This window comes from Anas platyrhynchos, chromosome 1 (assembly GCF_047663525.1).
Source record: "Anas platyrhynchos isolate ZD024472 breed Pekin duck chromosome 1, IASCAAS_PekinDuck_T2T, whole genome shotgun sequence".
Lineage (NCBI taxonomy): Eukaryota > Metazoa > Chordata > Aves > Anseriformes > Anatidae > Anas > Anas platyrhynchos.
In genome coordinates, this window is record NC_092587.1 from 118082047 (window position 1) to 119178353 (window position 1096307).

The 1096307-nt window shown below is 36.3% G+C and overlaps 4 protein-coding genes and 2 long non-coding RNA genes across 18 annotated transcripts; 2 read left to right on the forward strand and 4 right to left on the reverse strand.

Annotated features, from left to right (window-relative positions):
- Positions 1 to 28948: 28948 nt before the first annotated feature.
- IL1RAPL1 (interleukin 1 receptor accessory protein like 1) lies at positions 28949 to 786539 on the forward strand. 4 transcript variants are annotated; one of them, XM_072027434.1, is made up of 14 exons: positions 28950 to 30379; positions 45123 to 45541; positions 45884 to 45959; positions 114512 to 114617; positions 327086 to 327127; positions 427597 to 427876; positions 488990 to 489176; positions 491324 to 491477; positions 591903 to 591977; positions 744675 to 744807; positions 746682 to 746827; positions 759111 to 759254; positions 772093 to 772263; positions 773351 to 786539. In XM_072027434.1, the coding sequence occupies exons 6-14, from the start codon at positions 427737 to 427739 to the stop codon at positions 774067 to 774069; spliced, it is 1869 nt and encodes a 622-aa protein (XP_071883535.1). In that variant the 5' UTR covers positions 28950 to 30379; positions 45123 to 45541; positions 45884 to 45959; positions 114512 to 114617; positions 327086 to 327127; positions 427597 to 427736; the 3' UTR covers positions 774070 to 786539. The 4 variants fall into 4 exon arrangements, with proteins under 4 accessions (XP_027304830.1, XP_071883535.1, XP_071883538.1 ...); XM_027449029.3 differs by lacking the exon at positions 327086 to 327127 and having other exon boundaries at positions 28949 to 30379; XM_072027437.1 differs by lacking the exons at positions 45123 to 45541; positions 45884 to 45959.
- On the reverse strand, positions 592483 to 608222 carry LOC139999386 (uncharacterized). Its single transcript, XR_011804817.1, has 3 exons — positions 608129 to 608222; positions 593732 to 593819; positions 592483 to 592752 (listed from the first exon to the last, which is right to left on the reverse strand). It is a non-coding gene; the product is annotated as an uncharacterized lncRNA (long non-coding RNA).
- A 70132-nt stretch (positions 786540 to 856671) lies between the features above and the next one.
- LOC119715587 (uncharacterized) lies at positions 856672 to 866068 on the reverse strand. 2 transcript variants are annotated; one of them, XR_005262814.2, is made up of 3 exons: positions 865709 to 866068; positions 859540 to 859637; positions 856672 to 858939 (listed from the first exon to the last, which is right to left on the reverse strand). It is a non-coding gene; the product is annotated as an uncharacterized lncRNA (long non-coding RNA). The 2 variants fall into 2 exon arrangements; XR_005262813.2 differs by having other exon boundaries at positions 856672 to 859315.
- Positions 866069 to 906945: 40877 nt separating this feature from the next.
- NR0B1 (nuclear receptor subfamily 0 group B member 1) lies at positions 906946 to 909350 on the reverse strand. Its single transcript, XM_027449028.3, has 2 exons — positions 908404 to 909350; positions 906946 to 907335 (listed from the first exon to the last, which is right to left on the reverse strand). Exons 1-2 carry the CDS (start codon positions 909005 to 909007, stop codon positions 907091 to 907093), a joined length of 849 nt encoding a protein of 282 aa, XP_027304829.1. The 5' UTR covers positions 909008 to 909350; the 3' UTR covers positions 906946 to 907090.
- A 106119-nt stretch (positions 909351 to 1015469) lies between these two features.
- On the reverse strand, positions 1015470 to 1026142 carry TASL (TLR adaptor interacting with endolysosomal SLC15A4). The gene is made up of 2 exons (XM_005022353.6): positions 1025919 to 1026142; positions 1015470 to 1019763 (listed from the first exon to the last, which is right to left on the reverse strand). Exon 2 carries the CDS (start codon positions 1019760 to 1019762, stop codon positions 1018887 to 1018889), a length of 876 nt encoding a protein of 291 aa, XP_005022410.3. The 5' UTR covers position 1019763; positions 1025919 to 1026142; the 3' UTR covers positions 1015470 to 1018886.
- A 21058-nt stretch (positions 1026143 to 1047200) lies between these two features.
- Positions 1047201 to 1082162, forward strand: GK (glycerol kinase). 9 transcript variants are annotated; one of them, XM_072027471.1, is made up of 21 exons: positions 1047201 to 1047430; positions 1053600 to 1053673; positions 1054300 to 1054406; positions 1054975 to 1055052; positions 1056080 to 1056159; positions 1057165 to 1057302; positions 1058019 to 1058128; positions 1058715 to 1058781; positions 1059905 to 1059922; positions 1062149 to 1062184; positions 1062815 to 1062882; positions 1064493 to 1064535; positions 1065387 to 1065467; positions 1067182 to 1067260; positions 1069040 to 1069136; positions 1069656 to 1069740; positions 1072626 to 1072746; positions 1074051 to 1074194; positions 1074929 to 1075009; positions 1076510 to 1076596; positions 1078527 to 1079683. In XM_072027471.1, the coding sequence occupies exons 1-21, from the start codon at positions 1047353 to 1047355 to the stop codon at positions 1078568 to 1078570; spliced, it is 1716 nt and encodes a 571-aa protein (XP_071883572.1). In that variant the 5' UTR covers positions 1047201 to 1047352; the 3' UTR covers positions 1078571 to 1079683. The 9 variants fall into 9 exon arrangements, with proteins under 9 accessions (XP_071883572.1, XP_071883574.1, XP_071883584.1 ...); XM_072027466.1 differs by lacking the exons at positions 1047201 to 1047430; positions 1078527 to 1079683 and adding exons at positions 1047612 to 1047800; positions 1079704 to 1082162; XM_072027460.1 differs by lacking the exon at positions 1047201 to 1047430 and adding an exon at positions 1047612 to 1047800 and having other exon boundaries at positions 1078527 to 1079685.
- Positions 1082163 to 1096307: the final 14145 nt, after the last annotated feature.

Sequence of the window (1096307 nt, forward strand, 5' to 3'; positions counted from 1 at the left end):
GAAATTCTTGTTTCATGGAATAGAATGAATGTTTTGGAACACAATTACTGTTCTGAAGGCAGAAGTGTTCTGTGGCAAAACTTGTCTTCATCTGAAGTTTTTGGCAACTGTTGCTTAGACTGGGCTTGGATTGTTCTTTGTAATGTTAACTTGTGCATTCCTTGCATTTCTGCAATGTGGAGCAATACATGGTGTTTAGTACAAGTGTAGAAGTTAAATATCAAAGTCATATTTCAATATTGCAAATGTGTTTAGATTAATGACATTTAGAATGAATATAATGTTTCTGAGTTTAGGAAATCAAGGCACAAGTGGCTTGCTTATTTGCAAGCCACTTTTTTTTTTTTTTTTTTTTTTCCTAAGAAGACAATTTGTGCTCCACTAGAAGACTGAAGATTCAACATCAGCAAGATGCTTTATGCTCAGAATTAATTCAGGACTCTTGTCTCAAAATATTGACTTTGGATGTCCGCATACACCAATGAGCATCCTTTGCTGATTAAGTCTCACAAAGTAGGTGAGAAAAACTGAAATATAGGCAGACTTCTCTGTGTAAGGATAAATAATCTGAATTTGGAGAGTGTCTGTATTAAATGAGAGCTCTAAATTTAAGCTCTAAAAACTGATCACACAAAATGGAATTAATGTGGCTCTCAAATGGCATTTAACCTAGAAGTCAGCCAATGGCAATAGTAAATGTCTACACACCTATGTTTGCTTCTAGTGGGTGCGTAACACATTTAGTTGTCACTGTATGCCTGCATATACAGTTCAGCAAAGATACAGCAGTCTGAGTCTATGAACATAACCTGACATAATTTCAGAAGTTATAATATTTCAATTAGAATTAACAGGCTAAATTCAATTTAGCAATTTATCTAAAAAAATGGCCTTCATATGTTTGAATTTGTTGTATATAAAATTAAAAGTTAATTTGTCTTAAAATCAGGCAGATCATTTTCCAAACTGTCTTAAGAAAATTGTCTGCATTAACATAATTATTGCAGGGATCAAAGCTCTATACTTAAAATGATTTGTTTCAATCAAGCTATTTGAAGTCTTGTTGCATGGTTTTCATAGCTTTGTTGTAACAATACGTTCAAACAGACATACCAGTATTAGTAATAACATCCAGTTGCAGACAGTATTGCATGGATTAAAAGAAGCATTTGTAATCTTTCCCATTCGTGATCACAATTTACCAATGTATTTTCAATTGTAAGCAGAATACTATTTCAAAAAGTTTTTTTTTTTTAAATTTAATTATTATTTTTTTTTAATTTTCAGTGCTTTCTCACCCCACATGTGAATGTTTCCTTTTATACATCTCACTTCCACTTGGTTTTAGATCACTCTGATCCATTCCCAGTCTCACATTCTTTATCCATAGTAGATTTAAACACTGGACTGACAAAGATCTCTCTGAGCATTGGAGAAGTGTTCCTCAAATCTGAAATCTTTTGAAAAACAATTAAATTTCAAAATGATTTAAGTGGTTAGAGACCAGGGAGATTGGTTCCTCAAAGTAGCCAAAAGTTTACCTCTTCATATTAATCATTTCTGTTCTCCTGCAGAGAAATTGAAATGGCTTTTTAAAATACCTTTGAACATGCTATTTTTTATGCTGACCCTTACATGCATATTGGGTCATAATCTAACAAATATTTAAGGCATTCTCTCACCCTGATTAACCGTCCCTAGTGTCATGGTAACACTTCAAGCTAAATGCTGAAATGTTAGTAAAGAAGTAACGTCTTTTAAAAGTTCAGCTAAGGTAATTGGAAAACAAGCAAACAAACAAAACCTCTTGTGCAGAAAGTCTTTTGTTCAGGTCTGCTGAACATGTTTGCAAATCTTTTTCAGCACTAGAATTACTTGGCATTTGGTCAATTCTCACTCTTCTTTCAGTAGGCTGTTTTTTTTTGTTTTTTTTTGGTTTTTGTTTGTTTGTTTGTTTGTTTGTTTTTTATGTAGTAATCAAGTACCTTACTGACTTGAACTCAATCTTCAGTTTTATTTGCATCTCCCATTTAAAAAAGGTATTTCAGATTGTTTGATATACTGAGAAGTTTTCTGCTTTGTTTTTCATTCATGTTTCCAGCGCTTTTTGGTTGGTTGGTTGCTTGCTTTTTTTTTTTTTTTTTTTTTTTGATATTATCTCATTGTCCTTCCTGTCACTTTCAAAAATTTTCAATATAATATTGCAAAGGTAAATGGAATGGGGTATGGTCCTAATATTTTTCTTGTAAATATTAACACTACATTGTTTCTCTTACACAAAATAACCTACACAATTGCTCCCTTCAAAAATAATATCTAAAACTTATTAAAACATATTCAAAACTTCAAAAACTTATTAAAACTTATTAAACATATTCAAGTAGAGTAAGTATGATTAATCATTTTATTTTTCCACTACTGTTTAGGGATTTGAAAGCTCTTGATTACAATGAAATGTTAGGATGAAAAGTTGAATGTTTTTATAAAAACATGTTCTTTTTAAAATACATATATAAACGTGCATGTTAATATCAGTGCAAACTACAGTTCAGGTTCAGTGAAGATGAAAAATGTTTTGGCAAATGTTACAGCTAATTAAAACTATTTGGGGGGGGGGGAGGAGGGGGGAGTATAAACTGGTTACAACTTATGCCCCATATATGGAATGCTGAATAAAAACTTGTATCAGTACACAAATAATATGAACATTCAAATAACCAACCTGATCACCTTTAAAATACAAACATCCTATGGGAGAATAGTTTTTAGAGGATCAATGTACAATAAAGTCAGTAAGTAATGCAGGACATTTCCGATTTATATATATTATAAATTATTATATATTATATATATATATATATAATTAATATATAATAATATATTTTATATATTATTATATATATATAAATTATACATATGTAACATATATGTATACTCATATATGTATTTCATATACTCATATATGTATACATATACTCATGTATGTATTTCACTCCTATAGTTAGGAGTGAAACCCCTAAGCATATTTAATTTGAAAACAGAAAGTTGTTGGTGAGAAGTCTTTCCCAGACTTTGATTATTCTACCTGTTTGATTTCTCCTAGCCACAGTGTAGTAGTTCTTGGGACTTCCTTCTGGGTGTGAGATAGCAGCCTTTCTTTAAAATTCAAAAATACTTCTATTATAATATCAATATTCACATTTTAGTTTTCTCATTATCTGTGATAAAAAAATGAATTAGTTTATGTACATTCTCATACAGTTACAATAACTGTTGGTTTTATGGAGAAATTTAGGTAGAAATCTACATATTTAGGTAGAAATCTACATATTTATTTAAATATTTATTTCTAATAATGTAAAATATGAGAACACATAAGTCTCCTACTTCTTTTAGAAAGAATTTAGTAACCTCTACATAATGTGAAGAATATTTAAAAATAAGAAAATATTTTAAGTTTTGCATTCTCCTTAACTCTCAAGGACTTTTTCCCCAAAGATAAAAGACTATATATAATAGTGTGAATGTTTGGACTCATTGGAAAAAAAAATTTTTGTTCCTACTGAAGTCTGGGGAGTAAAAAATGGCTTAGAAATATTTTATTTTCTTTCATTCCTTTCACTTTTGAGAATACCCTGAAAACAATCTTGCAAGAGCAATGCCTATTAAAAATCAACTAAAGCATCATTAAGCAACCTATACATTCATTCATGTGCTGGGGATCTTATTAGAAATAAAGAGAACAATTTTTTTCCTCTTTTTTTTTTTTTTTTCTCTCATCTTTCTAGTATAGTTGTACATTTTTCTGAAAATATGCATGTGCTGCTATAAACCCTAAGAAGGTTCTGAGCTGATGAGAGAGCAAAAAAGCTAATTCAGAAGCTAGCTGAGTATGAATCAAGTATACATTTTCTTTTTTTTCCTTTTCCTTTTCCTTTTCCTTTTCCTTTTCCTTTTCCTTTTCCTTTTCCTTTTCCTTTTCCTTTTCCTTTTCCTTTTCCTTTTCCTCTTTCATTTTCTCCTTTTTTTTTTTCTTTTTTTTTTTTTTCTTATCCTCTGCAAAGATGAGGCTGCAGTGTACTTCCATAGCACTGATTTTTTTCTTGCCTGTAATAATGAATTAAATATAGAAATGTAATGTAATAGAGAAAACTTTAATATTTTAAACACAAGATTACTTTACATTTTTCACTCCTGCAGAAGGTATATGAAGTTATTTTAAGAGAAAGAAGTGGTGAGATTTTAATTCAAAATAGTTTATTTTATTTCCCTCTATATATTCAAGAAAATGATGTGTGATTATTTATTTATTTATATTTACACCTCTATTTATACACTCTTAATGGTTTTATAAAATTGAATTGAATTTTATTGCTCACAGATTATAGGTTTATATAGGTTATATTCTTCAGATAGCCAAACAATTTTTCAGTAGAGATACATTCAAACTTGATATTTGAAAACTGGTTCATTTCCATGTATTATGATTTGAATTACAGTCCACTGAGTTTGACAGCTAGGCAGACATATGCTAACAGTTTCTCTGGAAATGAGAATCAAAGTAACTTGATTATAATTTCTTGCTTTTGTTATTTCTATGATTTTTTTTTCCCCTTGAGTTATGAAAATGAATAGGGTAAACTTGATTATTTTTCTGGAGTGTTATTTATGGCATTTAATAACCCTATATGACCATACAGATGATTGCCCATCAATAAACTTTCTATATATAAATATATAGATTGGAATAATAAGGCAACATGTTATTATTGTCCTGCCTTATTATTCCAATCTATATATTTGTATTAATTGCTTACATCCAAGCATTCACAATTGACTACTAAACAATTAGTAGTCAGCCTGTCAAAATTTTGAAGGTGACAGCGAACTGGCACAGGTTGCCCAGAGAGGTTGTGGAGTCTCCCTCCTTGGAAATCTTCAAAAGCTGTCTGGACATAGTCATAGGAAACCTGATCCAAGTGGCTCTGCTTGAGAAGGCAGGTTAGATGAGATAACCTACAAGAGCCCATTTTTTACTTAGGTTTGTTCAGGAGTCTACTGGGTTTATGTTGCCAGGTTTTGGTAGCAAGGGGCTGCAGGAGTGACCTTTGTGAGAAGAGTCCAGAAGGTGCCCCATGTCAGACCATAGCCACTTCCAGCCATCTAAAAAAGGGACCTGCTGCTAGCCGGAGCTGAGCCAAAGAAGTGATGTTGTCTGTGCTTCTTTATGGAGAGAGCATATTTAAGAAAGGGAAAGTACTGCTGCACAACAGCAGCTGGAAGAGAGCAGTGAGAAACAGCCCTGCAGCCCCCAAGGTAAGTGCAGAAGGAGGGCAGGAGGTGCTCCAGGCACACAGCAGAAGCTCCCCTGCAGCCTGTGGAGAGGCCCCTGGTGGAGCAGGCTGTCCCCCGGCAGCCCATGGGTCCAGAGCAGATGGAGTAGATCTCCATGCTGTAGCCTGTGAAGGAGCCCATGTGGAGCAGGTGGATGTGGCCTGGAGGACACTGTGGCCCATGGAGAGCCCCTGCAGGAGCAGGCCCTGGGCCGGAGCTGCAGCCCGTGGAGAGGAGCCCACGCAGGAGCAGGGGTTCTGGGGGAAGTAGCCTCCCATAAGGGACCCCTGCTGGAGTAGTTTGCTCCTGGGGGATGGACCCTGTGGTACAGAGCCATGTGGGAGCAGTTCTTCAAGAGCTACTGCTTGTGGGCAGCCCCCATGGGCTCAGTTCAGGAAGGATGGCTTCCTGTGGGAAGGACGCCATGGGGAGCAATGGCAGGGAGTGACCATGAAGAAGCGGCGGTGGAGAAGCGCCATAGACTGACCACAACCCTCATTCCCCCATTCCCCTGTGCCGCTCGGGGGGAGAACCTAGAAAAGGTTGGAGGAGGGAAAGGTGTTTTTAGTTTGCTTTTAGTTTCTCACTGTTCTAGTCCACTAGTGATACGTAATAAATTACACTAATCTGTCTATGCTGAGTCTGTTTTGCCCATGATGACAATTGTGGAGTGATCTTCCTGTCCTTATCTCAGCCCTTGAGCTCTTTTCATTGTATTTTCTCACCCTTTTCCTTTGAAGAGGGTTTTTTCTTGAGAGAGTGGTTGTGGTGGAGTTCAGCTGCCCAGCTGGGTAAGACCTCCACAGGAGTTATCATATTAGGTATTTAACCAATTTGCTTTTTTTTTCTTAACAGTCTAAGAATTTGTAGTTTGTATATTTGACCTGTGGGAATTAGGGTTGGCTAATGCAATCAGAATAAGTTAATAATAAGTTAGTTTGGATTAAGTCCAAACTAGAGGATGGAGTTCTGTACTAGTGCATTTTTTGCTCCTTTTTGTTCATATATATATAGATAAATATATATATATACAGATACATGTATTTATTTTTATTTTTTTAGTGAAATCTATACACCTGTCTCTGGAGATAAATGGAAAAATGGGAGAAAATGAGCAGGGTAGATACAGTACACATGATCAAACTGGGAAGAAAAATGATGAAGGCAAAGTGATTTATGGAGTGTTCATCCTCATGAAGAAGCGCAGATGCATACTGTGTATCCAAAATAACATTTTTGTAATAGGTCTGGAATTGCTTAGACTAGGGTGACCAATTTTACAGTTCTTCTAAAATGGCATTACTATTTCTTTTGCTCAGTTATGGTTACAATTTTCCATGAAACAAAGTGAAAAGCAATTCATGAAGGCAGAAATTAAGCTTGGTTAAATGTTCCTGGGAATGTAGGAACCACAGTAATATTTTCGAATCCTAAACAAATTCAAACTAGTATTTCTATTTCCTTTATTAGAATGATGCAAAATAGCTATCTAGTCTAAGATTCATCTGTTCTAACTTCTGAATACCAAAGCAAAGTCTGAATTATTGACTTAGCCTTTAAAGATACACGTTAAGTGCATGCCTAGTAATCAACCAATAGAGTAACATCTGATGGCTTTTGAATTCAAAAATTAAATTTAAGTACGCAGTTTCTGAAATGATGGTCTAAAATTAAAGAAATCTACCAGTCAGACTACAAATGTGGTCTCGGAATCAACCTTTTATTTATTTATTTATTTATTTATTTATTTTTTGTCCAGAGATGAACTTTCAGTGATTTGGGTTAATCAGTAAGATATATAGGAGTGAAAGTGTCTTTAGTGTCTTTTTTTTTTTTTATTTGAACATTTTTAACAAGAATAAAATAATAGTATCAAAAAAAAGCATTTATACATTCACAATTATGCATCCAAAATACATGTATATACTAACCTGATATGAATTTTTATGTTTTTTGTGTATTTAACAACTATCATAACATTTTTTCCTCATTTCCACAAAAAAGTAAGTAATAAAAAAAAAACATAAATCAGTATTCTAATAAAAAATCATTCAGAAAAGCAACAGAGCAGTTTCCTTGCTAACATTTCACAGTTCACTAGCTGCAAGAATTCCTGTATTTTGTGGTGGTTAAATACATTTGTCTTTTTTTGTTTTCAGTTTCATAAAAATCTGATAGAAGTCTTTTAGGAATAACTAACATAGGATGTGAGCTGTAAAGAAAAGGTGATATTAGATGACAAGCATTGTTGGACATTTATATAATATGACTTGAAGATTGATATATAGCTAATATTTTACATTGAGGTAGAATGTAAAAACTGTTTACTTTTTCTACTATAAATATTTTGCAAAAATCTTAAAAAGTAAAGATAAACAAGATAAATAGTAGAAACACATTGATGATACATTAGACTACAAGTCTTTGTTTGCAATGGGACTTTAGTAAGGAATCATTCTTTGTAAATACTTGTGAAAACCTTGCATCCTTTTTTCTAATATTTTCCTTTTTAATGTAAATGTGGAAAAGGCAATGGGTCAAGCATCAAACATCATGGATATGGTATCTCCACTCAGATTAGAGAGAATATTCAAAGTACCCTGCAGCCTAATTTGATTCAGAATGCAACTTCAGGTCTCTTTATGAAAAGAGACTGCAGAAATATGGCAGAAATGTGGAAATATTTTAGTATGTTCCTAAAGAAATAAATAAAACATGTGATGTGAAAAATTTACCATAGGCTCCAATTAGAATTTTCTGTCTGACTGCTCTTTCCCATCCCTCAAAAAAAAAAAAAAAAAAGTAAACAGTATTCAATTTGATCCAGAAATATATGTATGTGATCTATGACAACTTGTTTACTGAAAAAATGAAAGATATAAATTTTTTTTAACTATAATTTTTATGACCCAATTTTCTAATTTTTTTCATTGTAACTGTTCCTTTTTTTCTACATAGGACAGTAGCATAAGAGTTAAGAAAGGTCTGTTGAAACAGTCAATATTGAGATTAGTTCAAATGTGGTGGGGCTGGAAGGAGGGAATAATTCAGCAACCTCTAATTTTTACAGATTCTGTAACAAATTGTGATTTGCAGCAGACAAAGCGCAACACAAGCAGGTGTTTTTGTTGTTGTTGTTTGTGTTTTTTTTTCCTCAGCACTACTTGCTTCTTCACAAATAAGCTCACATTGCTTGCAAAGGGCATCCCACTAAAACTGACGGTGTGCACTGAGTGACAAGGGTCTTATGGTATTGAATGCAAAAAGGAACCACAAGCATGATGTATCCATTTCCCAAACTGAACTTTACAAGCTGTGTATGCATCTGTGATGCCAGACATTTTAATCAGGCTAATTCTATTTAATTCAACTAATTAGAAAAAATATTTCCTGCTTACTGTGTTATGTTGCCAACAGGACGTACAACTGAATTCCAAAGCTACTAATCATTGAATATAGGGATAATGGCTTGAGGCCTAAATACAGACAAAGTAAAAAGAGAAGGCATTCAGTATTCCATCGTTATGCATAGTTTTGTATCGCTTTTTCAGGCTTTTCATCTTTTCAGGCTTTATTTCATCCTTTTAACATAAGTCTATGTCACTTCTTTTCAAGAAACATTAGAATCAATGGAGTGTTTTTATCCTTGGATATTGGGCATAATACAATTGTATAAGGAATAACTGTACAATATATATCAATGTAAGATACTGATTTTGATACGCCTACGTGTATTATCTATGTGTCAAACAAAAAGGTAGTAGCACCTTGATCTTTTGTCACCAACATCATTAAGGATTCAGCACCTGCTCCAAGGTTTCCATTCTGCAAAAAGCACTCAAAAATCCACCAACATAAATAATAATAATTAGAATTTAAATGTATCAACTGTCTTAGGACAGCCATAAAATTACTTCATATACTCTTGATGATCTTTGTGCCTACAGATGTCAGATAAATTTATAGGACAGCTGCATGAATAGTGGGAAAAAAATCGACAATCTAAAAAGACATTTTAAAAATAACCAACAGCCAATTTTTTTTTTTATTTTTTTTTTTTTTAAGTTTGCCTTACTATGCATACTTTTACAAATTTGGTAGGGGTGGTAGGGTATCAAAGAAAAGCTCTCTGATTTAATGTGTTGGCAATCAAGATTTCTGAATTTTCACTTACACAAAGACTTATATGAGATTAAATTTTAAATTAATAGAACTTCCTCATTAGAAAAAGAACATATATCTTTATTTTATGGAGCAATGAATCAGAATCCAATCAAAATTATTCTCTTAAAACATCATAAGGATTAAAGTGTTGTATTTGTATTTTTTTTTTTTTTAACATTTACTTAATACTTCAACCTTGAATTGAAAACTTTAATTTTCAGGCAGGATAAGTTTTTACTTTTCCAATTTACTGGAAGATAAATGGCAACAGATGGATATCTGCAGACAAATACATTTTTGAAGATACAGCAAAGCTGGCTGAAGATATTACTTCTACTTTTTAACATCATTCACTATAGGATGTTACACATCCATACCTTTGCTATCAAAAACTCTTTCATGAGTAGGTCAAAGTCAGATTAATTAGTCAAATTAGCTCTTTGGTATATAAACTTAACTGGCTGACTTCATACAAATGAATTTACAGACCACTCACATGATTCTTCTCCTATGACAGCTGGATATAGGCGTATGAATTTTAAAAACTTTAACTGAAGCATGCATTTGCAAAATGTGCGCCTGTTGATGGCAAGAGGGTAGGTACCTTGTCTCTATCAGGCAACAGCCCTCAAGTCACAAACCCTCCAGTGTAATTTATAGCCTCAGAGGTGAAGAAGGTCAAAGTGAACCAGAAGGATCAAGGTCCACTGCCTTTTGTAATGATGCTGGACTAAAGGTTTAGTCCAACAATATCAACATTTTCCAGCTTCCATTGATAAATTTTAGACTTAAAACATGGTTGTAAATGACAACATTTATAGCAAAAGTCTGCAAGAGAACTACCCTTCTAAATCTTGGATAAAACAGCTTAGCAGAGACCCAGGGGCTCCAACGTAAAGTCCTAGAAGTATCAAGTTCTACTTGGATAACATCTTACAGAGGGCACTTCAGGCTTCCTTCTTGCAAGGAGTAACAGATAAGGAGAGACCTGACCAGCTGGACCTGCTTCAACTTCTGGCCTTGCTAGAAGCTATCTGATTAACCACTGGCAAAATGTTTAAACTTTCCTTACTTTGGTTCTATGAAATGGGGATAATCCATCTTATCTCTTAGGGACTATAAGAAGATAGGTTCGTACACTCCTTAAACTTCATATATGCCATACTGGGGGAAAATTATGAGATTTAGTAATTGATTTGCTCTGTGTGTACATATGTGTAAAGAAAAAGGTGTGCACAAGTGTGTTAAACTGTTCACTGATACATATTTATCTGATTTTATGTATTCAAAAGTTTTGGGTGTTTTAGAGAGAACATTTTCTGTTTGGAGAGGATTCATGCTTGTCTATAGCAATATAAATTGAACAGTAATCTCATAGTAAGTATATGTAACAAATAATACTTAAGGTTTAAGTTATAGTCATGAATTTGCATTTTTCATACACTGTTTGCTTATTTGTTACATGATCACTTGTAGTAGAATCCACTAGAGATAAAGTGAAAATATTTTGTCCAAGTATAGAGGAACTTTCTAATGGAAAATGGCCAAGATATTGTGCCCAACAACCTTACTAGTTTACAAGCGCTTAGACATCTTTAAGGACTGCATGCCTTAGTATATCTCTATCTTGTCATTTTTAAAACAATGGCTACTCCAAAACCAGTCTGCATTTTTCACTCTTCTGTATTTAGCACTAAGCCAGAGGGAAGAGTGCTGCCTAAGGATCTGTAGGTAAGTTCAGGTTGCAGTTTGTATCTTTTGGTTCCTATGAGTTTTAGCATCCTCCACTGCCTGTAGGCTCAATAGAAATTCAGAGGTGGCTAGCTGATTTCACAGTTGTTTGTATTTACAAACGCAAACAGAGTTGTTTGTATTTAAAAGCCGAATGGGGAACAGTGATCAGCTTTCTGCTTAACTTCTTAACTACAAAAGCTTGAAAGCATCTCAGCCTGCCTTTGAAGGGCTGATAAGAGCAGCAGCCAGGAAAAGGCATCAAGGGGAAAAAATGGAAGTCCTGAAGTATTACAGTTTGCTTTGCTAAATTCATGGGAGTTAGGTTTAAAAAAAAAAAAAAAAAAAAAGGATTGGGTGTGTTCAAGAGGAAAATACTACATTTTAAAAGTAGCTCCATAGAGAAGAGTCCTTCTTCCTCTGCCATGAAACTGAGAATTACATGATGGAATGAAAAGATAAATACTTTTACAGTACATTAAAAAAAAATGCATGTAAATTGCAAAGCTGTATTCAATAGGAGTCATTTTAATGTATTGAGACATTGCAGGGGGTGTCAGTCACATTAATACATGCCTCGGGTGGTTGAATGTTCAAGCACTCCTTGTCTCCCATTGCACCAGAGAAATGTGTTAATGAGTCCATAGAACACAATCCTGTCATATTTTAATGCTATGTTAATTTAAATTGCTGTGGAAAAAATCCCGGGGCTATGAAAATCTGTAGCGTGGAGCCAAAAGAAACCACGCATTTTTGTCTTGATCCCTCGGTCACACAGGCCTAGTTCTCTTGAGTGAGAAATTTATAAATACACCTTAAGGGAGGAAGAGCTACTATATAGCTGCTTTACTCTCAGCTACCTTGTCCTCAGGGATGGGTAATAGTAAAACTGCTCTAGTGAGGATTATTTGAAGGTGGATTGAGCATAAATTTTTGGCAACCATGCTGCTTGACAGAGAAGTTGAAGGATGCTTTATTTCTTTTCTTTATTTTATGTTCCCAACTAAAAATTCCAAAGGAAAGATGAGGAGAAAAAGGATTAAAAGTCCTTTGCTATACAGTTCAAATGCAGCCTTTTAATAAATGCCACAAGCCCTCTTTTCAAAATGTAGCTTTTTAAAATATAAAAATGAGAGGACCCGTTCTGGCTTCATCCAGAACGTTAAAGGGTGGACATGACTACTTAATAAGACTAAGAACATCTTGATTCACATTGTGCTTTCTGGAGCTGCCATCATTTTTTTTTTATATTCTTGTGTGTTCAAAGAGCAATATTGATGTGGGTCCCTAGCCCCTTTCCCTTTCAGAACCTCTCAAAGGGCTTGCATTTAAGTGCAATGAATCATAAGAGGTCTCTGAAATAATCTCAGCTCTTTTTTAGGCGTAGAGAGCTGAACAAGGGATTAAAGATATTCCCAAAGACAGTAATAGTTGTCCCTGTCAGCGCCTTTCCAATTGCATCAGTATTACATATTTGTGAAGTAATTATGAAATTACCATGTGTAGCCCCTCCTGGTACATTATACACTACACAAGCTTTTGTGGCTCTATCAAGAAGTCCAATAAGCATTTACAACATATTCTACTTTAACTCCATTCCTATTCTCAGATATTCATCTATACAGTAAGCATTCTCCAGTGAGTGCCATCACAGAATTTGCTGCACACCCTCTTTGTAACAGACTGTGGTTTGGGAAACTGCAAAAGGACAGACAGGGACAAGCCTCTACAGGCTTATCCAGGCAGAGCCTATAATGCTTGTGCTGGGTAAAGATGCAGCATTGCCACTGAGTCTCCTGCTTACTTTTCTCCAGAGGTGGTCAGGTACACCAGCCTGAACTCCAGCCATGGAGCAGACACTTTTCAGCCTTAGGATGGGCCCAGTGGCTAGCAGCCACTGCTTGTCTCCTCTGTTTTCTAAGCAATTGCTTTCTCTTATCCACCCTGATGTATTCATGCATGACCATAGGCTGTATGCTGGAATCCCTGCTGAAACAACTTTTATTTGCAGTTTAAGTGGTCTTACTCTTTTCCTATTTTTTTCTGACGCTGAATTAAGTGTAACTTCCCATTTCCCCAGAGCTCATTTAGCCCAGAGCCAGACAGTAGTCTCTCATGAGCCTATGAGGGTGCTATTTCCAGAACTGAAGTCCTAGATTCCCTTTCAAAATGGAGAAGAGACTGAAAAACCATTTAGCACTTTCTAACGTTCAATACTGTCAGAAACAGACTCAATACTTAGCATGGTGGTGTTAGAGAGAGCTGCATGTCCTGCCTGGGCTTGGGGTTTCTGAACTGTACATAAATCTATGTACACAAATCATACTTAGGTATATGAATCAAAAGTGTTAGCACTTACTAACTATAGGGCTCCAATAGTTTGCTGGAAATTTAAATTTTATAAAAATTATATAAATATGAAGGTTCAGCAACTTGAGAGCAATCAAGGTACACAAATATGTCTGTTTTACATGCAGTTAAAAGGGAAGGCCAAACTGCAAAATTGTCACATTAATTCAGTTACCATGCCACTTCAGCTCTTCAGCTTTGAATGATTTGCAATACCCTATACAACATTTGCTGAAATAAGGCCATAAGGCCCTGTACTTTATTTTCCATGTACCCAATTTAAACTTTTTTTTTTTTTTTTGGCCAGGTTATCAGAAACTTAAATAATTTGTTAGCTATTGCTAACAGATGGCCTGTACCATAACATTACCTTATAGTCATGTTTCACCTGTCATTTTCAGCTTCTCTCACAAAGTAATATGAAATGTCTTCCTGAAAGTGTCCTTTCTCTCCCTCTTCACCCCTGGTTTTAAATTAGTTTAATAACTAAACATGTATGCTTGTGTTCAGAGATCAAAAAGTAAAGGTGGAGGCCTAACTTCTAAAAATCTGAAGTGTGAACTGGGAATTTCCTTAATTTCTTTCTCTCTTTCCAGATCTCTGTTCCTGATGATAAGGATGCACTCCTTTTCAGCAAATATCTTTTTTTTTTTTTTTCTCCTTGCCTTCAGTTTAATAAAACCCCTCTCTATCTTGGTCTGAACTTCTTACTCTTACAGGCAAATTATAGTTAACCAAGTTTTAATAAATAAATACATACAGGCAAATTATAATTAACCAAGTTTTAATAAATAAATACATACATACATAAATAAATACATAAATAACCAAACCTTTGTAACCACAAGAAATAAAGTGTAGTTCCTAAAATCATAGAATGGCTTAGATTGGAAAGGACCAAAATGATCATCTAGTTTCAACCCCCCTGCCATAGGCAGGGATGCTGCCCACTAGATCAGGTTTCTCAGGGCCTCATCCAACCTGGGCTTGAACACCTCCAGGGATGGGGCATCTACAACTTCTCTAGGCAACCTTTCCAGTGCCTCACCACCCTCTGACCGAACACTTTCCTCCTTATATCTCGTCTAAATCTCCCCTTTTTTACTTTAAAACCATTCCCCTTTGTCCTGTCATTGTCTGATTAAGCAAAAAGTTGCTTTCTATCTTTTTATAAGCCCTCTTTAAGCATCGAAGAGCTCCAGTGAGGTCATCCAGCCTTCTCTTCTCCAGGCTGAACATCCCCAGCTCTCTCAGCTTTTCTTCATAGGAGAAGTGCTCCAGACCACTGATTATCTTTGCAGCCCTCCTCTGGATCTGTTCTAACAGCCCCACATCCTTCTTACACTGGGGGCCCCAGACCTGGACGCAGCACTCCAGGTGGGGCCTCACAAGGGCAGAGCATAGGGGGACAGTCACCTCCCTCCACCTCTGTTGATGCAGCCCAGGATGCAGTTGGCCTTCTGGCCTTCAAGCACACACTGCTGGCTCGCGTTGAGCTTTTTGTCCACCAGAACTCCCAAGTCCTTCTCTGCAGGGCTGCTCTCAATGAGTTTTTCTCCCAGCCTGTACTCCTGTCTGGAATTGTCCCAACCCAGGTGCAACACCTTGCACTTGGCCATGTTGAACCTCATTAGGTTCACGTGGGCACACTTTGCTAGCTTATCAAGGTAGTTGTGAGAGAAAGGGTGACTGTTTACAATTCAAAGATAATTTAAGCTCTCTCAGCCACTTCTTGACAACAACAAATGAATTACAATTTTAGCTTTGAGTTAGTCTTTTTTTCTTCAATATCCATGAAATTGGAAATTTATTGACAGACTACATCCTAGTTAGTAATTTATGCCTGCTATGTTTGGTTATTCTTTTGGTGAAAATGGAAATTTTGGGAAAGATTTTTTAATGAGATTTCTTCTTTCATCTTGGCTTTTATGGACAAATACAATATCCCCTCAGAGGAGTAAGATCTTTTTTCTCATAATTACCTCTAAGAACACTTGCGAATACGGCTGATGGGAAAAATTGCAGTGACAAGTGTCAAAATTAATAATCTCAAGTAGTAAAATAGCTTTAAAAATTGCTAACTTCTTCACAATATAACAATAGTCATAGATGTTGTTAGATATCAGTATTTTGGCATATGGAAGTGTAGTCTCCAGTATCATACCTAGTTTATAGAGACAGATTCCTATCAAACCATCACAATACTAATATTGCATGTTAACCTCAAGCAGTGATCATCTCTGAAGCTAGATATACATGTATGTTTTGAGGGAAAACACAAGTTCAGTTTGGAAAAGAAGGGAAAGAAAAAGTGTCTTGATAAATATTCCTTAGCATTAAAAGTTTCTAGTTTTGGTCTATTGTCTTAGATGAATATTTAGAATCACTGGTAAAAGTTAAAGTAATCTAAGTTGTGAATTTAAAGGAAAATATTTAAAATCTGTGAGGAAAAATCCTATACAAAACAAGAATTATGTCATGTTTAATATCTATTTTTTTATGGAAAACATCCATATAGTGTGCTTTAACATGAATATATTTTAAAACACATGTCTTAAGCTGGTTTGTCTTAACCTTCTTGCATTCTCTCTGTAGACAAACTGTTAAGGGAGTTCCCATGAGTGGAATCTCGGTCCAGGAGCTGAGGGTGGAATTAATGACATTCCCTGGTTATAATTAATTAAAACAAAAGAAATCAAGCATGTAAGGAATGTGAATCAAGCAGTTTGTTCCTGAGAAGACAGTGACTTCATTTGTTTCTCATTTGGAAATGCAGTAGGCACTGAAATAAGTGAAAATGCTTCCCTAAATGTTGCTAACGACCACTGACTGAGCACAGTAGATGTTGGAGCACACCTGAACAATAAGACTCCTTAGAAAGAGTTTATAATCTTTGTCATCGTCTCCTTTAAGAACTACATAGATTTATCCCACGGCTGTAAGCATCATGTCAGATATAATCAGAAGGTGGAGGGAGAGATCTATTTGTGGATTAAAAAAAGTGTTTAAGGTTTATTTTTGGACCTAATGGGCATTAGTCATAATTCTCTATTTGCTCTTCAGGTGTTTATAGATTTCAGGATATCAGTATTGACTTGCCATTTTGCAAAAGTCATTGAATGTCTGTATAAGGATGCTATTATAAAAGAACGTAAAAACAACATCAAAAAATGTTTAACTTCTATGCTTGTAGGCATAGTAGAAAGTATTTCTACAAGAGAGTAGTTTTTAGTAACACTTTGGAATCCAACAGAAAAATGTATTGCACATTCTAAATAGATAGGACAAATTATATATATTTAATAATCTCCATATTTTTACCACTAATTCTTGCCATTGTTTTGTTGTTTTTTTGTTTGTTCTTTTGTCTCAGAGGCATTTCAGATTCATTACATATGAGACAACTGTAGTAAAGGAGAAAAATCGGTGGAATCTGTGGTCATTGCCTAAATATATTCACACTAAAAATGGTTTAGGATCATACTCTAACAAAGGTTGAACTAAAATTGCACATATAGATGGCAATTGCCTATATAATGCTGTTCTGTTTTGATCAGATTGTATGTGGAAGCAGGGATTTTCATCCAGATTCCTTTCCATAAAGACAGTGAAATAAGTCTTTCAAAGTTGAGATACGCTCAAGGTGTCTACACTATGATGAACTGCATCATTTTCAAATGGCTCCCATTTCTTCCCAGTGCCTACAAAGGTAGTCTGGATGAAGAGCTCAAGATGGTCATGATCCTTTGAGTGCCTAAAGTTATATAAGATCTGTTCTGCCATAATTACTAAGTTAGCATCACAAATTGTGGTGTCAGAGAATTTGGTTTAATTTGTTAAAATACATTGCAAAATTGTCCTGGGATTCATTTTTACAAATGTTTTTATTTTAAAACCACTTTAAGTAGCTATTCAATTTGTGGTTTTCTTACAAAGAAACTTAATATTCTCACCTATTAATAGTGTAGAACTGAGGATTGGTTTAAGAATGTTTTACATTCTCCCTTAAGAAACAGAACAGCCTTAGAATTTAGAGAGAGAGAGGCAAAGGAGAGGAGGGGGAGAGGAAGAGGGAGAGAGAGAGAGAGAGTTACACCATAAACTGTTGTGGAAACATCTGATGTTGTTTCCATCATTCATTATAGCACAAAGATTTTGATTTGTGGAGGTTTTTTGTTTGTTTTTTTTTGTTGTTGTTTGTTTGCTAATGGTGGTGTTTTTAATATAAGTATTTCTGTTTAAAAAAAAAAAAAAAATCATAAAAGTGTGGCCAAACTGAAGTCGCAAAACTGAAGTCATAGATCAAAAACAAGCTGACAGTAACATCTTTTTCATTTATTTCAGTGGTTTTATTTGTAATGTAATGTCAAACCACATAAAATAAATATGTGAAAGATAAGGCATTGTGGGAGAGAACTGCAGGAAAATGAAAGAAGAGAAAGGAAACAAATGACTTAAAAAATTTATAATTTATATTATTTCAATTTATCATTAATGCTAAGTCTTCTCTATTGTATATCTGTGTATTAGCAAGGTGAGATCCCTACTACATAATAGGAGACTATGTGGCTGATGTACCGTAAATATACTGACCAGAGACAGTAAAATTATTGAAGATACACAGAGGAATTCCAAACCACAATGTTCTGAGAAAATGCAATGACAGTGGTCTGCTTTTTTTGTTCCAAACCCTCAAACTAGATGCAGTTATCAAAAGGTTTTTATATATTTTCAAATATAACATTTGCTTTTTTTTTTTTTCTCCAAAAATGCATTTTCTTTGAGAACAGATATCTAACAGAAAACTCTATTACATTATCAATAAACCTAAATAGCAAATAAGAAAAATGCCTAATATATTTCAACTGTACTGTGCTCTATGTTTGCTTGGAGAGGGGATGCAAATTGTCAGGACATAGCCTCACAGACCTCCCTTGCTTATAATCAGGTTAAACTACACAGTGAAGAATTCTAAAATCTTGATAAAATACAGTTCCATTGACTGACGTGTCTCAAAAATGAGGCAGAATAGGAAGCAGCTGTTGAGCCCTTCCCCTCAGCAAATATCTGTCACATGGGCTGTGCCATCACTGACTGTGAATCCCGTTTGCTCCAGTGTTGTGATATAAAAGATAGCAAGAATGTGTAAACAGGACAGATTTTACACACTGGAAATGAGAGGACAAGAGCATGGGAGAAAGATCTTTCATTTTGTCAATGCCTCTTCATCAAAATTCTGATCACATTGCCTTCGTTTCAGATCCCGACACTCCTCTGCCTTTATTCTTCTTCTTCCCTCCCTTGTTCTGATTCATCTATCTGCATTGCCAAAAACAAAACTTTCTCCTTTGCATTGACAGTCAACTCTCTTCTTTTCAGGAAATGCTACACCATCACTGTTGCTCCTGGAAGGAACAGCTTGGTCCCCTCTGTAAGAAGACAGAACCCTGGTATTTGAAACCAATGGACATTTTTAAAATGAAGAAAGACAAAACTAGATATTCAAATAGAAGCTACATTTCTTCCAGATCTGTATAACAAAATTATACAGGAGTGTTCTTGCAAATCTTTGTAATTGCTGACCCTCTGTTTCTCATTTTCTGCAGCTTGCTTTCTGTGCTGTCACAGATCTTCTGTAAAAAACATTATAAAATTGTAGTGGTGTTTTATGCTGCTACTTATTTCAAGAGAATATTTAAAATATGAAAGAAAGACACAGGACAGAAAATGTTGGATCTGGGAAATTTTAATTTCAAAACATGGATAACAAAAGTTTGACAGAATTATAGATTCAGCTCAGGAAAAGCCGGCATCCATATTAAGCTGTGTGAAACCTCAAATTTGTTTATGCTGTAAAGTTGTTCTGTAGCCACATAGCATTTCAGTAGCACACAATACCCTCCCACCAAGGCTCTCATGTTTCTGTATAGACTTGAAGAAAGATTCAGACAGCAAAAGAACCTCCCCCCCCAACAGCCATGTTAAAAACAACTTTCTTTAACCCTATTGTTGCATACACCACAGAGCCCCCACCACACTGCCATCACTCACAAGGTCATTCTGAACCTGAGAGAATATTGGGAAGATTTCTGTCATAGGAGCATCATTTTTAAACTTTCTGAAATACTGGCAGTTCTGCTAATAAGGTTACAGATTATATAGCAGCCATAAATGTTCTAAAAAAAATGTAAAATTGTAACTTGCAGTGTTTTGACCTGCCAGTTGTACCTAATTCAGCTCACAATCTCTACCTGACAGGTAGAACTGAAATTCAGCCTGAATTTTGTTGTTGTTGTTGTTGTTGTTTTGTTGTTGTTGCTCTTGCTCTTTTTTTACTTATTGCCTTCATAGCACGTATTTACATACACCTGTAAAAATGGGCATTGAAACAATACTTGGATTCTCACCTGGTAGCAGTTTTTTGCTCTTATTTTAGCTGGAATGAAATGTCAATGGGAAAAAAAAAATAAAAAATCCTGTATATTAAACCCAGGCAAGCTACATCCTTTGGCATTTGTTTCCAGATTCTGTGCTGCATTAACCCTGCATAATGTGCATTAACACTTTCAATAATGCAAAACTTCACAGTCCATATAATATAAAAGCCAAAATATATCCACATAAGTCAGCACAAAGATCCAACAAGACTACTATCTTGTCTCTAACAATGACTAGTAGAAGGTGCCTAAGTGAAGGGTATAAGAAACACATGAAGTAGACTGTAATCTTTCTCTCATATATTTCTCTACCTTGGCCATACATACTAAAGGTTATTTTTTGATTTGGAAGGTGTAATCAGATTATCGTGCTTAATACAAGAGAGGGGGATCTCCACTGTGAATGTATTTGAATCTTTCAGAACTGATATATAGTTCAGCCATCAAAATATCCCCAGGCAGTAAATGACTTAGACAATTCTCTGTTTTATTATGCATCTGTTTTGGACATGCCACGTCATAGTTTCACTGGATGCCTCCTTCATCTTGTATAATGAAAATATTGCTCCTAACATTATTTGTAGCTTTACAGATCTTATGTGTATTGCTGTTGTATTGATTTTTCCAAGTCAAATGGCTTTTGAACTGGGTCCTGTGTACTGTTCAAAACTAAAGTGCTGCTTCTATTTGTCTGAGTTTCCTCCTTAGTTGTTACAAAGAACATCTACTTACTATGTTCTAAACTTTAATATCTGCCATGTTCCACCATAACACACACCTAATCTATATGTAGTAACTGAGTGTGTTTGTTTGTTTGTTTTCCTTCAGAATCTTTCTAATATCCCTTACAGTCATTGTCACCATAGAAACATAGAATCATAGAATGGCTCAGGTTGGAAAGGACATTAAGATTGTCTAGTTCCACCCCCCCGCCATAGACAGGGATGCGACCCACTAGATCAGGTTGGCCAAGGCCCCATCCAGCCTGGCCTTGAAAACCTGCAGGGTATGGGGCATCTACAACTTCTCTTGGCAACCTGTTCCAGTGCCTTCACTACCCTTACAGTGAAGAATTTTCTACTAACCTCTAATCTAAACCAATCCTCTTTTAATCTAAGATCCCTTGTCCTATCATTATCTACCTGAGTAAAGAGTCCTTCTCCATCCTTTATATAAGACCCCTTTAAGTACTGAAAGACCTTAAGGTGAGGTCTCTCTGGCGCCTTTTCTTCTCCAGAGAAGAGAGGTTGAACATCTTAGATAGGTGTTCCATAGTGAAGTTGTACTAATGCGTTCTTCCTCTTCAGGTATTTTAATCTTGATCTGTGATACTTCTAATGAAGAATTTGCTTTTCCCCTCCCTTTTTCCATTGTGCTTGCTGTCCCCATCTTGCCCTCAAGTAAATTATTCCTACACACATAGGTCACACCTGGAAGTAGAAGCCTAAATTTCCCTGTGGCATCCAAATGGTAAAATGAAGCTACAAAACAGATTAAATGCAGATGAACACTAATAATTTATGTTAACAACTGGGATAAACCTTTTCAGTTACTAAACTGAGTGCATCGTTAAGCACAAAATCAAGTATCTCTGCTTAGGTGTGTGTGCATACATATGTGCATGTATAGGAGGAAGACAGAAAATCAGCAACATTAAAAAACAAAAATTTTTTAGGTTACTTAATTATAACATGTATAACTTTAATTGATTCATGAGCTTTGTGAGGTAGGTAATTCACACAGCTTTAACTTCAGGAATCTCTTACTCTCCTTCAGAACGTTCCAAGGGACTTTTTCACTCAGAAACTTTAAACCAGTTAAATGTTACTCTGGACCTGCTAAAGTAATTTACATCTACAGAAGTGGTTTCTGGATTTGGTTTTATTTTTTATCAATCAATTTTAGTACTTAATATACTTCAGGATGGAATTAAGTGGACTTCATTGTAAATTCATTCACATACTCTGAAAAAACACCTTACTACTTAGCTTGATAGTCCTACTGCTACTCTAACCTACATGACTTCATATTAGGCTACTCTACCTGCTTTTAAGTTTGAGAAGTCATTTTAGTGCTAAGTGAATACTTCAATAAAAGACCCGTTGCCAAAGAAAGAAAATGTGTATTATGCTACATTAACTACATTATGAGCACCTGAACCTCATTCTTGCAAACAATGTCAATAGTGCATCTAAGAATGACAACGGGCAGTTTTTGATAGACATTCAGGATTGTAATGAGTATTTACTAAACTGTGTCTGCTATCCTCTGTGTATACCCAGGCATCTAGGACACTGGGCTCTGAAGTGACCTGCAGGCCCCATGCTTACCACCCAGACTCTCCGACTGACCTTGGGCCTGACTCTTGGCCTTGTCTTTGCCTGACATTCGCCAGGTAAAGTAGACATGGCTGCTGGCTCAGACTGGCTCTGCTTGCATCCTATGGGCATGGTGGGACCAGGTAACTGGGGGTAGTCTCTGCTCCATGGCTGCATGGCCCAGAGCTGCTGTGCCCTGGTGGGAGCTGGGCCACCAAGGGAGCTGCAGCATTGGAATTCATTAGATTTAAATATACACATTTATTTTCTTAAGCTTGCACATCTGCCACTTTTAAACAAGGACATGAAAAAAAAAACAAAAACAAAACAAAAAAAAAACTTTCTTCTTGAGAAAGTCCTTCTGTGATTTAAAGTTTTAACAGGCCCTGGAGCAGGCAAGGCAGACTGTGGCCAGGCCAGGCAGCCCCCCCACAGTGGCCTGGCTCCTGGGCAGCTGGGAGCCTGCCATGGTACAGCATAACTCTGTGACAAGTGCAGCCTTTAAAATATAATAGAAAGGCTGAAGGCCTTTTTTTTTTTTTTTTTTTTTTTCACAAAACAGCTGGATAACTCAACAGGGTTTTGCCTTCTTTCTTTTTCCTTTATTCCCCCTTCTTTTGTTTTCAACTAAGGAGCTGAGATCAGATTTGTCTCTTAATTTCTAACATTTTGTATTTTGATGACTGGCATTTTATCAGAAAATAAAACCCTGAATTGCTGGTTGTCACAAGCTGGAAAGTATATTATGCCAGTATCACTTCTTGCTTTTCATTTGCCCCTTCTTTCTTACCCCATTTGTCTCAGTTCTGACCATTTTTGGGTATTCATTGCTGGCCTTGATAAATAAGTGCTCTAATACAAAGAACTCAAGTCCATTGTTCTTATGCTTTTTATTTTTTTTTTCAATAATGTTTATATTTTAAATCTGTAATTTATGATATTGAAATGGATAACAATAATGCAAATTCTGCTGTAACTCCTACTGAAGGAATAAGAATATTTCTATTGACTTTTTGGGAACTGGATGAGATTTATATTGCTGAATATTGTAAAAGTAAACAGATCCTCACAGAAAAAAGAATCTCTCATTGCTACCTTCTGTTAAGTCTGAGGAGAAAACAAACAAACAAACAAACATATAAAAAGCAATTCTGAAGAGAAGAATACAAATCTTTTTATACTAAATGAATGCACCCTATCTTTTTATTTTTCTTGTCTTGCAATAGAGTATTTAATTAAATAGATGAGGTACATTATATGTTCTAAATAGTATATACATGGATATTATCTTCATTTAAAATGTTTTAATGAGAGAAAAAAAAAGGGAATGGAAAATAAACATTTATTTTAACACATTTAAAATTGTGCAGTAAATGAGCATTTAATTGTCTTAACATTATCCTTTGCTAGTCAAAGCAGTAAGTTTCAGGACAACCAAGAGTTATTTATATATATAAAAATATATATAATTCTTGGTATATATACGTATATACCAAGATGTATATGTGTGTGTATATATATATCACAGAATCACAGAATCGTCTCAGTTAGAAGAGACCTCCAAGATCACCTAACCAAGATCCAACCTCTGATCTAACACTAACCAGTCCTCCACTAAGCTCTACATCTAAATGTCTTTTAAAGACCTCCAGGGATGGTTCACTTCCCTGGGCAACCCATCCAACCTAAAACACCCCTGGCACAACTTTAGCCCATTCCCCCTCGTCCTGTCACCAGGCACATGGGAGAATAGACCAATCCTCACCTCACTACAGCCTCCTTTAATGTACCTATAGAGAGCAATAAGGTCTCCCCTGAGCCTCCTTTTCTCCAGGCTGAACAAACCCAGCTCCCTCAGCTGGTCCTTATAAGACTTGTTCTCCAGACCCCCCACCAGCTTCGTTGCCCTTCTCTGGATTCTCTTGAGCACCTCCATGTCCTTCTTGTAGGGAGGGGCCCAAAACCCAAAAAAGGTGTGGCCTCACCAGAGCCGAGTACAGGGGGACGACCACTTCCCTAGCCCTGCTGGCCACACTGCTTCTTATACAAGCCAGGATGCTGTTGGCCGTCCTGGCCACCTGAGCACACTGCTGGCTCATATTCAGCCGACTATCAATGTTGGCTATCAACCTCGACTATCAATACTCCCAGGCAGCTTTCCAATCACTCATCTCCCAGCCTGTAGCTCTGCTTGGGGTTGTTATGCCCCAGGTGCAGGACCCAGCACTTGGCCTTGATGAACTTCATACAGTTGACCTCAGCCCATTGGTCCAGCCTATCCAGATCCTCCTGCAAAGCCTTCCTACCCTCGAGCAGATTGACACACTCCCCTAACTTGGTGTCATCTGCGAACTTACTGAGGGTGCACTTGATCCCCTCATCCAGATCATCGATAAAGATATTAAAGAGGACGGGCCCCAGTACTGAGCCCTGGGGGACACCACTAGTGACCGGCCTCCAGCTGGAATTGACTCCATTTATCACAATTCTTTTGGCCTGGCTATCCAGCCAGTTTTTAACCCAATGAAGCGTATGCCAGTCCAAGCCATAAGCAGCTGGTTTCTTGAGGAGAATTCTGTGGGGAATGGTATCAAAGGCCTTACTGAAGTCATGGTAGACCATATCCACAGCCTTATCTTCATCCATTAAGCATGTCACTTTATCATAGAAGATCAGGTTCATCAAGCAGGACCTGCCTTTCATAAACCCATGCTAACTGGGCCTTATCACCTGGTTGCCCAGCAAGTGCCGTGTGATGACACTCAAGATAATCTGTTCCATGAGCTTCCCTGGCACTGAGGTCAAACTGACAGGCCTATAGTTCCCCAGGTCTACCCTCTGGTCCTTCTTGTAGATGGGCATCATGTTTTCTAGCAGACAGTTGACTGGGATAGCCCCTGATAGCCAGGACTGCTGATAAATGATGGAAAGGGGCTTGGCCAGCTCCTCTGCCAGTTCTCTCAGTACCCTTGTGTGGATCCCATCCGGCCCCATTGACTTGCGTACATCCAAGTGCTGTAGCAGGTCGCCAAACATTTCCTTGTGGATTATGAGGGCCACATTCTGCTCCCCATTCGCTTCCACCAGCTCAGGGTGGTATCCAGAGAACAATATATATTTAACAAAATATATTTAATTCTACCTTCTTTAAACATTAAGAATCAATGAAATTCATGTTTTGAAGGAACGTCTCTGAATGAAAGTATCCTCCCACACAAGTAGTAACAAGATACTTAGCTTTTATGCAATGTCACTTTTAATCTATAGGTGTCGTAGTGCTTTGTTCAGGCCACCTACAACTGATGCCTAACAGGCATAGGAAGGGCTTATCTCAGCTGCATATATAGATAGCAGTGCCCCAGCAAAGCTGTGTATCAAATAGCCTGAGCTGTCTGACATGATCTTCACAAAGGTTCTGGATTACTCACACAAAAATGGTATCAACAAGAAAAGCATGGTAAAATTATAGTAGCTGGGAAAACAGCTCAGCAGTGACTACAGCATGCTTATATTTACAGAAATGTATATGCAGTTTAGACTGAGAAAAAAATTAGTAACTAGGACTATAAACAAAAATTATTTGTTTGTTTGTCTTAGTTAAAAGATGAGTAGTATTTCCTGATTAGATATGTACTCTTTAGAATCAGGCTTTTCTGTAAAAGAAATCAGTCTTGAAATTTTCACATGATGTGTGCTAGTCACTTAAAAGTATCTGCTCTATTGAACACTCTTGCTTGGACTCATTAAAATGTGTAATATATAATATAGAATATAGAATAATCTTTCTCACTCTGTAGTAATCTGGACTACTAAATCATTAAAAAAATGAAAAAAAAATGAATTTTTTTTTTTTTTAAGATCATTATAACTGTGCTTTGAGAAGAGGAAGAAAGAAAAAAAAAAAAAAAGAAGGATATGCTGTCCCTTTTGCTTTACTGAAAGTCTTTAGTAATTAGATTGAGACCAGTTTACAAACTTCAGTGTAGATTTTTACATGACCAGGGTTTGTATTTGGTGTTCTTAGCGGGCCAGTGAAGGTGTCTTTCAGAAAAAAATATTTATTACTTTATTTATTAATCTAAAAATTTAAAAATTCAATTCTTGTTTTCCATGATGTTAGATTTATATCATGTCATATCACTATTATGCATACACACTAAGCAACAGAATGTGCAAATGTTGATATTTTGTTTTATTTTTTCTCATTGCATTTGTTAAAAAGTGGGAAATGAATATAAAGATGGAAATATTTTTTAATCCCTGAAATCCACAGATAATTTCTGAGAAATCAAGCTCCACCAGTCTTCAGACTCTCTGGACAGACTTTCTAGCAAGGTGAGCATGAGGTCAGAAAGTTCTGAAGGACACCATTCAGCTAAGAAACGGTATTAGCTCTTGGGTACTGCTCATTCAAGCAGATTGAATTTACTAACCTTAAACATTCTGCATGATATTAGCACACAACAGAGCCATATACTCTGTCAGACTTTCATTTTAAGCATATTACTTTCAGAAAAGGAAGTTTACTTTGATTGAACTGTTTAGCTTTCCATAATAAACATTAAGTGTGATAATCTTTTCAATCACTTGCTAAAATTTAGATGAAGACATGGTACATGACTCCTTAGTTCAAAAGACATGATTCTCAAGATCATACACATAATGCTGGTATGCTACTCATTAACTCTTTCAGTATATATTGAATAACATGGAATTAAAATAATGTTTAGAAAACTGGTAAGAATTTGCTTCTTAGGTGTTAAATGACGAGGTTGTAATGAAGACAGAGGAGATTCCCTGCTTTATATACATCCCATACTTATTAATGGGCAGACAAATCCAAATAAAGATACAGTATGTACCTGTCCACCCCCCCCCAAAAAAAAAAAAAAAAGCGCCTAAAATCTTTTTCATAAGCATCCATACAACTACACTGCTATTCATAGTAATTCAGTAACTGAGACATGAATTGAATCCATTTCCCCCCACCATGACAGGGAGGTGGAACTGGATGGTCTTTAAGGTCCTTTCCAATCCAAACCATTATTCTGTGATTCTATGATTCCCTAGCCTAAGGATGAATTTAACCCGACAATGCAAGTAGTGTATTCTGCACATACAAATGGTGTACAAGTTTTCTGTGTTATTAGTCTGGTTTCAGTGATTTTAGCAATTACATTGTATTTTGTTCACATCTTTTGGCTTCCACTATTTTCATCTTCCCTTTGTCCTTCTGGTCCCTTAACCAGCCTCTCTGGGAACTTATATAGCTCCCACAACCACTGTATATGAACACCTCACAAACAGTAATACCTTTTTATCTTCACTGCACCCTTGTGAATAAGAACAGTGTTAACTCACATTATAAACAGGAGGAACAAAAGCACAGAGATTAAATGACTTGCCTGTCAATGGAAGAGAAATCTGCAAAAAATCAGGAACTAAGCCCAAACGTTCTGAGTGCCTGGCCAATGTTTCAACCCCAATCCTGTCTTTCCTACTCTCTGCCAGTCAGCCTAGAGCATTCATCGGTCTGTTGGGTGCAAATAAGACACATGTAATGGAGGTGCTTTTGCTGGGAGTGTGGGATCACTCACCTGTGGTGACAAAACAGCAATCCCAAAGGAAAAAATTGAGTATCAAAGTTGGGAGCACGTCTCTCTTTCCCCCTCTCTTAACCAGGTAGGATGCCTAAGTTTCTAAATCAGGCACACAAATCAGCTTTTTAAAGTATATACTATGAGTCATTTAGCTGACTTAAAATGCCCTGTGCTGATCCACAAAGAGAATCCCATAAAGTTTTTCATGTCTCTTTTACCTACCCACACATGCAGATCACTCATCACAGTAGTATCTAAATGCTTGGTTTAACCAGTCACATTAATATTTGTGTTTTAAGATAGAATTTTGACTACATTTTTTTTTTTTTGCATTCATTTTTTTTTTTTTAATCCAAAATGAAGAATGCCATTCTGTTGTAACAAGGAGAGGTGAGGTGGGGGTGTGCATGATCTCCACTTATTCTACAACAGCTCCCACCTCTCTGGCAACCCTCTGACTCTGCTCAGCACTTTATCTGCCTATCAATAATCCTGCATCCTCTAACATGAGGCTTAATAAATTCTCACTTTCCCAAATGATGGTTTTCTTCTCTTTCTCCCTTGTCTTGTAAAATGTTAGGGTTTTAAAAAACGTAGTATTTTGGATTCTTCTGTATGCCTACAGGTTTGACTTTGTAATAGCCAAATGATACCTAGTACTTTGTCACAGCTTTGAAGAATACCACTTATGCATATTTTATATATATGTATGTGTACATATAAAAGTACATGTTTAGCTCATATTGCTCAGATATCTACCTCCCCTCCACCCTTCCAGCCTGCACGCTAGGTTGTTAGAGGATGAAATGCCTCAGACCCAACCATCTCTCTGTACGTAGGGCAACATTCTGCATCTCTTCCTGTGAGTGTGCATTTGCAAGGTTAGTGCTATGGAAGAGGGGATACATAATTCCCTGCATATTTGTGCATGAATTTGGCCAAATTTATTGGGGGACTACTGGTATGTTACACTTTATAGAACATTTGTTTAGTATTATAAACATCTGCAAATGACTTTATTTCATGAAGTAATTAACATTCCTAATTAGATGCACCTTGCAGCTGCTGTTAATCTTAATTGGCAACAACGCAGTTACATTTTGATGCATATCTTCAGAAGAGTTACAGCAGAGAAGAAGGGAAGAAAAAAAAACGAAAAAAAAAAAAAAAAAACGAAGAATCTGAAGGGAAGGAAATAAAACTGTTCCCACACAGTTCAGAGAGTTCGCACAAAGAAGATCCCATGGCAACAGCGAGGCCCACAGTTTGCCTTATAAAAATCCAAGAATAGATAATGTATCATCTCTTCTGAAACAACACTCGGCTTCGGGAGCGGGAGCGGGAGGGGCAGGGGGCAGAGGCGAAGCCGTGCCCCGCTGCCCGGGCGCTCTCCCCGTCCCTGGGAAAGCGCAGCGCGCCCCGGCGCTGCGGGGGTGCGGCGGGAGGCGCCGGGCGGAGAGATCCCCGCTGCCGGGGAGTTTCTGGTGGATCCCCGCGAAGGGCCCTCCCCCACCTCTCCTCCCCCCCTCAATAAATTAAAAAAAAAAAAAAAAAATCAGCCTCCCAAAGTCATGCTTGCAAAGCCGCTGGCGGCGAGTACCGAAGCATCCATGGGGTGGCAGTAACAGTATCTTCTTTATGACTCGCAGCAGAGCGGAGAATGCATTCAATCAAATGAGCCGGTCTTGTAGAAACACTGGAATCATTTATGCATTGCAGTTTCTCTCGCCTCTCTCCCTCTCTTCCTTTGCTCCTCAGGATATTTTGGGTGGATTGTGGTTTTCAATCAAGACCTCCTGTTCTTTGCTGATCACTTGTCATTTCCACTGGGGATTCGCATCATTCGGGGCAAGTGGACAACCGATTTTTTCTTCTTCCTTTCCCTTTGGAGATTTTTTTTTTTTCCTCCAATATCACCCCCGCCCCCCTTTTGCCGCGGCGGCGAGTGTGCTAGGACCCGGGAAGCACCCTCCTCCCCCTGCTCGGCACGGCACCAGGAAACCCCTCCGGACCGCCGTTCTCCGGATACTTGTGCCCGGCAGCCCGGATCCGGCCCTCGGCGGCGGCGGTGGCGGCGCTGGACGCGGAGCTGCCCGCGGGGGGCCCCCAGGCCGGTCACCCCCCTGCCCCCTCTCCCCCCCGCCGCCGCACCTGGATGGTACCTCCCGCCGGCGGCGCGGGCACTTTCTGAACTAGGAAGGAAGGGGCGACTCAGGGGGGCCGGGGGGGCGCCGCCGAAGTCCGTATGGAATTACCTGCGGCCGCGGCGGATGGATGGGCGCCACGTCCCCGGCACTCGCGGCCAGCGCAGCAGCAGCCCCGGGAGTGAACGCGGGGCTCCTCCGGCCGAGTGCGCAGTGTGGCGGCGGTGGTGGTGGTGGTAGTGAGCGGTGCTCGCCTCGCTGGACGGATCGCACCGGAGGGATATTTCGGAAGACTCCCGCGGGTAAGGTCATTTTATCCGGGCGGGAGTCCCGGAGTGGCTAAACTTGGTGGCGGGTGATTGAGGTGGGCACTTAGGTGCTTGCTGCATTGCCCCGGTGCGAGGGGATCCGGCCGCTGCTGGCACTTGAGTGAAATAACTGCAGAAGGTATTCCGGCGGCTGCTTCTTGTGATAAATCAGAAATCAGAAAAAAAAAAAATATCCCCTTCTCTGCTCCCTCTGTATCTGGGAGAGTACCGTGAGAGTGTGCCGGGAAAGGAGGCTTTAATTTATCCTCTTTCTCTTTTTCTTTGACCCCTCCCCCCCTCTCCTCTTAATAATTTTGGCTGAGAAGGGCATGCGATAGTAAAGAAGCTCTCCGTGATGGAATCTGTTAAATATTAGACCGGATCCCATCCGCCGTCTAAAACAAATGTTTTCAACTCCGTGCAGCATTCTGCTGCATTTCAGAGCTGCAATGGAGGTAGACAAATCCCATTTTTCAAGTTGTTAAACTTCAAGGTGGCAGTCCTTATTAATCGTGGAATGGTGTCCTGGTGCTAAGGGGGTTAAATGCCCCTGGTGATTTGGGATTACAACTGCTCCTGCAAATCCTGCGAGGAAATTATACTGAGAGACGGTAAGGAAAAAAAAAATCCCTTTCTGACAGAAGAAAAATATTATATATGTTGCTAGCCTAGAAATCTCTCATCCACCTGCTCCCATAAGATATTTTTTTTACACCCATCAACTTACCTGCTGGAACCTCAGACCACGTGCATGGGAGTTGAAGATTTGCAAACAGAGATCCTATCTTCGGTATTTCATACATATATTCATCTGGCTGAGGGCTGTGTGTGAATTAATTCCTCTGTTAGTTGTGGTGTGAAGCGAGAAAGGAAAAGGAGAGAAAAGACCGTCTTTTTAAAAACACAGGGGAAGCACTTCAGCCTTTAGAGATTTAGAGGGATCTAAGCAATGCACCTTGCTAATCTTTTTCTGCAAAATCAATTCTGATAGAGGGAATGGGGGAAGGTTGAGGGAATCGATAGTGATGACGTTGTACAGTGCAAGGCACTGCAATGCTAAAGTTCTGTAGTGTATGCGAAAATATATACCCTTCTGTGCTGCTGGTGGCTTCATGCATAATGGATGGCAGAAGATATGCAGATCTTTCTGTAGGAAGATGGATGTATTTGAAAAAAAAAAAAAAAAAAAAAAAAAAGACGGTGATTATGTAACTTGATTACATCAGTGGCATCAGTCGCCGATCGTGTAACGAGGTGCTCACACGGCGCATCGATCACCTGGCTCAACTTTGGCACGCTGGCGGCGGAGACCCGGGCAGAGGAGGGGAGATCCCCGCTCGGTGCCGTCAGGGGCTTGCCTTTTGCGGGCCGCCTCCAGCACCGGCGTGATGCTGCCGGGCTTGCCCGGGACGGAGAGCTTGGGGACAGCCGCCCTCTCCCTACGAGGGGGCTCCCGAAAAGCTCCCGCAAGGGCAGAGCTGGCTGCCTGATCCCCGGCAAGGTCACCGGCACCCCGGGCCTGCGGTGCTACGCGGCGGCAGAACGGGGCAGGAAGGCGGCCGAAATTTAGGCTGATCCCCCTCACTCCCTCGCCTGCATCCGAGGGGAACACCGCTGGCCCCTCGTCCTGTCCGCGAGGCCGAGACGGGGACGGGTTTTTTCTTCCCATCCCGCTCAACAACAACAGCAAAAAACCCCAAGTGTTGCCAGATACAGCGGCCTAATCGACCTGTTACGTTCACAAAAGGATCTAAAGGGAGGACCTAGCATTAAAGCTGGGGGAACGGGAACGGTAGCCCGTTAAGACGTTGCGAGCATCTCAGAAGCAAGTAGGTGAAGGCAAAGGTGTGCAAGGAGTCTCATAGGTTCAACTCAGGTGGACTTTCTTCCTGAATTGTCCGCAAAGAGAGCAGGATCCGGGTAGCCTTTATTCTAACACCCACTTTAGAGTCATAAATCACTATTTTCATCTGTTCTGAGGAAAGAAAAAAAATAAGACTCCTTGAAGACAGATAAGCTCTCAAAAGCACTGCTGAGGCCCCATGGATATATTTTCTGAAAAGTGTAAGCCTGCTGAAATCTTAACGCAGCTGAAATGAGTGATCTTATCATCGCTGGCCTATGTCCTACCCCATTTCACTCTGGATTCATTCTAGCAGAATTTCACTAAACACCTTTACACTTTCAAAGAGGCTAGGGCAGAGTGGCTTTTACATCTCTTGATAAACATGATCTCTTCATACCTACTCTTTATCGCATTTAATGTACTATCTCAGTGTTTTTAACACTGCCCTGAAAAATATTTCTTTTTCTTCTGCTTCCCTGAAAACATCAGTATTTTAAAGTTGCTTTAGCGTTAGTTCATGAATATTTTCATATTTCTTGAGGATAAGTCTGGGCAAACACTAATAAATCCAGCTAATGTAGTTTAGAGTTTGACATTCATGGAGTATAGTGAGTAAATCGGAAAAAAAACGGCTATGCAGTTAACTCTGTTTCCATCCTTCAGGGGTCAGAATAACTCTATGGCAACTCCTGTGCATTGCTACAGCTCTTGTAATTTTCAGAAATGTCCATGGCATGCTCTGCTCTGTCACACATGATTACAGGCACATTCTTTCCCTTTAATTCCTGACACACACTTCTTGTGGCACACATGCTGCATACCTGTGCTACCTATCTTAAGGAGAGCAATACTGTCCAGAGAAAGTGTTATAAAACCCATTCTGCAAAAGTGTAGGCATAAACAGTGTGGGAATATATCACTGGATACATGTAAACTGGCATGCTGGCTGCAAGGATTTGCAAATTTAGAGTAGTACAGAATGATAAGCACTAAGCTTTATTTATAGTTTAATTTCATTGCTGTAGTTAGTGACAACCACTCAGTAAAAATAGGTTTCAGCTCCAATGCAATATCCATTCCTTTTGCAGCCAATATAGCTTCTTTAAGAGGAAACATTCCTTGCTGAAATAAAACTGTAAATCACTTGGACAGATGAAGAGAAATATTTACATAAAACTTTCCCAGACTCCAAATCTCAGACCACTGAAGCAATGAGGGTTTGGTCACCTACTCTTTGGTAGCTCTGGGAAGTCAGCTTCTTTTACCGCAGCAGCAGCACATGGAGAATAATCTCAGTGCCTCCCTCTGAAAGAGCGGGCTTCTGACTGCTGCTGTCACTGAAGACAGTAGACTTGTTTTACTGCTGACAGGAAAAATTGAAGCACACAGCAGAACTTAATGAAGCATTTTTTTTTTTTTTTCCTATTCAGTGATATTCTTGTAATGTATTCAGAGTACTTTCTGTGGCCATTATGTCAAATCCATGCATTCGAAACCAAAACCAAAAAATGGGTAATTGACTGAGGTTCTCATTCGGTATTTTTTGCACTTACAGAGAAGTGTTAGGATATACTTTTGTGTTTCATAACAGCTATGATCTTTAGTGGCTGGGAATCTTATTGTTTTTAGTGCATGCAGCATGATAATATGACAATTGAGACATCCCAGCTCTGATTAATATGATTAAAAACTAGCAACTTATCTAGTGGTGCTCAAATTGTAAAGTTTAATTATAGCGTCACCATTTGCACAGCTATAGATAAGGTTGTATCAGCATTTCTATTATAAACCTCTATCTTGTTGCCATCCGTTGTGTCAAGGCTCCATGAAATAAGAAGAATTTACAATAGAGACCATAATGGCTGTTTTGGATTATAGCTATGTCCTGTCAGGTCAGTAATCCGCATGTTTCTTTAAGTCCTTACCATGCACATCTACAGCAGCACCAAAGCAGCTATTATGTTCTATCAGTTAAAGTGTATGCTTGTTTCATTTTAAATTGTAATTAAATATGATATGATCACCACAGTGACTCAGGAAGGATCATTTAACCTATTATTTTTCATATACTGTTATTTTGTTTTCATATTCTTAAAAAAAAAAAAGCTAAAATACAGCACATAATTTTACTTGTGATAGCTTAAAATTAATTAATATTTGTAAGAAAGCTCTTTTGAGGAGGGGAAAAGAATGAAGATGAAAGGTTGTGTTTTATTAATTACAATATTCAAACTTTGCATGTTCCCCTGAGGGATTTGCATATGGAGTTCTGTCCTATTGCAAAAGGGGAAAATCCTGTGTTATTTGTAAGAGCTGTATAAGACCAAGAAGATCTGGCTGTTTTAATGGTGGTTAGTCTTGTTTTTCCAGGTCTCACAGTACCTGTGCATTATAGGTAGTTCTGGGCCTTTTAATGGTGTTATATAGCATGCTATTTATGCTTCAATAACTAGGTCTGAACAAATGAATCAAGGACATCAGTTTTACTGTCTCCTGTGCTTATAAATTTCATGTTTATAAGAACAGCACATAGGCATGTAATAGTCCTACCATAGTCATAGCATCAACTTAAGTAATTCCCCACATAGATTATGATTAGGGATGTAAAGGGAGAAAAGGAGAAAATGAAACCATTCACATTTCTGCCAATGTGATAGATTATATTTTTAGTTTTGTGTGTAATTTAGGAAGTGGTCAGCATAGCTTCTAAAAAGAAAGACAGAAACCTAATTAATGCAACAAGACCTATACAGTCTATACAGCTAGCAAGCAAACAAGGGGTAGTAATACTTGCTAACTGGATGGCCAGAGGCATCAGGAAGTTTTTCTGTTCCTTGGTCCATTGTGCTCTAGGACCTTCATTTAGCCTCGAGGAATGGTACGTTATGAAAGAGGAAGAAGGTGAAGACTAGCAAAATGGGTTAAAACAAGGGTTGAGAAAGTGTTTAAGTATATAGTCATTGGTGATGTAGCTCCTGTTTTTTCATGAGATGGGGTATATTTATATATTACTTTTCTGTGTTCTTCACTGGCAAGACTGAGACATTCCAAGTTATTCCAGTTCCTAACTCTACTGCTCTATTTATTTATTTATTTTTTTAACATGCTTACTGTCTTCAGAGCAAGGCCTGTCATCTTTACATCTACAAGCCTGTTTTTAGTTGCACAGCAAGACCTGATCTCTCACTTGAGGTATACTGAGGTACTTCTCCATAAAATAAGTGGGTAGGAACATGAGAGAAAGAATGTCTCCCACTGGTAATTTTAGAAAAGGCAGGCATTTTACATGAAACACATTTTCCTCTGACAAAGCATAAATGGAATTTCCCTCAAAAAAAAAAAAAAATCACAATGCTTTTGTAAGGATTCCTCTTACAATGATAGTGCAACTGCTGTGTAGAACCTCAATATCTCTGTTTCACCTATTAAGTTCCTCCTGATAATGTGTGCTTGAACAGTCAGTAACAATTTCAGCAAACTCAGTCCCAGCCAAAAGTTTATACTGTTTCAAGGAAAATGAAGTCATACTAACATACATCTGTATAACACACATGGAAAGACTACTCCAGGTGATGCTAGGAGTTTAAATGCTAGAGACCTGTTGGGATTCCCAGACCAATTGCCTCAAACTCTGAATTACTGTGCCTGAATGGTGTAAGGAGCTCACATCTACTTTTGTCCATGCCTACATCTATTTGGCAGTGTACTTCTGCTGGATTTGACTGTGAGCTTAGTGGATCATATGTCACAAGGTTAATTTCTACACCAAGAAGATCTCTCAGTATGATGAAAACCTTGGGATGGAGCCACTGTGTCAGAAGAGGGATGTGTTTAGCCTGGATGCTTTTGTGTGGCACTGATCCCTGGCAACAGTTTTAGCCCCGTGTCTGTCAGATTACAGTTCGGTGCACAGAATTTCAGGATGGGAGCAGAGCACAGCTGTCACTGTATAGCACCTTGGCATTCCTGTATCCTCAACTTGTCTTCCATGCTTTATGGCTTTCTTCTCCCAAGTTTAAATTTCCCCATCCCCATCCCCCAGGAAGTTTCACCTTTGCTCATCTTAGAATGACATAACTGGAAATACATGACGTTTCCTTTTCTGCAAGTTGTGTGTGTAAAGAGATGTCTGTGTATCAATCTGTCAATAAGATCTGCATATTTTCTACACGTAGAGTTTATTTTACTCAACATCTCATCTCCTCTAACAAAACAGAGAAGGTTTGGCTGTCAACTTTCTATTAGATGTTATTTGTGGGGTTCCATAGCTGAAGTCAGTGTGCTAGCACCAATGTTAAATCAGGTTCACTGGCAGTCTCTCCTTTTTCTCTGCATATATATCATATTTAGTATTTGTGCATGTGTTTGTGTACATTGCATATGTCTGCCTCTACATATATATGCTTTTACTCACATACATATGCAGCTATCAAGAGAAAATATTCCAGTTATTTCTAATGCTAAACATAGAAAACATAATGTGATTCAAACATAGTATGAGATGGTAGATGTTTTCAAAGGTGTTTTTTTGTTTGTTTGTTTGTTTTTTGTTTGTTTTTTTTTTTAATATTAATATATTTTTTAATGATCTGTAAATGCAGCTTACTTGAAGATAACACAGATTTATTTTGGAATACCCAAACTGAAATATACTTTAAAAGGACTATCAAAGATCACCAGTCAGGGTTATATGGTATCATCTGTAATTTTAGAAAAATATGTGGTAACACTTTGGAAGATAAAATCTGAATGTTTCCTATATGTTTCCAACAGAGCAGCAGCTACTATCACAAATCTCTTGCCTATTATTACGGAAAAGCTCAATCAAAGTATTCGCTCAGTGCACAGCAGAAGAAAGCTGAAATGTATATTGTAAAAGGAATGCAAAACATTGTTTAGCATTTCTTGTGTAACACTTGCTTTACCACTGATAACTCTCATATTGAGTATGAATAATGTGTCTGCTTTTGGTCACTCCTGATCCAGCAAGCTATTAAGGAAAGAAGAAAGAAAATGACAGGAAAAAGGAAAGATCTCTACATGAAAAGATTCCTATCTGAAGAAGAGATGAAAGATTTTTATTATTTAGAAAAAAAAGAACAAGAAATTATATGGGAGAACAGAGGATGAAGTAGGGAATACTGAAGGCTATTGAAAAATATTTTGGATTCTCTTACATATTGTTTCCCTGATGACCAATAAAATTAAATTGTGACAAATCTAAAATGAGTAAAGGAAAACTACTCCTTACTTTAGCTCATTCAAATCCTTTGGTTCTTATTGGTAAGGATACAGCAAAGAAAGAGGTCTAGTAGGATAAAATATGTTGAGTAAGTCCAGGAATAAGAAAAAAATAAATAAATTTTACATTGTAATAGACAGATAAAAAGGTTATCAGCCTAATAGATAGTTGAATAAGATGGCTATCAGCTTGTGTACCAAAAGATCACCTGCTGAATTCCAGTTACAGTGCAATCAATGGATGCATGCATCTGAGATTTATAAAAGATGATTCTTCCAAAGGATTTGTTATTGGTGTCCACTAACTAGATGAACTGTAAGTATGATCCTGTAACCAGTATTCTTTACTACCTATTCCATTTACAGATCTGGCAATTAGAGTACTGCTTAATGAAGGTTTTACTAATGCTTACTGGACAATCTAATTTGTTTCTTTTGAGTCCTCAGTACTAAGGTCTTAATCCAAAACCCATTGAAGGAAATGGAAAAATATCTACTGCATTAAGTAGGGTTGGATCAATCTCCAAGAGTTTTGCACAGCTTTATCATCCTCATTTTTGTTATTTTCTGTGAGAAAACTCATGCTATTTCTTATCTTCAGTGGGTTAACATTGATTAGAAAAAGAAAATCATGTAAACTTTAACAGAAATCCATAAATGTTGTTGACATTTATTGTCAGTATCATCAATTCCCATCATTTAAAATATACATCCTTCATATTTTGTTTCTTTGTAGAAATGAAAGTCTGTATTCTTGAAAGATTGTTAGGTTTTCTCTGATGCTTTCAATTACTTAGATGAGGAAAAACAAATAAAATCCTTTAAAAATAATCACTAAATATATATGCAGTATTATTATATAGCCTAGGCTAGTTTGTCCTAAAAATAGTGCAGATTAATCACAATATAAATATCTTTTAATCTATGGTTAGATTAATATATCCTCTTTCCTATTGCCTCTTTAGTGCTTTATAAACTTTCTATTAAAGAGCAATCACATGGCTCAATGGACAGACATTATATATCTACTGCTGGCTGTTTGCTTTCAAGGGACCTTCCTTAATTAGTGTTTTGTCTGGATTGCGTCTGTTTGTAATAGTACTTAATGCTTAAGACTTCCATAATAGTTAATGTCATGTATGGCCTTTATTTCTTGGGCATCTTAAAATTAGTTTTGCATGTTTGGTATGAAAATAGTAGAAATAATTAGGTTAGGTAGCAAAGGTGAGTTTTCACAAAAGCTCACAAAACTTGAGTGCCCCTCTACAGTTCTTGAAGGGATATTTACCTCCAGAGTTGACTTAGAGCAGGAAGCTAACTTTACGGTCTGTGGTGTGACTATAAACTTTTTCCCTTACTGAGTGTAGGAAGAAAGAAATGAGTCCTTAGCAATGAATTGTAAATACTTCAACATAAAGCAAATATAAATACAATTATAGGTGAATGACATTTAATTTCAATTACTGCTTTACAATATGAGTTTTTCAGGGCTGTTGCTCTTTAACAAAATTCACTTGAAGACTTTGGACCTCTAAAGCCCGGGGACCTCAGTCCCATTTCATTTGCAAATATTTCTTCTCTGTAAGAAACTACTAAATCTGCCCATGCCTTGGTTTTCTGTCTCTAAATTCTGGAAGATAAAAATACCTGCCTTCTTGTCTGTTTAATCTCTTAAAAGATTTCTATTTTAATATATATGGAGGAAAAAGTTAGAGGAAAAGTTAATGTCATTTTCTTCCCTACACACCAGGAGAAGTTAATTTTTCTGCCAGTCCTTGAAAATCATGGAAAGTATTTTACTCTCCTCCAAAAAAATCCATGTTGGTTAAAGAGTTTCTATTCATATTTTTTGTATTAGGTATTTGGATTTTGGGAGGGTTATATTGAATAAAAAGATGTCAATTTACAAGTAAAAATGTAATGATTTTTTTTTTTTTTTTTTAATAGAAAATTGATCATGGAAGGTAAGATAATTTCTGAGTACTTAATGTGAGTTCTTAGTAGAAAAGGACTCTCAGTTATGGTCTTTAGATGCTAAATAATACAAATATAAAAATAGTGTTCTGAGTCATACTACTAGAGATGTCTGGGTCATCTGCCTGTTTCCTAAATAGTAATTAGTCTTTTTAATTTAAGGTTCATCTTCTTTTTCCACCATTCCTGAAGTGATTTTATATAAAATATGGATATATCGATAAATCAGAAGTAGTTTGTGTTTTTCCTTTTTCCCATGTCTCAGCAGTAACATGGTAACCTAGTTAACAGGACAATAATATTAATAATCATATGTCTTTCTGCTGTTTGGTCCTATTCAGGAAATTCTCATCCAGTGCCCAGGGAGTTGCTGAAAAGACTACTTTTGGTGGCAGTATAAGGTGAATTGGACTAGGCAATCTTAAAACCATAACAGCAAGTTTCTTGAACTTTATGCAGTGTGTTTGACTGCGGTGAAGGATTGTCACCTGTTGTACACTCATGGTACAGTGTTTGTGAAGATCAGCTTTTCAGAAGGGAAAGCCAGAGCATGGCAGTTCCTACTTCTCTGGGAGATAATCCCAGAGGCTGGCAAATTTCCACTTTCACGCAGAAAATCTCTACCATTTGGTTTAAGCCCTGCTACTAGAAAGGACAAGCTGTACTCAGTGCCACCCTTTGGGCTTTTTCCAGCCAACAGCTTTCGCCCCTGGCTGGACTACAGATCTTGGCGGTGATGCTGCACGTCCTCCATCACACGCGGGCCCCATGTCTCTTGCCCTGTGCCTTATAACAAGTGGTGACTTGCACTTTGTAGCGTCAGCTAATATGGGGCATGTTCATCTCCTCCAAAGACATTCAAGCTGCTGACAGGGAATAATATCAAGAGATGCAAGGGTAAACCAATTTCTCACAGAAACTCCTGTCAGAGCTCTGTGTTACATCAAGAATAAGCTTAGGGTAACTCCAGTGAAGCCATTTCATTCGGCTTGCCAGATTGAGTGCAATATGAGCCTACAGCATAGATATTATTGCATTAATTTTAATGAATAAAGATCACAGACACATTACTTATTTAATTAACATAGCAAAACTCATTGTCAGCAAGCAAAGAAGTTGTATTGTACAGCCACTGTAATGTAATCAAAACAGTATACTTCATGGCTGTGAGAATATAATTTTCTTGTTAAAAGCCTTTGATGTTTCTTTAAATATATAGAAACACAGGAAATGTGTAAATAAGGCTTGCCAGCCATCTTAATTGCCTCCTATCAAAATGAATCTTTTAGCTTTAATCTGTATTTATTTTGATGTCTTTTGGTTAATACTGATGCATGCACTATCCGTGCATATATAGAAATAGAAATATACATGCACATACACATCTTTTATTAATGAAATCATGGGTTTTAATATTGAAAAATACAGCCATAATGTCATTTTTCATGACCCTTACTTTTATTTGTTTATTTATACTGCTAGGAGGTATTTAACTACATGTACTCATAGCATTCAAGAGCCCTAAATTGAAAATTACAATACTTGGCCAAGACCTAGTACACAAAGTCTTGCCTTTTATCTGAGTTCTTTTGTGCATTACTAAATGAACTGGTTCAAAGTTTCTAGAAGTCAAGGAGTCAAGAGGCCAGCAGTCACCTGAATGACAGTATCTTGACATGTGCAGGATAGGCTGTTGGCTTTGTATTAGTCCTGAATTCATAACTCAAAGGGAGTCTCTGTTTCATAAAGTAGGGGAATTTGTGGCCAGTATATCTCAGAGATTGGCAGGAACTACTTGCAGTGTAAATGAGTTTGTTACAGTAGTAGTCAAGATTTTAATGCGTATTTTGTTGTGCTTAGTCCCACACTGACACAGACTACAAAAAACATTGCTTGAAATATCTATAATATATGGTCAGACTGCGGTCTATCTAATAACAAAACCTTAATATAAAAACTTAAATGTACATGTATATAAAATGCAGTACAAAACGTATCAGGCTGTATCAGTGCTGCCTGAAACATGGAAATAAATAAATTTATTGTTTGTTTGGTAGGAAGGTAGGAATTGTAGTTCTACAATCCTTGCTTTTATTATTACTTTTGTTTCTGTGGTGTTAACCCGGCAGTGTGCTCCCAAATTAACTTTGAAGCCTATGCTTAATTCTGATGAATGAAGATGACTGAATTTGCAATTAGAAGTAGTTAAGTAGTTTTTTATAGCATTTTTTTTTTTTTTCTAACTGAAAACCAGAGGACATCACAGAAAGAGAAGAAATACTAGATAAGCTTATGTTCCAATAACACATTTTTCCTCCATGGGCTTTTGATTTTGGTTTAAGGATTATCTATTAAACCAAAGCCAAACCAAACCAAACAAACCCAAACCAACCCTGAAGATAATGTAAAGGGTCACAGCAGAAAAGAAAGAAATATCAGTAAGTAGATTTGGAATTAAGTCTGGACACACATATCTTTATGACTTGTTTTCAAGTGCAAATGATCTTTCTGTATTTTAGAGGGAAAATCTACCCTCTTAATATATAAAGCTTATATTTAAAATATCTTCAGTGTGAAGTGCCCCAATTTTTGCTTACTTCTTATTAAAGAATGAAATTAAACTATGCTGTCCATCAAAATGCCCTTTCTTTTTAATCTTTAGAAATATTTAAAATAGAAAAGGGTGTTCATTACAGTGTTCAGTATGAAACTAGTGTAACTTCTATGGGGTTTCATCAGCTTTAGTTTGCTGAACTCAGATAGAAGTTCTGTAACATACTGGTTGGTGTTGGAGGTTGTATTTTCTTGGTGTCTGGGAATATAACCCACTTTTTGTGTTACATGATGTGTATAGTGTACGGCTTTTAAGATAACCATTGTCTACAATGTGTGGATAAAACAGGAACAATCTTATCAGCTTCATGAACAAATGAAGTTCACCTTCACTTCACCTTCTGTGGCTGTCCACACCTCACTTTCAGTAAACAATAAATTAAAAAAAATAAAAGGCAGAGTAAATATCCTTAAACAGCCCCTTATTTGAAGTGTTGTGATATAGAAATACATCAGTTATGTTTAGCTATGTGGAATTTATTCAGTTATATCAGCTGAGACATTGTAGCCATCATCAGTCACTAGCAATGATTGTGACTCACTTTTGAGCACATCACTTACATTATAAAGAGATACAGTTGTTTTGTCATATGTCACATGTTCCTGCGATCTCATGAGACAGACAGAAAATTAGTTGTATACCTGCCAGATGAAGTACGGGGAGCTCTGCCGTTAGATCAACATGGGTGACTTTGATGAAGCGCAACCTCCTTTTCAATGCCAACTGAGCACTGGCAGCACCTGGCTGGCAGGGAGGACACCAGGTGCCCCCATGCATAGCCACATGGCTTGCAGATAACGAGTGTTGGTGCTTGGAAAGCCACAATTTCCCAGTAGTCAGGAAGCACCTCCTCCTTGTAGTCTTCAGCCATATAGGTACCATGTGTGCTTTGTAACAGCTGGCAGGGCTGCTCTGGGGTGAACATTAAATTTTAATAATTAAGGAACTGAGAAGTCCTAGGTGTCTGTCAGAAGCCTCTGGCATGACTTTAGGTCGATCATGTAATCTTTTCAGTTATATAATATACATCATCTCTAGGGAGAAACCCCTGCCTCCTAGGTCAATGTTAAGACTTGGTGTAACATCGTTTCCCAGGTGAAGGAGTGGGGTTGGCTGGGGGGTGTTGTTCCTCCCTGGCAGCTCTTGAGGGCCATCTGGCCACATGCCAGGAAGAGGGACCACATTCTGGAGTGCCATGACAGCCAAGTGGTTCAGATTCCACCACCTCTCAAGTAGGTGGGCCAGGACCGACTTGTCTTGGGTCTCTTCTCAGCCACCTGTGGTGGTCCCAAAACTTAGTTGTTATTGTTGTTTTCTGTAGGATTTGGGGGTAATGTTAGTTCAGCTTATGTGAACTGATAGTTAAGCTCTAGTTTACAAAGGAGATATTTTTTCACACACAAAACTGATGGTAGGTGTTGCATATCTTAGACTACCTCTAGGAATACATAGTTTAGGAATACATGGCTTACTGGGAAGCTGAGGATAGTTTAGCATAGACACAAGCAAGCACTGCTAACCTTGGCATTAGCAGTGGCCCGTGGCATGAATTATCTTCCCTTGCCCACTAATTCAAATCAGAAACCAGCACTGAATTAACGTTAGGCAGTGCAGGTGATGTGAGAGCTGGGGAGGGAGGTGACTTGAGCATTGCCTTGCGTGACTGTGCAGATGTGTCGCCCGGTTTCAGTTCCCATGAGTCAAACAGGGTGACAGAGACTCTCACTTTACAGGTCTCCTGTTGGAATAAATACATTAAAGACTGTGAGATGTTAAGATAGGGTAAGATGGTGTTTTGCGGGGTTAGGACAGCACAAAAGAAAGAATCCTATCAAGAATATGGATGGGTTTCCTTCAGGAAAACATTTATGTGTACTGAACTCCTCGGGAATGTGAGCTAATAATCAGAGGCTCTGCAGTTGTTTCTGGGGTTTTTGTTATACAGATGGTACTTTCTTAATTATTACATTGTAAAATGTACATGTGAAATGGAGGAGTGAAATGGAAAGAGGTAATCTGACTAAATATGAAAATCATGTTTATAAACAGATATTTAAGCCTTTGGAATATATTAGCTCACTCTTAGCCTTATGGTTTGGATCTGTGTCTGTCTGTATCTGTGTTCAGAAAACGCTCACACCTCTGCTGTTGCCCTTTGAAATGCCCCAGAACCACTATGCCCATCAATAGCATGCTGTTGATACAGGTCAGAGCAGATCTTGCAGGGCTCCCCTTCCTCTTGCCTCCCTCATTCCCACTGTGATGGAGAGGTGCGGTCCTGCACTAGGAGTGCTCATGTTCAGGGCTGGAGAGGCTACTGGAGTGTTGCCCTGGAGCTACTGTCCAGGGCATCACTCTATGTTGCAGCTGAACTTCAGGAGTAGGCTACAAGCGTCCTTGGTCTTTTACGTTCTTTCCTCCCAGTTGTTCTGCCAAAAAAATGCCTGGGCAAGCAAAGGTTTGGTGAAACAATTCCACTGAAAACAGAATTCTCTATGGTCATATTTCCCATTTACAGGAAAACCTAAATGCACTTAGCACTCCAGCAGATAATGTTTGTTCAGCAGATTTCAATTAAGGGCTTTATTGCTTTTAAAGGCCAAGCTGGACTTTTTCCATGAGAGATGTTTTTATATCCTCTCTGTCCATAAGTTCATGCAATGACTTTATGCAGACAAAATGTGCATCTGCCTATATCCTTAGAAAGCTTTTATGATGAAGGTGTGGGAGGAAAAAAAATAAAAAATGCTTTTACCTTGCCCTGGTTGAATTAGCAATTGTGTGTGTTACGGGGGAGGCAGGCATTGTGGTTAGTGTTTGGATGAGAATTGGGATTTAAATGTTGTTGGAGGAATTATTATTTCTTTCTATTACAAGATTGTACATAATCACCAAGTTTCCATTTTCCTCCACATTGCACGCATTCAGGACCCATTGCATACAGCTTACAGGAGACAGAAATTGGATAGAGACAGCTGGGGAACACAAGTAATAACAAAACCACATTGGCAACACTATTGACAGAAGCCGTCAGCTACCACTTCCTTCTCAATTTTTCGTAGGCATCACAGCAGAGAGGAGATTTGAAGAAACAGAGGTTGGAGTTCACCGCCTTTTTAGTCTGCTTGAATGATTGAGGAAGGCTATAAAAAGCCACCTCAGGCTTAATCTCATAGAAGCCAATTCTCACAAACAGTGAGGACCCTCTGCATGAAGAGCACACAGCTTCTGTGATGCCAGACCACCTGCAGATTCCACCTAAGAGAAAGCAATCAGAAGCCATGTTTTCACTGGGCTATCCAAACAATTAATTTGCTCAAATCATATCAGTTCTGTAAGGTGATTTTACCTATGGATGAAGAAATTTCTGCACAAATTCCAGTGAGCCTTTCACAACTCTGTGGAAAAAATCTTTACCCATCAGTGAAATTCCAGCATTTTAACTTCAAAAAATAGAAAAATAAACTGTCTTTGAGGGAAGGTAAGCAGTATTTCTTATTACACAGTATTGTGCATATTTAAATAAAATATTTGGGCTCCTAGTTTGAATTTAGGCTTTTGACCTTTTCTTAATAAGCATGTTTTAATCCATTTGAATTTGAATGATGTTTAATTTTTAATACAGATTTTGTGTCATTTTGCGTTCTTAATAATCAGAAGGTCATTTGGTATCAAGTGAAACACCTTATGACAATTTAAATTGAGTGTATCACCATTATTACCTTTATCAGTCTGAAAGAATTAATTGAATTGTGAGTATTGCTCATAGATCATGATGTCTACTTCTGAAAAATGCATTGACTTTTAAATTGTCCTCCAACAGCCAGCCTCAGACTACACAGGAGATACTAAATTTGTAGAAAAATGTCGTCTGAATTATGGGTGTTTGCATAGTAAAGGTGAGTCAGAAAAAGGCTATTTAAAGCCTCTTTTGTATAGTTCTTTTTGTTGTTAAATCTTTTAAAAAACAAAAACACATTACATGACCTACTGTGAATTAACATAATTCACATATAAGATATACTTATTTTCTTTTTCTTTCTGCCTAGTTACTTCCATGTGAAACAGGACACTGATGAAACATATACTAACTACCACATGAATTTATAGATATGTGTTCCTGGTGCTACATTATTTTTTTTTTCCCAAAATTCTTATCTTTTTTTTTTTTTTTTTTTTTTTTTTTTTTTTTAATATATATATATATCCATTTTAGAGAGATTCCTAAACTTTAATTGTGACTTGTTTCCTAAATCCTCTACCTTGCCATGCAGGATGTATTATAAGTCTGAATATATGTGCTCGTTCTTAGGGATAGGGCCTTATTGTTATGTAATACCCACTCCCTCTCATAACAATTTTCTTTTAGGTTTGTCCATCTACTCAGTTTTCTGCTTTCAAGACCAAAACAATTTATGGACAGCTTGGATTTAGTGTCCTATAACTAAAATTACTTTTCTTCTGACTCATGCTTATTCCCAGAGAGAATGCAAGAAAACAGTCATAACTTCTCTTGATTTTTATTACAGTAAACAAGCTACAGTTTTCTAGTCTAGTTAGACTTCCTATTCCTATGTATTTAGCAGTCTTCTTTGCACTCATTCATCCAGATTCACCTTTTGTAGTGTGTTGACCAAAGCCTTCCACATTATGCCATAGAAGGACTCCTAGTGCCATATGCAGTAGCTCCCCCACATACTTGTGTTAAAATTCAGATGCTGAATTTGCAGTTATTCAGTGATTTGTCATTCTGAAGACTGTACTCATCCCATATGCTTTCCTAATATCTGACATATAATAGTGTTCAGCTTTACAGGTTGTCTCTGGCTGCCCTGGTTGATCTATAACGCTTTATCACTCTAAATTAAGTATGCCTTTAATGCTGAGAATCTGCCTTGTGTTTGAACAGTAGCCAAAAGTGTTGCTCTTTCTGTTCTTGTAAGGGTCTTTAACAGCAATCTTTCTTTTAGCACTAATTGTTCATGGCTTAAGCCTGCTTAAAAAATCATCCTGATACCAGAAGGATTGAGGTGCTGGTGCTGTTTCCTAGCTGTATTATGCAGGATGTCACGGTAGTTACTAATATAGAGGTACGTAAGACTGAGCATGTCAGTTTTGCTCACTGACTGGGAACACATTCCAGTATCACCAGAAATAGTGATATGCATGAGGCAGAGGCCTCATAGATCATGTCTTATCTTACCATAACAAGACACTATATTTCTTATTTGTTCCTATGGTTATCCAATACTATTTTAAAATCCCCTCTTCTCAGCTGTAAAACCGTGCCAGCAAATCTGGCATTCCAACACAAGTTGCAAATGCAGCTTAAAAAAAATTAGATTTTTTTTTTCTTTCAGACTTTTAGACACTTCACATGACATATGCTTAGGACAGGCAATTCTCTAATACCTTGTTATTAAAAAGTCAAGAAATGGAACAATAATGCTACTGGCATAGGAAGAGTATAAATTTCCAAAAGAAGTTCAAAAGAAGTCATGAGATATTAGGGATTAATATCAGCCTGATTTTAAGTATAAACAAACAAAAACAAAAGGTTTTGGTTAGTTTTAGCTAGTAGTAATGTAAATTAGCTTTTATAGGTTATTTGTGGTGAAAATTGTGTATGGTAATGTAATTTTTAACTTCTAGTTTCATGGACAGTACCTCAGCCCTGTGGCCTTATCATGCACCACATTCTCATCCAAAACTTCTCCATCTTAAAAAATAACCATTATTGAGGATGTAAAATTAAAGAATAGCCATTGTGAAGTAGATAATCAGTGACAGTGAAAAGAATCTGTCACAGGAGTGCAATTACTTTAGGATCCACCCAATCCACTTTGATTGCTTTATCTCAAATGTGTATAACCTGTGTTTAAAAATTTCCAGTTATGTTAGGTTTTTAATGTTTCAGTATGGCATTTAAGTGCAGGAATAAGACTAGGAGGGGCAAATATAATTTTGCATTATAGGAAGATGTCAGAAACCATCTGGAGAAGGGTCTGTGCTTGTACTGCTAAGTGAAACACATAGCTGCATGCCATTCTCTCAGGCCAAGTACGTACACTAAACTATATTAGGCTATGTAACTTATGGCCCAAAGGGGTAATCCTGTGAGGCTCCTGTTGTCTAAGACATCATTATTACTTTTGTTGCTTCCCCCCATCCCCAGTCCAAGATGTTGGACATCACACGAGGGCATTGTTGTGTCCCTTCAGACTGGAGTTCTTACAACAGAAATGAAAGGATTGTGCTGCGTAACAGGGATGACACGTACAGACATTCATTTGTGAACTTTGTGGGATGCTTTCTGGGGAGTCTGTAGGGCAAAGGACATGTAATTGCACCCCCTTTGCTACCCAACTGGTGCTGCCTCCTGCACCATGGTTGGATATTAGCACTGGTAGCCTCAGCTTGCCCAAAGTGAATGCATGGCTGGGAGTGTGTGAGCAGGGAAGCAGTGGGGATGGCCCCAGATCCTGTGCTTGAGCTTTTCTCCTGCCTTTATTTTTTAATAAAAAATAGAACTTTTTTATTTTAATAAAAATAAAACTGGTGCAGCCAAGGAGTCTAGCTGGCTGTGTCTGAATGCAAAAACGCACAGTTAGTTTAAACAGGACTACAGAACACCAACCCCATATCACTTATAAGTCACAAGCCCCAAGCTAATAACTCCCAACATCCTATAATTAATTAGAATAAAAAAAGCCTCAGAAATTACAATGTACCACAGAAAGAGAGCAGGAGAAATCAAGGTTGTCCTAATAATATATATGGTGCAGCAGTGAGAATGCTGATGTAATATTCTTTATTAAAGTAAATTGGGAAGTTTTAAAGAAAAAATTACTAAAGATATAATACAGGAGCAAGTCCCAAGTTGCATAAAATAGTATCATTTTTCTTCGTTATTGTATAAGATAGGAAAGGGCAGATAGGAAAAAGCAATCCAGAAACAGCATGTTCTTACCTGCATCAGGCAGAGGAGAGCCAAAAGAGGCACATCTCAAGATGGAAACACCTTCACAGATCCTTCAGACCTTTCTGTCTCAATACTGGGCATGCAGAAAAAATTGCTTTTCTTACTAATTTCATGCATATTTAATCAACTAGCCAAAGCTATATTCATTCTGCTGAAAGCAATAATAATTGCCTGAGGAATCAGTGGGGGGAGGAAGGCTTGCTCTAAGGCTGCTACTGCAGGAGTGTAGAGAAGCTAGCCAGGGGTGAAATAGTGTTTCCAGAAGTGGAGGGCCCGTAATTTTTCAGGCTTATGTCTTCTATCCCTCTCCTTAAGTAAAAATATTTTGTCACTCACTAATAATACAGCCACCTATGCAGTCCTACATATCACCTGAAGAAAAAATAAAGAAAAAATAGAGAATGAATTTTGTTAATTTTTATTTTCATTTGATTTTACTTTCTGTGCTGAAATTAACATTGTTCATTCAGTCAAGTTAATAAAAGTTCTCATATTCATGACACTTGCACATCATTTTGACTATTTTGAGGTAAACAACATACACATTTTCCTGTTACCAGAGGAAACAAGCTACACAGAGAATACAGGATATGTTTCCCCAAGTACTAATTTCACGCAATTTATTTTCCAGTTTGCAAAGATAAGAGGATTTATATTGCTCAATAAAATAAAGTTTAAACCACTTTTGTACACAAGACAAAATGAATTGTTGTATCATGGATGAACTATTATGTTTCTCTAAATGAGATTCTAAAAAAAATTAATGCACTTCTCACTCAGAAGTAATTTCTTCAAAAATCCTAAAAAACAAAGAACAGAGTAATCTGAAGAACAAATGATAATAACAAAGCAACAACAACAGCAAAACTGACAACCTATGTGTGTGCTAGGTCAGGATGAATGTAGTTATGGACTGAATAGTAATTATGCTGATGTCACAAAAGAGTTCTCAGTTACATCAGTTGCATTGGGCTCTACCTACATTAGCATTTTGTTCTGAAGCAGTAACAGTCTTGAAGCAAATCCCTGGCAGTTCCCACTTCTATGGTTTGGTTTCCAGAGCAGATTTTGGAGCATGTAAAGCAGGTTCCTTTGCAGGATGGAGCGCCAGCACTCCCCTCACCTATGCACCAGGAGAAGTCTGATCCCCATCAGGCACACATGGATCAGAGCCTATGGCTGAACCTCTGCACAGACTCAAGCTGGTTTCATAGACCAGGTTGTATCTATTTGGAAATGCAACAATAACATAGAATGTAGAAACTGGGGCTTTAAGTAGGAAAAAACCCACTGATAGAAAATCATAGTGGGCTAAAAGAAGACAATTTGTGGGGATAGTGGCAAATGTATGAAGGGCGTTGTGTGTTGGTAAAGTGAAGTGAGTTGAATGAAAAACCACCATTACCTTTACAGAAGAAATGAGCTTCCTATTAAAAAAAAAAAATAAAAAATAATAATAATAATAAATGCTTTTACCATTTACATAACCCTGCAAAACCATCTGTCAACAAATTAAATAAAAATATAACAGAGTGATGCCATGTGGGCTAGTCTTTTTAAAGCTCTGGTGTTCTGTCTGAAGTTTGTTTCTAAAGCTCCCATTGCTCCTGTTAAAACTGGAACATAAATTGTGCATGTATGTTCCAGCCTCCTCCTCCTGCCCTCTTAGCCCAAAGAACGTTTCCACTTCTGCTGGTTTGTAAATCTGACAAGCATTTTATTTATTTATTTTTAAGTAGAAGTTAGTTATTGAATTTGACCCAGTTTTGCAAATACTTTTAAAACAGCTGAAATCACACCTCAGCACAAAAAGGGGGGGGGGGAAAAAAAAAAAGGAAAAAAAAAGGAACAGTAGATTTACATATTTCATAGCACTATTTTGTAATGTTTCTTAAGAAACTCATTATTTAATATGTCCCTTTAATCCATAACAGGATTAAAAATAATTATTTTCCTATTTTATGCTTTTCGCTGAGGCTGGTTCAGTACACATCCCATTGTTTGTGTAGTCTTGCATTATTTAGTAAAATCCTCAGATATTGAACAGCTGTCTGCTGGTTTTGACCCGCAACATTAGAATAACAGTATTACAAAGACAACAGATTTTGGCAGCTGTAAACTGAGTACAGCTGAACTATGATATTTGCAATTAATATGTTACAAAATTGCATCTGCTTGTTTTCATTTCTTAATGTTTTTCAAGTAGCATCACTTATTAGAATCTGCAAATAAATTATGAATTTTTGGAGATGCATATGCAGTGATAAGGTTGCATTTCTTTGCATTATACATTTCATATCCATATTTAAGCCTGGATTCCTATAATGGTGTGTAGATTATGTCCATGTGAGTTTAAGAATTAGTCAGTAGTCGATGCTGTCTTATCAGCAAATTCTGTATTAATAGTAAAAGTACAAGGCATGCATTAAATTTTAACTTTCTCTAGTAAGTGTATATTATATATATATAATTTTGTCAAATGGCATTTGTCACTGCTGTTTCAATTGCAATAATTATGTTATTGAATGTCATAAGCAGAGTCCAGATGCAGTTAGATTAACCTAATAGTGTTTTATGCATACAAATTTATAAACATAAATTCAGTTCACTACTGAAATCTAAAATGCCGTTTGTCTTAATAAGGTTAGTTGACGGTCATTCCCTCAGTGAAGGGAAGTTCGGGGAAGAGAGGTTAGAGTAGAAACTGGAAGACGGCAACTTGAGGAGACTTCGCCAGCTGCAGAGACAAACAAGGCTTACTTTATTATTGCCTTAATAAAAGCTATTGAGCCCTGAGTACATAGTAGCTTCTTGGCACCTCGCACTCTGCGTGCATGGAACATCCGATTCTCCCGTTAAGTGGTCTGCTCAGTTATACTTGATTTCTCCAGCCCATTTTTCATTACTTTCCAACCAGACTACAGTCTGACAGAACAAATTTCTAAGCAACCACCAGGAAACTCTTCCTAAAAAAAATAATTAAAAAAAAAATCCAGATTCTATGGCCCAATCCTGCCAGTACTAAGCAACCTTAATTCCCATGCAGCTCAACAGGAAAGGGGCGTACTCGTCTCATCGCAGGAACAGACGAGCTTATGTGAGCAGGCTGGGGTTTACCACTGCAGACCCTAGTGCCTTTTGCTGTCAATCACATTTGTGCTTAGCTCCAGAAGCTAATAAATCTGCAAGATCAATTTTTCTATTTCTTTTTGTTTATCTTCTAAGGAAGATTTTGCATTAGCTACGTTGTATCCACCTTGGTCAAAACTATATACCTTTACCAGAATCATAAGGTCTTCAGACTTTTTGTACTGTGTTGGTATATTGTTTAGCACTTATCAGGGTCTTGGGACTTCCATTATGATACATTTCCAACCAGGAAACTTAACCACAACAGCCATTCTAATGAGATTAAAAATGATGATTTGTGGTAATATATATATATATATGCATGTATATATGTGTGTTGTTTTTAAAATAATATTTTAGAAAAAATATGGAAAACATTGAATTTTGTGTAGCTTGTGTAGCATAAAAGTGAAAACAGTGTATTGCACAAAATATTCAAAATTGTTCTCATGAATTATTTCTTCACTCTGCTTCACAAATGAAAAATATACAAGCTGTGCTTATGTACTTAACAGTCATTCAGAGAAAGCGATGCAGTATTTGATCAATATTCTTGAAGAAAGGTGATGAATATTCATTACACTTGAAATTGACCAATCTAGAAAGAGGTGATGAAGAGTTTTGTTCTGAAACAAAAAATAATACTGTAATGCTCTGAACTCAGCCTGCATGTCTTGGTTAAGGTTTTTTGGTTAACAGTTTTTGTTTTTTAACTGACATTGATTGTAACTATTGAGCAGAACAGGGAATTTTGCTGTTGTTCTTAAATGTGAAAGAGTGATTCTACAAGTTGCCAAGTGCTCTTTAGCTTTCACACCACAAAGCGCGTGCTTTGGTCTTTGAATGTCTTCCCTCAAGCTGTCAGGTGGTCTTTGTGTTGGGAATTAAGCAGATGAAGAAGAATTTTGTTGGAGAGAGATATGAATAAAGTTCTCTAAAAATCATAGCACTAACATTTCTTTGTAAAGTTAGTATACTAGAATAAGCTTGTTTCATTTACTTCACTGCCTTAGGATGCTTGATGGAATAACTTTACCTTCTTCAACTTAAATTAGTCAAGGATGGACTTGACTAATTGGTGATTCCCAGTTACTAGCACAAAGCAGAGCAAGTGTCTTGCAATATCTAATTCTGTAGACCACTTTTTTTTTGTCAGGGTTCAGGTTGGAAATACATTGTAAAAGATTCTTTCTTAAGTAGTTCTCATTTTATATTGAAGATGTATGTTAGGCTGAAGATACTTGGGTCTACCTGCTATTTATCCATAGTCTTTTGCTGAAAATGTTTCAATATATGTTATCTTACAAATTTAATGGTTTATTTGAATGGAAAATTGCCAGTGAAATTAAATTCAAGATGTACTATTTGAGAATATAGTAAATGAATGCTTTTGTGTCTGATGTATTCACAGGCAAAGAAATCATGTGTGTCTTAATACTTTTTACATTTTGGTTCAATTAGGATTTTATTTTAAGACTGATTTTTTTTTAACCTTAGTTTTTGTTTAATTTCATTAGATACTGAGATTATTCTGGTGATAAAGAAACAACATCTAACATGAAGGAACAATACACAGTGTTGTAGTTAGTCAATTCTACACAAAATGGTAATGTGAGAGCATACTCTTCTGGCACAATCTGTGTTCACTCAAACTGTGGCTGAAGGTTTTAGATAGGAAAGAGAGCCTGGTTTTGCTTCTTATACTAATTTATGGTATGTGAGTGTATCAGACTTTTGAACAGTAGTGAAGGGTAATACAGGTTATGAACAAAGAAACCTGAACAGTTTGGCTTTATTTGAAAATTTCTCAATTGTGAATAATCCATGTTAAATTTACAAATAGGGTAAATGACTTTATTTTGCCTCTGCTGGACCCTTTAAGAAAATCTGTTTTGTTCCATGTCCTTTAAGACATGAGCAGGATGTCTTTATTTAAATACCACTGGAATCCTTCTTTTTATTTATTTTATATGGTAGAAAGTTTATTTTCAGTTGCAGATACTGTCATATGAGCGGCATTGAAATCTGTAAGGACAGTTGCAATTCATTCTTTGTGCTGGTTGTATTACAACAGTTTGCAATACACTCACATCTTCCAGATGTACCTGTATTTGCTATTGCATTTTCTATGTAGATATATTTCTTTACATAGAGATAGTGAGGCATCAAAACAAAGCAAATGAAGTCAAAATTGAAGGTGAAGAATTCAGGGACAGTAGGAGAGTTGGATGAAGACCATGAGGTAGAGAAAATGGTAGACACAAACAATGCAGCTGTCTGAGCTGGAGGAACACCAGGCTCACTCTTCCTCCTACCCCAGCAGAAGCATCCACAGGAATTCCTTGGAGTTCTTTCTTAGCATGGCAGGCGATTTTGGAAACAGATAAGAGATATTCTAATTAAAGGAATGACAGTATCTGTTACATGTAGTCTATTTATAGTTTAGGAAAATATGAACATCTTTTTTAAAAACACTTGAAAAACAGTGAAGACCATTGCTCCTAACATATGTATATCAGCTTAACTTTACTGTGTTGGCTTGGAGCCAATTTTAAGAGTTTTTAATGAAGTTGCCAAATTCATCAGGTTCTCTGATGTAACTGAACTTTTTCATGTGGATAAGTGGTTGTAGGGCCAAGGCCTACTATTTTTACAAACATCTAAGGCCTTCCTAAAGGAATTAAATTGTTTGACTAACAGACACAATACCTCCAGTCTGAGTGCTTTAGTGGTTACCTATTTACTGGCTGGAGATATTTAATAATTGATGGCATTTAATAAATGAAAAATTGTTTTTTATTTTCATCAAATACAAATCAGCAGGAGTACAATATTGGGCTTTTGTATTCAGTGAGCTTCTGTTTAGCCTGCATCAATATTTTTAAAAAAAAAGAAAAGAAAAGAAAAGAAAAGAAAAGAAAAGAAAAGAAAAGAAAAGAAAAGAAAAGAAAAGAAAAGAAAAGAAAAGAAAAGAAAAGAAAAGAAAAGAAAAGAAAAGAAAAGAAAAAAAAGAAAAGAAAAGAAAAGAAAAGAAAAGAAAAGAAAAGAAAAGAAAAGAAAAGAAAAGAAAAGAAAAGAAAAGAAAAGAAAAGAAAAGAAAAGAAAAGAAAAGAAAAGAAAAGAAAAGAAAAGAAAAGAAAAGAAAAGAAAAGAAAAGAAAAGAAAAGAAAAAAGGAAAGGAAAGGAAAGGAAAGGAAAGGAAAGGAAAGGAAAGGAAAGGAAAGGAAAGGAAAGGAAAGGAAAGGAAAGGAAAGGAAAGGAAAGGAAAGGAAAGGAAAGGAAAGGAAAGGAAAGGAAAGGAAAGGAAAGGAAAGGAAAGGAAAGGAAAGGAAAGGAAAGGAAAGAAAAAGAAAAGAAAAGAAAAGAAAAGAAAAGAAAAGAAAAGAAAAGAAAAGAAAAGAAAAGAAAAGAAAAGAAAAGAAAAGAAAAGAAAAGAGAGAAAGAAAAAGGAAAACAAAACAAATGAAAGAAACAAAAGAAAGATAGCTGTTCGTTCCTTCCAATGATTTATTTCATCTGGGATGCAAACATTAATGTAGCAGTGTGGAAGAGTTCTACTTATTATTATCATTGTTATTATTATTATTTTTTAATTGTGACTGAGTTCCCAAAATGATTTAATTAAAATTCACTAGAATTTAAGTTTCTTTCATGTAGGCCTAAATTTGTAATGCTGAGAGTGAAAGATATTTGAAGATGAGGACCACGTTTTTATATAGAGACTGGTGTAGAAGAACTTTACGCACTAACAATGCAGACAAAAATATTTGACAAAGGAGAGCTTTTTGTGTATGTTTTTATATTATCATTTCATTATTGATAGTTACTGAAAGTAGGAAAAGTTACCATTTCAAAAATTAAACACGTTTGTATTTAATTACTGAGATGCTCAAGCATTCAAGCATGCTCATTTAAAATTTCACACAAGGAAAACACAAGGGATCTTAACAATTATTAATGTAGTATTTTTACTCTACAGCATATGTTTGCAGCTGAGGTATCAATGAAAATTTGTAGCCAAAAAGCAGAACAGGTCAAATATATATGTTATAGCAGAGAAATTATAGTAACATACACTAAAGTAATAATGAATCATGATGCCTCATTGGTTCCAACTTCATTATATTGCTGTTTAGCAGTGTTTCCTGTCCAGAAATATGCTTATTTATCCTATCTTAAAGTTTACATAAAATATGATCAATATTTTGATCAAGCAGTTTATTTACTATAGTGTTCTCAGGCAATGTGGGGCTCAAGTCTTATCTTTTTTTAAAAAGACATACAATCACATGATTTTTAAAGGTTTATATATGATATTGAGGTATGTTATCTAACATTTTACAAAATGCTAATTGATTTTTAAGAGAAATGTCTCTGTTATTCCTATTCTTGGAAATTCTTTGAAACATCACAATCTTTCATATATTTTGCTGCAAACATATGGAGCTAAACAATCATGAATACCAAGCTGAAGTATCATGAAATTGATTCTGAAAAGGGCTGGAAAGAGCCCTTGTCCTTTGTTAATGGCCTTGCTCTGGAGAGATTCTTTAACTGGAACTGACAACATAGTTTGTCAGGACTTAGGCAATCTCCTGTTCTTTTATCACCATGTATATTTTGAATAAATTTCTCGGACAAAGACGATCTCTCACTTCTTCCTGGAAAATGCCAAAAGAATGTAGCTAACATTCCTGTTTATTAATTTCTTAGAAGTACTGTAAATTAGAGCAGGAATTTGTCCCCCAAACTAATAAGATAATATTTTCCTGTGGCATTCATCAATTTTAGAAAAGGTGGTTAAATTGATCACATAAAATAATAAATAATAATAATAAAATCAAACAAAGAAACAACAACAACAAAACAAAAAATCTGAGGTCCTTTTCCCAGTGTTAAGCACCACCAGTGCCAGGATCATTTTTAAGAGCTGCCCAGCTAGGTAATGTGAGAGTAAATCCTCAATCCTGCCTTGTGCTGCCCCTCCTTCCCCAATCCCCCAACATTTTTAGAATGATTTTCCAGTAGATAACATAAATTTTCCCTGCTCCCCACCCCCATTGATGATTGTTTAATTTAATTTTGGTGAATTTTTTAGTATTTTAGTTGCAAAAGTACTAATAGAAGTGGGATGGCATGCTAAGCAGTTTATATTCACAGAATTAGTCTCCAATTCAGGGAGCTCACAAAGAGAGACGACTGAAGGTTTTTGAAGGACAGATTAAACAAACAAACAAACAAAACATGCAAATGCACCAAAATATTAAAAACAACAACAAAACAGTATACATTATGCTGAAACAGTTTTTGGGAATGCCAGGAGACAATATTGAAAATTCTTAGGAATCAAAAATTACTAAAAATCTCAAGAAGGGGAAAATGTTTTTGAACTTCCTACAGTACTATCCTTGTTTTTCAAATAACTTTTTGTTATTTTTGTAGTGGCAGTATTAGACTAGTATATTCTATGATTAATTATATATAACACAGTTATCTTACTAACTCTATCATCAAGTTGGGGAAAAATAGGAGAGTTAATCTTGTAACTGTTTTCTGATATTAATGGCTTTAAGAGGAAAAATGAATTAAGGTGAAACTTTTCTAACCAATTAATTGTAGGGATTGTTTACATAGCCACACAGCAAGGTATACAGATCCACCCATTAAAGTTATTAATGTTTTCTTTTTTGGACCAAAGATTATTTGGGGTGTTATACCGATGGCAGATGAAAAAATGAGAGGATGTATTTTAAGCCCTATTCTGGGCATGTGTCTTTGTAGAAATTAATGATTAACTACTTATTGATCATAACAGTTAGTTGTTACACAAATTCAGCTATTGTGACTATTTTGACCAAAACAGCCCACTGGAGAGCACATGCTCTGATTACTTATTTCAATATCTTACTGGTGCACACACTTTTACTCTCTGTTTCTTTTTCTCGCCTCTCTCTAAAAACAGTTTTCAATGTATTTTGAACTTTCTAATTATTTCCCTTAGGAGAATTATGTATTTGTCCATACTTGAACATGTCAGTTGCCAATATTGGACTATAACCGCCTCATGGGAGGCGGTTCTGAAGGGCAGAGGGGTCCAGAAAGGCTGGGCGCTCTTTAAGAGGCAAATCCTAATGGCGCAGGAGCGGTCTGTCCCCATGTGCCCAAAGATGAGCCAGCGGGGAAGAAGACCAGCCTGGCTCAACAGAGAATTGTGGCTTGAGCTTAGGAGGAAAAAGAGGGTTTATAATCTTTGGAAAATTGGGCAGGCCACTACGGAGGACTATAAGGATGTAGCGAGGCTGTGCAGGGACAAGATTAGGAAGGCCAAAGCTCATCTGGAGCTCAATCTGGCTACTGCTGTTAAAGATAACAAAAAACGCTTTTATAAATACATCAACACAAAAAGGAGGACTAAGGAGAATCTCCATCCTTTACTGGATGCGGGGGGAAACTTAGTTACAAGAGATGAGGAAAAGGCAGAGATGCTTAATGCCTTCTTTGCCTCAGTCTTTAGCGGCAAAACCGGTTGCTCTCTGGATACCCAGTACCCAGAACTGGTGGAAGGGGACGGGGAGCAGGATGTGGCCCTCACCATCCACGAAGAACTGGTTGGTGACCTGCTACGGCACTTGGATGTGCACAAGTCGATGGGGCCGGATGGGATCCACCCAAGGGTACTGAGAGAACTGGCAGAGGTGCTGGCCAAGCCCCTATCCATCATTTATCAGCAGTCCTGGCTATCGGGGGAGGTCCCAGCTGACTGGCGACTAGCAAATGTGACGCCCATCTACAAGAAGGGCTGGAGGGCAGACCCGGGGAACTACAGGCCGGTCAGTTTGACCTCAGTACCAGGGAAGCTCATGGAGCAGATCCTCTTGGGAGTCATCATGCGGCACTTGAAGGGCAAGCAGGCAATCAGGCCCAGCCAGCATGGGTTTATGGAAGGCAGGTCCTGCTTGACGAACCTGATCTCCTTCTACGACAAAGTGACGCGCTGGGTGGATGAGGGAAAGGCTGTGGATGTGGTCTACCTTGACTTCAGCAAGGCTTTTGACACCGTCTCCCACAGCATTCTCCTCAAGAAACTGGCTGCTCTTGGCTTGGACTGGCGCACGCTTCATTGGGTTAGAAACTGGCTGGATAGCCGGGCCCAAAGAGTTGTGGTGAATGGAGCCAAGTCCAGTTGGAGGCCAGTCACTAGTGGCATCCCCCAGGGCTCGGTGCTGGGGCCGGTCCTCTTTAACATCTTCATCAATGATCTGGATGATGGCATTGAGTGCACCCTCAGTAAGTTTGCAGATGACACCAAGCTAGGTGCGTGTGTCGATCTGCTCGAGGGTAGGAAGGCTCTGCAGGAGGATCTGGATAGGCTGCACTGATGGGCTGAGGTCAACTGTATGAAGTTCAACAAGGCCAAGTGCCGGGTCCTGCACCTGGGGCGCAATAACCCCAAGCAGAACTACAGGCTGGGAGAGGAATGGTTGGAGAGCTGCCAGGCAGAGAAGGACCTGGGAGTGATGGTGGACAGTCGGCTGAATATGAGCCAGCAGTGTGCTCAGGTGGCCAAGAAGGCCAACGGCATCCTGGCTTGTATCAGAAACACTGTGACCAGCAGGGCTAGGGAGGTGATCGTCCCCCTGTACTCGGCTCTGGTGAGGCTGCACCTCGAGTACTGTGTTCAGTTTTGGGCCCCTCGCTACAAGAAGGACATCGAGGTGCTTGAGCGGGTCCAGAGAAGGGCGACGAAGCTGGTGAGGGGCCTGGAGAGCAAGTCCTATGAGGAGCGGCTGAAGGAGCTGGGCCTGTTCAGCCTGGAGAAGAGGAGGCTCAGGGGTGACCTTATTGCTCTGTATAAGTACATTAAAGGAGGCTGTAGAGAGGTGGGGGTTGGCCTGTTCTCCCATGTGCCTGGTGACAGGACGAGGGGGAATGGGCTAAAGTTATGCCAGGGGAGTTTTAGGTTAGATGTTAGGAAGAATTTCTTTACTGAAAGGGTTGTGAGGCACTGGAACGGGCTGCCCAGGGAGGTGGTGGAGTCACCATCCCTGGAAGTCTTCAAAAGACGTTTAGATGTAGAGCTTAGGGATATGGTTTAGTGGGGACTGTTAGTGTTAGGTTAGAGGTTGGACTCGATGATCTTGAGGTCTCTTCCAACCTAGAAATTCTGTGATTCTGTGATAATCCATCAGGTAAAACTTTTATTTCAACATATTTATTGGAAGACATTTTCCTGTCTTCCATCCTGTGGGTAATTTTGGTTTCAAAAGGCAGAATGCCCTGGTGCATTCTACAATTTCTACAGCTTGCATTAAGGAATAAGACTTAATATATGTATCAGATGCAAGTGCTGTGTGTGCAGAAGAGCCAATGGACCACACGCTTCTGCATGGAAAGGCATCTCTCTGAGGATCCCCACAGCTCAGTGAGCATCTTAGAGGATTCCTTTTTGCCAATGCCACTGTCATTTTCATGGACATTAGGGCTTCAACATGAAACCTTTTTTAACAACTGTAGGTAAGAACTCCACTTTGAGGGATGTCAAGGATAATGTTTTTGATTTCTATTCATCAGTGTTTTTCTAACAGAAAGGCTTATTTTCATGTATCTGCCTATAAGAGGCCTAAAAGGCTATGATCCAGCAAAGTATATGCTTAATTTTCTCAGCATTAGAAATTTTCTCAGCTTAATTTTCTCAGATCAAATCAATATCAGTATACATGTTTAGAAAGGTATAGATATGGATAAAGTAAAATAAAAATGAATTCAATGTATACACATTGATTGAAGAGACAAAATAGAGATAATATTTAAGGAAAAGGTAACACCCTATTCTATCTATCTATATCTATATCTATATCGATATCGATATCAATATCGATATCGATATCTATATCTATATCTAATCTATATCTATATCTATATCATCTTTTTTTTTTTTTTTTTCCAAGTAGCAGCATTTTCTGTTCTTGTACAGACAAGTTGGAAGATCAGAAAATAATTTTTTATATATATATTTTTTTCCTTTGTAAACCAGGATTATGCTCAGGAATGTACCAAACTGATCATTCTTGATTGCTAACTGCCCTGGCTGGGATCTTTTGCTGTAAGGAAGAGCTATTTAGAAAGTAGAGGAATTTCATCAGTGAGTAGCTCTTCCAGAATTCTTTAAGCCCAATTAGTTTTGTCTTACTCTTAGATGCTAGATCAAACTGTGTTTGCTGTGCAAGCTTAAGATCTCCTGTCTACATGCGTTTACCTCCTAAATCTGTCAGGCATCAGATATTACAAATATTACACTGATAATGGTGAAGACAGTAGTAATTTTGTTCTAATAAACACTCTTTTCTTACTGAGAACGTAGGAACAACCGTATTTTCTTTCTCTTTGAGAAGACGATGTTTTCCTAGGGAAGTATTTCAACCTTCCTTACATACATGCTGTACAAAAACTGATTGTTATAAAATGGGCCTATTATGTGTTTATGCATGTCACCTCTGCTGACTTCTCTGAGATAGATTCTGACTCCTTTTACTTCTATTGTTAATATGGACTCAATGCAGTACAGGCAAAACCTTCAGTGCAAGTTCTATTCTAGTCCTCTGAAATTATCTTCTGGATAAATGCTATTACAAAACCCTTATAAGATGGTGAGTAGGGAAAGTTAAAATATAGATTAGGGTGACATGGATGAAAAGAACAGCTAGGTTCTCAAATTTGGAAATGTATATTCAGGTCTAGAAATTCAAAAACATGCATTTCTAGTTTAAATTGAAGAGTTTTTGGCATGGAAGTAATTGTTAGGAAAATTGTCATTATATAACACCATTTTAATCATTTTTCAGACTAGAGATACATTAAATTGCAAATACAAGCCACTATGACCTCATTACACATTAGAGGAAGAAAAAGGTAGACTAAATCTAAACTGATAAGGATATTTATTTAATTCCACAGCTATTACTTTCCGTACACAGTTCAAAGGTTTGGGGTAATGGTGACTCATTTATATTCTTCATTCATTTGATTTTACATTTGTTAAATTATTTTTAAAACATTTAAAGCTCAGCTTTTCAGCTTTCTGTCAAAAGAAACAACTGTGAAGACACCTCTTAGTCCCCCTTTCAGTTATTTAAAACAAAAATTTCTCTAAGTTTCTTGCAAGATATACAATTTACAAATTTGCTGGCTAGGGTTCTAATATTTTCTTGTAACTTTTGCCCTTTACTGAATAAAATACAAGTTCTAAATCAACAAATTATCTTTGCATCCCCAGCTACTTCCTGCAGTAATTTCCATTGATTGGAGTGCATGTGCTTGTGAGAACGGAGATGATCAACTGCACTGAGTCAACAAAACACTCATTATACTAGCAGATGCTTTTATTTTCACATAGCAAAAGGAGCGTTATGGACCATTGTTTTCTTTATCTCCCAGAAGGATTTTCCAGTGTATGTAAAATCCCACAAATGGGCACTCTATTACATGTTCAAAGAAATTCCTGACAAGAGCTGGGGAAGTGTAAGCTCCACATACACATTCTTTATGAATGTACAGAAATTTCAGCATTCATTTTAACATGTAATTCTTAGGGGAAAGCTACCAAACTCACAAAAAGGAAAAAAAAATCTCTCATGGTAAATAATACACTACATAATTATTGTTGTTTTTTCTTGTGGAAATATATGACAGTAACATTCATCATTTTTCATCTTTCAATGTATAGACACAAATCACACCAACTATTTGAACACTACCCCAGAGAGGTTCTTCCTGTGTTTTCCCTAAGTCTACCTTTAATGAATGGTGCTGGTTTTTTCCCCACATATATTATTCTGTTTCACTAAGTGTTTGTTACAAATTGGCTGTTAACTTATGAAGTACATGTAATGGATGTTGCATATTTGAGTGAACTGAATTTGAGTTCAGCATATTAGCTGAACTTCTAAAGTTTGTGTTTATTCATTCACATCTTTGAGAAACCCATCACCAAAATTTACCAAAAGCCTTTCAGACCTGCCAATTGGCATGGGAATATCACCAGATTGCTAATGGATTCCACTTCTCTCTGTCTAGTTAAAAACTGAGAAATGTACACCTCTGGTATTTTGTACTTCTGTTTGCAGCTAAAGCAAGAAGCACAGAATATTTTAAAAAGTAGACTGTTTCCTGTTGAATGCTAAAAAGCACACAAACATTTGGATCGGAGAGATATTGCTTGAGTCAAGAGATATAATGTTAAATGTCTATTCCTATTTTCCATCTAATAGGATATTTTTTACTTTTTCACACATAAGCTTTTAAATGTTTACTCGTGATTCTTACTATTATGGATTTAATTCATTTTTCTTAGTACAAGCATAAAAATTCCTTCACATTAAACTAAAGACAGGGAGAATGCTATATTTCCACATCTGTTAGAGAATTTATAGAAGTCATTAGAGTTGTAATGTATAATTATATAGTACTGACTGAAGTCAGAATCAAGGCTAGTAAATGTTGGTACACTAGCAGCATTAAAAAAAAAAAAAAAAAAAAAAAAAAAAGAGAGAGAGATTCTTTTTAGTTTGTTCGTTTATGCTTATCAAACAAGTCAGCCAGCCATGGATGGATGTAACAACAGAGGAATGTGTAACAGCTCCATTTTTGCAGACTAACCAAACAACTTTTTCATGTCACTGTTTAGCTTGTAAACGAGTGTGTGGTTTCTAATATTTGTTAGAAATTAAAGCAAATTCAAAATAACAGTATGAAAGATACTTTTCAAAATGTTTAACCAGGAAGTAAGAGGAGCTCTGCCTTCTTATGAGAATGATATGCTGGATTTATGTACTTAGTCTCTTCCCACAAATGCGAAGGACATTTTTGTCTAACATTTCAGTTATTTAAAACACTTCAAAGTGATCTTAGATTGGCTGCTTGCAAGAGATGAGAAAACAGTTATTTTCTTTCTGCGTGTGACTTGAGGGTTTTGGCTTTTTCCTGCTTGTGTTTGAGCTTAATATTGCAGATATACATATGAAGCCTAGCAGCACAGCAGTGATTGCGTAGCTCCACTCAGAAGGCAAGAATATTTCCATTTCTTTTACATGCATCATTTAGTGTTTGATGCAGTGATTTTGCGTTTCCTTTAGGTAATCGAGGTCTACAGAGATAAAGGAAGAACGAATTAAATAAATAAAATAAAAATAAAAAAAGGAAGGAGACAAGGGAAAGCAAGCAAGCAAGAAAACGAAAGAAGCTTCATCAAGTAAAGTCATTGTTGGAACGTTGAGCATCAATGACATTGTTATTCTGTCACTGTCCTGCACACATGTCAAGATACCATGTATCTTCAAGATATGACATGTGTGTCTTGTACTACAAGGGGGACAGAAAACAACAGCACAAAATTACATGCAATCCCTGGTAATTCCAGTTTCTGCTGAATGTATAGGATAGGATTTCTGAAACAGTGAAAAGCTGCTGGAAGAAGTATCACAGTCAGGTCAGGTCTGCAGCAGCCTTTCAACACCCTAAAACTAAGAGGCATTGCCTGGGGAATGACTAAAACAACCGTGTCCACATTCCTTGCAATAGTCTGTCTTGAAAATTCATTTTAAGTTCCCACTGTAACTTTAAGGTATTTTCTAATAGGAAGATGACTAGTATGCCATCACCAGCCCTGTCATCAAATACAAATCTCTTCTGAACTGAGCAAATCAAGGCAGAGTATAGAAAAATACAAAGTGGGCATTATTACTCTGAATATTGCATTATTTTTAATTGTCATTGTGTTTTGTTTTGCATCTCAGAAAGAATCCTTGAAGCTTAATTTCCGTTTCTCCCATTTCCCTCCAGCCCTTTTATATTTTCTCATGCATGCTGAAATCTAAGAAATATTTCTAATTTCTTATTCATTTTGGAATAAATCTACTATGAGTTCTATAGGCATGTTAGACCCCTTAGTGCAGCATTACATGCTTCTAAACTTTTTATAACATTTACATAATTATTATAGTTTGGAAATAATATGTCAGTTTGTAAGTAATAAAAGCCACTGAAACTTATGTTTCTAACACTGAAGTCCAGTGTCACAATTCCCAAACTAGACAGTCCACTTCACCCAAACTACACAGTCCTCTTCGCTATAGAGAAGGCACATTCAATAGTAATGAATCACGGAATCACAGACCAGTTGAGGTTGTCATTGGCCTGTGGAAGTCACCTAACCCAACACCACTATTGAAGGGCCACCTAGAACAAGTTGCCCAGGACCATGTCCAAACAGGTTTTTAAGATCACCTGGGAAGGAGAATCCAGAACTTCTGAGCAATTGTGCCAATGCTCAGTCATTGTCGTATGGAAAAAGCTCTTCCTTATGTTCAGACAGAAGTTCCTGTCTTTCATTTTCTACCCATTGCAAGCTCCTTAATGAGAGATCATGACTCATGCAGACACAAACATTAAGGAGATGTAGATGATGAATTCCTATATGTTGTGGTTAAGGCACTCATAGGGAAAGAACAATTCAAATACCTTCTGCATAGGTAAAAGATGATGTGCTGTGGAGCAAGTGGCTGAATTTGGTCAGCACCATACTAAATGGTTGCTTGCATAGCAGGATATTCTGGGTAATAACTCATTAGTATTATCCAATAAATTTAATCTCCATTGGATCAAACACTTAAATATTGTTTGTAGCAAGAACTGGAATTCAGGGCTTCTAGATGTGTACTGCAACTTTAAAATGGTTGCTTTATTTGTCAAGCACAGTGGATCAAATATTGAACATTTCAGTTGATAAGAGAGTATTTCAGGTGCAAACAGTCAGAATACACTAACAGATTGGTGGTTAAACCACTAACATGGAAGGAGAGTGATGTAAACTCCAAATTTGTATTCCAGTTTAATCAGAGATGGTATCTAAACATGGTTTTCTCCAGGTTTTAACTGCAGCTTTCATATTTCACCTTTAATATCTTACCTAGGTTGTTACCCTTAAATACAACAGCAGACTAAGAATGCTACCTTCCTCTTGTCTTTTTCTACCTGCAAGGTTTAAGTTTCAGAATGTATCTACTACAATCTGTGAGGAACCTTGTCATTTAAATCAGGTGTACAACCTCTGCCAGGCAGCAGGCTGCCAAATGTCATCGTTTGCAATTACAGAATGTATTTGTTGACTAGCCTCTATATCTGATTTTGTTATGTCTTTTGGTATGTCACTCTCTGAAGTTAATTACTTTTTTTTTTTTTTTTTTTTTTTCTTTTTTCTGAGTATATGGTGCTAAAACGCTTTCCATCTCTTTACACCTTCCAGCTCTTATCAGCCAGTCTCCTGGTACCAGCTCTGACTTCAAGAACAAAGTATTTGCTAGGTGCAATGTAGTGTGTGCCTTGCTTACTCCCCCTTATATAGGGAGTGTGACATTGCAGCAATATTATTGATTTGATCATGTATATGGGTAAATTTTTATGTAAATATTATGGCTTTTTGGAGTTGTCAGAATTGTACAATGTTGGTGATATGGTAATGTATTAAGTATACATAATCTCTCAATTAATGAAACCACATTCTTTCATTTACAAATAATTTCTAGTATTATGATGCCAAATTTGGGAGATACCTGATATTCACAATGCTCTATTTCAGACTTTTCAGATGAAGCAATATATGCTGTTATGACAGGAATATATACCACTATATTAGCTTTTTGAAAACATTTAATTAAGTCTAGTGATTAAAATGGTGATTAAAAGCTTTATAGTGAGACTTCTTCCCTTTCCTGTGCTCTCCAGTATAAACTGTTAAAAGTCATCTGAAGAAAAGATAGTATATATGGGATTCTACTCCAGATTTATGTAGGTTGAAAGTCTGTGCTTCCAGTATAGTCAGAAAAGATCTAGTCAGCATGTTTTGTGCCAACTGGAGAGCAAATCAGTGCTCAGATGGAAGTGTCTGCTTCTGGGAGAGCTGAACACAGATCTGCAGCTGGTCAGAACCTCAAGAATTGTCCTGTAAAGGCAGGGAAAGAAAAAAAATAACTGAAGAGAGGAGGTGTGCTAAGCAAAGAAAATAAGATGCAGGAATCACAAAATGATTCTCTACAGCTACCTGGCTAGGAATCTGGAGAAAGCGGCCCTTACTGAGACAGTTGTGTATTAACAAAACTACAGTAATATACTTCAGTTCAAAATCAGAAGATCAAAATCAGAAACTCAGAGAACATATTCCTACATAGAAAAATAAATCAAGCTGGAAGCCTATTCCTTTCAGAACACTCAGAAATACCTTTTTTTTTTTTTTTTTTTTTTTTGTGTGCATGTGTGTGTTTTCAAAACTCGATGTATTGGGATTCTCTGAGGACAAGGGCTCTAAAATAAAGGACTCTAAAATAAAGTTCCCTTTCCTTACCACCATTTAATATTTTGATGAGAAATATGTTATAATCATAAATGTGGAAATGTTTTTACCAGATCTGTTAATGAGATACAATATCCATATAAAAAGATGATAGCTTTTATTCTGTATAAACATTGTCTCATGAAGCCTAGGTCGAAGTAAAGGAGCTATACATTGGTGACAAGCTTAAGTGTGAGGTGAAAAAAAGTAGAAAAAATATAATGTTATTTATTCTTCACCTACAAAACCTACTCCATGGTCTTTTTAATGTCTACAGTGCAAACTAGAGAAAGTAGGAGGAACAAAAGAGCTATTTAATTTGTTTTGACTGAAGACAGTGCTTGAAATTATTTAATTTGATCCAACTTGTCTAGGTAGTAGTAGAAACAAGTGAAAGATGCTAAGAAAAGGTTCATAATGCTTCAGTGCAGATTAAACAGTGAAAGACATTTATTTCTTCCTCTAGATATGGCTACCTCAGAGATATAAAAAAGGAGTTAAAAAAAAAAAGAGCTTAAATTAAAATATTTTGAGACAAATGCTGTCTTTTCCCTGAAAATATTTTTTATAGAATTTAATGTGAAACAGTCTCAAGAAATGTTATAGCTTTTGGGTTATATGTTAAATAATTAATAAATAATTGTAATTCATGGAGATCAAATATTTAAGCCCACCTTAGAGCTAACAGACTGACTCAGTTTGGTAGGTCAAGCTTTTCATTCAACCCAGTACCAACCATGGACATATCTATAGCTGAATTTATAATACTGATAAATGATCAGTAATCTCTAGACTGGGAGTAAGGCCACTAACAAGTATAAACATACACCAAACTTTGTATTTCAGTCTCTTTTCATAAACATTATGTAATGGTGAAAGCCAACCTATTTTGGGTTATTTGCTTACCACCTCCCCCCTGCTCCCCTGCCCCACACACCAAAGATCTTGCTATTGTGTTTACTGCTGAGGAGCCATGTTGTAGTATTTTCTATTGGAACTGTGGGGTATATTTGTGTTTGTTTGTTTATTTATTTATTTAGCTTGTAAAGTGAAGAATATGCCAGGCCCCTATTTGAAAAAAAAAAAATGCTTTTGGGCTTATTTTGAAAACTAAATTAGGAAAACAAATATGGATGGGTTATATTGTAGGGAACTCTTTGACGTTACTCAATGCAATGGTTTAGGAAGGCATTTTCTGCTTCATCTAACCGGACTTATATTTATCACTCGATATATCTACACCCTGAGACAGTATTTTTTATTTATTTATTTTTTTAACCTGGAAGAGAAACTTTGATTAAAAACCAAGGTCCAATACTTAATTTTACACTTTTTATAGAAATTTAAATTCGATAAAGATAAATTAGTTATTTATTTTTCTTTTAGTGGTGTTGCTATCCTGACAGATGAATAAGTTCAGCAAGGAAAAGGTTGAACTTTCCAGTGCTTAAAGGATGGGAAACATTCTCAGGACTTAATGGAAAAGGGACAGAAAGATTCAGTAGGTGGCAGTCTTTCCTTTGAATGTTTTCAGTACCAAAATCTCTTGAGTTGCTTCTGAAAGCTGTTGTCATTTAATAGGACCTTAAAATAAAGAGGTGCCCTCAAGTTGTTATTATAGATTATATGGGATGCTTTAGAGGAATAGTGTTTGCCTTAACCAATTTTTATGTCAGAAAATTATATTCTATTGGCTTTCATTTCCTCAGTTATGTCAATTGGGTATCATTCCTTTCCCAAAATCTAGAGAATTTTTGTGCTCTTTGAAACAATGGCATTATCTCTCAGTGAAGTTGTTGCAATGAATTAAAGGACATGCAGGTCCTCTCACCTTGCAACACTGTAGTTATGAGACTGTTTACTAAAGCACAGTATTTTTTTGTTTGGGCAGGATTTGCACAACTTGTTTCAACTTTTTTTTTGTTTGTTAGGAAAAAAAAAGTTTTTAACCTCAAAGTAGTGAACTTACATTTTAAGAGAGAAGAAGTGTTTGGCCACTTCACAGTCCCAAACACTTTATCAAATATTTGTATTCTTATTTAACAACAACAACAAAAAAAAGTGATATACAATATCAGTATAAAAGACAGAATATTTGGGAGTAGCCAAATCAAGAACACAAACCTTTAGTGTCATCAATACTAGCAGATACATATGTTCTTATTTATTTATTTATTTGTTATTTATTATTTATTAATGCACATTTGTACACGAGTCTTTGAAATAATATCAGTTAAGCTAAGTTCTTAAACTTGTACCTGTTCATCTCTTTTGTAGTGAATTATATACATTTATCTCTCCAAAAGTGGGGCATTATTTTCAACACTGAATAATTTATTTAGTCATATTTGTAGTTATTAATGAAAAATCTTGGTTTCATAATATCATTTCATTAGGTAATGTGTGTTGTATTCTAATATACTTGCTTTCTACTCTTCCTCCCTCAATAAACAAATGTAGAAATAATTTTATTATTGTATACTGATTATGCATATATCAATGTGTATATATAAAACAATATTTTTATTCTATTATATTTACATTGAAGAACTGTGAATATTTAAAATGTTTTAGATGAAGGATTTGAGAACATTGGAACTAATGAACAAACTGAAGAAATATGGAAACAGATTTCAAAATATATTTATCTTCTAGTCTGGCATTGTAACCTTTTGTGTTTCATTTCACCCAAAATCTTTTTTTTTTTTTTTTGATTCACACTTTTAAATAGCAGATTTAACTTCAGATTTAACTTCATTTTTTTCTTGCAAAGTTAAGATATTTATGATTTTATTTGTCATATATTTAGCATGAATAAAAGAACTAGGAAATACACAGTTTTCTTGATGTACACTGATATATATATGGCCCAATGAAATGCTACAGGAAGAGTGAATAAGTAGATTAGAAGATACATAAAATGTCAGTGTACAGCATAATTTAGTTTCCTGCACAACACTTGTGTAACTCTCAGTCTAGCTTTCCTGGTAGCTGGCAGACTTCAAAGACTAAATGTGCCTATCTCTAGCATGCCCATCCACCAACAATCTCGATAGATTTGATCCATGTATATCATGCTCTTATGTTATTCATACCATAGCCTACTTAAATTATGACTCCTCTACTAATAGTGCTAAAGGGAGAACCAGGTTTATTAACACGTCTTTTATACTTTTGTAGGCATTGACATAGTTTCTCTTGAAGAGCAGTTTGTCTCTAAAACTCAATTTTCAGTTGAAAATGCATGTACTTGTAGCACCATTCTCTCTTCTCTTTACAAAGTAGTAAAATAACATCTTGGAACTCTCTGGGATACAGAACTAGTAGAGAATACAGAAGCTCAGTTTCTAAGGCCTACTTCACATAATTCTGTGTAGCCTTCACTGACTGCTGAATAGATTTTTGTAGAGGTTAAGGCGTATTAACCTTTTATAAGAAGGTCACCCAGCTAGTTGACCAAGCTGATGTAATCTTTTTGGATTTCATTAAAGCTTTCAGTATGGTTTCTCACAGTATTCTTCTGGACAAAATGTCCAGCATACAGCTAGATAAATGCATAATATGATGGGTGAAGTCACTTGGATTGTTTAACCTTTTCAGAAGAGACTGAGGGGAGGCCTCATGGTGGCTTACAGCTTCCTCATGAGGGAGCAGAGCAGCAGGTGCTGATCTTTCTGGTAACCAACAGAGGTTCAGGTTCAATATTAGGAAAAGGTTCTTTCCAAGAGGATGGTTGGGTGCTGGAACAGGCTCCCCAAGGAAGTGGTCACAACACCAAGCCTGACGGAGTTCAAGAACAGTTCAACAATGTGCTCAGACATACTGCCTGGTTTTTAGTGGTTCTGTGGGGAGACAAGTTCCTTCCAACTCATGATTCTATGATTCTGTGCTGATCTTTGCCAGTGGAACCTTGTATGACTTAGAGGTCTGGTTTCAGAGCTAATCATGTGCTGAAAGCTGAAGTTAATTCCCAAGCTTAAGATAGGATAAGTTGGTGGCAATTAATGTTTTATTATTATTATTATTACTAATTCGGGATGAGAAGGAAGGATTTTTCTTCTCAAGAATTTGACCCCTGAATATTTTGAAGCCTGAAGGATTCCTTATCTATCTATCTATCTATCTATCTATCTATCTATCATCTTTTTCTCTCCTTCTCTTCAGTATTTTAAGAGAGAGGAAGAGTTCTAACACATTGATAAAGATGCTGGTATCACTAACATTTAAGAATGTTGCTTTATTTTACTGGGATGTATTCATTTATTCTGAGCAAAACTGGGATGTACTGCTTTCCTTTATGTTCAGCATGGATTCAGGATATATAATATGGTTCCCCTTCCTTAATAGGAAAATATTGATAAGAGACACATAATGAACATACGATTCTTGTGGGTGATCCTGTATTTCTTCCTGTTTTTCTAGACTTTGAAAGAGCAGCTGTCATATGAAGATATTATGAACTAGGAAATTGAAAATGGTATGTGGCTGCCCCACATGAGAGATTTTTGTGTTGACTGGACCTAAGAAAATATTTTGACTATAATTCAGTTTTTCTCTGTATCCTATTTATTTGAAAATTTCTACTGGGAGACTTGATATTCTTAACATTCTTCATTACTTTAAGTCTGAAGGTGAACTATGATAACCAGGACAAGAAATCAGGTAACCATTGTCATTACCTGAAGTTCAGATGCAGGATTTGGTAGAACCTAATAGAGAGATGGAGGTAGGCTGTCTGCCTTAGGAAAAAAAGATGCAATGGAGGCCCTAGATGCTAACCAACTGATGTTCTGAACCTATCAAGTGTTTTTATTTGCTTGAATGATGGACCTGAAGTTGACAGTATCAACTGTTACAGGGTGTAACAGTTATGGGAAAGACAATGGATCAAGAGGAGTTTGAACATGGAGAATGAGAGTGGTCCAAGAAGAAGCAGGAGTCAGTGGGGCATGGTCAAAAGAAGGAAATGGAAAGAAGGCAGGAAGAGGCTGACTCAGTCATATCAGAGATCACTTATATGGCTGATGCTCATTTTATCAGTTTATCTAATAGTGTGACCTGTCATCCTGTGGTTTCTGGGGGCTTACTTGTATCTAAATAAATTTTACTCTCAGCAATTATCCCCAGCAGTCTGTGAAGAAGTTGGAAGATGTGGAGATATAGCTAGGTATTGTATGACTTCTGCTGTTTGGGTGCTTGCCTGCCCACTCCTTTCACAAGCATTTCCCTGTGGTAAGCAGCTCCCTGAAAGCTGGTAAAAGGCTTTGAACTGTTTAACAAAATGCAGTTGGCAGAGGAAAAGTGCTTTACATGAAGAAAGCTGGAGCACAGTGTTTTCCCAGCTGCTCTGAGACACCATATGTTTGCTGCATGGCTACTAATGCTACTTATTTTTTCAGGAGTGTTTACAGACATAACCCACTGTAGTGATAATTTTATGAGTACTTCTGTTATGGTACAGTGTGTCCCTGGGGTTAATGCCAGAGTCAGGTCTGTCAAAGTAGCTGACACAAGGTGCCATGAGGAATATGAAGATCAAGACAACCAGTATTACCATCTCATGTGATACTTTCAGAGCAAGTCTCACAAATCTTTTTGACTTGGTCAACAGAGCAATGGAGATTCTGCTGATATAGATACTAGAATGATATTCTTTTGATGGCATTTTAGATGTGACTTTTGCAAAGTCCATTAACAACAACAAAAATGTAGTATTTAGCACAGTAAACTCACTTGGTGTATAACAAACTGAATGTGCCTCTCCCATATTTCCAGACTTAATGGGGACTGCTGTTTGCCAAGGAGTCAAGCAATTTATTTTCAAAGGGAGAACTTTCTCTTTTCTATCCCAAGTAATAGTCTGGACAAAAAACAGGAAGTCAAAAATCAGGGTAGGAGATATGATGCTGAATAAATGCATGTTTTTTTATACAGTATAATATGAAGAGGTCAGGTGGCATATTACGGCTAAAGATTTGCAATCAATGGAAGGGCTAGAAACAGGAAACAGAGACAGTAGTGGGGGAATTATCTGTGAGGATGGAAATTGGTCAAGGTTTTAAAGTTACAAGGCTCTATTTTTCAAAAAGACACTGACGAGGAGCCCATCTTTGTACCACTACAGAGCCTCAGATAATGATAGCATTGATTACATAAAATGTATTACTCATTATTTATTGTTTTGGCTGTAGTTGCAATCAGGAACTCATGAAGTGCGGCACTAAGTCTCTGATCTAATTCCTACAGAACAGCCAAACAGTCACAAGAAGATCTTGATGAGTGAGTGCAGGAGGAAACATACAGGTACAGGGTTGTACTGATCACTGGACATATCCCACCTCCTTCATGATGCAAATTTAAAAAACAGTTTTCAAGGTAGAAAGCAGTTAGGAAACTCTGTCAGACACAGCAAACTGGGGCCTTTGCCTGGTAGTATCACTTCACCGAAGCAGTCTGTGCAGGTTACTGGCTACAACTGTTGTTGTCAACTCAATGTTCCAGTTTGTGCCCATTGCCTCTTGTCCTGGAACTGGGCACCACTGAGAAAAGCCTGGTTCTATGTTCTTTGCAGCCTCCCTTCAAGAATTTATGTGGATTGATAAGACCAAAATTATTGAAGATCAATCCTCTTCTCCAGGTTGAACAGTCCTATCTCTCTCAGCTTCTCCTCATAGGAGAGGAGCTCAGGTCCCTGGATTATTTTGGTGGTCCTTCAAGTCTTTATGGACCCTTTCCAGTATGTCCATGTCTCTCTCATACTGTTGAGTGAAGAAATAGACACAGTACTCCAGGTGTGGCCTCACCAACACTGAGAAGAGTGGAAGGATCACCTCTCTTGACCTGCTGGTCATATATCAACTACATATAGTAAAACACCAGGATATACCAAACATGTTAAGAACAAATAGCAGTAAACAGGGCCATTTACCCAGGTGAAAATCTTACTATGTTATAAGATCTTTATAAGCAAATCATCTTCTAAGTAAGTTTGTGAAAAAGTAGAGTGGGAGTAGGAGCTGTTTTAACAGTAAAGTATAATAAATGAGAATTTCGTATTCTCCTTCAGGTAGTTGAGGGGTGTGAAATGAGTTTTGGTGAAGCACTTAAATTTTCAGCTGTTTCAGACTGTGCAAACTTCACCAGCATTTTAAACATTCTGAAACCACCAAAGCTTAATCAAATGCAAACAGAAAGGGACGGTGAAATACCTTCTCCAAATTATGTCTGCCAGAAGACTACCAACTGCAAACTGTTCATGTTCAAATTAAGGCTCTAACTTTTTACAAATAACCCTGCAAATAGGACTTCAAATTCAAAGAAAATGAGCTTTACTTTGCCTATTTGACAAGGCATCGTATCTTTAAAAACTACAGTAAATGCCATCACAAAAATAGTCTTTGGGGGTTTATTCCTAAAATGAATGACTTGAGTATAAAAGAAAGAAAGGATGTTTAAAAGGCACCTTTTTCTCCCTAGTTCCTCTTTAATTTATGTTCCTATCCCAGGGATTAGAGTTACTATATTTTTCACACTTAACTGAATGTTAGCTTGATTTAAATTGCTAACAGAGTGATTATGAAGAAGCTTCACCCTGTGCTTTTCTCACCTCTTAGTCTTTATGCTGGAAAAAAGTTCATGGAACTTAGAAGAATGTACACAATAAACCCTAAATAGTTGAAGTAAAGCTACACCTGCCCAATGAGCAAGAGCCATGATTTCTACTGAACTAGTATTTCAGAGGACAAATACATAAATGATATGAGTAACTAACAGGACTTTTTTTTTTTTTTTTCCCCATGTTTTCTATATTTTTTGTTTGTTTATTTGTCGTCTTTTGTTTGTTTGTTTGTTTGTTGCTTGTTTTGATTTTTTAGGATCTATGTATATGTTTTAGAATTTCGCTAACATTTTATTTTCATTGAAACTAGTTCCTCTGTGACATATTGTTTTTATATGGCAATCACCAAAGTGTTCTCCAGCAGCAATGACTACATATATATATCCATAATCTGCAGCTTCTTTTGTCAGAATATACTTTCAATTCAGTTGTATTTAGTAAATAAACTTTAATTATTACACTGGGATCCTTTGATAAGTTCTTTCTTCTCAACTATAACACATGTTGGTTTCAAAAACAGAGTTTTCATGAAAATGGTTTGTATGAGCATACTCCTAGCAGAGATATTGAGTCTATGGTATTTGTAAGGTGGATAAATAATTTTTATTTTATTATTTTATTTTATTTTATTTTATTTTATTTTATTTTATTTTATTTTATTTTATTTTATTTTATCCTGAGTCTTCTTCAAGATGAGAAACTGAATGAATTTGTTGGGAAAAAAAAGACAAATTATTGATGATGCAGAGTGCTCAGTTTTGAAAAGCTGGAGAGCTACTCTCTCCTGTGTCTGAGTGAAGTTGAAAGGAAATCATAAAATCATTACTGTGCAAACTCTGTTTTCTTACTTCATGCTGTCACTGTTGTATTGAAGCTTGTTTTATTTCAGTGTAGGGAAACCATGTACTGATGCTGCTTCGTGCTGGTTGAGTCTATGTGACTTTTCAACTTCTATTTGATCCATTTGATGTCTCTTTTCCCTCTTCTCACTTGTGTCATTTTACTACTTTATTCCTCAAAGAGACATTTGTATCTTGATCATTCCTTTAGGCACATGTCAGAAAAAGTAAAAAAGAGAAGGCTGTGAAAGTGACATGCAAGATTTTTTGCTTATATCCCTGTCATAGAAGAGTGTGCTCTCAAAGTGACCCTGAATCACAGCTGAAGTGTCCAAAACCACTTTGCTACACAAATAAATGAGACACACAAATGCAACTGCATTTGTGCATACATGCTTGCATATAACGAATTTAGATGCAGTTGACAGACTTCTAGGCTAAAATGACAGTTAACAGCAGAAATAATACATTTGGCTGGTTAAAGCAGTATGCTGCAGAAGGTGGTTTACATGCTAATCTGGAACATAGGCTAAGGGTTAATGATAGCAGGAATATTTGGAATAGTGTTCAGAAATGGCCATTAAGCAAACAGAAATATCACTGTGAAATTAATTGTTGGAACAATACATAAATCAATAAAGGAATGAACTTCTCTCTGATAAAAAGCAAAGCACTCATAGCTTTGGCTGCAAGCACTAGTATACATCAGCTCCGACCTGCCAATGTCTCAACATTGAACCTCTACTGAGGAGATACTGCCAGAAGAGTCAAACTGAGTCACATTATGTTCTAGTCTTCTGAAAGTGAGTACATGGGAAGGAAGTAGAGGTAAAGTGACCTAAATTGAGAGCTGAAATTGTGTTTTCTGAATAGAAACCACTTTGCTAATTTCTATATTCAACTTCCAAATCAACTGACTAAGGATACTTAAAATTACAAGGATTACGAAGGATTAAAAATAATAATGATAATAATAATAACAGCCTTTCCTATCAAGTATCCCATCTGGAATAGTTTGGTACTTTTGGAACAATATCTCAATTCATAATAGCCATTAATTCTTTCTTGTAGTCCTGCTGAAAATGCTGAATTTGAAGTAGGTGAGATTCTTGTTATTTAAATATTCATGGAATAAGCAGCTACAGAAAGGGAAATCTGAGATAACTCTCTTGTGGATTTGTTATTTCTATATGACTTGGAACATTAACAACAATGCAGATAACTCAGTGTTAGTAGGAGACTGGATATAGATTTTCAAGTTTTCAGATTGTCTGATAATATATTTTTGGTAATGCCATCAGTCTTATGCTAATATTGTTATTGTTTTCTCTTACCTTTTCCTACTCTCTTTGCAAATTGCTTTTTTTTTTTTTTTTAAAAAGGAAAAGATTCTCTCTCTGTGTCCTGAGGCAGTAATAAATTATGTTTTCTTTCTTTTGTTCTAAAAACCAAACATTCAAAATCCCCCAAGCAACAGTGTCCCACTTTGCTCCCCTGCCCCCTCTTCCCACTTTGGTGCCAACTGATTGAGAGGGCTTTTCACTTCACTCATTCATTCATTCATTCTTTCATTCATTCATTAAATGAAAAAAAAAAAAGTGTTAAGTAAAAAAAGTCAGATTGTATTGAAAATTGTTATCTAAACATTTTATATTAATGTATATCATCTTGGGGAACATGGGCTATTTAAATTATAATTCTAGGCTACTATTACTTGCAATCTGCTTATTCTTACGTATATCATATTTTTTTCTGCTGGTGGAATAGATGATTGGGAACATTATCGAGAAGAGTATGAGAACAGAAACAAAGTGTCTTCTGGGGCAAAACTTCATATGGATACTCGTTTGTCACTAGACAGTATTTGAATTAGACACTTGTTCCTATATGAGAAAATTGTCTATGTGAGTATTCAGTGATTAGGTAGTATTATAAATATCACAAAGGCTTTTTTTTTTTTTTTTTTTTTTTCCCAGAAGAATGTAAATGTGATATCATTTGTCCAATCTTTATTAAAATTCAAAAATAATAACAGTTGAATTTTAATCAGTATGTCAACCTGTGCATTGGATATACTGATAAACCAAGGAAGACGTGTAACATTTCCAAAGGGATCCTTTCCAAATTATTGGAAAAACAGTTGAGTATAGCTTCTCCATATCAAAACATTAAGATTTTAATAAATGCTTAGTATGTATTTTATACATTCACTGGCTATAGAGTGTATGTGTGAAACTGGCTATATAGAAACTTTATTATATATTTTTATAGACTTCTAGAAACCAGAAGTGCTCTCTGGATAGCAAAGTTTAGAGAAAATTATTGTATGTTTATTCAACTGAATAGCTGAAATTTGAAAACAAACCTTCCTCGATAGTGTTTCAGAGAAGCAAAGGTTAACAGATGAAGTAATTAAATGATAATCAGTCCACAGCTGTAAGTATCAGAGCTCTAACATTCAGCCTGGACTGCATCAAGTTAGATGTTTTTTAGGAGTCAAGATAACGGTGGGACAAGAAGATTTATACTACTTGCTAGCAGTCATACAAAGATTTTCTATGCTTTCATCACTGTTAAATTACTCTCTTAGTTTTCCAGCTGCTGATGTAAATTCTTTATAACAGCAGACTAAAATTCATCCAACAGTGGATGTTTATGTATCTGCTTGTTTTCTTAAATTTACTACTTTGCATTGGCTGACTTTGAATTTCATAAGAAACCATCCAGCAACCCTCTGTGCATGAGTCCTACTGGTGAAATTTAATTTCAAGATACAAATCACAAAGTAATTTAGTATTCTACATTTTAGAATTTAGAATTCTACATGCAGTGCTCTAATGCAGAACTATTTTTCCTGGATTAGAGTGTACTGGAAAAATGACCTATTTTGAAATCTGAAGGAGGGCTAGAGAGAAATAATGGTCCAAGGAACATAACCCTTTCTGATTCATCCTTCTTTTAGAACAGGATGGAAATGACAGAAGTGTCTAGAAGATTACAATAAGCTGATTTATTTTACTTGATATAAAAGGTAAATAATAATAATAGTAATAGTAATAATGAAACTTAATCAAGACTTATAGAAGGTTTTTTGTTTGTTTGTTTGTTTGTTTTTTTTTTAAAGAAGATACAGCTGTGGAAAAGAAGAATAATAAGAAAAAAAAGCTCTATGCTCATATGCTCATATATCTTCTGTTGGTAAAAAAAAATTAGACAAGAAATTGACAGATAGGTATAAAAAGCCTACCAACACCTCAAAAGGTGCTATTTGGAGACAAAATCAAACACAGCTAATGCTACCACTGGCTTCCTGCTCTATTCTCCATTATGTTTTGTGTCTATTTAGCTCTTAGCACTCAGAACTCAGGAAATTATGTTTTTGAAATCAGATACAGCATCCTTATTAAAAGATTTTAATATTCATATATAATCATAAAACGTCATATATGAACACATTAATTAATGCAGAACCTGCATAACATGACTTGATTTTCAGTACACTGCTTGGAGAATGCCTTACTTCTAAACCAAAAATTTCCCTGTACGTCTGATCCTTCCTTTATATATAAAGATTCTTTCCTATATATATAAAGTTAATTTTGGAGATATTCTGAACATACAACAGTAACAGTAAGTCAGCTGAGAGATAAAAGTGCTTTTCAGCATTTGGCCTGGTCTGTGTTTTAATTCAAGGGTGGACAAGAATCTTTGTTTTTTTTTTTTTGTTTGCTTGTTTTTCTATGGCAATAGTGAATGCAGCACTTTTGAAAGCATCTGCAGTTAAGATGAATTAATCTGTTCTGCCTTTGTGAATACTTTGTCTGCATGTGTCACATAGTGATAACATTACTCACATCTTTATCTTTATCTCTGAACAAAATGTTTTCAGATACTTAATATCTTTTAATAAGGAAGGTGTACTGTATTTTGTATGAATGAGTTGGCAAGATTCAGGTGTTATGGTTACCTAGGAAGAAAACTGGGGGTGGAGGGGCAAAGTAGGGATTAAAAATCAAGACACAGAAAGAAGACATTCCATACTGACATTCCACATGTCATTATGGCTTAATAAATATCATGATGTTCTCTAGAGACATTTACATATTCAAATGTCATTTATCATTGAAAATAGACTATTTCAATCTATTAATTTTGTAAGCTGAGTGCATCTGAATTTATCAAAGTGTTGATTAGGTATATAAATCTGTAGCTGATGTTAAAAAAAAAAAAGCCTAACAGTGAACCTAAATCTTTATCACATAAAAGGAAGTATTCAGGTATGTTTTGTCTGAGGCAAAGTTGTCATCCTTTTTGGACGTGACTTTCTTGGCCAACGTATTTATACCTTCCCTCTGGCTCCTTGAAAATATTCAGTTCTTTTCAATTTCATATATGAAAATAATACATAAGTCTCCCAAATTAATAACTATATCAACATTAATAAAACCTTAGACTGTGCCTATAGGAAGTTATATTTATTATTATTGTAAATAAAGAATACTGAACAGATTCGAAAAGAGCAAGTTACATAATGTATATATGGAATAACTGAATATGTCACTGAAATTAATGAAATGCAGGAAACCCAAACTTCTTATGTTCTTACTTTGAATAAAATATATATATTGCTGCACTTTTTATGACTTCATAATTTTTATTTGAAGTGCTTGAAAAAGAAACATTAACATCACTGTTATATAAAGCTATATTTTTGTCATCATCCTTCCAATTTAAAATAGTTCATACGTAGAAAAAAAAACACCACCACCACCGACAAAAAAAAATTCTTTCCCAGTAGCTTTCCCAGCTCTCCTGTATACCTGAGCTGATCTCTATTATGTGACCGGTACTGTACAACCAGTTGTAAATAGCCTTGAATATGCCAGACACAAGAGGTCCAACCACAGCAACACAATCTAATGAGTTTAACCCTGAATGCTGAGTTATAAATTCTCTTCTCCCGCTATGGCTTTGCTGCATATAGGTTATTTAGGCTACTTAAACTTGGAGTTAAAATAAATAATAATAATAATAAATCAACAGCAGCAGCTCTGTTTAAAAGGTAGAATGTCAACACCTGTCTCACAAGGTTACCGTAAATATTAAGTAGTGAACTGTAATTATCCGCTGGGCATAACTGAAAAACAGTCAGAGTGGAACACGATCAACGAAGGAACATAATACATAGTTTACTGAATACATGGATAGCATCATTTTTTACCTTGTTTTCTTTACAGAAGGACTGTAACTGTTTATCTTAATTACATAATTTTCACTTTTGACCTAATACTAACAGTCCATCTGCAAAATAATGATTAATGAACATGACAACTACTTTATGTAATGGTACCAAATACTAATGTATAATATAGTGTGAAAGCACTGCACTCTTTTTACCATGTTTCACAGACATCACACTTTTTTGGGAAACATTTTACAGTATATTAGCTGCCAGATCAGTATGAATTAATTATGAATTAATTTGTCTTTTCCCTTTTCCTAACTCAACTAAAACTGTAGATGTGCTGTTACAGAACTGTGCTTTGGAATGACATAAAGGAGTGAAGCAAACTTCTGATTGTTCTTTTTCTTCGAAACTGTAAGCTGAAATGGTTGGAATTAGGAGAAAAAAAAAAAGAAAAAAAAAAGAAAAAAAAAGAAAAAAAAAGCGCACATCTTCCCTGTTTACAGTCAGAACCACAGTGCATAATATTTTGCTACAAGAAATAGTGTTTGTTTGTGTGTTTGTTTGTCTTTTGTCACTAAATAATTCTGCTACTTCCATAACTAAATCATTGATTTTTTCAGCCTCTGGGAAGGAAAATACAGTATTGTTTTTATTTCAAGTCTTTTCAAGGTTTGTACTTGCAGGTGAATGAGTAAAGGTTTTCTTCTGGTACTACTGTTAGCTAAATAGCAACATGGTGGATACTGCTACAGCATCGGTTACATGCTAGTTATTGAAATTTAAAGTTCTGGTTAAGTAGGCAAGGTATTGAAGGACTGCTTTCTCTTTTTGTTGTGTATAATATTATGTTTGAAGACAAGCCTATCCCATGTCAGCTTTGTCACGGCAAGGAAAATCCATTCTTTCAGTATTGGTGTCTGCCTCAAAACTTGCAGCGAATTTCTAGTTTCAACAAATGCCATGCTGTGCTTCTAGCTCTATCAAGATCATCTTTTTCCATTGCCTCCAAAAATTTGCTCTGATCCATTTCCTCTTGCAAGTAGTACTCTGTTTCCCTCAAAAGTCCCCTAGTCCAGATATGTAGTAGTAGGTGTGGGAAAACATCTGTATGCAGTAAAACATGGATTTACTTTAGCTCATTTGGTACTGTCCATTAACTCCAATACAGGGCATCTGCTTATTGCACCTTCCAAGCAGGTGTCTCCAAAGGAAAAATGCACTGCCATGCAAAGTTGCTCTCAGGGATGCAAACTCTCCTCTTCTCTCGCTGTGCTGAGAGAAGAGCAGCTAGCAGGGTAACTAGGAGAAAACCACCAGTCAGCTTTCAGCTGTGCTGCTGTTTGCATCTGTTTCAATAGATTAAAACATGCAACGTCCATGCAATGAACTATAAGCAAGCAGCTTGTTATAAGAATTAACTCGTCTAGATTGCATATCCAGTTCAATTCATTGTGGATTGGTGTTTACAACACTGATTGATGTATCACCTTGGAATTAAACCTACCCACTGACATCTTGCCTGACCTAACAATTCAACTGCCTGAGGCACTGCACAGGTGCAGCTAAGCCTTTCTCAGAGTGAGCAGGTCTGGAGACAGCCAGCATTGTCTGTTTCCCAGGCTCCACTGTGAGCTCCGCACATGAGCTCCTGATTAATGTTTTGGATAACTTGGGGAGCTTAATTTCTTATATTCCTATTACTGGGGGTGTTCTGTGAGAAAGTACTTCAAAATGTAGGGGTTCAATGGGTTCTGGGAATACATTTGGGTGCTGTGTTGTCTGTGTATTATGTTAATTGATAAATTTAAAGACTTCCAAGGTTCAGGATCAAATACAGAGCTTCTCAGCTTCTCAAGAGAGGTGGAAGTTACGTGAAAAGAAGCTAACAGTTTAGAAAGGGCAATCCCTCAGGCCTTTCAGAAGCAGAGTAAGGAATGGAGTGTTGTCCCTTATCTTTGTGAATGTTTGTTGGGTGAAAAAAAAAAAAAAAAAGGCAGATCATAATAAGGTCTTCCATTGCTTGCCTTTAGTATTGATGTAGGTTTTATATGTTATCTGTCCTGAAGAACTTCATTCTACGGCAATTGTTTAAGCTTTGCCTCTCTTAATAATTTTATATTGAATTAAAGGAGTAGCTTTTGTAATGATTGAGGGCTGCCCAGCTCCTATGACTGTCTATTGATCCTTGCAAAAAAAATATATATATAAACCACATATATATATATAAACAATATATATTTGTATTTTCCTGCTGCAATGTATACATATAAACCATATATATATATACATTGCAGCAGGAAAATACAAATGAATAAATTGTTTCAAACAAGCCTTATCTTTAAGAATTAAGCTTGTGTATCTATCCAGGCATGTGCAGATACCTTTGCAAGTTATTAAATCATGCAAAAATCCTTATGGCATGCCTTTTGGCTGGCCTTAACCCCTTTTGTTGTTGATGATGGGCATGGCAGATTGTAATAATCTTCAGGTTTAGCTAGAAAAAAAAAAAAAAAAAGACATTGTTAGTGAAAAAAAAAAGTGTGGAAGTAGTGGCAAAGATGATTCCCTTTGGAGGAAAAAAAAAAAAAAAAAGGCTACAAAATCATCAGTGAATCATGAGCTGATGACTGAGAAAAAAACATGTCTGGTGACTGACCTGGAAAAAAAGGCATTACATTTAAATCCTCTGCCTTTCTCCCTCTTCCACCTCCCACTCAGCTTCCACCTCCACAACCAAGAGTAAAGAATTGGAAGAAAATTGAAAGATATTCTAACGGTGATTTCAGAGCTGACTGAAATAGCTTCAGTTAAATCTAGGACTCCTGAAAATTTGTGAGGCTCGGAAAGTGGTAAAACAATATGGAGGAAACAGGTATGGAGAAAACAAAGGGCAATTATTTTTTGAAATATCATTCTTAAAAGGTCATGTTTTATAAAGCTTAAGTGGAGGACAAACTGTTTATGTAAATCTGCCATAAAGAAAGAAGACACTGCATTAATTCATTTGCTGTTCAATAAAGTTATCCTTCAAGCAAAAGCAATCTATATGTGGATGACTTACCATACAGAGAATAGAGTTTTTGTATATGTGTGGTATATTTTGTGTATATGTAATTTCAGCTAATTCTGTCTCCATCAACCACTGCAGGTTGATGGTTCCTGATTCCAGGTTTCTTACTTGGAGCTATAACATGAAATACGCTAAAGGAAATGCTTAGAGCAAACAACCTTCTGTAGCATGTAGAAATTTGTTTTGATTCCAGAAACTGAGTGAAATCATCATTTTTACTGCTTTGATCTCTCTGTTGCTGCTTATTCTCATAGAAGAAATTCTCTATAGTTTCATTGTAAGTTATAAGACAAAGTTTAGAAACAGGAGACAATGGAAAACATGAATGAATTATTGATATTGCTTGCATAACACCTCTGAGTGCTGCTTAGTTAATGTGAGTTTTGTCTTCAGTCATATCTCAGAGCCTGGGTATCAGTAGTTAAAAACTTAGGTTTAGAGTATCTTAAAAAAAAAAAAAAAAAAGTGTTCTAGTACGTCCGTGTTTTGGAAGAGGAACCTGAAGTTTACTAAGTGCAGTTCTCTCTTATATGGCACATGCATATTATGTTTAATCAGCATGTTATGTTTAATCAGCCTGCATATGCTACATAGCTACAAAGGCTTCTATCATTCAGGCTCTGAAAAATTCACTGATGCTTCACATATCAATACATTATGCTTCACATGTCAATACATTCAGCATTTTTATTCAGAGCTTGCATGGCTTGTGACTGTAGGAGTTGAACAGCTCTTCCTTACAGTTGTTACGGTTACCATCAGGAGGTCCTGCATTGCTTCATGCTGTAGGCAAGAATATTCATGGGCACCCAGAAAAATAAAAATAATAATAATAAAAATATATATATAAAAAAGGTGTAGTTTCAGAAGGAAGGGAGGAAATATGAACACTATGGCAGACGAAGACAGAAATGAGATCAGTAGCAGTGTTTTTGAGAATATGGACAAAAATACAGAAGAAGTACTTATGACAGACTAAACAGGAGTTTGGGATGTTGTCAAAAAAGGTTAGGGGAGAAGAAAACTGCAGGAGAGCTTTCTATAAATGTTGAAGTACTCATACTTGCAAGTCCTGGAAACTTAGAGTTGTGAATAGGTCTAGTAAGAAGGTGTATATAGTAGCAAAACTTATGTTGCCATTCAACCAGAAGATCTCTGTGAAAGAAGTTAACAACTTTGTACTACTACGTATTACTGCCTTTTTGAGATAAAGTCCACTGACCTGATTATTCAAGGTTAGGATGTTTCTGTGTAACAGAGTCATAACTTCATTTTATGTAAGGTAGAAAAGAAGGATTACAAATTTTATGTCTCAAAAGTCTTTTTTTTTAACATTATGTTATCTTTTTAGCAAGAATATCTAAAAACACTATTCTAGAATATAGCTAATTATTAAATCTTCATTTTTATGTAGTATCTTTATTTATATCTAGTAATATCCATTATTAAAGAAAAACAAAACAAAACAAAAACAACAGGAAAAAAAAAAAACACAACTAAACAAATAAACAAAACTCTATATTTTTTTTTTTCCAAACAATTTTAGGATAATATCTAGAGTTTGTTGTACAACCCCCAGTCTCAGAGAGCTTAGCCATTGAAGTAAGAAGGCCACACTTTGTGCAGTACTTCCAATCTACCTTTCTACTTTGAGGGTTTTTCAGGGAGTTAGCTAGAGGCACCGTAGGCAGGTTGCAAACTGTGATACTGAAGCAGCAAGTCAGAAAGTAAATAAATCCCAGGTGTATGTTTTCTTTTCTTCTACTTTCCTTTGTTTCCAATACTTCTTTCAGAGCTTGTGTTGATAAATTATAAGGACAGTCATTTTGGTACACCTTGATAAAGCCATCTGTGAATGGCCTGACAAAATCTAGTGCATTCCTTGTGTTACAGAAAACATAATTAAGCTTTACTAAATTTCTCAGACTGTCATAGCTCCAGAGAAGTTTAGGGATCAGGAAGAGTTTGAAGTGTGTTCCCCACCTCCCCACTCAGCTACAAGATTATGGGATACACCAGGACACTGTGGGCCTTTTTACTACTCAGCTTCTCCAGGTAGAGTAGAGTAGAGTGGGAGGTAGGATGTGCCAGGGAGGTAAAAAGACTTGTAGTAAGCACAATGAGGTTATGTGAGCAAGAGAAGTCTGGATCATGCAGACATGAAATGATAAATAGAGAGAATGTTAATTTAAAATGTATTGTAGTTTGGAGATATAATTTATCCAGAAATTGAAAGAATTCACTTAGGAAATATTTTCTATTTGCCTTTTGTTCATATCAGGGAGAACTGGAGTGAATGCTTTTCTCATTTGAGATACTCTTGGTCACAGAAAGAACATCTGCCATTCACAGACAAATATTTGTTTAGTTTTTCTCTGTAGAAATGCTTCATGAAAAAAATTTATCCTCTGAGAAGGGAATGCAAATTGTTACAACATGAGTCTTGAAAAAAACACAGGCAAACTTTATCTCTCAGCAGGCAAGGGAAAATAAGAAATTGTGACAATACATGAAAAAGATTAGAGTTCTACCCTAATGCATATTAGTCATTTACTTAAATGTTAGTTCTAATTCTCCTGTGTGATGGTATCAATTGTTATTTTTCACCTTTCTCTGTATTCAGCTTGCATTGCTGTTTCAAGGTGAGGCATTTACCTTCTGTAAAATGGTATGTAGTTTTTCCCAGTGAAGGCAGTAATGTACACTATTCCATGTTAGAGGGATACCATATCTTTAGCTTTATTTTTATTGAAATCTTCTGCTTTGTTATCAACACTAATCTGAAAGCTGAATAAAATCAATGTACACAGAAAACTCAATGTTCATTAGATGTTATTAGTCTCATAAAGATTCATAACACACAAAGCACATATATGTTCATTTCCCTCTAATTGCTTTCAAAAATGTTATTCCTGTCTCCTAGATATTATCATTTCATAGCTATTGAATGCAGAAAGAACATATTTTGTGCTGGTTGATATCCTCTCTTATCTCACTAAAATAGGTGGAATTACAGAGATGATATACTAGTAAATTTTTCCCAATGACTTTTCCTATATGTAACAGCAAAGTTCTAGAGAATATTTTTAACCTGTTTGAAAAAATACAGTGTCTAATAACATGGTATTTTCATGTAAAAATTTTGGCTTTAGCATATCTTCAATGTTACAAAATAAAAATCCATGCTATGCTTCTGCATGCAAGAGATGATCCCATTTCTTTTCTAAAAATGAAATCTTCAAAGAATGCACATACTGGGACCAACTTACCAATGCTTATTCATTTGTAAAATCTTTACTTTTACAAGCAATCCTGTTGAAATTAAAACTCCCAGATACATGCTTTAAGGTTGCATGGATCTTGACAATTGTATTCTACCCCCCAGCTAAAGGCTAGCTTGAGTTTCATCTGATGCAACCTTCCAGTTGAATGCATTCCTGCTGTGAATATATATTTCGAAGTCTTAAGAAGCAGAGCAAAGAAGCAGAGAGCCAATTACAAAGTGGCAAACAATTTTTCTGAAAAAGCAGATCTAGCTTCCTTTTAATGTTATTACTGTTCCCCCCCCCCACCCCAGTTTAGAATTTTGTTGTTTATCTCACTTTACAGGTTTTCTTCTCAAGTACTACATAGCTTATTATAAGATTTCTTGCTGATGGTAGGAAAAAGAAGAAACAAAATATGAACATTGCTAATACTGTCCTTAAGAATGACCTTCATTGTTGGGGCAAAAATTGATGTCATATTTGGCACTTTGGCCCAAACTGTTCAACACTATGTCCCAGCATATATTTTACCAAAGAGTTCTGCTTTCAAAAATGGGGAAAACTATTTGCAAAACACCAGTGCCAAAGCTGATTTTTTTAGTGTCTTTAAGACAATGCATAGGCTGACTCCATTCTGCACTAGGTTATGCTATGCCATGACTGCATGGTGCACAGTGTCTGTATTCATACTGCTTATATATGCATAATATATATTACTTCAGATACTAAGAATGATTACATTTTAAAAGTGGATGGTGCACAAGCTATTGCATTAAACTGTCTTGGCTTTGCTAGGATAGCTGTCATAAATTGATTTGATATATCAATAGTGGCTATTAGCTAATTATGTAATCTGGCTTTTTGATGTGCTTGACATGCAACTTTACTTTCAGACAAAACTGCCAACTGAAGAAGAAATGGTTTCCTTTTTTTTTTTTTTTCTTTTCTTTTCTTTCAATTACTTGACTACTTACCCATATCCTCATCTTCAATTGAATGCAATTAAATGGTTCTTAGAAAATTATTAAGTCAAGAAGTCTTTGAAACTCATTTATGTGTGTGAGTAAGTGCATGTGTGCGAAACAGAGAGAGGAAGTGATGCTGGGAGCGGAGGTGTCTTCATTATTTGAGCAAACTGAGGTAATGACTGATTTTCCTGCAAATACTACATTTGCTAAAACCTTGACAAACCTAAGACGCATTTCCTTCAGAGTATTACTGTAATAAGCATTGTCTTGCAGGAGCTTCAGTTCTCCATGATGACTCTCTCCATAGCTACATTGGGATCTTTAGCAGGAGCTAGTAAGGAGCATGTGGGATCATGGTATTAGACAGAGATGTACAACTGACGGAAAAAATACTCTGCACTTTTCTTGTAAAGACAATGGGAATTACCTTGAGGTAACTAAACAGCATTCCTGGTTTGATCAATTTGAAAGGAATCATATAGAAGTACATCAGACTAAACTTTATGGAGATGGATTTAATTGTTTTACTGTCTGCTTATGTTCTGTAAAGTCTGTTTAGAGTGTCTGTTGCCTTTGCATGGCTGTTTTAATCAAAAGTGGTTTACTTCACAGTGAAATAAAGGAGTACCTCAACTCATACTCTAGCACGCAGAAATTTCTGCAGCCATTTCTTGCAAGTCAGCAAAATAGCACAAATTTATACCAGTAACACTATGACCCAAATATTCGTTAAACTACTACATGTTGCCCCATTAGATGTACTGTGGATTTTGAATATCAGCTGGATGCAGTATGTTTTCTGCATTTTAGCTCAAATATCTATTTAGCTGGCTAAACAATTACTGCTGAATATGTTGTTCCTAAAAGGTAGTAATATCTTGTTCCCCTACTCCCTTTCCTTTCTACAAAAAAATACGGAAGTTTTCTTGGCAGAGATCATTGTGATCCTCGATTTGTGTTATTTGGGCAAGCACAAATATTTTTCACACAGCATCATTATATTTTTTCCACCTACCGTAAACTGTCCTTACTAGTCTGTTTTAACTGTGGTTGCTGTACTATTGAATTCTGTTGAATTACCTTTTCTTTGTGTGTGCTTGTGTGTGTGTAAGTGCTAAGCAGGGAAACTTTGTGTTATCCCTATCTCATACCGATACACATAAAGAACAACCATTTACCATTTCACCATTTCACCATTGCCATTTCACAAAGAATGGTAATGGTGAAGAATTGCACTCTCCCACTCGATGTCCATGCAACACTATTATCCTTCTTTTGCTCTATTCTCCTGTTCTTCCACCCATGCAACTAGGTTTTCTTATGGGTATAAAAATCCCACATAAATTAAGTAGTAATGTACTGTGCTCTGTAATTCAGAACTGAGTTTTGTTTTAAGCATTTTTTTTATTTGACATAGAAGTGAAAAGCTTCTAGCAGTTAATTTATTTCATGAATAATTTATTATAATAATCAGAAAATTGACTAAAATATAGAAAAGAAATACCGTATGTCAACAGTTGAACTACATTGTATTCCTCAGGTCTCATTCACTTTTATTCATTTATTTTTTGTTCAATATGTGTCCTTTATGTGTATTAAAAATCACTTGATATAGCCTTTTCTGGCTCTTCTGCACTAGACAGCTTGTCAAAAGTGATTTGCAGAGCTCACCAGCAGGGTTACTTAAGCAGTCTTAGCATATTTTTTAATGAATACCACCCACCTATCTTCACCTAAATAATACTCATCATTTTAATGGATATGATATTGAACTCTAATGGACTTTAAAGCTTCAGTAAATATCATAGACCTACAAGAACCATTTGAGAGAGATTATTTACACCTACCCAATTATTTTATTTCTATTTTTCTTTTTAAAGAAGTTAGGTATGGTTATTGAATAGCATATTAAACGGCATAGAATTTAAAAGAGTGGATTAAAAGGTCATTGTCAAACCTGAGCATTTGTGGAATGGACCCCACAATCTTTGAAATGCAAATGAAAAAAAAAATGAACGTTTAACAAAGTATATCTTTCAGATACGCATTAATATTTTACATCTTTTATTTTACATCTTTTTATTTTATTTTATTTATTTTATTTTATTTTATTTTATTTTATTTTATTTTATTTTATTTTATTTTATTTTATTTTATTTTATTTTATTTTATTTTGGTGTGGGGAGGGGAATGGATTGTGCTTTGTTTTGTTCTTGTACTATTTAAGCCAGTTTTTTGAAGCTAACTATCTTGTCTTTTAATGAAAAAAAAAAATAAAATCAGGAAACAACACTAATAGTCTTCAACTTGTTTCTCACCTTTACTCCAGATATATCTCTTCCCAGCTTCCTGGACTCCAGTCACCTTGCCACACCTTACACTCCATTTCCTCAATGAGGCAATGGGAAGTGCAGAAGGTGGTGAGCTCCATATTTATCACTCAGGTCCTCTAGCATGTTTCTCCACCAACTGCAGGCGGTTGTACCTGTTCAGGCACCCTCTGTTGTATCTTCACTTACATGTCTTCCTACTGTCTTCAAGATTGAAGGTTGGCCAGGGTGATTTCCTTTAGTGTCAAGATGCCAAGACTGGTGTCTGTTCAACTGGCTTCATATTCATCACATTGTATCTGATGTTGCAGTCCTTCCTGTCAGTGCTTGAAAGGGGAATGGATAGGAAAGACAGTTCTGAGAATATAATTTTACCAAGTTTCTACCAAGAAAAAGTGCAATAAAATATAAATCTCAGAGTATCAGCATATTCAGTGAGGATCAAATTACACACAATGGTATGCTATGCAGGCTGTATATATACTCCCATTACATACAGAAAATAAATATTTAAAAATATAATGTAGTACAGAAGCACAGGGTACTTGGAAAGAGTGGTAGAAGAACTTTAAATACTTGATTCTGTATTTCCTGATGTAGATTTTCTTGCCTGTATACAAGACAGAAGAATAGTTATGGTTTCCAAGCTGACCTATGATGAGTATATTCTTTTTGACAGGATCTTACCCTTTTGGTCCACTTGTATTTAATCAGTATTTCATAGTGCAGGATGATTGCTTTTCAGTAACAGCTGGGGCACATGCTACTGGAGATATCAGTCTGGGAATTGAAAGGGTTGGGGAGAACAGAAACAATTCCATTTTATATAAACAGTTTCCAAGTCAGGTAGCCAGAAAATGACTACAGAAGAGAACTGCTAGACTAGGAGCTGGGAAACATCTCTTTATTTACAAAATTAATTAAAAAATTAACAGAAACGTGTGTACAATTTACATTTTCTTGTCTCCTTGGGATGATATGCACAGAGAGAAGAAAACAAATATTTCTGTTCAAATTCCTATGTAAATGAAAGAAAAGGGAATGCATTCAAGCAATTTGCTGTATTGCCTTCTGTAGATGAATCGAGACTTGTACCTAACCTAGCAGAATGCATTATCTGGAGGTCAGTCACCAAAGAGGTGTTGATGGAACATCCCAACTGCTCTACCAGACCATAATCTGACTGCGCATCCTCACACCCACTTTAGTGTATGCAGAGGGTGGTTTTGACTATTTTTGTTCTGCTGCAGGAGATAAAGACATAATGGTTGTCTTTGGAAAAAGGAGTGAACAAAACCAGATTGGTCTAGAAATTATTTATGTTTGAAATGAGCAGCTATTGTTAGTGTTGCCATAGAGATTATACCTTTAAAAGACTAGCATTTCCTCTCTGTATTGCATTCTTTTGTATATAATCCTGTGGGGGGAAAATAATTAAATAAGAATGTTGTGATTCTGACTAATCTCTCTTGCTCCTGTTATTAGATTAGATTTCTCCAATCTCATCCTTCTGCTACAGCCTTTGAAAGAGTACACAGCTGTCAGTATACATGTTAGACAATTTCTATGTTGGAAGATTATTTTCCCCTTTTATGAGAAGCTGTGTATCTTTTAAACATCAGAGATGTGCTGCCAAGTATACTTCACAGCATGAAGATAAATAATGCCATTAAACTAGAAAACCTTTTAATGATTGCTGGCTACTCAGTGGGTTTAGCAATTTAGAATAACGCTTCCTTACAAAAATCACTACAGTTATTGAAACTTCTAAGCACAGCAATCATTTCAAGACAAAGTGGTTGTATTCTTTTACAAAGTGGGTCATTGGTGATTTTCTGAAAGCTTGCCTTGGTAATTTTTGTATTCTTTTTAACAAGAGGAAATATAGAATGTGAGATGGATTGTAAAAATAGCATAAAATTATTTTAATTTATCTGGGACTATATTAGAATAATGCATGCTGTAGAGGTTATTCTTAATTCCAATGAGGACAGCTGCTATGAGTTGACAAATATATACTTTGTGAAACCCACCACTCTGCACTTCGTAATGGTTAAGGATCAGAGAAAAAGGACATAGCTTCTCCACTATATCCAGTCAAACCTTACTTCAGAGTTTCTTTGTTCACTCTGGTTTCTACTGTCTATTATGTCTTTTATTACTGAGTATCAGTGAAAAGAAAGACTCTAGCATTTATGTCATGCTTCTTTTTTATACCTATATAGTAAATATTGTCTATTTAAAACAGCCAGATATATATCCGCTCTATAGATGGAGAGATATTCAGTAAATCTTAAAACACAGGAAAACCTTTTAAGGACATAGAGAAACAGAAAAGGAAAAGACACTCAATGCAAAAATTAATAACTGATGGGTTCATATGTAAAATTTAACAAGAAATTAAAACTACATCCTTCTGTGATCCCACAGATGAAACCGAGTTCACCATTTCATTTTCATTTGAACAGGGAATAAAAGGTTAAAAAGAAACTTTATTATTATTATTATTATTATAAATGTAGAACATATTTCTGAAAGAGAGGTCAGAGATTGGTGATTTAACATGTATCTAAAAATCCTCTTCCATCTACAGAAGAGAATATGTACTCAAAGCTATGCTAGGCATAAAAGATAAGTTCAGAGTGCATTCTTGCAGATATGATAGCACAGCCTGCGGGGAATGATGCACTGTAATGAAGATTCCTTACATGGCTCAACACATCCTTTCCCTTATGTCCCTAGTAGATCTGACAGATGACATCTTTTTGTTATTTATCTTCTTTTCCTTCCACATGTACTTTCTTTTCTAAAATCTAAGCAAGATTGGGTAATTCTTTTTTTTGTAGTCATTAATTTATCAGAATACTTAATCTTGAAATACATTAGTGTTTAATTAAAACTTTGTATAATATATTCCCACTCTTGTCCACTCTTTTGTAGCACTCAGAAATTGTTAGGCTAGTATTAAACACTAAATTCATGTTTACTCCAGCACTTCCTAAAATTATATATGCAATTGTAAACAAAGCAGCTGGATTTTTTTCACTCTTTCATAAATATTCAATTTAGTTGAATTCTTAAAGGGATTGTTGCAAGCAGCATTATAGCAGAATTATTAAGGATTTTCCAATTTACCAATAACCCATAGAAGTCATATACCTAAAGACTGAACCACCTGACAGCTCGCAAATGTTTTTTGCTTTGATCTTTTCTAATTTAGACTCCTTTCTAATTTCAACACCTATATTACTCTTTTTTTTTTCTTCTTAAGAATAAGTGATTATTATTATTACTATTATTATTATTGTAAATGTATTTTTCTATGAAAGTGAGGTGCCAAGTAGGCTTTTAAAGAAGTGTTTACCTCATTGATTTTTTGCCTCAAGTTCTAAAGGCATATGACACTGCATGGGAAGACTAAAAATATTCTGCCATGGTGTACAATCTCTATGAATGCTAATTATTAATAAGCCTTCATAATATTCAATAAGCATGAAACTGGTAACTTTTATTTTATTTATTTTATTTTATTTTATTTTTATTTTTCCTTCATTAACTGTTTTGTTTGTTTGTTTGTTTGCTATCAGGAATTAGTTTCAAGTCTGCTCTTTGTGTTCTGGATAGAGGCTACTACTCATAATAAACAAGAGTATATGCAACCCATATAGGAATGATATTTTTTAATATTAAATCCTAACCATTATGGATATAGTTATATTTATTGGAAGCATTATTCAGCAGTGAAGCAATGAGCTAGGAAACATTTAGACTTTCAGAAAAACAACAAGGTGTACAGGTGATATTTTCAGACCTTTATTTCCTTCTCAAATTCCTGATTTGAAGGAAGGGACTTGGAAAACAGGTACATTTGAAAATATCTTAATTCCAAAAGGTAATTATGCCAAGAAAATCAAAGGAGTTATTGATCATTAAATCAATTTACTTCTGTCCCTGTATCCAAAGTGGGTGACTGTTTTCTGATGGAGTTTATGCAGTCTTCAGAGACTTGGGTAAGCATGAAGATTATAAGAATAAAACAGGATTTTTAATCTTGTCGGAAGCACTTTAAAAAAGGGTGAGGAAAAGCAATAAGAGAGATCTATCAGTCCTTAAGATGATCTCTTGTATTCTAAGCGGTGACATGATTAAAGTGAGATATAATATTCTGAGTCATTAACTCATATTTTTGGTGGGGCAACTGAGAAGGTGATACTTTTAAGTTATCTGGCTCCTGGTCTTGCCTGTTTTAGTAATCAAACTGTGCTGAGAGTAGGATTACAAACTGAAGCCCTTTTGTTTCAGACAATATTACACAAGCATCATCTGTTCTTAGGGAGATAGTCAACCAGGGAACAGTCATCAAAAGATAGCATGATGTTTTTGCCACATTCAAGCCTGTAAAAACTGTTCTGCTGAAAACAGAATGGTCCCTTCCCATTTTATTTTAAGCTACACTAGCAGCTGCTATAATACATAAAACAGCTAAATGATTCCATAACAGTATTAATGAATTTAAATTAGAGCTGCAGTCTGCTCTTCTGCAGTCCAAAATTTCAACTAACGGGTGTGTGCACAGTCTACAGTATGAGAGCAAGTCATCCCTTTTACCTATAAAACTCCCACTGACAATTACACATATTCACAAAAAGAGTAGAATTAACCTTTGTTGGGAATACTGTACAACAAATCAGTTAAACTACCAACAATCAGAGGGAGAACCTAGTTTGCTGTAATACCGATATTCTCACAGTGGGAAGACAAAATTATTAGTAGATTGGTGTCAATGATAAACCATAGAAGATAATAAATAAAAAGACCTGAGTTGTTTGCAAAAATCAGAACTAATCTTTACTGATAACAGGTTTGCGGTGGCAGAAAACACCCAGGATAAAACATTCAGTGCAAATCTTACCTACTATTGAACTGACATATTGAACTGGATGCCCTTAGCATGCAAGCTGCATATGTTCAGTATACTTATCCTATGCAAAGCTTCCATTTCATATGGGGAATTTAGAGGAAGAGATTTATGAAATACTCCGGCTAAGGCAAACCTAATGCAATGAAAACTTGTATGTTTTAACTTTTATACATAAATAATAATTTAGTCTTGACCCTTTTGTTGTAATTATTTCAGTATAGGAATTATTCCATTAAATTATTCCAGTAAGGTGTTTGTAGTTTATTGGCTTTGTAAGGGAGTTTACAATACTTTCACAATGCTTTTACAATAGTAGCAATCTTAAATACGTCATAAAATATTTTTTCCATCTAAATATGTTTATGGGCATAAGCAAACAATTAATTGTTAAAGGTCTTGCTGAAACCACTCAAATTAAATAGTTATTTAAAAGAAAAAAATAAATCAGTGAAGAAATTCAGTAAAGAAATCTGACTTTGAGAATCATTCTCATTGGATTCTGATTCATACATACCACTATAAAATGTCATTAAGCTATATATTTTGAAAAATACTTTTTCTCATCTACTTACAAAGTGGAAAAGCCTCAGACTAGTTAAACTAAGATTATTTAATTCGTTTAACAATGGAATAATTAAGCATACCCTTAAATCTAAGTCACTTTGTTCACTCAGTCCAAATACAATCTTTTCACGTGGGAAACTGCATTTCACAAATGCTAGAAGTTTGGGGAAAGCTCTTTTTTATGTAGGTGGTCTAGGTCTTTCAAAAAGATGAATATGTTGTTCTGTTCCAGGGTGACTGTTTTGTCTGGAGCTAACAGCTTCTTGTTTGTGAACTATATAGACAGTTAATTGCTACTTTGTATCACAGGATATTCAGTCTGCCAGAATTAACAAATGTATTGCACACTAACCTTACTCACTTTGCTGACTCAAAGCTATACTCAGACATTGCAATAAGTTAAGTTAGCAACATGTAAGAATGTCATCATAAACTGTGTAGCTGTGAATTAAGCCAAGGGTTCGGTGACAGTCCAGGCAGACCTAAGTGCCAATGTCTGTATCTATACTGACCTAGTTCCATCTCATCTTTCCCTCCTGCATTTTCTGACATTTCCTTGAAGATTTCTTGTTCACAGCAAAAGTGAATAGCACTCTTGCACAGCTCAGTGAAATGTATGGTAAATGTTGGCACAAAGTGTGGAGGAGGCAAAAATGGGAATAGAACTACAAAGAAGGTATTTTTCAACTGTAGAATCAAGTGAGGAAAATTTAAGAAGTAAATTCAACAGAAACTTTGGGCCTCCTCAACCTGTTTGAGAGACAAACGTCTAATACAGTAAGCATAGGAACATATGTATGCTATAATCTTGATGTTAGTTCTGACTTGTTTTACCTTAACAAATCAATCTTTCAATACCTACGACAAGCTAAGTGAAATTTCTTTTGGTGGACACGGGTTATTCTGTACAGTTTCATCATATTAAGTCTCTATGCTTCAAACCTCATGAATGTGAGTGGTATGCTTCTACCATGCCTTCTATCACATGTAAGCCACTTCATTTGAAGTGTGATGTTGTTACCTGGCTTTCTTGCCTTCCACCCTCTCTTTAAACCTTTCTGCAAAGCTTCTTCATTACTTACCACACCATCACATTTACCTCATTTGCATCAGATGGAGATTTGTTGTGCCTTTGGGGATGCACCAATATGGCAGTGAAGACATATTTTCAAGTGTTTAGAACTTCTTAACTAGCACAAAAGGGAATCAGAGGCAAAGGGTGATGGAGCAATACATCTTTTTAGGACTCCTGCTTAACTGTGCAGGTCCCACAGCTGTGCCTCCAGATTCTATCTGCACCTCCTCTGATTCTGCTGTATTCATCCCTACATTGTCCTTTCTCTTAGCCTTTGAAGGTTCTATACTTTTGGAGGGCAGAGAGCGGATGTCCTTGTCTTCGAAAGAGCAATTTTAAACTCTTCCTTGGGGGAACGCTGTCATTTGGAGCACGTCTGCAGACAGATATGGGAGAAAATATGTCTTCTATGGAATGTAGTTAACACTTTTATTCTTCTAGCTCCTGAGCAGTGCTTTCACTCTTCAGTATAAGGATATACTCACACTGTCTTGAAAGGGCTGTTGGTACAACTCCTATCTCATCTTATGGAGCATGACTGAGGACAAAGTAAAAATCACCTGAGAAATAAGGACCATATCAATCCACTAAATCAAATTGAACTTTGGAAATAGATATTTCTCAATGGGCACACCCATCTACAGTTTATAGTGGATGTTTATCTAGAAGCATCCATTATCTAATGTTTTCATGTGTTTTGAAAATATTAACTCTTGTAGAGTAGTGAACTGGATTGTGAACTTCCATAGCATGTTGGTGTTGTTCTAAAAAGCCTTAAACATAAGATTTTACTGAGGTATATCTACACTATGAGCAGGTTTGCATAGTGATGTTTGTCCAGATTTATGCAGAAATCTACCAGCTGACTTGTATTCATATTCCTGTGCACTGGCCCATCGAGTATCCGCCTGTCCACCAGTACTGAATGCCAGCTCCAGGCACCGTCACTGTGACTGGGGTGGGGGTCAGCTTCCCAGACATGCTGAGGGGTGGCTGTGGCCAGGACCAAACCATGGCTTGTGGGAGCTACTTCAAGGTATGGCCCTATTGCAGGGCCTGGCCTGAGCTACAGCTGCCACTCACTGCCTGAGCCCTGCACAGCCCATCCATGTCTACTTCCAAGCTTCGTACACCCATGGGCCCACATGTCCTTGCCTCTGACCTCAGCCTAGCCCTTTCTCCAGGGAGGTGCCGGGGGCTGGAACTGCTCAAGTCGCCCCCAGCTGCCCTGTCTGGCATGGTGGGATGGCTGGCTGTCAGGCCCTGCCCTGAGCCCTGCAAGGGAACCCCCATAGTCTTGGCCTCAGGGAGCTGCTGCCCTCACATGTGTGGTATGTTCAATCAAAACAGAAGATGCTGTTTCACACAAATTTACTTGATGCTTTTAAGACTGTTTTGATGTTCCTTACCCATTTACTGTATTACATATGCCTCTAGCCCTTGTGTCACCCATGAAACTGAGAAGGAGAAAACAGTAATTTTAGTCTGAACAAAAGCTGGGATACTTGCTTCCTTACTGAAACAACTGCATTTTCCTGTTTTAGCTCTGCCTTGATCAGGCACTTTTGAAAAAAAAAGAAGAAATAAGTTGTCCTTTCTGCAAAATGGTGATAAATTTTTGTGCACAAGGCAGACTTTTTATTAGTTGTATGAGCCACTTTACATAAACAATTGAGAACCTTGGGGAAAAAAAATAAATCACTGTGAATTCAATTAAGGTCTTGCAGTTGTATGAGCATCAGGGTTGAAGTGACCAACATAAGCCATTATCTCTCAGTAAGTAGGAGGCATACTTTCTTCATATACCCCTGGACTTTCAGGACAAAACAATTAGTGCTGACAAGCCCTAAAATCAGTAGCATTGAAAGGTGTGTATTTGGCCCACCTGAACCGAACATATTTAGAATACTGAACATGTTTAGAACTAATACATGCTTACAAATAAATAACTTTAAATTAAAGGTTTTATTATAAGGGTAGACACCTCCATTTCTTTGGGAGTTGTCTTCTGTTCATGTTAACATGTGTTTCAGTAAAGTTTTTGGACATTATAATCATTGAGAATGTATTCAAGAAAGCCTAAAACTTGTAAACAGTGTAAAACTAAGAGAATTACCTTTCCTGACTAAATAGATATACATCAAAGACAAAATTATCATTATCACATATTTATGTGTTTTAAATATTGTAGAGTATATCAAATATTTTGAAATACTGTATGTGCTGAAAAAAATCCATATATTCTATAAAGTTTTATGATGATCTGACAGAAGATGAAGAAAACAAAGGATGCTAAAGATGAAGAAACTAGAGGATGCTAAACTCTTCTCATTTTCCTTGTTCTGAAAGCAGATGACCTGATTCACATGGGACTGAAACACATTTTATTAAACATTTGTTTTAAAAATTGAAGTTTGAGCTAGCTGATTGATACAAAATGATAGCAAAAACCTCAACAGTATCTGAGTGATTATATATAATAGCCCTAAATGCTTCTTGGTGAGTATCTAATACTTGTTATGTTTGAGCTGTGCTAATAAGCTGTACTTGCTTAAACTTTTGCTAACGTCAGAATTCTCTTATTATGCTTGTCTGAATTGACAGCTTATTTGCACACAATTACTAATAATATATGCAGAGGAAACAGAAATGATTTCTTTCTTAAATGTACAAAGGTCAGTAAAGAATGCACTCTATGCCTTTTTCTTTGTAATGATTGCAATTACTATGCATTGCATTGTAATGTGTGTAAAATTATGAGTATGACATATGGGGCAATGAACTATAGGCCATGGCTAGGTATAAGTATCAAGTTACTGCATTTAATTCAGCAAGGTACAAGGGTTTTATACTTACACCTTTTGCTTAAAATGGATCTAATGCAGACCTGCACCCTGATTTTTTCCATTCTTCCTGCATTCTCTCCAGCATGGCTAAGGTTGGAAGTTATTGTGGGGGCATCAAGCATGATGGCCTTAAAGGTTTTCTTTTTTATACACATATTTCTCTAGTATCTGTAATAGCCCTTATCAATACCCCATCGTTATAACCAATTAAAAGTTAAGCAAGATTTGTGTAGTATAAAAAATCACTGCTTGTGAAATAATTTTAACTTGCATATGCATCCACTTCTATTCTATATGTATGTAAGCACAATAACTATGAACAATCAGGAGACAGAAATAGAAAGATGACTATCACTTGTGGATCTGCTGTTGCTTCTGCAGCTACCCAGAAAACAGAGCCTTCGCAGTTCATTGTCTGAGGCTGGGATGGCTGCTATTAGACAATGAGAGGTCACATTCTTTCTTAATATGCATGGGTGGAGTAGGTGTTTGAATTCAGAATCCTGTGGAAATAACATAAGCATCAACAATTGATGCATTTATTTTTAGAATGCACCCCAAATCTTCTATTGTAGACATTTATTTTTTGAAGAACCAAAGCCTCAGCAGTGGTATTCTGATACAGATTTTGTATATATTATTATATATATTGTATATTATAATGTATATGACTATATACATGTAGTCATATAGTATTCAGCTAGTAGCATGAATTCATGGACAAATGCATTTATGCTCAGTTTTGAATTCTGTGGAAAATAGATGCATTTCTACTGAGCTTTTAAAACTTCCAGAGGGCTTTCACAATATGAGCTGATAAAGTTTTATGGAATGCTCTATTTTTATGATGAGAATCATTCTGCCCTGTACAACAGGGTGGAAATTAACTGAATAGTTTTGAATGAGCCACCCATAAACATTTGCTGCATTTATTTTATGTGATAACATTTTACTCAGTGCAAACTACTCCTTTGAAAGTACACAATATGTATATGTGTTAGAGTTAGAGTAAATGGGAGTATTATTTTGTAAGTCTTCTTGATCTGAAGAATTTTACCCCCATTTCCCTAATCACTCATCCAATTATTTTGATGACAGCAATCTCTATCATTTCTGGGGAAAACAAGGCCCTGTGCATATAAATTCAGGAGCCTGAAAAAAAAAAGCAAAAAGAGACAAATTGTGGTCTCGTAGTTAAAGTGCTTCTTCAGGAAAAGATTCCTGTCTCATCTTCCGTGTTTTTTTTTTTTTTTTTTTTTTTTCTATTATACATATCATCCATTTTAAGTCAAAAGGGTTTGAATTAAGGGTTTTAATTAGGGGTTTGGAACCCCAAGTCTGATCCACCACAATCTGCTTCTCAGTCTCTTCAGTCTCTTACTGATCTATGAGCATTTGAAATCCCAGCTCTTTCCCATGACATACCTCTACCCCCGAAAGGGGTAGAGGCATGTCATGGTGGTAGGCAGTGCTCCTAATTTCCAGAGGAAAGTTATTTTTGAGAGGTTTTTTTTTTCATCATTATTCTGAAAGAAATATTTTGAAGGACACTGTAATAATATCTGCAGTTATGAAAATTGTTAGAGGTATAAAGAATGTACTGCAATTACAGTGTAATTAATACACAGCCTGTGACCTAGATATGTATAAATCTTTGCATGATTTATATTTTCCTTTTTATAATCTGAAATTAATTTTAGAAGGCTTTGGAACAGCCATTGTTACCATCAGGATATTGCAGTTTTAAGTTTGTATATCATATATTCATGGTTAAACATTGATTGTACTACATTGGTACAGGAAATTCTGTCTCAAGACAGTGTCAAATCAAAAACTGCAGCTATTAAAAAGCAGCACTGTTCAGCGGCATGTAAAAGTTGTAATTGGGTAGGGCAATAACACCCCTTTTCCGACCTTGGATCTCAGTACAGTTTTATAAAGCCATAGGTCTCCTACTGTCTTTCCACATAAGCAATGAAATTTTCTTTAACATCAGGAATATTAGGTAGCTGGTTGGTGCAAGGGCAATTGAGTTAAGACTGAGCAGAGTTTTGCTAACAAATTAGATGTGCTAGCACATGCTTTTCAAAAATTAGCCAAACAAAGCAACAAGAGCAACAAGGAAAATGAAGTTGGAATAAAAGAATGTCATTCCAAACTGAATGATGGGCCTGGGCAGTTTCAAAGTTATCTTGTTGAGCGCAGATAAACACTTTCCAGGAGGAAGTTTTAGCATTACTTTCAACATTTTCTTTCAGCCTTCTGCTCCTTCAGTAATAAAGGAATTATGAAATTATGATGTGACTGTCAGTCTTGTACACAACCTCGTTCACAATAATAAAGGTGCAGATCAGAGCAGAAAGAACTGCTCCATTTCTATACCACTGTTGCAGAAAAACAAACAAACACACACACACACACAAAAAATGAGAACTCCCCAAGTCATGTTAGGTGGTCCTACTTGTCAAAAAGAATTGTCATGTAGACATAACAAATTTTAGTTATATCTATTCTTGAAGTTTTCACCCTACAACTTTAATAAGCTGCAAAGCTATATATTTTAATTATAGATCATCAATCCTTTACAAAACAATTTAATGATAACCCCTGTAGGAGTTCTTATTTTTTCAGTTGTTGTACACAAGATCTGTATCTGATTGGTAAAGCTGATGGCCTTTTTCATGGAATCATAGAATCATAGAATGGCTTGCGTTGGAAGGGTCCTTGAAGATTATCTAACTCCAGCCTCCCTGCCATAGTCTGGGATGTCACACTTCAGATCACATTGCTCAGGACCTCATCTGACCTGGTCTTGAACACTTCCAGAGACAAGGCATCCACAACCTCTCTAGGCTACCTGTTCCAGTGCCTCACCACCCTCTGAGTGAAGAATTTCCTCCTAACCTCTAATCTAAATCTCCTCTCTTTTAGTTTAAAACCATTCCCCATTGTAATTATCCGATTGAATCATAGAATCATAGAATCATAGAATATCCTGAGTTGGAAGGGACCCTTAAGGATCATCAAGTCCAACTCTTGACACCACACAGGTCTACCCAAGTTCAGACCATGTGACTAAGTGCACAGTCCAATCTCTTCTTAAATTCAGTCAGGCTCGGTGCAGTGACCACTTCCCTGGGGAGCCTGTTCCAGTGTGCAACCACTCTCTCTGTGAAGAACCCCCTCCTGATGTCCAGCCTAAACTTCCCCTGCCTCAGCTTAACCCCGTTCCCGCGGGTCCTGTCGCTGGTGTTAATGGAGAAAAGGTCTCCTGCCTCTCGACACCCCCTTACGAGGAAGTTGTAGACTGCGATGAGGTCTCCCCTCAGCCTCCTCTTCTCCAGGCTGAACAGGCCCAGTGCCCTCAGCCGTTCCTCGTACGTCTTCCCCTCCAGGCCTTTCACCATCTTCGTAGCCCTCCTCTGGACACTCTCCAACAGTTTCATGTCCTTTTTATACTGTGGTGCCCAGAACTGCACACAGTACTCGAGGTGAGGCCGCACCAGCGCAGAGTAGAGCGGGACAATCACCTCCCTCGACCTACTAGCGATGCCGTGCTTGATGCACCCCAGGACACGGTTGGCCCTCCTGGCTGCCAGGGCACACTGCCGGCTCATATTCAACTTGCTGTCTACCACGACCCCCAGATCCCTCTCTTCTAGGCTGCTCTCCAGCGTCTCATCGCCCAGTCTGTACGTGCAGCCAGGGTTTCCCCGTCCCAGGTGCAGGACCCGGCACTTGCTCTTATTGAACTTCATGCGGTTGGCTATCGCCCAGCTCTCCAACCTATCCAGATCCCTCTGCAAGGCCTTTCCACCCTCATTCAAGTCCACAACTCCTCCAAGTTTGGTGAGAGCTAAGAGTCACTCTCCATCTTTTTTTTTAAAGTACTGAAAAACCACAATGAGGTCACCCCTCCCCTTGATTATCTTTTGGCCTTCCTCTGGACCCATTCTAACAGACCCACATTCTTCTTTTGCTGGGGGCTCCAGACCTGGATGCAGCACTCCAAGTGGGGACTCACAAGGGCAGAGTAGAGGGGAACAGTCAACTCCCTCCACTTGTTGGCCACTCTTCTGTTGATGTAGCCCAGGATGCAGATAGCCTTATGGGCTGCAAGCACACTCTGCTGGCTCATGTTGAGCTTTTTGTCCACCAGAACCCCAAGTCCTCTGCAGGGCTGTACTCAATGAGTTCTTCTCCCAGTCTGTATTCATGTCTGAGATTGCCCCAACCAGGGAGCAGTACCTTGCACTTGGACTTGTCGAACCTCATTAGGTTTGCCTCATTAGGAAGCAAGTAGCCACTGGAGAATACACTTGTTCTGGGACTTCAGACCCTCTTGCACAGAAGGTGCCAGGCTGCAGTAAGGGTTGTCTGCCCCCCTGCTATGGGAAGCCAGGCCCCAGGGGCAGTCACATGGCATCTGAATGTGGGGGGTGGTCTGCCTACAGCCCCTGGCATGGTAAGCAGAGGGCCAGGACAGGAGCCAGGCTTCAGGAAGGGGTTGGGGAGGACCCAGCAGAGACTGGGCAGCCCCAGAAGCACTCTCAGGGTGTGATATCAGGTTATCAAAACTTGGTTTGGACAAGCATACAGGATTTGGCAGTTAGCCCACAAAAGTGAAGGAGTAAATGGAACACCTGCTTCTTCCTCTTCACAACCCTGAAAATACAAAGTAAGCTCATATACTATGAAATGTAATGTAAATTAGAGACCTAACTTCTAATATGACAGAGTAGAATAAGCATTAAATTAGAAACAGGTTGTACATTAAGGTCTAAGATTGCACTGTATTAGTAAGATAATATCACAAGGATCAACTGTGAAAAAAAGGAATATATGTAGCCTACATAACATAAAAGACAATCGTTAATGTTAGTGCTATGTAAACCAATAGTCTCAGTGATTGTGAAGGATTTTATTATCAAGCAAGCAAATGTTACATCAGAATATCCAGTGGAGCTTCATTCTCCTTATCCTTCTGTCCCTCTTCAATTCAACAGAAAATGTCTCTGTAATTACTGAATCATATGGGAAGTATTATTTAGAGAATTTTTGGAATTAAATAATTCCCAAAATGCTCATTGTTAGTCAAAGTAACTAGAGTCTTCTGTCATAAAGTCTGAGGAACATCACAGTTATTTTACCAAGAATTTATTCAAAAAAAAAAAAAATAAATAAATAAAAGATCAAGAAGACTAAATGTTTTAAGAAAAAAAAAAAAAGTAGTTTTAGCCTGAGTTAAACTCAAAATTATGCTGAAAGTTCTTCGCTAATTCTAAGTTACATCTTACAAATTTATTTATCAAACAACTTATATTCATAAGTAACTGTTACTCTTTGCTAATTAGAAAAGAGTAGAAAACTAACCATATAGGGACCTACAGTATTTTAGCTTTTTTTCTACTGTTAGTTTTTTGCAGATAGCTAGTAGTTGAAAATTTGCCTTATCACAGAATCACAGAATTTCTAGGTTGGAAGAGACCTCAAGATCAAGTCCAACCTCTGACCTCTGACCTAACACTAACAGTCCTCCACTAAACCATATCCCTAAGCTCTACATCTAAACGTCTTTTAAAGACCTCCAGGGATGGTGACTCCACCGCTTCCCTGGGCAACCCATTCCAATGTGTAACAACCCTTTCGGTAAAGAAGTTCTTCCTAACATCCAACCTAAAACTCCCCTGGCACAACTTTAGCCCATTCCCCCTCGTCCTGTCACCAGGCACATGGGAGAATAGACCAACCCCCACCTTGCTAGAGCCTCCTTTAAGGTATCTGTAAAGAGCAATAAGGTCACTCCTGAGCCTCCTCTTCTCCAGGCTGAACAATCCCAGCTCCCTCAGCCGCTCCTCTTAGGACTTCTTCTCCAGACCCCTCACCAGCTTCGTCACCCTTCTCTGGTCTCGCTCAAGCACCTCAATGTCCTTCTTGTAGCGAGGGGCCCAAAACTGAACACAGTACTCGAGGTGCGGCCTCACCAGAACCGAGTACAAGGGGACGACCACTTCCTTAGCCCTGCTGGCCACACTGCTTCTTATACAAGCCAGGATGCTATTGGCCTTCTTGGTCACCTGAGCACACTGCTGGCTCATATTCAGCCGACTATCCACTAATACTCCCAGGTCCTTCTCTGCCAAGCAGCTTTCCAACCACTCATCTCCCAGCCTGTAGCTCTGCTTGGGGTTATTGCGCCCCAGGTGCAGGACCCAGCACTTGGACTTGATGAACTTCATACAGTTGACTTCAGCCCATTGGTCCAGCCTATCCAGATCCTCCTGCAGAGCCTTCCTACCCTTGAGAAGATTGACACACGCACCTAACTTGGTGTCATCTGCAAACTTACTGAGGGTGTACTCAATGCCCTCGTCCAGATCATCGATGAAGATATTAAAGAGGACCGGCCCCAGCACCGAGCCCTGGGGAATGCCACTAGTGACTGGCCTCCAGCTGGATTTGACTCCATTCACCACAACTCTTTGGGTCTGGCTATCCAGCCAGGTTTTAACCCAACGATGCATACGCCAGTCCAAGCCAAGAGCAGCCAGTTTCTTGAGGAGAATGCTGTGGGAAACGGTGTCAAAAGCCTTGCTTAAGTCAAGGTAGACCACATCCACAGCCTTTCCCTCATCCACCAAGTGTGTCACTTTGTCATAGAAGGAGATCAGGTTTGTCAAGCAGGACCTGCCTTTCATAAACCCATGCTGACTGGGCCTGATCACCTGCTTGCCCTGCAAGTGCCATGTGATGATTCTCAACATAATCTGCTCCATGAGCTTCCCTGGCACTGTGGTCAAACTGACAGGCCTATTGTTCCCCGGGTCTGCCCTACGCCCCTTCTTGTAGATGGGCGTCACGTTTGCTAGCCGCCAGTTGACTGGAACCTCCCCCAATAGCCAGGACTGCTGATAAATGATGGATAGGGGCTTGGCCAGCTCCTCTGCCAGTTCTCTCAGTACCCTTGTGTGGATCCCATCCGGCCCCATCGACTTGTACATCCAAGTGCTGTAGCAGGTCACCAAACATTTCCTTGTGGATTATGACGGCCACATTCTGCTCCCCATCCCCTTCCACCAGCTCAGGGTACTGGGTATCCAGAGAACAACCGGTATTGCCGCTAAAGACTGAGGCAAAGAAGGCATTGAGCACCTCCGCCTTTTCCTCATCTCTTGTAACTAAGTTTCCCCCCGCATCCAGTAAAGGATGGAGATTCTCCTTAGTCCTCCATTTTGTGTTGACGTATTTGTAAAAAGATTTTTTGTTGTCTTTAATGGCAGTAGCCAGATTGAGCTCCAGATGAGCTTTGGCCTTTCTAATTTTGTCCCTGTACAGCCTTGTAACATCCTTATAGTCCTCCTCAGTGGCCTGCCTTTTTTTCCAAAGTTTATAAACCCTTTTTTTTCTTTTTATTATGTAGAAAAAAGTTTGAATTCCATAAATACATACAGTGAATATACTTAGCAGACAATGGTTTTTATTTTAACTTCATTGTAAATATTTTGGGAGCTCGATTAGTTGCCTGAAAACACATCCAATTAGAATTATCCAATAAAATTATATTTTATATTAAAACTTTCTTTTGTCAGTCTTTGCAGAGGTGGAATTTTGGACTGATACAAGAACAAGAAATAACTATTCAGTTCCCAAAAGCAAAGCTACACAGTGTTAAAGGAACTAACAAAAGAACAGATAGTGAAGTTTAGATATCTCACAGGAAAGGAACATGCCATAAATGCCATAATAGGTGGAAGACTGGTTACACATGCAGAATGATTTGGAAGAAGGGCTTTTTTTTTTTTTTTTTTTTTCTTTTTCTTTTCAGGACGGTATTTCAAGTTAGTTTTCTTTGAATCTTTCCTCTTCATCTATCTTGACATATTTAAGGACATAAAAAGGGAGAAATTGTTTCTTTATATCTTTCTGGGGCTTGCAACTAGTTTCTTATGAATGCCTGATTATGAAAATCTTATTGATGCTCTTTTTTTCTTAGACTTTGGAAAGTATTTGTACAACCTGTTGCTTTTGAAGCAGGTGTATGTTCCTCTAACTAACATTTTAAATGTTGTTAAGGCTCTCCTGTTTCATGACACTTGTAGAAAATCATGACAATGAATCGAGATTCGCTTGTGAACTCACACTGATTCTAATTTTACCCTTTCTTTGCAATTTACAAAAAGCAATTACTTTTAAGCTGTTTAAGTTGTATTCTGAATGTAACAAAGGTACTATACTATATTTTGTAAGTGCATGTGCTTCATACTTTGTGAGATCTAATGACACGCTGTTCAGGGATTTAAAAGGAACTGTCACTTAAAAAGAGACTGTTACTGAATAGGCATTGAGGTTTTATTTTTATTTATTTATTTATTTATTTTTCTGATGTATTTAGGTGTGGTATTTCTTTGCAATTTTGTTTCTTTTCATAATTTATCAGGGACAAGTTTGTGCCTTATTCCACAATACCAGCACCAAAGAAAGAAACTTCCATCACTTCACTCAGTTGTTGCTTTCCAAGAGAGGAAACTGAAAACTGTGAGGTTTTCACTTATGTTTAAAGACTTTTCTGCCACATGAAAATACACATTTAAATGAAGAGTTAGTTTTGTTTTCCTGTCTGCCTGCCTGCCTGCCTTCCTTAAAGCGAACTAATCTTATTAGCTAACTTAGCACTTTCATGACAAACTAACCCCATAGTTCAAGGTGCAGGACAGTTTCCTAAAGAAAGATTATGTAAAGAAAGAATCCTTCTTTCCTTATGCTTATAATGAAAGTACATTTCAAGAGATGTATAGATCGACAGAGAAGTGGGAACCACTATGACAATAGACAATATTGGTTAAATTGATAAGACGTTCAGAAAACCACATTACTACAGAAGAGCTGTGAAGTATTTTTCAGGGACAAGGTCCTGCTTTTTCTTCCTTTCCTTCCTTCCTTCCTTCCTTCCTTCCTTCCTTCCTTCCTTCCTTCCTTCCTTCCTTCCTTCCTTCCTTCCTTCCTTCCTTCCTTCCTTCCTTCCTTCCTTCCTTCCTTCCTTCCTTCCTTCCTTCCTTCCCTCCTTCCTTCCTTTCTCCCTCCCTCCCTCCCTCCCTTCCTCCCTCCCTCCCTCCCTCCCTCCCTCCCTCCGTCCCTCCCTCCCCCCCCCCCCCTTTGGAGGGGATTTGATGGAAGATAATGAAGTAGTTTAGAACATGTTTAATGAAGTAGTTTAGAACATTTTAAAAGAATATCCTTCACAGTTAGAAAGGCAGCACAGGAATCAAAAATGGTTTTCAGCTAATTACCTCATGGACGCTAGCTAGCATATAGACTAACACTGAGATACAAACCCTTGAAGTTATTGCTAGGGACTGAGCCAACAGAAAGTTTTCTACTTCAATTAAGTGTAATTCAGATTTTGGGAAAGACCCAAAATGAACATAAGTAAAATTAGGAAAAGAGATTTTTCTTTTCAATTTGCCTCCCTTATCAGGAATTTCTTTACTGTGGTTAATTTTATTTCTGCTGAGCTGTTTTGGGGAGCATGTGTGTAAGTGTATGCATTTTCCTTACAGTGAGTATTTATAACAAGTAAGAAAAAAAATCTTGCTTGGCATTTCCCCAATGAACATTAATGTTGAGATACAGCTGTATTTCTATTTCTGCCTCAAGTGGAAACTAAGATACTCAATGCAGCTGCCAGAGGCTTCCTATGTCATTTTTGTGTGAAGCAATAACATTCTCTATTAAAAAGACCTTTTGAAAATTATTTTCATACCTAGTTAAAATTTGCATGAAATATATTGATCTAGAAACATTCAACATGTTTTTGATAGTTATTCATGCAAATAAACAACCCACTACTATATTTCAGTTCTTGCTATCATATAAAGAAGAAGGCAATTAAAAATCCCTGATTTTAAAATATTTTGTTATTCTACTATTCATCTGAAAAGTCAAGTATCCTCATAGCCGAAGAATTTGTAAAATATGCTGGCATTGATACAACTTGAGACACAGCAATGAATTTTGTTTCTACCATACATTGTATTAGCTTCCTGCAAGAGGTAACTGAAAACCAGAAAAAAAAAAGAAAAAAAGAAAAAATAAGAAAAAATTAAAAAGGACTTTTTTTTTTTGATGCATACATTACCTGTATATCTGCTTATTGTTTACAGAAACAGCAGACATGCTATTTCCATTTAATCATGAAATAATATATATATATATTAAATTACTACCTATATTTAAAAAGTACCTGTTTTAGTAAAAAAAAACAAAAAAAAAAAACAAAAAAAAACACAAAACAAACAAACAAAAAGAACAGACCAAAACAACAATAAAATAACTGCTGAAGGAAGGCTTTTTCCAGTTCATGAGATATCACACTGAAGTTAGTGTTAAGAATTTTGCTTTTCAGAATTATGCCTTTTATTTTGTTTTTCAGTTAAAAAAATAACAATGTATTTCAGCATCTAGGCCTCAGACATACTCATTACATTAGAGAAGGAATTTTCTGTGGATTTGTTTTAAGATCCTCTTGAGATGTTTCTTTTTGATTTCCTTTTGACCTGCTTATTGGCTTTGCAACTGATTTCAATAGGTGACAATTTGTAGACTGCTCAATTGCTGCGGCATTCGCCTGGGACATCTGCTCTGAGTCAGTCATGAGAATGATGTGAGCCAGATTCCCCAGTCTCACAATGTACAAAGGCATAAAGCAGCGACTCCTCTACAGTGATCTTTAACTTACCGTCTTTTCTTTGAGTTTTTAATTTTTTTTATAATACGAGGAAGAAAAAAAAAAAAGCTTCTCCTGCTTTCAGGAAAAGGTGTGGAAACATAAGATAAATGTTGGTAAGCTCTGGGGAGAGAACTTATGAGGCGAGAGAGGCCCATATGCTGGCACTGAGGTGGCTCGAGACAGCCAAGGGAGCCACCAGGACCCAGCAGTCCTCGTGAGAGACAGCAGCGGCAGTGGTGGGCCATTTAAATTGGGCATCACCACCATTTTGTAGACACTCGCAGAGGCAGCCAGCCCCTGACTGTCTAGAAGCAATCCCTAGGGAGTGCTGCAAACAGGACTTGCTTGGCAGTTAGCACTGGCAGTTCAGAGAGGGGCAGGCATGGAGGAGTGCAGGGAGGATCCTTTCCTCCCTTTTCCGCCTCCGTCTTCTCTGGGAGCTCTGCCTCTTACAACTTATAATTTTAGCAAGGAAGCTACTGTAGACAGAACTAGCGAGTCTGCTGTTTTGCCATGGTTGCGCCCTGGCAGAAGGTTGTTGTCAAGAAAAGTGTGGAGACACAGACAGAGGCCCCACACAAACATACGACTGCACAGGTCTCTGGTTGCAGAGAGTGCCAGAGCCTGGCCCTTGCAGTACAGGGTGACAAAGACAACACCTGCGTCAGATGCGACCAGATGAATGATTTATACAGCCTCGTGGCTTAGGTTCTTCCTAAAGGAAGAGGTGGAGAGGCTGAAGAACATCAAGGAGAGTGAGAGGGAGATAGATTGGTGAAGCCAATCCCTACCAGCCTTCAGGCTTAGGCAGCCAGCAGAGGCTCCATAAGAAACACATCACGCCCTACCGCCTTGCGAGCAGGTAATAGGAGGGGACCAGCAGGCAGACAGAGTTCCTGCTACAGTGAACCCCTCTTTTCCTCTCCCCCTAACAACAATGATGATGAACTGGGGGGCAGGGGCAATGGCAAAAGGTTCCTGCTTGGTGTTACAAACATAGTATGTCCACCTGCCTGGTGATTCCCCTACCTCTCCAGCTGTCCCAGCAAGACAGGTACACTGATCTGCGAGGACAACTGGACAATGGTGAGGGTGATGGTTCTTCCTACTTGGAGGTGTCACCAAAGTCTAATCAGACAACCCAATGCATTAAAAACTCCTCAGTAAAGAGTAAAAGATGGGTCATTGTCATTGGTGACTTGCTGCTGAAGGGAGATGAAGGCTCAGTATGCAGACCAGACCTGCTACACAGGGAGGTCTGCTGCCTCCTGGGGTCCTGGGTTAAAGATGTAAGGAAGAAACTTCCTTCGATAGTATGGCCCTCAGATTATTATCCTCTTTTGCTGTTTCAGATAGGCATTGATGAAATAGGAAGAACTCCTCTAAGGACTATGAAGAAGGACTTCAGAGCCTTGGGGAGACTAGTCAAGGGTTCAGGAGCAGAAGTCGTGTTCTCTCTATCCCTCCGGTTACAGGAAATAATGAGGGACTGGACCTGATGAACCAGCGGATTAATAATTGGCTCTGAGTCTGGTGTCACCGGCAGGGGTTTGGGTTTTTTGACCTTCAGTCAATTTACATGAGACCAAGCCTACTGACAACAGACAGGAATAGCTTTTCCATCAGCAGAAAAGGGTTTTAGGATGGGAGTTGGTAGGGTTCACTGAGAGCTTTAAATTAGTGCAGGAGTGCCAGAGTTTGCTAACAGCCAGTGAATAAGCAAATGTGTGACTGCCTGTGTGCATCTCTATATAAATGTCAGTATCAAAATTAGATATCAAACTGCTGTTTTCAAACTGTATTCTCTTACTCCTTCATCTTTAATGAAGCCATAATCATGAATGAAGTAAGTTTGCACTTAGTTCTCAAATACCTTGAAATGTAAAACTTGAAGAAGGATTCTTCAAGAATCATTAAGTGATTCTTCCCATAATGTGCTCTTTTACATCCCCCCTATTTTTTATTTTAACCTGTTCTCTTCTGAAGTAAAGATATTTTAAGATACTGCTTTCAGAAATATCTTGGGTACAGAGTAACTTGACTGCCAATGAAAGAGCAAAAGATTCAAAGTCTCTTTTGAAATCAAAGCTCATATCATGTGGTTTATTTTGAAAATGTTACCAGTTGCTGTAAAGTGCTGTGATCAGCAGAGGTCGATATCAAGACCACATTGGTTTCTTTTGGTCTTTGTTTATAATATTAATGAACTATTGATCACAGCCCTTTCTTTCATTATATAACTCTTTTTGCATAAAATACTATCCTGAGTACAGATAATAGACTATGCCATCTAGGTTGACTAATCAGAGGCAGCTTTGTCCCCCATTCCGTCTTTTAACACATTGAAATGTGGGTTGTTAGTCCTATCAACCATTGAAAAACAAAGCTGGAACACTATCATGACTAGATTACACTCTTATACCCTCTGAGTTATATAGGAAATTAACAAAACATGTACTCCCCATTTTCATCTGCTGCTTATACTGCTTCATCCCCCAAGAACATGAGCAATAGAAATAGAAACCTTTGTTCCTGTCTTAGAGGTGAAGGCTGAGCTACAACCTGTGATCTATCCATCTCCTATCCTAATAACATTCACTTCACATTTGCTGCAGTGAATATGTTTGACTGATCTTGCTCATGGGATTTCAGCTCATATAAAAGGAAATTACAGGAGTCTCTGCTGGTTCCTCTGGTGGGCTGTTAATGTTCCCTTTTCACTATTCCTAAGAAAATGACCAGATTTGTGTTTAATTGCTTGTTTCACTGTGAATCTTGTGCTCAATCTCTGGAATAAATGAATGTGGAAAGAAAAAAAAAGAAAAAAGAAACAAGGAAAAAGGAAAAAGGAGAACGGAGAAAGGAGAAAGGAGAAAGGAAAGGAAAGGAAAGGAAAGGAAAGGAAAGGAAAGGAAAGGAAAGGAAAGGAAAGGAAAGGAAAGGAAAGGAAAGGAAAGGAAAGGAAAGGAAAGGAAAGGAAAGGAAAGGAAAGGAAAGGAAAGGAAAGGAAAGGAAAGGAAAGGAAAGGAAAGGAAAGGAAAGGAAAGAAAAGAAAAGAAAAGAAAAGAAAAGAAAAGAAAAGAAAAGAAAAGAAAAGAAAAGAAAAGAAAAGAAAAGAAAAGGAGTATTTTATTATATTATTAATATAATAATAATTTTAGGGAAAAATGATTCAAAGAAATAATATGATTTTTCAGGTTTAATACAAAGATCACACTTTTTCATAGGATAAATTGATCAATAATGATCCAGGAGATCTGTTACGTGGATTTAACAGGAACCCAATGAATTTTCAATATGCAGACAAAATTAGAACTCAGGCTCCTGGTTTAAATGTAGTGCATCCATGTGTTTGCTTTAAGGTGATTTCAATTTATTTATTTATTTGTTTATTTTAGCAGTGATATATCATGTTGGTGGGTTAAGCTGCTCACAAAAAAAAAATAAAATCTAAATTTCTACAGTGACAGTATTTTGTATAATTGCTTGCTGCAATGTTTTTTTTCAGTACCGGTATAAAACCAGTATTTTCTTTTTTGAACTCTAGGGAGCAGCTGTGGAAAGATAGAAGATGAAAGCTCCCATTCCAAATTTGATTCTCTTGTATGCTACTCTAACTCAGAGCTTGAAGGTTGTGACCAAAAGAGGATCAGGTAAGTAAATCTTTATCTCTGTGGTTATGATATATGTTTTAGGGAAAAAAAAAAATAAAATCTTAAAATTTACAAATACATAATAAGATATTGTTATGATGGTTTGAAATATAGTTAAGAGGATTTCGAACTTTGCGTCAAAAAAGTTGGTAGCTTCTATATATTTTTATCGTGTGATGTGAACTTGATGGAAAAAAGAAAATGTTAAATACTACAGATATGTAGTGTAAAAACAATATAACAATTGATCTGTTAAAGGAGAATGTTTTTTTCCCCATCTTATCCCCAGGAATTAAAAGACTTGGCTTACTTAAAAGACCTTGTTGCAGCCAGTGTCTTTAATATAAGCTACTGAATTTATCTTTTTGACTATATATTTTATGGTGAAGGATCTCTTGGTTATGCAATTCATGCAGTTTTCATTTAGGCTACGGATTTTTGTAATACGTAGATCACGTATATATACGTGATACATATAAGTGATACGTATGTATACGTATATATGTATATACAAATAATAGATCACGTATTTTTTTCATGGTTTTAGTAACCTTGGAAAGTGAACAGGAAAAGAGATTTTTAAAAGGACTACCTGATACATGGTTGAAGAGCAAATGATTGATAGTTGATGCAGCAAATATAGGTGTTTTTTTTTTTTTTTTCAGAAACCTAGCAGAGGTGGTATGTTTGCCCATCATCTTTCATAATGTTATTATAGATTGCTTATCTTCATATGTAAATAAAGGGAACTTCAATAGTAAGATTGTGTGTTTTTCAGTACATTCTTTGTCATCTTGAAATTCTTTTTTTTCCCCCTTTTTCACTTTTCATTGGATAACGAAAAATTTATAGGATAACATTTCTGCAAGTTCCTATTTTGCTCAATGGGACTAAGGAAAACTAAATCCTTAAGGACTGATCCCATGTTGAGAGAATTAATTAATTAGGTTTGTTTTTACTAGTTATTTTCCTTTTGGCATTGGAGTGCTTTAGGTGTCTTTTGTTGTACTATTTTAGAATTCTGGCCCTGATTTCATTTTTTTTTTTTTTTTTCCCCGCCTTTAATCTGTTTCCAGATGGAGTTGTCTGCTAGTAATACTAGTAATTGTAACACTAGTAATTCCTCTTAAGTGATGCTTAGGCAGGGCACAGATCTTTCTATATTTCGGGCAATGGTTTAAATATTTTGTGTTTTGAATGGATTATACTTGAAACAACATTATGAAATGGGTTCTCTCTTCAATAGTTTAGTGACTAGAAATGTAGACTGAAGGAAGGTAAATAAGGAATACCACTCTAATTGTAAATTATTCCTCAACCAAAACTTGAGATTAAAATATAAACTCAAGAAGACTGGCTATTACTTAGTATGTGAAGAAAACTGGCTTTTACTTAGTATGTAAAGAGCCAAGGACTTGGTGATGGTTGATGTGTTTGCAGTATGATGTCTGCCTAGACTGATACCACAGATATATTTTGAATTTGCTTGCACGAGTTTTTTCCATTTGATTACAGTTTAGTACTTGTGAACTTTAGGTTGAGGCCTCAATCCAAATTTAGTTTAAATATTTTTGATCCTCTTAAAGTAACTTTTACAATGATATCCATTTTTAAGGAGCCAAAAAAACTAGCCAGCTTTCTATTTAAATGTTATAATAATACAAACCCAGGTTGTCTTTGCATTCTATTTCATCAGTTTTGTCTGTATTCTCTTTCTGAGATTAACCAAGTAAAGGAAAAGCAGTAAATAAAATATTAATTTTAATTTCTCTTTGGAAAAGAAATGTAATTGATGTCCAGCCAAAGGAAAGAAGACACAATACTTTTTCAGAGTTTCTGAATACGTTCTCATCCTGATGTTGTTTAAAAAAAAAAAAAAAAAAGCAGTAAAAGTGGTAACAGAAATCTTTGAATCTCATCTTACTATAACATGGTTCTTAATGCATGAGATCTGCTGATACAGTACATAGTTTCCTTCAGCTGCATTGCTAGGAAGACTATTTTGTTGTAGTGTGTGTGCAAAGGAAAAATTTTACAGAAATTTTCAGACCCTTCTGCCTTTGGTCATGTTGTTTAGTGACTTTTGACATGGAGAAAAAGTATAGAAGTAGATGGAATGTAATACATGCATGATGCTACATGGTTTGATTATTTTGTTTTACTTTATTTTAATTTAATTTAATTTTTCCTCTGGCTATTTGGAAATACTATTTTTTGATCCTGTTTTTTCTTGCAAAGATAACCTTATTTGCTTTCATAGAAGTTTTGCCAAAATAATATTCATTTATCTGTAGTGTGAAAATAAAAACAGTTTCCTAAAACTAGTGCAAGTAACCAGTTGTAAATAGGGAATTAAATCAACTCGGAAAATCAAACTTTAGTTTTACATGGGTATGCTCCTCAGAGGATGCAGAGATCAAGGACATGGTTTTAGTCCAAGGACATGATCTAGTTGTTTGTATTGCATGGATCACCTGCTTACTGTAAGTTCATTAGATTGTCTCTTGGAATGTCTTCTTGTTATAGATGGATGATGTGTGATTCTGATTTATTTAAAAGTTGAATGTCATTATACTTCTATTTCTTACATAAAAATTGAATGTAAGAGCAAAATAGAAAACTGTAATGCTTGAATATAGGAAGGTTTTTGTTGTTGTTGTTGTTGTTGTTTTTTTTTTTTTTTTTTTTTTTTTTTTTGTATGAAAACAAGGAAACAACCTCTTGTTTGGAATCCGGTGTGACTCAATTTTAGAATTGTAATGAATTAAGAGTAACGCTAAATTGAAGCATGATGTAAATGTTACTTTAAATTGGAAAAGTAAAGGCTTTAATATCTTTTGCATGCCTTTTTGGAAAATTAATAATTTCTAAATAAATGAATATTTGCACTTAATGGCTGCCACCACCCTCTCCTTTGGCTCTTACTTATTTTTCCATCTCAGTTAATAATAAATCTCTCTGTTCACAATATGAAATTTTCCTTATTTGAGTGAAATTTTCTCAAATGTTATAATTTTAAATTAAATAAAATATATATATTCTGACTTATGACCTAAACAGCTAAAAAAAATGAAATAAAAATGAATTAGTGGTGCTATACAAGGCCTCAGTTCTACCAGTGAGTTCACTTTGTCCCTGAAAAATCAGCATTAAATGAATAGCAAAGTGAAGATGGTGGCATATTTTCATACTTATGATATGATATAAATATGGTGTAATAAAATATGTTAATATGGTGTAATAAATATGGTGTAGTAGTATCACCTTTTAGAGAAGCATTTTTTTTTAATCTTCCTTCTCTGTTATCAAGAAAAGGAAAAGGAATGTTTTAAAAGTGGAGAAGTTTTTGCATTAGTATGCTGAATTGTTGTTCTAACTGTGACTTGTTCCTTTCAGTCCATTTTTGTTGTGCAATATATAAATATAAATATATATATAAATAATTGAATTACATTTATATTAAAAAGAATTATATCCTTGAAAATTGTCTTTTATGTGCTATTAGTTGGATTATCTTGCTAATATTTGAACTACTTCTATAAGGATTATATCAGCTTCGCTAAAAAGATAGTGATTAATTAAAGTAGGAGCTACCCCATCTGGTATAAATGAATTTCCAGCCACTTCTCTGAACTGTCAAGAATGTGAAAACCTATGTTCAGAATGTTGGTGAGGATGTCAAAAATGTGGAAATGTTTGCAGGTTCAAATTCTGTTTTTACTTTTTGAAATGAATAACAATGCTGACCATCTGTTGTCTTTCAGGATTTATGTTATACCACAGAGGTAGTTTTACATGTAATTATTTAGGATCAATATGCTATTCTTGTCTGTGCTTCTGTTGATTGAAAAGCAGGTTAAAAATTCAGTGTAAGAGAAAACTTAGCTTGTGCTGCATTGGATTAAATGTTTGATTAGGAGAGTTGTCATTATGCTAAGTACTTAAATGACATTACTTAAAGGAAGTCCTTGAATTCTTCATAAACAGGAGAGTGGTTATAAACTTGTATAACCGTGTGATATTCATGAAGTAAATATGATAATACAGGATGTATAGAGAAAGTTATTAATCAAATATTTATTATACTATCAGTAAAACAATTTAAATTAGCTTGCTCACAGCTGTGTGACATACCTGTGTAACACTTTATCTTTTTATGTTTGATTCTGTTTCTTTCTGAAAGAATATACGTCTTATTTTTGTTTTGTTTTTATTTTTTAAAATTATTTGTCATGTAACGAACAGTTTCAGATGACTCTTTTATAAAAAATGAGTTTATTTCACATTTTGAGCACCTAATAACTTTGATAACTAGTCTAACCTCATCTAATTTTAACCTAATATCTAATAATTTTGAGCAACTAATAAAAATGGATGCATGAGCAGTTCCAGTAATAGTTTAATTAATATAGAAAAATGAAGCAAAAAAGAAACATATTCCTATATCTAGGTTTGCAATTAAATTAGGCTTAAGCACACACTTTTTTTCTGTCAATTTCATTTGAATGCACTACTCCTACAAATTTTAACGACTTCTCAATTAAGAGTGAAAAAAGCTTTTCCCTTAATCTTTGCCATTCCAAAAAGTGACTTCAGGGTAGATATAATGTTTGTTAACTACCTATTTTAGGTATACAGTGAAGTCTCCGTGAATTAAGCCTCTAGAGAGTCTTCCGAGCCTTCAAAAGTAACTGCAAAGATTAACATATTTGAACAATGAACAATTTTGCACATGTGACCTGCTGAAGGGGGAACTAACTCTTGCACCACTGGGCTTTTTAAAATATCTCAAAGAATCTTGTTTTTGAAACTAGTTCTCTGTTTGCTCACCATGTCCTGTTGATGGAAAGGTAGAATAAATACTTAAAGTCTATATATTTTGATTTGTTCATCATGCGTTTTTACAGGGATTGGCTTAAATTTAAAAAAATGCAGTCCACTGAGTATTTGTGGACTCAGCAGCCCTTGCTAATATGTGAACTTCCTGATAATGCATTTCTAAATGCTTTTTTTCTGTGATTTTTCTTTAAATTATCCTGTATTAGGTTGAATTAAATAGTAGAATTTTTATCCACATGGTTTTATATCTTCAGCAACTTATGTTTCTTAATGTCTGTTCTTTTCAGGCCAAGTGGTGTTTGATAGCTTACTTGTGATGAAGAGAGGTATTTGCTTTTGAATTATTTAATATTCATGAAACAGGAAGTAGGTTAGGAAAGAGATTGTCTTACTGATCCATACAGATTTTTCCCTATAATGTGGATATTAAAAAATTACTTGAGCACTGCAATGCCATCTGGTGGCTTTGCTTTTTTTTCAAGGGTGATGAATAGACAAAGGGTTTCTTTTAGTTGTTAAAAAAAAATGTTAAAAGGGGCTGGAGTAATGGGGGGAAAACTCTGCAAAAAAATGCGATGACATCAAGAATTATAATTAGATACTGTAACCGTAGTGGTATGTTAGGCACTTACATTGCCTAATAGTAACTTGATGTCATCTTGTATCAAAAAAAGGTTAGAGTTCATATTATTTTCTGTGGTCCTCTGTTGTTAGGCATGGAGTTAATGAAGGAGCTATATTCTGTGTTCAGCTTTAGTACGGCAAAAGGAAATTTTCTAGGTTAAATTTATTCTATAATAGAAATAATTTAACTGGGAGGGCAATCTGTCCAATAGGTTATCAGGATATGTACAGGGTCCTTCATATCATTATTATTAAGTTAAGGTTTGTACATGTATTATGTCATTCAGGAGAAGATTGAAGATTACTTCTGTTTTTAATGTCTAGCATTTCTGTGCCTTAGCAACTGTGAATGAATACAGGTGGTTCTAGTTGTACTTGTGTGGGAGATCAAGATTACAAAAAAGGAAGATGAGCTTTGATGTTGCAAACCTTCTTGGTGTTTCTGAATTTTTGTCTGTTTTGTAGGAACCAGGTACTGATTTTAACTAGATGAATGTAATTCAAGATTCTTTCTAAAACTGGTGAAATTCTGTCATATCTGTAATATAACATATACATAATATATGTTTAAAATATCTAGTAGTTATTCTGCTAATTTTGTATTATTTGAGAACTGTAAGTGTACATTTTTCTAAAATATGGCCCTCTGAATTTTTATGACTGATATCTTCCACAAAAATCAGTACATTTTAGAGCATAATATCAGATGTATCAAGGGTATCTCTGCACAAAGAAGACAGTTTTTGTTTTTCTAAAACATTACTTTTAGCTGGACCTAGCAAATGAATTATCTCTATTCTGCAATAAAATAGCAAATAATAATATTAATAATAATAATAAATCTATAATCCAGATTATCTGGCAAAAACACTCTGAGAACTTTTTCACAATCAAGTACTGAGCCTGATCAGGAGTCTGGTATACAGTATTTAAGTATTTGTATTTTAAACTTTTTTTTTTTTTTTTTAACCCATTGTGAGTGAGGCTTGGTGTCCCAACTGCATATTACTATATTGTTATATTATTATACTGTCATCCTGCTCTTAGTGCTTTTCTTAAAGTGGTGCCATTCTCTTTTTCATTCTGTCTCTGTTTTGATTGCCTAAGTATTTTCTTTTGGATTCTTGTCAAAACGTAATTAGTTGATGAATGTCATATTGGATCTGACATGCACTGAATAGTAATCAGATGGTTCAAAACTTAAATGAATAGATATATCAATTTTCTTTTTTTTTTTTTTCTTACACAATCTATAGACAGAACACTTGTATCTACAGTATCTACAGTTCTCCAAGTACATTAAGCTTGAAGCAAATAATTTAGAACAATTAAAGACTGTGCTTCTTGTGAGCCATAGGAGTTTATGTCAATTGATATTAATGGCCTCTAACTGTTATTTTCACTCTGTTACAGAATGCTAGTTTTCCATTATTAATTGATGAGGTTAGCAGTCTGTTGGGTGGTTTCATAGAACCTGAAATATTTAGAGCCTATCCAAGTCTATCTGACCTGTAAGATTAACTTGGATGAATGAGTTTTGTTTTTTGTTTTTTGTTTTTTTTCTCTAAATTTGAGGGATTAAAATTACGATTAGTGCCATGAAACCCCTTTTTCTCTATTTGGTGCAAGAAGACAGCAAATTTAATTCCTAATCAAAGATCCATGTAGCTTTCTTACTTGATTTGGGGGATTGAGGAGGGCAATCTTACTGCTCAACCTGGTGAAGAAGTGAACCTTTTTGTTTTGTATGAGGATTGTTTCAAAATACTCATTTTGAATTGGCTTAGTAATATGTAGCCTTACTTGTGGTTGTAACCATGGGACTAAAGGGGGAAACTCTGTGAAACATTTTTATTTTTGAGAGAGAAGGGACAGAAAGTTGAGGGGAAAACTTGAGCATCTTACACAGACAGCAAAAGTATCCATGTTACCATCCCACAATTAAATATGACAAAGTTGTTGACTCCAGTTTTGGTACAATCCTTGCCTTTTTCCCTTTTATTATAAGAGAAACCAAAACAAACCAAAAAAAAAAAAAAAAAAAAAAGAGAGACTGGTTGTTGTTAAGAAAAAAAAGCATGTCTTTCTTTTTGCAAGTCAAGGGAGAAAGTAGGAGTTAAAGATTAATTTATTTAGTATTCTGAATATGCAAAATGTTGCTGTAGGTTTCAGACAGTGTATGAGTCTGAACCTGTTTCTGTGTTTGTGTCACTGTAAATAGGAAGTGTGTATTTTCTTTAAAGGAATGCTTACTTTCAGTACTTCTCTTTAGCTGTGGAACATTTCATTGCTGCATTGACACGGTGTAATTTTCAGCATAGAGCTTTCATTTCAAAACCCTGAGGAATAATCTTGTTGGAAAGAAAACTAGTTTTGTTAGTGAACCTCAACAGATGTTTGTGCAGAGGGGCAGTTCAGCTCTACTGGTCTCTGTTCTATTTTTCTAAGATAAGGACACTATTTGGTGTGTCAGATGAACAGCAGTGGTTACTAAAGCGCAGGTGGGGGCTGTGTTATAAAGGAATAGACCAATATAATTCTGTGCCACTAGAGGTTCTGGGCAATATGGAATGACTCCATCACCAGTACAGATACTTTTTGACATACTTCTTTTTTTGGAGACACTGTGAATGCACTGTTACTTCTTCTGTGAGCATTTATGAACTGGATGGCTGACATTTTAAAGATAGTTATATGACCTTTTATTGTTGCTAGGATCCATACTGATACTTTACAGAGTTCTGGGAGATGATGAATAATAACCACAGTATATGGAAAGCCTGTCTGCAGTATCAAAGGGTCAATGTTTTATAGTGTGTAAAACATACCGAGAAATGACTTATGATAGTAAAGGAGACAAAGCAAAATCTAAAGCCAAGAGGACAGTAATAGATATTCTTACATAGTTCAGTCACTGAGTTTTAGTAGCTGTTTAGAATGACTCTGCTCCCACAGTCTCTTGTTGTCCCTAGGGAATGGTTGGCGGTAGTTTTGCTGATTGGCATCTGTTGGCAAGTGGCCTAGAAGATGTAAAAGAACAAGTGACCTTTGATCAGAAATAGCTGCTGCAGAAGATTTATTTATTTGAATTTTATGCTGTCACTTTTATGTAGAATAATGACTGTGGAGAATAAGGAGACAAAAACCTCAAGGACAAGTAATGACCATCTGATAGATTCGCCTTTTTTGCTTAAGTTTACTCAGTTTTGAAATATCATTAAAATATAGAAATGAGTTGTAATAATAAGGTTTTCTAATTAAAATATGTTTTGTTGCTACACTTAAATTAAAAATGATGAAATCTCCCAGATTAAAATACTTATTGTCTTGTTCCTTTCTGAAAGATGGAGGGAGAAAGTGCTATCAATGCAGCATTCACAAAGATATGATAAGGATATGGAAAGCAACTTAGCATGAAAAGGTCATCACCAGTACTGATATCTTCAGCCATTCTTGTTCAGAGTAGGTTTGGCTGTTATGGTCTTTATTTCAAGTGTGTAATGCAGAATGTCTGTCATTACTTTAGGATTTTTTAAGATTTTTTTAAGCTGTTCTGCAAAAGAAGGAGGTTGGTTTTTTTGTTTGTTTGTTTGTTTGCAATTGTAAGGACAATTATCAAACTGCTATGACAGTAAATTGCAAAGTAGCTATGTTATTTGAAAGTTGAATGCTCCTATAATTTTAATGCATTGCTCTGAATATATAACTTTTTTTTTTCAGGAATCTTTCAGGTGTACAAATGCAAAGTAGCCAATTGTGTTGAAGCAATCTGCAAATTCATTTGAAGTAGCCCACTTCCACAAATGACTTTTTCATCCTTGGCAACAGAATGATTTTTCCCGTCTTTTAAATCATTTGTAATTCTATTTGAAATATTTCCAACTGATAATTCCAATTTTAATTACAGAGCCACTTAGGTTGGAAGGGACTTAAGATCATATAGTCCAACTCTGCTGGTTCAAGCAACGTCAGCTACAGCTTGCTCAGGATTGTGTTCAGTTGACTTCAGGATTGCTCTTTAAGGACATTTTTTTTTTTTTTTAGTCTTCTTGACCTTCAATTTGCCAGATTAGAAAAGGCCTAAACCTATCTCTCAGGTTATGAGTGGGTTGCCTCATCTGAATTGTAATCATTTTGTGTTCACAATCATACTTATGAGTTGCTATGTGGAGTTGCAACATACCAAGGATACACCTAGAGATGGTAATTAGGTTTAAAAATTTGACTTACCTGGAAGTAATGCTAATTAAGTTTGCTTGGTACCTGTTCAAGATGTTCCATTTCTTTCACAGTAAGATTATTTATTTTCTTTGTAATTGGAAATGTATTTGAACTATACATCTATTTAAACTTAAGGTAAAAATGGAGTCCTACATGGAAAAATGAATGTACATTTTATGTTTTACCATTCCCTTGTCACCTCACTTTTAACCATAGTTAATACCCTTGGTAATATGAGAATTATTGTAGTTTCTTACAGGGAAAAAATGCCTCATGCTAAGTATGCTACTTTCATGCATTTTTATATACTTCACAATGATCTTTTCTTTAATGATGTTTGTGGCAGTAGGTAGAATAAAGACAGTGACTTGAGATATTAAAAATTAAAAATTAAATATCAAGCATCAACAACCTCCAGTAAAAACAGCAACACACTTTGGTTGTCCAGATAAGAAGAGCGCACCCTGGAAAAAAGGTGTTATTGCTATTATTTTTTAAAGGTACAGGGTTGGCATGTCTGAAACCAAATTTTCTGCTGAGTGTCTTTGACTATATGACCCAAAGTGAATGCTGAAAGCAAAACAAATAAAAAGGCAAGGAACAACGTAAAATCTACCTACCTACCTATCTACCCAGCAATCTACCTGTGTGCATCTATCTACATATATTTCTGTGCTGTGAGGGAAGGCTCAATTTTTTTCCTACTCAACAGAGATGCTATTAAGCATAAGTGATGTTCTAGGTGGGGCACAACAAAGAAGGAATGAAAATATAGAGAGATACCCTGAACCCTTTCTGGTCAAACAGGCTAAGCCAAGTATGACAAGGAGTCCAACTAATTTTTCTAGGAGTGAATTTTGGAAGGGGCTTTCTGGAGGCTAATGAATGCCCTACTGTCGTTCCCCTGAATGCATCAGATCATATTCTGCACAAAGTTGCATTTTTGTATTATAGATTTCTTTTTGCCATTGGCAATATTTTAAATATACTTTATGTATATATATATATATATATATTTGCATATATAATAATTGGAAAAATAAAATCAAATGCTAAGCTTAATTTTTATAGGAGACTGTCAGTAACAATATTTTAGTTGATTAATTAACATTAAAATAAATTATTCAGGAGAATACTAAGTTGGTATTATTTGTTTTACAAAGAAGATACATACATCCATTTTGTAGTTTATTACTTGCTGTGGAGTTTTAGCAAAATGGGACTGTTAAGGGATGAAGTAGGAAGCTTACACCAAAGACATAAAGTCTGGAAAAAAAATTGTGGAAAACCATTTTTGTTAGAAAATGGTTTTCTTCTTGGGAAAAGTAGCTGTCTTGTCAAGGAGAAGAAGAATAAACTGTGAAATGCTTGAGCCAACTTAACACATTCAAACACAGAACGTTTAACTTACTTAATTTAGTTCCTAGATACATTTTCAGTGAGATTCTTTTTTTCCCTAGCATCATTTAACACCTTTATCTACTGTCTTTCCTGTTGAGTATCTCAAGTTGGTATAAATACTCTTCACCAGCCCTCATATAGGACCTGAATGCAAAATCTGCTTATTCATGGATCAAAATCTGAACATAACAAATACTTCTGAGAACCCGTAAAGGAGGGAAAGAAAAAAACAAAAACAAAAACAAAAACATCCTCTTCTGCCTAAACTAATGTGGAAACACATAAGATTCCCTAAAGTCTAGGGAGTCTTAACAGAGGAGTTCTTGGCACTTGAATCAACATGCTGCTTAGAAGCACTTGACTCTTTGTTGTGGTTTAACCCCATCAGGCAGCAAAGTACCACACAGCCACTCACCTACTTTCACCGGGTGGAAAGGTTCTCACACTTCTAAGTGTGAGAACTCCTGGAGGAAAAAGAACTCCTGTTACTAGGGAAAGCAAATCCACGCATGCAAGCAAAGCAAAGCAAGGAATTCATTCACTGCTTCCTATCCACAGGTAGGTGTTCAGCCACTCTCAGGAAAGCAGGGCTCATCACACATAGCAGTTTCTTGGGAAGACAAATGCCATCACTATGAACATCCCTCCCTTCCTCCTTCTTTGACACAGCTTTTATTGCTGAGCATGACACCATATGATATGGACTATCCCGTTGGTCAGTCTGAATCAGCTGTCCTGTCTGTGTCTCCCCCAGCTTCTTGCGCACCTCCAGAGCACACCCAGCCTCCTTGCTGGCAGGGCAGCACGAGGAGCTGAAAAGTCCTTGGCTCTGTGTGAGCACTGCTCTGCAACAACTAAATCATCAGTTTGTTATCACCACTGTTTTCATTGAACAACATAAAACAAGCAAGCAAAAAAACTATCATTATATGAGTCTCTATGAAAAAACCTAACTCTACCCGAGCCAAAACCAAGACACTTTTATATGTGTTACTCACCAGAAACAGTATTTGGTAAGGTCAAAATAGAAGTTTGAAGAATAACAATACTAATAGCCCATTAGTCCATTGCTGTATTATGCCTTAAAATATAACCTCACACAGAACAGTTGTCAGAGACTGAAAAATAATTCTTAAAAAAACAAGAAATTCAAGATTAGGGTTCATAAGAATAATTGTAATAAAAGTAGATTGCTTTTCTTTTGATTATTGGGAATGGTAGAGTAGGATGGCTTATTTTCTATGGTAGACATTTTTCTCTATATATTTGATTATATATATTCTACTATATATGGTTAATATTCAAGTGTTTTTTATTATTAAGATATAGTCTAAGAGAAGGATAATAGTTATTATTTCTTTTTCTCAATTTTTAAATAAATACAAGGTCTTTTTCAAATTTTAATAAATACAATATATTAAAAATTATGATCAACAGTGGGAGGCCAATGTCTCACATAATTTCCTGCATACATACATACTGCCTACTGTAGGTACTGCAGCAGCTGTCCTCTAAATAATGTTGTTGGGGATTTTCTGAATCCTGTTGAGCAGAAGTGTATTTTTATTTAAAATGGAAATCAAGGGAGTCTAGTGTTCTGACACAGAGAGTTGCAAGTATTAGTAATATGTAAGAACTCTTGAAAGTGAAACACTGCTATATATTGTGCAATAGTTTTAAAATTATCTGATTCTCATTTTTTGTTTGTATCAAAGCTGATTTGTTAACCATCAAAAAAATTGCAATCCATTTCTTTTTCTACTACTAGTAATTACTAAAATCAATTAATTTAATTTATGCTGTACTAGGTTGATTTTTATTAATATTTTCATTGAAAATTGCTCTTTAATTTCTCCCCCATTTGTTTGATCTTAATTTCTAGACCAAATTTAGTATTAAGTCTGTAAATCCTGTCTGCCTCTTACTGTAATATCTAGGCATCAAGCTCTATCACACTCTAGAGAACCAAATAATATGTTATACATGCTTGCTTCACCGTCCTTCCTTGTTGAGGTGAATTCTGAGTGATAAGTCACAGGTGGGAGCAATTTCTGTTTATACTGGCTTCAGTCAAATAAAAGGTGAGATTTGCTTGTTTCATTCTCTTGAAGTCCTGTTTCTTTCTTTCTGGGCATTGTACTCATTTGTGGAGTATTTTGGGGTTTGAATTATTTATTATAGTTTTGGTATAGGTAGTCTCATGATGTATTTTAAGTTATTTCTTGGGAGAAAATGTAGTGTCTGATTACCAAGCAGCTTTTTGATTTACATGGCAATATGAAATTGAATCACTAAAGTTGTTTCTGTATTTGAAAAAATAATTTTTGAATTCACAAATTAATTTCCATTTGAACAAGGTAAAGATGGAGAAGATACAGATTCTATCACAAATTATTTAATTTTAGCTACTGTTTTTTGTAATTTTCTGACTTTCCTGAAGTAGCATGACAGGTTCTTGTCTAATGTTACTTTTTTTTGTTTTGTTAATTTCATATTTGTGATAGTTAGTTCCTGTTTAAGATGTATCTTCCATTCAAAATACGTAGGAAAACAGTCTTGTCTTTACTATTGGGAAATTAAGTGTACTGTGTAGCTTTTCACCCTGAACCTGAATTCATCAGTAGCAGAAAAAAAAAAATACACACAATTTTAAGGACAAAAGTACAAGCTATACAAACAGCAAGTATTCTGAGAAACAGTTCAGACAGTGTCGTGGTTTAACCCAGCTGGCAGCTAAGCACCACACAGTCATTCTCTCACCTTCCCCCCTCCCTCTCAGGGATGGGGGAGAGAAATGGGAAAATGAAGCCTGTGAGTTGAGATAAAGATAGTTTATTAAGACAGGAAATTAATAATAACAATAATAATAATAACAATAATGATGATAATAGTACTACTAATAATAAAAGTACTAACTGCCAGTATTGGGCTGGGTGAACTGGCAGCGCCCAGCCTAACCCTGAGCAGTCCAGCCCTCATCCCCTGGCTAGACACCCCTATATATTGTTTAGCATGATGTCAGATGGTATGGAAATCCCCCTTTGGCTAGTTTGGGTCAGCTGTCCTGGGTCTGTCCCCTCCCAGCTCCTGCTGTACCCCCATCCTGCCCATTGGCTGGACAGAGCGAGAATCTGAAAAATCCTTGGCTTGGTGTAAGCACTGCTCTGCAACAATTAAAACATCAGCATGTTATCAGCACTCTTCTCATCCTAAGCCAAAACATAGCATTCTACCAGCTACTAGGAAGAAAATTAACTTTGTCCTAACTGAAACCAGGACAGAAAGATATATATATATATATTTCTTTTTCAATAATTGCTTCCTCTTTAATGTTGTTTTGGTTATTGGTTGTTGTTATGTTTTTATTTATTTATTTATTTTTTGTTTTGTTTCAGATTATCCATCGGTTACCGTTTTCATATTTCTTAATTTATTTCCATTTTAATGGACACAGACTCATTTAATTATTGTGAACTTTTTTCCAGAAGACTTGTTTACAGCAGAAAATCTTGATCTCTTTGTTACAGTTAGATAATTCTTTAAATAAAATTTAACTTCAGTAGATGTGTTTAGTTGATTACTTAACCTGAGCAAGAGGTCCACGTTCTGACCCTTGAGTATTTCTGTTTTAATGTATGTTAGAAATTCTATACTGACCCATTTCCCCCTATTCAGTGCATTTTAGTTTTCAACCTATTGAATTTGAAGGGTCCTTAAAACTTCTTTCAGTACCTAGGAAGATTGCAACTTTGATTGGATAAGAAGAAATAGGATATAAAATATTAGTAGGTTCTTGGTTTCTGGAAAACTTTACAGCTTTTAGTATTTCAGACTAAAATGAGTTATGTAGCTATATCTTTTACTGCTTATGTGTTTTAGATATACGCACATCACATTAGTTGAAATGTGAGTCTTAATTAGGACATAATTTCTCAACATGAGTCACAATGGTATTTATGAGAAAAGCAACCTGATGCATAACTAATTTGAATACTCTTAGAGGAACTTCAGAAATAATGTATTGTAATGATACTCTTTGGAAATATTCCCTAAGATGCTAATTTTAAGCAGAACATATCAAATTTTGAAATCAACAGTGCTGTGCTTTAACCCAGCAGGCAGCACAGCACCACACAGCCACTCTCTGACTCTGCCTCAGTGGAGTGCGGGAGAAAATTGAAATAGGACAAAGTGCAAGAACTTCCAAACACCAAACAGATTTTTCTCATTCTTCAACATGCAAAGCTTATCTTGTATATTGTATAATTTCTGCACTCTTGTTACCATCATTTCTTGTATATTGAGAGTAAATATTTCTGAACATTGTATTTCTGCACATTGCATTTCTGAATAACCTAGTATTTCTCTATTATTATTTTTTTTCTTTTCTCATATATAATGTAAATCAATAAGACTTTGTAGACTTTGTAGTCCTATGCATTGAAATTTAGAAGGGAAAATAAAAATAAATTCAATTATGATTAGAAACACTTCCTTTGTTTTTCTAGTTTTTGTTGTTGTTGTTTTTCCCTATTTGGTTGATATTCAATGGCACTAGTTTGTCAGCTCAGAACCTAGTGTCACAGGTTATTAAATTGATCAAAGTATACCTAAACTCAGAGCATTAAAAAAGGGTTGAGTTGCTTCAGTGGGGGGAGGGGGGAGAGGGAAGGACACAAAACTCTAGACAGAGGAGAGGAGATCACTTAAATAAGTAAATACAAACAACAACAAAAGCACTTTAAAATAAAAGACAAATGTGATGAGCAAAACAGTCCTAAAGCAAAGTGATTCACTTTTAAAACTGAGACTTTAAACTGTTTTTTATAACTTCAATTACTGACATTGTCAGCCTTGTCTGAATGCAGCAACCATGGAATTATATAGAGGTGAAGGACTTCCTGAAATGAAGGGAGAAGTGATATATATATATATATATATATTTAAACGTGGACAAACAACTTGAAACTTGCCTTGTATTGAGTTGCACGTCCCATTCAGATCATCAATGGCCCGAGTCTACTTCACATACAAGCTGAATGTATGTACTGAACCAGCTGCAACTTTATATAAAGACAGACAGATCCAGCATTAGTCTGAAGAGATCTCCTAATACAAGCATTTCAATTAATTCATCCAATTGTTCATAACAGACTAGCCAAATGTATAATAGCCTAGCCATTCATTTTTAATGTTGGCTACTCTAAGAATTTATTTCAGATGTTGGAGGATCTGGGAAACATTATTATTTATCCAGCACAAAGAAAAGTAATTTACATATTGGCTTTAATATAGTTAAGCATAGCAAATATATTCCCATACAAAATATTTGATATGGAGAATGTTATCTTACCAATTAATTACTTCCACTAGGAATATGTAAAGAAAAAGAGAAAAAAATAAAAAGCAGAGAACCTAAAAGTCTCAGTCTTTAGGCTACCACAATAAATTCTTAGATGGTAATTAAATGCATATTAATAGTCTTACCTTTTCAAATGTACTCTTTCTGCATACTCACTTGCTTATCCAACATCTCTGTCCAACAACACAGCTCATCTGGAAATTTTCCCTCTCCACTTTTGAGGTGTTACTGAACTTCTCAACTTGACAGTCTCTGTGAGTAGAATGTCCTTCCTCTAGTTGCTTTTCAAGTTTATTGCTGTTGACAATCAAATTACCCAATAATCTTTAGAATAGATTCTCACCGGATGTAAGTCTCTTCAAATTCAAGGAACTCAGTAGATTTCCAGGGCCTTTTATGCCACTTTGTTGCTTTACCTCAGAGCAAGAAAGAAAAATTGAAAATCACTCCTCAATTGTAGCCATTAGGAATCATCTGTATATATAAAAATATCTGGAACTTTTATCTGCTTTCTCACAATAATGATTTCAACATTGTATTGCCTTTATTAAGCACACAAAGTACAATGGTTGAACTCCATTATTTTATGAAATGCCCTACAGGCAACAAAATTCAGATGCTCATCTGTGTCACAGGTCCTCCCAGACAAGGAGGGTTAAAATTTTCTGCTGGCCTAATTTTACTAGAACAAAATTTCAAATTACTCCTCTACCATCTCTTCTTATCTGTGTAACTTCAATTCGCTGGGGAGGAAATGCTCCCTGAGCCAAGTTTTCACCAGACTGCATAACGATTGACAGCAGATGTTGCATTGCATTAGTCTTGAGAAAATGTCTTGTTCAGTAACAGTTGAACCCTTCACTTTTAATGTCTTTCCTATTGTGTTTAGACATTTATAAATTGCATTAAAAAAAAAGAAAAATAATAAAGTGGTGATGTTAGAGATAAATTAATTTTGCCTGCAGGGGTCAACTAGACTATTAATATTAACTTCTGCAATTTTCGTAAGTTTAAAGACAGTTTCTAATCTTTAGGGAGAGACTAAGTTTCCCTCTGAGGTTACAAAAACAGCATGTAAAGATTGAAATTTGTGGAGCTATGGACTAGTCCAACTCCCTGCTTCAAAAGCAAAATGTCATTTTAAATATAATATGTCAGAAGTCAGAGTTTGACTTCTGAAATCTCTTTTGGCTATAGAAGAGGATTCTGTTGTTGTTGCTGTATGCATGGCTATATAGTGCTTAATTTTACTATGTTGTGCTGCATAACCCTATTATGCTGAGAAATTTTTCCAAAGTAATAAAATGTTTCCTGTAATGTTACTGTTCTATGTGAGATTCTATGATATGGCATCACATTTACTTATTCTGGCTTTGTTCATTATAGTATATTTTTGCCTTTTTGTCTGAAATATATTAGTAGTTCAAAAATGGGATAACCTGCTCAGTTGGTGGTGGAGGGTACTGGTAGGGCTGCAGCCAGGCAGACTGCATGGTATGTTTGGGATTTATACAAAATCATGGTATTTAATTAAGAGTAAAATAATCTAAAAATCCCCTTTTAAAGAAATGTTATGATCACATGGAAGGGTTCTTTTCAGGTGTTTTACTTTTTTAAATATACCAAAATTCCAAACTGTGACCAGTCTTACAGTACGAAGGAATGAAGTTAAGCAAGCACCCTGCAGCTGAAAGCAGGTTCTGCAAAATGCTTTGAGACAAAATTAATAATATTAAAAGTTACATGTTACAAAAGTTACATATTATTTTGGAGTTGGATGTTCCTCAGTTCATATAGCTCTGGTAGAAAATGCCTCTCAAACATATGATCATTTTCTGTTGTGGGAGCTCATACTGTAGAGATATAACTAGCACCAGCTAAGGAATTGACGTACAGTAATTTCTAATAATAAAGGTGGCAGTCAGTTTAGACCTTGTATTCAACAGAGCAGGAAAGAAATGTTTGGAATATACCTTTGTTTATAAACATGCAGTTTCTGGAAAATTGCTGTGTCACAGTTCACATAAAGTAGGTATCACAGAATCACAGAATAGTCTAGGTCGGAAGAGACCTCAAGATCATTAAGTCCAACCTCTGACCTAGCAATAACAAGTCCTCCACTAAACCATATCGCTAAGTTCAACATCTAAATGTCTTTTAAAGACCTCCAGGGATGGTGACTCCACCACTTCCCTGGGCAGCCCGTTCCAATGCCCAACAACCCTCTCGGTAAAAAAGTTCTTCCTAATATCCAATCTAAAACACCCCTGGTGCAACTTTAGCCTGTTCCCCCTTGTCCTGTCACCAGGCACATCGGAGAACAGACCAACCTCCACCTCATTACAGCCTCCTTTAATGTACTTATAAAGAGCAATAAGGTCACCCCTGAGCCTCCTTTTCTCTAGGCTGAACAATCCCAGCTCCCCCAGCCGGTCCTTGTAAAACTTGTTCTTCAGAACTCTCACCAGCTTTGTCGCCCTTCTCTGGACTTGCTCGAGCACCTCGATGTCCTTCTTGTAGCAAGGGACCCAAAACTGAACACAGTACTCAAGGTGTTGCCTCACTAGAGCCGAGTACAGGGGGACAAACACTTCCCTAGCCCTGCTGGCCACACTGCTTCTTATACAAGCCAGGATGCTATTGGCCTTCCTGGCCACACTGCTGGCTCATATTCAGCTGACTATCAACCAATACTCCCAGGTCCTTCTCTGGCGGGCAGATTTCCAACCAAAAATATGAACCAAGATATGAAGCCAAAATGTTAAAAGTTCACTTAAAACCAATGCACATTGTTACTGTATTATGATGTCAACCAATGAATGAAGCAAATACTGTTAATTCCACTGAAGGATTTTTTTGTTTGTTTCTATGTTTTGAAATTGTCTTGATTCTTTGTGAGTTATTGCTGGGAGTCTGGGGTATTTTTGATCTAGAGATAAAATACATGTATATCAATTCTAATCTGAAAGGTTATTAGCAGGTAGTGTTACAGTAGATTTTCACTTGCAGTGTCATCCTAAAACATAATGTTACATAGTTAAGAAAAAGAGGCTTCATGTACGTGAAAGTATTTTTCACTTTTTGAGAGAATTTAAGATTACTATTTTTAAAGGCAGTGTTTTTATTTTATTTTTTTCTTCCACTATCATATATATATCAAAATGTTGGTGATATTTTCAGATTTTTTTTTCTGCATTTCAACAAAGACGGTTCAGAAATGTAGAGAAAACTCGCTGGTGTCTAAGACATGATGGTTTTATGGGGGTTCATGATTTTACCATCAAGATTGTAGGACCAGTTTAAACTCTGAAGTTCAATTTTACAAAGCCTAAGAGAAGCCCTGCAAATGACACTTACTTCAGTAGGGAACATCTCTATGGATAACAAGCCATAAAATACCTCCCAACATCCTACAACAAATCTAAGCTCTACCAATGCCAGTGTCAAAGATTTCATGAATGGTTTGAGACTCTTCTTTCCTTCCCACCACTATTTAGACATTTGATTGTTGGCAAAGATTACACATTTCTTCTATGAAGTATGAACCAATTCAATGTATTTAAACTTTCTTTTCATTTTTTGTCAGCAGCGTGAGCCCTACTGGCATTTTCTAAAGCACGTAATATCTGCCTTATTGCACTTAGGAATCTGGAGTGGTCTAATGAATGTGATGTTTTGCTGAGTAATATGTTGCAATATTTCATCTGTGTTCAAAGAAAAAATTGTGCTGTCTCTTTCCTCCAACCTCCTGACTGCATTGCACATTGCTTCATGTTTCTCTTGCCCAGGAAAGAATTGACTATTAAATACATGTATGTGACTTTTTTGAGCTATAGTTCTTGGAGTTTACTTTCTATGAATATATGATAAAATAATTTCCTGGACTGCAATTATAAAATAGCTACATTCATTCCTATTTGTATATATTAAGCATTCTCAAAGTATAGGGAAGATCAAAATCATTGCAAATATCTATTTTTAACTATCATTTATTAAAAACACCCGAAATTGACTTTAAATATTTCAAATTTTAAATTTTCTTCAAATGGTTGAGAAATTAAGTCAGTATTTTCATTTTTCTTTGATTACTCAATTCATTTGTTTTTGAAGTAAACGTGTCTACAACACTATTGTTAAAAGAAAGAATTTTCTCTCAACAGAAGCTTTTTAATCCTGCATCCGAGACATAGCAAATGAGCCACCTCCACAAAAACATCCTTTCTTTTTTGGAAAGCTTGGTGCATGTAGTTATCTGTAAGTCTGCTTCCAAGCACTGTAAGTCACTTCATAGCATGCTACTGTATATAAAATTGCGGTAGAGTTGCAAACAGTTCAGATTTCTGTCACTTGTGCATCCTTAGAGTCATTTTCTCTGATCATGTTGATTTGGGGAGTATCTATCCAGTCCTCTAACTACTTCTGGAAGAAATAGTATGCCTCAAATTCAGTCCTGTAATGTTGCAGAACAACAAACAATGAAAGTCTAATACTAACCCATTTACAATGAAAGTCTAATACTAACCCATTTTTGCCTCTCCTGTCTTTCTTCTTCCTCTTCTTCCCCTTACAAAAGGGAGTTTAACCTTATTTTCCCAATAGAAGCTTTAGTGACATGCCAGTGTAATAAAATGCCAAATTCTGGAAAAAGAGTGATTTTTTTTTTTTTTACCCTATTAAGGTAGACATGTACCTTAAGGATTCTAGAAGAATAGACCTGTGTGTGAATACATACTACTCCCATGTGTATGAATGAAAACAGCAAGATCCTTTTCAATAAGGATGATGCTTATTTAATTTGGGAATAGAGAAAATACACTCCAACTCACACAGGTTTTGTGGAATAATCTTTTTAAAGAATTTATTTTTAAAGCTAGATCATAGGCAGAAAACAACATTTGTGCACTGCTGTACAAGAAATAAAAATTTGAAACTACATAATCAGAGAATTGTTTTAGTCATTAGTAAAATGTATAATTGATTCAGTTACAATATACATGTCACCTTCTTCACAGAAACCTCCCATTCATTTACCAGACTTGGTAGGACACCACATGTTCTAATTTACAATAACTACTTGTGAATCTGATTTAATTATTCAAATTTATTGTTAGCCAATTTAGCTTAATCACATGGCCACTGCTCATCTGAGACATCCCTGTGGGGATAATATTTTACAGTTAATTATATATTCATTAGCTGATTTCCAGTAGAAAGCTGGGGGTTTCTTGTTTCAGCTATTTATCAATATATTTTTTTTTTCTAGTTCACTCTAGATTGGCCAGGCTCAAAGTAATTCTTAATAATTGTGCACAACTATTAAACACTATTTATGGGGTGTAAAAGTACAGTAGCTGTAGGAACTTTTCTGCTACATAAAGGCTTAGTTATGGTTACAAGATGTCTTGTGCAGCTGTGTCTTTCAAACTTTCAAGCATAAAATTCTAGCTTGTGTCTTGGCAAGATCTTGCATTACAAGTCTATCATTTTTTTTTCCTTTTTTTTTTATTTTTTTTTTTTTCTGTTTTTAGCCACCACAGTGCAAAGTATCTTAAAATGTCTATTTACTAGCAGGCATAACTGCTAGGCTACCAGTGCACTTCTAGTGTTCTCATTTTTCTATTTTATGGTAGTAATCTCTGGAATTTCTTGTAACCGTCTTCTAGTAATGACACTTGAGATCTTGGAAACTAGAAAAATCTCTTTAAAATATTCTGTTGCCTTTCTTATACCTTGGATAGTTAAAAACCTCTAGTTTTTGTCTTCTATGCTATTTATTTATGTAATTTTCAATTTTCTGTGCTCATGCACACATGCCAAAACTGGAGCATGATCTATCCTGTTTTACATGGCTACTCTTTCCCTGAGAACTAAAACAGTATGCAGAGGGAAAATATGTTCAATATTATTGCTTACTCAAGCTAGCACTTTTATTATTATTATTATTATTATTATTATTATTATTATTATTATTATTATTATTATTATTATTATTATTATTTACTGATCTTATGCAGTATGCAAAAGTTATTTTTATAACTATTCTGAGATCCTTTCTTCTACATCTTGCAGTCTGTCTGTAGCATAAGCCATACAGTTTCCTCCTTGCCCCTTTTTTCCCACTCTCCATTAGTTTCCAGCAGCTGCTTACTTTCCTGTGCTGTGTAAACTATTCAATATTTTACTGTCTCCTGTCTTTTCTTAGTGTCACTGCTGTTTTAGTACCATCAGTGGGTGTTATAATAGTATGATCCCTAAATTCTGTTATACTTGATCCATTGTCTACGATATTTATGTTTTATTTTCTGGAACTTCTCTTACTCATGTATGCTCTCTGTAGCACATAAAAGATGAGTAATTCCTGTGCTGAGCAACGTAAATTGATTTTACAAAGTTGAATCCTGAATAGAACTAGATTGCATTTTTTACCAAATTAATTAAATTACATTGACAAACAAACAAAACCTTTTTCACATTTGCTTCTGGGATGCATCAAGTTGGATGCTAGTCGAGGGAAGTGGTTGTCCCGCTCTACTCTGTGCTGGTGTGGCCTCACCTCTAGTACTGTGTACAGTTCTGGGCACCACAGTACAAAAAGGACATTAAACTGTTGGAGAGTGTCCAGAGGAGGGCGACAAAGGTGGTGAAGGGCCTAGAAGGGAAGGCATATGAGAAGTGGCTGAGGTCACTGGGCCTGTTCAGCCTGGAGAAGAGGAGGCTGAGGCCTCATCGCAGTCTACAACTTCCTCATGAGGGGGATTGGAGAGACAGGTGACCTCTGTAATCACCAGTGATAGGACCCACAGAAACAGTGTTAAGCTGAAGCAGGGGAAGTTTAGGTTAGACATCAGGAAGAGGTTCTTCACTGAGAGGGTGGTTGCGCACTGGAACAGACTCCCCAGGGACATAGTCACTGCACCATAGTCACTGTCTGAATTTAAGAAGCGATTGGACTGTGCACTTAGTCACATGGTCTAAATTTTTGGTTAGACCTATGCGGTGCCAGGAGTTGGACTTAATGATCCTTATGGCTCCCAGGATATTCTATGATTCTATGTGTTCAGAAACATTTTGCAAAAATTGTATTCCAATTTCATTTCTCTCCATACATTCACAACAAAATTAATCCTGTCTTTTTTCAGTGTCTAGGAACTGTAGGTGCTTGCTATATCAAACTCCAAAGATCTCTATGCACAATCATTTTAACAAGGACAAATATGAGACAAGGACAAATATGAGACAAATGGAAACAACAAATTATTTTGTGGAATTTATTTTGAAAGCAACACTGTCATTAAAGAAAGGAAAAAAAAAAAAGTCTGTGAAGGATACGTGGATATAAATAGTCCTTTAATACAAAGGTAAAGAAACCTTTGGTAGCATGGAATATGTTGTTTTGAACAGATTTAGGTAATGAGGACTCATTGTGTAACTATAAATGCACTTCTATAGTCTTTTTGTATTCATTTTTTAGTGAGAAAAAAGATGACACAGTACATATGCATAATCATTTTTACTTAAAGAATGTCTCATAAAAAAAATTCAAAGCTAATAGAAAATGGAAGAAAAAATGCAGCAACACCTTTAAATGTTACTCATTTAAGAAAAAGACTAACTAAAATTTACAGGAAGAGTAAATGTTTTCTTCCTGTAAAAAAAAAAAAAAAACAAACAATAAAATAAAATAAGATGTTTTGCTCTAATGATTTCTTTATTTCTCCCTCCCCTAAAGTTATTATAATCTAAGGTTATTTATATTATCTCAAAGTTCCTCTTCTAAAAATGCAGTAATTCATACAACCAGCCATCCACTTACTTGTGTTGCAGATTTAATTTTATTTCTGTGGTAAATTCTATTTTCAGTTTTGACAGCAGAAGTTGATTAATCTTTATAACTATAAAAACAGTATTCCAAGGATTCGATGTTGCTCTATACAGATCTTATGGATCCCAATAGATGTCAGGGATCTCATTAACTGAAGAAAAGTATGAGAAGTGTAGTTTTGTCCACCTGGGTGGACAAAGCAGAAATACATGTACTTGCAAAATTTAAAAGAATCAGAGGACAAATCCAGACTCTGTCTAGTTGTTTTTCTTTGTTTGTTTGAAGTGCTTTTAAAGATGCCATTTCAGTTGAGTATGTCACTTGTGTACAATGACAAGTTGTTTCATAATAGTGTTTTCTCTCAAGGATTAAAATAATGAACGAAGAGGTTAAAGGGAAGACAACACTAAAAGAGTTCCTGTTTCTTTGCAACATAATTGTTTTCACAGTTAATTCCTGAGAACAAATAAAATAATGCTGTATTTGGAAAACAAAAAAGAGAGAGAGAGAGATTAAAAATTTACATGTCAAAATAGTAGAGTTAATTATCTTTTTTTTTTTTTCAAGAATCACAATTTATTTCTTCCTTTGTAATAAATATAAATCTTTGCAAAGGTGTTAGACAAATTCAGGACCTGTCTGAATAGGTATTTTATTTTTGTCAATAAATAATGTTCATATTTCAAAGCAGAATTCAGCTCTTTGTCTCAGTGAAAGCATTTGAAAAATGCAAGGAAACTGAAAATTATTGTAAATGTAATTAAACATGATCCTTATACCTAACTCAAAGATGCCACTTGTGGATTATGAAACAAGTAAAACTTGTGGTTTTGACTTTATTTTTTTAAGAAGAAAGATTTTTTTGTTACTGAGAATGTTTTTAAGAGACATTTTTCTGTTATTAACAAGATCTCTGCTGAATATATCTGTATTTTTTTTTGTTAGCATTGCAATATGGAACTATTGACATACAGCTTTTTGTTGATGGATCATAAAAAAAACCTGAAATTAGAAAAATAACTAAAAGAATCTTTTTTGTTATTTATTCAAACTCCAGTGATTATTTGCTGAATCCATCTAAAAGTCTTACCCAATGTCTTCAAATAAATATCTAAGATTTTTCTGAACTTGATTTTGATTTTGCTTTTTCACTTAAGGAAATTGTTACTGGATATAGTTTTCCATATTAGAGAGAAAGAGAGAGAAGAGAAGAAAGTTTATTTTTCAATTTTTATTTATTTCTAGCAACTTGGCAAAAGTTGAGGAAGTGCCCTTACCTTGAATCATCTATCTGATAATCTGGTCTCTTAGTAAAAGACAATTTCTTTTAATTAATTTATATATATATATATATATTATTTTTTTTTTATTTTTTTTTCTGAAAGAGCAGTAAACCAGTGTAAATGATCAGTATCAGTATCAAACACCAAGGAAAAGCTTCATTTACTTTCTTAACTCTAGTTAGTGCCAGGAAACTAGTCAGGAAATGAGGTACCTCTCACTCTGGAAGGTTTACCATTCTTTCACAAAAACATCTCTTAGTATTTCATAAACTGATACAAATAATTATACAGATGTTTAAATTAATACTTTTTTTTTTGTTGTTCTACATGCTAGTAATTTTGTACCCTGTCTTCTGGCAGTTATACACATTAACCCTGATACTCTCCTTCTTCAGGATGAACAGTCCCAGTTCCCTCAGTTTCTCCTCATAAGAGAGGTTCTCCAGTCCTTTGATCATTTTGGTAGCCAGCCCTCTGATGGACTGTCTCTGGTATATCCATGTCTCTTTTACTACTGAGCACAAAACTGGACACAGTTCTTCAGGTATGGCCTCATCAACACTGAGAAGGATCCCCTTTCTTGACCTGTATTGATACCTTGCGTATTGCAGCCAAGAATACTATTAGCCTTTTTAGTGGCAAGGACACATTGCTGACTCATGTTCAACTTAGTGTATACTAAGTACTCCTAGGTCCTTTCTGCAAAGTTTCTTTCCAGATGGGTGGGTTTCAGCATGTATTGGTGTATGGGGTTGTTCCTCCCCAAATACAAGGCTTGGCACTTCTTGTTGAACTTATGAGATTCCTGTTGGCCCCTTGTCAAGGTCCCTTTAGATGACTGTGTGGCCCACTGGTGAATCAGTCACTCCCACCGGTTTTGTGTCACCTATGAATTTACTGAGGTACACTCTACCCCATCTTCCAGATCATTAATGAAGAGGTTAAACAAGACTGGACCCCGTATTGATCCCTGGGGCACTCTGCTTGTTACTGGCCTCCAACTAAACATTGCACCACGGACCCTCTGGGTTTGGCCAGTCAGCTAGTTTTTGATCCACATCACTGTGCTCATCCAGCCCATACTTAAACAGCTTCTCTTTGAAGATCTTACGGGTGATGGTGTCAAAGGCCTTCCTGAAGTCCAGGAAGACAACATCCACTGCTCTCTTCTCATCCATCAGGTTGGTCACTATAGAAGCATATCAGGTTGGTCAAACGTGACTTCCACTTGGTGAACCCATACTGACAATTTTCTTCTCCTTCAAATGATTTCCAGGATTAGCTGTTCCTTGACCTTCCCCAGGATCGAATTGATGCTGACTAGCCTGTAGTTCTCCAGGTCCTCCTTCTTGCTCTTCTTGAAGACAGGCATTTGCTTTCCTCCAGTATTTGAGCACTCCTCCAAATTGCCTTGCAATCACATCTGTCAGCTCCCCCCACATTCATGGGTATGTCCCATCAGGGCCCATGGACTTACGAATGTCCAGTTTGCTCAAATATTCCCTGATTTGATCCTCTTCCACCAATGGTACATCTGCCTTGCTCCAGGCTTTCAGCTTGGCCTGTAGGACCTGGAATTCCTGAAGGCCAGTTAAAACAAAATGTTCCTAAACATTAGCAAAAATTTAGCAATTTTAAGGAAATTGAATGAAAACAAAGAAAAACAGAAAATATTTATACTAGAAAGTATTTCCTGATCACTAAAACAGCAGAAGATTAGAGTGAGTAATTCAGGAATCAAACATTTCTGACCAAGTGGATGTCAGTGCCTCTCTGTTACTCTCACAGTATGGGATGTGTTTACCTTGCAAAACCCTATAGATGCCAACAGATGCCAGTATTCCTTTGCCTTTTTCAAACATGATGCAAGAGTTTTAAATATAAAGCACACGATTGTCTTTAATTGCTTTCTTTTATGTAAAAGTAGGCTGAAGTTTAACTTCTTACTGCTCCAGAAAGGAACAGGAAGATATAAATTTTCTGCTTTCCCCTACCTGTAATTTGGGTGCAGAGCTGGTATGATGTCAACTGTAGTTGACAACAAATGTAGTTAAGTAGCATTTAGGGATTTTGAGATTTGTTTCTTTTATATAGGTCTAATTTTGTTCTACCAAACAAAAATGCTTTAAAAAGATAATTCAGGGAAGCTTAAAATTCACACCCAAATTGTGAGCACTTCTCTTTAAAACAAAACAAAACAAAACAAAGAAAGCATTCCAACCTACAATTTTTTAATACCTCTTGACATGCCATTATTGCTTATATGCTTATTTTTGCATGCTATTATTGCTTATATTGCTGACATGACATTATTGTTTATGATGCCTTTTGGTTCCTCGGAGAAACCTCACCCTCACTGTACAGTTCCTGAGTGGTATTATCACAGCACATTATTTCATTATGTGCAGAGTATGCATGGTACTGTATATTTAAAAGTGAAAAATAACGCATGTTACAAAAACACTTGATTACAATGATTTTGCAAAACAAGTATTATTATTTTTTTAATTAGAAGTATTCTTTTTTTTTTTTGTTTATCATATTAAGCAGCAACTCCTGCTGTTTTCTAAAAGTTTTCTAGTTTTCTGCTTTTCATTTTCTTCTTTGAAACCCAGGGAATGATTTTCTTTCTTGCATACAAAGACAACTCTCACTGAAGTTCATGAAAGGGGACAATTAATCATTAATTACAGTTGGAAAGAGATTCTCCATACAGTAAATAATGGGGGTCACTAGCACAGCACATCTTAAGTATAATAAAAGAAGATTTTATTTTCTTCCTTTTGATAGAAAGGTGACAAGCTCTTAAACTTGTGAGCATATACTGTGAAGAGGAGGCTGTCTTTTTTTTTTTTTTCCAATTGTTGAGCCAAAATAACTTATTATTTGTACATGCAGTGTGTACCCTCAGTGTATACAAATAATAAGAGCCATAGAGAGGTCAATTTTTGATACTGCTTAAGAAAAATTAATTACATAACCCTTGACATTCAGTAGTAGATTTTGTGTACTCTTCTCATGCACTCTATTGAACGAATACAGATATATTCAAATATATATATACATATTACTGAGAACCCAATGCACTTTTCTTCACAGTTTATGCACAGTGAGTGTGCATACCATTCAAAAAGTAAATTTCTGTCTTGTAACTACAGTGGAATTATTTTGGCACAATTACCAGTAGTATACGGTATATAGAAGTAATATCAGTCTATATATATATATAATCAGTATATATCAGTATATACCTATATATATGTCAGTATATACCATATATCAGTATATATATATACCTATATATATATATCAGTATATTACTGATTTTATATATTATAATCAGTAATATACAGTATATATAAGAATTACTGCAGTATTGTTGAGTGAGCAAAGAGTTGTTTGAAAGTATACAGAAACTGAAATACAAAGTATTACCTGTTTTCATTCATTCCTTTTATGATTTTCCTGACTGTAGAAAGACAGTTAAAATAGAACATAGTATAATATATATTAATTTGTACTTGTTCTGTCAAGATGTTTGCATTCAACAGCTGAAACAGCATGTGTTTTTGGGCATGTATAGATTTCTGGCCTGTTTGACCCTGTTTTCTCACACTGACTTTTTTATAGTAAGGTATTTTATATCAGGGTAATTCCAACACAATACCTGCTAGATATGAGTGTAATTCTGTGTAATTTAAATGTTCTACTCTGAATATAGGAACTCTTTACTTTTTTAAAATTATCTCCTGAATTGGTCCATACTATATATGACCTTGGTTTTCTTTACCTTTAAATGAATGCAAAATAAAACTGTAAACCTCCTTGGCTTGGATCAAAACTGGCTAGATAACAAATCTGTGTGTTCACAGGGGAATATACTTTTCATATCATTTAAATGGAAATATTTCACTCTATCACTCACACATGGGATACATTCTCAGTTTCTTTGCAGGTCACATGTCAGGTGGGTGTAATAGAAATAGGATCTTTCTTTTTTTTTTTTTTTTTTGTAGTCTTTATTACAGTGTCTAAATTCATTGCTGTTTTATACAATACTAGTGACCTCTGTTTTCCGAAAATCTAAGGAGCTATTTTTAAAGAAAAACATCAGAGTTACAATCTTTGCTTATAATCTTTTGTAGGAGAATTGAAAACCCTAAGACATGATTTGAAGGAGAACAAACATGCCAACATTTTTTTTTCCTTTTTTTTTTTTTAAGTATATTTTTAGTTTTTTGATAGTACCTTTCTGTGAACTTCTAAAGAATTTTTTTTTTTTTTTTCCTTTTTTCCTTTTGTCTTTTTTTCCCCAACACTGTGCTTCCATACATCTCATTTTCTTCTGAGGGAAAGCAAATTAGCAGACACTTAGAATTGCTTTTTTCTTTTTTTTTTTTTTTTTCCTCTGATAATATTGCTGTCTACATAGTAGTGGAAAAGCTACTGAATCACAGTAGCTTTGCATAAAAAATTATCCTAGTACAAATTGAATCTTGTACATATCATAGCATATTGCAATTTTTAATACTTACTTTGGACTACCTCTTTTCAAGAATCAGCGTCTTTTCAATGTGCAAGTTTCAAAAGTGGTGTTTGAAATTTTCATGAAAGATAGCAAAAAATTGCTGGTCTATGAATCAAAACTATTTACGTATTACTATTCTGATAGGGTCCAATTGGTAAGACTGGCTTCAGAATTTGTCAATCTGTAAGTATTTTAGTTTGTGTGAGATCTGTGCAGTAGTAAATTTGCTTTTCATGTCCTTTTAGACTTAGCCACTACAATACAAAATTGATTGCACATGTGGTTAATAATTAAATACCGTTTAATTAGATTTTAAGTGCTCTGTGTGAGGATTTTGTGTACAGCGAGTTTTCATGACCTAATTAGCTTATTCAATCATCTGCTAATATTAAAAAATAGGAAGATGTCTTCATCTTTTTTCATCATTTCCTTGAAATGTGGAAAAAAAATAATCCAATAATTTTACATTTACTGGCAAGGTCTTTAAAATCAATTTATGTTATGCTCTAGCTATGCATACATTTAAATAAATACTCCTGTCAGAAGTGCAGCAGTGTTGAAAAGACTTACTTATTGATAAAGTCCAGCCAGGGTAAAGTTAGAGAATTAATTACAATACAGACCATATAATCTTTTACTATAAATATTGAATAATGTTAACATTTTAGTGTAAACCCCCACCACCAGCAGCTTAATTAAAAGTAACTCACTTAAGCAATGTTTGTCAGATTCAGTAATTAAAATTTCATTAAGCAGTAATGACCATGGTTTTCTTCTTTTCACATGTGGAAAAAAAAAAATCTTGTGGTGTCATCTTTCCCTATCTGTTTCTCCTAATTAGACTGTTGTCATCTCTCATGATGATAAATACATTTATTGCTGCTTTCTTCATTTAGTAGTGAAAAGGAAATAGATTCAGACAAACTCTTTTTTTTTTTTTTTTTTTTTTTTTCCGAAGATCAGAGTCCTCACCTGATACTTTGCTCTTAGTAATAAAAGTTTTCTATGGAATAATACAAAAATACCTATTTCTAGATAGCTTTATGAAGTCCCTGTGACCATTATGAAAGTAGAAGAGTTTTTTAGTTAAAATATTTATTTTAAGAAAATCTGTGAAAGTAAAATCCGAAGGGGAATATTACATTATTTCATCTTTTATAATTCAAACTGTAAAATTACGTATAGCTATTTCTGCACTCCATTGCATATTTGTGTAACGAGAATGTATCTGCCAGAATTACAGCTACTCTTTTGTCTTCCTTTTGTTCAGAATTTTCAGATTCCAATTTTTAAGCTCTTCTTTGTAATTTCACAAGTTAGTATTTTTTTCCTTTGTTGGAAAAACAAAACAAAACAAAACAAAACAAAACAAAAACAACAACAACAACAACAAAAAACACGTTATTGCTTAAAATTGGTGGGCTTTAATGAAAAGACAGTCAATGAACCAATGACTTGAGGGACTAGGAAAGTGTGCTTTTTTTATCTTGTAATGCCTCACTAACAATTAAAAAAGCATCAAGTAAAAAATAGTCCAAAACTTCAAAACAAAACAAAGCAAAAAAGGATTAAATTCTGCTTATTTTAATGAGAGGACACATCATCAGCATCTGGTGCAGTCAAGTCTTGTATAAATATTCCTCCAAACTAGATAGCCTGGATGCAGTAAAAATCATAGTTTAATGGCACTTTGTTGAGTATTCTCTGATTACCATAGAATTTACACAGCTTCTTGTAGGCTTTGCAGAGCTCTGTGCTGTCACAAGCACACTGTAACTAACTGTCAAAGCCAGCTAGCTGAAACATATACATTTTCACCCCTGATCACATACAATATGATTCAGTTTTGAAGCCATAAAAGTATTTCTGGAAATGAAATGTATTTATTTACAGGAAAGCAGAAACAGGAAGGGACCTCTGAAATGTATTTGGTCCAGCCCCCTGCTCAGAAGGGGCCAATGAGATCAAGTTGCCAGGGTCGTGTCCAGTTGGGTTTTGAATATCTCAGTTTGTGCCCGTTTAATCTCATTTTTTACTCACTCTGCTAGGTATTTATAAATGTGGAAAAGAGCATCCCGAAACATCTCCATGAAGCTGAATAGTCTCAGCTCTCTCATCCTCTCCTCATATGACAGATGATCAGTCCTTTAGTTACTGTCATAGCCCTTTGCTGAACTTGCTCTGGTATGCCCATGTTGCTCTCATATTGTGGACTTTTGATGTTACTCTCCAGATATCCCTCCAGGACTGATCAGAATATAAGGCTCACTTCTGTTGGCCTACTCTTGCTGCTTAACATGCCACATAGTACAGTTGCCTTTTTTTTTTGCTACAGTTACTGACTCATGTCCAACTTGGAGTCCACCAGGATGCCCAGAGCTTTTTCTGCAAAACTGCTTTCCAGTCAATTAACCCCCATTGTTTACTGATGCACAGGGTTAATCCTCCCCACACTCATGGGTGCAGACTATCTGGTACCATTGGCTTTTGTGTACTTCCAGTTTGTTCAAATTCTCCCTAACCTGATCCTCTCTCCTAGGGCAAGTCTTCCTAGCCCTATTCGCTAGGAAGCCCACATTTTCCCTAGGTTCCCTTTCATTCAATTTCATTCAATTATCAAACACATGTTATCAGTTGATGCTTTAAAATTAAATAATGAGTCAATCTATGAAAAAATACAGATCTGTACTATTTAAGGAATAAGGTCTCTTGTTCAATATACTTGTTTACAATGTGGAAGACTCACTTTGTCATTCTGTCATCAAATGTTATTATGAAGTGGTAGACGAGTTTGTCTTTTTTTATTATTATTATTATTTTTTTTTTTCTGAAGTGATAAATTGATATTCTTACTTGGATTTACCTTAATAATTACAACTTGCCCTGTTTTTCATAAAGGGAGAAAATGGTCAAATATTTAGTTTTAGTCCCCCATCCTTCAGCCCCTCCTCTTCTCCCCCCTCCCTCCCCTCCCCCCCCCCCCCCCATTTTTAATCCCTTTGCTGGACATAACTGAATTATTAGGACAGTACAGTATGTGTTCATACATTTAACATGTAACATGTTAATTTCTGGTTTTATTTCAGTTAATAATATTTCAGTTAATATTTAAGTTAATAATGCTAACTTCTGTCTTCCCATATGTTCTTTAAGCATCTTGGACTACCTAAAGGTCTACGAGAGCTGAAGTCTATTAGATACTACATGGAAAATCTTACAGGCTCAAGATTTCAATACCCAATAATGATAAGGCACACATGTTTGGATGCTCTGTCCATGATGAATGATTTAATGAATTGAAATTTTCATTGAGCTTATAAAGTTCCAGTATTATATATATATATATATTATTATAGTATTGCCAACATTTATCTTCATTTGGATAAATTGGATGAGTTAGACTGACTCTTCTATTCCCTTCTAGGTGTATTTTCTGTTATTTTTATGAAATATTTCAATTGACCCTGAACTATTTTCCATTATTTAAAGATTTTCACTAAATGAGGATTTTTACTACATAAGTATGGATGGAATGCCCTCTTTTTCCCAGTATATATGTGAGCCACAGAAACCCTTCTGATAAACACAAAATGTTTAGAAGTATGGTAGGTAACGTGCTCTTGCAAGAGAAGGATGTGAAAAATAAGAGTTATATCTTTAAAAGGTGTGAAGATTTAAATTCTATTTTAAAGTCATTAATGAGTCTACTTAGGCACTTCTGTCTTTCTCTTTGCCTATAAGTGCAATATGGGATTCATATCTGTCACTTAAGAAATCTAAAAAAAAACCCACACCCAACCCTTACTTCTAACTAAGAACATATCATACCCAATAGGTATGAAACCAAGTAGAAATATAAATAAACTTGTCAGATTTTCAAAATCAAAGCCTTCAGAGATATCAGTTATTTTTTCCAAAAATAGAAATTTATAAGAGAATCAAAATATGTTCTAAAATGCATGTAGGTTTGCAGTTTAGTCTATTTTTTTTTTCTTTTTAACTTATAAAATCTACCAAGCATGCAATTTACACCAAACCTTGACTGATAAGAGGTGTACTTAGCACCTTCATTATTGTTTTCCCTTGATGTGGATACATTATTAGGCAACACCATATGATACATGTATTAACATGCTCTGAAATCAATGCATTTAAACTGATTTGATTTAGCTGAGGAGCTGAAACTCACTGTTTTCTAAAGAAATCACTCATGTTTCATAAAGCACTTTCGTAAGCTGTCAGAAAGAGAAGGGTTTCATGTTATTTCTTTGCAATTACTTGAGGTAGTTCAAGAAGCAGTGTAACACATCTGCTTGAAAGTGCAGTCAGAGTACAGTTGTGTGTCAGGGAGCAAAATTGTATCCATATATATACCACCAAAGTAAAAGGAGTTAGAGAAAGTAACTCAGTAACTTATAAGTTACTTATAACTTATAAGTAACTTATATATGCTATTTAAAGTAACTTATTTGCAGTTTTCCTGAGAGATACTGCAACTGATTTCCACTTTGCAGCAGATTCCTTTTCAACCGTTTTCATACTCTTCAGCAAGACCGAATTATTTGTTTTTTATCTTCCACATAAATAAAGAGCATTGTTTTAGTAAGCTTCATGTTTAGTTCTGGATTATTCTTCTCTCCTGGGCACATTATAAACATATTTTGAGAGAACTGTTGAAAATAAAAGATTGAATGTTCTTTAGCTGGGCGTTTTCTACAGTGCAATTACAGTTTTGGCAGTGCATGGGAGCTGTGGGATGTCCTCTATGCTCCACTTCTGAGGCTCTCAAAACTTTTTAGATTTGCCATATGGTGATATTTTGACTTGAATTAAATTAAGTAATGTAACTGAGCTTGTTTAATTTATGTACCCTTTTTCATGAAACATGCATTGCTTCACTTGTGAAGATTGTAATGAGATATTTTTATTATAGTTTCTTGAAGTAATAAGCTATGAGTACTATTGAGGTGTCCAAGAAAGGGCAAGATGAATAAACATTTTTTTGTGAAAGAGTGAAGTTTTCTTGACATAACTTATGCAAATAATTGTTTTCATTGGTAATTGATGTTTGTTCTGATGTCAGTTGTCATAGTAAGCAATAATTAGTTTTTATGATAAACCCAAACATCCTAGGTTTTACTCAAACCAGAAATCATAAGATATGCTACCTAAAGGTTATATATCTTATTAATTTTATTTTTTTTTTCCAAAAAAAGGGGAAAATGATAAACTTTATGTTTCAGCAGGAGTAGTCTTACTAAAAAAAAATGTAAGATGAAACTTGTTTTTGCCAAGAAATGGTACTAAAGGTGCTTCAATTCATCTTATGCATATTGTAGTTAAAAGATTTCACTGATACATTTATGGTGCTTCCAAAAATGTTTCAGGCTTGCTGTGGCTAAATAAGGGTTTTATCCATCAGATACTTCTGTTTGCTTGTGAATGTTTTGTGCCATGCTTTGTGAAAATTTCTATCTAGAAAATTGTCATAAGGAGGAATAAAATCTAAGTGTTTCAAGAAAGGACAGGAATTTAAGAGCTTAAATCAGTACCAAATGTATTAAGACTGATGTTATTGGATGGGCAAGCAGAGATTGCTATTGATGAATTCAACTCAAAGACTAGAAGGATTAAAAGGATATTAAGTTAAATTGAACATATTTTACGTAATCATTGTATTGTTGTAGAGTTGAAGTAATTTGTGCCTCCAACAGCCTTTCTGGAACCAAAGAGAGTTGTTTATCATGTTACACAAGCTTTTTTGTTGTTGGTGGTGGTGGTGATATTTTTGTTTTGTTATAAGAGTATTCTTTTCAGGCAAGGAATGACACTTTGTCATGTTTCTTCAAAATGTAAAGTAAGGATTTATTACTACATTATTATTCGTGGTGGATGTCGGTTACTAAAATGACACATTGAAAAAGATGGTATAATTAGGATAAGCAAATGATTTAGTAGGAAATTTCTTGCTCTTGTGTGGGTCCTAATACTTAATGCTTAGTTCCCATAGCAACTTGTTGCCACTCTTTCCTTTTCTTGTATTTGATGTAGTCTCTGTATTTGAAGTATTGTTTTTAAACTGTGGTGTAATTTAAGCTTCCTCCATGATGAAACAGCCTTAATATGGAAAGGTTTTTGTAAGTGTTGTATTGCAGCATAACTTCTGTTCCTATATGAAAATAGCTATGATAGCATAAAGCACCATTCAATAAAAAATGAATCCCCACTAGGAGGTTTAACTGTAATATCAAAGATAAATCAATGCTACATTTTAGTGTAAAAAGCTGTAGGAGAGATGAACACATAACTACTTTGTTTCTTTTTTCTCCCTGTGCTGATAAAATGAACTAAACGTTTTGCCAAAACACCGTGCTGACTGACTTCCAGTCTTTGCTTTGCTCTCTCATTCATTGTTAAATGGCAGTCCCAAAGCAGGCTGTGCTGCCTTCATGGGAGGAGGCACTGAGAGGCACAGCTATGGAGTTCCTCTGGCAGGAGTCAGCAGTGCTCAAGGGAGCTAAAGAGCTAAGTAAAAAGAGCTAAGTAAAAACAATGGGGAGCCTGTCATCTCATAGAGGGCGAAAGACAAATGCTTTGTGAGAAAGAGAGAAAAAGAGAAAAGAAGGAAGGAAGGAAGGAAGGAAGGAAGGAAGGAAGGAAGGAAGGAAGGAAGGAAGGAAGGAAGGAAGGAAGGAAGGAAGGAAGGAAGGAAGGAAGGAAGGAAGGAAGGAAGGAAGGAAGGAAAAAGACTGTCACCGACTAATTATCTTAAAGGCAGCAATATGTAAAAATGTTGCTGTTTGAAGCAGATCAACTTGTACTGGGAATTCCCACAAAGAATCCTGTACATAGTATCATCTACTTTTCTCCACCCCCATCCTCAACTAACATGTAGCTATCTGATCTTGATTCATGAAGTCAAAAGTTCTTGCTGTAGGTCAACATATTTAAAATTCTATAAATAAAATATACTTTTCAGCATTCTGGAGAAATAAAAGAGTGGTCATGCATATTAAATCCCTTGCAAGAACTTCAGGCTCAGTTTTTTGATCAGCTTAAGTAAACAGCGTATACATTTAGAGATTATTTTCAGTAGTGTGAGGAGCAGGAATAATCATCATTTTAAACAAACAAACAAACAAAACATTGATATATTCTGTACTCTATTTAGAATAAAAACAAAGCGAACATTTGTATTTCATCATTACCATTAGCCTCATCCAGCAAAGAATTATTCAATATGTTTGTATAAATTACTGTTTCCTTGTAGTTGGGGAAAAATATATATTAATAATATTAATAATTTTATTAATAATAAAAGATCACGTCATTGAATTAGATATTTTAGAAATTTTTGACATATCTCCCCCATCAACAGTTATATCAAATAGCATACTTATCTTGTTTAAAACTTGTTTATCTATGTGTAGATTCTATTCTATGTAGATTTTTCTGAAAATGAATAAGTAAAAAGCTACAACTTGGATAGAAATATTTCATTTTATGAAGCATATGTAACCAAAGTTCCAAAGTATGGAGAAGGCTAAAGGCTAAACTGAAGTGCACTTTTACAGAAGGGACTTACTGCTCTGTCATTATTTTACCACCAGGTATTTTGCAGAGGGACACACAGGTCTGACAGGATGAAGATGAAAAGAAAAAAAAAAAAAGAGGAAAAAAAAAACAACAACAAATGCACACACACAAATAACATGAGGGACAGATGGGAATTTATAGCCAAGGTTTGAAAATAAGAAGAAAACTCAAGGTAGAGCATATCAAGTCATTTGTGAAACTACATCCCAAGATGTATGGAAACAAAAAGTTATATTCTTAGGACCCATCATAATTTACTGAGATGGTATTTTTACGTGTTATTTTACATTTTTGCATGTTACTCATAAATTAGTATGGCTGTACTTTTCAATTACCTGAGCACTATCATCTTCAGTTAAATGATGGGAAATAAGAAACTAGAGTTAGGCACATCTCAGAAATGCACTTCTGCAGATCAAAATGGATAATACATTTTGCTTTAATAGTTTTTGTTTCTGAGTGAAACAAAAATGGATCTAAATATAAATACAATATTTGCAACTCAGAGTGTATTTCCAATAGGATAATCTAAGAGTTTAAAAGCACTAAAGATAAAACTTGAAGGTGTAGGTGCTCTGACATTTTCCATTAATAAAAAATCTGGATGCAACTAATAAGAAAGGCAGTGTTTGACTTTTCATCTTTATATCAAGGATAGTGTTTCATGCCATTCATTTAAGCAATGTCTAAGCCTAGGACTAAGTCTTTTTGCAGTTTTTCTGACTGTGTCCTCTTAAATTCATCAAATAACTAGTTCAGTAGTAATCAGTTTCTCTGGAATATATTTTTTTTTTAGTAAATGGCAGTCTTGCCATTCACTCTTGTACTAATTTTTGGTCTTTTCAACCTTAGATATAGCCCCCATTATCAAGACACCATCCAGGTAACATTATTTTAGTCTAGTTTGTGGGTACTTTTGATGCCCTTAGCTAACTTCTGCTATATATTAAAGACAAGAAGGAAGACAACTGTTTCGTTAAATAGCTATGTTCTGTGATGTAAAGCATGGAGGAAAACATTTCCATATTACTATTCTGTATGGATTTGAAGATCAAATTTTATATCTTGAATTTAAAACAGAGATCTATGACATTATAAATTATTAAAAGCAACCTTGAAGGAAGGATGTAAGGTCTTTGAAAGTATGAAGTGATAAATATACTATTGTGGAGGAGAGCAGGAAGAGGTGAAAGAATAGAGAATAATCCATTGCTCTCTCCTTATAGTCTCATTTCCTCCAGTTTATTAATGCTTAAACTTAGATACTTAGATCCTCATAAACGGATTACAAGTATGTAACCAAATTTATGTGCAAGACTATGTCAATTTAATTTAGTTTTAGTGGAACTATAGAACAAAAATAATATTTTTCTTCTTCTGCAGAACTTCTGTAGTCTCTGGTCACCCTCTTACAAATTACATTGGGGAAGTATGTATATATATATATATATATACACATATATATATATATATATGAAGTATGTATATATATATATATATATATATATATATACATATATATATATATATGTATACATACTTCTACATTATATATATATAATGTTTCATACAAATTAACAATGTATTTAAGAGACTATTGTTACCCAAATCATGGGACCCCCTGTTTAAAAACCTGATAAACATGAACGAGCTTGAAAATGAAAAATCTTTTTCAGGAAACAAAATTATTTGAAAGAAAATATCACTTTAAGAGTACCTTACTGTTAAATTCCAATATACAACTAATCCCTTCTGGGTATGTTTTCTGCTAGAAGAAGAAAAAAATGCAGAAGAAAAAAAATCAAGCATTAAAATACTGCAAAGCCTTCAACATCATTCAGTAGGGTGTGTATTAATATAGCTTATGATTACATAAAAGCCCTGAAAACAGTAGAATTAAAAAATCATAATTAAATTCTAAGGAGTTAATCAGCTGATCGTAAGTGGTTTGAACCTCATTAGGCTCACATGGGCCCACTTGTTAAGCTTGTCCAAGTCCCTTTGTATGGCATCCCTCCTTCTACTGTATCAACAACACCATTCACTTTGGAGTCATCTGCAAATTTGCTGAGGGTGCACTCAATCTCACTGTCTATGTTGTTAATGAAGATATTAAACAGTACTGGTCTGAGGACAGACCCCTGACATACACCACTTGTCACTGGCCTCTACTTGGACATAGTTCCATTGATCACCATAGTGTGTGACCTTCAATCAATTCCTTATCCACTGGATCCTTATTCACCCATCAAACCCATATCTCTCCAATCTGGAGACCAGGATGGCAGGTGGGACCATGTCAAAGGCCTTGCAGAAGTCCAGACAGATGACATTGATCAGTCTTCCTTTGTCAACTGATGCTGTCACTCCATCATAGAAAGCCACCAGATTGGTAATGCACTATATGCCCTTGGTGAAGCCCTGCAGGCTATCTTGGATCACCTCTTCGTCTTGCAAGTGCCTCAACATTGCTTCCAGGAGGATCTTTTCCAAAATCTTGCCAGGCACAGAGGTGAGACTCACTGGTCTGTAGTTCGCAAGGTCCTTTTCTACTCTTTTTAAAAATGGGAGTGATGTTTCCCTTTTTCCAGTCACCAGGGACTTCACCTGACTGCCAAGACTTTTCAAATATGATGGAGAGAGGCTTGGCAACTACATCAGCCAATCAGCTTGGCAACTACATCAGGACCCTGGGATGCATGTCATCAGGCCCCATAGACTTGTACGTGTTTAGTTTCATCAGGTGGTCTCGAACCTGCTCTTCACTTAGAGTGGGAGGGACTTTGCTCCCCCAGCCTTTACCTATGGGTTCAGGGAAACAAAATACTTGGGAATCCTTACTATCAGTGAAGGCTGAGGCAACTGAGAAGTTGTTGAGTATCTCAGCCTTCTTCATGTCTGTTTTTACCAGTTTACCCTTCTCATCCATCAGAGAGGGTATGTACTCTCCTGGGCCTTAGTAATTTATCTATAGAATCCCTTCCTATTATTCTTTACATCCTGTGCCAAGCTCAGTTCTATCTGTGCCTTGGCTTTCCTTATGTCAGCCCTGCACATCCAGACAGCATCCCTGTACTTTTCCCAGGCCACATATTCCTGATTCTGCTGCCTGTGTATTTCCTTCTTGTGCCTCAGTTTGAACAGCAGATCCTTGCTCAGCCATCCTGGTTGTCTGCCCTCCCTGCCTTCTTTTTTTTTACACAGGGAAATGGGGAGTTCTTGTGCTGTAAGGAAAACATCCTTAAAGAGTCTCCAGCTCTGCTCAGCTCCTTTGTCGCTAAGGACAGTATTCCAGGGGATCTTGGCTACTAGGTTTTCAAATAGCTTGAAGTATGCTCTTCTGAAGTTCAGGGTCCTGACTTTGCTCTTTTCCAGGTCCATATTCTTTGAGATGACACACTCAACCAGGGCATGGTCACTGTAGCCCAGACAGCTTTCAGTCTTTATCTCTCTAATGAGCTCTTCCCCGTTGGTGAGCACCAGGTCAAGTAGTTTGTTCTAGTCAAGTTATGGATGGTTTGTCTAGTACCTGGACCAGGAATTTATCCTCACTGCACTCCAGGAATCTTCTGGATTGCTTATAGCCTGCTGTGTAGCATTTCCATCAGACATCTGGGTGGTTGAAGTCCCCCATCAGGATGAGAGTGTGTAAGCAGGGTGTTTCTTGTAATTGAAGCAAAAGTGCCTCATCCACCGGCTCTCCTTGATCAGGCGGCTTATAGCAGACCTCAACCACAAGCTGTCATTTATTGATGTGGTCTTTAACTCTCACCCACAAGCTCTCAACCTGTCCATGGCTGTTTCTCAAAGGCAATTCTTCACAATCAATCCGTACCCTAATATAGAGGACAACACCCCCTCCCTTCCTTCCCTGTCTATCTCTTCTGAATAGTTTGTAGCCCTCTTTTCTAATGTTTTCTCTTCCCCTGCTATAATGTGTGGTCCTTCTGACAGGGTGCCACCCTTCCGAAACTGAGCCTGTGGGGGCTGCCCACAGGCAGCAGCTCTTCGAGAACTGCTCCCATATGGGTCTATACCATGGGGTCCATCCATTAGGATCAAACTGCTCCAACACGGGTGCACCATGGGCAGGAGCAGATCGCCTGCTCCTGCGTAGGCTCCTCTCCATGGGCTGCAGCTCCAGCCCAAGACCTGCTACTGCGGGGGCTCTCCATGGGCTGCAGCCTCCTCCAAGCCACATCCACCTGCTTCACTGGGGGCTCCTCCACAGGCTGCAGCTCTGGCCCAGGGCCTCCATGGGCTGCAGCCTCCTTCAGGCCACATCTACCTTGCACCATGTGGGTTCCTCCATAGGTTGCAGGGTGGAAATCTGCTCTGCTATGGCACCCATATAGGGAGACAGTCTGCTTCACCATGTTCCCCTTCACAGGCCTCAGGGAAATTTCTGCTCAAGTGCCTGGAGCACCTCCTGCCCTCCTTTTGCACAGACCTTGGTGCCCGCAGAGCTGTTTCTCACACCTCTCTTCTACAGCTGCTGTTGCAGAGCAGGTTTTTTTTTTTTTTTTTTTCTTCTTAAATATACTCTCACAGAGATGTAAACAATATCACTTATTGGCTCAGCTCGGTGGTGGGTCCCTTTTGGAGCAGTCTGAAACTGGCTCTTACCTAATATGGAGCAGCTTCTAGGCTTTTCTCACATAGGCCACTCCTGCAGCCCCCTACTACCAAACTCTTGCCACATAAACCCATTATAGCAGTTTGTAGGATCTATATTTCCATATTTATTGTGTGCCTAGTCACTGTCTTTTACTATGAACACAATCATCTTTCCTCAAAATGGAAAAAATGTATGTCTCCATCATCCATGAAGGGATAAATCTAGATTACCTAGGAAACTTACTGTATAACACATCAGAGAAGAATGGAACAGCAAATATATGATTGTCTGAAATGCTACCAAAATGTATTAAAATCAAAATACCAAGAAAACAAACAAACAAACAAACAAGCAATTAGAAGTATCTTGCATAAACAAGATAATTAGGAAATTAGTGGGGAGGGGATTTGTCAACTTTATTCATAAATCGTATCAGTTTTGAAATCCCCATTTGGAGATTTCCAAATGTCAGAGAAGTAACCAGAGGACTCTGGGTAAAACACCTGCCTGAAATAACTGCACTTCTTTCCCTATGAAAGAAATCTACTCTATAACAAATGAATACGATTGCAATTGTAATAGAAAAGGAGAAATAAGAAATTTTAAAATAGAAATCATAAGTATAATTTTTTATGATTCATTTACATTAAAACAAAACCACAAGTCTCATTCTGCTGTGGCAAGGAAGAACTTTGTAAATGATGTATTCATAGTTACCATTTATCTAGTGGAGATGCTGACATTATTTAAAGGAATATTGATGAGTTAGATAAGACTCTGCATACATACGCAAACAGATGTTTCCCTTCTTTTTTTTGATTATACATGTTATTAATGTGATTTGTGTTAAAGAAGCTGTGTATTTCAAGTATGTTGTCTTGTTGCATATGTTGCCGTATTCTTGTAATGCATTATTTTCTATTTCCATTGTGTTTATTATGTTGTATGTAGTATACCAGCAAATTATCAGATACTTAGGGGAAGTAGGGGGAGGACAACTTTTCAATATAGTTGAAAAGAAAGTTTGGAGTTCTAGTCAAAATGTGAATATCTGAATATCTTCTATGCATCAAGCTTCTAAGAAGGATGATTTATTTATATATTTATTTATTTTCCAAAATGTCTGTTTCAATATCTATTATAAAAAAGTCAGCTATGATACTTAATATTACAGTGGACTGCAGAGCAGATGTGTTTACAGTTACTATATTCACCCCTGAGCATTTTATGAAGTTTGAAACTGAAGGCTTTATCACTACTTTATTGTATGTTAGGATTTAAAAACTAAACATATTTTACCTTGAGAACAAATACTTGCTGCAATTCCTGATGCAATAAAATACTGTTCTGTATTTTGTTTTCATAGTGAGAGAATCCATGGGTCCAAAGCTCTATTATAGTTGGAGCTGGCCACAAGTGTGGGGGACAATAAAAACAGCTTTTTTAAGTATGTTAATGGAAAAAGGAGGACCAGAGCAAACATTGGTGCAACAGTTGATGAGGATTACGTAACAAACAGGGACATAGACAGAGATGTTGAATACATTTTTTTGCCTCTGTCTTCCACACCAATGATGGGCTCTGTGACCCTATGTTCCCTGAGTTGAAAGACTGTGACTGTGGGAATGATAAACTCCTGCTTAACCCCGAACTTCTGTGGGATTTGCTACTCTATATGAATGCATATAGGTCCGTGGGGCCTAATGGGATTCATCCCAGAATACTCCAATCAGAAAGCTGGCTGATGTCATGGCAGGACCTTTCTCAATTATTTTTCAATGGTCTAGGGAATCTGGATTGGTCCTAGTTGACTGGAAGCTGGCAAATTAGGTCCCAGTTTTCAAGAAGTTCAAGAAAGAATATCCTAGCAATTAAAGGCCTGTCCATCTCACTTCAGTGCCTGGTAAAATTATGGAGAAGATTATTCTCAGAGTTATTGAAAAACACCTAAAGGTGTCATTGGTCAGAGCTAGGGAAAGGTCATGTCTAATAAACTTAATATCCTTCAAGATATGAAGATCACCCAGCTAGTTGACCAAAAGAAGCCAGTCAATGTAATCTTTCTGGATTTCAAGTAAAGCTGTTGATACTATCTTTCACAGTATCTTTCTGGACAAAATGATCATAATACAGTTAGATAAAATCATAAGATGGGTGAATAGTTGGCTGATGGGTCAGGCCCAGATGGTTCTTGTAAATGGGGTTACATTAAGTTGGTGACCTGTCACTAGTGGGGTTCCCCAGGGCTCCATTTTAGCACCAGTCCTCTTCAGTGTTTTCATACATGATTTGGATAAAGGACTGTAAGGTTTTTTGAGAAAGTTCATGGATGATACCAAATTGGGTGGAGGTGGTGGCTCTAGCAAGGGTGGTGAGGACTAGCAGAAAGATCTTGAGAAATTAGAGGTGTGCAATCATCAAAAATATGAAGTTTAACAAGACCAAGTGCTGGATTCTGCACCTGGGAAGGAACAACCCTGGTTATACATACAGACTAGGGGATGAGATGCTGGAAATCAGCCACACAGAAAGGGACATGGGGATTTTGTTTGATAGCAAGCTGAACATGAGCCAGCAGCATGCCTTGGTGGCCAGGAGGGCCAAACACATTTTTTTTTTTGTAATGTCATTTCTTTTTGGTGAAAAAAGTATAGGTATTCAATAAATACATATTTTTCACAATTACATGAAACTGAGGTGAAGCCTGGTTAACTTACTTAGAAAAAAAAAATAAAAAAAAAACTACCACACATACTGAAAAACTCAGTCTGCCTGTAACCACTATGGTTAATGGGAGCTGGAGGAAATAATGAAAAATTTATTGCAAGCATGAATCACCCCAGAGAATACCAATCTACAATCAGTAATTTTACTGTCAAAACTTGAAGTTTTCACCATGAGGTACTGTGCCGAACTAAAATGAAAGAAAAACAAATAAATAAATAAATAAAACATTATGCACTTTGAAAAGGTATTTCATACCCATAGATTACCGGTGTCTGTATTCTACAATATTTACTTGCAGTTTACCTAAGGGTGATAGAACTTCTGACTCGATACAGGGGTAGTGATTTATTCAGACATCCGTAAAGTTGACTAAATATTAATTTAGTGTATAAATTCTTTTATAAATCCACCAATTAAAATAATTTATAATGACTGAAATTTTAAATTCAGGTGAATTATCACTGCTGTACACATAGATAAACTGCAGCACCAGTGGATACTGATGTGAATAATTAAAGGAATAAAATTATGAAGTCTTGAAAATCTTCCTCCAAGTCAGGAACCATTTGAATGGCTGTTACTTGGTGATTCACTACTAATATTGCCCAAAACTATTACTTTTATTACTTTTTCTGGATTTACAACCTAAATCAATTAAACAAAAAAGGATTGAAAAGAAGATTAAAAATTCCACCATTTGTACAGTAATTGTAGTTGCTTTGTATGTGATAATTTAAGTGGAATTCATTTGAATTTCAATAAATATTTTAATAGTTTATTGCTGCATGTTAAAATATTATTTATTCTCTCTGGGTTGATGTATGTTAAAATATTATTTATTCTCTTTGGGTGTTATGTATAATGTGTTAACATTGCAATCTTTTCATGACTTATTTTAACCCACTTTATGCTTAAAAGCAAACTCAGTTTCTAAACAAAAAGTCCATCCATCAAAAACATTGTACTGTCTCCTTTGGTCTCTCTGTGTTTGTTTAGGTCAACAAGTATCACAGAATCAGAGAATGGCTCAGGTTGGAAGGGACCTCAAAGATCATCTAATTCTAACTCCCCTGTCATAAGCAGGGATGCCACCCACTAGATCAGGTTGTTCAGGGACTCACCTAAATTGGTCTTGAACACCTCCAGGGATGGGGCATCCACAACTTTCCTGGCAACCTGTTCCAGTGCCTCACCACCATCTGAATGAAGAATTTCCTCCTAACCCCCAATTTAATTATCCTCCCTTTTAGTTTAAAACCATTCCCCCTTGTACTGTCATTACCTGCTCTCCATCTTTTTTTATAAACCCTCTTTAAATACTGAAAAGCTGCAATGAGGTCACTCTGGAGTCTTCTCTTCTTTAGGCTGAACAGCTCTCTCAGCTGTTCTTTGTAGGAGATGTGCGCCAGCCCCTTGATCATCTTTGTGGCCCTCCTCTGGACCCTTCCTAATAGATCAGCATCCTTCCTGTGCCGGGGGCTGCAGACCAGGATGCAGCACTCCAGGTGGGGCCTCACAAGGGCAGAGTAGAGAGGGACAATCAAGTCCCTCAATCTGCTGGCTATGCCTCTGTTGATGCAACCTAGGATACAGTTGGCCTTTTAGGTTGAAAATGCACACTGCTGGCTCATGTTGAGCTTTTAATCCAGCAGAACACCCAAGTTCTTCTCTGCTGGGCTGCTCTTAATGAGTTCTTTACCCAGTCTGTACTCATGTCCGGGACTGCTTCAGCACAGGTGCAGCACCTTGCAGTTGAACTTGTTGAAATGTGGGTCCACTTCTAAAGCTTGTCCAGGAATGAGCATAAATGAAGCAATAGGCATATGCTGACTATCAACCAATTAAGATAATCTTAAGTGATGCTTAATATTTATGTGCATTTTTCATTTTTAACAATGTCAGCAGTTATTGAAACAAGCATCATAAGAAAGCATCTTCTATTACAGTATTATTGTAAGTGAATAAGTTATTGGATTTGGAAAACAAAACAAAACAAAACACCTTATAATCAATAATGAAACAAAGAACTAAATGAAGATTCAGTGATATGAGTGAAAATTGTAGAGTATTATTTAAAATGATGGCAGAAAGACTGAATTTCTAAATTGCACAATTAATTTTCAGTGCAAAAGTAAGTTAAGTTTGCCTGTATTTTTCATCAGTTAGTACACAAATTGTTTTAACAAACTTTTTTTTGTGTGTGTGATTTTTTTATTATTATTATTATTTTTAATCTTAGGACAATTCATATTGATACATTTAAAAGAAAATATTTGAGCTTCCCTCAGTCTGCTTTATCATGCAGACTGGTCTAGATAAGTGGCAGACATCTTATAAACATTGACCCTACAAATTTTCATATTTCACACATTTACAAATATTTCTAAGAAGAGTAAAGAGTTGCATATATGAATGACTAGCCCCAGCAGTTTATTTTTTTTTCCTGTTACCTCTTCTTGAATGAGAGAAAATCAGGATTGAATGGCAGTAAAAAATACAGGTTTTCATCTGAAAATGAAAGATAGAAATGAGAGATATCTTCGGACTAGCTAATTCATGGACAAGATTGTTTTCTTTCTTTTGACAACTTTAAATTTGCATAGAATATTTAAATCACAAACATACTATATGAATAAGTAAGAATTTCTAAGATATTGGAAATAAGAGTAATGCAGGAATAAGAGTAATGCAGGAACTGCATTCTAAATACTTGCACGTGGATTCCCTATTCCTATGGAAACTAGGTAACAATTTGTTTGTCTCACTTTGATTCCAAGAGGAAAGGAAACCCTTTGTGGTTTCAGAGAAAGAAAGAGATGAAATATAGAAGTAATTATTATAGGAGAAATTCTAATTTTTAGCTGAATGACACAAGAATGCAGTGTCTGCTAACTTTGTTGGCATCTGAGTTACAAATTCTTTTTGACTTGTCATTGTGTGAAGGATTTTCTAGATACCTGAAAACTTCTAAGGAAAAACTGGGAAAAGAAAGATGTCAATTTTATATGAGCTTTGGGATTATATTATTTTTATTTTTTTTAGAAGCTTGAAGTATCTGTGCACATAAAGACTCCATGGTTCTTTTGAGCATGACAAGGGGAATCATTTATAACTATTAGGTTTGCTCTTGTACTTTATCCATTCCTTTAGGTTACAGGTCTCTAGAATAATCCCAGATCCTGTGTTCATGTACATCTTCTCACTGTTAAGCAAGACTCTCAGTCCCCCTAGTAAAAATGGCTAGCAAGTTCTACCAGCAAACATCCTTTAGCATAGCTTTCTGACATTGTAAAAGCCTGCTTTCTGACATTTTTTTTTTATCTTCTCAATTAACATGAACGCGTTACAAAGCTGTATCAATGACAAGCGACAAGCAGTGAAAGAAACTGGTAGCAGTTATATTCTTTAGAAAGATTATATTATTACTAGCCTCTAGAATTTAATATCTATGTTTTTCTCTAAGGCACTTCAGCAAGCATTGGTTTAAGAGGTTAAGATCCTAAAAATAGTGCACAAGAATAATTCTCATTTCACTTAAATCTTTCTACTAATTCATTAATCATAATAAAGTTTCTTAATCTTACATTGAATAGATGAGTATAACTTTCCCTTTGACTATAATGTTCCAGTGCCAAGTAATCTGCAAATTGGACATGAAGATTTTTTTTGTGTTTCTAACAGAATTATTTTCTTATGTCTAAAACAAAAACAAAAACAAAACAAAACAAACAAACAAACAAACAAACCTACTTCCTTTAAAAGTAGAGTATGCTAAGGTAATATCCTGAGGTACCTTTTGTTTAACCAGAGCAGCTGGGGTTTTACTTTAAATTTTACAGTTATCTTCTCGTTGTTCTTGATTACTCATTTTACCTTTGCTGTCAACGTGTTGTCCATAAAGAATACAAGGCCATGCATACAATGTTGAAAGAGATAGAAATATGTAGGCTATTTCTGTATAAAAATGTGAAAGCATTTTCAAATTTATGACTTGAGTCACAGCCATGAAGACAGCATAAATAAATTCTTTCTTCAAACCAAGTTAAATTAGCATACTCTTTGGATCTAGCTGTTAATTTCTGGAAAGTTACATAAAATGCTTGAAATGAAAAACTGAACAGTTTCTGGTATCAAGTTTGTTTTATAAAGAAAAAAAAATAAACAAACAAAAACCAAAATAACTGTTTATGGTAAACTTTTGTTGTTATTTTCAAGTATAGGACAGACAGGATTTATTCAAAATTGCAAAAAGGAAATGAGGAGAGAGGTAAGGTAAAAGGATAACATATGTAGGTATATGAAACAGTTTATTTTCCTACAATTAGGGGAAAGTTTTTAATCATTTGAAGATGATAGTTGTTAGTTAAGAAGTGTTATCAGAAGTGTTATAAGAAGCGTTTCTAGTTCTAGTGACAGACTAACATACCAATTCTAGCATTTTAAAATACACGTCTGTAAAAATATATATCATTTTCATAAATTAATAAAAACCTTTTGAAAACAAAGACAATTTATCTTAAAAGCCCTATTGTATTATTATAGGTATGTTCTTTCTTTCTTTCTTTCTTTCTTTCTTTCTTTCTTTCTTTCTTTCTTTCTTTCTTTCTTTCTCAGTCTTAGTTTGGGAAAGAAAACTAGTACTCTAGTGGAATTTAGAAACATTTGTATTCATCCATCTGTGATGGTCTACAGGAATACAAGAAGCATGACAGTTGCCATAATTATATGGAGTAGAATCCTTCCCAGACATAAATATTATAAATTTTAAGTCAGAAGAGTGCCTAAAACAATTTGTTTTTTACTACCACTTAAGGAACTAAAATCAACAGTTTAGAATTTTCATGTTAGTTGAAAAGGAGTTTGTAGGTATTCAATTCAAATTATTCATTTAAAAATATATGCTGAGAAGAGGACACTGAATAAATTGTCAATGGGATGTTTTTTGTAGACCTGTCAGACCTTTCTGTAAGTCCTCGGACTAATTTTCCTGAAGAACTTTGTAATAAGTAAGTAATTTCTCCAAAACAAAACAAAACAAAAAATAAATAATAATAAAATTAATAATATCCCCACTCCTGAAAAAAAAAAAAAAAAAAAGTTGTCGGAATTGACATTACTGATTATTCACAAAACAAATAAATTAGAATCATTTTGAAGCTGCTGATGAAATCTTCCAAAAGCAGGTGTTTTCTACCAAAGACTACAGCAGTACAAAAAGCACCTGACAAAGTGCTTGGCCAGCTTTAGTATTTAAGAAGGTGCAAAAGTTAAAGTAGTTTATTCTACTAGGGGAGGGGAGGGGAGGGGAGGGGAGGGGAGGGGAGGGGAGGGGAGGGGAGGGGAGGGGAGGGGAGGGGAGGGGAGGGGAGGGGAGGGGAGGGGAGGGGAGGGGAGGGGAGGGGAGGGAAGGGAAGGGAAGGGAAGGGAAGGGAAGGGAAGGGAAGGGAAGGGAAGGGAAGGGAAGGGAAGGGAAGGGAAGGGAAGGGAAGGGAAGGGAAGGGAAGGGAAGGGAAGGGAAGGGAAGGGAAGGGAAGGGAAGGGAAGGGAAGGGAAGGGAAGGGAAGGGAAGGGAAGGGAAGGGAAGGGAAGGAGACCATAAAACTTAATTGCGTTTAACCAACAAAAAAATTAGAGAGGACAATCTTAATTATTAATTATTATATTAACTTAATTATTATATTAACAAGTATAATCCCAACATCCCTATAATTCCTAGTAATTAGTTGGTAGCCTCTCTTATTTAATCTACTTATTAGTGTTTGACCAATTACAGATTGTTAAATTATTTTTGATATTTTTCAGAAGATTTGTTTTAGTGCTTACACTAGTGCTTACATTTATTTCCAACTTTTAATTTAATTAATTTATTTTTTAAAAATTGTGATTGCATCCTATGTCTATGTATAATTTCATAGGTTAGTCACAATACAGTGAACACAAGCTCTTCATAGAAAAACATTCAGTTTTCAGACTGTCTTGCATTCTCCAGAGCAAATACGCCTCACAGTAAAGGCTCCCATGCTGCTGGGAAGTGAGGGACTTTTGCATTGGTCAGTAAGGGAAGAATGTTGTAATCTCCATCTGCCACATGAAGAAGTTGTTGAAGAAATGGTTAAAACATAAATAAGGGTAATAAAGTTCCAAATTAATTCTTAAGAGCAGGAGTATAACAAGCTATCTGATGTCAGATGCATAGTATTGTAGTTGTTTTAGAACATAATAGAACATAGTAAGAATCTACCAGAATATTCTAATAGAAATAGAAATCAGTAATTTAATAGAACCATTTTAATAGAAGTAGAGTATTTTTATAAATTTCCTACACAATCCTGATCCCTTAGATTTTCCATTTGTGTAATTCCTTAGTAAATACATCTGTTTTCTTTTATTCCTGAGGCAAAACACATATCACATACATGCTACGTATTCAGTCTATTACTTATGAAAGTCAACATGACAGTGTCTCATTTATGGTTTGAAGTAGTATTTTTACAGTTTCACAAGAGTATAATAAAAAAGAGATTAAGCATATCCTTTGGAAGATAAGGGAATTAAGAAAGCAAAACCTATATTTTTCTGTTGCCCAAATACATAGTATATAGGAAGCTGTAGCCTATCAAAGTACCTAACAAAGTGCTTCAAGACTGCTTTGGTATGACTGATGACCCGTTTGATTTCTATTCCTGCTTACTCCTTGGACAATTTGATGAAGCTGCCTGAAGAATTTTCAGTTTAAATCAATTTCTTCTACTAACTTCTGTGGTACATGTTCTTCCCTGGTAATAACTGAGCAGACATCATTTCCATGTTTTGAGGCTAAAGAAGCCATTTCTTTTTAAAGCTCCCTAGTAAAATTCTGATCACTAAAAGCAAAATATGACACGTTCTTTTCCAGTCTCCTATTTTGCTGTGTAAATATAATTTTCTTCATACTTTAAATTTTCCAGAGGAAATTTATCTCCACTTCCCTGGTTATAAAAGAGTTAGTCTTGTCTTTAACATTACAAACAGAAACTTCAAAAGGCAAAAAAGCTCCCTCTAATACTGATGGGCTAGAGTTTATGACTTCTTTATGAAACTATGTAGAAAACATCAAACAAATAAGGCAAAATGACCATTCTGCCTTGAAGTTCTTAAATAGGTGGAAGATCTCTAACTGCAATGGAGGAAGGAGCCCAATATAGTCTACAGGTCTGAAAATAATATTAAGGGATTGTTACAGTGCCAGAAATAATGGTGATGTTTGAAGTAAAATTCTATGTACTTCAAATAAATGTATAGTGGGAACATAGAATATTCCTGCATATGAAATAAAATATTAGATGCTGCATTATCAGAAACAGTAAGGGAACAAGTAGCACTGAGATTGAGAGCATACATAATGGTACTGGAAAGGCTGAGCCTGTTACTTTAATTGAACAGTTTTTATCTTTTCACAAACCTTTACAACATTTAAAATGGAGTCCTTTGCTGCTGCTGCTTCCTTCACATCACTTGTTTGTTTTTCTTTCCTCTTAAGGAGTGGTGTCCTTCAAATTGTTTAACACTTTTACTGTGTACTGTGTCGTGGTTTAACCCAGCCGGCAGCTAAACACCACGCAGCCGTTCGCTCACCCTCCCCCCTCCCTCTCTGGGACGGGGGAGAGAAATTGAAAGTGAAGCCCGTGAGTTGAGATAAAGACAGTTTAATAAGACAGGAAAATAATAATAATAATAATAATAATAATAATAATAATAATAATAATAATAATAATAATACAATGATGACAATAGTACTACTCCTACTAATATGTACAAACAAGTGATGCACAATGCAATTGCTCACCACCCGCTGACCGATGCTCAGCCTAACCCCGAGCAGTCCGGTCCCCTCCCCCTGGCTAGCCACCCCTATATATTGTTTAGCATGACGTCAGATGGCATGGAATACTCCTTTGGCTAGTTTGGGTCACCTGTCCCAGGTCTGTCCCCTCCCAGCTCTTACTGCATGCCCAGCCTGCTCGTTGGCAGGACAGAGCAAGAAACTGAGATGTCCTTGGCTTAGTATAAGCACTGCTCTGCAACAATGAAAACATCAGGGTGTTATCAGCACTCTTCTCATCCTGAGCCAAAACACAGTATTCCACCAGCTACTAGGAAGAAAATTAATTCTGTTCTAACTGAAACCAGGACATACTGCAAACACAGTTCTATTCCCTGTCTGGTTTCATAGAATGATATGTGACTTAAGTAAGGGGAAGAGTAACTATAGCATTGCTGTCAGAGAAATCAATGAAAAATATCAGCCTGATGCCTCAAAAGTTAACTAATTTTAAGGTAATAACAAGGAATTAGTCTTAGACAGATTAAAAGTCAAAGCTGAGTAAAGAAAAAAAAAAAAAAAGACATAACCAGACTTTTTTTTTTCTTAGTGAATATTTTGCTGTAGGTTGGATTTTTGTAACAACTGATCAGTACAGTTTTGTATCAGAAGTATCTTGATAGCTTTCAGTGTCAATGCTGAACAATTGTTTAATTGTTCTCTGAGGGCAATGAAAGGATATTCATTGACTTCTACATGCACAATTAATGATAGGGCAAAGGGGAATGGTTTTAAACTAGAAGAAGGGAGACTTAGATTAGATGTTAGGAGGAAATTCTTCACTCAGAGGGTGGTGAAGCACTGCAACAGATTGCCCAGAGAAGTTGTGAGTATTCCATGCCCGGAGGTGTTCAAGATAAGGTTGGGAAAAGCCCTGGGCAACCTGATCTAGTGGATGGCATCCCTACCCATCACAGGAAGGCTGGAACTAGATAATCTTGAAGGTCCCTTCCGACCCTAGCTATTCTATGAGTCATTGAGTCATTCTTTCATGAAAAAATGTATTTATTTTTTTTAAATAGTGATTATCTGAGCTTTCAAAAAAATTCAGTCAAATTTAATTCAGTCAAACCATATTTTATACTAAAATAAATGTTCAAGATTCATATCAAAGGGCTCTTTGAACATCTCTGAGAATTTCTGAAAATCAAATATTTTACCAAGTTTCCTAAATTGGGTAGTTAATATCTACCATTCAGACTCTCATTTCTGGTAAAAGAAAAAAATAACAACAACAAACAAAACAAGCAAGCAAGTAAACAAACAAAAAACAAACAAACAAAAAAAACCAGATAGTGGGGAGGGCAAGAAGCAACAAACAGGAGGTCTTATGCAGTTTTATATATTTTTACATCTGTAGGTTATTCTTCTTATTTAACATTCTTTATATTTTCAAGTACTGTTTATACACTTTGTCTCCTAAATGAAAATACTGAAATTTCTGAAAATGCTGAAATGAAAGCTACCTGTCTACAATATCAATTGCTTCATAAAGGTAAAATGTATGGTATTCTTTTTGTTCAACATTGGCAGCAGACATCAGGGCAATCATCACCTTATTAAATTTGGTCAATGCAGAAGTGTTAGTGTTACCCTGTGTGTGGAAATGTGGAGCATAGGTACCTCATTAAGAGAGAAATGCATCATTCTCCAGACCTTGAGTTTTCTCTTCCAAGAAAAATGAGAAGAAAATTGAAATCCAGTCTTGGAATCCCAGAAAATTGAAAAAAGCAAATTCTGAATTGGCTTTTAAGATATTCATAGCTGTTTGAAAGTTATTGTTGAACTGTAATAGCTTTTTTTTTCTTCTTTTTTTTTTTTCTGCTAAATAATTTATTTATGTCAATCTTTAATATTTATTCCTACAAAGGAGTATGTTGGAAATTTTTTCTCCCAATATGGTGCAAACAAACCGAGAATTTTCACATGTTCCACAAGTTCTAGTAAATTTTATGCACTTACTGTTTGCTAACTTTATGATTTTGAGGGGCATTTATGCTAACCCTGAAAACAAAGTCCAGTTTGCCAAATTTATTCTGAAAATTATGTTTTCTAATACCAAACATACACTACTGTGAAGGATTTGTATGGTTATAGAGCAGGTTAAAAACCTGAGAAGGGAAAGATAATAGAGAGATAAATAGTTTGAGAATTTAAATGAACAAAGAAACAAAATCACAATCATAAGGATAAATGTCAGTATAATAATGAACTAATTTTATGAGTAAATATTGCTGATTTTCTGGGGGCTAAATTAAACTCTTGAAACACAACGTAGTACCCTTCAGTGGATCCTGGGTCAGGCCCAGCTATGGCTTCTTAAGGTAAGTATAGGAAAAAAGTTTCTCACTGAAAATTCCTCAACTAAAGTATTTTTTCTTTCCTTATTTGTCTTTATAGATACCTGTGAAATAAATAGCATTTTTAAAACTTCATTCAGGCATTGAATATACCATCCTATGCATGCAGAAAGAACCATTATAAATAAATATAGAAGAAAGAAAAGAAAGAAAGAAAGAAAGAAAGAAAGAAAGAAAGAAAGAAAGAAAGAAAGAAAGAAAGAAAGAAAGAAAGAAAGAAAGAAAGAAAGAAAGAGTAGCAGGCACTGATGGGTGTGCCAGCAGTTAAAATAGACAACTTTTGTGTCTCCTTTTGTCCTTTGCACATTGGTTTCCACTTCCACCTTTGATGTCCATGTCCATTGAAATTAACATCAATAATAACATTGAATTTTAAAAAATTAACATGTTTAACATGACTGCCTATTGACTCAGGTTTACCTGCTAGGTTCAGGAAGGTTCAGGAAGTCTAGAAGAGTGTTTTCCTCAGACTAGTAGAGATTTCATTTCCTGCAGGTTTTATATATATATATATATGTATATATATATATATAAACACGAGTACTTAAACAAAACTTTTTTTCTTTGTTTTCATCAGTTGGATATTGGCAGTTGGCAGTCACTATGCCAAGAAGCCTTTAGGAATGTGGATCCAAATAGAAGCCTGTTGGAAGATTTCTAGTCTTTAAAGAGCCTCAGAGATTTCATAATACTTCTGAGGGCTGTATTTGGGAATGACTGTCAAAATGTTTACTACTATCTTTACCAACACCAATGAAAACACAAGATTTAACAAAAGAGGCTGATATTGCCTGGAATTGCACCACAAGGTGGTATCCATTTATATGCTTAAAGATAACCCTGGTATGTCAAGCTCTTTACTTTGTTCCTCTGATGTTTAAGTACGGTGTTTCGGTGTTTCTATAACCTTTTATAATTATATAATGAAACTTTGCAGCTTGAAGATAGCAAGTATATTTGTTTGTGCCAAAATGATTTTTAAAGGGAAACATGCATTGTGCTTTATTTTACTGTCTCTGACAGACTGTGCAGAAGAACAATGAGGTAAGTGAGAAGACTGGAGGAAGAAAAGCAGTGATGCTCCCTTCTGCTAAAGGAACTTATTTCTGTAATGTTAGTGAATAAATACCTTGCTAGTCTGTCCAGCCCAAACTATAAAACACAGTTAGATATATATTTTTAATTTTATCTCTGAAAAACTTCTCATTTAATATCAGCATTGTGTGGTTTGATTATTTTATCATAGCTAAATAGGTGAAAGGACACATGCAAATGCTGTGTGTTGTGCTGATTTCTTATACACTGGGCATGAAATGAATACATTCATAGATCAAATGTGTACATGGCCACAGAATGGAAATTAAGCAAACTATTAATTTTTTCATTAGCACACACTATAATTTAGATTATTTCTGTATGTCACCCTAAGACTTTAAGGTAGTTTCTACATATTTTGTATTAGGAAATATGCAGGGACATTTTACATATTTTGGAAAGTTAATGAGATAATAGTGCTTGGGGTCTTATCCTAGGCTTCATTACATGCTGCAGTTTTTGGGTATCTTACATTTTCTTCATTCATCCATGACTCACTCCTCAAAAAAGCCTACTATGGCAGTAATGTACATATATTTTTTGTCTCATTCTCTTTGCACAAAGAGGATGTATGAGTTAGCCATGAATATTTATTTCCTAATAGGTTTCACTGTATCAGTGATATACATTATATAATGCTCAAAAAGTTTTTTTTTTATTATTATTATTATTTTATTTTTTTATTTTACTTTTGGGATGTCTGAAAAAAAAAAGAAAAAAAAAAAGTATTGCTTGTTAACTGAACGATTTTAATAATAGATTACTTATTTCACAGAAAAGTTAAGCCTCAGATATAGCCTGGGTCAGTGATGCCTCTGTCTCTGTTTGTGGCATGTATAAAGCAAGCAGAGCCTGGTTCCCAGCAAATAGGAATCCTGAAAACAGACTCTAAAAGGAGACAGGATTCTTGTATCAAATGCACTGATATGTGTATTCTTTTGAGATGGGGCTGTTATGAATGAATCCTAAGGCACATCAGCAAGGGAGTATACCCCCCCTCCCTTCCCTCCCCTCCCATTTTGCTCTATTTTGGTCATATATGTTGTCTTGCAGACATCCTGGAAAACACTAAGATGAAAAGAAAACATTAAAATTACAGAGGAATCATCTCTAGAAATATGTCTTTTAAATTGTTTACAGTTATTTTAAACTATACATAGAACAGAATTTTTCATGTCTGGCTCTATCACCTCATGGAAAAAGATGGTTTTGAGTAGTTGTACTGATCTCCCCCAGTTTTGGTTTAAGTGTGTCATTCCAGCTTCCTTTCTGAAGTCTGGAGAAAGACAATTTTAAACTCAGGATTAGATTTCCCCACTCCTAGGATAAGGCAAGCCATTCCCTAATGCGTGCCTCACATCCCTTATGTGGCTTGCAGACCCCATTTAGAACACACAAACAGATGGAAAAAGACAGACTTGACTAGGAAAAAAAGGAGTGCTAACAAAAGTGGAAAGAGACAGATCCTGTTAACACAGCCTGGTACTAGATCTTTCCTTGTAAGTCTTGTGTGTGCATTATTATGCCCCTACAACAAGTTGCAAGGAAGATTTATCCTGAGGGCTATCAGTCTTTGCTTGAATGCCAGGCTGAAAGATAGAACTGGTGTTGATGGTGGTGCCTGCAAACTTTTTTCCTGCTCATGTTGTTCTTTTCATGGTCTTCCAGTCCAGACCACTGTGTTGTTACGCTGCGTATCAACGAAACACTGATAGACAAGAGGACTTTAGGTTTGACAAGAGGACTTTATGTTTCACAGAATCACAGAATCACAGAATTTCTAGGTTGGAAGAGACCTCAAGATCATCGAGTCCAACCTCTAACCTAACACTAACAGTCCCCACTAAACCATATCCCTAAGATATTATCTTTGAACTCATTACCCAGGAGTACCAACTTTCATTGAATTCTACTCCCTTCTCTTTCCCCCATTAAGAAATTCTCACTCTCTTTAATTCAGTTTAATAATTCTGTTGAAGGCAGGTGCAGTTCTGTGAGTAAAGAGTTGAGTTTGTGTCTTTGTCTTAATTCTTGAGTACTTTTATTGCGAAGGTTTGATCAAGACTCAGTGTTTTAACTATGTAAATCACTTGTATGAAAAGCTTTATTCAGTTTTTTAACAATATATTTTGTGAGACTTGAAGACCATTTGGAGAAATGTGTTCTGTCACTGCTCCTGCACAAAACAGCAATGTGGTGGATTTCCCATTTTAAAGTGGTCATACTGACTTGCTGTTGCTCACTGTTGGATGGCTGTTTGGCCATCTCATGACTGCTGTGGACAAGCAGATCCAGAAGCAATAAAAATCTAACTACCTCATGAATTTGATTTCCTTCCCAGGCCTTCCCTGTGTAGATTTGGTATGGTAGTACTCCTACTAAAACATTTGCTTTGGCGTTAGATTAGGATAATAATCATGAATGTAGTCTTTTTTTTTTTTTTTTTTTTTTGTTATTTTCTAAGTATTAAGTGTATTCAACATTCCACACTTAGATATGAGGAAATTATTTTGTTCAGCAGAGAATCAGGCTGTTTATTTCCATGCTGAGATAGAATAAGACTTCCTTAATAAAAGTTATAGTGATGTTCAGTATAAAATGCTACATATGTATTGACAACCAAAGATGAAGTGGATCACAAAGCAGACCCTCTACCAACTACAGTATTCACAGAGGTGTTTGCTTTCCCAATCCTTTCTCTCAGCTAATTTTCTACATTCCTCCTGTGAATTCCCAGATTTCACAGTGATTATCCCCTGACTTTGCAACCTCCAATTTTGTCACATTTTCCTTAGTGTCTTCAACTTGGCAGAAAGCCTCCTTGCAACTCCTTCATTACAAAGTAATGATCTTGTGACATGGATAAAGTTTAAAGGTGTAAACTGATATCAGTTTTCTTGGGAAAATTCTGACTTACTTTTGCTGTTTAGTTAAAAATACAAATTAAGGATAATGTAGGGAGTATTTCTGTTTTCAGGAGATCCTTCCTGAGTTGTTAGATTATCCACTTCTTTCCAGAGCCCTTGTTTGGAGAGTTTTCTTAGAACAGTGTGACCACTTGTTAACTGTTGTCTAGTTTCATTAAGTTCTTAACCTACCAATATTGATACATCATGGCATCATGACTTAAAAAAAAAAAAAAAAATGAAGTGGAAGGGGGACATCTTTTCTCCTAAGTGTGGAAGCCCTGTGGAAGCACTGTGAAAAGGAAGCATCAGAAGCATGTCTTTATTAGAATTTAACTGCGTAAGGTAATTTTCTCAAAAGAAAAAATCTAGATCTTCTAGATCATGCACTTTAATATGAAACGTTTGGAAATAAACCTTCTCAGTCCCTCCTTGCAGGATGGATCCTTCTCAGTCCAGTAGTTTTCAGTAGCTCTCTGGGTTACAAAAACTTTGTAGTGTCCTCTGGGACCCCAGGAAAATCATAAGATTTTCATTCCCTTTGAGAGGTCTGGGACTGCTGGCCTTCCCCACTCCTCTCAAAGTACTTCTCATCTGCATTGGGTCTACTGGCCCCATGTTTTCTGTCTTTTCTAGTCTATGCTGTGCATCTGCACTCAAAAATTATTTCTTCTTCTCTCCATTGCTCCCAGGGTGAGAACTATGCCCTTTTCTCTCAGAAATATCCCAGTAGAGCCTCAGAGCACCTGATAAACTTCAGCAGGATAAACTAGCTTCCTTTCTGGTGTCCAACTTCACCCCCAAAAAGAAAATAAAATCAGTACTTATACAATAAACGTTGAACAAACTAATAAATCAGTTCAATGTTCTGATTCAGTGAGATGTCAGTGAGATAAAGTTCAGCAACACCAAATGGTTCGATCATGCAGAGATTTTAGATTTTGTGTTTTAGGTTTTGATCTGTGTAATTTAGTTGACTTTTCAAAAGTCATAAATCAAACCCTGATGTGGCTTTGGCTTTATTTAATTTGATGAAATGGTGAAATCTTACTGTTGTTTCTCTGTACTTCTTTCCTTCCTTTCCTGTGTTGATCAAAGAGATAAAATGACTTTAACATATTTTCTGTTCTCGCTATTTTATGCAAAACTGCTGTGAAGATTCCGCAGTCACTGCAGTTCTGAAGCTAAAAAGAGACTCCTAGCATCTCAGTCTAAATATTAACTGGGTGGTTCACTGACTATCATGCTTTACCTGTTTTAATATGTGTAAATGTCATAAAATACATTACATTCAGAGGATAAAATGGTAAATCTTTGACTCATTTCATATTCAATTTTAGGCCATAATATGACCCAAGTTCTGTACGAATTTCACACTTTTTCTTGATCTACCACTAGTATATAAAGCTTTGTATATATATATATTTTTTTTCCAGAGAATTTCTAATTCATTCTCAATATTAACAGTAAGAAAGATAAAGGAATTACAGGCCTATGGTGACAGATATGTTTGTGTGAAAAAAAGGCTGTCACCATCACAGATTTATTTTAATGTATGTGTTCTCTAAAATGCTGCTAAGATGAATTAGTTCGTGGTGCAATTTTCTTACATGCTTTACAAATGGGCAAAGTCCACTTTATATTTCAGAGAAAGATAAGTTTTTCTAAAAGCTCTTTGCTATCCATGTAACTTTGTAAACAACTGAATAAAACAGGGCTTAAAATAAATAAATAAATAAATAAATAAATAAATATTTTTTCTTGTATGATCACTGATGTAGATCTAGGATGGGTAAGAAGAAACCAACAAATGTCCCTACTATCTTTTGTAATTTATATGTTTAGTAGTATGAATGTTCAGCATACTTAGAATGAACACAAATAAGATTCCCTTTATTCTGTGGGAAAACTAGAAAATCAACAAGGAATAAGAAATATGAAGAATTTTATTTCAGATAGTAAAGAAAAAAAGTATGTTTGAATGACATTAGAAAAAGAGATGTGGTGAAAAAGCAATACTTTCATTTCATTTATTTCTGGACAAACAGAAGACTGTGAACCAAATCTTTTCTACTGCCAAGAAAACTCAGTCTTACTTATAGTCTATGTAAGTGTTTAGTGAATTCATCTTGGTGGCAATACTTATTAACTAAGATCCAGTTGGGTATGAGTTGGAATAGCAGAATGGGTAATAAACTTTAAATGTGACTAGTCCATTTTTCATTGCTTCTTGACTGATGTTTACTATTAATTCTCAAAAGTAATTGTCTCTCTGTATTCTGTCTGTAGGGTGTTGAGGGATTTTGTTTTGCAAGTGAGGTGTGTGTACAGGTATGCTGTATTTTAAGTGTGCACTTTATGCTTCGTGGGAAACTCCTCTTTGTCATAGGAAAAAAAAAAAAAGGAGAGAGGATCTGATTTCAAACTGTAATAATGACATTTCAAATTCAGAATATTACACATAAAACCTGAATTTTCAATATTTTCTCTGGGATGATGGGAATATATTGTGAGAAGCGTATCTAATATGTGCTGAATATGGAAAGTGTATCACAGACAACAGATGAAATAATTGAACATATGACAATAAAATGTAGAAATTTGATAATATGTTACACTGAAAAAATAACCTTCAGAGGCATCTCTCAACCAGACTAAGATACATGCAGACCCTTTTCCAGACTGCTATGTGAATAAAGCTGTCACAAAAAACAAACTATGCTTTCAATATGGTGAAGTCTTTCTAGAGATCAGATTTAATATTTCCTATGTTCTTTCCCTCTTTGCAGAATGGTAAGAGGTCAGAGGAAAAGAACAAAGAGCTGCTTAGGTCAAACTGCCAGGTTAAATATGAGCATGATCAAGATTTTGGGGTTTTAGCACTTTTCTATACTAAAGATAAAGAAAACGTAGTTTATGAAATTAAAATGCTTACAGTGTATTACTGTGATGCCACTGTAACCAAGTCTAAAGACCTTATTCCTAATGCAGCAATCCCATCCTTTTAACTAAGGTTTTGCTATTTGTTAAACCATAGTCTTATACTATCCACTTTTCATATGTGTGATATTTTCTTCTTTCTAAATAAATTTATCAGAGCATATGCTTTGAAGACATTTCTTCAAGAAGTACTGTTTCCTAGGTGGTAATAAAGGATGTCTTTATGAGAAGAATGCATTCAAATGGATAATTTTTTTCTTCAGTTTGCAGAATAGAAGAACTTTCATTTGGAAAGTCTTTGTGAAGCATAAAGATTGTAGGGAACAAAAGAAACTGCTTCCTTCAAATCTGTCTTTTCAAAATAAAACTTTTTACTGAAAAGTTAAATTCCTAAAATGATGCCCATCTTTTACTGCATTATTGTTCAGCTGAAAATGCGTGTAAATGTCCATTACTTATTCTTTCATTTGTTTCTTTATGTTAATTTTCACTGTTCTTTTCTCAAAATCTTATATATTTTCAAAGCATTAAAATAAAATATGTAACTCAATTTCCTTAATTCTTCTACATGTTACATTATAAATCACCCTTTAAGAAAAGTAGAATGCACCTGCATTTGGTATAAGTCCACCGTCTTGATTGGCTGCAGTAAATGTTGACACTTTATATTACTAAGTATCAGGATAGTAATCATTCCTTTAGCTATAAATTTAAGGGAAAGACCATAATAATATAAGATTATCAAATCAACACTTCTCTTTATTTGTTCAATAAGAAATACAATTGTGTTTGAGTACAAGTTCTTTAACTTATGCTTAAAGAACTCAGTGTCAGATATGCTGTCATAGAAGGCTCAATGATTACAGTTTATTCACTGAAGTAATCATGAACATATAATTATTTCTTCCATTACCAGTAATTACCAAGCCATTTTACTTAGACATTACAAAAAAGACAAAATAAATAAATAAATAAATAAATAAATAAATAAAGGCAGCCTGAGAAAGAGGAAAAAATATGTTCTTTAGTTGTGAACTCTAAAATAAAATATAAAGAGCCAATGGGCCACAAAATTGCTTTTGCTAAACAGTGAAATAACTCTTGTTTCCTATATCTACTTTCTGTAGAACTTCAGTCAAATGTAAATCTGCATATTTAGCCTGTTTGGCTGGCATTTACTGTCTTGTCTATCCCATTAGGTTTTGCAAGACAACGTGTGCCTATATAAAGTGCTGGTTTTGTATCAATGATTTTCTCCTATGAGTATTGATACCATTATCTGTGCATAGAGTTGCTGCTGTGAAGATGGCAATTCAAGATGTATCTATACTGCTGAGAAAGTCCTACCAAAAACCCTGGACTTTGAACAGATTATCAGCTTTCAACTAATGCCATTTCAGAGAAATGTAAAACGGCGCTATCAAATCACATATTAGAATGTAAAATCTTTGGGACAAGGACTCTTTTTTTGGACTAGAAATCAGGAAGAAAGTTAAAATTCACAATCCATAGCTTAATAGCTTAATTAGTTCAGAATGTTATTAAATAATCTCACCTAGGACCCATTAGACAATAATTCACATACTACTAGAGATACTGAATCTCTTTTTTTTTTTTTTTTCTTTTTTTCTGCCAGTTGTGTTTGCTTTCAGATAATGTTATAGGCTGGGTATCTAGGTACCCTCAGAAATAATAGATAAAATAATTGAACACCCAAAAAGAAAATATGAGTGACTAAGTCCTTGCATATTCATGCACACATTCCCTTCTCTTTACTGTAAGATTAACAGTTGAGGAAGAGAGAAGTGTCTTAACTAGACTGAAATTCTCAGCTTCTGATTTCTCAGCTTTTGGACAAAGCTAACTTCTAAATCCTTGTTATGAACTGGCTATATTTACTCAGGCTATATTTACTGGATCATACCACAGAGTTGATTGCCTGAATATAAACGGTAACAGAACAGAGTTCCCCTCTGACCCAGACCCATAAGAATGGGCCATTGAAGATTGTTATTTCTTGGTCATGTGGGCATGCAAAATGAATATTTAAGCTTTTTTTTTTTTTTTACCCCAAAAAATTAAACAGAGAAAAAAAGTTAAATACATTAAATAGCCAGATATTTTGGAAAACATATCCAGTCAGTGATTGCTTGGAGTTTGTTTATGCAATGACAATTTGTGGTGAGGTCTTTATGCCCCAAAGTGGACCAAGTCATAGACAAGCTTTCTTTGATCTGAAATGTATTAAGTACTCAACTGATTATATAAATGTTATAGCAGTATAGTGCTTTGGAATAAAATAAACATAATTATCTGAACATTGTCAAAAGGCTCATAGCAACTTTTCTGTGTCATTACAAGCTTGTTGGTCTCCATAAGTATCTATTAGTATAACTCATGTTAACCACCATGGGACAAATCAATTGTGAGCTAATAGGAGGACTATTGTTATTGATATATTATCAGATTGGTCATAATCACATATTTTGCCCTCTGGATTGGTACTGCTGTTCACATTCTTGAAGTTGACTCATAGTTTATCTTTAATCAGATATTCTCTGTGTCTATTTGGTAGGTCATATCTGATTACACCACCTACTGGGATTTTTAAATTACATTACCCAGCACTCTCTGATAAACTTACGACATGTTCAAATCTGTTACTGACATGTATTCTTCTCCAAGGGAAGTTCACTTAAAACAATCTAGGAATTATTCCCATACCCCAGATTTCCCTTGTGTATTCTTACTTCTCAAAAGAGTCAAAATCCCACAATTTCCGTGGTTCTTTGAGTAGTGCCAACCAGCCCAGTGTTTTAGGTTATGGTTTAGGTCTTTTTCCAGATTGGCCCCCCAAAGTTAAGGAGCAAATCCTAAATGGAACCACACCTTCCCCTTTCAACACAACATTTTTTATTTTTTTTTCCTTTCATACTGGAGATGTTGAAAAAAATATGGAAAATACAGACATGAAAACAAACTAACAAAGTGACCAAAAGAACAAACAAAATGATCAGAGAAATAGCAGCTTCAGCAGGGTTCAACGTTTGGGGGGAGGGAGGAATAGGGAGGGAATAAATGAAAAAGTAAAGAAATATTTCTAGGCATCTCACCTTGAAAAATATTCCTTTTCTATATTTCCTCATCATATACCACTCAAACAGCATTTTAGTGTCTTATTTTTTCTTCCCTAGAAAGTTGTTGTTTATCAAGTGTTAACTTTCATTGGGAGGAGAGCAGAATGCAACAAGAAAATGTACTCAGGTTCCAATTTTTGACCTTGTCCTTCATTTTTTCCAGATCACTACAAGGTCTGACAATTATGAATCCAAATTGTGCACTGCTTCTAACAAACGCATCAAAGCTTGACAGCTTATGTGGTCAGGTTTCATTTGTGTGTGCTGAAACTTCACTTATTCAGACAACCTGAAAGTATCATTATTGATTATTATTCAATGATTTTTAAGCAGAAATCTTTCAGATTGAAATAATGTGTTTGCGAATTTAAGTGAGGTTATGTCACTTCTATTGAAATTCTTGTAAGATAATATGGCTTATATACATGCAATATATCACACATCTTTTTTTTAGTTTATTTATTGTATCAGACAAGAGACGTAATGAAAGGAGAACTAAAATCCACATAGATTTCTTGTTAATGATTCCATTCCATTCCATTCCAATAATTATTTATCATTGTATCTGTGATCTGTTCTCCCTTTATATATTCTCTCAGGTCTTTCTCTTTCCTCAAATTGTACTTCATTCCTAAAATAAACTGTGCAAACATATTTTTATTCACTACCTTCATTTTACCTATCATTAATATTACCTTCAAGGACAGAGAGTGCAATCTGAGTTTCTTTGGTTTGTATTGTGTGATTTTTGTTGGTGTTTTGTTGCTTGTTTGTTGAATTTTTCTTTAGGAGAAAATGGAATTTACGTGGAATGTAAGTGGAATACATGGAATTTGTTAGATCCTTTGCCGGAATGATGAGACAATAATCCAAATAAACTGTTGTTATGATATATTCTGTCTACTTTGTTCTTTGTCTCTGATGTTTCAATAGATTCAACAGAAATTATGCAATTTTCAGATCCACTGGAGATCTGAAATATATGTGCATATCAAATATACCTCCTTCTCATAAAACTACATTGCAGTAAGACAGTGGTTACTTCATTAGATATAATTGTGGTTACTTCATTAATATAATTTATGTTCTGTATTCAATTTTCTAACAACATACAAGGTCCTAATCAAAAAAAGAAGTACCCTCATTTTGTTTTTAAGTTTTCATTGTTTAATGTCCTGACTATTAGTAAAATAATCATAGAATCATAGAATATCCTGAGTTGGAAGGGACCCTTAAGGATCATCAAGTCCAACTCTAATAACATGGTCTTCTTTCAATATTTTGCACTAACACAGTGGTATTTTAATTGCTAATATTTTTCATTATGCAGAAATAAGGTAGTTTTTGGGAAACATTCTGTCCAGAACCTTTAGGTTTCCATCTCTTAGCAGCTTGGATCTTCATCCATCAACTTTCCCTATGTAGTGCCATGTTCTTGTTCCAATACAGACAAATAAATTAAAAAAAATCTGCTAATTTTTAATGTGATTCACCTCTAAGGGGTAATAAACTGTAATTCAAAGTCTCTGGCTCTTGCAATAAGCATAGAGCTTATAAAGCTCTAAGAATTTATAAGCATAATAATAAGCATTTCCCTTGCTGAACGAGGGGGGTGTCCTGGTAACAGGAGATGCTGAGAAGGAGGAGATACTGAATGCTTTATTTGCTTCAGTCTTTGCTTCAAGGAATCCTTGACCCTGGAGGGAGGAGAAAGAGTTTGGGAAGTGGAGATCTCCCCTCTTGTTGACAAGGGAGTGGTTCGGGAGTGTCTGAGTGGGCTCAACGCACACAAATGCATGGGTCCCAATGGGATGCATCTGTCTGTGCTACGGGAGCTAGCAGATGTGATCGACGAGCCTCTCTCTATCATCTTTGAAATGTCCTGGAGAACAGGAGAGGTGCCTGAAGATTGGAGGATAGCCAATATCACTCCAGTCTTCAAGAAGGACAGGAAGGAGGATCCAGGAAACTATAGGCCAATCAGTCTCACCTCTGTCCCTGGAAAGGTGTTGGAACAGCTTGTTCTGGATGCCATCTCCAAGCAATTGGAAAAGAAGGTTGTGACGAGTAGTCAGCATGGATTCATCAAGGGGAAGTCATGCTTGACCAACCTCATTACCTTCTATGATGGCATCACCATGGGGGGTAGATGGGGGGAGAGCAGTGGATGTCATCTACCTTAACTTTAGCAAGGCTTTTGATACTGTCTCCCATGACATCCTACTAGCAAAGCTGAGAAAGTGTGGGATAGATGAGTGGATGGCAAGGTGGGTTGAGAACTGGCTGACTGGCTGATCTCAGAGGGTGGTGATCAGTGGAGCAGAGTCTGGCAGGAAATCTGTGACTAGCAGTGTTCACCAGGAGTCGGTGTTGGGTCCAGTCTTGTTCAACATCTTCATCGACGACCTTGATAAAGGAATAGTGTCTGCCTTCAGCAAGTACGCCAGTGACACAAAGCTGGGAGGACTGGATGACATGCCAGAAGGCTGTGCTGCCATTCAGCAAGACCTGGACTGTCAGGAAGAAACCAGATGAGGTTTAATAAGAGCAAGTGTAGAGTCCTGCTCCTGGGAAGGAACAACTGCACGTATCAGTACAGGCTGGGGGATGACCTGCTGGAGAGGAGCTCTGAGGAGAAGGACCTGGGGGTCCTGGTGGACAACAGGTTGACCATGAGCCAGCAGTGTGCCCTTGTGGCCAAGAGTGCCAATGGGATCCTGGCATGCATTAAAAGGACTGTGGCCAGCAGGTCAAGGGAGGTGATCCTCCCCCTCTACTCTGCCCTGGTCAGGCCTCACCTGGGGTACTGTGTCTAGTTCTGGGCTCCCTGGTACAAAAAAGATAGGGGTTCTCCTGGAAAGAGTCCAGCAGAGGGCCACAAAGATTATACAGGGCCTGGAGCATCTTCCTTATGAGGAAAGGCTGAGAGACCTAGCTCTGTTCAGCCTGAAGAAAATGTGTATAAATACCTGAGGTATGGGAGACAGAGGGATTTGGCCAACCTCTTTTCAGTGGTTTGCAAGGACAGGACAAGGAGTTATGGTCACAAGACAGAGCACAGGAAATTCTGCACCAACATGTGAAAGAATTTCTTCATGGTGACGGTGACAGAGCACTGGAGCAGGCTGCCCAGGGAGGTTGTGTAGCCTCCTTCTCTGGAGATATTTAAGTCTGGATACCTACCTGGCCAGCCTGCTCTAAGGAATCTGCTTTGTCAGGGGGGTTGGATACGATGATCTTCAAGGTCCCTTCCAACCCCTTAAATTCTGTGATTCTGTGATTCTGTGTTATAGTAAAGTTTAAACAGATGCTCCTGGTGTATTAACTATAATCTGAAATGATCTGGGATATGGGGTCTGTTACTGTTCAGAACATTTTATTTTATTGTTTCTCATGCTTTGGGAGGGAATGGAGTTCCATTAACAGAAACCTTAGATTCTAAATATTTCCAAGGCAAGCAAATTTTTTCAGTCTGTTCAATTCTATACTTCGTCCTTTCAACAGCTAATGGATTGTTTATGAAACTTCTGAATGACAGTGCAAAGTAGCTAAAATAGTGGCAATTTAATGGAAATGTTATTCAATGCCGATTTTAGATATTTATGAAATTCATTGGTTATTAACAACTTCAGTCACACAAACTGCATTAAATCTAATTCTGTAATTATACATGATGTACACATATGTGCTTCTTTCCAAGTACTGGAAGAACCAAATATATCCTTTTGAGACATAGACAAGTTGCTTGCTTGGATAAATCTTTGTTTAACCCCATATATTTCTGTGAATATCTGTAATTCAACAAAGAGAAGAATGTTCATTTAAAGATATAGATGTTCTCTTTAAGATATAGATATCTTAAAAATATAGTTAAATCAAGAAATTCTACAACTTATTGTAATAAAAGAAGTTTTCTGGAGGTTTCTGGATAATATGTTTCCGGCCTTTTGTAGTAGCTTTTCTGCTTGATGGTGATGTTCTCATCTTTGGAAACCTCCTGTGAAAGAAGATTCATTTTCTCACAACCATGGCACTGTAAAAATTTGCTTCTTCAGTGTTTTGAATGAGAGAAAGATTTTGTTGTTCTATTCCTTCCTTTACCTCCAGTAAATATCTATTCTGACTAATGGTTCAAGTCATTGAAGTATATTCTGTTTTATCCTGCTGTACTGCTTGTTCTGTGGATACAATGACATGATTATTATTTTTGTGTAATCATTGTCGCTTCTTGTCAGTCCTCATCATACAGATGTGTATATTTTTTGGCCATTGAGTACTGTGGTAAACAGAGAACTCATCCTGCTAGATGTTGTCACTCAGTTTGTTTACTGACTCTTCAGAGAAACTAGTTAACCTGAGAAATCTGGCATGATTTTTTTTAAACAAAAACAAACAAACAACAACAACAAAAAACTTTAATCAGTGAATTATTAAGACAGCTGGTAGAGGGCAGTTTCTTCATCATTTATTTTACAACTTGATTTCTACTTCAGTGACTCTGTGATGGTGGAAGATTTAGTTAAAACAAGCATGGCATTGACATTTAAATCATTCTGAAGAGCTGGTAATTATATATATATATATATATATATATATATATATATATATGACCTCTATTCTGTTAGCATTTAATCATTCTTCTATTTTTTATTTTTATTTTTTCAATTTTAAGTTACAAAGTTTGAAAAGATATGATAAAGAAGTACTGGGAGTAATTTCAAATCTGAAAAGTCTCCAAAAATGCATCTCAAAGATCTGTCATCACTTTTAAATGATATTTTAAATGGCAGTTTTAATTATCCTTATTTCTTCATTTTCATTAACTTTTGCCTTAAATTAATTTTTTTTTGCTTGTTTTCTTGTATTGAAAAAAAAAAATAAGTGTGTGTGTGTGACAAAGCTACTTTCTTCAATAAAATACACATGATCATTGAGAAAAGGGATCTTTGGAGTTCATTACAGCCTTGCAGGAAAGGGCAGATGTATTGCATTTCAGAATTTCAAAGCTGACAGGCTTATAATTCTCTATATATGTTTTGTAGACATACAGATTTGTTAAGCACAAGTTGAACAGTCAGGCATAGAATTTTCAGTGCTGCAGATTATCTGTGATGTTTATTTCTTGCAGGAAGTTATTCCAAAATGTAATTAGTTAAAGCTTCCCAATGGTAAATTTTGAGAGGGCATACACAGCCCTGTGGTACCATTTGTAACTAACAATGAGGCAATGATTTGCTTACATTACACATCTACATTATAAATCTTTATTGAAGTGTCCAGTGGCACCTAATTTTAATGGCATAATAATGCTAGATTGGAACAAAGCTTATTTGAAAATAGATATGACATTCACATTATTGTAAAATAAATGTCTTCCGTCTACTGTTATCACCGTGAATACCAAATTAATTCATGAAAATAAATGCTGAAAAACAACCTTCATTCTAATATACCTTACCCTACAAATATCCAAAATATACCCACAAAAATCCAGAATTTTGAAAGTTCAAACATGACTCAAATTTGAAGCCAGAAAAACAGTGTAGGTAAGAGGCAGATACATTTGTAGCATAATAATTTAAACATCATGGGAATTATTGTTATGGCTTTTCTTTTTTAATAAGTCAGTTTCTGTCTGGCAGCCAAGGTCAACGCAGCACGTCCAGTATAATTTAATCCCTAATTCAACTTCTTTATAAGAAATTAGTTTTCAAGAAGGTAGAGTGAATTCAGCATTGCTTTGTATACTCTGCCAAAAATGCATAGAAGAGTTTCTATAGATAAGAAAAAAGTTTCTGTATTTCTGTATTTTTAATGGGAACATTTATAATTGCAGATTTTTATTTATTCATTTATTTATTTTCCCTGATTCAGTCTGTGAATATTGAAAAAGTGTACTTTTTCAAGTGTATTTAAAGTGCATAATAAATATTACAGTAGTGGACTCAGCATTTTTTGCAAAGATCTTACAGACCTCTGGATTTCCAAGTTTTGATGAGAAATATTATGTTTAAAATAAGTATGTCTCTTTCTATTTATTCTGTTGTATTTTTTGTCTGGTTTCGTTTAACGTCTCTCTTACTTATTCACCTTCAACCCTATATTTCTCCATAATTCCACATGCAAACATTGTTACACTTGTTACATTAATACATTGTTACACTTATACTAGGGCTCTTCCTCTTCCCCACTATCTGCTTCTCTCTCCATCTCAGCCAAATTAGAGGTCTGACATCCTTTTCTCTTGCTTTTCTTTTCAGGTAATTTGATTTCAATAAATTTGTGATTTTTCTTTTCCCTTGTTGCTTTGTTATAATGTTACAAACAACAATGAAAAAAAAGTTTCAGTGCCAAATAAAGGACATGCAATACATTTGTGGAAATATATACATATATATACATATATATACATATATATATATATATGTACGTGTATATATATATGTATATATATATGGGAGGAAAAGTATGAGTCACTGTGGCTGAAATCTAACCCCAAATTAGGGCAGCATCTGCAAGTCTGAAATGTAGCCTTCCTTCTTTCCCGCTTTTATTTATGATTATTGGCTTGGTAAATGTGCCAATGGTTATGTAATCACAAAGCATATACTTTTTCTTTAAGTAAGAGGATTTAAGTGTCTGAGGAATAGCAACTTATATAGATTATATACAAACAGTCATTTATCTATTAAGCCCAAAGTATTTTACAAAGTGCTAATCCCAAAGGTGTCTTTCATGCCTGCAAGCAGTGTTAGTGTCTTTTATTTGATGGTTGTAAATGGAAGTCTATCCATCCGGTACTCCTGATTATTTCTTTTTCTTTGGGCAAGGACAAAGGAAAGGAAAGGAAGGGAAGGAAAGGAAAGGAAAGGAAAGGAAAGAAAGGAAAGAAAGGAAGGAAAGAAAGGAAAGGAAAGGAAGGAAAGGAAAGGAAAGGAAAGGAAAGGAAAGGAAAGGAAAGGAAAGAAAGGAAAGGAAAAAGGGGAAAAAGGGAGAAAAAGGGGAAAAAAGGGGGAAAAAGGGGAAAAGGGGAAAAAGGGGAAAAGGGGGGAAAAAGGGGAAAAGGGGAAAAAAGGGGAAAAGGGGAAAAAAGGGAAAAGGGAAAAAAAGGAAGAAGGAAGAGGGAAGAGGGAAGAGGGAAGAGGGAAGAGGGAAGAGGGAAGAGGGAAGAGGGAAAGGAAGGAAGGAAGGAAGGAAGGAAGGAAGGAAGGAAGGAAGGAAGGAAGGAAGGAAGGAAGGAAGGAAGGAAGGAAGGAAAGAAGGAAGGAAGGAAGGAAGGAAGGAAGGAAGGAAGGAAGGAAGGAAGGAAGGAAGGAAGGAAGGAAGGAAGAAAGAAAGAAAGAAAGAAAGAAAGAAAGAAAGAAAGAAAGAAAGAAAGTTAGTTTGCACTCATATCCTCCTCGTGTGTATTATAAAAACAAACAAACAAATAGAGAAATAAAAGCTTTTCTTCAAATTTGTGTGTTATATTAAAATTTTATATTATTTATATTATTTATTTTATTTTGTAAATACAATTATTTTATTAAAATATATATTTTTAAATTACCAGTAACTAAGTTTTTACTCTTAATTCTTTCATAGAAACAAAAACTTCAAAATATTTAATTTAATTAGACATAATAAACTTTAAAAACTGTTGTTGTTGAACATTATTTGCACATTAAAACCTAAAGTCATTATGAACATTAAAATAATTCCTTTATTACATGCCTATAACATGACATACCACCAATGTATGTTGATCGGGAGTCGTTCTAACTCTGTCTAACTACTTTTCACGTCAACATGATGGACTTTTTTGTTTGTTTGCTTTTAGTATGAACTCAAATTATACATTGTTTGTACATACTAGGCTTTCATAGTTCTCTTCTACTCCTCTGACGTTTGAAGCTTACTAATTGGCTTAATATTTCTAAAGATACAAGATATCTAAACAAATATGGGCCTAAATCTTTGTGTATTTCCATGTAAAATTTAAAATTCAGAAAGAGGATAGCAATAAATAATGTCTTTGGTTGTACAGCACTCTATAACATCAGTTTATTTTTCACTGTGAAATAGCAATATGGCTTGTGAGGCACAGCTTGAGTGATGAGAGAAGTGTGACCATCATTGCCTGCTGTGCCAACACACTGCTGTGTCTCACAGGAAAAACAGCAGAATGGTATCTGCTAGTATTTGTAGGATTAACCCCTCATGTAAATTCCAGCTGTTGCTCATGTGATTGGTCTTCCTTAAAGCCAAATAATTCTTCCTGTGACCAGAGCAGGCAACTGTGTATAAACTTGGCATTTAAAAGCCCAATCTGAATTATTCAAAGAAATATGATTTCTCCACAGTCATTGGAAGTCTCTTTTCTATGTATTTATAAGAGCAGAGTAGTATGAATGGTTTAGATGTCATTGCTTAGATGTTGCTTATCAGCTATTGCTTATTGTGATTTCATTTTTCATGTTAAAAGTTGTATTTCTGCTTTTTATTTGCACATCCAGGGCAGTTTCTAGCCATTCCTGCATAGGTGCACAGTGTGTACTGCCAGACATAGAGAGCATCCTAGAGAAACACAGTTCATTTCTGCCATTTCCATCTTCACTCTGAAGAACTGATCTCACCGGGATGGCAGAATCCATGGTATCACCAGCACTACTGAACATTTCTGAGTGCCAGAGGCAGTCTGAGTCACTTAGCGTTGAGACACTAGGGCTTTTGAGAGCTGCCTGTGGCACAGAGCCCCATTGCCTGTAGCACATTGCCTGTGCTATCAAAGGCAAAAATAAAGCTTCACAATCTCTGTGTATGAAAACACTGAACTCTGAGCAGGTTGAATTCTCATACAGTAAGAGATATGAATAGTGTACATGTTCAAGCTCACATCCTTGGATTTATTTTCCTTCATATCTAAAATCATAATAACAGATTGCAAATCATGGATTTCCATTCCAAACTTGACGGTTTCAATGATTCCTTCTTGTTCTCCCTGTCTTTATCACAGTTGCCTTCAGCAATAGATGCACACCTGCCAACATGAGTCAGAGAAAAGTCAGTGGTCCAGTGCTAATAGAAGCACTTGATTAATCACCATCTTGCTGACAAGCTTCTGTGTGATGTATGTGTGTAGGCTGGTAACAGATGAGTACTTTGTGTAACACATGAGCCTGAGATTTCATTAATATCTATAAAATTTCTGTTAAAATAAGGAGTATTTTCAATACAGTTTATTATACTAGACACAAATGTAATAAACAAAAAATAAGCCAACAAAAAAAAAAGCCCTGTTCATCCTTATCCATATTCTTTCAGTGTTGGGATATTCTATGTTTTGACAAGTTCTTTTTTGTTTCTATTTCAAATTCTTTTTGTAGAACTATCATTAGTCCAATAAATAGGTAATTCAAAATTTAATGTGATGTTTAGACTTATTTATCAATTGAAATATTTAATTCTATATATTATGCTAAGTTTTGGGGGCAGGGAGTATCTTTTCCTTATTCTCCTCCACTACATCATAATGGCATTCTATATTCACCTGAATAATACAAAAACATGAGAATTTTTAGAAGCCTTCTTTCCACATTTTGTTTTTCCAGAGACCTGATATCATTAGCTCCTGCAGTTCTGTTTCTCTTTGTTCTACCCCTTCTTCCTTCCTTCCTTCCTTCCTTCCTTCCTTCCTTCCTTCCTTCCTTCCTTCCTTCCTTCCTTCCTTCCTTCCTTCCTTCCTTCCGTTCTTTCTTTCTCTCTCTCTCTCTCTCTTTCTCTCTTTCTCGCTCTCTTTTCTTTCAACTATGACAGTTGTTTGATTCTCTACCTAGCATTCTTTCCTGAAAGTTGAACTCTTATTAATTTTGTAGATGGGAATATAACAAAAGAAAATTCCAGAGACATATGGATGGGATCAACAGAAATTAACTGTATGCATAATTCTATCATACATATAAAACCACCACGTCAAACAAATTGTCTTAATTTGGAAAACAGAAGATAGCAGAAGATAACAGAATAGTGCAATACTGTATTCTGCTATATGACAAAATACGTCAGCATGAAGAGAAACATCATAATTAGTGCAAGTTTCTCCATGACAGAATAGTGGGTTTTTTATAGTTTATCTTGAATATTATTTTAATTCTCCTTATGATCTTGTTTAGTTCAGTTTCTGTTCCTGTGTTTAAGCATCTGAAACATTTATCTTCAGTGAATGAGGTAACAGGGTTCTCCTGTAGCTGGGGAAAACAATGACGCAGAATTAGCTGAGAGGGCAGGGGATTTCCAGAATCCACTACCTCCTGTTTTTAAAATGACAGTCTACCTTTTGGTAGTGTCATAGCACTGAAATCTTGAAAATTGGAAATGCAATAGATAAGTAATTTTGATCTTTGCTACTTAGATATGCTTGGTGTAAGTCTAATTTACTATTGTCTATATATAGCTTCATTGTGCCCCCCCTCCCCCCCCCAAAAAAAAAAAAAAAAAACACGTTTTCAATTTTCATATATTGAGTGTTTAAAAAATCATTTGATTTTAAAACGCTTTTCTTGGCATAATTTTGGACTCCAGAGCTTTAGAATGGAATCATTCTAATGCATGTATGCAAGTTCCTATGGCTTAGACTTAGAGAAATATATTAATAGTACTGTTCTCCCATTATTAAATATTACTTTAATTATGCTCTGATTTAGAGAAATAAATGTAGTAGAAAAATGATGTGATAGTTGTTCAAACAGATATCAGTTTTTTAGAAACAAATAAAACATTTAAATCATTAATGAATTGTACAATTTCACTTTGATTTTACTGCACTCTCATGGGATAAGAAATTAGAAAAATGCCTCCTTACTGTAATGCTCATAGTCAAGTGGAACATCTTGATTGTGTTAGGATTTATATATATACATAATATATAATAATAATAAATATAATAAATAATAAATAACATGAAAGAAAGAAGAAAGAGAGAAAGGAAGAGAGAAAGGAAAGAGAGAAAGAGAGAGAGAGAGAAAGAAAGAAAGGAAGGAAGGAAGGTAGGAAGGAAGGAAGGAAGGAAGGAAGGAAGGAAGGAAGGAAGGAAGGGAGGGAGGGAGGGAGGGAGGGAGGGAGGGAGGGAGGAAGGAAGAAAGATTATGGAGAGAACAGGAATGTGCAGTGGTCCCTTTGTGTAAAGTTCTGTTCTCTGAAGTCAGCCAAGGCTATACAGAACTCTTGATCAGAGCTCCAGGCTCCCATTGCAACTGTTTTTATTCCACCCAGACAAATTGATTGATATTCTGGCAGCTGTGGACTTAGATATGCTGAAAAAGGAATATCTAATGTCAACGATATTCTAGAGAGCATGCCTATCTAACAATAATTCTCTCCTCTAGTGTGCTAATTCAGTGGTAGAATCTGTTTCATTTTCACATTCTTTGCAATTTTGCACTAGTTTAGCTGGTATGTCTGACATCTTGGTTTATTCATTAATAATACAAAGAGAGAAAGAAATAAGAGCATATTGAGAATGATTTCTGTATTCCTTCAGATTATTTATGTATCATTTTCTGCCCTTTTAAGTTGTGTTGTGTTTAAGTTGTATTAACAGCCAGTAAAATATGCAAACAAAACATCTCTCTTTTCAGTGAAGAATAAATAAACTTACATTATCACTTGTAGTTCTGCTATTCATTTTGGTGCACGCACTCTCACCTGAAACCTTTCCAGAAATGTTAGTGCTGATGATCTATGGCAATCTACTGCAATGACATCAGTACTTCACAAACATGTTTGGTGAGACACCTATGTAGAAGATGCTTCATAACAACCTTGTTCCTTTTATTCTACATCGCTTAAGGCAATAAGAAATATCCACTAGAATATTTTGGGAGATAAAATTGACCTTGGAATTTACATGCTAATATTGATTTTTTGTATACCTTAGTCATTTCAATTACTGCTTCAGATGAAAAGGAGAAATGCATAACTTTGATTCTCTCATATGTCAAACTAATGACATAATATATTTTTCCATATTTTAAATAGAAAAAAAAATGGAAAAAGGTTATTGGAAGTTCAGTAGATTTCCTTCACTATATATATATAGTGAAGGAAATATATATATATATAATATATATATATATATTAATATATATATAAAAATGAATATGATGCATTTTCCCTCATTTATTGCATTTTGGTTCTATATAGCAGTCACAGATCATTTCTCAGTCTATGAAAACCATACTTTTCTTTACATCTTATTTTTTAGTTTTCACTAATCTAGTATTTCTGCACCTTCACTTCTCTAATATGGTACACACTTTTTATATTTAACTTGTAATTAGTAGATTTAGATATTAAACATTACATACACCACAAAAGGAATATCTAAAAGAATCTAGTCAGAAAGCATTGGACTTTGGCAATACTAAGGCTTTAAGGAAGGCTGAAGAACAAAGGCTTCAAAATGACAAATAGGGGTTAGCGCAATTCTAAACATTTAAATTAATCCACAGAATCACAGAATTGTCTAGATTGGAAGAGACCTCAAGATCATCGAGTCCAACCTCTGACCTAACACTAACAAGTCCTCCACTAAACTATATCACTAAGTTAAACATCTAAACATCTTTTAAAGACCTCCAGGGATGGTGACTCCACCACTTCCCTGGGTAGCCCATTCCAATGCTTAACAACCCTCTCAGTAAAGAAGTTCTTCCTAATATCCAACCTAAAACACCCCTGGCACAACTTTAGCTCATTCCCTCTTGTCCTGTCACCAGGCACATGGGAGAATAGACCAACCCCCACCTCACTACAGCCTCCTTTAATGTACTTACAAAGAGTAAAAGGTCGCCCCTGAGCCAGGCTGAACAATCCCAGCTCCCTCAGCTGCTCTTCTCGTAAGACTTGTTCTCCAGACCCCTCACCAGCTTCGTTGCCCTTCTCTGGACTCGCTCAAGTACCTCAATGTCCTTCTTGTACCGGGGGGCCCAAAACCGAACACGGTACTCGAGGTGCGACCTCACCAGAGCCGAGTACAGGGAGACAATCACTTCCCTAGCCCTGCTGGCCACACTGCTTCTTATATTATTATCCAGGATGCCGTTGGCCTTCTTGGTCACCTGAGCGCACTGCTGGCTCATATTCAGCCGACTATCCACCAATACTCCCAGGTCCTTCTCTGCCAGGCAGCTTTCCAACCACTCATTTCCCGGCCTGTAGCTCTGCTTGGGGTTGTTGCGCCCTAGGTGCAGGACCCGGCACTTGGCCTTGCTGAAATTCATACAGTTGACCTCAGCCCATCGGTGCAGCCTATCCAGATCCTCCTGCAGAGCCTTCCTACCCTCGAGCAGATCGACACACGCACCTAACTTGGTGTCATCTGCGAACTTACTGAGGGAGCACTCAATGCCCTCGTCCAAATCACCGATAAAGATATAAAAGAGGACCAGCCCCAGTATCGAGCCCTGGGGAACACCACTATTGACTGGCCTCCAACTGGATTTGACTCCATTCACCACAACTCTTTGGGCCTGGCTATCCAGCCAGGTTTTAACCCAACGAAGCGTATGCCAGTCCAAGCCAAGAGCAGCCAGTTTCTTGAGGAGAATGCTGTGGGAAACAGTGTCAAAAGCCTTGCTGAAGTCAAGGTAGACCACATCCGCAACTTTTTCCTCATCCACCCAGCGCGTCACTTTGTCATAGAAGGAGATCAGGTTCATCAAGCAGGACCTGCCTTCTATAAACCCATGCTGACTGGGCCTGATCACCTGGTTGCCCTGTAAGAGCCACGTGATGATGTAAGTGATGTAAGTGCCGTGTAATTTTTTCTGTTGGCAGTGGTGAAACCAGATCTTTCATGTAACTTATGTCTAATGTTGAGTAAATATCTTCAGTCTCCAAAAGAACTTTTCACATGGCAAAGGAAAACAGATTAATTCAATTAAAATTTTTCCTTGTAGGGTAACTTTATCTAGAGATGGTTGATGCTACTTTTCTTGACATTTAAAGGCAATTTATGTATACATTAATGTTTTTGTTTGTTTGTTTGTTTTTTTTCTCTCTTTCTGTTTTATTTTTTGTCTAACACAAAATATTAAAATAGAAATTATAATTTTATTTTATGTAAATTAGAAAAACTTACATTTTATGTTGATTGTTTCTGTAATCTTCATATTTTGAAGTCAATTTTTCATTTTCTTCAAAACAGTATCAGTCACTTTTTTTTTCTTCTTTTTTTCATAAAGATAGAAACCTTGGAATGTACAAGATTACATGTGGAAGTAATACCGAGTAAAAAATATATAAAATACACATGTAATATATATGTAATATGTAACATAGTCTCATAAAATATCAAATGCAAGTGGATCCCATCATGGTAACTTAAACATATTAAAAATGAAGAAGAAAACACAAGCCTTTTCTTCACCACATAATTCTTCTTTCCTCTTAGATCTCTCTGTAAGCAACAGAAGGCTTCTACAGTGTTCTTGATAACTGTCAGCATGGCTTCTTGAAGGACATTAAATGTTTTAATCTTGACTTGTAAGTGGGCGTGGATGTCTGCCATCATAAAAGGATGTATTTTTTTTTTTTATTCAGAATTCCCTTAACTGTATTTTACTTAAAGTGGGAAGTAACTGTGCATAATACTCACTGTGCTGCACCATAGTGAACAAGAATTCTTAAAGCTACTGATCTAACACATAAATAAAATAACGTAACTTCTTTGTTATATAGTAATTAATTTAGTTTAGATATATTGTGATAATCACTATTGAGATGAGGTATCGGATTCCTTGTTAAGTTGTGCTCTCATATTTTGTTTTAATTTATTGTTTTATAGTTAAAATTAAGAATCTGTATAAAACTCTTCATGAACTACATCTTTGATTATCTCATCTTAAACTGAGAAATACATTTTTCATATAATCTTTTACAGAACACATTTATATTATTTTTGTTATTATTTTAAATAAACCATTGTAAATTAATAACAATCAAGAGACTCAGAATGTTTTTACCAACCACAACTATGTTAGCAAAACTCACAACTGAGAACTGGTAACATGAGCCAGTGTACTGTGGGGGAATACATAAAATCTAACAAATTTCTGAATCAGAAACACAAAAGTAAATAGGAAATAAGTGTTTAACAAGACCAAATGCACTAGTTAAATAAATATGTGGTTCATAAATAGAAAATTTGATTTTCTGTGAGATATAAACTATTCCATTGCTTTTCCTGATGCTTCATATAGAGCTACAACCACGATGAAGAAGTATTTGACAATATTTTAAGGCAGAAGGCTAGAGAAAGGAGAAGAGAGGAGAGGAGAGCAGAGGAGAGGAGAGGAGAGGAGAGGAGAGGAGAGGAGAGGAGAGGAGAGGAGAGGAGAGGAGAGGAGAGGAGAGGAGAGGAGAGGAGAGGAGAGGAGAGGAGAGGAGAGGAGAGGAGAGGAGAGGAGAGGAGAGGAGAGGAGAGGAGAGCTGTTAAAAAATATAAGTGATTAAGAGATTCGCCTTTGGTGGTTTCAGATATACCTCCATATTTGCCTTACTTTAAATACACCTGGACCCCAACATCTTATGTTCTGCACAAGGTTTTTCTCTCCCCCACAATGCCAGTAGTTTTTGCTGACCTAGGCATTTAAGTGTGGTGGTTTTACCCTACTATACAGCTGATCTCCACCAGAACTGCTTAACTTTGAGCACAACTGCTCCCCCTCCTCAAAGAAAAAGGGTGAGAAAATGGGATGGAAAGGGCTCAGGGGGTGAGATAAAGATATAAAGATAGGGAGATTACTCAACAATTATCATCACAGGCAAAACCATAGGGAGATTAATATAATTTATTGGCCATCACTAGCAGACTAGAACAGTGAGAAACTAAAACCACCTTCCCCCCTACCCCCATCTTCCCCCATTCCACCCTCCCCTACACCCCACCCCACCCTGAGCAGCACAGGGGAATGGGAAAACTTTTCTCCAGTGCCTGGAGAACCTCCTCCCCCTCCTTCTTCACTGATCTTGGTGTCTGCAAGGCTGTTTCTCACACCTCTCTCTCTCCCAACTTCTGGGAGAGAGAAAAAAAAATCTTTTTTTTTTTTTTTTTATTTATTTTTTATTTTTTTTCCCTTCCTTGAATCTCCCAGAGTCCCAACCAGTGTTGCTCATTGCCTCGGCTCGCCAGTGGCATGTCCCTTTTGGAGCTGGCTCTGATCTGACATTGGGAAGCTGCTGGGCTCTGCCCACAGAGCTCACTCCTGCAGCCCCCTTGCTACCAAAAGCATGCCATGTAAACCGAATACATTAAGTAGCAATGCAGTAGATTACTGACATATTGACATAAGAGGGATTTATATCTTAATCCGGTTTTATGCAATTATAGTCCACCACTGTTGTTTTGGAGGTTGATACAGATCCAGATAACCTTGGAGCACACCAGAAACAGCTAGGGTCTGTCTGCACAGATCCATACAAGGGTTTCTCTGACTGTGCTCAAAGGAGGATTCTCCTTCAAAAGATAATTTCTTCTTCCCTTGTATGTGCCCTTTCAAAAGGAGATATCCCACAGTTTCTTCCTAGCTTCTGCAGAAGCAATTCAAGCAAGGAAAATGCCTCAAACAAAGCAGAGCTTCATCCAATCTCACCTGCTCAAGGCCACTATGTAAACCTGTTATGTAACTAGAAGTGCAAAATAGACCTGCAGTCACCTCATTCTTCCAGAGATGCCTTTGAAAAATACCTCCAGCTTTTACTTTCTGTCATATAACAGCATCGTTTCTGGATCAGAGGAAATCCTTTTACAACCTTCAGAGTTGCTAAAGGTCTCTCTACTTGTTATTTGCAGAGTGCTAACTAACCTATCAAATGTGTTGCTTATCTTGCTTTAAATGAAATTCTGCCAGAGCATAGTAGAGACTAATGTTTTTTTCTTTAAAAAAAAAATCTTTTTTCTTTCTTTTTTTTTTGTTTTTCTTTCTTTTTTTTTTTTTTCTTAAAAAAGACTTTTTTTTTTTTTTTTTTCTGATTTTAAATATTAAATAAATCCAGGTGATTATTTTAGATGGTCCCTGAAAAAAAAAAAAGAAAGCAGACAGAGAGCAAAGCTTATGATTCTAGTCCCTACCCCTACTTTATCTTTATTTAAGTAAAAGATACATTTAATTAAAAGATTACATACTCATTCACACTTCCTTGCTCTCAAAATGCAGGTGATTATAAGGCAGGGAAATATTTTTGTGAAAGCTTAAAAATTCTGTAAATATTAAAAGAAAAAGAGTCAAGCGTGAGCTCATTCTGCATACGCAATTGCCTCCAACTTCTGTTATTCCACCAAGTGAACAACATTGCCTCTTACTCCAATATCCTTAAGAAAAGTGACATTAAATGGAATATAGGCTATAGGCTGATGATCAGAAATTAGAGAACATCTTGTTCACGTGCAGATACTCTACGTGATATCCTCTCTTGATTGTCATTTTTTGTAATCTGATTGGGGTTGTGCTGAGCAACGTTTAACCAGGCTGCTTTAAATACAACTTCAGAGAAAATATATGCTTATATAAATACAATTCTCTTATGTATTATTTCAGATGATCCCATCATAATTGTGTGTCATTTTGTGTAATATTTTAATCAGAGTTTGAATGCTGTAGACAGTTCTGATTAGTTCAGACATTTTGCTAGCTTGGATGTTCTTCAGTGTTAAAAAATTCCATGCCACCAGTCTTTCATGTTGATAACACTTGTTGTAATCACATTTTCAAGTATGCAAATAGCTTTTTTGTTGTTGTTCACAGATTTTGAAAAAATAATTAAGTAATTAAGGGAACATATGGGGGAAGTTGATTTTTCTATAATTTATTACAATTCTTGTAACAATTCTGAATTGTCTTCATGTTGAATAGTCTGCTAGTACCAAAGAAATGCCAGTGGTGTTTCGTATCAACTGTAGAAGTATACATATACGATTTTGAATTTCTGTAATACCATCCTCACTGAAATGTCACAATGCTTTAAAAATATTGTTTTCTTTCTGTCTGTGGGAGAAATATGAGCTTTATTTTAAAGACTTGAATCATTCACAGTGCTAAAGTCACGTTTTGACACAAGATAAATTCATGCTTAAATTATTTAGATGTCTTTTAGAGAACACCTGTGAAAGAAATAATTAGCATGACTTCTCTTCTGCTATTTCAGCACAGAAAGGCATAAAGAAACTTAAGACAAAGTTCAGTTTGGACTCAAGTTTCTTTTAGTGGACTTGTAAAATTTAGGCGTTGCTTTGAGTGTATGAGGAAGGCTGGGGGCTGACACTAGTGTGAGCTGAATAAATAACTTCTGTGAAATATATCAGTACTGAATATTGTATATATTTAAAACAAAAACAAGGAAGGAAGAAAGTAAACAAAAAATACAATGCTATCTGCCTGTCTTCCTATTTATCTACATATTCGTGTATAATTAAAATTGCTTATGATAGCTTAAGATGTCTTGTTCTGGTGGAGCAGACTTTGGAACTGAATCACAGATAAGTGTTGTCTACTTAAAAGTCATCTTTTGAATATGTCTTTTTTTTTTTTTTTCCCTTAAAAGACGTGACATAATAATTTTTTGACTCATCTGTACATGATGGTTCTGGGACTCATGTTTTTTTAAACTACAAACTAACTATATTGTAAGTGCCAAGGTGTATTGGACCATGTGGTCTCATAGTTTTTCTTGATTTTTTGGGGAATCAGAGAGAGTACCATAAAAATTTCTGTCAATATACAATACAGGCCTTTAGATAATCCAGAGGGGTGATTTTTTTTTTTTTTTTTTTTCGTTTGTGGGCAGCTGTTTAATCTCCTAACTGAAAACATGGTTAAAACTGAAGTGCCGTTACCTATTGTCTGTATCATTTAGAGAGGAAATGAATCTAGCAGATTTTTTTTTTCATTACAGATTGACATGAAATGGAAACTACTGCAAATTTCAGAGTTCAGTGTGGATTTTAGAAACAAATTTACTGGTATCTGTAGCACCTTTCAGATGACTGATAATATTTTCTTCTTATTCTTCTTCTTATTATTAATTTCCCTCTTATTCCCTCTTAAGTTATGTAAGAAATTGTACTTCATAACTCAGCTTGACTGAAAGGCTAATTTTAGCTATGATGGGTTCTTACATCTAAATTGATCAATAAATTAAATGGATTGCTTAAGTTCTACTGTCAAAACAAAGGACTGTCATTGGTTGCAGCCTTGTTGACATATCATTTATTAACATTTCAAAGAACTATAACTTTTTAAAAGTCTTTCCATATCCTTTCAACTTTTAAGAACTTGAAGATGTCTGTACCTTTTTCAAAAGAAAATAAAAATTTGTCCTTATTGGAAAATGACAAAACATAGTCAGTAATAGAGACCAGCACTGAAGGTCAAAAAATCAACTAATCTGGGAAGAAGGTAATTGCCTTGATAGCTGCCTATGTCAGAAGTATGTTTCCTGGCAGATGAACACAGTTAAATTTTGTCCCTATAGCAAAATTTTCACTTGTTCAGAATGAAACAATGTAGGTGAAAGCTGTAGAATTATTGGCACATGAAGAAATACATATGAATTCCCATTCACTGAATGAGAAGTCATTTGTGAGCAGTGTAGCCCCTTGAAGGTACTAGGCATTAAAAAAAAAAAAAAGGCTTCATTCTCATGTTTACCACTTCCATAAGGCAAAATTAATTCTGAAAAAAAAAAAAATAAAGCCAGGACCTAAGGGAAGACTTCTGGCACTGGAGTGGTCTTGGAATTTGTCACTAAAACTCTTATAAATCATGTCAATTGTGCTGCAGATTCCAGTATTATATGATGAAGTACAGTTTGTGTCTCAATAATAACTGCCATCCAAATGAGAAATCCATAAATCCATGAGAAAAATGAAGATGAGAAACAAAAACCTTTTTCATTACAACTGACCACAAAAGATGGTGTTCAAAATGGAACAGTAATAGGCTAATATTTACTTTAAGAAAGATGTCATGAATAATACGCATGTTTTTGTGAAAATGTTTTCTCTAATGCTTTCTTTTATTCAATTCTCACTGTAGATTGTAGATTATTGTTACGATCATACTTTATATTGGTATACTGATCACAGCTGAGACATTCTCTTACTGTCCTTTTACCAAAAATTGCATTGAATTTTTTTATATTTTATTTTAAAAAGGGGAGTGGGGGACAAGGAGAAGAAGAGGAAGAAAGGCTGTAGGAGGATTGAATATAGATAAAATGCTACCAATCTTTTCAATTATCAAGGGACTTCCTATGATTCATCCACAGAAAGAAAGAATATATTCTCTTAAATGTTGTGTTTTAATCACAATTACATAAAGGGAATTTAAACCATGTTGTTTTAAAAACAAAACAAAAACAAACAAACAAATAAACCAATTTTACTCCAAAAAGCAAGCAGTCTCTCTAGATTCACCTCTGTAATTCTCTGTGTTCAGTTATGCCTTTTTTCGATTAGTCTGCATTTTAGAAATGACCACTGCATGTTTAATTCCTACAGCAGAACTCCTATGATATGGTTCCATTAAAATAAAATAATAATAAAGCACATTATAATCCGTATGAAAAATTACTTAACATATATACATTTTAGACTGTAGTTTGAGAAATAAAATGAATACTGAGGCAGAAAGCCAGAATTTTTAGAACTGAAAGAGGTAATTAAATAAATCCATTCCCACTGATGACCACTCTTATTGACACTTCTGTAGTCTTCCTTTTACACTAGATGTGTCTATATTACAAATAATGCTCAATAACTAATGACACCATTACATACCCATAGTAAATTGTAAACCAACATATAATTTCATAATCTCACTGGTTGACCTATTTTATTATTTTATTTATTATTTATTTTATTTTCAATTATTTTTAAATTATATTATAATGTTATGAAGTTATCTGGCCACCCTGAGTCAAATTGCAGAGCTTTTAAATATGAAAACAAAAAGCATACTCTTGTAATTGTAATGTCCAGTGTAATTTTTAGACAATGTACCATTTAAAAGTATAATTCTAATAATATTTTACACAGTATTTGTTTCTTTTTAATTTTTTCGCTAATGGTTCCATCATTTACTCCTAAATCTGCATACAATATACCGTCCAGTATATCCGCAAAATGACTTTGACTTTGGGCTTCAGACTGAAAATAGATAATCTCCAAGAACAAAAAGAAAACCTTAGGCACTCTAAAATTACCAGAGGGTCACTGAATCACAGATTTGCAGGAGATTTTAGATACTTGAAGCTTCACACAAAAAATGGTAAAAATACTGTAGTCTAGTCTGGAGCAATTCTCTATAAGCGTCTACATGTAGGAATATGACTTTCATACTTTCAAAATCCTAGCAGTGGCTGTACTGCATCATTAAGTGCCTAAATATCCATGACAATCTTGCCCGTGTTCCCCCAGAATCTGTCTAATGCATGGAATACCTACAGTGAAATGACTCAGGAAGGAAGCGTATGTTGGTATATACAGAAAATAAATAAATCTGCATACAACTGTTGTAGAGATATATGATTCTTCTATCAGTTTAAAGACAAAAAGATTTCATCATGTAAGCTGAAGTTTCCAGAGTTTCTGTGTAAACAGTCATGAGTTCCATCTCTCAGGTGGCATTCAGTAGAACACTATATGAGTGCAAAACTGACTAAAATATTATAATAATTGTAAAAAATCTAGTTTTCATATTATGATAATTTAATGAGTTTTTCTTCTTCGTGAATCAATACAACATAGAAGACTTCAATGATAAAAATATAAATATATTCTTAATTATTTCAAATGTGTTTTATATTAAAAAAAAAAACAACACATAAAACTTGACATAAAAATGAGAATGACTGTAAAAGTAAATATCATAGCAAGATGAACAAAGCATTTCAGAAGTGTATTGTGTATTGTATTTCTGGACCTGAACATACTCTATAGAGATAGTCATAAACTGTACCTCCAAGTTTTATATACCAAAATCTATTACTGACTTTGTTCCTGCACAGAAAAGGGGAATATAAACATGGACACTTATTGACAGTATTATTTTATTTTCTTGGCTGCTGGTGATCACACAATAAAAATATTTGAGTCCAGGAAAGAAAGGTGAAGTTCAAATTCCTTCTGTAGGTAACTTTTTCTTTCCAAGAACTTACCTACAGATATCTGCAAAATATCTGCTGCAAAAATGTGCTCATAAATCTAATTAGTAAAATGGATTAACCAAAATACAATGATACTTTTGAAAATAGTTGTAACAGCAGTCTTATTTCTTACCTTAGCATTAATTTTGCTTTAGATATTATGATCTCAAATGATCTAATTTTATTTAATGTTCTGACCCAGAGCTGTCTTGATTCCAAAGAAACCTTGAAGTGCTTAGGTCTTTAAGACCTGCTATATACCCAGCATACACATTGCTGTTGCTGTTTTCTCGTGCTTGATTTTTTTTCCACAGTACATTGGAGCTTTTACTTGCAAAATTAACTAAGTCACAGCTATTTTGCCAATTATGTTTCAAGAAATCTGATTTGGTTCTAGTTTTAATTTTTTTCAACATAATACAGTTTCAACAATATAAAGTTAATTCTGCAGTTTCAGCGGTCACAGTGACCAACTTTTTTGCACGGAAGACCTCTTCACACTTGATTTGTTCATAAGTTTGCAATACAGCTATTCAGCTGACTTAGAATACTGTTCATAGCTTCAAGATTTCAGGCTAAAAATAATTATATGTTCAAGTTACATTATGGAAATAATTAATTAAATAAATAAATCCCTGCGGCCCACTGGCCCTGAGCACTGAATATGTAAAAATAGCTTCTCTCACTGATTCAAGGAGATAAGTTTCAGCTTCCAACCTGACCGTTTGGGGCTGTCATGACTACATTACATTTTGGCTTTACATCAGCCTTTTTTAGTCTTTGTTACTGAATTTTATTGCCTGAAAATATTCAATGATAATTGAGAAAAATTACATCCTTTGTTCCATGCATCACTAAAAATAGATACTTTTTCTCATTTAAAAAGTTACATGAATACTCTTATGAAATATTTCTTTGTGAGACACTGATGATTTAAGTGTGTTTTCCTGGGAAATGCTGTTTCCCCTTTATTGTTGAAAATGTAGGTAAGAATATTTAAATTGCAGTCTGTATTCTCTTTCCCACAGAGATCCTTTGTGCCTATTTAACTTTGAAAATAATGTTTTTTTTTTGTTTTGTTTTGTTTCTTTTTCTAAATCCATTTAATTCATTTTTATCACAATGCTCTACAGCATCAGTAACAGAATTAAAATCCTTAACTGAAGTCTTGGATTAAAATATTGCTGAATGAATGGCCTCTTTTCCAGTGCAGATAGATTTTGGTTAATGAGAGAAAATTTTGAACTGCAGCTGTCATATTTTAGACATTTTTTCAATCTTTCATATATGTGGTAAATTCTATTTTTCCTAATAACATCTGAAAGATTTTCACAAAACTGAATCCTTGTTGATCAAGAGAGTTTCTGAAAGCACTAAAACTCTTTGGATGGGTGAACTGCAATTAAAGACAAGAGAAATCATTGAGATGCAGCTGAGGGGAAAAATTAGGGGAAAGATGACTGTTTGATTATGCATAATGGTAAAATTTTTTTTTCATCTGATTATTAAATATACATACATGATTACTAAACAATAATTAAGTAAGTCATGCCTCAAATGTGGAATTAGATATTTCTAGGATGTGAGTTATATTAGTAAATTGCTTATTATTTTTTATAAGCATAATTTTATTAAGCATGCATATGTTATGGAATTTATGGGACATGATGACATTTCATTATATGTGTGTCTTTTCATTATGATACTCCTTGTGCTACAGAGGCGACCCTGACAGATCTCAGTAATCTTGTATATATTGTAAATATGAAATGTCACTTTTTTTTGGAAGGACATATTTTACAGAGTTCCCATGGGTGAATTCACAGTAATTAGATTTAACAGGTAATGTTATATGTGAATATAATTATAATTAGCCAAAGTAAGGATACTAATTTCTTCTTCATTTGATCATCTGGGGTGATCTTTCAGTCTTCATTTTTGCAAATAAGTGAATCAGTGAATTGTAAATTAGAATTCTGAGAATTAGTGTTTGGAGCAGACATACGGCAGGGCTTGTTGATTCTGTAGGTTTTGTACAGACCTGTTTTGCAGATGTGTAATATCATGGCCTTATAAATAGCAAACAATTAGACAGTAACTACAGGGAAATCATTTATTTTCATTGTTTCATTTAAGTAAGGTTTATTTATGAATTCAGTTTAAGACAGAGTTTTAATTTAAAAGTTGGGAATATAACTGGAAAAGCAAGACATTTCTCCTCAGAAGAGTGTAGAATCAAACTCTAAACAAATAAATAAAAAATGATAGGACACATCAAAAAGTTCCCTGAAATAAGCAATGATTATGACAGTGCAGAAGCTCTTAAGTATTATTATTATTGTATTGTTTTCTGTATTGATCATTTATTCGTTCACCTAAGAGATGGAGGATGGTTTCAAATACTCCTTTCCAAATACTGAGAGCAGTTTTTTCCCCTACTACATGGAAATGTTTAAAGCAGTACATTATACCAGAACACTTTATTTCCAGTGCTTTCAGTACTACTTGATCTGTGATTTCTTGAAGTATTCATTAATTAAGGAAGTACAATGTACATTAGTCAATTTCAGACATAGAAAGACCAAAATAAATAAATTTACCTTTAAACGGGGAAATTATGTTATTATTAGAAAACTTGCTTCTTTTTAAAAAAAATAAAATAAAATTATTTTATTATTTACATAGCCATAATTAAGCCATGGTGCACTTCATTCCTACATTAAAATTAAGTAGAATAAAATTATCACTTTTTAATAACATCAAATTAAATGTCATTAATGAGAATTTAATTACCATGTTTCACATTAAGTATAATTAGCTAATGATGTATAAATGTATATCAAACACAATTTAATGATATAGCACTTCACATAATAAAATAGCTAATCTAAGCCCAAGAAGTAATTAAGATGTCATATGTGCCATTTTTCATTGTTCATGAGAAAAGTTCTGCTAAAATATACAAGACCAAATTTGCCCTTTTGCCCTTTGAGTTTACCTACCCAAAGCCCTCTTCACCATTAGGCATGTTTTTTTTTTTTTTTTTTTTTTTTTTTGCTTTTTTTTTTTTGCTTGTTTCCTTGTTTGTTTTAAGTTTGCACTTACGTACATGTTCTTGTATTTCTCTGCCTTTGTGTCATTTTCATTCGTGGTAGGGAAGCGTATAGTGTACATTGAGGGTCACTCCTTTAAACTATTATGTAGATTTTGTTAGAAATGTTGGGTTTGTTTTTCTTGTTTAGTTTTGTATATTAAGAATTTGCACTAAGGAATTTATTTTAATAAAATGATCATTTTCTAAGAGAAAAAATCAAGATTTCTATGGTGAAATTTCTCAGATTTCTGAGAATTTCTGCTCAAAAATAGTGAGAAAAGCAAGTACATTCAGTTTCCTAGTGATAGCTTAGGGTTTTAACTTAGATCTCAACTTGCAAACTACCCTGCAAGTCAGCTGCAGTCCTGTAATACTTATTCGCTGCCTTTCCAGTCATTTAAGGAAACAAAGACAAATCAAAGCCCAAGGTAACAATATCCCCATGGTTCTTTACAATAACATTTTGGAAAAATAAGCATTACTGGAATGTAATTTCTAACTCCGTTTATCATGTTGATGTCTTAGGTTAATGTGAAATTTATAACTCAGAAGAGAAGTGAAAAATATAAAATTATATATTGCTTGTATTGAATTCAATATGTGAATTGATTACTTAAGGGTGCAGTGGAGTTCAGAGCCATGTACAAATCTGAGTCTGAAATGTCTTGCAAAATATTTTGTTATAAAGTAAGTAAAATAAAAAAACCTGTCATTATTTCTTTAAGCCAACTTTGAATTACAGTGGGATTTCCTTTTTCCTAACTTAAACCAAACCAAAACAATACAAAAACAAACAACCAAAACAAAACAAAACAAAAACAAACAACTACAACAAAACATCAATAATAATGTGTTATATATATATATGTCTTTAAAATAGATTCCCTTTAAGCAACCTTCAAATACTTGAGATGCTAGTAGCCATGCCATTATTGCATTGGAAATTTTTCAAATGTGGAATACTTGGCATATGATCAGACAAACAAACAAAAACAACAACAGCAACAACAGTATTTGTTGTCTTGAGAAATAAAAGACACAAAGATGTACTATTGCTGAAAAGTAGAAAGATATTTTTTCACTTTGAATTATATCTATCTGCATCTGTAATATTTGTATTCAATATCATTCAAATTGAATCCAATATTGCTATTTCAGATTAAGGAGTTCATTAATACACCCATGTAATAAGAAAGATGTAGTATAAATTTGTTGAAGAAAATATATTCCAAGATTGTAAGTCTTTTTTTAAGTTAAGATGCAGGCACATAAATCTAAATCAGCACTACACCCTATTAGAGTCAAAAAGAGTGCAGGGTGCTGTGATTTTCTATAAGGTTTGGTGTTGCTTTCAGATTTATCAGCCAGGTCTCATGGAAAGCATGCAGACCTTGTCTAATTTGTATGAGCTGGAGAAGAGTACCTGGTATGCAAAGTCAAAAATGTAATATTATTCCAATCAAAGAGTTACTATTAGTACAAGTTGCTCCAAGCAGTAGTAGTTAGAGCAACCACGTGCGAGGATGCTCTTTCCTGTTTGTTCCTGAAAGAACAAAGAAGACATTGCCATCTACAATTCATGATTTTGATGATGTTCAGACCTCATTGTACCTGCAGTCCAAAATCCCTAAATCCTGAACTGTGTGGGCTTCAGTACACCGTGAACTCTTCAAGTTGTGCAAATAAGGTTTCATGCCAGTTCAGACTTGACCTGGCTATGGTTTTTTTTTGTTTGTTTGTTTGTTTGTTTGTTTGTTTTGTTTTTTCCTCCTTTTATTTACTTCTTTGCTTTGTTCTTGAGTGCTTCTCAGTGCTTCTTGATAGATGATGTGATTTCTTGTGTTCTTCTGATGGTGATTGTCACCAAATAAGAGCACAGGGTTGAATTGTTAGACATAGGAAATGTGCTTACTGTGTGTAGTTCTTTTTTATCTAAAAGGTCCTATTCCACACACCGTAGAAGGTATGTGAGCACAACCATTTCTAGAAAAACAAGTTACACTGAAACCAACACAATTTCAGTCTGTTCAGTTAATGTTGTTTATTCCAAATGGTGTGACTGTGAAATCTGAGATACGCAATCTTTGTTATAATACTTTAAAGTGTTGTTATGTTTACTGCTCCTCCAGGTCCCAAATTCAGGTTTAGCCTTCTCCGGGGAGAGGTAGAATCTCAAAGGAGCTGGGTTAGCAAAACACTTAACAATTAGTAGTGAGGACAAAATCCAAATAGTGGTCTGTGTTCCCAGTCCTTTAGGAGCATGATGTGGGTGTAGGCCATTACAGATTTGCTTGGGGTCATGTTTCTACTCTTGATACCAAGGATTGCTTGCTTGGTCTTTCTTTAACCGTTATCCCTAAAAACATTCTCTCAAGGTCCTTTATTGACCACTAATTGACCATTTATCTTTGTAGTCCTGGAGACTCTGTTAATATGTTTTGTTTCCAGGTTCAAAGCTTTTGCCTGCGTCTTGTGCTTGAACTTCTGGGGACCACAGTTACAGTTCCTTGTTTTTTTTTTTCAGCAGATGAAAAAAAATTTCTTGAGAAAATGTCTAATAACATGTTTTGTTAGTTTAATCTAGTCTGAATACATCACTTTTAATAGCTCAATCTTTAATAATTCAGTCTAGAAAAGTAATGATCCATGAGAAGACACACACACAAAAAAGAAGTAACAAACAAACAAAAAAACCAACACTATAGAAACAATGTTTTAATACAATGTCGTTTTTAATGTCTAGTAGTTAGAGCAATACCACTGCTTCACTCTCAAAATTACAACATGAAATAAACATGTTCTGCCAGTTATCTCAGATGGGCTGCTGCAAAGTAACACATTAAACAGAAAGCGTTTGCTTTTAATCAGAGGTACCTGTCCTCACATCAATACCATCAAAGTATAGAGGAGTCATTTAGTAAGCATATTGAAATTCAGAGCAGATTTTGCACTGATATTTCATTTTTCACCTCAACTCTACATTTTCTCATATATTGATTTATCTGTCTTTGGAGACAGAGGTTGAAACTGAATCATTGCTTTGCACATGCCTTAATATGTTTTAAAGCTATACGTGGCATTATATACTTAATAAATATAAAAAAAAAAATAAAATCCATTCATTGATCCAGACATGTTAGACAGTTTTGGGGTTGTTGATTTGTAGCAGCTGAGGATCTTCATTCTCACTTTCTGTATTAACTGTGAACTCAGGAGCCAAGCATCTGTACTCACTACCTGGGTGCAATCAGCATTCAGTAGAAACTATTATGATAATCCTTTACTCTTGATGTGACCTTAGAATTATTCAGGGTTTGCAATACGAGGTCGGATTTTATTGTATTTTATTATTTTAATTTATATTAATTTTATTTTATTTTATTTTATTTTATTTTATTTTATTTTATTTTATTTTATTTTATTTTATTTTATTTTATTTTATTTTATTTTATTTTATTATTTTATTTTATTTTATTTTATTTTATTTTATTTTATTTTATTTTATTATTTTATTTTATTTTATTTATTTTATTTTATTTTTTTCCACTCGAATGGTGCATTCACTGGAGTAAAACTAGTTTATTAGTATAGAATAGTTGAGAAGAACTATGAAAGGAAGCATTTCAGGGCACTACTTTCTGAGAAGTCAGACAGTACATGGATAACTGTCAATACCATGTTACTGTTGTGATTTTCTGGACAGCAATGTGTGAACATTTGTTGAGTATTCGATGAAAAGTAAGCTAAAAATATCCAGGACATCTATCCTTTGTACCCATGTTCTTTGCAGTTCAATTTTCTATGTACTCCAGAAATGTTTGTGAATTGTTAAATGTCTTTGATTGACCAATACATCAGAAACCAGACTAGGCATTGAATCTGAGGTATTTTCTGGATGTTCATGATTAAGTGTGGTTTGGGCCTCTATTAAAGAGAAAATTGCCTTTATAAGAACCACAAGACTCATCTAATGGGGTGTTGAAATATTATTTTTTTATCCCGTCCTATCTTTGGATAACACAAAGTCTGAAGTGAAGGATTTTCAATTCTAAACCAATTTAGAAGTTTGTTGCATCAAGACCACCATAACGAGGCCTGATCTTAGGTAAAGGTGGCAGGTAAACAATGAAAACAAGAAAGTAAAGGGGAGAAACAGGACAAAGCAATTTAAGGTATTGCCACTTGAGTGTATTTCTGAGTCTCTGAACCTGGCAACCAAATCCCATCTGTACATATGATACTGCAAAACAGAGGCTAAAAACAAAAGCAAAACAAAACTGAGTTTGAAGAGGGTGATCCTTAGCCAGCTTTCTTGGTCCCCTCTTCCCTCTAGGTCTTTGTCCCATGGTACTCTACCAAGCAGATCCCTGAAGAGGGCAAAGTCTGCTGTCCCAAAGTCCAGTGTAGCAAATTTGCTGTGCTGCCACCTTGCTGCTCTCTGGATCCAAAACTGAACCATTTCATGATCACCTCAGCCAAGGCTGCCCTTGGGTTTCACATTCCTTGCTGGCCCCTCTTTGCTGGTAAGAATGAGGTCCAGCATAGCACCTCTCCTCAGTGGCTGATCTAGCACTTGAAGAAAGTTGTCATAGATGCATTCCAAAAACCTCCTGGATTGCCTATGCCCTGCTGTGCTGTCGCTCCAATAAATATCAGGGTGGTTAAAGTCATTCTTCAAACCAGGAATATGAGGTTGCTTCTGACTATAGAGGCCTTCACCTGCTTGGTTCAGGTGGCCTGTAGCACCCTCCCAATAGAGTGCCCCTTGTCCCTGCCCTCCCTTTAATACTGACCCACAAGCTCTCTGTCAGGTCCTCATCCATCCCCAGACAGAGATCCATGCACTCTATCTGCCCTCTATGTCAGTCATGGAGAGTAAAGTCCCTTGTCTCCCCTACCTGTTCTTCCTGAAGAGCCTGTATTCTTCCATCCTAACACTCTAGTCACGGGAGCCATCCAACCACATCTCCATAATGCCCACAAGATCATAGCCTTGCCAGCATGCATACATCTCTAACTCCTCTTTTTTTTATTCCCCATACTATGTGCATTAGCATAGAGACATTTGAGTTGGGCCCCTTATGAAGCTGATTTACTGGCTGGAGTGGCTGGATTCCCTTTGTGCTACTCTTCAGGTGTTCTCCTGCTGACCCATGACCCTTCTCCAGGCCCTGGACATCTATCACTGACACTGGCATCAAACCAGGAGAAGCAGGATGGACTGAGGTTCCCATCCTCCTGCAACTTTAGTTTAAAGCCCATGACCAAAGATGCTTTTCCCCTTCTCTGACAGGTGGACCCCATCAACCCCCATCCGACCTTTTTTTTTCAGAGCAACTCTCATGATAGAGGTAGCAGAATTCCTGTTTGTAACACCAGTCCTGTAACCATCTGTTGATTTGCTAGATTCAACTTGCCCTTTCAAACCCCCTCCCATCATCAGCAGCATGACTGATGGAAAAGCTACCTGACCTCCTGAGCCTGCTCCCAGGAGTTGTAATCCCTCTTGACACTGAAGGCTGCCATCCACTGCTCTGCTGTGGAATGCACCCTCACAGAGCTGATCTTGGCAAGTTTCTGGTGAGGATTGTACAGTTTGGATATTTTCTTGTCAATTTGAATAAGTTCCACAATATGTTTGTTTCTCACAGCATTTTTCTGCCAGGTAGTAATAATACACTTGAAACTGTAATTTTATTTTATTTTTTCCCTTTCCATACTAGTTCTTAACGATATTTTATTATAAATTATTGAAGACTCAGGTTCTGCAGTGTTTATTATTAGACTAGAATCTGTCTGGGATAAAGACTGTCATTTTAACATTCATACTTGCTAATCTATACAGAGACTTTTGTGTTTTGTCCAGCACACATTCTAAGTAATCAAACCCAATCAAATTTGGGCCTGGGGGATGTTTTTGAATCTTAAACTTCAGATGTCTGACTTTCTTAGAAGGTTTTAGCTTAGCTAATGTTTGTCTTTTTCAAAACCTCATCTTGTATTTAGCCATATTTAAAAAATAAGAAACTGAAATTTGGAGAGTGTAAAAAACTCTTCAAATCCTTGAGAATCATACTTATAATGTATTATTCAAATTGTCTATTAACTGGGAGACAGCTTTTGAATAGAAGATTATAACCAGAAGAAAGAGAGTAATTTTCAACGCCTTCTCTATGTTATTTGGGAAAGCTTACTGTGAAGGGACAGTGTTGTCCCTACTGAATGCCAAGAGCACGTATTACTTTGATTAACGTGGGCTGAATTCTGGCTACACACAGTAAGCACCAGTATTTTTCTTAAATAACAGTACTTTTTCTGAAGCCAGTATGAAAAATATTCTCCTGCATTTCTCAGAGTTCAAGTGAATTTTGTAAATTTTATTTTATTTTATTTTTTTTCTGTATCACTTTAAGAATCAATAGCATGGTTCTAAGAACTAAGAAAAGTTCTGCCTTATATTTTGCTCTCTCCATTAAACTGTTAAAAGGATTGAGAATGTGTCATCCCAGACATTTGTTACCCTTATCTCTGATTGCTTTCTTCGGAGTTTCATCCTTTTTCCCTTTGCATTGAAAGCGTCCAAAGTCTAGATCTGAAATGTGTTCTTCTGGTCTTTTGTCAAAGATTCTTTTGTGAGATTGCTCATTTCTGCCATCTTTCCAGAGTTCAACTCTGCACCTGTAGTTCAACATAAATACTTGTCTCTAGTCTTAAAGCAGGCTTGCTAGTCTCCTTTTCTAGTAATAGCAGTTAGTGGTTCATAGTCACTTAAACATAACACTAATTAGTAAGAAAAGCATGTAGTGTTAATGTTCTGTGACTGAAAATTACATTTCACTTAGGCAGGTTGACCTTTCCAATGTTGCACAATACTGTGCTGAAATTTTCTGACTTAACAAGTTAAACGTGGAAACCTCTCCTCCTATCTCACACTTTTTATAAACACATTACAAAGAGAAACCATCCTTTTATTGGAGGAAAAATTAGGCATAATTTTCTTTCAGTGATGTGTTCTTATCATGTATACTTGCAATTTGCAGTTCCTCTCTACATTGTCCCTATTTCACTCCTCTGTACATGTTTAACCTACTTTTCACTATTTATTTTATTCTCAGTGTTAATATCACTAAACAGTAGTGATATATACACTTACACTATAGAGCCTCTCTAATCTGTTCCATGATAAGAGTATGTTCGTTTGGTTTACCATATCCTCACCTTTGTTGAAGAGCTGCTCTCTGTAGAGAGGTCTTTAAACCAAAACCACTCTTTGTCATCCTTTTTATCAGTGGCACACTGAATTTGCTGAAGCTTGCAGACCACTGCAAAGCAGTTTAATACCATGCATCCCTTGCATGCTTTTCCAAACACAAGAATATTTGTTTATGTTACATCACAGGGAAAACCATGAACTGCACTTCTGTGGAATCCAACTGAAATCCAACTAAGTATTTCAATTACAGAGTGCTCATGCTGAGTTTTGAATACTAACAAATTTGCAAATATGTCAGAGCACAAAACACCCTACATGAACTCTGTTTGAGAAGTAGTGAATTATTTTTTTCCCAGAAAATTTCTCAGAAAATAAAACTTTATATATTTATTTTCAGTTCATCCAGTACTTTCTTTCATTTTTTCCCCATAAGATTCAGCTATGATGCTGACTCTTTTTCAAGAAAATAATTCAGAAATGAAAATTTGTCTCTTTTATCTGTCATAGACTCTTGTTACTTTTTTTTTTTTTTTAATTGTCTGTTTCTGAATCTCTTCTTTAATTCTGATGTACAGTGAAGTAGTTCTGAAATTTTACAGTATTATCTCAGCATCCAGTGATTCAGATAGTTGTTGATAGAGATGAATATGTTTTATTAATATCTTTCTTCTTCTGCTCCTTGTGGATTGTCTTTCTGGGCTCTCTTTAAAGTGAAGCTTTTTACAGCAGTGGACAGATGGGAAAAATATTTTCTTCTAATTTTTTTGCTGTTCACTTTGCACAGATGAGACATAGCACATGAAAGTATTATTATTTTTAAGGCTTTTGTTTGTTTGTTTGTTTGTTTTCCAGTTTTCACATTCTTGATGTACTTTATATTTCAATTAGTTTAGGATAAACTAGAAATAAAAGGAGATGAAAGACCCTGAAGGAAAGCAAATTAACATGTTAGGCATGAGGTCAAACAGAAAGCTAATTTGCAGCCTGTAGGCACTTCAGAACCATCATACAGAAACAAATATAAGCAGTGATGGGTACTCCTACGTATCACATAGCAACCAAAATAATAAAAAGAAGTCAACCTTGGGCCAGCAAGGTTAAAAATAAATAACAGAGGGAAACTAAGGAGGAAAACATTAGAATATGCTGTGTTTTTCTTAACTTGTTAGTGTATTTGCTGATCACTCAGCAAAAAAAAAAAATAAAAAAAAATAAAAAAATTAAAGCTTTTAGCAAATAAGTGTACCCTTTAAACTTCTCTTTCACTTTTAAAGTGAAAACTTATTTCTCTTATTTATGAATATGTTCAGTAAATGTTTAAATGACATTACAAATCACTTAGTTTTCTTACCTCCATAATGAGTTTATATAACAAATATATATAAATATAATGAGTTTAAATAACAAGCCATGTTTAATCTAGATGCTTTTCAATGCTCTAAAGTTTGTCATGAAGTATGATCTTCTGGAAACTTCATTATCAGGAGAAATCCTGAGTATGTGCCATAAATAAATAAATAATGTCCTGTAAACAACAACAACAACAACAATGATAATAATAATAATAAATAAATGAAAGACGAATAAAAATAAGAAATTAAGGAGAGAAGTTATGCATAAGAACACTTCGGTAGTACACACACATTCAAATAAGAAACTGAGAGAAACTTAGAAACTAATAGTATCAGACTTGCTGTATAATTTGTGATTCAGTTTACATTCCAAATCCTTGAATTGTTGTACATTTTGAAACAAAATACAGGTTAGAAAATATTTCTTATTTAAGGATATTCATTTCCTGTGAAACTGTGAAGCTGTACAGTTCTTTCCTCTTGGGATTTGCCTGTACTTTGTATGCTAATTTTGTATAAATCTCAACTACCATGACAAAACAATGAAGAAAACTGCAACATTTAGGACTTTACCTGTCATGTACATTGGTAGAATTTGGTTTTGATAACCATTGCTCAAACATTTATTATGAGTGATTTTGTGATAATTTGCAGATTATCACTTATATATATAATATTATATATATTAATATTGTATAATTAATTAATATTGTATAATTAAGTAATAATAACATTCATAAGTGTAATAAAATCTTCCTGTGAGAAAAGAGAATTTATAGTAACTGCAGCTATGGTAATCCATAATTAATAACGGAATACAAATTGAATACCATGTTAATATCTTTTTCATTCAGTCAAAATGACATCTTTTCCATGGATAAGATTTAGAAAATAAAGTTAAATACTGAAAGACTTTAATGAAACCTTCGATCAAATTGATTGAGTCCTATTTCTGTTTTCTATTGATTTTTCTATTGTGATTGCAATGTAGCTGTCTTCAGCTACTTTCTTTCTGGAGGGGCCTGAATGATGTTCCTTAAACATTTATGTATGGCAGTGATTCATTCATTTCCACATTATTCTGGCTGGAAAAGTGAAAGTACAGTAAATAAAATTCGTAATAGATTTTCTTTTGTTGCTGAAACCATATATATACCACAGTGTTCAAGTGTGTATCATTTCAGGGTTGGTGAAAAACAAACAAACAACAACAACAACAACAACAAAGCAAAAGAAAAAGAAACCTGTATTTTGGAAGGATTTACAAGAACATAAAATTACTAAAAATACAAAGCTTCTTATATCCTGCATGTACGGCACAAAAGAACAGGAACTATTTACATAAACAGACCACTCAATTGAAATAGTAGACAATTCTATAGAGAAGTCAAAATTATGATTTCTTGTAGTCTGGTTCTTTTACTTGCCTAAGGCCAGGGAATAGAACAATGGCTCAACTGAGAACTATTATTAAAAGTTCCCCAAATTCTAATTATTTTAGACTATGTCTCCTCTGGGACAAGGACTAATGCGTTTTTAAATCTGTAGACACCAGTCCCTGGGAATTTAAACAGAATAAGCCAAAGCCTTTTTAAAAAAATCAACACGTAAATTTTTTTCTATATATATATTTTATATGTTTTCTATTCCATAATCAGATTATGCTCAAATATGTACTCTGTAAAACTTTTTCCCTTAGTTATTCATCATTTGGGGTGAAGAAACTGGTTTAAGAAAGCTTGATCAAATGCTATGGTGATAAGCGTTTCAGAAGATTCTGCATAGAATCTAATTTCACCAAATGAACTAAATTAAGAAAGCTCAAATAGCTGAAATAAAAAACTGTGGTACACAAAGTAGACAAATTCCTGTAATTATGGAATTATTCTTAAGATAGTTATTCTTAAGACAGATTCTTAAGTTAGATCAAGGGCAAGATTTATAAGTAAAACAACCTTGGGGGAAAATCCTTGGAACATTTTATTACCCAAATTGAGACTGTGAAATAATTTGTGTTTGGTTTTTTTTTTTTTTTCATCCTCCTGCTTATGGCTGGATATGGGGCAACTTATAAAGAAAGAGCAATATATGAAAAGAGGTGTTTTACACAGCTAAATGAGCTGCAATGTAAGTGTTACAGAATTAGTATATCTATACTTGATATGTACATTCTGTTATATAAAAAAAATCCTTTACAAATTAAAATACTGATTTTTTTTTTTCATAAAAGCATCAAAATCTCAGTATACATGTAGTTTGTAAATTAGTAGGATAAAAACATTTTACATTAAAATTGTTGTTAAACAAAAGGTCATTTGACATACTTTTTATGCCATATTTATTACTGACATTCTGTACTTAGAAAATAAATAGTATTTTGCTATCAATGAGTCCAATCTAGCTTGCAAATCCTTTTAAAACTGTTTTATTCCAATGGATCAAGGAGAGCTCAATATACAAACTGCAGATATTTCAGCAACTCAAATTGAAGCCAGTGTTAAAGTTCTTTCTAAAGCCGTATGATCTGTAATACCAGTATAATTAATGAACTGCAAAGTACAGTCTCTAGCTTCTTTCATTCATATATATACTTCAAAATTTTTGACCTGATGTTGTTTAGACATTAATAATTGAAAGGCAGTAGATCTATAATCTAACCATTGTCTGGTCTTTAAATTAGTATGCAATTTCCTGTATGAAATAGTAGGTCAAAATCATCTATAAACTATTCCTTTTTGTTTGTTTGTTTGTTTTCAGAAGTACTTAAACTCTATTTCTCACATTCTACTCTTTCTGTAGAGTTGGCAAAAACACATGCAACCCTCTATAACTGCTAGAACACATACATTATATAATATATACATATCTGTATTATGTAAAAAATCATTAAAAGCACAAACTGTTTGAGAAATGAACTATTTGTTTTGCATGTATTTAAACCTTACTAAGTTGTTATGGTATGCTATTTGAGGTTGGATGCAGAACTGTAAAGTAGCAAGGAATTTTCCAAACTTCCATTTTATCAAACAATGTATTTTTATAAAAGCATTTATTTTGATCCTGGAAGCATTTCTTTGGTCCAAGATGGAATTTGGCAATTTAAAAATATATTAAAAAAAAAAAAAAAGGTAGAATAAGACTAAAGAATAGATTGAGAGTCACAGTACACAGTAATCCTTCACTGTAGTGTTTAGCAACACAGACTCAGAAGGTAGGTCACTGCCTCTTTTTCTCCTCTTGCTGTTGTTGGAATGCCAGTGTATTAAAAACCCTCCTAGTAATCATAAAATTGAGCTGTTTTCCACTAACTTATCAGTAACTAGTAGCCATTAAAAGAGTCTTTAAAAAATGTTACTAGCTTTAGGGACATTTTTATAATTTCAAAATAAAATACAGTGATAATATCTACACTGAATTCTCTTTACACCTGCTCTTGAAATAGCCACCTGAACATTGGTTATATTGTCAGAAGAATTCTTAAGCTAAAATAGAACTGATCTTTCTCCTGTTTTTAGTCCATGAAATACCTCATTTTATCAAGAAGGTCAACATAAGGAGAAGCCTTTTATGTTTTGTGTTATTTGCAGAATATTTGTTTTAAAAGTAACAGAAAATTATATTAATTTAATTTCAATAAAATAATTGTTCTGTTTTTATCAATTCAGCTGACTCACACAGAAACTGCAGCTTGAATAAGTCACGATTAAACAACTTATTCCAAAAACTGGGATGGAAATATTTATCCTGATGGACAAGATTTTTGAGACTTAAAATATTACAATCTACTGTGTCTGCATGTTTAATTGTTTTTGAAAATTTTGCTTTGTTCTTTCTATAAATTTATTTCTGTCGATACAGTTTTTAAATTTGTGTCATGACAAATGACACATAAAAAGTCTTCAAAGTTTGCTTTATCACCTGCTATGGTAACTACAGGATTCCCCATTGTAACACTTATTCTCATGAAATAAACATGAGAATAAACATAATTAAATATAAACATAATAAATATAAACATAAGAATAAACATAAGTACACCTCACTGCTTGGTCTTACTAAGTCCAAGATTCAGAGAAATAAGATTAATCGCCTTCATGGATAAAGTCAATAAGCCTAATTAAAATGATTTCAAACACTCGATATGTGAAGTGAACATGCATAAATTTAAGCATATTTAAACATGTGCAGACTATCTCATTCAGAATTAAAGTAACTTTAGAAAGCTCTAGTTTATTATTCAATAGAGAGAGCAGCATCTGGGCAGTTAGATTTTGCATAGTAAATATATCAGCAGAGGAAGTAATGCTGGTGTAGGTGCCCAGGAAGCTTGAGGAAGCGCAGCAGTCTCAATCTGCTTCAGGGTTTGTTCGTCAGTGTACTGCCTGCCGAGCTCAGCTGTGGGCTCCTATCCACCAAGGCAGATTGTAGTCTGTAATCTGCTCTTCTCTGCTTCCTGACAGATAACTATCAATTAGTTGTAAATTAATTTGAATGTAATTTTTGAATATTCACCAGAGTCTCCGCTAATACTTCTGGGAATTTCTCTATCTAAACATAATCAAGGAATATTTTTTTCTGAGTGTTCCCAGATCTTTGTATGTTTCATAGGATTATCATAGAATCATAAAATCGTTCAAGTTGGAAACCACCACTAAGGTCATGTAGTCCAACTTTTAACATAATACTAAAGTCCACCACTAAGCCATGCTACTGAGTTCTACATCTACACATTTCTTGAAGACTTTCAGGGATGGTGACTCAACGATTTCCCTGGGCAGCCTATTCCAATATTGCACAACCCTTTTAGTAAAGAAATTTCTCCTAATATCTAACCTAAACCTCCCTTGGGACAACTTAAGGCCATTTTATCTTATCACTTGGTGCTTGGGAGAAGAGCCTAATCCCCACCTTGCTACAACCTCCTTTACGGTAATTTTAAAGTAAAATAAGGTCTTCCCAGAGACTTCTTTTCTGTAAGCTAAAAAAAAACTTCAGCTCCCTCCGTGTCTCTCTGCCAAGCTCTCCTACCCTTGAGCAGATCAACACTCACACCTAACTTGGTGTCATCTGCAAACTTACTGAGATCAGGATCCCCTTAGTAGGGTGCACTTGATCCCCTTGTCCTGATCATTGAAAAAGACACTGAAGAGAACTGGCGCCAGTGCTGCATCCTGGAGAACACCACTAGTGGCCAGCCTCTAGCTGGATTTAAATCCATTCACCATGACTCTTTGAGCCTGGCCACCCAGGCTCACAGTTTTTAATCCAACAAAGCATACACTTCTCCAAGACTTGAGCAGCCATCTTCTTCAGGAGAATACTGTGGGAAATGGTGTCAAAAGCCCTAATGAAGTCTAGGTAGACAGCCTTTCCCTTGTCCACTGAGCATGTTACGTTGGCATAGAAGGAGATTAGGTTTATCAAGCAGGACCTGCATTTGATAAACCAATAGTGAGTGGGCCTGAGTGGGCTGTCCTGAAAGCACTGTGTGATGGCACTCAAGATTTTTAATTTACTCCATGAGTTTCCCTGGCACTGAGGTTGGACTAAGCAGACCTGTAGTTTCCCAGATCCTGCTTCCAGCCCTTTTTGTAGATAGGTGTCACATTTTCTAGCCACCAGTCAACTGGGACTGGTAGCCAGGACTGCTGATAAATGTTGTGAAGTGGCTTGGCGAGCATATCTGCCAGCTCACTCCATAGTCTTGGGTGGATTCCATCTGACTTCATAAACTTCCATCCATCTAAGTGGAGTAGCAAGTCACTAACCATTTCCTTGTGGCTTATGAGTGTGACAAAGAAGGCAAGAAGTATCTTGGCCTTTTCCTTATCCCTTGTCACTATGTTTCCCCCCACCACATCCAATAAAAGACGTATTTTCTTTTTCCCCTTTCCTTGTTTATGTATTTAGAAAAACATTTTTTACTTTCTTTAACAACAGCTATATTGAGCTCCACTGGAGCTTTGCCACTTCTAATTTTGTCCCTGCACAGCCTCATGACATCTTTGTCGTCCTCCTGAGTGGCCTTCCTCTTCTTCCAAAGTTCATAAACCCTCTTTTTCATCCTGAGCTTTAGCCACAGCTTTCTGTTCAGCCAGAACGTTCTTCTTCCTTGCTGGCTTATTTTTCAAAATGTGGGGACAGCCTGCTCCTCTGCCTTTAGTTTTTTTTTGAAGTCCAACATTCCTGGACTCCTTTGCCCTTTAGGTCTGCCTCCCATGGGATTATGACAACCATTCTCCTTAACAGGCCCTCTGTCTGCCCTCTGGAAGTCCAGGGTGGCATTTCTGCTAAACCCCCTTCTTAAATTTCCAATAATTGAAAACTATTAATTTGTGATTGCTGTGCCTGAGTGCCTCCAACCTTCACATGTATATTATGTTATAAATCTAAATAAAGATGTTATAAATCTAAGTAACAAGTGAACCTGGAGACGTAGAAATATGAGTACCTAGGTTTATTTCTCAGTGACTCCAAAAGGGCTTTGCCTAGATTCGTATGGAAATTAAAAGCTGATTTATTTATTTATTTATTTATTTGCCTCTGTTGTTTGTAAGGTCATCTTTATGATGTCCTGAAAGATTGTCAGGGTGAGATGGTCTTTATATAACAAGATTGTATGAATATTGTCAATTTATGACTTGTTAAATTAAAACTTTATTTCTCATAAGGACCCATATTGCTTTTTCTGTGTTGTATGTAGTATTTAAAAAACTGAAAAGCTCAATATCTTTTCCATGAGAATGTAAGAATATTCAATAGTGTTGAAAAGAAATATATACAGATAAATCCGCATTTTCAGTGGGGTTTAGAATCATGTCATATTTCAGAACTGAGCCTCCAACAGAGACATCACTTTGAGAAAGCTTAGCTTCAGAAAAGACAGACATGCCATTTTTTTTTTAATTTTTATTATTATTATTTCTAATTCCCCATAGCCCTCATAATATAAATACTGACATCATGATAAACAAGCATGCAGTGCATTATAGCACATTTTTTGTTATCAGTTCAGTTGAAACATTAGTATTAAGCACGTAATAATGAAATAAGAGAGAGATTTGGGCATGTATCTAAATATTTCGTCTATAAAGATACTTCAGAAAATTTATTATTGTTCCAAAAAATTACACTATATAATTGAGACATCTTTATTACATCTTTATTAACAATTTTGCTTAGTCTACAAAAGATGCTCCAGTTTAATTTAATAATAATACAGATATTATTAATAATTATTAATAATTATCAATATTAATCAATAATAATAATTTAATATATTAATGTGCTTTCACATTAAATTGTGAAAATAGTCATGAAGTGTCAGTACATTTTTAAAATACATATATTATTTTTATTTTTATTTTTATTTTTATTTTTATTTTTATTTTTATTTTTATTTTTATTTTTATTTTTATTTTATTTTTATTTTTATTTTTATTTATTTTTCTGACTGAGATGGTTCACAAAATAAGGAGATGTTTCTGACCCAGCTGTAGTGCTTCACTCCTTAGAGGGGCTATTGTTCCCTGTGGTGGCTTTCACAGAGGTAATCATGCCATCAAGCACGAAGTCTATTGACTCTAGGATATGAAGGTGTTTCATCTGTGGTCATGGCCACTGCAGGAAAACTAACACTGTCAGTTGAGTGATTACATCGGGACTGTGTTAGTGTTTTTCAGCTACTTCCATTTATGATTTTCTTAATTTTTAACTTCTCGTTTCTCTCAGATGAGACTTTCCCCCCCGCCCCCCCCCCCGCCGCCGGGTGATTGTTCCTTATTTCATAGTTTCAGAAGTGCGATAATTTAATTCCTTTCTTTGTAATGTTAGCTTTAAGGTATGATCCTTTCCCTGGAGTTTTCAGTTCTTCCAGACTAATGCTATTCCTTTATATCAGTTTTTCTCATCTATTTTATCCTCTTTATTTTTTTGGTTGCTATTCTTTATATTTCATATAACTCTTCTGTAGTCTTTCTAAACAGTGCAACCAGCCATCACAAAGTAATACATAAACTTCATGTAATTCAGAAAAAAAAGAAAAAAAAAAACACAAAACAACAACAACAAAAACCTTAAACCTCAAGTTTCTACACTCAAGCTTAAGGAGACTCAAACTCATTGGAAATACCAGTCCTCAGTAAAAAATGATGTATAACCATGACATTGTCAACCTCTGTTTTTTAAGAAAACTTCAGAATGCAACCAAAGACTTCTGAAGCAAAATTCAATGTTTTTTCAAGTGTACTTGAAAAGCCTGTGCTACTCTAAGTCATAAACATTTTAACCAACAATTTATGTGAGTAGAACAACTGCAAACATCTACACTATTAGGCCTGGCAGGTACCTTGCCAAGAAGTTATGTTCATCACCACTGGATTTGCATGTAAACTATTGTGATAAGATAAGGGGAACATATATCTGTCATATTTTATATTTCTTTTCTAATTTAAATCTAATTTAAATGTAGAGATGTTATACCAAATGTCAGTTCAAAAGCAAAAGAACAATGTTAATATTTTCAGAATATGCAAATATTCAGCAGCTAAATATCTCTCTTGCATCAATATGTCTTGATTACTGTTTCAGTGAGATACATTTACAACCAAATAATGATAGGGTTTAAAACCCTTGGAGCATTTATTCAAGCTTGGATATTTATGCTTCTGTAGGAGAATAATGCAGTCAGTTATTTAAATTAGCATTGTTGTCCACACTGTGAAATAAAGAATAATCAAACAGGATTGCTATTAGGCTATAAACCATCATAAAGATCCAAAATTCATTTTCAGTAAATAAAATCAATGATTTTGTTTAAGCATGACAGTGCAGCTTTTTCTTACAAATCCAATATTATATCAGGTCTTATGTTTTAACATCTGGATTGATCTAAATGCCAAGAGAATATATTGTTTTGTCCTCTTCATAGTACGGTGAAATAATTACATTTTCTTCTATAATTTGTAGAAAAATCCATTAATGTTTCTATGAAAAAGAGAATAAAAGGCCTAAGATGATTGCTTACCTCCTCGGTATTTCAGAATGTATCTACATAAATTGTGATCACTTCTAACACATAAGTAGGAGGCTAGAAACAAGAAAGTATTCAAGACAGATTACAAGTACAAGTAATTCTATTACATAACTTGTTGACTGCATATTTGGTTTGTTTAAGTATTTTTGTGTATGTTTTTTGTTTGTTTTTGATTTTGATTTATTTATTTTTAATGCTGCATTGGGGTTTAATAGAAATTAAAGAACCTTAGGAAAACAAAAGAAAACATTTTGAAATGCAGCATAATATGTCAAAATATAGGAACAAAATATTAAAAAACTCTGCAAAACATTTGAGCTCTACCTGAATTTTTAGTGATACAGTGTGCAAAGTATGTTGTTCTTTTAATAATTATTAAAATCATAATAAGGCATTATTATAATTACAAAATATTTTCATGTTAGTTTTAGATGTGATAAAAGACATAATTATTACTTTTCACAGGCAGAGCCCTGTTTTCCCCAAGTTATAAATACCTTACTGACTTTATTGAAGATCTTACTATTTCTGTGAGATTAAAAAGTTACACACTATGGAATTTTTGAATTTCTACCAAATAATAGTATTTATAGTTGAAAATGTATTTAAAATTATGCTTTTTAATTTAGGATAATTTTATTTCCTAAACTACTGTGAAACACAGTTTGGGTTTGACAGTTTTGCAGCTTTAGTTTAAATTACACTAGGTTTCCTGAAATAATACTCAATTACTGAAAGAAAAGGTGTTTGTATGTTTGTTTGTTTGGTTTTATTCTACTTAACAAAACAAGAAAAGAAGAGTAAAAATTAGCTTAATGAAGAAGAATAAATTCACAAACCCAACAACACTTCTTCCAAAAAAGTGCACATGCACAAGCACATACACGCACACAAAATGGTCTGCTTTTTTTTTTTTTTTTTTTGCTTATGTATGTATTTAAATGTAAATAATGCTTATAAAGACAACCATTCAAAACATGAAATGCAGGATTCATATTGACAATTTGATATTTAAATCCCAGAAAACAATGAAAATATATTTTCTTAAAAATATTGTTTGTTTGTCAGAGTATCTGTTGCTATTTGAAGTGTCTAAGATTTTTGATTTTTGAGCTTCCATTTTATGTTTTATAACTACCTTTTCTTTTTTGACTTATCTCAACTGAGTTGTCATGCATATGAAAACTGATAGTGTAAGTAACATTAAATAATAGTGAATCAAAAAAGTAGACTCAAAATGCCAACGTCCATGAAGCTCTCCAATTCTTAATGACATGACAGAGGAAAAAAAGCAGGGGTTCAGAAAGTCTGAAATTATATTTTTGATCATTTACATTCCAGCCAAGAAGTTATAACTCATGAAATCACAATGATATAAATATATAGCCACCTTTTTCCTCCTGAGCCCAAAACAAAGTAAGAATCAGGAGTGCAGCCTTTCCATCCACTTCATAGTATAAAATTTATTCAAATAAAAGTACAGTGATATTTAATGAGGATTGCCAGTGGAATTTACCGAATATTAATTACTGATTTCTGATTTGTTAACAATTAGTCATAGGACATGAACTTTAAATTATTCAACTTGAAAATACTAAATAAATAATAACTAAAAAGACTGTTATATAGTTTAGACTATAGTAGACTATTATCTGTTTATCTAGAGCAATTGTGAGTAACCTGATTCTTTTTCTAATGTAACTTTTAACTTACTGAAAAAAATTCAAGTTTAGATTTTCTAGGAATTTCTAGTTTAGATTTCCATGAGTATGTAGGCAAAACAAAACAGGTGGGGTAGCAGGGTAATTATGGAAGGTTTGTTTTTTTTGACCGAGGAACATATACCAGAACTTTGGACATAAATCAGCACAATGATTAAGAGAAAAAAGCTTCAGCAAATAACATGCACTCACTAGCTGAGAAGTAGCTGAGTAGCTATGGGGAGAAGAAGAATTAATGTTGTGAGAGCTGACAACATGCCAACCTTGTGGAGAATGTTTTTCTATTTAATTACTTTTAAATAATTACATTTTAATACAGAAAGTAAAAACTGTGTTATTTCTCTTATTCTGCTGAATAATCCAAAATATAAACATCCCTTTAAAGAAGAAGAAAAACAAACAAATAAACAAACAAAAAGATTTCAGGCCAATGTACCATCTAATACTGAAACTGTGTGATTTAAACAATAACAAACAAACCAAATTTAACACTGCATCTTTGCATAAAGATGAAGAGAATCATACCTCTTGAGGTTACCAATTATTGGGTTTGGTATACAGTCACTACTATTGGAATGGATGCATAGGCTTTACAGGTGAACAAATGTTATGTGCAAAGAAAATACCCAATGAAAATGAAATTGGCCCTGCAGTACAGCAGAGGAAGATCTCTCCTCACCTTCCCACACAGTTTCCAAAATGTGTGGCACAGGCATTAGTGCTCAACTTCTAATCCACCTCAAGGCAAATTTGGATCATTTCGGTTCAGACGAATTAACAGATTTCAAGACAAAAAACAGGAAAAAATACACAGCTTTACCCATTTAAAAGCAATAGTTCTGGCAGCTAGCACATTCTACAGAGGAGAGACTTGGGTTTAGCCAAGGATTTTGTATGCAGAAGGTACCCATGACTTTGCAACCAGTTCAGTGAAGGTGTGAGCTCTGCACAAGTGGCAGCTTGTGTGGGTGTACTACCCTGAGCATGAACATACTAGGGTGGAGGGAAAAAGCTCAGGCTGGTCTGAGTCATGCTGAAGCTAGTGTTGGCACCTAAACCAGTAGCAGGTAAAAGGAGACAAACTGTTCTGTGCTGTCAGTAGGAGCCTTCTATCTTGAATAATGGTCAGAGTTATACAAACAATACATCTGTATTATCACTTAGCATACGTAATATCAATGACATCAGATGTATTAGTTATTGACTCTATTAATAATTAAATATTATTGACTGAAGTCCTATGCATCTCCTGCTTTATCTGCTTATCTCAACACATCCATATTTTTGCTGCATGGTCTCCCTATTTTCCAAAACAAACAAACCCCATTTCTGTTTGCTTACTGTGAAGCTACGTGAATCTTGTTTTCCATCAGGGAGGTTCCTGTCTACTCTCCTCTTTCCTGAAGCCAGTTATCCTTCTCTCTGAGGTGTGGCTGGGAGGGGAGGTCTGTTGGTCCCAGGGGAGAGGCCATGCGGAACAGCCCAACCTGAACCATCCCGATGTGGTGTGAGGAAACGGACAACATCTACAGGGATTGAAACAATCAGGAATTGATCTCAGCCCTTTTGATAAGAGGCAAGTTGGAACAGGGAGGCATGAGAGGTGTCTTTGAAATCCCACTGGAAGGCTGGGCAGTGGGAAATTTGACCAAGAAGAGGAATAGAAAGGAAGAAGGCATTCAAGAGGATGGGTTTGTAGGGAACTCCAAGTGTACAAAGGACAGAGGCACTGAGACTGATGTTAGCAGAAGGGCATGGGAAGGGTATTCATGGGCAGGAGTGTGTGCAGTTCTTGGAGCCAGTTCTTGGAAAGCAGACGCAGTAATGGGGCATCAGGGCAAGTGAACACGGATCAAGGCATTCTGGACAGTCATGTTTTCAAGCATGGTATCTCACTATGTAATTTGTTAGATGGTAATGTGTTACCATTATCGATTACTCTGGTTCAGAAATCTATGAATCATTTATATATTTAGCCATGATGAATTTGGATTGAAATTCAGTAGCTTATTGTTATTATAAATAAATATATGCAATGTACTAAAAAAAATACATTTAATAATTTTAATTAATATTATTTAATATATTATTTAATTAATATTATTGAAGAAATATCAAATCATTAGGAAGCTCACAAGTTCAGTTCTGACCCTTTTGAATATTTATTATGAATCATTCCTGAAACCGCTAAGTCTGTATAGATCTAAGTGTTCAGTATGTACTGCTATGAGGGTAGTGAAGCACTGGCACAAGTTGCCCAGAGAAGTGGTGGATGCCCCATCCCTGGAGGTGTTCAAGGCCAGGTTGGATGGGGGTTTGAGTAACCTGGTCTAGTTGGAGGTCTCCCTGTGGGGTTGGAACTGGTTGGAACTGTTGGAAGGAATCTTTTTCCAACCCAAATCATTCTATGATTCTGTGACTAATTTGGGCTGAACTTAGATGGAGGAACAAGAATAAAGCCATATGGAGGAGGTATTTTGTAAGCACGTGATTTGTATGATTGTTGAGGTAGGAGCATGTCAGTAAGAACTTCTTAAAATAAAGTCCCTATCTTCATTTAAAAGAATGTGGAGACAGCTACAGAGTCTATGGGTCTGTATTGGTGATCCTTGCTCAAAAATAAAACAAACAAATAAAAACTACAACAGAGGTGATGGTTAAAAAAAAAAAAAAAAAAAAGAAAAAAAAAGAAATCATATATTGCCCTGGAGATCTAGATTTAGCTTGTTTATACTTTAGACTACCTACATGAGTAGGCTCTTAGAAGAGCTTTTAGCTTTTTATTTATTTATTTATTAGTGAATAATTCCTTATTTTCAAGGTCTGAACTTCAGATTCAGACTCAGATTAGCAACCAGTAGGAACATACCTAATTATAACTAACACTATGAAGTGCCTGTTGTAAATTTGAACACCTGCAATTAGAAATTACTTCTAATTTTTCTTCTGTGCTTCTACTTCTCTTCTGTGTAATGGGGTAAAAATGAACTCTGGTCTCATAGCAGTGTAGAATTTTTTTGATAGCTATGAAAAGTCAAAGAATCTGGTAAGATGTCGCAGTCTGTTTTCAGACTAGTTTGAAGTGTCTATCAATGAAGAAGAAAGAGAATATTAAGTAATTCTCATTAAACAAACACTGCCCATATGATCAAATGCAACAAGGATTCTAAGGAAAAAAATATCATATTAACATGTCAGTAAAAATGCATATGCAGAGGGATTTGAGTATTTAGGCCTGAATTAGTTCTGCAATATTGTGAGTGTTCTTTTTGAATAGTTGTTTTATATATAGTAAATAAAACTTGTTTTGTGTATGTATGTTCAGAAGAAGAAAAAAGTATTTCTTCTTTACAATGCAACTAAACAAATACATATGTGGCAGAAGGAACTTCTAATACCTCACTTATAAATCCTAGTTTCACTGAAATCCACATGAAACTTGTGTTATGTTACTAGCATTAGGATTTCCCCCCAAGAGAGGATTTTCTTATTGCTCTTAGATTGTGAATACACCGAGACAGGGATAACATTTTATATTTTAAATAAATTAGATTGTATCTTGGGTGCTATTGAGATAAAAATTGTTGTGTTTTTGGAATAATGGGCTTATTGTTTCCATTGTTAATAATTTTTAATTCCATTAGGAAACTTAGCTATTGTCATATGTATTTCTGTATCTTTAAAATATAGACAGAGTTATTTTGTTTTCCAGGATAACCTATGTTTTAACACATGCAGAATGTCACTGGGACATATTATGAATTTTCAAGAGTTTGACTTCAGTGTGCTTTTTTTTTTTTTTTTTTAATAAATGTTAAAATATATACATTTCAGGACTGATTCAGAAACTCTACATTCCTTTCTACTTCGTTTATAACACTCATTTCACTTTTAACTGACTTCATATAGACCTGATTTAGCTACATGCTCTCCAGTATCCTCATCTGACATGACTTTTGGTCATTTTATTAAGTTGTCAGTCTGGTCAGCATCTGGCTCACACTTTAAATTCCATGTTTCACCTGACTGTTTTCATCCCTAACTGCCTTTGAGGGCTTAAAACTACAAAGTGAATGCAAAGATGAAATTGAAGCTGTTTGAATTGATGCCTTCACCTTTTGGAGATCTTTCATAAGAGATTATTGGTAACTTATCTTCTTTCAGTTGTGGACTGTTAGCCCGATTCTTGTACTTAATGCTCATCTGTCTTGTGCCTTCTCTCCATTACTTTTGTCTTTAGTATTTCAATTTCTCTTGGTACTCTTTTCTTGCAAAGTAAACATGTCCAGTTTCCCTGGGTGAAAAGGAAGTACACTTGACTTGACATTTCTCAATGATCCCTTTTATCACTTTCATTTTGAAGTAGCTCGTGGAACACTGTTTTTAATGGATGTCTGGAGCTACTCTCCTCTCATCCCCTCCCAGTCCCTTTCCAGGCTCTCTTCTGTACTTAGCCTTCCCCTTCAAATGACCTCTTCCTTGCTGTGTAGGAGAACATTCAGTCTTACCATTCCTCAGCACATTTGACCATTCTTCTTTTCTTGAAACTTGTTCCTTCATAGCCTCTATAGCTCTGTTCCCTTCATGTTTCTCCCCTTTTCTAATTATTTCTCCATTATGTCCTCATCCTGGTACATTGGTGGTAAATAAATAAAATCTTGTGGATAACAATCAAAGACTTTTTTCTTACCTTAAAAGACTTGTTGTTCCTTTTTCTTTCTTTTTAATAAGATTTTCATCTGCTCTTTGCACAGAAAAATATTACAGGAAATATTTTCTCTTACAGAATTCTCTATTACTGTATTTTTCACATGCTCTTATTTATATTTCACATGCTAAATACACCTAATGAAATTATGAAATGTATCATCTGCAGCATGTCTCCTCTCCAAATCTTAAAGTCTTTTTCCAGTTCTAGGAAGACTTGTGGTCTTTATGTCAAAGTAGGATAGAGATCTTAAGACTGAGAAAACAACCAAGAGAAATTTTATTTTATTTTTTTCTTCTTTAATACTTTTCATTAACAAAATATTCTAATTTAATGAAAAGTGATATACCCATTAATTCACATTATTTTAATCCATATGTAGCAGATAAAAACCAGAGAAATTTATAAGGGTATAACATTAAGTCATGATCTGCTTTAACATGGAAGATAGATAGTATGTAGATATGATAATGAACAGAACTTCAGATTCAAAGAAGAACTTTATTATTATTATTTCCAATTGATATGAGTGAAGGAAAAACAAAACAAAACACAAATAATCAACTCATCCATTACACAAGCAAAATACAGTATCGTTGCTCTCTTGTTCAGCAAATCAGTTCAGCACATGGTCAAAACTGTTCAATAGAGAAGTTATGGACTAAAATAACTGGACAATTCCTTTTCCAAATTTGCATCTAGCTATCTGCTACCCAAGAGTCTTTTATTATACTCTGAAGTGGATATATTTTCAGAGGAGGCTTTTTGATTATAAATAATCTTCTTGCTACATGAACTTCAATCTTTTTTTCTTTAGAATACTGGTAAAAGCAAGTAAAACTAGCTGTTCTGCATTGTATTAAGTTAAAATTAAAAGATTAAAAAGCACATCTCTATCTCTTTCTCTCATATTTTTTAATAGTATACATGTTCTTCTTTTATTTTACTTTTACTATGTTCTCCTCTTCAGAAAGCATTGGCAGTAACATTTCAGTTTTTATTAAAAAAAATAAAATCGCAATAGTGCTGTTTTTTCCCCCTACTCAAATATTTTCATTTATTGAATTGGGAGAAAAAAAATATCTGTGTAATAACATAAATGTATAGGGAAAAAATTTTCTTCCAGTGTTCATAACACACACAGCTGAATTGAAAAAAAAAAACAAACATACTGATTCCTGGCATTGTACTTACTGAATATTTCAACATCCTCATTAATTATTCAAGAGCTATAAGACAATAATAATAATAAAATATAAATAATACTAATAAAACAAAAACAAAACAAAAAATATTTATTTCCATTCCATTTTTGTAATTAAAAATATTAGTCTAAAAATATAAATTTCTCCTTGCAAAATTTGCAATTTGATTTACTCTTATTCTTTTCCTCAACTCAGCCATTCCTTTTCTTTCACCTAGAAAACAGAGAGCTGAACTAAACCTCAGTCAAGTCAGTAAGAATCCTTTTAATTACATCATCAACCTTCATATAATTGGCCTTCAACAGGCTAGGTGGATGAAGGGAGAGAAATGCATATTATTTATCTTAACTTTTATAAGGTTTATGATACTATGTTTCATAACATCCTCATCTGGTGAGGCTGCACCTGGAGTACTGTGTTTAGTTTTGGGCCCCTCACTACAAGAAGGACATCAAGGCCATAGAACATGTCCAAAGAAGGGTTACAAAGCTGCTGAAGGGCCTGAAACACATGTCCTATGAGGAGCGGCTGAGGGAACTGGGGTTGTTTAATCTGAAGAGGAGGCTCAGGAGAGACATTGTTCTCTACGCTACCTGAAAGGAAGGTGTAGGGAGACGGGGGGTCAGACTCTTCTCACAGATAGTGATAAGACCAGAAGGAATAGTTTCAAGTTGCACCAAGGGAGGTTTAGGTTAGAAATTAGAAGACATTTATTCTCAGAAAAAGTAGTCAGGCATTGGAACAGGTTGCCCAGGGAAGAGGTGGAGACACCATCCCTGGGGGTATTTAAGGAACAGTTGGATGTGGTGCTTAAGGCTATAGTTCAGTGGATGCCATTGGTAGTAGGGTGATGGTTGGACCAGAAGATCTTTTAGGTCTTTTCCAACCTTAATGATTCTATGATTCTATGAATCTATAAACCAGTGATTCTATGATTCTGTGATTCCATGATTATATGAAATAGGCTGATGAATTATGGCTTAAATAAGTGGATGTTGAGGTGTATTGAAAATTGACTGAACATCTGGGCACAGGGGATTTTGAACAGTGGTATAAAGATCAACAAAGGGAAGTATTAAGTCCTGCCCTTGGGATGGAACAATTCTAACCATGAGTGCAGGCTTGGGGTGACTGGAAAGCAGCTCTGGAGAGGACTGTGGCATTCCCTCAGTTCAACTGTGCTCCTCAGTTCAAGAACAGAGAACTGCTGGAGAGAGTTCAGCGCAGAACCACAAGGATGATTAAGGGAGTGGAGCATCTCCCTTAAAAGCAAAGGCTGTGGGAGCTGGGTCCCTTTAGCTTATAGAAGAGAAGATTTAGGGGTGACCTTGTTAATGTTTATAAATATGTAAAGGGTGAGTTTCAGGAGGACAGAGCCAGGCTCTTCTCATTGACATCTAATGACAGGACAAGGGGAAATGGGTGCAAGCTGGAACATAGGAGGTTCCTCTTAAATATGAGAAGAAACTTTTTCACTGTGAGGGTGACAGAGCACTGGCACAGGTTCCCCAGGGGGGGGTGTGGAGTCTTCTTCTCAGGAGATATTCAAAACCCACTTGGACACATTCCTGTGTGACCTGATCTGGGTGTTCCTGCTCCAGCAGAGGGATTGGACTAGATGATCTTTCAAGGTCCCCTCTAATCCCTAACATTCCATGATTCTGTGATTCCATGATTCTGTGATTTCATGATTTGGTGGACACTAAATTGGACATGAGGTTGCGATGTGTCCTTGCATCACTGTCCATGTTGCCAACAAAAATGTTAAACAACACTGTACCCAATACTGACCCCTCAGAGACGCTACTCATCACCAGTCTCCACTTGGACATCACACCGTTGACCACAACACTTTGAGTGTGACCATTTAGCTAATTCCTTATCCACTGTGTGGTTCATCTGTCATAATCCATGTCTCTCCAATTTAGAGACAAGGATGTCATGCAGGACAGTGTCAAATGCTTTGCACACCATCATGGGTTGCATTAGACGGTGCTGATAGCAGGTCAAAGGATGTGATCCTTTCTCCCTGCTCAGCAGTGGTGGGGTCTGTGGTAGTTTTACTCAGCTGGGCAGCTGAGCTCTCATTCTCTGTCCTCAAAGATAAAGTTCTCTTTGAGAACTGTTCCAAACAGGGGTCCATACCATGGGGTCTATCCTTCAGGAGCAAACTGCTCCAACACAGGCCCCCATAGGCTGCAGCTCCCCCCAGATCCCCTGCACCTGCTTGGACTCTGCTACAAGGGCTGTAGCCTCCTTCAGGTTAGATCCACCTGATCCACCGTGAGCTCCTCCAAAGGCTGCAGCATTGAAATCTGCTCCACCATGATGTGTCTCTAGTGTGAGAGACATACTGGAATTTGTCCAGTCCAGAGCACTAGAGCATCTGACGTATAAGGAGAGGCTGAGATAATGGGGATTGCTCATCCTAAGGAAGAAATGGCTCAGAGTGATCTTATTGTTGTGTGTAAACACTTGATGGGGGAGATAAAGAGGGAGCTGGACTTTTCTCAGTTATGCCCAAGTACAGGACAGGAGGCAATGGGCACAAAATGAAACGCACAATATTTCATCTGAACTTTTTTTTTTTTTTTTAAATCTGAGTGCAGTCAGACACTGGTACCAGCTGCCCAGCAAGGTTGTGGATTCTCCATCTTTGGAGATACTCAAAACCCATCTGGATATGGCCCTGAGCAACCTGCTGTCACTGATCCTGGTCTGGGCAGGGGTTGGACCAGCCAAACTATGAGTCTGTGACAGGGAACTTAGATAAAGCTTATAGCACACTCTGAAATACTGACCAAGACTGAGACAAATTTTTGTTTTTATTAAAAGTTTATTTCTAATTTTCCACACTACTTTCCTTTCTGTACATTTTTCCATCCTAAATTATCTGCAAGATTATACCTATGTGCTTTTTGTTTGCTTGTTTTTCTTGCAATATTTTTGTTGCTATATATGCTCACTGAAAAAAAATGGTCACAGATTTTCAAATGTTCATAGAACCTAACCAAATAATTATGTTTGGATGTAACTTAATTACCAGTCAGTTCTTCACTAAATTGTCCCCAGCCTGAAGAAAATGGATTTACTTTTTATTTACCTTTGTTTTGATATACGGACCACGTAAGTAAAGCTTTCTTAGAAAGGGGAGTAAGGTATGCTATTAGTTTTCATTATTTTTATTATCATGTCAGAAGCTCAAGGCAAGCGAAAATACTGGAGGGAAGAAGAAAAAGTAATTCTTACTGTGTGCATTCACAGTCTTGCATTGCATGTGTATTCGTGCAAACATTAGGAGAGAAGTTGAATATGCCAAAGGCAAATCTGACATTAGCTTTTACTTAATTTTTCAGTAGTTTTTTTTTTTTTTTTTTTTTTTTTTTTTTTTTCTTCTGAGAAGTTCCCCAAGGGTCTAAGGAATATTTATTTTTTTGTTTGTTTGTTTTTGAGACTGAACAGTCAAGAATTTTTCAGACCAGCTACTGAACAGTTAATGGAATCTATTCATTAACTATTATTTCAGGAAAAACAAATTTAAGGAAAGTTTTGCCCCATCAAGTTGTCAAGTAATTACTGTATTAGACTGCTGTAAAAAAATAATGTTTAATCTTATTCTTCATTCTTCCTTGTAAGAGTATGAAAATATTCTAACCTTAGACTTTTGGAAGTCATTGTACTGTATTATTATTGTTATTATTATTATTATATTTTCTTTACTTTTTTTCTTTACTTTTAGAGCACAGGAAAAGCATTAAATTTACTCAAATGTCACAGGAATGTCATTTATATCTAGGGTGCAGAAGGAATAGCTCATCCATTCTGGCAATAATCTTACCTTTTTTTGTAGCTGCTATGAAAATGCCAACATTTGCTATCAATTACCCCTGAATGGTATTTGCAGTATTTCTTAATAGCTAGAATAAGAAATAGCAGTAGTATTTCAGATACTCTAGTGCTGAAATTGTTAGAAAATGTTCACCTACCATTTTTTACCTACCATTGTTTATACATACAGGATTCTTGATAGAGTAGTTATATAAGAAAAATTAGACAAAATACATGCATGATTAGAACTCATGTTAGAGATATATTGTTTAGTTTCTTGTTTCAAAAATCAGTAACAAGTTTAGATTAGAAAAAAAATATGAGAAGTTCAGAAGTTTCATTTATGGTGAAACCTAAATGGTGAAATATAAGGTTTTGAATTTCAGGACACTGAGTTCTGCAAATTTCCATATTAGTCTTCTGTGCAAGTATCAATATTTTCTTCAAAACTCTTCTTTTGAAATTTTTCAAAAAGTCTCTAGAAAAATTTTCCTGAAACTCAAATATATTATCCCAAGGACATTAAGGGGAAATGATAGATAAAAACATATGCAGGACTATTTGAAGTCAATCATTATTATTCCTATATTTTAGTTATGACCATAATTTCTTTGTCATTTATTTTGTTTATGTTTAATTTAAACTATTACATAAGTAGAATCAAATCTGAAGAATGGTTTAGGAATAAGAAGCACTAAAGCTATGCTAATACACTAATATCCTAAGACACCCCAGGAATTTTTTATTTTATTTTTTTCTCTGAGTGCTGTTTATATTAATGTCAGAGAAATTATTGTCATCTGATTTCAGTGAAAACAAAATTTAGAACTCATTTTGAAAGGCCTAAAATATCTGGCTCTTTCAACTTATATATAACAGGTCCTCCTGGACCTGTTTTCTGATATCTTGGTGATAACTTGGTACAAGTGCTAAGGGAGCTGACTAGAAAAGGTGCCCTCATACATTTCTTGCATATAAATGAAGAGGGTTTTGTGCCTTTCGTAATAGCAGGAAAGTGATGATCAGAGTGCTGGAGCACCTCTCCTGTGAAGAAAGGTTGAGGAAACTGGGCTTGTTTAGCTTGGAGAAGAGAAGCTTCCATGGAGACCTCATTGAGGCCTTCTAATACTTGAAGGGAGCATACAAACAGGAGGGAGAACATCCATTTACATGTGTTGATAGTGATAGGACAAGGGGAGTTGGTTTTAAACTCAGACAGGGGAGATTTAGGATAGATATTAGGAGGGAGTTTTTCACTCAGAGGGTGGTGAGGCACTGGAACAGGTTGCCCAGAGAGGTTGTGGATGCCCCATCACTGTAAGCATTCAAGGCTGGGCTGGATATGGCTCCGGGAAGCCTGCTCTAGTGGTTGGCAACCCTGCCCAGAGCAGGGAGGTTGAAACTAGGTGATCTTTAAGGTCCTTTTCAACCCAGGCCATTCTATGATTATATGATTCTATGGAAACTACCACCAAAACTTCAGCTCCAGATATGGGTAGAGCAGACTTCAGGCTGCTCTGGGAACTAATTGGTAAGGTCCCCTAGGAGACATTCAAAAAATTGAAGACATTCAAAAGTCCATCAGATCTTGTCAAATTTAAAGTACCACCTCTTAAGATCATAGAAGCTGACAATTCTAAAATGTTGGAGTCAAGCAGGTGGGGCTGAAGGTCATCTTGGCTGAGCAGGGATCTTCTTCTAGATTAGACAAAAAAATAAAGTACATGGCCACTGGAAGGGAGGTCACACAACATGGGAGGACTACAGGGATGTTGTTCACCGTTATAGGGAGGAAATTTGTGTGGTCAAAGTACAAAGAGCTGCAGATGGCCAATATGTCGGGGACAATAGAAAGTTTTGTTGTTGTGTTTGTTTTGTTTTGTCTTGTTTTAATATGTTAACAGCAAAAGGAGGACCAGATATAACATTAGTTTGTTACTTGTTGAGGGTGGTTACCTCACAAACAGGGACGTACACAAAAAAGTCTTTTAATACCATCTTTGCCTCTGTTTTCAACACCGATGATGGGCTCTAGGACCCCCAGATCCCTGAGTTGGCAGACCATGACTGTGCTAATGAACTTGTGTGGGATTTGCTGCTCTGGTTGGATAAAAATAAGTTTATCCTAATGGGATTTGTCCCAGGGTACTTAAAGAGCTTTCTGATATTATTGTGAGTCTTCTTTCAATTCTTTTTCAATGGTCTTTGTAATATGGGGAGGTCCCAGTCAAATGCAAACAGGGAAATGTTGTTTCAATTTTCAAGAAGGGCAAGAAAGAAGACCCAGGTAACTGCAGGCCTCTCAGTCTCAGGTTAGTGACTGGTAAAATTATGGAGACAATTATTCTGGGAGTTACTGGAAAACACCTGAAGGACATTGCAGTCATTGATCACAGCCAACACAAGTTCACGAAGGAAAAGCTCTTTTTAATGAACTTAAGTTCCTTTTATGACAAGGCCACACATCTAGTTGACCAAGGGAAACCAGCTGATGTAATCTTTTTGGTTTCAACAAAGTTTTTTATAAGGTTTCTCACAGTATATTTCTGGACAGAATATCCAGCATATCCAGCAAATACATAATATGATGGGCAAACAGCTTTATGTAACGTTTTCATAAATGACTTGGATCCAGGACTTAAAGGCATACTAAGCAAGTTTGTGGTAGTACTACATTGGGAGTATCCAGTTACTCTGTCAAGGGTAGAGAGGCCTTGCAGAGACATCTTGACTAACTGGAGGGCTGGGCAATCACCAACAATATGAAGGTTAACACTAGGTGCCAGATTCTCCATCTGGGATGGGGCAAACCCGGAGATATGTATAGGCTTGGGGACAAGAGATTAAAGAGCAGTCCCATAGAAAGGAATCTGGTGTGTTTGATCAACATTAAGTTGAATATAAGTCAACAGTGCACCCTGGAAACCAGGAGAGGCAACTGTATCCTGGGGTGTATGAAGCATAGCATTGCTAGCTAGTCAAGGGAAGTGATTGATTGTCCCACTCCGCTCTGCGTTGATGTGACCTTTCTTTGAGTACTGTGTGCAGGTTTGGGTGCCACAGTATAAGAAGGACATGACATTATTAGAGAGTACAAAAGAATGCAACAAAGATGGTGAAGGGTCTAGAAAGCAAGACATATGAGGAATGGATGAGTTCACTTGAACTGATCAGCCTAGAGAAAAGGAGACTGAGGGGATACCTGTAGTCTGAGGGGTCAGCTGTAGTCTGAGGGGAAGCCTACAGCTTCTACAACAGGGGGAGTGTAAGGGCAGGCACTGAACTCTTCTCTATGGTGACGAAAAATAGGATCTGAAGAAATGGAATGACACTGCAACAGCGAACTTTCAGGATGATGTTTGGAAAAGGCTCTTCGTCAAGATAGAAGCTGGGTGCTGGAACAGGCTCTCTAGGGAAGTGATAATGGCAAGAAGACTACTGGAGTTCAAGAAGTATTTGAACAATGCTTTCAGACATATACAATGATTTTAAGGTGGTCCTGTTGGACCACCAACAGTCAGCAGTTGGATGAACCTTCTGGGTTCCTCCCCACTCAGGATTTTTTAAGATTCTATAACTGGGCAGTATATAGTAGTAAAGGAAAGGAAAGGAAAGGAAAGGAAAGGAAAGGAAAGGAAAGGAAAGGAAAGGAAAGGAAAGGAAAGGAAAGGAAAGGAAAGGAAAGGAAAGGAAAGGAAAGGAAAGGAAAGGAAAGGAAAGGAAAGGAAAGGAAAGGAAAGGAAAGGAAAGGAAAGGAAAGGAAAGGAAAGGAAAGGAAAGGAAAGGAAAGGAAAGGAAAGGAAAGGAAAGGAAAGGAAAGGAAAGGAAAGGAAAGGAAAGGAAAGGAAAGGAAAGGAAAGGAAAGCGTTCCTACACTGGCACCTTAATATTACAGTGAACTTTGTTTCCTTGTTTTCAAGCTAATAATAAGCATCAGAGTGATCAGTATATGATACTGATGATACAAATGATACAATTCTATCATTTCCTATATGATACAAACATTTTATACACTCCTGCCTGTACGTATGTCTAGCTCTGCAAAAATAACATGAACATAACTTTGCTACAGTTAAGCCCTTTCTATTGACTGACATAGTTTTCTATCATTCAGTATAGAAATACTTTCTTTCCTCCATGTTGATTTATGTTCTTTATGTAATGAGTTTTCCTGTCCATGACACTTTCTGAAGAAAACCAGATGTGCTGCAACTGTTCTGCATGGCAAAATGAGGAAGGTATGTTTTGTAAACAAATGTCTTCTTCTTTTGATCATTACTTTTGTTATGTTTTTGTGATATCTGGGTAACAAGGTAATCACATAACATTTTGAAGTCCTTTGATGGGGACAGAATTTCATCTCAGGAACACATACATGTGTTTATAAAGCTCCCCAACAGGTAGCCACATCAAAATATATTGCCCTCTTCAACTTCTTCGTACAGGACTGAAGTGTTTGCCAGATGAACAAGACTTTTGGATACAACAGCTAAAGACTTCGGTGTAAGTTACAAGAAGTAAACTCTTTCGAATAAAGCTCCTGTGTATACTTGAAAATAAAATGATATATTTTATTTGTTCTGTCATTTAAACTTTTGAAATCTCTCTCACACACATACACACAAAACAAAACACACCTCGGGAAAGTAGATTTTAGGTTCTGTTCATTTTGGAGACATCTTTTGTAGATCCAGATGCAATTCTTAAATGTCTGCTAAAATCAAAATGATGATTTCCCACATCTCTCCTCAGAACAAGCTTTTGCTCTAGCATAGTGTCCCTCTCTCCCTCTGTGGTGGTTTTACCGTGCTAGGGAGCTAAACATCAAAACTGCTCTCTCACTCCCCCTCCTTAGATGAGGAGGGGAAGAAGTAAAGCAAAGAACAACTCACAGGTTGAGATAAAGATAATTTAATTAAAGGGAAATAATAATAATAATAATAATAATAATAATAATAATAATAATAATAATAATAATAATAATAATAATAAAAGAAAGATTATTATGAACTAAACAATTTAACTAAAGGGGAAAAAAAAAAGGGAAAGGGGAAAAGGGAGGGGGAAAGGAAAAAAGGGGGAAAACAAACAAACAAAACAAATAAAGGCTATGTGGAAGTGCAGAGGAAAGAAATTACTCTCTACTTCCCACGTTCTTGAAGCAGGGCCTCAACACACATAGCCGGTGTTTGGGAGGAGGATCGACTTTTTTACGAGAGCCCACCCCTCCCCTCTTCTTCCTGTTTCCACCTTCTATTGCTGAGTCAGACCATCATATGGTATGGAATATCCCTTTGGTTGGTTTAGGTCAGCTGCCCTGGTGATATTTCTCTTCTCACTTTTTGCCCACCCCCTAAGAGGGTTAGAGAGAGTCCCGATGCTGTGGCAGCACTGCTGAGCAGTAGGCACAGCACTGGTGTGCTAAGTTACAAGTGCAGAGCACAGCACTGTATGGGCTGCTGCCAGGAAAGTTAACATTCCAGCCAGACCCAATACACCCTCTCTCTCTGTGTACTGACATATACACCCATACATGTATAGAATACATGTATATACATGTATATACATTTATATACATGTATAGAATACATGTATATAAATATACAGTCTCAAATATCTCCATTATCATTTCAACTTTTGTTTATTAACTGTACTTCAGCTTGACTCATGGATGTTGTTTTATAAGAAATATTTTGGTCTAGGTAAAAACACTTGGAAATGTTTGTTTAAAATGATTTAAACTTTCCATGTGATTTTATAAGTAGAGTGACTTTAAAAAAAGTTGTTTTCACAGCTTTGTGGCTTTCCCTTGCAGAATAATTGCCTATAGGTAATGTGTTCTGGTATGAAGATGTGCATTAAATACTTGTGAAACAGAGTCTGTTAATATAATTTCTGACTGCAGGTAATCAGTGTGTGCATCTGTGTGTGAATCTTTCCCTTCTTGAAGTTTCTTACGACTATAACAATGATATTCTGCTTGATTGGCAAGACGTGTGGTGATGTTGAGCTGCATCATGATGTCAACAACTACTTTTCATTAAAATAATTGGGACTAGGCTACATCAGATACTCTCGGGACCCAAAGTAGACATGCTAAAAAATAGACATTCTATTTCAGAACTTGTCTCTAATCGTAGAAATGTAGAATATTTTCCAACTAAGACGGAACACTTAGTTCATTTTTTTTTTTCTTAGTTAATTTTATTTTATTTCCCTTCTTTCCCTTCTCTTTATATTTACTTTGCATCTAACTTGTTTTCTGGGCCTTTAGGGTTTTGCAGAGATAAGACAAGAATGAAATTGTCAACTTTCATTCATACTATTCTCTTTCACTTTATAGTATTTTTCTCTAAATAATTGGAAGTTTCAAGGTTCATTAGATAACGAAACAATTCAGAACACAGACAAAAGATGCTGTCACAATCAAACAATTAGTGAATCAGAAATCTCACATAGGGACCTCCCATGTCAAAAAGTGACCTTTTAGAGTTTCTTAGGTGAACCTAGGACATGATGATTCCTCTGATAATCAGAAATGTTCTGTAATATATGTTCATCAACAAATATTCTGTTTCTTATTAATGCAAAAGAAAAAGTCCAGAAAATGTTTATCATGCATGCAGAATCCTTATTTTTTTTATTAATAGAACAATAGCAGCTCATGTTCTGTAGTGTCACATACTAAGTCTCTTGTTGTGTCTCAGTTGCAATTCATGTTTGTTAATAAAAGTTAATTTTGAAGTTACTCTGTTAAATGTTGGGAAACAGATCAAGCCTCTAGATATAAAGGAGGACTGCCAGAACCCCTAAACTTTCATCTAAGTTTGTCCACCTTAACACTTCCAGGTTCTCACATTGGAGACCACAGCCCTAGATCTTGGCATCCCGATGCTTTACAACACTTGGATTCATATTTTAGGGTTCTGGAAAAGCTTCACCTTCTCTTGTTGGGGCTTTCTGGTGCTGGGACCACAAATAGAGTCTGAATGGAAAGTGACTTGAAAGTTGGCTCCGAGAAACTTGATAGGAAAGTTCTAGAAATACCAGAACAATGGAATCCTGCAGGGATCTTTTATTTCCACATAGCATTTCTTGTCCACTAAATTGACTGTGGTAAAATTGTTATTAAATTGCTGGAGAGTTTGAGGGATCTTAGGTCAATTGGGCCTCAAGGTACCATTTCTATCAAACAGTAGCAGATGGAGGCTAACTGTATTGGAAGCCTGCCAAAATGATAATGATGGTGAGGGGAAGGGACCTATTGTAAAAAAAAAATCCTGGTGGTTGCCTAAATTTCACAAAAATGCTTATATTATTATTATTAATAATAATAATTATTATTATTATTATTAATAAATAATATTAATTAATAATAAATAATATTAATAATAATAACAATAATAATAATAATTTATTTATTTATTATAAATACTGCTTTAGTGGAAAAAAAAAAGAGAATTCAGTATTTTGATGTTAAAAGAAAACCTACTAAATCCATTCACAATGAAAAAATGGTTATTTGTACTTGTGGAAAAAAAAAAAAAAAAGTAAAGCATTATCATTAGTTAAGGCGTCTAATTTTTACCTGAATGATTCCTAAACATGTTGAATAATTCCTTCATGCTTCTAGAAATAGACCCAAAAAATATAGTAATTTTCAGACCATTTTTGAAAACAACGCAAAACAAAAAACATTAACAATTACTAGATAATTACAGTCTGTATGAAACCTCTTGGGGAGGCAAATATTACTTCTACTTTCTTTATCCCTTGTGTGACCTTGACCTGTCTATTGAACTCTATAACATAGTATTTATCTTAATGTGTGGATTTTTATAATAAAAAAGTTCATAATAGTGGCAAGGAGATATGAGATGAAATATGGAAAAAATGAGCTGCATTAAGCTTAATGAAGCTTATATATTTTGATAAACAATGGTGGATTTTACGTTATAAGTTTGGATTAACAGCAGTGAAGCAGAGACACAGGCATAAATTTTCATATCATTGATATTGCTTTTAAAGGGAAATTCTTGTAAACAACACAGTAAATTAGGAGTTTGTAATATGCTATTTTTTTCTATGCTTCATCAGTCCTTTGAACAATGAACACTTCACCCCAATTAAGACACCACCCTGGGGATATGGCTGACCCTTGTACATGTAACAAAGCAAAGATGTCATGGATATCAGCAGTGAACATGATAGGGACAGTATTTCAAGTGTTCTTTTCCTTTTTTATATATATAACAATTGAACTGCAGAAAATAAGTTTCAATGCTTTTACCCCCCCAAAAAAATTGTCAGCTAATATTTCAAATGATTTTCTGTATAATTCACATGATTCTTTGACACATATCCTCTCTAAATTTGTAGATTAAGTAATCAGTAAAAGTTTATTAACTATTATTATTTTTATTTTCTAATCTATCTCTTTATTGATTTATTTTTCTGGTGTTGTTTTTGTCTACTTGTATGCTTATTCAAAACAAATACTTTGCTTAGGAAAACAGACATTCTAAGAAATAAATAATAGTAAGTACAATATAGGCTTATGTTTTCTTGATTAATAGTACAGAATATTATTTACAAGAGGCTGAGTAAAGCCACATGATAAAAAATATTATATATATATTTACTGTGCTTTTGTTCATAAGAAAGTCCATTAATGTAATCTTTTTCTCCAAATACTTCTGTATTTGGTACCCTCTGCCTAGAATTTGCACATTACAAAGTGTGAGAATTGTTATTGAATCAAGCACTAGAACATTTTACTTCTATATGCACAGCAAACTCTTAGTCTTACTGAAAGACACTAAAGCATGAATTTACTGTCCTTCTTTTATCTTCCCCACTTCCATTTTTCTCATCTTTTCAGTTACTAAGAAGAAACTCTTAGGTCTCCTATAATTCAGTCTAAGTGTTGTGTTTTGTGGTAATGTACTTACTACTGTTGTTTCTTTTGAAATTCAATGGAGTTTTCTTTGGGATTTTTTGAACAATGATGTTCAGTCATTAAATAAGGTATTTAAATAAGGAGTTTTTTCTTATTTATAGCCTGAACACAGACTCCTTGAATGCAAATTTTGTCTACTGATTTTGTCTATTTTTCTTATCCTTTCGTTCCAACATTATTGGAATTAAATTAATCAATGAATATCAGTACTCTTCTTTGTCATACAAACAGTAAGGATGCTTAGTAGTCTACTAACGTTTCTCTTGAATTAGGACCTAAAATACCTTACTGTCACTTATACATAGTCATCATAGTCATTGCCTTTTTTATCTACTATTATTCCTTTCTTACAATGCTTTAGGTATAAGAGATTGGTTTTCTGGACAGCTATTATAACAAGCCTTCCCTCCCTCCTTTTCTTCTAGACTTATTTTGTGAATAGGAAGGAGAAAACAGTAAACAACAGTAAACCGTGTCCTAAACCGTGTTCCTTCCCGTTGGAAGGGACCTCTTTAGAGGTCCCTTCCAACTCCTTCAATTCTGTGATTCTTTGATAAAGGCATTGCTACTGTGTCAAAACCCAGCTTGCTCTTAAACTTATTTACTTCTCACTTTTACTCAGAAAATAAATAAAAAGGAATATTTATGTCAGCAGTCTGTGGTCATGCTTCACAGGAAAGCAGGAAAGACTGAAGATACAGATTTATATAAGGGATGATCTAATTGCATAGGCTAGACAGAGGTCCTAGTATCATTTCCATGGAAAAGTAAAAAGGAGTCTAAAAATTCTTCAACTTGTAGCATGCTTAACATTATTCTAGAGGCCACAGAAACCCCATTTCATTGGATACATTTTGATGAGGAACAGTTTAGAGAAACAAAATGCATATCTTTAGAGATAATCTTCACAATTATTACTACTGAATTATTCTTACTTCATAATTCTTTTCCAAAAAATCTATGCTGTGTACAAAAGATGAGATTCTCAGTGAAAAGAGGTGTTGACAGCCTGTATTTTTCACATTTAACTATTTTACAAAAAACTATTAATTGCCTCTGTCAGCTATTAAAATGAGTAAGCAAGATGCCCTCTGTAGGGCCCTTAGGATGGCTGGTCTAATCTGTCCCAGTAAATTCAATGAGTATTTTGCTAAATGTAATTAAAATTCAGTACTGCATTTGAGCAAGCCGCAGTGGTTTGGCAGACCTTCAAAGGTCTATACTGCAGCACAATAGTAAAAGTGATAAAGTGACATAATAAAAATAAATATAATGCAAATGTTCCCATTATTCACAAATCTGGTGGGAAGTTGCTTCTTTTCTGCTTCCTATGGTGGTAAAATTCAAATTTGTGGATTTTTTATTTTCAGTCTTAGCTTACATTATTTTATGTTTCTAATGAATTGAAGACATTCTAACAATTCAGAGCAATACTGTATTTTTTTCCAAATAAGTCATTATTTCCAAATACCAAGAAAATTGCACATGGTTTCATTTGTTAATCCTGGATTCCAAAGTGCAAAATATGACTTTTGCTTTGCAGTGACAATATCCTCAGAACCTTAGTGGGTAATGCATCAGCTTGACCATTTACTCCTTCAGGTATCCTCTTCATCTGTTATTCTTAACTGTATGACACCAATTCTAAGTTTCTCCTAGAGTTACGTAAATTACAGTTCTTAAATTGTAATACTTAAGAAAAATAAGTAAGCATCCAAGCTGCTAAAAGATTTTGTGAATATTGCTTACCAATGTTTTAAAATTTACTCTACAAGTAATTTAAACATGTCTTGTAAATCTTTGGTTAAAAACTAATATTCTTTTCAACTATTTTTTTTTCCTGAATTGCCTGTTGAAAACATGTAAAATTAATCGTTATCAGTAAAAGTATCTTTTTTGTTACAAGATTTTTATCCATAGAAATTAAGATTCAGAAAGAGTCAGACTTTTAAACATAAGGCTTAGGTCAGTTCTTTTTATGCCTTCAGAATAACACAAAATAACCTGTGGCTAAGTTGTTACATGTTTGAAATTGTTTATGGAAAACTAGAATATTTTCATAGATTCATTTAACTACTTTTACCAAGATTACTTCAGAAAAAAAATATTGTAACTAGAATAGTTCTAAAGTACCCTGCAATTTTGTGTTTCTCTGAGCATTGAAATAATATTAGGTTGGATGTTCCTGCTTATTCAGTAACAAAAGAACTTTTTATAAACTTGCATTCAATACTTGAATGAAAATATATGAATGCAATACTTGAACGAAAAATATTTCAATGAAAATATTTGAAATAATATATTTCAAATAGGTCCAAATAATTTTCAATATAGGTCCAAATAACCTAGCCAAGATCAAAAGTCCAATAACCCGGCCAAAAATCAAGCCTTTAGTATGCCTGAATAGTCTAGGATTTAGTATTCCAGGGTAAAGATTCCTCATTCATATGAGTGGCTGCCTTCCATATAAATGGATGCAATCCTGGCATCTATCTTGAAATAATGTTCTTGTTTGTTTCTTTCTTTGTTTTTCCAAAGTAATTACAGCATTGTAATTGTGCTGTATGCCCTATGTTCTACAAGTCAACAAGCAGAAGTTAGTGGAATTGAGGAACAGAGTTATATGTACCCTTCTAATTTTCTCTTTGTTTATTTTAAATTAAACATGGTTACACTTTAATTTACATTGTTATTCTTAAACATCAAATTTGCCTTTCCATACCAACCTAGGTATCTGATATTAATACTTAATAAGTCCCTCACCTGCTGCCATTTGTACAAAACACTTCTTGGAAATCCCATACAAAGAAATCAGAAAAACTTTTTTTTTCTGTTTTTTCTCCTTTCTTCCTAATGTTTTCATATCACTACTGAAATAAATAAATAAATAAATAAATAAATAAATGAGATCATTGCTAACACTTTTTACACATGAAAAAAACTTTCCTTTTTTAAAAAGAATTGTAGTCATTCTTAAATCTTGTGTTTCAGCCATGCTAGTGATACTATTGTCAATGACTACTGTTTATACTTCTGAGATACTATAGATTATAACTGTGATTGAAGCAGGGAGGAATATTTACATCTACATAGTCTTAAAGAATTGTTAGGTACGAGTGTAAAACTGAAGTGATGGAGAAACAAAATATGACAATTAGCAACATAAAATTTAAGAAATTATGCACTGTTTTGTTGTGTCTCTCTTAAGCATGAAAGGCTGAATGCTGTGGGAATCTCTCTATTAAATTGTTCTTGACAGTTGCATTTTGTCTTGATCTTTCCTAAAGTGGTGCTATAAATAACTGCAGTGCAATAGGTTCTGAATCAGTGTTTAATAATTAGACTGTGAAGAATCTTTTGTAAGTTTTAATCTTTTGCTGCTTATGATATGATGCATATAAAAATAATACATTCTGAAGAAAAAAATAAAGTCAATTCAAAATAGAAACAATCATTGACTGTACTATATACCTTTTTTTTTTTTTCTTCTTGAATCATAGAATCATAGAATATCCTGAGTTGGAAGGGACCCTTAAGGATCATCACGTCCAACTCTTGACACCGCACAGGTCTACCCAAAAATTCAGACCATGTGACTAATCACATATACTCAAAAAAAAAGTGGGATCGATGGGAGGTTTTTGCTACCATTAACATTTATCAAAAATACTGTACTGTACTGTACACCACAGAAACACCTATTTTGTTTTCAGTTCCAGTGCTCTAGCTCCTTGGGGTACAATTTTAGTTTGGGTTCAACACATAAAGCATACAGTAAACTATGAAAGAAAAACAGTATAAGGCTTATAGCTCATTTTTATTATTATTATTATTATTTTTTATTCCTATGCAGCGTTTTTTAACTTTAATTGAATAGACCATACATTGGAAACTAAAGAAGAAATGGAAAGCATAAAAATCATTTGTTATTATGTCAAATTTCTAATATGTCTCAGCAGGCTGGTTTGCAAGTGTCTGTGCCAGAATAAGGGAAGTCAGATTCTACATTTCTGACAGTGCTGTTGGTGTAGAGCACCTTAAAACAATAGGGAAGCCACTGTGAAGACGTTCTTAAAGCTGACTGGCTACAAACAAAACATCACTCTTTTTATACTATTTTTAAGTATATATACTATTATATAATAGTATATACTAATATACTATTTTTATACTACATATACTATTTATACTATGAACATAGTATAAATCACAAGTGTAGCATAACCAGAAGATGGGATTTTGAATGACAGCACAATTTTAATTTCCAGTTTAATTCACAAGAACTAATAGGTAAACATTTCAGTCTCCGTGACATTTCTCGGGGAAACTTACAAGAAAACTGTTACTACAGTAGTTTAATAAAAGTTTATTGGACTTTTATAACTCATAATTCTGGAAAATATAAGTCACAATTAAAACAAACCTAAATTGTTCTTATGGCATTTACACACAATATAAAAAAGTCAGGAACAGATAATACTTGGTGAGAAGCTTGGGTATTCAGGGCTATGGATGTCTATTCTTTATAGTGGTGTAATCATTATTATTTTAATATTTTATAACAAAAAGTTGTGGTGTTTTACTTTTTATTACTATTTTATTTTCTTAATAAAAAATACATGTTATAGTTAAAACAGAAAAAAAAAAAAAAAAACACCTGAAAGTGCAGCAATGGGAAAAAAATAAATAAATAAAATAAAAAACAATCAATCAACAACAACAACAAAAACAGGTAATGATCATGGGCAAAACAGCAAATAAGTACTTCAAGTACTTTGGGTGTTTAAAGATCTACAGTTTTATAATGTCTGCAACAGTGCCTGGAAATTTTATATGGACTCTACTAAACTTTACATCCAGTCCTTAAATTCTGCTGTGTATGCTATTCTCTATAATTACAAAAAAATTGTGTACTCACTGTTTACTCACTTTCATGTAGCTCCAACCTTATGCTACATACACACCTCTAAATCAGTTTAGCAGTACTTATAAGCAATTTACAAGTCAACTGTACAGGCTGAGTGAGCCAAACTTAAGTATCATACACTTATTACATGTTTATAGGATATATCTGCATACACACATGTACATATCTATCACGCATGTACGTGTCATACTTGTATAATGTGCATGTCATATTGCATGTCTCTGTAAGTGTGCACATAAGACTTTAGTCCACCTTCACATACATTACAATTTCTTATCATATATTAAATTAGTTATTTCATTCACCTGCATTATTTCATAAGGTGGCATTTGACTGAAGTATATTTCAATATGTATTTTATTTTTAATTTTAATTGATTTAATTTTAATTTTATGTAATATTGATTTTATTTTTATTTTTAATTGCTGTAAACCTAAAAATCAATATATTGTTTTAGGTAAAATGGTAGCTTATTTTTCACCAGTATGTATTGCTTGAATCACTTGATAATGACATAATTAATATGGGTAATTTTCATACCAGTTCAAATGATCTTCACGTTTAGGATGCTGGGGGATTGAGAAAGGTGTTATATTACCTGTATTGATTCTATTTAATATTAGCATCTCATGTTTGTACAATTAAAGAGAAATGTCTGTGAAATAATTTCTTGGTGCAGGATCTTTGATTATTTTCAAAACTAGTTGAACTGTTAGGTTCTAATACTATTAATTTTTCTTGGTTTATGCATTTGGGTAAAATGCTTTGCTATGAGATTCTATGTGACATTAGGTCTGTAGCTGTGTATGATAGACAGCAAGAGAGACACCAAAAAAAATAAAATTAAAAAATCTTATTTTGTTGATCATGTAATTTATGATGAATTACCATTTTGGAAGATCATCTGGCTGATTGAAGTAGAGTTTGATACACGAGATAAAAAGAATACTGACTGTGCGAATTCCAAACAGAAAAGTATCTGAAAACAGTGTTTGAATATTTATTTCTCAGCAGTTTCATGCACAGGTGCTTTGGCATGTGTCCTTATACTACTTTGTTTGTGAAATGTTTTATTTTTGTAGAATCTCCTTCAACTTTCAGTTTAAGTAAATAAGTAAATAAGTCCTTCAGTGTTATAGTCATGAGGAAAATACACAAGTAATGTTGCCATTTTCATGACTTACCCAGTAGAAAATCCATATGACAATAAGATTGTCATATGATGAGGTCCACAAACTGATATTTTTCAGGAGTATTAATATTACTATATAGTGCAAATCCTGCATATCTTCTCAGATATTACAGCACTACAAGCTTTTACCCATGCTCACACTGCAAGTTTTTACCTGGGCTCAGTCATGTATGAATGTGTCTTGTACAAGTAAATGTGAAGTTATCTGCAAGCTAGTGGATCTCATTGTCTTAAACTCTTGCACATGGGTGTGATGTGCTGATCCTTACAATGAGTAATCCTTATCAGATCCTTACAATCTGATCCTAAATATGCTTCTTGTTTTGGAGATGCTAAATACATCTTGTTGTGGGAGATCTAGTTAAGTTCTTAGTGATTTGCACAAAGCTACATGGTAAAAAAGACAAACCTACAGCTCTTGAATTCATCCCTTGGTAGACTTAAAATTATAAACAATTATTAAATCATAATACATTAATTAAATTATTAATATAATTAGGTATAGTTACATTTATAATATTACAAAATAGTTACCTAAACTTTCACTTATACCAGTCCTTCAGTTATAGCCTCCTGTTTAAATGACAACAAATATAAATAAATAAATAAATAACAGGCACAAAAAACATTTGATGTTTAACTAAATCAATTAAACAGCCTTCAGAAATGGATTACCAGGAATTCATTTAATGTTATAACTTTGTTTTAGATTCAAAAATCATATAAACAAATATTGGTTGATTTATATGTTGAGCTTGAGGGAAGTAAAACTCTTTCATCCCCTTTGCCTTCAAAGTTTCTCTAAGCATTCTGTTCATACTCAATTTTAATTGCCACTTTATTGTTTGTAAAAAAGCTATGCAGCTGTAAAATACAGCTTTATAGTTTATTTCAACAAGAGGTATAGTTATCTGAACAGATTCATTACTGTTACTGTAAAGAAAGGACCTACTTTACCAGCAACTAAGGGGAAGGTTAATGACTGTGATGTATCTTTTATGTTGTGTGTGAAACACGAGGAGTTCTGCACTGTAAAGATTTACAGTGTAGAAGTCAAAGCTTGCACTATTCCAAGTACTCTTTTAACAACAGTCTGTAGATTTGGGAATTATCTTCAATGCACCTAAACAGGTTAAAAGAACATTAAGACCAGAAAAGAAATTTATAGCCTTCTCATGAATTCATGCTTTTACACTTATGTGTATGGGGAATGTCCTATGAAATTTTATAATACACTAAGCAACTAAATAATTAAAGTAACCTGTATATTTTCAACATTTATTGTATTTCTACCTACAATGCATCACGAATCAGGGACACAGTCATACAAAAATAAAGTTTTTTTCATGGTGTTGTTGGTGGTGTTTTTTGTTTGTTTGTTTTTTGTTTTGTTTTTGAGAAAGAATCAGTACCTTCAGAAGGGACATCATCACCCTTTAGCAAACCAATGTGAAATCCAAATCGTTCAGCAAGAAGGGCCAGATCCAAGCCTAGAGCTTCATTAGTACAGTAATATTGGGCACAATGAGATATATTCAGCTGTTGGATTTCCAATCCTTTCTGTCCTCTAGTGAAACAATAAATGGATGGCCTCTTTTCCCTTTGGGCTGAGGAACCTGGTGGCTGTTAACTGAACCATTGTTGGACCACTGCTATTTTGGTAAGACAGCATCTGATGCCATTTGGTACAGGAATAATTAGGGATGCATCCATTAAAGATGGATTCTGCGTCCTTGAATGATAGTGATATTATATTTACCATCTAATCATTAGAACGAAATTCAGAGCTCTGTTTTACAGAACTGTGCCACACATTGAAAATGAATGGTTGAATATGTTGAAGCAAGATCCTAAAGGGGTGAACAAAATGCTAACCAAGATCTGTCCAAAATTAATGTGCTTATTAGAACTGTTAATTAAGACACAAACATGATAGGTATTTCTGTAATTTATTTATTTATTTATTTTTCTCCATAATCAAGATAACTCCTTTATTTGGCTTAAGCTTTCCTCCATTAAGCTCAGATTACATCTAAACTGTTCTGGAAATATTTCATCTCATATATGCCCCAAATGGGGCACTTTGCACCTCCTCTGTGTTGCTGTCCTAACCTGGAAAAGAAGGAAAGGTTCATTAGGCTTGGAAGAAAATATTAAAGACAGCCATTTTCCCAGGAGTGTAATGGTTAGATCATTCAGGTGATTAAAAGAGTTATCAGTTCTACTCCTTGCTCCCAAGGACATTGGTATATTTATACAAATTTATAGTCATTTAATTTGAAACTATTCCAAGAGGCCAGGAATCAGCTCCCATGTCTCCCTTTTCCCAGATAAAATGACTTACCATTAGGTAGCAAAGTCAAATTCCTCCTTCACCACTATTTGTAACTCTGAAACTTGAGTTCCTTTTGGCAAGGTGATCTGCCTTTAATTTAGAGGAGTGATATAGATTTCATCTACAGGACAATCCTAATAGTTGCAAACATTTCTCATAACCTTACTTAAATTCCAGCCATAGCTGATACTATAATTTGTAATAATACCTGCAGTATCATATCATATTCCCTAAGATATCCTAAGATATTCCCTAAGATATGATATGATATCATATTGCATAAGATAAAAATATAATAAAATAATAAAATAAAAATAAAATAAAATAAAATAAAATAAAATAAAATAAATGAAATAGTTAGAGCACTGATTTTTTTTTTTATTTTTCTTTCATGATGTTGAAATTCTTTTCCTCTTCTTGGACCAAAGTATTTCTGAACAAGATCAAAAGTAGAAGGACTATCAGAATGGAGAAACTGCTACAAAGATTCTGAGGTTATAGTAACGATACTAAAAATGCTGTGAAGTAATTTGGGATTACACATAAGATAAGCAGAAGTTCTAAAAATCATACTTTTTGTTTTTAGGCGTGCCTTACAAAAGGTACCACAGATTAATCTCATGATATGGTTATCAGAACATGACTTTCTTTTCCCAGATCTTTAAGTGCCATAGACCAGACTACATGCTTCACCTTCAGTGGCATATCTGTTCATGAACTTTTAGCTATGTTAGTAGTACAGTTCTTGTGTGCTGTGTGCAGAGGAGAGAGTTGGAATCATCATAATATCTCAGTATACAATTTGATAGATTTTCATGTTTCAAAATGAAAAAAATTTTACACCTATATTCTTACTCCTATTTTTCAGGGATCATGCTGTCATATTTGCTTGAGAACAAAGTTACTTTCTAGAAACTCTAATAATAATTATTATACTCTAATTATTAATTAGAGTATTAATTATTAATTTATTAATATAATTAATAATTGATACACATAACTAATAATTAAACTCTAATAATTATTATTATTAGTGTTATTTAATGCTAAATTGATTCTCTGATTGTTGAAGTACTCTTTGATTTTGCTAGATTTAATATCTGTATGGCTTAAACTGATAGTAGGTTCCCAAAGAAGTGTAACATCTAAACACTTGTGTAAGTTGTGTTCACCCAACATATTCCAAGGAGTTCATATATTTCTGTCTATATATTTCTTAAGTTCCTGGAGCCAAACATCTCCTTCCAAGTAAATGTGATACAAGTAAATCATTCGTGCAGCAAGGTCAATGTTGAAAAACAAAACAAAACAAAACCAAACCAACCACAACAACAAAAACTAACAAATAAATAATAATAATAATTAAAAAATCCTGTTATGGCAGCCATAATATCCTGGATTCATAAGTCATCTGGTTCTGTTTCTAGCTGGTTCTGTTTCTTTTACACCAACCCCTAAGGAAAGAAGCTGTTGCAGAGCAGAACATTAAGCTAATACCCTAAATTCTTCCCGTTCCTGTAACCGTTCCACCTCATAGAAGCTATCTGCAAGCCTGCAGGTGAAAAAAAAAAACAAACAAGATGCTTCAAGAGAAGACATTTCTGTACTGCCACCATAATGAAAAGATCTGATTTTTGTAACATTTTTGAAGTAAATTTCTAAATGTGACTATATGTATTGTATTGACTTCAATTTAAATAATGATTTCTAAATTTTTAAAGAATGAGATTTAGATAATGAAAGTTCACACCAAAATAGCTCCAGAAGTATGCTTGCTGATGGATGCTGAATAACTTCCTCCAAATCATATATATCATAAACAGGTAGAAGTGAAGATAGAAATATTGATATTGAGACCACTTTTGGCAATACTGAACAACTCAGTTCTCAGAAATTTGGATTCCAAGAATAATTCCAAGAATGATTCCAAGTTTTGCAATCAGATTAAAAGAATAATTCCATCATTTAAGTTAGATCTAAGCTTTCCCTCACACATATATGGTATTAAAATATGGATGCAGTAATACATGTCTATTCCTAATATTATTTTTAATTTTTGATGACCTCATTGTATTTGAAGTCCTCATTGTATTTAGATAGTTTCTTCCTTCTTACAATACCTCTCTCAGTCCAATACTATCAATGGGAAAAATCAACACAAAAAGCATGGGATAAGTAATGAATGTATGAATTTCAAAGTCCTAGGTCATGTTTACTTTACAGTTTTTCTTCTGATAATTTCCTCAGCTCTAACACACATTCTACAAAATAAGTCATATCCACTAACCTCTAGTTGCTGCATGTAAATGAGGTATATCAGTGGTTCTTCTTGGTCACAGCTGTACGTATATTTTATTGTGGTAGTTTTATTTTTATTATTTTTATTTATAATTATTTTTGTCAGGCTTGAAAAAAATGATCTTGATTCATGATGTTAAATATTTGTTGCATGCACTCTCATTGTGCATTGTCATAGCCTGCTGCATGGGGACTTTTGACTATGAAAATTGTCCAAGAAAACAGATTTTTTATTTTTTTTTTTAGGAGTGTTTATCCTGCTTGTTTGCTAAACTGACATACAAAATGTGTGAAGATTTTTAAAGCAGCATAGTAAATATTAACTTAAAAAGAGAGCCCCTAGGCAGTGTCTAATGTCAGAGCAGATGACCTAGGCTTTCCCACAAGAATTCTAGTGTCTTTTTTCAGAAAAATGCAGGTCTCTCATAGATTCATGTCTGCAAATGTCTTGCAAATCCTGGGACACACTCAATACCAGCTTCAACAGAATTAGCCCCCTCAGAATGCCTCAGAATCCATACCACAGGCTTTACACAGAGTTCATAACTGATGTTAGTTAACAGAATTTTGTTTTTTCTTCACAATTTACTTTAAATCTAATACATTATTTCTGCATTGATTTCTGTCCTGATTTCTGTCCCCACTGGGATAGTTTGGAAATGTAAGCTGAATAATTCATCTGTCTCAGAATCCCATATTCTGTCAACTGAACAGATTGCTATTATTTCACCTATTACAAACATAAAAGTACTTGCTCAATGACATACAGAAGTCAAAACTAAGAACAAAAACCTGTAGTCTTGATTCTTAACATCTCCACAAATACAGTTTTTATGTTGCTGCCATGAGCACCACAAGTACAATTTCATGTACAATTTCTCCTTGAATATTTAAATAAATGACTTCCAGAAATGCAGGCTAAGAACTAAATAGGTATTTCAATATGTCACCATTTGAGGTCAAGACCTGCTTGTCTTGCAGGAGAAACAAATAAAACAAAACAAAACAAAACAAAATAAAATAAAATAATGAAGTAAGTTATGCATTCTATTTCTTTCTTCAAAAGCAAGAGGCTTTGATCAGTGTTTTTAAAGAGCATAGTGTTTTTGAGAGCTCTGTCTTTTGGTGAATATCCCACTGTGAACTTATAAAGAATAGGCTTTTATTTAATTAACTTTGCCACAAAAATAATACACTTTTTCTAAACCTACTTATTTTCTTCTAACTTTAACTTCTAAAGGATCATACAGTATTTGTTATTGTCTGTAAGTTATGAATGCATATATTAATAATGAAGTTACAGATTTTATTTATTTATTTCTAAAAGTGAAAAAAAATGTTTCATGTTGCATTCTATTTGCCAGTCCAATTATGGCACAAATGCTTATATATTACGAACCAAAACTACTGTAAAAAGTACTGAGACCTAAACAAGACTATTCTGACTTAGGTATTTAAATTTAAACACATTATTTTGTTAATTCTTTTATGTTTACTAAGCTGTTAAGAGACTGAATGAGTCATAGAATCACAAACTCTTAGAATCACAGAATCATACAATGGCTTGGGTTGAAAGGGACCTTAAAGATCTTCCAGTTCCAATCCCCCTGCCATGGGCATGCAACCCACTAGATTAGGTTGTCTAGAGCTCCATCTAACCTGACCTTGAATACCACCAGGGATGGGGCATCCACAACTTCTCTGAGCAAGATGTTCGTTCCAGTACCTTACCACCTTCTGAGTAAAGAATTTCCTCCTAACATCTAACCTAAATCTCTCCTTATTCAGTTTAAAATAGATCCCCTTTGTCCTATCATTATCTGACCATGTAAAAAGTAGTTCTCCATAAACCCCTTTTTAGGTTCTGGAAAACCTAAAGGTTAGCCTTAGGAGACCTAAGGCTAAGGCTCTTAGCCTTCTCCAGGCTGAATAAGACCACCTCTCTCAGCCTTTTGTCATAGGAGAAATCGTCCAGTCCCCTGATCATCTTCATGGACCTCCTCTGGACTTGCTTCTAACACATCTTTCTTGTCCACATCTTTCTTGTGTTGGGGGCTCCAGATCTGCATGCAGAACTCCAAATGGGGCCTCACAAGGACAGAGTAGAGGGCAATCACTTCCCTCAACCTACTGACCAGATCTCTGTTGATGCAACCCAGTTGGTCTTCTGGGCTGAAAGACCAGAAGAATCATCCACCATCTCATCCACCAGAATTCTGAAGTCTTTGTTCACAAGTCCACTGTCACTGAGTTCTTCAGCAAATCTGTACTCCTCTCTGGGATTGCTCTGACCCAGGTGCAATACCTTGCAATTGGACTTGTTGAACCTCATTAAGTTCTCACAGGCCCACTTCTCTAGTTTGTCCAGGTCCCCTTGGAAGGCATACCTTCTATTGTATCAACTGCACCACTCAGCTTGGTGTCATCTGCCAACTTGCTGAGAGTGCTCTTGATCATATTGTCTATGTCATCGATAAAGATATTAAACAACACCGGTACCTAGACACCTGATGGACACCACTTGTCACTAGCCTCCACCTGGACATAGAACTCTTGACCACAACTCTCTGTCTGTGGCCATCCAATTCCTACTCTACTGAACAGTCCACCAATCAAATCCATCTGTCTCCAATTTAGAGGTAAGGATGTAGCACAGGACTATACCAAAAGTCTTACAAAATTCCAGCCAGAGGGCATCAGTTGGTCTTCCCTTGCTAACTGATGCATACATCACAGAAGGCCACCAGATTGGTCAGGCGTGATGAATCCATGCTTTAGGTCATACATGACCTAAACCAATTTTACAGTAAGTTTTGGTTATCCGCTATTAATAATTTATTTGACTGGAGATTGCCTGGTGGTCATCATCAGTTATACCCAGGAAACTGGAGACACAAGTGATTATGGAACAGAAAAGTTTCTCCCTAAACAGTTTAGTGTTTTAATATAATTATAAATTGAGAGGAAGGGTAATCTTTGCAGACTGCAGTTCCTAAATCAATGGTGTTGCTTCAGTATTTCTTCTAGATTTATAAATCAGTAAATTTATCTCACAAAATACCATAGATGTGGTAAATGCCCAGATAATAACATGTTGGTTACTGTTATTTGCAGAAATATTCCTAGATTTACTACATTGTAAAGTGTGCTGACCAAAACCATGCTTTTCTTTTCTTTACTGCTATACAGTCTTCTTAATAATTCTACCAATCTAATTATTTGAGCTGAGATTATAATCAGTTCTGAAACTTAGTTTTATAACTCAGTACTTCAGATTCAAAAGATATTTAATCTAATTCAGGTAAATAAGGTAACACCTCTTCTGAATAAAAATAGCATTTCATATCTTGTCTGCTATTGGATATATTTACTCTTCTTAAAATTTAGTTTCAACTGTGAATTTAAATAAGGTAGTATGAAAAGAAATAATGCATAGGCAGCATGGAAACAATTCCCAGTGCACAACACAAATGACTATATCAGTAACTAGGCCAAGAGGAAAAAAAAGAAAAAAAAAAGGCATAATACATTGGTAGGCAGACCCTAACAAAACATTGACTAGAGGTATAATTATATTTGAAGATAGGTTATTGAGATAAGGGGATATTTTCCATCTCTTAAAGCTTTTTCTTCTTCTAATCTTTTTGCTTCTCTTTCTTCCTTTTCTTCTTTCTAATTCATATTTAGTAGATAAGAAAAAAAACAAAACAAAACAAAACAAAAAACACTAATAAGGTACCTAATAAGTTGTCAGGCAGTTTAGATACCTGAAAATATTCACTCTAACTTTTTAAGTTGAAAAATTATCTGTAACGGGATGTCTTACTACATTTGTGGAAATGAAACATTCCCTAACAATTATTAGTATTTTCAAGGGTCTGGAATGTGATGTAACAACACTGTACATGGCTCTTTTTTTTTTTTTTTTTTTTTTTTTCTTCATTTTTAAAAAGAAAGTAATTTATAATATTATTCAATTCTGTCTTGGTACAATCTCGACAGATTATCCATCTAAGTGGTGTAAAATGTCAAATGATTTCCTGAATTATTTGTTTGAGACATTTTATTTTAGAAGCTATCCATGATGCTATTCATTTAGCTAAAATTGCTAAAGTTCATCCTTCCTGACTATGACAAGGGTGAGACTGTCTTCCTGTATCAGTTAAATTCAAAACCTGTCTTTTTAAAAGTTGTAGAACTTACCTGTCTCTAAACCTCTAAGCCCGACAACAATTGTGCTTCTCTTAAAAAATAAAAATATATAAATGTTGGGAGACCATATCTCTTCTTATGTTTATATAAAGCATAGCAGAATTCAGACACATTAATTTTGTTTATCTCTGTGTCAGAGGCAAGGTAATAGAAAGTATACTATGCATTCCTCATAATAGACAAATTATAAAAGGAAATGGTAAACATAGCTGAAAATTCATCTATCTTCATGTGGTTGGTTTATGTTTGTTTGACGTTCTTTTTTTTTTCTTTAATATGTTTGCTTATTTTTCTTTCATTTGCTTTATTTTTCTTACATTTATTTGCTCATTTTTAAGCCATAAGGCTGTTGTACAAACTAGAAAAATTATATGTTCTCAAAAATCTAATGAAACAAAATTTAATTAGGTGCTGCTTAGAGGAAATATATATTTTTAAGGGTTTAAATGTAAATTTTCCAGTGTGCTCGATATGTCTCTTGATATCACTAATAGCTCTACTATTTTTCCTTTTCCTTTTCCTTTCCCTTTTTCCTTTTCCTTTTTTTCCTTTCCTTTTCCTTTTCCTTCTTTTTATTTTTCTTTTCTTTTTTTTTTTTCTTTTTCATTTTTTATTTTCTTTCTTAATAGTATTTTTAAATCCGTTAAGGAGAGAGACATAAGGACAAGTCTGAGACTGATATGTATCCTCTTCCAAATGAGTCATCGTGCTCAGTTTTCTGGAACTGTATACATTTTTCACTAAGTTTATCACACTCCACTGAAAATCAAGTTATATATATATATTTGTCAATACTTCATATATGCATGGTAGACTACCATTTTTCATGCATTTTTCCTGTGTTTAAATAATTGTGATTATGTAAGAGCAAAGACCTAATGACAATGCATCTGTTAAGTACTGTATTTTTAATCTATCATTGTCTGATTCATACAAATTTAAAAACATATATTTATATTTTCTCCTCCTAACTTATATGTTAGGAGGAGAAAAAAAACAAAACATAAATGTTCATAAATTGTTTGTGGTTACTGTGGATAGTCGCCAACATTAGAAGATTGTTTGTTTGTTTGTTTGTTTTTTCTTTAATCATGACCATAATTCAACTTAGCTATTACAGCAAAAAGATCTATAGAAAGGAATGGAAAAAAAATATACAAAATAATCATAATTATAAAACTTTGAGTGTTGAGAGTTTGTTTCTCAGAGCTGCTAGTGTTGCTAAAGAAGGTGTGTTGCTGGGGAGGTGGAGATATTTTATTTTATTCTATTTTATTTTATTTTATTTTATTCTATTTTATTTTATTTTATTCTATTTTATATTTTATTTTATATTTTATTTTTTCCCAAGAAGGATATGTGGTACTGCTTTTGTTCTCAAACTTTCTGAGACCAATGAAATTCTTCATAAAACATAAACTACAAAAAAATACAAAAGTGAAATAAGATCTTTATCTTTTGAAACTGTCTGTAATCCTTCAATGACAACTTCTGTTAAAGAGGCTAATTCTCTGATCTCTAAAATGCTGTAGTATTTATTTCAACCCATCTCACAAAAACAGTTAGACAAGTTCAAAACATAAATCCAAACACATTCTTGCTGTATGAGATTGCTACTAATACTCTATTTTAAATATTAGAATATTCTTGTTCCCAGTTAGGCATTCCTTCCATAAGTTTACAAAAATGTATCGTGTTCTTAGTATGTAGGTTAGATATAGAAATGTGGAGAGGATTGGGAAAGCATGTCTGAGAATGATTTTGGTTATAAGGCTGAAATTCTGTAGGTTAGAAAAGTGGGTTTTGCTTCCAATAAAAAATAAATAAATAAATAAATAAATAAAGGATAGAAAAATCAGGTGAAATCAGGTGAATCTCTTGATGATAAAGGTAGTTTGCTTAACTTTATCACTTGCGTAAAACTCTATGGTTATATTCTAGACCAGCAATCTTACAAAATACGAGGATAAAGAAGAGGATGCATTTCATTGTCTGGGTCCTCTAAGATAAAAATTCTCCATTTCACTTTCTAGTTTAAGTAATATCTTTTTCTTTATTCCTTTGTTATTGTTTTTATAGCTGAGGTTAATTCATATAAACAGACTTAATTTTCTTCTTTACATGTGTGTGTATAATCAAAAATATACACGTGTATATACATACATAATTACAAAGTAAATAATAAAGTTAAAATACATTTTCTGATTCATGTAAGTGAATCAGCAGTACTGTATGTTATTAATGCTGAAATGAATAATCTGTTCACACACTGAGGGTCAAATTTTCCTCTGATTTAAATTTTAATTAGTAATGAGATCTGCACCTCATCAAACCCGCTGTCATCATCAGATCTTAAAGTTTTATTCATGGAGGAAGATTCCAATAACGTTCAGAGTGCTTGGGCCTTTAAGAAGGAAATATAATTTTAGCTAGGGCTCCAGTCCAGGATACTCATAATGACTTATTATATGACAAAAGGATTTGCAGCAATGTGAGTTCTTAGTTGTACAGCCTGAAACACACATTCAAAAAACTTTGAAGTTCAAGCCAATTGCATACTTAACATTTGCAGAGCTTTTTATCTCCATGCAACAGTATTCTAAGGTAATTTGTGCTAATATCTGCTTTTGATCCAACCTGTGACATTATTTTGAAATATTGTTGCTGCCTGATGAGTTTATTAGAACTTGCATTGTAGAAAGGTGAGTGTTCAAATATGCAAAAATTAACTAAAATACAACGTTTTTTCAGAGGTGTTCAGTACCTACCAAAGAAAACCACTTAGACTGTAAGCTTTCTTGATATTCTGAAGCTGAAAGAAAAACTGTTTTCCAGATTAACCAGTGCCATCTGGCATACAGATAGTTAAATCAACTCATAAAGATAAATTCCCAGAGTTGCAATCTCGAACTGCAAAAGGAGTTTCCAAGTATGACAACTGATGTTAACTTGCAGTTTATAGTATATGAGAACAAGAGATTAATAACAGTATATTTATGATGTCCTTGATAATATAAAAAGGCAAGCTTGTCATCAGTTTGCTATAAAATAAGCAATTCTGTGTCCAGGTGCTGAACTACTAAGTTAAAAGATGCTCTATAATTTTATTTATTTTATTTATAGTACTTCTATTATGCAAATATTATATCATTATGATTGTATAAAATGTACTAACACTTAAGGGAAAGATTTTCCTTCTCTTACTTAGTGATTACAAAATTTGTTAGGGTGCAAAATATGTTTGGGTGTAGTGTTAGTAGGCACTGTAAATGCAAAATGTTATGCTGACCCAGCAGAGAATAGACTAAATGAGAACACACTAGCTATAAATTGAACAGGGTTCATTTTCTAAAGTGACTGCTTTATGCATCTGCAAATGAAAAGAACTAGAACATCAAGCTCTTAATTCTTTCTACACAAATAAAAACTGAAGTACTGAATGTCTTCATTTAACATCTTTAAAGCAGTGTGATTTTTATTAAGTACTTAGAGCAGAGTAAAATCTGTAAAAAAAAGGGGGGATATCATGTAGGATATTTGTATTATGCATCTATGCATATTAAGAAAAAAAAAATTTTTTTTTTTTTAATTATCTATATCAGTTTTTAAAATGTGACACAAATCACTGGATTCTAATGTTCTGTATTAATGACTGAGTGGGAGGAGAACATTATATAAATTTCAATGGTGCATATAAAATCTCTTTCTATGGCATGTTTATTTGTGATTCAATCCATTTCCAATTCAAGTCACTAATTATAATTCTACTGACTAGAATGGAACAGTATCATTAGAATTCATATTAGTTGCTGTCATCACATAAGGTGATTGAGTTTAAAGGCAAGAATAAGCTTTATGGCAATTACCTAATTCAAAACAAAATACCAAAGTTAGCCAGGTACTTTAAAGACAAGTACCATCCCACAAAAAAAAAAAAAAAAAAAAAAAAAAAAGAGTTCCTTTCCTACACATTTCCTACTTATAAGTTGTTTTTTGGTGGTATGTAACAAAGTATTGCAAAATGTGATCATTAATACTTATTGTAGACTTGACTCTTCAGAATTCATAGAGTCAAAAAGTGTTATTAACTATGAGTTTGGGGCTTTTAGATCATATCATACAAATTCAAAGAAACTTAAATTATAATGGAAAGAAAAGAAGGAAGGGAAAGAAAAAGAAAGGGAAAGAAAAGGAAAGAAAAGAAAAAGGTAGTTGTAGAGAGCAATATGGTTCCTCCTGAGCCTCCCCTTTTTCAGACTAAACAACCCCAGTTCCCTCAACCACTCCTCAAAGGACTTGTGTTCCAGGTCTTTCATCAGTTTCATAGCCCTTCTCTGCACATACTCCAGGGCCTTGATATCTTTCTTGTACTGAAGGGCCCAAAATTGAATATTATTCTCAAGATGCAGTTTCACCAGAGTAGAGTACATGAGAACGATCACCTCCCTGGTCCTGCTGGCTACACTATTCCTGATACAAGCCAGGATGCCATTGGCTGTCCTGGCCACCTGGGCACACTGCCAGCTCATGTTCAGGTGAGCAACACTCAACACCCCCAGGTTCTTTTCCTCTGCACAGCTTTCCAGCCTTTCTACCCTCTGGCAGATCAACAGTTCCCCCCAACTTGATGTCATCTGCAGACTTACAGAGGGTACACTCAATTCCCTCATCCAAATCATCAATAAAGATATTTAAATGGATTGGTCCCAACACCAGCCCCTGGGAACACCACTGGTGACTGGTCACCAGCTGGATTTCACTCTGTCCATCACTACTCTCTGGCCCTGACCATCCAGCCAGTTTTTAGTGCAGCAAAGAGTGTACCTGTCCAAGCCATGGGACGCCAGCTTCTCCAGCAGATTACTGTGGGAGACCGTGTCAAAGGCCTTGCTGAAGTCTAAGGAGACTACATCAACAGGCTTTCCCTTATCTACCAGGTGGGTCACCCAGTCATAGAAGGAGATGAGGTTGGCCAGGCATGACTTGGCTTTCATGAACACATGCTGACCGGGCCTGATCCCCCGATTGTTCAGCATATGCTGTCTGATTGCATTCAAGATTGTTCCATCACCTTTCCTAGCACTGAGGTTAGGATGACAGGCCTGTAGTTCCCTGGGTCCTCCTTACGACCTTTCTTATAGAAGGACATCTCATTTACAAGTCTTCAGTCATTTGGGACCTCTCTGGATGACCATGATCACTAATAGATGATGCAAAGCAGCCCAGGACTCACATCTGACAACTCCCTCAGCACCCTCAGGTGGATCCCATCTGGCCCCATGGACTTGTGAAAGCCCAGGTGGAGCAGCAAGTCTCTAACTGTTGCCACCTGAATTGTGAAAGTGTTTCCTCTGCTTCCCATCCCAGACTTCCTGGTCTTGAGTCTGAGTACTCTGAGGATAAGTGGTCTGGCATTAAGAACCTCAGCATTTTCCTTATCCTCAGTAGTCATGTTCTCCCCTGCATTCAGCAAAGGATGGAGGTTGTCCTTGGCCCTCCTCTTGCCATTAATATGTTTATAAAAACATTTTTTATTATCCTTAACCACAGTGATGAGGTTGAGCTCATTCTGGGCTTTGGACTTCCTAATTTTTTCTCTGCATATGCTGGCAACTTCCTTGTACTCTCCCTGAGTTGCCTGTCCCTTCTTCCACTGGACATAAACTCTTTTTCTCCCAGACACTCAGCAAAAGATTTCTGTTCAGCCATGCCGGTCTTCTTCCCCACCAGCTCATTTTACAGCACACAGGGACAGTCTGCTCCTGTGCCTTTAAGACTTCCTTCTTGAGGAGTGTCCAGACATCCTGGACCCCTCTGCCCTTCACAACTGACTCCCAAGGGACCCTTCCTACCAGTGTCCTGAACAATTCAAATTGAGTCACAAATATAAATGTACTACTGCCAGGAAAGTTGTTTGAATAAATAAATGTCAACATTATTAAAATGTGTGTGTGTTTGTTAATAGTGTACTTATATTCCCAGAAGAAACTGTTGTTTTGGATTTAGATTTATATTGTACTATGAACTGGAACATCTAACTTTGAAGGAAAATATAATTACTAGTTATTTATGTAAGCTTTACAGCATGTGCACTACTTTATGCTCTTATGGTTATTTATTACATTTTATCTTGGTAGTATAATACTACTAGTACTTCCATCAGGAAAATAATAATTATATATATTTTAAAAAGCAACCAAAACAGAGGCTTGATATCATAATATATTGTACTGTAAAGCTGCAGACAGAAAAAAAAAAATGCAATCTATACTAATTTAGGAGAAACAACAAACAGGCAATCTATTAGTTAGTTGTTCAAAACTAGTTTTAAGCAACTTTTTCTACTTTGTTTGAATGTTCTGGTCATCAGCCTCATGTCCATCTCTGGAAAGGTGATGGAATCACTCATCCTGGAGGTCATCTCCAAGAAAGTGGAGGAAAACAAGGTGCTCAGGAGTAGTCAGCATGGGTTCACCAAGGGGAAATCATGCTTGAACAACCTGATAGTGTTCTATGATGGAATGAGTAGCTGTGTGGATGAGGGGAGAGCAGTGAATGTTGTCTATCTTGATTTCAGTATGGCTTTTGACACTGTCTCCCATAACATCCTCATAGACAACTCAGGAATTGTGGGATGGATGAGTGGACAGTGAGGTATATTGAGAACTGACTGGATGGCACAGCTCAGAGTGTTATGATCAGCAGCACTGAGTCTAGTTGGATCCTTGTAGGTAGCAGTGTCCTCCAGGTGTCCATACTGGATCCATTGTTCAACTTACTCATCAGTGACCTGGATGATGGAATAGAGTGCACCCTCAGCAAGTTTGTGGATGACACAAAACTGGGAGGAGTGACTGATATGCCAGAGGGCTGTGCTGCCATTCAGAGGAACCTGGACAGGGTTGGTGGACCTGGACACACATTGGGGGGTGAGGAAACTCATGAAGTTAAGCAAATGAAGGGTCCTGTACCTAGGGTGGAGTGACCTCATGCACCAGTACAGGTTTGGAGCAGACCTTCTGGAAAGCAGCCCTGTGGAGAAGAACTCAGGAGTCCTGGTGCACAGAAGGTTAACATTACCAAGAATTGTGCTCTTGTGGCCAAGAAGGCCGACAGTATCTTGGGGTGCATTAGGAAATATTGCCAGCAAGTCAAGAGAGGTTATGTTCCCACTCTGCTCAGCCCTGGTGAGGCCTCACCCGGAGTACTGTGTCCAGTTCTGGGCTCCCCAGTACAAGAGGGACATGAAGCTACTGGAGGGAGTTCAGTGGAGGGTTACTAAGATGATTAGGGGACTGGAATACCTGTGGTATGAAGACAGACTGAGAGAACTGGGCCTGTTTAGCTTGGAGAAGAGAAGACTGAGAGAGGATTTTATCAATGTGTACAAATATCTGAAGGGAGGGTGTTAAGAGGATGGGACTGGACCCTTTTCAGTAGTGCCCAGCCACAGGACAAGAGGCAGCAGGCACAAACTGAAAGTTCCGACTGAATATGAGAAAACATTTCTTTATTGTAAAGGTGACAGAGCACCAAAACAGGTTGCCCAGCGATGTTGTGGATCCTTCTTCTTTAGAGATATTCAAAATGCACCTAGATGTAATCCTGTGCAACATGTGTTAGGTGGCCCTGATTGGCAGAGGGATTGGACCAGATGATCTCCAGAGGTCCCTTCCAACCTCAACCATTCTGTGATTCTGTGATTCTGACTGTCCTTATTCTGGAATGGGAAATTGGTAATGAAAATATCCGTTGTATTTTTATTTATTTATTTATTTATTTATTTATTTATTTAATTTTTTTTTTTTTTTTGCTGCAGCAGAAGTGGAGAAAGAAAGGATAGAACAAGCCATCACCTGTACTATAAGTCTAAAATTCCAAGAGATCAGGCATGGCAAGGCATCCCAAGAGCTGTGGAAAATATATTTAAGTCTTTTGGAATATTGGCTTTAATGTCTTAGATTCTCTAAGGGAAAAAAATATATATATATATATATATTAGATATTAGATAGTTATGTATTAGATATATGTATATATGTGCTTATATACATATATATATTGCTTATGGTATAGTTTGGAAGGCCATAATGGCTGCACATCAGGGTGTGTTAGAATAACATGTAAAATAGTAAAATTCTAGAGGCTTGGCTGAGCACCCGGCTCCATGGTAGATACCCTAAAAATACTGTGTCAAGGCTTCTGTTTCACTGGGGATTCTGTAGCTCCCAGCCTCTGGATTTAGTGAGATCTGTTTTCATCAGAAAGTCCCCTATCACTCTAAGATGTACATTTTTACAGCACCATGAAAATTACTATTGTAAAAAACTTTTCCTTTTTCTCTGAATCAGTTATTCTAAATTATATGCTGACTTTAATTCAATTAATTAAAATGTTTCAAGGTCAAATAAAAATAACTGATATCAGTTCTCCATTCCTCTCAATCGCCATTTAGCTACATGCCACTAAGAGTCTCCTGGAACTACCATTTAACTACACGCTACTAAGAGTCTCCTGGTCATGGAGAAAAATCATGACCCTACCACATTATCAGTATGTCAGAGGACTGTTAGACACATAGGAAAGAAGTTCTGTTTTTGATCCCATGCCCAAACTCACATACATTTAGTTATATTAGATTGTGCTAAAATTGTACTTATATGACCATATCCTAACCTTTGTAGAAAATAGATAATGAAATGAAAGTATACATGTAAATGATTTATTCAGTCTTTGACATGAGCTAACATGCAGCGAAGACAATGGTGACATTTCACTGAAATTTTGGACATTAATTTATTTTTTCCCCCTTTTGAACTGGACATTTATATGATTTCATTTAGCCTGAGTAGACCTTTTGCTTAGTAAAAGTATATGTCTTTTATTGTCTTTGCGTGTTTGCTTGGATTTTGAGTATTTTTACTTATTTATTTAGGCAATGGAACGTCTGATTATTCTTCCAGTTGTAAAGACATACCTACACATTTAGATGCACACACAATTGACTGCACCCTGACTGGGTGTACCTTGGGGAAAGATGCATCATGCTTTAGGTCTTGGGATTTGTGTTTAACTAGACTGTTCCAGAAAATTCATTGATATATTTATATATACATATATACACATATGAAAATAAATAATCAGTTTCCTAGCTTGTTTTCAGAAATTCATTTAAGAAATTAAAAATTTCCTTTACTTAAATTGTGAGCCAAAAATTAGTCATTTTATTTACTGTTTTTATTTATTGTCATGTTTAGATGATTGTTGTCATGTTTACATGATTCAGGCAGAAGTCTGAATTACAAGTAAAACTCAATTTTTTATTTTTATTTTTATTTATTTATTTTTTTTTATGGAATTAAACTGAAATTTACAATTGTGTGTTCAGGCTGTGGAGCTAGACTAGAACCAGCCTAAACTAAAACCTTCAAAAACATGTATAGCATAGATGTCAGGTGCTCAACACCATCTTTTATACTGTATGCATCAATTTCTGTTACAAATACTGGGTATTTGTTGTAGTGTTAAGAAGCCAAGGTTTTATGATTTCAAGGGTGTTTGGCCTAAATTTTATTTTATTTTATTTTTATTTAATGAGTGAAGCTAGCAATTTGCTAAGAACTATATCTTTTGTGATTTTACAATTAAATCTGTTCCTGCCCACACAAACAATAAAGGAATAAATGAAATTATTCCATTAGGTAGATAGCATTAACAAGACTCTCTGATATATTATTAACAGTCTACAAGGTATTTGGTACTTATGAATTTTTAAATTAGTTTTAGTTATTAGACAAAGTGATGAAACAAACCTTCTATAATATCAGAACAGTCTCTCTGAAAACAGATTTCACATGAAATCTTGCATTAGATACATTGAAGTGACTGTTTCATTGGATTTTTTTTTTTATTTATTCATTTTTTTCAGGTGTGTCTGAACATAAGTATCACGTTTTTTTTTATTATTTTTTAGTTTTTTACTTTTATAGTCACATCTACTATCTAACATAGAATTACAGTTTGCATGCACCATATAAATAGAGTCATGCTTTCCACTTTAGAATGCTGCAGAAACTAAAGCTCTCCTTCCCCTTTTGCTTTTCTTTTTGTTTTTGTTTTATGGCTGTAACCCTCTATGAACATGTATCATGTACAACTGAACAATGTTACTGGGTGCTTAGAAACATTAATGGAACCTAAAATGCAAGGAACTTTACAGGATCTATTCAGTATCATCATGGTTATTTAAGCATTTTTGTGTGGGTCAAATATTTACAGCATCCAACTCCTGGTAACTGAATTATGATCTAATGTCCCTTCAATCTTTCTATAGAAAATGAAAAAAGAATCACATCCAGTGGATGATTCAGACTACTTAGTTAGGCTGTTCATTCACACGCCTAGTTTAGGGTGATGATAAGCTGTCTGCTTCCTTCCCCCTCCCCACCTCCTCAAATGCTACAAATGTGAAATATTCATATAACACTTGGAAGTCTAGAGAATATACACAGAGAGACAGTAATGGTTAGAGATATCCTGGAGGAGGTAGTTTCATTATCAATTCCACTTTTTTTACTGTTCAAAGTTTATTGCCATTTTAAATTTTTAAACTATATTGCTGAGAAAATAGAGGTGCACATCAAGATAAATTCTTGCTGCTAATAGTGTTCACTTTGAACAAAGAGACGAGGTCATATAGAAGCTTCTGCAGATTTTTCTGCACAAAATACAGGTCCCAATGTCCCTATCATTGATCTTGTTTTCATAACAGCAAGAAGAAGAAAAAAGGGTAGGACTATGAGGAGAATCAAGAGCTAAGGATCTTACGATCTGACAAATCCTTGAATATAATATAACACAAAATATTTATGTGGTAAGGATTTCAGAAAATAGCTTTCTGCTATGATAATACAGCATAATAACAATAATAGATAGATAATAATAGATAATACAGCATAGGATTAGATTTGTAATCTAGTATTCACTGAAATATCAGCCTAATTAACTGCCTAAACAAATACTGCTAATTTCAGATTTAAGCCCATTCTAAAGTAGTAAGGAGTATGGGATTGCATTAAAAGTTCACCTAAATAAACACTTGGCACTCTGAAAGCCACAGTTAGCCCTGCCACCAGCTCAAGCTTTCTCCTACCTTTGATGCTGCAAGTCTCCACAAGACTTTTACAAGATCAGCGAAAGCCTCCAGGCACAGCCACAACATTCATAATCAAGAGGCAGCTTTTATACTCTCTACTTTCCTTCCCCTTTACAATGCTCTTATCATCTGGTGGTGTTCAGTTCCAGCTTGGTGTTACTTAAAGGAGGCCAAAAATGCTTTGTGACAGCGAATACTTCAGAGACTCACCTTGGATATTCATTCACTTCTCATGAAATCTGAACCAAAGGTTTCTTTGCAGAAGGGCAGAGCTGGGGGCTAGAAGAATGTTGGCACACACCATGCCTTTCTCTTAGATTTAGATTTCTACTACTGGCCACTGTGGAAAGGAAATGGGCTCAATGGGCTCAATGGACTTTTAATATGACTCAGCACAACCATTCCTATGTTCTTATATACCTTCAGAAAATGTGTTAAGTACAGTATGAGCAGATCTTTCGTCATTATCATTCATGAGACTTAAGAGAATCCTGAAATAACAGCATTTTTGATTCAAAAAAAAAAAAAAAAGGGGGGGGGGGAAATGTTCCTAATAAAGTTCTGCAGCAAAAATACAAAAATATCAATAATATTCCACCAGTTTCTGCTTCTTTGTGAGCTTTGTCCCTATTCAAGATGTATTATACTTGACCATTCTGGAGCTTAACAATGTGTGCAGCACACTGACTTATAATGGAAATACCTGGAAATTGTATTTCTCATTTAGTTGAATGGTAAAACCATCTAAAATGATCTAGAATTAAGTAGTCTGTGTCTCAAGGGCCCATTTAGGCAGTATTGCTGAAAAGTGAAAAAAGTTAAACCTCCACAAACTGGACTATAATGTTTATTGTATATTTAATTAAAACAATTTATAATTTATCATCAAGAAATGGTACCTGTTTCTTCTTCTTTGAGAATCACTGCAAATCTTCACAATTTTTAGATTTATATTTTCACCGCAGAGATATTAAAAGATATTAAGTTGATTTTTCCAACACAAAGATATACTTTTAAATATAGATTTTAATCACTCTGTATCAACAGCTTTTTGGGCCACCTAACTTCTAGAAAATTTTAATCTTTAAAACAACATACCTTTCATAATAGTTACCTCCTAATAGAAAATCCTGTATTTGTGGTGAAGCAAAATTTTTCTTGATTTGTTAGGCTTTACAAATCCCACATAGAGTCTGATAGGATCATAGCAATGCCAAGTTGGCAGTGGCTGCAGTAGTAGCTACAAGAGGGCTTAAGAGAGACACTGTCAACATTTCCTCCTACATCCCCTAAATAGCTATGGGACATGAACAGAGCTTTGTACAAAAATGTGCTCTTGTTCAGAAAGTAAAGAAAGTAAATTCCGAATTCATGCTGTAGTATCATGAGTGTGACTCTCCTCCTCTTCACTAGTTTTTTTACATTGTAAAGATTCACCAGAATACACTCTTAGTTTGTCTTTCTTGAATTTTCATAATTTCTAATTATGAAAAATATTTCTATGGTTTCAGATAGAAAGGAAAAGATTAACTCTTGTAAAGATAATTATATTCTCTCCTCTTCTCTCTTCCACTCTCCTCTCTCAAAAATAAAAATACAAATAACAGCAGAGCAATTCCTGAAAAAATGCAGATTTTGGGGGAAATGGTGAAGTACGTCAGGCTTACAGAGCAGTGGATCATGATTCCACATCATTGTTTCATCTTAGGAATAGGTCAAATTCAAAGCCTGTGACTGGAGCAAAACTTCTGCTTCTTTTTGGACCAGTGGACATAAATCTATGTATCAGTGTGGTGTTTCTTTTACCTCTTTAAGCATTAGATCTCTTTGTGATGGATGCATTTGTTTTGCTCCACCTGTTCAGTAGAGTGGCTGTTATATATATATACATCATCTCATTTTAAATAAAATTCAAGACATTCATCTTTGAAAATACCCCAGTACAATGCCAATGTACAGGATCTCATGTTCAATCTTTTTCTATGACAGCTCCCAGTAAAATACTAAATATTACACACAGTGGCAAAACTTATGTAGAAAGTAGGGTACTCCACAGTCAATCTTTAGATTCGTATCAAATTATCTTTATGTGTTTCTACTTATTGGAAAAAAGATTTCTTCCTTCCAGGATTTCCTGACTCCTAACACAATACTTAATTCACTAGTTAATATTGATACCTAACAACATCTTTTTAAAGATATATGACTGTTTTGTGCTAGAAGCTTCTACCATTTCAGTTAAACAAAATAATTCCTCTCCAAGAGAAAGAGGTTTGTGATTTTAGTATGAGTTGAGATCTTATGAGAAACATTTACTGCATCCATAAACGTTGATTTCTTAATTTGCATGGTTTTATATCCCCAACTTCATGTTAAAACCAATAGACTGACTTTACAACATATCTGTGTTTTCTTCTTTGACACTGAGTCATTTTACTAGCTTTAGAAGATTTTGTACTTTGATTTTGCTTTCTGTTTCAAAATGTAAGATGATGAATTGCTAATGAAGTCAAGTAAATAAAACAGATGGAAATTTTTTCTAATGGATACAGAAGGAAATGTCTGATTCTATTACTGTAACCATTCAGTCAGAATATATTATCTGGGTTTATGTACAAATAATAAGAACTACAGAAAATTTTACTTTAAAAAAAATAGGATTTTCAATGTCATCGGCTAAAGTCACTTATTTCTAGGATATACATCATCTTGAGTTACTGAATTAACAGTTTATCTATTTTGTTGTCAGAAACTTCCAAAATGTTATTCTATGAGCAGAGATTATTTGTTTCAGATGCATTTGCTTTCAGTTAATAAGGCCATATTATGTGTGGGTTTGTGTCTGTGTGGGTTTGTCCCTGTATGGGATTGTAAATGACAGAGGAAAAAAGCCCTTCAGTTATGTCATTTAAAACCAAAATAAATCTGTTAGATGAATGACAATAACATATCACATAACAGCCAGTGTTACTAATTAATAGGCTTTATAAGTTTTGAAATATTGAGCAGTATGACTTTTGTTTGTGGCTAAAAATGAATGCTAATCTGTGTAGTGTTACAATACAGATAACACATTGTCAAAAATTGTTATGAATGTAAAATCTCACTTATGCAAAATCTGTAAGGACAAATAAATACAGCTGTGATTCTCACATAAATGATTATCCTCTCACTTTTATGTGCAGAAGCATGGTTCCAAACATGTTTGGCTATTTTCATATGTAAGACACTCAACCTCAATGCTCTTTTAGAACCCTCTATAGAGTCTTATTTTGTATTTACTATTTCATCAAATTTAGGTCCATCTCTACTCCTGCTAAAATTAATATTGACTTCCTTGTTTAATTTGATGGATATAGGTTTCACTTCAGTTAATGATAACTTTGAAAATTAACTAGTAATAGCTTCTGTTTTCTACAGGAGTATAAGTAAGAGATAATTACAATATGTATATTTTATACAGTGAACTCAAAGGTTTTTGTATATAAAAAAGGTTTTTATATATAAAAAGTTTTTTTTTATAACTGTGCATAGTAATCATACATAAACAATATACATAAAACTGTGTATGATGGAGAAGGGCTCTTTATTCAGGTAGATAATGATAGGATAAAGGGGTTGGGTCTTAAAATAAAAGTGGATAATTTTGACTAGATATTAGGAGGAAATTCTTCAATGTAAGGGTAGTGAGGCACTGGAACAGGTTGCCAAGAGAAGTTGTGGATGCTTCATCCTTGGAGGTGTTCAAGGCCAGGCTGGATGGGGACTTGGCCAAACTGATCTAGTAGACAGCATCCCTGACTATGGCAGGGGGATTGGAGTTAGATGATCTTTAAGGTCCCTTCCAACCTGAGACATTCTACGATTTTGTGGTTCTGAGAACACATTATCAGCTAGAGACACGTTACCTTAGCTAGAGATAATACAGTTCACTACTTTGTGTAATTTATCAGCTTTCTATTTTTCTGGAACCCAAATGAGTCCTGGGAGAAAACATATGTGCAATCATGTTTGACATATTTGAAATATGTTTGACACTATTCACATATAAAAACCCTATTTAACATATATATGTGTGTGTAAGTATAAATATGTAAGTATCAAGCTGAAAGTGATTAAATGAGAGGCTGCTGAAATATATAAAATATATAGAGGAAAAAGAGACTCTAACTCCATGTTCAGAATTTTCTGTTAATTTACATCTCTCATAAACAAACAATAAAGGAGAATCAAAGATTTACAAGTATCAGCCACATTCAGCCATCACTCAACGAGTCCTAGCACATTTTAATACATTGGTGCTAAAAATATAGCAGTATTTTTAGCTCCAAAATATTGTCAAGCTTTGAGATATTAACACACACCTGTAAACTACATTTAACATATGCCAGTAAAAGTATTTTTTAAATACTTGGTTTTAGCTGAAATCAGTACTTCAGGCTTCTGTAAGTCTGAGTTTAGCTATCATTAAGCTTCATAAAACCTTGTAGGACAATGAAGAACAGTCATGACAGAGAGAAGAAGACCGTGCAGGGAAGAAAATCTCTTTTTTTTAAAACTGTTTTGATTTGGGAGGTTAAATAATGGAATTAAACAAAATCTATATTGAAAAACAAACAAAACCATAAAAGAACTAAACAAACAAAAACAAACAAACAAAAACCCTTTGTTAAACATTCAATACTATTAGACAGCATATTAGGGGACTTTTAGGTGTTAAATAATATTATATTCAGATACTGAAAATAAGACAGTTCTGAGAAATTGAGATTAGTAACCACTACTACTTATATGAAAAAGACAAAAAATAACTTTATTTGGAAAGAAATATTAATGAAGATTTTATTACCCTGTGAGTACTATGAATATTTATATTTTATACAACGAATACCAATCACCAGTTATCCTTTCTCTTAATACTAGAACTCCTACTATTTGCATTTAGTTCATACACATGCAGTCTCCAAAATCTAAATTGTATAATTAAAAAACTGTCTTTTCTTTGAGCAACATCTTGTTGAAACATTCTCTCTTAGGGTGATGCTATTTCTTTTCCTTTGATAACCAAGTATACATTTTTAAAGTTTTCAGATGTGTCTCAGTATTTTTTTTGTTTTTTTACTGTAAAGCTAATTAATGTTCTTAGGGACTATCAAACTAGATCAAGCTGTGAATATCATACTTTATTTAACTAGTAGTGGCTGCTTTTCTTTTCTTTCTTTTAGATTGATTCAGACCCAGTGCATGGAAGTTTTGGGGATCACTTTTTCATTTTTTTTTTTCTCTTTTTCTTTTTTTTTCCTAAAAATTTGAGAAAAACATTTATGTGTTAAATATTGGTGAAGAAAGTGGCCAGTTTTAGATGAAATGAAAACAAATATTTTAATTCCTCAGAATCTACCTCCTGGAATGCATGTCACTTCTTTAATTCTGTCCATTTATTCTAAAACTGTTACACTTATAACAGTTTATAAAAATATCTGATGATCTGTAGCAGACATGCTGTGCCTTTATTGATCCCAGTAGGTATTCATTCAGAATATCATTTTGTTCATGAGGTTATTGTGATTTCTGATGCATTCTTTGTCCTTAGAGGTTCAGCAGTTGAAAAACTTTTTTTTTTTTTTTTTTTTTTTTTTAATATAAAGAACCTGGGATCCAGTGATCCAAAAGGCAACTCCACTCCCATGGCACAAGACTATACTGCAGTCAGTATTGCAAGAGACTTGAATATATCTAAAGTCTAGTCTTTTCTATACTAGAATTAGTATATGGAAGACAAGATTTTAACATAGTATTCATCAGTAAGAATCTCTTCACAGTGTTTGAAAGTGAGAGGTTACATGCAAGAGAGGATAAATCATTGGAAAAACTACCCTTCAGTTGATTTTTATTTATTTATCTATCTATTTATTTATTTTTAATAGTACTTCAAAAATTAGATATGATTTGCTAGTTCATTTTTGCCTTTTTGTTTGTTAAAGGACACCATCGAGAAGCTCCCATAGTACTGAGTCAGTTGCAGAACTTAGGCTCTCTTTGTTGCTAGAATGTGAAGGGAAGAGTTGTGTGGAAGCTATTCTCTTCACTCTCTGCTCAGGTGAGAAGAGAGAGTGCACAGGCAGGGCATGATTAGAAATTGCAGATCCCTAAGTAAATAATTCCTCCTCTGTAAGGGGATGGTGGAGGAAAATTATAATATACACCTTTTTGTAGTCTCATCCCTCAATATATGGTTAGTCAAATACAGGATTGTAGGCACTGTCATGGATATTTTTCATCAGATTTTAAAGGTTCCAAAGGTAGGCAAGATATTGTTTTTCTTTTCAGAATGTAATGTGAGTTAAATTGTATATAATTGCTTGAAGCACATAGTAACAATATTGCAAGGGACAACTGAAGCCTTTGCTTTTTGTCAAAAAAAAGCCCTTGCTGCTCCAGAATATGAAGATGTCTTTATATCTGTATGTTTGCCATGTGATTAGAATAATTATGAAAGTATTATTATTATTATTATTATTAAGTTAAAGCTTATTTAAAAGAGAAAAGAGTTAACTAAATAATAATTATGGAGCCCTATATTTACTGGCCCTAATCATACTGATCTTGAGAATTGCTGGTTTTCAATTACGTCAACAAGATGTAAATGCACTCAGAACACATTCTTTATACACTAAGAACACATTCTTTAAAATTTCCATAATTACCAGTATTTTTTCTATTTATCTGCTTGTTGTATTTTGTGGCTCAGAGCATATTCATGATCTAGCACATATGAATAAAGCTTAAGGAAATTTTTAGGAGGAAAAAACAAAAACAAAAGCAAAACAAACAAACAAACAAACAAACAAAAAAAAAAAAACAGTTTATTTCCATACCTTATTGCACTAAAACAAGGATCAGAAGTTAGATAAAGGAAATAGAGTAACAGAACAGGGTTTTTTTTGTTTTTTTGTTTGTTTGTTTGTTTGTTTTCACAGAGGGAAGTCTTGCCATGAAACTTTAATACTGATTAATTAACTTTTACTGGTAGTCATGTTATTTATTCCTGCCTGGAATATAAAAAAAAATTTCCAGCCCAATTTAATTTTAACACTTCTCTGGATTTTGTGGCATACTCTCATACATATAGACACATTCCCTGCAACACTTAGCCAGTTTCATAGTAGTTTCTAAATAACTTTTCTTCACCTATTGCCTGCTATTGTTAGCAGATCAACAATCTCAAAAACTCAAAATCTCACTTTCTGGAATATGAAGATGCCCAGAACACTATCTCCACAAATCCAGATCTATCTATTGGCCTCTACACTATGAGAACTGAAGATACGGTATTATACTTCCAGTGCACTTGGGAGTTTATTTAATCATTTACCTCAACTGACATAATTTTCTTTATAGTTAGATTAAGGTTTAGTGGTCTATTGTTATTTTAAATAATATTGATAATCATGTAAAAGCATTGGCTGAATTTGAATTTCCCAAATATTGTTTTAAATAGCATCCTTTCCAGTTGAACAAACCTCTAACAAGGATTAATTCTCATTTTTATTACACATTATAATGAAGAAAAGATGGAAGGAAAAAAAAAAAAAAGGCAGGGAAAAAGTCAGTCAGAACTGTTTTAGAATACAAGAACAGGCATTACCAGAACCAAAACCAATCAAACAATAGCAACAACAACATAAGTTATCATTACCATTTATTTATTTATTCCCTTTATAATAGTTTATGTTTGGAGTAGTTTATCAATTCTTCATGAAAATAACATGTCCTTAATACCTTTCTCAGCTCTTCTTTTAGTCTCTAAGGAACTTCTGAAGGCATAAATACAGTTTCTCAACCTACTGTATATTTAAGGAAGAAGAAAAGTATAATGGTTGTTCATACACATGTATAGTTCATTCATGGGGAGCAACTCTTGCCTTCTCTCTTCAGATTCCACCTCTAGTTACTAAAAAAGTTGGTTCCCGCAATGTCTTTAGCAAAAGTCCTATGGATTTAACACATTTATTCTTTGATGGCATTATTCAATGTTAGCAAGCTTACAGAAATCTAGCCTTTAACATCAAATTCACTGAGTGTTTTTGTGACCTATTGAAAGCAAATTACTGTATTACACCTTTTTCCAATGCGTAAGTAATATAACAATTTCAACTGTCACAAAATAATAAAATAATAGCTTAACAGATATGCACAGTAGGAAGATAGAATGGTAGTTGTGATCAGAGATTCATTTTTACTTTGTATTTTCTATATTTTGTGTTCAGTTTTATTGGCTCATTACCAATATAACTCTAAGTGATTTTAACATTTATTTCAGGGGTATTACATGTGTTTCAGCCTGTCCCATTTATTAGAGCATTTTGTATTTCTCTCTAGAGATCTTCCTGAAAAAGGGATATCTGATGCATTTCTGTATCATATCCAGCATCAATCACTTTGATTAGGGTCTCACTCCACAAATCGAACAGCTTTTCTTCCATGACAGCTCCATATGTTTGCTGCAGCTGTTACACTTTCCAGGCAGAATCTGACTGTGCTCTGTTCATAGCTTGTGTCCCTGTCAAAGAGGCAGTAAATTATTTCTCTCTGCTTTGATTTGCCTCAAAATTAATTGGCTTGAAATCTGTCCTACAGCTAGTCTCCAGTTGCCTCCAAAACATACATGAAATTGCATCTGCATTTTCTTTTCTAACTCTGAATCTGGGGAGTGCATACTATGAAGGTTTGTTCACACGTAACTGTTTGAATACCAGCTCAAAGTCTGTTAATAGCTGTGGACGTGAAGTATACTGGTTTTTATTATTATTATTATTATTATTACTATTATTATTATTACTTTTTTTGTTTTGTTATGTTTATCTTTTTATTTTCTTTTTTTTTTTTTTTAATTTTTTTTCATGATTTTATAGTTTCTGGCTTAGGAAAATAATTCTCTTTTGTTGAATAACTTTACCTTATCTTGTTCCGAGGCAGTATGTAGATATAACACTACTACTACTGTAGTGCACTCTACTACAGTACTATTAATAACTACTGCAGCATTGAACAATGCAAAGAATATAGCATCCTGGATATTCATCTCTATTTGCAGAAGTATTAAAAATTTTCGTGAAGTACACCTGGAAAATCATCTGTTCACAGTGGTTTTGTTGAAGAAGTTCATATATCTAAGAAATGCATGAGAGCTTAAGTTATTCAAAACTGGTTGGACTCAATGATCATTGTGGCTCCCTTCCAACTCAGGATATTATGTGAATATAATTTATTAAAATAAAAAAAATAAATTAAAATAAAATAAATAAATAAATAAATAGGGCTACAAAGATGGTAAAGGGCCTAGAGGGGAAGATGTACGAGGAGCGGCTGAGGTCACTTGGCCTGCTCAGCCTGGAAAAGAGGAGGCTGAGGGGAGACCTCATCGTGGTTTACAGCTTCCTCACGAGGCAGAGTGGAGGGGTAGGCGTCAATCTATTCTCTTCAGTGACCAGTGATAGGACCTGACAGAATGGTGTAAAGCTGCGACAGGGGAGGTTCAGGCGGGATATCAGGAAGAGGTTTTTCACTTGTCACGCGCTGGAACTGGTTCCCCAGGGGCATAGTCATGGCATAGTCATGCCTGTCGGAGTTTAAGAAATGTTTGGACTGTTCTTTTAGTTATATAGTCTGAATTTTGGGTAGACCTTTGTGGTGCCAGGAGTTGGATTTGATGATCTTAGTGGGTCCCTTCTAACTCGGGATATTCTATGATTCTATTAAATAAAATTTAACTTGATTTAATTAAATTAATTAAATCAATAAAAAGTAAAACAATATTTTAAAATAAAATTTATTCCCATATGTGAATAAAAATCCACAGCATTAAGAAGGTCTGAATTTTGGTGGGATGACTGGCTAACGCTGACAGTAGTCAGTATGATGAGAACCTTATTAATCCTAAAAAAAAAATCATACCTTTGTCTACCAAGTAAGCATTGCTGTATCATTTTTCATTGCATTTGATTACCTGGCTGCCCAGATAAATATGCAATGGACAAATAAATTTTATTGATCAAGAACCCAATATGGCATGTCTTAAATTATGCTTTTAATGAAACTTGCAGTAGTGCTCATGTTCAAGTGAGAAGTATTTTTAAAAGCCCTGTGAGCACACAAACACAATTTGACAGTTAAGGTCTGCCACCTATGAAGGAATGGAATGTATTCACCATTCTAGCAGTATAAAAAATGACTTTATGTCAAAATATCTTTCACCAAGCCCCTACCTAATTCCACATTACTGCTCTGGTTTTAAAACTCAACAGTTACTAGAGAAGCATGTTGTTCTTGACATTGCTAAGTGCACTGTTTCTCTGTGTATGATTACAGGATGACTGTAAATAGTTGAGCTGTCATAGCACAGAAGCTTCAGTTCTCCCACCAAGAAAGAAAAGCAGAAAGCATGTGCAGGTACTCATACATATGCACCATAATATAAATAAAATGACTCTTTCAGGAGCTAAGGCTGTTGACATAACAAAACCAATGGTATGAAAAATCCTCCAGAAACCTTCTAAGACAGATTTCTTTCTCAAAGCACAAAACCACTGTCACCAATTTCTAATTCATTAAAGTAGATCTCTACAGATGATTTTGTTACTTTTTTAGCATGAAAGGAAAATTTTGGCTGTATATAAAACAAACAAACAAACAAACAAAAAAAAAAAAACACACAGAAAATACAACATATTTCTTTAATGTGTGAGAAACAGGCACCTAATGACATTATTTTGTGTTTGGTGGTCAATTTTATGATGAAATGCTTAACTTTTTAACTGAAGACAGAAACCCAAGCTTTATGTCATTTTTTTAAATTGTTTTAGTTAAAAGGTTTTCAAAAAGAGGAAAAAAAAAAGATGGAAATTTGCTGAGCTGCTGCATGGGAATGGGAAAAGTAGTTTATTTATTTTTTTATATATTAAGACACTTATCCAACAAAACATTTACCTTTGAAGTGTGAACACCACAGATTTCAGAGACACCTTGAATATTTAAGTACTTTTCTGAACAAGGCTACTGGGGGAAAGTTTTTGAATAGGTAAGTTGGAACTTATCTAATAGTTAAGTAAGACTTATCTAATTTCATTAGAGCTATAAAAATTATCAGTTATGTGTTTCACTTCTCACCTGCCCCTTAGCTCTTAGCTCTTAGTTTCTAAGGGCTAAAGCAAATTCTCTCATTGTGTAGGTGTAGAGGAGGAGATGGAAGGAGAGAACGTGTTGGAAAGATGGGCAGAATGACTGAGCAGAATCCAATCTGGGGAGTGGCAGAGCCCTGGGGCAAAGGACTCAGAGCGTCTGCTGAGGTTTTCTGTAGCAACTGCAGTCTGACAGCATTGGACATGATGTAAAAAGCTAGTATGATTTCTGGTCCCTCTGGAAGATTAAATGCCTACAGATATGTGCCAACTATAAGCCAGTTTGTGTTCCAGATTCAAGCACTTTAATTCTAACTAAAATTATATTTCCTCTGTAACAATGACATAAGTGATATTAGCAAATCATATTTTGTAAGTCATTCCTGGTTATTAGATGGGACCTCAAAATTCCAGGAGCAGACTTCTTAACTAACTCAGACTGACTGATATTTTTGAAGCAGTAGACCCTGTGTATCACGTGTTAAGGGAGAATATCAATAGCTGTATGATAAACATTCTCAGAATGTAATTAATGCTAGAAATAGTCAACTGTGAGAAACATACTGCAGCGTGTACAAATAATTCTAGACATCACTGTACAATCTAAATACACATTATTTTCCAGTCATTTTTGACAATTATAAACCAAATTACCTCAGTTCTATTCTAGGTGATGTTATTCAGGTAGGTTTTCCGTGCAGTGAATCAAAATCTAGTCACAAAGACATGCAATAAAGAGAAGGCATTTTCTGCAAGAAAATCTAAATTACAGATAATCTATAGATGTGCATTGAAATCTTATATTTGTCTTTTCTTAAATACAAAAGTTAACTTAAATTCATCTTATCTATGCACAAAGACAACCAATCACTCAGACTTTTTTCAACAAACTGCTTTAGTTTTTATTAGTAGTAGTAGTAGTAGTAGTAGTAGTTTTTGTTTGTTTGTTTGTTTTCCGGACTAGGAATATATCACAGTGTATTGGGTTTATGTGGCAAAGGTTTTGTAGGAGGGGGATGCAGGGATGACTTCTGTGAGGGTAGTTCAGCTCCTTCCTCATGTTAGATGAGGGCTAGTTTCCTCCAGCTCCAAAGGGACCAACACTGTCCTAAAGAAAGGGGAGAAAAACTGCTGTGCGACGGCAGCTGGGAGAGAGGGAAATGAGGAACAGCCCTGCAGGCACAAGGTCAGTGCAGAAGGAAGACAGAGGTTCTCCAGGTGCCAGAGCAGAAGAAAAACTGCAGCCTGTGGAGAGGCCCCTGGTGGAGCAGGCTGTCCCCCTGCAGCCCATGGGTCCCACATGGAGCAGATCTCCACGCTGCAGCTTGTAGAGGAGCCCACATGGAGCAGGTGGATGTGGCCTGGAGGAGTCTGCAGCCCATGGAGAGCCCCTGCAGGAGCAGGCCCCAGGATGTAGCTGCAGCCTGTGGAGAGGAGCCTACACAGGAGCAGGGGGACCCGTGCTGGAGCAGTTTTCTCCTGAAACCCCATGGTACGGAGCCATGTGAAAGTAGTTCTTGAAGAACTGCTGCCTGTGGAAAGACCACATAGGATCAGTTTGGGAAGGACGGCATCCCATGGGAGGGACCTCATGTGGAGCAGGGGCAGAGAGTGACCATGAAGGAGCAGCAGAGATGAAGTCTTAAGGACTGACAACAATACCCATTTCCATTCCCCTGCACCACTCAGGGAGAGGATGAAGAAGAGGGTGGAAGGTGTTTTTATTTTATTTTTATTTTTTTCACACTTCTTTAGATTGTTAGTAATAAGTAATAAATTTTATTAATCTCCCTATGCTGAGTCTGTTTGCCCATGACAATTGTTCAGTGGTCTCCTTGTCCTTATCTCAACCCTTGAGCCCTTTTCCTCATATTTTCTTCCCCTTTCTTTGAGGAGCAGGAGTGAGAGAGTGGTTGTGATGGAGTTCAGCTGCTCAGGTGAATAAAATCACTGCACAAAGTACTCGCCTAAGGACAGCAATTGTCTGAAGTAGTTCTTCATTAGGATATGATATGTAATATATTGATCTATTGGATTGTACACATAAAGCTTGCCTGTACGTTGTAACATAATACCTGAATATAACAAACCAAAATCTAAATTAAGAAAGACAGGATCAATGAGGTAGACTGCTTCCAGATTAAACAGGATGTGGCCTGGATTTGAGGGTAGGTGTTACAATGAGAACTTCTAAGATCTCAGGCACTTGGATCCTCTACCACTTGATACAGTGTCTTGACAATTTTTATTTTCAGATGTTGAAATAAATTCTCAATAGCTGTAATGACTTCTATCCTATCTGGCAGAGTAAAATATGATTCTCCAATATTGATTCAGTTCCCTTGAATATTCCCTGCAAAACCATTGGAGATTTGTTATTAGAAGAATTAACATGCACCAAAGAGGAAGTGCATCATGGAGATTATATTTGCAAATAGATTTCTTTTTTCTGCTATGCTAAATTATGTTCTTTCTCTATAAATCTTTATTAACACTGCCAATTCAGCATCTTTAACCTGATTGTTTCATTTGCATGCTTTGCCTTTGTGATTGGATTAGAGTTTGTTTTACTTCACTCTTTATTATTAGCTCTCTGGATATGTAATTAAGGTTTATTACTTGACATTCAATTTACTTTGATCAGTGTTTGAATATAAAGTCTTACGCAAAGGCAACAATGCATAAAAATATTTTTCTGCTCCTGCAAGCCCTTGTGCAACTCCTCAGCTCAGTCTCTGTAACTTTGGAAAAAACAAAACAAAACAAAACAAAAAAACTTGCAAATGTCATAGGCTACTGCAATAATTATAGTCAGTGGAAGAGCTGAAAACTAGGCTTCAGTTCCATGTCCAATTAATCATGTTATCATGAGTTATTTAAAAACCTCCAAAAGTAACTTTTGTATTTCCTTTTTATATAGTATAATAAATGTATTCTAATTCTATATTCTATATACAAATATAATTTCTCTAGTAGAGTTTATGGCCTAAGACATAGTTGATGGAAATAAATAAATATATATATATATGGAGATAAAGAATTGGCTAAGAAGACAGCAAAGTAATATTAAGTGTTCTCCAGATAGTCATCTACCTGGACTTGTGCAAAGCATTTGACACTGTCCCACTGATATTCTTGTCTCTAAATTGGAGATGTGGATTTGACATATGGACCACTTGGTGGTAAAGAATTGGCTAGATGATCACACTTAAAGAGTTGCAGTCAATGACTCGATGTCCAAGAGGCAATCAGTAATGAGTGGTGTTTCTCAAGGGTTGGTATTGGGACTGTCACTGTTTAACATCTTTGTCAGTGGCATTAACAGTGGGATCAAATGCACTCACAGCGAGTTTTCTGATTACACCAAACTGACACAGTTGACATGATGGAGGGAAAAAGACCTGGACAGTCTTGAGAGGTGGGCCTGTGTGAACCTAATTAAGTTAAACAAGGCCTAGAACAAGGTCCTGCATCTGGGCTGGAGCAATCCTAAGCACAAATACAGGCAAATACAGGAGAATGGTTTGTGAGAAGCTCTGAGGAGAAGGACTTGGGGGTGTTGGTTGGTGAGAAGTTCAACATGACCTGGTGTGGTGGTTTTATTGGTTTCCTGTTTCTGGGCAGCTGAACTCCACCACAACTGCTCTGTTACTTGCCCTCCTTAGAAGAAGGGGAGAAGAAAGTATGCTGGAAAGAAGAAGAAAAAAAAAAAAAAAAAAAGAAAAATAACCCATGGGTTGAGATAAGGATAATTTAATTATAGGGAAAATAAGAGAAAAGAAAAAAAAAAAAAAAAAAAAAAAAGGAAACAAAATCTTCACAGAAGCAGAGAGAGAAAAAATAAATTACTTTCTACTTCCCATCTATGTGTAGTTGTTGTGGTTCAGCTCGAGTGGGCAGCCGAGCTCCACCGCAGCCGCTCTCTCACTCCCCCTCCTCAAAGAGGAATGGGGAGAAAATATGTGAAAAGGGCTCAAGGATTGAGATAAGGATGAGAAAATCACGCAATAATTATTGTAACGGGCAAAACAGACTCAGCGTAAGAAGATAGTAAGATTTATTGCTCATTACTAACAAGCTAGAGTAGTGAGAAACAAAGGAAAGAAACCAAAAGCACCTTCCCCCCCATCCACCCTCTTCCACCTCCTCCCCCCGAGCGGCTCAGGGGAACGGGGGAATGGGGAATGCTTCTCTGCTGCTCCTTCTCAGTCACTCTTGTCCCCTGTGCTGTGGGGTCCCACCCACGGGATGCAGTCCTTGATGAACTGATCTGGCGTGGGCTTCCCACAGGCAGCAGCTCTTCCAGAACTGCTCCAGATATGGGTCCGTACCACGGGGTCCATCCCTCAGGAGAAAACTGCTCCAACCTGGCTCCCCTACGGGCAGCAGCTCCTGCCAGGTCACCTGCTCCTGCGTGCTCTCCTCTCCACAGGCTACAGGTCCGGCCTGGAATCTGCTCCGGCAGGGGTCTTCCACAGGCGGGGAGGGGGGTGGACGTGTTGGAGGGAGTCTTGATGCTGTACCAGCATTGCTCAGTAGTAGACAAAACATTATGGTGATAACAATGCTGTTCTAATTACAGGTGCAAAGCACAGAACTGTATGGGCTGCTGCAGGGAAAGTTAACTCTATCTCAGCCAGATATAGTACACCTGGTAATGTGTGCTTGCAGCCCAGAACACCAACCATATCCCAATCTGCATCAAAAGAAGCATGGCCAACAGCTTAAGGGAGGTGATTCTCCTGTTCTGCTCTGCTCTCTCAAGACCCCACATAGAGTACTGCATTCAGCTCTGGGGCCTCCAGCACAACAACAAGGACATATTAGAGTGTATACAGAGAAGAGCCACAAGGATGATCAAAGGGCTGGAGCACCTCTCCTATGAAGGCTGAAAGAGTTGGGGCTGTTCAGCCTGGAGAAGCTCTTGAGAGACCATTTAGTAGTCTTACACTATTTAAAGGGGGCTTAGAGGACAGCTGGATGGGGGCTCTTTGTCAGGGTGTGTAGTGATAGGACAAGGAGTGAAGGTTTTAAACTACAAGACGGTAGATTTAGATTAGATATAAGGAAGAAATTCTTTACTCAGAGGGTGATGAGACACTGGAAAAATTTGCCCAGAGAAGTTGTGGATGCACCATCCCTGGAAGTGTTTAAAGCCAGGTTGGATGGGGCTTTGAGCAAACTGGTCTAGTGGGAGGTGTTCCTGCCCATGGCAGGGGTGTTGGAACTAGGTGATCTTTAAGGTCCCTTCCAACCCAAACCATTCTATGATTCTATAATACCCATTATCACTTTTCTCTGTGCTTGCAAAGAAGAAGATGCTCTGTATACTTATATTTATTAATATTTTGAAGAATCATATTAATTCAGCATAATAACTTTAGGAATCTGTTTACATTACAGTTTCAAATTCTGTTTTATACTGGGAAAGCTATATGTACATCCCTTATAATATAAACTGCTTTCCACATACAGTGCCTATTGCCTTATATTAAATCACATGCTTTCCAGTCAAGATGAAACCCACACATAATGACAATAGAACATGCTCTGTTGCTAGAGCATTCTCTAGGTCTTGGTCTTCCTGTATTCCCTGGAAAGTTTTTTGGTTAAAGAACTGTCCATTGACCAGTATGTTTACACAAACTGAAAGGATGCACCAGACAGTTTATTCAACATCAAACAATTTTCTGAACCTAATTGAGTCATGGGGCATTAGATGGATGTTAGGTTTTGTTTGTTTGTTTGTTTTTAAAAAGATTGTTCTTCAGCAACTGTTTTAAGATTGTGCACTCATGGTCACAAAAGAAAATAAACACAAAACAACAAAAAACATTTGTTACAAGCCAGGTGAAGATGAAGGACCTGGAAATCCTTTGCAGACTTAAGACTTTTCAGGTCTAGATTTAGGGAACTAATCTTTAATGTCTGCTATCTTCAGACCTGTTTACAATCACGTAAACATTTGTCAGTTTGATATAAAGCCTATGAAATTAAGCAGCAGCATTATGTCTAGCCCTCTGTATTGATTGAGAATGAGTGAAATGCTAAGTAAAAGTAAAGTTAAATACAGATGCTGACTAGGCAAAGACATTTTACAAAATAAATAAATAAATAATATTTTAATCTGAGGCTACTCAAATGCTAACCTTTTAAGTTGCTTGTATTTTGAAATTTTAAAGTTTTTTAAAAGCAAGTATTGTGTGGGTATATCACAGATATCACAGAATGTATATTTTGTACCTATTATTATTATTACTACTATTTTTACTATTATTATTGTTACTATTTTGAAGAGGAAAGAAAATAATGAATAAGTAAAATCCAAGTCCTCATCTTTGTACGTCAAAAATAGTTTTAAAGCTTGAAAATGAAAAACAAACAAACAAGTAAATATTTCAAAAAAAAAAAAAAACTGAATTATTTAAGAAAAAAAAATCCCTTTTTATGTTATTGAAGATAATTTTTTACTTAGGAAAATTATGTTTAAGCCATATGTGAACTAAGGCTTTTTACGTATTTATTTGTTTGTGTGTTTGTTTTTCCATTAATCACATCTCTTATAAAATAAATGTAAATACCACACAGATTTCAACACAGGATATATATGTATAGATATACCAATATTACTATTGCTAAGCAACCTGTTCATCCTGCCTTCTGCTCTGACAAAAAGTGCATTTACTAGAGCTACATGGAATTAAATTTCCCCTGAGAATTCCTTGTGGTCAGTCTATGAGGGCTTTATTCATAGCCTTTTTAAAGAATAATTCATGGCACTGTGTTAAAATTAGCACTTTAACAATACCGTTGAGATATCTGAAATAATGATTCAACAAACTCACTTCATTCTGCATCTTGGTAATTTTGATGCACATAAAAATAAACTTGAGTGTCCTTAATTTTCATCTTCAGAATTAGTTTTGCTGTTTCAAGATTGGAAATGCATTGCTTGACTACTGTACATACATATATGTGAATTTACAGTATATTCTCAATGCATTATCTGGAGAGCCACTACAAAGATGTGATTGTTATAGAAGTATATTTCCATATTCTTGCAGTTTAAGATACTTTCACTTCACAAACATTTCCAGCTCTTCATGGACTTTCTCCAAAAAGCACCAAGCAAACAAAAAATAAGCATTCTGGCTATTGTATAGGGCAAGCGATTTATTTTTTTTCCATATCCTGGAAGTAATGATTTTGATTTTCACACTATTCCTTATTTTAAAATTGTTTTGTATATGAATATTTTGAAGATCTGTTCTGCCTTGAAGAACAATTTCTAAAATAGGTGGACAAAAGGACAAATATAAGCTTTCCTGACAACATAAATCAGGGCATCATGCCAGATAGTTCTTATTTTTCTCTCTCTCTTTGTTTGCTTTTGTGTGTCTTAATCAATAATCAATAGCACAGCAGGAAAAAAAAATAAGTCTATTTGTGAAAATTAAAATAATTTAAAAAAAAAGTTTTTTAATACAGTGGCATAATCATTAATTTTATTTTCTTGTATGTTAATTACTTGCCTGCCAAATACGCATAGACGTCTCAGAGATACAATACTTGTGAAGAAATATGTGAATATGTATTTAGCTACAGAAGGTTTATATCATTAATATTTGGAAGTAAAAGCAACCAACCAAGCAAACAAACAAACAACAAAAACAGCAAGGAATTTATTTCAATGTCAGTGTGTTTACTTCCTTATCTTTTACTTTGATTACTTGCAGTAGTTATGGCTGCTTAGGTGAATAATTAATACAGAAGCATCCAAAGATTCTATAGTCTTGATACCTCATTCTTGTTGATTATTATACCAAGAGGAGAAAAAATAGTCTCTGTCCTCAGGATATAATAGACCTGCTATGATCAAGGTCCTACACTGTTGCAATTAATATAAGGTGTATTTCAAATAAGTCCCATGTATCTTAAAATCTATGAAGTATAGATGTAGCTCCTCTTGGGCTTGGATTCAGAAAAATCCTACCTACTACTCCTAGGAAGCCCTGTCCACTGCCTAATAGTTACAGCTATACTTCATGGGATTTTATCTTCCTCTGAACATTTGGATCAGACAACTAATCAAACACCAGACAGTTCCCAAAAGAGATTGCAGAACTCAGAAACTCGAGACCGACAAAAAAAAAAAAAAAGTGTTCAAAATAAATTTTGTAAACCGTTCAAATGTTACTGAAAATGGTAAATAAGTGGTAAGTAGGCAAGACTGGGGAAGAGAGGGCTCTTGCTATTTTTAAAAATACAACCCATCTGGGGAATTTAGACCCCAAAAATCAGATCTTAAATTTAGTTATGTCTCACTGGCTTCTTCAGTGAGACATGCACATAGACCCTAGATCTAAAGCAATATTTTTGAAAATCCATAATACTTCACATTGATCCATTTACAAATCCTCAGTTATCTCTGCACCATGTCCATGGACATATCTCTCATCTCGATCTCTCACAAGGGATATATTTAGTTGTTTTGCACCAGATATGACATTTCTTATAGTGTGTATTTAAATTAATTGATACTTATATAGTTAAATTTTATTCAATACTAAATTAATTAATCTAATTTTAATAGTGACTTCCTTAATGCCTATTAAGACATCTTTTCATATCTAGATCAATAGTTGATACACCTTAAAGCAAGAATCCCTGTCAAATCTTTCTGCTACTGGAGCTCCAACATGTAGTGGTCCTCAGTTCAGGAAACATAACAAATGCAATAAAAGAATGTATTTGTTTATAAATAATCATATGTTTTGTTTTATTTTGTTTTGTTTTGTTTTTTGTTTTTTTTTTGTTTTGTTTTGTTTTTGTTTTTTTTTACTTCATCTCTCATTCAAAAATGTTTCTGAGGTTGTTAACTATATTTCAATTATTATAAAGATCACTCTACTGAAATACAAAGTGTCATCTGCTCAGGAGTGCATAGTGGTAGTTCCTTTCTTGTACTTCTGAGTAGAGTAATGCATCCAATTCAGGGGAACTAAGAGGATAGACAGTAATTTTTCAGGATATCTCAAAAACAACACTCTTAATCCTGTCAAAAATACTATGATATTTAGTGACACAAATATTTAAAGCATCCATCACACCTAGCTTCCAGATAGAACCATTTATCTCCACGTAGTTTGTTTGAACTATTTTGGTGTGGACTTGAGAGAAATGCTATGCCTTCTCTGAATTTAGACTGCATGCCATCCATTCTGACTGCACATGCCTGTGAAGTTCATCCAGGAAGCCACAAAACTTGTCTAGATTTGGATGTACAATGATAATATGTAAATGGTATGTAAGGTAATATTGCTTTAGGTAAGAAATTGCATTAGGACTTGTCTACATAAAAACAATCAGGAAAGTTAACCTGAATTGACTGAAATTGTGAATTCAGACCATCATAATTATAGTACATTAGGGGATTCACATCCTGAATAAGTTAAATTAAGCAAATGCAAGCCTTTTTAATTCTACATGAGAGTGTCTAGGCAGGAGTTTAATATAGTTTAACTAATAAATTTTAAAAGTTAATTCCAAATGATCTTTATGGGTGTCCATGAAAGCAAGTGTGTTAAGATATATATACATATGTGTAGGTGAATACATAAAGAATCTCAAATAACATCAATAAAATAAATGAAAAGCAACAGCAACTTTTTTTACATTTTCTATTTCATGGAGTATACTGATTACATATTAAAAATCATAGAAATGGTCAAAATAAAAGGGTTCCAAGTTTCCAGAGATACTAGGTTTCTAAGAATAATGGACCTTTCAGGTCAAACTCTAGTAGGAAAGCATTATTCACTTTTGTGTGTGGATCAATCTCATTAAGCTCCCTGTTATCTTTAATAGGATTATTCATCTAGAAAGGCATCAAGAAAATGGTCTATACAGAAAATCTTAAATGATAAGGTCTGTACACAATAAATAAAATAAATACCTAAATAAAATAAAACTTGGACAGTATTTCACAGACATACTATTTCTTAAACAGAGGATAATCTGTTCTCAGTGCTGCACCTATGTCTTCAAATGAAGAAAATGATCCTGGAAAGAATCAGAAGTTGAAGCCTAAGGACAAAATAGATTACAGGGATGTTTGTGTAGTCTCCTTCTCGGGAGATATTCAAGGCCCATCTGGATGCCTACCAAGGCAACCTGCTCTAGGGAACCTGCTTTGACAGAGGGATTGGACCCAATGATCTCTTGAGGTCCCTTCCAACCTCTACAATTCTGTGATTCTGTGATTTTTTTTCCCAATATATATTCCTTATACAGCTGAAAAATTTACTTCAAGTTGTTAGGTATATTGTTAGGTATTTACTTACAAATTGTGTAAATTGTAAGGCTAGTTTTCAGCACAATTAGAAGCGTGCAACACTTGTATTTCCTCTTGTAGTTCCTGAAGGACTATAAATCATCCTTCATACTTCTGTAGTGACTTACACAAAATTTGTTATTGCAATGTCTACTTTTTGTATAATATCAATTGTAATTCAGAATAATAATTGCCTATTTGTACAGAGCACTTTTTCAGGTGCTAATAAATTATCCAAGGAAGTAAACTTTGTATGCTGCATAACTAAACTAATTAAAATGTGGAGCATTTGAAGTGAATGATTACTGTTTTATAATATTTTCCACTGATCACAAATTCTTATTCTCAGATGTAGCAACCTGAAGCAATAACATAATGAAAACAAGAAATGTATTCTGAATTATTGCAATTTGAGCCGAAAATGAGGGACATTCCATGTAAAAAGGGAATGCTTTCATATTTAAATTGACACCAAAGGAAAAAAAAAAAAAAAAAGAAAAAAAAAAAAGAAAAAGAAGTAACATTTGCCTTCTCCAGCAGAAGGTTAACGTGCTGTACATCTGGATGACCTAATCATCAGCATGACTGGTCCTACTCCTCTCTCTCTGCTTCTCATTATGTATTAGTTCACACAGATTTCTTAAGAGAACTGTAATTTCATAATTTGGGGCTAAAATGTAGGGAAAAAGGTTGAAATTTATATATATATATATATATATATATATATATATATATATATTTAACAGATAGCATAAGATAGCATATGAACCAATTTCTAGCTTTTAATCTGCAATATATTTGTTTTAGAATTATTTTATATAAACCGAATAAGAAGAATTTTCAAGCAAACTGAAATTCTGAAGTTTTACCTGGTAATTCTCATTGCTGAAATGTTATTATCATATTCTATTAATAAAGCCATATTATTATTATTATCATAATTATTATTATTATATATTAATTATTTAAATCTGATGCTCTAATGTTACGTTTCAGTTATGTGTATTAGAGCTGTTACCAGGAAGCTTTCAGGTCATAGCAGAGGGACACACACACACACACACACACACACACCCCTTGTAACGATGTCCAAGTGTCATTCCATCCCCATGAAACTGAGACTGGATTGTGTGCATTCTTTTTGCCCTTGCTTTTAGGGAAAGGAAGCAGAGATATATGGGCCCAACATGTCCAGAGTTTGTGGGATAGTTAGCAATTGTAGGACAGCAGACCTGCACTTGCCCTACAAATTCAATAACCCCTCCTGACTCAAAAAGACAGCTTCTGGGAATGTTTGGACTGTCTGTTTCCAGATCACAAAAAGATGGGAATGCACATCCATGGACTAGGCTAATTAGGCTCTTTCTTGTGTCGAGTCCAGAAAATACCATTTCAGAAAATAAGATGCAACAGCTTGTATACTAATTTTTCAGCATAATAAATAGGAAATGTCGTATACAGAGCTACATCTTAATACTTTTTACTCTTTGAGGATCTTTGGCATAGAATTTGTGAGTGTAGAAATACCATGTGCTGTTGGGATTTGTAGTTTAAATATTTGTCTCTATGTAGACAGCTAATTTACTTTAAAAAATGGAATAGAGATTGTTTTCCTTCTAAACCACATTGGAGATTTAATATTATTTTTTTTTTTCTTTAATCCTCTGTCCCTCTGTTATCACCTGAAAGCTTCTTGGTGTGTTACTTTAACTCACAACATGGGAAATGTGGACTCTGCCATCTGCAGTGAATTTTTAAGACAAGAATGCACATGTAATATGTTAAAGAGAAGAGGCACAAGGAAGGCCAATCTAGACCAAGATTTAGCGCTGTCATATTAGAAGTGAGTTTTGATCCAGGGATATATGCAGTTCTTGGACCTGCATATAGATCTTATACAGCAGGCTTAGTATACGCATTGGTGATATCACTGCTTTCTGCATTGTACTTAAAATGAAAGTTGTAATTTTTTGTGTTTCGCTCAGAGGGTTCAGGATCCCTTGAGAAGACAAGGGACTACAGAGTTTGAAGATCAGAGCTTTAGCAGTCAGCCTTATCTATAGCTTCTTCAGTGGGACTTAGTTCAGGATTGAGTACCATAATTTGTCTATCTGTATACAGGATCTGTATATAAAATCTTTGTGTAAAAAATGCAATTATTCGTTTTTGTTGTCTAAGCATAAGTACAGTGGTATTTGAGACATATTGGCATGGTCAAGGCAGTTTGGTAGACACAATGTGAGACCTACACTCTTCCTGAAGTAAGGCTGAACTGAAGTGAGATACAAGAGTCCATCAGAAATGTCTCTGCATTACCTATATTTGGATATCAAGACAACTGTATCAATCCATAGCTGTCCCTTTAATACATCAAAGAATCACAGAATCATCTAAGTTGGAATTGACCTCCATGATCACCTAGTCCAACCTAACACTAATCAGTCCTCCACTAAACCATATCACTAAGCTCTACATCTAAATGTCTTTTACAGACAGTCAGGGATGGTGACTCCACTACTTCCCTGAGCAGCCCATTCCAATGCCTAACAACCCTTTCGGTAAAGAAGTTTTTCCTAATATCCAACCTAACCTCCCCTGGCGCAACTTTAGGACATTGCTCCTCATCCTGTCACCCGGCACGTGGGAGAATAGACCAATCCCTACCTCGCTACAGCCTCCTTTAATGTACCTAAAGAGAGCAATATGGTCGCCCCTGAGCCTCCTCTTTTCCAGGTTGAACAATTCCAGCTCCCTCAGCCACTCTTTGTAAGACTTGTTCTTCAGACCCCGCACCAGCTTTGTCACCCTTCTCTGGATTCTCCTGAGCACCTCCATGTCCTTCTTGTAGGGAGGGACCCAAAACCCAAAAAAGGTGTGGCCTCACCAGAGCCGAGTACAGGGGGACAACCACTTCCCTAGCCCTGCTGGCCACACTGCTTCTTATGCAAGCCAGGGTGGTGTTGGCCTTCTTGGCCACCTGAGCACACTGCTGGCTCATATTCATCTGACTATCCACCAATACTCCCAGGTCCTTCTCTGCCTGGCAGCTTTCCAACCACTCATCTCTTAGCCTGTAGCTCTGCTTGGGGTTGTTGGTGCGTGACACCAGGTGCGTGACATGGCACTTGGCCTTGTTGAACTTCATACAGTTGGCCTCAGCCCATCGGTCCAGCCTATCCAGATCCTCCTGCAGAGCCTTCCTACCCTCAAGCAGATCAACACACGCACCTAAATTGGTGTCATCTGCGAACTTACTGAGGGTGCACTCAATCCCCTCATCCAGGTCATCGATAAAGATATTAAAGAAAACTGGCCCCAGTACTGAGCCCTGGGGAATACCACTAGTGACTGGCCTCCAACTGGATTTGACTCCATTCACCACAACTCTTTGGGCCTGGCTATCCAGCCAGTTTCTTGAGGAGAATGTTGTGGGGAACAGTATCAAAGGTCTTACTGAAGTCAAGGTAGACCACGTCCACAGCCTTTTCCTCATCCACCAAGATGACACTCAGGATAATCTGCTCCATGAGCTTCTCTGGCATTGAGGTCAAACTGACAGGCCTATAGCTCCCCGGGTCTACCCTCTGGCCCTTCTTGTAGATGGGCATCATGTTTGCCAGCCGCCAGTCGACTGGGACCTCCCCTGATAGCCAGGACTGCAGATAAATGATGGTAAGCAGCTTGGCCAGCTCCTCCACCTGTTCTCTCAGTACCCTCAGGTGGATCCCATCTGGCCCCATCGACTTGCGTACATCCAAGTGCCATAGCAGGTCATCAACCATTTCCTGGTGGATTATGAGGGCCACATTCTGCTCCCCATCCCCTTCCAACACTTCAGGGTGCTTGGTATCCAGAGAATAACTGGTATTGCTGCTAAAGACTGAGGCAAAGAAGGCATTAAGCACCTCCGCCTTTTCCTCATCTCTTGAAACTAAGTTCCTGCCCACATCCAGTAAAGGATGGAGATTCTCCTTAGTCCTCTGTTTTGCATTAATGAATTTGTAAAAACATTTTTGTTGTGTTTGATGGCAGTAGCCAGATTGAGCTCCAGATGAGCTTTGGCCTTTCTAATTTTGTCCCTGCACAGCCTTGCAACATCCTTATAGTCCTCCCAAGTGGTCCACCCTCTTTTACAAAGATTATAAACCCTCTTTTTTTCTCCTAAGCTCAAGCCACAACTCTGTTCAGCCAGGACGGTCTTCTTCCATGTCAGCTCATCTTTGGGCAGGTGAGGACAGACCGCTCCTGAGTCATTAAGATTTCTATCTTGAAGAGTGCCCAGCCTTCCTGGACTCCTCTGTCCTTCAGAACCACCTCCCAGGGGACTCTACCAAGCAGTGTCCTGAACAGCTCAAAGTCAGCCTTACAGAAGTCCAAGATTGCAGTTTTACTGATCCGCCTCCTGACTTTGCCAAGAATAGAGAACTCTACCATTTCATGGTCACTCTGCCCAAGATAGCTCCTGACCACATCTCCCACTAGTCCTTCTCTGTTTGTGATCAGAAGATCTAATGGGTCACCTCCCTGGGTAGGTTCACTAACCAGCTGCATCAGGAAGTTATCTTCCACGCTCTCCAGAAACCTCCTAGACTGCTTTCTCTGGGCTGTGTTGTGCTTCCAGGATATGTCTGGGAAGTTGAAGTCCCCCATGAGAACAAGCGCTGATGATTTTGCAACTTCTGCCAGCTGCCCTGGCACATCTCCAACAATCCTTGCTTCAGCCCCATCCCCCTTCTTACCTAGTTTAAAGCCCTCTCAATGAGTCCTGCCAGCTCCTGGGCTAGGATCCTTTTTTCCCTTAGAGATAGGTGGGACCCATCTGCAGCCATCAGGCCGGGTGCTGAGTAAAGAGCCCCATGGTCAAAAAAAAAAAAAAAAAGAAAAAAACCACAAAATTTCTGTGCTGGCACCAGCCTCTGAGCCACGTGTTTATAAGGTGGGCTTTCCGTGTCCTCTCTGTACCCCTCCCTGCCACTGTAGGGATGGACGAAAACACCACCTGTACTCCCGCTCCATCCACTACCCATCCCAGTCCCCTTAAGTCCCATTTGATAGTTCAGGCTTCTCTCTTCAATATTATCACTGGCAGCCTGGACTATCAAAAGAGGATAGTAATCAGAGGGGCAAACCACGTTGGGAAGCTTTCTGGCAACGTCCCTGACCCTGGCCCCAGGGAGGCAGCAGACTTCCCTACGGGTAGGGTCAGGCTGACAAATATGGCCCTCTCTTCCCCTGAGAAGGGAGTCACCTAGAACAATTACCCCTCTATCTTTCTTCGTGGAGGTGGTCTTGAGGTGTGGAGTCAACTTCCTCGCCCTAGGCATCCTCCTGGGTACACTTTCTACCTCAACCTCACCCACCGGTCTCTTAAGATCCAGGGCCTCAAATCTGTTATGTAAGGGCCACAGGAAGGTGGGGCTGGTAGGGGGGGCATTGCTTGTGAGCTCGAGCAGGGAACTGACTCCATTCCTCCTCAACTTCCAGGTCCACTCTCTCTGCCTGACTGTGACAGTGACAGGGTAGGGGGTACACCCCCATTTGGGGTGTCTCACCTTGGTACCTCTCCTTCAGGCCTGGCAGGGAGTTGCTCCACCAGTCCATCTCCCACTTACACCCCCTGATGGCCCTCAACCTCTCCACCTCCTCCTTGAGCTCTGCCACCAGGCTTACCAGGTCATCCACCTGCTTGCACCTCACACACATGTGCATCTCCGCTGCCCTCAGAAGCTCAGGCACTCCCTGCATCTGGAGACCTGAACTGCCGCACTTTTGAGTTAGCCGTCAGCCTGGACGGTGGATACAGACTTCCCAGGGAGAGTTCTGTGCCTGGTGTATACCACTGCGGCCTAGCTAGTGGAAGACAGCCATTAGAGGATTTGTTCTTATGGGTGGGGGGCCCTCCCTGCTCGCCTTGCCTGCACGAACTGCTGCACAAACTGCCACGCCATGCCCTGTTTGCCCATCCTGGTTGCTTGCGCTCCCTGGGGGCTGCTTTTGAATGTCAGCCTAGGGGGCGCTGCTGTCTCAGCCTATGCCAGTAGTCAGCCTCCCTCCTGAGGGCTGCCGGGCCCTGATGGCTCCTTCGGCTGCCTCGAGTGGCCTCGACGCCAAAAAAAAAAAGCCCCACCTGTCCCGACAGTCCTGATCCCCTGCTCTACTGCAGAACGTACCTGCTCCAGAGCCGATTGCCTTGGCAAGTATATATATATATATATATATATATATATATATATATATATATATATATATATATATGTACACACTTACAGCCCACTCTCAGCCCCCTAGTTCATACAGAGAATCTTTCTTAAGAACTTGAACTGAGTCTCACAAATAATTTGTAACTACCTAGGTGTACCTTACTATGAAACACACTCTGGAACTTGGCTAAGAATCATTTCTCTAAATACCCTCTATAATTGCCTGTGGGCTAAATTAATCCAGGCTTAAAATAACTGCAGGCACTGGATGCTTTTCCTAAGTATGTATTGAACTTTTTGACAAACACTTCCTTTTAAGTAAAAATAAATATAGTTTTAAAATATCTACAATCAAAGTAATTTAATTTGATGTAATCTCATCGAAAATTTGGTGTTGTATACAACATGCTTTCTACTGAAAGATCAGATAAAACAAGGATGTTTTTAAGTATATTAGGAAAGGTTAAGTTCTAAAGGATACTGTTCAGTGTGAAACAGAAGAATTAGTGTTTTTGTTTTTGTTTTTACCCTATATTTTTTTCCTTTACCCTATTTTCATTTTCACAAGTAGAAATGAAATGAAAATTTAAAAGAGAAATTACGGTACATTGACCAAAATTATATAAAACTTTAATGGCACATCAAGAATTTTCCTAAATAGGAAGACTAAAAATTTCTTAAAAGTCACACAGTAGTAATGCTATAATTAAAACATTACACCTGATCTTCTACATTCTTTGGTAGATGAGGGCAATGTAAGCCCTCATGAGACAATTACTAGGCAACAATCTGGAGGAGTTTTGTGGTTATTCTGCGTTACAAAACATTGGAGCTGCCCAAGGAATCTGGGAAATACAGTGTTTCTCTATATGTGTATATATATATAGAAATACAGTGTTTCTCTATATGTGTGTATATATATATATACACACATATAGAGAAACACTGTATTTCCCAGATTCCTTGGGAAATATATATATATATTTATATAATATATATATATATTTACTATTTAACAAAAAGAACAGCTTATTGGATATAACATATAGATAACTTTTTTGTTTGTTTGTTTTCAGATATAAGAATTTTGGGTAGGTGAGCAAGTTATTTAATTATATATGAAAATGGAAATGCTTTATTTTAAAGTTTAATCGTCTTATTAATCACTATTTTCTACACTTTATTGAAAGATGTACTATACCTCAGTATAAAGGTAGCAATATATACTGAAATGCGTAAAAATATCATTTTGGGATACTGTAGGATGCAATAACCTTATTTCTTGGAATTTTCTCATTTCAGTTATTACTGGCTCAATGGCATGAGCACATCCTGCAGACATGTCTTACAGCCCACAGCCAACATTAACCTCATTCAATACTTTTTTTTAATTCTATTTTGATTGTCTTTTACTTTATCTGAATAAGACATATTGATTGCCCCATTTCCTCAGTTAATAAAACACACATTATATAAATTATACACAATATATAGGAAAGGATCTTATTTAACATACAAGTGAGCTGGTAATGCACAAGCAAACACACACATATTCCCTACTGGATATTTGAAAATTATTCCTTCTTCAGTGAGGTAAGGTCTAATGCTGTACTGTGACACTGCTAGTTTTCCTTATGGGTTCAGTAAGAACAGAAATCAGACTCTGTAAGGTACTGATTAAAATACTGTGTATTGGAGCTGTCATGAGGAAGATAATTCCAGATGCTGGGAACACTGAACTGGGCAAAATTGAATAAACCTAAGGTCAGGACATGTCACACTGCACATATACGATCAAGGAAGACATTCAGCAGCACTGTGGACTTTTCTTGCATATCTGAGATAAAAAAAAATAAAAAAATAAAAAAAAAAGTATATAATGGTGGCATCATTGCAGGTGCCATCACGCAATATGTACAGGCATCTCCTTTACAGTTAGTCAGCTAAGTTTGTCCTGTGGTCAATGCCTGCTCTGGTCAACTGCTATTTGGATCACTAACTCCATAATGTCCTCCAGGTAGGATCACCATGCATATCTATCATGAAAGTCTGTTTTAGTAATTCACTGTTCCAGAAGAGACTTTATATTAGTAGTTCTTGTAAAATTTGTTGGAGGGTGGTTTGTTGTTTTTGTTAGTTTTTACTGTATGGTATTGTACTATATTTTAAACTGCATTATTAATATATAATGAATTAGGTAAGCAAGCCAAAATACAATTACTAATGTACTTGAATATCAGTTGGAATATTTTGGGGTGGGAGACTTTTTCCATTTTGTATTTAAAACTATAAATAAATTGAGAAAAAAAAAAAAAGTAAAAAAAAAAAAAGAGCGAGAGAGAGAGGATGAAGAGAGAGGATGATTACCTACTGAATTCTCAACCAACAAGATTAGATAAGACTCTAAATTAACATAATATTTATCACCTAACCCTACAGTTCATGTGTTTCTGATCTGACTCCTTCCTCAACTTTGTTAGTATCTACTCAGCTTCAACCAATTATGGAGATAAATATTGGGGTTTATTCTCTCAATTGATACACATACACCTCAACTGACACATATGTATGCACAGGAATGCACATGTGGACACACACACAATCATATTTCAACTGGAGTTGAAATGTGAGAAGGACTTTCAAATCTTGAATTGTCACCTTCAACAGAGGAAGGACATAAAAGAACAAACATGACAAGTAATGCTTGGGTCTCTGGAGATTTAGGGAAAGGAAGATTGAAGAGAAGGCGCTGATTTATCTACCACACTCTTGGTTTTCCACTGAAATTCTTATTTAGGTAAAAGCACAGGATGTAAAATTCATATGCTTTGAAAATGCAAATATAGAATTCATGTGGATACAATACAAACAAATTTTTAAAGCAGTAACAATTGCAAAAATAACTGGAAGAACCGCAGGTTAGAATTTAGTTTATAAGGTTGAAGATCTTGTGCTCTGGAAGGACAACACAGAATCACGGAACTGTAGGGGTTAGAAGGGACCTCCAGAGACCATCAGGTCCAACTAGAGCAGGTTGCTCAGGTAGGTGTTCAGAGAGGTATTTAATCTCTCCTATGAAGGAGACTCCACAACCTCCCTGGGCAGCCTGTTCCAGCGCTCCGTCACCCTCACCCTGAAGAAGTTATTTTGCATATTGGTGTTTCCACCAATATCTATGCTCCATTTTATGGCCATTCCCCTTGTCCTGTCCCCACAGACCACTGAAAAGAGGTTGGCCATATCCCTTTGTCTCCCACCTTATTTATAATTCCTTATTTATAAATGTTAATACCTTATAATAATACCTTATAATAATACCTTATAATAATACTGTATAATATATATATATAATATATAATATATATATATAATACCTTATATAATACCTTATTTATAAACATAAACATATAATACTTTATTTATAAACATTGATAAGATCTCCTCTCAATCTTCTTTTCTCAAGGCTGAATAGACCCACATCTCTCAGCCTCTCCTCATAGGGGAGATGCTCCAGGCCCCATATCATCTTTGTGGCCCTCTGCTGGACTCTTTCCAGGAGATCCCTGTCTTTTTTGTACCAGTGAACCCAGAACTGGACACAGTACTCCAGGTGAGGCCTGATCAGGGCAGAGTAGAGGGGGAGAATCACCTCCCTTGACCTGCTGGCCACGCCCCTTTAAGTCACCATCCTTGGAGGTCTTTAAAAGATGTTTAGATTTAAAGCGTAGTGATATGGTTTAGTGGAGGACTTGTTAGTGTTAGGTCAGAGGTTGGACTAGATGATCTTGGAGGTCTCTTCCAACCTAGATGATTATGTGATTCTGTAATGCACTCCAGGATCCCATTGACCTTATTGGCCACCAGAGCACACTGCTGGCTCATGGTCAACCTGTTGTCCACCAGGACCTCCAGGTCCTTCCCCTCAGAGCTCCTCTCCAGTAGGTTACCCTCCAGACTGTTCTGATACATGCAGTTGTTCCTTCCCAGGTGCAGGACTCTACACTTGCTTTTGTCAAAGCTCGTCTGGTTTCTTCCTGCCCAGCTCTCTAGCCTGTCCAGGTCTCGCTGAATGGCAGCACAGCCTTCTGTCATGTTGGCCACTCCTCTCAGTTTGTATCATTGGCGTACTTGCTGACAGTGGACACTATTTCCTCATAAAGGTTGTCGATGATGATGTTAAACAAGACCAGACCCAGCACTGACCCCTGGGGAACACCGCTAGTCACAGGTCTCCAGCCAGATTCTGCACTGCTGATCAGCATCCTCTGAGCTCGGCCATTCAGCCAGTTCTCAATCCACCTTACTGTCTGCTCCTCTATCCCACATTTTCTCAGCTTTGCTATCAGGATATCATGGGAGACAGTATCGAAAGCCTTGCTAAAATCAAGGTAGATGACATCCACTGCTCCCCCACATCTATCCCCCATGGTGATGCCATCATAGAAGGCAATAATATTGGTCAAGCATGATTTCTCCTTGGTGAATCCTTGCACACTACTCGTCATAACCTTCTCTTCCTGGACCTGGGAGTGATGGTGGACAGTCGGCTGAATATGAGCCAGCAGTGTGCTCAGGTGGCCAAGAAGGCCAACGGCATCCTGGCTTGTATCAGAAACACTGTGACCAGCAGGGCTAGGGAGGTGATCGTCCCCCTGTACTCGGCTCTGGTGAGGCCGCACCTCGAGTACTGTGTTCAGTTCTGGGCCCCTCGCTACAAGAAGGACATCGAGGTGCTTGAGCGGGTCCAGAGAAGGGCGACGAAGCTGGTGAGGGGCCTGGAGAGCAAGTCCTATGAGGAGCGGCTGAAGGAGCTGGGCTTGTTCAGCCTAGAGAAAAGGAGGCTCAGGGGTGACCTTATCACTCTGTATAAGTATATTAAAGGAGGCTGTAGCGAGATGGGGGTTGGCCTGTTCTCCCATGTGCCTGGTGACAGGACGAGGGGGAATGGGCTAAAGTTGCGCCAGGGGAGTTTTAGGTTAGATGTTAGGAAGAATTTCTTTACTGAAAGGGTTGTTAGACATTGGAACAGGCTGCCCAGGGAGGTGGTTGAGTCACCATCCCTGGAAGTCTTCAAAAGACGTTTAGATGTAGAACTTAGGGATATGGTTTAGTGGGGACTGTTAGTGTTAGGTCAGAGGTTGGACTCGATGATCTTGAGGTCTCTTCCAACCTAGAGATTCTGTGATTCTGTGATTCTGTGATTCCAATTGCTTGGAGATGGCATCCAGAACAAGCTGTTCCAACACCTTTCCAGGGACAGAGGTGAGACTGACTGGCCTGTAGTTTCCCAGATCCTCCTCCTTGTCCTTCTTGAAGACCAGAGTGACACTGGTTATCCTCCAGTCTTCAGGCACCTTTCCTGTTCTCCAAGCCCTATCAACGACGATAGTGTGGTTCAGCAATCACCTCTGTTAGCTCTCTCAGCACATGTGGATGCATCCCAGCAGCGACTATAAATTTGTGTGCATTGATCCCACCCAGACGTTCCTGGACCACTCCCTCCTCAACCAGAGGAGGAGCTCTCCTCCCTCCAGGGTCCAGGAGTCTCAAGGGGGTCTTCGAAGCAAAGACTGAAGCAAAGATGGCATTCAGTATCTCTGCCTTCTCAGTGCCCTCAGTAACCAGGACACCCTCCTCATTCAGCAAGGGACCCACATTATCCCTAGTCTTCCTTTTACTGTTTACATACTTAGTAATTATACAAACAAACAAACAAATAAATAAATAAAATAATAAAGAGTACACTTATTATCCTTTATCTACCTTGCCAGCTTCATCACCAGGTGGGCTTTAACCTCTGTCATCACATCCCTGCCAGTCCTGACAACACTCCTATACTCCTCCCAAGAGGACAGGCCCTTTTTCCATATTTCATAGATCTTCTTCTTTCTTTTGATGTTATTGATGAGCTCCTTGCTCATCCACTCAGATCTCCTGCCTGCCTTTCCCGATTTCCTACTCTTAGGGATGCACTGATCCTGAGCTTGGAAGAAGTGCTGTTTAAATGTTACCCAGCTCTCTCAAGCACCTTTACCTTCTACAAATCTAGCCCATGAAATATCCCCAATTAAGTCCCAGAAGAGGTCGAAGTTGGCACTCCGAAAGTCCAGGGTAGCAATCCTACTTTTTGCCTTACTTCTTCTACTCCAGATCTTGAACTCCACCATCTCATGATTGCTGTATTCCAATCTTCCCCCAGCTTTCACAACCTAACAAGCCCATCCCTGTTGGCAAGAACAAGGTCCAGAAGCACCCCCCCATTGGCTCCTCTGCTACCTGTGTCAGAATATTATCTTCAACACATTGTAGGAACTGTTTGGACTGGGTGTGCCTGGCTGAGTTGCTTACCCAACAGATGTCCGGATGATAATTTGTGTAAAGCATGTACTATTTCTGAGAAGAAAAAAGTCTGACAGCCATTACACCTTAACAATTTAATTTTTAGCTGTGAGAAAAATGTTGATAAAGTTTGCAAGTTATTTATTTCTAGCTGTGTTGAAAAAGAGGTGGATATGTTTTCTGAGTTCTGTGATATCTGTGGTGTAAACAAAGCTGTAGCTTTGCCCTTTTGAAAAGGTCAGATGCAACATTTCCTAAACTGCTAGCTAAACTCACAGACCAAGAAATATTCAGAGGGACTATGGGTTACACAACCAGAAACAATATGTCAGCATGTCTGTGAGTTGAGGTTAAAACTGGGCAAAGAGGCATGAACACAACAATCTGATGATGAACAGCTGTGGCACTCCAGGTCCCAAGCTCCCAAGCTCCCAAGCTCCCAAGCTCCCCTCCCCTTTCTCTTTCTCTTTCTCTTTCTCTTTCTCTTTCTCTTTCTCTTTCTCTTTCTCTTTCTCTTTCTCTTTCTCTTTCTCTTTCTCTTTCTCTTTCTCTTTCTCTTTCTCTTTCTCTTTCTCTTTCTCTTTCTCTTTCTCTTTCTCTCTTTCTCTTTCTCTCTCTTTCCCTCTTTCTCTCTCTCTCTCTCTTTCCCTTTCCCTTTCCCTTTCCCTTTCCCTTTCCCTTTCCCTTTCCCTTTCCCTTTCCCTTTCCCTTTCCCTTTTTCCCTTTTCTCTCACCGGAACCCCCCATTTTGCAGGGCTGCTCTGAATGAGTTCTTCACCCAACCTGTACTCGTATCTGGGAATATCTTGACACAGGTACAGCACCTTGCACTTAGACTGGTTGAACCTCATTAGGTTCACTATTCTACCTTTTCCAGGTTCCTCTGGATATCATCCCTTCCTTCTATTGTATTGACTGCATCACTTGTCTTGGTGTCAATTTCAAACTTGCTGAGGATGCACTCGATCCCACTGTCTGTGTCGTTCATAAAGATATTAAACAGTACTTGTGCTCTAAGAAAAGCATCCTTAAAGAGTTGCCAGCTCTGTTCAGCTCCTTTGTCCCTGAGGACAGTGTTCCAGGCGATCTAGTCCATTAGGTCTTTAAATAGCTTGAAGTGCACTCTTTGGAAGTTCAGGGTCCTAACTTTGCTCTTCTCCAAACCCATATTCCTCAAGATCACAAACTCAACCAGGGCATGGCCGCTGCAGTCCAGACTGTCTCTGATCTTAACTTCTTTAATGAGTTCATCTGCACTGGTGAGCACCAGGTCCAGTAATGCTTCTCCTCTGGTTGGTTTGTCAAATACCTGGACCAGCAAGTTGTCCTCAATACATTCTAGAAGCCTCCTTGTTTGTTTACATCCTGCTGTATTGCTTTTCCAACAGAGATCCAGGTCGTTGAAGTCCCCCATCAGGATGTGTGTGCAAGTGCAACATTTCTTGTAGTTGAAGCAAGAAGGCCTCATCTACAGGCTTCCCTTGATCAGGTGGCCTGTAGTAGACCCCAACCACAAAGTGTCCTTTACTGATCTGGTCCTTAACCTTTACCCACTCTCAATCTGTCAGTGGCTGTTTCTCACAGGTGTCTCTTCATAATCAATCCATTCCCTGACATGAGGCAACACTCCTTCCCCTTCTTCACTGCCTCTCTTCTGAAAAGCTCGTAACCCCCTATTCCAGTGATCCATCCCACCACATCTCTGTGATAGCAATCAGGTCACATGTTTCTAACTACAACATTGTTTCCAAATCATCCTGCTTGTATATTATATACATGTATTTTTTTCCAGAAGAATCAGTTAAGAAACAGCATGATCACTCACAGGTTCTGTGCAGTTTGCTGCAGTGGGTGGTGTTGGGATTTATATGTATAGATGTAGTTCTGTCTCCATTGAAACAATTTCAGGAATCAGTCTTTCTCTGTTAAAATGGTTTCTCTGGACTCTTGCACTTTGCAAATTCTTTGTTGAATGAGCAGTTCGTACATTTTAGAAATATGTAGTAACATTATGGCTATTCTTTTCTCAGTGAGGCAACAGGGCCTGGGTGCTCTCAGAAACCAATGGTAGCAAATGAAATGAATCATTTTCTGGCTACAAGAAAATCAAATCCTCTTCATTAAGGATTTTGTTAAAATTGTTTTTAAAATGTTATTATTGTATTAAATACAGGAATTCTTCACTCTAAGCCGATTTTTTTTTCTTGGTATGGTTTGAATTATTAATTATTGGCTTGAATTGTTAATTAACATTAACATGGTTTGAATTGTTAATGAACATTATTTTTCCTCTTATTTTAGTTTTGGATATTCTCTAAAGCTTAAATGAAATACTCAGTTTCAAATGTGTAGGTTTAAACAATTCATGATTATTAATAAAAATAATAATTTTAGATAAATTGATCAACAAAAATATTTGACCTCATTCTTCAATGTAGTAAGCATTAATTTTTCAAGGCCACATTTTTGTAAGCAGTGCATGTTTCTTCTTGGGAAACTTTCCTTTTAACATTTTGTTACAAGCAAACATTTCTAGCCCAAAGTAGACTAAAGGCCAGACAGTGTTGACATAAATAAAGCCTCTGACATATAAGACTTTTTTTTTTTTTTTAGATATATTTTTTCATGAAGATTAAATTTAAAGTGAATATAATTTATTTATTTAAGGCAAAGTAAAATTATCTGAAATACGATACAAAAGGGCATAACTGAAAAAAAATAAATCAGTGTTTCTCTGATTTAAAGAATGTGATGTAAATATCACCATTTAGAAGAAATGTCATATTGCTTTTATAGGGAAAACAAACAAACAAGCAAACATAAAAACAAACAAGTAAACAAAAAAACAGGTAGCCTATATAATTAAAATAAATTATATTTCATTAGAGAATAATTAAGAAAATAATTAAGAGTAATTTAAAAAAATCTGAATCAGAATAGAGATAATTAAGCAATCCAAATGTCTTCTTTAGTTTGCTGGAGTTTTCTTTTGCTGTTTTATAATAGCAAAGACATTAGCTACAATTTATTTATTAGGTTGATAAAATTTTGTTCAGATATATCTTCCCTGTTGATAGCAGAAGCTGAATTTTCCTGAGACAACTTTATCTATTATATGTTCATTGAACAAAGAAAGGATTTTAAAAATTTGCATTGTTGCCATGAGATGTTTTAGTTGAGAATACTAGCATGTGATTTTATTTTTTTTTTCCACAAAGTTGTTGACTTCATATTTGGAAATGACTCCATCATTGTTTACATACCTGAATGAGAGCAATATGCACATACACATATCAATTACATGTGTAAAGAGTGTGCACTCTCTGTAACAGCTAGGGTTTTTTTACTATTATTATTTTTTCTACTATTTTTCTTTTATTTTTTTATTCTCTCTCTTTTTATTTATTTTTTATTTTTTTCCCTCACCATTAATGGTCCTAGTAAGTTGAAATGATGATAAACAATTAATCTGCAGTATATTCCAGTGGAGTCAACCACAGCAAACAGTTCAAGACAGGGACAAAAAAAAAAAAAAAAAAAAAAAAAAAAGAAACAAAACAACATATAAAATAACATATTCAAGTTTGAATTCATTTACACCTAGGCTTACTGTGTTTGACATTTGTTTCTGCCTCAATGTAGGTTTCCAAGAACCTACTCAGTGAAGTCAAAGGTCTGATGATACAACTAAGTTTGGCTAACATATTTATGTCTTCCATGTAGCATGGAAGGTATTGGTAAGATTCATTTGGCCAAACTTAATCATATGATGTAGCTAACTGATGCTGTCTGCATAGTCGATGGTGAAGGCAGCACTTCAAGACACCTCAAGTGGATGGAAAGCTACAGGAGGTTAGCTGAGTTGCTGATTGTTTTTTTCCACCTCTTTAATTATTGTAGAAAGCTCAGACCTGGAAGGCTTACATGAAGTCCCCTTCAAGTAATAAACCTCACCCAGTATCTCTGTGTGCTTTGAGAATAGTATGTAACATTTAATTGTATGTGATATTCTGTTCTATGTAGTGTACCCACACAAATGTGTGATGTAAATTTTAATAGGTATGCAAAGTAGATATATACTATGTTCTGTGTTAATACATGTTGAAAAAAATTTATGTTTTGTTTCCAAACTGTACTACAGAACAAATCATCCATTGCTGTTCATATCGCCATTTGCCGAGGGGATCGGCTCCGGGGCAGACGCGTTCTGCAGCGGAGCAGGGGATCGGGCCAGGCAGGGGTAACTTTCCGGCATCGAGCTGACTTCAGGGAGCCGCCAGGACCCAGCAGACCCCGTGAGGGAGGCTGACGAGGCGAAGGCGGAGCCAGCAGCGCCCCCTCCCCGGCCGTTCAAAAGCAGCCCCTAGGGAGCAAACGACCAGGAGCGCGGCGAACAGGGCGGGCAAACAGGGAGTGGCGCGTCAGAGGGGAGTGGCGCGGCAGTTCGCGCAGGCAGGGCGAGCAGGAAGGGCGGAGAGGAACCCCCTGCCCACACGAACACCTCTTAACGACAGTCTTTAGCTAGGTGATAATGGTCTCCAGCAGGCACGGAGCGCTCTCCAGGAGGTCGGTACACACCCAGACCAACTGCCCGTTAAAGAATGCAGCGGTTCAGGTCACCGGGTGCAGGGAGTGTCAGAGCCTGCTGCTGCCATCGGCGGGAGGCAGAAACGCTGCCTGCACGAGGTGTGAGCAAGTGGATGACCTGATCCGCATGGTGGCGGAGCTCAAGGAGGAGGTGGAGAGGTTGAGGGCCATCAGGGAGTGTGAGCGGGAGATGGACTTATGGAGTAACTCCCTGCAGGGCCTCAAGGAGAGGGATCGAGGTGAGACACCCCAAATGGGGGTGGACCCCCTGCCCTGTCGCCGTCGGGCAGAGGGAGGGGACCTGGGAGTTGAGGAGGAATGGAGACAGGTCCCTGCTCGACATGGCAGGCGATGCCCTCCCCTTCCGGCCCCACCTTCCCAGGTGCCCTTATGAAACAGGTTTGAGGCCCTGGAGATTGAGAGACCAGCAACTAAGGAAGAGATAGAAAGTGTTCCCAGGAGGATGCCTAGGGCGAGGAGGTCGACTCCACGCCTCAGGACTGCCTCCATCAAGAAAGAAAGAAGGGTGATTGTTGTGGGAGACTCTATCCTTAGGGGAACAGAGGGCCCTATTTGTCGGCCTGACCCTACCCGTAGGGAAGTCTGCTGCCTCCCTGGGGCCAGGGTCAGGGACGTTGCCAGAAAGCTTCCCAACCTGGTACGCCCCTCTGATTATTATCCTCTTCTGATAGTCCAGGCGGGCAGTGACAACATTGAAGACAGAAGCCTGAAGGCAATCAAAAGAGACTTTAGGGGGCTGGGACGGTTAGTGGACAGAGCGGGAGTGCAGGTAGTGTGTTCGTCCATCCCTACGGTGACAGGGAGGGGTACGGAGAGGACCAGGAAAGCCCACCTATTAAACACGTGGCTCCGGGGCTGGTGCCAACGCAGAGATCTTGGGTTTTTCGACCATGGGGCACTTTACTCGGCACCTGGTCTGATGGCCGTAGACGGGTCCCTATCCTTTAGGGGAAAAAGGATCCTTGGCCAGGAGCTGGCGGGGCTCATTGATAGGGCTTTAAACTAGGTAAGAAGGGGGATGGGGCTGAAGCAAGGATTGTTGGAGCTGTGCCAGGGGGAACAATGGCAAGGCCGGGGGATAAAGTAATGGCCCAGCTGAAGTGCATCTACACCAATGCACGCAGCATGGGTAACAAACAGGAGGAGCTGGAAGCCATCGTGCAGCGGGCAGGCTATGACTTGGTTGCCATCACGGAAACGTGGTGGGACCAGTCTCATGACTGGAGTGCTGCGATGCCTGGCTATAGGCTCTTCAGAAGGGACAGGCAGCACAGAAGGGGTGGCGGTGTGGCTCTCTATATTAGAGAGTCTTTCGATGTTGTAGAACTCGAGGCTAGTAATGACAAGGTCGAGTCCCTTTGGGTTAGGATTGGCAGGGACAACAAGTCTAGTGTCCTGGTCGGGGTCTGCTATAGACCGCCGAACCAGGATGAGGAGACGGATGAGGAGTTCTACAGGCAGCTGACAGAAGTTGCGAAATCTTCAGCGCTTGTACTCGTGGGGGACTTCAACTTCCCTGACATATCCTGGAAGCACAACACAGCCCAGAGAAAGCAGTCTAGGTTTCTGGAGAGAGTGGAAGATAGCTTCCTGACGCAGCTGGTTAGTGAACCTACCAGGGGTGGTGCCCCGCTAGACCTTCTCTTCACAAACAGAGAAGGACTGGTGGAGGATGTGATTGTCAGGAGCTGTCTTGGGCAGAGTGACCACGAAATGGTGGAGTTCACTATTCTTGGCGAGGCCAGGAAGGGGACCAGTAAAACCACTGTATTGGACTTTCGGAGGACTGACTTTGGGCTGCTCAGGACATTAGTTGGTGGAATCCCTTGGGAGGCAGTTCTGAAGGGCAGAGGGGTCCAGGAAGGCTGGGCGCTCTTCAAGAGGCAAATCCTAATGGCGCAGGAGCGGTCTGTTCCCATGTGCCCAAAGATGAGCCAACGGGGAAGAAGACCAGCCTGGCTGAACAGAGAACTGTGGCTTGAGCTTAGGAGAAAAAAGAGGGTTTATAATCTTTGGAAAAGTGGGCAGGCCACTAGGGAGGACTATAAGGATGTAGCGAGGCTGTGCAGGGACAAAATTAGAAAGGCCAAAGCTCATCTGGAGCTCAATCTGGCTACTGCCGTTAAAGATAACAAAAAACACTTTTATAAATACATCAACACAAAAAGGAGGACAAAGGAGAATCTCCATCCTTTACTGGATGCGGGGGGAAACCTTGTTGCAAAAGATGAGGAAAAGGCGGAGGTGCTCAATGCCTTCTTTGCCTCAGTCTTTAGCGGCAATACCAGTTGTTCTCTGGATACCCAGTACCCTGAGCTGGTGGAAGGGGATGGGGAGCAGGATGTGGCCCTCACCATCCACGAAGAACTGGTTGGTGACCTGCTACGGCACTTAGATGTGCACAAGTCGATGGGGCCGGATGGGATCCACCCAAGGGTACTGAGAGAACTGGCAGAGGTGCTGGCCAAGCCACTATCCATCATTTATCAGCAGTCCTGGCTATCGGGGGAGGTCCCAGCTGACTGGCGGCTAGCGAATGTGACGCCCATCTACAAGAAGGACCGGAGGGCTGACCCGGGGAACTACAGGCCTGTCAGTTTGACCTCAGTACCAGGGAAGCTCATGGAGCGGATCCTCTTGGGAGTCATCATGCGGCACTTGAAGGACAAGCAGGCGATCAGGCCCAGTCAGCATGGGTTTGTGGAAGGCAGGTCCTGCTTGACGAACCTGATCTCCTTCTATGACAAAGTGACGCGCTGGGTGGACGAGGGAAAGGCTGTGGATGTGGTCTACCTTGACTTCAGCAAGGCTTTTGACACCGTTTCCCACAGCATTCTCCTCAAGAAACTGGCTGCTCTTGGCTTGGACTGGCGCACGCTTCGTTGGGTTAGAAACTGGCTGGATAGCCGGGCCCAAAGAGTCGTGGTAAATGGAGTCAATCCAGCTGGAGGCCAGTCACTAGTGGCGTCCCCCAGGGCTCGGTGCTGGGGCCGGTCCTCTTTAACATCTTCATCAATGATCTGGATGATGGCATTGAGTGCACCCTCAGTAAGTTTGCAGATGACACCAAGCTAGGTGCGTGTGTTGATCTGCTCGAGGGTAGGAAGGCTCTGCAGGAGGATCTGGATAGGCTGCACCGATGGGCTGAGGTCAACTGTATGAAGTTCAACAAGGCCAAGTGCCGGGTCCTGCACCTGGGGCGCAATAACCCCAAGCAGAGCTACAGGCTGGGAGATGAGTGGTTGGAGAGCTGCCAGGCAGAGAAGGACCTGGGAGTGATGGTGGACAGTTGGCTGAATATGAGCCAGCAGTGTGCTCAGGTGGCCAAGAAGGCCAACGGCATCCTGGCTTGTATCAGAAACAGTGTGACCAGCAGGGCTAGGGAGGTGATCATCCCCCTGTACTCGGCTCTGGTGAGGCCGCACCTCGAGTACTGTGTTCAGTTTTGGGCCCCTCACTACAAGAAGGACATCGAGGTGCTTGAGCGGGTCCAAAGAAGGGCGACGAAGCTGGTGAGGGGCCTGGAGAACAAGTCCTACGAGGAGCGGCTGAGGGAGCTGGGCTTGTTCAGCCTGGAGAAGAGGAGGCTCAGGGGCAACCTTATCGCTCTCTACAGATACCTTAAAGGAGGCTGTAGAGAGGTGGGGGTTGGCCTGTTCTCCCACGTGCCTGGTGACAGGACGAGGGGGAACGGGCTAAAGTTGCGCCAGGGGAGTTTTAGTTTAGATGTTAGGAAGAGCTTCTTTACTGAAAGGGTTGTGAGGCATTGGAACAGGCTGCCCAGGGAGGTGGTGGAGTCACCATCCCTGGAAGTCTTCAAAAGAGGTTTAGATGTAGAGCTTAGGGATATGGTTTAGTGGGGACTGTTAGTGTTAGGTCAGAGGTTGGACTCGATGATCTTGAGGTCTCTTCCAACCTAGAAATTCTGTGATTCTGTGATTCTGTGATATGCTACAAGCCCATGAGGCACTGAAGGAATTGTTAATGAAAAAACACTCTGTTGTATCTTTGAACTCAGAAAAGATGGCACTTGATATATTCACAACTGGATGAGCCCACAGTAATTGAATTCAGTGATTTTTTTTTTCCTGTTATAAAAATGAAGTATATGATAAAATTGACACAATTAAATGCAATAATTCCATGGAGCGATTGTGGACTGTTATGTAACCCTGTGTAATCACAGGAATTTTGAAATAAATGTAGTCTTTAGTAGGCCATCTAAAATCAATCACTTAAAAAAAAATCGGAGTTATACAAGGTGGCCTATAAGGCGGATTAATAGGTGGAACGTCTAATGTTGATTGGAGGGTCATTGAGTAACTTTCTAGAGTCTCATTATTTTCTGTTTAATATATATTTTATCAATACAATGATACAAACTCATTATAATTATTTTCTAGTGGTATCATGTTATTTATTTATTTAATTATTGTAGTGAACATGCACAGATGATATCAGAAGCCAGATGTTTTTTCCATGGTTTAAATAAAATAGTTCTGAAGTCACAGACAAGGTCTGTCAACTAACATTTCACTAATTTTACACAAGAGTTAATGAGTTATTCTTTCATAAGCACTACTGATAAGCTGTTATTTTGCCTTAACTTAAGCATTTATAATTGTATTAGACACTCAGCAGTACTTTTTATGGTCTCCATTTGCCTGTCCAGAAGGTGAGGTACTCCTACCACAGTGTTTTGTTTGCCCGGTTGTGGTGGTTTTACCCTACTATGCAGCTGAACTCCACCACAACCACTATCTCACTCCCCCTCCTCAAAGGCAAAATGGGAAAAAAATACAATGGAAAGGGTTCATGGGTTGAGATAAGGAAAGGGATATCACCAGTTATCATCATGGTCAAATCAGACTCAGTGTTTGGAGACACTTTTTTTTTTTTCTTTTTTAAGTAAGTGGCAGTTGTTTTTGTTGTTGTTGTTGTTCATAAAACAGTGATTGTAAGAGAGAAGAAAGGCTTTTTTTTTTTTTTTTTAATTTCTTTAGCCTTTCTTTTGAAGGGTATTTTACCTCAGCAGATTTTTTTTTTTTTTTTTAATTAGATCTTTTTAAAAGTATTTTAGGTTGAGTAATAAAAAAGTTTAAACCCTTAATTCAAACACTAGTTTGAATTTCAGGCTAATACAAAATGTATATACTTACATTAAAATGAAGCTAAAGTATATAGCTGTATTTTTCAGGCTAATACAAAATGTATATACTTACATTAAAATGAAGCTAAAGTATATAGCTGTATTTTTCAGGAGAGCTGAAATAGGGTGAGCAATCCTATTAAATTTTAGTAATTAGACACTTTGGAAAACTGCCCAGTATCTAACTTTGTTACAATCATCCAAGTCTCTGCAAAAATATGACCTTCAGATCTCAGGGAATTTTACAACTTATTTTAAATCTTTATGACAAACATAATACTACGTAAGTACCTACCATATTTCTGTTATTTTCTTTCCATTTTGAAGGTTTCAGGTTTTGTTGTTGTTGTTTTCATGGACTCAGAGTTATAGAATCACAGAATCATAGAATGGCTTGGCTTGGAAGGAACCCCAAAGATCCTCTAGTTCCTACCCCCTTGCCATAGACTGGGACACCACCCAATAGATCCCATTGCTCAGGGCCTCATCTAACCTGGTCTTGAACACCTCCAGGGATGGGGGATCTACAACCCCTCTGGGCAACCTGTTTGAGTGACTCACCACCCTCTGAGTGAAGAATTTCCTCCTAACCTCCAATCTAAATCTCCCCTCTTTTATATTAAAACCATTCCTCCTTGTCCTGTCAATATCTGACTGAGCAATGAGTTGATCTCCATCTTTTTTATAAGTCCCCTTCAAGTACTGAAAGGTTGCAAAAAGGCCACCCCAGAGCCTCCTCTTCTATAGGCTGAACAGCCCCAGCTCTCTCAGCCTTTCTTCATAGGAAAAGTGCTCCAGCCCCTTGATCATCTTTGTGAACCTCCTCTGGACCCACTCTAACAAAGCAACATCCTTCTTGTGCTGAGGGCTCCAGACCTGGACACAATACTCCAAGTGGGGCCTCACAATGCTTTAAAGACATGGGTATACACTTTATGAGTTAGAAAGCCATGTGCACATAGACAATTGTCTGGTCCACAGAGATGGTTTTACATTTTTTATGGTTTTAAGGTCCATTTTTCATACTGAATTTACTGGTGAAAGTGAAGCTGGAATAAAAACAGTAGGAAAATGGAACAAGAATTTACAAATGCAGAATGAAAAAAAGTGTGAAAATATGTAAAAGATTTATTTCTTGCAGTCCAGCCTTACCATAGCTCATCTCTGATTCCACGTTGACCTACTTACTGCTTGCCACATAGGCATAAGAATCATGATTTGAACATCTTACTTCATAGAATCATAGAATCATAGAATATCCTGAGTTGGAAGGGACCCTTAAGGATCATCAAGTCCAACTCTTGACACCGCACAGGTCTACCCAAAAGTTCAGACCATGTGACTAAGTGCACAGTCCAATCGCTTCTTAAATTCAGACAGGCTCGGTGCAGTGACCACTTCCCTGGGGAGCCTGTTCCAGTGTGCAACCACCCTCTCTGTGAAGAACCCCCTCCTGATGTCAAGCCTAAATTTCCCCTGCCTCAGCTTAACCCCGTTCCCGCGGGTCCTGTCACTGGTACTTTATTGACTGTTTTTAGGATTACTCAGAAGAAACCTCAGGAATCTCTAGCCCAACCTCCTGTTCAAAACAATGACAGCACAGAATTCAGACCAGCTCAGTCAGAGCTTTGTCATGGAAACCTCTAAGGAGGTTTATTCCACAGTCTTTCTGGACAACTTTGTCCAGTGCTTAATTATCCGTGGAAATTTTTTATCTGAATTAAGTTGGAAAAAATAAATAATAAAAAATAAGACTCTTAATTTCCTTGTTTGCATTTAAAATATAAATTGAAAAATTAGGATTTTTGTTTGTTTCTTTCTTTTTATTCCTCTACCTTGGAACGACAGTAAAATGAAGGTTAAGTGGATAGAGTGTAGTCTATTGGTCATTTACAGAATAAGATTTTTTCAATATCTTCCCCCCCACCAAAATAAATAAATAAATAATAGAATAGAATAGAATAAAAATAAGATAAAATAAAGATACAATAATAAAATAGATAAAATAAAATAACAAAATAAAATAAATATAAAAATAAAGAACAAAATAATAAAATACTAAAATAATGAAATAATAAAATAATAAGATAAAATAAAATAATAAAATAATAGTAAAATAATAATAAAATAAAAGGTGATGGAAACCAAGCTTTTTCTGAGATATCAGAGAACGTGAAAATTTGGTGTGTTTTTGTGATATATTATATTACACCTTTTCCATCAGAAAGACATTTTAATCAATGTATTGTTAAATCCACTGACTTTCCATCTACTCTTCAGAAAGATACGCTGGTATGATTTATTCTCCAATGTACTTAGATGACATTTTGTCTACTAAAGCATAGGATTCACTGGCAAGGTGAATTCAAACCAAATTCAAACCAAAAAATACTGAAAGCCACATGATTACAGTTTTGATAGAGGAATGTCATCTGGATCTGTGTGCATTTGAAATATCTATATAGTGCATAAGTAAGAATAATAACATTGATCCTGTGTGGCTTAGGAAAGTCATTGGATTGTACTTCTGTGAAGGAAATGTGTTTCTTTTTTCTATGAAAACAAACAATACATGCAGAAGGAAATTACTTTGAAATTACTTTGAAAATCATATATAATGTGTATTTACAGAGTGTGATTATCAGAGGAAGGTGTGGCTTTATGTGAAGGTGCAAGTCACAGTTGGAAGGAAACTTTCCTGGGTGCAGACTGAGTGAAGAATAATGCCATTTCATTTGCAAACCTATTCCTTCACATGCTCAGGAGACACCACTTATATTATTAAGCTTGATTCTGACAATGTTTATTGATGTGAAGTGTACTGCAGATGAAACTCTGCAGTTGTTAAGCACTGCAGAATTAAAATTCCTGGTGGGCAAAGCAGAAAGGAATAATTAATTCATGTTTCATTCTGTAGCATTTATGACAACTACTAAAATAAAATACTAGCAAAAAGCACAGGCTGTGTACCTCATATAAGGATATAATTATGGTTTCCCTAATATGTAGGGAAAGATGCAAAAAACATAGTCCTCAAAATCTCACTAAACTCCATAGCGCATTATATTCTATCCAACAGATAGACATAGAAATATGTAACAAAACAGCTACTTGTCAAAGTACCAAGAGAGTCTTCTTCAAAGACTCTCTTGGTACTCTCTTCAAAGACTATGTTTTTTCTGCATAGCCTTTTTTCCTTATGTCCTCTAACTCTGAAATTGCTGAGCTCTCAAGTCAACAGAAGTGTAATAGTAATAGCCCTTCAAAAAAAAAAAAAAAAAAAAGAAAAAGAAAAAAAAATCATAACACTTCAGCAGTATGTTGTTTAAAAGAAAGCAAGAAAGCAAGTTAAGCTGGGATGCTGGTGTAGGTCTCAGAAGATGGACTTCTGAGAGAAAATATAATGCATTTTTAGGTGTATGTGATATTACGCAATGCAGTAAAAATATGGCTGTTGTATGTGCAACACTGTTCTTGGAGAATGGCATTGGGCAGAAATGCTGTATCCCTGGAGTTGGGGAATCATCAGGGAATCTTTTATGAAGGAAGTAATTCTTGTGCGGTTGATACAAAATGCAGAAAAGTAAGAAAGCAAAAGGGGAATCTTTTCTCCTCTCTTGGTTCCTTCGAGCATGGCTCCAGCTGCAACATGGTGTCCCTCAGAGGACTGTGGCAGTTTTGCCTCCACAATGCCACCATATTGGCAGCAGGTAGGAGAAAGTGAGAAAAGAAGAAAACCCTGGTACTGTCCTCAGCTCTGAAGGGAAACAAGAATATGCAGCTCAGAAGTTCTGGAAAGAAGAGTTAGGATAATCTAAGGTAAATGCATTTCCTGTCTTTGCTACAGTGATAAAAATATGAAGCTAAAGAAGTAAACAAGTCTTTTTCAACTGTAAGGACAGACAAAGACTTTATAGAAAAAAAAAATGCACACAAGAAAAATGTTAATTAAAAAAAAAAAAGTCTATCCTTTCACAATAGTAGATTTGGTATAAATAATGCCAGTTTTACACCAAAATATCATAAACTTAAGTCTATGAAATTTATCTGTAACTGCTTGACTATCACAAGTCACTGAAGAAGTGTGATACACTTGTTACTGAAATGAACATCCTCTAAAATCTTTAAAACCTAGGAAGAATAACAGATTTATTTATTTTTTAATAATACGTTAACTCTTAAATATACTGTGACCTTTCTCTCCCTCAAAGGTTGCATTGCTTGTGCTCTCTGTAATATAACTGAAGTTAATCAATACAAGTAGATATGGCAATATTTTCAGATTGTATTGTAAGTATTTTCAGATAAAGCTTTATTGTTTATAGGGTAATATAACCAATTTATTTGAAAAAAAAAAAAAAAAAAGTTTATCTTCCTCTTAAGATATTCAATAGAATTTCAATGGGTTGTTAATGTATACAAATAATGCATTTCTGCTTTCATACAACCCTTTTAATATCATTCTTCAAAATCCTATAGATACTTCTAGAAGGTTAAGTAATCCATGATTATGGATGCCCATTCCCAAAGGGCTGTCAGAGGTACATGAACTGAAGGACAAAATATAACAGTCCTTTTCTTTTGAGGGTTGGCGGGGAGGGGGGGCAACAGGCATTGCTGTGATAAAGAAGCAGGAGTTTGTATTTTTAATGCATGCATTTCTGTTTGTTGGAGATGTTTTTTTAATATATTAAATAACACCTCAAGAACCAGACTGCAAACAATAGTGGGCAACTTTCATTGTGGAAATCCTATCTTGCTCTTTGGGTGTTTTTGTTTCCAATGGCAACATTTGCAGATTAAGTTATGAAAATAAGGATTATAACTCTTTGATGTGAGTTTATACTAATTTCCCAGAAGTCATTTGCCATAAGTACATATTTAAGTAATTATATATATGTGGGATTTTTTGGATACATCATCTTCCCAGCTGTTTCAAAAATGTACCATTACTTGCTATTGCCAAACTACCTACCTCTGTGCACCCCTTCCGCTGCCACTAATAATAATAATAAAGATAAAGAAATACTTTAGTGCATATTGAGGTTTAAAATGCTAAATTACAGCATGGCAGGCTACCAATTCCTGTCAAATAGACAGCAGATAGACATGCATTCATCACAGTTCTCATTCTGATCAACAAGTTGAATTTTAGAGAGGAAAATAGTAATCTGAATGTTGAAGTTATTTGAGAAGCAAGGAATCAAGGAAATGGTGTTCAATACTTTCCTTCACAATGTGCTGATCAGTGACTTTCCTTAGACATTTAACAGCAGAAGCTTGCAAGTATTAAATACCAAACTTTCCTACACTTGAAATTGTAGTGCTGACAGAACTGAACTTCAAATTCACATTTCATTAGTACATTTCTCAGTTTAACAGTCTTTTTTTTTTTTTTTTTTTTTTTCATGGTGTAGCCTTTGTGATGATTAAAAACATATTCTGTTTTCATGACAGTTCTAGAAATAGAACTTGCAATCAGAAAATCTTATGTCACTCAACGTCAGTGGCATGCAAGCAATTAGACCACCATGCAGTAGCCCACAGCCATAATGTCAGCTGCTTTTCTGTTGACCAAGGCTTTTGGAGTGACAGCTTGCTTTGCAATGGGAATGCAACTCCTATGGCAACTACCCAGCTGTAAGAACTACATAAAAACTGGAGGAATCCCTACATGTTAACAAATGTTTGTTTAGAGTAATATAATAAGCACTCTGGAGGAAAAGAGAGCAAAGGAAAACTGGGATTCTCTCCATGTTTCTCCAAGTCCCAGACAATAAAGTTAAAACTTGTTGACTTGGTGCTGCTCATTTAAGCTTAAGAATTTCTAAAAAGTTTTTTATTGGAATTAATTAGTGTACTCTGAGGATGTAAATGAGAGAGATAGAAAGGTGATGATAAGGGAGGAATTCTTACATGGAAGTGTAGACACAGATTGGTAAGGTTTTTATCAGCTTTTTTACTTTGTTACCAATATAGTAAGGGTGGTATGATGGAAATGAGCTTAGAATAGTTACCTAAACATGTAATAAATCTCTTCCATGACTGCATTATTGGACTGAAATTTTGCTTTGTTCTATGTAGAAATTCAAGGTTTAAGTTCCACATATAAATTTTGCAAAAGCTGATTATGTTACCATGTATCATTACATATCAGTATAGAAAAAAAAAAAAAGGTGTTCAAGTAATAGTCTTACTTTTCATTCATTTTGTTCAACATTTTATTTTCCGTATCATTTGGGTTGTAATTAAAGTCTCAACAGAAAATACTGTTTGTTTTTTACCTTTTTTGTTGTTGTTTTGTCTTGTTTTGTTTTGTTTGTTTTGTTTTGTTTTGTTTTTCTCACTTAGGAATGTGCATGTGTTTACTTGCCTAATCTAGTTAGTACTTTAGTATGTTTGAGACTTGTGTCTTCTTGGTAATGTCAAGTGGTTTGTTTCCATAAAACTTTAAGTGAATTCAGATTGTCAGGTATCATTCTCTGACAGTGACTGAGATGTATTAATGTGCTTGTATAAATTTAAACGCAAAAGAAACAATATTACACCTATATATATAATAAACATTTAAATAGAGAAGACTTTCAGAAAATATAAGTTTATCTAAAGATTGCAATTTCACAATATTTAATAAAATCATTGTATGGATGGCTTTTTAAATCATTATGTATTGCTACATCTTCAAATTGTTAAACAATTTGAACACTATGTCTTAGATTGCCACAAATAGGACAAAAGACATATTTACGTCTTACCTTCAAATATGGTCTACAGAGCAATGCATCAGGCAACATATGTATGTGTACCACATACATATTCAAACATAAAAAAGAGAAATAACAAGTAAAATAAGATGTTTTTATTACTTGATTAAAGCTGCGTATTGTTTGTGATTACAAAAAAAAATAACAAAAAAAAATGGTGGGTGTGGTTCTTTCTTTCATTCTACCTGCAGATTATTAAATATATATATATATATATATATATATATATTTGTTCTAGAAAAAAAAAATGTATCTTTTAAAAAGTGCATCTTTTAAAATATTGCCCTAGACTGTCAATAGTTGACATGACTATGTCATAAAACAAGAAAGTCATAAGCCTGCTACATGCCTTTTTGAAATTTAGGGCCAATTCAGGCCCTAAAGGAAGCAAGAAGAATCTCCTTGATATTCATGGGTGTTATTTTGGAGCAGCGACTTGCCTGAAGATAAAATGTTTTGCTTCAAATCAGAGCCAAATTTTAACACTGAATCCAAAATGAAAGAATCTTAGATTTTTTTGTTTTTGTTTTTGTTTTTCCTTTCATAGGTATTTTCCTGAAATGTGGGATTTCATTAACTGGTATAACATGGATATGAATTCTTAAACTATAATACGTATTAACATTAAAGTGTGCAGTGATTCCTAATGATAGGAAAATGTCCCTGAAACCAAGCAGAAAATTACTAACAATGACAAATTTTATGCAAATATGTATAAAATAATTTATCACTCAGTTGTGTATATGCACTATATACATTATATATGTTATGTAATGAATGTGAATGTATATATAAAACATACATATATGTATAGGAACCTTTGAAAATGAGAACACCCTAAAGATTGAATAAAATACACGATCTTTAGAAAATACAAAGGAAATAAAGTAAGAATTAAGATGATAATGTTAGTAGAGAATGAGATACAGAAAACAATCCTGGAAACACAGATTAGGAAATGGTATTGTGATAGTTTAAATTTACTATTATATGAGAGTAGCCACACTGTATCAGAAAACAAAGTATATCTTTGTTTTCAAAGATATACTTCAAAGTATATATACTTCAAAGATATATTTAAAGTATATCAAAGTATATCTTGTTCAGCATCTTAATTTTGATACCATTCTGTGGTAGACAGGAAAGACACAAGAACAAGGGCATGCATATATAGATATATAATATAGATATTCTCATACTCATATAGATATACTCTCCATTAACCACTTGGTATTGTCTGAAATAATTCTTTTTGTATTTATTTATTTATTTATTTTTGTTTGGTTGGTTGGTTTGGTTTGTTTTTTTCTTCCATGAATGAAGATAAATATTTTTTGGCCCTATGTAAACTGAGTCTGCATTTACTGGCAGACATAGAATTTCAGTAAGAGCAAATTAATAGTTTACCTCCTGTTTTGAACTTCCAGTCTGATTATTTTAGTCTTTAGATTCCATTTTCATTTTACGACAAACAATCGTTCCTTATTCTTGGCATCCATGATTTCAGAGACTTCTGTTACATGCCTGAGGTTTAAAAGACAGCTCTCATACAGAACTGTTTATATGTCTTCGAGAATCCTTGCTGCCTTTCTTTGTTTCTTTTCTGGTGTTATTATTTTTTTGGTACTATGAGGATCAGAACTATTTTGTTCTCTTTTCCTTTCCTCATCATTCTGAAAATATATTTTTTCTTTTTTTCTCTTTTTCTTTCTTTTTTCTTTTTTTTTTTTTTCTTTTTTGTTTCTTACTTTTACTATTTTTCTTTCTTATTTCTTTATTTTACTATTTTTCTTTCTTTTCTTCCTGTCTTTCTTCTTTCCTTCTTTCTTTCTTCTTGTCTTCCTGTTTAGCTAATATTTTCAGAGAGCTTTTCAGCTTAATTGAAACATCTTAATTGAAACACCAAGTACTACCATATTACTCTACTGCATTCTCTGACAACTTTTTTAACACTCTAACTACTCAATATATATATATATATGTATATATATATACACATACACACAGACACACAGATATATAATTTAGGGTATGAATATGTGCTTCAGAAATCCAATATAAATATAAACATATTTATCAAAAGCATATTTTATCCAGTTCCTTGAAGATATCTCTCTACAAAATATGAATCCCTCTCATCACTGGCTACGTTTATGAGTTTAAAACACTATTGTGCAGTGACTGAAGGATAGTATGTAATTCTCTGTATTTCAAAGGAAATAGAAAACTGCTAGTCCATCCAGTCTAGTCTTCCCTTTGCTATTGTCAAAGATAATATGTTTCAAAAAGTACTGTAACAGGCATATTCACAACAACCCATTTGCAGAGTATATTTCTTTTCACATTTGTTACACTTTACAGCTTGAAACAAGAAGCTTCAATTCTTCATCCTTCAAGTCATAGCCATCACTCTTCAGTGCACAAAGTTATCTTTAACTGACAGGAGCAAAAAGATATGTTTTGAGGAGATAGATTACTGCATCATTTTCCACCATGGGTATGTTACATCTTCCTCTGAAGTATGTGGCCCTGGCCAGTGTTAAAGGCAGAGTGCTGAATTAATCACAGGTCTGCTCCAGTAGAGCAATTCTTAAAAGAGTGTGGATGATTCAGTGTGTGTATAGCATCTATACTACATAAGAATTTAATTCCAGCTGAAAATGTATAGCAGTGCCTATCAAAAAGCCAATTGATTGTACTTGTAATTCATTTAATGACGTATATGCTTATATAATATTGGATTTCATACGTGTGGTGCAAGCTTTGCAAGTATTCTTTTTTTTTTTGTTGTGGGTGGTTTGGTTTGATTTGTTTGTTTGTTTCCTATAATTCAAATTTGTTTTTTTCTTTTATTTTCACACATGACTGATATAAGAAAAACTTTACAGTTATTATTATAAATATTTTTCTTGCCTATGTATTAAATGGAGAAGACTGCAGAATGCTCTATCATAATCTTTTCTTATCATGTATTTGTGTGTGTGCTATCTGTCAGTGTTTCTTTAATTTAAAAGAGCCAGTTATAACTGAAGATAGACATTCTTTATCAACAAAATATTTTCAACAAGTTAGTTGGGACAGTTCAAATTCCTGTTCTGCCTTGAGTAAATCACTGTTCTGCATTCAGTAAATCAGTTAGTACCTACTAGCCAACTAAAAATGGGGATAATGACATCTTTCTAACTCACAGAGGTGGTATGATAGATACACTAAAGTCACTAAACACACTAGTGATCATCTGATCAAAGATTTAAGATTAGTGATCATTCTTTTCTATGCAGTGTATGAAGCACTGGCACAGGTTGCCCAGAGTTTCCATCGTTGGAGATATTTACAAGTCATGGCAAGTAGCCTGGGGTGGCCCTGCTTGAACAAAGAGACTGGACCAGATGACCTCCAGAGGTCCCTTCCAACTGCAACCATTCTATGATTCTATGATTCTGTGATTCTGTGATCAGTTTTCTAAGTCAAAATCCACAACTGTTCTTTATTTAAGCTGCTTCAGAAGAAAGACATTGATCAACCAGAAAAGTTAACTATATATTGACAGTCTGTGTGTACTATATATCATATTCAAAATGTTTATATTGATCTTGACCCTTCTGTTCACTTCTAAAATTGTTTTGTTGTATTCATACTCTTCTGAAGTTCAGTCCAGAAAAGACTGTTATGTCATTTAGGTCTACATGAAATTAGGTCAGCATGAAATTATAGAGTATTTAGATACATGTTTTCACATCACTTTATGTGGAACATGAATTTTTTTTTATTCTTATTATTTATTATTTTTTTTATAGTTCTCTGTTTTTTCAGAAGTTCAGTCTTTAAGACCTGTTTCCTGCACAGCTGACTTATTGTGGTGCAAAAAATCTTCTCTCCTACTTCCTAAATTAATATTTTCTCAGATATATGTTATTCAGTTTGCATTGCAGAAATTGATCTTAGTCTATGAGGTTTTTAAAATGGATAAAAGTAGTTTTGATACAGAATAAATAAAAGAACTTAGAGTATCTCTGAACGTGGACATCTAGAATGATGCAGATAAAAGAGCCTTGATTGATTGCATCTGGTAAACTACAGGGAAATTTTTATTGAATCAAATTACTAAGAAAACTATCATATACATAACTTCCAAAGTTGAAAACTTCCTTCTTTAAGAATTAGAAAATTCATGTAACATGTATATGAATTAGATTTACTTTTCCTAATAAATGCATTCAAATATTCAACTGTTTATTCTTTTCATGTATTTTTCAAAACATGTTGTTCCAGAGGTCTGTAAAGTACCTTTCTAGTTCTTGTAGACTAATCCACATTTAATTAAATTTGTTGTCATTAATAATTATGGGAACTGAAAATAAATTAGAAGAGTTTAAGCTAGGGTGAAGTAGTCCAGTTCTGGGTTGAATTCTGTAAGACTATTGACCCTTTTTTAAAACTATGTGGATTCACAGAAATCATTTTCTTTTGCATATATTTTCACCGATTTGCCACATCACAGATTTATAATCTGCAAATTATCTTGAGAATTGGATAAAATGGGATTTTGATCAAATGCCATTTCTACATGTTGTTGAAATACAGAATTATGTATACTTTTGAAGGAAAAGGGTGGACTCCCGTAAGTAAGGTAGTTCTTTTTTGATCATCTGTATGGTGTCACTTACAACATTAGCGCTCATATAATTCTAAATAGACATTGTTTTCTGCTAGATCTTTTATGCTCAGGGGTGACTGTCTTTACTTTTAATTACACAATGTGTTATTTATTTGAAGAGTACATTCTTGTATAACATAATTAGCTTTATCTCTATGTTTTCTAGTTTTCAAGGTTACCTGTGATTCCATGAAAGAAACAAATCACTGGATTTAATTCTTCTATGTAGACTGCAGAGACATAAGCATATCCAACTTGAATAAATGTTCAAAAATTTGCACTAAAAGATAGCCTACCTAACAAAAACTGACTCTAGGTCTTGTTAACCAACATACTGTGCACAGAAAACCAAAAATGGTATAAATTCCCTTGCCTGTAAATAAATACATCTTCTTGTACACAAATTCTGTTCCTACTCTCATGTAAGCAAGGACAGAATGAATGTCTGTATGTTGCTTTTTTTTGTTTGTTTTTGGTTTTGGTTTTGTTTTTTTTCAAAATAAAGTTCTCTGCAGTGATGTTGCTTCAATGTGTAGAGTAGAATTAGCAGCACAGCTCAACTAAGACACACCTGTCAGGTGAAGTAAAAAGACATTGGTAGATGTGCTACTGGTTAAAATAAAACTTTAATATGCTGTTTAAATCCTAAGATATTTTTTAGAAGACCTCACTGGAATACTGATAGCTCTGTCACATCCCACCTGCGGGGAAAGGGGGAGTAACTCAGATTCATAAATCCCATTGGTGTGGACTAAGGTGAGGTAACACTCAAGACCCATGCATAAACATCAGCTTGACTAGGAACAGAGCACAAATTCTCTGTTAACGTTGGCACTCTCACTGTTATATATATGTATCTATCTAAGTTATGTGGTTTTATGGGAGACCAAGGTAGGCCTAGCACCACTTGACAGCTTTGAGGAAAAGGGAAAGGAAAAAGAGAGAGGGAGGGAGAGATCACCATTCCTGAATCAAACCTGCCATCTGGGGTAGTTGGCATAGAGTGAGTCTCCCTACAGATTTGTACATGCCCTTGTGTGCCCCAGCTCTGTAAGTGGTTGAAACGCCAGTACTTTTCCATACCTCTTAAGGCAAATCAAGAGGAGTGACACCAGTCCCCTCCCCATGACTTCCTGTTTCTCTGTCTCTCGGAGCTTTGAGTTCACAGTATAGTCACTTGGGGCTTGTAACTTACAGGGCTCTTAACACTTCTCATAGTAGAGTTTACAGTAGGAACTTCTGGGATGCTTTCTTATGACAATATAGTACTAAAGACATGGACCTGTAATCCATTGTTTTATAAAATATTAGATTTTTTAACAAGTATACTTCTCCATTTTAATTCCCAGTGAAGCATTTTCAACATTCGTGGTTCAAATTCTTATTTGGTTTGAAGGTGGTGCTCCTGTGATATAGATTTATTAATCAGCATTGTCTACAGTTTTAAAGAACTCATTCAGTGGACCTGTGAAAACAAATACCAAAACATTTTCTCTCTTCTAATTGCCATTGATTTAATGATTTAAGGAATGACTGCTTTGCTGTTTGTTTGTTTGTTTGTTTGTTTGTTTTTTGTTTGTTTCATTGTTTTTGTTTGTTGTTGTTTGGTTGGTTTGGTTTATTTTGTTTAAAGAATTTGGTGACTTGTTCTGGAGAAATTTATCTGAATAGCTTTCACAGGATGGTTTGTAGGTTTATTAGTTTTTCATTTGCTTTGTGGTTTGAGAGACCTACACAGAATGCACACTTCCTTTGCATTCTTTCTTTCTTTATCAGAGCATAACCATTTTTTTTTTTTCAAGGACTGGTGTTATTTCTCTCATTTATCATTGGAACTTCTAATTCACTTGGAGACTCTGCAAAGCTTCACATATTTGTATTCATCTATTTTGATTTTTTTTGTTGTTGTTCTTCATATGTTTTACTTTTTTTGTTTTGTTTTGTTTTGTTTTGTTTTTTCCAAGCATTTTCTTGGAAGTATGAACTCTTTTACAATGATTTTTCTTGATCTTTCATTGTGACTCCAGCTTGCCCTCTTGCCCTCATAGATGGATATATACTGAGACTACATAAGTCTGTGAATGTACAAATGTTTGTGTGTATATGCACACATATATAAGCGCATGCATATATATGGATGTATACAGTTGTGTATATAAACATAATAACATATTTAGAAAAAGCAATCATGGATACACAGAATATCCATATTTAGGTATATAAGGACACACAGACCTTAGCTGCCAGAGTGGCTAGCTTTATAAAACTATCATGGAGCATAGTTTTCTTTCTATGCTATTTTCAAGGACTTCACCTTTTCATGACACTTTCATATGTCAAGTGTGTAGTAATATCTGTTCATCACTGTGACAAAGCATTTTTTTCTTCTGCAATTTGAAGGTCATTACATTAGTGCTGATGTTCTCTCAGCAGGTGGTCGATGTCAATTATTTTTTGCTTCTGTATAATGAAAGCTGCTACATATTCATTTCAATTCTGTTGCAGAGCTCTGAAGTTCTGACAAGCTGTGAACAGTTCTTCAATCAGGTAAACTTATGACCAGCTTCATACTAGTTGGAATCATCATGTCCTGACTAACCTGGATTTCTCACTACCTGTTTCTATGTTTGCCTCATGCCCAGTGGCTAGGTTGTCTTTTTCCTTTCTTTTTCAGAGCTTGTGTCAGTAGACAGGCATCCAGACCTGACTTGTTCACTTTCTCCGAGTATTTCTAAATATTGGACAAGATGAATTTGTTGTGACAGATGCATGCACAAGATAATTCACATATTTGGTACTTGGACCATGCCCACATGTACAACCTGCCTTGTCCAAGTCAGCATAATGTCTCTAGTCAGATCAGGCTGAATTCTGCTTCTATGGCATTAAAAGCCAGGCTCTCAAGACTAGTGTCATGACTACCTATATCAGTCAGGTGGACATGAAACAACATGACCTTAAATCTTGAATAAAATGCTTCTTAATCATGTTGCATTCAGATGAAAAATCCCCAGCATATGACCATGTGATGTTAGATTAATCAATCAATAAAACCAACAAACAACAAAACAATTTCATCAACTCTTCCATCTGCTGCAGTGATCAAATTCCCAATTTCATGCTGAGGATGATGTAAAATATATTGCCATATATTTTACACATGATTGTATTTATGTATCTACATATGACTTATCTCTATAATCTATTGAAAAAAAAATCTGTTTTTTGTTTGGGTATTCTTTTTTTTTAAAAAAAAAAAAAAAAACTATGAAGATTTTCTTTTTCCAAAGTATTCAATTATCTTATGATCCATAAGAAGGTGGATGTGCATTCTTACTACATGAACAACTAAATCTGTTGAAGAACAGGGTGACTGGATACCCTGTCCATATATGTGTCTAATACCTCTCATCAGAACATTCTCTCTAGTATATTCCAATATATTGCCAGTGACAAGTCAGGATGTAGCAACGAATTAATGAAACACCTAGTATAAATTAAAAAAAGGTTTAAAATATTCAATTCATGTACCTGCAGAATTAGTTTTTACACTGGAAAACAGAAACAGTATAGCAGCTGTGGACCTGCCTCTGTTTGGTAGAATTGTTTATCTTGGCTTACATAGTACTGTGTACATCAGGTAGGTAGAAAATTATTAGCATTATAATGTCATCTGTCATACTGACAAGTTTAATCAGAGGGAAACATGGAAGAAGAGATTGCAATATAGAGATAATCTTGGAAAAGAAGAGTAAGATTTTCACAACTTCTTTGTTAAAACAGAATCATAGACTCTGGTTGAGGCACAAAGACACCTCTGGAGATCATCTGGTCCAACTCTTTGCTCAGAGCAGGGTCACTGAGGATAGATTGCTTGGGGCCATGACCAGTTGGGCTTTGAATATCTCCAAGATGGATATTTCATAGCCTTTTTGTACAACCTGCTCCACTGTTGGACCACCCTGAGAGTAAAGAAGTTTTTTCTTTTGTTCATGAGGAATTTCCTGTATTTCAGTTCATTAACTCTCATCCTGCCACTAGTTGCCACAGAGAAGAGTCCAGCTCTGTCATCTTTACTCTGTCTATCAGGGATTACTACATACAGATAAGATCCTCCTCAGCCATTTCCAGGCTGAGCAGTCCCAAATTTCTCAGCTTCTGTTCTAATTGCTTAATCATCGTTCTGGTTCCTCCAGTGTGTCCATGTCTCTCTTGTAATTGGAAACTCAGAACAGGAACCAGCATTCCAAACATGTCTGACCAGGTCTGATCAACCCTCAGCCTTCTGGCAATGCTCTAACCAAGGCAGCCCAGGATGCTGTTGGCCTACTTTGCTGCAAGATCACAGTGCTGACTCATGATTACCATGGTGTCCATTGGAACCTCCAGGGCCTTCTTTGCTAAACTGCTTTCCAGATGCAGAATATACAGGGACATGAGTATATACCTCTTATGGTCAGGGCATGGCATTTCCCTTTGTTGAACTTCATGAAGCTCATGTTGGCCCATTTCTCCATCCTGCTTAGGAGCATGCTGTGAATGGCAGCACATCTGGTTCATCAGCCACTCCTTGTAGTTGTGTCTATCTGCAAACTCACTGAGGGAAATCTTCATCCCATCATCCAGATCTTTAATGACAATACGGAATGGTAGTGGTGCCAATATATTTTCCCAAGACAAGACCTATGTGATGTTGTAGAACCCACATTCATTGCTTATGGAAAAACAAGCAAACAAACAAACAAAAAACACCACACACACACACAAAGCACACAAAAAAAGAAAACCTTAAAATCATTATATTACAAGAAGTTTGCCTATCATCTTCTTTATCAGATCTAAATGTTTCCATGATTTTTGTTGAACCTTTTGTTGAACATTTCTGCTATTTTGAGAAAGTTTTTCCCTGTGGATGGAAAAAATATATTGAAAAATCACAAACTACTAATTTTCAAACCAGCTGTCATGACATCGACCTTAATCTACAAAAGTAATATTTTTCAAATAATTAAGTAATATTTTTGTGTGTGTGTGTTGAACATTTTCTGAACTTCTAGTATTCAAATTTCCTATATTTCTAAATTTTATCCAAAGCTTAAACAAACAAACAAGCAAACAAACTATAAAAATTAGAAAGTAAAACTTCAGAATCTCTGATGTTGAGCTGTTATAAAATAAAAATTATTGGCATCACTGGAACAAATAATGATATTTCAAAGCTTTCAAGACCTGTAGGCTAACAGTTAGGTCTCTGATCTGAAAAGAAGATGAGTTACATAGAAAAAAAGAGGTGTGAGGAAGAGACTCTGTTTTATATATGTCATGAATATCTTTGCTCAGACATATGCAATTATTAAAATCTTGTACTTGAATGACATCTGTTATATTTAGCAAACCCTTACCATGGTCATTTAGATCTCTGTTTTCATATAGTACCATATTCTCCCTTCCCTTCCCTTCCCTTCCCTTCCCTTCCCTTCCCTTCCCTTCCCTTCCCTTCCCTTCCCTTCCCTTCCCTTCCCTTCCCTTCCCTTCCCTTCCCTTCCCTTCCCTTCCCTTCCCTTCCCTTCCCTTCCCTTCCCTTCCCTTCCCTTCCCTTCCCTTCCCTTCCCTTCCCTTCCCTTCCCTTCCCTTCCCTTCCCTTCCCTTCCCTTCCCTTCCCTTCCCTTCCCTTCCCTTCCTTTCCCTTCCCTCTCTTTCCCCTGTCCCCTGTCCCCTTTCCTTTTTTTTTTCTTCTTTTTTTTTTTTTTTTCCCTCCCTGGAAAATAAGGGGTGCTCATTCAGCATTTGCCTGTAAAGTTTTAAATAAATTTTCACAAGATGTCAAGGAAAATATATGCCTCCATTTCCTTTTAAATCTCAGCCTTACCCCTGCATGCATCTAATCCCTAGACCAGCTGCCTTTCCTAACCTTCCGCGTACTAATTCTCTCAGAAGATTGGTCTCTGTCACAGTTCCATGCAATGAGAAAGACCTTTAGGGCTTTAATAATAATTATATTTCCAACTAGTTGGGTAAGGCTACATTTTGTGTTAAACCACATTCAGCTATGACATGAAGCTATGACAATTGAAAGATCTATTATGAAGGATGTGTATAAATACTACAGAGTGCTGACTTCATAGTTGTGTAGAGCAATATGTCTCAGGTTGTGATTTCTAGATCATCCTTAACCTTTTTGAAGGTGAACAGCAAAATGCTTTTTTTTTTTTTTCAATTTAATAAGATGCATTTTTGAATATAAACAGTATAAACAGAGGTAATAAGACAGAAATAAAGATTTTTTTTTTCTATATTTAGAGCAGAAATTACAAGTTTTTGTAGCATTATTTCACATTATGGGAAATAACTGAGTGTGCACTCATAGCATATATCTGAGTGTATGTTTATATACTTAAATCAGGTAGGCCTTCATTTTGAAGAGTGAAAATCAAGCTAAGTGTTCCTAATTATTTGTCCATCTCTATCACAATGTACCAGTGCTTTAATGAGGAAACTCAGGAACTAATTGTGCATGCTGACAGCAATATAATTGCTCAGGAATTCATAAAGGTTGTATCAGTACTCATCACTTCTATTCAACAGGCCAAAAATTGGTTCAAAAGAAACAATTCCCTTGAACAGCGGTAGATGTAAGAGGATGCCTTTCCAAGCACTGCTCATTCTTTACTTTTTATTTTTATAAATCTATAATAAAGTGTATTCCTACATTACCAAATGGCATCTTTTCTGACCAGGTTATAAACACACTGAGAGTCTTTATGAACAATGATTTCTGCTCTCCCTCCTTGTTTAGAGGTCACAAATAACTGATATACTTTTTTCGGGACTGTTAGTGTTAGGTTAGAGGTTGGACTCGATGATCTTGAGGTCTCTTCCAACCTAGAAATTCTGTGATTCTGTGATTCCATGAAGCTGTTCTTTTTCCACCTTTAAGAATGGAATCTGTGTGAAATGTTTATCATTTTTAGTAAAAAAAATAAAATAAATAAAATAATGTTTTGTGTTTCTACTTAGATCATAAATTTAGAGAAAGAAATGTCACAGGTATATATGTTTATGACACTTCATTTAGCCCTCAACACATGAAAAAGCATTATAGCTTTCTTTTTCCCTTCATACTACCCTTTAAAGGAAATGATCAAAAATAATTCTAATTGGACATTTTCTTTACTGATTTATGACTTTCCAGAATATTCCATTAAGTATAAAAATTACATGGAGAAAATTTGTTTAAAATTTTAGGGGAAAAAGCCACAAAAAAATTATAGCAGTCTCTATTATTTCCTAATATATATATATATATATATATATATATATATATATATATATGTATTACTTTATTTTGTAATATCTATCTCTGTACATTGCAATGTTGGTTATAGACAATGTGCATTGTGGGTGTTATATTGTGGGTGTTTCCTTATTATTATTTTTTAATGATATTCCTGCATTCCTGAAATTTGTAAAATAAATTGAGTAAATAAGGAGACAGAATTGAATCTCTACTTACTTTGGCTTACAATGCAAATATGTGACTACATACTTGTTACTGTTGTGAAACATCTTTTGTAGATAAATATAAAACACTTCTTTTTTAAATATAAAACGCTTGTTTATTTATTTATTTTTTTAAATCCAACCAGCACATTTCAGGTGCAGTAGATTGTTTTGAAATAAGGTTACTGATTTTTATCACATACAGTGTTTTACATCATGTCTATGAGACTAGCAATACTCATCTTGATATTGAACAGCTTTATAAATAATGCTGTGGAAGTTGTCATAGAAATAAAAGTTAAAACTCTCCTTTAAAAAAAAAAAAAAGTTTCCTGATGACAGAAGTCCTTTTTTTTTTTAAAAAAAAAAAAAAGCCATTAGTAAAACAATTAAGAAAATAGAACAAAACTGTAGTGTTTGACTATAATGATTCTCATATACTAGTGTCATCATCATTATATAGGCATTACAGATGGAAAGAAGAAAATATATTAAAAAAAAAAAAAAAAAAAAGTTTGACTTGATCATTTTCTACCTGCAAATATATAGCATATACTTTGTATGGAGATTGTCCGATTGTCCTTGGCCCTCCTCTTGCCATTAATATGTTTATAAAAACATTTTTTATTATCCTTAACCACAGTGGCGATGTTAAGCTCATTCCGGGCTTTGGCCTTCCTAATTTTTTCTCTGCATATGCTGGCAACTTCCTTGTACTCTCCCTGAGTTGCCTGTCCCTTCTTCCACTGGACATAAACTCTTTTTCTCCCAGACACTCAGCAAAAGTTTTCTGTTCAGCCATGCCGGTCTTCTTCCCCACCAGTTCATTTTACAGCACACGGGGACAGTCTGCTCTTGTGCCTTGAAGACTTCATTCTTGAGGAGTGTCCAGCCGTCCTGGACACTCCTCTGGAATTCCAGGGTAGGAGTTTTAATGGCCCTGCTCCTGACTTCACCAAGAATAGAGAACCCTACCATGTCATGGTCACTCTGCCCAAGACAATTCCCTATCACCACATCTCCCACCAGTCCCTCTCTGTTTGTGAACAGCAGGTCTAGCAGGACACCCCCTTTGGTAGGCTTGCTAACAAGCTGAGTCAGGAAGCTGTCTTCCATGCACACCAGGAACCTCCTAGACTTCTTCCTCAGGGCTGTATTGTGTTTCCAGACATATTGTATTTCCAGCATATGTCTCGGAAGTTAAGGTCTCCTATGAGAACAAGCCCTGGCGATTGAACAATTTTTGCCAGATGCTTATAGAATGCCTCATCCATCTCTTCATCCTGGTTTGGCAGTCCAAAACAGACCCTCAACAGGATGTCTGCCTTGTTGGCCAACCCCCTTTTACACAGGGACTCTATCTTATCATTCCCAACCCTGAGCTCAACAACATCAAAATACTCTAATACAGAGAGCAATGCCACCTCCTTAGTTGCTTGTCCCTTCTGAAGAGCTTGTAGCCATCCATTGCAGCATTCCAGTCATGGGAGTGGTCCCATGCTTGTATGATGACAACTAGGTCATAATATGCCTGCCACACAACGGCTTCCAGCTCCTTCTGTTTGTTGTGCACGCTGTGTGCATTGATGTAGATTCACTTGAGTCATGCCATTGCCCTCACCCTCAGCCCTGGGACTGCTCTCCTAGGCTCATCTCTATCGAGCTCATTTAATCTCCATCCTCCTTCATACCTAGTTTAAAGCCCTTTTAATGAGTCCTGCCAGCTCCCAGGCTAGAGTCCATTTCCCCCCTGAGACAGGTGGGACCCATCGACAGCCATCAGGTCAGGTGCCAAGTAAAAAGGGAAATACTGATTCTAAGTTTATCTCTGTTTCTTGACTCTTGTCAAATGTAGGGCTTGTTCATGATTTATATGAAGTTGTTTCTGTATTAGAGAGAAAAGTGGGTAGCCTACTCTTTTTCCTGAAGTATTTTAATCATTTTGCTTTTTTAACGTTGACACAAAAATTGAGTGAAGGTAGGAAAATCATCTCTGAGCTTTACATTTAGTTTTCCATTTCAGCGTAGATTCTGTGAAGTTGTCTTGTTATCTTGCCTGAAATAGAAACTTTTTTTGGTCAACAGCTTTTTAGCTTAGTTCATCTGATTAGCAATTTTTCATGGGCCACTGAAATAAGACTTTTTTTTTTTTCATATTTACTTTATTTTCCATTGTAGAACTGCTGACACACTGTCAGCTGAATGTTTTCCTTAATATTCATTTAAAGCAATCTTGTTATCTTTTACATGACTTTTCAAAATAATTAAATCTTTTTTTATTTCTTTTTAAATGGTCATTTAAATTTCTTGAGGTTAAACTTTTGTATATGTGTTTGTGTGCATCTGGAAATATTCCAACATAAAGGCCTTTTTTTTCTTATTCTGCATACTTTTTTTTTTTTCTTTTCTTTTTCCTTTTTCTACTTAGTCCTAATAAATTCATGACCTTTGAATTTACACAACAAAATAGTATTTATTGTAATTAAATTATTTTGCAGTTAATCTTCTTAGGACTTCAACTTACCATGAGAGCTCCTTACAAAGAATTAAGTTTAATCAAATTTAGTGGGTTCTGTTTTTGTGTGTGTGTGTATATATATATATATATATATATATATAAAACCTTTCACATTTTATTATTTCCATACTTCTTCATTTTTTTTTTATGGATGTGGATATAGCAAAAATCAGAGTATATTTTACCTATATTTTGGTTAGTTCAAGACAAGGAGCCAAAAATATTTGAGCTTTTGGATTGCTCAGCAAGCAGCAAAATGGGTTGAGAGAAACTTCATGAAGTTTGATAAGAGGAATTTTTGTCACCTCCTGTACCCATGGACAAATAACCTTAGGAATCATCCGAGCCTGGGGGACAACCAGCTCAGAAGCAGTTTTACCTTTGAATCCTGGGGGTCAAAAAGTTCATGAACCAGCAACATGTTATTAGGGCAAAGAAAGCCAACAGCATCCTGGCATGCAGCCAGCAGCCTGAGGGAAACATCACTTCCCTGCTGTTGGTCACTTCCCTGCTGTTGGTCACTTCCCTGCTGTTGGTCACTGGTAAGAAACATCTGGAGTGCTGTGTCCAGTTCTGATCTCCCAGTATAGCAAAGACATTGACAACATGAACAAAGTCTATCAAGGGCTGGAGCATACAACATACAAGGAGACACTGAGTGAAACAGGTTTGCTCAGTAGGAGGAAGGCTCAGGTGAGATCTTACTACTGTCTTACTATCTACTCTTCTTTCAAGTGCATAACAAGAAGACAAGAATCAGAGGATACAAGTTGCAAGAAGTTAATTTCCAGACAGATATCAAGAAAAAAAATAAATAAATCAAAAATAACACTGAGTGGTAAAACACTTCTACAGATTCCCAGAGAGCTTATGAAATTTCCATTCTTGGAGTTACTCAAGGCTTAATAGGACAAAGCCCCAAGCAACTTGCTCTGCAATGAAATTAGCTCTGCCATGATTTAGGGTTGTTCCAGATAATCTGACAACTAGTTGATTTTCCCAAACAAATTATTTTATGTTGTGATATGAAGTCTAATATCTTCACTGCTAATGAAGTATAAGGAATGTAGAGCTTGAGTGAAAAACTGTAATAGGGATCAGAGGTAATTCTTTTAAAGAAATATAAAGCCTCTCATATCCACTTATTATAGTGGATAATTCTGCTGTGCTTCCATAGGAGAGACTTCCTCTTAGCCATATTCATCCAGGCAATATTTTCAGTGGCAAATAAGTGAGTTAGTTGACTATTTCGTTATAAACAGTACTGCAGCACTTGGCTATTTATCTGAAATTTAGACTCTGAAAAATAAAGTTAATAAAGTTATTTAAGTACTTTAATGATGAGCACAAGACCTCCAAAAAGTCAGAACTTTTAAAGGATTAAGCTAGTTTGAAAAGTTCTTCATGTACATCAACAATGAATATTGTTCCTCTGGCTTGCAACCAAATAAATAAACAAAAATTCCCAGTCTTCTGCAGCCAAACTAAAATACAGTCTCTTCAAAACACTTATGATTTTTAAGCAAAGAGTGGAAAGGAATCAACAAAGAACAGAGTGAAAAGGAACATTATTAAGTGAAATCTTAAATCCTTATTTTGTGAAAAAATAATCTAAATAGGTTTTCAGTTTGCTGTTTGTAATCCTTTGAGGGAAAAAAATATAGTGTAAAAAGTGAAACTCACACTACCAGGACAAGCATCATCTTAGAGATGAGGAAAAAACAGTGGGAAGAATAAACTTTCATACCTCTGAGATGTCTTTTAAAAGAGTTCAGGCAAGTCAAAATAAGGCTCATGTAATGACGTCAAAATCAGGAAAAGTTACTATATATATAGTGATTTACAGATGTTATTTTGGATAAATGATGCATGAAGAAATTCAGAGTTTTTATGGTATTTTAAGACAATGATTTTACAAAACTCAGAGGTATAACAATTCAGACTACTCATTGATCCGTGGCTTGGATATTTAACTAATAATGTCCAAATTTACCAGGCGAATGAAACAATTAAACTTTTCAAGACTAGCCTAAAAATATTAAGAGGATTAATTCAGGTGATTTAAAGTGTTTCCTCCTTACAGTCAAGTATGAAACTCTGTGCATTTTTGCAGCAATACAGCACTTTTGACTCCTGCCAGAACTGGAAATTGTATAAAGTCTAAAGAGAAAAAAATATGTATTTTAAGAGAATTAAGTAAATTTCCTGGAACTTCCGGTTCCCTCTCATGTCTTCAGAAGTTTATTTTATTATCATATTGCCCTCCAGATATCATTTAATTTGAAATAATTTTGCTGTAAATTCAACCTTTTTACCTCTATATCTCTTTGGGTGTATACACTTCTGTGAGTTTCAGATATATAATATTTATATATATGCAGTTATAAAAATCTTTGGAGGCTCAATATATTTAAAGAAAGAGACATAACTACTTTTTCATTTCAAATGCAAAAATAAAACATATTTTTGACATAATAAGGAGGACTACATAGCAAAGAGTGCTTTGCTACATAATATAGAAAGTGCTAAAAATAAATAGAAAACTACAAGATTTATTTATTAATTTATTTATTACATTTCTGAGCATTCAGCTTCATTCGGATTTTTGTTGTTGTTTTTGTTTTATATATTCTAGAGTTCTATGTCTTTTACAAATATATTCTTAGCTGTTATTGACATCATTTACATTCTGCTATACAGCTATTTTGAAAATTCCTTTGTCAAAAAGAACCTTTAAAACAAAAACTACTTTGTATTTCATCCTAAATATTACTTGTATTTTATCCTAAAATTACTTTTTTTTTTTCTTAAAACAAGTAGCAATAAACTCTTTTGTTTTTTCCACCCTTGCCTGACAAGCATACTACCAAAAGGTATGAAAAAATAAAAGTTGAAGAATTAAATAATTGTAGATTTGTTTTCCTTTTTAATTAATGAGAAAAAAAAAAGGGGGGGGGGGGGAAGGAGGATAATAAACGTGATTTGTCTTTCTTGTTTTGTTCTGTATATGAACAACTACAGATAAATTTTTGATGCTGTTGTCCAGAAACTCTAAGGATCTTGTAATGTGTTTTTCTGTCTCTAATCCTTTATTTAACCTTGTAGTGAGATCTGTTAAACAAAGCAATTCAGTGTAAATTTCTGATGTTGATTTTTTTTTACTCAAAGAAACTTCTTTCTTGTATTTTGATTGAGATTGTTCCATGCAAAACAGAGAAATATTACCTGCTTATCTTCCTGTTGAAACAAATCAATGAATAGAGCAGATGTTTATTGTATTCTAGATGCAAAAACATGGTATAGGACTTGTTCAGTGAAGTTGAAGAATAATAATAACATAAAAAAAAAAAATAAAAACACTTTTAAATAGCAACTGGCAATTTTTGTTTGTCTTGGAATAGTACATAAGAAAATGAATTTATGGAAGGGAAGTTTAGGTATTGTGATGAAATGTAGGTATTTTTATGTTGTATTTTTATGTTGCTCCCATAAAAGCAGGAGCTTCTGGATATGCAGTTTGTTTTCACATCTCAAATGCAAAAACATGGTACAATGTATTTCTGTTCCTTCTGCCTAGAGCTTTCTAACATCCATCTCCAAAAGCAACAGCTGTTATTTCTCTTTATCCTTCAATACCTGTCATTTAAGGCTATACTACAAAATACTCAAGAAGCTTATCTGACATATCTTCATTCACACTTCACTTATATGTACTCACATGTAGATGACACCTGGGTCTCTAAAACCAGCTTAGTCTAGACATTGTTCTCTGTATCTCAACATTGCTGTTCAAGGCAATTTCCCTAGCAAGATAAATATACGTGTTGACATGTCTAAGTGTTTTGCTACCAAGTAGAATGCTAGCCTGATTATCCTCTACTGTTAACAGAATATCAGCTCTCTTCAGAGCATAAGTTTTCAAAACAAAACAAAACAAAACAAAAGTCTTTTTATTTGCATCCTTTACTCTAAATAGTATACCAAAAAAAAATCAGTCATTTACTTTGAATATTTTCTGATGTATACTTTTGCTTTTGGGGACAGTCTTACCCTGTCAGGATCAGAGTAAAAGTACATTTTGACACTGAACAACTCGATATATCTGTGTTCAATTTATTTATTTATTTATTTATTTATTTATTTATTTATTTAATAAAAGAGAATATAATATAGTAATCATGGAGATTCAGATTCTTAGAAATCCATATGGAAATCTTTTGGAGAGGAGGAGAGTAGTATCTACAGTAGTATCTATATATATTTAATTTTTTTTTATACTGTTTAAATATATATTATTGTGAGTTTATTATGGTCAGTGCTTCAAAATGTCAGAAGGAAATAAGAAATCACATTTTGGCTTTGAAAGTATGTGGTCTAAAACCTAGGGAAAGGCATGGCAAGTTCAAAACAAAACAAAACATAAACAGACTATGGAGCTTTACTTTTTCTATCTCATAGTTATCTGTTGTTGCATAAGTGGATAAGTTAATATTAAGCAGATTTTCAGAAGCAACATACTGATTTTCTTTTGGGTTGCAAACTTATCTTCTTTTCAAAATTCTGCTTTCCTGCTCTGCTAAAATATTGATTTTTCTCTATCATTATGTACTTTTAGTGTTCTCTACATCAGTACACATTTCCACCAGCCTGGTGGAGTAGGCTATAGGCAATACAGGAGTAATACCCGTTTTTTGTCAGAGTAGTGAAACTCAGAATAAATTATTTGTTTATAAAGTGGCATGCCAGTAGAGAGCTGTATAGCTCCCAAATTCAGAGCTCACATACATGTCCCAAATATTGGTGCTAATAGCTGTTCTAGTAAGTTATGCGTGTCTAGTATCTCCTTTTTCTTGCTGGGTAGCTGTCTACAGCTGGTGTCAGATGAGTTTTTTGTATGTTTGTTTGTTTTCCCAAGAATAAACAGGATGTGTTGTACTCAAATAAGAGATGTAGGTGGCCCAAACAGGAAATAGAAATCTAGCAATCAGATATGCAAATTTAGACTCTGCTATTTTATGGATGCAATGCCTTGAAGGACCGTACCAGCATTGGTAGATATGGTAGATGGGGGACTCTATAAAACATAAGTTTTAGTTTGTTTGTTCATTTTGTTTTTCCATTTGTCTGTCAGTGGTCAAGTTGCAAACTATTTAAGTGTATTTGTGTGTGTGTAACCATGTCTGAAAGTACAGAAGAAATAGAGATAAAGCAAACCATTACTGAGTATATAATGAACTGCCCTATCCTTGGGCTATGCACTGCATCAACTCAGTGACGTATTGCCATAGAGATGACAATTCCATAATAACAAGGAGAACTTGTCTTGCATATTCTTTTTAGCTCCCTCACCACTGCCACCCCCTAAGCTAAATTACAAAAAAAATGTAAATATAGGCTGTACATTAACATGTGACTGTTTTTATCAGTTTCTGTGATCAGTTTCTTGATGAACATTTCAGATGAAATTTGAAAAGCTAAGAATTCTGACATACAGGAGGAATTCTGCCATAGGAGGAAAACACAAAACCCTAAAAGAGGGGTACAAAACAGTTTGCTTTTCACAGTAGCTAGCAGAAAACTTTAGAGTAGAGGAAAAATTGTAATACTTTTTTTTTTTTTTTTTTTTCTGTGTCAGTTAAATTTAAGGAAGAGAATGTGAAAAAAATATTTTTAACAAAGAAATATGACTTGAAATTATAGGAATGTGAAGAAGATGAACTTTTTGCTTATTTTCATTCTTGCACAGAAAAAAAAAAAAAAAAAGCTAGTACAAAGCAAAACCAAGTGTTTTGGTGAACTATTTACTATGACAAAAATACAAAAACAATGTTTTTTTATTGTAAGTTATTTTGAGATGTTTATCTTTTTGATCATCTGAGTTTCTAATACCTGTTTTGTCAATATACAACTAAATATGCATTTATAATTTTATTGAGTAAGAATGACCAAATGGCTTTGTTTCATATTTGGAATGTTTTAAATTCATGGAAACCTGAATCTAACCTGACTGAACATGTGTTTAAATAATTTATAAAGAAATTCTGAAACTATTTGTTTTAAAGTATACTACTTTTTCTGTATAATTATACATCTTAAACTTTGGGGGAAATTTATAGTTACTACAGTGAATCCTTTTTTCTGATACTCATGTTGAATACTTATATGGAATGTAATTGTACTGAGCCACTTATCACTAGATAAGTAGATACTGTTCCACAAGGATGACCAAATCTGTTCCAATCAATTTTTAGTCTGAACAATAAATACCTTTTGTTAAATAAGAAATATATAAGGTTCCAGAATGCTATTACTTTTTGAAAGCAAATAATACAGTTTCCATCCCTATTTGGAAACAGTCTTCTCTCAGACACATATAACTACAATCATCAGTACATCAGTAGCAGCTGTGCATATATAACTAAGGGCAAAGCTTGACCCTTAATCAAAATAATTTTCTAATACAGAAATTGCTAGTTATAATTATTCGGTTAATACTGTAGATGAGACATTCACTTATCCTTCTTTCTTCAGTAGCATATCATAAAGTGTAAACCATCAGAAATTGTTGTGCATTATTCTGTTGCATTTTCAAGTCAATTAATATGTATTTATATTAATCTACAAAAATAATATGCTCTATACAAGTCTTACTATTCTTAGGGTATATGAAACAATTCAAAAATGAAGTCCTGTAGCCCCCCTAAATGAAGTATTGACCTCACTAAAAACAGGTTTCAAGCCTCATAGTAGTGCTGTAAAGCCTCTGGACTTTTCAGGTTTTGTTGGGACTTCTCTTGGACTGATCAGAGCTTTCACAGAATCACAGAATCACAGAATTTCTGGGTTGGAAGAGACCTCAAGATCATCAAGTCCAACCTCTAACCTCACACTAACAGTCCCCACTAAACCATATCCCTAAGCTCTACATCTAAACCTCTTTTGAAGACTTCCAGGGATGGTGACTCCACCACCTCCCTGGGCAGCCTGTTCCAATGCCTCACAACCCTTTCAGTAAAGAAGCTCTTCCTAACATCTAACCTAAAACTCCCCTGGCGCAACTTTAGCCCATTCCCCCTTGTCCTGTCACCAGGCACGTGGGAGAACAGGCCAACCCCCACCTCTCTACAGCCTCCTTTAAGGTATCTGTAGAGAGCGATAAGGTCGCCCCTGAGCCTCCTCTTCTCCAGGCTGAACAAGCCCAGCTCCTTCAGCCGCTCCTCGTAGGACTTGTTCTCCAGGCCCCTCACCAACTTCGTCGCCCTTCTTTGGACCCGCTCAAGCACCTCGATGTCCTTCTTGTAGTGAGGGGCCCAAAACTGAACACAGTACTCAGTACTTTGTTTCAGATTGTTTATCTGTACTTTGTTTCAGATTGTTTAGCTGTAACAGCAATATTCTAAAGAACAGATGGCCATTTCCTAATTTGTTTTACTTTTGCTGAGCTTTGTGTAATAGTGCAAAATAATCATAATTTTTATATGGATAGTACTAAAAAGTAATTCTGTGTAGAATGAACTATTTATGACCCTAGCATAATGAAGTAGTGTAGTAGAATAAAAGCATGGGAGCAAAGCAGAGTCTTTAAAAATGAGGAAACATTGTACAGTTTAGAAAGTACATGAATGGAATGCTAGTAGAAGTGGCCCAGAGTGATGTTAGAGGTCTTGGGACTACAAAACAAACAAACAAACAAACAAACAAAGAACAGTGGTCAATCAATAAATAAAGAAATGAAGCTTTCAGAGCTGGATAAAATAAGTTTTTAGAGGTACTAGGGACAACAAAGAACAACTATCCAACATATGTAAGATAGAATCATAAGACCAAGGTTAGAAAAGACCCTTAAGATAATCTGGTCCTACAGTCAATTTAACACTACCAAATCAACCACTAAACCATGTCCCTAAGTGCCATGTCTACACATCCCTTAAATATATCCAGGGATAATGACTTTATCATTTCTGTGAGAAGTCCATGATAGTCCATGATAGTCCATGAAGTTCCAATACTAGCTGTCCTTCCCATAAATAAATTCTTCCTAAATTCCAATCTAAACTTCTTCCAGTACAATCTGAGGGCATTTCCTCATGTTCCAACACTTGCCACCTGAGAAAAAAGATCAACGCCCTCCTTACTACAACGTACTTTCAGGTAGTAGAAGAGATCTATAAGGTCTGCCCTCAACATCCTTTTCTCCAGAGATGCTCAACATGTAGTAAATTCTGATGTAGTTGGAAATTACAGACCAAAAAGAAAGTGCAAGGTAGAAAAAAAAATGCAGACAGTGGGACCTTTAGAAACAGTGGATGGGTGAGAATAACCCCACAGAAAAAGGTGCATACCAAGAAGTTTCTGTATAACCATTAGAATTTTATTATTATTGAAATTTTTCCCTCTATCTTTTTTTGTTTGTTTTTTTTTTTTTTTTTTTTTTTTTTTTTTTTTTTTTTTGTAATAAACATATCAACATAAACAAGTCTAGTAGTAATTATCTGAAAATTATCTGAATAGGAGTTTGAGTTGTACTATCAGCAAATACTTAACTTTGCATAAAAGTGTTTTGTCAATAAAAAGGGGTTGAACATTAAATTTAAGTACACATTAAATTTCCTTTGTGGAGAATGCAGTCCTTATATTGAAGTGTAGATCACGAGCTCTGCTCCCACACTTGAGGAGTCTCTGTGTCTCAGGGACACTCTTCATGCAGAACAATTCTTCAACCTATTCAAGTGTGAATTGTCAACAACACAGATTATGTAGCAAATTATGGCATGGCTTTTTCAATGTCTTGAATAGATACTTTTTTTTCTAAGGGATAGAGACAACATTCATGCATCCTCCCAAAGAGCATATGTTAGACAACTGTAGAGTTTGACGTCTTTCTCTACTTTCTTTATGTCTTTCTATAAAATAAATAAAGCCTGGAAATAATATTTTTCAACTCCAACAACTCTCATGTGTAAAGACCATATATGGGTTTCTATTTTTCCTAGACCATAAGCTAATAAGCATAATCTTACCTTTAACTTTTGCTCCATTTTTTTTTTTTTTCTAGGAAATAGGTATTTACAAGAGGTTACACAGCCTAGTGTGAAAGTTTTCCACTACTTTGTTTATTAAGAATCTGGTTCTTGCTGCCATAACATCTTGAGAGCAAATTCCTCTCCAGTGTCACAGAAATGAGTTCACTGTGTTTTCATGTTATTTCAACCATTACGAATTAAGGAAATTTACTAACCGTTATTAGAACCTCTTCTGACAAATAAAATTCTGTGTGTCAATCAGGGCGAATCTTTCCATATTCTTATATATATTAATGGTTCACGGAGTCTGATCTAAAACCTTTTTGTAGACAATAGATAATGTTGGACCTAGTCAAAACTGGTGAAGATAAATAAGTAAATGAAAGTAGAGATTGTAGAGGGCACTAAATATTATCATCATCTATTTCTTATTTTCACTTCTGTCCATTCTCCCTGAGTGTTTTATAATGAAAGTAAACAACACATTTAATATCAAGAACTGAACAAGAACTGAAATTCATTTTTAGGATGATGAAAGTGACATGAAATTGAGTGGAACTTTTATCATCAATGTTATTCATAAGGGCCATTTGTTAATTAAACTATCTGCTGTACCTTCAGCATGTCATATCACATCAATCACATACTAATTTAAATTAAAAGTCATATTCCAAGAGATAGTAATTGCCAAGATGCCTTGTGTACCATCTGAATGCTAAATTTAAACTTTTGCAGTAGTTCAGCAGCTGCACGAACCTATGAATAATACATTAACTATAACAAATAGTAGATTAGAATTAACCAACTAGTTGCATATTTTAGGAGTATAATTACCCAATTCACCAGATACTTCTTAATCTTAATAAAATATATTTATATATTTTATGTAAATTTCTGCTTTTGGAAGATCTACTTAGTCTTTAATGCATACTGTAAACAAATAGAGAGAAATTGAGCTAAAATTCATATTTACAAGAAGAAAAAAAGAAAAAAAAAGTTTTCTGTTACGTAATGAAAACGTGATTTCTAACAGTTTCAGGGACTTTTGTACATTTTTTTTTTTTGAAAGGCAACAGTAGATTTAAAAAAAATTAGCTTCATTATTTTCACATATTATTTTCAAATCAAGGTTTAATTAATTATTTTTTTAACTATCATATATACATTAGTATTTTTTTAATCTATAAATAATAAATAATAAATAAATCTAATAAATAAGTAGCCTAAAATTCCTCACTCTTAAATTGCCAAAGATAGATTCACACTGGACTTGCATGGTTTCTTTAGTGATAAGTAAGCAACAACAATATTCTGGAGGGCTTCAAGACACTGAAAAAATCTTTCAGTGCACATTCCTGCTCCCAGAAAAAGTGTCAATACCTAACCAGCTCGTTTTGTATCTACAGATCCAAAAGAAATGTATTTTTAGAGCCAAGAAAAAGGGTGTCATGTTTCACCTGGTGCGTTACTGAAATCACAGGATTTTTTTCACTGGTCTTGGAGTCTAGACTAATGAAATGTACGTACTTGGATCAAAGCACATTTTCTACCAAGAAAACTGGATTTCCAGAAGACTCCAAGAGTAGAGGGACGAGTGAAGGGGTCAAATCAAAGCATTTAGATTTCTTTTTTTTTTTCTCTCATACAAAGATTCAGTATGTAGTTATTGTCCACTTTGAAGCTTTACCCCTTATCCCTACATCCCTTATAGTAGATATTTTTCCAACGTACTTACAGTATGGTGCAGAAAAATACTGCTTAGACTTCTCCTCTGTTTACTGTCATAATTTCAAAGCTGAGTCCTTTATTTCAAGTTTCTTGTTTCCTTCCAGATGAACTGGAAGAAACATGCCAATTTTGTGATGTGAACAAACAAGGACAAGGAAAAGCTGTCTGACATAATTTTACTTGACGCCTAAATAATAGTCATGCTTGCACTGAAGAAATAAAGAGCAGAAAAGAAATTGACCGAGTAATTTTTCCTTTAGGGCCAGTGCATTCACTATTGTGATTTTCTGTATACCAAAAATAGAAAGGTTTAGTTCTTTACCCACTGACCTAATCAAAACTAACTAAACTAAAAATTTAGTTTAAATATTTTTCTTTAGACCTGCTTTAAACTCATAATTGTGGGAAGTTAAAATTTAAATGTTTAAAAAATTAAAATTCTAACCTGCTATCCCTAATGTATTATGTTATGAGAGCTGAACCTGCTCTCATTTATTTTTGTATAGTAGATGGAAAGTTCATCCAATTTTAATTATGTATAAATAACATTCAGTAACAACAATAAAACAAATTAATACATTTTAATTATATTAATACATTAAATAAATGTTTTGGTTTTTTTTAATTAAAGTAATGGAAATTTTAAATAAATCCGATGAAAAAGTGGATTTAAGGCTTTATGTAACTTTGACATCTTGTCAACTTTTGAAAAAAATATATTAATCACCTATCATTTTCTGTCATTATCTTACAGTCATTATCTTTGATATACCAAAATGTACGTTATCATTTTAATTATAGTCTTAATACTTAGCTATATAACTAACTTGGCATAAGATGACCATGTACATTGAAAAAAAAATAAAAAAATAAAAAAAATAAAAAAATAAAAAAAAAAATAAAAAATAAATAAAAATAAAAATAAAAATAATAAAATAAAGAAGATTTTCATTACTTTCAGAACTATCGTATGTGGCAACTGGACACAATTTCTGGAGCTATTAATTTTTCCAACTGCTTCAAGGAGAATTTACCTTGTTGCCTGAATGTGTTGGCTAAGGCTGACTACAGTTGGCACACAGACAGATGAGGGACACCAGTTATCGCTAATTATATGCTTGAAGTCTAAGGTATTGCTTCAAGGACCTCAAAGAACAGAAACATCCCATTTTATCTGCCTCACTATATTTCTGGATATCAGCATTTTATGGACTTGCTAACAACAGCTTACTCTTCTTTGCTTTTCTGATACTCCTCTGAACTCTCCCCATTTAATCAATTTTCCTGGCCTGAAAGGTGCTAGTTGAAAGGTCCTGTTTCTGGTTGTCAAATAAAAAAAAAATATGTCACTTCAGTTTCTTTTTCAGGGTATACATGGAACATCATTTATCTTTTAGCATGCTTCAGTGTTGCTTGGTGGCACATCTGGCACCTTTGCTAACTGAGGAAGAGAAGGCACAACAGAGCATGATTGTGACTGTCCTTCTCTACCCTCCTAATAGTGTGCTTGAAAACAGGGAACAATATGAAGACTGTGGGACATAGAAACATAGCTGTTTGTATACTCTGTGCCCCTATGTCCCATTTTGCAATCTGAGTTGAATTGTTTGCCTGGAGAATTGTTGTGCCCCATGATTGCATGAGATACTGTCTCAGGATAATTCAATTTTGAAAACCCACCATTGACAGAGAGACCCATATCCTGTGTCATTTGTTACATGGCCCATTCATGTGAAAAGCTTGGTTTTCCTAAAACCTTTCTGTGGTTTCACAATTCAGTGAATATAACACAAGCTTACTTTTATTGTTACAGATATACATTTTCATACTGAAGCCCAGGTGTTTTTTGAGATTTCTTTGGTTTCTCCCAAATGAATAGAATTGGTCACATTAATGATTAGTTACTGTCACATAAAACTTAAAATAGATTTCCATACAGTAATTATATTACACTAAACAGATACATCTTGAGAAGTGGTTTGCTGAAATGATGACGAAAAGGTTTCAGAGCTATCTGTGTGTGTTTGTATTTCTGCTTCTAGACTCTCAGTTATATTTCTAATGCGATATTTATGGCTTAGTGTGAGTAAAGTTTTATATACAGCAGAAATAGTTAATTTGATTATATGACTCATGCATTAAAACCAAATTCACTGAATTTTTCTCCCGCTTCCATTTCCTGGGAAATATAACTCTTGTTTAAACAGTTCTGATACTACACTGGAATCTTACTGATGCATGCAACATAATTCTCACTATGTTATTCTTTTAATTGCCTTTATGAGGAAGCACATTTGAAAAATTAAGATATAGCAATGTAAACACTTTACACTGATCTTAAACATCAAAATTAAATATTTCAAGAAACAAAATCAGTTAAATGATGGAGGAAACAAGGTACAGAAATGTATTTCAGTTATTTATGAATCCTTTGTATGTACTAGGCCACATTGGGATTCTATTTGCACAACTATACAGAAGAAATATTGCATGTGTTATTTTTAAGCAAAGACAGAAAAATTCCTTTATCCTATTGTCTTATCTTTGGACTTTATATTGATTTTTCTAAACAGCTACTTCACATGAGAAATTAAGGAAACTGAAATGGATAAAGCCTGGGGTCAGACTAGAAGTAAGTGTGTGAGAACCCTGCTGTTAAGAGAATTTCTGAGAGAAGACACCACAGGCAGAGTGGCTGTACATGAACCAGGATGCTCACAGGCACCAGAGGGGATCGTCTGAGATATGCCTGATAGAAAAAATTTTGCTGGGCAATACATAATATCTGGTTTTGATGAGATAAATATTTTAAGGTTCTGTCAGATTCAAGAGCATTTTTCAGTGAGACTGAAGCATTTGGGAATAGCCCTGTAGTACAGCCTGTAGGTGACACTCAGAAGAATCAGGCTGATGGAGGAAAAATAGTTCTGAGGACATCTCCTTCCAGCTGTACCTTTTTATTTTGACCCATTAATGTCAACTGAATGTCTGTTACTCCTGAGAAAGACTAGAAAGTATGAATTAATATGAATTAACACTGTTAAATACCTGTTACTAATATCATGTGGGATTTTGTCACCACTAAAAATGATTCAGAGAAAAACTGTCAAAAATATTAATTCTGCAGAAAATTTTGTCTAAAACTTGAGACTTGAATTCTGTTTCTGTAGTTCAGGCACATACTGCAATAATTGGAAAGTGAAATCTGAATCCTACATTCCTGTCACTTATTATTATTATTATGAATTCATCACATTCATACTTCAGTTTGGTAAATGTATTATCACATATTAGAATATGTTTATATTGCAGGCAATAAAGCCTGTAAAGAATTTTCCATATTATATGATGATTTTCCCTTTCCTTTTCTTAGTTATTTGATAGGCCCCAAATAACAACTTTTTAATTTTTATTTTTTTTCCAAAGCTTAAACTTAATCTAGGCTTAAACTAAACTTAATCTTACACTTTTGTTTTTGGAGTTTTATGTATTAGAGTTTTTGGAGGCACTGTTCAGAAGCATTACATGAAGGACTTATTTTTTAGTGGAACAAAGGTCAAAATGTTCATGATTCAGAATGTCATAGGTCTCTACATGTTGAAATGACTGCATCTTTCAAAAATGATGCTACTTCTGAAATATATTTTAGAAACTGACAACACTTATTTAGCTTGGGAAAACACAAAGACTTCACAAATGCTTTGACTCATGATTTATAGGGTTTAGGCACAATATATTTCTTTTGCTGTGATAGGAAACTGGATTTTCAGATTTTGTATCACTGTTCAACATTATTTTTACATTTAATATGGTCCATAAGGAATTCTGCAACTTTTGTGGCCATATTTTTTTTTACTTACTTTGCAGTTCTTAATGACATTTTGATAGCTCCATAATGAATCAGATTTATTTATTTTTATGCATTACATCTTTTTTCCTTCCAAATATAGTTGTCTGTTTGTTCTAGTGTGATATATCTTAGAAATCAACAATCATAATACCCGCGTGAGTTACAGTCTTGTCCCTTCCCGTCTTTAACCAACACAAAATATCACAAAGTGTTTTGTTGTTGTTGCTTCTTTGTTTTCTTTCTTGCATTTTTTTCAGTATGGCTAGTCATACTAGTCTGGTGGTTCAAGGCTTCGTTGTAAATCCTTTTAGGCCTATTTAGACTATTGTTTTTGGAAAGATTATAATGTGTTATTATGGAAAGTCTCATATCTAGTGCTCTTTCTTTTCCCATTTGTTTGGTTGGGGTTATATTTTTTTAGAATTCTACATGAATGAAGGCATGTTCCTGACAGAAAAGGTTTAACATAAGATTTTATTTATGTATTTATTTATTTTCTACACACACACATGCAGAAAACAATCACAGAATCGTGGAATATTAAGGTTTGAAAGGGACCTTGAAAGATCATCTAGTTCAAACCCTCTGCTGTCTAGTGCCCTTCTATTCCCTGTCTATTCCAGTGTAAATGTCATCATGAATAGCTTTTTGATATTAATTTTCACCTGTCTTACATATCTTGAAAGACTAAAAAGCCGGTTATTAATTCATCTAAAGATATTCCTGGAAAAATGTACTTATGAAAAATTCTCTCAACTTTGCTGATTTATACTTTTAGGAACACTGTCAATATTGTACCTTTGCATTTAGGTCTGTATAAAAAGAGTATGCATTCTATTTCAGCGCATATTAATATGTTAGTTGATGCAGCAATTATTATTACTATTATTATTATTATATCCATTATAAGCCAGTTATGCAGATATGAACAATATTAGTTTTCTAGTTGTCCAGGAGATATATTTACTCAAGACTGACAAAGATAGGTTTCCCTACATGTCCTTTGCCACCTGGGGCTAACTACGAATTTTTCCACTAACCGTGCAAAAGTGCAATGTTGTGTTTTCAGAAGTTATTTTCCATTACAGTCCATTACCAGTCCCACCAGGGACTCTAATTAATGAATTGAGTAAGAATTGTTGCTTCTTTCCTGTTCATATGCAAGAGATTCATTTAAATAGCTGCCAATCTTTAGCTAGGAGCAATCTGAGCTGGTATTGTGTAGAAATGGCAATATCTGTCCAGAAGAAATGAATTCTGGGGGGTCTTTTTCAATATTGTGTGTGTTCAGAACCCATTTCCAGGTTCAGAACAGTTCAAGAAGAGCTAGCTTTAAGGATCTGCATCTCAGTTCCAGCTTTTATGAATATCTCACACAGAGTTAGCTCATGTACACACTTGGTGTAGATTACCTTCAATCACTAAGAGCTTAAATGTCACTGATTTATAGTGGAGTTCCTTTCAAGACCTCAATGGTCTCAGAATGCCTGCTTTGCAGGCATTTTTTTGAGTTTTGAGTTTTTCATTTCATAGATTCATTTTATGACTTTATGTCTCAACTCTGGCAAGAGTAAAATACACAATGGAGCAACAGCTCTGATAAAGATCATAAAAATTTTGTGAGTTCATGTGATTGTTTCTTAGTGTGATTGTTTCTTAGGGTTGAAATATGAGATATGAGTGTTCCAAGTTTATTTTATTTAAATGTTTAAATATAAATATTATATCTTTGCTGATTAATCTTTCTAAGATTTGATTAACATAGTGAAAAATTCTCAGGGTTACTGATCACAAGTCCTCTCAAACATCTTTGAGGACACAATAAATGGGAATATATAATTATTCTGAAATATATAATAAATATTCTGAAAATATATAATGATTCTGAAAAAGTTACTATTTCAACATTGTCTGAAAATGAACTATTTTTTTTTCCTAAGAATCATATAATAGTCATATAGTGATACTAGAAAAAAATCATATATTTATATATATATGTATATATAAAAGACGTCTAGATGATGTGCTTCTTTTTCAAATCTAGTAGAAGTAACCCTGAAACATTGTTAAGTACTAAGCATTGTATATTGCTTTCTAATGAATATTTTATGCCACCCAAGGACATTGTGCTTTTGTAGCTTCAAATATTTAAATTAATTAACCAATTGAATAGTAGTCTCCTGCAACATGAACAAAATAAATTGTTAAAGAAAATCAAATATGAAATACTTTCTTTAGTATAGTGAGTCATATTAACACAAAAATATTATCCTTTGCTACAAATTAGTTTATGTCCCCAACTTTCATAGATTGTCTGTCAAAGATTTCATAGAAAGTCTGTGTTCTTTTGACAATCCAAACCGTATTTTTTACCAAACTTCTATTATTCATGTTGTTTTAATGGCTAGAGATAGTGTAATATTTCATCCCACATATGATTAAAAAAAAAATAAAAAATCATTTTAAATGTATGGACCTGTGTGCATTATTAGAAGCTTGCTAGGTGACATTTGTACACATTTACATGTGAATATAAAGAAGTGTATATATATATATGTAATACATATATTTATATATTTCTATTCTTCGATATATACATGCATTCATATATAGATTGAAATATGCATGAACAGCTGTGTACATAATATCTAACAACATTCTTAGTATGTCTCATTTGCCTTTCTGTAAGAAGGAAAAAATATGCAAGAGCACTTAAAGTTGCAATAAGATATATATATTTTTTTTAATTATTTTGAGGAAAGTGTAATAATTTTCACTATAGAAGTTGTATCAATCATTGTTATCATACATTCCCATATGTGGGAAAGCTTTTCCTGTCGATCATGTTCAAAACTGATGTTATTTAATTTTGTCAAGTTTAGGCTATGTAAGTTGACAAGACGCTGTATGATGAGAACTCTACATAAAAACAAAACAAAACAAAACAAAACAAAACAAAAAAAAAAAAAAAAAAAAAAAAACAGTGAAAGAGCCAAGAAGTGTATCTGTATGGAGGAGCACAGTGTCAAAGACTCATGTCCTCTTCTCCGATAAGATGAGAAAGATTGTCAAAGATAAGGCTTCTAGCTGTGTCAGAGGTGATTAATGAGAGAGATAAGAGGACATCCTCCTTTTGACATTAAGGGGCAATGAGAGGAGAATAAAAGAATCAAGGAAAGCAAAGCACTTTTTTATGAAATAATGAGGGTGAGCCGAACTCTGCCCTCAAATTAGTGCTGTGTCCATTTGTCATTGGAAATTGACCCCTTCTATCTAATAAGTAACTTTTAAGAAAAAGTTGAAAAAAAAAAAAGGAAAAAGAAAACATGTCAACTAAAAAAAATGATATATGAAAAGCTTTGATAGAAACAAATACATCAGGATGAAAACATAATGTGAGAAAACAATCAATTAAACAACAAAAACAATAGAAACAGGTGTTTCTCAGAATAATATATGCATTCAGCTCTGAGGCAGGTTTTCTGGAGATAATGTGTAAATTAAGACAGGTAACTTCTCTAAAGTTTGTTGAGAAAATTTGAGGAAAGAATAATAAAATACAGTACAATACAATACAATACAATACAATTAAAAAAAAAATAAAATGTAGTGCTGCAGATAGTTTGAAATACACATCATGTGCTACAGCAACACAGGGAAGTTCATGACCTACCATTTCAGTTTCCTGAAGTGGGTGAGCCAAAAGAATGTGGTCAAAGAAAGTGTCTGGAAACATGAAGGATCTTCCTGTTTCACGCTGTACAAGAAAAACATCATTCCTCATTCACTGAAGTTATTGAAAAGAGTAATTTTATTCGAAGCAGACAATTTGTAGGTAGAACATTATTTTGTTATATGCTGAGTTTGTTATAATCAGAACCACAATGTAATTTGCCATCTGGGTAAAATGAATCAAGCCTTGTGAGAAACATGAATGGCAGACTAAATTATGATAAACTCTGTAATCTCTGGTTCGAATAGTATGCTGCAATAAAGTTGTTTCTTGAAAAAAAAAAAATCAGCTCTGGTAATTCTGGAATATTTATACTACAGTGTGGGGAGAACTTTAAATTTTTTATAAGGAATTGCTTCTAAAAAGGTCAGGAAGAGCATTCATAGGGCTACCTGCATGAATATAAAATTCAAACGTTGCAAATGTTGCGTCTTCTTCATTTTAATAATTTGCTTATTTTTAAGCTATTATTGATGAACTATTAACTATTATTTTAATAGTTTGTTAGTAATTAAGTATTTTAAGTAATATTAGCTTTTCTGCAATCCTATGTCATTAGGATAGCAGGTTATTTCTTTAAAAAATACTCCTGTTTTGAAGTTTGTCTGAAAGTAAGATGATGTAGTAAGATTATGTCAATGCTGTGAATATTAAAGGATCTCAGAAAGGATTAGGATGAATTTAGAAAAGATGTTTTCATTTATGAGAAAGGGGAAAAACAAATAGAGCAGGAAATTAATTTGTGGGAAAATACAAAATGGAACACTTACTGCCTGAGTTGGCTAAAACCTGAATTTATCTGTAGCATATTTCATTTTAGAATTTCAGCTGGGAATGTGCAATAGTCAAGACATCTTAAAATAAAGATTCTTCCAGGATAGATTCTTCTTAACATAGTGATAGTATTGAGCAGTCATATTTGATTAAAAACTTTTTGTGTATATATATATATATATATCCTATAATAAAAACTTTCTTCATCAAAGAGCAGTGTTAAAAAAAAAAAATAAAAAATGCTGGAACAGCTAAGAAACTCATATGAAATACTTACAAATAAAAGACCAATGTGTTTTAAAATTACGTGGTGATCTCCAAACTAGAGATGTCATTGTCAAGATATATGCTCTGGACATACTGTTTTCACAGTTATAATAATACAGCTTAAATAATGTTACTTTTGCTTGAAACATAAGAGACACAAAAATAGACATGATTTTACCTTATCCATGTCTGGGAAAAGAATGTATTTGGGAGTTCAAATACATCCATAGTTGAGCTGAAAACCTTACTGCACAAAAAGAAAAAGTCAGCAGCACCACGATATCATTAGAAGTTTTGTCTTCTATAGGAAGCTGTAACATTTATGTTACCCAAGATTACTCAAAGGTCTTTAAAGAGCATGTGGCAGTATTAGAGAACTTTGGAGAAAGAGAACATAACAAGATGAAGGCTCAGCCTATAGTGTTCATAATTTAGATTCTCTTTTTTTTTTTTTCCAGAAATTAAGTTACTATTACATAGATTACAAAATCTATACCATGGGTTCTTCCCTGTGTCAGAGGGGAAAAGGAAGTACACCTGTTTTTATCACATTTTTCAAGAGTTTGCTGTATTCTCTTCTCTGTGAAAACATAATTCTCCATCTCTTAGGAACATGGAAATAACTTAAGCTTTTTTTTTTTTTTTTTTCCTTTTTTTTTTTTTTTAGATTTTGGTGTTATTAAGGAAAAAAATCTTGAAATTTTTATGCTAATATTTCAACTTAAAACAAACAAAAAAATAAACAAAAAAGTTCACTAGATTAAGAAGAAAATAATAAAGAAGGTTGAACAATAAGTGAACCTTCCTTTTTCAAAAGTCAACGTAATGCATGTTATGAAGTCTTCAAAGCTGGACAAGAATAGGCCCCTTGAGCGATCAATACAAGTGATTGCTTAAGATAATTTATTTGGTACTTTTACAATACTCTGGGTATACTGAAATAAATTAATGCAACAGCAAACTTGCTTGCATTTTTTTTTTAATTATTTTAAGGTGGTCAGTTTTACAAAGTAGAACATAATTAACAAATAGCAGAGAATGTTAAAAAAATAATCTCATGGTTAGGGCTTATTTTCTGATTCATACAGTGATTCATTTCTGATAGATCTCTTTCATACACAACACATTTACTGCATAGTAATGACAGTGCTGCGATATGAACACTAGGTGGAAAAAGGGGTAGTTGAGATTTCTCATTAATGAATTTTATTTATTTATTATTTTCAAGAGATAACAATATCTAGAGCAGTCTTTCTTCTATGACATTGTCAGAATTTTCCCTTCTGCTTTTAATCTTATTTTAGCTTAACTGATTTAACTGCTTGGTGACGTTTATTTTATTTTTTATTTTTTTTAATTTCAAAGTAAATATATATTGATGCCTTCTGTCATTTTAATAGTTTATTTAATCCTGAAGTTCTGCTTTAAACATGGAGTTAGGACCAGGGCATAATATTTCAGTTTCAATGACATCTTCTGAAGAATCATCTTCATTCAGAAAACCAGAGAAGGAAAGGAAGTAAACAGAAAGTAGAACTCAAATTCTGCATAAAAGATCTTTCTTTCCACAGTGAATTCAAGGAAAGGAATTCCCCTTTATTTTGGAAAGTCTGTTAAGAAATGAAAATAGGATTTATTCATAAGAGCTTATTATGGGGAGAGGTGAAGACCAAGAAGCATTTGGAAGCAGTTCATGGAAGAGTGAAGAGATAGACTTGAAATACCAGGCATTTAGTTGCTTGAGCTGGCTGTGAAATTGTTCTGACATCTTGACCCTTTATCCAGTGAAGGGGGAGACTGTCTAAATATATTAATTAGGAGAACAGATGTTGTCAAAAAACCTATGTTAACCTGAATTATTTTCTTGACTGTTGAAAACTACTTCTTCATTTCCTAGTCTGCTAAGAACATTTATATATTATTGAAAGATAAGTGAGATAATATTTCATTAATTTAAAAATATAAATAATTTGAACTACAAAATAAGTGGATAATCTCTAGAAGTTGCTTTACATTTTTAAGTAAAATAATATTTTCACGATTAAATTATGTCATACAATAGAAACATAACATGATGGTCTTTTGAAATATCCGTGATTACTGGAATAATATAAAACCAACAATGATAAGTAATGTATCTAAATACATTGGTGAACAAAGTTTGAAATTATTTTCAAGTTTAGGCTGAAGACAAACTTTTAATAGAAATAAAACTTTTGAATGAACTTTCAGTTGACAGTCTCTGCAGAGCACCAGTGTGGTTCATGTTTCCACATTTATGACTACAAAGTTGTTTGAAAGGTTTAGAAAACCAGAACAGAAACAAAACCATGTAAAAGGTAAAAAAAATGTTGAAAATGCCATTGAGAAAAGCCACTTTTCTTTTTCTTTGTTTGTTTGCTTGCTTGTTTTGTTTTATTTTCCTAAAAATATAATAAAAGAATGAAGTAGTCATTTTTTTTCATCATATGGATAGCCTTTCACAGAGAAGAAAAAATGCAGAGACAATATAGGGGAGAAATGTACAAAAAAAGAGTCAGCATCTACAAACTGGCAGAAAAAAAAAATCCACAACAAATAAGGACTGTTCTTTTAATACTGAGGACATTTACCTGTTGGAGAAAACTGCCTACAAGTTATTAGATTTACAAGATTGTTGAAATGTAATCTCTTGTAATGTAATATGTAAGAGATTTGACCAGGTAACCAAAGTTCTTTCTTGACTTGATTTCCATTAATGTATGGTTTATATGGGGAAAAATATTGCCCTGTTGTAAACTGAAGTAATTTATAATAAAAGTTATATTTACAGTATTTATTTTGGTAACTCACTACAGAGAACAAACAAAGTCCAATTCTGCTCTTGCATAATTTTAATTCCAGAGAAATCCCACTTGCTTCAAGTTGCTCTTCATTCATACAAAATTATGTACATGTACTTTGAAATTACAATTGGTTACTGCACATAACCAACTTCTTTTGTCAGCTACCAGACATTTCTGGGAGGCTGTTTAGTATCTTTAAATGAATCTGTATGTACCCTCTGAGATTTCTAGTGAGGCACACACTTGTACTTCCTTTCCATTAAAACCATCATCCAGATGAGAAGTAGAGGATCTTGTGTGCCCAGGGGATCAAAATACATCTCCTAAAATCCGTAGCTCAAATGTAATCTTTATGGTTCTTACCTCATAAATTAGGAAATTCATCTCATGATTTCATGGCAAGGATAAATAGATCTTTAGCTTTGGACACAAACATATTAGAAAGATTGGTGAGATGCATTCAGTAAACTTTATTTCCCTTATAATTACTTCTTTCACTATCTTCATGGGTAGATTACTGTTCAAAGAACTTGTCTTGTTCTATTAGAATCTGTTTCCTATATAAAGTGTAAGGATATCACAGGAAAGAAAGGCAATGTAGCTTCTGTTTTAGTTCATGTAAATTGTATATTTGTTACTGAAATTAGGTGGGATTTTTTATTTTGTTTTGCTTTGTTTTATTTTGTTTAACAAGAGGAAAATTGGACATGATCTGATAATACTCTTTCTTTCTTCTGTTGTCTTCACCTCTTAGAAGAGAGATGAATAAATCAGTTTGCGGCCTTGAAGAAAATCTGCTTATATTGCTCATATTATACCGATTCAGCTCTCTGATTCTTCTACAGGATTTCTGGAGAGATTTTCGTTTTAAGTTAGGCACACACCTCATTTAATTCTAGAGATTGCAAGCTGAGAACTGTGAAATCTTGTTTAGGTTAATTGTTACAGGAAGCCATGCATTCAGATATATTCAGGGTCATTATGCTTATAGCCTGTGAAAGGAAACTGCAACAACACAATATGAGAAGCTGTAAGAAATGTAAGCCTATGTTCTGCCTTACACTATCTTCTCTGTTGCTATCTATAGTTAAAACTTTTTAAAACTTTGAAATATATGTGGTCTACTGAAACCTGTGATACCTCTGATATTCAGAAGTAAACAGTTTTTCAATTAAATACAATCTACATATTCTCAGATTTGTTGATATATATAATCGGACCAATGATTAAGTGCCAATATGTTCTCAGATACCCTCAGTTAAATTTTGTGCATGAGAATACTTTTCCACTACTGGAAATTATTTAATATTATAAATCTCCACTACTTGGGAATTATTTTGTCCAATACTCTCTGTCCAATACAATCCACTCTTGAAACAGCGTCAGAAATCCTTTTATGTATGCTTGTATAATATATTATATATATCAAGAATGACTCTAATGGTCTTAAAGTCTATATACTGAAGTTATACCAGAGTGAAAATAGAATCAGGTGCTAAAACTTTTTAATGACTTTAACTTTATCAATAATAAATTTGTATTAGTTTTGGAAATGTTAGTCAGGAAACAGAATCGGACTTTAATTTATTTTAGAAGATGCATACGGGTTCATCACAGGATCCAGAAATCAAAGTCACACACACATGGGAGCTCTGGTACCAAATGATCTCATCTAAGTGTAGAATGCAAGTAGAGTGAACATGGTGAGTAATTCACCAGCTTGCAGACTGCATCTCCAGAGTCTTTTCTTCACTAAGAGCTCAAACCCTTTTCTTCAGCTCTATTTTTTTATAAAAAGAATATTCTGTACATAATAACTAGAGTTGGATTGGACACTGATTTAAAATTACTTTGATAAAGGCCTAGAGACATTCAATTTCAGCCTTCTGAAAATGACTCAACATTTTTTTCATAAGGATTGAATTTAATGATCTTAATACCTACTGACACATTTTTTTCAGATTCCTTTCTATTTGTATAATTACATTGAAGGTTGGCACCAGAGAATCTGGTGCTCTGTCAGGTAGTATATGGCTTTTTCCTAGTCTGGAATGGGAAGACTGTACAGGCATTGAGGTATTATTCTACTTTGCTGGATCAGGAGGAAAAGAAAGAGTGATAGCTTTTTGTACCAATGACTATCACAGTTTTCTATTCACTATTCATATTAATGTTATTAAGGTTTTCTCTCTGATTAATGTGTTCTATAAAGCATTCTATTTACATGTTTGTTTCAAACCATACACAAGATTTTTATGTAATTTCAGTTCTGAGAAGAAGGTGTGTTATTTTTTTAATGTAGTGAAACTCCTCCATTTTCCTCTCTTTGTAGCTATTGTCAGGTCTAATTTGTCATTGGTGTCACTGTACACATCTTGCACTCCACCTGCATTGTAGGTATACAACAAGACTACTGGAATGGTAGAAGAGACAGACTTTTGCTTCTCTAATATTATTTGTCCATTTTAATTTGTCAGATTTTATTTTTAATCTTTTACCATTTCCATGCATGCATATAGACAGAGATATGATTAGGAAATTACTGTTCACAAATGTAATGACTGTACAGATATATATTAATAAGAAAATGCTGCCAAATATTGCCAGAATAGAAAGACACAAAGAAATTTAAACATTAATAATGGAGTTTATTTTATTGCATTTTGCTTTATTTTTGATAGAAAGTTTCACTGAAGGGAAGGAATGTTGTTAACTATCAAAAGACAGAATAACATTTTCCTGAATTATACAATGCCTGAGTGAAAGTGCTTTGCAAAAAGATAGACTAGTAGAGCTACTTGAGAATAAAATCATGGTATTTTAAGAATTGTCTGCTGTCAAAAAGTTGAAAACACTGAAAAGATTAAAAAAAAAAAAAAAAAAAGCTGTATTTAGTAAAAGACGCTTCATAGCAGTCCTCATGATTTATAATTGAGTCCTCTCAGGAAAGTTATTGGTGCATATAAATCAAATCATTAAGCATGTATATGATGTTAAAAACATCAATTGTAAATAATCATCACATGTATATTTGTAAGAACATATTTGGTGTCCATAAAACTCAATTTGTAGGTTGCTTTTGAGAATTTAGCATACAATAATTTTCCCTTTTGCTTATAAATAATGACTATAGGAAATGCTAACAGGTCATGTGGGACAGCAGTAAAGCCTAGATGTACAAAATGAGAAACACCTAGAACACCTCTTTTAAAAAGTGCATGAGTTGCATGCAGTGCCTACCCAGTTAAAAATGCAACTTTTTTTTACTCTCACAGTATATTATCATGGATTTTAATAATATTAAAGGCTGTGACCCTTGAGAATATCTCTGTAGATAAAGGACACTAGATTAACAATAGAAGAAGTAGGTTATTCATTCTGTTCATGGAGAAACAGTTAGTGTGATATGATAAAAGAATGTTAGGAATAGCAACAGAAATTTTAAATAATTTTCAGAAAATTGTTCCTGCTACTCATCCTTTTATGAGGTGATAGCCAACAGAAGGATGACTGGTATATACTATCTTCCTTTGCTGCAGTTGTGTTCACTCTTCTGTTAAAAAGGCTATGATGAGACCTTCCAAATTACTGTAGGTCTTGAAGATGACACCACACATAGTAGTGGTCCATATATGAGACTGTTAAAGGTGCAAAGTAAAATATACATGCACACACACACAAATGCACAGAACTATAGGGAAAGACACATTCTGGCTGAAAATGCGCATATAGTTGAGCATTTCTGATTAAATGCTAGAAATTAAAGTGTGTGTCATTTTGTACATAGAAAAGGTTAAGAAAAAATCCTTACAAGGATGACTTAAGTGAAAAGCTCAGTATCTTGTGCCTCCTAGAACTGATAAGGCAGCGTGACTGCTCTTAATTATACTACTCACATGTTTTTCTTCTAGATTAAAAAAACAAAACAAAACAAAACAAAACAAACAAGCAAAAGCAACAGCATCATCAACAACAGAGGATTCAGACAGAATCTCTCACAGCAGACAGATAATCATTTCTGCTTTCCTGGAGTTAACTTGGGCTGAACCTCTACATCTAGGCAGTTGTTCAACAACCATTGCTGTTGTAGACTTCACACTGAGAATTGGCTCTGGTGTGATAAAACAAAAAACCCACACATTTCTGTTCAGTACTTTCCTTTTTTTTTTTTTTTCTCTTTAGAGCAGTTGAGATTTCTTTTTGGCTTTCATTAAACAAGCCCTCATTAAGCTAAGTAAATAAAAATATCTCTTTTTGACTACTAGATAATCCTTTTGTGAAGGCTAAGAACATACATCTCTGGAAAGATCTGAAAATATACTTCAAAAATATTTTATAAACAAGATTATTTGATTATTTTTTCTAAGCTTGTAGAATTGTATTAATCTTAAATACTGTCTGAAGAGCCTATTTTTCAAGTAAAAATAAAAGGTTACTAGATTAGCTTTCTAGTAACATGGCATACATAAAACAGAAAAAGTTCAAAAACAGGAATACATAGTATCTACTCAAGGCAAACACAGTTACAACATTAGAAATCTAAAGAGATAAACAAAACAACTGGCTGCTTTAAATTCCTATGGTAGTATGTAATTTTATTTAAAAGGAATTTGTGATATGAGCACTACCATTATAGTATATGCAATTGTTTTAGTAGTTGGAGATTTCTGAAATGTACTCAATATTCAACTCATTTTATTATCTCCTTTGCCCTTCTTAATGAATTCACAGTAAAAATAGCTTCACTGTTTAAAATCTTTATGTTACATATGCAGGCACTCTTGTTTTGTTAGAACTAAGTTCATACTTTAAGAAATTTGTCTGTTCCATTTTTATGTAATCCCATTGCTATCTTATGATGAAGAGAGGAATAAATACTGGAAAATACCTAGTCATCATGTGAAAGCCTTCAGAGACAAGGGGTGGTGGTAAAAAAAGAGGGAAAATAAATTTGTGCCATTACTAAAAATGAACGAGAGAGGTGTCCAGAGGAGGAAGAGACTTCTGTTCCCAGCTGATTTGGTCTAGTAAATTTGGAAATCTGGAAATACTGGAGAGCACCTGATGAAGGGAAGGAGACCATATATTCTCCTTCCTTGATCTGTAATGGATCCTCACATTTTTCTTCACCTCTTCACCAACAATAGAGAGAGTAGCTGAAGGTATCATTAATTTCTTCTTAACTGAAGTCTTTGTTCAGGTCCCTTGGAGGTTCATACACTCTTCAGATCATTGTCAACCCTCTCAATATCAAAAAAAAAAAAAAAAAAAAAAAAAAAGGACTAAAGGACTTAAAAAGGATTTTAAGGAGTTCTCCCATATATTCTATAGATTACCTGCAATTTTATTTGGTGTGTATATATATATATATATGGATAAATAAGATGTATTTATCTGTACTTATCCTTTTACAACTGCTTGAAGAACTCTAATGATCACAGTGTTCTTCAAAGTTGTTATAGAATGGTCACAGTCAGGGCCACTGCTGCATATACTGGCTCCAGCTGTGACTATAATGAGCACACATCCTTCCCATAAAAGTTTTTAATCTTACACTTTCCTCCATTCTGAATCATTTTATAGGTAAAGCACAGTAGAGGAGCTATAGAAGAGATGCCACAAAAGATAAAATATCTTACTTGCTAGGAGAATGTTTTTTTTTTTTTGCTATACTATGGCTTCTTAAAATCAAGGGATGACGTTTCATTTGTGTTTTGGATGACTGTGTCACAACTGATAAAGTTAAGCTATAGAACTAGCAGGACAGCAGTAAAAAATACTATCCTGTAAATTTAGGTACCTCTTATATATTTATTAGTACTTCTTCTATGCTGAGCCATAGTGGTTTTGAAGGAAATATAGATTTTTAATTTTACCTGTGTGTCTTGAAAAGAGAATTTTCTGTACTTGTTCATGAATGTCGAGTTTTTTTCACAAATAAAACTGTGAGAGAAAATTGCATGTCCTGTGCTCTGGAAGACCATCTGTCCTTTATTTTAAGATGTGTTAGTACAGAATTGTGTGTTTTACTGAGCTTATTCCTCTTTAGAAGACAAGATCTAGTGAAATATTTGAAGGTTAGAAAAGTGACATTAGGTAGGAAGTAGTAATAATTTTGTGTTGACTGAGGTCAAGAGGTTAATTAATGATTTTAATTATTTGTTTGCCAAGTAGAACCTTTCTTTTTTAAGATTTAAAAACAAAGATAATCTTTTAAGTCTATAATAGGAAACACATTTTAAATGCAGAGAAAATGCAGTCTAATGAAAAGGAAGGACAGACTGCTGACCGCAGAGCACGACCAGACAGGTGTGGTGATCAGGCCCTGCTTACCTTTTCTGCACTGGTTCCTCCCAAGGGTTGTTAACCCTTGGTTCCAAAGGTGTCCAAGAGCCTTTACTTGGCCCCATGGTGAAAGGTGTTTCCCTGGTAGTGGGGTTGGCTGCCTCCTGTGATATACCTCGGAAAGGCCAGGACAGAGTTCCCTCAGCTGTCTGTGTGCCTCTGTTATCCTTCATTTGTGTGGAAATAAACCTTTTATGACTTAACCTAATAAAAGGATTTGATCTTCTCATTAGGCAGAAATTGATTTATTTCTTTTGCTTAAGAAAATTGAATGCTAATTTATGTGGCTGAATTGAATACATGCACTTCCTATGCCAAAGGCAAGCAAAAACCCTAAAGAAATTGCCAATTCCCTTAAGCACTGCGCTTTCCATCTAGCTTATAAGGTGTGACTAAGTTGGGACTGGAATAATATGAAATTCTTGGAGCTTCCTGGAGGAAGAACATTGAGGATCAAGGATGCCTGCAGTGCCAATGAAAGAAACCTAGTGAAGTAAACTGCTTAACTGTCCTGTCTGTTGTAGAGATAAAATTTATTATTGCTATTGCTATTGCTATTGCTATTACTATTACTATTAGTGTGTTGAAAACTCGCCAAAAAGATGTATTGTGGTGTCCATCTATAAATACAAAAACAAATGTGTTAATTCCTCTGCCTCACATGCTTGTGCAGGCAGAACTGAGAACAAATTCACTTTTCTCTCTTCCAAATCATACAGTGTACAGACAACGTGTGAAGAAATAATACTCAAACGTGCAGAAAATCCTGTAACTTTCAAACGAGGAAAAAGTTATAGCATGGGTTAAGTGGAAAATGTATTGGAACCATGGTTTACAACAGAGTAGTCATTCATTTCCCATCTTAAAATGTAAGCTTCCATCTTTTGTCCCTCAAGAAGTGCATAAACAAATTCTCAAGTAATTAATTATGGGAAACATGTATTATCCTTTAAGTATTTATTGTTTGATAAATGCAGTAACAGTAAACATCTTCCTGACAACTGTCTAAAATAAAACTTCTTATTTATCATACATAAAATCATAAGAAGATAATTTTAATGGACTGGGAAAATAAAAGAAAAATCTGTACATTTCTTTACTAGCTGGTATTCTGAAGTTAGTTAACCTGTAAATAGACATTGTTAGTATCAGGTAATACATAACCTTATTTATTTATTTATTTGGTCGTTTGTTTGTGTGATGCCTTTTTGTTTGCAAAGTAAGACTATGTCAGTTAAGAATTTTATTAAATTAAAGCTTAAAACTCAGGAATGAATGAGGAGAAAATTGTTCCAAACCTTCTCAATTGCAGAGGCCTAGTAGCTACTTTGCCTATAAAACTGAATAAAAACAGTTTATGACTCTAGATAAAATGTTTCTGTTTTGGGGGAGGGCTCGCAAATGACAGAGAAGAAGTGAGCAAGACAGTGAAAGTGAATAACTGAGCAAAAGAAGTGAATTTGAGAAAGTGAGTATTTTATATTTCTTACAATTAATACTTCATAGTACACTTTTTATTAATATCTCTGCACCTTATTGATTTGCTAGTCTGACCTACGATTTGGTCAGTGTTACCTCAGTTTCTCAGTTGTGTTATTACTTGGAAAGAGAATATACATCTCCATGAAAAGAAAGGTGTTCAGAATTATTTATTTAAAATATTTTCAGAAAGTTTTCCACATTCCTTTTAATATACTAGGATTATATTTTTTTTTCCAAACGTGTGTTTATATGATCTGAAACACAGACCAGAATATTCTGCCAACATATTTCTGAGATACATATAAATGAGAATTTGAAACATGAACAATATTTGATAAAACTCAACAAAGTGGGCTTTTGGGTAAGGCTATTCAAGACTTCCAGCAACAGCAATAAAAAACCCACATGGCAGGGTACTACAGGGTACATACCAAAGGGTAGTCAGGGGAAAAGTAAAGACGATATGAACTGGGCTTGGCCACTCTGGCAGCATTTGGTCTTAAAAAAAATGCCCCAGCATATCTTTGATTATTCTCAGCCTTGGCTCTGATTAGACAAGTCTGCTGCTAGTCATTGACATGTAACAGAAAAGAATGTAACAGAAGGAAATGTGTAAGAATCCTTCGTACTATTCACTGAAGAGCTCTATAAGTGCGATGTTTGTAGGCAACCTAATGGCTTCATTAGACTGACAAATTTGGCAGGTAGTAGAGGTGACCAGGTCTCCTCAGTGCTGCAGTTTCAGTGAAACAGCATTGTTAGAGGTATCTTAACCTTATCTTATCTTATATGAATATCTTATATTTCAGCTACAGATGGAGCTGATGCAATCTGTGGCTTTCACTGAAATTTTTTAAATTCCTTTTTCCATCACAGGGTGGAAGATTCTCAGTTGAGTAAGAACAGAGCAGTGGAGAAGAACAAAGAGACCGCTCAAATAATTCTTTAATGAGCATAAGCTTAGCAGTATTCTCCAGGCATTGACAGACATACTGTAGATAAGGTGCTCCTGAGATTTATAAGAAAAAATTGAGGAAAACAAAACAAACAAACAAACAAACAAAACACTATCAGAAACTTTGCTTTTCAGCTTTCAACGGAGAAAAAAATGAAGACCAAAGAAATTATTTTTAGTCTTTTAATGCACAGGCATTTTGAATTATATCTTTCAGTCTTGTGGTCTCAACTTTAACAGGTCATCTGGAAATGTTAATGATTTTGATTGTATACTGTACTTTTTTGGCTAATATAACAACATTTCTTGCTCACAAGAGTCTCTTGTCTAAAAAGGTTTCCTAAAACAGCACTTTTGAAATTGCATATTTGCTGTATGTCATTGACTTTCAGCTCAAAACTGTTTAAATTCACACTTGATATTATAAAGTTCTTGATATTATAAAGTTATCTGCTTTCCTTGCAGAGAAACCAAGACAAAAAATCTTCTGTGTTGACACTTTTTTTTTTTCATTGTACAAACCTAAAACTGTTGTTATCATATTTACTGACTACCTAATACAGATAGATAGATACAGACAGCAATTTTACATTCAAATTATTTTGTGGTCTTCTCCGAGTGGAGCTTCATTTTTTTTTTAAATTGTTTTGTTTTGTTTTGTTTAGCATAACTCAAGACAAAATGTGAGGTTGCTTGTTTTACATGGAAAACTACAAGATGCTCTGGCAGAAATAGATTTCCAAACCAAACAATTTCTGCTTTTTCAACTGCAGAACACTTGTCTTTAAATTATGCTCCTTTCAATAATGGTGAACTTGCAAAGTTGAAACTGAGGTCAGAGTTTTGCCTTATCATTCATAAAACATAAGAGGTTCCAGCTGGCTTTCCCATCAGCAAAGTAGCTGTACAGGGCCATAAATAGGAAAAAAAAAAAAAAAAAAAAAAAAAAAGTAAAACTATTTTAGTCAATTACATGAATAGATAAATGATGATACTATATTTATTATACTTATATGAAAGAAAAACATCAAATGTCAATAGACAGATTTTAAGAGTTGATTCATTACCTTACAACTCATTAAACTTTTAGAGCAAATTATTCACCATTTTAAGTACTTAAACTGGTTCAAGGGTTTAGTGGAGTTTAAAAAATAAATAAATTTGAACTTCATAGTGTTAAATTAAGATGACGCATAGTCATGGACCTAATTAAGAAAGTTCTATATAAACAGATTCAGATTTACCCTTTGTATATTATATCAGATTTAATCTTTGTATGTTATCTATTGCATCTCCTTTCTTTGACAAAGAAATAAAATAGTATTACTTGTTTAATCAACTCAGTAGATCTAGATCTAGCTCAGCTTAGGGATGGCAAGAATTTTCTTTTAGCTCGTGAATCATCAAATTCATGTTAACATAGTTAAGATAGTTCAGCATTTGTGAGTTGTTCCTGTGCAGTGCTGCTGAAGGTATTGTTCCACAGGTGTAGAGGGTATCATTCAACATCAATAAGTCTTGCATTTGTGGGTGAAGATCGGGTTTAATCATGCCCCCATGAGGCAGAGAAAATTTATTTTTCTTTCGCTTAACTTCAGTGTTGATGAAACTTGAGATATAAAACTTTTGAGCTATACATATAGAGCTTTTTTTTTTTTTTTTTTTTTTTTTTTTTTTTTTCCTGGAATTTATGAAGATTGCTAGAAAAGACACAAATTTGGAAGTCTCAAAAACGACAGATAAACTCATTTGAATGCTCAAGAAATCATTTAATTTAAATCAAAACAGAATCCTTAAAGTCTTAAACTGAAACAATTTTAGCTAAAGGGCTTTCATAAAAAGATTAACTGCATGAAAATTAACTACACTATGCCTAGGTCTCCTCACAGACAATGACATAGGCAAAACAGAGACGCTTAACGCCTTTTTTGCCTCTGTCTTCAATGCTGATGATGGGCTTCGGGACCCAGGGTGCCCTGAGCTGGAGGACCGGGACGGTGGGGATGACAAACTCCCAACCGACCCTGAACGTGTGCGGGATTTGCTACTCCACCTGGATCCCTACAAGTCCATGGGTCCGGATGGGATTCATCCCCAGGTGCTGAAAGAGCTGGCGGACGTCATCACGGAACCTCTCTCAATTATTTTTCAATGATCCTGGGAATCTGGAGAGGTCCCGGTAGACTGGAAGCTGGCAAATGTTGTGCCGATTTTCAAGAAGGGTCAGAAAGAAGACCCTAGCAATTACAGGCCTGTCAGTCTCATGTCAGTGCCTGGTAAAATCATGGAGAAGATGGTTCTCAAACTTATTGAGGTGCACCTGGGGGACAAAGCAGTCATTGGTCCCAGCCAGCATGGGTTTGTGAAGGGTAGGTCCTGCCTAACTAACCTGATTTCCTTTTATGATAAGATCACCCGTATGGTGGACCAAGGGAAACCAGCTGATGTGATTTTTTTGGACTTCAGCAAGGCTTTTGACACGGTTTCCCATAGGATCCTACTGGACAAAATGTCCACCATACAGCTAAATAAAAACATCATACGATGGGTGAGCAATTGGCTAACAGGCAGGGCCCAAAGGGTTATGGTAAATGGGGCTGCGTCAGGCTGGCGGGCGGTCACCAGTGGGGTCCCTCAAGGCTCCATTTTAGGGCCGGTACTTTTCAATATTTTTATAAACGATCTGGATGTAGGAATAGAAGGTATTTTGAGCAAGTTTGCTGATGACACCAAACTTGGAGGAGTTGTGGACTCGAATGAGGGTGGAAAGGCCTTGCAGAGGGATCTGGATAGGTTGGAGAGCTGGGCGATCACCAACCGCATGAAGTTCAATAAGAGCAAGTGCCGGGTCCTGCACCTGGGACGGGGAAACCCTGGCTGCACGTACAGACTGGGCGATGAGACGCTGGAGAGCAGCCTAGAAGAGAGGGATCTGGGGGTCGTGGTAGACAGCAAGTTGAATATGAGCCAGCAGTGTGCCCTGGCAGCCAGGAGGGCCAACCGTGTCCTGGGGTGCATCAAGCACGGCATCGCTAGTAGGTCAAGGGAGGTGATTGTTCCGCTCTACTCTGTGCTGGTGAGGCCTCGCCTCAAGTACTGTGTGCAGTTCTGGGCACCACAGTATAAAAAGGACATGAAACTGTTGGAGAGTGTCCAGAGGAGGGCTACGAAGATGGTGAAAGGCCTGGAGGGGAAGACGTACGAGGAACGGCTGAGGGCACTGGGCCTGTTCAGCCTGGAGAAGAGGAGGCTGAGGGGAGACCTCATCGCAGTCTACAACTTCCTCGTAAGGGGGTGTCGAGAGGCAGGAGACCTTTTCTCCATTAACACCAGTGACAGGACCCGCGGGAACGGGGTTAAGCTGAGGCAGGGGAAATTTAGGCTTGACATCAGGAGGAAGTTCTTCACAGAGAGGGTGGTTGCACACTGGATGTCCTGGTTTCAGTTAGCACAGAATTAATTTTCTTCCTAGTAGCTGGTGGAATGCTGTGTTTTGGCTTAGGATGAGAAGAGTGCTGATAACACCCCGGTGCTTTAATTGTTGCAGAGCAGTGCTTATACTAAGCCAAGGACATCTCAGCCTTTTGCTCTGTCCTGCCAACGGACAGACTGGGGGTGCAGTAGGAGCTGGGAGGGGACAGACCCAGGACAGGTGACCCAAACTAGCCAAAGGGGTATTCCATACCATCTGACATCATGCTAAACAATATATAGGGGTGGCTAGCCGGGGGAAGGGGGCCGGACTGCTCGGGGTTAGGCTGGGCATCGGTCAGCGAGTGGTGAGCAATTGCATTGTGCATCACTTGTTTGTACATATTATTATTATTTCCCTATTATCACCATATTATTATTATTGTTATTATTATTTTGTTATTATTATTTTCCTGTCTTATTAAACTGTCTTTATCTCAACTCACGGGCTTCACTTTCCATTTCTCTCCCCCGTCCCAGAGAGGGAGGGGGGAGGGTGAGCGAACGGCTGCGTGGTGTTTAGCTGCCGGCCGGGTTAAACCACAACACTGGAACAGTCTCCCCAGGGAAGTGGTCACTGCACCGAGCCTGTCTGAATTTAAGAAGAGATTGGACTGTGCACTTAGTCACATGGTCTGAACTTTTGGGTAGACCTGTGCGGTGTCGAGAGTTGGACTTGATGATCCTTAAGGGTCCCTTCCAACTCAGGATATTCTATGATTCTATGATATTCTAGGTGTTAAGCTCCTAAAGCATTCTGAACTATTTGAGCATGTTTAAATAGTTGAATTAATCAGTAATGTTTTAGTTAAATATAAGCTCAGTGCTAAAGTACCTTAGAGACACTTCAGAATTATTTTTTCAATTATTTTTTTTTTCTAAAATATTTTTTCTAAAGTATTTTTCTATTTAATTTTGTTGTAATTAGACCAGCTTAATTAAGAGAACCTCTGCACCATACCTATTCCATAATTGGTAAATTTATAGAGTTCACTAAGTAATTTGCAGGATCATCATCACATTGAAGGCTGTATGTTTCAAAAAGTTGGTTTAAGAAAGAACTTGGAAGGTGTAAAGTGCAGAAAATGTGGTAAGTAAGGAAAAGAAGTAGAGGCTCTGCTAGATAGTACTAGGTGACTAGCCTGTGTAAAATTAGACAAGCAAGTACTTGACTATATTGATAAGATACCTTTTGGTGGCTCTCTAGGGTTAAGGAGACTGGAAAGAGAAAAGCTTTTTAGGTTTTTATACCATAAAGGTCTAAGCAGAACATACACAATCTTGCAGAGTTAGTACAGGTAAACAAAAGAGAAGAGGAAAAAAAAAAAAAAAAAGGAAAACAAAACGAAACAACAACAACAACAAAAAAGAATTATTTGTTAGACATAGGACAAGTATTCCCAAGCAAATTTAAACATTTCTTCTGCTTGAATGTGTGTTTGTGTATATATCTGTTGAAGGTGTTAAATGTTTGATAGTGGAAATTGTGAGCAGCTGGTTCTCTGTTGTAGGATACAAGTTGTGATCTTACAATCCGGAATAAAACTGATGGTGTTTTCCAAGCCAACAAGAGATCAATTCAGAAAAAATAGACAGAACAGGGCTTTTTTTTTGTTTTGTTTACTTGTTTGTATTGTATTTAGTAATCAATCAAAATTGGAATGGGTTGCCCAGGTAGGTGGTGGAGTCACCATCCCTGGGGATTTTTAAGGAAAGGTTGGACCTGATGCTTAGACACATGGTTTAGTGGGTGACATTGATAGGGTGATGGTTGGACCAGATGATCTTGGAGGTCTCTTTCAACCTTAATGATTCTATGATTCTATTGTTGTTTGTTCTCTGTTATTGCAAGAAAGGATCTGACCAACTCACAATCCGACTCATAGTCATGGTTATCAAACTTGACTACTTTGGTTATACAAACAGGTGAAATTGTAGAATCACCTACAATTTGAACAGGTGAAATTGTAGAATCACCTACTATTGCTGTATTCAATCTTTATGACCAAAAAAAAAAAAAAGTTCAGGGAAAACAACTGTAAATGTGTTGTTCCTGATGTCTCTGAAATAATTCAATAATTCTATGGTAACCTTTTCTTTATCGTAAGTGCACTATTTCATATTTGATATTAATTCTATTCTTATGGGTGTAGAATGATCTGAAGTGAAAGGAATTTAGTGCAATTGAGATCTTAGGTGCAAGTAGATTTTAAGACTTAAATGAAAAGCTAAATTAAAATTTTCAAGGCTAAAATTAAAATACTATTCTAACTTCATTGCAAATGAAACTCATTCACTTTTTGAAAAGTTCATATTAGGATTCCTGGAACAACTAGCATTTAAACAAGTTGTTGCTTACAATATGAATAGAAAAATATAGCAAAATACTATCTCATCTTTGTATGTAAAAAAAATATTTAGGTACAAATTTTTTTCAACTTAAACATATTTAATTAATACAAACTGATATAACTCAAATTTTTAATATTCATGAGTTCCACTGTAATTGGATAAATACTTATCATATAGATGAAAATTAAATTTGTTTTTGTATGTTTATCAATATATACAGCAGAAACAAATCACTATTAGAAGTTATAAGAAAAAAAAAGAAAAAAAAAGTTGTTTAAAGTTTAGGGACTCTAATCAAGTACATTACATGTTTTCCGTCACTGTTTGTATTTCCAGAACAACTGAATTGCTTGTTGTTGTGTTTGTTAGCTAATGGAATCTTCACCTTGAAACCGCTAGGTAAATTTTCCTTTGAAGTATATGTGTTCTAATGCCTTTTGACATATTCCTGGTTATTAATGTTGGGTATTGTTACAGGCATTAAAGCAATATTATTAGCATTACTTCTGAAATCTAAACTCTAAATTAAATATCATCTTATTAAATAGTATCCTTTAGTAAGGTGTTCCTTTGCCATTTTGATAAGAAAAGGAGATCTGGGTAACTCAGGCCTGGGTGTCATCATTAGAACTTTTTCAGAAGCTCTACATTAAGCAAGGACCATTAAATTCTGTGGGTTTGTTTCTGTGAAGAAAACCTCACTCCTGGTTTCATGCTGGGAAAAAATAATATAATATTACACAACTAAAAATATGTGCTTGATTTTGCAAATAGTCATTTAGAGGTAACTACTGAGAGATGATAAATCTAAATGCTCCTATTTTGGCATATAAATTAATGGTCTAATTTTCTTGAATGCTGGCAGCTGCGACTTTTTGGTAGACATTATTACAAAATCTAAATATTGAATACTTCCATTACTGTTCATATCCCCAAACTGGATGCATGACAGTCTTTAAATACCTGTCTTTAAAACCTACTCCAAATTGAAATTAATTACGAAATTTCCACTGAATTCACTTGCATATGAATCGGTCTTTAATAATTTCTGAGTTACTAATTTTTAATGAATTTATAGTCATCTTTCTCTATAGTCATCTCTGCCTCTTACCATAATATGATTTTTAAAATATGATATGATAAAATATGATTTTTATGCTTTTCACAGTCTAAAAGATCTGAATAACTAAATGTATGATAGGTCATAGTCAGGTGTTTCAGTTAATGAATGGGATTAATTTTACTCAGTCAAAATGTACTAATACAATGAAAGGATAGTTGATAACTGTAATTTTTGTACATCATCATGCCATTTTTTTTCAGCCAAAGTAAATTAACAAGTATACACCTTACTATGTTCACCACCTTAAAAACATAGGCCACCTTAATTGCATGGGAAAGTTAATCTAGTCTTTGCATCTACAGAAATTTGCCATGAGTATTATCTCCTGTTCCAAACTCTTCCTCATTACCAGTAGCACCCAGAGCTCACTCTCATGGGTCTTGTAGCTGGAAAGGTGGCTGCAAGGAATCTTCCCTACCAGGTTTACTCTAATGAATTTAGATAATAAAAATAATGAAGAAACAAGAAACAACGGAATAGTCTAGGCAATGAAAACAGAAACTGACAAGAACCCAGAGACATTGGAACAGCTGAACTAAAATTCAAGCTATAAAAAATGCAAACTCTTTGTTGTCCAAACTCACATGTGAAATATTCACATGCATATGAAGACATAGAGTAGTTGGCTTCTGTTATTGTTTGGCTCACTTCCCATTTACATTTCTTGTCAAAAATGCCAGTATGCTTTCACTTGCATGTAAGAGTAAATATTTAATTTAATCACATATTATTATGACTTTTTTTTTTTTTTTTCTGGCTCTGGAAAAGACTATTATGACAAAATTTGGGTGTTAGTGATTTTTAGGTGGTTATAATTAAATAACCTATGACAAGAGTTGATCTTGGGGTTTGGGTTCCAGGTAAGAGTTAAGATACAAATTTTCTCACAGACAGCTAAAGCTTGCCTTTTTTTTTTTTTTTTTTCTTTTTTTTTAAGTTTAAAACTTTGACAAAATAATTTGAAGTGATTGCAGAAACAATTTAATTAATTATGTTATAAATCTTCTGGCATAAAATGCATGAACTGGATCGCCCTTTGGTTTGCAGATCTTGACAAAAACTGAAGTAAATAAAATGCCTTCCCATCATGGTTTATCCTGGTCTATTTATACTCATTACTTTGTCACAAACCTCCAGTGTCCACAGGTAAATCTGTGTTCTGTGCAAGAATGTAGAGGACAGAATTATAAACAATTATTTTTAAACTAGGAAGTATCAACAAAATATTTTAAGTCCCACGGACCAACTTGATGTTTTGTATCATTTTGATACTTTTTTTCATTTGTCTTAAGATACTATTATTATCCACTTATTTTCACAAGAAAATGTATTGTTATATATGAGCACAAGATGTCATAGCTATTATTAAAAGAAGTTGAATGTTTCCTTATTTTAAAAAGACTGACCCAAGAAATCAGAAATCATAAAAAAACAGAGATCTGTTAAGTAAGAACTGTGAGCTAAAATAAAATAAATATTTGTGACTTTTATTTTGTTTTTAATAGTGATGTAAAATTGCAGCATGCATGAGTAGTCCCCTTGCAGGGATGGTGAACGTGACCGACTACTCCTTTACATTATAAACTGTTATTCCACAGTTAGGAATAAAGTGTTTCTCAACTGTCAGAGAAGTTGTTTCTTAACTAGTATTTTGAGATGGTAGATACTCATGGAAGCCCAGCATTAACAAGACTCAGTGTAGTAACACATTAAGTAAAATGTGTTTAATTTTATGGAGTTGTGTACTTGGATGTAAATTTGGTGAATGATATATTGAAGAAAGTATTTGACTTTTTGAGCTGTGGCTGGACAGAGCTAGGCCTACTCATTTTGCAAGGCTTTAACAAAATTACTGTACAGTGGATGATATATGCATATTTTTGAATCATTTCCTCTACATTCTTCTCCTTCTGGAGGTGGCTTTAGGAATATTTTCATAAATAATGAGTTGGATAATTCTAAGAATAAAATTTCTGTTCTAGATGCTATAAATGTAGGTGCTGTCTTGCTTCAAAGTGTCTTACTCTGGAAAGCTGACAGCATAGAACATCAGTGGCAGTTATGGTTTCATGTTTACAGGGCTTAAAAAATAATCTTACTAATAATATAATGATTATAAAATTAATAATACAATTATTACATTAATAATAATTTAATAATAATAACAATAAAAATGTTCCCTAAGACTGTGAAGTTTTGATGAGATTAGACTGAAGTTTACTTCTAGGTATAAAAATTTATTTCCAAATATATGAAAAAAAAAGAAAAAGTTAAATGTCTTTCCTGAAGACACATCAATAAAAAGACTTACAAGGGATAATAATTATTATTTTCATGGCATAATTAAATTTAATAGGTCAAAATTAAGACATTCCTGTGAACACAAATTGGAAAAAAGAATTACTTATACATTGAATAGTTGTTATATTAAAAGTAAATTTTATTTTCTCTAGTCCTTCCTATTATATTTATATTTTATTTAATCAAGTTAAAAAATAATGTTTTTACTCAATCAGTCTAATCCTCAAGGATACATTTCAAAATAGATCATTCTAATGTTAAATATAAATACAAGGAAATTACAAACTTTCTACACTTGTTTCATTATTGTATATGATATTCACATTGCTATAACATTATTTAATTTGTATTGTGTGTTTTGCTTTTCTGTGCTTATCACTTGTTTTATTTCAAAATTAAATAAATTGGTATTTCATTTTAAAAATTACTTTAAATAAGGCCTTCCCCATATATGTTAAGTTTATAACTTATACTACCTGCTTTGCCCTAACTGTGTAACTAAACATTATTAGATATATATAATGTCTGTAGAATAGTAGTTAGTCTGCAAGACCGGGTTAGATCTATTAATTTTTGTGATAAAACAAACAAACAAACAAACAAACAAAAACAAACAAAAACACACACACACACACAAAAAAAAAAAAAGAGAGAGAAATTAAACCTTTAGCTGTCCATAAACTGTCGAGGGAAGATGCTATCCACTGAGAAACTTGTTTCTTAAAATGTTTTTTTGTTTTGTTTTTTATTTTTTTTAACTTTGACTTTTTTTTGTTGTTGTTGTTATTTTTTTTTTTTTTAACTTTAACTATTCTTTGAAGATAAGATATAAAGATATTTGAAAATACATGTTAGGCTGCATGGGTGTCCTCTATATTGTAGACATTGCTATATTTTGCCATGATAGAAGGAGGGATAGTGTGAAAGCCTAGATATAATAAGTTCTTTATTTTTATTTTTTCAAAGTCATATCTGGATTATTGTGTACAGTTACAGATTTATAGAATAAAAAATACTAACTTAAATACTTAAAATACTAACTTAACTTAAACTGAATAGGTTAAGGGGACTGATCAGAGTTCTTCATATGGGAAGAAACTGTCAAGTTGTTAGCCTTCTTAAAGTATTGATATGATCTGCTGTCCAAAGGTAAACATCAGTGAAGAAAGAAATAATTTTAAAAGACAACGCCGACAGAGGATCTAGTGGTTATAAATTGATCATAAATGTGTTATGACAAACAACAGCAAAAAAAAATGACAAAATTTCTGAACATTAAAAGTTTTGGAACAGTCTTCTGAGAAGAACGGTAGTGCAAAACTGTAGTTGCATTTAAAATCAAACTTGAAATATTTATATAATCTCTCTCTCTTTGAAGCTTCTACTTAATCTTCAGCTTTTATTCCATCAAACCTATTCATCAGTAAGAATCACAACTGTGTCACATAGCTGGCTCAAAACAAAGGCTATCAGCTATAAAACAATATAAAATTGAAAAACAAATGTTATGATTTTGCTCCAAAAACACAGCCATTTGTTGCCACTGCTTTTCATTTTCCTATGAAAGACTACATGATATATTTTGGGTTATTATTTCTGCTTCAGATGTCCTTTTTGTATTGTATTATGCCGTATCAAACTTCATCTTTTCTTCTGAAACATGGTTTTCAACCTACATTTATAGCCGTCCTCTAGATAAATGTCATATCAATACATTTTGGCAGTAGGAAAAAGTAATTGAAAAATATTTAGATTGTACCATTAAATTTATACTCCTAGACATCAACATTTCCTCAGCTTTGATGGTGAGGAAGGGAAAAATCTGTGTCTTCTATTATGAGAGGCTTGATGGCAGTAGATTCCTTTAAGCTGCCTGGAGATAAGTAAGCAAATCCTCTGTGCCATATCCATCTCTTAACATTTAAGAAACTTAGTAAATATATTATTTTTCAGAATTGCACATGGATATATATTACTAAATCCCAGTTTTCATGATATTGAATACTCTGACAGAAGATATTACCGTAGTTCTTAAAATTTGTGGATTTTAAGAACAGTGAAGCACATTTTAAGCACAGTGAAGTTTTCATTATGTGCGATTCTTGGATCTATCACATAAATATTAGTTTACAACAAAATATATGATACCATGATTATACCGAGTTTAGTGCATACCACTTTAGCAGGCTCCCCAATTTATCTGAAAACTGTCCTCAAGTAATATGGCAAATAAGCCAGTAGCCAGTAAGGAACTCCATATTATTTCTGTTTGTTTCTTTACATGACACCTTTGCACATTGTAAATTATAGAGATCAACTGATCTAAAAGGGTTAATATAAATTAGTAGTAAGTAATTTTCATGTTGTTTCCAAAATTGTCTTCATTGTTGGAAAATCTGAAGTTAAAACTAAGTACTTTTCCAGAAATGTTTTGATGATCTTTAAGGTCACTTCCAATCCAAGCCACTCTATGTTTTTTTTGCATATTTTGTTGTTGTTGTTGTTATCAATCTCTTGATTTTCAATACAAACTATTATGTTGTGGTTTGGAATGTACTTGCAACTTTACATCACTTAATGTGCAATGTGTAAAGTACCTTTCAATTTTCTAGAAAAAGGCTTCAAAATTTTTATAAATTAACAAAGAAAAATTTTCTCTAAAAATAAGGAATAATGTGCCAAAATTTTACAGAAGAAACAGAATGTACTTCTCTTCTTATTTCTCTTCTGTTGTGTAAGGATATGCTTGCCTTGTAACACCAGAATTATTCTGGCATTTTTAATAATTAGGTGTATGAGGATGTTTAACATTGGAAATGCTATTGCATCTTCAGTAGAATTAAGATTTAATCATCATCTTTAACCTATTCTATAGCATTAAATAACAATGTGTCTATGCTAACATTAGGAGGACAAATATGACTGGTTTCATAACCTGCATGTTTTTTCTTTAGGCATCTTCCATAAAATGTCTGGATTTGGACAGTATCTAAGTAATTGATATTTGACTTACACAGATGACATTTCAGAGCATGATTTATTATGGGAGTTCTCTTATTTGGTATATGCAAATGTTGTCTCACAAAAGTAACTCATCAACAGACACCCAGTGCTACTAAAATAATGAAAGACATTGCTTGGATAGTCATCCAAGTTTTAAAATGTTCATAAATGAGTAAATTGTCTATTTCATTTGCCATGCCTTACATTTGATAGTTAGTATCATTCCGATATGATCAAATAACTTTCTTTAGATGACACAGAACATCTGATTGAAAAAAGGCAAAGATAAAACAGACTTCAGGCTCTTGTAGATATGAACCAGGATTACCTGTTTCTCTCAGATAACTGTCAGCTGACACTTTATAATTGCACATGTCTTGGAGCATAACCTAGAATCTCACAAGAAGCAAGATCTAGTATGGAAAAGAAAATAATATAACATATCCGAATACTTTAACTCTTAATACTTTAATTCTAACACTTTATATATTTATTTATTTTAATACATGCAACTTTTTATTCCCAGTGAGAATAATACAGAATTACCAGAATATATTAATTTGAAACTTTGCAAATATACCTAACCTTTCTGTTTTTGGATAGTTAGAGATTCCTTTTTAATGATACTTGCAAAATTACTTTTAGGGATTTGGTACATAATTATATTCTGAATACCAACCTATTTTAATTAACAACTTTCACATACTCTTTACTAATGTGTATTAAGGTAGTTGTATGTATATAGACACTGACATTTAAAAAAAAAACAAACCTCCCTCCCACCCCTCCACCCCACTGTTAGTCACAGTGTAAGAGGTGTTGGTTTAATATTTTAATCTGATGACATGGACTATTGTTTGAATCTATTATATACTGTTTCCATAAGGTTTCTTTTATTAAGCATCATAATTTTGTTTTTGGCTAGTAGTTTTTGATTGGCCTTGGGAACACTTAACTCTTGGATTGCTGTGTTTTCATGTTTGCATATCTAAAATCCCCATGCTTCAAATGTTACTTGAAAACTAAAATTTCAGAAAGAATTTTCAGCATGAGGAAAAGTTCTACTAAAGAATGTGTGACAAGAATATATTCTATATAAAAACCACAATACTTTCAATAGACAAAAATGATTTAGTAATAAGCTGAGACCTTGATTATCAAGAACTAAGAAATCAAACCCAATGTTGGTTTTTGAACTTCCCATCCTAATGAGATTAACATAAATATGTGAGTAGATAGGGTTTGGGCTTGTAGTGTCTTCTCCAGTGTTCTTGAAAAGTCATTGGGAAAATAAAGCCCTCTAGTCTTCTTTCCTCCACATTTCTACTACTACTACTACTATTATTATTTTGTTTTAAATTTATTTTTTATTTTATTATTGTGTGTGTATTTATTGTTGATCAACATTTTTATTTATATCATTTTTAAAGGATAATCAGAAGAAAATCAAGGAAGTCTACATTTTGCTATATTGGCAATGATGAAAAGAATGACTTGTTAGAATAGGAATAAAATTTTAGATTTTTTTTTCTCTGTCATATCAAAGTTGTTATCAGAAGCATTGGTCTGTCATGTTTCTGGTATCATCTGGAGAAAAGTTCAGAGCCCTCGCAAAGTCAAAAAAATATAACTAACGAGCTGCTGGTAAGCATACATCTTCATTGTTGGTGCTTATAAAAGAACTAATAGCACATTTGAGAAGTATTGTAGAAATTAGAAAGCTTAAAAAAAAATCATAAACAGTTGCATTGCTATGTGCCTTTTTTTTTTTTTTAAAAGGAGTTGGGGGTTGCTTTTTTTTTTACTCATTGGCTTTAGCCTTCAATAATTCCTCTGCTCTCTTTCAAAATATTAGAAATTCCCCTCACACATTTGTTACTCTTCTGACTATCATATATTCTAAGGCAGAGTTCTGTAATTTCTGTAGCAGTGGCTGTATTCTCTGGTGCTTTGGGGATACATATTGTTTTTTACTCTATAAAATGTTGATAGGTTATATTTCATACCCTCAGAAATTAAGCATGTGTTTGGTTTGAAAAACATTGTGCTTTTCTCATGCTTTTCTCAAAACAGTGTCTATCATCGTACTGAGTTTAGATGTTCTGTGATGTAAAGGAAAATACTATCATCCATTAGCACACATGCATCAACCACGTTTGAGAATTTGTATAGTTTTGGTCATTTTTTGTAGCATTTCTTAAGTTACTCATTTATTCTACAGTTTAAAACACAAATTAGAGAGAAATATTGAATATATAAGTAGGTATCACTCAAGTATTGTGTTATTCTCTTTAATTTACTTTATAGAATTATACTGAAAGGAACTTTTATACATGCATGGATCTAAGAAGTTTCTCATATCCACTTGCCTTGCCTTTAAGCAAAACAATGAAAGCAGGAAAACTTTTACTTCCATTTTCATTTTCATTCTTTTTCTTTTAACAACAGGGTTTGGAGTTTGGTCATTCCGCTTTATAGAAGTGTTTCATTTTTCCTTTTAAAATTACAGATATTTGTGTTCAAGAAAAAAAATATCAAGATAATTGTAACTTTAAAATTAATAACATATATTCTTTTTTTTTTTTTTTTTTTTTTTTTAAGATTAAATCAAGTTTGATTTACAACAAGCTTACTGATTGTTGAATCATGGTGGTTTTTTGTTTGTTTGTTTGTTTTTTCTCCATGTTTGAATTTAAAGAAATGTTGCTCTTTCTACGCTGAACACTGCATCTATGGTACACCGTTTCTCCACAACAAAACACAGTATTCTCTTTTCCCTCAGAAAGGGATGAAAGTGTAATCAAAATGAGTTCATCCTAAGAACTCTTATGCTGTCATTAGTGGCTGTGCTGAAGACTGATCATAGCAAGTCTGAAACTTAATTTTTCAGAGAAAGTAAGTACAGTGATGTTTCTATAACACCATCATTACCAGCATTTAGGTATAAAGATACTACGGTGGATAAAATGAATACTGCGACACTATAATTTTAGTATGTCTATTTGATTACTTTCCCCTAAAGAGTAAGAGTGGTTTAAGACCAAGTCAGGCTGAGACTTTGGAAGTCATTGTGCTAACATTATGTTTTGGTATCTGAAAGCAAAAGCATTTCACTTCAGTGTATGGGCAACTGTTTTGGGCAAGCATGTTACCACCACAGAGCTGACTGAAACTTAAACCATTGCCCTTTAACCTGCTAACTGCCATGTTTTGGGTGAAATACTGTTTCAAGCTAAATTGATGGGATTTCTGCCAGTACTTTAAATAAGACAAGATTTTTCTTGACAACTTTGAAGAATTGTACTGGCAAAACTCCGGACTTGTAGTTAACTGAGAATGTATAAAATACTGTATCCATGCTGAGCGTTTCTGAGAGTCAAGAAAGCTCTAATAAACGTTTGATGAATTAGGGTGGGTGTTATTACTGTTGGTGCTTATGATGACATGCATGAAAGAAATTTCCTGTTTTAAAATTCACTGACAGAATTCAGCAGAACAGATAGAAGTCAAGGCTTCTGCATAAACACTCAGGTGCCCTAGGTATCATCGCATTCTGTGGGATGTTTTTCCTCTGATTCTCTTTGGTTATTTTCAACTCCATATTAGCATGTTTTAATGTTTTTTAATTATATTTTTTCTTGTAAAGAAACTTGGGTTGGATAAAAACAGGAAAAGATGTTTACACAATAACAGTAATAATGATTAGAATCTTTCTAGCTGCAGAAGTTTGCAGTGGAATGTACTAAGGAATATAATATGAAAAGAGTACAAATTAAATTAGAGGGAAAATAATGAGATTATGAGTACCTGTGAAGTTCTCATGGAAATAAATGTATGGTAGAAAAAAGCATGTGTAAACAAGTAAGCTCCCATTTGGTAGTGGGAGACGGGAGACAGGAAAGGGGTGCCTCTCTTTTGGTGAGAGAAATAAGTACTTCTGATGTCCATCCTGTATGCAGAGAATTTTTTTTTCCCCTGATGAGTTACAACAGAGAATCAAATGTAACCACACTAGCTAATTTCTGGTGGTCTGCATCAGTAGAAGGTTGTTATTTGTATTTCTTGCTCATTTTAAAAACTTCCTTCAAAGCCATACCAACTCTTGTGCCCTTGACACAAAGAAGGCTAATGGTATCCTGGTCTGCACTAGGTCTGCACTAGGCCAGCAGGTCGCCTTCTCTGGAGACTTTCAAAACTCACCTGGACATGTTCCTGTGTGACGTGATTTAGGTGTTTCTGCTCAGGCAGGGGAATTGGACTAGATGATCTGTCAAGATCCCTTCCAATCCCTAATATTCTATGATTCTTTGTTCTTCTCTGGCACCTGGAGGACATCTTTCCCCTCCTTCTTCACTTACCTTGGTGTCTGCAAGACTGTTTCTTGCTCCTCACTCTCCCAGCTGCTGTTGTGTAGCAGTTTTTTGTTTTGTTTTGTTTTTCGCCTTTCTTAAATCTGCTGTCACACAGGCATAAACATTGCTTATTGGCTTGGCTATGGCCAACAGTGGTCCCCTTATCTAACATGGGGCAGGTTTTGGATTCTTCTCACACAAGCCACCCCTATGGCCCCCACTACCCTAACGCTGCAACGTAAACCTAATACAGCTCAGCACTGATGTGGTCAAGCCTGGAGCCAGTCATGGGCTCCCCAGTACAAGAGAGACCTTGACATACTAAGGAGAGTCCAGTGTAGGTCCATGAAGATGATGATGGGACTCAAGCACCTCTCCTATGAGGAAAGACTGAAAGATCTGGGAATTTTCAGCCTGGAGAGGAGAAGGCTCAGGAGGGAACCTTATCAATGTTTATAAATACCTGAAAGGAGGGTGCAAAGGGGGTGCATCCAGGCTCAGTTGTGCTTAGTCACAAGACAAGAGGCCATTGGCACAAACTGGAAGACAGATTCCCACTGAATATCAGGAGAACTTTACTGTGCAGGTAAACCTGAACTTGACTGTGCACTGTCTGTCATAGGATGCCTAGAGAAGTTGAATTTCCCTCCTTGGGGACAGTCAGATTTGATCTGGCCATAGTCCTGGGCAACTGGTTCTAGGTGTCCCTGCTTGAGCAGAGCGGTTGGAACACATAACATCTAGAGGTGCCTTCTGACCTCAACCGTTCAGTGATTCTGTGAACTCTGTGACCTACATCAAACGTATTAATTTTGACTCACTCCTACATTACTCATTTACAAATCTCTAATGTTATAGAAGACAGACAGACAATGTTCCTCACTGTAATATACGTGTATATGTTTCAACTTCTAGAATAAAGTATATTTACACATGACTTTATGTCTGTTCAATTGCTGTGCACTGAGCAGGGATATTTTTGCTGAAAATTTAAAAAACAAAATGCAAAACCCCTCAGAACTTAAAGAACTGTATCTGGCCATTAAATGAAGCTCTTCCGTACAAATATTACATGCAGAAAGCTTTCTATATTTTTGAAGACTTGTGTAATAAAACCACAACATATTAAGATTTTGTATTTCCTTGTACAATATATATGCAAAGTTTTGAAGGACTGTTTATTTGAGACCAGAAAGAATATGGTTTATCTTTATCTTTATGGAATGGATTGAGGAGAGGAAGTATTTTGTATTACAGGCTTTTCTTCTAAGTATTGATAAGAAATACAATTATTTTTTTCTGAGATTTAACAATGCAAGGAGGCTTGACTTGCAAGACATATTGGATTTCTATGATCTAGTAATCAGCACAGTAAATCATCTTATTTACATACAAGTGAAAAATGTTGAGAGATCCCTGGAATATTTTTGATGTCTTTGGCTTGGGATTTTTAAACAACACTGAGAGATATGAATTAGAGGTTATATTATTTATTAAAAGACATATAATTACCATGGTCTCTTCCACAATCAACTTTCTAAATCCATTAATTTTTTTTTAAATAATATTTTATTCTGTATTGAAATAATAATTTTCATAAATCTAGTCCAACAATATTTTTGGTGGTCCTCTTTTAGTTTTCCAGAGAATCTGCTGTAGTAACAATAATTACATATCCTTGTGATTTATTATCACATCTTAATACTCTCCTGCTCAGCTAAAGAAATTTTTAGTGCTTTCTGCATTTTTGATCCTCTGGTCCTCAGTGTGTATGCATATATATGTCTCCCTTCCCTTCCCTTCCCTTCCCTTCCCTTCCCTTCCCTTCCCTTCCCTTCCCTTCCCTTCCCTTCCCTTCCCTTCCCTTCCCTTCCCTTCCCTTCCCTTCCCTTCCCTTCCCTTCCCTTCCCTTCCCTTCCCTTCCCTTCCCTTCCCTTCCCTTCCCTTCCCTTCCCTTCCCTTCCCTTCCCTTCCCTTCCCTTCCCTTCCCTTCCCTTCCCTTCCCTTCCCTTCCCTTCCCATTTTCCATTCCTTTTTTTTTTTCTTTCCGCATAAAAAGATGAAATCTAGGTGTTTAGTAACTGTTTTCTTAGCTTTTCACACCAATGTACTTTGTCAGCACCAACTGCTGACTTGCTCAGCTGCTTTATTGACTAATTGACTAAAAGCCTTTAGTAGGGGTGATAAATAACCAAAAACCTTTTGCAACACTTTTCTTACTGCATGTTCTCTGCAAATCATTGTCTCTTCAGATTATCTTTTTCCTCCAAATTAGGTACACCTGTTTACTAAGTTAGATAGATATCCACATACTGCAGTAGATACTATCCAAAAAAGAAATGCTTAACATATTTGAAATCTTTTCCACATATTTAGAGTAATTTAGAGAAGAACTTGGTCACTTATCTAAGACTATGTTTTTACTAATGAAATTGATATGTGCTTTTCAAACAGCATTTATATGCATTCTCTAGCATCGTACATGACAGCTAAATCAGATGCTTAGGCAGTTTTATCTGAAAACATGACAGGTTCTAGATCCAGGTGAGATTCTGAAGACATTTCCAGATTGATTTCAGATATTTTTCACAACATGTTTCACAAGATGTTTATTAAACATCTTCATGGTTTTTTTGTTTGTTTGTTTGTTTGTTTTTCTTGGTCACTTCTAGTCTGTTTCTGAGGGAGCAAAAGAAAGGAAGATGAATGGACTGAAGCTGCAAAAGTTAGGTTGAAAGCTATATGAAAGTTCCAGCTGAAATGTAAGATACTTACAAAATGCAATAATCATATCTTTTTGTTATTTTGCTTTTGTATAAGTTACTAATGAAGGTATTTATCTAAATGTTACAGAAGAAGTGCTGAATTTAAGAGAATCTTCTGAACCTAAATTCCCTTTTCCATTTTACTCTTAGTATTGTACGTCTCTCCAAGGCAATCTGTGAGGAAAATACTCATTGCCACACTAGATATATATACATTTCTTATTTTAGAAAGGAAGAAAAAAAAAAAAAAAAAAAGCTTTAGTTTCATTTATCATTGTGAAATTAGATCCAAACACAAATTTCAAGTTTAAAATAAAGATTAAATCACTTAAATAAATAAGTAAATGGTTGCATGAAACTCCCTGAAATGTGTGATGATGAGCAATGCTTCATGCACTGAGTTTATCAGAAGAGGAAAAGAAGAGCTGGTAACTGATGCAGAGTAATACTATTTAAAACTAATCCCCTATGACATCAGCAATTTGCAAATTGGGAAATGAAAAATGATGGTTTGGGAATGGCAATAAGAACTGGTCAGAATTAATGAAATAAAGATTAAAAGCAGTGTAGTAAACCAGTCTAACTGCAGAATGTAGAGGTGTCACTTAATGTCTAATCTAGCAAAACTGATGCCAGTGGGAGTTTGCTGTGAAGTTTAATGAATATAAAATAACATTTTAACTAAAGCATGTCAAAATGATGACTTCATTTTCCTTTTTCTGCCTTTCTCTTCCTTAAATATTTTCTGTTTTGAAACCTGAACTGTGACTCCTTAAGCAGAAACAACACATTGTCCCCTAAATCACCTTTTCATTTGATTAGTTTTTAAAATTTTGTGTGAAATATTGTATTTAAGTTATATGGATGAATGCCCAGTGTAGTCTTAAAATATAAAACATTCTACAAAGAGCCATGCATTTCTTTTTCATAAGGTGTTCATACTTAAGCAAACCTGGTGGTCGTTTTCAATTTAAACAAAAGATGTGAGTTGCATACAGCTTAGAAATGGCTCTAAAATGTTAATCAATGTAGCCCCATCTGGCAATCAACATTAGTCCATAATATTAAGATTTATTAAGCATTTTTTTCTGCTCTAATTCATGTGACTAAATATTGCAGCTTATTCCCACCTCATGTTAGCAAAAGACAAAGGGTTGAACATTTAATGTTTATTGCTGTCCTTACAGCTGCAACTATAGAATAAGGTACAAATTATATATGAATTTGTCTATTTAAATATATTCTCTTGGTAAAAGCTAGCTGTAACTGACATATAAAAATAAAATAATAATAATTTCTGGATTGAAAAAGTCTTATAGTTGAGCATGAGTTAGAATACAAAACAGTAATGTTTAAGCATTAATTTTTAATGTTCACTTTATTATGAATGCCACACACAAAAAAAAAAAAAAGGTAATACAAAACAGATGTTATGGTACTAGAGAGCGTTATGCTTCTAATTCACTGTAATTACTCTTGGGTGCACCTTTCAATGACAGAGTTTGTTTCCTGGTACCACATTCTGAGGAGAAACTGTACCACATAAATCTTTTTAAATGCATCATTAGGCTGAAATCTTGCTATATTTAGAACCTGTTAGACAACTACACAATAGGATGGGCAAACAACACTTCTGAACAACACAACTCATCGTAAATCAAGAGATGCCCATCTAGAAAACAACAGTCCTCCGTCAAGTATGACTATTTTCTCAAGTGTAACACCAAGGTGCCATAGAATCATAGAATGGTTTGGGTTGGAAGGGACCTTAAAGATCACCTAGTTCCAACCCTGCTGCTGTGAGCAGGGACACCTTCTGCTAGACCAGGTTGCTCAAAGCCCTATCCAATCTGAACTTAAACACTTCCAGGGATGAGGCATCCACAGTTCTGGACAACCTGTTCCAGTGCCTGAACACCCTCTCAGTGTAGAATTTCTTCCTTATATCTAATCTAAACCTCTTTTATTTTAAAATCATTACCCCTTGCCCTATCACTACACTCCCCTATAAAGAGTCTTTCCCTGTCTTTCTTGTAAGCCCCCTTTAATTACTGAAAGGCTGCTATATGGTTTCCCTAGATCCTTTTATCCAGACTGAAAAACCCCAACTCCCTCAGCCTGTCTTCATAGGAGAGGTGCTCCAGCATTCATCCTTGTGGACCTCCTCTAGACTCACAATAATGTCAAAAAATAATTGGTCTGATTTCCCTTTTATTTATCAAAAAGAAAACTTGCTGTTGAGTAACTGAAAAGGAAATGGAACGGTCCTTTGAATTAATTAATTTCACTATGAAGTTTAAAAAAAAAAAAAAAGGAAATAGGTCTTTTAATCATTGTGTTTATACTGTCTTAAGTATTTCTCAGATCTATTTCTATGGGAGCCATTCTGAATGGATTTGCAACAGAGGACTGAAATGTGAGTCCTCTGATATTACTTAAATTGTTACACATATACTAGCAATACTAGCAGCTAATATGTTCATAGTATGTTGCAATAGTGCAGTTGTCTTTGATGAGGTGATGGCAGTCAGTTTTGCTATATCTAGGTCATGGAGTATTCCCACTATGGGAGGTAAAACAGCATCCTAGAAGACACTTTGATAAGCTGACTTGGCAAGAAGCTCTACAGCCTATCCTCTCAAGGTCTGCACAAGCCCTGTAGGGCATGGAAGGGGGGAAGCCAAGACTTCCATGTACCTTCACTTGTCTCAGAGTTCAGCTTCTGAGGAGGGCTGCCTGTGTTCAAATTAACTACCTTTGGGCAACCCAGGCCTCTGGAAAATACAGCACTTAATACCCATTACCTTACCAGAATTTTTACATTCCCACACTTAGGAGTTTATCTAAGAAGGACTTAAGAAACTGTTTTCTCACTATTGGGGAACCAATACAATCCAGATGTTAGAGGAAAAACATACAAAGTAATGACATCCTGTTCTCCCTGACTACTTCAACTTCTTGTGGAGGACAGAAATGTCTGTGAAATAACCTTTTAAATAACCTTTTCTTCAACCTAAGTATGTCTTTTGCTACTTAGTACAGACATATTTCAGAATGTGTTAATAATGAGTAAGGAAACCTATAAAAAAAACAAACAAACAAACAAACAAAAAACTTTAACAAAAATGTGTTAGGAACTATGCTAGTTTACTTAAGTATGAAATCAGGGTTGTCCTAGCTCTGTATGTAGTGATTAAATGACTGTGTTTTATGGGAAAGTTGCACTTTCTATTCTTCTCTATTTTTAAATGCAAAAATCCCCATATATACCCTCTAACAAGGAAGATAGTGTGATGTTTCTTCTGAAGGCATGATGTTAAATCCACTTGTTTCAGGTCCAATGAGGATGAGTAGGAGAACCACCATGTCCTCAGAGGAGATCTAGCTTGACTAGAGCAAGGTTAGTTTTCCAACACTGAAACATACTCTTAATTCCTGAGGCACAAACCTTGCTATGCTCAGGTACACTCAGTGAATGTGCAGCTGATGTATACTGGCAGATGGAGTCTGCTTTCATTACTCCAGCCAGAGAGTATAGTATATGTCAGTGGAAAGAAATAATACTAGACTGCAGGCTTAAAATGATAGGAGATATATAATTTAAAAGTTGAATCTTATCATCATGTCATTTTAACCTTGTTCCATTAGCAAAAGTAAAATGTCACACAAGAGCAACTGTATTTGAAAGAGTCTATTTTAAACTCATGTTCCAAACTGCCTGTGAATTTTAAATAAACTGCACCAGGTTTTACTGACATTTATTTGAATATTTGTTTGTTTATTACTATGCCTTCTGCACTGCTATATTGTGATTTTCCCTTATATATTGAGATAAAGAGCTATACTTTACATGCCTTCAAATGTAAATATAATTTATATATATATATAATATATTTATATATAAAATGGTAACGTAGATATACTCAAAGAGTTAATGAATATCTTATTTTGATTTTGAATTTTTCTCTCCTATTCCCAGTCTCTTCAGGCATTTAAACACTCTGCCTTGCAGACACCCTAGAGGGGGTTAAAACAATTTAATAACTTCTTTGAACAGTATGAAAAATTTTTCCTGCTTTCACACATGGCTCTCAGTAGGAGAAGGTGTACAGCTTGTTAGCAAAAGCAGAACTAGTGCTTGTTGTGGTGGGGATCAGGGAGCTAACTAGTTCTTTGAAACTGTAAATGTCCGATCTTGTTTTAATTGTGGCTGTAGACTGTCTCAAGAGTTACATAACTGTATAATATTTTTCAGAGTGGAAATTCTAGTGAATCATGTTTGTAGACTATATTGACAGGACACTGAGTTATGTCAAATATGAGGAGAAAAATGGTATTTTATTTAACCACATCACCATCCTCCAACAGTTCTTCTCTGATGGAAACAACTGAGGGTCTGTTTTTAGAAACAAGCTAGGTATACACAGAACTTTTCTCTTAGTTCTGATATGGTCATCAGTGATGATAAATACTATAATGTACTTCCTTCTGTGGCATGTTTTTATAGTACAAATAATTTAACAAAAAAATAGAGCTAATATAGATTTGAAATTTAAAGGTCAGTGGTTGTGCTCTGAACCTTGGTAGATGTGGACAGAGCAGTTTGATTTTGGAGCTCATGTAAACTTGAGGGACTGTATGATAAACATTTTGTGCAACTTCTTGGAAATTCTCTTCATTTTTTAAAAATCTTGTGATGGTAAAAATAAAACTAGTCTTCCTAACAAAGAATTTCACACAGTCCCAGGAAGGGAAAAGAAGAAGTATACACCAAATGCTCATTCTGGATCCCAAGATGACAGGGCATCAGAAGGTTCACTTCTCTCTCATTGGATTAAAACAGACAACTAGTATTTTTCAAACTGTTTTCTAATTTTATTAAAGTAAATTATATGTTTTATATTTCTGATACAGACAACCACTGTTACAGTAGGAAGTGTATTCTTTAAGCCATTGATTAAGTTTTTCTGAAGTCCTCTTAAAAAAAAAATAATTGCCTTTTACCTCTCTAAGACATATGGAAAGTGGACTGTATTTGGGAGGAGGAAGGGAGTAGAAGTGTCTGAGTAACTTTAATGAAAGTTACCCTCTTCCCACAGTTATTTTTCAACTGTCTTTGAAATCTGGAAAGGTCTCTGTTGACTAGAAGTTGGCAAATGTTGTCCCAAGAAAGAAGACTCCGGTGATTAAAGGCCTGTCAGTCTCATTTCGGTGACTGGTAAAATTATGAAGAAGATCTTTTCATATCTATTGAAAAAAATGCTTGAAAGATAATGCAGTCACTGGTCAGAGCCAACAAGGGTTCACAAGGGGAAAGTCCTGTTTAATGAACTTTATTTCCTTTTATGACATGGTCAGCAATCTAGTTGACCAAGAGAAGCCAGTAGTTGTAATCTTTTTGGATTTCAGCAAAGCTTTCAATACTTTCTCTCACAGACAAAATGCCCATCATAGAGCTCGACAAGTACCTAATGTGATGGGTGAACGATTGGCTGATGGGTTGGAATCAAAGGGTCATAGTAAAGGAGATTACATCAGGCTGGTGGCCAGTAACTAGTGGGGTTCCCCATGGCCCCATATTAGGGGGGCCTATTCGGGTTCTCTTTAATATTTTGATAGGTGGATGCAGGAGTCAAATGCATACTAAAGTTGTGAATGATGCTAAATTAGGAGAAGCTGCTGACTTCATTAAAGGTAGAGAGAACAGGTCTTGTAGAGAGATGTTGATAGACTAGAATATGCTAGGCAATCACCAACCGTATAAAATTTAACAAGAGCAAGTGCCAAATTCTGTACCTGAGGTGGAGCAACCCTGGTTGTCTGTACTGGCTGGGGGACCAGAGGCTGGAGAAGAGCCTATGGAAAGGGATCTGGGGGTTTTGTTTGGGAGAAATTGAATAGGAGTCAACAGTGTGCTCTGGCAGCCAAAAGGCCAACTGCATCTTGGGGTGCATCAGGCACATCATTGCTAGCTGGTCAAGGAAAGGGATTGTCCCACTCTGCTAGGCAATGGTGTAACCTCACTACAGTTCTGTGAACAGTTTTGCATGCCACAAGATAAGAAGGACAAAAACTATTCAAGGGTGTTCAAAGGATGGGAACAAAAATAGTGAAAAGTCAAGGGGGAAATATGTATGAGAAGTGCTTAATTTCACTTGGATTGGTCAGCCTAGAGGTGTGGAGACTGATGAGATCTCATGGCAACCCAGAGCTTCCTCATGAGGGGGAGAGGAGAGACTGGTGCTGATCTCTTCTCTCTGGTGACCAGCAATAGGAGTGTCATTAAGCTGGGTCAGAGGAGGTTCAGGTTGGTTTGAAAATCTCCTCTCTGCTTTTCCTAAGTTTGAATTCCTAAATTTTCAAGAAATATTTTTGTAAGATCTGACTACTTGAACTTACAAAATCACAGAATCATAGAATCATAGAATATCCCAAGTTGGAAGGGACCCACAAGGACCATTAAGTCCAACTCGCATGTCCCCAAAAGACCACCCAAAAAATCAGACAGTGTGTCTGAGAACATTATCTAAACACTTCTTGAACTCCAGCAGACTCAGTGCTTTGACCACTTCCCTGAGGAGTCTCTTCCAGTGTGTGATTATTTAGGTACAGTAAAATTTGCTGTTGGAAGTATTCTAACAAACAGAAAATAACAAGTTTTCCTGATTGTTGTGTTCTTTCATATTGCTTGAAATAATTACAGAGTTATTTGTCAGTTTACAGCTTCAGTGGTTTGAGGAAAAATTAATTTTTTAGCAACCTCCTTATCTTAAAATACCAAAAGTCACTACATGTAATTTAAATACAAAAAATAGCCATAAGCTATTAAGCCTTGTTCATTGGTGATATTATGATTAATAACAGCTATTTAAAAATGATAATAAAAAAAAATAATCAGATTAACTACTGAATTTAGATTACTAATCTTTGAAAAGGAAAAAAAAATGTTGCTTGTCACTCATTTGGTTAAAGAACAAAAAAAGCATGAACAAGATCCCACTTTTCTTCTTGACTAGAAAGAAACATTCAACACTGTTTAAGAATATTAAAGACAAACCAATAGCTGGATAAAATGATGTGAAACATAGTTGTGGTGTCTCAACACTGTTACATTGGCACCAGGCTTTCTTCTTTATTTCAGTCAACAAAAGCAGTTTTAGATACTTATGGTGCCATCAAAAGCACTGAAGTCTTTTTCTTGAGTAGAAGAAGAAAAGGAAAGTTGACCCCCATTCTAGTGTTTACAAACTTGAGCTATAAAAAGATGCTTTAACTTAAGAAATTATGTCTTGTATCTTAGTTGAGAACATTCTGCTTGCCCTCCTTAGGTGGGTTCTCATGGATATAAAATTATCCATCAAGCCTTAAGTATTTTACTTAAAAAATAAAATAATAAAATAAAATGTAATAAAATAAACAAAGCAAACAAACAAACAAACAAAAAGAATACAATACAATAATAAAATAAAATAAAATAAAATAAAATAAAATAAAATAAAATAAAATAAAATAAAATAAAATAAAATAAAATAGGTCTGCCTGTGAGATGTTTTCTCTCAAATAGATAATAATATAATCCTGTATTTGCCTAACTACCTGAAGGTAGTTCTGCCTATCTGAAGAAGAATAATTTTGAAACGCTAATATTCACTCTGTGATATAGCTAAATGAACAAGAAAAACATAAAACTAATAGATAATAATAATAAATAGATAGTAGATAATAATAAAGGAAGGCTACAGAGATGGTGAAGGATCTAGAGGGCAAGACATACAAGGAGTCACTGAGTTCATTTGGACTGATCAGCCTAGAGAAAGGGAGACTTAGGGGAGATCTCATTGCAGCGTACAACTTCCTCATGTGGGGGAGCAGAGGGGCAGGCACTGATCTCTGCTGATCTCTGGTGACCAGTGATAGGACCCAAGGGAGCGGCATGAAGTTGTGTCAAAGGAGGTTCAGTTTGCATGTTCAGAAGAGCTCCTTCACTGAGAGGGTGGTTGCACACTGGAACTAGCTCCCCAGGAATGTGGTCATGTCACAGAGCCTGCCAGAATTCAAGAAGCATTTGGAAAACACTCTCAGATATGTGGCTTGATTTTGGGGTGGTCCTGTGTGGAACCAGGAGTTGGAATTGATAATCCTTGTACGTCCCTTCTAACTCAGAATATTATATGATTTTGTGAGTTTATTAATATAAATATGAATAATGTACATATATTCTTTAAAAATATTAGTACTGGCCAAAGCAGTCAGGTTAAGTGTACACAGGTGCATACAGACTGGAAGGTTTTCTGCAAGTGTATTGAAAACACCAGGTCAAGTCTGCCAGTTTCTAGGCTCATGTGGGTAGAGGGAGGCAGTTGTGTTCATTTGGATATGATCTGAAAAATCAGAAGAAAATTTTATCAAATGATTATTAATTAATGATAACCAATTCTTGTAATCAATCACTAATTTATTATAGGTATTTTATTTATGAACTAATAAAATATTTATTTACATTTGATGGCCATGACTGAGAGCCTATTTATGCTCTTTTATTTATCTGTGTAGGACAAGCTGTTCTCTAACAGTTTAGGAAGGCTCTGCGGGAGGATCTGGATAGGCTGGACCGATGGGCTGAGGTCAACTGTATGAAGTTCAACAAGGCCAAGTGCCAGGTCCTGCACCTGGGGTGCAATAACTCCAAGCAGAGCTACAGGCTGGGAGATGAGTGGTTGGAAAGCTGCCTGGCAGAGAAGGACCTGGGACTATTGGTTGATAGTCAGCTGAGTATGAGCCAGCAATGTGCTCAGGTGGCCAAGAAGGCCAACAGCATCCTGGCTTGTATAAGAAGCAGTGTGACCAGCAGGGCTAGGGAGGTGATCATCCCCCTGTACTTGGCTCTGGTGAGGCTGCACCTCGAGTACTGTGTTCAGTTTTGGGCCCCTCACTTCAAGGACATCGAGGTGCTTGAGCAAGTCCAGAGAAGGGCAACAAAGCTGGTGAGGAGTCTTGAGAACAAGTCCTACGAGGAGCGGCTGAGGGAGCTTGGCTTGTTCAGCCTGGAGAAAAGGAGGCTCAGGGGCGACCTTATTGCTCTTTACAGATACCTTAAAGGATGCTGTAGTGAGGTGGGGTTTGGTCTATTCTCCCATGTGCCTGGTGACAGGACAAGAGGGAACGGGCTAAAGTTGCGTGTTGAAGAAGGGGTTGCATGATAAAGAAGGGGTGTTTTAGGTTGGATATTGGTAAGAACTTCTTTACTGAGAGGGTTGTTAGGCATTGGAACGGGCTGCCCAGGGAAGTGGTGGAGTCACCATCCCTGGAGGTCTTTGAAAGACGTTTAGATGTTGAGCTTAGTGATATGGTTTAGTGGAGGACTTGTTAGTGTTAGGTCAGAGGTTGGACTCGATGATCTTGAGGTCTCTTTCAACCTAGAAATTCTGTGATTCTGTGAGTGATTCTGAGTTCTTTTCTAAGCTTCCTATTGGCTACTTTTACGTGCACAGAATGGGACAGCTTTTCCTAGTCATTATGTTCCCTAGAGAAAAGGAAAAAATAAGCCCCTAAATCTGCAGTAGATATTTTCTCTTATATGGTGAAAGTATATTATTGTCTTAGCACTCTTTACATAATTTAACACTTCATCCACTGCTATTTGCAATGAAGAAACCTTTTGAATACTATAGCTGATGTCTCAACAGCTAGTTAGCTGTTTTTTAGACCCATGTATGAGAAGATTTGTCTTTGAACAAAACAAGTTGTACTTCCATTTTCAAACTGGTCTTGAAACAAAGAAATCTATTTTCAAATGTGCCCAGTATGCAAATAATATTTATTCATATTTATTTATCTATTTATTCTTTCCTATAACATATTTACACTACTGTTTAAAAACATTTTCTAATACTGGTTATTCTAGATAATTTCTAGGTATGTATCTTATGATCCCAATTCTTGTGGAATAGAAAGCCTTGTTCTAAACACTAAAAATGTTCTTTGCTTGATTGATTTTAAAAGGTAAAATCACAGAATCACAGAATGGCCAAGGTAGAAACAGACTTCTGAAGATCATCTATCCAACCCCTCTGCCAGGCAGGATCACCTATATATAAATATTTAGTTTATGGCTATAGTATGGAAAATTCAATCATTCTAATACATCCTGAGTGTGAGATTTTTGTGATTTTTAAACAGAAAAGCAGAATATGAAGATTTACAAAAGAAGCTGACAGGTGAGAATTTTGTCTCTATGATTTTTGATGAAGTGACAGATAGGTTTAGAGTGGACTATACAGGTCCTGTATGTGAATATATTTAATTGTAAAAATATATTTTGTGTCACCAATCTCTTCTTTTCCTGCATGTTAATTTGAAAGTCATAACCAGGATGCTGAGAAAAGATATGGCAGCATGTTAAGTCATATTAGAAGTTTTTAGTGCCTTTAGAAAGGAACTTAGGGAATGGAGGAATTGTATACAGGCAAAAATAATGGTGGTAGATAAATTGCAAAGTAAACCAGCTAAGAAAGAACAAATGATCAGGAAAAGAAAGCAAAATACATTAACTGAATAAAGTCATCAAACTTATTTATTTGGAAAGGATTATTTACAGGTAGGTAACAAAGTATATCTAGGGTACATCTTAAAATCTTAAATATGACATTTTTCTCTGCCTACTACATATTATTCTTATATAAAAAGAGAAATGATCATTGAATCCAGTGGGTCCTATAAAAGTTAAATAAAAAGAATACTGTAACATTACCTCTCAGCTCTGGGTAACAAGAAAAACTTGGAACCTTGGGAATTGTAGTACATCACTGTATTGTAGTATAGATATTTACTGAGCATTGACTTCATGGTTTGCAGTGCTAGCATTCTGGCAAAAATACTGGATTTATAATGGGAGGTTTTGTACTTAGCTGAAGTGGAGACAGAACTATAGGCATTATGTTTTCTGGAAGTCTGAGACTTAAAAAGAGAAGGCAGTTTACTTTTGACTTTTTTTTTTTTTTTTTTTTTTTTTTGTGCCGATAAGATGAATTTGAGGCTGAAAAATGCTTTGCCTTTGAAATGAGATTTGAGTGTTCAGATTTGCATCAGCAATTCTGTTACAAGTGCACTGATGAGGCACCTCCAAGCCTTTTTGAAAATAACCAATCAAATTTCCCTTTAAGTCGATGCATCTTTCAAACCATAGAAGAAAGATTTAGTGGGGGTATTTTCTTATCTTGAAGGTGAGAGAATTCTTGGAGAAATATGAGGGGTGAGGGTGGGGAGATTAACTTTTTTTTTTTTTTTTTCTAGGAAATTAAGATCAATTTTCTAGAAGATTACTTATATTGAAGTATTATTATTTTATCAGTGCTTTTCTGTAATCTTGTGAGCAACAGGAAAGGGAAGGGGGAGGGGGAGGGGGAGGGGGAGGGAAGGGAAGGGAAGGGAAGGGAAGGGAAGGGAAGGGAAGGGAAGGGAAGGGAAGGGAAGGGAAGGGAAGGGAAGGGAAGGGAAGGGAAGGGAAGGGAAGGGAAGGGAAGGGAAGGGAAGGGAAGGGAAGGGAAGGGAAGGGAAGGGAAGGGAAGGGAAGGGAAGGGAAGGGAAGGGAAGGGAAGGGAAGGGAAGGGAAGGGAAGGGAAGGGAAGGGAAGGGAAGGGAAGGGAAGGGAAGGGAAGGGAAGACTGATGTTCTTTTTAATATAGCAGTAAAATCTACTTGTGAAGTAAAGTGATGCTGAACCTGTATGTTTATTTCTTGTGATAGCCTTATTTTTTTTTAATGGTTCAGAATGATCCCCATATCTTATTGTGGTGGTTTTACTTGGGTGGGCAGCTGAACTCCACCACAACTGCTCTCTCATTTCCCCTTCTTAGAAGAAGAGGGGAAGAAAGAAGTATGCTGGAAAGTGAAGAAACAAACAAAGAACAACAAAACATATGGGTTGAGATAACAATAATTTAATTAAAGAGAAAAGGAAGAGGGAAGAGAAAAATAGCAAGCAAGGGTCATGTGGAAGCACAGAGAGAGAAAAGAGAAAGTACTTTCTACTTCCCATCAACGAGCAATGTTCAACTATGTCTCAGGAAGCCTTCCCCTTCCCATTTCCCACCTTTTATTGCTGAGTGACACTGTATGGTATGGAATATTCCTTTGGTTGGTTTAGGTCAGCTGCCCTGGTAATGTCCCCTCCTCGTTTCTTGTATCTCCAGCCTGCCAGTTCTAGGGAGGTTGGAGGGAGTCCTGATGCTGTGTCAATATTATGCAGCAATAGACAAAACACTGTTGTGATACCAGTACAGTTCTAGCTACACGTGCAGAGCACAGTACTGTGCTGCTGCCGGAAAAGTTAACTCCATCCCAACCAGACCTAGCATATTTATGTGGGGATAAACTAGTACAATGTTAATACTTTTCCATTCATAATTTCTTCCATCTGAGGACTCAGTTGTTAACAAACAGTTGTTAAAACAGTAAATAAAAGCTGTTATGATCAGATCTCTTCACGTGTCATTTCACTCAGAACTGACATATAGCGCAGAAGGACGTAGCCCTCTATTATTGTGATAGAACAAGAAAATATCTGTATCAGAACTAAAGCATCAAAAATGTTAACAAATACAGTTAGAGTCTAACCCGGGCATAAGAGCTAACAAGAGAAGCAAAAGCTCAACAAACAGTGATTTTATTGTGATTCTGTCATGAGTTACTACATTTGTGTAAGAAACTAAACAGTTTTGCAAAGAGAACTTAATGGAGGCCTTTGTAACAAAAACTTGTGAAGGCTGACATCTGAATGGAATAATCCCTATCATTTTTAGGCTGTTTTTTCTTCCAGAAGGGAAAGAGATGCTTTTAAAAATAAATATATTTTCAAGCAGTTGCATCTACTCAGAAAATTTTAAATATCAGTTCTTATGTCTGAGGAATCATTGCCTTTTGCATTTGCATTACGATCACAGTAATAGGTAATAACTGATGCAGGTTTTTCCCCTTTCTGTGAGGCAAATGCAGAGAGAAGCTGAAATAGTAATGAGTGTGGGTATCCTAATTTATTGTTGTTATTACTGCTTTTATGGGCTTATGTGGCACTGTCTGAGTGGATGAATGCATTTTTTTTAGAAAACAGATTTCTGAAAGCTTTGCATTCAGAAATAGACCATCTCTGTGAGTAAGAAGAGAGTAATAAGGAGTCTCTTATCCAACTTTAAAATACAGTTGGAAACTAGTTCTAGGTCAAATTTACCAGCCCTGCTGAGTTTGTTCCACACCTTTTCTTTCAGTATTATTCTTTATAGCTGGGCTTCCTTTTCACAGAAATGCAATTTTATATTCATTCCATCCTTACTAGAGTAATAGTTTTCATCTGTTTACATTAAATAAACAAATAAATAAATAAATCTCAGGTCTTATGGAAGGGGATTTAATAGGAAAGCTTTATTCCTGATAATTTGTTACTTGTGTTCTTATCACTAAACAACATTTCATTTTTGTTTTCAGGTCTTTTTTTTTTTTAAAAAAAAAAAAAAGTCTCAGGAGGCTGCTAGCAAGTTACAAGTGTCTTCCTGTATTATTTGTCATAACAAAAAAAAAAAAAAAACAAAAAACAGTGAGTTGAAACGAAGTAAAGTTTTAAGTAATCTTGTAACACTGTTCAAAGATGAAAAAAGTATGATAAGTTATGGTCATAGTATTACTGCAATGTCTGATAAAGCCCAGAATCTGGCCATGGTCTGCACAGTGCACTTGCTCATAAAGACACTGTTGCAGGTCACAGGCTTAGATAGCTTTCAAATCACATAGAACAAAACAAAACAAGGCTATGAGAAAATGATTGTCAACATTAAAAAATATATAAATAAATAAATAATGATGAAGGGCAGAATTTGTTAGAGAATGCAATGTAAACTTGTAGTAGTTGGACTCTACTAAATATCGTCCTTAAGATAATAAGGCCAAAAATAACTTTGATATTCATCTTGCTTACCACCTAACTTCAAATGTTAAAATTTTTGTCTCTAACTGAATCTTGAGGTGCTTGATGTTGCATTATTTTATATAGTCTCACAGCAAGGGATTAATGGAGAATTTTCCTTATACAGAAGTAGTTTAGTAATCACAGAATTCATTACACAAATATATTCTGCAATAGTCTTGAAAGGTTTTGTTTCACCTTTGATTTTATTTTTTATTTTTTTTTCTTTTCTTTTCTTTTCTTTTCTTTTCTTTTCTTTTCTTTTCTTTTCTTTTCTTTTCTTTTCTTTTCTTTTCTTTTCTTTTCTTTTCTTTTCTTTTCTTTTCTTTTCTCTTCTCTTCTCTTCTCTTCTCTTCTCTTCTCTTCTCTTCTCTTCTCTTTTTTTTTCTTTCTTTTCTTTTATTTTTTTTTTATATGCAAGTAACTTTATGTAATCAAAATCAGCAAACTAATGTACCTACCATTAACTGACCTCTTGTCTTTGTGTTTACCTCCTGCTGTGAATGCTATTATAAAGCTTTCAGCTACTTCCTTCCTGTGGTATGAAGAAGCCTTTTCTGACTCAGCAGGATCAAGAGATCCTCTGCTTTTCTTCAGTCTTTGGACTGAGTGATGCCTGACCTAGATCTTGTAATACTGTAAATTGACTTGGGAAAAAATAACATTTTCAAAGGAAAAAGCAAAATAGATTGGTGATAGAAAGCTTTGTAACAGATACAGAGAGATTGGTATTACCAAAATAAAGAAAGGGACAGATATATTATTTATTATAACACAAATGAGAAGTTCAAAGGTACGTGACAATCATTATTTATCTAGCTGTGGTGGTTTAACCCTGGCTGGCAGCTCAACACCACACAGATGTTTGCTCATTTCCCCACAGAGGCATGGGAGAGAGAATGAGAACTGTAGCAGTGAGAAAACTTGGGAGTTGAGATAAAGACCATTTAATAGATAAAGCAAAACTGCATGCTCAAGCAAAGCAAAATAAGGAATTCATTCACTTATTCCCATTAGCAGGCAGGTGCTCAGCCACTTCCATGACAACAGGGCTTATCATGAATTACAGTTTCTTGGGAAGACAAATGTCATCACTATGAATGCATTCCCCTCTCCCTTTGCCCTTCTTTTCCCCAGCTTTTATTGTTCATCATGACATCATACGGTACAGGATATCCCTCTGGCCAGTTTGGGTCAGTTGTCCTGGCTGTGTTCACTCCCAGATTCTTGTGCACACTAGCCTCCTCACTGGCAGGGCAACACAAGGAGACCAGAAAATCCTTGACTTTGTGAAAGGACTGCTTAGGAAAAATTAAAACATTGGTGTGTTATCAACACTGTTTTCATCACAAAACTAAAACACAGCGTATGAGATACAATGAAGAAAATCCCAGCCAAAAAACAGGACACCAGCAGGTGTTTGAAGCCCATCTGTGGGCTTCATATACAACACTTCAAGCAATACAGCTGGACCTTCACTGCCTAATAATTCAGCCTTAACACTGAAAAGTGTAATTTCAGTGAAAAGGGGAAATAAAAAAAAAAAAAAACAACAACAAAAAAAAAAAAAAACAGAACTGTAAAGGAGTTAAGACTATTCTTACATGTACATTTATATCAAAAAGGACTGTCCTATTTAAAATGATTTGCGGCTTTCCCATACATGTGTAGAAAATGGAATGTACATGTAAAATAATTTTTTATCCATTATTACAGTGTTTTGTTTTGTTTTGTTTCCTCTTTAATAAGTATGGCTGTGAAGATGTATAATTTTCTTTAAAAATAACGTTCACATAAGAACTTTCATAGCCACATTTTTTTTTCTATTAAATGAATACCCATGCACAAGTGGTAAATTCTGTTACACGGACTATCCTTTAATTTATATTTTCAAGGAGTCACTTTTCAATGAGACAAAGCTTTGTCAGCTGATCATACTTTTTAATGCAACTAACAATTCACTCTAGCAGTCATTCATTTTATTCCAGATTGTATGTCATAATATTATATCAATATTGTAATTGAAAAGTATAGTTAAAACAATTATCACCTGAAATGATGCATACAGAACATGTACTTTTTCCTGTACAGATTGTTGCATACTTTCTTAAAGGATAATCAAAACATTATTTTGACCTTCCTTGAAGCTGTATCTTGGCAAAAGCTTTAAGCCCTATTTCATTCAATTTAAAAAAAATCTTTGAGCAATCTTACTCCCTTACAGGTTGTCTAAGGTCTCTTATCCTCATTGATCCAGAGGTCTCTTATCCTCTCTTTATCCTCATTGTGTCCTGGTCGGGGTCTGTTATAGACCGCCGAACCAGGATGAGGAGACGGATGAGGAGTTCTACAGGCAGCTGACAGAAGTTGCGAATTCGTCGGCGCTTGTACTCGTGGGGGACTTCAACTTCCCTGACATATCCTGGAAGCACAACACAGCCCAGAGGAAGCAGTCTAGGAGGTTTCTGGAGAAAGTGGAAGATAGCTTCCTGACGCAGCTGATTAGTGAACCTACCAGGGGTGGTGCCCTGCTAGACCTTCTCTTCACAAACAGAGAAGGACTGGTGGAGGATGTGATTGTCAGGAACAGTCTTGGGCAGAGTGACCACGAAATAGTGGAGTTCACTATTCTTGGCGGGGCCAGGAAGGGAACCAGTAAAACCACTGTATTGGACTTTCGGAGGGCTGACTTTGGGCTGCTCAGGACACTAGTTGGTGGAGTCCCATGGGAGGCGGTTCTGAAGGGCAGAGGGGTCCAGAAAGGCTGGGCGCTCTTTAAGAGGCAAATCCTAATGGCGCAGGAGCGTCCTGTCCCCATGCGCCCAAAGATGAGCCAGCGGGGAAGAAGACCAGCCTGGCTCAACAGAGAATTGTGGCTTGAGCTTAGGAGGAAAAAGAGGGTTTATAATCTTTGGAAAATTGGGTAGGCCACTAAGGAGGACTATAAGGATGTAGCGAGGCTGTGCAGGGACAAGATTAGGAAGGCCAAAGCTCATCTGGAGCTCAATCTGGCTACTGCTGTTAAAGATAACAAAAAACGCTTTTATAAATACATCAACACAAAAAGGAGGACTAGGGAGAATCTCCATCCTTTACTGGATGCGGGGGGAAACTTAGTTACAAGAGATGAGGAAAAGGCAGAGGTGCTTAATGCCTTCTTTGCCTCAGTCTTTAGTGGCAAAACCGGTTGCTCTCTGGATACCCAGTACCCAGAACTGGTGGAAGGGGACGGGGAGCAGGATGTGGCCCTCACCATCCACGAAGAACTGGTTGGTGACCTGCTACGGCACTTGGATGTGCACAAATCGATGGGGCCGGATGGGATCCACCCAAGGGTACTGAGAGAACTGGCAGAGGAGCTGGCCAAGCCCCTATCCATCATTTATCAGCAGTCCTGGCTATCGGGGGAGGTCCCAGCTGACTGGCGACTAGCAAATGTGACGCCCATCTACAAGAAGGGCCGGAGGGCTGACCCGGGGAACTACAGGCCGGTCAGTTTGACCTCAGTACCAGGGAAGCTCATGGAGCAGATCCTCTTGGGAGTCATCATGCGGCACTTGAAGGGCAAGCAGGCGATCAGGCCCAGCCAGCATGGGTTTATGGAAGGCAGGTCCTGCTTGACGAACCTGATCTCCTTCTACGACAAAGTGACGCGCTGGGTGGATGAGGGAAAGGCCGTGGATGTGGTCTACCTTGACTTCAGCAAGGCTTTTGACACCGTCTCCCACAGCATTCTCCTCAAGAAACTGGCTGCTCTTGGCTTGGACTGGCGCACGCTTCGTTGGGTTAGAAACTGGCTGGATAGCCGGGCCCAAAGAGTTGTGGCGAATGGAGCCAAGTCCAGTTGGAGGCCAGTCACTAGTGGCGTCCCCCAGGGCTCGGTGCTGGGGCCGGTCCTCTTTAACATCTTCATCAATGATCTGGATGATGGCATTGAGTGCACCCTCAGTAAGTTTGCAGATGACACCAAGCTAGGTGCGTGTGTCGATCTGCTCGAGGGTAGGAAGGCTCTGCAGGAGGATCTGGATAGGCTGCACCGATGGGCTGAGGTCAACTGTATGAAGTTCAACAAGGCCAAGTGCCGGGTCCTGCACCTGGGGCGCAATAAGCCCAAGCAGAACTACAGGCTGGGAGAGGAATGGTTGGAGAGCTGCCAGGCAGAGAAGGACCTGGGAGTGATGGTGGACAGTCGGCTGAATATGAGCCAGCAGTGTGCTCAGGTGGCCAAGAAGGCCAACGGCATCCTGGCTTGTATCAGAAACACTGTGACCAGCAGGGCTAGGGAGGTGATCGTCCCCCTGTACTCGGCTCTGGTGAGGCCGCACCTCGAGTACTGTGTTCAGTTTTGGGCCCCTCGCTACAAGAAGGACATCGAGGTGCTTGAGCGGGTCCAAAGAAGGGCGACGAAGCTGGTGAGGGGCCTGGAGAGCAAGTCCTATGAGGAGCGGCTGAAGGAGCTGGGCTTGTTCAGCCTAGAGAAGAGGAGGCTCAGGGGTGACCTTATTGCTCTGTATAAGTACATTAAAGGAGGCTGTAGAGAGGTGGGGGTTGGCCTGTTCTCCCATGTGCCTGGTGACAGGACGAGGGGGAATGGGCTAAAGTTACGCCAGGGGAGTTTTAGGTTAGATGTTAGGAAGAATTTCTTTACTGAAAGGGTTGTGAGGCACTGGAACAGGCTGCCCAGGGAGGTGGTGGAGTCACCATCCCTGGAAGTCTTCAAAAGAAGTTTAGATGTAGAGCTTAGGGATATGGTTTAGTGGGGACTGTTAGTGTTAGGTTAGAGGTTGGACTCGATGATCTTGAGGTCTCTTCCAACCTAGAAATTCTGTGATTCTGTGATTTCTATATTCTGCTTCCCAGTAGAACACATAAAGTTTATGTTTCTCTTCATTCTTCAGGAATTTATTTATGTCTGGAGGCTGACAAGTTAAGCAAGCCAGCTAAGGTTAATATCAGATCATAGGTAGAGCTAAGGGAACTATGAAGCTTCCCTAATGTGTCCTCAGCCCAAATTAGCATTTCTGATATTGAATGTTACAGTTAAAGCATATACATACATGTATATGCTTTATGCATAATTTAAATGATTTTTGTAGAGAAAATGTAACCAATACAGATGTATTGAGAAACAAATATATATACATAATAGCAAGGAAATATCTATTATAGCTACTTACCTGAAATATCTTTTCCCAATGGTCTAATTAACTTCATAGTGTGGCACTAAGACTTGATTTTCTTCCCCATCAGAAAACAAAATTTTATACTCTGAATTATGCACTGACTTTGTTTATATCATAAACTCCAAAATACAGTGACATTTCTGTCATGTATTTCATGTAAAACATTTCAAAAGAATAAATTAATATTGTTAAATAAATAGGTGTTATATATACAAAACAGAGGCTTTTAGATAATTTATATTGCACGTTTGGTGATTTTGAAAAAGTGACTAATAATATGTTACATTTCTTGAATGTATTGAATGTATTCTTGGATGTATATTTGAGGGAAAATTCTTCACTGTGAAGTGGCTATAAAATCTAAATGTAAAACTAATTTGTGTAATAGGTATCTATTTTTGCAAAGCAGAGCATCCTCTCCAATCAATTCTCTCTAAATAAAATAAGATAATAAAAAGCCTGCCATCTCTATGAAATATTATACGATTTCCAGCAGAGTCATTTGTTTTTTGGCAGTGTGAGTGACTGAGTGCATAAACAATAACAACAAAAATTAATATTTCAGAGCTGAGCTTTTCGCTGTATGCAAAATTGGTATTTGAATATTGGAAGACAAATTGAGATACTGAAAAGTTTCACTAGAAGCTCATTGGAGAGCTAACTAGCATCACTGTTGGCAATAGCTACAGCCGAAGTGGTTTGGTGTACTTTAGGGTACTGATCAAGTCAAGTACATCCTTATTTGACTTGATGTCAGGTTGCTTAAAACTAGGCTTCATAGTTTCCTTGGGATAATGCAAAGCTTAGGCAGGACTAAGAGCAAAGAGCTAAAGTTAAAACCCCTTGGAAGCAGTGGCATGGCACGATTTCCAACTCATTTGTACACAGATAATCTCTCAGAGAAAGGGATGATCCAACTACTTCTACAAGTAAAAAATTAGTTACAAACTAAAAAAAAAAAATCTTAATCTTTGACTCTTCATGCAAAACAAAGCTGTATCTGACAATAGTCAAGTGCTTACCAGTCAGCTTCTGAAGTCTTTTTGTTTGATGGCTTTGCCTTGTAGTTCATATACAATGCACATAAAATTCACAACCTGAAATGATTCTTCTGAGCACTATCTTTCTCTTAAAAATGCTGCATACCTGTTATCTTGCAAATATTTAGATTAGGTTATTGTGCATTCTGCTATTAATTTTGACCCTGACACACTGTAAGAATATCTAATATAAATAAAGTTAATTTTATGTCAGAATAAATATGTAAAAGTCAGTGGTAATTTTTTGTTTGTTCGATTGGTTGGTTGGTTTTTGTTTGGTTTTGGGCTTTAAAGTTTATATACAAGGTACTACAAATTAGAATAAATTTGTTGCAGTCCATGCTAACAAATTAACAGTAAATTGCTATTATGAAGACTTTATTATGTATGACTGTATAGTGCCCAGAGAGAAACTTGTTGGGGATCTGTGCAGACATGTAGCTACCTCAGAACATTCCTGATCCAGGAGAGTAATGGGTAATTGAGGAAGGCAAAATAAAATACACAAGTCTTACTAATTTTATTAAAAGCTGCCTATTTTTACCCTCTTTTCCTTAGCTTAAGGAATTTCATGAATTATGTTTTACAATAAAGAAGTTTTGGGAATATTCAAGGAATTAATAAAGGACTTCTCAGGTCTGACATTATTTTCTGCTTTTCATAACCAACCTAGAGCAAGTCTAGACTAAAAACATTAGTTAGGGCTGGCCAAGACCTGGTGCAAATTAAGGAGGTATTGTCAGGAGGTATTTACATGGCTTGAAGCTGAAAGATTCAGCATGTGGCCTTTTTTGACTTAAAAAAAAAAAAAAAAAAGAGAGAGAGAGAGAGAGAGAGAGAGAAAGAGAGAAACAAAGTCAATAATGAGGTTTAAACACTATGGTATACTCATGAAAAATGAATACATTTGTGGTATTAAGGTGATGCCAGTACATTAAGGCTCCTAAGGAAAACATTTAATGCAGAATTATTTTCAAATTTTCATCTGTAAATTGATTATATTTTATCTAAATAATGTGTAATATGTACTTATGATAATGATAATATGTACTTATCTTTTGAAGAGTAGCTACATCATTGAGAATCTAATTTTAATCACCAAAGGGTGAAATGAGAGAATTTCAATCCTGCTTTAAGTGCACATCTCAGTATAGCACTAACTTTAGTGGTGCTACTGCTACTTCTGTGATATAGCTGACTAAAGATGCTGGATGAATTAGATAAATTTGAAATTGAATATTTTTTTTCCTCTTTTTTTTTTTTTTTTTGACCATGTTTGCTTAGACTTTATGAAAATCCTGTGCAATTTTAATGATTAAAACTAATATGAAAAACTGAGTCACAGTGTAAATATACGAGGAGGAAGAAAAATACTGAAAGGCAAGAATGTAGTTGCCTGTAAAGCAGGTACTTATATCATTATAATCTAGGACATAAAACCAATCTAGGTGTGTGAAAGAGCATGAGGAAAAGAAAGAAAAGAAAAAAAAAAAGAGCTTATATACAAGCAGGTGAAAAGCTTATATACACACAATGAAAGCTTCTGTTTCCCATTTCATGATCTTTGATATTTTATTATTATTACTATTATTATTTTAATTTCTGAATTTTGGACCTGTTTTTTGTTGTTTGCTTGTTTTTGGTTTTGTTTTTCTCATTTTTCTGGCACAACTTTTTTCTTGTGATAGATACTCTTGATACTCTTTAAGCTCTGACATACGTATATATACTTGCATTTACATTTATATTTGCACTTACAGTTATATAAACACAATAAATATATATAACAGAAAATTTAATGATAAAAAATTCTGACACCCACCTGCAAATTTAATGTGTTTGAAATTTTAAAGTGTATTAGTTTTTTGTTTTTCAGAGAATTTATTTTCTTCCTAATCATAACTGTAAAAAATTTTTGAGTAAATCTCTAGTCTAAATTTTTCTGAATATTTCATTACATTAAACTTAGAGGGGGAAGAAGAGCTCTATTATGAAAGTATAGGCGACTCATGCTGATATAACAGGTTTTACTGCCAGAACAGAAAATGGTTCTAAGGTAGGGAGTAATTCCTCTGTGTTTTCTGACTAAAATAGTATTGATATTTAAGGCATTGAAATACTGCTGCATAATGCTGGCTAAGTCATGCCAATTCTGGAAAGAGCTTCAAAGAATGGATTCCTCATCAACAGAAGAGAAGGCATCCTGAATTGATCTATGAGTTTCAGCAACCCAAAAACACAGTAGAGAAAGACCACCTTATGCCCAACCAAATTTAAATTGCAGAGATGATTCATGAATATATTCTCCATGTTCCTAAGCTAACAGCATCAAATCTGCTTCCCAGCTTCTCACCTGCTTGAAATGGTTAAAAAAAAGGAGGGTGGAAAATCAGGAAAGATAAAGAAGCTGAGAGAATCTGCTGGGTGATGGTTTTGAAGATATTTGACATCTGAATAACACTGAGCAAATGGAAGGTGTTTGTAACTTTAGCTGTTCAAAATAAGCTTTTTTGTAAATATTTTGAGAGCAAAGTTCTAATACCTAGAGAAGACCTGTCAAGACTTTAGCATAATGTGGCACTGACTGACCATCACTGAAGCATCCGTCTCTTCTTCCTCTTCTTCTTCCTAGTCAGGTTCATGTCCTACTGGGAGCCTCAAAAAGCTCTTAAAGAAGAGGTAAAGGCATGCTTCAAGTATTAATAAAAATATAAAAAACTCAGAAAAGAACACATTAAGGGAAAATACATATTCTAGTGAACTAAACATTTGGAGAGGAAACTAGAAATGAACACTATGGATTTGTATACGTCTCCTGAACAATAACTACCATTAGAGTAAAGTTATAGTGGGAGTAGACTTTTTTCGTATATGACTATCAACATTGCACAGTGCATGATTTGATATCTAAAATGCTTTTTTAGGAAATGTTGGAAAGAAGTGAAGATCAGAACTTTTTCAAGAAATAGATGTTTTAGTAATTTGCTTCATTGCATTTATAGATCAAGTCTTATGGCTTTTAAACATTAATTCATCTGTTTTCTATAAATACTGTCTTAATTCACTCTAAGAATTTGGACAGTACTTGATCTGATACCCAGGAGATGGAAAATGGCATTATACGCTGACATGTTACACAGTCAGTGTAACGAGTGTAACAGTGAGTCCTTTTCAATAATTTATCTTTACTCTTTTTCATCAATACTAGCACTGCATTATACTTATACTGAACATGTAAGAAATTATGAACAGATATAGATATCAAAGTGAAGATCCAGTTCAAAACAGTATAGATCTTTAAAAGACTGGAAGTTTTCCTAGTGCTCAAATCCCATTTCTGATTTTCACAATGGGTAGCAGGTAACCGTCTGTACCACTTTGCTCACAGATATCTTTGGAGCTAAAGGGGTCATTCAACCTCCAGATTATACTGTCTTCACTGGAGAAATGGAATTGTATGGATTCTGAATTCATGTGACCTAATGGCCCTTGTAAGATTGTAAGGTAGCTTGTATGTTGTATGTGATTTGTTGCTTTCATCAGCCTCCAGTTTTTCTTCTAATTTACTGTATTTCTATAATATTTTTTCTTATTTATGGATACTAGAATTAGTAGGTAACAGCCCATTTCATTAACTAATTGTTGTGATTTAACCTTGGCAGGCAACTAAGTATCACATAGCCCACTCTCCTCAGGTAGGATAGAGGAGAGAAATGTAAAGGTAAAAGAACTCATGGGTTGAAAGACAGTTTACTAGGTAAAGCAAAAGTCATGTATGCAAGCAAAGTAAAACAAGAAATTCATTTGTTGTTTCCCATCAGCAAGCAGGTGTTCAGCCACTTCCACAAAAGCAAGGCTCATCATGCGCAATGGTTTCTTGGGAAGACAAACATCATCACTATGAATATATTCCTTTCCCCATTTCTCCTTATTTCCACCAGATTTTTTTTTTGCTGACCATGATGCCATATGGTACGGGATATCCCTTTGGCCAGTTTGGGTCAGCTGTCCTGTCTGTGTCCCTTCCCAGCTGTTTGTGCACCTCCAGTGTCCTTGCTGGCAGAGCAGCACAAGAAGCTGAAAAATTCTGCAAACACTGCTCTGCAACAACTAAAACATAGGTCTGTTATCACCACTATTTTAATCAAAAATACAAAACACAGCGTTGTGTGGGCCTCTATGAAGAAAATACCTCTATCTCAGCCAAAACTATGACGCTAGTCATATTACATTGATCTACATACAGGCTGTGAAGCATAAACTTTTCCTACAGCTGAAAGAGGCAAAACATTCAGGCTGTATTTCAAAAACTTACAGGGTTTATAGAAATCACACATTTGTTGTGTTGCAGTGTTTGCAGTCTATTGTTTTTTTATTTATATTTTTAATAAATTCAACTCTTTCATTAATTGTTTCCAAAAATAAAATAAAACATCCATTATCTTTACAAGCTTCATGACTGTATCATTATCTGAAAGGCTTAGTAAAGTGAAATAACAGATGTATTTAAAGCAGCATCTCTTGCCTTTGCTTGAATTCATCTATTCAGGTAACACTGTTTAGCAGTGATAGCTTGGCTGTGGTCCAGCAGTTTAATTAGCACTTGTTTCCCTAATCTCTTATAGAAGATAATATTATTACTGAATTCAGGGATTCTGAAAATCCCGTATTTGACAAAGCAGACTTAATAATGAAAACCACTATTTTTTCACACTGTATTTGTCTTGGCAAGTACACCTGCTAGAACACATCTATTTTTCACAAGCTAGGAAACATGAAGTTCAGAGTTGCAATCCCTGAGTTGTTCACTCTTCAGCAAAAAACAGAACTGAGCAGGAATTAAAATTGAATGAAACCTGGAGTGGGAGACAAAGTCTACAGCAAAGCATCATTTTCTGGACAGATGTTAATTTGTTTCTTACTGGGTGAAACAGATCTGCTGTTACATATCTGTGTGTGAATTTTGAAATGTTTTTGAGCAGAATATCTATGGAGCACTGAAAGTTTACTCCAGTGCCTGGGGTTGGTTCAGTTGCCTGATTTCTTCACACAGGCTGGCTGGCTGGCTAACTTGACTCTTGCTTGACAACTGCTGAGGGATGATTTTTAGAGAATCATAATCACAAAAGAGAATTTTTTTTTTTATTTTTTTTTTTTTTTTTTTGTGAAAAGAGAGGAAACAATGTTCTCAGAAGCAATGCCACTAATATTTTTTTATTTATTTTTATTTTTTTTGGCTGTCCCTATTCAATCATCCTCTGGGAAGCAGTGTAGGATGACGAAGTATATGGTTAGTGACCTTGGCCACAAAATTAAAAAAAAACAAACAAACAAATAAGCAAAAATACCCCCTATGATATAGGATACATCATATTGGGAAACACTGTAAATTTACTTCCACAAATTTCAAAATAATTCCATTAGAGAGGTGTTAACGGACAGGCAGAGTACTAAGAGCAAATACTAGATGTATTTAAGGAAAATGTAACTTTTGCACTCAGCTTAAGCCCATTTCTCTTTTCCCGTTCCCTTATTCTAATGTGTTTCTTTAAGCCCCGTGGTTGTTTTTTTGTTTGTTTGTTTGTTTTGTTTGTTTACTTTCTGTTGTTTTGTTTGTTTAAGAACACAACAAAAGTTGAATTACCACTTTCTCTAGGCCTTGAGCTTTAATGGCAATAGACATACCTAAGTAAAACCTTTTGTTTGTGTCTGAACCATCACAAACTCATACTCACACACACAAAAGCAATAGAATCCAATACAGCAATTTGAAAGAATGAAGAGATGCACTCATTAAAGAGAGAAAACAACATGTTGTAAGCAGTATATTTCCTTTGTTTTCCAATTCCTCTTAAGAATAACTCAGTTCGTATATTATAAAGCATATGGAAAATGAATGCTATCAGGACTACTCAGACTGTCTACTTTAGGTATTTAGTTTGTGTACCTAACAGAAACTTATTTCCTATCTACTTAATGGAGAAAGAGAATCTATTAAAGGTGCAACCTGGAGAGTGAAAATTAAGCACTTCAGATTAAGTGGTGAATGAAATTACCCATGTATGCATGTGGATGTGTGCAGTGCTCAGCCTGTGAGCACTGAATCCTGGGAGAAGAGACCTCACCTCAGGATGCTGATAGAAGCACCTGCCCTTGCTACCTTGTGTAACTTGACTGCAAAACGGCTAATGAACTGGGGCAATCCCAAGCACAAATACAGGCTGGGAAGAGAACGGATTGAGAGCAGCCCTGATGAGAGGGACCTGGGGTGTCAGCGGATGAGAAGCCCAACATGAGCCAGCAATGTGCCCTTGCAGCCCAGAAAGCCAACCATATCCTGGGCTGCATCAAAAGAAGTGTGGCCTGCAAGTCAAGGGAGGTGATTCTCCCCCTCTGCTCTGCTCTTGTGAGACCCCACATGGAGTACTGTGTTCTGCTCAGGGGCACCCAGCATAGGAAGGTAGGAAGGACCTATTAGAATGAGTCCAGAGGAGGGCCACGAAGATGATTCAAGGGGCTGGAGCACCTCTCCTATGAAGATGGGTTGAGGTAGTTGGGGTTGTTCAGCTTGGAGAAGAGAAGGCTACAGGGAGACCTCATTGCAGCCTTCTAGTACCTAAAGGGGGCCTACAAAAAAAGCTGGGGAAGGACACTTTGTCAGGGACACTTAGTGATAGGACAAGGAATAATGTTTTTAAAATAAAAAAGATATTCAGAAAAAAAAAATAATACTTAGAGGGTGGTGAGGCACTGGAACAGATTGCCAAGAGAAGTTGTGGATGCCCTATCCCTGGAAGTGTTTAAGGCCTGGCTGGATGGGGCTTTGAGCAATCTGGTCTAGTGGGAAATGTCCCTGCCAATGGCAGGGGTGTTGGAATTAGATGATCTTTAAGGTCCCTTTCAACCGAAATCATTCCATGATTCTCTGATTATCACTAAAAATCTTACATTGAGGGGAAATTTCCTCCCCATATTTGTAATATAGGAAATTCAGAAGTGAATGTTAACTTTTTTTTTTTTTTTTAGCCGCCTTCTTCTCTGACTTTTAAGATTGTGCACTATTGTTTCTTCATAATGCCTGAAATAAGCCCCTTTTTTTTTTCCTACTGTTTCCTGCACTTCTTTCCTCTCAGTTTTGTTCCCTTTACTCTGGGAGAATAAAGAGGGAAGCGGTTTCCTTTTTCTAAAAGAAAAGGCCCCAACTCATTTTTTTCCTCTCAATCTGGATATACAAACGCACATTCATCTTTGCCTGTACAGATTATGGGGCTTATTTGTCTACTTTAACATGACTCCTCTCCTCTGGCATAAATCTGAGCCTTCATTTGGATGTTTCACATGTTGCCTATGGTATTAGTAGCAGGCTGTGACACCACTGACTCTCAGGTTGCACAGCTCCAGTCTGCACTCATGTTTCAGTCTCACCAGTATTACTTACATCTTGCAGCAAAATTTACCATTAATATTTTAAGTGTGTATGTAAGTGTGTATATATGTGCATAGGGGAACACAGAGGATGAAAAGAACATTAGTTAGTTACTAGATTGAATAATCCCAGAAGAAATTTTAAATAACCACAGATCAAAATCTATTTCAGCTCTGTGACCTTATCTTGAAAAATATACTAGCTTTTTCTTTACCTCGGTGCATTTGAGGTAGCAAAAAGGCTGTGCAGAGATCAAACAGAGTGAAGCATCACTCAATAAAAGTAACCCTCAATGGAATATTTGGGTTATAAGGCACTATTACAACTATTTCTAATTTCATTGGATTCCTTTATAAAAATGTTCATTCCTTGGTTGACTGGAATGGTATAATATGAGCCTGTGTGCCAGCTTCTTTAGTTAAAAGCACAGACATTTCCATTTACATTTTTGCATTGGTGGATTTTTGACCATGTTAGTAATTGCTCAGTTATTAAAAGTGGCACCATTTTTCAAGTAACTCAGGTGTGACCATATGATATACAATTAAAAGCACTGAGACTAAGAGACTTATGGCATTTACCCAGTGCTGTCATACTTAGTGAATTCTCTGGAGTTAACCAACAACTTCATCTTCAGGCAGGCATGTGAGTACTAGACTTGACTGAAAGTACAGTTTATTATACTTAGTCTTGCCTATTTTAGGGTATTTTGAATTTCAGAGTTAAAAGAAAATAAATACAAAAACAAACAAAAAACAAACAAACAAACAAACAAACAACAAAATTCCTTTAAAGAAAGACTTAAATTTAAAAAAAAAAAGGGGGGGGGGGGAAAGGAAGGGGGGTAAAGTCAAGAGGGAAGCCTCCAAGCCTCCCTTCCAGACCGTGCTGTCTGATGTTGTAATTCCTAGTCCTGTTGGTTTTGTGTACTATAGTCCTTCGGATAATATATCCTGTAAGGATCCATGTAATGACTAAATGATATAATGCTAACCTTTCCTAGAAAATATTTACAGGTTAAATAAAATATTTACAAGCTAAAGAATCTGCCTAGCCAATGGAAGACAAAGAACCAAATAATTCAATTTATTTGAATCAAAACAGTAGCATTCTCAAAATTCATTGTGACTTTTCTTCTTGAAAGCAATTTGAAGATTCAGGACAAATAAAATTACTAAAATAGAAGCATTTAGTTGTTGCTGTCTGATGATGAAGTTAAGTGTGCTGTGTAGTCACAATGGTGACAAATACACACAAACACACACACAAAAAAAAACAAACAACCAACAACAATAAAATAAATAATAAAAAAAAAACACTTATTTGAAATGTATGTCTCAATGCGAGCTTCATTTATGAGTTCAGTTTTGGCACATAAATTTTGTACCCAAAGAATTTTACTACTTCAAGAGATACCTGCTCTTCTTGCTCAATTTCTTTCCATCTTCAGTTACTAACCACTGTTTTCCTAGCTGATACTACCTTTTTTCCCAGAATAATTGTTGTATGAAAAAGGAAAAACAAACAAACAAACAAACAAAAAACACAGCTACTCTTTGTTCTCTTGAAGATTAGCAACAAATAATAAAAGTGTAATGTAAATAATGTGATAAATACCACATAAATATAGTACAATTTAGGTTGTGTAGACATGCATGTAAAACCCTAAAGTTGGAGAATGCCATTGGGCTGACTTCCTCACTTCCTGACTTGAGAAATGTCAATAAGTATTCAATATGCACTTTGCCTATCTTATATGCACACTTACAAAGACAGTGTAAGATTTATTTATCTAATGTTCAAAGTAATTTATAAAGTTTATGTTTTCAATGTGTTTTTGCTACATTATAAAGCCTTAGACTGAAGAGAAGTAGAAACATATTTTGAAGTCAGTTTGACCCAATTTGTAGCATTTCGTGTAAGATGTAAGTTAAAAGAATTCTTAAAATAAATCAACATAAAACTGCATTATATATATATATTTTTTTCTACCTTGGAATTCAATGATCCAGTTGCAATTGAAGTGTCTAAAGTCCAGATCCTGTAATTTGATTTGCATCAATTATGGTTGTGCTGGGTCTGGCTGGGATGGAGTTAACTTTTCCTGAAGCAGCCCATACAGTGCTGTGCTCTGCATGTGTAGGTAGAATAGCACTGGCATCACACCAGTGTTGTGTCTATTGCTGCATAATACCGGCACCGCATCAGGACTCCCTCCCCAAGAGCCAGCAGGATGGGGGTGGGCAAGTGATGGGGAGGAGACATCACTAGGGCAGATGACCTAAACCAACTAAAGGGATATTCCATATCACATGATGTCACACTCAGCAATAAAAGGTGGGAAAGGGGAAGGAGAGGAGTGGGCTCTCATTGTGGAACTGCCTGCCCTGCTGAACAACTGCTACGTGTATTGAGACCCTGCTTCCCAGCGATGTGGCCAAACAATGCTTGTTGATGGGAAGTAGAGAGTAACTGCTTTTCTCTCTCTGTGCTTATGTGCAGCCTTTGCCTTTAAAAAAAACCAAACCAAACAAAACAAAACAACAACAAAAAAAAACTCTATTGCTTTTATAAAGTTAAGATGCAAAAACATATTAGAATATTAAAAAGTATTTTGTTTGCCTTTTCTAACAGGTCTTAATTTTGTTTTGGATGTATTCTGGGGAATAGCATAAGCAGAGAAATGGAAATGCTCTGATGTTGTGAATTTGCTTTTGAAATTCAATGCAGCTATGCACATCAGCATGCTTACGTGATCCATAATTATACCTGAAGAAGCTTTTTATCTGAGACCCATGGGATTTGGCTTCCTAACTCAATTAAATCCTTTCTGTTTCTTTAGATTCACTTCATCCCAAACCTTCATGCTGAGCTTTAAAATAAGTGTTGGTGAAAGAAGCAAAGTTTTCTTCTCAAACTCAAATAGTAATGATTTTCATTTCTGTTACCTAATGAGATTAAAGTACTGAACTACTGTATTACTCTAGTGGCCTCTTTCTCTTTGGTAAGCTGGCTTAAGTGTGGCAAGTATGTAGCATATGGGAACAGAGGAAATGTCAAACTGTGGAGCAAAGATTTACAAAACCTAATAACTTTTGTAAGCTTTAGCTTCTAGACTTAATATAGGGGGAAAAAAAAAAAAAAAGGAAAAGGCCAGATGCTATAATAATATGAGCCCTTCTAAGTTCTTCTTAAATGAAAGTAAAAGTGTACAAACAGATTTATAATGACTTTTTGTAATCTGTGAAGTGAGATTTACTGTATATTTTCTCTTTAAAGTTCAGTTAATATTGTTGTTCCTTACTAAGTCTTTAATGAATTTCCTGTTGGCTTTAAGCTACCATGTTTTGGACTTGGTAGCATCTGCAGGAAAATAATTTACACCATAAAAATGTCTTTAATAAAAATTTTATTTCTGTTTCATAAGCAAATGTGTTCTTATTTTTTTTAATTTTATTTTATTTTTTAGCAATTCAAAGATAAATGGTCCCTGGATTGCACACAGATGTAAGCTCTCATTGTAGTTGTGTGGAGCAGTTATGCTTTTTTTTTTTTTTCTTGCAACCCTGTTATTTAATAGATAAAAGTACTTTTGCTATAAAAAGAGATTTCTGTTAATTAAAAAAATCCCAAATGACAATGACCAAGTTCCTTATTTTGGCTAAGATGTGTTTTCTAATTGTTATGGTACTGAGAGCTGTATAGTAAGCTTCAGAGTAATACAAAATATTCCTTTGGCCATTGAGGTGTTCACACAGAAACTTTTCAATGATTCTTGGGATTGAAAATAAATGCAAAAGAGAAGACAAATGTGTCTCTTTCTGAGCCCTGGATACTTGTATGCTTACACATTAAGTAATACACCCATAATGTAGCAATATCAACCAAGATGTGTGTTTTTTACTACTGCTATGTAAAGTATGTACCGTTATGTAACACAACATTTACAAATGACAATGATGTTTTAAAGTAAATGTGAGCCCTGCCAAAGGGACAGCTACACCAAGGGTACATTTATTTTATTTTATTTTATTTTATTTTATTTTATTTTATTTTATTTTATTTTATTTTATTTTATTGTCTTTAATAATTATTTCCCCAAGTCTGTTGATAGGGCATTGATGGTCTGACCTACTCCATGGAAAAGCCCTCTGGCTTCCAATGCAGAAGTACTCATTGCCAGGCCACACGCTGATGCCACAAAAGCCACAACCAAACAGAACACTGTAATTGCTTGCTCAGTTTTTTTGTGCGCAGATACATACACAGTCAAAATGAAGCTCTGATATGCATGCACATATATCGCAGATTATTTAAAAAAAACTTGTCAGCTTTGACAGAAATAAGTAACTTTTTCATATTGAGTAAAAGAAAAAAACTTCCTAGAAATGCTTTACACTGTTAAATATTGTACTGTATTTTAACTCTACTTAGTTGTAGATACAGATACAAATGTCTGTCTGACTATGCCTTTCAATACGTCCATGCCTACAGTTTGAGCATAGCAGCATTAATTGTAGACTATAAATAGTCATCAAAATTCGTAGGAGGTGTATGCAGTTAACGTGTAATATGGCAAGGAAAATTGTCAGTCCAAGATCATGGTTTTAAAATATTAATTCTCTCCATTTATTATAAGAGTGAAAGATAGTGTAGAACAGAATGAGAAACAGAAATATGCATTTTTAATATGTGTTATTGTGGGCAACCTTATGGCTTATGTATACTTAATTACATGCTTAGACTTTCTAATCTTTGAACTTTTTAAAGTAAGAAAATTCCTTTGAATCAAAGTCTGTTTGAAGTAAATGTTTCTTCAGGTCTCAGATCCTCTGAAGCACTTACTACAAATCTTTTCATTTCTGTATAGTCCCAGTCAAGCATCCATGCTACTGCAGTTTAAGAAACTTCCAGCAGCTAAGCCACAGCAGCAAGGTGATTGCACTCTCCTATACACATGTTGTAATTTGACCAATTGTAATCCTTTTGTATTACAAACAAATCTGTTGAATTTTCTCATATTTAGTGCACATGGAGAATATTCGCATGTTCAGTTATTTCATTTCAGCTGATATTCAGCAACTTGATAATGCAGCCATATTCTTTGCAGGATAAAAATTATGAAGGTATAAAGTGTAGCTGCTGTCCCATGTGTTACTGAAATTTCAATGTGAAGAAAAACTTGGTATCCCCCATAATCTCCAAAATGAAGCTACTGGAGTACAGAACGAATTTTCAAAAGCAGTTTCAACAGTAAGAAGCGCTTATGGAGAAGCGCTTATATATAAATAACATCATTTGCTATACAATTGATGTTATGATACATTATTGTGGTTCAGGGATTCTCTTTTCTTGGAAATCTTTCTAAAAGTGATCCTACTATGTGTTTGTTTAATTTTCAGAAATTAGAATAACCACTTGCCATTGTAGTTTCTCTTAAGGTTGAGTTACTGTTTCAGTCATTTGTAATTCCAGAGGGAAATCTAAGACTATATATCACAATTCAATTGGGAAATCTAATATATCACAATTCAATTGGGAAATCTAAGATTATATATCACAATTCAGGTACCTAAATCGTATAGTGAACAATACAGATTGTAGGCAGTTGCACCAATGAGAAGCTAACTTTCAAAATAAATCATAAAATGTTTGGAGACTAAGGAGGGAAGAGACTTGTATTCTTAACGTCTTAAAATGAACTGCTGATACTCCAGAGTAGTCAGGAAAGAAAGAAAGGCTGCGGAACTGTCCTCAAATAAAGATGTATAGTAAATAAAACAAACACACACACACACACAAAACCCAAACATTTCAGATCATTAATGATCAAAATTATATCAGGTCAACAGAAATTATACTAGTAAATCAACTGCTATGTTTTGTGGCTGTTGATTACATTATGCTTTATGATGTAACTGTAAATATACATGTATAGATGTCTTAGATCCTGTCTGCCTTGAAGATACATTACTGAAAGAAGGTAGCATACAGAAGCACACAAAAGATTAGGTACCTCTGTACTAGGTCTGTTTGGGATGGAGTTAATTTTCTTCTTAGTCGGCCATATGGTGCTGTGTTTTGAATTTGAGGCCAAATCAGTGTTGATAACATATCAGCATTTTGACTATTGCTGAGCAACTCTTGCACAGCACCAAGGCTTTCTCTTTCTCTCACTCATCTCAGCAGACAAGACTTGGGGGAAGGATTGGGCAAGAGACTGGGAGTGGACACAGCCTGGTCAGCCAATCCAAGTTGGCCAAAGGAATATTCCACAACAACTAACATCATGCTAAGTGATAAAAAAAAAAAAAGAAAAAAAGGAAAAAAAAAAGGGGGGGGGGGGGAGTGGGGGGTAGGAAGAGGGGAGTGTCTCATTCAAGGTAGTTCTGTGTTGCAAAATATATTTATTCTATTCTCTCTTAAACAGCTTTGATATTCTTTATATATATATATATATATATGTAATGGTGATAATTAATGGATTTCTATTAATTCAGGCAAAAATACTATTGCCTTGTTGTAGGAAAAAGAAAGAATGACATAAGGAATTTTGACTAGATAGACATAAAAATATTTTCACTCTTATCTTAAACCTAAATAATCCAATACTTAGGTATATGTACTTTGTTTCATCTTAATGTAGTATTCTGAAGCCAAGAAATAAAGCATTTAAAATTATTTCAAGGCAAACTATAGGGCGCGCTCTCCATTACTCTGGATGAGTGCATTTTCCATGGTTTCCCAACTAATGAATCTGCCACTTTTAATGCTTCTCTCAAGTGAGGCTGGAAAAAATTATAATTTTTAGGAGTTAACATTTAATAAATGATATGAATCAAAATAACTTTTCTGTATCCCTCAAATGTTCTTCCTTTTCCTTTATTGGCATCCTCTCATAACAGCCACCACACAATTCTAGTAGCCTACAAGGTAATTTTTGACAGAATTTTATAAAGAATGTAAAATGTGATTTCAGAAGGAAAGTACTGTCTCAGACATAAGGGCTGCATAGTAGCATGCAGAGCTGTAATAGCAGCTTTAGTTAAAAAAGGTAATGTAAAAATGTATAAAATACACTTGATGAATTCATTTGAAAACATTACTACCAATGATAAATCTGTATTTTTTCATGTTTCCAATTTTATACTGGTACTTTTTTGAAAGTACAAAATCTAAGTGGTCTAAGAATAGAAGTGAACTCATTTTCTGTCTCATCTTCCCATGCATGTTACATTTTTAACTCTGTTTCTTTGTTCTTGTTATAATTCATTTTATAGCAAATGAAAGGATATGCAAACCAAAAATAGATATTTTTGCATTTCTTCATAAAAAGAACACGCAATAGAATACCACGTGTTATGTTACATAGAGCTAATAGGCACAAGTACTAATGAGTGTGTTATAATGATTAGTGCTCATCTGAAATTACTATTATTATTATTTATTTATTTTTATTTTTAATGCTGGCTAGTTTAAGCAAAAAGAAACAATCCTGGTAGGTAAAATGAGATAATCCAGAGCAGATTGATGGTTTTAATTTTGTGATTTTGAAGGTTAAATATTGTGAAAATTGTTGCTGTAGAACAACTTTATATGGAAAGTCATTTCATTTTAAGTCTTGTGCATCTCCTGATAATCTTTCAACAAGTTTTTCTATGAACAGCCTATGAAAAGGAGCTGGTTTTCCTGACAGATTTCCCCTCACTTCCAATTTCCACAAAAAATCTTAGCTGCACAGCTACAATACCTTTGCTCACTTTTTCTGCCCATCACATTTTCTCTCCCTAACTATTGTTATCTAATTTTTTCTTCCACTAATGCCTTCTTTTCCAAGCTCTAGGTCCAAGACCAGGTGCCTTTTCCCTTATTTCACAATTTTTTCCCATCTTTTACAATTTATGAAATCTCTTCCCTGTCCTATTTGGTTGCAAATGGCGGATGTGTTCAAAAGCCCTGATGTGGCTGGCAATTGGCAAATAGATAAAAAGTGCATGGTGACATTGCATAGCTCTGTATATAGGTCATCAGGTTAAGAATGGAACAACAAACACAGATAAACAGAAAAAAAAAAAAAAAAAAGTAATATATATATTTATATATACATATATTAAATGAAATAGATTTGGAAGAATTTACTGTTATTGACTTAGAGTTGTGAATATTTTAGGGTAATTGTTTCCAATTAATTTCACACCTAAATTGTTTAGATTTTTAGATTTCAGGAATGTGGATTTTGATCAATGTATTGGAAACTTGAAGACTTACATGAACTCTGAAACCTATAAGCTGAATCAAAGCTTTTGAATGAAGCCAGGTTGTAGCAGTGAACCCAGGAGGCAGTAGCTCTATTTTCGCCTTTTCAGCACTGAATTTTCTCTTGAAAATCATGAATATGATCCTGAAAAATGAAAGGGAAAACCTCTTTGAAATGTTAAATTATTTTGTGTCCTGGGTCCTATAAAAAATTACAGCCCATGAGGAGCTTGTTTATCCATCAAAACAATCTCATTATTAGGACAGCGGTGTAGTGTGGTTTACTTCATACCTTGAAATCACTCAAAGAAATAACTGAGTGAATGATATTCACCCTCCTCTCTCTATTATGTTGTTATGTGCAGCAATAGCTGGCAGCATATTAAAATAGAGATCAGGGACTGAAACCATTCATTTAAATGCAGTTCTGAAATTTCAAAGCTGATGAATTTTCCAATTCATAAAATAATAATAATAATATAAAAAGATGATTGACTGCTTTATGATGTGACAATAAAAATAAAAACATCTGGTAAGTCTTGAGGGAATTTCTTTTCCGCAGTTGTTTTTCACCAGCATAAATGTAGATGTTGATTGTGTGCCTCTAGCAGCAATAACTAAAAAGGGAAGCATTAATTTTTTTCTTCAGTAAATACTTGCCTACATGTAAAGAAAATAAAGAAAATCCTGTCAAAATAGAAATAAACCAAAATTAGAATACAAAATTGAATAGAAATACCTCGATCTATTTAATATTAACATTTAATATTAATATTTAATATTAAACTTTAAACCTTAGCTCTTTTATGTCCCTGCTTATGAAGGTAGTAACACAGGTATTGAACACCTAACTGCGTATATATGTGACATTTTTAAGGTACCAATGTCAATAGAAAAATCTAAAGATTTCTCTGAACATAAAAGGCATCTTGAATATAATTAATCTTTGAAAATTGCATGCTTCAAGGAGTTGGAAATAAGGATTTCAGGATTTCAGGATTTCAGGTTCCTCATACATCCAAGTTTTCCTAGACTGAAAAATGCATATGTACTCTATGCACCACATGCAGAGTGTATGTAGGAAGTGCCAGTTACAGTGCATGCATGCTATCATCTGTTGTAGTATTCACAGTAATCTCATTTTGAAGACTATGACTAGACTATGTGTTTTTAAGACTCTTTATACTCCTCTGTTGCAGTGGGATAGGAACATTTCAAGCACAGATAGACATTTACCTCCTAAAACATCACCATTATCACAGAATGGTGTCTATGTCTTATGATGAGAATTATGAGCTTCTCTTATAGCTTTCCAAATTGCATTAACACCTAGGAGAATAGATGAAGTTACATTGTCTGTGAAGTAGCGTGAGGTATTTCCTCTAAGAATTTTAAGGTATTAAAGCTTCCAGCTGTGATAAGGTTAATACAGTTGTGATTTGAACATCAGTGTAAGCAGAGTTTAACATGGTATGATATTTATGTAAGTATGAAGCGAAGTGCTGTCATGTTCACTCCATTTGAAAGACCATGCTGAAAAGAGTACAAATGTTTTGTTAAGATCTCTGAATTTGATCAAAGCCATTTTTCTGAAAAGGACATGGATTGCCTCATTTTATCTTGGATAATTAAAAATCTCAGACATTTTTTAATGTTTTAAATCATGGGTTTCTCTTTTGTAGTTGTTTGTGGTCAGTTAACCTTGGCTGGCTGCCAGGTGCCTACTGTACTGCTCCCTTATTTCTCCTTAACAAGACAGGGTTAGAAAATAGGATGAAAACAATGCATTGGTTGAGATAAAGGCAAGGAGATCACTCACCAGTTATTGCCATAGACAAAACAGACTCAACTAGGGGAAGATTAATATAATTTATTGCCAATTAAAAAATTAAGTAAGATAGTAAGAGAAAAAAAAAAAAAAAAAAAAAAAAGACAAAAACACCTCTCCCTTCTTCTAAGGCTTAACTACATTCTTTTTTTCCCAACTCTTCCACTATCTCCTCATCCTACCCCTCCCCAAGTGGCATAGTAGGTAATAGGGGTTCATAACTTTTCATTTATGCCCCTAATTCCTCATTTTCTTCCCTTGCTCCAGTGTGGGGTCCCTCCCATGGATACTTCATGGCCTGCTGCAATTGGGCTACAGTTTTTCAAGAACAGGTCCAGCTTAGTTCTTCTTAGTTCCTTCTTGTGGACTGTGGTTATTCAAAAACTGCTCCTGCATGGGATCCTCTCCACAGGCTGCAGCTCTAGCCTGGGGCCTGCTCCATGGGCTGCAGCCTCCTCCAGGCCACATCCACCTGCTTCACTGGGGCTCCTCCATGGGCTGCAGCACGGAGATCTGCTCCATGTGGGACCCGTGGGCTGCAGGGGGACAGCCTGCTCCACCAGGGGCCTCTCCATGGCCTTCAGGGGAGCTGCTGCTCTATGCCTAGAGCACTTCCTGTCCTCCTTCTGCACTGACCTGGAGGGCTGCATCATTGTTCCTCTCAAATTTTCTCTCTCACAGATATTGTGCAGTGGTTTTCACCATTTTTAAAGTATGTTCTCACAGAGACACTGCCAGCATTACTGAAGGGCTTAGCTTTGGCCAGCAGCAGGTGCCTTTTGAAGCTGGATGGAACTGATTCTGTTTGAAGTGGGGAAGCTCCTGGGTTATCCTTCCAGAGGCCACCCCTGTAGCCCCTGCCCCCTGCTACCAAAAGTTCACCACATAAGCCCAATGTCACATCATGACCTGCTACTTGTCTGTTTTTGTGTATCTAAAAATGACGTCACAGATATTTAAATTTTACAAAACAAGCAAGCAAGCAAACCAAATTAGAACTTTTACTAAAGCTCAAGTTAATATATATATATATATATATATATATATATAATACAAATCCATAATCTTATGAGCACACTAATATTCATATTTGTGTAACTTGCTGATCTCTTAATCCATCTGGTGAGACATACTGATATGGTTATTGCCAACAAACTACTAAGTAGTTTGGTAGATAGTTACATTAAAATCTAATGTTTGTTTTACTTTGTGATATGAAATATTAAGGTTAAAAATTATACAATTCTATACGTTTAGGAGATTTTGATTTACATTTTCTTTCCACAGAAATGTCATCCAAATATATATATCATATAGATATGTCACAGAGAATTAATGTAAGTGCAATTCCTACATACTTAGTTTATTTTTAATATTCTCCTTAAAACTCAAGAATGAAACTTTGAAAATGTTAGTTCAAGCAAAACTTTGGATATTTTGTCTGTTTGTTCATGACTATAGAATGCCTTCTAGGCCCTATGCCTGAGCCTAATAAAATGGACTTCATGTGATCCTTGGTACGGGAATAGCATGCTGAAAAAAAAGTTTAAAATAGTTGAAAATCTGCTCTGCGTAGTTTATTCTTCATTAAATAGAAAGTCTGGAAACCGAGTTGGTGTATTATTGTAGGATTCATGGATTCCTCAAGTTCAAGGAATAGAGAGCCATTAGAGAGCCAAACATCCTGAGAGGGGAGGAAAAAAAAAAAAAAAAAAAGACTAATATAAATGAAAGTGTAGTAACTTAATTAGACAGTGAAAGGCAATATTACAATTTGATAATCAAGTATGATGAAGAAGCTATTAGCTGTTAACTTGCATAATGGAATTAATGCTGCTTAGAGGTGTATATTAATTCATTTTTGGCATTGGGATTTAGAAGCAGAGAGAAATAGAATCAGATCAGAGAGAGAATGCTCTTTTAGAAAGGTAAAATATGAAATGATCAAGGATGTAAATGAATTTGGAAATAAATGGAAGTTAGATTCTTAAGTCCTATGGAAAGCCATACTGCAGTTTTGTATCCATTCACTTCACTTGCTGTAAACATTCATCTCCATCTTTTTAGAGCCTTGTCAAGTTTACTAATTTTTAGGGACTGTTGAGTAGGAATATGAAAACAGGGACATAATGTCTTTTCCTGTCCTTAAAAGTAAACATAGGAGGAGACAGTCCAAAGGCATATATTTCACTATGAGAATTCTGTTCACTGCACAGACTGACTTTTTTTTTTTTTTTTTTTTTTTTTGATTTTCTATGTTTGCTCTGCAAGCTCTTAGCACTGTGAAGTGGCAAATGCAAAGGCCAAATACTTACATGAATCATAGGTATGCATTTTAAGGTGAAATAAATTGACCTTTGTATGTACTGATTGCTGTATAGTGTCTGGTGTGAGGGCCTAGTTAGCTAGGCAGTGCTTAACAACAAAGTTTTAAATGAATGAACCTAATTGTGAATTTTCATTGTTGAAATTCTTTCTGTGAGGGTATATGGAAGTAGAGTGTCTGCTCCTTTAACAGTATTTGGCAAGGATGTTTATCCAATGCAACAAGGGATAATAAGAAAAGGAAGAAGTGATGGAAACCAAGTCTGGTCAGTCAAACTAATTGATAAGGGCATGTGAGAATGTAGGAATGTTTATTGAAGCTGGACTGACAGGATTTCTAAACGGGGAGACAATCACAAGAAACAAACTGCCCGGTCACACTAATTGGTGGGCTAAAATGCTACAGGCACTACCTCCAGGAAGGATGAACCTTGCATCTGGTAAGATTGTCAACTCCAGCATCCAGACTGGGAAGGTGTAGAAACTGCAGAGCTCTTCAAATCCATTGGTGGTGTGCAAGGGGAAATAGGAACAGGAGCAGGGATGGCTAGAAAAAGACCAATGTGTAAACTGGGGCCAGTACGTGCTGTTGTATGGCCAAGCTTTGTGCCCGATCACCAGTCTGTCCTATCTTATTTATCTCATTAAACGTTTTCTTAACTCTCTCTGCATATTCACAGTCTCTCTCCTATGCACATGAGCATTGCAATGATTAAGTGCCAGCTGCTGTTGAGGCCTCTCTGTATGTAAGTGGAATTGCTGCCAACTACTAGAGTCAGACACCAGGGATTTGGACGCCCCTGGCCTGTGATGCCAGCTACTGGAGAGAGGGGGTCCCAGCATCAGCTGCTAGAGCAATTAGAGTCTTCTGCTCCCAGACATTGGGTGGGAACAATGTCTTTTCCCAAACCAGCTACTTGTGTGGATCAGAATGGGTGAGGCAAGTGTGAGCCCCATGTTGTCAGCTGGACAACAGGGCTGGGGGTCACAGCCTTGTGCCACTGTTGGAGGGGGCACATGCCTGTATCTTGCCAATCTGCTCTGTGGGAGGAGGAGGTGGAGGGGGAGGGGCGGGAAGGGAAGGGGAGGAGGTATTCACTAGCAAACTTTAAGCTGGACCAGATGGGGAGTAGTGAGGGCCTTGGATCTGGACTAGGGTATCAGGTGGGCAGGGAGTCCATGCTAGTATGCTTAGGGAGACCTGTGAATGTGGTGTGCACAAGGGTGCGAGTGCTGTGTTTGTGCAGCAAACTTCAAGCTGGACCAGCCAGTGAGTAGGCGACCTTGAAGTGGGTATGGGGCTCAGGATCTGGAGAGGGGTGCTAGGTGGCTGTGCCAGTACTGTAAGAATCTGTGAATGTGTGTGTGCTTGTGAACCTAGAGCGAGTCCCGTGTATGTGCCTTCGCTAGTAGACTTTGACCTCTACCAGCTGGAGAGGAGCAAGGGGTCTCAGCTAGCTGTGTCCTGTGCGTAAGTTCTGCAGGAAGCAGGCCTTGGCTGAGGCAGCCTGTGTGACCAGTTGTGTCAGTATGTCTGTGCGTCTCTATCTGTGTCAGTGCGTCTCCAGGCCATGTCCTTAGCTATGTCCTTAGCTTTGGTACAAGTTGGACCTTCCAATTGGAAACAGCTGCCACATCCCCCAGTCTGGGTAGAGTCAGTGTGCACCAGGCAGGCCCCTGCAGCCAGGCAGCAGCACACTTTCCTCACTTAACACCTTAAAAGACAAAGAAACAAATCAAAACCAAGTAACCAACCAACAAACCAAATGAAATCCATAAACTGTCATTAAGGAAAGCATTGTAGGAATTAAGTTTATATTCTCCTTTAGTTGTTTTGGTATTTTTTATTAAAATCTTGTGGGGCTTTTTTTTTTCTTTTTTTTTGGGGGGGAGGGATTGTTCTTTTGAAAGCGAAAGGATTCTGATATTGCCTTCTGAGGAACAGTTGTTTTGGAACGGTATTGATATTGTCTGACATTATTCAACAGGTGAATAATATGAAAATTATTATAAAACTATTTCTAATCAGGACAGGAAAAAATAAAAACATGAATCATTTTAAGAAATCTGCAGTGAACTTCTAGAAAATTGAATTAAGAGCCTGGCACGCTCTTTTTGCACATTTTCTCTTGTTTCTGTTTTTAAGACAGCTTTTACTCCTTCAAATCCAACTTTCATAGTTTTTGATTCAGTCCGCAGTTCCTTGTCCTAACATCTCTTGAGTAATGCTTATTTATTTTGCATTGTTATCCTGAAATTATTTGATTAATGCAATTCAGTGATTATGACACCCTGTGTCCCACATGGCTTCCGTGTTGCATCAGTTTAATTTCAGTATTTTCTAACTGCTCATGCTGGAGTTCCACAAAACAAAAAGAACAATTGCTCAGTTATCTCAGAAATTATCAGCATTTAATGCAAATTGTCTTATTAACTTTGTTCTGCATAGAAAAGTACAAGAAATAAATGGTGTGAAAATACAGTTAATTTTTCAGGGATCAGAAGATTACTGCTATTCACTCAATGGACTTTGTCTCAAATGCAGTACGCTCTGCATAAATGCAGTACGCTCTAATAAAGCTTGCAATATAAACTGAGCTCTCTGGTAATATCTTTTAATTTTCTTCTCTCTTTTAGTTGATGGATGCACTGACTGGTCTGTGGATTACAAGAAATATCAAGTTCTAGTGGGAGAACCTGTTCGTATAAAATGTGCACTTTTTTATGGATATATTAGAGCTAATTACTCCCTAGCACAAAGTGCTGGACTCAGTTTGATGTGGTACAAAAGCTCTGGACCAGGAGATTTTGAGGAACCTATAGCTTTTGATGGAACTAGAATGAGCAAAGAAGAAGACTCCATTTGGTTCCGACCAACAGTGGTACAAGACAGCGGACTCTATGCATGTGTGATAAGGTACTGGATTTTAATATACTGCATTTTAATGACACAGATACCAAGCATGGCTTGTAATAGTGAGACTTCTATGCAAAGAAAAATATTTTTTGTTTGTTCCTTTTTCTTCTCTTCTTCCTATTCCTTTCCCTGAAGTTTTGTTTTGTGTTAATTAGAAATTGTTGCTGAATGTCTTGAATATGTGTATTTTTTAACTTTAGGTTATATATGGCAGCATCAAAATTTATAAGGTGGGTGGGACTGGATGTTGGGTCCTGTGTTGTTGGGTTTGATTCTGGTTTAACTCCAACAATCACCCTCCTAGAGTTAAATGTTCCCTTTTCATGTTTGAGTTTCTTTTTAAATGATTTTTGTACATTTTTTCCTGTAAAAAGTCGTTGTCATTTGATATAAAGTAGTTGCATCAAGGAAAACAGAGTATCATTATGGTGAAGTTTCAGAAGTTTTATGGGCGCATATCCTTTATAATCACAGTTTATTTAACCTGATAATATAAGCTCCATGTCAGATATCTTCCAAAGGTATTTAACCTTCTGATGCATCAAGTCTTATGACCATAACTGGGGCGAGATTCATATTCCTGCTCCAGCAAGTGTTGAATTACTTTTTGAATTTTCAAAATACTTTGCTGTAAGGTATTGTTTCCAGGTCTTTGCATTCAAAAAAATCATCTAGGCAATTTGTTTTTGTCTCACGGATTTATGCTAGATTTTCATTTGATGTGGAATTATGCAAATTAGAATTTGTACCTAAGAGGTACAGGGAAGAGTCAGTGCTAATTGTTCAAAGGTTTGAAACATTTGGTTATTGTTCGTAGGCAAACAGATGAAGCACTGTTCTTTTCTCTGCACATATCTGTAAAAATGATGTTGTTACTCACACACAAGAAAAAGAGTAAGGCAGCTGAGATACTAGACAAGAGAATGCATGATGAAACTATCCTGATGTTGCAAGGAAAATAAGAAAATATCTTAGCAGAACCTGAAGAGTCCTGTGAAATTTAGTGTCTACTACAGTTTTATATTTGAAGGGATGCAGGGAAGGAATGCTGTCAGGGTTGTGTGTGGTGAAGGATTTGTTTTTACTAGATTTTTTTTTTTTAACATTTGTTCTTTGAGCCCCTTATATAGCCTGTGAGACATTTTGGATCACATCATTTATTCAATAGTATTTTCAGAATGTTTCTTCTTCATGTTTTTTCTTCTGAAGGTGATGGCTTTCTTTATAAGAAAATCACAAAATATTACACACTATGTTACTTACTTAAAGGAGAACATTTATATGTGTTTAGATTAATGTGTTTTCAGATGAGTGTGTAAGAGTAGCCATGAAAATGGCAACACTCTATTGGTAATTACAGGCCTGTCAGTCTCACTTCAATGCCTGGTAAAATTATGGAGAAGATTATTATGGGAGTTATTGAAAAAAAAATGAAGGACAATGTGGTCATTGATCACAGAGAACACAGGTTCAGAAGGGGAAGGTCCTGCTTAAAAAATGTAATTTCCTCTTCTGACTAGGTCACCCATCTAGTTGACCGAGGGAAGCCAACTGATGTAATGAATTGATGAAATAATGAAATGATGTTCTTGAATTTCAGTAAAGCTTTTGATACTGGTTTTCACAGTATCCTTTGGGACAAAACGTTCAGCTAGATTAAAAAAAAAAAAAAAGTACAATGGGTGAACAATTGTTGACGGTTTGGACTCAAAGGTATATAGTAAATGGGGTTACATCAGTCTGGTGGCTAGTCACTAGTAGGGTTTCTCATGGCTCCGTATTAGGGCCAGTTCTCTCCAACATTTTCATAAATTACTTGGATATAGTATGAGAAAGTGTTTAGAATGTTTTAGTGTTTAGCTGTTTCAGTGCAGATGACACTAAACATGGAGGACTATTGACTCTGTAAAGGATAGAGAAGCCTTGCAGAGGGATCTTGACAAATTAGAGAGCCAGGCAATCACGAACGATATGAAGTTTAACAAGAGCAAGTGGCAGATTCTGCACCTGGGACAGGGCAACCCTGGCAATATGTACAGACTGGGAGACCAGAAGCTGGAAAGCAGCCCTGCAGAAAGAGACCTGGGGTTTTTGGTCAATAGCAGGTTGAATATGAGTCAATGGTGTGCCTTGGCAGCCAGGAAGGCCAACTGCATCCTTAGGTGAATCAAGCACGGCATTGCTAGGCAGTCAAGGGAAGTGATTGTCCTGCACTGCCCTGTACTGGTTCTGCCTCATCTTAAGTACTGTGTGCTGTTTGGGGCACCACAATACAAAAAGGAGAAAACCATTAGAGAGCATCCAAAGGAGGGCTACAAAGATGGAGATAGATCTAGAGGGCAAGATTTATGAGGAGTGGCTGAAGTCACTTGATTTGTTCAGCCTGGAGGAGAGGCTGCTGGGAGACCTCATGGCAGCCTACAGCTTCCTCATGAGGGAAGAGGAGGGGCAGACGCTGATTCCTTCTCTCTGGTGACAGCAACAGGACTCAAAGGAGCAGCATAAAGATGCATCATGTTCAGTCTGGATGTTAGGAAAATATTCTTCTCTGAGAGGGAGGCTGGGCACTGGAACAGGCTCCCTGGGGAAGTGGTCATGGCACTGAGCCTGCCTGAGCTCAAGAATTTCTTGGACAATGTTCTCAGACATAGTTTGATTTTTGAGTGGTCCGTTGGGGACCCAGGAGTTGGACTTGATGATCTTTGTGGCTCCCTTCCAACTCAGTATATTTTATGATTCAGTTATTCCATCGTGCAATTTGACATACCATAATTAATACTCATTTAGACAATAAAATCGTAATATCTCATGTAGGGCTTTCTAGCAATTACAGATAGATGGTTCATTATGATAATCAGTCATTGTTTAACATTTGTTTATCATGCCAACTTGTATTCATGCTTTTTGTAAACATACTTTTTTTCAGTCTGGGGGTATGTAAGGGCTTTTTCTAATCTTTAAGATACATACTGCTTTTGTAGCACATACATGTACGTAATTTCCAGCTGTCTGTGCTCATATGTGTAGAGTGAGTTTGGATTAAAAATAATAATAATAATTAGCTTGTGATCTTGAATATTATGAAAAGTTACAAAGCTTCTCAGGTTGAGATCCACTAGAATAAGCAGGTGCTTGTTGAACAGTGGTACCCAGAAGTCTGTGTTTGTTGTTATATATTAATGTTTCAGATATAGATTTGTTTAACAGAGCCTTTCAATTTTTTGATCAAGGTGGTTATTGGTAGAAAATACAATCCTTATCTCAGAATGAAAGAAATGTATTCCTTTGTTTTTTATGCTTACAGTTAAAGGTTACCTTCAAATAGTTTGGAATGCCAGTTTGGAATGCTAGTTTAGAATCAACTTTAAAACTGAATACTTTATGTTCCTGTGGTAACTATGTATTTAATATTTTAGTTGGGAATAAACAAACTGAATTCCTCAGTAGTATAGCGGTTTCTTTTTCTTCCGTTTTTTTTCCCTTCCTCTTACCTTAAGAGGCTGGGTTGATGCCATCTAGTAAAAAAATATGCACTTTATCTATACTTCCAAAGTTATTGCTATAGAAATATAGAAATATATATAGAAATATATATATAGAAATACATATAGAAATCTATAAATATATAGTAATATAGCAAAAACTCTCACATCAATACCTGCCTTCTGCTCTCATCACTGAAAGCAGAATACTAAACTCTGCTTCCACTTTATACTTTAATACTCATAAAACATATTAAAAAAATTGGAGAAGGATTAGTGAACAAGAACTATACTTCTTTCAGGGATCATGATGAAGATTGCAGATATGAAATTAAATGATTTTTCTTACCGATCGGAAGATTTATATAATTTTCATGAAGAGGGCTTTAAACACCTTCAGAATGATGTTATGATGTATTCTAGTTTTTAAGACTCAATTGAGAAGCTCAGTTAAGGTATGTACCCAGTAACAAACCAATGTTCAGTGTGGTGCTTGCAACAGCTTGCGTAGGAGAGCAGGGACAAGAGATGTACATGTACATTTAATGGCAGACAGTAAAGGGCAAATGGGTAAAAGGAGAACTGTTCTCCTGAACATTTCAGACTTTCTTGAAGGGGTGGGACAATACTGTACTAGCTATTTTGTTGTTCACAAACTCCTTTCTTCACAGTTCTGTGCCTTTGATACCTGTGACAACAGTAAGGAAGGGAAATGTATCCATTGCACAGGAAGGGTAGAAATTAAAATGCTGGCACACTATATATATATATATATATATATATATATATATACATTTATGTATACATATGTATAAATGAACAATATTAAAAGGCTAGCTTGTGGACCAAACAAGTTTCTACAATGAATATATTGCAGTTGAAACATGGGGTTTCATTGAGTAGAAGAGTTCACATTTCTAGTAAAATTAGCCAAAGGAGAGTAGTGAAGGCTGTCTTTTTTTACTTCAGAAGCAAAGAAAGAACCTTCATCCTTATTAACCACTGTTCGCAATACTCTCACTTTTATTTACTTATCCCTACTTTTCTTCCTACGGGAAGCTGGCTGCCATAAGGAAATACAGAACATGAAGTCTTATTATCAAGGAACTCCTGCACAACCATAGCTGGAGAAGTGAAGACAAACAGAAATAGCTTTCAGATTTCAGCTATCGATACAAGGACAAGGCTAACTGATAGAAAATATATGGGCTTATATGGTGCTTCAAAGAAATAAAATAGCGTGTTTTGTTTCAGGTACAGTACTTTACTGTTGTGCTGTAACTTGTATGTTCTGTACTTTTAAGGAAGTGGGATTTACAAAATATTGTGGTTGTGACATCACACAGTTGCTTGTTGTTTACTTTATACGGGAAGTAACTTAAATTAGATGAGCCACACAAAGAGTTAATGTATATATTCAACACAAACTCTGAGAAATTATTTACATATGTATATACACGTATACATAATTGGTATTGCAGTCAGTATGTACCAATTTCTGTCAAACTTTACCTCCTTTAGTGTTGCAAAATAGTTGCAAAATATTGTAATTCCTGTCAAACTGGTATTTTCCTACCATTTTAATCTTTTTTCTCCCTTCCTGGAAACTTTTATTATAGTATCTCCAATCATAGCCTAGACGTAATACCTCAGGTCAATGGGGCCCAAGAAGAAGGCTGGATTGGGATTTATTAAGGTGCTACAATGGGTTTGATTGCAAAAGATGAAATATTTTTTTTTATGATTTATTCAACCAGAGTTTTGCATTACTATGTCAGTTAAATAGTGCTTAGAAATCATATTTATCACCTTGTACAGTATATGTAGGAATTCAGATGTCTTTTCAAATTAAATATGATCTTAGTAGTGACTTTGTTGCTTTAAAAATCACATTGTAGAGTAAGGTTGCTTTTGCAATTGCAGAAGAAATGCTCACTTTAGGCATAGAGATAAACATCTTTGTCTTCTATTTGTCCTTAATAATGATGGCTGTAGTATTCTATTTACTTTTCTGCAGTTGAATATTTGTAACAGCTTATGTGTTTGGATGTTTACAGACATTAATTAGTTTGGTCAGCTGAGATAATTAGTGAAGAACACATACACATAAACAAGTCCTGTTCAGACACACAAGAGGGGCTAGAAACCAAGCTTAAGATCCAGACAAAAATAAGTAGCAAGAGAAGTTAAACTAACGTATTATAAATTGCATTACAGATGTTTGTTAATTTTTCTGAAATAACTTCTACATCTTTTAACAAACTTAAGATATATGTATTAGCTATTTATCAGCCATAAAAAACACTGTCTGCAGTTCATTCAATGTTATTGATTTTTGAAGTTTAAAATTAATATCTGACTGCTGGGTTCAAACTGGGAATAACCACAACTATGGGAATAAAAAATAATAATAATAATTAAAAAAAAAAAAAAAGCATCTGCCTGAGAATCTTTAACTATATCTATTATTCCTGTACAATCTATCATTTTAGAGGAAGAAGGAAAGATTGAAATACAGTAAAGCATATAGATTTTTCTAGTTTTACTTCTGAATAAGAGAAAGAAAAGACAATGCTAAAACAAAATCAGATTATTGGCAAAATTTGTATTTAGCTTCATTACCATTGCTATGGTCTTTCATATGTAAATGTAGAGGCTTCAAACATAACAGTGTTTCTAACTCAATTTTTAGGATGAACCTTAATCTTTGCTGTTTAGCTGTATGTTAAATATCTCTTCATATCAGTTGTATTTTCTGATATCATAGAAGGGTGGAATGGTGGTCATAGGTGGAAGGGACCCACAAGGATCATTGAGTAGAACTCAAGCTTTTTGCAACTACTATTCTTCATCATCTTGAGAAATGTAAAACATGTTTATGGATAAGAATTTATAATTTCATTTTATCAACCATTTATAAAATCTGACTTTGTAGGAAGGGTGTTTTCCCTGCCTATATGTGCTTATAAATATATATATATTTTTTTTCCTTTAGACATTTTTCTTTAAACCAATGATTATCTTAAGATAGACACTGGCCGTAAAATATAAACTGACTTTCCTTCAGAAAACAATAAATGTTCAGATAACAATCGGATGTTAAATCTGAGTGAAAATTAAGAACAGAAAAGAGTAAATATATGAAATTAAGATATTAACAGAATTACAACAATTCCTCTTAAAAGTTCAAAACCATGATTTTTTCTAAAACAAATATTCTGCATGGGTTCCCTGGTTACATTAATTGTGTCAGTAACAAGGAAAACTGACAATGGATGTGAGAAATAAGCTTTCTTCTATGAAGACTAAATGAACTAGCACAGAAGTAACTCTCAGAAGTGCCTACTATTCTCTTAATTCCTTTAAGTAAGTATCACAGTGGTAAAGTAATTAATGGAAAAAGAATACTACAAACAGATTAAAAATTACTCCAAAGTAGTTTGTAATGCAGATTTGCATGTTTTCATGATTTAAATGTATTGTAATGCTTTTGAGTGAAGCCCAGAGGTACTGGTTTAGAGCACTAGTACTCACATACACACAAAAGTTGTTTTGTTTTAGCAAATAAGCACTCACAGCAATATAGCAAGAAACTTGGGGCAATTAAAAAGGAATAATAGGGGAAAAAAAAAAAAAAAGGAGATATCTACAATTGTGTGAGTTATTTTAATGTTTGAACAATCATAACAGGTCTTCGTTAAAAAGTCAAGAACTCAGAGTGGTGTGTAAGTTCAGGACATCTATTGCTCAAGGGAGATGCGCTTTCCTAGGTTTCCTCCCTTGCTTTTATTGGGTTTGTGTAGAACAGGGAAATTGACTGTCTTCTGCACCAACATGAGAAAGAACTTTGTCATGGTGAGGGTGACGGAGCACTGGCACAGGCTGTCCAGGGAGGCAGTGGGGTCTCCTTCTCTGGAGATATTCAAGGCCCATCTGGATGCCTACCTGGGCAATGTTCTCTAAGGAACCTGCTTTGGCAGGGGGGTTGGACCCGATGGTCTCTTGAGGTCCCTTCCAATCCCTACAATTCTGTGATTCTGTGATTCATTATTACACTCAATTTATAAGCTTGTCTGAACTATTTTCAAAGTGCTTTCCTTCCACAAAAGTGTTCAGTAACCATGACAAGGAATATGTAATTTATGGTGATCAAGGTGTGATCCCTTTCCAGTGTATGCTTAGTAGATTAGCCAGCCACCCGTGACATTTTTCACTAAAACTATAAGGATACCTTGGTGAGCAGAAATAGCTTTCAGTCCAACTGTAGGAATATATAGAGGATGTATTGTTGGAGCTTACATCAAATGTCCTGTACAAATGGAAAAGACAGTTGCTAGTTCCTAGAAATGAACAAGATAGGAGTTTTTCTTGGAGTTGATGCTTGTTAGAAACAATCAACTTGCCTTTGATTGCTATGGGTCTTCTTGTCACAATACTTCCAATCAAAACAAACAAACAAACAAACAAACAAACAAAAAACCTTCAAAGCTCATGTCAGTATAATAATAAAATCTAACTAAGGTTTGTTTTTGCACCTGCAATTTAAGATGAAAAAATCCTTACATGTAATAAGGATGCATTAATATGCATTATTCTTTCTCAGACTGTAGACAGCATCTAGTCCATTTTACACTTTGCTAGTAACAAATTTCATCCATCTTGGAAAAGGACTGAAAGATATATAACATCATGGAGGAAGTGGCTGTTTTAGCAAAAGTGGAGGAAAGAAAATACAGATACAATTAATTCAATTTACTAGGTACTTAAGTCAGTAGTAAATTATGTTTCTCCAGGCACTAGAGAAAATGGAATACAAATAACTAAAATGAGTTGTAAATATTTTCAAAACTATTTTGTTTCCAAAGATTGTTTATAGATTTTTTTTTCTTGCTTCCTATAACATAATTCAGAGCAACCAACTTATATAGTTAGTAATAATATCACCCTCTTACCTTTTAATTGATCATTTAAATTTACTCTTAATATCTGATTTCAGAATGTATTTTGATCTGTCATGCAAGTATTTACCTCTGTGTCTATAAACAGCCTGTAGATATCAAAGTTTAAAAATCTATATGCTAAATATCTACATTCCATCTGCTGTCATTCCTATTCTGCTTGGTTTAGATCACCTTAAAATAGGTAGCTAAGACTTGATTTAGTTACACAGGAATAAGTGTCTAATACTATTTTAGAGGCACTAAGAACATCTCCAAGACATTTGCAAAAATATGATATAAATGGCCCTGGAGCTTGAGGAGGCTAGATGGGGTATGTTTGGGTGTCTCAAATGCCCACTGTTAAGTACATGAATTGGTTTGGGTATTGTTTAGTTTGTTTGTATTTGTTGTTTTGCATTTTGTTGTTGTTATTGTTTTGTTGTCGCTTTTCAGATGAATCATTTGCTGGATTCCATCAGCTAGACTGACAGTTACTGTAGTTTAAACATAGCATGCCATTATATGAAGTGAATCACAAAACTGAAATGTCTTAAACTGAATTTGTAATTAAATTGACTTTATATATTCATATACTGTGAAAGTTAAAGGATATATCTTTCTGTTTAGTGCTATGTCATCAGGATGACATTTTAAAATATTAGAGTTTATAATGTAAGAATGCAAAGTGATTGAATGAATTTATAAACTTAATCATTCTGAAATGAAAATCTGAAATAGTTGTTGAAGCTCCTAAAATTCATCAAACTGACTTAAAAGACATGAGTTCAACAAACAAGACTTTTCTTAAATAATTATGTTACCATTTCCAAGATTTCTGCACAAGTAAATGTTACAAATGTTCCTCTAGAAAATAATTGAGATTCTTTAGTCAGACTCCAGGAAAAGTCAAATAGTTATTTATGGTGAGGACATGCAAGACTTATTTCAGAAATGGTGAATGTGAAAAGGGCACCAACTAGGCCACTGACTAGGACAGTGCCATAACCCAGAAGGCTACAAATAAAGTAGAGGTACTGAAGAACCTCTATTCATCTGACCTAGTCTAATTGCTTCCTACAATTAGAATTAGACTATTCCCCCAAAACCAAAACCCATCCTAGAAGCATTCAGAAGTTCTTTCATGGTCATTATTCTGATCCTTGCTTCTCTCTACCTTCAGAGATATTCAGAGATAGGGCACCCAATGATGTGAGGAATGAAGAAGGTGTGGTGTGGAACCCAGCATACACAAGATCAGAAAGGTGGAGATCTCTGACCCTATTTCCCTTTCTCTTCTCTTTGTTCTTCTTCTCTGTCTTGTAAAAATCACAACAAATCCAGTGATTCCTCTTTTTCTGGTACAGGAAGTAAAGGAAAATGCATCTTTGTTGCAAGTCTTCATTCTGGGGCTTTATTTTTTATCAAGGAGTTCTTGTTGTGTTTATGGAAATTTGATAAGTAATGTAGATGGTGATAAAAAATAAAAAGTTCTTTTTTTTTTTTAACTTCTTATCTGAAGAGGAATATTTCCAGTAAATTTAGATGCAGACCAGATGCACATTTGGAATTTTTTTCATACTCAGCATAGACAGTAGAGAAATAAAAATTAGCTTTTCATTTGTTTTCCAGTGTTCCTAACACTTTTTCTTTTCTTTCTTTTTTCTTTTTTTTTTTTTTTCCTGGCAGTCCAGTAAATGATTTTACTTTTTTGTCTAGCTCCTAGACAAAAAAAAAAACTTGTATGAGAATCCTTCCTTCCTTCCTTCCTTCCTTCCTTCCTTCCTTCCTTCCTTCCTTCCTTCCTTCCTTCCTTCCTTCCTTCCTTCCTTCCTTCCTTCCTTCCTTCCATCTTTCCGTCCTTCCTTCCCTGTCTTCAATGTCAGGGAGCTTCTCTGTCTTCAAGGTCATTTTCATGACATGCTTTTGTTGGGGGAGGGTTGTTTGCTGTTTTATTATTTGTTTGTTTGTTTTTCTGAAATTTCTATCTACATGGTCTGGACGTTATATTTAGTGCAGATAATTGTGAACAGCTCAGTTCAGTGTTTGGGCCTAGATGTAGTTCTTCCTCGGTATTCAGTTAAACCCTAACATGTTTTGTGAAGTTTTATGACGATTGAAAGGACTTCCTTCCAATGTGTGACATCTAGCCTCAGGCCAAGACCAGTCAGCTTGGGGTTTTAGGTATGAAATTAGTAGAATTAATATGTAATATGCCGATATTATACATACAATGCCCAAGCATGTTGGACTATAACTCCAGAAAAGGAAAAAAAAAAAAACAAAAGTCTTTTTCTTGTCTGCTCAAATTAGCTATTTGTTTTCTATCTCTGAAGAGACCAGGATACATCCATCATGACTGCCACTGATGGTTATCTGCTTAGGACAGATGCTTTGCTCAAGCAGGGAGGTTGGGGAGGGGAACAGACTGTCAAAGGTGCTTCTGCATTTTTGCTACCTAAATGACTCGAACCATTCTCTTCATGCATAGATTTATGTATGCATATATATATATATGTATATTATTTGAAGATACATACATATATATACATCCATATATATACATATATACACAGGTGATAATAGGTTTAATAACTTCAAGGCCTGGCTTCACAGTTACTCTCTGTCTAGATGCCATGATCATTACTACTAAGTTACAAGTGGCACTCGGTAAGCCCCAGCTTTGAGATGTAATTGAAAGAAGAACACATGATCAAAGACGCTCTCGCAGTCATGTATATAAAGATAACACTTATTTAAGTGACAGTCGGTAGTTTCTGTATGTGTGGCATTTAACTGTTATTCATTATTCCTCTAGTGTTTAAAGTATGGGGATTGTTAATACAGTACTTTAATGCCAAAGGTTTACTCAAATACTTTGAAAGGGCTATTCATTATTTGTGTTACATATTAAAAGCAGCTTTGCTAACAACCTCTTTGGTTTTGGCTACAATTTGCTTCTATAACTCTGTTTGTCAATTCTTGGAAAAAGACAAGGTCTTATAAAATAAATTTATTTTAGCATAGTTATCATAGTGAAGGCAAATGAAAGATCAAAACCAAAACCTTATCTTTTAATGGAAATGTACTTCCAAGTACCCTTTTCACTCAGTTCTGGGGGAAAGAAGAAGAAGGTGCCTAGACCCCATGGCTCTGTCACCATTCAACACATAGAGCAGATTCTCAGTCCCAGCAAGCCTGAGGTCTTCCTACTGGAATGCAGACAAGGGATAGATGATATGCAGAGTTCCATGGTATGTTGCTGCATAACACTAATAATAAAGTGTAAAAATGAGTCTTCTAAATAAACATCTATACTCGAATCCCTTCAGCAGCACTGGATATACAATATTTTAGGACTGGCTGGCATTAGTTTTTTCAGTACCACTATCATGAAAATGTTCATTTAAGCTCATACTGCTCCCCCTACCAAAGGCTTTAATTACTGTAGTCATTGTTCTGTACCTTTAATACTTCAAGGCACCTGAATCTCACAATGTTACCCCAGTAAACAAAGGGTAATGCTATCAATAAAGTGAGGAAAATAGTACTTTTCAATAGAGAACTGGTCCCCACCAAAATGTCTGAGTTTTGACTGAGATTCTGACTTCTTGGTCACTACAAATTGGCTCATAACTCCAATAAGACCTGAATTTGCAGTTGCAAATTCTTGTGTTTTAAGCTGATGGACAGTTCAACAATATGAATATATTCTTCCCTTCTATCATCACTGAAGTGTTTAAAGTATAATTTGAGTGTTTCTGGTAATGTTCTTGTTAAAGACTTAACTTGAATGTAGGGATACTACATACTAACTACATTCAAGCAGCTGGAATGCAAAAATTAAGTTTATGTAAGTTACACATGAAGTGAGCTAAGATTGTCAGCTGCTAATTCCATGTGCATATCATTTAATGGACACTTTCATTTAGTCAAGGTAAATTTGAGAGGGGTTAATCTGAAAACAGAAAATTTCAGTTACCACTTCAGTAAAAAACAACCAGTTCTTCATAAATTGTTTAGCTCAGGTTTTCAGTACAGGGACAGAAAAAAATAAAAATGTCTCTGGGAGACTGCAGTCAAATGTTCTAGTTTGAAATCTTAAAGGTTAGTGAAAAAAAAAAAGGACAGTATAGTGATAAAACTACATGCAAGCTTATAAGGAAATGAAATCCTTTGTATTTGGTCAGGATATGCAGAAGGAAAATCAGGACCTGCATACGGAGTAGAGAAAGTAAGAAGATATCAGAGCACGTTTACTGGGAATTGTACGTCAGTTGTAGTGATTGCACTTGGACAGTTCTAAATAAGAAGAGCTGACTAAGTGAAGCAAAGATTAGGGAGAAAAAGATGTGCTTATGCTACTTAAAGATAACATTGTAATATAGTCATACAAGGTGGCAGGATTAAGGAAATTTTAATTACTCTATTCCTTGGCATCTAAGTGTATTTGCTTCACCTTTTTTCTTTTTCATGTATTTTAAATCTACAAATTGCATGTTTATAGAATTGTTTGATTTTAATGTTAATGGGGCATGTACATGATGTTACAATTAATATGCTATCAGTGACTCTTTTATAGTTTACCCTATGCTATATAGTGTGTAAAGTAGAAAGATCATTAACAAATTGTACAGGTTACAGTTTATATGAAATTATATTGAATCCTTGTCGCTCTTAAAATCTTCTTTAGGACAGTGATTTAACAGCTTTCCCATTTCCAGGTTGTATCATTCTCTTAGGTATAATACCATTCTCTTAGGTATAATATACCAAGTAGTACTCAGTGGAACCAATGTCATCAGGCAGGCACAGTTGAGGCCCATGGTGATACTGAGGGTGTGTCACATTCTCCCCGTGACAGAATGCTGTCTGCTGCATGGTGAAATAACGTCTAGCAGAAAGATTTCCTTTACAGTACCATGAATTTCAGCTTTGGAAAAAGACAGCATCTTTCCCTACTGACAACAATGTTGCATTGACTTGTCACTTGAAATGAAAAAAAGAATTGCCTCATGTAAGTGTGAGGTCTACTAGATTGTTACAGTACACTGACTGAGTAAATACTCCATTTGTGCTCATTGCAATTGCTAATTTCTCTGTTTGACTGTCAAGTGCTGAAGCCAAAATAAAGAGCAGGTTTGTATATAGACCCAAGAAACACCTGCTCAATTTCATGTCTGTTCACTATTCAAGGAGTGTTATATCAGAACAGTTGCCTGGTCTGAAACATTGCCCTTTGCTTTTGAAAAAAATGTTGAGTTTTTCCACTATGAACAGTTTTCCTTAAAAAATCTTTTTGTTTGTTCATTTGTTTTCTTCTGGGAAAGTTTATTTAACCTTAGGGAATCATTCTAAAACTGTACAGGTCCCAGCTTTTTGGTCACATGGAGTCTTCAGCAGGCAATGAAGGGACTGTGTTAACCTCTCATATCATTCACCAGAGAGAAAATGCCTAGTCATTCATCAGAGCAATAAGCCAATATTGTATGTAATAATGTACAGTTTGTGTAGAGTGGTACTGTTAAGCTGTACTTTCCCATTCTTTATGAGAACCTCCCATGCATGTTCAAATCTTGTTCACTGCATGATGAAAATTGGCAAAGGTCAAATGAAACAAAATAAGCAAAAATAGAAGAGTTCAGAGGATGTTTTTTTTTTTCTCCCATTTTCTAACGTGCTTATATTCAAAATGACAATGCTAACCAGATGAATCAGTAAATGGTATTTATGTGGATTTGAAATGCTCTGAAAATGTGACTTGCACCAGATTTCATGATGGTTATATGCTGTGAGTACAAACTGAAAGATGCGTCTGCATGGACAAAATAATATGAGAGCAGCGTCAAGCACACTGGACAGGCAGTCCCCGCTGTGTCTTGCACAGAAGAGTTGATATAAAGTGGTTTATATGAGACAGCGAATGTCATATTTGGGATATTTGTCTGGTGTCCAGTGTTTGTCAGGTGTACTGTGTTTTCCAACTGAGGAGTCCTGTTTTTTACAACTGTCCTGTTTTTTTTCAACTGGGGAGGTCCCAGTTGACTGGCAGCTAGCAAACATGATGCCCATCTACAAGAAGGGCCGGAGGGCAGACCCGGGGAACTATAGGCCTGTCAGTTTGACCGCAGTGCCAGGGAAGCTCACGGAGCAGATTATCTTGAGTGTCATCACACGGCACGTGCAGGGCAAGCAGGCGATCAGGCCCAGTCAGCATGGGTTTATGATAGGCAGGTCCTGCTTGACAAACCTGATCTCCTTCTATGACAAAGTGACACGCTTGGTGGATGAGGGAAAGGCTGTGGATATGGTCCACCTTGACTTCAGCAAGGCTTTTGACACTGTTTCCCACAGCATTCTCCTCAAGAAACTGGCTGCTCTTGGCTTGGACTGGCGTACGCTTCGTTAGGTTAAAAACTGGCTGGCATAGCCGGGCCCAAAGAGTTGTGGTGAATGGAGTCAAATCCAGTTGGAGGCCGGTCACTAATGGCGTTCCCCAGGGCTCGGTGCTGGGGCCGATCCTCTTTAATTTCTTCATCAATGATCTGGACGAGGGCATTGAGTGCACCCTCAGTAAGTTCGCAGACAACACCAAGTAAGGTGTGTGTGTCGATCTGCTCAAGGGTAGGAAGGCTCTGCAGGAGGATCTGGATAGGCTGGACTGATGGGCTGAGGTCAACTGTATGAAGTTCATCAAGGCCAAGTGCCGGGTCCTGCACCTGGGGTGCAATAACCCCAAGCAGAGCTACAGGCTGGGAGATGAGTGGTTGGAGAGCTGCCTGGCAGAGAAGGACCTGGGAGTATTGGTGGATAGTCGGCTGAATATGAGCCAGCAGTGTGTTCAGGTGGCCAAGAAGGCCAATGGCATCCTGGCTTGTATAAGAAGCAGCGTGACCAGCAGGGCTAGGGAGGTGATCGTCCCCCTGTACTTGGCTCTGGTGAGGCCGCACCTCGAGTACTGTGTTCAGTTTTGGGCCCCTCGCTACAAGAAGGACATCGAGGTGCTTGAGCGAGACCAGAGAAGGGCGACAAAGCTGGTGAGGGGGTCTGGAGAAGAAGTCCTACGAGGAGCGGCTGAGGGAGCTTGGCTTGTTCAGCCTGGAGAAAAGGAGGTTCAGGGACGACCTTATTGCTCTCTATAGGTACCTTAAAGGATGCTGTAGTGAGGTGGGTGTTGGTCTGTTCTAGCACGTGCCTGGTGACAGGACGAGGGGGAATGGGCTAAAGTTGCGCCAGGGGAGTTTTAGGTTGGATGTTAGGAAGAACTTCTTTACCAAAAGGGTTGTTAGACTTTGGAACGGGCTGCCCAGGGAAGTGGTGGAGTCACCATCCCTGGAAGTCTTTAAAAGACGTTTAGATGTAGAGCTTAGGGATATGGTTTAGTGGGGACTTAGCGTTAGGTCAGAGGTTGGACTCGATGATCTTGAGGTCTCTTCCAACCTAGAAATTCTGTGATTCTGTGATTCTGTGAGGATATACATGTTAAGAATATATGCATGCTAGAGAGAATTCTAAATGTACACTAAAATAATTACAGCTGCAGCATTCCTTCTACTTCACAGCCCATTAAGGTTTCCAGCATGTATTAGTCACATAGAAGGTAATTTAAGCAGTGAATTAAGTGACTTAAGTAGTTTAGAGACCATTGTTTTTTATAACTGTAATGCTTTTGAATGAGCTTTAGGGAACCTATAAATACATTGTAACTATCATAATCATGCCTTCAAAATAATTTTATTTTGAATAGAGAAAGCAGAAGAAAAATAACTGGGTAAACATCTAATACTATAATGTTGAAAAAAAAAATATCTAATCATTCATACACTGCTGTGTTTCAAGTCCAAGTGAAATCAAGAATACGATGTATCTAGTTCAAAATAGTGTGAAAAACACTGTTGTTTTTTTTTTTGTTGTTGTTTGTTTGTTTTTAAATCCTTTCTACAATCCACATTTTTCTGCCTTCCTCTGTTGTGCTGACACTAATATAGCTACCATTGTTATAAAATGGAAAAATTGTCTGACAGGGATCTTGCAACTAAGTTGAAAATTTTGGATTTAAAAAAGTTTGATTGTCTAGTCAAGACTATAAATATGTAGTCAAGATTATAAATAATAATAATATGTTGTGATATGATATATTTAGGAGTTCATTAAAAAAAAAAAAGTACTAATAAAGTGTCTATATAGTCTTCAGCAGAGGCAATTCATAAGTAAACTGTTTTCAGGAAAGCACAATGAGAGAGGATGAGAACCTTCCTAGACAGACAGCTTTCAGAGACAGACCTACTTTACTATATATTTGTAGCATGTAATTTAAACATTTAAACAGTCCTTTCATTGGCCATTACAGATTTCAATTTTTTAGAGAAAATATAGTTAACCCTGGAAGATTTACACAAGTGATACATTGGACAAATGATAAATTAGTCAGCTGTAGACACTGATTTTAACTCTCATAACACAGAGTCACTTCAACATTGTGAATATTTAATCCCCTCATAAATGAATTAAAGCTTCTAGAACACAGCATGAGTCACACATACAGGAGAAGGAACTCTGCCTAGAAGCTCAGTGACTGAAAAGTTCTGTGGAGTTGTAAATAATGCTCAAGCATGACACAACAAAATAACACTATCTTTAATATGTGAACAAAAGCTTTGGTTCCCCAAAACGTACTTTATTATTAAACAGATCCTTCTATAAGAAGGAGCTTAAAATAGTTACACCCAGGAAACTTAACAAGGAGTTTTGATAGACATGAAGAAAGTGAAGAGCATACCACTGTGAAATAGTTGTTCTTTTTCATTCTTGTGTTAAATCTGTGTTCATGTGTGACCAATAGCATTATTATCCATTCTTTCTCATTCATCCTTTAAATAATTAAGTAATTAATTAATTTCTTTTTATGTATGGTGTAGAGAAGGAGGGCATGTTGTATGTATAACAAGTAAATGTCCCATCATAAAAGATGAAAAAGGATGTTACAAACAGCAAAAGAAAAAGCTGCAGAACATGTCAGAACATAAATTCATACATCATTCATGAAGTTTTTCAACTTCAGAAATTCTAAAGCAGTTCGTTGCAAATATTTGCCATATGCTGAATTTATATAAGTGTCTCATGTTGCCTGTTGTTAGTGATCTGTATTACACAGGAAAAGACAAAACTAAATAGGTTATTTGAACAAGATTCTTAAGTGACTTTAATGACAGGATGCCGAGGTGTCCTGTGGATTTCTGAAATGAAACAATATGGATGGATAGAATGAGATTTATTAATTGTGATTTTATCTGAAGATGAATTTTCCTTTCTTTTCTGCATGTGAGACTAAGCTATGTCTACAAATGATGTGTGAGGGATAAAAAGAATGTGAAATCAATAAAGAAATCTCATGTTTGCAGATAGATTCTTCTTTTGAATTTGGATTGTAGAAAACATTAAGCATTATGAATTGTGTCACTATGACATCATGTTTAAAGCTTTGAAAATAAGAGACAGGGCTTACAAGACATGTTGTCCCTAAGTATTTTATTTTTGTTAGAGTAGCAGTAATATTCATGATTGTTAAATGTGCAGGCAACAAAGGGCTTTATGCATTGATTGTCTTGGCTTTGGTCTGCTGTTTAATCAACTGCCAGAACAATTTATTGCCTAGCATACCCGAACAACTATCTGTTCATCTTCCTAGTATAAGCAAAACAAATGTCAGACTTTCTGGATTTAGCAAGCTAAAAAACTCAGGTGTTATAGAACATATATTATTTGTCTGAATATATATTATAAAATATATAATATACAATATAATATACAACATGCAATATATAATATACAATATATATAGTTATAAATATATTATTATAAATATATTATTTATTATATATTATTTATATAATATATCATAAATATAAATTATTATAATATATTATAAATAATATATTTTGTATATTATATATTATATATAATAAAATATTATATAATATTATATATATATAAATGTATATATATACATTTCTCTGTGTACATAAAAGTAGAGATAAGATTGTACTATCATGATGCATTAATAAAGAAAATAAAATTACTCATTTTATGAGTAGTTCTCTACTATTGTTATCATGTCTTAATAGGAAAGTTTGTAGGTGGAAATTTAAATTCAAAATCATTTTAAAAATCCCAGTGAGTGCTGTGTAATACTGAACTTGAAGATCCTTCTGAACATTATTTGAATGATTCACTTACAAGGTCAAAATTGTAAGCTTTCCATCCATCCTATTTCTTATTACATTTAAAATTTTAGTGATCAGTTGCTTCTTCTGGTTGAAACTGGTTCTTCTGACACAGGAATTAATGAATTAATTTTGATGACAAGATGAGGCACCCATCCAAGTCTTGAGGCATCAGCAATGTGAGATACAAGGACAAAAATCAAAATTAAATAACAGCTTATCCTCTCGCATCCAGAATAGCTGAACTTCTTCAACCATTCCAAAGTTCTCACAAAAAGACTTAAAGTATGTATCATGGAAATTAATGTATGTGATGTGCTAAGAACAAGCAGTAAATGTTAGGCTTTATTTCTCTTGCAGTTACACTTAAACTTACAAACTGCTGCCACTGAGCTGTTTACAAGAAAAAGATCCTAATCCACTAAAACTAAACCCTGTGGCAGCTGTTGTGTTACACCAGATGGGGACCTGATTCATAATGACAGCTTTGATCTCGAGAGCACAGGACTTAAAACATGAGATAGATAGAGGTTAGCAATAAGAGCAAAAGTAAACTGACTTACACATGATCAGAGAGCAGGTGGAGGAGGGTTAATAGAAGCCATGTTTCCTGAGTTCCAGTGCAGGTTTACATCCAACATATAAAAAAGAGTGAGTTCTATGATTGTAGGATAAATGTTCTGGAGAGTCCTAAGAGAAGGGCTAGCAACGCAGACTTTAATGTTACTGTGCTTTTCCTACATCTGATCAGACATTTGCCGGGATTAGAAAATGTAGAGCTGATATGAATAAGATTATGATGTGGTATGGTTGATATTCGTTTTTGTTCCTGTTTGTTTGTTTTTATTTATTTATTTATTTATTTATTTTAACAAATTTGAAGTTGTCTCTCTTCCCTCTTCTATCAAGTGAAGTGTCAATATTAAACTACATATTTAAACAGGGGTTTTTGCATGTTTGCCTTGTAACAGGATGAAGCTATTCTGCAGATAACCCATTTGTTAAACGAAATGACTAAAAAGTGTATTGTCCTTCTCCTCACACCTGCCTGCTATTTTAGTGTTCAGTTTCCTGATATTTTCTCCACTCAGTTGTTAAAGAAAGAGGCTCCATTCTTTTGATTCCTATTCTTTCTTTCTGTCATAAAAGCTTGACTCCCTGTCAAAGAACAAAGTGAGGTCTTCATGTGCAAGTACTTCGATTTTTTCCTACTTTTCTGTAGTAACATAATTTCAAACTCTTCTCTGTCAGTAACTAGAAAACACTAAAGTAATATAGATTATTTTTGAAAAATGAGTCAGGGACATATTTTTAAAAGATTGATTATTTGCTTTGCAATCGTAATTTTAGTAAAATAATAATCATTCACTGATTCTGTTTTGCAGATCTGATCTCAAGACTCTAGCATCTTGTTTCTGATCTTGTTTCTCTGATCTTTGGGCTGTATTTTTCAATAAGGATTTTTATCACCTTACAGTGAAGCTTTTTGGAAGATATTTCAAAAGTAGAAAACATAAAGAAGATAAATGTGTTCAGAGGAACACCAAGAAATTTCAGGATTAGTTTGGACTATGTTTGGGTGATTTAAGAAAACTAACCACTCAAATAATAACTAAACAACTAGAACTAACCAGAGACCAGATAGGGAAGAGAAAGTGTTTTTGGAACTTTTAATCTCTGGTATATACAGTTATGATACCATGAAACAAAGTGATAATTCCTCATTTTTGTGATATTAGAATGTCTATTTCTGTGGTGGAGACATTTGAGAATTTTAATAGCCCAGTTACAGTTTCTAAAAGTCTAGAAGCTGTTTAACAGTGTAAGTTAGTTAAAAACATTTAACTAACAATTTGTAAATTATTCTTTACATTTATGTTTGTTTGTTTTAGACAATTTATAATAATTATTGGCTTGTCAGTTGTGTTCTCATGTGCACTAATTTCACCCAGAGAATTAATTATAATAATACTTAAAGTATTAAAAAAAAAAAAAAAAAGTAGAAAAGACAGGAAAATATAATGATTTTTTTTTTTGGTCTTCATTATTTATGCTTACAAGTAAATGCGTAAGTCTGCAATTAAGAGTATTGCAATTGCAAAACAATCTAAACCAGGAAATGAAAAGAAAAACACAATTATATTAATATAATATATATATATAATATATAATATATATATATATTATATAATATATATAATATGTGATTAATATAATATATATAATAATATATATATATTTCAAGCCTGATTCCTGAGTTTTAAGATCTAAATGGCAAACAGCAGGTTGTTTTAAATAGATTATTTCTGGATTTTCACCAGAATTACATTTACAGCATTTATACAATTTATACATAATCATTCAATGCAAATATAAAATATCACTTTTTAAATTGTATTTGGAAATCAGAGAGTGCTGAGGCTTTTTTGCATGATGTCTCTGGCTCAAAATAACTCTAGAGAATTAAGTTTTGATCCTTACCTGGTTCTATGCAGTCTTACATCACTTTTAAGTTAGTGTTGTCAAGTGACTGTAAGAGAAGAGTTATGCTATATATGTTAAAATATTTTTGAGTGAGCCAACTTCTAGCAATTTGTCAAAAATTGATAATTAAAAATAGTGTGAATGATCTGTTGATCTGTTAGGTTGTTTCATGAAAATATGAGTTTATCATACTTTATCAATAATCATTAAAGGATTCTGCCATTGATACAAGTTTCAAGTAATGAGATTCCAGACTATGAGTGAGTGTGTAAGGAGCACTTCACCTAAATCAGTATTTCTTTATGTGTCTCAGCACAAAAGGAAATATATTAGCATATTCTACATTGTTACCTTTATGAAAAAATTTTAACCATATGAAAAAAATAAATAAATATTGATATGAAATACCCACCATAGCCTATTGCTAAAAGTTCTCTTCTCTCTCTCGATGTATGTATGTATGCATATATGAATATATGTATATGTTGGAGAGTGTTCGCATATGTATGCTAATAGGTAGATATATGTGTGTTTGTAAGAAAATAATTTAGGTAGTAGCTGATTTTAATTTCTGCATCTTTATTACTTTGTTCCTTGCCATTTGAGCATGGATTTTTCTTCATCAGTGTATTAACTTGACTTTATAACAAGTGGAAAATATTTTTTGTTATGTTGAGATAAAATTGCTATTATAACTGTTATTAATAGGCCTCTGAAGAATAGTATTATTTAATTATTCAGCACTTATTATTTCTAAGGTCTGTTGCAACAAAAGTAGAAAATTCCAAAATGATGATACCTGTTTGCTTTATTATGGAAGACTTTAAACAAATTTTTGAAATAAACTTTTCTTGTACATTTTAAGTCATAATTTACATAAATGTGCAAGTTTAAGGGGTTTTGTGATGAGTTGTTCACACAAAGTTGGATTTTTCATGTTCTTAAAAGGGAAATAAAATCCATTGCTTTAATGTGTCCTGAAGAATGTACATGTATATGTATGATAAGCTGATAATATAAATAATATAAATGTTACTCTATACTCACAAAAAAACAGATTGTATGAGTAGACTAAGAAGGGCTTTTGTTGCACTCAGAAGTAAATTACATGGTCACATACTTGCTGTCTGTTATTAACTTTTATTTTGAGCAGGGATTGCATTGATGATCTCTGAAGGTCCCTTTCAACTTAAATGATTATATGAATCTATTGACAGCTATAGTGAATATATCTCCTTTTCTAATTATTTATTTATTTTAAAACAAAGATGCTTGCCCCAAGTTGCAAAGAATTTTGCCTTGTTTTTTCTCAGGTTTCTCAAATACGAAAGAATTTTCAGTTTCTTGGGTATTTCAAAATGCTCTTAGAGAAGGTTTGTGTCCAACTACAAATAATGCAGCGCTGTTGATGTTGATCTGAATGGTTGATCTGAAAAGCAAAGCAACAAATGCAGTGTATCTGACATTTACATTACAAATATTACTGGTGTTTTATTTTAGCCTAGATGTAGAACCTTGATGGTCAGTGTGCAATGCGTGACCCTGGAGCAATATTTCAGTTTAGCTTTCTCTGAAAGAGTGGTCTCTATAATCTTATACTGCAACACAGATGATCAAGAAATTATCTTTGAAACTGTTCTCTTGATCCAAATTAAAATGCTAATGTAGATTAGCTCTTCTCTCATCTGTGTGACTCCTTTTCCTATTTTGATATTATCTCTGTTATCTCCATAAGTCCTTTTGACATACCACCACTGCTAGTTTGCTGTCCCAATTACACTACCACTCTCTTTTCTTCCTCTAAACAATGCACTATTTCTGCTTCTCTTCCCTTACACTTTTTTTGCCATATTTTTATCTGTCAGATTTGCTAGTAATTGAGCCATCATTTCTGCTCTGGTGTACCTGTTTGCCTGTATTTGTGCACCCTTACTTGAAAGACCCACAGTTCCTACCCTCTCTCCAAAACCTTGTCAAAGCATATTGTCTAGTACAGCATATTGTAACTTTCAGCTTAATCACAGCTAGAATCAAAGAATGGTTTGGATTGTAAAGGACTTTAAAGATCATTTAATTCCACCCCCACCCTTCCCCACCCCTGCCATGTGCAGGGATACCTTCCACTAGATCAGGTTGCTAAAAACCCCATCCAACCTGGACTTAAACATGGATGAGGCATCCACAACTTCTCTGGGCAATCTGTTCCAGTGCCTTACCACCCTCTGAGTAAATAATTTCTTCTAAATATCTACTCTAAATTTACTCTGGCTTAAAACCATTATTCTTTGTCCTATCACTATACTTCTCATCTTTCTTGTAGGCTCCCTTTAGGTACTTCAAGGCTACAGTGAGGTCTCCCCATAGCCTTATCTTCTCCATGCTGAATGACCCCAACTCCCTCAACACGTCTTCATAGAACAGGTGCTCCAACTCCTTGAATCATCTTTGTGGTCCTCCTCTGGAGTAATTCTAATAGGTCTGTGTCCTTCCTATGCTGGGGGCCCCAGAGCTGAACACAGTACTCCAGGTGGCATCTCACAAGACTAGAACAGAGCGATACAATACAGAGAGAACAATAATCTCCCTTGATGTGCTGGCCATGCTTCTTTTGATGCAGCCCAGGATACAGTTGGCTTTCTGGGCTAGAAGCACACATTGCCATTTTATGTCAAGCTTCTAATCCATTGACACCCCCAGGATCTTCTCGTCAGGGCTGCTCTCAATACATTCTCTTCCCAGCCTGTATTTGTGCTTGGGATTGCCCTGGTCCAAATGCAGGACCTTACACTTGGCCTCACTGAACATGAGGTTCATGGGCCCACCTGTCAAGCCTGTTGAGGTCCTTCTGGATGGTTTCCTTTCTCTCCAGATAAGTGCCAAGCTAGGATTACTTAACACTTTAAAGTATGGTTTTGTGAAAAGAATATAATATTCAGAGGAAAAATATGTTTGTATGTTTTTTAATTATCTGTGTGATACTGCAAGATTTCTAAATTAAAGTATTTATTATAGCTGTGATTGCAGATCCACACAGGACATTTTTATGTGACACATTTTTCCCAGAATATTTTGTTTTGTCCTGTGGCAGAATTAAAAGATTTTATTTAAACTTTTCTGCTTTGGTTATCACTCAAGTTTAGCTTGCTGGAATGTTTCAAAGTCAGTTTGTTAAGATGAGATAATTTCTGAAGTATTTAGCTCCTTTTTTTTTTTTTTTTAATATATATTTCTCAATTTTGTATGAATGCATTTTCTTCCATTTTACTTAATGGTTATTCTTTAAGAATACAAGTGACCCAAATAATCATCTGCTGTGGCAACTGGCTGAGTTTTCTACTGACAGCATGTCAATGATTATTTTATTTCTGATTGTATTTTTGCCCTTTTAGGAAAAACAAAGAAACAAACAAACAAACAAAACAAACAAACAATCAAACAAAAACAACAACAACAACAACAACAACAACAACAAAAACAGAGGTTTCTAGCTGTGATAGTCCTGTGTTGTTATTCTCACTGAGTCTACATCTGGGTGATTGCAGACAAGCCACTTGACCTCAGTATGACTCAATTAACCCAGCAGTAAAATTGGGTAAACATAAAAATCTCATTGAAAAGCAGCTGCTGCATCTAAATTGAATTGTCTAAAATTGCATTGTGACAGTATTGTTATTGGGTCTCTGAAGACCTGAAATTTAATTGTTTTGCATCATAATGCTATATGAAAAAGGCTCTAAAAATCATGCAGATAACATAGTTCTGCAATGACATTGCCTGTATAGCTAATGAAGGCATTTAAGGCAAATCTATAATGTAACTATGATAAATTCACCTTATTTTTTTCAAATTTTGTCATAATCATTTACATGTATACTTACTTGCAAGGGGTGTGCATTTATACAATTTCTGATCAGATAGCATCTACATGTATTTCATCTTTAATTCATCAAACAAACTTAAGAACTTGATTGGTCTTGAGGGCAACAGAAAACATGAAGATTACAAGTTTTATGAGTTTTTTGAAAAATAAATGGCTCAGTCCTGGGAATATTTTATGATTTTATGACAGATACTGCTTTTTTTTTTTCCTGATTTGAACATCTCTTTTTCAGTTTGCAATATCTGTTCCTTCAAGTATGTTTTTTTAGCCAAGGTGAGGTGTTTTTCACTTAAACTGTGTACGTGAAGCTTATAAGAAAAGTCTGTAGTTAAGTACCTTTTTTGCCAAAGTGGTGGAGCCCATGCTTATGAAGTCACAGATGGCCTTGGATTTCTTTCTTGGCACATGCAGTAATCTTTTCACAGGACCTGTGAAACAGTTAACATGTTAGTGATTTTTTTTTTCATCATTTTGAAATTTAAATTCTGAATTATTTATTTAAAAAATACATGTTCTCTTCTGTCATAATTTAGGATTTGGGCTGTTACTTCCCTCAGCATACTGAGGTCCTATGCAACTTTGGATCAGCCATTTGAAAAATAATCACTATTACTAATAATGACTCCAGTATTCTTCCCAGCAACTTAAAAGAAATCCTTAGTTAAAGACAGGTTTAAATCTATATTTGTCACACGGGGCAACTTGTTCAGACACTATGGCTAATAGGAAACATGCATTCCACTTTTCTTTTCATGATGAAATAAGTACTTCTCAGTGAAGTTAAACTACCCAACAACCTGGGTATAAGCCCCCTTTTTTATTATCTGTATACAGTTGTGTAGGCATTGCTTTTTGCCTCCTGATTATCTTTTATTCTGAATCATTCATTATAAATTCATTATAATTAATACATTTGTTATGTTTAATCCATATGCAATGCACACACTCAAATGCTGAACAATACAGCAGTAGGTGTACAGGCAATGCACATTAAATACTATAGGTGGCTCTTTTCCTGACTCCGTATGGTCTTTTAATTATGACCACACTCCTTGTGAAATGAAAAATAATTCATATAATCAAAAAATAATATATATTTTTTTTCTTCATAGTGCTTAGAAATTCTGAGGTTATTAGTTAATTATTATCAGACAATGTATTTTATGAAAGCAATCACATGACAGAAATGTGATGTTTGTTTCAGCAAGAACTAGCCTTATAGTGAGGAACTGCCCATGAGTGAAAAAACAATTTTATCCTTGTTTACTATTAATGATCTGTTTGCCTATATAACAGCAGAGAGTTCATATACCTTTTATATTCTAAAAGTTAAATAAAATTTCTGGTTTCAGAAATCAAAAGGACAGCTTGCTTGCACCTATGTTATTTACTGCTCTACTACATTTATCAGTCACTATGGTAGTCATAGCCATGCAACATTAGCAAAAACAAAAATATAGCCTTGATAGGACTTCCCAAGCAGCTTCCTTTGTTACCTGTCAAGAAAGTTAAAAATTTAGTACACTTAACATAATGGTTAAACGGAAAGAAAAGATTCCTGAAACTGTAGTACAGGAATCGTAAAATAAATAAATAAGTAAAATAAAACCTTTTATTTAGTAATATAAAAAATAATAATAATTAGTAAATTCTGAATCAATTATCAATCACCGTGTATTATGAATAGTACAGAAGAACAATATGGCCCTCTGGCAACACAAAGTTCAGGAGTATTCTGTCCTGTGTCTATCAGTACAGATTTAATGCTTTAGGTTATCTGATAAACTAGGAATATTTGGTTACAAAGAGTCAAAAAGCTGAGTCTTAATTTGTCCTGAGTCAATTTCTTATATGAAGCAATTTTCCTAGACCTAAAAACATAAAATTCCAAGGGGATGTATGATATAGAAATAAGTTCAGTCATGAATCCAAGCTCTGTATTGACACCTTTGCTTTTGATTACTTTTCCCCACTCTCTCTTGGAAATTATTTAATGAGCTTCTGTAATAATTTATGTATGTATGTATGTATGTATGTATGTATGTATGTATGTATTTATTTATTTAGCATTCTGTAATATTTACAGAATGACCCAGAATTGTCCTGCACTGAAATGTGTGTGCGAGGGTGAAGATGAATGATTTTTAGCAGATGGGTGTATCAAGGATGGAACAGAAAACTTGGTTCATTTCCAAGCAGTTTAAACATTGAGTTGGTGACTTGCAGTTAAAATGATGATGCCTTAAAACAACAACATTTATGTTGGAAAAGATCTTCAAGATCATCAAGTCCAGATCTTCAAGATGATCTTGTACAGATTGTGGTAACAACCTATCCTTTCTCCTCCTCCCTATCCATAACTGGGATCAGACAATTAAGAATGTATTACAAGAAAAGTGTAGAGCTGCTTTATTTCCCATAAGAACTCAAGACCACAGTTATCTCCCTCTTTTTTCAAGCTGGCCAGAAGCTACATCCTTTTTTCCAGTTTTTCTCACTCCATATTCAGGCTGTGGGTACTGAAGACTCTGCCAAGTCCCCCAACTTTTGCACTAGGACGTGGGGGTCTCCTCAACTTTCAGACCCCCTGTATCTGGGTTTTACCAATGCATAATATATCCCACCCACCCCCGAGGCACCTGTTTGAGGCACTTAAAGCCCCCAAACTACTTTAACTAGTGGTTTGACAGTCAACTGGTCAGCTCCCAAATGGCTCTTTGGAAATTCCTCTGTTTGTGTGTTTGTCAGGCTCCATTTTCTCACTCCTTGGTCCCTCCACATCCAAAGAGAAGCTCATTAGTTGGCAAGCTTCTGCTGCCTGCCAAGTCCGTGGCTCAGGGAATGGCCTAATTAGCTCAGGAGTGTAAAATAGAAAATCCCTTTGGAACAGTGGGTGTTAACTCACAGTGTCACTCACAGGGTCTCCTGACTGTTGCTCCTCCTGCAGCAAGAGGAAGACCCTGTGCAGATATGTGTTGAGTACCCTGCTTCACATTTCCTTGCTGACTTCTCTGGGACCTCTTCTTAAATTGCTGGCTGTGTTGTTTGTTTGTTTTTTCTTTTTTCTTTTTTTTTTTTTTCCTCCTTTTATTTATTTATTTATTTATTTCCCTCTGAAAGCCAAGCCCACCATCTCATAGAATCTCTTGTGTCTCCTCCAACAGTGGGTGAGATCCTATGGTCCCTAGATACAACTTCTGTTCTCATGTCACATCTGTAGGCATCCTTATCTTTTTCTTTATTGACCCTCACCCTTATTGTCCCTCCCACAGGGACTTGATTTCTCCAAGCTGCTTTCCCTTTCCCTTTCCCTTTCCCTTTCCCTTTCCCTTTCCCTTTCCCTTTCCCTTTCCCTTTCCCTTTCCCTTTCCCTTTCCCTTTCCCTTTCCCTTTCCCTTTCCCTTTCCCTTTCCCTTTCCCTTTCCCTTTCCCTTTCCCTTTCCCTTTCCCTTTCCCTTTCCCTTTCCCTTTCCCTTTCCCTTCCCCTTCCCCTTCCCCTTCCCCTTTCCCTTCCCCTTTCCCTTTCCCTTTCCCTTTCCCTTTCCCTGTTTGAGGAATAAAGGAAGATTAGTATTTCAGTGTACAGCCTGAATCCTGTCCCTAACAGGGAAAATCTATAGGAGCTTCAGTCACAAGTATATGCTCAGAGAAGAATAATTAAAGAATAAGCTGTTTTCATAGAGCTCAGTACTCAAGCACACAGTTTTATGTATATGGGGAGCAGAGACCAGCGAAGTCTCTGACAGTCTAGTCAAAGCTCTTTCTAATGATGGCGACATTCTGTTGCTTTGCAGGATGTGTTTTGACAGTTTTCATTGTCTATCAATTACTCTCGCCTGTCCTAATGAGAAGGACCAGCATGTAGCTCCTAAGATGTTTTTATTATTTTTATTAAAGAAGGAAGAAACTGGCAGAAATCTGTACTGGACAAAAGTTATCCATGTACTTGTGTCTTTGTTGCTTGGTTTTCTAGGCAGTTTTCTGGGTGGTGTATTCCCCAAGTTTTAATTTTCAAAAATGAATGCTAATAATGACTATCTTCTCTCCATTTAAACCATTTTTAGTTCAAAAGAAAAAAAAAAAAAAAGTGTGAACACAATGCTGAAAACCATCCACCTTATTTATTTGTTTTTTTGTTTGTTTACTTATTTAGCAGCTGAAGAATCCCAACTTGTTAATGTTTTCTGAAAACACTACAGCAGAACTTTATCAACAGTTTTGTTTATTATGGCAGTATAAATAATGTCAGCACCAACTATCATACATGTAAAATGGCTTGAGTTGGAAGGGACCTTAAAGATCATCTAACTCCAAGCCTTCTGCCATAGGCAGGGATGCCACCCACTAGATTGGCCACAGGTTGGCCAAGGCCCCATCCAGCCTGGCCTTGAAAACCTCCAGGGAATGGGGTATCCACAACTTCTCTGGGCAACCTGTTCCAGTGCCTCACTACCCTTACAGTGAAGAATTTCCTCCTAATGTCTAATCTAAATCTTGGAATTTGGAACTCTTACAGTTTAAGACCATTACCCCTTGTCAAACTATCTGCCTGAGTAAAGAGTCCTCCATCTTTTTTATAAGACACCTTTAATTATTGAAAGGCTGCAATGAGGTCTCTCTAGAGCCGCCTTTTCTTATCTGCAATACTAATTTGTGCTAAATAGCACCTTTCAGATAAGGATCTGCAAGCCTTTCACAGACAAACTTCCCTTGTGCATGAGGAAGATTATCATATGCTTAACCCTGTTTGTCTGTATTTTCCTACAGAAAATATTTTGAAAAGTGAGACTAGATGCCAGTTTCCATTTCTAAATGCCATCAGACTTTCAAACTACAATGCCTGATACAAATTGAGCTGGAGAAGTAGCAGAAATTTGGTAACATTTAAGTCTTTTTTCAGAACTTTTTCTGATTCTTCTTAATAGTTAAAACAAAACAACATCAACAAGCTATGAAGTGAGGCATTTTTCTTTAAAAAATATAATTATGTGAACAAAGTTTATTAGAATTAGAATTAGAATTGTATTCAGTTTTTCAATCAATCCAATAATATTTAATCAGTTTGTTTTACAAAACATAGAAATTCCAAGTAATAATATTTGACAAAACTGAAAATAGTGGATGTATGATTCCAATTTTATAAACATTCAAATTATCTATTCTGATTATTCTTGTCTTCTTTAAATTGCAAAGAAATAGTACTTGAAATAGTACTCTCATTCATTGTATTCTACATTTTGTGAATGTGTTGATGGCCTCTTGGCCTTCTCTTTAACCTTTTCCTTTTTATTATTATTTTTTAGTCTACTTATGGGTTTCAACTATAATGTTTTCTCACTGTATGTCACTGGAGTTAAATAAAACACTAAAAATATTTTTGAATGGCTGTATGAAGTTCGTAACTATAATTCTGAATGTGGGTCATAAATCTCAGTAAGGACTAGACACCTAAACCAAAAGTAACCATTATTCCACAGGTGCAATATTTGGCAAACTACTGTGGAAGCTATGGAAACTACTACTATGTGAAGTACTGTGTAACATTATGCGTATATCTAATTTGCTCTGCAAAGGGTTCAGATATCAGTGAGGAAAACTTATAGATAAAAAAAATAATAATGTTTCAACTGCCTTTGAGGGTTTCTAGTGCACTATTACTTCAGAAAAATTGAGTTCCTTTATTCACGTAGCTCTGCTTAACTATTCATCCATAAGACTTCATTGATCTATCTTAGTAATTTAAATTAAACAATACTAAAATCCAAATCCAACACACTTGATTTATTCCAAAACTGAGAATTCTGCTTCAGATAAATATTTTAACATTTTTGTTCTGGATGAAAATGAAGAAATATTTTCAAAATTTCCTTTCAAAATTTTTACAAAGCAAAAAACATTTTGCTTTGTAGGCACTCTTTTTTCTGTGTTTTATTTTTGGGAGGGGAGTAATAATTTATGGTTAAAAATTCATAGTTGTAATTTTAACGTGGAAAAGACACAGAAATATTCAGGAAAGGTCAACAAAGCAATATCATTATCTGCTCTTGGGTTAGTCATTATTCAAGTTTCAAATGCTCAGTCAACATTTCACTGATTTTAACAAATGTATATATTATATATATATAGTTAGCTATAGACTTCAATTTCATTTTGATGCTTATAAAATGTCAGTTTCTTTCTTTACGCAAATTCAATTTTGAAAGGTCTCACAGTTCGGTTATGATAGTCTTGGTGAGAATGTGAGTTTTATTTCTTTTTAATAGTCCCTATGCTGTGGCAGTTATTCTTACTGTTTTCTGATCAGTTAATAATTAACTTAATTAAGATAATAATTAAACTTCATGTTTTATTATTTATGCTATGAAATACAGTGATGCCATAAACTACATCACGTAAATTATGTATCCATACCCCCTTTTTAAAGTTAATGTTTTATTCTCCCATCCATTATTGTTTATTACATCACACTAGTGCTATTTTAAATATGCATCATGATGCTTTTCTGCTGTACTCTTATACGTTTGTTGAAAAAATTGATTATGAAAGGAATAAGATGCATTGGCACAATAATATTAACTGTCATTTTCATGTCAAGCATTTTTTGTTTTATTTGAAAGGAAAATAAATGAAGTGTTACTTAAGATTCATATTTTGTATCATTACAATCTTACAATACACTCAGTTTACAGCTTGAGAATGTCAAAGGTACTTAAAATGTTAAAATAAATTTAGCAATAAACTTAAGGCACACATTACAAACTCACCTATTGAAATCAACTATAACTAATCATTTTTTCACATTTCTGGCTAACATATTCTAGAACTGTAATCAAATTCTAGAATTTCCAAAAAGGTCTATGGGACTATATTTCCTATAACTTCATATCTTTGAAAACTACCTATTAATTGTCTTTAAGAAACATTAGGCACAGGAATTCACGAAGAGTTTGGGTTTTATGTACGTGAACACTACTAAAGCACTTCTAACTAATGATTTATGTTCTATTCAAATTACTGTAAATTTTTTACATAGCTATGTCAAAGAAAAATACACTTCTAATAACCTGTCATCATTTTTCTTTGTAATGTTCTTCATTTTTGACTACTGAACTTAAGACCCAGAAGAGCCTAGGAGCCTATTTCATTTTTCAAATAAGGATATTTAAGTTCTGAAAAAACAAAAAACGTTGTTACTTTTTTTTTTTTTAATATATCATTATTATCATTGTGTTCCTATTTGATCAAATAATTAGTAAGCTAAAAAGTTTATTTTTTCTTCTGCATTTGGCAAGACTGTAAATTGCTTTTCTTTCAGCATTCTGTGAGAACATCTTTGGAAGATTAAGACTGAATGCAACTATTGTTTATATCTCACTATAATCTTATTATGCTTCTGTAATCATTAAAATTAAACATCTATCATTGGGAAAACTAAAAAAAAAAAAATGGACAAAAAAACAAACAAACAAAAAAATAGGACAACATCCAGATCTCCAAGTCTGTACTTTATCCCCTGAAGCCATGTTGCTTTCTGCACTTAGTTGCAATTTAAATTTTTGTTCCATGGTCTTTATCGATTTCTGAGTAGTTACATTGCTGAGCTTCATGGTCCCAGTCTAAGTCCAGGTTACTGAGAAAGGCTTCTACCTTTCCCATAGAAAGTAGCTTTAAATAGAAGCATATGTGAGTGGGCTACTACTTTTTTTTTTCTTTTTCTTTTTTCTCCTTTCTTGATTTTCCTTGGAAGAGAGTCTGCTTGCAGTCATTCAAGACTGTTTCTTTTTTTTATATATATAATTTTTCCTGCACAATTCTGTCTGTACGCACAACTGCTTTTTGGAGTGGAGCTGGTGAGGGATTGTACCTTGACATATGGGTCTCCATTCTGTTAGCTTTGACTATTTTAAATAATTTTATACTCTCCTCATCTTTGATATATATACTCTCCTAAACAGAGTCAAAGAAATAAATGTCTCTGAGACTGTCAAAATTACATAATGATGCTATGTACTATAATATGTCTGAAGAAGCATATTTTTTCCTGGCACCTTATGTAAGAAATTTGAGTAACAGCTGCTGACACAGGCAATAATTCTCAAAGTGATTTTTTTCTCTCTGCTTTCAAAGCTGTTTTGTTTCATTTCTCTGAAAACAAGAAATTGTGTAGTCACAGCATTTTTACTAATGTGATACTGAAAGGTATTTAAAAATGTATTTCACATAACTGGGCTATCTTCCTAGGATGTTGTTGCCGTATATTCTCTGTATCTTCCTTTCTCTTTCAATTTCATAAATATGTTATTTAAGAGTATAAAATCTCTCTTTAACCTGTGTCTTAAGAGATGCTGATTTAATTACAACTTGAACACGTAGACAAACACGCGTTTTCCTTCTCTTTTCTGTAACACATTGTCTGCTACATGTTGCAGTTTATCACATTCCTGTCTGCTTAAAATATGTAAGTGTCATAGAGGTCTTTATGTTCTGTAGCGTCTTTTCTTCAATTTGTTCTGAGAATCAATTTAATATAATTTTAAAGATTTACGTTTTCTTCTGTTCTCAGCTCTACAGACAAAAAGGATTCTAGAAATGGGGATATTATGAATTGGCTTCTCCTAAATTCTTGGGTTGAAGAAGCAGTTTTCTTAAGAACCAGATTGCCATCCACTGCAGCAAATGTAAAAAGATTTATCTCACTTCAGGATGTTGGAAGCATCAGAAGAGCAATCTGAGAAACTGCACCCAAAAGCAGTTGTAGGGCAGGTTCCCATGCCACAGTGCTGGTCCTTCTGTGGTGTATATGAAATAAGCCTCGTCTCAGAGTAGTGCTGGCAGGGCCTCACCTACACTGGCACAGGAAGGGGAAGCTGAACAGAGATGACTGAGGAGACTTTATGCTCTTGTTTCTGATGTTGGCTCTTGCAATGTGAGCTGAGGACACTGGAGGTCTAATTAAGCACTTATGAAGGCCCTTATAATATGTGTGTGCTGTGAGATGACAAATTTCTTAAAGTATTTATTCAATTTTTTCTTCCACCTTCGACAGGAAAGAAACTAGGAAAGAAACTTAAAAAATAAAAATAAAAAATGATCCAAGTCTGAAAAACTAAGTTCCTGTTCACTGCAGTCAACTTTAGATCAGGAGCAAAGTGACCTTTCTCTGTGATGATTAAGAGACCACTCATTTCAGTGTCTGACTTCCTCCAGCCCTCCCTTCCTGCCCTGCCAGCCTTTCTGCCTTCTGCCTCCCCTGCCTACCTCCTGTTCCTTTTCAAGATATGAACAATTTCAATCAGTTTTTTTTTTTTTTTTTTTTTTTTTTTTTGTGTGTGTGTGTGTGTGTGTGTGTTTTTGGGGGGATCTGCCTGTCCCACTTGCAGTCTAAGCATAAGCACACCATTCCATACTTATTTTGCAATTTTTGAAAAAAAGCAACGTTTTAGACACCAGAAGTAAAAAAACATGTGTCTTTGTATCTTCAACACTTTCTCCTCTCTTTGAAAAATCAGTTCTTTTTTAATGTAAGATTTTCAGTCGTGGGCTTTCTTCTTTCATGTTTATACACAGTGTCTTAAAGAGGGAGACATTCATTTTGACTGAAGCATTTTGACACTACTAGAATAAAAATAATATGTTACAATTATAAGACTTGGACTATAAGGAAAATGTGAAATTTCATTTTTTTCTCAGTATATAGACACTTGTGAGAGGAGGAGATAAAACTGATATATTGAGAGAGAAAAATTTCTAAACTCTAAATTTCTAAAAGTTCTAAAAATTTATACATGTATGCATCTACTGTGGAGAATCTAACTGTGACCTCTTAAATAGACCATAAAGGCCAGTCTGCTTAGTAAATAGAAACCCTATTCAAGTTGTTTCAATTGTCTAGACACTGAAAGCATCCAAAACCTAGTTCAACCTCTTGGAAATTTTACTGTTTGTTTCAGTGCTTATCCATATGTCCCATTAAGCTTTCCTACCTAGGGAGCTGGCCAGATTGTTTGCATTCAGTGTAACACCGCTACCTCCCAGGACCTAAAGTAGTAACAGTTCTATACTAGTTCTGCCTATAATAATTGTTCTTGTTGCTCCATAGGTCCATTTTTACAAGTGATTTATTTTGGATGAGGCATTGACTAGAGTACTTGCGTTTTTACCTACTGCTGCTTCCTGACCAGCATCTTTGTGCTTGGGCTACCAGCATTTTAGAAATCATATGAAAGATACAATTAAAAAGTTTTGTCATTCTGCATTTATTTTTCTGTTCATCGTATTACATGAGAGATCAGGTTTACATTCAAGATGTTTTTGCTGTCGATGTAATGTAGATTTAAAAAAAAATGTGAGAGGAAAATAAAAACACTAGCTCTGTAACGAAAATGTTGAATCATAGTAAAGATGAAGAGAAAATGGCAAACACATTTTTAAGACTTAATAGACAATATGAATTACTTCAAACTGAGAAAAGAACTCTGGCTTGGGCAAGCTGTAGGTAATGATTTATTTTATAGTATTTTTCATGATGTCCCCAACATTTGATTCATAGGCATTTATTTTGCATTGCAGTGGTATGCTGGTCTTCTTTTTTAAAGCCAGTATTTTTTTATATTATGGATTTTTTTTCTGCCTTTTAATATTCAGAATAATAGTAGAACACTTGGCATGGTACATCAAAACAAGGTTCCTGCCTAGTCTCCAAAAGTGATGTTTGACCCAGCAGTTACCAAGCTGCCTACCATTTTACCTTAGTGCTGGTTCTGTTTCCTCTGTTTTTCTTTAGCTGTGCAGAAAATCATGCAAGACATGCCTAATTGAGTACACTTTTTGAAAATGACAGTACATAATAGCCTATATAAAACAAATTCATTTTTTAAGGTGTGAGCATATCACTGAAGAGCAATAGGAAGACTAATAAAATACCTTTAGAAACCAAACAGCAGTAAAAATTAAAACCAAGCTTTGTTGTTATTGTTTTATTATTATTATATATATATGTATATATTTGTATCTCATACCTTTGAGATTCAAAATTACTTTTAGTGATTTAATGATTTACCCCTGTGCTGGGTTAACCTTGGCTGGTTGCTAAACATCCACCGTGCTGTTTTCTTACTACTCCTCCTCCTCAGCAGGACAGGGGAACAAGTAAGATGAATAAGCTCATAGGTGGAGATAAGGACAAGGATAAGGATAAGGACAAGGATAAGGATAAGGACAAGGAGACAACTCACCAATTACCTTCACTGGCAAAACAGATTTAACTGGGAGAAGATTAATTTAATTTATTGCAAATAACTAAATAGAGTAGGATAGCAAGAAACAAAGATAGAACTAAAAACACTTTTCCACCCCCCATCACCCCTCCTTCCCAGGTTCACCTTCACTGCCTCATTCCTGATTCTTCTGACTCCTTATGCCTGCATTCCAAGCAGCACATGGGGATGGGGGTCCTGGCCAGTCCATAACAGTTCTCTGCTGGTTTTGGCTCTCACACTTTTCTCCTGCATAAAGTCCTTCCCACAGAATGTAGTTCTTCACGAAATGAAGAAAAAAGCAGTCATGATAAAAGCACATGATAAAGGTCATTTTCAGAAGATGCAGTCCTTCAGGATTGCTCCAGTGTGGGTCCTCATAGGTCATAGATTCTGCCAGGAGCCTGTTCCTGTAGGACTCACTGTGGCCTGCAGCCTCCTTCTTTGTACATCCACCTGATCAGGTGTGAGGTCATCCACAGGCTGCAGCATGGATATCTGACTCAACACCTTACACCATGGGTTGCAGGGGAACAACTTACTCCACCATGGTCTTCTCCACAAGTGGCAGGAAAGCTTCTTCTCTGGCACCTGGAGAACTTCCTCTCCCACTTTTTCATTAACCTTAGTGTTTGTAGGGCTATTTCTCTCACATTTTCTCAGTCCTCTTTGTCACAGCTGCTTTTCAGTGGTTTATTTTATTTTATTTTATTTTATTTTATTTTATTTTATTTTATTTTATTTTATTTTATTTTATTTTATTTTATTTTATTTTATTTTGCCTTCCATAAGGAGCACCATACATATTGCTTTTTGGTTCAGCTTCAGCCAGCAGTGGGTCCACTGAAGCAAGGTGAAACTATTGTGTCTGACATGAGTTAGCCTTGGCCTCATCTCACAGAGGCCACCCCTGCAATATCCCCTCCTTATCAAAGCCTTGTCATTTAAACCCATTGTAGCCCTTTCTTTTGCCTGGTTCTTCTAATCTGTACCCAGATACATTGCAGTTTGACAAAGGTTCAGTCAGTACTACCTTGGTCTTGATTTTACTTCTTCCATTTTCCTGGTTTTACCACCCTGCTATTATATATATATTTTTTGTAAAGGCCAGACAAGCGTGGGAAAAATTATAGTCACAGGACTAATTGATCTCATATGATACAAATAAGAATGTAGCTTTTTCTTTTCTTTATTCTTTATTCTTTATTCTTTATTCTTTATTTCTCTTGCTTTTTCATCCAGTAATATGCTAATTCAGAAATTTAGTTGATTACCAAAGGTAAGTATTCAGAATTTGATTTAAACTATTTTTGTGAAATTTAATCATATTACTGTCCGGGAGGAGTTGGGACATAGTCTTTCCATGTCTGTTCCTTCTCTGCAAAATAATAGCTTTGCACTTCATGGAGGATGAGGCAGACGTACTAAGTGGGAAACACCTCCACTTTTGGTTTAGGTCATGATCAAATGCCTAAGCTGAAGATGGATGGGGTTTTGTGCCTAAACATGTCTAGTAGCAAAGCACACCCCTCATACATTGGGGAAGGTCTTTTCTACTGGTGGTAATGATCAACTGCTCATTATGAGAGCATCTTGTTCAAAACAAGATGCTCTCATAATTGTTAATCACAAGATGCTCATAATTGTTAATCATAAGATGCTCTCATAATTGTTATTCAAAACAGGTTATTAGTAAATTATTTTGTATGCTATATTCTCAGTTTCTTATTTCTTGATTGGATTACTAGAATGTCTTCAGAGAAGAACAGAAAAAAATAAATCTCAGTTATCTTACTTGTTCTGTGATGAGATTTTCTTTTAAAGGGGAAAGAATGTTATTTGAAAATGTATCTGAATTATAGTAGTAACCAGATATTTGTGCAACCATAATTCCACTTTCCTGTATGTTTGTGTATAGCAAAAATTAAATAAATAAAAAGATATATATATTTATATAAGTGGTCAAATAGAACAGCTGTTTTGAAATCTAAACTGAACTCTCTTCCTGCCTTATTTGAGCTTTCAAATCTAATGCTTTTTCGGAGTTATGCTAGAATTGTAACTACAAATCTTATGTTTATACAACATGCAAACACATACATATGCTACATATGCAAACATTATATTAATATTGAGCAGATTCTGTTGATAAAAAGATGACAGATCATTCAACAAATATATTATTTGTTGACTTTATTACAGTTTTGTAAGAGGCACTGTTATAAAAATGGGTATGACATTTGAATTCCTACTTAATTGCTGTGGAGTGAACATAAAAAGATGAGAGCTTATTAAAACTCAAATGAGGGCAAGTGATAAAAGAATGATATTTTAGTGGTGCTGCAGCAGATCTGTTATCCTACAAACAAAACCAATATTTATTTATTTATTTATTTTACCAAGAAACGGGATATAGTTTTTATGCAACTACTTTCATATCTTTCAAGCTACACTTGATATACAGGATCTCTCCATTCCTGTTCTTTCTCCTCTGGGACAGGGGGCCTCAGTAGTCCCAGGAACCTTCTGGAGTATAACTTGACTTTTTCACTACCCTGAACAAGATTCTTATTGTCTTTTTTTTGTTTGTTTGTCTGTTTGTTTTTCCCCTTTCTCTTCTGCCCTTTTATTTATTTTTAAATTAGTTTATCTTTCTTCCCCTAGAATAAGCAAAGATATACACAGAAGTTCCTGTGCATCGCCATGGCATGGCTCATAGCCACATCTCTGAATCCAACATACCCAATGAGATTTACTATTTGTAAACTATGTGTTAACTTTTACAGAAAGTGTTAAAATGTAACATTCATAGTTTGAATTGTTAAGTATTTGAAAGTTAGGAAACACTGATCTGCATTGAATTTGTGGGTGAGCTAAATTCACAGTGAAAAAGTAATGTATAACCATATAACCAATAACTGCTTCATACTATATGTACACAGAGAGGTAGAGATAAAGGTATACAGGAATAACTTTATTTATTTATTTTGCATTAAAGGCATCATAACCAAGGCAATGCTTTTTTTTTTAAAAAAAATACCTTTTAAAATTCACTAGTTTTAAAACATTAAGTATCTATCTAATATAAATGTACATATGCTGCATGTCACTGTAGGGACTCCCTTCATCTGCTCCTGAATCTCACATACTGTCACACAGTCTGAAATCAACAGAGATAATATTTTTATTTAATCTACAAGGCTAGCTATACAGGGAAACTACATCAGGAATTTACTTTACCTGTATGCTAGAAAAAGTGGTCCATCTAGTTAACATTTCAGTAAATTTCAGCAAAATTCTGCTTTGTCAACAAAATAAACACAGTTCTCCCATTTATCCAGTGCAAACTTCAGTCACAAAGAAATGATGAGCTGCCAATGAACTGATACAGGAAACAGAACTCTTTTACATGGCTTTTCGCACAAAAATGTAATTTCAATTCTGTTCTCTGGGGAGAGATCCATAACTCCCAAAATGAAACTGTGCTAGCTTGCTACAAAATTGAGAAAAACTACTCAAATAAGTAAAATCTACCAAAAAAAAAGTCTCACTTTTTTTTTAATTATTATTATTATTATTTTATTTATTATTTTATATTTTATTTAGTCTTGCTGCTCTGGAACTGATAACTTACAATGAATTTTAAAAGGAAGGCCAGTCCCCTCAAATTCAAGGCCTTTCTGGGGCTAGGTTATAAATACTAACATCCAAGATAATCTCGTATTTGTATGTAAAGTATAATCATAGTATCTGGCCTTTCCTCCAAACATATATCTTGTTTGAATAATTTTGCATGATTATGCTCTGAAGAAACACATTCCAAAAGCAGTAATTTGTGGAATGAAGTCAGACTAACAGTTCAGTTTAGCTTGGTAGTCTTAAATAAGAAGTTATAGGAATAAGGAATAAATATTCTGTTTCTACTGAGCCTCTGTGTGGTTGCAACAGCTAATACTCATATACTAATAGCAACTGTAGGTACAGTTGTGTTTATGGTTTGGTTTGGTTGGGTTTGTTTGTTTTTAGTTTCTCATGTTAATTGTGAAATAGTAATATCATTAACAATTATTGCAAAACATCTATAAAAAGTATATATATAAAAATATATATATACACATATTATACACATGTATGTATACATGTATATATATATATGTATATATGTATAGAGCCAGGAAAGCTGTTTTTATAGTGTTTTCCCAAGAGTGCTTTTTTTTTTTTTTTTTCCTACATTTTCTCCATTTTCTCTTTGTAATAATAAACTGTATTGCTGACATCTTAAAGCACTCTTGGGGTAATACTGATGTTTATCGGCATTATCATATGTTATAATTGATGCTTCTGTTTACATCAAAATATATTTGACTATATTTTTGAGTTCTTATGTAAAGCTACCACATTTCAGATGTTTTGACTATGTTAAGAGGAATGAGTTTAACCATATTCATTTCTAGATTCAAATGTAAATAAAACATAGACAATTTTCAATTATTGTTCCATTTTGGGTAACATGCACTTCATTTCTGAGGCAATTTACATTTCTGTATACATATAAAAATATCACAGACTCACTATGCTCTCTCTTTCTCTCCTCACAGTACTTTTTTTTTTTTTTTGGGGGGGGGGGTGGGGCCTTTATAAGTATGGTATCCCAAAATGCCATATTTATTTTCTCTGTAATAGCTCCAAAACTGGTTAGCTTAGGAGATAAATATTTCTATTGCTTCCATGGCCACTATAAAAATAAACATTTTGAAAATTTTGGAAATATAAGGAAGTTGTAAAAATATTTATAATGAATTCCATCATGTTAACAAATACCATTTGAAATACATTACAATGGTTGTAAACAAAAATGTGTGTACAAAGAAAATAAATTCGAGAGAAAATCAAAAAGAATAAATACTACTGCAAAACTGAACGTTAAGAAATATACACTAAAGCATGTATTTTATCTTGTCTAGGAATATGCAGAAACTCATTAGACATTTTGTGTATATTTGTATGAAATTTTTAGATTTCAGAAAATCAGCAGACAATGGCATTTCCAGAATGGTATGTATTCAGAAGTAGTAATGATCATACTCACAAGCAGTAATCAACAAATACCTTAATTTTTCACATTTCGAACTGAATTTGAAAGTGAGTATATTGTTCAGGAGAGAGAATGAGGGAGCAGAAGAGACAAGTTAGAAACAAAGACAGGGAAAGATCCAGCTAAGAAAACAAAGGTGTCCTGGGGGAATCCTGTATCTGGGGACTGTTAAAAGTATTACCCTATCCCATTATTAAGAACTTGTTGATGGTCTTCAGTTTTAATATTGTCTACTAGTACATTGTCTACTCCTCTATGTGTAGTATCACAGTTAGACTACTTAGCATCTAAAGCTGATCATGAAAGGATCATTGAGAGTCATGGGAGCAGTCATTGGTGAGAAACTGCCATGACCTATGGGTGTAAAACCACCCAGAGTACTCTCCAACATCTGGAGAGTACTTCTCCATCCCTGAAAGTACTTTCCGGCTGAAGGTTGTATGGCACTATGGGATAGGGGTGGGGGAAGGGAAGCATTTTTGGATTAATAATAATAATAATAAATTATATATAGAGAGAGAAAGAGAGTTAAATAGTATTTTGAAGGTGTTACGGAGATGTGTGAAACTTTTCAGGGGATGAATAGGGGAAGGACAAACATGGGAAATAGATCAAGTTGTATTGAGAACAAGTTTGAGAGAATAGAGGGAACAGAGGATATAAGGAAAAACATTAGATGGAAAATGAGATAAAAGATTGTCCAGTATAAACAGGTTGATGATGAGTACTTTTGTCTAATCCATGTAGTATGCCTCATCTTCTCATTATTTCTATCTTCCATGTAGTTGTGTTCTCTACATTATGCAGGCTGGCAAGCAGGATAAGATGTCTGAGCACCAGCAGCTGGAGGGGCTGCAAACCTTGTAAAGCCCAGGTGCCAGCAGCTGGGAAGAGTGAGGCACCTAGGACCAGCACCTGGGCTGGAGGCTTCCGTATACATATATGGGATACTCCCAAAGGCTGTATGAATATATATGCAGCTATTCCACTGGTGGACTTCAGGGTTGATCAGCTGTTGCAAAGGAACTGCACCAGGCCGGCACTGTATTTCATGTTGCTACCAACATTGTGTGTCTGTATGGGTGTCTTGAACGTGTGGCCAGACATAGAATAGAATCATAGAATCATAGAATCATGAAGGTTGGAAAAGACCTCCAAGATCATCTGGTCCAACAAACCTTTTACTACCAATGTCACTAAACCATGCCCCTAAGCATCAAGTCCAAGCCTTCCTTAAACACCCCCAGGGACAGTGACACCCCTACCTCGCTTGACAGCCCATTCCAATGTCTGACTACTCCTTCTGAGAAAAAAAATATCTCTTAATTTCTAACCTGAACCTCCCCTGGGACAACTTGAGTCCATTCCCTCTAGTCCTATCACTAGTTATCTTCAAGAAGAGGCCAATCCTCAGCTCCCCACAACTTCCTTTCTGGTAGTTGTAGAGGGCAATAAGGTCTCCCCTGAGCCTCCTCTTCTCCAGACTAAAAAAACCAAAAAACAGTTCCCTCAGCTGCTCCTCAAAGGACTTGTGTTCCAGGCCCTTCAGCAGCTTTGTAGCCCTTCTCTGGACATGCTCCAGGGCCTGAATGTCTTGTAGTGAGGGGCCCAAAACTGAAGACAGTACTTGAGGTGCAGCCTCACCAGAGCAGAATACAAGGGGACGATCACCTCCCTGGTCCTGCTGGCTACACTACTCCTGATACAAGCCAGGATGCCGTTGGCCTTCTTGGACACCTGGGCACACTGCCAGCTCAAGTTCAGGTGAGTATCAGTCAGCAGCCCCAGATCTTTTTCCTCTGCACAACTTTTAAGCCACTCTCCCCCAGGCTTATATTGTTGCATGGGGTTGTAGCCAAAGTGCAGGACCCGGCACCTAGCCATGTTGAACCTCATCCCTTTGGCCTCTGCCCGTTGACCCATCCTGTCCAGGTCCCTCTGCAGGGCCTTCCTACCCTCCAGTAGATCAACACTTCCCTCCAACTTGGCGTCGTCTGCAAACTTACTGAGGGTGCACTCAATTTCCTCATCCAAACCATCAATAAAGATATTAAAGAGGATGGGCCCCAATGCAAAACCCTGTGTAGCATTGCTGGTGACCAGTCACAAGATGGATTTCACTCTATTCACCACTACTTTCCGGGCCCAGCCATCTGGCTAGTTTTTAACCCAGCAAACAGTGTGTGTGCAACGTATGCATTTATGCTCACCTTTTGTGCACACATACTCATCCTGACTTGCTGGCTGAAACCTGCACCATGGTGCTGCAGCAGCCTGTCTTCTGCCAAGATACCAGGTTTAGCTGCCTCTAGCAAAGACATCAAGAATGGAAGCAGAAACCATGTTTTTGAACAATCAGCAAAAAAATAGCTATTTAACTCAAATTGTTTGAATATTAAAATACTTTTAAATAGATAGGAATTCCTCTATGAGAAATGTGACAAAATGTTTAATTGATACAGGCATTTCTAGGTTCTCATTGTTCTTTCCCAGTTTGAATAAAAAAGTTGTGATTGAAATAGATTGCAGAAATAAAACTATAAAACTGCAACAGTGGCACATAAATGACAATAAAGGTTAAATTTTTTCAATTCAGGAGTAGTTTATATAATCAGTCAATTCTCTACAAATTATATAAACTGATGGCAGTGTTTTGAGCCACGGAGAATTTATAAAGTGAACTAGTCTGTGATATACGTCTATTCCTATATTTAGACAGTGGAGAGTTTGGGAGTGAAGTTAGGTCACAAAGAACAGCAAATGATTAAGGTGGCACAAGCCCAGGTGGAAACTGTGTCCTACTGCAGAAGGAAGTATCCATACAACCCAATGTAGAGATTCTGTGTTTATGACAAATGAAGATGACTTCTCTGTGCGACCACCAAGAAACACAAGGAGTGATCTTACTACTACCTGTCCCTCATATATCTGTGTTGAACTATATCAAGACACTAACACATACAGGTTGGGCCAGGGTCCAAGTGAAACAGAAGAGCCAGTGGATTTCAATTGTCTCAAACTAATTTAGACTTGTTCCATTTATCTTTCCCATTTGAGACATGAATTAAAATCTGCAAAGCAAACTTATTTTGTCAAACTAAAATAACTTATGTATGCTACATATAATTTGAATTAGGTAAAATTATTCAAAACTGTCTCAGCAGAAATGCTTTCATACATTCATATTGGCACTATTTACATGGCTTTGGAATTTAATGTCTGGATGATTCATGTTTCTGAGGATGAGAGATAGCAGAAAGCTTGAAAACGAAACCAAGAAATGAAAATACATAGTTATGGTTTCTGGCACCTGTCTGTGCCTTATTCTCATACCTCTCTGTTCATTGGTGCAGCTGAAGACTGTAGCCTTTTTATTTTTCACCTTAGAGTTATTTACCTTGCTGGCTGATAATATTATGAGACAAAATAAGATAGTTTCATGAATTTGAAACTCAAGGCAGTGCTGAATTCTGAAATGTGTCATGTTCTGATTGGGGCCTGCCACTGACAATGGAAAAATGGTTTCTGAGGGCAATAAAGGTGCACAGCTGTTTTTGTTTGTTTGTTTGCTTACTACTTGCTTGTTTGTTTGTTTAAATTATATCAAGAGTATCATGAAAACAAGTATAAATTTATCTGGGGATGCTGCAGAAGAAGGAAATTACTCATTCTTTAACAGTGTCAAATCACTTATGCTTTGAGAGTCTTACAACAAAATTAATGCCCCTCCGGTTGTCCTAGCCACTTCAATAAATGAGTGATGAGGGAATACATCAATTATAAATTATGTTTACCTAAAAAAACTTTTTCTTATCTTTGAAGTTGTTTATTGTTATACTTCATAGAATCACAGAATCATAAAATCATAGAATGGCTTGGGTTGGAAGGGACCTCAAAGGTCATCTAGTTCCAACCCCCATGCCATAGGCAGGGACACCACCCACTAGATCAGGTTGCTCAGGGCCTCATCTAACCTTACAGTCTTGAAGACCACCAACAACGTTCAGATATATGTATCGCATTTTCAGGAAGCATTCCAGAAAATATGAAGGCAACAGGTTTTCTCTTGGAGGAACTTGGTAGATAAGGGAAACATTTATGGAGAGAATTTCATAAGAATCTTATTCATGTGCAAGTGTCATTCTTCTAATATCTGTAATGAATATTACTGGTTATATCTGCCCATATCTATCTTTAATGAGTAACTGAAAATGGAACATGAGAGATCTCCATTTAAAAATAAACACACTTAGCAAAAGAAAAATATCTAATCATTCAGAAAGAAAAATACAAAAACTGTCATGGGATATACTTCATGTACCTGCTTAGCAGGTGAACAGAAGAATCTAACAGCATTTGAGACTAAACTAAATGATATGTCTTCCTCTAGTTTCAGCTGAAAATTGTAGGCTGTACTTGTATTCATCAAGCAAAGAGAGGGAACAAAAGAGAAGCCATTCAGCATCTTGTTTCCAATAAAGCTTTAGGTTTTAGAAGTATAAAAGAAGGTAGATTGCATTCACAAAAGAAATGATTTTGTGGTACAAATATTTCATTATTTGATGACCTTCTGAGTCATTGGGATGGAGTAACACACAGTTGTTCCTGACAGCAGAACATTGCGTAGGCACAGCTGCTAGTTCATGTACCAAATGGTAGGCATCTTTTTAAGAGCCTCTAGCTTCCGTGACTAAACTTTTTTTTTTTTTTTTTTTTTTTTTAGTTTAGAAACAGCATTTTGCTTTAACTGTTCGCCCTCCCCCTCCTGCCATTGAAAAACAACAGCAACAATAAAAATAAACAACTAGGAAACAGACTTTTCATGAACAACAAGACATGGAGATTTGCAAAAAGGATCTGTGGTTCATGGTGGACCGCACATTGAACTTAAGACTGCAATGTGCCCTTCCACGTAGATGCCTAACAATATTCTTGTCTGCATTAGGCAAAGCATTGTCATTATGTGGAGGAAGGTGATCTTTCTCCTCTCTTCACCACTGGTAAATCCATGCCTGGAATATTGTAACCAGTGCTGAGTTCCCCAGTACAAGAGAGACATGGGGTGTACAGTGAAGGGCCACAAAGATGACTAAGGGACTAGAGCATTTTCCTATAAGGAGAGATGGAACTGTTCAAGCACTAGGACTGTTCAGCCAGAAGGAGAACAATCAGGAGAAGAGAAAGCTTGGAGGATTCTAATCACCTGAAATGAGTGTACAAACAGGACAGAAACAGGCTCTTTTCAGTAGCGCTCAGTGCCAGAACAAGAGGCAATAAGTACAAACTGAAACACAAGATGATCCATCTGAGCATCAGGAAACACTTTATTCTGAGAATGAAAGAGCACTGACACAGTTGCTCAGAAAGATAGTGGAGTTGCTCCCCTTGGCAATTTTTGAAAGGTGTCCGGACATGCTTCTGGGCAAGTGGTTATAAGTCGTTTTAAGTATTTCTGCTTGAGCAGTGGGATTGGACCAGATGACTTCCAGTGGTTCCTTCCAACCTGAACCATTCTGTGACTCTGTGGTACTGCAAAAGGAACAAATGGGAATAATAAAACTCCATGAACTCATCATTTTCCAAGGAAGTTAGAGTACTACATTTCTATTATTCTGGCAAATGTTTCTAAGTAAGGTTTTAAATTTACTAGCCTTTGTGATCACATAATTGACAAAAAATAGTCAAGTGCTGAATCTCCTGAATTATAAGGAGGTAGTCTACCTAGAGGGGTTATTTTCTAAGGTGATATTTTCTTACTGATGTGTGGAAAGCTAAGGGGATACTCACACATCTCTTCATAATTCGATCTCCTTTGGGAATATATATTGATCTACTGTAGAGAAAACATTCAGTGTCATTCTGACATGCTGTTGTGGTATAACCCGGCAGGCAGCTAAGCACAACACAGGCATTCATTCATTCTTTTCCTCCCTTGAGTGGAATGAGGTGGAAATGGAAGGGAAAATAATAATGATAAGAATAATAATTATACATATATGCATATGTAAATCAAGTGATGCACAATGCAATTGCTCACCACCTGCTGACCAACGCCCAGCCAATCCCTAAGCAGTGGTCCCCCCACAGCCAACCTTTCCAGTTTTTATTGTCCTACATGACACCATATGGTATGAAATATCCCTTTGACCAGTTTGGGTCAGCAGTTCCGACTGTGTCCCCTCTCAACTTCTTGTGTATCCCTAGCCTCCTCACTGGCAGAGCAGTATGAGAAGCTGAAAACTCCTTGGTTCATTGCAAGTACTGCATTGAAACAACTAAACGATCAGCTTGGTATCATCATTATTTTTCTCCTAAATCCAAAATATGGCACATGCTAGTCACTATGAATAAAATTAACTCTATTCTAGCCAAAACCAGAGCATATGCCTCTACTTTAGCACTTTTTGACTTACTCGCCCCAAATTTCTTCACTAATGATCCCAGCAAGCCTCACTGAAATGAGTAGCTAACTTAGCACTAGATTTGTAAATAATATTAAATTAATAAATATACTATTAAATTCAGACTAGTGGTGATCTATTGTATTATCCAGATATACTCTGTACATTACAATGTCTTTTTGATAAATCTTGGAGTTTTTAACTAACTCTAATGTTTTACATCCTATTACCTGAAGGAATTCACATGCCATATATTTTTATAGCTGTTTTTAAAATGATTTCCCCACAGCGTATAACATGTAGGTATAGCATTATTCGATTTAAACAACAATATATATGATAATTTTCTTAAGTTCTCTTAAGTTCACATACTTTCCCTGATTAGTTTTACATTTGCTGAATCCCTGCTACTCCTGTATGACTGATATATGCATAGATTCCCATAGTATAGGAGTATATATCGAAATATCCCTGAATTGTATGAGTATGAGAATTTTCTTTTAATTTTATCTTAAAGAAATCTTTAATTTTAAACAAAACATTTTGGGAAGAAATTGGATTATTTTATCCGATTTTTCCTTCAATTTCATGATCAGCAAAAGTTCTTAATATTGCCATAATTTTGCTCAAGCATGTTTTATTAAGAAAATGAGGTTTTATTAACATGTGGCAATCAATTTCAAGTTTATTACAGTTCCATAAAAGGCATAAGTTTCACTTAGACTTTAAAACAGACAGAGACAGTATAGAAAAGTCAATAATATAAAAGTTAATATGCATGTTGTTGTTTTTTTTTTCTACCTTACTCACAAAATAATGTTTAAGATATTATAAAAATGCTAAAGTTCAATTCCCCTTCTAAAGACTAATTTGTATTTCTTTTTTTTTTTTATCCACTACATCAATAAAAGGCTTTTCAGTTCATTCAATAGCTCTTCTTAATACAAATAAATGTTTATTCTAATACAGACTTTACACTTTCATGTTCTCATTTGATGCGGTTGGAGAGAAAGAACCTTGGGATGACAGCAAATACCAATCATGTTAGATGAGGACAAAATGTGAAAGTTTTGTCTTCTGAGGAGGGAAGCAGGCACTAAAGCAGATCAATATTTCCTGGTATGACTGATTTGAACATATTAAAACAAACATCTTGCAGAGTGTTGTTATTCAAATAGTCCTGGAGGCTTGTGTACAGTGGCTTATTTCATAATATCATGTGTATAATGAGGTGACCCTTGAGCAAAGAAATCAGAGCTTATATAATTCAATTGAGGTCAACAACAATTTTTAAACTGGGTTGGCCCCCAGGGATGTGGAATTAGGAGATAATTTCTAAGGCACAGAGGAAAATGTCAGCCGTCCTCTGCCTGTCTCCCTCCACTTTTCTTCTCTCTTTGTCTGTTCCTGAACCACTACCCCAGCACTTACAGATCTCTTGGCTCTGGAAGGTTTATGTAAAAGGCAATTTGTGATTTCAGCTAACAGAATCAGGGATAGTGAGAGCCAGAATTCCAAAGTTTTGGGAAAAACAAATAAGACAGAAAAACGATAATCTTAAAGTTGTGTAAGAAGTTTGAAAAGTGCTATCTTGAACAATGTTTCGGAAGTCACAGGCTATCCAGGGCATCAGACTCTGCCACCTAGGGGACCTTACCGAGTGGTTGCAATTCTGGCTGCAGTACAGTACCCTGTCCTGACTCCTTCACCATGTGGCCCAAGACTTCAGTGATGTTTCCGAACAACCCCACATCTATCTAAAGGTGGTAAAATTGTTTGTGAGAAACTTAAAGCTCACAGAGAGCTTTTGGACCCACTGGCCAGAACACAAGAATTAGCTAATCAGAATTGACTTTTGGTTTTCTCTTGAATTAATTAATTTATTTCCAGTTTTCAGATATCAGAATAACTCTAAGAGAAGTCATGCAAATGGTTTGAATTGTGTCTACAAAAGCATGTAGTACCTATTAAATAGAGTTTACAAAAGTTTTCCATCAAAAAGGGATGGATCATTTGTAGAAAGTGGGTATTGACATCAGTGGCCAAGTTTACAAAATGAAATTATGCAAATTTTAGGAGGAGTTGGAAATAAGGTAATGTTCCCAACACAGCTTGTATGATGAAGGGAAACTTATAAGAAATAAAGATTTTTTTTTAATATATTTTTTTAATGTTTTTTTTTCATCTTGTTTGCTGTTTGTTCTCTTCAGTTTGTGTACCCTGGTAAGTAGGGTAATACTGTAATTTAACTCAGTATAAGAACCTAATCTCTATTAATGCAAGGCTTGAAAATTTTCTAATAATGATATTGAAAAGGTAAAAAATGAATTTTCTGATATGATGTACATTGAGAGAAGCTGTCTGCTCTGTCCTCCTGTTGAAGGTTAGGCATGGTAAAGCACCAGAGTGGACAATGAACTGAGTCCCATTTTCCCTGTTTCTGTAAGTAAGAGGGATAAAGATGGATGCTGCTCTGGGTGAGCATACTGTATAGGTTCAGAGCAGAGCTCTGTTTGGTGAGGCTGAAGGGGAGAATGATAATTATCTGTTTATACTAATATTGAATCCAAGAAAAAAGAGCAGTTTGATAAGAGTAATGTGTCCCATGTGTCCCAATTTAGACATCTACTTTATAAAGGAATTAAGTATCTAATTATTTAGGCAATTAATTCAAATGTAAAGTATTTTAAGAGTTAAGATTTAGAAAAAAATATTCTTCTGTGTGCTTTCTTCTGGTTGTTTTGTTGTTGTTTGTTTGTTTGTTTGTTTGTTTTTTTCCTTGTGTCTCCTCTTCCTCCTTCTTCTGTTCTTTTCTCTCTGAAAAGTTGCCCGATAATTTAATTTTTGTTTGGATAAACTGGATTTAAATTGATTTGGTGTTGTAAAGAAAAATCCATCTTCTTGGTTTCTGTAGTTATAATTTGTATATTTAACATTTTGGGTTTTCAGTGTTTGAAAATGTATTGAATGAAATAGGTAAATGAACAACTTCACTTATATGTAGAAATGGATTGTAGTATCTTTTACACTTCTGAACTGTTGTAACTAGCTCATCAGCCCTTTTTATTACCCCACTACAAAAAAAAATAAAAAAATCAAATAAATTGTGTGAACCAACCAGACTGATTGAGAATAGTTAAAATCTGACATTAGACATGATAGAAAAACATATCTTTCTGAATAATAAGATTCTTAGTTTCTGACTCTTCCTATCCCACAGGATCTTGATTGTTACAACAGAAATCTGTAAAGATGGTTTGCATTGTTGTTTTAGGCTCTTTTAAACTGAATGTACACATTCTACACAAATGTAATAAATAAAACAGAATTAGAGACAGTATACATCTGTGTGTATGGAAAATATATTATTAATATTGTAGCATTTGAATTTAACTGAATTCAGATGAAATACAGCTGTTACTGCTGGAAATATAGCCACATTTGGTAATGTGTTTGGTCTAGTTAATGCTAGCTGTTGGAACAAAGCTTATTAGTGATGTGTTGCTAGCAATTGCTAGTATTCTGTAATGATGCTCTTCATTATCTTTCTGTATCACTAATGAAATAAGGTTCATTCAAATTAATTGCTCTTTCTTCTCTTCTAGACTCAAAAGTTAGCGACTTGGTTGAGTCTCTAGAGAATTAACTGTGATAAAATATTGAAATTGATTGTGACTGGGAGACTTATAGCCTTATAGCATTTTTGTCACCTTCACCTTTTCTTTAGTTTGTTTTTATATAGAAGTTATATTGGCTTTTAATTTGCTATGTTATCTTATAACATGTTATAACAAAGCTATGCACAAAATTGAATAAAACAGTAGGAATTTTCTTCCTTTTTCTTCCCTAGTGTAATCATCCATTATATTTTCATGTTGTGCATATGTTACACTTCTCTATTGGATTAACTGATATCACATTGGACTAAGTGCAGGAACATACATATATATGTATAAATATATATATGGAATTAATATATTTTATTGAAACAACTGAACTTTTTGACAATACTACTATACTACTAAAGAATTTCTCATGGTGTTTAATTCTCTTTATTGTTTGTTTGTTTTTAGTTTTTGCTCCTTTTTATTTTATTTATTTATTTTTTTTTCTTCAAATAGCTTGCTTATTGTAATGATGGGAAAAACAGAAAGTTTTCTGCATGACTGCAGGACTTACCCCCAGGGGTAACTGCACCTGCTACTTCCCTAAAATGCCTGTACACCAATGCTGGGAGAATGGGAAATAAACAGGATGAGCTCAAGATCTGTGTTTGGTCGCGGGGCCACAATCTCGTTGTGATCACTGAGACGTGGTGGGACAGCTCACATGACTGGAACGCAGTCATGGAGGGCTACGTCCTCTTTAGGAAAGACAGGCTGGGGAAACAAGGGGGTGGGGTTGCCCTTTTATGTGAGGGAGCAATTAGAGTGTACCCAGCTCCAGCTGGGGGAGGGTGATGGACAAGTGGAGAGCTTGTGGGTAAGAATTAAGGGGTGGGCTGGTATGGGAGACATGGTGGTAGGGGTCTACTCCAGGTCTCCAGATCAGGAGGAGGAAGTCAATGAGGCCTTCTACAAGCAGCAGCTAGTAGCCTCACAATCACGAGTGCTGGTCCGCATGGGGGACTTCAATTACCCAGACATCTGCTGGGTAAGCAACTCGGCCAGGCACGAGCAGTCCAAACAGTTCCTACAATGCATTGAGGACAATTTCTGATGCAGGTGGTGGAGGAGCTGACGACGCTGGGGGTGCTCTTGGACCTCGTTCCTACCAACAGGGATGGACTTGTTAGGGATGTGAAAGTTGGGGGCAGCTTAGGATGCAGCAACCATGAGATGGTGGAGTTCCAGCTGGAACTAGGCAAAGGAAATACGGCTAAATGCCAGATTGCTACCCTGGACTTCTGAAGAGCCAACTTCAATCTCTTCCGGGACCTGCTTGGGAGTATCTCATGGGATAGGTTGATATAAGACAAGGGTGCTTGTGAGAGCTGGGCTACATTTAAGAAGCACTTCTTCCATGCTCAGGATCGGTGCATCCCAAGGAATAGGAAATTGGGGAAGGGGGGCAGGAAACCCACATGGATGAGCAAGGAGCTCATCAATAAGATCAAAAGGAAGAGGATGGTCTATGAAATGTGGAAAAAGTGCCTGTCCTCTTGGGAGGAGTATAGGTGTGTTGTCAGGGCCTGCAGGGATGCGACGAGGAAGGCTAAAGCCCACCTAGAGATGAGGCTTGCAAAAGAGATAAAGGATAATAAGAAGGGTTTTTTTCAAGTATGTAAACAGCAAGAGGAAGACTAGGGATAATGTGGGTCCCTTGCAGAATGAGGGGGGTGTCCTGGTCACAGGAGACACTGAGAGGGCAGAGTTACTGAACGCTTTCTTTGCTTCAAGGACACTCCCCTGGGACTCCTCGACCCTGGCAATAGGACAAAGGGTCTGGGAAATGGAAGGCTCCCCCCTGGTGGACATTGGAGTGGTTCAGGAGTGTCTGAGTGGGCTCAACGCACACAAATGCATGGGTCCCAATGGGATGGATCTGTGTGTGCTAAGGGAGCTGGCAGATGTGATCGCCAAACCACTCTCTATTATCTTTGAAAGGTCCTGGAGAACAGGTGAGGTGCCTGAAGACTGGAGGATAGCCAATGTCACTCCGGTCTTCAAGAAGGGCAGGAAGGAGGATCCGGGAAACTACAGGCCAGTCAGTCTCACCTCTGTCCCTGGAAAGGTATTGGAGCAGCTTGTTCTGGATGCCGTCTCCAAGCAATTGGAAGAGAAGAAGGTTATGAGGAGTAGTCAGCATGGATTCATCAAGGGGAAGTCGTGTTCGACCAACCTCATTGCCTTCTATGATGGCATCACCATGGGAGGTAGATGGGGGGAGAGCGGTGGATGTCATCTACCTTGACTTTAGCAAGGCTTTTGATACTGTCTCCCATGACATCCTATTAGCAAAGCTGAGAAAGTGTGGGATAGATGAGTGGACGGCAAGGTGGGTTGAGAACTGGCTGGCTGGCTGATCTCAGAGGGTGGTGATCGGAGGAGCAGAGTCTGGCTGGAGGCCTGTGACTAGCGGTGTTCCCCAGGCGTCGATGCTGGGTCCGGTCTTGTTCAACATCTTCATCGACGACCTTGATGAGGGAATAATGTCTGCCCTCAGCAAGTGCGCCGATGACACAAAGCTGGGAGGAGACAAAGCCAAAGGGGGAAAAAGACAATCATACAAAAAATAAAACAACAACAACAACAAAAAACTTATATACTTTATATACTACATTTAATTAAACCTGAATGCATTATTTTTTCTATTTGATAATTTTGTTTTTCTATTATTTGACAAATAGTTTAATACAATGACCTTAGATATAATCTATGTGAGACTTACTTCTATTATTTAGTTGGTTATCTTCCTGGAAAATTATCAAAATAATAATCAATAATGTTTTTCTATATCTTGGAAGTTAATTTGTGTTTTCTGTTGTTGTTTTGTTTTGTGTATGTGTGTGTGTATTGCTTTCACTAGCTTCTCTTCTATTAAGAAATAAGAAATATTAAGAAATAAAGTGGAAATGCATGTGTATACTTCCCAGCACTCATCTAAAAGATGCTGTCAATTCAAGACAGTGGATGTCAATTAAAGTAGATAAAAGGGACAGAGAAAGGAAAGGATATCTAAATGCTAGGAGGTTCTTTAGTATGAATGTTGACTTGAAGAAAACCTTTTAGTATTGTTATTGTTGGTGAATATGAATGCTAAAACATGGGTTGCATAGGTAAATGACAAGTTTTACTCAAGTGGCTAACTTTTATTATCAATTTAATTAAGAAAAAAAATATAGATAACAAAAATCACTGTAATTTCTTGAGATGATGAATTAGCAACAGTCATATAACAATTTCAGTTGTTAGTAATTATTTCAAGTTTTGTTTTATAGAAATAGTTATTTGCTAATTAGTTTTTCAGGAAAAAAAAAAAGTTTGCCTAATGAATTTAACAGTAAAAGTATTGCATAGATTCATCTGTTACAATTTGTTGTAGTTCTACTTAATTAAAAAGGATATAGTTTAATATACAGTAATTGGGAATCTAAGAGGGATATAAATTACCATTGATCTTATTTTAGAAAATAGCAATTTGGATCAGGAATTAAGCAAGGTTATCAGGGTGTTGCTAGGACTGCTTTGTCACTGTCTGGAGAAGGAAGAGATTTTGTTATGTGACTGCATTTGTAACTAACAGATCTCATGTCTACATTTGTCTTTCCATGAAGACCTCCTCTTTTCTCATCTGTACATTTTTTTTTATTATTATTTTTACAAGATATTTATGTCATTCTCTCCTCTTGCACAAATTTAACCATATTCTTTTAGAATATGTTCTGTGTAGAGATTTCCCATTTTCCACTCTCTCACGCTCCCTCTGTTACAGGTCTAAATTCTGAGGTATCCCTTATGATAGATATCCTATATAAATGCACACCTACAACAGTTTCAAAACAACTAACATTAGGGTGAAATGAACTGGTGAAGTAAATGCCATTTCAAGCAGACAAATGAGTGAAAAGCAGAGGGCTTCTGCTCTTGTTTAAACTGATCCTTGTTATTCAGCACTCCATATGCTTTCACATATTCACAGATAATAAAAGGGTAAATCACTGATTCAGAGAAACTGTGGAAGCTAGGCATTAGAGCAACTACTTCTGGAATATAATAGAAGTCATGGAGAATTAGGCCTTTTATAAACTTAAGTGTCCTATTGTTATTACAAGGTTCAATCACAGCGTTGCTGCTACTGAGCTGTACAATTATTAGGATGTTGAATGGCTACAAAAACAAAAGACCTGTAATATAATCATTATATTTACTACTGATTTAATAGTATATTATTATAGTTTTTAATATATAGTTTTTACTTTAATGTTTGTAGACCAATAATATATAAATGACAAGTTAGGGTGAAAATGACTTCATAAGGAGGAAATATATACAGTTCTAGTAAGCCATTTGTGATGTATTCATAACTTGTTTAATTTTTACAGACTGAATTTTACCTAGGTAAAAAAGTAAAAACTTAGAGTTTTTAGACTGGTACTGTTTTGAAGTCTACTTGTGTAATGCAAAAGTTGTAGATTTTGGACCACACTTGAGACTGAAAGAAAGTTGCATTTGTTCTTAATAGTGAATGTAAAAAAAAGCTTCCATTGGGTTATAAAATTTCCTTAATCTCATGATGTAAGATTTCTTGTTTGCTTGCTAGTTTGATACGGTTCCTCCAGTAACAGACATATGGAAAATTTCCTTAGCTCTAACACACTAACATTTTTAACCCTCTTCAGTATGCATGTTTGCCAGAGGGTTTTGCTGTGTGCTGCAGTTTCTGATAGCTGAAAGGCTCCATATCCACTGTATCCATGATGATCCAGATATAATCAGCAAACTCAACTTCTTGTTCCCTGTCTTAATTCCTGCCTGGGGACTGTTCAAATTTTTTCTCTCACTTTTTCTGTGCTATGAAAACATTAACTTGTTTTCCTTTGTTCACATTGTTTGTGTTGCTCTGCCTTTTATATCACTATTTTTGAGTTTTGTTTCATCCCAGTAGTCTTGGTTTCTGACAGAGCACCAGATGAGTCGGACTGACAGTGCAGTTAGCATTTAAAGCCTCAGTAAGAAAGTTTGTGTCACCTAGGGGCATCCGGAGTGTGTGATTTCTTTGGTGATACTTCGGGCTCTTTAGAGAAAACTCTGTTAGGAAACTTAGTTGAAAAAGTATCCACCCAAAACATTTCAGTATCTTATACCAACAGTTCACTACATAATTACCTTAAAAGTCCACTCAATGTGTGCTTCTGTCTGTAGGATGCAGATAGAATAATAGGATCATAGGATCATAAAATGGTTTGGGTTGGAAGGGACCTTAAAGATTATCTAATTCTAAACCCCTGCCATGGGCAGAGAAACTTTCCACTAGACCAGGTAACTCAAAACTCCATTCAGCCTAGCCTTAAATGCTTCCAAGAATGAGGCATCCATAAGTTCTCTTGGGCAACCTGTTTCAGTGCCTCACCACAATCGGTGTAAAGAATTTCTTCCTTATATCTAATGTATCACAGAATCATCTATGTTGGAAGAGATCTCCAAGATCATTGAGTCCAACCTCTGACCTAACACTAACAAGTCCTCCACTAAATCATATCCCTAAGCTCAACATCTAAACATCTTTTAAAGACCTCCAGGGATGGTGACTCCACCAATTCCATGGGCAGCCCATTCCAATGCCTGACAACCCTTTCAGTGAAGAAGTTTTTCTGAATATCCAACCTAAAACACCCCTGGTGCCACTTTAGCTTGTTCCCCTTTGTCCTGTCACCAGGCACATGGGAGAATAGACCAACCCCCACCTCTTGACAGCCTCCTTTAAGGTACCTTTAGAGTGTGATAAGGTGGCCCCTGAGCCTTCTCTTTTCCAGATTGAACAATCCCAGCTCCATCAGCCGCTCCTCGTAAGACTTATTTTCCAGACCCCCTCACCAGCTTCGTTGCCCTTTTCTGGACTCTCTCGAGCACCTCGATGTTCTTCTTGTAGCGAGGGGCTGAAAACTGAACACAGTACTTGAGTACCGAACACAGAGCTTTACTCAGTTCTGGTGAGTACTTTACTCACCAGAGCTGAGTAAAGAGGGAAAGAGGGACAATCACTTCCCTAACCCTGCTGGCCAGACTGTTTCTTACGCAATCCACGGCTGGCCTGCTGGCTCGTATTCAGCCGACTGTCAACCAATACTCCCAGGTCCAAATCTACTTTTTTTTTTTTTTTTTTTTTTTTTTTTTTATAGTTTAAAACCAAGGAGTTTAGTTTACTCCTTGTTCTATCATTTCACATCCTGATAAAATGTCCCTCTCCTGCTTTCTCAAAGACCCACTTTAGATATTGGAAGGCTGCTGTAAGGTCTCCCAAAGCCTTCTCCAGGCTGAATAATTGCAACTCTCTCAGTTGGAGTTACCTGTCTTCATAGGAGAGGTGCTCTATCTCTTTTATAATCTTCATGGCCCTCCTCTGGACTCATTCTAATACATCTATGACTCAAATCACAGACACATACATTTTTTGGTCATTAAATAATAACATCTTCACAGAATCACAAAATCAAAGAATAGTTGGAGTTAGAAAGGACCTCCGGAGGTTGTCTGGTCCAATCCCAATGTTCATCAGAGCAACACTCTTCTTTGGCTTTTCCATCCCTTGGGGGAGGAGATTATTGTCAATGAACCACCCGGACTACTTCTGTGCTGCTGTGTTGTCCCATCACCAGATATCAAATCAGTTGAAGTCCTTCATGAAGATCTAGGCCTGCAAATGTGAGGCTGCTCCTATCAGTCTGTAGGTCAGGTGACCTGTAAGCTAATAACTGCTATAATGCCACCCTTACCTTCTGTCTTCTCTTTAATCCTAACCCATAAACTCAGTGCTCTCCAGCTGCTCACTCACATAAAGGGAAACTCCCTCTCTTCCCAGCCTGTCCTTCCTAAAGATCTTTATCTCTCCATTGCAATACTCCAGTCATGTGGTGTCATCCCACCACATCTCTGTGATCCCATCAAGACTGTAGCCCTGCAACTGCACACAGATTGCTAACTTACTATGTTTATTTCCAATACTGTGGGCACTACTACACAAGCATGTTAGAGTGGCATCCTAGCATGTTGACTACCTAGCAAGGGTTTGGAGGATCCTCTTCAATGATTTTAAACAATCTGAGACATCTCTAGAATACAAATTAGGCTTTTTGGATTCTTTCAGACCCAGAAGCCTAATTTGCATCTGGTAAAGGATAATCGGTTGCAATGGAAACTTGAATGTGCCTCAGAAGGAATGCTTGCTCTGGCATTTCTTATCACCATTACTGCAGAAAAGAATTGTTAGTAGACCAAACCAGAAACCAAAAATTTTGGCTATTTTCCTCTGAATACTGAAGGAAAGAAAAATAAATAAACAAATAAAATCCTTAGCTTGGTTCTTCAGAGAAATGGGATTACAGTTAAAAATTTCCCTGCTTGGTTGCTTTTCCAAACTCCTTCTAGGAATTTTAAAATAATGAGATAATATTTATTTGTGATAATATTTATAACAATATTTAAATGTGAAAATTAAATAGCCAATACGTCCCAGTATTTACTTTCTGTTATCCAATAGTATACTCCTCTATTGACCCTTAGAGACAGATGGATTGTTTAGACCTTCTCCAAATTTCCAAGTCTTTCAAGGACACAGAAAGAGAATATTACCAATTTGGGAAAGAAAAAAATTACTTAGGTGATTTTCTATGATGTTCTCAAGCCACAAATAAATACTCCATGGAGTAGCTTTCTGGAGGAATAATCTAATGTACAGTACTGAACATGTGTTCATTGAAATGTCAAATGATTTTGAATTGCATGGAGAGGTAAGACTGGAGACTGAGCAGGTTAAAAGCAGCAAAAGTGATCCATAATCAATGGATGCATTTTTTATTTTGCATAAAGCTCAAGTGTTATTTGATTTATAGAGATGGTTTCTTGAATAGAGTAGTAAATTGTAGTTATAAATTCATTATAAGGAAGTAATTTTGTGACTGTTTTCCTTATATGTCTATGAATTAGTTAGAAAGCTAAGGGTTATTCAGTTCCAGAGTTTATATTTCTAATAATATTCTCCAATTTGTTAGTTACTTCTATCTTTCTTTTTATGTTTATGTTTTCTCCATAAAATTGGACTGTAGAAGTTTTGTCTGTTTGCTTGTTTTGAATGAATTTACTTATTCCCTGTTAAGCATTTCTGTCACTTTGCCTTGAAAAGAAACAGACATTAAGAAATAGGATATTAAGAAACAGATATTAAGAAATCTAAAGACAATGAGAAAATTTAGCCATCTTTGACATCTTGACATTTTTGATGCACACAAGACTGTTCTAAATCAGCAATCAGCTCATAGAGTCTGAGAATGGAAATGAGAAAAGGAATGTTTTCTCAGTTCTCTCTGCAGGTTCCTCTTTCAGCAGATCAGGGGTCAAATGCATTTACAAAACAGTAGGAGAGAAATCTTGTATTGTCACAGTGTGTTCCTAGAGAGTGTTCAACTTTATACATGCTCTTGCAGCCCACCTGGAATCTAAAATGCAAAAAATAAATAAAATAAAATAAAATAAAATAAAATAATAAAATAAAATAAAATAAAATAAAATAAAATAAAATAAAATAAAATAAAATAAAATAAAATAAAATAAAAATCCTTTCAAGTAATTTTGTCTTTGACACTAATTATAGTGGATAGTGAAATGTGGGAAGCAAGACAATGTTTCCTAGTCTCCAGCTGTCTGGCATATCAGAAACAGAGGAAGTAACAAGTCTCAGGAAAGAGCCCAAACTAATGAAGGTTGTAGGTAATGCAGAAGTAATGTTTTGGCCTGGTAGTATGGGGAATGGAGGCTAAGGTTAAACAAGTCAGCAGTATGTAAGCTTAAAACACCCTTTATTCTGTTATCCTGTCAATGTATATAAATATCTGAGGGGTGGGGGACAGAAGGATGTAGCCTACCTCTTCTCAGTGGTTTGTGGGGACAGGACAAAGGGCAATGGCTGCAAGATAGAGCACAGGAAGTTCCGCACTGACATGTGAAAGAACTTCTTCACGGTGAGGGTGACGGAGCATTGGAACAGGCTGCCCAGGGAGGTTGTAGAGTCTCCTTCTCTGGAGATATTCAAGGCCTGTCTGGATGCCTACCTGGGCAGCCTGATCTGAGGAACCTGCTTTGGCAGGGGGGTTGGACCCAATGATCTTTCAAGGTCCCTTCCAGTTCTGTGATTCTGTGATTCTGTAACTGGATGGTTCATAAGACTCATCTTAATTAAAAGTTGACAAAAAGTTACCACTTCCACTTCAAAGCATGCTCAAGTCTGATTGAGCACACATCTCATGGTGCGGTGTCTATGGCATGATCTGTTCACTCTTGGAAACTGTTGTAATGGTTTCTGTCAGCTGGTTGGTTATCTAGAATCACTGGGAAATACTTGTAGATTTTATTGTCCATTTTGTCCTCAAATATACAGTAAGGACAGTAAAGTTAGAAGGAGTTTGATAAAATGGAGAGAGAATCCTTCAGTAACAGAACAAGGTTAACACATTCTAAATATTGTAGTTAGTGGCTGAGAAAGCAGTAAAATTATCATGAACCACTGCAGAATACATACAAATAAAATGTTTGATTTTCTATCTCTTGCTTGGGATGAAAATTATTACTTAAGATATAGCATGCACATTGATTATTTTTTTTTTCATTTTAGACTTTTATTTCTATTTTTATTGCGTTACAGAAACTCAACTTACTGTATGAAAGTGTCGATTTCTCTGACGGTGGGTGAAAATGACACTGGACTCTGCTACAATTCAAAGATGAAATATTTTGAAAAAGCTGAACTTAGCAAAAGCAAGGAAATCTCATGCCCTGAAGTAGAGGATTTTTTATTTCCATTTAGGGAGCCAGAGATTCTATGGTATAAGGTAAGCAACCCAATAAGTTTACACCTTCAACAAGCTATTACACAATGTTCTGATTTTTTTCATGATCAGAATATGATATGAAGCTTGGATTGTTTTAAAATCTGTTAAGAACAGACAACAGGTTTGAAGATAGAAGAGAATGAATTAACTGACTGAGAGCAATTCAATTGCTTCCTTGGGTAAATTTTAGAGCTGGTGTTTTCTTAATATCCATTTATAGATGTCACAAATAACAGCTTTCTGCTAACAAATGAGCTAAAAAAGAAAACTGCTACCAGTCCAGGTTTATTTAATATGTTAAGATAAAGCCACGAGAGCTGCATATACAACAACTGCTCGTGCCATATCAGACTGAAGATTGTGTCTCTGGAAACTCAGACATAAAAAATACTTGGAAAAATATTACTAGAATAACTACACATACAATTATCTGAATGAACGGCTTAAAATTGCAGCATAAAATTCAACAACAACAATAACAATAAATCCCTTTTAAACAGTTAGTCTTGATATATTTTGGTTTTACTTGCAACTATAGATGATTTCATAGTTTTTATCAATAGCTTTATTTCAATACTGTGTACTGATTACTGTATCTTTACTTAAGGGTGAAATACTAGGAAACAGTGCTGCCTGTGGGCATCTCATAAGAACCGCTCTGAACAGAAGCTTGATTTCTGGGTTTCTTACCATTTGCAAGAAGTACTTAATACCTCAGTAATATAGTACATACAAATTTAACACCCCCCCCCCCAAACAGTTCAATAAATCTGAAAATTAAATTCTGAGTATTGTAAAATATCTGTATATAGAGGAACATCCTGGTATAACTATGTATAATTCTATTCTTTTTAAAGTCCAGTAATTTACCTGATAACTTATAACTTTTAATATAATACCATAGTCTGGTATTATATATATACCAGACTATGGTATCTTTATATATATATATACATATATATATATATATGGTCTAGAAGGAATCTGGCTGAAGTAACTGGCTTAACATATCTAAGATGAGAGGTATGTCACCAATTATTTGCTTACATTCATCTCTTATTTTGTGTGTATAAAAAACATACCAGAAGATTTATCAAATTTAAAATTTGATAAAATAATTATGTCTGGCTACTAAAAAAAATCTCAAAATATTAGCTTTCATTGACAGCAGTTATCTGAAAAAGCTCAAACAACCTCTAATATTTTAACATTAAAAACCAAGCCCATAATTTATAGACAATGATTATACTAGGAAAATCAAGCAAAATACTCCCTGACAGTACATTAAAAGATAATGTCTTATGAAAAACATCAACCCTTTTCTTCTAATAACTTACAAATATACTGCTCAGACATGCAAAGACCTAGGGGAAAACAAACAAAGAAATGAACAAACAAACAAAAAACAACAAAGAAGTTATTTCAAGTATCATCAAAGTTACTCAGGTGAAAATTATCATGTCAAGGAGTCAAAAAAACATGCATGCAGAAAATGCCTCTGTTAATACACAAATGATAATATTTTGAAATATTTGAAATTCTGATTGAAATTCTGATTTTTTTTTTCAGTTATGTAACTTACTTATTATTAAGAGTTCAGAGAATTTTGATTCTAGGATACATACAGAAAAAGTTATCTAACATCATTTCTCCTTATTCCCAACTTCTTCTATTTCCCTACTTTTTTAATTGTAATTTTGTTTAAAATAAATAAACATATTATCCCATGCAACCTCTATCTACTTGTAATACAACAGTCATGTATTAAAGACATGAGTGTAATGAGAAGTAATTAAATGAAATAGAAATCCCTCAACAAACTAATGTCAAAACCAAACCAAAAAATAAAAAAATAAATAAAAAACACCAAATTAATATTTATTTATTTATTTATTTATTTATTTATTTATTTATTTATTTATTTATTTCTTAACAGATAGAAAATATTACCTCAGTTTATAAAATTATATGGTCTATTTTTCTTTTTAACCAACACTTAACTGGATTTTGAGATTTTTAATGTACCTAAAGTTCAAAACTGTCCCTAGTTCTTGTCTAGCTTTCTTGGCTTTGAGTAGCACTGTCAATTGTGGTTCAATTTAAGTGTAAGAATATAGTCACTGAAGTGTTATGTTATCTTTAAACAGGAATGCAAGTCAAAGACATGGAGATCAAGTATTGTGTTTAAAAAGGACACACTTGTCATTCGTGAAGTTAGAGAGGATGACATTGGAAATTACACTTGTGAGGTAAAATATGGAATCTTTGTTGTCAGAAGAACTACGGAATTAACAGTTACAGGTAATCACAGGCTCTTATTATCTATTATATGCAGGAAAAAAAATAATTTTGTGACTAAACAACCATTCTGTGATTACGTGATTTGAGTTGTGAATATCTGAGTCATTATAACTACAGAAACCATTCTTGCACAAAACCTTGCTGTGCTTAGGCAGGAATAGTCAATCATCATGGTTGTCCTGAATGCTTCACAATAGTATGTGTAATATTTTGATTAAGTCTGAGTTTTGGTGTATTGCAAAAGCTTCTAGACAGGCCATGTTTTTGAATGGAAAATATAGTCAAGGACTATAAGAAGAAGAAGTTGAAGACAACTTCAGCAAGCATTAATTCTAAAACAAACAAAAAAAAATCATGATTAATTTTTATTTGTTGTTGTTGTTAAATGTCTTGGGACATGAGAATAGTTATAACTATGATCCAATAACAGTAGGTCTGATTGCCCTGGGACATGAGATGAGTTGTAACTGTAAACCAATAGCCTGGAAAGATCTGTGCAACAAGGTAATATATATATATATATATATATAAGGGTTAGCATTCAAACAGTGCTTAAATAAATAGCATTCTTTCTCTGTTATTCTCTGCTGCCTTTTCTGTAATTTATTGTTCAAGAACTTCTTGATCTCAATTTTGTGTGCAATCATAACCAATTAACCTGTTTTCCATTAGTCTATTTTTTTTTTTTTAATACATTTATTTGGGGCTTTAAAGATATTTTGAAGTACCAAATTCCACAGAGTAATTACATAACATACATAAAATATAATTTAGCAACCCGCAATTGAAGAAGATGAATTTAATATAATCTGCATTTAAAGCTACCATATCAATACTTAAAATTCCTCGTAGATGAAAACAAAATAGGAAGGTTCACAGCAGAAGAACAGTACGAAGAACAGTCCATTGGCTTTTCAGTTCTTGACCGGACCTCTAACATCTATTTAACAAGCTTTTAAAGAGTATAACTGTATGTTTACTTAAGGCAGAGGATTAACCTCTAGAATTATAGGATGACGTTGGAAGGCAGGAATACAACACAATCTATATAACACTGTGCAGTTCAACAATATATTGAATATACAGAAAAAGAAGGCAGAAGCAGTATTTCCTTGGGAAAACCAAGGTTAACTAGATTTGCGTGGTTAACACCAACGTTTGTGTATATAAGCTGTTGTATATCAGCTCTCTCAAAATACCAAATAAAACAATAAGCAAATCTTAGACAAGGAGTTCTGTGGGCTTTTTTTTTTTTTTTTTTTTTTGGTTTGTTTCTTTCTTCCATTTTAGTATCTAATATATAAATATTTTGCATGATGACAATTAGAAACCACACTTACATTGATTGAGTTGAACAGTTTCTTTTTACGGTGAAAAGTTTGCTTTCTATTTTGATGTGTCCCATTTACTCCACATTATCAGAAATTAAAATGAATTATGGTTTGTAATTTTCTTCTATTAGAAGAAAATGTTTTCTATGGTTTGTGATTTTTTCTTTCTTCAGTCTGGAAATCATACTGTTTATGTTGTTTTGAGAGAATTCAGGCAATCAATTATATTTAAATTCAATATCAAGGATATCTTCATATTCTATTGTTTGGAATTGATTTATTTAGTCAGTACAGACAGGAAATTATTGTCTAATGATTAAGCTCACAATAAACATATCCTAATTGATTCTCATGCATACAAGGCAGAGATAATAATAATATAATTTGATTTGTACCAGGAGGTTGTCAATTACCTTTTGCAATATATGATGTATAGACTCAAAGAGTGTTCGCTCATTCTTCAGGTGATTCCTCCTGTCCCTGTGGGTGATGTTCCACTGTGATTTCAAGTAGACTCAGAGAGGGGAGAAAGGAAAGTGTTGCAACCAGATGCATGTTGCTACTTGTAGTTTCAAAAATGTAATTCATCACTTGTGTTGGTAGTTCAGTGTTTAACTGGACAGAGACAGAAAGAGACTTTGTTGATTTTGATGTGTTAAAAATGAATGAATGCATAAGGAGGGAATTACATAACTTCCACCTCTGCAAACCCTGGCAGATGTAAAGATAACCTCCAAAGCAATAAGCTGCTTGGATAGTACTGGTACAAACAGATCTCCCCACAGTACTAATTTTACTAATTTTATACTAAAACTAGTAACATCTTGATAAGACTTTTTATCAATGCTTTATATGAAGAGATTTGAGCTTTACAATCCAGCCTTATACTTTGTGCTGAAAAACAATTTTTGTCCTCAAAATACATTTAGGAGTATTTAGAATGGGTGGGTTGTGGGTGAAGGTGGAGGGGACAGATTGCTTGTTTTGAAATAGAAATTAGGCTTTAATTAAGAAAATGAGAAATAAATGTTCCAAATGTCAAATTAATGGCAGAAAAATTAATTGCTGATTGATTTCTTTATTATAATAATGAAAATGTAATTAATTAAAACTAAGCAACTATGTATCCTTCCAACAGTTTCTGACGTGCCTCCAGGCAGTATTGATAAATGATGACATTTATGTGAACTATTGCTAAGAACAAATTTAATCATTAAGGATCAGATCAAAAAAAAAAAAAGTGAGAAAATATTTCAGAGGCATTTGAATTTTTTCTGCCAAACATATTAGTGAGTTACAATAAAAGAAATACAAAAGTATGAGTAAGCAAGTAGTTTTGAGAATTACCAATTTGTCTCTTGCTTTCAAAAATCTATAACATAATGGAGCTTGTGATGTGTTTATCAAAATGGGACTCATGAAAAATAACTCTCGCTATTCATTAGCATTACCTTATCAGGGTTCTCCCTGACACCAACATCACACAGCCATCATCAAAAAAATACTTTTTGTTTTGTTTTGTCTTTCCTACGTGCTATGTTTCCACATGTGTTTAAGATTGGAACTTGGACTTTCTACGTTTCTTTCCAAGAGCATATCATCTTTCCTATAGAAACAGAAACAAATGAGCAAACTAAAATCACTTTTGATGCAAGAAATACATTTTATATATGTAAATATTTGTATTTTTCTACAGTAACTGAAGATCCAACTTTGTGCATTATTACTAGTATGAAATCAAATGGTTTACTGTTTTGTTAAGAAATAATAGATGTCTGGTTGGTGACATAACAGGATTAAGTATGTTCTGTGGAATATCCTTCCATTTACTTAAAGAGGCAAGGAGAAACAGAATATTACATAATATTGGGAGGGTACAGTTACACAATCATAGGCATATTCTCCAAACACCTAAATTTTTCATCCTTATTTGGTCTCCAAAATTCAAATTGGAATTAAAAAAAAAAAAAAGTTAAATGATGGTTTTGAAAAATACTATTATTTCAATGGATATCTTACCTGTGAACAATTTATACTGAAAACTTTCCTGCAGATAACAAACCGAGTTTGAACTCAGGAAGTTATTTGGACAAATATCTCAAAATTATTTGTTGCAAACAGTGTTTTTTGTGGATGATAATTTAGATGTTATATATCTTAATCAATCAAATAAACAAAAACCTGTTAAGTCTTTCCTCCTTTTATGGGATAGAAATTATGCTCAGTCTTTCTCTCTCTGATTTCTTGTACTACTTTATGTAAATAATGTCTGTTCTTAATTTCAAATACAAACAAGTTTGTATCTCAGAGTTTAAATTCATTCATCACAGATCTACCTTAAAACACAACGGCAGACGTAATATTGAGGTGCCATACAAATACATGTGGAATGTACCCAGTAAGTATGTTGAAGGTACACAGCTATTCAGACTAACCTTTACAACCTGGTGATTTTTAAGACAGGATTGGGTTGATATCTTAATAAAAAAGGAACAATAATATAAATCTCACTAATGAAGAGAAGATAGGATGTGTTCAGACAATATCGAAAAGGATAGAAAAGGTTTTCTTATAAATTTATAAAACTTATAAGAGAACTTATAAAATTTATCTTTCTGTTATTACGCATAAGAGCTAGGGTAGAAGTTAGAAAACCTTCACAAGAGTTTGGTGGAAGAACAGGGCCATATGCATAAGGAACTGTGATATGGTAAATTAAGGGCAGCTCCTGGATGATTTAAGGCAGACAGAGGGTGAGCCAACTATAATATTGATGGGACATGTCAGCAGCCTTCCTTCCTCATCTCTCTCTCTTTTTGGATGATGTTGTGAAGACAGTTGACTTCAAGATCACCTTCATTTTCCAGCACTTTGGCAGTCTTGGTGTCTTCTATACGGAAACTGCTATTGCTACTGCAGACTATTAAACTATGGATATAATTATATAGGCACATAATATTCAATATGATGTTGCATATTCTTGCTATGTTAATGTTTCACATATTATATACCTCTGTATACAGTGTAATATTGAACAGCACGTATTCTGATTCAAAATTAAAATTGGGGGAAGAAGGAAGGAAGGAAATTCGCACATTTTTTAAAAGGCCAACTTTATAGATCATGTCCATCTCATCTAACTCTAACAATTGAAAATCAGTAAGCCATGAAAAGTGAAGATTTTCCCGCCTTTTATAGAATGAGAAAGCAAATTATGTTCTCTTAGTTTAAGTTATATGCATTGAATCTCATTTTTGATTCACCTTTAAAGTAACAACCATGTTTTATGCTTACTTTTAAGATTCATTAAAAAGAAAAACAAAACAAAACAAAACTTATTAATGGCTAAAACATTGTATGAACATTTGTAAATTACACACAAAATCTTCAAATGTTACATACCCGTTCCTTACCAAGTATATATTTAAATTCCATTCCAAAATATGATTTATTCTTACAGTATGGATACATCTTTCAGTTAGGATAAATCTTTTTTTTTTTTTTTAATTTTCATATTTTTTAAAAAATCTATATTTCACATTGAAAATATATCATCTAAATATTTTGAATCAATTTTCTTACTGTGCTGCCATCTGACTTATAAAATATCTGCTTTGCAGATTACTCTAGTCTTATTTAGTTGGTAACTAAATTCAATATTCACACAAACTGTAATTAATGGTTCTTGGATTGTAGTTATGTAATTACATACTTTAAAAAGTCCTTCAATGTTCTAAAACATTTGTAGACATTTATACTTGCAGACTGGCCAGCATTAGCAATTCTTTCTTTTATATGTTGAATTTTAATTAAAGCATACCTGCATTCTTAAATAAGGGGAAGGATTACATTTTTGCAGAATAGTATCAGTATTAGTTTAGTCATACTGCAAACATGGGTCAAAAATATTTTCCAGCGGCAATTTAGTTTCACTAAATGCTAGGTTTAATAATATTGTTTCTGTTATTTATACTACCAAAACATTTGCAAGGACAAAATCTTTCAATTTTTGTATGGTTTCAATCAGATCAAATGAATTCCAATCTGGGTGAAAGAGAGCATATGTGTCCCCACTGCAATTTCATACAGTTGTTCTTGATGAACAACATAAAGCGAACACACCCTATCAGCCTTAATTATTCAATTCCTCCAAGACTATTTAGTTATATATATATATATATATTATATATGTATATATATATTATTTTTTTCCCATTTTGTTAAAAGTGAGAAGTTCTTACACCTTGCAGATGGAATCAGATCCAATCAGTAGGTTCTTATTCCTGAAGCCTTTCCTCAGAGATACCTTTTAGTGTATTAATAATGAATAAATCAATTAGCTCATTGATTTGCCTCCTTGAACACATCTCCTTCTGGAATAAGCAGGAATGAGCAGAATTTTAGATTTAGAGATTTGAGTATGTTGACAATCAAGCTATAATAATAAATTAAATCCAAGTTGATACAATCTTTTTTATTATTTAAAATTAGCCTGTTTGGTTTAAAAATCTTTCTGTAACAACCTTGCAAGTGGCAGTTTATTCTTTTCCATCTGCTATGCATGACTTTTTTGTTCTCTAGATTTTTAGGCAAAAAAAGGAATGGAATTTGTCTGCTTACAGTTACACAATAGCTGACTATTAGTGTTGCTTAAAGGCTGGGATTTGTTGCATAAGCTTTGTCTTGTTTGCTTTCTGACAGAATAAAGCTTCATTAGTATAAAATCTTAAATGACAATAAGCATGTATTTTTATTCCTGAAAAGTCCATCATGAAAATAACCATTATTGACAAATAATTATAACTAAATTATATAGCTAGCCTCACAACTCATAACATTTGGGTTTCATTTATCTTTACAGAATGCATGGCCATCCAAAATATGTTGTGAAAAAAAAGGGAGATATTGTAAGTTTTAGCCTGCTTAAAGTGATCTGTATTTTAATTGGTTATGATAAAATAGAAACCTTTCTTTTTTCCCCGGAGTGTTGGCATTGATTCTTTCCAGTTCTGTTGCTCTTTCTCCTTCAATACATTCAGAGGCAGAGATGTTGCAATAGGCATTCACTTCTTTATTTTTAGCTGGTACTAAGTATGAAGAGCATTAAAGAACAAAGAGGGTTGTTTTCTAAGCTTTTAGAGATTGAGAACAGACTCTGCTGAATTTCTGTAGCTAATAACAGGGATGAACCATTTTGGATGCACCAAGCTCCTCCTTGGTTCAGCTGATCCTAATAATTATCAGAGCTTATGTTCATTCCTTTTGTTCATCATGAATTTAATTCAACTCCAGAACATATTCAGAGAGAAATTCTATTTACCAGTATTACTCTCTGCAAAGACTAATAAAATCTAAAGCAAACAATAGACTCCTTAGGAAAGCAGTATGTTCAAAATACTTATCTAGCACTTTTGTAATACATAAAATTCTGTAGGTTTAATAAATTCATATCTGAAGAATGGGTTAGGTGTATTTGTTGTTGTTTTGTTTTTAATTAGAAATGAGTGATTTCTTTTATAGTGCAATCACATTTTGTACAGCTGAAAACTTACATGAGGACAGCAATGAACAAAGCTTTGAGCAAAAATAATTCTTGCATAGTATACATTCTATAATATTATTTCATTCTATGTTTTTACATTTTTCAGCTTAATAATAATAATAATAACAACAATTTCCATTACCCATTTTCCTCTCTAGCTGGTAGTGTATCGTCAGAAAGGAGAAGTTATCAGCCTCTTGTGTCTTTTTGTACAGGTAATACAAAAGCAAACCATTACTTGTAAAATCCTTTAGATATATTAGAAATTTTTGTGTTTAGTACATTAAAGCAAGTTTCAGTCTTTACAACCTCATTTTAACCATCCTTGTTTGCTATGTATCATGACTCCCAATATATCTTCTTATATCATACAGTGTTATTTAATGTAACAAATATATAAGGTTTGTAATATTTACTTAGGCAAATGCTACAAAACCATGTAATTGATACTGCAGTCATGACTTCTGTTGCCTTAGAGTCCTTTACTCCCTATTGACATCATGGTGTCCGTGAAAGTGGAAGTTCTTAGCACATGCTTATCAGTAGAAGAAATCTTCTGTTCCATGAAGAAAATGAAGAATTCCATTTAAATTATCCACTTTGTAATAAGTGTAGTGTACTTCTGTGCATAGTTTTGCTAAAACTATGCCATTTTTGCTTACTTCTATCTGTTGTTCCATTATTAAGAACTTGATGATTTTTTATAATTTACATGTATGTTCTATTTTTCATTGCAGATTTATTATTATTATTATTATTTATGTGTAAATAAATACACTTTGTATGTATTTATTGTGTGTAAGATTCAAAACTAGCATTCAAAACAAAAATAACTCCAAAAAAAATTGGCTTTACATCAGTTGAGAATAATTTAGGGAAAAGCCATTCCTTGGTGCGATGGAAGTTTGTGTGAGCCAGTTTCTCTTTCTTCATGAGTCATACCAGAATATTGAAATATAAGCATTTTAAGTAGGTGTTGTTACCATGGTATCACTTCCCAATGTTTCAGTTTGGTGTGATGAAGTTGTTAAGATGAGCTTCATTCTACAAAGAGAAGGAAGCTATAGACAAAAATGTAACAAAACAGTAACTGTCAGTGACTACTAAAGACACAAAAGATGTATAAACCCTTAGTTCATTAAGATGTTATAAAAATTAAATAAATCCATTCTTAAGGCACCCAAGATGCTTGTTAAGCAGCCTTTTAAAAAGCAGTTAAATGACATTCAGTGTTGATGTTTCACGTTATTGCTATAGGATCAGAAGATCTCATTTTAACTTTACATTCCCCTAGAATTTGTTAAATCCAACAATATTTTCCTAACCTAGCATTTATCACTTTCCTAGTTTTTATTTGAAAGTTTTAGGTAATTTATGTGTACAGTGGAGTCTTCTAGGATGATATTTTAATAAATTAGTGTACAATATGTTGAAGTCTGATAGTATATAGACCTAGAGTTGCCTCTATCCTTAAAATCTATATACCTCCTCAAAAAGTCTGTACATAATTGCAATAAATGAATATTTAGCTTTAAGATAGAGAACAAACTTTAACATATAATAAAGTAATGGTAGCATTAATAAGAGCCTCACTGGTACTTTTTGGCACATTGGATGTCATGTTCAGGTTTATTGTTTAAATAAACATTATCATTTCATATCTTCCAGATTTACTCAGTGGTAAACTGATTGATCCCATTCTTATCCAGCATGGAAAAAACACCTATTGGCTTACTAGAAAAAATGCTAAAATATACTTAAAGCTCTAAAGACAAATATATATATATATATTCTAGGAAACTTTATCTGAAAAAGTTTAAAAATGAAAGATATATGAGAAGGAATGGGAATGGATAAATCACAATTATATCATAATTTAACTTCTGATGTTTCACTTATCTGTGTGAGAGCTTAATATACAAAAACAATTTCACCAGCTTTTTTTTTTTTTTTCTGTGAGAAGTTGATAACACATGGTAATTGTTTGAATATGAGAAAGAAATTGGAACCAGTAATGACATTTTTTTTCATTTCCTTAACACAGTTTTTCTTTTCACCTTGGAGTATTATAATCACATCCAGAACTACAGTAATTTAAAAATATGAGCTATAACTTCATAGAAACAAGACTAAAGAGTGATATAAAACAGTGGAGTTCATCCATATTCTTTATACGGTGTAGAGATGGGAGAAATAGAATGGAAGGATGCCTGTGAGTTTCCTCCCTAAAACATTGTCTCTCCTCACTGCATCCTTTCCATGTTAAACAAGATGATTCTATTTCTCCAGATACAGCAGATGACAAGAAACATTCTCAGCCCTTAATAAACCCTTTATGGACTCAGCAGTCCTGTAGCATAATTTTACTCAAGTAGTGAGAGGTTTATTAATGACGAGTGTATGATCTGTTAAGTGTTTTCCTTTAGAAGTAAGATTCCTCTTGCTTAAATTCAGTATTTATGGCCATTTCTGTATGAGCTAGTAGCTCTTTATAGCAATTGCATAGCATGATTCATCTCCTCCTAATGACAATGTGTAAAACATCAAATGAATTGTTATGTAAATTCCTACTTCTGTCTCTTGACAGACTCAGTACACTATCAAAAGAGCTTTGGGTAACAAGGGTTCCTTAAGCCATTAAAATGAGTCTATAAATCATTATAGTTTTATAATATAAAAATCTAAATAAACTGAATCCTACTTTTTACTGTTTTACAGTTGCTATGTTTATAATCTTTGGAAATGGCAAGCTGGCTCTGCAGTTTTTGACTGAGGTGTACAGCTGAAAAAGAGCTTTCAGTTATAGGCTGAAGACAAGGCTGTCTTCAGATCTCAGGGGCTTAATATACTATCTGGTCTAATAAAATATATTGCATCTACCTTGTTTCATCTAAGCCATCATGTCTACAACAGCATTACTATTATCGTTTTTCATGGTATTTAGGTTTTCTTAGGATGGAACCACAGCATGAATCTCTATCAGGTAGATGCATTGTGGAAGAAAGTATAGGTTTTTGTTTGTTTACTTTTTGAATACTATTGCTTTGATTCATTTTGGCCACTAGGATAACCTGTGCTTCACAGGTGTTCATATAGAGTGTACCCTTTTCTATTCTTTGTTTTATTTGAAAGTGATGCATGTGGTTACCAGACTACCAAAAACTTTTCCTTTCACTATTCTGAATAGAACTCAAATTAAACATTAAGTAATTGATAATTGAAAACAAAAGTTTTTGTTTGGGAGCAGCAGTAAACAGAAGAAATGTTTTATTAGTAAGTAGGTGGGATACGATGTTTCAGTGTAGAAATGGTACATTTATTTTAAACTGCTATGTTTATTCACTGCTTATCAGTGTCTTCTGACAGGGCATTTTTACTGTTGATACCAATTGACAATGATGCCTTGGTGGATGAAGAACCTGAGGAGAGATAAGGCTTTCATTTTATTCTCCAGGCTTTCATTCTGAGCCTCCAGCTCCTGGTCTCATCCAGGCAAATCATGAGAGGCAGTCATCTCCTGCTTCATCCTCAACCCTGTGTTGTGCACTGCAGTCCATGCACCAGCTGCCCTGGAGTATCCCATACAGGATCTCTCCTAACATACACCTCTCCCACTGGGGATTTAATTGACCTCTCTCACTTTGCAAAGCCTGTCCTTTGAAAGCACAGGCACTTTGGCTCTGGGCATCTCTTCAGTGATGCTCTTCATGTGTGGTGGCAGTGGGAAGCTCCCAGGGCACACCAACACTGCAGGGCTGAAGGGAGTCCTTAAACACCAGGTATAGAACCCCTCCATGAAGCAGCAAAGCCTTGCTGTAACCCTGTTTAGATTTTTCAGATTTTTTGTTCCTTCAAAGCAATTCCATTATTTTTTATTTTTTTTTCAGAATTTTTGAGCTAGCATTCAGAATTCAAAAAGTCACTCATGTATAACTTGTCAAAGGGCAAAAAATGCATTGTGATAAGCTAATTTAAATAGAAATAGGCTCATTCTTTTGTGTGGGTTGCATATGCATTTTGATATGCATTTTTTTCTCTCTCTCTTTTTTTTTTTAATCTTGATTTTTATGAGCAAATTCAGTTTTGTGAGGAGCTACCCCGACACCTTCAGGAGAAAGAAAATCAAGGCTACGTGAACAGTTTGTCATTTTTTAGAGCTGACAATATCTAGACTTTGCTTTTTGGTAACACTTAAAGAATGACAGTTTCTTAGGATGAATGGGAAGGAAGGAACAGAGATTAGAGAAGGATAGACACTTGCAAAATATGGATAATGTCACCTTTACTGGAAATTATGTGATCATAACAAGAAAAGCATTTGTTTTTCCTTACTCTTGTACACAAATAAGAAATTGTACACTTGAAAAGAAATAGAACCATGCAGCTACTATTCTGAAAAAGACAAGCTCAAAAGATTGAAAGAAAAAAAATATTTGGAAGAGCTTTTCTGGCTTCTGAAGTCAAGGACATGTTTGCGTGTGTTCTGTACTGCCTTATAGTAATATATTATAAATGTTAGTTGGCAGATTACATCTCATATATTCAAAAGTGTAATTCTTTACTGTTCTGCTCTAGATGCCTTCTTGTCTATGTGGTTCATGAACACCCTCATGATCTGTCAAAATAGATTTGAGATGCACATAAAGCTGAATGAATGATGATTTACAAACTCCACTCAGGAAGATAAACAGGTATATACACCTGCCGTGGTGTATATATGGAAGCATATATACAGGAAGCATAAACCGCTGAAAATTCCTTACTTTATACTGCAGTTTATGTATGCTGGAAGAAAATATTATGTTTACAAACAAATAGGGGGTCCCGTTATTACTTAATAATTCCATAGGAGACATAGTATCTTCTTTTAATTGTCTGTTTAGCTTTATTTATTTATTTATTTATTTATTTATTTGACGTATCTTTTTAAAACAGCAGTTGTGGAAAATTAATTCAGCTAAGATAAAACAAACCAAAATGATATAAATTTTGCTTTTAAGCCTTATAGACCAAATTAAAAGGCTTTCAGACTTGAAAATATTATTTCAGTTTTTGATTATATGGTACATTAATACTTCTAATATAAATAAATAAATAAATAATGTGAGCTGACCCAGTTCCCTTATTAAACTGAGTGTTTCATATTATCAAAGTACAGAAAACTGTACTTTGTACATAGCATCAAAGGACAGAAAACTTGCATTAACTTGATTTGTATTGACAATACCAAGTCAATACAAAAGTGATGAATCTAGTTCTGAGGATTTTAAAAGGATTTTGTGAGCAGAAAGACATTTTTAATAAGTAAATTGTTACACAGTGAATAGCTACATGTGTAGAAGGTCCTTATAGTTCCTAATCTTGTACATTATTGAAGTATTAATTGAAAGAATAGAGTAGGAGATGTAGTCCTGGCTCAAGAACTAAACTGGAAGGGGTTTTAATTCTTATTTGTTGTGTCAGTTGATAGCATTTAGTTAAATTAACTGAAATGCTTTGCAATTGTAAGAATATGGATTGCTAATTCAACAGACAATTCAAAAAGGTATTTATTCTGGTAGACAACTTTCAGCATTACTAAAAAGTATTATGTTAGGATAGAAAATCAGTTGTATTCTGAAATTTCTGTCACTAAAAAAGAAGCTGGAATAGGTCTGCCATAGAATCAATACACCAAAGGGGGTTTATGTTGTCACTATTTGTATCTTCCTCTTTTATTTTAGTCCATATAGGGTCTTGAAAAAATAACAATAAAAAAAAAGACTTTTTTAGAAAAAAAAATAAAAAAAAATTATATATTCAAGTATAAGGCAACTAACTTCAAATGCCCTTGAAGTTAGTTTTACATGCTAAACGTTTAATTAAAAATAGAACATTCAGATGAGTATAAGGGGAATAAAAGAAATATCAGTTAAGAAGACTGAAATCCTTGTCAAGTCTTATGATAACACACAAACTGTGATGGTATGTTACTGAACAGAGTAAGTTTCTTCAGTTCTAATACAAAGTGTATGCAGCCTTGAAGTTATAAAATTTTAAGTCAGTATTTCAGTAATAATTGTTTCTGAGATCTTAGCAGACACTTAAAAATATTCAAGTGTTTGTCTTTAAACACATATGCACACACATTCAATAAAGGTGAATGGAGCTCCCTGATTAACAGTCAATAGAAAACATTCACATTTCAAATGTGAATACATTTGAAACAAATCCCCTTTTCCTTCTTCAAAATTGGTGTCAACATTTTTATCTGGGTGCAGGAGAAAAATGAAGGGAAGGAAAGAGAAGCAGGAGGAAGGGGAAGAGGAGGAAGATAAAGAGGAAGAAGAGTAGGAGAAGGGAAGAATAAGTTGCCTGTGTGTTTGACTGGGGGGAAAGGGAGGTAGGGGGTTTTTGTGTGGAATACATATTTTTTATGGGATTTAGCTGTAGTTAACCATAAGAAATTTTTTTTTGCAACAGGTCTTTGACGAAATATATGGGATTTTCTGCCCTGGAAGGAAAAGACACTTTTTAACAATAAAAAGCTAATATGAGAATCCTGCTAGTGATCTAATATTAGAAAACTCCTTTATGAAATAAGTGATTTTTTTTCATTCTTATAGTAATGCACACATTCTTTTTATCCTAATAAAATGATAGTTTTGCTAGGGGCAAGGCAAAGTGTTTCTGTGAATTGAAACCTAGGCAGCAGCACGGGAATAAAGACTATTTCTTTAAGAAAAACTTATCTTTTCTTCCACCATGGAACAGAAGCTCAGGAAGACTTTAATGATATATCTTGAAGTATGGGAAGATAGAAGTAGTAAGAATATTCTGCTAGTAGAGAGGAGAAAAATGTATAGAGAATGTGTTTGTTTGTTTGTTTGTTTGTTTGTTTGTTTCTACTTGTTTTGGGTTTTTATTTTTATTTATTTTTTCCTGAGGAAGAACCACTGTAAATTTGGTTGTGATTTTCCCTTCTGTGAGAATCTGTACCATTTTTCATATGATGATGTTGACACCAATGACCATGGTGAACTTGTCAAAAGGCAAGAAAGTATTTCAGTGAATACAGTTGTGTCTATTATCATGAATGGCTACCGGAACTGCAGTTTCTAAAGTCTACTGTAGCAATCAGCAAACAGGCCATGTTACAGTAGAGTTCTTCAGAAGTTGTATAAATGTTGACATTTAATTAAAGAAAGTAATATAAGTTAAATGAAAATGCTTAGATTTCTTTTTACTTTGTATAACTGATTTATAAAAGGAGTAGCAAAGACAGAGAAAACCAAGAGGGAAAATTTGTATGAATAGATATCAGCACTTAAGAAGAGTAAAATACTGTTCGAGCTACAGTGAAGACCCCTCCAGTTCAACTTTCTTTAAACTATTAAATGGATTTTGCTTTTTGAGCTTGTACATGTATATTGAGATATCGTTATGAGATATCAGAGATATCATAGTAAACTTTGATGTTAATTTCTGTTCCAAAAAGGGTTGTGGTTATGTGAGGTTTTTAATTTTTTGTTTATATTACCAGCAGGCTCTATCACAGACATTTTATAAGCTTTTCTCAGTTGGAATTACGGGTAGTTAGATGTTAGATTCTGGAAGAAGTTCAGAGGTGATGCAGATTTTAGTTTTTGTTTTGTTTTGGTTTGTTTTTTTTACACTATGCATTTGTACATTCAGCTGGTGAAAATATACCCTACCTGAATCTCATTGAAATTATGCTTCTATATAAGTTTACTACCTAAGGTTTGCATGGATTGATACACTGAAAACATCAGATAAGAAACAGAGGTAGGAATAATTTGTTTATTTAATAAATAATAATTTTCCCCCAATTATAGTTATAATTTGTTTATTTAATAAATAATGATTTTCCCCCAATTATAGTTCTCACTAGCATTATGGAATTCATATGAAATCCATTGAAGAGACGTAACTTTACCTGTCATCTTTGCCTTTACTTGCCATCACAAAGTATTTCAACTGCATTATGCACCCTCTCCCCATTTTATAAAGCTTTGTAGTCATTGTCCCCATTCTAAGCAACCTAGGAACAAGAGAGTCTCCAAATTGCCTTTGTAGTTCTTGCTGTATAATATATATATAATTAATAATTATAATTAATACATAATTCTTACTGTATAATATACTGCACAATTTTTATTTGCCTAGTTGCTTTTAATCTAGAAATGCCATTATAGCAAAAGAATACTGTCAAATATATTAACCTGTTAATATATAATTATGGATATATATATATAATATCAGGATAGTTGTTTTTTGTTTTTGTTTTTGTTTTTTTTTCAGAGATAAAATTCATGTTCAATGTGGCTTTAAAGAGCTAAAGAACCTGTCAGACTGAAATGCCTTCTCCATCTTCTCCCTCCCACACAGGTAAAAAGCCCAACAGTTCGGCAAAGGCAAAATATGAAACATTTTTGATTTTGTCTAGTAAGAACAAAATGGTATTTTTGCATCCACACATAACATTGTTTTAAATTAACCTTGCAACTTGATTCTGCATGCCTGGTACTCCAGCCAGGCATTGTTAGTTAGTTAGGGTTAGTTTGCAAGCTTCAAGACTTGTAAATGTGAGGCTGAAGCAGCTCAACAGCAGCTCAACCTGAGCAGGCAGGCTCTTGGAATTCTTTCAATCTTTTATTATTATTATTATTATTTAATATATCACCTGTAAGAAAGTGAACACTTGCATAATAAATCAGGCTTTTTAATATTTCTTGCTAATGTTTTGTTTTCTTTGTGAGATTTATTTCTGTCTGACACAGCAGGAAAAAAATAACTTTTTTTTTTTTAATTATTATTGAAATATGAACATATGAACACAAAAGTAAATGACAATATATTATAATTGAGAACTTAAACCATGTGAAAGAGAGGAAATTCAGGAGGAATTCAAATGCTAGAAAAGGAAAATACTGCAGCAAATGAGGCTCACAAACTCTTAGTAATACTTCTGGTGATTAATTATTAGGATGTGTTTTATGAATGATCACACTGGTCAAGTTGCATTACTAATCAATTATTATTATTATTATTATTATTATTATTATCATTATCATTATCATTATCATTTATTATCATTTATTATTATTATCTAAGTGACATTACACCGTTACTTGCACAGTGGTTCCATTGCAGAACAACTTTTGTTACACTGCTCAAGTTGGTGAAGTGTTACTCCATTTGTTTGTTATGGCAAACAGGCTTTTGTTACCAACAAGACAAAACATGTTCTAAACAGCCACTCTATACTGCATTATGAGAGCAGTAGAAGGCAGGAGATTTCTAGATTAGCCTAGATGAATACAGTCACTCAAAACTTCGAAAAAGAATGAAGCCTTTCGTTAGTAGGAGAAAGAACATTGCCTTTCCCAATTATGAGTAGCAAATACAGAAGGAAAATAACAAAAACACACTAGATTTCCGTTTATAAATTAAGTGACTTGTCTCATTCTGATTCTTGAGAAATATCTACATCACAAAAAAATGCCATTGCAACCAGTAGTAATTGGCATTCTCATTGTTAAGAGAACAGAGAAGATGAGAATTGAATAGCTTTGGAGGCTAAGATATCAGCCTCACTATTAGAAGGATGCTCTGTTTTGTAGGTAAATAAGGTACTTTTGGTTCATAGTTTTGTGACTGTTCACTACTCAGAATGAATAACTTAATTTAAAATTAAAATGGCTGAATCCTGTTTCTAAACTTTCTTCATTAGTCTGTCTCTTTTAGAAATGGAAAAATAACTTTTGAATGTCCAACTAAGATGATTATTAAAATGTTGTCTAGTTCAAAGTCTGAATCTTCCAGAAAGGAAGAAAATTGTTGTAGGATTCACTTATGTCACTGCAAAAGATTCCTTCAGCCCAGCTGTATTTTTGCAGCCCCACAGTTCAGAAGCTGATATCAGGTACTATTTAATACATTCTTATAAATAGCCTGAAGAGATGATCACTCCTGATTATTTGTTTTTGAAACTCATCATTGCTGTAGTCAGGATCCTAAAGTTCACTTGGCATTGAGCTCCATGAGGTGTTACTTCACAAAATAATTTTGGAGGATTAAAATTTAGTTGTAGACAACTGTTATAAAACCACCTTGGATAAAACAATTTTTTTAATGGTATTGATTTTTCTAAACTTCATTTGTTTACTCAATTTTTTAGATTTTTTTTTTCAATTTGTAGTTTATAGGGCAGAAATAAATATTAATATTCAGAAAGGTATTTTTACTTCAAACAAAAAAACAACTAACCATTAGTGATGCCCTGCCCTGCCTATCCCAAAAAGTGAAGACAGAACACTTGTACTCTGCTGCTAGTGTTCTGCCTGAATCTAAAACAATTGCCTTAAAATTCACAGATGCATTGCATTTCAACTGCTCTTATCTCATCAATGCTAACTACAAACCAAAATGCTGAGTTTTGCTGTGAGAGCTGAGACAGACATCAGAACTTTCTAGAAAGGTCAGAAATATTTCGATGCTGCTCCCAATCTCTTTCCCTGTGGGCTTTCAGGGTGCACAGAGCCCTGCTCCTTGGAGTTGAGCTACAGGAAGTGTTTTGCAGCAGAAACCACTTGGTAATTCTTTCTCTGCCTAATCATGCCAGTGTTTTAGACTAGACATCATATCAAACTGACAGGAAACAGCACAACATTCAGTTGCCTGCAACTGTAAAGCCTGACACTGTTGATGTAACAAGTAAACCTTAAGGAATTGTATTGGCAGGTAAAAGCATATTGTTTCTAGCTAATTTAAATTTTTCTAGTCAACTGAAGTCTTTCATAAAGACAGATTAGATGTAACAGTGCTGGGACTAAACATTAACTTTATGGAGTAAAATGTAGATTTTTTTTTTCAAAAGTTTTACCAATTTCTCTATTGCAAATACCAACATGGAACTCTTCTTTGTTGCTTGCTTTTCCAGTTACACATTTTTATGAGGTGAAGAAAATTCTCAAGCTTATCACTTCAGACTCTATGAATCCAGACAGGTTCATAAGTTTATTATGTTCCAAACAGCATGTGGATATCCCCTTAATGTAGCATTCACCTTGAATGATTTATAGCCATACATTTTTTTTAAAGTTAAGCCAACTAGTCGAGAAAAATAAAGCATTCTGAAACAGTATTCTGGTTTAGTTTAATACCTGCAGGCATACATGTTGGCTACAACTTCATCAACCCTGTAGGTATTGCCTGAGTACTTAAGGAGGCTAAAGCTCCTTCCTTGATCATCATCCTCATTGATGAAAAGCATTCATTAGCTCCTTACAGATCATTAGACCATTTCTGGAACTACATTTCTTTCCCTGAGGTGACAGTGAAAAGGTCAGTCAATTGTGAGTAGCCTTCCTGTGGCCAATACTTTGCATTAAAAAAATAGTCTGCTCTTAGTGCTGCTTTGGGACAAGCAAAAGATGACCGTTAGAAGACATCTAAGTTGTCTGAATCTAGGTCTGTAAATTTTGACTTTTCTTCAGATCATCCTTTCCTCTCTGATTCTCATTGATGAAGGAACTATTGATACCTTATTAAGTGAAAGATAGACAAAAGATTCATAGATACATGCAGAGATACAAGGAAGCAAAAATAATAATATGTGGTTCAGTCGTGAAACATACATTTTAGGACAAAAATTTTGCCCTAATTTTGATCAAAATTGAAAAGACTATATCTTTGCTGATCATCTCTTGTGTCAGTCATGGTATTTTGTGCTCTTAGCAACTATTTTTCATTGTTAATGATTCATACATTTAAAGTAGTAACTATCAATACAGTGTTTCTAGTCATTCCCTTCATTTCAGCGTTATTTAGAATCACCAACCAGCAAATAAATAACTAAATAAATAGACAAATGTATCACTTTCCTCTAATGGTTTGACCTAAATAAAATTTCTTACAAATATACAGCAATTAGATTAGAACTGTGTTCATGTGAATGAGAATCAAAGTGGAGTAGCACTGTCCATGTCATTGAAAAGGTGTTACTCTCTATAAATTTGTTTTGCAATAAATAAATAATAAAAAAGCTTTATATACATAGAAGAAAATAAATTATTAAAAATAAATAAATAAAATGGAAAGAGGCTGTGCAACAAAATAGCTTTAGAATTACACTCCTATTTTCTGAAGACAATGCATCTTTCATCTGTCTATAACAGTTTCTAATTCATTGCTAAAGAGGAAAAAGAAAAAACAAGCAAACAACAACAACAAAGAGTGATAGAGGGCATGTTGTAAAAGAGAATGAATTGAAAGGTACTGTCAGATAAGCATATAGCATACATTAATATGTTGGAACTAATATTTTATGGAAGAAAAATCAATTTTAGATAGTAACGACATAGTCTAGCAAACAGAACCTCACTGGTGTGAATGGTGGGTGGTTGCCCCCATGTAAGCACTAAAATTACTACCTTATTTGAACTCAAACTGAAATGAGTTCCTTATATTATACTTCAAAACACAGGATCTCTAGCAGGGCACTCACTGTGATTTTAGATAAGGTTTAGGTGCAAGAAAACAAACAAACAAACAAACAAAATGTATTTATGCTGTTTATACAGATATCCACACTACAATTGCCATGTTCCTTCATAAAGCATTTATGTCCATCACAAGCTCCTGTGTTACACTTTCATTAGAAATAAAATTATACATAAGCAAAAGAATTTGTAAACGTTTTTTATTGATGTAAATATGTTTTATCTGTTGGTTGAGTTTGGAACTGACTGATATTTTTATCTATCTTTTAGCATAGCTTAGTCGTATTTGGGGAAAAAATAATAACCTCTATGATACAATTGTGTAGAAGTCCCTGTTATTATAAATTCTGCTAACAATAGGGGGCATCAATTTGAGATGAGATTTCTGGATTTTTTTAGTTCAACCAGAACATGTGCAGCACATGGGGATATACTAGTATTTTCAGTAGAGACAACAGAGTAAGCATGAAAGGTCGTCCAGATCGTTTTTTAAGGAAGAAAGAATACTAATCTTTATGTGAGCTTTGATAAAACTACAACCACTTGTAATGACCTATATTTGTGCATTGTATATTCATCTTTCTTATATTCTTTATTTTTTTCTGTTGCAATCTACTCTTTTCTTTGAGTTAAATCAGAACCAAAGTGTAAATTTAGATTGATTGTAATGATAGTAAGGATTATCATTACATGATTACAATAGGGAATATGTTTGGGATATGTAGGGATGTTTGTAGATATTTGCAAAATATAGTAGCATAGACTCCAGTGTACTTATTGGATACAACATCTCTAACATGTTTCTATAAGTATTTTTTTTAACCCTATTGTGGCCGTTAATAGCCAGAAGCCTGCAGTTACATACAATTAAATATATATAGTCTGAATTTCCAAAGTATGTATGCATGCATGACTGTATAGTTTCTGATTACAATAACTACGATTTCTTAAGTATCTGGCTCAGTATTAAAGGAATATAAAGAATATTTCTTTTTTGTTTTGTTTTTAATATTGTTTAGATGTGTCATAGGAAGATCTTCTGATGAAACTACAAAGTACTGAGCAAAGAATACATTTTTAGGACTTAGGACCTTAGGAAGGATTTGAATATTATAAAAGTGGTTTTAATACCTGAAAAAAAAAAAAAAAAAAAAAAAAAAAAAAAAAACCTATATATATATATACAGAAGAGCAGAAGTAGTTTGGGGTTTAAAGGCATTCATTTGTATGAAAGACAAGAAATGGGATTTGAGGGATAATACTATTTTGTTCATTGTACAACTTATTTCATATAGTTAAGTTCCAATATTACAGCTTCTCTACTCTCTTTAATTAAACAAATGGAATTATTAAGTTGTTCTAAGTAGAAGTGCAATGAATTACAGAGTATTTCTGTTAGTGCTATTTAAACATATTTTAAATATTTTTCCTATTAGTTATTTTATCATTATGATAACAGTTTATACTATTGCTTACCTTGTCATGAGTAAGGTGACATAACAGATGACTGAAAATATCATATTGAATGTGATTTTCAGAGAATGTAACAATGAGTCCAGTAGATGATATAGCAACAACATTATATTTATATGTATTCACTGTAATATCTGCTTAAAAGCATGATTTATACTGGCATTTTTAAATGGAAGTTGTGACCAGTTTTTGGTGCTCCCTTATAACTGGCTCCAGAAAAGGTGGTCTTGTTTATACAGAGTAACATAACGCTGTTGCATGTCCTTCTTACAGAGGACATGCAGTCGATAGTGGGGGTCTGTAATTGGTATAACTTGAAAAATACTAGCAACAGCCCCCACATAACCATAAAACAGCAGAGCTGAAATCCACCCAGACTGCTCTGGCATTTTTTTAACTGAGTCCACGTCTTCCCGAAACATTATGTGAATTCTGAAGTAGAATTCTTGAATTTGCCATACGAAATACTTCTTACTGCAATAGAGTAATTTTCTATAATGTTATAGATGTGTTTCACAGCAAAATTCCTGATTCATAGGAATAATGCCTAAAATAGAGGAAAAACTTAAAAATTCATCATCTATTTTCCTCTTCCATGTTTTTTTCTTCACACATACACCCTCTTTTTTTTTTTTTTTTTTTTTTTTTTCTTTCAAGCTTTCTTATTTAACTCTCACACTGATTATGTCCAATCTGCAGCACCTCTCCCTTAGGTTGATGACTGAATGTCTGAAATCCTTCAATGGAACTATCTCTCCTTATGCTTTGTCATACTGATGATGACTTTAAGAGGGGCATGAAACAGACACTATTGCTCAGTTCTCCAACACTGCATCTTAGAATCATAAGATTATAGAATGCCTTTAGTTGGATAGGGTGTTAAAGATCATCCACTTCCAATTTCCTTGTCATTGGCAGAGATTACATCTACTAGATCAGGTTGCCCAGGGCCGCATCCAAACTGATCTTGAACACTTCCAGGGGCGGGGCATCCACAGCTTCTCTGGACAATCTGTTCCAGTGCTCCACCATCCTTCCAGTGAATATTTCCTTCCTAACATTAAATCTAAACCTATCCTCTTTTAGTTTAAAAGCATTACCCCTTGTTCTATTATTATCTGGCTGAGCAAAAAATCACTTTCTACCTTGTTTATAAGCCCCCTTTAAGTACTGAAAAGCCACAGTGAGGTCTCCCCGTAGTGTTCTTTTCTTTAGGCTGAACAACCCAAGCTCTCTAAGTCTTTATAGGAGAAGTGCTCCATCCCTCTTCATGGTCCTCCTCTGCACCTCCTGTAATGTGTCTACAACCTTGAGCTGGGGGTTTCAGACATGGATTCAGCACTTTAAAGTGGGGCCTCATGAGGACAGAGCAGAGGGGTACAATCACTTCCCTCATCCTGCTGGCCACTCCCCTGTTGATGCAGCCCAGGATGCAGTTGGCTTTCTGGGCTACAAGTGTGCACTTCTGGTTCATACCAAGTTTTTCATCCACCAGAATCAAGTCCTTCTCTGCAGGGCTGTCCTCCCTATCTGTACTCATGTCTGGAATTGCCCCAGTCAAGGTGCAACACCTTGCACTTGGACTAATTGAACCTCACTAAGTTCACATGGTCCACCGTTTCTATTTATCTTCCCATAAATACATTCCCCCTAGACAGTTCAAAAGGGATCACATACAGCAGCATACAGCCTTGTGCCTGCTATGTTTTCCAAAATAAAATATTCTGTGCTAGATCCATCCTGGAATGAAAAGGATATCTTCACGTATTTAATGAACTACTTAATTTCACAGAATCACACAGAATCACAGAATCTTAGGGGTTAGAAGGGACCTCTAGATATCATTGGGTCCAACCCCCCTGCCAAAGCAGGTTCCCTAGAGCAGATTGCCCAGGTAGACATCGAGACAGGCCTTGAATATCTCCAGAGAAGGAGACTCCACAACCTCTCTGAGCAGCCTGTTCCTGTGCTCCATCACCCTCGCTGTGAAGTTCTTTCACATGGTGCGGAACTTCCTGTGCTCCACCTTGTGGCCATTACCCCTTGTCCTATCCCCACAAACCATTGAAAAGAGGTTGGCCAAATCCCTCTGTCTCCCACATGTAAGATATTTGTAAACATTAATAGGATCCCCTCTCAGTCTTCTCTTCTCAAGGCTGAACAGACCCAGGTCTCTCAGCCTTTCTTCATAGGACAGATGTTCCAGCCCTCTTATCTTTGTAGCCCTTCTCTGGACTCTAACAGGTCATTCATAGGGAAGATGCTCCAGGCCCCGCATCATCTTTGTTGCCCTCCTCTGGACACAATTTCTTGTAGTTATTGCACAGGTTTTACTATAATTATATTTGGCAGTGTTTTTGAATAAACATGATGAAAAAAGATGTGACAATATATATTATTCTTACATACTTGAGAATACATCAACATTGTTACTTATAACAAGCATTTGTATTCCTTTACCTTTCTCATTACACCTCAAATCCATTTATTTTTCTGGAAACACCAAAATTTATGAGATTAAAGGCAAAACAAACACTAGGACTTACAGTACAAAAATTATGTAGGCACTTTTTTGATTTTATATATTAAGGATTAAGTGCAAATGTAAAACTTTTAAATGAAAAACAAAACAAACAAAGAAAACAACAACAAACAACTAGTAAATCCAAAATAGTAAACACATTAATAAACCCTCAGATATCATCTAATAAATATATTTTACAATGAGAAAGTGACTCATTGTTCATTAAAAATATTAATAGAATTATAGAATCGTATATGGCCAGGGACCCATTCCAGCCTGGCCTTGAACACCTACAGTGATGGGGCATCCACAACTTCTCTTGGCAACCTGTTCCAGTGCCTCACTACCCTTACAATGAAGAATTTCCTCTTAATATCTGGTCTAAATCTATCCTCTTTTAGTTTAAGACCGTTCTCCCTTTTCCTATCATCATCTACCAGAATAATAATAATATATATAATATATTATATATAATAATAATAATCCTTATCCATCTTTTTATAAGCCCCCTTTAAGTATTGAAAAGATGCAACGAGGTCTCCCCAGAGCCTTCTCTTCTCCAGGATGAACATCCCTAGCTCTCTCAGCCTTTCTTCATAGGACAGGTGTTCCAGCCCTCTTATCTTTGTAGCCCTTCTCTGGACTCACTTTAACAGGTCCACATTTTTCTTGCACTGGGGGCCTCAGGCCTGGACTCAGCACTCCAGGTGGGGCCTCACAAGGGCAGAGTAGAGGGATACAATCACCTCCCTCGACCTGCTAGTCACACTTCTTTTGATGCAACCCAGGATGCAGTTGGCCAGTACACTGCTGGCTCATGTTGAGCCTTTGGTCCACCAGAACTCCCAATTCCTTCTCTACAGGGCTGGTCTCAGTGAGTTCTTCTCACAGTCTGTACTCACATCTGGGATTGCCCTGGCACAACACCTTGCACTTGGACTTGTTGAACCTCATTAGGTTCACATGGGCCCACTTCTATAGCCTGTCCAAGTCCCTTTGAATGGCATCTCTTCCTTCTTTGGTTTAACCGCACCACTCAGCTTGGTGTCATCTGCAAACTTGCTGAGGGTGCACTCAATTCCCTCATCTATGTAATTGATTAAAATATTGAAAAGCACCACTCCCAAGACAGCACGCCGAGGGATACCGCTTGTCATCATTCTCTACCTGGACGTTGAACCATTGACCACTACTCTCTGGGTGCAGCCATCGAGCCAATTCCTTATTCAGCAGATGGTCCACCCTTCAAATCCATATCTTTCCAATTTACAGATTTGTGTGTCATGTAGGACCGTGTCAAGGGCCTTACAGAAATCTGAGTAGATGATATCAGTCAGTCTTCCCTTGTTGACTGATGCAGTTATTCCATCAACAGACTGGTCAGAAACTATTTAACCTTGGTAAAGCCATTCTGGTTTATATTCTTTTAACTCATCAAAAAAAATGGAGGAAAATTCATAAAAGAGTTAAAGTTTAATTCACCTTGAGACTGAATACTCTTTCAGTCCTTTCTTTTTTGAAGACTTTTTACATGAAAGAAATGGAGCAGAGAAGTTTGAATAACATATTACATATATAATGATATATATAAAATAAGCAGTAACAACAGTAACTGTTCATTAGAGTGAACTAAAAGTTACAAAGTTAAGGGAGATTCACAGCAAAATGAGTAATCATGGATATCAAAAGTGGAAACTTACAGATCTGAAATACATACAAAATATGTTCATACTTTTATGTAGAATACTTCTTAGTAAAATGTTATGATGTTTTAATTGACATTGAGAAGGAACTTCAGTATTATAGGTCTACTGTTGTTTTCAGACCACAAAATTAAATTGTAGCTAGTAGCTAGTTCTCAGGTGGCTGTAACAGAGCAGCCTTACTTCTTATTCTTGGGAACAAAACAAAACAAAACAAACAAACAAACAAACAAAACAAACAAACAACAAAAAAAAAAACAGTTACTGCAGTAAGTCCAAGGAATGGCCATTTGCAGTACATGACATCTCAGCCAGGAGAGGCTCAGAGAGCAGGGTTGGCTCAGCCTGGAGGAAAGAAGACAAAGGATGATCTTGTCCATGTGTATAAATGCCCAGTGGTGGAAGACAACAGAACCAGACACTCCAGTGGTGTTCAGTGACAGTACAAAAGGCAATGGATCCAAACTGAAACATAGGAAAACCCTTGTAAACTTATGATGATTTTTGCATTTTCTTATAATGAGGGTGGTCACACACTGGGGCACCAGAGGACCAGAAGAACCTCCATCCTTAGCAATATTCAACACTCAGCTGGACATGACACGACCCTGAGCAGCCAGGCTCCTTGACACTGCTCTGAGCAGGGTTTTGGGCCAGACAATGTCCAGATGTGCATTCCTACCTCAGTTCTATGAATCTGTGAAAAGATATTAATGAACAACAACAACAAAAATAATAATAACTGTGGATAAGAAGTGCCAGTTGAAAAAACTTTCTGTGGCATGTTTCTTTCCTCATCTTTTTCATAGAAATTAATTTATTGAGAGGCTGTGACAAGCCAGGAGTTCTGACTTTAAATTGTATCTGAGCTTTTTATCTTCCTTTTTTATTTGATGAGTTCTTTACAATCCTTAGGTAGCCACACATATGGCAAATAAAATGTGAATTTCATAACTGACAACTGCATTCTAAAAATATCATGTTAAACTTGGGTACCAATATAATAGCTTCTTGAATGTTGGTGATACCATCAGGAAAAAGAGAAACTCATGTCAGTGCACCTTTTTGTAACTGGACTGAAATTATCAAGCAGCTGTAATGTTTAGTAACTGAAACACCTTTTAATTGTGACAGCTATCATTTAGTTAGCCAATGTACAGAACGGAAGTACATGCCTGAAAAAGTGAAAAAGTGATCACAGAATCACAGAACTGTAGGGGTTGGAAGGGACCTCGAAAGATCATCGGGTCCAACCCCCCTGCCAAAACAGGTTCCTCAGATCAGGCTGCCCAGGTAGGCGTCCAGACAGGCCTTGAATATCTCCAGAGAAAGAGACTCCACAACCTCCCTAGGCAGCCTGTTCCAATGCTCCGTCACCCTCACTGTGAAAGAGTTCTTTCGCATGTCAGTACAGAACTTCCTATGCTCTGACTTGCAGCCATTGCCCCTTGTCCTATCCCCACAAACCACTGAGAAGAGGTTGGCTACATCCTTCTGTCCCCCACCCCTCAGATATTTATATACACTGAGGAGATCCTCTCTCAGTCTTCTCCAGAGTGAACAGACCCAGGTCTCTCAGCCTTTCTTCATAGGGAAGATGCTCCAGGCCCCATATCATCTTTGTGGCCCTCCGCTGGACTCTTTCCAGGAGATCCCTGTCTTTCTTGTACCGGGGAGCCCAGAACTGGACACAGTACCCCAGGTGAGGCCTGACCAGGGCAGAGTAGAGGGGGAGGATCATCTCCCTTGACCACGCTCCTTTTAATGCACGCCAGGATCCCATTAGCCCTCTTGGCCACGAGGGCACACTGCTGGCTCATGGTCAACCTGTCATCCACCAGGACCCCCAGGTCCTTCTCCTCAGAGCTCCTCTCCAGCAGGTCATCCCCCAGCCTGTACTGATACGTGCAGTTGTTCCTTCCCAGGTGCAGGACACTACACTTGCTCTTATTAAACCTCATTTGGTTTCTCATTTGGTTCTTCCTACCTATCTCTCTAGCCGGTCCAGGTCTCGCTGAATGTCAGCACAGCCTTCTGGTGTGTCAGACACTTCTCCCAGCTTTGTGTCATCGTCATACTTGCTGAGGGCAGACACTGTTCCCTCATCAAGGTCATCGATGAAGATGTTGAACAAGACCGGACCCAGCACCGACCCCTGGGGAACACCGCTAGTCACAGGCCTCCAGCCAGACTCTGTTCCGCTGATGAGGTTTTATCATTCCTAGATGGCAGCTGATGGTCTCTTTTGCTACAATGTTCTTGTGACAGGATTCATTGGCCAGGTTTTTGTGGGGCTATCACTGAGCTCATAAGTAAATAGCTGCTCAGATGAAAGACAGTATTCAGAACAGCCACCCTGGGCACTTAGTCTTTGGAGTCAGCTTTCAGACTGACTGACTGCACTACTTGGTTAGCCCCTGCATCTTGGATGGGTTCCAGTATGGATAATTGCGGTCTGCTGAATGTAATTATCCCATGCACTTTCAATTTACTGTGGTATTCACTTCCGGTCTTGTGCAATTCTGTGAGCTGTTATTATTTGCTTCATTTTCGTGCAGAGAATGATGTACTTTAGTAGAGAAGGAAATGATTCTTCCCTCCTTTCTTCCCTTTCCCTCTACTGGATATGCATACTTACTAAAGCAGTTGGCTTCTTTTATTACAGGCTATTGCTAGATAAAAAGTGAAATATAGTTTATCAGTTATTTATGATACATAGTTTAATCATTTTCAGAATCATTGCTGTTCCAAATAGAATTGGAGAGTGGCAAGTAGAATAGCTAATACCTCTGCTCTCCAGAAGTAGAAAGCATGGCAAGTATCAGTGATATCAGAGGTACACCTTAGCTGCATCACAGTTATAGAATCATCATAGAATCACAGAAATCCAAATAATGCATTGTATCATATACATGTTATGTATCTCACTGACCACTTCAAGATTTTTCAAGTTTTTGCTGATAAAACTGATATTTTAAAGTGCATAACCTTAACAAGACTGCAGAAATCTAGGGCACCTGTGTACCTACACAGGAGTCAGACAAAGTACATTTTTCATACATGATAAAAGTAAATAAAAATAGAAGAGAGGGCATATAAATCAACCACTGATTATCAGGAGAAAATGTAGAGGATGTTGTTAGGGAAAAGTAGTTTGTCTTTTTAAACAAGTTGAAGCTGGATACTTGCAATGAAGATGAGTACAGAGAAAATTCACTCCACAGCTTGAGCCCGCAGGTGTGTTCTGAAATTTGCCTGGGTGTTTCCTTCCAAAGATATTAATCATTCATGGTAACCACATTTCAGCTTCAGCTTCTCCATAAGAGTTCACAACAGTTCCATGAGAGTTCCATAAAAGTTCCTAAAGTAAGAAAACTGATTTCACTGAGAAAAAAACAAACAAACAAACAAACAAAAAATACAACAGTATTTATCACAATACATATTAATATTTTTTTAAATTCATCTGAAATAACTGCCTCTGAACGACATTTTAAACATCATTTACCATAAACCAACTGTTTACCATGCCTCAGACCCCTATAGATATTGAGATGTCTAACTTCAACTGCAGTCTATTCTTAACTGTGAGTCAGTTGCTTAAAGTTGAATATTAGAAACCTATTTCATTTGAAGATCTGTGGTTATGTAAGAAATAAAACTTACAAGCTATTATTTTGTTTAAAAAGAAAAATGTACAGCTAAGGACACCAAGACTTTCTAATGTTTCTTTGAACTCATCCAGACATTTGCAGCTCCTCTAAAAACACCCTTCATCTGAGCAAAAGTGTAAAAATATATACATTAATTTTCTAATACCATTTTATTTCAGTAATAGTTATAAATGTTCCTTGCATTTATATGAAGCATAAGTAGGCAAGCGAGCTGAATGCTATCTCATTGATGGCACTCAAAAGCAGATCCCTGGAGCAGATTTTGCACTATCAACCAGGTTGAAGGGATTTCTTGATCTGGTTTGTAATGTCCTACTCATGTCAATGAGAAACAGCTAGTAGACCTGAACTTCAAATGTGATAAAAATACATACATGCTGCCATGCAATATTAGATAACACTAAATACAAGAAAACCATGGAGAAAATACTAACAAATTTTTAACTTCAAGTTTTATGTCAAAAATAATTTTCTAACTTTTAGCTTCTGGACATAAAAGACAATTACTGTCATTCTTTTTTTCTACATTTAAACACTCGCATGCTATTCTCCTCAAAAAATATTTTGTTATTACATACCATTTCATATAAAACACTAAAAAAATTATTGTGGCATGTAATGCAAGTAATATTATCCTATGTTGCACAAGTGGTGAGTTAAAAAGTTAATCACTTTTATGCATGCTGCTGATGGAGAAAAATGTAGTTCCTTGAATATAGTTTGGAGGTTCACTGTCTGAATGGGTCTCTTTGTCACTTTATCAAATTTCTGAGTACATGACTTCCTGTGACAAGTATTCAGAAAGTTCATTAACGTTCAAATACAAGTGATACATATTTTAGAAACTCACATTCTACCATTCAGCACCTGTATATGAATTAGCATATGGAGATATGAGTAATTATTTTAATGAAAATTTCACCTCTGAACCACATTCGAGTTCATAGTGAATATAATTAGGTCTGCCATACTCCTCTCTGTAAGCCTGCAGATAAAGCACTATATACATATATATCTTTTATATATTTATATATATATATATATCTTCTGCTTTAATCCTTATGCTTAAAGATGATACGAGGCACTGATAGGCACTGATGTGCCAATATATAGTACCAATGATGTGTTCTGAACCCGACCCCTCTAAATAATAAAATATCATGTAATGTCCTTTTTTTAAGAAACACTTGCTTTTTACACAAAGAAGGAGTAATTCTTTTAAACAAACACATTATAGGGGAACCAGTTAAATAAATGGAGAAACATATCCCACATTATTCAGTCCTACTCAGGCAGGAACTCCAACATCAACTTCATTTGACCTTTCATTAATAATGACCAAAGGAACGTGGCTTCTCTCTCTGTATGCCAACATGGCATCTTTGTTGGCAGTTTGTAAAACAAATTAATTCAACAATTACAGTTAAATTGTTATCTTTATGTGAGTATTTAACTATGGAATGAAGTCATGGATATATTCCATAGGTATATGAAGGATATATTCAGGGATATATTCACTATTTTTATGAGACTTAGCCTCGTGAAAAATCTCCCAGGACTTGGGAGGTTATAGCAGGCTCTAATTTTTAGTACCACTAAGAATTTAATAGATTTTAATATTGTTGAGTTTTGTCTGAACTCTATAAATGTTCATCACTTCATCATGTAAAGATACTTTATTTGAATGAGCCAGCAGTGTGCCCTGGCAGCCAGGAGGGCCAACAATATCCTGGGGTGCACCAAGCACAACATTGTTAGCCAGTTGAGGGAAATGATTGTCCTGCTCTACTCTGTACTGATGCAGCTTCACCTCAAGTACTGTGTGAAGTTCTGGGCACCACAGTACAAAAAGGATGTAAAACTGTTGGAGAGTGTCCAGAGGAGGGTGATGAAGATGGTGAAGGGCCTAGAGGGGAAGAAGTATGAGGAGCGGCTGAGGTTACTTGGCCTGTTCCACCTGGAAAAGAGGAGGCTGAGGGGAGACCTCATCACGGTCTACAGCTTCCTCACGAGGGGGAGTGGAGGAGCAGGCGCTGATCACTTCTCTTTAGTGACCAGTGACAGGACCCAAAGGAATGGAGTCAAACTGTGACAGGGTCGTTCAGGTTTAATATCAGGAAAAGGTTCTTCACCGAGAGGCTGGTCATGCACTGGAACAGGCTCCCCAGGGACATAGTCATGGCACCAAGCCTGTCAGAGCTCAGGAAGCATTTGGACTGTGCTCTCATTCATATGGTCTGAATTTGATTTTTGGGTAGACCTGTGTGGAGCCAGGAGTTGGACTTGATGATTCTTGGGGGTCCCTTCCAATTCGGGATATTCTGTGATTCTATTTGAGAAAGAGATTTTCTCAGAATTTGCATCTCTAACTCTATATTCTGATAACATAATAACACTGAATTAAATGGAAATTCAAATATGAGAATATCTGAGAGACCTCCCAAGGTGCAAGAAATTCTGGAAGACAAATATTGTGCTACTATAGAATGGCTATTTTAATGGTGGGATTATCAAACTTTTATGAAGTATTCCTAATACTGGAGGAAGTGATGAAACACACCCTATAAATAGAAATACCAGCAGTTTGTCAATTTATACTTTTTTTTTTTTTTTTCTTTTACAGTTGTTTTCTGTGTGCTGAAAGAGTGCTTGGTAAAACACAAAGAGAGCAGAGGATATTTAGGGGGATGCCTGATGACCTTCAGAGCTTTTCTTATCCCACAGCACATATTGTATGATAATGCTCTTTGAAAGCTAGCTGAGAATTCTACTGCTATTTATTTCAAGAGTTTACAGGGAATTATGATTTTATGAGAGATAGTTTACTGCTTTGTCAAATGAAATGTTTGCTGAATACAAAGACATTCACAAACACCTGTTTCCCATTGAAACTGTCAGGAGCCTACAATGAAACCTTTTGATCATCTTTGGGTGGGATTTCACCTATAGACACCATCAAGAAAATACTTGCTTTATCATTGTTTCGTAAACAGTAAGAGTGACAGTTGACTACCAAGACAATTTATAAGTGCAAAAGAAAAGGGTAAGTTATAGGAAAATGCTGAAAGGCAATCATGGTTTGTCTTGTTATGTTATTCATATGTATCTGTCATATCATTTGTTGTACACACAAACCTTCCTGAAGAGAACATCTTTGTTTGTTTTAATTTTGAGCAAGCTGATCAGAGATCACTGGTCAGCTAGTACTATCATTTTTTTTTTTTTCAGTGAGAAAGCAGAAAAAGTCATTTGAGTCCTGAATGTTCTCTGGAGGCTGAAAAGGTCAATTTCAGCCAATTTTAGTCAATTAAAGAAATTGGATGCAGGAGTATAATAACTGGGTTTGCAGAATGGTTGTTCATACTGAAGTATACTAATTCAATATAGTCATGGCAAGATAATGATGACCTCAGCTAACCCTTCAATAAAACACATTGAAAAAAAAAACTTGGCAAGCACATCAGCCATGATGTGAGAAGTCAAGCACTAAAATTTGATAGAGAGAAGATTCTACAAGAAGAGAACGTGATGAGCTGTAACAAATGAAGGAACGTACCAACTCTTTGCACAAGTGGAAAATCCTGTATTATACAAAAGCAAAGGAATCTGGACTATATAGGTAATTATTTCTGTACAAATTCTCCAGTAAAACTCATTTGGATGTGTAGCATAGAGAGGCATTGAAGGTGTATGTATATGAAGAAGCCCGATAGATGAAAATGGGCTATGAGAATGGCAAGAAAATATATTTTGTGATTATAGAGTATGTATATACATACATGTACATACTCTATAAGTATGAATACATATAACCTATGTTTGCATATATATATACAGACATATATATTATATGTGAAATTAAATATTATTCTATATTTATATATTTACATTATATTTATCTTGCAATATAGAATATATATATAATTAATTAATTTATTTGTGTATATATATATTTCACATCTACATAATATTATTTTCTTCATTACATAAAACTACACAAAATAGGTTACTTTGTTTTTCATTACTCACCAAAACTATAGCAGACCCAAACTTATTTTGGTATGTATTAGTCTTGTTTGTGCTCTTAAGTGAGATAAGCTACCTAATGTTATTGTGGAAATACCCGCTAAATGAAGTTTTAAAGTCTGCCTTCTAAGTGCAGTATGACCAGCATGAACTGTCTGCTGATCTCCTTGGCAGTTACTTGGCCCCACAAGACTCATCAGAGCATTATACGGTTGTGACAGCACCCAGTTGACCACCTGTCCTCCCAGGGTCCCCTAGAATGTAAAGTCTGGCAGGCAAACAATCTCTGTTTTATGCCTTATTTTTGCAGGGCCTCCCATTTGTTGTATAGTAGAAAAAGAGCACAAATCAGCCCAACAAAAAGCATGCTCATAATTGCTTGTAACCAGAGGATTTTGACATCACTTTTGAAGGTGTTGACATACCTTACTGGGGAGAAGCCATCACCTGCAGACATTGATGGCCTTTATACTGGACTGCCTAGGCCTTCCCAAAAGAGTGGATATTGCCAGATTAAAGTACAGAGTTAAGCTAAAAGTTTGAGAAAATCCTTTTTAAACCCTGATACCTGCCCACCCCCAAAACAGTTTGTTACCCTTTTTTCAGTCCTAAAATAATTGTGCTGGAAGTGCCTTCTGTTAAATAAAAATGACAGACAAAAATTCTTTTCTCCTCAAAATGCCCTTACTTTTGAAGTCTGCAATCACTCTATTACTATAATGACTATTTATTAAAATTAATTTATAACATAATGTTTAGTCTTTCTACATAGATCTTTTTAGCAGTAGATAAAAGTGAATAGATGGTAGCTTGAAGTATATCTGATTTGATAATTGTAATCATTTTTGAGTTTGAATCATTGGCTTTGTATGTGGAATTTTATTTTATTTTAGCATTTGCCACTTTTCCTATGTTACGTTCAAGATACTTGGGAGAAGCTTCTTTATTAGTCCAACAAATTAACATTATGATACTACACATGCCACTGCTGTAATTCAATGCAAAAATAAATTCAAATTTTCCTACTTTCTTATAATATGTGCAATTATTCTGAGTAGAATTAGCACTACTATATATAGTTGTATTCTGGGTGAAACAAGTGTCTGCACAGACTTGTAGATAGGGAAAACCAGGAGATAACAATGAAAAGGATAAGAAATAGAGAGAGAAAAGGAGGGAGAGGAGAGAGGAAAGCAAGTACTCTTCAATAAATAAGTCTTAAATTTTACAGATGTGTAGAGTCAGTCAAATGATGATTCATCAAAATGCTTCAGACTCAGGCTTTCACTGTATTTGTTTTAAAAAACATATTTTCCTTTGAAAATGTATGTTTTTCTGAGTAACCGTATAGCAAAAAATCACTGAAATTTAACTGATGGCTTTAGAAATGCTTCTCAACTTGTGTCCTCATAACTTACATGAGTAAATATCTAGTAGTTCTGTTGAATGACCAGTTTTTACCAATTTGTTAATCTGTACTCTTTATCAAAATCAGAAGTTGCTGAAATGCAACATTAAAAAAAAAAAAAAAGGTTTTAGCATTTATCGTGTCATGCAAAGACCATTATGCTTTTATCTATTTAGAAAAAAAAAAAAAAGTAATTCTCAAACCTAAATTGCTGTTTTAGAGAACTTAGAGAAGCCATTATGCTTATTCAGTAACTATGTTAAAAACAGACAAACTCACTAACTAAAAGCCTGACAAAGAAAAATAATGTTGAAAGAAGGTATACTTAAAATCCAAAGAAACTTTTTTTCTCCATGATTCAATTTTTTAGTAGCTGAAATGTTGAATATGGAGGAATTGGTCATTTGTCTTCATTTCCTGGTTCGAGGTTCAAAAAAAAAAAAAAAGGCAGATTAAGAACTGCATCATGAAAAGTAAAGCTTGGTTGTTGTTGGTTTGTTTGTGTTTGTTTTGAGCTGTTAAAGAATAAAAAGCTATTAAAATTATGTGGTGGTTTTACTCACGTGGGCAGACGAGCTCCACCACAACTGCTCTCTCACTCCCCCTTCCTCAAAGGGAAAAGGGGAGAAAATATGATGAAAAGTACTCAAGAGCTGAGATATGGACAAGAAGATCATTCAAAAATTATCATCATGGGTGAAACAGACTCAGCATAGGGAGATAAAAGTAATTTATTACCTATTACTAACAAGCTAGAGAAGTGAGAAACTAAAAGCGAAATAAAAACACCTTCCCTCCATTCACCCTCTTCTACCTCTTCCCCTGAGCAGTGCAGGGGAACAGGGAATGCGGGCTGTAATCAATCCCTAAGGCTTTTCGTCCACAACTCCTTCAGTCATTCTATTCCCTAGCTCTATGGTGGGTCCCTCCCACAGGATGTCGTCCTTCCCAAACTGATCCAGCATGGACTTCCCAAAGGCAGCATCTCTTCAAGAACTGCTCTAGCAAGGGTCTCCCATGGTCGGCAGCTCCCCCTAGAAACTCTGCTCCTGCATGGACTCCTCTCCACAGGCTGCAGCTCCGGCCCAGGGCCTGCTCCTGCAGGGGCTCTCTGTGGGCTGCAGCCTCCTGCAGGCCACATCCACCTGCTCCACATGGGCTCCTCCAGGGGCTGCAGCATGGAGATCTGCTCCATGTGGGACCCATGGGCTGCAGGTGGACAGCCTGCTCCACCAGGGGCTTCTCCAAAGGCCCTCCACAGGCACTCTCCACAGGGGAACTTCTGCTGCGTGCCTGGAGCACCTCCTGCCCTCCTTCTGCACTGACCCTGGGGTCTGCAGGGCTGGTTCTCACTCCTTACTCTCCCAGCTGCTGTTGTACAGATTTTTTTTCCCTTTTATTTATTATTTATTTATTTATTTTTATGTTTTCTTAAATCTGCGCTCACAGATGTGCAAACAACATTGCTCTGCTCTGGGCAGTGGCAGATCCTTTTGGAGCCGGCTGGAGCTTGCTCTGGATGGGGCAGGTGCTGGACTCTTCTCACAGAGGCCACTCCTGCTGCCCCCCCTCCACTAAAACCTCACCACGTAAACACAACACAAATAACTATGGAAAATATTCTCTTCTTGTGGCTCACTCTTTGTCATCTAAAATATGAGAAGTTAAAATATATTTCATATAAGGTAGAGTAACATGATGTATATGTTATCGCTCTAGCTTGGTAATTGATAGAAACCAAAACAAGCTGCTTCAAAGAAGAGCAATGAAGTTCATGTGTCTTATCAAGAGTGATTGTTATAGTAACTGTAATCATGTAGTATCTCCTACATACTTTATAGGTATATAGTACATATAATTAAAAGAGAGATTTCATAAGTATGTGAATCAATAATCTCACATATATCTTTCTTGATTTACTACTCAGGAGTGATGATTTGTCTCCAAGAAAGAATGTTTTAAAAGAAAACTTTTTAAATTTTATTTTGAAATCTGAATTTGAAAGTCCTTTTCCTTACAATACCATAACAGACTTTTATAGAATGATTATTACTAGATTAAAAATGTTTATAAATATTGATACATGGGCTCTAATTTAAAAATAAAAAATAATAATAATAAAGTGAAAATCTATTGCATGTCTTTGCTTTATGAACATAAATAAATGAAGATAAATATTGTGTTTTGTATCTCATTAGTCTATCCACATTACCTAGAAGAGGAAAGATGTTATAGAAATGAAGTACTTACAAATAAACCTTTTTATTATTATGTTTTATACTATTACAGTTGACAAACATTTCTGAAAAGTGAAGTTGCTAAGATTGCAAAATTATTTTTATAAGTGAACCCACAAGCTCGTGTAAGAGGGTATGACTGTCCTTTTTTTTTTTTTTTTTCTTTCTGGTTTCCTAGTACTTAAAAAAAAAAAAAAAAAATCACACAGAAGGCATTTAATGAGCAATTCAAACATTCTTTTATATACTCTCCAACCCTAGTTTTCAAGGGTCGATTTCTGGCAGGGGTTGGGGAAGGGGCTTGAATATTAAATACAAAACCTGAAGTGAGTGTTCTGTTCAGGAGCCAAATTAAGAACTAGAAGTCAAATGAACAGCTGTGAAAACAAATTGTGATGGGGATAAAAGTTAATTTATATGTGTTGTGAAAACAATTTGAAATAAAGCAAACATTTTATTTATTTATTACCTTAGGTTGAAAACAGGCATAAGGATTAAGGAATATCCTTAATGTTTTTAATGTGTTTAATGTGTTTAATTTACTAAGAAGTTTCAAACTGCAAGTTGCAAGGATTCATTTGAAATCAATCTGTTTTTTTTTTTTTTTTAATAAATAAATAAATCAATCATCATCTTTTTTCAGGTTTTCTGAAAACTGGGAGACTTGTGTATTTCGTTTGATATATCTCTTGCCTCCAAACTCCATCTCCAAGAAACAGATTTTATAAGTTTCACAAACTAACAGTACTCCCTGTATGGTAGCCCAGGGACAGGCCAAGATTTCCTGAAAAAAAATGCCTAAAAGCATGTTTGAAATTGAAGTCAGGATTTTGAATTTAAGAGTAGATTAAACACAAGGTATTTGCTGTTTTGGAATAGGTGTGTCTTATTCTTCTTAAGTAGTAAAATATTAAAAAGTACTAAAATATTAAAAAGTACATTTTAAAAAATAGTGATTCCCTGAAACTGTTTCTTCTTTAGCCAAGTATCTTAGCCAACAAAGTATGTCTCTTTTTCTTGTCTAGTAAACTTGCATAAGAACTGATCACTTGCTGAATAGATCCAATTTGGAACAAGTGATAAGCAGTTATTTCTATAATAACACAAGTTGTAAGGAGGTAAGAAGATCAACTCACACTTGCATTTTGGCCTAAGTTATGTATTATATAAGTTCAGAAATAATAAATGAATAAATAAATAAATTATTTTTATACTATGGCCCAAACAATAAACTAATATGAAATATTTTATCTACAATAGTGATAGTTTAGTGATATGTAGTGATAACAATAGTGACAGATAATGACAATAGTGATATTAAGAGATTAAGCCAATGCCAATCATTAAATTATAAGACTTGAAGTTTACAAATATTGTTAGAGGAAACAGTGCCTCAAATACCTTCTTTTTTGGAGAAGTTTCACTGTTTTGAAATACTGCTTTCAAATATATTTTGATATTTTGAATCAAATGCCAGCATACATGGACCCTGTCCAGTTCAACATGAGTGCTGTGATGAATTTAAAGCAAAAGTATTTTAAGTGCTAAAATCCCTGAGCATTTTTTTCTTGGAATACAGGTCTCATGGGAGCTGGACACATGGCTGCCGGGGTAATGTATTGGGAAAAAAATGGGGTAATTTTTTGTTCAGAAAAATCTTGCATACTTTCAGTAGTTTTCTCTTATAAATTTGAGCTTTTGCCTTTTTTTTTTTTTTTTCTCAGAGATGGCTTGTCTTAAATTTCTTTGCATTGGTCTGTTAGTTTTAATGATGTATCAGAAACCTTTATTTTCAGGTAGCTGATGTTATGTATGCATTATAACTTTAACGCCTTTAGTGCAGAACTCACTGTATGAATCAGTTCCATTTCAAAGTATCACATCTGATAAGTGTCTTTTTCTTTCTTTCCAACAAAATGGACTATTAGAGACATATAAATTCACAGATATAAAATCAGCTTCAAAATAACTCTGTTTACTGGGTTTTGTAAGGGATTTACTCTGTCTGTAAGGATTTAGATGAGATACAGGGAAGATGTAGACACTACATTTAAAATAATCTATTTCCAAAGATGGGAGGGAAAGTGATTTAAATTATAATGTTCTGGCTTTTAAATCAGTATTACATATTATTTTGCTGTGTGATGTGTCCAGTAGTGAACAATAAATAAACAAATAAATACAATCAGAAAAAGAAACAAAAAATCACCACTATAATGAATATATAGTGCAAAATTTTCAAGATAATGTTAAATAAAGTTGGTTCCATAGATCAATATTGTCTAGTCTGTTGAAACACAGATTTTTTGATCCTTACAGTTACATTGCTCGTTTTCTTATCAGATGTTTTATTATTATTATTATTATTATTATTATTATTATTATGTATTTATTATTGTTTAATCTAACTATTTCAATAATTTTTGGCATAAAAAGTATTAGCATTCAGAATTTTATATAACTTTTATGTTAGAAACACTTCCCATTATTAATATTAATATCTTAGCTAGACAAAAATATATCATAGTATTGGGTTGCTTGTTGTTTTGTTTTGTTTGTTTGTTTGTTTGATTGATTGATTTTTAATATAAATTAGAAATTCACAAGTTGATAATTCACTGAATAAGCACTGAACTAAAAGTGTCGTGTAAATGCAAATGCCGTAATGGATTACCATATTTAGATGGATTACCATATTTATGTACCATAGAGTAACAATACTCTTTTATGTCTCAATAGAGATACTATGATCAGTTTCACTAAAATTACATTTCACTAAATATTGCCATCAATCTTTTTACACTATGAGTGTATCAAGCACGGTCACCTTAAAGCCTGGGGAATCATACAGAATCATAACAGAAAATAATACATATATATTTGGTTTTTATCTAAAATATAGATAGTCCTAGCATGCCAGAAAACAATTCTGATGTTACCTATTTAGTTTAAATGTTATATTGATGAGGAAGAGCAAAGATTAAACGAAATACCTGAGGATCTTTGAATTTCCAAAAGACTTACAAGCAAGAGTCATCAGTTCTCTCCTTGCGTTACACATATCTGCAGTACAGATGTAGTAATTCAATCTAATGACTAATAATCAATCAGAATACGGCTAATCTGAAGGATTTGTTAGTGCTTTTAAATGGGCATCCAACCACACAAAGCAAAACCCTGATATGACTATATGTGAATGTCAGGTCCTCAGAAACAGCTGTTTTGTTTGACAGCTCTTCTCCTATCCATCTGTACTACTTGCTGTAGTATAGATATAAGGACTGCTTCTGTTATTTTCATTCAACATACATAAACTACGTGTCCATTTTTTCATGATCATGTAAATATATTGGTAAACTTGTCTGTAGTCTCTAAGATTCTGATTGATGTTATTAATCTGTCAAAAGTTAGACCACACTACTGTGTTGGGTCTGTCTGGGATGGAGCCACCTTTCCCTGCGGCAGCCCACACAGTTCTGTGCTCACCACTCGTAGCTGGAACAGCACTGGTATCACTCCAGTGCTTTGTCTATTGCTGCGTAGTGCTGGCACAGCATCAGGACTCCTTCCAAGCCCCCAAGAGCCAGCAGACTGGGGGTGCGCAAGTGATGGGGAGGGGACATTGCCAGGACAGCTAAACTAAACTAACCAAAGGGATACTCCATAACACCTGACGTCACACTCAGCAATAAAAAGGGGGGCTCTCGTGGGGGAGGGAGCTGTCCTCCTGAGCAACTGGCCAAACATCGCTCGTTGATGGGAAGTGGAGAGTAGTTTTTTTCCCCCTTCTCTCTGTGCTTCCACGCGGCCTTATTGTTTCTTTTGTTTCTTTTTCTCCTCATTCCCTTTCCCTTTAATTAAACCGTTCTCATCTCAAACCTCGAGCTCTTTGTGTTGTATTTTTCCTCCCTCCTCTTTGAGGAGAGGGGGAAAGGGAGAGTGGTTGTGGTGGAGCTCGGCTACCCACCTGAGTAAAACAACCACAACTACTCAGGCTGAAAGTGGTTATTAAGTATTAGGTTACATCTCAGATAAGTAACAGCTAGTTATGAAATCACAGCCAGAGAAATCAAGACTTTTCTAAAAAAAAAAAAAAAAAGTTGATTTTCAAAGGGTATGATCTATGCAAACTCCTCCATTTACCATTTCAACATAAATTAATCTATTGTAAATGGATCTGATCCATTTTAACAGCAATTGTCTGCCACGCAGACAATATAGTTACGTCTAACACTTTTTTATTTATTATTATTATTTATTATTATTCTTTTGAGATTTTATTAGAAGCACTTGAAAATGCACTTAGTTTATCTCATGATATCATTTATCCCACTTTCTGAATTCCAGGCACAGCATCCATCTAGAAATACAAAATGCTTTCTTCTATGTCATCCCTTGCATACAGAATGTTTTCACTAAGCTAATTTACATAGGTACATCTATTTAACACCCACTTCTTCCACACTGCATCAGTAAGAATAAATGCGTCTTTACATATAAAAACTATTTTACTCTTTGCTGAGTATCTCTGTGGTCTTATCTATTACAGTTTTGCCCAAGCATTATTATACTTACCTCTGTGCTACTAAACTATTAAACTCCCTAAACTACTACTAGGAGTGATCTGTCTTACATTACTACATTATGATATCCTTGCCAAGTCTGATTTTTTTTTATTACTATTATTATCTTTAGTAGAAAATGACTTATGTGAATTACATAAAAAATAATAAAAAAAGAAAAAAACTATAACATCACAAATAATTTTTAATATCTCCTTTAGGAAATGTTGAAAGGATCCTCAAATAATTATACATAACACTATTTTGACAGATGGGTATTTTGCACTAACACAGTTCTAGTAATGTATCCTTCTGAATATCCAGATGCTATTTATATCCATTTATATTTGAAATGTATATGTAATTAGGGAAACAAATTACTGGGTTCTTACATTTGCCTACTAGTACCAATATTTGTAATGCCAAATACTGCTAAAAATAGTGATAAAAGAAATAATCACTACAATTATGTGTAGTGGGTTTATGTGGCAAGGTTTTTGTAGCAGGGGGCCATAGGGGTGGTTTCTGTGAGAAAGATCTAGAAGCTGCCCCATGTTTGGGAAGGGCCCCATTGTTTTCCAGAGCTGAGCCAATAAGCGATGTTGTTTTGCGCCTCTGTGAGAGCATATTTAAGACAGGGAAAAAAACGCTGCGCCACACAGCAGCTGGGAGAGTGAGAAATGGCCTTGCAGGCACCAAGGCCAGTGTAGAAGGAGGGGGAGAAGTGCTCCAGGCACCGGAGCAGAAGTCCCCTGCAGCCTGTGGTGAGGACCATGGCGAAGCAGGATGTCCCCCGGCAGCCCATGGAGTACCACAGTGGAGCAGGGTTCCACGCTGCAGCCCGTGGAGGAGACCACAGTGGAGCAGGTGGCCCTGCACAGATGGAGGCTGCCACCTGTGGAAGACCCCTGCCGGAGCACATTCCGGGCCAGACCTGTAGCCCATGGAGAGGAGACCACACAGGAGCAGGTGACCTGGCAGGAGCTGCTGCCCGTAGGGGAGCCAGGTTGGAGCAGTTTGTTCCTGAGGGATGGACCCCGTGGTACGGACCCATATCTGGAGCAGTTCTGGAAGAGCTGCTGCCTGTGGGAAGCCCACGCTGGATCAGTTCATGAAGGACTGCATCCCATGGGTGGGACCCCACAGCACAGGGGACAGGAGTGACCGAGAAGGAGCAGCAGAGAAGCGCTGTAGACTGACCATAACCCCCATTCCCCCGTTCCCCTGTGCCGCTCGGGGGGAGGAGGTGGAAGAGGGTGGATGGGGGGGGGAGGTGCTTTTGGTTTCTTTCCTTTGTTTCTCACTTCTCTAGCTTGTTAGTAATGAGCAATAAATATTACTGTCTTCTTATGCTGAGTCTGTTTTGCCCATTACAATAATTATTGTGTGATTTTCTCATCCTTATCTCAACCCTTGAGCCCTTTTCACATATTTTCTCCCCATTCCTCTTTGTGGAGGGAGAGTGAGAGAGCGGCTGTGGTGGAGCTCAGCTGCCCACTCGAGCGGAACCACGACATTATGACAACAGATATTTCTCCTTGTATTGTTCTGCATTTTTGCTCTTGCCTTTTTCTTCCAAAATTTTGTATGGAAATTAAAATTATTACAAGTTGTACTACTTATCTCAAATGAAACTAGAATGAAAATCAATTGCAAAAGATCATTACGCTGCCAGCACCCGGGCTTTACATTAATCTAAACAGTATGTATTAATAATCTTTAATACATCAAAATGTTAATACTTACATTGAAGCATGTTAATTTTCTAAGGAGTCATATACAAATATTCTCAGGTTTGTTTGCACAGTATTTCTATATTGGTGTTAAAACCCTTTCCTGTAAAAAGTGAGTACAGTTTAGTACAAAGTGGGCTGTGAAATGAGCCAATGATCAGAAGTACAGCATCCTATATTGGCATGGATAGGTGACTATACAGTGCATAGGAAAGGATTTAATAGTCAGTATAAAGATAATATCAAGTAATAAAAGCTAACATTTATTGTAATTTAATATTTTCTTTTGTTGTTCCTGTTATTAGCAAACCTATATCTCTTTTAAATAATTTTCTCTTACTTGGCATTCTGTTTTATGTGCACTGTTGGTTGACTTAATGACTCATGAAACTCCTCAAAATGAAAACATGGGTAATATAATGAAAAACAACTTCAGCAAATCATTAATAACATGGTCCATTTGTGTTTATGGTTAATGTCTTTGTAGGACAAGAAAACAGAATCTGTATAAATAAAGATATTAAGGTTGGAAGAATTCTTTTCTTGAATACTGTTTCCATAGGTTTAAACCCTCAAACTGCAAATCAATAAACAAGTTCACTTTGCCCACTATTCATATATTTAATCTAGTATACTTAGATTGAACTTTTTCACATATTTTCCACATTTTATATTTATATAAAAATATAATAATAAAATTAAAAAAGAAAAAAAGGAGGAAGAAGAAAGATTGGTTTTTATTCTCAATACCACAATACTTCAAAAAAGTAAGGTTAAAAGATCGATCCTTGAGAAATATAAGCTCAGACTTTTTATTTAGCATGCATATGGCAGTGCATGGATAAGAATTACAAGGGAGCTTTGCTGACCTTGATTTTTTTAAACTAAAATGCTTTCAGATTCACTTATTGTGCATCATTACAAATCTGTCATTATATTGTCACATGTCATTAAAAAATGTCTTCTATCTAATAAATAAGTAAACTTATTTTGCAGTTAGGTTAGTTTCTACATGCCTTTTAAACCTCCAGTTCAGGAAAAGTGTAAATTAGAATTCTAATATATACAAAATTGATTTTACCAAATAATCACTTTTGAATATTTCTCTTAATTGGCTGAGAATGTTTTATGTAAAAACAGTAGCATGGGGAATAAAGTGAATTTGGCTCTATCAAAAACTGAATTCCTATAACTTGTATTTGAATTTTCCACTGGAAAGGTTGATCAGCTTTTGACTTTCATCGGTTGGATTGGGTTAAGATGGTTGTTCTCTATAATATATATATATATTTAAATTAAAGAAAAATATTTATTATTCCAGGCTGTTAGGAGCTTGAATGATATTTTTATGGGAGGGCAAGACTGCTACAGCTAGCCTTAGAACTATAGGATTGCTTTATGCAGCTATAATCTTAGCCAATCATAACTATTTTTAAAAAAATATTTTTTTCTTCCCTCCAAGACATTACATGGCCATCAACAACAGTTTGCAGCTTCTTCATCAATGATGAAATTTACTCTTGTGTAGAGGTAAATCAGTAAATATATGGATAACTTAGTTAACTTGTATTTCCTTCCAGTTTAGAAGCTCTAGTACTAGTATGCGCCAGGGGAGGTTGAGGTTAGGTATTAGGAAGAACTTCTTTACTGAAAGGGTTGTTAGGCATTGGAATAGGCTGCCCAAGGAGTTGAGTCACCATCCCTGGAGGTCTTTAAAAGACGTTTAGATGTAGAGCTTAGTGATATGTTTTAGTGGAGCTTTATAAAGCCATATAAACATATATGGCTTTATACATGGCCATATATGAGGATTTGATTTTTTTTGTATGTGCAGAAGATACTTTTTATTTCAAATGGAAACAAATAAAATGAAGTCTCCTGGCCTATATTATCCAAGAGGCCAGATTATAATATAGCAAATTATGCTGTCTGAAATTTTAGGAGGAATATATCTACTCTAGTAAATTAGCTTTTCTAGTTCATTGATTCAACTTTTGTATTGGAGGATAAGGCAGATGGGTTTTGCTCCATGTAAATATTTTGAAAGAACAGATGCATTTTGGAAATATTGAATATTTACTGCTGGAAGGTGTGATATTCAGTGTCCTTCTTGCATCTTAGTGACAGAAATGTCATATTCTGCTTTATCTGAAATATAAAGGTTTCCTTCTGCACTCATGGGGCTTCATGTGGGTCAACATTTTGATTATTTTGGGGGGTTTGAAGCAGAAGGTTACAAGAGGAGAGATGATTTCCTTAGGAAAGGCAGCTACCACATATGGCTTTAGGTATCAGAACAGATAGATTGAGCTGATCTCTGAATTCATCTGGGATAAAGCATGTGGATGGAGAGATAATGTGTTCTCATGGTTGCTAAGCAGATGGCCTTTTCCATCGTATCATGGCTTTTCTTCTAGATGGGTACTTTCATACCTAGGTGTACAGAGCTGCAGTAATCAAGCCTTAAGGCTTGAGCATACACCTGGTATGTATAGAAGCATATACATATAGAGCATATATAGAGAGCATATATAGAGCATAGAAGACCTGTGAACTCTGGGCCATTTTGCTCTCTGATACCTGAGTAGCTTTTCTCAGAGCAGAAAGAGAAGCAAAAGCCTTAAAGTACCCTGAGGATGTCATAGGGCAGGTGTAGCCATATAGCCTTTCTATAGCCAATATAGAAAGGTATGCCATAACCACAGTCCTAGAAGGTGTTTCCTAGTATTTCTATGTCAATGCAGCCACAGTTTGCTTAAGTTTTAGCAGGTGCTCTTCTAGCTGATAATTTCCTAGAGCCTCCTTAGAAGCAGGAAGAGTTGCTGAAGATGCAATTTGATACACAAAGTAGATACAAATCTGTATGGGATCTGCATAATATGACACAGTAACTCTTTTGTCTAGTCACCTTTCTGAGTATTTGCTTTGAGCTAGTTGATTTTTTTTTCCTCAGTCAGAAGATGCTCACCTGAAAGATCAGAAATTAGAGGGGATTATTTTAGTTGTAATTTTCTAGTGTTTTGCAGTTAAATATTGCAGGCACTCAAACTTATTTCATTTTCCTACAGGGACTTTTCTTTCACAGTTTTTGTTTGTTTGTTTGCTTATTTGTTGTTGTTGTTTTTCTTGTCATCTTTAATATTCCTAGTGGTAGAGCAAGCCAAAAGTGAAATTCATCTTTTAGAGCATATAATATACACATATAAATGCATATATATATATATATATATGAATAAAATCTATACATACATGAACAGACCATCTTTCCTCATCATAGCAACAGTTCCCAACATAATCCACAGAGAAATGTCCTCTGGAAATACAATCAATTGTATTATTTTATGGTGAGGAGTTTTGCTTTTGTTTTATTGATTTCAGAATGAAAGCACTATGCTTTCAGAAACTTGTTTGTACTCAAAGATCTTATATATTCCCTTCAACAACACATTTTGGTAACAGTAGCCTGATCCTAAAACAGATAAAACTAAAGGAAAAAAGAAACAGTGAAGGTGAATGATTCATATTTATTGTTTTATTTTCTGTGCTTCAGTCAATTCTACTTCTGCGAATTTAAAAAATTATATGCAAAGTGCTTCTGAATCTTATTTTGAGATTATAAATGGTAAATTATGACTAAATTAAAATCAGAGCAGCTGTTGTGCATCCCAAACCAGAAGGAAAAGAAAACAGCCCTGTGTTTAGTGCTGCTACTTTTGTACACATTTAAATCATAAGCAACTTTATACCTTTTTTATAAATATTTTGTAAGCACCTTTATACCTATTTTTGCAGTTTTATTTTTTCCAAGTTGAAGGAAGAAAACTTCCATATTAAAATTGAAATGTTGATACTTAGCAGTTTATTTGGAAGATAAGAGCTACAAGGAGGCTGTTAATGTCACTGGACACAACACCTGTCACAACACCTGGCTCTTGTGATCACTAGTTGTATGCCAATAAAATGTTTTCCTGAATTTTCTGCCAAGTCAGCAAAATTTGAGTCTGCTGTTGCTATGGAGACTCTTTTTATGAAGAATTGGGAACTCTGCTAAAACCTTTAATTATAACTCTAATTTCTCTATCAAAATTTATCTTATTTTTTTGTTTATCCATATTTTTTCCCCACATTTAATCTGTGAGCCTGTGTATATCAATGAAAGACAGTATGGTGATCTTAAGCATGCAACAGTCTGAGTGTAGCAATATATACGTGTTGATACAAATATGACTCTAAAAACATCATCTATAAATTAGTAATCTTTGTTAAATATTCTTTTAAAATCTTAAGTACTTGAATATCCTTTAAGCTTTCACAGAGTACTTGATTTATTGCATTAGCTCATCACATTCTAGATAAGACATTCTAGGCACTACCTGCCTACCTGTTGGATAAACATTTGTAGCACTTTTGCTTTTGTAGCACTGAATGTCACTGGTGGGTCTGCCCAGCTATTGTATCAGGGCAAAAATCATCAGGTGAGACTTGGGATCCAGCCTTGGTTCTTCTGAGCTCTGTTTTCAGGGTAGCCTCACTCCACTTTGCAGGTCCATGGGTCTCTGGCACTGTACCACTTACCTTCCTTTGGGTTTCCCATTAGGACTCTGTAGCTGCAGCTCTTATTGTTAGTAGGAATTTGATGATCTGTGAAACTTTAACTACGCTTAATGGCATATAGATTTGGTAGCTCTTTTCAAATTCTAGATAAAATTTAAGACTTGTGTGGAGCCAATGTAACTTTGTTGCATAATTAACAATGTCTGTGTAGAGATTTCATAGTTCTTGCACTAGATTTTGTTTGTTTGCTTTGTGTGTGTTTTAATTATTTTAAAATGCACAAAGTCTGCACCGAACACTGAAGTTTACTGTAGTTTAAACTTCACAGGCAATTTTATAGTTCCAAGTAAAAAAATTGTACTCTGTTGACATGTATGTCTGTACTAAGCCAAACCCATAACTCTTGTTTCCTGCAAACATCCAGGAAAAATCTCCCCAAATATTTTTATTATTTTTTTAACCCCTTACTGTAGAGAGCTTTTAAGAAAATGTGAAATTCATCCATTTAACCTATTTTTTTTCTTATATGTGTATCCACACACACATATATGTATGTATATATATATATATAATGTATGTATTTTTTTATTTTTTTTCTGTTTGTGGATATGACTGCACAGTGTCTTGAAAGCATGCTCCACCTTCAGCAGCCACTTTTACAAGTTATGGAGGACAAAAAGATCTTGGCTTTCTTGCTGAACCTCAGAGGATTTATATGGCAGAATAATATGATTGAAAGAGGTGCTACTGTTTTGTTATTGAAAATCTTAAGGAGAGGGTTGTAAAGAAAATGTTTTGAAAACGGATAAACTGAAAGATGAGAAGCAGACTACAGAATTGCCAGAATTTTGAAAACTAGGTTGGAAATCTGTGTCACTCATAAATTCACACCAGACTTGTGGGAGAGGGAGAATATATATAATGAAATATAAAATTCTGGCATCCAGAATTGAAATTCAGATGGTTAACAGATTACTTTTATTCCAGATTCTAGGAGTCCTGCTTGTCTTCTAGATCCAAACGGTAGAATATTCCTATAAGGCAGAACAGTTTTGGAAGATGGTATCATATTGAAGAACTCTTACTGTTCTGTCTACAGATAAAGCTCTATGTCCCTTTGTACCTTTTTTGTCTATGTCACAAATTCTTCTGTTGTGGTTTTAATCTTTTTTTTTTTTTTTCCTTTAACACCAGACATCTTTTATTTGACATTATTCTGAAAACAACAACAAAATCTTTGAGTTAGAAGCACAAGATAGCAGAGAGAAACAAAAACACAACCTGAAAAGTCAGATAGCTTATTAAAAGTAATCAAAACTGCAATAAAAGACAGGGTCAATCTGTTTTTGGTTGTCCCTTGGCTTCTCTGTCTTTGTTTAACCATATACACCATTGAATCAGTATAATATCACATAATGAAGAAAGGAGCATCTATGTTGACAGCACTGCATGTTCAGGGTTGTGCTGCTAGTTTAAATAAATGATGATGTGAAAATTACCACTGAAAATGCTTTCACCATCAAGCAACTCAGAACATGTCTGTCTGTAATCCAGTTGGGCAAAGAGCTAAGTACTTTCCTAGATTACTATCTAATGGTCATCATAAACTACAAAAATTGCCACAGAAGCTCAGAGATATCATGGATTTCTGATGCATAGTTTTAAGATCACACTTCTTTTCATCAGATAGGTAGGCAAACACAATTGATGTCACTGTGGTACTTTTTGTTATTGTTAGCTAAAAATAGTTATTGGCCTTATTTTTCCATTAGATTAGGAAGACTTGGAGCTTAAAATTCATGTCTGATAGAATTAATATTCACAATATGAAAGTCAGAATGAATGGTGCAAGATATTCAGTATGCATAAACTGGTGCACCCCATTTAGGCTGACATTATTATGAGGTTTTGTGGACAAAGATATTTAGTCTACTGAATTGAAATCTCTGCCATATTGTTGTAGTGCAAAGACAGAAGCATGAAAATGCTGTGAAATCTATTGTCTTATGACACTGACCTGTGAAAAACTGGTCTAAACAGTGAAAACTGGTTTAAAACATATTATACAGAAGTATTTGTAAAATTCTAACATTTAGTCTAATTTTAGTATCACTTGCACACAGACCTTCAGTAAGTACCATGAATTTCTTAGACTTTATCATTACCTTTACCATTTTTTTTTCTTCAAGATGAGTTTACTTGATAAATCTGGTTTAATTGAAAAATTCATCAATAAACATCTATATATTTTGTGTACATCTCTATTTTTAGCAGCAGACATTCACTTTATTGAATTGAAATATTAGAAGTATAGAAAAATGGGAAATGAGCATGGCTGCTCATTCAATGGTTGAAGGTCTGATTAAATGTAAAAAAAAACAACAACAACAACAACAACAAAAAAAAAAAAAACAATTTAAGATGGTTGACGGAACTAATTCAACTAATTCTATTCACAGATTTTATGCCTAATTTAATATTAAAAATGAGTTCATAACAGTAAGAACACTCTATCATAGATCATTGCCAAGGAAGGCTGCTTTGGTAAAATGATAACTGCTAAAGATGTTGGAAGCGAAGCCTGAGAACAGGTTACGAGATAGAAGCCCCTTTACTACACAAATATTTGTCATTCATGCTTCATGTGAATAGTCTTTCAACAATGCAAAACATAATAGTAAGGAATTTTGTAATCCTAATAAGGCTTCATCTAGAACTGAACTGCTCCAGACGTCTAGCTTATTTTTTTTTTCCTTCATTGAAAGTGTGTGAAATGAACAGTAAGATTTAAAAGTCCAGTGTGGAAAATCCTTCCATAAGCACATCATTTTTCTGTAAACTATCTGTAGGTCTAGCTTAAGGACATCTGAAAGGAAAACACTTTCTGAAGATGAATGCAGTATACTCATCAACTCTCAGAAAAGCTTATTTACAATGATAGAACTGGTTGGTCTGGAGTTACATGGACTACATAATAATTTTCTTTCTGAGCTTCTCCATCACCTGAGGCAGCAGAAACTTTCAGAGATGGCCAAATATTATGGTTGAATATTCCTGAATTATTATTATATTACATGTATAAATATTAAATGTTGAAATTTACCATGGAAGCTCTTGAGTTGCAGCCATCCTTTTTTCAATTGTTTGTTTATTTCTTCAGATTTCCTCATGACATAACAAGTTCTCTGAGTCTGCTTAGAGACACTGTAATTTAGGAACTTTAAAAATTTTGGAACAATTGTTTCACGCTTGGAAAACATGTCCTTTAGGCTGGAGACGGTATCTTAGGCTTGAAGCCTTGAATCTATAACCTATATATATATGTAATTTATCTATGATATGATATGATATGATATGATATGATATGATATGATATGATATGATATCATATCATATCATATCATATCATATCATATGTAGTAAAAGGTATTTGAGAGTCTAATAGTTGGATTTGTGTTGTGGGAGTTGAACACACAAAATCTGACAAGTCTTTCAATAGTCATGAGAGGCAGTTAGGCATCTCTACAAGGGCTTCATCACACCTGTTACACTTGTATTAGGATGCTACAAACTCCAGAATAAAATTAGCTGATAAGATTATGTTACTTACTTACCTTTTACGCTACTTATTTACCTTTTACGCCCCTGAAATTGGAGGGCAGAAAATTTACACTAACTTTAGATCTATCTGCTGCAGCTTTAGAATTCTGTATCAATCTAGCATTTCATGAAGTTATAAACAGTATTTAATTTCACATGGACATAATTTATTTCCTTCTTATATAAGTGTGTTGAGGAAAGCATTATCTAACCTTATATGTGTTTAAAAAAATGCAACTGAAAATATGATGTATAAAACCACTAGCAGTTTCCATGATTTCCAACAATGGAAACAACCTCATTTTTCCCAATCTGGATCACAAGCACACTGAATTTATATGAAAACAATAGGGTTTGCATTTTTTAATCCTTGCTAACATACACATGAAATTACACATAAATAGGAACGGTTAAATAACTCTACTGTGTTGACAATTAAAAATGCAGTAACTTGGGTGGTAAGATATATTATGGGAAGGATGACACACAACACCTGCTTGTTGTTTTCCATTATGTTTCCCCAGTTTCTACCCCCATTTTAAATGTAAAAAAGTATTTTTGTAAAACCCTAAAATGAGCTTTACTTCCCCCTTGATAATTTTTGCACCTAAAAGTCTTCTCTACATACATATTTTCAGGGTCTGTCCACATCCACTACTGTAATAGTGTAAGCTCCTACAGGAAAAACATCCATCCTTACACAATTCTACAGGCCCGTGGAGCATTGTTAAACAAGCAGATGTTACATGTTATTTTTATAGGTCTGTGAACTTAATCACGTATAACCAGGAAGAGTTCATTTTTTTAATTAAATCACCCCCCATTCATTACTTGGGTTATCCTCAAAAGACTGTCAGTGAAAAGGGTCAAAGTCTGCTACACCTCTTGCTGTTCATTTAAATTAACACGTCTTCTGATCATAGGTGTTTGTGTTGTGCTAATATTAAGATTACTACATATTAGAAAAATGGGAGTACTTTCTGAAAGAATGAGATCAAGATTTCTGGGAAAACTGCAACCTGTATTTGTGTATAACATGCCCATTATTTATAGTCCCTGGCATCAAAATTTCTGGAAGAAGAAAATGTCTGCTGTATATAGCTTTTAAAAAATATATCCAGACTACTTTAATAGTATCTAAAGAAAAAAAAAAAATCTTCTTTTATTAGGTTGTCTGTGACAGAATCAAATAACTGTTTGAAAACAAGCTTGAAGAGGGAAATAGAAGGGAGGACATTATCCCATTATTCACATAGCTATTATATTAATAAAAATCATTATTTGAGAAGCTACAATTTTTTCTCCAGTCATATAATCTGCTTATCCCAGGGGCTAAATAAAATACATTTCAGAACAAGGGCTATTGACTTGCATAAGGTCTTACGAGACAATATTTTTATATTTCATGTTGTCCATTTCCATTTTGAAAGGCTCTTTTCAGTGGTTTGTAACTCCCTAATATGTGTAAGCCAAAGTTTTTAGGCTCAGGTGATTTATTATGGTTTCTTTGCAGAAGCTGAGCAAAGCATACAAAAAAAAAATATTACTAATTTATGGGTTTGATGGGTTTGGTATCATGAAATAGATTGTCATAAAGCAAATCACTTCAGTAAACCACTCATTTTGAGATAATAGAGACAAGGAAACACAAGAACTTTGACCTGTAGATCTACAGAAGATTTAATTGCCATGTTTTGTCACGGTGCATTGACACTATTTAATTGCCATGTTTTGTCACAGTGCATTGACACTATTAACTAGATAAAAGGCTGCAGACTGTTAAGGATTTTGCTAAAATCACTGTAACTTTTCAGTCACCAGCCTAAAATATTGAATTCCTGCCTGCTTCTTTTGTATCTTTAGAGATGTTTTAGAATATGATATCTTCATGCTCAGATGTCTTTTCTTACTGTGCCTATTTTGAATGCATGTAATGCATTCAAAGGATGCAAACAAGGATACATTTATACCTTAATTTTCCATTAACTGTGGTTTTGCACTAATTATCTACAGTGTTTCATATTTTGTTAGCGTTGCAAGATTTTGCGTTCTTTTTGGTTCCTGTTTCTCATTTCTTCAGATTTAACTGGAACAGGGGCTGAGATGCCCATCTGAAATGGTAAATGTAGAGCAGTGGGATCCCAAGGAAGACACCGTGGAGTCAACCTATACCCTGTGGGCCCTATTCATCCCAGGGCCCTGGATCACCCATCTTGAGTTGTGGAATGGTCAGCAGGCCCACTGAAGCTTGTTTGATGCACAGCCAGGTGCACCTCTACATCTGTATCAAGCCAAAATGTCTTTGCAACCATGTTTGTCTTTCTACTAGTAAAAGGGTATTTATTGAGTACTGCAGGAGAGTTAGTTGAACCCTGCTTGGTTAAGGTCATTCTATCTCTCTTAATTATTCCAAGATTAAAATAATTTCCCCACAAATTATTTAGAATTTCTATATCCTGCTCACTGTGCAGGAACATATTATATATGCTTCAGTATTCTAAAGCAGCTTCCGGTTAAGAAATTGCAGTCCATCACAGGAGAATTTAAAGAATTTGTCACTAACCTAATTTAAGAAGCCTTTATGTCAGGTACACAATATGGAAACAACTGTTACTTTTCCTGGTATTTCATTCATACTCCTTTTCTTAAAAGTTGTAATCTTGCCAAATATTTACTTTTGTGTTTTACTTACTAATTAACTGTCACTCCCATGAATAGTGTATTTAGTATAAAAAGAATTACATATTCCGTTCCTTATTAGTCGTCTTTAAAGCCACACCAAAAATATACTGATATTTGGCTTCTGCTTTGTAGTCTTTCAGAAGTATAAGTTTGCAGTTTGATTGATTAGTTTCCACCACCAAAGAGAAGCAGCTGCAGCTCTGAATAAAATTGTGCTAATGAAGCTTTCAAAGTGGTGATCAAAAGCAGACTTTGCTCTTTCAATTGTATGCTTTTCTGAAGATAACTAATTGTGCTGTTTCAGCAAAATGTGCATATCAAAGCAGCTGAATCGTACATTTCAGTAGAAACTTTAGAACATGTCTAACAATATGATGGCTAATCTTTGTCCCATTGGTTTGTAAGCAGTCCCTTTGGTCTGTAAGCTGCAGAACTAATTCATGCACAAAACCTGATTCACTATTCTATATTTGGTCATAGACAACTATATTTACATGTCGGTGAAGACACATGTCTAGATCCCCATTACTTTATGCAACAGTTTTGATAAAAGATACAAACCTCATAACTTCAAGAAGAATTGCAGTTCGCAGGACAGATGAGACAAAGTTTTATGAGTGTTTCAAGCATGAGCTTTCAGCACAAGCTACCATTAGCTTTCTGCCAGATGTCCTTGAATAGTCTGCTGGGACTGAATTTGTAACATGCTTTAGCATCTCAAGATGAAGCCATGTGCTGTGAGGAATTTCCCTTCATATGTTCCAGCAAAGGCAAATCATTCCAAGCTCAGTCAAACCTCCTTATATCTCTGTATCTTCAGAAAGCAAATTTTCCTGCCTATACTGAATTCTGGACAACCATTTTTAGACTGCTCTGTTACCAAAGCCACATACTTTACACTAGTCTCACCCCTTTCTGGAGCTCATTTTAATCTCTTCCACACTGTAGGAAAACCCACACACAGCAAGGACATGCTTTGTCATATTAAAAACTGTGAAAAATACAACAAAATCAAAACCAAACAAAATTAACGGGTTGAAAGGTATATATATATATATATATATATAAAATAATTGAGAGAGGTTCCGCGATGACGTCCGCGAGCTCCTTCAGCACCCGGGGATGAATCCCATCCGGACCCATGGACTTGTAGGGATCCAGGTGGAGTAGCAAATCCCGCACACGTTCAGGGTCGGTTGGGAGTTTGTCATCCCCACCGTCCCGGTCCTCCAGCTCAGGGCACCCTGGGTCCCGAAGCCCATCATCGGCATTGAAGACAGAGGCAAAGAAGGCGTTAAGCGTCTCTGCTTTGCCTATGTCATCGTCTGTGAGAAGGCCTTCCCTATCAAGGAGTGGCCCTATGTATTCTTTAGTTCTCCTTTTTCCATTCACATATCTAAAAAAAACCTTTTTATTTTCTCTCACAGACACAGCCAGCTTCAACTCTAGGTGTGCTTTAGCCACACGAATTTTCTTCCTACAAACACGAACAGCATCCCTGTATTCTTTCCATGTCACCTGGCCCTCCTTCCAGTAGCGAAACACTCTCTGTTTCCGCCTAATCTCCATCAGAATGTTCCTGGTCAGCCACGCCGGCCTCCTGCCCTGCCTGCCTGACTTGCGATATTTAGGAATTGCCTGATCTTGTGCTTCTAGGAGGCATCGCTTAAAGAATGACCAGCACTGGTGGACATCAAGGCCTTCAAGAGCAGTTTCCCAGGGGACCTTGCTGACTAGTTCCCCGAGCAGCCTGAAGTCCGCCTTCCCCATATCTAGGGATGAGGTTTTGGTGGCACTTTTCCTTCTGTCACCGTAAATTTTGAACTCAACCACTTCATGGTCGCTATGACCGAGGCGGCCACCAATCACCACATCTCCCACCAGACCCTCTCTGTTTTCTAGCAACAGGTCTAGGAGGGCACCTTTCCTAGTTGGCTCCATTAGCACCTGCACCAAGAAGTTATCATCTAGGTGCTTCATGAACCTCCTGGACTTGCTCGTGTCAGCCGTGTGGCACTCCCAGTTAACGTCTGGCAAGTTATATATATACAGAAAGAACAACTGAACCAAATTACTGAAAATTACATTTTACATTTGTATACAATACATTTGTATACAATACATTTTGTATAATTTTGAAACCTTTTTATAAAGATTAAATTACAACAATGCATTTTTCAGAACATGGAGCAAAGAGCCTATGGCAGAGACACCCAGCCCTCCTGACAAATTATCTTTCTTTTGTCTGTTGAGCAGTCATTAATTACCCTTTTGTAATTATGGCTTTTGTACATTTAATTCAAATTGTTGCTCAAAAGTAATCAGTGCCCTAGTACAAGTCCGAGGACTTTGTAATGGACTTCAGGTTCAAATTTATATGGAACATAAAGCAACCTTGTCCAGGAGTTTTCTGTGTGGTGTATCTACATAATAATGCCATAGGACTTATTTGAATGATATTAAATAAAGTAGCTCCTCTGGATTTTTCCTTTAACTCAGTTCACTAGGGGTCATTCCATTCTCTACCTATTATGTACTTATTCTTGATGTTCAAACTTCAAAAATAATTAAATTCTATTGTGCAGTGTCCTTTTTGGCCCCTTTACAGTCAACTTTGAAAGTACTAGTTGAAGATGTCTTGGGATGTCTCAGACAGGATGTATTATTCTAAATAGTTCTGAAAGGCTGTAAATTCTTGAAAAGATAACATATCTAATTGTATTTTCAGGTTTTGTATCAGTAGGAAAGATGATCAGGAGTAGTCAGCATGCATTCACCAAGGTGAAAATCATGCTTAACCAATCAGATTATGATTAGCCTATTATGATTAGATGATTTGCTGGGTGGATGAGGGGAGAGCAGTGGATGCAGTCTACCTTGACTTCAGCAAGGCTTTTGACACTGTCCCCCATAACATCCTCATAGACAAGCTCAGGAAGGTCAGGCTAGATGAGTGGGCAGTGAGGTGTATTGACAATTGGCTGGATGGCAGAGTTCAGAGGGTTGTGCTCAGCGGTGCCGAGTCGAGTTGGAGGCCTGTAGCAAGCAGTGTCCTGCAGGGGTCTGTACTGGGGCCAGTCTTGTTCAATTTATTCATCAGTGACCTGGACAATGGAATGGAGTGCACCCTCAGTAAGTTTTCTGATGACACAAAGCTGGGAGGAGTGGCTGATACCCCAAAGGACTGTGCTGATACCCTAGAGGGACCTTGACAGGTTGGAGGGTTGGGCTGAGAGGAGCCTCATGGAGTCTAACAAAGGCAAATGTAGGGTCCTGAACTTATGGAGGAATAACCCCAAGCACCAATACAGGCTGGGTGGGGTGACCTGCTGGATAACAGCTCTGCAGAGGAAGGCCTGGTAGAGAGAAGGCTGACCATGAGCTAGCAATGTGCCCTTGTGGCCAAGAATGCCAGTGGTATCCCCATGTGGATTCAGAAGAGTGTTGCCAGCAGGTCAAGGGAGGTGATCCTCCCCCTCTACTCAGCCCTGATGAGGCCACATCTGGAGTATTGTGTGCAGTTCTGGGCTTCCCAGTACAAGAGGGACATGGAGCTACTGGAGCGAGTCCAGAAGAGGGCTGCAAAGATGATTAGAGACCTGGAGCACCTGTTATATGAGGACAGGCTGAGAGAACTGGGCCTGTTTAGCCAGGAAAAGAGAAGACTGAGGGGAGACCTCATCAGTATATATAAATATTTGAAGGCAGGGTGTCAAGACGGTAGAACTAGACTCTTCAGTTGTGCCCAGCAATAGGACAAGAGGCAACGGGCACAGACTGAGGCACAGAACGGTCTGGCTGTGAGGGGGCATTTCTTTACTGTGAGGGTGACAGAGCACTGGAACAGGTTGCCCAGAGAGGTTGTGGAGTCTCCTTCTCTGGAGATATTCAAAACACCTGGATACCAGCCTCCACAATGTGCTCTAAGTGATCGTGCTTGGCAGGGGGGTGGACTAGATGGTCTTCAGAGGTACCTTCCAACCTCAACCATTCTGTGATTGTGAAGGTAGGTAAAAATATTCTGACCTTTCTAGATGCTTATCAGGCCAGTATTAGTAAATACTATTGCAACAAAACATTACATTTTGCTTTTTGTATTTATTACAATGTTGTACATGGACTCTATAATTTTTTTATTTTTTTTTTTGGGGGGGGGATTGATATTCATCCTTCCTCTTCCTGTTTCTCTGTGCTATACATCTCCTTACCCAATTTAGTTCCATTTCAGTGAAATTACATGGTTGAGATCCTTCTTGCACAAAAGTAATCTTCCTGATTGTGAATTATTTTATTCACAAAGATAATACAATAAAGACAAACAAGAGAAGCATCAGTTTAAGACAAAACTTCAAATTCTTTTAGTATTTTCTAATTTTGCCTCACCTTTCACTACCAAGCATTATAGATGTTAAGCCAAAACTGCTTCCCATTCTCTGGTGTTCAGTATCATACAATATTTTTTTCTATTAACTTATTTTATAATTTTTAACAGCCATATAAAAATATTTTAAAATGAAGCATGCATTTTCAGAATATACAGGTTTTTTAGCCAATAAGGTTAGAAGAAACATGTTAACCTGCATGTTACCACAGTTTCTGGACTTCTGAAACATATTATTATTATCCAAATGCTCCACAATTTGAAGATGAAAGATAAAAGATAAAAGAAAGAATAAATAATAATGTCATAATTAAATAAAAAATACAATAATGAAGACTGTTCTGTTTCATCAACAGCTTGTACAATTTCCATGTAAAAGATGTCCAGTTAAATCATCTTCATCATTCTTTATTTTTTTTTAACTAGAACCACATTATTTCCAGTATTTTTGATAAATGTGAATACTGGTACATATTTAACTCTCCTAAACATGTAAACACACAAATATTAACTAAAGCAGTGGACACCTAGCAGAAAGTTTATTCAATTAATTTAATTTTAGGAATTTCCTTATGTCTGATTTCATTAATATGATTATGATGAGAGTAAAAGAAAAAAAAAATAGAGATCAAGGTGCACATAATAAGAAATCAAGCATGATGTTATTTTGGTTTTATAAGAATTCCCTAGACTGTAGAAAGTAAAAGAGTAATAAAGTGCATTCAGTGAGGTGTCTGTCTTCTGTTATTCCAATTTCATAAATCCTGTCATTAGGGATTTTCCAAAAAACATCTTTACAAAAATAGACCCTCAGAATGTTAATGCTGGCTGAAGGAAAAATTTCAGTTCCATCTCTTTGCTAAAGAAGGAAAACAGAAATATAAAGACATTTATGTGATTGTTTTAGAATTTCTCTTTTTGTTAGTTCATTTTTCTTTTTTACTTAAAAGAGGAATTGATCATTGTTTTCACATAAGTATGTTTTTAAGATTTTTTATCTCCTTTTCCCTTTTTATTTTTAACTACATTGTTAATCAACAGTCCATTTGTTAAGACAGGAGTTTTAAAAACGGGCTGCATAAGACTCTTGTTGAGAAAATGTAAAATTTCTGCTCTTGTTCATAAGAGAAGATTATTAATACGTAGATAAAGTCACTCTGAAAGTGTAATGACAATTTCACATTTCATACGTCATGAAAGTAATGCCTTATTTCTTATAGAGATATCTGAAAATATCATTATATTTTTTTTATAGCCAATAATTAATTTCAGAAATTAAGAGTTGTTTTACATGTACATTCAATGGTACAAATGTATAACAGTTCTGAGAAGACATCCGCTGGAATACCTAGAAAAGAAATAGAAAAATTACACTCTACTTTTTTTTCAAGGTAGAAAAAGAAAAGAAGGAAGAAGATTACTTTCTTCAAGGTCTCCAACCCAAAATCCTATTAGGTAGGATTTCTCTACTGTTCCTGCCACTGAGCCACAGGTATCTCTTGCCTGCACTCAACCTAATCTTTAAACAAATCCTTAGTTAGTCATCCCACTTCACGGAGTGTTCAACACCCCTGTTGTCTCATAGTTACAGTATGCTCAGTATTGTCTTTGGTGTCCATATCTTTTGTGTCTGTCTTCCTGTAATGCTTGGTCAAATGACCTGCGTAATAATAATAATAATAATAATAATAATAATAATAATAATAATAATAATAATAATAATAGGGCTGAAAATGCTAACTAGACTTGCCATACTTAGACAAAAGTTAAGCACTGGAGAGTAAGTACCAGTAGCAAGACACTTGATGCAGTGCTGGGAAAAACAAAACCAAACCAGAAAACAATCCTGTGTCATTAATAATTCCAAGGTCAAGAAGGACTATCATGATTACTTATAATTTCAGATTTCAGAGTCTGTAGAGACTTCTCCAGTGAAAGAAGAAATTTCTTCTACTCCTTGTGACTGCATTTAGAGAAAAGCACCCTATTCGTTATTCCTAGGCTGACAAAGATGTAGAAATCAAACACAGAAATCTCACCACACATCACATACTACTAATTAAATTTTCGTTGTGCAACATTTTTGATTCCTAAGAGATTTTAGTCATTTTTCGTTCTTTTTTTTTCTTTTTTTTTTTCTTTTTTTTTTTTGATCTTTTAAAATAAATTGTTTTGTTAATGTAAACCTTTAGTATCCTAGATTAACCACATACCTGAAAAGAGTAACTTACAGACCAATTGAAACACAGTAAACTTTCTGGAATGTTATTTCACATCTCAGTTGCTCCTTCTTTCACTATTTAAAGAAAGCCACTTTACCAGCCCATTCTTGAAAGCTGGTTTTGGTCACAACAGCTGGGCTTTATTGCAAGACTCCGAGGTGCAGTGATAGCCTATAACAGCTAAATCAGACACTTTGCTGGGAAGAAGAGAGAGGAAGGTAGCTTTTTTTCCTCTTTATTTTTTCTTCCTTTTTTCATTCCCCATCTTAATTTCTAATGAGCTGGGATTGGATTAGGAGAATCCAATAGTTAAAACCTTACTGCACTGAAGTCAAAAGGAAGTAGTGAGAGATTTATTTTTTTTTTTAGGCAGTTTTTTATTAGCTTATTCATTTTTTCCTGTTTAATCATTTGTGAAGTATATTTCAGTTCTACTTCTATTTTGCAGCCTAGTTCCCCATTCCTGATACAGAGTAGGAGTCAATAAATAAACATATGATCTCTCTTTCTCCTTCTGTATCCAGGGTGTATGCCAAGACATCTTATTGAGTAGTTACCAAATGCCACAGTTTAATCCTGATTAAATGTGTTAGTAAATCATTTTTCCTTCTGTTATTTTATTCTGCCTGCTGATGTAACTTTTTATCCCCAGTCCACTTTTTTTTGCAGCAGTTTTCACAGTATGCATATAACCTTGAAGCTGGAAGCAGCTGTGTAACCTTTTATGGTTCAGAAATTTCCCGCCCATTTCTGGGACAGGAGAAAAGGAATATGAATGCTTGGGACACTCTTCATTGAATTTCACAATTAGTGTGGGATCTTCTTTAATATTCCTCTTTTGGTAAAGTATGCTGGCAGCTTCACTGCATTCTTCTTTATATATATATATATATATATATATATATAAACCAAAGATATTATAAACCAAGATATTATATATATCTTTGGTTAACACAAAATTCTTGCTTGTTTCTGGATGCTGAACCTATCACCAGTCATTTGATGGGAAGAGTTTTCACATTCATTACAAAAATATATTCTTAGAATGTTCCTTCACAGCATGGAGGAAGAAAACACAAGTAGTCTAATCAGTGCTTAACTGACTTAACATTTTTTTTTATACTGGATGTTTGGTTAGTAGTTAGGACACTAACCTAAGAACACCAAATATCGCATTTTTCAAGAGTCCAAAGACTTCCTTTAGCACTTTAGATATATGGATTTAAGGTCTGAATTTTAGTCTGTACTCAGAAAAAAAAAAAATTATCTCATGAATTAGATAAGGGTATAAACATATTGGAAACGGTTACCCAGGAAAGTGGTGGCATCATTGTCCCTGCAGGCATTCAAGGAAAGGTTGAACCTGATGCTTAGGGACATGGTTTAGCGGGTGACATTGGTAGTAGGGTGGTGGTTGGACCAGGTGATTTTGAAGGTCTTCTCCAACCTTAATGATTCGATGATATTTCACTGTGATGTTCATGGTCATAGGGTAAGATTAATAGCTGATTGTGTTTTAAATATAAATTAATAATCAGTTTTCTGAATCTGGTGGTCTGTTGCATTGTAAGGATAACTACACTGAAGTCCAATATGGAGAAAATACTAACCACTACCCAGTAAAGTTCTGTTGCTTGATAATCTATAGCTGGGGGTTGTATAGGCAGCATTAAACCTGCTGGTGTACCAGAACGGTCATTTTTAGAAGACTTATCTATGCCTTTCTCAGTTTTCCACTTCTTAGGTTGCCTCTTCTCTCCCTTTCTTCACCCTCCACCGCTGACTGCCTAGTCTATTCCATCTTAGTTGTTAACCCTGTGCATGTTGCCCCACAAACAGGGATGTATTTTTTGCCCTTCGGTATCATGGATGCACATGGTGCCTTGCTGCTGCCCTCCTGCCAACTTCTAATGCTTGCACAGGTGCTTCACATAGCTCTAACTCTGCCCTTCCCTTGGATTCTTATTGAGGTCAGGGTACATGAACAAAAATAGTATTCTCCTTGAGGTCAAGGATAATACTTGTGCTTGGAGTGTGGGATGTAGGAGTCTCTCCCTTCTGTATGTGTCACCAAAAACCAGCTAATAATGCTTTTTATGACTTGGTACAAACAGAAAAATTTGTTTTCCTCTCTATTCACCTGCTGTTGTTCTCATGTTGCTACTTAGTAGAAAGATCTTTCTATGAGGTTGAAACTACCTATACAAATCTCTGTTAAACAAAGAAAGACATCATTTTTGAGATTTACAACTGCTTTTTTTTTTTTTTTTTTTTTTTTTTTCCCTGTGGAATGCATATGCAAATGGTGTTCTAATTTGAAAATTAGTATTTTCCTTATTAATTCATTATTATAAAACATCAAGACTGAGGGTAAAGTTTTCTTTCCCCAAGACAGTTTCTAATTTCAATGTGGTAGTTAGATAAATATGTTCATTGTTTCCATGGTTGTTTATGGGTGTATAACTAATTCTTCAGGAAGATTCATCAAATCTAAGTGATGGAAGTCACTGTGAGTTTGCACTGAGGAAACTGTAATGTAACAGTACAAAACAGTATTGTAACAGCTTTTAAACAGTAAAGCTTGTAGAAGATTATAATGTTTGTTATTTATCAGAGGAATGTATAATTATGTCAGGATAAATTAGACTATAACTTGAAAAAATCATGCACAAAACTGAAACATTGCGGAAAAAAAATCCTATTATTCATAGTGCAAAAATATTTCAGTGACATTTCTCTTGTCTTTAATTAATCAAGAAATCTTATTTTGGAACAGTTCTTGTATACTCCCTTAAATCCTACTTCCCTTTCATATGTTTCCATCAAATCATTATTTAAGAGAGGGTCATCCTGCAGGTGCATTTAAAAAGATTCACTTTAGAATTTATAAACAACAGATGTTCAATTAGTATAAAACTTGAAGTGAAAAAAATTAAATCTATATGAGTTACTACTTGCTGTTCTTCCTGTGTTAAGTCCTGTCTTTCATTTCTGTCTTCTTTTTACAACTTTGAGCGAACTAGTACTTCAATTTTTTATTTTTTTTCCTTGACTTTCATATGTTCAAACAGTTTTGTTTTCAAAGACTAAAGCATGAAATTGAAAAAAAATAGTCTGTTGCTATACGTATTTTATTTTTTTTCTGGTTATCAAGGGGGCTAGTACACTTAAATTATGTGGCCTGGGACTGCAATCCTGAGGAAGAGAAGCAGATATGTTTCAGATATTATTGAGTGACAGTCCTGTTTTCATGACAGTTTAGTGTTATGTCTCTCCTGAGACAAGATACTGTGAAATATATAGTACTGAAACATGCTTAAATTTAGTGATTTATCTTCCTGTCCATGGGAATCTGGACTGAGAGAATTCTCAAGAGAAATCTCATTGCACAGGCATGCCTCATTTGAACAGTATTACTACAGCTGCAAAAATAATATAGGTTTAAAAAATATAAATATATAAAGTTAACATCAAGTGATGAGTCCAAAACCCAGATACTTCATCCAAACTCCAGACTGGAGAAGACAAATATAAATAAGGTGTCAGATTGTTTATCATTACTTATCTTAAAGGAGAAAAAGGATTGTTTATCATTACTTATTACTTAAAGGAGAAAAAAAAAAAAAAGCAACTAAAACTTTTCTTAATGAATAATTTAGACAATCTTAATTTGTGAGTGCTCTGGTTATTCTACTTATTTATTTTGTTTTTGTCATTCTTTTTTTTTTTTAATTCATATTTTTAGTTTGTATTTTATGTCTTTTTATTTTATTTTAATGGAACACCACAAGCTTCCTATCTGTAAAGGCAAAACAATTAAAAGTTTTAAACAGTAAAATTCCTTTCTCTACATGAATTTGAATGGTTGAGTACTGTAGCACATATTGCTATCCTTTCAAGGCAGAAATGTCATTTTGCTGTATACACTCTGTGTGGGCATGACTTATGCTAGTTATGTAAGATTTTTTTGTTTGTTATGGCTATGTTCACGAGAGTACCACAGAATGATCTAAAGCCACACATAGGCTTTATAATTAGTTGTGTTTGAACATACTAATCCCAGTACCAGTGCTAAGAAAATCATGATTCTTCTTTCTAATAAATCATCAAGAAGTATATACTTAAATTTCTTGTTTGTTTTGTTTTATTTTAATGCATTGCAATATTATCCCTATAGTTGCAGAGAGGATAATTAATTAGGAAAATGAAATAAAAATACTGCATCCAAAGATGATGCACAAAATCTTTAATTTTGGTAAACAAACAAAAAAACAAAAAACTAATTACTTGAGTCTCAGATTCTTATATTGCTATTTTCTTCCTCAAATTATTATATATTCCCTATGAAAATGTGTTTGGTGACAAATTGCATATAAATTATATCTGGTGCTATGAAACTACTGCCTACTTAAATCTAAGTGTTAATAAAATACTTTGTCTTGATCTAAATCTTAATCATATTCTTACAATTATCTTGTAACCTGAGAAGTTTAAAAGATGGACAAAGGACTCTTTTCAGGATTTTGTTTTTATTATAATTTCACACAGGTGTGTCTCTCAATTATTCTTTACTACTTTAGGGTGGATGAATGCCTTTCTTGTGCAAGAATGTATATTGTCATGCTCTTTTTATTTTCTTGCAGAATGGCACTCTATCAGTATGTAAATGCACTCTCCACCTTATCTCGTATCTCTTAGATGTTTCATGCTGGACAAACGAAGTGTGTCAATAACATAGAGGAATGTTTAATAGTAGTGGTGAAGTAGGCTAAAAGAAGGCAAATTGATTCAGCATAAACACTTCTTGTGCACAATATGGTTTTCCAGTTTATGAAATTGTGTTAGAAAATCCATGTACTTTATAGAAAACAGAAGGAATAATACTGTCTTGTAAATACTCAGCAAAATATGGTGAAAACTATAGGCTGGAAATCATACAAGAGTTGATGCTTTCTTATTGCTAGTTATTTTCATGCTCTTTTAGTGTGCTGCAGTTTAGGGCAATACAGCAGAGAAATATTTGATTGTACAGTACAAGTCTGAAATATATGCAAATAAGGTCTTCATCCTCTTACTCACTGTAACATTGAACCAAGGTAATATGTACAATGAGTCAGTCTATGTATGCATGCTAGTATAACCCATATTTGAAGGGCAGCCTGTTTTAAATGAAAAAAATCTTGTAAAACTTGTTTTTCATTTTCCTTGATTTTGTGTAACTTTCTGTTCTAGTACCTTTAGTTTGATGAGGTCCAAATAAAGACTCCGTGATTAAAGGAGAAAACTTTGATTTGGTTTAACTGGTTGGGACAGAATTTTTGTAAAGATTTAAATTATTTCTGTTCTCTGTAATTTAGCTCTTTCTTGTCTGTATCAAGACATTTGTTCACACAGAAATTAAATAGTTGAAAGGACCTAATAACTGAAGATACGTAATATGCTAGGTTTCTCATTACATCAGCTCAACAATATTTGCATGCAACATTTCTAATTTCTAATTGGGTATTTAACTGACTGCTGCCACTTGGTGAAATAAAGACTTGAAATTATAGACTCCACCAAAGAAGAATTATCATTGCTTAAGGTTTTTGGCCATGATAATCTCCAAAAGCTTAATTCAGCAATTAATCTAACAAAAGGGAACTTTCTCATTTAATTACAGTAGCTACAAAGATTTTACTGTTTATAGCTGGCTCTGAAAAGGCAACCTTTTGTATTTACCTTTCCCCAGGCCTCCTTGAAACATGTAATGTTGTCTTGTCAAATACAAGTATCAGTGCCTTGATCAGAATTTCCATTAGTTCATCCAAGCAGATATAAATCAATGTTCTTATTGGCTGCATCCGGGTGTATTCCATATCCTCAGATGAAATTGAACAATAAATTTCCTTTTTATCATGCTATAACATTCAATAGTCTCAGTCAAAATATTTGTATTATAACTTCCATTTCATTCTTAATATTGACTGAGTTTCCTTGAAGGATTTGCCATTGTTTAGACTTTATTTCAATTTTCACACTTCGATTCATCTTGAGATGAATGCCTGTGTGTGTTTTTCAATAATATCATTTCCAAGTGAATATTTTATGTAGGAAACAGGTGAGAAGTAAGGAAAATCTGAAGCCGTTAGGTTGATTATAAGCAAACTATTACAATTGGTCTCTCTCATTACTTTCATATTGAAAGTATTCTTCTTCAATATGGCAGGTTATTTTCCACTCAGCCCAAAATTTATTACATTATTACATTTTAAATTATAATTGTATGTTTCAAAAAATAATATGTTTATCAGTAGTGGTAGTTAGATACAGGTCTTTAAAATAAAGTGATTATGAAATTTTCAACATACATTTTTGCAATTTTAAAAGAATTATGTCCAAACAGTTCATAAAAAGTTATTTATTCACTTGAGTTAATAATGTCTTCTGAGGGGAAAGTTTAACATTGGTTTCCATTTTATATGGATTAAAAATATAGTCAATAGTTTAGCATTATATTTTTTAAAGTGCTGTTAAGACAGTTTTATTTAAAATAATGTATCAGTAGTTTCACTTCTACTTAATCATTTACAAGCAACATGTATGTGAAAGAAAAAAAAATCTGCCAAAAAAAAACTTGCTTTACAAAAATTTGTAAAAAAAAAATAAATAATAATAATAAAATAAAAAATATTGTATTTTCTATTTCTCTTGTAAGGGAAAAAAATCATAGTATTTAATTATCTTTTTAATTTCACTAAAGATTATATAAATCTTAATACTATGCTTATTTTAATTTTCTTAGATAGTTTGTACTGGTGGAATTTGTTGTTGATCTAAAACTGAATTAATTGCATATTGCCGTTATAAAGGGGAGCTACAGTATTGCATTTGGACTTTTCTTTTTTCAATGAATACAGTCTAAGCTAACATGTATGCAGTCATTGATCCTGCTACAGAGGTTCCATGTTTTTTATCTCATTAAGTTTTCTTCAGAATCTTAATGAAGCACCCTTACCGGACACATCAGAGTACTGTTTTTGTCTTGCAAACACTAGAATAATAGAATATCTAAGTTGGAAGTGACCTACAAGGATCATCAAGTCCAACTTCTGGGTCCCCAAAGAACCACCCAGAACATCATACCATTTGTCTGAGAGTGTTGTCCAAACACTTACTGAACTAATGCAGGCTCAGGTGAGGAGCGTGTTCCATTGCTCAACCACCCTCTTGGTGAAGAACTTTTTCTTAATATCCAGTCTGAACCTCCTCTGTTGCAGCTTCAGGTTGTTCCCTCGGGTCTGATCTCTGGTCATCAGAGAGATCAGCGCTTGCCCTTCCATTCCCCCTCATGAAGAAGTTGTAGACTATGATGATGTCTCACCTCAGTCTCCCTTTCCCCAGGCTGAACAATCCAAGTGACTTCAGACACAAGACAAAATGGTCTTGCCCTCTATACCATTGACCATCTTCATAGCCCTCCTTTGGACACTGTTTTATAAATTTCTTATACTGTGGTGTCCAGAACTGCACATAGTACTCAAGGTGAGGCTGCATCAACACAGAACAGAGCAGGACAATCACTTCCCTTGGCCAGCTAGCAACACCATGCTTAATGTGCCCCAGGATACAGTTGGCCTTCCTGGACCCCAAGGCACACCACTGGCTCGTACTCAGCTTGCTGTTGACCAAAACCCCCAGATCCCTTTCTGCAGGCCTGCTCTCCAGCACCTAGTCCCCTAGTCTGTATGTATAACCAGTCTTGATCCTTCCCAGGTGCAGAATCCAACAATTGCTCTTGTTGGTGATTGCCTAGCCCTCTAATTTGTCAAGATCTCTCTGTAAGGCCTCACCACCCTTGACAGAATCAACAGCTCCACCCAATTTGGTATCATCCATGAACTTGCTCAAAAAAAATTCAAGTCATTCATCCAAATCATTTATGAAAGCACTGAAGAGGAGTGGTCCTAAAATGGAGCCCTGGGGAACCCCACAAGTGACAGGTCACCAGCCTAATGTAACGCCATTTACAAGAACCATCTGGGCCCAACCTGTCAGCCAATTGTTCATCCATCTTATTATGGTTTTATCTAACTGTATTCTAGTCATTTTATCCAGAAGGATACTGTGAGACACATTATTAAAAGCTTTACTGAAATCCAGAAAGATTACATCAACTGGCTTCCTTTAGTCAACTAGCTGGGTGATCTTATCGTAGAAGGAAATTGTTTGTTAGACGTGAACTTCCCCTAGCGAGCCCATGTTGGCTCTGACTAATGACAGCATTGTTGTCCTTTAGGTGTTTTTCAATAACTCCCAGAATAACCTTCTCCATAATTTTACCAGGCACAAATTTTTCTGGTTTCATACTGCCATGCAGCACATAATCAAAGTGCTACGTTGGTCCTAGGAGTCAAGGTGTCACCTTGGGTAATTTCACATTTGCAATTTTGCCTACCTTTAGGAGATAATATACAATGCAAAACCTTGTAACTAGTACTGGTGCCTCTAGCGAACCTATAGTATATGCCTACATTTTGAAAAGACATGTAACTTAAGCTTGACTCTTTTGGAAATGTACAGATGGAGATTTTCTTCAGTTTCTAGCATCTGTGAAAGCAAATAATAGGAGTCTTATAAAATTCTGATAAAAAAAAAAGATTTTTGGAATGCTCTAGAAGCTGGTTACCACCCTCCCCCACCCCCACCCCAATACCTGTTATGTGTGTAATATTACATTTCCTGGTAACAACTTCATTAACTGTAACAGAGAAACCCTATTAAATTATATTTCCCCCCCAGCCCTGATTTCCATTCCAGTCACACACAGGTCTTGCAACTACTTTAATCTGAGTAGAAAGCTGTGATCAACTGTGAGCTGCACTTAAGCATCCTGATGGTATAATTGACTTTAGAGATGAAACAAACAAAGCGGGCATAATAACTTTGTTTAATAGCAGCACATCATAGTAAAGTTGATTACAGTGCAACATGACTGTAGTATTTTATTAATAACATGATAATGCAACTTGAAAAGGACGTATCTTATATGCATATGTTAAAATATATTATCTGAGGATTCTGTATTGCAAAGATTGTTTCAGGTTTTATGGTACAGGAGCTGGGGAGACTTACAGCACAGTTTTATCTAGATAAACTGCAATGAAAAAAAAAATACTATCAAAGTGCAATTATTAAATGGTATACTTTAGTCATACTAGCACCATCAATTGCTAGCATAAATTTTTATTGTTTAGCTGTAACAGGAGCACAGAGTTGTGAGGGCGTCAGTCTTTTTTATCACTTACACTTTTGAAATTAGTCATTCTGTTCCCTGCAAATCCCTTGTAAGACTTCATCTTTATAGAATTGTAGGAACAGGCTGCAGATGGAAAAAATTCTAGAGAGCACTGATAACATTAGTTTTTATATGAACTGATAACATTAGTTTTTATAACAATTTGTGAATTCATAAATGAAAAATTGATATTTTTTTTTTAATAAGCAAAATAAATCTCGATTCCATGAGGCAACAGGACATACACATACCTGTATATAGATGTGCACAGAATGATTACTTCCTTCTGCAGTTCCTATATACCATAATACTTGTGGGATTTCTTTTCTGTTGCTATTATAACAATAATTCTAGTCAGGCTCATTCCTTTTGTAGTTGGCATAGACTAAAAAATAAACAATAAAAATGCAGAACAGTACAAAATTCCATAGGATCCTCATGGGTAAATTGTAAAGAAATTACACGTTATTCTTGTATCAAAGATAGACAGGATATTGAATTAGAAAAGAACTTAATAACCATTTTGCCTAGAAACATGTTTTCAGAAAAGGTCATATTTCTTATGTACTCTTTTCTCCTGATGTCCTATTTCCTTCAAAGTTACAGCTATTTATTTCAGAAATGACCACTGTGTCTAGGCCAACTATTTTTTTCTCTTCACATTTAAAAGATAAATTTGACTAAAGGCATTCATTCTGAAAAAGGTTCTGAGTTGGATCTTTATAATTTTTTTTTTTAATCTGTAGTTTACAGATACAGCCTTAAAAAACAAACATTAAAAACCTTTCTAGAGAAAAGCCTTACATTTTTTTATAAAAGTCTGTTCAGGTGGTTTTAAAGAATCTGTTTTTAAATATTTACTTTGTTTCTTCTCTAAAACTGATGAAAAAATTTGACTGTCTTTTCCTCATCTTTGGAAATGATAATTAAATAATAACTAAGTAGATATCACAGTAATAAATATTTTCCACTCTAGTATTAGAGACTTGTTTCAAGTTTTATGGTACAGGAGCTGGGGAGACTTACAGCACAGTTTTATCTAGATAAACTGCAATGTAAAAAAAAAAAATACTATCAAAGTACAATTATTAAATGGTATACTTTTGTCATACTAGCACCATCAATTGCTAGCATAAATTTTAAATTTTTATAGTTTGTCAAAAAAAAAAAATAATGCTACAGAATATTCAGAAACTTGACACAGTTATGTAACCTATATACACTTATTAGGTCTGAAAACTTTGTTATTACTGTCCTTGCATTTTAAACTTCGCCCACAATGCAACAAATTAGGGAGCCTCATCCCTAGACCTCCAGAAAAGACATGTCTGAGACCTTTCCATGTTCTTCCCTGTCCTCAAAAATGTCCTCTTCACTGCTCCTTCTCCCACACTAAGGAAAGCAATATGCAGATCCAGTTCCCTCCTCTGTACAAGCATAGCTGACTCCTTTAGAGCTGACCAGACTAATGTGTATGGTGGGAACCTGATTTAATCTTACTACTCCAGAGGAACTTGTTCCACAATGTTATTCACTTTGCTACAAATGTTCTTAGAGATCTTGAACATACTGGCTGTGGGAGTGTCATTTCTATAAACTACGATACAACTAGTTCTTAGCTTTTAGAATACCTCCAAATAACCTGGATGTGCTGACATTCTTACTGCTCCATAAAAAGAGCTGTAAGAGGAGCAATGGCCTCTGTATGTGTGTGACTAGGTGTGTGAGATTCAGTTTTAGCTGATGAGAGCAAACTGCTGTGCCAGTCTGAATGTTGAATAGAGCCCTTTCAAAAGAATGAAACCAGGATAAGCTGTAAAAGAAGTAACGATAAAGTAATAATTATGAAAAGCAATATGAAATATTTATGAAATACTGTACTTCTGAGATTAGACTAGCCTAATGGCTGTCCATTTTACATGTGCTAAACAATTACTGACTACATTACTATTTTGCCGTCTCTAATAAGCAATTCTAGTAAAAATCCAGTATAATACTTAACACCACCTCAGTGATAAAAAAGCATATTTAGAAAGGCATCTTTCACAGACATTTAGAGACGAGGGACATAGATGGTCAGGAAATACAACTTTTTTAGTGTAGTTTGAAGCATCTTACTCTCTATTGCTGCAACCCTACCAACAACATCAACACTCCCCTTCACTGCAGGAAATGTATTCTGTATGATAAGATTATGGCAAGTCATCTACTTATGGCATTGTTTTTTTCTCACTTTTTGGAGAAAAATGCACAAAGTTCTGAAAAATGCGTTAAAAGATCTGAATAAAGTTGGGACGGGCACCTTCTCTGATTCATCAGATATGCTGTAGTTCTGAATGTAGATTGCAACAGAATCGAAAACTAAGTTACTAAACTGAACCTATATTTGCGAGATGTATTTGAATCTTTAAAATTATAGCATAAATGAACATCCTTTACATGAGTGAGAGCACTCACTATATTCTTAAAGGAAGGGTCTCAAACTAACTTTATTTCATTCATGTTCGTTTATATTTGTGGATTTACTGCCTTCAAAAAGTTGTGCATATTACTTTCATTTGCAAATTGGATTTTTGGGCATGGTACATATAATCTAATGCCAATGCAGGCAAAAAGAAGGGATTTAGATCTGAGAGAGCTTTTAAAATGTTGCTTCTCTATAATGATTATCCCGTGAAAATTGACCTCCTTCAAGACAGCTGAGAACAGCACTGGAAACATTTCAGATCTAGAATTTCAGATACTTAGATATCTTCTTTTTGCAATGATTATTCTTGTGTGTTTGCTTGTTTGTGTTCTCCCCCCCCTCCCCCCCCCCCCAGTCCCCCCGTCCCCCCATTTCTTTTTTTTCTGAGTGAAATGCATAGGTCAGAATGTCAGATTGTCAGAAAGTCTGACTTCTGTTTCCAGCTAGCCTTTTTACACAACTGGCTACTATACACATTCTTCTACCGCGTCTCACTGTGTTTGGCTGTTTGCTTACTGTTCATCTTTAATATTTTGACCATTCATTTTACACAAGCAGTGCAGCTTATGGTTAGGTTTTGCGATGTCAGAAATAGTCCTCTACATTTCTATTTTATTGTTTATCTTCTCAGTGACTCACGATGAGTAAAAATGATAAGATTTCCAACATAATCTTATCCAGCACAGTATTGGTGAGACTTCTATTTAGAGATTAGTCCATTGTAAAGTATGTCTTCAATTGCTCAAAGGCTGGAATTCACTAAATTGGCTTAAGTTATGTAATAAAAAAACAAGCAACATTCAGCAAGTTCTTGAATAAATAATAATAATAATATATTCAGATACAAATGGCTAACAAAAGTGATATTTCCATTATGTCTGTCACACAGGGAAACATAATTCATTTTACCTGTAAAAGTGCTGTGTAGAATTTCTTCTGCTACCTTTATACTGGTCTTGCAGCATTACATTTACTTAAGAATATTACTAATTCGTAAATTAAAATTACTAAATTACTAATTAGTAAATATTACTATGTGGTGGTTTTACCGTACTGGGCAGCTAAACCCCACAACCGCTCTCTCACTCCCCCTCCTTTAGATGAGGAGGGGGAGAAGTAAAGCAAAGAACAACTCACGGGTTGAGATAAGGATAATTTAATTAAAGGGAAATAATTATAATAAGTAAATAAAGACTACCATGAACTAAACAATTTAACTACGGGGAAATAAAAAGGGAAAGGGGAAAGTGAGGGGAAAAAAGGAAAATAAAAAGAAGGGAGGAAAACAAACAAACAAAATAAATGAAAGCTATATGGAAGTGCAGAGGAAAGAAATTACTCTCTACTTCCCACAAATGAGCGATGATTGACCACGTCCTTGAAGCAAGGCCTCAACACACGCAGCCGGTGTTCGAGAGGAGGACCGACGTCTTCCAAACGAGAGCCCACCCCTCCCCTCTTCTTCCTGTTTCCACCTTTTATTGCTGAGTGTGACATCACATGGTATGGAATATCCCTTTGATTGGTTTAGGTCAGCTGCCCTAGTGATGTTTCTCTCCTCACCTTTTGCCCACCCCCTAGGAGGGTTAGAGAAAGGCCTAATACTGTGCCACTGCTGCTCAGCAGTAGACACAACACTGGTGTGATAACACTGCTGTTCCAGCTACAAGTACAGAGTACGGTACTGTATGGGCTGCTGCCTGGAAAGTTAACATTCCAGCCAGACCCAGTACATACTAATATTTACTTAAGAATATCACTAATGAACAACCAACGGGATGTTGGTACAGTTGAAATACCTGTCTCAGTGACGAACTTTACAAGCAGCTACCATGTGTCTTCTGGCTCTATTAATTTAGAGTAGGTATTAATAGTTATAATCTAAGTAAATGGGAAAAACTGTACAACATTTATTTAACACTCACTTGCATCAGACAGCTACAAATTAAAGTACAGAGTACTTATAATGCATTTTTCTTGATTGTAAACCTGTCAGTACAATGACTGTAGTTATATTATGTAATTTACACCGGCCACTAAACACTTCAAGAAAATGTAGGTAATTTGGTTTATTTCAGCTTTAAAACAGCTGTTCCACAGAGCACCATTTCTTCTTAATAAGGGAGAAACTGCATGGGAAAAAATATCATTTAAGTAATTTTCCCAAACTTTCAGAAAAGTCTTAGGAGTTGATGGGAGTGATTTGATTATTTGAGTAGGAAACAGGAAATTACATACTTGTTCTCTAATAACATATATTCAGCTCTGCCACTTGTCTGGAAATATTATTGTTAGATGTCCTTCTTCTGTAAAAATTACAACCCATATTAAAGCCTTAACAAAATTAAAGGAAAACAAAACAAAACAAAACAAAAAATCAGATTTTGTAAGCCAATTTTTGACCATTTCTTTTCATAATTTTTGTAATGTCTATGTTTCTGTCTTCTGGATGGAGCTGATTACTGAACATTTTTGTTATGGATCAAACTATGAATCTAAGTCTTTTAGAAAAAGTTCTTCAGAAATTGGGAAGAAACATATCTTGGGCTTTGGGAAATGTTATGAGAGGACCAGGAAAGAAGGCATTAGAAGTAGCACTACAGCAGCATGGAACAGGTCATCTTGAATGCAATCATGCAGCATATGCAGGACAACCAGAGAATCAGGCCCAGTCAGCATGGGTTCATGAAAAGCAAGTCCTGCCTGAACAACCTCATCTCTTTCTATGACTGGCTGAGCTGCCTGGTAGATAAGGGAAAGGCTGTTGACGTAGTCTACCTAGACTTCAACATGGCCTTTGACACAGCCACCCACAGTATTCTGGAGAAGCTGGCAGCCCATGGACAGGTACACTCTTTGCTGGGTTAAAAATGGGCTGGATGGCCATGCCCAGAGAGTAGTGGTGAACAGAGTGAAATCCAGATGGTGACCGGTCACCTGTGGTATTCCCCAGGGGTCAGTGTTGGGAACCATCTTCTTTAATATCTTTATTGATGGTTTGGATGAGGAAATTGAGTGCACCCTCAGTAAGTTTGCAGACGACGCCAAGTTGGAGGGAAGTGTTGATCTACTGGAGGGCAGGAAGGCCCTGCAGAGGGACCTGGACAGGATGGGTTAACGGGCAGAGGCCGAAGGGATGAGGTTCAATATGGCTAGGTGCCGGGTCCTGCACTTTGGCTACAACCCCATGCAACAATATAAGCCTGGGGGGGAGTGGCTTAAAAGCTGTGCAGAGGAAAAGGATCTGGGGCTGCTGATTGATACTCACCTGAACTTGAGCTGGCAGTGTGCCCAGGTGTCCAAGAAGGCCAACGGCATCCTGGCTTGTATCAGGAGTAGTGTAGCCAGCAGGACCAGGGAGGTGATCGTCCTACCTTGTCCACCTCAAGTACTGTCTTCAGTTTTGGGCTTTTCACTACAAGAAGGACATCAAGGCCTTGGAGAGTGTCCAGAGAAAGGCTACAAAGCTGCTGAAGGGCCTGGAACACAAGTCCTTTGAGGAGCGGCTGAGGGAACTGTGTTTTTTTGTTTTGTTTTTTTTTAGTCTGGAGAAGAGGAGGCTCAGGGGAGACCTTATTACTCTCTACAACTACCTGAAAAGAAGTTGTGGGGAGCTGGGAAGTGTGTTGACCTCTTGTTGAAGGTAACTAGTGATAGGACTAGAGGAAATGGCCTCAAGTTGCACGTTGGCAGGTCTAGGTTGGAAATTAGGACACATTTCTTCTCAGAAGAAGTAGTCAGACATTGGACTGGGTTGCCCAGTGAGGTGGTGGAGTAACGGTCCCTGGAGGTATTTAATGAAAGGTTGGACATGGTGCTTAGGGACATGGTTTAGTGAGTGACATTGGTAGTAGGGTGATAGTTGGACTAGGTGATCTTTTAGGTCTTTTCCAAACTTAATGATTCTATGATTCTAAGAGCTAACAGTAACATCCCTCTAAGTGCAAAACATCTGATTTTTCAAAGGTGTTAGTACAGTACAACTTAGATCATGTCAGGTACATGAAATCATGTGGTCAACTGTGGTACACTGTGGTACACTGTCAGGAGTCTAATACAAGTGATATTTTGCTAAGAGTACAGCTACCAGTGTGTAAGAGAAATTGATTATTTTGGGAATTATAGGGAAGAATATTTAATAATTCATGTTTTCATGCTGGTTAGTTGTACAAGTGAGAAATCTGTTAGTAGCAAGATGGCGTTTAGAGCTTAAATTCCCTCTGTTTCACTGTTGTGTGTAATCTAGATATCGTATATACAAGGACACCATTCTCCTTCAAATATGTCTATTACAATAGACTGGTTAAGCAAATATAAACAGAAAAGCATCATCAGATCATGTGTGAATAGTCAGTGAAGAACTCTGTTCCTTGGTTTTCAGAGGGACTTCTCTTTCTGTCATTTTCCGATTGCAAACCAGAATCTAAAAATTAAAGCACTAGAGAATTTTTGACAATGAAAAAAATGTGTATTTTAAGTGGTTCATAAAATAATAATATAACTATATTGGTAATTGGCTTTTTCATGACACTTAAAAATACTTCACAATCATTAACTAATTAGCAGAGTACTTTTACAGAATAACATCACACAAATGCAGTGAAACTGTGTTGAGTCACTCAGCAATACTTTTCTTCCTAGCATAGGTATATATATATTGATTTAAGGACATATAATCTGTTAAATGTTTTTGCATTTACAATAAAGCTTGTAATCCTCTTGTCATTAATCCATTTCTGAAAAAGAAACAACAACAACAAAGTTATGTTTCTTTGTTTCTGTATCTGTAACATTCCTTCTTTCCTGAAGAAAGCTTTATTTCTGTTAACTTTTGTTTTCTCTATTCTTTTAATTGTTTGATTTTCTGAGTTAGACTGGTTGAAGATATTTTGCTTGACTGATTTGAGAAGGAACTAATCTTCAAGGCTGTGTTTCATTTCTGTTTAGCAGAGGAGTTGAGAAGAAGGTGCTCTACCAACATCAGGCTCTGACAAACACGATGTATAGCTGACTGGAGCAGTTAATTCAGATGTTTCTGCACCTAAGAATAGGCACTGACATCAAGATTGAGTGTTCATATTAAGAACTAAAACTGCTTGCACAGTTAGTGAACATGACTGGAGGAAGCAAGTTCAGGAAAGCTGGTTCTTAACATCTTGTCTGATGGGAAGACACCCTGGAAAACAATATTCTAAAGTGGACAAAGGTTTTGCTGTTTTCACAGTTTGGTGGCTGGGAAATTTAAACTGGAGGTCATGAGGCAAGAACCATCCATGTCTACTTTGGAGAGGAATTTCTGTGGGTTTCTATCAGGAAATAGTAGATAGCCATATTCTTAAATGCTTCTCATTTCCTATTTACATATATGGTAGTTAATGAATATCCAGGGAGCCTGCTTATATTAGACTGCTAACATTACACAGCAGTGGTTCTTTACAAGGAAAACATACTGAAAATCTTTAGATATGGTTGCCATGCATGAGGATGTGATTTCGGCTTATTAGTCTTTAAATGTCATAATTTTGCAATATTTCAACTTTTCATAATGCTTTTTACCTCATCATTTTAGAGCATGAAGTCATCAAAACCACATCATTGAAACAGCTTTTAACACTCTTGCTGGCAACAGTGATGACTTCAGAAAAAAAAGAAAAAAAAAAAAAAGAATACTTTTTGTATTCATATGTACAACGTTATAAGTTATTGCTTATCGAGAAATCATTATTAGGGTGCTTTTCAGAGTTCAGATAACTTTCTTATTTGAAATGCATCTAAATTGTTTTTGAATGTTATTCTAAAACACTGCTTTTGCATCATGGACTAGAACAAGGACAAGTGGAACAAGGAAGAACTGAAAACATGAAAAATATATATTTTTAATATTATTCAAGCAATTGGAACATTAGTTGTTCATTCAATGGGATTTCCTTATTTTGTTTGATTCAGCTTGTTTATATACGCATAATACTAGTGCATGTTATTTGATAAGATAATCTCTAACCACTGTATGACACTGAATTTTTAATTACATTTATTTGAGTATTAATATGAATTATTATGCCTTGATGTTTATGATTTTGAAACTGAACATACTAAGTTTAGGAATGTATTGTTGGAAGTACATTGTATGGGATATAAAATAAATGCGTACAATGGATTCCACATGCTTTAAAGGATGTGTTCTATTACAGCTGTAAGCATAACATAATAATAAATTCAGCTGTTTTGAGCTATCATACTCAGTCTTATATGCAGTATATACGTTATTTCACTATTTTTTAATAAGATTAGTTTTGTGAAGTTTAGAATATATATTAAAACAATGTATTAAACAGGAAAGTGTTTTTGAAAATGTGCATGTGCCCTTCATATTTACTAAAATCAAATTGAAAGTGAACCTGTAACCAGTCTGTTCCTTTATTTATTGTAGCTATGAGTCTGAAATTACTCCAATAGGAAATGTTAAATGATGAATTTCATGACTTATAGAGCTAGCCAGCCTTACATCAAATTATTATTATTTTCTTTCCAACTGGAAACACATTAAGTAGCAAAGTGATGGGTATCTACGTATTTGTAGCAAAAACATGTATCTTCATCCCATTTGGTTTGGTACTACATACTTAAATAATTTTGTGATAAATAATTTTTGTGATAAAATAAAATAAAATAAAATAAAATAAAATAAAATAAAATAAAATAAAATAAAATAAAATAAAATAAACAGACTGTCAATATGATTGTTTACAAACCGAGTAACCATTTGGTGGACTTGGCAGTGCTAAGTTAAAGATTGGACAAGATGATCTTAGAGGTCTTTTCCAACCTATGTGATTCTATGAATCTATGATTTATCAAATATCATTGTATAATGTATGTACTATTAACTGCCTATGACCAATAGTGGAAGACAGTTTTAAACTAATTATAAATACATTCTTATTGTACTAAACAAGACCAAAAAAAAATAATAATAATAATTCTAATGTCATTGGAAAATCTAGATTTCTTGTAAATAAGTTTTCTATCTGCCTATTTATTTATTTTTTAATATATTGACCTATGTAGTTTTGGAAGGCATATTATATTTTAATATATTGATAAATAGGTATACATATATAAACTGCTTGCTTAGATTTGATAGACTTTTTGGATTAAAAAAATGTAAAATTGTTATCATGAAGTTCTCATATAGGAATTCTTTAAGCTTTATGAAACATTTTGGTTACCACGGCAATGGTTATCAGCCACACTTGATACAGGACAGAACAGTGTAAAAATTCAGTCTGTACGGTAAAGTTGATAAAAACGTCATACTCTTCTTTTAGGTATTCTGAATCATTTAAAGACATTATTAAAAGACATGTGAAGACAAAGGTTTCACTAACAAATATATTTTTAATAATTTATAATGCATAGCAAAGATCAAAGCTTGTTGACATTAATGAACTGATTAAATTGATATGGTCTGTGTGTAGTGCATGGGAGCAAATTTGAAAGCACTCAACGAAAATTGTATTCAAGACACTTGCTATTGTCTCTAGCCCAACCTGTTGATGAGTGAATGACAGTAAAATGCTCCCTGGATTTTTGATGAGGACATAATGATCTGAAGAATGTCTCATCAAGTTAAAGCTACTCAAGCTGATCTGTTTAACCTTTTAAAACTTTAATACTGTGTGATTGTGATTAGAAATTAGTCTTCTGTCTAAGATAGGATAGAACAATTAAGCCTGGTCAACAGAACACTTCAGGTCTGTATGGCCAGCCTCTCTAGGTAAACCTGTTCACATCTAGAAAGGAAGCTGACAAATGCACATGGAGAGCCTGTAGCCTTTGGGTAGAAAGGGCTGTGGGACTCAAGGCAATAACATACCAGTTCAGCTTCTGCCACCAGGCATCTATTGCATCATGTTCTATTTTTAATATTGTCATCCTATAAGACTTGGAACAAGGTTCTTTAGCCCACAGCATATTTAATTCCTGTTTATACAGTGTGACCTGTGGTCAGTCTGTGGGGACTGAACCATCTAAGAGATTGCTTATCCTACTTCTCCTGGAGAAGCAAGGTTTACCTCAGTATGGATTACCTACGTCTCAGTTACAAGTAAGTCCCCATAATTAAAAATATAATTTCCTTCTGTCACATTTATACAGTCATTGCAAGTCTCATAATATTTAGCTGTAGTTTAGGAAGAAGAGAAAGAAACTAAGCTACCTTGATTTAGCATTAGTTTTTTCAACATGAAACATCAGGGGCACTAGGCAGCTCAGAAGCCATTTTATGATTACAAAATAGAGTTAGAGTTTTAGTAATGTGTTTTTAGTTAAGGCTGTATTCAGTGAAATAGTAGCATGTTTAATATTTGAATGACCTTTTTATATTCCTGATGAAATTCATTGTAATGAATCAGAACACATAACACTTTTAGCATTTATGATTTCAGGCTGTTAGAGGATTGACTGTTTTTGTTGGTGTATACATTTGATTCATTATCACATGTTATTTCAGAATTGCAATAGAGATCATGTTCTTTATCTTCTCTTCTAAAAGAAAGCTTATACTTTTGTAGCATGTTTATTTCAAGGGATGGTAATGCAATGAGGAAAATTCGTAAAGTGTGTGTTGAAGGATTCTTGTGCTGGGTATCCCTGCCTTGATTACATGCATAATCTTCTTTAAAAAGAAAAGTGATGTTTTAAAAATGAGCTTTGTCAAAAGGTCAAAAGTGCTGAGTATCCATTGATTAACATTTAATCCAGAGCAGTTTTGGTATGTTTTTGAACATATATCCATATATATATATATATGCTTATAAATATTGTATGGTAGAAAATGTCTTCACAGATTCTTGCTCATCCTTATGACAGACAGTTAATACCTATAGTGATTGTATTTCAAAAACCGTGGCTGATGATAGAAATCCATGCTAGTCTTAGAAGTCTTATTTAACCATCTTTCAGACCCTGACAGTTACCCCTTTGTGAGATCTGTCTCTTGAAATTTTAGCAGCTGTTTTGTATGCCTACACATCTCTCTTATGATTACTTCTGGTCTTCACTTCACCACTGTTCAAAATGAAAGGTGCTTCCAGCGTTGGGACAAAAAGTGCAAAAAGTTTTTATCTTTTATTTTTTTTTTAAGTTCATCATGTTCTCACCTAAACTAGTGCCTCTTCACAAAAATAAAAAATAATAATGAATAAATAAATAAATAAAAACAGGATCTACATTTCAGCAACAGAGCTCCCACAATCTAGATAAGACATTGATTGGGAAATAAACTTGTATTTTTCCAATCATCTAGCAGTAAAATAAATGAAGTACTAAAAAGTTTCTAGCAGTATCATTGCTATAGTTTTCAAAACTAATATGGTGCAGGGATATTGTGTGGAATGGGAACTGTATTAGGATTTTTCACTTTGCTGTTCTGTCACTTATTTGCTTTGACTTCCTTTTATAATTGGCATTTTTATCTGTTATGCCTATGAAAATAAGTCTAAATTTTAATATATAAGCAGCACTCTGATAAGCTTTGACGTTTCAGCTTTAGAAATTATATAATTAGTATTATCTGTTGTTTTGTTTTTCCTGGAAGAAAGGACAAAACTCTTTAGTGGCAATTTTCTCTTTTTTCTCTGAGCAACAGAAAAAAGGCAACCTCATTCTCGAGATCATAACTTGACTACCAAGAAAGTGAAGCTATTCTGATAATATTTGTTATATTCAACATTTATTTGGAGAAGATTACATTGTCTTAAAATTAATTATCTGATGAAGATGGGAGAATCACATCTTTCACTATTCTTTAATGTGAATTAGCTATACAATTTGAAATTTGTTCTCTGGATATTAAAATGTGTAAGTTTATCTTGCATTCTTGATCAATAAAGTAAAATTACTAAGGAAAAGTTTGAAATGTAGACAAACTTCAACTTTTTTTTTTTTTTTAATTTTAATTCAAATAAACAAAGTTTTGAACAGCTTCACTTCCAGCCTTTCCAGCTGAGTTCAGATGTTTGGATGTAACATAAATAAGTTGAATTACATATTTGATGTGGCATTCTTCTGTTTCTGTATTGCTCACAAACTTGACCTCATTTATGTAGCTCTACATAAATTGTACATACACACTTATAAATAAGAAGCACATTGACTCTAATCACCGCTTGTGTGTGTGTATGCGTGTAGGTTATAAAACATTTAGAAGTCACTATCACGTACTGAATCTATGAATCAGTAAATACTTTGACCGTAGACAAAATCACATATAAATGCTTAATAGCTTAATAGCAAATAGCTTAATAGCAAATAACCTACAGTTTAATTCTATTTCAGAAAGCATAGATGTAAGCAAAATCCCCAGATTAGTTTTGCTACCAAGAAAAGCTTCTTCCTTTGTGTGAAAATCCTCATTGGAAAAATAAAAGATGTGGGCAATTGCTTATATGCTTCGAAGTATGTTTTAATATATATTTTGCCTTTTTTTTAATTTTATTTTGGTGCACAAGATAAATCATTTTATATATTTAATGTTTGATAATCATATTTAGAATGTAAGACTACAGAGGTGCTTTAGATAGTGATGAGTTATTTTCCTAAAGGAAAATGAAAGTTATGAGTTTTCATCAAAACAGAAGTTTTAAAGTATTTAAACTTTTTTAGGAAGCAGGTGGTGTTCAGTATACTTGTTACAAGTCTGGAAAGAGAGATGATGGAGGAAGTGAAACAGATTATACAAAGTCCTTTAAACAGTGACATAGGTCACCATATGTGATTTACAATAACAGACTTTTAGTTCAGAAATGTGTCAATTCCATTTCTTCTTCTTCTTCTTCTTCTTTTTTTTTCTCTGTAAATTCTCTAAATGAATTCTCTTTCTTCTCTTTTTCATATTTGTACAGTTAAGATACATTGTCTTTCCAAATATGCGTACTGTGCCTTGGTATTAAATACGGCTCTATACATGTATTATATTTCACCTGCATGTGTAGTCAACAAAAGAGAAAACATTCTTTTTCAGTATACATCTAGATCACAGAACTTTTCACTAACAGCTAGTTGTGACTTCTTTAAATTTGGCATATCATCTGGTTTTCTGTTCATAAATCAAAAGGAAAAAATCCAAGGCAATTAAACTATCTTCTAATAAGCTTATTGTTTCCTGCAGTTTTCAAAACCTATTACAAGTAACCATGTAGCAGAGATGTTTCATCAGTTTGATGCCATCTTATCATTAGCTCCCTTCCCCTGTCCTCCCTTCCCCAAATATACTTTGCTCATCAGGCGAGTTTGGTTGGTTTCTTGTGGTTAATTTATTAAATGAGCTATGTGAATAATGCAACTTTATGCATTGTTTTTCAAAGAGGAGACAGTTTAGTTTCCATTTACATTCCACTTCCTTCTTGATGTGTTAAGTTAGTTATCTTCATAATCATATTCTTTAAGATTTCTCTCAATTTCTATACTATTCCCCTTCCTCTCTCCCCAAATGCAGTTTGACAAGTTGCTGGCAACAAATGTTAAAGTGACTAATTACGTTACATCCTCTACATCTGTAATGTGTTGCAATGCAGACTAGAAAACTGGTTTCTGGCAGAGAACCCTGGCTTCAGGAACCAGGTCACTAATACACAGTGGCAGGATGGAGGTTGAATGCTGGTGCTTGATTGATGTAACGTGAACTACACTGAAAACGGCTTCCCTAGCCTTTCAGCTGAAGGCAAAGGCTCTATGTAAGTAGCCTCTAGCAAAGTGCAAGTGAATTAATCAGGAGACAATGGGAAGAAACTTGAAGGTTAATGTAATTTTGAAAGGGTCATTAAAAAAAATATCTTAGCAACTTACATGGCTTTAAGAAATTACCATTATCATAGCATTACTGTTTCATAAAATTAGCATACTTTATTCAGCAATAAGTCTATAACTAAAGGTATAAGTGGATTGAGTACAAAAGTAAAAACATGTTTAAAAGTTGAATGCATCATTTGTTTCAAGATAATATATTTTAAATTCTCACTATTCAAATATTCAGAAGCACTTGAAACTAGTTCTAAAGTTTAATTACTAAATCATGGTTGTTAAAATACGCTTCAGTTTTTAGAGACTGTTCAATGACAGGACTATTTCAGGCAAGTGCAAGACTTCAGATTGTGATCTTTTACCAAACAAGCACTTCTTGTAACTGTAATTGCCCTTGGACTAGTGAATGCTACTATTACATTGATTTTCAAAATAATCATACGTCTACTTGAAAATATGTTGTATATCTCTGATGCCTAACCTAAAGTAGTTCTGTATGATTATAGCTAATTAAATCAGATTGCAAAACTGTACTTAATTATGTTAATTTTTTGAACAAAGAGATCCAGCAACCTGTAGGTAAAGTCCACATGGCATTTCCCACAATTTCACTATGAGCTCAAGCTAGGATTTCATTTTTTTTTTTTTTCAAAGTCATGTGTCCATTCTAATTCAGTTTTAGAAATTTGTATCTCTTGGAGATTCTTTTTCACTTCAAATTTCAGCTAAGCATTGTTTCCCCTAGTTTTTTACCTAAGACAATGATGCCCAATACGCATGCATGCACGCACACACACACTAAACAATCAAAAAAAAAAAAAAAAAATCTAAGGTCAGACAAACCACTGGGTGGTTATAAACTTTTATCTTCTTCCACCCCTCCCCATATAACACTATAGCACTATAGATAAGGAAGTTTTGAGTGCGCATTGATATTTCCTAAGTTTTTATTTCCCTTTTCATTTTGTTCTGGGACCTTGGACTTCCATTCTATAGTGGAAATAACATGCTTACTTAAGTGTAAACCCATGGTGAAGAGGTAACTTGCACAGCTGACCTGCTACCTGAAGATAATACAGAGAAAAACCAGACAACATTACTGGGTTTGCATCGGTTAAAATATTGTGAGAATGGTCTCAGGCTGGACCAACTGGTCCAGAGACAGAGCTTGCTCCTTTTAAAGTGGCAGTGAAGTTGTAGGCACTCTTATTTCAGTAACCTCCAGGTCTTCCTAAGGAAGAATATGTGGGGCTGTGTAGGTCTTGCAAACTGATCCACTTTAAAAATCTGTAGAAATGATTTATGCTGAAGAGTTCAATATAGACTGCTGTGAATATTTAAAGGGTTGGATGTAAACAAATATATAGATGAATACAGACAAAACTGCTGAGCAGAAGAAAAAGAAAAAAAGGAAAAATTTAAGTGGTTACCTTATGTCAGACTACTTTAATACTTCTATAAGCAAGTATTTTTCAGCACATAGAGGGGGATTTTGCACATTTTAATTATTGCTTTTCAAAGAACAACTGTTCTTTCTGCTAATATAGTTTTTTTTTTCCATCTCAGTCTATTTAATTTCCTGAGATCAGTAAGATGTCTACTAATTGCCCAACTTTTAGCCAAACCAATATTACAAAAACGTGGTGTTGTTAACCCTATCTGACATTCTTTATTTAAGAATTTATCTTTTTGTTATTTATCTTACCAATTACCACAACCTGTTTTTTCTGTGTTCAGCTCCTGTCTTTTTCCATTTGCATATTTCCAAAACATAAACAGCAGAAGACACAAATTATTGATAATTAAATAAATAGACAGGGTGTGGAAAGGATAAGTTAAAGCATATCTGCAGAACTGTGAAGAAAACAATTTATAGAGAACAATACAAAAGTAGAAATGCCTACAAATGAGATAAATCTGTTATAGTAAATGCATCTTAAGGTGCATTTGCAATAATGAAAATACTAACATGAATGCAAATTATTTCAGAATATCTGACTATTCTTAATTTCAAATTATTATTTTTTTCTCACATAATTTGTAAAATTATGGAATTCTCTTGTAAGAAGTCATTCTTGAGATTAAAAACACATTTTAGGTTTTTCTAGGTCCACTGCCAATGTTCAGCTATTCTATCAGTCACAAGCAGCTTTTAGTATGTCAGTATTTTGTTGAAAAATGACAACACTTGGAGGAGAAATTGGCCAATATTTTCTTTACAAAAAGTTTAACAGGCAAAAAAGCATTTTACAAAAGGTCCAGACATCCTTTCCTGCCTCAAACATTCTGTTATCCTGTGATTCTATGATTCTGAGATTGCACAGACTACATTCTTAGAAATTCTCTTTGAAATAACCACATATTCCTGAGGCATTCTTATTAATATATGGATAATGCAACAAGTACATGAAAAATATATTTTTCAGCAACACTTTCTATTCTAAAAGACTCATGTGACCCTGCTTTTAATATCTCTACAAAATTTGTTTGTGAAACGTGTTTTTGGAAAACTGCATATGATGGCTTTCTAGCACAATTTACTATACAATCAAATGCTTTTCCTTGCACTACATTTTTTGTTCTCCGGTGTATGTTTGGTTTGGGATATATATTAAAGATAATTCTCCCCATTTCTCATCTTTTCCTTTAAAAAAGGCTGATGGGAGGCAGAAAAGAGGTGCATACATCAAGGGACATACATTCACTGTGATACTTTTTGCCTTTGCATTGCTTCTTAGCATGATATATTTTCCAGAAAGAAATGACCATGGCATGGCTCCAGGCGTCTTTTTCGTGCTTACTGATTTCTGATAGCTCAAATCCACTAGTACTTGGAAGCTAGTTGTTTTCCAAGAACTCAAGGAATGGTATATCTGTTTGTGTACTGTATGCATGTTTCATACTTCAAGTATGTTTCTTTGCTTGTTTTTCTGTTTCTGTCATAAATGAAATATATTCCTTTCAAATTTATCAGAAGAAAGTAGTCTGGCTGAACAATACTTAATTTGTAGCATATTGATGAATGTTTTTATATATTTATGAAGAATAAATATGTATTTGTGGAATTAGTTTTGGAACCCACAAGTATTTGGTAAATTTGGTTCTATCAAAATAACTATCAAAGTAATGATAGGGGAGAATCAAAACTGCTGCAAGAATTTGAAGATTTGCATTTATACATGAAGCAGCCATTTCAGTAGAATGTGTGATGTTGTCATGGTTTCCTCCACTCTTCCTTACACAAAGTGAATTTGGGAGGGATTTGCTTCTCTTTCTCATTCTCTTTATCAGTGAGTATGCTTGAAAATTATGCATATTCCTAAGTACAGAAAGTACTTTCAAATTTCCTTTATTCGGGAGTGTTGTTTTTTAGTTTTCTTTTGTTGTTGTTGTTGTTGTTATTATTTATTTTATTTTGTTTTGGTTTCATTTTAATTTGTTTGTTTTTTTACTTTCTTTTGAGCCTTCATTTTGCTGTTTTCTACATTTGCAGTTTGTGATTATTCCATTCAAAGATTAATCAAAGTTAGTGCACTACAGTTTATTAAGCTTGTCACCACTCTAGCTGAGGTACCCGTTCTTTTTTATACTACCTCATATTGTGAGTTCCACAGTGATCAGCTCTAAACACTGTAATGAGGCTTGGAGTTTGTATTAGACTAAAAGGGAAACTGAGCAGAGAGGACGGAAGCAGACGAACACCATAAACATATTACTTCCAAAAAGTGACAGTTTTAATAATTATTTTTTTTTCTTTTTTAGTGTATTTTAAAAAAAAAAACATTACTTACTTTTGGCACTGATCATCAGTAACACTTTTAATGTTACTTCCCAGGGTTATATGTTATGAACCAGTCATGAGAAGGACCTGTGACAGCTTTTGAAATTTTAGTGATTATCACTTATAATAGTAAAAATCATACCAGTTTGATCTGTATGGTAGTACAATGCAATATAGAAGAAAACTCTATGTGCCACCAAGATTTCTAAGTAAACTAAATTTCTGATACTGGCAATTTCTGGATCTTCTGTGGGAGAAGTTAAGAAAACGTCGAATATTGTGACTACGGTTAACTGAGATATAGCCAATTCTGAAAGGAAATGCTGGATTATTCTTTATGCTTTTGACACATATTATGACTCTTCGTACATGATGCCCAATTTTCCTCAATACTCAGATGTTGTGTTCTCTATGAATATAAAACATTTATAAAATCATGCTTGCTATAATGCATATGTATTTTTATTTAAAGTCTAAGAAAAATATAAAGGATATTTTTTTGACTTCTTTCTTTCTGGGTTTATCTGACTTTGTTTTGGAATTTAATACAGAAGCAGAAGATAGAGTCTATTGTTTATTTGTCTCAGAAAATCTTCTTCCCTGAACAAAGGCTTGCTGACCTGTCTGGGGAGGTGTTGACTTTTTTGAGTTGATGTTTACTCCCTAAATTTTAATACTAACATAGAGCCTATTTGATTGCTGAGTATTTAAGATTATTGAATAGGGATGTTGGTCTTTATTGTCCAGTGTTCCTATACAGTGCACTGCATAACAAAGATGTGACTAATACTGCAGGATAATAACTTTTTGTTGTTGTTGTTTTCTTTCTCTGCCTAAAGGAGACTGATAATATAATAGCTGCTTTCCACAGCTGTTTGTGGACTGAAATTTTCTCTTGTTATCAAAAACTGAACACAGAAGCCACAGGACTGAAATATTTTTAAGGAAATATCTTTGGAAAGAATATAAGGAAATAACTTTGAACATGCAAAGTCAGGCACATAGACCAGAAGTAAAGAGTATTTGTAAGCAAAATGAATCATTACACACTCTACATTGCAGATTTCTTTTCCACTGGGAAAAGGCCTAATTTCCTCTAAAATTGTGTTGTTTTTTCTTTAGCACTTTTCAAGCAAGTCACTTTCTAGAAATTTAGATAACATGTTCCTAGATTTACACTCTGGCCTAAGATATTTAATTATGAAGAGGAATCAACCAATATATTTGTTGTAAATTTGCAATGGTAGAGATTATGCAAATAAATAGCATTTCTTGCAAAAGAAACATATAGACTAATATGCTGATATTCTAGTAAGCATTAATTTCCTTACTTCATACAGTAAGCTTTTTCCAACCACTTCTGTTTCCCAAGAAACATAAAGGAAGGGTTCTTTAAAGAAAGTGTTAACTAAAGAGAGAGAAGTGTGCTTCCCACTTACAGAATCTGAAAAAGAAACAATCTAATGTGATCTTCATTGTCTGCTACCAATATTGCTTTTAACAATGTTTGTAATTAAAAAGAGGACTTTTTTCATCATTTTTAAATTATTTTATGTAACAGGAGCATTATTTCTGGTAAGATGTTCTGGTTTTGGACCTTACTATAAACACACTTTAGTAAATAAGTATATATACATTTCTTCTTACAAGTAGGGTTTGGGGTTGTTGTTTCTGTTGTTGTTGTAGTTTGTTTTTTCACCAAGCATTAAATTATTGTTGTGTAGCCATTGGCTCTGGTAACATTTCTGCAGACCAAATGCTTAGGATGTTTAATCTCTGTTTGCTGCCAAGTAACTCCATGCTATGTGCTGATATAACATCTGCCCTACTGGGTTTGTGTAGAAAGCTTTATTCAAAGTTTGGTATATCACCGAGGCAGTTACTGGCAGATATTGTTCTCCAGCATGTTCTCCATGTTCTTTTTATAAGGACTGTGTAACTTTTTTTTTTTTTTTTTTCTTTAAATGTGGTATGGTAGACCTTAATTTCTGATAATCATGTTACAAAACAGAATTCTATGGAAACTAAAACTTGAGTACTTAAAATTCATACAGGCTTTGTATAAAAATTATGCAAATCTGAAATGCTCTGTGCCAGGATGTCAGCTGCCTACATGCACAGTCTAGAACCGGGCAGAACATCTGTATGTTAAACTGTAGAGCTGTGCACTACAATTTATACAACACAGACCCCACTTCCATGATTATCCTCTCTGCATATCAACTACACAGGACGCCCTGAAAATTGTCCAGATTTTCTAAACCTGACAATGAATGCAAATAGTTACTAAAAAGAAACCAGAGAGAGTTTGGTCTTTGTTATTGTGCTTCCTTACACTCACAAGAATGACAGACTCACAATTCTACTGAGACAGAACGCTGCCTCTGGTGATTGTCTGGTCCAACATCCTGCTCATAGCAAGTTCAGGTTCAGCAAGGGCAGTTTGGTCAGGGCTGTGTCCAGTCAGGATTTCAATATCTCCAAGGATAGAGACTCCATGACCTCTCTGAGTAACCTGTTCCTGTGTGACCACCCTCACAGTGAAGGTGTTTTGTTTGTTTGTTTGTTTGTTTGTTTGTTTGTTTTATGTTGAAGAGAAATTTCCCGTATTCTTAGTAAACTAGTAAATTTCCTGTATATCCTGTGTGTACCCATGGACTCTCATCCTGTTACTCGGCACCACTAAGAGTCTGGATCTCTTATCTTTACTCCTTCTGTCAAGTATTATTATACATGGACAAGAACTCCCTGAACCTTCTTGTCTCCACGCTGAACAGTCCAATCTCTTTCAGCCTATCCTTCATATGTCAGATGCTCCAATCCCTTAATTATCATTGTGGACCTTCACTGAATTTGTCTCATTTTGTCTATGTCTCTCTTGTGCTGGAGAGCCCAGCATAGGATCCAGCACTCCAGATGTGTTTCTTGAGGGCTGAGCAGAAGGGAAGAATCACCTCCCTACATCTGTTGGCAACACTCAGCTTGACATTGACATTCCTTGCTGCAAGGGCACAGTGCTAGCTCATGTCTGATTCATTCCCAGATCCTTCTCTTCCAGGCTGATTTCAACTGCTCAGCTCCCAGCCTCTGCTGAGACCTAGCGTTGTTACTACCTAGGAGCAGAATTTTCATTTCCCCTTGTTGATAAGGTTCCTGCTAACCCATTTCTGGCTAGCCTGTCATGGTCCCTCTGAATGTCAGCACACCCATCTGTCAAGCACCCAACAGAGAGAATGAGAACAGGTTGCCTTTTAAATCATGTGATTTTGAAATAGAGAAACAGAATTAAAGTGTTGACTACAAATCCTAAAGGAGGAAAGTCAATGCCATTAGTAACAACTTTAATTGCAAGGCTTTTAAATGTCAGCTGGAAGGATGTCATCAATGTCATCAATGGAAGGATGGAAGTGGTCAGGGTGCATAAGGTCCTATTCCCTTTATAAGGCCTCCTCAGAGACTGAGAAATCTTATTCTGAAATGTCAGTATTACCAGCAGAAAGATTTCATTATGGAAAAAGTCTAGAGTATCTAGAATTTGTATTCAAAGGTCATGGGCTATTAGTATTTCCAAGAACTATCTGCCTGAACTCTCTCTCTCTCTCTCTCTCTCTTTGTCTGAGAAAGTAGTAAAAGCACTTCAGGAAGAGATTCACACATATTAATATTCATTTTGTAAAACCAGTGTCCTACAATAAATATGGATTAAAGAAAATACACTCCAGTTAATTTAAGTTTGGCATCTAAATCCGAGAGAGATTATTATACAAAATAACTAATCATAAATGGAAAGTAATGTTAAATTTGAAGGTAAAAATTTAAAGATTGTGTAAGAATCAAGAAAAAGAAAAATCAATGAATAATAAAACTCCAAATTCAACTGAGAGGGAGGAAAGTCAGGCTGAACAAGATATTGTAGGTATCCCTGATTAATTGGACAATGCAATGATTATTAAAGTGAGATTTTCTGGAAGTCATCCAGAAGGCATAGAACAGTATTTTTTAAGAAAATAAGTGTTTGGGTTAGTTACAGAGAATATAATGGTATTATACTTTTTTTATTTTTCTTCCACCTATAGTTCAATTTAGAGACAAATGAAAAGAGAATAGACTAAAGTAAATTATGTAAGAAGGGGATCAATGATGATATGCAGAGAAAATTTATTGTGTGTGGCAGGATGCTTGCTTGACATGACATCATAGAATCATAGTATCATTAAGGCTGGAAAAGACTTAAAAGGTCATCTGGTCCAACCATCTACTATCTACTACAATGTCACCCACTAAACCATGTCCCTAAGTACCACGGCCAACCTTTCATTAAATCCCTCCAAGGACAGTGATTCCACCACCTCCCTGGGCAACCCATTCCAATGCTCTGTCTCCTCATTTCCATCATGAACCTCCCCTGGTGCAACTTGAGCTCATTCCCTCTAGTCCTATCACTAGTTATCTGAGAGAAAAAGTCGACCCCCAGCTCCCCACAACTTCTTTTCAGGTAGCTGTAGAGAGCAATAAGGTCTCCCCTGAGCCTCCTCTTCTCCAGACTACACAAACCCAGTTCCATCAGCTGCTCCCCATAGGACTTGTGTTCCAGGCCCTTCACCAGCTTTGTAGCTTTTCTCATTTGTTCATGCAAACCTCATGATTTATATAACTCTCTGTTTTGCTTCATTAATATATAATCTGTTCAGATAGCCCAAATGTAAAGTATACTGCATATGTTTCTGTTTGAGTCACAAGCCTTATACAAGATTTGTACAGCTTCACAGCCTAAACAATGGCAACTAAACACACAGATGAAAGAGTAAAAAATATTCTAATTGGTTCAAAATACCCCAAAGTATTTACAGTAAGGGTCATAGATTCCTCAGAAAATCATGAATATGGGCTGCCAGACTGAAAAAGTGATAGAAGACCATCTCCAAAAGCTTTTAATTTGTCTTGGAATAGAAGCAGTAGTTTAACAGAGGTCAGCTGGATTTATTTCACCCTGTTTTCACATGGTTGAAAAGACCATGTGAAAAGAAATCTCTGTGTAGATAAAACTGTAGAACAATCTAAATTCAAACCAGAAGAACAGTAATTGAATACTAAAACGTTAATTGCAGTGGTGTTCTTTGTCCTCAACTTATTTTGTCTTCCAGTCACCATTACAAGTGCAGAAAGAATAGTTAGAGGCTGAACAATATGCCACATCCCACTGACATGGTTAATAAGAGTGCCCTGTAGCATGCGATAAGCAAGAGGTGTGGGGCTCTTCCTCAAGGAATATAAATATTGTTATGCAAAATAATCCACTTAGGGCACTCTGGCATGAGCATGAGCCTAAAGGCCTCATGTTAGCCAGTAATATAAATATGACAAAACAAAATTCCTGCTGAGTGAAATGCTGCTGAGTTTCACCAATAAGCTTAAACTTTGGAGAATCTCCCGGTTAAAGTGCTCCCAGATATGTGGCTTTATTCTACTGTTAAGAAGAGCATTTATTTTAATTAAACAGACATAATATATCAAACGTTCATTTAAGACAACAACAGCAACAACTACCATGTTCAACATTTCTCATTTATTAGAGATTATCTGATATCTCTTAGGTGGAAGGGGAGGAACAAACTGAAGAGACAATGCAGACAGACCACTCTTCAGCATGACATCCTTTTTGTAGAGCTACATAGAAAGTCTCATTTCAATAATCTTGCTTTAGGAATTACTGTTTCACAGAAAGTAAATAAATAAATAAATAAAAATGTTGCAATGCTTAGAAACTTTATGGAAGATAGAAAATAATTTATTTTGGACATTTTACATTTTTTACCCTTCTTTTTTTTTTTTTTTTTTTTTTTTTTTTTGGTATTTTGTGTATCTTTTGTGTATCTTTGCAGGGTGGGGTGAGAGGGTTGTCCATACAAGAACATTCTCTTAAGATCAAAGCCTTGCTTTCTTCCTTCCTCTCTGCTTTGTTAGATCAAAATATGAATTTTAAATCTTCCACACAAAGAACTCTTCCATACTGTCAAGATATTAGGCTGATATTTCAGTCAGTGTTTTAACTACATATATTGTTTGGTTCTTTTGTATTTCAAGGCATTAGTATCTGCAATGAGAGCATTTTGATTATGAGAACCTTTTCCTTGGAGATTTCTGGAAAATGCCACTGTGTGTTCAAGAAAATTGCCAGATAAAAAGAGCAATATATACATCTTCTACAGTCATAGGGGTAGTGTAAATGTCACAACATATTCGATTAGATGTGAGTATATAATAAAAAAACAACATCTAGATTCATCTGTTCTCCTCCAGTATTCAACCTAATGTTGATCACAGGGGACTCACAAGCTTAAAACATTATAAAGAGCTTCCTGGCAAACCTTTCAACTTCATGATGTCTCATAAGTTTTCATTTTTCAATGCTTCTTCCTTTCCCAACATACCTCATTACAACTTTTTTTTTTTTTGTAACAATAACATCTTTATTTGCATAACAATGTCATAGTAAAAAATATTAAATATTTATTATTTATTAACTTTATTACTTACCACCTTATATGCTACTACAGTTTCTTACAGGAAGTGCTGGGCTTCCTGTGTAGTAAAGTAAATTTACTGTACTGCATTACATAGTACTGTACATTCATTACTTAAGGGAAAAAAAAAGAAAAAAAGAGGAAGAGAAGAGAAGAGAAGAGAAGAGAAGAGAAGAGAAGAGAAGAGAAGAGAAGAGAAGAGAAGAGAAGAGAAGAGAAGAGAAGAGAAGAGAAGAGAAGAGAAGAGAAGAGAAGAGAAGAGAAGAATATTACCTAATTTTGGAAAAAAAAAAAAAAAAAAAAAAAAAAAAACAGTAGAAAGGATTAAGTATGAGAAATAAAGACAATTTTCATTAGTATGCCCTCATCAGTAGGGTTGGTTGGTGATTTTATAGTATGTGGTAAAGAGAAGACAATTAGAAAGGCATAAACTGAAAAAAGAGGCAGAATTTTTGTCTCAATGCAATATTTATGGAACATTTCAGCAGATAAAAGCTGATCTTCAACCAGTCATTGTGATAACTAAGTCACATTTAGGAGTCCGTTTGTGATCATATGCTTCATGCATATATATTTATTATCCTTATATGGATCTACCCTCAGTCTGAACTGCTTGAATCAGGGTATAATGAGGCTTGTCCACACACAGTGAGGCAGATTTCAGAGTGAGACTGCTGTGAAATTCATGGTATTTGTGATTTTAAATGATGTCTGTGTGAATGAAAACTAATCTGTTTTGAACTAAATATTTTAACTAAATCTGTTTTTAACTAAATATTTTAACTAAAATATTTACATTATTAGAAGCCTCAAATATGTATGAAGAATTTCCCTTTAATAAAAGATCTGGCCATATATTGATTTTTGAAAGACTATTAATGTCCCTAGTGGTATATCTGAATAGGTAGGTCTGCTTTAAAAGAATTAAACAAAAAAACAAACACACAAACACTTGCATGAATTATTTTTATTATTTTTGCATTGCATAAGTTTTGTTATGCTCACAATTACTCAAGAGATAATATCCAATCAAGAATATCCAATACTGGATAGTATTGAGATCTCCACGTGGACAGTGACTGTGTATACTATTGTTTCAAGACTGAAGGTTCGGGCTGAACATATTCATATTTAGTTTTATTGCAGTCTACCAGATGATCTTTGAGGTCTTTTCCAACCTTAATGATTCTATGATTCTGTATGCTGATGCTATAGGGGGAGTCTTATTCCCAGAGTTGTGGCCTCTGGCCTATGCCAAAATAACAGAATGAAGAGAGGAGCAGAAAAGTAAATAGTAATGCAGCAATTAAAGACGTGACATATCTTTCTGAACTGTTGGATGAATTCAGACAAATAAAGTGGACTTCAAGAAAATAACTCCATTTTTTTGGTTTCCTTTAATTTCAGAGTAGGAATATATACATATATATATATATATATGTACACTTGAATAATAATACATTATTTTTTCCCTATTGAATCCTGTACTGTATTTGTAATATATTCTAGGGACATTCTAGTCATTCTCTCTAAAAGCAAACTGAGTTCATAAACAGAAGAGGTTTAATCTCTTTGCATTACTTCATGTCTCAAAATGGTCAGAAAGTTTTTCATTTTTAGAAAATAAATTTTACTTCAATGAAATAGCTGAACAAAACAGTTCTAAAATACAGAAAACTAAAAATGACAAAGCAAGGCAAGCATTCTTGGGAATTTATTTTCTTGCAGGAATTGTCCTGGCTTTCCAGCCAAGAAATTGCCTTTCTGAGTTGTAGACAACTCCACACAGTCCTGTCTGCCCCTAAGAAATGAAGACTGTTATCATCAGAATTTCCTAAGAAGAATCTGAATGTTTTGTAAAGCAGACATAAACATAAATCTTTGGCTTGTGCATTTTTTTATTTATTATCAGGCTTGTATGCTTTGAAACAAAGTAATTTTTTGGTGTCCATATTAGTGACATTCTTATGTACATTCCAGATTCCTTTTCTTCATTGGCTACATGAATTTCTAAAAAGTGCCCGGTCTCTTCAAATAACTGAAATTTGAATAGAGCAAATGTATTATGTGACCAAAGACAGCTAAAGTTAAAGATGTAGCTTAGAAAGAGAAGTGTGGAAGGAGGCAGATGATGTAAAAATATCATCTTCTGGCTAGTTTCCAGCTGTGTGACTGATTGCAGTGGCTCTCAGGTTCATTACCATAAGACAAATTTTCAATGCCTTTTAGAAGTACATCCATTCTGATAGACATAGAATGTGAATTTCGGTACTTTCTCTTTGTGCACGATCAATATATCTGCAGCTGAACAATACCTCTACAGTTAAATATTAGTTTTAATACAGTTTCAGAATTGGTAACTTCACATATGATTTTATTTGTTTTTGTTTGTTTGCTTTAGTTTGGTTTGTTTTTAATGAAAAGAAAGTTTGACACATATTTGTTTGTAAACTATTCAGCAGTGATTGCTCAGAAATCAAAGAAGGGTTGTAAACTTGATTTATGATCCAACATTTCTATTTCTTTGTGAGAAGCTGACCAAACATCCCTGCCCACTTTTTTTTTTATTATTATTATTTTTCTTTTATTTTTTTTTCTTTTTTTGAGAGAGTGACCCACCAGTTTTTGTTGACTTTACCTAGAAATTTATTGACTGTTAAGTGGGGGATGAGGTAGAGGAAGAAAGAAGTAGGTGTGAGAGAGGAAGGGAAAGGAAAAGGGGAAAGATGGGAGGGGAAGAGAGATAATGTGAATCCATGCATCTGTAGATAATAATGTCCAGGAATTAAATTTCTTTCCAAGGAATTTGACAATGCCTTGTGTAAGAACAAGCATAGGGATGTGAACACTGTTCTTCCTGTGTAACAATCACATAGATTGTAGTGGGAAGAGGACTATGTCTCTATTTTTTGAAAACATTCAAAATAATTTTGTTTCTTTGCATGTAGTACAGAACAGGAAGTGCTTTGAAATCATGAATGTCTGTGTAGGATGTAGATACTACTGCCTTCCTGCTACTATTCATTAAAAATAAAAGGACTACTTAACTTCCTAAGAGGCCAAGTATTGTTGTGAGTTTAGTATACATATTTTTTAATTTCTTGCCATTTAGTAAAAAATTAGGAAGAAAGGAATAAATTCTGGTTTTGTTGTCCAGTTTACCAGATATTTGTATCTGAATATATCCTTCTGAAAAATGCGTTCATGTTGAATAGCCTGTGGATTGACTCAGTTAAGAATACACATCCCATGGTCTGAAGGATATGAAACAGCAAGTAAGAGACAATAGGTCTACTTCAGGGTTTCTAAACTATAGAAGGATTGCATAAGCTCTGTGCTGCCAATAAATGTTGCTACCTGCAGACAGTGTAAACCTGAAAGGGAGAGGGGTGGCTGGAAAACTTCTTGCCTCTGAATTGGTCTACATGGATTAATCGCCCTGAAAGCATGCATATATTTGTAGTCTAATAAATAAATAAAAGCCAAGTGGTTAAAGCCTCTTTAGTAAGGAGGATGATGGCTGCAAACTAAATGGCAACTTCCTTGTACTCTCCCTGAGTTGCCTGCTCCTTCATCCACTGGACATAAACTCTCTTTTTTTCCTAAATACACAATGAATGTTCCCTGCTCAGCCATGCCAGTCTTCTTCCCTGACGGCTCATCTTATGGCATGCGGGAACAGCCTGCTCCAGTGCCTTTAAAAGACTGTGCCTTAAAAGACTTCCTTCTTGAGAAGAGTCTAGCCTTTCTGGACCCCTCTGCCCTTCAGGACTGACTCCCAAGGGACCCTCCCTACCAGTGTCCTGAACAATTCAAAGTTTACCCTCCAAAAGTCGAAGGTAGCAGTTTTACTGACCCCTCCCCCCCCCCCCCCCCCCGACCTCACCAAGAATATGTATATATATATATATATATATATATATATATATGCATATATATATGCATATATATATTATATATATATACACACATGGACAGGAAAAGTGGTGATTAATGGGGATGCAATGAAATTTGTGGGACCCAAGCATAGATGGTATGTAATAATGGGTGAATATTTTCCTGGTTTTGGCTGGGATAGAGTTAATTTTCCTCCTTGTAGCTGGTATGGTGCTTTGTTTTGGATTGAGAATAATGCTGATAACACATGGACATTTCAGTTGTTGCAGAACTCTGCTTACACTAAGCCAAGCACTTTTGAGCTTCTCATGCTGCCCTGCCAGTGAGGCTGGGGGTGCAGCATGAGCTGGTAGGGGACAGACCCAGGACAGCTGACCCAAATTGGCCAAAGAGATATTCCATACCATATGACATCATACTGAAGAATTATTTAATAACTTCATATTTTTCTTCAAGTATGACCCATCTACATGCTACTAGTATGGGATAACTTGTACTTATTCATTTAGAAATATGAAGCTCTTAGAGGCCTGAAGTACAAGACCACAAAAGTAATGTCTGTCTTTGCTTAAACTGGAAAAAATACTGTTTTCTAATCTACTCATTTGTTGTATTCAGATGAACTCAATCAGTTAATATGTCTTTACTTACAATGAGAAAACTTTGTTTGCTTGAAGAGTCTCAAAACAGATTTAGAACAACAGTGACTCAGAAAACATTATCTGATGAATGGTAATTGAATTGAGAATGACGGAACTGCATAACTAAATTTAAATTCATAGTGGATGATTTTTTTTTTTTTAATGGCAATCTGTTGATAAATTAAGGGCCTTTGTGGAGAAGTTAAGAATTGGGAATGACTAATTTTGCAGTTTAAGAAAAAATATATCTCATTAATTTGAACACTTTTCCCTTCCACCCACTTTAGCCACCAAGGAAAAGAAAAGAAAAAAAAAATAGAGAAAGCTAAAATGCATTCAAATCAGTGTAAAGAAAAGTAACAACCTAGGGATATTGCCTAAAAGTCTTTCACAGCTGCAGTCTCTCTGTAAAGTCTGTAATGCAGAATGATTTCCTCTAGAAAGCAGAAGCTGTTGCTGGAAAATGAACTGAAAGGTCTCTCGACCAAATCCAGCTCTTTTCCCTTCCTTGAAGAGATATTTTGATTCAGCACTAGCACTGAACATCTAAACACAACATCTGAAACATCAGTTGGGTGGGTTTATGCTCTGGTCAGATAAGGGAAAACCTCTTTAAATCCAAAAGAAAACGTTGATAATGGATCCATTCTGTACTTGCTGTACTATTAGTATTAATACTGTAGATATTAAAGGGCACTGATAATTTAATCAAAGAGTAAAGCAAATGTAGCAAATAAAAAACAACTAAAGCTCTCCCTTAGTTCAACTGACAGGAGATGAGCATGTTTAGTAGATTAAACCCACATACGTGGATGTGTGTGTGTGTCAGTAAGAAAGGAAACAGTGATTTGACAAGTTTGAGGGAGAAAATATTATACAGTTATACCAGACTGTCAAGAGTACTTTAAATCTCTGACAGCCCATAATCTATGTCACAGACTGAAATATGAATTAATATTGAAAAGCTAAATATCAAAATATTCCAGGGGGCAAAAAGTTGGAGATTTCCCATGAACACTTAGTAATCATTTTAAAGGAAAAAAAAAAAAAAAAAAAAAAAAAGTTCTTTCAATACTTTTAATATATCATGCACTTGTCTGTCAGAGATCAGTAAAGAGCAGACTTCCTAACAGTAGTTAGTATTACAACAGTAGTGATAATCAATGTCACTTATATGAATTAAGTATACAGATGATGAACCCAGCAGAATGGTTTGAACATGCCTCACCATGTTCCTATTAGCACCTTCAGAATGTTTTTGACCATGACAAAACTTTTATTCCATAATTTGCATAATTCTGCCATAAGTAGTTAAGAGTAGATTAAAAGTGGGGAAGGAAGAAACTTTATTAAAAGCCCTGACATTATTTTATTGCATCCATTCCTTGGATTGTGAAAATGGACATCTTTTATGATCAGTCCACCTTCAGAATCTTCAGACAGTAAAGTATTTTTAAATAAAATTATAATTAGATGTTCAAAATTGTTTTACAGTTAATGTTATTTGTCTGTTAGTGACTATATTTGGCAGAAATGTATTTAAATACAAGCAAATATAAGCAAATACAAGCAACAAAGTACTGGATAACATTTAGGCAAAAAAAAATGCAAGATGCTACTACAGCGTTTTTGTAAGAGTCTAGAGAAATGTCACACATGGAGACACAAATGTCTCCATTGCTTCAATATGTGAAAGATTCTAATTTTTGATACCATGTTTACTCTGTAAGTAAAAAACATTTATAGTTACTGAAGGCATGAACATTACTTAAACAACAACAAAAAGAAACCAAAGCATTTCTGAATATATATATATATATATATCTTATGCTACATAATAATTATCAGAAAACTATATATGTAAATTTCTTTCTTTTCTAGCGCCACTAACAGATAAACCACCAAAGCTTTTACACCCCTTGGAGAGTAAGCTAACAATTCAGGAGACCCAGTTAGGTAAGTAGCAAATGCATTTTTTTAATTGAAATTGTATGAAGATATTTGATGTGTTAATGTACAATTATTATGCAATAGTGTGATGACATTAATACTTTCACTGAAAAGTCATTAAATATACTATACTGACATGCAGAGATGTATCATATACTGTCTACCAGGGTGTTGCTCACAAATAGTTAGTAGAAATTAGTACTGAATACTAAGACCTTGAATACTACTGATGTTGTTTTTTACCATTGCTGAAAGTCTATAGTTAAACACGTACCTGAGCTTCTCTTTCTAAAGTTTCCCTTTTCTGTATATGTAACTATATCCATGGTGTATTTCAGATTTGGTAGGATTTTGTGGTTTGAATTCTGCTTGCAAGACTTCTTTGCTTTGGCACTTATGGAATTGCAAATATATTCTCTAATTATAAACGTTCTGCTGGTCTAAAACCATTCAGCAAACAGTGAGAAGTTAACATAATGGAATTTGATTATTTTGAATGTAAAAATACTTATGTTTATGAATTGAGAGTAATTAATGCATGAAGCAACCATTTTTTCCACCCTGGTGGTGGGTATTTATTGTCACTTTGGTCTCCTAGTGCTGTACAAGTAATTAAGGTTCCAAAGCTAAGCAAATGAGTGACTACAGCTTGAAGGATACAACAGTCCATCTCCTTTGTGGACTGACACTGAGGGCAACTTGTAAGCAGTTTTCAGTAGGTTACACTGGAATTATGATTAGGTGCCAGAACAGTAACTTGGTGGAACTTTCAGCATGTTAGCTACAGAAACAAAGGGAAACAAGTCTGTTGATTGTCTACATCCCAGAAAGAAAGAAAACAAAACTCAAGACATTCTTCAGCACAACATCAGGAAAAAGCAGGTTTGCAAATGAGTCTGACAGACATTGACAGAGTATTTTATGGTGCTTGCCACTCTAGCTAGTAGTGGCCATAGAATAACTCATCTTTCTTTCGCTCTTCATCAAAAAATTCAAGCTATTCAGGTAATACTTTGAGGTGCTGGTATACCTGTCTTCTGAAAAAAATACATATATATATACAGAAAATGGGAGATATGTTTCCTAATATAGCTAAATTCTGTTGTTTCTGAAAGCACCATTTCTGATATACCAACTCAGAAAACTTTTCCTGTTCAACAATCTGAGATGATTTTACTTTTCATTCACCTACAAGCTTAGGAAACAGAAAGCTAGTGACTGCACACTTTTTTTTTTTTTTCTTTTTCCCTCTTCCTAACTAATGCTGCTTACAGAAGTATTTTTTTAATGAAAAAAGAAAAAAAAAGAAAAAAAGTCAAATCTTTTGGGGGTTTTGCCAGTGTCTTGCCTAATATACTGCATTGATGAGACTAATCCAATAACACTGTAATTATGAATGGCTGGCTAGAGACTTTTATCTATGATTTTTTGAAAAAACAATACCTTTGATTTCTGTTACTTCTAGGAAATAGAATGAATTATTTGAGAAATTCTGGGTTATGGAAAAGACACTTTTCAGACAACTAAATAGGTTTTGATGAATGTGAAAGGGTTAACTTGAAAATATCATTTTCAGACAGATTAGCAAGACTGATCATAAACAAATATGAAAATATAATACTTAACTTTATAGCAAGACACTGCAATAATATATTAATTTGTTGCTTCAAAGTCTGTGAAAAAGTAAGTGAGAGCTGGAGGAAGTATAAAAAAGGGATAGTTTCCTGACATGAAAATTATTCCACTCTTAGATTTAATACCTTGATCCTGCTCAATAATGTTTGAAAGGGCTGTGTTTCACTTTCACTTTGGAAAGCTATCATTAACTTCTGTGGGCCAGTTCATAATCTGAAAAAAATAATAATGATAATAATGAAATACTTCAACATCAAAAGAATGTCCAGGTACACTTAGCCAAACATTATGATTACCTCTGCCATTATCCTCCCACCTGTCTGAGGGTAACCACACCTTGCAGACTAACTTAGATACTCCCAGAAAACATTACTCCTCCGGAAAGTCTTCGGGCTGGTTTGTTTGACCTCTCTGTTTAGAAAACAAACATATTGGTGGAAAGAGTAGCATAGAAATGGGCCACTCTGTAGGAGGCAACTGCTTGGATTTCAAGACTATGTGATCAGGTCACCAGTTGGTTAGGTGCAGAGCTGGTGCAGAGCTGATGCAGTCAGTACTCTCTCTCCCCGCATTTCTGTGCTTCTTACTTCACAGTTGTCCACCCTGAATGGAAACGAAGGCAAAGCCCAAGTGTCAGGGCATGCCCATGGGGGATGTATACATAACATACAGGAATGCCTGTCTTCTGTGGATACACATGATGTACTGAAACATCAACAGCGATGGCTCACCTCAAAATCTTACTGTGCTGGCAGGCCAAAAAATGGTGCTAACAGACTTTTGAGAAAACTCTCAGTAAGCCTAGTTTTTTTGCTTTTGAAGAAGCCTCCAAAGTTTAGTTCTTAAACCAAGATACCTTCAGGAAGTGTCAAAATCATGGTGGGAAGACTCCAGACCTATCTGATCTGTTTGTCTCCAGCACTGCTGGGTGACAGATATCTGACATTTATTGCTGAGATATATCAGTCCCTTCTATAAATCAGTAATTAAAATTAATGTAATGGGACCACAGAGCTGTTGCATTACTGTGTTGCATGGCTTTCATGAGACAGAATCAGACCAAAATGTGACTGCACAAGAAAAAAGGAATCTCTCTAAAAAGTATTTGATAGAGTGTTATAGAGCTTGGCTTGCTAAGACAAAAGGAAACAAACCAAAGTTGGAGAATCTGCTCTGCTCAGTCCTATGAACCTAAAGGCTCCCATGGTCTAAAGCAATTCAGTCATGGAAAAACTGTCCCATTATTTATCTGATATTTTGGAGAGTATTAAACATGGCTACAGTGCAATGAGCAACCTTAGAGAGTTACAGGAGTCATGAACCTCATTTGAAATGTCTTTTCATCACACTGAATAATAACCAGAAAATCCCTGAGTAGGGATAGAAATTGAATGAGAAATTCATTTCTCAAAGGCTTTTCTTGAAACACAGCATGAGGCAGCCAAAACATGAGGAAGAGAAATTCCTGATGAGGCAAGAAAGTTTTACTCCCAACTTATCCTGGTCTGCATTCAATGTTTCTTGTTTGCAACTTCCACTTCCATTTTTGTGATCAATAACTTACTCCTGTTGCAAGGATAAAAGTGCTGTTTTCTTTTTAAGCTTTTCTCCTGACAAAAGGTTCCTAGATAGTTGTGATGACTTCAATATAAACTGCTTCTCTGGAAACAATGCCTCTCGATAAAATATTATGTCAAATATAAGCTTCAAAAGTACGAAGCCTGCAAGAAGTTTAAAGCAATAAGGAGGTGTGTTTTCCACTCAGATCTGAGCTATTCTGTGAGCTGGCAGCAGCATGAGCTGGGGAGCAAGGAAAAGCAGGTAATGAAGAGGAGGCAAGGGTTTGTAGGGCACAGGTAATGAGGAACAACATGCATATGCAAAGAATGTCATCCTATGATTTTTTTCCTCTTACATTAAATACACTACCAAAATCAGCAAACAAAGCCCTACTAACATAAAAAATATATATATATATAATATATGAAAATCCTAAACATCAGATAACTATATCTTTTTAAAATTATAGATTCATGCAGATGTTATATATTTGATAGAAATATATCTATGATATACATATTTATATAAGAATTCTCTTCTGTTTTTGTGTATTGGTAAATTTTGAGGTTTTTCAGTTTCACCTGGCTTTTCAGTCAACACTGTTTATCCCACCAGCACTGTAAAACATTCATTCTTCTTAAAGAAACAATAATCATCATACTTTTAGTCTGACTGTAGAAAATCCAATTCTATTATCAAGTCAGTCCATTTTTATGAACAAAAAGAAGAAAGGTATGTTTCTACAACAGACCATAATGAATTAAAGAAACAACCAAACCAGACCAAAACAAACCAAAATCTCTAGAATGATCTTAAACACTTAAACATAAACTAGTTATCCAATGTTCTCCCATTTTGCAATGCATTTCATGATTATATACAAGCCTGTAATTTGAAATGCCAAAATTCACCTAGAAAAATAAAGCAATTGTTGAATTACTTTCAGTTAGGCTACTTTGTCTGTGATCTGAATGAAATGAGTTTTATCAAATTTCATCCAACACTAAAATTATAAAATTTACACTTGTGACCAAATATGAAATGAATGTAGTTTTCTTTCTTATTTGTTTCTGGGCATTGTTTCTGTAAAATTAAACTGACTGGTGTCTAAGGGCTTGTTTCTGTCTTCACCTCCTGAACATTTGATCATGAAAAAATGTCACTAAAACTGCTTTGAATTTGTTGCTTTTATTGGTGGTGAGTTTTTGTTGGTGGTTTTGTTGGTGGGGTTGTTGGTGGTTTTTTGTTTGTTTTCCCTAAAATAAAAATAAGAATATAAGGAAGTTCTGGAAGGAGACAAGAATACTTCAGGTAGAGGAGAATACTACCACCATATTTTCATAAAAATCTTCCACACAAATTGGCCTTGTTAATAATAAAAGAACTCCTTAGCTATCCTAATCAGTAACTGTATAAATAAATTAACTAAAGTGATATGAAATAACTAACAATATGTTTTTTCCTTTCTGCATGATTATTAAAATGTTAAAATATATATATATTTTTATCTGTACACAATTATTCTAACTGTCATACTGACTCTATAACAGGAATAGAATCTTTTTCATAATGTTATAGGGAGTTACTCTAATTACACCAGTGTTCTTTATACTATGGTAATCTGTTTTTGAAGAAGAAAGCCCCAGTCCCTTCCAAGCACTTCCACATTGCAGCAAACTGTTAACTGGAACATGCCAATGTGAAGGAGGTTCCTGCACAGTCACTGGCCCAGCACAAAGTGAAAGGAAATGGTGTCACCTCCTGTCACCCGTCCCATGCACAGAAAGGAGCCAGAGTGTGATTTTCATATCAACACAGCTGCTGAGACTTTACACTTTGAGACAGATCTTGGTGGCCTTGTGCTCAGGTTCCCTCATTGCCACACAAGTACCTTTACATCAAGAGAGGCTGACATCTCCTTCATCCCATTCCTCTCTAAAATACCCACTTGTGTGAATTCTACTGAAATACAGGAAGAAATGGGCTTAGGAATGGAGTTCCTAATGTTGGTAGGAAATGTCCAGCAATTTTTCAGATGCAGATGATATATGTTATATGTTATATGCAGATCATATATGACATCTGATAAATGTTGTTACTGTTTGGTGAAAAGTAAAATTACTTTTTAATTGATATAATAAAATTTAATTTATATAATATTTACCCACTTCTTTATTAATCTTAACCTATCATGACTACAGAGACCCTTTTTCTCATATGGTGTTTACAGGAATAGAAAAGGTGAATTGTCCCTAGCTTTAGGAGCCTCAAAAGACTTGTTGTCTTTGTTGCCTTTTCCTAAGTGTAAGCTTCACAAAATCAGAAAATCAGAGAATTGTTTAAGTTTTAAAAAACCTTCAAGACCATCAAGTCCAACCATTCACCTAACACTACAAGACCACTGCTAAAACATGTCCCTAAGCAACGCATCCACATTCCCCTGTTCCAATGCTCAGCCACCCTTTCCATGAAGAAATTCTTCCTGATATCCAACCTAAACCTCCCCTAGCTCAAACTGAGGCCATTGCCTTGCTTACTTTTCATACAAGAAAAGAGGCCAATACACTCCTTGCTCCCATCTCCTTTCACATAGTTCTTCTCAGGTAGTTCTTTCAGGTAGTACTTCTCTTCTTCCAGTCTAGTTCCAATTCTGAATCTTAAAACTTGAACAAGCTCCACTCTTTCTTGATTTAATCGGGAGGATTAAAAAATCATTAATAAGATAGTAAGATCATAAATAAAATAATTAGAAATATGTATGTAAAATGTTTATTTTCTCTCATTCTTCATTTGTGTGTACATCTGAGTCTAAACATATGTGTATATCCAATCTCTCCCTACATATCTAACTTATATATACATACATTCATATAGATAAAACTTGACCATACATTTGTTCAAATTTTATCTCATTTTATTAATGTGTTGTCTGGGAAAAGTTTATCTGAATTTATGAGGGAATAATCAGGCTTCATTTTTCATGTTAGTTTTAACCCACTGAAAAATGTCTGCTCTAGAGTGTACTCTATGCTGTACTTACCTGAGGTAGTTTCAGTGGTAAACTTCCAAATCTGATTTGATGCAATCAAAATGGTCTGTTCAGTCTCTCTACAACTATGTCCATTTTTTATGTGCAGATTAAATTTTAAAGAATTTTCCCTACTTTGTGAATTTTTTCACATTTTATGTTAAAAAGAAAATATGCAATTTATTTTTATAGCATGGAAGAAAAAAAATATATATATATATAAGAATTATCTGTGGGAGACAGCCAGATATAACTTAACAAAACTAAGATTATTATAAATACAGAATACCATATACCATGAAATACAATCTAGAAATAGAAATACACTGTACATGATTGGCACCCTTTGAAAATTATAGTCCTAAAAAGACTATAATTGCATAAATTGCATAGCTTGTTCTGTGATTATTTTCACCAGATTTTTGGCTTGTAAGCTCTGCTTTCTGTTTGTAACTTACATATAGATACTTAATCTTATCTGTTGTTGAAACACAAGTGTTTCCTTGCATACAAAAAACAAACTAAAATGTAACAATGTCACTAAACAGTAGTAGTAGTAAATATCAAAATTTAGAGGTGTAAATATCAAAATCAAAATTTGTTTTGTCCTAAGTACTTATGATTGATAACTTTTTTTTTTTAATTAATTATCTACTCCAGAATATTCTGATCTAGAGACAAAGATCTCTTGTGAGCAACAAAGATCTTCAGATTTTTACCAGATTTTTTTTTTTCAGATCTTCAGACTGATCTTTTTAAGGATTTTCATGGACCATTGGTGGATCTATGAATGCTAGAAGTTTTGTTTGTTTGTTTGCTTTAATAATAATAATAATAATAATAATAATAATAATAATAATAATAATAATAATAATAATAATAATATGTTATTATGTATTGTTGTTATTATTATTGTTATTATTTCACATGAATTAGTCTATTTAGCAGTTCCAGTCTTTCCAGCATTCTTGGTGATCAGTATATGTTCATGCAGACCAAATTAAGATTGGTTTTACAAGAAGCGGCACTGAATATGTATGTATGTATGTATGTATGTATGTATGTATGTATTTATTTATTTATTTATTTTACATCTTATATGTACTGTGTTGTAGATTGTATTAAGTTTTAGTTCTGTACACAGGTGTGTTTCTGAAAAATCTATCAAAATTTGCATAGTTTCTTGATAGCAATTATTATCTGGGATTTGACATTGAAGTAAACAATGGAGACTTATTCGAAGAAACACTGAAGAGTTCAGGGGCTTAAATGCCTGTGATAAATTCTTACAATTGAGAACATATCTCTCACAGAATACTCTAGATAAGAAGTAAAAGACAACATAATTTTTTTTTCCACATTCTATCCTGTTTTTACATGTTATTATGCCTAAGGTAGAATTCTGACAATAGATTAATTAAATAGTTTAGAGCTCAATAGCTCCCAATAACTATTTTATAATAACTGCAAATATTTGTAAGAAAATAAATATTACAAGAATGCTATACTTATCAAGAAATAAAAAAGATCAAGTTAGTATTCATATTAATTACCAAAATTAATGAAGCACATACTTCATTTAACCCACATTAAGGGTATTAAGGAAAAAAAATATATATATAGCCAATATTACAAAATTACCTTTTTTATGGTAACGTAATGAGTACATTTGAGATGTAAGGCTAGAGAGTCTCATGTATTGTTTCCTTCACAACTTTTCTAGGCAATTCATTTGAAGCAATAAATGCTCGTGTTTCTGAATAAATCATTCAGGGTCTGTTTTTTCATGGGATTTCTAAAAGCATACATGGTGCATTTCTGTTCATTAAAAATCATAGGAGAACTAGCTTCTTTGCATTGGCTTTTAGGGGTTGACAGAAAAAATATCTATAGGTTTATTATAGCTTAAATTATATTTGCAGAATGTTTTTGTGTTGTTTTTTGTTTGTTTGTTTGTTTGTTTGTTTGTTTGTTTTAATCTCTTGCTTATTTCTTTTTAACCAGAATATTTATCTCACTCAAATAAAAATTAGAGGATTTATTTCTGGCAGATATTTTCTACTTTTAAAATAGTTGCAAATGGAGCAGCCAGTGTTGTGCAACCTGGTATATTTTTATTTTTTCTTTTTCAAGTGGTAATCAATGTCAAAGTATATATTTTGGCATAGATACAGTGCCCAAGACAGCATCTGTAGTTTTCCTGTGGTTTAGAAGACCCAGGCATTTTTAAAAAGATTATGTATATTAATACCTACTGTCATGTTAGTAATAAATTCATGAGATTATTCTTTGTATAAATATAAAATAAAAATTAAAATAAAATAATAAAATAAAATAAAATAAAATAAAATAAAATAAAATAAAATAAAATAAAATAAAATAAAATAAATAAAATAAAATAAAATAAAAAATTTACTTTTCCAAGGGCAAAGTCCAAGACTGAAATTATTTGGAATTACTTCTAGATAATGAATGATCTTCAGTTTGTATAGGGTGTTGTCAGAATCTAATAGATAAGTATGTTAGTGCAATAACAGTTCAAACCTAGCTTAAGTCAAAAATTAAAATGTATATGAAGATGCTGTTTACTCATATTCTCTGAAGTCAGAACTTCAAAAACTTTTTTTTTTTACAAACACTGCCACCTGTTATAATTCCTTGTCTACCAGCTCAATTTTTATGAATACTATGAATACGCTTTCAGTTACTTTATTTTGAGAGTTCCTTATGCCAGTCTCTCTCCTCAGGGTAAAGAGAAAAGGTTAGGTCAAAAATGGAGTCTGGTTCCCAGGGATGTCTGAGCCAGCATGTCAGCAGTTTAAAAGAGGACTATACAACCTTCTGCTTTTATAGAAAATAAAAGTGTAATAAGGAGGCAAAATTTTCCTATTAACTGTTTCCCGGAACCAAACGATAAAAAGATGTGCAGAAACAGACGCACAAAGATATTCAGAAGCTGCCCTGGAACTTCTGTTGCTCACAATACTTCTGTGTTTCTGCTATTTATGCACTATGATGAGTATTCATCCATCTTGAGACATCTGACTTGAATAGGTTCTTGAAATAGTCAGTGGAGCCTCCTGAGGTCACACAATTTTACCTGGCAGCTAGGTTAGCCACTAATAGTGTGATGTTCTATGATTGATTTAATGTAGTGTAAGTCTGTGCTGCTCCAATATCTGTCCCCTGGTGCTCTTCTCTTTAACCCAGCTTCAGCATTCATACTCAACAGGCCCTTGAGATGGCTAAAAAGTAGTCCAAAAAGTAAGAAAACCAATTTCAACTAAACAGATCGCTCCATTGATGGTGACATAGCTGCAACAAAACATTGGTGCCAATACATGGTGAAAGTGGGAGAGCGTGGCTGGGAAGCAAAGAAATGAGAAGACAAAATAAAGGTTTTTTTGGCTCAAAGCAGTTATGAAACATCACTCTAAGTCAATAAATGATTAAAGTAAGTTCCCCATTGGGACAATGTACATGTATATACAGTCCATATATAGAAAGAAGCACCCTTAAGACATAAATTATTATTTCAGAGTGGAACTGCTCTACAGCTGCAAGTATCTTCCTGTCAAGGTGGGGTTTTGGACCTTATCACACCGGTGATTCACTCTGTTCACTGTATGGTTTAGACTCTTTGCTAAGGCATATGGAATGATGTACTTGAAGATGGAGCATGTACATAGCTTCCTTCCTGATACCTATGTACCACAGGTGAATGCTACACTTTCAAAAATATTTAAAATAGACCTTTCATAAACATGTTACATTGAACCATTTTAAACCATGAATTTTATAACTGGAAACGTCATAGATATGTCATAGAAAATTATAGCCTAGATTTTCTATTGTGTTTATATTTTTGACTGTTAAATTAATCAAAATGCAACTCCACAAATGGAGATGTGTTCATGATTTATCATGACCAAATACAGGAAATAATTCCATCAGCTATCATTATTTGGATGTTATTTAAAGTTATAAATGAATCATACTGTTACTTAATTGGCTATCTGGTATCCTGTTACAGAAACTTGAGAGTGATTAATACATTTTACTTGGGGAAAAATAAATAAATAAATTAATAAGTATATTAGTCATATTAACTCTTTAATTAGACTTTAAGTTAATTTTATCAGCTTTTCTTCTTTCAACTCCTTTGTACTTTTATATTGATATGAGTAAAGACCATTGTTGATAGTCTTTCTTTTCCAGTTGAAGTATACATAATAAATTGATGATACTAAGAATAACATAATAAATATATTTGAAGGACACAGAGTTTAGTCACAGAGCCCATCAAACACAAAAGACAATTTAAATGTTAACAGATGAGATTTTCAATGGTAAATTTGTAGTCTTTTACAATTTTAATGTCAGAAGATTTATTTTATTTGTTCTTCTTTTAGTGACATGAAAAAAAATGATCTCATGATCATTTCTGCCTTTGAAATAATGTTTTTTTATATAAAAAAAAAATACTGGTTTTGATAAAGATAAAATCTGCGCAAGTAAGGTTATTGACTCTGCTGTATCAGTACAATACATTGAAAAGTTATTGTATGTCTAACCTAATAATTTTGTGGTATCTTATTTTTACTTTGACTCCATGCAATAAGCAATCATCAATGCAAATGTTATAAATAACTTTAAGAGGAAATCACTTTGTTTTTGAATTTCTTCTCTTTCTTTCTTTTCCTTCCTTCCTTTACAATGGAAACACCATAGTTTCCAGTAATTATATTGAACTGCTGCAGTCCACATCCATATGTGCCCACTACCAAATCACCACCCTCTCCACAAATGAATGTCTTCATACACCCTTTTTTCCCAACTCCATTTTGCTTAAGCTTTTTTTATGGAATTATAAGTAGAGCTTCAGCCTGAAGTAGATCAAACGAAAAGACTTGTATCAAGAGAAGTCAGTATCTCACAGATGTTGAGTGTCTTCTCCTTTGAATTTTGCTCATCGTTTAGAAGTGTTATCCTCATTATTGCAAGATAGTGTCACTGATCCATCTATCACAAACTACTCTGCAGCCTCCCTACTGTATCTCCTGTTTTGATTTGTGGCAATCTGTTAACAAGTGTGGGTGTGGACTGACTCCTCTGAGCTGTCATAACATCCCAAGGCATGAAAAGTAATTCATGAGGTTTTCTGTCCTGAATTCATTATACTTTCAGAATTACCTTAATGGATATGGGGATCTATGGAAGCATTTAAAAGTCACCCTCCTGTGTGGTTCTCCTGATACTTCACTGCTGAAGCTGTGAGCAGAGGCTTCTTTGACTTGGCGCAGAGAAGGAGGCTCCACTAGACTGAGAGCATGGTTTATACAAAGGCTATATTAATCTGGAGGCTGTTTTACTCTCAGGACGGAATGCTGTGGTTTACAGTTGAAATGAGTCTAAAGAGGACAATTTAAATCAGCCTGTTTCTAGCTCTGTATTCAGTATGTCTGAGTTTTTCAAGGAGTTGTCTAAATCCAGAGGGCAATATAAGTTTCAGGCAGATGGAGAAGGATGGACAAAACTAAGACTATGAGCTAATTTAACATGGAACTAGAAAGGCCTTGACTACCAAACTGCTGACAGTGGTCATTAGCTTGTGTAAGATTTCTTGATAATCTTGATCCTAGGTAGATTTAGATATACCAAAGAAATTTGGAAATGGAGCTGACTCTTTCAGTAGAAATGCCTGGTATGTCAGGTATAGTTTCTACAACACCTTAATACATACACATTAATACATACACAGAGAAAACATACACAGAGCTGCCAGTAATAGTTTACAATCAATCCACAAATGAAATATAGGGCTTCACTAGTTAGACAATATTGAAGATGAAAACTCTCATGTATCTACAACTGTTGGTTATTCCCAAGTCATTTACTTTGGGTCTCAAAAAGTGGAGCTTCAGTAATTGACCACTATCAACAATTACTGAAATGTGTATTTAATGCATTATAAATGCAAGAGAAAACATTGCTAAGGTTTAATATAACATTATTTTATTTGCTTTTTATATGGGGTACTATAAACATAATCAGTTACTGTTGCAAAGCAAATGCTATGCCAATCCTTACACTGTGATAACACAGTATAATATCTATTTTGTTTATTTATAATGTAACATAACACATCTCCTTCACAATTATTAATGATAAGTTAATAATAAATTAGAAATGACTATCTAGATCATTTTAAAGAATTAAATTTCAGACATACAGACACTGCTGTGTATATGAAAACTAATACACTACATTGAAATCTAAAAATCTTTCCCATATTCATGCGTGATACCTGCTACTAGTACAACAATTTATCATACATGAATGCCATTTCTAGGAAATCCCTTTTTTTTTTTCCCCTCAGTTTTCCTTAAAGCAGGACCATACCATTAAGTCCTTCTATCCTATAAACATATTCAATAACAGTAGGCTGTTTTTATATATTTTTTTCTGACCTCTGCATACAGAATCGTAACTTACGTATCAGATTTAAAGGGCGTATTTCAATAAATTAAACATTTTTAATTTACCTTCCACCAAATACAGTATGTATCATACAAGTAAATATGTGTACATAAATTTAGGGTTTTTTTTTGTTTTTTTTTTTTTTTTGTTGTTTTTAAATACAGCATGAACTAAACTTTTGGGTTTACTTGCAAACTAATTAAAAAAAAAAAAAAACAAAAAAAAATAATAAAATCATCTAAGAAAAAATATTACCAGCAGTTTTTACAGCACTTAAATATATTCAGCTAGGTCAGAAGACAAAGATAACAAAATATGAATAAAAGTAAAAATGTTTTTTGTTACAATTTTACAGTTCAGGATAGAGTTAATGTACAGCAGTCTCTCTTTAAATGTGGCTTTTAAAATGGAAGATGTTAGTTTCTGATATCATGTTGCCTGTGTAGATTACAGATACAAACTTGACCAGTCTACAGTAAATGCAGATTGATGTATGGCTGAATGGAAAACACATAGCTATAAGTACATAATAAAAACAAACTGTTGTACACATAGATTAAAAATGGCATCCTATAACATTGTCCTTATGGTACTATGAGAAACTATGTATTTTATAAGACAAGAAGAAACTGCTTTTTATCTTTTGAATGTTTTCTGATAAGTAAGAAAAATAAAAGGTAAATAAATTATTGTTTAAAATAGGAACTTAATCTGGTAAAAGGCAATAAAAAGAGATTTTTTTCAACAAGATTAATTGTTCATTATGCTATGCACACATGCTGCCGATTTCTGTCTACTTAGAATTATCAATCTTAAGAATGTAGTTTGCTTTAAGGAAGGAAGGAAGGAAGGAAGGAAGGAAGGAAGGAAGGAAGGAAGGGGAATGGTAAGATAATCCTAAGTAAAAGTCAAGACTGTTAACAGTCTGTTTCAAGACTGGAAATAGGTGGCTTGAAGGAGAATCCTTAACATGTAACTAAAATAAATATTTTTTTATGCATTAATGTTAGTGTTTTGCTGTTGTTGTTTGTTTGTTTGTTTGTTTCTGATAATGACTGATGGGAGAAAAAAGGCCTGGCAGAATCTTGATTCTTAGTTCAGAATCTGAAGTTTGATTAAAATAGATAATTTTCTTAAGGATTTATAATTTATAAACATGTTTTACAAAACTTCATCAAAAAAAATGTATCACAAAGTAGTAAGAAAATAAATAGCGAGATGGAAATCTGGCTTATGTAAGTAATAATAAAAATAATTTCAGAAATGTTGCATTGAAAAAATTCTGTAAGTTTCTTTAAAAGGAGTTTCCCTGTTTCTCTTTAGCCGATCAAATTCAGGTATCTTGGCAATTTAAACCCTTTCCAGTTAGGGATTCAAGACTTTGCATCTTTCTATAGATATAAATAATTCAGAAGCCTGAGAACCATCAATCAGTTTTGTATTGGAAATAAAATATAACAGTGTCTTTAAAAAGCCTTAAAGAGCCCTTTCAACTTTTTATTATATCTACATGTAAAATGTCCTGTCCTTGTCAGGCTTCGTTCTCTAGAGGGTTGTACACTTTCCTTTCCAGTAATCATCCCTGCAGACTTTTGCAAGCAATACTGCTGGCACATATATCCTTCACAAAAAAAGCCCAAAGCCACTAAATGTTTCCTCAGTTCTAGTTCTGTTTCTTAAATTTCTCTTTGAAAATAGTCGTCTTTCTCTATTGAGATAGTGCCTATCAACCCTGATAATAAATATTTTTCTCTTGTAATGATTAATTAGGACAATTTTCTAGCCTGGGTTCTGTCTTGTCTCACTACTATTATTTTCCAAGTAATTCTAGTCTAACTGCAAAGTATCATCTGAGATTCAAGCACCATACCTTTTACAGAACTGAATACCTGCCGGTAATGGACTGTTCTTCAGTTGTCTGTGTGACAGACATTTAAAAGACAAGTATCCAGTTTCAAATTATCCTTTGGGACAGACACTTCTCAGAGCAGTAAAGCAAGAAACCTTTACCTAGAAGAGCACCTTTTAGAACAGTGAAACCTTCCTAAGTAGCAGTTCCTGTAATGAAAAGGGCTTCCTTTCCTGTTGGAGTTTCACCCACACACCCTGAGAATAGAAGAGACTTTCTAGTTCCCCAAGATCCTCCATAAAAGTGACAGAAAATTTATTGAACAAGAGACAGTCGTTATCTCAGGACATTCATTTTCCCACATCTTCACCAGAAGTCACAGAGGAACATCAAAAATCTTCTAACAGTCATTCAGATGAGACTACATTTCATACATGGCAGAAATAGCTAAGGCAGATATGACCCTATTTCAGAATAGATTTATTGGTGATGGCCAGGCAGAGCAAACTGCAACTGAAATTATTAAAACTTCGTTGTTTTATAGTCTACATATTTTCTGTACGTTTTGTTAGAAGCAAAAACTGCAAGCTTCTAGAATAAAAACTTCTATTCTAGTATATACAGACTGTCTAGAGCAATGCCTGACAGGTAATACTTAGTCACAGTGGCTGCTACCACAATAATAATATTGGTTTTGCCTTTTCCTTGGAAAGAGATTTAGAATGAAGTTATTACTCCTCAATCCCTTCTCCACTGTGCTGACCTCTCCCTGAACTTATAAATATCATTCCTGTAAAGGACACTGTGTTATTCCTTCAGCAGTCTCTTCCAAGTCAAAAGCAGGAAGAAAGGCAGAGAAGAAAAGAAAGGCAAAACATGTTCCATACAGTACAAATATCTCTGAAAATTATATTAGATAAAAACTCTACACATTCTATTCAATATCCTTCTTATTAGGAGATACTTTGCAGCTACCAGACACCCCAAAAGACTTTACAAAAATAGGAGCTACTAGTTATTTTTTGTAGTGTTCATCTGCTGTTTCTGACTACTTAAAACTCTGTCAGGTCATTCAGACTGAACTTCCTGTGTTTCAGTTTATGCCCATTGCTTCTTGTACTGTTGCTAGGCACCACTGAAAAGAGTCTGGCCTAATCCTCATGACCTCCTTCCTTTAGATATTTGTACGCATTAAGTTACCCTCTCAATCTTTTCTTCTCCAAGCTAAATAGGCCCAGTTCTCTCAGCCTGTCCTCATGACAGATGCTCCACTTCCCTCAATATCTTTGTAGCCCTCCTCTGGACTCACTCCAGTAGCTCCCTGTCCCTCTTGTACTGGGGAGCCCAGAACTGGACACAATACTCCAGGTGTGGCCTCATCAGGGCTGAGTAGAGGGGGAGGATCACCTCCCTTACCTGCTGGCAACACTTCCAAATGCAGCCCAGGATACCATTGGCCTTCCTGGCCACAAGGGAACATTGCTAGCTCACGGTCAGCCTGCTGTCCAGCAGGCCTCTCAGGTCAACTGCAGAACTGCTCTCTAGCAGGTCAATCCCCAGCCTTTATTGGGTTATTTTTCTCTAGGTGAAGGACACTGCACTTACCTTCATTTAACTTCCTGAGTTTTCTCACCATCCAACTCATCAGCCTGTCAAGGTCCCACTGAATGTTAGAACAACCTTCTGGGGTATCAGCCACTCCTCCCAGCTTTGTGTCATCAGCAAATACCCTATTCTATCACCTAGGTAATTGTAATTCAGGTGTAATTCAGGAGTTCTTGCACTAAGATCCCCAAATCGCCTGCATATTATAGCTGTCATTTGCTATTTCATCAGCTTTGCAGGGAATCAGACCATATGTTTGGGTGCATCCACCATCTATCTCTACTGCCATTTTTAATGAGAAATAAAAGGTTATATATATATATTTACACACACACACACACATATATATATATTTGGTATGCATACATTCGGTAAAATTTATGTGTAGTAATTACAGGTTTCAAGAGGGTGCTTATTAGTACTCTCCTGCCCAAATTGTTATTATTTGCAGGCAAAAGCCTCTATGTATTTCAGAAGAGAATGTGCTTCCATCTCCAGAACTAACTTACTTTTGAAATGGTCTAAACTGAGGAGAAATGCTAAATGCATGTTATCAAATTCAGTGCACCTGCTTGCCTTTTGTTAGACCACTTTGTACCAGCAGTATATTTTCTGCGATTTAATGATCTATGCATGCATGAGCTTATGAGATATCACACACAAACTTCCTCATGAACAGTTTACAGACTCATGGAGAGAACCACCATGTGGAAATGCTTAATGAAACATGAAAGAGCTTTTTACATGCTCCCAGTATCTTTTGCTCTGTTCTATATTAATGGCAGCTTTTTCTTGTGGGTATGTCATGTATTCCTTATCTCTGTTATCAGATGTTGATTTTCAATGACAGGTGTGGTATTCAGAATTGAAATCTTTCAATGTGCTGTATCTAGAGTTGTACTCAAATTTCAATAAAAAGCCTAAACTTTAGAAATAACTCTAAAAGTATCTGAGGGACCCTTCAAAGACTTCTAACAAAACAGCTGGCTCCGAGAAAGCAGAAATGATGTGTGTGGTAATTAGTGGAAGGAGTAAGAAGGAAACTGGGAGACTAGGTACAATGGATATAAACAGAGACCCTTCTGCAGAATGACAAATCAAGGATATTTAAAAACAAAGGTTCAGGCATCAGACAATGAGAATGCAGGATGCACATAAAGACTTTGCTAATAAGGACAAAGGTCCTAGCAGGGGTTGGGGAGAAAATGAGCAAAGACTAGGAAGCAGCAGAAGAGGAGGAGGGAATCATGGGGCACAACACAGTCACAGCCTATTATAGAGGCTATCATTAGGGCAACACATACTCCCCATCACCTTACAGAGGAAAGGGCAATCCACAGTCCTCTCACTGAAGGAAAAAAACTAGATGCCACGTAAATCACCCAAGCACAGAAGGAAAGAAAGTGTGTATTGAGTGATTGTGTTGAGGGAAGCATGGAAGGGAGTAAGGGCATAGCAGAAAGAAACTTTGTTCACACTGTAGATATTGCAAAAGACATCAAATGAGAGATTCCTTAATAATCTTCTAATTGGGTTAATGTTAGCCTGTAAGGCTAATACCAATTCCTTCTGTTTGTTAAATGAAAACTGATAGCAATGTAAGCAAATCCTATTGCAGGAAATTTATTAAATTTCTAATTATATTAGACCATGCTGGGTTATAATTATCCACTTGTGTTTCTGTTGAGCACTTATACATACAACAAGACTTTTTAATAAGTATGAAGCACTAAAAACACCTCATTCCTGGCTGAAAAACAAAAACAAAAAAGGTCATCAAATGATATAATAAGGTCTTTTAAGAATGATCGATAGGGCACTTTTCATTTGGCCTTTGAAGTTTTAACATTTCCATATCCTTTCATCTTCTTAACTATTTACTTTCAGTTTTAAGCTTATTACTGTCATTCAAGATTTGTGAGAATGACTGCTTATAAAAAAAATATATCTATGAAGGATGATATAGACCGTGTCCAGAATTTTGTACTAGTTTTAAGAAGGGTATTGTGGTGGTTTTACCGTGCTGGGCAGCTAAACCCCACAACCGCTCTCTCACTCCCCCTCCTTTAGATGAGGAGGGGGAGAAGTAAAGCAAAGAACAACTCATGGATTGAGATAAGGATAATTTAATTAAAGGGAAATAATTATAATAAGTAAATAAAGACTACCATGAACTAAACAATTTAACTAAGGGGAAATAAAAAGGGAAAGGGGAAAAGGGAGGGGAAAAGGAAAATAAAAAGAAGGGAGGAAAACAAACAAACAAAATAAATGAAAGCTATATGGAAGTGCAGAGGAAAGAAATTACTCTCTACTTCCCACAAATGAGCGATGATTGACCACGTCCCTGAAGCAAGGCCTCAACGCACGCAGCCGGTGTTGAGAGGAGGACCGACGTCTTCTCAACAAGAGCCCACCCCTCCCCTCTTCTTCCTGTTTCCACCTTTTATTGCTGAGTGTGACATCACATGGTATGGAATATCCCTTTGGTTGGTTTAGGTCAGCTGCCCTAGTGATGTTTCTCTCCTCACTTTTTGCCCACCCCCTAGGAGGGTTAGAGAAAGGCCCAGTGCTGTGCCACTGCTGCTCAGCAGTAGACACAACACTGGTGTGATAACACTGCTGTTCCAGCTACAAGTACAGAGTACGGCACTGTATGGGCTGCTGCCGGGAAAGTTAACATTCCAGCCAGACCCAGTACAGGTATGCTTATTTTCTGTGTATCTGTATGGGCTACACGGAAATGAGGAATTGCATTTGATATTTTTTTGATCTGTAATAGCCTCTGCTAGATTATCTATGTTCCTCTTATACTTCTATGTTTGCTAGCAAAATCTGTGCAATCATCAAATCCATGAAGACTGGGAATGTCTTTAGAGAATGGAAGAAATTTTGAAATTATTATCAGGTAAAGGATCAATTTCTGATACTTCAGTATATACCCATGCCTCTTTATATACATGTATATGAGTGCAACCGCTGATACACCTAAGCAGTTTTTAAATATAGTGTAATTTTGCTAGGCAATTTGTCATGTTAATTCTCACTTTAGCCAAGCTTTAATAACTTCAGTCCTCAGTCAGGAATTTCCAGGACCTAATTCTTCATTGAAGTCTTGGTTCAGCTGACTAGAATAGCTGAGAAATATATAGCACTTTTTGCCTGCGAGTCATTTTTATGAGTCCAGCTCAGGGAGGCAATAACTGAAGGCTGTTACATGGACTATAGTGGTAAAGCCAGGGGCATTCATTTTGGCAGTGCTTAGGGAAAGGCAAAGGCTTAGATACGTTACATAAAAATGAATTGCTTTCACCTACTGAGATGGACCAGGGTCAGGAACTGCAGATACTTCCACAGTGAGTCTGGTTGCCGGAGGCAAGTGACTTTCTTCTCCCTGACTCATTTCCACTTCATCCTACTGATTCAGAGTCTTGTCTGTTTCACTCTAGATGAGCCCACAAAAAGAGCTTCTGTGAAGCCACTAATGACTTGTCCCTTGCTTGTAGCTTTCTCTTCAGGGTAAGGGCCATCATTAGTTGGGAAGAATTGCTTCAGCCTCCTTCTAATAATTTGGTATTAAAATTACTGATGAAAATGTGCTATATAGGACTAAGTATTGTTGAGATAGTAGGCTGCTGAGACAGAAGGGCAGAGACATGTCAGAAGGAGGAAAACTGACACTACTTTTATCAAAGAGGTTAAATAGAATAAGGTGCTAGTGAACCAACATTGTAAAGTCATACTTTTTAATACAAATATATAGCTTTAAAAATTGGGAAACAAGAAAATACTGGAAAATCATGGACATCCATTCATTTAATCTTTTGCCTCCAGGATTTGATAGCTGGGAATTTTTTGACCATTAAAAACTATAGTAGACAGTGCTGGGCATATTTGTAGCCAGTACCACTACGTCTTCCTAATTTAAACATAACTGGATAAACAATAAATTCCTAGCCTCTAATGACATTTTTTCAGTACATAAAATTACTGTGCATTGTTTTCTGGTTTTGTTTGTTTGGTTGGTTTGGTTGGTTGCTTTGGTTTGTTTGTTTTCAATTTTATTTACTAAAAATGTTCAGAAAGTGATTTTATAAATACAAGATTTCTAAGGTATTTGTAGGCTGCATGGCTGTTGCAGATTTCTGTCAAGAGAATGTAAGACATAAAAGCTAAGTATTTAACTACCTAGCTTTTTTCCATTAATCACTGTATTGCCAGGAATATACCTTATGGGGATAAATGACTAACATCAGAGAAATCCAGGTCAGGAGCACAATGGGAAGTCTGAGTTATTTCAGTATGGATATTTATTGTAGGATGTCCTCTGTAAAATTTATTTTAAAAATGCAATTAGAAAAATAGTTTAAATTTAATAATTATAAATTATTTTAATTTTTAAAACATGACTTTTGTGGGCTTATATGAAAGTGTGTAGGTAGAATAACAGCTAGTTTGTTCAATGCTATAATTTCTATGTATAATTTCATTATTTTCAGAAAATGAGGAATGAATATTCAAAATGTGCTTTAAGAAAAAAAAATATATAAAAAAAGCTACAAAACATTCCCTTTGTTGATTCACACCTAAACAATACAGTATGTGGAAGATGTATTCTGCTTTAGACATGAGAAAAATCTAAGTTAAAAGGCATTAGAAAACTCACTTGTCATGCTGTTGTTTGGAAAACCTGGGCAAGCAGTGTAGAAAGCCATTAGAGAAGCTGTGGGCATGCTGCCTCCTCATGGAAAGATAAATCATTGTTCATTGCTGTTCTCAGGAATTAAAACAATGCTTCCCTGTATGCATTGACAATCCTTTCCTTCTAACAGCAAAGTTTGGTGATTTTCTATTTCCTATGTCTTGAATTATGGGTGTATATATATATATATAAATTTCACCTACTAGTGTAGCAAAGGTAACTCTTTTGTGCTGGGTTCTTGTTCTTAAAGTTTAATAATAATAATAATTATTATTATTAATAATAATAATCTTCTAACTGTTAGTAAAGTTTTCTCTACAGAACCTAAATAAAGCAGTTTCATTTGAAAGATCAGTTCCATATGTTCTGTGCGTGAGAATTTTCTTAAAACCCATGGATATTTTTAAACTATGTAATAAAAATATTTTCCTGAGATCTATGCCTAATTCCAGCCAAAGTAATGAAATAAACAGGAAAACATTTGGGGGTGGGGGGGAGTGATCCTTAAAGAATTTCTTGCAGATCTACCTTAAAATGATTATTTTAATTGTTTAGCTGAGGTTGCTATCCACACAGATAAACACAGGTAACCCTCTTTAATGCAATCTCTTAGTTTCCATCACCACATGGAGCATGCTAATGCCTGCATTAGTGAATATTGGAGTAACAGAGGATTTTATTAAACCACTCCAGCTCAATGCAAGCCTACCTGCTGATACTGCTGATACTCTCATTGAACCTGATCTTAATGTTTCTGCTTATACTGGCAAATAGCTTCCATCTGCTTCATTAAATCCTCTTGCTCTGTAAGAGACCAGAGGATCTGTCTGCATTGTTTTGTGTCAGTGTCCTAGGGAAGGGAAGTCCAGCCTGGCCATTCAGGAGTAACAGTTGTAAGAACCGTCTGTCACTCTAATAGGGACAATAATAAGTCAACAAATAAGTTCTTGACATTTTTGAATAGTATGTGGTAGCCACATTCTCTTTTATAAAACCCTCTCAGTAACAGTGAGGGGTAGATGCTTCCAACATATTGTTCACACTGTTTTGTCACCATCCTGAGGTGGTTTCTTCTCTTTTTCTTATTTTCTCTCCTATTACTTTCTTTGGCTTTATGGCTGCTTCTTTAGCTGTTCTTTTATGGTTTATTTTATGATTTATCTCAAAGAGTTGCTAAACTGATGACAAGCAATCAATAAGGTGGTGGTACTGTGATTTAAAATTTGCATTATCCTGAAATATACCAGACTTCCTCATCATTAAATCTGGCTTGTGTACCTATCAGCTTGTGTGCCATGCTCTCCTGAACAGGCTAGCCTTGCTCTATGTCTCTTGTCTTTCCCTAGAGCAATCCTCTCACATTCACCCCACATCAGGAGTGGGTGACACAGAAGCTAGATTTGCCATTTCCCCTTTACTGTCATAGGTAGTAGTGCTACTCATTGGCAAAGACCTAGAGCTGCAACAAAGTGAGAGATTTAGGTCCCGAGGATGGTTTGGATATGGTGTTACAACCTGAACAAAGGACAGGGAAGGTGGGATCCCCAGTGCCACCATAGACTACAGGACAAATGCACCCTGGTGACATTTTAGACCCTTAAGGACATTGTTGATGAGACAGATATGGTCTTGTCTACAGTACCCCTTTCTTCCCTGATGTACTTCAGTTCTTTGTGCTTCAATGAGAAATAACATTGATAGCATTTTTAATGTTTGGGAGAGCATGAAAATCGTAAACAATGTCAATGGTAATATCTTTTAACTACCTTGAACACACTTAAACTGTGGACATGCCTTAATACTAGTAAGCATGTATGTATACCCTCAGACTCTCAATAAATAAACAAAACAAAACAAAACAACAACAACAACAAAAAAGAGCTTAAAAATGACCAGGTAGCTGATTAGGCTTTTGTGGTCATTGCACACACCGAGCTCCACGCTGCACTGGAAATTCTATAGTAGGAGTCATGTTTGAAAGCTCTCGCACAAGGCACTGAACAGTGCTGGTTCCAAGGCAGGAAGCTGGAGCCTTGTGATTTACAGCCAATTCACTGAAATCCCCAAAAGCAGATCTCATATTTCTTGTGCATGCATTGATTTTGTTTTATACTTCAGACTCATGATTTTCAGCTCAAGAAAAACTACTTTTAAGGTGACTCTTTCAGGAAATCTATTTAAAAGTTGCACATTTGTCAGGCCAGGAGGCAAAAAAGTCTCCTCTGCTAGCTCAGTGGCAAGGCATAGTGTTCAGAATTATCTTGCAGTGCAGGATGTACAAAGGCGCTCCTGAAGGTGCTTTCTTCACTAATCCATACTCTTTGGTTGCTATAAAGACATTGTGATTACTGAACTGTGCAAATACGAATGAGCAGAGAAGTTACCAGGTGATACCACTGTGAAGCTGTTACAGGCCAAATGAGTCCAGAGTCTACACGAACCACAGGTGGGAACATCTCCTCATACCTGCAAGTGGTGACTGTGATGAGCTTTCCTTGACTACTGTAAGAATATTAAAGCAAACCTGACAGCGAATTTATAAAACAAAGAACTGTGTACTTCTGTATACACCACTGCACAAATTTAAATTGTTCCTTCTGGAGTTTAGTCACAAAAAGAAATTGTACAGCTGCTGGAAGCAGGGTCAGGAGACATGGAAGGACTGCAGGGATGCTATTCACCTTTGTAGGGAGAAAATTTTTGTGGCCAAAGCCCAATTAGAGCTGAAGCTAGCCAGGTCTGTGGGAGACAATAAAAAGGGCTTTTTAAAATATATGAACAGAAAAAGGAGGACTGGAGAAAACGTAGATTCACTACTTGATGGGGGTGGTCACCTAACGAACAAGGACATAGGCAAAGCAGAGACATACATGTACAATGCCTTCTTTGCCTCTGTCTTCAACACCGATGATGGGCTTTAGAAAACCCTGGGTGCCCTGAGCTGGAGGACTGGTGGGAATGGTAAACTCCCAACCAACCTTGACCATGTGCAGGATTTGCTGCTCCACCTGGATCCATATAAGTGCATGGGTCCCAATGGGATTCATCCCAGGGTGCTCAGAGAGCTGGTTGACATCATTGTGGGACTTCTCTCAATTATTTTTCAACAGTCTTGGGAATCTGGAGAGGTCCCAGTCGAATGGAAGATGGCAAATGTTGTAGCAATTTTCAAGAAGGGCAAGAAAGAAGACCCTGGCAATTACAGGCCTGTCAGTCTCACATTAGTGCCTGGTAAAATTATGGAGAAAATTATCCTGGGAGTTATTGAAATGCAGTTGGGGGACAGTGCAGTCATTGGTCTCAGCCAACATGGGTTCACAAGGGGAAGGTCCTGTTTAACAAAGTTAACTTCCTTTTATAATAAGATCACCCATCTGGTTTTCCAAGGGAAGGCAGATAACGTGATCTTTTTGGATTTCAGTAAAGCTTTTGATACAGTTTCTCGTAGGATCCTACTGGACAAAGTGTCTAGTATACAGCTAGATAAAAACATCATACGATGGGTGAACATTTGGCTGACGGCTAGGGCCCAAAGGGGCCAATCACCAGTGGGGTCCCCCAAAGCTCCATTTTAGGGACAGATTTCTTCAATGCTTATATAAATGATTTGGATGCAGGACTAGAAGGTGTCTTGAGTAAGTTTGATGATTATATTAAACTTGGAGGAGTTGTTGACTCTGTTGATGGTGGAAAGATCTGTCCAGATCAGAGAGATCTGGATGGATTGGAGAGCTGGGTGGACCCCCAACAAGCCTGTTGGAATTTAAGAAGCATTTGGATTATGCTCTCAGTCATATGGTCTGAATTTTTGGGTAGACCTTTTTGGAGCCAGGAGTTGAACTCAATGATCCTTGTGGGTCCCCTTCCAACTCATGATATTCTATGATTCTATGATTAAAAAATACACATTTTTGAAAGTTCATTCCCATAAAGGAACAGTCACAGTGTCTTCACTGAGCTGTTGACCATTAAGGCTTTTTTTCCTGTTCATTCATTTGTGATAAGGTAAAATAATCTCCCCATTAACAGGATAAAGAAACTTAATTTTGCTTGCAAAAATTATAATTCAGAATTATAATTGTAATTGTAATGAAGAATCTTATGCTCCCAGACTAAATTTCAGTGGCTTCAAACTGAAATTAGCCATGATTTTTCTCTTCTGAAGCATTGTGAAATGTTTAAAATCAATACCAAACTTTATTTCAAAAGCAATTCCATTTGTGAAAATATGTTTAGCTGTTCCCTTATTTTCCTGTCTTGGTTTGCCTTTTTACTGAGATATGATGAGGTGTTCAATTTTCAATATCTTTTGGATAGGTTGTACTTCATTCTTTTTTAATAAATTGACACACTTCTTAAAAAGAGGTAAAACATTAAATTATACTTTTTATACTGCAGCTTATTTAGATGCATGGTGTTTCACAGATGTATTGTATTTCTGCTTTTGTCATTCAGACAAAAATATAATTAATATTGAATAATAAAGACTTCTTTTAAAATTCATTCTTTGCGTTCCCACATGTATGTCTATTGCTCATACTATATTAGCTCATCTTCAAACAATAGTACTAGCATGGCTTTTGGCCATATATATTGGCTTACAATTCATTGGTCTTACAGCTGCAGTATTGTCTGATGCTGCCAAGGTTGCTAGCAAGTTGTTACTTGAAGCATTCACAGAGATAAAAATATTGCATTTATGAACAAGAAACAAAGCAGTGGCTAGATGAAAATTCTTCATAAAATTATTTCAGAAGAGATAACAAAATCGTTGTTAATTTACCAACTTCACTCTGCTTTCTGAGTTGTCGTATAAATCATAGTTGTCATGCAATAAATGCATTTTCTCATTGAATAGCAAGCAAATGCATATTCTTCTAGGTACTTTTTGGCTGCCTAAGAGTCTTTTGCAACAGTAGACAACACTTTTACCTTTATATTGTTATATGTATATGCTAGCAACACCAAAATAACTCAAAGTCAAACTCAAAAGAAGAGGGAAGTGGGAGTTATTCACTGGTTGGTAAGTTTGTTGTTGTTGTTATTTTCCAAGTGAAAAAAGATCAACAGATTAAATAAACAACAATAAACCCATTAAAACCGGACTCCTAGCTAATTTTGACAGTAAGCCATTATTGGCCAAACAGGTTAAACTTTCTAATTTCTCTGTAGAAATGCAATAATAGTTTAATTAGACTTTAATTGCCGCCTATAATAACACATAACACAAGCTTGGATTGAAAAAATAGATGTAGCTCTCAGTATGCAAGAATTATTTTCCTGAGGGGTCTTCTTTTTTTATAAGCTCTTCTTGTGATCTCAATGTATGAAGATAGATGAAAAATTAATTTAAAATCTATGAGGTTAAAATCATGCTAATGATTCTTTCTGTGTTTGAGACAGTAGATTTGAATGTTGTTACCAATGCCTGATTCTTTTTGCAGAGTGGTTTCTTTGACTTCTTAGAAAGATCATAGTTCCCTAATTTATTATTATATTTTACTTAATTATTGACATTAATTACTGACATGAGATAGGCATAGTTAGATCATCTGATTAGCATTAATAGAGTGAGGAGAAGTTTCATATGTCCTAGGTATAGACAGGCAAAATATGGAAAAATACTCAAGACTTTAAATTGTAACACCCTTTTGTCACCATTTGTCTTCACATACAGTTCTTTTTATTGTTTTTGAAGTTGGTGAACCATCTAGTAGCTGATAGGCACAGAATTTTTGAAGTTCAGGTGTGCTCTTGCTGGACAGAGAAGATGCTGTTCCTGCTTGCTGAGGTAGCAAAGCAGGCACAGCTCCACAAAGCTCAATGAGGCTTGGTTCAAAAGAGGGGAGAAAATACCAACATTGGAGGAACAATTTTGTTCACTTCATCTAGTAATATAAATGACACTTTGCATGGGGAAATAAAAAAAAAACTAGAAAAATTTCTGTTGCTTCCCATTGCTTCCTGTTGATACCTTCAGAAAAGTGTACTAAGTGGTTCGAGGCAGCTAAAAAGGAAATTGATTCAGCAGTTTTCTTAAAGGAGGACTGAAGTAAATGCAAATATAACCTCTGTTCCAACAAGATCCATAGGATGGCTACAGAAAAGAACTGTATCAGAGCACAGTACTTTAACTTTTTTAACTTTTATTTCTTGTTGTCTACCTCTGATATTATGTGGCTTAGGAAAGTAATCAAGGCAATATTAGTCACAATTGGTATTGCTGTTACTAATCTTTCCAGGAAAAAGGAATTTCACATTGTATGGTCATATATTACAGTCTGCATGCAGGAACTACACATATGTAGTTATTGCATTTTATTAACTTTAAACTTAAAAAAAAAAAAAGATACAGTTTTAGTAGTAAAGTTCTGTAAACAGCAGAACTGTTACATACTTATTTCAGTATTAATACATTCTTGGAACAATCTTGTAGACAATGAGTTATTCTAGTGTAGACAAAAATGCAAAAACCTGATCAAATTATATGATCTATTTTGTGCATTTCAGTCATTCAGAGCAATCAGTGAGAGTATTCTTTGAATTACACAAATATTTTCTACATATGGTCACATTGTAGCTAAAGTATTCATGGTATTAGTGACTGTAAGTACAACTATGCTAAGAAATCAAGCCTTTGATTTTAGAATGCACAATCCATCCAAATGTCCCAGGAGTCTTTCTGTATTTCACCTTGGTATTAGCACTGGACGCCATAAGAGTCACTAAGCAGATGTTGATCTCACTTACAGAGCTAAAGTAAGAATATGTATAGACTAATTTCACAGTTCTTCACATGCTATAGAACAGAAAGATATAAATGAAATTGTATGTTCAAATCACTTTGGAATTTAGTTTGACCCAGAGATATCAGAGCTGGATAGTAATGAAACAAGATCAATGTTGGCTTGAGTCTTTGTAATATGATGCTCTTGCTGCATTTCAGAGAACATGAGATCAGTGAATACCTACCTGAACATCTGGGAATGCTAAAGATTTGTCTTCCCCTTGACAGAACAAAAAGGGCAGTAGAAATGTTTCGATCACCTTTTTTCTGTCTCCTACAGAGGGATTAAAAAGAGTTGACAAACCTGCAACTTTCAAGTTTGGCAACGAGGCCAGCAAGACTGAAATAGATTTTATGGGAGTGTGTATGAATCACAGAATCACACAGAATCACAGAATCATCTACATTGGAAGAGACCTCCAAGATCACCTAGTCCAACCTCTGACCTAACACTAACCAGTCCTCCACTAAAACACATCACTAAGCTCTACATCTAAACGTCTTTTAAAGACAGCTAGGGATGGTGACTCAACCACTTCCCAGGGCAGCCCATTCCAATGCCTAACAACCCTTTCAGTAAAGAAGTTTTTCCTAACATCCAACCTAAAACACCCCTGGCGCAACTTCAGCCCATTCCCCCTCATCGTGTTGCCAGGCACATGGAAAATAGACCAACCCCCACCTTACTACAGCCTCCTTTAAGGTACCTGTAGAGTGCGATAAGGTCACCCCTGAGCCTCCTCTTCTCCAGGCTGAACAATCCCAGCTCCCTCAGCTGCTCCTCGTAAGACTTGTTCTCTAGACCTCTCACCAGCTTCATTGCCCTTCTCTGGACTCTCTCGAGCACCTCGATGTCCTTGTAGTGAGGGGCCCAAAACTGAACACACTACTCAAGGTGTGGCTTCACTAGAGCCAAGTACAGGAGTACGATCACTTCCCTAGCCCTGCTGGCCACACTGCTTATTATACAAGCCAGGATGCCATTGGCCTTCTTGGCCACCTGAGCACACTGCTGGCTTATATTCAGCCGACTATCAACCAATACTCCCAGGTCCTTCTCTGCCAGGCAGCTTTCCAACCACTCATCTCCCAGTCTGTAGCTCTGCTTGGGGTTGTTGCGCCCCAGGTGCAGGACCCGGCACGCCTTGTTGAACTTCATACAGTTGACCTCAGCCCGTCGGTCCAGCCTATCCAGATCCTCCTGCAGAGCAGATCGACACACACACCTAACTTGGTGTCATCTGCAAACTTACTGAGGGTGCACTTGATCCCCTCATCCAGGTCATCGATGAAGATATTAAAGAGGATCGGCCCCAGTACTGAGCCCTGGGGAATGCCACTAGTGACCAGCCTCTAAATGGATTTGACTCCATTCACCACAACTCTTTGGGCCCGGCTATCCAGCCAGTTTTTAACCCAACGAAGCGTATGCCAGTCCAAGCCAAGAGCAGCCAGTTTCTTGAGGATAATGTTGTGGGGAACGGTATCAAAGGCCTTACTGAAGTCATGGTAGACCACATCCACAGCCTTTTCCTCATCCACCAAGTGCATCACTTTATCATAGAAGGAGATTAGGTTCATCAAGCAAGACCTGCCCTTCATAAACCCATGCTGACTGGGCCTGATCGCCTGCTTACCCTGCAAGTGCTGCATGATGACACTCAAGATAATCTGCTCCATGAGCTTTCCTGGCACTGAGGTCAAACTAACAGGCCTATAGTTCCCTGAGTCTACCCTCCACCCCTTCTTGTAGATGGGCGTCACATTTGCTAGCTACCAGTCGACTAGGACTTCCCCTGATAGCCTGGACTGAGGCAAAGAAGGCATTAAGTACCTCCGCCTTTTCTCCATGTCTTGTAACTAAGTTTCCCCCTGCATCCAGTAAAGGATGGAGATTCTCCTAAGTCCTCCTTTTTGTGTTGATTTATTTATAAAAAACATTTTTTGTTATCTTTAACGGCAGTAGACAGTTTGAGCTCCAGATGAGCTTTGGCCTTTCTAATTTTGTCCCTGAACAGCCTCACAACATCCTTATAGTCCACCTGAGTGGCCCACCCTCTTTTCCAAAGATTATAAACCCTCTGTTTTCTCCTAAGCTCAAGCCACAGTTCTCTGTTGAGCCAGGCCGGTCTTCTTCCACACCGGCTCGTCTTTGGGCATGTGGGGACAGACTGCTCCTGTGCCATTAAGAGTTCCTTCTTAAAGAATGCCCAGCCTTCCTGGACTCCTCTGCCCTTCAGAACCACCTACGAAGAGACTCTGCCAAGCAGTGTCCTGAACAGCTCAAAGGCAGCCCTATGGAAGTCCAAGACTGCGGTTTTACTGATCCCCCTCCTAACTTCGCCAAGAATAGAGAACTCTACCATTTTGTGGTCACTCTGCCCAAGATAGCTTCCAACCACCACATCTCCCACCAGTCCTTCTCTGTTTGTGAAGAGAATGTCTAGCAGGGCACCACCCCTCGTAGGCTCACTAACCAGCTGTGTCAGGAAGCTATCTTCCATGCTCTCCAGAAACCTCCTAGATTGCTTTCTCTGGGCTGTGTTGTGTTTCCATGATATGCCTTGGAAGTTGAAGTCCCCCACGAGAACAAGCACTGACAATTTCACAGCTTCTGCCAGCTGCCTGTAGAATTCCTCATCCGTCTCGTCATCCTTGTTCAGTGTTCTATAACAGAAGCCCACCAGGATGCTTGCCTTGTTGGCCTGCCCGCTGATCCTAACCCACAGGGACTCAACCTTATCATTCCCAGCCTCGAGTTCCACAACATCAAAAGATTCTCTAATACAGAGAGCCATACCACCATCCCTTCTGTGCTGCCTGTCCCTTCTGAAGAGCCTATAGCCAGACATTGCAGCTCTCCAGTCGTGAGAGTGGTCTCACCACATCTCCGTAGCCTGCCTGCTGCACGATGGCTTCCAGCTCCTCTTGTTTGTTACTAGTGCTGCGTGCATTAGTGTAGATGCACTTCAGTTGGGCCATTGCCTTCTCCTCTGGCCTAGCCATTATTCCCCCTGGCACACCTCCAACCAGCCTTATTTCAGCCCCGTCCCTCTTCTTACCTAGTTTAAAGCCCTCTCAATGAGCCCTGCCAGCTCCTGGCCTAGGATCCGTTTTCCCCTTAGAGATAGGTGGGACCCGTCTGCGGTCATCAGGCCGGGTGCCGAGTAAAGTGCCCCATGTATGATATACATACATGATAAAATTACATTGCTAATTCCTGGGGAGGAAGAATAGGAATGGCTTGCACTCTGGAAACCAAGAATAAAATCAGAAGAGACATATAGGCAACTAGAGTTGACAAAAGATCACTCTTCTCTCTTTGTTGTTGTCCTCTGCTCAGATGTAGGCTAGATGATGCATTACTCTGCAACACCACAGAGAATGACAAAAAAAGAATCCTTGCTTGTTACTGTTACAACATAACCAAGATTGGCTTCAGATTTCATTTTATTTCTTAATTAAAGCCTGAAACTTGCTTTCATGGAATTTTGCTTTATAAATTTCAGTCATCACACACAAACACACACGATTATTTTTAGCTCTCATTGATTAGAGAAAAACATAATTTCAACACTGACAACATGCAGTGTTTTGACACCTGATTAACACTGCACTTTTAAGTGTTTTTTTTTTTTCTTTTTTTTTTCTTTTTTTTTTCTTTTTTTTTTTTTTACATTGAGGTCAAACTCTGCTGTTGTTTAGCACTTAAATGTTTTTTTATGCTTAATGTCTAAGAAACAAAGTGTTCTGTAATTAGTTTTATGGGACATGCTGACACTTCAGGGGAGATTATCACTCCTTTCACAGTTCAGAAGAAAAGTCAGAAAGATCAGCAGAGCAGATGAAACAACCCACAAGCTCTGGCTGTATATCTACCTTCTTTTTGTAATGTATAGATTCTCGTCCTCAGGGAAGATTATAATAGAGTATGGTTTACTTCTTGGTCAGCAGTGAACTGCATTATTATAAAGGTCAGAGTTCTTTCACCCAGTACTTTGTACATGGCCTTTTCACCCATTCTTCTCGCCCATGGATATGTTGTGGGATTCTTCAAATTCCAGAATGATTTTGAATATCTTTGCTTCTCTCCTCTGTGTAGCTCTTCAGGAGCCTCATTTCCCTTGAGAGCCATATAATTTCAAAAGGTATTTCAGGGCATTTTGAGTAGGTTCTTAATGTAAGTCATTCACTGGATATACTTATCTCTTCACTGATTATGTATGTAACTTGAGAGATCAGCTCCATGAATTCACAGTTATTTATCAATCTCATGTTAATCTTAAAATTTACTTCTTCCCTTTATATCTATCTACCCTGAGCAAACTACCTAGTGATCTGAGATGAAGTGATGCCTGTTCTTTCATCTCAGGTTCCTCCATTACCCTGCTGGAGGGGGTTTATCGCTCTTTGCACGGGGCTCAAAGATAGGGACTGGTTTCAGTAGAAAAGCTGTGCAGACATGATGTCTGCTTCTGATGTTGTGAAGTAAAGATGAAAAAAATTGGTAACAGGAAAGTAAATGGTATACTAGGAACCATGGACAGAAATTTGGCTCTAGGTGTGCATGAACAAAGCAATGTTGCAATCAGTGTAGAAAGGCTAACACATTGTCACAATGTTGATGCCAAGAGACAAGCCATAAAGCAAGGTTAACAACCTTTTATGCTAGAAATGGCTAACTTATGGTAAAATTCACTTCTTTTTGAAAGCTCACACCACTGTCATACTGTGAAAGGGAGATAAGGAGCACAGTGTGGAAAAGAATGGAAAATGGGCACATGTAAGAATGTAGTAGAGCATCTCTTACCAAGAATGGTTGATATCAGTTTTGAAATGCTAGAAAATTAGATGGAAGAAATCCAGTGTGTAGGAATACAGATTAATGCTGATAGGAGGTAAGCTTAAAGCCAGCCACCTCTCTTAGGTTTAGGGAGTGGACTTAATATCTTTATAAATATTAATGTCAAGAACAAGTTGTTCACATAAATTGTGCCTTTAAACTCTTATATGATTTCTTTAGCTTCACCTCCAAGTTTCAACTTAAATACTTCAGGCACTTCTATTAGCATCAAAGCAAGATAAAGTATTTAATTTGCTTAATAATTCCAAATGTTAGAAGAAACTCGATGTACAACATCTGTTCATGTTTATAGGACCTTCACATGCATGGCAAGGCAGTATTTGATTCCTTTGTGCTCTGAATAATCAAATTTGCTATTTTAAAGAAGAACCTAGGGATGTCAAGTTTACTCCATATCAAAAAAAAAAAAAAATTTGGATTCTCCAAAGCTTCAAGATGAGCTTTAATTACAGAACCAAAGCATTTCTGTTAAAGATTTTTTTTTTTTCATTCAGAAGCTAACTTTCCAGAATTCAAATTGTAAAATCTTCATTTCTGCAAACATTTTCTGGCTAACAGTATAAACAAATAAAGTACTTCTTAACATTCATAACTAAATAGAGTATAATAGTCTCATCTGCTTGAGATATACAAGTGGAACTACATGCATGAAACACAAACATTTATAAAGTTCTGTGAATTAAAGTACCATAGCATGAGTTAACAGGTTATACATATATTTTCTTTAACATCTAAGAGAATTTCCAGGGAAAGCAATCAATAATAAAAGTTAGCTAAATATTTGAGCAGGTGTAGCCTTTTTAATATTAACAGTATCATGAATGCTTTGTATTAAAATACAAAGCATTAGTATTAAATTTTGTATTAAAATACATCCTTTTCTCTGCCTTATATGAGAATTCATTTAAGTCAAATGACAAATATAAGTGTCAATGTAAATAGGATCTCACTGGCAGTAAAATCATAAGTTATACATTTCTTTAGACTTCATGCTTTCTGCTTAAATCCATTTTTTTCAATATTGCTAACAGATTTACTTTGTAATTACAGTCAAATTATATACTCAGTATCTGAGACATATATAAATAGACTTTGTGCTGCTGACAAGATATCTTTCTTCTGACACATAAATAATTTGCAGACAAATACTGTAAAAACTGTGAATCCTTATATGCTGTTTTGCTTGTGAGGTTCTGTGTGTATATGTATGTATAAGTCTGAAAGCTGTGTTGCTCCATAGAGCTATGTCATTAAAAGAACAAAACTTAGTAAGCATTTTAACCAGGCTAATTACTTGTGGGTTATCTTGATGGGTTAATGGGATTGCTTCCTTTAGAGCTCTACACATATTCTTCTCCTTCTCTATCTGCAGGAATCTACATCTTCATCTGACCTGTCCTTTTCTTGTTAATGGCTTTGTGGGAACACTGGGTGCTGTAATACAATACTCTGCTTCCTTGGAGACATACAGTTGATGTCTCACTAGGTGCTCTCAGGTTGTCCATGTGTTCTCACAGGACCATTCCTCACAGTGATATCTAAGAACTCAAAATGATATTTTGCAAATTGCCAAACTAAGTGTAAGTGAAGTAAGTGAAAGAAAGATGAAAGAGGAAAATGGACTTTCTGTAACTTTTTACTGTAAGCGTAATTAGCATATTTACACTACATTTTTATTAGTGATAGATATTAAAAAAAAAAAATGTTCTTTCAGTAAGCTGTTCTGAGCTGTTCTAGAAAGTTAGTATTCTAAATCTCCTCATACTGATGATCAGCATTCAGGCAAGACATACAGTATTTTCCACGGAAACCACAGTGGTCAGTTGGCACATGACTCCTCTCCTAGGTTCAAATCAAACAGGTAAGCCTGTTGTGAGTCAGGGAGGAAGTTTTTTCTTCTTCCCTCAGCTGAATGCTTCACTTAACGAGTGCAAGTTATCCAGAAGTTACTTTCTGCTTTCCTTTGTGATTTCCCTAGTGCTAAGAAGTTTCCAAAAGTTGTTATTATTCCTCTTCAAATTTCTCCTTAAAACTCTTATTTTTCTATGATGCCATAATAAAATTGGGAAAATAGTTCATTGCTATGCCAAATTTGCCATTTTTAATGCCATTGCCTCATTTTTCTTGCAGTTTTCCATCTGCCCAATGTGTTGTTTCCCATCTTAAATGTAGAGTGTAGAATAAAGATCATCAAATCTAGATCGTCTATGAGTGTTGTAGAGTGTCTGCCATTATAGTGCTCTGCTACATGACTGTTATTGTTAGGCGTTATGGTAATGTCAGTTATCATCTGTCAAAGTCCAGAGATAAGGATGTATTTTTTTTCCCTACACATTACAGATAAAAACTGGAAAACATAAAATGAGACTTCTGTTTCATAAAATGTTTTAAGGTTTCACCAACCGGAGAGGAAAGCTATTTATAACATTATGATAAAGAAAGTAACAAGGAAATATCACATCTCATCAAATTTGCCTCATTTTTACAAGCATCGTGTGAGACGTGGAGGCCCCAGTTTCCTGTTTCTACTTAGGAAAAAAAAAAAAAAAAAAGTAGTTTTATTCAAACACAGTAAAAAATATCTTCACAAGGGACATGGGGAGTGTGACTTAATCAAACAAAATAATCAAGTTGTATCTATCGTGCTATCTCTATGTGTAGACCTATGGAGAATCAGAAGTTTATTTGGCCAGAATTCTATCCTCCTGCATGGTAAATAAATAGGTAGCTTATGTTCTGAAGAAGAAATCATTCATCATAAAGTTATACAATGGTTCTTTCACCTTGTGAAAGATACCTGTTTTTCCTAATGTTTTTTGCTCCATGATAAAATTAGAAAAATAATTTGCTCTCTCTGTTGAAGTGTTGTGAGAATGCATTAATGTTTGAAAAGCACTTAAAAAGCCTCATGTAGAAAGCATCAAAATCACATGTACGCAACCTTATTAAAATAATGTATATTCAAAGTGAAAGCATTTTAATAACTTTAAAATAATGATTTTCCTTTATTATCATTTGAATGATGATTTAAATTGTGTGTAAGTATGCGTAATATACAAAATCTACAATTTGTGTAACCTAGCAGTTGGGAAATGCTTCAGTATATTTAAAAGGTTTTCAATTTAAAAAGAACTACAGAAAACCTTCCAGCAACATGTTTCTGTAGAGAAATCTAAGTGATGTATACAAAACCCTATGAGGATTGAATTACACAGAAAGATTGTTTTTGATTCTGTTTATATAACTTACAAGGTTCCTAAAAGCTCACCAACAGAGTTCAATGAAAATTAAGGAAAAACCAACCAACCAACCAAAAAACACGAACACATGTTCAGTTAAAAACGTGTTTATATTTTTTTCTTATTTGAAAACTTTACTTTGTATAACTTAATATATATATATAATGCACAGAGAGTCAATGTGAATGTGCAGGTTAAAATCTGTTTAGTTGTCTGTCTTTTATTATAATGTCATGCTTATAAAAGTTCTGTAATGAAATCATTAATTTTGGCTTTCAACTATAAATTGTGAAGAAAATGTAAGATGTTCCTGAAAACATTTATCTACATGTGAATTAATAGTTTTGAAAGTAAGTCCTAACAGTGCTGGTGACTGCTTTCACTGCATGTGGGAGGTGCTTGCACCTACAAAGAACAAAGGCTGGGATTTACAAGTGTCCCAAATGGCATCTGGGAGTGTGCTGTTCCTTCCTCTGGATGCCTCTTACATTCACACCTACCTTCCATCCAGGATGTTTGCCACATTTCCCACCACAAAGACAATTTCCCACACTTTCAGATAAATATAATGGCTGGCTTAGTTATTGCTTAAACACCCTTTAAAATAACCTTTTATGAAGGTTATAGTTGAAGAATAGCATAAACAATTAGCAGATCTGAATGGGAAAATGAATATAAATGCATCGATTTAGGTAATCAGTAAGATCCAAAGCCAATGAAATAAACAGATGAAAGAAGAAAATAAACATTTGAGAAAACCCACAAAAATATTTTAATCAAAATATATAGGTTAGAATAATGAACATGCGTATAAAATCAGTTCTGTGTAGTTGAAAAGCAATGAGAAATGTTTATGAAATGAAATATCCATGTGAATCATTAATTTGAATTCTAGAAAAGATGAATTTTAGAAAAGAAGATGTTGGTAATATATCTAGTATCAAATCATTCATTACAAAACCAGATAGGAAATAGATATACTATAATATAGGAAAGATAGGAAATAATACTATATATATATACAGATATAGATATAGATATAGATATAGGTATACTATAAGATAGGAAATAGATATACTATATGACAGATGATCTATCACATACTTAATGTATTTGACAGTCTTTTCCTGAAGCATTTGGAGTTGGTCAGCATTTACTAGTCGGTATAAAAATTTCAACATTTTTGTTTCAGAAAAGCAACAATGTTTTTTGAAACATCAGAAAATGTAAACAAAACACCTCCAAATTTTTTTTATTTTTTTTTTTTTTTCTGTAGGAAAGTTCAGTCTCATGATGGCCATAGTATCTTTGTGTGCATTTCTGTTATAGCCATCATCCAGAACAAGAAGATTCCTTGCATTATCCCTGCATCAAAAATATATTAGAAGTAGGTCACAGAACTATAGCTTGCTCTGAAGAAAAATAATTATTGTCTCAGGATTAGGCAAAAAAATATATATATATTTGTATCTCATTTGAGTCATAAAATCCTCTAATTTCTCCACTTTTTTTACCTTCAGAGGAATGAGAAAGTTTCCTTTCACCTTTGTCACGGATCTTCCTCTGAAATACTCTAGACAGTGGGTAACAGGCGTCCTAATTAAGTGACCATGCATTCTTCTTCCCCTTCTTGAAGGATTCAAAGAAGTATTTTGTAGTATCCATGATTGTTTCCAAGTCTAAAGTGATAACCTAAAGGAAGCAAAGCCTGCCAACTACTGAGCACTATAAAATAGATTTAAGATGCTTCCTAGAGTACAGAGGGGAATGTTTGTATACATTTTTAATCTCTCCAGAATTTATTGTTATCGTATGTTAAGGAAAATGTTATTATTTACTTTAATCGGTGTACTCATCAAATGAAAATAAGCAACTCTAAACAGAAGCAGAGAACTTGTTGTTACATTTTCCCCAGCAATTTAAAAACTTTATGTATCTGCAGAGAACAAAATTGTTCCCTTAAACTACTACTGCTACTTTAAAGAATGAACTGAAAATAGGTTTCTACCAAAAATATATAACCAAAATATATATATTACTGTGTGATTCCGGTTAGAGAGTTTCTTGGCAATGGAGAATTTTGGTGTGTAGCACTTTGGGAATTGCCATGCTGAAGCATATAAGAAGTCCTTCTGCATCTTATCTCTGCAGGAAAACTTTTTTTTTTTTTTTTAATTTTTATATGTAGAAAAAAAATGGTGAAATAATCAGACCAGCACATAGCTTTCTTTTTATACCTTAATACAAAGGACAAAGCTGTCCTTATTCTGTAAACTTCATATATTAAGGATTCTTTCTAGACTCTTGCCATCTGTGGAGGAGTCGGTGCCATTAATGATCTGGTTTTGGCCACAGAAGTCCTAACATAAAGTGAAAAAACTGTGAAAGTTGTTGAAAGCTATTCAGTGTGAGTGTTAAATGACAGTTTATAAGCATAGTTTATGAAGTCATGGAAAAAAGAGATGCCCTTTGGGATTAAATTTAAAGAAATTATGTTTGGAGATGCATCACTTTTTCTATTTTTCTCACTAATTTCCAACTTCTTGGAGATCAGTGTTTTTCAGTTGCAGTTTGTTTTCCAATGTAGAAAGAAAATAGGCTCCGTCACGCAGAACTGTTCATCTATATGCAATACCCTATTTAAACATGACTACACATTGGCATTAGGATTACAATCAACACATCCAAACTCTCTTTCTAAAATTGTCTCCCTTTCTTCTATTTTCGTTACAATATTTGTACATGACAAGATTCCCTTTTTTTAGAAGGAATAATATACTGTATCTTTGTTTAATGATGGTAAAGTTAAATTACTTAGAAAATCTGTTACAACAGCTGCCATGTGTATCTTTTTTATTTATTGCTAATTAAGATCTCGTACAGAATGACTTCTGGGGTCACCCTTGAGAACATAGCTCTTGTAGTTCTTACTCTTTCAATCTGTGCAGAAGATTAACAGAAATGTAACCTGTGTATTAAAGCCTGAACAGAAGCAAAGCTAGTTTCATTACTAAGGACAAAACCAACAAAAAAACAAGCAAAACAACAGCAAACAAACAAACAGACAAAACCCATAAAAATAGCATATACAGGTAAACACATCTTAAACAGTATTATTGGCTGACAGCTTTGTTTTTCTCTGTGTCTGTGTTTGCGGTGAATAATTCATCCACTGGTGACATTAGAATAAAATTAATTGGGTAACTTCCTCAAACAAACCAACGTTGTAGTTGATATCAGGATGCAGTTCTTGAAATTGGAGTGCACGCTTTATATTTTTGCTGATTAGAGCACAAACCCACCAAAATCTTCATCTCTTTGTCCAGATCTTGAGAAAAGTGTATTCTACTCCATGATTTTACATTTTGGCAACAATATATATTATAGGCTTCAGTGTTCTTATGCTTTATGGTCCAAAGATCACTACTAAACATAACACAGGACTATAAAATCAATGTAAGGTAGACAACACGTAAGCTTTTGAAACCAGTGTTAGAATATTTATTCTTAATCCAATTCTTCTGCAGATTAAGTTGCTTCCTTCTTTGTTTCAGCTATAACAGGCTTCACTGTGAAAAGTGTGATCAGGAAACTTGGAAAACAGAGAGATTTTGACATTTTGAGGTCAAACTGAAAAGAAACTTCTTGGCACAGAGTACATTTCATGTTTTGCAAAGTGTTGCATAAGGACCAGCAATTGTTGCTTTTTCTCTTTCTTTACAAAGTCAAAATCAGTTAAAGGTGCTATGATCCACACTGAAGAAACTGTGGTCTGTATTCCATAATTTAGACAGGTTTAGACTTGTCTATTTTTTCTACTGATTTATGAATCCATCAATATTATAAAACACTTTTTTCTTAGTTTATTTGGGTTATTTTTGCTTCTCAGTATGAGAATGGTAGAATTTAAGTGTCTTTTTCATACTCATTCTGTGGTAAATCTTTTGATAGTCCAGGCAGGCAGTGACAACATTGAAGAGAGAAGCCTGAAGGCTATCAAAAGAGACTTTAGGGGGCTGGGACGGTTAGTGGATGGAGCGGGAGTGCAGGTAGTGTTTTCGTCCATCCCTACGGTGGCAGGGAGAGGTACGGGGAGGACATGGAAAGCCCACCTGTTAAACACGTGGCTCCGGGGCTGGTGCCAATGAAGAAATCTTGTTTTTTTTGACCATGGGGCACGTTACTCAGCACCCGGCCTGATGGCCGTAGACGGGTCCCTATCCTTTAGGGGAAAAAGGATCCTGGGCCAGGAGCTGGCGGGGCTCATTGATAGGGCTTTGAACTAGGTAAGAAGGGGGATGGGGCTGAAGCAAGGATTGTTGGGGCTGTGCCAGGGGGAGCAATGGCAAGGCCGGAGGATAAGGTAAAGGCCCAGCTGAAGTGCATCTACACCAATGCACGCAGCATGGGTAACAAACAGGAGGAGCTGGAAGCCATCGTGCAGCGGGCAGGCTATGACTTGGTTGCCATCACGGAGACGTGGTGGGACCAGTCTCATGACTGGAGTGCTGCGATGCCTGGCTATAAGCTCTTCAGAAGGGACAGGCAGCACAGAAGGGGTGGCGGTGTGGCTCTCTATATTAGAGAGTCTTTCGATGTTGTAGAACTCGAGGCTAGGAATGACAAGGTCGAGTCCCTTTGGGTTAGGATTGGCAGGGACAACAAGGCTAGTGTCCTGGTCGGGGTCTGCTATAGACCGCCGAACCAGGATGAGGAGACAGATGAGGAGTTCTACAGGCAGCTGACAGAAGTTGCGAAATCTTCAGCGCTTGTACTCGTGGGGGACTTCAACTTCCCTGACATATCCTGGAAGCACAACACAGCCCAGAGAAAGCAGTCTAGGAGGTTTCTGGAGAGAGTGGAAGATAGCTTCCTGATGCAGCTGATTAGTGAACCTACCAGGGGTGGTGCCCCGCTAGACCTTCTCTTCACAAACAGAGAAGGACTGGTGGAGAATGTGATTGTTGGGAGCTGTCTTGGGCAGAGTGACCACGAAATGGTGGAGTTCACTATTCTTGGCGAGGCCAGGAAGGGGACCAGTAAAACCACTGTATTGGACTTTCGGAGGGCTGCCTTTGGGCTGCTCAGGACACTAGTTGGTGGAATCCCTTGGGAGGCGGTTCTGAAGGGCAGAGGGGTCCAGGAAGTCTGGGCGCTCTTCCAGAGGGAAATCCTAATGGCGCAGGAGCGGTCTGTCCCCATGTGCCCAAAGATGAGCCAGCAGGGAAGAAGACCAGACTGGCTCAACAGAGAACTGTGGCTTGATCTTAGGAGAAAACAGAGGGTTTATAATCTTTGGAAAAGTGGGCAGGCCACTAGGGAGGACTATAAGGATGTAGCGAGGCTGTGCAGGGACAAAATTAGGAAGGCCAAAGCTCATCTGGAGCTCAATCTGGCTACTGCCGTTAAAGATAACAAAAAACGTTTTTATAAATACATCAACACAAAAAGGAGGACTAAGGAGAATCTCCATCCTTTACTGGATGCGGGGGGAAACTTAGTTACAAGAGATGAGGAAAAGGCGGAGGTGCTCAATGCCTTCTTTGCCTCAGTCTTTAGTGGCAATACCGGTTGTTCTCTGGATACCCAGTACCCTGAGCTGGTGGAAGGGGATGGGGAGCAGGATGTGGCCCTCACCATCCACGAAGAACTGGTTGGTGACCTGCTACGGCACTTGGATGTGCACACGTCGATGGGGCCGGATGGGATCCACCCAAGGGTACTGAGAGAACTGGCAGAGGAGCTGGCCAAGCCCCTATCCATCATTTATCAGCAGTCCTGGCTATCGGGGGAGGTCCCAGCAGACTGGCGGCTAGCAAATGTGACGCCCATCTACAAGAAGGGCCGGAGGGCAGACCCGGGGAACTACAGGCCTGTCAGTTTGACCTCAGTACCAGGGAAGCTCATGGAGCAGATCCTCTTGAGAGTCATCATGCGGCACTTGAAGGGCAAGCAGGCAATCAGGCCCAGTCAGCATGGGTTTATGGAAGGCAGGTCCTGCTTGACCAACCTGATCTCCTTCTATGACAAAGTGACGCGCTGGGTGGACGAGGGAAAGGCTGTGGATGTGGTCTACCTTGACTTCAGCAAGGCTTTTGACACCGTCTCCCACAGCATTCTCCTCAAGAAACTGGCTGCTCTTGGCTTGGACTGGCGCACGCTTCGTTGGGTTAAAAACTGGCTGGATAGCTGGGCCCAAAGAGTCGTGGTAAATGGAGTCAAGTCCAGTTGGAGGCCAGTCACTAGTGGCGTCCCCCAGGGCTCGGTGCTGGGGCCGGTCCTCTTTAATATCTTCATCAATGATCTGGACGAGGGCATTGAGTGCACCCTCAGTGAGTTTGCAGATGACACCAAGCTATGCGCATGTGTCGATCTGCTCGAGGGTAGGAAAACTCTGCAGGAGGATCTGGATAGGCTGCACCGATGGGCTGAGGTCAACTGCATGAAGTTCAATAAGGCCAAGTGCTGGGTCCTGCACCTGGGGTGCAATAACCCCAAGCAGAGCTACAGGCTGGGAGATGAGTGGTTGGAGAGCTGCCAGGCAGAGAAGGACCTGGGAGTGATGGTGGACAGTCGGCTGAATATGAGCCAGCAGTGTGCTCAGGTGGCCAAGAAGGCCAACGGCATCCTGGCTTGTGTCAGAAACAGTGTGACCAGCAGTGCTAGGGAGGTGATCGTCCCCCTGTACTCGGCTCTGGTGAGGCCGCACCTCGAGTTCTGTGTTCAGTTTTGGGCCCCTCGCTACAAGAAGGACATCGAGGTGCTTGAGCGGGTCCAGAGAAGGGCGACGAAGCTGGTGAGGGGCCTGGAGAACAAGTCCTACGAGGAGCGGCTGAAGGAGCTGGGCTTGTTCAGCCTGGAGAAGAGGACGCTCAGGGGCGACCTTATTGCTCTCTACAGATACCTTAAAGGAGGCTGTAGTGAGGTGGGGGTTGGCCTGTTCTCCCACGTGCCTGGTGACAGGACGAGGGGGAATGGGCTAAAGTTGCGCCAGGGGAGTTTTAGGTTAGATGTTAGGAAGAACTTCTTTCCTGAAAGGGTTGTTAGGCACTGGAACAGGCTGCCCAGGGAGGTGGTGGAGTCACCATCCCTGGAAGTCTTTAAAAGACGTTTAGATGTAGAGCTTAGGGATATGGTTTAGTGGGGACTGTTAGTGTGAGGTCAGAGGTTGGACTCGATGATCCTGAGGTCTCTTCCAACCTAGAAATTCTGTGATTCTGTGTGAAATATAACATTTTGTAAAATTTAATATTTTTTTGTTGTTTTAATAATTTTTAAAACACTGATTTATAGCATCAAGAATACAGTATTAATCATGATTCATTTGGCAATTTTATCAACATATATCTCTAATTTAGCTTGCCAAATTGTCCTGGTTTCAGTTAGAACAGAATTAGTTTTCTTCCTAGTAGCTGGTGGAATGCTGTGTTTTGGCTTAGGATGAGAAGAGTTCTGATAACACCCCGATGCTTTAATTGTTGCAGAGCAGTGCTTTTACTAAGCCAAGGACATCTCAGCCTTTTGCTCTGTCCTGCCAACGGGCAGGCTGGGGGTGCAGTAAGAGCTGGGAGGGGACAGACCCAGGACAGGTGACCCAAACTAGCCAAAGGGGTATTCCATACCATCTGACGTCATGCTAAACAATATATAGGGGTGGCTAGCCAGGGGGAGGGTTCCGGACTGCTCGGGGTTAGGCTGGGCATCGGTCAGCGAGTGGTGAGCAATTGCATTCTGCATCACTTGTTTGTACATATTATTGTTACTTTCCTATTATCACCATTGCATTATTATTATTATTATTATTATTTTTATTATTATTTTTGTTATTATTCTTTTCCTGTCTTATTAAACTGTCTTTATCTCAACTCACGGGCTTCACTTTCCATTTCTCTCCCCCGTCCCAGAGAGGGAGGGGGGAGGGTGAGCAAACGGCTGCGTGGTGTTTAGCTGCCGGCCGGGTTAAACCACGACACAAATATGTGGCACTTTGTGTTTTAAAATGTGTACCACATTTTTAATGATGTTGGAAATGGCCTAGTAATTTTCATTTTACAATTTTGCCTTCAAATAAACAGAAGGGAACTGTGGATTTAATACCATAAATATAGTACATTTTAAATTATTTGATTATGATATATTTTTTGATGTTAGGCATGAAAATGTCTCATCTGTGCACCATGTTTCATTTAAAAACAATTGGGGTGAAGCAACATATATTTTTATAACTAATCTTCTGATTTTCCTTGAAAGCATCAGTAACAAAATTTCTCTGGGACAGCATTATAAGTATATTCATGTAGGCAGCCCATACTGTTTTCTAAGTGCAATTTTGATAACCCTCATGAAGTAATAGTGTTATACTTTGTACCTTATTATGTATAATTATATCTTATCACATTCAGAAGTTGCTAAAAGAGAAAGGCAACTGTATAAAAGCATGAAATAATACACAACTTTCTCAAATATGCCAGAAATGGTGATATATTGTAGTGAGAGCTAAGTAACTGGTATCATATACTATGTTTCTTGAACAACCATGACTTTTGTTGTGCTCCATGGCAGAGTTTGGCTTCAGGAGTTAAGCTGAAATCAATTTACAGAGCAGAGATGGCAGAGGAAAAAATATTATAATAAAAAAAAAATCTGTGTGAACCCCAAACAAGTGCAGTACAAGTATTTCCAGTAGTCTGTAGTATTGTATCTTTACCCAAGTAAAATCAAGAAAGAACTTGAATTTATTTGGCTATGCTTTGAAAAATTGTGAACTCTCCTAAAAGTAAAAGAGGGTGTAACATGGTAAAAACCAAGAGTTCTTATTGCTTACTTTGACAAAGCAAGAAAAAAAGAAAAAAAAAAAAAAAGTAGAAACATTGAACATCCTGTACTTGTCACGATCCACAATTTGTTAATGTCTCTTACCATAGTCCTGACAGATACTTTGTGTAAGAATGATTAACTTCAGTGAAGGTATTAGTCAGCCCATACCAGTCCTCCCATGATCGGAAACAGCTGCTCCCATGCTGAAGGCTCACTTCAAGCTCTTTTAAAAAATCATGCTAATGTCTATCTCTGAGATGTACAGGTTGAACAATAGGGTGTCTCTTAACATCCTGTTGTAGTTCACTGAAATTGTTAAAATGCTCTAAAGAGGAGAACATTCGTCACATTATTCTGGATAGGAAAAAAATGTTTTACACTGCTGTCTCACTAACTACCCAATTATCTTAATGTTTGCTAAGCACTGAAGACTTTTAGGAGTCCCATGAAGTAAAGAAGGGTTCATATGTGTTCACATATGAAGTAAAGAAGGGTTCACAGATATGGAAATTGTAGAACAAATAAATTAACATCTTTCTGATGACTAGAAATTTCAAAGTGAAGTCTGGCTTGTAACAGCTAAAGTGGCCTCTCGTAAAATTTCCTCAACTAAACAAAATATTCCAGACATTTATCTAAGTCATTTTCTGAATACTTTTTTTTTTTTTTTTTTTAATCCTAATCTGTGACTTCTGTTTCAGGTGTCTGAGAAGTATCATATTGCTTTACCACAAATAAAATAAACACCTTTAATTATTGTTGAATTCTCAGATTTTGTATCAATCTCTGTATTTGAAGGGGAGGAAATACTCCAAAGACATATGTGAAACTTAGAAAATCATGTGATAAACTATATATCTTTGTAAATGTAAGGTAAATATAATAAAAAGTGTATATATAAACTGTAGAGAGAAAATAGGAGTTTAGCTCAGGTGTAAATGCCTGCAGTGTGATCATCTAATGTTAGGTAACATTAATGTAAAGTTTCATTTGTTTCTTGAACAAAAACTTAAAGCAAATATTTTTTTTCTAACTTCATAAACAGATAATAGTCAAGATTATCTAGATCTCCCTGACATGGAGACATGTCTTTCACCTGGAGACTCTTCTGTGGTCCCTGGGCTGTTTCTTCTTTCCCCAAGTTTCAGAGCTGGAGAGCTTTCCCAGAACCCTTATGACACTGACTGGTTTGTAGATGCAGGACTCCAACACTCATTCCCTAATGGGGAATCCTGTATTTAGATTCAAAATGTTCTGAACTCTTTAACTTTTCTTAGCTCTTTCATGCTTCCCTATCCTGACAGCCACAATGATAGCAGTAATAGCTGCTTACAGCTCTGATTCCCTTTCTTTCACAAAAGTTACCTACATTTTGGTATGTTGAGGTTTGGAAGTGCCATTTAGAGATCAACATTTAGGATCACGTTTCCAAAGGTCATTCAACTCCTCAGTCTTCAGTATCTGGTGTGGCAGAAAATGCAAAACCCTTGACAGTCTGGAACAATATGTTCAGAGGTAGATATGAGATATTAATGCAATTTTGAGAGTTGGAAAACTCAAAATTGTGTTTTTGTGGTCCTTATGTACTGTGTAAATTTAAGATGAACCTTGACGAGAATCTTATTCCTGAAGTTTCATGCTGTTTCTTTCTTTCCTTTTTTTTTTTTTTTTTTAAATGAGAATATCCACATTATTTTGGAAAATATCTAATATTTTTACTGGAATTGGGGGGGGGGGGAGGAGGGAAAGCTTTTATAGATAAAAACAATAGTTTATTGAACTCTTTGAACACTTTACTACCTCTATCAGATGCAGTATCTTAATTATCCACTAAAGGAAATTTCTCTTTTAATACCTAGAAAATGTATAAAACTAGCGCAGTGATCTCCTGATTCCTGCATCAGTTAGTTTCCTTTGTCTCACTTGGCTTTAATGAGAGATATGAATAGAACATAGGGAAAGGCCTTGCATTGACCAAAAAGTCTTTGCATGAGTCTTTTTTTGCTGAGAAGTACCAAATATGTTCTGATATCCTAAATACTTATGGGGAGTAAAACAAGATCATGTTTGTTAATTGTATTGGCATACTATGGAAACAAAGTCACTTTATATCCAGCAAAGATCTGTGCTATTCCATGTGGAAGCCCAACTGACTTTCAAGAGGTTTTCTGAAATCATTTAAATATTTTTGATGATTCTGTAGCATTCATTTTAAAAATGCATGCATTTTATAGATTCACCCTCTAAAGGATGATTCAGAGATTCTATGCAGAGTGTACTGTTAGATAAACTGGTAGTGATTTGTTAAATACCCATAGAACCTTACTGGTTTCATTCTTTTTGACTAGCAATAAAGGTACTTGTTCATGTGCCATGCAATTCATATTTTGTTTATGCTGACTGTTACTGAGCTGCATTTTTCACTGGAAGAGAATAAACAGTCACTGAAATAATAATTGCTGTTCTTTCTATCATGCTAGATTGAATTTTGCTCATTCATTCTCATAAAGATCTCAGGAAGGAACCCAGCAGTTTAAAGATAATCTTAGTTTCAATACAAATGTTTTTTATGTATAAACGATAAAGAGAAAGAACATCCATAACATCTTTCAGAAGTCTCCTCTTTTAAATGAAATAAAATTAATCAGAAAATATTAGCTATTTTGTCATATACAATTATCAGACATTAAAATCCTAACCTCATCAGGTTTTGAGGTAGCAAAAAAATATGTATAAAATAATGAAAAAGGAAATTGGAGCTCACACAGCATGGGTGTTTGTTTTAGGAACTATAGTGTAACCTATACTCAGACAAGTACCAACATTGAACCATGGAAATATGTTGGCCTTGAGGATGGTATCTTCAAAGACAGCAGAAGGACCATAAATTTAGACAGAGAGGATCGATTTTCATTTTAGTGACTGTTGAATAGCTTCTTTGGGAGTACAATGAAACATATGCAGATTCTGAGTCACATAATTGTTAAGTGCAGTATTATCTTTTCTACACTCATTATGAAAGCATCACTTGCATATTTGCATGGAAAAGAACAATAAATTTTAGATATAATACTAACCACTTTATGAAAAAATGTATTCACAGAAGCTGCATCATGGAAATGGCTTTGAAATTGTACACAAGCTACACAATAGGAAAAAAAAAAAAAAAAAAAAAAGTGATAATATCAATTTTCCAAAACAACGTTGCAATGAAATTGTTGCCTTGTAAAGATTATATTTCAGCCCACATATCTGAAAACAGATTATGAAAAGAAAGGTTTGGTATTTATTAGACCATTTACTCTTCATCTGCAACTTTTGCAGGTTCTCACAGACTACGTAACACTTTGGGGACAGCTATGGAAAATATTAAGAAGCAGTAAAGATTATATTTTTTCAATTTTCCCCAATTCTCTCTTGTTTTAGGCAATACAGACTATTTTTTTTTCAGAGTTTTTCAGAGTTATGTATTTATAGCAGCACATATTTATCAAACCATAACTCGTTCATTTCTTCATTGTACATTTATTTTAAAGAATGATTTTGCCCAAAGAATAATGCAGAATAATTGGAAAAAAAAAAAAAAAGGATGTGATTGTAATCATGTGTTCAGAGTATGTGATCAAGGATGTGTTATGCTGAAAACATAACTCTGACCAATCTCATACGTAAGAAACAATCTTAATATACCATAAAGTCATATGCTATAACATATTTTATGTTTTACTAGCAGTAAATAGTCTTCATTGACACTATCTTCTGAAATATTTTATCTTAGGTTTGTAAAGATATTATTTCCCCTCTTTCATGTTATTTTTTTTACTGTAATTGCCAAGATTAATTATTCATTTTCTTCAGAAATAAGAAATTACCAGAAAATAAATCTAGATTAATTATCAAGCATTTCAATATTGCTGATATGAAAAACAGAACTGGTAGAATAAACTTTGCCCATACCTGTCATTTCTATCGGCATAAATTTAGCAAAATAAAGACTGAAAGAAACAGCAGGGAAACTAGATGGGAAATCGTGGCTCCCGCCTCATAGCTTACAGACAGTTCTCCCCTGTTGTAAATGCTGACTGCAAAAGTTTTTGCTTCCAGTTAGCTTTGGTGCAAGGCCCAAAATCCTCTTAGTGTGTATTCCTCTGAGCATTTACAAATTCAGAAATTAAGAAAGTAGGCTGGAGCCAGCTTATAGTTTCCCATGGCTTCAAGGTGTGGTTATTAAGTTAATATTCAAAAGGTTTCAATCCCCATCCTTTTTCAATCCTAGCCATATCCCAGATCATATATAATAATTCAAATTAGTTTTGCAACTGTGTGATATTACTATTATTCTTAATATAATTGGAACTAAATGTTAATATAGTGGAAAAAAATAGTCTTCTAAGTAAGACTTTTTCTCTTTTGATGAGAAAACAAACAAAAAAAAAAACATGTCTCAGTTATGTCCTTGCATGTCTCTCCTTACCAGGCTCATGTGAGCATGCACTACAAAAGTAGTTGCTTATTATTATTAAGTCAGCATGTTACTGATTTTAGTTTCTTCTGAAGAATTTTTTTTTTTCAAGTCATATTTTGAAATAAGGCATGTTTTTGAATAAAAAATTTCAAGTACTAAAATTACTATCCCAAATCTTATTCTACAAACTAAGCCTAAAGTTATTCCTTAGGTAAATTAAACTAACAACATCAAGTACTCAGTGGTATCTGGGTGCTTATATAGGTATAGCTCTAGTTTTAATTAGAGGTAGGAATAATTATAAGAACAGATAATCCTGCATTTAAGTGGATCTGGCGGGGGAGAAGATGATAGATTTCCATCTTGAGCAAACTAAGAATTCTATTGACACTGATCTCCCTGAGATTAGCACCTAGAAGAAGGTACCAGAGTAAAGGGGGGTACCATTCCCTCTGCTTAACCCCCTTTAAATTCCCTGCAGTGCATTTATCTTATCATCATCAACATCAGCTTCAATAGATTATTAAAGTCAAATCTATACGTTTTCCCAGTATAGACAAACTGATGAAATTATTTTGCACAGCTGTGGCACTACAGTTCTTATATGGCTGGGACAGGAACCAGTGAAAGAATGCATAGCCTTGCTGTCATGACATACAGTAAGAAATGAACAAAGCAGGGACAGAATATAATTCTAACCTCTTAATGCCTGACTATACTGGCCATCATAGTATTTCCGGACTAAATAAGGACAAAAATACAAGTGTAGGTGAATTATCTTCCTAAGATATCTGGTCTAAGTATCTACTAAATGTTATATTTAGAAAACATTAGGAACTTCTGAAAAAAAATAAAATTAAATTAAATATATAAATAAATAAATATCAACTTCCAGAGCCTTCAGCAAAACTCCCAAGGAGTTTCCCACAGTTGTTTGTATTGTATAAAAATTTGTTTTGTCTATTAAGCACATATAGGAACATATATATATGTACATAGATACAGATACAGATATCACAAATATAGTATGCATATAGTACATTTTGAAAATTACCTATTTATAGAGGACATAGTTTCCTGAGAGCTCTATCTTGTCACCACATTTTCAGGAAGTCAATGGAGAGTATTGTTGTACTAAGATCACCAAGTGTTCTTACCTGATAAGAAGTGGCAGTCTCTCACACTGATACTTTGAAAAAAAAGAAACGTTTTGAAAGGATACTGTCAAAGTTGTCAGTCTTGAAGTGCAACCTACCATGATATCAATTTCATATGGAAAATCTTAATTCAAAGATTATAAACATTCATGGTAATGTGTTTTAAGAAAATGAACACAGGCCTGCAATTGAGCAATTTTTTATTTCTGGTCATTGTTGGCATGAGAAAAGACTTGCAGTAAGTTATATATCTATGACTTCTCTTTATTCTGGTCAACATCCATATCACTCAGCACACCTAATGTAGCAAGACAGAAAGAGAGTCTTTTAAAAGTCCATAAGCCACCAAAGGCTTCCCCCAGCTCTTATCCAGACTTCATTAGAACTTATGCTCATTTTCTCCCTTTCTTCATGGGCCTGGGATTGTGTAAGTACTGGCTAGATTTTATGCTTTAATCTTTCCTTCCAAATATTAAAGTCTGCAAAACGTGTGCAGTAACAGAGGGCATGCATTAATGTTAAAACTGAGGCAGATGTTGTTTATACAGAGCAAAATATGTTTACATGTTTGAATTTCAAATTTCTCTGGAAAATTGGGTTTCTTACACGATTAATACAGATTTTCTTTTTTAACCGGAGAAAATCTTCTCTTTTACTTGCCCTTAAACGTTATATATTCCATATTAAATAATTCAAGGTCAAGAAGATCTCTAAGTCCTCAGACTTGTTTAAATTGCATATGTGTATTGTATAGATGAAGGATATTTGACCCACCTTAGGTCAAAGTTCCTAACTAAACTTTTGAGAGTCTTTGAATAAAATATGGTAATTCTGAGAGCAAGAGTAGTTGTGTCTTTGTCCCCTTAGATAGGCATATCATTTTACCCAACTCAAATGATCTTTCACAGAATATTATGTGCCTACAATGTTATAATAGAGATAATTCAGAAATATGAATGATGAGAAAAAATTTCTAACCAATTTTTAATCTCAAAAGTGAATAGGAAAAAAAAATAAAAAAGAAAGATTTTTGAATGTACTCTCAAATTATGTATCTTTCCATAGATACCTGTTGTTACAGTGAAATTAGTTACACTAATTCTGTTCTTCAGCAGACTTCCAAATTAATTCCAGCTATAATTACCAGAGCAGGACATCTGCAAGTTTTGTAACAAAATTTTTCAATTAAAATGCATTTTGAAAAACATCTTTACATAAAAATGTCAGAGAAATTATTAGAGTCACAGATATCAGCTTCCTTTGCTAAATTCTTTCTGCTTTTATATTTCTGAATCATTTCAATGATTTAATATTGCTAAAAGATTATAGACTTTTAATGGGGGGGTATATCTGAAAGAACTGATCATCTCACTCCAGAAACAGTTGATCACAGATAATTTGCACATACTGTTATTACTTACGTTTATTGAAGTGATAAGGCATGGAAACAAACAAGAATAGCACTTGATTGTACCAGAGTAAAATAAATAAATAAATAAATAATAATAATGAAGAGAAACAGCAGGAAAGAGATGGGCTCTGTGTCCAGTGGATTTCAGTCTGGATAAAATTCATGTGTTGAAAATGGAAGTTTTGTAAGCAGAGCTGGAAGCAAATGTGATGCTAACTCTGTGCTTCTAGGGGTGAATAGAAGAGGAGATGAGTGAGGGTGTAAGAGCAGGGTTGAACGCATAGGAATCAGAGAGGTGGAAGTAGAGCTGGGGCTGCAGGGAGCATCCTGCTACCCAACCATAACTTCCAGGCAGCTCCTCTTCCCCAGGCTTTCTGCTGGGGAGAGAGCATCAGAGATGCTTCCTGGGCTCCACGCATCTCCCCAGCAAAGCTGCCCTCAAAGCCCATGAGACTGCAGGCTCTATACTCATCTTTCTTTCTTGCAGGGGATGGACACAGGGTAGGAAAGGATGTGAAAATAAATTGTTATGTATTTTGCTCAGTAATCACCTGAACAAATGTGGATTTCTCGAACTGATCCTCAGCTTAGTCATTGCATGTTATTCCTCTTCCTCGCGCCACTTGTGGGATTCACGTCTGTTTCCTGGCAACCACCCACCTTGGAAAAATAAAATGAGAAAGTGTGGAGGGTCGTCTCCCTCCCTCCACCCCTCAGGCAAGTCTTCCTGTATTTAATTCCCTGTACAGTTGGACAGTCTGTATCTCAGTTACTTTACTGAAGTAATAGTTATGCAAATTGTTTAGTGGCCTGTCAAATCAGATTGTTATTTAAACTCAACAAAGTTTAATTATATGAATAATTCTGATTTTAAAATTACATATGTGCAGTTTTCCTTTCATTTTCTCAGTATGTTCATGCAGGTGGTCTGTTTCAGCTAGAAAAAAAAATGAAATGAATTATACAAAAATGACTTCATAAAAACATTTTTCTCATATGGCAGAACATTAATTGAAGGATACAATTGGTGATTATGGAATACTAAACAATAAATAGCTTTTGTGAATTAGTTAAAGCCAGGTAATGATTGTTTTTGCTATTTATTAACAAAAGAATATCAGCAGAGGTCTGGACTAAAATTAAGCTTTTCTGGGGAAAAAAAAAAAAAAAGTTAACATAATTACACAACAACAAATATAGTAAGTTGTGAAGAGTACAATAAGACAATTTCTTGGAGCTGTGCAAGGTCTCCAAAAGCTCAATGGCCCACATAAAAGTAGAACAAGTGCAATGATTATTTACTGTTTGTGCAGAGATACTGCGTACAGTCTGGAAATGGCACATGTGTGACTGAATACAGCTGGGTATCCTGCAAGCCCTTTGTGGTACATAGTCCTAATTGGTGTTAGCATGCAGTTAAGTTCAAGGTGTCTCTCTCTTTAAGAAGGAAAGAACAGAAAGCTTACAGGAAAGGAAGGGACAGATCCTCCTCCAAATTAAGGGAAATAAGCTTTTCTTCAGAAATAAGATTCAGGCGAAGGGACCAGCCATACTTCATTTTGGAAAGAGTAGGCCCAAGAGGCCATCAGGGACCTTTTAAGCAGTTTAGAGAATAAGGCAAATAAAAGAACTGGAGTTTGAAATACATCTTCCTTCTTCAAGTTACATCTGTGATCTGGACCTTGATCTCCTGATCAGAAGTCTATCCTATCCTCTGTTTTTCAAAAGATCTACTCTATCCTCTATTTTAAGAAAAAAAAAAAAAAAAAAAAAAAAAAAAAAAGAAACAAACAAAACCAAACAAACTTAATTTTCTCATGTATCTAAAGAGATGGGACAATAGTAAGAAGTCATTTAAAAACACCATGCTAGTGGTGAAACAAAGTTCATCAGTCCATGTCAAAATATTCTAGGTTATAGTTATCTTTCAAAGAGGGGAATATCTGAGGCAGCAGTTTCAATAATATTTCAGTCTCAGTGAATGCAATGGGATTTAGACTTACAAATCTGTCACTTAAATAAATATCACAAAAACATGACTTTTTCTTATGAAGTTTTAGTTTAAAATTATGACTAACACAATATCCAACCCACTCCCCCAAAAAATCTTAAAATAACATTGAGAAATATTGTTCAACTGGTAGGATGGACTATTCTAAAAAATGGCAATTTTCACTTACAAAATAAATTTGAATTTGGTTAATTTCACAAATAAAATTAACAAGATTGAGAAGTACTGTAAAAATATGTCTGGAGGAAGGAACAGCTAAGTAGGAGCTTTTACTCTGTGTTATTATGTAGTCTAATCTTACTTGCAGTGTGAAGAAAAGCAAAACTTTACATGACATGGTATATGAAATCATGAATGAAAGACCAAATGCTATTAATCCTTTTCATTAACACAAAGATATGAGGAATTAAAATACAATGAAATTAAAATATGAGGTTCTTTGTTATACAATATGTAAATAGTCTATGGAACTCAGCCCTATATGGAATAGTATTCAAGCAAATAAAATTCTAGTATTTTAAGTAATATTCAGATGAAGACTATAAATGGACTGCAAGATTAAAATGAAATAGATTATTAAATAGACTATTAAATTTGAGTGTGTTGAGAGAGCAAGAAATTTTCAGCCCAATTTATGCACTTGCCTTTCCAGCTCTTATAGAAAGATTTGAGGTTTCCATTTAAAATTTGCTCTTTTTTTTTTTCTATATCCAATTTACCTACTGATCTTTTTATTTTTTTGTTGTTGCCAAAACCAAACCAAACCAAACCAACCAACCATACAAACAAAAAACAAAGATGAAGCAACACTGAATTCTCATTTCAGTAGTATAATATCAAAAAGATTTGTGTTTATGATAAATTGGAGAGTCGTATGGAGGGAGGAATCTTACAGGTGAAGATGATGTTTGGCTAGTTAGACCAAGGTACTCTGAGAAATCAGGCCTACTGGGGGCTGCATCTGTCAGAGGAGAGGGAGAACATATTTGGTTACAAGATTTACAAGCCGGTGAAGAGGGCTTTAAACTAAAGGTGCTGGGGAGTGGGAACCTCAGTCCATCCAATTCCTATTGGTTTGATACCAGTGCCAACAACAGATTCCCAGAGCCTGGACAAAAATTACAAGTCAGTGGGAGAGCTGAAGAGAAGCACAAAGGAATTTCAGCTGCTAGTGTCAGCTTCATCATGAGCCCAACTTAAATTACTCCATGCAAATATATGTAGCAAGGAGAATTTAAAAAAAAAAAATTAGAGATGTAGGTACACTGCAGTGCTATGATCTCATTTGTATCATAGAGATGCGATTGAATGATTCCCATGACTGTAGTATTGGAATGGAAGGATACAGTCTCTTTAGGGAAGACAGGCAGGGGAGACGAAGAGGAGATATAGCCCTCTACGTCAATGAAGTCGCAGATTTCTATGTCAGAAGTGCACAGAGTTCTCCCTGGGGATAAATGAGGAGATGAGCTTATGGGTCAGGAGATATTAAAGGGAGGGCAGGGACAGGTGACATTATAGTGGGATCTGCTACAGGTCACCTGACCAGGAAGATCAAGCAGATGAGAACCTCTATAGACAGTTAGGAGCAGCCTCACGTTCACAGGCCTTGGTTCTCATAGAAAGCTTCAACCACTTCAATAATTTGTCAGAGGGCAGTACAGCAGGGCAGGAGCAATACAGAAGTTTCCTGGAGTGCAGTGATAAATTCCTGATCCAAGTGATAGAGGAGCTAATGAGGAGAGTTGCTATGCTGGACCATGTTCTAAACAAAAAGCAGGAACTTGTGGGTAATATGAAGCTCAAGGGCAATCTTAGTTGCAGTGACCATGAAATGGTAGAATTCAACAGTCTTAGGGCATCAAGGAGAGCAGACAGCAAGCTTACAACCCTGGACTTCAGAAAGCAGACTTTGGCCTCTTCAGGGATCTGCTTGGTACAGTCATGTGAGATAAACCCCTGAAGGGGAGAGAGGCTTGAGAAAGCTGGTTAATATTCCACTAGTTGGTGGAATCCTTTGGGAGGCGGTTCTGAAGGGCAGAGGGGTCCAGGAAGTCTGGGCGCTCTTCCAGAGGGAAATCCTAATGGCGCAGGAGCGGTCTGTCCCCATGTGCCCAAAGATGAGCCAGCAGGGAAGAAGACCAGACTGGCTCAACAGAGAACTGTGGCTTGATCTTAGGAGAAAACAGAGGGTTTATAATCTTTGGAAAAGTGGGCAGGCCACTAGGGAGGACTATAAGGATGTAGCGAGGCTGTGCAGGGACAAAATTAGGAAGGCCAAAGCTCATCTGGAGCTCAATCTGGCTACTGCCGTTAAAGATAACAAAAAACGTTTTTATAAATACATCAACACAAAAAGGAGGACTAAGGAGAATCTCCATCCTTTACTGGATGCGGGGGGAAACTTAGTTACAAGAGATGAGGAAAAGGCGGAGGTGCTCAATGCCTTCTTTGCCTCAGTCTTTAGTGGCAATACCGGTTGTTCTCTGGATACCCAGTACCCTGAGCTGGTGGAAGGGGATGGGGAGCAGGATGTGGCCCTCACCATCCACGAAGAACTGGTTGGTGACCTGCTACGGCACTTGGATGTGCACAAGTCGATGGGGCCAGATGGGATCCACCCAAGGGTACTGAGAGAACTGGCAGAGGAGCTGGCCAAGCCCCTATCCATCATTTATCAGCAGTCCTGGCTATCGGGGGAGGTCCCAGCTGACTGGCGGCTAGCAAATGTGACGCCCATCTACAAGAAGGGCCAGAGGGCTGACCCAGGGAACTACAGGCCTGTCAGTTTGACCTCAGTACCAGGGAAGCTCATGGAGCAGATCCTCTTGGGAGTCATCATGCGGCACTTGAAGGGCAAGCAGGCAATCAGGCCCAGTCAGCATGGGTTTATGGAAGGCAGGTCCTGCTTGACCAACCTGATCTCCTTCTATGACAAAGTGACGCGCTGGGTGGACGAGGGAAAGGCTGTGGATGTGGTCTACCTTGACTTCAGCAAGGCTTTTGACACCGTCTCCCACAGCATTCTCCTCAAGAAACTGGCTGCTCTTGGCTTGGACTGGCGCACGCTTCATTGGGTTAGAAACTGGCTGGATAGCTGGGCCCAAAGAGTTGTGGTAAATCGAGTCAAGTCCAGTTGGAGGCCAGTCACTAGTGGCGTCCCCCAGGGCTCGGTGCTGGGGCCGGTCCTCTTTAATATCTTCATCAATGATCTGGACGAGGGCATTGAGTGCACCCTCAGTAAGTTTGCAGATGACACCAAGCTATGCGCATGTGTCGATCTGCTCGAGGGTAGGAAAACTCTGCAGGAGGATCTGGATAGGCTGCACCGATGGGCTGAGGTCAACTGCATGAAGTTTAACAAGGCCAAGTGCTGGGTCCTGCACCTGGGGTGCAATAACCCCAAGCAGAGCTACAGGCTGGGAGATGAGTGGTTGGAGAGCTGCCAGGCAGAGAAGGACCTGGGAGTGATGGTGGACAGTCGGCTGAATATGAGCCAGCAGTGTGCTCAGGTGGCCAAGAAGGCCAACGGCATCCTGGCTTGTATCAGAAACAGCGTGATCAGCAGGGCTAGGGAGGTGATCGTCCCCCTGTACTCGGCTCTGGTGAGGCCGCACCTCGAGTTCTGTGTTCAGTTTTGGGCCCCTCACTACAAGAAGGACATCGAGGTGCTTGAGCGGGTCCAAAGAAGGGCGACGAAGCTGGTGAGGGGCCTGGAGAACAAGTCCTACGAGGAGCGGCTGAAGGAGCTGGGCTTGTTCAGCCTGGAGAAGAGGACGCTCAGGGGCGACCTTATTGCTCTCTACAGATACCTTAAAGGAGGCTGTAGTGAGGTGGGGGTTGGCCTGTTCTCCCACGTGCCTGGTGACAGGACGAGGGGGAATGGGCTAAAGTTGCGCCAGGGGAGTTTTAGGTTAGATGTTAGGAAGAACTTCTTTCCTGAAAGGGTTGTTAGGCACTGGAACAGGCTGCCCAGGGAGGTGGTGGAGTCACCATCCCTGGAAGTCTTCAAAAGACGTTTAGATGTAGAGCTTAGGGATATGGTTTAGTGGGGACTGTTAGTGTTAGGTTAGAGGTTGGACTCAATGATCTTGAGGTCTCTTCCAACCTAGAAATTCTGTGATTTTGTGATTCTGTGATTCTGTATTCAAGGATTAACTCCTCCAAGCTTAGGGGTGTTGCACCCTTTACGAAGAGGAAGTCAGACAAAAACACCAGGAGGCCTGAATGGATAAACAAAGAGTCAGCCTAACCTCTGTGCCTGGCAAGATAATGGAGCAGATCCTGCTGGAAACTATGCTATGGCACATGGAAAATAAGGAGGCGGCTGGGGACAGCAAACACGGCTTAATCATGGTAAATCATGCCTGAAAAATTTGATGGCCTTGTACAATGGGGTTACAACACTGGTGGATAGGGGAAGAGCAACTGACATCATCTACCTGAACTTGTGCAAAGCATTTGACACTATCATGCATGATATCCTTGTCTCCAAATTGGAGAGACGAGGATATGATTGATGGACAACTCAGTTGGTAAGGAATTGGCTGGATGGTCACACTCAAAGTGTTGCAGTCAATGGCTCAATGTCAAGTTGGAGATCAGTGATGAGTGGCATTCTTCAGAGGTCAGTACTGGGACCAGCACTACTTAACATCTTTGGCATTGACATGGACAGTGAGATTGAGTGAACCCTTGGCAAGTTTGCTGATGACACCATGGTTCACATGGTTGACACTCTGGAGAGAAGGGATGCCATACAGAGGGACCTTGACAGACCCATGCAAACCTCTTGAAGTTCAACAAGGCCAAGTGCAAGGTCCTGCACCTTCATCAGGGCAATCCCAAGCACAAATGCAGGCTGGGCAGAGAATGGAATGAGAACAGCTCTGAGGAGAAGAATCTGGGGTTATTGGTTGATGAGAAGCTCAACATGAGACAGCTATGTGTGCTTGGAGTCCAGAAGGCAAACCATTTCCTGGACTTTGTCAAAATAAGCATGGCCAGCAGGTCAAGGGAAGTGACTCTCCCTTTTTCTCTGCTCTAATGAGACCCCATCTGGAGTACAGTGTTCAGCTCTGGGACCCCCCAGGGTAAGAAAGATCTATTGGAGAGAGTCCAGAGGAGGACCACGATGAGCACCTATTCTATGAAGGCAGGCTGAGAGAGTTGGGCTTGTTCAGCCTGGAGAAGAGAAGGCTTCAAGAAGACTTTACAGTAGCCTATTAGTACTTAAACAGGGCTTACAGAGAAGCTGGGGAGGGACCCTATCAGGGAGCAACAATAGGTAGTGGCTGTAAACTTAAAGAGAGTAGATTTAGATTATATATAAGGAAGAGGTTCTTCACTCAGAGGGTGGTGAGGGACAAGTTGCCCAGAGAACCTGTGGATGCCCCATCCCTGAAAGTACCTAAGGACAGGCTGGGTGGGCAACCTGGTGAATATGGCCCTGCCCATGGCAGAGGGGTTTAGAACTATATGATCTTTAAAGTCGCTTCCAACCTAAACCGTTTTATGATTCTGTGATTTTATGATTCTATGACATTTTGAGCAATTAAAGAAATACATCATTTGATAGTAAGAGGGGAGCAGATTTACTCAGGCAGCTACCAAGTGAAGAATTCAACACGGCATAAAAATGCATGACAAAGCCTGAAGTTGTTGCTCTTTTATGGTAGTAAGGAAAGAAAAAAAATCATTTTCATTTTGATTCTGATCACTGAAAAAAAATAGCTGGCTAGGGTCATGGGCTCAAGAGAGCTCATGATTCTCAAGGGAAAAGAAGAAAGAGAGAAGACATTACAACAGAGGCAACAAGCTTAAAGAAATCAAATTTTAAAATCCAAGAATTGCTATGTTAGGTTATAAGAGCCAAATCTAAATCTCTCCAAAAAATAAAAATAAAAAAAAATAAAAAGGGAGGCTCAATGGATTTCATAAATCCTTAGTGATTTTATATTGAGGACACATTAATATTTTTCAGTGCAAAAATTTGGATCAGAAGTTTATGGCTGAATCACAAGCTTTTCAGCTGCAGGAAACTTGAGCATAAAGTAGAAAAAAAAAATTGGGATGTGTATATAAGAATACTTAAATATATCAGCACAAAATCAGAAAAACTCTAAGCTTTCTGCTGATATCAAGGGGCATAAAGTAAATTAAGCAAACATTATTTAATCCTAAAAGGACCTAAACTCTGTTTCTGGCACAAATGTGTTTTATTGTTGTGGTAGACAATTTTCTATTGTCTTTGAAGCAGTACTGCGAATAACAGCTTTTTCCCTTAAATTTTGGATGATGTTGCTTTATAAAGGCTTGGCTAGGATTAAAACATTGAACTTGATGTATTTTTTTGTTGGCAGAAAATTAAAAGTATGCTTCTTGTAATTTGCTTTATTGTAATTTGCATGACACAGTATTCCTCACACTTTTTATTTTTTCTCCACATAATTCATCATAAGAATAATCTGAATATCTTGAACTTTGTATCTTAAATTGCACAGAGCAATGTATACCTCTAGAACAAAGATACCAAGGCCTGGATTAAGGAGCTCAGATTTTAATATTGTCAGAATTAATTCTTTTTCCTCCACACAGCAGTAGTGTAACTGACAGATGATTATATATTAGCCTTTGCCAATAATATCGCTAAGCACTTTAAGCCTGGAAAACTATGTGTTACATTGTGATTGGAAGAAAAATCTGTAATTTTCTCTTGGGATAAGGCCAATCTTGTATTGACTCAAATGTTATACCATACACTTTCCAACACAAAATTCCAGCTGCACACACTGGATGTGCTCTTAAAAGGATAGTTTTTATTTATTTTTTAATAGAATTTAAAAAATACTTAAGAAAACAACAATAGCTTACCAAACTTGGCTTTTAACTTGTTAATAGCTTTGAAGTTAGAAGATACTCTTGGCTTCATTTCTTGATTTCAGCTCATAAGTGAGTTATAAAATTAATGATGGCTATTCATTTTCAAGGGTAGTAGTGAGCTATACTGTGAGCCCTAGAGCCCTTCCCCTCATTGTCTCTGAGTCTGATTTAAGCTTCCAGTTGTGCAGCCCTTTTCTTAGTAACATGAATTCAAAAAAAAGCTTGCTTAAACACTGCTGGGATTATTTTGTTTGGCGTAAAGAAATACTTGGTATTATTAAACCTTTTTAAGAAGTGTGAACCTTTGTAAATAGGTATTGTTTAAACAGTAGAATGCATTACAAAATGACATTTGTATTGCATAAGCTTATGCATCTATACACAAGAGAAGTTGCTGAAATCTATTCATGAGAAGCTACTATTTTTTAAGTAGTATGTTTTACAATGTTATTCACAAAAGATCTTGGCACCCCTTCCTTCCAGAATATGACATTAGTGATCTAAGCCAGTAAGGGAGGTATTGTTTCCCAGTTTGTTTCTATGATGCACAAAGAATTTTGCAACCTTTTGTGTTTGAGAAGGAATCAATGTCAAACTTCATGAAGTTTTTATTCAAAGCAATTTTTAATAAATACTTTTTGTTTGCCCCTCATAAGTCTTTATCAGTAATCTTTCAACATTTTTTTTTCTTCTTGATAATCTGGGGTTCGAGGTTTTTCTAAGGGGTAAACATTTATAATGCACATGTATACAGGCAGGCTAATGAAGCTATTTTGAAATAAGATTATAAAAATACGTCATTTAAGTGCTGAAATAATTGTGTGCCTTAACCAGTTTGACACTGCATACATAGTGGGAGTGGAATCCAGCCTGTTAGTGAATAGCTGGATGCCACCTCAGTTCTCAGACATCTCAGTTGAAAACCATTGCTGTTAGAAGCACCCATTTCTTCCACATGTGACATGTGACAAACTGTATAACTGATGCTAATTACAAAGATATTTTAGGTCTGTAGACAAGAAGATAGAACTATAGGAGGTGCAGTTAATTAAAAATAAAAAACAATAACAGTAATAAAAATAATAAAAATAATAACAATAATAATATTAACAACAACAACAACAACAATAATAATAATAATAACAGACCATTTCTGGCCTACATTTCTTGTAGGTCTGATTTAATTACTTTCCACTGATCAAAATAATCACATAGCAGTTATGCATACATTCAAACACAAGTCATTTGTTGTCTCACTAGAAAGAAAGAGTCCAAGATCCCATGATACTTTGAATACTAATCCTTTTCTTTAAAGTAAATGAAACAGTCTCTTTACTGTCAGTTTCAGTCCTTTAGGACAAATAATCTATGTATTTTGTGCAGAAAAGTAATCAAAAGTCTCTGCATGAGGAAATGTGCTTCTTTGAAAGATTACTTCTAGAATACTGGTGCAAAAGCTCTTCTGAGACAAAGTTAGCAAAGCAATTCATTTTGGACCATAGGATATCTTTTCCCAGAGAGAACCTACATTCTGATTATAATTAACAGGTATATTATATTTGACTGTATACATTCCAGGAGCGTAAAGTACTGAAAGACTAGGGTAAACTGAAACCCTTTTCTCTAGAAATAGTCCAAATACTTAATTAGGATTCAAGTTACCTCTAGGGTGACAGTACCTTAATATATATCCCAAATGACATTTATTACCAGAATCTCAGGCAGTTGAATGCAAGAAAAATGGGGGAACAACCTAAGCTGTAAACTCTGGGAAGGAAAGTCAGTAATGAAGCCTGACAATGAGGATCTAATCACTACTTTCATGGCAATTATTCAGTGCGCTGAGCAGGACTTCAACTCCTAGAGAAAGATGGACAATTAATGCCAATTTTTGACCTGCCTTTTAAAACATTCTAAACTAGAATAATTTAATTGGGATCACATAATTACTCAAAAGGCAATCTCAAGTGCATTATCATCCTCCTGTGTCAGCCCTGCATACCTTGTTATCCTGTTAGAGTTTGTCAAAAAATTGTCAGAGGAGACTGAATCTTACAGAGGATAATAACCTTACTGCTGCTTCTTCCAGTCTCAAATCTGAGTTGAAATAATGAGAGGATTCCACTGCTAGGAAGAAGAACCGTTTTTTTTCCTCCCCCCTTTTTTACATAAAAAAAAAAAAAAAAAAAAAAAAAGCTGGACCAACATATCTGTCAAAGTGGTAGGGATTTAAAAAATATATTAAAAATATATTTTGAACAGTAGAGTCATCATGGTTTTTGTTCACTGATTTATTATGCATTGTTTGCAGAGGTGTCTAACAGTCCCTTACTTGCTGTGTATAGTATATATGTATAGTATATTACTATACTAATGATCCCTTTCCATCTCTGTAGAAAAGAAAAAACACAAAAATAACACTTTTTAGGATGAAATTTCATCTGTTTGTTGCAGAAAGTTTACTTGCAGTAGGATTTATTCTGTTTTTCTCTTCCATTTCATTTTGAACTGCTATGAAGTTTGATAGCACACTGCTGCTATATAATGTCTTGGTGTTGTTTTTTGTACTATTTGTTAGCAAAGAAGAATGGAAATGAGATTAGCAACAAAATTATTTATTTGCTTTGCCATTTGTGCCCACTCCCAAAGCTTTTGAATGTTACTGAAATGAAGGAATCTGAAGGAACAGCTAGGCTAAATAATTTTAACCTAGACAAGTCTTCCAACAAAGCAAGGCTTTTATAAATCCATGAGTCAGATAAGTCTAAGGTAAGATTTACCAAAGGTAAAACTAATAAAATCTTCTGCCACTGCCATTGATATTTGGTTTGGCGACTCCATGATGCCATCAGGAAATTGTCATTGCTGAAATCCTCTAATTGGCCCCTGTCATTCTGTACAAGACATCACCACTCTGTCCTCAAAAATAGATATTGGATTTGATCTTTCTTGCATTTCTTTTTAGTTGGACATCGTTTACATCTCCAGGAACTGCTGTAGCCCTTGAACAACTCCATTCCCTATCTCCAGGGGACATTGGTGGCCATTCAGTGTCTTTACTGATCGTGTCTATCACTGGTTATTGTCATTATGCACTCTTCAGTTTTACCTGTAAGGTCATTGCTACACACTGCTTCGTATTCATTTGCCAGACCACACAGAGTTCTGTATTATGCATGGTGTGGGATTTAGAAAGAGCAGCACCACCTTTCATTTCACCTACTTTTCTGTTTGATGCTTTTGAAATCAACCAAAAAATAAAAATAGAGAAGCCATTGGTGACAGCAGATTTGGCTTGCACAAAGATCAGTCTATAACCAGATCAGTCCCTGCTGCAAGTTCTCACAGCAGTTAGTTCTCATGTCTTTCTACTTGAAGTGTTTCCATTCAGAGCTGTTATGCACAGATTTTCTTCCTCTACATTTCTAACAGTAACAGTAATTTGATGTCAGATTTTAAGGACAACCACATAAGCATAGGGAAATTTGAAAATGACTGAAGTACTCTGTTTCTAAAAACATTCCAAACAGAAGACCTTAAGTATTCAAGAATAGCTAGAGGCTGGGTTTAATGTGGTGACTTTTCACAGCTTTATGACCCATAGCTGAGGGTGAACCCTTATGGAAAAGGTTTGTTCAGCATACTATATGCTGAAATCAGTGAAGTGCAGTAGCGGTATACAGTGGTCCAGGTACAACACAACTGAATCTAACCTTTCCACACAACAAGATAAATATTCTTTTTTGTGACTTGAGACGAAGATGAAGAAAATGTGGGACGTTAGAGGCAGAGGTTTTGGAGTATAAATAACATGTGAATCAGAATAACACTGTTGGTATTGTAAGAATCAATTTGGGCAACCATATGCAGATAGAGTGCTTCATCAAAGGAAGAAGTGGAAGAATGTGGAAAGTGGGTGTCTGTTATATGGAGGCACTACAGGAAAACAACAGCAACAACAAAACTACATAGACAAGGCCACTGTGGATAGGAGATTTATTATTTATTTATTTATTTATTTTTATCTTCTGATCACACAGGTCTAATTTACCCTATGACCTAGAATTAATTACCATGTGAATTATGTGATCACTGGGAATTATGATGTTAGAATTCAAAAAGAATCAAAAGCAGTTGATATTATTACTGTCAGTTTTTTCCTGGTCAATTCATGAGGAAAATAATTTTTTAACATTTCATAACATTTCTCAGTATTGGACCAACAAGTGATGACCCTTTGTAATAAATCTCACTGATTTATTAACAATTATTAATATGAAACCTATGCAGGTAACCCCATGTCTGCAACTAACCATCATTAAAAAATGTGCTGGTTTTTGGATATTTTATAAGTAAATATAAATATTTGCTTTTAAAAATAAAAAATCTTCCAGTTTTCTAATAATTAAAAACAAAGTATTATTGGATCAAATTAAGCATGCAATGAAATAGCTGTATTAAGAATCATTTTAATAAATTCTGTTTACAATACTTAAAATAAGATCTGAAGAAACTTCAAAGAAATTAAAAAAAATAAAGTAGTTCTTTAAATGTGTAAATGTTTTGACATGTAAATGTTTTGATAAATACATAGTTTTTTAATCTAAACAGTTTTTCAGTGCCACATGAATTAAGAAAATATTTCAGTTACAGAAGTTTTGTCCATGTCTATTCACAAACTACAACAATTACCAAGTCAAATATGTAAACGATGTAAATGGTAAAGCAAGATTTATATAAAGGGCAGCCTCTCATCCTCATCTTGTATGAAACACAGACTGGTTAAAATCTTTACTACAGTAACTCAGGCCTCATTCTGCATAAATGTTAGATAAATAAAAATATTCTTCTTTTTTTTTTTTTTTTAATTGTGCATTCATTACACATATAATAATCAGCTGGAATAAAACAAGTAAATGAATTGTTTTTTGTTTTGTTTTGTTTTGTTGTTTTGTTTTGGTTTGGTTTGTTTGTTTGTTTTTGTATTTAAAAACACTTTCTATTTTAACAGGTATAACTTCAAATTTTTTTTTTAAGGTGTAAAGTTAATAACAGTAATTATGTGTTCTGTTATCAGCATTTTTTTTAATTGTCATCCAGAATTATTTACATATTAATAAAAAAATGTCATTTTACTTACTGTGAGACAGCTGAACAGTGTCACTAGTGTCACTAGCATAATTTATAACATGAGTAATTAACAGCATTGAATTGCTATAATGTTCTTTGCACTGTTTACTGCATGAAAATTATTAACATATTAAATTCATCAATAGTAAATTCCTTATTCAAAGTAATAGTAAGCATGTATATTTAATTTAATGTTAACCCACTTTCTGACAAACTGAAACTAGATTGAAAACTTCTTACAGTATAATACTTTTGTGCATCTTCTTGAGGATTCAAATGGCTCTCTGAACCATAACCTATATCTGCAAGAATGTCTTTAATATACCAACTCAACTTTACCCTACTATTGATAACACCCTTCCCTAGAACCAAAGATTTCAAAGGACTTCTTTGTATAATGCAACTTACTTCATGTCATCTTCTTAGTTACTAGTGGAAAGCAAGGATATTATTGATATGAATTTCAACAGCCTGTAGCTGTCATAGTTCTTAATATTTGTTTGGTTAATGTTGTATTGAAAAAGTGCTATAGGTTATTATCTCCTCACTACATAAATGGCTCTTGACACCATTTAACATCAGTCACTACAGAGCATGCATTACCCTTCTTCATCGTCAGGAAAGGGCAATGACAGCATTTGTGTTCAACAAAGTTACCAAGTCTTCTATCATCACCAAACTTAGAAGACTATATTTTATTACATTTCTTATTACAAATACTATAAATATACTCTTCTGGTGTGTGATCATTCTGCTAGCAAAAAGCATCAAACTAATTAGCAATAGCATATGCAAACTACATTGTTCATTTTAAAGAATTTTGCATAATGCCTCTATGATTACTAAAGCAATTACAATACCAGTTGTGTGTCATTATTAATCTTTTTAATAGCTTCTGTATACTAAATTTAGTCCATTTTAAAAGTTCTAAATCAAAATATGCCTTCACATTATATCAATCAAGACTTCTTATTGCTTTATTGTTTCTCCTTTTTATACTTTTTAATTACATATTGTTGAATAGTCCCAGCTACTTAAGTTTTAAAAAGTTCTTCATTATTTTGCACACTTTAAAACAAACATTTATATGAATTGCAGTTTAGCACGAAAAAATAGCTAAAGAACAAGTTTACCTCTTTTTAAGGAACAAGTTACCTCTTTATTATTCTATCTGTGGAGATCATTTGCATTATGAATTTCCATATAGTGTCTACTTAAAAGGGACAGAATAGGGGCAGCTTAAACAAAAAGAAAAAAAAAAAAAAGCTTTGTAAATGCCACATTCTGTCTCATAATCACAGTTTGATGCACAGGTAGCACTGTAATGAATTCAAACCAATGTTTTCTGCTCAGTAACCCCAGAGATAAAAGTTTGGGTCTATAGTTATAGAGGCAAGTACACCCTAGTGCTGTATCTGAAAGCCTGGTTTCTGCAAGACAAAATACATGTTCCTGGAACCATGCAGAAGGATATCAGGAGCAGGGCTTTCAGCTGCTTGCAAAATCTGCTCTGTGTGCTGTGTATTAATGAGGCTATACTCCTAACATACTGGTGTTTTAGCTTAGTGGTGTATAAAATACAAAATAAATGCTATCTTCAGAATAGGCAGACAGAGCACCGCCTCCTGCTTTTTCTCATGTCCTTCTTTCATGTAACCTATGGCCTCTTCCCAAGGTGAGAAGGAACACCTGAAGATATTGCATTGAAATGTGCTCCATGTGTACAAAGGGTAAATACTTTTATGCTTAGCTTTGAAAAGGCATAATTATTTTTAAGTTTATTGCCTAAGGGTGATTGGCTCTGGGGCTCTGCAACAGAGAGGGACTTCTCGGCTTGCAAGGGGTTTTCCTGTATTGAGGCCACTTGCAGCAGCTGCGGGAGCCACCAGGACCTGGCTTCCCTCATGAGAACAGCTGCTGAGCCTTGGGCAGAGATAGGATTGTCTGTTCCCCTCCTTGTGTACAAAGGCAGCCCTAAGGAGTACAAATGACCAGGAATGAGGCAAACAGGATGGGCAACAGGGTGTGAGGCATCAGACAGGGCATAGTGTGGCAGTTTTCATGGCAGTATGCACAGGGAAGGTAATGAAGCTTGGACAGCTTGACCGGGGAGTGATGGTATCCACCCAGCAGAAGGCCATGACCTCATGGAGCTCAGCACCCACCACAGCCAATGAAGCCTCCCAGACAGAGCCCCAGGTGGGAATATGCTGCCACCCAGGTGTCAGGCTGCCAGGTGTCCCCTACACTTATGCCAGTACAGGATGGCGTTAGAGAGTACAGCCCAGGTTAGAAGTGTGCCCAGGTTGAACTGATTCACCTGGTGGCAGAGCTTTGGGAGGAGGTGGGCAGGCTGAGGAGCATCAGGGATTCAAAAAAAATGAGAATGGCTGTGTCAACTGTTAAGTTTTTCTTCTTTTTTTTTTCCTTTTTAAATGGCTAGTTGGAAGGTAAACAAAATCTCTGATCATTTTTCAAGCAACAGAAATATGCTGTCTGAACATGAGAATATGATGTGAATGTGGGTACATTCATACCTGTACCTCACATTATCTCTGTCTCCTTTTGCACTTATTAATAAAGTTTGTCCTTGTCTAAACTAACACATCTATGGGCAGCCTTTCAGCTTTGTGAAAAATAAATAAATAAATAAATAAATAAATATAAATTGCTGAATTTTTGTTTGCCAAGAATTTTGACTAACTCTGCTTTAAAGGAACCTATTCTGTTTTTGCCTATGAACTGCAAACCTCTCTAGAATCCACCTGAACAGCATGGTACAGTGCAATAACATGGTACAGTGCTGCAGTGGCAGTTCTAAGCCTAAAAAAGTGTGAATGGCATTTTAAATGTGGTGTTGAGAGGAGGGAGAGGAGGACATGGTGATGGTGGTGCCCCTTCTCCTGCCTGCACAGGCAGCCTGGCCCAGCATGTTGCTGCTGCCCATGTTTCATGGTGACACACGGGACCACTACTTGTTAAGGAATTCACTTGGGATCAATGCTACCTCACCTGATGAATGAAATGAAAGTCATGTATTACATGAGTCATGTATTACATGACTTTATTCCGTTTGCAGAAAAGTTGATCATTGTTCACTTACAAGAAAAAGGTTTTAGATTTCTATATCTCCTGATCTGAATGCTTTCACTGGGGAATGCATGTCTAAGAAGTTTCTGAGTTCAGACCAAACATTTCTGTTTCATCCATAGTCTTACCAGATTTTTTTAATCCCTATTCCACTTTCCATCACATCTTCCACTTTCTACATTGTTTAGAGAGGAAAAAATGATTTTTTCCAATGTTAGTTATTTCCAAAGTCAAAGGACTTCATGTAGCAATAAGAACTGGACATTTACAACAATTTCTTACATTTTTAAATAAGAAGAAAGGAGGTATGCTACCATTTCTAGCAATTTCTTTTCAACATAGTTTTTTCTTTTCTCCATCCTCTCACCATCTCATCTTCATAACCAAAGCTAAACCCTTCAGATTACCTATTACCTTTTACTGTTTCAGACTTTATATACAGGAAACCAAATGTCAGAGATGTCATTATCCCTTCCCAGATTGGTTCCTACCACAAAATCAACAAAAATGCAAGAAATGCTATGCTTCAAACTTTTCAGATGGTGGTAAATTATCACAAAAAAAAAAAAAAAGTGTAAAAGATGTCAGCCATCTGTTGTTTAAACCAACCAAAATGTATTTATTGTAATTCTTTCATAAGGATTGTGCCTTTACAAGCAAACACTTGTACATTTGTTGGCAGCAGAATGCCATCTTTAATTGTAATGGGTTGAGGAAGCATTCTTTCCTTTCCCTGATGATACAGCATTTGGAAAAATAATCATTTTTATCAGCAAAAACAGAAATGTTCTAAATGAAGAATCCAGCTAACAAATGCGTTATACTTGCTTGCATAGCTGACAAGCTGTTGTAATATTACAAATCAGTCAGATGATGAATTATAAACAGAAGTCTGCAACACATTCCTTCTTACTGACTTCATTCAGTTAATTTCACCAAACGTGATGCTGTCAGAGAATAAAGGCAAAAAATGACAGAAAAATTAGAATGAAATGTGAAAAAGACATGAAAGAAAGGCTAAGAAATGCAGTTATTTTTATTGAGTTTCAGTCCTTCAAAGACCTTTATGTGTATGTCACCTCCAATTTGGAGAAAAAAAAAAAAAAAAAAAAAAGTATTGAGGGATTTATTTATTAAGGTCTCAGCAAAACTTCCAAAGCAAGTTTATCAGCAAAATGATGGAAAGTTTATTCACACACAGATCTGACTGATGGCAACCTTAAGTACGTTTTCAGACAAAATAAATAAATGAATAAAATAATTTAAATAAGTTTCAGGATAAACATGTTCATTGTAAACTTATCTCAGTACATCACAAGGATTTTATCATAGTTCTAAAGTTAGAAAATTCAGTTCTAATTGTACTGAAAAGGAAGCTAACATTGAAATATGGAAAAGCAGGATGTATAGAAAATTTTCGTAGAAAAAAAACATGAAATTCTTTTGATATACATATTACACAATAATGGCAATTACATTATTAATATTAATAATGACATCATCTTGACTATTGTGTGGTAGTGACTGTGGTGTATGATTGTATTTATTTTATTCTTTAAATTACTATTTTCCTCCTTCATTTGGTATCAGTAAAGGAAATTAAGATATATATATATATATATTTCTATTTCATTCTCCTTTTTTTTTTTTTTTTTTTTTCCCCCCTCTGGACAAGGATTCTTTTTCTTTTTGCTTAGAAACAAGTGCGAAAAAATTGTGTGTCATGTTTTTAAAAACATTTGGAAACAAGACAAATTCTGACTCTGGTAGCTTCATCTCTTACAGTAATCATTTTCAGATTAATTTGAGCTTGTATTGTGCTTGTATTATAAAAATTCTGGCTCCAATGAAGGAAGGAGTATTGCTACTGATGTAAATTGAACCAGAATGTCACCCATAAAGGAATTTCCTTCTTAACAGAAAAAAGGTTTTAAATACAGAACTTATCACAAGCCTAGTTGAAGAGCTAGAACCAGGAGCTGTGGTAAAGGAAAAAAAAATATATAAGTTCTGATGTTTTTATCACCATTTTGGGTCCCTTCTTTAAAGGAAGTAAGACAGGACACTCTCCAAAGTCATACCAATATCAAGCTTTTACAACACCACAGTAATAAGTGCACTTTATAAACAAACAAACAAACAAAAATTATTACAATCTTAATACATAAAAATACCTTTTAATTATTATGATGCTGCCATCACCATAATTAGTTAACATATAGAATAAATTATAGTTAGGATCTTTCTGGATGTAAAAACAAATACGTATCTAGGAACAAAAAGCTTCTGTTTCTTCTTGCTGTAAAGGTACTATTATGACTACCATTACTAGACTTTTTGCCTTTGTGTATGTAAGTAAATTTTTTCATCCTCATCATCAGGTGGGGCAAGAGTATTCTGGGCAGTAAGCTGTCTGGGTTTATCAGGAGGGCTTTACACTAGATGTGGTAGGGAAAGGGGATGATGCACCTCTGAGTGAAGTAAGCATACTTGAAAACACTATCACTCTAAGTAATGGCAGTGAAATACTTGTGAACTGTCCCAGTGCAATCATAAAAGTGTTCTAGAACAGCACAACTGATTGCCCAGCTGAAATTCTTCCACACCAACGCATGCAGCATGGGAAACAATAAAGAGAAATTGGAAACCATGGTGCAATTAGACAATTATGTTCTGTTTGCTATCACAGAAATGTGGTGGGATTGATAACATAACTGGAACGTTGGAATAGAGGGCTACAAACTCTTCAGAAGGAATAGACAGGGAAGGAAGGGGGTAGGCATGGGGGGAGGGTGTTGTCCTCTACATTAGGGAATGAATTGATTGTGATTGGCCTTTCAGAAATAACATAAACAGGTTGAGAGCTTTTGGGTGAGAGTTAAAGACTGTACCAATAAACAGCAGTTTGTGGTTGGGGTTTACTACAAGTCACCTGATAAAGGGGAGCCTGTAGATGAGACATTCTTGCTTCAACTTGTCGTGGTTCCGCTCGAGTGGGCAGCCGAGCTCCACCACAGCCGCTCTCTCACTCCCCCTCCTCAAAGAGGAATGGGGAGAAAATATGTGAAAGGGGCTCAAGGATTGAGATAAGGACGAGAAAATCACGCAATAATTAGTGTAACGGGCAAACCAGACTCAGCATAAGAAGACAGATAGTAAGATTTATTGCTCATTACTAACAAGCTAAAGAAGTGAGAAACAAAGGAAAGAAACCAAAAGCACCTCCCCCCCCATCCACCCTCTTCCACCTCCTCCCCCCGAGCGGTGCAGGGGAACGGGGAAATGGGGGTTATGGTCAGTCTACAGCACTTCTTCTCTGCCGCTCCTTCTCGGTCACTCTCGCCCCCTGTGCTGTGGGGTCCCACCCACGGGATGCAGTCCTTGACGAACTGATCCGGCGTGGGCTTCCCACAGGCAGCAGCTCTTCCAGAACTGCTCCAGATATGGGTCCGTACCACGGGGTCCATCCCTCAGGAGAAAACTGCTCCAACCTGGCTCCCCTACGGGCAGCAGCTCCTGCCAGATCACCTGCTCCTGCGTGGTCTCCTCTCCACGGGCTACAGGTCCGGCCCGGAATCTGCTCCGGCAGGGGTCTTCCACAGGCGGCAGCCTCCGTCGGTGCAGGGCCACCTGCTCCACCGTGGTCTCCTCCACGGGCTGCAGCGTGGAACCCTGCTCCACCGTGGTACTCCATGGGCTGCAGGGGGACATCCTGCTTCACCATGGGCCTCACCACAGGCCGCAGGGGACTTCTGCTCCGGCGCCTGGAGCACCTCTCCCCCTCCTTTACTGACCTTGGCACCTGCAAGGCTGTTTCTCACTCCCTTGACTCTCCCGGCTGCTGTGTGGCGCAGCAGTTTTTTCCCTGTCTTAAATATGCTCTCACAGAGGCGCAAAACAACATCGCTTATTGGCTCAGATCTGGAAAACAATGGGGCCCTTCCCAAACATGGGGCAGCTTCTAGATCTTTCTCACAGAAACCACCCCTATGGCCCCCTGCTACCAAAGCCTTGCCACGTAAACCCACTACACAACTACAAGAAGTGTCGTGCTCACACACTCTCATCCTGATGGGAGATTTCAACCACCTGTCTGCTGTGAAAACTACACAGCAGTCTGCAAGCAATCCAGAAGATTACTAGAGTGCACTGAGGATAACTTCTTGGTCCAGTGAGAGTGAGAGTGATGGAACTGTTAGATAAACTTTCCTTCACTTATCTCCCCACACATTCTTATTGCATTTCCAGATTATTTTTTTTCAATGGATAAGTCTCAGGTTATATATGTAAACAATATTTTTTTTCATATAATACGTAATATTATACCAAAATAAAGTGTAAACAAAAATATAAATTCTGACAAAGCAAGAATCATTTAGTAAACTGGACTAGAAAGTGATTATATATATATGAAATTTTTATTTGTATGTACATATATTTATGTATATTATATGTCTCAAAACCATGTGAAAAGATACAATGACTATTTTTTAGTTTAAAACTGGCTAGGTAGGTGTGGATGAAGAAGAATGCAACTTTTTAATGGTATTTTCTCTACCAATTAACATCTAAGGAGTTAATTTCATGAGTGTCTGCAACGAGATTTGACAATGATTGGGTGAATATTCATTAGTAAAGAAAAATGTGTCTGAAATCTTTCCCATGCATATTATTGTATTTATGATGTTTGTACTGTTAGCAAGGAGAAGGTAAAAGTATAATGCATCCTGATTAAGTTATTCAGGTCATAAAAATATTTTTCCAGACTCAGCACAGCATGGTAAGCTTCCCACTTGACACCAGTGACATAGTTAATCCATGCAGTCCCACAAGCTCTGCAGAGCCATTTGTTTGTTGTTGTTGTTGTTTTCCACAATAGCAAGGTCATCTTCATACATTTAAAATACTAATAATACTAATACTAATAATTGGAAAGGACTTGTGGCAAAGAGCACCACCATTTTGTGCTTCACTATCTACTCTGGGATTTGTTATGTAAGACATGCAAGACTTCTTATATTGTACTTTGTTTGTGTTTATAGCTGATACAATTATAGAAAGGTTTGGGTTGGAAGGGACCTTAAAGATCATCTAATTCTAACCTCTCTGCCATGGGCAGGGACACCTCCCACTAGACCAGGTTGCTCAAAGCCCCATCCAACGTGGCCTAGAACACTTCCAGGGATGAGGCATTCACAGTTTCTCTGGGCAACCTGTTCCAGTGCCTCACCACCCTCTGAGTAAAGAACTTCTTCTTAAAGTCTAATCTAAATCTACCCTTTTTCAGTTTAAAGTCATTCCCCTGTGTCCTATCACTACAGTCCCTGACAAAGAGTCTCTTCTCAGCTTTCCTGTAGACTCCCTTTAGGTAGTAGAAAGTTGCAATAAGGTCACCATGAAGTCTTTTATTCTCCAGGCTGTATAACCCCAAATCCCTCAGTTTGTCTTCATAGGAGAGGTACTCCAGCCCCTTAAATCATCTTTGTGGACCTCCTCTGGACTCGTTCTAATAGGGTCATGTCCTTCTTGTGCTGACGGGCCCAGAGCTGAATGCAGTGCTCCAGGTGGGGTCTCATGAGAGCAGAGCAGAGGGGCAAAATCATTTCCCTCAACCTACTGGCCATGATCCTTTTGATGCAGCCCCAGATAAGGTTGGCTTTCTGGGCTGCATGTCCACATTACCAGCTCATGTTGAGCTTCTTATCGACCCACACTCCCAGGTCCTTCTTCCCAGGGCTGCTTTCAATCCATTCTCTGCCCAGGCTGTGTTTGTGCTAGGGATTGCCTTGACCCAGGTGCAGGACCTTGCACTTGGCCTTGTTGAACTTCAAGAGCTTCATACAGGCCAGCCTCTAAAGCCTGTCAAGGTCCATCTATATAGCAAACCTTCCTTCCAGCATGTTGACCATACCACAAAACTTTGTGTCTTTGAGAAACTTGCTGAAGGTTCACTCAATCCCACTGTCCATGTCACAGACACATGTTAAACAGTGCCAGTCCCAATACTGACTCCTGAAGAATACCATTAGTCACTGATCTCCACCTGGACATTGAGCTGTTGATCACAATTCTTTCAGTGTGACCATCCAGCCAATTCATTACCCACTGAGTGGTCCATCCATCAAATACATGTCTCTCCAATCTGGGACAGTGGCAAATACTTTACACAAATCCAGGTAGATGATTTCTGTTGCTCTTCCCCTATCCACCAATGCTGTAACTCCAACAGACAAGTCCAACAGATTTGTCAGGCATGATCTGCCCTTAGTGAAGCCATGTTTGCTGTCCTCAGTCACCTCCTTGTTTTCCATGATCCTTAGCATAGTTTCCAGGAGGATCTGCTGCATGTTCTTGCCAGGCACAGAGGTGAGACTTATTAGTGTTTTTTATTTATTTATTTATTTTAGCTCAATTTAAGCCTTCCTATCACTCCCTTTATTGTCCTTAAACAGAATATTTTTCAATGTGAAATCCATCAAAATATATTAATATTTGAAAGAAAAGGTGATTAAAGGCACTTTTATGGTCAATGCACTGTCAAATGAATAGAAGAATAATCACAGAAGCAATGGTGTTTATTTAATTCTCATTTGTTTCCATAGTAACTATAAATAGTTAATTGTGGCATTCTCACAAATGCTTTTCCTTTCTGATTCCTGATAAAAGACACTGGTCATTTTATAAAGGGCATGATTCTGTGCAGGAAATATCAACAAATCTTTTCATGTTGTTCAAAAGATGACTAGGGTAATCATAAGGTAAATAACATTTTGATGACTGGAGGTCATGGCTTTCCATAGGAATGGATTTTATTGTCCATTCTGATTAATATCTTAATTTTTGCTGTGGAAGATGGAAAGATTCTCACATGAATTGTGTTTACTACTGATATGTGAAACAGGAAAGACAATAAATATCAGTAGCATAAATACATAGAAGTAATACAATTTATTGTATTTATTATTTATTAAGTTTTCATATTTATATGGAGTTTAGAAATTTGGCCTAAAGTTATTTAGTTGAGAAAAATGTGAAGAAATGTATTTTCAGCAAAATAACACATTATCATTCAAAATCATGAGGTAAAACCTACTAACATTATAGAATTTATTCCAGATACCTTAAAGATGGACAGCTGGTAAAGTCTATTATGTAATACGGTTGCACAGAAGGCTAACAAAGCTTTATTATGACCCTGACAGGCATGATATTTCTCAGAATGGAGCAGTGCAGCATTTGCATTCAGTTTAGGACAGTGCTGTGCAGATGCACAGGAAATATTGATCCTGTGGTGTTTTGATAGGTAATCCATAGAAATATTTGTAGTTTTGAATGTTTCTTAACATAAATGTTTTGCTTTCTTAAAATAATAATAATAATAATAATAATAATAATAATAATAATAATAATAATAATAATAAAAGACCTAGGATCAACTAGGATCACTATATTTTCAGTTGCAACATAGCTTTTAATTATGATTTACTTAACTGACAGCAATTGATATTTTCAAAATAGATCCCACGGGATATATTTTCGACCTCTACAGTGTTACAAATCTCTTATTTGTCTATGGAAAGGGTTACTTTTTAGCACAATTCAGAACTTTAAGCATAGAAGTGTAACTTGACAAAAGTTACAGATGAGCTGGAAGGCTGTGCAGACCTTAGAAATTCCGTAAGATTTGCCTCTGCTCTGCAGAGCCTGTGAACCATGAACTAAAATTTTGTTTGCAATTATTTGAGCTGTTCAGGGCTCTACATATATTTTATGTGTAAAAACAAAAGAAAATTTTTAATACTGTTTGAGGTTTATGATCTTTTATAACCTGGCTTTCATAGAAGATCTCAACAGGTGCAAGCAGAACACTGATAAAAAATCAAACAGAAACTGGGTACAGTGCTTTCAGCAGGAATTCAGTTTCACACAGCTCTACAAAATGTAGATGTGCAGCAGTTCCTCTCATCTGTGTGAAAAGGAGAGGTTATTTCAAAATAACAAGATGTCAGTAATATTGAAGCAATATGAACTGCTGAACAACTAGAGTATTGCTCTTTAAGGACCAGTTTGGAATGGTATAGAATGGGACAACATGAGGCTGGCTTCTCTAACCAGTAGGGTCTTCTTGGATGTGTATGACAAGAGACAATGTAGTAATAGGAAAGCACCATCCTATCACTGTAATTCCTGATGGCTCTTGTCCTGGGGTTTGTTTATTTGTGTGTCCATAATGAATCCAAAGAAAAATAAGGGAGATAATTCTCTTACTCAGTTGTCAACAAACTCAGTTAAGGTTCCACAGAGGGAGAACTTATAGGGTACAAATCAGTAACAAGAACTAATCATTAGCCTTTGTCCATCTCTCAAAGACACACGTGCAGCAGAGTGAGAAGTGAGAAGTAGGGATAAGTATATCACAGAGGAAAATATGTTCTCTAGATTCTCAGCCACAAGAAGGAAACCACAAAATGATGCTGAGGACAATGAGGAAAAGTTCAGTTTAGCCCTCTGGAGAATAGGTAATCACTGCAGTAGAAGCCAAGAACATTTATTTTTTACTTTTTTTTTTTCCCCCCTGAAAATAACAACTGTAAGATCATGTTCAAAACCTCTTGCATCAGAACAAAAACAATTAATCCAACGACTCAAACTTTAATTTAACAAGTCTCATAGCATAAATCGCCAAAATTCTGTGAAGGTAAAAACTCTGCTCTATCCCTGCTGTGACTAACAATTATGTATAGTATCTCTATCCTATATAGAGATATACATCTCTCTCTCTCTCTCTCTCTCTCTCTCTCCATATATATATGGATATATATATATATATATATATATATATATAGTTATAGTTATATAACTATATATATATATAGTTATATATATATATATATATATATATATATATATATAACTATATATATATATAGTTATATATAGTTATATATATATATATATATATAGTTATCTATCATATATATAGATATACAGAGAGATACTATACATATAGTATCTCTCTGCTGCTTGGGCACAAGAACATGGTTAGTAAAAATATTGTTAAAGAAATTCTGAGAAAATCTGCTTCCTGTTTGGCTTGTTTACTCACTTGGAGAAGGTGGAATGATTTCCTCTCAGGCTGAGTATAAATTGAAGTTTTCTAGATATCAAAAAGATGTTTCAAAACATAATTTTCATAATTTCAAACCATAATTGGACTCCCATCTGCAGTTTAATACTTTTGCTCTTCAGACATATTCAGGACAGATTGCAATGCCTACCTGAGGAAGTTTAGAGTATTTTATGCATTTAATGACTGAGATTCAGCTAAACCTTGTGATTCTAATCTTAATATTTCCCAAGTGAAAATTGTTTCTAGTAAGCAATGATTTATAACCACTTGATAATTTTTCTAATTAATTAGGAAAATTTTGATAATTAATACAAGTATTAATTATATATAGCATGAAATCTTTGTCTATTCAGTTAGTGAATGGCTTTATTCTTGAGATAACATGCATAAGAGCAGTTTGTTTTTTTCAATGTGTTAAATTATATATATATATAAGTACATGTATATAAAAATTCTTGTTATGATATTGTTTGAAACTTATTTAAAAGTATAACCCAATAATATCTACCTAAAAAAATTACAGAATTTCAAAAGTACCATCACCTGTCCCAGCAAAGTGGTTGGAGGTCACAGGGCATAAGCATATGAACCAGTAGAGTGGTTGGAGGTCACAGGGTATAAGCATATGAACCTAAGGTCATAAAGTGATTTTGTGTCTCTGAACAGTCTGTTTTTATAAAGATGAGAGTAACAAGTAGGTGTAAGACCATTAGTGCTATCCACAATATTAACAAGACCTTATTGAACAAGAACATATTGGAATACACAGTTTTGATTTCAAGAGTGTAAAAGTGATGTCAGCAGCTTGAAAATGATTTAGAAAAGAGCTCAAAGGATAATGTAAAGTTGAAAAACTTGATCTGGGAAACTACAGGCCAGTCAGTCTCACCTCTGTCCCTGAAAAGGTGTTGGAGCAGCTTGTTCTGGATGCCATCTCCAAGCAATTGGAAAAGAAGGTTGTGACGAGTAGTCAGCATGGATTCATCAAGGGGAAGTCATGCTCGACCAACCTCGTTGCCTTCTATGATGGCATCACCAGCTGAGTAGATGAGGGGAGATGACTTTAGCAAGGCTTCCGATAGTGTCTCCCATGACATCCTACTAGCAAAGCTGAGAAAGTGTGGGATAGATGAGTGGATGGCAAGGTGGGTTGAGAACTGGCTGGCTGGCTGATTTCAGAGGGTGGTGATCAGAGGAGCAGAGTCTGGCTGGAGGCCTGTGACTAGCGGTGTTCCCCAGGGGTCGGTGCTGGGTCCAGTCTTGTTCAACATCTTCATCGATGACCTTGGAGAGGGAATAGTGTCTGCCCTCAGAAAGTACGTTGATGACACAAAGCTGGGAGGAGTGTCTGACACGCCAGAAGGCTGTGCTGCCGTTCAGTGAGACCTGGACAGGCTGGAGAGATGGGTAGGAAGAAACCAAATGAGGTTTAATAAGAGAAAGTGTAGCGTCCTGCACCTGGGAAGGAACAACTGCATGTTATCAGTACAGGCTGGAGGGTAACCTACTGGACAGGAGCTCTGAGGAGAAGGACCTGGGGGTCCTGGTGGATGACAGGTTGACCATGAGCCAGCAGTGTGCCCTCGTGGCCAAGAGGGCTAATGGGATCCTGGCATGCATTAGAAAGAGTGTGGCCAGCAGGTCAAGGGAGATGATCCTTCCCCTCTACTCCACCCTGGTCAGACCTCACCTGGAGTACTATGTCCAGTTCTGGGCTCCCTGGTACAAAAAAGACGGGGATCTGGAAAGAGTCCAGCAAAGGGCCACAAAGATGATACGGGGGCTGGAGCATTTTCCTTATGAGGAAAGGCTGAGAGACCTGGGTCTGTTCAGCCTGGAGAAAAGACTGAGAGAAGATCTCATCAATGTGTATAAATACCTGAGATGTGGGAGACAGAGGGATTTGGCCAACCTCTTTTCAGTGGTCTGTCAGGACAGGACAAGGGGTAATGGCCGCAAGATGGAGCACAGGAAGTTCAACACCAACATGCAAAAGAACTTCTTCACGGTGAGGGTGACGGAGCACTGGAACAGGCTGCCCAGGGAGGTTGTAGAGTTTCCTTCTCTGGAGATATTTAAGGCCCGTCTGGACGCCTACCTGGGCAGCTTGCTCTGAGGACCCTGCTTTGGCAGGGGGGTTGGACCTGATGATCTTTTGAGGTCCCTTCCAACCTCTTCAGTTCTGTGATTCTGTGATTCTATGAATTGTTTGTAGTCTGCAGCTGCTCATGTGAAGAAAGTTTTTGGTAGTAGAAGTCTATTTAATGTTACAGATAATGGGAGAATGTAAACTAGTGGATGGAGTTAGAACCTTAATAAAATCAGAGTTTAAAATTAGGTAGATTCCCTCAGCAGTAAAATGTTATTAAACTGTGTAACAATTTGCTGAGGGTTGTGGTGCTCTTACCATCATTTAAAGTCTTTAAGTTAAAATTAACTGTCTTTTTGAAAGATACATTCAAATTCCACCAGAATTGTGGGTTCAGTGAAGGAGTTAGTGGTTGAAACATTCAGGATTATTTTGCTGGAAGTAAAATTTGGATGCTAATAATGTTTCCCTATGGATAAAACTGTGAAATTTCTGAAGCTTATATTCTTTATTATTATTATTATTATTATTATTATTATTATTATTATTATTATATATTTTTTCTCATACTGGATATTATCTTCCTTTAGAATTGATCTCTTTAGAAGCCAGTGGCACTACATGTCCAATACCAATAGCAGATTCTGATTCTCAGGAGTGCTGCTTTCTGACTTCATTGTACTTTAGTACTAGTAAACAAAATAACATTAAAATTTGTCCTCACATGTACTATGACAGACGGAAAATTTTATTATCCCTAGTGGTAATTTGTTATTTGCCCACTTATGTGGGCAAAAATCTGTCATGCCTTTTGGCATGGTAATGTTTGACACTGAGAAGCCCTTGGAGACTTTTTTGACCTTGAGTGCACAGGGTTACTGAAGCCTCTGAACCACCTTTTTTACAGGGAGACTTTGCTTTCCTCCAGACTTTAGTTCTACAAGAGCTGGATAGTTACACCTTTTGTGATGCACTTAAAATGGACACAAACCTGACTTTCAGGATAGTGACTCACCTGTAGATTGCTGTATTTCTTCACAGATATGTGAACAGTACAGTGCCTATATAGTAAGCTTTTTATGCCAGCACACACACAAACTGGTTCTTATGTGTAAACAAGCCCAAACAAAAGAGGGTTCTGACATATTTGGAGAGATTTGTAGCTGTTATTCATTCTCAGAAAAGGTCATTTTTCCATGTTAAGTTTGTCTAGGCAATTGATTGCATATGTATAATTCTCCAGAATAATTATTCAATATCATACAAGTGCATTATGTTCAACACATCTTAGACACAACTCAAACATGTAGGGTTAATCCTCAAATGTTCAGCGACCAAATCTGAACAAATGGCCAGAACTCTTTATCTCCATCCTGACAAAGAATGGGAAACTAGATGTAAGACAAGCTTATGTCCTGGAGATACAATTTATCCTTTTCTGGGATTCTATTTTATTTTACTGTAGAATGTTCTTCTTGTCACTGATTAAAATAAAGTCCACAACACAGAGTTGATGTTAAAGTCTCCAAAAATTGTTAAGTGGTGCACAACTTCACATATACAATAGTGATGATTCTATGGACAGTTCACTTTCATCAATTGAACAGGAGCATATTCTGTAGTATAATATTTAAAACAGATTACTAACATAGGTTAGGTTAAATTATATCCAAAAAACTCACTTAATTGATTAAAAATTTCCATTGAGCAAATAGCAAACTTGGCCAGCTCCTCTGCCAGTTCTGTCAGTGCCCTTGGGTAGATCCCATCTGGCCCCATCGATTTGTGCACATCCAAGTGCCATAGCAGGTCACCAACCAGTTCTTCGTGGATGGTGAGGGCCACATCCTGCTCCCCATCCCCTTCCACCAGCTCAGGGTACTGGTTATCCAGAGAACAACCAGTATTGCCACTAAAGACTGAGGCAAAGAAGGCATTGAGCACCTCCGCCTTTTCCTCATCTCTTGTAACTAAGTTTCCCCCCGCATCCAGTAAAGGATGGAGATTCTCCTTAGTCCTCCTTTTTGTGTTGATGTATTTATAAAAGCGTTTTTTGTTATCTTTAACGGCAGTAGCCAGATTGAGCTCCAGATGAGCTTTGGCCTTCCTAATTTTGTCCCTGCACAGCCTCGCTACATCCTTATAGTCCTCCCTAGTGGCCTGCCCACTTTTCCAAAGATTATAAACCCTCTGTTTTCTCCTAAGATCAAGCCACAGTTCTCTGTTGAGCCAGTCTGGTCTTCTTCCCTGCTGGCTCATCTTTGGGCACATGGGGACAGACTGCTCCTGCGCCATTAAGATTTCCCTCTTGAAGAGCGCCCATCTTGAATAGCTTATATAGTTGTTTTGTTTTGTTTTGTTTTGTTGTTTTGTTTCTAAAAGAACACTCTGCACAAATCTTATTAGCTTGCTTCTCTGTTTTATGCTTGCATTATCTAAAACATGTGGTATTCAAACCAAATTATAACTCATATTGTAAGTATACAATATATTAATATGTACAGATGTTATTTTTTCTCAATTTAAATAATTGTTTTAATTTTATTTTTATTGTTTTCTTATTTTATTTTACAAAAATGAGTATTCAAATTGTTACATAAAGAGCTTATCTTATTAAATATTAGTTGTGAAAACAACACACTTCAATAGTAATCCCCATAGATCTCGACATTATTACATAACTGTATAAAATTATATGATCTAATACTTAAATATTATCTAAGCAAGTGCCTAAAAGTATCTATCCATCAAAGGTCTGGCTACAGTTACAACAGAAATTGCATTCCATAAAGTATGTTTGGATGTAAAATTTCTGCCTCTGTAAAAGTGGTAATGAAACAGCATATAGACTATAAGAAAACACACTTTTTGTCAATAGTGAAATAATTTGGTTCAGTAATGCAAGTGTGCAAATGCAGTGTGAAATCAAACCTTTATAAACACTGAAACTATGATAGAAAATAAAATTAATAATAATAATAATAATAATAATAATAATAATAATAATATAAAGTGATTGTGCTATCAAGCAATGTAAGCTATACCCTACACGTTTTCGAGCCCATCAACAAAGACTATGGCTAACCTTCAATTCCCCTTTCACCTCCTCCAGAAGAAGTTTAGATATAATTTCATACCTGTCATAAAGTCAGGTCGATCTACTTTGCATGTAAACAAATTTCTCATCCACATCCCAGTACAGCAGCCAAACTCTGACACATTACCTCTGTGGGAGGGAGCATCAGGAAGGAATAGGGGTGCATTTTCCCTCAGGAAATCCCATCTGCCTCTTCACTTTCCTTTTTGTCATATCATAGGATAAAACATGGAACAGAAAAATATTTTGTGAGTTTTTTACTTACAATAAAAAGACTTACAAATGAAATGGCTTCCAGGCCTTTCAGGTACACAGATTTTCTCAATTTTTTCATCATTTTGAAATATAAATATTTCTCGATATGTTTACAATAGTTTTTGTTTGTGTGTGTCTGTGTGTGCGTTTATTTATTTTTTTCCCCACCCAAATAAGACACTGTTTATTCCATGTGTTGTATGTGCTGCTAGCAAAAATGAATATTAATCTTTTGCAGTTAAGTATTAGGTAGCAGAGAAAAATACTACAAAAATTAATGAGAGAATTCGCTCCATCTCTTATTCTACTTCCCTGTTGACCAAATTTGACAAGATTTAATTTACTGTCTTTCACTATCTAGAAGTTAAACATCTCAAATTGCTATATACATACGGGCAAGAGAGAGACATCACCCAAAGGTGATTATCCCATCTTAGACATGAGCCTAGATAAAGGTAAGTTCACCTCAGTGAACAGAGATATTACATATGATAACAGAGAGGATTTAGATATTTTTGAACTGGACACCCAATTTTTAAATGACTGGTATTAGATACTCTAAATACCACACTCAGAAAACCTAATGCTCTCTTGCCCTAGTATTCCACAGTGCCTTAAGAAGAAGAGTAAGGCCACCACCTCTACTATATTGCAGTATCATGTGCCTCTGTCTGAACAAAATTACTCTTGGTCAAGTAGGACTGTTATTGAAGTTGGCAGTATTTCTCACTTAACCCAGCTACTAGGTCTTGCTAACATGTGCATCCATGCAATATTTCCTTTCTCTGTTACTGGCATTCCATGTTTTTCAGGCATGCTGTATTGCTTGTTGTCACACCCCAGTATGTTCTCCGTCTTAACTCCAGCTTTTTTCACTGCACTGTTTTACATTTACATTCACTTTTGTCTCCAGAGTGCTACAAGAGCTGATTTGCTGATTCAGATGCCAGTGTGAGTAGCAGAGCACTGTAAGAATCTACAGCAAAATAATGGATCAAAATTTGAAAAGAACATATTTCAATCTAGATTTGGGATAAAGAAGGCTGTTCTGTTTTATAAAATTGTGTATTAAACTGGGACTGAAATGATTAGAAGTACTGCTTTTTCAGCTTAGAGGCTTTCTCATTAACTTAGTTTTTTTAAGTATAATAGTGGGATTTCCAGCAGAGAGAAGCAGTTGAGAAAAACATTTTGCTACAGTTAGTTAATTCTTCCCTACATGTGCTATATTCAATGTATCCATTTTAAAACCGAATGAGGCAGCTCTGTCTTCTTTAGAATCTACAGCAACCCCTAGCTGTGCCAATTTTAGACTGTACTCATCTCTGTGGGAATATGATTTTCTAATCTTTATTATAAGTTAAAATTAAAATAATAAAAATGGAATTTTGCCTAATAGCAGGAAATACACAGGTTGTTGAAGGATCTCTATAGTTCTTCAACTCAGCTCCTAAAGCTAAGCAGCATATTTTTTTAGAAGTAGGTGAAGTATTAAAACAAAACAAAAAAATGCTTGTGAAACAGTCTCAGAACATAATTTGGTATACAGCTGCGATGTATTGCACATTACCAAACATGATTCACTCCAATAGTCTGTTCTAATACAGAGGTTGAAAATATGGTATAATAAACAAACAAACAAAATTCTTAAAATATAGCTTTGCCTCCTGCAAAGTGTCATCAGGTACAGGAATTAAGGCACTGAAAAGTGTAGGGAGATTTTCAGGCCTCCTATAGAGAATACTGCAACTTTGAAATGTCAGTCCATTTATTCAACCAGGAATGCCACAGCTTTACAGGTAGAGTAGTTATTTGTTTCAATTGCTAGTCACATCCATGCTTCCACACATGCTCCAAACTGTCCTTGTCATAGTAAGGTCAGGTCCTTCAGGATCCAGAGAAGATATAGAAGTCACCTGAACAAGTGAAGAAATCTGTAATGTAGATATTTTCTTTTGACCTATTGATCTAAATGTCCTTTGGAGTTAACACAAGGGGAGTCTAAAATAGGTCAGATGAATTGTATCTTACAAGTTCTTATTTAATTCCACTGACAGCTAGTTTCAAGATAGACTGTGTACATGTAAACTTTGCAATTGTTAAAAAAAGAATATCCCATCCTAATTATTTATTTGCTATAAAAGGAATTGAAATCCATATCCCATAGCTTGTGACAGTTTTGTGTTTTTATTTTATTATTATTTTTTTTAATTGTTGTTTCATGAATCACAAGCATTATTAACTTAAAACCTCAGGGGTCCCTCTTTCCTCTCTCCCACATGCAAATTTTCAAGTAAACATCTGAGGAATAGTTTTTTCCTTGTACCTGGAGGTTCTTTCAAGACAGCAAACCAAAACACTAGTCTGACCTAAGTATTAAGGAAACAAGAACAGAGATAAAAGAAGTCATTTGGAAATCAGTGGATCGAGTCATGGTCTCATTTCACTTCTAAATATTTTATAGTGTCTTTGTTTTTAAAGACAAATCTGTTTTTTATTTGGTTTGTTTGTTAGTATATTTATTAAAAAAAAAAAAAAAAAAAACATTTAATTTGGGGGTACTGGGAGGAAGCAAGTCATAGCACACCTTTAATATCTGAATCGGTATTAATATCTGAATAAGTAGTAATATCTGAATAGACACTATAGTAAACCTGATTCTATAATGTACTTTTGTCCCCAGTGTTTCCCAATGAGTATCTCTCAAGAGCTGCAAGTTTGGGATGTGGCTGAGAGCAAAAGTACAAATGGTTTCAAGAAAGGAGAAGCAAATACATGAAGGATGTCCTGGTTTCAGTTAGAACAGAATTACTTTTCTTCCTAGTAGCTGGTGGAATGCTGTCTTTTGGCTTAGGATGAGAAAAGTGCTGATAACACCCCGATGCTTTAATTGTTGCAGAGCAGTGCTTATACTAAGCCAAGGACATCTCAGCCTTTTGCTCTGTCCTGCCAACGGGCAGGCTGGGGATGCAGTAAGAGCTGGGAGGGGACAGACCCAGGACAGGTGACCCAAACTAGCCAAAGGGGTATTCCATACCACCTGACCTCATGCTAAACAATATATAGGGGTGGCTAGCCGGGGGGAGGGTTCCGGACTGCTCGGGGTTAGGCTGGGTATCGGTCAGCGAGTGGTGAGCAATTGCATTGTGCATCACTTGTTTGTACATATTATTATTACTTTCCTATTATCACCATTGCATTATTATTATTATTAATTATTATTATTATTATTATTATTATTACTGTTATTATTATTTTTGTTATTATTCTTTTCCTGTCTTATTAAACTGTCTTTATCTCAACTCACGGGCTTCACTTTCCATTTCTCTCCCCCGTCCCAGAGAGGGAGGGGGGAGGGTGAGCGAACGGCTGCGTGGTGTTTAGCTGCCGGCCGGGTTAAACCATGACAAGGAGCTCCTCAACTACATGAGCCAGATGGAAGAGTTATGGAAGAGTTATTTCAGGAATTTTCTAAACTGATTGGACTTACAAATTGAAGTTATAGGTGGAGTTATACGCTCTACTCATTACTCATTCTGTCAAGGATGGGTCTGATTTAGTAGTTTTCACATAAAACATGGTTTTAGACTGTTTTTAAAATATCCTTTAAATCAATGAATCATTGGATCAAGAGGTGATGATGACTGGACCCACTGCAGAACTTGACTGAGATCTTAGATGTGGAGATGTGAATAGATTCACTCACATCTCTATTACACATAGTTACAAAGGGCAAGAAATGACAAAGGTTGAAGAAATTGTGAACTTAGTGCTGTTAATGAGATAAGATCAGGTGAGATTTAGATATATGTGCTTGCCTGAACATGAGCCAGCAGAGTGCCCAGGTGGCCAAGAAGGCCAACAGCATCCTGGCTTCTGTCAGGAATAGTGTAGGCAGTAGGACCAGATTGTCCCCCTGTACTCTACTCTAGTGAGGCCACATATCAAGTACTGTGTTCAGTTTTGGGCCCCTCACTACAAGGACTTCAAGGCCATGGAATGTGTCCAGAGAAGGGCTACGAAGCTGGTGAAGGGCCTGGAACACAAGTCCTTTGAGGAGCAGCTCAGGAACTGGGGTTGTTTAGTCTGGAGAAGAGGATACTCAGGGGACACCTTATTGCTCTCTACAACTACCAGAAAGGAAGTTGTGGGGAGCTGGTGGTCTGCCTCTTCTCACAGGTAACTAGTGATAGGACTAGAGGGAATGGCCTCAAGTTGTGCCAGGGGAGGTTTCGGTTGGAAATTAGGAGACATTTCTTCTCAGAAAGAGCAGTCAGGCATTGGAACGGGTTGCCCAGTGAGGTGGTGGAGTCACCGTCCCTGGGGGTGTGTAAGGAAAGGTTGGACCTGGTGCTTAGGGCCATGGTTTAGAGGGTGACATTGGTAGTAGGGTGATGGTTGGACCAGATAGTCTTTTAGGTCTTTTCCAAACTTAGTGATTCTATGATTCTATGACAATGTAAACTACAGAGATCTCTGAAATAGAAATTCTTGATATATAAGGCATCATCCATCATTTTGACACTAGCCTGGAAGATGCCCTGTCACTAGCATTGTTTCCAGCCATTCACTACTGTCACTTTTCCAAATTCATCTGCCTTAGAGCTGGGAAACCTGTTGCTGATAGTAATTATTATTTCTGTCTTCTGAGCCACTGAGTCTTACAAAAACACAGTGTTTTTTGCTCTAGGACTTAAACAAGTCTTTTTCCTGCTATTTTGTGGTGTCTTCTCCCAGCGGTAGTTCTATGGAGACTTAACACAATCTGAAGTGATGAGATTACATTATTTATCTCACCATATAATTTATTTACATTTTCATTTTTTTATTTTTTTATTTGTTTGTTTTTCCCCTTTACAACCTGAATTATTTAATGCTGTTTGAAATTTGTTTCTCTTCTCTTCTTCCCTGTTTCCTAAGGTTAAAAGTGACTTACTATTTTTCTATTGTCTCCCACTTAGGAGGCTGAGAGTACTTGGTAGAAAACAAAAGGAAAGAGAAGGTAGTTTGGTTTCACTTAATAAATTTCATAAATTTAGAATCATCATCCCTATTCACTTTGATACTTGAGAGCTCATAAAGATGATGATCTGGGTGTGTTCAAATTCAGCTACTTATATGCAGTGTCTACACTGAGGTGCTGCTGTTGAGGTAATTTAAAGGAAGAGCAGGGCTGCTTTTCAGAAAGTACTGAAAAGATGTCCTGTAGGCAAACTGAAAAAAAGTCAGATATCTAAACATGAAGGAACTCAAACTACCTAGTGCTTTTAAACAACTATTTTTACCATAATAGAACTTCTGCCTCATCCCAAATATATTTAGTACTTCCCTTTGTATCAAACAGCAAAAATCTAAAAATGTCTAGACACAATTCACAGGGTTTCCTAGATAAAGTGACTTAGTCATTTTCTGAGTGATTGTTATAAACCCACTCCCATTCCATACATTAGACAGTCAAAGACAGATCAACAATACAGCTTAAATCTTCTGAATCCCAAACTGTTATTTGCCCAGCCGTAGATAATACTATTAAAAAAAGTGAGATAACAGTAGTGCTAATGAGATTCAAAAGCCACTGTGTAACTGCCAAAACTTGGTGACCTTTTGTTCTGTCACTTTTACATTGATTTTTTTTTCTCCTGACATACAAACATCCTCTTACGTCTCTTGCTCTATTACCCTGTGAAGTAGTAACAGCCAAAATGATGAAATACAAACCTCCTTAAGCTATCAGAGAATGTCCACAAGATATTGATATATTATTTTAAACTGCATGTAGTTGTTCAGAACTGCAGTTACTTCAGCATTTATACAGATTTCTTTCACAAGATGCCATATGCCTTTTCCTAAAATAAATTATGTTAGTTTTAAGAAAGTTTAATTAATTTTATGAAGGGAAGTTTAGAGTATCTATTACTGTAATACACCAGATCAATCAGCAAGCTGATAAGTGCTGTTTCCATAACTTTCTAGTTGTAATAAAATTATAATTAGAAAATTAGAAAATGATGATGATGATGATGTAGAAGAAGAAGAAGAAGAAGAAGAAGAAGAAGAAGAAGAAGAAGAAGAAGAAGAAGAAGAAGAGGAAGAAGAAGAAGAAGAAGAAGAAGAAGAAGAAGAAGAATCAAAATCAGAAGAATTCACCCTCCTTGCCAATGTTTTTTTTTCCAACAGAGGAAAATCAACTTCTCCAATAATTTAACATCTAGTATACCTTTAAATGACTATACTTTCTGTCCTTTTCCCATGGAAGAATAATACACTTTCTAGACAACATTTCGTAAATTTCTTTTTTCTCTTAAATATATATATATATATATATATAAATCAGTTCATATGTGCACATTTAAACAGCCTGATTTCTTGCTTCTCTCAAGTACCCCTGTGTCTCCTATGCATTCATTTTAGCTTTATACAGTTTCTAGTAGATATATTATACTTGTAGCTAATGGTCTGTTCCAATACAATTTTGCTAGCACAGTTACACTGTGTTTTGTGCTTAAATGGAAGCTGAAAAATTGAGAGTATATTCAGTAATCTGGGAAGGACTTCAACTCATAAATCATCTTTTTGTTTCATATTAGTGTATGACTTTCTATCAAGAGTCCCATTTATCTCCTTTATTATTATTATTAGTATTATTTTGTCTGCATTATAAAACTATCTTTGTGACCCTGAATGGTTTAATAATACTGACAGCTGAAAGACATATACAATATATGCAGTCCTAATGTTTTCCTTCAGTGTGTGCATTTTTGAGATTTAAGAAGCTGAAATTTACTTTCATACTGGAGATTACAAACCGAAATCAGAGGTTTGGAGGCAGTGAGTACGTCTACTTTAGCAAATAATTTGATGCAATATCAGCAATCCAAGGGAGCTGATCTGGCACGCGTATTTAGAAGTTTAGTTCACACCAAGATTCTTCTTCAAACTTTGTCAGTACTTGGTAGATACAACAGACCAGAGAATTACCCACAGAATTGCACAGCAACTCTGAACATTTTGATTAAATCCTCAGGAAGAATTTTGTAAGGGACTATAGATTTGTGGTTTATCGATAAAGTTAGTATCTGAGATACATTAAGTATCTGAGATAAAATCCTAAAGAAAGAGGAGACTTTCACAAGCTTAAATAGAGAGCAAGGTCAAACAAGTACCTACATGCCCTGACATGCACATCAGTGTCTTCTTAATCTCAGAACAAGCACAGCCTTTGCTTCAGTTTTGACCTCTGTACTCACTATTTATCCCCAGTGGAAACTGGATACTGGGGTAGAGGGAACTTTGACCTGACCTAGTATGAGCAGCCTCAGACCTAGTCAGTAGTGGTAAACATCTTTAAAACATCTTTGCAGATGTTTTAAAAACAATTGTATCTGGAGAACTCCAGTTATCAATGTAAGACTCGGTAGTGTTGCATTTTTGTAAATCTGGAACCTTATCATAAAGAACAGCTAAAGTTTGCAAGAGTATGAGCGGTCTACAATTGGTGACTTGTGCTCTGGTGTACTGGCGATGAAGTCCTGTACAGTGAACACAGTGGTACTGTTATTTTCATGCTTACACTGCAACTAAATATCCAAAGGTTGTCTGGTGTCTTTTCCAACATATTTATATATCTCACAAATTAAAAAATAAAATAAAATAAAATTAAAATAAAATAAAATAAAATAAAATAAAATAAAATAAAATAAATAAATTTATTATACAGAACCTTTTCTGTATAATAACCAAGAAGATGATAACTTCTTGGTGCAGGTGCTAACGGAGCCAACTAGGAAAGGTGCCCTCCTAGACCTGTTGCTAGAAAACAGAGAGGGTCTGGTGGGAGATGTGGTGATTGGTGGCCGCCTCGGTCATAGCGACCATGAAGTGGTTGAGTTCAAAATTTACGGTGACAGAAGGAAAAGTGCCACCAAAACCTCATCCCTAGATATGGGGAAAGCGGACTTCAGGCTGCTCAGGGAACTAGTCAGCAAGGTCCCCTGGGAAACTGCTCTTGAAAGCCTCGATGTCCACCAGTGCTGGTCATTCTTTAAGCGATGCCTCCTAGAAGCACAAGATCAGGCAATTCCTAAATATCGCAAGTCAGGCAGGCAGGGCAGGAGGCCGGCGTGGCTGACCAGGAACATTCTAATGGAGATTAGGCGGAAATAGAGAGTGTTTCGCTACTGGAAGGAGGGCCAGGTGACATGGAAAGAATACAGGGATGCTGTTCGTGTTTGTAGGGAGAAAATTCGTGTGGCCAAAGCACACCTAGAGTTGAAGCTGGCTGTGTCTGTGAGAGAAAATAAAAAGGTTTTTTTTAGATATGTGAATGGAAAAAGGAGAACTAAAGAATACATAGGGCCGCTCCTTGATAGGGAAGGCCTTCTCACAGACGATGACATAGGCAAAGCAGAGACGCTTAACGCCTTCTTTGCCTCTGTCTTCAATGCCAATGATGGGCTTCGGGACCCAGGGTGCCCTGAGCTGGAGGACCGGGACGGTGGGGATGACAAACTCCCAACCGACCCTGAACGTGTGCGGGATCTGCTACTCCACCTGGATCCCTACAAGTCCATGGGTCCAGATGGGATTCATCCCTGGGTGCTGAAGGAGCTGGCGGACGTCATCGCGGAACCTCTCTCAATTATTTTTCAACGATCCTGGGAATTTGGAGAGGTCCCGGTAGACTGGAAGCTGGCAAATGTTGTGCCGATTTTCAAGAAGGGTCAGAAAGAAGACCCTAACAATTACGGGCCTGTCAGTCTCACGTCAGTGCCTGGTAAAATCATGGAGAAGATGGTTCTCAAACTTATTGAGGTGCACCTGGGGGACAAAGCAGTCATTGGTCCCAGCCAGCATGGGTTTGTGAAGGGTAGGTCCTGCCTAACTAACCTGATTTCCTTTTATGATAAGATCACCCGTATGGTGGACCAAGGGAAACCAGCTGATGTGATTTTTTTGGACTTCAACAAGGCTTTTGACACGGTTTCCCATAGGATCCTACTGGACAAAATGTCCACCATACAGCTAAATAAAAACATCATACAATGGGTGAGCAATTGGCTAACGGGCAGGGCCCAAAGGGTTATGGTAAATGGGGCTGCGTCAGGCTGGCGGGCGGTCACCAGTGGGGTCCCTCAAGGCTCCATTTTAGGGCCGGTACTTTTCAATATTTTTATAAACGATCTGGATGTAGGAATAGAAGGTATTTTGAGCAAGTTTGCCGATGACACCAAACTTGGAGGAGTTGTGGACTCGAATGAGGGTGGAAAGGCCTTGCAGAGGGATCTGGATAGGTTGGAGAGCTGGGCGATCACCAACCGCATGAAGATCAATAAGAGCAAGTGCCGGGTCCTGCACCTGGGACGGGGAAACCCTGGCTGCACGTACAGACTGGGCGATGAGGCGCTGGAGAGCAGCCTAGAAGAGAGGGATCTGGGGGTCGTGGTAGACAGCAAGTTCAATATGAGCCAGCAGTGTGCCCTGGCAGCCAGGAGGGCCAACCGTGTCCTGGGGTGCATCAAGCACGGCATCGCTAGTAGGTCGAGGGAGGTGATTGTCCCGCTCTACTCTGCGCTGGTGCGGCCCCACCTCGAGTACTGTGTGCAGTTCTGGGCACCACAGTATAAAAAGGACATGAAACTGTTGGAGAGTGTCCAGAGGAGAGCTACGAAGATGGTGAAAGGCCTGGAGGGGAAGACGTACGAGGAACGGCTGAGGGCACTGGGCCTGTTCAGCCTGGAGAAGAGGAGGCTGAGGGGAGACCTCATCACAGTCTACAACTTCCTCGTAAGGGGGTGTCGAGAGGCAGGAGACCTTTTCTCCATTAACACCAGCGACAGGACCCGCGGGAACAGGGTTAAGCTGAGGCAGGGGAAATTTAGGCTGTACATCAGGAGGGGGTTCTTCACAGAGAGGGTGGTTGCACACTGGAACAGGCTCCCCAGGGAAGTGGTCACTGCACCGAGCCTGTCTGAATTTAAGAAGAGATTGAACTGTGCGCTTAGTCACATGGTCTGAACTTTTGGGTAGACCTGTGCGGTGTCAAGAATTGACTTGATGATCCTTAAGGGTCCCTTCCAACTCAGGATATTCTATGATTCTATGATACTATGATTTTCCTTGAAAAGACATGTGGTAAGTTTTAAAGCCTTCATTAAAAGTTTTAAACAGTAGTCATATTTTTAAAAACAGGATATTATTACTGCAATATAAACAGAAGAACTAACTTAAAATTATAACTCTTGATTTGGCCAAAATTAGTGGACCTATAAAATAGCTAGGAGCTCCATCCATCCTGCAACAACAAGGGCACAGGTCTCCCAAACCTCTTGTGTCAACTCACCCACAACTCACAAAGTGTCTTGACACTTTCACAGAAAGTTCAACAGAAATGGCTCTTAATATATATGCATTAGCATTTGAACAGAGCAACAGTCTTGTGCCATGATGGAACGATCATCCACTGAAAAGAATGATATTTTTTTGCGTGCAAGTACTTTACAGCAAAATGTAATATACAGCTCCTTCTCCATTCAATTTAACACTGCTTTGCAGTCAGACAGTACATGTGCTAATGTCAAGTGCTGATCATGAAGTAGAAACATAAGTAAAACATAAATGCGAAAAAGAGCAAACTGTCACATAAGTCACAAAACTGGTTTTGATAGCGATTCAAGAAGAATCTCTTCATTTAAACATGCACAAGATTATGTTTAGGACTCAATGTCTTTCAAGCCTGAATCATGTGAACACAATAAAAAGACTGTCTCAATAAGTACTTATGTTACGATATAGTTTAATGAAAAGTTCAAAGTAAATATTTTTATCTTAAGTGTGTAACATTCAATAGTCAATGTAAGCTAAATGTACTAAATACAAAATATTGCAGCTTGGAAAGCTGTATGTACATTCACTTAATTAAAGTCACCATCACTTGCTAAAGTTATTCTTTGGTAGCATGCTGCCATTCAGTAAAGCATATACTGGGTAAACATATTTAATTGGAACATGAATTCTTGTCCACAAATAAATAAAGATTTTTTGTTCCACAAGCTTCATAAGGATGTTACCATTTCAAAAACTTTGGATGATGCATGGACATCAAAAGGGAAAAGGGATGATAAGAATATAGTTCTGTCAGTCATGCATGACTTAATATAACACACTATAGAAAAATTAACCTACACAAATTTCCATGGCAGCAGGATGTAGGAAATATATGATTTAAAGCAAACTTTGTGTTCATTCCTTTGATCTGCAGAACCGTTTTTTATCTCAGAGCAACCTCACCTTATTTTTTGCTGATGTAGCTACAAGAAACTGGTACAGAGAATTAGGTTCTTAAAACTTCATGTGTAAAGCAAAAACCACTTTGGCCTAGATGCACAGTAATAATTCTCTTTAATTTCTCTTAATTAGAACAATTGACTTGTGTTGATAGGGAAAAGTAGTAAAGCTGCCCTTGGAGCAGGAGGAGATAAGAGCAGAAGAAAAGCTCCAATAAGCACTACAAAATGTCTCATCTATCTAGACTGTCTAAATGAGATCTGAGTATGGGTAGGGGAAAAACAAACAAAAAACTAGCAAGACGTTTGAGAGAATTGTAATTACTTCAGTTGTCAGTTAAAGAGTAAAAATAAGTGCTTTGAGAAGGGTTTATTATATTATATACTTATCAACTTTCCTGTGTTTTGTCAAGATAATGAAGAATTGAAACTAAAACAAGAAAGTAAAATGGAAAAAAAAAAAAAGGAAGGAAGGAAGGAAGGAAGGAAGGAAGGAAGGAAGGAAGGAAGGAAGGAAGGAAGGAAGGAAGGAAGGAAGGAAGGAAGGAAAGAAAGAAAAAGAAAGAAAGAAAGAAAGAAAGAAAGAAAGAAAGAAAGAAAGAAAGAAAGAAAGAAAGAAAGAAAGAAAGAAAGAAAGAAAGAAAGAAAGAAAGAAAGAAAGAAAAAGAAACACTGACACCACTGCAACACTGGCTTTTGAAAACATCTTGAAACCTTACCCGTTTCAAGAAACTGAGAGTTTATTATATTATATTGGAGACAAGGAGCATTCAAAGTATATTGTTTTCCTTGATTTCTGAGACAAAAAAAAAAAAAAAAAAAAAAAAAATGCTGCCTCATTTTCCAATTACTCACAGAGTTTGATAAAAATTGCACTGTATCCCACTCATCAACTTTAAAGTCCCTCATAATAATACTTTTCATACTGCAATATCAATATTACTATTAAATTTACAGATTAAGATGCCTATCTGTGGGTATCTATATGTAAGCTAAGCTCCTACATATACTGTTGCAGTATACAGGTATAGCCAACACAGTGGACTTTGCAAAGTTACACATCTCATCTTGAACTAGACACCAGTACCGACAATTTGCTTTTATTTAGTTAGTTAGTTAGTTATTACTTATAAACACAATTTTAGATTAACAGCTTCTTTGTCTATGAAAGGTAAATCAGGGAAGGATCCATCATTTTGGGGAACCTCTAAAAGCTTACTCACACTGACATATTTGAAGTTAAGCATTTTATGTCATTTTCCTTCTAATACAACATTCTGGTTCAGATAGTGAGACCTGAGGTATTTATGGCCAGACATCAAGTTCATAGTTAAACAATCATTTCACAGCAGAGTTGTTTGAGAAAATCTTAAAATTTTTCTTAGGTATCTGGTCATTCCTATATATATCATATTTAGGTATGCTAAATAGTCTAAATTTTGTATGAGGATATATATGTACATATACTTCAATGTTGCTTTTCAGAGAGACACATGACATCCAAAATACACATACCTGTTTATTGCAGTGACTATCTGAGGGATGATAACCACTTGATAATTTTTCATTACATTTCAAAACATGCAGTTTATTAAAAAACAATCAAACAACAAAAAAAGCTTGAAGATGTAAGTACATCATGGCATTGCCTGATAGTAGCAAAACTGTGGCAAGGAAGGAGAGGCTGTGTCCTCTTTCTCAAAAACAGTTGGGAGTTACAGCTTTCTTGCTCTTCTGTATAATGAGTTTGATGAAAGAAGACTTAGGGACACATTCTAATTGTTTTAGCATGTTCATTCATGGTTTGGTTATTCCTCATCTCAAACTTACTTCACAGAAAGATTACCAATAAAAAGGTTTATCTGAGCATCACCGTGACAGTCTATAAGCCAAGGAAGCTGTGTTTCACGAGTGTTTATCACAACGTTAATAATGATCTGAGCAAATGAAATGCAAAAATCAACCAGTTAACAGAAATCTAATCCATAGAAAAGTAATTTAACAGCACTAACAAAGTGTGCTTAATATGAAATATAAAAGCTGACCTTGACCTTTCCTTTGTTTTTTGATTGGTGGAATGGTCTCCCTATGCAGAGACCTTAGTGTCTGTGTCTGTTAGAGAAAACAGATCTGAACAGTTGAATAACATTATTCTAATAAGGTTATTTACTTTTAATTAAAAAGCAAAATTAATAGACAGATTTAACATTCGGTGTCTCTGGAAGAATATATTCAAGAGAATTACTGTGGACTGCTAGACTCCCTTTCTCTTGCATTATAATATGCTTGAAGGATTTAAGTTTTGGAGGTATAGGTCTCCTTTTTTTTTTTGTCACAAGTATTTCATATGTAGTTGGTTTTAGCAGTCATATCTTTGTTTTCTACCTGAAAACTATAAACACTATTACTGTTGTTTAATGTGTGTTTTCTTGTGTTCATATACATAACTGAGATATATATATCTCAGTGTGCATATCAATTTATGGTTTAGCTCCATAAATCAGTGGGATATTGATTCAGCATCTGCAGCTAGCTCTCCTTTATAGCTAGTGTCATTTAAAAGTATGAGGCGCAACATCTCATCTATCTTTAATACACGGCTCTTTGTTATGAAAGTAAATCAAATGTGTTCCCACATTATATTTGTAATAATATCTTTTACTCGTCTGGCCCTTGGTTTATGCCAAGAAAAATGGTAATGAATTATTTTTTTAATATTCTCATGTTATGGGTAATTTGCAAATTAAGAGAAGAGAAGAGAAGAGAAGAGAAGAGAAGAGAAGAGAAGAGAAGAGAAGAGAAGAGAAGAGAAGAGAAGAGAAGAGAAGAGAAGAGAAGAGAAGAGAAGAGAAGAGAAGAGAAGAGAAGAGAAGAGAAGAGAAGAGAAGAGAAGAGAAGAATGAAAAGAAAAGAAAAAAAGAAAAGAAAAGAAAAGAAAAGAAAAGAAAAGAAAAGAAAAGAAAAGAAAAGAAAAGAAAAGAAAAGAAAAGAAAAGAAAAGAAAAGAAGAGAAAAAAGAAAAATAATCACCTCATCTTGCGTTACAAACATGTCAGAAATATTGTCAGAAATAAGCCTTATACAGAATGTGACAAGGTTAAAATCTAACTTTTGGTAGATTTTTTAGACATCGTTAATGTCTTAGCCTGCCTGGGCTGAAAAAGACAAACTCATTAGCGATAGGTAAATAATAGAAAAATAAATAAATAAATAGATAGATAGATAGATAGATAAATAAATAAATAAATAAATAAATAAATAAATAATTTTCTCTGGAAATTAATATAATGACACACTTCATGATGAATTTTCCAAATAATTTTCATCTTATGATTTTCTTCTCTGTGGATTCAATTATCTTTGTCATATAAAAGAGCTTTTTCATAGACAACCTTTAGCCATTTGTCATTGCCTAATTTAACTATAAAGCTGTTAACATCACAATTTAAAGATGATGATAGATTGCCTTTTAACCTATTTGAAATTTTCAGATTAGATATTATAATATTCATAGATATAACCTTACCAATTATGATGAAAAACTCTGAAAACACAAACAAGGCTTTAACCTTGAAACCTGACTCGGGTTTGGATACATCAGAAGCTGTCATGTCATTCCAGTGCTTTGTCACAGTAAATTCTGTGATTTCTTGATGTAGTGGGTTTTTTACATGGAAAGGTTTTGGTAGCAGGGCAGGAGAGGTGGCTTCTGTGAGAAGAATCCAGCAGCTGCCCGATGTTAGATAAAGGCCAGTTTATCTAACTAAGGCCGGACCCACTGCTGGCCAGAGCTGAGCCAATGAGTGATGTTTTTTGCACCTTTGCAAGTGCAGATTAAAAAAAAAAAAAAAAACTGCTACACAACAGCAGCTGGGAGAGAGAGGAGTGAGAAACAGCCCTGCAGACACCAAGGTGAATGCAGTAGGAGGGCAGGAGGTGCTCCAGGCATGCAGCAGCAGTTCCCGTGTGGTCTCTGGAGAGGCCCCTGGTGGAGCAGGCTGCCCCCTGCAGCCCATGGGTCCCACATGGAGCAGATCTCCACGCTGCAACCCCCCAATGGGTGGAGCAGGTGGATGTGGCCTGGATGATGCTGCAGCCCATGGAGAGCCCCTGCAGAAGCAGGCCCTGGGCCAGAGCTGCAGCCCATGCAGCCAGGAGCCCACACAGGTCTGGGGGGAGCTGCCACCTGTGGGGGACCCATGCTGGAGCAGTCTGCTCCTGGGTGATGGACCCTGTGATATGGAGCCATGTGGGAGCAGTGCTTGAAGAGCTTTTGTCTGTGGGAAGCCCCCGCAGGATCAGTTTGGGAAGTACGGCATCCCATGGGAGGGACTGCACATGGAGCAGGGGCAGAGAGTGACTGTGAAGGTGAGGTGAAGAACAGGTGCTGTAGACTGACTGCAACCCTCATTCCCCCATTCCCCTGCCCTACTCGAGGGAGGAGATGGAAGAGCGTAGGTGGGGGAGAAAGGTGTTTTGGGTTTCTTTCCTTTGTTCCTCGCTTCTCTAGCTTGTTAGTAATAGTCAATAAATTTTGCTAGTCTCCCTATGCTGAGTCTATGATGATAACCATTAAGTGATCTCTCTGTCTTTGTCTCAGCCCTTGAGCCATTAAATTTTCTCTCCTTTCTTTTTGAGGAGGGGGAGAGAGTGGCTGTGGTGGAGCTTGACTGCCCACCACAAAAAAAAAAAAAAAAAAAAAAAAAAAAAAAAAAAAAAAAACACTTGAATAGACTGAAACAACACCCAAAGGCCAGATTCATCTGAGACGTTGATCTTACACTTCTTTTGGAGCTCATTCAAATTCCATTTACCTCAGATGTTTCAAATGCTTTTTTTCCTATTTACTCTTACTAAAGTGACTCCACTCACTTCTTTCAATAAGGGGATAGAATTTAGTAGCATTACCTTTTACTACCTTGTATTATTTAGTATTATTTCATTGCTCTTTTGCTTTGCTAATTTCATTCTCAAAAATTAGAAAGTCTGTTTTAATGAAATAAATAATAGCATATATACAGAATTCACTAACTTTTCTCGTGTATTTGAAAAACGACAACAACAACAACAAAAAACAGTAATATTCATTGTAGAGGTGACTGAGTCATTTCTGAGGTGGAAAAGATTCTCTGAATTGAAATCATATTTCTAGGTTACATATATTCACAGATAAGTCTTCTGTAGACATTAGCAGAGCTAAAGGAAACAACACACCATAGCAAAATTTAAGTAGCTAAGGTTTCCCAAACATAAAGTGTTGGCTGGAAGTTGACTGTGCACACTACCTACAAGAAGGACCTGTAGTTACAGCCATGCCTTTCACCAGGTGATTGTGTAAGTCCAATCCTCCTTTCACCTGCAGACTATATCCTCATTCTGCTGTCAAGAAAGGTGTGTGTCAAATGTGGAGCAACCTACTTTACATGGAGTACCGAACACTGACAGAGAAATATTTAATGTGATGTGAGAGCTGTGATACACATCTCATGTGTGACTATGCCTCCTTCTCCATGGCTCCAGATAAGGCTCAATCCCTTACAAAATAAACTGGTACCACTTAATGTACATGACATTTCAAGGCACCTCTAGAGGTCATCTGATCCAAACCTCCTGCTCAAATAGAGCAGGATCCATCTCCAACATATTCAATGCCTAGAGCAGGTTATCTATTCCCACTGCATATCAGTCTCTCCCATTTTAATGTAAGTACCATTGACAAAGACATATTCTTGTTCTATCTCTTGTTCTGATCATGTCATTCTCCTTTCTGAATCCATTTATTGAGTACTTTGTATTGTGCCAAATCTATTTATTCCCAGCTAATTCTTATTATTCAGATAACTCTTCTCATTCCAAGTGTTCTTTCTAATCAGAGACCACTACTAAGCTTCCTTCAGCCAGACATTTCTTGTCATCATAAATGATCACCTCATTTAGTATTGCCTAGTGTGCGAGTTAACTGTCACTACAAGCTCTTTGAGAAAATGTCTTGCAATATATTTTTTAAAATTCATGTACAAACACCAAGTACACTATACAGCTATTATAGCTAACTTAGAGAAAGCACATTCAAATAGGTAGGTCCAATGTAATGTCAACAAACTCAAGGCTCATAAGATGAACAAGGGAAACAATTTGCACTCTTTCTCCATTATGCCTCTATTGCATGTTTTCACTTTAATTGAACTCCTAGAATACACATCCTTTTTTTTTTTTTTTTAAACAGGGCTTTTTTAAACAGGACTGCACCAGCTGACACCTTGGAAAGTGGAGAAAACCAGTTTGTAGCCTACAGAGCTCTGCAGAACAACTTTAATAAAAAGAGTGGAGTGATGTCCTTCTTTAAGTATCTATACATGTAGACTAAATATTGAAAGCAACCATACACATGGACATCTAAAGCTGGACAAACAGAAATCACTAGGTGTTTATCTTACTCTGACCAAGCTATGACTTTAAAGAGTACTGCTGAGTGCTCAGCACTTACAAAAATCAATGAAGTTCTTAGTTAGGATTTAAGAACCATTTTTAAGGTACCATTTTTATTTTCTTAATGACCAGACTTAAAGCAAACCTTTAATGGAAAGTTGCACCTATTTTCCCCAGCTTAACAATCTGAAAGCTGACAAGGTGAAACCTGCTTGTATCTCTTGAATTAATTGCAATGTGTCTAGTTAGGGGGAGTTTTACTTGGAGCTGTCAATTTAATGCTCTCCTGAAATATGGTGTCATTTGTGGGGAGTGTCATGTGGTGAAGATGAAAAGGAAGGATTTCTTAGATGTGGATTAAAAAAAAAAAAAAAAAAAAAAAAAAAGTATGTTGAGTGTGTTGATATATTCCAACATTAAACTCTCACATCACCACTGTCACTAATCAAATAGATTTTCAACAACGGGTTATTTCTGGTACTCAAGAATGGAAGAATGCTCAAATGAAACATTGCAGTGAATACACAATGATGTGTTCATTGCCTTTAATATACTTTTAGGTGACATTTTCTTTTTTTAGCATTACACACTCTCTCACTTTTTTTTTTTTTTTTTTCCCAGAGATTTATTTTGAAATCATGGGGTGTTTGCACTAAAAATCCAGCACACATATAGGCTTTTTCTAGTAACCATACATTATACATTTGTAATCTGCAGTTTTGGTTTAATTTGTTTTGATTTTAATTTTATGTAAAATGTGCAATTATATCATTATTTTTTCAAGTGGAGACTTATAAAGGTGGAGAAAGAGGAGGGGTAAATGTGCTGTAACCCATTCAACAGAGAAGAACATTTTTCTACCCAGGTCTAAACAGCTCAGGAGTGTGTCCATCTGAGTTGACTAATACACACTTAAATAACAATATATTGCTAAAAGGAATGATAAATGACCCCAAAAACGTGGATGCTCTTTTCTTTTAGCTATAGTACCTGTAAGTCCTGCTTTTCAAATCAAGTATCTTTATCTGGCTACAACCATCATTCCAACAGTTCCTGGCTACATGGACATTGTGTTTTAGCACTGATAAGCAACTAAGCACTATACAACTGCTCTATCACTCCCCCTCCTCAGCAGGACAAGGAAGGGGAAGAGATTTAGATGGAAATACAAAACCAAACAAACAACAAAAAAAAAAAACTTGCGAGTTTGATTAAAAAAGCCTCTTAATGAAAGGAAAAAACAAAAGCTGTTAAAGTGGAAACAATTATTCTTTACTTCCCATCAGCAAGTGATATTCAGCCATATCTTGGGAAACAGGACCTCAATATGCATAGTAAATTCTCACTCTAGAAGATAAACATTTTCATAATGAGTCCCCCCTTCTTCTCCTTCCCCTCCATTTTTATTTATTTATTTATTTTTAAGTTGAACACAATGTCAAAGAGTACATACATGTAATATCCCTTTGGTAAGTTTAGGTCAGCTAGTCTCCTGTTGGTGTGCCTGGTCTTTGAGGCAGAGGAATGTATTGGAGACAACCTTGATGCTGTGCCAGCACAGCTCAGCATTAGCCAACACATCGGTGCTCTGTCAAAGCTGTTCTAGCAAGAGGTGCAAAGCACAACACTGAATGGGCTGCTGTGGGGAATCTTATTTCCATCCCAGACAGACCCAGTGCAACGGGTGAGTTCAGAAAAAGAAGGTCTTGATTGGAGAATTCACAAAAATAGGATATGTGCTTGTTGTACATGCTGCAAACAAGAGGGATCCTAATAAAAATTATTATAAATAAAGTATGAAAAATATCTGACTGATTGAGGAGCGATGTCTATGATATACCAGCATTTCTCAGTGTTATTGGCTAGTACAAAGGAAAATAACTAGGACTGAAAATTTTAAAAAAGGCCAAGAAGTTCTTCAAATCCTTCACCAACTGCAAAGGATTTCTCACTTGGAGAAAGTGAGTCATACATACGCATCCCCAAATGCTAACTTTTTTAGAATTTAATCTTTTTCAGCTCCAGGATCTTTGTTCACCATTTTTCTATTTAGAAGCTTTGTTACAAACTATGAATCACTGCATTCTAGGGATAGAATTTTACACAGGATATTTGCTTATATGGAGATATTATGAATCGTATCAGTGTAAAGCCATATATCCTGTGGAGTTATGTGAAGTACTTGTGATCACAAATCATGGTGCAAACTTTTAATTAGAAGCTCATGATCACAAAGATAATGCTTGTGTGTCTACTTTAGCAGCACTCTGTTGCAAAATGTTAAAAGACAATGAAAAATTATCTATTGTCTTCAATTTTGTATAGAAAAAAAAAAATATAAATTAACTGTGCTTCAGCTAAAAATATGTTAAATTTATTATCTGACTCTTAGCCCTCCATTATTATTTATCTTTTTAGAATATATAGTCCTAATTATTAGGTCAATGAGGTCTCTATGGATATTTCTTTTGGTTAATTATTTGTGTTAATCAATCCTATTACAGGGTTATATATTTTGCTTTGAAAAATGAGGTGCAGGTAGACTCACTGAAGAGTTTTTTAAGTCCACTGTAGCACCAATCAGTGAATAAATTGATTATAATATGAATATTAAAGACTGTAATGGATACTGGAAAACAAACAAACAAATAACAACAAAAAACAGCAATTGAAAAATATCTTAAGCACAGTAGAATTAAACACTACTATGTTTTATGTTTTAGTTACTGGAATACAAAGAGGAATACATACTCCCATAAACTGCCTATCTGAAGAAAGCAAGGCACTTGAAATAAGCTCCATAGCAGTAGAGAGCCACCTCAGGAACTTCACATGAATACTGAAGAGTAGTATTTAACCTAAATGTCACTCTTCTCAGAGTTTTTAGTACTTAACTCAGGACTACAGAGAGGCATTACTGTTAGATTGAGACACATGGATCTCAGTTACATCACAGAGTTTGAAACTGAAGCTATTTTCAAAACAATAACAATAGCAATAATAAAACAACAACAATAATAGACTGGAGGATTAGTTTCTGTTGAAATATGCTGATGGGACCATTTCTTTCTTTACCTCTGTTGTTGCATGTTGGAAGGAGTAAGGCTGGAGTCCAGGAATGCTTAGATGGGGAGGAAACAAATTTGCCTGTCTCCAGAAGGTTGCTAGACATTAGTTGCAAGCTCCTAGGAACTTTGTACCCCTTACTGTAATATTTATTGGACCAGAAAGAGGGACAATGAAGGAGCAAGGTTCTCTTGCATGCAATGAGGACACTGATCTCAAAGGGAGAAATTGTGGCCAGTAACATTGTCTCCCAGGATTGTGCACTGTGCATTTACTTTGAATTGTGGGAAGGTGGTGAGAAAGAGTGAACAACAGACAGTGGGAAAAATATCAGTTGAGCAGAAGGACCACAAGAGAGCAAATAACATAAGGATGTTATAGGGCACAGTATGGGAAGCAATAGTGGAAAGTATCTATTAAAAGAAATTAGAAAATTTCCAAAGTCAAAGGAGAACAAGAAAAAAAAATCAGTCAAAAAGTTTCAGACATGTCACTTGTGCTACTACCACTTGCTACCCAGACAAATAGCCTTGGATGGGAAAAGCATTTCTATGAGCAAATCTGAACCAGGGGTTACAACATCTGCATGAACAGGACTGAACTAGACTGAGGACAGGTAGTACCATTCACTACTGCATTCATGGTAGAAGACTTCATATACAAAGTGCTAGCATCCCTGTAACATATCTAGGACAAGAGCTACCATCCCTATTAAGTCATGGCATACAGATAAGTCGTGTTGTTTGGAATCATCAATACATTCCTGCAATGAATGGTGCAGATACACCCACTGCTTTGGGGCAGGGGATGACTACTGCTCAGACAGTCTGTCCTACTCAGTTCATGTCACAAAAAGGTCTAAAATACATTAATCTTGGCTTCTATTAAGGATTGTTTATTATGGGTAAATATCACTGGTAAATATTTTGAGAAATAGAAATACATTTAGTTTCCATGGCAGATCATAAATAGTAATGAAATTATATTTTAACATTTTGCAGAAAAAGATCTCTACCCCGTGAGAGAAGTATCAGAGGGACAGGGAAAGGAAAAAAGACTATTTCATATAAGGGTGGCCTCAGCAGAACCATGTGTTCATGTTGAAAAAACGGAACATGTTGAAAAAGACCAACTGTCTCAAAAGGGTAAAACAGCTTTATTTGAAACATAAACAAAATTTCTGACATTATATAAGTTAATTAAAGACCAAAGAGTTTGACCCATAAATAAAATGGATTCTTTTTTTTTTTTTGATTCCTTTTTTTTTTTTTTTTTTTTTTTTTTGATTCTTAAATGACAGGCATATCTGCTCATGCAAATAGTGTGATGAGGCTGGAACAATTTTGTCAGGGCTTTCAGTCTCTGACACAGGACAAGTGTCTCCTTTTCCCTTTGAAAGGAGATTGTGCTGCAGTCTGTGTGCCGTACACAGCAACAGTTCTGCAGTGGAGAGAGGTTGATGGTAATTTCATGAAAGCAAATTTCCATTTCTCTAATAAGCTATTTTTTAACAGACTCTGCAACATGCATTTCATAAATAAGCGAATATGAAGTAATTCACTTATTCACTTATGTGTCTTCCCTTCTAAAATATTTATCATTTGAATAAGGTGGTGGGGAGAGCTGCATATCAAAGTTATGGGGCTTTAGAGGTCTCATAATGTCTTGCTGCCTTTGATAGCTCACTAGCTGCCTCTGCAGGGCAAGATCTGAGCTGAAAAAATAATAAGAAAAAAACACTGACTCACACCAGCTCAATTAATTATTAATGGGGATGGGGATCCTGCCAACTGTACACTCAAATGAGGTAGGCTGGGATAAGGAAAATGCAACCCTCTGTGAGTTGTGCAGGAAATGGGTTAGGTCAGAAAGACATTGCAGCTAGTGGAAGCTTGTGTTCAGGAAACAGAGGACAAAGGAAAGCTTTTTAACTGTAAGCCGTACCAGAGAATCCCCTACCTAGGATTTGAAACTCATGTGATTTCAAAAGTGGAAGTTACTGGATGTGCTTCCCAATGGTTCATGAATTCAGGCTGCAGGCATTGCAGGGTAGGAAATATGCCCATCCTTGTATTTATGCATTGCCAAAAAAAAGGTGGCAGTCATATTGCATAGCTACCACACTAAAAATGATAAAGTTAATGTCATTCTGTTTTCATTGTTTTGATGGGAAAACAATATATATTTACATATTATATGTGTGGCTGGATTCCTCTCTGAAACATTTTCTGACTAAGAAAACATTATTTAATATATGTACTTAATGTTTTATAATCAAATAAAGTGATGTCTAGAGTTTCTGGTGGAGGGAAAGAAGTGTTGCTACCTATGAAAAAGTAGTGGTGAGGGTTACATTACCTTGACTGTGAGTCTTCATTAAGACAAAAATACACTTTGAATAAAGCTATTTTCTGTTGGCTTAAATGACATGCTTTTCAGCTGGTTGTTGGCTAGAGTACAGAAGCTAACATGGTCAGCAGGGTTTCATTTTACTTGGTTGTGTTCATTCTACGTGTTCACAGGCAGAGATAAATACTTAGGGATACGCCTTTTCACTCCAGTATTGCAGAATTTAATTTCATGAATCACAAACCTGTCTTAGATTTAAATTTTCAAAGGCAGACAGGTTACACATCGATGTTTTGCAGGTGTGCTTTGGCCAGTTTTGGAATCTGTAGTGTATACCAGCTGCACCCTTATCTCAGGTTCAGCACAACCACTGTGTAAATCACAGAACAAGCTGTGTCAGCGGGAGCAAAATCCTTATATTCTTACTTGCACACTTGTAGGTATTAGTTAAGGTAGATGTGCACAACACAGTGCAGGACAATATAGGCCCCCAAAAAACTATAACACGGCAGATGAGCTTGTTTACTTGCATGAGGCAAGGGCTGCTTGCATTTTACACCACAGACACAACAGGTCAGATAAGAAATGGGCTGTATGTATGTGATGGAAGAAGTAGGAGCATGGGGCACTATGCTATAATAGATTGTTTTTGGCAATGTTTTTGTTCTTTAATCCTAGCATACCCTAAGGATGCAGTGATGCATTTTGGCTATAGGCTTTATTTGCCCACAAGACAAGAAAATTTGGTGACCTAAGGTATTACTTTCATTCTTTTGTTCACAAATTACTTCTGGTCGAAACCTTAAGCTGAGTTTTTGCTCAAGCTCTTTCATTCTTATTTAAGCCCTCTCTGATCAAGCCAGAGTCTATAAAGAACTTGAATAATAGAGATGAAACCCATTCTTTCTGCACGATATTCTCTAATATACATCATATATTAGATCATATAGACCATATGCTGTGACCCTGTTCTTTCAGAGGATTTTTTTCAGTTGAGTATGGTCATGTGTAATGTGCTTCTTGTCATTCTAAGTTAGATCCTTGTATTTTTAACATTTTATTATGCTTCCTGATGGGTAGGATAATAATATCTACCCTGAGTTCTGAAAGTAAAACAATATAAATGCTAATGAAAAAGTTATGTTTGCCTTCAAAACTATTAGAACTCAAGTAATATTAAAACTTTATAAATCTGAAATCATAATATAATAAAGACCAAAGGGGATATTGAGGCAGAGAGATTACAAAAAAATAAATAAATAAATAAAAATAAAATAAAATAAAATAAAAATCTATCCACAACATCCCATATTCACCATGAGAAATCCTCTGTTCTTAGTGTTTGCTCACTTGAAACAACTCCATCCTGTCTGAAAAGTAGCAAGATCAAATAAACAACTAATAAATAAAGTTTATGTGTGAAAAACTTTAAGGAATATCTTGTGTGAGAGACCAAAAAGAAATACAGAAAGAAAAATAATTTTATGTTATCAAAATAAAAGGAATAAATATCTTTGAAAGGAGGATCTGGATTGGGAGGTAGCTGGTGTTTACTTTTTCACTCTGGGTTATATCTACAGCTGATTCCCGTACTTGTTTTTTTTTTGTTTGTTTGGTTGGTTGGTTGGTTTTTACTAGTACTATTAGCCAAAATCCAATAAAAATAAAACTCAAAAGGTTACTGAGACAGGTGTATTAGCCAGAAGTAGATGCACAAATGTTGCACAAATGTTGCATAAAGACATTAAGTTGGAGATACATTTGTGTCTTTGGTGAGTTTGGGTTGTTTTTTCTTTTCTGAGTGGAGGAAATATGGAATTAGGTAGGAATCAAAGCACACGTAATTTTTCTGCTTAGTACTGATGGAGAAAAAAAATGAAGTGATGTGTAGCTAGTGGTGCTCAAGAAGATTGTTCTTATTTGTGAGAGGATTAAAGTAATTTCAAATGAGTGTTTGAAGTCATTTTAGATAACCAATTGTGGTACTGGGGATCTTCAAGTCTGATTTACATCTGCATGTGTTACAGCTTAGTTAACTGCAAGCTATCAAATGGTTTGTCAACATCCTGAAAATTGACTTGTATTGTCTTACATCTTTCTCTTTGATGTCAATCTCCCTAGCCAGCATGTAGGACAAATAAAAACATGACATGGTTTTAAATCATAATATTTGTCTCATTAAAACACGTGAAATTAACAGGAATATATTTTATCCATACCTGAAAATAAATAAATAAATAAAATATTTATCTTTTTTATGTAGTTATTAGCTTTACAATAAGTCCATTATCAGCTCATTTAGCTCCAGTAATTCTAATTCTTAATTACAAAGGTAAAATAAAAATTCTGGCTAAAATTCCTGAGTTATCTTTAAATGCATACCAGAATTAATAGTGATTCATAAAGCATAGGTTATAATAGTAAACATTTTCTTACTTGGAACAGAAGAAATGTTGTATTTTAATCTGGGCTTCTGATGTGGTCCATTCCTAAATCTGTTTTTCAATGTTTCATCTACACTGAATTCCTCTCTTCTGCTTTCTAGGAGGAAGAATAATGCTGTAATGACTGTACTAGAGAGTATCAGATTGACAATGTTAGAAGATGGAGGTCAAAAGGCTGCCAAACTATTAGAATTTCAGTTAATTAATCAGCTGCAACTCCACTTAATCAACCAATATAAGCAATGCAAAGAATAACATCCCTGTAAATACCTGAACATGTTAGTGAGGAAGAATGCTATTCTATTTTTATGGAAAAAAAAAAAAAAAAATATATATATATATATATTTATGTAGGTCTTATAAAATCAATAATGAATAATATATTACTTCTTGACATTTTTAGTCTTACTGCACCTAGTAATGCTGATAAGTGTTTTGTTTTAAATGTCCGTACCTTGAAGATTTTTACAATACAGAGCAAAGTTCCATTTCTGAGTGTATGTTCTCTGCACTGGGAATCTGGCTTTAAGTGCCAGTGGTCATAGAAGTATATCACTAAAATTAATAGTACAGTTCATACACATTTTCTCCTTTACTTTAGATTTGATAAACTAAAATTTGAACAGACCTAAAGCATTTAATATCAATATGTCATTTTAGGCAGTTTACTTGTTATTTTCCTTTCTTCGTTTCTGCACCCATCTTGGGAAATTATGTAAGCATCTGTGAGAAATTAAACTGTTCTATGCTTAGTGCACTCTAAAGCCACTCTTAAGTCATCTTACAATCATCTTATATTAATTTTGCCTTTAAAGTGGTAGTAAGACATTGTTAACAATGTGAAAGACAGCAGATATAACTATGTATTATATCATAAGAAGAGACAATTACAAAAAGGGTATGAGATGAAGTACCTGCTTAGAAAGCTGTAATTTTAGCTGGTAATTAAACTCAAGTACTTCATTTTCCCAGTCAGCTCATCAGTGACTCTAGAAAATAAATGATCTGAAATCAAAATCCTTTGGGGAAACAATAGTAATTAATCACATTTCTCAAGGGACAACACATTCCCAAAGCTCATTTCTGGGCAACCTCTTGAGAAACAGACATTACAATGTACAGGTGGCAATGTAGGCAGGATGAAAAAAAAATAATATATATATATATATATATATATATTATTTAATTTGAGTATTTATGAAGTTTACAGGTTGGCCTACAGTCTACCATCACTTTCTTAAAAATCACAGAATCGGTACTTGATTCTCCTACCATGTCATGTTAATATGTCACCTCTGCACTTATGATAATGAGACAATATTCTACTGGATTTGCTACAGTATTTTCACTGTAATTCTTCTAAAAGTTAGTTACACATACAGACAAATTAGTGATAAAAAAAAAAAAAGACCTGGTACATTGGAATGCAATATCTATTTGCAGTGCAGGAAATCTCCCAAGAGAACAAGCTATTATGTTTTTGTTTGTTTGTTTGTTTTTGCTATATTGGATTTAAGACTTGAAGTGTTGGGAATTTCCCTTTTGTTCAGCAAAATTAATCGATTCTACTCTTCCTAATATTTTTCTGACTAATTTTTCTTCAGATTAATTTCCTTCAGTTGCCTCAAGTTATTGCGTTTACTCTCTGCATGACTATCAATCCCTTCTTAGTTTTTGTTTTGCTACTCCACACATATTAAATTTTTAATCTATTCCTGTATGTCGATCCCTTCAGACCTTTTACACATTTCAGTATTTTTCTCCATAGTCCTTCTGTTCTGCATACGCATTCTACTTATTAATCCTCCACAGTGAGAGCTGAATTTGAAACCTCTGTTAACAAACTGAGATTTTATCGAGCAAGGTAAAAATGTTTTCCAAGAGAAAGCTAGCAGTTCTGAAATGGCTGTAGTAAAATACTATGTTCTTTTTTCCCACCTGCAGAAAAGGCAGAGTAGCTGCCTACCTGTACATTGTGTCCTCAGCCATCCAGGAAAAGCCAGGCAGAGGTTTGCTGCTTATAGAAGAGGAGTAAAGCATCACCTTTCTTCAAATGCCCAACACTCCAGCCCAAAAGTAGCATTTTCGTTACTTTCAGATCAAGCACTGCCAATACACCGAATCCTTTAAAAGACAGGACCCCTTACAAGGTTCTCAGTGCTCCAGTGAAGCACTAAACAAGGTTGGGGGCAAGAAGCAATATCTATTAGGTTATCTGAACAAGCACTGACCCAAAAACCATGCTAAAAGTTTGAAATTCTTAGGAACTATTCACTGAACATCTATATTTTTCTTCCTTTTTTTTTTTTTTTTTTTTTTTTCCCAACCTAAATATTGAAGCTATTACAAATGAGAAAACACCAGAAAGGCCTATTTCCTGTTGCTAAATCTTGTCACATCCTCACCATGTGATCCCTCCAGTAAAGACTGGACTGTTTTCATCAATTGAGTATCCATCAATAGACTTAGGTGATAAACATTTATCAAAAAACATAAATACATATCTGTACTTTCTTAAAAACATATTTGCTTATTAAAGACACACGTTTATGCAGCACTCCCACATCAAGAATTACATGGTTTCAAACTTTCAGGTCCTTGAAACTGAAAATTCTGACAGCATAAATATAGATACCAAGGTGATTTCAAGGCTATTCATAAATATCCTAACTATAACTTGTTATTTTAAATTGCCTCCAAAAAGTTAAATCAATCAGAGAAAAAAAAATAATAATAACAATAAAAAAATCAATTTATTTGAGGTAAGCCACTTTTATAGTTAAAAAGTAGTTCTGGAATATCATTCATATTTAAAATAACTACAATAATTATGATATAGCTTATAAGGAAAAGTCCCTAGCATTTCACACAGAAACGTGTCATATAATGATGAAGATGAAATGAAATAACATAGAGTTCATTTGAAACCTGTTTGAAATCTATTGCCTATGTATCAAAACCAGATGTTCTGAGGGAGATTTTGAATGCAGGAGTCCTAAAGATTTGGTGAATCCAATTCACCAAGATGACGCAGTTTATGTGGTGCTCAGTGACTGGAAATAATCATAGTGACATGTGAAGTTAGAGATGAAGTGTTCTCATCCTGATGAGCTGTCTGAACAGCAAAGACATGATGGCAAAAGCAACAGGAGTGAAAGACAAAGAATAACAAACTATATATAAATAATTCAATACATTAGAATATTTTTCTGAATTTCTAAAGCAAAACTTGAGCAATAGATTGCTAATTCTGATTATCTACAAGATTAAAAAAAATGCATATCCAGAAAATTTGAACAGAATTGAAACAGTATCTTTGTTGTTTATTTATGTATTTCTTGAAATTATGTCAGTGCCCTGGGCAATTGTACTAGACAACATACAACTGCATTACAGAGATATTACTGTTCCTGATAATATTCTACAGAATAAAATAAGACAAGAAGCAGATATGGTCACTGGTCACAGTGCTGCCTCTTTCCAACTGCAGATCTCATAATACAACACATATCTATAAGTAACAACAGGAAAAAATAAATAAATAAAGAACAAAAGAAGCATCGATATGGATGCTTGTCTTTCACATATTTATGCTTTATTTATGCTTTTTGACTGCAGCAGTAGGTGTTTTGAAGAAGTAAAGCGCTAAAGCATACATTTACCTAACCTTAAACATATGAGTAATTTCACTGGCATGATTTGCATTAACATTGCTTTGTGAAACTGGATACAAAAAAATGCAAGAGCATCTACAAAATAGAACATAGAGAAAATTGCTAAAAATGAAGCAGTTATTAGTCTGGAAAACTCATAGAACATGCAGTTTAATGAACTATATCTTGTAGTTTAACCTACTATTGTCTAATTAATATCTATATTTACATGAAATTATTGCTTACATACAATATTATTGTAGGAATCTTGAATGTCACTGTACCAATGCACTAATTCTTCCTTCAATTTCAAAAGTTTAAAACAGGAAAAAAAAAAATTAAACAGGAAACTATTTAAAATGCAAAGTATTTGACAATATTCTTTACTTGTCCTTTTATACATGTTAATACAATGTTACTGTACCCACAGGAATTTCAGATGCCATCTAGAAAACAAAACAAAACAAACAAACAAAAAAAGGTATTTTTTTTTCAACTGCATGTGTTTAAGCATATATTGAGCTAAAGCATTCACCTTTCAAATCTTACATGATATAGAATGATATGTCCCTCAGGAACAGGGGTTGTCTAGTTCAAAACAGCCTACTTCAACCAAAAAATAAAAAAGAAATAAATGTGTCTATGTAAAGAAACTAGTTACATCAGGCACATTTTGAAACACTGTGGAGTAATATTCAAATCAATGTGTCTATGTAAAGAAACTAGTTACATCAGGCACATTTTGAAACACTGTGGAGTAATATTCAAATCAACAGAAAACGAGACAAAACTGATAATACTAAGGTCATCCTTGATTTATTAAAACAACTGAGAAATTAGCAGTTTTGAACACATCAGCTGCTCTACAAGCACATCGGTCAAAATCTTGTTAGATTCAGGGAAGGCTGACACTGATTCTCTGCATATTTCACAGAGAGACATTTCATAGACTGAAGGGTTCATTGTGATGCCCATTCAGTGGTACCAAGGAGGGTCTCTTGCATCCACGGGGTGATTTCCTCCTGCTTCTGAGCCTTGCAGGTGAATCAAAATACTGAAGTGAGCTTTAGAAGGTTGTTTCAGAAGGTACTATTTCCCAAATCCTGGTCTTTTGGGAAAAACAGAATGGATGTAAAGTTTTACGTTCAGGTGTGAGAGGTTGAGATACTGAGATGATAATAACCAGATAAAATTGACTAAGTGGCAACTGTTTCTCAACAGCTTTCATTTTTTGCTTATCATTTACTCCTTTCTAATGTCTGGCAGATTATAATGATTGCGCAGCAGTCTATACTTACCTTCTTTTAAAAATCTTTAATTTATTGTTCATATTTCACAAAAGCCACAATCAACAAATCCTATGTAACAATGATGGATTAGGACTAATGGATCAAAAAATAATTTTACTTAAAATAATAATTGTTGCCGACGGAAGGAAGACCCAGACGCTCAATATGAGTGAACAGTGAACTTCAACTTTAATGGATAGCTCAGTCGCCTTTTATCTAGTTTGAACATAATCAACTCATACATATTGCAGAAACTAAGCTCAGGATTGGTTAACACTTCCCGGGCTTTTCAGTCTGGTCCTCCTTCTTTTGGCTACCTGTCCCGCCTTAGGGACTTTCCCGATCGCCCAAGGGCATCATGTCCTTGAGCCTGATTGGCTCTCAGCCAGCTGCATACATGCCAAGGCTCATGTGAGTTGAGTACGGTGCTTCACCAGCCCATTGTCTTCCAACTGCTCAACATCCACATGTCCTACCTCACTTAACGATTCCTCCACAAATAATAATCTGATTAGAATAGACAATTCTCCAATGGCTTTTCTAAGGAAAGGAAATGAGACTTTTATTTCCACATTCTGCAACAGATTCCTTCATTTCTGATCACTTTAATTTTTATAATCAGTTTTAGGATTCCAGAATATAACCATTATCAGTCTAGTGAAAGATCATCACAACTATGTATCAATATTTCCTCTTAATCAAACGTTAATGTTTTGGACATAATGGGCACTTTTTCTAATTTTCTCAATACTAGAATACTACAACTTCAATAATTTTAAGTGTATAGGTATGGAAGAAACAGTAAAGAAATATAATGTATAATACTGGCTCAGTAAAGTCTGTGGCAAAACTTGCAGTAGGTTCACTCAGAATCTGAATTTCATCTTATTTATAATTTTGTAAATTGGAAACAACTTGGTAAAGTGAGAAGAATTCCTGTTGTTAAATTGTCATTTAATCAAAATCCAAACCAATGGAGAACTGTTGTAATAATATTATAATAATGATATCTCAAATATTATTTGAGATACTGTTTATGACTTACAATTATTTACTCTGCCCATTTTAATGTGTGTTGTTATTTTTTAACCATGTGTTATTTACAGACTTTTTTAACCTACAGCAAAACACAAAACTCAGTTTATCACCTGACCTTGAGGCATGTACAGTTTTGTCAAATAATTCATTTTCCTATTTTAGTTTCCCTAACTATTTGACTAATATAGTTATCAACTAGTAATATCAATTGGAAAATAATAATAATAATAATAATAATAATAATAATAATAATAATAATAATAATAATAATAATAATAATAATGAACTGTTTAATATTCTTCTGGCAAGTGTTGCAGTTAAGTTAAGATGAGAGAAATTGATATTATTTTCTCATTTTCTGTGTGATGAAGAAAAAATACTTATGTTCTCCCATGATTTCTTTTCAAGCTTTTAAGCAATGTCAGTAGAATAAATTCCTTTACAGCTTGCCATTGGAATAAAGCCTTGGCTGTAGGAAATTGAAGTAAAATTTTTTTATTATTATTATAATTATTTTATTTTTTATTTTCATTTTTATTTTTTATTTCCTGAGCCCAATAGGTATCACTAAATATAAAAAGAAGTGGAAACAAAAATTTAACCGCTGTTATTATAGTGCTTATAAATAAACAATAAATAAATAATAGAATGATTGTTCTTGTGTCTGTTGAAGAGGAAAATACCTGAGAACCCTAACTGTACGAAGGAGGGAGTAAGAGGAAAGAACATGCTCAAATCTCTGTTACTTAAACACTACCTGCTGAACAGTATCTGAATAAAGTTCTGCCAAGATGAAAAAGTTTGGTTACGTTCATCTTGTATAGACTTAACTGGCCACAGGAAATGAAGAACGAAGGCCAGAGTAAGATCACATGTATACAACCAGTTCTTTTGATGAAGTAGTTCTTTGCTCATGTATCTAACATCCATTGTTAGAGAAGAGAACAAAAATACCTTTTCTGATATATGACTAAATAAGCAGATTGCAATTCTGACCAGAGAAAAACATCCAACACTCAATGCAATTCATTTTGAGTTAGCTGGCCACTTCCAAAGTCAACAGCATGGACCAAAAACAGTGGTTCACTTTGAATACTTATTTAGCAAAAATTAACATGCTAATTTTGCAAGGTTTTGCTGTATTTGCAGAATTATAAGATTGGATCTGAAAAAAAAAAAAAAAAAGAAAGTAAATCAGACATAATGAAAACTTAAAACCACAAAAACAAATCACAGCTGTTCTTTAAATCAGAGTTTTTTTAAAGGAAAGTTTATATTAATTGATTAAAATGTTTCTGAGAGTTTTGTTGGTGAGATAATATGAAAAAAAATCTTGCTGAGTGCATCTTAAAACTTACTATGACTTTGATACAGAACTTTTGCACTATCAATTTTCTAATTACTCTCTTAGAATATTACCTCTATCATGTTTTTATGTATTTATATATATTTCTTTCCAATATTTTTACATAATTTTCAGTTTTGGTAATAAAATTTACTTTCTGAAGCTTTCATGCTAAGCAATATATTATAACATATTATAGTATATTTTGCAGTATACTATAACTTTTTGTCCTTGAAGGATATTCATATCCTTGAAGGATATTCAAGGAAAATGTAGTACCTTGTGATTTATTCTCTCAGCTAAATGCCCTGTTTTGTATATATCTAGTCATGTCCTCAAACTCCTGTAGTTTCTTTGAGAATGTTAAATCTTATGTGCTTGTTTGGAGGCAACAAAGGAGGGGCAGTTGTGTGGCTTTCTATATTAGAGAGCATTTTGATGTTGTTGAGCTTGGGGTTGGGAACAATAACGTAGAGTGCCTATGGATAAGAATCAGGGGGATGGCCAACAAGGCAGACATCCTGGTGAGGGTCTGTTATAGACTGCCAAAGCAGGATGAAGAGATACATGTAGATGAGACATTCTACAAGCAGTTGGTGGAAAACATGCAATCACCAGCACTTGATCTCATGGGGGACTTTAACTTCTTGGACATATGCTAGAAATACAGTAGAGCCCTGAGGAAGAAGTCTAGGAGGTTCCTGGAGCACGTGGAAGACAGCTTCCTGGCTCAGCTGGTTGATGAGCCTACCAGAGGGGATGCCCCACTAGACATGCTATTTATGAATAGAGAAGGACTGGTGGGAGATGTGGTGGCAGGGAGCTGTCTTAGGCAAAGTTACCATGACATGATAGAGTTCTCTATTCTTGGTGATGTCAGGAGCGGGGTCAGTAAAACTGCTACTTTGGAATTTCAGAGGGCAGACTGAATTGTTCAGGACACTGGTAGGGATGGTCTCTTGGGAGTCAGTCCTGAAGGGCAGAGGGGTCCAGGAAGGCTGGACACTCCTCAAGAAGGGAGTCTTAAAGGCACAGGAATAGACTGTCCCCATGTGCCATAAAATGGGCCGGCAGGGAAGAAGACTGGCACGGCTGAACAGGGAACTTTTGCTGAGTTTCTGGGAGAAAAAGAGAATTTATGTCCAGTGGAAGAAGGGACAAACAAGTCAGGGAGAATACAAGGAAGTTGCCAGCATATGCAGAGAAAAAATCAGGAAGGCCAAAGCCCGGCATGAGCTCAACCTGGCCACTGTGGTTAAGGATAACAAAAAACATGTTTTTATAAATTTATTAACCGCAAGAAGAGGGCCAAAGAGAATCTCCCTCCTTTACTGGATGCAGGGGGGACCATGACTAGAGGATATTAAAAAAGCTGAGGCTCTTAATGCCTTCTTTACATCTGTCTTATCCTTGGAGTACTCAGCTGCCTGACCTGGAAGTCTGGGACAGGGAGCTGAACTGCCCCCACCCCCCTCCCCCCAGTTCAGGTGGAAACAGTCAGAGACCTGTTGCCCCACCTGGATTGTCACAAGTCCATGGGGTCAGATGGGATCCACCTGAGGGTGCTGAGAGAGTTGGTGGATGTGATTGCTGGGCTGCTTTCTATCATCTGTCAGTGGTCATGGTCATCCGGAGAGGTCCCAGATGACTGGAGACTTGCTAATGTGATGCCCATATATAAGAAGGGTCATAAGGAGGATCTGGGGAGCTGCAGACCTATCAGCCTTGGTGCCAGGAAAGGCAATGGAACAGGTCATCTTGAATGCAATCATGCAGTATATGTGGGACAACTGGAGGATCAGGCCCAGTCAGCATGGGTTCACGAGCAGCAAGTCCTGCCTGACCAACCTCTTCTCCTTCCATGGATCAGTGACCTGCCTGGTGGATGAGGGAAAGGCTGTTGTTGTTGTCTACCTAGACTTCAACAGGGCCTTTGACAGTCTCCCACAGTATTCTCCTGGAGAAGCTGGCACCCTGTGGCTTGGACAGGTACACACTTTGCTGGGTTAAAAATGGACTGGACAGCCAGGCCCAGAAAGTGGTGGTGAACAGTGTGAATTCCAGCTGGCAACCAATCACAAATGGTGTTCCTTGGGGGTCAGTATTTTGACCCATCCTCTTTAATATCTTTATGGATGAATTGGAGAAGGAAGTTGAATGCACCCTCAGTAAGTTTGCAGACGACACCAAGCTGGGGAAAGTGTTGATCTGCCAGATGATAGGAAGGCCCTGCAAAGGAACCTGGACATGATGTTTTGATGGGCAGAGGCCAATGGGATGAGGTTCAACATGGCTAAGTGTCGGGTCCTGCACTTTGGCCACAACAACCCCATGCAGTGCTACGGGCTTGGGGGAGAGCGACTGAAAAGTTGTGCAGAGGAAAAGGATCTGGTACTGTCAAGTACTGTCTTCAGCTTTGGGCCCCTCACTACAAGAAGGAAATCAAAGCCCTGGAACATATCCAGAGAAGGACTATGAAGCTGGTGAAGGGCCTTGAGAACAAGTTCTATGAGGAGCAGCTGAGGGAACTGGGGTTGTTTAGTCTGGAGAAGAGGAGGCTCAGGGGAGACCTTATTGGTCCATACAACTACCAGAAAGGAAGTTGTGGGGAGCTGGTGGTCTGCCTCTTCTCACAGGTAACTAGTGATAGGACTAGAGAGAGTGGCCTCAAGTTGTGCCAGGGGAGGTTTCGGTTGGAAATTAGGAGACATTTCTTCTCAGAAAGCATAGTCAGGCATTGGAATGGGTTGCCCAGTGAGGTGGTGGAGTCACCATCCCTGGGGCTGTGTAAGGAAAGGTTAGACGTGGTGCTTAGGGCCATTGTTTAGAGGGTGGCATTGGTGGTAGGGTGATGGTTGGAGCAGATGATCTTGGAGGTCTTTTTCAGCCTTAATTCTATGATTCTGTATCTTCCCAATGCAAAGACTTCTCAGAAGTCTGAGTACAGTTTGTCCTTTACTGTATTTCTTCTCATCTTTGGGAAACACAACCATATCTATATTCTGTAGAACATAAATGCAGACATAGTTCCTGCCCTAAAAATTTAGTTGATAGATAATGTCTGTACATACATACATAAAAATGATGTTAAATTTCCTTTCTAATGTAATAGGTAACTTTATTATCCAGCGTATTATGTTAACTTCATACTTTTATCATTCATGTCAGCATTTCAGTTACTATTACCTCTGGCCAAAATGTGTAGATGATCACTAGGAATGGCTGTTGAGTAAGAATTTGATAGAAGGGGGACAGACTGCGCATATGTTGCATTTGGAACGGTGTGGATAAAAGGACAGAAAGAGAAAGCTGAACAGGCAAAGTGAAAAGTTTTAAAGATATAGTTGGAAAAAGACCAAACATGCAATGTATCCTAAATGGAATATTTGGATGGCACAAGGAATATTTGTTTTCTCTCCTTCCTACAGTATAGGTTTGCAAAAATTTCTGGATGTGTAGAATAATCTAAAGAAAGTCAACCACTTTCAGGATTCAGATAGCACTCTATATACAAGAATCAGTCTTGATTTAGTATCTAAATAGTGCATTTAATGGCAATATGTAAGGAGGAAAACAAACTGACCTTTATATTTGCCATGACTTTTCAGCCCAGGAGCAACAGGGATGGAACTGTAATTTGGTCACAATTATTGCTCCTCCTAGTCTGTTGACACAGTGAACAAACTCAAATGAGCTATTAAGATTAAATAGGCAGGGAAATATATGAAAACAGAAATGACCAATTGCTGTTTTTTTTGTTTGTTTGTTTGTTTGTTGATTTTTTTTTCTGTTTTTTCTTAGTTTTGAACATAACATATACTGAAAATTCTGATAAAGCTTTAAAGACAGTGGTGTTTGCAAATGGCATACTAATAACACCTGGTTATTTTTAATGACATTCTTCTTTACTGTACAACAAACAAGGTTAAAAAAACAGTTCCTGTAACTTTCTCTCACTTTCTAACAGTATTACCACACAGTGAATAGGGAATCTGATTCTGACTGTTTTTTTTAATATTATTTAATACTTTATAGAATACTCTTTACACACGAGTACACTTCTTAATATAGCATCAGAAAGCACATAAAATATAACATGAAATAAAATATAGTTGATAAATTGCAAAAGTACAGTAATTGCAATAAGACATCATTGTGAGTTGAACCCGTGAAGGACTGAAGCATCTGACAAACATAAGATGCTGCATTCCAAATAGTCTTTCCTGACTGTTGTCCAAATTCATATTATTTACTACAGATATTCAAATGCTCCAGCATATATACTGAAGGCATCTTGTGAAATCAGTACAATTTAACTTCTGTAGCAGCTGTAAGATTTGGCCTGTGAATAGTGTAAAAGAACAAGAAAAAATGATTCAGGAAGGACATATATTTCATGAGTAGAAGCAGCAATGCTAATTGAATTCTACACAGAGACTATCAGTGAAATGTGAAGAGCCTTTGAATAAATTTATGGCCACATTACGCCTTCTTTTTGTATCCCATTGTGCTCATCTGTCTCATAATTTGGCTCCAGGACTCCAGGAGCCAAATCCTCAGCTGCTATAAATTGTTGTCATTCTACTGAAGACAGAGAAGATGTATTGATTTATGCCTTCTGTGGACCAGGCATGCTTATTCTTTTTTTTTTTTTTTCCACTTTTATTATTATTATTATTTTATATAATTTTTCCTATGAATGAAGGTAAAGCCAGAAAAGCTACTATAATCTAAAGAACAGATGAATAAACATAATCTGAAACAGATCCAGAATGGCTGTAGCATTTCTATTACTTGAAGAAAAAGATAAGACCCAAACTAAAATTAGAAGTTAACTAACTGGAGATTTGGTGATCTCCATTTCATCTTGCGTCATTGACCATCTACCAAATAAGCAGGTATATTCAGCTCATGATTATTTAAATATTTATTATATCTATTGAAAACCAATTAAAATCAGAATTTGTTCTGAGTAAATTTATTTAGGGGGAGGGTGGAGGATTTTTGTTCTTGTAGCAGTCATAGTTGCTTGTTAGTTTGCTTCTTTTTCTTTCTTCCACCCTTCTTCACCCCTCCCTCCACCCCCAGTCAGTAGTTTGTTTGCATTTCTCTGTCAGATTCTGAAACAAAGTTTTTAGTAACACGACATTGTGTTATTTGTGTTAAAACTTATATGGATTGATGTACATATCCTGACTTTGGATAATACATTAGCTTCTGAAATCACAGAGTTCCCAGCTTTATCATTTTAATTTTTCTTTTATTTCTTATCTTATATAAGTTCAGTAAATTGAAACAGCTTGAGCTAAAAATGGAAATGAATGTCAATATTATTTTCCTAATAAAAAAATAATAATAATAATAATACTATTTATACTGAGAAAGTCTTCTTGATGAAGATTCCTGAATTGCCTCAGACAAGGTACAAACTGAATGCTCAACAAGACTGCTACAAATTTAAAAATTTTCTATCATGCCCAGAGGAAATGAGATTATTGAGAGTATTTCCTGGCAGACTGTTTTCTTGCTGGCATATACATGTGAAGATATAGATAAAAGGAATAGATACTCTTCACTTTTCCACAGACTAATCTGCAAGGTCAGTTAAGCATTAGATAGCCTCTCTGTATGGATAGTGCTGTATGGATAGTCTGTATAGATGCTGAAAGTATTTTCTTGGGTAGCATATCTTATTATCTCCACTGTAGATAGTTATTTCATACTCAGAATTATAAAGCTAAAGGTGAATGCCAGAAAATCGAAAGAGAAAGAATTCTGAAGGGCTTTGACTGAAGGTTTCTTGAAATTTACTGAAGTGGCACTTAGTTATTTGGAGTATGCCAAAAGCTCTATTCAAACACTGAAGTACAGACTCAGTGCCTACTTTTTAAATTTTATTTTATTTTTATTTTTTTTAGTGCATCACTGTGTATTGGAGTGAACTAATTCATCACAATGAAGTAAGGAAATAGGGCTTTTTTGTGACAGCCTGGTATTGGCACAAGCACAGACAGCACCCAACATACCATAGAATCATGTAACGGCTTGGGTTGGAAGGAACCTTAAATCTCATCTAGTTCCAACACCCCTGCCATAGACAGGGATGCCACCCACTGGATCAGGTTGGCCAAGGCCCCATTCAGCCTGACCTTGAAAACCTCAAGGGTATGGGGCATCCACAACTTCTCTGGGCAACCTTTTCCAGTGCCTCAATACAGTGAAGAAATCTATTTTCTTTTAATTTAAGACCATTCCACATTATCCTATCTTTATCTGCCTGAGTAAAGAGTCCTTCTCTATCCTTTTTATAAGACCCCTATTGTGACTGAAAGGTCACAATGAGGTCTCCCAGGAGCCTTCTCTACAATTAAGTTACAGGGAATTAAGCCTTGAATTGTCTTTAACATTGTTGGATAAATGGATGGGAGCCTTTGGTTTGACTGCGTTTGGATATAACCTGATACATAAGCAATTTTAAAAGCTGGAACTGACTGGGGAAGGTTAGCCTTTCTAATCCTTAGTCTGCTGTCCAAAATGTTCAGGTTCTTTATTTTAGATTTTTTTTTTTAATAAATAATAATTATAGTTTTGTTTTGTTTGGAGTTTGGGCTGAGTGTTTTGTTCTTCACAGAGAGTGAACAGAGTATGGTACAAGAATGCAATAGCAAATTAACAAAAAATAAAGTTCACTCTTCCTGGTATTAACTTAATTTTTTATAGGCTTAAGAATAGCTACATTAAACAGGAAAGGTAGCATCACTCAGAGCATCAGATTTTCAACCCTTTCTTGACTAATACTTTGAGTGAAGTAGAAATGGAACAGTGTTTTTTATTATTTTACATATCTCACCATACACAGAAAACAATAGCATTCCCTGGAAAGACTGCTCTGCTTGGCTAAATGATGCAGGGGTTGGCTATATAAAAATATATTGTCATAGACTGTTGAAAGGCAATGCAAGCCTTACAGAGTGAGCACTATTTTAACTATATTAACTTTTTGTTACTTTCCTGGCTGAGTCATTTCTTATGCATTTCTGAATTTTAAAGGATGTGGTACAAAACTAGAGAAAAATTGAAGAAATATTTGGAAAATGATTGAAATTCTATCATTACAGTAAAGAGAAATTAAATTCTATTCTTTTGCATCCATGTAATTCCACTATATGTAATACAGTGATTTACAATTATTAAGCTACTAGGGTTTGACATGAATTTCTTCTTACAGTAATAACAAAATGATGATATAAACATTTGTGTATAAAATCTCTGAAATTCCTATTGGAAAAGCAAACAAGACATGAGACTCCTGTTCAGGAAGGTGGTATACACAAGGAGGCAATGTGCTTGCAATAATCTAAAATACTGCTTTTAAATAGCTCCTGTGGATAGCTCCTTTAGGTTATGTATGTAGTTTACCTTCGGGGGGGGGGGGGGGGGACACATTTGAAAAGACATCTCATACAGAATGTGATAGATGAGGCTTTAAAATAGAGTTTGTAAAAAAATCACCATGATTTGGTCATTCAAAAAGCCAGAACTGGAGCAATAAGGCATAACTTCAGAATTTGGAAATCAACTGCTCTTATGCAAGGATAATGTGCAATTTGAGGAAGAAAAAAAAAAATCAATTCTAGGAATTTGGATGAAAAGTTTTTTGAAATAAGCCTCTAATCTAGATGGTTTTGAGTTTACATGGCTGGATCTCAAGAAAATATATGGCAAGAGATCTTTCAACAGCAAGTGATGAAGTTAAACTAGATCTATGAGCACTACATCAAATTTGGTCCTGGCAAAACACTGGATTTGAAACATTTGAATTTTAGCTATTTATGACTCTATCAGGCTCCAGAAATCCAAAGTTTCTAAACCTCCCAACTCCCATGTTATTCATGATTTGGATCATATTCATGGGTGAATAAATAGGAGAAGGCCTCTTGCACAGAGCTGAATTTTATTCAGCTCTATATTTTGGGCACTGCTCTCAAAGATATTATGTTCTCAGGGCTTTAAGCACCAAAAACAGACATTGTGCTATCTCCATCCATAAGAAACTTTACAACCTATGACAGACTTTGTCTCATACTTGTGTACAGACAAGATAATCTAAAGTTTAAACAAGGAAAATTATTGGCCTAGCATATGAATCAGATGTTTTCTCTCTATTCTGTGGTCACTGAAATCTCTGTCATGACTGAGTGAATTTTTGTCATATTTCTTTTGTGGGGCCACTGAGGGAAATAAATGTTTATGCATGGGGCAAGCAACACAATGCCAGAAAGCACTAAAGTTGTGAACTTCTCTCTTGTGGGGAAGGCTTGCACTGGAATGTTGGGTGCTGGATCTCTCTGACTATGGAGTCAAACTCCCACAGTTTCTGATGTGTGCAACTCCAATATTTTTTCCTGTATTATTAAAAACACCACATCAATCTGCATGTATAGTACTACTCAGTGTGTATATAGAGTGTTCACCCATTTCCATTTTGAAAATGTGCCAGTTCCCTGGTGTATGAAATGGAAAGCTACAGTATGTTATAAAAATTTGATGGATGATTTAGGTGGCTGTATTCAGCTGTAAGCAATAAACGCTGAGCTCGGCAGAAACTACTAAAAGCAAAAACGCAAGTGATTTACTAGCAATTTAAAGCACATGAGATTTGTAATGCATGAGGCCCTCAGGCCCATCACTTCTTTTCAGTAATGGGAAACAATATTTTGGTGAAAAATGGCACGTTTAATTTCAACCTTGTGCTGTAAAATATAAAGGCAGCCTAGTTTTCTTCTTTTCTCAGGATATAGCTATTTACATTTTATTTAAATTGCAAGTAGATGATCAAAAAAAAATTGTAATATTAATATCCCTTGAGTGAGTTTTGTTATGAAGAAAAAACAGTTTAAGATAACTAAAGCGGTGACTTTAAAACTGCTGGTGTAAATTAATCTGATCTTATTCTGTGCATGATAAATTTGTGGAAGATTACCAGTACAGCTATCCTATGAAGGAAAATAAATGAAAATGTCATCCATAACGCTGAATACTGAGAAATCAAATACTTTGTGTGATATAGATAAACACCATCCAGCTGGGGGCTTATCCTGAAGTTTTCTTCCTATATCAAATGTTAAGTCCACAAGAAAACCTTAAAAGCATTGTTCCACTTTGAAAACTGAGAATGTAGAAGTGGTGCAGTAGATCCCTCTGTGAGTCTGAAGTATTGGAAAGTTAGATAAGAAACTTTTTTTTTTTTATTTTCAAATTGCCCTGTGTGACCTAGAGACTGAAAGGCACAATGAACATATAACCTTAAAACTGAGAAAAAATTGCAATTCACTTATCAAAGCTAATTGATAGTTTTGCCAGTTTCCCATGGGTTATCTCCAACATGGTCATGTTATCTTAATTCCTGATCAATGCCTCTGTTCTGAAAAAAAAAAAAAAAGTGTTTATCATAGGTGTGTTCTGCAATCGATTGGAAGGTGATATAATGACTGCAAACTCTCCCCTAAGTAACAAAGATCAGGTATCTTATATCTCATGTGGCATCATTAACTCATCTACAGGTTACTGATAATCCAGGCTAGAGTCGAACAATTTGTTTTTAGTGACTTTCGGTGCTTTGCCCTAAAACTGCAATCTCTGCTCTATGCAATACCTTGCCCTTCCCTGTGCTCCTGTGCCTTCACAGGGTGAGTTCTGCTGAGTATACACATATTGTATGAACCTTTGCATAAATGGTACCTTTTGTTATAAAATAGATTTTATAAACATTCCAAATTTCAAAGATAATAAAAACATACTGAAATATTTCTCCTAGATAGATAAATTGAATAGATGAAAATTATATTCAGTCATCCGTTTGCTAATGAAGATTAAAATTCAGTAGTAGGCAAAGAAGAAATAATGTGTTTAAATGTTTTTTTCTAAGCCTCCTGTGGAGTCGTTGCTTCACTGAAAAGTTAAACCCTTTTTTAATTTATCATATCTAAAATCTTTCTGTGAAAGTTTCTAATCAGGAATGTTATTTGATGCTACAAAACCTTAGACCAGCAATATGATGTAGGAGGAAGGAAGGTAAAGCTATCAACTGGGTATTTATAACTTTATACTGCATCTGTTGAAACCATGGTAATGCATCCATCATTTCTGTTCTGACAATGTAACCCTTCCTGATTTGGTTAATAGAAAGGAATTAAGGTTAAGATGAAAAGGAAGTAGTAAAAGCACTTTCTTTCAAGTGGCAATATACATGTCCACTTAAAATCAAGTATCCATACAAAGAGTCTGTAAAATTTTCTTTTCCAGATTTTTCAGTTGGAAAAAAAAAATCACAACAGCTTTTAAGAATGAAAACTTTTAAATGAATTAAAACTTATGAAAACTTTTCAAGAGAATTTTTGGTTTGATTTTTCACTTTTAAACAAAATATTTACTTTATTAAAGGATTGTGCTGCTCTTCATTATTTTTAGTAATTTAGGAACGTTGTTCAAATAATAGAAAACTAATAAGGCTGAATAAGGAGAAAGTAAAAAACTTTGAATGGCTTTACAGGTTGGACATGCAGGATTTTGATAGTCAAAGATGCTGTCAAAGAATCCTACCTTAGTAGTTAGGTTTTTATGTCAGCGGGTAAGAATATTTCATTGTCTGTTAAAGATAAGATCTTTTATTATTTATTTATTTTATTTATTATTTAGAAATATTTATTTAGAATTACATATTATAATATTTATAATATAATGATATATACTATATATAGTATAATATAATAGTATAATAATATAGAGTATAACAATATAATAATATATGATAATATATTATATATTGTATTATTTGAATATACTAATATGTATTATCTATAATAAATGTATAAAAATATAATATATAATAATAAATATATATAATGTATAATATAATTGTATATTATGTTATAGTAATATCTATTATTTATTATTTATTTATTTAAAGATATTTTATTATCTGTTAAATAGAAGGTTGTAGAAATTTGATTAAGTGTTGTGAATTTTCAGGTGTTAGGATAGCTAATTACAAGTACCATGGAAGAAAGAGGTTTAGACATATTCTACATTCATTGCACGAGAAACAGCTGAAAGTCGTTCAAAATTGCTTTCCTTCCATCACATGCAAACAGTCAAAGAATATTTTATGCCTTATTTTACCTTGGAAGGGTTCAGAAAGCAAGTGGTATTTTCACCCTCTGCTTCCACTTTGGACTTCCCCATTTGTAGAATTGTCTAAATGTCCAAGTCTTTGAAAGTGTAAAGGTCCTTTTGACTTTTTTAATTAAGTTCTTTTATTCTCCCAGTCATCTACCCTCTGTTGTGTTTTTTTTGTTGTTGTTGTTGTTGTTGTTTTTTGTTTTGTTTTGTTTTGTTTGTTTTTGTTGTAGTTGTTTCGTTGTTTGCTTTTAATGTTATTTCTATAAGCCATGTGCTTATAGCATTTCAGTTCAAAGAGATCAGATCCCAGGGTGCTATAGACCACTGTTCTTCCTAAATTGTGCTTCCAGGAAAATCTATTACTAGCAAAGGGTTTGAAATTTATGTGAAATAATTGAAATAGAGTACCTGCTAATGCAGAATTAGATCTCTTTATTTAGTAAGAAATGAGGACACAGTGAAGTCCAATGGCTCTTGTAATGTAAACTGTTTTCAAATTATTATGGAGTCTTATTTGACCATTATTGCATAGACATCTATGGAAGAAAAGTTACTGTGCTCTACATTTGTAGTAGCATGGCTTTTAATGAAGGCTGTTGAAGCCTTGACCATATGGAATTTACTTTGAATAAAATTAATTTCCATACAACTAGACTTTTCTTTAAAAAAAAAAAAAACTTTTCATAAGATATACAATATCATACAACAGTAGTTAGTTACTGCAATTTTGTAATCCAGAGATTGCCAAAAGATTTGAAGTCATCTATCTTTTGCTTCTTTTTCTGGGCTGCTGCCTGTAGTCTTTCTTTCCTAGGAAACTTTTACAGTGGTGCTCAGAAGCAACAGCCAAGGACTCAGAAGTTCTATTGTCCATGTAGCAGGGACAGGTGACTACATGCCTGCTTAAATATTATTAGGTGTTGAGATAAAATTTTGGCAAACAGTAACAACAGAACCATTTCTGCAAATACATGGTCCCTGGAGGACTTTAAAGGAAGTTAAGAACAATTGAAATTAAAATTCTGCCTAAGTTTTAAGTTTTTATCAAGGAAAATCAATACTGTGAGATACTTGTCTATATGATAGATACTACCATAGTATACTACACTATTTTGAATTTTCTGTTTTAATAACAGTATAAAACCAGTGTCATACCAGATTGTGGACATGAAAATAAATAAGTAAATAATTTCATAAGAGAGCAGAAGCAAGTATAATAACTTTAAAGCAACGGAAATTTTTCAGATCTCTTCACTTGAAATCCCTTTTTTATAAGATGAGTATCACTTTCTGCCCTGTAATTTATTAATGATGGTAGCCCCTCAGACTAATGCTGTCGCTTTTCAGGAATACTGTCATATATGAATTATATTTGAATAGACTAATACCTTTCAGGATGCTATGGAAAGATAGAGGGGGATAAAATGGATTTTTATAACATTTTTATCAGTTATTTGAAGTGATTTACACTTTAATAAATGACACATTGAATACAGACGTAGTAATAATTTGAAGGTTTAACTTTTAGGCACTAAAATACAGAATTTAAAAAAAATAAAAAATTCAGATTTACTTGCATGTAAACAGTCTTTCTCTTTTCACCTACTGTTTCCATTTGAAACCAAGGGGATGTACAGCTGAACCTTATGCTTCTAAGCTCCTACCACTGGGATCTTTAAAATTCCAATCTAATTGTTTTAAATGATGTATGTTTTTTGCTGATAATTATTCTCCTCTCAATAAAAACAACCTCATTAGACAATAGATTTGGATTTTGTGATTTACAAGGACAGTCTCCTGTTGCTAAAAATCTGTAGTAAATAACACCATGGTTAGAATATTAAAACCTCTATTTATCTGTATTTTTGTAGTAATCACTACTTATATATCATTAATGAAAGAACTGTGTAGTCTACCCTAGGTTACTTATGTATTTCAATGTATTTTGATTATCTGATACCACTGCTGGAAAATTTTAGACAAGGATGAAAGTATTCTTTTTTTCCAAAAGATAAGAGAAATTGAAATTAAAAGCCTAGTATAGATTTAACTATGGAGGATTTATATCAGGAAAAATCAGTAGTGTGAGGTGTGTAAACAAATTTTCCTTCAAAGTAAAGAAACTGAATAATTCAGTAGGGGTAGTAGGATACTTAAACAAATGCATATATCCTTGTACATCTTTAACCTGTATATAGATTTTAATGCCTATAATAAGGACTATTACAAGCAAGTGCAGAAATGTGAAATGTATTTTTAATAATTCTGTGGTGTTTCTACAATGTTTATTACATCAATAATGAGATATTTGAAAGGAATTTGTTTTCGCTTTAGATAATGATAGTTTGATACCAGTTCAATTTAGCTGTTAATTATGTACTTACATGTATAAACTGTGTTTTGCCTAATAGCCTACATTTGTGTAAGTGCAGTAGAGATGGAACTGAGATGTTTAAAGCAAAGCATGTTCTTTATCATGATATCAAAACCTCACTTGTGTGTAAAACAAGAGCCTCTACTGTATTTGGCTTGATCATTGGAAAAAGTTGTATTCTACATCTGTGGTTAGTTATGGCTTCTTAACAGTTTCAGAACACTAGGTTATCATCATAGAACTTCAGAATCAGGAAAAAATCAGATATGTATTTGGTTTTGCAAATTATTGCCTTATTTATGTCATTCTGTGAATGTTTTGATACATTTTGATACTACTAGTTAGTTCAGTTCTACACTGTAGACAGTGATGAGGTTTCCCCTCAGCCTCCTCTTTTCCAGGCTGAACAGACCAAGTGACCTCAGCCACTCCTCATATGTCTTCCCTTCTAGTCCCTTCACCATCTTTGTAGCCCTTCTCCACCACTCTCCAACACTCTCCAACAGTTTCACATCCTTTTTGTACTGAGGTGCCCAGAACTGCACACACACAGTACTCAGGATGAGGCTGCACCAGCACAGAGTAAAGCAGGAAATCAGTCTATCTAGTTTTCAATGTGGGTACATAAGGTACAGGGAGACAGAAAGATCCACGTGGCAAGTGTTATTCATTCCAGCTTGGGATGTTTGGGACGGTTAAATGTGAATGACAAAGGTGCATGGAATGGGACAGAAAAGAATTGTGTTCAATACAAGTCAAACTGCAAATGTAAAACATTTTCTCACGGGTTCAGGAAATTGTAACAAATTTTCTATTATGAAATTCACAAGTAATTTTCCTGATTTTAGGTTAAAATAAAGTGCTAAAACAAGGTCAAACTGGCCTCAAAAAAACTTATCTTGTCTAACATACTGTTAAAAATTGTTGCTTTTCTGGAGATACATTGCCCCGACAAAATTAGGACCTACTGAAAATGTCCTTCCATATTATCTAAGTCCTTTGGTTCTATCTGTTGTTTTCAGAATAAAATCTTTACAGGCTCCTCCCCTGTGATTTCTTAGGCTTGGTGTAATTTAATGTCCACACGCTGCTCGTCATCCCAGCAGGATGACAGCAACCACAGAAACATGTAATCTGCTATGAGTCACTCACATGGCATGTTTTAAATGAAATTTGAACCATGAATGATAGTTTACCCAGTACAATCCTTGTTCTGAAGATTGGCTGTCAGACTGGGGTTTTCTAAGTGTATTCTGATCAAGATTAAGAAATATGTCACCCCCATTCTGCATCATCTGGCCATCTAAAGGCTAGCAGAACAACAACAAAAAAAAAAATCATGAGTTTTTTTTTTAGTGAAGTTCTGCATGTTTCTGTAGAACTCTAAGAAACACAAAAGTACATAGAGAGTTATATTAGATTGTGTTTACTTCTCACCCCTTGACACAACTCAAATGTCTGGACATGCAATACGTCTACCTTTGCTCTTGATCTACCAAATACCATTTACCTAAAAGATTAGGAGATGGTGAAAGGACAATTAGATACAGATGTGCTTAAAATCTTAAAGGAGACTGTTTATGCATTAAAGAGCACAGCTGATGTGCTCACTATGTGAAGCAGCCAGTGGTAAATGCTTGGTTATGAAATGAGTGAAAATTTGGGGGCTGAAAGTAAATAGGATTTTCAGGAATATTTGGTACAACAATGATGACAAAATATTTCATTTTGGAGTACCCGACTCTTTTCATTCAGTACAAAACAATTAATTGCATTTCTTTTCCAGTTTATTAGCTCTCCTTTGAAGAATCTTTCCTTTCAGCATAAATCTGTTCTCAAAATAAAATAAATTAGAATGAGAAACATTGATGAAGGTTTTATTTATTTGAAGTTCAAAGGTTATTTGAAAATGTCAAAATAAGTTCTATTTTCTACCTTTCTTTTTCCTTGTAGTGAAAACTTGTCCAAATTCATAAATAATGTTGTGTCTTCCTGCCTCTGCTTTCTATTTAGATATTCACTGGGGAATAATAATAATAATAATAATAATAATAATAATAATAATAATAATAATAATAATAAATGTTCTGATCAAGGCAAAGAGAAAGGTAAAAAAGTATTGTATAAATCTGAAAGAGGTATAGTGATGGTCTGATGGTCTTTATATCCTGCAACCAGACCACCTTAGGATTTTATTTTTTGCGGTTTCCCAAGTAACTGGAAGGGATGGGAATGTGCTTTCACAACGCTCATACACCCCTCTTAGCCTCTGGACAGACCTTTCCTGTCTCTGCTTTGGGAAGGTCCTGTATTCTTATCTTGTGTGAGTAGTAGGTATTTTCTTCTTTTACTAACTCTCCTCTCTCTCATTTGTAAAGATACCAACAGAATTACAATTTTCATCATATTTTTATCACCATCCTAGAATAGTTCCAAGCAATTTATATATATGAACCTTTTAATTCACTTAAGATTCTTTTCTTAGGAGGATAAGAATTGGTTAAGAAATATTACTAAATAGGTCAGTTCCCATTATGTTATAGTCTCTGGATAGTCTGCCTATTTACGAAAAAAATATATATATATATATTTTTACTGCGCCTTTACCTTGTAGAAACTTTATGTGCTCTGTGAATTCAGAATAGGAATAAGAAATAATTAATATTTAAACTGAATTATTACCCATACTCCCCAAGAAGATATAGCTTAAGTCCGAGCAAACCAGGGAGATTACAGGCAAAACAGGCAAAAGAATTGTTAACATAACTGTTTTATCAGGCAGCTGAGAATGAGAATAAGTATTTACTTCACGAGGGCAAATATTCCCTCCAGTGTTCTCCCGGGGGGAATATATTTCAATCTACCAATAAAGGGGATACATTCTAGAGGATTTTAAAGCATTACAGTGAATAAGAACTAATTATATGGTATTTAATCCAAAAGCATTTGTGTTGGCTTCTGTCCAAATCTCTCCCATAATTATGCAACTTTCTTCCTGGTCTTTTGGCTAAGCTCCAGTAAAACATCAGTTTAATATCTATTAAGTAGGTTAGAAGTATGAAAACTGTATCCTGCACTAAGGGCATTGACTTCATGGTTTGAAAGGTCTTTGCTGCAGCCACTGTGTTTCCATGACTACCTTTCATATTAACAGTAAGAATTCTGTATTCATCCCCTAACAGCAGAAACAAAATCTTTCCTTGAAAGGTATGGGTTGGCTTTGTTTTTCTTTACTCATAATTAGTCACTTTCTCCAGCTGACTAAGATTTACCCTTTCATCTCAGCTCTCAGGTACTCTTCGATTCCTCCTCCCGGTTCACCGCACACCTTTTATATGCAGTCATCACAAAATCTTTTGAGGATGGAACACAGGCAGCATTTGCTAGAGTTCTCTTGAGAATGTGAGCCAGAAATACAGGAAGCACATCAGTAGTTGTTGTGAGCACTGAAAATTGTTCAGTGATCCATGTATGAACTATTGACTAACCCCCTTTTTTTAATCCACACAAACACCCAAATTCTGTTTGCCTACTCATCACACATAGTAAAAGACTGCAAGGACCTTTGCATGCAAGGAGTAATATGCACTGTCCTCTTATATTTATCTCACAGCAATGGGAGCCTTAAGTGGTTTTGTATTTCATTGCACTACTACAGCTGTTGAGCTGGGCAGTGGTAATGATGAGGATTATTTTGCCAGTCATCAACAGATGGCATATTACTGTGTAAAATGCCACAGTGCTGTGAAGACAGTGGGTGAAATCCCACACTAGGATGGGAATTTTGCTGTCAGTGCCTCAGCAATTGGTTTCTCATCATGCTAGCAATCATAAGAACATATTAATTATATTCTACAGGGCAGAATAAATAAAGTCATCCATTTATATTGGAAAAAGTTGTGCTATTTAGCAGCACTATAGAATACAGTAGGAGGCTCAACTGGAAGGCAGTACAGAAATACAAGATTTTATCCTTAAAAGTAGAGATGAAATAGATCATTTTTTGAAAAGAAAAAGGTCAAAGTTTATTCAACTTTTGCCACAGAGATACAGGAAAAAAATAAAATCAATATGTGGGGCACACTGTTACAGAGCCTAGAAGTGAAAAAGATTTTAATTAGAGGTGAACAGAAGTGTTTGTTCTAACTCTGTGATAAATGTTTCATTTTCTTCACATCAGCATTTTCTAGCAAACACCATCTCTAAACAGTAATACATAGGATTATATTGTTAGCATTCAAATTCATCCCTATTATAATTCCATTGACAACAGGAACTACATTGTTAAGATGGATTTTTTAAGCTTTATATATGTTCTGGTGGAAGAAAGTTGGAATATCTTAACATAATAATATCTGGACCATTAAATATCACCTGGACAGCCATGGAAGAACATATATCTTTTTCTGATTCACATGAAGCTAGATTCCATCATGACTGTAGACTAATGACAGAGTATCATTATAAAAATAACAGAATGTTACCAACACACAAGTTTTTCCTGTACCTTCCCTAAAGCAGTAAATTAAGTTACAAAATGTTTTCTGTGATCTTCTACTACGCTGATGTTTTTTTTATTTTATTTTATTATTTATTTATTTTTTTAAGTGTCTCTTGTTCTACAACAAAAGCATCCAGAAAGCACCAACTGAGAATTAGGGCAGGGCAGGGCAGGGAAGACTTTGACTCAGCCACAATGACTACATGATCCACATGGCTACAGACCCACATCACTCCCTCTAAATCCCTTGAGACAGCATGTTAGAAAAGGAGAAAAAAGAAAAAGAAAAAGAAAAAGAAAAAGAAAAAGAAAAAGAAAAAAAAAAAAAAAAAAAAGAGGGAAGGGAAGGGAAGGGAAGGGAAGGGAAGGGAAGGGAAGGGAAGGGAAGGGAAGGGAAGGGAAGGGAAGGGAAGGGAAGGGAAGGGAAGGGAAGGGAAGGGAAGGGAAGGGAAGGGAAGGGAAGGGAAGGGAAGGGAAGGGAAGGGAAGGGAAGGGAAGGGAAGGGAAGGGAAGGGAAGGGAAGGGAAGGTTGCGAAAATATCCCTACTAGAATCATGAAGACTTCTGGAACAGAAATGAAGTTTTAAGTGTGCGATAAGCATGAGAGAAACTATTCTCTTTCCCCATGAAACTCATGATGCAACGCCTCCAGCCTATAAACAGTTATGTAAATGCTTAATGTGAAGCATGTGAGTCATCTCATAGCTTACAGGGTGTTACACAGTTTCCTCATTGCAGAAGTGTAGACTAGACCAGTGATAACAATTTGTTTAGAACCCTTTCCAGTCTGTAGCCATTCAAGCTTTGTTTATTCTCTTCCTATTAAGCTGCAAGTATTATTGCTCTGCAGCTTATACTGAATTAAATTTGACACCCTTTACATGAAGGAATTAATAAATCTTCCCCTTTCTTCATACCTCTTTACGTAGCCTGCCAAAATGAAAAACCTCTTTCAGAAACGGATGAAAAAAAATTTTGAACGCAGAAATGAGCAATCACAAATGCAATTAATAATACTTGTTATCATAGAGACATTTACTGGCCTCCACCAGAAAGAGGATCCATTGCAATTTTAATCTGGTCTGTACAGAAAATACAGTAATGATAGATTTATGGTATGCAACACATCCTACAGTTATATCACTGATGTGGTTATGAATGAGTAAGCTCCCGTATTGCAGAAGTACAGCTGATCTCTTACAGCTTTTTAGAGCTATATTGCTTTCAGGGCTTCAGCTGTTATGCCTGCAATTGTTTCACTATATAGTGTACTCAGAACTACTCATTCATTCAGCTTATGCTGAGGAGCTTCTAATGTGGAAGCTCATTGCCTTGCTGCCTTTGCAGTTTAATTAAACAAAACAGAGGATGGGAGGACAAAATTGCTCTCAGCCCTGACTGCAGGTAAATTAGAACAGAAATTGTTAGTAACTATCCCAAAATTATACATAATACATGTAGCAGAGCTGGAACTGCATCTAAATGTCAAGGTCAGAAATTTTTGGCAAAAGATAGTTTCACCCAGATCAAATGGACTTCACAGCATTTTGATAAATCAGACAACTTAGATTTTGGAGTCAGTGAAGATCCCCAAGCTTACAATGCCCTGGTCTTGAATATTGGCAATCATGCAAGGCCTTTCACACATCCTGCAGTAAAGTTGGAAGTCTGAATTTCCTATCGGGTACAGTTGGTATCCCAAAGGGAACCTTGCTGTGTAACATGGCTGGTGCAGCAGCGTCTTTGCTGCATCCCTGATCTCGAGATGGTGAATATGGGAGGCACTCTAGAAGCCGTGCCTTTGAGAAGCTTGGGCTGGACTTTCAGGGGCCATGTTTCCAGTTAGAAACGCAAGGAAAATTTTCCAAGATCACTGACGTGTAATTTGCTAACAGTAAAACCTTATGATCCACAGCTCCAACAAAGTTGTTCTCCTTAACTGAAAGTTTTAAAACTCTCTAAAACAGATAGACCCAGATTGCACAGAGTTTCCAAGCCTCCACTTGCAGCACTTGAATTCTGAACCTGCAAGTCCTAGAAGACATCCCAGTATCTTGGTTTAGCACAGCAGTCTTGCTCTTAGAACTGTCCTGGGCTAGTTCTGAGGCAGTAGACAATTTAAATTAATGAACAAAAGAAAAACAAAAATTCAGGAAAATAGAATGGCAATTAATTTATATCAGAAATCCTGTCTTCTGGACACCTCTGCTCTTCCATCTCACTGGTTAAACTACAGAAACTTAAGTCTATTGAACTCAGTATGTCTACTCAGTCATTCATTTATGGCCAGGTCATAAACAAAAATGCAAAAATTATGTGGGAGATACAAAGAAATATAGTTTTTTCATGTCTAGCGAAGAAGCAACAATTTACAGTGGTAATTTTAAGTAATCTCTCTGAACTTCTCCTGTTCCCACTTCATCAAAGGATGATCTAGGAACTCTGCATTTTTTGTCTTCCTTAGTGAAAAAATGGGGAGTTGCTGCTCTTTATGCAAACAGCTCATCTGCAAAATCTCCCATGTCACTAGGATAAGTTTTTATTCGTAAAAGTGACATTTAAGTATCTAATAGCTTTTTAATAGAAATATCTCCAAAATGAACATTAAAAAAAAAAAAAGGGATTTTTTTTCTTCAAAGTCTTCATTTATGCAGAAAATGTCACGTCAACCTTTTTCTTCTGCCTTGTCAACAAATGCTCTTTTCAAACTTACATCTCAGTTTCATTCTAATATGTAACATGTGCTAATCATATTAGAAATGATTCATTTTATTCAGGATGGCAAACTGCTTCTCTTAGCAAGCTCTTATTCATAATTCCACTCTGAAACCTGCAGCAGAAAAACCTTTCTCGAGGATGAAGAAAAGTAGCTGCTGTCTGGAGGTTCTCACACTTCTTTTATAGTGTTTTCTTTTCTTTTTGTTTGTTTGTTTATTTCTTGACTGTTTCAATGATGTAATTTCAAAATATCTGATAGTCTCTCGTGCTAGAGACCTGGCAGATTACAGCCTTCATGTGAAGACAAGCATAGGACACAGCTCAGGTTGTCTCTTGACTGGTCAGGGTGGTAAAGGTCTAGTCCTTCAGCCCTCTTCAGATGAGGAGGTGCTAGTGACTGCAGGTGTCTATGATGGATGTCTATGAGGAGGGCATGGGATGAGAAAGGGTGACTGTGGGAACACAACAGATAAGCAATAGATGGGTTGAGGGCTTTTGTTTTGAGGAAAAAAAAAAAGCAATATCCCAGTCTGCCACCTCAGCCTTTTGCTGTGAACCTGCTCCTTATGTACTGTCACATTAGTTGGTACATGCCAGCATCCCATTTGTAAGACAACACCTTCTCGTTACTGCTGTCCAGATTCCCCAGTACCCATGGAGAGTTCATATCCTAATCCCAATAGTAACATACTTACACAACCATCCTTCTCTCGACCCTGTCCCCCTTTTCTCCCCCAACCTAAACATTAAAAACTTGAATACTTTCTACAAGAACCCCCTATTGTAGTAAGTATACAATTCAGTATAACATTTTAAAATCACTACTGTTCCCTTTGAATTAGCATTTCTCTCACAGTTGTCAGGGCAGGTATTAGTTTTAGAGACTGACATAGAGGAAATCATAAAATCAGAGAATGGCTTGAGCTGGAAGGGAATTTAAAGATAATCTAGTTCCAGCTGACATGGGCACAGAAACAAGTAGAAAAACAATTAAGTTACAAGACCAGGCACCTCATGTCATCCTATTACCTTCCTCAGACAACAAGGAAAATAAGTCTGCATTGATAAATTCCCTCAATTCATCTTCAAATACCCACCTAGAGTTTCTACTTTGCCTTTTCCCTCTCCCTTTTTTTTTCACCTGTTTTTTCATACCTCTTAATTTCCTTCATTATTTAACACTTGAACTTCCTCATCTCACACTATAAAGTGTTTTAGGAGGTCAATTTATGTAAAATAAAGTTTAATATGCATGTTATGCAAAATATATTGCATTAAAAAAAAAAAAATCTTGCCAAGCATTAGTCACAGCTGTCTCTGAATATCCTGAAGCCTGGAGAAAATAAAAGATAGCAAGTTGGGTAAAAATATTCAATTGGGTAAACTGCTTGATAACGATAAATTTCCATCTTTTAAGTTCTCAGATAAATGCACATGCTTTTGTTAAAAGCATGTTGTTGAACTTCTGTCAGGAGACTACTTTTTCTTGTCTCATAGTGCTAATGAAGCTGATTACTGGTCCTGTTTTATATGTACATCCTGTTAAAATAGACAGATTAATTGCTTAAACAAGACATCCATATCATCTTGCTTTTTATTATTAGCATTGTTGTAGTTTAGAGTCTGTGAACATTTTTGTCACAAAGTAAGGACTGCTTTCAGGGACTGTGGTTCTCATATTTAATTGTTGGCCCTTTTGCTTTTGGACACTGTCAGGTACAGCTGCCGGGATATGTGGATCTTTGATTCAGTATGGGTTGCTGCTTTGCTCTTTCCCACTTTTTGTATTTGAGGATCAAGAATCCTAAATTAACATTTAAAAAAATATTTGTTTGTGCAATTAGAAGGAATTTTTAAGTATTTTTTCCCATTGATCTCACTTTAGATACTGTATAGGACTTGATATGAGACAAAGTATGGATTTTAAACTGTATTGAGAGAAGTCATTATACATTTAAGAGACTGTTTGAATATGTAATTATGCAATACTTAGTACCAAAGGACATTCATTTTGGACTGTTGTATAAATAAGATTCATTTTTTTATGTCTGTAATTATACTATATTTTAAAGGGATGCCATTTAGATGCCAAAGGACTGAAAGTAAATACTGTACTAAGCAGTTTCTAAAAATGTGTCATTGCATTACCCAGTAATTGGTAACAGCACATACAAGTTATTGCATCAATAACAGGCAAAGCTTATAGCTGCAAAATTATAGTTTAGACCTGCTCAGGATAGTGCAAGAGTTAACACAGCCTTCTTCCACAGACCTGGATTAAAACTCTGTCTCCAAGTCACAAGTGACAATGGGTTTGACAGCCTTACTTACCTTTGTGGGCAGTTGTCCACACTAGAAGCCATTAGGCAGTGTGGGGTGACTGGTACCTCACCTCTGGAAGTGGTAGAGGACAGGTTGAACAGCGGGACAGCTGCTTGGGAGCAGTCCCCATCTCTGCAGAGAGCTGCATTGGCACACCAGATTTCACAGTTTGTGTAACAGATATTGCATAATGAATATTTGCTTCTGTTTCTATAACCAGTACTTGAAGTACTTTACTTCACTTTCTTCTAAGAAGTGTCCCAATCTCTGTGCCTCTCAGGGCACTTAGAGAAGTAAAACAACAACAAAAAATTATATAATTTGTGGAAGTGCAGCAAGAGAAGGGTAGCCTGTGCAAACTGATAAGACAACTCACTAGTAATGAGATTTGATATCCTGCATGCTGACCTCAGTTATTTGTCTTTGCATTCAGGAGCCCTAAATCTCTCAGGATCTTTCCTGGTAGGAACCTACACAGTGCAACTACACAAATTGCAAGTAAAACACACTGAAGGTGGTCTAGAGAAATTAGAGCAACATGGCAGCTGCGAGAAGATAAATCATTTAAATCTTGCAATTGCCCAGATTTTTCAGCACTCAGAGGTCTCTTCTCTTGACAAAAATATACAAGAAACAAAATTAATTTGATGATTAATTGTTCTTGATAAGGAAATTATTTTTGAAGAATCATGTTTTAGGATGCTCCTACTTCAAACACAGATGGGCATGTCAGGCTCTCCGTCTTCCTTTTGCACTCCCAGGCAGCCAGGCTATTTTCCTTTTGAAGAGTGATAAAGCCAGCCCCTGAGCAAATGTTATCTGGGAGTACAAGAACAATTCTCACACTTTGGCATATATGGTGCAAGAACTGATATCGCCTGTGAAGGGGACTGGAGATCACAGGTCTCCACCCATCCTGAAAATCAGCATAAGAGAAAACATATTTCTGGAGTTGGGAGCACTGGGCATGCCCTGCTGTGGAGCAGAAGCGCTCATGCAGAGGAACTAGAGGGAGAAGTTCTGCGTGACTTAGGAGTGCACTACAAGAAACCTGCCTTCAGCCAAACCCATCCTTTTCCCTGTGTGAATTTTGCTTGTAACAAGGTTGTCTACTACATTCATATACCTACAGGTCACAAAGCAGAATATAGCAATAAGATTTCAAGATCACTCCCATTTCTGTGTTTTTTCCTTTAAAGTCAAGTAGCCCGTATGCAGTGCTGGTGGGATTCTTTCTATTCCTAGGAGATCACACCCTGGTATGGTCCAAGAACATTGTGTATTTGTCATGACAATCAGATTTGTCCATTTGCATCTTTGTGATAGAGAAAGGTTTGTTTTCATGGATTTTGCTTCAGGATTTTCTTTGGAAAACAGGTGGCTAACTCATACATACAAGGGAAGTAGAAGGACAACATGCAATCATTATGGACAAAAATAAAAATAAAAATAAAAATAAAAATAAAAATAAAAATAAAAATAAAAATAAAAATAAAAATAAAAATAGGTAATGATAATAATAAACAGAAAACCTAAAGCTGTTAGAAATAGCATGCATTTCCAATTTTGTGCATTCAACTTATTTGATGCATTGTGAATTTTAAATCACATAAATAAATATGTAGACAGATTCATATGAACTTCTTTTAGAAAAAAAAAAATTACATGCTTCAGATATATAATTAAATGGCAAACATCAGCTATTTATGAAAATATACTAAGAATATTTAATACTACTATATTTCCTCTATCCATTGCAATACCTTCATGACATACGGAGGGCACATCACAATTTCAAGTAGAAGTGCTTCTAAACCATACACATCATCCTTTTTTATTCCTTTGATTACTCTGGAAAACATAGTTTGAATAAGTATGAAATATCTTCCTACCCTCAGAGGCCTTTATGCAATAAAAGGAAAGGCTGGTGTTGCTTTTACTTATCTCTTTTATTAGTAATATCAGGAAGTTTGCTTCTTCAAAGCTCTAATTTTTGGTGGAACTTAATGGCTTTCCCGGTGAAAATTTAAACAGAAAAACAATTTCATGTAATTTAGAACTGAACTGAAATATTTTCATTTGCTTTACAGATGTGTTTAGTTTCATTTATATTTATTCTATTGTGCTGCATTTGCTTCATGGGAATGGTGTTTTTTCCCCATCCATGTTTTTTCCAAATTTCTCTGGGACTTTGCCAAATGACATTTTGTGTCATATGGTGTAATCTGACAGAATTGGTTAGCTCATTAAAATCTTGTGACGGCTGGTGCGTGCAGAGGAGTGAAGATCACCAGAGGAAGATATAGTGTTAGTTGTTTGTTATTTGGAATCTAGATGATTCCCTTAATATCCATCTAGCAGTGTTTAGGTGACATTGTGCCTGCTAGATTCCAAAAGCTCTATTAAAAAAAAAAAAAAAGCAGGCTTGCTTGTGAGGAAAGAGCAAAAGGAGGGAAAGATCAGTCATGCTGACCAATGAAAAATAAAACCACAACTTATTATACAATGTATAATATTATACAATGTATAATAAGTTGTATGCATACAATGTATTTATTATACGATATTAATACATAGGTGACTCAGAAAATGAGCATTTGTTGCATGTATTCAAAACACCTAAAGATTACACGAGTGTTGCAGTCCCTCTTTCCAAAGCAGTCAGTGAACAGGTATTATGAAACTGTATAGTCAAACCCAGTTTCTAACACTGCTCATTAAGTGCTGTGTCTGAAGACATCAGCTAGCTGCATAGGCAGGGGCTGAATTAGCTGCAAGGGATTGAACAGCTGACAAGTTGTATGTAAACTGAATTGCCAAATCTGTTCCTTAAGTTTATTTATATTCTTTAAGTTTATTTATATTCTTGTTTAAATGTGTTCTGACACAATAAACTATTAGCTACAGCTCCACAGAGTTAACCTCTTTTAGGAGAGAAAAAAAAAAAAAAAAAAAAGTGTAATTTATCATTATCTAGAATCCAGGACACAGTTTGCATTTCCCTTGTACAGAAAGCATTGTGCCGTGCACCTGAGCAGGACGCTGAGGGAAGGTACTGGTGCTGCAGTGCTGCAGCCGGCTGCTATGATTGATGTTCTGTGCTTTTTGACACAGACTAGCATCCACAAGAAACCAAGGCAAAACCAGTGCATTCCATTCATAAAGAACAAATTTTATAACAAAATTCATAACAAAACCTCTATGGTAGGAGATTTGGATGGTTTCATCTGTTGGGCCAACAAAACACTCTTCAGTTTAAAAATAAAAATGAAAATTAAAATGCGTTGGTTATTAAAATTTCTACAGCTTGCACAGGTTAAAGAAAGCAAACTGAAAAGGGAACAATGGTATTGTAAGCATGCTGTATTACAAAATTGTGATTGTAGTCATGGGTGGACTGGAGTTTACCCATTACATTCCAGTAGCTCCTTAGCACAATATGTTTAGCTATGTCAGCATTCTACCTCAGAAAATTTAAGTCCTACTCTGAATCCCATGTTTTGCTTCCGGACTTTTTATGAGAATGAAGAAAATGTTGTGAGAGCTCTAATGGCTTGAAACTGTCTTCCTTAAGTTATAGAGAAATTCTTCTAGTTTGGTAGTTTGTTAGGGGCCCAAGCCATATACAGAGCTCCAGCTCTTAATATATTTCTCACCAATAAACATTCTTTACCAGAAAGACACTGTATTGGGTTTACATGACAAGGTTTTGGTACTACTGGGGAGAGGTGGGGAGGGTGGGAAGGGGGGGAGAAACACTACTAAAAGGTTTTGGAAGTGTGGGGTTCTCTCTGGAGAAGAGTCTAGAAGCTGCCCTATGTTAGCTAAGTGCCAGTTTCAGTCAGCTCCAAAGTGACCCACCACTGCCCAGAGCCAAGCTGCAACAGCAGCTGGGAGAGCGAGGAGTGAGAAGTGAGAAGCAGCCCTGCAAACCCCAAGGTCAGTGTAGAAGGAGGGCAGGAGGTACTCCAGGCACGGAGCAGCAGTTCCCCTGCAGCCTGTGGAGAAGCCCCTGGTGGAGTAGGCTGTTCCCCTGCAGCCCATGGGTCCCACATGGAGCAGATCTCCATGCTGCAGCCCCTGGAGGAGCCCACATGGAGCAGGTGGATGTGGCCTGGAGGAGGCTGTGGCCCATGGAGAGCCCCCGCAGGAGCAGGCCCTGGGCCAGAGCTGCAGCCCGTGGAGAGGAGCCCACGCAGGAGCACGGATTCTGGGGGGAGCTGCCACCCACCCGTGGGGGGACCCGTGCTGGAGCAGTCTGCTCCTGGGGGATGGATGGACCCTGTGGTACTGAGCCGTGTGGGAGCAGTGCTTGAAGAGCTGCTGCCTGCAGGCAGCCCCTGCAGGCTTAGTTTGGGAAGGATGGCATCCTGTGGGAGGGACCCCACAGGGAGCAGGGGCAGGGAGTGATTGTGAGGGAGCGGCAGAGACCAAGCATCAGGGACTGACCGCAGCCACCATTCCCCTGCACTGCTTGGGGGTAGGAGGTTGGAGTGGGTGGTTGGAGGGGGAAGTGTTTTTAGTTTGCTTTTATTTTCTCACTGGTCTAGCTTGTAAGTAATAGGCAATAAATTATATTAATCTCCCTATGCTGAGTCTGTTTTGCCCATGACAATAATTATTGACTGATCTCCTTGACTTTATCTCAACCCTTACGCTCTTTTCTTCATATTTTCTCCCCCTTTTCCTTTGCGGAGAAGGAATGAGAGACTGGTTGTGGTGGACACAGCTGCCCAGCTGAGTAAAACCACCAGACACATATCAAATTGTTTTAATATTTTGCCTAATCTAACCTCTCTGAAATATAAGAATATAAACAAGAAAACCTTCCTGCTTTTCTAGAAGTCTTCCAAAACTTGATCCTGAGCACGACTTCTCCAGACTAAGGCCACGAGAGACCATCCTGGCCACCAGAGATTGCTGTAAGGCAGTAGCACCCCTGGGTGCCTGAACTACCTGCCTCACGAAGTCACAGAGAGACCATAAGGAAGATGGTTTACCATATGAGGCTCTTTTATGCAAAGGGATCTTATGGCTGCTAACTAAGCTTATTTTCTTACCGTGTAGCACCATTAAAATGCAAAAGCCAAATAAGAATGAAAATGCATTGCTTTCAAGAATGAAAATGCAAAAGGCCAAAGAAGAATCCAGAAATAAACAAACAACAACAAAAATGAACAATACTAAGCTATGAACAGTATGTACAGATTTAAAGCTAAAAAGTAGTAAATCTGTAAGAGGTAAAAAACATATGATGTTTGGCATTTAAAGACAACTTTCTTTTGGAAATATTTTGTAACCCAGGATATTTTCTTGTGACATATCTAAAAACAGCTAAGCTTTTAAAACAGAAATTATTATTTGATCTGACAGAACACGCACAAGAATAAAGAGTCTGAGAAATTATTAATTAATTTCTCTATTCTTTTTTAACTACTTAAAAAAAAAAAAAGGTACAAAAAATAAAAAAAGCTTCTGGAGAAAAGTTAAGCTTGTAAAACAATTCTAGTGACTTTTCTTTTCTTTAGAAACTCTTGCTTTATGCTTGTGATAGTTGTCTTCCACTCCACACTCTGTTTTTGAAGAGAAAGGAATGAGAAATACTTGCTGAACAACTAATTTATCAGTCTGACATTACCATCTATCAAAAGTAAAGACCTGCTGTTAGGAAAATCAAGATTATTGGCTCAGGGGTTTTATTTCCTCTTGTGAAATGAATGTTGGTGTGACTATGTACATACCTGAGAGATGTCCTGGGCATTTTCAGCCAAAAGTCCTATAGATCACTACTTTTTCTGCAGTCTGCTCTGGCAGTTGTTTTCTTCATTGACACTGTCTATGACAGTCCTGCTGCTAAGGGGCCATTCCAGGCAGAAGGGATTTGGATTTCTTTTCTTTCACAAGCTATAAAGCAGTCCACCAGAAAATTTTAATACTCAGGTTAATCTTAGATTTTACCATGTATGTTTCAGTATGGTGCCTTATTACATATTACAGACTCAAACAGCTCAGGGTTGATGGCAGACAAGATATAAAGAGTGACATATAGATGCCTGCATTGTGTCTTACTGTTGAACTGTAATTCAATAACTGGAAGCCCTGTGCAGTCTCTTCATATGTCAGCAAATTATGATGTGTGGGCAAACAAGTCTGGCCTTTTGTTGAATGAGTTTCTATGTAAAAAAATAGCAAACAAAAACCACTAACAAGCAAGAAGTAAGCATTTCTTGTTTTAAGTAAAAAAAAAAAAAAAAAAAAAAAAAAAAAAACACAGACATTCAAGGAAGCAATTTTTAACACTTTTGCCAAGTAGAGATATCTGCAAATTTGAGGTCTGGTTGTCTGTACTGTGAATTTACACATTCATGGATGGAGGAATTTGTTCAATATGTAATTCAGAGTGCTGTGCAATCAACATTCTCTTCTGTAGCATAACAGAATAGAGACAGGTCTATTAATGAAGAGATATAGCTGTGTAATCACATTCAACCAGCTTGTATCATGCTTGCATGATAGTATTTAATGCAACTATAATACCCAGCCTTTTCAAATCTACCTCCACTGAATTCTAAGAAGACGGAATTTGCACATTGCATCTTTGGAATTGTATGTATATAAGACATGATGACTTGACAAAGGTATCACAACACACCACTCAGTGAATAGATTAGAATATAGCTGTTCCCAGTAGTTATATTTCAGAAAACAGTTTTATATATATATATATATATATTACTTTTTTAAAAATTATTTTTGTTTTAATTTGGCCTAACCTGCTATATGAAAAATACAAGACAATTTCAATATAGTATGAATAATAGTATAAGATACAAGACATCAAGATATGAAATTAGTCATGTAAACTGGTGGACAGCACAGCCACAGGTAATGATTTGAGCAGGTAAGGAATGAATCAAGAGGAATCCCTGAAGATCATCCTGATCCAAGTGATGACTTACAAAGCCCTTGAATATGATCATATGATCAAGTATCATGATCAAGTATCATGTCTGAAAACTGTATGTTAGCTTATGCTACCTTCCTTTTTTTTTTTTTTTTTATCGTGTTTACGACAAGGCTTTCAAGAATTGTCTTGAGATGTAAAACTTATTTGAAAACACAAACCTATTCTATCTACCTGCCTGCTGGATTTAGGAGATTACATTGGGAATCTAAGTGGGTCGTTGACTTTGTTAGGAATTGCCACCTATCCACCACATTTAGGAATTTAACAGTTTTTGCTTCACTCCACTTGGAAGGCTGATGATATTTTGTCAGTATTTTTTGTTTAATGTGAATGGACAGAATAGACGTTTAATTTATGTGTGAGAGATTTTGATTGCATTTGTCTTGGCCTTTTATAGTTTCATTTTGAAGTGTTAATATTACAAATAAATGGCATGCTTTTAAGTGTGGAGGTATTACCTATGCAAAATTGCTGTAATTGGCTTGCATTGCACAGTAAAATAAAGTACGTATTTCAGTGCACATTTCCACTCTGTTGGCCCTCAACATTTTCAGATGCTGGGCACGGCTCTCATTTCACTTCGGTAACACATCTTTGAGGATTCTTCTAAAGAGAGGTTGTAGATGCCTGATAATTATCATTGCTTTCCACAAAAATAGTTGCACTTTAGTGAAGAATCCATCAAATCAGAAGCTAGAACTGCTGCCATCACAGTGTATGCTAACTCACATGGATAATGGTGGAAGTACAATTCAAGCTGCCCATGCAAGATGACATTTCACTAACCATGAAACGTTCACTGTTTGCTAATTACAGCTAGCAGGTTCTTAGCAGGCTGATGTTTTTAATTAGGCTTATACATTAGGAATTTATTTTATTTTTATTTTAATAATAATTTAATAATAATAATAATAATAATAGTAATAATAATAAAAATAATAATGTTTAGAAGTTAGACAGTGCCCTCTCCTGGACAGAGGCTCCCACAGCAGTAGTTTACAACCTGCCCCAAATGTTGCCAATTAGAGAAAATGGACACAGTGTTGCTTAGCTGAAGTCATTTGCTGATTTGAAGAAGCTAAGTTTTGCTGCAGTCCTTCTTTTCATTCTGGTCTACTAGAAACCATATTGTGTAACAAAAACTGTTTCCAGTTTAACTCGCAAAAACTTTTGGATTAATTTAGTTTGAACCCATCTGGCTAGAGTTGACAGTGCAACTTTACCACAGGAAGCAGCAGCAACATTTGGTGATATTTATTCTAGTTTTTACAAAAATCAACTCAATATGTTAAAAGCATATGCATTTCCAGAAATAAGGATGATAGAGAAATATTCAGTTGAATTTTGCATTTTAGCTGTTCCTTACATCTCTTTATTTTCTTATTTCAAGGTCAAAATAATAATAACAATAATTAGTCTGAGAAGCTACAAAGTACAATTTTTCTCTTTATCTTTTCTTGATTTTTTTAATAAATAAAACACTATCAGTTTCACTTAATAATTCTAACCTCACAGCTCTTGACTTTTCCAGGGTCTTTTTTTTTTTTTTTTTTTTTTTTTTTTCCCATAAATAAATAGTAGATAAATAAATAAGCAAGCTTACCCAGCTTACCTAAACTGAGACAGAATATTCCCAAGAATTTACAGCATCTTGTACCAAAAGGGTTAGAGATGGATTTCCCTAGTAGTACATTCAAAGTATGTATTTAAGTTACTTCAAAAGTAGACTAACAAAACTGTAATAAACCAGCATTTACAAGAAAATTTAAATTAATGGCATGGAAAGCATTACACATCTATTCATCAAAACTTTATAGTTTTCAACTCACTTCTACATCTTTTTTTCAGCATAGAAAACACACATAAAATAGTTGCTTACAATTAACTGTGAGCGATTTCTATTAACTGGCTGACATGTTTTGTACATTAGATTAAACATGAAACAAAGTACCTCTTGTATTTATTTACTTGCATTTTGAACACTTTCTAAAAATCTGAAGATTTCTTATATATGGACTACCCATGCAGAACAGACCAGAACAGACTGTGTGCCAAACTCTGCGTCCTCTGACTACCTACTTCAAAGGATTACTACTGAGAAGTGAAACCTTAGCATACTTGCAGTCATACAAGGGCAGCCCTGGAGCAGATATCACAATGTGCTCTGAAAATACTCTGTTCACTCATAATGTTGCCTGTCAGGCAGTCTTTACTTATTGCTTACATGTGCCTGCAGCTGTGAGCATCTCTGCTCTATCAGGAGAGCTCCTCTGCCTTCTGCAAAGAGCTGTGAACTCAGGAGTAACAGACCTCCTCATTAATGGTCACAGGCTGGTCATTAGATGGTCACTGAATCTTTCTGGATGACCTGTTAATGAATTTCCCACTGGCTTTTTATGAAGATTGGTCAAGGTAGACAGTATAGATAATTTATAGCTGAGCACCTGGCATGTTAGTAGTCTTTGCTCAGCAAATCTAATTGACACAGTACTGCTAAGAGGAAGTACATCCTTCCTAATTTGTTTGTCAGGTGTAAATATTTCATGTTGAAAGGAAACTTTGGATTCTGTGTTTAAAAATATGTTCAAATATTTTATTTAGGGGGGAATTTATTTAAGAATTTAATAAGGAATAAAGTCTTTATCTTACAAACCTTTTTGACACTTTTTCCCCTTAATGCTTAGTTTATTTAAAACAAAACAAAACAAAACAAAAGATACTATTCACCTGTAAAAGGCTTAGAGGCCTTCACAGTGTAAAAATCATATCTCAGTGGGTGCCTGTTAGCTGCAAAAGCCTGGAGAGGTCTTAGTACCTGTGGTGCCTAATCTCTATGAATCACGGAAATTGGCCAGAAACCACGGTCCCTCCAGCAGTGATCTTACCAGCTCTCAAGGGCTAAATAGTTTCAACTGGGCCTTGACTTGTTGGGAAAGCTGCAGGAAAAGCCCAAGAAGTGACAATGATACAACAGACAGTACTCTTCCCCCTAGCATTGGTGATAATGCCATAGGGTTAATTAATTCTTCGAAGGAGCCTGTTTTTGCTTTAGTCGTGCAGGAACCTTCTCCCATTTTGAGAGTGATAGGAGTCCACCAATGCTGTGATTGCTAGGCATTTCACAGCCCTGAACATGTGCTAAACTGGATGACTGTGACCAATATATTCATAATCCTTTAAGGTTTTGTATTTTCATTTCCACGTTTGAGTATTGTAGTTAGTTTATATATAAGACATGTAATTGTTGTAAGAAAGTGGGTTTGAATCTGTTCCTATGTCCTGGGAATGCTCAGGAAAGATCTTCACATCCCATTACAAGTTTTCATGCCCTTGACCCCCATTAAGTGGTTCCCTAATGCTCATCTCATTCCCTGCAAATAGCTGCAAGATTGCAAAAATCTCTTCACTGCTTCTAGATGGCACTTCCAGAGCCCTCCTTGTGTTGAGAATGAGGAACTGAGTTTCAAGACAGGTATCCTGACCATTCAGGAGGTTGTGTTGCAAGGAGGTGGTTTTGCAAAGAGATGACCTGACCACTGCTTCCCAGGGCATGGAAACTGTCTTTAGGAAGAGTTTTTGCTCTTCAGCTTACATTTGGTGACTTTGCTCTAAATGAGATGAGGTTATCTAACTGTCCCATTAACCAGATATTCAATTTCATATCTTTTGATTATGAATGACACCTTCATCTCCTAGTTTCAAATACTGGAGTATTCCTGTCTCCTTAACGGACATTGCAGAAAAATGGTGTTGTGGCATCCACTGTAGGTAAGCTTCCTTAAAATGACAAAAAAATGTTCAGTTCTTACTTTGGTTCTACACCTTTTGTGGTGCAGATATGACAGTTCATGCAAATGAGAGGAGCAAGATGCTTTCATGGAAAACCATAAATCATTTCAGATAAATAAGAGATTTATTTAACGATTGCTTATCTTCCTGTTATACAGCATCCTGCATTTGTTTCCATAGTAAAAAATAAATAATATACTCAAATATTGTCAAAGGTTTGAGAAGGACCATATACAGACCCAAAGTAGTATATTTTTAAGAAAATACATTGAACCCAGATTGACTTCTCACAGCATCTCAGTAGAGAAAATAACAAAAAGTAGTAATAATAATATTTTATTTTTTTTCATGAGCTGTGGTCAGTCAGCTTTAACATCCTAGGATCAAAAATTGAAAGTGTACATAAAATATGACTTTGGTCTCAGCAGTAATATCAGCTCCATGGAAATACTCTCTTCAGGAGGGAAAATGCTTCTTAAATCACAACACTTCCTTAAATCACAGTGTAATTATCCATTACAGAAATGCACATAACAGTTTAGAAGTGCTGTTGCATATTAAGACAAACAACTTTGCATCAGTGAATAGATCTTTAACTAAGCGTCTGTGTGCAGTACACCTAGTTTTAACCAGTCTTACGCACACATCCAAAATGCACATGAAGTACCATTTCCATCTCTGCATGTGCTCTAGCTGGAACCCCAAACACAAGTGGTACTAACACCATATAAGGCTGCCCAGAGAAAATAAACTAAAGTGAAGGCATATTGCATTTTCAATTCTCACTGTATCATAGAATCATGAAATTATAAAATAGTTTGGGTTGGGAACTTAAATATCCTCTAATTCCAGTCCCTGCCATGGGCAGGAACATGTTCCACTAGACCAGGTTGCCCAAAACCTCATTCAACCTGGACTTACACTCATCCAGGGACTCACAGCTTCTCTGGGCAGTCTGTTCTGGTACCTCACTACCCTAACAGTAAGGAATTTCTTCCAAATATCTAATCTAAATATACCCTCTTTTAGTGTAAAGCCTCCTTATCATATCACTACACTCACTGACAGACTTCCTCTCCAGCTTTCATGCAGACTCCCTTTAGGTATTGGAAGGCCACTATAAGGTCTCCTTGGAGCCTTCTCTTCTCCAGGCCGAACCCCAACTCCCTCAGCCTGTCTTTATAGGAGAGGTGCTCCAGCCCATTGATAATCCATGTGGCCCTCCTCTAGACTTCTCTATAACATGTTCATGTCCTTCTCCTGCTGGGGCCCCAGAGTGGAACACAGTACTCCACATGGCATCTCACAAGAGCAGAGTAGAGGGGGAGAATCACTTCCATCAACCTGCTGGCCACACTGCTTTTTTAATGCAGCCCAGGATATGGTTGGCTTTCTGGGTTGCTAGTTCACAGGAATAGCTCATGCTGAGCTTCTCATCAACAAATGCCTCCAGGCCCTTCTTTTCAGGGCTGCTTTCAATCCATTCTCTGCCCAGCCTGTATTTGTTCTTGGGATTGCTCTGGCCTTGGTGCAGGACTTTGCACTTGGCCTTCTTGAACTTCACGTGGTTTGGCCAGGCCTGCCTCAAGCCTGTCCAAATCCTTCTGGATTGCATTCCTTCCCTCCAGCATGCCAGTCACACCACACAGCTTGGTGTCACCAGCAAACTTGCTAGGGGTGAACTTGATCCCAATGACAATGTCACAGACAAAGATGTTAAACAGCACTGGTCACAGTACTGACCCCTGAGGAACATCACTTATCACTGATCTCCATTTAACCATTGAGCTATTGAGCACAACTCTTTGAGTGTGATCATCCAGCCAATTCCTTACCCATCAAGTGGTCCATTCGTCAAATCCATGTCTCTCTAATTTAGAGACAAGGCTATCACTGGCTATCAGTGTCAAATGCTTTGCATAAGTCCAGGTAGATGATGTCAGTTGCTCTTCCACCAATGCTGTAATCCCATTGTAGGAGGCCATGAGATTTATCAGGCACAATCTGCCCTTAGGGAAGTCATGTTGGCTGTCACCAATCAACTCCTTATTTTCCACATGCCTTAGCATGTAAACATTAAGTATCTCTGCACATATGTAGAATTTCTGCTCCTTACTGCATGTTATTGGATGGTTATTTCCATTCATATGTAAAATGTTTCCCAGATAGTGATAACTTAGCAACAAACATGTATCTTTCTAGTGGCTGTCCCTTGGAAACGGTACAGGAAATGATACCCTACAGGAGTCTACCAACCTCTTTGCAGAAATGTTTGCAAGGCTGAACTAACACAAATGTGATTGCATGTCTGTTTTGCCTAACCTTTACCTATTTTTAAAGAAAACATTGAAATCTTTAGTTAAGTTGGCTATTTTTAAGAAACCATAGTCTTTCATTTCCTCGCAATACATGGAACATTTGGTAAAACAATACAAAAGTGAATCCTGCTCTAATGTAACATTTAATCTCACTTTTATTATATTTATTTTCAGGAAATATATTGAACACCAGCTGCAAGACAAGTAGATGTTTTGGGGCATTTCTAACAACAACTGAAAATGGAGGGTCTCTACAGATATACATTGTTTAAATCAACACATCTACTGGTTCAAAAATGAATCCTTTTTTACAAATTTTGAAATAACTTTTTTTTTTTTTTCTTTCTTTGTAACAGGTGGTTCTGCTAATCTAACCTGCCGAGCTTTCTTTGGATATAGTGGGGATGTCAGTCCTTTAATCTACTGGATGAAAGGGGAGAAGTTTATTGAAGATTTAGATGATAGTCGAGTCTGGGAAAGTGACATCAGGTAAAAGAAAAAAAAATCAGGCAATATCTTTTTTTGGTAGTTAATGTAATACTTGTTATCACAGACTAATTCAGGGACACTTGCAATCTGGGCCGCTTTTTTGCAACATCCAGTCTTTATCTTTTCAATTTCATCATTAGACAACAGAAAAATACAGCAAAACCTGATGTTAGAGAGCTGCAAAAGCAGAGTGGTTGCCCAGCTAGCACAGTAGTGTAACCAACTGGGATTTGTACAGTCACATTTTCAAACTGTGGCAAACTATAACAACCATTAACACAGTTACTAAGAAGAAATAAAGAAAAGTAAATACATCCAGAAAAGCGGGTCAAAATAAGTTTTTTAAGCACATGGCCTTAAATAAATGCTGAAGTCTGACATCTCTTTTTGAATGTTTGATTTCTCTTCTTCAAAGAAAGAACTGAGTTTCCTGAAATGTTATTTGCCCTGTGAGATCCAAGACTCCTGTTACATGGGCAGGTTCTAGCTGCTGAAATATTTGTTATAGAAAGGATTTGGTAATTCACGTCATGTACTTATCCTGCTTCTAAAAGTGTTACCTCATTTGGAAATTGAGAAAACAGTATTTTTGTATTGAGAATAACATGCTTGACACAGCTTTCCAACTCATATCCAATATGAAGTACCTACTCGGATCTGAAGATATTCCTTTCTTATTTACAATCCTGTGTGTGTGTGTATAACTGCGTTTGTATATCATGCATAAACCTAGAAATGAATGCAAATCTAAGTATGCACTACAAAGGAAGTTAAATAACCACAGGTGTATTATCCTCAGTGATTTTCTACAATAGAACATCATGAGTTTGTATCCCTTTCTGCTCTTACATAGGAATTTACTACCTTATCAACAGACAAGAAGTCACACTTGTTTTCAGTTTTAGCTTGGAGTTCTACTGTATAATTAAATTAAGGGAGAATCTTCCTTTGTAAAAATCAAGAAGGTCATATAGACATTCAAGGTCTTTGTGTCCCCAGACATAGGCAAAATGGAGGCATATTTCACCCCACTGTACATCAAATTTTATAAAGATCAGAACAAATACACTTAATTGAACAAGACAACTAGATAAGCTACATTTCTCATATAAAGCTCTTCCCAAGCCTTTCAACCAGACTTGGCATTTTGAAGGCTGATGAAAAGGTGTCAAAAACCTCTTTACAACTTTCTTGTTTTGTGGAAGGAGGACCCAGAAGACTGGTTTCCGTTGCTTTTGTCAGGTGTGAAGTGAGGGAGCAGCCTGTAGCAGTTTGTCACTTTCTGTGCTGGGTTTCTAAAACCACTGATGGGATTGCTAAGAGGGAAAGAAAGAAATTGAAAACAGGAGGAGCATTAAGCAGGTCTTTGCTTTTCCTTATCATCTGTTGAATGAGTGGCATCTGGCATTCCACTTCCTTCTATTGACTTATAATACATAGTCAAATTTTGTAATATATTCACAAAATATATATATATTTATTTCAGTATACAAATAGTGCATTTCATCAAAACTCCTGATGTAATTGAAAACCTGAAATATAACTGTGTTTCACTTTTCTCTGTTCTAACATATCAAGACTCTACATATTACTGATCAGGGCCTTCATCAGAGTACAGTAATATGTTATCAGTGTGTGCATCATCCTGCTTAAATACAATTAACTGTAGCTCTCATTAACATTTACAAAGCCAATCCTCCTCATTAGAAGTGAGGAAGAAAAGTATGTGATATAACTTAATTAAGATTGCATCAAACCATAACCAAATCTGAAGCCAAAGAGTTGTGAATTGTAAGTAGCAATATTATGCCACGATTATCTGATGCTCCACTGTGATACAAGCAGAACAGAAGATACGATTTCTTTTTCCTCAGGGTTCTCAAGGAACATCTTGGGGAACAGGAAGTTTCTATCTCATTGATTCTTGACTCTGTGGAAGAAGGAGACCTTGGCAATTACTCATGCTATGTTGAGAATGGAAATGGACGCCGTCACGCCAGTATTCTTCTGCATAAAAGGGGTAAATATGCAGGTCCTCACCACAAAATGGTACATTGTGGGGGTGGTTAGTTTGGAAAGCTTCCTTTTTATGAAAGTATGTCTTTCTGAGATATTAGTAAGCAATGATTGTTTTCCCTTGGCATTCATACCACTTACAAAATAAAATATAAAGGTTGCTGTTTATTCTGGCTGTCACCAGGATAAATACAGTAACACCTTTTAATTATATTTCTATAACAGATGCATTTAATAATTTTAAATTTTAAAACTAATAAAGGCTCAACAGAGAAAAAAAATAGTAGGAAGTTACAAGTAATAAAACCATAATAATTTTCTTTAAGAAATAAAATTAAATACTAAAAAAGCAAAACACATACATTCTATTTCTATCAGTAAAGTCACCTAAACTTAATAGAATCACAGAATGGTTGAGGTTGGAAGGGATCTCTGGAGTTTGTCTGGTCCAAAACGGCTGCCTAAACAGGAGAACCTAGCACAGGTTGCACAGGACTATGTTCAGGCAGCTTTTGAAAATCTCCAAGGAGGACCCCACAGCCTCTCTGGGCTACCTGTACCAGTGCTCAGTCACCAGCACAGTAATTGATTCCTAAAGTTCAGACAGAGTGTCCTGTGTCCATTTTGTGCCCATTGTCTCTTGTCCAATAGCTGGACTCACTCAAAAGAGCCTGGCTCAACACTATTTTCACCCTCTTTTCAGGAACATATACACATTGACAAGATCCCTCTGAGTCTTCTCTTCTCTGAACTGAACAGTGCCAGCCCTCTCAGCCTTTCCTCATATGAGAGGAACACCAAAGCCTTATTCATTTCTCTGGCCCTTTGTTATAGTCTCTCCAGTATGTTTATATATCTTTTATACTGGTGGGCCCAGAGCTTCCCTCCAGCTGTCGGCAACACTTTGCCTAGTACAGTCAAGAATAACATTAACTTTCTTTGCAGCAAGGGCAGATTGCTGGCTCATGTTCGGCTTGATATCCATAGGGATCTTCAGGTTATATTCTGTAAAAATGCTTTCCATCTGGGTGTTCCCGAGCACTAACTGGTACCCATGACGGTTCCTCCTCAGGAACTTTGCACTTTGTTAAACTTCAACAGTTTCTCATCAGCACATTTTTCCAGCCTATCCAGGTCCCTCTGGTTGGCAGCACAACCCTCTGGCCTATCCCACTCCTCCCAGTTTTATGTCATCTCCAAACTTCTGATGGTACACCCTGCCTCCTTCACTCAGATACTTAATGAAGATGTTAAACAGAACTGGACTCAATATTGACCACTGGGGTATGCCACTAGTTACTGGCCTGCTATTAGACTTTGCAGTATTAATCATAACGTTCTAGGCCGAGCCAATCAGCCAATTTTCATCTCATCTCATTGTCCATCCAGCAAGCCCACGGGAGTTCCTGTGGAAGTTCCTGGGAGTCTGACTGTGGACAATTTCCTTCTAAAACATTTGTGTAACACCAACATTTTTCAAGTGAAGACAGAAATATATAAGGATCTTCCTATTTCTACTCACCACTCACATTGCATTACTTCAGGCTGATGTCCACAGGGATGGAGATAATTATGGAAAGGAGAGACTCTTGCAAAGACAGGTTCTGATATTCACTTTGTTCACTTTACCTCCCAGAGGGTGCTCCACATGCCTAGGCTTGATGCTCTCCACACTCATGAAGCATTCCACTGGTTTAAGGGAGCAAAGAACTATCAGCAGCAGTGTCTGTATTTTGCTGTCATTACTGTGCTTTTTTTAGTCTGTAAATGTTCTTCTGTGTTCTTCCTATGGTACTGAACTAGTTGTTGCATCTCAATTTATATCAAAGCAGTGAAGCCTTCCCTAATTTTAGTCTTTCAACATGCAAAATCTGTCCAAGAGCCATAAACCCAGAGTGTGACTCATTTATTTAAATATATTTTTGTGTACCTCCAATTAATTGAAAAGAGCTAATTCATAGCCCTTTTTATGAACATTTCTCAATCTTTCTTATGAGATGTAAATAAATAGATGTTCCACTTAGCGTGGTATTTGGAATATTTCTTGAATTTTCTGAAATGTAAAATTAACTTACTAAGTAATTGAACTGCAACAATTTATCAGGTGGTAGCCATGTACCCCTAATTCAGATATATTTGAATCCAGGGTGAGAACTTTAAAAAAACAAACACTGTAATTCAATGTGTTGTCTTTAATAATAAAGTTAGTACATGGAGCAATGGAGATACAGAATCTTAAGGCTTAAATTACTTTGAAACCAACAATTAGCTGACTGATTTTTATTAAGTCATATGCTTATGGTGAGTCCTTATTTTCCCCTCCATACAAGCAATAACACCAAGACTGATATGACATGTAACTTTTTTTTTTTTTGTTCTGTGACCATAATATTCTTAATCTATCAGTGAATATATACAATTTTTGGAAGGGTTTACTTTCCTTCCTCCCTTTTTCAGAGAAATCAGTATGTCAAACATATTGCAGTATGTGGTCTCATGATGCATGATGACATGCTTAAGAGGAAGTAATCTCAATATTTAACTGCCCTTATAAATAGTAAAAGGTAAAAATAGCAAGAGTTCCCACAAAAGATTAAGACTGAATCTGAAATTGTGATTTGGAAACAATATCCATTGTGCCCTCAAAAAACAAAAGGTACTTGTTACAAACCTTCTACATACTTTGCATGTTGACAACTGCTTCAGTGAAATGATAAATTAACCATGACAGATAAAAATTTGAGCTTGTCTCTCAGGTCTCCTAGGAAGAGGAGCTTTGCACTGCTTGCTTAGTCTCCTGTATATCACCATGACAACATTTCATTTTAGGTTTCCCTGTTTAGATCCATATTTAGTCTCTGATAGGAATGAGTTAGCTGTTTATTAATTTTTTATTATTTGCTCACAGAACAATTGGGACCTAACAATTAGGTAAATTTGCTTCCTGAAACTAAAGCATTTGCAGAGGTATTAGTTTTTCCCAGTTTTCTAGTTAGAGATCTATCTTTTTCATCGGTATAAGCAAATAGAAATGGCGAATTTGGAATGTTCACTGCTTACCTGAAAACAAAATGATAAATCACTCTTAAACTTCATATGTGGTACATTATTGCTCAGATCAGAAGGGACAAAAAAGCAGAAAGCTCGGTTGCTGGACAAAAAGTGTTCCTGGGAAAAGAGGTATTTAGGACTAAATGCTAGAGTGGGGATTCAGGTACAAAATGTAAGCCCTTAAAACAACTTTCGGCCTCTTGCTTTGCCCTGCTCAATATATTCTCTATAAACATGAACTTCCAGTGGGAGCTTTTGGGTATGCCCACAATTACACATCCTGAAAGGGCAAATAGTTGAGAGTCTGAATCACCAGCAAACACCTACATGCATCTTTCTTACTCTTCACTCCAGTCTGTCTCAGCAGGGAGCCATTTACCTCACAGAAAATGAAAACAAGAGCTGGTGGCAGTCCCCTCACATGCCCGTTCCCAACATGTCCAGCCAGGGCAAGGGGGCTTCTGCTTTCTCCCCTATTTGGTCCTGGAATTGAAACCCTGAGCTTCCCACCTTATGAAAGAAAGTTTAGGGCAAGAGCTGTGACAGAAAATCACAGAATCACAGAATCACAGAATTTCTAGGTTGGAAGAGACCTCAAGATCATCGAGTCCAACCTCTAACCTAACACTAACAGTCCCCACTAAACCATATCCCTAAGCTCTACATCTAAACGTCTTTTGAAGACTTCCAGGGATGGTGACTCCACCACCTCCCTGGGCAGCCCGTTCCAGTGCCTCACAACCCTTTCAGTAAAGAAATTCTTCCTAACATCTAACCTAAAACTCCCCTGGCATAACTTTAGCCCATTCCCCCTCGTCCTGTCACCAGGCACATGGGAGAACAGGCCAACCCCCACCTCTCTACAGCCTCCTTTAATGTACTTATACAGAGCAATAAGGTCACCCCTGAGCCTCCTCTTCTCTAGGCTGAACAAGCCCAGCTCCTTCAGCCGCTCCTCATAGGACTTGCTCTCCAGGCCCCTCACCAGCTTCGTCGCCCTTCTTTGGACCCGCTCAAGCACCTCGATGTCCTTCTTGTAGCGAGGGGCCCAAAACTGAACACAGTACTCGAGGTGCGGCCTCACCAGAGCCGAGTACAGGGGGACAAAAAAGCTACCCTACGTTAGGCATTCAGCTTTAGAGAACTGCAGTCTTGGCAGTTGAGCCCCATCTGGGCAGCAGTCCCCATCTCTGGCAGTTTAGCTCTGGTTTCCTCCTGTGTTCCTCTTACTTTGTGACTGCCAGTGGAGAAAACCTATGATCACTGTTTTTATGCAGACAGCTGACCATTTCTAGATGCCTAAATTTCCTCAGATGCTATGTATAGGAATAATTTAACCGACCTAAGGGCAGTAGAGCATTTTAAGTATAGCAGTGCCAATGCTGTTTCCTCCTCTGATCCATTCCTACAAAATTTGTCCAAAAATAATCAGAAGTAGAAAGCAACAAGAACCCAGGAGATCTAACTTTCATTCTCTTCCTCCAGCTGTTGATCAAATATATTTCTATCATTTTTACAATAATAGAGTTATTTTCTCTTCTGTGTGAACAAAAAAGATATACTTGTTACAATCTGAAGCTGATTTTGTTGTTTAGTGATGATAGCTGTCATCGATCATCTGTAGCAGTTACAGGTCAGTCTTCAACCAGATAGAGGAACCTTCTAGAAATTAATATTGAGAGTGGTACTGGCAGCAGCTAAACACAAATTTATTAATGACAAACTACATACTGCAGATGATGTAAGGGGTGGATCATACACTACAATTCTATTTTGTCACAGGCTTTTAATTCAAGAATACAAGCCCATACGTAAAAAATAAAAATATAAAGCATTAAGAAGAAATAATGTTCTTCTACAATATTGTTTCTTCTAAACTATGACTTTCATGCTGGATCAAATCCCTTGTGGTCTCATTTAATTGTACATTTAGGTGGTAATACAGATTATTATTTAATTTTGTGGCTATTTCTATGGAAATTCTTGTCTGTGTGTCTGCAAATAAAATACCAATGCAAAAATAATCTCGAATTCTATGCTGTCCTAAGTTTAAAGGTTGTTTTTTTTCAGTTTTTCTTATTTTAAAAACTAAATAACATATTTACGGCTTTCATGGATACCCATCAGACCTGTGAGCAGGTAATACACTTTATGCATTTTTTTCAAAGTATCTTCTTTTTTTTTTTTCTCAGTGTTGTCTAGTTTTCTGTCCTGTGCCTCTTATATCTTGGGTCTGTTTTCTTCTGTCATAGGGGATGTATGGGGTTTTTTGACCCTAACATATATAACTGAGGGATGGTTAAAACAACTTTTAAAGAGTTTTACTAAAATATATTGTTTAGGGGAAGAGTTACTCTATTTTAATTTGCCCATGAGAATGTATGTTTGAAATTAAAGCAAGTTATTTTTTTTTCCATAGGAAATGCTACTTGGAGAAATATTTAAGTAGGCATACCTTAAACTCTTTACCTATGAATACATAAGCATTGCATTAATATTTCCAAATATTGGAAGCCAAATTATGAATAGTAGGAAATTCTGAATATTCTTCATCCAGTTATTAATGGTAATAGAATTGCTGAGAAGTACCTTAAATTACTGTCATTCACATAGTAATGTAAATCTGTTTTATAATGTCAGGACTTAAATAATGTAAGTTTTTGATTTCATGAGCATTTTCAATGACTAGACACGACTTCACAGAGCAGTAGTCAAGAGCGACAACTAAAAGAGAAAAGAAACAACAGTTATCATCTAAACTCCATGAAGAAACCACAGGTGTTATAGTTCCCTTTGCCATAATGCTTCATGATGCTTTAGAAATTTCTGAATTGGCACTCATCATGTGAGATACGAGAGCAAGGAGTTTCATATTACAACTTCGGTTAATTGTTCTTAATTAACTGAACATTTCAGCAAAACTCTTAAGTCTCATTGGAAGCAAAACTTTTGTAAAACACAGATCCATTTGGTTTGCTAAGACCACACACATGTATATCTTCCAGCATATAAGGCATTCAGCTTTTGGTCTGCACTGTAGGATAAGCTGTTCTGAGTTCCTCTCTAGGTTTTAGAATTGAAAGTGAAATTTGATTTGATTTGATGTGCATTGATTCCCCTCTCCCCCACCATTAAAGAAGCCATCATAGGCCATTAAAGAAGCCTTCAGGTTGTCTTATTCTGAACAGTGCAAAGATTCAGTACATGACAGAGGAACAAAGGTGCATAACACAGGGCTTCCTACCTTCTTTCCCCAAGCCTAACCACTAATGACTGTTCCTTGTACACTCAATCTCATCTAAAATCAGTAAATTAGTTGTGTACTAAAGAATGTTTCTGTCTGTTTGACAGAAACTCTTCATAAAAGTCTTTTCTTCATCAGTAAGGTTTTGATGAAAAGATTAGTCAGATTACTTAGCATGTGCCTAAATCCAGCTCTCCTCTAAAGAGGTGTCAAACAAGTTGGTTTGTTAAACAGAGTTCTTTTTAAAACAGCTTTTGTTCCACTTTTATCATAGTTCTTTTTATATAATGTCTATGTAAGTACATTTCTAACCCTGACTGACAAGGAAGAAAATATTTTAAAATAAATTAACACAAATTGTTCTTATAAACCATTCAGAGCTAAATTATTCATTAATGCTATCCTTAGGAAGAAATGTAAACAGTATGTTTTATGATCTTACATCCTTGGAACTTGGTACTCCATTTTCCCCCACATTTTGGCACCTCCCAGTGCTTCTTACGTTCATTTCTTTCAGCAAATCTAAAAGAAGTAATTGTGTGGGATGTCTGATTTCGGTAGCACAATAAGCAAATAGAATCTTTCCTAATCAGGAAGGTTTTAAGTCATATAAAATTTATTTGGGGAAGCTAACTAGAGATTAATTCAAACCTGCATAATTATGACTTTTTTTTTCTTTCAATTTGAAGTATAAACTGCCTTTAAAATGCAGTGTTCTGTATTTAAATCTAGTAAACGGCAGTAGTGCTGCAGCATCTACATTTTCTTCAATCTTGTCTTCTCTTGAGCTAACATACTCAAGACTGTAATTATTCTTCTGCTGGGAACAGGTGCTCCGTACTTCTCAGAAAGAATAAAACTGTCATCACTAAGAATATATATTCTATTATTACAAATTATTTTCTCAAGTCTAGTAACACTAAGATGTCCAACAGAACTACAGCTTGGATATGCTGTCTGTTGTACTAATGAATAGGTCAACAAGATCCCCAACTTGTATTGGCACTCATACATACATATACAGAGTATATATCAATCTAATGAATAAAGTGAGATAACTGTGTCCCAATAGTTCTGACAGATAAAACGAAGCTACTGCATTGAAAATAAATAAATAAATAAATAAAAACTATAACCAAACTTACCCACCTTAAGTCAACTCTGCAGGCATTTACAGGCTTATGTGGCCTATGCTGGCAGAAAGTATCAGCTTTGTGCTTAGAGATGATTTCATGATCAAGCTAATGAACACGCCAAATCTGCTTCTACTGGTATCAGAAGTGTTATTATTTCAACGATATCTATTAGTGGCTATTCACAACAGTATTCGTAAAGCCATCTTTATTCCTTAAATACAGGTTTATTTTTCTCTTTGAAACAAATGAAAAAAAAAATCAAAAAGTAGAGAATAGATAATATAGATATATATATACACACATACTGTGTATGCATATGCTGTGTAAAGATGTGGTTCAATATGCTATATTTCTATGAAAGATCTCTCTCTAAAAAGATATATTGCTTTATAGCCATGCTGTATTCAGAAAAAGAGGGAAAAAAAATCATACTTCTCCATTTTTTAACTATGAGTATGGGTTTCTGTCTTCCCAATCTAATCTCTCTCTTCTTTTAACTGATGATGTCTAAAATGAGATTCAGATGAATATTCCTTTTCTAGCTGGCCTCCTCCTTCCTTTATGAGTAAGACAACTCTTTATAAAGAAAACTACATCTGATGAGACATTGGTCTTGCATTGATTATCAGTATCTGTTTTTTTCCATTCTCTCAGGCATCATCATAGGAAATAACAGTGAAGAATTTTAGTAAGCATTATCTTTACCTGCTTCCTTTCCAAATTATACCCATTACCTTTATGTTTCACTTTATAATTGAAGTCTATGAACATATATCAAGGCAAACTAAGAACTGAATCTAAACAAGCCTGTAAAATTGTCCAAGAAAACCAGAGAATGGAAATGAGGCTAAGACACAAAGTTGCAGAGATTTATGTGTGGGATAACCTGAAGCTCTGTGAATAGTCCTGTTGACTTCAGAAGGATTACTTATATTCTGTGAAGTTATGCAATCTGCGTAAGTGATTGCAAAATTGAAACCTTAGATAGACTGTAATTGGATTTTGAAAAAGCCTCAGAAAATGAATACGCAGCTATAAATCACATGTCCTTGAAGAGTTATAAATCACTATATATATATATGTGTATATATGTTTGAAACATAATTATTTTTCTAGGTAGCTCAACTGTATATGGACTAATTAATAGAATAAGACTAATTTTAAATTATCACAGATCATTAAATGTTAGGTTTCTGAAGCATGTTGTATAAGTCTTGAGGTATGAATCTTTGAAAGCACTCTTTTATTTACTTTCTTGTTACAACTCCAGCTAAGATAAGTGAATTACCTGCTTTACACAGAGAAAGGAAGTTTATCAAAAATTAAAGCCAGGTAAAATCAAAGATATATCCTACAAATACACCTAATGATTAAGATAGCATCACTATAAAATGAGTACATTTATTACCATCACATCATACTGAATATTTAGAAAGGACATGTACTTTGTTTTAATTAGCATTTTCTTTGATTGGGTTGCTGGGCCAAAACCTCCTGATAAGGAGGAAAAAAAAATTGTAGCCATTGGTCAAACTGCTTGTAACAAATCTTGTTTTAAATCGAAGCTATTTACTCAGAAACCAATCTACTACTGCAGCAGTAATCAATGTGTTTTTCCTTGGAGTAGAACTGTTCCTGTGCTACTGGAGGACTATTGTTAATTGCCTGTAACTAGATGATTGCTGTGCTTTTGAATGTAGCTACTTGGCATTTGCTCATTTGTTGTGTTTAACTGAATGCCTGTCTCCCTAAGGGTTAGCCGAGTAATTTTCCTCTACTACTTTCTACAGTCAGCCTCAGCTCCTTAAGGAGGGCAATAGGTTTTAAAAGGTTTACAGTTTTTGTCTCTCCGCTCTGATGTGGAATTGTGCTGAAATTGAATCTTTTCAGTGTGCAGCCACTACAGGAAACTTGAGTTTCAGCAGGAAAAACAGATCACACTTCAAAGGGAGTGCAATGCCTGCTGTAGCAATCGTGTTCAAACTGCAGTGTAAAAGGCAGAATAAAGCAGCACAAAACAATCATGTTTCTGCAAAGGCTGCTTTACACTCTATCCTTGCTATTACACTTTACTACTTCCTTGCTGTCACACACATCACTAGCCTCACAAGACACCTTTCAGGAGTAACCTCTCCCAGGTAGGAGTCAGAGTCCTCCTCTCCACCTCACAAGGGGAAAACCAGACTGCTGCTGACTCCTTCAGTTTGGCATAACACAGGCTGATGCTCTTCATAAAATTCCTGAGGCAGCTCAAAGCTAGATAGTATCCCTGTCCCATACTTCAGTAACCTGCAGTTGCAGTAGCTTGAGGCCTGAAAGCAAACTGTTTAATGTGGCACTGTGCCCAGGCTAATCTGTCCTGCCCTTCACGGCACTGTACAGACACAGCTGCACTAGTTTCTGTTCTTTGGGGACTATCTAAGGCTTTTGCACAGTGGTGTGTAAGGATGGCTAATTACTGTATCTCTCTGACTCAAGACCCTTATAAACTTCACCTGAGACAGAGAGCGTGTATGCACTGATACATAGCTCAGCATGGAGGAAAACACAAACTTGCTATGTTAGAAGGAAAGAACAAATAACTTACTATGGAAACAATTCTGTTTAAGAATCATTTTCCCCTTGTATATGTATATATATCATGTATATATATATGATTATACATGAACATGATGGGTGAGGCAACATCAGAAAAAAAGACAATCAGAAAAAAAAGGTACTTTCCAGGGTGACTTAGAGAATTTTGTTTCTTGCTCTGCTTGTCTAGTAGATTTAGGACAGTTTCATGTATATTCAGATAGACTTTTTTTAAAGAAAAAATACAAGCATAGACTTGAATAATTTTATGGGGAAAACAGAACCTAAGAGGGATTCTTTGATGGCAAAAACGATGCAGTGCATTAATCTGATTTCCTGCACAATGATAGAGAACAGGTAACTAACTACCTGCAGTTATTTTTTCCATTTAATTTCAAAATCATTAATTTAGGAAAAACTTTTGTTTTCCAGCTGTATTTCCATCAGTTTTAATGAGTCACAACAGCAGACACATAGAGCATTTTGTACCTAGCAACCCAACATATTAAAAACTGTTCTTCTAGTTCCTATTAAACAGCTGCATCACCTGTAGTACAAAATGATATACAGGCTATAGTAAACCAGTGCAGAATAATTTCCATTTCCATTCATATTGTGAAATACTGAATTACTTGTATGCAAACATTATTATTTTTTTGGTTAATTTTATTAACATTCCCTTCTCTGGACCAGAAGACAACTGAAAGTCTGAAATAACCATGCCAGTCTTGAAAATATCTAACACAAAGGAGTTTCCAGCACAGTTTTGGAAAGAATGTCACAGAATATAAATGCCTTTTTATTTTACTTTATTGCAGTTTTAGTGCCTTCTAGAGAGCAATGAAATCATCTTACAGTTGCCTCAAAATAATAAAAAAATGTGTGATTCTCAGTAGACAGTCAAAATAAATGGAATTGTCACTTTCTCCTATAACCTTTTATTTTTTTAATTGAATTGTATTGTGCTGGAGTGTCACGTCTGCATAACCACAAAAGCCAAAAAAGCAGGGCTACATGTACACTGCTTCACTTGGACAGAAGCTGTCCACTGGAGGAGTATGGTGTGAAAGTAACATGAACAAAGCTTTCTCCAGCACAGACATTATGAAACAAAACTGCACAACTTAGTTTTCCAAGATTTGATTTCTTGGCATTCCTCAGAACCGAGTGATATTGAAAAAATATAGATGGTCTTAGGATATGCCATTTATTACTCATTTCAAGTTACAACATTTCTAGCAACAATCCCACTGTCCTTGTTTAACATTGCTAGTTTCAAGTTGATTAGCAAAGGAAAACTAGCCACAAAATGGATGCCACATAGCTGCATGAGTTTTCTTGAGTGTACAATGGTTAAGACAAGGGGATTGAAGGCCCATGATGACATATTATTTATTCACTGATAAGTGACCCCACTGAGGAGATTGCTGTTATTAGTTGTGGCTACATTTGACTGGAGTCCCCATCCTCAAAAGGGAACTACATAGCATGACCTCAATCTGCCATGTGAATCACCAGTGGCAGAGGGCAGAAGGCACAAAAGAGGGATCCTGGTCTGAATGGGGACAGATTGGGTTGGTTTGCAATGGCTAACCATAAAGCAAACCCTGTTTGGAGAAAGAGGAGGGAACAAAAAGAATTGCAAATTGTTGGGAAACTGTGTCAAATATATTTACATGTAACCAAGATGTGAGGCTCTGGGATTCCTTGGATAATTTGTCTTCACATCCCTCAAGCTATTTTTTCTTTGCTTTTTGTTTGTTTGTTTGATTGTTTGTTTTAGGAAGAAAAAAAAAATCCATAGTTTATTTGTAGGCAGTAGACTAAAACTCATCCAAAACCAGATCTTCTTCTTATTTCTGTGTGGATTAAGGGAGGAAATGTGTTTTAATTATCATCCACCAAAAAGAAAAATTAACCTCTGTTTTCATTGGAATGTCAACGTTTATGTGTGTAAAACAAAATGTGATATATCCACAGAAAGAGAGAAGGAAGAGGGTTATCAGATCTGTCTTTTACATATATGCACAAACACATACCAGCAACAGTTATTTTTTCAAATGAGCAATCCAGACACTGTACCAGAGGAAAAAGTATGTTATTAAAGGAAAAATGTTCCTATTAACTTGTTATTTTTTCAAGGGTTCTTTAACTAATTAAAAATAAATAAATAAATAGCCCTCATTATTTTACTTTACTGTTTAACATAAGTAAGGTCTACCGCTAATCTTTCTCTGTTTTGGAATGTGTTTGTTATTGTATTTTGTAATTCTTTGCAGAGCTGATGTATACAGTTGAGCTTGCTGGTGGGCTTGGTGCTATTCTGCTGCTGCTTGTTTGTTTAGTGACTATCTACAAGTGTTACAAGATAGAGATTATGCTCTTCTACAGGAATCATTTTGGAGCTGAAGAACTAGATGGAGGTAAGGCAGCTTTTCAGTATGCTTGTCAGTATGCAGTGTGTGCCTGTCTTTTATTCTCTTTACTAAGTCCCAAGTTTCATTTCAGTTTAAGATGTGTTAACTACAATTTTTATTTCTCACTGCATTAGGCACAGACTTTAATACACTTTCCTCATGCAGCACATTAGCAGTAATGACTGCTTAGCTGATGTACGTGCTACTCTCCGATCTCCAGGCAACACCCATGTCTTCTGGATTCATACTCCCAACACCAAATGAAAACTACCAGCACCTATGCATAAAAGACAGTCTACCTTTCTGACAGTGCCAAAAGACAGTTTCACTTTTCCATAAGAAAGGAAGCATCTTCCCGACTTGTGTTCCCCAAATAGGTAGAGGTTGGAGTGAATTTCAATTTACTCTTTGTTTAAACTGATCAGTCTCAGCAAACTGTGCTGAGTGTTTGGGAATGCAAATAGCAGTCTATTTTCTTGACTTCACTTACTTCATCACTGAGAGAGCAGCTAATGGTCATTAAAGTTGTTCTGTGATTCAAGGACAGCCAGCTTAAACAAAAACTAGTCTGCAATGTACGCATGGCTTGTGTCAAACAAATACATGTATTTTGTTTTCTTCAGTTTTTAAGCAATGAGGAAAAATGTCTTTTCTGCCTCTAGTCCTACTAATCAAAACTACTATTAGACAGCAAATTGGGTTGAGCTGCAGGCTCTGATTAATTGGTTTTGGTTTATTGGGTTAGAGTTCCTGATGTTTTGTGCTATCACTATGTCTTTGGTGACAGAACCTTCCTTTTTTACTGAAATACTGCTGAAAGTTATTTTATAGTTCAAGGTAATAGCCTGTGGACAGAAGCCACTGTGTGACATATTATAGTAAATACGTACTGATAAACAAGCACTGGCCAAATCTGTAACTGATAAGGGAGAAGAGAAGCAGCAAAATTAGAGGTCTTTGTGTAAAGGAAAGAATTACATGTTAAGATCACCAGGGAATGACCCACTTCTGCCTCCGATCTAAAAAAAAATAGGGTCTAAAATAGAAAATTCTCAGAACAACAGTGAGCCTAAGTACACTAAATTTTGTATCCTTCTACCAGATTTACAAAAAGGATGCATATTAATACAGCAGTTCAGTGGGGGAAAAAAATCTGCTTACTTATTTTATAAAGGAGGAAACTGAGGCCCAGTAGGACCATGATTCATGAAGGATTTTGGCAGAGGCCATTTTTTTTCAGGAGCTGAGATCTTTCCTATACCAAAAAGTAACCCCCCAGTTTAAAGGAGCATGCTTACTTGCATGTGTGAATTTAATAATAATCATATTATATGATGAAAAAATAGGTGGTTTAATTAATAATTGTTTAAATAGGTGCAATTTAATGTTTTCTCTCTCATTTTCAGGAATTCTTACTTTTACAGTCATTGTTTATTGTCATCTCAAATCTCTCAAATTACTCTAGCAAACTTACTCTAGCAAGTGTTACACACTTGTCTCTCTGTTCTCCCATCTCTAACATCAGTGACCTGGGAACAAAAGCATCTTTATCACCCCTTTTAAACAATAAAAAATGAATCCCTCAAGGATAGTATTCTGGGATTCAAAAGGAGGAAAAATAATGTCCATACAGTTTGTTTTTTTTTTTCTGAGCATGTTTCATTATTTAATAAGATAAAATATGGATTCTCCTTACATGATCACTGCAAAAACTCATAGGTTGGGTGCTTGGTTGTGTTAATGCACCAAGAAAAATAACACTTGCAGATTCTCCAAAAAGAATACTATAGCTTCTATTGTATTCAGTATACTAGCAACATGGATAAAACCTGTTGTGCCAATGGACTTACTGCAGCTGGGCTTTTATTCTGTCTCTTTTATTTAAGCTCTTGCAGAGACAGGAAGACAGTGACAAAATGCCCCCAGAGAAGACCTGGCTACAGTTTGTGTGGGAATAAATTGCAGACCTACATTCAGGTTCTTTCCTTTGGCTTTGCCTGTTACTGACAGGCTCAAAATGATGAATTCTAAAATCTTCTAACTTAACCTCCTGTAGTGCAACAGCAAAACACCCATGTTCTATTCATAATTTACATTATGTTCTGGCATACTTCAGGATAGCATGTAGATAAGCAAACATCAGAATATCGTAAGTTCTTTTTTGTGTGTTTGTTCACTATATTGTATCCAAAGAGGGTTCAAAATGCTTTAAAAGCGAAGTCCAATTAATTTTTTCAGTTGAAAATCTATTTTAAAATGCAATGCTTCATTTCTTCTGTGATCAGAGAACAAGCCCTTCAGGATGTCAAATCTCATCACAATTTCTTCTTCCTTTCCAAACCTTAGACAATAGTTTTTCCTCATAGACATTTCTGTGTAAACATGGGTAAATTGTGAGAAATATTTGAAAATGGAGTATTTAACCCTTACAGCTAACATAACATAATTTATTACTTTCTCTAGGGGTAATGCAGTGTTCACAGATGCTGATTTCTCATTTCTCTAACTTGTAGCTTTGAATTTCACATCTTCTCTCTCATCCCAGGGTATCTATTCTCCTCCTTTTTTATCTCTCCAGCAAACACTTCATCTCAGCTTTGCCTTTATTGTCTCAGGGGAATGTACACTGAAGCCTCCCCTTCCCACATTTTCTTTCCTTTCCTACTAAATAAGAACATAATCAAATCAACACAGGATACTGGAGTTTGGTTATTAAACTTCACCTCAAACATCAGACAGATCTCCCTGGGAGCTGGAAAAGAGGAGCAAAGAAACTTCTCTGACCCATGGCAAAGCATTAGCTTTGTCACCTGCAGCTGTTTGGCATGACCTTGCTTCTCAGGGAGATAGTTCACACCAACCAGTTAGATGGTCAAAAGCTCCCAAACCTGTTTTAGTGGAGAATTTCAATTCAAGATCTGCCTACAAACACAATGATGATGGTACCTTCAAACAAATATCCACTATTATTCTGAAAACAAAAAACAAAAACAAAAAATCAGAAATCACTTCACTGAGATTTTCTGAGGGCTGATCATTGTTAAATACCAGGCAACCATTTTAGGTTGAAGACTCTACCTTTGAAAGTTAATTTCAAAAAACTTTGTCCATAAATTGCACTTTAACTAACACATTATTAATGGAAACGATTTTAAGAAGTGGTGATTTCTTATGTTTTGCTGTACATGGGGCTCTAACATGAGAGTTTTATAACACATTTATCCTCTGAGACGTTTTAGCTGTTACTGTTTCTGTATTTTTATTTTCCAAGGATCTTCTCTGTCACTTTTTCCAGTTTTTAAATGAACTTAATCGATAAACTATTGCACTTTAACTGACAAAGAAGAGTAAAAACGCAAGAAAACATTTACAAGTACCTGGGATCAAGACACATGCTGACTTCTTTCTTGCTTGCACTCTGGGATCTTAAATCCTTTTTGTATCAGGAGATTAACACTGTATGGAAATCCATTCTTTGCCTATACAAAATATGAAATCCAGACCCCCTAAAATCTATGGAAATATTACTAGGGTTTTACCCAGGACAACTTTGTACTCTGTGGGACAGCCTCTGCTCATCAAATCATGTAAAGTTCAGTCCCCAAACAGAACAGCCACGGTGGACAGACAGTAAGTGTGGAGAAGGGAGTCAGACCAGCAGCACCCTTGATAATGCTGCCTTGAAGTGGACAGGACTCTCCAATTCACAACAGCTATTTTCAACCTTTGCTTGCTGTATCAAAACATGAGAATTCCCAGTGGATGCTCTGATACCTGTATGTTAGCTTTAAAATATATTAAGAATAAATCCAAAAGGATACAGATGGTAGGTTGGAAACTACTTCATGTGGTCAGATGGGCAAAATTACTCAAAATCATGAATATACTTGTATTTATATTCCAGATTCCAATTTCAGAGAAAAGAGCACGTGGCATGGTAATCAGTAGAAACCACCTACAGGCACCAGTCTTTGCCATTTCTTGGGTGCATTAGTAACTGTTTAAATTGATTAAAGTTTTATTCTGAAGGAATTAATAAGCAAAGGATGAGCACTATCATAAGAAAGAAGAAAGTCTGCTCTAAGAGGCTGGCATTAAAATAGATAAGAATACATGCATTTAGAAATTAAAAAGAAGACTGAACAAATGTGCTGTGAATGACGTTCTCCATTAAACTTTCATAATATTTCTTGCCACAGCTAGGCTGACTGGAAGCCAAGTTTCAAGCTGAAGAACAACAAAACAAACAAACAAACAAACAAACATAAACATTTAAATTGTAGTCAGCTGACAACTTGGCAACTATAAAGTAAGAGCTTTGTTTGGCAGGTGATATAACAACCTTCAAAATGACCCTCCGTAAGTTTAGATCCCATCAACTGTTGGAGAGGTGCTCTCCATGGTGTCTTTCATCTTATTCTTAACCTTCCTTGCAAAGGAAACATGGGAGAATAGAGGGATGAAGGTCTCAGCCTCTGAACATGACAGTGTGGGCACAAGGGAACCAGAGTTACTCTGGTTTCACTTTCAGTTCTCAACCTCACGCCCTCACCCCCCCCAACCCCCCTGCCCCATCCCCTTCCCCCACCCCCACCGTAATTTGCCATTTCTGGAATAAAACAAAGCACTCCTAAAATGATTAAAATGTGTCACCGCTGAACTCTCTAAATGGAAATGTTTCTTGGTCTTCATATATAATACCTGTAATAGCTGTTTCTGGGCTGTCTGGGTTGCATTTTCTTAAGAGATGAATTTTATTATTTACTGAGAGGAAGCAAATCAATACTCAGATTACGAGACTGATAAAACAATTTGTGCGTTGAAGTCCCTGTTGCAAGTGGGACTCCTAACATAATCGTGATTTTCATCCTTACCGTTATTTAGCAGCAAGAGACTTGCAGGTTTCACAGACAGACCTATGGGATTGCCCAAATAATACCTTATTAACTGCACAAGTCAAGACCAGGTAAGACATATTTCTCTGTGGTTTCCTGGATTTCATCACAGTAAACATCTTACACAGCAGAGAAAGACAATGCTTTGAAGTTCTTAACACTTCAGTGTGACTTGGCTGCTAACTTTCCAATATAGCTTTTATCAGTGGCTTAGACACCTCCCAAAGTACTTGTGTTAATGATTATGCTATGCAGGTACACCTAGCCTGAAATTAATGCTGAAGTTAGTGACTTTGCAATTACAGAATCTTCCCTGGGGACCCATGGAATAAGTTTGCAATAGCAATCTCACCATGGTGTATGCATTCTTATTGGCTATTGGCAAATTGTGGCAATAAGAAATCCTACTCTATGAATATCAATTTCAAATTCTATTAAAGACACCTTTAGAAAAAAAATGCAGCTTTCTTTTTTTCAAATATTACTGGTTACAAAACAGGGATTTTCATCTTATTTAATTATAATTTTATTGTTGCTGAATTGCTTATGCTAACTCTTTTTGTTTATTTATTTACCTCAGAAAAGCAATTCAAACAATAAAATCTCAATTTATGTCTCTACTGAGTATGAGTTTTTCTAGTTTCCTTGAAACTTACTAATTCAAAGAAAAGATCCTGCTTTTTTCTCTCTCCCTATTTTATAGCATATAAAACTTAATAATAATAAACTACAAAAATAATTTTAAAAACAGTATTATCACCAAGAACTTCCTTACATTTCAAACTAAAAGGCTGCTATAGATTAGAGTCCAGAAATAAAGCAGAAAGAAAACAGATTGTACCGTCTGAAGACAGGTATCTCATGTTCCTCAGCCAGCAGCTTTATCAAATAGCTCTAAGCTTTGAAGTTTGTTTGTTTGTTTGTTTGTTTGTTTGTGTTTGTTTGTTTTGTTTTAGTTTTTGTTTATTTTTTTTTTTTTTAGTTTTTTTTTTTTTAGACTTCCAAGGTAGGCAAGATGAATGCAGCACATTTGCACCTGATTTCAAGAATTCTAGATTGAAAGCCTGTTTCCAAGCTGCTTCCCCCTTGAGTTTTGTTTATGCCTACTTCCTTAAATTTTTGATTTTACTCAAATCAAGGCTGTCTCAGCTCCAGTTTTCAAAATGAAGATGTCAGATGCAGCATTGATATGTTGTCATTTTCATAAAGTTTTGTTTGTTTGTTTGTTTGTTTATGAAAACCACTAAAATTTTGTGTTTCTTTTATTATTTTATGTTCTTTAGGCTCAATATGATTTAACAAATTGATAGGAAGGGAAAAATATAAAATCACACACACACACACACACACACACACAAAAAAAAAAAAAAGCCCCAAATACATAGGGCCGAGATGCCTTATGCCTTAGTAGTATTATAAACGTGTCTGCTATAGATAAAGGACATCTTTATTTTTCTTGTTCTATAGTGTGCTGAGCATACTCATGAACCTTTTTAGAACTGATTAGACTTCTTTAACCTTTTTCCAAGTGTTGTGTTTACAAAACCTCTCTCCAATGCACCAATGCCCACTTCAGATAAGGATCTGCACTATCATTAGGTATACTACATTTAATAGGTACTTCACCATGGGAATGCTAGTGTTGGCAGGTTTTTATTTTTATTATCAATAAAAAGTACTCGACATTAAAAAAAAATAAAAATAAAAAGTAGGTGAGCTTCATAACCAACAGTAATTAGTGTGAGGAAAGGCAAAAGCATTTTGAAAAACTTTTAATGATTTGGGGTTTTTAATCAGCTAAGAATTAGGATTATATTTTTCATTATTCTGAGGGTAACAAACGGTATTGCAATGTGAATATTAAATGTTTCAAATGATGAAACTTGTACAGATTATGTAATGCCTTGTGTTATAATTTTGAAGAAACTACACTCTCCATGAAATTTTGAAAGCTCACCAATTTGCAACTCTTGCTGAACACAGGATATTTTCAAGGAGGAAAGCCTTCTCCATCAGCCTCCTGCCAGTTCTCTGCAGGACTGGGAGAATCCATTCTGTCGTTTCTAAGAACCCCACCTGAAACTCTTTGATAAATCAGTACATTGCTCCCAAACTCAAACAATGAGAATACATGCATTTAGAACACATGCATGCTGACACATGCTCTGGCAAAGGAGGGGATTCTGCCTTCCAGCTCCCATTGATTTATAAAGGGAAGATCTGGGAAAGTCAGAAGTGTCTACTACTATTCCTTATCACAGAGCAGTCCACACATGATCAGCTCCTTTCAGAGTGCTGGGTATATCTGAATTCACTCCTAATCACTCTGGAGGATTTCAGGGCACGCAGTCATTAACTGACCCTGGTTTCTAGGTTTACAATTTCATTAAAATGTTTCAGATCTAGCAACTCTATGAAAAATCACATTGTAGATTTCCTTTGATTTTGATCTATTAGTCTGTCTTGTGCTAAAACATATTATGTGAGATGAAAATCAGACTTTGTCATCTGTTTGAACATAGCTGATAAGAAAAAAAAAAAAAAAAAAACACCAGGGAGATACTTTTCTATTTTTAATTTTTCATCCACATATAGTGTTCTTCTGTCCCCTATTAGCAGAAATAGCTGCAATGTTTAAGGTTTAATAAACCCTCAAAGGCCCAAACTTCTGGCTCCTTGGAGTGTAAAATGCAAATCATTAGAAAACATGTACACGTGTAATAAAAAATTTAAGTTAAATCTGTCTGCTTGTCCCTGTAGAAGAGGAACTTTTATCTATCTTTCTGTAGGCACCAGTTTACCATTTTTTCATGTATAACTGTTAAAAAAGCATGCATACAGATAAGTACTCAGATATCTGATAGCGATTTATTTGCCCAAAGATCCCATTTTCATGTGACAAAGTAGATGCATATGGAGCCTGAGTTTTATTTTTTGCTTACACTGAGCCTTTAAATGACTGCTTCTGAACACACCCTTGGAATAACAAGCAGGAGTTACAGCTTCATCCCCTAAAAGTTTTTATCACTTCTGCAGGGATAACGTTGAAGAAAGTTACAGGAAATGTGACCATTTCTATGTTTGGATGATTGCTGAAAGAATGGAGAGTGTTAAAGAATTCATGTTTCATTGATGTATCAGGTGTTTTGGATAAAATCCTGGTCAATGAACTAAATAATGTTTTTATATGTTCTTAATGGAGAACACTTCATAAATTCACATTAAATGTTTATCTCTAAGAGAGGCAAACAACTTTCTCTGACCTGTGGTTAAGTTTAGCTCCAAGAACATTATTCAATGGCCTTACTTTCAACTCCATACGACAGTTAAAATGCTATGGTGAACTTTGTACTTCATGGTCGGTTTTGATCAGAGCCTTATAGTACCTGTGGTTATGGGTTGACTGAAACAGTTGTGGACTGAATGTATCATACCTGGAGCACAGACCATGCTCAACCCCATTGTGCTACGCTAATCCAGAGCTTCCATGTGCTCTCATGGTTGTTTACAATACACAACTGATTTTATTTTTTATTTTTATATTTTATTTATTTTATTAAATCTTGATGAATTTGACTGTGCAAGGTATGCTTTATGTTTCATTTCAATCTTTTTGGTTAATGGATACAACAAAGCTTCACAGAAATAAAGGCTGTTGAGCTGAAGGGCTCCATCCTACTTGTATACCTGATAGGCAGCAGAAAACAGCTATAACCACATAACTGGAGAGGATCTTTTGTCCATTCACAAGGAATGAAAAGAGGAATCAAACCTCTTCCCATCTACAGCAAAATGTTTCTAATTATTGCCATTGTGTGATATTGTATATCATACTCAGATGTGTTTACTGAATTAAAGGACAGCTATTACATAAAACAGCTCTGCAAAGTACCTGGAGGTAATGCAAGAAGAACCTATACTGATATGTTTCTGTAAATGTGTGTATATATATATATATACATATACATATACATATATATATATATATATATATAATATATTTCCTGAAATTGTTAAGGAAAGAAATGTGCTTTCAAGTACAAAAGTATATGTAGAAAATTGCTAAAAGTCTCCATGAGACAGAAAAAGGTTTCAGATCAAATGATCAAAATCCTGCATTTGGTAATTAGCAGTTATTTTTCTTCCTAAGTGTGGGAGGAAACAATTAGTGAGTAACTATATTCCAGTTTATTGCTAAAGCACAGGAGCCTGACAGAAACAAATCTTTGAAATGCCATAATAAAACAAATCTTTGATGTGCCATACATAAAGTCAAAGTACAGTGGCAGTCAATCACATTTTCATTCAGGGGATGCTTGGACTGAAGACTTAATTGTTTGCTGATGAGGGGAAATGAGGAAATTCTCATTGTAAAAAGAATTTTTTGATGCCACTAAAGCTTTCTTTGTTTCGCTTTTCTTTTCTTTGCCTCTTTGCCTTTGTTTTCTAGAACAGAATATTTGTTCCAGTCAGTATATGAACTGATTGTGTACTCAAATCTAGGAACATTTAGTTATCACTATATCACATAAGAGTAATAATATCAACTCTTTTGTGATTTGATTGTGATTAGGAGCAGATCAGGATTTTTGTGATTAAGTTTGTTGTTTTTGTTGTTTTTGTTTGTTTTTGGTTTTGTTCTTTTGTTGTTGTTTGGTTGTTGGTTTTGCTTTTTTGTTGATGTTGTTGTTTGTTTTGATATTTTTTGTTCTTTTGGAAAAGGAAGATATGCTGCGACCAAACATTTTCATGTGATAAATATCTGTTCCAGTGAACAATCAAGAAAACACAAAGCTCTGATAGATTTCCTGCATGCTTGCTCAGAGTCTGAGGGCTCCTAGATACATTACTGAAATGAAGGTCTACATGGGAAACAACCCAAGAGCAAAAGTTTTACAGAACCTCCTGCTTCCTTGTGATATGGCCAAAAGACTGGCAAGATGTGAGCCCCAGCTGCCAGACTTTCACTCTGCCACAAGATCCACATGGCTGCAGACCCACATCAGTCCCTCTCAGTTCATTGACACAGCATGTTAGGAAAGAAAAAGGGAGGGGAGGGGAAACGAAGAAATTAAGATCAGAAATATTCTTTGGTATGTAGGTATTAGTCCCAGTCATTAAAATTAGAAGTAGGTGGAGCCTTTTAACTGAGTAGAAACACAGTCTAAGAGGTCACCTACTCTGTGTTTAAAAACTTCCCTGGAGATAGAAGATTTTGATAATTTTAAGAGTCCTCAATTTTTTCATTACAACTGAAATTCTATATTTTGACTATCAATAACAATTAGGGAAAATAATAAATAATTATATTGATATTTGACGTCACAGATATGATAGCTTCTGACAGCTCCACAGCTATCTGCCTGTTGTAGTCCATAAAATGTTTCAAAGTGTTGGCAATGTAACCTCCTTGCCCGCCTCAAAAAAAAAAAAAAAAAAAAAAAAAAAAAAAAAGTGTAAGGTATACTCTGTATCCCAGGCACCTCACATTTTGAGAACTGTCTGCTCATGCCAGTATGTCATCCCATTAGGTACCAGGATTATCAAACATAATTTTTCTATAAACTGAATTTTCCACTTTTCATCAGAGTTAAAAATAACTGACAGATGGGGAGTATAATAGCTCAGGGAAACCACTGTGTGAATGCAGCTAACAGTTTCCCAAACTGGATTCACATCTAGTTGTACTGGAGTTTGAATAAATTCATGATTGCCTGAAACCATCTGTGTACACATACTCTAGATCCTGATCACTCATAGCTTTTGACACAAATGCTATTAAAACTAGGGAACTAGTGTACAAAGAAATGTTCCCTGCAATCATGTATAATGCACTTGTAGTAAGTGGGAATGCTGGATCCTCCATCGTATAAAAGTATATATATTTCAAATAAAGGCATTAATGTGATATTTACATATACAAGAAAATTGTGGCGTAGCGTGAATAATTTTCCTTCCAATTAAGAATGTACAAACCATCTTAACAGACAATGTCCTGAAGCCTTTAAAAGAGTTTGAACACTGCATTATTTATTATGATTCATCCCTTTGAGAAATGATACATTCTCATCTTTATTCAAAGATTTCCAGTGAACCAATGCTGCTCTAAAACATGTAATATGTTTATGACCATTACTAATGAGATAAAAGAAAATGGCATTACACATCATCATTTTGTCCGTTGTAGTGATTACCTCATATATTTCCTGACCTTTCTATGTGTTAACATGATTGTTGAGTTAAAACTATTCTAATGCAGAACTGGAATCTGCTCTGTAATCTCCCTGTAGTTCATATTTGATCTATATGGTGTTCTTTCAAGGCATTGTCAGAGGCATTAGGTTCTTGTTTATCATGAAGGATCATGGTTTCACAAGTACTGAAATAATGGAATAACAAAACCAAAGACGGTATTTCTTCTCTTTCATTTCTGTTGTTGTTTTGCGGTATTTATTTTATTTTATTTTATTTTATTTTATTTTATTTTATTTTATTTTATTTTATTTTATTTTATTTTATTTTATTTTATTTTATTTTATTTTATTTTATTTTATTTTATTTTATTTTAATCTATTGTTAACATAGCAATCCAATAGATAATTTAACATAAAATGAGTGTAAGAGAGAAAATGAATCACACACTTATTATATCAGATTTGAAAGTTTGAAAGAAGTTTGACTATTTTAATTTTGTCATCTGCAAATATTTATGAAAACAGTATGAATTGCTCCTTGGAAGAAGGAGTGGACCATCCAAGATTAGCACCTGTTCTTTAACTTTACTTTGCACCCCTCCTGCATTCAACAGGTTTTTCCAAATAGAGTACAAAAAGGTATAAAATCACGAAAGGACTAACTGAATAAATAACTGAAGTCAACAGTGAATGGATATAATATTTCTTATGATACAGAGTAGAGTATTCAATCAGGTATCTTTTACAAGCAATTGATATTCTCGATAGCCTGTGCATAATGTTTTCAAAAGAGTTAGAAGGATGTTAACATTTCATTACTCTTGCCATTGATTTTTTTCTGCTTTCTTCACAACAAAAGTCAAAACATGACCTCTTATTCCACTGAATTAGTTCCAGAGCACTTGGCATTATTGACCTCCTAATGAAAATTAATGATGGCTCTTTTGATTCAGTCTTTCAAGTAGGCACACCAAGCACATTTAAGAAACCGGCAAATTTATTCCTCTTACTAAAATGAAATAACATGCTGTTAAATACTAAAATGTACATTAATGTAGCATAAAATTTACATATTTAAGCACACTGAATTCAATAGTTTTGAACTGCATTTTCAGGATCTGATGTTACATAGATCTAAGCTTGCCAATAATCTCAGACCTGAAAAGCCGATGAGTGTTATGACTAAATCTACGCATATTCTTAAAACATTTTGAGCCTTAAATTTGTAGTGAAAATTTGGCAAGAACGATTTTTTTTTTTATGATGCAACAGAGACAATACTTTATGAGCTTACCTATTTACATGCCTTTCTTTTCCATTTTAAAGCTTGAAAATAATTTGTATTCTTTTCAGTGACTTTTTTCTTCTGTGCTCACAAGCTGCCACCACACAGCTGAGTGAATTTCCTTCATACAGTGCCTTACACAATTAAGCACACAGTGACTTCAATGTATGGGTATGGATTCTTCTTCTTTGCATCCATGTGAGCCATAGGATCATAGAATATCCCGAGCTGGAAGGGAGCCATAAGGATCATCAGGTCCAACTCCTGGCACCATAAATATGTAAATAAGTATTAACTCCACTGGGTGAAATATGAAAGGTGAATGGTTTCATAACTGGAGATTGAGTGAAAGCTTGCTATTTTATCTAAACAATTTGCTATTCCTGGGCAATTCTGCCAGGAACAATTCCTCGGCAATTATCTAGGAACAGTGAAAAATCTTAACTTATTTTCTTCCTCTATTTCTTTAGACAATAAAGACTATGATGCATATCTATCCTATACCAAAGTGGATCCTGACCAGTGGAATCAAGAAACTGGAGAAGAAGAAAGATTTGCTCTTGAGATCTTACCAGATATGCTTGAAAAGCATTATGGATACAAGCTGTTCATACCAGACAGGGATTTAATTCCCACAGGAAGTAAGACATGTCTTTAGGCTTGTGTATTTCCTAAATATCAAATGAAGTGATTCTATATATGATTTTAGTATCATTTCTATGCTTACTCCTTCAGAATGTCATCTTTCCTCCATCATCCTTGGGAATAATGAAGATAAACCACCAAACATGTTTAATGTGCATTTCCCAGATAAGAGGATTATATTTTAATAATTGTATTATACTTGTTGGAGGTGAGACAGTGCAGAAAGGACATGCATATGTAATGGAAATGAATTTTATTAATAATATTTCACAGATTCTTGGAGAGCCTGCACAGCTAGGGATAAGAAAATAAGTCTTTATTTTCTGTTTCTGAGTGTTTTCCTGGAAAGATATCCATGACTTTAATTCAAAAGTAAATAAATATATAAATAAATATTGATATGCAGGTATTCCAAAAATTAAGACAGGAATTAAAAAAAAATAAATAAAAATTGTGTGTACTGAGGCAAGGTTTGAGTAATGATACCAGAAGATACAGCAGAGCAAAGAAGTGAGTTCTGGTAGTGCCCACTGAAGATAAATGTGTAGTGAAGGCACTGGAGTATTCTTGGAGATTGAAAATGAGAATAGATTCCAATTGATATAAGTATATCTTTTTCCTATATCTTTCACAATTGTATCATTTGAGTATCATTTGAATTTGAGACTGAGTCAACAAAGCACAGTTTCTGTTCTGTTTCCTACCTGGGTGACTTCTCCTTTTTAAAGAATAAAATGGTGATGAATGCACTTCTTCCAGTAAAGATATAGGTTCAAAATGACAGTTCATGCACATTCCCTACCAAACCATAGCACAAAGGAGGATAAATGTTTCACTGAATCACAGAATAGTTAAGGTTGGAAAGGATTTCTGGAGGTCATCTGGTCCAACCCTCTTGTTCAAGCAGGGTCACCCAAACCAGGTTGTCCTGGCAAGCAAACCTGACCTGTCTGAAGGTGATGTTTTTGCAGAGTTCAGTGAATTCTTCTGGGAGCAGGGAGTTTACATCTATTTTTTCTCCACAGTCTAGGGGAATGGAGTATTTTCTTGGCTTGATTTTTGAACAATTGTCTTATTTTGTAGCCTACATTGAAGACGTGGCAAGATGTGTAGACCAAAGCAAACGACTGATTATCGTCATGACTCCGAATTATGTTGTAAGAAGAGGCTGGAGCATCTTTGAACTGGAAACAAGGCTTCGAAACATGTTAGTCACTGGTGAAATCAAAGTGATACTGATCGAATGCAGTGAACTGAGAGGAGTTATGAACTACCAGGAAGTTGAGGCCCTGAAACATACCATCAAGCTCCTCACCGTCATTAAATGGCATGGACCAAAATGCAACAAGTTAAATTCCAAATTCTGGAAACGTTTACAGTATGAAATGCCTTTTAAGAGGACTGAACCCATCACACATGAGCAGGTTTTAGATGTCAGTGAGCAGGGGCCCTTTGGGGAACTGCAGACAGTCTCCGCAATTTCAATGGCTGCTGCCACCTCCACTGCTCTTGCCACTGCCCATCCAGATCTGCGCTCCACCTTTCACAATACATATCACTCACAGATGCGCCAGAAACACTATTATAGAAGCTATGAATATGATGTACCTCCTACTGGCACCCTGCCGCTTACCTCAATAGGTAACCAGCATACCTACTGCAACATCCCTATGACACTTATAAATGGGCAGCGGCCACAGACAAAAACTAACAGGGAGCAGAATCCGGAAGAGGCTCACACAAACAGTGCGATACTGCCCCTCTTGCCACGGGAGACCAGTATATCAAGTGTCATTTGGTGACAGAAATACAAGGGGCTATCCACCCCCTTGAGTAGGAGCTGAGTCTGCAGTCTGGTGCCTGGAACTACATCCTCGACTGCTGCTGTTAAACATGCATTATAATTGATAACATACGAGGAAAAACAGGGTCTTGTACATATGTTTTTTGCAATTTCTTTGTAGCATTGGTCTTCCTGTTTTACCCATGTCTCTTTCCATTTACATTTTCAACTTTGTTTTATATGTCATTGGAATTTGTATATTTACATTTTTTTAAATGAAGAGACTTCTGTATAGATAGGAAACTTTTTGCTTCATTAGTATAGGTTTAGATTTTTTTTTGTTTGTTTTTAACCTCTCTTGGGAATGCTTGGACAAAGCTCTGTTGGTATCAGAATTGCCATCCATTTTGTTGGCCTGTCTAGCCTGATTCCTGAATGCCATGCCTGCTGCAGTTCACCTGTTTTGGAGAATATTTGTTCTTAGAAGGACCCCATCCTTCACTGAGAGCTCCGGTTTCATTTCTCCTCTCGTAACATGCACTGCTTCTTCCCTGCCCTTATTATGGTCCCATTTGGGGTACTGCAGTCTGATCATCTAACATTTAACTTGGTAGAAACCTGTCAAACAAGAGAATATACCCAATCTGTATCAGTTGCTTCACAGTAGTCACTACAGAGTGTGTAGAATATAGAGATGGTTTGATTTTTGTTTTCTTGTTTGTTTGCTTTTTGTTGTTGTTATTGTTGTTTTTGTTTTGTTTTAAGAATGAGTCAATTGTACCCCTTTTATAAATATAAAAGCAAACCTTATTTTTAACACTTCCTGGAAAAGTATTAATATGGCTGTGGATTTTATTTTTAAGCATTTGACATTTTCTTTTCCCCTTTTCAAAATCCTACAAATAAGATCATTTGCAGCCTTCAGGCAAGTAAGACAAATGAGAAAATAGTCACTGAAGTGCAGTGAGTCCTGCTGATATTTACAATGATGATTTCCAAACCAAAGGGGAATAAAAAGGCAGTATCATGTTTGTCACTTTGTTTTAAAGTGTTATTTTCTGAAAAAGTAAGAGCAAAATATTATTTTGCTGTTGATTGCAGAGTCCCCTTGTATCTTAATGTTTTTAAAATGTACTTGCTTTAAAATGGTATATTCTAGATTAAGAAATATTCTTTCATTTGGTTTTAGCTTGTAACAATAAGTAAAACAATTACAACATGATTTCAGTTAAGTACTCAGGCAGAAAAAAAAAAAAAAAAAAAAAAAAAGAAAGAAAACTGACAAATATCATTGTTTTCAGAATAAACTTTATTTATACAAAATTATTTAAATCAGACCTGGAAGTATTAAAACACTTTATTCACTTTAATGATTAAATAAATTAGTTTTATTTTTTATGTATGATTCTATCTTTGAGGAGTTGCAAATAATGTGTGTACCATGGCTTCAAGAGAAGAAACAAGCCACTATGTTTACATCTGGACATTTTTAAGACAAATGAAATAAGCATCTTACTTATACTTATGTTTTAAATAATGGAAAAGTCCTTTCTGGTTTGAAAAGCAGCATGGAGCACTGTCATAGTCATATGAGTTATTTAGGCCAAGCTCTCTGGTAGTCTCTGCTAAAAGAAACAGAGGAGCTGGGGCAGAGTGCAGTCATGGGTTTGATTGACTCTGGCAGAATTGTAACTGGCATCCTCACAGACAGACCTTATAGTCTATTTCTGCAATTAATTAGCTTTAGGTATTTTTATGGTATCTGACTGATACTGGCCAATATAATGGATTTGTGATGGTTGTTCATCCTAATCATCTGAAGGAGAAAAGCACAGCTTATAATATTTTGGTCTTTCTTTATGAGAAGTGATGGGTAGAGAGCAGGTAAACTGCAGTTTGGGGGATGTTTGTGGAAGTAATCCAGAACTGACAGTGTAGGAGGAAGAAGATATGATCCTGTTGCGAAAGTCAAGAAATCTCAGTATCTGCATAACAAGCTGATAGGGCTTTGGGATGTGTGCTGCTTTTGTTTGCTATAAAATGTTCGTTTCTCTGACAATTTGCTTAAGTCCTTTTCTACAATCTGTTCTTTATCATGGTATCTCCCACTGGACATGTGCCAAATGTCCCCAGAATGGAGACAAAGCTGCCAGCCCTGATAAAAATTTAAGACAGCTTTGCACATTTGGTTATTTTCATAATGAAAAAAAGCTAATATTTGCTCTTATGGACATCTGACAGACATCGATGACATTTTTCTTCATTCAGCTTAATGCCAAATACCCCAGTACCCTCTAAAGCAGTGCATTACTTTTTTTTTTTTTTTTCCTTTTCTCTGCCTTTTACATGTCCTGGGGTAAAGACTGGAATGTGGAATAAATGTAGAATGTAACTTGACCAGAATCTGACCAGAGTCACATTTAGGCAGCATTAGGTAGGTGTTTCCTTAGCCACATGGAGAGTATTTTTCTGTTCTATTTTATGCAGATTTAAGCACTTTGAATAGCATGATTCAGGGACTGATGGATACCATTTGATATTCATACTACTTAAAAAAAAAAAAAAAAAATCTTATAATATTTTGTCATAATATTAAACAAAAAACAACCAACCAAACAAACAAAACAAAATAAAATAGAACAAAATAAATGAAAGAGCTATCTAAGGCTTTAGAGACATCCCTCCTTAGTATTACTCCTCTGTGAATAGCTTTGTGTGAGAAACAGTAGAGGAAATTCTTGTGTGTTCACATGCTCTATGTTTGACAAAAAATTGTGTTGGAACACAAAATAAAATGAGGGGAAAAGAAACAACAACTCATTGCCCTAGTGTTTAGGCTCCATTTTTTATTGGTAAAGATGTTCCAGTTTTGGCAATGCAGCCTGAAGTGTGCATGCAATAGCCACATGTAAGGTTTAGCCATAAACAAATAGCACTTTATTTTTAAAACTGCACAGTGTGATGGTTGGAAAAGTTACTCTGCCTGGTCAATAACTTCGGGTCTGCATGTGGATTCTATGCACGTGTTACCCAAGTGTGGTGCTTTGTCTTTATAAGGCTCTCTCTTGTCAGGGTAATCCTTGATGTAAAACTGAAGGACTGTATTATACAACCTACGAAAGGACTGTATTATACAACCTACGGAAAATCAGTGTATAGGTCCTCCTAGCAGTACATGTAGCTGGACATAAATGGAGTTCTGTATGGAAGGCTGATAATTATTCTGAAGGCAAAGTGCGTTGCTGGGTCTGATTCTGTTTGCAGTTGCAGAAATATGACTTGAGAATAAATCTAATAAAGCTGAATGAGTCTAAGATGGATTTGTGTGAGAGAAGGAAATTGGAAAAGCAAAGAGAAAAGGATTTCATATTTTCTGGCGGTGACAAACTAAAATCTTGGCCACAAGAAAAGCAGCAGCAAAATATTCTCTGAATTTTAGACCCAGTCCTCACCTGGCAGCCGACATCAAACATTTCAAATGTGACCTAGTTCAGAGCTAAGTACAGTTAGCCTTATATGAAAACTAAGATACTTCTATTGCTGCACAGCTGTGAAAATCACATGTATGTTAAATAATGGGTGATAGTCAGCTTCAAAATAATTAGAAAGCCTGTTATACCTGCCTGATCAAAATTTTCAAAGTTTTACTTGAATATTGTCCATTAATGACACAATTAAATTATAGATAGAACAATGAAATTTGGGGAAAACTGGCAGGTAAAAAGCAAGCTTAAGGAAACTTTAATTAAAATCCAAAAGGGAAAAAAAATAGTTTGGTAAAGTACACTAAAAAAAAAAAAATAGAATAAAGGGCAATGGAGAATAAAGGTCAAAACACTCACCTGTGTCTTTACTCTTTTTTTTTTCCTGTCATGCAATGCTTCGTACTCTGTCTGACCTACGTAAAGAAACTGGCTTTTCTGGGGCCCATCCAGAGAGATCAGCAACACAAATATATCCCATTGTCTAATATACTTCTGAATTTTGTACTTGCCAGTAGTCTAGCACAGAGAGTTTCTGGTGCATCTGCTATTGTCATGATATAGAGGGTGGCAGAAATCTGTTAGTGCGAAACAACAACAACAAAAAATTATCTCTGTAATAGGCTTAGTTTATTATCCAGAGTAGCTATATCCCCTCACACATGCCTTGTATCTTATTTGCACTAGAACACTTTTTTTTCTAGCCCATTTCTTATATGAGCAAGAGATTAATTTGGCTGTAATCAGAAAAATGTAAGCAGTTTCACAGCAATGATTCAGCCTGTATAATGACTACCTTTATTTTCTATCAATTGCAGCTCTTCACCTCCTAAATAATCCACTGACTGGAGGTTGGAGAATGGACATTTGAGACATTGTCTGTCATTTAAGATTCATTAGAGGAGGTTGTTCACTTGATTTAGCAGCAATACCTAGTTGTCACTTATGATGTCATTTTGCTGGGCTATTTCCCATCAACTCTGGCTACAGCCTCAAAGAAGATGTGCTGGCAGCATCACTTTCCTCCAATTGGCCTTTGATTGATGGTCCAGAACTTGGAACTGTTGCCCTGGGAAGTAAATCTGATAGAAATAATTCTGCTATCAAGAGTTTTCCTATACTTTTTTTTTTGTTTGTTTAAATTCTGTTTGAGATCTTTGCTCTGCATTAATAAGATCTGTCAAGAGTCTGCTGAGTTATCTAGTGGTCAGAACAGAAATTACAAAGGCAGGCCTGACACATTGTTTGAAAAATATTTAAATTTTGCAGCTAGTCAGATTATTAATAAGCTCATTGAGACTTAGAGTTGATGAAAAAAAAAGTTTCTCTTTTGTTATTACAACCAAGAGGATTTGTACATGAAAAAGCCAATACCCCAAATAATGTAATTTCAGAAGCATTCAGTAGTGAATATAAATATTTTTATTTTCTAGGATCTAAATGGTATATTAAATAGGCAATCTTTATCTAGTACTGATTTTGCAGAGAGTACAAATACCTCTGCAGTGCCACTAGCATTACATAAACAATTAGAAGTGAAATATGAGAGCTAAGAACTTGATGGAGATATTCTTGATTTTAACTTTTTTTATTCAGACATACCTCTTACCAGTCAAAGCATGACAGAAGGGACACAAAAATTACTCCAGAAATAAAATCGATGTGTTTTTAACCTTCTTTTTCTCCCTTTTCTTGAATTTTTCTCCCTTTTCTTGAATTTTAGATGCCTTCCTTCCTATCATCCAGGAAAAAAAAATAAAAGAATACCTACCTAACCCATGGTCCCCTGCACAATTTCAGGTGGGTAGGGCAGTTCAACCTGACATGAGAGGCTGAACAGCTCTGCATACCTAGAGTACCCACGCAGGGAGAGGGAGAGCACAGGGTCCTTTGTCTGTCATGCTTAGTTACCCCTATGTCAGGCAGGTGTAGAAGAAACTACAGTCCCAACACATTGCTATTCTTCCCCTGCAATACAGAAGGTGTCAGTAGACCTTAAGGACAGCAACAGCAAATGTGAGTGACATCAGCAGGGCTAAATCCAGGCCCCTTATGGCAAAACAGCAATAAGAAGAAACAGCTGTCAGCATTACCAATTTGTTCAGTGTGCAAAGTGAAAACCAGCACTGAGCCTAGAAAGAGGTTAATTTAGCTGGTTAGGGTGTAGTCACTAAATGACAATTTGAGGAAACTGCTGTATGGATCAGATAGCACCACAGTGGGATCCCATCCCATCCCATCCCATCCCATCCCATCCCATCCCATCCCATCCCATCCCATCCCATCCCATCCCAATTTATCATGCAGGCTGTGTTAAAAGCACAAGCACACAAAGATTGGCTGGGATACATGTGAAAAGTCTTTGCAGAGATATTTAGGGGAAGTGGATGTCTTTTCTCCTGTGAAGAAATTTGCAAGAGCAAAGACTTGATTTAAATACATAAATATATATATATATATATTTGTTCTCATTTTCACACAACGTTTTTTACATCTTTGTATGGTGTTCATGTGAAGAAATGTCCCAATACTTTCCTGAACTTCTTGTGAAGTGAAAAAAAGTTTTAAAAGGTCATTTATGGGCTTACAATATCCTCAACCATGCATCTGTAGTAAGCTCCAGGTTATGAACACACATCCATAAACAGATAAACAAAAAAATAAAATTTTAAAAACAAAGCAAAGTAAAATAGTAATGTAATTGCTAATCTCTATTTCAACCAACTTTTAAGGGCTTCTTTTTTCAAAACAGAATGTTTTCTTTTGGAGTTTTGTAGGAAGTTATGTGAGAGACAGTTTAAAATTTTCTTTTCATTGTTTGCATGACAGGTAAATCACAGGAAGATTATAGTTTTGTTTGGTTGTTGTTGTTTGTTTTTTTTTTGTTTGTTTGTTTCTTTTTTTTTTTTTTTTTTTAGAAAGTCACATTTTTCACTGTAATTTTAACACACAAATAGTAATGAATTTACAGACTTAGAAGAAATTGTTTACCAGAGTTAATACTCTCTGGTGAACAGCACACTACAATTCTAATTAAGTTCTTAGGGACATTTCAGTAGACAATTTAAGCAATTCATACTATATGTGCAACTTCAGTATCACATTAGAGGGATGTACATTTGTTTTCCTAAAAAAAAAAAAAAAACAAAAAACAAAAAACAAAACTTAATTTCCTGTTCCCAGGTAACTTCAAATGGGACAATTACATAAATACAAAGCAGAGGAAAACAGCCACACAGCTGTCTCTTCATCTATCTTAGCAAAATTGCTTAGTGACATCAGGCTTTCTTTGAGATTACTAACCTATGGCTGCCTTTGCAAAACACATGAATCTGAAATGCAGACATCTGGGGCAATGTTGCTGCAATAAGCACACACAGATACCCAAACACACTTTATACTTTGCTATACCTACACATAGCTATTTTAACTTGTAATAATTTAATCATAGAACAATACAACAAAATAAACTAAGTAGCCTTTCCAGAAAAAAATCAGTGAAGTCACAAACAGCTGAATTTGTTCAAAGGACCATATCCTCCATATGCTGCAAGATGAAAAAGTTTAGTTTGTAACCAGGCCATTGCTAGGTTGCACTGTAACACAGTCAGGTAGCTGGAGGTGACAGAATGTGAGAAGTGTAGTGAAAATGTTTCCTGGTCATGTCATAATGGTACATGACTAACAACCAACTACTCCTGATGTCACAGGAGATTACAAACCTCCTTTGCATATAGGACACTAGATACACAAATTTCCCAGGTGCTTTCTTCCCTTCTTGGGTGTTATCTGAAGCCATTTGTATAATCTTGCTGGAGGTAGGAAAAGATCCAAATGACAGTATCTACCTACACTGCCAGAATTCCTGTAATGGTCTATAACAATTAGGTCGTTCAGTTCATTTCCAATTTTCTCTTCTGTTTTCTTCATTTACCATTTCATTCTTCATCTCACAAACAAAAGAGATTATGAATAGCATTCAGTGCCACATAGGAAATATCATTACCATATATATATATATGTATTTACTGTTAGATATTTTTGCAGAGAGCTAAACAGCAGCAAAGACACATGAAATGACACTCGCCAACTTGATCTTTATGTAACATTGAAGAAAAATTTCTTGTTCTTTCATCTTGGACGTGTTACTTTCTATGCTTCTTTCAAAATCATGGTAAAGAACAATCTAGAGTATAACAGTTTGGGGACAGACTGAGGAACATATGAATATTATCTTCAAAGTTGTTTTAATTCTTTATTGCTCTCCACATCGTCTTTGTTTTGTTTTGTTTTGTTTTGTTTTGTTTTGTTTTGTTTTGTTTTGTTTTGTTTTGTTTTGTTTTGTTTTCCATAAGGGAACAGACAGCAGGACTGAGATATCTTTGCACTACATTGGATTGCTGTTATCATAGGCACCTTAAAAAGAATGGGGTTCAGCTCCAGAGAACTGGAGCACAGTAGTCATGAACTGGGCTGAAAATCTCCTACCTCGTCTTCTCTCACCAGTTCAAAGAGCTGCTGAATTTCCTCTGCTCGCACCTCAGTTGGTTCTCCACCACACAGACACTCCTGTAAGGAGGTTTCAAAAGTGAAAATGGTGCTTTCAGGTGCTTCTTTCCAAAATGCTTGGTCTCAGACACAGTGAGTCTGCTGTTATATATACTCACAGAGAGATCCATTTTCTGTGGAAAAAAAAAAAAAAAAAAGTTTCCTTAATAGTTAGGCCTTCTGATTGCCATCTGCTGGCTTGCTAAGGCTCTCCAAAAACTCTAAGACTAAAACTAAGACTAAGACTAAGACAAAATCAGTTATTTCAAAGTTAAGGTGAATCAATAGAAACTTATAGTATTATCACTGATGGTTTTGAATAGCCAACTAGAAAACACATATTTGACTCTTTTTCCAATTCTTTCTACTGTACTTTGCTCTAGATGATCTCCCTTTATAATGTATTCTAAATGTCTTGTAAAGATTTGATCTAAGCTTTTTACTATTAGTAAGCAAGCACAGAAATAGTTTAATACAGCGTCTTGGTTTCATTATGATTTGCAGACTCGTTGTTTTTATCTTATCCTTGTCCAAAAACTTTTAATGTTTAAACAGAAAGCTACCCAGAGTTAGGCAGTGGTGTGACAACGAACAGTTAGTAAGTTGAGGACGCTAAACCACAAAGTATTTATCTTAGGTCACATAACAAAGGGAAACTAAATTATCCTCCGAACTTCACATCTAAAATATGCTGATGTCACTTACACCAGTTCAGAGTCACATAAGAATTTTACAAATAAAGCATGGTATTAAATCTGTGTTATTAGCTACTACTCTCATGTGACTACTTATAATGAAATAAAAAAAAATACCATCTCATAGGTAAATATTTTATTAACATATAAAATAATTGCACTTTCTTCAGAAGATAAGATAGATAGATAGATAGATAAATAGATAAATAGATAGATAGAGAAAGAAAGAGAAAGAAAGAAAGAAAGAAAGAAAGAAAGAAAGAAAGAAAGAAAGAAAGAAAGAAAGAAAGAAAGAAAGAAAGAAAGAAAGAAAGAAAGAAAGAAAGAAAGAAAGAAAGAAAGAAAGAAAAGAACGAATGAACACCTCTACAGGAAAGAACAAGTGCCTAGTTGTAATAGTAGAGGAAGAAATTTCTTCACTTTCACTTTTACAAGACAGCTACAGATGCAATAAAAGCAAGGAAATAAAAATCTGTGGATAAATTCTTGATTCTATAAACTGCAGCATCTTTGTAATGGTAGAAATTTGTCTAGAAGGTTTAGTCTCTTTAATTTCATTCAGCTCAGGAGAAGTTGGCTGTGCATAAGCACCATGCGCAACACAACTCAAGTAGCAACAGACTCTTCTTGAGAGTACACTATTCAAAGCTAATAGCTGGATAAGCATCTCAATCTTCTGAAAGTTCTCAGCTGGCCTTCAATGATCCTGGGAACAGCAGATACAGTGCTCTGTAGTTCCTGCTGAATACATGCAGGTACATTACAGGTATAAACCTGTCAACTATAAAATGTTTTGCATTGATGCAATGAATTAAACAAGTGCCATCCAGAGCTCTGAGATCTTTCTTAATTTGCTTTATGGGTGGCAGAAGTCAAAACCAATTCTATTCAAGTCAGAAGAATCAATACCTTGTCAAATTAGTGTGAAGAAGAGCAGAATCAGGCCCAGAGTTTTCTAACATGGATTTCTGGTTATTCTATAACTTAATTGAAAGTTCAGAATCATTGACTTTTCCAAATGTCCATTATTATTGCCATATAAACCATAGATTAACATATGCATACCTATCAAGGCTTTTTTTAAGGTTGCCGATATGACTAAAAATTAAAAAACATGACTTTTACTTTATGCACTCTGTGCAGAATCACTGAAGTTAAAATAGAAACACTAAAGTTATGTAGAGATACATCAAACTGTATTTATGCATATTGTATATTAAGATATTTTACCTAAAGAGATTAACATATTTATTTTTTAAAAAAAATATAGATGGCTCATAGCTAAGAGCTATTGCCTTTTTTGTAGTAATACTATACACATTGCTGAGAAGCAAGAGAAATTTGATCAAAGTGTTGTCTAGTTTCAGCATATGTTACTTTAAAAAGAACCACATTTTATCTTACCCTAAACCTTCAGAAAATTCGCCAAGCCTGGTATATAAAACTGAACAGCTAATTTATAACAAGTATAACACATTAAAAGTTTTTGTATTTTCATCCATTTTTTATCCTTACAGAAGAAATATATCATTCACTATATATGAATGCTGCACACTTTAGCAATAGAAATATTGTTTTTTATAACTTTGATTGCACTTGCCTTAACTTTTCCACACATAAATACAGACACCAATAACATACAGAAGGGAAAAAAAGAGGATTAAGTGAAATAAAACCCACAAAATTAGGCAAGTTTGGTACCAGATATATATTTTTCATTAATGAATAATAACACATAAGCATATTCACCAGAATCCTTGTAAAGAGTATATGAGCACATGATGCTATAGGTTTGTTAAAGCACAAGGTGTACTTTGTCTAGATTAAAAACAAATAAAACAAACAAACAAAAAGAAAACAATAAAATTTTTGGTGTGACTTTGCTTTAGGTTTTAAAAAAAGTTGGATGTTTAAAAAGATCTTTATTACTTGCATATGAATATTTTTGTATAATAATATATGAAGAAGGTTTTAAAAGAAGCAAACAATAACAACAACAAAAAAAACACAACCTACTTTATTTATGGTGTGCAACTTTTAGAGAAAAATAAACAGGGTATGTGTTTAGTTTGTAAAAAAAAAATGTTCTTTCAAGATTACTCTTTCACTGGTTAAATGCAAGGTTATGACAACTTGAAATACTTTTTTTTTTGTGACTGAAAGAAAAAAATAAAGCAATGTGAATAAGTTGCGTATACAATTTTTTTATTTTTTTTTAAGAAATTGTTGCTGATAGCAATATTAGTTTAACAGCACAATATGGAAGACTTGGAAGGTTCCAGTTCAGTGATTTGACTTGCAAGACATACTGGGCCAGAGCATATGCATGGAATAAACTAGTTCAGCTCCACTGGATAGAATGGAGCTGCTCCAGCTTACATCAGCTGAGAACCTGACATTAAATGAATACATTTAATGGCACAAGTCCCTCCATTAATATTTTCTTTTGTGGTGTTTTCCTCTTGTTCTTCTGTTTTGTTTCTTGTTTATGGTTCATGTATTCTACGTGTATCCTTTTTTTCTTAAAAACATGAAAGGTTATAGATTCGCTCATAGTAAAGCAAGTACAACTCTTGGGGGGGGGGAGATACTCTGTGTGTGTGTGCACGCGTGTGCATGTGCATGTGCAGTTTACTATTGCATTCATTTGTACACCTCTTTAGCTCCATAGGAACCACAGGGTACCTGGAGAGTAGAGCAACATGACAGTGAATAGGTTTTTTAGCTTTTTGCATGGTGTGCGTGAGCAGAGTGAAAGAATATGTATAATAACAGAACTGTAGTGGAGCAGAAGTAGCTCAGATCACAGCAATGTTATTGTACAAACAAAAGCTAATGATAAAATGTCCAAGAAGGCATTATTGAACTTGATTAATGTTTTTCCTGTTTAATTGTTTTGAATATATCATTCCTTCATCAGGAAAAATCCCATCCTTGATTTTCTGGACAGACTATAAGCTCAGTCGTTCTTCTCTCACCTGCAGTGGCATAAATCAGGCATATCATTATCTAGTGTAATGGGTTTATATCCATCACATAAACTGGAATCACTGTCTTTTTGGCTTTTCTATGAAGACCCTCACCTCCTCATCTCTTTGAAAGATATAAGACTATGGTTTAGACTAAGATATAATACTATGGTTTAGTGGGGACTGTTAGCGTTAGGTCATAGGTTGGACTTGATGATCTTGAGGTCTCCTCCAACCTAGAAATTCTGCGAAGAAACACTGAACTTGTTTCACTCTTTCATTATTTTGTTTCACTTCAGATTTCAAGGGAATTACTCCAGATTTGAACCTCATTGACACAAGAATTTGAAGCATTTCAATAAGAGATAGGCACCAGGTCACGGCAGTTCTTACAAAGGCTGGTCATATGCCATTCCTAGAGCTTAAGTCTGCAAGAGAGCTATCCTTCCTCATGCTCCAGAGGCCCAGGCCAAAGACCAGCCAATGTACTTTTAGTTCATGAGTATCACAAGACTTTAAGACATTACAATTGGATCAGTTTACCTTCAGCAACACACAAATACATTTTTAATACAACCACCGTATTTTGCAGCTGGAGTCTGAAGCCTGGAGTCAAGCTGACCTGTATTACAAAATATTGTTTCTACGGTCACCTTTTTGAACTCTGAAGCTGTCTCTTGCATCTACTTCTCATAAAATTTTAATCTTTGCCATACAAAATATCAGTAAGACCATCTGATTAAATAATCATGGTTTCACTAATATCAACATGATTCATTGGCCTGATATGGTGGCAAGAAATATATTTAGCATTCTGTTTGACATGGTATGAATTATACTTACTCAACTGTCCGCATGTCATATGCACAGAACTATGGGATCCACTGTAAATTCAAAAATATTTATGTATATTTAGTTACTTTTTTTTTTTTTTTTAAAAAAAAAGCTATTAAATTGACATTAATAAAAAAAATCAATAACAAAGGGTTCTATTCTTTAGTACATTACTCAGCATTCATTGCACCTTAAATTACATTAATTTCTGGTATTCCTTCCCAAAATCATGCATGTTTAAACAAGATGAGAAGCCACATAAAGCTGCATTCTTCAAGAGATACAACTACAGGAAAAAGTAAGTATATATGAGATTGCTTAGAAAGCGCTCAAGTCCTGGTTCCAAAACAAAGAAACAACAATTAAAACAAAACAAAACAAAACAAAACAAACAAACAAACAAAAAAAAAACAGATAAGGAGAAAACAACAACAACAACAACAACAAAAAGCTTGCTTGAAGACTCCTAACCTGCACCATGCAGAGTGGCAATCTGATCTGAGACCATACATTTCATGATTGCTATTTCCTGTCAGAAAAACAGAATCAGTCCCATTTCCTTTTCTTCTGCTATGGGCTCTCATCCTCACACAGTCCTCCCCTTCAGCATGCTGTCACTCAAATTCTAGCAATGAAGCTCCTGGGAGGCAGAAATTCTCTCTGCTTTTTCAAGTCTTCTGGACTACCACATTATTATTATAATTAATTTAATTCATTTGTTGATATATGGTGTGCCTGTTGGGCTCTTTAATGAATACATTGATTAGCTGATAAATTTTCCTTCTTCTTTTCTGAGTATTTATTTCCTTTTTATGTTTATCCCCCAAAAAAGTTTATTAATTATTATTATTGTTGTTATTGTTATTATTGTCATCATCATCATCATCATCATCATCATTATTTTCCATGTATATTTAGAATTGGTCATGAATGAAGACATTAAAGTAATTGTATAAAGATTAAAAAATAGACTCAAAAAATTAGAGATCTTTAAACTGCCTTACTTTCCATCTACATTCACTATAAATTGATATACATGCCACAAAATAAAACAACTATTCTTCTAGGTCATGAATACTGATGGAAATTAGCCAGTTTACATGTATTATGTTCTCTGTACTTTACTGAGGAACATGTACTGAGTAAGGTAATGCTAGGACAGATTCTCTGTCCTTTATGGTTTCTTTATGTTACTCTCATTTCTGTTTTGAGAAATTAAATGTTGACTATCATCAGAATGTATAATTGGCTGTGGGGGAGACAGCTGTCAAAAGCAACATAGCCCAAATATGTGATCTGGGAATATACCATGGCTTCTCTGACAACAATGCTGAATATGCTTTCAGGAACAACCACAAGACTTATTTCTCCAGCAAGTGTCGTCCTGCACCCCATAGTAGCATCATATGTACTAGACTAACTAGAAAGAATACAAAATCACTAAAGGAGGAATTTGCCATGAAAGAAAATGCAAGGAAAGGAGCTATTGTTCCTTAGATGTTTCATATCTCATCCCACATGATAAATTCCTTTTTGACTGTACCTTGCCTTGCTTGGTCCCAGTTTCTGGTCCCAGACAGATGAGAGGAACATAGCTAAGTCACACTATCTGAATTGCTTTGTTCAGTACTATCTAAACTTTCTTTACAGTCTCTATTGCAATGTGACTTGCCTATCAATGCATCATGGTATTTTGCAGTCTTCTGGGGAGATAGCTCTTGCTTTTGATATCCTACTTGTTTTAACACTTCTAAGAGGACATTCTCATTATGGAAAAATAGTGGGAAAGTTAAAGATTCTATGTTTATTTGGGTATATGAACATGAGGATGTGGTAGTATAAAAGCAGAAAGAAGTATGAAATTGTAAGTAACTGTGAAAAGCTGAATTTCTTTTTTAACGATTGAGGTCACTGAATGTACAACTCTAAGCAGAGAGTTAACTGGTAATTCATGTCATCAAGACAGGCGGGGGGGGGGAAACAAAGCAATAACAACAAAAACTTTGATTATAGCTAAATTAAATACAATAAAAATAATAAAAATATATAAACATAAAATTATTTATATAACTTAAATTTGTATTTGCTAAAATAAAATAAATACTTATATGCAATCATCTTGTAAAGGAACTGTTTCAAGCTATTAAACACATTATGCTTTTTTTTTGGGGGGGGGGGGGACACTAAATAATTAGCATTTAAAAACTGATGAAATAAATAATTATATAACAGATTAGAAGTGGTTTCAAGGACTTATTACAGGCTCTCTTTGTTGTAAGTAGGATGGAATGACTGATTTAATCTCCTGGGTAAATAATGCATTTTATAACTTTTAATTAAAAATAGGAGAATTAGAAAGTATTTAAAACAAATATTTAAATACTGTGAAGGACTTGATTCAAAAGTGACAAAAGACATCAGATTTAAAAACCAGAAAACTATTCCATCTTTGACTTCTTTTTTCTTGCTAAAATAAATGCCATTTGCTAGATGTTCCCTTCAGAACTTGTCCTGTGGGACTGAGAAATGAAGTCTGGCCTTCAAACTTACATGGACCAGTTTAAAAACAAAAATGTAGCCTGATGATGAATTAACTTTAAATAGATGGTTTGTAAGATTTGCATTTTAATATGCTTTATAAAACAGAAGAATCTGGAACATACATGATAATGTTATGGAGCTTTATTTTAATGTAAGCTTTTTCTTGAAAGGTTTTAGTCACAGATCATGAGTTTATGCTATTGTTCATCTACATATGATCTATATATATTCTTGATAATAAAGTATCTACTCAGAAACATCATAAAAGAACTTCTTATTCCTCCTGACTTATATGTTACTTAACAGTAGAAAAGAGAGAGTTTAACCCTCTTCCCAGAACTATAAAGGATTTTACAGTGGGTATGAAATATTTTTTCCACCCTTTGTTCAATTAGAAATCTATTTGTGGGGAAGTATGTTATTTGTTGAGATCCTTGGTGGCTTAAAATACTTTGCAAGTCTTGGGCACTGTAGAAAATATTTTATGAAGTTGTAGAGTAGAAGTATAAATCTCCTCTATTAGGTATAAAAAGGACAACAAGTTTTACTGACATCTGGATTGAATAGATCTATTTTATTTGCATTTACTAGAAAAATAGAAATCTTACCAGGACCAAGTTGCTCAATGCATTGATGATAGAGTCATGCTATTCAACTTCCTTTTTATATGCCTCCGTGACTTTCAGTAGTCTCTTCTAAAAAATATTCCAGAATCCTGCATACTTCTAAAGTAACTCAGTTGTTACTTTTTCCCTATTTCTTAAGCATAGATAATACAAATCCAATTCTTTAGCAAAGAGGTACAGTTATCAACTTGACAAATGTATTAACAGTTCTTACTAATCAACACAGATTTTATGTGCAGTTCTTTAGTCTTCCAGGATGGAAATCTCCAAATTTATTTTTTCTTCACTCTTGGATTTAGTAATTCTATTTACCTACTGTCTTTTCTGTTATCTTTTGGGATAGTCAGCTAGTCAACTTCATTAGTCACATCAAAAAAAAAAAAAAAAAAAAAAAAAAAAAAAGCATAGATTCTTAGAATTACATTTAGATTTATTTCAATACTGTCTTTAACCTTCACTGCATCCTTACTGTGTAGCATAAGCAGGAGCAGAGGTGGAGTGTCTTTTCTTATTCTGTTTTGGTTTGTTTGTTTATATACCTATTATGGTATATACCTGTTATATTACCTGTTATGGTATAAGTCCACCTGCAAGTTATAACTAAAATTGAATTTTACCACTTTAGACTTTACCCAACCAGAAAGATTTCTAAGTTAACTTTACAGGTATGTCTTCTTTTTTTTTTTTTTTTTTTTTTTTTTTTTTTTTTTTTTTTTTTTTCCAATTCTTTAAAGAGATTTTAAGATTTTTTTTTTAATTATTATTTTTGAGAAAGAGATTTGAGAAAGAGTCTATTGCTTTTCCCAATACTTTTTCCATATACATTTTCACAAGTTTTTGTCACATTGTTCACATTGAAAGCAGCAAATTAAACAGTGACTGAGTGTATCCTTCGGCCCTGGGGCCAACAGGTGCATTGATACTATTAAGCTCTTTTGGCATCCAATAGAGTTGCTTAATCCAATTTGTCTATTAGTCATGAAAACTTGCTCAGGCACCAACTGTAAGTACCCTTGGAGGCCCAGAGCAAAATCATGCCAAAGACCCTTCTAACAATGTGAGAGTGAAATAATAGAACGCCACAGGCAATGTTTAATTAAGTAGTGCAGATGAGTCACTACTCATCTTCCCATCTCTTCCTTCAAGTTCACTGAAAATGAGGACAAAAAGTTGTTAAATATCTCAATCTTGTGAGTCTTATGAATCCACGAGCATTTCTTAAATCTTAAAAATTCAGAAAAATATTTTTGGATAATTTTACCATCCTTTTTAGAAAACAATGTCTTGTTTCTTGTCTAATCCTTGTGATTAAAAAAAAATAATAATAAAGTAAAATAAAATAAAATTTGAAAACACTAAATAGTAAGTTTTAGAAACTGGAATATTTTCTTATTTAATAGTAAATGTCTTGCAAATTTGACAAGAGGGTCCTGAATTTCAGTTTTGAACACTTGGAGCTGTAGACTGCTTGTGACTACATATCTCATACAACTTCAACTTTGCTAAACAGCAACTAAACAATGCAAACAGTCTTGTAAGACAAGATTTCAGATGATTTTAGGCAGTCAAGCTGCATGTGTATTTAGGGTCAGGGCCATGGTATGGCCTGTCCACAGATAGATGACAAGCAATATGGACAACCTAGAAACCTTTGGCATTCTACTTGTTTGTATGAACTGAAATCTTGCCATATTAATATTTTAACATATTTTGATCTGAAGGAAAAAAATGTTATAGTACATTAAAAAGTATATAGGAAGTAGCTGCCAATATACTTCAGTTTAGTAGTGCAATTCTATTGATAGGTGTTGTTGTTATTGTTGTTTAATTTATTTACAAATGGAGAAATTAAAAAATCACTCACTACTTACACACAAAAGTTATCATAAATGACATTCTGAGCTCTAATTGTTATTTTCTCTTCATTTTCATATCAGTGTAGTTGACTCAGGTCTAAGAAATAAGAAAGGAATTTATTGTGCATTTTCATTCCAACCACTGACCTAATTTCACTGTAATCTTCTGCTATGTCCAGAGGAAACTGACCGGGACATTAATAATAACATATTCTTCTCAAGGTTTGCATCATGATCTGATGTGAAATATCAGACAGACAGGTTAATCCTTAACTGAAAGTACACAACAGCAACAAATTTGGAAATGTGCCTTTCATGGATTTGAAAGAACAGGCAACAAAAAAGAAAGTCAGAAAATAAAGCATGAGATGTATTGTGTGACATCTAAAAAATGATACTCAGCTAAATCACAGAGTGAAACAAAGGTTTATTAGTAGTAGCAGAATATGAGAAAAGGAGATTTTATAGGTCAGCTAAGCTGGAAACCATTCGTACATCTTGCACTTTGTCTTTGAAATAACTGCCAGTGTGTTTTTTGTTGTTCTATCCAACAAGCTTCTTTTGAGAAATGATTTATCCTTCCTGCCAGCCACTGTATAAAAATACCATGTTTCTCCAGTCACACTATTTGATTCTGTTTAAAAGAATTTGATTATTTTAAAAAAGTTCTTGATCTGGATTAACACACACACACATACATACACACACACACACACACCAAAAAAAATCTGAATAATATAACTACCACTTTGTTGCTGTGCTTTTTTCCCTGAGGTATTCCTCTGTAGTGTAGCTATTAAGATGCTATTTCATGTAACTGTTATCAGCACTAGTAGCTTTCAAGACAAGTTTTGAGGCTAGACCGCTCAAAGTATTTGCTTGCAATTATAATTGGATTTGCTGGATTGCTGAATAATTCTCTTATTTCACATATCTCTACCCATGCTTCTACAGAGACCGTCCCCCACCCCAAGCTACTCCTGCATAATCTTGGATTTTCTTTACATGTTCATTAGTATGATCTGAAATGAGAGCATCTAACCATTTGGAAGTTTTCCTGTTTCTTTTGTAAATTGTAATCACGCATATTTACAGAGCAAAATTAAGTCAATTTATAGATGTTCAGTGAATATATCATCAGAATTATGTTGAAAGATTATTATTGTTCTCTAGAAAACACTAGGTCTGCCTATTCTGGTTATTTAGGTTTAATGTTGACCAAATAATCACAGCAAAAGAAATACCAATTAAGTAAAATAATGTTAAATGAATTTTAACTCCTTATCACTTTACTTACAAAATCTGTGCATGGGTCGTTCTTCTTTGTTTAGGTGTCTTTCAGTTATCTAATTTCCTACTTAGTTTTATTTCATACCCACTATTTAGAAGTAATTTGTGTGTTCTTTGTAGTTACATTTATTGTCTTTCCTTACAGAAGGAAGCATGTTTCTTGTTATTAAGTGTACTACTGACATGCAAATGACCACAGTATTCTAATGTAATCAAGAAATCTAAAGTGAATGTACCTAACATGTCCCTGCCACCTGCCACTTTATTAAAATAAATAAAAAGAGGATGAGAAGAAGGCAACACAGAGAGGACTATGGATGAAGTGTCAGGCATTATTTTAAATCTTATCTTCTGCCAACTTAAATAAAATTCTTGAAATGTACTGGGGCAGAGAACAGGCACGTGGCTCTGAGAAGTATTTAAATTAAAAACGTTTCTTTTTTCCTATGAAGCTGTCTCACTGCTGACACATACTCAGAGTAATATCTGTTAAATGTGGTAATAAATATAAGATTTTATCGCTTCTGCTGTTCAGAGCTATCTACGACTGACTGTAAGTGGAGGCTGCTCCACAAAAATAACTAATGAAATGCTGCTGGAACTCCAAGGCAATCTGAGGCAATGACCCAATTTACTCATGTCCTCGGGTCACCCAGGTGCCACACCTGACATAAAATGAAGGCAACGTGACTACACCGCTGTAACTGAGGGAATGGGAAAATCAGCAAGGTTGCAAACATGTATCATAGAATCATAGAATATCCTGAGTTGGAAGGGACCCTTAAGGATCATCAAGTCCAACTCTTGACACCGCACAGGTCTACCCAAGTTCAGACCATGTATATAAGGTTATATTTTGACCTGGAGAACATTTGCTACAAAGAACAAAGAAGGAGGTAGGAGAAGATTGATTTTGATACCTCATGTTGGATTGAGAAAGAAAAACAAAAGTACAATATTGTTTGCATGCTCTGTCCATCATTGGATCTTTGAGTGCCAGGTTCACTGCCACCTGTCAAAACACAGGCATACAGCATGTCCTCATGGAGGAATTTTAGACTGTTCAAGAGAAGTTAGTTGCAGAGTGCAAACTGCCAACAGACTGCTCATCTTTAAGGTACTGTTACTAGTGACATTCATAGCCCTTGTACTGTGCAGGGAGAAAACCTAGTATTTAAGAAGATGAATCATAGAAAATAGCCAGAGGATACAAAACAATGAGAACAAAAACATATAATAAAGTGTACTTTTAGATACTTCCCTGCAAGCTAGCATAGGTTATCTGTCCCCAACAGAAATGCAGCCCCTGAATTAAGCATCTATGAACACTCCCTCTCAGACTGGTACAAAGTCTGTGAAATCTTCACACTGATCCTTCTTCTGCCTGGGGCAAGGATACTGATTTAATCATTATCAGGTACGGATTTTTGAGTCAGGATCTTAAATACCTTCCATCAAAGCTGTTCCACTTCACATACAGTAAATAAATACTCAATAGGCCAAAGAGAGTGTAGGAAAAATGATTTTGTGACCTATGGATATTGTTTACGAAGAGCATATCTCAATGTTTATGAGCACGCATACCTTTTCCATATAATACCCTAATCCAGTTGCACTTTCCATAATGTTTGCAGGTTTACTTTCTCCAGCCAATTAATTATTATTTTTTCCCAAGTAAAGTTGAACAAGCAAAAACACTGTATCCCAGAATATATCATAACCTACAGTTAGAGCCACTTTGTGTTAACTTAGGGTTCAAATCTCTCACCTTTGCTTCAGCCACATAGGGAAACTGATCCATATTATCTACAGTTTTGCTACTTACAGTTTTGCTACTTACAGTTTTGCAGAATTTCATAAATATTTGCAGAGTCAATCAGATGTTAAGGAGCTGTATTTTAGCTTAAGATGCTTTAAAGGACTGTTAGTAAGTAAGTGCCCAGCAGATTTTATGTTCTATGGATTTTTGGCCACCAGATCTGCAAACTGCTCTGAAATATAATTTCACAGGCAAGTGAAGTGTGAAGACTGTTGTGTTATTCTTCCAGTGCTGTACTTTGTCTAGCCATGTGAACTTATCAGTGATAAAGATTTCTTTTTTTCCATTTAATTTACTATTTCTTTGTTTTTGTTTTTGTTTTTGTTTTGGATAATTTTTTCCCAATGCTCTTTGTTTTGTTTGCTTTTTGTTTCATAGGAAAATATAGACTTTTCCAAAACATGTAAATTACTAATAGTAATAGCCAATTTTAGCTCCACAAGACAAGATAGCATATACTGCTGGGGTTTTGTTTTGTTTGTTGTTATTTGTTTATTTATTTATTTGTGTTCCATTTTGCTTCTATTTGAAACTTAAGAAGCCTAGATACAATTTCTTCAATGATTTGACATGAGATTACTGTTGTTTTCAGCAGTCCCTCCTGACTTCACTGTAAATCCATGTGATGTGTCTGAATGGGACAAACTGTAAGATTAATACCTAAGAAGAAGTGTTTAAGCATGGAAAGATTTCAGTGTGAAGTGAGAATCCTGAAAATCCCTAAGTGAGATTTTTTTACCTCTTAACAAGTATCTCTGAGAATTAGTCTCAAACAAGAGTGATTTCTTACTGATGTAATTAAAGGTTTCTTTCTCCCTAGAGTCCCTGTACTTTGCTCATAGTACTTTATTGTGCTGTCCTCTATTTAATTTATTTACTGTATAGAAGAAGTAGAGGGCTTTTATAAATTCCTAGCAAATTCATTAATTTACTAATTTTACAGTTGAGAAAAATATTGTAATTGTTCAAGCATTAAAAGAAAAACTGTGTTGGGACTACCTATCTTTAAAAATGTTTCATGTGCATCAATAAAAAAACTTTTCCCTGCTCTCCCCTTGGAAGGCATATGCTTTGACATATGTGCTTTTTGTCTTTAATGTCTCAGAATCTTGTTAGCTCTTTTCTTTGGACAGAATTCAGGGGGGATGGTTGAAATGTTTTTTTCCCCTTCCTGAATTTCCTGAAAGATTAAAGGGCAAAAATACGTCTACTAGGAACAAAGAATTTATAACTATCAGGAATAATCATACAAACAAAGACAAGAACTGATATATTAAAGTAGGTGAAGACAGGTACATAACAATTTATAACTCCGTGTGAGTCAGATACATATTTTAATGTGCTTTTCATTGTTATTAGGTTCAGATACAAGGGAAGATACAACAATCTTAATTTATTAAAGCTAATCACAACAGATGGCATAGACATTAAAAAGGCAATGGTATGGACTATAAGAATAGGTTTCTGATTTAGTAATTGTCTTCAGAAAAAAAAAATAAATATATATATATATTATTTACCTTCCTTAGTCTCTTGTTTTATTGAATAGTACTGTACTGAAATTAATGATAACTGATTCCACAAACAGAACTGAAAATCAAGTAAAGTTTACATTCAGACTTAAGTTTCTCATGTTAGGTTTTGCATATCTTTTTTGAACAGCCTTGAAAACATACTCTGCCTAAATTCTGTACTATCAAGCAAACTAGGACCTGACAGCTATGTAGCAAGAGTAAGGCACAATAATTTCAGCCATGTATACACCAAGTTCAACATCCTTCAGCTGGAGCTTTCTAGTACCCACTGGGTGCAGAGTACATGCCATATCTTGCAAATAAATTTTTTGTTTATTTATTTATTTATTTATTGTAGCACAGATTTTGGAAGTTCACAAAAGGAAAGATAAAATCCAAAAGAATAACAGAACAGACGTTGATCTAAGCAAATACAGCAGATCGACCTAAAGCATTGTAAACAATGTTTTGTAAAATATGTTTACAATATAGATGATGTACATGTAAACAATGTAAACATGAAACATTATATATAGCCAACTAATTTATTGATCGATGAAGTCAGCAGCAAAATTTCTTCTGAAACATAAGTGTAAATATATTTCAATGACTATTTTTTCTAGCCTTCATGGTGCACAATCAGTGTCAGTATCTACATTCCCACTGTATCTGATGGTTCTTACTCCAGCTGTAATGAATACAAACACACGTTCTAGGAGCACACTTAGCATTAGATTCTTCCAATAATGACAGACACAGTGAAATTTCACAGGAGACTATATATTTTGAAGGTGATTTAGAAGAGACTATTGTACGAATTGTGTTAGTTCTTTTTTTCAGATTGATGATTTTTTATATGACATTGATCTGCTCCCCCCTCCCTAGTTCATACCCACTAATATCATATGCTTGTCAGTAAGAAAAAATCTATTTTGGTAACAGAGGGAGAGTAATTCTCAAACTACTATAAAGTATAATCCAACTCTTCATATCCATAAGCAGTATAAACACAATCATAAGTTCCTTCTGTGTTCACATGAATGAACAACACATTGCAGTTCCTGAGCATCTTTAATTCTATGTTTCAAAATAATTTGGCAGCAATTGCCAAATTATAGTTTAGATGTGACCTAAGTAATAATCAGTACTCCCTGTTAGCTGAACAGCAAATTTCTTGTTTTTAAAGTTTACTTAAAATATATCTTAAAATGTAAATATGTAATTACTTTCATTAATTTAATAATTTCATTATTTGCTTAATTTAAAATTCAATTATTAGTTTAACTGTAAAAGCATACAATAACTTTAAGAATTGCAGTTTTTATAGCTACTTAAAACCCATATTAACCTAAAATTCCGTAATATTAAATTACCCTAGACATATAGCCTTATCACTTTCTATCGGAATTGATATCTCTTTACAATAACAACAAAAAACCTCACTTGAGCAATACAGAAAGTGGAATGAAACCCAGATTGTACTTCATATAACTAACATAGCATATCTCTAAAAGTAGTTAACTTAAGTGGCCAAGCTTATTTGATATTTATTTTGTGTATGTATTCCTTTAAAAAAACAACAGCCTAAACTTTGACATTCGCATATGCTTTATATCCAGAGAGAGGCACCACAGTAAGCATGCCTATTGCTTTTAGTCACCATAATATTCTAGACATGACCCGTACTAGAAAATGTGATATACAGTCACTAGAGCATAATGGCACAACTTTGATGAGAACCTAAATTCAGAAATGCAATGAACATCATGATAGACTATTACCATAAACTATGTCACCATCTAGATTAAAATGCTATAGTCTTAATTTGGGAGAAATACAAGGAGAGTTATGAGCAGCCTGGTTACAGGCCACAGCGGAAACACTCAAAGAGTTCAGAATGAAAAGTTGTCCTTAGTACGATGTTATACAAAGTGTCAAGTTTCTGAAACATCTGCTCTTTATCTGTTTGATTCGATACATTTTTAATGATCTGTTTGTAAATTTCTGAGAGTAGCTCTTTCCCTGCTTGTCAAATATTTGATTTCCTTATTGTGCTATTTATAACGATAAAAACAATACCAAATACAAAACAGTGTGTCTAATTCTGCACCTTGCTGCATATGCAGCTGTACAAGGATATAATCCCATGGACTAATTTGTTGTTGTTTTTGGGTCTTGCCTACTGTTTCTACATATAGCATTGCTAGCAGATTAGGTGAAATGGAATAGCATGGATTCTGAGATGGAGCAATTTCTCTAGTGTTTGACAGGGTGAGTATTGTTATTTTCATGGTCATATTTTGGGAAACCTGTGAATTACCTTGCAGACAGAGTATCTACAGGTTTTACTATATTTCTGTATAACTTCAAAAATACTGTTGGGCCACATTCTAGAACAACATATGCTGGTACCTCTCTGGGAATATCTCCATCATATTGTGTTCCTTGGGATGTTTTCCAGCATGTATTTAAAATGGATTTTCCTGTTGTTCTGTGAACCCCCCAAATGTCCTTTCAGTGATGTCATCCAATAGAGATCTTCATAGTCTTTCATAGAAACACCATGATATTGGTTGCAGCAATGTCTGGTCAGTCAGCAGTTGGAACTCAGATGAATTTATGCTGCATGCCATGACTGAATGTTCAGAACTGACAGATCTTTTGGGGTGAACATTCCCAACAACAGCAGATGTATACTAGTATCTCTTTTCTTAGCCTCTTTGTAAAACAGTCTATAGATATGTAGATGGCATTTATATTTAGCCTAGTATAGAATCATAGAATCATTTATGTTGGAAAGGGCCCTTAAGATCATCAAGTATATCTTGACTATATTTGGATTAAATATAAGTGATTATTATATGCATAAATATTATACATGTATATTAATATATAGAGAGATTCAAAATGATTTTAATCAAATCAAATGGAATAGAATAGAATAGAATAGAATAGAATAGAATAGAATAGAATAGAATAGAATAGAATAGAATAGAATAGAATAGAATAGAATAGAATAGAATAGAATAGTTCAGTTGGGATCAATCTTCAAAGATCATCAAGTTCAACTGCCTGACTACTTCAGGGTTATATAAAAGTTAAGGGATATTATCGAGAGCATTGTCCAAATATCTCTTTCCCTCCATCTTCTCCACAGTCCTCTCCAACTTAATTTGTCTTTGCTGTAGGTACAGCTAGTTTCTAAAACCATGAATAACCTGGTCATCATGACTGTAACCTTGCAGTCACGTGATTACTTACACATTTTCACAACTACTTTTTCTTCCTGGAGACAAAACTGTGATGGGAATATATAGAAAGCACATGTAAGTGTGTATCATTTATATGTAAGGCTTTGAAAAATTCTATTCCTATTACTAGCTTTTTTGATTGGCAGTCATGACCTTGGCTGTCTACAGCTGTCCCTCCTCTGTAGAGTACCCCATCTGGAAGGTGGCTTCCAAAGCAATTGGACATTTATGATTCATAAAATGCATGGACATTACAAAGAATATGTAAAATATCTAAATTAAACAAGTGATACTGAAAACAAATCCTGGTACCACATCACCAATCTTTTTTTTTTTTTTTTCCTAACAAGAAGCTGACTTGCCAAATTCCAAGGGTCCACTAGTTGTAAAGTAATGTTGATATCTTTATTAATGAGAAAGCAAATGAAAAATCTTTTAATTTTATGTTTCCTCAGAAAGTTATGTTTATGTTTCCTCAGAAAGTATTTTTCCAAAGTTTAAATCTAAAACACCAAAACATACAGGTTTATTAGTTCTTGAAAACAGTGAATAATGTTCAGAAGCTCACTATCCACAATGGCAGCTCACATTTTTCTTCTGTGTTAGAGACAAAAATTGGTTGGTTTGTATATTTTTCTGGACATCCTGTAGCACATACAGTTGGCTTTTATTGTCTTACCATTTTAAAATTAAAAAGAGCATGCTCCTGGCTGATATTTACAATGACAGTCTAGAGTCAGTATGTTATCATCTTAGATTTATTTTGATAGCTAAAGAAGATCATAGTAAAGCTCAAGTGAACACAATAGGTTATGGAAGAGAAAAGAGAAATTGACATGGGAGGAGAAGCAGGTATGATTTAATAGCTATAAAAATAATATTATTTGCCTCTTTATTGGAGAGTATGAACTGTTCATCATGTCTTCAAAACACAGAAAAATAGAATACACAGAAATTCAGGGGGAGGGGTGGAGGGGACTATAATAAAACCCACAATTTTATCTACAATTTTAACTAGCAACAATGGTAATATTTCAAATTCCATGATGGGCTATGTCTGGCTGCATGACTTGTGAGTCACATGAAATCCTTTAAAATAAATGTACTTGAGGACTGTGAATTGCATGAGCCCAAGCTGCACATTTTAAGTAACTTTCCAATGGCTTCTGTGAGATTCTATTACATTTTGATAAAAACCAAGTTTGTGCTCTGGCTGACACAAATTTCCTTCTCATAGTTTTTTGTTGCTTATTGCAATACTTTTAAAATACTCTCTAAATTTAAATGATGTATATGTAGTGATTGAAGAAGCATTATCTTCTGCTTTTTACTCTCTAAACAGTTTGTAGTTTTATGAAACTGAAACTTGACTTACTCACAAAGTAGATTTCTCCTTTTACTCTTCATTTAGTTCTCAGAATTAAACATCATTAGCTATCACAAATAGTAAACAATTGCTTCTGTGTATTGATTACATCATAATATGTTACTATTAACTAAATGAGAGCATTTAAATTCATATCCCCAGTGTAATTACTAGGTGGCCTGCTGAATGGTAACATTTCAAAATCTGTTTGTGTGTTCAGGTCTAGCTGGTTGATCACAGGTGTCTTAACTGTTAAGAAAATGCAGTGGCAGTATATTAAATACAGGTTTCTTGCTAAACACAGCTACAGTTTTCATGCTGGGAAAATGTTTTGTTTTTTCTGGGGTATAACAAAGTCTCATTAGTATCATAGAATCATATAGTCATGATTTAGGTTGGAAAAGACCTTCAAGATCATCAAGTCCAACTACCAGTTCTATCCTGACCTATCAAATCCCATCATTAAACCATGTCCCTTAGTGCCATGTCCACAAGTCTCTTAAATACCTCAGGGGATGATGACTCCACCACTTCCTTGGGTATCCTGTTCCAATACCTGACCCCCCTGTCCATGCAGAAATTCTTCACTAAACCTCCTCTGGTGTGCAAACTGCAGCACCTTTCTTGTCCCTGCTTGCCAGCCTTATTCAAAGTGTTCCTGGTTGGTAGCTCTTCCTAAGGCTTCCTTTTGTACAATTGCAGTTGTTACCCAAACCTTGCCAGCTGCTCTCACAAAAGCTGTTGGCTTCCGGTGGAGCTCTCCCACCAGGCTTTCCCTAGCTAAGAACTTCCCTCCTCTCTCTCTCTCTCTTCCCCTTTGCACACCACCTATCACCTCCTCCTCCCCCCCCCACCAATTCACTAGTTCATTGCTGAACTGTCCAGCTCTGGAGCAGTATATCTCACTGTGTCAATGCTGACGTTGGCCTCAGTTAACCCTGGGACATTCAGGAAAACAGGAATATAGAACAAACCTTCCTTAGCACTTGGATGGGGAGAAGCATTTGGAAATTCAATTATTTTTTTAATTTAAAACAGTGGTTTTTTTTCATTGACATCTTCCATTGTTTGTATTTATTGGTTAACTTATTTATTAATTAATTTTCTCATATTTTATTTTTTTCCTCAGGCCAGATGTCACATACCCAATTCAAATGACATTCTGCTTTTTATATCACACATTTCTTCAGTTGCTAACAGTTTAATGATTTCACTAAAGTTTTGAAATAAATAAATAAATGGTGTTTATTTCTCAACAATTCACAAAGGAACCACCTTTCTGTGGGTGCCTGACAGTTTTGTCCCAGACTGTCATGTTACCATTAGTCCTTTTCCTGTTGACATCCTCTTTGGATTTCCTGACTCTCTGCATCACCAATTTGTTCAATAAAAAGATGACTATAAACTACAGCTGTTTACCTAACAAGGATTGTATTCCCAGGTCTGGATGTGTTTTGGCGTCATGCCTGCAATTAGAAGTGTTAATCTATGTCTCAAAATCTCCCATGATAATCCCAGTGAGCAAAATTTAAAAAGAAGATTAAGGGAATTTGATGTTTATAGGTAAACAGGAAGAAAATTTGTTTCATCTCACTTGCCAGCTGGTGACAGTGAGAGGTAAATTGACTCTTATGTCTCCAAAATTGAAAGTGGGTGAAAATAATGTGTTTGTTTTTTTTTTAATTCTCTTTCCTAAGGCCTATTTTCATTGAGTGTTTGCATTAGTGTTTTACTTGGATCAGAAATACTCTTTCAAAGTGTTCTTCCAGTGCTCTCTACTTATGCTCTGGTTCACATCAGAGAGGTGTCTCAGAGCACTCAATTTGAACTCCCTTTTGATACAACTGAACTGAAATATACTTTCCAAGAGCTCACTTAATCTGCCCCAAATGCAAGTGGAAGGTCAGCCCATGGAACCAGGTGAGAGCTAGCCAAAAGGCCCACCTGAAACATACATTCTGTGGGACATGTAGTGCTCAGCACCAGTTGTTTTGTTCCCCAGATCAGCTTGCATTGATATACTGACTGGGGAACATTGTGGTAACCTCTCTTTTGCCTTCTTTGTACTTACAAAAAAAAGCTTTTGGTGTTTTTTAGAAATGCAAATGAAATCACCTGCTTTAGCATGAATTTTGGAAAACACCAATGACAATCATTCTGCACTAATATAAATAAAATTAAATGCAAATGTGTGTTCACAGATTTAGTGAGACTGCACATTGTTCAAATATCTGTTGGAACTGGAATTTTTGAAATATCAGGATTATAGCTGATATACACACCTGTTATTTTTCACTTAAGTGAACAAAATTAGAAAAATTCATTTGGAGAAAAGCCATTATTACCACTTCTACAGATTGCACTACACCAGTTAAGATTGTTTTACAATCAATTTTTTTTTTTTAGAAAAACATTTAATGTTTGGAAATATGAGTAGGTTTACCAGACAGCAGCAAGAACCTGCTGATATCAACTAAATGGGTACAGTCTTATGGGACCATTTTTGATGCAGAAGTTATAAAAATGTCTTACAAAATGGTTTTATAGGCAGAGCTGCCCCCAACAGCCCTTATATCATAGTCTCAAAAGCACTTTTATGCTTGTATCCTTGTAAGAAAATACTACTACTAATAAAATACTACTACTAATAAAATATCAATAATAATAAAATACCACTAATAATGGGAGAGAGGCATGAAGTGTGATACAGAAGATTTGGTTGGTACTCCATATTAAAGGTTAAAAAAAAAATCTCCTGTTGCTTGGATTTTTTTTTTTGGGGGGGGGGGGGGGGGGGGGAGGGGAGAGGGGTGGTTGGAAACTATCCAAATGTCTGAGACAAGCTTAAGTCCTCTTTGAGTTTGCTGACATGCTAATACTGAAGTAATTGTAACTGAAACACTGTGGTTCAATTGCAACAAACAAGTAATTTCAGGTGAAAGCATACACACTGTCTTCCCTATTCTCTTATTAGTTTAAGTTTGGGAAGCTAAAGTGCACCCAGAGAGTAATTCATCTAAACCTAAGGCAAAAGCTAATGGAGGAAGAATTAATCCCATTCTGAGGATGCCTATCTCTCTCTTTTAGCTGAAAGGAGAGCATAACTTTTAATATATGCTGAATTGTTAGATGACCACAGCTCTTAGGCCTGGAGAAAAGAAGGCTCCAGGAAGACCTACCTAATAGCTACATTCCAGTACTTAAAGAGGACCTACAAGAAAGTTGGAGAGGAACTTTATACAAGGGCATGTAGTAACAGAACAAGGGCCAATGGTTTTCAACTGAAAGAGGGTAGATTTAAATTAAATTAAATTTAAATTAATAAGGAAGAAAATCTTCATGATGACAGTGGTGACAGTGGCAGTAACTACAATGAAGGTGGTGGAATATTTTGCCTAGAGAAGCTGTGGATGCCCCATCCCTGGAAGTGTTCAAGGCCAGATTGGTTGGGGCTTTGAGCAACCTGGTTCAGTGGAAGGTGTCTCTGCCTATGATGTGGGGGTAGAACTAGATGAATTGAAGAGTCCCTTCTAATCCAAACCATTCTGTGACCACAATTCACTAAGAAAATTCCAGTTCTCAGTGTCTACTTAAAACGGTTTCATCACATGGAAAAATTATCTTACAAATATTTCTGTCAGCACTATCTTCTCTTTTCCAGTCCTATTTTTTTCTTCTCTTTTTCATTTAGTAGTGATACATTTATATGATATCCCTACATTGACTTGAGTGGGCATTTGGTCAGATTTCTGTGCTTAGTTCAGTACTGTTAACAATTAACCACTATTTTTTTCCTCCCAGCTTGGTCCCTGTCATTTATTGCTATAATGAGACCAAACCTCATTAATTGCTGGTGCTGTTTCATAGTCAGACTGAGACACTTGTAAATGTTAACTTCCACAGAGATCATTGATACACAGATGAGATCAGACTTTCAGAAGACACAGGGTGTTCTGGACCACCAGAAGGACACTAGGTAGCAGTGTTTTTTACAGTACTGTAATCCTCAGTGTATCAGATGGCCTAGATTTCACTACTAATTTCCTTGAAATACTGTACATACTAGTAATAGAATGAAGAGGAAGGCAAATTGAATGTAACTACTGCTGCCTTTGGCACCATACTAAATCTCATTTTCCATCTGGGATGTTCAATATGAGTTAATCCAGTGCTTTTATCTGTCATTTCACTGTGGATAAGAATTAATGTTTTCTGAGCTACTTCGTGTCAAATGTACATCGTCAGAAGTGAAGGCATCATCACAGAAGTGAAGGCAAAGGATCCTTAGAGGTCACCCATGTGATTTTTTTTCTAGTTTTGAAGTAGGGTTTCAGCTAATCAGAGTATGTAAAAGGCATATGCTTCCCAAAATTTATTTCTGAGTGCCAAATGATTTATTTTGATGGAGAGAATTAACAAGTGGTTTATTTTAAAACAATTTACCTTTTTAAAAAAATATTTAAAGCCATTTTCAAAGTATTTCAGACCTTTTTCCTTTTACAGGACTCCACAGACTAATTCAGATCCTTTCAAGTTCAGTAGAGATACATACTGAATACTTATGCCAATGCAAAAATAAAAATTTCTACAATGTTAACAATATTTGTTTTATTTATAAAAAGTAAAATTTCCTTTTGAAACAGAGATCGAGAGTAATATTTTATTAGTATTTCCTGTAATGGATTTTTGAATATCATTTAATTCTTTTGTTGTATTTACTTTCACAACAGCAACCCATTAGGAAAGAAGTACTCTTGAAAATCCATATGTATAGAAGACGACTCTAAGTATTACACTTTTGTTACTTTAGTTAAAGCAGTTATACTGCTCTATTATTATTCAAATAATAATAATAATAATAATAATCTAGCAATCTATTATTCTTAAATAATTTGTGAGTTGTCAGCCTTTGCAATATGCAGGGTTTTTTCTTCCTTGAGTTCTTCTCCAGAACTCACCAGAAGTTTAAGCTTAACAACAGAAAAATATTTCTGAGCAATCTCTGCTACAGCTGAAATAATAAGTTCTGATGTGCCTCAGGTGCAGAACCAGCCTGTGCCCAGCCAGAGCTGTCCAATGCTCTGAATTTCAGAAGACATATTAGCTACCATTCAGTGCTGTTCCTGAGTGGGATAAATGTATTTTTCTATCTTATATTGGAGCTAGGCAACATTCCCAGCATTAAACCAAAGGGGTTTAAGGGTAATCTGAACTTTATAAACTGTAATAGACTAGAAATAATGTTATGCAACCAGGGTATAGGCATTATCATAATTCTTTCATCCTATGGACTATCCTTGCCCTATTATTATTTTTTGAAACATCTACATTGTTATTCTATCAAGTATCCCACAAACCAAAGATAATTACATCCAGAATTAACAACAAGCTTGTCTTTTCAGTTTGTTTCTTCTCCAGCCTTCTGGCTTCAGTTCTTCGGTCCTTGACACAGCAATTTCTAATTACAAACTTGACACGGTAGAGCAGCAATTCTTGTTAGTCCTTACACTAATTATGAGCTATTTAAGATATCATCCTAGTCCTGGTGATACTGCAAATTCAGTCAATAAACTCAGCCCTACTCTTTCAAATGCCTGACCTAACACAACTACTACCACACAAATGCAGCGACCTTCCATGGTCACAACACTAACCAAATGACACTGCTGATATTGAATTTTGTCTTAGCTCTGTAGCCCTGGCAGGACCTGTCAGTGAACTACCATGGTCAGACTTGATGCTAATTCTAAACCAAATTCAGGTGTTAGTATGAAAACATAGTGCTACAATGACCTTGATTAAGCCAAGCAGTAATCACAAATCCATTGTTCACCTTTGTTCAGTACTTTCCAGTCATACTCTTTAGCTGCAGTTATCAGGATCTTAAGACAACATTTGTGCTAAGTTATCCTCATACAGTCAAGCAATTAAGGTAACTGCAGGTTAAATTCAGACTGTTTTCCTACTGGCTGGCATTAACTCTGGCTCAGATGTAGCCCTGTCTTCAGCAAAGTTGACCAACAACCTTTCCTATGGCAAAAAATCACTACCCTCCATAGATTTTCACTATTACTTAACCCAGTAAATCTGGCAAAATAACACAATACAACATTTATTCTTCTCTCTAGTACTGAATCCTAATGTCAAAACTTCATTTAATTTAATAGTGTACTAGTTCCATCTAACCCAGACCTAATCACAAAATATTTCTATAAGGACCAGTTCCGTATACTGTATAGAATTCATACGTAATGTTAATTCTTCTACCTCAGCTGCGCTAATCCATGACTACAAGCCTAAACATAGCTTTAGCACAGCAAAACCCTCACCACTCAGTCCCAGAACCAATTATAAACTGTTTGCTTCTCTCAGCTGAACCTGGTCCAGGAGCTAGGCTTGTTCTTCAGCCTCTGCTATCCTTAGTTCTAATCATGAGTTAAAAACAAACAAACAAACAAACAAACAAAAACTCACCCTATCCTTCAGGATAAAAGTCAGCCTTTCTTCCTCTTTTTGGGACAATCCCCAAACACCCCAGGACTAACCTAACTCTGGGGTTGTTCATCTTAGTTAGACAAGAAGCGTTTGCAAGCAGAAGCATGGGATTGTTACAGACCTGACTCCAGCCATGATGAAAAACACGGTAATTCATCCTCCTCTCAAATTCAATGTAAGCTATTTGCCCGTGTCAGAAACAGACTTTATTGATCTTAATAGGACCAAAAACTACAGCTGGCTGTGCTGTTCTAAATTTTATGGCAGCTCCAACACTGTTAGCAGGTATCTTCTGCCAGCTCCTGGCCGGAAAAAAAAAAAAAAAAAAAAAAAAAAAAAAAAAAAAACTGTTCAGCCATTTTCAGAGAAGTCAGTCATGGTACTAACGTGGGTGACTTAATGTTAACTCATGAGCTAGTGACACATTTTGTTGTATACTGCCATGGATAGATTAAGACTAGAGTTAGGGGCCAGGAGAGCAATAAGGCACTGGGAGATTTATTGAGCAGTTCTGTAAGGCTGGGCAGGAGTTTTTCACAGGTGAATGTTTTAAGACACTGTTAGGGATTGATGGGTAGTGGCACTGTAATTTCATTAGGGTTAAGACTGGAAGTAACAGGATTTAAAGAACTAAGTATTTCTATATCATGGCAGACCTACAGAGTCAGGATGTAATTCTTTATTTTTCTGAAGATCGGTAATGACTTAATTCTCAAGCAAAGGTTTTAAAATATGATAGTCTCTGAGATTGAGAAAACAGTTTCTCTGGGAGTAAATTTGCTGCTGGACCTGAGAGATTTCAAATCTGATCTGAGGAGTGGGGAACTGGGGTTGTTTAGTCTGGAGAAGAGGAGGCTCAGGGGAGACCTTATTGCTTTCTGCAACTACCTGAATGGAAGGTGTGGGGAGCAGGGGTTGGCCTCTTCTTGCAGATAACTTGTGATAGCACTAGAGGGAATGGATTCAAGTTGCACCGGAGAGGTTCAGGTTGGGGTTCAGGTTGGAAATTAAGAGATATGTTTTCTCAGAAAAAGTAGTCAGGCATTGGAATGGGCTGCCAGTGAGGTGGTGGCATCACTGTCCCTGGAGGTGTTTAAGGAAAGATTGGACCTGGTGCATAGGGCCATGGTTTAGTGGGTGATGTTGGTGGTAGGGGGACAGTTGCACCAGGTGATTTTTGGAAGTCTTTTCCAACCTTTATGAAATAGATTTCTGGAATTAGGTATTTAGAGACAACAGGACTGAAGCTAAGATTAGACCTGGATACAATTTTAAGGCATGGGACAGCATGGGTTAGCCATACAGCTTTGTCAAAAGATAATGAAAGATTGAGAGATGAGAATTAAAGTGAAGGAATTGTAGTCATTTTAGGGACTGTCCAGGATATATGGGCACTGACATTTAACCCACTGTTAGTAGTAGGGATGGGGTAAGTATATATATAGAATGGCATTGCGTTTGAAGATCTCTTTGCTTCTGAGCACAGTATGGCCTTATGTTGATTGGTTACGGAAAGAAGAGTGATAGCTTGCTAGTTGTCCTTCAACAAATCTGTGTTTCCTTGTTTAAAGGCTAGATTTCAAATAAGAGTTAAAATTAGTGTCAAAAGAGTCAGTTCAGCAAGTCTGCAGAGCTAGAATAAACAGCAGTCATAGCAAGACCAAAGGTATCTTGGCTAGTTTTGTGACTAGTAAGTGTCCTTTGGCTATGACATTTAACTATGGTTAGGTTTGGGGTTAGGGGTCCAGCACAGAATAACAAGTAATAGAATTTCAGTTTTATTGTTAGACTCCATAAGACTGCCCAAGCCTAAAATAAGGAACAAGAACCTCTTTAAATTAGTGCTGCATTGTTAAAGGGCTGTGAGGTGTTGTTTGGCATTCAGTAGTGGTCATGCTGGAGCTCAGACTGTGGGGCAGAAAGGGTGAAAGGATCAAAGTAATCCCTGGACTAAAAGGACCAGCAGGTAGCAAGAGTTTCTGCTTTGTTCTCGTATATATGGGACACATTGTGACCTTGCCTGTTTTCACTACATGCTTAACCTGCTTGCCAAAGCAAGAAGGAAGAGCATTCATATATGTGAAAGACAATTACTGGTTTAACATGTGCAGTGGTTTCTGGGCTACAATTAGATGAGGTTTATATTTTTGGAGGGTTTATGTTAAATGTTTGGAGATGTTATGCTAAATACTGTAGTTAGGTTTATAAAAAGAACAATAATTGATAAACTTTATTATGCAAAGCTGGAGAGAAGTCCCTGGCTGAGAGGAATAAGTAGCTTATTGTTGTCTCTGGACCAGAAACAGACTACTGTCATCAAAGCATATGAGCTGGAATTTTAGAGAATAATGACTAAAGAAATAAGTTAACTGCCTAAATTATCTTATATTCTCATGGCTAAGATTATGAAAACTACAGAAAATCTTAAAGCATCTCTAGTATTTTCTGAGCAATGAATGTGGCTCAGCTTCAGTTTTGGGGTAGAGGACAGGAAAGACTGAACAGCGAGGATAACTGCTGTGGCCAGACAAAAGCTTATATTTAGTAAAAAGAAATATAATGGTCTTGGATCTAAATGCAGAGAGGAAAGACCTTTATCCTTTTGATAAAAGCCAAGTAGGAGGCTTTCAAGATTAGGCTGAGCTACACTGGTGTGGCTTGCAATTTGAAGGGTAGTTGTGAGCCATAAAGCATTCCTGGGGTACAGATAAGTGAAGGATTTTATTTGGCATCCAAAATTGGCTTACAGTTCAGGAACTACCCTCCTAAGGACAGAAGTCTCGGCATTAACAGGGGCTAAAATCATGGCCCGTGTTTCTGATTTACATTGGTGTAACTGGACTATGATTTTGGAGTAACATAGATTAAGTCTCAGGCAGAAATCAGCAGTTGATCAGGTACATTAATTTCCAGATCCTCTAAAAATGATTAAACTAGGACATCAACAGGAGCAAATAACAGGGACATGGCAGTACCTCATGGGAGACTGTTGGCTAATTATTGGCTAATCATAGAATCATAGAATCATAGAATATCCTGAGTTGGAAGGGACCCTTAAGGATCATCAAGTCCAACTCTTGACACCGCACAGGTCTACCCAAGTTCAGACCATGTGACTAAGTGCACAGTCCAATCTCTTCTTAAATTCAGTCAGGCTCGGTGCAGTGACCACTTCCCTGGGGAGCCTGTTCCAGTGTGCAACCACTCTCTCTGTGAAGAACCCCTTCCTGATGTCCAGCCTAAACTTCCCCTGCCTCAGCTTAACTCCATTCCCGCGGGTCCTGTCGCTGGTGTTAATGGAGAAAAGGTCTCCTGCCTCTCGACACCCCCTTACGAGGAAGTTGTAGACTGCGATGAGGTCTCCCCTTAGCCTCCTCTTCTCCAGGCTGAACAGGCCCAGTGCCCTCAGCCGTTCCTCGTACGTCTTCCCCTCCAGGCCTTTCACCATCTTCGTAGCCCTCCTCTGGACACTCTCCAACAGTTTCATGTCCTTTTTATACTGTGGTGCCCAGAACTGCACACAGTACTCGAGGTGAGGCCGCACCAGCGCAGAGTAGAGCGGGACAATCACCTCCCTTGACCTACTAGCGATGCCATGCTTGATGCACCCCAGGACACGGTTGGCCCTCCTGGCTGCCAGGGCACACTGCCGGCTCATATTCAACTTGTTGTCTACCACGACCCCCAGATCCCTCTCTTCTAGGCTGCTCTCCAGCGTCTCATCGCCCAGTCTGTACATGCAGCCAGGGTTTCCCCGTCCCAGGTGCAGGACCCGGCACTTGCTCTTATTGAACTTCATGCGGTTGGCGATCGCCCAGCTCTCCAACCTATCCAGATCCCTCTGCAAGGCCTTTCCACCCTCATTCGAGTCCACAACTCCTCCAAGTTTGGTGTCATCAGCAAACTTGCTCAAAATGCCTTCTATTCCTACATCCAGATCGTTTATAAAAATATTGAAAAGTACCGGCCCTAAAATGGAGCCTTGAGGGACCCCACTGGTGACCGCCCGCCAGCCTGACGCAGCCCCATTCACCATAACCCTTTGGGCCCTGCCCGTTAGCCAATTGCTCACCCATCGTATGATGTTTTTATTTAGCTGTATGCTGGACATTTTGTCCAGTAGGATCCTATGGGAAACCGTGTCAAAAGCCTTGCTGAAGTCCAAAAAAATCACATCAGCTGGTTTCCCTTGGTCTACCATACGGGTGATCTTATCATAAAAGGAAATCAGGTTAGTTAGGCAGGACCTACCCTTCACAAACCCATGCTGGCTGGGACCAATGACTGCTTTGTCCCCCAGGTGCGCCTCAATACGTTCGAGAACCATCTTCTCCATGATTTTACCAGGCACTGATGTGAGACTGACAGGCCTGTAATTGCTAGGGTCTTCTTTCTGACCCTTCTTGAAAATCGGCACAACATTTGCCAGCTTCCAGTCTACCGGGACCTCTCCAGACTCCCAGGATCGTTGAAAAATAATTGAGAGAGGTTCCGCGATGACGTCCGCCAGCTCCTTCAGCACCCGGGGATGAATCCCATCCGGACCCATGGACTTGTAGGGATCCAGGTGGAGTAGCAGATCCCGCACACGTTCAGGGTCGGTTGGGAGTTTGTCATCCCCACCGTCCCGGTCCTCCAGCTCGGGGCACCCTGGGTCCCGAAGCCCATCATCGGCATTGAAGACAGAGGCAAAGAAGGCGTTAAGCGTCTCTGCTTTGCCTATGTCATCGTCTGTGAGAAGACCTTCCCTGTCAAGGAGCGGCCCTATGTATTCTTTAGTTCTACTTTTTCCATTCACATATCTAAAAAAACCCTTTTTATTTTCTCTCACAGACACAGCCAGCTTCAACTCTAGGTGTGCTTTAGCCACACGAATTTTCTTCCTACAGACACGAGCAGCATCCCTGTATTCTTTCCATGTCACCTGGCCCTCCTTCCAGTAGCGAAACACTCTCTGTTTCCTCCTAATCTCCATAAGAATGTTCCTGGTCAGCCACGACGGCCTCCTGCCCCGCCTGCCTGACTTGCGATATTTAGGAATTGCCTGATCTTGTGCTTCTAGGAGGCATCGCTTAAAGAGTGACCAGCACTGGTGGACATCAAGGCCTTCAAGAGCAGCTTCCCAGGGGACCTTGCTGACTAGTTCCCCGAGCAGCCTGAAGTCCGCCTTCCCCATATCTAGGGATGAGGTTTTGGTGGCACTTTTCCTTCTGTCACCGTAAATTTTGAACTCAACCACTTCATGGTCGCTATGACCGAGGCGGCCACCAATCACCACATCTCCCACCAGACCCTCTCTGTTTTCTAGCAACAGGTCTAGGAGGGCACCTTTCCTAGTTGGCTCCGTTAGCACCTGCACCAAGAAGTTATCATCTAGGTGCTTCATGAACCTCCTGGACTTGCTCGTGTCAGCCGTGTGGCACTCCCAGTTAACGTCTGGCAAGTTGAAGTCCCCCATAAGGACAAGGGGAGTTAATCTCGAGGCCTCTCTTAGTTCTGTAAAGAATAAGTTATCGGCGCTATCGTCCTGGCCAGGCGGTCTGTAATAGACTCCCACAACGACATCCCCTTTATTCGTTCATCCCTTGATCCTTACCCAGAGGCTCTCAACTTTGCCATCGCCGACCTGAAGTTCCACACAGTCCAGCCCCTGCTTCACATACATCGCCACCCCACCACCTCGCCTACCCTGCCTGTCCCTCCTGAAGAGCCTGTAACCGTCTATCGCAACACCCCAGTCACAGGACTCATCCCACCAGGTTTCGCTTATGCCGATGATGTCGTAGTTGCGGGACTGGGCCAGGACTTCTAGCTCATCCATTTTATTCCTCATACTGCGTGCGTTTGTGTAGAAGCATTTCAGGTGCGTCTCCTTACACTCAGCATCTTGTGGATCGAACCGAAGGACCTCACTGGCACACAGCCCCTCTGATTCTAGCGTACCATCCCTTAGGTCTTCACCGGCGTGCCTGGTTTTAGCCCCTTCCCCCTTCGACTCTAGTTTAAAGCCCTATCTATCAGCCCTGCCAACTCCTGACCCAAGATCCTTACCCCTCTCCGAGAGAGGCCCATCCCATCCGGTGCCATCAGGCCCGGTGTAGCATAGACCTTCCCGTGATCAAAGAACCCAAAGTTGTGCCGGTCACACCAGTCACGAAGCCACGAGTTTATGCGAACAGCGCACCTTTCAGCTTCCATCCCCCCTATCGGAAGGACAGAGGCAAACACAACCTGCGCGCCTGAACCTCTAAGTTGTCGCCCCAAATCCCTAAAGTCTCTTTTGATCGCCTTCGGACTTCTCTTTGCTACTTCATCGCTACCAGCCTGAAAGACCAATAGCAGGTAGTAGTCAGTGGGCCGTACCAGGCGCTTGACCTTCTTGGTAATGTCCCTGACCCTGGCCCCAGGGAGGCAGCAGACCTCCCTACGGGTAGGGTCAGGCCGACAAATAGGGCCCTCTGTTCCCCTAAGGACAGAGTCACCCACAACAATCACCCTTCTTTCGTTCTTGGTGGAGGCAGTCCTGATGCGTGGAGTTGACCTCCTAACCCTAGGAATCCTCCTGGGAACACTTTCTACCTCTTCCTCAGTTGCTGTTGATCTCTCATTCTCCAGGGCCTCAAACCTGTTTTGTAAGGGCACCTGGGAAGGTGGGGTCGGAAGAGGAGGGCATCGCCTGCGATGTCGAGCAGGGACCTGTTTCCATTCCTCCTCAACTCCCAGATCCCCTCCCTCTGCCCGACGGCGACTGGGCAGGGTGTCCACCCCCATTTGGGGTGTCTCACCCCGGTACCTCTCCTTGAGGCCCTGCAGGGAGTTGCTCCAGAAGTCTATCTCCCGCTCACACTCCCTGATGGCCCTCAGCCTCTCCACCTCCTCCTTGAGCTCCGCCACCATGCGGATCAGGTCATCCACTTGCTCACACCTAACACACGCAGCGTCTCTGCCTCCTGCCGATGGCAGGAACAGGCTCTGACACTCCCATTTAGATGTAATGCATCACATTTAGATGTAATGTGTTTTGCATGAGGCTCAGGTCAAATGCAAGAGAACTCAGTCTCCTGTTGGGAAATTCAAGAACATAAGGGCTGGCATGAAGCTTTTTGTTGGAAACTGCAAGCAGGTGTGGCACAGTTCTGACAGAATGTAGAGGGATCGATCAAGTTTCTTGATGCTCACATTAAATTCAGAATTAAATTCAGCAGAACCTAAAGTGTGAGGTTTCTTTTCCATGTACCACAGGACAAGAATAAGGGTTTATGAAAGTATATATTACAGTTAATTAAGGGATGATAATGGTAACTTAGCTTTAGTGTGTATTAAAGTTAGGTTTGGAGCCAGGAGTGCCTACATGAATACCATACTGAATTATAATACTAGAATGAGCATTAGTGTCAACCAGAGCCATTTGAGGGGTAGTTTGGGCAGCTTAGTAATTTATTATGCCAGTCAATTCAGCAACAGAAATTCATCTTGGGAGAGCAGGGACTAATGACGTAGGTTTGTTTCAGGTCATGACAGGGAGAGAACTACTGTTAAGTTGAATACTGCATTGCTATTCCCAGGGTAATCACTTCACTGTAAGAGTGGGTGTGTTTCTGTGTATGTATGTGTAAATATATATACATATATATATATACGTGCACATATGTCTGCATACACATAGTTTAGTCTTGAGTTAGGAGTGAAATCATGTTAGGTTTCAAGAATAGTTTCAAAATGAAGGAGACAAATAACTGAGTACCTGTAATTCCTTAAATTCCTAAATAAAATAAAATAAAGTGTTTTTTAGATTGGCTATGTTATTGATTATGGAACTAGGACTCAAGCCAGAAGCTTTCACAAAACTTGGACTTGTTGCTGTGTTCTGAAAGGTCTGCATATCTCAGACACAAAGAGAATACGTATGCTTTGGAAGCCAAAGAGAGGTCACCTGGCTCTGAAGTTAACTTCTCAGGTCTAGGTCTATAGTGGCCAACCAGAAACACGTATGCAGCTGAAGATATGGTAAAATATAATGCCACCCTTAACCATAGCCAGAGACTTTTGTTCACTGCAGAACAGAACAGCACAATTCAACTAACTAGTGAATGCAACTGGCAGCTTCCATCCTACACTGAACGTTGCATATGCTCCTGAAACTGTTTTCTTTCCTTAATAACACAATCACAGAATTGTAGGGCTTGGAAGGGACCTCAAGAGATCATCAGGTCCAATCCCCCTGCCAACTCAGGTTCCCTAGAGCAAGTTGGACAGAGTTAACACAAATTAATACAGATCTAATGCAAACATTGCATTTGACCTTAGCTTAAAGCAGTGATAGCCTATAAAACTGCAGCTCTGGGGGACGGTTATCTTGAGCAGTATATTCATGGATCCCCATGTCAGTGTCTGAGCCCTCCAGTGTGCTTCTCTATTTAGACAGCACCAGCTCACAGGAGAGACGGGAGCAGAATACAAAGGCCTTGCTACAGAGGCAACCTTATCTAAAAGCATTGTGGAAACTGCATCAAATCTTATTTCCTTTTAGTCTACATAAGTCATCCAAGTGGAAATGGATAGAAAGATTTCAATTTGTACAGTAGTACATTCATTGCCTTTTTTCTTTTTTCCCCTCTTTAACATGTATTAGATGAATATATTCAGAAAAGAGGAGTGTTTAGGTTAATTATTTCACTAACTCATCAGTTTCTGCTTTCCAAGATATAAAATATGACGCAGAGTAAAAATGAGCTTTGAAATAATTAGTTCAAGGCTTTTCCTTTTCTTTTCTTTTCTTTCTTTTTTTTTTTTTTTACAAAAAATGGGATCAGATAGAAACAAGTAATTAGTTCATTCGTTACATTGTTCTTTCTTGTTAACACATAAAAACAATTACGAAGCATGAAGACATTTTTAGGATAATTATTACACTGATTTCATTTTTCTTGTTCTTTGCATTTAAAAAGAGCATGACATATAAGTTGCTAGAAAAATCATTTTTAAGTGAATTCCGTTCTGGTAAATGAGGTCAGACTAATGGTCTTCATGATTGAAGTTTTCTGAAGTAGTGCCAGTTGGCAAATTAGACTTATTATCTCCCCTACAGAAAAAAAAAAAAAAAGTTTTTTTTTTTTATGTTTTGATTTTTTCTTTTAATGTAAATACAGATCCTTCATTTACTATCAGTTATTTGGAAATGTCACCATGATTTCCTATAAGAATACAAATACCTTTTTACCTCATTGATCTGTCAGTTCAGTCTAGTGCTCTGGCTCTCAGCAGCCGTTGCCCCACTACACTGATGGTGTCCCAAGCTATAAGCATGAGAGAAACATCATTCAGGGAAGGAAATGGCCACATGAAGCACCCAAATCATACCTCTGGTAAGTCTACACTGAAAATCACTGATTTTTTGTCTTTTATTTTTAGGTACACTTTGCTTTTCTGGAAAGCAGACAAAATCTTTCTGTGAATTGTTCTGTGTTCTTATAGCTCTCATAAGTGGGCTCCTATGAGTGGGCTAAATCCCAGAGGAAGCATACAAGAACAGAAGTGTATTCCAGAGTACCTGGAGTCTGAGTGACAGACACTGGTAAATGGGACTTTGCTGATAAATTTCCATTTAGTCCTGGTGCATTAACTATTTCACTTTTGTAGGCTTGTAATCTTCTGAGGAAAAATATTCTCAGAGCTGTTGATCTGACCTAGTTTTTGTTTCATTTGTGTCCCAATGTGGTGTATCATTTAGTTATGAAAAAATAAAAATAAAAAAAATACAGCCATAAGAATGTAACATTGTTTTTCTTAAACACAGATGACACCAATTTTCTTCTTATTATCATGATTATTTAAATAGAAATAATAAATAAAAATGAAATAGAAATGAAAATGAAAATTAAAATATGGTCCATTTAATCCGATGAAATAAATTTAACAAAGAAGAATCTCTCCAAATAGGAAACATAATTATTTAGCCTCAAAGCTAGAGTAAAAAATATATTAGTGTAAGTGAATTTGAAACAAAAAAAAAAAGATTGCAAAAATTGAATGGTAAAAGCTTTTAAAGTGAATTAGTATTATTGACTTTGACACTTCCTTTGAAACTATCTTGCAGTCCAATAAATATATTTATGTAAATAAAAAAATCCCCATTTCTGACTAAAAACCCACTTCCATTAAAGTCAGTGCATAAACTTCTGAAGGCCATAAAGAGAAAAGACTATTATTATTTTTTGACTAAGACACACACATGACCACAGGCAGGCAGAGGATCCCTGCTTGTGCAAACAGTGACATGGTGATGTGATTGCCTAGATTTGACATTCCTCTACCCATCTCTTGGAGGTCTTTTCCAACCTTAATGATTCTATGATCTTCACCTCTCTACCCACCTCAAAAGGTAGGCAGCTCCATATATAAGACTGGACCCACATAAACCCAAAACCTCAAACCAGCTTCAAGATGAAGAACCAGTCTTCATCCCAGGTGCATACTTTCTAGAATCTCTTTTAGCAGCCTTGGACAGCTGCTAGTTCCTTGGCTCTTTGTGGCAAGAGTCTCAAGATATAGCCATGTAATTCAGGGCTATGCTTCCTAAAATATCAACAACCTAAATCCCTTGTGCGAACTCTTTTTTGTTTGTTCATTTGTTTTATTTTTGTGTTAAGTGTCTATCAAGAACTGAAGTTAAGAAATTATTTGGTTTAGTATTTTGGACATAAAATTTAAGAGAAGAAATATTTACAGTACTGTAAATCATATTTTCTGTCATAATTTTGGAACTGTTAAACAAAGTTCATTGCCTTTACCATTTGGCTTGTAACTGTGAAGTGTTAATCAGAAAGGCAGTGCAACTCTGGAAGACTTTTTGTCATGTATAAGCACTTATATCATTAAATGTAGGCTCTAATTCTATTTAAGTAAAAGACATTTTGGTAGCGGTTCCCATATATAGTTCGAAAAGAGTCCATCCTCCTCTTTAGTACTTTATGGTATAAGAAATCTTTTCATGGATAAATTTATCAGCTAAATTTCTGCATTCTACTGTGGAAAAGAACAGGCTTATAACAAAATATTTCTGATCTCAGGGTTAGCTCCTACTGCTACATTTATTATTAGAAACACAATTTTCCTTTATAAATTTAAAATAAAATATTTTTTGTTGATACATAATATCAACTGACTATAGAGATGAATAAAATTGAACAAATGCTATCAAGAAATGGACATAATTGGATAGTTTAATTAGTTGAATGGGTTAATCTAGAACAAATTAGAAAAATAAAGACACAATGAAAAAAATGTGTGACTATCTTTCCCCTGATTTGATACTTCTCTAACATACATGATCTCCCTCCCATGATACATGATACATGGGAGGGAGAACAGAAGGCATGAAATGTTGATAACAAACCCTAATTGGCTTTAAGTATAGAGAACAGACAAGACATTGGCCTGTGGCTACATGATCAGCAGGGTTATTTGCAGACAAGTAATAGGGACAATCTAGTTCAGAAGTAATAAAGAGATCTTTAGCTCCTGGAAGGGAACAGAACCACTGTGCCTGTCTCACCAAGACAGCTAAGCCTTCTGTGCCATATCCCTTCCCTGGGGTGGGTGACAGCAAGGTAGTTACACAACTTAGTAATATGAATAAAAGTATGTATATATGTATGAGTATGCACTGCTTTTATTTCTTTCAAAATCCTTGCTCTCTGAGTTCTTCAAGAAGAAGAGGAAGAGGAGGAAGAGGAGGAAGAGGGAGAAGAAGGGGAAGAAGAAGGGGGAGAAGAAGGGGGAGAAGAAGGAGGAGAAGAAAGAGAAGGAGGAGGAAAAGAAGAAAGCAGCTGGTTCTCAATCTTTATGACATTTTAGACAAAAGGAGATATTTACACTTTCATTGACATTACACTTTACACTTTCCTGAACATTACACTTTCCTGAACAGTAAAATATTTTCTCAAGACCTATTTTTGCAGAGTAAAGGAAAGGTGATAGAAAAATCTGTCAGAAACATCAAGAAAGAGGAAACAAACAAGCAAACGAACAAGTAAGTAAAGACAACCTAATGACTTAGAAAGTCATGGAGAAAATGAAAGCCATGGGTTTCTTCTATTGTTCCTGCCAACATCTGCACAGGTGGAAGCCTCTCTATATGTTCAAAAATGTTCAGTTCATGAAATCTTTAATGTAAACAAAAAATTCACAGTGTATTCCAAAGAGTTACACAATGGCTTTTGAAACTATGACATCAAGGTAAGTACTTTAATGCTTCTTCAGACAATAAAAATCAAAAATAGAGGGAACTGTTATATGTAATACCTACTTCCTGAGATTTGAATGAATAAAAGTAAATTAAAATGACTTTGTTCATTTTAGTTCTTAAAAAAAAAAAAAAAAAAAAAGAGTCAGAAGAAGAATTATTTTCCATGCATACATTGTGAGCATCAAGGAAAATTCTGTTGTGTGTCTAACTCTGATGTCGTAAAAGTGTAAAGAATGAAAGAATATTGATCTATTGTTTCGATCAGTAATTGGTGTTTTCCTAGCACCAATGATATTTTCCTTTCTGTCATCCTGCTTTAATTTACAGAACAGAAAAAGAAGTAATTAGGGGGAGAGAACTATAACATATATATATATATATATTAAGATTGGAATTCTTTATTTATGAAGGACTGTAATGGTCAAGCCTGTTTAATGTGCTTGTGAAACAAATACTATGTGACAGATATATATATGAAGCAAATAAAATGATAGAGGTAAATAAGATAGCAGATATTGAAAATGAACATTACACAAAACAGAGTGAGTGGTGATAAAAATGGCAAGTTATTAATAAATAATTAAATACTCTGTTTAGAGTTTCTTTCTTTATAGCATAAAATGCAGTCATTAGGACACAAAGCTAAAAAAAGGTGTACAAGAAACTTTGAGCTTTATATGGATAATAATAACATCCATACTGTGTCAGTGAGGAAAAAGTATCAAGTCTTAACCTCTCATCCTTCATGACATAAACTAAAGAGGAAAATCATGCACAATAATTTCTGTTGCTAAGGAGAATTAAGCAATTAAGCAATTAAGCCAACTGAACCCCAAAACAGAGAATAATCTAGGTCTGCACAAATATTACTTCAGGAGAGAAGAGGCTTAGTAAGGTGATCCAGCTCGTGTGAAGGGCAACCACTTTGGGAGTGGTGAAGGAGCACCGATTTTTATTCCCTCTGGACACCTGAGCAGCTTCTGGACATACAGTGTGGTACTGGAACACACTTTTCAGTTCCCTTTCACAAAATAAATAAATAAATAAATAAATAAAGTCTTTTTGGAGCATTCCATGGCGAGCCCTTAATGTAAACAGAAGCACGAGGAGAGTAGGTAATTGGGAGGTTCACTTCCAAAGTGATCTCAGCTGAAATGTTGATGTACATTTAACTAGGGATAAAAGGAGCTTCATTCAAATGTTGTTGACCCTTACTAATACCATAAAATCCTGGGAGACATTTTAATTCTGAAAGTTCCAGCTTCTTTTCCCCGATACAAGAAATTGCTTCAGGGTGGAAATTTCCTTCCTGTCATTCTTCTTTCTTGCTCGTATAATCTGCATTTATCCCTGAAGACTACAAAAGGTATTATGTCCTCAAGTGCATTATGTGCATAACAAGATTCTGCTATGATGCACAGAAAAAGAAAGGACTCAATGTAAGGGCCAGAACAGCAAGTAAGCACTCACTGTTTTGCTTCAGCAGGCAAAAAGAACAAAGCAAGCAGTGTATTCTGCTTGTGTATTTCTGACCCTCGCCAAAATTATTATTGACCACACTGAAGCATATATGAGCTATCTTAAAAGGAAGGATTTGGATTTCCCGCTATGGATAAAGCACCTGCTCTGACGTTTTTACAGGAATTAACAAACCTCAGAGCAGTTTCCTGCTAGACTTAATGAATAGCTGTCAGCACAACTGGCACTAATTGACATGCTTTTGGGTACCCTGGAGAGGAAAGCGCCAAGTGGATAGTAATCTCACACTTCTTTGATTTATAAATCTTCAGAGTCAGACTGACATTTCATTTCTAGGGCAGTACATTGACATTTGTACTTTTGTTTCTGTGCTGTTCCTTATGCTGTGCACATTCAGAGACCATAATGGCTCCATGACAACAATTAGACATTTTCATGAACACCCTATGGAAAGATTTTAACAAAGATGATAGTGCGAACAGGACAGAAACGGAAAGTGCTTAAAGTTAAATAATAATAACAATAATCTAAATTACGTGTGACACTTACAACCTGGACATTATCAATTATCTGACTGTTGTGCTACTTTAAATAAATCTTGACATCATGAATTCTGCCCTGAAAAAATCAGGTCTCATGAGGTCCCTGTCTTGTAAAGCTTTACCATGGTCAGAAATACCTTGAGAGTAAGATTTAAGTGCAAACTGCATGTATGACATTTTTCATAGGAATAATTTATGTTAAGGCCTCTGCCCAAATTTCCTGTGTGTATATGCCTTTTGAACATTAGCATCATTATTCTGCCCAAAACAGGTAACCATAGCGGGAATACATAAATTGTAGATGAGACATTAGATCATTCTGTGTAACTTTATTACTTTGCTTAGGTTAAATGTTAATGACAATGTTCTTGAATTTGAAAGAAAGTGACCCAAATGAACACTTAGACTCTGTTCACAGAGTTGATGCCAAAGGTCGCAGTATCTTCAGACGTTCTCTCGGCTAGGCCAGCATGAGTTTCCAAGTAGCAGAAAGTGATTCATTTTTAGTATTATAATGGGCTCTTCATTTACTCTTATGGATTTTGGCCAAAGTCTGTAAGTAACAAATTACAGAATACATATAGTTGTATCAATAACAGTAGAGTTATCTATATATTACTATATGCTTCCTGTTTATTATCTGACTATTGGGACAAAATGCAATCTTTAAAAATATGCAAACTTGCAAGGAAATCAAACTGTCCTATTAAAATTTATCCCTTTAAAGAAGTTAAATGCAAGTGAAATATGTGAATATAGTTGAATCAAAAGAAAATGAAATGTAATTATCTTCTTAAACAAGAGTTTTGTGGTGGCTGGATTAATCAGTTGTCATATTAACTCCTGTTAACAAGCCTTACGGAGTTTTCTCACCTAAGAGAGAAGTTACAGAAGGTTGGTGAAACCAAATGTTAAAAGAATAGCATTGTATTTCATGGCAGAAGTCAGACAGGATTAAAAAGCACTAGAACTAATTACATGAATGAGGGTGTGTGAATTTATGTATTTATTACTTGCAGGAAGTCCAGGGGAAAACAAGGTAGAGACTAAATGTATACTTTAAAAGATATATTAACATTTTGTATATATATACACACATATATATACATGTATATAATATATACATATAATATGGAAAAGAAAAAAAAAAAAAAAAACATTTTAAGGGGATGTAAGAGTTGGTCAATATTCTCAAGTGCTGCTCATCTGCAAAGGCACACTATCAGTAATTTCCTATCAACAGCCATGCCCAATAAGGTATTAATTACCTGCAATTCTGTACAATTCGTCAGATTAGATGAAGTAATACTTGAAGAAGATGCTCTGGAGAATCAAATCCACTGTCCTTTGTTCCTTTGTATAAGTAACACTGGCCTTGTTTCATAACTAGCTATTTATTGTCATGGAGCCACAACCCAGAGGACAGGCAAAGGTGGCATCTTCCTTCTCTGCCTTCAGCCTGCCCTGGGTACCACCTGGGCTTGCACCACTCCTTTTTTAGCAGCCATGTTCATACACCATTTTTCAAAGACAGGGTGTCTTCAGGAGATTAAAGCTGGTGAAATTCAGGGCTCTTCTATGGCCAAATTTTCACTGGGTCATGTTTCATTTTCATTCCTGCATAATGCATGAAATGGCATACAGGAAAGCAAGATATAACAAAAGCAGAAGCTATAAATAAACATGAAAACTTACCCACGTATTTTCTTAAAGAAAATCAGATAATGGAATCAGCCTCTCTGACAGAAAACGGATTCTTGTCTTTTCAAGCACTAGTCATGAATATTTTCACAACAATACTCCGAATGTTTTAGTACCTACAGATACCATGTTTGGAGTACTAAAGAGATATTCTTGCTCAGAGAAATTTAGAGAGAAAAATCAGTTCTCTGAATGCTACTACCAACTGCAACATTATGTGATGAAAAACAAATGGTTTAAAGATTTCAATTCCCTTTCAAATTTTATCCAGTTCCAAGTGGATCAGGCCCTATCAATTCATCAGTTAATTTCTTGCATTCTGCTTGAATGAAGCAATGAAGTCAAAAGTCTTTTTAGTCATAATGAACATTGAATTAGGTTCCCTATTCAGTTTATATGTTTTGGCAGCATACACTGATATATGGATTTAAATATTTCTACAAACATTCTTAACTGTTCTACTTAATTTATGACATGTATATATACACATCTAACAAAAAATATTCTGCCCCATGATTTTAGAGAATTTTGGCCTGATGATGACTCTTTAATTGCAGCAGCAGTAAAATTCTAAGTCATTAAGGGTTACTTGAGCTGAGCAGATCCTGAGTTATGTAGAATAATGGTTCATTAATGAAAAGCTTCCTAGGAGAGAAGCTGTCTCCAAAGCATAATGATTCAGATTAGCTTTTCAAATTAACTTGGAATAGTTAGAGTCACCTTTGATCTTGTTTAGTGTACTAAAATGAGGATTGACTATATCAAGTCTGCAAGCTAAATCCATGGCAAAAGAAATTGAATAAAATGGATTATTTCCTGTGTGAGGTCATTTGATAGATTTAGTTCTAAATGCTCTCTCTCAGAAATTGTAGGAGATCCTGAAAACTGGAGAACAGACAAGAAGGAAGATGTGAATAAGTTTGGCTTGTTAAACCCACCAGCAGCTGAGACAAAGTTAGGAGAGGAACAATGAGGCAAGCAAGGTAGTTGTTAATGTTTTAAAGAGGCTGCAGTTTGGTTTAACTGCAGTTAAAAGGCCTAAAACAGAAATCATGTTACACAAAATTCCAGCTCTGCTCTCCCAGGGTTGTTGGGCACTCATAGAAGGAACATTTGTTTTTAGCAATTTTCTTTCATGTAGTCAAAAAACAGTTTAGATGAAGTTTTTGACCAGTTATGTATCTATATATGTGACCTAGGTTGCTCTTCTAGTTCCCTGTTGTTGGTTTTGTTTTGTGTTTTTGTGTTTGTTTGTTTGTTTGTTTTAAGTCACTTTCTCATGTACACTGGAAAGAATTTTACATTTACTTTAGAAGACTTTTTCTTTTACCAAATCATTTTGAAAGTGGTTTTATGTGCCTGATTATTTTTTGGTGAAATCATATATATTTTTTGTTGTTCTTTCATTATGCCTTACATCTGGTGATTGAACAAGTCTGAAATGTTGAAAACTAGCTGCTGTTTTACCATGCAGCAGCTGTATAATTAAAAATTCCAAATATATACAGTCTCTAACATGCACTGAGTGGGGAGTGGGGTGGGGAAGGGGAGGGAAATTTTATGTAAATGTTCTGTCAACATATGTGCTTACAGACATTTAGTCTGAAAGTGCTATACTGAAAATTTTAGTAGATTCAATAATTCAGAATTGATCTTAAATTTTATTTCATTACTACATTCTCTAGAAATTCTGGATGTTTAAATTCAGACTCAATAAATTTGATCACTTTCAAGAAGGCAATATAATTCAGGGCTACAAAGGAGGGCAAAAAAATATGGTGAGGGGTCTAGAGGGCAAGACATATGAAGAGCAGCTGACGTCCCTTCGTTTGTCCAGCCCCGAGCAGAGCAGGCTGAGGGGAGGCCTCATGGCGGCCTGCAGCTCCCTCACGAGGGGAGCGGAGGGGCAGGCACTGAGCTCTGCTCTCTGGGGACATCGACAGGACCCGAGGGAACGGCATGGAGCTGTGACAGGGAAGGGTCCAGCTGGGTGTTAGGAAAAGGTTCTGCACCCGGAGGGTGACTGGGCACCAGGACAGGCTCCCCAGGACAGTGGTCATGGCACTGAGCCTGACAAGAGTTCAAGAAATCTTTGGGAAACACCCTCAGATAAGTGGTCTGATTTTTAGCTGGCACTGTGTGGACCCATGAGTTGGACTTGATGACCCTTATGGGACTTAAGGGGACTTATAAAAAAGACAGAGAGCGATTCTTTGCTCGAACAGATAACCACAGAACAAAGGGGAATGCTTATAAACTAAAAGAGGGGAGATTTAGATTAGAGATTAGGAGGAAATTCTTCACTCAGAGAGTGGTGAGGCACTGGAACAGGTTGCCAAGAGAGGCTGCGGATTCCCTATCCCTAGAGGAGTTCAAGACCAGGTGTTAGAAGAGGCCCTGAGAAACCTGATCTAGCGGGTGGCCTCCCTGTCTATGGCAGGGGGGTTGGAACTGGATGATCTTTGAGGTTGCTTCCAACCCAAACTATTCTATTGTTCTATGACTGTGGGTGCCTACCAACTCAGGATATTCTGTGATCTTACAGTTCCATGATTCTGGCAGTTTCTGAGTTGCTGTTAAAATGAAATGCTAATAGTATAATACTATTATACATAATAGTATAATACTATAATACATACTATTCATTTAAATTAATATTAATATATATTATATATACTATATAATAGTATAATACTATTATACATTTTCATTTAAAATTAAGATTTCTTCTTCCTTTTTTTTTTTTCCTTTAAAAACAAAACAATTAAAATATAGTTATTTTGAGGGAAAAGTAGACATCTAGCAATTAAAAAAAAAAAATAGGTTTATGCTTTTTATTTTAAAATAAGCATAATTTTCCACACATAAAAATTATCTATTCCTAACCATCACAGAACACATAAGATGTCTCCTGACCCTCAGAGCAGTGTCTATCTTGCATTTTTCTTTTGATTCAGCTATACGTTTCCACAGTTCTGTGTTTAGTCACCATTTCATCAGCAATACTGATCACTTGTTTGTTAGTTATTTCAAGACACCTCCACATTTTGATTCCAATATCATTCTTCTCATCACCATGGGAACCACTGCCTTTTCATTCTTTAAGAATATTATGTTTTAGAAAAGCTCTCATCCTTGTAATGGATGAGAACAGCTTTTCTCTGTTTTCTTAACTTACAGACAACATTACTACTTGTGGTGATTTTTCCTCACTGTTGGTAATGTCTACACTGCAGTCAAAGCCACTGTCACACCTCCTAGAAGTACAGTCACAGCAGCCAATGGAATGTTCATTACGGCTTTAGCACTGGAAAAAGGTGAGGCTGCAGCAGCAGCAAAGGGTGTTGTAGAGCTTACAAAAAACAACCAGTAAGTCTTAGCAGCTGGAGCAGCTGTTATTGCTACCCAAAGATGCAAGTTTTAGAGCTACTTTGGGTATGCCTATGCAATTTGCAGCTACTCTAGTAGATGCAGATGTTACCTTGCCTTTTTTTTTTCTTTTCTTTTCATTTCTTTTTTTTTTGATAAATACTAGGGAAATACTAGTTAGCATTGATAAATACTAAGGAAACAAGGGAAGGAAGAGAGCGGAATCATCTGAATATTAAAAATAAAAGGAACATTTGAAGGGAGACAAATGCTATTTTTAACACTGAACAGAAATTTTAAATTGCCCTGAAGGAGAAATAAAAGAAAGACAAAAGTATTCCCAGAACAAATTGTTCAGAACAAAATATTAAACCTGGTTTTGGTGAAAATCTGAAGTTCTAGTAGAATGCTTCTCTGTTTAACAAAGAGTTGCCTTTCCTTTAGAAGTCTAGAACTTTTTATGTAAAACTGAAATTCAGAAAAATTTCAGTTGTTTAGCCCAGTTCCATGCATTCATTAAATTAGGGAGATTGCTGAGCTGTGCATGTGCTTTCTGCTCTGCAGCCTGGGCCCCCCAGCAGGCTGGATTTCCCTCTCCTTCACACATGGTGGTCATAGGACCCCAGGGCTGGCAACAATTTGGAGGACATTGCTGTAAGGAAACTACAGTGGATTTTGGAAAAGATAGATTAATACCTCACTGCCCCCTTGAGGGACACGTTGTTTTTCAAATACATGAGCTACAGCTTTCAGAAGACATTGTAATATCATCCCATGGCAAAATGCACTTTGTAGATTTGTTCAGTGTATTTTTGTTTGTTTGTTTTTACCAAAGCTGTGTGGATTCTCTGACACATGGGTGAAGGAGATGGAGGGGGAAAGAACCATCTCCTGATCAGCACAGTTTGTCACTGGTTTCTGGTGACCCCTCCTTCCTCTTTAACCTGGTGGCACATGGAGCTGCCATTTCTGTGCCCGGGCAACAAAGGGAACAATGAGTTTTTCTCCAAATCTCAGGTGGCTGAAATGTTCCTTCAGGCACCTGGTTTATATGTTTGTCCAGGCATACGGTGAATTACAGACTTGGTTTCTGACCAAACCCCCCAGGCACTACAATAATATAAACAATAGCAATTCATCACATTTCAGTTTTATACAACCAGCCCTCAGCAGTAATTGTATTTCCCATTGTGTTTCTACAAATCTTCTCATGTCAAAGGGTTTCAGTTTCTTTTTTCCATGGAGGTAAGTTTAATATGATGATTTTGCTTAATCTCTCCTCTTGAGTTTTCCATGGTGTCTTTGTGCCTTTCCTATTCTATCAGACACACTTCTAGTTCTGTAACTTTAGAAATAGTGACCCAAGGCAGACATTTAGGTGGGATATTTCCAATTGTTTTTTTAAATAGACCAACAGTTTGTGGCCTTAGTGCCCATGTCAAAATAAAATCCCCAGACCCAATTTCATGTTTCAGAGCATCTTTGCTGATCAAAAATCAAAATTACTTTCCTCTCCTGATTCTCTTTTTGTGTCTCAATGCCTGCACATTCAGAGCTGTTTGAATCTATGATTCATCAGATATTACTCATGAGTTTCTAAATAAGTACATTACAGGAAGTTTTTAAGGAAAGTAAGGTGCCATGATATGAAAGATAAACTACTGTAAGGGATTATGAAGATCTAGAGGAAAAAAAGAAATGGCTGGCAAGATTCAGCAGGGCAAGAAGATAAAGTTGGGTATTTTCTACTACACATTATATTGCTACATACGTAGTAATCTGGGTGGGTCAGAGAGGGGACCAGACACGGAGACAGCATGAGTTCCAGGTGGGGCACTGCTCTCAAGGATAGTGATGTTCCTAAGCTGCTTTGCTACATCTTGTACTGTAGTTCAGTATTGATAACTGGAAAGCAATAATTGGATCGATGCCAATACATTTGGTGGCATCTAAATAGGCTAAACTCTTAGCTTGAATGTAAAGGACCATTTTAGATTCAAAACAATTCTCAGTCCAGCTGTGATTGTGGTGGTAAAAATGTGCATCCACATGTAAATCTGCAAGCACAGAAATCCTAAAACTACAAAATCTTCCTGTAAAATTGTACAGCAACACATTAAATACCATATTCGATTGTCCAAAGTAATTACAACATTATAGAAATCAAGACAGTTCAGTGACAAACAATAAGCATTATTATAAGCACACTAAAAGGTCACAAAAAGATTTTAAAAGTTAAGACAGTTTACTGCATAGAAATGAACTGCAGAAGGTAAAAATGCATATGGTTAGTAAGTAAATAATTTTGGGATCTTTTCTTCATTCCAGCTTACAAAATTGCATAGTGTTAGATTTTAAACTGATGTAAAATTTGTAAAATTTGTAAAAATCGGAAAATTTGTGTGGTGATTTAAGTTAAGTGGTACAGACTGGTCAATGTTTTTCCATTAACTATTTCTGAGCTGGAAAATAACATTTCAAACCTGAAAATTTTACTAATTGTGGTAAATTTCCCTTTATAACACAAAGATTTTGTCTTTTTTCTGCTGTGCTCTGCTGTGGCAGAGAGGCGTGAGGGATTTTGAGAAGAGGGCAGGACAGTGGATGTACAGTGGTCATTTTTGTATCCCTCACTACAAGAAGAACATCAAGACCCTGGAACATGTCCAGAGAAGGGCTAGGAAGCTGGTGAAGGGTCTGGAACATAAGTCCTGTGAGGAACGGATGAGGGAATTAGGGTTGTTTAGTCTGGAGAAGAGGAGGCTCAGGAGAGACCTTACTGGTCTCTACAGCTACCTGAAAGGAAGGTTTGGGGAGATGGGGTTCAACCTCTTCTTGCAGGTAACTATTGATAAGAATAGAGGGAATGGCCTCAAGCTGCACCAGGGGAGGTTCAGGTTGGAAATGAGGAGACATTTATTCTCAGAAAGAGCGGTCAGGCATTGGAATGGGTTGCCAGTGAGGTGGTGGCATCACCATCCCTGGAGGTGTTTAAGGGAAGATTGGACCTGGTGCATAGGGACATGGTTTAGTGGGTGATATTGGTGGTAAGGGTTGGAACAGATGATCTTTCAGGTCTTTTCCAAACTTAGTGATTTTTTGATATGGCACTGTTAGGGAGTGATGGAGCTCAGGGCACCCAGCCAGCTTCACAGGGAAAATCATGCTGCTACTAGTGTGTTCTGAAAAGGATTATGGGTTTCTGGGACAGAAGCAGGATGAGGGTTAAATGTGGGACCAATGCTCTGTGGCAAAAGGCGCATTTCCACTCCCACCAGAGCATGTTAACTAGGAGGATATCAGGGGAGCAGAAACACAGTTGGAAACTAAGTGGGAAAACCCCTAACAGTCATAAAAAATCAAGTGATAGATATACAGCTTGAAGTATAAAATATCAAAACTTTTGTATATAGGTTTCAGAATGACTAAACATTAGGGAATAAAAATGTTATTTTAGACTTCAATAGTCATTAGATGCAAGCAAATTTAGAAATATCAAATCAAAGACAGAATCTGATTTTTTTTTTTTTCATTTTCCCCAAAACATATTTTTCAGTTACCTCTTGTCTTGACTTTTATATGTTACACTGAAATTTCATCCATAGGCTAAGAACACAGAGAGCATTTAAAGACTTTATTACTACATTTTCTTTACTAAAACCTCTTTAATTAATATACTCTGGTGCTAATTCCATCATCATTTCTCCATTAGATTTTTCATGGCATCTCATCAAAGAAGAGTTGGAAAAGACTCTTCAGTCCAACAGTCCATTCCCTGATCTGTGCAGACTTCTTCCTTACCTTGCAATCTTTTCCAGTGGTTTTCTGACTATGTCTGGAATAGTTTGAGCATTGGGGACTTCCACAGTTCTCCTGGGAGAAACAGGTTTTTGCATTTAAGGAGCTTGTTTTTAATAGCTACTGAATCTGCAGGATGGAAGAATTTCTTTTGGATTTATCATTTAAATTCCTGTGCTATTGTAGACAATATATTCTGCTGTGTACCACGGTCTTATATTTGCAGATTCTATTAACATGTCTGGCAGTTTTATGGAGGATGAATTGAGCTGCAGTCTCTTTCATGAAACAAAACACAAATCACACCTCAGTTCAAGTAGTATACTTCTTCATAAATGTTTAATTCACAAGCACAAATAAAAGGGTAAAAGAAAGCTTTTATTTCCTGATGTATGGTGATGCATGCCTGCACAGTTGTTGCTCATTGCAGTTAAACTTTCCCTTAGGCAAGTAAAGGTCAGGAAAACCTCTCAAACTTTAGCAGGCAACTTTCCCAGACATAAACACTTACTTCTTGGATTCAATTTTAAAAGTCATTTTGTGGACCGCAGAAATGTTTTCCCTCTGCAAAATGATCTTGCTTCACAATTATGGGAGGTGTTGTTTGAACTGAAATTACTTTTCCTTGTAACGAATTCTGTTCACTAACAATCCTTTTTGATTCAATCCCATAAATGCCTTTAAATCCTGTCTCTGAAAAGTTTTGCCCTCTTCTATACCATTATTTAAATGAACTCTGACACTTCCAAGTACAAATCAGAGACAGCTGCGTTACAGAAGAGTTGGTGGAACAAAATGCCTATTACATATACCAAGCTCAGTAAGATGCTCTCCTTGAATTGACAAATTTCCCTGTTCCTTGCTTCACACGATCAGACAAATATCTCTGTTTCTGTTATATATTTAATCTGTCACACTGATCATAAAGGGGGTTTGTTTTTGTCATTACAGATCACAGAATCACAGAATCACAGAATTTCTAGGTTGGAAGAGACCTCAAGATCATCGAGTCCAACCTCTAACCTAACACTAACAGTCCCCACTAAACCATATCCCTAAGCTCTACATCTAAATGTCTTTTAAAGACTTCCAGGGATGGTGACTCAACCACTTCCCTGGGCAGCCTGTTCCAATGTCTAACAACCCTTTCCGTAAAGAAGTTCTTCCTAACATCCAACCTAAAACTCCCATGGCACAACTTTAGACCATTTCCTCTCATCCTGTCACCAGTCATGTGGGAGAACAGACCAACCCCCACCTTGCTACAGCCTCCTTTAAGGTGCCTGTAGAGAGCAATAAGGTCGCCCCTGAGCCTCCTCTTCTCCAGGCTGAACAAGCCCAGCTCCCTCAGCCGCTCCTCGTAGGACTTCTTCTCCAGACCCCTCACCAGCTTCATCACCCTTCTCTGGACTCGCTCGAGCACCTCGATGTCCTTCTTGTAGCGAGGGGCCCAAAACTGAACACAGTACTCGAGGTGCAGCCTCACCAGAGCCGAGTACAGGGGGACGATCACCTCCCTAGCCCTGCTGGCCACACTGCTTCTTATACAAGCCAGGATGCTGTTGGCCTTCTTGTCCAGCTGAGCACACTGCTGGCTCATATTCAGCCGACTATCAACCATAAAAAAAAAAAAAGATGAGAGGGAGTGTGTGAGTATGTGTGTATGTTAGCATGTAAATATATATATGCACATACTTGTAAGTGTACATATAGATGTGTGTGAATTTATACATATAAAACATATATATTTGCAGTAATCATAATTATGACCACCATACACATCTGTATACCAACGCAGATTACATTGGAAATCCCCTGTCAGGGCATTATTGTTTACATTCAAGCAGACATAGAAGTTAAGATCCATCAAGATTCATAACCCATGAGAAAAAAAAAAAAAATGCAATGGTGAGCAGGGCTTACTAGCTCCAGTACAGCATTATTTTCATGACTGCTGCATTTCCACTTCCAAAACTAATTTCTTTTTGGAACATGTAGCATAGCATGTGGGCTCTGCATCAAGATGAGAGCAGACCCAGGACTTTGTATGAGGTAGCCCCATACCAGGATGTGTATCATCCCCCATCTCTCTTTATGTAATCCAGGTACTAAATATAGCCCAAATCAGAAAAAAAAAAAAAAAAAAAAAAAAAAAAAAAAAAAAAAAAAAAAAAAGGAGGATAGGAGAGGATAGGAAGGAGATAGAACATTTGTCTGTCAGGTTTATGTGAAATAATTGGCTAGAGAGGGAGATAGAAAAAGTGAGAATGAAGCGCTATTCACTTTTTCCTTCAGGCAGGGGAGTAGCAAAGGGGAATGTTTTGGAGTAAGAAATCTTTCCTGATGAACAGCAAAGGCACATCTCCTTGTATTCAAACAAGCCTTTAGATTGATCACATGGTGAGAATAACAAATTATATTGCAGAGGAGAAAAAATATTGTTTATTTCAATATCCAAAGTCATTTCTGTTTCCCCAAACACTGTGAGAAATATCTGACACTGTAGGATTGATTTTTCAGTATGATTTGTCTTGCATTGAACTGGTATGTTATTGAAGATAGCACTTAAAACACAGCATACACAGTGCACACAGCTTCATGTTATGCACAGGTCCTTTTGTTATTTATTTTTTTTTATCACATAATTAAAGACAGTCATTTCTAATCATTTTGTGAAGTTAAAAGCTGCTGCACCTGAACAAAATTGTTCTGAACACAATTATAATTGTTATTTTCAGCCTTCATTTGTCACTATTTGTCATCAGTATCTGTATGTTCATAGAATAAGAATGTCCCAAATGGACTTCCCTGGGAACAATGTATCAAGGCCATTGGTCCTGCCCCCATCATTCCCCATTCCCCACCTGACATCTGAGATTTTGGCAGGGGGGTTTCTCTACTCTATTCCTGTTTCCTAAATTTTCCCCCCAGAACCACAGGTACATTGGGACCAAGTGTACTGTAGGGAGGAAAAGACTGAACGTGTAACCATAACCATTTATCTTTTTTTTTCTAGCAACCTTGGGGCCACCCAAAAGCCAAATGCTGGGTTTTCAGCTTAGAGAGATCATCTGTGTGTATATTATTCAATCATTTTAAGCAGAATTGGAGCTGTTTTCCTTTCTTCATTAACATATATATTAGGTCCAATCTATGCTCAAACCTTGCATTACCCTACATTGATTGCAACATGAAAGAAGCTAGGAATGTAGTTCTACAATTCCAGTGTAAATGCAGTTATACCTGTGCACCAGTACTTTCTACTGACATAACTTGCCCACTTATATAAGCAACTTCTTGCACTGCTAAGAGATATAGCAACGTGGAACTTCACGTGTAGTAAAGCCTTAGGATACGAAATTATGAACAAAGCCAGCTAGAAAGTGAATTTAAAGAGTCATATCATTTGCAATTATTCACTGGTAAAGGTAAATTCATGTTAAGTTTCTAGCGTTTGAGAAAAAAATAACATTTGCTACCACAAATGAACAGTGGGAGAGGACTCTGCCCAGTGCAACTACTATAGATTAATTGCTTACCTGTAAAGTCATACCTTATAGCATGTTTTGCACATGCCTGTACACTACAGCTTCTTTCTTATGTTAATGTAATAAAATTAAAAGGGAGAAGGAAATCTCTATCTAGACTTTCCAGTGTCTGAATTGCCTGTTACCATATCAAGCCCATACTTTTTAATAAAGGCATATTGAAAAAATATATATATTTTGACGTCTGTAGTCTACAGTCTGATCCCAAAATAATGCTGCTTCTTTTAGAAGCAGCATTAATGGGTATTCAGTTTTATCCAAAAACTTAACAAAGGGATTTGGCATGCAGAGATATGCAGGGAAATTCTCTGTTCTGAACAATTTTGCTCTTTCAAAAAGGTGATTGAGATAATTCTTTTGGTAAGAAAGTCAACACTTTATTTATATTTTCTTAAACTTTCATCAGGTTTCCTGTTATGTCTTCATATACAAAAGAATTTGTTACCACACAACAATCATAATTAAAGAGTAATTAGCACATTTTTTTCTATTCCTGTTGAGCTGGTTGGGTCTAGCAAAAAAAGATATAATGAAAGTAATCACGTCTGTATTTTAGTATTGAGAGATCTCCTGACAGCAGAAATTGCCAGTATGACAACACTGCCAAGCTGTTGTGAGCTGGAACCAAGCTATGGGGCAAAACCAGGGTCTGGGCAATTCCTCTCCTGGCTCCTGATTTTCTCTCAGTGGTTTCCACCAAGCCAGGCTCTTTCCAACACCTGCAGGGCTGTCCTCTGGTGTACTGGCAACTTTTTGTTTTCTGTTCTTTAACTTTCCTGTGAAATGATAGAAAGAGCATTTCCTGGAACCAATAAGAACAATAATGTAAAGGTCATAGCTTGGAAACCAGATCATTTATTTAAAATTTTATATATGAAAGGAGAAAAAAAAAAAAAAAAATATATATATATATATATATATATATATATATATGTATGTATATATATATATATATATATATAATGTTATGTTATTTAGAGAGGGAAAAGAGGGAAAGATAAAGAAAGTTCTTAAAGGAAAGCCAAAACATGGCTTTCCTTTACAAGACATATCTCATTTTTGGACATGCCTTAGAGTCATAGTAAATGATTTCACTAATGTTTACTTAGATCATAATGAGTAAAGTAATATAACATAAGATGACACTTTTTTGTGTGTAGACTTTTATCAGAAGTGTTCATTGGGTTCAAATGGGATGTGACATGTGTTACATTTTTTGATTTATGTTTTAATTTTTCTTTTTTATTATTATTTTTTAATTTTTCTTTTATTTATTATTTTTTTTAAATTTTTCCTAATATATAGGGAAAATGTCTCTATTACAATATAGAGTTTTAAAGGTTTCAGTATAAAAATTGATGACTTCATTGACCATCTTCAGTCATTTCCAACTTTATTTTTGTCACCATTACATAAAGTCTGATTACTTACAGAGCAGGGTCTTCCAATTTTGTTTGGTATAACAGTGCTTAGACTGCAACTGGAAATATAGGAAACATTTTTAAAAACTCAGAATGCTGTCTAACATGTAGAAACATTACTTTTTTTTTTCCCCTTCTATTCTTTTATACAGTTAGAGTGACAATTATTTCAGTGAGTTAAGATTTTTTTTGGAAAGCTGGCAACTGTTTTTCATATTACACGTGTAGAAAAAATGCAAATGGATATTTTTAAGGTCTGAAAAAGTATAGGATATCTCCAAGCACTTCTATTCTGGAAATAGCTGCTCTGAGTTTAATTGAATTATGCTACTCAATTAGACAATCTGAGACAAAAGTGTGGATGGCACCAGTCAGTAAAAAGGGGATGTTAGAAAAGGAAGAGATGATAAGGTCATCAGCTCCTGTGGGATGGAAAGAAAAATTAGTAACTATCACCTGTGGAACGCTGAATTATTAGGAGATGGCTTGGGGAAAACTGCAGTGTACCTCAAAACCAATATCTCAATTGACTCTATGACTTTTAGTGTCTTTGGAGGTCATTAGATTTTGAAAGCTGTATTTTATGAATTCCTGCTACAACAGTGACATCAGCAGTTCCACACAAAATATTATACAGTGATCCAGTCAAAGAACTTATATTTACATAATTCAGTTTTATATCCAGTATAAAACTGATGGTAATATAGAAACCAGAGGGTTTCATTATTATTATCATTATTGATGCTACTACTATTGCTACTATTATTGTGTAGATCATAGGTCAACAATAAGGAGAGAAGGGTCTTTCAGTATTATGCAGGCATATATTTGATTGGAACCTTCACTAAGGTATTTGAAACCAGTGAAAGTGATAGAAATGCTCTCAGAATTTATTAAACAAAAGATGTCTTGCAATTATGAATTTAAACCCATGGTTACAGTTGTTCACAAGAGCTCTCATTGTAGCTAAATAACACTGTTTAGAAATTATAAAATAAAACGGTTTGCAAACTCTAAGTAACCTCCTGCTCTCCTCTGAAGTGCAGGTAAATCAGTATTCATTTTTTCAAGTAGCAAACTGAGGCAGAAGGAGTTACTAAAACTTATGATTCCACAGAGCAGCTGACTATTTCTACACTTTCTGCTTTAAGGGATCTTCTACAGAAAGGATTTCAGACCACTTTCATATCTGTACAGCACTGCAAATTATGAAAGGGACCAGAGACTAAAGCACCGATAACATACAAGAGCTTTGTTACATGAGATTCCAGTTACCCAAACGCAGCAAAAAGTGTTTCTCACAAAACCATCCTGAAGAAAGGCAAAAGCTATGTTGCAACATTCCCATATAACTCCTTTCGGTTCCTATCATGAGACAGCAGTTCAAACAGGAATAATGGCAGCTAGAAACCAATGAGAAGTACTTGAAACCCAGCAAAAATGAGTCACTAAGGTTGATTTTTAGCCAGAAGTTAGATTAAAATATATTGAAGACAGTGGGAGTTACATGAAAGTGTTCAATTTCACCATGACAGTGACTTTTCCCAGGTTCAACCTTACTTTGTTTTCCTCATTTTATCAATTCACTCAATTCCCAGACAGTCATAAGGATAAAAACAAAATTAGAAAATTTGTAGTTTTGTAGGTTAGCTAGGGAATAAGGTAACATGAGAATGTAGTAGTCTAAAATGTTTTGAAGCTGAGGACTTCAGAAGTTAATTACAACAACATTTAGGTGATGTTTGGCAAGATAAACCACCCACTAGTGATCTGGTTGTACTGGGTCTAGCTGGGATGGAGTTAACTTTCCCTGCAGCAGCCCATACAGTGCTGTGCTCTGCACATGTAACTAGAACAGCACTGGTATCACACCAGTGTTCTGCCTACAGCTGAGCAATACTGACACCACATCAGGACTTCTCTAACTCCCCCCTCTCCCCCCCAAAGCCATCATCAGTCTTGGGGTGGGCAAGAAGTGAGGAAGTAACATCACCAGGGCAGCTAACCTAAACCAGCCAAAGGGATATTCCATGTCACACAATGTCACATTCAGCAATAAAAGGTGGAGAAAGGAAGAAGAGGGGAGGGATGGGCTCTCATTGTGAAAATGTCTGTCCTCCTGAATGGCTATGTGTGTTGGGGCCCTGCTTCAAGAATGTGGTCAAGCATTGCCTGTTGGTGGGAAATAGAGAGCAATTTCTTTCCTCCTCACTTCCACACAGCCTTTACTTGTTTTTTGTTGTTGGTTTGTTTTGTTGTTGTTGTTTTTCCCCTCTCTCCCTTTCTGCTTTAGTCAAATTATTTAATTAATAATAATTTCCCCTTAATTATTTTTTCCTTTATTTAATTTATCCTTATCTCAACATGTGAGTTGTTTCTTTCCTTTTCTTCTTCCCCTTCTGAGAAAGGGGAGTGAGAGAGTGGTTGTGGTGGAGTTAATTTGCCTACCAAGGTAAAAGCTCTTTCACAGATTTTGCTAAAACTTCATGTTTTGCTGGAGGTTAACTTACATTTTTTTTCACATAAATCTTCTGCTTTGTTTGTCACCACTGGCAACTCTCTCATCTCCAGTAGTCATCAGTGTCACAAAGTTGATGTTTTTTAACTTCTCCCTTCTTTTCTGTTCCCCTCAGTATTTCCATTAAATTCTGCAGCTCTTTCTTATGTATCTGAAAAATCTAGTCATTTTGCTTTGTTCCTAAGAGCAAAACATGTGTTTTGCTTCTTTACTTTTCTGCAGCAGAAAATTAATTGTTGCCATTAAGACTGGCTCATACTCATTCCTGTCATTTGGTCCAAACTCTTCTTTGTCCCCTCTGTCTCCTTCTGCAACTTAGACCCCACTATCTTCTGCTCTTCTGCCTTTTCAGTTGATTATCTATTTCCTTCCTCCCCTCCCAAGGCAATCCTGCAGGTCTTCCCAGATGATTGGTTTCATGTCTAGCTATAACTCTCATTGCTTCTTTGGGTCTATCACATTTGGGTGTGATATTTATGAAGGAAATAACATATATAAAAAGAGGAAAAAGAAGAAAACTAAGGTGATGGAGAAGCAAAATCAGTGGAAAGGAGAAGCCTGAAGTTTCATATACGTATAAGAACACAAACATAAAATATTTTAATAACGCATATCTGGTTTAGAAAAGTTTTCATCTGCAAAATGTTGAATTAATTACTATTTTTAGGAACATATTCATCTTTCCTTTATCTTCATGAACAAGGTGTATTTCTCTATTTTTCCCCATTCCCTTTAAATTCAGTGGAAAATTATTGCTTATGTCACACATGAAGGAACAGACACTTGTATTTCTGCTTCTCCTCTGGGATTTTTTTTTTTTTAATTAATTGTTTACTTTTTTGTTTGTTTATCTGTGTCTCTATAATCTTTGTTCCCTTATCAGATTTTCATCTCCTTTGTTTAGCTTGTTTCAATACATCATTTGCCCTGCTCTGTTATGTTCATCCATTTCCCCTTTATTATTGTTAAACATTGTATCAGTATTATTTGCTTGAATCTCTCCTGTCTCACTTCTCATATTCATTCATTTTCCCTTCTTCTATTACAGAAGATATTTGGATTCCTGGCCACAAGCAGGAAAAAAATAATTTTCTGGAGGTTTTGGGGTGAATAGAGTCAGACACAAAAGGAATCTTCAGGCATATTAATAAGTCTATTTTTGCCTCTAAACTGTGCTTGTGAATTATTTTTAAACTATTTTTCTGAAAATACAGACCTGTGTGGAACTTGGTGATGCCAGGAATAAGCATCATTTGAATGCAAACCATCTCTGGAAAAAAAAAAAAATGCTGGGGAGAAAATAAGTACAGCTCTAGCAGTTTTGAGTGATACTGTTTTGTGTGGTCACTAATCATTTGGTTGATTGGTTTTGTTTTCTTTATGAAGTTTGATCTTACATTTTTGTTGTAGAAACATTATTACTGTGTGCTAGTAGTGTAAATTAAAACTGAACATCACATTTCCCACATAACAAAATAAGATAAAACCACTTTCAGCAATTCCCAAATAAAATGCCATCACCTGTACTGAGATATGCACAGCCAAAGGAGTTTTTCTTGTTTTGACTCTCACATTTTGAGGGCATATATAATGTGAACCTGACTTTAAACAACTGGAAGCAATGCTCAACAACTGTACCAAAGGGCAAGACCAAGCCCTTGGTAATTATCTCATATATTTCATACTGCTGTTCATAAAGTCACAGGTACTTAAATAGGGTAACTGTGTGCAGTGGTTTCAATAGACACTAAAAATTCCTAGCATTTACCAAGAAATACACATTTTAAAGAGCTCTTTTAAAACTTGACATAAAACATGGTGGTTGTTTTACATTTTCTTATGTCTAAAAGCATCTGGACTTTTTCTGGAGTAGCGGTTCTACTTTCTTTCTTTCTTTCTTTCTTTCTTTCTTTCTTTCTCTCTCTCTCTCTCTCTCTCTCTCTCTCTCTCTCTCTCTCTCTCTCTCTCTTTCTTCTGAGATTATCTCAGAGCCTGGGGTGGGGGAGAAGTGAGCAAGGTGACCTCCGTGCTCCTTCCAGCCCTCTCCAGGTTTCTCTAGCCCTGTGGTCCATGATCCTGTTTGACAGGAGGCCATGAATATGGGTAAGAACCACTGAAGTGGAAGCAGTTCCTTCCCAAAAGGCATTTGTGAACAGTTTCAAGCTAGTTTGAAACAGACTCCAAACTAAGAGTATGCAAATTAGCTCAGTTAAGCAGTGTAGGTAAGGGGCTATGGCCTGACTCAGTCAGTGGGGTCTGGAAATGTGGCTGGCTCACCTCCCACCAGCAGAGCTGAGTCCTGACTGTTGGCACTGAACTATAAGAATATAACTATGCTTATCAAGTTCAATAGCAGCCTGAATTGGGGACAATAATTTATAGTGTTCAATATAAGAAGAGTTGGTGGTCATGACTGTAGTAAGATGAATGATGGGGGCATCCGTTAAACACTAGTTCCAGTGGCAGGACAAACTGGAATAGTCCATTTGTCTACATTTTCTGCAAGAAACAAGTGGAGAAAAATAAGGTAGCAAAAACACATATTCATAGGCGGATCCACAGATTTTTTTTCCTGTTTGAAGAGCTTCTTTTCTCTTGAGAGTCATGAAGCATGCATAACCAGTTTAGTTAAAAGCTAAATTAAATTTCTTATGCAAGTACTGAATAAAAATTCCATGCTTACCCAGGCACTACCAGAAAAATGAAATTGGATGAACAAAAATAAGAATTATAAGGTATAACAATTTTCAGCTTCAGTATTCAAAATACAGTGATCTCAAATTTTAGTAAATTAGTGTAAATCAAACCAATGATGTTTTAATTCTGAAAAATAGTTCCCATGTTATTTTTAACTGCAACACTTTTAATTCATAGCTCAAGTGGACTTTAAATTCTTTTTCTGCACTTGCAATATAAATAATGATTAACACCTTACTTAGTGTTAACTTTTTATGGTTTTGTTTGCTTGCTTGTTTTTTACATTAGGGTGAGTTTGACTCTTTTGAGCCTTCTTACAGTTGAGTAAATTCTCTAATGACAATAGGGAGTGTTGAAAGGGAAACATCAAAATATAATGTAAGATAAGATGTGGGTTGTGCTTAGCCTATCTTAATTCAGCAGATTCACAATGTGCCGAGAATTGTAAAAGACTCACAAGTCCTGACTGTGGACTGTAATATCTTATTCTCATCTGCATTTCATCCTTTCAGTTATTTGCATATGGGTAACAAAGAATTTACCATTTCTCTGCAACTGCTCTTACTCAGCTCATACCAGACAGTGCAGAGCAAATATGCAGAGTTAGACTGTAAAGGTACTTGGAAATCTACATGAAGTGCGAGGCTATACAGTACTGAGAGATCTGCATGGCCTAGCATAAACTGCACACCAACTTCCTGCACTACTGACATAAGTACCATATGCTTATGAGACACCTCTTGGCTCACATATAGCTTGCTTTCTCAATAACTAACCAATGACTATACATTTGCAAAACGAGATGCATCACAAGGCATAGGGTCAGAGATGCTGAAAAACAGGAAATGGCCCACAGAAGTCAATCTCTCAGGTATTAATAGTCTCAGTATTTCTTTGCTTTAAATGCATACCCAAAATCAGTGGCAAGTTCTATGGTCCCTTCCAGGAAGATGTCAGTTTTGTAATTTAGCTAATCAAAGTTACAATAGGGATAGATTAGCATCATATTACCTATCTTGATCTGGTGCACCCAGAACTACATTGCCTGTACAGAACTGGAATTTTTCCCCCGTTCTCTCTTGCCTTAGACTTTTTTTTTTTTTTTTTTTTTTTTTTTTAACAATTTAGATCTTTTAGATCTAAAATCCCTTTTTAGATCTTTCTATACATATATATTATACATAATGTCAGCTACTCCGACTGCAGTCGAAGACAGCAGACAGCAACATGCAGTAGAAGTATTGGAAGAAGTCCTGTATCTACTTGTGAGTGGGACATTCCCTGCTTGGAAGAAGGAACTCATGTATTTCTCCCGTGTGCAGTCCAAAGGAGTAAAAGAGTCCAACCTTTGCAGTTGCTTGTGTGGCCAGCAAAGGACCAAAGCAGTAAACACCTGTCATTTAGTATCCAAGCCATGCCAACTACTATCTAGCATAGCTGAAATCCAGAGGTACAAGGAAGACTACTCTAATACCTTCCCACTCCATTTACATTGAGAGGAAACAGGGAAGTTCAAAGGCAGATGTTTGTGTTTCTTACACTACTCTGTGCTTGTTTGGCTTTCCAAAAGCTGCTGAACTTGTTTAAAAGCATGGTGTCATGGTCTCTAAAGCCTATTTGCATTTTTTCTTTCTTTTGGCATCTCAAAGAAATATAAAGAAGCATGAAGCATGAGTATTCCAATATCTATTGGGTCATTTCTTTAAAAGTAGAGCTGAAAAGTGTAACTTCTGCTGATGGCATGTTGCAGCCAGACAGTACTTAAAGTGTTCAATTCCTTTCATTTGCTACAGAATTGCAGATCATATAACAACAGAGGCTAAGTAGATACGGCTGGAAATTAGTGTCATTTATCTTTAAATGGCAGGATAATGTTACACTTGATGTCTATATTTCGACACATTGTGATACACCACATCCTTTTCTCATTTCTTTAACCTGGTGTATCATCCTGATTGGAGTGCTAAAAGTGGTTTTGGAAAGAGAAGTGCTATTTAGGAATGTAGACGTGTATGTAAAATGATGGTGGAAGTAATGTGATCTCCTTATTCATTTCCTGTGGACACTTATAATATTATGTCCAAACAGTTTTTATTTAATTTCACCTATTTTTTTCCTTATCCTTTAAAGAGCCCTTCTTTTTCTCTTCTACTGAGAACAACACCCTAGCAGCACAACTTGTATCAAGAGCAACTTCCCTCCCATTTTTCAGTTTAATGCCCTTTGATTTAATAAATCGGTTTGGGGTTCCTTTACCTGCTTTATGCCCTTCTATAATGAGCTAATTAAAGACATATGAGGTCTCTTTATTATGACATATGGGGCCTGTTCTTTATGTATTACTTGTTTCTTCTTTGAGCCAGATCTTTCTTTCCTCCCACAGTCTTCTCTTACTGGACTGTAGTTGTTGGTTTTGGTTTTGTTTGTTTGTTTATTTCTTTGAATTGGGGCACAGAGAGTTAGTTCTCACTATGCAAATGGTATGCTGGTGGGTAGCCTTCATCTCAAGTTTTAGGTTGAAGAGAGGTTCCAAAATTTGTAAAGTTCCACATTTCAACCCGCAGCCAAGACCGAGCCAGGATCTCCATCTGGGCCTTTCATTTTTTCTGTACTCTTTTTTGCTCTGGGTGTATTAGAATAGCTCATGAGGTTCAGCTCTCCTAAGGTTGTTTGAAAATTATGTTAAAATCTGCCTAAGCAATATGCTTTTCCCTGACAAGTTTTTAAACGCCTGAAGTTAACAATAGATGATATTAAATTAGTGTTTTTCATCTCCAGATAAAGAAACACTTTTCCCTAGCCATTTTCATCAGCCATGTGTGCTTCATAAGAAGGATAAAGTTATAGGGGAGAGAAAGAACTCTGGAGATTAGGTGATAGTAGGAGAAATGCAAATGATGGCAAGGGATAACTAGGTCTTTAAATCAACTGAATAGGTAAGTGAGGGAAGAAGGGTAATAAAATGGAATAAATATCCACAATTAACACTTAATTTAGGAAAGGCTCATACTTGGGTTGGTAGCAGAGCCCTGGCAATTCCCAGCAGTGGAAGAAACACTGGAAGAAGCGCATACCTCACAGATGGACTACATGGAAAGGGAAACCCTCAAACCCACCATGTGACCATGCAGCTCACACTCCATCAGTACACATTAATTTTACCTGGATTATTTCAAATTTTGATTGTACAGTATTTGGTACAACTCACATCACAGATCATAACTACTACTGGAATGTACTTGCTTAATTACAAATTTAGGTCTCAGTAGTGCTTGACTCCTAAAATGTTGATAGAGCTATAGGAATTTTAGCTTGTAGGGAACTAAATCCATAAAAGAATCATCATTATAGAGTGACTGTATGATTTTTTTCCTATTGCCTTGAGAATAAATTACATGTACTCTTTGTCAACAGGAAAGTATGTATTGCAAGAACTATGTTTTTTAAGTGTGGATAATTCAATGAAATTCTATATAATTCTTGCACAATCAGTCAAGAGGAATAAAATTTGTAACTCTACAGGGGAAATATGTTACACAATGCCACAGATAACAAATATTCTTTGAAAGTAATATTTACTTATATAAAATATCACTTTACTTCTTTATTGTATTTAATTTTGCATTAAGTTTTAGAGCAAAAATTGATGAACTGCTTACTAATGTGCTAGTTAACATCCCACACTTATCAATGGTTCAAACTGAAGACTAAGCAGAGAGTTTCAGAAGAAAGGGGAAAAGAAGAAGAAGAAGAAGAAGAAAACAATAACAATAACACAAAACAGCAATTCCACAGATAATATCTCTTTGTAAAGGCAAGTGGTCGGTGAGCTTTTGTGTTTGCGTTATATTTTGTCCATTTGATTGTATGGTAATTATTGTGAGCAGAAGCAGAGCTATATTGGTCAACACATAGCTATGTAGATGCAGTGGTTTCCAAAGTAATATCTCTTGGAACATGCAACTTTCCTTCCACATACACAGTGTCACTAAGACAACAGGTTAGGAAATTGGTAGCTATCTATTCTCTTCTTGAATAATTCATTCTTCTAGGAGTAGGGGAACAGTAAATTTGTTAGCTGTTCTTCCCTCTACCTCCGCTTGAAAGCAAGAGGTACCACAATCAAACTTCCAAGTTGTTTCTTTCACCATAGCAACTTGTTAGAATTATTTGAAAACAAGCAATTGTCTCTAAAACAATGTCTAGTCAAGTTTTAACTTATATACTAGTCACTAGTCTTTTTTTTGTCTTTTTTTTTTTTCTTACCAACAAGGAGGTGTTTTTACCCATGCAAAGTGTTAGTGTGTGATGATCAAACTAAGCAGACTATCATTGATTTCTTGTAGTATGACTACATTAAATCATTTTCTGTTCTCTGTTTTCACCATTTTAGTTGTAGCTGAAACTGTCATTGATTGCAACTACCGTAGAAACATCTTCTCTATTCACTCTTGAGACAGCTACATAGTGTGTTCTGAATCCCTAGTGTATTTAATACCTTCTCTTCACCCCTGCAGAAGAAACCTTTTTGCCCCTCTAGCCTGAGTATTATAGCATCATTATATTTGTTGGTTCAATAGCAGGAATCACATCATGTAATGTATCAATGGTCCTGAGATAGAAAATAGGAAAGGATGAATAACAATAGACCTTTACATCTGCTAATGCTGGTTTCCCAGGTTACCTTAATCACATGTTATTATGTATGGAGTGCCAGCATGGTAGTCAGGGGAGAACTGACTAAAACCAATAATCTCATTGTGGAAGGAAATTTTGTTTTTAAAACAGCTCTTCTCTCACAAACCAAAAACAAGAGGTCTTCAAATTTCATCAATAGAAAAGTGGTAGTAAAAATGACATTGCAGGACACTATATTTATTCTTCCACCATGATTTCCACATTGCCTTTTCTTATTTCACATGTCAAAACAGATGAATAAACTGTTTTCTTGTATAAGGCAGTACAAGAAAGTCTCTATGATAATTTCATAACAATTTTTGCTAAAGTGGTAAAAGAGTTTAAAAGGGCATATAAAGTTGACAAAAATTTGAAAGTAGTGTAAAATTAATTATGGTATTTACTAAGTACAGATAATGCAGAGTGGTGGAAATGTAGAAAGAAAAACAGTTTATAATCTAATGTTTTGTATGCTCCTTTTGTTGACTGTGGTGCTATTACTTAGCTAAATCCACATTTAGTTCTCACATTCAACAAACTACAATACTCTTCTAGTTATGCTTATAAACATTATGTCTGACATAGTGCAAAACACCCATGTATTACCCGTTAAAATCCTCCTACTAAAAAAAAAAAAAAAAACAGTCTGAATTAGTAACATGGGCAAGAAACCTCCAACTGGATTCTGCAGAACCTTCAAGGATGCTATGGCAGTGTTGTGTCATCTGGGATGGAGACCTCACCAGGTTTTCTTTTTTCTTAGGTTAATGCATTTAATTAAGCACATCAAAGTATGGAACCTGACTTTGCTGCACCCTCACCTAGGGACAGCTGAGCTAGTTGTCATAGTGTGTCTTCAGAAATACACAGCTTAGAGAAATCCAAAAAAGTGTTCTGTGTCTTATGGCTGGATTGTTTCTTGTACACAAGATAAATTAATATAGGCTGACTACACTAAAACACGTACATAACTTCTTACTGCTTGCTGAGCTTTGCAAGTGGTTTCTGTATCTTCTTGTGTTATGCTAGACATTATGTAATGGCCTTTCTTCATGGTCTTAAAATCAATGACACATTACAATCGCTGTCTGGGAGAAATAACTCCAAGAAGCTGATTCTGTTCTCACGTATTATTGTATCTCTGATGATATGTAAACATATCAGTTTATATATTATTTTACCCAAACAGCAATTCTGATGTTTCGTTATATATATATAAAAGCATCCAGTACACATCAGTGTCGGTTTTAGATTATTTTTGGAGACAAAACCCTTTTCCTGACCCTTATTTCTATAATACTGTATTTTCAAACCTATTTACTGAAATGTTTGCTTATGACATAAAGTGTTAACACAGCTGTTCTGCAAAATGATGGCTTTAAAATCCAGTCCAAAATGCAGAAATAATGTAGCTCCAAGTAACCACTTCCTTGCTGACTCTGAAGAATCATTTCAGTGAGCGACAGCTCTATTGATTCTGTCACCATCTCAAAAAGTTCCCAGAACACTATAACTAAGATGAGCATAAAACCTCCAGCAATCAAAAAACACTGAAGAAGGTCCTGAAGAGCTCCTCTTTCAAGAAACTAGTCCTCTGTGAGATTCAGACCAGGATACAGGGACCAAAGTTGCCTGGTTTTAGTTCCAGGCAATGACAGAAGAAAGAGGCATATACCTAGATTATTGTTAAAAAAAAAAAAAAAAAAGAAAAAAAAAAGAAAAAAGAAAAGAAAAAAAAAAACTGTTCTCTAAAGATCTTATTTTAAGCATATAAATTATGGGGTTCTTACTGGTACAAAAAATCATGGATGGTTGTCCACCCACGCACAGATATAATCACCAATGTTGGTGAGGGGGACCACTATTTTACTTGCCCTATTTGTGAAGATTTTGCATAAGTACCTGTGTTCTGACTTTTAAATCCCCTGCAGGTTAGAAGGGCTTATCTTGTGTGTTAAGATGTAATGTGGAGTGAGGCACTGAATCAGGCCATGAGAGAGAGCACCAGCAATTCCTGTGAGCAAGAAGGGGCAGGATTAGCAGTGACCAGACAAGCAGGAGAGAATATATACAGTTATGTGAGCTCTGAAAAGGGATCAGTGAGGATACTCAGAGAATCCAACAGGAATGTGTTCTGAACAGGAGGAGAAAGAAAACTGGAAGGAGGGAGAGATCAAGGGTATTTGGGGATATGCCCATCTTCACCTACTCTTAGCACACAAGTTTTTCAAATAGGAACAGTGTGGAGCAACCACATATACCTCTCCATTAACCCTGTGCAGTCATGGCACTGTCTTGTCTTCCAGGCAGTATTGCCCCTACAGAAGGTTACATCTCTACTACTGAGCAGTAGCAGCCCAAATGTGGTCTCAAGACTTGGTTATTTCCCCTCAGTGGTGATGTTTGGCCCAGTTAACTCACTGATAATATGTGAGGGGAACCCTGCTTTATGTATTTGTGGCACACTCATTTGCTGTAAGAATGGGTCTCAGCACTGCACTGTCTCTGGTAAGACTTTGAGGCAATGACACGTGATGGATACTAGGTGGATCAGATATCTCTGACTCCCTCCTAAAAGGGTCTAATGTGACCAGCTCCGAAGGGCATAATTTCCCTGGTAGCCCAAGCAAACATGAATTTTCCTGACCAGACAGTTCAGACACAAGATATTTATGACTAACATGCACATAACTCAGAGGTATCTCCCAGTAATCCCACAATTCAACTTAAAAAAAAAAAAAAAAAAAAAAAAAAAGGGGGGGATTAGTGTTTTCCTGAGGCAGAAATAGGCAGAAATATTGAAATAACCTACCAGTGAGAGACCCTAAATTTCACCTTAAAGGGTCTTTCTGAAACCCAGTTTCATCAAAACTTTCCCCCATAGCTATAAAGAAAGACATCAAGTTTGATTCATCTTCACATTAAGTTATGCTAGTATAATTGCATCTCTTCCAGTGTATTTACATAAATGCAAATTAGACCAACTCTATCTTGCATTCAAGTAATGAGATTTTTCAAGTTCTAGAAGACATCATCTCTACCTCTTTAATGAGTTAATTCTCTTCTCTTACTAATTTAGCTATAAGAACTAGGAATACAGCAAGGTGAAATGTGCTGTTATCATTTAGAGTGTTATGTTTCATTTTTCTACCTATTTTTATAGTTTCTTTGATTTGTGTTAAGTGTCAGAAACTGTAAAATAAACCTCAAGTGAGTTTTACTGTCTTTCACATACAAATGACAAAGACTAGCTTTTTTTTCTGTGTTTTTGCTATAAATACCGATTCCTCTCAGCAAAGACCCATTTTCACTCAAAAGGTTTTTGTGAATCTCAACGAACCACTGTAATGATTCCATTTGCAATGAAACCTAAGAAACATGCACTTTTCACGTAATTTGGAGTATAACTGGGTATGTTTTGTTCAGCTCTACTGCAAGCCAAGCAAGTAAACAACAGAAGGACTTCGCTGTAGTGCCTATGAGATAGTCTTAGCCCCAGAACCCTTCAGAGATGTTTTGCTGGATCCATTTTTGTTTCCTCTTTGTTAGTAACACAGTGAAAAAAACAGCCTTTTCATAAGACCCATTAATCTGACTTCTGCAGGTACAAAAAAGTATACTGGGAAGATTTGAGATAAATCTGGAGAATTTTATCCTATGTACGATCTGCAAGTTCAGAAATCCTGCTCAGAACCAGCATTCATCTTTTTTTCCCAGGGAGTTAGATCCATGAGCCTGGGGCTCACTTCAGTTGCTGGCATGTGTTGGCAGTAATAACACCTTCTTTCATGTTGTGTCCTGAAAAAAAAGAAACCCAATATCTCTTCTGTTTCTCTTCCAATTTTTTAAGTCATGTTAAACATTTTACAGTAAGTGTGTGTATTTAAGGTGATTATAACATGATTTTTCAACAGTCTTTCCACAACCCACCACTAGAAGCACTAGAAGAGCTCAAGCCTTCCTGTTCTACAGCTGAATTAAAAAAAAAAAAAAAAAAAAAAAAAAAAAAAAAAAGCAGAAAACCTTATGAACAAAGTTTGCAGTTACAGAATAATCACACTTAATGTGATTGGGTTCTAGGAAAAATTCATAAGCCGTGGACAGTATTGCAAAATATGACCAGGTATTTTATTTACTTTAAGTGTTGCCTTTTCCTGAAATATCAGTCAGTCATTGTAAGAGCTTGAAGCAGCATTCATCTGATCACATTCAACATTCTGCTCTGAGAACTAAGCTGTCATCCAGCTTTAATTGCATCCTACTTTGGATAAATTCCAGTGGCAAGGTCTAAAGATGACAGTAGCGGTATTTAGAAAAAGACACATAAGAGCAAATGTTTGCAAGGCACGTGACTCCTCTTATTCATAGGCATTGTTAGTGGGGCAACATCATTAAACTGCTTATCACAGTCAAAAATGTTGTTCTCTGCAAGCAGATGGTCAGCAATTGCATAATTTTATTTAGGTTTTGATTTACATATTGGTCTGAAAAGATTTTAGCTTATTTATTTTACATTAAAATGAAGACGACAGTTTGGTAGCTGCATTCTCCTACAGATATGCAGAATTAGCTTACTAGAACATGCCTTAGAAATGCTTGTTTTTCTTTGAACATATTTTAATTTGCATTTGTAGCAAGAGGTTTCAGTCTTCCTTTGCCCACAACCATCACCCTGTCATAGGAGATTAAATATGCTGTCATAGCACTGACTTTAAGGAGCATTTCTGAACCAAGTTTACTGTCAGTGCACCAATTGGCCATGATGGCCCTGACCAGCCTCACCAGTGGCCTCTTCTCACATCTCCTCGCCCTGTTGGCTCAGGAGCTGCCTCTAAGCTCAGGCCTTTCCCTGGTCCTGGCCTGATCTGTCACTGTCAGCCCTGTCCCCAGTCCCACACAACAGCTGACACTATCTCAACTGCCAGGGCCCCAGCCACCATCCCCAGCACAGCTGTGTTTTCTGCCTTTGGACACCATGAAATAAGGCCACTCAGGAGGCCCCTTCCCCACTGCCCTGCTGCTCCGCTGTCTTTGCACTGCCCATGCCAACCGTGCTGCACCCTGACTTTCCCTTAGACATGGAAATTTCTAACAATTAAAATTTTCCATGAGAAAAGTCACCCCTGCCTCCCCACACTGCCACAAATACACAAATACATGATGTCCTGAAGTAGTCCCTAGTGGGAATATCAGGAAATATTGCTCCACAGAAGCCTGGAGAAAGCTTTCTTATTTAAAAAAAAAAAAAAAAAAAAAAAAAAAAAAAAGAAAAAAAAAAGACCTTCCTGGTCTTTACTTGATAATACTGAAACTGAGAAGCATATCTGCAATTCAGATGTTAGGTTATGATGGCCAGCTGTCCTGTCTGACATGAAGATATCTTTTTTTCAGTCAGGTGTACTCTTGTTTTGATGAGCGACACATTGGATGCCATTTGTCTTGCATTGTCGCTTTAAGCTACGTATTTTTAAATCGTCCATTTCACAATGCCGATGTGAGGTGTTCCTGATTACCATGAAGAAGGTTGCTGAACAATCTTATTTTAATGTTAGAAAAAAAAATGAGCTGGCAATTATCTTGATTATCTTGTTATGGTACCAAAATCTACAGATTTAAAAAGCAGGATGAATGTGTTTCATGCTTGTATTCAGACTGCAAGCGTTATAATGAAGGTTTTGCTTTGTTTCATTTGCTCTTATTTCTGCAGATCTTTGTAAGTGGTTTTGAGGGAGTGGGCCTTACTCGGACTCCTGGTTGTATATGTCTGTTTATTTTCACTTTTTCAGTACAACTCAGATAAACCCTAATGTGATAATTTACTGACATCTTAATTGCTGAACTTCTCTTTTGTTCGTTTTAGACTTAACTGAAATAGAATATGGAGCGTATTTTTTTTATTTTTAATAGGGCAGTCACTTGGACATAAGACAGCATAAATATACTCAGCAGTCACCATATAATTAACTTTATTCTGAAATACTGTGAAGGATTTGAACAGAGTCTGGTATTTTATTTGCTTTTAGTTCCCTTCAAGAAAAGAAAAAATAACAGCAGTCGATACACCCTGGAGGGTAGATGAACTCAGGAGAGAAATGGTTCTACATGCTGCAGAGTATGGCAGGACAATAAGATTCTCAACAAGTGGCAAACAAAACAGGTCTTGAGGTCAAATTTCTCTAGGCACCAAAGGAAGCTTATGCATGTAGACCCTTTTGAAAGTAAGAAAGGCAATGAACTGACTAGAAGTTTCTAGTGAGACTAGAAGCAAGGACAAAATGGATAGTGGTAGAAATGTATAAAACATCTTTACTGTTTTTTCTTTCTTTTCTTTTCTTTTCTTTTCTTTTCTTTTCTTTTCTTTTCTTTTCTTTTCTTTTCTTTTCTTTTCTTTTCTTTTCTTTTCTTTTTTCTTTTCTTTTCTTTTCTTTTCTTTTTTTCTTTTCTTTTCTTTTCTTTTCTTTTCTTTTCTTTTCTTTTCTTTTCTTTTCTTTTCTTTTCTTTCTGTTCAGAAAGCTAATCATTTCAGTTTTAGCATAATTATATCACAGAATCACAGAATTTTCTAGGTTGGAAGAGACCTCCAAAATCATCGAGTCCAACCTCTGACCCAACACTAACAAGTCCTCCACTAAAACATATCACTAAGTTCTACATCTAAATGTCTTTTAAAGACCTCCGGGGATGGTGACTCAACCACTTCCCTGGGCAGCCCATTCCAACGCCTAACAACCCTTTCCGTAAAGAAGTTCTTCCTAATATCCAACCTAAACCTCCCATGGCACAACTTTAGACCATTTCCTCTCATCCTGTCACCAGGCACATGGGAGAATAGACCAACCCCCACCTCGCTACAGCCTCCTTTAAGGTACTTGTAGAGTGCGATAAAGTAGCCCCTGAGCCTCCCCTTCTCCAGGCTGAACAATCCCAGCTCCCTCAGCTGCTCCTTGTAAGACTTGTTCTCCAGACCCCTCACCAGCTTCGTCACCCTTCTCTGGACTCACTCAAGCACCTCGATGTCCTTCTTGTAGCAAGGGGCCCAAAAATGAACACAGTACTCGAGGTGCGTACTTTTATTTCCCTGCCAGGAAATAAAAAAAAAAAAAAAAAAAGGAAATAGTCCTAGTCCTTAGGAATCTCAGCATAAAAGCACTGTAGTGAATGTCCATTTGAGGTCTGTCCTTAAATGTTTTGAGCAGGGTGTTTGGATTAAATGTCCAGCAAAAGTCCCTTTCAACCTGAAAGTAGTCTGTGATTCTGTTAAGCATGAACTAGTATCACTGGCATTTGGTCAGGGTTGAGCTTCATGACACCACGTGTGCATCAGGCATCAGCAATGGAATTCCTATCATTCCCTAGCTGACTCATCAGTCACTACCATTTACAGCATTTCTCTCATCTCCCTTCCAAAAATACTTCTGAGTCCACTGACTTTCTGAGGAACCTCAGACTGGCTTATTTTTAATTCATTTAGTGTCAGTTTGACATTGGGTCAACAAAACTCAAAGCCTGAGTAATAGCTGTCATTGGGATCAAAGCTTGTTTGTTCAATTTTATGAATAGTTCCTCTTGTGCAACTGCAGTTGATCTTCCTGAACAGCACAGGCCTGCAAAGCTGTTGAATATGAGCCAGAGAAATTTCTGATAAATGATTTCTTTCAACACTTTCAAAGTATTTTTTTTTAATGTGAAAACAGACCTGAAAGTCTCAAGGCACAAGGTTGTCTAGGGATCTAGGTGAGATCTGAGCCATCAGAATGTTCCCAATTCACTTACAATTACAACAGTATAAGACAATGGAAAGTATTTCCACTGCTCCATGAGCCAAAGCTGTCTATTAGGTATGTGCACAGAGGCAGTATAGATGTAGCCACCGGTGAATACCTTGTTGACAAGCTTGAGGAGCACAGTGCTGTGACTGAGAAGCACAGTCTACTACTACCTGCTATCACCTGTTGAGACTTTCTCCTTACATTGTTGTCGTGGTTTAACCCGGCCGGCAGCTAAACACCACGCAGCCGTTCGCTCACCCTCCCCCCTCCCTCTCTGGGACGGGGGAGAGAAATGGAAAGTGAAGCCCGTGAGTTGAGATAAAGACAGTTTAATAAGACAGGAAAATAATAATAACAAAATAATAATAACAATAATAACAATAATAATAATATGGTGATAATAGGGAAATAATAATAATATGTACAAACAAGTGATGCACAATGCAATTGCTCACCACTCGCTGACCGATGCCCAGCCTAACCCCGAGCAGTCCCGCCCCCTTCCCCCGGCTAGCCACCCCTATATATTGTTTAGCATGACGTCAGATGGTATGGAATACCCCTTTGGCTAGTTTGGGTCACCTGTCCGGGGTCTGTCCCCTCCCAGCTCTTACTGCACCCCCAGCCTGCCCGTTGGCAGGACAGAGCAAAAGGCTGAGATGTCCTTGGCTTAGTATAAGCACTGCTCTGCAACAATTAAAGCATCGGGGTGTTATCAGCACTCTTCTCATCCTAAGCCAAAACACAGCATTCCACCAGCTACTAGGAAGAAAATTAATTCTGTGCTAACTGAAACCAGGACAATTGTCTACAACTAGTTCAGCCCAGTCAAGGTAATTGCTGTTACAGATGATGATGCTAAAGAAACCTGGGGAGATAGCAATTGTAAAATCTCTTACGTTTCCCACATTTAGAAACAAACAGGAGTATGGGTTATAGCAGACCTTCACTGTTTCCTTTAACAAATATCCCACCATTTCCTTGGCCTGGAGGCTCTGCAGTACACAATAGAGTAGTTTATTTCATAACAAAAATTTCTGGCTGAATTCACATCTTTAGGAGAAAGGCCATGTCCTCTTAGATGTAGTTGACAAAACTTCCAACTTTTGAGTCTTCTTGATACACCCACTCAGACAACAATGCTGCTCTGCACCTGCCTCAGCAGCTGGTGAGTTGACTGCTGACAAAACCTTACATGCAATAGCCCATTTCAAATAACAGTGTGGGCTCTGTCACTGTGACTGTCACTATTGCCAGGTGGAAGCATTGACAGAAATTATACTAGTCTATTACCTCTGTAACCCAATATACCATACCAGTTTCCATCTTGCCCTAGGACATGTCTTTCAGCTGTTGTAAGATGCACAGAGAGATATGGTCTGTCTGAAAGTTGTAGTAAGGTAGGACATAACCTTATAAAGCCCATCCTTGTGTTATGTCAAACCTTCCACACAAACAGGTCAGTTATGGTCTGGGTTTCTAACCTCTCATTGATGAAACCATTGGAGGGAGGTTGCTAGCTGTTGTTTGAGCAATATACATAGACCGGATGGGTTTGAGCCAGCTTCTGGGTCTTTCCCATCCAAGCAGTTGTAAGGAAGCATGTCAGCTTGTACTCCTTTCCCAAACCCCACAACTCCATTACCTGATCTAAACACGGTCCTGCAGCTTCTGTTTGGTGCCGTCTGTTCATCCAGTCCTCCAACAGCCAGGGCTGACCTAGTATTTCCATGCTCATAAAAAGTATGTGCTAGAACAGAGGACTGCTATGGTTTTAATGAATATTAAAAAATAAAAAAATAAATAAATAAAAAAAAAAAAAAAAAAGGACTACTATCTCTACATCCCAGAGACAAAGAGACAAAAAACATTTTAACCTAAATGATGTTTTTCCATCATGGGATAGGTGTCCAACCTTTTTTGATTTTTTTCAACAGCCTTGTTGTGGCTTTATCTTTTTTAAATGGATTGAAGATAGTTTTCATGATAACCACAAAGGCAGAAGATTATAATATTTTGGCTTGTGAAGTTGCAGGAGAGTTTGATTTTTTTCTAATTACAAGATTTATAAGTAGGGATAATAAAAGATTTCATAAAACTGTGATTAATAACTTCCAAATGGAGCTTGAATTTCTGAAACAACATTCAAATAAAATCAATTCCTCTTACATGAATACTTCAAAACTAATTAAAAAAAAATGTTTCTTGCTGAAAAGCTAAAGATCTTATGAATTGCATTAATGAGTTTAACAATAATGTCCTTAAGTGCATAGAAGTAAACCTTGCTTCTGAGTCTCCCAATGTTTAAAATAAAAAGGGAGTGCCAGGTAAATGTTGAAAACAAATATAAGGATAATACCAATGCAGATAAAAGATGAAGAGATATATTCAAATGTCTGAATATAAAATGTGTACCTTGTAAAAACATGAAAGTTCAAGTTGAATTTTCATTGACAGAACTAAGAAGTACTACATAAGTGAAAAGACTGTTTTCACCTATGAATTCTTTATGTAGAGATAAAAAGATCCATTTTAGCATTGGAATTACTAATATTGCTATAATAAACCAATATTTTTCAAGATGTTTTATACCAAATATGTTATTCTACTTTTTCTAAATCTTAGAAGATTTTAAGTAGAGATACACTGTTTAAAGGAACACAAGAACTGAAGAGGCTCAGGCTTCTTGTTCTAAAGCTGCAGAATATTTAGGCAACTAGAACATTCAGTAAGCAATTCATTAATGCTGACTATAAAATTAGAGTGAAGTGCTTTCCAAAGTGTACCACCTTGTGCCACTGCTCATATTGTTTCCAACACTTACACCTTTATGTATAGATATGTAAACATTAACAAAGCAAATATATATTTGAAATATTAACTCTATTCAGTGTATTTCATCAAGTTTGGATGGGGAAGAAATGAAAATGTAGAAAATTGAAAATTTAGGAAGTCTTGGCATGAACCAGCTGTTAACAGTATTTATGTTCAGCAGAACATAAGTTATCTAATGCCAAATATTTAGAATTTTCAAATGTTTTTTTTTTTTTTTTTAATTATTTATTTTTTCAGTTTTTGCTTACAAATGATTTGAAACAATCAAAAGGTAAGCACACTTCATTTTTGAATCCACATGTTTCCTCGTGTCTTTTTTTCTGGTCCAGGAATGTTTTTAAATCTAAGTCTTATTTATTTTTTGAAAAACAACAAACAGTCCTGGATATTAGTCCTGTATAGTCTAGCCATGAAAACCTCCTTTATTGAGCTACTTTATGTTTTTAGAATGATCATTATGTGGCTCATTAGATTCTCTTTAAAAAGAAAACCATGAATATGAGATCACTATAAATATCTTGGCATATTAAACTATATGTCTAACTGTAAGATAACAAAATGCGTACATAATACACAAGCTGTCAAGATACTCTTTTTACTGTTGTTGCACTGACTTACTTTAAGTACGCTGAGTAGCATCTATATTAACAAGTATCTATGAAAGCCAAGTGATGGTTACATCACTATTCAATAAATGTGAAACACCCCAAATTAGTAGGAATGAAGTTTTTCAAAAAAAAAAAAAAAAAAAAAAAAAGCTTAGAAAACAGTTAAGCACTTAGCAATAACTTTAAGGAAGATAAATATTTTAGTGTGCATTTCCTCTTCAGCTAAGAAGTTCAATATGATGTAGTTAGCAGACCTTTCACATATTAAGGAAATGCTGAAATTAGGCTATGTCTTTGGGACCTGATGTTGTGGGGATTCAAACAGGAGTTAGTTCTTAGGACTGATAGAGGCAAGTGGTGTTTAATTTTCATCTGAAGGAGATTTAAATAATGGGAACATTACTAATAATGTAAATACAGGGAACTCTGAACCCAGGAAGCTTATAACATTTACAGATCTACCATGTTAAAGTCCACTCACCCTGGTATTCACCCCTGCCTACATCTGAGGTGTACTACTGCAGAGAGCAACCAAAAGTGAACTGTAGCCACCAGAACAATTCACATGAAGTGTTGCAAGCCTCCCTCTGTCCTGGTATCTAGTCAGAGCCACAAAGCAGGGAAGACCTAGAATAATTATTTTGGCAAGTTTTTGTCTTTCTAAGGGCCCTTTATTCCTCTTTCCTTTATGACTACTATCTGGGCGTGTTGTATGATCAAAAGCAATCACAAGGCCCCCAGGAAAAAGTTAAAGACAGAGAATGAGATGCTGCTGCCAGAGGAGAGGTTTGTCAAGCCTGCAAATGGTTTTTGAGTTACTCTTGGGAAAGAGATTTGTGTAGGAAAAGAAAAGAATGAACCAGATGAAGTCAGCAACAAAATTCGCTCTACAATGTAGTTTCTTTGCCTTAAATATCCACCAGCATCTATGCCTTCAACACTTTTCTCTTATTTCTGTGTGGTATTTATGATTGTTAGTCTGCCGAGGTCATTCTGTTACCATAAGAAACAATTGTGAAAGGAAGGCTAAGATGAAAACTATCAGACAGTCTCACGGAATATTATCCTGTTCCACAGTGAATGAGGCCTCATGATCTTGAGAAATTCAGAGCTATCAATATCAGTTCTGGATTCCTATTTGCAAAAAAAATGAGGGCACAGCACGGCTGAAGCAAGTAGTCTTGCACCACAGTAAGTAACAGAGCTGAGTCAAGGATGGTGACAGGGCCCACCAAAGGCTGCTCTCATGTTGCAATGCATACAGGAATTAGTTTGATCCAGGATTTCTTAAAAACACTTCAGGAATCAACACGATTGATCATAAACGGGTCAGACAAATAGAAATGCATTGTGAAGGAAAACATAAAGCAACATGAAAGCAACTTCCAGTAGCTCTGAGTATTCTGCTCACTGAAGAGGAGGCTCAAGGGAGACCTTATTGCTCCTTACAACTACCTGAAAGGATGGTGTGGAGAGATGGGGGTCAGCCTCTTCTCACAGGTTAACTAGCGATAGGACTAACGCAAATGGCCTCAAGTTGCACCAGGAGAGGTTTAGGTTAGAAATTAGGAGACATTTCTTTTCAGAAAGAGTAGTCAGGCATTGGAACAAGTTTCCCAGGGAAGTGGTGGCATCACTGTCCCTGGGGGTGTTCAAGGAAAGGCTGGACGTGGTGCTTAGGGACCGCCATGGTTTAGTGGGTGATCTTGGTAGTAGGGGGATGGTTGGACCAGATGATCTTGGAGGTTTCTTCAAACCCTAATGATTCTATGATTCTATCTCATACTTCCTGCCTAAAATATAGTAACAATGCAGAAATTACAGTCATTGAATTCAGAGCAGAGATTTGGGTTTGTCACAGAATGGTAAATACATTTCAGCCATGTCTGTAACATTCTTTATCCGTTTTAAAGTGCTGTGAACTTTGAAATCACACATAAGGATAAAATTCTACCAAAACCATATCCATTAACACAAACAGCAATGACATCTCTAAAGCTTTTGCATCTTTTAAGCAGTACAGTTTATCACACACTTACATTTAAACAATTATTTTTCAACCATACATAGTTAAGGGATAATGAAACAAGAGTCATCTTTATAAGGTAACAATCCAGTTGCAGATCCTAAGTGCATCATCTGCAAGAACACAGCTCATTTACCATCAGTATCATACTTAGACAAATATGAAATGGAATTATTTCTACCTTTCTTTGCTTCTCCTACTGTGCTTGGTACTTCATGCTGAGTTCAGATGCAGAGGTGAGAAACTCAGAAAATATCCAAGGCTCAAGGAGTACTAAATGTGTCAACTTGAGACCAAGAGGGATGACATTGCTAATGCTTAATATTTTCTAAATTGAAGATGGAGAAAGAGTTCCACATATGTAGTCACTGAATAGCAAAGAGAGGGAGAAAAGAAATGATTAAATTTGGGAAGACTAACAACAAGCTGAAAAATGAAGAAAATCTGGGAACTGAAATTGAGGATCTGAGCACAGCTGGTGACCAGAACAGGTTGCCTCAAAAAATGACTGCAAAACAAGCCATAGTGCACCTAAAGAGTTGTACGGAAGGACAGAGAATCCTTTCTCATTTTCTAAGGAAAACCATTTTTTTTAAATTGCTATGAAGCATTGCAATTGATAGGCTAGATTAAGTAATAGCAAGCCAAGCTGTAATTAGAATCTCCTGATGGTTCTCTTCGGAGTCAGTAAATATTTAGTTTAAGTGATGAGTAGAGGTTTTTCAGGTGCTTCAGAAGATCTGCCTGGGGGAAAAAAAAAAAAAAAAAAAAAAAAACAGTCTCTGTTATCGCCTGACATTTCCTGCTTCTCTGCTTCCCACATGTCCAGCTGACAGTCCCAGAAATGCCTTCTCATCCAGACCTGGGCCTTTCAATTAGAAAAGGGTTCCATATTTCTGCTCTCAGGACTTTCTGGCAGCATGGGTTCAGAATAAATTGCATTCTGATAGTCACCTGTGAGTACTTACAGCGGCAACGCTTGCAGGTATCCATGAAATTTAGAATAAAAATTCAGGTTCAGTGACAGTTATTCCATAGCAATGACAGAAATTCTGTATCTTCATCCCTGTAAGTGCAAAGAGATAACATCTTAAAATAAAGAGAGGATATCACTGATTTCTGTTAAGTGGGAAAAATATTTTGTTACTATTATAACATGAATGGAGTAATTCTTTCTTCAGTTGGGCAGAAAATGAATGAATGATTTCAAAATTTATCTCCAAAGTGATTACTATGTGTGTCATTACTTTGATCAGCATAAATAGTTCAGAGTCAAAGACAGAAGGTAAGCTCAGTGGCTTCAAGAGATAAGAAAGGATGTCACAGGCTGGTGTCTGCAATACCTCAGAATTCAGCCAAGGTTTCTGCAAGGTGAATATAGATTCCTTAAAAAGCAAAGCCACTGATGGAGATCCTAAAATCTCAAAGGGAGACTGCCAGAAGTGCCAGCTGGGTGCATACCTCCTTTCTGTGTCTCCAAATTGCCCTTTGACATTTCATTATTTTCTATCTTTTGTTATTTGTTCTTTCCACAACCTCAATCCCTGATTTTCTTTTGGTAGTGAGCCTACTATAGTTTTCTGTATGAGTTACTCTTTGCTGTCTACAGTGGGCTTTTGCTTTAGAAAATAATGCATCTGTTGCCCCAGTAAAAGTTACATAATTCTCCATTTAGCCATACAGTTTTGCTCTCTCTTTTAAGTTTTCCAGCTCATCTGTATGCACACCATCTGTGCCTGTACTACAATGTTCTTACATGGCCTCCAGGATTAGTTAGTGGTTTTAAAGTTTTATTACTTTGCCCTTCAGTCTCATGTTAATCATTTTGCTTACTGTTTTAAAAATCTGCCCTTTCAAATCTTACTGCTAGCATGTCAACCACAGAAAAATACCTCCCAGTATGATATCAAACCACATTGTATGGTGATGGCAGGTAATCAATGGAAATACGGTAACAACAAGAACCCAACCCATTCATTATATTCAGTAGAATAGAAATTTATTAATTGCAAAAGAACAGGATATCTTGCCAAGAGTGCAGGGTAAGAGACATATAAGTAAATATAAACAAAGAAATGCTTTTAAAATTATCTTAGTCGCTTTTTCTAATTTAATGATTGAGAGATCTCAGACTGTGCCTGCAGCTAATATATATGATGGCAGTTGCAAATACATTCACACTCCTGTTAAAGCATCTTAGTCTCTAATAATGTATACTGTGAATCCTACAAACTAACCATCAAATTTAAATTCTGCCCAGTTCATCTATGGAAATTTTGAGACTGAAAACAAGTGCAAACTGATCATAAGGCTCATAAGGCTCATAAGGGCTGAACAATATATTTCCTCCAAAATAGAAATATTTTGCTGCAAAGCTAGGTCACTTTCAAACTGTAAGTGGAATGAAAGTTTTCTGATTAAGGCACTGAGCAGTGAGATGAAAGCGTAAATCCAAGCTCTGCCAGAGGTTTCGTGTATATCTCTGGGCAAGTCACATCACCTTTCCGTGATGCATTTCTGTACCTATGAAAAGTGAATCATAATTTTTTTCTTCCTCAAGCATTTTTGAGAGTGAAAGCTCTTTCATAGCTGGACGTTTTCCAACTATATGCTTGTAGGGGATCTAATGCAACAGCTTTTTATCGAACTGAGACTTCCAGATGTTACCAGATCATTAAGGCTTCCACTTAATGTGGTAGGAAAAGAAAAACTGTAAATGATCATATTGTGTTTTTGTTTTTTTTTTTTTTCTCCTGTAATATGAACTAGGAAAAATGAACACTGAAAAAACTCAGTTTATATATTTGCCATGATAGTGTTGCAAATGAGAGCACAATCTTGCCTATCATTCTGAAAGAACATAATAAGATTTTATTTAGTATTGTTTTCAAGTTTGTGGAACATGAAAAAGAAGACAAAATTTCATTCTGAGACCAATGAACACTTTAGCAATTATTGTGGAAATATCAATAAACTTTGCAAACATTCAGATATTTGAGTGAGGGTACAGAGGAGGACTTCCTTATCAAGCTATTCTCAGTAATTAAGTGACTTTGCAATGTGTTATTTCATATTAAATACAGCTAAGTTTATTATGTCCTGTAAAATCATCTTCATTGTTTTCATTTAAAAGACATACAACTAAGTTCTCTCCATATGCATTTATGTAAATGGAAGTAGTTATTATTTATATAAAAGGTATAAATGGAAGTAGTTGTTATTTATATAAAAGGTATTTGCTAGCCCAAATCCTCCATTAAGGATTATTTTAAACTCATAGTTACTTATCAAAACTACAATAGTTGATTACAAGGTAAATAAACGTGCATCAAAATTTGGAAGAAGCCAGATCCAATGTGGTTTTACTAATAACACTGAGAAGACAGCATCATCTGAAATTTTCATATATCCAAACACCAATTATGTCCAGTTTGTACCTCAAAATAGGTTGAATTTTGGAAAAATTGTGGCAGGATCAATAACAATATATTAATTTTAAAATTGTTACAAAATATATACTTTGTTTTCCTTCTGCTTAATAAGCTTGAAATCCATATGTACCAATGCCATAGAAAATACATTAAAACAATAAAACACCATTAAATATGTTGTCATACCACATATCACAATGACAGAAATAATTAAAAGAAATAATTAAAGAAGTTTTGAGAACAATATCCAACAAGGTTTCTTTGATTTCTGTTTTCTTAATCCAGAAATTATCTGTTCTCTCATGTAAATGTATTTATATTAACTATGAATATAAAAAATATTCAAAATTAAAATGTATGAACTAGTTATCCAAATGAGTTAATTTAACAGAGAGGAGGTTAAGTATTGGTTCAGTATTGTCATTATTTCTTGCTGAAACATACACCATGTTCACATCCTCACCACCATGGATTTTTCCTTCAGTCTCTTCCATGATGTATGCTACCTCAGACTTGCATGTAGGAGTGATTTAAAACAGCATGACAACATAGGGATTTTGTTCTAACCATACCTTCCATTTCAGCAGCCCTAGAGAAACCTGACTTCAGTGTGGATTAAAATTCCTGTTATGCTATTGACTGAATATTAGAATTCTTGTTGCACTTTTTAAGTTTTTCTCCTTAAAAAAAAAAAAAAAAAAAAAAAGTGGGAACACTTGCATTGATTATCAGACAAATGGAAGGTTCTTGGGTCATTATTGTGATCTAAATTTCTGAGTCATGTCAGGATGTTTTCCAATGGGCATGTTGAAAACTAGTTTTTTAATGGCATGCATGCAAGAAGAATCAGACTGATGATTCTAGATAGAATGACCTGTTCTTGAAAGTAAATCTGGATCTGGTCAGGTGTGAAACACAGCAGTTAATGTGGAATAGCAGTCTGTATAGCTCAGCTCTGCACTGCAAGCACCTCTCCACAGATTCCAAATAACAGCAATCCATTTGCTGAGCTCTGTCAAAATTATAGTTGCTCTCAAATGGACAATAATATTTGTTGATTTTTCATTTCTCACAACTGTGTTTTCTGAAATGACTGCAAGCTGCCAGCATGATACACTGCCATTAAATTAGACGAAATGGTCTCTCTGCTTTCCTGAAGGACCTGAATCTGAGAAAAATTCAGTCTGGTCTCCCACCCATGCATTTTCATCCTGTTTTCCTCATCCGCACAACATATGCTTCAGGTCAGGCCAGCTCCGGTGAGCAGCCAAACAGGCCTATGTCTCCTGAATGAATTGCTTCAGCAGGAGTGAAATGGTTAGTGCGCTGTAATGCCATGCACAAAACTTGCAAACAGATAGTCTGGATTTCAATTAAAGAATCACACATTGTCACATACTGTTGGCACCTTCCAAGGGCTGGTCAGTGTAACTAATGCAGTATTAAGTGGTCCTGATATTAAAGCTACAATTTATTTTCTAATGAGGTCATACAAACTCTTTGAGCTGCAAGACTGATCATGTAATTGCACTGCTCTGTAAGAGGTGGCTTTAAATAATGTTATTTAAGGTGTGGTCCTCTGAAGGAAAGACAATGACAGAGTTTCCATCTGCATTATTTTTCTCTTCCTCTCTTTCTCTCTCTCTCAAACATAAACACACACCAAAACACAATTCCATTAAAAATATTTTTATCAAAACATTTTATTTCTATCAAAATGCAAGTTTATTTAACTCAGTCTAGCTTTATTATATTTCTCACTGTTTTTGTTTCTTTACAATACAAAACACAATCCTTCTGATCAAAGTTATGCAGTGAAGTATTCTGTAGCCAACTAATTTGTCAGTACCAAAAAAAAAAAAAAAAAAAAAAACCAACAGTTTGGTGTAAAGTTGTGATTCATTCTTTCTATCATTCTTGTTCTTGGAATTCAAAAAAAAAAAAAAAAGTTTAAAAAGTTCCTTACACGTTCTTCACTGTGAAGAGAAGAGCTCAACACCAAATGTCTTCCTTCTGAGCATTGTTTCATGTCTTAATTTATAAACTCTTCAGTGAAGAGAATGTCCTGATGTTAACATCCAGCACTACTACAAAAGAGCACCTAAATTGTTGTCGCTTTTCTGATCAAACATTCTGAAGTACACACTGGAATATATCAAACTGCTCAAGAAACACTTAAGAATCACCTGGTTTCTGGAGCCTTTCTTCACTGCTGTAGGTCTCTTCTAGACTGCTAAAGATCAAAAATCCTGCTGGCTAGAGTTCTGGTGTAGTTCTAAAGAACAACTATCAGTTTTGAAACAAAAACCTAATTTATGAAATTCCCTGCCTGAGAATAAAATAAGGTTATATATAATAAGATTATCAAGGCTTTACATTTATATAACATTTATTTTTTGAATCAAGACTTCTCTGACATATGACTCTTTCTCAAGTTGAAGCTGCATGAAAGACAATCTCAACATGAGTGCTGCTTCCTCAGTGCCGTAGGTGTAGTTACATCTAGTGCCATCAGCTGATTTTTGTCACCTGTGAATTTGCTCACTTCCTGTTAAATGTCATCTACAGCCTTCTCAATTCAGAAGTTTCTGTTCTTTCCATGACTACTTGTGTAACATAGAATAATTACAATTCCAGGAACATCCATGAGATTAAATTAGTTTCTAAATGATTCTGTGATGACACCAGCAAAATATATATATATATCAAATGATATATTTACTTTTAAGAAGGTTGATTATTCAGACTACTTATTACATTCATTAGCATAAGTTAATTATGCTGCCACAGAACATGGTAATTCAGTATTCATAAAACCAACTAATTAGGTAAGCAATACCCTGACAAACCTTCAAAACACTTTCTTAAAATGGATGCAGAAAATTAGGTTCCATATTCATTTTTCCATTAATTAACAGGTTTTATTTTATCTGTATACAGTGGTTTACCTAACTATAAGAAAAATTATTAAATTAGAGGAAATGGAAAGAATGGTAGCAAAAAACAATAAGTAGTTTAGTAGACATGATCACTAAAGGGACAGGAAAAGGATTTAACATGCACAGCTGAGAGAAAAATGACAAGGAACGGTTACAATAACTATGTTTAAATGCATCAGAACAAATACAAAAGATGGGGAGGAATTACTTAAAGTAATTAAGAGTTATATAATAATGAGTAATTGGATGAAACTTGAAGAAGGAAAATTAATTTAGGTTAGATGTAAAGAATAAAAATGCCAAAAACAAGGACAATTACACAATGGCAAAATTTGCCAAGAGGGGCAACTGGGGAACCTTTACTAGTAATACTCCAGAGTAGACTAGATAAAATATGTACAGGTTTAATATGGAGTGCAAATCCTGCCCTAGTTTAGAGTGATAAACTGGATAAACATAAATACCATAAATACTTGTAACCTTTTCTAAGCTATTATTTCAGTGTAAAAAAAAAAAAAAAAAAAAAAAAAAAAGTACAAATGTACACAGCTACACAGCTTAGTAGCTTATATGAGCTCTGATTTAGCAAGTTTTGGAAGATGATTCCTAAATCTGAATTCCTCCCAGCAAGCCTTAGTAGGGAAATGAAGACTGATAAAGTTAAGCATGGAAACCTGACAGGGAATGCCAGACAGAAATGAGAAAAAACAAAATTCAAATACTCAAATACATATTTCAGAGCCATATGCTCCAATTATATTCACTACCTTAATCATCCTGGAGACACAGCTTCATGCACAGACACCTGTTCTGGTGTTTGAGAGCACATACTGCAACGTTTGTAGATCCCACTATACAAGCTTCCAGAACAACAACACAGCAGCTTCAAAAGTGTAACAAAGCCCTGAGCAACGCTTCCAAATATGCAATAATTATTGAATGTGTACTTAGCTAAGGCAAGTTGGAATTCTATCTAATTTTATTATTTTTTTTTAGCCAAAAGCACCCTGGCACTGCATGTATTAAGTGCTTTTCAGGGCTGTAAAATATAATGTAGCTCCATTATGAGCCTACAGTAATTCATGATCAGTTCTATCCCTTATCTTAATCTGTGATCTAATTTGGGATCTCATTTTCTTCCACCCTTATCCCATCTCCCCCTGTATTACCCTCCAAATAAAATACACTCACAGAATACCAGGATAGAAATAGAAGTCTATAAATCTTTCAGAAGCATTTATAGAGCTTCTCTGCACTGTGGCATGTATTCAACTGACAGCTGCTTCATGCCTTTGTGTTCTCATTCATTAGACATTGCTGTCTGGAATAACACTGGCATAGTAGAGTTCTTCAGATCCTAATTATCCTTCTGCTCTTTCACTTGCTCAACTTTGTAGGTATATTAGAAACAATGTCCAAGGTATTGCTTTGGTTAACTTACAAAATATCAAAAGTTCTCCAGAGCCTCCTCACAACTTACAAAACCAATCTGAGCAGAAGGCTGGGGAGTGCCAGTTTGTTTACAGAAGGAATTAATAATAGACATTCAGAGACACAGCTATAGTAAAAGAAACAATGGCCCCTTTCTGACCCTCAATATTTGAAGAATTTCAGGAATATTCTAAAAGGAGAAAAAGGAGAAAGACCAACCATGCATCATAAAAAGGCTGTGGTTCTAAAACAATGTGAATTTGGAGAGGGAAACAGCTTTGTTAGCTTAACAGCACTGATTTGCCAATTATGCCACAGGTTAAAACAGTATCAACAAAACTGTTACAGTTTTGAGAAGACCATCTTCATACAAACTGTAATGTTTTGCCTTCATCTAAATACCAAGAGGTTATTTAGACTTTCTTGGTCACTATGTCATTCCTGGTAGTGATTGAGAAATATAAGTCATCCAAAATACGTCATTTTCCCAAGGATCGGAGATGTCTGTGTTAGACATTAATAGCTGGTACACTGCATTTTTAATTTCCCTAATTACGCATCTAAAAGTCCTTCTTAGACAAAATGTCAGTTTCTGATACTAAAATAAGGCAGAATTTCTCAAGAAATTAATTATTTATTAAAACAAACACTAGACATGCCTTCTAATTTTTATATCTGCAGGTTTAGTCAGGATCTTAGCAGCAATATACACAGTGTTTATCATTAAATATCTAACATTTATGTTTTCAGTCTTAAAGAATTGTGTTTTTTTGTAGCAACATAAGAGTTGTTGCTTTTTACTGTATAGTGAAGGGCACTACTTTCTTCATTGTTTATCTTCTGGACCTGCTGTCTTTGAGACTGTATCTATATCCTTGAGGAAAACAACATACAGACAACATGGGAGGGGGGAAGGGGATGGGTCTCCATGGACCTCCTCCAGGCCACATCCACCTGCTCCATGTGGGCTCCTCTATGGGCTGCAGCATGGAGATCTGCTCCATGTGGGACCCATGGACTGCAGAGGGACAGTCTACTCCACCAGGGGCCTCTCCACAGGCCTCAGGGGAACTGCTGCTCTGTGTCTGGAGCACCTCCTGCCCTCCTTCTGCACTGGCCTTGGGGGGCCTGCAGGGCTTGTTCTCACTCCTCGCTCTCCCAGCTGCTGTTGCACAGTAGTTGTTTTTTTTTTCCCGTTCTTAAATCTGCTCTCACAGAGGCACAAACAACTCACAGCAAACTCACTGGCTCAGCTCTGGTCAGTGGCGGGTCCCCTTGTAGCAGGCTGGAGCTGGCCCTTATGGGGCAGCTGCTGGATTGTTCTCACTGAGGCCACCCCTGCAGCCCCTTCTACCCAAACCTTGTCACATAAACTCTATACAGGTTCACCAGTACATTACGCAAAGATTAAAGGTGATGTTTGTTATAGTCTTTAAAGTAAAAATACACCCTGACTCTTCTCTCAAACTAAATTTTATTTTAGCAGAAAAGTTTCTGAGTTGTGGAGAGGAAGGATGACACTCAGCCGCACTTTGCAAGTCAGCCATTCCTAAGACGTATGAGGTTAACTCTGTTACTTATAAATTTTCTTGAAAGAAAATTTAAAGAAGAGAGCTAGTTAATATTCAAGGATAACCTCCTCCAAGCTCAAAAGCAATGTATCCCACCAAAGTCAGGAAAAAAAGGCTATGAGGCTGCTTGGATGACAAAAGAAATCCTGGCCAAACTCAAGCAGAAAAAGGAGGCCTACAGAGGGTGAAAGCAAGGACAGATAACCTGGGAGGGATACAGAGACATTGTCCAAGCACCCAGGGACTAGGTAAGGAAAGCCAAAGCCCTTTTAGAATTAAATATGGCCATGGACATCAAGGTCAACAAGAAAGGCTTCTGTAGCTACATCATTGATAAAGGGAAGAATAAAGGAATTGTGGGCCCACTCTAGAAGGAAATGGAAGACCTGCTTACCAGGGATATGGAAAAGGTTGAGGTATGCAATGACTTTTTTGCCTCAGTCTTCACTGATTAGTGTTCTAATCCACATAGCCCAAGTCACAGAAGGCAAAAGCAAGGACTGTGAGCATGAACCCACTGCAGGAGAACAGGTTCAAGACCATCTAAGGAACCTGAAGGTGCATAAGTCCATGGGACTCGATGAGATGCATCCACATGTCCAGAGGAAAGTGGCAGACAAAATTGCTAAGCCACATTACGTAATATTTGAGAAGTTATGGCAGTATAGTGAAGTTCCCACTGACTGGAAGAAGGGAAGTATAACCCTCATTTTTAAAAAGGGAAAACAGGAACACCCGGGGAGCTATAGGCCAGTCAGTCTCACCTCAGTTCCCAGCAAGATAATGGAGCAGATCATCCTGGAAACTCTGCTAAGGTACATGAAAAACAAAGAGGTTATTGGCGACATTCAACATGGCTTCACTAAGGGCAGATCGGGTCTGACAAATCTGGTGGCCTTCTACAATGAGGTTACAGCACCGATAGATAGGGGAAGAGCAACTGATCATTATCTACCTGGATTTGTGCAAAGCATTTGACACTTTTCCACACGACAACTTTGCCTCTAAATTGGAAGGACATGGATTTGATAGGTGGATCACTTGGTGGGTAAGGGATTGGAGACCTGGGGACTTTAGCCTGGAGAAGAGAAGGCTCTGTGGGGACCTTACACCAGCCTTCCAGTACCTAAAGGGAGTCTACAAGAAAGCAGGATAGGGACTCTTTATCAGGGTGTAGTGATAGGACAAGGAGTAATGGCTTTAAACTAACTAGGGGCTTTGAGCAACCTGGTCTGGAGATAAGTGTCCCTGCCCATGGCAGGGGGATTGGTACTAGATGATCCTTACAGGTCCCTTCCAACCTAAATCATTCTATGACTCTATGATTCTGTACACACACTTAGATACATTCATTCCTAGACTAATTTTATACAGGAGGAAGTACTGGAACACTAACTGTAGATACCTATTTCTCACAGTCTAAATCTAACCTAGATGTACTTTTTATCTCACTTGACAAAAACATTAGCATTTTTCCATGTTTCAGTACTTACAGATTACAGTGTCACTTCATTTCTCCATGCAGGCTAGAAGGCAAAGGCCAGAAGCAAAATAAAAGCCAAGACTCTCATTTAATACAGTAGATAAGATGCACAGATTCACAGCAGCCACATCACTTTACTCCCTCATCTGTGATTTAACAGAGAACTGGCAGGAAGGAGCTGACACACAGCTGGAGAAGTGTTTGTCTAATATACAGTTAACTGCTTGCAGCTGAGTGACAGAATAAGAGACACACTGAACAGATCAAACCATTTAGTCTACATCAGTCCCATAAAGACATCTGTATTGTCTTTTTTCATCCATAGAAAGAGTAGGGCCCAAAGAGGGAGAACAGGTAGACCACAGAAAGACCAACGTGTCCATCAGAGCAATATAACCAATACACATATAAATAATGCTAGTGTATGTATATATGATGTTGTAGTACGTATATATGATGTAGTACGTATGTAGTACATATGTAGTACGTATGTAGTACGTATATATGATCCTGTATATATGATGCTAGTTTTACTGCATGAGAAGCAAAACTTTTGCTAGGTAAAATATTGAGATATACATGCCCAACATGTGATGGGCATGATAGCCAACAACTGAACACATGTCAGGCTTAAATTGAAATAATCAAGTGTGTCTTTATAGGCAAGCTAGATCTTTGCATGCAAGTGTCTGGTTCAGTTTTAGAAGCTGTTTTTTTTGATGATTGTAATAACCTTCCTACTCAACACATTTCCTCCAGTAAAATAATGCTGAGTGATGCATTACTGAGTAAAACTTTGTGGATGAGCATGACTGAACAACCATGATCTATATGGTATGTAATGCATACACATGCATTATCATAAGGCTCAGCTCTACAGAATGATAGACTCATAGATTTGTAGAGCAGCTTGGATTGGAAGGGACCTTAAAGATCGTCTAGTTCCAACTCCCCTGCAGGGACACATCCCACTAGACCAGGTTGCCCAAAGCACCATCCAACCTGGCTTTGAACACTTCCACAGATGGGGCAGCCACAGCTTCTCTGGGCAAACTGTTCCAGTGCCTCACCGCCCCCTGAGTGAAGAATTTCCTCCAAATATCTCATCTTAACCTCCCCTCTTTTAGTTTAAAACCATTCCCCCTTGTCTTATAATTATCTGTCCAAGTAAAAAGTCACTCTCCGTCTTTTCTATAAGCCACCTTTAAGTATTGAAAAGCTGCAATGAGGTCTCCCCAGAGTCTTCTCTTTTTTAAGTTGAACATCGCTCAGGTTTTCTTCATAATAAAGGTGCTTCAGCCCTCTGATCATCCTTTTGGCCCTCCTTTGGACCTGCTGTAACAGATCCACATCTTTCTTGTTCTGAGGGAGCACATTTTCTGGTTTAATTCTCTCACAAAGGAACACAGTTCATGTGATGAGTCAGTTCTATGATCATATATATATATATATATATATATATATATATATATATATAAAAGTGGGTGGGAATTGTCACAAGATTCATCTCAAAGGCACACTCCATATTCAAAACTGAACTCCAGTGAGAAACACCCAATAGTAGTTTGAGATGTCTATGCTGGTAACAGCAGCCACCGAGATACTCCAGAAATTTCTTAGCACTATTCTAGTATACTCTTTCAAGACATTCTGGCAAAACATTAGCATATTTTTGTTCTGTTTATTTGCACAGTGGTGACAACAAGAGAGTCAAGTAAAAGTCCATACCCTATTGTTCATGGCCTTGTGCAAAGTAATTCAATACATTAATTCAGTATAATATGTGTATATACACCTGTTTGGATTAAAGACCCATGTAGCAATGTACTTGTAACTGGATTCATCTCAGCATACTTAACTTAATGAAAAACAAGATGTCTAGTCTTGGTGAACACTCTAGTCTTTCTAGAGCAGTGGAGAGGAAAAAATATAGTGGAGAGGAAAAGATTCACTACCAGAAATCTGTTTAGTCCATGCTCAAATGCATATTTAAGACAGGCATATTGATTCATGTTCCAGAAATGCATCTTCCTCTCATCAAACAAATAAGCAAAAGATCTGATAGGTGAAACAGATCCAGTCCTGGAAGCATAATACCATGGTAGTATTAATTGGAGCTTTCCTAAGGTAGCTGTGGAATTTCTACTAAGAACTGACTTTACTCATTTAACTAGAGGCTGCATGATTTTATTTTTATTTTTTAAATAGTTTAATCAAAAGGAAATCTTTGAACATTATGAAGTTCTAGGATCCATATACATCATCAGCTATGAACATATGATCTTAACTAGGTAAGTTTTCAAAACTCCTGCATTTCAACTTTTTTGTTTCTAGAACAGTTCAGCAAAAGCTGGTTATCATTATTAAAAAGTACCGCTCTATTGTTGACTGCCACATGGTTGGATTTACCATCGCAGAGGTTTAACATTGTACCAGATCCCAAAAATATATTGACCATACTAAAATGTCTAGGTGATTTGTTCTTACCGTAGAAATGGAAAATACTTTTTTAAAATGTAATGTACTAATTCTTCTTTCTTCTACCAACATACTAAATCCAACGGGATTTATATCAAATGAGGTGGCTTCTCTTAAAACACACTGTTTCTGCAGTGAAAATAGCTTATCTTCAGAATGTTAATACATGCATTAGTTGTAGATTATGTTAGCATTCCACCCCATGCCTTTGCCAAACCCTCTGGCCAAAAACACTGAGACATTAAAGGTCATTTGGGCTGATGATTACTTTTGTCAGCTGAGTAGTTTCTTTCACTTGGCTAATTAATCATGCTCTGTATATTTCTCAGTCTAAGACTGTCTCAGAGAAACATTACATGTCATTATTTGTACTGGTATTGTTAAAGGTACAGCAAAGTAAATAATTTGCACACAATACAGAAATGCAACTATAAATGACTATCAAAATATCAGACGTGTAATTGACCGAACAGACTATAAAATTATGTGTTGTTTTTTTCTTGTAACTCAGATATTACTGATTGTGCCATACACAATGACAGGTAGATGAATACAGAAATCAGGTGGGCTACGCCCTACAGCCTTATCAGATTTCAATTTGATTTGTAATAATTTTGCAAAATTGCTCTCTTAGGTGGTATTCTACACAGTTGGCTTTGATACTGTAATTTAATGCAGGAAAGCAAGATTATTTGAAAGAGGGAAGACTGAAAAACCTAAGACGCTGAGGACATGACTAAATTCAGAATATCTAAAATTGTGACAGTATTTTGAAGACATCCATAGTCTTGTGGGAAAAACATATATTTTCATTTTTATGCAGATTTTATGTAGGCATACTTCAAAAGGCCCATTTCCACTTGCAAATTATCATTTATTTTGCAGTAGGATTCAATCTAAGCTTAGCCTAGTATTCTTCTGCTACTGTGAGTGCAAAAAGCGGTGGTCATATGTATATATACATGTATATATATATACCTGTATATAAATGTAAATAAATACAAAAATGGTTCCTGTTAAAGACTTTAAGGTTGGATCTATACATTGAAAAGGAGCATAAAGGAACTAGGAACTGACATCTAACTATGGTTAGCAAGCTGGTATTTTAATGATTTTTTTCTTTCCTTTCCTTTTCCAGTGGGGAAGTAGGAGCTTTTATTTTAAAAGAATAGCATAAGCTGTAGAGAGAAGAATTTTTATAATTTGGGAATATATATATCTATATATAGAAAGAGAGAGAGATAATATTTGCAGGAGATCCCAAACCTGAATTTCCTATACTTCTTTCCAGTTCTTTATCTGCAGAGCTATCCTCTGTTCCAAGGAACATCTCAAGTAAATAGCTTTAGAGGTCTGTTTAGAAATATGTCTTCCATATCCAAAGAAAATATTAAAGATAGTTAACATATCATCATTTAATTAGCAAACACAAAGGAAGCAGGAACTTCTACTGTTAAAATTGTACAGTGTTTCCTATAAGAAGTCTCTTTTCCAGGTACTCGCAATGTTCTTTCTAAATATGTTCTGTTCTCAGCTAGGGAAAGAACATTATTTTGCAAATGTTAAAAAGTATGGAAATTTGAAATGCTGTGGTTACAGAGTGATTTGTTGTTTGGCAATATCTGGAGTAGCTTTTAGGAGCTTTCTGAACATACGCTAACATCCAGACCAACATAAACTTTTAAAAGTTTTTTGAAGGCTGTTCAGCTGAAAATAGTTTTGTCCCTTTGCAACCTATGTGATGAGGAGACAATGCACTCACTGTCTCCACAGAAAGATGACAAGGTTTCAGCAAAGTGTTATGAGGATTTAAGGACATCTTTCCAGGTGTGCTGGGGGAAAGCTTGGGTAATGAACCTACATGTGGAAAACATATCTTCTTCTTCTCTCTTTCATATTTTATGAGAGTCACTAGAAAACATGTATTTTCTTGCCCTAAAACTTCTCTTGCCTTAGAAATATCAAAGCAGAGTCAAACGTGGTACATTCTAACATAGGAAGGAGGGAGCAGTCCAGTGCTGCACATAGGACTGTATGGGAAGACCACTGTGGCAGAGGTAATGCAAGCACTCCTTGTAGAAAGATGTTGAAGCATCTCAGGAGGGTAAGGGATGGGGAGAGGTGCTAAAGAAACATCAGAGGCCATCAGGGCTTCTTGCTGAAAGGGTATGGAGGTCAGGTGAGAAAGTGTCAGTCTGGGGAATAAAGGTTGAAAAGGGAAAAGAAGACACAGGAGGAAGACCTAATCCACAGCAGTGAGGGAAGAGGGGGCAGAAGGAGGTGTTTGGGGGGGCAGGAGCTGCAGCTGGGGCTGGAAAGGCTGGGGAGAGATGAGAGAGACCAAAAGAGGACACCACCAATGAGGAGAGGACATGACCAGGGCAGGAAAATTTTGAAGAAGGCAGGGGAGAGGTGATTATACTAGAGAAAAACAAGCAGAGGAATACATGTGCAGCGGAACATATGCCCAGAGCTCAGAACAGAAAGCAGGACTCCAGTTTTAGCATTTCTCTGCTATCAGCTTGTAACTGTGAAACCCACTACAACACATCTTGCCCCTAGCTGAGTGTTGCTCCACTGAGGAGCAGATAACTTTTCTATATCCAACATTCTGTCAGCTTAGAGTGCTTGTGTCCCTGGCACAAGGAACACAAAGAAAAGAGATACATACTGCAATAGCCAGATGATATTTTTTTCTTGATCTGTTCTTTTTATAAAATGCCAATTTCAAGTCAAGTAAAATATATATATATATATATCCAAACAATTATTGTTAAGACTGAGGGATGTAAGTATTGGGTATCCTGTATGATTTTAGCTTGCCTACTGTTTGTTCTGAATGTTGCAGACATGGTTATCTTTATTTACATGTTGCAGCGAATTTATTTTTTTCCACAGGAAACAAGTCTCACCAACAGCAAAGGAAAACCAGAGTTTTTTAGCTGACCCTGTAACTAATATATCATATAGATGTATGTGTGTATATATTTAGGTATGTTATCCATAGCCATCTGCACTGTATTATTTCTGTGCTTGACAGTTACTATGTTCACATCTTCACAGTGGTGGCTGAAATGCAAGGGAACCAAACCTCATTCTAACTAAAGCTCTGGACTTTAACACAGAAATATTCAAATAAAAATAAATAAAGAAAGAAATAATTTTCTCTATGTCATCTGGCAGCCTTTGACTTGAAAATTTTGAAAACCTATTTCTGTCTAGTGTGTAATACATTCACAGCAGTTGCAAAGATATAAATACAGAATCAATCTGAATTTGTGCATGGTGCATTTCTGCATGGTGCTGGAGCCAAGTCTGGGCTGCTTTGCCACAGGGACAGAAGAAGCAGGAGGAAGAGGGCAGTCTCAGAAGAGAGATGGAAGGAAAATATCTCCTTTTCTGGAAGCCCTGGATTTGAATTTATCCTGGAGAACTGTATTTGGTACTCCTGTTGCGACCAGAGGTAAAGCAGGAGAGGTGGAAAGAACTGCTAATTCTTTGTGGCCACATTTACTGTCTTACATCCTTGAGACTTTCTCAGGAGTCAGCCTGTCTGCAGGATTTTGACCAAAGCAGTACAGTCAGTGGGACATTGCAGTTTTGCAGTTCCCTTTTTTCCTTCTCTTAGCTATCTGGCCCACTCCACTGCCTGTTTTCTGTATGCTTAAAGCCAACCCCAGATACATAATTGAGAAAACAATATACATATCTCCGTACAAATTGAGAAAACAATATACAAATCTCTGTACATGTTCTAATTTATACAGCAGTCCTGTCACTCTTCTTCCTGTATTAAAACCTACTCATTTAAAATGGTAATTATCACTTACCTTTGTGAGTGCATCTGTAATTTAATCTTTTCTCTTCCTTATAATATCAGCTATGATACAATAGTTGTTCCCAATACCTCAGTCCAATTGTTCCCCTTAAAAAACAATAGTGATTGTCAATCAGCTGTGGTTATCTGAATTGCTTAGTGTTCAGCCCTGCTAAATATTTCCATTTTGCTTCTTGCTTAAAAAGGTCAGTTTGCAACATCATATCAATTGGATTGTTGTTTTTCTGTTTTTAAATAATCCACTTAAAAGACACCTTGCTCAGAGATAAACACTGTTCAAAACCACAGGGGTGGTTTAAAAAAAAAAAAAAAAAAAAAAAAAGCTGTCAGAGGTACAAAGAAAACTGTTCATCTATAGTATATAAAGACATGAAATGGAAAAGTCAAGAGAGAGTGGTAAGGGAGGGTCAAGGAAACTTCAGAGGAGTCAGATTAGAATGTGCCAGAGGGAAGTGAGGTAGACAGGGGAGACTAGGACAGCTCTTCAAAGTGGAATGTGTAGAATGTCTTCGTATGTCTAACAGACATATTTTCTTTTGGTTTACTATTTCCCTGTTATACACATGAGGCACTCTCTTTTTCCAAGAGTGCCTCGTGCACAGAATATTAATTCTTTTTTCTTACAGAGGTAACACATTTAGTACAGTGAATTCAGTAGAGATGATAGAACAAAGAAGGATCATCTAAAACTCCTTTTAGAATATCTGAGTTTAAGTCAGCAAGACTCACAGTTGGTGTAGATAACAAAATAGCACTTCTAACTTTCTGGTGAATTTATACCAAGAAAATTCAAACAGGAACATTAAAGAAAATGGTAAATTTATTTGTTCATGGTAAGGAGCAGGGAGAGGGTAAATGGCAGACACCATTAAGCAACACAAAGAGAAAGGAAATTAAGGAGGGAGAAGAAAATGCATAGCAGGAATGTGAGGAGAAAAGGCACATGGAAATAGTCAGCCACTTCTCAGGATACCTTAGATTCAGCAAGTGTATCTTAGATAATACCCTAGAGTAATGCTGCATTCAGCTATTTTCTGCTAGCTAAATTCAATGGTGGTAGAGCTAGCTAGGATCTAGACAAAGCAAGCATTACAGTGTCTGTGTTCAAAGGGAAACATGTCTCCCATTTTGCCAGTTAATGTCCAATTTACTGGACTAGAAAGAAATGTGAGGAATCAGGAGTTTGGGGTTCCACTTCACCTTCCAGGCACCTGAGACAGTAGAAGCCATGATGGATTTCCTCAAGCTTTGCAAACTCATTGTGAAAAGCAGCATGGTGAAGTGGTTTCAGCCTTCATTCTGAGCACTGTATATACGGGCCATAAAAAGAGCAGGTATCTTTCTCGTTACATGTCTTTGTAAAATGGAGACAGTCACTGCCTTAAGCGATCAGAATTCCTTAAATATGATGATTCATACCAACAAACCCTTGAGATATGGATGTGCTACAGTAATCTCCTGCTGGTATTGAGCCTAGTGCATATTCACCTAAGGCAGGCAGATTTTGCAGTCTGCTCTGCGCAGCATTAGTAGCCGTACTCACAGTGACAAGCTTCAGTCCTGTTTTTTAAGCCATGCTCAAGATAGATGACCTGCAGAGCCATCTGTAGAGCTGAGTGTATGCCTAGTGCAAATTGAATGCTGCAAGGTTTTACCAGCAAGTCTCTAAAGAGTTCTGGCTAAACATGTAAGAACATGGTTTTTGAAAGGCTTTATAAGCTGGTCAAATCAGTGTAAATAATCAAGCAGAAGTAATGGCCACCTTTATGTCCTCAAGATTAGTCTCCTGAGAGAATTGAAATCCATTGCCTAAAAAACAGAGAGAGTAGGGCTTTTTGAAGGAAGAACTGTAGAGATGCTGTAACTTAAACTATTTCTTCATCTCACTATATTCTTGTACACATTACAAAATGTTGACTGCAAGCATTACTGCTACCCCTGCTTATGATAAATAAGAGCGCAAAACAAATGACAGCAGTGTGCTGCTTCCCTTGCCACCATCTTTTGTTAAACTTTACCCAGTGCTGTTTACTGAGATGTTACACCCCAGAGAATAAGGGAAGAAAACTATTCCTTGTCCAATTTACTGTATACTTGCTAGCTTCATATCTCCAGTGAAAGCCTGATCAAACACAAGCTGCTGCTTAAAGTAGGACACATTTGTTTACCTGTCTTTCTTTTGGGGTGTGTATAAATTTATTCCTTCATTAGTTCCTCTATTTTCTCATCAACTGAAAAATAATCCAAACCTCTGCAAGACTTGTAACCTTTTGAAGTGCGCTCCTGCAAGTCTTTTTTTCTCTCAGAAACAAAGGATTTCCACACTAAATTGGACAGACAGAAAGGTCTTTAGTCCATTGAACCAGGAAGAGCCATTTTATAAAAACAGTATGAGCAGTCTGATGCAAAAGGTAAGTGAAATGTGGCCCAGACCTATCTTTAAAGGTTTAACAGGATTTTCATTTCTAATATCACATTGAAGGAGAGCTCATTTTTCTGTTTGTGGCTCAGGATGCGCAAAGTAAACATGTCCCTAGGAGAAAAAAAATAATGTCTTTAGTACAAAGCATGTCATGACTCACTTGGAAGAGTAATAGTGAGAGAGCAGTGCCATCTGCAGGATATGTTCCTGCATCCCTGAACATGGCAAGTCATCATGGTCAAGTCCTCCAGGCACAGGCATGTATGACTAAAATAGTGTCTCTAAGCAGTCTGCAGTATGTATGTGAGTATCTGTTGCAGATGCTTAGAATACCCTTTATGTTTTCCATCATTTCTGTCTATTAGCACTTTCTAACATGCCCACAATCTAAGAGTTTCTCTGGAGGAAAAGCATTTTTCTTCACATTTCTGAATTAGAATCTCTGATGGCAGCACACAGCTAGAATCTTCCATGGTGAAAGGAAAGCAATTATTTCCACAACACATATAATAATAATCACTGAAAAGAAAAAGAAAAAAAAAAAAAAAACTTCAGTGGTGACAGTGTTAATTCAGTAACATTGATCTATGGTTTCCTCCCAGGAGAAAAAAAAATATATATATTTATATGTCCTTGGCAGGCACCAAAGTAATGATTATGAAGAATATTGAATATTTAAATAAACCAAAAGCAAAAAATGGTTTGTAGAACATACTGCCAGAGGTTACAGTGAAGGTGGTGTTATGTGTATTCAGAAAGGATTTAGACCACTGCACATATAACAGCATTTGATCCCTAGCTGCTATTAAAAAGGGTGCTCTGGATGTAATTTTTTTCCAGTAAATCCCTAAATTTCTGAACTCCTTTGCAAGATGTTGTGCACTTTTTCTTGTGCACAAGACCCTTCCCTTGACGTCTGCATTTGCTGCTAGTGAGGACATGATAACCAAGTGCATTGGACATTCTTCTGACTCAGTGAATTCATTACACACAAATCCAGAAAAAAATAAAATAAAATAAAATAAAAATGTATATATTTACTGGAACCATTCCTAATATTTTATTACAATCTCCAATGCAGAGGAATAGCAATAACAATAATAACAGCCAATAGAGGTTTAGAAAGCCATAATTAATGTTAGACAATATAATAGGCTATGCATGGAACTTACCTTCTCCAAGTGGAGTAACAACCATTTTATCTTGCTATATCTTGGTATTTGTTTTTGTTTCTCAAAAAAAAAAAAAAAAAAAAAAAAAAAAAAAAAAGCTTGAAGGCTAGCAAAACTGCTGTAACAGAAAATGTCAGAACATAAGCAGAGAAATAATATAATAAATAATAAATAATAAAAGGAACACCATACCATTAATGAGTGTATTCTCTCTCTTTTTGACCCACGTAGCTTGCTACATTTAGCCCAATTACTTAAGTCTCTGTGTCGCTTTGGTAATTGACTTTATCAGTGACTAGAGAAATGTAGACCCTCTCATCGAAAGTTGTTGGGGAACATTCATGTGTTTCTTTCAGCAGTAAAAGGAAATTCTTAGTGTCTTTCATGGAATATATCAGCACAGCTAAGTGACTTTACATTTAACTCTTATTCAGTTCAGGATTGGTCTTTATCCTGAGTAGACAGTGGTTTGCTGTCCACCACCAGTGATTTCTACATTCTTTTGCTTCTTACCATCACAATGTATTTTGGCCTTTGGAACAGCAGCAGACCTGAAGTGCACAGTGAGCATCAGATAAGCTGCATGAGACTCACACTGTCCCAGTCTGAAGCTATTTTTTTTTCTGTCTTCAAAAAAATGAAAGACCTGATAGCTTCCATCTAAAATGTGTTCATTTAAAGGCTATCACACTCCCCCTGGAGAGCTCATACAACTTCCCATCTTCTCAGATATAATCAGAGGAAGCTTCCAATGTAGTTCTCCTAATCAAAAGAATGCAAATTTTACTGCCCTATCTCAGTTTGACATCAACAGTACTGATTACTACTTTAGGACAAGGGTTATGCTAAGCTTCTTCTTCCATGGTAGAAATATTTTATAGTTTTACACTGTTTGTAAGATGCCACCCTATTTCCCTTACTCATTATCATCATCACTGATAATGTTCACATTTGTTTCAACATTATCACTAGATCACACAGTAGTAGTACGGAATGACCATTTTTATTGCTGACAAGTGCAAACAGTATATCCACCCTTTTCTCACTATTTTGTCCCTGCTAGGAACAAATTCAAATTTAATGCACATTATGATTTCTATTAAGACCTATAAGCATCTGGTCTGGAAGTGGTGATCAATAAAGATGATACGCTACATAGCATATGGACTTACTATACATTTCTCAGTGCATGTTTATGATCATTTAAAAATATATTCAGACCATTCCTCTATTGCCTTCTGCTATGCTTAAGTTTATTCATATATCCTCTAGTTACTGTGAACAGACTAGACTAGACTAGGCTAATTCTTCCCTAGTTCTAGGAGGAGTTCCCTGTTCAGCCAAGCCAGTCTTCTGCTATGATGACCATAGCAACTGTTCTGGTTGTGAATGCAAACTGAAGCCAACTAAAGCATGTAACCCAGTAAGTTATTCATAAACCAAATTGTACTGGGTCATTGCATTGTATGGGCTGCTGCAGGGAAAGTTAACATTCCAGCCAGACCCAGTACACAAATAAATACTAAAAACTTTGTATAGGGCCCAGAAGTAGGTGATAGATAACCCACTCTAATTAAAAAGTCAAAGCGTGGTATTTTGTTTCAGTATTAGACCCTTCCCTGTTCACAGGTTCTCCCTATTTCACATCCTTAATTTCATTAGGAGTAGTTCATACTATGAAAAGTTAAACCCCTAATATTAGAACTGCCAGTAAATAAGCAGTGTGAACTCAACTTTTTTATTGATGAGTCAGGATTGTGTTTCAGTGCACTACAAGAATGAAAGCTATAAACAGGAGTTGTGAATGGATGTTCCATTATCTGCAGTCTGACAAATACACTAGCCACTTTCAAATAGGATAAAGTCTACTTTATAGAAGATGTTTTGCTTATCTAGTTATCTCATCCATTACGGGGCACACAGTCTCACTGAAAATATTCTTTGGAAATATGTAATCCACAGACTCAAATTTTAAAGTAATATTATTAAAATGAGTAAATTGTCCTGCTAACTAGTCCACCTAAAAATGTGTGTGCTCTGAGAAGTCAAATTTCAGAGCAGTGGATTTCAGAGCAGGCCATTTAATTTAAGCTAAATTTAAACAAAATGCATGCTTTTTTTTTGTTGATGGTAATGTTTCTGTGTTTTTTTGTTGTTGTTGTTGTTGTTGTTTTTCTGTGTGTGTTTTTCCTTTTAACAACAAAAAATAAATAAATAAAACAGACAAGAAACTGTACACTGAAGAACAAGAAAATAATCTCAAGATGAGTTTATGAAAACACTGATTTTCTGCTCATTTTGTTCTAGTCATTCTGGTCTGTCTTTCCATTTATTGGTCTTTTTTTGTTGTTGTTGAATCAAATTAAATGTAATACTATTTTTTTTTATGTAAAATTTGTGTGAGTAAACCATGAGATTACAGGCTATAAGGGAAAAGAAGATTCATGGGGAAAAAATAAAAAATAGAAACATAGAAAATATTCAGAGTTTACATTCCTTCTGCCACCATTTTCCAATAAGCTAACATTGGTCAAAATGACTCTACCCATAAGTATTTAATTTCTATGCTCTCTATCAGACTAGAAGTATTATTGAATCTGCCTCAAAAAAAAAAAAAAATTAAAAATGTAGACGTTGATTCTGCCTCTTTTGAGCTTTTGCAGCTCCAGGTGTCATTTAGGGAAGATGGATTGAAAGAAAACCTGAGTGCACAGCAGCTGCCTACAATCAAAAAAAAAAAAAAATCTTGTACAACTTTCTTCTGAATCTTTCTGAGAGCAAGTGGAAGAGTGGGGAAAGAGTGTGAGAAGTATCACACCAAGTGCTGCAGGACAATTTAAGCTCTTTTGAGGCCTGATTTCTGTCCTGAAATAATTGCTTGGTGCTGTAATTTAGTCAGGTGCTTTGTCAGAGCAAGGAACAGAATCCAAAATCCATGAATTTTACAGATTTTAAATCTTTTATGCTGCCAGATCCCATATGGCTTTTCTTAATAAACTAGTTAGAAAAATGTAATTCTATATTGTCATAAACCTTTATTTTTAGTTTTTCCATCACTTGCCTTAACCAGTATGTTTATCTGTATCATTCTTCATGGACTGCCTCTCTAGGTATATAATGTATTCTGATCACATAACGTCTATTCATCTATAATGCTGTTGAGTCAGTTGCAGTCATATTTGAACATTTAATAGTTTAACCTTGATATAAATGGCAGTTGAATCTTTTTTCACCACACCCAAATATGTTCCTGACTAGTCATCAATTTTTACTTTTATTCCCCTGTCATTATTATAATTCCATTTTTACAGCAGAAAACCTCCCTCTTTAAAATGTTCATTATCCAGAAATAAATGACACCACCATCATGCTTAATATATACTAGTTTTGTGTGGGTGTCTGTGAGTGTGTGGGTGAGTGAATGCATGTTCTTTCTGAAATTTTATCTCAAAGTTAAACTGGAAACTGGTTTGGTTTCAGGAAGGAAGGTAGCTGTATTCCTAAACGAAATAGGGAGAATAAAAGCTGGCCCTGCTGAAGAAAAAATAAAATATATATTCAGCTTCAGCAGCATCAACATTTCACCCTTCTTGCACTGGAAATGGGAAGATATGAAGGACTGAACAAACAACTATTTTTATTTTACACGCCATACTGTGCATTCTGTTTTGTACCAGAGGTGGTGTTATTTGTCAGTAACTACTTATACCTAGGATGAACTAGGCGTCAATTTTAAGAACACCTAGTACAAACTACCAGGAACAACAACTGGTACAAACATTTTTAGGAACACATCCAGAATCACATGCTCTCTTCTCATATAGAGGTAGTGGTGTCCCCTGTAGCCCAGTCCTGTGCTAACATAGCTCAGGAAAGGAGGCTATTTGAAAAGCAGTTTTTAGGTGCAACCTGAGCAAATGTAATACTTCCCTTAAAAGCTGAAACCTCTTAGCGGTTAAATGAAACAGTTTCATCAGCTGATTATGGTTCATAGGCTAGAAACTGGGCCACTCTTTAAGGAAAGCAGTGTGAACCCTTGCCAGCCATGGAGAGGTTTTGAATGCACTAAGGGGATATACATAAGAATTTGACTGAAGACAAAAATAAAAATGCACAGGGTTGTAAAGATAGCAGTTTCCCTTATCGCTACTTATTATTACCCTTAATATGTCATATCTTCATTGTTATATTACATATTCTTACACAGATATCTTTCTGGACAGCTTAGTAGGCTGCAGCTTATATCTTTTTCAGTCTACAATAAATTTGCATTAGTGATATCTTTCTTTTTTTTTCCTTTTTAGTTACTGTATCCAAAAGATTTACCAATGAATCTTGTAAGTCTCCATAATAAGTCAGTTGGCAAATAGAAACCTTGTTATTATAACAACACATACAGTGCAGGCTGCTTATGATTTTCTCCAGAAGGTTAAATATTTGACAATAACTTGCCAAAGTATAGTGTCTCTATGAAACGTAAAATCCAGAGGTTTTAAAAAATAAAATAAAAATAAAAATAATATCATCATAATTAGCCAATTGCCATAGGAACATAAGTTCAAAGTTTGGATGGTGGAAGAAATATTTTCCTTACAATTTTGTCCTTATGGGAAAAAAATATAAACTTTTTATGACAATAGTTAGTTTTACTTAGTTCCCTTGTTCATCACAATATTTCTTCAAATATGCTACCAAATTTTTGGACTCATCTGTGTATAACCTCAGGATTATGGTTATAATTGATGAAACTAGGTTTTTAAGTTACTTAATTAATGTATATGTATATATATAATTTTAACCATATTATTTTAATTAGAGCAGAGTAAATTATTTTTCTAAGTTTTAAAGTCTTCTGTGATTCTTGCAGAAATGACAGGAAATCTGATTTTATGACATATTTGAGTAAATATGTAAGTATTTTTTATGGTATATTTTATATTAAGTATTTTTATGGTATATTTGAACATATTGTGAAGTAGGAAAGGCCTTAGATTCTGTATTTGAAAAAAAGTTTCATATATTAAAGGAAAAGACCTACTGTGCTACTAAATTTTAAGTACAAAAAAGTTTTTTAAAATAATCTAGTTTTTATTACCACACAATCATAATAGCATCTAGAAGCAAAGAGACATAATTATCTCAGTTCTTTCAATTTGTCAAAGTTAGATTGTTTCTGCTCTAGTAACAGTTCTTTTAATAGTTTTCCCTGCAGGTACCACTGAATGTTTCAGTATGGCTTTGTATTCTGAGAGGGATTTTCCCAGCATGCTTTTCTCATTGGTACCTTTTAAATCTGGCAGCCAGCAAGGTGTTTGCCCTATGTGATTGCTGTAGGTTTGCTTCTCTTCCTTTTAAATGGTAAGCTATTTTTAAGTTTCTATTGCATTTTGACATTTTACTTCACTGCTCTGAAGTGGTTGCTTACTGCATTGTGAAAATGCTCCTGCTATGTGCAAATTCTGTTTTCTTTATTTTTCTTTTTCTTTTTTAGTCCATATCTGTGGATGTTGTTTACCTAGATTTTAGTAAAGCATTTGACAGTGTCTCCCGGAGTATTCTCCTGGAGAAACTCTCTGCTCATTACTCAGACAGGTGCACAGCTCACCATGTGAGAATCAAGAACTGACTGGATGACTGGCCTCAAGGAGTCACTGTGAATGGTCTTCAGTCCAGTTGGTGGCTGGTCCCCAGGGCTGGTCCCCAGGGCTCAGTATTGGGGCCAGTTTTGTTTCACAGTCTTATCTGGATATGAGGATAGAGTGCACCCTCAGTAAGTTCATAGATGATGCCAAAGTAAGCAGGACTGCTGATCTGCTTGAGGATAGGAAGGTACCGCAGAGGGACTTGGGTAGGCTGGATCCATGGGTCAAGTCCAACCTCATAACATTCAACAAGGGTAAATGCCAGCTGCTACACTTGGGTCATAACAACTTCATGCATTGGTATACACTTGGGGAAGAGTGGCTGGAAAGTTGCCCAGCAGAAAAGGACCTGGTGGTATTGGTCAAAAGTTGGCTGAACATGAGCCAGCCGTGTGCACAGGTGGCCAAGAAGGCCAGTGGCATCAGAAATAGTGTGGCCAGCAGGACTAGAGATGGGGTTGTCACTTTGTATGTGGCACTGGTGAGACCACACCTCAAATATTGCATTCAGTTTTGGGCCTCTCACTACAAGTAGCATATTGAGTTGCTCAAGTGCGTGCAGAGAAGAGCAACCAAGCCGGTGAATGGACTAGAAAACAAAGTGTTATGAGATGCAACTGAGGGAATTGGAATAGTTTATTCTGGAAAAGAGGAAGATGAGGGAAGACCTCATGGCTCTCTACAACTACCTGAAAGGAGGTTGCAGCAAGGAGGATGTTGATCTCTTTTCTCAGGTGACAAGAGATGGGCTATGAGGCAATGCCTTCCAGTTGCACCAGGGGAATTTTAGTTGTATTTTAGACATTTGGAAGAATTTCTTCACAGAGTGTGTGGTTAAGCACTGCAAGAGGCTGCTCAGGGACATGGTGGTGTCCACATCCCTGGAGGTATTTAGAAGACGTGTGTCTGTGGCAGTAAAGAACATGGATTAGGGATGGGACTTGATAGCTCAGGTTTGATGGTTGGATTTGAAGGTCTTTTCCTACCTAGATGGTTCTATGATTACCTAAATAAAAATTACAGACTTAGAGATGGAAACAATAATGTCTCAGGGACAGCTCAGGTACCCTAACAAAATGTTAAGGACAGAAAAAAATTATAGTAATTTTCAGAAAACCTTTTTTAGAAAGTTCAGAAAAAATGATGACAGTGATCAACCAAATGGAAAGAAAGAAAAAAAAAAAAAAAAAAAGCTCTCAAATACTATAGTATATATGAAATAATGTCCTTAAGTCTTAAGACCAGAAAGTCAAAGAGATGTTCTATATCCTTCTGAGCATACAGAACCCATTTACTTTTGCTAGAATACATATCTGCAAAGTTATCATTTGCACAAGCTATGGCCACTTATTAGTCTCCAGTAAATTTCATGTTTCATGTATACTTGTTTGTTTGCTTCTTTGTTATCTCAGAATTGTATTTACACAGGACCTTCACATACAGTTGTAAGCTGATACCACATATCCTCTCACATCTTGCCTCACATTTTGATAGGTAAGCAGCATTCTGTTGACTCTTTCACCTGCTCAAGTTTCAAACTACTGCCTAAGGTACAAAAACTCCTTTATACTATTTTAGCATCTGCTATGCTGTAGCAGAAGAGAAGCTTTCCAAAAGCAGTGATCTGCTACCTCCTAAATGCAATTTTATTTTCTTTACCACAAAGGCAGCAAAGATCATTGTACATTCTCAGTAGGTTACAGATAGTTTACAAGAAAGCTAGGGTTTTGAAAGAGTCTTAGTGGCATGTTAGTGTCTGCAATCTGGCAAGAGAGCACAACAATGGAATTTAGATCTGAGTCTTGAAAGTGCAATATCTCACAAGCAGGAAGACTTTGATAATGATAATAAATGTATTGCCTTAGACAACTGAGGCATAGATTTCAAAGAAATCCTTGAATCACTTCCTCTAGCCTCTTCCTACACGTGCACACTTATGCTCATCTCCTCAGCAGTTTCTCTGAAGGGAGGTATCATTTAATAGATCCTTACTGGAATTACATGATGAAATTGTGTTATAAAGCCCTGTTATTCTGTTGTTCAGGTAAACTTAAATAGCTGTACAGAGTCAGCTCATTTCTTCATTTTTGTGGGACACAGCTGTGTGTGCCAGGTAGCTCCTTATCCAGAGGAAGACATGAATTGAATTTTCAGATGTGGATGTACAAAATGCATGGTTTCCATTTCCCAAAGTGGGAGACAAGTCTTCACGTGCTCACTACAGCTGAAAACAGAGATCTCAGACCTGAAAGAGAGATAGTGGACAGGATCCAGAGCATCCTCAGCAATTAGAAGAGGCATGCAGGTACTCTAAGGACGCAGATGCACCTGTCTGGGTGACTAGACCTTCTGGTCACAGTCCAGCAGTATGCAGCCAGGACTGCAAAGGCCAGAACAAGACACTCAGCTATTTTACTATTCCTGTTAGTTACTTTTGATATGGTATTGGAGTCCAAAAGGAAGTTAGAAATAAAAATGATTACAAAATCATTATATAAATGTTAATATATGCAAACACAAAGCTTTATTTAAATTCATTTTTATATAGCTATATTTATATAAATGTATTATGTTTGTGTATTTATGAAAATAAATAAATAAATGCTCAAACTTGAAATAACTGATTGAAATTCCGTAGCTATGTTTTCTACCTGATAAAAAACAATACTCTGTAGGAAATTCAGTTAACAAACTGTATTTGAGGTTGCCCTGTATTAGAAGTAGCCATTACAGAATTGTTTCACGTCAGGTCTGATCTTTTGGGCAATTTATGATAAGATACAAAATTCAAACTTAAGTGCACAGGAAGTTCCGCACCAACATGCGAAAGAACTTCTTCACCATGAGGGTAAGGGAGCACTGGAACAGGCTGCCCACGGAGGTTGTGGAGTCTCCTTCTCTGGAGATATTCAAGACCCATCTGGACATGTACCTGGGCAGCCTTCTCTAAGGAACCTTCTTATGCAGGGGGGTTGGACCCGATGATCTTTCAAGGTCCCTTCCAACCCCTTCAATCCTGTGATTCTGTGACTTGTAGTTCAAACAACCTGTAGTTCAGGTATGCATATTGATTCACCATAACTTTCTTGCCTTTTGTGTTTAATGTTTATGTTAACATTATTGGAATAAAAGGGAATTATTCAAGAAGATATTTTCTTATAAAATTCAGACACTTTATTCTTTTAAAATTAATAACATGTCTTATTTCAAAAAATGGAAAATATATCCTAAAAGCAAGCACACAAAAACATGCACAACACCCCCCCAAAAAAAAAAAAAAAAAAACTCTAGTTTATATATAGAGAGATGGCTTTTTTGTTTGTTTTTGGTTTTGTTTTCCTGAGGCAGACAGTGATGCATACCGCCTAATATTTCAACTGCAAAGGAAAAGGCAGACTTCCATGAAATTTAGTGTTCCAGTGAAGTAAGAGAAAGAACAGTCATGAAATATTGCATGGGAAAACAAAAATAAAGTTAAACTCCCTTGTGACAAATTATCCTGCCTGAGGAGAAGCCATGTTCTTATTGGTTCAATCTCTGTCAGCAAAATACCACAGATTTCTTCTAAGGGTAGTGATTGTTTAACAAGATGTTCCTCATCTCCTCTGCATCTTTTGATGGCAGCAGCATACCCTCTTTCACTTCCAGGAATATGTCTCATATTCTAGAAGTATACACAATACAAGAAACTGTTGTTTTTGTGCATAACTACTAGAACAAATCAATCCTCAAAATGATTTTTTTAGTATTATTTCTCCTAGGAGATTTAGCATCAGTGCTCCACTTTCCCTTGGTCTGGGAGCCTATATCACCTTCAGCAGACTGTCTAGGAGAGCATCAGTGTGACTCAGCCACCCAGTCAACCTGAGGTGACCTGTAGGTGCCCACTGGCCCAGCTCACACCCCTGCAACAGAGGTTCCTAGGGATGCCTGCCCTGTAACTCCCACAAGTGGTAGTGCTCAATTACTGCCAGCTGTGTACTCTCCCCTCCCTTCTCCAAGAAATCCCAGTTTTCCAGGTTGCAAACCCTATTCATGTATATTCATTAAAATGAATATTTTAATCATTAGCTAATGTAATCATAGCTAATCATTATCTGCTTTTTTTCTTATGGAAACCATTTCTTATGGCAACCATAGTGAGATGTCATCTCACTGTGTAGACTTTCTGATTTCATTTCCCTATAGAAATGCCTATAGGTTTGTTAGTATAGTATTAAAGTCAGACATGGAAATGAGAAATATTCTCTCCAATCAATGACCACATGAAAAATTGTCTTTCCCCCAAAAAAAAAAAAAAAAAGTTTTAGGAAAGCATTCACCTAACCAATTATCACCAATTTTGGTTTTGTTTGTTTTTTCTCCACCAGTTCTCTAGGACTATTGTTGGGAATGGCTGATAAGACGGTGGAAGGAGAAAAAGAAGGCTCCAGGACTGCAGCAAAATCTTCTTGCTAGTTTAGTTTCATCTAAGGGGAATACAGCTCATGTTCTTCAAGGTCTGTCCACAGTGTGAGAGCCAAGTGAGCCAGGTCATTGGAAAAGGAAATTACTAGATAATTCACTTGCAGTGTACACTTTCAATCCAAATGATATTGATAATGTTGACTACTTATGAAGTAGTACCTTCCTGTACCTTCACAAGCTATGTGAAGGTACAGGATGACTTAAAGTTTTATTTTTAAAAATAAGCACAGAATGAAATTAAGTGTTTTTTTGAAAATAGAACTACACATCTAGCACAACCATATTTAGGGAAATCAGAGCTTTTAGGTGCAGAGCAAAATTACATGTTTCTTGTAATATCATTTGAAAAACTGCAGGTATTACATACTGGTCTGAGTATGGAGGGGGCAGGGGGCATTCCTTGGTTAGAGTATGTCTATGTATATGAATTCCACATAGTTGCTTTATTTGTCCTTTAGGCCTAGGAAAATCAAGAGCTTGTGAAATATTTATACCATCTGCCTATGTGTTCTCTAACTCAAATCAAGCTCTTTTGGTTCACAAATTTCCCATCTTTCCCATCATTACCTCCCATCTTTGAAAAAATAAAATAAAATCACAACATAACCTAGGACAGGGAGTCAAGTTTTTTTTTCCATTGTTGATTTTTAAATTAGTTAATTGGAATAAAAGAAAACAATGTACCCACATAATCACAAAAGTTACAATGCCATAGTCATTATCTTCTTGTATTTAATTTTGAAGGGAATAAATTTTATACAGGTTACAATGCTGAAGGGGAAAAGAATATTTGCATGTAACAACAACTTTTATTTCTGCTCTGAAGTAATATACCTTAAACAGCAGTAAACATTCTAATGAAATAGCAGCTGAAGCAGTAGAGCATAAAATTAATATGCATCAAATGACAAGAAGGAGATGATCAGTTGATAGGCTGTTCCATAAAGTTTGCATGCATAATTCAAATGATGTTCAGCAATTCATGGATCTCACAGTTATAGCCCTCTTTTATTGCCAAGTCACAAAGTGTATTTGCTAAGGTAGTAATACCACTTTTTTTTTTTTTTCATCACAAAGTTTAAACAATTCAGATATCAAGTATTTGATTTGTCCACCAGTGCTTTACAAATGGGGGGCAGGGAAGGAAGGAATGAGTATAGAAAGGTCTTCACTACATTCAAAGACAATAGACCAACTTTTCACACTTTTTTTTTCCAATGTAACTCAATATAACTTCAGTTCCTGGAGAGAAATGTGTAATAAAATTGAGAAGTGTTTCAGATTTCAGGTTGATTACTTGAACATTAGTGTCACATAAATGCTTGCAATTTAAGGTGTGAAAAACAATAGCATACGGATTTTCTATAGAGAAAGCTCTGAAAAGAGTTTAGATATAGAGTGGTTTGTATACAGCTATAGAAAGAGTTTGTACTTAGTAATAGAGTCGATGTATTCTGCTGTTTGCATTTGACTTACAAGTAGGAACAAAATGTTCTTATCTGCAACATATAAAACATACAAGATCTTAAGCCTTCTAGTCTTTCCAACCTAAGAATTAGAATACAGGTGCAAAGTGATTTGGGTCCTTGGTTCTTCAAGGAGAACAGTCCTCAATGAAAAATGGCATGAAAATATAATAGTGACAAAGATACCAAGAACCCAATATGTTCCTGTTATACATGCGAGAGTAAGCATGGATTCTTAAAAGAGGGGCATCTATCAATAGAAGATGCAAACAGCAAGTTATTACACAGCCATACAGTTCTCTGCTAGCTGGCTGGTGTAAAGAGAACACTGAAATTAGATATTTGGCAGATTTCAATTTTACTGACAAATTTTTGTATAAGTCAACTGGGTAATTAAATGGAGAATAACTCAGTCAGTTGGACCATGAAGGGACAGTATAGAGATGGTTATTATTATTTAAGTATTAATATGTCATTGGAAACTTTATCAACACAAGTTTTAAACTAAATAATTTAATTTGCTGTGGGGCTTTGAGGAGTCTCTTCCAAAAGCAGAAAGCTTGAGAGAGGCCAAGGAAAGGTAATTTACTGGCTGACTGGAGAATCGTTAACCAGGAAAGAATATCAAATGGGAAATACATTCCAAATATGTCCAAACATTTCACTTGACATTAGTGAAAGAGAAATGTAATAATAAAGCTGTACGAATATGAATATTCTGTTTTACAAAGAAATCCAAAATTGGCTTTGTTTTGAAATGGAACGAAACACAGCATTTTTTGACATAATCTGCAAGAGAGCTTAGTGAGGGGGGAGGGGAAAAATGCTGTCTCAGTCAAACCTGTTTCTTGCAGGTTCATATTGGTGCCAATCAAAGGTATGAGATGAATTTTGAGACAATATTTGACAAGCAATTTAAAAAAAAAAAGTTCTTTCCAAATAAAATTGCTGTGAAATGCACAATCCTTGGAACTTTAATACTGATAGAAGTGCACGTTCTCAGAGGATTTAGCTATTCTGACTGAGGAGCTCCATCTTAAGAAAGGTACCTACTAAGGCCTAGATACTAGGAAAAAATGACAGTATCAAATGAATCACAGTTCTGTGCTACACGTGAATGCTGAAGACTTCATGCAGTTGGATTGTTGAATGGGCCTCCTAGACACTTTTTATTTTGTGTAGCCCTGAAAAATACAGTATTTTTTGAATCTATTCTCCCTATCTAGAGGCAGAGTGTGATTTACATAGCTATAAGTAAGTTATGAGTAATAAAATGTATTAAACTCATGCAGAATTCTTTTTTTGGACACTTTTAGTCACTTGGGATGAAATCCTATCCATGTTGAATTTGCTGGGAAGCTGGATCATAATTTTTAACTAGTCATGATTTCAACTGTTAGTGTCTATTTAAGCACTGCAAACCTGCATTTAGCCTTCTTAGTCATTCAGATTCTGCCCTACTGACTAGAAAAGAATGATTTAATATTGTGAGGATAAAAGTGGAGAGCCCAAAGTGTTATATATTTTTTCTTTCATTATGTGCTCTCATTTTCTTGTGATTTTATCCCTTTGTCCTTTCCTATTTGATTTTCTTGCTAAGCATCCATTGTAATAAAGTGCCATGTTCAATGGAGTTGCAGTAAGCGATTTAAATAATAGCAGGTGTAGATGTGTAGGAATTTTGATTGTAATGTGCTACTGTGAAGAGCTCATGCATTTATAGTGCAGTATATTTCTGAAACCATTATGGCAATAAGCCAATCAGCATGAATGCATCAGGGACATTGCTGCAAATGTATAGAGCTGATGGAATTCATTTCAGTCACTTATTCCTGAGGTAGGATTAGAGGAAATTTTGATCAGTTCATGCATCTCCAATTTGGCCTGCAGCTTTGAGCTCTGGCTATAGCTGAGCTCTCAAGCTGAGCACAGATGGGGCTGGATAGTATCCGGGTGAGAAGCTTCCAAAAAAAAATCTGAACGCGGCAATGTGTAGGTGTAGGTAACTCACCAGGCAGTACACTTTCCTCAGGTCTGCTCTTTACATCTTTGCCTTTCACTATGGCAGCAAACACTGGCTTGCTAGTGGTATTCCTTTTGAAGATAAGAGAGAAGATCTAGTTCCTCAACAGTTGAAAATTCTATTCTAAGTTCTTCAATACTGTCCTTGATATCATGTCTAGCTTCCAGCTGAAGCAATTCCCTTACATTCAGATGACTTTTTCTCATTTCATTTTCAAAATGAGCAAATTAAAACTGCTGTCAACATAAAATAACTTTGATTGCATTTTGCTGAGAATTAATTGAAGCTATCTGTATTAGGAGAATGAGAGGTTTGTTCTGGGTATTAATCATGACAAAGTGCAAAAGCTCATTTTTATACATTTATCTGTTGAGAAACTATAGCTTCTAGGACTGTTTGTAAAGATAATCTCTATTATCTCTTCAAATTGTCCTGAATACTGCAGTTGAATTCAAGCTTTATTTTTTGAACTACGACTTCAGTTGTGCTTGAAAACCTCAGTTACAAGTTCAAGCTGTGCTACAACTGGGAATATTTTCAGCATGTTATGTAGGTACATATAACGTGACTTACAGCTCACTCTTTTATAAAGAATTTGCAAACTCCCTAGACCTGATGTTGAACAATAATGAATACGGAACACTCTGGGACATAGTAGAAAAGACCATTTTTGGTGCTGACAAAATGTCTTGCTCATTAGTTTTAAGACTACTTTGCAACCCAGGCCATGTGTCTCTCAACACATTTGGAGCTCAGGCAATTCTGTTAAGCTCTCCAAATAGAAAAGAAAATTTTATTGACTTCTATTACACCATGACCATGCATGAAACCTGGAAGGTGAGTTTGGTGCTTGGAATCTATGCTGATATATCTTTGGGGATAGGTGGGGATAGGTGATGTGCCAGTGTGGTTTTGTGAAATGTTGGTCATGCTGTGGGTCAAGGTTTGCTGAAGTCATTTCTCCTGTCTAGAGAAAAATCAGGGGAGCTATGCAAATATGTACTAACTAAGGGTCTCTTCTTGCCCTGAATTTTCTACCCTACTGGTATTGCTTTGAAATCACACAGTGGATCATTGAATTTTTTCTATTTCACATTATTTTTGGGTAAAAATGAGTTGTAGAAAATGTTATGGATGACTCAAGAATAACCCTGTGAAATTACATGGAGGAACATTGCTTGCATGAAGTGCTTAGGAATCAAAAACTGCCGTTACACCCATTGACACAACATCATCACATCTCCTTAGTAACTCGCCCCCAAAACTAACAAATGCAGACAGGATGATAATTGATGTAATTTTGGTAAGGAAATTATCTATGATCCACCAAAATTTATTCAAGAAATATTGTCATCCTGTAATCCTTCAAAGAAACAGGAAAAAATCTTTTGTGTAGTGATGATAGTGAATTCTAACAGACAGGAGACAAAGTGACCTAACACGCAAATTATATCTGTATCAGAATAGCCGTTAGTATGGTATATAACTAAAACAAAATCACACAGGATATCAGATTTGTCTCAGAAGCAGGTGTTTAGAATGGGCTGGCTCTTTTATTTACCTGCAGATGAGCTATTTTTTTCAGTCTTACTGAATTTTTGCTCAGTGAAGTTACACAACAAACTGTATGTGCTAGGGTATGTGATAATGGCTGGTCTGCACACCAAGAGATCTCAAAGAGGTGAGGGAGGGGGGATCCCAAATAATGCCCTGACCAACCATTCCCAGGCCCACCCCAGGTACCAACAGCCCATCAAATGCCCAAAGGCAGGGAGAAACCCAAATTAAAGACTCAGAGGGAGTGACACCCTGTCAGGGGTCCTCCCAGGGTTGTTACAGCAGAACCTAAGCCCCAGTGTCTGTGTGTGAAACCCATCACCATGAGTCGTTGGGTGCAGCTCTCTGGATCAGCTTTTGGACTATGGGCAGTTGCTGCCTTGCCATGGGACACATTATGGGATGCAGGGGAATGTTTGGGGTTGCATAGAATTTGCTATGGGATATTTAGGGGAGGAATCAAAGGTGAGAAAAAGGGAGGGAGTTAGGCCATCTGGGTAGGGACAAATGTGGGAAATAAAAGAAGAAAGGAATATAAGTGTACATTTACATGTAAGCAAGGACTAGTAAATGCGCTTACTTGTCTGGCCCTGCCCTGCTCTTAGAATCACAGAATCACAAGATGGTTTGAGTTGGAACACATTTTAAAGACTATCTAATTCCGACTTCCCTGCCATTAATGGGTAGGGATACCTTCTTCTAGACCAGGTTGCTCAAAGCCCCATCCAATCTGGCCTTGAACATTTCCAGGAATAGGGAATCTACAACTTCTACAGAAAACCTGTGCCAGAGCATCACCACCCTCATAGTGAAGAATTTCTTCCTTTTATCTCATCTAAGGTTACCCCCTGTTATCTTAAAATCATTACCCCTTGTCCTAACACTGCAATCGCTGACAAAGAGTACCTCCCTTGCTTTTCTGTGAGTCCCCTTTAGGTACTGGAAGGCTGCTGTAAGGTCTCCCTGGAGCCCTCTCTTCTCCAGGCTGAACAACCTGGAGAAAGATGATCAGAGAACTGGAGCACCTCTCTCAACCTGTCTTTATAGGAGAGGTGCTCCAGTTCTCTGATCATCTTTGTGTCCATCCTCTGTATTCATTCTAATAGATCCACATCCTTCTTGTGCTGGGGACCCCAGAGCTGAATGCAGGGCTTCAGATGGGGTCTCCCAAGAGCAGAATAGAGCATGTCACCTCTCTGACATGCTAGCTACACTGATTATCATGGTCTGGCGATGACAAGCTACTCTTGATCATCACAGTCTGCCTGCCTCCTTATTGTAGTCCATCAGTTGTTTCCTGGTAAGGGGCTTTTTGCTTGGGAGGGAGGGGGGAGGGGTGTATAGGGGTTTGTTGTGTCATCTGGAGTGGGGCTGCAGCCCTGGGACTGGTGTGTCCAGGTGCCATCAGCTGGGGAGCATGATGAGTCCAGCTGCTGGATGGATCCACCTCATACCTAGGTAAACACACTTCTGCTGAAGGAACTCTGTCCTGCTCCACCAGGGAGTGGAAACAATGAGGCCACTGGTGCTGTCTGTGCTCATGAGGGTGCTCTAGGTGTCACTATGTGATCCGTGCACCCAGCTGGCTGCACATATATATGTATGCGCATGGTGTGCACATGTGCTCTCTGTGTGGGTACCCGCTAGGCATACATTTTCAGCTTCACTACTGGATGCATCTAGAGAAACAGAGTGGCAGTGGCCTCACCTCTCTCGAGCTGCCAGATCCAGCAAGATGTATTTTCCTCTAACAGAATGAACAGCAGTTTTAACAAGTCTGAGCAGGGATACTGATTAGTTTCCTGAATGTAGTCCTTTCCTTTGGCAGTACAGATTTATTTCACCTGTCAGAAATACTGCCTACCCCAGGAGTCCACTGGTCACTATGAGGTCCTCAATCAGTCCTGGCAACCATAATTCACATATTTTAAATTTCCCATTATAACCATTCAAATACAACAATGCATCTTAATTCTATCCTGTCATTTAATTGTTAGATTGTGAAAAGTCAGAGATAAGTTACAAATGGAAGAAGGTTTTTCAATCTATGAATAATGCTTGGTGTGTCCAACTTTCAAAACTGCATGTGTAAGCAGTAATGAGGACCTGCTTAGACACAAAATTTGTGTGGCTGTGTGTGCGTAAGATGGTATTGAAAAGTGTTGTTCTACAGGAATTATTGGACTATACCAACATACATATGCAAATGAATGAGGGAGAAAAATGTTTAAATAAAGAAAAACAAACAAACAAACAAAAATAAGGTAAAAAAAAAAAAAAGAATTAATTCAAGGAAAACAGAAAGACGTCACAGAACAAAATAACTAAAGAATGCTGAGTTCCATGAAGCACCGTTTTAAGATACAGAAAATGATTAATACAGTGCAGATTACTGGAAAAATCCATAGATGTTTAAAAACCTTAATTGGATATTTCAATCTCAAGAGAGAGGAAAAAATAAGCCTGTTTATAAGGCTTATGTGCTGAAAAGCACATAAGCAAGAAAGAAAATTTTTGCTGTCAGCATGTATCCCAATCCCTCTTTCACAAGCATAAGGTGAATATTGATTAGTGTAATTCCCTTGACTTTTGGGCTATGTTTTGTTGTTGTTGTTTGTGTTTGTTTGTTATTTTTTTTTACATTTCCACAAGGAAGTTCCGAAACAGGATTCAGTGGTTATTTTATTTTTCTTCTCTCTTCTTTGAATACATATGAACAGTATGCATTTTCTTTCCCAGCTATAGCAATGGTTTTTTGCTGCTGCCTTAGTTTTAACCAGTTTGATGTGTAGACAAGCACAGTGTTGCACGATGTCAGTGATTCTGCAGAGCATAATGTTGATGGAAATGGCAGGCTGCTGTTGGAGGCAGTGATGACATTATGGGAAGCCCAGGCTCTCTGTGAACAGTCAAGTCAGGGTCTCTGGGAAAACCGAGCAGCAACATCCATGCTTCACTGAGCTCTCATGAAAGAAAGTGTTCCAGATGCCTTTTTTATGGGTTTGTGATGAAATTGAGATGGCACCATTGCATATTTCCAAGATTAGAAATGTTAACGTTTCCTTCACCACATTTGGGTGCTGCTTTTGACAGAGTATGGCATAGCAGACACAGACCTGCTGTGTTGCAGATTTTGCCAGGCTCTGTAACAGCCGTCATAATACGCTGATTTAATCTGCTGATTTTTTTTAATCTTATTATTTATTATTATTATTTTACTTAATTTTTTCTCTTCTCTAGTATAATTTCTGATGTATAAAACCCCTTGCTATTTTCAAAGTGAAAGCCATGCAATAATTGTAGTGTTTCACTTCTGATGTAAAGCATTCTTCTTTGGACATGTTGCAAATGAGATTAGCTGTTTTCCTTTCATATTCTCTGCATACTAATTCCACCAGAACTGCTACGTTATTCAAGCATATGGTTCTTTTTCTCCTTTCTTTCCTTTCCACTTTTTAAAACAGTTTAAAGAAGTAAATTAAAATCCACTGTTAAGTGAAACCTGTTTCTCTCAGAAAAAGGAAAAAAAAAAAAAAAAAAAACCATAATAATGGTCATTGAGATAACAGCGCATGCTGATATTGTAATGAACTGAGCTGATGTAATGCATTGCATTTCATAGACTTGAGGCAATCAGGCCCTGAAAATTACTGATCCACTGAGCTTACCCACCCACACAGATAGCTTAAGAACAGTCCCTCTAAGATATTTCTAAGTGTTTTGACCAGTTTAGTTTTTAAATTTCACAAGTGTCAAGACTGCCTTGAAAAAAAAAAAAAATCATAGAAATATCTCATATATGCCTGTATTTAACATCAGATACTACAACCTTGTGGTTAGAAAACTATTCTCATTTACCAAAATGCAATTTATTTCTATGTAGAATATTTAGAAATGCAACTGGAAAATATGATTTAATGCAGGTTGTTGACTATCAGAAGGTGCCAGACTGATACAAAATAAATAAGTTTAAAATATTACATGCAAAGGATTCACTATGCTGTTTAAAAAGTTATGACACAATAGTGTAAATGGGCTCTAGAAGAATATTATTAAGTACTTTTTTTTTCTGTTGTTTGAATAGCAATTCTGGGAGTTGTCATTAAGGAAAGATGTTGGCCAAATGAGTGTTTAGAAGAGGTGAGAGGTCTAGGAAAAATGAGCATCTAAAAGAATCCAGGCATGTAGCTTTCCACAAAATGATGTTTAAGATTAATAGCCTTCAACTATGCAATGGTCTTCTGTCATAAAATGCATCTGTGTGGTTGGTGAATAAATTGAGAAAATAGGGGACTGTGTTACAATACAGAAGGATCACCTTAGATTCCTGGGCAACTTTTGAATTTTAAGTGTAGTGACACAGAAATAGATTGAATGTGGGTGTATTAGACACCCCATCACTGAAACTTTTAGAGTTAGGTTAGACAAGCTCTTCTGATATGGTATATAATTCATCCTGTCAGGACAGGGGGTGGATTAAGTGATCACCTGAAATCCCTTCCAGCCATATGACTATTTAGAACAGAATGTACACCTACTGCAATTTAGAACCCATTTCATCTTTACTGCTTCTCTTCATTTCTTTTTCTTGTCACCTTTACTGTTCTGTAATAAAGTAACTGGTAGAAAAAGGGTTTCTTTGCTGAATTACTCCTCCACAGTTTATGTTAAAGAAACATTGAGAGCATACCAAGTCCAAGCCTACTGGATTCTTTGGGAGCAAAACAAAACTTTAGGTACCTACTTCACACAACCAGTAATTGCTTTATTCCTATAAAGGCTCTAGGTCTGTCCCATAATTAAGGTAGCAAATAACATCCAGTGTTTTTCCCAACATTCAGTAAAACTATTAAAATAAATAAATACAGATAAACAGAACCATGAACTCTATACTGAGCAGAGTTTTCTGCCCCTTTCATAATTCATATCAAGTAAGTGCTGCCCACTGCAGTGTGCCCAAAGTTTTTTTAGTTTCCTGGCAGTGCAGCTCAACAACCTGACTGGAATCAATATACAATATTCGAGTGCTCTGTATAGCTTTGAGCACTACAGTATAGGGAAAATATTAAACTGTGAGTGTCCAAAGGAGGGCTACAAAGATGGTGAAGGGTCTGGAGCACAAGATGTATGAGGAGTGGCTGAGGGTCCTTGGTTTGTTCAGCCCAGAGCAGAGCAGGCAGAGGGGAGGCCTCATGGTGGCCTGCAGCTCCCTCACAAGGGGAGCGGAGGGGCAGGCGCTGAGCTCTGCTCTCTGGGGACAGCAACAGGACCCGAGGGAATGGCATGGAGCTAGGACAGGGGAAGGTCAGGCTGGGTGCTAGGGAAAGGCTCTTCACTGGTAGTCAGGTACCAGAACGGGCTCTGTAGGGAAGTGGTCACAGCACCGAGCCTGACGGAGTTCAAGAAGCATTTGGTCCACTCTCTCAGACACATGGTCTGATTTATTTGGGTGGTCCTTTGGGGACCCAGGAGTTGGATTCTATGATCCTTGTGGGTCCCTTCTAGCTCAGGATGTTCTATGATATCACAACTCACTTTCAAAAAAGCAGCAAAACTGAAACAAAAAACAACACTGTGAAGTGGGGAGGAGGACAGAGAGAACTGAGAAACCTAATGTCTGGCACACCGCAGTTGTACACTACAGGTTTGCAGGGCAGAGCACCTGGGCACAGGAGCCCAGAAATTTTCTCCCCTCTACTGACCGAGCAGGAGTCTTAATATATGAGCTGTTTCTGAGTGGAATTTCTAGCTAGAATAATTAGTTCCACCTGATTCCCATTAAGGGTGTTAGAGTTCAGAGGTGCAATCCAGTTACCTTAATTTAAAGAGTTACTGAATATTAACTGGGCTGTGATACCTTGTCCATAGCAAATGTCAGTGAAAGGTTTCTGTTCACAATGCAAATATCACAGAAGTGACAGGAAGAAACTGTTGCAAGTCAGCTTGCAAACAGTAACTTAAGATTTAGGACTCATTTACAAGAGCCTGCTCAGCCATCATTCTTACCTTACTCTGCAGTTTGGGGGGTCTGGATTTTAGACACAAATAACTCATAAAGTACAGGTCATGTATGCTTCCTTACCCGTTCGCCCTAATTTTTGAGCAGATATTCATGCTCATATCCCCCATGCAACAGAATTTTTGTTATTTGATAGTCAACTAAATGAAATTGAGGGTTTACACCTAAGCATTCCAGACACTAGAAAAGCAACAATGCTCCCCAACATTCTAGAAGTCATCCCTAAAAATGACCTCCCGCTCCCATTCAGGAAGCCTCCTATGGCTTCCTGATAAAGGTAAAATGGAAAATAAATAAATAAATAAATAAATAAATAAAAGCATCCTAGTTCCAGTACTGATCTTTTTGGCCACTTTGTCATTCAGTCCTATGTGCCTACCTCAGTGTCAAAAATACGAAAAAGATCTGTCAACTGGGAGATATCTAATCTCTTATAGAAATATCTCTTATAGAAATAAGGGTGACACCGAAGGCTCCAGGCTTCACTTTACCTAACTGTAGAGACTGATAGCTTAATGTACAATCTGTGTCTAGCCTTTTTCTATAAAGTACGAATCACTGACTCCATTCTAAAACCAGTAAACTGGGATCAAACGCCATCTGGAGGCGCTTGTGCTTCTCCGTTCGCTCCAGACAGAGACTAGATGCCCCCATCGACTGGATGTCAAATTTTCAGACAGCTCAGTTTAAGCAAGATGAAAGGCCCCCTATGTGACAAAACACTGAGTGATAATATAACATGAAAGGACAGGCTTTTTATTTTTTATTATTTTTTTTACAGGACCTGAAGCTAGTGTCATTTTCCTTATGTAAAATCAGTAAATAACATAAGTACACACAGAAAAGCAGGTGTCTGTATGCCATGTGTGCTTGTATAAACATTTGTATGGTTATTTACCTTCATCTAGACACAGTGTGAATATCTAAAAATATCCAGGCCAATTTCACTGCTGACATAAGCAAAGAAATGACTACTGATTTATACCAACAATGTGAATGATTTGTAGATTTGCCTGCAGTGCCAGCTAACAAGTTATAGCCCTGTGTCTTCACTGTGCTTGTTGATTTAAGGACATTATTGTCAAAGTTCTTCTACAAGCCCTTAGTAGTTTTAGCTGTTGAAACCTAATTGTGTACGTTTCAGACTTAAAACTCTAGACTTCCACAATATAAAACGAATATTAAGACTGCGACAACAATATGTGTGTGCAGATCTCACACTGCATCTCAGAATTTCAAAATGTCCTGATACAGTATTTGCTTACACTGTTCAGGACTTCTATTCAATGAGAGAAAAACACATTGGCTTTCTGACTTTTTATTTTATTTTATTATTTATTTTATTTTACTTTATTTTATTTCATTATTTCATTTCATTTCATTTTTATTTTGTTGCTGTTTATCACAATGCCCAGAAGATCCACTAGAGGAAGTTCTACCTTTAAAGAGAGATGGAAATGACTGACAGTCTAATAGATTCAAACCGGTATATGAGGCTATTTAAAAACAAGAAAATTAAAGTTGTAGAACCATTCCTTTGTGAGCAGAGTTATAGCTCACTAAGCATTACCAGCGTTCTTAGTCTATCCACATCAGCAAACTGCTGGGGGAAATTATATATATATATATAAACTTGGAAGATTATGAATAAATGCTTTGCCTTGCCTTACCTAAAAGAAACACTCATAACCATATTAACTACAAGTGCAAGCTGGTTTCTAAATTATCCTTTCTCAAATCTCTTCAGAGAAAAGGCTATCACACAGCAGCAACCCCTGTCGAATGGTGCTTTGTGATTAGAAGCCAGTGACTGCTGGTGTTACAGCCCTGACCACAAGTGACGGGCAGCTCTGCTGAGGCAGACGGTAATGGTTTTTGGTACAGCCCTGCTTCTATCTAGCTGAGGCAGTCAGTGGGAGGACTGCATAATTAAATTGCCTGGGAGGCTGCTTTTAGTTAAAATGTCTGTAACATAGTTGAGGGCTGAAAAATGTGCTCAGAAGATTCATGCCCGGGATGACAGGGATAGGGAGCAAATAGAGAAAATACATAAACATTTTTAGAAATCATTTTTATAATTGAACTGGAAAATTACTGGTATGTTTAAGCAAGTGAGGGGAAAAAAATCCATGCATAAATAGACAGCTTCCCCTTCACACAATTTTCAAAAAATCCAGCCAAGTATTTTGTCACTCTCTTTGGTGGAGAAACTGCAGTTGTTTTTGATAAATTGAAGCACTGATTTACATGGCCAGATTACTGTTGTCATATGTACCTTGCTGACCTGATCTCACAAGATGTACACCTTGTGAGAAAACATTTAAATAATTCCGCTCTTTCAAACACAGTTCTGTGGCAATGTCAAACTGGAGCTGCAGTGTCAGCATTGCCATGGGAAATGACCCTTCATGTGACCCTGTGGGCTTTGAGTCTTGAGTGGGTCTAGCACAGCAGCTCCCAAGCAACCTCAAGCATGCTCCTGCAGTGCTAAGTACCTGGGAGCATAAACATCACATGTGGAGCAAGAGAAAATTGTCGTGGAGAATCCCCTTCCTTCTTCGGGGAAAAAAGAAAAAAAAAAAAAAAAGAGAGAGAGAGAGAGAAAGAGAGAGAGAGAAAGAAAGAGAACTGGCCTCAAATGTCCTCAGATGCTTAATAGGAACTTAAAGTCCAAAATCCACACATGGACCAGTCCTCCCAGGGCTGTGAGCTGTGGTGTAACGTAGCCTTCTACATCAAAAGATGCCTGCCTACACAAGATGCCCTGGTCTCAGCAGGTGAAGTATGAGGACATGATCACAGTACCACATTCAGTAATTTTGCAGATACTGTCCAGCTCCACAAACACAAGAACAGCACAGGTCTCAAGACTGAATTACTTTGAACACAAACTGCTGAAACAGCAGCAGGGATAATATTTTTCCCCTCCTGTTCATTCTTTCCAATGGAAACCCTCAAGGATGCCTGCCTTTGGTCTGATGCTGAAGGGCAGCAGCAGTGACGCAACTGAGACCTATTCTTCCCCTACACATCCCTCTGCAGAGACCCTTTATGGTGCAGAACAGTCACTTTGGAGGGTGCCAGGCATGGTGGCTCCCAGTCACACAGCTCCATGGGTGCGGAACCACCTCTGTCCTCAGTTTCAGCAGGCAGCCAGCAGGACAGGCACCAGTCACCAGGAGCTGGAAGGGTAGAAAAGGGTACCATGCTAGCCAGTGTTATGCTGCTTCTATGTTTGCAGCACAGTGTAGCACTGCTTATCATAAGATGGGGCTGGCTGCAAGCTTTGTCTATACCTGCTGCCAGGGACATCCAGAGAAATCTCCTCCCATGTCTTCCCAATGAAAACTTGGGCTTTAGAGCACTGACATAGAAAGGCTTGGGCAACAGAGTAGCTTTGCTTACTTCAGCAAGCACTGTATCCTCACAGAGGAAGACCGAACAGGTTGCTCTCCACTCCTGCACAGCTGCTACCATGCGGGTGCCAGTGCAGCTCAGGTGCCAGTGGACAAAAGAGCAAGCCATCTAGCCCCAGCAGGTTGGTGAAGATGCCTGTGTCCTCCTCGGCATCTGCTTCTCAAGTAGGTTCTTCCCTACTCTGCAATATTTTCTGGACCTGATACAGAGTACTCCCACAGGCACCCTTTTGCTCCAGATCTGGCATGTTTTGCGAATTATAATCTCTATCCATTTGCTTCCAGTCAGCTCTTGGCACATTGTTTCCACACTAAAATCATACCTTTTCTCACTCTGTTCCTGAATCATACCAATTTCTTCTCTCCCATTCCTGTGTGGATCTAAAGTCTTTATTTTGGTTTCTCCTATAAGTCTTTTTAAATTCCTTGCATAGCCATTCCTGTTCCTTTGACCTATGAGGAGACACATTTTTGCCAGTTCTCTGCTGTGGCAAGGCAAAGAAAATCTAAATAAATTACTTTTCCCATTCAGATTTCCTATTTACTGTTCCCAGGTGCTTCCATTTGAATAGACAATAGCTAAATGACTAATAGTGCTGCTGGTCCGAGAGAAATATGACAGTACAGCAAGTTCAAGGTGGATTCATTGTGCACAGAAGCAACATTTTTCATGACAACTTCAGAAAATTGAGTCGAATGCAGAATTTGCTCAGAGAGGGATATTCCTGCATATCAACCTGGAGATGTAAACCTGTCCTCCTGAGTCATGAAAACTTTTTTGTTTAGTGACACAATAGATCCAAAACATCTCAAGGTGACTTGTTTAGCTGAGAATCCTTGCCTGTGCTCATGGTTCAGCTATTACAATTAACTGTTATGAGTACTGCCAAGAAGCCTCTTCTGCCACTCAGCAGGAAAGAAAATAAAACTATTTCTTGCCATTTTTAAGTGTGAACAGTGTATTATGAAATTCAGTGGTATGCAAAGTTGTTTTAACCCAAGCCTGTTTCATCTTTTTAGTTTTTACCCAGGATTCATCTGCTGCCACTAACCACTCTTTAAACATTTTATCAATATCCTTTGTGCTTTTGGGAAAAGAAGTTTCTTTGTCAGGCATCCTTGAAAGCTAACTATTGTAAATTCATATTGTAACAGATGTTTACATTGCAGAGACATTAGATATGCTCAGAAGCTATCGTAAACTCATGGAACATTTATACATACAGAGTAAATATTCTCCATATTAATATATTTACATTTGTTATATGTGTGTGCATGCATGTAAATGTAAAAGCATTTATTTAACAGAGACTAAGCCTGCTTTTTTCTGGAGTGGTCTGAAGTCTGAACTTGCAGTGACAAGCACCTTAATTACATTTTTTTGTTGTTGTTTGGAATTCTGGGGATGCTTCTCAGGGCACACAATCCTACCAAGTTATGTGAGCACCAGAAGAGTGTGCAGTCATGTTTTGGAAGTTTTGGAAGTTTTCCTTCCATTAGGAAGGAAAACAACATTAGGAATGAAACATCAGGAAGGATGTTGTTTTTTGCTGCTTTGTTTTTTTCTCAGCAATGGTATCCCAGTCCATGATGATGTCCTTACTGCTATGACAATGCAAACCTCAGTGATAATACTTATGGATGAACTTGTCCCCCAGGAATGTTTGGCTACCTCTACAGCTATTTCTACTTTCCATGTTTCATCTGGGTAGGTACAAGACAACAACAGTCTTCCTTGAGACCTACCTGTGCATAGGAGTTGTGATTATCCTTTGCGCAAGGTGGCAGCAAAAGAAAGCTCTTCACTTACTTCCCTCTCTCCCCTGCACACGTGCTGTTAAGAATGACTGCCTCAACTATAGTAACTGTGTTTTAAAAAACACCTCTTATTGATAGTGGTTAATATACATGTATATACTTACTGCTTTTACTTTGGGAACACTATCACTAACATTTCTTTCCCTGTTTATTTTTACCAATATTCCCAAGGGTAAAAGGGTAGCAAGCTGAACGTGGAGAATGGTAAACCACAAAACAAATTCCCCTTAATATTCTTGATTTTCCCTTTCTAATTTTAAAATAAAAATATTTATTTTTTTCAACAAAAACACAACTGCTTTGGGAGAAAGGATCAAGTCCAAATCCAAGATTTAAAAAAAAAAAAAAAAAGTGTAAGCTTGACATTTAATTATGACATCTTCTTGCTAGCTGACAAATTCTGATGGATATACCAATGGGTACACCACATGTCAGTGTAACAATTGTGTGTTTCTATAGGAATTAGTTTGAAGAATCCAGCCAGCAAAATCCTTACAAGCAAATGCCTAGATTAAAAGCAAATAAAAGTGTCTAGTGCACACCAGTAATTCACCACCCTATTCAGCGTTTGCTTTTGGGATATTTTTGCAATTGTTTTTGTTGGCTTGTTGTTTTGGGGACTCAAGTGTCTGTGTGTGTGTGTGTTTTCCCTGAAGCCCAACATGTGTTGAATGGAATGTTTTGCCATAAGTTACCCAAGCTTCATTCAAGTTTCATTAAATCTCAAAATATTCATAATATGCTTTCCCTCACATCAAATAAAACGTATTTTCTTTAATACTCCTTACAGACTTCCAGTCTGTTGACTTCAAGTCAATAGAAGTAGTTCACTGACAGAAGTAAGTCTCTGATGGAGCCAGTATTTGAACTATGAGCAGAATTGTGATTACAATATCCTATTCTAATATCGCCGAAACATGCAAAGCAAAAGGCTTGCTCATTTCCCACTTCTGCATGCCAACAATGTTTAAAGTGTAAACCTAGGCTAGGTTTTTTTTGGTTTTTTGTTTTTTGTTTTTTTGAGGGGGGGTGGAGCAGGGATTTCTAACCTTGAAATACAATATAGTGTGTGATATTTATTCGAGACATGATTTTAAAAAAATTGTCAGTCGACAAGGGTTATGAACACTCTATGCAACCTTAAAGCTTATTCTGATGACTGTAATCTTATTCCAAAAGCATTGTCTTTAATAAAAAATAATTCCAGAACTTAAAGAATACTTTATTATTGAATACAAAAATACTATCTATGTAAAAACAATAAGTTAGTTTATTTACAGTACTTTACACTATTCTGCTCTAGGGCTTCCTTTGCATTGGATTTATTTTCATTATTTTACATGCCTTTATAATTTTGCACAAAGCATTTCCAAAAGCATGTCATCCATGTTCACTGCTCCAATGATGGGCCTGAAGAATAGTTCAGCAATCACATTAGCATTAATAGATCTCAACAAGGATAGAACAACATTCAGCTTGGCAAATCTGGCTTCATCACCTCTGTGAATGAGTCTGACATGTTCATTTAGAGCTTGTTGTGCTTCCTTCTGCAGTCCTTCAATATACTGTGTACACTGCAGTCCAGGTAAATCTGAAAAGAAAAATAAATTATTTTGTTTACACAGGTTTCATCTATAAAACACTCTTCTTACAGAAGAGTTAACAGCTTACAGATGATATTTATTACACAAAGAATTAAACAAATGGAATTGCTAGAGAACTTCTTGCATGCAGAATCAATGTGCCAAATCTTATAGTGTAGCTCAAAATCTTATCATTGTGGTGGTTAAGGACATTCAATACTCTTTGCTGCTCAAAAGTGAACTGTGAATTTGCCAACATTCATTTAAATGCTAAAAAGAATTAGTTGATAACAGAAACTTTCATTGAAGAATGCTGTACAAAATGCCTTTACAGTGACAAGTATCATCTGTAAATAGCAGAGATAACAATTAAAAATAAATAAATAAATAAATAACTTGTTTAATAACTTGTTCACTTCTACAAAAGGCATTATTTAGGCTTTTATAAGGCTTCTTTTGACAGCAGTTTCTAAGTAGCTCCAGATAAGAAGTGGCAACAAGTATTAACTCCAATATACGATAGAAAGTTTCCTAGGGAACTACACTGAAGATATTGAGGGAGTGGGAGCAGAGGGATTTTGCTTTTCAGTGCAACAGTTTGAAGGCAGAAGTGCTAAATACAACTTGGTAGAGCCATAGTTAGGAAGTGCCATATCCAGTTGCCTTCCAGGTAAGTAACTGACATGGTAACCGCTTGGTAGAGCTGTTGGAAGTCTTTAGGAAGAGAAACGATGCATGAAAATAAAAAGAAAGAACAGTAACGCAACGCAAAGCACTCCCCTGCCGTGGCACACCCGAGAGCCTGAGGTTTGCCCCGCTTTGTCCCCGCTGTGCAGGTGCCGAGCTGTCCGGGGGGCCTCTGAGCTCCGCCGGCCGGACAGACGGACAGACGGATCCCCAGGGCGGCTCCAAGCAGGCGGGGAGCTGCGGCTGCCTCCCGCCTTGTCCCAAGCCACTGCCACGGGCTCGGTTTGTTTCATTCCCGGGACAGCGGCCGCGGCCCGACCCCTGGGGGAACTGCGCCCCGCGCCCCCCTGCTCCGCCACCTCCCCTGGGGGACCCCCGCGTGCACTCACCCGGGTTGAAGAGCACGGTGCCCTTGAGGTACGCGTACTCCTTGGTGCTGATGTCCAGGCTCCAGCACTTGGCAAGGAAGCCCTCGATGGCCTGGATGTCGCCGGCCGAGGGTGGGTGCGGCCGCCCCGGCGCCGGTCCCCGCGGCGGGGTGTGCTCGCCCTGCCGCCGGTTGGTGAGGATCCTCTGCAGCATGCTGGGCTCGGCGCTCTCCACCGTCTCGAAGTGCACCCGGTCCTGCGCCAGCCCCAGCACCAGCAGGGGCGCCCAGCAGCTGCGGACCAAGACGAGCTGCTCGTCCAGGGGCAGCTCCTGGAAGCAGGGCACGTTCTGCACGAAGCGCAGCGTCTTCACCAGCACGGCCGAGGCCGCCTTGCACGCCACCTGCGGGCTCTTCAGGGCCACCCGCCGCTGCGAGCCGCACGAACAGCCGCCGCACGCCGGCCCCCGCCTCGCCACCGGCCCCGGACCCTGCCTCGGCCCCTGCCCCGGCGGCGGCTGCCGCCTCTCCGCCTCCGCTTGCTCCTGGCTCTTGAGGATGCTGTAGAGGATGCTGCTGTGCCGCCGGCCGCCCGCGCAGCAGCGGCAGCGCTCCACGCACGCCATGGCACCCGGGGCCGGGGCCGGGGTCGGGGTCGGGGCTGAGCCGCCCGGGAGGAGGCTGCTCGGGGCGGGCGGTGGCGGTCGCGGTCCCCGCCGCCTCCGCCCGGCGGGAGAGGCGCACTGCTCGCCCTCTGCCCGGCTGTTAACTTATTTATAGCCGGCGGCTGGGTGTGCGTGTGTGAGTGTGTGGTGTGTGTGTGTGTGTGTGTGTGTGATGTGTGTGTGCGTGCAGCCGCTGTGCCCGCGGTTCAAAGGGGCAGACACTCTTTACTGGCTGGAAAAGAGAGAGAGGAGGGAAAAATTAGAAAAGAAAAAAAAAAAAAAAAAGAAAGCCCTCCTCCTCCTTTCCCGAGGCAGCGATGCCTAGAGGGAGCCTGCGAGGCGCCCGCCCCTGCCGTCAGGCTGCGGCGTGGCCGGAGGCGAGAGGGGACCCCGCGCGTCGCGAAATGGCGGCCGGCCCGCGGGCTGGGGCTGGGGGCGACACGGAGTAACACCAGGGCTGAAGCAAAAGGGCTTATGCCTCTGCTGCCCCTTCGGCTTGATTAACACCTTAATGCTGCCGTGCAGAAGGGAGGTGGACATGCCCCTGCACAGCCAAGGGTGAATGTGTGGGGTTGGGGTCCTGGTGAGGCTCTGTCAGGGTGCCCTGGTGTTGCTGCCTCTGCTGCATGAGGTCCTGCGTGGATCTCATGAATGATGTGGATCTCCCGTTAAACCATCCCCCGCGAATAATTCCCTTCCTCTGCTTTGCAGTACGTGGCCCATCTTTATGACCTCCTGATCTTTTCATCCACCCATTTAAAACGTTTCCATTTTCCCTACAAGCTTGTCATGCCCTGAAGTGAGTATTTCCACCTCAGCTTAGATCTCCTGTTCTCAGAGACTCATCTCGTCGGTGTGACATATGGACTTCAGACTAAGAAAATAACTATTAACAGGCCTTGATGTTTACACAGGAGGGATAGAGGAATAGTGATTGTCCGAATGTGATTTTACTCTTGAATGAAAAACTCATTTACTTTGTTAGTTAGACTAACTGAAAGTGGGTGCAGCAGAGAACAGTATTTACGCAATGCAGTAAGTAAAGAGTTACTTCTTTGTGCCTTATATGGACTAAACCAGAAACATTTTATATTTTATGTCAACTAGTAGAACCTTGGCACAGTTTTAAAGAAAGTAGCCAGTTTTCAGCAGCCTTCTGTACCTGCTCCATCAATATCTGCTACCAAGGGATGTTTAACTCAATCCTGGACAAACTTCTTTTCATTCAATAAAAAATTGTAGTTTTTCTAGCAAATGCCTCTAACAGCTTTGGGCTTCTTAGGAACGTAGAAAGTTTAGTCCAGATCTCAGCAATTTCTTTTCCCTATGAAGCTAGTCCTCCTATGTCAGCTTACATAGTTATATAGCCATTTCTCTCTAAGTATTCCTTCACAATTGGACTCAAAAGGGATATTGTTTACAAAAAGCACAAAAAGTATACATGTAATATAAAGCATACGAGGGTTATTTGCCTCATGTAAACCTTATTTTCCAAATGCAGGTTTTCCAAAATCCTAATTATAATTATCTTTGGTTTTACCTGTAAAATGCATCATGTAATTAAAAAATGTTTTATTAAAATATTATTTTATTAACTTTTCTGATGTCTCCTTAAGCAGTCGTACAGTTTACTAATGCAAGGCTTCCAGATCTTTGTCTAAGGACTCTATCTTTTTTTTTTTTTTTCCACAGACTCAAATATGATAAATGATAAAGTCTTTTATTGTCTTTGCAGTGGTGGAGAATTGTTACATTGCACCAATGTACTGATATCTACTGTTTGCAGACTGAGTTTTGTCCCTGGAGCAAAAAGCAATCTTTCACTGAACATTCTTGAAGAAAAAAAAAAAAAAAAAAAGCTTAGAATTTTTTTTTAAATATATTAAAAAATAAAAAATATATATATAAAATTAAATAAATATAAATGTTATGAAGTTTGTCATTTGAATAGTATCATTAGTAACTGGAAAATACTTGTCTAATCATCTAGTATATTTTCTTGCCATTCATGAGTGTTTCATGGTACATAAATCAGTGTTTTCTCAACATTGCTATGTTAGATTCTTTTTTTCCTTTCTAGTCTTTTCCTTCTTCTTTTTTTTTTTTCCTCTTTCACTAACTTCCAAGAGAAAACTTGCCACGTTTTAGAAAATGAGCTTTTAGTTGACTTCAGTAGCACTTCTCCCATGAGGTATGTATTATTGGACTGACTGTGGAATCCAATTATGTTTTTTACTAGATTGCAACTTAGAAGGTATCTGTGAGAAAGTATGGTACAGCTGAGATTCAAAGTATTGCCTTTACAGTTTCAAACTTAGACCAGTAGTGGGAACATTCTGTTTATGGGAGGATGCTGCTTGCACGGGGTCATATGTAACTTTTATACTGAGTCTACAATAGAAATTTTCCTGATGTAGCAATGGGGTTGCAGGTATCTAATTTTTCAAGACATTTCTCTTTCAACCAAGTCTCAAATGTAGATACAACTCTACTGTCATACAATGACTCTTCTGGCACTTCAGTTTATAAACTAACATATACAAAAAGGTTTTTTCTTTGATGACTACATCAGTATGGGTATCCCATGCTGTAACTGAAACTTGATTTATTATTAAGGGCCAGAAATTGCATCAATATAATCAAAACTGTTCCTCTTTCTCTCATAAGTACATTTATGCATTCATTTCTTTCTTTTTAACTTTTAATGTATCCAAATACATGGCATTTTATTCAGGGCAGAGCATTTCTTTCCCAATTAAAACATCCAAAAAGTCTCAGACATATTTAGTAATGTTTCTTAATGCCCTAGACATATTTAGTAATGTTTCTTATGTTGACATTTAGTGATTTGAATAGTCTTTATTTTTGTGTCAGAGTTTTGCCTATCTAAGGCATTCAAGTTAAACAAAAGGCTACAAAGCATTCTGTTTAAAAACAATTGGAAACCAAAATCCCTGACAGACAAGTCATGTTTTGATGTAAACTACATGAAAACACATAAAAAAAATAAAAATAAATAAAAATAAAAATAAAAATAAAAAAGTGGGTGTGTTTCATTTCTTCTAATTTACCCAGCTCCAGGTTGTCCAGTCATGAATAGATTTATATCCTAAAAAAGATTGCTTGTTTGTTTGTATTTTGTTTTGTTTTTACCTCAGAGAAAAACCTTGGATATGAAGGTGATACAGCGCAGTCTTAGCAGTTATGCTCTTTCATGTTGCTCTTCAGTGTCCCTGTATTGCTCATCTGGTAGCACACTTGGTTCTCAGCCAGAGGGCAAGACTTCACTTTCAGAACAAGACCAAACAAGCATTTGGTTTGTGCTGTCAGTGCTTTAGTGCACCATTAGCTTGAGAGAGTGTTTTTTTTCCAGTGGGGAATTGAATCCTGATGCTCTGTAAATACCTACTATTCCTCCCTGTGTAAGGGCTGAAAAATGAAATTTGATCTTAAGATGAGATGTAAAACTGAGGGATCAATTCAATGATTAGTACAAATGAAGCTAACTTTTTCTCTGGAAAAAAAAAAAAAAGGCATTGAATGTGGAATATCATTAAGAGTAATTTTAGCAAGGCATCTTTGGTACAAGAGAAGTATTCCATTAAAACAAGGTTTTGGAATTTACATATTTTGTTATGTTTCACACATATATTTCTCACGTATATTGAGACTGTTCATTTGTCAGACTGACCACTATTCACAGTCTCTGTATTTTACTGGAGTATTTACTTGAAAATGAGTGAGAATTAAGGGAAAAGTGTCACCGTTAAGAATGTTTTACCTACACATTTTATTAGGCATTCCTGATGGCAGTACTGCCTCCTTCTTCAATTTGCAATGGATTCCTTGGGTGGAACAAACTGTGATCCTGACTGATTCTGCCTGAACCAAAGACAGCTGATCTGTACCAGTCAAGGGATGCTGACCTGAATTTACAAAGCCCTAAGGCTGTTACTGTATTCGATGGACAGCTCACCTAGCAGGATTTGTTTGTTCTGGATTAGGATGAGTATGTGGTTATATTCTTATGGAAATTGCTTATATAACTTATAATAGCTGGAGTATATAATAGCAGTTTTACACCTTTACACCAAGTGCTTCAAAGTAGTTGATACCCAACCCAGTAGAATGATGCAAAAGCTTCATTCAACATATTTAAAAAAAAAATGTAAATCTTCAAAAGGGATTTTTTTTTTGGGGGGGGGGGTCACATGAGTGCTTTGCAGCATATTGCTCTGATATTTTAGATCCAGAAGTAGGAATCTTGAATTTGCATATACTGTTACTGGACCATGTACTTTACTGTCGTATTTCTATTGGCAGATAACCAATTTAAGGAGACCTTCACACATCCCAGACATCTTCTCACCTTCATGCTAATTCACGTTAGGTAATGCAATTAGGTTTCAGGGGAAGGTAAAATTAAGGGAAGAGAAACAACTTTTTCCAGGGAAAGGTGTTCAGTAACTTCACATCCCTCCCCACCCCCTAAATAAATAAATAAATAAATAAATAAATAAACAAAGCGTAACTGATCTGTGGGCTCAAATAGGTTTGTGTTAATAGGGATCCTTTGGGCCTCTGCACTGTAGAAGAGCTATTGGTTCCAGCAATCTAGAACTGTACATTTAAGTACGCTGTTGGGGGTCGGCTGTGTCAATATTTAAATCTAATTTCTTTTTTTGGCAAACGTCAGTTCATATACTCCCAAACATCTGCTAGTGTGGCATGTTTAAGGGTGCAATCCCATAAGACAGATTTAGCCAGTCTAATAGCTCATTGGAGCTGAAAGAGATGACTTCCAGATATATCTTTGCTGCTGCTGCTTTCCTTGTGCCAACTCTGGCACTCATCTGACATTTTGGCGAGCCAAATCCTTTCATTAAGCTGGCTGCATTTTTAGAACAGCTATTACAGGAAAGGTGGCAAAGAAATTAGATACCTTGAAATGTGCTCTCCATGCTTTATTTTCTCCATTGATGCTTTCTGAGGTTCTGCCCAACCTAAAAAGCTGTAAAATTTGTGTTATGGCAGGTTTTTGTTTAGCTGAATCAGCAAGAAACCCATCAAGAAACTGAATAGCTTTCTGCCACTTCACTCATCTGAACTCGTTCAAACAGGGATCAGAAGAGTGCCAGAGCAGGTGGAAAGGAGTGGCCATTCCTCATTTCCAGAAGTGGAAGGTGAGAGAGAAAAGAGCAGGACCAGTGCTGAAAGCTCTTATTCCACTCCATCACTGTGCAGAACCTCTCCCTCAGGGGGGACAAAACCCTAAAGCTTGATGGAAGGGAAGAGAGGGCTTTTAATAATCTTTGTTTTAAAATGAATCTTTTAAATACCACCTGAAATTGAACTGTACTTTTGCTAATGGCACCTGGTTAAGGGGATTGTATTATAAAATATTAGTGTAGAAAAAACTTTCAATTACTAGCCTTTTTACAATCATTTGCCTTGAGAAATACATTGCTAATAGGAAAAACAGATGGGTAACAAAAAAAAAAAAAAAAAGAATCTGGAAAATTAAGTGTTTTAACACATTGTTCAAGGTTGTGGCATAAAGAATAAACTGCATTCTAGCACTGTGGTGGCAATAGTATCCATTACACAAATTCTGAAGTTGAAATTACTCTATAAATAGTCTGATTGTCTGACACTGACAAGTTCACAAATACATTTATATTTGTGAGTAATATTCAAGGGTATGCTCCTAAAAAAATGTTTTGTTTTGTTTTGTTTTTTTAAAAAGTATGCAAATAGTTTTATTAGTTACCATTCATTTTATGTGGAAATCAATGTGAGGGCTTTTTAAAATGCATGCATCTTTCCCTAGGTTTTAACTGAGACATACTTCACCTAAGTTGGGTATTTGAAAATACTGACCTTTTGGTGAATCGCTGATGTAATTTCTCATTAAGTCAGATTCATGTTTTGGTATTATAAAACACACACATTTCCTTTTTACCATTCTTTGTACATGCGCATGCATAAATGATTTGTAGGTTTATCATGCAAACTAAAATCTGAATCTCAAATATTTATAATCTTATAGTAACTTCTGTAGTCCTTTGGCTATGTTATTTGCTCACAGTTCACCGTGTTTCTAAATTTGTATGTTTTATACAAAATAGGAAAATCATTTGGCATTCTGTTCTGCTGGCAGACAAGATAGACTACATCCTCAGTTTTATCAAAGTAACAGAACTAGCTTACCTTCTTTAAAGGAAGGATTTTTCTAACCTAGATCATTTCAGCAGAACTTGATTAGGGAGTGATCTGGCAGTTATGTCATCCTTATGTCAGCCTTTATGGCAGTTATGGCATCCTTTTTTTTATTTTTTCCAGCCCATGGAAGCCATACTTCATGTAGATTTCTGATTTTTGTGAAATTTCACTAGAATTTCACTATTACATTATTTTCACTAATTTCCCTGTTATCTCAAGGTATGTCTTTCCAGGTTTTGGTTTTGAAGATATTTTTGTCTTAGAAGAGATTCCTTCCTTCGTACCTTCATCTTTTATTTTGTTTTCCAGCTATTTATACACCATGCAGAGTATCCACATCAGAAGGACAAAAAAAAAAATCACTAAAATGTCATCGTTGACACTTCATTGTCTCTTTCTTGCATCGAGAAAAGTATTCAGTTTAAATCTTTCACTCTTCTCAAGGACATGTTTTCTCTGTACACCTGTAAGATAGTAAATCATATCATTACCTTGGACTTTTAATCTCAGAACTCCAGGAGCATGGTCTGAGAATGAGAAATGAGGATGTTTCTGATTGCAGATGTTAATGTCTGAAACTTTAAGCAATTACATGAGGAATAGTTTAAAGTAAAACAATTGTGTTTACTTTTGACTTGAATTATGGTTTTTAATCTTTTATTAACTGTGTTCTGTCCTCACAGAAATTCATACATAAAGCATAGAAAGTTTAATCTGATATTTCATAGCTGATTATTTCTCCTAAAGAAGACTTGAGTGCTTTTTTTACCACACTTGACAACACAAATCACACACACTAAAATCCCAGAAGTTCTTTGAGGACCTCTTTTTCTCTCAGCAGTGCTCTTCCCTTCCAGCTCCAACCCCATAGCAGTTCAGTTGTTATAATAGTTTCTAAGTTTCCCAAATCTTTGCCAGTGCTTCCTGGCAAGCAAAAAGCAGTTTACTTTGAAGCAGGTCAGGTTATAATTTTAAAATGTAGAAAGAGGGAGAATAAACTACCCTTCTGTAACTGAAACTGTTTAAGTGGCTTCTTTCCAAGGTCTTGCTTACCAAGAGATATGAATAGTCTGCTTCCCTGCCAAGGTAGATGCTGAACTCCGCCCTGATTCATGGAATTCTTCTCTGATCAATAGAATTACATTAGTGTCAGAGCTGATGTAAAATTGTGGTGCCTTGGACTGCTCAAAGAAAGTCCTCTAAGGTTTTATCCACCCCACAAAATTAAACAAGAGTAGTTTTAATAAGTCTAGCAGGAGTATCAATGACATGATGGAAATGACAGTCACAGTCCAAGTCCTCCAGGCTGTCAGTGATATCACCTTCATTCCTATGGCTAAATTAAAGCTACAGTGGTTTCACATCTTCATTCTGCTGAGTAGACATATTCCTAATATCTGTTGTTAAATGATTCGATTCAAGTAATAACTACAGCTCCCTGATACTATGAAACAACATAGAAAGAAAATCCCATGTATTCCTGGCATATGATGTCTACGTTGTAACGTGAGACTGTAATTTGGGAAGGATCATACACTACTTAAAAGAAAACTAACAGTATTTTTCCAAAATATTTAAAAGCTGAAGTGATGTGGCTCAAACACCATTATTTCATGTCTCTGTTGCTGACACAGCTGATGTTGAAATAGTTTTATTAAAGACATTACAGGGTCAATGTAAAATCTCTGTGCATATCTGAAGTATTTTGAATGATTTATGTGAGTTCATGGATATTCATTATGATGATATTCTTTCATGTTTCCATTGACGGGCAGAACAATGTCACCGGTAATGTCCAAAATAAATTATATCATCATAAAACTGGACCTTAAATGCAACAAAATTAAATTTAAGGTAACTCTTAAAGTTTGACAATTAAGGAAAGTTAAAGGACATATTTCAAGCAGCACTTGACACTCTAAATTGCCCTGTTCTTGGTAAGTGTTGACATGCAGTAGGCTTTGTGACACAGAAACAGACATATCATCTGTAATCTATGCTACAAGTGCAAGTGGAAGAATGTAGTGAGAGAGTTTATTCTTAATTCTCTCACCTTGTCTGGTTTATAGGTACTCTGTATTAATACACTGTTTTCAATGCCACCCATCTCAGAGTACTGCAGTTTTCTGTACCAGGCGTGTGCTGTTTTCTGTAGCTATGAAAAGATTCTCTTCAGTAAGAGTTCATGTGTAAGTTCTCATTATCTCCAGCAATTCTGCAGCTGGCCCCAATGAAAATACAGACTGCTTATGGATTTCCTGATAGTCTGCTTTTATATTGTCGTTTATGTAGAAAGATGATAAGTAAAGACTGAGATAAGAGTGCCATTGTGCTTAGGAGCTCTATAACTAGTAGTAAGAGACTGACAGCAGCTCAGATGGATTATCACAACTAACTGAAACGAATCAAAGCCAGAGAGGGCAAGAGGTGAAATGGTTTCTCCGATATTATTTATCAGATAAAAAAAAAAAAAATTAGGAAGGAAAACCACCAATATAATTAAGGCTTTGTTTAAGCCAAAAACAAATTTCCCGCTAGATTCAGTAAGTCTAGGTTTCATCCCACGTATTAAAACTTCCGTGCTTCATCATTCCCTGTACCACGCCAGGCCTAGCATACACCTTGATTTTAAAATATCATATGCCATATTCAATACAGAGATTATGATGATTTTTTTTTTAATTATTTTTTGCTGAATATACAGAAACAAATTGGAAACTTGTTTCTCTCATTGAGCTGAAATAGAGGTCATCCAATTCCTTCATCAATGAAGCACTGAAAAATGCAAGCACAAAGGCCTGAATCATGCTGGCTGTGGATCAAAGAGCTACATTCAGAGAAATAGTGGAAGTTAACATCAATAGAACAGTCAACATTTCTAGTACCAACATCAGGAACATTACTGGTCCTCTTTGTCCTCCACTGATGATGTGTCAGGCCCTTTTCCACACAGTAAATATTCCAGGCCTGAATATTTATGAATATTTTGAATTTTGAATATTCTGCAATATTTCTCCTTCCACTTTCCTTAATAATTTTTTTTCTTTGCATTGGTGTTTTCATGCACATGGTTGTTCTCTAAATCCTGATTTTTCTCTGAAATTGCTTGTGTAGCAATTACAGGACCCCAAGCTTCAGTATCTAGTCATATTTGTAGTAGGTTTCTCCAAAACACAGAAGATGTATCCCATCTGTGTTTTATTTCTTGAAAGTATGACATGTTCCTGTTTCATGGGGAAGGAGGGCTGGGTGGGGGGAAATATGATTATAAAAACTACATAGGAGGGATGGTTATTTCATATTCATCTTAAGCCATCAAAGTGATATTTTAGGTCCTTGTGTTAAAATGTTCAAGTTGAAACCTATCAATGTGCTAAAATTAAGCATATGCCTAATATCCTCAAGGATACCTGGGGGGGTGGGGGGGGGGGGTGGGGGGGGAAAGGAGCATGAGCATTATGAGATTCCAGCTTAATACGTACAATTTGCATACTATTATTGTAGATTTGGTTATCAAAAAGAATGAAAATTTCAGTGATATAATTCAGTACAAATAGTGCTCCATACTGAACAGATGAAGACAGGTAAAAAAATAGCAAACCCTAGAGTTATGTCTAGAATACATTAAACTTTGCTTTAGCAACTTTACATTTGTTTTGTGTCTTCATTTCAGGACAACAACCATGGTGAAGGGAATGGAGACAGGATGGGTAGAACACATAAACAGAGTAAAATTTGTATGGTCAAGGGACATCTACATTTTCCTTGAAGATAAGACTGCTGAATATAAAATATTTATTATGTACTTTTTTAAAATAAACACATATAGTCCAAAAACTATGTGTAACTTTATATTTTCATTAAATTCACCCATAAAAGGGTGCTTCTGACTGAATTCTTCTGTTGATTTTATTTTTTTTTTCAGCAAACTTATACAGTTATGGATAGCAAGAGTGACTGAAAACCAATTCATCACTTGCAGTGAGATTCAGACAAATAGTTGTATCAGAAAGTTGTTCAAGGAAGTTGTGAATGCTTTGATTTGCTGTATAGCTCATTTTATTTTGACTCAGAGCCATCCATCCATTCCTTTTCCTCAATAATTTATAATTTCCTCTAAGACATTATAATTTCCTTCAGATATTTTTGATGTCTGAATTAGTTGCTACTTAGTCCTCTTGTTACAGTGAGGTTTCTATTCATTTATTCATACTCTGCTCTTCAAAGAGGTCATAGGTGAGCTAATGCTTGACCAGTATTCATATACATTGCATCCTACTTTTTTATGGCCAAGTTATTCCTTAATTTCCTTAAATTCAAAGTTATTCCTAAATTCCTTAACCCCATCCTGTGGTTTATCTTAAACCACACACATCTGTGTGGTTTACTTAAGGCTCAAACTTGTGGAATGTTCTGTCTGTGCCTAACTCCAAGTATATAATTATTTTCCTTGAATTCAAGAAATCTGATCTGATCATAATGTTTGCAAGTTTAGAATATTGGGGTGTTTGCCTTTATGAGTCTTAATTAAATTTAACCTCTCTCTCAGTTCAGATCTCTATCACAACCTTACAACTTAGTCCTGTAATAATTACATTGAAACCAAGTGATTCAAACATATTTGGTTTGGTTTACTCTTAATTTCTTGGCTACACTTCTGCTGTCAGTCATTTTCACCAGACAGAGAAAATCTACCTGTCTATTTTTTTTTTTTTTTTTCCTGTCCTGGCAACATTCACTAGGAACAGATGGCAATGCCACAAAGAGCATCTTAGAACAAAAGGCTGCAGAAGATGCATTTTGCATAGCTTGACGTAACAAGATTATACCATTAATTATCTGTTTACTTAGAATTCAGAACTGCAGAAACACTACAAAATGTTGTGTATGAAGATATCCAAGATCAATAGTAAATAAACTGCAGACAGTAACTGTTGCTGGGGATGGGAGTGTGGGGGGAGGGGTTGTTTATTTGTTGTTTTGTTTGTTTATTTTTTTCCCTATGCTTCCCTAGCACTAGGCTTTATCTAGTATATATTAAATCCATATTCATCTTTACTCTGACCAGAGTGTTAAGTTCATTTTAAGTAAAGAATAATTTACTAAAATAAAATAAAGTATTTTCTTGTACATTCTCACTTATTTTAATTGGATGCTTTCCACCCTGGTAGCACTGATTTTTTTCTGATAACGGATGTATTTCTATAGCTGACAAGTTGCAGCACTTGTAGCACTGCTGGCAAAGCCTGGTTGCATGCATGTTGTTCTTTTATGGCTTACAAAAATTTATTATCCATATAAGGTCCAGGTCTGCATTTGCACACAAATTGTGTAAATTCTGCTGCACAGGGACTGATTAGAAATGAATGTGGCAAATCTTCAGCAGCTACACTGAGCAGCAAGTATAAGCTCTTCTATGTCCTGGAGTTTTGGTGCATCAAGCCTATGCACTGAAATTTTCTTTTCACAGAAATCAAAGCATTAGAGATGATTAGGATTGGCACATGTCATGATACATACTTACCATGTCTTGGATTCAGGATGTGGCTGGAGTATGTATCCACATGAAAGACCTTGAAGACACTCTTGGCATCTCAAAGTTCAAATGACAAACCCTACAACTGCCTCCGTATTCTTTGATGATACAGTTTATTTTTATTAAAAGCAATGTAACTGTCCTGTTTGTATGCCTTGTACACTTCAGCATTCAGTTTTGCTTCTCCTGCTCCCATTCTCGGTCTTCACAGCAATTCATTCTTAGAGGATTTTTGACTGGATTTTATTTTTAATTTTCTAAAAAGTGTTCACATAATTTTATACACGTATATATATATATATATACACACCTTTAAAGGTGTATAGATGAAATACATTTCATTTGAGTGCACCTTTTTCCTGCAGAATTCTCCCCTTTTAAAATCTTAATTTTTCTTTCTCTTTATAAAGGCTGGATTTTGCCATGTCTAGTAATCTACACTCCATAACTTTGGTCTGAAATCTGTAGTATGATTTGTGCTGAAAAGGACATAAGGGAAGCAGCAGGTAGCTTGGAATCTGTTTATGCAGTTTTATACGATATAATTAGCATTCAATTTTATCGCTGCACAGAATAGTTAAATCATACTAGGCAGATTGAGGCAAATTCACAATTTCTTTGTATTCTTGGTTTATAATTATGATTTTTTTTCTCATTTTAACCTCTCCTCTGAAGGAAAATATGTAATGAGATGAACCAAATTTTGTTATGAAAAATGTAAACAGAAAAAACAGATTGTTCCTATATTCAGGTTTGGGGAAGATAAAGGCCATATGCTTTAGTCTCCATGCAAAGAGGAAATGAAACAACTTCTTTTCATTGGATATAAATATCTGGGTGAGATTGTTGTATGTCACAGACAAAAAATAAGGGCATAATTATGAGATATTGAATAACAAAGATAATTTATTTTCCTCTGTGTCTCCAGACAAGGAAGGGTTTCGCTCTGTCCCACTGTTCTGTCCTGAGCATGGACTGATCTCTTAGTGATGCAGATAACTAGACTAGAAGCCTAGAAGAATTCCTCTCTCTCCAAGCTTGTTTATACTTAATTTGCAGCCCCTGGGAGGAAAAAAAAAAAAAAAAAACGTCTGCTGCTTCTTAATGTAAATGTCGTTGTCTTGTTAGAAAACCTGTGTAATTAAGATTCTTCATTTTTACAAGATCAACTCAACTAGAATGATATGTGTAATAAATACTGTTCATAGTCTTTGCAGAAAGTATTGTGAAAAGCCCCCCTTTTTCTTTTTCAGTTACACATATTCACATATTTACTTACTGGAATTTGACTTAAAAGATCTAGAGGTAATCAGAAAACAAAGCAAGACAGCAACCTTATTTTCAGCCTCTTCTTCCCTTATGATTCCTATTTCAGGGTTCTGTGTACCTTTCATTGCTCAGGCTTGATTTTTTCCATTTTGTTCCAGCCAGGCCTAACTCGACCCAACTCAAAACCAGTTGTCTTAACACAATATGGGAGTCTTTTTCTTTTTTCTTTCTCTCTCTCTTTTTTTTTTTTTTTCCATAAAATAGATTGGAGAAATGCAGAATATATCATGCATCTATGTTAAGGCAAGACTGCGGTACATGTATATGTTTCACCTAGTGTCTCAAACAATATCTTACTAAATAATGAACAGGAGAAGCCCTTTCTCCAGAAAATGTGTAAGACAATACAGATGTGGATAGACTGTGTCATTTTAAAATAAAGAGGAGGCAGTTTTTCCTGATATACAACAGCTGACTGATATCAGTTCTATTTGTTATCATTACTATTAAAAGAATGGTCTATTAGGACTTTTCTTTCCCCAAGAGAACCTTAAGTAAAAGCTCCAAGGACATTTCCAAATAGACTGCAATATTTCAGACATTCTTATCAGCAGCACATTATGAAACTGTGCTAGCTTTCTCTTACATTTCTTACAAGTCAGGCTTTTCTCATAACATTAGCAAAGGAAGAGTAGATTCTCTGCATAACTCCATAAACAGCAATGCCACCAAACTGCATGGCATTAGCATATATGCAGCTTTTCTGCAGTAGCCAGTCTTCTATCCATATTTTCCATAAGTAACCTGTTGAAATTCCTTTGAAGAGAAGAATCTGTCCATAGTCCAACAAAATACATCCTGGAATTCTACTGCCTCTCTTTTTTATTTATTTATTTTTTAAATTTTACTGAAAATCAGAGCCTCAGTGTGTTAATTGCTTAATTGCCTTTAATTCATTAATTACTTATTATAAAATTAGTGACTGGCAAAGCCTGTCTTTTCTCATTATTGTTTATAACATATTGCAGAAGGAGAAATAGGTGCATGTGTTTTACCTAGTGTTCCAAGCAAGTCAACAACTTGGATTAATGATACAGAAATTTAATGTTTCTAACTGTATAAGCCCTTCATATAAATAGTATTTCACATAAATAGTATTTCAGAGTAGATCATTAAAGTCTTAGCTATGCAAAATCCTGCACTGTTAGGACTATAGTCTACTTGTCTTTTGAAAATAATAGCAGATAGTTTAAACTGTGCAATGCTATAGAATGGCATTAAAATCAAATTTGTCCACCAGTTTAGGAATCAGAATTTAAGCAGTAGAAGAGGCAAATAAATGCTTCTTACGTGTTGGAGTCACTTCATTCCATACTGCATGAACTGTGTATAAAATCACATTTTTTTCAATAAACTTGCTGAGCTCTTTGCTGAATCACATAAATTTCTGTTGCACCACATTCATTGGTTCTATGACACAGTTCTTTGGGTGATTTTTTTCATTTCTTTTTACTTCAAATTCACCTTTTTATGCCCTCTTTTGTGACATTCATTGGACAACAGAAGCATGGTGCTTAAGAACTGCACCACAGGGCACAAAGACAGGTAAGGTGAAGGGAAACGTTACAGCTCTACATTACCACAACAAGAAAATGTTTCAGCACATTAACAATGATATTTTTAGACTGCAGTTTCTGGTATTTAATTGTCAGTCTAACAGTTTCAAGTATACCACACAGACACATACTGTCATATGCAATTATACTTTGATGTGCTCTAAAGGTAAAAGAGTAAAGGTCCAGAGACTGTAATTACAAATTAGACTGATATGTTTTCTTTACGCAAAAGCAGTCATTCAAAGCAGGCACATATTTAAAATATGATACTACTAATTTTTATTAAATTATAAGTTTATGTTGCAATTCACAGAATTATAGAAGTGTAAACCACTGTCCAGAGGAGTTTATAGCAATTACTACAGGCGTCCCAGGCTACTCTGGCTCTGCTGTTATAAATGGAGATTTGCTTAGATACTGTGCATGACAGTTCCTAAATTCTTGCGACTTTCATTATCTTCATCATCTTAACATAAGGTGAGACTAGGTCTCTGTTGGTGATACTGTTATTTGTCTTTTTCTTTGTAGCTCAGCAAAGAAAAAGGTATCTTGTATCCAGCTCCATTATTGTTCAGTTTACTTGATTTCTTTGATTTAGTGATTGTATTGAGAGATTTTTGAGTTTTCTGAGATTTAAGATGGCTACACTTGGCTCAGGAACATAAGCAGAACAGCTCTTATTGTAACTCACTGTCTATGCTTTGACTGTCCAAAACCCAAAAAATGTTCATAATTTTGTGCACCTAAAAAAGGGGATTTTGTCTAATGAAAAGATTGTTGATTAAAAGTTCCATCTATGACCTTTAAAAGCATGACATACATTATTCAGAAAGCATAGAACAATGACAAGCCAAGTGTTTGTCTCACTAATAGCAATTTTTTCTGAAATGATTTCATAATAACAAAATCTGAAGGGCAATAGAAATATAATGTTCCTCAGAGAGAAAAAAAAAAAAAAAAAAAAAAAAAGGCATTGTTTAACAAAAGTGCTGTCATTGCATTAAAAGAATTCAAGAAACTCACAATAATATAATAATAAATTACAATTGCCTATTATGCTTTCCTAATGACATTTTATTTCTGTTTCCCACCTGTATCATCTCTCTGTTTGCCATAAGATGTTGTAATTTTTTCGTATGTGTTAATGGTTTGTAGATAATCATCATCTGAAAGCATAAAGACTTTTTCTCCATTTATATTTCTGACGTTTTTTCTTCACACAAACAAAATGAGAATTCCAGATATACAAACTCTAAGTGTTATAGCCATTAACTTGATTACAAATGTCCATACATTTGACCTGATAAAAATTTGGTGCTATAAGTTTCATATTTCAAATTAACATGTTCTGCTGTGCTATAGAAATGATGGATCCATGTGGCATTATGTGGTTTATCAACGTGACGTTGCAGAGTTCATTTTAGAAACGCAGAGAATTGAAAAGAGGTAAAGTGAAACACTAGTCTATTTCCATTTTAGCACTTAATTTAAAACTATAGTCTGGAACACAGCAAAATGGGACTATTATCCTGGTGAATTAAATATTAACTTTGATTAACTTTATGCTGCTGTACCACTTAATCCTTGACATTGACCTACTTTTCTCTTTAATTATTTATAAAGTTATTGTGTAGAGACTTATGTCCTTGCTGTTTGGGGGGAAAATGTCATACTGTTGTGATGGCCTGTAATTAAAACAGCTCACGTTTATTGGAAGTTTTACCTTCAACTGTGTTAACTCCTTACAAGCTTGTGAGAAGTCTTAAAAGCAGCAGCTTATTTTAAGCTGATATCAAGTCTAAATTAAGGTCTTATTCAATGCAAACATAATGATAGATCTGAATACCATATTAGCAGTACACTGGTGTAGGACAGTGGAGATGCCTGTTCATTTTCCAGTGTGGACAACAGATACTCTGACCTTGGATAAAACAGTCTGTCTCAGATTTCAATTTCCTGTCTGTGAAAGAGGACTAATATCTTCCTACCACAGAGGCATCCTTTGCAAATGTTTATTCATGACAGTGAGACAGTTACCTAGTGAGGTTTATAAGATACTGCAGAGTTTCAGCAGCTGTAATGCCAGACGTTCGCAGAGGTTATGAATAGCTTGCCTAGGAAGGAGGCATTCCAGCTACAGGTTTCTCTGTTTCAGCACCTCACAGCATTGTTAAATTCTGTGTTGTTGTTTGTTTGTTTGCTTCATCCTTATTTATATTCATACTAAATGGTTCATAGTTTTTTTTGTTTGTTTATTTCTTTGTTTGATAGTCATTGACTCTAGCACTTTCTGTTCCCTGTTTCTTGGTTGTGTTTGCATTTACTCTCACTGATAGTTTGTTAACTCTAGAAATGTACACTTAACTGACACACAGCTGCTGCTATGTGTAAAACAGTGGTAGCTAATGCAAGTGACTAGAAATCAGCTTTTCAGTAGGTAATCCCCTACCTTCCAAATGCATCAGTCAAGAACTGACCTCCAAACACAATAGCTTTGTTGTTTCCAGACTATGCAGAATCCATCTGCTGACATCTTTTTTTTTTTTTTTTTAATTTCTCTTTTGGGTGGTCAGCATCTTGGAGAGCAAGAGCTGCAAGAGGATGAGAGATGCTAGATGCTATTTTTGGCATAAGAAAGTTATGATGATATATAAAATACAAAGGGACATACTAACATAAGACTCAACTGGTAGAAAACCATCCAAAACAGGTATTCCATAAAAAGACCAGTTATAGAGATGAAGTTAAACCTAAATATTACCACACTGCAGAACTAGATTGAATTCAAAAGTGTGCTTATTTTCTGGCTTTGTTATTAGGTCTTGATCACAAATCTAATTACGTTTCAAAGAATACAAAAGGGCAACTATGAGCATCTTGTGGTAACAGATAGAGGGGTCATGTATAGGCATCCAAATATAAAAGTATGGCTTTGTAGACTACACTCGAAACAGGAAAATGTGTTAAGCCTTTTGCTTGGTAAATTATTGCCTTCATATAGTGCTGAATATCTCATTTTCTATCAGTGTTACAACTAGGTACATGTTAGACTGTCTGTGTAGGTCAGAAATAACCCACACCAGAAAGAGGGAAGGTGAGAGGAAAGTAGATACATTTTTTTCATGATGTTTTCTTCTTTGTTGACTTTAGGTATAAACCACTACAGTCTTTTCTCTAAAACATTTGAGACTAAGAATTGGGACTATGTTTGGAAGTTGAAAATCACAAGTATCATAGAGGGTTTCTAGCTGGAGCTACATTTCTAAATTATGCATTAGTAATGTCCAAAGAAAAAGATACATTAATTACAGAAAATTCAGTTACTGATCTCTACAGACCTTTGGTTTTCATTAACCTTTCTTTTTAAGCATTACAAGCAAATCTAAGAAGGGTTCATATCTTGCCATAGACAAAGGTGAAAGATAATGTTCCCAGATTCATAAGATGGTTCTAAATGTAGCTGACAATGGATAACCTCAACAGATCCCTTTCTTAGCTGCTCTTTTTGATTGTAAAATTTTCTCTAATTTGTGAGGCAAAAGATATCATGGGTCATTATGATATCCATGGTTTGTATTGCTCATGAGCTGCCAGTAGGACACAAGAATAGGTTGGGCTGAAATATTTTATGTTGTTGTGTAAGAATTTCTATTGTTTAATATTTGCATTCTGTGACTGATTGGTACTTTGGGGTATTTTCCCCTTAGACTGTGTGCTTATAGTTATAAAAACATTCATGAGACTTTCTGAAGGAAGCATAGTTCATAGTTCATTAAAAATATGCATTAAAATACATTAAAAATTAAATTAAAATATTAAAAAATGAAATATTAAAAAAAATTACAAAAATAAAAAAATAAAAAATGCATTAAAAATAACACTGTATTCAACAGCTCAGTTCTATGTGCATTTAAACACAGCTGTAGAGATGAGTGTTAACATTAATCCAGTACTGCCTTCAGTTCCTCATAGTGCTTTAAGAATTTCATACCGGTCAGAGAACAAGAGATCTACTACCGCTTTAATAGCCCTAGGCATTCCTTAAATTCTTGCTATCAGTCTCATAATTCACACCTTTTGACTTCCATGAAAACATGTTAACAGATGGCAGTATTTGCACAACAAACTGTTATGGGACAGTGTCAAAAATATCGTTGTTTGAATTCATCTTGTTTTCAGAATTTACTTTGGAAATTTCCTAGAAATTGACAAAATTTGAATCTGGGGTTGTACCTACTTCTCATAGTGAAGTTAAGGTTCTCAGTGTGAAATTGTCCATAGAGCACAATTTAGCACAGGCATAGACACTGCTAGTCTGGGCACTGAGTTGATTATCTCTCATAGCACTGAGCAGTATGACTGTATTAGTAACTCAGCCAAGTAGCAGATTGGGAAGACACACTGTCAAAACTATACTGAGTTCTTTCCATAAGGTAGCTCACTTAGGCATTTGAGGCATATCTGTGCATAGTACTAATTTTGCTGTACTCTAGGGTTTCTGGGGAGTTTGACCAGTCTCCTATAAAATATAAGGACATACAAATAAAGGTCTGCTTTAGTGAAAATGTCTAGAAACTGCTGAGTGAAATTACCTTTTAATTTATTAACCATAGTAAATAACCCATGTTTTTTAGAAAAGGAGTTACTTCTACTTTTTTTTTTTTTTCTTAGCTGTAATTAGTTTAATTATCCCTATTTCAAAAGTAATTATGATGAAATATTAGAAACATGAAACTTTAGTTTCTCTAGGGATTTTACAGAGCAAATTAAAATACATAAAATGAACTTGACCTTATTTTGGCCACATACAGATGTGAGACCTTTAGAGTTTAAATCTGGAAGTATATGCAGACCAAAAAAAAAAAAAAAAAAAAAAAAAAATCATTGTGAGAAGGCCTATGTCTTGGAATTACATACGTAGTTTCTTAGCATTCAATATTTTTTTCTTTAAGATATAATTTACCATTGCTGAGTTGCTTCACAAAGACACCACAGTAACATACCCGATCAAACTTAGTTTGGCTGTAGATGAGCAAAACCTCCAAGAGGAGGTTTATTTTTTTCTGCAAAGGCCAGGAAAATCTTTTTTTTGTATCCATCAAGGGAAAATGTTTTTCAAATTCAAGCCATTGGAGTAAACTTAGCCCTACATAACTGTAAGTTTTCAGTAGCACACAAGGGCAAGCTGCCCTCATGTTTCTTGTGAAAACTTATTGCCATTTCATACTTTTCATCCATTTACAAAGTGCATGGTAAATCTGATTTTGTCTTTTTTCCAGTGTCTGTGTTTTGAACCCATTTACTTCCCTCGCACACCAAGTCATATTGTTGATCTCTGTCTACTTATACTTAGACTTGATGATCTTTGTAGGTACATTCCAACTTCCTCTCCTCTCCTCTCCTCTCCTCTCCTCTCCTCTCCTCTCCTCTCCTCTCCTCTCCTCTCCTCTCCTCTCCTCTCCTCTCCTCTCCTCTCCTCTCCTCTCCTCTCCTCTCTCCTCAAAAAAAAAAAAAAAACAAAAAAAAATAAAAACACATGTAAAGCTTTAATGAGGTTTTCTAAATTTTAAAAACCGTGTTTTCTTTTGAATGTTTAAATCAGGGTATCATGGAATTTTTATATTCTAAATCATAGATTTTTTATGGATTTTAAAAAGGAAAAGTAAAGGAGAAAAGAAAAGACGTAAGGGAATTATCAAATCTCTTGAATTATGAAGCTGCTGGCTTCATATAGGTCTAGAGGTTATCCATAAATTCACAAAAATATAATGATCCAGAGGAGGCATTGCACTGAATGTCTATGCATTTGGGGAGAGAATAGTAAGAGACTGGGGCTGCAAATTTGATACCCAGGACAAAGTATTTTACTGCACTATAGCCTCATGATGTTTTATTTCCCTCATAAAATAAAAATCCTTACTGCTTCAGCTCAGTTTGACTAAAATGGTGGAAGGAGGGTTTGAATAAGTAGCTAATCTACTGAGGGCAATAATCTCTCAAAGAAGGAGCAGGCAGCAGCAAGCGGCTGACATATTTGCAATCAGATTTACGAAAAGTGTTTGTTTTCCTTATGCAAAATGCTCATGCCTTTCCAGCCTTCTGAATAAGATTCTTTATTGGCATTATAAAGCCTATCTGTTTAACAATGAGTTAGTAGATTTGGTCAGTGCAAGTTGTTTTGATTTAGTTTTGAACTTTTTTTCACAAAGTTGTTTTCAAATTAATGGTATTATCAAAAAGCTGAAAGTTTTGCATCATTGTGATAAAGACAGTGAAATTTATGAGGGGAAAAAAAATAAAAGCTATCAACTTCCCTTTTAATTGATTGGTTTGTTCAGAATTTTTTACAGAATCTTGACAGTAAAATTTGCCACTGTAGGTATAGCGTGTCCTGGGGTTTTCTTGTGACATTCTTGCTAATGTGTTTCTGAATGGTTAAGTACAGGTGAGATGAAAAGCAGGAGCAGTATTTTCAGTAAGATTGGCAAACATCTTACAAGAGCCGTCTTTGTCTTTGAGGCTACAAATCAGTCAATTTTTAAAGGGAATATGTTTTCCTACATGTTCATAGTTTTTCTTTTAAAATTCCTTGTTTTGTCTGCATATTAATCAACATACTTAATTTCTAGAACTATTTAGTTTCTACTTAGATTCTGAATTATTGGTTTACTATTGTCCTCTCTTTTTAACTTAGCTCTACCAGTTTACTTAAATTTATTTATAGTGTATATTAAAAAAAAAAAAAAGTTAATTCTCTGTTAACAATGAACAATACATTCTTAACACAGAAATATTCAAGAATAGAATAAAGGCATAATAAATATCATATTTAAGGATGGTACTTAAAATGTATTTTCTTCCTGTATGTAAATTCTTTTACAACAGTTTAGCTGTTTCCTTCTAGTTTTTTTTTCCTAACAGCATGGTATTTAAAAAAAAAAAAAAAGAAAAAAAAAAAAGTTCTCCAAGATAGAGCAGTACTGTATGTTTCTGCAAATATTAAGCAGAAAATCAAGAGGAGACAAATATAACAAAACTGAAAATAACATTATCATATTTGTTCCTTTCACCATCACAGGTGATATTGTGAAAGAGAACACATTGCTTTATCTTAAAAAGCTTGCTTTCCACCCAAAACTGAAGGGAAAAAGGGAAAAAGAAAGGGGGGGGGGGGGGGAGTGGAGGAAGGGGTGAAGAAAAGTTTAAGGAAGTAGCTTAATTATAGAATTATAGAACCACAGAATGGCATAGAATGGCATAGAATGGCTTGTGTTGGAAGCGACCACAAAGATCATCTAGTTCCAACCTCCCTGCCATAGGCAGGGAGGACATCCACTAGATCAGGCTGCCCAGGGTCCCATCCAACCTGGTCTTGAACACTTCAAGGGATGGGGCATCCACAGCTCCCCAGGCCTCACCACTCTCTGAGTGAAGAATTTCCACCTAGCCTCTAATACAAATCTCCCCTGATTTATTTTAAAATCATTCCCCCTTGTCCTGTCATTATCTGATTGAGCAAAGGGTTGCTCTCCATCTTTTTAATCAGCCACCTTCAAGTACTGAAAGGTTGCAGTGAGGTCCCTCAGAGCCTTCTCTTCCTCGGGCTGAAAATCCCCATCTCTCTTGACCTTTTCCCATAGGAGAGGTGCTCCAGCCCCTTGATCATCTTTGTAGCCCTCCTTTGGACCCACTCTAATAGCCCTATATCTTTCTTGTGCTGGCGACCCCAGACCAGAATGCAGCACTCCAAGAGGGGCCTCACAAGAGCAGAGTAGAGGGGAACAATCATCTCCTTTGACCTGCTGGCCACTGCTCTGTTGATGCAGCCCAGGATGCAGTTGGCCTTCTGGGCTGCAAGCATGCACTACTGACTCATGTCGAGCTTTTTGTCTGCCAGAACCCCCAAGTCCTTCTCTGCAGGGCTGTTCTCAATGAGTTCTTCTCCCAGTCTGTCCTCATGTCTGGAATTGCCTTGACCTAGATGGCGGCACCTTGCACTTAGAGTTGTTAGGTTCAGGTGGGCTCACTTCTCCAGCCTCTCCAGGTCCCTTTGGATAGCATCCCTTCCTTCTGTTATATCAACCACACCACTCAGCTTGGTGTCACCTGCAAATTTGCTGAGGGTGAACAATCCAATGCATCAGTCCAGTCAGTGTTTAAGTTTAGGTGAGAAAGGTATTTCCAAAGATCATCTCTGCAGTATCTCCACAGGCTCTGTTTTTGTTTGCATTGTAGAGTGGTTGTGGATTGCATAAACTTGATACTTTGGGGGGGAAGCCAAAATGAAAAATGCTCTCCAGAAACATACCTGACACTCTCCAACTGATAAAGGGATTAGTTCTAAAGACCAGATTGATTAGCCCAATGTAAAACCCCTGAACTGATGGCTTGATGGATGATTCAACATGGATGTTGAATCCTCAGCACCAGCTGTTTTATTCTACACATTTGTTCCCAGTGCACAGCACTGCAGTACTTGCTAATGTAGATACAGCTTGATTCTCTTCCTACTTTCTGTAGTGTTGCTGATCCATCCTTCACACAGCTGTTGCATGAGAGCAGTTGTAGAGGATCCCAGTATGAAGTAGATGAGAAATAAAGTTCCTTCAGGGAAGGGAAGGTTGAAGCTATATCTTAACAATTAAAACCACTCAGTTTAGAGAATGATCTTGAAGGTATTATAAAGAGAATCTGTGGGCAGGAGTAAAGAGAGGAAACTGGATTCCTAAAAGTGAGGATTCAACAGCAAAAGAAAGCTCTTCAAAAGACGATCAATTTTATGTGCCCAGGCAAACTGCAAACTGTTCAGGAAGGGTTTCAGCAGAAAAGCATGGATGCAGGTAGAAGCAGACAATGTCTTTGCATTCTCTATTGTTTTTTGTTGTTGTTTTAGGAAAAAATAAAGTTGTTAGAGGAAAGAGGCAGTCACAGAAGAGCACTGCTTCTTCTTCCACTGCATAAAGTTTTTCTCAGTGACATGAATCTACATTTATAGTTTCTTCTATATTTCTGCAGTATGCGGGTGGTTTGTTTGTTTATTTGTTTTTGCTTCTGTGTTTAGAAAGGCTGGGACAAAAGTATCACCATTTGTCAGACAGTGTGGTGGCCTGCCAAGCCACTGATACCACATATGCTGAAATGCTTGTTGCCCAGTCAGATCGCATTTGTACTACAGCCAAGAGCCTCAAGAGAAAAACAAACGTGCAACAGTTCCCCAAGAGAGCAAAGCTGACATCACCAAGACCTTCACAATATCATTTACCAACAACAGTGTGAAACCTAACGCTTTTTGTTGGATGTTTCTGAGATAAGTGCAGTAAATTTGAAGATATGCAATGATCAGTGTGAACAGTATTCCTTTTGGTAGTGATCCTATTCAAAGATAAAAATTTTATGATGTTTTGGAACTACAAGAATGGAACTTTTCTGATTAAATAAAACAGTTGTCTTTTTCCAAATAAACATACCTAACATCCTAGAATGGAAGGCAAAGTGGATGACAAAAGTAAATGGGCAAGGAAATCTTTGCCATTTAAGAGCACTTTGCAAAAGAAGCTGCCTGGCTTCACTGTAAAGAATTACATTTCACTTAATACTGTGGTGAAATCCAGAGATAAGTAGCATTGAGAGAGGCAGAAAAGGTCCGGTTTAGGATTCTCTGTGACAGGTCTTCTCACCCAAATACCCAACACATTCCCCAGAAGCCACTTCTTGTCATCCTAGATATTGTCCTTTCTATCTTGTTCAAATCCTGCCTTAAGTTTTGCCTGTTTTTTAAGGGAGGAGGTAAATTTCACATTCATATTAAATTTCACATTCTCTTTTGGGGAATGTGAAAAAGAGGGCTGATTTGGTTTTTTATGGGTGCTTGTGTCTTAGCAAAAGTTAATAAGACCTCAGTGCCTACTGGTGGAAAATCTTGAAATGTTTAAAATCCTCCCCCCATCCAACTTATTCTGTATGTTTTGCAAATACAACTTACAGGATGCTTCAGATTTGCTAGCTATTCTGAAATCATTATTAAAACCAGGGAGGGAAGAAAGTAACACAAATAGCAGTGCATTTTATCAAAATACAAGCATGAGAAATAAGTTATTATGTCTGGGAAGAAATCAAATTATAGAGAATATATTAACATATCATACAGCTCTCTTTTAGTCTGGTTTGTCTTCCCAGTGATTTCTTTGTTCCACTCACCACTTTTAAAGACAAATTTACATCTAAGGACTTTATTTAGTCCTAACAGCTGATTTCATTAGAGCATCAAACTAATGACTCAGTTCTTTTGCCTGGTCATGCTGGGGATGTTTGTTACATAAAAATAACATTGAAAGACTCTTTTCTTCTAGGCAGACTAAATAAACATAGTAGTTAGTCAGTGGCAAATGCACTCTTACATTATTTCAATAATAATAATAATAATAATATTCTAATTTTAATTACCATAAGCAAACTCTCCTTCTGACCAGAGAATGTAGTATTTCTCAGCTGCCATATGTTTATATAATAGTTTATAACCTATTTTATACAACCATAGATGAGAAAAAGAATACTTACTGCTTGTTCACAAGGAATCTACAAAAACTGGCAAGAATTATATGGGAGAGAGACTTTTTTTTTTTTTCAGTAGCTTACTGAATTGGGCAGGTATGTGATAACTAGTAGATGGAGTCAACATAAGACATTGACACTGTGAAAACCCTTAATCATGGGGTTAATGAATGAATGAATCATCATTCTTAAATCACAAAATCATAGAATGACTTCAGTTGGAAGGGACCTTAAAGATCATCTAGTTACAACACCCCTGCCATGTAGGGCCATACTCAGTTGCCTTATTAGTCCTTTTATATTTTTATTGATTTTATAGATATTTCTGATGTATGCAACATAAACTTCCAATTTCTAATTAAGAACAATTCTTTCTCTTAGCTGTTATACTTTATTGCAAGATAAGCATATTCCAAAAGCCCTTTTCACTGTGAAAAATGTAAAGGTACTTAGCTTTCTTGAACTATCCAGGATATGTCATTGAAAATGTAGTACATGGAAATGAAAGAATACGCGTATTAGATTTATAGAAAAATCTATGATTTCACTTTATTATGCTTATAATCTGGTCTGTTTGTATGAAATTCCCCTTTGTGGTAGCACTTCACAAAGAAAGCATGAGGTTTTTGAAGAATCCCTCACAGCTGATTGAGCTACTGATTCCTTCATAGCATTTGTCCAAGTGTTTCAGCAGATTTCAGCAGATTTTATTTTTAATTAATTTTTACACCAAAACTAATTCCACCTTCTTTCAAAAACTTTTACAGAGGACATAAAGAGACCTTACCAATTATGACCTTTTTCCTAAAGGCAAGAAACGTAGTCATTGCTGTCAAGGAGTTCTATGGTAAAGATAGGTATCAAATAAATGCATGCTTTGTTTAGGTGTTGTACAGAGCAATTTTTTTTTCAGGGAACCTATGATGATGATGTTCCTGAAGTACTGCTTTTGTCACCTTATACCTCTGCCAATGAAGTTGCTAAGTTGCTTCTTAGCTTCTCTAATACTGTGGTTTTTATTCTGAAATTGATATCCTCAGGCATTACTAAATAAATACAATTTTAAAATTGTATAAGAAAACAGTCTTGCAAATTGAAATTCTGGATGATTTCCTCAAAGATTTTTTTTAAAGTTTCTTGGAGGACATACAGATATTGCAAAATAACTTTCAGCATTATCAGAGAGTAAAGTATTTCTGAAATATTCAGAAAGGTAAAAGGAGCAAGAATAAGTGTTTAAATACTTTACATTTGTGGCACAAACATCCTATGTTATGCTCTCAGTGTGAGATAAGCATAAAGCAAGGCCTTCCTTTGGGTCTCAGGAGTAAGTACCAGTATATTTTTCTTATGTTTAAAGAGATAAAAAGCCATGACACAGCATTTTTATTTTTTTTAAGCAGCAGCAGAAATATTAATAGTGTTCCTCCCCACTCTCTCAACTGTTTTCTCTTATTTATTTTAGATATTATAGGAACGTAGTGGTTTTGTGACTTGTGTTGACTCTGGTTGAAACTGGATAGTTAGAAGTTGCTGAGATGGAGAATTGTCAGGCTGACTGTCAAGCAAACTTAGGATGATTATGTAATTTACTTTGTTTTCTAAGAGAAGGAGTTCAAAATACAGGTGAAGTGGTAGTTGATAACAGACTATCAAATATTTCACACATCTCTGCCCCTGGAATATTGTTAAAATTATTCCACAGTAAACTATGTAAGCTCATCGTGGTGACTTGTTACGTCCAGTCCCTGTGCTGCTTAAAAATATATGTTCTGCCAAACTGTTTTGGATCATCCACTCTAGAAGCGGAAAGTGCTAGCCATTTCAGCATGCATCCAACATAGTCCTGTCTGTTTTCCATGCCTCACTAGTAATAACAACAATAGTACTCATTCTAGGAGTAACTGGAGTTAAGAGTCCTTTGGTCATAGTTTGGAATACATCTGAAGGACAACAGAGATGAATCAGAATACTTTTATTTCTTGTGAATAAATTCAAATAAATGCTTATTAACCTTGTGAACTTTTGGCATAGTGATGTGACAGTTTTAATGCTAAAACAAAAATTACTAATATGCCTTTTTCAAGGTCTAAATGTTTATTTATTTTGGCGTTGAAATTGTTTATATTGTTGACAGGCCATGTGTCCATGCAGGTTTTGGAAATTGATTTTCTTTGAGTACGTAAATAATGAAGTAATTTTACTTTGTCCGGGCCTTGATCTAAAATAGCTCCTATATTTTTGCTGGGAGAGGCTGCGTATTCTTAATTTTCAATTGGTTGTATGTGCACTGATAAACTATTCCTGCAAGCAGCAGCATCCTGCAAGAGTCATCCATCCCTTCTTCTGTTGCTTACATATATGATGTCAACACTATAAGGTGCATTTTGCCATTCTCATGATAACTGATTATATCAGGTACTGTGTTGTATCAGGTACTGTCTGTTGTTATTAAAGACCTTAAAATTTGTCCCTGTCTGCTGTGATAGGGTACGAAAGTAGCCTTCTACTTTAAGGAGCAGTAGTTCTGTTTATTTGAAAGGAATAACACCACATTATTTTTTCCTACTTGTACGTAATCTCATTTCTTTCTAATCAATTTCAGTTGAAAACTCTTTAGGATTAACAGCAAGCTAGAATAGTTTCATTGATTTCAGTGGAAGTACATCCATTTAGAACCAAATGAGGATCTAGTTTTTACATTGCCATGTCAGAACACTAAAGTTTTCGCATTCTCAATAGTTTATATATGTTATTACCAGAACCAACCCTAGTTATGCTGAGGGGAAGTAAAATGTAAATAAAAATATAGTGGCTTCTGAAGGGGAGGTTTTAAAAATTATTTTAGAAAAATGATGGAAAATCATACATAGATTGCAAAAATCCTTTTTACTCTTTGAAAATGAAAGCTTAACATTGAAATGTGGTTTTCAGTAAAATGTGAAACAAAAATGGTGGGTAAGTTGTAGCTGAAAATGCTTGTCTTAAGTTTCATTGTTTAACTTCCTCTGAGAAGGTGACTGAGCATATGTTGCCTCCTCTGAACCAAACTTCTTCCAGCTGAGGAAGAAGAGAAGAGGTGAGAGTTTGTATCATCCTATTTAAAATAAAGGGACTAAGTGATTGTGTGCCATATACTGAGGAGAATGACAAACAAAGAGAAGTAGATATTAAAATGTTCTGGGAATGATTCAGCAGCTAAGACCACATGTCAGAATAAGCTTTGCATGAAAAAGAAATTCCATTCTTTCCTTAAAAAACTTTTCTCAAAATTTTCAGAGATGTGGAATTGGATAGAAATAGCAAAGCAGCCTTTTTATTGTACTTCACAGGGATTCTTTACATAGCACTTGTTTTATATATCTCCAGACAGCCATTGCCCTTTTTCCTAAGCTACTTTATGTCTGCTTTATCTATTTCCATCAGTAGGTCCAAAGCCTTTACCAAGCATTAAAAACATTTAAAATTTGATATGTAAAAAACTATATGTTTAAGCTTTCAAAATTACTGGCACAGAATCTACCCACACAGAGAGGTAATGCCAAGGTCTCATAAATGCATGTTTTCTTCCCACACCAATACCAGTTTTTTTGTAGTTTTGTTTTGTTTTTACCATTAATTTTTGTCATTTTCTCTCCCATTTTGTCTTCACATTTATACAATTTCTCTTCCTATACAAGGAAGAGAAGAGGAAGGAAGAAAGGAAGAAAAAAGGAAGAGAAAAGATGACAGTAAAATTTCCATTAATACACAGAGAAATAACGTTGCTTAATATTACAAATCATACAAGTTTTTGTATAGTTTTTGTATAAGTCTCTTCTAGGGAAGATCACTGACTTAGTGCTTTTATCAAAGAAAAAGCGGGAGCTGAGCTTCAGCAATTCTGCATTTTGCAAGAATTCTGTCAAAGCAGAGAAAATCAAAAGCTGCATTGTTTGCTTGCTACTCCTATAGCTAGATAGCGTGAGAAACAAGAGAAGTTATATTAGGAGTTTTAAAGGTGAGTGAAACCACACTTCAAGCAAGCAATAGGCCAGCTGCAGACAGAACTAGTATTCTGTGGAAAATCAATACTGATGAATTCTCTGTTTCAAAAGGTAGCAAAAGAAAGCTGAAACTAGACCAAAGAATATAAAGGTTTTCTGAGGGTGAAGAGGTGAGAGAAGTCCCAATACTGAGATAGATAAATTATCAATTGGAAAAATAATTTGATACCTGTTACCTACACCTTTCCTCCATTATTGTTCTCCTGTGAATTACGTTTTATTCTTAGTGAAGCTAAAAGCTATTCTGTGATATATTGCCTATTATCTAAGTAGATAGACTGAGAAAATGAAACATTTTATGATTCATTAGTCCCTTACAATCATAAGCTCATTAAATGAGTCTGTTCCAAACCTATTGTGGAAAATCCCTGGGCAAAATGAACAAAATAAATATGTTTGCATAAGCAGTATCAGGGTTTTCAATGACTTCCATGTGATGTTTATTCAGCAAACAGGCCCAGTATCTTTTCTGCATTATCAGTGGCTTAGATGCATCCAGTCTGTGAAACTTGCTTTGTAATCTTACATCAGCTTGCAGGTTTCCTGTGACTTTGGACAGATTGTTATTCCTGCTTTTAGCTTTGTCCCTTCAACCCTTGCCCTGTTGTAAGCCTAGTTAAATAGATACAAATGGTTCCTGAAAAAGGAAAAAATTGCACAACAAAATTTATTGCCAAAGTGTAAAGGCTGAGAGCAAAGCTGCAATCATCAACAAACAGGTCTTGACTGGACCTCTACAGTCAAGGAATGGAGGCTAAGGAGGTTTAAACTTTTTACTATTATATGAATGGTGGGTAGTAGTATAAAGGAGAGAAACTTGTGGAACAGAGGTAAGCATCAGAATACTTACTGGTTTTACATACTATATGTAATCAGAGATACAGTAGTAATGAAGATAAAGCCAATAGTCACATCATAAAAGTCACAAAATGGCTTTAAGTCTTACACAAGTGAAACCTGTATCATCTTTTTTGAAATGTCAATTGAGTTTCATTGATTTTTGGTTCAGTAGCAGACATGAAGCTTTCTGCAGACTTCAGAGGCTTGCAATTCCCTTTTGTCTTACAGTTTGTTTTGATGCTGATGGTTGCTCTTCTGCTTTTTGATTTTTCAGTCTTCGTTTTTCTTCGTCCATGAGGTCATTGACAATGGATTCCAGAATTGCTGTGAGAACTGCAGATCCTGAGGTAAATACAGCTCATACAGCTGCAATGAAAATCCCTTTGGATTGAAGGAACTGAAGAGTATATCCTACTTACTTTGGTAGGAGTAAAAAATAATATGAACAGCAGTCAGGGAAGAACAGGAATTGCTGCTGACCAGGAGCACTCTTCCTAGCTGTTTCCCTCGTTAGGTAAGGATATCCAAAACAGACATGAAAGCCTAGGACATAGTACCTGAATGGAAGGAAGAAGGTCATTTAAGATCTTAATTCTTAATGTCTTATTTGAGAGCAGGGGGGCAGTGGAGAGCCTTGAACATACTGAGGCTTATCTTTTTGAACTTTGTGGTTAAAACCAGAGACAATACCTGATTAAGAATCATCTCTTCTGCCTGAAAGCTCTGCGGAAGGAACATATTGAGTTCTCTTCTCCAAAAGTTACTATATTTTTTTTCTTGAACCCTGGAATTTGAGATACACAAGGGATAAATTTCCAGAAGAAAAGGCAATATGGAAAGCATAGTTTAACATACACCTAAAGATGTTTCATTTATCATGATTAAAGCATTCTGTAGATGTAAGATTATCTTGACTCACTCAAATATCTCCACTTAAAACATTTTATGCCTGTTCTGTCTCATTCAGATGAGATGTTAGCAAAGTACCATGCACTCAGAATCTAAAGAAGCTAGTCATGGAAGCAGTACTTTAAAATATTCAAACTTTCTCATATCCAGAAATAAGCTTATAAACTTCCTTTTTCCTCTGTGCCTGATAAAACCAATCAAGTGAACAAAATTTTACTTGTATTTATTTTTTTCTCAAAACCATAATTGTAATAAAGGCAGTGGAAGTGATGGGAGGCAAAGGGGGTTGTTATTGGTGATTTGGTTTTTGTTTCTTTCTTTCTTTCTTTTTCCTGATCAGAACAGTCATTACCACTTTTTATATGAATGTTCATTTAACTTCTAATTGTTTCTTCTCTGTTATGTTAATTTTCAAGCTTATAAAAAATCACTCATGAAGATAAAATTTGAATGTTAGCAACTGTCTTCATACAGTGGTAAACTCAGTTTTTATTACACCATAAGCCTAGTGGTCTGAAGCTTAGACAATCCCTAGAAGAGCAATCCTTCCACACAATCTCCAGGAGTGGGAGGTTTCTAAAACACAACCTGAAATCATAGGGTGTTGACTGGAATAGCACAGGCCGGATCATTTCTCTTTATAAACAACAAAAGTATAGACTTAGAGGCTTTATTTGGCAGGAACTCATGCCTTCCATTCTTTCTGATTTCAGCAGAAGTAATAGATCCTCCACACCATGAACAGTTGAGATTGTTTAACTTAACAGGATGAAATTCTGCAGGGATTTTTATTGTTTAGTGTGATATTGAATCATTACCACATCCTTATAATAGCTGCAACAACTAAGTGAAATTATACCATTGACAAGTTTTATCCTCAAAATAATATTTTCTAATTCTTTTTAATGCTCATTTTAGGTATTTGAAGTAGACATTTCATTGTCATTCCTTATTATTATTGGTAGTTGCTGTGAAGTGTTAGAAATACTGAATATCTGAAGATCCATATTGCAAAAGCCTTTTTGATTTTCTCATCATTTGCCACTTCACAAATATGTTTGACATTCCTGACATGGAGAAGATTATCTGAAAAATAATAATAATAATACCTTTACACCACCACCTTTTTCAGTGTCGTGATGATGTTATTTTGACTTTATTGTGAGGAAATCTAATTGTTGAAGTAAGTGAAGCTTGTGAAGCTTGTGATTAATGTATATTTTAATGATCCATGTAGTAGTATAGATTATTTCGTATACAGTATCATCTCCTTCTATGAATAATAAATGTCAAACAACTAAGCCCCAAATGTCATTTGGCTTTGATTCATGTTAATTGTTCTTTTTCTTAATATAATTTTAATTAAATTAGCAATTAAGAAATTTGAAAATCAAAACTAGATGTTAAGATGTTACATTATGAAAATGGCTGTGTCATTATTAAATAAAAATAATTTTATTTTAATAAAATTAAGTGACATAAAATAAAAATATTTTAATTAAATTATATTTTAATAGAGTATAAAATGAGTATGTGAAGACTTCAAGAGAACTAGTAAAGTATCCTGTTTACATTATCACATATCTCATTTTCAGAAAAGTACTTAAATGTCATTAGGTACTATCATTTGACTGAAGCAAAAAGCATATAATTGTATTTGTTACTGTTAATATAAAACTGGTCAGTTAGAAAAGAAGCATGACAAAGTTATCCTGCTACTTAAGTGAAGAGATCTTGAATTAAAAACGTGTATTCTCTGGCATCATCCACTGGCAAAGAAAGATACAAGTTAGAAATTAATATTAGAGAGAGACAGAGAAAGAGAAAGAGATCAATCCTTTCAGTTGCTAATAATGCAGGTAATTAAGATTCTGGATCATGTCCCAGAGTTTTGGCCAGAACTGTTTTTTTGTGCTAGAAAAGAACAGTGAACTCCTGAACAGTCTTCTGTTCAAGTGAGCTATTGTATAACTCACAGGTAAATGGTGTCATTTGCAAGTAATTCACATAAATTGTGTTAACTTTCTGGCACCTCCTTCTGCACTTCCACATAAGGTTTTTCATAACTTCAGTGAAACCAAAAGGGTAGCAGTTTGCCAAGAAAGTGCTAGAAACAAAAAGTTCATAACAGTAATTATATATATATATATATATATATATATATATATATATATATATATATGAGAGGTACAGAGAGAAGAAAATACAAAAGATAAAGTCTAAAAGAGTCATAACTTTTTTAAACTTGTTTCTCTTTTCAATTAACTTGTTAAAAAAAAAATAAGCAAAATAGACAAACATGAAATATTACTGGGGGTATCTAGTTAAAAACTGTAAAGATACTGAAGTGGAAAATGATAACACTCCTTTTTTATGTATAAAATTAATCTTTTTTATCAGTCAAGACAATAAAAAATATATATTCACCATGATTAAAAGAAACTTTTCAGTGAGATTTTCATTTTTTTCTGAATCCCACTGACTGATTTAAATATGGGATCCAAACTGGGTCAAACTCTTCCCATGACTGGCATTTTTTGGAGCTTTCTGAAGATGCTGCATATGCTGCAGGGATAAAAAATGTTGTTAATAGAGTTCTTTTCCTTTATTTAAATCACAAATCTGTTTTTGAGTCTCTTCTTGATCTATTTTGTCAGTATACCGATCAACTGAATTACATCTGACAGTACTATCTATAAAGAACTGCTGATCTCGAAGAAGACACAGCAGACAAAGGTCCATATTTTTCTCAATAGTTTGCAAGGATCCCACTTTGTAAGGATCTGACAGTCAGACTGTAGCTTCCTATTATATTACTGTATCATCTGAGTAAGTGTAGCTGCATGGTACCTTTTCTTTATTCAGGGCAAACCTATGAATTTAACTTGAGCAGTACAATTGGGATGAGCTGATTGTGAGCATGAGGTGAAATTCATCTTAAATAAAAACAGACTTAAGCAAAATAATTCAGTCTCATTACAGACAGTCAGACACCCTTGCCATCATTCATCTCATCCTAGACTCCTGCCCTAGGATAAGCCTAGAAGTTTTTGTCTAGAAAATTTCTTGGTTGGCTACTGTAAGACCTTCATATTCCTGAACCCTGAAACATTTTTTTTGAAGATGGTGCAGCCTGCAGGATGGATACAGTCCACAATAAGATCCCATCTGTCATACAGCTGGTCTGACACTCTGGTCCCTAGCTGAACCTTTAACATCATATTGGAGTGGGCAGAGGCTTAATGAATTTTTTCTGGCATCTGAAGGTACTTTCTTATGTTTTCTATCCTGTTAAGTGGCCAAGATTCTTGCATTTCTGTTGTATGGTAGATGCAGCCAGATTTGTTAACTGTGATGTTCATCTGTCCAGTATATATGCACTATTTCATCATGTATTGAACTTTCATCTCTTGATTATCCTGTTCTTCTTTGTCTTTACATGGACCAAATGCACTAAGAAAAACAATGTTCTTACACTTTACTCCCACAGTATTCACTCTCTAACTATAGCCATACTTTTTTTCCTAATATATTAGCATGATCATTCTGGAAAATCATGGGATATAGTCAGATATCTACACTTTAAAAAGGAGGTTGGTAAATGAGTAGCTATTCACACAAGGAAAGGGGCTGGCATATCAGAAAGGATATTTAGAGGAAAAAGTCTTCACACTGTAAAACATGATTACAGTGAGAGGTGTTAACAAGTTTGAAGAACATGGAAATCATTTGATTATATTCTGTGTTAAGTAACAGGTCAAACTACATGATCACAGTGGTCCCTTCAGGTCTCAAAATCTATACAACTTTATTCTGCTCATTTTTCCCTATTGGAAGTGGATTTCTCTAGAAGTGATTAAGCTGCCAAACTAATTGAGGTTTAGGTTAGCCAAGGAGTTTGAGTTGTTACTGGGAAAGGAAGTAGCCCACATTAGATCAAAGTGATTTTGGCAGCTTGCAGAAACTTAGATTTGGGAAAGGGAGAGAAGAAATATGTGAAAAAGCAAGTCACTAGAAATATGTGCAGGAAAGGGAAAAGAAGCCTGACAAGTAAGAAAACTGGAAAAGGGAGATAGTAGATATTTATTTAGCTGTGGTACAGAGATTTTTGTGTCTGTCAGATACTATTATGTCTACACAAGCCTGAAGGATTGTAATGCTGTGATTAACAGGCTATTACTGATTAATGGACTATTACTATCAGGCTGAGAATTGGATCTATTTATTCTGGAGAAGAGAAGGCTTTAGGGAGGCATTATAGTTATACGCTTCCTGTACCCAACGGGGGCCAACAAGAAAGCTAGAGAGAGACTCTTTATCGGGGATTACAATAATAGGACAAGGGGGAAGAATTGCTTTAAACTAAAAGTGGGTAGATTTAGACCTACTCTCTTCTTCTTTAGGAATAAATTTTTCATTGTGAGGGGGTGAAGCACTGGAACAGGTTGCCAAGAGAAGCTGTGGATGCCCCAGCCCCAGAAGTGCTCAAGGCCAGGCTGGATGAAACTTTTATCAACCTGATCTAGTGGGAGGTGTCCCTGCCCATGGCAGAGGTGCTGGAACTAGATGATCTTTAAAGTCCTTTCCAATCTAAACCATTCTGTGATTCTATGATTCTGTGGTTATTTGGTTTGCAATTGATATTTATTTTCTCTATAATTATTACAGTTTTGGTCTTTTTAAAAGAAAATTTTGTTCAAAGCTGGAAAGGTTAGAGATTTTTTATCTCATATATTTTGATTTAGTTTCTGAAGGTTTGGAAGGCAAATGGTAAGAAAAGTAACAAAACTATTCTCTGAATTTAGCTCTCATTCCCTGTGAAGAAAGTCAGAAATAGCTGATCGTCTTTGCTAAGAGTCTAGTGTGTTCAATTGCTTTCAGCCACACTTGTGAATTAACTTTGCCTTGAGAAGCAGTTTTACACATCTGAGTCAGTAATTGGCTTTGAATAGTCTAATCACTGCTACACATGGAGCACAGGAGTGCCAAGAACAGGTCTTATATTGTTCCTTTGGAAAGGGAATATGTACCCACAGCTCACAAGGTAGAGAGTTGTGAAAAAATATTTGGCAGCCACATGGAAATGATCTGATCACAAGCTAGCACCCTACCTTATGAGATTCTCAGCAAATTTCTAGCCTGAACTTCAGCATGACTGCATATAGAAATCATCCTTCCTCATCTTCTACACTCAAGTCTTTTATGTTCTTGTTCATGTGTAACTACAGTATATTCTTTGTACTTGTCTCTCCTCCATTTACCTCACCTTAGCAACCTTATGGAAAGTATGTTTCCACTGTGCCTTGAACGGACAAAAATAGAAGGCCTATAGAAGGTCTGCTATCATCTTTTCATAGCTGGGATCCCACAGCAGCACAGGGCTTAAGACACCAGCAAGATAGAGTTCAGCTGCTAGCATCTTTTCTAACCAAAGAACTGAATTATTGATGAACAAAGCCTGAAGCATTTAAGGCTAAAATATGTTATAAATCATATGCCAACGGATGACCCCAAACCGAATATAGCTGAATTCATTTCAGTTTCATGTGACGTCAGCATTGCCCGTTGTATGAGTTACAGCCTTGCATTCACTCTGAGACTATCTATTATCTAATATGTCTTACTTGATTTTCAGTTTCAGGCAGGCAAATTGACCATGTATAGTTGCTTGTGTCAGTAGCTAATTTTAGGTAGCTAGTCTAATTGAAGATGTTATGCTCCTTTAGCTTGTCAAATACAAATTCACATTTTCTGATTAATGTGATTCATTTGTATTAGATTTGACGTGACAGAATGACAATATGTAATATAGAATACAGGGATGACAGGGTTCTCAGTCTCCTCTGTCACATTTCATTATGAATTGTCTAGTCAAGGCTGTGGCCCACAGTATCTTGCCCGCAATATGGTAAAATTTGAACGGTATTGCAGCCATATATGATCTACACAATATGTTCTCACAGGTGGCTATATGCTTTCAGAAGGGTGACAAGTTAAACAGCTTTCTTATGTTTGTAACACTTATATGTAACTGACTCTCTGACATTTTGATGTGACTGAAAAATTACTGAGAACATGTGGAAGAAAAAGAGAAAATCCTTGAAAGAAAGCTAAACAAACTTGAACTAGTACAAAATAACAGAAATATGGAATATGGGATGGGGAAATATATAAGGAAACTGAAAACAAACAAACAAACAAAAACTACATTGGTTGGTGGAGCAGGGAATGCAAAAGTTGGGGAAAATGGAACAGTAGGCAGAAGTTGAAAAATGTGTCAAGAAATAAAAGAAAAACATGACCTCAAATTAAAGGGTACTGGTAACTTCAACAAAAAATAGGGAAAAGCCGTAGATAATAGAAAAACAGTCTACAGTGGAGTCCATGGTGTATTAACTTTTATGAGCTCATCAGCAAGAAGAAGCTGCATGTCAGAGTGGGTAGAGGGTGATCTGTCAGTCCAGCACCTCTCAGAACTTAGGCAGCAGAGGGAGACAGGAGGAGAAGAGCAGAATCTCTCTCTAAGATGACAGAGGATATGAAATGCACGTTTCTAAGTGGGAGATTGTTTATTCTATGGCTTCTATAGGTCAAATTCCTTGTATACACACAGGGTATGTTAAATACTCAATTTTCCTTGACACTACAGTCTCCTTTTTGACTGTGTCTAACATCGTGTTGACAATTGTGGTAAGAATAGGACACCACGTGCTTAACAGATTAATCTGCAGCAGTCCAGCCTGCCCAGGCCCATTGGTACTGTTGTACTCCCACTACAGATCTGCATGTGTAGGCACTGACTCATAGCAACATTCATGTTGGAAGGAGCTTTAAGACATCTCTAGACCAACGTCCTGCTCAAATTAGGTTCAGCACTGAGTTCAGTTTTTGGGGGGCTTTGTCCAGTCAGGTCTTTAAAGGACAAAACATGTCTCCAAGGACACATGACTTTAAAATACCCAGATTAAAGCTCCCATTTCCTCCCTAGCACAGGAATTCTTTTCAAACCTCTTCTTTCCACCCTGCCAAGCTGTATGTGCTTCCTAGTCCCATGCTTACTAAACCTTCCTTTCATACTGGGAACTTCTATTCTGATTTCCCATTCTGCAATCTCTTCCCTCATTTCACATGTATTTCTGTTCCCTATATTTCTATACTGCCTCTGGGAAGGACATGATGGTTGGGGGTCTGATGCCTGTTGTTTCACAGAGGCAACTGAGCAGTTTCCAGACTTAGACAGATTTTATCAAACTGACAGTAACAGAGCATGACCAATTTCTTTGTGTGCATCATCAGAAAAAATTTTAAAGTTTTTGGTATGGCAATTTGAGAAATGTTCTTATTTTTCCAGTGTAGACAAACTGCTTTTAAAAATAGATAAAAAGCATTTTGTCTGGTAAAGGAAATGCACAGAACAATTCTGATTTCCATCCATTGTTCTGGAAATGTTTTTTGGCTAAACTGTCTTATTATAGATTACCTGGAGAAGCACCTATCTCAGTCTGGTATCCCCAGCAGGCTTTGCAGAAACTCAGTTTGCTGATGATGTTAACAAAGATGTTGCAAAGTGGCAGTTCAAGGGGCTCGGTAACTGTCAATAAAACTGGAAAAATAGATGAAATTTCTGGTCAATACAGAAGTTTTGCACTGGTTGAGATTTCACAGCTCGTGCTTTCTTCTGAGAAGAGTAGTTGCTGCTTTTCATGGGGTTGTTTCACTTTCATAGAATCAGAATCACAAAATATTGGAAGGGACCATAAAGATCATCAAACTCCAACCCCCCTCAAATAGGCAAGGATGCCACCCACTAGATCAGGTTGGCTAAGGCTCCATCCATCCTGGCCTTGAACACCTCTAGGGATGGGGCATCCACAACCTCTCTGGGCAACCTGTACCCGTGCCTCACCACCCTCACAGTGAAGAATTTCCTCTAATGTCTAGTCTAAATGTATCCCATTTTAGCTTAAGAACATTCACCTTTGTCCTATCATTATCTACCCAAGTAAAGAGTCACTCTTAATCCTTTTTATAAGACCTCTTTAAGAACTGAAAGGCCACAATGAGGTCTCCCCACAGTCTTCTCTTCTCCAGGCTGAATATCCCCACCTCTCTCAGCCTTTCTTCATAGGAGAGGTGTTCCAGCCCTCTGATCATCTTTGTAGCCCTCCTCTGGACCTGCTCTAACAGCTCCACATCATTCTTGTGCTCCGGGCCATAGACCAGGATGCAGCACTCCAAGTGGGACCTCACAGAGCAGAGGAGCACGATCTCCTCCCTTGTCCTGCTGGCCACTCCTCTGATGATGGTTGCCATGACTCAGATGCAGCACCTTGTACTTAGACTTGTTGAACCTTGTTTGGTTCACATAGACCCACTTCTCCAGCCTGTCCAGGTCCCTTTGAATGGCATCTCTTCTTTCTTTGGTATCAACTGCACCTCTTGGCTTGGTGTCATCTGCAAACTTGCTGAAGGTGTACTCAATCCCCTCATCTATGTCATTGATGGAGGTATTGAAAAGCACTGTTCCCAAGACAGACACCCTTTGGCATTAAATGATTGATGAATATGAACATACATCTATCTTTTCTTCATTGTTTGTTTCTAAAGCCCTCAGTAAGACACATTAACATAATAAAACACTCGTGGAATAAGAGCCTTGAGGATGTTTTCTTTAATCAAACTGTTAAGACATATAGGAGGTAAAATAGATCTAAAATAAGAAAGTCCTGTCCCCAGTCCTTCCATTTCAATGTGCAAAGTGACTAAGACTGCTGAATGCAGCTTTTAAACATTTAAAAATCACTCTTGAACATTCAGTCATTTGCAGTGAACTGCAGAGATTTCAGTATATTTGTCGGTAAATAGGAATTATTACAACAATAATATAGTTATGTATGTCTACAGCTAGGCTATGCTTGCCTAAGAAAAGGATGTTGTACCAAACACTACCAAAGATCAAGAAAAACATTAGATGCTTTAGCAAGATGAAATAGCAATTGCACAATAAAAAGTTACTGGTGTAGTAAGAGATACTGAATACCGAAAAACAGGAGAAACAAAGAAATGAAGCTCAGTCAAGCTGAAGGCTATATTCAAAAAGTAGTAGCATTGTTACAACCATGATGGATAAAAGCAAGGCATAATCTTTAGAAAAAGGGGAAATTTTACTAAAACCAACCGGGACATCTAGAAAAATAAATAAGTTTTTAGGTGTATTTTTCTGTCAAACACTATGACATAACTATAGATAATGACTTTCAGAAATAAAAAGCACAGTTCAGATTCTTTGTTTATTCTATGTATTCTTCCACTTCCATACTTGCCATTTTGCAGATGCAATGTTGTTGCAGTTGTAATGATCTAAGGAAATATTCTGCTTTTTTTTTTTTTTGCCTTTTTTTTTTTTTTACAATCGAGGAGATTTGTATTTTTGAAAATTCATAGACTTTTTCCCACTATTCCAATAAAAGATGCCCCCTCTCTCTGCTATTTTCTGTTTCTATACAGCAAGAATATAGAAAAAGATGTTGTACTTCTCAAAAATGTAAGACTCACAGCTATTAATTCCAGCAAAAACAGTACACACAGAGAAATCTATATAGTTTTATATGAATCAGCAGAAAAGAAAAAAAAATCCTTTGGTGTTTTGTGGCAAGGGAAAGCATATATAAGAAAGAAAAGAAAAAATATGAAGGAAGTTTAAAATAGACAAATACATGAAACTAGGGAACAGCTGCACCACATGCTCCATGTAATATGGAAATTGCAGAAGTGAGAAAAGGCCATTGGGGATCTTTTCTAAAAAGACCTGGAAACATTTTTTGTATTGCTATTTTTTCCAGATGGTAAGATTTTTTCTCCCTTCTCACCATGCTACATTTTTAAAGACAATTTAGAGGAAAAGAGGGAGAAGTTGTAGGCATGTTTAAAAATAAATGTTTCATATTTCATGTCTCTCAAAGAAAAAGTGCCCACATTTTCAGATAGATATTTCAGTTAGTCTGTTGTGATGTGTGAACAGTAATAAAGATCTACAGCTGACAAACACAATTGGCAGTGAAGTTTAGCTGAGCTTCAGTTTATTTAGAAATACAGCAAAATGCGGCCTCTGTCTTTTGTGAGTAACATATGTGACAGTACAAACAGAACTGTAAACATTAATACAAGAATAATGCAAGGTGTGTGAAAAACTCAAAGTTGTGTTTTGATGGGTCAAGTATGAATGTAATCTACCATTCAGGAATCCGTGGATGAGGATCAGGGTAGGTTTGACATTCAAAGTTTCACCCTTGACAAACAGTAGATGCTCCTCTCTTATAAATCCTGGCGTACAAAATTCTTTCACACCATTAAATGTGTGATTTTTTTTTCCAAAGAGCTATGATTCAGACTGATCTTAAGAGCACTTCTCCTGTTACCTGCTCTCAGCCTGTCTAATCAGTGTCTTTGTAGTCTGAGTGGCAAGGCCAGCCCAATTTTATCCCTCTACAAAGCTGTAGCACAGGTAGAATTGTCCCAGTTCGTCCTCAATGTTAACCTTTCATTAATTTCTGGTGTTTTCATCTTTTTTGACCCTTAACTGCAAAGTGGCATCTCACTACATATTGTAACTTTGGCACAGTATTTGTTTATTTCAGAATTCTTGATGTAACCGTGTTTGTCACAATCATATTCCTCACTTAGATATCACTATGGTAGTCAATACACTCTTGGAGGTGAAGATAATGGAACCAGAAAGAGTTTATAGTAATAATAGATCTCCTTCTCTTCATTACATGACGCATTCTAGTTCATGTAATGTTGCTTCTTCAGTGGGGGATGGCAATAGATTGCCCATTCTTGAGATGAGTATTAATTATGCTTACTAGTGCTTCTGTGGTTGAAGGTCCCATGATAACCCCCTATTTTATTTTTAGGGGTTTATAATTCAACTTTAAAAGCCCACTTTGGACTGAAATATGTCCCCACCATCTAACACCCACTTATCTGGCCCAGCAATAATATATGATAGATATGGAAGGATGAAGCTGCACTTTGAATAATTCAAGGTGATTACCGTATGTGAAAAATCATTCTTTTCATGTGCGTGTCATCAGAAGGGCCATATAAGTATTCAACTAACATTGACAGGCTATATCTCATCCTAGTACTGTGTCAATAAACAGAGGCCAGTCCCATTCCCTCCTTTTTCTTCCTAATACAATTTGCATTACAAAGAACTGAAATAAATATTTTTAAAAGTCACCAGAAAATGTTAAAAGAGCTAAATTTATCAGTCTTTTGACATTTCCAATTTTAGGATGTATGGTGGCATGATTTCTAAAGGGATACCTTAATTTGAAAGTCAGCAAAGAGGAAATATCTCTACCAATACTTATTTTATAGTGTTTTGGTTTTTTGTGTGTGGATTATGTGGTTATTCGATTTTATATATGAGTTTCAGTGTTAGAGGACAGGTGTGTATATCACAAGACCACTAATGAATGTTTAGATAAACAAAATCAACATACTTATCTCTGTACTCTTTTCTCAAACTACAGACTCACCTCAAAATTTTTCCAAGTACTAGTAGCGATGGGGAGCAGACCAGTTGCTCACTGAGGATCAAGAGCCATCAACTGAAAGCAAGATCTACCACGCAAAAGATTTACTTCCTTTTCTTGGTGCATTATTTGCTTATTGCTCACCCTCCTCCCCCCCAAAAAAATCTTACTACAGAAGTATAATATTGGTGCTCCAGAAATACAGGAATGGAAATGTGAATGTACTTCTAGGAGTGCAAATAAGAGTTCTACTAAGTAGAGAACTTCTCTCTCCTATCAACTGTTGCAAGACATATTTTGCTGCTCCATTTCCTCGTTTTCACTTCACAGAAAATAAGGCAATTTTAAAATATATTTTAAAACATATTTTATTAAAATATAACATATAAATATATTATAAAATATTAAAATATATTTTTACAAATGTTGTCAATATATCCACCCCTTCCCCACCTTTTCTGATTAAAATCTCCTCTTCCAACATTTTTCTGATATTAGTGGACAATAATTCTTCAGTTTAATATGGCATTTTACATATTTGCTGAAGATGTAATACTAATTACACTTTATTTTGCTAATTTCAGGGTACAGCTGTTAGCACCTTACTTTGATCTGATCTGTACATATTGCATGTTCTTCAGGTGATTTTTTTTTTCTGTTATTCATCACCCTGGTAAACTAGACCACCAGTAAATCTGCACTCTCTTAGAATTTTGGTATTTGACTACTGGGTGGCCACATAACTCAGAGATGACACAGTGCAGTTCACTTTTGAAGTTTTCTGTAACAAAAACTGTTGGAGCTATAGCATTAGCATTTTAAATGTAGTCCCATGGTGTCATCATTCAAATAGTTGTGTCATAAGGAGGGTGTCCCAATGAAGCAATAATAGTAGAAATGATTCTTACCCAAAAGAACAGTTAATACCTTTCTGATCAACAGTTAGCCTCCATTTTCAATCCTAGCTTGACCTGCTGTTGCTCAGAAGTACAAATCCAATTCCTCAAGCCTAACTACAATGAAACACCACGGACGGGAGTACATATATGAGCCAGGTACTATTACTTAAAATATTTTTGTAAATATATGGACAAAGAACATCTCCAAGGGAGATCCTTCAGTATTTTGCAGTTTGCTGGAGCTGTATACATAGTGTGTTATTACACTGGTTCTACTTAGCTGGTGAGTGTCTCATAAACTCTCCTTTAGAATTTAATTTAAAACATAGTTTATGAGTATTGAAGAAAAATTAAAGAAAGGGAGTTTTAAGTTGCATTGGAACCAAGATGAAAATTCCTTCTTTATAATGAGATGACTATGTATTGTCACTGAAATGTGTTTGATTTTCCATAAAATCTTTCCTTTAATAAATAAATTTTAGTGGTCTTCAAAAATCTGAGTTTATGAACATACATCCCATTTGCTACAATGATGTTGTTCTGAAATGTCTTCATTACCTACCTGTACAGAGCTCGTTTTTGAATTTTTAACATTTTTTTTTTTAATGACTATTTTTCACTTGCTGCTTTTATGTGTACATATAGGAAATGAGCTGATTTTTGCAGTCCCTATACCTAGAGAGATCAACTGAGACAAGCCATATCAAAATATTTATTGTTTGTTCCTGTGATCTGTGTCATTGTTTTCCCAATGGACTCCCAACATGAAGTAAAAACATGCATCAGACATACACATTCACTTCTCTCTCATATTTAGACATTCTCAGTGTTTCTTTGTGGGTTGCATTTATAAATCTGATTTGCTGTTTATTTCTAAGACTTTTTTTTTTTTTAATGAATGGTCTAAAAATGTACTTCAGTCCATCAGTCTTGTCCTTCAGTCTGATATGCAACAAGACTCTTTATAAAAACTTCACTTCTTTTATCACTTTTAAAGCACAGTTTACAAAACAAATGTGTAGAAATACCTTGGTTATCTCCTATTGTTGTAGGACAGCGTACAAAATACAGTTTGAAAAGCTGACAACGATATATGTTTAATAGTCTGATCTGGTGTGTTTTTCCCTGTAATAAAACAGTACAAACCATTACCATTGTAATTGAAAACATTAGTAGAGATTATAGTCTAAACACATTTTAAATGTCTAAAGTAATTCCAGAATCTTGAGTGAGCTTACAAATCACAAAATAATTAATATTTTAAGCCACCCTCTTGACCCCAAATCTATAAGCTATGCCTCATTTACTTATTCTTGAAATAAAAAATAAATAAATGTGTATATATCTGAAACACTGAAATACAGTGAAAAATCCTCTTCAATAAATTGTCTGTCAGTCCATTATCTCTCTTTGACTTAGCAATACACACTTGTTCTTTGAACTTGATTTGTGCTCTTTCTAAAATAGAGTAAATGTATGAAAATTGTCATTCTGTCAAAATGCAGCCAGAATAGCTGAAATATGAATAGATGCATTGTGACTTTTACAAAGATCACTTGGTAGAGTTACTATTGCTACTATATATTCCTCTGTTCAATTCTCCCTCCTTTTTCTATCTGTTTGAAGAAAACCATGGGAGAAAAAAAAAAAAAAAAGCAATATCAAGAAAATCCACTACTCCTCTCATAAGACAGTTCTTGTTTCCATACACTGGATGAAGAGTGAAGAGTTACTGTTTTCATGTAGTGGTTATTCTGACTTAATGAAGCTGATATGGGGAAAGCATTCAAAGGGAATGGTTCATTTAATTAAGAAGCTTACATTAGCAGTGCATATGTTCGAGCTGTCTGTGTATCTTCTGTGTTTTGCTTTTAAATAAATCATGCACCTCTAATGTTGTTTGATGCCAATTTACTGAAACTGGTATTTAAGAAACTTGTTGAGAAAATTAGAAGTGATAAAGTAGCCCATTGAGGTAATGCCACAGCAAACAGGAGACTGTGATGTGAAGACCTAGCTTCCTAATTGTTATTGTGCTTACAAGGACACTGTTAAAAGAAAAATGAATGCTTTGCTTCACACCTGCTGTAAAAGGTGCTGAAACTCTGGAGCTTGCTTAAATCATTCTTCCAGAAACAAACTATCAAATGAAACTCAGGCCATTTAATTTCCAAATACCAGTAATTAAAATGAGTCACATCATCAGAGTTCGGCAGGGCTACAGCTGCCTTTTATTTTTCATTTCCACATAAATTTCAGAGAAGGTCAGATTTGTTGGGGGAGGAGAAGAACCTGCCTGCTTTTGTGCTCATGGGAGGTTAAAATATGACTTGTTCACAGTGTCCCTCATAGTTCAAGACTTAATGGTCCTTGACGGGGATAACCTAGAAGTTAATTTTACTTTGTGTCCCAAAAGCAGTCATTGCCACTGTAATCCTTCTTGCAGGCTGAAGGGTATCTTCACCACCTGATCAGACTTTCAATAGCGATTGATGAGCAATATCATCAATGAAGAAATACTTTGCTGGTGCTTTCTTGTAAAAGACAAAAAGAAAAAGAAAGAATGGAAGAATGGTGCTGGCTTAACTTTTTATAACTTTGAGCCATTCCAGCGTTCTTTACTTTAAATTTGTAGAAGACAAAAACTGCAGAAATAGGAACTGCTTCTTCTTTCTTTTCCTCCATATTGCTTGAGGCATGACAAGGATGAGGATGAGTGCATGGTAGAGATATACATCCTCCCTCCAGTTTTGCTATACAGAGCAGAGGGATGATTGAAGCCAGAGGTAAGCACCATCAGGGAGGCCTGTGTTCAAATCTCTGGGCAGTAAAGTGTATCATGTGCAAAGGAACCTAAAAAAAAAAAAAAAATTAATTTACAGATAATAAAAATAACTCTGATAATGTCTATCGAGGTCAGTTTGACTAATACATCTTTGAAACATGTATACGTATGGTTTTTTTAATTTATTATTATTTTTTTTAATTTAGCCAAATGCATGGTAGGCAAAGCTTTGGCAGCAAAGCTGCTGTTCAGGTGTGTTTAAAGTCACTGTTCCAAGACAAAAACAATACATTTTCTCAAATAAACAGCTGAAAAATTATTTTTATATAGGCAAACACTATGTTTTTCTCTTCCTTACCCCTTGAAAAGCATTAGTGACTTTTGTACTGAACCTGAAATGTACTGTACTAACTGGCTAATTCTTCAAGGGAGAAAAATCCATCACAAAACACTGACATTTATTGAGAAGCAGAAAATTAGAGAAAATATAAGGCTATCTTACCACCTACTACAACAGTAAGTGATAGCTTTACACATTCACAGAAGCTAAAGCAAGCCACTGTAGTATCCTAGAGTAAGCTCTTAAACAACACATACTATAGTATTGCCCTGAAGAGCTTACAAACAAGAAAAATCATGAGAAAAAACGTTAGTCATACTGAGAAGATTTTATAGATAGTGAATTTATTAATTACCTGGATTAAATGACTTTATCAGAGTTAGAACCATTATCTGGTGGAACATGCTTGTTTGTTCTTTTTTAACCCATATTTACCCATTTTAAAACATCTCCCTTAATAGACATGAGTAGTAAAGGTGAAATGAGAGCACAGAACAGAGGAGGAAAATCCTTCACCTTCTGATATAATACCCAGAACATGAAACAAAAAAGTATCAAAGATTATGTAATAGAAAAGTCACTTACCTTATGATTTTCCAATAACATTAATTCTCAATTTCCTTAACAGACTATGTTGTCATGCTAGTTTATTTATAAGCTTATATGCAAGAATTTATTTCAGTTTTCTGGAATTAAAAATAAGCTATGTACCATGAGAGAAGAAAGGAAGTTTTGCATATATGCAGTCCAAGGCCTTGGAATAGGAAACTTCTCAAATGCTGTCGGGTTAGACTTGTCAATACATATGAATGTTTGTAGAGAAAAGGAAGAATAAATAATATGCATCTGTGTTGACTAATGTAACATAATGCCCAAGTCTGTAGGGCTTTTTGCTTTGTTTTATTTTGTTGTTTTGTTTTTGGTGTTGTTGTTGTTGTGTTTTTGTTTTGTTTTGTTTTAATCACATTTATCTATGTCTTGAATACCACAAGTGGGTTGTAATTTTTCTTTCTTAAATGCACTGAATATCTCAGAAGCAAAATACCTGAGCTGACATTTTATCCTATTTTTCAAGACTCCACACACATAGAAGGTCCTAGCCCCAAGGACCATATCTTCACTAGAAGAAAAGTTTCATTTTCCTTCAGGAGGAAAAAACGTGTTTTTATCACATTAGCTAGCCCATAGTACTAGTAAGCTGAAAAATCTGCCTGTGGGCAGGGCAGTTTGGAGTTTTCAGATATGCAAACATGTCAAGATAGACACACAAAAGCTGCACATTTCTTAGACTACATGAATATTTTGTCAAAGATAAGGTAATGTCCCAATTTTTCTGATCGTGTGTGCTCTTACAATAATTCATTTTAGTTTTCAGGAATTAAAATGTGCTATGTACCATGAGAGAAGAAAGGAAGCTCTGCAATGCAATTTTCTAATAGTCACAGATAGTTAAAAGAAGATTCTTTCTAGTCACTGGATCAAGACTTCCCATTTCAAGGTTTCCCATTTCACCTTTTTCCCATTTCACCTTTTTCCTTATGAGGCTTCTATGCTGTCTTGGACAAGTTTCTCTGTACTTTCAGATGTTATTCTTGCTGCCTCTTGTAGGCCTGATCCTTGTCCTGAAGGACAAGGCCAGCAACAGCCTTAGCTGAGTTTCTGCCAGATAAGCCAGATATTTTGCTCCATCATTACCTTTCTGAAGTATCATTTCACTGCACATCCCTGCTCTACTTGCCAGGATCTTTGACTAATGCGAAACCTTCTAGTTTGCCAGTTGACCCAATGATCAGTTGAGCTTTACCACTGAGCCTCTGGAAAAGAAGTCTTTCTGTTGCAGCTAGTTTTAAAATTCTTTTTTTTTTTTTTTTTTTTTTTTTTTTTTTAGGCAAAATTTCTTGAGTAGAAATAATTAAAACCTTGTAACAAAATTACATTGAGTTCACACATATGAAAAAAGGAGCGTGGCCACATTTTTAAATATAAGCTCTTCCCAATAGATCTTAATTTGTGTTCTATTTACTGCTGGTTTCAGACAAATGGTTATTCCCTTGAAGTTGCTCTTCAAGGGAATGCTGCTTCAAAAGCACCCATGTGAACAAAGATATTTATTTGAGATGTTAAAATTAAAAATTTTGTTGACAATAGTTTTGATTCTGCTGATAGAGAAGTCAAAGCTGTCTTCATTTTCTTAGTTCACCTGCTAAAGCAGTCTGGTAAAAAAGGCTTCTTTAGAGAACTCACCAGAACCCTGCAGATGGCTGATCATCTGCACAAAGGTGAAATTGGTGCCAAGGCTGCTGGCTCTATCCTGACCATTTACAGAGCCTGCCAGGCTAGTCCTAAGCATTCCTTGGCATTTGAGGAAGGTCACCACTGTATGGATTGAATGCCCCATCAAAATTTTTGCACATTTAGAATTGATTGCAGGTCAGAATTATGTGTTTTTAAAAGGTATTTAATGTTAGAGATAAATCACTGGTAAATATATAAAAATAGGTAGAATAGTTTTAAATATATCCTATATTCCAAGTCTTCATCACAGTTGATGTCATTGGAATACAAACTGTATTGTTTTGTATAATTAATAGTAAACATTTAAGACATAATTCAGATTGTTTTCTGTTATGCACAGCAGAAGTTTAGGTTAGTGTAACATTGTCTGCTAACTATGATAAAACCTTTTGGCCTTGAAAGATATGTAAATGCTCTTTCTGATCCATGTTACCTTAGTAACAGATAATGTTGCCTTGTGAGTATTAGTGACGGTAAAGGTGAAAGTAGGTTGTGTGTTTCAAGTGGGAATAAGAATTTTTAATACTTTTTTTGCAGTTATATGAATGTAACATCATCTTGTATAAATGAACTTGTATTGCGGGGGTTAGCATCTCTCATCAAATTCTTTGTCAAAAAGCATACGCAATTAGAATGGGTTTTGCTTTAAAAAAAAAAAAAAAAAAGGAGTTAGAAAACAAAACAATTTGTTTCTATTAAAAAAAAAAAACACCTTGGATAGTCATCTGTTAGAAAAATTCATCGAGACTGTATATGAATAAAGTTTATTCAGTTTCATGAGATCTGACCTCACCTCATTTTTTACTGGAGTCATCTGTTGTGTCATATCAACAAAACGAAGCCTTTAGCAGGAGTAATCAAGCATTCCCTAAGCTGAAATTTCATAGTAGTAAGAATAACAGATAAAAAGTGAAAAGAATAATAAAGAAGTACAAAATATTCCTTAAGGATGCATCTAGGCACCACACAGACCTCTGTGACCTCCACTAGTCTCTGTTTCTGTTGCTGCTGGACAACAGTGATTTCTCTGTTTGGACTTTCTTTACTCTCCTGCACACACAGAACAGAACTATTATTACTACAGAACTTTTATTACTAATACAGGATTAACAGAGTATAATGCATTGAGTGTAAAGATAAAAAATGTGATCTAGTCTAAAATGTATGTTCTTACGAGGTGCCACTCATTTCTTTGTTTTGTAGTTGTTGTTTTGTTTTGTTTTCTCTTTTTATCTTAATAACACGTAACACACATTAAACATACACTCATTTCATAGCACAGTATTTCTGCTGCACTAGCGCTGTTCCCATTGCAGCCATGAGGTTTTATATAACTGCTAGCAGGTTCCTGTTTTGTTACCAACACAACACATATTCAGTAGTGGGCACAACGACCACTGATGACAAATCCTCATGCTCTGAATTAGCCCCCTCATTAAAAACAGGTACTTAGACGTGCTTTTGCTACCTTTTTGCAATCAGACATCCAATCTCCTTTGAATGAAACTTCCCCACAGGCACCCTCAAGTCCTGTCAGGTGATAATATTCTGATGGCTGCTAAAGTGAGGTCACATTGCTACCTTTTCTCAGACACTTGTTTAAAAGACATTTAAAGGAAACTAATTGTCTTTAAGACCTCTGCTCCCTAACAAATTTAGATAAAATTGGTCAGTGAATTGAATCCATTTGTAAATTGACATGTAAGGCACTTCTACAGAAAAAGTGAGTGCATACAAGCCTTAGGAAACCATGCAAAAAAAATAAAATAAAAAGCAAAATGAAACTGTGGGATGATGAACAGAGAATGAGGCATGTTATCCCATTAAAAATTAGACTAAAACAATTAATTATTCAGTTTAGGAAAAGAAAGCACAAGAAAGATATGAGCAAGTTGTATCACATAATGAAGAGAACAGAAAGGGCCAACCAAGTCTTCCTGTTTTGAAGGACAAGAGAGCACTTTATGAAAACATAAGGTAACGAATAGAAAATACAAAATGCTTGAGGCAAATGGTTTAGAAAGATTTTTAAAAGGCTCGAACATACAAAGAACAGCACCTGCAACTGCCATAGCTGACACAGCAATTATGGTAACTATTACTATGGTAACATCTTAATACTTTGGAAAATAAACTAATTACCATGATCCCAAAATTAATTCTTCTCACTCTGATATATTATATGCTTACATTACCCATATAACAGAACAAGGCACTGCACCTTCATCTGAAGCATGTCATGGAGTTAGCAATTGCCAGAACCACCAGTAAAAAAGAGGAGAGATGTGCACTGACATGCTCTGCAATTCCTGTAGTTCAGCTGCTACTCTAATAAACATCACTATTCAACAGTAAATGTTAAGAAAGAGTATCTCCTTTCTTATGTTGTTTGTTAATGGCAATTAATGCATCCTGCAACCATATTATCATCAGCATTGCTTAGTCAATAATTTGAAGGGTTTTAAATAAATAGCACTTCTCCTTTCCAAGGAAGAGAAGCTTCCTTATTTAATTGCTTAAATAATAAATGTTGACTATTCTTAGAACTACAAGATCTTGGTTTTATTATTGAAAATTTCTTAATTTTATTGTGGATAACATGTACCCTTAAAAATAGTAGAGAAATATCTTTGAAACCTCTCATATGAGTGTGCATTTTGGAAAAATCATTATAATACTTTAACTAGACTCTAAAGTGTTCCCATATTTACACTAGGATTGAAATTATCTTTTTTCATGCTTTGGTTTGACCTTGTTCACCTAGATACTATGAAATCAAGCTTATTATTTTTTCCTGCTGATAAATATGTTAAGGTCATACTTAATCAATTATGAGTACTAACAGAACTTTTTGAAATGAAATTGTCTCTACAACAAATCATGTTCTTCACTATATTGCATCATTTTTTTACACTTGTGCATTGAGCTCTTATTTTTATGTAATCTACTGTTATTCAGTCTCTTGTGGTATTGCAAATTTTGCTATGAAATACTCATAAGAAAAAAAAAATTGTCTTTTACATTCCATTTTGGACATTCATACAACCTAGTGTTTACCTTAGTCACATGAGTTCATTGTATCAGAACACAAATCCAAATTCATTTTAAACTACCTGTAGTGCTAAAGATCTTACTTAAAAAAAAAAAAAAAAGTATTAAGCAAATAAATAAATCTTGATAATTATTTCCACATTGCTATACAGACATTTTTCACATTTTCTTTTTTAAAGAAAAGAACAAAAGTACAGTTTTCCACAGGGTTGGAAAACTTAAATCTTGTTGTCTTTTGGATGATTTTGTGTTCTCAGTTTCTTTACATGAACCTGAAACTGTGAACCTAAGGTTTACTGATTTCTTAGGTAATCACCTCAGTGCTTTTAAAGTTATTTTCCTCTTTAGAAAACAAGATATAGATTCACCTGCCTGTTTACCTTCATTACCCATCTAATCCCCATCCATTTGAAGCATCTCAAAATATTTAATGCAAGTGTTCTGAGAATGTTATGTGAGCTGCAAAGTGTTATTATCTTCATGCTACAAGAGCTTAAGGTCATACAAGTGCATTTCAGAGCAAGCAACTGAATAAGACTCCAAATAACAGGTTAAACCAGTGTCTTAAACGTTTGTACCTGTAAGATTTTCCATCCTTTCTTAAGATGAATAAAAATTGTGAAGCAGAACAAACAAGAAAGTCAGCTGTTTAACGCTGTTATTTATTCAACATCGGTACTTCCATTCATGCATTTATAGTTAATCTTGTAAGAAGCAAGAGATAATTGAAGCTGAAAAGCTTAGCATAAGCAATAGAATGAGCTGATAATGCATTAACCTTTTACTTTTTGCTCACAGTCTAAACCAAAACAGATGTTATTCTGAAAGTACTTTAAGGTCTCTAAATTTATATATATATATGTATAAAAGTAGAAGAAGAAGAAGAAGAAGAAGAAGAAGAAGAAGAACAACAACAACAACAACAACAACAACAACAACAACAAGAAAGACAATCTAACATGAATGTTATTTTACTGCAGTGCTAAGACAGTATGAAACTGTTGTTAACCTGCCAAAAGGTGAGGGGAGCTAGGCAAACGTATACAGCTATTGACATGACACTAATATAGTCTGTGTGTGCTTCGGTTCAGATTCTTTCAGGATTGAATTGGAAGATACAGGATTTATTTACATCTAACAAAATTACTTTTGGGATATTCAGTTAGTAATAATCAAGAAACTAAAGAAACTTTTGATTTAAATGGCCAAGTAGTATCTTTTTGTCCATTAAAAATTTACTTACTGAAACATAAGACAAACCACAGAACATGAATCTGGACTTCAAGATGAAATCTGACTGATTTCATTTTGGGATACAGGTCTTCAGATAGTCTAAGGCAGCTTTTGTCACCCTTAAAGGCCTTAATTTGAGTTTTCATGGAAATAAGGATTGTTTATTACAATTAGAAGCAGTTTTGATTTTAAACATGCCCTACATTCAGGAGTGTTGGACCTGAGAAAAAGCAAAAGAGTTTTAGTTCTATCTCTCTCGAGAAAAATACATGAGTAAAAGTGCAAAAAAATATATTTTTTGAACCTTCATTCATCACTATGTTTCTGTCACCAGAGAAAGATTGGACACACTGCAAAATTAGAAAGAACATTTTGTTATTATCTAACTATACACTTAGCCTCCCACCTGCCTCTGCTGGCCTACATGGTAATCAGAGTGACAAAGGACAAGATAGGATATTACAGCTTATATCTTAAAGAAAAGAACACACGTCTACAAGAGTATAACAGTGCAGCATGACCCTCAGTATGTTATCTCAAAGAGATGCATCCCACTCATGCAGTGACATCATAGGCATTTTCAACACCTTTTAAAATGTACACAGATCTGACCTTTGACTTTTGGTGCTGCAAGGAAGGAGATTTAACTCAACAAACAGACAAGCAAAAAGATGTACTTCCTTTGGTATTTGGGTATTCTGTTGTTGTTGTCGTTGTTGTTGCTGTTGCTGTTGTTGTTGTCCTCAGTTACACTTTGAAGTCAGGGAAGCACTTCAGAGACCTCTTTTCTAGAATGCTGCAAGAGACATTCTGAAGTAAAACAGCATTAAGTTATGCCTCGGACACAATCTCAGTAATGGTCCAGCATGACAAATTCCAAAGAAGAAAGTCCATAATCAGAAGATGTGCATGGATACTGGGTTTTAATTCATCCCAAGTGCCAAAGATATCTTAATACTTTATCTGTTAGAGCAGATATTTCATTTCTCAGGCAACCAAGAGAGTGAAAGAGCACATTATCATTTCCTAACTTGCCATGGAAGTTCACCTGAATGTTTCATTTCCAAGCCCTGGTCCCCCCAAAAAAATGAGATGAAGTGAAATCATACTGTCCCATTCCTTTATCTCCCTGATAGGAAAAGAAGCCATTCCCACCTCTCAGAATCCAAGCCTGCTGCCAAAACCTCTCAAGAAATCTTTCCCAGGCAAATGACTCACACACACACAAAAAAAAAAAAAAAAAAAAAAAAAAAAAAAAAAGTGAAATGCCAAAAAAGCTTCAAATCAGCAGTGATAAGAAAAATATTTCTGGGACAGGATGACCCAACAATCACCTTTATTTATAACTGAATAGATTATATTGCTTATTGCTAGGCTGTGTAAACACTGAATATTCCAAAACAGTTATCATCCCAAAGAGCATGGAATCTAAGACCTAGTCATTTATTTTAAAAAAAAAAGTTTGGGTCAAACCTAGATGTCACATCCCTCTAATTAGAATTAATAGTTCTTACAAAAGATGTGCCTCTCTTAGTAGTAATGACTTGAAAGGTTTAAATATAATAGTTAAAACACTTTGATTTCTTAGAGGTAACCATCATTAAACTACTTTCTTTCTCATTTTCTTGCCTTTATATTTTAATTTTTGGTAATACCACTAAGCAAAACAATCTGGACTGCCTACAAATATTTTGGCTTTCCAAAAGACATAGACTGTAATAAAATGGGATAAAAAATGGATGTAATAAGAACTCATTCTTTTTCTGAGGTTCAAATTAAGATTTCTGTTTGGTTTGCTTTACAGGAGTACATATATGTTCAGCAGAGAAAGCACATTGCTCGAGGGAAAGAGTTAACACACAAGATAAAGGTATGATTCTACCACCCTAGCAGAACATTAATCCTACCTATGTGAGTGATTTGCCTTTTTTTTTTTTTTCCCAACATAATGGAGCTGGAAAAAATACTGTTATTGGGGATTTTTTTATTATCATGAACAGGGGACCAAGTTCAAGATGCTAAGGGCTGTCCAAATATGCATTTTGAAAAAGTCCCTTTCTTAAGAAGCTTGCAGTTTAATTAGGCAAGACAGAAATGGAAGGGAGAGCTCTTCTAGTAAGGACTTATTTGCCCAGAGTTTTGCAGAATTATGTATGTGTTTAATTATGATATTCCTTGGTATCTAATCTCAACAGAAGCTCTGACCTAAATACAGGAACAATAATAATTAAATCTTAAGATTTCATCAATACTGAATATAATTAAATCTCTGTGTCCATGTATGAAAGTATAAAATCTAAAAAAAATCTATATGGTGAGAGTCTTATAGAATAGCATGCATGCAGGACTTTTTATTTTCTTCTCTCTCATTCTGGGAAGTGTCACAGAAATGTCATGTCTTATAGAATTTCTGCTCTTTCAGTTTTTGGCGCATGCACCACATTCTGCCCCTCTTGACTGCAGTGAAACCAATCAGAACTGATTGTTTGAAACTATAAAATGTGTGGGTCAGAGACAGAAACACAACTCTGAGGCCATTAAATCTCTATCACTGTTGTTGAAATTGTCCAACATTTAAAAAATTAAGAGGATACTAACAGACAGATGGCAAACTCACAATATCTTTATTTTGGTAGGAAACTGTGCTGGAGAATTTTAAAAATGTACCCAACTCTAATGTCATGGACAATGGTTATTTTTCCTTTGGTATCCATTTTGATTTAAGATGTGATAGGAGTTCATATCTCACCTGAGTCTGCTCATACATTTGTAATCAGTTTATAAACCCTTCATGCGATGGCTCCTAAAGGTTTGGTTATCCCAGCTGAAATTTTATTGGGCTACATGTAATTTGAAGAAGTGATCTTCACTGATCAAGTCATGGCATGTTGTCTGTGTCCAGCTGCAAAAGAATCAGCCTGGTAGTCATCTGTCAAAAACTTTAAGGGGAAAAATAATATGTTTTTAATATTTTTGCATTCAGAACTATGTGCCAGGTACAGCCTGATGTCTGATAGGCATGAACTTCAAATAAAGCACCATCTCATCTTAATAATATTGTTTGTTGTGGAATTGTCTACTGGAACTGTAGCAGTACACTTGAAATGCCTGAAGGGTATGATACACCTAATTTCAATACACTGTTAATATTGTAGTGCTTGAACTGGAAAGTAATTCATTCCTGAATATTCTTATGGTACAAAATACTGCTGATAATCAGACATGATAGAGTTTATGATTCAAATTAAACTTGTGTCAAGTGAAAGGTATACTTTATACCTGCTGAAATCTGAAGATTAGTAGTGTAGCTACGACAAACCAGACAGACTGTGTTGTGAAATGCATGCAATAATCTAACACAAATTATGAAATCATGTTGTTTTTCCCTGATTCTATAACTGAAGTGAGAAAAGGAGAGAGAAACAAGGAAGCAGACATACATTTGGCAGGCTTATATTGCCTCCTGCCAAACAGGATGCACACCAACATGCTGCCAGGATAGAAAGGGATAAGAAACTCAAGGATGCCTAATCGAACATCAAAGAGAAAACATCTAATATTAGAGTTCTCTTTTCTCTCGTCATAACTCTTTTGTGAACAGCTCGGGGGTAAAGTATCTTTAAGATCAATGTGCCATCAAGCAGTTTCTGAGGTTTTCTGGTTGATTCTTCTTACTTACACCACATGATAGCAGCCTGAATAATGGAAAGAACTGATGATCCCTGGTTGCCTATTTCATTTTCATTTAAATATTAGTTCCAAACAGAAGAATTACAAGGATATTACCATCCTTTCATCATCCTAATCTACAGACCAAAGCCATTTGTTAAGTGGACTATCTACTGTTAAGCAGACTGACAGTTAAGGAACACTAGTCGAGTGTCTTTCATAGAGTCACAGGATCCTGTGTGTTGGAAGGGACTGGTGGAAACTACCTGGCCCAACCTCCTGTTCAAAGCAGGTCTGATTAGAGCTTAAAGCATGTAGTTCAGGGCCAAGTCCTACCACAGTCTGAGTATCTCTGAGGAAGGAGATTACAGAACCGGACTGGGCTTCTGCTGTCTGACCACCGTTGCAATGAAAACTTTCTTCCTTGTATGCAGTCAGAATTTCCCTTGTTGTTCCTGCTTCCCATACTTCCACTGTGCACTTCTGAGAAAAGTCTGGTTCTGTTCACTTCTAAGAAGACCATGTCAAAGGCCTTGTTAAGGGCAAGTTAACATTCACTTCACATCCACAGTATCAGTCATCTCATCGGAGAAAGCAATCAGTTTGGCCATGCCCAATCTGCCATAGTAAATCCACACTGGTTGATCCCAATCATTGTCTCCTTCATGCATTGTCTCCGTCATAACTTCTATGAAGGTTGGTTCCCCAGCCTTTCCAAGGGCAGAGATCCAGCTGACTAGCATGGAGTTCCCTGGATTTTACCCACCATCATTCAATGAGGAGATTTGCACTAAAGGATGCAGGGAGACCAAAAACTTGTAAGTGGCCCTGTCCAAAGTGCAGATCTCCAAAATTTCTGTTTGCTTTCATATTTATTCTGAGGACATCTAAAACTACCAGTTTTTATGAATATATATTCAAAACATCACTTCACTGTGAGCTGAAAAAAAAAAAAAAAACTAGGTTGGACAGTGCCAAGTAGGAAATTGAAAACTCATTTACTCATTTCAACAAACAATGTCCAATTTTTCTCCCTTTCCTGACGTAATTGTACATGTGAATATGACTTCACAAAACACAGCTCTTTGATCTGGAAATTTGGCGATTAAAATTCTCCTGCAAAATGGGAATTAGACAGATTAGTTTTCCTCTTCTTCCTCAGGAAACCAAAGCTGCACATATCATTCCTACTAGAAGTTTGTCTAACTTGTTCTCAAAAACTGACAAGGACAGAATTTTCTCTAGTTCCCAAGACAAGTTCCAAAGAAAACTCTCCATTTTTAGAAGTGTTCAGAGCCTGTGCAGCCACATCCCCACTATGCTAAGCAAAGAGGAAGGATTATTTGATGTGCCTTAAAAACAAAACCTTTTTTTATGCACTAAAATGTGTGGTTTGCCTTTGTCACAACAGGACATAGCTGACTCACATTTGTGACCCACAGTGTTCCCAGATCTTTTCTGAAGGACTGCTACTCTCCTGTTGCTTCCCACCCATAATGGAACGAAAACCCAGGTATTTTTGTATTCTGTATTTCTATTATCTACCTTTTTTTACCTTTTATTTTTTTTTGGGGGTTGGGGAGCAATTGGGTGGGGGGAAGTCATCTAATACATGTAGGTGTTTGTAGGGGATGGTATAGTATTTGATTTGAAAGTTTAGAGATGTGGTTCTTCAGCAGCAATTTCAGGCTGTAGATTCTGCCTCTGTACTCTGCACTCATGAATGGCTCACCCAGGTCTCTGTAATTGTAACACATCTCAGACACCACGATTTTTCTCTGTTTTGAGAATAAAATCTTCAAAGGGCCTAGGGAGTGAAAGGCACTGCTGGAGCATTTGGTGCCCTTCATATAGATCACCGTTTCCTGAATCACAATGACTGGAGTCAGTTATCTGCTCCTATAGGGATAAGACATTTTGGTGAAGTCCCCATGTAAGATGTTTTAACTCTGTTCTCTGAAACTCCACTGGCACAAAAAGAATTGTTAAAGGTGAAGGTCAGATGAATACTAGCATTTAAAAGAAAAATACATAGAGAAAAGCTTCTGGATCCTGACAGGCCCCTTTGATAGAGTCACATTTGACTCAGTATGAACACTAGCAAAATATGGCTGGTCATAATGAATAGTAAGTGCCCTGTTTGTGTATGACCTGAAAGTAAAATAGATTTTGAAGTGTTAGGAAGCAGGCAGCATTAAGCAGTGTGAGAGTTAAATACCTGCCTGTAATGGTCTGAGATGAGTGTGACCCAGCAAGGCTTTGTCAGGAGTTTCAGAATTTTCTGCTATTATAAAGCTATTCTTGTACACAATACGTGCACAGTTTGAGAACCTTGCTGTCCAAAAAAGTAGTCTGACAGCAACCTAATTAGCATTTTACAGTAAGCTTAAAAAAAAAAAAAAAAAAGCTAACTGGAGAAGCAATTGTCATAACAATAGTCCTGGATGTGGATGTGGACCACTTCAGCATGGCTGACTCTTTCCTGGGTTCAGGGAGAGAAGTGCACAGGCAGAAGACATGGCCTGACTGGGAGAGGTGGGAAGGACCAACGGGTACCCACAAGAGAGTGTCTCCTCAGGTGCCACAGGAATGACCTATCCTTTCCCTTGGCTTCTCTCTGCCATTGGGCTCATAATGTTGCCATGCATAGTGTGGGTTGTTTTTTTTTTGTTGATTGTTTGTTTGTTTTCATAAATTTCCACCATCTTTAGTTCTAACCCACTGACAGCAACTCTGACAGGTACCTGATGTATGGAGGTTGGTGGGCAACTCTGCAGGTGCTCCCTGCCTCTCCCCTACACTCTTCCCCTTGAAGACACACAATGAAAATAAAATGGCAGCTTTGTGTTTGTTTTCTTTTGTTTATTTATTATTACTTTTTAATGAAGGCAAGAGTTATAGTGATGTGAGAGGATGAATGGGATATGAGCCACAATTTATTTAAAAGAGTAAGGAACCGTGCATGCAGCAGAACTTAAAATCTTCAGCAGTTGCAAGCTCAAAGTGAAGCAGCGTCCCTTGGAAAACAACATTTACAAAAGGGATAGAAATCATTTAGAAGATGAGGCCAGTGAAGAAACAAATGCTGGCAACTTATGGGAATACAGCACATGTATAAGAAGGAAGTGGAAAGTGGACTTAAAATTATAAGGTACATGACTCAGTGGGGAGATGCATGGAGGTGACAGTGCTGGGCACATGTCCAGGAACCCACACGGGAGCAGGGGCAACCCTGAGGGACAGCTGCCCATGAGTGGGGCACAGGAAAACAGGTAGGATGCCAAGGGCAGCAGAGGAACATAAGGAGGGAACCATTGCACAGTGATGACAATTTCCATCACAGGCTGCTGTCTCACCAAAGGAATGGGAGATACATAGCATAACACAGGGAAAGGTGAGATGAGGAATAGGAGAGGAGTGTTGGGCTTGTTTATGTTATTATTTTTCTCAATATCCAGATCATTAATCAAAGCTTGCTGTTAACTGGCAATAAGTTAAGTAACATCCCTGTTTGATCAGAGGAGCAGTGGGTTATGCCAAGACTATTCTTGCCTAAAACAGCATAGCAGATTTCTAATTCACTCTTATTCTGAAATTACTCTGGAGAGGAAATGCTCTGTTCTGGGTGTCCGTTTTTGTTCCTCTTTTATTAAGAATAAAGTACTTTGCATTTTTGTCTTGGTGAAAAGCCCCATGAGATGGGAAATACAGATATATCCCCGGGAGAATGTGCTGTGACCAAGGAGGATTCCAACAGGGTGTTGGAGGGACAACATCGCTAGAGATTTATCTGAATCTCCAAGCTCAGGATATTTGCTATAGAAATCAATCAATGCCTTCCCAAATGCTTCCAGTAAAGGCACTCCATGCACACACTTTTAGGGGCCAAAGCAATCACTTCACACACCAGTCAAGTGATAGTGCTGTTCATCCAGGTGACCATGTTGTTCCCACAGACCAGTGTTGTAGCAGCAATAATTTGAGTGTATTAAAACTGTGATAATGTTTGAATGCTGTTTTTGAACAATCCTGCTCAGAAGCAGGATGTTTGCCACAACTTAATAGTCAGTCTCGTGATTCAGTCACAAGTTTTAAGACACATCCCATATTTTAGCAGTTTATCAGTGTTGAATAAAACCTATAACACTATTGGAGGAATCCTATCTCTACTGGGTGCCTGCAAATGAACCTCATCAACCAGTTATATAGATGTAGGAGAGAACATGAACATTAGCTGCTTGAAAATTGCTTGGAGCAGGAAGGGGAAGAAGGTGAAGGGTTTCTGTGATGTCTCATGTTTTTCTATGTACACCATTCCAGAAATATATATATATATATATATATATATATATAGTGGGATTTTGCTGTAAATCATGCCATAGTCCCATGGGTGACAACTGTTACTTCCATATTGCAAAGTTAACATATTTTCTGTTTCTCAGACTATCATCACAGTCCAAAATGTGACCAGAAGTACTAGCTAATGGTCATGATGCTAATGCAAGTTCTCCAACTCTGCAGCTGCTGCCCTGGCATCCTCTGTGATTTAAATAGCAATGGTGGCATGTATTAATTACACCAGCAGGGAGACAGCAAGTTTATGACAGTGCTGAGAGGTAATCTAAATTAACACAGATGAGCAGAAAAGGCAGTGTGCAATGGTGTTTTCTCTTTAGAGGCTATTTACACAGTTATTCTTGTAATTTGAGTACTGTTGTCATGGGATGGGGTGAGTGGAAATGTGTTTTTAAGTTAATGCATCAGTTTAATGCCTTTAAAATGGTTTTATTTACCTTCTTTTAAAGGTTTTTGGTATGTGTCAGCTTGAACAGAGAATGTCTGCAAAGTCCTGTTTGCTTACCTTTTCAGTACCCTTTGAGGATGTTTTGCAGAACCCCATCCTCAGCTCCTTTGCTGCCACAGGCTGGCAGCGATTACCTGGAGCACTTGTAGCAGGAGACTGATTAATATTGACCGCAGGTAGCGCTCCCTGCTGCACCACTGCCATGGAGGCCTTGACAGATCTGTGACCCTTGTCCCCACTCCGTCCCCTCCCTCTGGCTGCCTCCAGCTCTGCTACTTGAACAAAACATCACATCAGCATTGTTTACTGAAGGAACTCAGCCAAGGAAGTCACAACAAGACAATAGACATATAATCTGATAACCTTGTTAGCTCAGTTGAATCAGAGCTCCTAACAAGTAGAAGAGTTCAACAAAGTGGAATAAAAATATTACAATATTTGTGTTGTCAATGGCTTTTCAACTCTGCCTTTGAAAACGTAGCATTTCTTGTGCTTTTATTTAAGATTAAAGCTAAGCTCAAGGACACTGAACAAAACAGCATGAACAAGGTCAGACATGACTGAAAAAAAAAAAAAAGCTAATTGGAGTAGGCAGACAGACTTCTTCGTTGTGTTCAAATAGCGGCAAGTAAAACTATATAAAAGTATGAGTTTACCATTCCAAAAATCACTGTCCAGTAACAATTTGCAATGCACTCTTTCACATTTTCTTAGGATCAACTGTGACAGTGCTGTAAGTCCTAACTGAAGGGCAACATGCATAAGCATTGCCCCATTAGTGACTGAAGAGCAAATTGGTGACCCCAGTCATGTCAAAGCAGCCATGGCATCACCCACTGCTCCTCTGATCAAACAGTCTGAATCTCCCAAATGTCTCCCTTTCCACAGCAGTTTCCTTGTTCCAACTGGTGCCCTGTAGCAGGGGAGAAGTCAGAAGGCAGCACTTCCCACACACCTGCTGCTCCAGTGCCACTTGTCCTGCTCAAGTGTGTGTGCAGTGTGTGTGCGTGCTTGTCTACTAGTTAGTTAGCAATGAACCAACCATAAATAATCTGACTAATGCTGGTTTCATTCAACTTTCATTCAACATGCTGCTCCTTTTTTTTTTTTTTTTTTTTGGCTGTAACAGAAACTATTATTAATTACAGACTCATAGAATGGCTCTGGTTGGACCTCAAAAGGGACCTCAAAGACCTCCTGGTTCCAACACCTCAGCCATGGACAGGGACACCACCCACTAAATCAGGTTGCCCAGGGCCTCATCCAAACTGGTCTTGAATACCTCCAGGGATAGGGCATCCACAGCTTCTTTGGGCAGCCTGTGCCACCCTCACCACCCTTACAGTGAAGAATTTCCTCCTAGCATCTCATCTTAAATCTCCCCTTTTATTTTAGAACCTTGTCCCCTCATTATCTGACTGAGCAAAAAGTCACTCTCCATCTTCTTTATAAGCCCCCTTTAAATACAGAAAGTACTTAAAATACTTAAGTACTTTATTTATGAAAGTCTTTGTGGTTTTCATTTTCTTTAACTATTAATTTCCTCTCCATTACCTAAATAAATGATTGTATCTTTCATTTTAAAGCATTCTGGGTTAAAGTTCATTGAAGGCTTGATAAATACTTGAACAGAAAGTTGTGCAACTTTCAGTACTAAATAACTTCTGTAAATAATGGTAAAGGTAGAACATATAATCTGTGGTCTTGAATTTCTTTCCCTGGTGCAATAAAATATCACATGGGATAGGAATGTCACTTCAATTAATTTTCATTCACTTTCATTTCGAGGTGCTGGAGAAGAATCATAATGTGAGATGCAGTTTATTAAAGCAAGGCATTTTCTGTTTCTTTTTGATTGTTTGTTTGTTGTTTGTTGTTGTTTGTTTACTTGTTTGTTTTGGTTTTGGTTTTGGTTTTGGTTTTAATTAAGGGGATGAAAATCAATGAAGTTAGCAGCGTTTGTTCTATTTTTAATTTTTTTTTTTTTTTTTTGCAAAATAAGCAGAAAAAAAAAAGTTACCATATGTCAATAGTTGAAGAAAACCCTGCAACTCAAATTCTTCTGTCTTGCAGCATTTCTGAAAGTGTCAGTAGTGACCAAAAAGTAAACTGTTTTGAAGGGAATCTGTTGAGTGTTGAACACTTCTGAAAATCAGGTCACTTGCCTATGTGTTAGAATATATATTTGGGTATCTAAATTCAGGCAGCCACTCTTGAAATTTCAAGGAAGAGTCAATCTTGAGGAAACTTGCTGCCCCATTTGTACCATTACATTAGTGTAGTTTTCAGTATGGGCAATATTTTCCTAGGATAATTTGTCTCGTTTATCTGAGGGGTGCTTGTTTATCTCAGAGTTGCTTTGCCTGGTAGAAAACTGCAATTATACTGGTGGATCTGTGCATTATTTCTTTTAGGACAACAGTGGAATGAAGCTGCGAATTTTGAGTAAAGGAAGCTGTGTTTTTAAAATGTATTTCTGTCAATGGAAGTATGATTCACAAGGAAGTCCTGCTGGCACAAGTGCATTAGAGATTGCATTTCTTACCACTTCAAACTCAAAACTAGCATGAGTGTGTGTGAGTGGCAGGACTGACTCCTCCATGGTGCAGGACAGGAAGGGGATGAGAAGGTCCCAAGGTAATGTCCTCAGACAAATCCTTCTGTTTTATGTGGCCAGCAGAGGCAGGGGAAATATCCTGCATGGAGGTACAAGGGGTGGAAAATTGGGCTTAATCTTCTCTGATCCTTTGGGGGAAGGGCATATAATTTCTAGGGAGGCCCCCTCAGATGCAGTTGGGACCTGCAGTGTAAGGAGACTGTGGGATGGCTCTGTGTGGCTGCTGGTAGGGGCTGACTGGGGCTTTGCCATGGGTGCTCACAACTGTTCTGGGCAAGGCCTGATCAACCCGAGCTGAGGCCAACCAAAGCCCCAGACAGTCGGCTTTAAGCAGGAGTTTGGGCCAGGACGGCCTCCAGAGGCCCCTTCCAACATAGTTCATTAGCCCAGTGAGCCAGTTCCAGAGAAAGAAAGGCAGGAATGAGCTGCTTGCTTTCTTCTTCCCCTCTCCTCCATCATAAACAGGCTACAGTGATGTACAAGCAATTACGTAAGGCTCAGGAAATTTTCCTGACCTATATAAAAGTGATTACACAGTAAGTATTTTCTTTCCCATATTTCTCCCTCAGCCTCATAAACAAGGCTTGAATGCTCTTCATATCCTTAAAACTCTCAATGGCTAGCAGTAACCTTTTAGTCTTATTTATGCCCAGTGGATTACTCAGAATTTTGTGTTCTGACTACTTTACTGGAGTAAAGTACATTACTGAAGCCATATTTCAAATCACAACACTTGGGGCTGCCAAGAAAAGGGTCTTGGGGGAGCTTCTTTATTTCTTTTTTTTTTTTTTTCAAAGATCATAGAAGATTTTAACAGTTGTTTTGTTTTGTTTTGTTTTGTTTTAATAAATACAGCTGCTACAATTTCAATACTACTTCACCAACACCCACCTCCTCTCATAACTGCAAATAGTTTTTTGTTATTCACAACACCAAAAGGTTTTCCATTCTAATTTACATACTTTCCTTCTGTGCAACAGCGTGGCTGTGGCCTTGAGAGGCACCCAATTGTGCTGCCTGGGTGAGATATTCAGAGTAGCACAGTGTATGTAGGAATTAGTGCTAATTCCTGTTTGCTGTGGTTTTCCACTGAAATGTGAAAGAATGACTTTCTGCATAAGTTATGTGCTGTAGTTCAGTGGCATTTTAGGAAGGCACAGTGATCTAGCAGAGATTCACTGCAGGCATCTTGCAAAAACACATTTCCTGGAGGCTGAACTCTTCAGAGCCTTTTGCAATGTAGTAAACAATTTTATAAAACATCTAAATAAACAGTGTACTGCAGATGTCAGGCTTTATAACTGAAATGCATGGCATCAAGCTCCTGTTTCAAGCTATGTTTGCAGCTACAGCCCTGTTCTTGACAGTGTCATGTCCACTGTGTAAAGCTTTAGGTGCACTGTTCTCCTTAGTGACGGCAGCAATGCACAACTCCTTAAGAAAAACTTTACTTACAAAAAAGGAGACTTCTATGAATAAAACCTCACATTAAGCTGAAAATAGACTTTCTTTAAAATAATGAGCGGTATCTTATGATACCTTGTCAAATTATTATTTAAAATCTGTAGTTATTGCCATGTCTTTTCTGATTCCAGGAACTTTATCATTTATTAATTTTCATTTCTTTTTAATTTGAGAAGCTTATCATCTTTCCAGCTGAGGTAATTTTAGAACTCTATTAGGGAAGGATAATGTCGTTCTCTACTGCTAATCAGTGCAGAAAGTGGTCCTGATTTTATTATTTTTTTTTATCATTTGTGTGGTCTTATTGAACTTTTAAGCACAGTGAAGAGAGTTTTTGATTTTTACATACATCACTTGTTTTTTCTTTTTTTTTTTTTTCTCAATCCAAAGTAACCTGGGTTTACAACCATGACACAGATCTCCTCTTTCTCATTATCAAACCACAGTTAGTTGAGTTGGAGACCGCATGCATCCTCCATCAATTCTTTCATTGCCATGTTCCTGAAGCCATGCCCTCTGCAATCCGTTCTGTGACAGGCATTCATAGCACAGCACTTCTACCAAGTCTTGCTATCTGAATCTCCACATTCTTTTGAGCAATAACTCTCTGCTGAAGAGCAAGAATCCCCTGCTGTGGCCCTAAACCATCAAAAAATGTAAATACCTGTTTAAAGTGAGTGTTATCAGTTTACCTGATTTGCTAGTGTCTGGAACGGAAAGGATGAAATTTCCATTCTAGTAAGTAACCCTTTAAATAATAGAGCTGGAAATCTGTCTGAAACCACGCAGCCACTTACTTAATTTCTGCTGGTGGAAGAAGATTTGCTCATGGTATTTTAAAACTGTGTGCCAAAACCTTGTAGAATAGGAACATTTATAGTTCTGCTCATGATGCATGATATGTAAGATTAATGTTTGGATAGCTCTTAATCCCTCTGAAACTCCTATCAAAAAGAATAATTTTTCACTGAAGTATATTGTAAAATATCAAAACAGTTTCATCTTTAAAAAAAAAAAAAAAAGAGAAAGAAAATTACCCTTTTTTTTCAAATAATTATTTAAAACAGCTATAATGTTCTATGACATTCTAGCAGTAAGATTACAGAGGGTATTATCTATTATCCAATTCAATAGCATTTGACATCAATCTGTTTAATACTTGCAGAGAAAACAGGACTTTTCATTTCTACCCTCTTTTTTTTTTTTTCCTCTTAGGAAAGACACATAGAGAAATAGTAAAATTGAATGATTTTCACACATTCTCTCTTAATGTATTTTTCCAATATTTGCAATTCCTGTGCAACTGAGGAGATTATGGTTTGTTTTTCTTCCAATGTGAAACTTTGAATAAAATAGCATTTATTATGTCCTTTTTAAATGGACTTAATGGATTGTGGATTATGAGGACTTCATTCTGCTCCTTGTCCTTATCCACCAGCTCAGGGGACTGGGTACCTGGAGAACTAGTCTTGCTGCTAAAAGCTGAGGCAAAAAAGTCATTAAGTACCTCAGCCTTTTCCTCATCTCTTTTCACTATGTTTCCTCCCACATCCAACAAAGGGTATGGGTTCTCCTTAGTCTTCATTTTCTTTTTCATGTATTTATAAAAGCATTTTGTATTGTCTTTAAAGCAATACCTAGATTGAAATCAAGTTGTGCTTTGGCCCTTCTAAATTTCTCCCTGCATAACCTCATGACATCTTAGTAGTTCTGAGTGGCCTGCCCCTTCTTCCAAAGTACATAAACCTTCTTTCTCTTCCTGAGCTCTAGCCACAGCTCTCTGTTCTGCTAGGTCAGTCTTCTTCTGTGCCGTCACATCTTTCAGCATGTGGAGACAGCCTGCTTCTACACGTTTAAGATGTCCTTCTTGAAGAGTGTCCAGCCCTCTTGGACTCCTTTGCCTTTCACGACTGCCTCCCAGGGGACTCCACCAACCACTCTCCTTAACAGGTCAAAGTCTACCCTCCAAAAGTTCAGGGTGGAAGTTCTGCTCACCACTCCTCCTTACTTTTCCAAGAATAGAAAACTCTATTGATTCATGATCACTATGCCCAAGACAGCCTCCAACATCATTTACAAGTCCTCTGTAAACAAGCAAAAGATCCAATGGGGCACTGTCCCTCATTTGCCCACTCACCAGCTTTGTCAGGAAGTCATCTTTCACACACTCTAGAAACCTCCCAGACTGTTTCCTCTCTGCTATGTTGTTTCCACTCTGCTCCCCTAGTAGACACCTGGTAAGTTGAAGTTCCCCATGAGAACAAGGGCTAGAGATTGAGAGTTTTCCCAGTTGTTTATAGAATATTTTGTCTGCTGCTTCAGACAGACTGCCTGCATGATTTATAGCAGACTCTCACTATGACATCTGCAAAGTCTAGCCCATTAATGCCCACCAGTGATTAGAGCATTGTAGTTGTGCTCCTGGGCCTTGTTTTTGGGTTTTAGCTGAAATTAATCTAGTCTATACTCTCCAAAACTGTTCCATGGTACAAACCAAAGTACTATAAGTGAAAGTGAAACTGGTTCAGAGAATTACTTCAAAAAATTTACTCCAAATCCAAATTAAAATGAAAACTTAATCCAAATTAAAATTTAAATTCACCCAATAGGTAGGATGAAAGGTGACATCCTTTTTCTCTCTCATAGAAGAGTTCCTAAATTAAAATTCAGAGTGTGGCACTAGAGAACACACATTTTCTGCACCATGAACTTGTTCTTTTCCCACCTCTGAAAGTATTTGTCTTGTCACTTGCTCGTCCTGTCTGGACAATCCATCAAAGATACATGAAAGGATAAAAGCAAGCAGATTAAAGCTGAGAAAGGTATTTACAAATCCTCTGATTAATTGAGGGGTTACCATGAAGGTTATCATAACTGGTTTTAGGCATATAGAATCATAGAATAATAGAATGTAATTACCTAGAATATGTAACTGTGCTGTAGGCCATGCTACAAGGGAAGCAGCAATGTCTGCCAGCCAACTGTTTTCTACCTTAATGGCCAGTATTGGGGTTCAAGCCAAGACACAATTTGACTGTGTTAGCATAAAGTTGGTTCATTGCCTCCATCACCCTTTTCTTCATGGTCCTCTCATTCTGATTTTCAGGGGACATCACTAAAACAAAATGTAGCTGAAGGAGTAGCCTCTGCCCGGTAACCCATGGAGCACCAATGCAAACCAAGCCTCCCACACCACAGCCCATTACTACAAAGGTTTAGCCAGGTCCCATTTCTGGTCATCATGGTGAGAAAATATGGCCTCAACAATTACTACATACTAAAAAAGCAAAATCCAGAAGATTTAATGGTGCTTTTTCTTCGCTGCAATTGCAGAGATTTGTGTGCTTACTCATTACCTCCTCTGTCCCTCACTAGGATGTGGCAATGTACTTAGAAAAGCTAATCACCTCATTGAGGTGAACACCGGCATAAACTCTCAAGAAGTAGGTTTTCCAGTGAATTTCCCTAAATACCTCTAAGTAGGCTCAGAAATCTGAGTAGAATTACACCTGAGGTGGACATTGAACAAAGCATTTATCTTCTCTGACAGAATATCAAAAGGTAGAAAGCATTTGGGCGTACCATTGCTCTTCAAAAAGTTGACAGTTGGTATTTGCTGGCCACCTTCTAGAACTATGTTATCACCAGATATTCCTCCCAGATTACGAGTCTTGCCATAGGCTCTCTAGCACGGTCTAATATTAAACCAATACTAGAGATATTTTTATTCTCCATTAAGAAATGCATAAAACTAAGCATTTAAAGGAGGACAAGGCCAAGTCTCTTCACTTCTTACTTCTAAGTCTCTAACTTCTTACTGAATCTATCTCGTTATTAATAGTATGAAGATCTGGATGGGTCTTTGGCCAATAGTATTCTCTGCCACTTTTTTGAATATGATATACAGTTTCTCCATGTAGTGAAAGGAGGTTAAGTCAGGGTAAAAGACCTTGTCTTTGGGGTTATAGGTTTCCAATCCCTATCTTTGCATTACTGAAATATTATGCATAAGATGATCATTCTAAAGTACAAGAATTTATCATCTAGAAACAAAAGCAATATTGCTGGAATGAACAACTTGGATTGCATTGCTATTTTTCCCTTCTCAGTGCTGTTTACTATTTATTTAAACATAGCTTTTACTGTAGTATTGAATTCTGTCACTTGTCAGTTAAAAAAACTGTGATACATTCCATGTTCATTTTAGGAAAACAAACTGTAAAAACTCTGGAAAACGAACTGCAAACCAGTAATTAGTTTTAAAATGTTTATGATGAATCCTAGAAATGTACACTATAATTAAACAATTATATAATTATCTTTGTATATTGTATAATAATTATAATAATTAAAAATGAAGATCAAGATTTAGAAATAATATCTCCTTGTAAGCATATAAGTGCTCCCATTGTCAAAAGTTAAGAGCATCAAGAGTCTGTAATTGGCTTCCTAAAAATTGAAGGCTTTAACTAGCAATCCTTTCTATAATAGAAAAGCAAGTTATATAATATTTGGAATATCAAGTCTTTCACTTAAACTGATTAAAAACAACTAGTAGTGTTGTTATTGCTATATAGTATCTTATTATAGTAATTACAATTATACAGTTATTATGATCAATATAATTGCAGCCATGCCAGCAATAAGAACAGTGTTTGTGTCATAAAGTAGTTAAAATAATGTTGACAAAGATCTGAGAAATAGACACGAGTCTTCCTTCTAACCAGATTTAGGCAGCTACTGTATCCAGCTGCATTGGAAGCAGAGAATGCAGAGATTCCTAATGCTCTGTAGATGAGGTGGCAGTAGCTCTCTGAGGAGCCTAAGGAGAGCATGCTAGCTCTTGCTCTCAGCTGGCTCTTGTAAATAACTCTCTTGGTGAGCACATGATAATCAAATGAGGGTCAGAGGAATTTGGAGTCATCCAAGCAGAGGTGTTCAGGGAGGAAAAAAAAAAAAAAAAAAAAAAAGCAACTGTGGGCAGGGCTTGCCAGGGACAATGAGCAGCAGCTTCTGGCATAAAGGAGATGGTGGGAGATGGAAGCTCCTGGACACTGCTGGGTCAATTACAAACAACTGTAGCAGTGAGATATGTGGGAAAATAAGAACTCCAAGGGAAAGCTGTGAATGGGTCACTGCTGCTCCTAGCTGGTGGAACAACAGGTAATGAAAACCACAGCTTCTCACACCTCAGGGAACAGCGAAAGTCAAGTCTCTTAGTACCAAATAGAGAGGTCTTAGTGCATAATAGAGTGTGAACAGTGATACCAGGATTTTTACACTCATTTGGAAACAAACAGGTTCCTTCCAAAAGGTGAATGCAACCAAAAGACTATTTTTTTAAAGTACTTTAAGGCTATATAAGTCAAATTCCAACTTTCTTTTTATTAATGTGATGTTTGACTGATGACAACTGGTAACCCCATATTTCATTCCTTGATTGCTTCTCTTTTTTTGAAACAGCATAGGGGAGTTTGTTTGCCTAGAATAAGGCTTTGTAGAGCCATATGGCTTATAACACCACAGAATAAACTAGTGGTACGTCTGAAATGGCAACTGCATTTCAGAGCCCCTTTCCCTCTCCACAGACACTGTTATGTCACTAGATTCCATATAAAATACATTGGAGGTATACCGTAAGGTATCTCTGACCATCTGAATATTAAGAGACTAAAGACATTCCTGAAAGGTCCCCAGATCTGTAATTTTATACCTCAATTGACTTTGGAAAAAAAAATATTAAATCTAGTTAGATGAAACCCAGGAAACAGAATGTTTATTTATGGTAAAAGAATACTCTGTTTTACCCTTGCATATACAGACCTGATTGTTATTATTATCTAGCAAATGTGTCAAGGGCATGAATGTAACATTCAAATTAAAGGGGGACAATCATATTAAGCATTTATATTAAAGGGGAACTATTTCTGAAAAACAGGAAAGTGAACTCGTTTTTCATAAAAAAGTCACAGAGGTCTATCTGGTGGTGTGATGCTGTGCTCAACAGCATGTATTAAGTGATAAGATGTGACAGAGAGCACAGTTCTGAAGGTTAAAATATGACTAAAGGTGCAGTATGACTCACAAGGCTAAGGGAATTGAGATTTCAGTCCGTGGAACAAGGCAGTCATCTCCTGAAAATGGACTGCCTAAAGTGACTTATTATTATTGTACAAATATAGAACAAATGTAATGCTACCATTAACTATGAATTCTCATATCTCAAGACTCTTTATACCTGGCTGGAGGTAAGCACAGACAAGGGAGGCAGTTGCCAGAGGTCTCGGAAGCCCTGTAATGCTGGTCCTGTCTCAGGCCATTATTATAAACAATTGCTTCGGCAACTGAATTGGTAGCATTTCATGGCTGGAGACATCCAGAGACATGTCTTACACCCTAATAAAGCTCTTCTAGGCTTACTAGAGATACAAGCAATATAGCTTTCAAGCACAGCAGGAGCTCCGCAGCACAACTTACGTGTCCCATGAGCTGCCTGGCAAGGACCAGCAAAGATGCCTCCATGAGCCAGGGAAAGAGAAAGGGGAAAAGGGAGTCAGTGGCCTTCAACCAACCTCCCTTCTGTTTCTAACTTAGCTACCGTTAGAGTTTTAACACTGTCACACTATTAACAAAGAGGTACAACAAACTCCATAACTATGTGTTTACTGGGACTTACTGATTCTGGTTGTTAATTTATTTTAAATTCCCAAGCATTTGAAATCTAACTCACTGAACAGGACTCTCATATTCAGCAGGACTCTCATATTCTGCTCCATGTTTTCATCTTTTACATAAATTGCATTCTTTTGGAAGTGACATTAATAGTAATAAATGTCCAAACAGTAGTTTAAATACGTTAATTTTAAGAGAAGTCATAAAGTCTTAAGTCAAAATTTCATTTTCTACCTTAAGATATGGAATGTGCAAATGCTCAAATTTTATTTTATTTCACAGCTCTATGGGAAATGTATTATAGTCCTTCATTTAATAATAGTAACTTAAAAAAAAAAAAAAAAAAAAAAAAACAAAAAAAAAAACCCACATTATAATCCAGAAGATGTCAATAAATTAAATAATCAGTTTTAACTTAGAAAATCAGAGGTATTGTTTTTTTCCTCTTGAATCATGTCTTTTGAGAATGTTCTTCTAAGTTCTAAATTGAATGATATAGGAATCCAATTAAGATGGAGTGTCACATTTATTTCAATATTCTGAAGTTCTTTTCTTATTCCTCCATGACCAGTCCACGTTTTGGAGTGTTTGAACAGTTAGTGTCTCTTTATAGAGTTATCTCTATTTATAGGGTTGTTAGTGCTTTGTGTTTGCCTGCAAGAGCTGTAGATTATTTCAAAGCTGAAACAGATTCCCTGAGTTACACCACTTCAAAACACAAGAAGTTGACACCTGCCCCATTCATGAAGAGTTCTTACAAAAAAAAAAAAAAAAAAAAAAAAAAAAAGAAACATAAGCATCTTCAGTGGGGAAATTTCTACTTATGATTAAGCAGCTTAAAAAAGCACTCTAAAGATGAAATATGAAACAAAGTTTTGGCCAAGTGCAGAAGACTGTGAAGGACAGTTCGTGTGACCAAAAAAAAAAAAGAGAGAGAAAGAAAAGAAAAAATCATCTCTACCTGCTTTGCTTTTTAAAAGTGTGAATATACATCGTATGCCAGCTAATTTATGGTGCTTCAGAACAGGAAGAAGTAATGACAGTAACCACTGGTGAGGAGAGTGGTGCCCACCCCTTGTTCCAGGAATCTCGTGTTGGAAAATTTGTCACAGCATCTTTTAAATGACGATGAATTTCCTAACAGATACTTGTTCTTGCATAATGAAATCTATTGCTTTAATCGTTTCCCAAAACTGTGAATCACACACAATAATTTAGAAATCTAATTTATAAAATTCTCTTCATGTGATCAATTGTCTTTCCCTTTAACTGCACTGTCTTAGCTGAAGTCTGCAATGCACCATTTCTTAGGCTGCTCTGATGAAAAGACCTCAGGCTCCTCTTACTCATCTCTCAGGTTAAGAGATTATTTTGCCTTCAAAAACATGCTATAGGGCATTTACAATTTTACAGATGAAATGGTCTTAACTAAAAGTTAATTTAGTTTGAAGTGGTTAACAAGCAAAAGAAATAAAGGTGAGAAACAGTAAGAATAACGATTCATAGAAATATATTCTACCTCTGCTGGTTTTCACCCTTATATTTGGGTGTAATGGATAAAATTACATTAAAGACAGCTTATGCTTCAGGTTCAATAATACACTCCTAAGCCCATGTGCAGATTTCCAGAAGTCTGTGCCTTTCTTTCAGTGTCTTTAGTCTCTTTTCTATCTTGCTTCTCCTCTCACTGCTCCTGTCATTATCAGACATTTTGTGTTCAAAGCTCTCATTATATTCTATTGCATTTTTTCTACAAAAATATCAAATTACAAAGAAGAAAACTTTTAAAAAGGCTATGTATAGTAATATAGCAGACAAGCCCCCTTTCAACCATAAGAAACCATATTTCTAGAATAATCTAAGCACTTTCTTCCCTAAAATTTTACTTAGTTTTAATTTTATTTTTTTTTTGAGCTTCAGAAATACTCAAGTATGGGTGTGAATATACATTGTGTATGTGTGTTTGTAAGAGTGGAAACAAAAATGAAAAATAGCATCCTAAAATAGGTATGAAAATTATGTTCTATAGCTATACCTGAGGAGATTCTGTAGCTATACCTGAGGTGATTGATCCCTAAGAAACTAGAGAATTAAAGCTACTGTTTTCCTTTTAAAAGGCAAAAAGAAGGTTGTTCTGTTCTGAACTGGGAGAACAGCCATGATGTCATGGTGCCTAAAAACATCAGATGAAAGCATGAAACATTAGGCAATTCCCGCATGTGCAAATATTGCACTAAAGCATAGGGCTTGGACGGTCATTGGGTTAACACTGAATTGGATAAACAGCAAAAATGAGGAAGGGTTTGGAAAGAGACTGTATCAGTGATTTGAGGTACATAAAGAGAAAAGAGAACGGTGTGATATTTAGTGTGTCACAAATGTATGTAAGCCTGTGTGCTGTTTCTATGTAATTCATAGAAGGGAACAAGTTCAGAAATATATTAACCATCGCGTGTATGAAATTTCTAAAAGGCTGTGTGTGCACTGAAAAGTGTTTATATGTCCACAGACTGAGAGAGGTCGATTCAAGAATTACTAGACTGTAATGCTTATCCACATAGTTTATCGCCTCCAGAAACCGGCTGCTCTTGGCTTGGACTGGCGCACACTTTGTTGGGTTAGAAACTGGCTGGGTAGCCGGGCCCAAAGAGTTGTGGTGAATGGAGTTAAATCCAGTTGGAGGCCGGTCACTAGTGGCATACCCCAGGGCTCAGTACTGGGGCCAGTCCTCTTTAATATCTTTATCGATGATCTGGATGAGGGGATCGAGTGCACCCTCAGTAAGTTTGCAGACGACACCTAGTTAGGTGCATGTGTTGATCTGCTCGAGGGTAGGAAGGCTCTGTTCCTCTGCTCTGCAGGAGGATCTGGATAGGCTGGACCGATGGGCTGAGGCCAACTGTATGGAGTTCAACAAGGCCAAGTGCCGGGTCCTACACCTGGGGCGCAATAACCCCAAGCAGCATGACAGGTTGGGAGATGAGTGGATAGAAAGCTGCCTGGCAGAGAAGAACCTGGGAATATTGGTTGATAGTTGGCTGAATATGAGCCAGCAGTGTGCTCAGGTGGCCAAGAAGGCCAACAGCATCCTGACTTGCATAAGAAGCAGTGTGGCCAGCACTGTGGAATGCACTTAATCTTCACGTGCCTCCAAAGATCACATGCTCATGTTAAGATTCTTTTAACCACTCAAATCATTATAAATGTCTTGAGGACCTTCCTGTCTTCACAAACCATCTCTACATACTCTTATAAAATATAGACCTTGGACAGGTACACTACATGTATATTCCAGTGTTGTTCTCACAGAGGCCGTTACAGGTATCCTTTTCTACTCTTTTAGAGTAGAAAATTTTACTCTATGTTCCTTTTTTTCCACTCAAATAAAATACTAGTCCTTTTCACCATTATTTGATGTTAATTCTTTCACATTTTTCCTCTTTCCTGGATAACCTCATAAACATTGTCCTATGTTCTTTGTTCCTATGCTCTATCAGTATTAAAACATTCCTTCCTCTGTCATGAGTAGCTTGAGCAAACCAGGAAGCTTTGTATGATCTGCCTCTTTTTATTATTTAAGCACCACTTTCATGTTTGTGACATTGACAACCTATATCAGCAAAGGTTTCTATTTTCTTCCCTGTAAAAGCCCTGAATAATGCAGGGACAGTCATCCCAGTGGCAGCCCTTGAGACAGACTTCTATTCAGCAAATGTTTCCCATGGACAAGTGTGGCTGGAGAGCCAGGTGCAATTTTGTCCATTTATATGGACCTGGACCCGTGTTATGTGACATGATCTCAAAATCTGCTTCCCACTTTGTAAAAGACATTGTATTCATTCCCATTCAGAAAACAAGTTGGAGTTATATTAAGCCCTACCTAGGATTACTTGACTTGACACTGAACATAAAATTGAAACGTAATATAAGACAAAAACAGAGTCTTTAAGGTCAAATCACCCAGCTATCTGTATCAGCTGATTATATTGTGGCCTCCCTGTTCAAATATTATGAAATAAAATGCTTATTGTATTTTTATGAAGTTGGGAGTCTTTTCGTAAGAAGACTCTTCTTAAGGCAATAGCCCTTTGTTATGTTATTTCAGCAGGTATGTGTTTTCCCACTACCATGCCTGAATAATGTAGACTGCCACAGTTATTGTATTTACACTGTTAACCAATCCGAATGTAATTGGAGTATTAAAATGTATGCTACTTGTGTGAAGGACAGTCTGTACCTTAGGATGTTTTAAAGAGCTGGTAATAGTGAGTGTGTTTAAAAAAAAAAAAAAAAAAAAGATTAAAATTAAATGTGTATTTTTCTCTATTGTGCTGCATCTGTTTTTTGTCAGAATGAATCTTGCTGATGTTGGTTTCAAGGTTTCCATTCTGTGTGCTTTTAAACCAAGGTCAAGCAGTAGGCAGCAGAGGGACCTTGAAGATGTCATTGGCTAGAAATACATAAGCTTTATAGCTACACCACTAATTATTTATCATTCATAAAAAGAAATATAGATGGGCAAAATGATACAGATACTTTTGTGGCTCTATGCACACCAGATTGTCAAAACACAGATGCTTAAGATTATTTGGTAGTGCCTGTGAGTATAGGTGCATGTTCCTGAGTACAAATGTCTATATGGTGATATGCATCTTTTTCCTTTGTCCAGAATTAAATTCTTTTCTGTATGTGTTGCACTGCTTGCACATACAGTCTAAGAAGCATGAGAAATCTATGAAGGGAAAAATTGTTTAATAAAGCTGTCTGTCTAGTATGATTATAAACTACTACATGTTTTTTCAAGGGTAACCTTGAGGTTGTTTCTCTTCATTAAAAAATAAAGCCCTTGGAATGAGGCCTTACACCTGAGAAGGCAGACATCTTTTGAGTGAAAAAAATACATATTATTTTAGTAAATTGGGGAAGGATTTGCTGTTATGTTTTTCCTTAATTTTATGTTTGATGAAGAAAAAGATACAGCATTCAGGTACACATGACCAGTAACTTATGGCTTATGGTTTAATATAAATTTAAAGCAGAGGTTATAGTAATGTTTAATGTATATTCAGAACAGATATCCTATTTGTCTAAGACAGCTGTGACTTCTATAAGGAACAGAGCTTTGAATTTGTCAGACAGAGATGATGCAGAGTTATGTGTGGGAATCTCAGGAGAAATGTTTTCACATAAAGACAAACCTTCTGGCCCCAAATATCACCATCTGCCCCTCCTACTCAGCACAGGAGCAGTTACCCATCACCAGCTGTGCCTTACCTTCTGGACAGGCAGTTTCTGTAGCATAGTACACCCTACTGTCTTGACTCCTGAGTTTTCAGGTACTTGTTGAATCACACCAGCCGCGGGTCCAGGTCTCCCTCCCACATTGCACACTGAGGTCTCACCCCAGCACAAGCACCAGCTAGGCCAGGACAGGCAACTGGAGCCAGAAACTGGGAAATATACCTTAGTCTGTGGGTCAGGTGTTCCCTTGAGCACTGGATGCTGCACTCCTATATTAGCAGCTAATGTAAAGTAATGGAAGCAGATCTGCTGATTCAAACAGTTTACACTAAGCACCTGTCAAACACATCGTTTCAGGGGAGGTTATGACAGACTAGCTTTACATTGGCTTTATGGATTAAATGCCCATTAGCAGCTGAAGTGCCCTATGTGCACACCAGAAGAGCATCTGCCAGTTCACTTTCACCAAGGAATTTTGTTCATGTCCTCCAAGACCATTCTTTGATGTGAGGCACAGTAACTGGAGACACAAATGCAATCCTAATTCAAAATAAAACAGTAAAGTAGGCACATGGTCGTTTCATGGCTGCAGCATGTTGATATACCAGGTCTGCACAGTTTTCCATGTTTTCTACAAAGTATGGAAGAGTACTCAGGTTTCACAGATGTATTTTTCAGAAGAAAAAACATGCATTGTTTGAAAGAATAAATGTTTGATTCAAACTGTATATGGCTTTTTTTTTTATTCAAACTGCTGCAAAACATTGAATTACTATTGACTAGTTTAAAAGAAAAAAAAATCCTTTAATAATGTTCTTTCCCTCCTTTAATGTGTGGCTGAAAAGATTTGAGTCTGTCTAGCAAAATCATCACTGATTTTGGCAAACCCAGACTTCATCAACGTGCCAGGGAATCATTGCATTTCCTGATTAGGAAATAAAAATGAAGAAATAACAATTCTTAAAAAAATAATAGGCACACAGTTCAGACCACATTTCAGCACACTGCTTTCATTCCTTTATTCTTTGCCCTAACTAAAGACTCTGCAAGATAAAGGCCAGAACCCAAAGATTCTCTTTGTGTAATATATATTTGCATCTGCCCACCATTCAAAGCTGTCATGTTAATGCTTTTCTCAGTTTCCCCAAGTTCTTCCTCTCAGATGAGGATGTTTTTCCCCTAGAATAATGTTCCAATTGTTGGTAAGGGGAAAGAAAAAAAAAAAAATCTATAAGATTGATATATGATGCCTGCATGATGAAGGTGACAAAGGAAAGCCTTTTGCAGATGTTACTTTGCCCATTTTTGGAAGCCAAACACTGTATCATCTATCATCTTCATGCAAGCATCAATGTGGCAATGACCCTTCCAGCATACAGGCTGCTTAGTTTAAGGACACCAGTGGACATGCTGCAGCTACCCAGGTCCCAGGCTGCAGAGAGCAATTTTTAGAGCAATGTTATGCCTACCTGTAGAAAGCCACAATGTGTTATCTGCAAAAAAATGTAGGAGTCGAAAGCCCCCCCTTAGTTCTTTGTTTCTAGCCTGCAATGGTATTTGAAACAGCACATCACAAATAGCATTTTTTCTTTCCTTCCACATTTTCATATCAGACTTAATGGCCGAGTTTTTTGTCTCTATTCAGCCCCTTTTTATTTCTCTGATTACAAAGCATAGTTCTGAAGGGCATCACCTTTTCTGCCAGATCTGGTAGAACAGCTCTAGCTCCTGTCCTGACCCAGGTTTGAAAGCTGCATGAGAAGTAATGCTGTGCTCCTGACATCTTCTGGGTCATGAGATTTGTAAACCGGGAGCACTGCTGGACAATTTAATGGGAGGAAATGGGTATTTCTTTACAGATGTTCCACAAAATAAAGGACATGTTTTGCTGTTTGTGCTGTCCTGTGCCAAGCACAGCAAAGCAGATGGGACTCCAGCTTCTGGTTGGAACTGTGAACATAAAATACTTCGAATCATGATAAAAAAATAAATAAATAAATAAAAATAAAAATAAAAATAAAAATAAAAATAAAAATAAAAATAAAAATAAAAATAAAAATAAAAATAAAAATAAAAATAAAAATAAAAATAAAAATAAAAATAAAAATAAAAATAAATAAAATAAAAATAAAAATAAAAATAAGAAGAACGGGGATAAAAACATAGTTTTGGAACCACCTACACTTCCCTTTGGGTTCTTCCCAAAGTAAGAACCAGGAAAAAAATGCATTTGAGATTAATATTGTCTTTAATTTTCAGGGTATTTACCTGTGTTTCATATCCATAAGTGTGTCTGCAAGAGAGGCAGAGATCCATTTAATCACAAAACATCATGTGACACACAAACATCGGGATGTTTTATTTAGATTTTAGTACTGTGAGGAGTGGAACTGATGAAATTTGGTTTCCAAAGGATTAATTCCTTGTAGTTGAGTCTCTGGTGACTAATAAGGAATTAACTCCCACTGAAATGTGTACCTGCTTAGAGATATGCACCCTGTTTTTTTCTGTTTATGGAGCTTCACATACTTTAAATGAACTGAGTGTTTACTTCAGCACTTTTCCAGGATGGGTCTGCACAGGATTTTCCTTATGTACCTAGCTCCCTAATATATTAGAATGTAATAACTGATATTCTCCCAGGATGGTCAATCTTAAATATGCAAGCAGTTTTAATTTAACGGTGGGAGGAGAACCAGGTAAAAAGGGGTTTAAAATTTTTGCAGTTTGGTGTCCTAGTTTAGGAGGAGGAAATATTTGGAAAGTTAAACTGCTCCTGAAATTCAGCACACATTGGGTAATTATTTGGATTCATCTATAGATACATTTCAAAAGAGTGTTTTATTAATGTAAAAAAATCCACATAGCTCTGTGATTTTGTTGTATCTTGAGTGGATCCTGTGTTTGGTCCTTTATCCATCACTGGTTTAGCCTCTCTTAGCACTTTGTGCGTCTAACACAGCAGACTTCGTATCCCGTGACCAGACTGAAGCATGGTTTTGCAAAGGATTCTTCACGAAGTAAAGCTTACTCAAATTTGTAACAGAAATGGTTTTTGAGCACTCCACAGGGAGCACATCTAATCCAAAGCTTTCTCTGCAGGCATTCTCCTTTTCTGCACCAACAGCATCTGTAATGGAAATGAGACTCCACGACTCCTCCATTTAGGTGGAGAAGATGGGAGGGGAGAATGAAACCATGAAGCAGTTTCATTAGTCAAAAGGCAAGTGGATTTATACAGGCTTTGTAAAGCTTTTTAAATTCATCAGAGAGCTTGTTAATGTCCTGTGCTGTTAACTGGGAGTAGACATATGACATTTGTGCTGCTGTGAACACTGTGGGGCTTTCTGAGCATCAGTTCTGCCATTGTCAGCACCACGGGCAAACCACCGCTGATCTGAGGTCATTGCAGTCCTGGGTATAAATGTAAATATGCCAGATTAATTATTTTTGTAGGGAATACCACCACCAGGAGAACTCTTAAGGACCTGCCTCCTGACGTGCTTTAGTGCACAAAAATGCCCTTGATTCTCAGGGTTGCTGCTTTGCTTGCCAGGGTTGCAAGGGGGGGGGTGAGGAGTTGCTCTGATCCTTGTCATAAGGGCTTGTATGGGGAGAAGATGGCAGCGCTTCCCTCAGCAGGCCGAGTTCCCCTATGGTTGGGGCCAAGCTGAGCCAGCAAAATCCTGACGGAAAAGCATGGATATGTGGAAATAAAAAAGGTGTATGGAGAGATTATGGTTCAGTTTGTGCACAGCTGGTGCTCCTCTCAATAGGGTTTGTGGTCCCTGTGTGGGGGGGTCAGCCTCTTCTTGCAGATGGCTAGTGATAAGAAGAGAGGGAATGGCCTCAAGTTGTGCCAGGGGAGGTTCAGGCTGAAAATTAGGAGACATTTCTTCTCAGAAAGAGCAGTCAGGCATTGGAACAGGTTGCCCAGGGAGGTGATGGAGTCACCATCCTATGACATGGTTTAGTGGGTGACATTGGTGGTAGGGGGATGGTTGGACCAGATGATCTTGAAGGTCTTTCCAACCTTAATGATTCTGTGATTCTGTGTGATTCTGTATGGCTAGGACATGCCTGGCTCTGTCCCCACTGGCAGCCGTGGTCTCCCCAGCCAAGTTCTCGTCCACCTCTTCCTTTCTGCAGCCTCCGTGCCTCTGGGGCCACTGCCTCCTCTGCAGCATCTCTGCATCTGCTCTGTGCGTCTGCTGAGAAATTAAATCATGGTTGTTGATTAAGTGTAAAATTAAATTCAATCTGATAGTAAAGAATTCTGCTGTCATTAGCTGGTTGTCTTTTTTTCATGTCATACTGAAATAAATACAATTCTTGCCACTGAAATTGGCAAGGGCCTCGTGCATCTGGCTTTGTGTTATTATTTCTATTGTGGGAACTGTAATTTCTGTAGAATTTCACTCTATAAAACAGAGTGATGGATTATCCCTGTACACGGGGATCCACGAATGACTGAACTGTGAAACACAGGCCCAGCTAGGCCAGTTTCTGACTTCTGCATGAGCATGCTGGAAAATTATTGTAGCTGAGCTGAGTCAGGAAAAAATTCATGTATTTTAATCCATGCTGACTAAATAAATATTCTTCTGGTGACATTTTACAGCGCACTGTAATTCTGATCTCCTCAAAGTTCCAAGGAACACTAATCATAAAGGGGTTGTAAGAATCTTTATTAACAATATAATTTCTCCAAGGTATTTAATTCTGGGCCTTTTAGTTCTGTCTTTGACCTTTGCTTTCCTTTCCTGCACAGCTATTTAATACTGCTCATAAAACTGATTTTTGGGACACTGCACTTTAACCTTTCTCCTGAGCATGAAAGGCAGTTTATTCGAATCCTATGTTTCCAGAAGCCATCTGGAGCTCACACACAAGAGCTTCAACTCTTCAGAAGTAATTCTCTCCAGTTTACTAATGTACATACTTAAGCACCAGTCTATCTAAAGAAATATCGTCAGAGTGGACTAAAACACACAGAGGAAATTACCTACCATTTGACATTCCCTGTGCCTGGGGCTTAAGTGAGGTCATGTGAAATTTAAGCTGCAGTTAAAAATCTATTTCTGTATCAAAAAGTCAAAAACTTACATCTCTCCTAGGTTTGTTTCCAATAATTTTTTACATCTTGGAAAAAAAAATGTAGTTAAGCAACAAACACATATGTATTTTATACCATCCTGCATTGGTCTTAGTAGAAAGAATTTTGCTTAGCAAATGAGCCTTTGTATTCCATTACAAAATACCGTGGAAAAAAATAGAAAAGGTTAATGTTCAATTAGACAATGAAATGTAAAAAAATAAAAATAAATAATAAAAATAAAAATATCCCAGCTGTGTTTTATCATAAGTCCCATTCCTGTGTCCATTATCCAGGCTAGACACCCCCACATCCAGGGGCAGGTCCCCAGTCAGGTAAGGTCAGGTCAGACCCATCACCACGTCAGAGTCCAGACATCCCTTCCTGCCTCCTGCTTTTCTCCATCCCTCCCCATCCCCAAAGTAAGCAGCATGCCATGGTCTTCCTTTGAAGCAGGGCTCCCCAGGGAGCCCCAGCCTGTTCCCTGGGCAATCCTCAGCTTCCACCAGCATTTTCTGCCTGCTGCACCACAGGCACTCTGCGGGACCCGGGGCCCTGAGGTCCCATTATTCATTCTTAACTCTTCTGGCAGCAAATCTCCAGAATCATCATTGCTTCCAAACGCAGACAAGCATCTCTCTCTACTTATTTCCTTCTTTTCACACAGTGAAATGTATCCCTTTTATTACAAATAAATGCAAATATTTATTACCAATGTGTGCACCCATTATTATTGTTCTCCTGATTAATGCTGTCTCTGAGGCAATGGCATGTGAAATATTGCTTATAGCATCTCGAAGTAGAAGCAAAACTGCTCTTAAAATGTTCTTTGCAGAGTTTAATACAAAGAGTGAAAATAAATAATGTCAGGCCCTTGCCAGGATCTGCCCATTTTAAACTTTTCAATGGCACAAATCATCATTAATGAAGCACTTAACATTACAGTCCCGACAGCACAGTATAAAAATTACTGCAGTCATCCAAAGGATAAGAAGAAACATGGCAGATAACTTCTGGAGGGGAAAGATTTATACTCTTTTAGCAAAACTTTATGGGTTCAAGTTTACATTATAATAAAGGAAGGGGGAAATGTTTATCTCTTAAAAGCTTTTGGGGGAGACATTTGGAAGGAAATTGCATTATTTTTTCCAAATGAATGGAAGAAAGATCAGAGAGCAAGGTCTCAGCAGTAGTGAAATGTGGTTTGCATCATCAGCTATTCTGATATAAAATACTGTGGCTGAAGTCATAGGACAAGAGATTTACATTATAATGCAGAATAAAGTACATTATATTATGTAAATCCCTTTGTTACATAGTTTTAGCCACAGTTTTTTCCAAAAAAATAGATGACAGTAGCTCAGCAGCTGGTACCTAATTCCTAATTTCTTTCCTGGTTATTTGTAAAAGCAGAATACCGTGCTCTTTGTGATAAATTATGCTTAGAAAGCAACCTCATATACCCGCGTTATGTGGATCAGAGCACAGATCCCTGTTTGCAACACAGGGTTCAAGGAGGGTCCAGGTGAGAGCATGAGAGTGCAAAGCCAGAGGTCACACCCACAGCCACTCAGGACCGTGGCCATACCTCCATGGCACGGGGCGGTGGCTGAGCACAGGAGGCAAACATCCCTTGTGACACTAGTTGCCCAGTTGCCAAAGGACTGCTCAGTCTGCATGGCTCACTGGTGGGGAGCTGGTTTTGAGATGGCCAAAAGGGAAGAGGAGAATCCCTGCTGCCAGCTGTCAGCATTTGCCATCAGAGGACAACAGCGTGTGGAAAGAAGAGAGGATACATTTAGCAGAAATACAGTAAACAAAATTTCTATATCACATTTCTCCTGCAACCTATTTTTAACAGAATCAGCAGAAGAAAAGGTCGTCTTTGGCTTTGCTTTGTAATGCATGTAACTGGAAATAAAAGACTTGTGTACTGCGATGCCTTCCAGCCTCCCCTTCCCCCCAAAAGAAACAAAACGGGACAAAAAATACCTTACATAACACTTCACTCTATTTATTGCAGTGAATGCAGAAGCAGCTAACATGCATCAGAAATAAAAAGCTCTACAGAGGGCACTGGGTTGTGTTATCCCATGGGAAATGTTTTGAGGAATACTTAGCAGCACAGTGTACGGAGAGAAGAGCTTTTCTGTCTTGATCTTGTAAAGATAGTCCCTGTGTTCTGAAACTCAATCTGTCAGCTTATCAGGAGAACATTTAGTCTCCTCATTGAATTCAATAGATCACAATCAATCCTTACTCAAAATAAGGTGTCAGTGTTAAAACTCTGCATTTTCTCAAGCTTAATTTACTTGGTTGAAAATTTGGGATTTTCCCTTGATTTATTCAACAAAGTATTTGTAAATGTAATGCTTTTTTTTATTATTATTATTTTTTCTGTCCAGGTACCTGATCTATTTAAACCATTTGTTTTGTTTCACCCTTTCCCTAAGCCAGCATCACTCACGTACTTATCTTACCCTTTGCAAAGAACAGATTGTCTTTGGGGAAAGACCGTAAGGATCTTAAAAAATCTTCTCTGCTCTCTGTATTCTATACAACAGTTCTCTAGAGCATCATAGATTCTTCCAAATGTTTCTGGGATGAAATAACAAATAGCAGCAAGAAAAGCAATAAAGAACTGTAAGGTGTTCACATGCTACTGACCAGGCATAGTGTTAAAGAAGGCTGAACTAAAATTTAGTTCCTGTTGCTCCTAGATCAGTATTTTGCTGGTACCTGTCTGCATCACAGATTGCTTCTAATTCTGTGCCAAGTTCATAATCTTTATGACAGTGCTTTAGTCAGGAAAATCTGAATGTTTTTAGTGCAAGTTTCTAGGAAATCCATCGTTAAAACACCATAAACGAGTGAAAGGATGTGCTGCTTTCCTTTGACACTCTTATTTTGCCCTCTATCCAAAACGGGTCAAGTGTTCCTCCAATATTATTTTTTTTATTTTAATTAGAATAATTTGTTGTGTAGAACACAGACCATCTTAAGATCCATGCAGTCATTTTCCAGAAATAAGACTATGACACTGCTGCCTACTATTTCGCCATATAATGTTTTCATTTGACCCATTTTCTTCCAGAATTCCTGATGGTTGCTGTGGGAAACCAAGACAATCCAGAGCTCCTTTTAAGTTGAAATGTGTCCCTGTAGGTTTTCTGTTCTTGCTAGTGGTGGTGGTTTTGTTGTTTTTTGTTTGGTTGGTTTTGTTCTTTTTTTTTGAAATACAGGGCTTACATTTGTCAGCACAGAAACTGGAGATGTATTTGCTGTCACTGGGGGACATTTTCAAAGGCAAAAATAGGAGTTAAGTGCCTTTGAACATTAGTAAGAGGTTGGTAAACAGCGTCCACATCTCTTTTGATTAACATAATGACACGGTGGGAAAGAATGAAATATAGTTCAGTCATTAGACATCTGTTCTTTAAGTGGTCTTCAGAAACAGTCTCTTTATAGCGAGACGAATTATCCTAAGGGGTCACCTCATTTTTTCTTTACCTTTTCCACAGATTAAAGTCTTCCACTTGACTCACTTGCCCATGTAAGCAATATAGTCTGGTTGGAGCTGGGAAAGCTGGTTGTCTAATGAGTGCAAATCTTGGCTGCTAGGGCAGTCCCCTCTGATCCTGTCAGCTGTCTCTTCCACATGTTGAAGTTATTTCACATCCCACCTGTTCCTGCACACAGCATCCACACAGCTATTTTCCAGTATTTTGCACCACTTAATAATGATGGTAGAAGAACCAGGCACACTCACTGCCCTGATATTTCTGTCATGGTGTCATCAAGTCTCATGCTAGCCCCAACTATGGCCAGTGGTAATTACAGGCAGATACATATTTTAAGAGCAACATCCGACTGAGCAGTGAGTGTTGTCACTGTGTGCTAACAGAGGCAGCCTGTTTAGCCTGGAAGGACTCTGAAAAGACAAATACCACTTTGATATTTGTCCCTTTCTTTGATAAGTGACAGCTTGACTGTATTCAGTGAATCTACTAAGGAATACCCACTGTGTCAAAAGCAGGCTATACAAACCGAATACATGATAGCATACTGCCCAAAAGGTATTCAGGGACCACACAGCGCCTGCCTAAGCAGCTCCTGTAAATCTGGCAGATGCAAAAAAAGTCATGAAATGAGGCTTGTCAAGCCCTGAAATGAATATTAGCATTTCTTTGCCTCACTGCCCTGAACGTCAGAAAAATGTTTCTGGAGAGGCCACAGCAGCCTTGGGCTCTTGGGCTGCTCCCTGCAGGAGTTCTGTGGCTTCATCCAGCCGCCGCAGGCAGTGCAGCCCCAGTGGGTTCCCCATGACCCCTCCTTGCCCTCAGAGCCACAGCCACCAGTGGTGGCACAGCCACAGCTGAGCATCTGCACTGGCACACATGGAGGCAAAGGGGATGGATGAAACTGCACTTCCTCCAAGGTTGGACAAGTAGAGCACATGGAGGAAGCCCCTAGTTTGATGCTTTTCTTAATGAATGACTCATTAGCCTTGTAACTGTTGCAGGTCTCCTGGAGCACTTTTGTGGAAGGCAGATTCATCATTACCATTGATTATTTTCCATTTGGCTTGAGGTGCAGTTTATTCACAAAGAAAGTGACCTCTCTCATGGGAAATAGCCATGGCTGACAGTTTGAGCTGAAAAAAAGGCTTTAACACAGTGACATTTGGGGAATCATTAGCAAAGGTGAGAGGCGTTTTTGATAGCCCGGGGAAGAGATTCAACACAGCTCAGAAACGTCTTATACATCCCAGTGGCATGAGTCATGCTCTGTCTGCCTTTATTAGGCTTAGCTGTTACTACTACAAACATTGGTTTTGTCAAGACTGATTTTCAGTTAAACACTTACTAGCGCACATGCGCTGGCTAATGAAAACTAACAACAGCAGAAATAAAGCAGGGTGAAATGCCTAAGCACACTGAAACCTGCTGGAGAAGATGTGCACACGTGTAAGCTGTAAGCAAGAACAGGTGCAATACCAGGATGTAGCACAACAGATGCCGTACTGCTGGCTGCTGCTGTCAGCATGCTCTGTGAGGTGATATCCTCATAGGAAACATCATGTAAAATATGGTTTGCTTCTGTGCATGAAATAAAAATTAATTAATTAATTAAAACAAAAAAAAGGGGGGTGGGGGGGGGGTTGGTACATTCATTGGTAGGAGAAGAAAGACAGGAGTCCCAGAGAAAAGAATCTGTGCTCTTTCTTACCACTGATTTTAGTATCAACACTGACTTTTGGAAAGAACCCTCAAGAAGAGCTTAGCTCTCTGACTGATCGAAAAATGCCTCTTTAACTCACCAGAGCTAAAATTTACAAGAAATGTTGAGGCAATAGAGCATCTCCATAGAATATGTCTGACCGATACTGAGTGCATAACCTAATGCCTTTCTATAATCCCCCAAATTCCTGTGGATAAATTCCCTTTTTTCTATACTTGAATGCTCTTCAGAGAGTGTCGCTGTTTATCCACTGAAGAGGTAATGAGTAAGACAGCTATTTCCAGCAAGGTTTTCACATGCCACTCTGTCACCAATCTTCATTCCATGCTGAAGGAACATCTCCGATAATTCTGAAGCTTTGGAAGACCCATTGAGATTTCCAAGACAGACTCCAAAATGGAGGATCTACTCACCATCTTAACACCCATTTTCAGCTGGTACTTGTACGATTTAATGCATACCTGACCTTTTTAATTATTATTATTTTATTTTGTTTTATTAGTTTGCTACCTTTATAATTCATGGATACACGTGTGTTGGCTGTATCTGGCCTTCATAGCTCAAAATTCATTGTCCTTGATCCGAACAACGAACGACTGTTAACACACCAACAAGCTCCTGCTAACACACCAGACTTTCTTACTCAGCCATTCAGAGACATATCTGATGTTAAGAAACTCCAGCATCCTCTCCAAGGTCTTAAGTACCTGGGCAGAAAATCCCAAGAAACACCTACTCATCCACTCTGCTGCCTCCCCTGTGCTATGCCTTACAACTCTCTTGCTGCAGCCTCTTTCCCAGGACTTCTTTCAGCCTTGCACATAAATGCCAGGTCTCTCCACTGAATCTGTGAGCCAACTCATCTCACTCCCTCCTGTTCCCTCTCCCTTTCATCCCCTAGCTTTTCTGAAGGTTTTTGCATAATGAATTCCTTTTTAAATAGTGTTTCTGGCTACCTTGAGCGTAGAGAAAATAATGCAGTGGCTGAGCAGCTCCCTTTGTAGTCCCTATTCAGAGCAGAGGGGAAATCCTGGCTGAGCAGCCAGCTCTCAACTCTGCACTAAACAAGCCCTATAGAAGTGATGAATAACCCTACAGGCTTTCTCTGATAAATTTAGCCATGTTTTGACAACAAGGTGTCTATCTATACAATTCCCTGAATGGATAAATATTCTTGGGGCCTTACTTGGCTGATGATTTTGCAGAAAATTGTAGTGTTCATGCCAAAGCTCATTTGTTCCCTACATATGCTTAATACTAACATATCTTCTTTGCAGTATTGCAATGGTGCAGCTACCTGTAAAAGGCTCAGCACCCTAGGCAGAGCCACGTAATGCCATCAGTCCGACTGCACAGGTCCTGATGTACAGAAGGTAACAGGCAGCAAAGCAAAAGCAAGCAAAGCTGCGAGGGGCAGCTGTGCTGGTTGTGGGTCTCACACCTGAGAGGGACAACATCTGAGTTTGTCAAACTGCCATATCTAATCCTCACAGACATGGAAACAGAAAGAATTAACGAAACAAATCCTTACCTTACATATCAAGGTAAGAGAATCAAATGGCCACGCTGCATGCCTTTACGCAAGGAAGAAGAAAACCAGACTGAAGACCTTGAAAACTTGCTCATACATTAATAGGTGTCAAGGAGATCTCTTTGATTTAGTCTTTGACAGGTTGCCATTTTCTACATTCCTCATACAGGTAAAAGCTATATAATTATCTGTGTATGCTTCCAAGTTCTTAAAATGCCAGGCGAAGGGATTTTTGTGCATTTTCCTACACAGTGGATTTTTAAAGCTGATGTTGGTAAAACAGTGACACCTTGTGGCAGAGGAGAGCAATCAAACCCATAAAGCCACAGTTTTAGAAAAGCATTTCCAATAAATAAATTACATTCCCTAGAAGTATTTTCAATTATTGATGAGCTAAGTTTTCAGCTACCAGTTTCTTCTTAGATCGTTAACCTAAATGTGTTCTTGATGTTCACAACATTGTAAGAATTTTACCAATGATGAACATAACTGTTTAGACAAACATTATTCAAGAATATGGCAATCTGACTGTCCTGTAATTCTTCTTGCAATTCAGAAACAAATATCTTCACTGACTTAATATATTAGTCTTTCCAAAAAATCACACAACATACTTCTTCATTTTTTTTCAGTCTTCCTGACCTTATTTCTAGCAAGCCAGATGCTTTGAAATGCATCTGAGAGAAAAATATTATGCAGAATTGATAACAAGAAAGATGTGATAGCTGTTAGTCTTATGCAGGTTAAAGGGAGGACTCCAGCTGTCCAGAGCTTTCTCAGGAAGGAGGAATTTCTATTATAATTATTTTAAATGGGCATAACTGGATGGAACAGATGCGGTGCTGTGTTATTTTAGAGGTCTGAACAGACTTTAGAAGAATTTGAAAACACTGAGTTTATATCAACCGTATTAACTCAAAAACACTGGAGAGCTAATGATTTAAAGACTGCTCTTTCTTTAATTTGTAGACTGTTCAAATTGAAAAGTATTAACAAGCACAATTGGATGAAAATTCATAGGAACAAAAAATAAATAAATAAATAAAAGCCACAAAACCATAGCAGCCTCTCATGTAAAATATTTCAAGTTTTATACAATTTATACTGTCCCATCTACCAAGCACCAGCTTTCACAAGCAGCACTAATTACTGACCTACCAGTGTCTTCTCTGACCTCCATTTAGACAAGGTATGCTGCAAATTATTGGGATTTTGAGTGAATGATGATCTGATTAAAATGACTGGTGAGCTATTCCTGGTATTACATTATGAAACTAAAACATTATGCCTGCATTCATATATTTTATAACTGTCTAAAAATTAAAACCTTTTTGTCAGCATAATAACATTGCTGGGACAGCACTCCTCAGTTCCAAGGGTATTCTGGGGACAAGAATGAAACCCACAGTGTTATATAAAAAGCACATCACAGTCAAAGAAGTGATATACAGGAACAAGGTGTATTTGGTGCCTCTGTCATTTATCATTGAGAAGTTTCAAATCTTGACACCCTTTTTGCATCAAGAGGCAATTTTTTCCAACCTCATGGCAAAAAGTATGCACAAACTATATGTTTTTCATTGGCATGGCGAAAATTACAAAATAAATCTTAAATAGTATTCATCTGAAACATTAGACAACAAACAAACCCAATATTCCAGCACTGGCATATGACTAATAGCGTACTTATATAAAATGCGATGCCAGAAAAATCACTTCTCTTCTTGTAAAGGAGCCTGCACTAGCCAATTATTGCAAAATCTAATGATGCATAAAGTGCTTGCTGCTGTGGGCAGTGCACATCCAAAAAATCGCAGAGCTTGTCTCACACATATTAAACCTAAAACACCATCCTCACTCAGGGCTCAGGGCTGCAGTAGAGGACTTGGCATGTGCCCAGCCATGTCTTCTGCCTTTCAAATTTCACAGCCTGTCATAGAATCACAGAATCATAATTTAGGTTGGAAAAGACCTTCACAAGTATCAAGTCCAACCATTTACGCAAGCTACCAAGTCCCAACAATAAAGTATGTCCCTTAGTCATGAGGCATCCTATAGTTAAACATCAACACAGGTCCAGCAGGTACAGTGTGGCTGGGAGATTTCTTATCTGATAGGAGCAGTACTGCTTGTCATGGAAGCAAAGATGTGACAATTTGCACCTCCCTTTTTCAATGCCTGCAAATGTGTTTCACACACAGACACTAAACCAGTCCTTGGTCATACCGCTCATCTGCTAGTTCTTGTTGTGCTAGTGCAGAAGAGCCAAGAGACAAGTTCATCACAGCCTGTACAGATCGAGTCCACACAGGACCACCCAAAAATCAGACCATGTGTCTTGAGGGCACTTTCAAAATGTTTCTTGAACTCTGGGAGGTTCAGTGCTGTGACCCCTGCCCTGGGGAGCCTGTCCCAGTGCCCAACCAACCCCTGGGTGCAGACCCTTTCCCTAACCCCCAGCCTGACCCTCCCCTGTCCCAGCTCCATGCCATTCCCTCGGGTCCTGTCGCTGTCCCCAGAGAGCAGAGCTCAGCGCCTGCCCCTCTGCTCCCCTCGTGAGGCCTCCCCTCAGCCTGCTCTGCTCTGGGCTGAGCAAACCAAAGGACCGCAGACACTCCTCATACATATTGCCCTCTAGGCCCTTCACTATCTTTGTAACCCTCCTTTGGGCCCTCTCTAATAGTTTCATGTCTTTCTTATACTGCAGCACCCCAAACTGCACACAGTACTTAAGTAGAGGCCCCACCAGCACAAAGCAGAGTGGGAAACTTCCTTCCCTCCACCAGCTAGCAATGCTGTACCTGATGCACCCCAGGGTACAGTTGGTCCTCCTGGCCACCAGGGCACACTGCTGGCTCATGTTCAATTTACAGTCGACCAACACCCCAACCTTCCTTTCTGCAGGGCTGCTTCCCAGCCTCACATTCCCCAGTCTACAGACAGCCAGGGTTGCCCTTTCCCAGGTGCAGAAACCAGCGCTTGCGGGTATTATGCTTTTGCAGACTCAAAAAAAAAAAAAAAAAAAAAAAAAAAAAAAAAAAAAAAAAGTGCAATGCCTCCTTCTTACTCTGACATGGAGATAAGAATATTTATGTCCCAATCTGCATAGCAAAGGAGATGTTTTTTTCTTTCTTGCTGTCTCAATGAGTCATTAGAAAGAAAATGAGCTGTTGAACGTGAATTTCTATGTCAGAAACAACAAATGAGTCTTCCTTTCTTCCTTTGTTCTCACCTTCTGTTTGTAAAGTCCTCGGAAAGAATAAAAACTGGCACTCACAGCTCATAAATGAGAATAAACTATCCCTGTTGTGAATTGGGAGAAGATTAATTTAACCTCCCTTTGACTCTGCTGTGCGCATCTGTGGCATTTTTAGTGTTTTACCACATTAAAAACAAGAGTAGATAAAGAAATCCTGATTCTGCTAAAATTCCTTATATAATACATGTTTTCCCATTTCTGAGTAGTACCAAAAATAACTCTGCTTCTTCTGACCTTCTAATTCCTTGCCATATTCTTGGGTTCCTTGTCTTCTGGATCTACAGACCCTTCAGTCCTAAAGGTAGTATTCCCCCATATAAACTGGGGGTTCAGGAGGGTCTGCTTTTGGAAATATCTGGAAACTGAAAGTTTCGGGCATCAGTGAGACTATGTGTCATCCACTCAGAAATCCTCCAAAATCTGTCTGCCTAGCAAAAGCTCTTTGAGAAGTAATGGCATTTTAACATAAGAAATGTGTGAAGATTCATGTCAGACTGATGATGCGCCCTTTTAAGAGCCTTTTACAATTCATTTGCTACAGCTCCTGCCAAATGTGGAATCCTAAAGAAAAAATAATGAGAACTTTCCTCTCCATGAGCTGTCTGGCACTAATATTTGAACTAGAATTAAGAGCTGCTACAGCTCAGAAATCCTCACATCAAAATACAGCCACAGGAAAAGCTTAGGAAAATTATCCTGGGTGGAACTAGAATGTGGCCAGTAACTGGATGGCACAACCTCAAATTTTCCATCTTGAAGTGGGACAGAATTCTATTATATAGAAAACAACTTGAAAATGGCTCTCACCCAGCATGTATAATGCTGGCTTCTTTGCTCGGAGCCATTGTTTCAGACTCTATCTATACTCAGATAGATAAGCAGATAGATAAGCAAATACTGGTTATGATCACATCCAGCTTCAAACTTTCCTTCATAGCCATTTTGTATATATATATATAAATATATATATGTATGTATATGTATATATTTGAATTAACGAGCTGTAGTTCTTGCATGATCACATCAGAGCTAAGGCATGTTCCTATCTCTTCAGCTCTATGTTCTCTTCAGCCATTTCCTCCATGGATACAAGAACAACAAATATCTGTAAGTGCCTCTAATTCTCCAGCTACATTTGTGCAAATAATGATCTCTAAGCCTCTGCACTGGGGCATGCTAAACGTTTAGTATCAAGAAGGAAGTCTGCTTTCCAACAGAGCACTGCCTGGGTAAGGACAGTTGGCCCGCACTGAGGCTCACAAAGGCAAGAGGAACTGAAAAGGAGGAATGTTAAAAGCTGTTTTGGCAATCCATGCTGCTAGGCTTGGAGCTGCACTTGGCAGCCACCCTGCTGCTGTGAGTGATGGCCGACAGCGACTGCTCTGTTGCACCAAGGAGCCTTTCAGAGTTGCTCCTTCTTCTCTTCTTTCATCTGCACACACATCACCTCTGGACTCACCTTCTTTTCATTTGTTGGCTGCAGATAGGAGTATAAAGCATTTTAAATCAGCATCATTTTCAAACATTCATTTTAGCCTCAGTCAAACTTTCACATTAATCAATGAATAAATCATAGCAGCATGCCCATTTCTTTACAAACTTACACATAATGAAAAGATATGTCAAATTCACACGGCTTTCTGGGAGGACAAGGGGTTTGTTTGAAAACTGCAATCCATCTGAGACTAAAGCTCCCAAAGGAAATTGGCTTGAATCAGATCTTACAATCAGAACACGCCTAAGCCAAGAAATATGCCATCTTTAAAAACATGTAATGTACTGTGTTTCAATTACAGGAGCTGTGGGCTAACATTACCACTGCACAGGTCAATTTAGCTAACGTGTTTCTCAGTGCATGATAGCTTAAACCTTATAAAAAAGGATTTAAAACCAAATTGGCCGAAACATGAAAACTAATACATTTTTAGCTATGCATTTAGATATATTTTCACTACCCTAAAAATAACCACAACATTCAGTTGGGCTGCTAATGTGAGTAAGACTATTCACGTATTTCCTGAAAATTAGTCATTTGGCTCTCAAATTCAATTGCAGCGGTTGCCTGTTTAATATTAATACCCTTTTTCAATATGTTCACCAGACATGGGAGTTAAAAGACCAAATAAAGAAATTCCCAGACCTGAGTAAAGCCAAATTGTTTTAAATAGTATGATGAAAAGGGTTTTCATTTTGCTTTGCTCAGCCTTCAGTCTTTCACAGACTAAATGTTCATTAGTTCTCCAGTCACTGTTAAGTCTTTCAAGGAGGAGAAGTCACTAATTTATAATGGAAAAAAAAAAACAGATTAAAAGAAGGAAGTGTAAGCTTTCTACATTCTTTATATCTCATAAAAATAAAATATAAATAACGTTGGTTGTTTTGCTTTTGCTATTTTCTTTAATGATTGTTATCTGGATTTTTACACAGAACTCAGTCACAGATTTTTCTTATCTCTTGTTTAAGTACATTTCCTGTGTTTAATATTTAGGATCATAGTTTTATTTTGTGAGTATACTGATTTGTCTCAGAGCTTCTTGCAGGTACTATACAATGTAGAATAATTCAGAAGCATATGCACACTCAGATATTCAAAGACTAAAGTGGTACCAATACTTAGTACTTCCTATATATTTTTAATGTATACATAGGCATGCACATAGATGAACACTGTCTTGTGTGTAATGAAATTTCCTACATCTACCATTGCAAGAAGAGTAAAGTATGTATACTGAATCAAAACTTAATCCCATACTATTTTTCAATACAAATTTGGGCTTTTTTTACTTGCCAGAGAAGTGGGTGTATAGCAGGGGAAGACTTCCTCTACAGCCTAAAGATATCAGATAGTATGAAAAGGAAGCAGAACAAGTTGAATAAATGACATGTGTCCAATTTGACCTATCAATTGTACTGGGTCTGGCTGGAATGTTAACTTTCCCTGCAGCAGCCCGTAAAGTGCTGTACTCTGCACTTGCAGCTGGAACAGCAGTGTTATCACACCAGTGTTGTGTCTACTGCTGAGCAGTGCTGGCACAGCATTGGGCCTCTCTCTAACCCTCCTAGGGGGCAGGCAAAAAGTGAGAAGAGAAACATCACCAGGGCAACTGACCTAAACCAACTAAAGGGATATTCCAAACCATATGATGTCACACTCAGCAATAAAAGGTGGAAACAGGAAGAAGTGAAGAGGGGGTGGGGTCTCGTTGTGAAAACGTTGGTCCTCCTCCCAAACACCAGATATGTGCGTTGAGGCCCTGCCTCAAGGACGTGGTAAATAATCGCTCATTTGTGGGAAGTAGAGAGTAATTTCTTTCCTCTGCACTTCCACATAGCCTTCATTTGTTTTATTTGTTTTCCTCCTTTTTTTTTTATTTTCCCTTTCCCCCTCCCTTTTCCCCTTTCCCTTTTTATTCCCCTTTAGTTAAATTGTTTAGTTCATAATAATATTTCTTTAATTATTATTATTATTTCCCTTTAATTAAATTATCCTTATCTCTGAGTTGTTCTTTGCTTTACTTCTCCCCCTCCTCATCTAAGGAGGAGGAGTGAGAGAGCAGTTGTGGTGTTTAGCTGCCCAGCAGGGTAAAACCACCACATCAGTCTTGCAAAGTTCACACATACACTGTTGAGCTTCTGTGCCATGACTTCATATTTAGTGCCATATTTTCCATTCATAGATTTCTTAGCATATATTAATGAAAATTTCACAAAAACAAAGCCTTTAAAGAGATTCTGTTTATTTTTTACTAATATCTAGCTATTAAAAGAGGATAAACTAACTCAGAAAGCTCCTAGTTGTTCTGCTTTAAAATTATCTTACACTGGCTATGGTTGTTCCTTTTTATTTTATCTTCTGCACACATTATTGTTTTTTTCACACATATATTTGTGGAAAGTGACTTGTATGTTCCCATTCTCAGCCATTCCCTTAAGAAAGAACATAGCTGGTATGGTACAAGACACTTCCTAGAACAGTTTCAAAACACCCAAAGCCCTGGATAATTAAATCACCCCCCACTGTGCTCAACCTCATTTGTCTAGTCTTTGAGGAGACTCCTAGAGTTTAAAGAATTATAGAAGCTCACTAAGTGAGGGCCTAGATGGGGAAGGAGCTGCTCCCACAACAGCCTCAGCACTGCTATGGGAACACCCTTCATTTGGGTGGAAGGGACAAGAGAAAATTTAAACCTACATCTTGCATCTAACCAACAAATCTTGACTCTAATTTGTTTCTTTATAGGAAGGATGCCTCACACAAGGGTTGTGTGGCCAGCAGAACAAATAGTTTAAAATCTTCTAAACTCGCTTAATCCAAACTATCTGCTACCTCTTTCTGAGTGATTTGTCCTGGTAGCTTAAGGAAATCCCCAATCAGAGCAATAAATCTGCATTCTCTGACTCCATTTATATGGCCCACCAGTATGCACAGGCTGAATTTCAGTTGCGAAGTCACAGTGAGCTGCTCAAAGTCAATTCTCAAGGGAGTAAAAGACCAACAGAAATTCATTAAAATATATTTGCAATTGAATAAATGTAAGAAAATAACATTATCCTCTCTACATTTTCTGCAAGCATAAATGGAAACAGGAATGGAAAAACTAATATTTTATGGTTTATACATCATTATTAGTTCAGCTACTGAAGGCTGTCAAATGAAACAGGTCTGTACTCTAAAAACTCTACTCAAACAATTATCATTATGTAATCTTTACAAACAGGTCATTTTACTCCTTGCTTTTACACTTGATGAAGTTATAAAATTCAGTTTGTCTCTCATTCCACTTGCAATATTTATTTCAAAATTCACCTGGATCTGAATCAAAAGATATGCAAGCTATATACGCAGTTTATTGTATACACAGTTTATTGTTGTTGTTTTTTTTTTTATAGACTTGTCTGTGAATAAATAATAATCAGCAAATGAAAGATTTCTCATGTTTTCAAGTATCCTTTGCACATCATTTAAAAAAAAAAATAGTTTATCTGTTTCTAAATAATGAGATTCCAGATTTTCCTCCTTAAGAATGGGAGATAAATTCAACATATAAGATTAAAAAGTTAAAGAAGAAATATATTTTTTCTTAATCTGTATGTGGAGGGGTTTTGATAACAACTTTCTCATCTTCTTCCAGCTGTGTTTCCTTTGCAAGACTTAGTGTGGGTGCACTGCTAAATGAGGTGGGTGCCTTGGTGATGGCAGATACAGGGAAGGCTCACAGATACAGAGAATGCCTTCTTTGTTTCAGTCTTCACTGCTAAGGCTAGCCACCACACACTATGAACCCAGAAACAAGAGAGAAAACCTGGAGAGGGGGACAACTTTTCCCTGATTGAAGAGGATTGGTTTAGAGGTTATTCAGGCAAGCTGGACACCCACAAATCTATGGACCCTGGTGGGATGCACCTGAGGGTGCTGAGGGAACTGGAAGGTGTTATTGCTAGGACTCTCTCTATCATCTTTGAAATGTCTTGGAGAATGGGAGAGGTACCTGAGAACTGGAAGAAAGCTAACATTACTCCAGTCTTCAAGAAGAGCAAGAATGAAGACTCAGGAAACTATAGGCCAGTCAGCCTTACCTCCATCCCTAAAAAGGTGATGGAACAGCTCATCCTTGAGGCCATCTCTAAGCACATGGAGGAAAAGAAGGTGATCAGGAGCAGTCAACATGCATTCATCAAGGGGAAATCATGTTTAGCCAACCTTATAGCCTTCAATGATGAAATGACTGCCTGGAATGATGAGAGGAGAACAGTGAATGTTGTCTACCTTTACTTCGGCAAGGCTTTCGACACTGTCTCCCATAACATCCTCCTCAGCAAGCTCCAGAAATGTGGGATCCCTGAGTGGACAGTGGGGTGGATCATGAACTGGCTGGATATCAGAGCTGAGGGTTGTGCTCAACAATGCCGAGTCTAGTTGGAGGCCTGTGGCTAGTGGTATCCCCCAGGGGTCCAGTGCTATTCAACTTATTCATCCATGACCTTCTGTGATACTATTATTTTAGTCTGTTTTTGTTTCTGTGATTAGACACAAAATGCTTAGTGGTTACTGCCAACCCACAATCTTCACTTTCATATCATTGTTTTACACTGTTGTCTCTCCTTCTTTCTTGTAAAACAAAACTACATTCACAAATGAATTTACTGAAAGGCAGAAAAAATATGGAGGCCTCTCAATTCAAGTGATCTACTTTTACACACTGTAATACATTTTTGAGGAATTGCTCAGCAACAGCTTGAAAAACTGCCAAAGCACCACCCCCTTCTCCTATTTGGTATGTCACTTACATGAAGAAATTGATACATCTAAAATAATTATTTTTAATGAGGAATTGTCTATTCTTTTTTTTTTTCACAGGGAGATCAGGAATAGAAATATACAGTTAGTGATCATAACACAACATAACATAACATAACATATAGTGATCCAAAGTCTTTTAGACCCAAGGTGCTATGGGTAAGTACCAGATCCTACTTGTTTCTACAGAGACTGTAATAGGTCTTTCATTTCTAGAGAGAATTTTTGAACAGTTTACTCCACTTTGAAGAAATGAGAAGCTTCGCAGCTGACATTTTGCATTCATCAAAATATGTCATGCTAGATGTAGTAAGGCTTTCTTCTGCTAATTTACAGACAAACTGAACATGGAGATAAAAAAAAAAAAAAAGTGATTCAGATGAGTTCTGAGGATGTTTATCAGGGAGACTGCAAAATTAAGCCTTAGGTCAAGACGTGGAGAAGGAACAGTATTAAATACAGGTTTAAAATATTGTTCATACTACACAGTTTCATCTAGCTACAAATTCAGGGTGGAAAAAAAATTACACTGAATGACTTCAACGTGCTTTCTGCCTATGGTGCTGCATACCTATTCTCTTTCCTCATAGCTCGTAGCTCAAGGCAATGAACTATCTTGTTTTCCTTCTTCAGTATGAGACATTTGTCAAGGTAGGGAGCAACCATGACTTCTAGTATTGTTCAAATGCAGAATTACTCAGTGGAATATCTGTTCCCCTTGCAAGGTTTATCATAATATCCGAAGAAACATACCAACTAACACCAAAATTCTGACCTTTCATTATGTCAAAGATACTGATCTTTAACAAGTGCTATAAAATCTCAAAATTAGGTTAACTCATCGCTCAGTCCAAGCAATCACAGAACATTATGTCAAAGTGTCTTCAGTCCTCTCTAAAAGCAAAATCAATTTCTCCTTTCGCAAAAGGGAGCTGGATACAGTGCCTTTGATTTCATTGCCTTCAGACTGCATTACTACAACTGTCTATAATGTGGAAATTAAGACAAATCCAAAATATATGCTTTTGATAAATCTGTTCCTTCAAAGGCTGCAAAACTGCATGCAGTCACAGTAGGCTGTAAGGACTACGTGCATGCTGAATTAGGATCCATGAAATTGGATACCAAGGCCTATGCATCAGTGTGCCTTTAATCAGAACAAGCTGCTCTAAAGCATTATTTTTTCCTCAGCATCCCGCTCCAATGGCCACCTCAAATCCAGAGGCCTGATTTTCAAGGGCATTCATATTTCTGGCTCCCACTATGTCAAACATAAGCAATACTACACCTGTGTTCATATGGATCAAGTTGGGTCACCCAGGCCTGGGTGAGATAGCAAAGAAGCAAGCATGATTTGTAAAAAGAAAATAAAAGAAATATAACTGATTCCAATTTGTTAAAATAGTCTCCAGGGCATTCTGTCCAGGAAAACCTTTCCCATCAGTGTGACTGCTCTCTCTTATGTGCCAGTAAGAAATGAGAAATGACTAGTTATTTCTGTTTTCTTCTCCATCTTCCTTTTTAAGAGCAGAGACCCAGGAAAAAGAGGCTTCCAGGAAAGTTGCCCTCTCTCCATGCCCACAGGGATGCTGGGAGAGTCAGCTGTGGGAGCTAGGCACAATTCCATTGTCAAACTATTGCTCAGATCAAAAAGCCCCCTTAAACTTTGCAGAAAATCCCCATCACAGAATATCAAGTTTCTTCCACAAACAGTTAGCATACTTCTCAATTGAATTCCTTTCTCTTTATAATTATTTCTCTCTGTGAAATAAAGTTGGAATACTAACATAAAATTCAAAATATGACTTCATGTCCTAGGTAGCCAGGAAGAATCGCGGCACAATATCCTGACCTCCATACTCTCCAACATTTGGACTCTGTGGTAGGAAAATTGAGAGGTTAAAACTGAGAGGAAATACTGAAATGGGGTAATCTTAGCCAAAAAGAGGAACCTGTATGTGACATATGACAGGTTACATCAGAACCACTACACCTCTTTGTTTCTACTTCCTCTCTTTCTCTTACCATCTGTGGAATGACCACTCCATTTCGTGTAGTTAGCATGCATCTGGAGCATATATCATTTCCTTCAGCTCTTAAATGTATTAAGAAATTATATCTTTTCAATTGATGCTACTGTAGCTGTCTTTCACTGCAGATTTACATCATGTGTCCTGGGTCAAAGGGCTTTTTTGGCTTCTCAAGCACAAAAAACATCTTATTCCACATTCCCAGTCCATCTCTTTTTGACACTATTTCTCTTAAAAAGAGTACAACTTTTAAAGCTTTCCTCTCCTCATGCCTCCCAATCCCTCTGATCCCTTCCGTCTTTTTCTCTAATTTTAGTTTCACTTTTTCTCTAAAGATTCCATGGTAATTATTCACACAACCCCTTTGTTTCACCAAACCCTTTGGCAGCCCCAGTCAGCCTTCCAGGTATGTCGTCACCAAACACCCATCCTTTTCTGATCTCTCACTGTTTGTGTTTTCTAGTGCAGTCACTGCCTGGGCTTCTTTCCCACTTATCCCTAGCCAACAGTACCATAACCTTCCTGACAGCCATTCAGTTCATCTGGTTTTATGACACTTTTTCATCTTAAGATATCTCCTTCCTACCCTCTCTTGCCTTTGCTCTATATCATAATCACTGTTTTTCCTTGTGCTTTGGTCAGGACTCTTCGGTCTTTCTAGCTAAATGACTCTACTTTTGCAACTCATTTGACCATTTTCACATCTTTTCCTTGCCATCACACTTTTACCTATTTTCCTCTACATTTTTTTCATAGTTCTTACTGCTGAGCACACCAAGTTAAAATTACATTTCAACGTTTCAGTGCCAGGGCACTATAACTTTTCTTGCTCTTATTGTTCTCCTACAATTTCACTTCATTTTTAAATTTGATCTCCTCTACTTGTTTCCATGGCTTCATGTTCCCAATATAATTTCTTTTGCATTACTTTTAAATTCTTCTGACTCTTTACTTTCACAATACAAATATGTCTTAATCTCTTCTATCTGAAAATAAATAAATAAATAAAAATCAATTTCGCTTATTCGTTTCCCCAACAATCACCTGTTTACCTTCTCCTTTTACCTTGTTTATTCTGCATGCTATTTCTGTCTATCAACAAATATAGATGGTTCTTATCCAAGCTCTTAATTTCTGCACTCTCAAGCACTACATCCATAAAAAATACAGTCCTGCCTTGTTCACCTTCCCCCCAATTCCTTTTTTTTTCTTAATAATTCCTTGTTTTGACCAAATAATTCTTTTATCTTCATTCCTCAATTGCTACCCTGTCTCTGTGTCATCAAACATATGCATCTCTTCATAGTCTATCCCTATCCCATCTATTACAAGCAAAATAACAAGTTTGAAAAAATAACAACAGACACACAGATATACGCTGCCTTCAAAATTATCATAGTTGGATGTCCCATATTGGTAACTTTAATCTTAGTAGGATCACCTGAAAACATAGCTTCACTCTAAGTTGCAATCATGTCACTGAAGTTACTGTTCAATTTAATTAATTGGATCCAATTATTTTGAACAAATTTGCTTTCTTTCCTTTATTAGAGGCTTTCATGTGGTGCCCTCACTTAAACTGAATAACATTTTGTTTCATGACTCAGTCCATTGAGTTAATGACTTGTGAAGAAAAGCGCTGTTTAACTGGAGTAAAGATACAATTCACCTATTTTTCTATGATTTGTATTTGAAAGATCACATATTCTTTTTCCTCTTCTTTTCCTCTGTTGCATTTTAAAATATGCTGGTCACAATTTGTAGACAAGGATCACAGGCTGTATGACTTCATTAGGTAAAAGAATATGTACCATGGATTTTTCCAATATGCTGCTGATCGTTTTGTGAGCTGAATGAAGAAACAGGTCACCATTAATGAACTTCATTTCACAGTAAGCGACAATTGGGACATAACCTGAATGTAACCTCAAACTGTTTTATCTTCTTACAGCTGCCTTTGATATCTTAACACAATAGAATATTTTGAATACATAATTGGTTCAATAACCCTTATAGTGTATGTAATGACAACTGACAGTAAATTAATTGACTCTTACACAAGTACTTCAGATATATGATGAAATCATCAGGAAATAATCATGTTCCTGCCTGAAAAGTAATGTATTATTTTACAGAAGGATGAATCTATTATTTTAACTGTTTCAAGTTGATTTAATGAATATGATTCTAGCATCTATCACTCTCCTTCAGAAATCTCCTACAGCCTTCACATCTATATTTCTAACGAGATCTTCTGTGCAGATCTTTAATGATTCTGTGTGTCCAGAAGACCCCTCTGGAAAGTTTTTGGCAATAGATGGTACGCTAACAGATCTGAAGAATCTTTACCAGATGTATACTAAGAACTACACTGGCACTGTCTGGAATAGGTCTTGATAAAATTCAGCTGCTGTGAGGCTGAAGCCAGGAAGGTCCAAATTCCTTGAAGAAGGAAGGTGAAGAACTTCTAATACATGCATGCAGCAGTGAGGATAAGGGGATGTATTAGTGACAAGTAGTGTCTGGTAAATATGCACTGTGAATATTGCATGAAAAGTTGTCCTGAGCCATGGTTATGTCAAGCATGGAAGTTTCTTCCTGAGTTTGGAAGATGCTGGAATGTCTAAAAGATGGATAAGTGTCATCTGAAAAGAGGCACTGGAAGCAGAAGCCTGGAATTTCACCTGGATCAAAAAAAGGAACCAAAAGGAACACTGCTGTACATTTTTATTATGACCTAACTAATGCAAAAATGTTTGTTTTTTATTTCTCACCTGTACCTCTTTAGTCAAGCATTGTGTTTCTGAAGTAATATGTCAGCCAGCTTTTGCTAAACACTTCAACACCTTGAGATTAATGGGTTTAAACTGCTGGCCTTGACAGCTCCTAACCTCTTTCTTAAAACTGTCAATCCCATTTTTGCTATCATATCATACTATAGAACGGTTTGGTTTGGAAGGAACCTTCAAGATCACTTGGTTTCAACCCCCCTGCCATGAGCAGGGGCATCTTCCACTAGACCAGGTTTCCCAGGGTGTCATTCAACCTGATCTTGAAAAACTTCAGGGATGGGGCATGCTCTGCCTGCCTCTAACATCCTTAATATGTGTGTTGTTCGTTTTTTTTCTTTTGTTGCAAGGTTTTCATTTAGAAATGAATTGGAATTCTCTACCAGAGCTAAAATGGTACTGTTTAAATGATTACTGTTTGGTTTCTTTTTTTGTTGTTTTACTTGTTTTCCTTTTGTTTGTGTTTTTTTGCTCTGCTCTACCCCTACGCTCCAAACATGATACAGTTATAAAAAAGAGGGAATTTGCATGTAAAGATGAAATACAGAGAACTGCATCAATGAGAATTACCTAAATCAGCTCTGCCTTCTGTGATTTTATTCTCATAGCTTCGTCTCCCATTACATACACACACACATACAAAAATAAATAAAAAATAAAAATTAAAAAAAAAAAAAAAAAGGAAAAAAGCTGTCACAGAGCCTCGTGGTGTGACTCTCAACTCCTCCCTTCCCACTGCTTGGTTTTTCAAAAATCCTTCTGGCCCAGTCTCTGCTCCATGAGCGCTGGGCCAGGACTGGGCAGCCTGGGGCTGCTGCAGACCCCAAGGCCTAAGCCAAGACCTTGCACCACTTGCAGAGAGGGCACAGAGCTCCAAGGGTCCTTGCCTGCACACCTGGGGGTGGATGAGGGGGGTGGACATTTAGTGTCCTGACATGCCACCCAGCTAGTCCTTCTCCTACTGCCGGGAGGGAGGCTGAAGGGAAGAGAGAGGCTGGAGAGCCAGAGCAGGCTGGCCACAAGCAACAAGGCAGCACGGCCAGAGGAGGGAGAGAGGTCTCAGGGCCTTCCTCAGAGCTCTGGCATGGCAGCACAGTGTAGGAGTGTGCAGTGACCAGCCTTTTCAAGAGATAAAGTGGGAAAGCAGTGCTGGAGGGAAAGGCAGCCTGGAGTTCAACAGTAATCAGATGCTAACTCAAAATGAGGCACTGCTAATTTTCCTTGAGGGCATTTCCACTTCAGACAGAGTAGTTCACACAACATTTAGAAGAGCCAAAGGAACACTGCTCCCTTCAGCCATTGGAAAGCCTGCTTAATATTCTGAAAAGTCACCCTAATCCTGTCAGTATTAATGCCAGGGAGATGGTGAGCCAGCTTTTCCTGATACAGCAGAAGCATGTGAATAATTCCATTTTGACCTAAAGGTCTGTTTCTTTATGTGCTAGTTATTTTTATGTATTCATTTCTAAGACAGTGATGTTTTTAACCAAATAATGCAGCCCTCAATCAGTGTTATTTGCCAAGCAGAGGCCAGCCCCACCGGCTCATGCTGGCGGAGAAGCTGCCCGCAGTGCCTGCACTGTGTGTAATTAACACAGCTGAAGCTGCTCCTGTATCTCCCAAGCACCCTCCACAGCTGCTGTACTGCTCTGTGGGAGATGCCATGCTCCTGGGTGTACAGGGATGCCAAGTGGCTGCTCAGCAGCTGTCATGGGCATACAGCTTCCTTTCTGAGTCCAGTGGGCTGCATTTAATGAGGTTTACTACTAGCGCTGTCAATTAGCAAAAGCACAACAGGCTTACATATCTGTTAGTGGTTTAAAGTCTGTAATCATTTCAGTACTATTTCAGCCTGGTGACCTCTCTAAGTCAGTGACTGTCCCTTCTGAATCTATGAGGACATGGTATACTACCGAAGCCCAGTGCTAGTAACAACAATATTTTACAGCAACTCTGATAAGTATGGTAAAAAAAAATCATGTAGTCCCTTTGTCCCCTCCTCCCCATGGCAGACCTTACAGCTGGTGAAGGTCCTGTTTCTGACATAAAGCCATAGTAGAAAGAGGCTTGGGGAAGGGATGGTTCTTAATAGCTGCCCCTAGTTCAGCTGTGGAAGGCCAGTAGCAGCAGGAATAAGCCAGACCTCAGGGTGCCCCCCTCTCACCCAGGTCCTGCCCCACAGCAGCTGCCTTGGCACTGAAGCCCCAGCACTATGCCTGGCTGCTGCAGAACTTCATTTATTTCAGTTTTAGGTGATTAGCTTTTTGTCTTCATCTGAACACAGCAACCGGAGCGTGAAATCCTCGCTTTCACATTCAGCACAGAGCTCAGCCCATGCTTTATATCCCTTTTCCGTCCCTCCACAGCCACATCTTGGCACAAAAAAAACAAAAAAAACAAAAAAAAAAAAAACAGAGCCGGCACAGGGTTTAAACCCAAAGACAGGAGCAAGAGGTTGCCCTTGTTGCAGCAACCCCCTTCCTCTCTTTTCCCCTCCCCTCTCACATTGTACATCCAGCCTTCCTGGGAGCTCCCAGGAGCATTCAATGGCCCTGCGGTGACATCCTTGGACTCTTAGGGGCACAGTTGCACTATGTATAAACAATAAAACTCCTAGATGCTAATAATCATGTTAACAGCAACATGTTCTGTGAAAAAATGTCATAGGAAGCTACTGGAATATGCTAATGGTGGTTCTTCCATGATCAGTTTCTTGACAGTTGGTCAAAATAGGAACCAACCTATTTTTTTAATGTTTACTCCTTTTTTAATTATTATTATTTTCTTCTCAAGTGATCTTAGTCCTATTCAGATCATCCTGTTGCTGGGAAATAGTCATGAGACCAAACTTCAGGCTTTCCTTTCAAACTACATTCACTAGCCACTAGAACTCCACCAGTGTCCAGAAGCGATGAGCCTCTGCCTTAAAAATGATTATTTAACAAAGATACTAAACAAATGGGATCTCTCTCTTTAAGCATTTGACCCTGAGACAGATGAGGAGGGGAGGGAGAGAGAGAAGGAGGGAGAGAGGGAGGGAGGGAGAAGGAGAGTGATGGTAATCGTTTTAGATAACAACCTGACTCATGCTAATAGCAGCCTAATTGCTATCCAAGTGCTTTTAGCAGGAAACAGACACACCTAGAGAGGCACTCGTGCAGAAGAAGATTAGTTTTAAATGGAGGAAGGACAGAAATTTAAATGAACTTTCAGTTGAGCATAGTGGAAAGTAAGAAATATTTGTTTGTTTATGCAAAAGTCACATCCAAGAGTTACTCAGTATTGCTTCAGGGACTCGGATGGTATGTAATTCATATGAGAAACAGACGCACAGTAGGGCTCAAAGTGAACCAAGGAATTATATTTAGGCAGGGGAAAGAAAATAGCCATATTTTGGGAGGAAGTGGTTGAAAGCTCTCTTTCCAGCATAAATCAGCTTCTGCAAGGATTATGACCCTTATATGAATAAAATTCATAAATGTCAGTCCAATAATACAAAGTAAGACCTTTATGTGAGAATAGGTGTGATTATACTAAGTGATTTGCCTGGGAGGAAGCTCCGTACAAATGGAGTGATTTGTCATTGACTGAATAATCCAATCTAAGCATCCAGCATGCCCTCTGATTGCAGCAGCCGTGCTGTCTTATACTAAAGATCTGTCTTTTTTGCACAGCTGCACAGTGAGTTGCTGTAATAGCTCTTTCCTCTGAAAGCCCAGCCCCAAATTCTCATTGCAGCACTCTGACACAGCAGCTAAGGGGTCAACACTGTAAGCAAAACCACATTTCCACATCAGTCTGTGGGCAAGCCTCTTAGTCCCTGTTCCCCAGGTGCTGTTACTATTTACTAAATCTCTTCTCAGAATGGAGGCTGCGGCCAGCGGATGTTTCCTATAGCTCTTAGTCACAGATCTGCCAGTTAGGAGGAGAACCAAAATCTGGACTTCCAGGTCACAGATGATAAAAAGCTCTTTTGTTCACACAGTGCATGCTCTATGTAGTGGGTAAAGTTGAGTGCAAAAATGGACTATGCTCTCTGATGAAGGTGCCAGATCTTTCAGCAAGGGAATTGATATATATGTAATTGACTCTGGAAGTTCTTCTCTTTTTGTTTTGTGCTACTACATGGCTACAGTCATGTGAATGTCAAAAGGAATAAACAAAAAATGCATTTTGAAAAAAAATGATCATGCATTTGCAGGACGTAAAAATGACTGTTTGATTGCTTTGCTGTCTTCTGCAAGCCATTTTCATAGATGCTTGTGTATCTTTTTATTCTGGGAGAAATTAAAAAAATTGAGAGATCTAATGGATTTTGCATGTGTAACACATGACTGTACGTTATCTTGAATGTTACTGTCTCTTTAGAATAGTATTTTTTCTGTTTGTAAATTGAATTTGATAAAAGTCTAGAAACATTATAAGCCAGAAATTATCAATCTTGAGTTGTTGAATAATAGTATTGGGGTAGGCTGCTATGGCAACAGAATTACCATCTCTGACTTCACACAGGAAAGGTTCATATAGCAACTGTTTTTTGGATACCCCTTCATTGCACAAGCAGGAAAATATACTGAGCTATCCAGTAGTCTCTGGGAAGAGAGCAGCAATAAAATAAACTGACATGTTTACTACATCGCATTTGTTTTTGAAATACACATAAATGCATGCCTTACATTTGTAAAACAAAACAAAAGAGGAACACAAAGGCCAAAACAACAGTGTTGAATCACTGGCATGAGTCACTGGCATGAAAACATTTGATGAATATTTATTATAAATTAGTATTTACATTATACTTAAACTTAGAAACTCAACCAATGATGGATTGTCATTGAAAATGTGTTATATATCGTACCGACTCAAAGCAGGTAACCATCCTTGCCCTTGAGGCAGCTAATTATTTTTTTCTTCTTTTTTAAGACTTGTGAGATTTTACAGAAGACCTTTCTATTAGATATATGTCAAGTTCAAATAAGCATGGCCTATGACATACAGCAACGCTCGTAACAAAAGGAGGGGTTGGTCATGCTGCTGAGTGGTCTGTTTCTGCTTTCCTTCTGTGGTCAAAGGAATTGGTCACGTTAATTACTGGGGCTTTGGCTTAGCCCTTATTTTTCAATTTGAAATTCTCTTAAAAATAGGGGGAAGAGAAAGAAGCATTCCCCTTATTATCACCACTATCCCTACATGACCACGCCACAGTCTTTAAGTCACTGACAAACATGGTGGGTGTCTGTCTGGCATCTCAAGTCACCGACGTCTGTCGTAGAAGTTCAGCTCGTCACAAAATATACAGCTATACACACACACTCCTTCTGACAAAGTCTGTCTGGAAACAGAGTTTTTGCTTTACAAAAAGGGATGGTAAATTTGAATTGGAAGATACCAATGGATTAATTAGACCTAGTATAGAAGAAGCTGTAAAGTGTCTATTATTTGGTATCTTTAAGAACAGATTATAAAAAATATCTGACAGAGGTGTTATAAGTAAAGCAGTTTGGGTCAAGGAGATGAACCAGATGGCATCCTGGATTCTCTGTTTCTGTGGCTCTGCGGTCCCTGTACTTGCAGAGGTGTGAGCCTTAGCTTCACAAAGACCCTCAGGTAGGATGGCAGATTCCAGGGGAGGAAAGTTGAAATTAGATGTCAAGGGGGAAGAAAGAGAGTATCTGGAAGAGTGTCATATGCTCTTAGTCATTTTTCTACTTTTTTTTTTTTTTTTTTTTTAATGTCCATGACTCACTCACTGAAATAAGCCTTTGGGAAAAAAACATAAAAAAAAAAAAAAAGTAATTCATCTGGCGCACAATAGGGGGACATCTGTGCAGTACAGATATTTTTACTTAATATGTACTGGAAAATGTAACTGGTAGACAGTAAATAAATTTTAACGAAGCAAAAAGATGTCTGAAGAGATAAAAATAAAAAATAATAAAAAATAAAAATTGAGTTTGCAGAACCTAAAAACTGTCTAACTGTAGAAATTCAAATACTACACATTAGTGTTGCTGTACTGGGAAATATGCAGACTGGGTGTGCTAATTTCAGAGGATATTTGTTCACTGGCTATTTGTAGGAAGCGGCTGATGACAATGTCTTTGGCCTTGGTGGTCTCCATATTCCTCTCTCGTGATATCTGCATGCTGATTTGGTCTACGTTAGTCATGATGAGCTCTGAGGCCAGGATCTGAGTGGGAGATGCCCTGTTTGCTGTGCTATCCATGATGTACTGCTTGTACAGCTCCACCAGCTTCTGCTCCAGGTAGTCGTTGAGGGCCGAGTCAGAGAGAGGCTGCTGGTGTGGCATTAAGCTCGCCAGCCGCCAGCACGATGAGAAGCCTTGGACTGGCCTGCGGATGGTCTCACTGGGGGGGACCCTCATGGACTCCATGGGCGGAGGAATCTCTGAGGACTCCAGGAAAGGGCCGATGCCACTGTCACAGGTAAAATCTGACGCCACTGAGCTAATAGGCACCACGTAATCCCCAGCTATATGCAAGTCATTGTAGTTCTTGCAGATGCTTTTGCAGGAGGATGGAACCAGGTAGGTGTCTTTTCTTGCCAGCCCCTCGCAGACGTCTGTAGCTGGAGATGTCTGCCCTTCAGGTGCTGGGTGCTGTGTGGGCTGTAGAAGATTATCCTTCTGCCTTCTGCTGTGTTTGCTGCCTTTAGAGTGGACTGAGGAAAAACATTTGCCAGCAGATCTGCATCTCTGAAGGAAGCTTTTTCCTTGTGCTTCTTCAATGGAAGAATAATTAATGGACCTCATTTCATACACCACTTCCTCGGCTGCCACGTTGGTGCAGAGCTCAGAGCTCAGGTCTTCACAAAGGTAGGCAATTCTGTGAAGGTAACCTTCCGACAGCATCCTTCGAGAAAGGAAAGGAACCACCAGCAGACAGAAGAATGACAAGAAGAAACCATTAGTTCATTACCAAGTCAGTGAGTGATGATTATACTCACACCTCTATTACAAGCTGCTGAGATATATTTCTGATTTGGACATTAACGCTTGTCTCTGTCTTTCTGGGGGACTTGAGTCAATGAGTGAAGTGATCAGATCATCTCCCTGTTGTGCTGTTAACTCAATTGCATCACAGTATATTCTGTGTAACACAGCATATGGTATGTATGATACATCCAAAGACAAGTGAATTGGGAAGAGAGGAACAAGAAGTGGTTTGCTTTGGTAATAAGTGCTATAATAGCTTGCATTTAAATATTTGTATTTTTGCCCTTTATTTCAGCTAAAAAGCCAAGGGTTTCCCCCCTCTTTCCCTCTCTGAAGCAACTTTTATTGTGTGTGGTTTGTCATCTACCTCTGAACTATGTTGATTTGAGATTCATATCGAGAGTATAACCCTTTAGTATCCAGACTGATCAATGACTGTAGGTGTGAATCCTTTTTCACTAAGTCTCAGATCATTAAATTAGCACTTATCACTTCCATATGCTAAGCTGGATAGAATTGGCTCTAGTTTTTAGACATTAAAATGTCAATGACAAAAGCAAGGCTTTTTGGAGACATGATTCATTAGACTTGTTTTAGATACCCGAATTGAAATTAGATGAATTGTGCCCTACATGTGCTGATCACTCTCCAACTACTGTAAAAGGATCTTCTTAAACTGACCGTCCTAGATGCAGCGTGCTTTTGAAAAGACACATTTCAGTGCAATACATAGGCAGATGTGCATTACAGAAGTATTCCAGTTCCTTCACTGTTGTGATACTCACGGAAAGCCATGAGTATCACCAGCTCTGGAAACAGTTTTCATCACATTTCTACAAAGGCACAATCAGGTTCCAGAAGTCAATAACCCTATCCAGTCACTGAGCTGGTGGCTCATCCTCAAAAGCTGTGTAGCCGTGTTAGCAGTAAAAGACAGGGCTCACTAGCAATGACAGAAATGTGTCTGCTCCTCAGCAAACGTTCTGTCCACACTTTAGCAGTTCCACTGCCATATAATTGTCCATAACTCCACCTTTGTGCCTTTCATTTAAATAGATGTCAAGGAGGTGATTCACGGGAAAGATGTCCTAAAGAAATTGTGTGGTCCAGCAGTGAGAAAGTAAATCTTAAACAGATGTATTTTTCTTTGTTTAGGACAAAATATCTTGTGTGATAGAGGAGCAAATAAATTGTCTTTGTTTAAACAGTGGGTACTTCTTTCATTTACTATTTAATCTGATTACATCATTTTAATCCTTACAGATATTGTCTGTGTAGGTTTAAGCATATATCCCAATTAGTTGTCAAAACACCTGTTGTAAAGGAGCACTGGAACATATTTCCACAAAATGTGAATAGTGGTGAGGTGGGATCTCTGCAGCACATGCAGTACTACATCATTGCTGCTGACGACTGTTGAACTAATATTTTACAAGAGTGAAAAGACTTTCATTTCTGAGTCAGGTATCTCTTGCGTTGCAGTTGCTTGTGCAAAATGCTGCAGTAGTATTAAATGTTGGCTAAATCCTGTCTAACTGTGGATATGGACTTGAGGCATATGTTGGCAAGAAGATAGTGTGAGAAAAGACTTTCCTCAGGGGGAAAATAAATCACTTCCACACTATGAAGATGGCTGCTGGAGGAAAAAATAATCTTCCTTCAGAAGGAAATGTTCATGAAAATTAAATATGTCCAAACACTTGCTTTGGTGAGTCTGAATCCCATCTGCTGCTTCAAGTTGTGTGAGATTTCCCACAGGCAGGTAACATTTAGTGAAATATAGTCCATTTTAATCCATTTACATGAGAAGCAAATATATATGGAGCTTGTCAATCTTTGCAGTAAGTTGCTGTTGTCTTGTGTTAGGTTTTAGATGTAAGTAAGGTACCACCACAGAAATCTCACCCAAATGCTTGAGGTGCTCTTGTTGTAAACCTGCCCTTCTCTTCCCATTTCCCTTCTTTCCCCTCCTTGTGCAGTGCAAAGGCTGTTCCCTTCCCCTCTTTCCCTGAGCCAGAGGGCTTCTGTGTCAAGTTGCCACCAGCTTAAGGTAGCAGGAACTGTTATACACTTATTCCTACATTTACTTTTAATGTTGATTCTGAGAAACAAGTGAAAATATAACATCTGACCTATTCACTTCTTAACCAACATGCGCAAAGCCATGTGTGCTCAGGTAGCATGTGACATTTCTGTCTTTCCTACTACCCAGATGCATCTTGTTTCTGTCATAAGGTGATACATTAGGGAAATGAAACTGCTGGTTTCATTTCTTCATGCTGCATTCTGCAGTACCCATTTTCAGAGTTTTAGAGCACAGGGTCTGAGACTGAATTGGAAACAAAAGAACAGGCAAATTCAAAAAGATTAGGCTCCCATCATGCTTACGAATTACATGTTTTGTTGAATGAGTTACAAGTTTACCCTCTGATGGTTGCAAGAGCTGTGGCACTAATCTGATGATATTCACAGCTCTGCAAGGAAATCTGATTGAAGCTCTGATGGGTGCTGTCGAGAGCCAGAATGCAGAAGTGAGCTATATATATATCTCTGGTCCTAATACTTATCATATACCCATGTCACATTGTTATTACATCACGACTGATGGCTGGCCACACAGTTGGGTCACCCTTAATTCTTGTGTTTTACATCGGACAAGGATGATGGTTTCCATTAATTCTTTCTTTTGTCCCTCCTCTTAATCCCCCTCCTGTGCCACATACACACCTATACACCAAGATTGCGAATGCATGGGGATTACATCTAATGCCTTTCAATATCTGGGGTTTCACACTCCTTACATTCACCTTTCACTTTCCTCTTCCTGAACATAATGCATTATTTTTGTTGTACAAGGAAAAATAGTCTGGTCTACAATGTTGTTCTGATGCATTTTGCACATGAGGTGAACAAACCGATATTTCCTCGTACAGCTACTGTCTTGGTGAAGGGAGCTGGCTACATCCTATCTAAGCACAGATCACAGTGTAGACAGAGGGAGCAGGCTGTCTGCTTTACATTCTTTTCTATCTTACGTAGTCTTTATTACTCTCAGAAGTTCTTAAAAGCTTGTAGGTCTTCCCTAGGGTTTTTGTTCAGTTTTTCAGAAGAAAAGCCTAAAGGCAGGATGAATGTTTAAAGCCATGTGGAGAATCCAGTGGTATTGCTACTATTTTCTGAGTGGCAGCAAATTTGCTGGAATATAATGCTTGGAGATGGTGCCAATGTTTGCATAAAGATCTCATATTATAGTCTGGGAGCAAGCAAATAGAATGGGAGTTCTTGGCTTAGGATAAGCAAAAAGTTTAAGGAACGCATGAGAAGGATACACAAAGTTATATGATAAATTGTGCCCCATATGAAAACCTGAGCAAGATCAAAAGTTGCTAGGGAGAATGGAAAGAACATGGTGCCAGCTGGAATCACTGCTCTGTGGGGAAAGGAACATTATTTTGCATTGCAAAAGGAGGGGATGGAAAGCACATAGAATAGACAGGCCTGTTTCGAAATGGAATATATCTGGCTTTCAGTTCTCTGAGTGAGGCTCTGAATGGCACTGAAGCTGTGCTCTTGGTAGTTTCAGTTCAAGTTATAGCACTGGATATAGCTATAGGTATAGCATTAAGCTATACCTATAGCTATATCCAGTGCTATAACTTAATATAACTTAATGCTATACCTATAGCTTAAAGCTTGAGCTATAGATACAGCCTATGATCTACTAGATAGGACTGCAATTAAAGTCTTCCCATCTCAAGGGAACCCAAACCTTGTGGACCCATCTTTTGTATGTTTTCTCCTAGTATTATCAGGCACTTTTATAGTCTGTGGAGAAACAGATCCCTTCACTGAGGTTTGAGATCTCCCTCTAATTGCAGGGCATGCATGCAAGAGTTCCCCTGGCAGGCACGGTAGATTGGAGCAGCAAGCCCACATATGCTGCAGGATCCACATCTCACCTTCCACCAGGGCTGGCATGAAACAGCTCCTGAGAAGCCTCAGTGCAGCCAGTATGGGGAAACCAGGACAGTGAAGGAGGAAGTGAAACGAGCTATGTGTATGGATGAGTATATAGCCTTTCCTTAATGTATGAAACCCATGGTTTTTGGTGGGTGAACCCCATTTCTTAAGGGCTATCTCCAATGCCCAGTGCTGTCTTAGGTAAATGTAATGGAGGCTGCTGCTTGAGTTGGGAGTTGGCTCCCTTTGCCCGTGGCAGAAGAGAAGAGGACCCGCTAAGCTGTGCTTCTGCGCTTCCCCTACTGCTGCTCTGGAAGACCTGAGAGCTGTGGGACTGTTCCATGAGGCTATTCCAGCAGCAGCAGCAGCAGTCCTGAGCCAAGCCCCTTTTGCCCCCTCCTTGAATCTCTCTTTTTGTCTTCCTTCAAAAGAAAACTTGAGCCTGGCTCATCTTTATTTGCCTATCCATGTTTCTGGAGTTGCAAGAAAGCTAGGAGTCCCACTCCTACAAGGACATATGGGCTGCTTTGTGGGGAACAGAGAAGGTTGAAGAGGATGAAAATCTTGTATTTCAGGAGCATGAAGGAATCACCTTCTGCAACGAAGCAACAGAGAGATCTCCTTCTCAGAAAACACAATGTGCTTTATATGTTTATTGTAATGTGAAATGTTCTTGCTTGACAAATGTCTACACAATCATGCTAAATGGATGGCAATGAACTCCAAGAGCACCTGGCTTCCTTCACTTTGAAAAGTACATTCTTAATGTATGTTTGAGTGCTGTTGTATCTTTAAGTGGAGTTTTGGGGGGACAGACTTCCATAAAAATGAAACGAAAATGGTATGTGGGTAAATAGAGCTTCTCGAGCTCTTAAATCCTTTCCCATCTAATTCTATTTTATTAGTTCCTTGAAGCTTTGTACAAAGCCAGCCTGATTTATTGCTTTCCATATTTTCCTTAATTATCTGTACCTATTCGAACTTGTTTTAGGACACCATTAATCTGATTCGATAGCATTTTACATATCATATGCAAAGCTGTAAGGAGCAATATGAAATGTAAGGGAGGAAGGGATTGAGCTCCGCATTCATTAGGATGACTTGACTACATAATATTTCTAGACTGTGCTTTTCTCCGGGGTGGGAATAATTTCCTGTTTCTGCATTTCTGTGTTTATTTTAATTAGTTGTCTGTTGTTGTTATGACTGAACTATTTGCACTGAAATATTTTGTATCTAAGCAGCTGAAATAAAAGGGAAATAAATTCATGTGTTATAGAAGAGAAGTGTATAGTTTCTAGAAGTGAAAAGAATACAAGGTAAAGCAAGAAAGACAGAAAAAGCTGAAGGGGTTTCCCAGGAGGAGTGAGAGAAATGTTGTACTAACAAACCTTCAAACATTGGTCACATCTGCTAAAGAGTATAAAAAAGGAGGGGAGGGTGTACACCCAGGTCATGCTGTGAATTTGCATCGAACCAGGAAATTGGCTGTGAATCAGGAAAACACAATGACAACATTTCTTTGTTTATACTTTTTAACATCATCATTATTTTTTTTTTAAAAGGAAAAAAGTCTCAACATTTTCTCTGTTAATATTTTTAACATTATGGCCTTTTTTTTCTATTACAGTTCTTATTTTTATTTTATTTTCTAATCTAAAAATAGAGTACACCACTTCTAAGATGATCTGAACAGTATGCTACCATGCAAAAATCAATAAAAAATACCATAATTATTATAAAAGCAATACACTTGGTAAGATTCCCGGTAAAAGTATTCTGGAGAATATTATTTTAGTATGATTTTATGACAGTCTTCAGAAGGATCAGAGAATCAATCAAAATTTTTTTTACATTCATAATCACAGTCAATTGTGGTTCTGAAGACAGCACTTTTGAAATGCTCTTATCTCTTCTTAAGGCAGCAGAAATTGCATGTGGACAGTGGCTGGGCTGCAAACATGTGCAGGCATTCCGAACAGTCAGAGAAAGCACATCTTCATTTCACCATGTACCAGCTGCAGTCCCACGCAAACAGAACTAAGCTGCTTTGGTAAGCAAGGGCAACATTTTCATACTTTTATATAGTGCATAGTATATTTCAGTTCTTACCTCCAAAGATACAGCAGCTGACCGGGTACAGAAAACTGGTTGTCTTACAAACTGTTTAAAGCTTCCTGTGTGGCTGTCCTACCCCAAAATGCAGCATTCTGTTTTTATTTCCTTTTCAAATACACTTCTAAGATGACATATGCTTTATTTCCAATCCTTTATAGTGCAGAAGTATAGAAAGAAAGTCCCTTAGGAGTTGAGGGGGTTTTATAACTGACTGAACCACAACGCGTTAGACTTGCTTCCTCTTTTATGTCTAAATGAAACTTGATTGTGAAACAGTGTATTGTTAAAATAACTGGTTACAACACACTCGGTCCATGCAGACAGACTTCTCTTTATTAACCATTTAAAACAAACATAAAAAAAATCATTCACCTTAGTGAACTGAACATCTAAAACAATCTTAGATAAAGTGCTCCTCTTTTGGTGATTTATGGTTTACCATATTTCAACCATTACCCACCATTTTCTTTTTAATTGACACAGCAAGACATCTAGACCTATCAAGATCGTGGTGATGCCAAATACACATGAAGAGTGAGGTGCCAAAGCAGAAATGCACTTCACAGCAGGACTACTTTGTTGTCTGCAGACCTTGTTATATCTCAGCTTCCTCCCAAACAGCACAGCTTAGCCTGTTTATCGAGTTTTGTTTTCACTGCAAAACTTGTCATGAGGAAGGTTAGACTCAGGGTGCACTTGGCTTATCATGGACAGTACGTTAAAATACTTTGGTCAACTGGGAGTTCACCCTCCAAGCTTGAGGTCCATGGGCAAACACTATGGCTTTGAGATTGGTATGGGAGTATTCCTTAAAGGACAGACGACGTGCACTATTTTAAGGATGTAAGAGCAAGTCCAATGCATCAAGAGTACTGTATCCACATCCTCAAAGGAGAAAAGTGCTTCAGGTAAGCTGCACTTTTCCTTCTTTCCTTCTTCTCCCAGGAAGAGCACTCCCAAGAAGATGCACTATGTATATCTAACTCATCTTTTTATTTGGGTTCAGGAGTCTGTTTTCAAAACATATCTGCCAGGTGTGTGCACTCGCTGTGCTCTGGTTTGCCTCACAGACCTGTCTCGAAGCATGTGAAACAGGATTCCCCATGGATGAAACTCAGCCAGGAGGACACAAACCAGGACCATACTTGAAACTTCCCACAGGCAAATTTCCTCATCGGACCACAATAGAGGTAATCCAAAATAACTTCCCCAAAACACACATACCATGGTTTCATGGTTTCAACACCAGCTGTTTTGCTGTCCACATCTGCTCTGACTGTGATGCAGTACTGGCTGATGTAGGCAGAGCAGGAAAACGCTGTCAAGAGACTCATCTATAAGATAGTACAACACAGTTTATCACGTCTTCATGAAGAAAACCTCATCCACCGATGCCATTCAGTTAGTGTGGTTCAATAATAAGTGATAAAGCTACATGGCTATAAACATAAGAGAGAGGGCTGGATTTCCTTCTGTACCACATCATGGCTGCACCACAGAGGTTAAGTATAAATCTCTGCGTAGCCTGAGCCTGTTCTGTCAAGCAGCACAAAGGCAGCTGCCTGCCAGTTGTATGTGAAATGTCTGTACCAGAAACTGTAACTGGGGAGCCTTTGGGAGGACCCATATGCCAGAGCTTTTTCTTAAAATTAGAAGTAGGAATAAATGCATAAAATAAATAAAATAAATTGATTTTCTTGTGTATATATTCAAGCAGGTAAACCTGATGCAGTAAGCTCCATCAGGTTATCAAGCAATTTTAGCTCTACCCCTGTTTGGTAGGTCAATGCCATTAACTAGGAATTTTGGAATTTAAAAAGGTTTAGGACAACACCTTAAGATTATCACCTATCGTATAATTACTTTAGGCAGTATGACAAAGGGGATATTTTGAATCCTTTCGGTCTTTGGAAGGGAAGTGGGTATGGGAAAGAGATAACACAATCAGTACTTTGTCATAAAAAAAATGATGATGAATAATTCCTGCTCCTTGCTGTAGTAAAGTGGTTGTGTTTTCCTCCACAGCATGGAGAGGTCTGGCTGTGCTGGGTCCCCAGAGGCTTGCTGCCAGGAGCTCCCCAGCAAGGCGGGGCAGCACCTTTGGCACACCTTGCGAGGTTACGTTAGGCACCCAGCATTTGATATTACGTGCTTAAAAATAAAATAGCTGTTTCATCATGAAAATGACTACTAGATCTTTTAGTTATCTGCAGAGGCAAGGACCATGTCCTTCCTGATTTCTTGTTGCATTGTGACTCGCTTTTTGTACTTCAGTGACAAGCGAACTATTTGCTGACTTACATGCTCTTTCTAGTCAATAAAAATTCTACAGGTTCAAATTCTGTGCAAGTCAAAAAGAAAAACAAGGCCTTTTATCTAAGAAAATTACAAGCAAGATCATTGCACCCTGTGATAAAATCTTCAATAGGAGTTTGCTTTGAGAAAGGGCAGCAATGTTGGACATAGTGTATTGAAGCTGTTATACTGTCTGTTCCCAGCATTAGCCTTGCTAGGAATGCACAGCCAGCTGATGGAGTCTTTTCAGTGCATGCTCTTTTCTGCTCTCATACTTTACATGAACTGGATGATTGCTGTTGTCACACTCCCAAAATCTTTCTCAACCTGTCTTCATTCATAATCTTATTTTTATCTTTAGTGGTCAAACTGCTCTACCTATTTTTTTTTTTACAAAGACCATAAATAATGCTGCACTGGTGCATTCCAGATAAAATACCTTATTGCACAGGTGATACTACTGACAGCAGAGAGCATGATGTGTTTTCTGTGCACAACTAAGTATGGGCACATGATCACATAAGCACTGTTATTTAGTCTGGAGTGTATGAAACACAGTGCTTATAAAACACCAAAAAAAAAAAAAAAAGTATTGTATAGGGCTGATCAGCCTCTTTCCATTGCCAAGGTCTGGCAAAAAAAAATATTTTTTTTCTTCTTTTTCTTTTTTTTTTTTTTCTTTTTTAATTAATAGTACAACAATTTATAAATTAATGTCTTGGAACAAAAAATAATCTAAATGTCACCTGCTTTTTTACATCTCTCTAGCATCAGATAACAATGAGGCTAAAAGGAGATCTGCAATGTATAGGTACATAGACATATATGTACTGAATTACTGGTGTACACAGTAAATACCATGAAACACATCATAGCTTTTCAATCAGCAGCAGAGAGCAGCTTGAAACTGCGCTGGACAGAGTGCAAACTGCACCTTCTTTCAGCAATGTACCTTATTCCTGCCCAACTCAGCAGCCTGCTTGACTAAACGGGTTATCAACAGCTACACACCTTCGCTTGCGTTTGTACCTTCCAGGTTTCCTTAGCAGTCTTCTGGGGTCATTTGTTAAGCTTTCCAGAGTACAAAGACACCAGGTCTGCTCCTTTCATAGAATTTGTATTGTGGTAAGCCTGGCCCATTTTTTTTTTTTAAGTGCAGTTTCAAAGGGAAAACTTAGCAGTGCTTTTTTTTGCCTGGATTTTTCCCCAGGACGCATGATTCTTTTGCAAGTCCCTACACTTTCAAATGTAAATCTCAGTATGAGTAGCAAACGTACTTCAGGTGGTAAACAAATTAAGCAACCATTCCAGATCACTGCATTTAGATGTAACTGCAGAATAAAAAGTGCTTGAGCCTGTATCTCAGCTCCATAGTGCCAGATCATTTCCTACTGCAGGAATCCCAGCTTCTTTGAACACAGGGTGTTATAATGCCATTTTTGCTTCACAAGTCCAAAATGGGTACTCCTATCTGCTCACTTAATTAAGTTGCAGCTAATTACGTCCTATGTACCAGATAGAAAAGCATCATCATTAGATTTCTGATAAGACTAACCAGTAGACATGGGAGGAAATGCTTTTTGCTGCTTGGGAAGTAGTTGCACCTTTCATTTAAAAAGAATTTTTAAAATATAGTGTCTAGAGGGAGATTTTTGCAGCCAACAGCATGGTCCTAGGCAGAGGACATTAATTTATCAATGTGGCCAGAGCAGGGTGTAGCCTTCTGTTCCCTCCTCCATTTGGCTTTCTCCCCCCAGGAACCTTTTTCTGATTTTTTCCTTTGGGTGAGCTCTGGCTTCCCTTCTCAGCAGGTCTCCAGATTTAACAGGCTTAAGCTTCAGCAAATCCCAGCTGTAAGAAGAGAAGCTTGTTTCACCTGTCTGTGCCTTGAGGACAAGGAAGGCTATTCATCTCTGCAGGACCAGCTCACTACGACATCCATAGCTTTCTTGCTGGCTTTCTTCTGATCAGATTTCCACTCTGGTTAGGTGGACTTTCTGGGATGAGCCAAGATTAGCTGTGTAATTTCAAGGTGGGAGCCAGTTAGTTATATTATAAAACTTTCGTGTTATATCCAGAAGCAGTACAGAGCAGCTGGAATACTGCCTATCTGTATGAAATCGTGCCACATGATACACACTCTAATTCTGATGCTTGTATTGATTCTTTGTTAAGAAGAAATCACGCCTCATGCTGCTGAATTACTTCTTGGTTTAGTGACAACTAGTCACTACTGCTGAGGCTTCAAGTTGTCAGGGAAAGAGCTTTTAACTGGAAAAAAGGACCGTGCAACAGATTTTTTTCTTCTTTTCACTTTTTTTTTTTTTTAGAATACATCAGTGTAACACAATGAAGTTGAAAACACTCAGGCTGCTAATAAGAGATTTTTTGATAATCTATCAAAATCCCACAAAAATCACAGAAACCCAGGAGGTATTGCAGTGGTCTGGTTATGTTAGTTGTATTGGCACATGTGTGCAGTGTCCAAGCAGAGCCATCCAGTGGCAGCTGGATGTATTTCATGTATCTTTTTCTCAAGTACTGGCTTTTGCTTTAACTCTGATTATCACATCCTTCACTTCTTATTCTTACATCTTTCTGGTAACCAAGAAAATACACTTTTTCAACTATCTCAGATTCTCTAGTAGTAAAATTCAACTGAAAATTATGTCTAAATTCAGGCACTGTCTTCAGGAGGTTTACAACAGAGATGATTGGGGAAATCTGGGAGATGCAACAGAAAAAGCAGTGGACCCACTGAATACTTTGAAGAAGGTAGTAATAGAAAACACTCCCATACTTTGGTCCATATAAACCAGAACCCAGAAAAGCATTGCCTGTAGTTTTGTTAGAGTCAGGCATCCTTGGGCACCAGTGCCACAAACATACAAGAAAAGGAAAGGCAGCAAAAATCATGAGCTGAAACAACTGCAGGCAAACCACCAGCTCCACCTGCTAGCAAAGAAACTATGACCGCTGAGGTTTGCTGCTGAAGAGATACCCAAGGGCATGAGACCTGGCAGAGCGGGTGAGTGGAAGGAATGGCATCGTGGGCAAGGGTCTGAAAAGCAGGAGGAAAGCTGAGGAAAGACCGCAGAGCTGATTTTTTGATGGTTGTTGCCAAGGAGCAGGAAAAAAAAAAATCAAGCAATGATATGGGCATAGAGAACCAAAGAAGTTTTTTCAGGTGGAGTCTCTAACTGAGATTTTGCAAGGAAAGCTGAGAGCAAAAGGCTTTTTAGTTGCATAAATAAGAGGAAAGAAATGTAAGAAAAATGCATCCACTGTGGTTTCTGAAAACAATAAATATATTTACTTGGAAGTGGAAAACAGTAAGTTACATTTTCAGGAAGACTGGGACAGAAACAATGCAAAGATTTAGGAATAAGATAGAACATTTTAAATTAATATATATGTACATATATTTGAGCCACCAATGTGTCCTCATGGCAAAGAAGGTCAATAACATCCTGTGCTGCACTAGGCAAAGCGTTGCCAGCAGATTGAGAGCTGATCCTTGCCCTCTGCTAGGCCTGGTGAGACACGCCTGCAGTGCTAGGTCCAGGGTGCGGATGCTCAGTACAAGATCCCAGTACCTACTGCAGCAAGTTCAGTGCAGGGCCACAAAGATGATTGAGGGACCGGACTTAAGAGGAGTGGCTGTGAGAGCTGAGACTGCTCAGCCTGGAGAAGAGAAAGCTCAGGGGGATTTATTCATGTGCGTAAATACCTGGCAGAGGGAGTAAAGACGGCAGAGTTAGACTCTTCTCGGTGTTACCCAGTGACAGGACAAGAGGCATTGGCACAAACTGAAATACAGGAAATTTCACATTAAAAAAAAAGGCAGCATTCTTCTCCTGTGAAGGTCCTCCAATGGGAACAGGTTGCCCAGAGAGGCAGTAGAGTCCCCATCCCTGGAGGTGTTCAAAACCCGACGGGACAGCTCCATGCAGTCAAGTCTCACTGCAGAGCCCTGAGCAGAGCTTGGCCCAGGCAAGCTCCAGAGGCACCTTCCAGCCTCAGCTGGTCTGGAATTATAAATAGGAAGGAGGAAGGAGGAAGAAGATACAGTATTTGGTACAAAAGACAACAGATACTTCTCTGGAAATATTTGCTGCCACTGCAGCATAAAGTAACAGTGATGTGTGAAAGCACATTGATTAAATACACCAGTACATAGGGCTGTAAGCACAGCAGTACAATAGATAAAAGCTGGATATGAAACTAGACAGAGAGGTAACAGAACAATCTGGACACTAAAGGCAAAGGAAGATTTTTATGCTTAAAGCAACTTTGAGTATTGGACAATTCAGGTAATACTGACCACATTGCTCTTGAGTTCCTATATATCCCTGAGTGAGACCTGTAAATATTGATGGCTCATTTTCTCAACTCATAAAATCACTTAATCGCAAGCATTAGTTCACATGACACTTTCAGGGAAAAAAAAAAAAAAAAAAGTCTTGTGGATTTGGTTACACAAAAGGGAAACAACCTCAAGTGATTTCAGAAGTCACTAAACAAAACTGAAATCTAAGTGAAAGCTAACCAAAGGAGGAGGCCACAGACCAAGTAATTTCCATAGTCACAGGAAATAATGGAACAAGTTTGGGTTCTGGCATCAATAAACCAAAAAGAGAGTTTAGGAATTGGGAATGTTTAGCACAACATACAAGACACAATTGCTCTCTTTTTTGTTTGTTAATTTGTTTGTTTTAAGAAAAGGCAACTGTGAAGACAGGAAAAGTAGGAATAGCACCTGAAAAGTTTAACTCCAAAGTCAGTATTAAAGAATATTTGAATTTATTGTTCTTGGCATTCTAAAAGTATTGAAAAATGTAGGGCTGTGTTTCAGGCGAAGTTGGTTATTTCCTTTTTCTTTTTCTTTTCTTTTTTTTTTTTTATAATCTGCTGTTTTTCTTTTGTTTTGTGCTAGGTAGTTGGAATCTTAATGACTTGGTAATGATTTTCTTTAAGAAAGAACTAGATGAATCATCAGAAATCAAAGGTGCTTCAATATCATCATAAAACTGAGCAGCCTCTCATGCAACGTCAGCCAATTCCATACACCCAGGTGCCAGGCAAAGGAGCACTGGGTACCAGAGCGCAATTGACATTCTGCTACGGTTTCACTGTCACGAGTAAGTAAGAAATATTTCACAACACCTCAGACTCATCCAGGCACAATACATGATGAAATGGCCACGGCAGTTTACATCTAGCCTCGTGTCTGAACTTTGCACTTTGAGCCTGCTGTTACTGTATGTGCAGGCGAAGCTGCCCCCTCCTCTGCCATAAAGCAGCAGGCTGCTCACTTGCTGCTCACAGGCTCTGGAGGGCGGAGAAAAGCTGTCATGGTGCAGGTGCTGTTCTCCAGGCTCTGTGGACAGGCTGTTAAGCCAATGTGTAAGCTGGAGACATGGTCACTGATGGTGTCCCTGAAGGGTTGACTTGCTTCTTGTTTGTTTGGTTTTTAACCAAAGTGTTTGAATCAGGTACATCACCTGAAGGAAAAGACTTGGGGGGTGGAGGGCCATACCTCCATGTCTGCACAGTCAAATCCCACAACTTCTCCACAGCCCCAGGTGAGTCTCCAGCACAAAGCAGGAGCTCTCCTGAAAAGCAGAAGCTATTTGGTCAGCTCTGGCTAAGGAGAGGGCTGAGAAGAAATAACCCCAGCTGTTCTGCTGCTTTCCTGCCAAGCAATAGGACCTCTGCGATGAGCTGAGTGGGTTTCACCAGCTCTTCATAGCAACAGAAGGGGATTTCCATCTGACATGCAGCTCTTAAAGCAGACCAGGAAAGAGGAAAAATTGCTGGCACCCTGATTCACCACCCTCGGAGCTACAGATTGATCCAATCTGCACTGGTCAGATATGGTTGCCAAGAAAGAACAGGAGAGAAGTGAGGAGAGTTGGGGAAATAAAGAAAAGGAGAGGTACAGATAATCAAAGCCTCTAATTTCTTCCCTTTGCTGTTCTAAGTGGCGAACTGAACTCCTTAGGATTAGCAGGTTGGACATATCTCATAAGTAGTGAAATGTTTGTTGATGCAATCAGCACCTGACTGAAATGAGAAACAGCAGGTGCATTTGTAATGAAGGGAAAGGAAACTTTGTCCTGACCTCCAAAAAATGACTGCTATGAAGCCATTTGACAATTCATAAGATCTTTTACCTGCAGGCTGGAAAAAATCGTTCTTTTACACCAGACCCACAACCCCAGAAGGTTACCAGGATTGCCTGCTGCAGATGGCACAGCTCGTGCTTAAAGACACACAGAGGAGAGAGGAATGGTTTGAGCCTCTTGAGATTTGCATGAGGGAGGCAAGACAAATTTCACAAGATTTCCTGAGAAATAGGCACTCCACCCTTGATCTGCTTCCTTTGCAGAGCACATTCCAGTTACTCATTCTTTGCCTCCTGTGGTAAATAAACTGAGCATTACTCATAAAATTGTAGAATGAACTTTCCCATGACCAGGGAAATTGGTTATAAACAGTATCATCTCTGAACCTGACTCGACAAAACAGAGGCAAGCTAACAAACACAGTATCCATCCACCGGCCTCCCTACCTGCAGAAGAACAGAAAACATTCAGGAAAAACACCTTCTCATCTGTCTTCCGCAGCAGCCTCTTCTTCGAGGAGTGGCTGCATATCAGATTTCTTTGTAAGGCTGACTGTTCAAGTTTATCTGATGAGGGTTGTTTGCATAGTTGAACAATAGCATGGAGGTTGTTTCTTTCAGGAGATATTTCCTGTAAACTGGTATAAATTTTATCTTCAAATTTTATGGGACTACCATGGAAAACAACAACAGCAGCAAAACTAAGGTTCCAAGATAAAAATGTTCTCTGAGTTAATCCATTTCGAAGAAAAAAATCTCTCCTTTATTTGACAAAATATATAGCCCTGAACTGATTTTAAAGCATCTGAAATGTTCAGTGCTTAATTCTGTTATGTAATTCTTAAATCCTTCCTCTCCTGCCCAGCAGGCTGTCAAGAGAAACATGCTTTGTTAGCTGGGATCACCTGTTTCACATACGCTGCCTCAGCTGTCAAAATGATGAAGAGTAAATCCTCCTGCTGAGGTGTAGAAGGAAAACATAGAATTTCAGCCATGGGAGAGCTCTTTGATTTATATCAGGCTTCTAATTATTGTGATGTTTTAAAAAGAAAGAGGCAAAAAGCAAAAAAGCAAAAAAGTCTTTCAAGAAGAGGTTGTGGGAAAAAAATTATTTTGTTTGGATATTGTGCCCTCTGTACTGTTAAGGAACAGCATAACTGAGTCTCTAGGGAGGGAAAAAAAAAAAAAAAGTTTTGTTTTGTTTTTAATCTTAGAAAAAAATACTCCCACTGATCTGGGATATCTTTTTTCCATCAACCAGATGTAATAGCAAGGGATGGACAATCACAGAGAAATCCAATAGCAGCACAAGAGGAATACAGAAGAAGTACAATAGAAAAATGTATCCAAGAATTCAAATCAGAAGTGAATGTTTTCAAACGCTACTTTGATAGTTTGATAATATCTTTGATAATATTGATACTTTGCTTTGAATAAATGTAATAATGTTTTAATTCTACTATTTGCAAAAAAGGTTTGCAGTAACTTGTGGCTTTCTGCTACCTGGATGATCCCATATACTGGCTGAGCAAATTTTCACCAATGTCTTCAAACTTTCTGCTTTTCTGTTGGTTCAGGCATCCCCATTAGCGTGAGTGGGAGTTCAGGCATGCCACAATCACTCACAGAGTCTTCATCAGCTCTTGATGTCCTCAAAGACTATTGTGTCCAAGTAGGCAGTAATCTTTTCATTTATTCAATTTATAATATTTCTACCACTATTCAAAACTGAAAACTTATGACAATGTGGGTTTTATTTTTCACAGAGTTTATAACGCTTTTAAATAAGAAGGGTCAAATCCTGATCTCCTCAGTTTGTTCAGTACCTTCCTCCACCACACTTCCAAACCATGTAACTGAATGTGTACATGGACTAAGGAGTTGACACAAGAACAAGCATTTTCTAATCATATAGTGTCTTTTTTGGAGTTGAAAGGGCTTTGAGTTTTCTGAGCAGCACACTAGAGGTGTAGAGCTTGGGGAGACTCTAGCGTGAAGAGGGTAATGTGCTGACCTTCAGAGTTCCCTCCCAGCCTAAATCATTCTATGAAAATGAATGGTGTTAAACTCTTAAAGACCACTACTTTATGCTATTTGATGTATATTGTGCTATTATTTTAATACAGTGTCTTGAAATAGTATATTATTATACTAAATCTTAGAATCATAGAATCATAGAATATCCTGAGTTGGAAGGGACCCTTAAGGATCATCAAGTCCAACTCTTGACACCGCACAGGTCTACCCAAAAGTTCAGACCATGTGACTAAGTGCACAGTCCAATCTCTTCTTAAATTCAGACAGGAATCTTATATATGTTTATCTATTTTTATCTACAAATAATGTTATTTACTAAATTACATGTATTATATTATACATACTAAATAATTATAACTGCTTAGTATTATACCTACATGCATTTATCATTAGCATTTGTTGCAATTATAATTGTTTAGTATTAGTACCATTTATTTTCAAAGTTCATGTCATGCTTTAAAATATTGTTGTGAATTAATTGCAACTGTACTTTCCTACATTTCAGATGCCTTTGAGCATCTGAATCTAATATTCTCTGTCCTTTTTTGTTTCAGCAGACTCACATGTTCCACTATTAATCATCTGAGAACTTTGTACAAAATGCACCGTGGCAGTAGGATCGCCTATTTACTTATTGCTTATCTTGTTTACCAAATTACAGCAAACAAAGATAGTAAGAAAAGATATCCAACAAAAATGTATTCTGATGTTAAAACTTTAATCTGGTTTCTTAAGTAAGCAGTGATAAAACAACACATAGAAGGCAAAATTACCCACACAAACACCAAGCACATTTTAGGGCAGCCACAGGAGAAATGCCCATCTCCTTTCCCTCTTAAATTCACTGCAAAATCTTCCCCTGACTGTGGGGAGAGCAAGAATTTTCTGAGAAGTATTTTTGAAACATTCAGCTGTGGTGCACCCAGAGATGCTCTGCAGTCTCTTGGTCATTAACCAAATAACTATTTTTGCATAGAATGAAAAAAAAACAAAAACCCACTACATATACAGCATAGAAATGCAACTGAGCAGTGTGTTGCCTTCAGCTGGTAGAAATGAAATAATAATGTAAAAATTAATATATTAAAGCTAAGGGTAGCAATTAAATTTCTTTGTATTATTATTATACCAAAAATACAATCTCACACAGAACAAAGTCAGCTAAGAATAGGAGCATTATGATGTCCTTAGAAATGTAATTTTTCTATTTCTGCAATAAGTAGATGAATTTTACCACTGCTACATTGATGTTCATCATCTGAATGTCTAGTCTTATGATTTTACCTATGCCCCTAATATCTTTTGGCTTAATACTCCCAATAAAGAGTACGTACAGACAAATTGCTCTTTTATACTTACGAGAATTTTATTAAATTGCATAGAAGAATCAACTGCTAGAAGTGAATGTGCTTACAGTAATTACTCACAAATGGGCAGATCAAAACCAAGCAGCTGGAGCAGTTTCCACCCTAGCTCTCGACTCTGCCCCTAAGGAGCTTCTGCTCATACAGAAGAGTGCGTGACCTGAGGGGAACTTCAGGTCATGGGAAGCACCCGTGCCTTGGAATCCAGGTCAGAAGGGAACTTGAGAAGTGAGCCCATGTGAACCTAATGAGGTTCAACATGGCCAAGTGCAAGGTGCTGCTCCTGGGTCAGGGCAATCCCAGACATGAGCACAGACTGGGAGAAGAACTCACTGAGAGCAGCCCTGCAGAGAAGGACTTGGGGGTCCTGGTGGACAAAAAAGCTCAACATGAGCCAGAAGTGCGTGCTTGCAGCCCAGAAGGCCAACTGCATCCTGGGCTGCATCAACAGAGGTGGGCAGCAGGGCAAGGGAGGTGATTGTGCCCTTCTTCTCTGCCCTTGTGAGGTCCCACCTGGAGTGCTGCATCCAGGTCTGGGGCCGCCAGCACAAGAAGGATGTGGGGCTGTTAGAGTGGGTCCAGAGGAGGGCCATGAAGATGATCAAGGGGCTGGAGCACCTCTCCTGTGAAGACATGAAGACAAGCTGAGAAAGGTGGGAATGTTCAGCCTAAAAAAGAAAAGGCAACAGGGTGACCTCATTGCAACTTTTCAGTACTTAAAGGAGGCTTATAAAAATAGATGGAGAGCAGCTTTTTGCTCAATCACATAAGAACAGAATGAGGGAGAATAGTTTTAAACCAAAAGAGGATAGATTTAGATGAGGTATTAGGAGGAAACTCTTCACTCAGAGGGTGGTAAGGCAGTAGAACGGGTTGCCCAGAGCAGCTGTGGATGCCCCATCCCTGGAGGTGTTCAATGTCAGGTTGGATGGGGCCTTGGCCAACCTGATCTAGTGGGTGGCGTCCCTGTCCATGGCAGAGGGGTTGGAACTGGATACCCCTGAAGGCACCTTCCAGCCTTAGCAATTCTATTGTTCTCTGGAACCAAAGCACTCTTCTGAAAATGTACCAAGAGCATTACTGGAATTAGGCAGAAGTCAATAACAAGTAGCTGCAATATGAATATATAAATATATCCTTCTAGTGAACCACTGCTGGGTGGATGGAAATTGCAAAAGCTCCAGAACATGAGAGAATACCGCACATGACTACAGTGGGCTATAGTTTTCAGAAAGTTACCCTGGGAAACTTCAGTAGGAAACTATGTCTTGAGGTACATTCAAGAAAAACAGGAACTTGCTGTCTGAAAACCATCTAGCCAGTGTATAGGATTCACACAATCTGATCGTGTATCGAACCACATAATAACCTACTGAGATAGCCCACAGCTGATGGCACAGGTGGGGCCACCTTTATGTTGTGTATATAAACCTGTAACAAACACCTCTTATTGCACAAGCACCTGTGCTTCGGAATACAGCATGTAAACCTGACCGCGCTGGTTCCCTGCGATGCTTTGTAAGTAAGTATTACCTTATTGTCACTGAAGGGAAATAAAACCTCCTAAATTTGCTTCTGGCCTGCTCTCTTGCCCTTTGAGTTTGATTGCAATCCAGCTGGATCTTAGCTGGGAAGTTCACACGAGCACTACCATGTCTTTCCTTGACTGCAGCCGGCTGGTTCCTCTGCTCAATCAGGACTGTGTGTTGTGCAGGTCGTCTCTCAGACAAATTGATTTTCTTATTTCTCTTCATTGTGCTTCTCCACCATTACTTTAGGAAAGTGCGTTCTCTATATTAGCCGTCCTACTTAATGTTTGAGACATGTAGTCTCTGCAGATGTTCAGAAAGCACACAACAAATCATCAAAAATGTCAAATTCAGTCCTTGAAGAACAGTCCGCATACCCACTTCTTTCTCTTTGGGTAACTGGGCTTTTTGCCCTAATGATATCTACTGACTCCAACTCTCTCACGGTCTCCTTAGGATATTCTACTTTTTATTATTATTATTATTATTATTATTATTATTATTATTATTATTATTATTATTTACCTCACAACCTCAGTTCTTCACAAGAACACTTATCTGTTGGTCAGCTTCATTGATGACATTGATAACTTCATCGATAGCTTGGTAAACTCCATCTTTCTCCTCTCCTCTCCTCTCCTCTCCTCTCCTCTCCTCTCCTCTCCTCTCCTCTCCTCTCCTCTCCTCTCCTCTCCTCTCCTCTCCTCTCCTCTCCTCTCCTCTCCTCTCCTCTCCATTCCTTTAGAATTTAGTATTTTATATTTAGTTTATTTGTTGTTTATTTTAGTTGATTCCAATTTTGAGAGTTTTCTCTCTCACTATAATTCTTTTTGTTTGCATAAGCATAGCTTTGGTGTTCTACTTTGGCAATCAGAATCAGAAGGAAATTTATGCATCTTCCAAATTTAATTCAAATCCAATTCAATTCTCAAACAAACACAGCAGAACAGCTTTGATGTTATTCTAAAAGGTTAATGTTCATTTTGATGTCCACATTGAGGTGTATTTCCAAGCTGAGATAGCAAGTTAGTTTTTTTTCTGTCTCAATGCACTGAAACTTTTGTATTTTACATGTCTGTCAGTATTTCTTTGAATATAGGACACTCCAAAATAGAGAGCACAAGGTTCAACAATAGCTGCTAGTATGTGCCATCCTGTCAGTGTCAGACCTAGGCACCAGAAAAGATCCACTACTCTGAATGAGTCCTTTTGGAGCCCAGTCCTTGGCTTCATCAGTCAAACTAAGACCTCCTCATCTTACATCTCCTTCCACATCTCCTTTTCCTAGAGATGTTTTCTTTGGTCATACATTCAGAAGGTTCTAGGCAAGTCTTCAAAGCCCTCTGATAGGCCTCTGAACTATGTTTTCCCAGCCTTCCAGTCTCTAAAACAGAAGAATCACTGTACTCCCTGGGTCTCTGTGGGGTTCTCCTTTTTTGTATTTCAAGACCTTTAGATGTTCTCCAATATCATTTGTCCCATTGCTAACACACAGCCCCGCACAGGTTATTTTTACTTTGGCTATTTAAGGCAAAGGTGACATCAGTGACTGTCTCTGAATGATCTCAGGACTGTCTTCATCTTCAAAATCCACAGAATACCCCCCTCAGATGTCTTTATTAAACTGCTTTAGACTATGAAGCACTACATAATTGCTAAAGTCTTTGGAAATGGTTCAGGTAGTGGCAGCAATCCTTAGGTCAATTTGCTTGAAGCATATTCTAGATACTGCTTCAAGACCTGTCACATGATCATTGATACACAGTACTTCTGAAGGAAAGAAAGAGGTTATTTAACTGCAGCTTAGTGTTTTTTTGAGATCTGTAATCCATCAGTGCACTTGCTTCACGTTCTCTTCTGTCTCTACTTCATAGTCCAACTTGTTTCTTTGTCTAGATTACAGAGAGGGACTGAAAGTGTGTAGCTGACTTGTACCTAGGGACCTGTCATAAAGTTAAAGGGTATTCAATATGAGTGCTCATTGGACTGAACCCCCCCCCAAAAAAAAACCAAAAAAAAAACAGAACCACGAAATCACATGGGCTGGAGGGAGCCTCTGGAAGCTAGCCAGTCCAACCCATTCAAACCAGCACCAGTTAGAGCAGAGTTGCTTGGGCCCTGTCCAGTTGCATTCTGAGTATCTTGAATGATGATTTTACAATTTCCCTTCTCCAGTATTTGACACTTCTCACTGTGAGGGAAAAAAAAATCTTAATTTTTTTTTTTTTTTTGCTTATTTATAGCCCCTCCTTACATCTGATCATAATTTCACGTGTTCCTATTGGTGTGTGTTCCCCCTTGTCCCACCATCATGCACCTCTGAGAACATATGGGATCCACCTCCTCTATATCCTCCCACCTGGCAGTACAGGCAGCAGTATAAATGTTTCCTCAAATTTATTTTACAGCTGAGCAAACACAGGTTTTTTAGCCTCTCTTCATACATTATCTACTAGTCCCCTAAAACTCCAGCTACTGGTAGCTGGCCTCATTTTGCCTTTGGATATAACCAGGGCATGAAGAATCTTCAGAACACTGCTACATAGCCGAGCTCTCCCATCAGTTTCATGACAGAGGTACATTAGTTTTGTGATATCTGATGTAGATATATGTAAAATTGAAGATAATGATATATCAAAGTTGTTCTCAGAAACAGATGATACAGTTTCTTGACAATAGTATAGCTGTTCATATCTCCAGAATGTCCTGAGAGATAGTTGACATTCAATGTGATGATATGGAGGTTGAAGGTCCATGAGCAGTGGCAGTGTAAGAGCTTGCTATTGCTGGTATTTCATCCTGTCCTTCGACTCCTCCACATCATCTCCTACTTATTCTTAACCTTTCCCATGCTCCTAGCTGTGGAAATTTCTGCTCTTGCACCAGCTCTGGCACTCATCACAGAAAGCGAGCCAATTCAGCTTCCTGGCAGAAAACAATCCACTTTTATTTTGTCTAGGTTTGTTCTCTGCCATGTTAATGAGCTCAGAAGGGATCCAACAAAAACCAGACCCATTTCACAAGCAGCAGAAACTGTGCACAGGCAGGAACTGGATGGCAGTAGTAAACATGCATTCTTTTAGTACCTATGTGCTGCTGGCTCAGCTTACCCTGTGGAATCGTGCCTCTGCTGGTTATTATTAGGTAACTCAGCCCTGCTCTCTGAGGTCAACAGGAATGCAGTTACTGATTCCTGAGAAATGTAGCAGATAAGGAATGCAGTGCCTTTTGACCTGAGGGAGAGCTGTCCTTTACCTCTGCTCTGCTAAGCATTTGCTGCGTGACCACTGGCTAGTAATGCAGCTGCTCTGAACCTTTCTCCATATCTGTAAAAAAAAAATGCTAGGAGCATGACACTGCTGCAAGAGGTTTTGTAGAGCCAATACACCAACAGCTTTTGAAGTTCACAGACAAAGAAATACATGGGTCCCGGGGCCTTCTAACTAACTTGGGTAAATGCCATGACCACCATAGAATAATCAGTATTAAATTCTTAATGCCCTTTCTCTGGATGTTGCTTGGCAATTCAGCATGAAATAACAAAACTGAAATTGCAACCAAAAGCGTGGGGTGTACTTCCTTAAATACACTAAAATGAATTTTCCTTAATACAATTAAATATATTTCTACAAAAAAAAAAAAGGATATATTTGATGATATGTTTCAATCAACACTATCATTCTGGACTATATGATGCTTCTCACTTCAAACGATCTTTTTCTATTTTTAGTTCTTCTGCATGGTGCAAGAGCTCAGGTTAGTGCAGAATTAACATAAATTCTTTAAATCCAGAGTAGTGATAACTTCCAAGTTCTCATACAATTTCCACCAATGATTCTTAATAGTTTCACTATAGCTGTCCTGGAATTTTTGATATCCACAGATGGAAACCAGAATCTAGAGTGTGTACTGCTAACATTTCCATTCCAAGACTGGGTTTACACAGAAAAGTGACAAATGTTAATATTTAGAGAAATATTAACATATATTTTTTCTAAATCCTATCATTGTGCATAGATATTTCTAAAAATAAGCTTAAATTGCTAATATCAAGTACAAAAAAGATGCATGTCAGAAGATGTACTGTAAGAATAGCAGTTCCCTTGCCTTTGCTAATTTGAAAGTCAAATTAAAGAACAGGATGAGTCTATGTGAAGTGGTCTTCATATCATCCATTTATGGAGCACAAACTAGATTAATTCATTTGATCATTTGATAGTGGAAAAGTAGGATGAAAGAAAGAAAGAAAGAAAGAAAGAAAGAAAGAAAGAAAGAAAGAAAGAAAGAAAGAAAGAAAGAAAGAAAGAAAGAAAGAAAGAAAGAAAGAAAGAAAGAAAGAAAGAAAGAAAGGAAGGATAAAAAAAAAAAAAAAGAAAGAAAGGAAGGATAAAAAAGAAAGCCAGCAAAATACAGCAAACAAGTAGAAAACTATCTCAAATTTAATGCTTCTCCTCGATGCAGTGTCCATTCTCCCTTGGGAATTAATTTTGCAGTAAGCTGCCATAATTTCTGTATGGAAGTTAGAAGAACAAGCACCTCAGAGTTAAGGATTTTGAGGCATGGAGTAGCTACTATACCAGTAATGAATATTTATATTTCTCTGAATTATACATTTTAATTCCCAAGAATGTTTACTTTTATCTATATGAAAATTGTGTTTTTTTTTTTTTTCTTTCTGTTTTTTTCTATTTTGATTTGAGTAATACTATGCATGTATAGATTTATTGGTTTAAGAACTACTTTTCAAAGTGGCATTAATTGTCTTTAAAGTGTGAATTTACTTCATCCAACTGTTGCTTTTGTCCACATGAGAGATGGTAACTGCAACAATGATTGCTCAGGGTCTGAAGAGTGAGAGGGTGATTCTAAATATAAAATCTGATTTAGGGAAAACTATTGTTTAATATCAGGTCAGAAGTAAAACGCATCCTGCAAGACATCTTGCATCACCACAGTCATGGCTTCACAATAAAATTGTTCTTGCCAAATGGTGACAGAGCACTGTGGACACCTTCCAAAATAAGCCTAGGATAGAGAACAGAGTTGCTTGTTCTGATCTGCTTCCTCTATACCCGTGGAAAGGCTCCCTGCATGCGAGTGCTGCAGACCACGTACCATAAATGCGAGGGCACCGGCAACCAAGGTCATGATCTATTTGTGTTTGCTCCCTGGGCTGGCATGAGATACTGAATGTATTCAAGCGTGCAAGCATCTGCAATCTCACATGTATCATTCATGCTCCCAGTAGGCAAAAGGGTACATGCAACAGCGTAACTCATGATCCTGGCACGCTTCACACTTTGTGTGTACACCTGTTCTAGGCCAATTCCAAATATTTCTCTTCAGCTCTTCCTACAGGAACACAAAGATCAGACATCAGTAAGGTACAGCAGGATTCAGCCTGACGAGCTGTGTCACTAACAGGCGAAATGGAAAGACATGTGGATGTCTGGCATCCACTCTTTAATTCACACTGTATCACATGCTTGGAGTAGCCTGACACAGTCACATTTTGTCCTCAACTTGAGGTCAATAAAGAAGAATCAGCCAGAAAGAGCAGAACGTAATTACCAACACGCCTCCATCATTCTGCTGATACTAAAAAAAAGAAAAGAAGGGAAAAAAAAAAAAAAAAGGTGGGAGGAGGGGAAGGTGTTATTAGCTATTGAAAACAGTTATTTAGGAAACAAATTACTTGTCTTGGAAAAATGTATTGTAAATATTTATGTGGTTAATGAATGTGCATCAAACGTGTTCGTTCCCTTAAAATATCCAAAACCACCAGTGGGGTTATACATACTCAGAAGTGGAGAAACACTGATATTCATGTTCCTTCGAGCACACTGCTTCCATCACCAAACTAATTCCTTTAACAGTATCTGAGCCGCATGCAGCCTCGCACCATCTCACCGCAGAGGTATGGCCGCAGCTCCACCCTTCCTTCCCCTGCAAACAGCTTCCTTGGAACAGTGCCCACTATCTGTACTGACAGGTCTGCAAAGAGCAACTTTCAACTGTAAAGCAATAAATACCACAGGGAAAGAAAAAAAAAAAAAAAGTGTTCAAACATCAAAATAAAAATATTGAAGGATAAAGAGTACGCTGTTCTATTGAATATTCATATTACTCTATTCTGTTGAATGAGCTAGGAAGACTAAGTTGTTCTCCATCACACTGTTTTCTAGAGTCTGCCAAAATTTCCTGCTTCTGTTTGTCTTGCTCAAGAGTCTGCTGCAGGGTAAAGATATGGCACAGGTTATCATTTCCATCTCTCCTTTCCCAGGTGTGTGAAAATACAGAGACACTGCTAAAGAATACCCAAGAAAATGGTAGATTTGCACATCCTAGGAAAATTCTGTAACTCAGTGATCTCTTAAAATTTTATATAGGTGTAGTAGTGTTTCATGTTTTGCATAAATATCAGTCATGATATTACTTCCTCCTTTTCTGGATCCTGAGAGACCTCAACCTTTGCTGAAAATAGTTATGTCACACCTCGAACTAAAATTTAGGTTCAAAACATCATACGACAGGTTTTAAAAGAAAGAAAAGAAAATACAAAAATCATACTAACTATACTGATGAATTTAGACTTCAATAAGATCCTCTGAGATTAATTCCCTGAGCTGTTAGTCTGTATGGAGACGGTGTAGCCCTGCATAAACTTTTAGAGTCAGCTGTGGTTGCTGCCCGTGGCTGTAGCGTAGAGGTTGCCCGCAGTGTAAGTTGTGAGAGTTGACAGGTAGAGAATTTGGAGGGTTCTCCTGCACAGCCAGAGAGGATTGTTGTCACCTCCTTGCACCACCTGCCTCGGGTCATTCCGTTTGGGCTGCAGAAGCAAAGTCTCAGAGCTACGTATTCTCTGAACCATAGCTGACATTTTAAGAAGAAATGCCAGTCATGGTTAAAACATTTTAGGGTAATAGAGAATCTTTGGTAACATTTAGTAAGCAGTTCCAAGTGCTTTCTTACTCTAACTCTTAAAAGCATGCAACTTCTTACTAAACTGTTATCTGTCTCATTTTGGATTTTGTAATTACAGGCTGTAACTAAGTCATTTGCTATCTTTTATACATTAGTAAAGAGCCTTAGCATCCATGCCAAGGTGCCCTGATGCCAACAGACACAAAAAAAATGGAAGCACTGGATCAGATGTCACACCAAATATTACAATGCAGCAGCAATCTGATTGCGTCTGACCATATTCTGACAAAATACCTCAACTTTGGACAACTACCACCAACGGGAAACAAAGACAAATCCATTTAATTGGAGCTGGCGGAGGACGATTTACCGCAACGTTTCACTAGTTAACTTCTCACATGCTTTAGTCAGCATTATTAGCTTTTGCAACTCCATCACGGATCTTGCAACACCAGCAGTTTTTCTTGAAGCACTAGTTGCCGACACGTCGGAAGGCCGGAGGACCAAGATCACGGGGTTTGGGTGGGTTTAGTTTTTTATTGAAGTCAGTACTTCTGCTGGATGCAGAGCCCAGCTCTGCGAAGCGACACCGACCCCGTTGTTGCGGCCAACGGTTCACAGGTGGCTGCCCCAGGCGGGGGTGGCTGCCTCAGAAGCCCTCGGAGCTGCCCGGTACGGGACAGAAACGGGCTTGGACAGGGACACGAAGCCGCCCCGGGCTCCCCTCAGGAGCCGCCTCAGCCTTCCCGCCCCGCCAACGCCTGCCCTCGCGCCACCAACGGCCACCAACGGCCCCCCGCGCGCCGCCCGCCACGCGCCCCCCGCCCACTCCCCCGCCACCCCCGTCCCGCTTCCTGCGCCTCCCGGCCCCGCCCTTCTCCCCCCCCGCCCCCGCCGCGCCCCGGGCGCCGATTGGCTGCGGGCTCGCGACGCGGGCGGCAGCGCCCCCCCGTTGGCCCCGCCCCTTCGGCGGGCCCGCCCCGCCCCGCCCCGCCCGCCGGCTTCACTCGGTGGCCACGCGCCGCAGGGCGGGCGGTTGGGCAGCGCGAGCGCGGCCGTTGAGCGGCTCTCCCCGCTCCGCGGCCGTTGCAAGGCGGGGACGGGCGGCGGCGGCCGTTAGCCGGAGGAGGGGGGGGGAGGGTGGTGGTCCTCATGGCCGCGTCGGACCGCGTGGCGCTGGGGCCGCTGGTGGGCTCCATCGATCAGGGCACCAGCTCCAGCCGCTTCCTGGTGAGCACAACGCGGGGATCGCGCGGGGAGGGGGCCGGGGCGGGGAGGGGACGCTGCGCAGGGTGTCCCCCCACACACACACACCCCCACAGCCTCCCTGCGCCCTTGGGGAAGGGCAGCGCCGCCCTGCCCCGGCTGCCGCCCCCGCAGGAGGACGAGGAGGGGGGGGAGTGCTGAGGGCCCCCCGGCCTGCTGCATGCAGGAGGATGGAGCTCCCTCCGGGCGGCCGCGGGGAGATACCGTGTGTAAAAACCCCACCGGCCGGGCTCCAGCCCGCTGTGGGGGCCTCTCGGGGCGGCTGCTGCAGTTCCGGGCTCGGTGTCAGCGCGTCCCGGCGTTCAGGTGGCTGGGCTCGCCCACCCTGCGGAAGGTGGGCCTGGCTGAGCAGCGGGGGAGGACGGGTTTGTTTAAGGATGGGGCGGTTAATGACAGCTCCCTAGGTTAAGGCTCTAGTCATTTCCATATTATGCAATAGACAGTAACTAATGTCATTACTATCTCCCTAACTTACTAGAACAGCTTCCTGCTTGCAAATCTCTGTGCATGCTGTCCTGTCTCCTAGTCAGTAAGCTGTAGCCATTTGACATAGACCCCGGTGATAGCTTCTGTTCTGGAACCTACGTAGAGGTAACAACCAGATAGGAAATATTGTCAAATATGCACTATGTTAAACTGGGAAGATGAATGAGATATGCTTCCCCCATGTGGAATTTTCTTTTACGAAGCAGGAGACCGAGTATCTTGACCTGTGTTACCGTTATTTCTCAATATCACGACCTTCATGGGATTGTCAAATGACAAAGCAGAGATATAGGGGTGGAGAGAAACTCCAAACTGACAAATGACACCAGCGGGCTATCTGGAATGCCAGTCAGGAGCCCTTTTCAAAAAAATAATTGGAAAAGTTCCCTGTAATGCCTGAAAATAAATTCTGTCTGCTTTACACGTGCAGCTGAGTTAACTCTTTTTCTTAGCCTACAAGGAAAGTACTAGTAGAACTGAAAGTGGCACTTTGAACTTTATACTCAAGATCTTTTTATGAGTACAAGTTCTTCTAAAAATAATTTCCTTGCACTAATTGCATTCATCAGCAGTTTTTATACTGTCAGTTGTTATTTATTTGTTTTTTGTTTGTTTGTTTGTTTGTTTTTTTGTCTGAAATGAGGTATGTTTCTGTTCAGGAATTCAGATGCTCAAATAAAGAAGAGGCCATTCCTTTTTACTTAATTATTTTTAAGAAAGTGTATAGTGTCTATCATTCTTTTCAGTTCTTCGTATCTTCAGTCTCAGTTTTTCTAAATTCTTTTACCTTGACGGTGCAATCAAACTGTTATGATAATAAAATTGGATGAATTTGAGCAAAAATGCATTTTGTCACTGAATTAAAATCAGAACATGGGGTAAGGAGGCAGAGGGCAAAGCATGCAGGGATCTGCTACAAGCCAAATCAGTCACTCAGTAATATATGTATCTGGATAATCCTATACAGGAAAGAGATTGCCACAGTTAGAAGAGATTTTTCTTTGAAATGCTGTATGACAAATGGTGGTGTTCCCTCTGTCTGCGTTGTTTCCCTGGCTCTCCTGCTACCTGTTAACAGATGCTAGTTGTTTTGCTTTCTCGTTGCTCATTTGCTTTCTCATTGATCTCTTTACCTTTTTTTTTTTTTTTCCTTTAGTGTTCCCAGGCAAGTCACTGGTCAAAATCAAACTGTTGGTTACTTTTCACCTGTCTATGCTGTGCAGCCATTACCTTTTTTTATTTATTTTTGAGACAGAGAACAAGATTTTGATCTGCCTAAAGATGTCTGGGTGAAAAACTTTGCTAGGGTAGCATCAATAGTGCAGTCTAAATGGTGGTGATGTTCCACAGGGGTTGGTAGCGAGGGCTGATACCCTGTGGTATTCTCATCAGCATCCTGGGTGGTGGGTTAGGATGTGCTCTAAAGTTTGCAGGTGAGCAATTGATTGGAAGTCCTGGTGGAGAAGTGGCCTGTCAGAAGCGTCATGAAGTTCAACAAACTCTAGCGCTTGGGACAGAAGGCTTGGAAGCAGCTTGGTGGAAAAGGATCTGGAGTCCTGCCGGACAGCAAGTTGAGCATAGGAGAGCTGTGTGTCCTTGCAGCGGTGAAGATTAACCATGTTAAGAAGAGTACAGCCAGCAGATCAAAGGAACTAGTTATTCCTGTCTATGTACCACTTACAAGGCAGCACTGAGAACACTGTGTCTGGTTTTGCCCCCCCCAAAGGAACAGAGTTCACAAAATTGAGTTTAGGCTGGCAGAGGGTCTCTAATGTGGTTTGTGTGCTGCAGCACGTGACATGCAAGGCAAGGCTGGGAGACCCTGGGCTGTTTGTCTGGGGGAAATATAAGGAGGCATAGAAGGGGTGTCTTTAGCTATCTAAACACTGCATGTAGAGAAAACAGAACAAGGCTTTTCTCAGAGGAGCACAGAAAAAGAAAACAGGCGACAAAGACAAGTTACAGCAACGTAAACCTCAAATAAATCGAGGAACAAAAGGTTCACGAGGCTCAAACACTGGATCAGGGCCCAAAAAGACAGATCTCTATCCTTGCAGGTACTTAACACCTGGCTGGAAAAGGCCCTGAGTAACCAGGTGTAATTTTAAATTTAACATTATTTGAGCAGTCAGGCCAGAGGACTCCAGAGATTCCTTCCAGCATTACTTATTCTGCGATTCTATGTATGGACGCAAGCCAGGATTTGAGAGATTCTCCTGCTTACATGAATGAGGCTGTCTGATGATAAATAAGCATCAGAACTAAGGAAACTGCATCTCTGTTACTGCCACTCCTTGTTTATCCTTATCACACACAATGCACACAAACAGTTTTAGCTTATGCTGTCGCCTTGCCCTCAGAGGACCTTTATTTGGATCTTTTCTTCTGCAAAAGAAACTGTCATTCCTTGTGTGAGGTCTCAGTTTTCCTGTTAAGTTGGGATGAGCTTGGATGACCGGTTCAGAGTTACTGGAGAGAGCTCAGTGCTTTGAGTGCCATCCCCATTGCTTGCAGCTCATTTTCTTTAGATACCAAGCTGGAGGAAAAATGGGTAGGCTAAACAACTGTACCTGAGTACAAATTCTGATCTAGATGTTTTGCCAAACAAGTTCATCAAATACTTGCATCTATCACACTCCATTTTACTCAAGAATGATATCATTAAAATCCATTGTAATGCCTGCTACTTTCACTAAAAGCCTTGGGGTCAGGAGTTAATGGCTCTGCATGATCTCTTGAAAGGTATTTGCTGGGTAAAGCCTTTCTGGCATTTTACCCAAGAACAGCAAGAATTGAAATATTCGATGAAGTGTCAATACCGTGAATTACACATACTGTATTCAGAGTCCTGGGTTTATCAGTCAGTCACAGATTTATTTTTTTCCATCCTGTGCACATGTTTTTTTCTGCCTTGATATCCAGAAGAAACACTTCAAATAAAATTATATCATGCCATAACCATTCTTTTAAGTAAACAAAAACAGCTTTTACTTAAGGAAACACTTAGCATCCATTGAGCTTACCCTACGGAAGTGAATCCCTTCTCCTCCACTAAGTAGCTCAACTTTTTTGGGAAAAACAAAAAAATTGGCCATGTAGCTAACAAGAAAGTTAAAAATGTTGCAAATGCTTTATTTTTTTCCGTGAACTCTTAGCTTTTATCACTTAAAAGGGTTATGGTTTTGCTTTTTATTCCCATAATCGTAAGTGCTTCTGGAGGAGGGGAGGAGCTGTTTGACAGGAGCCTTCCAAGCAAGATAATTTCTCTGAGATGAGTTAAAATGCTCATTCATGAAATCTGCCTGCCTGCTTGCTAATTCTGGTTAAATGCTAAGGGTAGGATTATTGTTTCTGTCATCCTTTCCCCAGTTGGGTTGATTTCAATGCAATTTCAAAACTCCATCTTTGAGTGTGTTGGCCTACAAAGCCGTAGCTGTTTCAGCTTAACATAAACTCATCAAAACACAGCATAGGCTAACTGAAGTAGCTTTTCTGCGGGTAGTTATGACTATCAGGAGTGACAAAGCTTGTGAGTAATGGTAAGTCACTTGTAAAATCTGTCACTGTTTATTGTGTTTTCAGCCATGAAGCTTCTTCATCACTTACATGAGCCTTGTGTTTGTCTCACGGTTCTTTTTCATTCTTTGAAAGTTGGTAGGACTGGTTGATCTGAATTCTTTTCCACTAAGGTGATAAAGGGTGAATGTAACGCCATGCAACTGTTAGCACTCCTTAGTGTGATGTCATGGATGAAACAGCTTGAATTAAATGATCAGCTTCTCTGCTTGCTTTCATACAACATAGCTACGTAGCCTTCTCTGGTTTGTTGTTTTGAGTCAAAGCTCTAGCTCTACTTCTTTGTATGATACATTTGCTGGGAGAGGAAGGCGGGTGTTACTCTTTTTGCCTTAATTCCTCACCAGAGCGTTTGGTACATTTCTAGATGTTTTCACTGCCTTCCGTCAGATCATCTCTGCCACAAGATAGCTCTACATGCCCAAATGGCCCAGACAATTCTGTATCTACTGCTGATACAATTAGGACAAAACTGACTTTGACTTTTTTTCCCCTGTGAGAAGTGAGAGATCATTATTATAAACTGGAATCAGCTATTAATGAATATGAAAGGAGGGAAAGCAGTTACGGAAATACACTTGAAACCTGTTTCAACAGGAATGTGTTGACCTTATCTGTGTTAGTCATTGTCACCTATTTCTCTCTCACCACTGTCAGAGAGAAACAAGGATAGTTTTTCTTTTTTGGCCACAGCCTGGTGGGGGTGAGCAAGAGCTGCAATTTGTTCTGCTTATTTCCTACTTTGTTTACCATTTTCTAATGGGTTTAAATGTAATGTCTCCTTCATGTTTAGCTTCCTTCTATGTATCAAAATTCTATTATTACTATATAACATGGTATTGTTTTCAGCAACTCTTTTTAATCCCTTGCCCAAAGGTACAAGGAGCGTTTGCTGCTTTTGTTGAGGATGTCAGAAGGTTGCGGTTTTGTTTGTGTTGGACCGGAGTTTGTGTTTACCTAGTTCTTCTCTGTGGACATGAAAAAAATCCATGCGTTTGTAGTCTTACTGGTTCTGTTGAGAAATTATTCCTGCTAGAACAGCTTACTTAGAAGGAGGCAAAATCCTCGCTCTGCTAGAGCTTCACCCTTTATTATCTGCAGGTCACACACTCTAGGTTTAACGAATGACCTCGTGTGGTGGAATCTGTATTTATTTCCTTCTAAGAGTAAGGATCCTTATGTGCTACCTCCTATTTCAAGGAATACTAAATGATTAATGGTGAATGATTACTGAATGATATTTAACATTGCTAATAAGTCACATACATACATATTAAACCCGTGTTCGATAAAATGTCTTCTATCTTTATTATTACACCTTAGTAAATGTTACTACGCTTTTGGCATAAAGGGAATTTCAAGTAAAAATATCTTGCTACATACATGCAAGACTCAATCTCTCCTATTAACCGTATTGCTTAGCATTTTAAGACTCTTATCCAATTATATCAATTCCTTGCAAGCATGCAGTTACTGACAAAGCTTACCCTCTTCTAAGATAGCTTCATGTCAAGGCTGAGCTGGTAGGTGGAACAGACCTAAGTAAATACAGTGGAAAAAATACAGTGGTGCTTTTCTGTGTAAACTCTCAGGTGATAACAGAAAAGGAAGAACATAGACCTCTTTAAGAATTCTTTTCTGGGGAATAGAATAGAAAAATTAACTTTTAACGTGTTCCAGAGAGGTTGTGCTTTTTCCATCCTTGAAGGTTTTCAAGACCTGCTTGGAAAAAATCCATGGGCATCTTGGTGACCCTTCTTTGAGCAGGAGGTTGCACTAGACGTGTCTAAAGGTCCCTTCCAGCCTGCTCTATTCTAGAATTTTAATATGTAACTAAAACATTTCTGAATATCAGTGTTTCAGCAGTTATCATTGACAGCAAAGCTTACCAAAATATTGCATAAATGCTAATACCTGATTGCTGCTTATGGATATTTTTTGTAGTTGTTGATAGATGAGAAAGTGGCTATCAATTATAACTTCACTATATTTATTCCAAAGAACAAATGTTATTTATCGTTGTTTACACTTCTGTGTTCATAGAAAATTAAACTGTGTAATTTATTTCCAGGTGTTTAATGCAAAAACAGCGGAGCTCTTGAGTCACCATCAGGTTGAGATACAGCAGAAATTCCCTAAAGAAGGGTATGAATTTTCTGTGGCTTTTTATTCATTTATGGACATTTCAGTAGAGTATATGTATTGTTGTGTATGAATGACCAAAACTGAAGTTAATGATCTAAAATGACTATTTAGAACATACTATCTGCTATAAATGATTCTGTGGTAGGAAAAATAGCATAATATAACTATTTTAGGCATCTAGTATGTGCTTTGTGTTACGTAAACTAAAAATACTTAGTTTTTCACTCTGACCAATCATTAACACGTTTTCTTGCAGTCTCGTTTAAAGTGGTAAAGCTGGTTATTTTTGCAATTTATTCATATTCTTCAGCGTAGTCCGTAGAGATGGCACAGTTTGTTCTCTGAGGTGTTTTTTGTTTGTTTGACCTGTCATTTTGTTAACTGACCTACTGGTTGCTCCAAAGCCCTCTGCATGGAATAAAACAAAACAAAATTCTTGTTTTCTGCAGATAGTTTTGCTATGAAAATACAACTTACTCTTTAAAAATGCTTTGAAAATCATTAAACTTTTTATAGGTATGTAAAACATTCTCTGTAATTATGATTGTGTCAAAATGAATAGACTTGATTTTTTTTCTCCTAACTGTAATTTTTTAATGTGCATTTTTATTGACTGTTTATTAAAGATGGGTGGAACAAGATCCAAAGGAAATCTTAAAGTCAGTCTATGAATGTGTGGAAAGAACCTGTGAGAAACTGCAACAACTGAACATAGACATCACTAACATAAAAGGTATTCCCAGTTCTTAAGTGTAACTCATGGCTTTAATATGCTCGTAGTTGAGCAAGTCAGATTATTTTTTAAGTCAATAAGGAGAAAGTATGCACTAGCCTCAAAGAAAATGTTAACTCTTACTGAGAGTAATTTGTTTGGGAGGAGTAATGAGAAAAGAGGCTGTTTGTGTATATCAGCAATGCAAAATCTACAGAGTAGACTTAAACAATCTTACAAAATCATAGTGACAGGCAATGAATGAAGAAATTCTGAAATGTAAAATGTTTAGGAGTTACTGGGAGAAAAATAGTTTACCTGTCAGTGTTGGTGCTGTCTCAGTTTGTGGTAAATAAAAAAAAAGATTTAGAGCATGTAAGTTAAGCAGTGAAAGACGAATCGACAGTTAATAGAAGTAATCTTTCTAGACTGTAACATGAAAAAGTTGGAAGCATTTTATTTCCCATTTACTTTCCTCTTCTCCTTACCTGTTCGTCCCTCATCTCCACCTCTCCTTTCCCTCCCTCACCCCCAAAAAGAGGAAAACAAACCTTCTGAAAAGGATACTTCTTTCTATTTTGTCCTGAAGCCATTGGAGTCAGCAATCAGAGGGAAACAACAGTGGTTTGGGACAAGATCACTGGAGAACCTCTTTATAACGCAATTGGTAACTGCTATACTTCCTAAATATGTAACTTTGTAGAATGAGTGTGTTGTAGAAAAATGCTTTCCTAGTTCTTTTCAGATCTCATTGTGATATAGCCTACTGACTTCTTTGAGTGTTTGAGATCTGTGTCATCTGCTGTGTGTTTGTATATGCAAGTGCAATTAAAAAAAGACTATTCTGTTAATTAATACCTAATAACTTAATAAATCACTTAATAGTCTTTTAACAAAAAGCAGTGTTCCTAAGGGGTTTTGTACATCCTTAGCATGTCATGAAGTCCAGACTTATGCACAACCACTTCCATTAAAATGAAGAAGATTACTAATTTTTCAGAATTTGATTTAACTTTGATTTAACTTTAAAGGAAACACATGTTATGTAGATTTAGTTAATACTGATTTGTATTTGTATTTTTAATTTACCTTGGCTTTTGAGATTGACAGCTGAGAAATGGTAATTGTCTAGATTGTTTGTCTTAGCCTATGGCAGTTTAGTTTAGCATGGTGTCATTGCAAGATCAGGACTCTTGGGTATTTTCCTCTGTTGTTTACAGCTTTATCTTCAGCTGTACTGTGATAGCTCTGGCATAGTGCTTCAGTTCAAAGTTTTCATAGTTAAGTAAATAATCAACCTGCTGTTTGTTTTGACCTTCCAATTTAATGACACTCATCTGCTATAAAGTAAGCAGCATTAGTCATTTGCTTATACTATCGTAGAGAAAAGTATATATCCCGTTATGTGGAAAATCCTGTTTGCGTTTTCAAATCATTAGTTCTAAATCAAATGAGTGCATCCAAGCTTTTTTTTTTTTTCCCCCACAAACATGCGTTAAAAATGGAATGGCAATACAGTATTCTTTCAGCTGTGTTTAAAAAAAAAAAAAAGGAAATAAATAAAGACAGGAATTTACTGCCAAGAGCTCTAAAGCTCTTGGTAAAAAGCTCTAAAGCTCTTGTAAAAGCAGCTTACATATGTCACTATTGGTGTGTTAGATCATTTAATTAATTCATTTTATTCATGTTTGTAGTGTGGCTTGACTTGAGAACCCAGTCAACAGTTGAAAGGCTTCTTAAAAGAATTCCAGGAAACAACAAATCCTTTTTTAAGGTGAGAGATATTACAGACTATTTAAATAGCAGCTGGATACTTACTGCTACAGTGTATAACGTTTTATGGATTTTTTGACAAAAAATTCCCCATTACAAAGTAAGTCAGTTGTAGCTTCTAGTTCCTTCTTAGCTGTAAAATGATTTTTAAAAATGCATAATACTATATACTGATCTGAGACTCAAAATAGATTTATAATACTCATTACATATTCTTACTAGAGAATTGGGTAACCCTTTGTAAGACTTAATTGAGTACTCCCTATCCATTCACTACATATCACACCAAAAAATAAGATCCAGTAGAAAAATATTCAAAAATCATTTACTGATGTGAAATATTATCATTTTTCATCATATGCCATAATATTTAACTTAGTTACAACCAGTCTGAGAATTGCAGAGATATTTTATGAAAAGTAAATTTGTCCCTTTTTTTTTTCTTAATAAGAGTATAGGTAAGAATTTGGAAAATAAATGCCTAAAGAATGGTATCGAAATTATTTGATTTATGTTTTCCTTGATTGGTTATATAAATATTTTATATTTTATGCATTTTCCTTCAGCCACAAAGTGGATATAAGAGAGCATGTAAACTTACTTGATTTTTAAGTTCAAATAGAATACAAAATCCATCTTTCTTGTGTCATGCTGCTCATTTTTATCAATTTTACTTGCTGTCTAGTCATGGAGATATCCTGGATGAGACCAGACTTTTGCAAACAACTGTTTGGTCTTTGCTCTTTGTACTGTATTTAGATCAGCTTTGATCTTTGTCCATTAGTGCACTAGCCATTTGATTTTGATATTTTCAGATTCATTGTATGCTTAATACTTATTAAAAGAACAAGTTTGTTTAATTCGTCTGATTTTGAGTCTTGGATTTTTCATTTGATATGACTATTTTTATATTTAACTGTCGCATGTGTTGAAAAGATCTTTGCATGATCTCTAAAAGCTGTTTTTTTGATTGTGGTTTTTTTTTTTTCTGTTTTTGATTTTACAGTTTAGGACTGGTCTTCCACTTAGCACTTACTTTAGTGCAGTGAAACTTCGGTGGCTTTTGGATAATGTAGAAGAGATTAGACAAGCAGTTGATAATGGAAGAGCAATGTTTGGGACTATTGATTCATGGCTTATATGGGTATGTACTTACGAGTTTATTATTACTCTTCTGTAAAATGAATTTCCATTTCCTATACCACACAAATTCATAACAAAAGCATTTTTTTCCTGGAGACACGGACAAAACCAAATTTTGAGTATTTACAGGTTGCTTGTAAAAATATTTAATTTTAATCTGCTGACCAATTTTATACTTTTCTTCATCTAGAAAAAGAAATTTTTTGTCTCCTACAAGTTCACTTGCTGAATATAGCCTGTTTTTAGCACAACTTTAGGCAGAGAGATGGGATCCTAGCAGGAGTGTTGTATCAAATTATGCTGAATGATCACCCATTGATGTTGTTATAAGCTGTTGGAGAAACTCAATTAAAGCTTGTACTGTCTCTATAGCACTACGTTTTGTAGATGCTTATTTGTAATTTTCCACTTTCTGTAAAATGTTGCTTATGCCTTTTGAAAAACTTGGACTTCAGAAAGATGCATTAGCCACCTTTGCAACATAAGAATCCAAGAGATACTGCAGTACCCTTATAATTGTACTGCTGGACTTAGCATCTTTTCCATGCCTTAATTCCACTATATTAAGCCTTCCCCTTTAGTTGTTGCAGAACTATCAGTTTTCCCACTCCCAAGCTGAAAGCTTCGTGAATTTACTTTTTTTTTTTTTGTAATTTGTTGAAGTAAACTTGTATCTTTGCATGACTAATATAGGTGTGTTTTTTTTTTTTTATTCAGTGTTTGACAGGTGGGAAGAATGGAGGTGTTCACTGTACAGATGTAACCAATGCCAGTAGAACGATGTTGTTCAACATTCATTCCTTGGATTGGGATCCTGAGCTCTGCCAGTAAGCTCAGATTTTCAGTCATATTGTTCTTTAGATTCTGTAAGTGATATGTAAAGAAAGACTGTTTCATTTAATAGAAGAATTTCTTGTTGAGACTACAGTCAGTTATTACTGTTGTATTTACTGTTAACATTAATAATTACAATTAATTTTTCTCTAAGCCCAAAATCCACTATCTGGATTAATTGCAAAAGCAGAGCCTTGATTTTTTTCTGTCAGTAGAGGACTATGTCATGAAAACAATGCCATTTAATATTTTGTTTATTTCTTAATTTAATTTTTAGTCTGTTACAATTAATACCAATATTATAAAGATAGTGTTGGAAGAGCAAAGACTTCCCATGTGAAAGACTTGGATGCGTCTTCAAAATACTCAAATATTTCTCATTTTACTCCCTGATTCAGTGTCACATTATGTAAGAAATGGGGAAACATACAGTGATGGATTAAAACCTAGAAATCAAAGTTACCTTTTTTTTTCTTTATAGCTTAAAGAATCATTCTGCATTTATTTAAAAAAATAAATGCAGAATCCTTCCTGATTTGTCACTGACCATATATATAACTTCTTTTATATTGTGTTCAGGTTCTTTGATATTCCTATGGAAATACTTCCAAAAGTACGAAGCTCATCTGAGATTTATGGCCTGATGGTATGTTTTCTTGTGACGTTGATCCTGTAAAAATATATCAATATTGATTGACAGAATTGTCATTAAAACTAATGGCTTTTCTTAGACTGGTATTATTTGGCTTTTTCTAGACCAGTATGGTTTGATTTGTGAGTCATTATCTCCTGTGTGTTATTATATGAAGTTAAATATCAGTCAAAAAAGCAAAGCAAGATCAGAGAGGTTTTTGATAAATATAAGACAAGTTGCAGATAAGTACTTATTAATGTAGAAATTACCCATCAGATTGCAAAGTGTAATCAGTAGATCTAAAGTAATGAGCTTGCTGTTATTAAGGCACCGTAGTTGTACTTCTTGTACAACTAAAAAAAAAGATGTGAAAGTTACTTAACGATCTAAGAAGACTGGACAAAGTGTGTAATGTCTTATTCCCATATAACTGAAGGCAGAATCTGGTCAGTTTCGATGAACTAGCAGATCACAAGTGACACCTTAGATTGCTTTTTTGTCCTTTGTTTTTAATAAACTCCTTTTGCAGTGTATATTTACATCGAACTTCAGTTAAAAAATAATAATAATGACATTGTGAACTCTTACACTAATTGCACTGTTCCCAGTGGAGCTGTGAATGTAACTTAGGAGTAAAACACGGTTTGTTATCATTGGCCTGAGGTTTTAAGTTTACTTTGTGTAGTACCAATTCTTCTGATAAAGTGACATCTGATTTATTCTTAAATCTTGAGAATAGGATAAGGTAGATGTTGTGATTTCACATTTTTTTCATGGTATTTTACCCTATTGCTTACTAAGAACATACAATCATTTTGTAATTAACGCAAATTAAAACTTTATTTAAAACGAAATTCTAATTTGCCTGAAACTTAAGTACTTTTGCTAATCTGTCAAAAATGATGCCACTAAAAATCATTACTAACTGTTACTAATGTGAATGGTCAGATGAGAGTGAGCTGTATTAAGCTGAATAAGTGAGGCAAATGAAATACTAGGCAATGTGGTAATGAAAAACGAGATACAGCCTGGCAACTGAAACAGAATAGCTGGTCACTGGTCGCTTTAAATTTGAACTTCTGTTTCTCTTCCCCTTTCCTCCCATTTTTTTCTCATTCTTCCTTTTGCTGACTAGAAAATCTGTCCTAGCCTGGTGAGTAGAGGCTTCTATTAGGCTGACCACCTGTATGTTATCCACTCTGTTCAGGTGCTGTGCATTTCCATTGATTTTTAGGATTAGTAAAAGCATGCTTTCTAGACCAATAAATTTGGCAAATATTTCTAAATTTGAGATATTATGCTAGGTGCTCATGTCAAAGTTGCTTCTGAAGTGTAATCTTTATGTAAGCATTTGCTTTAATTTGTAGGCTGCTGAATATTTCTTTTCACAGCAAACACAAAAATACAGCTACTGTCTAGTAAATGCTGGCTGTCTCATTTTATAAATGAGGAAACTGAGCCATTCTGTCTACAAATATTCATTCTATTATACTGAAATATTCGATTCATACCAGGTTTTTTAGTACATCTATAAAATGAATTACCTTAATTCCAGTCAATTGAAATGAGAATTAAAAAACAAATTTAAAAAATCAGATTGGAAATGCACTTGCATGGCTTCACTGAAAATTCATTTTCACAATTCCACAAAGAAACAATTTTAAAGAAAGAGGTAAAAATTGTCAAGATATAGATTTATTATGACACCTACTGCAAGAACACAACTGAAAAAATATGTGGTAGTGTTTGGAAGAAATTCTGTATGAGCCTTGAAATGCTGTATCTTAAAATGAGGCATCTGTCTTTGCCTAGCGTGTCATCACAGTCACTTTTATTCTAGTCACTTTATTGTTTTGCACCTTTTCATTTTAAACTTGACACAGGCTGCATGTTATACTGCACCTGGTTTTCTGTATACTATAATTTCAAAAAAAATATCTTTAGAACTATTGAGGTAGTATACAGGTATACTATCAAATATACCTGTAAATTTCCTACTCAATTTTAGGCTCGAGCTTCATAAAGCTGAAGTCCAATGTACAATTCAACTCGACCATGTAGTCTGTGACCTTTTACTGCTCTATTTTAGGCATGATCTGCATTAAGCTCAAGTCCAACTCAACCATACTGTTTATGTGATCCTTCTGTTTTTCTCTAGGCATTAAATCTTACTTCCTTTTTTTCCCCCCGACTTTAAACCAACTTCAATGCATTTCTCTTTAAAGTGATATAAAAAGAAGAGAGTTCCAGCTTCTACAATCTTAATGTTACTACAATCTTAATGTTACTAAAATTTAGTTAACATATGCTATGTTCAGGATTGGAATCTGTGCTTTTCATAAACATAATTTAACACGATTTACTTTTTTTTTTTTTTTTTTTTTTCCTCTTACTAATTCTCCCACTTGAGTTTTATTCTCCCAGAAATTTGTCTTTATGGGAAGTATCTGTTGTTTTTTTTTTCTTCATTTGCTCTATGGAACAAATTGCTAGACAAACAGTTGCTCCTACCAGAAAGTGTTTTTCTCCAGGACACTTTCTCCTTGATAAATATCTTGTGGCCGTCTTCAGTTTCTCACTAGAGATTTTTATCAGAATTGAAAGAAGCATTAAAATACTAAAAAAAAAAATCTCTTTACTGCTTAAACTATTGTCTGTGATAATCGGGTCCTGCCGTTTGCCAGACAGGTACCATGATTCTGCCACCTCAGCACTGATTGTGGAAAAATGCTAACTGCATAAGTGATAGATAGATATATATGTGATACCATATAAACAGCAGTGATATCACAACTTGCTTTTTTCTTCTCTCTCCTCCCCCGCCCCTTTTTTTTTTCAGCTTACCTACACATTTTCCTTGCTTTTATTCTTGGGTTGAGTTATCTTTCATGTTTGGCTATAACAGGATAATGGGGATATATTTTTCTATTCTTTTTATGCTTTTTCGTAGTCACTTTTTTTGTTAATTGGAAGATGAATCTGAAGTACTGTAGACTAGACTTTAGGGATCAAGGGGATGCAGACTTTAAAGTAACTAAGTTTAATTTGGCTTACATAGAGGGTCTGTACCTTCGGTGAAAAACCTGTATGGTTTTGTGGTCTTTTGTGTGTTTGTTGGTCTTGTATTGCAATCTTTGTCTTGAAAACTGCAACAGTTTCTATTACATGGATACTATAAAGCAACTTCTACAGTATTAGTGACAGTGTTTTTAAGTGGCTGTCCATTCTTGTATGATTTAGCCTTTCTTTCATGTGTTTTGTCTACATCCAAGATTTGCATCTCCCTATTAAAATAAAAGTTTAGCTTATTTTTGATTGCGTGAAATTTGTATTCACAAAAAGCTAATATGGAGCTTTTGTTTCTCTTTTTGTGATTCAGAAATCTGGAGCTTTGACAGGTGTACCAATTTCTGGGGTGAGTCAACTTCAACTAAAATGCTGGCATGGGAATCTGGTAGATACTGCAGGAGCATTTCTTCACTGGAAAAAGCTTTAAGAAGGGTGAATCATGCTACAAATTATGATCATGGTTTCCAGTTTTGTAGGTTTTTTTCCTTCATATGAAGTAAATTTCCTTTACATGAAGTAAATTTTGAGGTTGAATCTAATAATGAAGAACCCAGTAAATTAATAAGATAAGGCCTGGCTATGCAAATACAGCTGTCAACTTTAATGCTGGAAACTTAGAGTCTCTAAATAAATGAGTAGTATAACAAAATGGAACCGAGCTCTGCTTTATATATAATAGTAATTCAGTGTATACATAATCCAGAAATGTGGGGCTTCCCAGCTTTTTCTACATTAAGATAGTAAATTTTAATTTTGATTTAAGTTGTTCACCATAAGTTCCATGACATGATTAATTTGCAGTTCTTACAAAAGGAAGAGTAATAATAAGCACAGGTTATCTCTATGGATTTTTTCTCACTTTCAATTACCTGTGTGCTCCTAATAGGTTAGAGTCATAGTTAAATATATCTATTCATGTTACTTGTTCATGGATGTGATTCATGTGCAGACATTTCCTAAATATTTTTTTTTTCAGTGCTTGGGTGACCAGTCTGCTGCTCTTGTTGGGCAAATGTGTTTTCAAGATGGGCAGGCAAAAAACACGTAAGTTATAATGAAAGTTGTAAGATAAACAGTAGGTCACTGTTCTGCTTTAAATTTAGTGTTATGTTCTCTTTCAACCTAACTGCCAGATACTTTTGTAGTTACAACATAAATAGCTCTACCTTTGGACTGTGTTGACCTACAAAATAAACAGTGTACTGACTTCTGAATGAAATAGGGAAAATTGTTAAATGGTTTGTGAGGTATACTTTGGAACAAAGTCATTGTGAGTAAATACCTCTGTGTGAAAGAAGATTTTGTATTTTAAAATTCTCCAAAACACAGACTATAGCAGTTGCTAGTGTAATATAAACTGAGTAAGGTAAAGTTAAACAAATATGGGCAATGCAGGTTAGATTGTGTAGACTTCAATGACAAAAAACAGACAGTATTGCTAGATAGTAAAAGGCAATCTCTAGGTTGCTGTGCTTAGTTTTCATTCTGTGTCTAGATCAATATGGAGATTATAAAATGTTGTTTTCCTAGCTCTCAGCCTCTTAGTTACCCTTGTTTAAAACAGCTGATCAGTTAAATCAGGCAAATGGTGTAATCAAACATTCATTTGAGGAAAAGCTCTTTGCTTAAATGACTTACTGTTTCATTTACAATTGCGTGCCTAACACAGCATGTACGAATATACAGAGTTCTGGACTTTCACAGATTTAATTGCACATTAGTCCATATTTCTTGCTAATTAACCTTCATGTTATCTTTTATATTTGTACACGAATCTAATTGTTAGTAGCCTTGTATTTTATTAAAAAAAAACATGGTTCTAAGCAATATTGTCACAAAGTATTTTTATAAAAAATATTTTTATAACATGAGACTTTGGGAAAAAAAAAAAAAACTTATAAAGAAAATGGTAAAAGCTAATTATCAGATGAGAATGTTTAACCTATTTGTAGTATTGTTACCTTTCTTCTCTCCAAATATAACTGAGAACTTTCTCAGTACTGTGTTTTGGTTGTTGATTTGCAGGGTGTAAAAAATATTGAGAATTAATAATTAGTTGGAATAAATTAACATGGATTATGAGTCTATTGTATTCCTTTTATTAAACTGCATCTTTGTATGTGTGTATGCACACATACATGTAGTGTGGTCTTCAAATGAGAAACATGCCACTTTCAGAAATATTTGAAGTGAATATGTTTAAAGAAAACCCTCTTATTTGTGGCAGGAATGCAGTGTCTTGAATTTTCACCTTTAAAGGTTTGAATTTGATGTTTTGAAATATTTATTTTCTAAAGTGGCTTTCATAATCATCTTAAATTGAAATAAGTAAACACTGCCACCCATTATGAATTCATGTTTAGTTTTCGTCCCTATCTGCTCCTTGATAAGTACTATACAAGAAATACCCAGGGAAAGAGGTGTAGATCTAGATTTTTCAGCTTCAGGCTGCATTTAATTTTTGTTTTTAATTCTTTTTTGGGGGGGAGGATGGAGAGTGATGATTTTATCATAAGTTAATGCTACCATAAACTTCAAGGGGTAAAAAAAAGTGGTATCTTGATTCTCCACAAGGGAGTTGTGGATTCAGGAATTGCAGTAATTGTTTATCCTTTAAACATCCTTGTTTTAACTTTTTGTTGCTTTCATGCTAGGTATGGAACAGGATGTTTCTTGCTGTGCAATACAGGTCAGAAGGTCAGTTGCATTTTTCAATTTTTCACTTATTTTTATTGATCTTCATTTAAATACTTGAGTACAACTATAAATTAACATTTCATAAACTTAAAAGCAACAATTACACTGCTAGAGGTAAGGAAAAATGAATATTGAAATATGAAAGAACAGAAAGTAAAAATCTGTTCAACGTGTTTCAGTAAGACTCCATTTCCTAGCTGCAAAATGAACTTTTTGTAGCAAGATCCCTTCTTTTCCCTTGTGTATGTTTCTTAACCTCATCCACAAAGTGATGAGTCTTGTGTTACTTAACCACATGCTCTGTTTCTCATCTTGGCTATTCTTCTTTTCACGTTTTTCTTTGTATTAGTAGTTGAAAAAATAACACAGAGCTTAGGCTTCTTTTTCTATATCTCCTGAAGACCCCCATTTCTTTGCTATAGAGAATCTGGAAAGATCTGAGGCAGCTTGTGGAAATGAGAACTAAAACCAGCAGTCCAAGGGTTTTATCTTTGGTGTTTATAGGATCATAGAATCACTAAGGTTGGAAGAGACCTTAGAAGAGATCATCTGGTCCAACCATCCCCCTACCACCAATGTCACCCACTAAACCATGTCCCTAAGCACCACATCCAACCTTTCCTTAAACAATCTCAGGGATGGTACCTCCCCAGGCAACCCATTCCAATGCCTGACTAAACTTATGTAACTTTTGTAGAGTCATTGATATCTACTATGCTTAAACATTCTGTATGTCCTTTTTTTTTTTTTCAAGTGAAGGTTTTGTCTCTTCTTCATTATCATTTGCATATACTGGTTTAAATATTTTATGCCTGTGTTCATGCTTCACCTTTTCTTCTTTCCCTATTTAGTCTGTGTTTTCTGAGCATGGTCTTCTAACCACAATAGCTTACAAACTGGGCAGAGACAAACCTGTTTGTTACGCACTAGAAGTAAGTACAGTAATTTATTTCTTTCTGTAGTTATACATGTTTTTCTTTACTTCTGTTTTCTAGTATCTTTCTATTATCTTAAGTGAAATTATTCATTTGCACAGAAATTTAAATAGCGATTTGTTAAATCTTTTGTGCCTCAAGGCTTATGCGTTGTTTTGGTCCAATCTACCTCCGATCTAGATCACTTAATCTAATAAAAATATTTCTGCATTGCATTTCTTGGCATAATGGCTGAAACACTTTTTCAGTTACACAGTCTTCCAAATCTTTACTAAATAAACAAATAAAATTTCATACTAAGATTGGGTTTAAAAAGGAGGAAGTTCTGGTACTAGTGTTTCAACTATCCTCTATTAACAAAAAACATGACTAGATGTCTTTTGTCTTATTTCATTCAAATGTTTGTTACTTCTAACTTAAAAATCGAAGCTAAATTTCTGGGACAAGATTCATCAAACAGTAAAGCCCTTTTTGCCTACCTCAAAATCAAGTTCCTACTTCCAGTTCCTTTAGTTCCTCAGTTCTCCACACAGCTCTGAGGATATTCAAATTCTGTAGAAAACTGAATTTTTCACTCTAACTCAAGATTTCATTGTTCTAAAGCTCTGCTTCTGAAGCACAGATCCGCTTGGCACATATTTGGCACCAAAGCTTCTTTGGGATCAGTAGAATGAATATTCTTCCATCTATGTTGTTCAGTGGGCCTGATCTAATAGTTATTTTCAAGATGTGTACTGAATTGTCAGCTGCAATTGAGCTTTTGAAGAGAGCCTATGTTTTTCATATCAAATAGACCAAGACAACACACAGGATTTTCTTCTCTGGGAAAATAATTTGTGGCTTACAATTACTAGGATGTGGGAGTGTGTGCTCATTTCCTTTTCCTTCCCTTAGGAAAGTTGAGCTTTTTATTTGCCATGTTCTGGCAACTTTGGGGGTTTCATTTTATGAAGGTGTCTAAGAGGTTTGTTTTGGTTTTAGTCCAGGTACTTGAAGAAAGGACTGGAACTGTGTTGAGAGTGATTTTTTTTTTTTCCACTTGCTCAGAAATCTGTATGCGCACTTTTGCTTCTTCCTCATCTCCAAGTCCTTAATGATACTGTCTGAAGAAATAGTTTCAACAGAAGCTATTAAGTGCTCTTTCTTCTACTGCATCCATGCTAGAATTGTCTATAATTTAGTGGATAAGACACTTTGCAAGGAGGCAAGAAATGTGCATTCAGCCTTTTGTTTTAATCATTCCTCTATTTTATAACTGTAATAGCTAGCTGTTTAGAAAACACCCCTGTTCTCTCATAGCAATGGCTCTGAATGAAAATGTAGTGCTGCTTCCAGTTTACTTGAAGCTTAGTCTAGTAGACTTGAAACTGTCTTGTAGAGAAGTCTATTTGGACAGTGGTGTGAGCTGGGAGCCTTGCCATTCATCTGTGATGTGATGGAACCATTCAGGGCCATTTGTTGAAGCAGTAGAGAGAACTGACAAATGTAAATGCCTACATTTTCTGTCTCTCTGGACATTTGTACTTAGGCTCTAGCTATAAATAGTCTTATCTTTAAAATTAAAGCATAAAAAATTAATTTGTTATAAAAAGAAGGTTGAGGCTACTGGATCTACTTGTCCTTAAATTAGTGAGACCAAGAAGATTGTTCACAAAATTAGGTAACTCCCCTCCATGGAAAAATTGCATGCAAGTGTTTTTATTTCCTTCAGGGATCTGTTGCAATAGCTGGTGCTGTTGTTCGTTGGCTGAGGGACAATCTAGGTATCGTTAAGACTTCACAGGAAATAGGTGAGTATTTGCAATTTGGAGCTTTTAATTTTAAGTATTTTTTTCAACTGTCTTGATATTTGAATTCTGACAACTGCCTTATTGTTGAATAAAAGCTCAAAATATTCAAGTAAAGAAAAGCTGAAGATGCATATATTTTACTTTGTTCAAACAATTTGTTTTGCACCCATGAAATCACTACTTACTGATATTTTTCATCAATATTTCATACAGCTTATCACTAAAGGGTGTTTGAAACCCTTTGCTAACTTTCCGTTACTGAGCATGCACTCAGGAAGATTCTGTACTGTCGTACAGATTCCTGGTTTTGTACAATATTATTTTCCAGAATCAAGAGTGTTTAAGTCTATTACAGAACCAAAAGCATATTAGATTGTACATATTCTTTCCTGTCACAGACATGACAACCTGAGGCTCTAAATATGCAATGATTTATGTAGAAGGGTTCATATCTACTGATGCAGAGACCTCAGTTTGCAAAGTTGTCTCTTAAAGAATTGTGGATGATGGCAGTCTGTTTTGGCTAAGAACACAGTAATCCTTTAGTATTTGGGTCGCTAATGTTTTCTGCATGAGCTGAACTTAAAACAAGCTTGTTTGTGACATAAAAATGAGGAATATACAAAATTTTATAAAAAGGAGAAAACATCAGAAACATGCAACTGTAACAGTTTGAAAGTGACTCATATAACTAGATTTTGGACTATAAAGTAATTCATTACATTTATTTTAATAATTTGATATCTTACTGAAAAGTGGAAAAAGCAGAATTCAAAGACTAAGGAAAACTCAGAAAACAATAATCTATGAGAAAGCCTGACAGACCATATAGAACATAAGCTACTGTCACTGGAATTAGTCAGTTGCTGAAACACTATAGTCACTGTTGGCTTCACAAGTTTGATTAGATCTTTGACATGTAGGAACTTCAAGAGCTTTAATTTGTCAATGCTGCTGAAATCATGTGGGTCTCAGTCATCGCTTCTTCTTCCCTGAAGATGTCCTTCCTTCTCCCTTCATTCCTTTATATGTGGTACCTGTGTGAAAGTACCATTTTAAAAGACTTTTTGAATCAGTTTCCCTAACTTTCTTGTCTATTGCTCTGCTTTGATCAATGCAAACAAGAAATTTACAAAAGCTGAAAAAAAAATCTACTTTCCTTTCTTGTTACAGGAAGGAGCTGCACATAACATCTGTAGTTTTGGCTGTTTTAATACAGCTTTTAAAATTACACATTGTAATATTGAGGAGTTCAGATATCTGAAGTTGCTACTCAGATATAAAGCAACTCCACATTTCCTTGTAGTTGGATGTGATTATATTCTTAAGATGAGATTTTAGAACTCTAAATCCATTTGAAATTAATGGGAATTTAGTTCTTAACTCCCTTTGGTCTTGATCCAGTTTCACTTTCTTGCCTTGGCTTAAATGCAAGTAAATTGTGACCTTTTGGAAAGCTTTGAAGGTACATTCTTTACCCACAGGATACCCTTTGAAAACCTCACAGAATCTAGATCAGAATATCAAGTAAATGATTCTGGGGTTTGATTTTACATTTACCACAGCCACCAATGCCCCATCTTCCATTTATATTGTTGGATATGGACAGCTAGTCAAAGAGAAGCAGAGTTGCAGTTAGTTGCATATTCTAATGGTACACGGCTTGATTGCTTTTGTAGCTACCTAACATATTCTGAATATTTTTCCTATTTAATAACATCTTTAAGTGTCATTTTTTAAGTGTTGTTGCTAAATATAGACTGTTTGTGTGTGCATTAGAAAAACTGGCTGCAGAAGTGGGGACTTCTTATGGCTGCTACTTTGTGCCAGCATTTTCAGGACTGTATGCACCATACTGGGAACCCAGTGCAAGAGGGTAAGGTTCTGAATAAACTACATTTGCAGGAAGATTAAATTATTTCACAAATCCTTACAGGTATCAGACTTTTTTTTTCTTCCTTTGGTGTATCTGGATACAAGATTCTCCGAGGTATCTTCAAGCAACCACTGTTTCTCTTTTGTATTTAATTTGTTCAAAACAGCAACTGCTACTGGGAGAAGGAGGATTAGCTGACTCAGCTACTCATCCTAATCACCACCACCACCCAAAAAAAAAAAAAAAAGAGGGGGAGGGGCATGGAAAACATTTGGGTCAGGAAGCTTTGGGACACTGAAAGGTTTGTCATGATAACAGGTTATTACAAAAATGAGGGAATTCAGATTAAAAAGAAACCAGCTTTTTAATGTTAAGAAGCAATCCTTATACAATGGAACTGAATGAGACTTGAATTAAAAGGCCTAGGTCTGGAAGATTTTCTGGTGAAGATGTATGTTCTAACTCTTGCTTTTTTTTCTGTTTGTTTGTTTTGTTTTTGTTTTTTCCTCTATTGAACAGTATTATCTGTGGCCTTACTCAGTTTACAAATAAAAACCACATCGCCTTTGCTGCACTAGAAGCTGTCTGCTTTCAAACACGAGAGGTAAAAGCAAATTAGTTCATAAATTCATTTTAAATTAGTATAAGAACAGTGTAACTCTTCAGGAAAAGAGAGGATTAAAAAGATTTAACGAAGATGCTTCATACCACACTTCTATGCTATTATCTTCTTTACATGATGGTAGTATCGAAGGATTGTTCCTGTGAACTTAGCTAGAATGATCGGGTTGAGTGGTACATTATTTTGGAGCGGCAATCATACTTTTTATCAGCACTTAAAATAAGGTGAACATATTTTATGACTGTTATAAAAGGCAGAACATGCAAACAGTAGAATGACAAGGCCAATACCATAACAAAAATGCTGTATTGGTTCTACAACATAAGAGACTATATTTTATATCATCTGCTGTGACAGATATGGCTGATGTTGTTTTCCATAAGAACAAAAAATATTTAAATCAAGAGAGCAGCAAACATCCAGTGAAATCTGCATTCACTTTTTGCCTACATCTCTTTTTGCACTTGTCAGCATTCTGCAAAAGCAAACCTACATTCTCATACAATAAATTAATCCTTCAACCAAATCAAAAGGCTTGATATCAGTATGGTTTGAGCATTAAAATCTTTATATCACTATCTGCTACATTTCATGCTCCTTGTGTTCTGTACAAACACAGGACAAAATGAAATTCATAGCCCCCAAAGGGTAACAGTGAAACTTTAATATGTTTGCATGTTTTTAATTAATGTTATTTAAACTTCTATGTTTTAAAATAATACCCATCTGAAACTGTGTGAGATGAGGAAAGTAGCTTGCTGTTTCTGGAGCAACAATGAGTAAAGCAAGAAGTACTCCTGTGGAAAAAAGACAGCTAGAAACTTCACCAAGGCATCTCCTTTTGAAGCCTCTGAGTCCTCTGAAAGTCATGGAAGGAGCTTGGAAATAGCAAGCTCTTAATCCTGATACTAGAAGTCAGGGTGAAGTTACAGTGAACTGAAGTGATAGCCTGGTTTGTTTTCTTGCTCCTCTCTTTCTTTGTCTGTCCTCCCATCTATTCCATCTCACGTGACAGCTCAACAATCTTTCTAGCAAAAAATTATCCCTGTTTTGCTGGGCTATTTTTCTGCTGGATTAATGACCTCAGCTGCCTTGCAAAGGATTGTAGCAAATGTAACAAGAAATGGCTTGTGTCTGGGAGTAGCAGGATGAGGAATAAAGCTTTCAAAACTGAAGGTGAAACTGTTTGAATTTATCTAACTCTTCCTTATTTCCTTATTCTTTAGTCAATACACAGTGGTAGGAGTGCCTCATTAGGTTTTTGGACGTGCTTAAATTAGTAGATTAAGTCCTACTGAAGAGCATAAAATGTACATTTTTCAAAGATACATTGTTATTTTTGTCTTCTCAAAAGCAAAGTTAGTTTGGTTTAATTCTGTTTGAAATGTAAATCTTATGTATCCTTTGGGAAAAGACTCAAAATTCCTATTCATTGTTTTGTTTTGTTTTGATTTTAATATTTTTTGTGCCATCCAGTTCTTCTGTTTCTGTTCATTTTTTCTCTCAGAAGTTCCTTCCTTGTGCAGACAGATGACCCTTGTTATATTTTTTTTCTCTCAGAAAATATTGTAGAAAAATGAGTAATTTTTGAATTTGAAGAGCTGCACACTGCTGTCATTAGACAAAACTTACCTGGACACCTTGCCCGTAATCTAACTACGCTACAATAGAGATAGAAACAGCATGATCGTAATTTGTTTTATTTCTTCCTCGTTTCTAGCTTTCTTTTTGCTTTTTAGTCAAAGTGCACAGTATACACTTAAACTTTTAGTCTAAGTGAAAAATATGATTCAACATGCTCTTGCAAAATAATAAACAAAATCAGAGTTTCAGCAGTATATGTAAAGCTAAGATTAAGAGGCGCTGCTGAAGTTCTGAATAGTTAAAAAAAAAAAAAAAAAAAAAGGCAGGTGAAATTCAGTATAGATTAATATAAAAGATGAAGAAAATAAGCTGTAGGGAGCTTAGTAGTAGCTTAGTACTGCCAGTAAACTTTCATGCTCTGCTATATATCCTGTATTCCTGGTTATTTCTAATGTATTTTTTTTTTATTTCAGTGCAGACCCATGTACAGATTCTGCCACAATGAAAGTTGGTCTTTTACCTTCTAATTTTCATCTTGTGGCAATGCTTTTAGTTCCTTGTTGACTTACTGTCTGAGAATACATAAAATCTGCTGGATAACCCATCTCTATATAGTTTTCTGTACTTTACCAACCTACCTGTTTGTTCATTTATAGAAACATGTTGGATTCTAAGTAAGGATTGTATAACTGCGTACTTTGTGAAATGCAGAATAGCATACAATGCACTGTAGTTTTTTTTGTGGTTTGTGTATCTTGCTGTCATTTAAAGCTGAGAAAAGCACACATACAGTTATTCAAATAAATTGAAAAATGACAGAGAAAAATCATTCTGCACTAGTTAATTCCTGTCATCAAGTATTATATTCTGACATTAAAAATGTAAATGAGACGTTTAATTGACTGTTTTTACAAAACCTTAGAAAAAAACAATATTCTCCATGTAATAGATGATTGTAGGATAATGCTGTGTACTTCCTCTGTTAGCTTTAATGAAGTTTGTAGTGGTCATCAGTTGTTTTTTTTCCCCAAAGTTCTTAGACCATATATGCAACAGATAGGCTAGGTATAGAGAAAATTCTCCTACACTAGAATTTCTGTGATAAATTGAATGCACTTACTGTATATTAATCAAAACTGTGTTGTCACTACCTCTGTTTTGGCCTCTTGATGTACAGGGAAGGAGATGTACCTGCTTAACACTCTTCAGCAAACACTGACTTATCGATATTTTGCATTTGGAGATTTTTCTGCAATTAATTTGTAACATATATCGCTCTTCAGATTTTAGATGCAATGAACAAGGACTGTGGGATACCACTAAGTCAGTTGCAAGTAGATGGAGGAATGACCAATAACAAAGTTCTCATGCAACTGCAATCAGACATTCTTTGTATTCCAGTAGGTAAGATAAAAAACTATGACTCCTTTTTTCTTTTTAAAGCTGAATATGCTGTTCATTTGTAATGGCTAATGAGGGCTGTTTGGATGGCTGTTGTTGTTGTTGCTGGGCTTTTCTTAGTGCTGAGAATGTTGTGTTTTGTTTGTTTGTTTGTTTGCTGTTTTTTGTTTGTTTGTTTTTGGGGGGGCGGGGGAGGGGGAAGAGTGTATTTTGGTTCGGTTTTGTTTCCAGAAAAAAATTGCTTAGGTCTAGCATCAAGTTTTAAGGTTCATTTTCCTAGAGCATCTCTGACTCATTTCATGTGTTGAAATATTATAGCACTGTGATGGTATTAAACTTTAAAGTTGTCAGATCAATATCTAACTGTCTAACAGTTTTAAAATCAATGAAATTTACATTGTCCTGCAACATGTCAGCCCTGAAAATCTTGCTCAGAGACAAATCAGAGCTTTGCACCTTCACTGGTCTTCTACATAAACATGAGCCACTTCAGCAATAGCAAGCCAGTGGAAAGTTTTAAACTCCAGAGTTACTATAGTTTGCCTTTAATGAGACATAATGCACAAGGCTTATACTGTCAGTGCTTAATAGCTAGCACTTAAAAGGATGTGATCAATAAAACCTGCTTTTAAGGGATTCTCCTCTTGAAGTAGAGAAGCAGGCAGTTGTAGAGTTAATGGCACAGATTTACATCTTGGGGGTAGTTTGGTCTTTTATAGCACCTGTGGAAGGCAAACCAGCTAGTAAGTACAGGTGTGTAACCTCTTTTAAGATGCCCTTTCTACATATAGATGCTTTTAATAACAAAGTGTCTGGAGCAGGAGAACAACATGGGTTACTTAAACAGTAATCACTACTTTGGGGAAGGAGAGGACAACAAATTGTCATCTTATTAACAGAAGTACTCTGAGGAAACTGGTGGTGGTCAGTAGCCTTGTGCATGATGTGAAAATGGGCAATTTTGTGATTCATAGAACCATAGAATGGCTTGGGTTGGAAGGGACCTTGAAGATCATCTACATGTAGTTTCAACCCTCCTGCCATGGACAGGGTTGCCACCCACTATTCAATAGTGAGGGAACCAGTGATCTGAAGTATTCTGAAGACTTGGAAGACTCATAGTTGAAGTTAACTTCATAATCATGTGAATGGCAATAAAATGAGATTTGTAGGTGGTAAACTTAAGGGAAGCTCATGTAACAGTTATAGGAAAATGTGTCATTTTAGACATATATGTCTGAAGTTCTGATATCATCAAGTTGACTTTCAGTAAAAAGCATCATGGCCTTCTCTCTGATTTACTTCAGTAAAGCCATCAATGCCTGAAACAACCGCTCTAGGAGCTGCTATGGCAGCAGGAGCTGCAGAAGGAGTTGGAATTTGGAGTCTGAATCCTGGAGATTTGACAGCAGTGACATGTGAACGATTTGAACCACAGATCAACCCAGAGGGTAAGCTCCATTAAGGTTCTCCAGGAACCCATGAACTGTTTTATTTTATGTTCAGAAGATCAATTTTATTCTTTGTTGCAGTCTGACATACCATTATAAAAACAGCTGTATGTAAATATCCTCAAAATGATAAAAATCAGCTTTGTAGTGTTTGTAGTGATGGGTTTTTTATATTATTCTTGTGTTTTTGTTTTTACTGAGAAAGATGTCTCCTAAAGTTCTTGTGCATTTTTGAGTTTTCACAGACACTGGAAGGACAGGCAGAGTATTTTTGGTAGACTCCTAATTTGGCTTTAAAAAGTCTACACTGATCATTCTTTTAGTTAACTTTTTCGTCATTCTTAAATGCTTCTAGAAACAAAAAGCATGTACTTGACATAATTAATCCATGTGCAAGACATTTTTGTCTTTTCAATTATTTTTTCTTGTTTTTATAAAGAACTTCGTCTTACCATATTGATTATAATTACTGCTATGATCCCTTCTTCAAGACTTATTTTCAACACTGAAGGGCTTATGCATGAATAACAATTGCTTCATTTTGTCCTATTTGTATATCTTCTGATTGGAGAACACACAGAATTTTTTTTTAAGTTGATTTCTTGTTACTGTGCATAGTTGTGTTATTTTAGTTGTTTTGAGGGTTTTTCTTTTAACTGATTCAAAACATTTTTTTAATACTTGTATTCATAGGCACTGACAGACTTCTCTCTTCGCTGATTTCTCTATTTCAGAAAGTGAATATCGCTATGCCAGGTGGAAGAAAGCTGTGATGAAATCTATGGGCTGGGAGACATCTGAAGCTCCTTCAAACGGTAAACCAGACATTAACACAGGTCAAATATTAATTAGCTAACTAGACTAGTTAATTAATCTTGAGTTTGGTGACCTTTTCTGTTCATTCTATCTGTTAACTATTCCAATGATTTGAAAATGATTACTTAAAAACACTGTGGAAATAAAGCAGGATATAGGCTGGTCTTCCTCTTGAAAGGAAGACACAAGCAGTATCTTGTAGGTCTCTAAAAGCATAAGACATTAAATCAAGACTAACTGCAGGTTCCACGGAATGTTGATAGTTAACAAAGAAAAAAAAATCTTTCCTATTAAAGAGATACAGCTTAATTCTAAGATGGTGCAGGAATTTTATAAACTTTCTTATACTCATGTAGAAAAAGAGGAAAGTTTCATCCAGTGATTTTTCTTGCTGTATCTTGGCTTTATTGTTTGCTGTATAGGAAGGAGGGATTGCTAACCACATCAAAACCTGCTTGACTCAAAAGGACTAAGAGCTAGAAGTTATAAAGGGAAGCACTGCATACACCTATTGTACACACACATAGAACATACATACACTTTGAGGGACTAAAAAAGATATTTCTTTTGAAGTAGATGACTTTTCCATTTATCAGGCTTGAATAGTCTGCAGTCTTCTATGATCTATAATTTGAGTTTATATTTTAGCACTATTTCAGGATAAGTTTCTAGGCCTGAATCAGCCTACAGGACACAACTTCTTCTTTGTTTCACTTTTCTTGGAAAAACTACTGAAAAGATTAAGAATCTTCAGAATCTACCCCCAGAACCCACAGCTGCAGCCCTCAAGCTGCATAAAGTTTCTTACTTTACTGATGAGAGATAAAAACTAAATTTTTTCTTTTACCATCCTGTATGTAGATGTAAGTACTTTATTTAACAGCATGGTTATGCAAACAATTCTCTCAAGGATGCTTGGAAGGGAAATAGGTAACTTATCATGAATAACAAGATTTACTTCAGTATTACGATTTAGTTGCCTTATATCTAAATGCTGTTATGCGTCCCTAAATCCCAAGTGCTTGATGTGTGTATTATTTTTTATTCTTTATTTCCTTTTGAAGCTTAGAATATCTGCCTTGCAGAAAATAAAATAGGTCTTGTTCTTCAGCTAATGTGAAAAGTTATGTTTACAAAAATTTTACCTCACTGATTATCCACTTTAACACTAGGGGAAGAATGCTGATTTTCTTAGTTCTAGCTTTGAAACTGTCCTATGCCTGCTAGGAGCATTTAAGATTGGAGAATAATAGAAATTGTATCGACCTAGATAGTTCTGACAGTAGAATTTGAATGTGAACTCTTATTGAGAGCTTGTTTTGAATTGTTTTGGGGGAGGTTGCATGAACTTTTTTATTTTTTCTGCAAATTGTTTTATTTTTTCTTGCAATTGTTACTTTTTGCTGTTCATATGATTTTTAACATATATATTGCAATTTATATATATATTTCTCTTTTGATTTGCTTGACTGGAAACATCTTCCCCTCGATGACATCAGGTGACACTAGTATCTTCTGTAGTCTGCCCTTGGGTTTTTTTATTATGAGTAGCATGGTAATGTTAATCGGAGCAAAGTACGTCTCAGGTTAGTTATTATTTGAACTAGATCACTTTAAAAGCTGTCTACACTAGTTTAAGTGTTGTGTTTTGTTTTTTTTTGTATTCCACCGTTTATTTTGAGCAAAAAAATGACTGATGCTTTTTGTTGTTCATGCACACAAGTGTTTAAGGGTGTTTAGTCACATAGTACCTAAGGGAACAAAGAATGCTGTCTTGAATTCATTTTTATGCACCATGAAATTCATGATTGTTAGATGCATGTGAAACCTTGGGCTATCCTCTCTCTTTATCTAGCTAAGCTGACTGTACACAGTTTATAAAAGTTTGGGTAGTTTGGAGCAGCCTAGCAGAGTTTTGCATTGCAGTGCACGTTGCAATTAGAATATGGTTCCATCCTTTGTCTTTTATTTCTTCTCATAAGACTTTAAATTATTTAGAGAATCTGGTCTAAATAAAGGGAAGACTCCTCTTCCCTGAAAGGCTTTGTGTATCTCCTCCACCTTTTCTCTGGCACCCTTGGAGCTACTGTATGGTTAGGAATCTTCATCTGCTTAATCTACGGAATGTTCTTTTAGTATTTTTCTCTTAATTCATTTTGTATAAAAAGAAGAGACACCAATAAACCTACTTACCAAAACTGGGGAAAGGGACTGTGTGCATATGCAATGAAGATGCATCTTCAACCTATTAATATATGTTTAATTTTAAAAGAAAGTTCTTAATATGGATGGATGATGGTGTTAGTTACTTATGCCAGCAGTAAGACATTGTAGTAAGATTACTTGTATGGTAAGAACTTTCTATGGAGATGTCATTTGTTCTTTGCCATTGTGTTTTAAAATTTATTTCCAAGGAAAATATTTTACAGCATAGCCATATTTTCTTCTTAGTAAGGGTTTTTTTTTTTTTGAGTTATTGTTTAGTTAGTTGTTTTGGGTTTTTTTTGAGGGGTGGGGTATTAATTAAACGGATAGCTGAGAACTCAAGCATGCTCCTCAGATAATGTTAGTTTCTACTCATACAGCGTGAATTAACTGTTCAGTGGTAATTTTTCCTTGCATGGAAGAGACTGAGCTTATAGAAGAACTAAAATCAAACTAAACAAATGCTGATTAAAAATCACACTGAACAAATGGTTTGACATTGATGTACTAACTCTGAAATACATCTGTGAATGAGAACAATCTTAGTTATTAAATATAACATAAAACCAGCTGCGAATAAGTGGGTAAATTTTTAACAAGCTGAACTAAACAACTTGAATATTAATTCCAGGTCAGGTTCTCAAGTACATGGGGGATGCCTAAAATATCAATAGGAAGATCAATATCAAGAGGGCAGATAAGCTACTTAAATTCCAGGCTTAATGCTTTGTAAAAACAACTAATCAGTAACCTGCATATGTATCTAAACTTACACTATGGGAATTCATAAAAACAGACGTTGTTCTCCCTTCCCTAAGCTTGCCAGTGTCTTTCTGCCCCACAAGCGGAAATCATCTTAGCTCACTCTTGCCTTTAGAACCCATTTTTGCCCTTGTTTTCAACCAGTAACAATTGAGGATTTTTGTTATATTCTTTACGTGGTAAGCTTGGGGAAGAAAGTTGCAAGAAATTTGTAACTTTCCTGGTTTTTGCTTTGTTTTGTTTTGTTTTTTAATTATGGTGTCTAAACAAGAGTAGAATTAGTGATGATATGTACTGGTTGTAGTTTTGCTCATCTGTGTGTTAGGGTAGAACATGATACGATATACTGAATCTGTGTTGCTGATTGGAGCAGGGCTGCGTCATCACCACCACCACCCACCCACTTAGACATTTTTTCTGGTAAATGTCCTTTTGTTTTTAAAAGCCAGAGCTAGCTGACCAGGCTTTCCTTCAAACTTTGGTACTGTAACTCCATTAATTAATTTGTTCCATTTTATCTCTTAACAAAACAATGGAACTCCAATGCAGTCATCAGTATAGTAAGTTTGAGGATTGAATCTACAGAGGATTGAATTCATCCTTCATGTGCTGAAACAGCAGTAAGTCTTGCATGGCAGCAGCGCTGTTGTTGAACATGTCTCTGTAGGTCTGGGCCATGCTTTTGCAGCTGCTGAAATGTGAAGCAAAAATCTGCTGTGGCAGAACAGAGAATACTAACATAGCAAAAACCCATTTAGGGATCGGCTAAACTAACTGCATTTTCACGCAGCACCTGATGACAGAATTTGAAGAACAATACTGTTGTTCATAATTTCATCAAAATCAGGTCATTTACTTGCCCTTTCTTTTATGATCTTCTTTCTTCTTCCCCAGTGGAGAAAGAGTTAATATTTTGTTTTATTTCACTATTAAAGCAAATTGTATGTAGCAACTGGGGTCCTTATGTTAAGATTCTGATAAGTCTTTCACACTACTTTTTTATCTGGATACCTGAGAGATTTCAACATATTTTGTAGCTGTACTTTTTTGAAGGAGGTAAGGGTTAAATTAAAGTGACATATTTTATTAGACTCGAATTTAAGAAACACCTTTGCATGCTTAAGTTGACACCTCTCTAATGAGGTATAAAACCAGAGGTCTGACTATAAATGGGATATTATTCTGCATCTGGGATATAAAGTTCTTTGACCTTATTCTCACAAAGTAGGGTATTGGTGCTGATAATAATACCAAGCTTCCTGCTTAGGTACCCTGTTGTTTTTAAAAAATCTGTTTTTCTTTTAAATTCCTTGCGTTGTGACAGTTACTGCTGAATTGCATACTAATATACATATAAGAATCACAATGCAGTTGTACAAATCAGTTGCAATATTTCCAAAATTTCTGAAAGCTGAGCTCATATTCGTGAAAAAAAAAAAATAGCTCAGTGTACCTTACTTCAGTTCTTCTCCTTGTTAAAAGTTTACCCATCTTATTTAGTGTGGTTTCTTCTCTTCTGCTGTATACACATCCCACACACATAAGTGCTAGCTTTTATTTGCATTTGTGTCACAAGATACATCTAATATATAATTACATTAACTGAAAACAAAAGATGGTTATTCTGAATTCTTCCTATCACTTAGCTGTGTTATAATGTGTTAAAATGGTTTAAAGTAAATTCTAATTTACTATGTTACTAATGCACATTCTTTCTCATTTTAAGGTAACGATAAATGAGACTACATAATGGACTCTCTGGACACAGCTGACTTTTGTTTGTTTCATTTTATTTTATTGTTTGAAAAGATTCCACCACCAGTGTGATGATACTACCTGTGTGACTAAATTCATTCATGAATACATCTGCTGTCAGTCCCTGAGCTACCTCCCTGTGGTACATTGAAATTTAAGTATTCAGACCTTCACTATTCTCCTCCCTTCCCCATCAACTCCAACAGCACTGGAGGCCTTCGCGTGGACTATATCCCATCATCCTTTAAAATTTCAGAAGCCATGGCTTTGTTTGAGAAAGTTGGCATAAAAAACCCTGCAACTTCTGAGGTGACTTCAGATGTTAAGTTAAACTTTTCAGGGGTTGGTACTTTATACAACACACTGCAAAAAGTTAATGATGCACTATGGGACTTTGTAAATGTCTTACAATTCTTCCAGCTGCTGTGAATTACCAATCATGCATATGTGGTTGCCAAAGATGTTTTATTTTAGTCACCTCTGGTCTGAAACACCTTCAATGGTACTAACCTTTTAATCTCTAGCTCAAAATACGTTATTAGTAGGAAACATTGCCACTGGTTTGGCAATGAAAACGTTGCTGACGTGGTAAACAGAGCACTATTGAAATGAACAAAGACTTTAAAAGTTTGTTTTGGCTTCTGGCATATGTAGTCAGTTTGCCTATTTTAAGTATTTAAGACACTCAGTCCTTTAAGTGTACATTAAAGAGGTAGGAGTAAATGGCCATTTTGGTTTAGGCCATGTTTCATGTTCTTGCCCTTTTGTGTTTGTTTTGAAAGACAAATTTAATACAGCATGCTATTCACAGGACAGCTTCTTTGTCCTCAGTAACTGAAAACTCTTTAAAATTACTCTGTATGGTATACTTTTTCTTGACCAATACTGCATATATTCTGTCGTCCTGCTTAGGGGTATTTTTAGTGATTGTCTGTTAAAATCTGAAAGTTGAAGCTAACAGTTTTCCTTAAAGAGGGTCCACTCCAAATTCAGTATCAGTGCTTTAGTTCTTGCTGTCAGTTAGTATACCTCAGGGACCAAAATCTCCCTTTCAGTTTCTGTGTCCATAGTTTTAACAGCAAGTTGTCATAAAATATGCTGGGACAACCCAAAACCCTGGCTTGGAATTGTAAGCACTTGACACCTGAAACTGGCTATTTGGAGTTCACAGGCAACAAGAATGAAAACAGAGTTGCGTCCACTTTGAAACTTTAGATCTTCCACAGGTAAAGGAGTGAGGCAATAATCTTACCTTCAGCTTTCGTGTTTGTACCAACAGCATGACAAATGCCAGCCTTATTGGGTAGGTCAGAGAAAACGTATTCTTGTATCATGTCACTGGATCAGTATAGAGTGATAGCAAGGTTAAATGTGGGAACAACATGAAGAAATTCAAAGCAAAATACAAAGAGGTGTTTAAATGCACTAGGAGTTAAAGGGAGTGGTTTTTGTGTGTTCTTAAAAAAATGTCTGAAAAATATTCTTTAAAAGTTTTTCTTTGTTTAACTAGAGGCTTAGTTTTAAAAAAAATGTTAAATGTGTGTTTGTCTGAAGCAGTGGTTTGCACAGAAGTTCAGGTCTGTATGATATATTTAATATCAAATGCATATTAATTGCCTTTTTATTATCAAGTGCAATGACCTTTGAAAATGTGACTTTTAATTAAGTTAGAGAAGGAACATTTTTCCTCTTGTGGTTGCATGTGTACATTTAACAGAAGGGATTTTTGTGCACAAGTGAAAATAGAACACCAACATTCAAATCCCTCATCTTGTATAAGAACTCAAATGTGAGGTGTAATAATTAAAATTTCTGAGTTTTCCAGTTTGTATTGGAGAGGTGAAGAAAGAGTGAAAAATGAACATGAACCCATAGGAAAATCTTTATACTCCCTACCTTTACTCTGAGCTGTCACTGATTCCATCTTACACCAAGGAACAGCGGCCTTTGGAGCACACAGGGCAAGGGCAGCATACACCTCAAGCACTGGACTTCTGAGCTTGACTTCTTGCCAAAAACACTGAAGTACTGAACCTGGGAGTGGTTACTGTTAAGTGTTGCCTTTGCCAGTGATGTATGTGGCAGGGGGAAAGGTAGCACATAATAAGTAGGAGGAGGATTTTTTGCTGCTTTTCTGATATATCTTTTACTGGGAAACACAATTCCTATTACTTTTTCACTGAGTAAATATCATAATTTTATGTTCAATTGCTGTTGCAAATATTTTTTAAGAATTTCACATCACTGTTAACTTTCTACCAACAGTTGAAATATATTGTAAATTGGGATTGGGGGGGCAAACTGTTGAAAGTTAGCTTTTTGTGAAGCTGTGATTTATTTTTTCTATAAATTACCAGATTTATAAATTCTTACTTGAGACATGCATTAACTTGGTATTAAAATGCCATAAATAAATTGATCTAAACTGTCGGTTTCTTCTTCCATGTTATCTTTCAGACACATTTTCATTAACGTTTATTACACAAGACAATAGTATACATTGAGGTATATTAAACAATAGAGCCCTATCTTTAATATAGAGCTCCATCACTGACACATGCTCTAAGTTGCTGAGAGGTACAGATCAAATACATCCAGCAGTGCATTCTGGTGTTCAGTGATCTATTCAGTTTTGACGTTTTATTAGAAATGTCTTCCATTTTCATGAATGTAGAGGGATGTGAGGAAAAGCAGGAAGCTGCAAGTAAGATGGTGAGAAGTAATACAGTCCTAACTCAGGTGTGAGACAGGTTTCAAACAGTGGTGGTGCCACTGGGCCAGCTGGTGTTTAGTCTTACACCATGCCTTGATAATTGACAGAGATTAAAAGGTCATTATGAGCTGGGGCAGGGGCTGTACATGAAATAGTGCACCCAGCAGTGTTTTCATTCTAGAAGCACATGGTATTTCTCTTCTTTGAAGAAAGAAGCATGGGGGTAACACATATATGTGCAGGGTGCATTTATGGAGTGTGCCTGCCAGACTCATTTTTGTTGTCACTGTGTAGCTCCCAATTATACTCTACAAATCTGCTGCAGCATAATTACACCAAGGATACAGCCTTCATCCACAGTCATTAGAAAGTCTTTCATTCCAGGTGTCAAAATCAGGTGTGTGAGTCATATATTTAAATGATTTCTGATTGTTTTCTATCAGCACAGAAGCTTTGGGTAACATGTTATTACTTGTTTATTGGACAATATCTGCTTGTAAGGTTCCAGACTTCCTTTCACATGGCAAAATTAGGGCCTTGCCCTTAGCTGCACTCCACAGGAGCATACTGAAATTTCATGAACATTAAGAGATGAGAACTTTCTTGGAGTAATTAGTACCAATATTTTATATGTAGATTTATTTTTTTTTTCAACAAAAGTTTATGCAATGTTTAGTCTATTACTGGAACCATCTAAAATATAGTATATTCTTAACATCCACATCAGCATCCAAGCCATAATCTTACTATCTAAAGAAGCCTGAGTCTATAGCTATTGGAATGCTTTCCCATTAAGAGGTGTGACAGAAACCCATTATGACAGAAACCCATTTTTTGGTTGTTGGTTTTTGTTGCCATTACTTCTATTTCTGGAAGTAATACACATCAGTAATACCTGGAGATAAGGGCAGGAACATGGAGAGTCACCCTTCAAAGCTCAGAAATGGCATGGGAATGCTGCTGGGATGGGTTTTCCTTGACAGAAGTTAACAGGCTGTTGGATCATCTTAAGGTCCAACAAGGGGATGCCAAGTCCTGCATCTTGGAAGAAATAATGACAGGCAACAGCACGGGCTGGGGGCCATCCGCCTGGGACGCAGCTTTGCAGAAAGGGCAGAAAGGGAGGTGGGCATCGGACACCACGTTGGATGTGGAATTTCAACAAAGAAGGCCAACAGCGCTATGGGCTGCAGCAGGCAGAGCATCACCAGAGGCAGAGGGAGACAGATCAGGAGTGCTGAGTCAAGCACTGGGATCCCTGGTGTGAGAGATGTGGAGACACTGGAGTAAGTCCTGCAAAAGGCCACAAGGGTGATAGAGGGATTGAAGCATCTGTCTGTCATACAGGGAGAAGCTGAGAGATCTGGGGCTGGTCAGCTTGGAGAGAGCTCAGATATAAATTCTTGATGCAAGGAGTAAAGACAATGGAGCCAGACCCTTCTCAGTGGCGCCCAGTGACATGATCAGTGACAATGACAACAAACCGAAATGCAGGAAATTCCATCCAAGCATAAGAAAACACTTTCTGACTGCTGGTGGTCACACGCTGGAGCAGGTTGTCCAGAGAGGTGGTGAAGTTTTCATCCTTGGAGATCTTCAAAACCTGACTGACACAGCCCTGAGCAACCTGTTGTTGCTGACCCTGCTCTGAGCAACGTGTTGGACTGGGCAACCTCCAGAGCTGCCTTCCAGCCTCAGCTGCTCTGTGGGTCTGTGCTTGGTTCTTGGGCAGCTAGAAGAGAGCTTTCAGGAGAACAGCTTTGGTGATCAGTTGTCACTGTCTAGTGCTTTTCCCTCCCAACACTAAAGGAGTTGTCTTCTATTTGTTTAGGAAATAGGTTAGTCAGACTGCTCGACAGCACCCACATTTCCTCCACTTTATAAACAGCTTCAGGGTCCTTGAGGATTTCACTTCAGCTACTCTGTGTCTTTGCTAATTTTTCTGGCTACATCAGTCCTATCCATTTTTCTTGCACGTGAAAAGATTATTGAAAATATGACAACAGGATTCAACTTAGAGTGTTGAGAGGATGCTTAACACAAATATTAATTGCCTTTGTTTTAATAAAGAAGGGGAAAAGACAAGAGTAGTGACCTACCTAGAATAAGGAAGAACACTTCCTTCATTGTCAAAAGAAATACAAGATGGTAACTAATATTGTTCTGTAAATAATAATCATGTCTCTGTCAAGCTTCAGGACGCATATTACCAAGCCATTGTAAGACACTCCCTGCAGGAAATAGGTTTATATTCTTATTTCTGCGTTCAAGAAGGTGCAGTCCACTTCATATGCCTCTGTTCTGGGACTCTCTGATAGACAAGCCTTAAAGTAAGCACTCACAGATTTGGTTTGGATTTCAGCTCGTTGAACAGCTCTTTGAGCAACTTCAGACTCAGAGTTATCAGGAGCTATCATACCCAGCAACAGATCTCAGATCATGCTATCATTTTGGATTGTTGCCATGCTTTTTGTTTGGCTGCTGATACTAACCAACAAACAAAAGTACGCAGGGCGAGATTTGTCAAACTACTAAGTGTTTGGTAATGTTAATTAAAGGAAATCTTTATATTAAATAAATTAATTCGTTGAATTAAATGTATTACAATAGCACTGAAAGATCTCATTTGCTAATCTTGAAATAGATTATCTGTTTTTATTCATGAGCATGTGAAACACTTGAGTCCCAACTGATGAGCAAATGAGGGATGTTGTATATTGGAATAGGCAGGTATGGTTTTATTATTCAGTGTGTGTGACAAGCTCTTATGAAAGGTAGAGGGAACCTACCAGAATTTCAGCAGTTCAGAGCCCAGTGTAACACAGCAATGGATTGATATAACAAGCAATAGGGTGGTTGAAGGTCCTAACAGTACGGTGATGTTGTTTTACAGAATATCCTTGAATATCTGAAACTGTTGGAAGACTCTGTAATAGCTTCATTAAAAAAAATAAAATAAAATCACTTATTCCCACTTGCCTTTCAAAGTAGCACCCACTGAAGCTATCAGCAGTATTTGGCACAGTATCCTCACAATGAAAATGTTGAAATCATAATTTAAATATTTATGCAAAGACATGAGTCACAGCTGTATTACCTTACAATAAAAAGAAAGGTAACATCAGCACAAGCGCAGCTTATTTATGAGCTGCATATCATACTGCCAAACTAGATTGATGCAAGTGTGTATTACTAAAAACATATGAGGAAAGACAGTGTGCTCTTTCATAATAAAGTAAATATATATATAAAATAAAATGTGGAAATACTTTTTTTTTTTTTTTGTAGAAATTACCCTAAGACTAGTAAAGTTATGCATTTTTCACCCAAAAATTATGAAGATCTGGTACTAAGGTTACACATGGATCTAATAATCCAAATGCACAGCATAGCTTTTAAACTATAATTAGGAAATTTCTTTTGCTCTATAGAATTTAATCTTGAATGTTAACTAGATTTTGAAATGAGCTGATGTTCCCTAGTGAAGAAAACTGATTCAGCTAGGATCCATGTCTTTTTAATAACTTTTATTTTGAAGTTAAAGGTTTTGTAGTACACAAAAGCACAGATTCTCATTATCATGTTGCTTGTCCTTAGTTCTTGTCTCTTTGTGCAGCACTTTTCTAAATTTTCTAAAGCAAATACGCAATTACACTGAGCTATAAAGTCTGCTGTGGCTGGCAGTTTGAGGGAGCTGATTCTCCCCCTCTACTCTGCTCTTGTGAGACCCCACCTGGAGTGCTGCATTCAGCTCTGGAGCCACAAGCACAAGAAGGACATGGACATACATGTATTACCCTATTAGAATGAGTCCAGAGGAGGGCCACAAAGAGTATGAAGATGTTGGAGCACCTCTCCTATGAAGACAGGCTGATGGAGTTGGGGCTGTTCAGACTAGAGAAGAAAAGGCTTGGGGAGACCTCATTGTGGCCTTTCAGTACCTAAAGGGGGCCTACAGGAAAGCTGGGGAGGGACTCTTTGTCAGGGAGTGCTGTGATAGGACAAGGGGGAATGGTTTTAAACTAAAAGAGGGTAGGTTTAGATTAGGTATAAGGAAGAAATTCTTCACTCAGAGGGTGGTGAGGCACTGGCAGAGGTTGCCCAGAGAAGCTGTGGATGCCCCATCCCTGGAGGTGTTCAAGGCTAGGCTGGATGGGACTTTGGGCAACCTGGTCTGGTGGGAGGTGCCCCTGCCCGTGGCAGGCAGGTGAAATTTGATGGTCTTTAAGGTCCTTTCCAAGCCAAACCATTCCATGATTCTCTCCAAGATACTTCTCCCTCTCCCTCCCATATCTCCTGGTTTGTTATTTTATTATGAACCTTATGAATTTTTTTAAACACTGAAACATCTAAAAAACAAACAAACAAACAAAAACAACAACAACAACAACAAAACACTAAGTACTATTAAATAAATAAATAAATAAAAGTCCTTATTTCACTTTTCAGATTTCCCTGCTGCCTGCTGTTCTTTGAATTTCACCTGTCTCCAGATCCTGCAGATTCTGTTTAATCTGCCTAATGTAGCCCACATCTCTGAAAAATGTTTGTCCAGCCTTCTCTATTCTCTAGCCCTGGAAAAAATGCAGGCCTTTTATTATCCATCCAGAAGGCTGCTAACAGACATTGGTTTATTGTTTTATGTTTGGTCATCTTCTTTATCTCTTTGAGTCCAGACTCAGTGTCAATACAGGCACTCCCATTTCAGAACAGGAACATGAGCAGTCTTAGAGCACACATAATCATGCACCTAGATGCCAGGCAACATCATATGTTAAAGATGCTTTCTTCAGAGCACATACTCCTTATCTGCCTTTACAGAGCTAGTGTTAACTTTTGCATCTTGTCAGGCAGCCACAGTCCGTAGCTACAGTCTGAAAGACACGATATGTAGAGGAATGATATAAATAAGAGTTGCACTGAAGTCCACACATGGAGTACCTGTTGGGATTCAGGATAGCATCTTACATGTTTTTTTTTTTACGGAGCTGGCTTACATCATGACAATAGTTAGAATATTTCTTTTGTTCTCTGGCCAGGAAAAGAACATTAAGGAGAAAAAAATATATACATGTCTGATATTCTTTATATTTGTGTTTGTATACAATTTGTTTGTATACAATGTATACATTGCCTCTCAGTTCCAACTTCAGTGCTGCAGCCAGGCCCACACTGTAGCCTTTTGCCAGCACAGCTGTGTTACCCACGGGTATAAGGATGCTTTGCTTGGTTGATGTCTTAACACCCACACACATCAGACATAGTAGCAATGTTGTGCTTTTACTGGCAACACGAGTATTTTAGGTGGGGACTGATCTAAAATCTCTGTATTACCACAGCAAAATTGCTTGTTATCTCACTTCTGCCCCGAAAGAAATCCTGCATTTGCAGTCATAGCCTTGGCATCTTGGGCTTGGACTAAATCAGACAGTTATCAGAACAATTTTAATAACTCAGTGCTCAGGCCAAGTCACAGAGTGCTTCTAATTTAAACACAATATAATAAATATAGTCTATTCAAAGTAATATTTCTTCAGTGAAGACAAACTTTTAAAGAATATGAGAAAGAAGCTAATGTCAAGGGTTAAAAAATAATAATAATCAAATGATAGTATCACTTTATTTGGATATGTGCATCAATTTGTTCCTTCAGTCCCCGTTGTTCCTTAGATTGACCTTTGCTCCTATCACATATGATTGAAGTTCTCCAAAATACAAAAAATAGATTTGTCACCACTGTCATTTTCCTACAAGTGCAGATGTTAAGGAAATGTAGTCCTAATTGTAAAACTAAAGCTATTCGATCAGCTGAGTATCTAGATGTTGCTGGCCATGCATGGGACTCTTACTAAGTAAGGCATGTTTTGCACTCGGAAGCAATTTACACAGATGCAATATTTATTATGTTCATTTTCAACAAACATACATTTGATCTCCTTCTTTGACATTTTCATCATTTGCTAGCACTGCCTAGATTGGCATTAAGTTAATGCCGCAAGTGACTTGAGGGAGAATTGGAAATGATTGGTTAGTTTATAAACAATGGTAATACAAAAAGCTTCCATATGGTTATGATAAGCTCAACTTCAAATCTGAAGCTTTTGATTGATTAGAAGTTTAAAGTATAAATTGTATTTTCTGAACAAAGGAGCAGAGAATTGGCTTAGCTTTCTTAATCACAGCCTTAGCTTTCTTAATTCAGCCTTTGCTGAAAAGTACCACCTGTTTATAATTAAAAACAAGGCATGTTGTCTGCATTCATTTCTCAGGAAAGCTCAGTTCATTTATAATTAGAGGTACCCAGGTGATGGTATGACAAGCAGAAACCCTTTGCATATTCACAAAACAAGCTGTGCATGGGCAGCAGACAAAGTCCTTCTCTCTTACCCTTGTGCACCAAGTACACAGGTAGATTCTTAACTCCAGCTGAATTTGGACTGTCTCTTTTGGTATCAGGGTGCCACTGAGAAAATGCCGTGTCCCTGGGTGGTTACCCATCTGCTCAATACCAAAAGAGTTCCTAACCCCACTATCGGTGGGCAACCAACATCCAGGGACACCGATCCTCTATCCTCTCCCCTCCCCTCCCCTCCCCTCCCCTCCCCTCCCCTCCTCTCCCCTCCTCTCCTCTCCTCTCTGCACCATTCTTAGAATAAGCTTAAGGAATTCACCCAAGGTCACACCATGAGGCTGTGATGCTTTCATTCAAGGCATCCATCCCAAGCACCAGAACCAGGACAGATATGAGCAGTTTGGTCAAAGGATGAGTGTTTAATCAATGTGGCAGCCAACAACAACTCATACTCAGCCATTCAGGTCATGTTGCCTTTGCCCAGGTGACATGTGCCCTCGTTAGGGTTCCTGACAAAAATACAAACAATTTAAAAACCCAGAGTAATGTGGTTGTATGTATTTGTAAAATTTATCGAGTAATTTGTGTAAGGTAAGTTGATTTAAGGAACTACAAAGGTTTTAATTAAAATTTATTTCAATACATAAAATTAATCAACTAGGTTTTATAATTAAACTTTGGGAAAAAAAAAAAAAAAAAAAAAAAAAAAAAAGGAAAATACCAGGGCTTAAATTGCATTAATTATGTAAGTCTATTCAACATGGCTAACTCTGATGCTTTTCTGATGGAGTAGGAATGAAAAGAATAAAAATACCATGCTGAACTGTCTTTGCATGAGTGGATATTAGTCACTTCAAACTCCTTCCTGATTAATAAAATGCATTACCGTAACTTTAAGAGGGAGGAAAGTGATATGCTCAGTGGGGAAGAACAGCTGGATATCATTAGCAGCTGGAAAGGGACGGTGGCACTTTCATTGCTCCACTTTTCAGGAACATATTCCCTTCCCTCCCCGGTCCCTTCTGCATCTGGGTCAGAGCCATAGTTTCATTTTCTTGTTCTACATGAACAGACTCCAACTTACAGCTTTCTCGCAAAAAGAAACTTTATTTTCAGATTTTTCCCTCTATATTTTGTCAAGCAAGACAGTGGTGGGTAACATTCAGCAACTTTTCCTTCAGAGCACATCCCCTTCCTCTTCATGAGCCACCTGAGCAAAAACGAGAGCTAGAAATACCCCATGAAGCCCCACAGCACCCCCACAAGTGAAGCTGCAGCTCCTGCCTCAGAAGAGGTTACATTTGCTATTGCGTTCCCTTCTTCCATACCCAAAACCTGGCTCTGCAGCCCAGGTTGCAGACCTTGGTGCATTCAGCTCTGGAGCCTCCCTCCTCCCCGCTGACGTGCCACAAAGCTGCACAAGTTGCAAAACAGCCTGAATGCTGGGGCAGTCTGGAGAGGTGGTGGTGGCCCAGCACACAAAAATTTCTCAGGAGGCTTGCTTTTTAGCAAGCACTCTCAGATTCTGGCTCAGGCTACATCTCAGTGACTGCTCCACAGAGGTTCAGTCACCACGTGCCTCCTTTAGCATGGCGTGACAGAGGTTCATGTAATCAGAGCGGTTTGGGTTGGAAGGGACCTTAAAGGCCATCTAGTTCAATTTTTTCTCTCTCTCTCAAGATCAAGAAGAAGAAGAAAATATATTTCTCAAATCAAACAGTGTTTGAGTTATTGGGCTTGGTGGTGTATTTCTCTCCTCCAACTGAAATTTGGAAGACAGCTCTTGGGAGGTTTGTTGGGCCTACTAGAGCTTGTTTTCTCTTCATTTCCATGTACCTTTCCTTGGTCTCTCTGTAGAGTACTATGATTACATCAGGATTATTACACTTGAGGTGAATTACTTTTCTGTTACTTCCCTTTGTGAAGGGTTAAAAGAGGAACTTACACAATAGTGCTTCATACAGTAATAATATATCAGATAGCCAGGGTTTATTTTTCTGACTACCCATTTTTAATGAAATCAAATTTTCTGCATTTTAGGATCTAAACTGTAAAGTGATGAATAATTACCTTAATTGTGGTTTTTAATTTTTAATATTTTTTTTTTCTGACATGGGGCGAGGAGGAACAGTGAATAAAGGTTTTTTAATTAGAATGCAAGACATTACAGACTACTCTAAAATCAAAATGTGAGTAGGTGGATAAGTATGTAAAATCTTCATAATTATTGTCTCCAGACTGCACGGTGGGACATGGATTATTCATATTGCATCGGTGATATACTGCATATTAACTGTGATGACCCATCAGCCTCAGATGAGGTGTTGAGCCCAAGAGTTTGTTTTCTTGCATGCTCATTTTAGTTTTAAAATAACCTTCATTCTGTTTCTGCTGTTCCTGATGGAGCTAATGAGCAGTGCTTATGTAAAGTACCCCAAAGGCAGTTAAAAACACAGTACTTAATTGCTGGTAAGAAGCAATTTTTGATGAGAATATTGCTATTCCAAGCCATGATTAGTCATTTAAAATCAGCCAAGTGCTGTTTATGTAGCTCCTCCAGTATAAATATTATGCAGTGGGCTGTTGACAGGATCTCTAAATATCAATGAGGTCTGGATCAGGTCTTGTTTGCACATTAATAACATTCTCAAGTATTTAAACTTCTTCAGAGTGAGTAGAAATAAGTGGAGAAGATTTAGGGACCTGGGCGCTTGTCCAAATGTTGACTGGATGGCAACTACATCTAAAGGAATGGTTTCATCTTGCCATTACCAAGCTATGAACTGGGAAAAAGAGAAAAGGTGAATGGTTTCCTCTTGCTTACTTCAGTAGGAGTAGTAGTTTGCCAGTGCCCAAGCATATCTTTATTGTCCAACAATAGTTAAACAACAGACAATTGCATGCATATAGAAGAAAAAATAATAAAAATAAAAAATAAAACAAAAAAAATAAAAACAACAACAAAAGTTCATTGGGTCTCTCATGGCTCAGGGGAAGCTGGAGAGACAGATATACTTCTCTACAGCATTTTCCCAGTCATCCTATGGACTTCAATAAGATAAGGAGAGTGAGTTTTGGAGACACCGGTGCATGTGCATCCTATGTGCATCCCATTTCCTCATTTGCTTTACTCGTGTTTGCAGGGTAGAGCTGAGGATTGCTGTGAGAGGACTATGACAACTCCATGACTGTGAAAGGAAGAAGCAGCAGCCATCCCCTACTCCAGCCACCCTTTATGCCTGGCATAGACCTCTCCCAGCAGTGGTCCATGCATGACTTAGCCTGTTTCTCCTCACTAGCAATTGTTACAAATTCTGTACATATTGGGCAACACCTTTTACTAACTTGCACACTGAAAAATTTACCTACTTTTAGTACCCACCCATTTTAGAGCAACACTTATTTCAAAGTTTGCTGATATATTTAGTTAACATGATTAGGAAGGATTTGACTATGCAAACTGTGTAATGCCTGCTGTAGTTGGATTTTTGAAAAAGGAAAGCTATTACCTTCTAATTCTAACAGACACATAAACACTTTCCCAACATTTTACAAGTTCCTTCCATCCAGCACTGAAACATGGCTGCATCTTTTGTATGGAAGGAAGATAGAGCTTAAACCAAATTCATCAGTTTGCTGGTATCTGCTCTGGCAGGGCAACATGAACTTGTGTAGGACATATTGCTTGGTGTGCTGGGGTATGGGCTGAACATAGAAACGCGTTTGAAATTGGTACAGGTTTTGATACTGCCTTATATGATACCATAAGTGGATACATGCAGTCCAAAACATAGCCTGTGCTCTGAGGGCTTTTTTGTCTATTTCAATTGTATATTGCAGAAGTATTTAAAAGATGAAGTATAAAAATTAGGATAGCTATTGTAATAAGTCCTTAATAGCTGTGAATACATGGCAGCTCAGTTTTGCAATTGAACAAAACAGTGCATGTTGCTGGTTTTTATCTTAAAAGCTCCATTTAAAAATAACTAACTAACTAAATAAATAAATAAAGTTTATCACTACTTTACTATAATTTAAGCATGATTTAAGCTCAATAAATATTTCTATATTGAAAGATGTGTTGGTCTGTGGGGTAGCATCCTCTCAGATCATTAGTTTTGTTGTATTTCCTCTTGTGCTTTTTCCCATTTTTACTTATAGTTTGAAAGATGAGAAGAAATTTTAGTTTCCGCTGGCTGTGCATTTCTTTTTAATCTTTTCAGGACCGGTGAGTGCAGAAAAAATAGTGTGCAGAGAAAAGTGCTGGATGCAATAGATCCAATCCAGAGAAATGTCTCCAGTGTGGGGGTGGAAAAAACAAAATGTTTAATTTGTTTAACTGTATTTTAATGTTATCAGTTTCAAGAGGAAAGATGTAGGTGTGTGTTTCCAACTTTGAGCAATTTGCCTACTTAATCCCTCTTCCCCATAGAGGTAGAAGGTCTGGGTTCCCTGATGACTGAGAATGCAGAGCCTATGTGGTATTATTTTAAATGACTGACCTTTTGGAAGACTCAGTACAATATTTAGAACAAATTTAAGTAGGGAAAATCTTGCTATGTGCCTCATATCTTTGAAATATGGAATGCCCTCAAGCAAGGTAAAATTAGTAACTGCAAAGACCGGACTGCAAGAAGGGAGACAAAAAAATCAGGAAAAAGAAAGTTTGAAAAAGTAATAAATGTTTCATTGCCTTACATTCTAAAAAGAGTTTAATCAATAATGGGAAGGGTACCAGAAAATTCTTGTAACTCAGTATTGATTTTTATGTCTCCTTTGAAAGGCACTTGCAGGTCATTACTGAATTAGATAGAACAACCCTGAAAAGTTAAGGACTTTTACCATCCTCAAAAGCTACATATTTGTTACTCAATGTCAAAGTGACTGTTTATTTTTGGAAAACCATTATTTCCACATTGTATGTGAGGACAGTTTCAGCTGCCCAACCACAAATCTGAAGTTTCTACTACTGCCTGTGAGAATTCATACATAACCCTTTCTTTTTGAAAATTAAGGTTTTGTTGTTGTTGTTGTTGCATTTTTTTCTACTATAAAATGGTCATTTATTATGTTCTGTTATTTTAGCTTTTCAGTTATAATTAACCAAAATCTCACTGTTGGCAGATTTATGACCAAACTTTTCATAATTTTATGTTTAACCTGTGGCATTTATATGTAGGACTCTGGCACAAATAAATTCTAACCTAACCAGAGACACCACAAAAGAAAACACGTTGATCAAATACAGGCCTGAGGCTACAAGTTTCCCCTTTCCCTGAGGAAATGTCACAGCCTGTGCATTTGTGTGCCTTCTTCCAGGACTTAATAGCTCACTCCTACGTGGGTTGAGTCCTCTTGACTAAAAAGTGCTGAGAGTCCTCCAGGTTAGGCTGTGGGGAGCATTTTGCCCCTCTGAAGGTTCGGGTCCTCTGAAGTTCCAGAGCCGTCACTGCACTGCCCAAGGCCCCATCCCATGCAGCAGAGAAGTCCCCTCTGGAGAGCATCTGGGACCTTAATGAGCTGGGCTATCAGCCTGGCATGGCCCATTCCCTGTGGGGTGGGGAAGAGCTGGTTGGCAGGGGCTTGGACGAGAGGAACACTTACTTAGATGGGCACCAAAGCATCCCAAGTGTGGTGAAATTAATGAGCGTATGCTTGAAATTTTTTTCTTTCTTTCTTTCTTTCTTTCTTTCTTTCTTTCTTTCTTTCTTTCTTTCTTTCTCTCTCTCTCTCTCTCTCTCTCTCTCTCTCTCTCTTTCTCTCTTTCTCTCTTTCTCTCTCTCTTTCTCTCTTTCTTTCTCTCTTTCTCTCTTCCTTTCTCTTTCTTTCTCTCTTTCTCTCTTTCTCTTTCTTTCTTTCTTTTTCTTCCCCTTTCCTTTCCTTTCCTTTCCTTTCCTTTCCTTTCCTTTCCTTTCCTTTCCTTTCCTTTCCTTTCCTTTCCTTTCCTTTCCTTTCCTTTCCTTTCCTTTCCTTTCCTTTCCTTTCCTTTCCTATTTTATTTTATTTTATTTTATTTTATTTTATTTTATTTTATTTTATTTTATTTTATTTTATTTTATTTTATTTTTGCTAGCTTTTTTTAGACTGTATTTGGGACACACCGTCTTTATTTCATCCATCAACTTGGCTAAACCAAAACACTTCACCACTGTGCGATATTTATTTGACTTTTTATCCATATTAGATTGCCAACCAGCCTTCCATTTACACTTAATTACACCTTACATTTAAGTGCTTTTTCAGTTGTTCAGATTTTTTTTTTTTTATAAGACATAGATTATTTTTTCTCTCTCTCTTTCTGTTAGCAGCTCATACTCATTTTGGTGCCAATTTTTCATTTCCCTTTCTGTTTCAGGACTACATTTTTTCTTTAATGTACTTTTTTACTATTATTTTTCTTTTACATTGTCTCCATGGGGAAGAAGGTATCTTCTCTCAGTATTAAATATACAATTGGATATAAAGAGCAAGAAAATCCTCAAATTAATCCTTCTATATAATTCTGCTTTCTAACTTCATTTCCTGACAGTTTTTCCTTTAATAGCCTCCCAGCATTGTGATAAATTGCTCCAGATAACACTTTTTTTCTCAGTATGGATTAAATGTCTGTACTGGGGGAAAAAATAATTGTTCAGGGAATTTGAAGTGTAAGCCTTCACTCACATTTCATGCTATATTTGCTAGAAATTCTGGCTGTGTGAATGAGACTAATTGGAACATGCTATGAAAGGCTGTGCAGGATTGCAGTGCGCCAGACCCCTGACAGTGCCTGGGTGTACCTGGGAAGGTGCCATTAAATAGCTCCAGCTGGATCCTGGCACTAAAGTAAGCCTAAATTGGCTAAATTAATTGTCTGTTATTTTGAGGAGCCATTAAACAACAACAAAAAAATCCTGCCACCACTGTTTTAGTCCATGTTTCTTCTTTTACAAGGTAAACAATGGTCAGAATTTTGAAAATAGTATAGTATCTACAATTTCCTCTTTTGTTTTTATTTTAGTTTTATTTTATTTCAGTTTCTGAGTTAACAGAAATTGAATGTAGTGTAGAGGCTTCATGTGAGGAAAAATAAATTAATTACATTTCAACTTTCTCTCTACATAGAAAATTATAAAAAGGGCTTCATGCTGAGTATCTGCTTTAGTAATTCTATAAACAGCAGTAGAAGAAACAGAGCTACAATGAACTTGGAAGACAACCAGAGCCTCTTTTTTGTTCTTCTGGTGTCTATTGTCTTTGTTTTATATCAAATCTGCTGTGGAGTTTTTTCTACTTTCTTTTTAGAGAAATATATATATATGTGTGTGTGTGTGTATAGATATATATGCTTTTTCTTTTCCTTTAATCAGAAAACTGCTTACTACATCTTATATTATTTTTTTCCCCAGAGAAAATGGAAAAAAAATAATTTGTATGGGTTGATTTCCTACAATTTTTGAAGGACATGATTATTTCTGTTTATCTTTTCTAGAAATAATAGATTTTCAGATAGGACTCTTTAAAATGATAT

Bases quoted from the DNA above. Each gene is read 5' to 3' on its own strand.
- NR0B1 (XM_027449028.3), bottom strand. From the start codon at position 909,007: ATGGCGTGCGTGGAGCGCTGCCGCTGCTGCGCGGGCGGCCGGCGGCAC. The intron at 907,336-908,403 runs GTGAGTGCACGC...TTTTCTTTTCAG, and splicing joins CACCGTGCTCTTCAACCCGG to ATTTACCTGGACTGCAGTGT.
- IL1RAPL1 (XM_027449029.3), top strand. From the start codon at position 114,536: ATGAAAGCTCCCATTCCAAATTTGATTCTCTTGTATGCTACTCTAACT. The intron at 489,177-491,323 runs GTAAGCAACCCA...ATCTTTAAACAG, and splicing joins CAGAGATTCTATGGTATAAG to GAATGCAAGTCAAAGACATG. The intron at 591,978-744,674 runs GTAAGTAGCAAA...TCTTTGTAACAG, and splicing joins AATTCAGGAGACCCAGTTAG to GTGGTTCTGCTAATCTAACC.
- GK (XM_072027460.1), top strand. From the start codon at position 1,047,627: ATGCAGGAGGATGGAGCTCCCTCCGGGCGGCCGCGGGGAGATACCGTG. The intron at 1,058,129-1,058,714 runs GTAAGCTCAGAT...TATTGTGTTCAG, and splicing joins TGGGATCCTGAGCTCTGCCA to GTTCTTTGATATTCCTATGG. The intron at 1,067,261-1,069,039 runs GTGAGTATTTGC...TGTGTGCATTAG, and splicing joins TAAGACTTCACAGGAAATAG to AAAAACTGGCTGCAGAAGTG.
- TASL (XM_005022353.6), bottom strand. From the start codon at position 1,019,762: ATGCTGTCGGAAGGTTACCTTCACAGAATTGCCTACCTTTGTGAAGAC.